At 40.6% G+C, this 1,039,574-nt stretch overlaps 7 protein-coding genes and 2 long non-coding RNA genes across 16 annotated transcripts; 3 read left to right on the top strand and 6 right to left on the bottom strand.

Annotated features, from left to right (window-relative positions):
- Window positions 1-15,021: 15,021 nt before the first annotated feature.
- Window positions 15,022-19,227, top strand: HRH3 (histamine receptor H3). The gene is made up of 3 exons (XM_087749779.1): window positions 15,022-15,232; window positions 15,524-15,690; window positions 16,610-19,227. Exons 1-3 carry the CDS (start codon window positions 15,022-15,024, stop codon window positions 17,492-17,494), a joined length of 1,263 nt encoding a protein of 420 aa, XP_087605905.1. The 3' UTR covers window positions 17,495-19,227.
- An 11,022-nt stretch (window positions 19,228-30,249) lies between these two features.
- Window positions 30,250-39,744, bottom strand: MTG2 (mitochondrial ribosome associated GTPase 2). The gene is made up of 6 exons (XM_087749777.1): window positions 39,467-39,744; window positions 37,733-37,880; window positions 36,980-37,095; window positions 36,198-36,416; window positions 34,584-34,722; window positions 30,250-34,174 (listed from the first exon to the last, which is right to left on the bottom strand). Exons 1-6 carry the CDS (start codon window positions 39,644-39,646, stop codon window positions 33,780-33,782), a joined length of 1,197 nt encoding a protein of 398 aa, XP_087605903.1. The 5' UTR covers window positions 39,647-39,744; the 3' UTR covers window positions 30,250-33,779.
- Window positions 39,745-40,595: 851 nt separating this feature from the next.
- On the bottom strand, window positions 40,596-58,922 carry SS18L1 (SS18L1 subunit of BAF chromatin remodeling complex). Its single transcript, XM_009461583.2, has 11 exons — window positions 58,503-58,922; window positions 54,762-54,838; window positions 53,370-53,454; window positions 52,417-52,561; window positions 48,586-48,783; window positions 47,434-47,598; window positions 46,425-46,526; window positions 45,938-46,030; window positions 44,596-44,715; window positions 42,931-43,058; window positions 40,596-42,728 (listed from the first exon to the last, which is right to left on the bottom strand). The coding sequence occupies exons 1-11, from the start codon at window positions 58,569-58,571 to the stop codon at window positions 42,702-42,704; spliced, it is 1,209 nt and encodes a 402-aa protein (XP_009459858.1). The 5' UTR covers window positions 58,572-58,922; the 3' UTR covers window positions 40,596-42,701.
- A 161-nt stretch (window positions 58,923-59,083) lies between these two features.
- On the top strand, window positions 59,084-65,619 carry PSMA7 (proteasome 20S subunit alpha 7). The gene is made up of 7 exons (XM_087749778.1): window positions 59,084-59,325; window positions 60,792-60,918; window positions 62,335-62,459; window positions 63,768-63,890; window positions 64,291-64,410; window positions 64,975-65,037; window positions 65,270-65,619. Exons 1-7 carry the CDS (start codon window positions 59,230-59,232, stop codon window positions 65,360-65,362), a joined length of 747 nt encoding a protein of 248 aa, XP_087605904.1. The 5' UTR covers window positions 59,084-59,229; the 3' UTR covers window positions 65,363-65,619.
- A 2,568-nt stretch (window positions 65,620-68,187) lies between these two features.
- Window positions 68,188-80,900, bottom strand: LSM14B (LSM family member 14B). Of its 6 annotated transcripts, none has more exons than XM_087750185.1 (11): window positions 80,555-80,895; window positions 75,848-76,011; window positions 75,359-75,494; window positions 74,773-74,889; window positions 74,542-74,598; window positions 72,795-72,965; window positions 72,589-72,666; window positions 71,394-71,555; window positions 71,061-71,214; window positions 69,904-70,083; window positions 68,188-69,544 (listed from the first exon to the last, which is right to left on the bottom strand). In XM_087750185.1, the coding sequence occupies exons 1-10, from the start codon at window positions 80,865-80,867 to the stop codon at window positions 69,912-69,914; spliced, it is 1,524 nt and encodes a 507-aa protein (XP_087606311.1). In that variant the 5' UTR covers window positions 80,868-80,895; the 3' UTR covers window positions 68,188-69,544; window positions 69,904-69,911. The 6 variants fall into 6 exon arrangements, with proteins under 6 accessions (XP_087606311.1, XP_087606310.1, XP_087606312.1 ...); XM_087750184.1 differs by having other exon boundaries at window positions 72,589-72,669; window positions 80,555-80,893; XM_087750186.1 differs by lacking the exon at window positions 74,542-74,598 and having other exon boundaries at window positions 72,589-72,669; window positions 80,555-80,892.
- Window positions 80,901-82,151: 1,251 nt separating this feature from the next.
- LOC148056551 (uncharacterized) lies at window positions 82,152-96,084 on the bottom strand. The gene is made up of 3 exons (XR_015702982.1): window positions 95,648-96,084; window positions 83,657-83,812; window positions 82,152-82,256 (listed from the first exon to the last, which is right to left on the bottom strand). It is a non-coding gene; the product is annotated as an uncharacterized LOC148056551 (long non-coding RNA).
- An 866-nt stretch (window positions 96,085-96,950) lies between these two features.
- TAF4 (TATA-box binding protein associated factor 4) lies at window positions 96,951-137,304 on the top strand. Its single transcript, XM_009461581.2, has 16 exons — window positions 96,951-97,289; window positions 99,249-100,337; window positions 118,681-118,847; window positions 119,371-119,490; window positions 121,248-121,367; window positions 122,149-122,271; window positions 123,301-123,390; window positions 124,541-124,792; window positions 126,989-127,133; window positions 127,504-127,618; window positions 128,253-128,422; window positions 129,018-129,148; window positions 129,788-129,913; window positions 131,627-131,683; window positions 131,765-131,884; window positions 135,775-137,304. Exons 1-16 carry the CDS (start codon window positions 96,974-96,976, stop codon window positions 135,940-135,942), a joined length of 3,309 nt encoding a protein of 1,102 aa, XP_009459856.2. The 5' UTR covers window positions 96,951-96,973; the 3' UTR covers window positions 135,943-137,304.
- Window positions 137,305-177,387: 40,083 nt separating this feature from the next.
- Window positions 177,388-639,249, bottom strand: CDH4 (cadherin 4). Of its 3 annotated transcripts, XM_087750191.1 has the most exons (17): window positions 602,379-602,415; window positions 601,449-601,510; window positions 600,970-601,017; window positions 357,608-357,831; window positions 341,329-341,505; window positions 279,121-279,276; window positions 270,887-271,031; window positions 257,869-258,041; window positions 221,590-221,727; window positions 201,320-201,505; window positions 195,737-195,990; window positions 192,078-192,220; window positions 187,550-187,783; window positions 186,209-186,442; window positions 181,921-182,060; window positions 179,857-180,021; window positions 177,441-178,241 (listed from the first exon to the last, which is right to left on the bottom strand). In XM_087750191.1, exons 4-17 carry the CDS (start codon window positions 357,746-357,748, stop codon window positions 178,035-178,037), a joined length of 2,493 nt encoding a protein of 830 aa, XP_087606317.1. In that variant the 5' UTR covers window positions 357,749-357,831; window positions 600,970-601,017; window positions 601,449-601,510; window positions 602,379-602,415; the 3' UTR covers window positions 177,441-178,034. The 3 variants fall into 3 exon arrangements, with proteins under 3 accessions (XP_087606318.1, XP_087606316.1, XP_087606317.1); XM_087750192.1 differs by lacking the exons at window positions 600,970-601,017; window positions 601,449-601,510; window positions 602,379-602,415 and adding exons at window positions 636,676-636,787; window positions 639,102-639,249 and having other exon boundaries at window positions 177,388-178,241; XM_087750190.1 differs by lacking the exons at window positions 600,970-601,017; window positions 601,449-601,510; window positions 602,379-602,415 and adding an exon at window positions 440,321-440,426 and having other exon boundaries at window positions 177,388-178,241.
- Window positions 639,250-739,880: 100,631 nt separating this feature from the next.
- On the bottom strand, window positions 739,881-862,447 carry LOC148056550 (uncharacterized). Its single transcript, XR_015703110.1, has 4 exons — window positions 862,333-862,447; window positions 788,320-788,406; window positions 746,786-746,898; window positions 739,881-740,117 (listed from the first exon to the last, which is right to left on the bottom strand). It is a non-coding gene; the product is annotated as an uncharacterized LOC148056550 (long non-coding RNA).
- Between the last annotated feature and the right edge of the window lie 177,127 nt (window positions 862,448-1,039,574).

The following is a 1,039,574-nucleotide window of genomic DNA, read 5'->3' as shown; positions in this document are numbered from 1 at the left end:
GGCTTCGGTTGTGCTTCAGGAAAAAAAATAAAAGATTGTGGCAAATGGAGATGCAATTCTTTTAAAATGTCGTCTTTTTTTGAGAAGTAGCAGCAACAAAAATTACACGAAGATCAAAGAGAAAGGAGGCTGTACTCAGGCACAACTCAAAAATAATGTGGGGCAGCTGCTGAGCAACTCTCCAATGCAAAATATTGCTGTTTTCTGGTACCTCCCCCATCTGTACCAGAGGGATGGTGTCTAGTATTAGTCAAAGAAAAAGTCTGTGTGATTGCCTGAGTACAATTAGATCTAAGGTCTTTGCAAACAGCTCCTATCAATCAACCTCAACCCATTGATCTTACATCTAAAGCACTTATGGCAAAATAAATTACGCTTTTTTGATCTAATCAACTATTAAGGATTCTTTTCTTCCTTTTTGAGGCTGGGTAAATAAAATTCTTCCATCAGAACTTGCTTAATAATTATTCTGGACCCACAGTGGACCAAATCCTGAGTGCGAAGCAAAGCGATGACTCAGAAACCAAAGGCTGATTTCTTTTCTCTGGTCTTCTTTTTTTGTTGGAATAGCTATTCTTCAACTGGGCATGCACACGATTTGCTGCACAATGCTAAATGCATTCCCATAATCAGGGTATTGTCTGTTATCTGCCTAGAGCTGCAAAGCACGTGTGCCACGGGGATCTGCCTGCTTCAAAGTGGTACCCGAGGATTTTTACCTTTCTCCTCCAGCGGTTGGTTCATCCCTGTCCTGCTTTTGTGTGGCTGCTTGCACTCAGTTCCAGATACAAAAATGCTTTTTGTCCTCCGAGAAGGGGCAGCGAGCACCCATCCGTGGGGATCCTCCAGCATCAGGATTGCACTGACGCTATCAGACGGCGTGTGGCCTCGGGAAGGGCCTGGAGCGGCAGATGCCATGACAACTCCATAGCAGGGCTGGGATCTAAGTCAGGTGGTCGCCGTCCTTCGCTCCTGCTTAGGTCTCTGGAGGGGAGATGTTTAGATCCCTGATAGCCATGGATATATGTCGCTTCATCTCATTTTGTCACAGAAGTGAATAAACGTGATGCTCCAAAGAGTGAGGAATTAGCAGGACTGGCCTGGGGCTGACGCCAGGCAAGGAAGCAGGTCTGAGTGTTCTGCTCTCTGCCAAGGCACCTCTGGAGGGCCAGGCTGTGGCCCACTGCCTGCAACCCCTTGTCGCACACAGAGCGATGCAGGGGAAAAGCCCGGAGCTCCCCAATCTCCACCCCAGCCCACAGAAATGAGAGGACCCCATTTTTCCATCACCCTTTCCAGCGAGGTGGGATGGAGACGAGACTCGACACCTCGCCGTGCAACCCGCTGGGAAGGGTCCCTGCGAGCATCCCCAGAGCGGGGTCAGCTACAGGATCAGGGACCAGCCGAGCCCCCGCACGGTGCTTCTTCCCAGGGGACGGACCCAAGGCCAAACAGGTGTTTGACCCAGGCGGGCATCGGCACGGCAGGGCTTGCCCTGCTATTTCCCAGTGTTTTTTTAAAAATACCCCTTGGAAAGCAGCGGAGCCAGCTCAGCTCTGCCTCTTGGGTGTTGGCAGGCTGCCACCCTTTAATTAAGTCTGCTGTTATGTCTAACGCTGGTGGCAGCGTTTCAGGGTGGCTGTGGGAATCGGCACCGGAGATCAGGGCTGCGGAGCTGTGTGATGACTTAGACGTTCGGGCTAATATGCCAGTGTAATAGCGTCGATATTACCACCCTTGCTGATCAGATCGGCTGGTGAGCACAGATCCGTCCAGGGCATGGAAAAACTCCTTTGCCTGCAGGGAAGAGGGTGGCTGGAAGCAGAGAGCATTGGTTTGAAACCCAGCTCCTCACTTCATGGCACAAACCATGGGGAAAAGTGCTGCCGGAGCCCTCTCTGAAGTCCCCTGGTACCAAGGTGTCTGCCTGCAGCATGAAGCCAGCTCAGCAGGCTCACAGCCACACTCACCTATGCCCCGTGCCCACGAGCAACCCACACCTTGGGGGCTGCCGCTGGTCTGTGCCCAGCTGAACTGGGCCTGAGCTGAGCTGCCAGCCCAGGTGAAAGGCTCAGGGACTGAGGAAGGGGCAGCTTTTGCATCTCTCACTGTGCTGGAAACCAGACCGCAGGCCAAGTCTGGGTAGGTTTGCCTCCGCTTCTGGTCGCTCTGCATGCAGCAGCTCAGATTCACGCTGTATCACATGCAAATCGATAAAATCAGAGTCTGTGACCAGCTGCATTTCACTGTTACAGACCCTCTTTCTTGCAAGATGCAACTTTTTTCGGTGCTTTCTTCAACCCCATTTCTCCTCTCACAGCCTCCCACGAGGAGAGGTCTGTTCCTCTCCGGTCCACCCAGCTGCTGCAGTTGTGCAACCCCGGGATTGCGTTTTCATGCCAGCGTGCAATGACGGTGCACAGGACACGGGGAGGAGGCACAGCAAAGACTGTGCCCACCTCAAACCCAGGTTTCTCGCAGCCACGCTGCAACTCCCTGTCCCCGCTGTCAGCTGCGTCCTGCAGAGAGTGTGAAAGCTGAAGTAGATGCTTTGGAAAATCACCTTCATGTCGCAAAGTGCTTTGAGATCTTGACTGGGATGTGGGACTCTGCCTCCACCAAGTGATCAGCAGAAGGAAGAGGAGAGAAAAGCCTGCTCCAGGCAGCACATGTGTAACTGCAGACTGGTGCCCAGTGCCCTGCAATTTGTATTCTGCCTCTTGATCTTCATCAGCTGTACCCCGCTGCCCCGGGGAGGCTAATCGCTCCCTTGTCCCCACAAGGCAGGCTGATTTGATCTGCTCTGCTTGCAGATAATGCCGTAGACAGAGCGGTGTTGCAATTAAATATTTTCCCCGCTATGCTAATGAGAAGCAGAAAGAGCTAACAGAATGCACAATGGCAGATAATTACAGGCCAGCAATTACTGACACAATCCTCTCTCCTCCTTGTCCTCGCGCTGCTACAGACTTGCCATGAGCCTGACGCAGCGACTGGAGCTGTGAAGACGATGAGCAGAGCAACAGAAGAGCTTTTTGAATCCCATTCCCCCGAAGCCCCGTCAGCCCTGATCATCTCTTCACGGCGTGCTTCTGCAGGGCTGCGCGGCCCGGGTGGGGAGGCGGAGGTTGACTTCAGCTGGTCTGAGCTGCTAGAATTAGTACCATTTTAAAAAAAAATCTTAATCATGATAATTGAATTAAAGGACTATTATGGAATATTTCCTGCTTGTTTTCAAGAGGGCCTGTAACTTGCTAAAACTTTTTGAAGTCTAGCCACTGTAAATAGCAACCCACGTGCCTTCCCAGTCGCTTTCATTTCTTGCTCAATACAGAGTATCTATTTAGGAACTGTTTTTCAAAATACTGTGTACTTTGCACAATTAATTTGGATGTGAAAGCCTGCCAGTGTGTGCCGATGCTCAAAAAAGGGCTGTGACAGGCTGGGGAGATCACACGTATAACATCGATGCGTGCGAACAAATGAGCACATTTTTATACACGCAAGCTTGGACGGGATTGCTTTGAAACTGGTGAAGTGCTTTAAAACAATGCCATAATATTCTTAAATGCGAAGTGTCACATGAAATGTTCTTCAGAATCACTTCCCTCTCCTTCCCAACCTGCCTGCAAACAAGTGGGATCTGCAAAGCCCGGCTGTGGGTGCTGGGAAGAGCATCAGCTGCGTGTGATGCATTATTAACAACTGGAATTATTAACTCCGTTTCAGAAAGCTGTTCTGTGCCTCTACACACAATTGTTTGCAAAATTATTTGGACAATTCATCTTGTACCTCAGAAAATGCAATTAATTTACCGCCATGCTCTGCATTCCCTCCCTTTTTTTATCGCACCATGTCATACTGTCAGACAACGCTGACAGACAGCAGAAAACAAAGAGAAGGGGAAATGGCATCTGAAGTGACAGGTAGAGCCTTTCCCGCAAACCACCCAACTCACAGAGTTAAAGCAGAGCAAGGCAAGGGGAAATTAAAAGAGAAATTGCCCTGGGGTCCTGGCTGGGAGGCGGCAGGGTGGTGGGACCTGGGTGGGAGGTGGCGAAGGTGAATATCCCAGCTCCACACCTTCTGCCAAAGTTTTTAGCCACCAGGGAAATACTAAAGGCAACTGGCACCAGTTTGGTCCCCTCCTCCGTTCCCAGTTGCCCTGACCATGCCCAGCACCAGCGGCAGCTCTGGGGAGCACCCCTCTGCCCAGGGGGAATCGTTGCTTTTTCTCTCCTTCAGCATCTGGTTGGGAAATAGGAAAACCACCTCCACAGAGTGGCCGGAGAGATACCCCCGGCCCCGCAGGAGCTGTATAACCGCAGAAAACCTCAGTGCCCTCACTCCAGGTGCAGGTCTGCATCTCATTCCTGGTTTTGCTGCTCTCCTCTGTTTTCCAAGCAAATTATTAGGAATCCTCCACCTGCCTAGCACCAACCCAGCCTTCATCAGCTAATATCACCCACGAAAATTGCACGACAGAGTTTTGTGCCTGGTTGGCGTTCATTTTCAAGCTTTCTCGTGTCTTGTAGGCCCTGTGAAAGAAAGGAAAGAAGAACAAAAGACACAGGTGGGAATTATTTCTTGCTTCCCCTTCCCTGCTAACAGGCGATGTCTCACAGCCCCCGCACAGTGGGGAGGCGTGGGAAGTGCCAGGGTAAGAGGAGTTTCTGCGGCTGCTGGTTTTGGGATAAGCAGGTAGGGTTTATCATGCAGGCTAGAAGGAGACCTGGCTCCTGGTATCCCCCAAATTCTCACTCCTAGAGCATGCACTCCTGTGCTACAGGAAAAATGGCTGATTGAGCGTCATTCCCTGGAGGTGGAGGATCGGATCAGTGACCCTGTGCGTTACCAGCCAACGACCAGGGGGATGACAGCAAATGCCCTCCAGAATGAAGTCCTGGCTCCTGCACAACTTGTTTTCCTACAGCTCTTGTGTGATTCAGTCCCTTAATTCACACTGGAGGCGTTTAACGTTGTTCCTTGTCCTCAGCTTCTCCCAGCACCCCGACTCCCACCTCCAGCACGGCTGCACCCTGGTTAGGCAGCGATCAGTGTGGGCAGGACATGATTACTTATTGCAGAGAGGAGGACTTTCGGTTTTCCTTTCTTTTTCCCATTATTTGGTCCAGGATGTTCCGAACTCTGCCAAATCACAGCGACTGTTAGATTCAGTGGCAGCTATGTAGCATTTGGAGTCCCCCGAGACAGCTGAGTGGTTTCACAAGAAGAGGAGTATCAGAAATGCAGTCAGAAAAATGAGAATCCTGTTACAGCAGTGGCAAACTCCCTCTCTTTACAGAGGAACAGCCCAGAAACCTCAGCAAACACCAGGCTGGGTGGTGAGATGAATTCTGTTGCTAAAACACTGTTTGCTGCAAGCCAGCCCAATAAAAAGACCTGCTGGGGGTTTCAGCTCCTCGCCGAACCTGGGAGAGCTCTGGTTCCTTTGCCCTGTACTATTTCTCTCTGCACAAATCTGACTCCAAATGATTGGCTTGTTTAGAGGCCAGAGCAGCTCCACGAATGTAGATTTAGGCTTGGAAGGGGAGGATGGTAGATAGCAGCACAGGCAAAAACATCCTGAGCATCGTCTGATGCTTCCTAAATGCTTTGTCTTCCTCCTGTCACCGTGTCCCTTTTGATCCCTCTTCCCCATGCTTTTGTAGTCGGATGCCTGACATACTGTCTATTAGTCTCTGCTGCCTTATAACGAACATCAAAAGGAAGCCTGAAAAGATGAGGAATCAGAGATCAGGACCTGGAGCAATAGCTAATAGAAGAGAATACATTAGGCACACGGAGGCTCAATATGAAATATATTTTCCATCTGCCTTTGTTAAACAGATCTAAGGGCAGGCTTGGCGTTGTCACGAGCAGCAAGAGATGGGGTTGAGACAGGGGCTTTTATGAGAAAAGCCAGGAGTCACGGAAGATCCTTGTACAGATGAAGGTCTTTCTAAATTAGACTGATCTGGAGACTGCAGGCGACCGGGGTCAGGCTCTGGAAGGCAGCGGGCAGGCGGGGGGAGCAGCATCCACACCTCTGCTAGCAAACTTGTAACTGGGGAGCTGAGCAGAATCCAGCCTCTTCAGACATGGAAAAGAAGGGTCACGGTCGGACAGGGAACCCAGCAGAGCTGACGAGGGCTGGAAGGACAGAGGGACGTGTTCTGCCCTCCCCAGGAAGGGTACCTTCCTTCGGAGAAAATGCGCTTGATAACTAACTATGAAGCTGTTGGACCTTTCACAGATTGCCCTTGAAAGTGCTTTTAGCAACACAGCTGCTTGAAATTCCTGCTAAGAGTGCCAACAGCAGCACCTCCAGTAACTATTGCCTGCCCTTCATGCCCAGGACCCCTCGGGAGCTGGGTCTGCGGGTCAGCCCAGGGTGCCTGTCTGACGAAGGTGCCGGTCACAGCCCATAACCATACAGCGACTTTTTGGACAGGCAGCTTTGGTCCAGCCAAGCCAACTCCGCTTGCGTTTCCGCTTGTTCCTCCCCAGCATCTCCTCCCTGCCCTCCTGGGCAGCAGAGCAGAGTTTTTAATTTTAATGCCCTGTTCTCCCCTCTTAGAGACAACCCGCACGCTTCAGATGAGGTCTCCAGCCGGCGCGGAGGTCACCGGTGAGAATCCGTGTCCCCGTCCCAGGGCTCCCTGAGCGCGGTGCCGGGCCGTTCTCAGGGCCTGCATGTGAGCAGGAGCCTTTTCTGTTTCTCGTGGCTGGCTCAGATGAAGGGTCCCCTACCCTGAAGAGGTGCAGCCCAGCCTGGAGCAGCAGGGATTGCCCTGTCGGCGTGGCAGAGGGACTTCTGAAGAGGGTGTCTTGGTGAATGAGAGTGCTGTCCATAGGACCTGGACAAACGCCGCTGCATCATTTCACAGGAGCCACCGGAGAGGGAGAGAATAACAACAAGCTTCAGTCCCTGTTGGCTAGACACTGTCCAGCAGCCCGGAGACACGAAGCTTCATTATCAAGGGCTTTGCAGAAGTCAAATGGTCAAATAAACAAGTTAAAGCTAGCTAGACTGCTGATTTTCCTAATCTCAGCAACAAAGATCTCGTTTGCCTTCTGCTCTTCAGAGCAAAACCTTTCCTTCTGTGCTGTGTTGCTTTTACGACCGCATATGCTTGGGGAATAAGTACCGGACAGCGAATCCAAGCTTTGACTTACAGAAAAGCCCCTCAAATATTGTGCCTGAAGGACCCTCCAGCTTGTAAGACACCGAACACCTGATGGAGGGTTTGGGGACAGCTTCTGCTCTCTACTCCGCCGGCGTGACTCTGAAGGAGCTCTCTTGGTTCAGTCAAGTTGTGCAGAGACAAGGGCAAAGTTGTCTTTCTATTTCTGCTTGGAGACGATCTGGCACAACGAGGGCTACGTTGTCCTCCCTGTTGCACACAATGAATTAATGTGGTGGCATCTTTGTAAGGGAGAAGAGAATTGGGCCCATGTTGACAGGCGGTAATGAATTAAATTTTGATACATATTAGAGACATGTTAGTTACTATATAAAGTAATATACTTAATTAGCCCAGGAAGTCTGTTCAATATTACATGAGGTTACCAATGAGTTCCCCGCCTCCAGGCCCCCGCAGGCCAGCGGGAAGCGAGGGAGCTGACATTTGTAGGTCTTCTCCCACGAGAACCTGGTGGTAGCTCTGAAGAAAGCCATGGATGCCAGAAGTGGGCTTAAACTCTACCCGTCTAATTGCAGCGCGTCGTGAAGTTTTATAAAGTTTGATGAAACGCTGCGCACACTGTGCTGCAGTTTGCACCACAGCCCAGAGAAACCTGGCTCATTTCTCTACAGCTGCTCCGTTTTTCCATCTGCCTGGGAACAGCGCAGGCTTCAATTAGAAATTTAGTCCTTCCCAAATGTCCTCACTTCACTCCTAACCTACACCACTTACTGCCATTAAGAGTATTGGGAACGAAGCCCAGCCCTGCTTCTTTAAACCGTCCCCTGATGGAGTACCAAATTTAACTGATACTTTTTCAACAGAGCTTTAACATTTACTCCTGCATGTGGCAAAATGCTTCCAGCGTCGTTGGTAGCAGCTGTATAGGGATCTCATGTCTTGTTATTCAGACCCTGCTGTCTCTGAAAACATCTCTTGGTCTTAACAGCAGCCGCCAACTCGGTCCAAGCTGACAGATGCAGGATGACTTTTGGTTTTATTCCCCTTGTGCTCTGAAATTTTCCTTTCAAAATGCAATATTGAATTGGCCTTGACAAGAGCCAGGTGTTAATTCTGATCAGACAGTTACTTCATTACTAACCATATTACTCATCCTGCTCTGCTGTGTTTTCCTCCCCCAGAGTAGCTAAACTCAGCATTTTCATGCTCACAAAAGTGCGGTTGGTGTGCACAAGACTGGAAATGTGATTTTCTTTGATGACGAGGTGATTTGTAATTTTAAGAAGTTAGTTCCCAAGAAGCCAAAACCAGTCACAGCAGTCTGGGACAAGTCCAACTACGAGCAGTCTTCCCGCGCTAAAGGATACATTTTTGAACACTTGGGGAGTTTGGATTTGCAGGTTACAGCTACAGCTGGGAACAGAGAGAGAGAAGGAAGAAGAGGGAAGAAGGAAGGAGAAGAAAAAAGTGGAAAAATGTAGGAGTTTTTCTGAGCACAAATGACACATACCATGCCCAGGCTGGGGGCAGTTCCCCTCCAGTGGTTGTGGTCCTTCTCAGAGACGCAGTGGCTTTGGTGCCGCCGGTGCCGTGCAGTACGGCTCTCAGCACGGGCTGCTTTGAGAGTAGAGGTGTTAGTGCTCTTCCTACCTTTTTGAAAGCTGGTTCACAGGGTATTTCTTACCATTTTTGAGGACTATTCTTGTCAGCATCATCGTCTTTATCCAACATTAAACTTGCTCAATTAAGTCCCTTGCAATATAGGAAAAGACCTTCTGCCACCAGCAGAAGTAATTTTGGCATCTGGCTGAGCCGCAGGATGAAGCGTACCCAACAACTGATGTCACGACGTCCCGTCCAGGTTTGGATTGCCATGCTAGTTTTCTGTCCTAATAGCTCCCCAAGTTTGATGGGCAAGGTGTTGTTGTTGCTTTTATTTTTAAAAGAGAAATATATATCAAAGAGTAGCATTTCACTGGAAAGGTGTCTCTAGAATGGGGAATGTTCCCCTGGCATTTTCTATGTCCTATCCGCTGACGCTACATGTAAAAAATTTATACCGGGGGTTGGCTTCCCTGTTTGTGCAGTAGCTCGATGGTCTGGCAAAGCAGGAGCTCAAGGGCTCCTCCGGAGATTTCATCCTCAGCTGCTCTGGAATCTCTTTTCTCTGCCACACTGCCCTCACCCTCACCCACGTGTGCTGGTAACTTGCGAGGGGATCTCAAAAAAGGGAATTTTCCAAACTGAATAAACATTTCCCATGATGAAAGGCAGAAGAAAAGGAAATAAAACAAAGGGATGGGTTTCATAGTGACAGATACTTGTGTGAATGCCAGGGCACTTTCAACCCTCATCAGTAAGGACATGAACACAAACAGGTTTTTTAATCATCTCTTTCTTTAAAGTTTGTTTCACAGACAAGCTGGCTCCATGGGACAGAAATAAGCAATGGAAAAACTACAATTCGTGCACAGCAATAACAGCATCTCTCCTGGAGGTTTGGAGCTTGCGCTGCCTCCAGCCCTGCGCATCCTCGCTGCCCCCTGGAAGAGCAAATTCCTCGGTGTGGAAGCTCTGCCTCCATGGAAATGCAAAGACAGACAGACATCAAAGAGTAGGTATCAAGAAAGGTCTTGTTTCCCCATTAAATGTTACTGATGCAAATGTGTCTTCCTATTTCCATAACTCTTGGTTTCGGGACACAGCTGTCCTCACTGTGTAATTGCAATGATGCGTATCTAAACCTGTACCAAAGTGCAAATTCCTCCGTGGGAGGGTGGGATGAGGCTGATCAGCATCCAGGGGACGTTACTTCTGTCCCTACGGATTATGAATAACCCCCTTGTCGTTAGCACCTAATTTACTGGTTTTATTTGATTTATTCCAGGAGAAACTGGAGCTTCCACCTCTCCCCTTCGCGAAGAAGCAAGCGAGAGCAACGCCCAGACGGGCACACGCGTGTGCCCCGGCGCAGCTGAGCTCACCCACGGGGGGGAGGCTTTGCCCACACATCTGTGCCCCACGACGGAGGCACTTCTACAGATGCCGAAGAGCCATATGATTCCTGAGCTGGAGCCAGGCACATCAGTGCAAGCACTGAGTTATAAATGTGCCTGGAGTAAAGGGGCAGCAATTTTTTGACCCTTTTCAGCCATCTGCTGCTTCATAGAGTTGGGGGTATTTGTACGTAGAATTTGGCTGTGACCATCTCGGTTGGTTTGGACTGGGATGTGTGTGAAAGCAGTTTCAGGTCACGCATTCTCCAAGACAGACCACAGGGAGACAGCGTGTATTAAGTATAAATTTGGTTTTGTTTTAATGACTCAGGCATGATTATCACCTTGTCATTTGTAGAAAATCACAGCCTCTGAAGGTGGGAGATGCTGTCAATTATGTAGCAATATTTAATCAACCAGCTAAAAAGGAATATCCTCCTAGCTCCGGGTTTACTGTAAGAAGAGCTACTTGTGGGCAAGATGGTGGCATCTTTAAGAAACTCTTTAATGTACTCTTCAGAGCTAAAACGACATTTTGTGGAGTAAAACTTAAGTGGGTCACATAAAAATAACAAAACAAGCCAACAAACTTATCTCATCACAGACATATTGACATGCCTCCCAGAGCAGGGAGCAATCCAACTCCTTGCATCTGGATTTCTTGGTTCATTAGAAAGATAACGAGCACCTAACCAAATCTAAGAACATGAACAAGCATCTAACAAAATCTCAGCATCTCTACAGCACTCCTAAGAAGCTGAAAACAGGTTTTGTGGCATGATTCTCCACATCTAGTGTTTTGGCCTATGTTGTCCTGAGATTTTCATGAATTGCAAATAAATGCATGAGGTAAGCAGTGACAGCGATCCAAGACAAAACAGGCGCATGTATAATAGGCTCTGATTTGACATGGGCTATAACATGTGCCTTGTAGCTCAAGGAATCCCTCGAGTGCTACAGTGAAAACATCTTGAACTGGGTATGTAATGAAACCATAGCGTTTTTATAATATAGGAATTATGGGGATTTAATACAACTACAGGATGCTAAATTTTAGAAACAAGGAGAATTAAACCTGGCCTGTTGAAGAATGTGCCTCACTGGGAAGAGCAGATCCCAGCACTGTGTCTTCGGTGGCCAGGATTATCAGTCCGCATGGGAACTGTATTTATTTGGACGAGAGTTTTTGGAGCAGGCAGAACTCCATACCTCCTCTGTCCAGTTTGTAAATCTATGTGCAATTCTGCATGTCACAAGAGAAAACAGAAATGAGGTGCTGAACAGAGGAAATATATCTGTGCAAAGTAAGCTCCAAATTGGTCCCTCTAGGACCTCCAAACTAAAATACTAAACAACAGAAACAGAAGCAAGTGGCACTAAGCCCCATGCATACAGAGCATGTACAAACACCCCGTGAGCCAGACCTGGCCTGTTTCCCCGCAGTAGCCGGTACCAAGCAGAGAGGCGATGGTCGCCAGCAAGGCTCAGCAAAGCCAGCAGCAGTTGACGGTCCTCAGGCACTGCTCTGCGATGTGGCAATACACAGGCTTTGCAGTGCCCAAAACCCAGGACAGGGCCAACTGCTAAATTACTTCCAAAGCTCGAGTTCCCTAAACACCAGGAGGCTGCAGAAGCTATTTGTCTCTTAGCCCGAAGGCTTCACATCATAGAGAAACTCCCCAGAACAGCCGTCTTACAAGAGAGTTATTCATTTCTTACTCAACCCCTGCTTGAATTCGAAACAACTTTCAAGTGCAGACTTCTCTTCCAGTACAAGCAGCCTTAAAAAAGCCACATATTACCCTTGCCTCTTTTTAAAGATATAGAAGGTCTGTAGAATTCATGTTCAAGCTAAATGCTTCTCAAAAAGAAAGCAGGGAAGGAAGCAGAGAGGGGAGGAGAGCTCCCAGCCCCTTGCTCGGGAGCCCCCCGGGAGAGGAATTGCTTTGCAGGCAGTGGCAGCAGGGCTGCCCCAGCTCTTCACCCTTCCTGGGGGCTTCGAGGGCTTGCCTGCTAGCACAGCTGAACCAGGTGTGTGCGGTCAGGAGACACAGAATTACCTTAGCACCGAGGCTGCGAGTTGCGGCTCTTCGCTTGCCTCGCTGCAGCCAACTGGGATGTCCCTGCCGCAGGGCAGAAGCCCTCAGGAGCGGGTTCGGGAGGGAGCTCTGGGCATCTGCCGTCCCCTGTCCCTGCTTCTCAGTCACAGCCTTAGAGGAAACAGAAATCAGGCTCAGGAGAGCTTACAGCTGAGCTACAGCTCTGACCCGCCAGCGAGGTCCCATTTTGGCCCCCGTATCTACACAAGAATTAAGCACTATTCAGGCTCTGAGGCTCCGGAGGCCTCGATCCCAGAAGAGGACCCCATGGGCTGACTGCAGGGTGTCGATACAGCCTATAGGAACATATATAAGCACTTACGAACGTAGGGGATATCTACATGTGGCATATCTATTGCGTAAGCCAGGTCAAAACGTTAGCTGTCATACCATCTCCTTGCATGTTTGTATGTAGTCTGCTTTACCTACCCCTTCTAGGCTGGGTGATTTCCTTTGTTTTATTACCAAGATAGCATGTTTCCTGCAATATATTAGAAATATATTTGTCCTTCTGCTGAAGCAAGAGAGAAACATCAGGACCAGGAAAACTACAGTCTGCTAAGCTCTGTCATCTCTTATTTACCTAACATTCCTGGCAAATTACTCTGGATAAGCAATAATTGAGATTTGTCTACGTTACATTTTGCAAATCACTTTATAAATTACCTTAGGTACAAAGTACGGTTTCTGCTTTCTATCTGGATGGTGAAAACTCTGAATAATGAATGACAGCTAGCAAACAGCAAACAGCTCCTAGTGATAAGGCTGCAACATGCACACAATAACATGGAATTTGTAAACATTTCAATGAATACTAATGATTGTGTGAAGAGCTTGAGATTACAAATAACACCAGATCACAGTCACAGAATGAAAGTGGTCTGTGTGTTCATTAAACATCACGGGGAAAAAAAAGCCCTTTCTCCATCACATCTGAGGCAATATGCACAAAATTCAGGTCCTCTCCGCTGCGGCCATGCCGCAGCTGCACAGCCGGGCTGCTCACCACCCTGCTGGGAACTCAGCTGGGTGCGTGGTTAAATCCGATCTTCCTCAAGGCAGCTCCGAAGCCACGCCTGAAGTTGCTCGAAGCCTGCCATGGGTGCACGCCACCCTCCAGCCGTTATCCTACCGACTGGGAGTTTCTCGCACACACGCAGCATCCTCGTCTCTCCCACCCGCAGCTGCCACGAGCCCACAGTGACATCCTCCGTCGGGACACGGCAGCGGCGGGGACCGAGTGCTCTGCTTCGTGGAGTGGCTTGGGGACACTTGGCTCCTCGAGGAAGGGGACGCGCGGTGTCAGGCAGCTGCAGGCCTGCCCGGCTGCCTGCCCGCCAGGCACAGCCTGCCTGCACTGCCCCAGCACAGCACCTGGGAAAAGAAAGCCCGGATCTAAACGCGGAGCCAGCATGTTGTCGCAGTGCTGGGCAAGTTAAGGGACAGGCTGAGGCTGGTCCTTGCTGGAGGCCACCCTTCGGTGGGTGCCACCACAGGCCACCCCTGCGGGAGCGCTTGGCAGCCTGCGCTGCGCTCAGAGGTGCTCTCACCTCCTGGCTCTGTGGGCTGCAGATGATTTACCGTGATTTAAAAGAGCCCTTTCAGCCTCCTCCCAGCAGGATCAGCACCTGCTATCGAGACAGTGGCCGCCGTGGTGGGTTTGAAGAGGAATTCTGTGAGGCTCTAACAGTTCCTGATGTGAAAATAGCTTTTGGAGTGACCAGAAGGCAGCAAAGCCCCTGGGCATTAGCTTCATGCATGTTTCTGGGTTTGCACAATTTTCTTGCTTTGCTTCTTTTGATCTCTGTTCTTCAAAGATGTACACAACTTATCAGACTTCCCCAGAAAGAAAGGCGCTTGGCCAGGGTCTCCAGCCAGTGTCCGTCTCTGGTTTCCAGTGTTGCTGCTCTGCACGTCCCCGTGCCGTTCTCCAGAGGCGGTGACTGTGGTGAGCTGATCCTGCCCTGGTGACGCGACACCCGTGAAGACGTTTCCACTCCCGCGGTCTGGAGCAGGCACTGGGCACAGGGGTTTTACAGTGGTAGGTAACGTCGTCCTGGAGTATCACCAACCGAAGAAATTATTCAAACAAAAGTTATTCGCTTTAGCTATGATAAGCTAAACAAGTGGAGGGAGGAGGGAGCATTAATCATCCCGCTGTGGGGGTGTGGGCAAGGACTCCGTGGTTTGCAGGCCAAGCGGCATGGCCACTTGGTAAAGAGTTGCCGGCTCCCAGGCAGCTTTACCTCCTCCTCCTGCTGCCAGCCAGCGACACGGGCCAGGGCATCACCCTCTTTCCTCTGCCTGCCCAGAGACCACTCCTGGCTGAGCTCTGATTAAAAGACAAGCTAAGCCTTGGCCTCCACTCCTCTCCACTGAGGCAGAGACGCCGAGGCAGGAACCACAAGCACTCCCCGTGGCCTTTATCCTGGGGGGATGCTCTGAGGAGACGCAGGGACGTTCCTGTGGGGAATGCAAGGACGCTCTGGGAGGAATCGAGGATGCTCCCGGGTTCGGGGGGAAGGAGGAATGTAGGGGTGCTCTGAGGGCAACTCGGGGATGCTCTGGGGTAATGCCGGGATGCCCCTGGGTTGAGAGGGGAAGGGTGCTCTGGAGGGATGCAGGGACGCTCTGGCGGATGCAGGGTGGCTCCGGGGGGACGCGGAGGGCTGGAGTGCGGGTCCCCCCCGGCCGCCGCGGCCCCCGGCGGGGAGGCGGGGCGGGGCGGGGCGGGGAGGGGCGGCAGCTCCGCGGCGGCGGCGCGGCGCGGCGCGGGCGATGGAGAGCGGCGGGGCGCTGAACGGCTCCGCCGCCGCCGGGCGCTTCGCCGCCGCGGGTACGGCGGCGCTGGGAGCGCTGATGGCCCTGCTGATCGCCGTCACCGTGGCCGGTAACGCGCTGGTGATGCTGGCCTTCGTGGCGGACTCCAGCCTGCGCACCCAGAACAACTTCTTCCTCCTCAACCTGGCCATCTCGGATTTCCTAGTAGGTAAAGTGCCGTCCCCCGCCGAGCTCCGCGCCCGCCGAGCCGCTCCCCGGCCCGGCCCGGCAGCAGCGGGCAGGGGCTCCGGGGCCGGCCCCTGCCCGGCTCGGGGGTCCCCCCCCCCCCGGCACCCCCGGCTCCGCTCCGGCGCTGCCCCCCGGCAGCCTCCCGCAGCCCCGGGGACCCCCCCACCGCCCCCCGGCCGGGCGGGCAGAGCCCGGCGGCTGCGGCTCCCGGGGGGCCGGCGGCGGGGGGGGGCTCCCGCACCTGGGTGCCAACGGACCCCTCCGGTTGCAGGTGCCTTCTGCATTCCCCTGTACGTGCCCTATGTGCTGACGGGGAGATGGATCTTCGGGAGAAGCCTCTGCAAACTCTGGCTGGTAGTTGATTACCTGCTCTGCACCTCTTCGGTCTTCAACATCGTCCTGATTAGCTATGACAGATTCCTCTCGGTGACAAGAGCGGTGAGTCCTGTCATGGCAGCTGAGAGGGGCATAACCCTCCTCCTGCTTTATTCTCCAGATTCTCCGCAATAATTAAAAGCTCTTTGAATCCTCCAGAAATTATGAATCTTTCAGCCTGGTGATGGAAAGCAATAATTATCCACAAATACATAGTTCAGCTGTGGTTTTAGATTAGTATTTCTGGCATAATTAAATCATTTAAGGTTCAGACCCCGTTGTGCAGGTGTTCCCTTCCCAGATGACGGGACAGTAGCGTACAAGTGAGTCAGCGAGGTAAGCAGACCTATTACTAACTTGCAGGGACTTCTTAACCCCGGGACAAACAAGCGAATTGCAGTGGGACTCCCAGCTTCTCCCTGGCTGCCACGGCAGGAGATTGCAGTGCCAGCTTCGGCAGGGCACTGCCCGGAGCTCTCTGGGTACACGGTGAGCTGGAAATGCTCAGCCTTTTGCAGGAGGTAATGAGCAACCTGCAGGCAGATGAGATCCGTTGCTGTTTGCTTGTTCCTCAACTCCAGATACACTGTGGATTAGCTATGAGGCTCAGAGAGGGGCAGAGTTGGGTGCCTGCCTAGCGCGGGAGTTTGATGCATGCCTCTGCCCGGAGTTGCAGAGAGCGGCTGGGGACAACGCAGCGAGTGGTGGGGTGCAGCAAACTGCCGGGCTGCGAGCAACTCAGGACATTTTCACCAAGCAGAAGCCACATCTGGTTTTGGAGCTGCAAGATGAGGGGTCTAAGTCTTCCCTGCAGGAGTGTGATTTATCCAGCAATTGCTCCTGTTGCCCATGGCATGTCAATTTGTTACCCTGCTGGGATATTGCCTAGCAACTTTACCAGGAACGCTAACAGTTCATTTGTGAAGAGCCTCAACCAGTTGGGGTGTGTGGCCATACTTAAGAAAAGGTTTCCCTGTTGCAGGTCGCCTACAGAGCCCAGCAAGGCAACACCAAGCAAGCGGTGCTGAAGATGGTGATGGTGTGGGTATTTGCATTCCTGCTTTACGGACCTGCCATTATCAGCTGGGAGTATATATCAGGCCAGAGTATCATACCCACCGGGGAGTGCTACGCTGAATTTTTCTACAACTGGTATTTTCTCATGACAGCCTCTACGCTGGAGTTTTTCACCCCTTTCATCAGTGTAATGTTTTTCAACCTGAGCATTTACCTGAACATACAGAAGCGTACCAAAATACGCCTGGATGTTTTCCACGAAGTGCACAACCAGTCCTTGACTGAAGAGATGGAAATGAGCCCAGAAGCAAAGCTTTCTTTGAAATGCTGTAAGTGGGAGCAGAAGGAGCCAGCTGAAACCCTCGACCTCTCTAACAGCAAAGCTCAAGCAGCAGCCTCCGCTGCCAGCCTGGGTGCCAAAGACCTGCTGTCAACAAGCTCCGAGAGCTCCGGGAAACCGAGGTGTTGCAACAAAAAGAGCTGCAGAAATTCAGCATCCACTCTGTCCTTAGAGAAGCGGATGAAGATAGTGTCCCAGAGCGTGACTCAACGCTTCAGGCTCTCTAGAGACAAGAAAGTGGCCAAATCGCTGGCAATCATCGTGGGCATTTTTGGGATTTGCTGGGCACCGTACACTCTGCTGATGATCATCCGCGCTGGCTGCCACGGCCACTGCATCTCTGACTACTGGTACGAGACTTCCTTTTGGCTCCTGTGGATCAACTCGGCCATCAACCCTGTCCTCTACCCTCTCTGCCACTACAGCTTCAGAAGAGCTTTCATTAAACTCCTCTGCCCCAAGAAGCTGAAGATTCAACCTCGCGATCCCCTTCAGAACTGCTGGAAGTGAAGTGTGCGGATGAGAAGAGCCTTGTTTTCATACACCTGTGTTACGGAAAAGTACTGTGGCTTCCTTCCTCGGAAGAACCTGGGAGCCCTGGTCTGGGGCATGTGAGGGAGGCAGCAGCGAGACCACTATTCGTTTATTCTAGCCCATCAACAACAAAACCATGCAGAATAGAAGGGGAAGGGGGTTTCGGCATTCACCACAGGCAGTGAAATCTGTCCCCTCCACTTGAGGTGCCACAAAAGAGCTCTGCTGCCACCTAGACAGCCAGAGCGGCACCAGCGTTCTGTTAAAATAAAAAGCTAACAAAAATAAATGTCTAACCTAAAACCACCGGACCAAACTACAGTTTACCTGATTGCAGACCTGATTTTCCCCATGAATGGGAGGGTTTTTCCCTTACGCTTCAGATATTACACGTGTGTGACGATACAGAAAGAAAAGAACGAACCTCGGAAGGAAAACACCTCATTGATCATTACTGCTACAGCCAGAATCCAGATTCCCGCTGCACGTGGTGCAAGAGGTGGCCCTTCCCCTCCCCAAGAAGGGACAGATCTCTGCCCTAAGGAGTCTACAGCCAGACTCGGAGGTGCTGAGCATCCTGAAGCACCCCCTTGGCATTCCCTGATCCTTGCTTCAAAGCTGATCCGGTTGCCTTTGCATCCAGCCACGGGCTGACCAATGCTCCTGCCCGGAGCTCAATCCCTGGCCCTGAAGGACGTGGGAGCCCGGGCAGACCCAAAGACGACCCAAAGACATTTTTAAAATCTTTTCTGCAGGATCTTAAAAATACTCTTTTGGCAATATGCTAGTGAATGACAAGCACTGGGAGCAGCAAAGCTTGTGTTCCATTTTTTAAGTTAGTTTCAGACCTCTCTAATTTTAGAACGTTCCAGAACTCTTGTGTGCTTCCTTTTAAAATACATAATTTGAATGGAGACCTGGGTCGAGCTGAGCCAGGCAACATAAGCATCAGTTTATTTATTTATTTATTAAGCAGTCACCTAATTCCACAGGTAGAGCACCAGATCAAGAGACTAGGGCTCTATCCTCAATCTTAACGTGAGATCTTGAGCGTTTTATCTCTGCTTCCCATCCTGTACTTCATCATACTTGCCCATTTAGTCTGTAACCTCTTTGGGAACAGAGGCAGTATGACCATAAAGCGAAACACTTCAACTCCCCATCTCTGTTGGCGCTGCTCAGTGATACAGTAATACAAACACGTAAGGAGTTGCCATGGCAAACGCTCATATTTAACAGTATCGTACAGGGAAGCTCAAGATCATTGTCCTGGTTTCAGCTGGGATAGAGTTGATTTTTTCTTCCTAGTAGCTGGTGTAGTGCTGTGTTTTGGATTTAGCATGAGAGTGATGTTGATGGCAACAACTAAAACATCAGTGTGTTAAGTAGTGCTGTCCTGGTGAGCAAGTGATACACGATACAATTCACCACCCGCTGACCGATGCCCAGCCCGTCCCTGAGCAGCGATTGCTGCCCCCGGCCAACTCCCCCCATTTTCTATACTGGGCATGACGTCATACGGTATGGAATAGCCCTTGGGCCAGTCTGGGTCAGCTGTCCTGGCCGTGTCCCCTCCCAGCTCCTTGTGCACCGGGCAGAGCAGGGGAAGCTGAAAAGTCCTTGACTGGTGTAAGCACCACTTAGCAACAACTAAAACATCAGTGCGTTATCAACACACTCTCATGCTAAATCCAAAACACAGCACTACACCAGCTACTAGGAAGAAAGAATCAACTCTATCCCAGCTGAAACCAGGACAATCATAAGTCTGAAAACTACATTTACAAATAGAAACCCAAATGCTGTGAGTAGTACCCAAAAGCTTATGATGTTGTGATTGCCAGTTACACTTAGCTGTTGTAAGCAAACTGCATTTTGGCTGCTGCTAGGAATAAAAGAAAATGCTATCCAACTTTATTCCAGTGACATTTGTTGAGCAGATCAGTATTGTCATCTGAAGTCAGGTTTTAAATGATGTCTCGTTTTGTGTATATGATATCTCAGTCTTGTGACATGTTCAGTCAGACCATTATATATGGGTTAAAATATATCCTTCGAAGTGTGTGTACTGAGAATTGACAGTATGTACTCTTGAGCCTGCTTGTACCTTTCCTCGTGTCTGCTACCTTCTGAAAACCCCAATAAAGTATTTTTATATGAAGTTTGCCAGATATTTTATGGTAAGCGGTGTTACTGGAAATGATAAAATCCAACTGAAAGTGAAACATCTATGGATTTGTCTGAGGAGACAACTAAAGCATATACATTTTGCAAAAAATTAGCTCCTGAAACAGCTGAGTTTCTCTCACCTCTGATTAACAGGTTCCTGACAGCACACCGAGGGTGTGGTGAGAGCACATCACTTCATCCTTTCCAACTCGGGTTCTTTTCCAGAGCATGTTACACGCAACTTAGATTGGAAAAGTGTACGTTAACGTTACTCTTCCCGTGACTTACAGAATCCACTGGCCGGCCTAAAAATGACAAAGTCATAATGTGAACAAAGTACCAGTTTCCAGCTTCATTTGTTCAGAAAGAGAGGTAGGACTACTCGATTGTTCAGTCTGATAAAAAGAAAAGCTACTGACTTCATCACTCCTTAAGGAAAGGGTGGAGAAATGGTTGTGTCTGTCTGTTGGTTTTTGGTTTTTGTTTTTTTTTTGTTTTGTTTTGTTTTTTTAACCTGGTATTAAATAGCGGTTACCTGCTTCATGTTCTCATCCTCCAGAAAAAGGATTTTGTTTTCCTCTTTTAAAGGTCATCCTGCATGATCTTCACTGGATCAGTGGAAGGTCTTTGAAATACATTAGAGGCCAAGTAACTGTTAAAATGATACTAAATTGGTTGCAAAAGAGAAATAGGCCCCATTTCATGTGATCTTCCATCCAAGAGCCAGCTTTCTCCAGGAAGGTTTTATCAGCTTCTGAAGTCATGCCCACAACACTTGCTCCTGTGCCATTCTGCCCGCACGTGGCACACGAGGCCATTTCTTGTACCTGCCGAACACGCGTCCCTCTGGTCCCCTGCCTTCTGCTCACCGGTCCTCAGCGTGCTTGCAAATGAATGTTGATTGCATGCCATCTCCTGCCACCAAAACGAGTACGATGCTACAGGTAGCTACTGAAAAGCCAAAACAGATACCAGTTATTTAACAAAACTGTGTAAGGTTACAGCATAACGCACCTTGCTGGGTTCCTTCCCTTCTCCCATTTGGGGGGGGGGGGGTGGGGTGTGTTTTTTCATAGAAATACCCCCAAACATAACTGAAAGCCCAGGAATCTCATTGTCACAGACACTTCTACCTTTTTAAGAGAGAAGAAATTTAACAGAAAAGATGAAAGTTCATCTAAACAAACTCTCGCAGCTTTCTGTGGTTAACAGCTGAATCTCTGACAAACTAGACCTGAGAATACCTTCCGTACTACCGTTCTGTTACGTCTGACTAAACAAATGAACAAAGAATTTACCGGTCTTTCCTATACGAGGCATTTCCCTGAGCAGGGACTGGTAATTGGGCGGTCTAGTAGAATAAACCAGAAAGATGACAGAGGGGGTTGGTTTTGTTTTTCTTATTTCCTCCACTTTCCAATACACGTCAAGAATGTTAAAACATTATTATGCAAGAAGACCAGAGATAAGCAACAGGGAGCAGAGCTGAGTTATTTTAGCAGGCTTTTTTTTCCCCATTTCTCTATATTTCCCCTTCTTAGAGCTTGAATTCATTGAATCAAATAAAAAAATAAAAACAACACATTAACACTCCTAGCTCCAGAACTGGTTTTCCTGCGCATGATGAGCTGAGCAAGCAGCCATTTAAAAAGGGAGTTGCAACTGTTTAAATTCTGAACATGACTTTTTTCCAGATAGTCTGAGCCTCTGATCTCAAATTCTTAGCTTATGATTTAGTAGTTACTTACTGAAGGCAAACAGCGGGTTTCCCCCTACAACCATTAGTAGTAACTCTATTCAAAAGTGATGAGACCAGCTTTAAATTTCAAGGTGCATTTGCAAGCACGTGGGCTAGGAATTCCCTTCTTTCACACATTCACCCAGTCAAAGAGCTAAAGCTGTAAACAAAATACCCCGTTTTAAGAGACTCATAAAATTCATAATACTGACAGGGAGCTGGTGGAGATTGGCTTTGCTTTCGGTGATCCATAATGCCATGATATACCCGCACTGAAGTGCAGATGCCATGCGTACCAGCACCATGCTTTCTCAGAGTCTCACTGGTGACACCAATATGTTCCTGTATAATTTAAAATCCTAACGGTCCTTTTCTCTGAGCTTTCAGAATGCACTTCTGGTCTTAAAGTCCTTTCCCCACAGAGTAAAGAAACGGACACGTTTCACTGTGAGCCTTTTGCACAGCATTTTTATGGTCTCTGGCCTCCATATGGGCAGAATCACCTAAACTTAGCTGAAAGTCATTTTATTCATTGGTGGCTTTTGCAGGGAAGATATTTATGTTCCTTCCTGAAAGAATAGCTCTTGCCTTGCCAAATAAAAAAAGAAAAATAACTACTGAGGTCACACCTGAGCTTGGTTTTCAGACTGAAAATGTTATAAGCTGGTCTGAAGTTTCAGAGTAGCTGATGACTAATTCAAATGTGCTTAAAAGAGTATTTGAGTTCTGGTTTTTCGTGTTCGGAATATAAACGTCTGTATGCATTTGGAAGAGGCAGGGACTAGGGAGCTTCTAGGCGTAATCAAATATGAACTGTGAAAACACATTACCATTAGGCAAGGCAGGGCTTCTTGTCAACTAACTTAGCTAAACACCTACATATATTTTTTGCTACCATACCTGCTAAAATAATGCCCCGTTCCTATTGTCTAGACGTAAACCGAGCAGGCAGGACCTGTTTTCAAAAACGATGTGAGACAACTTGCTGTAATTATGAATATGCATCAAATATTTGTGGGAGCACAGAGGCTTCCACGCAGAAAAGAAACCCAGTTATTTCCAGAGAGAAGTATCCAATTTATGCACAGTGTTCAGTAAGCAATGTTCATGCAGCTGTAAATCACACCCAGGAGATTTTTAAAGAAGCGGGCTACGCGACTTCCCCTAGGACCTGTGCAGAGGCAATGCCAGTTCCCTTCTCTTAATACAAACCTACACTCCATTAACTCGAGGACGTAAAGGCCACCGTAACGAGGTCTGCGGTCCTTCCACAGAGCAGCGTCTGCATATCAAAAAACTATCGAAGAACATTTTTCAGCACAGCTGCTTTCTTTTTGGCTCTGTAATGCTTCCTCCCTCGTCACCAATAACGAGAGCTCTCTTCACACAGATAGAGGAACTTTGCTCCCACCGCCTCTCCTCAGCGCCCGTCCTCAGTGACCAGCCCTTATTTGTTCTCTCCAACCTGCAGTTATACAAATTGCTCTGTTGTTCCAAAAGCATCACTGAAGCTTCATTAGCTCAAGTAGGAGGCTAGAGAAGGAGCACGCAAGAAGGAGCTTTTGGTGAAAAACACCTGTCTGGGGTAACTAATGAGATTTGCCGAGAGGGATGGACTTTGACATCAGAAGATGTGATTATATTTTGATTTGAAAGAATACTAATGGGTTTCCTCCCATGTTTGTAAATGAACATTCATTTTCGTAGCAGAACTAGGCTGGAAAGATCATAGGTTAGCATCCTTGCTGAAAAGAAGTTTAACAACGTGATTTCTATGAGGGAGGATTAATTTTCATAACCCCAGCTCCCATGCAGTGACACCAGCACAACTTTGCAGTACAGACCTGGTCTTGAAAGAGGCCTTCTCCACTCTACAGAACTCATTCTGCAAATAGATAGGACACAATAAGGAGTATTATCGTCTTTACTTCCAATGGGGGAATTGCAGACAAGAATAAACACACTTCACTAGCTGCCCTGGATGAGTGCCACAAAAGGGATTTCCAACACCGCAAAGCGAGCCTTTCATGCAAGATTTCACAGATATCCTTGTGGATAGTCGGGAACTCACAGCACTTCTGCGTTCCCTTAACCTTGACTTAAATCTCCATTCCTCCTTACCATCGCACAACATACTTTTCTGCCAATATAGTTGTACTCGCAGGATTAAGGAATTACAGGGTTTAGAAAAGCAACTAGGAATTTCCACAGGGTGAAAGGTATTGTTTCTAACCTGGTACCATCATTTTATTGAGATATAAGACTGTCACTGGGATTCACTTCAACAAACCCAACTGCTACCTGGGAGAGGAAGACTTGTACATACCTCAAAGGCAAGAAAACCCAGGTCTGTCCCTAAACCTCTTGCTGTGAGCTCAGGAATGCTGACGACTCATGAAATCAGCACCATTTTTATTTACACAGTCCAGGATGCATGAGTATTACTTATTACTAGGTATTTACAAGCCCCACATTTTTAGTCCATAATTTACAAGCTGCTTGCACAGTCTGGGTACAAAAGGGAACTAATATTTAATCCAATTACCAAACATTATAGGTAGAGCTATGCATGCACATTTGTGGGGGAAGAACAAGACTATTATTTTTCCCTTTGTAAAATTCTACAACCTGAAACGTTTCTCTAAATGACTCAGATGCACCAAGCAGGACTTTTTGTTGCGTTGTAAAGGCTTTTCTTATACATCAAATACCCGTCAGTAATTCCTGGGACCCCCTGCCATAACATACAATGATTATATATTAGAGATGGCAAGGAAAGGGTATGAAGGTAGGCAGTTGTGGTGCGTGTGTGTACAAACATCACAAGTATCCTTCCTGGGCGTGTAAAGGCACAACGCATGACAAAAGTAGTTTTTATAGGCAGACCGTGCCCACAACTTAGGCATCTGCACTTTTAAGCACAAAAGCGCATCTGTGATGCGACACTGACTTTTGAATTATTTTTTAACACAATATCCTGGGAGTTAGCAGCACAATGAACAGTGGAGGAAAACTGATTGCAAAGTAGTTAATAATCTCATTCAAGATATCTCTGAGCGTTCACAAACAACAAGCTCTCTGCTAGAAAGGCAATGACAGTTCTGGCAAATTTTTTAGCCGTTAAGTAACAGCTCACACACAGCTTTAGTCATTAGAAGCTGTTTATTGAACAACAAACAATAATGGGAGTTGCATATATAATTCCTTGAACATGAGGTTGCGCGTACACCCTGCAGTGTTCATGAATTGACGATGGATTGACAAAGCAGAGCAATTACCCTCCGTTATGAAAATAATTTACACTCTAAGCAGCACAAATTTAATAGACCATTACAGCTAGAGCACTGTTTAATATCTCTGATACAGCTTGTATTCAAAATACACAGGGATAACATAATATGTATAATGCTTGCATGAAGCCCATGTTAAGCACTCGGAGAACTATGAATTAAGCTGTTGTTCAAGAGCTTTCATGAAAGTAACAAGTAAGAAGATCCTTTTTTGTTGCCGTTAATACTTTTAATCAAAATGAAGGTCGCAAAGTACTTTACAGAACTCTACAGAGAGAAGAATGCTGACACATAGCTAATTCTAGAGTAAGGGAAAGACTGAAGTCAAGCACGCGTGGATGATAGCCATTGCAAGCATACAGCAACAAGGTAAATTAAAACCTCAGCAAGGGACCAAAATGCCCAACATATCCCTTCTGAAGTTCTCACTGGGAAGAACTCACGCAGACTGAAGTATGCAGAACAGGTCACCTATTTCAGAAAGATAAAGAGCTGAAATCCCTTAGAAATTCCCCCTCAGAAATCCCACATGTTCCTGACCTCTGCTTCAAAGTGACCATCTCAAGAACGGTTTCTGAGAGCATGGGGTTTATAGTAATTTCCTTTGAAAAAACTATAAATACAACCTTCCTTCATTCATCTCTGGAGAGGTTGCCCCAGCTAAAGTACTGAACAGAAGACTATTAAGGAAATCAACTATTTAAGGTCATTACGATCAACTTATCTTAATAACCATATTTTCACCTCAGCAATTAACTCACTGAGTACTATTTGCTATGCATCACTTCAGTAGAGTGCCTTTCAAGCACAATTTATAAATAGGGAAAATTCTAATCACTATTAATCACTCACAACTGTGGCATGACAAGTTATCAGATCAGCAGGTGACAGAACAGCAGAATTGCCTCCTCCACAGCAAAGCAAAACAAAACATGAACTTTAGTTAGCCGAAATGCCACTTGTACAACAATCTCTGAAGAGGTATTTGCGTGCTGACAGGATCTACCAAACTGCCTTAGAAAAACACATATATTAGCTATCAAGGACAAGAACAAGCATAAAATATTTTCTGAGAAAATCTGAACAAGTTCCTCCTTTATTCAATTACATTTGTGACCCTCTGCAATTATTTTCTCCATTAATATATAAGCACTTAGGCTTTACTAGCATGAAAGTGGGAATATGGCTATTTTTTAGCTTGAATATTCACTAAAAGCACATTTCCAACTATGCATTCATTCATCAAGTGACCTGGTTAGTTAAATGTATTATTGGTTTTGTTCCAGACTAAACACATTAGGAAATTAACTTCTGTAGAACTAACTTAATTTAGTCTTAATAGATGTTTCTAGAACTGTTCTGTGTTGATCAGTTTCATAAGCCACCTCAATACATCTAATAAGCATTAAAAAAAAAATCACTATCTTTAGAACATTTAATTAGTGATAATTTACATGAATTAGCAGCATCAGTTAATAAACTGTACATGTTTCACATGGCAATTTTTGTTATTCATCCACAAATCAAGTTTTATTTACTGTGGAAAAAAATCCTGAATACCTTCAAAAAAAAAAAAAAAAAAGGAGATATCTCAAGTCGTCTCACAGAAAGCTCCTAAACACTAAACCAGCCTGCAATACCATGAAGAGGGTAAAATGGATACTGGAGGATTTTGTGGAGGGCAGATAGGAAGCCGCATGCTGCCCTGGGCATCTCTTCAGTGAGCCGTGTATTTCTGTGCTTCTCTGCACACCTTTAGGTCAAGCCCTTTGAAGCTACAAATGCAAATATGACCTATATGGTTAGCTATAAGTTACTCTTGTACAAAGTACCTAGAATAAAAACAGTGTTACAGGACTAGCACCACACTGGATTTTTTCCAAATTCCAGGTCCTCTGCCTTGCCGCAGACTTCCTGTGTGACTGTGCAAGTCACTGGGCTCCAAATCCAGACAGGTATTTAAATTCAGATTTTCTAAAATTCAGCGGGACGTAGGCTTTTCGCAGCCTGGCTAGATTTGGACCTCAGCGTCCTGTGATTCAGTTTCTACCAGTGAAAGAAGGTTAATAAGTCACTCTCAAACATAAGGTATTGTAATATTAAAAAAAAAAAAGTGATGTAAAACACATGAAATATTCATCCTTCAAAGCCATTTCCCTAATGGCAATAAATTAGTTAATGAAGCTAGAAAATTTTGCTTGATAGAGAAACAGAGATGAGTTAGCTTCCCAAAATAAAATACATTTTTTACATCTATAGTTACAGGGGCCATAATGACCTTGCAGAGCCAGTATGGGACTTAACCCATAGCACAGGTGGGCAAGCTTCAAAACCACAAGTTCTGGCACTGAAGTTATCAAATGTTACCAGTTTTTGTTTTTCTAGACAGAGCTCACTGTCCCAATAATTGTTGATTCGAATTACTGTTTCAATCTTCCATTACATGTCTGGTGTGGGGGTGGGTAAAGGAAGAAAATAAACATTTTCTAAAATAAAGCAATAAAAAAAATGTTGATTTAATATGGTGACCTTTTACCAGGTTATTTTTTAAATGTGATAAATGTGTGTCCTGTCTGGACAAAGCAAACTAGCTGCCCAAACTCATCTTCCTGATTTGTAACAGAGGAAAACAACAGGAAATGAATAGCCACAAACCAGTATGATTTCACGAATAAGATAATCAAAATACGGATACTTCATCTGTACTATCACAGATGTCCTATTGACAACCAGTGTTTTAGCAATTACATTGCCTCATGCAAATATTTTTCTTCATAAGCATTTTCCACTTCTAGTGGAAGATTAATTTATCTAGATTTAGACAGTGAATAGCTAACTTCTATCTCTGGTTGATTAGTGTGTGTACAAAGGAAGCACGGGGTGAGGATTCGCATCTTTGGAAAACAGTGATGTTCCAATCTCAATGGTAATTAAGCCCTGAGGAAACAAGTATCAGGATTGAAATGAGTTATCTTTAAAACTATGACCAAGCTTTTCCATATGCTAAAATTGATCCCAAACCATAGACGTTTTCTAAAATACTGACTCTTACCTACAAATGAATTGACTATCCGTTTCTCCAGTTACAAAGACAAAAGGCACTCACTGAGGATTTGGAGAACAAAAGATAATTTGTTCTGCAGTTAGTTTTTAGTCCTGCTTTTCAGTCAGTGCTAATAAGTCTGGATCTAAGTGCATTTCTAAAGCACGCGTTTTGAAAGGTGATTTAGTCTGTGTAAAACATTTTCAGCGTATGTGAAGAAGCACAAGGCTCTTCATGTTTTGTGCCTTGTTTTACCCAATAACCATGACATAAAATAACAGTGTTTGAGTATACTGCAATGCTGCATTCAGGTTAAAAAAAAAAAACCACCAACCTGGGCCTGGGTCACCACTGCATTATGCCAGAGTGACTCCAATTAAAATTAATGGAACGTTACCAGAATAAAATGGATTGTAAGAAAGTAACCAGCCATACCCATTACCTCTTCCTGAAATTGAGCATGCAGACACGAGTTAGTTATTAAACCATAATTATATGGTTTAGTAGTACAGCTAGTCTTTTGTCTTCACTCATCATTCAGGAAACACACACATAATACACAAATACTTCCACCTTGGTGACATAACAGCATAGCAATAAACAAAGAACAGAGCTTAACCAAGGAATGCACACTTCAAGGAGTCAAAGCCATATTTCACATAAACAAGGGCAGAGAAAAAAAAAATCCCAAACCTGTGGATATGAAATCAGACGCTGTTTTGGCCTCCTTGGACAATTCTATTTCAATCAGGAAAAAGGAGATGAAAAATTACTCTGAGTGGGAAAATGAAGGACAAACACAATCTCAATATTAAAACAAGGTTGATAAAAATCTCCCTGCCTTTGTCCTACCAGCTATGTTTCGTGTCGCAGAAAAATGGGCACATACCACATAATAAATCTCAGAATCGCATAGAGAAAAATTGAGAGTGCAGCCTGAAGGTAGCTTTGTTCTATTATCAAGAGTTGCAAAATCATCCTTCATCATTATTGGCACGCATATATAACTTCCCCTCCAAATATTAATAACTTCAGTCTTTCCAGACCTCTGTCATGCAGGCACAATTAATCCCTATTTAACAAGATGGGGAAACTTAATGGGGAACAGCACTGGAAACTGCAGTGTGGAAGACAAAGAGAAGAAAACAAAGCTGTTCTTTAAAGGCCAGGCACACATCAATATTGGGATGAAGTTTAGCAATATCAGGATGAAGTTTTAATTTATATCAAACCCATTTTCACAATGGTGATGAACTTCATTATTAACGGAAGTGGTCCAAAACCAAAACACAATTTGCACGGGAACGACAGGGCTGTGGACCTATTGAAGAGATGCCGAGCTCCAAACTTGCCTGTTCTCCCTACGCACGCTGTAAATGTACCACCTCTCCCAAAAAAGCCTCATCTCTCATAACTTGTATGCAAGATAACAATCTCCAGATTATGGGCTATGGTATCCCCAAAAATAAGAGCTCCCAAAGTAAAGGTAATCTTGCTCCTAGTGAAAATCCATTTTTACACAACAATGATATTCGTAGAAAGATTAAGCCAAAGCATTTATTCATTGTATCTTGATTTCCATTGCAGAGTTAACAGTTCAAACAACACATTAGCCTTCCAGCAGCCTGTCTGCTCCCTATTTATGTTCCACCTGCAATTCAATTAGTAACTCATTAATCTGCACACCTGCAGCACACCTAACCTCTGGTCCCAGCCTCAACCTTACATTACAGGTGTCGGACAGTGAGCCCAGTTAGCAATATCCTGTGGAAGACAAGACAGAAAGAAGTTAGACTGGCGTTCTGCATCGAGTAGCTTGTACAAACACATGCAAACTACGGTACTGATAGAATGGGACCTTGCCAGCATCTCTGGTTTGTAGCCATCCCTGTAATTCTCTAATTTGAATCAATATTTAAAAACGACAGCTTACAAGTTTTTAAACATGTTCAAGTCAGAGTACCTATTCACTTACCACAAATTTACTTAAAAATAAAAATCACTATGAAGAGGCTTAATAAATACACATATAATAATGAAATTTTCCTTGCAACAGAAAAAGAAACCAAGTGAGATCTGACACTTCTGGCAGCCTTCACTTTTCCTTGCGTTCGAGCAACTGGTGACCTACTGCTGCTGTAATATCACAACCCTAAGCATACATATGACCAAAACGAATGCAGGCAGACATCACCTAGCATCTGGTGTTGTGTCCTGCGTCTCCTGCCCCGTGCTGAGGCCCCGAGCAGTGCCGTCTGCACGGCCTCCCCAGTGCTGGAAGCGGGGTGGTGGCAGGCCTTGCTCTCGTCCCAGCGCGGCGCTGCAGCAGAGCAGAACCACTCTGTACAAGTGCAGCGAGGGTCTCGGTTTTATTGCTGTCAGTGCAATTCATCGCAGACACATTCTGATCCACCTTAAAAAATATTATGTAATACAAAAAAAGTTCTTAACAAAACCATACAAGTAAAGCAGATTGCAAAATATACCATGCTTAAGCACATTCAATGTTTTATTTAATGTACTGCAATGAGTCCTCAATATCCATATGTTTAAAAAGTGTGGTCCTTTTTAATGCTTGTTTTTACATTAACACTTAATCTTCTTTTTCTGTTCAGTTGATACCACCTACAGTTTCCAAGAACCTACAAAGGGGGAGAGGATTGAAAACAAATATAAAAACACACGACTAGCACTAAAGCACTCTTGTAATCATGTACTAAAAAATGTATTAAAAAGATGAGTACCAGAACTGTAAAGTACTAAACAAAATTATGGCTCAAGCTTCTCTAGGAAATGTAAAATAGACTGGACTTCAGTTCACATTAAAATAAGGCTTATTATCAGAATGAGGAATAAAAATCCCCATCTCTTTCCCCTTGTCAACTTGAAAATCAAGGACAGCATCAAAGGTTTCAGCAGAGGAAAGCAAAAGCTAGTTAAGGAAAGTCATGCAGAAGAAAGTCACCAAAACCCCTCCAAAACCTAAAACAAAACAAGCCCACCCACCCCAATCCTAGCAAAACAAAAAAAAAAACAGTGGAAAGAAATCCTATAGCACATCATTCTTCTCTGAAACAATTCATCATTCTCTCTCTTAACCTGGTTATTTTTCCTTCTTTGTTCCTAGACATAAAAAGAGTTTCCTTTGTAAGTACCTTATTTTCAGCAGAACCAGAGGTTACTCCCCAGTTCTGTCCCTCATAATTAGAATGGGATGCAAGAGATCTTCATGCTAAAACTGAAAGAGCGCTACGGGGAAACGGCCCAAGCTATTAACTCAGTACTGTGCTGAGCAGCACGCAGGCACTCCTTTTGTTTGGCGTTAACACACGGACCTCTAGCACGAGGTTACCTCATTCGGTATAGATGTATATTGACGACAGTAAGTTCAAGCTCCTACAAACAGTTGTTCCAACACGAAAGCTGGAGCTATTTGGCACTTTTCATCGGCAGAGGAAGGAGTATGTTCTCCTGTAAAGCCACTTTGAACCCTACAAGCATGTGGTTAGGAACGTGGTACTGTCACCTCAGAACAGGTGGCTGAAATGTTAAGAACAAAGAAAGCAATTATATGATCAATAAGACATTCTGTTAAGCTATCTAGCAACCTGCTGTGCTTTTTGCACATCAGTACACAAAACGCTCTCCACTCCAAGAACCGAGGTTGCACGAGCACTAGAAAGCAAGGGTGAAAGCACCTGTGAGTACAGAGGCTTTTTAAACAGCCTCTGTCATTCTCGAAGACTGCCAAACACTAAAATACAGTCAGAGAGAGCGCAAAGTATGTGTAGGTGTCCAATGTTCTGCGAAGAAGCTGCACCAGCTTTTGTGTTCAGGCAATCTTCTCCTGGTTTTATTAAATGTGGCTGAAAAACATGTAGCAATAGAAGGAAATATGACAGTGAAGCCTAAAAATGCTGCACAAAACAAAACAGAAGGACGGAACTGAGAATTAACTTCTACCTAATTCAGTCTGGTAAATCCCAGGGATGAAACAAGTATGAAACAAAACATGAGAGTGACTCTGGGATTTAACACTTGTTTTCATTTTTTCGTGATTATACCAATATCACTGCTTCTCATGCATAGATTACTTTCCACACCTGACCACAGACAGAAATACTCAGAATGTGAATTTAGGCAAGGTAATTACCTGTTTTGCTCATATTTTTATTTAATAATTCAGGCATTTGAGTCGACCTTGCATTTTTTCAGAATAAAAACCTGCTGCTCTTAAAAATAAGAAAGGGCATGCACCATCTTTCTTATAGAGGCAAAGTTAGTTCTAATTCATAATCACAGAGCTGATCCCAACACTGGTACAGCAGGAGGGTGCGAGTTGAGCTTTAATTTAGAGATTGAACAAGACTGCCCCTTTCCAGTCATAGGCAGTCTGGGAAAAAAGGCCATCGTTCCTGGAAGCCGTGAGAAAGCCAGCCTTTTAAGGATGCACCATCCAGAAGCATTAGAGATGAAATCAAACAAAGCGTGCAAAGTGACAGAAACCGAGAGAATTATCACCTTCTCTGTAGCGTACAGAAGGAAGTAGTTAGAGGCTACAGCTGATTTTCTTTTTTAAACCCACCAAGTAATTCCTAGTACTGCTGATACAACAGAAAACAGACAATTTTAGCTTAAACATAATGAAATTCTTACTTGTAAGCTAACAAAGCTTAACCAAAGACAAGTGATAGGTGCATGTTGTATAGCGCACCAAACTGTCCATAAACCTTAACTATTGTATTTCCTGAAAAAACAAAGCCAAGTTTACAAACATTACATCTTCTGTTTTATGATGGTGCTAATGAGTTTACGTTGTACTTCACTGATGTGACAAAAGTATGCGCAAAGTCTGTAATTCCAGACTAACTTTGCCTTCCAAACCAGCAGTCTGCTTTAAAAATCAAGAAACTTAAGTAAAGGCTCAAGTACAATTGTTTCTCCTGACTACTTAAGTAGTAAAAGTCATTGTGTCTCCGCACTCCACAAGTCTGCTAGGGTTCCTTATGAAAAAGCTTAATAATATGTTTTGATAAATTTTGACTTTTCATTATTAAGATAATAATCTTCTACACAGAATATAACCAGAATATACAGAAGGTGCTCTTCTTTCAGCATGAGGAGAGGGCAAAGACCCACTGTTCCAAATGAAGATTTCTGAATTCCTAAAGAACAAAATTTAAGAACACTGTCCACAAAATGACATAGTTTTAAAAAAAAGAGAGAGAAAAGAACTGTATTTTTCTTTTATTTGGAATATCTAAGCCTAGGATTTCTCAGAACATTGCTTGAGATACCTCAGGGAACCTGGACAAGAACTCAGAAGTGAGTCTCAAATGACTGTTCCCTGGCTAGTTTATACAGCTACTTAGCTGCTGCCAGCATTTAAAGATAGTTATTCATACTAACGAGGAAATTATTTCAATCATTAATGGCAGCTGTTTCATGGTTCTTGTCCCAAAACCAGTGAGCAGCTGTGCCTCCTCTGAGAAAAAACAAAAACAACATCAACAAAAAAAAAAACAAAACAGGAGAAAAGTTTAAGAGAAGATGACTGAAAGTGGTTAAGGTATAAAACCTGATAAACATAGGACCACCTTATCTTTATTCTAGAACTTTTGATTAGTGAAAATTGAGAAGTCACTTCACTCCGATTCAGAATGCAAGCCAGCATCTCCTGCAGATCCTGAATTTCAGTCATTTCTACTAGATAGCATTCTCTTCGTTCCATAATTAACTATCTAATGCCAAACAGGATCCAGGTTTCCAATTCAACACCTGCCATGGTTACAATTTTCAAATTTTGTTGTAAAACACCTGAGACACCTCAAAGGTGAACAAACAAACAGACAAATCTTTCCAATGCAGCAGTCCAGAACAAATCCACATGCTGTGCCCCCTGCATTTAAAAAAAAAAAAAAAATACAACCTATAAAAAAACCAAAACCACACAGATGCAATCTAACCAAATTATGATTTTTTTTTTCCTCCTTCCAGTACAGTTCACAGTAGTTCTGGTTCCTACCACTTGACTGGGCTTTGCCCTCGTGATTGTTCTGTCTTCACGTAAGTGTCATACAGTTCTCTCAAATGCAACAACAGTTCCTCTAGGTTGTCTCCTGTCAACGCAGACAACGCAATGACCCGCTCATCTATCTGTTCTTTAAGGAGTGGCAGATTGATCCTGGACTGAGCAAGGTCAATCTTATTCCCGATGACAACGCAAGGCCTCTCAGACAATCCTTTTCTATATTGTTCCAGTTCATATTTTAAGTCTTGCAGCTGAATCCATGGCTGAGACGCAGAGAGATCCACCACATACAAGAGAAAGCGGCAGCGTTCAATATGCCTTAGGAAGGCCATCCCGAGGCCCCTGTTTTGATGAGCACCTTTTATTAGGCCAGGAATGTCAGCAACTACAATGAGAGAAATTTCACAGTGAATCCAACATATCCAACCAAAAAAAAAAAAAACAAAAAACCAAAACCAAAAACCAGTCTTTTACTGGCCAGTGCAAGTACTTTTAGAATTACATCTCAATGCATCAATACTAAAGCATACCTCATGTTAAGTTTGGCTGCTATTATCTTTTAAAACCCCTAAATTTAGATTATTCCAGTGAAGACAGAACACAGATTGCTACTTTGATATTAAGGGCAAATATAAGTGAATATGAGGTGGGCTTTCAGTATTGTTTTGTTTCAAGTTCTTTAGAACTAGTAAGAATTCTACAGCACTGCTAAACTTACTTCTGCAGCATTTCAAAGAATAACCCAGGTGACACAAATTGCTATCAAGGTACACACAACGTACTACGATTCTTACCTGCTACTTGTTCATAGTCTTGATAGTGGACAACGCCGACATGGGGATTTAGGGTTGTGAATGGGTAGGTGGCCACTGCTGGCTTTGCATTGGAGATCGCTCTCAAAAGTGATGATTTGCCAGCATTAGGAAAGCCCACCTGGAACACAAACACTCATTAAAGCCACAGCTCTAGGTTAATCCCAATAAAAAAAACCTGCAAGCTTCTGCAGATGTGCAAGGTTCTTCCAGCATGAATATAACAACAATAATTTTGCATGCTTAGTTCTGAAAAGCATCCTGGTTTCCCTTTTTTGTTTCTCCTAAACCATGTTTTATTTGCTCATAAACATTAAATAAATCAAACGTGGAAGGGTCCCCTTAACTTTTTTTGTGCCATCTGAAGTGTTTACTTTGGTCAGAACCAAAAGATCCATAAGATCTCTTTTACCCTGAAATAATGTTATGACACTTTGCCCTGCACTTCCCATTATATCTGTGTTTTCTAACTCTGATTTATTATTTTCCAAAAGAATTCAGAATTGGCTTTGTCCCTGATTCAGTAACATAGTTTGGCCTATAAGTAAGCAGAATGCCTACAAGTTTGGGATTTTCATAGTCTCGACATCAAAGAATTAAATTGAAACCTGGCCTTCTGGGGAGAAGGCAAGAATTTAAACAAACCTATCCCAGAAATGAAGTTACTCTGGGATATCCTATAGTTGACAAATGATAGCTACATACATGGTCAATAATCCCCAGATGAAAGATCAAATCCTCAACTCTCCTATTTGCTGATGTCAGACATTCCGAATTCTTGAGGAAGTGAAGTACAGAACATTCCGAATTTTTGAGGAAGTACAGAACCAATTCATCTCAGATTTCCAAATTAGTGCCAAAAATGTGAGAAGTGGACCAGAGTGTCCAGCTGGTCAGAGAATTAAGTGTATTGATCCACCAATGCCAACTCTTTTCTTAGTCTCTAAATAAATTCACAAAAATCTGCTAGAGCAGACAGTTATTCTGCAGTTGTTGAACTACAGCAAGAAGTCTTTGCAGCAAAGCATAATTCTAACTGCTTTACCAGCTGGTGTTAAAGCATTTCCATACTCAAAAATGAAAACAGCTTAAGCTGTAAATTGACTTAGCATTCATGTCTAAATAATATTTTTGTATCAGAGGATGCTAAACCTAGAACTAACAAAGTCAAATGTTTAATATCTGTAAAAAGAGAAACAGAAGATGATTTGAACTTTATCCATTTTCTTTTTTTAAAAAACCCAAGAAAACAGAAATTAACTTAGAAGAACTCTCTATACTGTTCATCTGCAGCACTGGCAGACAAAGCCTGCTGTACATCATCAGTGAGTCTGTTGCTCACTGATAAATCTTGCACATTGCTTTTCTATATATAGTGATCTTGGTGAAAGTAGGATGACGTCAAGTAGCAAGAGTGACAGCTCTGCAAATCACTTTGGACACCCTTCTACCAAGTAACAGCAAGAAAGCATCGAGTTCCATCTCTAAACAAGCAAGCCAAAAGGCTAACAAAAATGTTATCAAGCATTATTTCTTCAGTCAGTCAAGTGTCATCCTACAACGATAAGGAAGTTGAAGAACCACAGTGACACTCACCAACCCTGCATGAGCTGTTGTCTTGAGTTCCAGATGAAGGACCCTTTCCTGGCCTGGCTCTCCTGGAGTAAATAACGTTGGAGCTCGGTTTTCATTGGAAAGAAAAAAACGATTACCTTTCCCTCCAGCTCCTCCATAAGCTGCAACATACTCTTCACCATGTTGAGTGAGGTCAGCCACAATTTTCCCATCCTCCTTAACCAATGTACCTACAGGGACCTTAAAGTGAAGAGAGATGCAAGCATTACACTGAAGCTCAAACTCTGCAGCAGAGCTGTCTTCAGCAGATCCTTTACCAGCTGATTTCAGATTTGTTGAAAATCATTCCTCCATATTCTCAAGCTGGGGAATCCAGAAAGAGAAGTGTACTTCATGAGGCTCGCTTTCTGGACCCAAACAGCACTGTCAGACATTTACACTTCATTAAAATGTTAACAATACCATAACCCTCTTTCTCTCCTTTTATGCAAAGAAGCCTAAGCACAGTAGTGAGCTATGAAACATACTGTAGGTGTGCACCAAAAGAGGTATGTTGAAGAAAAACCAGAAAGTATGAAAAAAAAAAAGTCTGCTCCTGTTTAAGAAGTTCTGTGTTCTGATTGCTCTAGGCATATGACCCCTAGAAGTAAAGCAAATCAGAATTGTATTTGTTTTGGCCAGATGTACCTTCCAAAGAAGTCTAATTTTTACAATTCAAAGCAGCCTTATCTGCCTGTGTGCCAACCAGCCCAACTCATTTAATACAAAGCTAACACACTAGCACACAACCTTAATTTACTTACTTTAACATACACATATGCACCATTAGCTCCGTAACAGTTTTTGGTTCCTCCTTTCTCTCCATGAAAACCCTGATAGAAGGGGAGGACTGAAGAAAGTGATTTCATTTGCTTGTCAGCTGTAAAGCAAAATACACATATTTTAAACACGTTGTGTTAGCTGAATAGGCATAGAAGAGCAACCTTTTGACTGTTCTTTCCCGTTCAGAATATTGCATGAATGCATATCCTATTTACTGTCTCAACAATAACGTATCAGGGAAAACTAACATTCATGTAAGTTGTGATGAAGTTTAACTGCCTTTACTTAGGTTTATTAACCATGGACTTTATTATGTGGTCATTCAAAAAATCAATCATTACAAAATACTCCAGAAAATTAATTTGCTAGATTAGCAGATTTTGCAGCAGGGTGGTGGCAGAAGCAGCTTTATCCATCTTAACAGTAAAATTTGATCAGATCCCAGCCTTATCATAACATAGTCAGGTGCCAGCCACTAAAACATCTGCAAAATATCTTGATTTTCAAAATGCTTTCTAAGGCTGCCAGTGTCATTTATGTCCCTGTTACCACAGCTCAAGACAAAGCTTAAAAAGTAAAGATAACTTATACAGAAATAACCATTTTAACGTTTTTGACATTCACATCTACCAGCTCCCACCATACAAAGTGTGTTGTAGGGTTGTTTTTGCTGCGGAGGGTGGGGTGTTAAGCAACAGGACAACATAAAACAAAACAGATTTAGTGAGTCTTACCCTTCAAAATGACATGGCCCCCATCACCTCCATTTCCACCATCAGGCCCTCCAAATATTTTTCTGGGTTCACTATAAAAAGAATGACCCCCTCCTCCTCCTTGTCCTCCAACCACACGCACTTTCCGGTGATCCACGAAATAGCGTGTCTGTAACAAGGATGGGTTTTGTACCCTTTAAGTACAGTTTATCAGAGTCATCTTCCAACAAGTTGATTGTTCTGCAAAACTTAGTAATATGCAGACCTGCTATTTTTAGTCATGATGAGTTCAACAGTGGAAAAAAAAAAAAGAAATCAGAACTCTGCTGCCATTCACAGATCAACTAAACACAGCATACTAAGTATAATAATAAAGAAAAATAGATCTCATTTTTCAAGTATTTTTAAGAACCCCCTTAAAAGTAGAGGTCTGAGGCTATGCTGATATAACCTAATGCAGCAGCTCAGACACCAGAAGTACAAAATTCATGTTCAGGGAACTAATAACAGGAAAAGTATCCTTTTAATACACTTATATAATGCTGACAGGTAGCTCAAGACAGCTACCACACTATAAACCAAAGTCACTCAATTATTGTGTCCCTACTCATGACAACAAAAATTTAAAAAAGTAGATAAACTTTTTACTTCTTTACATTGAACTGAAATTTGCAAAAAGGACATAGTGCACGTGTGGGAGGGATATTTTCAAACAGAATAAGCAGAGGAGATCTTAATATATGCCACAACCAGTTGCTCAGGGGGTAAAAAAGATACAGTGTAAAGAGAATCACAGATCTTGTTCCTATTTCTGACATGAACTTAATATTTGGCTTCTGGCAAACTATGCTGCACCATGTTTCAGCTTTTCTGTCACCAAAATAGGTTAGATGATATTTACCTCTCTCGAGGAAGTGGGCTGAAATCACCAAGGGAAAATATTAGAGAAGTATATTCCTACAGGTAGGTGAAATTGTTTATGTATCAGGATGAACAGAGAAAGCATGACCTTGACTGTGGTAACGTTCAAATTCTGTCAATTACTGAGGAACTTCATAATGAGAAGGAGCAATAAGGGTCACTTTAATCAAATAGCCCAAACAGTATGCGAGGGAGAAAAAGTCTTATTAGCATTACCATACCAAGATAAGGAACTGAAAAAAAACCTAACTCTTGATAACTAAAGTTATACTACGACCAGTGATTTCTTAAAAAGCCTCTTTTAGAAAAGTATTTAGCACCACCACACGGCGAGACAGGAAACTGTTGCTTTAAATGGGAAGTGGTTTGTTGATCATTAGAAAATAGGATTTTCCATAGACGCATGATTAGAAGAACATGAAGAAAAACTGCTAGGACTCCGCAGTTTCTCTGACATAAAATGACTACTATGCAAGACTATAAAACCAGCGAGAAAAAAAAAAAAGTATTTTAGCTTTAAAGCTACATAAGACTTTTTGCTTTCTCGACCTACGCATGCTTTCAACCAAAGAGGTGCTGCCCAAAGGCACACCCACGGCTACTACAACCCTTCTGAACACCGATAATGTCAGATTTCAGACTTATTTCCTCACTATTCACAAAGATAATCAGATTTTGGAAAAATAATCCCTCACATCAAGAGCATATACTTGATCACTGTGAGGAGAGAACGGCAAGGAGCAGGGAAGCTGTTTTCTAAGGCGCGTCTGGGAGGTGACCGCTCAGCAAGGTAACTGCACCGCACGCTTACAGCTGATTTACTCTAGAACTTACCAGTTTCCTTTCCGAAATGACTCTTTTTTGCCTCAGCCGCCTGTTCTTTGAGCACCTCACGCAGGTTGTGGAGAAAGTCGGTTGCCGGCCCCCCACCGGCAGCGGCACCGGGCGGAGGAGGAGGAGTGCCGGCCTCCACGGGGGCCGGCCGCCCAGTAGGGCCCAGCACCGCGGCACCATGGCGCTGACAGCCGCCGGGAGAGCCCGGCCGCCCGGCAGGCCTCAGCACGGCGGCAGGATGGCGCCGGCAGCCGCCGGGACGGCCCAGCTGGGGCGCAGCCGCGTCCCGCCCCGCCCGACGGCCGCCCCCGGCCGCTCGCCGCCGTGCGCAGGCGCAGCTGCAGCTGCGCCGCTGTGGAGAAAGCGCGGGAAAACTGCGGCCTCCGGTAGTTTCCCTCCTGCCGCGCCTCAGCCCGCGGGTTTTCCTCACACAGCGGCCGCTCCGGGAAGGGCGTCGAGTCTGGGCGCCGGGCTATGCGCGAAGGCCCGTGGTACAGAGTTAGCCCGTGGCTGAGCGGTGCGGAAAAGCGGCGGGCAGCCTGGGAGGCCCAGTTTTGGGATCCCTTCCCCTCAGGGGCGAGCCGAGTGTCCTGCCCGCTTCGGACTTAACGGCGCCAGAAGTCGCTGTCCCCGCGGTGAGCCTGGAGCGGGCTGCGGCCGCTCCCATACGGCGTGTGCCGCCCCTGGGGCTTGCTGACCGACCGGCGGCTGTCCCGGCCCCTTCGGGAGCCCTGCGCCATCGTCCGGCGTGCCCGTGTCCCTGCCCGCCCTGCCCGTGAGGTGAGCTCGTCCTTAGGTACATCCACTCCGCGCACACAGGGCGCTTGATCTTTGCATAATTTGCATAATTTGCAAGCTGGGACAAGCTTTCATCATATATAATTATCTATGAAGTGTATCGGAGAAGTGGGGAGAAGGTGCACCTCAAAAGAATCCCTTTATCTGTTGTTTCCATTCAAAAGTCTGTGTCGTAAGAAAAGTACCACCAACTTCATTTTCAGATAATTTTTAACCTAAACAATTTTCAAGCATTCTGTATTACGAAACAGAAAATGATACAATTAATGGAAGAAGTCAAAATGCTGGCATCACTTTGTTTCCACATTAATACATAAAAATGGACAACACATTAAATAAACATTTTGTTATTAACAATTAGAAATATTAACACCAAAAATCATGTATAAATTAGGAAATAAATGTACAAACTGTTTCCAAAGTGCTCTTTCAAATACATTATATACACAACATTCAAGAAGTTCTTAATGTAAGACATTTCAGATTGATGTAATGTTGCTGTTTCATTTTAAGTGTTGTTCATATTCTCCCAAAAGTTATTTCAGCACTTTCAAAAACCACATAAAAGGCGTATTTCCAAGCTGGCAAAGAGCAATATTGCATTCTTCTGGCTACCTGTAATATTAATACATTGTAAAGAAAACAATCTTACTTCCTTTCTGTTCCTTGCTATTTGAGAGTACTTATTTGTATGAAAACACCAGCAGGAAAGGTGAGAGAAATGAGGACTGAATAAAAAAAGGTCTTCTGTTTTATCAGTAATTAAAATTATTAATGTAGCAAGGGCAGTGCTTGGACAACATTTAATAATAAACTCTTTAGCTGTCCAGTTAAATACTTTCCTCTACAGGAGAAAAAAAAAAAAGTAATGAATTGAGAGATCTTTTATTTTCCTTGTGGTTTTGGTTTTTCAAAATATAAAGTACTAGAACTTGAAATCCCCTAAATACACCAGCTCAGACAAAGAAAAGGAGAAAATCCTACAGAGGGTGTATTTACTCTATATTGTAAATTTGCAATTAATCTCGTATTAAAAAATGCTCATGTAGTATAGTCATCCTAGCCTTCTGCCTCAGGGAAGTTTGGACACAGTCTTTTGTTCAGCACTTATATAAGCACTTTGTAAGTGCTGTTTTTCAACACTTTATGAGAACATATAAAACTGAATAGAAGTGACTTACATTGCTCATACTGGCTTTTACATACCACTAGTTTTTATTTCTAAATTCTCCTTCTCTACCTGGTTATTCTCTCACTGGTTGACCCCATTAATAGTTCCCCTCTCTATATGCATAATATTGTTTCACAATTAAAGCTGAATTTAGTTGCTTATCTGCAATCAAGATGGATTTTTTTTCTTTTACTTCTGAACTATTTCTGTCGAGCTACAAGAGAAAAATAAAAGTGATGATGAGCTGTAAGAACAGTGAACCAAAAGATTTGACAATATTTATGGTTATAATGCTTGCTGGGAAATCTGAGCAAGGGCAATAGAAGAATCAGAAATAAAGAAGGATGCCAGCCACCTGCTTGCAAAATTTGGCATGAAAATGTATATGCAAGTTATAAAATTTGGAGTAACATATTTAAGACTGGAGTTTTGCCAGATGTTTTTCTCAGCTAAGCACAATATGAAGCAATATTGACGTCTAGTAGGCTGACACTGCAGATCTCAGAGCTCCCTTCTATTTTTCTTTCAGTGATAGAAATACCGTAGTTTATATGGATATATAAAAGGTGCCTCTAGTGATTAACATTTCCTTGAATATAGGTTTTGAACCTCTTTCTGTACCTTTTGCAACAGAAATATGGACTTATGCAGATTATTGAATTAAAAGACTTGGGTTGCTAGCCCTGGTAGGTATTGTAGAAGTTGCAGTTAATTTTATTTTTATCATATAGCATAGAACTGTCTTCACATAAGGAATGTATCCATCCCCTTATTCTTAATTAGTAAAGTTAAGAGCCATGGATTTCAGAGGCTGGCAGGTAATCTTCAATGCATTCAGTTAAAAAAAGATCAATAACCTACCACAGGATACCTCCCTGGTCTGAGATATGACTGCATGGCTTTGTATTGAGCCAGACTGCAGAATAACCTGGCTCTTTTCCAGAACGGGGCACAACTGTGATCAAATGATCCTAAAGCTATTTAGAAACATCAAGAATGGGGCAGGGGAGGGGGTAAATGAAAAACTTCTGCATTGTATCAACATACAGTACTATACACAGCACCAAATATCAAACCATTAAAGCATTGTCTTGTTACCAGTAGTGCACTGCTTCATATCCAGCATGAAATGAACACTGTTCACATACAGACGCTGCTTTGTGCTAAGGGGTAACCAACATATTACAATTAATCAAAACTGCCTGTACATCCAGTTCAAAAGATGGAGATACTATTGAAATGAATCTGACACAGGATCATATCCTTTTATTGCTGGTAATTTCCATATTGTCCCTGTAAAAAAGAGAAATAAAAATGTCGGAGAATAATACATCAGAGGTTTACAAACAGTGAGTTAGACAATTTCTTTTCGTCTATGAATTTTGAAAGACCCACTGAAGTATCACCAATATGCCTCCACCAAATTATGAGATGGATTTATATGCGGAGCTAACAGCTAAATCTGCTTTTCATAGCAGAGATTTAGACAATTTACCTGCTCATAGCCGTAAGGCCTCTGTTGCTGAGCAGATGGGCCTGTCTGAGACGCTCTGTAACTTCCATATTGCTGCCCCTGTCCCTGTTGGTAGCTGGAATACTGTGAAGAGGCTCCTTGTGCAGGACCTGAGAAGACAGTGACATCTATTACTAAGGCTCGATTTGCTAGGCGGAGTTCTTACGGTTAACATAATGTAGAACGTGATGGTAATAAAGTAAGCTCTGCAGGTGTGAACTGTGAGTAAATTTTGCCTAGACTTCCCCTCTAGCTTTACACTAGAAAGTGTTAATACTCATAATGATCTAGTTGCAGCAGTGTAAACTTCAGTTCAAGTTTTAAGCTTTGGTCAGAAAATGGGATATACTTCTAAGTGATGTGCCTCTCTGAAATCTGTATTGGCCCAGCTGAATTATGACCTATATACAACCTACCTGGCCTTTATTTTAGTAACAACTGCACGTTTAACTTCCTATTTAATCTGGCTGGGCCACCATAAGCACTGCTGACCAGGCAGAACCTAAGAAATCTCTTGCATATAGAGATAATTTTAAAAAACATGTAGATCAGACACAAAACTGCACAGGGATATTGATTTCCTTTTATTTGGGACTGTGTATTTTGTGTATAGACTGCTATGCGCACTTTTTAGCATTACTGGTGGATTTCTATGAAGGAGAACCTTTAAAAAGAGGAGGACAGATTTTAATGTCATAAACTGAATTTTGGGTACAGTTTCACAGATTATGTCTGGTTTGAGTAGTCCAAACTATCGACTGGCACTGCAGAGCCAGGTGTTAATGATTTAATTAACTTCTTAGGCATGTAGGTTCTATATCATGAGATCTTACATTTATAAAATGGATTTGCTGTTTACAGCAACATTATCAAGTTTGGTAAATATTGCCAGTTCAAGCTCAAGCACCATCACATTTGGCAGATGCACCAGAAATCCCTTGCCGTGAAGCTAGTATTTAGATTATTCCAATTTCTCCGGCCCCTCCTTTTGTACTAACTAACTTGAAATGATTTCTTTCTCCTGAAGGCTGAGGGTACGTACAGGATGCCTCCAGCTGGTCAGAAAACTCTAAGACAGCCATCAAACTTGGATTCTTTTGATGGCAGCGGGGAGATTTGCCACTGGTGACCTGAAGGGTTCGAAAGCCCTGCGCCAGTCTTAGCTGCATGTTCAAAGCACTTCCACTTTTTTCCTTTCACCTCAGTCCCTCACCAAGGAAGAAAACCCCCATGATGTTGCAAGAAATCTAAGTGAGGGAGTAGTGATTCTCTGGACTGTTGATGTTATTTTTTCATGTTAGTTGCGGAACTATTAGATGTGTAGGAGGCGTGAGAATCCAGGCAGTCACCTCCTGCTCCCACTTACCAGAAAGTCAACATGAGGCAAAAGTGTACTTTCTAACTTTCTAATTTTCTTTCAAAAGAGAGAGGGATTCAGGATGCTAACATACCGGTATGGAATGCAGTGCTATACTAATGTACGTTACTGCCCAGCATCCCTTTACATGCTATGCTCTTTGGCTAGTTTTGTTATGTGGATGTCCAAGATTAATCAAGGAAATAGTTTACAGTATATTTTAATTTAGGAATGGAGGCGTCAGGATGAAGTATTGCAAACGCTTGACCGGTCAGTGACAGTTTTCTTACCGTATCCTTGCTGTTGTCCTGGGTAACTTTGTTGATTTGGGTATTGCTGCTGGGAATATGTTTGCTGTTGTGCAGCTCCCTGTTGGTATCCTGCCTGCTGCTGGCTGTACTGAGAATTTCCTGAAGAGGGAAAAATTGAAATAGTTTGGTTATAGATGAGGCAGGTAATTCACTGTACATGTGGATCATAAGGAAAACAAAGGCGTAAGGAGCCTTGGTCTGGAATTCATAGACTCTTTTCAGATATAGATGACTGCATTTTGCCTATCAGGATGTTTATTTCTTCAGTGATTTTTAGTTCTTTTGAACGGGAGAGAGTTGTTTATTTGTACACATCGCTCAAGAAACAAACAAGCAACCTGTTCCCCAAAGGATTTTTTTTTTACCCCAGAAGTGTTTCAGAAGAAAAACACAGCATCACAAAGATAAGGGTGCCAGGGTAAATAGCCGGTTTCTCAAGAAGCCCTCCCACTGTATTTTCTTCCAGGTGATGATGTTTATTCATATATCTCAGGAAGACCACTTATCTAGTTGTTACTGGTATTTTTTGAAATACCTATGATGGAAAATCCATTTGCAGTATCCTGAAACAACAAAATGAACAGAGACTATACAGATGACATTGCTTTTCTTAAATGCCACCTCGCTGTATCGTAATTAATATTTTGCAGTTAATTTAGAGTTCTGATATCTTAATAGTATGACTGAATTTACTCATGTACTACTGTTGAGAGTTTTTTAGTGGTAGAATTGCAAACTCATAGTATTGGTGATTTTCAAAGATTAGTTTCGTTTAACCCATTGTTTTTCACAATTTGTAAGGTGAATTAAGTAAGATTAAAAAAAGTTGGTCCTGGAATTAACCAGTAGGCTTTCTTACTTCAGAGAAATTTCCACTTATGGCTGCCATTTTTTTCCAGCTCTGAAACCCATTTCTAACTGCAAGCACGTTAGTTTACCTTTGTCAGCATAGCCTTTTAACTTTAATACAGCCTTTTTTATTTGCATTATATAAAATGTTTGTTAAACAGTTTTGTAAGAGTGGAGGATACTGATATCCTGGAAGTCTTTTCTCTTACTGCAAAAAAAGTTCAATATCCATAGCTATAATTCCACCTGCCTCAGCTACAACCGAGGGTCATTTTTCTAATGAATATGAGGCTACGCACAAGTTGTTAGTGATCCCACAAGGCTCCGCAGCTTGACACTCCTTAAGTAACAGCTAAGTAGCAGTTAGTGATGCAGAAATTGCAAGTCATATTTTACATTTTCATAAGCATTTCATTAGTATTTTAGGGGATTAGAGCTTTGGTTTACAAAGATTGCCGATATTTTTTCCTACCTCCTTCATAATAGTGTTGTGTAGAGTCATCAAATGACCTGTCATAGCTCTGCTCAGTATAGGATGACTGCTGATAAGCATAATCACCATGTCCTACAAGGAATTGCAAAGATTTATCAGATACATTGTTAATATAACTATAGATATAGTGTTGAATGATATATTGTGAAGCTGCTTATGCACAAAAATGAGGCTAAGAGGAAATACAGACCACTTAGGAGATCAAATACATGGCAAGGAAAGTCACACCTATGGATCAATCTCTTGCCTTTACTAATCCAAACTTTGTGCTCTTTTGGAAGCAGTTTGGATAGCAGGGTGCACTGCTGCGTGTGTTTGTGTACCAGGCTCCCATGCCCTGAGATTAGAATTTTCTAGCATTTAAATTGGATATCAAATGTAATGGGTTTGCCATGTCCTTGCATGTGGCAGTCATGCTGGTCTACACTTGAGCAGTATTACAGTGACTACAGCTTAGAGGAATTACCGTCTGGGTAATATTGCTGATTCATAGGTTCTGATGAGCCTTGTCCATGACTGTACTGTTCACTGTAATATTCTTCCTGACCCATGTACTGCTGCGAGGAACCTGCAAGGCAAAGGCAAGAGAGAGCAAACTGAGCCCATGGACTCCTAAGGGATGGTTTTTTTCTTATCTAATTTATTTTTAAGAAAACAGAGTTTACATCTGGATAAATAAACAAGCTATGTATGTTGAGAGCGGTTTCAAAGATGTTTTGCTCACTAGCAAAAGGAAATAAATGTGTATTCTCAGAAAAAGCTGGTTGAAATTGAAATTACGCAACTGTCAGTAACGTCCTAAACCCACTCGCTTCTGTGGCAATACCAAAAGTAATGGCTACATTTCATCTACTAACCTGAGTTATTAGAAAGCACAGGAACGTATTCCATGCTCAAGAACACAGAATGAAATCTATTTTAATTAGGGTATTAATTTGTTTCTTAGCAAAATTCAGTTTATGTTAGAATCAGTCTAGCAGCTTTATTACCTCTTAGTACTTTTTCCAGAGAGGTCTTAGAGCATGGTAGTTATCCTCTGGTGTTTTCCTTTCCTTGGCCTAATTTTTCGTACTAATTGCTGGCAAACTATATCTTCTTTGCAGAAATGTGTTCCTTGTTAACTGTGCCACGTTACGGCTGATCCAATACCATTTGAAAGAACTGAAAAGACTCCCAGTGGCTTGAGTGAGCTGTATATCAAATTGTTCATCTTTTCTTTAGAGATATATGATCCCTTTTAGACAGAATTATTTTTCTAAACACCTGAAATAATTAAATAGATAAATCTTGAAAACAGATTAAAGTTCATCTGATTGTCGTGATACTTCCACCATTCGAGATTTCCTGTGTTCTCAGATGGGATCCCTGTTCATAAACGTGACTTGGAAATTTTGCTGACTTACCTACCCCACAGGACGGACTGAATATCATCAATCTAATAATAATTATATTAATAATCTAATAACAGATTTTACCTTGCTGCGAAGCTCTGTAAGGGCCCATTGGTCGCTGACCCATCATGCTGTTGCCTTGGTTGCTCTGACTCATCATGGCAATGGAGGACTGCCCCTGGTAATGCTGGCTCCCTCCTTGCGCTGAGTTGTAATGTGACGTTGCTGCTTGCTGGTGCATCATGGAGACTACAATGTACATGGAAAATCCTGTTTTCTAAAAGGATGTGACAGTTCTCTCCCTAGTCTCTTTGGAAACAAGTTAAAACCTTCAACTAACATGCATCCTGATAATTCTGTGAATTTTCCACAGGGGGAGATGTTTTCCTGCTACATGTATTTAACTCTTCTGCACTGTAATCCAGAAAGGATGTTATTACATGGTCATTTGCTTCAGTCAGACATTTAAAAATACATCTAGCCTTGATTATTGTTAGCTTATTTAAAAGAATGTAATCATTATTACAGTAGGATTAAAGACAGAAAGAAGAACTGGTATTTGTTCCTCTCTGCCTCCTGACTAATTCATTGCTGCACTTCTTTTCTAATCAACTCTTTCTTCTACTTCCATCTTATCATATACCTGATGATTATACAGTTTAAATAAACTGACATTCTGGGATTTATTTGATCCCTAAATTTCATGTTGTCGGAAAGAATTCTTAAGCATTGGACACCCCATTCAGTACTCAGTAGCAAACATTTTTACAAATTAAGAGATGAACTCTGAGTTGTCTTCTAGTCTCTATGCCCTGCAAGCAGTGTGAAGTATCAATAAAATAACAAAAATGGGGTAGTGATGTACAAACAGTAAATGTGTAATGCTCTTTGGCAGGCTCTTTCAGCTAGGACAGAGGTGCTTCTCAGCTCCCTCCCACGGTTGTGGGATCTGCTGCCAGGGGCTGTCAGATAGCGCTGCTGCACTTTTAGCGAACCCTCTTTTCCCAACTCATTGCTAACCACAACAAGTCGGTGTAAGTTAAAGCCAGCCTGAAACTGTTCTGACGTACACTGGTGTCTGACACCTTGCAATTCAGAGATGTCTTAAAGCTGTCTTTTCCTCTTGTATGTTTGTCGCTGTCTACAGAAAATATTTACAGAACAAATTCATGTGTGGTAAACCTCGGAGGTCACTGAAAAGTCAAGTTGGCCCAGAAGGAGGAAGAGGGAGTTTACCTGGATTAGACTGCATGTTGATGTTTGTTCGAGAGACATAATTGCCTATTGACCCCTGGCCTTGCATTGGCACATTCTGAGATGCAGGCACGGTATGGCTATAACCAGGCCCAGTTCCATGACTGCTGACAGTCATACTCAGAGAGGTCGTGGGCATAGTGTTCTGGCCTGACTGCTGCATAGACACGTGATTAGGACCTAGAAAAATTAAAGAGAGCAACAAGAAAATCTGTGCTATTATTGGCAACGTACAGTGAGCATTAAAGCCCTCGCGGCCTTTCTGAAATACCTTATGATAAGGCAAAACAAAACAAAACAAATCTTCATCATTAAAATTCCTTGTTATCTACAGACAAATTAAAACTGCCTACTGCACAGTTAAAGTGATCCTCCTCTTCCTGGCAGCCAAATCCAGGCTGTCCAGAATTGCAGACGGGAAGAACAAAACCAGCAGCAATGCCCTACAACCAGTTCCTCGCAGGCAGCAGAATTAACAGATGCCAGTAATTTCAGATCGTTCAGAAAATACATGGACTCTGAAAACATCCCAGCCTTCTGAAATCTGTCCTTTCCTTCCTCCTGTCCTGCTGTTGACTCCTCTTCCCCCTTCACACAGAGGGTGACAACGGGAAGGCACTGTGGTGGCTGAGAAACACTCTGCACATTGCTGCATCCACTGGGTTCCTCTATAACCAGCTAACCGTAGGAAGTCCCAAGGGACCCTCTCCTCCGGGGACAAGCCTGTCTCTCCCTTTCCTCCAGTTTGACTGAAAGTACCTCAGACTTTCGGAAGATAAATTTTCCAAGTCACCATCATAATCCCTGTTGTTACGGTACTCCCTGCCCAACATCACCGCATGTAATTATCAGACTGCTCCAATTATATCCTGGGTTTGAGGGTATCATCCTGCTTACCTGTCAGTATGCTTATTTTTTAAAATTCTGTTGCTGTTGGGTAACTAAAATTGGAGAGAATCTAGTCCTTGTTTTTTGTTGTTTGTTGCTGTAAATACTTTTATGAATGAGTTTTGGAAAGTTGTTTTCACTGTGTATTGTTACTATCTAAATTGTGATAGTGTGTATTGTTGTCAATCTAAATTAATTTAGGTAGAACAGAAGACATGCGCAATCCCTAGAAGAGACAGAATTATGTTGTAATGTTTACATAACGGTATTTTAATTCACAGTTATTAAGTGTATCTACAGCCTCTGAAAAATGTGTCTAATTCTCTTAGTACAAACCTCTTAATTACTCTTAATGGTTTTTATAGACATCAAAATGAGAAAATTTGCTGTAGATTATTATGTTTTCCTCTGATGGAGAGATGCAAGCAGCATTTTCAGTAAGAGAGAAAGAGAGGCATCTCTACTGAAATCAGTGGAGCCCGGTCAATGTACCGCTACAGAGATCTCACCCTGTGTTTTGCTACAATTTTGTATGTCTTGTAAAGCTGATACTTCTACTTGTGCAACACAAGACCACGTGGTGTTTGAATGGAGCTAGCAGTTGCTTTGAGTGAGAGATGGAGTAAAGCAAGTGTTGGTAAACCTTGCCATATTTGTGTGGGAAAACTTAGAGAATCTTGGCCTTCTTTAAAGCAAAAAAAAAAAAAAGTTTGGCCAATTTGTCATTGTAAGGGAAAATATGAAAGCATGACCGAAAGTGTTTAAATAAAAACACTAAAACAATAAGATAAATACAAATCATTGAACCTCTTTCATACTTTCATGAATCTAAGGCAGTTGGGTTTTTCTTTGAAAGGCCTCATTCCTGATTTCTGAACAGTTAAAATTCTCAGTTGGGCCTGATTCTGCCTGGAGACAGCTGAGTTTCACTGGTTGGTGTATTGAATCTCATGGGTGTGACTGCAGGGCTGTGGCATGAAGAATCACTGACCTGTGAACGGTGGATTACTGGAAATCTGTGGGTTGTTTTTTAACTTGTCCCCATCAACAGAATTATCATTACAATTGACCTAGCTGCCACTACGGGGAGTTATCATGTATGTAGGGAATTACCCCGTTACTGTCCTGTAGAGGTGGTTCCCGTAAAGTCCCGCCTGAGGACAAGAAAGGCCAAAATGTAGTAGCTTCTATGTCTTCTTCCCTGTTCTTTCCTCTTTTACAATGCTGTACCTGTTCATTACAGACTTTTCATCTCTATTGCCATTAGATTGAGAAATTTTCACAAGTACTAGAGCCCATATATTTGAATTGTTTGTGCATATTTATTCCTAATTTCAAAAAAAACGTGCTGTCCAACAATTGTTGATCAATGTGAAATAATTTCTCAGTCTCAGTCTACCTGCACATCAAGACTGCTGTGTCATATAGCATCATTGTGCTAACTTGATTCTAGCTGGCACAGAGACAGCAGCAGTAGAGACTGACAACCACGGGGAGCGTCCCCAAGCCCAGGGCTGTGAGGGCCCTACTCTCACAGCAGGCACGAGCAGCGCGGCACACACCATCGCTGCTGCTGTCACCTAGGCTACTCGGAAGAGGCAAGCTACTGCATTCTCAGTCACAGCTTGGCTTCGAAGCACAGCTACGTCCTCAGTCTGGTCTCCAGTGGACTGATACTTTCGTGATAAAATACCTGGTGACAGAGGCTCAGTGACTGGGCAGAGGGAACTACCCTGAGACGCCCACAACTCAGGCTAGGTTTTAGTGCTGGGTTGGGGCAACATGGGGTGAACTTGCAGCATGAGGTAGACTGCCCTGGCTGCTTCTGTTCTGCGGATGACTCAAGTCTTCAGGACTGCCAGTCTGGGCCTTTCAATCAGCACTAAATTACTATAAAGAACTGGAGGGTGGGGGGCAAATAAGAAAAAACAGCAACAGTAACACTGAAAATGTAGATTCTTAGTAACACTGACTTATTATAATACTTATACTAGGTAATAAATCTTTCAAAAAGAAGGCCCAGATAAATTTAATAAGTTCACTTTACAAGCTGTAACTCTTTAAAGTAGGTACCTCATCCGTTAGTTTAAAAGTACTATCAGCTTGACCACAAATGGATTTTTAAAAAGTCAGAAGTAATTTCATGGCTTGCATCTGCTCTTGAGTCCCTCTGCTAAGGCCTGTGATTTTACAACCAGATACTTCTATTTATAGAAACTGTTTTCTCTCTCTGTCACTCTGGGAAGGACCCACAGAAACAAGAACTGACTAAATAACTATGAACTACAAAATAAACAAACAGATTATTCATACTATAAAATGCACAGAGTAAAAAAAATTTTTTTTGTCTTTCAATTAGTTTCTTTTAGTTGCACCAACAAAAACAAATAGACAAGGTACATTATCTTATTCATACGAAACATCTGTGCAAACTGTGGCTATGTAGTATAATCTCTGCAGGCTTCTGTAGAGGGCAAAGACTGATGCAACACCAAATTATTTTTATGAAGGCATGTATCCTGGAAGGTCTTTGCAATCTAAAGGCTTGGTTGTGCGGTTAGTCATGCAAGCAATTCCATTTTACCCTGGCCAACCCCACCACCTTCAAGAGAAAAAAATACCACAATACATAATTTTTCTTACTAAAAACTCGGATGCATCTTTACTTGCTGATTTTCATTACGCATTTTTTAAGAAATGTTTTTGATTTCCCCTACAGAAATACTAAGCAGATTGGAGTCCTTGCAGAAGCCAACATCATTACTGACTGTAGCCATTTTGTGATGATTTCAGCATGTGCCTGAAATCCCCATATGCCTGAAAGGTGAGTTAGGAGAGGTCTTTTACAGCTCTGTAAGTATATTCCGCATTAATGATTTTGTTGCCAAGCAACAGCAAAGCAGCACAAAGGGGACCGAAGCTCACCGTTGCTAATCTGACTCTGCATGAGGGAGGAAGGAGGAAGGCCCGTCCCAATTGCATCGCTGAGATTGCTCTGTGAATGGAGAGATTGGTTGGATGCGCTCTGAGTCATTCCTCCTGGGCCCAAGTTTATGTTTTGCGTTGGTGGCTGCAAATAACAAGGAGGAGAAGCAAATTTTTGGTTAGGTTTTAATTAGAAAAATAATCACCCCCAAATTAGCCTGACTAAAAACTGCCTCAACTAAATGTGTGCTTTCTTCACTTTTTGGGCTTGCTTGCATAAACCTTTCTTCGTTTGACTACTACGTGTGAATGACATTCAGCACGATACAGAGAAGCCGGCAGGCAGCACAGTGAAGATCTTAAAATTGTGCTTATAATAGAGTCTGGCTTCTGTGCCCATTCTTCCGTGCTTACATGATTTTCATTTTGTGCTGCTCAGAACATAACTGCTGAGGGGATATGCATTAGCAAAGTGCGTTGACAAACTGACCTTTGTCAAGCATAAAGCTACGCTGTATTTTGTGTTATGTGTGATACCTCCAAAATCAGTCCATTTAGCAAGAATAGCACAATGTCAAACCAATGCCCAAATGCTGAATTAGATTTTTGACATAAAATAGTGGCATTTTTTCCTGAGTAAAGAATACAGTAAGAGTAGGTAAAGAATAATGAATCTGGAACAAATGGACCCTGTTCAGATCTGTAGCACTGCACCATTTATAGCATACAGCCCTTGAGCTACAGAGACAAGAGATTAACACAAGCGTCCCAGAGAATGCGTTTTAAACACAGTAAAAGTAGCTTTTGAATTGTTTAGTGGTCTACTTGACACCTGCAAAACTTTTAGCTGGAAAAATACTAAAAAATGGTTTATTGACAGTTATCAGTAACAGAATCAAAGAACATTTCCCTCTGGCATAGTAAATGTATCTGATGGTAGCACGGGTACTTACAGCAGGAAGCAAGGACTGCATATTCTGGTTAGAATCTGCTATTGTTGCCAAGTAAACCAGGTTTCTGTGCAAGATTTGTTGGTATCTACAGAATAAGGAGTAAAGCTTTTTTGGAAAGGGTTAACAATACAGAAAATTCCAAACCTTTCTCTTTTTTTTTTTTTTTTTTTGCTCTTTACAAATGATTAGTTAAATTACATTAGCCCACTTTTCATCTGTCATAATAAATAGCAATACTAATGACCTGTATCTGTGCTGTCATGCTTTACATCAAGGATCAGCATGTTCAACACCTCTTTTACAAATGGGTAAGCTTGGGGGAAAGGAGAGGTAAAATACACTCTCCTTTGAAAGCACTTTGAGTGAACTGTGAAGCTGGGACCTCAGTCTTTGAGTACTGACACCCAGTCAGCTGCTCTAACAATTAGCCACTTTTTCTTCCTCTGTTTAACAAGGGTCCTAGTAGTAATGAAATTCCAGAACTCCGAAAAAAAACCTGTTTGCCCGACCAGCAAGCTGAGAAGAACAAGATTTTTGTCAAGAGTGCTCTAACTGGAGTGTTTACTCAACTAAGCACCACCAGAACCATTTAGGCTTCTTCACAGTTCTCAATGAGCTGGAAAAGCTCATAATAAAGAACAGGAGGGCACCCAAAAGCTGTGCCACTGAGGGAAGTGAAGAGTCAAACTTTTGGGAAAAGGGAGGGTTCCAAGAAGGCAAGAGAAAATGCTTTTTTTAATATGAGTTTTCTTCTCATAAGGGGAAAATGCCTGGGAAGTGGGAAAAGTGGCAAAAATGAAGCCAGAATGGTGACGTGACTTCTTTAGCAAAGGTATCTTTTTTAGACAATTTTTTTGAAAGTACAGCTTTCTGGGTTTGGCCCCGTAACTTGACCTTTCACGGGGCAGACTGGCTATTCTTCCTGACTGAGATTTAACCCCTAAAGTTTATAAAAGTATTTTGCTTTCAAGATTAGGAATAGTAAGCAGTGATGCAAACTAGTATGTCTACATGCGTATTGTTTTGGCCATAGGTAACCACATGGCTGATCCTTAACATTTAATTACTTTCTGATGAAAATGCGTAAACAACTTTGTACCTGATTCTACTTGTATTTAATGAATCTGCACAGAGCAAATGGTCCAATAACCGTAATTGTTTATGATTATTTTAATAAGCGATCTGTTAAAAATATTGTAAATACTAAATAGTCAAATACTTCAGAAAAAAGCCTCTGTTCCAAGAACAATATGCATTTCTTAATACAAGCGAATCTAAAAAAATAGCCCAACTATTTTCTCAGTGATCAGTGAACAGAACTGTTCATAGTACTGTTCTTGAGAAAAAGTACACCAAAAATTTCTAACATGCTCCACAACTCGTAATACTCACTGAGTACATTCTGCAGTTTTCCCCTTGCTCTGATAATCCATAATACATTGTATTAGGTGGTGATTTTCATCTAGCATCTGCATAAAAGAAATACGATCAAAACACGTTACTGCGAGAATCATACTGAAGTCCTGCGGTTTTGTGATACTCCACATTCACCCTTCTTGGCAGTGGGTGGTGTTTTGTGCAGTTTTGTTGCCTTGGGATTTTACAAAGTACCTGCACGTGACTTTATTGAGCCACGAGATTGTACTTTTCAAATCATTCATTTATGAACAATTATCTGTACAGGAGTTAGTTGAAATACCCAATGAAGAAGAATTAATGGACTTACCTTTTTTGCTCCTTACATGGCAGGTAGATTTTTACGCTGAAGAAGGGAAACGCTTTCACTATGAAATACCTCTGCCTCATTCTAAAATATCACCCAACCCTTTCCAAAACTTCAGGTTTTACTAACATGCCTACTTTCAAATCAGAAACATACTCTCAAACAATTCAAACCTACTAGTTTTCCTGCACAGGACTAGTGTGTGCAGACTAGTGAACTTGATGACGTATAAAATTTGCATTACTGGATCTACTGAAACCACATTTAAGAGAGTTACATCCCAGTATGTCCTTTGGGGTAGTTCAGTTCTAATACAGGGAGGACTTAAAACGAAAACACAGAGTAATTATATATCAGTTAATTTATGTGTATCGGTGGCTGCTAGCTTAGCTTCCTTCAGTAAATTCTAGTGACCGACTTGTTCCAAGAAGATCAGAGCTGCTGGACAAAATGACCACTGACCTTTATTTAATGAACTTATAATACAATTAAAATATCCTTGGGTTTGTTTTAAAATTTCAAATACAATAGCTTGTCTCTTTCCCCCAGCTTCCTTGTGAATGTGGCAAGCTTTCTGCAGGTGAATGAATGGAAAAATAACAACAGTATTTACAAATTTAGATTTGCCTCTGGCAAAAACTCATTACAGAATACGGTTTGTAGGTACTGCTGATATTAAGTGCTTGCAAGATTGGGCCTTTTGAACCACTGTGTCATCAGGATAGAAGAACTCTTGAGGAAAGAATAACACGTTTTCATACGAGTTAAATGTGAATTAATCCGTGTAGGTATGTGTTCTGATCAGAACAAACGCCTGACCCATTCAGATGCAAACAAAGGGCGAGATTATAGGGAAATGAGCAGAAGAGTCTTTTTGATGCACTTGCAATCTAGCTAGTCACTCCCTTAGAGACCTCAGCTTGTCCTGCTTCTTGCTTGCCATTTGCAGGTTGGTCTCAACTTTGCTGGACACCCTTGTCCATCGCGGGCTCTGACTGCTGGAACTTGCAGCCATCCCCTGTGGCTCCCGTCCGCGAGGGTCTGAGGGGCAGAGGCGTTGCTGTGGCCTGCCACGGCAGGGCGGCGGGCTGCTCGCTCCCACGCTGACAGGGAACGTCAGAACCGTGTCAGTCGAGAATCCATCTTCCTCCTGCATGCATGCCTGTGCTCACATGGCAACCCGGGTGCAGCATATAATTTTAAGAGAAAATACTCCTGCCTGATGCACAGTGCAGCTCTTTGTTTCATGCTCTGTACTCATTGTCGTACAGAATTTTCACCTGTGTCAGTGGAAATTTGGTATACAGAATTAGCAAAGAATATAAACCCGTCCTTTTCAGTTTCCACAACAGATATCACTGACAATATTTTCATATTCAGTTAAGATGCGTATTCGACAGCAGGAGTCCAAGCAGTATTACAGGTATCTTCGTCAGAAAAGGGCTACGCTTCTATAATTGGCTGAAAAACATTTTGCTCACTGAAAAAGGAATCGGGAATAGCTCTTTTCCTGACTTACTAGGAAAAAGAAACGAGTTCTGATCTCCATTACACAGAAGAAACTGAAGTTTACTGCCCTGCAAAAGCTATTCGATGAACTATCTTAGAGCACCATCATCACTGCTGTCTTGTCAAAAGCTCTGCCTTCCTCCATGTGAAGCCTATTTTAGGAATAGTTGGTACTGGAATAATAACAGCTTTGAAAGACTATCAAAATTGAGTTAATAAATAAAAATAAGCTGCTTATATATTACGAATGCAAATAAGAATAATCTTGTTTTTCAATTAAATTGGTATGTGTTCTAAAAAGCTCACTTTAATGAGGATTTTCTGAGTTCCTAGCCCAGCACCTGCTCCTTCTCTCACTGCCCCATTCCTGTACTTGTCCACAGCGCCCGTCTGGTTACTGCGCCTGCAAGTCTCTTCCTCAGCATCGCCGCTCGTCAGAAAGAAAATCACTGCCAACAGCCCACTGCTGATGAACAGTCCTGAAGTAACGTGCCAGCGAATGCACCTGAGGCGGGAGATGTTTTTACACATTACCGGTAAAGAAATAACATTTTGAAGCTCCCATAAAGTTTATGAATGTGCAAAAAGGAAAGGGCTTGAGAATCAAACCGAAGATACTTTGGCTGCCCTTTGTCTGTGGATACAGTCATGGGTTTAAGTACAAACTACCTGAATTATGAAATTCTGTCCTAACCCCAGCCAATCTGGCGGTTGGAGAAAAACTTATCCACTGAGTCTGAAATACTTTAGTATTGAAAATTAATCTGTTCCCAATACTACCTGTGCTGCAAGAGCTACACAAAATGGGATTAGTTTCCAAATAGCCTCCCGAGATCCAAGTCGTCTCTTCAGGCTCTCTTAGGGCAGTTTGTTCTGCCTTAACCTCTGTTCTGTCAGAGTCTTCCACTGAGGTTTCCTTCCCTAGAAGTCATAAATTGGCACCAGATGATGGTTTGGCTGCAAAAGCCCCTGATGACCGGGTAATTGCTGCACTAGCAATGGCACTTCTTCATTAGCCGCTGTTTCCAAATGGCCCGCGTAGGACACACGCCCCTCACGTCCCCCGCGCTACGCAACTCCGCAGAAACAAAACACCTCCGCGGTGGGGAACACGCGAAAAATACGGCAGAAGTACAAACGACAAATAGCGGTCAAAGTAAAAACATGCACGTTCTTTATTGACATTTCCAGCCTCTTCCCCACTGACCCTCGCCTTCCGCAGGAGGAAGGGGGTGCTGGGCACGGGCGCGCGGCCCCTGCTGCCAGCCCCGCGCTATAGGAAACAATAACTTCCCGACGGGGAACCCTCCGCTTCGGCCTCCGCAGGAGACCCAGGCGGAGGTCCCCTTGCCAGGGGAAATCTCGCAAAACCTTTGTTTGTCATTAAACGTCAATGAACACATCACAAATAATAGTATATGAGAGATACCAGTGGTTGGTGCTCCCTCTGTCTTCTGAGAGATTAAAATTCTGCATCCAAATACAAAAGAAAACCCTTGCAAATTCAATATTTTAATTCATCTTTGAGGTTGTTTTTTTGGGGGGCCAGAAGCTGACATGCCATCGGAAATTAATCCGATATTTGCAGATGTTATTGCCATTTCCCCATGTATTATTGGCAGCTTTTCTCCCCTCTGCGAGCAGCGGCGATAACGTGCCATCCCAATTTTATTCCCCGAGTCCTTCCCTCGCTCTCTTTGCGGTGATCTGAACACCTTTGCTTTGTTCCACCTCCTCCTCCTCCTCCTTCCCCCACCTCTCTCTCCAGCTGTCCATCTCTGCAGCCCTCGCAAATCCACTAGTTTTCCTCATCGCCCTAGAAATAAGCCTCCTTCCTCAGCCAGAGGAGCAGGGACGGAATAAATGTCTAAAATTGTCTGTATAAAAGCATGCTTTTTTACCTTCTGGATAGTTTGCTGGGTGACCTCCCCTTTGCCTCTTGGGCGAGCAGAAGCAAAGGCAACCGACATGGTGGGGTTTTTTTTACGTGTCTATAATATATCGGTTCCAGGCTCTAATAATATTGTTATTATCTGGCCGCTATTGCCGTGCGCGGATTCTCCGCAGTGCGCGGGGAGGGGAGCCGCCGCAGATGGTACGATCTGCGCCCCGCAATGAGCCGCGGGCACCGCACCACCAGCCGGCACGCACCGCCCTCGCCCCGTCGCCCGCCCCGCCGCCTCGGGGCGGGGAAGGCGGCGGCGGCGGCGGGGATTTGGGGAAGGGGCGGGAGGCGGCCGCCGTCGCCCCCGCCGCCGCCTCCTCCTCCCCGCCGGCCGCACATGGTGCGTCCCTGCTGCCGGGCTTCCTGTCGCGGCGAGCGGCGGCTCCTGCCTCCGCCAGCGGCCGCCGGCTGCGCCAACTGCGTAGGGCGTACGCCAAGTGCGCCAGCGCGGGGAGGGGAGGGGAGGCGGCCGCTTACGCCGGGTGCGTAGCGCGGGCTCCCTAACGCCAAGAGCGTAGACGGGGCCCCGCCTCCCCGCCCCTCCGCGCCGGGCTGCGGGGCGCGCGGCGTACGCAGTTGGCGCAGGGATGGCGCGGCGCTCCGGAAGCGGCGGGCGGGGATGAGTGTGCGGTTTTGAGGGAGGCGGCTGGTTCCGGCCCCGCGGGGAGGCACGGGCGGCAGCCATGAGCTACGACCGCGCCATCACCGTCTTCTCCCCGGACGGGCACCTCTTCCAGGTGGAGTACGCCCAGGAGGCGGTGAAGAAGGGCTCCACCGCGGTGAGTGAGCGCAGGGCGGGGGGGGGCGGCCGGGCCGGGCCGGGCCGGCGGGGCTCGCTGTGAGGGAAGGCCCGGGATGCGGCCTGCCCCTCGCCGCGCTCCCCGGCCTGCCGGGCCCACGGCACGAGTGGCGCCGGCCTTGCGGGGAAGGGTGGTCGGGGGCGGGGAGCGTGATCTGCCTCCGGAGAGGTGCCCCGAGGCCGCAGCAGCGGCGTTCGGGCTAAACACGGGATTTATGGAGCTGCCTTAAAAATCGCCGTTTTCCTCAGAGCGCAAGGCGCGCTGCCTGTGAAGCTCGGGCTCCGTTTCAGGCCGTTACTGTGGCTTTGGCGGGGGGGTGCTGGAGGTTTTTGCATCGAGACGCGGAACGTGCGGCCCGGTGCTGGCGGGTCCCGGGCGGCCATGGCGCTCCTCGGCCCGCAGCCCCCGGGCCGCGCCGGCGGGGCCGCCCCCTGCCCCGCTGCGGGAGCGGAGCTGCCGGGCACCCGCAGCAGGGCAGCGAGCTCCTTCGTTGTTCTGCGAAATGCGGATTCCCGGTGGGGTGGGAAGCCTGTCAGGAAAGGCATGTAGAAGGAGCTGTCTGGCTCCGAGCTTCCCGTTGTCCCAAGCTTTTGCTCAATGAAGGGTTTTTTCATTTGGGGGCGGGGGGAAAAGTATTAATTCCCAAATAACAAAATACCTGGAAGAACATTTATTGCCTTTGGGATAGGAATAAATGAAAGAAGACTTAGTGCCAGATAGGCTCTTTTTTTGTCTTTTTTCCAGAAGTGAAAAATACTGTAAAAGTAGTACTAACATCTAATATAATCTACCTCTGTCTGGTCGAGCAGTTGGTTGAGTTTAATGTTTTCGGAAACATCTGTAACACAATAACAGCGGGGGCCACTCCATAAGAAAAAAATATTCCCATCACCCTATGAGAAGCAGTGGGAATGCGTGTGAAAGGCCAACTTTTTTTTTCCCCCCTCCCTGATGTTGGAGAAGGTATATTCAAAGTACGAATTAGGACATTAAGGAAACAACCTACTGACAGGCTGCTTGTAGATTTTGCTTGGTCTAATCTTACGTGTTTTGGGTTCTGACTTGAGCAATACCAGTGGACTAGTTGTAGTGGTAGTTTTGTTGTTGATCCCACTTCTGTGGCTGCAGAAACACAAATGCTGGTATCGGGGAAAACACAGGTGGTAAGAGAAGTGGGAATATCTCTCTTGGGAGCCGTACGGATTTAAATTGGTATAAGCTGATTATGAAACTGCACCCTGGAATCTAATGCAATTTTTGTTGCATCAGTCCTCCTCCAGTTTGTGGCAATAGGCAATCAAATACTGACTTCAAGTTGGAATCATGCTTACAACATGGGGTTGTTGTGTGTGCTTGTTTTTTTCTACTCATTTCAGTGAAGTCTGCAACTGCTGGGTTTTTGGGGCCTAGCTTAACTTTTTTCTTTTTCTCTTAATGCATTGAAGGTTGGAGTAAGAGGGAAAGATATTGTTGTTCTTGGTGTGGAAAAGAAGTCTGTGGCAAAACTTCAGGATGAAAGAACTGTGCGGAAGATCTGTGCTCTCGATGACAATGTCTGCATGGCTTTTGCAGGTATATGATCCCTTCGGGGTTTTTGGCAGTTACTGGAGCACCTGTGGGTATGTTTATGGATTCTGAGAACATAAAATACTTAGCGCGACTGGCTGAGGACTGTGGGAAAGGAGTGTATTTCTACGGTTGCTTATTCTTTTTTAAATAAGAGTAGCCTACTGTATGGATAAATATAGAGAGCGAGCCAGTGATCTAATGAGAGGAAATAAGTGTTGAAGTTAATAAGGTCCTCTAGGTTTAATGTGAGGATGAAGACTGAGAACTGATGTGTCATTGGCACAGGTACACATATACGCTGTTTAAATACATGTATTTACATTTTTCTGTGTATTTAGTTAATATGTTTTATATATTATATATAAAATACTTAATATGTATCACAGGAGCTATAAGAGACATTTGTCAGTTACGGGGACCTTTTCCCACATGCGTCAAGCCAAAAAAGCTAAATTTTGCAGTCTTGAATAAAACAAAGAAAAATCTCCTCTGTTCTAGTTCAAAAGACTCCTCCTGAATAAACAGCTCTGGATTTGAAGTGTAAATACTCTAGTTCCACATTCTTTCTGTTCCAAATGCCTTCATTTCCATTGTTCAAATCTTACACAGGAGGCGTGAAAGTTAAAGAAAACGACATAAATTGGGAGAAAACGTATTTCAGAAGGTTTCTTCTCTCTTCAAGTAGTTTAGAATCTTTGTGTCAGTGTTAGTAATGCTTTAAGGGGAGATCTGATTTAACCGGCAAAAATAATGGGGTTTAGATTTGGTGCGCAGGAGTGATAGGCTCAGCTACTTCTGCTGCCTTGCTGCCTTAGCTAAGGGTTGTGATATGTGCAGGTGGGTTCACAAGCTTAAAGAAAAGTTCTCGAATAAACCAAAGCTGTCAGTTGACATCATGTCGCTAAAAAGTAAAATAAGAAATAAGAAATAAGAAATAAGTTTCTCTAATTTTTTTTTCAAAGGGTCATACTCATTTTTGTCAACTAACATCATGCTGCTCTAGCCTCATCAACTAGACAAGATTTGCTGCGCAGATAAAGCTGGCTTATAGTTAGGGGTCTGCATACGAAATAAAACCAACACGTGTGAGAATTGAGATTGCTTTGCTAATTTGCTGTTGGATGGAACGCTGTCAGTCTGTCAGTAATATTCCGCTTACCTGGGTCAGAATTGCATGTGTTACCTTACTCACAAACACGAAAGTTGTGAACTGAATCCTCTCCTTATTTTGGTACATTAGCTTCTTTCTGTTGCCTTAAAAATGCTGTTCTTGCCCAGCAAACCTGAGAAAGTGGGATCTCTCATTTGCTTTTTTCAGTGCTGTTGACGCTGACCTTGTGAGCCTGTTGGGGCAAGACTAGTTGTTTTACTTGTGCATGCTGTACGAAGCATGAAGCTGAGAATACGCTGTCATTTCAGGGCTGACGGCTGATGCCAGAATAGTTATAAATAGAGCTCGTGTGGAGTGTCAAAGCCACAGACTCACAGTGGAGGATCCTGTCACCGTGGAGTACATCACGCGTTACATCGCTAGTCTGAAGCAGGTATGTGGGACCGCACAGAGATGCTTAAAATACGTCCTGGTGAACTGAGCCTGTGAAGTGTCTGTCCTGGCCTTGTTCTACTCAGCTGGTAAAAATCAGCGTAACAAAACACATTGCGGGTGTTCATTGGAAATAGGGATGTAGTAATAGAAAAGGAGGATTGATTATTGTTTGGGCTTTTTTTCCACAGGTGAAGAAATTAATTAGTATTTGTAAGGACTGCATAACTACATTTGTGATATCTTTAGGAACACTCTGCTAATCGATAGCTCTAATTCACTCTCCTAACAATGGTGCTGTGTTATTGTCAAAACGTCTTCATGGCTCCTGTTCGTTTTCCCTCGTACTAAGCCATTGCAGGGAGGGGTAAGAGGGCAGCAAATCCGTGCAGTACTTAATATATTTTACATCTGGTATTCATGAATTTAAAATGAATTACAGTGTCAAAATAGGCCCAACTGCATTCTGTGATAAAATTACTGATTTGCCAGTGTATTAAACTGATTTTCAGCAACTAGTGGGGATTAGAAAGTCTTAGTTACACACAGACATGTTTTAGTACAGCGCTGATGATAATTGTGTAATTCTTGTAACGATCCCTGGCCTGCCAGAGCAGAATACCACTTTCCAAAGTTCCGCTGCGTTCCTTTACAGTAATCTCACGTTTGTGTCTCATTCCGGCACATTCCTGATTTCTCTCAAACTGTAACAAACCACGAATCTCACGCAGTATTCCCGCTGCGTACCGCTGCTGGCGTCAGGCCTCCTCGATCGTGGGCACTTCTGGTGTGTGACGTGGCGACGGCTTTGCTAAGCCGGTGTCAGCAGGAGGGCTGCGACACGGGCTTTCCTCCAGCCGGCTCGTGGCCGCAGAGGGTGCCGTGCTTTCTAACGGAATGGTTGCAAATCGTTGGTGAAAACTGACTTCGTGTTCAGGTGCCATCATCCTCTTCTTGGCTTCCCAAGCATCCTTGTCAAAGCAGAGCGCTGCGCCTGGGCTCGCAGGCTGGGCGTGCTCTGCCTCTCAGCGCCGCCCAGCCGAGAGGGATCCTTCCCGGCAGCTGTAATCGTGCAGCAAACTTCAGTGGGTGTCGGGAACAGGGGTTGAACAATAACCGCCTCTTACTTGCCTTGCTTGTGGTCTCCTGTAAGACACGGAATCCTAACTTCAACCGGTAGATTGGTAAGAGAGCCCGCTAAAAATATTTCTGGTGCCTCTTCTGGTTGGAATTTCTACGCTGTCTGCTTTCCCCTCTAAAAGTGTTTTTCGAACGGCTTCTGAAATAAGTGTCTCTTCTTTCTGATCAGAGGTACACACAGAGCAACGGCCGCAGACCTTTTGGTATCTCTGCTCTCATCGTGGGATTTGACTTTGATGGAACCCCCCGGCTGTACCAGACCGATCCCTCTGGTACATACCACGCTTGGAAGGTGAGGTGATTCTGTCTCTTGTGGAGAAGTAACGAAATATTTGTGAGTTTATGTCTCCTTTAAAGAGAGACTGCTGTGGAAAGGAGATCTCATTGGCCAGGGGATGCTGGCTCACAGCTGCAAAAATCCTTAATGGTCACATTTACTGAGAATGGCAGTCTGCAGTTCAGCTTTCCTGGGGAGACGTTGTCCTGTTTTCCAAAAAACCACCTGTGCCTGACAGGTGACTTTTGTGTGACATTTGGGCAGTAACCTGTTCGGTCTCCTGAAAAATACACGGTGATCACAGAACAGTTTCAGATTACATAATTGCGCAACTCTTATTTCTTGCTTATTCTGTAAATGAAGTCTTTTCTGAACTTCCATTCTGAACTACCTTTTTTCCCCTCGATGTTTCCAGGCTAACGCCATTGGCAGAGGAGCCAAATCTGTGCGTGAATTTCTGGAGAAAAACTACACCGATGAAGCCATTGAAACGGATGATCTCACCATCAAACTTGTCATCAAGGCTCTTCTTGAGGTGAGTCTTGTTTCAAATCCCTTGTGTGACTTCTCACTGTACGTCCGGATTAACCTCGTAAACGTGAGTACGTTTGCTTTCCCGTGACGCGCACGAGGATTTTCTGTGAAAGGATCTGTGAAAACTCTTCGTCGTAGCCCATACGTGTGGGAGTAAACTCAAGGTTGAGAATATTCCAGGTACCGGTTTCTGTAGCTTACACAGAAGAACTCAGTAGCAGTTCTCTGAGGAGGAAAACAGACTTCAGTTCTGGGCGTAAAAACAAACGCACCAACGATGTGCTAAACCATATGCAGAATGTTGTGCTTTTTTATCGAAGTTTAAGATACAGAAAATAGCAAAAGCCAGATGGTGGAAACGAGGTGTTCTTCGCCAGCCACCGAGCGCGCTGACGCCAGAGGGAAGACCCTTATTATTTGAGAGTTAGACTGCTGCTGGAGTTGAGAGCTTAGAGCCAATGAGCGAAATACTCCCACCCCTCTCTTCTCCGAAGAAGGCCCGGAACGGGGTGTTAGAATTAATGAACGGACGCGCTCCTAATGCCTGCCTCTAACTCCCGTTAAGGTCGTGCAGTCTGGTGGGAAGAACATCGAGCTGGCGGTTATGAGGCGAGAACAGCCGCTGAAGGTGAGGGCTTTGTTTTGCTTTTCTCCGATACCCGTCCTTGTTGGTCTGCCTTAGCTTCCAGCCCTTAATCTCGCATTCTGCCCTGGCAAATACTTCTGCCGATTATCAGTGGCCAAGGAACGCTGTTGTGTCTGCTCTGTAAATACCAGTTAACTTTCCCTGTCAGAACTGGAATTGCTTAAACAAAAGCCACTAAGTTGTGTCTCGAGGGTCACCTGTGTTTGTGTTTTAGATCCTAAACCCTGAAGAAATTGAGAAGTATGTTGCTGAAATTGAAAAAGAAAAGGAAGAAAATGAAAAGAAGAAACAGAAGAAAACATCATGATGAATGAAATGCAACTGCTTAGCTGCTGCTTTTTAATTCAAGTGCTGGGTTGTTCTGTATATTCAACATGTAGGCATTCCACTTACTCATACTGTGCCCCTCTTGAGACCTACAATAAACCTACTGATTTTTTTTTTAAAGCTGTTATTTTAAAAGAGATCTGTCTTGGATTTTAATTACCTGGGCTTGTTTGGTTGGCTACAAAACAGCAGTTGTGACCCATTAAAGAACAAAGACTTTGCCTTTTTTTCCTTGGACACTTCAGATGGTTTAATGATTCTCTCCCACACTCAGTTGTTAGCTGGTTGTTTTTTGTTTTTTTTTTTAGTAGCTGTCTCAAGTGTTGTGTTATGACCTCAACAGAACATAACTAAGACAGAATTATGCTTTTTCTTCCCTAACAACCATCTTCAAGTGTAGGGGCCTGGCCGTAAGCCTGGCGCTGCCCGCGAAGGGCGGCGCGGAGGTGTCGGGGGTCGCGTTTTGGGAGGCCAGCAGGAGCAGGGAGCGTTGCGGGGGGCTCCTCGCAGCGGAGGGGTGGGACGCGGTGCATGATTCATCGGGTTCAGAATAAAGCGTTGCTGTTGTGATCGCCCACTAGGGGATTTATAGCCCAGTCGCTTCCTAACGCTAAAAATAACCACACCAAATGTTACATACAGCAGCTGAACCATAAAGCTCGGGTCCAGGGTCCAGTTTCTCCTTTTGCATTTACCCTCACGCTGCTTCCTCCGTGCCCCTTACCCACGGGAGCTGGGTTTAGCTCTACTTCTGGCAGAGCCTGTTTGGTCCCGGTCCCAGCGCCAGTGTGAGCCACTTCTCCCTTCCCTTCGGCCCCGGGAGATCGCTCGGGTGCCGCAGGGGGCACGGAGAGCTGCTGCTGCACGCCACAGCCACGTTGCTCTCGAGAGGCAGGATCTGCGTGTTAACGTGGATAACGTAATAAACTTAGAAATAGATGAACTTGAGGGTGGCAGGTGACAACGGCGTACTGCGATGGTGTAAAACTGGCCCAAAGGGGCTGGGAGGAGGGCGTTTGTTTCAGAGAGGTATTTGCCTTGTGGCACCTCCACGCTGCGGTGCTGGCCGTTGAAAAGCTCTTTCCAGCTGACTCATCTGCGGTCAGTGTCTCTGCCCTGCGCGGCGGCTGGCAGGACCGCTCGCGGGACGGCTCTCCCTTTGCCACATGGAGAGGGGGGAAAGGGGCAGGAGGCCCTGCTCCGGCTGCCGCTGGCCCAGAGGGGCTCGAACCACGGCGGGTACGGAACAGCGGGGCCTCCCGTCCCTCACGCAGCGGTGAACAGGACTGACACCGGCCCTGTCCTCCTCCCCGTCTCCATGTTAAAAATTGTACTTTTTATTGCTGGGGCCTTGCTTATCTTTCAGCACAACCCTGAAGTTAAGCACAACAACAAAAGGCTTTGTCCGTCCTGTCTGTATTCCTAAGGGCATCTCTGCTCCGGCTTTCAGGGAAGGGGAAGTTGGGCACCCGTGGCTGCGCTGCTTGACAGTGGCTTTTCCCACCTCAGCCTCGGGCCTCTCCCGCCCACAGCCCTGACCCGCAGGACCCAGCACCTGCTTGCAATAGCAATAGGTGCCACGCGATTGTCGCATTTCCCTGTTTCTATCCATGAAAGCAGCTCCTCAGCCTGCTGTTGACAGCTAGCGCGCGGTTTTACAGGCCTAAAGCTGGAAGGGCCCCAGGACCCTGCAGGAGGGAGCTTGGCTACAGCACCCCCACCCCAGGGCCCCTCAGCCCTCACGCTCCCCAGCTGCGCGCAGCACAGCGCGGCTGCGTCCGAGCACTGTGAAGCAGGGTGTGGGCAGAGCATCGCAGCGGAATCAAGGACAGGAAAGCTGCAGGACGCTCCTTCAGCCCACAGAAGCGAGCTGCTGGGATACAGGGGCCGTTCCTTTATCAGTCCTTGGCGCGGAATTTCGCAGCTACAAGAGCTGTGTTTGGTTCCTCACCTAAGTCGCCACCATCCTCCCCTCCTGTGGGGAATCCCCCCCCGGAAGCCGACAGGGCTGCAGCAGAGCCCCCGGCTGCCCCAGGTCGCAGGGGAACAAGCGCTCCTGCGGGAGCAGAGCTGGCGCTTCGCTAGCCCAGGGGCCGAGCCGCAGCCGTCAGCCCCCCACACCAGAGTGAGCCAGGCACCGTGCCCAGCGCCGAGAGGCTAAGGCACATCCCTGGTACAGCAACTTCAGGGGTGGCAGTAGGAACGCCTGGGTCGTGTGTTAGAGCGGAGGCTTTCTGTAGGAACAAGGGGAATTGCTGCCTTCAAATAACGGCATCCTTACGCAGAAGTTAATGACGATGCCTCGTTTTGCCACAGCCACCTCAGACGGTCAGCTGACTCCGGCAGCGCAATGCCACCCTCGCACTCAATGTCACGCTGGCTGTTTTGCCAGTGGAGAAATTGGAGGCTTGCAGCAGCTTCCAAGGAAGCTGTTTGAGCACGCACCGTTTGGCTGGTACGAGCCCATTTGTGGCTGCTGCCCCAGCAGTGCTGCCACCCAAAACAAGCTCCAGTTAAGCCCCGCCAGCCCAGGGACCGGGGCTGCGCCAGGCACTGGGAGGCGCCCACTGAGGGGGCCTGGGCAGCGGGAACGCTGATCGCACCCACTCCTCACCAGGAGGCTGGAACAGAGGAGCTCGGGAACAGAACAAGGGCTCAGTGCCTGCGTTGGGGTTTTTAAGCCCGTTTCAAATGCCGTGTAACGCTTTCCAGCGCGGTTTTCTCTGGCCTAGGTGTGAGCGCTGCTAGGAGAGGCACGGGAGAAGCTGTATGGGCCGACGTCACCGAGCTATGTACAGACCAAAGTAGGAGGGAAACATGAAACATTTACATGTTTATTATAATTACAATTTACATTACCCCAAAAGAGCAGCCCCACTGCTATGTTCTAATTCTTCGCAATGAAGTCCTACAAAAATAAATCCAAGCTTTTACAGTAACCTAGGTCAATGCATAACTAAAAAATTCTAGCTATGTAAGGGGTTCAGTCATCAAGGTGCTTTTTCAACAGATTTCCCTACCAACCGAAGAAGGGACACATGCCTATAGCAATTTACCCCACTTACTCATGCAAACAAATGTAACCCCCCTCCCAGCCCCTCTCCCCACATACAGATTTTTAAAAACAAAAGAAAAACAACTAAACTATTTACAGTAGGGAGGGTATAGAGAGAACAAATTTAACATGCCCATCTGTTAAGCTTCATTATATGGACTCCCAAACCTAGTTTAATGAAAACATTCCATAGTGTTCCACCACAGCCTACTAGTGTACAGAGAACTGTTTGCGTTTGGCACTGCCCACGAGCGAGGCACAAACCGAGGCAGGCGGCAGAGCTTCGGGTCTCCTTCCCAGCCAGCCAACTGCTGCCAAAACCTCTCCGTTCCGAGCGCACGAGCGGAGACGCTTGCGGCTCCTGTCCCACGAGGGCACAGCGCGCTGTCCCCCCGCGCTGCCCCGACCCCGTAAGGAGCTCCGAGCCCCCGAGGAGCGCCCAGCACCCTTCAGCTCGAGGGAGAGTCACGCTTCTGTGTAAACCTGCAGCACCTCCACGTTAGTACCAGCCGACAAACAGTTGTACATTTACGCTACTACATGATCAACAATCCAGTACTCCCAAGTGACAATATACATAACTCCTCAGCACCAGGAATCCGTTCTTCCAGATACCAAGTGCTACTCCACACCTGCTGCTGAGAACAGCGAGACCAGCAGCACCAAAGAATCCATTTGGCTACTCAGAACAAACAAATAATAGCTGGTTTATTTCAAGTGAGCTTTGGTTCCATGTTAAAACAACATGATTTATCTTCTTCAGGGTTCAGAAAAGGAGTCTGACTTTAAGCTTAGACTATAGCAGCCTTTGAGAGACCCAGAAAGAAGAACCATGTACGTTAGTCTGCACTTAAAAAAAAAAAAAACGGAACACAAACAAAAAAGACACCCTGAAGAAGGTACCCCTGAACACATTCCCTCTTCCAAAGGATATTCCAGCTGACAGTTGCTGGTCCAAAACAAGTCCAGAATATAAGCAGTAGTACATGAAGTTCTGTTGCTTGAGCTGAGACAGTAAACAATATGAACCATTTTCCCACAACAGTGCAGCAGTTGGTGGTTTTCTTTCTATATACAGTTTCATCCTCTCGGGAGAGATGTTAGAACCTGTTCAAGAAAAAGAGGTAGAATTAGATTTGGTATTACAGGGATCTTCTTCCAAGAAAAAGAAAATCAGCAAAGTTCACACCCATGTACCAACTGAAATGCGGAGCTAGAGCCTGAGCTCAGCCAAGCAGCTCTTGCTTTCTCAGCCAGGCGGCTAGCCCGAGACATCAGCGGAACAGTCAACACGTTAAAACCGCTCATATTTCCTTCTACCGCATCCAATGATACATCAGATACAATAAGGAACAGTTCTTGATACATCCATGAGATGCAAAAGAGGTTGCACAGACAGCTCAGGGAAGGAGTAAGAGACAAACCTGGCTCAGAGAGAGTATTTATTCTTGCTAAAAAAAACTTGCCTCTGAAGTTACACTCTGCCAGTACCAGCTCTGTGAGTGGTCTGGTTTCGCCTTGCTGCTCCGCTGCCCCTTCCGCCTCGAAATCCACCATGAAAGCTGCGGCCACGAAGGAACCGTCCAGACACTCCGAATGTCTCTGTATTGAGCTTCCTTTCTTCAGCCCACGTGGTACGCCTGGAACTGAACAAGACTGCATTCAGATTGAACGTTAAATAACCACCAACTCCCTTAGCTAGGAAGCTTCAAGCACCCTATTCTGTTGAACTGCACTGCAACAAGGACAAGCTGCAGCGTACACACGCTCACTAACTCAATTCCTTGCTAAGCGTGGACTTGGAAGTGGCAGCTGTTGGCTTCTGTAAGCTACTTTCATACTGAAAAACTAACGATGGGCCTAGAAAAGGGCTGGACAGGGTCTCACTAGCATTTCAAACTGTCTTGTTTTCTTGAAAAACAAACTCTTGATTCCATAGAAGCCTCTGCAGAAGCCTGGGAAACCCTGTCGCACCTGAGGTTCAGCAGACTGCTGCTGAGGTAGCTCCACAGCCCCAGCGTGTTCCTTGCTCAGCAGAGCCTGCCTAGCCCTGGACACCGTACAGCGGGCACTTGGAGGGAAGCAGAAACGTTTCCAAGGGAATTTCACATACTGACACTTCACCAGGCAGTTGGCAACATCAGTGTCAGCAGCAAAAGATGAAGCTTTCTTTTAATATTCCCAACATTTAATTTAATGCATTTCCTCAGACAGACCTGACCTCCTCTCCGCCCAAGCTCCAGGCTTAGCTTGCTCCCGTCTGTGACTTGCGCCATCCTCAGCACAGCATGACCCTGATGCCTCCTCCCACAAATGATAAGCAATTTGTTTAAAATCAATGGGTTCAAAGTCAGTACTGGGAAACAGAACTGGAAATTCCTGTACGATAGTTTAGGCACGTGTATCAGTATCAGCTGAAATCCTTGCTTTTTGTTTGATCCCACTGCCTGAAGCTTGGTTCATATCACTCGTGAGCCACCAAATGTACGGCAATACTCCCTTCTAAAGACTGTTCTGCTAACTTTCTTGCATTCTAAGATTTTTAAAGAATTAAACCATGTGACATAGATTATGTCTAGAATTCTATGCCTAAAATTGCATTAAAAAGGCAAGAAATACTCACCTAGATTTCAGTTCTGAAGAAATGTTGTCAAAGAAAGACTTGGATTTATCATAATAGCAGTTGGGTCCCAGAAGATCCTCCTCTGCTTTACCGTCATTGTTTTGAGTTGCCACTCCAGGGTCCCCTTTTTCTTCCCCCGTCTCTGCTTTGTCATCTGAAGATAATAAAACGTATTACACTTCCTTGATGCATACTGAAGAGCCATCTGTTCTCTTGCTCCCTCAAACAAGATTTGAGATGCTGCCACATGTAATCATGCAGTTTCTCAGAACAAGTTTGTCTATGCAGTGTTTACTACTAGCTCAGCAATTCATATTTAATGAAGTCACAAACCTTTAAAGTTTAGTTTCTTCTTGAATTCTTTATCAAGTTCCTCTCTGTTGAATTGTGCATTTGCACTTTCAAAGTCAAAGTCGCCTTCAAACTTTATTGTATTTTCCTTCACAGTAGCTGGTCTGTTTTGTCCCCTAGAACGGTTTCTGGTTCTCCTGTTTCCTGAAAGCAGGAGAGTTTAAACACTTGGTAATGCACAGGGAGGTTAAATGACTTGCTCAAGACCAGAGGAAACCGGGGTTACAACTCAGGAGTTTCTGGCTTCCAGTCCTGCGGTTAGGCCACACCTCTTTGAAAGAAATTTCTGAACTTGGCTGTAGAAGACATATTACAGCAATACTTTAACTTTCTGAACAGCATTCCTGGATGTCAGTCTTACCGTTAACACAGAGTATACCCAACTTTCCTTCCAGTGTGAGGAGAGGAAATCAGAGCAAGTACTACACCAAGAAAAGCTGAGAGAAGTGGGGAAAGCTTATCTTTTCTGGCTGCTATTCATCTGCAAGCATGGTAGACAAACAGTCTACAAACCTGTCATGATGGTGAAGAGGAACAGGTCACTGGTTTCAGAAAATCCACCCAAGACTCATCTACCCACAAAAGGAGCTTGTACTTTGTGTAGCTTCTGGTTTCCAACTGAGAAGCCATCAACTCCTTTTTGGAGAAGCTATAACCCCTTCTACAGTGCTGCCCTCAGGCAAATTAATTTGAAGACTGGAGAGTCTGAAGTTTTGTTTCATGCCTTTTCTCATTTCACTTGTGCAGAAATCTCTGTCTGAATTAATTTAACTTTCTTTTGACCTGTGCTTAAACTGCAGTCTTGAGATAAGACCTCTGCTCTAGGGAAGTGAGGGCTCCATAGTTTCTCTCAGTAACAAGAGCTCTGGAAATCCTTAAAACAGGCTGCCCTTCCCAGTAAAATACTTCCAGTTTCAGAGAAATCTAGTTGCTGCTGCCAACTCATAGCATCAGTTTGTATAACATACCTTCAGGTTTCTAGAAAAAGACACTAGAATTCCGTCCCTGGAATGTTCTGAACTTCTGTGACTCCAGAATCTATTTGAGCATCTCTGGATGCCCAAAGCCTTATCAAGCTTTATTCTGCTCTCAATCTTCTGTCCAATAATCCCTCACCGAAATTAACAATATTTGCCTTTATAGGCTAATGCGACTGTTTAGTGTCAGGTTAACCTACCAGATCTTCTCCTTTGAGGTCTTCTGTTTTCATCGTTCACCTGTCCTTGGGTTGGCACAGGTGCTGCCTGAACTGTATCTACTGAATAAGAAGGATAAACTTAATAAAAGAGCACAAGAACAAAACTGAAAACAGTTTAGTCTTGCTATGCACCTTTGAAGAATGCTTCAGAACAGCACTTTAAAGATGAAGTGGTGCGTACATACCATTTGTCTTACTGTTGCCCTGTGGAACCTGCCGTCCATTGCGCTGAACCCCTGGAGTTACTTTCACTGGGGGTGGCTTTTGTGAATTCATGTTGTCAACTGGGCCAGTCTGAACAGCCTGCTCTACCATGGGGCTTTTGCGGACTGGGTGAACAGAAGGAAAGCCAGCACCTGGAAAAAATCCCAATGACTAAGTGCCTCTCAGAAAACGTGCCAACACTATGCAAACCCTACCCACTTCTATGGAGAAACCATTTTGTCAAGAATTACTCAAAGCCTTGAGTGTTTAGCATTACACGCTATGTTTAAGTGGCATATACACTAGGTAAGGCATTACTGCCACTCAAGTCGTGGCTCTCAAATCCAGAGCCTTAAAATCAGGAAATCTACCCATTTATTTCTTAAGTCAACTTAGACACAACATTAGATAAGCTAGCCAGGTCAGTCTCTTCGACAGTTTATAGTAAAATGTAATTTCTAGGTGTATCCTTGATTATACAGGATTTTACTTTACACGATACTTCAAATCTGAAGCAAAAATCCACCATTTTGAAACTGCTCAAGAAAGCTTCCCCAACTTTGTCAAAAAAGATTTGCTGCAAAAGCTTAAACACCTCAACTATATCCCATTTTGTAAGCCGCTTTTAGCAGTCCTTCAACTTCACTGCTTATTGTTAGCTTTCAGACAAAGAAAACCTGAAACCAGACCAGGATCTCAAAGTTACCCTTTTAAATTCCTTCTTGGTCAAGGCCAAAGTGTTACCAAGACTTCTGTTGCTCTTCCATCCAGGCTTATTTATTCACACTACAAAACATGTAAATACTTTTCATGGTTTGGTATACCTTACACCAATTATATTAAAAAGTGACAGTCTTCAGAAGAAACACTGCATTCTAGATTTAATTAGAAGTTTTGGAGTACTATAGGTTTATGTAGTTATGCATAAGAACTGCTTGGAAGCGAACTTTAAGAATATACTGAATATACTTTAAGAGCAAGAAAAGTGAAAAGCTGAAGAGTACACGGAAACCAAGCCACTGACGCTTCTGGGTCACCCAAGTCCACATGAGAGACACCCAGTAGGGAACATCATGCAGCTTCCCAGCTAATGTACACCTGGAAAACTTGCAAGGAAGACAAACGTATCCTAAGGATTATTCAGTAGGAGAAAGCTGCTGTGCAAGTTCAACATGAGAAAGTTTCAAAGCTTAGCCAGAATATTGAGAAAGTATGTACAGATAGATGGCCAAAACCAGAGAGTAAGTAAAAACAGTTTCATGCCAACACAAGCATACATGCTTAAGTTAAAAACAGATGAAACTAATTACCATGTTTAAATGCAGGCTGCACCTGGTCTCTCTGCTCTGAGGATGGTCAGTCTAGTATCTCTACTCAACCTCCTTTAGAAGTTTCACACACAGAAGCAAGCACCCAGAACTATGTTATCTCAGCTTACCACAACTCAAATTGCTTACTGTTAGTCATGCTTTACTAATCGGGAGTCTTGACAAGGTACTATGCCCCATCATGCATGAAATCTATCCTGATATTTCCTCAATTACAGCAATACTCCTGAATTTTCTATTAGCCTATGTCTCTAACAGCAAGGCCACCCGCAATTTAAGCAGTGTGCTCGGCTTTCCAGGAAAGACTAATAATTCCTCGCCCAGTCTCTAAAGTGACATGTTCCTGGACAGGATGCAGCACATCAACATCCCTCAACCTCAGCCCTCTCCTGATACTTACACAAGAGGATCCGCTGTCCTGTACTTTTTCTTTCTCCTGTCTCTCTAATTGATACTTCTAGGACAGGAAGAATACTTCATGTAATGAAAGGCAAAAATAGCTGAAAACAAACTAGTTCTACTAGCATTACCCATATAAGTACTATCATTCTAGGAGGGGTTAACAAGAACAGAGTGTTTGCAAGTGCCATGCAGTTCTTCCAAATATTTGGAGTCCTCAAACTGCTGTTACCCTTGGAAGAGAGCTGATGGGGCTCTGAAGACATGTCAGGCTCTGAAACAGGTTGTGGAGACGGAGAAGAACTAGGGCTGGAAGCAGCTGCTGATGCTGGAGGGCTTACCAATTTCTCTAAAGAGATAGAGGGAAGAAGAGAAAGCAAAGATATACGGATAAGATACCAGGTAGTGAAACATCTGAAGGACTTGGAAAGAGATACAAGAATCTCTAGAACAGCATTAGAGCAGCTTATTTACAGTCCTCTCTGGGAATACAAGTGCTTTTTACATGTGATGTATGTGTAAGGTACATCAGGTTAGAAATTAACCGGCCTCAACTGTTAGGTATTCACATCACTTTCAGAAAGAAACTTTAGCTATTTAGTTTGTTTGTTTCTTTCTTGTGAGTCTGTGTGCATGTGTAAGTGAAACGCAGGCCTCCTTGCAATAAGATCATTGCACAAAGTCGTTAACTACTTATTCACTGCTTGCTGCAGCCTGATGCTTGGCAAGGAATTCAATATTAGTTACGGTTACTTGGTTTCACAGTAGCTGCATACAAGGACCATACCTTTATTCTAGCAAGTAAAGTTTTTACTTACCTAAACCTAACGAAGCTGCATACTGCTGGCTAAGTAAAGAGCTGGCAGCAAGCTGGCTGTAAGGTGGCATACCTCTAAACGGGCTGTAAGGCACATGTGGCTGAAAGGATGATGTAGAGGCAGAGCCCAGTGAAGACTGTAACAAGACAAAGCACATTTCCATTTACAGTGTCCAGAAGTCAACTTGCTTTGGCAGTGATTCTCTACTTCATGTACAGCATTACTAAAGCTTAAGTAAATACTGAGAAGGGTTAGTTTACCTTTTTACGATTTTCCTGCATTCTCCGCTAGATAAACTAGCTCTGGCTTTTGTTGACTGAAGTCTTTAATGCTGCTATTTTAAACGTTACAACAAAATTCAGGATGCTTCAATCTGAAGATTCCTGGAGACACTTACTGGCCTTCATTTTCGTAAGTTTATACCAAAATCAAGTCTTTCATCACCAATGTTTTATCATAGCTTTTGATCAATACTTCAGGCTAACTTACTTGAACAATGGCAGGATCTTGTGGCAGAGTATGTTGAGCTTTTGGAGGTTCACAGACAGTGATGTCTTTGATGTCGCTTCCTCGAAAAATAATGTATTCATAGATTTCTTCTCTTGGAGGAGCAGGTCTGTCTGTGGGCCGGTCTTCAGTACCAAAAGATCGCACTTTAGCATTAGAAAGATTACTATTAGTCCAGTATTACCACTGCAGCATTGTTTAAGTTCAGATTTATGCAATTAAAAAGTACTCTTGTAGTACTTGCCAAAAGTAACGACAACAAAAGGTTACCTCCAGAACCCTGAATCTCCTTATCGCACACATCTGTTCCTTCAAATGCCAACTTTTTCAGCAGCCTGTATAAACAGTTTTGTTTACATCAAGCTGTGAAGGTAAAGACCATAGCCCAGCTGGAGTGAAGACTCCTACTGCAAAACCGAGGACTTCCCCACAGTGCTATACTGCCATATTCCCCCTCCCTCTCCAGCCCCGTCCTATGTAAGCATTCAGCTTGAGACAACTGCAACAGACCACAGGAGAGGCCCGTGAAGCAGTAGGGGAAAAATCTTAGAAGGCTTTAGAGCTCAAAGTTGCACCTTTGGTTTCATATATTTATTATACAGATAGAGGTAGAGTTTTATCAATGACAAGAGCTTCCTATTAAAATTCTCTCTGTGCCACTGGTTTTATGATTAATATCCACTGACTACAAGGCAAGCTTTTAGTGATAAATCCAAAACCTCAGTGCCTACTGAAGCTTTACTGAGTCCCAGCTATCACAACACTTGAGCGGGTACTAACCAGTGATGTTGCACATTAGAGTGGGGAAAAAAGCTGCAGTTGACTGTGGGGCAGCTACCAGGTGGAAGCATAAATTAATTTGAGCCATTAAAAAGAGGAAGAGGTCAGACTCAGACTTACTGGACTGTTAGTGCAGGAAAATAGGTAGCATAGTTACATCAGACACCGACATACAAAAGCGTGAAATTTCAGCCACAAGTTGCAGAAGCTCATCGAGTTTCCTAGTCTAGTTGTTTTCTGTCTTTGTGAGGCTTTGCCAGTTCAGATAAGCACCAGCATGTACTGGTTTGATGTATGCTTTCTCCCAGTAGAAGAATTCTGTATTGGAGTTGCATCAATTGCTTCTAACAGGTTACCACAGAAGTACTCAACCTCTCTGCCAGGACATGCCACAATTCCTGCAGCACCTTTACAAAATTACATCCTTAACAGACCTTTCACAAGCCCCTGCCATCTCACAGTCTGTGGTCATGTGCCAGCCAGCTGCCATGCCCACTGCACAGCTGGAAAGATATAAGCACAGACAGCCCTGTCACATGGATGACAGGGGACACCACAGCTTCCCCAGAAAAAGGGCAGCAAAAAGGTGGATCCGCTCAATCCCAGTGTTCAGCATCCCCGGTATACTACACTGTTACTAACTAGGAGTGCTGACAGTTGTGGACAGGGCTACTCATCAAGAGTCCTGTTCTCGGAGATGAAAAGCTGTATCCAGGTGGTTCCTCCCACCAAGCAGCAGTCAGTGCTGCAAGCGGTCTTCATCTCTCTTCAACACGTATGTCAGCTCCCAAGGAGCAGTAAGCTCCGGGTACAGCAGGTCAATGCCAAACTTTGTCCCTGTCACACCGATGGTGTTTAGCACCTCAGCTTACACCTAACTGGAAGGGAATCTTAACTGCTGCAAGGACAAGCTGTCAGTCACTTCCTTTGAATGACAGTCTTCTGTTAGTTCCTAGGGTATATAACCTCGCCAAGTTATTTTAGACCTCCAGCTGCTGTTTGATCATATTACAGCTGTAACCTAGTCAACTAGCAGCAGATTATAAACTGAAAGCAATGCTTGTGGCCTTTTAGACATGAACCGTACCACTGATATCCCTGCTCAAGATTAGATTATTACAGCACACAGCTCATGGCGAGACATCTTGAAGCTACTCAGGGACTACTGCAGAATCCCATGGCTAGCTTGGAAAGCACCGCATCTTCTCTGAGCACTGGGATCAGCCTGTCAGCTTCCACGGGGAGAAACACATGACCTGCAAAGCCCAAAGCTGTCCAGGCAGCCTCTCCGTTGGCCGGTCCCAAGGTTTCTAACTAAAAAGGTGGGAAACTATGTCCTTGTTGTAGACAAAAACAGCAGCGAGGGCATTTGAAAGGGCTCTGGGAGTCAAGCATGCCTGCCCCTGCATTTGAAATGTTTAACGGTTTCTGGCACATCACAAAGCACAGCTTTAAGGCTCTGCAGAGGTCCGAAGGGCTGTCTCCATGAAGTTACATGACTATTGTTTACAGATGAACAGGAAATCAATCCTACACCACGCTGCAGCTAGTGCTTTACCATACAGTTTGTATTGACGTGTGGGGCTCTGTTGAGCTAGACCTCTGAAGGGTCAGGATGCCCAACAAGAGTGACTGGATGTCTGGAAAGCAGAGCTTGCGTGGATAGTTGTTGCTCAAAAACTCCAGTTTCTTCAGACTTCTACAGAAGGGGGAGTAAGTTTCTGGTGTTCACTGCCAACAGGACAGTAATAGGCTTAAACTGCCTTTGTTTGCAATTTAAGTTTAGCATCTACCAAGACAGAAAACTTTCTTGCAGTGCTTAATTAAGCATGTGGAATCTCCTTATCTAGTGTTTAACATATTGTGCATGTGTTGAGATATAACAGGAACCAAATACAAATCAATTGAAGTTAGCCCTGCTTTGAGAAAGAGGCTGAACCAGATTCCTTCCTAAGGTCTCTTTCAATCTGAATTTTTTTTTTATCACTTGGAGGATAAAAATTAAAGAGAATAGCACTTAAATTACATACTGAAGTTGTCTGAGCCTTAAACAGTGGCATCTAGGGCTTAATAATAATTTACTAGCTATGTGGACAACTTCAACTGCATGTCAGTAGTTCATGGTTCTTCTAACCCTTCAGAGATCAAGTTTTTCAAACTGCTGTCCCTCCTAAGCACAGGGTTGATATTGCTGTCACTGACTTCAACATTATTGCTATGTTCATAATTCTGACACTAATTTTGATATAAAGTCTCTAAATTTAAAAAAGCCCTCTGAGCTAAAATGAAAAGCAGGGTTTGTACTGCGAAGTTTATAGAGCAGCACTTTAAGTGGGGAAAAACGTATTCTCCGTCTATTGTAACAACTACTTCTTAGGCATTCCAGTTCATCAAAACTGAACACTAAGAGACCAATAAATACAAGAACTGCCAGAAATCTTATACAGAGCATGTACTTTCTCACACCATAAAGCACTTTAATCACATATGCCTTTGAAACACACCACTTAAGCTCTGAAGTGGCAAGTGCTATGTGGAAGGCAGAACTATGTGAGAAACCATTTCTACTTGCTGCTGGGTAAAGGTGAAGACCTCCCTGCACATACAGCAAAGGAATTGCATCCTTCCTGCAACCTCTCAACTACTTTGAGTGGAATACTAACATAGATAGCTCCATTTATACATTTAAACAAACAGCTATGTCCCTAGAGAAAACTCTATTTGTGAAAACTCACATTTTTAACTTCAGAATACGCACTAATACGTGTCAAATACTCATGTCCAACATCACATAAACATCATTATACTGAATAAAGAGTGGCACAGGCTGCCTTGAGGATAGCTGAGAACCAGGCAAGTCAGCGTCACGTGCCAGCAGATAGTCTTTCAAAACAAAAGATGTTTGGTTTGTGGACAATCCTGATGGGCTGCTGAAGGCAATGAAGAAGGTGTGCACTTCCCAGAACAGGGAAGGACAAAACTCAGGGAAAGAAAAAGCTGATGCGCATTAGCTAGAGGAGCCAAGCTGGACACTAAAAGCAGTACAAAATCTTGTTTGAGAGACTACACAAGACAGGACAGGTTTTTCTGAGAGTAAATATGGGAGCTCCCAGCACAGGTGACAACTGAATCCAAATGACACCACTTAAGCAGAAGATAAAGATCACTATTTCTACAGAGAAACGATGCAAAACCTCGATGAGCAGCCTGCGAGGTAGGAAGAGCCAGACCCACGGGCAGATACCCCACAGCACTCTGGACGTGAGCTCTCACCCTCTTCACCTGACCAGAGTCCAGTTATTGATCACGAAAGGAACAAAGACACATCAGCAGCAACGCTGTTTTCCCCAACACTGGCCTGGGGCCCTGCTCAAGCCAAGCACCCAGACGCTGCCAGGCGTAGAGACGGGAGAAGGGAACCAAACCATGAACGGCGATGCAGACCGTCACCTTCCTGGCTCTGACAATAGCAAGAGGAGCCAGCGTGGCTGGCAGCTCTTCTTCTCTTCAGGGGACTGGGAACTTCGCCTGAAAACCAAGGGCTCCCCAGCATCCCGGGCCCTGCCCGCCCCGCCGGGGCGGCACAGCAAGCCCCCGCCACGGCCCCGGCCCGTCCCCGCGTGGCGGAGCGGCCTCCCAAATGCTGACTCACGGAAAGCCAGCAGCGCCGAAGCCACGGGGCTCCAACCCCGCCGCCCCCCGCCGGCTCCCCGCACCCCCTCGGGGCGGGCGGGCTCCGGCCGCCGTGCGCCCAGGCCGGGCTCATTGTTCAGGGGACGGAGGCGGCGGGCGAGGCGGGCGGGCCCCCCGCGTCCCCTCAGCGAGCGCCGGGCCGCGGCGACGGCGCCAGAGCCAGCTTAGGCCCGACCCCCCCCCCCTCCCCGGGAGGGCCCCGCCGCGCCGCCTCACCCTTGGCCAGCGCCACGGTTGAGTTCTCGGTGTCGATGGTGTAGAGGATGCCCTCATAGCGGATCTGCGCCTTGGAGATCAGGCTGATCTTGCTGCCGATGTAGGGGGTCCCCGAACTCATGGCGGCGGCGGCGCTGGGCCGGGCCGAGGGGAGGGAGGAGGCCGCGCGGGTCGCCGCACCGCCGCGCGGAGCCGCCGCGCCCGCCCACGCACACTGCGGAGCCGGGAGCCCCGCCGCGCCCGCCTTATATAGGGCGGAGGGAGACGGGCGGGGGGGCGCGGGCCGGGGGCGTGCTGCGGCCCCTCCGCGCATGCGCCGCCGCCGCCCGCTATTGACCAGACGGGAGACGGGGTCAGACGCGGAGGGGAGGGGGGGGGGGGGGGAAAGCCCGGAGCCTGCCTCACGTGACCAGCCCAGGCGAGGGTGCCACGTGCGCTGCGGGCGGGGCGGGGCGGGGCGGAGCGAGGCGGGGCGGGGCGGGGCGAGGCGAGACGAGAGCTGGCGCCCTTCCCTTCCCGCGCTGCACCGCAGCGGCGGCTGAGGCGAGAGCGGGGGGCGGGCCCCGCCCGGCGGCGGGGAGCGGCAGGGCGCCGCCGCGCTGCTGGCAGAGGCGAGCCGCGGGTCGCTGCCCGCTCACCCGTGTCGCAGAGATTTTTGTCACGTAATGCGGGGGGGTCGCCTCCCCCGCACATCCCCCCCTGCCGAGCCGGTCTATGAGGGAAGCTTTTCCCGCCCTGAGAGCCGCCTCACCTCACCCCGCTCTCCGCCAGGCCCCCCCGGGGTTCTGCAGCAGAGAGGCTGCTCCAAGGCTTCCCGCCGGCGCCAGCTGCTTCAAGCCGCAGCAGCGCTCTGAGAACGGGGATGGCTGCCTCCTGCCCGAGCCCCTTTTCCTCCCTCTGGTGCCATGGCAGCTGAAGAGCCTGGTTGCGTGCCGAGAGCGGCCTGGGTGCGTGGCGGGGGCCTGCCCCGTGAGGCACACACCGTGCTTTTGTTCAGCAGGCGAGGCGGGATGCACCCGGTGCGCCGATGGCGGCAAGTCGCATCGTGGCAGAGGGACCACAATGCTAGGCCGCAGCTGGAGAATGAATCTTTCAGTGCGGCGTCTCCTGGGATTTCTCCGGCTCCCCAGCCATCTGCGGGTCAATGAGAGACAACCGGTAGCATCTGGCAGACATAGGCACAGGAGGTGAAGTCACTAACCAGCGTGAGGGTGGATGGGGATCAGGCAGGGCAGTTACATTTGGGGCAGCAGGTCAGAGTGCACAAATCTCACTAATTTGTGTGACGCAAATGAATAAGATTCAAAACCAGCAGCTGGAGACAATACAGTGGGAGCCATTGTCTCAGTGTAAAGAGGTTTGCCGGAGCTGCGTGCGCCCGTGCCTTGGTTACATGTCTTCCATCAGTGATACAACAGCGACAGTAGTATGCAGTCCACAGGTTTACCCTCGTGTCACGACGACCTGCTTCCTTGCGCACCATGGCTCAGAGAGCTGCTCTCCAAATGCCCCAAGCTGTCCACCCTGTGACCTTATGTATTTTATGGTGCTACTCTTCATGCTGTTTATACAGCCTGGAGAGCAGATCTCCCTGTCTGAACAGGGAAGGCTCTTTCCTTCTCACTCTTAGGGACACACATGTGCAGTCCTTCTCTTGTTAAATTTTCATCGTTCTAGCATGGAGAGAGTTGCTAAAAAAAACCTAAAGTAAATGATTTCATAGATATTAGTTGGGCAAACAGTATTTTTGAGTAAGAAAGTCAGCCCTTAAAGTCAATATTTTTAGATTTTTAGCTCAGCCTTAAGTATAACCTATACAGAGCAAGAAAAGATTCATTTTTTACTGCAGTAAACAGTGCCCTTCAGTGGGCAAATTACTGGTTAGACACTTCCCTGATGAAAAAACTCATCTAGCTCCCCTGTATGAGGAGTGTCTAGTTTAAGAATGTGGAAAAGTTCAAATGGAGAAGAAACAGAGCGAGAAATAATAAAATGCTCAGTTTGGGGCAGTCACAAATAATTATTTTGAATGGGGAAAATGATGTCAGTATAGGCAATGCAACCAAAGGTAGGGAAGCAGTACTCCCTCTTTTGGTTTGTGTTCCCCAACTCCATAATGTATTTAACTTGGTGTTCCTTATTTCCACTCTTAAAATATTATTTAGAAATAGTAAATTGGCCCCCGGGTTTTTCAGTTCAACTTGTTTTTTTCTTTATGCACACCAAAATGCCACTGATTCGTAAGCACCTCTAGTTCCAGTATTTTGTTCTGTACTCAGCAAAAGGTATTACGATTGTTTTATCCTTTCACTTTTTTTTTAAATACCAGGAAAGAGAAAGGATCCCGCAGGAAGACTAATTAAAGCAATGTGGAAAAAGAAGAATACACCAAAGTGGCATAAACTCTACACTGGTAAGAAGACATATGCAAACATACAGAATTTTAGTTATAATCATCATGGCCATAAATTGACCTGCCTCTGGAGGATACTCTTATTGTAATGAATTTCCTCAGTATCTTTTGTTTGACAACAGTCAGAGATGACAAGTGATCAGCAAGAAGAAATATGACACCTGACATTTTAAATGCCCTGTTAGTGTTATTTATTCTGCTAAAAAATACAGTTCTTCATCCATTAAGTGTTGAAAGGGGGAATGAAAGAGCATCTTTTGCTGCGTAAATTCATGACAAGTGTGCAATCCTCGGCATCCCTCATATGAAGAGGGAATATTTGGCTTCATATGAAGCAGCCGACTGCAGTTCATCATGGGGCTAGGAAGAAACCTAGCAGAGTTGCACCTCATGATAGCAGCAGCCACAGCTTTCACAGAACAGCATTTTCGACCACTGGTAACTGTGGTCTTTGGAGACTGGAGGTAGGGTACAGTCGAAGTATGTAACTATATAGCTAGTTCATTTACAGGAGAACCTATGTTGCCAGAACTAAGGAGACTCCCATGGCAGCTGGAATGCAACTGGTGGCATTTGGGATGGTCGCCACCGATACACCTAATGACATTTCATAGCAGTTAAAAGAGAAACCTGTGACTTACAGCAATAGTGAAAATTTGTGGGGTGTATGAAGCTGAGAGAGCACTTACGTGGTGGCTGATGGCCATGTCCATGGCCATGTGAGCTGAACTGACATCTGGCAGAGTTAATGACAGAGGGCAGTGGTTAGAAACACATCTGTAACAAGCTCCAGCTGCTGGAAGAAGGGAGCCAGGCGCTGGCTGCTGAAGCATCACCTCTTGCACCTGGGGACAGTGGGATATGTTTGCAGTTAGTGGCAAAGAAGAGGAGAGAAAAGAGACGAGCATGGAAAATGGAGGAGGTGAAAGTGGAACAGAGATTTTAATTTGGGTGTGGCAAACAAAACAAATGATACAAAAGAAGGGAGAAACATGTGAGCCCTAGAGGAAGAAAAGTTAGAAACATACCAGTAGTTTCAAAGAAAACTAGGGACTAAAAAAGATGAAGAAATTGAAAAGATGCAGGAAAGATGAGAAGGAAAAAAAATGATCTATCTCTGTAAGTGTTTTTATTCTAAATAACGAAAAGCAGAGAAAGTAGAATAAAGAAAAAAACATGTAAAATCAACTGAAGGAAACTAGAATAAAGGGAAGATGGAGGGAAGGAGAATAGAATAGGAAATGAAAAGAAAAAATAGAAACATGAATAAGTACAAAAAATTGAAAACATGGTAACTTTATTTAGATAATGTGTGCTTCATACAATTAGTTTCTCCATTTCCCACAGTCTAAGAAAAAGAGATACAATGATGTATGTAGGAAATAGTGCTTCATTACATTAGTTTGTCTTGCATCTCAGGAAAAGCGGTAACTCTTCTGAAAAAAAATCCATCAAAACAATAGGTGGTGTTTTCTTTTTTATTCCAGAAATAAATATAGAGATTGTAATACATGTAATACTGTTCTGTCCTTTCTCCCCTTTCTCTCTTTCTCTTTTTCTCAGTTTTGAGTCTGTGCCTCAGACATTTCAATTTTGACATCTTTCATTCCACCCCCATGTATCAAATTTAAAGTCACTTTAACTCCTGGATTTAAATGAAATATTTTATAAAATGTCATAGTTTTAGGCTTGTGTGGGATTGGCTCTCTTAATTAGTACCTCAACTGTGTACTTAGTGGAACTGGCATAAATCCGCATTATTCCATTGCATTTCTCAGCACTCCAAGTGCGTTGCACAGTCAAGACAAAATATATTTTAGCAATAGGGATGCGATGGCAGAGAGCTTAAGCTGCTTATCCAGACCTACAAGGTTTGTGAGTGTCAAAGCAAGACCACAATTTGGGCATTGCTCTTTATTTCAATGCTCTAACTGTATGAAATACAAATATAAGAGGAGGAAATATTCACATGAGTTTGGCTGAAAACAAACTTATTATTTTGTACAGATACACAGTCTTTATGAGGTATGGTGTCAGTATCTGAGATTAAGCTTTACTGATAGAGATTTAAAAAGTAGCATTTTGAATTACCTATTAGATTTATCGGGCTCTTAATCTATACTTTTTAACCAGCTTTATTATAAATACACTCATATTAAAATAGTATATCTTTATTTTCTTGTTCCATGTATGCATTCAATACTGCTTTTCATACTGTAGTCAGTTTACTCTTTTCCCTGGTAAATCAATCATTTTCTATAGGGAAAGAGAGTTCTTTGCTATAACGCAAAATGATAATTTTTTTTTGTATTTGTGACAGTCCAATGGTAAAATTACAAAAAAACGCTGGAGAATTTTTCTGTTTCTGTAGCACTTCCATGTGGAAGACTCAAATGACCACGTGGGGATTCAAATTACCAGTCTGACTTCTAAACTCTTCCGTTTTTTGAGATAGGTTCAATATATCCACTTCAATTTATGGGATAAGCCAACAATGCTGTTCTGACCTGGCCAGTCTTTGCTGTTTGTACCTCATGAATCTACAGGGCCTGCTTATAAAAGCTGTGTTTGATTACCTGAACCTGTAGAGGTTAGAAGACATTGGGACACTTATGATGCAACAGAGTAAATACTATTTTTATAAAACTGAAATAGCTTGGACATGCATAACATCTTTTATTAGAATGAACACAAACTGCTATTCCAGACTTTTTTCACATTCACCTCACTACATTACAGCATCTACTTTACAAGCTGTGAAAATGAGACTAAAAAACCATGCTCAGTACTAGACATAAGACCAAGAACACAACCCAAAATCCTGTCTGCTGTTGTGATTCGTTTCATCGTTGAAGCATGGGGGGATGGAGCAGTTAGAGAAGTGTAAATACCTTTTATACTGAGGCTTTCTGAATCACAAGTGGTGAGACGAAGTTATCCCGGCTAACTAGGTGGTGATTTATTCACGGATGTGGAAGCTGGAGATAATTTTAAGAGATCCTTTCATGACGACAGGTAAATGGGTAATGTATGTGATGCAAAAAAGGTTGATGAAGCTGAAGTTTGCAGTTTGGTCACAAAAATTGAAGAATGAAGTCTTACAAGCCAGACCTAGATTCTAAAAAAGGTGTTTAGGCATCTCTCTCCCATTCAAATGAGTAAGAGGATTCAGACCTAAGTTTAGAAATAATTAGGGCATAAAGGGAGATAGTTGTCTATCTAGGACAGTGGGGAGCACTGAACATAGCCTAAAATACAAAGTTCCATTAGGGAAAATCTCTGACTTTTTTTTTTTTTGCTGCATAGGCTGCTTTTCCTTGGGTAGCGTTGCGCTGAAGTGAACTGCAAGCCTCTGTGTATCCTTCTCACAGAGGCACTGATGTGAGGGGATGGGATGAAAGTGGGATTTCATAAAGTTTTTTCAGGCATGAAGTGAGTGAAAGGTGGAGTGAAGAGCATGCTGAAAGGCAAACAGGAGATAATAAATGGAGAAAGGAGGCAAAAAATTGTCTTTGAGGGATGAAATGCTGCAGAGGATTTGTCTGCAAATAAAGATTTTGTAGGATTTCAGGTTTATGCATTAACTGGGAGAATAAGAATCTGTGTATTTAGCTTCATACCCAACTTTCTAGGAGGTTGAAGAGCTGCAGTGATAACCAAGGATCTAAATCCACTTCAAGGCTGAGTAGAGTCCAAGTTAGAACTAGACTATCACAACTGACCTACTTGGTACACTTGACAGTAGTCTCAGTGGAGAGACTAAGGAGCAGATATATCGCTCTGTGGACAGTCTTTTCAGAACAAAAAATCATATGTTTTGGAGAGTACAAGTTGTATTCACTACATACTTCAGACCCCTGGATGTTGCAGACTAGCAAATTTCACCATTCCCTCTTCAGAAATCTATCTTTACTAATTAGGTTTGGCTAGAATTCCAGAAGGCTCAACAGCAGTGTTTCTTTAAGAGCTCCTCCTTCTCTCTCTGTACTTCTTTCTCTCTCTACAAATTATTGAACACGTTCAGGCTATCGGTATTGAGCACTGTTTCATTGGCACTGAGGCTTGAATGGGGTTGAACCAAGACCCTGCTGCCCAGTTCTTGCTAATGCAAATCAAATCATAGGACAACATACATAATTGGGCTGAGAACAGAGAGGAAAGAGCTCCTTTATTAGATGTTTTAGTTCAGAGACCTCACTTGCATTAATTCCCTGTAGTGGACTCTGTTCTTGAGCCAAAGAAATGAATCTCCCTCTCCTCACCTGTTTTACAAACGACTAGTAGATTCTGCTTCTTTCTGTTCAGCTAGGTACCGTATCATTTTACCTAGACTCGGCAGTATGCTGTTCTTTCCCTGCATAACATCTGCTGCAGTTTTCATAGCTTGAATTGTTCTTGGACTCGTTTTAAAAGGCATGTTTCAGAAATGTCTTTGAGGATGTGAATTATTAGTCATTGTTTTATCTGCTAGGGTGTTCTTCATTTATGTTTGTTATTTTACTTTTTAAAATAAGACTAAACAGGCTTTGGAGTTTCAAGTTTATAGGTTTTAATTCAGGTTTAGGTTGAAGATACCAAGAATGGTAAGGTAATTCATAGCAACAGGATTTTAGTGCAGTTTCAGAAAGTAATTTATTCTTGTATGACAATAAACTGGCATTTAATCACCTCCACATTTTAGAAGTTAAACTGTAAATCAATCTTCACATAAGATAGCAGTGTCTCTCTGGCTGGTCAGTTCTAAATTGCACTTCTCCTTACTGTTGTAGTATTTGCGTACCCATTTTCCACACATACCTGAAAATTCTGACATTTACTGTTCCAAAGCCTTTGCATTATTTGTACGTCGTACCTCATTTCTCTATTACTTGATGTATGGCAAGAATTTTATTAGTTAGTGCACTTTTAAACCACATTTTTGTTCTGTAAAAAGTGACCCTAATAATAACATTTGAGATTTGGCATTTCAATTTTCTCACTTAATTCATATTAACATGCTTAATTTTTTCCAGAAAGCCTCACAGCTTCATCTTGGGCTCTGCATTTTACTCAACAGCATCGTCAGCATTTACTCTGCCCATGGCATCACCTGTGACAAACTTCTAAAGGCTACCTGGAACACAGTTCTTAGTAAGACGTTTTGAAGGCAAAAGGTTTGTGCAAGTATAACTCAGAGCATAAACTGGTCTGAAGAATCCTAATTGTTGTTGATGAAGCAGAAAGAACCCCAAGTAGAGTTGAGGGTGAGGTTGTGAGTTAGAAAGAAACGTATCTTCTTTTATTCTAAACTGAAAGAAATCTGATATTTGTATCTGAATGAACTGGAAGCCCAAAGTGACATAGTACTGAATACCTTTTCAAATGACTATCTGAGCTGTAATAGGATAATAATGCACTCTGGTCTTTGCAGGGCAAGAGTTAATGATTCAGTCTCTGTGTGATGCGGGTGGCTTACTACTCCACCCAGATATAAAAGAGGATGGTGTGGCTCCTGTAGGAGAGATGATCCTTCTGAATTAAAAAGTTTGGATTTAGAAGACCTAAAAGCAATCGAACTGCAAGAGAAGGCTTAAGGGTTGTGTTTTCAGTGAATCTCTTTTAATGACAGGAAAGCTTTAGGAAGGGGGCAACTTGGCCCTGCACAGATTTTTTTTTTTTCTCTTTGAGTCAGTGGAAATGCGGGTAATAGTGCAGGGGGAAGAGCTGGCACGATCTCACCAACACGTGTACCAGTATGCAAATTCACACAGCTTTTAGAGTTGCAAGGATGTTATGTTTGATGGGTTCTTGCTGGGGATGAGGGTGTAGCAGGGATGGCTTCAGGCTGCCAAGTTGCAAAATTCTGCTTAGATGGCTTCATGTCAAGGAATAGTAATGAATGAGTAAACTTAGTGGCCCACTAACGGTACAGAGCAGCAAAACTAGCTCCCTCTTTTGCTCTGCTGAAAATAATTAAGAGAAACAAGTTTTATAGTTCCATAAAAACAATCTGGCTTTCTTACACAAGAACATACAAATTGTCTATTGCTTCCCTAACTAATCATCTTTCCTAAACAAGATGTTATATTTGTTGCCTGCCATTTTGTCTGGTCGTTAATAAATGGTTAGTTTACACAGATGGATGGGTTTAATGTCCTAGCTAGAAAATTAAGTAATAGTGACAGCAATGTTATACTTCTGTGGTAATGGGAGAGTATTGCGAGTAACCCCATACAGACAAAACTGACAATAAGGAACAACTTAACATAAAAAAACTTGGCCCTCCATCTGGGTGTGTCATTTCCTTTGGGTTGGAAGTTTTCCCCATCTTGTATTTTGAGAGATAAAATATTTGTCTGACTTGCTTCAAAACCTGTACTAGTTTCTTCTGTCAACTGTGGGAACACATCCCATATTTAATTGAGTTACTGGATTTGTTTGGAGTTTCAAAAATGAGCAAAAGCTCATTAAAGGAATAGGGGCAAGTCCTTGAACTCTGTCTCTGATAGTGAGAATATATTTTAGGTAGTGTAAGAAAGTAACCTATAGTCTGGAATCATATCCCTAACTATTTTTGACTGCTGGAGAATTCAGAAAAAAACCTTGTATAATAGCCTTTCGTGCTGTGTGTTCATTAAGTCTGAGGCAGCTCAATAAAGAAGCTACAGCATGATTTATTTTAATCAGTTATTACAGAGAAGTCATTAAAAAAAAAAACTTGGCAAAATCTTGCTTACATACTTCTTGCATTCCAAATCCACAAAACGTTTAGATACAATCTCATTTCATTATATCCAAAACAAACCTCCTTTACTAGATTTCCTTCATAATGATGATGTTTCCATACCTCTTCTGCCTACACTGGCTTTCCAGTTCAGTGTCTTTTGTGTCTGTTTTCTTTATAATGTCACTAAGATTAGTCAGGTTGCTCTGAGGAATCCTATTGTCCCATAAGGCTTGGTAAGAGCATTTGGCAGACTGTGAACTAGAGATGGAGTAGGGAAAATGATTTAGCCATTTTTGTCATCTGAAGATGACTTTCAGAAATGTTTGCACATGTGATTATTCTGCCAGTTCAAATCTACAGGAATCTGGATTTTGACCTACGTACTGTACACACGCTGAAAGTTTTACCAACTTTTTGGCCTGTTAGTTTCATTTGACATTTCTTATTGTTGAGCTAAAATGTGTATATGCAGGCACACACACAATCCCCTTTTTAAATAACTCCTCTATTTTAAAAGAGGGGTGCCATGGGACTATTGAATGATTTAGATAGGGACATAGGGACAAAGAATGTGCCCGGCTCTGTTCCTGTAAGTTACGGTCTCCAGACATTGTGATAAATGCCTCTCAAATTCCATAGGACAAATGTTTTCATCTACAGCAACTACTGTTTCACGACTGACGTGGCATTAACTATACCTGTTCTTGGCACTGACCAAGAACAAACAAGATGAAGATTTCTCTTCAGTTCTTTCATTTATTTTTATTTATGTATTTTTGAAGGTGAGTGAGTGGAGGGAAGCATATAAAGAAAGAGGATAACACCGATCGCCATAACTGGTCAATTGTTAAACAAGTGGCCAGTAAAAACTCTTTTTGATGGGGCAAAAAGGCAATGATCTAAGAATGATGTATTATGATATCAACTGGAAAAAATCAAGCAGTCTTCAGTTCTTTAAGGAGCTCCAGCTTTAAGAGTGCATGCTGCTCTGCTCTCGATGCACAGAATGGAGAGTGTAATAGCACCACATCATCCAGGTTCCCATCTCCTCTGGCTCTTGGCTTCATCTGATACACAGAAGATTATTAGAGAGACGAGGAAGCAGTGCACAGCAGCACATCCAGCGTAATCAGTGACAAGAGAACGGTTAGGACACTGACATAGACAAGGAAATTTTCCGTGGGCTTTACATCTCAAGTTAAGTCATCCTAACTATACTTCTTAAGAGTGACCCGAGTGACCATGACTGTATGTCATGTATGAAGCTGGACCGAGCTGTAAGCAGAACAGAAGCTGCCCGTAGCAGGCACCGATTTGTCCATTGTTTTTTAAATTGCTGGGAGGTGGAGAATTGGAATATAGAAGAGGAGTAAAGGAGGAAGAGGCCCAGTGATCTGCACTGCTCAAAAAGTAAACAGTGAGGAGTGGTGGAGAGAATGTTAGATATTGAATGATGCTGGAAAGCTCAGGGAAGAACTAGAACAGCTCTGAATCGAGAGGGCGCAAAAGAGTCCAGAATTGGAATATCCCTTGTATTAGTATACCATTTAGATTATCTGAAGGTATATTGTTGATAAAACATCCTTGGCAGAGTAACACTTTGCTCACAAAGAATCACAGAACAATAGAAGCAAAAACTGCCAAAGTCACCTCTCACTAAAAAGAAATATTTCAAACATAGTCTAACAAATCCTGACTGTAAAATGTGCAAATTGGATTTCCAGTAATGAGAGCCATCAGTAGGCACATTTTCTTGACATATTCTGTCAGAGTATCTCTTGGAAATAGTGATTCAATTTTCCAAAAGTTACTTTAATTTGCTTAGAGAGGCAAGCATTTTCATTTTGCCCAGTCAGTTCTAATAATTTGCTCAATTCAAAATATGTGAAATTATTGAAGCTAGTTGTAGTGACCAGAAGGACCACTAATCTTCTTGTAATATTTATTCCCTATGAATCATGTAGACTTGCACAAGAAATTTTTCAGAACAGATAAAACACAAATCTTTGTTGACATGCCTGCTCCTTGTCTCTTCCACAGACATAATTCTGGACATTTGCTAGTAATCTCCATTCAGAAGATTTGCTTACAGAAAAAATCTGCCAGCTGCTGGGGTGTGTAGTTGGGAACTTCCATCTTCTTATACAAGCGCTCCTTTTTCTTAGTAAAGTTCCCTGGCTCTTCCCTTGCAGATAAGTCTGGATATCGATACTTCCTATCGTGGCAGGCAGTAACAGGCATGACGAGGTAGATTAAGAGCAGTTGGGAAGGAAAAACAGTATTCCACAGCTCTGTTATACTGTAAAGCCTTGAAGGCCTTTAAACAATAATCCTTTATCCCCCAGTATATTCCCTGGGCATCTTCTTTTGGGCACAGGAGGCTGAGTTGCATGGACTTCGGAATGCCTCGGTACAGCCGTAACTCCCACGTGAATTGCATGTAGCATGTATTAGTGACACAGTCTTCTGGCTGTCTCATAAAAACTGGAGAAGATGATTGCCAAGGCAGTTGTGTGCTCAGCTAACTTTTCTTTTTGAAAATCAAGCTCATAAGTAGCCTCTCTCTAAAAGATACTATGTATTTCCCAGTTAATAACTAGGTATTGTTAAATACCTTGTTTTTAAAAAGAGACTATCCCTTAAAGCTGCCACATAATATATTTATTCAATCATATCGCACTATAATTAAATATATTTTATGAAGAGTTGTTTGTTTTTCTGCTCCATTTCTGGACTTCCAGTAATTGTTATGCAGATACAAACACTTCAATAAGTGGGTGGTTTTGCCATACCTCTTCCATAGCAGCATTGTGCTAGGTGTTCTGTCCAGAACACTGAATTGCAGTCAAAGGCTTGGTGCTTCTGTACCTAGCAGGAACAGTCTGGTACGCATCAGGACAGACACTGTCCTTAACTGGAAACAGGAGTGTAGGTAGGTATGATTATCGTAAATTAAAAAGGGATTGTACAGTTGCTTTCCAAGTCTACTGTTGATCTCTTCTTATTTTACAATGCAAGGATTAAGACATTTTCCTGGAGCATACCATACTTAATTTTGAATATTAATCCCTGACTATTAGGAGCATTAGACTTCTTCAGGGATTCACCTAAGGACAGCTGAAGTACATGGGATGATTTTAAGCCCAAGACTTTAACAATATTTTGAGATTCCAAGAAGACAGTAAAGTGCATAGACTGCAAAGAGGCACTAAAGTGGTTTTATTTATCTCCACGTGCATGTCTGTAGTAAGACTGCATTTGCCCCTAAATTCAAAGTAAAATACTTAAAACAGGAATATTTTTCCTACAGATTGTCAAACATTTGTATTCCAGATGCATATGAAGTCTTGCTGTTTTGCTGAACACTTAGCACAGACTGCCACCCATTTGCAGAAGAATCAGCACATAGACTTCCAGGTTTACCAGCCGGGAGCCTCTGCGTAGGACTGCATCACCTTCAGCCAGGGCACCGTTCCTTTGTCTCCTCCTGACACTCTGTACTTACCAAATTGTCCATTGAGCTCTTGTATTCCTCAAAAAAAAATGGAAATGAGGTACAAGGCAGAAAGGTAGGCTGAGATACTGGCTACAAGGACAGTGAAGCTTTCTGAATAAAACCGAAATTTGTGTGGGTTCTGTCATCTTGCATGACTGAACTTGTGGAATCAAGGTATTACTGGTCAAGACCCAACTTTCAGCATTCTAAATGATCAGTGGCTGGGCAAGGAGCAGAAAAAGGAGAGAAAAAAATCACCAGTCAAAACCATCACTATTAGTTTTTCATCTATTTATTGATGGGACTTTAGCATTCTGACTCAGTTAAGACTCATAGCAGCTGTGTACAGACAACCAAAAGCGACTCTCCTCACAAACCATCTGTAGGCTTCACTGATATGTCCCTTATCACCATAATCCACACCGCCGTCACCGCCATCAGATGTTCCTGTAATGAATTCTAGGCTAACTACGTTTTTAGAAAACAAACAGAAAGAGAACTGCATTACCACTTGGATCTTGAGACACAGACTCTCTGCCACGATGTACACAGGCTAGTTCTAGGGGGAAAAAAAGTAGTATTTAAAATAATAATATACGAAAAGGAGCAGGTTTAAGGACCTGACAGTCCTCCGTTTTTCCTGTATAGCTCCTACTAACTTCTACTCTTTAACACTAGAGAGAATCCATACGTGTCTGTAATGTTCAAGACCTTTTGATGTAATTGTTGATGGGTGAAATGCATAGCATTCACTGTATATCGAGTCTGACCATTTCTACACCAACACCGATAATTACCAGTAAACCATTACTACAATTCTTGTGCAAGTTGCTCTTCTCTACCATTTAAAACAGAAGGTGAGCAGTACAGTACAGAGGAGCTGCAATCCCAGTCCCAAGGAATCCAGTCGGGAAAGTTACTTCCAATGTCAAACAAGAGGCAGAAAGTATGAAAAGATAAATTATTCAGTAATAAATCCTACACGCTTATAATGCACAAGTTGTAATGAATCTCAGTTGCTCTTGTAATTTTGTAAAGTTGTTTACCTAATATGGTAGATATGCCATATGGTACACTGAAGAGTGTTAGAACAAGGACATGAAGATTTCTAGGTTTTTATTTCTAGTTGTGTATGCAACTGTAAACTACATTCAAGCTGTCCTAGAATGCGAGGAGTAGAAGAACACAGGCTGCTCTGACCCTTCGTCCTGACTACTACTGCCACTCGGTCGTTTCATCCGTCCCTTCTCAGGCGCTGCGGCCCAGCACCGGGCTGTGCTCCCGCTCAGATGCCACGAAAGAAAGGCTCGCAGCCGCTCTGCGCCTTTTTACCCTTAATAAATCATTCGAGCAGCTGATGTAGATTAACTCTTCCACTGTTTAGGGAATGTGACCAGACTTCTATTCTAGATAGTTCTTTGGTATGTTGCTTATAGAATTTCATCATAGCTAAAACTAGCAACGTGCACGACTGTGGCAGAGGCAAACTGGTTGGGACTATCCTGCTTGAAGCAGCATTCCTGCCCCGTACGAAACGGGCAACGTGACCTGCAGCGATGTCTGTAAAATCACAGCTACTTTGCAGCACTGCAATTTGGCAAAAATGGGTAAAATGCAAGTTAAAAGTCATAGAGAAGGAAAGGGCATTTTCTTTCTCTCCCTTGAGTTTCAAGCGATGACTGAGAAAAGCTGCAGAGTACAGAACACTTGAGAACAAGAGACGAATACGGAACTTCTCGGAGGACTTGGGCAGTCCCTGCCAGTGATGCCACCTGCTGAAGCGATCGGAGCCTTAGGAAAAGCTCAGCCTTGTAATTTTTACTCACAGCAGCCAAGTCCACGGCAGGCGAGAGGAAGACATGAGAAACCAGAACAGTAATATCCCTTACCGTAAACCATGAATTTCTAAGTCTTTTGATTTAAAGATATTTTTACTCATCCTATTATCCGAGGCCTATATGTTAAGAACAAATACTGATCAGTTTTTACGTTTCCCCGCAAGCGTTTGGCAAACAGCTTCCCCCTTGTAGACACGTTTGCACATTTGGGTGCGGGGTAAGGCACGGGACGGTACTTCAGCACCGTTCCCATCGCCCACGGGGCCAACGCATCAGCAGAGCAGTGTAATTCATGTTACAGGACTACGAGTTCAGTGATCACCGCAAATAGGTAATGCAGGAAGCATCGACACCCGTGCTTGGGCAACCCTAAGCAGAGAATACTTGGTCTCTGACCTATTTAAAGCAATCCCTTCTCACAGGTAGCTCACAGCTCTCCTTCTTCGCGGCCTTCAGCCAGCGACCAGGCCACTCCGTTCTGGGCATCGTCACCCGGGGCACGAGCAGGCGCGGAGTCGGTCCCACCGCAACGCAGCTCCAGCCTCTCATTCCACCCATTCCCAATACGTAAGAGCAAAGCTTATTTTATAATACTGAAATAAGAGCTGCTATTTTAAGCTTGATACCCCATAAAACTTACCACGTGCTATGATTTATCTTTCAGTTAATATTGTTCCAATAGTTCAGTTTTCTGGGGAAACGGTGCCTGGCAGAAGAGAGCATTTATTAAGCGGCAGGGTGTTATTTTTACTTTAACTGTATTTACTTCCTCGAGGACGGTTGCACAAGAAGGTCGAAGTGCGGCTGCCGCCCGTGGGGCCGGCGCTCGGCGGGACCTCTCCACCTGCAGCCGGCGCCCGGCTGAGCGCCGCCGCGCCCCTGCAGCCGCAGCCCCGAGCCCGGCCCCGGCGGGGACGCGCCTGCGGCCCCGGCTCCCCCGGCTCCCCGCCGCCTGGCGGAGGCGCGGCTCTCCCCGCCAAGGGTTAAGCGGCGGCGGGGGTGTAACGCGGCCGACGCAGGGGCGGGGGCCGTCCCCAGCGCGGCAGGCCCCCGCCTCGCCGCTGCCAGCGCACCGTTCAAAACTGTGATCTCCCTCTCTTTTTTTTTCCCCCCCCTCCCCTCTTCCTTTTCCCCTTCCCAGCGCCGAAATCGCAGCCGCCCGCCCTCCTCGGCCGCGCTTTCCCGGGGCTCGCCCCGGCCCCTCCGCCGCGGGCCCGGCGTGCTGAGTCAGGCCGCGCAGGGAAGCCTGCGGAGACCGCGCCTGGCGCACGGCGGCGGCGCCCGCCCCCGCGGCCCGGCCGGCGAGGCTGCTACCGGCCGCGGCCAGGGGGGGGCTGCGGCCCCCGGGCGGGCAGCGCTGCGGGGCGGCCCGCCTCTGCCCGCGGCGGAGGGAGGCGCGGGGGCCGACGCGCTCTTCCTCGCCCCGCTGCCCCCGCCCGGGGCTGGGCGTGGGGCCCGGCCGCCCGCCCGCCCGCCCCCCCCTGCGGATCGGTTACAGGCAGCTGGCACAGGTGCGGGGCGCCCTTCAGACTCGCGCCGGCGGGGGAAGACCCGGAGGCAGGGAGCAGCAGGGAAACATGCAGCCATTTTAGGCCGCGGCAGACAAAGAACCGCGGCCGCCCCCGCCGCTCCGCCCGCACGGCCTTCGCCCGCGCCTACAGCCGCGGCCCGGCCGCTCCGCGCCGCCCGCCCTCGCCCGCCCCCGCTGCCGCGGCGCCCCACCGCCGGGCCGCTGCCGCCCGACTCCCAACTAAGCCCTCGCAGCCATTTGCCCTGCCTTTTATAGGCGGGCGCCGGCCAATCAGCGGCGGGCGGAATCCCTCTCCGGCCGGTGATGTGAGGCTGGGCGGCCGCGCCTGCGCAGTGGGGGGGGCCGAGTGTGTGTGTGGGGTGGGGGGAGGGAGGGAGGAGTGAAAGGGGAGGGGGGGGAGGAGGGAGCAGCTCACAGGAACCCTCCAAAAAAAAGATGGCGGCGGGCTCGGATCTGCTGGATGAGGTTTTCCTGAACACGGAGGTGGATGAGAAGGTGGTGAGCGACCTGGTGGGCTCCCTGGAGTCCCAGCTGGCGGCCTCCGGCCACCACCACCAGCACCACAAGGCGCAGGAGCCCCTGAGGGCCGCTGGGGGGCTGCTGGGGAACCATGTTGTGAGCAGCAGCAGTAGCAGCAGCAGCCCTAGCCCTAGCCCTGGAGGAGTAGTAGTAGGAGGCAATGCTAATGCCCAAACAGAGAGCAGCAGCAGCAGCAAGATGGGACTGAGTGCCCCAGAGATCACAAAAGCAGGTAACATGGGCAGGGGTGGGGGGCTCTGAGGGAGAGGGGCCCTCCCCTCCCCCCACTCCCCAGCTCCGGCTGCCTCCTTCCCTCACTGCTTTCCCCCCTTTTCCCTCTCTCCTCCTTCTCGTTGTGGCAGGAGCGGGAGTGCAAAGGGTGGTATCGATCATATGGGGGAGAGCCTCCCCTCATCATGCCCCCTCGGTGCGTATCCGCGCCTCTGCTCCCTCCCCTTTATTTTCCCTCCTCGCTTCTGCTTACTAGAGGGTGTTTTATCATGTGTGGGGGCAGCCTCCCCGCAGAATAAGCCGGCAGTGCCCGTCGGTGACTCTGCCGGTCCCCTCTTCTTTTCCTGCCCTTGTTGCTGGAGTGTAAAAGGGCTCTCTTGATCTGGGGGGCCGAGGGAAGCAGAGCCCACCCCCTTGGTAATGGCTGTGCCTCCCATGCCGTCTGTGACTGCTCCCCTTCCCTTTCCAGGGGTGGAGGTTATGGGGGGGATTCCCTCTCGATAATGCCGCCTTAGCTGTCTGTGTAAATGCTCCTTCCCCTCCCCCTTCTCCCTTGCTGAAGTGCAAGGGGGTGTTATTAATCACGACACCTATTTCCTGTAGAGGAGGAAGCGAGGGGGGATTTCAAGGGGAGGAAGTCCCTCAAAATGCTTCCCCCCCATATCTGCCCGCCTGGATATTCCTCCCCCACCCCCTCCCTTGTTCCAGGGGCTTGGAGGGGGCATTCCACACCTCTCATTCCTCCGCTGCCCTCAAGGGGGTGTTGTCACAACACCAGGTCCCAGGAAGGGGGGGAATTCAGGCCACAACACCCCACCTTGTACGATGTCTTCTCTCACCCGCCCACCCCCCCCCGTAGCTACCTGGGAATATTCCCCCTCTTCGTGTCGTGAAGATTGTAGGGGGATAGTGTGAGGGCTGGGACTGAGAGCTCACTACATGAGAATGGAGGGAAGCTGTTTTTCAGGGGAATTAAAAAAAATGTCTCCCCAGAATCTCTCTGCAATTCCTCCCCTCCCCCCATTTTTTTTTTTCTTTCTTTCTTGTTGCTGAAGTGTAAGAAGATATTACAGACCTTCTGTCATGATTAATGAAGCTCTTCTAGGAGGATCTCCTTAACCCTTATACCATGTATCTCAGTATCTGTCTGTCACTATTCTTTTCCTATTTCTGTCTCCTTAGGGCCAGGACCTGGACTGTGTGTGATTGTACTTGTGGTAACACCAGGCCTCATCAAGGGGCATGAGGATTATGCGGGACAAGAAGCTACATCATCTTGTCCCTTCTCAAAACCAGCTTTGCTTTTTATTTATTTGTCTTTAACTATCTCTGGCTGTGGGAACTTCAGATCCAGAAGAACAAATTCTGTAATAAGGTGGAGGGGTCTTCTGGTAACCTGCTCCAGGTCTGGCAGTACTTCTTATCTTGCCAGGCCAATGTTTTTCTTTCCTTTCACTTTTTCATATTTTGCTGTTGTTGAGCCTCCTGATCTAACTGACTTGCTCTGTAGGAGATAAAAGGATTAGAGGGTAACATGTGCTGGGCGTAGGGAATTTGTCTTATTAACTTGTCTTCCATTGCCATTTTTCCCTCCTTGCAGTTGCAGTACTGTTGCTAAATGTAATGTCAGGCTCTAGAATGGGGAAGAGGTCTAAGATGATCTTCCTCCTCCCTTCCCTTGGTTCACATCAAATCTGTTTTTCCCATTTTGTCTTACTGTAGCGTTGAAAGCAGGGGTGTTACAATTGATATTGAATCTGTCAGTCTTGGGTGGGGAAACTGGAGGCTTTAAGGTAATGTCTTCAAAGCCATCTTCAGCTTGTACTCTGTCCCATTTTCTTGGCTCTGGGCAGGCAGCCTGGGAGATGCAGAAGACTTGGTCATGAGGGAGAACATTCTGTCTTCACTGGACTTCTCTTCTTGCTCATTCTCTCTGTTTAACCTTGTTGTTGTTTTGCAGGAGCAGGAGGAGTGCAAGGGGGCGTGATTAATCATAACACCAGGTCCCAGACTTCAGCTCTGGATGGAGCCACCACGACGAGCACCAGCACCACCACTGCAGCAGCAGGAGGATCTGAAGTCACTGCTGCTCCAGGGACCCTCAGTCAGGGCAAATCGGTGGTTATCAGTACCATGGCAACTGCCTTGTCCACCAGGAATGGCAAGATTGGGACCACAACAGTGCAAACTTTGAATGGGAGTAACGTGGTGATGAACTCTCACCATACAGGAACTGCTGCTTTCTCTGGGACTCCTGTGACTGCTAACCCCGCTTCTGCACCTGCTGTTGCCCCTCTCGTTAACAATGGACCTGGATCTGTGGGGAAAGGAAATACTGTTAATGCTGTTTTGCCGTCAGCTTCCAACACTGTCATCCAGACTTCTTTCCTTAATACTGCTGTGTCCTCTGCATCTTCCTCCTCGCCCACAGTTATCTCCTCGCAGCCACCGCCGAGCATTGGAACTGGGGCGCCTACAGTAACGCTTGTGAGGCCACCGATTCACACAGCAGGACCCACAGTAGCTGCAGCTGGTGCAGCCACTCAAAATGGGAGCAATACTGTGATCAATTCAACTATCAGTGTGGGGAGTTTTCCTGCTGTTGCTACAGCCACTGTGGGATCTGGAGTTTCCCTCCAGACATCGCTTGTGAACAGCCAGTCTGGTTCCACTGTGCCAGCAGCTCCCGCCACACAGGTCATCAAATCTGAGTCTCCTAAAACTATAGTCCAGGCAGTATCCCAACAGCAGACGCTGGCTACTGCTGGCCAGCCCAGTACTACAGGGGGTAACATGATTATTGGGCAAACTATGCAAGCTGGGCTCTCCAATGTTGCTCCCAATCCTGGTGGGATACCTCCTGCAGCTCCTGGCACCCCCACAGGAATGGCTAAAGGCACTGCCAATACGGTGGCACAAAGTCTGCCAAGGACTCCAACAGCAACTACGAGTGGAATCAGAGCAACTTTGACTCCTACAGTTTTAGCACCTCGTTTGCCTCAGCCACCTCAGAATCCAACTAACATTCAGAATTTTCAGTTACCACCAGGTAAGTAAGAGGATTGAGGGGTCTTATTTTGGAAGTGTATTTCTTGCAGGAAGGAAGGTATCCAAATAAGATTTCTTGCTGTTTATTTGTGAATTGTGGAAAAGGCATTACACTTAACAATGAGAATCATCTGGTTTTGAGTAGTAGAATAGTAGCATCCCACTACTTCGCATATGATTTTTGGTGACCAAAAAGTCTTTTCAGCAGTAATAATTTGAAAATAATTCTGCCCGGTATCTTTGTTACAATGTGAGTGTAGATGAAGCCGCAAACTGCCAAAGCTTGACAATGAAATATTATCAAATGAAATGTTGTGATTTCACTTTCACGTAAGGCATTTTGACTTTTAATGCGGTGTTGTCAGTAGTTCGCATAACCTTCGCGTGCTGTTCAGTTCCCTCTCTGTCCCTGCGTGCCCCCAGTACCACAGAGCACTCATGAATAGAGAAGCAGCAGATACAACACAAGAAAACTACCTTCTTTTGCTTTAAATACCTTCAAAGTCTGACTTAAAAACTCACAGATTTGAAGCTTGTGATGATCATCTTAGTCACTGGAGTTCTGATACAAAAGGCAGTCTTCCTATGTCCTTACCTCACCCTGTTGTGTCTAGGGTTGCAGCTTTTGTAGTAGCTAGTCTCATGCTTAGTGCTGAGCATCTCTGGACAAGGAATCTAGTCCTGAACTCAGTGGGTGAGTAAAAAGCAGGATGAGAAGCACTTCCTTTCCGAGAACTGTTTTGTCCCTCCTTAAATATCCTAGATTTGGAGATTTAAGGTTATATATTTGCTGTTATTTTGAACTAGGCTTGTACTTGTATCCAGTTTCATTTTTAACTGAAAATACTTCTGTGAACCTACAGAGTTTCCCGTCTTTTTAATAATATATGGTAATAGCTGTATTCTTACTATTTACTGTTTTCAGGGCAGTATACAAAGAACAACTAATTAAATTTTACTACTTGTACCGAATGAAATCAGTGATGGTTGTGTATTATCTGTTTCAATTAGTCTTAGTAAAAATACATCTATTGTAACTCCCAACCGACCTTAAAGTAATGCACCTGTCACATAAGGTAGATGAGAAACCATACTGTGTTACTACGCACCGTCTTTTTTTGTGTAATATACTATTTATGGTATGTGATGCCATGTAGTTTGATGAAGTCTGTCAAACATTCTGCGTATCTAAGTTCAAACTGGCATAAATATTCCTCGTTTTTTTTGTATAGAAGATTATTCCCTATATGAGTAATTTGAATAACACGGGTTGCTAATTTAAAAAATAGCAGTAAAACTCAGACCTCAAAATCCCAGTGCTTAATTTGAAGCTTGTAAATTGATAGGCTGGAAAAGCCTTATTTATTTATTTATTTATTGCCACAGTATATCAAAGGATTTTTCAGGTTTACGGTCTATTGCCACGTGTACCTACATTTTCACTAATACTGCATTATAAACCTGAATATGGGAAAAAATACTACTGTTGAGTCCAGTGGGACTTTTTTCCCAGGTAGCTGGTGTTTTCAAACTGCCTTAGCATACTGAAATGTGTTACTCTTAGAAGCAGTGTTGCCAGTCCTTAAGCATAATTGGACCATAAATTGCTCCTTTGGAGGTCTCCATAGATCAAAGTAAAACAATATAGGTTCTAAACACTTGAGGTTTTTTATTAAGCACTTTTCTTGTCTGTCCTACACTTTAAAAATATTTATAACTTCAAAAGAATAGCATGACTCTTAAAATAAGCAAGTATACATGACTGAATACATAGAAATTGGAAATTGGGTTCTTGCGTGATGAGACAGACTTAATATTGGAAAGGATTTTTTTTTAGTGGAACAGATTATTTTTTTTTTAAATTGCTTTGGTTTACATTTTTATACCTTGTGAAAGTAGCCAACTTTGAAAATGTTTTGCATAAAGCATTTCTTACAGAACACTTAAGAACTGATGGATGTTGAGCTCTTACAAACATCTCACAGGTGCAAGGGCTAAGCACCTCTGAAAGTCTAGCCACATGCAACTGCTTTAATCTTTAGTAGAGTGCATATACATTCATAGTGAAAGGAGAATAGATGACTATGCTTTTGAAATTGTATTTCGAACTACAGCGTCATAGGCCAGATTTTTAAAGGCAGTTTGGTAGCGTGAAGCTGCAACTGCAATGCTCGTATGCTGCGCGTCTACCGTATGCATCAAATTTGCACACTCAAGTTAATGTTTTTAGAAGTTAGTAGTGTGTGCTAGTAAGAGTTTGTAAGACTTGGTGCATGAGATAGCTTGAGATTGTACACTGCATGTCTCGCTTTTTACACCAAGGTTTACAAACACTTAGAAAGAAAATTCTTATGGAAGGTTTGACCAATAAGCAGCACGTGTTTTATAGTTATTTTCTTACCCTGAATTACTGTTTCTAGCGCTCCAAAATACAGTTACAGTTTCACATGTATGGAAAGCAGAATATAAGATGTCAGTAAGTATTATTAACCTGGGACTTGAAAATTAGAAACCTTGAATGGTTTCGAATGTTCTCTTAAAAAGACCATGTGGAAAATAAGCTCAATCAACACTCTTTAAAATATATTACTTTTAGAATAATGCTTTGTATTGCATCAAGGCGATTGTGCAGCAAACATCGACCGACCAAATTACAGATCTTTGAAGAGCTAATGGGCCGTAGTTGTTGCGACCTTACTGGATTCTGGTATATTGCTTCTCAAAGAAATGACTGTTCAGAGCATCTGTGCATTAATAATGGTTTTCCACTACTGACATCTTTGAGGAAGAGGACTATTGCGCTTAGTCTTTTCTTCAGGAGCCTGTGTTTGGAACTTTGTGGTCCAGGTGGACAGATCTGGGTAACGAAGGTCCAAAAATATGCTTATTTATAGCTTCTTAGCAAAGACATGCAAATATTGTTAGATAATTTTCTAGGGGGCAGGAACACAAGTTTCTCTTTATACAATGCTACTTTAAAGATGCAACGTTTTTTGAAACTGACTGAAAATAAATTTTACGAAGTTCTTTGTTTCAGAGTACTTCAAAGCAATAATATGAAATGTGTTGCGTACAATACTATGGTAAGAGGTAGGAAAATTGGCGAGTTTGTTAAAGCGTTCAGTCAGTGTTCTGCTGTTACAGATGCTCAGAAAAGTGTAACTGAGATTATGCCCTAAGATTAATCTTCTGCAATGTAAGAGTTCGTAAAGTGTTTAGAGGTCATTGCTGACACGTGGTAGAATCATCTTGTAAAATGACAAAACTTGTGTACTTTAAAATCACTTTTCAAAATACTGTCTTCTCCAGCAATGCTCTAATACAATCTAAAGACCAGCGCCTATGAGTTTATGCTTACTTTAGCAGTATTGTCAACTTGAGGGTTCAAAGATGTGGTTTCTGTTCTTGCAGATGCTTATGTTGTTACTCTCTTCTGCTTTATTTTTATGTACAAGCATCTCATAATAAGCTTTTAAGATGCCTGCTTAAAGAAGGGAGCAGATTGGAAAGAGTGCTGTAGGTATACAGAAAGAACAATATAGAGCTGGTAGGTCTGAACAGTTTTCTCTACTTGCTCAGGTGAAACTGAAATCTAGAAACCTTCACTTCCCCCTGTCCCCCTCTTTTCTTTTCTTTTACCTTCGGAGTGAAATGTTAGTACTTACGAAAATTTCCTAGCTTGATCCTAAAGACTAACTTTCTAACTTATTTTTTTTCCTGAATAAATAAGATTCTGTGACGCTCAGTCCTGTTTGAAGATAGCAGATAGGATAGGTTGTCTTTATAGTTTATGTAATTTTTTTACTTCTGCAATCGTGACCAGTATTCTCATTAGCAGTAACGCAGTTGTGCAGCTGTAGTAGAACTGCTATCACAGATTTGTTTTGCTTTGTATCTAATAATAAGACTTCTTTATTACTTTCACAAAACTCACTTGAATCTACCAGTAGCTGATGATAGGGGATGAGACTAGACTTCTTCATCGCTTTCTTTCCGGAGGCGTCTCATTTGCCACTTCTGTGGTGACTACAGGATGGGCCATTTCCCGACTGTGAAACTGATGGGGCTCCTTTAAAAACTGAATGTTCCAGAGTTCTGAACAGTACTGACAGTTGGTTTAAACTTACTGTTGGTGCTTTCTAGAAGCAAAGGGTACTTGGAAGAACATTGGTGATATACATCTGTAGACCCTGGAGGATGGACTACATCTATTCGCATGTTCAAGGTTTTCTTCGCAGCCTCTAAGGCTGGAAACTTCACTTGGTGTTAAATGGAAGCTTAACTTTTGTAGAAACCAATGATTTTTAGCTTGTGTTAGCTATCCAAGAAGGATTCTAACTTAGGCCTTGGTTATAGTGGCTTTAGGATGGGAAAACTACCTGAACACGTACTTAATTTAAAGCATGGGTTCAGGTGCTTTTGACTTGAGCAGTCATACTTTTTGGAGCTGGAGTCACTGAAAAATAACGTCTGCAGGAGTAGTTCAGTTTTCTCCCGTAAGGAGCTGCGTTGCTAGGCTGTCTGGCAAAAGAGAGCGGGTAGAAAAAGGAGAAGGGTGGCAGGCTGAGAAGAATCGGACAATCTTTTCATTGTAAAACAATTTGTCTTACTTTTTCATACCGAATGCGGTGTTCTTTGGGTTACGTTGTACTTGAAACATGTACCCCAGAAGTGCCTAAAGTAACTAGGAATATAAATAGATGAGGAAATCTACAGACTTCCATAAGACAAGAAATACAGAAAGGAACAGAAGAAATACTATGAAGTAGTAGAATGTAGTTGTTTCTATTTCTCATTGACTAGCAAGCGAGTTCAAACATATCCTGATTATCGTTTCCCTGTATGTAGCATGTGCTGCCAGTATTATGCCTGTTAACTGTGTTGGCATGGCTGTATTTTGTTAAAAAATAATGTCTGTAATGCACAATGATAATAGGAGCTTCTTATAGTACTTATAGTATGTTTTACTTTCAAAGCATTTTACAAAATTTAATCCTTGCAACATGCCTGTGTGGTTGGTAAATAAAGTAGTATGAACTCTGCTTTAGAGCTGGGGGAAAGAGCAAGTTAGAGAAGTTCTGACTTGCTCAAGGCCATGAGGGAATCGATATTTTGCCAAGATTAGAGCTTGGGAGTCCTATACTTGGCACATAAAGTGGTATCTCTCTTTCTGTAAGATAACTGTGGATCTCTTCTGCAGAACTCTTCTGGGTGAGGGGTAGATTTTATGTCCAGGTCATGCATTGGCAAGAGGAACATTCTGCTTTATTTGAAATGTGCTACATCAGATCTGCCACATGTCGCCAGACTGAAAGTTGCGTTTGTTCTTACTGCAACTTTTGTAAGTGAGGAATCCTGCGTGCTTAGCTTTGTACCCCAAAGAACTTCAGACTCGGAGAGCTGTGCGATAGGATTTTTTTGGTTTTGTTAAAATCAGTGTCGTGACGCAAACCAATGCTTTGTTTTGCACATCTGATAAGGGTGTCTCTTTAAGTGATGGGATCTAATGGGACTATAATTGTGATTCCATTAAGCTATGAAGGCTATTAACTTTGACGACATATTGTTCAGTTCTGCTATGGAAAATACTGTTGTTCCCAACAGCCTTTGGAAGAGCATGTATTGGTTTGTTTCATATACCTATCTACGCTTCAAATTCTGGTCTTTCTGTTTTGTTTTTTTTTTTTGGGGGGGGGGGGTATCACTAGGCTTATGATCAAGGTTGTTGGTCAATGACCAGAAGTGAATGATTTATTTCTTTTGAGCCATTTTGCACCCTGCTACTCCAGGAGTTACATGGTGTTTCTATGTTCAGTGAGCTAAACGAGTTTCCATCTCTGGAAATCTATGTGGGTTACTTCTAAAATGCGCTGTCTTGGTTTGAGGACCACAAATTTGGATGCTGCCCAGGACTTGAATCACTTACTAAAGGGGATGCTGCAGCAAAGTTAACAATCTGAGATGAAAATGCAACAGTTTTGAGCACTGATAAGACACAAATTAGTACGTATCTCAAACTTCCTTCAAATGAAATGTTTTGGTGTATGAAAACTCTTACTATTGTTTGTCTTCTCTGTTTTGGGAAATGATATGTAAACAGAATCCTAAAAAAAAAAATGTATGAAGTAGTTCAGGAATGCAGTTGAAAATACTGATATTAGCCTAAGTGGGTTTTAGCAAAGAGAAGAGATTGGCTTGTGGAAAGCTTGTTTTCTAGCTTTCTGTTCCCATAAAAAACTCTGTGATCAAATACTAAGAGTCTGCTTGGTAGGAACTAGACATTGAAGTCACTTAAGAACGCAACATGTTAAACACTTTTTTGTTACTGTATGCAGTTTTTGTCAGAAATACTTGAAATCAGCATTTTTACCTGAAAATAACTACTTGTCAGGATTGTTCTCTGCGTTGAAACTTTATAAATGTTTATAACTCCATTTATCTGCCTGAATCTGCTCCTTGAATTTGATGCCATTGCTTGATGTTAAAAAGAAGGCTTTTGCCAGTTGGAAGACAGTAAGCGTTAGCAAGTTTAACTTTTTTATGTTAAGTAAAGTATTTCTTGTGAAAGAAGATTTGAAGAGGTAGTGGCATGAAAAAAATAATTTTGAAAATTGTTTCTCACAACTGAAGACAATGATAGAAAGGAATTTTCAGTCTTACTTAATAGGCAGTTATTTCAGTTGTATTATGAACTGTAAAGCTGTATGTGAAGGAAGGCCAAACTGTCGAGAGAGTATGTGGCACTCACAGGTTACACAGGGCTTTTTCTGCGCATGGCCACAGGGGTGTTCCTGTGTACAAATAGTCGTGTGATCCGTGAACGTTGCCGACGTTTCCCTGGTGCGTTTCTGGGCCTGAACCCTCAGTACGTCCCTATCCCTCTGACAGGTTGCACACAGTTGTTTTACAGAGACAGTGGCTGTGGGGATCTTCAGGCTTTGGTTTTGTGTTTTTATGAGTTGTTAATGCATTAACTTGAATTTGTTTTTAAACTAATTAAGGTCTTGCCTAAATGCAAGAAGCTGTAGTGTATTTATACTGATGCAGGTTTCCTGAAAGTTGTAAAACCTTTCTTGTCTGGATACAGTTTTTACTGAATCAGCCCTCTTGCATACTGCTTCCTCGTAAGAGAAGGAAAATAGCTTATACAATAAGTATCTTGTACAATGATATGGTTGTGTCCACAATGGAGATAGTACCGCTAAATTATTGTGACGAAATGGTCCCATTTCCATCTCAAATGTTGAGAGAAATGTAAAAACTGTACGCGGACCAGGCTGTAATTAAACAGGTGTAAAGACTGTGTGATCACTCATATTTCAAATTAGATGAGGCTTTTTTTTCATTGAGACCATGGACATAGGAATAGAGTAAAATTTTTTTTTTTTTTTAACCTTTTAGGACAGTTTTATCTCAGTTTAATCTGGAGACTTTTACCCTGGTTCTATTCTGTGGTAATTTCCTTCCAGAAATGCTGGTTGTCTTCTGGATGTACGGAAGGAACTGAGAGACAAGTTTTTACCGCAAAGCCTCCTCTCTTGGAGTAATTTTCTTCAGGTGTCTTTAGCATAATATTTTATGTGAACTGAAATAATTGTCCTTGAGGCCTTATTTATGCCTTTATGTACGGGGTTTTTAAATATAGAGTATTTTTTGGTGAGAACAAAACCTTGATCATCATCACTATATAATGGTATAGATTATCAATAATCAAGAAAGAGGTGATAATCGTAAGGAATTAATACAGCTGTGTCCTGTTTCTGCAGTGGGATCTGTATAGGCAGAGTTCAGCACCTCAGTAGAGACGTCTTAAGGCATTGTGCAAACGTAGATAATCTTTGGCGCTGTAACTGTCAGGCTAGAAATAACATTTTAAAAAGATGAGTTTCTATACTTGTATTACCAGTGATCAGAAAGTTACACTTTGGACATAAAAGGCTGATTCTCAGCAAAGTGCATAAATAGGTTATAAATCCTTTTACCCAAGGACGGTCCTTTTACTGTGTATTTGTACAGGATTTAGTGCAAGGTTCGGCTCAGTTGCCAAGCTCTCTTTTGTGGGATTTGGAAAAGTAGAATGATAAAAATTGGGTAACTTCTTGTCAGTGTAGAACTCTGTTTATAAATTAGAACTGTAGATTATAGACACCATGCATCTTTTAATTTTGATGCTTTTTTACTTAAAATGCATTACTAAAATATTTTTTTCAGTAACACACTGTAACCCGTACCTAGACAACTAGTAACATAGAACTTGCATCAGTATGTGATATTATTCTACATGGCTAGCATGGCTGTTCTAAGGTTTGTATTGAACCAAGTATGTATCTCTAGTAAAAATGGTCTAACTTATCATTATGACTTGATTAATATACGCTTCTGAGTAGTTGCACTGTTAAAAGCCATCACAGTACTGTTGTACAGAATAAAGCACATGCTGGACAGATTGTACAGACACCCAGTATAGATTCGGTTGAAAAATGTGTGCTCTAGATATCAGAATATAAACAAAAACTATGGAATGAGGTGTGGTGCCATGCTCTAGTCATTCTTAAATGGTTTGAGGGGGCAGGAAGGCTGTACTAAGCTGTCTTCACACCTTCCTTCAGTTTATTAATCAAATATTTCTGTAAGGGAGGGTTAGATTCAGTGCCTCTCTCAGAATGTAGTAACATCAGGTGCATCCAGCGTAAGCGGTGGTGTGGCAGGTGGGACCAGTTGTACTCACATGAGTCAGAAGTACCAACTCCAAGGAGCAGCACTGAGGAATTGCAGCACCTGTGGCAAAAGAGTCAACGAAGGTGGCCAGAAGACTGTTTGCTGAGGGAGCAGTGGAGGAGGTCAGAAGAAGGGATCTGGAGTAGGAAGGCTGAGAGTGGCTAAACTGTGCAGAAGTTTATAGAAAAACATGAGGAGCTGTTAGTTTTTAACAAACATATGTGCTGTAATGTTTGCAGTAGTATCGAAGGTGGATTGGAAGAAGAGGCAAGTGTTCATGCCATGAACTTCAACCTCTTATTTCCTTTCATTCTTCCTTTTTTCCAATGTATCATTTGGTTTTCTTTCCTTTCCTCTCCTGCATGGGGGAGGGGGGGAGAAGGCACTAATTATTTATAAGTGTTAGTCATACCCAGTTATTAAGCTTAGTCATTACCCAGGACTGTGCATTTGATGGTTAGTAAAATAAAACGAGACTTGTTTTTGTTTAAAAGCTTTCTGAATTCAAGCTTACAGGTGTGAAAATACTTTTAATTCTGCGTTCAGACTAACTGAAAAAGCAGTGCTATTGAATAAATGTTACCATCAGCCAAGTGACATGTAATATCATGTCCGTGTTGATAGTTTGTATTTGAACTCGCAGGCATAGCGTTCGGCATATTCTCAAAGCAGAATAACTTTTGTATCGGCAGTGAGAGAGTCCTAAAATCGCAGGCTGTTTGTGCAGAGGAGGATTTGAAGGGAACGTTTCCACTGAGGCTGCCCTGGCTGCTGTCAGTCGGTGGAATTGTCTAATGCCGGGGCTCCACAGCTCTGGGTGAAAAGGCGGCATCAGCGAAGGGTTTTGTCACTGCTAAAGTTACAAAAGGTGTATACCTAGAGTAGGGCATTCACAGTGGGGCCAAATGAAAGAAGTGCGGTTTTTTTATGGGTTTTCATGTACTTAGTTGTTTTAGTGTGTTGCTTTTTAAAGGAAGATAACGTGGATTTAATGCATTACTCCTCATTAAGTATTTGTGTGCAGACTGGTAAATGCAAAGTAGCTTGCCCGTTCCCAGTTCATCAGGTGCTTGAACAGCACTACTGTTGATGTGCCTTGGTATAGACAAACTGATCGCCAGAAATTAAGACTAGTTGAGTTTTAAGATCTCCTCTTTAGCATAACAGATCAAAAGAATTAGTGACACACTATTTTGTGTCTTCCTTTCTCAAAAACAAATCCAATTTTGGTATAACTGCATGGTTGTTTGATGTTAAGTATATTGAAATTAATGGCAGAGCTAAATCTGAATCACTTTGAGATCAATAATTAAAGTAATTGGTTTAGCTCTTGATAGTGTTTTTCTTAGTTCTTTCTGCATCAGACTAAAGACAGATTTGTGTGATGATTGGGTTGCAGTTTGACAGGGTGCTCTGGTGTTTTGGCTTTGTATGCTTGACTAGAAAGGAATGTTAGCACACTTTCAAGGAATATAGCTTTCCAGAAAAGTCAAAATAGTTTCAAATCACATTATTGTTGAAGTGTTTGTCAATTGTTGCTATATAATATGACATATTTCCCTGAACACTTCTCACACACCTTTTCAACTGACCAGGTAAGATTTTTTCCATATGGGATCACTGTTAAATACAGTGGCTTTTTGGCACTCCAGCATGACATTATTCCTTTAATTATATTCTTAAAAGACTTGTGAATCAATACTTTACAAGTGATTCACTTCACTTTTTAGATGGTGCAGTTGAGTTCTGTAGTTTGAAACTGAATTCTTGCATAGTAAGAGTAAGCAAAAGCTTTTACTATGAAGTTGAGTCTCTTTTTGTCTTTTGACTCTTTAGTAAGAAAAAACAAAAGCAGTTTTTCATAATGTGAACTTGTGTACTTGGTATGTACAAAATACATTTTCTGTGCACTGCAGTCAGGATTCTTGGTGGTTTTTGAGAATGTATCTTTCATCTGTGTTCGCAATAATCGTAAATCAGCAGTTCAAGAATTAGTGTTTCACAGACCATAACCATTAGTTATGATCTGTGATATGTGTGTGCAGATTGGGCACGTGGGGAGAGTGATGATAGGCAAATGGAGTGCTGTAGTAAACTAATGCTGTACCAAAACTTCAGGCATTGTATCTTGGTAAAATTTGACTTTATTCCAGAGTGACATGAGTTGAGAAGCGAAAGGAATGCTGTGCTTTTGTAGCTGTGTAGGAAGTTCTTGTCCAAAACCCTGTGCCATGTCAGTCTTCACTATGGTGTGAAGTTTAGTGCCTGTCAGGAGAGACTCCAAGTGTTCTGTATTAGAGGTGTTCTGAAGCACCACCAATAGTCATGTTTTTTCATGCCAAGTCGTAGCTCACCTCAAGCACAGCAGGTGCTGAATGTTTGACAGACACCTTTAAGATGTGTTTGGCATAGTGTGCATTGTGTGCTCTCAATACAATTCTGTGCAAAACCTCAGCGTTCGTTGCTTTAGGGTGCCCATGACTGAAACAAGACATGAGGGAATCTGGTACAACATCTCGGGTTGCTCCAGCGTGCTGGACAGCTCTATCACCGCCTGGCAGTTTTATGGCCTGTAGACTTGCAACTCAGCAGGGAACGTATCTGCTACTAACTGATGTTTGTACAGGCTGACCTCATCCGTGCCAGTGCAGCGCAAGCACTTCTGGAGCAAGTCACAGATAGTGGTGGGTTCATTTTCAGCTCGCTGGTTTGCAGGAGCTGATACCTGTACTACATAGACTTCTCCGTGAGCACTATGGTTATCCTCGTGGAGCTAAGACACCTTTATAGAAGTCACAAACCAACCTCATTTGTTCATGGAACTCAAGAGCCTGGATGGCTGACAGTGTCAAAGACTTTGGCAAGAAAGTTCAAGTAAAAGTTTTGTCTGGATTTGTTGTGCAGGACAGATCACCTGAGGTTCTAAGCACCTAAACTGAGACAGTGCATCTAATGTGGTGGTGCACGCCTCTCATCAGGTACAAAATAATGTGTCTTCAATAACATCTAGTCCACAGCTGTGTTGTCATTTAAAGTTCTGTGCTATTCATCTCCATTTGTAATCACTGTTTCTCATGAGTTGGTGTGTAGATTGTCCTTCGTGAGCTGCTACATGTCTGCTGGTTTATTACAGATGCTCTTCTTTGATGTATGTAAATAATTATAAATCTGCTAAAAATTGTCTTGTGTTAGAGAAGATCCCCTTAATTACCCAGATTTTCATGGAGCTGCAGTGGACTAGTAGGCTTTAATAGGTTCTTCCCTCTTTTCCTGGCCTTTCATTCCTGTAGAGTGAGAACTTTTCCAGGCAGGTCTGTTATCATAAGAAGAGGAATGGTGGATCGTTGGACAGCGTTGATGTTGGTACCAGGTTATCATTTCCTTTTCTGCAATAAGTGACCCTATCATGTATACCACTTTTGCTGAAAGTTCTTCCTGTAGTTTGTATAGGCAGCTATCTTTTTCTCCAGCTGTCTCTCCAGTATTCTTCTAGCTTTTCTGTATTGGGAAAATCTTAGAAACTTTGTCCTTTTATAAAGGTTTTGTCATTCCAGGGTCTCTGTGTAGCTCGATCCAATCATCTACAGAGCATTGACTCATCCCCTTTGCTTTATATGGTTTTTGTGGTGTGTATGATATCAACTTGCATAACCTTGCAGACACTTGCTTTCCTCTTGGTTGCAACAGAATCTCTTCTGACAATACAGAAGGAATACTATTATAAAGCTTTCTTCTGCTAATATGGCACAGCCCACTTATGATTACTGGCAGATTTTTTTGCCACGTCAAATGTTTGCAGCATCTTGCCACAAATGAGTACGTGCTTGAGAGCTTAAGGCACAAACTGCTTTGACGTTAAGATAACCTCTTAGTGAACTAAGTTGGGATTTGAAGATTTCTCAGATGTCAGTGGACTTTATGATCAATAACCCTCTTTTCTAGAGGTGTTTGTGAGGACTGTCATTTCCTACACCAGAAGCATCAATCCTCTAGTTATTCTTTCGGGCTTGGGCAGTCTTTCTGAACAGCAGCATATGTGTGTAATGAAGGTGATTCTGTGCTGCCTAACACTTCTCCCTGACCCTAACTGTTTTTTCTCTGGAAATAAAGTTCAGTTAGTTTTTACTTTAAGAGGAAGATTTCCTTAGGAGACTGGAAAGGGGTATTCTCCATGCAATTTCAAGATCATGCATCCATTAATTCTTCCGTCATGTCTCAGCTACTAAAAAAAAGAACTTATTAAAAGTCTAGGTTCCTTAGTAATGGTTCTTCTGAATTGATCTGGATTAGACCATGAGCTACGTTATGGATAATGAACAAAATCTGTAAGCTTGAACCTATCTGTTCTTCTGTTCAGTATCTGCCTCGGAGAGATGTTGTCACTTGTGATCTGGTAGGATGCTTTCTAGGTTTTATATTTCACAGATAGGCAAGACTTTCATTCTTGCACGCTGGTATTCCCAGTGACAAGCATGGGCATACCTTTTTATGGTCCTCATGTTGGGTGCTTGCTAAGTGTAGATAAAGTCTTTCAATGTGTCACCTACTGTATGAATCGAGTGCCCGAGAAGTGGAGCATTTATTCTGGGAGAGGGTGACACCTAGATGTGTTGCTGTTTGAGTGGCTGCCTGCTAGGTATGGTTGTCAGAGGTGACAATCTGCTGGGCTGTGTATCTCCTCCGAACAGTAATCTGAAGATGCCTGCTATATCTGCAGAAAGGTTTAACTCTGTCATTGGGAAGTCCAGCTCCTGTAAATATTATTAATCTTGGTTTACCAGCGAAAACTGGTAACAAGACAGAAAACTGTTTTGGTTTGGGTTTTTTGGATATAGAGGTTCTCTAGCAAGAAAGCTCTATGTCTCAGGAGTTACACAGGTAATCAGAGTGGTCTGCAAAGGCTGCAAAATATTTTTTTATTCTTCCTTTATTATTCTGATAATTTTTTTTTCTTTAGTCTTTGCTAAGCCAAGCCATGTTTCAAAGAAAGAAGGAAGAGGAAGGCATTAGAAAAAAGCCTGGTTTGTGTTTTTGTGACATGTCATATGGCCAGAGCTCTTCACTTGTTCTTCCAGTGCATGATTTTACAAGTTTTATTAATTAAAAAAAAAAAAACAAACAAAACCAAAAACAAAACCCAAAAGAAACACAAAACAAAAACCAACAAACCCAAAACACAACACTTTGTAAATGGAAATGCCATTAGCAAATGGAAATATAAATAGTAAGAGGCAAAGATGACACAGTGTAGAATCAGGCAGCTACCTCATATAATAATGAACTTTTCCATCCAAACACTCTTGAAAACAGGAGGGATCTGGGAAGGTCTCCACAACAAGAGCACATGAGAGGACCGTTGTACTAGCCAGGAGCACAAGTCTTTTCAGCATAAGGAGCAATCCAACTCAATTTTGTTAATCCTTCATTTGGAGCTATGATGACTTGTTTAATTCAAACTAAAATATGAGCCTCTTTCAGGATTCTCTTAAGCCTCCAACTTCTAACAAAAATGGTAATTAATTTTAATTTTAATTAGTTTTTTAATGAGAGACTTGGAAAGATGCTTGTATGTTTGCATTTTTAATAGTGAATATGATTTTAGAGTACACGTGATCAGACTTTCTAGGAAAAAGAAGTCAGAGATATATTTAAAATGGCCAAGTTTTATTGTCACCTTTTTCTAATTGAACATTTTCAGTGATCTTTATTACCTGTTTGGTCTCAAATAGCAGTTCATCCATTTGTGGAACAAAAACCTAGATGGTAAACTTGAAACAGGAAGATTTTTCATCCTTACTTTAAATATGTTGCTGGATTTAATTAGAGAAGAGAGATACCTTGGTACAATTCTAGCTGTCTTCTAGTACCTGGTAGTCATTTCTGATCTGGTTCATACAGCATTTGCACCCTTATGCATTGGAGTTTGAGGTTATGATACTTACGTGTATTTTAAATATTTAAAATATAAGGTTTGGAACATAAGAGAAATAAATGTGGGGGTTTTTTTTGTTTTCTTTTGTTTTTTTTCTCCACGTGTGGCTGTCAGCCCCTCCTTTTTTCCGTTGCAATGAATGAATCAACTGAGAGATGGTTAATGTATGTATGGAGAGAGGGGGCTGTTATAGTCCTACATTGACTTTGTTTAGACGCGGGAAATAAATGGGACTTTCTTTTTAATTCTTAATCAAGTTAGCTCCAATGAGCTTTCTGAACTTCACTGAAAATCCACTTAATGCCAGCTTGGGTATAGTTTTGGGTTAGTGAGTTTCTTTTTTAGCTAATTGGGTTGGAAAAGAGTCTGTAGTTGGGCTGGGGAGAGGAGCTGAGAGAGCAGCTCCATCTCCCTTTTTAAAGAATTCTCAACAAGGCTGGAGAGGTGTTAAGTGTTCAGTCAAAAATTACTTGCCCGCACACTGTATTACTGGTGAATTTCTGCACAGAAATTTCAATACCAAAGTTTATCATGATCTGAATTTTTGCACCTTTTCTGAAATCACCCATCTACTAACAAGATGCAATTTCAAGCAGGTAAAATGTCTTACATCATCATACCATGATTAAAGTTTCTGCAAGACTAGTCTGATGTTTGTAATTGTCTTGATGTTTGTGTATAGCCCATTAAGTGTGCACAGCAATTTATTGATCAGTGGTAGACGCTAACTTAAAGACATGTTAGAAATTGTATACATTGAAAATAACTGTGTATCAAATAGAGTGCAGTATAAAAGAACTGTTTAAATAGGGACAGATATGAATGTAGCTTTGTATGAAGTACTTTTTTATTATGACTTCAATACTTGAGGGAAGGTTCAGACTTCCCATAGTTAGAAACCTAGCAGGATAGTGCTTAGAGTCAGGGTTTGAATTACAAATGATTGTTTTGTCTGTCTGCTGCCAAAAATTGAACTTTCTTGATATGTTTTCTAAAGCTCACATTAATCTGCTTTTCAACTGTCTGTTTCAGCAGTTGTGCTATGTTAATGTGTAGGCATGTTCTAATTTTGCATGTAGCTCAGGGAGAATATTTCATTGTTCAGACATTGCGCTTGCTCTTCAGGGGCAGTCAACCTTCATTTTGTGGTTATCTCCCTTCCTTCCTCTCTTTTCTCATTCATGTTTTGGGGAGCAAAACAAGGAGTGGACACTACTGGTGTCCTGAGGGGTGGTTGTGCTGTTGCAGGACACTAATGTGTAGTGCAGACCCATTTTTGAGCCTGATGTCTGTATTGAGCTGGAGACTGGAACAGGGAGCGTAGAGCTGTGTGCCAGTGCCTGATGCTATGAAGGTTCTCGTATGCAGGTGAGCTGCTTTGGGTTGGCACTTTCAAATAACTTTGGTCACTTTTGCACCAAGAGAGAAGTTTAAAAAAAACAAACACCCACCTCCCTCCCCAAACCCAACACTAGAGTTAGTATCTCTTATGTTGCTTCTGGAAGGAAATTTGGATGGTACATTAGCCCTAGAATATCCTAGGGAACCCCAAAAATGGTGAATTTTAGGAAAAAAGTTTCTTAGGGGATGTCAGTATAATTCTGTGACATTTAAGGGCTTCCGAAAGCACAGGCATATATAGTTGCATTGGGTCTTTTCAATTGCTAGAAACTAAATGGTAATCAACAAGCCTTAATATTTGATGTTGACTTGAAAATAGCTCTTCTAATCAACTCCCACTGTACTGATGTTTTCAGTTATAATAATATTGAAGATTTCCACTGATTCAGTGTTTAGCTTCTTCAGCTGATTATTATGAGGGATGACAAAAATGGGCAACGCGAGTTCATTTCCCAAGATTTCATCTTTGCATGTTGCCACGTTCTGTTGGTGCACGAATGAGCTTGATGTAGTACCAGGTCACTCTCTAGTCTTTAAAATATTGAATTTCTCCGTTTTTTTTGTCAGTAGCCCTCTCCGCGTAGCGTGAGGCTGATGGTGAGAAAATAATGATGGTTCTAATGAGCAGCTGACAGGATCAAGCTCTGTATTCACTACTGAAGTCTTTTAATTTCTTGTAAGCTGTGGTGGTGTATGGTTTTGCTGTTTTAATGAAAATGCCTTCTCTCTACACAAGTTACAGGAGAAAAGACCTTTCTTTTTGGGATGGCTTGGAAAATGTTTTTTTTGGACTTGACACCGAAACTAAGAGTATTTATTTCTACAGTCTGCAAGCTTATAAATAAGCTTTCCCCCTCCCCCTTTCCTACAGAAAAACAGTTTGAGAATATTTGTTTCTAGATATAACTCTTGTCCATAGCACATTGCGGTCCCACCTTAACACTTCTAAATAAGTCGCAATGGAAGGTCACCTTTTTGATGTAAACTAGTTTAACGTCTGTGTGACTCTGCTTCATTAAAAGAGAGTTAATGTTGAGAATTTAAGGAAAAATTAGGGACAAGTCAACTAATATAATCTGTTTTTCATTTGAAATAATTTTTGTAGAAATCAGTATATGGATTTTTGCAGTTTAACACTGATTTTCAAACAGTCCAAGAAAACTGTTTAAGGCGTGTCTGTAAACATTTCAGCACTTCATCCGAATAGAAAAGCAAATAAAAGCTTGAGGCTTTTAAAGTAGTCACGCTCTGAGATGGCATAGACCAGATCTCCAGATATTGTTGGGGAGCGTGCGTAGGCTGCTTATTCACTGAATAGCACTTAAGAAAAACTTTGATTTCCGTAGTGCCTCTTGATTTTCATGGTGAATTTTCCTCCTGTAGTTTGTTGCTCAGAAAGGCTAACTAATTTTGAGCGCCCAGTTTGTTTCTTTAGGTGGCTTTTTCAGAGCTGATGAGGTCCTGAGGCTCTCGTGGACTGACTGAGGCGTGCTGAATGAATGAGCTCTTGAAAAACAGTTCATGTTGTCCAGATCCTGTTTGTGCCTTCAAGAAAGAGAGACTATCGTCTGAAAATCTGCCTGTTAAAATCTGGTTCCCTATAGCTACCCAGTGGGGTTAAGTGTATTGATCTGAGTGACTGAGCAGGGAATGACTGCCTTATTTCCCTCTCCATTTTATTTTTCTTTTGGGGTGTAACATGGCACAATGCAGTCTGTTGCAGTTACACATGAGAGAGATTATGATTTTATAGCCACTTTCATTGCTAAATTTGTTATGGGAAATTAATTTAGAACTTAGACAATTGTGTTCCTGTTGATGGTGAAGCCGATGTTTGATTCTATCCACACCCCCCACACCCCCCCCCCCCCCCCCCCGAAAAACTAACAAGAATCTTGCCTAATGGCAAGATTTTGTTTTATTTGCAGTGTTTTGTAAAACAAATTTCTTAGTAAAGAGCAGGTAAGATTTTTAAATGATTGCTAATTTTAACCTCTAGTCACATGGAGTTTTTTGGTTGGGGCAAATACGACTCATTGTGTGTTCTGATGCACACCATACTGAGCGTTTTGATAGAGAAAGAGTATTTCTGTAATTAAGGTATTCTGTACAAGATGTGATAACGGAGCTGGGTATTTTGCTTTTATTCTAAACCACTTTTGTTAGCTGTGTAGTCCTTCAACAGTACATTAGTCCATGTGTATCCAACTTAGATTAAAAACCTGGGAAAAAAAATGTTCTTTCGTATTTGAAAAGGATGTAGGTTTTCTTGACCGCTTTATTTTTTTAACAGGCATGGTCCTTGTGCGTAGTGAGAATGGGCAGTTGCTGATGATCCCTCAACAAGCCTTGGCGCAGATGCAAGCACAGGCACATGCCCAGTCTCAGCCTCAAAATACTATGACTCCTCGTCCTGCTACACCTACCAGTGCTCCTCCAGTCCAGATATCGACAGTGCAGGTTAGTTCAGTAATTCGTAGTGTTAAAAACTGTAAGATGATTTTTTTTTCCTGTGAAGAAAACACCAGAAAATCAGGTATGATGTTAGTGATTTGAAGAAACCATTGATCAACCTGGTGCTATACAGGCTTCTCCCTATGGCATAGGCATTGCGTTTTGTTCCTAATTCTGTTACAGTTTGGCTGTTACTCATTAAAAATATTTTTACCTAGCTGAATGGCATTAAGTTTAAAACTGTTTGCTATAAAGAAGACCATTCAAGACCATATATGGTTAACGTGTAGAACTCTTTTCCCCAAGGAATCATTATTCTTTATAAGACTAAAAGGAAAAAAGTGGGTATGGGTATATGTATACTGAGATCATTAAGTTAAGACTAAAAATCCTTGTCACAGTTTTATAGTGGTCCAGATACGTTCTTTTGTATCTATAATAATGGCAACTATCTAGAGATAAAACACTAGGTAAGTCGATTATATTTAAATATAGGATCTAATGTGTTTGGTTTTTTCCTCTTCCCCAGGCTCCAGGAACGCCTATTATTGCACGACAGGTGACACCAACTACTATTATCAAGCAAGTGTCTCAGGCTCAAACAACAGTGCAACCCACAACAACGCTACAGCGTCCTCCTGTTGTGCAAGTGAGTTTGTAGAAAAGTAATGTATACATGAGATGCATCAGTTCCGATTAGCTGAAAACCTGCTTGAGACTGCCAGAAATACAGGAAATATAATTGCTAAGTGCATGGAAGAAATATATTTTGGATTATCCTTTCTAAAACATTTGCAAATCTCAAATTGCTTTATATTTTGGATGTATATGTATAATTTTTATAAGCATATTATTGTTTCATATTATACCTATATGCATATATATTTAAAGGTATCCTGTTACTAGTTTGTATAATGACAGAACTGACTAAAATAAAATGCATTTATGCTTTCTGCCTCAAGAAAATGACACCAATTCCCTTTGGATTTGGAGCTGTGATGTTATTCCTGTGATGGATCTGTAGTCCTCTGAATTCTGCAGCAAAATTTAGAGTTACAAAAAAAGACTGCACTGGTAGCCTTTTCTTCCACAAGCCTTCTCCCTCTTACATGAGTCTCTGCTTTGGTCTATGTACTTAGGGAGATTCTGATAACTCAAGGATAAATCATAGTGTCTTAGTTTGTGGGCTCTCTTCTAATAGCCGGGCCTGTATTAATAATAGGCTTTCTTGTGGATTTTTTTTTTTTTTCCCCGAGGGGTGGTGGGGTGAGTTTAAAACACAGTGCAAAAGTGTGAATTCTCCACATGACTTCCAGGCAACAGTGATACAGTATGATTGCTGTCTCCTAATCTGTTTCATTGTGCTCTCTTCATCCTTTGAGTAGACAGGATTAGAGAGTTTTAATTTAAAACATGCAGGTTTTGCTATGCATCCAGTTAACCTTTTTCCCCTCCGAGAGCCTTTGCCTATGTCAGTGATCTTTCCAGATCTAAGAGTTAATTTACCTAACTGAGTCTCCTTAATTTGCACTGCTGTTAAACTGGACAAAAAAAAAAAAAATCATTCCATCTGCATATTTTTTGCTGTAATGAACATACCATGGACTTAATTTATCCCGATTTCAAAAAAATGAGACAAATTAAATCCTTGTCTCCTTTTCTGTCTCCCAAAATACCAGTGAAAGTTAGCTTTGGCAGCACTGGAGGCTCTTTTCTTGTGCATATTTATATAAAGAGCAAGTTTACAAATGATTTGTTAAAATTCTGAGAGCTGGCTTTAGCTTGGTAAGAATGACTGTCTCTCTGATTGGGTTGTCATTAGTAATTAGACTGTGTTGGATGTCCATGAATGAACTGTGTATGTGAAAAGTTCTTGTTTACAATGTTGATTCTTTAAAGGTGGTATTCCTACTTGGGTGGTATACCAGCTTGTCTACAAACCTAGAAAAATGTTTCATCCCATTGTTCATCAAAAAAACCTAGATAAGACCTGAGCTTTTGTGGCTGTTGTGCCTTTTTAGAAATTCTTCCCTTTGAAAGTGGCATTTAAGGGAACAGGCAAAAAAAGTTATTGCATTCACAGAAATTTAGCACTCATGTTAATTGTGTTGCAAAACCACGGGGTATAAGAGTATGTTTATGGCATTGTTTTGCCATTTTATTCAGTAACCAAGAATCGTGCAATTCTTAATCAACTTTTAGGATTTCAGTTTCGAATGTGTAGTGTTTTGTGCCATCTGGTGGCTCGCTCTTTCCACTGCAACAGATGGCAGATTAGTAACTGCTTTTTATACTAGCTGTGAAAGATGTTCTACTGTCCTGCGGCTCAGTCTCTGTTTGATGGTTCAGGAAAACACGTTTTGGTATGTTCCAAGTAAAATAATCTTATGTTTCTATTCTCTGCAGCCTCAGATTGTTCTGGGTGGTACTGCACAAACAACTACGTTGGGGACAGCAACAGCTGTACAAACTGGAACTCCTCAGAGAACAGTGCAAGGAACAACGGCAACCTCCACTGCTGCCACAGTAAGATACTGAGTGCATTTAGAATTTTCTTGTTCATTCACATATACATGTGTGTGCGCATGTATGTACATATATATATATATATACACATACACATACACACAGATCAGAATGGAGAGTAGTAAAAATGCAGAAGTTCTGTGAACTATTGGTCTTGAAAAGGTAAACTTTTAATAGACCCATATAACATACAAAGTGTGAACACAGGTCACTTGAATTTTGACGGCTGTCAAAGTATTAATTTTGATTTCTGTAATAGTTTGTAAAGCGCTTCTTTTTTTAAAACATATTAGCTGTATCTTATAGAAAAGTGAATTGTTCAGCACTGCAGAGTAGAATCAATATGAGAAGGGATAAGACGTTGGCACCGACTCATCCAAGATGCGTGTTTTCAGGACTGCACAATAGGGAGAATCTGTGCATTATGCTATGCGCTGGGAAGGAGGAGCTTTTCTGTTTGTTGTCCTGCTAAAATGCCTATTTTCCCATACACAATATTCATTCTTAAAATACTTTGTGTTTCCTAACTTCATTAAGAATCATAATTTATTAAATTTTGATAACAAAAATGTACAATACATATGTAATATGAAGCAAAATAATAATTTCAGTCTGATTACGTCTTCAGCGTTGAGGGACATGAATCTATAAATAATATTCTGCAGCAATGAACTAAAGAAAGGCTTCATTTCTCAGAGTATATGGTCAGATCATGTTTTAAGAAGAGTTTATCTTCCCTTCTCTGACTGTTTCCCTTCTACCATTCCTCTTCCCATAACAGGAAACGATGGAAAATGTGAAGAAATGCAAAAACTTTCTGTCCACATTAATAAAACTGGCATCATCTGGAAAACAGTCTTCAGAGACTGCGGCTAACGTGAAAGAATTGGTACAGAACCTGCTGGTAAGAAAGTTCATTGAAAGTTGTAAGAAACAGTATCTGGGCAAATTTAGACTCCGAACTGAGGGTTTTTTTTGGAGAGGAGGGAAGTGATAAAATCAGAGATAAATCGAATTGAAACTTTTCTTCTTCTGAATTAAAATATGTGCATAAATTTTCCTTTAAGCTTGTAAATGAGACATTAGTGCTCATATTCATGCATGAGAATGTGAGTTAAATTGAAGGGTGAGTAATGTAAATGGTGGCTTTAAATTCTACATATTTTTAATTGATAAAACAGTGAATAAAAAGGTGAATTATATACTTGAGGGAAGACACTACAGTTAGTGCAGTAGCTGAGTGTAGGAAATAAGTTTTTACAAAAAAAAAGTAAGTAATGTTATCTGAAGCTAATGTAAAAGCTTGACATACTTAATATTTATAGAATGAGTACTAGTATTGCTTAGCCTAGTTGTTAGCAACCTTTAAGTTAAGGTAGAGCTGTGTATTCCAGATGTTATCACGTGATAACCAGAGGTTGTCACAAGACCAAAATTCAAAGTGTATCTTCCCATGAGGGATATACATTAAGTTTTGTGAGAGACACCTGCCTTTTGAACGTATGATGGGCGCAGCTTTAGTTACCTGAAATGGAGGAAGTGTAGTACCTTTGGAGAAGCGAACACCAGAGATGGGGCTGCCCGGCTGCTCTGGGCAATTGATAGGTAGCTGATTGCAGGTCACATGAAGTATTTGTGTAGGTTCCACCTGGCTCTTTGATCTATAGGTAGGACATTCCTGTAATGGTGAGAACAACTGAAGAAGTTTCTTAAAATTGACTGAAAAAAAACAGAAGATGGGACTGTAGGTCTTACTAGTTGAAATTTGTAGTAAAATTAGTTTCTACCATAAAGCTATTGATAACTAAAAATAGTGAGGGATGATAAAAACACTTCTTTTCAATAAATTGTTAAGTCTTAATTTTTTTTTGTGTTGAATATTTGTAAAAGTTAATTTCTACAAGTTTGTTCATTTGGATTTTCTGTTTTGAAGGATGGAAAAATTGAAGCAGAAGACTTTACCAGTAGGCTGTACAGAGAACTTAATTCTTCACCTCAACCTTACCTTGTGCCTTTCCTGAAGGTAACCTGTGTTCACTAGTCCTTATATATTTCTGTGCTTATGCATCAGCAGCAATGAATGCAAGCACATCTTTTACCACTCTAAATGGAATTACGAAAAGGTGTAAATGGAAGTTTTTAAATTGTGTCTGGGTAGACTTTTGCTCCCTTAAAAAATATTTCTGCCTCTTGGAACCAAGAGTTTGTTGGTATGATTCTTTGGCACAGTCAATAATGTAATTTCTACCTTAGTGTCACGTTGTAGCTCTTTTGAGAAATCTGAAAAGTTTTCTTTCTGTGACTTAAAAACAGTTTCTTACCATAGCACCAAACCGATGAATTGTTTTTGTTTGTTTTTTTTTTTTTTTTATCCTCTTTTTAGTCTTGGAAAGAAAACAAGGGATTGAATGTTACAGAAAACTGTACCTTCTGGACAAACTCGTACTCTTTTACCTGTGCTGTATACCTGTTTGTATGGATAAACAGGAAATTTGTCATCTCTCAATAATAAATCCCATTTGTCATAAATTTTATAGTAATTAGACACATCTCAAAATAATGTTTATTCTGAAATACTTATCATCTGATAATCAGAGAAAGTACAACATCACTGTATGGTAAGAGTATAATTCTGCTTGACTAGTGTATGATTAAGGGATATAGTTGTAGGTGTGTGTTGACATTTCTGGGTTCTTAAATGCTTTTTCAACCTTGAGCTGTTCATGAGGACAAAAATTGTTACCATAAGAAAACAACTAATGTAAGAATCCTGTAAAACACTATAGTCTCTGAGCTGTTCTGAAATCTTCACTGGTGTTCCGGTACATCTTTTAAGCCATCACATGTTATAGCTTGGTATATATGTAGGAACACAATCGAAGCAATCCAAGCCCATGCTGCTTTCTAAATACATACCAGGGGTTCCAGATAGGCTTGCATAACCTAGATGCCCATGATATCCAAGCTTCCACAACTAAAGGTACTGTCACTCTGTCTGGCTTTAAATGTGAAGTAGCATGATATTTCTGTGTGCGTCGCTATCATGTTTTCTCAGGTGCACACAGACTGATACAGTGGACTGAAATGAAATGCATTGCTTTTTACAATTAATGTTTTCTTGTGTGATCTAGGATTAAAATGCTCAAGCAAATTCTTTCGTTTCCTCTTTTCAGAGGAGTTTACCTGCCTTGAGACAGTTAACACCAGACTCTGCAGCTTTCATTCAACAAAGTCAACAGCAGCAGCCAACGACGCAAGCAACGATAGCAACGATTCCATCTGCGGCGGTGCTTCTAAGCTCCTCAGTTCAGCGCACAGCAGGGAAGGCGACTGCAACTGTAACGAGTACTCTCCAACAACCTGTAATCAGCCTAACTCAGCCTACACAAGTTGGTGTTAGTAAACAAGGGCAGTCTACACCACTGGTACGTAAGCTGAAGTGCATCGTCTGTTATTGCACAGGGTTTTTTGATAATACAGTGACTTTTCTTAATTGGTGGTTTAGCTCCATCAGAGATCATTGACTTCTTTAGAGAAACTAGCTACCAAGAAAAAAAAGGTATAATTTAAAATCTATTCTTGATTAAGCTACTATATTATTTCCTATTTTAGCATGAAATATTGGCAGATTGTCTCAATCACTGCATATCCATGAGAGAGCACTGTTCTGGAGGATCTTTCATTCCCCATTTCATAAGTCTAACAACAGATTACCCCAAAAGAGGAGAAAGAATAATTTTCTCAGGCCTGCACATAAACCAAATAAGAACAGTATAACGTGCAGCACCTTTTTTTCCTCTTCTCATACCAAAGCAGTGTCTGGGTGTAAGCTTTTTCTAGGATGTGCATTAATTCATATACATTATTAAATTACTAGGGTTTTTTTGCTACTTAGTACTTCAACATTCCCTGTAGAACATTTAGCATTCGCCTGAGCTGCTCTGTCCAGAAATTTTCATATAAAATACAAAGGAGAGATCTCTTGTCAATCCACAAATATTTTTCACTTACCTTGAGGGAAAAACTAGTGATGATATTGCTCTTAACTGCCTTTATAACCTTTATAGGTATTAGAGAAAGAGGTTAGGAACCTAGGGAAGGAATAAAAACTGAACATGGACTAGTTAGTGCTGGATTTACAAGAAAATAATTTGGCCTTTAACTTAAATATATAAAACAGTAGCAAAAGGAGCAGAAGAAAGACTTGCAGAATTATAGAAATGGAGCTTGCAAAATAGGCAGAGTTGGTAGATTTCTCTACAGTAGTTTGAAAGTAAGTTTCTGAAAACTAGTTGAGGTCAGAAGATGAGTTTGCATAAATGGCTCCGTCTGTAGCTTTGAGACGGAACCCTGCTTATATGAGTTCATGTTCAGAAGCAGTATGGCTACAGTTGCCTGAGACTCAGTCTAACCTAACAATCCAATAGTACAAAGCTACACAGCTGCAGCTTATGCTGATTCTGGATGAAAACAGCATATGTAGAACCAGCTGGATTATCTCTATCCTATCTCTATTATTTTTAGTTCTAGAGTTTGTTCAGGCAGATCCAGTTTGCCTCTATCTTTCATGTAGAAACCACATGTAGAAAACTTTAACTGGACCTTTGTGTTTATAGATGTTTGGTTTTTTTTTTTTTTTTAATAGAAATAGGTTACTGATTTCTTTTTTAGAATCATAGAATCGTTTAGGTTGGAAAAGAACTTTAAGATCAAGTCCAACTGTTAACCTAGCACTGCCAAGTCCACCACTGCAATGTCCAACACTAAGCACCACATCTACTCGTCTTTTAAATACCTCCAGGGATGGGGACTCAGCCACTTCCCTGGGCAGCCTGTTCCAGTGCCTGACTACCCTTTTCATGAAGAAATTTTTCCTAATATCCAGTCTAGCCCCGCTCCCCCCAGTGCAGCTTGAGGCCATTTCCTTTTGCTTGTTACTTGGGAGAAGAGCCCGACCCCCACATCACCACAACCTCCTTTCAGGTAGTTGTAGAGAGTGATAAGGTCTCCCCTCAGCCTCCTTTTCTCCAAGCTAAACAACCCCGGTTCCTTCAGCTGCTTCTTGTAAGGCTCGTGCTCCAGACCCTTCCCCAGCTTCGTTGCCCTTCTTTGGATGTGCTCCAGCACCTCAACATCCTTCTTGTAGCGAGGGGCCCAAAACTGAACACGGGATTCGAGGTGCGGCCTCACCAGTGCCCAGTATGGGGGGGACGATCGCTTCCCTAGTTCTGCTGGCCACACTATTCCTGGTACAAGCCAGGATGCCGTTGGCCTTCTTGGCCACCTGGGCACACTGCCAGCTCATATTCAGCCAGCTATCGCCAATACCCCCAGGTCCTTTTTGGCCAGACAGCTTTCCAGCTACTCTTCCCCAAGTCTAGTGTGGGGTTTTTTGTTTGGTTTTTGTAGCACAGTAAGTGGAATATTAGTTTTCCTGTAACGTATAATTTATCTAAAGAAACTTTTAAATACCTTAAAATGTGCTGATTCTAGATCAATGAACAGATGTGTTAAGATGACAACTTACAAGTTGATTGTTAGGGTTTGTTCTTCCCACCTGATTCTTAGCCTTAGTTATTTCTCAGATTGTTTTCAGTTCTTTTTTTTCTTATGATTTGCAGGTTATCCAACAGTCTCAAAAAGCAGGGGCATTGATAAGGCCTCCACAGGTAACGTTGACACAGACACCAATGGTAGCGTTGCGGCAACCGCATAGTCGTATTATGCTCACTACTCCTCAAATTCAACTGAATCAACTTCAGACAGGTAAGAGGTCAAGATACTTGGTATATGCTATATTTGATAGCATTAACTGAAGTCTGGTTTATAAATGTCAGGTCTTAAGTGCCCCGTAGCTGTATGATGGCTGTTGTACTGCTGGTAAAATCTTCAGTGCATAGTGCCATAGTGGCTGGGGATACACATATGTCAGGGCAGCATTTACAGTCAGAGAAATTGTTTGGGTACTGGATTTGTGTGGGAGGATCCTGTTTTAGGTGGGTGAAATGCTAACAGAAACTACTGAGGTAAATAAAGTCTTTGCACCGGACGTATTGCCATTACTACCCGTGACCGGCTTGTGAATCTGAACTCATACGAGTTTGATGGAGCACAAATCTTGTCTTTCTTCTTGCAGTACCTGTGGTAAAACCAGCAGTATTACCTGGAAACAAAGCTATTGCCACTGTTTCGACACAAGTAGCTGCTGCTCAGAAGAATAAACTGAAAGAACCTGGGGGAGGCTCTTTTAGGTGAGGAACCGTATGCTTATTTGTGCTTGTGCTGCCTGGGCAGCCTGCTGAACTCAGTGGGAACCTTCCTGTGTGCTCCAGTGGTGCTGAATCAGGCTGGGTAAACTTGCAAGAACTAGAGGTGTATTTTCTGTGGGCAGGTTTACTACTTTAATAAACACTTTAACAAACAGCTGTGGACATACTTGTGCCAGACTGGTTTTAGCATTTAGCTAGCATTAAGGATAAATGTCAAACCTCCCAAACAATTCCTGCCTGGACAAGCAAATAGAATTCATTCCTTCACTCCTCCCAACTCTGATCGGGTTATTCAGATGTACAGCCTATCTTACAGTGATGAGTGCAGTTTATTATTGTTTTCTGATAGCGATGTGTCTGGTGTTGAAACATTATGTAGGAAAGGATCTTGAGAAAACAGTTAGGAAGTACGAAACTGTGAAAATACTTTTAGTGCTCTTTGGAATCAAATTATGTTAGGTTTATTTTATTATATAATAAAAGCAAATAAAATGCAAAAACGAAATAAAATATTCAGGTTTACTGTGGAATTCATTATATGCAGCTGTGGTATTGTAGCAGTATGTGCAGATAAGTACTAAATGTTATGATTTTGATGAATTTTTGCTTTCTTAAGGGATGATGATGACATTAATGATGTTGCATCAATGGCTGGAGTCAACCTGTCAGAAGAAAGTGCTCGGATATTGGCAACAAACTCTGAGCTGGTGGGCACATTAACAAGGTCCTGTAAAGACGAAACCTTCCTTTTCCCGGCACCTTTACAAAGAAGGATATTAGAAATAGGTATGTTGATTTTTCTTGAACTTTAATAAACAGATTTCACTAGTCTTGGGTTTAATTGAAGGTATTTTCCATAGAAATTGATTTGAATAGTTTAAAGTTGCTGGAGTCGTTACCTTTTGTATGTTCTGATGCTTGTCGGGAGTCATTCAGCTTATGAAAGTAGAATAGTGCTAAGGGATAGCAAACCTATAGAGTTGCCTTCTAAAATGATGGCAATTTAACATCAAAATTACTGGACCTGGTTAAAATTCTGACGGTATAAACTGAGGAGGCGTAACAAAAATAATCACACTTGTTTTTTAAAAAGTCCTGAAACACTTATATTTACTTACTAGTTTAGAATTGATGGTAGAACAAAAAGCATTCTTCAATTATTTGTTATACTGTAGTATACAGCATTTATTAATAGATTGTAAATTTTGTTAAGCTAAGGTAAATTTTTATATGTATGCCATTTCGTGTTTAATGCTTGTCTGAGAAATACCTGAAAGCCTTATTTTGCAAACAGCATTTAAATTTCCGTGCCTGAGATTATCCACATGTTTAGTTGTATTGTAAAATATTTTTTTACAATTGACTTCTGTCCTGATCATAGGTAAAAAACATGGAATAACAGAAATCCATCCTGATGTAGTTAGCTACGTATCACATGCTACACAACAAAGAGTACAAAACCTCGTGGAAAAATTATCAGAGACTGCTCAACAAAAGAATATTTCTTACAAGGTAACTGGATTTAATTGCTCAAATAAAATGGCAAAATGGCACAAATTCAGCAGGCTATCATGTTGGCCGTGACACATGAGTTCAGGTGTTCTTCATTCTGTGAAGTGAGGTTGTTTGTTCTCTTTGGCTGATTCATCTTATATTAAGATATTAATACACATGGATGACTAGAAGTCTTCAGCTTGCATATACAAAATGTTTTTAAAACAAATGCAGAGAAACTGTGCCCTCCCTTTTATTATGTCAAATGTTTAGAGTCTGAGTGATTGTACAATCAGATAGGCAGATAAAAGCACTGCTTTGAATTCTCAAGAGACTGCTATCTGACAGATATGTGTTCTTAATAGATGCAAATGCCTAAACAGCATTTAAAAAAACCACACAGCTCTGTGAAATATGTTTGTGAGGTTAAAGCTGTGATGATATTAGTTTAGAAGTCAAAATCTGATGATTCATGGAATAGAACAAAATGCTTTTAAGAATTCTAGCTGGTTTGACTGGTGTAAATATACGCTTGCTATTTGTTTGAAAAGGACAAAGTGAACATTTGAGCTTTAAATGTATATGTTCTTCTACAGTACAAGCTAACAGCTTTGTTTTTAAGAAATGTACTGAGAAACATATTTGCCATGTTTTCAGGATGATGAAAGATACGAACAAGCAAGTGATGTTCGGGCACAGCTCAAGTTCTTTGAACAACTTGATCAAATAGAAAAGCAGCGTAAAGATGAACAAGAAAGGGAAATTTTAATGCGTGCAGCAAAGGCAAGTGCTTGGATTTCACATACGTTTGCAAAGTGTCATTTTTGACGTCAAAACTGCAGAGTTTCTTTTCATTCTAAAACACTTGCAATGAAGGGGAAGACTAATCTTCAAAGATGGAGCTTGATGAATATGTTCTTTCGCTAGAGCTCTGTTCTGCTTTTCGTGGTAAAGCATGTGAGACAGCTTCTTTGCCAGTCTCATTACATTTTCCCAAATTAAAGTAGGTCTTAAAACTTAGTTTTTGCACTTTGCATTGTGAAAAAGGTGAATTTTATAGCTTGGTGGTACTCTTAAATGGAATAGAGAGGTTACAGGTATTTTGGAGACTAGAAATAGAATTCAGAAAGATTTTTACAAGTTGGAGAAATACAATAAATAGGAAGCAGTTGATGTAAGCACAAATGTAAGCATTAGACTTTGTGGTTTTACTCAGTGACCCAAATATAGGATAGATGACTAACTAGGCAGGAGTGCTCTAGGAATAATTCACAAAACAACCTAAGGGTTCTGTTGGGTTTATGATGCGGTATGAGTTGATAATGTTAAAATCCAATTTTTTTAGTGCAATGTTCACATGTAAGTTGTGAACTAACACCTTCATTTCAGTTGGTTCCTGGTAAACCTCAGCTGGAATACTCTATCCAGTTTTTGGGCCCTACACCAAGTAGACTTCAGAAGGAAAGCAATGTAAAGGTCTAGAAAACGCAACCTATGAAGTAAGATTAGAGAGTAAGTGCATTTGCTTCAGAAGAGAGGAGACTGGGGTGAGACATAAGTCATATAATTCCCTGTGTTTGCTGTGCCTAAAGTGCAGCAGGGAAGACATAGGCTAATCATTAGGAAAAGCTTGACATTTTAAGGGTACTTGAGCATTGAATTAAAATAATTTATCTTGTTGGTCTAAAGAATGTATGGGGTTAACAACAGTCAGGATCTGTTTGAATAGAGTTAGTCTGGCCATATGTGAGAGTGTGGATGAAAGACTGTCTTGAAGTTCTTCCTGTTCTCTGGTTTTTGACTTCTTGTAAAAACCAAGAACCTAAGAGAATTGATATATGTAGCAAAAAAAATTAATTGGCAAATGTGTGCTAATAGTATTAGACAATAAAGTTTGCTGGAATTGTGTGTTCTGTTACTTCTAAAAGTATGATACGTACAAGTAATTGTAGGTACCTAAGTGAGATGGGCAATTGCTAATGTAAATGGTCTGTTGGTCAGTTAGCTGTGGATTGTTCAAACGTGAGTCTGACTTGTATGTGTAGGCGCAGCAGAAAGGTGTGTTCTTAGTAAGTGCGTAGTTACACAGCAAGGAGAGGAATTTTTCCAAAAAGTATAGGTCTGATTCCTTTTTTCATATGCAAAGTGTGTATATTTCAGTTCACAGATCTGTGTAATTTGTGTCTTGTAACGGTTTTGTTTAAGGCATAAATGCTTAGCTATTCCCATGCTATTTTTAACAAAGCTGAAAAAGGGGATGCTTTTTCAAAAATAGATACTTGAAACTAAGAAATTGAAAACTGCTTTTAATTTCTAAAAATGACTTTCCCCTGTTGCCCTCTCTGGGAGTGGTAGGTATTCTCCACTTCCTGCTGAACTTCAAGAAAAACTTCCATATGCTATGTAAAACTTACAATCTTTTAACTGCTTTTGCAAGTGAATTAATTTTTCTTTCTTTTTCTCCAACCATTCTGTGTTCATCTTTTATCAACATAGTCTCGATCTCGACAAGAAGATCCAGAACAGCTTAGGTTGAAACAGAAGGCCAAGGAGGTAAGTGTTCACCTTAACACAAATTTTTATTTTCGAAATTGAAAGAAAAATAATTAACTGTACTTCTTCTGGCAAATGCAGATGCAGCAACAAGAGCTAGCACAGATGAGACAGAGGGATGCCAACTTGACTGCATTAGCTGCGATCGGTCCCAGAAAGAAAAGGAAAGTAGATTCACCGGGATCTGGATCAGGGACAGAGGTACAGTGTAACTGTAATCGTTCATTTTGCTGCATCAGCGTCTGTAAAAACCTTTCGGTTCAGAGCTTTTTTCCTAGTTTGTGGAAGATTTCTGAGTGGCAGAAGTGTATTTTGTGTTCAGATTTGCTTGCTCCCAGGCCAGGATCAATTTTTAGCATCTGTGTAGCAGCATAGGAAATAAAATTTGAGTTGTTGTTCCTTGATTCGAGGAACTGGAGGAATGTGGGAAAAGCCAGCGCTGTTCTCTCAAGTCTCTGCTTTTTTGGACCTCCATAGTTTTGGGAAGAGATTGTTGGGGTAGTAGCCAATCTAACTAAATTAGAGTGCAGAGTGATGCTACTGAGGTGGGTGCAGTGGTAGAATTGAATCACTGCTAAATTTGACAGCAGGAGCTTCAGGTTATAGGAACTTGCCTAATTTCTTTCTTCAGCGGTTGATTGGCCTTAGTTTTAGTATCTCTACAGCGGATCACTTTGACCACTTCCATTTGATTATGATGTTCTTGCATCTCTTTTGTATATTCTGTTTAATCTGGCCTTTTAAAAATTTCTCTGCAGACTGAGTATCAGTATGCTCAGTATCTGCTTAGTTTAATGTTAATTTAAATTCGGGTAGGTTGGTAGACTATCTGCTATATTTCTAAACAAGTTAATAAATGTGAAATGGTATAAAATTGCTTTCTGCATGGAAGACATTCTATGTGGGATTTCTCTAGTGTTTAAAAAGAACAAAATCTTCTTGAAACTTGTCATTTACAGGGCCAAAAGCTCTCTTCATAATGTGAGGATTTTCCCTGCAGAGTTTTGTGTCTGATAGCAAGTGACAGGGTAGTAATAGTTTAATAATTCTGTTTATTACGCCCTGAGCATTCCAAATTTTTAGTGCTAAAGCATTTATACTGTAGAAAAGCCTCTTGTTTCAAAAGAATTCACCTTGTTTTATACTGACTTGCTAGAAGCAATAATTTACATGTGCTTGATATAAAATGTTAGAGAACAATCTGAATACTAGTAAATGTTATTTATAAAAAAATCAAGCCCCTTGAGCATCTTTTAAAGTAATTTTGAGTTTTGAAATTTACTAAAATGCCTGTTACTGATAATAAGACTTATTTTTATATAAGTTAACAAATTACTGTATTAAAGGTTTATAAATGTGGTTTAAAGTTATAAAAATTGCAAAATGGCACTTTACAAAGATAGATGTGTATATAAATGAAGTTGTCTCTGAGGAATATGCTGGAGTATCTCATGCAGCGTTAATGTTGGCATTGCTTACTTATGCATGCTCAACTGTGCAACGTTAATAGTCTGTTAATGTCGCTTAGGTTATGGAATGTATTTTACATCTACTGTGAACACTTTTGTTTATTTCATCTAAATCTGACTAATTTAGTTATCCTAGATTAATCACTTACTGGTTAACCAATTAACTACAGGTTCCCTGGAAATCTAATCTTTTTGTCTGTTTAATTAAGAACCAGCTGCTTTTGATCTGATAGACTCACAGCTGTGCTTTTGCTGCTGTGTCACTTGACATTTTTAAATTGAGCTCCGCTTGTCACCATTTGTATGCAGTTTGTAGTTAAAGCATATTACAAGAAGTGTTGAAAATAAGGTTTGTCATTACTTAGACACAGATTTGTAAATGTAAGCTTTTGATGTCTAGGAATGCTGCATCTTAATTATATGTAAAATCACTTCTAAGGAGTAATTGTACTGTTTTGTTTCAAAATTTAACAAAACGGATTGCTGTCAGTTTTATGTCCACGTGGTTTTACTGAAAGTGAACAAAAAGCTTCTGAACTTATTCCATGCCCACAGGAGGAGCACAGTTTTGTGTCTTTAAAGACTCCTGAAATTTTACTTTTGCATTTGAAGTATTATAGTCTACATAATAAAATCAGGCTTGAGCTCCTACTAAAGAATATTTAAAAGCCAAAAATTAAAACAGCTTCCAAACATTCTTTCTATTGTCTTGTTAGTAGTCATGTGTATGTATTTGACAAAATTTAGTTAGCATCCAATGCTCTCCTGCATCTTCTGATTTCCATTGAAGTTGATGGAAATTACGCACCCAAGTGCCACTGCCTTAAAATATCCCTTTGAAAATCCAGCCTTTCAACTGTTCTAACTACAGCATTTCAATGATTTGGTGCTTGCTGGTTCAACAGGTCACTCGCTTGAGAAACAAGGGTCTGACTACACTGTTAGCAGCGTGGTGAAGCAGGAACGCCTGCACTGAACACAGCGTACTTCTAGCCCAGAGATGCTGATTTCCAGCGCAAGTTTAGATTGGTTTCTTAATAACGTAACGGGTCATAAATGTGCTACTTTTACATGGAGAGCAGACTGTATTAGTGTGAGCCTCAGCAGCTCATTCACTTGGCTTTTGCAGGACTCTAAATTTTGGCTTTTCTCAAGTCTGGGGTATTCTTATTTAGAACAGTCTTTTAAAATTCTCCAAACTCTCAGGCACATAAATCTTTACTCGCTAGTGGAGTGTGTTTGGAAGTTCTGGTGTCACTAAGTATTGAAGTTGCATTAAGAAAGAAAAGAAAAACATTATTCCAGTAAATAAAATCGGAGGAAAAAAAGAATCCATAGATAAGCTACAGAAATATAGCCTGTTCCCAATCGCTCAGAACACCTTCCTTATTTACATAAATACACAAAGAGCAAGGTATAAGCAACAGCCAGAAAGATTCCCGACTTCAGAATTTGAGGGGAAAGCTGGCTTTTCGGTCTGTGCCTGCCATCTGCCGGCGGCGGGGCCCCACTGCGGCGCAGGGCGGCTGCTGCTGCCGCTCCCAGCGCCGCTCCTGCTCCTCCGCTGCCCCGGCTGGGCCGTGCCCCTCTGCCCGCCTCAGGCCGGGCTGCGCCCCTCTTGCTCCCGAGAAGGTGTTTCTGGTGCGTGTGCGCAGGGTGCCATCAAATCCCAGACTTCGCTGGAAGAGGCACCTTGTTACTGGGTGGTGTTCCTGCCGATTCTGATGGCTGATGACTTTAAAGCGCTCCAGAATTTCTTTGCTTGTGTAAGGGGAAGCATAACAATCATGGAAGAGCTGCGTTAATCGTATGTATCCTATCAGAGCTGTGTTTTCTGCAAGTGAAAACGCATTCGAGTTAGCCCCAGCAGACTTGCTTTATAACTCACTTACCAGGCAGCGTACATCTGAACAGCTGAAGATGTGAGCATCTCCAAAGATATCAAATGACTCTTTTTTCCTCCTTTTTTTTTTTTTTTTTTTTTTTGAAGTGACAAATATAATAATATACCACTTGTTTATCATGCCTGTTTGTGTGGAAAACTACTAGTGTGTTCCAGAGGGATAAGTGTTGCTGAATGATGAAGAATTCAGAGATCATTAAGGAAAGTCTCACTGTGTCTAGGATAGCTGCTACTTAATATAATCCTGAGCTTGGTTACAGCTGTTGTCACCAAAAGGAGAGCTCAGGGCACCCTACCGTGAAGGTCAGGGGGGGATCTAGGACGTTATTGAAGACCTCACGGTCCAGGGGGATAGGACTGCTCCCCAGTTCTTCAAGAACTCCAGGGCTACCCTTGGGATCTGTATGCTGACGTTGTGAAGAATACGGTGTCTTCTGTTTGTTTTGGTTGTTGGGATTGCCTGTCATCAGTGCCTTCCGAAAGATAAGAGCAGTGCTTTGGGGTTTTTGTGTAAATGTCACTGAAAACTCTTGATTGTTCAACTGTTGTTTACAAATCAGAATTAAAAAGAAATCTCTCATCTGGTATCGTACAGCATGCTGTTCGATACCTTCCTGCACATAGTCACGTAGTTCTTACCTAGCATGTTTTCTCTGAAAAGTTTTGGAATACCTGGGGGCACTGGCATGTTCTGATTTATCTGTTCTTCTCATTTCCAGGGATCTGGTTCAAGCGCAGCAGTCCCAGGCAGCTCTGGAGTTGGAACAACCAGACAGTTTACGCGACAAAGGATAACGCGGGTGAACCTCAGGGACCTCATATTTTGTTTAGAAAATGAGCGAGAGACAAGCCATTCACTATTGCTATATAAAGCATTCCTTAAGTAAAATGGAAAAGATCAAGGTATTTTTGACGGAGAGACGCCTGAGGACATTTTTTATATATTTGCAAATTACGCCTTTTTGTAACAAGCAAATGGGATATTGTTTAAAAAACAACCACCTCTTTACATGGAACAGTTTTATATTCCTGTTTATAAATAAACTCTTCGGTATAAGAGAAATACATTTCTGTAACAGTGAGGATACTTACAAGGCCTGTGGATACTATAAAAGGACAATTAAATTTTAACTCATCTCTTGATTGAGTGGCCTTCTTGCCAAACAAGCCATATATAAAGACTGATGGAATCGTTTAGCAAATAACTAGCTACCCTTTGTCAGCCCTGTAGCAGTTTCGACATTAATTGTGCATTTTAGTTCCGTTTTATTCAACTAAATCAATTATATAGGCATATGTCTACAGCAGATGACCTCATTTCATTTAGCTTTTTTTTAAACAGTCAGTTAGCAAAGCAAACTGATTTTTTTAAGAATATTTATCTTTCCCCAAAATGTTCAAAATCTAGAGGGATATACAGTTAATTTTAAACATAACCTCAATTTTAATCACATTATTGCTTATTAGAGGCCCTGAAATCCCATAAAGGAGGGTTACTTCTGAATGTTTTAGCAGCATCTGTAAAAATGCATTTTATTTGCTATAGTTTGTAAAGCTGTAAAGTTAAAAAAGGAAAAAAAAGGAAAAAAAGAGAAACCTTTTCAGCATAAATATATTTTACTTGCACTGTGTTTTTTAGCTAAAGTGAAAGCTTAGATTAAATAAAATCAAAGTTGAGAGGAATCATCAAAAGACTGTTTCTCAGTGTGAATCAAGTGTTGAAAAATGGTTGGTGTATTTTGTCAGTAATTGTACATAATTTTTGGCACATAACATAAAAATGGCTATGTAAACTATAATTATTTTGCTAAAAGACTGTATGCAAGCTGTGGGCCTACTTTAAAGATGTCCAGAGCAAAGTCCCTTCTTTGTACCTATTTTTTTATTACAAATATACTAATTGGTTCTTTATATTTTCAGAGGTTATTGTATTAAATTGTCTATTGATAGTACTTTTATGACTGTAAATACTTTGGCTTTCTTTGTGTGAACTCTCATGGTAGAATTTAACTCTCTTGCTTGTAAACTGAATGCTGATCAGTATTTTTATCAACACCTGACAACTGTTACACCCCTTTTATTTTGTCTTTTAGGAAATCCTGTCTTTCCATTTTTTTTCATGTAAATTTTGCACAGTTACTTGTTCATATGTAAATATTTTACTTTCAAAAATGAAGTTTTTAATTGCTATTGTTTTATATAGGATTGAAAGAAAATTAACTCCTTTATTAAAAACAAATTTATCTGTATTTGCTAATGTATTTTTCTCTCTAAATCTTTTCTCCTCTTGGATTTATTTTTCTTGGTACAGTAAAAGATGAGTCTACCTGAGGGGATGCTGTTTCCTAAAGATGCACTTTGGGTTTTTTATATTGTTTTGTTTTGTCGGTGTTTTGGAGGTATGTAACTTCATGCATCTTGAAGTTTCATTGTTGTCGTAGGGGTCTTGGACAAACATCAATGGATGGTGGGGTTTGTTTTGTTTGTTTTTTTTAAGCAGGGAAAGTTTCTGAAGAGATCTTAAAAGTATTTTGGTTTTGTCTAGTGAAGGTTTAATAAAGCACCCTCTCCTTGAGGGCAACCTACTCTTAAACACGATTAACTGCGATGGGTTTCAGAAGAAGGTGTGATATAAAACACAGAATTTGGAGCACAACTGTAAAAGAACATAATTAGGGATGCACTTTTGATTATTAGCGTGGAAATCTGAGCAGGTGTATTTCTGATGCTCTGTACTGAATGCTTAGCTTTTGTTTCGCTTTGTGTTGTTTGTTGTTTTTTTTTTTTTTTTTAAATTCCCTCTCTCATCGGCAACTTAAAAATAATAATTCACAATTGTGAGGGCCTAATCCTGCTATTAGATTAATAGAAAGATCACATTAATTGGATAACTATTTCTTGCATACAGACAAATCTATCGACAGGCTCCTGCACCAAGCACGCCACTATTGAACTGGCACTGGCCCGGTCCGCGTGAGGAGACCGGTTGTGTCTCTGAAAACACGGATTAGCTCCTAAAGTGCTGTACTCACCCGACACCATGCGAGACACTTGAAGATTTTAATTGTTTGTGAACTCCAAACTGTCTTTCAAATTGTGCAATGTCATTAAGTGGAAAGAAACAGCTTTGACTTTTGGCCAAAACATTGTTGTAGCCTGCCTTTAATTGTAACAAGCGTTGTAAATGGTAATCACCGCGGGCCGTCCAGCGGCCGAGCGCAGCATCTGCAAAGCTGTGGCAGGTAAGTTGGGAAGAAACTGACCTTCAGGTGTTGCTTCCAATGGCAAGTTGGGGGTAAGAGATGTTTGAAGAATTAAAGTTATTTCATGGTGTGCTGTACTTTGCACTCCCTCTTCAGTAGAGGTGGTAGCTTAGAAATACGCTGGAGAGGCCAAGGGGGTTGGGAGAAATCTTCTATAAGACCATAGCTCTTGGTTTTGTTTTAAATAACGCATTTTTTAAGTGCATGGTCAGCCCTTCGCTCCATATAATTTCTCTCAGCTTTTAAAAGTTCCCGTTCTTTTAGTCAGAAAAGCTGGTAGCGTCCATCTCCCTCCCGTAGTTCAAATTCACGTGATTTTTTTGAGTGGGATATTGGCCCTTTGGTGGTGGTGCTGGTGCGAACGCTGCCTCGTGTGGCCGTTGGCATACTTGTGAGGAGGTGTTCTCGGGGCACATCACTTGCTGACTTTGGGGGTTTCTTTTTTTATGATAAAAATGGTAACTATTTTTGAAGCTGCTCAGAAACTTTACATTTTAGAGCGACAACATAACTGAGGAGGGGTGGCATTTACAGGGCAATGCACGTGCACAACAGCGCTTTGCTTGAGCCTTAGCGAGGGTGAACGTGCCAGGGAATTTACTGTCCCTTTCCTTCACCCTCTTCGTCCAAAGAGCGATTCGGCTCCTTGGTAGCACCCTCAAAACCCGAGGTGCGTGCGTTGAAGCTTGCCGCAGCTGGGAGGCTCGCGCTGGGCGGGAGCCTGTGATGTTTTATTGTACCTCTTCTGTCGCCTTCAGCCCTGTGCCAGGGACAGGTTGCTTCTCTCTTGCCTGTAAGTTTACCAGCATTTGTGCGTGTGACCGAGAGGTGGGCTCTCTACCCTGTTTTACAGAAGTCTTGATGGCTCTGTATTTTTTTTAACACCTTTGATTAGATAGTGCATAGCTGCAATGTTCCTGAACTATTGATGTCGCTCTTTTCCTAGCACAAAAACGCAGCAGAACAAATACAATATAATAAGACACTCTGAATTCAGCCAGTTTTTCATATTTCACAGATGTATAATTAAATAGATATGTTTTCAGGGAACCTATTGAAATATATAGTGAGAGAGGCATGCACGAACGCTCTGATAAATGCCATCAAATTCACAGTAATTAAGATTTTACTGGAGATCTTAATCTGACCCAGGAAGTTTCCCTGTATTTCTGAGATGGTCTAAATTACACATAATGGTATGAGAAGTCTAATGCCATGATAATTTTAACCATTTTCTTATGTTTACAGTTTTGTCTGTCTGCAGAGAAGAGTCTTAACTGTTGGGGGTAAGGCAGGCAGGACGGCGGCGTGGCTGGGTGCACAGCCGTAGGGACAATTCCAGCAGGAGTGTTTCACTGGAGCACGTGCGGAGACCCACGTGTCCAGGTAAGTGTGCAAACCCTGGTGAGCTCAAGTTGGGAGGGGTCCCTTCTTTAAACACTTCCAGTGTTTGTGCAAGGATTTTTACACAGCAGTGCTTGAGGCAAGTGCAGGTCAAGCTACCGTATTAAGATACGGTGTGAAGCGTGGAAGAAAAGGTTTAGGTACTACAGGTTGATCCCAATCTTTAGGTTTTTGGAAATCTCATGCAAGCAGCAGCATGTATAAGACTGGCTTCTCAGTATTTCAGGGTATTTTTTAGCAAGTGACGTTTCCCCGTTTGTGAAAGGTGCCAGGCTGATAAATTTGGGAGATACTTTTTTGTTGAAGGGATAAATAGGTAGGGCAGCACATCAACGCCTGCTCTGCCTTGCTGACCTGCCTTTAATTTGTCCCACACATGCCGCCTCTGTAGGCGAGTGTCCCAGTCCTCCCAGTTAGAATATCCCGCAGGCTGCAAATTGGGACTGTACTTCAAATTGTATTTTAATAGCACAGGTTTGTCCTCCCCCCGTAAAAGTTGCTGTGGCCAAAACCTGCTCTCTCAACTCTCCCATCGCCATCCCGGGCACAGTTTGCACCAGAGACCAAGAGGGGCACGCCAGGACTCCTTTATTTTGTGTGGTGTTATTACCCGATGACACACCGAGCCGTGAGGAAGGGAATAAGTTCTTTAAAACTTGCTTTTAGGAATTCGGCCACCGTCCCTGTATTCCTGTGGCTCCTGAGAGAAACTTGCCGCTGCAGGCGTGGGAGCGCGAGCGGGAGCTCCGGGCGCGCTGCGGGGAGGCTCCGTGCTTCATAGCCGCTGCCTGATCTTACTTTTGTTCTGCAACTTCAGAAATAGCTTTCCTCGTGAAACATGGTGTATTTTCCTTTTGTTTTCCTGCTTGGCTTATTTACTGTTATTTTCTGTAAGGAGCTGGGTTGCACCCTGTTTGGTTTCCTCCTGGGAGTTTCCCTGTTTTGAAGTCAATAGACGACTTGTACAAACAACAGGAGCAGCATTTGGTCTGTGATACGTACCATGCTTCTGTAAAAGTTCTGAATAAATGCATAACAAATCTCACTTCTACTGCACTGTAAAAGTACTGTATGGTTTTACTTGAGCACTTAGGTACTTTTCAATCCACTAACAAAATTAAGTTGCCAACAAAAAAAAAGTTGCAAGTGCTTTCTAGTTTACTGTGATGCATTTGGTGCTCCAATTCCAAGCAAACACATTGGAGCGTTGCCCAATTATTGCAGATTGGGCTTTGAAGAACAATATATCTGATTTCCCAGGAGACCCACGCCGTGATGTTTAGATACAGCCTCTTTCAGAGAAAATGAAAATCCTAATGTCATCTCAGGTGTGTCACCGTGCAGCACCCAGGCTCTGTTACTCCACTTTGAGAGGGACAAGGGAAAAATCTGGGTAAGTCGTGGGTAAGGCCCTTCACCTAGAGGTGGAGTTGGTGGGATTGATCATTTGTATTTGAGAAATAAGAGTTAAGTGCCTAAAAAAAATTAGATGTTCTCACTCTTTTCATACTGATGCACAGCAGTGGTGTGTGATTTGATGATGTGGGTTTCTTCCTTCGTATAGTAGCTTTTCTTCATCCTTCTTAGCCTTCTTGAACGGTGGGACTATGTTTTGTGTATGTATGCTTGTTCTTGATGCAGATATTTCAGGGTTCCTGTTCAGAGCACAGCCCTAAAGTAGTTGTGTTGGTAGAGCTGAGGGTGCTGGTGGAGGAGAGCACCGTTCCCCTCCAGCCGCTCTCCTCCCCCAAATCCCAGCGGAGGTCTGTCCCTCCTGTCCCTGCAAGGCCAGGTGTGCTGCAGCTTGAACCCAGCAAAACTCCCCAAAGCTCCTCAGTTCCCTGATTGCAAAATGCCCGAGAGCTCCTGTGGGTAGGGGTGAGAGCAGGAGCTGATGGCTGGGGAGGAGGGAACGAGAGACCTTCCCCTCTCCCCATCCTTGTTACCCCCACCAGCGGACTGGAGAGCTGAGACGCGAGGCAGCGCACGGGGATGGGCGAGCTGGAAGCTTGGAGCAGCTTCACCTCATAGGAACGTGCCTGAGGCTGCCCGTAAATTTAAAAACTAAATTTTTAAAAATAGCTAAGCCAGGTACTGGGTACCTACACAACACAAAGCAGTTCTGCATGAGCATCCCCCGTCTCCTTGGCAACGGGAGCAGGCAGGGAGCGTGGGGAAGGGCTGGGTGTGATGGGTGAGCAGTGCCTGGCCCAGGTGGGCAGCGGAGGAGGCGAGGAGAGGGCTCATCCTGCCAGTGCCAGCATCACTTCCCTGCATCACTGCTCTCTTGGGGGTTTCATAGGGTTGGATGGATTCTTCTCAGAGTTTATGAAGTTGTTTTGCCAACGTGGAGGAAGGTCAGGAGGTGCTGTGTGACCCTGGGCTCCTGACGGCATGGGCTGCACTGAGCCACTGCCCACAGCTGGGCTGCAGCTGCCCCTGCTCCCAGCCCGCTTTTATTTATTTACACATATATACATACACTTAATATACGTGTGTGTATATTTAATACGTGTTTATATATAAATACATGCATACACACACATACATATATAATATGTAGAAAAATAAAAATGTCTCCTTTATATGTATAAGCGTCCTCTGCAGGGAAGCTCCCTTCCCGCAGCGGGGCCGCTCTGTGACCCAGCAGGTCTCCCGTGTCTCTGGTCCTGCCTAAAGCTGATTCTGCAGAATCGGGGAGTGTAAGTTGTCACCCAAAGCTGCTTAGAGGTGTAAGAGGGAATCGTTTTGTAATTGTGCAGCAAGGAGCCTCTTGGATGTTTCATCCTGCGCACGAAAGATGTGCAATGGGATGCTTGCTCTGAGGACGGGGATGCTAATAGCTACTTCAAGGAAAGCTACTGTTTTTTTTTTTCCCCTGTATCCAGCAAACATTTTTGTTGTAGGGTATTTTGTGGCTGGATTTGGAAAGGGGGCGGGGGGAAGAAATGTGAGAAGCTGAGGGAAGAAAAAAAAAAAAAAAATCAAAGTGCTGGCAAATTAGTTCAACACTCAGCATGAGTTTAATGGCAGAAAACCGGGGTCAGTGCAGAGTTGGGTGGGAGAGAGTAAAGAGGTCAGCGCTGGGGTTTCGGTGCCCTGTGGTCGAGGGAGAAGGAAATAATGATTTCTGGGGAAAAAAAATGTACCTCATGCCTTCACCCATCAGAGGGGATTAGGGCTGCATCCCATTCCTGCCCCAGCTGAATTCCTGCTGAGGGAGCACAGGGAAACCCTCGGCTGAGAAATGCTCCGTAATTGCTCTTATTTCATGAATAAGGCACCGTATCCGTTTCTCCTCCGCGCTGGGAAAGGCCGGGAGCCGCGCACGGGCAGCCAGCTCGTCTCGGCGAGCGGCAGATGGTGCTCTGAGCCCGGCTACGCCGCCACCGAGTCCTCCATCCCTCCTCCATCCCTCCTCGGTGGAATCACAGGCCGTGGTGGGGGAATGCTCTTCTGCTTAATGCAGAGTATAAATTATTCATTTGCTGAGTGCTTAAATAATAGAAAGTGGGAAGGGGAAAAAGGGGATGTAGCTTAGTTGATGTTGTAGGAAAAAACCCAAACCTCCAATTAAAAAATAAATAAAAAAAAAAAAAAGAAGAAACAAGGACAACTCTGTGTGCTTCAGCAGACTTTGATCAGGACAGGTGCCCCAGGCTATTTATTTATGTATTTAAGTCTTTTTGGAGGGCACAGTCACCGAGCGTAGCAGATGTCTGTGAGCTTACAAGTGCAAAGGCAGGTACAAGCCGGGGGGATTAGTCGAGGTGCAGAAGAAAGCGAGCTGCCGATTAAAAACATTTACAAAACAGGACACAGATGTTCAAAGGGAACTTCTGGTGATGGCAAGATGTAAGAAAATCAGTGTCAAAAAGCACCGTACACACAGAATCAACATTTTAACCACTGCCTCTTAATTTCCCCTCTTCTTTCAAGTGCTGTGATTTCTACAAGTTACAAATCTATAAGGCTCGATACGAGATGTGTTTGAAGAGGGTCGAAGTAAGCTGATGCCGGGAGCTGTGGCTGCTGGAGGTAGAAAATCCCAAATATTGCAGGAGTGTGCTTTGGGAGGGCTGTCAGGCGGAGAGGGCGCCCCGGTGGAGCAGGGTCTGTCCCGGTTCTTGTCCCCATTAGCTTCGCTGCTGCTTCTTGTGCCTTTGCTGGACAACACCTGCGTGTGGAGGAGCAGCTTGGTGTGGGTTTCCCTGCTGCCCGGGCTTCAGCGGGGCTCCCTGCAGCTCTCCGTTTATCTGTGCTGAGCTGAGCAGCAGTGGGATTTTTTTTTTTCTCCTCATCCACCATTGGGGGATGCTGTGGCAGGGAGAGGTGGGCGCGGGGCCAGCCTTGTGGGGACAGCAGAGGGGTGACCCTGCTTTGATCCCATCCATCCACGCCGCCGGCAGCAAGCGGAGGGTTGAGCCTGCCCCTTCTCCCCTCTCCCTGGGTGCCCAGGCCGCCGCAGGCCTCTGAGACGCTCCCAAAACCACGCTCTAATGTCACCCTGCGGCTCGAGGGCTGGCTTGGCCCCGGCTGCCAGCGCTGTCGTGTCCTGGCCCTGACCGCCGCATCGATTGCAAACCGCCCCACGGGCAGCACTGCGTCAGGGAATCGCTGCGTTTTCCAGGTCATTAAGTCCTTTGCTCTTTAGTTCTTTGCCTTGTGAACACCCCCAAGGTGTGTTATAATCACCCCAAAATGCAGCCGCTAATTATTTGGTGTCCCCGGGGGGGGGGGGGGAGGAAGAGCAGAGTCGCATTAAATCGCAATAATCAAGAGCTGCTGTAAAAAATGAACTTGAACCTACTTGACAGGAGGGAGCAGAGGTGCTACCGCGCTCTCTGTGAAGGGCTGTTTTTAGTGGTAATCTTATTTGTAATCTAATCAATATGTTTACTGAAGGAGAGAATATCATCAAGTATTACTTTAAGACACTTAGGGGATGTGACACCGTTCACAACTCGAGTGTAGACATGCAAGTTGACTGCATTTGCTCGTAGGAGGAACACGCTGTTGTTTTAGCAGGGCTGGCAGAGGGGTTTGTTTGGGGAGTGGGAGAGGACATGTCTCGCTGCAGTGGGGACGCCGCCTGCTCGGAACGTGGGGGATGGGCTATCCCGCCTGAGCCCCTCCTCGGCTCCCGGTCCCACCATCTCCAAGCGAGTGCCCTGTCCCTTTCCCGGGCTCGTGGGCGGGTGGCTGCTGCCAGTCCGCTGTGGCTGATGCTGACGCCTGCCCTGAGCTGGGCCCGCATCTCCTGTCCCGTGAAGTCGGAGACGGTCATCTCATGAAGGTGGTGCTGAAAGAATTTATTTTTCCATAGGAGTTCAATGTGTTGTTACAAAACCCTAACCAGTGCTTTCCACTGGGGAAAGACAAGTGATAGTGCTCTGCGTTCAGCCTATCTTCTGCTTTTGCTACTTGCTTTGCTTCGTGCCGGTGCTGAGAGAACCCCTTGACTTGGGTCAACACCAAGGATCACGAACCAGGAGCATCACACTGTCCTGGTCGGGGTTGTCCCATGGTGAGCAGAACCAGGTCAGGCTGTGTGGGGCAAGAGGCTGGGGAAAGCAAAGGCGGTGGGAGGAGGAGGAGGAGGAGGAGGAGGAAGGTGGGCAGGAGCCCCAGCACGGAGGGCAGCTGCTGTGGCAGGGTCATTGCGTCAAAAGATGAGATTTACAGGAATCACCTCTTTGAAGGAAGAGGCTGCTCAGGCATCAGAGAGGAGGAGATGCTTTTTGGAAGTGAAAATGGCCCAAAGGAAAAAAAACCTGTTGGCTCTGTGTGTCACTGGAGAGGGAAGTGTTGACAGCTCTCCCCCTGCTGCGGGCAGGCAGAGGAGAGCAGGGCTTGTGCCCATGGGCGAGGGTCCAGGGTAGCCTGTTGGCTTCAGGTCCCTCCCTGGAGGTCTCTGCGGGAGCTGAGATCTCCCCTCCAAAGATCCCCTGGGGGAACGCTCCCAAAGTGCCAGGGCTGTGCCATTTGCTGAGGGAGCAGCTCGCTGGCACTGTCCCACGTTGCTGCCAAACATCAGCCTGGCTCAGCAGGAGCACTGCGGGAGCGGAGATCTCGGTCGTCGGTGAGGGTTCAAGGACTCTGTCCCAGCCCAGCGCCTGGGACGGCCCCCGGCCACCTCTGTACCACACATTTCTCATCCATTGGATGCTGTTAGTAAGAAGCTGTTGCTAAAATAACTAGGGGTTTCTGAGAATTGGTTGTCTGCTGCTTCTAGGGCTCTTGGAGTGGGTTATGACGCGCTTGGGCCATCAGAGCTGCACAGGCACAACCTGCCAGGACCGGTGATGAAGGCTGATGAGGGATAAATGACAAAAGGCGAGCGGGGACACGTGGCTGTGGGGAAGAGCATGGGGACGAAGGTGAAGCTGTCAGGAGGTGTGTTTTCGGAGCTGTGTCCCCCAGGCAGTGCCAGCTGAGGCAGGAGTCAAAAGTATGAAAATCAGACTTTTTTTTTTTTTTTTGATGTCCAGGAAAGTTTGGAGGTTTTAGTAAAAACCTACAGGGCAACACGTAACATCCATAACAAACAATTAGGCTCTAATGCACCCAGTGGAGGAGTTTCCCACTCACCCCAGGAAGTTAGAAGGTGCCTTTTATCCTGAAACATGAGGGTTATGTGTATAAAAGTGTATAATGTTTCCCTTATAAAATTTTTATCCTGTCTAATGTATCCCAAAGCTCTTTAAAAACTGAAAATATGAACTCTGGAGGTTTGGCTGCAGTTGCAGGGGAAAGGGACGGCTGCTTAGTTCAATGCAGCCCCTGCAGACCCACAGCAAGGGGGGACATTGTGTCCTACCAGGGCAGAAACATCATTCGAGAGAGGTGGGATGGGAGCATCTCCATGGGTCTTGGCCTGACGTGCTGAGCTCCTGGCGCATCTTTCAGGGTCTGGAGCCCACGGCGTCGCGCAGGCAGGCACCCACCCCACTGCTGCAAAGCACCTTAAATCTGAGCTAAACTGACAAGGAAGCTGGTAGGAAAATAAAAACAACAAGAAAAATAAATGCTGCCTGTTTAATTATTTAAATTAAGACTTATTTGACGGCCGTGTTTGCAGAAAACACCCTCCCCCCCTTTATTTTTTAACGAGCTCCAGTGCATTGAAAGGGGGGGGAAAATCCAATAAACTCCCCCTTGCAGTTTCTTAACATGTTTAATTAAAAAGGTAGGAAAAAGTCCTCCATTCGCTGCTTCCAGAACCAGTGGTGTCAGCACTCCTTCCCCAGCATGTTATCTCCCACCTGCGGGAAAAGGCCTGGGGGATTTCCAATGGGACCGGGGGATCCCTGCTATGACCCAGGAGGGGTTTGGGGTGCAGAGCAGAGGGTTTGAAGAGCTTCTTGCCAGGGAAACCAAGGGCCACTGCCAGCCCCGCTCACACGGAGGCTTCCCTGCATCCCTGGTGCTGATGATGCAGAGGGATGGGCTCATCCCTTGCCTAGACCAAAGGAAAAAAATCACTGAGGGAAACATATATCATTTCTACCCTCCTTTTGTCATTTTAATCGAATTGTGTCATATTGCTTTACTTTGCTAAAAATTGTTAATTAGCAGCTCAGAGCAGTGGGCCAGAAGAAACGGGGAGCTCTCGTCTTGCTGATGTTAATGTGGTAACAGCAGGGCTGAAATGGGGAGTCAAATAAAATAAACTATCTCGAGGAATAATGAAATAGTTGGAGATTGGCGTGCATGAGGAGGGGAGGAGGTCAAGCGTGTGAGTTGGGGCCGTTTGCAAGCTAATTACGGCCGGTTACTAACGGGAGCAGGGAGGTGGGGTGGGTTTAGGTGGGCTTTGGAAACTGTCACTGTGCTCCCATTGCAGCCCCGACGGCAGGACTAGCAAAAAAAGCAGCCGATGGGACATAACAAAGTTATGATTTTTTTGTTTGTTTGTTCTCATCTTTGTCTTCTTACCTGAACTGGGCTGTGGTCTTGTTTGGGAAGGGCCCTCCCTCCCTGTACGTACCTCGCACGGCGGAGCCCAGTCTTGGGGGAGGCACTGTTCGTTGCTGTGCTTCAAGTTATTAGAAAATCAGAAATCAAAGGAAACCCTTATGCTTTAGTTTTAGCTCAAATACAGGAGGGCAGTGCAGGGGGAAAGGGAACCATGGGGCTGTGCAGTTCTGCTTTGTGTCCAGGAACCATGTCTGCAGCGCTGCAACCCCAGCTCCGCCTGCGCAGCCTCCCTGCGTGCCCGTCCCCTGCGGCAGCCACCCGCGGGTCCCGCTTCCCATTGCCCCGGGCAGGGGGAGCGCAGGGGACGGGCGATCGCTGTCTGTCCCTTGGGCTGCGTCTGGCCCTGTCACATCCCAGGTCACCAAAGCAGTGGGAGCTGCTGTGTCGGCAGTGGTTGGTTGTCGGTTGTTTCCCACCGCAGCCGGAAAGGTGTAACCACAGCTCATGTGTGCTTCCATCTCCCATCCCTGCACGCTGGCTGTCCTGGGGCTCAGATGTGGATCTGTCCGGCTGGGAAAGGTGGGGATGGGACCCCCACTGCGGCGCGGGCAGGACCCCGGGGGGCTGCCAGCAGCCTTGGTGGGGCTGCAGCAATTGCGGAGGGGGAAGGACTGGGCTGGCAATCACAGGCCAAAGCCCAGCAGCTCTCAGGCATCAGCACGCCCTCCCCGCGCAGCCCCTGTGGCTGCAGGGGCTTGGCTGTGGCTTTTCCACCTGCGCAGATGGAGAAAAACAATTCAGGAAAGTGGGAAGGACTGGATGAATCAGTCAAAATATCTGCCAAACAACATTTGCCAAGGTCCCGGGGAGGCTGTGTGGGTGGTGGGGGCAGAGGCACCTGGGCAGCGGGGCCACGTGCACCCCAGGGCGTCACCGGTGTGTCCTGTGCGTGTTGCTCGGGGTGAATACGCCGGCTGCTGTGCTGTGTGGTGCTGGCACAGTGCTGCTAAGGTGGCTTTCTGTAGGTTTTTTCATTCTGGTTTTGGTTTTTTTTTTTGGATTTGGCAATTTTTATTTGAATAACGTAAAGAGAAATTAAAAATAGACCTCACTCATTGTAGATGACAGGGTAGTTATAAAATCCAGTGTTTCAGGAGAGAAATGCCAACATAACAGCCCCCAGGCAATTGGAAAAGCCGACGGGTGGGTGGCTGCACCGGGGCTGGTGCCCGACACCAACTGGGGCTGCGAAGCCGCTTCCTCCTGCCCGGGAACGGGGACAGCGAAGCGATGTGGGCGATGGCGTTTCTGGCGCGGGGAGGTGTGAGCCTGGGTGCTTTCGGCTGCACGGGACGGGTGTGTGGGACGTGGCGCTGGCCGTGCCTTTCACCCGCTTAACGTCACCAGGGCCTGTGGGGCGAGCTGCCCTGAGCGGAGCGGGAGCAGAGGAGAAGCACGGGCGGTGGGTGGGTTTCCACCAAAGCACGTTGTATGGATGCTCCGGAGCTGACGCCTCAGTCGGGGCATTCCCTGCTAGCTGCCTGGGTCTCCAGAGAAGCTGGGTAAATATTTTGTCAGCTCATCCCCTTGAGCACCCCGCCGGTGTTGCTGCTCATCAGTAGCAAGCTTGGTGGGGCTGGGCCCTTAATTTAAGGGACACTGGAGGGGAAAACACAGGAGAGGCGTGATGTTTCAGGGATGCCTTTCTAGAGGACCTGCCAGAGACAGGTAGCTCGTTCCCCCGTGCTGGATCAGACATGCTCTTTCCTCCTCGCCTCCGCTTGCCTCCTGCCGAGCCTCCCCGTGCTGGTGCAACGGGGCCGTACGACCCCGAGGAAGCTGTGAGCAGCCGCGGGCGTCCCATGCAAGGCAGCAGCGTGGAGCTTGTCTTCCTGCTGCCTGCAAGCAGGGAGCAGTGTCCCCACGCTGGTTTCTCTGCAAAACCTCCAGCTGGTGTGCCGTGGCACATCCACAGTCAGAAACGCTGTCCTTGGACACCCTGGCCACTGTCCCTCTGTCCCTGCCCATCCTTACAGCATGGATGCTTTGCTGCTCCACACTCACCGACCGGGAGGAATCCGTCCAGGTCTGGCGTATCCTGACCCGAGCGCCGCTGCTGTCTCCTGTGCGGGGAGAGGGCTTTGCTTTAATTCTGTTATTATCAGATAGACTAAGTCACACCAGGATAAATACTGAAGATTTTACAGTCTGTGTGTGCCTTAAAAAGATGTATTTGGATGCTAATGTTGCTGGTTGTCACCATTCTATGAGAAATGTTGTAGAAATAGAAATAGAGACAATATAATAGATACTTCAGATTTGCAGCCTTAATAGCTTTACAGCACGTCCTAACTATTACATATCTATCACATCAGTATACTCCAGCACTCATGTGGTATTTTTATTTAGCTCCATCTGGTGTATGATAACATGCTCCTGATACCAAAACGAGCATGAATTGGAAAGAAATTGAATATATAGTTCTGCAGAGAATTTTCTTAAAAGACATCCTAAAACAAGCACGTGTAAAAAGAGTACTGCGGTTAGGACAAAGACAGCACTTCTGGGCGAAAAGGAGAGACGTGAGCGACTGAAAGGGCACACGCACAGAAATACCCGTCCAGGTTCCTTGCTGTAGCCTGCAAATTGGATGTCAATGTGGTATTTGCCTTCATCCCAGCGTTTTTGCCAGTCTCCTAGCACTTAGTGTGGTACCCCACCGCAGCCTGGGGTGCAGGCCGATTTCAGGTTTTCTCTAGCTTTGCAAGAGATACAGGAGTGGCAAGGACAGGCAAAGGGACACTGGAGACTGAAAAACGAGATGGGAATGGGCCAGCGAAACACCCTGTGGGTATGAGAATGGGGAAAGGCATAAATATTGAACAGCGAAAGAAATCCTGCTCGCTGCTGGCTCCTCTCCTTTGCCACAAGTTTCTGACTTCCTCAGCTGTGCGGAGGAGAAAATGGCTTTACTTAAATGGTAAAAACAACAAAATAAATTCCCTTCTTGCTTCCCCCTCCCCGCAATGCAGGCTCCCCTGGCACACGCGTTCTCCGCCAGCAGCGGCGTGCGGATGCTGCCAGCCGTCGCGGCACCGTTAAGTGCAAATGGAACAAAACCGGGGATGTGTTGCAGGGCGTGTGGTAACAGGGAGGAAGGGGCTTTGAGGGGGAAATCTGTTCCCTGGCTCTGTGGGGTGAAGGAGATGATGCATGTGCCTTGCTGCAAGCATCCCTTGCTGGGGAAGCCGCCTGTGGAGCCCCAGGGATGCACCAGCGCTGAAACCCTCTTTTCTCCCTCTCTTGCAGAGGTTCACCTTCATTCTCACAGCCATGCACCAGAAAACGCAATTGTAGCGAACAACTCCAGTAATGAACTCCTGGCTCTGCGGAGAATCCGTTTACAGCCAGACCTGCAATAAGCAAGTATTAAATACCTGGCTCCATCTGGCCCCAGGTGCCCTCGAAGCATGTTGGCATTGACCCGCCAGGCTTTGAGGCCGCTTGAATAAAAGCACTGAGAAAACAGCGGCTGTGTTTCTACTGGCGAGGAACCGTGCAAGGCTTTCAGAGATTGCTCGAAACACAAGGTGTGATACGTAGGCGACACAGGCAGGTGAGCAAAGACCTCCCTATTTTGGCATCTGTGAGTTCAAGTGGGATTTTGCGAGGAAATCTCGCTCTGCCTCAACATCAGGACATCGATGGCTGCACAGACCCAAGCTTTGAGGTCGGGAAGGACAATTGTATCACAAGCTTTTATATAAAACCGACCGTAGCTCCACGCAGCTGATCGTGCACTGGACACAGAAGCGTGCTTGACCAACCCGTACCACAGCAGATGAAGGAGGGGCTGCGCTATATTTACTGCTGGACTACTTTTAATTGTATATTTGCCTCCAAACAAAGAGTTGCCAGCTTGGTACTTAAAGATCAATGCATTATATTCATCACCTCCAGGCAGGCACTGTTTCCTATTAATGCTTTCCCCAATTTACAGTCTAATTAAGGTCATCCAGCCAGCAGAATGCTGCTGTGTTTGTTTTAAACTACTATACCTAATTATTTTTTTTTTTAAACCTTGCGTGGAGTAGCCTGTGTCACACCAGCACGTCCCTGCTGCGGGCTGGAGGCTCAGCATCGGCTCCCTCCTGCTCCAGGGCAGGAGCCAGCACACGCAGGGACATTGCACATGGTCTTTTGTGATGCTTTTCTTTGTTTTAAGATTTAGGAGCTCAGAAGCTGCTCAGCATCGACCCAGTCTTTTAGCAAGAGTGGTAGCAGGGTGCCTTGCCTTGGAGTGACCTCTGAGCGGTGAGAAAGTCCCGTCCGAGCCCGGTGGTCCAGAAACACCCAAACAGTGGTGCATCTCCTGCCGTTTTCTTTGATGTCGTCCCCATGCTCTCAGCACTGGTGTCATTGAGCTTGGCTCGGTGTCACATCTGATTTCATCGCAAATAACCTCAAAATCCTTTGAAGGGCACGACTCCCCCTAAACAGATTGTAGGACCTCCACCTACCTCTCTGCTACGTTTAAATCAAACTTCTCTGAATATATTACACCGCAGAGCCATATGTTCAGTGCCACTTCCCTCGGTGTGTCACGTATTTCATCAGCTATAGGCTTCCTGAGATATACGGACATTGCCAAGAAAGGGAGCGGTGGACGAGCGCTCCTCCCACTGCAGCGAGCAACGCATTTTCAGCTGGCAGAGGGAGAGGTGGGGTGGGAGCGGGCTCGATGTGCAACCGCTAAATGCTAGGTATGAGCAAGTCCCTTAAATTTTGCTCTGCGGGCCCCATTCTGTGCATGCTGTGAGGATGACCCTTTGGCTGGCGCTGCTGGTCCTCCCTCTCATAGGAAACCTCTTCAGCTTTCTGCATCTCTTGCCACTCAGAGCTTTACAGCCGCACCGCAGAGGTGGTTTTGCCACCCCACCGAGGCGAGCGGGTGCCTCTGCCCGGCCCCCTGCTCCTGCCATGTTTGCTGGTACCCCCAGGTTTGCTGGGTTTTTGAGTCCTGCTGTGCCCACCCCAGCTAACGATGCCCTTGGTATAGCCCTGTCCCACTTGGTGTTTTTCATGGTTTTCAGTTTGCATTTCCATGTAACACTCAACTGGATAAAGAAATTGGAGTGTGTCGGGCAAAAGGCATCAAGGGTATTAATAAGTTTTTGCTGGCATGGGGGGACAAACGTGTTCCCTTCCCATCTGAGGAGAACGGGATCTGCTAAAGACCCGCCAGGTTTCATCTTCATTAATATTAGCTATAGGGCCATCAGGTCCCCGTCCCCATGGTGGGGACCATATCCCTGCTCTTCTCCCAGTGTCCCCACCCCAGGATGGGTCCCTCCCCGGTTCTATTTTGCAGCCTCCTTTTCCCCCCACTTGGTTTTTGCACCCTTTGGCTGTGGCTACCCCTGAGAGGGGCCACCAGCCCCATGGGCAATGCAGCCACCATCTTTGGGGATGCTCGGTGTGCATGGAGGCGCCGGACCCCACCGCTCGGCCGTGGGGCTGCCTGGCTCCGTGCCCGGCAGCAGCTCCAGCGCAGGCAGGGCACTGCCAGGCCCTGCTGAACGGGCACCGTCGAGTGCAATTATGGCTCTGAAAAGTACTTTCCTGTGAATGCGTTCCAGTACCGGCTAATATATGCTCTGATATTGGCACCGCTTTCACTAATATTCCTGCCAACAAATTCTCTTCTCTGCTTGAATATTCATGGGAAGCGAATGTGAAGAGAGGCACAAGCCTAAATGAGGTGAGTTCATTTAAAAATTCAGGCTCAAAATTCAGCGGCTATTTCTTGCAGCACTCATCCAAGCGTTAGCTCCCGCACTCTATTAATTTGAGTCTCTGTTTCGGACTTCTGAGCAAATTTTCTGCATTTCTCCCTCACTGAATCTGCAAACTCTTCCCCCCTCAAGATCAGTAGCTTTGTATAAAAACAGCAACTCTCCGTGCTGAACTTTGCAGTCAAAGGATTTGTTTTCCCTGACTCTTTATTTAAATTATTCTGCCTTCACCTCCTCGTGCATGGTTCAGAGCGTGCGGTGGCTCTGCGCTGGGATTGAAATGATTCTTGCTTAGGCAAACTCTCATTTGAACTTGTCAAAGGAATTCAGTGTGTTTGTAATTAAATGTCTATCACACCTTCTTTAACCTCACTTACACGAAGTCAAAGCGCTAGAAAAGCCTGTAAGAGGCAGGAAAGGCTCATTTGCACCTTGAAATGCCCATGTTTTTGGAGATCAATGCTGTCTGTATGGAACAAAACTATAAGCAACTTTCAAGTGCTTTTTTTAATGTAGTGTCTCTTTTACATATTGGATTTATGTCTGATTATATAGTGACTAAGGTGCAAGATAATATGAAAGCAGACTCTAATGCATTAACTCCTTCACACATGCAGTGCCTCTAACACGGCTCAGCCAAGCTTTCTGATGCTCGCTCTCTCCTAAATATAATCACACCCAACCGGATGAGGGAAAAGAAACGCTACTGTTACAAAGCCAAGCGTAGGAAGTTTAGACTGTATCAGAATTAGGGTAATTAGTGTTTGCATTAGGCTGTTTCTCAGCCGTACCACCATTTCCAGGCTCGGGCCTAGCAGGGGAGGCAGGAGGGACTGCTGCTCTCCTCCTCTTCCTCCCAGGAGGTCCCATCAAGGCAGGACGACCTTGACCTTGTCCTTGCCCTCCGGCTCTGTGGCGGCTCAAACCACGCTGCATCCTTGAGCCCACGTTGAGCTGGGAACTGAGCAAGCCCAAGCTTTGCTCAGCTACCGCTCTGCCCACGGTGCTGTCGGGGTCAGCTGGAAGCAGGCACCTTGGTAATCGTCCGTGAGCCACTTGTGAAAAGCTATGAAATTTCCGATTAGCTTGGAAACAGTGTAGATAAGCGTGTAATTCTCAGTCCAAATTGAATCAAGCATCCAAGCACGCTCTTCCCTCACTGCTGTGTTACATCCACCACCACCATCTTCCCTCTGCATCGTTTAGCGTAGGACAGTTTTCCTTTTAATTGGTGACAGACATTATCCTTGTAGTTCAAAATCTGCTAGCACACGGAAGGAAGGGGCTGTCTTCTTTGTTTGATTTAAAAAAAGGCTTTGCTGTTGTGAGGATCTAAGGCATAAGCTTTTTTGGGGTTTCATAAGCCCTCCCATGCCAGGCTGGCTGTGGTAGACTGGCTTTAGCCCGATGCAGCAGAGAGAAGCAGGAAGCTTAATTTGAGATATGGCATCTCATTGACTCGAGGAGAGGAGTCCTGGGCCTGGCTCATCGGGAAGCTCTGCCAAAGAGTTTGCATTAGAAATGCGTTGACACTGCTGACCGTAGAAAACCGAGGGAATATTAATGGCCCACTTATTAAAAATCTCGAAGTCCATTTTGGATCCCATAGAGAGGCCGAGTAGATTAGAGATCAGGAGACAAACCGGTTCGGTTGCATATGCAACACTGAATTTGTGCAGCCAGCCTGCTCCAGGCGGGGGACATCCCATGGTGATGGGTGCCCACAAGGAGGGCCAGACCCCCAGGCCTGCTGTGCTGCTGACGGCTCCCAGCCAAAGCCCCAGGAGATGCTGTGTGCAACACAAATTTGAAAACCTGCTCTGAAAATAAATAAAAGATGCATCAGGCCTTGGCTTGCCCCGCTGGAGCAGCGTCTCACGTGCTTGGAGGTGGCATTTATAGAGGTAGGTACCCACTGAAACTGTCGTTTCTCTCTTTGCTCAGTACAACGTAACCCCATCCTTCCCACGTGGAGTGAGTGCCCTTTCCCAAGGCTTTCTGATGCTTGCCACCTTTTGATATTTAGCAAACAAAACCCAACACAGACCCTTTTTTACTTAATTCTATCCCAGTATGAAACTGTGAAAAATGTTCAAATCACAGGGCTGCCCACGGACCCCGTTCCACCCCAGCTCAGTTGCTTTCCCAGCGCTGGGCTCATCTGAAGAAGTACTGATCAATTATTTTTCTGTCTATGCAGCAATTGCTCCTAATTGCTGTCTCCATTGTGCGCCTTCTGGTTTCGAGCATGGCTAGTGGGAGGTTTGTGCTTGGCTTGAAAGGATGCAGGCTTTTAATGATCAGAGAAAGTGCCAGCAAGCTGGAAGTTCACAAAGCGATGCCCTTATTTCTGATTTACAGTGTGAACTTCTCCCATCTGCGGCTCCTGCAATTTAATAACGTGGGGGAACCCAGCGCTGGGTGGGGAGGCTGCAGGATGATGATGGTTCAGCTGCAAAGCTGTGGTGGGGGTGTTAAAGCAGCCTTTTGGGGGCAAGCGGGCATTGCACTGGGGCTGCTGTTCATGGTAAAGCGCGTTGGGATGGGGCTTAGAAATCTGCATGCAGAAAGCTATGGTTCATCTGGTGAGTTCACCCTCTTGCTGTAATCAGCCATCCCACCACCATAGCACCCGGAGCCACCAGCTCTTCCCCAGTGATGTGTTAGCAAACACCGGGGCAGGCAGGAGGGTTGGGCAGGCACCGAAATGCTGATGTCTACAGCAACCGTTCTCTCCAGCACAAACACTGCCTGTGTGGTGGGACAGCGCGGTGGCATCAGCATCTCCTGCACTTTCAGCAGAGGCTTGGCTTTGCTTCAGCATTTGTGTAACAGCAGGAGAAACCCGGATCCTGGGAGAATCTGCCTTATGCCCAAGGAAATTCAACTTGGGCCAGGTGATAGCAAGTGTCAGGTCACCCTGTCCCGAGCTGGCCTTTGCCAGCAAGAACAAGAGCCTTGGTGGGACAGCCCCAGCGAGACAGCCAGCAGCGATGGCCATGGGCCGTGGTTGGGACAGGACTCCAGATGGATGCCTCGGTGGGCTCCAAGGGCAACGCAGAGCTGATGAAGTGGGATGAACCAGTAAGCTTGGAGGCAAAGCCCTGTGAAGGAGGTATAGGGCTCCTCAGCTCATGGCTGAGCTTGCTGCTGCAGGGAGCTGGAGGAGAACTCACCTTCTTTACCAACCCGCTTCCTCCAGCCGTGGGTCTCATTCAGTGCGCTGGGTTTGGACACGCTGCTTTGGCTGGTGATGCCTGTGGTGGGAGAGCGAGAGGCTGGGAAGGGCTGGAGGAAGGGGCTGGTGGCCTTTCCCATGCGCTGAGGGAAACGCCCTGATTTTCCTGTGTAATTCCATGGAAATGGGGATGATTGTCTGTGATTAACTGGATAGGTTTTGATGGGAGGAGATGGGAGAGTGATGGAAAGAGAAGAGAGTGCGAGGAAGGGAGTGGGGAGGTGAGAAGCGCCATCGAGATGCTCCCGGCAGATTGGGAGGAGGTGATGGGTGCAGGAGGAGATGTTTCCCACCACTGCTGAAATAGGGAGGGGGAAGACGGGAGCTTGGTCTCCTTCTTGGGGAGAGCTTTCTCTTAAACCTAAGCTGTGATTTCCATTGGTACTGTCAGATCAGCCCCCGACGTGCTGGCAGAAAGGGCAGTTTGACATCAATTACTGCAGTCCCGTCTCCCCCTGCTTTCGCAGCAGGCCGTGGGGTGCGTTTCGGAGACAGATGTGTTTGACTCACAGACGTGATGTAGAGCAGAATATTAGGCAGTGTGTTGGGTTTGGTGGTGCTCCAGGTGTTTTAGTGGGAACTAAGACACTGAATGAGCTGGAAGCGATGGCCTCAGTGAGGGACAAGCTGCCCAAATCCCTGTTTGTGGGGCAGTGATCCATGCAGCCGTGGGGAGCTCTGGAAATAACGACTGACAACACTCAGGCCGTGGGGACAGAGCAGGCAGGTGCTGGCAGCCTGCCTGCTGCCAGCCCTTCTTGGAACCAGTCACCTTGTGCTTTCATTGCTTCCTCCCAAAATGAAGCATCAGGCATCCACAGGCTATGGCTGTTGATAGCAGTGCCGGGTGTGCAAATCCCCCGGGAGATGAAGGATAAATAAACCCAATGCAAAATAATTAATATCAGCTCTCCCTTCTGACCTTCCTCTCTTTGCAGGGGAGAGCTGGGGAGTGCTGTGCATGGGGGTCGCACCTGCCTCCGCCTCCAGCGCAAAGCCCAGGCTCAGCCCGCGGCTGCCACTGTCCCGCCTCGCGCTGGGCTTCCCCGGCTGTGGTGCATCCCAGAGGATGAAGCAAAACTTGTCTTGATCAGATCTTTTTTGTAAATGCAACCTCAACACCCCCACGCTTTAATAAGCACTTCCAGTTCTCTGCTGGAGGTTTTGTAGTGGAGGCTTCTAAAAAAAGGGGAATTTCTGGCATTATTTACAGTTAAAAAGATTGGGTTTGACACATTTATGGCTGAGACAGTAAATATGACTTACGGCAAATCAATTTACTGCATTTGACTACGACACCCACGCTACCAGGGATTTGATTGAGAATTGACGGGGTTATTTGCCGGAAGGCTGGGAGATGCCACCACCGTTGGTGTTGTGGCCGTCCGGCGTCCGAGCTGGAAAACCGCGACCCTCAGAGCGTGCCGAGGGCTCAGCCTGCCCCGGCCGGCCCCCGCCGCGCCTCTCCTGCTCTTCCCAGACCCTGGGTATTGCTAGCAGGGGCTGGGGTGGGATGAGGCTGAAGCGCTCCCTCGGTGCTGAGTTGGCATTTTCTCAGCTTTGCCAAACTTTTGGGTTTGTTTTCCATCCCGTTTGGATGCCTGAAAACAGAGATGTTGAGAACTGAACTTATGCTACAAAGCAAAGTAGTAGAGATAAGGGGGGGCAAGGAGGGAGCTAGAAAAGCAACCTTTTTTTTTTTTTTTAATTTTTTCGCTGATGGCAAGTGGTAAGCATGTTTTATTTATGTATTCGGAGATCCACCAACGTTATGTTTTTCTCCTGACTGACGCGTTGGCTGCAATGACAGCTTACACCGAACCGGCTGTGCACGAGGCTTATTTACCCTCCACAGACACCTTTCCGAGATTGACAGTGAAATATTCCGTACCTTGAACTGATCCTCAGTTAATGCAATGCAAATTTTGCCTCTTTATTAAAAAATGTTTTTTTAAAAACATGCAGATTATTTTTTCAATGAAAGGAGCTAGAAGCTTTTCCAAGATGGAAAAAAACAAGCCATCTTTAAAAACTTTAGTAAACTCTACCTTCCACCTGCCTTGCTTTTCCCTGACTACAGTGGGGTGTAGATGTTAGGCGAGAGCTGAAGGATGGAGATGCTTTTCTCACTCCTTTCGCTGTTGGAGGAGAACTGGATTTTGCAGGACTGCTCGCTTTGCCTGTGAGAGCCGGCCCGTGCATTCCCAGTGCCCGCTCCCCTTTCCAGTTACACCGGTGAAAAGTCATTTGTCTGCTTCTCTCCGAAACACTTTTTGGGGTCCTGGTGGTCAAAACCAGCCAGGAGCAAAGATCAAGGCACAAAACTAGAGAGAAACGCCCCGGGGTGCTCACGGGGCAGCTGCCGGGCTGGGGCTGCAGCTGTAGGAGATGCTCATTCTCAGGCACGTGTGTGCACGAGCACACACGTGTGCTCAGGAGAAGCTTTTTCCAGCAGGCAAGTTTATGCCGATGCCGGTTTGCTTGTGCCACGCATCTATCCCCGCCGCAGCACGGCTTCGGTCCTGCTTCAACCTCAGCTTGGGAACTACTTTGGCGAAATCATCGCTAAACGAGGTTTTTAGCAGCGTGCGGTGTGGAAGGCATCCAGGATTGTGGTTTTCCAAGGTAACAGCCGAAGGAAAGGAAAAAAAAGGTAAGACTGAGCTTTTGTTAAGTAATCAAAGAATTCAGGCTTGCTGGAAAGCCCCAGGGCTGTGCTTCTGCGGCTGATCGGGAATCTTTGTTTGCACGAGGCTGGTAAACAATTTGTGGTTCTTGGCAATAACCTGAATTATGTTGTACAAAAAAAGAAGTTGAAAATGCTGGGTTTATATAGTTATTTCAGGTCAGGGACAGGAATGAGGGAGGGGCTTTCTGATGGGGGATGGCGTTCACTGAGGTCGGTGTGAAGACGCCCTCGCTTCTCTAGCTCTGTCCACGGGATGCTTTTAGGTAAATAAATAAAGTTCGGCAAGAGCGGAGACCCAGGATTAATCAGCGCCGGCGCTCCTTCCTTCAGACTAGGTCTAGCCACTGCTTTTTAAACAGCGGGGCTTGATGCACAAAACATTAATATACTCGGTATGTATCCTGGCTGTATGCTTACAGCCTGGAGATTTGCATGCTAAATCTATGCTCCTGGAGCCTCTACACCCACATCTTTAATTAAGCAATGCCTCGTGTTTCTGCTCTATAGGATAAGTGAATATATGCAACTCTAATGCACAGGAGATAATTTTGTAATGATTTTGCTGTTTGTTTAACTGAGGAGGAAGTTAACTCGGTGGGTTAGCCTTACCGCAAGCTACACTTCATTGGAAAAATATATAAATAAAGCGAGCTGCAATTTCCCAGCTGGTGCGAGCTGCCAAGACGGCGCCTTCACTGGCGTGGGGGGAGAGGTGGGTTGGGGGGAGGCCGTAGCGCTGCTTTCTTCTCCTCTCGGTAGGGCCAGCCGCGGCCTGGCCGGGGTTAGCCCAGCTCCAGTGGTCTGCATGGCTTTGGTTCGGGGCACAGGCAGGGGTAAGGAGAAACGTGAAAACTGGAATAAAACTAAGTAGTGCATCTAAAATGTACACTGCATTGCCCAGTCCTCTGAGGGTGAAGTTTGCCGTGGAGGCTGGGGGAGCACGTCCACCCTGAGCTGGGGGCACCCGTTGGTGCTCCAGCCCCGCAGCCCTGTGTCCCAGCTTCCCGGCCATGCCGTCCCCGTGGGGTCCCCACTGGTGCCTGGCCTGCTTGCCATGGTACGGGATGGCAGGCAGGCGGATGCTCACTTAAATCCCCTTCAGTCCTGCAAATGGATTGACAAAGCTTCGTGGATACCTCTTAGGAGGAGATGTTTCTAGGAGAGTCTCATTTTTAAACACTGTTGACTCTGCCTACCCTTGGGTCAAGTGGCTTTTGATAGGGCAGTAAAGGGCACATACTCCACAGTCTTTGCAAAGCCACAGAAGGTTCTTTTTTTTTTATTAGACACAACCACCAAGACTCAAAAAAAAGCTTCTAGAAGAGGCACCCTTCCTTACTGTGCTGCGGAAAAGATCATCTGAATTAACATGAGCTTCTTGGCTATTAAATGGAAATTTTAAATGGGAAGAAAATTCTGCAGTGACTGCTAAATTATGTGTCAGCAGAAAGGGAGAAAAAGCAACGTGTGTCATTCCTATTATCATCTTGAAATCCATCTTCCCTCTACACGCCATGACGGTGGATAATCCCTGATACGATGCCTGAATCACTAATATTTGCAGAGGTAGGATTCCTATTTTGGAAGAATTTTGCTCTGCCTATCTTACTCCCACCTCGAAAATACGGTTTGAGATTATCTGAAACACTGAGCACGCTGTTCCTGGGGGGTGAGTTTTGCCGTTGGTGGCAGCAAACTGGCCTCTGAAGTCCAAGGTGCCAAGAGCTTATTGGAACGCCAGGCCGCTGCCGGCGTGCGAGGGGAAGGGCCCTTTCTGTGCTGAGGTTTGAGCTGTCGTGTCCTTACGTGCTGTGTGCTCGGCTGCGGAGTTAGACCTGCTGATAAGGACATGGGATGTTTTCATTACAGAAAAGTGGGGCCAAGCCCGGTCAGGATGAGAGTGAAAAGGCAAGTGTGTGTACTCTGGGCTGCAGAAGCGCATCTTCAAAAAGAAAAGAAAATCTGTGCTGCTGCTTTCTTGCCTGTGGACAAGCACAGAGATCAGACAGGACTGCCAGGGCATGATAAATTTTGCAGCACCTGCGTTTTCTTAACCCCTCGGTTGCACTAGATGCAGTTGGATGCGTTGCTGTGATGGATTACATGCGAAATGCATGAAGGTGACGCAGGGGCCCTTGCTGCTGAGATGGGGCTGCATCTCCGCAGCTGCTCCTCAGGGAGGGGGGCCCGGCTTACCCTGGGGCTGTTGTCGACACCTCGGTGGTGGGACAGCCCAGCTCCAGGGTAGGCTCACTGCTCCGTCGGGTTTATCATTAGCCAAGTGGCATGGGGTGGACAGCCTCCCTCTGGGTGGGAATTTAAAGCAAGGCATCATAATGAAGTGGTAATGCACTGTACGAGTCAGTTAGTTTGTTAGCTTTGGGACTCAGATATGGTCTGTCACAAGTCTGCTCTCCAGCAGATGTGCTGCTGGGTGGAGAACAACCACATGCCCTCGACCTCCAGCCCCCCATGCCCCATAGGATGGGCAACGAGCAGGGAAGTAGTAGCTGTGATCTTGGTAACGGCTTTGGCTTTCCAGGCCAGGCTTTGGTGCTTTCATGGTGAAATGGGGCTGCGTGTGCCAGGTATCACTCAGCGGGCAGGTTTTGGAGGCTGGTGTGCGTGCCGTGACTTTGCGTTGCCACCCCTGCACCAACACACGGGCTGTGGGAGAGGGACCGGCATGGTTTTGTTTGCTGTTGATGTGTCAAGACATGGGAATGGAGTGAGTGGTGGAGAACCAGCCCTCGTGCATGCACATCTTTGCATGTGGCACTGAAAAACTCTGGACCAACGCCCTCCTTCAGGAAAACGACCTCAGTGCTAATAAATCTCCCTCTCCAGCTCCCTATCCTGCTCCGCCTGACAGGTGACAGGAGCACGAAGATGGCCAGGAGGAGAAAAGTGCGGAGGGGACGGTGATACAGGGGGGAAAAAAACCCAAGCTAATGATGTAGACATTTGTGCAGAGGTTAAAAATGAAGCAATAAAACCTTTACACAAACTTCCAAATGCTTCTGCAGCCACACACCACAGCTCAAAGCGGGGAATAAATAAGAGAAAGCGCAGCCGGTTGTGGGCAGAGGGAAGCTGACAGAGCCTTCACTCCTCCCGAGCGCAGCTTCGGCAGCGGCAGCATGAGAAATATGTGTCTGTAGTGTCCCCATGGCCCCCAAAACATGCAGCTGCTGCTCCCCTTCCTCCTGGCTGGAAGAGTGGAGGTTTGGGGTTTCCTAATGCCTCCTGATGGGTTTGGGCCATTGGATGGGGAGCAGGAGGGACGATGCATGAGCTGAGTTTGCTGGGTCTCTGCGGCTCACAACAGACTCCCTGGCCAGCACGACAGCCCACATGGTGAGCATGGTGGTTTTATGTATGTTCCCTGGCAGCGTGGCAAGGGGGGAATTAAAGCCTGTGTGTGGGTTGAAGGATTTATCCTCCAACCTTTTGGAAAGCCTCTGAGAGAAGCTCTGTGGGGGGACCAGGGCAGTGGGTGGAGTGGGACATGTCCTGGTTGGATATGAAGAAAGGTGAGAAGGAAAGAGAGACTTCTGTGTTCTCATGACTTTTCTGCTGTGTTGATGGAGGGGAATGGGTCAGCTAGGGGCTGGGAGGCTGGGGAGGGAGCAGAGCACTCTGCAAAAGGGGTATTGGAGACTGCTGGGTGGCCCAGTCCACTCACCCAGTGTCCCCAGTGGTGCAAACACCCCCTGTACTGGTGATGCCCACGGGGGTCAGCAGCTCCCCAGCTATAAGGGGGTCTTCCCTGGGATTCAGAGTGGGGAGAGAAATATTCAGCCCACATCTCCACCATGACGCAGGGCTTGACACTGAAGACCTTAAAGTTGGGCCAACATGAGGGTCTCTCCCAGGGTGTGTGCGGTACAGCAGGAGATTTGCACAGGCCCAGCTCTTCCCCTTGCGCAGGAATCACCCACGAAGCGGAGCAGGACTCCTGGGCAGAGGGAAAAACGTGTGTATGGTGGGGGATAAAAGCCCCACGAGCTGAAATCCCGCAGCACGTGCTCCTGGAACAAGGTTCAGTCAAGGGAAGGGGGAATTCCTGCCTGTGCAGCAGCCATCTGATGGATAGGAACCGCCATTATCTTTCAAATGGCTTTAAGTGGCTCAGTGTAATGGGACTGTTTTTATCCTCTTACTCTTTGCCTAGGGGAAGTTTGAGCTTTATCCTGCCTCGTGAGCTTGAAAATTTATGTAGCTAACTTTTTGTTCTTCAGGCTGATTTCCTCCCTTTTGCGTACCTTCAGAAGATGGCTTCCTTCATCTTTTCCTTCCCCGGCACCATTTCACTGCGCTCTCCTGCCCTGAAGAGCTTCAGTCACTGTTGTGATGGAGGAGAGCAATGATGAAAAATGATGTTTTCTGAGCACATACCCGCTACTAAGGCTGATGCATGGAGGATCCTTCAGCCCTGCCTTCGCTTTGGCTATGTCTGGAATAGGGATGCTGTGGCAATAAGCTAAAGCCCAGTTAAAGCCCAGCATTTCACTGGTCCACAGCAGCTCTGCATCGTGGACTCCTGCACAAAGAGGTTATCCAAATGCAGGGAACAACTCCTGGGAGGACAGGGATGACTCCATTTGCTGTCTCCCAAGGCTTTCATGCTGTTTGCACCGACAAGAATTTTCTTAGCTGTGTCTCTGATTAGAAGTGCCAAAGACATTGCTAAGTCATCACTGAGTTTCCAAAGGCAGAGATCTGCTGCCAGGAAGGCAGTCGGACCTCCCCAGCTCCCTGTGTGTGCAGCCTCCCTCCTCCAGCCCTGCTGGACTTTTTTCCGATGAGCCGATGGCAGAACGAGGCTGCCTGGAGAAGGCAGAAGGTGGGGTAAAAAAAGCTTTTTATCCAAATGAGCTTCAGTGTAGAGCCAGGGGGTCTCTCTAGTCCCCGTTCAAAAGCCCCCCCTGGCAACGCAGGCAGGAGCGCTGGATCATCCTGCCTGCACGGTGCTGTGGCTCCTGACCGTGAGCCGAGTCCAGCCCCGCTCCGAACCTCCGCTTTATAAATGAGTGTGCAAAAGAAATGTGAGCGTAACGCAGCTTTCCAGGAAGTTATTCTGCAGCCTCTGCAGATGAACTCACCGTCTCCTTAGCTTAAGGCCTGGGTAAGGAACTAATTATTTGGACGTAAGCTTAAATCTGTTTCCACAAAGATGGATTTGTGACTCTTGCCAGCTTCCCCTAGAGGATTGCAACCTCATTTTGTTCCTCATGAACTTCTGCTGAGGTGTAAAATAACAACAATCTTGAGAGCTAAAATCGCTGAAGGATAGATGAAATTATAATGCAATCAGTTCGAAAGACCTTCTGTCTGCAAGCAGCAGCATTAGGCTGTCCCGGGAGCAGGCAGCCACGCGCTGCCTGTGCAGGATTACCCAGCTCACGCCCGCCGCTTTGTCTTCACCAAGAAACCGCATTTCTTGGGCAGAGAGATTACATTATCAGCTGCTGAGTGCTCCTCGGGTGCCTTGGCATCACCCTGCCTAGGCCAGAACTCACTCTGAGAAGAGCTATATAAACCCACGAAAAAAAGAGATACAGACGGCAATGAATATTTTGAGGTCTGCAGCACATTCCTGGGGAAGGATTGCTTCCGACTTGCCATCTCTGCGTGGACTTTAAATCACAACTTGAGAAGCAAGCCCTGTCTGGGGTCTGTTAATATGTGTTTGTATAGGCTTTAGCATAGCAAGGCACCAATCCCCACTGAGACTTTCAAGAATAAGCTCCTATAAATAACTAGGACGGAGCCCATGGGATGATTTTCAGGCATTTGAACTATCCTGGGCCATGGCCTCGCAGCCCTCTTGCAGCTGGGAGAGCAGGAGCCACCCGGCTGTGACTGATCCTGCTGGGCCCTGCCCTGCTCCCCGTCCCGCTGAGCCCTTCGCCCCAGGGGCCCAACACGCTGCTCCTCCAGACGCCCCGTGCCACCGCATTGCGCTCGCAGAGAAAATGGGGCTTATTTCTCCAGCAGTGACTTGGGGCTCTGAGCACCTGGTGGGATGCTGGATGGTAACCTCATAGGAAACAAGTCGTTTCGCAAGTGCCAATGCAAAGAGATGTTGGGTTCCTCATGGTTCCTTGTAGCTGGCTGCAAGTCCTCTTGGAGGTTTTATCTGTGTTTGGGGCAGGTTTAAGGTCTCTTTGCCATGGAGACTATTTTTTGCCTATATAAATTCTATTTTATCTGCTCCTTGAACAAAGCGTCTGAGCTGACAAAGCTCTCCTTTGGCCCCTTATTTTTCACAAAAGGTGCAGGGGCTTAATTATCTGTCTGGCTCTGTCCAATTTGGCTGCTTCTTGTCAATGAGTTCAACAGTCTGTGTGGGAAGAAGGGAAGCAAGGGAAGGGGATGCAGGCAGAACAAGGCTGCTTTTTCTTAAGAAACCCTGCTAAAAAGACATCTTCTTTCTGGAGGTGACCCAGTGTTGGCCTCTGCTCCATCCTCAGCCCACAAAGGAGCCTCAGCATTGTTCGGCTGTGCTTATTAGGATGCTTTGAGAAAAGTGAGCCTTGAGGACCCTGCCCTGTTACACTCCTGCAGAAGGTAGGCTGAGCCTGGCCTTGGCCCTTTGGCTATTCATCTGCATTGTTCCTAGGCAATGAAATGGAGAGTTTCTCTTAAAGAAACCCTCTTCTGCCTAGGCTGAAGTCTGTATGTTTGCCACAGCCTCCCCTGAGAAGGAGGGAGCTCAGACGATCGGGAATGAGCTTCCATCTGCAGGGGGTGGCATAGTCAGGGGCTCCCCCAAGGGCTGGACATCATTTCCAATTTATCTGAAGTCTCACTTTTTTGGTTCTTTGCTAACTTTGTTTAAAGGTGGTTTTTTTATGGGTTGTTTTGGGGGTTTTTTTGGCTTTTTACTTTTTTTTTTTTTGGTGAGGAGGTTGCTATGCTGAAATGGTGTTTTCTTTGCAAAATGGCAAGTTGGCCGGGTCCCCCCTGCCACTGCACGTGCAACTGCCTCGGTGGCAGCAGGGCCCTTCTGCGGCTGCAGAAGTGTAATAACAAACGGGAGCGACAAGCAGTGAACTGAAGCAGGACAAATGGAAAACCAAGGTGCTCAGTGAAATATTTAGTGAACCATTTTGAGCAAGGGAAAGATTGTTCCTCTTCTATTTCTTATAAGCTTTGGAAGTGGGGAGCTGCCTGCTCGCAGAGGGCTGAATACCTGCAGTAAAGCCTTGCTTTCTATTTGCACATTTCCTTGCAATAAGGCAGGGAAGATGATAAAATGCTTTTGATCAAAAGCACTTAAATAGCAGAAGTCTCCTGTACAAGCGTGTTTTTCTGCTCTGATGTACTTAGGAGCGTGTCTCAGCCAGGGCTCAGCGGCTGCGGTGATGCGTGGCGCACGGCAGTGGTAGCATCTCGTGCTGGCGGAGCTGGGACGACCCCTCCTCGGGAGTGGGAGGTAATGCAGATTTCGTGTCAGCCTTGTCCCGGGTCCCCCGAGCCAACGCTGCCGCTGCGCTGCGGCGATGTTCGCTTGTTCTGGGATGGATATTTACTCTCGGCTGCATGTCTTTTACAAGGGCACAAATGTAATGTCAAAAGAAACCACTTTGGTAATGTACTCAAAAGTTAAATATTTTATACAGTACTATAGTAGTGTGATGTATTGCCTTCTTGACATACTTTGCTTTTTGTCCAAGGTCTGGGGTTTGGGGCTGGTTGCGGGGCTGGATGCCTGCATCCTCACTGGGGTCTTGTGTGCCTTTTTGATAGGGCGCTGAATTTCTTTCTGTCTCTGCAAAATGGTAAAAGCAACTCAGTCGCCGTTCCTGGAACACTGTGGATTCTGAGTATATGACGGTTATTGGTTTAAGCTCTCAGGATCAATAGCGTTGTATTAAAGCAAGGTACTTGGTCCTTCTCAAGGTGCAATGTGAAAGGAGAGTCATGATGATAAATGTACAGCGGCCTGCACACTGGGTGCCAGGGACCTCAGCTGGGGAACAGCTACAAGGCACGGGCCAGAGAGTCTTCACATAAACGTATATCGCTGTATGTCTCATCTGCACTCACTGATAGCCCAGCTGTAGTAATTGGGTGATGAGTGACTGCCTTAGCAACTTCATCACAGGCATTTGCAAGACAGCGTGTGCTCTGGAAAGCTTGGGCTGCAAACCAAGGTGTCTGCAAGATAGAAAATGTAGCCGTCAGCTTTAAGCAATGGGCAAAGTGTTTGCCTTTGACCAAACCCAAAGCACGTGCGCAGCCCCAGCATCACCATCTCGCCGGCGCAAGGCATCATCAGCGCTGTCTGGCGCTGGTTTTTATCCCACCTCATCCGTCCGCCTGGGGAAAGCCGTGTGGGATATGGCAAGGCACCCCCGCCTTGCCTGTGCCATGAAGCCCTGTCACGGGATGTTAAACTCCTGATGCAAAGAGCTGGGTTATCGCGCGTGGAGCAGCGAGCGCTCAAAGAGCTTTTTTGCAGAGGGCTACAAATGCTCCTCACATTACCTGGTGGTTACATTCCAATCAATATGTTTTTCACAGACCAGGATTACTTATGTCACCTCTTGTACTCCAAGGTAACTCAAGGTACTTCATAAAGTAATGAGTTTAGCTATAGATAGCACAGGTTAATGGTGCGGCCATTATGTACTCAGTGATAAAGCTTCCATGCTGCCTTGGATATTATAAATCTGGTTTATTAAGAATGGAAATATTGACAGAGACCCGATTCTGCCTTATTCCTTCTGCAGCCTCCCAGGGATTTTTGACAATCCACTTCTGGCAGCTTCCAGCGCAGATAGAGAGAGACTTTAAGCTCTCAGAGGAAAACTGCTATTTTGGGGTAAGCATTAACCCAATGATTTGTATTTGCGAACATTTGCAAGTGTTTGGAGGCTAAAACGGAGCCAGGATAAGCATAAACTGGAGGGGCTGTGCTAATTCTCCAAACCACGGTACGTTTGAACTACTTCTTTGAAATGATGCTGGCCGGACACAGCCAGCCCAGCTCTTCATCCTTCCCATCTCACCTCCAGCCTGAGCATCGTGCGGGGCTGCCCAACTCCGTTTAGCAGCCGCTGAGCATTAGATGATGATTCTTCCATATTTTTATTACCAGATCGAAATGTATATTTTTAAAGGTACACATGACAAGCGAGCATCCAGCACCAGGGAAGGCCATGTCATCGGATCTTGCTCACCAAGGAAAAGGTACCAGGAGCATCCTACATGAGTGATTTAACAACTAAAAATGCCCCTAATGCCAGCTGCTGCTTTAAATTGGATTCCCTTGGGAGGTGCAGGCTCTGGTCGGTGAACAGGCCCTTCAGCAGGCAGCCACATCCCCGGAGCGGAGCAGGAGGAGGAGAGGTTGTTCAGGAGGAGGCAGGAGCGCTCACGGCCTCGGCCAGTGCCGGGGGCTGCGGGGAACTGGGGGCTGCGGGAGCAGCTTGGGCAGCTCCGCTGTTCCCCCGCCCGGACAGGGCTGGGGCTCTCCCCATGCTGACGGTTCCCGCCGTTATTTGACTTACGGCCTTCAGAGAAAAATAACTCCCGGGGGTAGATCTGACACATGCTCCCCAGTATCCATTGAGCGGTGCCAGAGCCTGCCCACCAGCAGCACCCCGCAGCCAGCGTCGGAGCCTGCACTGGCATTAAACTATATCTCATTAGGTCTTACTAATCCTTCTTTTGCCTTCCCTGCTATGAACCACATGCATAAAGCTCCCCCCAGTTCTACCCTGGGCTCCAGGGCAGGGGCCAGTGCGTGGTTTGGGGTTCACAGCCCCGCGCTCAGTGAGGCCCCGGCCCCGGGGCGCGACTCCCCAGCCGGGGAGGGACGGCTTCCCTTTTGCTGCAGGCGGGAATGGCCCTTCCTAAAGCCAACAGGTCGCTAATTAATGCAAAGCCCTGGTGTTACTTGAAGCAAGGTTTCCCCTTCCAACCCTCTCACCAAAGCCTTCAGGTGCTTCAGAAAAGGTTTGGGGTCATTTGGGTTAGGCTGGCTTAAAAACACCTTCCCGAGGAGGCGGATGAAAGGTGTCGACGGAGGCGTCCCTCTTCCCACTCCTCTTGCCTCCATCAAGAGGGGGCTGGATGGTGGGCAACAGCGGGGAGGGCAAACCTGCCAGCAAGCCACAGCCTTTCAGAAAAAACCCCAGGAGTAGCCAGGAGGTTGCATTAAATTTTTATTTTTCAGGCCTGGCCATTGCATGAGGCCCTTGTCACCGCTCTGGAGGTGTGCTGGATTGCAGCCTGGTCCTTGTGTGCCCATCGCGGGGCGACTGCCATTACTCACAGCTCCTCTGCCGCTGCCTCCCCGCTTGCAGAAAAGCGTTGAAGCAAAAAAATAAAAAATATTTTCTCATTAAAAAAAGAAGGTGGGGAGGGGGAGGGTGAGGCAATGAGCAGGGGAGATGGATTGTACTGTGGTGCTGAGATGAGTGCGGAGAAGCTATACATTAATCATCGCAAGAGGGGAGGGGGGGGAAACCTACAGCTCTATCAGGAGAAAGCGTTTGCTGTTGTCAACCGATTCTGCTGCAAAGGTCCCAGCGCGCCTACAGCTCGCTCGGGGCTCAGTCCCTGCTTGGGAGCTGGTCCATCCCCGCTGCCGGGTGGGGAACCCCAGCTCCCAGGCTCCAGGGTTCAGGCTGGGAATGCCCAGCCCCCTCCCCTTGACATCCAGTGCTCTCTGTGCTTTGCGCCGACGTACAAATCTTTAATGTCTCATTAACTCTGTCCCCCCGTGCAGGATCTGCCCTGTATGGGAAAGGAGGGCGCCGTAAATAATAACCTGAGCATCGCTGCCGCTGTCTGAGCAGAGGGAAGCGCCCGTGTGAGTACTGCCAAAGCCTGTCCCCTTGGGATACCCTCGCTTGTCCTTAGCGCCTTCCAGTTCACACCGGGATTAAGGGGATGCTGCTGCTCTGGCTAATGCGTGTGCATGGCGTGGTGCTGCTGTGGCTGGAAGAAGCACCAGGGCTATTTTCAAAGGCGCTACTCAGATGGGCACACAGTTCCCACAGGTGTCTGTATGCCCCAGTGTCACCTGTCTGTCCCCCACACATCTTGGTCCTTTGCATCACTTCCCACCCTGCTTGGAAGAGGGAGATGGATTGCTGGGCAACAGAGCTGATCACGGGGCCGCCTTTGCAATGAATTTGCGTAATAATAATTAATAATAATAATAATAATAATAATAATAATAATAATAGTAAGTAGTAGTAGTAATAATAATAATCATCATCATCATCCAGGAAAAGACGCCAAAGCTCTGTCTCAGGGCTCCTGTTAGCAGCGGCACGCGCCAAGGCTGGGCAGAAGGGATGCGCACACCGAGGGACCGTGAAGGTAAAGGTGCTCAGCTGAAGCGCGCTCCTGCTCGCTCACAGGACCTCAAGGTGCCATTAGTTACAGCCGAGCAAATTTGTCATTATATGTGGAAGGCATTTGGACTTTGTTGGGTTTTTATTAATTTTTTGAGACAAGGAGAGAGCTTGGCCAGTGGTTAATAAAAGCTTTTAATCTTCCCAATCCTTCCTCCACCCCCACCCGGGGGCTGTTTTGACAGCAGTGTAATATTGCATATAGAGTCTTGGTTGTTTAAAAAACTGCTCTCTATTTAAAAAGATTTTTGGGGAAAAAAGGCCTTGGCAATGCAGAGGTTTTAGTTTAGTTTGGAAAACAAAGAAAAGTTCAGTTATTTCATTTATTTAAAAAAAAAATAAATCCCTGCGCGCTTCAGTTTGATCTGAACCAAATTCTACTGCAAATTCTGGCATCATCTGCCTTTGACTTGGGAGGAAAAAAACCAAACCAACAACCCAAGAGCCTATAATAATAACTGTAATAACGTTATTATTTTTAATTTTGGTACAAAAGTCTATGGATTTAGGGGAGGATGGCTGTTTCCATCAGCTTAGTAAAACTATTCACATGGTCAAAGTTAAGCATGCAGCTAAATCATTTGAGGAACAAGACTTTCTGCAGGCAGATAAGAGCCTAATACCATGATGATGAGAGCCCAGACTTCCACAGATAGCAGAAACTAATATTTGTGATGCAACAGTCTTGCATTATTCAGTAGTTAAAGATAATTCTAAGAAACAGAACAGCTTGAGAATTAGCAAAACTAGCAATAAAATATTCTTAGTTGACTCCGGGGGGAAGTAAATTGCCGTGTACAGGATTTGCATTCATCTTAGTGTTTATTAAAAATGAGACAGCGCTGCTTTCCGCATGCTCGGCTGGAACGGCTCCACAGCTCGCTGGAACCACGTGTCCTTCCCGGCCCTTGCTCAGCCCCGGGTGAGCGTGGGACCTGCTGAGGCCCCTCGCTAACTCATGGCGTATGCGGGTCGATGCTGGGATGAGGACGATGGAGACCCAATTATCTGCTCAGGCCCTGCAAAAGTCCCCAGGATAACGTCAGCGTTTGCTGCCAGCGCTAATTGCTAATTGCGTGCCAGGCAGTTGCTGCTCAGCCCCGCAGCAGGGTGTTCATGCCCCCTTCCAGGGCTCTCGGCGAAACATGAAGGGAAGAGAAGGTTTAGAAAAGCAAGAAGCTGATGGCCCTGAAGGAGGTGCACGCAGAGAAGTGCTGCTGTGCTCAGGATGCCAACGTGAAGGCGTTCGCACATTCTTTTTGCGACGTGCACAGCAGTGTCTCCGATCATGGCTTTGCTCCTGCACGTGCAGAGAAGGCGGAGAAATACAACTGGGAGCAGCAAGCCCCGGCGTCCTCCGCTGGGCGCCAGCTGGTCCAGGGTGCTCCGTCATTCCCTAGACTTTTTTGAACCATTCCTGTTCCCTGGCAGTAAAAGCACTGGCTGCTCCTCTGTGTTTTGCAGCTCACGTGCACGAGCCGCAGGGCAGCGGGCAGGCGAAGGGGCTGGATGTCCTGATGCAGCAGCCGCGGTGGTTACCAACGTGCTAGCAAGTAAAGACCCCTGAATGTGCCTGAATTGCGCTAAAGCACAAAGATCCTGTGCCGCAGGAGCGCAGTCGCCACCCGAGTGATTTGCACCAACAGTTTAGTGCAGCACAAACACGTCCGCGTCGGGCTGCGGGAGGAACCTGCCTCCACGCTGCTTGAAACAACTACGGAGGCTGAGGGCGAGCCCTGCTGCCTGCTTTAATGAATGCAAATTCCCCACCACTCGACAAGTGCAGAAGCACCTGGGATCTCCCAAACCCCACTGATGTCTGTGGACGTGGACCCACACCTGCAACCAGGCCACTGTTTGCTGGCTCACTGCATGAGTAAGTCTGCTGTTAGCGGCGAGCGAGCTGGGGTGCGCGTGTGGGGAAGGAAAATGAAATAAAAATACAAAAATTAAAAAAAAAAGCAAGTGAGACTATTCAAAAGGGGGACTTTATTTTTATTACACTGGAGCCAGGCGTCAGTGCGCCAGTTCAGCTTTGATACACAATAAATCAGCAAAGCTGTTACTCAGTTTGGAAACCAAGATTGCAGTGGCACTAAAAACACATTGAAAACATTTACTTTCTTTCTTTTTTTTTTTCCTCTTTTGTTTTTGGTACAAAAATGGTACAAACAACAATACAAAATATTTGTGCTGTTGACGGTTACAAAAAAAGGTTTTTGAACTGGGTTAACGGACGCAAACTGCTTTTGCGCTTCAGCGTGAATACAGCAGAACAGCAGAAGTCTTCCTTGAGAACAACCACAGTCATGCGGGCTGCTACACAGCTTCTCCATCGTAAAAGGAAACATGCAAAATCATAATTAAAATAAAAAAAAAAGAAAGAGAAAGTGCTCCGATTATACATCTATATGTTGTTGGTTTTTTCCCCTATTTGATTTGTAGCTTCAAGCACTAACTACATTATGTACACATTGGGTGAGCAATTGTATATGGGGTTGGTGTGTACTGAAGAGAAATTTTATTTTCCCCATGAAACTGAGTTAACTTTGCGTGGGAGACACCTACGTTGTCTAGCTGCTGTTTTAAACATACGCATTCATCGTTATACAGCATTCCCCCCCCCAACATTTTTTTTTCACACTTACAATGAAGAGCTCCAAAAGACATCACAAATAAAAGTCCCGTATTTTACCTTTAATGTTTTTTGAGACTAAGCAAAGTTGCAATCTTGGCATATTGTGTTGTACAGACCCTGCACTGACCGCTCCCATTCTCCAATGCCCGAACGCCTACCCTATGCGAAGCAGCTGCGGACGATACAGCCCTCTCCGCAGTCCCACTTACTCCGGGAGGCTGGATGCAGACCCGACTATCCCCCAAAACCCCCTTGAAAGAGGCCCAAAGTGGCTCAGCCGCAGGGGAGCGAACTCCCCACCACCGCCTTACAACCACCAACAGCATCGCCTGGTCCAACAAAAAAGGAAAAAAAGAAAAATGGAAAAGAATACGCAAAACCAGAAGCAGAACTATGACTAGTGCATAGGACACCTAGAAGAGACTTGCCTATTTACTGTCATTTATTACCTGCTGAATCCCCTCGTTGCCTTGCAAAGCATTTCCGTGACTGATGCTTCTCCCTATTTACAGGCTACTTAATAAATAGACCGGACAGGGGCTGCGCTGTGGCCGCGGGGCCACGCTTTGCCAGAGGTGGCCATGGGTACAGCAGTGACGTGGGACCTGCATGGTCCCTGGCTTAGGGATGGGCAATCTTCATGCCTAGGAGGTAGGGAGGCCACAGGAGGCGTCCGGAGTGCCCCGACGCCCTGGGAGCTCATCGTCCCTATCCCTTGGACGGCGCGGAGAGCTGTTGTGGTGCCCCCTGGCAGTGCCGGCGGCATGGGGGTAATGGGGTACGGCACTGGTGTTTCGGGGATGGGCTCCCCTCCGCCTGTCTGAAAGCAAGTCCTTCCCCACCACCTCATGGTGTGCAGAGTGGGGGCACAAATGCGTGGGCTCCACTTCCTTAATTAGTTTAATACTTTACATTAGTCAGAGAACAAGAATTCTGGTCTCGATGCATTAACCACTTCTGTGGCCTGCAAGAAAAAAACGGTGACTGTACGTTCAGCCAAAGGTGCTGTTTCCTCACTCTGGCCCCTTGTAAGCCACCGTCAGTGGCAATGCCATGTCACATCCATGAGGATCAGAGTGGGGGAACAGAGCAATGGCACAGTCACCTTTTCAATGGGACCCCTTGAATTAATGTCAGTTTTCTTAGCTGGGTTACAAACCATAAGTAATATTAACAAGCAAAACGGTTTGCAAAAAGTGATCTATCTTCATTGCTCGATGTGCTCCTCGCTTACCTTCTGCCAGTCCCACTGCGAGGAAAGGGGCCTGACGCTGCTGCTACTTGTGGGGCCGTAAAGCGCAGTGGTGGAGGATGCAGGGAGGAGGAGGAGGAAGGGGAGGAGGAAGGGGAGGAGGAAGGAGGAGGTCCTCCAGAGGGAGACTGAGCAGAACTGGGTCAAAAGACAATAAAGTAGTTGGTTTGATTTAGAGGCTGGTGGGGTTGGAATGGCTGGATTGCAAATACTGCAGAAAAAACATCCGCAGATTTTAAAAAAAGTCGCCAATGGAAACAGGTTGGTTTATTGTTAATCACTCAGTTTTGTTTGACTTAGGTTGCATAAGTGTTCTTAAAAACCTGAAATGTTTAGACAAGCTGAAGTCTGACATTGTCTCCTTCACGGCCAAGTGGCTCCTTTCACTGCACAGCATGTCCCCCAGGTGACAGCGGGGCCATGCACGCTGCCGACCGGCCCCTATGGCCTCCAGCCCCGCAGCAGCTGTCCCAGCCCACTGCCATCCCCTTCCCTACCTGAACTCCATCACCCCAGCCACAGCCGCAGCGGCCGTCAAGCACCAAGCGCTCTGGAGCAGGGATTTGGCTACTGCTCTCGGCTAAGCAGTGCCAGGTAGATTGCACGGCACGGCTTACAGCACAGACCCAGCCAACCGGCACTGCGGGATCCGCACGAGCATCCCAGGAGCCACATGGAGCCGGCCAGCAGCAACCCAATGGATGGAGAACCATCGGCATCACCCCGGACCTCGAGCCGCGTCCTTCTCCTGAGTCAGCGATGAGGTTACGGTGACGGACACAACACACTGACGGGCAGTCATCAGCAAGAAACACTAAGTGCATTTTTATTATTCAATACTTCTGCTGTGACTGGGCAGCTTCTGCAGAGGTGCAAAGCCCAGATGGTGAAATACTCCAGCCCGTGGCTTTTCCGAAAGAATAGGGGAAGAATCAAGACTGCCCGTGGGTGAAGAGCAGGGCAACGCAGCCCACCCGCGCCAGGCGGCTGGAGGACAAGGGCTGCGAGGCTTGCTGAGGGCGGCCAGGAGGAGGTGGACAGGACGTGGCAGAAGCAAACTAAGACTTTCATAGTGGTCGCACAAGACGACTGAGTTCCCAACTACGGAACAGGAATTTGGAAAGGCATCAGGTGCCAGCAGTGTCCTCACCTTGCTGCTGCCATCGGAGCTGTCCCTCTCCTGAGGTCCGAGCCATCGCCTCCTGGTTTCCTCAAGAAACTTGGGTGAGCGTGCGTTCGCTCTCTGAGCCGTGAAAGGACAAACTGACCCATCCACTGACCAACCGACTGACCGACCAAGACAAAAAAGAAAGATTGCATCCTTGGTAGTTAATAACATACCGGTAACGTTGGAGTCCCCTCGGGCAGACTTTTACCACATTTCACTTCATACAAGACACATTTCAAATGCTCATTAATTTACAGAAATTGCATTTTATAGAAAATATGATACAGTGAAATATAAAATGCACTAGGAGCATTTCAAAAATCTATAGAGACGATCTTGCAGCCTAGTATACCCTCTGAAACGACGTCCACTCATCACCGCAAGCTCTCGTCCTCTCATTCTCCCGCTCTCTCGCGTGCACGCGCTCGCTCCCCCCGCCCCCCCTTAAACTCTTAGCATTCAACTTGAGAATTAATCGAGATATCAAAAAAAGCGAGATTATCCCCTGGATAATCACCTTCCAATACTGTGCACATTCTTGGATTTAAATGAAAATATATCTAAGCACTTTTACAAGTTTTAGCGAACCCACTGCAAAATCGTCTGCAGAATATAAAACACAGGTAATCCAAGATTTCATAGCACATTAATTAAGTGGCTCATAATCCATTAAATGTGGTTTATATTACACATCCATGCAGTCTAAATCATTTTACAAACATTAGACATAAACCCACTAGTCCAAATCAGTAAAGGAAAAATGTAATAAAAAAAGCTAATAACTAGTTGTTATTGGTTAAACTGACCCTACATATAAACTAGGTAGTATGCTACCATTTCTAATACTGATGTTGAATTACGCCTGGATGCTGCAAAACCTCTTGCTTACTTGGCAATGCTTGAGCATATTAACCACAAGATACTTAATAGGCCCTCGTTGCACTTCTTCTCCAAAAAAAACATTTACTACAGATAGCAGCGCTACCCATCAAAGAGAAAGGACACACATTAGCTGAGTTACACGATGTTGTTGAGCTTTGGCTACTAATGCTCCAAGGCATTAACATTGTACTAGACTAACTTCATACTTACGGATGGCAAAAGTGCTGATAAACTCTTCCTGCCCTTAGCGCTGCCCCGGCCTCGAGCGGCGCCGCTACGCAAAGCCCTGCCTTCCACGAGGAAAGCAGCACCAGCTTTCCTGCCAGCAGGCACCCGCGGAGCCGCGGGACACCACCACCTAACCCAGCTGGTATTTACATCACTCAAGAGGTCGTGGGAGCCAAAACACGCTGATAGCATAAAAACAAACAAATGGGCCTTTGGTCATTTCACGATTTACTTTGTAGGGTTTAGGCAAGGGCTGTTGGAGATTTCTGTTGCAATAACCAAAGGCTTTATCAATGCTATAGTTCTCTGCAGCTACATTGAGAGTGACCAGGTGATGGCAGAGCCCCTAGTCGTATTTTGCATCTGATAACACTGAATTATATACAACATGATGACGAGTTCACCACCTGCTGAGGCTTAAAGATGGCTGTTAAGATTTCGACTCAAGACATCTTCCCCGACCCCCCCCCCCCCATCCTCTTCCACCCCAAAATGAGTCGCCCCCTTAAAAAAAAAAAAAAAAAAGGCAAAAAAGAAACAATCTCCACAGTTCCTTTTTGTTAACTCCTTCCCAGCTAGAACTGGCTTAGGGTCACAGGGAGTGCTGCCCAGGATGGTTGTATGTTTGTTTTCATCACTCCTGAGATTGAAGGGAATCTGATACATGCACCAAAAGGCACTTTCAAATATATATATATATATATTTTAAAAACAGTGCTTCTGTTCTAAGAAATTCAAGTTAAGACAGAGTGCCTTTCACTCTCTTTAGTCATAAAGCAGATAAACGAGCAATATCCCAGCTGACATTAAAAAAACCAAACCAAAACAACAAAAAAAAACCTGCAGCAGAGACAAGTGTTCATGCGAGACAGCTCAATATTCTAAAAAAAACAATTGGAAAGGAAAAAAAAAGGAAAAAAAAGAAACCTCCTATATCACCACTAAAAATAACAATACAGTCAGCAGGGGATATTAATTAAAAAAGCTGCCACATCTGTACAGTTCTTGCTTCTGCATCAGCTCTTTTTGTTAATGTTGTCGTCTGTGGGTTTGTTTTTTTTTTAAATTGTTTATTTTTACTTCTTCTTCTTTTTCTTTTTTATTTTAAATAACGTGAGGTCAGTTTAATCTTCCTCGCCTCCCCCGTACATGTCCGCCAGTTTCTTGAACCTGGGCCCCCAGTCGTTAAGGTAGTCGTAGTCCTGGTCCCCGGAGCTGGAGGAGTTGAGGGAGCTGACGGAGCCGGCGGTGGAGCCGCTGCCCTCGTAGTCGAAGACCAGCAGGGAATCGTAGGGGGGGGCCGTGGGGTCGTTGTCCGCCGCACGCAGGCCCTTGGGGGGGGCAAACACACAGCGTTAATACCCGCCATGGGGTTTTACAGTGATGGTGCTAAAGAAGGGTGTTTGGGTAAGGGGCTGGGCTGGTGGGATGCTTGGGATCCCTGCAGCAAAACTGAATGAGGATGGTGAAAAGCTGAACAAGGATGGGGACAAAATGGGGGTCCTGGGGCTTCCCCGTGCCCGGCCGCCCTCCTGAGTGGAGCCCTCCCAGCTGCCCCCAGCAGAGAATTCATTAAGTGCCAGCGCCTCTGTAAGAGCCGGACGGAGAGGGAGGGGAGTTACTTCCAAGGATCCAGCTCTGGATCTGGAAAGCTCTCCGTTCTGGACAGTGTGTCTTTTCGGGGGCTGCCTGTTAAGATTTCCACCTTGGCCAATGAAAGAATGAACAGCATCCTTCCTCTCCTGCCAATAGCCATTATTTAATTTTGATGATTTTGATTCCTTTAGGGGAACAACAAATCACTCCTTGCAAAATTCTGCAATTAGGAGAGACTTGGAGTGTGAAATCCTGGGCAGAGGGTTGGGAAGCATTGCTGTTCCTGTGCGTTGTGGGCAGCAGTGTAGGCAGGCCATGGAAATGGCCTCGGGATATGGAGAAAAAGAATTGCTTTGCTGCAGCCCAGCGTCAGGAAAAGCCTAATGGAACAGACCTGCGACAAGGCAAAATGTTCTGCATCCACACCTTCAGAAACCCCAGTCTCAGCGTGGGGAAACGGAGCAGGTTTTACTGCAGTGAACAGCAGCCAAAGCGTGTGTAAGAGCGAGTCTTCCCCTGCGTGGATGTGTGTAAATGTGTGCGTGAAGGATGGGCAGGAACAAAGGAAGAAGGAATTTTAATGATGAAAATGAGAAAAGGCACAGCAGGAAATGGATAATAATAGAATTAAATCGCTATAACATTTACTTTTCTGACTTAGGAAATGGATGGTGTGTTTTGCCTCCGAGGAAATAATGCATTGATTGGTTTGTAACCACTCAAAACTAAAAATGAGATAAGAAATACTAAATGGACAGATATTTGTACAAGCAGAGAAAGGAGCAGTAATCTAACATAACATAAAGAAACCCTCTCTGATCTGAGATGAATCTCTCTGTTCTGCAAACTCTCTGAGGTTTTAGACCAAACAGAGCTTACTAGGGGAAGACACAGACTGGTGAAATAATTACAAGTCCAGGAGCCACAGAAGGCACCTTTGGCTTTAAGGAAACCACGCAGCTGCCTTGCTGCTGCCTCCCCACCAGGACATTCCCGTGTCCACATCTGGACGATGTTTTTACTGACAGCAACTGCAATATTCACAGCAATTCAAGAGAGAGCGGGATCAGGTTATACTGCCTGGATGCTGAAAAGCAGGGTGTTTGCGATATCCACCGGTCAGAAATCTTAGGATTTTGTTTGCACTTTGGCTTTTTACAGGCTTGGTGCCTTTATTAGGCCAAGTCCTGCGTCCTTTGCTCACGCCAATCCTTCCCCCGGCTTTGATCAGACTCCTCATGTGAGTAACAGCATCACTTGGTCCACGCGGCCAGGAAAACCTTGTGTAGCTGATGTAAGCTGGCTGCTCAAGCTTTTAAGATGTGATACAGGACACCCTACAGAACATACCTCATTAATAAAGTCACCAATATCCCCTGGATGTGGGATTACTGGTCTTACAGGATACTGCGGTTCAGCACCAATAGGTCTTTCATCCACCCTTCTGACTCCAGGTGTCTTGTTCAGCACGTGATCCATGGTCTCTGGCTGCTGGAGCTGGCTTAAATCATAATCCTGTGACAAATGGAAAGGCACTGAGTGAAACCAAGAGCTTTTAGTTCAGATCATCTACTCACCCAATGTACAAACAAGTTGAGGGGTCTAACCCTATTTCAGCTGAAGTTCAACGGCCAATATTATCCCCAGGTATGTAGCACCTCTAACTATCTAAATTACAGATGAACCTGACCTCTGAGTAGCTCATACAATTGACCTCCTAAGAGTGTATCTTAAAACAGAAGTTAAAACAAATATTTAAATACTTCCTGAATATTTTACACGGTGTCTAAATCTTTGGGATACAAAATTGGCTTTGGTTTGCATGTGAATAGGTATGTGCATAACTTTTTGATGAAATACATAATATAATGTAAAGACACAGCATTGGTAGACGTATTATTGCAATTACATTTGTCCAGAAATAAAAACATTAAAATGTGTATTGCATTTATGCATGTAGGTCTTTCAAAGTAATTATGTTCTTTCTGCTTGTGAAAAATCCCAACAGAATAGGTTTGAGAGGAATGAGAACCAGGTAATATTTCATTAAAAATGTATTCATGTAGGTAATGGTGTTTTGCTGCTCTTCCTTTGCTGTTATTTTTAACGAATCCTTTCTAAAATATTTAAGCCTACAGTGTAGTTGCCTGAAACCAGATACTTCAGCTAGTTTGAATGCTTATAACAGTACTTTGTTCTACCTGTAAAGCTATTCTTGTGCTCAGACGGGGATGATTGAATCTCCAGGAGCAATATTTATAAATAACTTGTCAGTGACAAGAAAAAAGAAATGCTAATTGCCAGGATTTTTCCATTGAATAAGAACTTCACAAGTTTTGGGCAAAGTCCCTGCCTCGGCTGCTCTGGCCAGGCTCACCCGCTCGCCGTCGGATGCCACCGGGGCCTCCGCGGCAGTACGCGCCGCCGCGGTTTTGCCTGGGACCCAGCCCCTGACCTCAGGACTCACTGGCACCAATCACGCACACAGCAGCCTCTGCTCAGACCCGTGAACCGTGCAGTCCGCTTCAGCAAGCAAGAATAAAGCCGTTATATGATGCAGAGTCACACAATTTGCATGAACATCATACTTGAGAGTGTCATGGGCTCTTTACTTGTTAGGTAGGAATAAAAAACCAGCGGCTTAAACATGAGACAAAACTTTGCTATTTTAGCTGAGGAAATACATCTGCAGCAGAGGGACAGCACGTGCCAGGAGTGCAGGCCAGGGAAGTTTTCCCGCAACATCAGCGTCGGTGTCTGTAAGAAGAAGCCACCACGGAAAAGCTGACGCATCCAGGCAGACTGTGGCTTAGGGCTCTGTCACCAAGCAGAGCTTTGCCACTGTACGCTTCGCGGTGAAAAAGAAAATCCCCAAATGTATTTAGACATTTCTCACAACCACATCCAGAAATTAAAAGAAATTAAAGGCACATTAGAGATGATTAAGTAAATGCGGGGAAAGCCCACAGAAGCTGTGGGCTCATGCAAGCCAAGGCAAGTGCCTGCGGCCACAGGTCTGGGGGAGGGTGGTAGCTGCTAGCTGGTTTTACTAAGCTCTCTGATGGGGAATGGGAAAACAGACAATTTTAATGACCAAAATAGCAGAAATATTGTTTGAACACGAGTGTCAGTAGATCAAGTTATAGTCCCTCCCCAGGAAGCTGGCCTAGGGGGTAGCAAAATCCATGTAGCACGGTCCTCTTTGCACAGGAGTGTCCCAGTGACACGGTGGACCTAAGCTGGCTCTCACCAATGTCCATGCCACACTGGGGAAGCCAATAAAGCTGCCTAGGCATATACAAGGGTGAACGCAGCCCTTTGCAAGTCCTTTAGTGAAACCAATGCGGTTTCTGCCTTTTTGAGAGTATAGATTGCACAGCTGCTCCTTGGCCACAACCTGCAGGCTCTTCTCACCTGGTCTTCCTCTCCACCTCCCTCTTCGTCGTACTTCAGAATATTGTCCCTGACGTCGTCCTCAGGGTCGATCAGGAGCTGCTTGGTATGGCGCTCCTTCTCTCGGCGTTTCATCCACACCACGAACAGCAGAACCATGGCTGTAACGGAGGAGAAGGGAAGTCAGCCGGGATCTCACAAGCTGCATGTGTCAGAGCGTGGTGGCACGACCTAATGCCTCACCTGCCCTCTTCAGCCATGGAGAACCTCACTGGCTGCTAGTAAGAGGAATAAAACTTTATCCTATTGCACGTTCTAATTTATAAGGGAGAGATCAGTGAGAGCTTTAAATACTGTGACAGGCCTTCACTACAAACATTTCTTTAAGATCTATCACGAATGCTGATTGAGCTGATGTTTATCAGAAGTCATACACATAATCAAAGGAAAAGCAAACAGAAAGTGTGAAAACTGACGCTTTCTGAAAATATTTGATCTAAATCCTGAATTTTCAGGATTAGATTTCCACTTTTATTTTATTTAGGGGCATAAAATAAAGGTGGAGGAAAGAGAGCTGCAGAGGTGCTGAGAAGCAGACAGGTACAGATGACCAGCACCTTTGCACGAGTGGCTGTTCCACCAGCATGACACAGCGATGCCCGTTCAGGTCGCGAGCCCTGGCCACGGCAGTCATTTTGCTGTTGTCTGCAGTATGCCAGGCAAGACTGGTTTGGGGAGGGTGGGTAATACTGGGTTGCGTAATCCGATTTGGGCTCACTTATACTCTTTTTAGGTGAGTGAGGGAGGCTTTCTAGACTTCCAAGATCACATTAGCCAGGACATTAGCATACACACTTGGCCATCGACTTGCAAAGCAGATCTAAGATCATTTAAAATCCTTTCAGAAAGCAGGGCTAGCTTTGCAGAACAAGGGAGAGCAAATCTGGTAGCACACAGCCAACCTCCTCAGGCATCAGCATTTACATGCCAGGCCCTGGCTAATCTCTCTCAGTATGGTAACAGAGGGAGATGAACAGTTCTTAAATCATGAGAACTTTTCCCCCGCTCAAACAACTTTACCCAAAGGCAACGCTGGCTCCCTGCTCCACAACCTCCTTCTTCAAAGGGCCACCCACGTCCCAGGGGCTGTGCGCTCCCTGTGACTGCATGGAAGTCACTCTGGGAACTTAAGTCTCCACTAACATAAGGCAACCAGATCTTGTCTTCTTCAAGAACCTCTTAATACATTAGTTTTCATTCTCATACTCAGTAGCTGCAAATAATGCCATCAAAAATGAAATTAAGCCTGGGCAGCTGATGCAGTTACACCTCCCCACGTCTGCTTTCCCTCCGTTCTCCACACAAGCCACGCACAAAGCTGTGACGGTGGCAATCTGCAGCAGAAGGGAGAGATGGATGGACAGGGGAGGTGGGAACGTGTGGCCCAGGTTCATTTCACTTAGGTTAACCCTTGAACCTTGTGCCAAAACAACGCAGCCAACACAACCGAACCCAGGCAGGACATAAGATCCCAAACTCTCTTTGTGTTTTTCAGCTGCATAAGGAGAACAAGCAACTGCTGTTCCCCACCATCTCATACTTTGCAGGATTTTCTTTGCCTCTTCATGGAGCCTTGGCGTCACTTCACCCAGGGCAAGGATGGAGGAGACCAGACCCTGGGGACACGGGTGAGCAGCCCCACTGCGTGGGGAGGTGGTTAGGAGGACCTGAGTTTTTCCTCCCAGCACCAAAGTGTTTATACCCAACAGGAACTCAGTGAAGTGAGCAGAAGAGGACCGGACAGCTAATTACTGCCATTGTGCGCCAACTGGCTGCCATCCCTGCCTGCCAGCTAACAGAATTGTTTTCAGATAGTTCAGCATTTCTTTAATGCTTATCCTAGATCTATTCAAGAGAGAAAAAAGACAAGGAAAGAAAATGTAACTCTTATCTGCAATATAAAACCTCAGCTATTTAGCAGACTATTGAAGTCCTTTTTCTCGTTGTTCCTTTTCAAGTCTCTCACAACAAGATACCTGCCTAGTCCACAAAGACAATATTATAATGGTTACCAGGGTTTATCTTTTTCTTTCCTTTTTTTTTTTTTAAATGCTACTTTTTCATGCACTTGTGGAAAAAACCTGTGCCATTAACGCCTTTACAGCTACCCTGAAAAAAAAAAAAAAAAGACCTTCAAAGTGTCAATAGCGGACGTAGTGCACTCTCCTTCCTTTTATTCACTCTGCAGAATGGGAAGTGCTATTACTGCTGTTAGACCCATTTTCACTCTGCATGTAGTTTTCCTTGAAATCTATTGTCTTCACCCTTCACAATTTTTTATTGCATTGCTCTTCTAAATGTGTTATTCGTGCAGCTAATACATCAGGTATCAGGAAGAAGAAAAAACCTTTGAGCGAAGGTAAAGCCAAAAACTTCCTTCACCTGAGCAACCTCAGATCTGTCCCCTTGCTGCCTCTTCCTTTTAAAGCCATCAAACTTTGACCTGCTGACTCTAAAATGGACAAATAGCACAAAAAATCCCAGATCTGCCTTTTTCCAAGCTATTGTTCAGAGGTCACGATATAAAACAGATAGAAAGGAGGCAAAACACTGGAAGGATGTAACTGGAAAACTGCTCATTGCAAATTACATTTTTCATCACTGATACAGTGCTTTGCAGCTCTTGAAGATAAAAAAAAAGTCAATTAGAATTACAATGAATGTAAAAATAAGCTTTTGTAATAAAAACCGTAATTTAAAATGGGATAATGTATCTGAAAATGAAAAGAGGAATCTCCTAAATCAAATGTCCTTCAGCTGAAGTTAATTTCAGTCAATAGGATTTTCAACTGTTTAAATCATATTTTAGCACTGGATTTATATGAGAGCAGCAAAAAGAAGTCTCATGTTTTATCACCTCTGTGGCTTCCAGTGCAAACTTTTAGCTCACCGGCAGCACCACACCTGCACGCCCCAGCGTACCAAACGTGGAGGGACTGACGAACACCACGTCTTCTTCTGCGTGTGCAGCTGTGGTGCGTTTGCAACAAATGCCCTTGCTGAAGCGAGCAGCCTCCAACATTTTGCTACCGGGACCCCACACCCAGTGAAGGACAGAAATTGTGCATTGTGGCTATGCATAGGGATGCTTCCACCAGCTCAGATGGGCTGGATGAGGAGCGGGGACTGCAGGGCCACAAACACCCAGTTTTCTTGTTCGCTTTCCAGACTGATATGGTAAATAAATTACACAGCAATATATTCCCATCGTTGGCCCAGGAGGGTGGATGTTTGCCCAGAGATGACCCATTCTCTTAATGGACCATATCATATCCACATTAGGTGACATTTGTAGCATACGTCGCTCTGTCTGCTCTCTGTTTAAACACATTGGGGGTAAATATTAAGTGTGATTTAGCACCATAACTCCCATTAGCTTTAATGGGAGTCCCATGGTTTCATCCTGTGTTTCTTGATGAATATTTACCTCATTGTTCATTTCAGTACTCGTTTTTATCTATTCCTACTGTGCCAACTCCTGCTTGAAGTTATAATGATATCATTTTTATTTTTAAGTGTGTGCACACATGGTTATTGGTAATGCTCATGAAAGCCCGGGACTAAGAGCGTCACTGGGCAAAAGGGATGGCTTTGCCTCAAGCAAAGGGATGGCCAGCCCTTCTCTCTGATGCACCCCCAGTGCTCCAGTGCTCCTGACAAACTGGGGACCCTTCCTCTAAAAACACTCACCATCCACCACGATTCTCCAATCTGTTGTCATTTTACAAGCAATGGGAATAACTACCATTCTTCTTTTCCTGTGAACAACCAGAAAACTACAGCTACGCACCAGCCCTGCCAGGGGCTAGCCAGACTCTCATAACCAGTGCATCTGGTACCGGGAACCAGTATATCCACAGCCAGCCAGGGACCTGAGAGCTATGGGGGAGTCTGCCACAGGATTTTGGACAAGTCCTTCAACTTTTTCCTGCAAAATGTGGAGAATCGTATCGCGCTCACCACCTACAAGACACAGTCAGGTGTAATGATGTTTGTAAAGCTACTGGAAGCCTTAGAAAGGAAAGTCCGATGTGTGCAGACTAGACTCCAGCTCGTTTTGCTGGCACTGCAGTGAAGGAGGTTTGAATGCAGATGTGTGAACCACCTCCCACAGCCCAAAGCTCACGGCTCTGTCCTTTGCACGGAGCTTGCACAGCTCTTGAAAAATACCATGTATAGAAATGGGAAAACGGGGAACAGGATGCGAAAAATGATGTCTCCCAGCAGTGTCACCCCCTGTGGTACTTACTTAGTAAAATAATGATGCAGATCAAGATGGCGATGATGGCACCCGTGCCCAGCCCTGCTGCAGCCACCGCCCCGATGGTGGTGCAGTCGCCGTTCTCATCGCATGGGCACACCTTCACTTTGATGACGCACGTGTTGTACAAGGGGGGGTTTCCTGAGTCCGTCACGATTATCGGCACATCATACACACCCGCTTCCAGGTACATGATTCGTAAACTAAGCTGGGCGTAATCGCCTGGAGAGACCAAGACAGACAGACAGATGACAGACACTCTACTAGAGCCTTGCAGCCACACCTGTACAGGCAGGGCTCCTCTGCCAGAGCAGTCTTCCGAGTCCTGAAGAAGAGGCTATCAACAACACACCTGGGCAGGACAGCTGCAGACTTCTGCCCTAACAGTTTGGTCAACAATCAGCCTGTGTTTTGCAAAATACTGTGTGTTTCCACTGCTGCACTAACCTACCTTGACGCCATTTGCAAATCCAGTTGCATGCATTTAAAATGGCACGAAATGCAAATACTGAAGCATGGATGATGCTCCCTGGGTCTCGGCTGCCCCAGGCCACTGTGCAGGCTCTCTGCTCACCCACCCTCCCACCTCAGGACTTTTGGGAAGCTCATCGCCCATCGGTGACATGCTCAGCCAGGTAATCCTTCTCGTGTTCCCTCCCATTACGATACAAGAGCTGCGGGACTGAGCCCCGAGCTGCGAGGGCACAAGCCATTGCCCCTGGCAGAGGGTACAAGCCCTGCCCCTCGCCAGACCTCAGCGAGAGGGACCAGCTTTGAAGCCAAAACCAGCCCATGGCTCCATGATATTTTCCATCCTCTGCTGAAACTACCAATAAGAGGAGCAATTAGGGTCATTTGTGGTTGCATGCTGCAATATAAAAATCCTTCACATACTGGTAATCGTCACACTTACCTAGCCCTCCTGGTTCCATGGTAAATTAAAAGGCTGCCTTTATGCAATTATGGTCAGAGAAATGAACATTGATCCTGATTGTGGCTTATGACAATTACACTGGAACATAAGGAAGACTGATAATAGCTTTTTTCCCCTTGGCCATTATGGATGATTTATACTCTGTTCACTACTGATAACTGTTCATAATTATGAACTGCATTAAAAAAAGCCAAGTGCCAAGGCTCTTAGAGTTATGCTGCAGGTCTGATACAAATCATTTCTGATTAACTATCTTGTCTATAATGTCAGCCATAATGTGCTTTAAAAAATAAAAATCAGATAAAAAAGTAGGAAAGTTTGGAAGTTTGAAACCGCACGTGGCCTCATTAGTGAATCAGAGTCCAAATGTCCTCAGGATTGCCTGCCCCATTTACCATTCAGCCGTGTTATGGTCCAGTTCTTCCTCACCGCAGATGGCACACTTGGCAGCTCGAAGACAAAGGGCCCAACGTTTGGATCAATGTCAGCATCTGCGGCTGTTATGTTGATGACATTCAGGTTTGGCTTTTCACAGATCTGTGCCTCCTTTGGCAGGAGCTCAGGAGCATTATCGTTGATGTCGATTAGGTAGATCTGCAGAGTGCCAGTGCCGCTTGCGGGGGGTATACCTGAACGGGAGAGGCAGAGCCAAACATGGACCGATGACCATCACTCGAGAAGCAGTGAGAATGACAACACCTTGGACCAGCCCCCTCTCTGCCTTCCAATTTCAATAAACCAGGATTTTCTCCCTCCCTCCTTGGACCTTATTAGGCACATACTGCACTTTCATGGTCCCTTGCTTTAAGAGGTATTATTAAAACTTCCTCAAGCCTCCTAATGTTGCTGTTTTTTGCTCCTGCAGAACATGGAGGTTGAATTCTGCAGATTTGTAGCCTACAGCAATGTCCTTAGTCAAAAATACAAGGAGGTGATGCCAAGCCGCTAGTGCAGATTTTGGTAATGGCTGTTTTGAAGAGGAAAAACCATTAGAAAGATAGCTAACGAGAGGAAGAAGAAGGTTTGGAGGGAAAAAAAAAAGTAAGTAGTGTAATCTGTTGGTTAGCATCTACTGCAGCACTTGACAGCCACTATTTAGATTTGCAGACTATTACACTGCTTCAAAGAAAGCCCAACTCTCCAGCCCATCCCACAGTCAGCGCTAGCCTTAGTGGTGAAAAGTCCTTGCTCAAAGTCTACGGTATGAGCTAACCATCACCAAACACGTTGGGTGATGCTACTAACCCATGGTAGCAGCAGCATGTCCCGATACACAGTTCTTCATCCTCTCTACATTTGTCCCAACCAGCAGGGATGCTGCAGCACAGCAGTCTTGGTCCTCCGGCCCCTTATTGATGAAGAGCCACATTTGTCTGACTAATGACCACTTACACAAAGTAATACCTGCCCTGGCAAGAGAGAACAGCCTTCCCAGAAATGGTGCAGTATTTTTAATTTCTCTCCCCACACATACATCTGGCAGCTCCGTGTTGGCCCGTCCACTGCCTCCTTTCTCAGGCAGCGTTGCTTCAGCAATTCTTTTTTTTTCCCCACTAGGCTTTCAAACGTTGCTTCTACTTCCACAGACTTTCCTTCCGACATTCCCTTCTCATTTCTGCTCCATTTTTCAAGGGAGCCTTGAAAACTCTGAAGGAGCCCTGAAAATCCTTCTTTCATGGTTCCTACATAAGCTCTTCAATCATTGATCTCATCCTTTCATCTAGTAAGCACGGGGTAGCTCTCCCTCTAAAACAATGCCTTTGATCACCCTTGAAAGTTTCTGGAGAGACAGACAGCCCATCAGGATACTGGGGATGAACATGAAAAGTGACTTTTGGGACCAAGCAAAGTGATTTCACTGTTTTCACATTACTCAGAAGATCTTCTGGGCTGAATGCAAGGCCCACACTCTGACCTCGGAGACAGACTGAACACAAACTAGCAGTCCTGAGAGGCACTACCTGGCATGTGGCTGAAATAACCTGCAATTGCCACACGTGCAAATGCAGTTTTGTAGGGCTGTTGGGTATTGTTGGGCTCCAGTTCCTGGTATTTTTTGTTCTTTGTGCTCCTGAGTGCAGTTCTGGGGCAGTCTCAGCAGAAATGAAAAGTAAACAATTTTTTAAACGTCCAAGTACTACAAACATGGAACATTTCAAATTATTTCAGCTGTCTCATGTGGAGAGAGCAAGGACGTGGATAGAGCAGGTATTGATGTACTAAAAGGATCCTCGGACTTTATGCTCAAGAGATGAGGACTACCATAGCACCACTGACTCCAGTGGAGAAGTTGGTCCGCTCCCTGAAATTAGGATTGAAATACTAATGAGAGTATTTCAAAAGAAAGAGGAACATACAACTGCTACACCTACATTTAACTGTTGCATTCCCCATCACTGCCTTTTTCACAGTGCCAGCGTCAGCACTCCTGGAGCAAGGTACAAGCCAGCCGGCTTTCATGTTCAGCTGCAAGCAGGAGTCACTCCCATCCTGCTCGTGCAAAAATTTCTACGGAACTTGGGACACTGTCCTGACAAATCATGGCAGAAATGAAGCAAACTGTGCCTGTGGCTAACCGGCATCTTCTCGTCATTGTGTGCCTGCAGAAAAGCAGGAACCTGCATGCAGGGTCACTAATGCAGCCTGGTTTCCTACAGGACTGGGCCCCAAAGGTGAGCTCCCATGGGGTAGCTCTGATATTGAGGAAGGGGCAGGACCCTGTTTCCTTCAGTTACAGAGTCTCTCTCCCCTACTCAGCTCCCTATTTTATGAAACCTGTTGGAACATGATGTATTTGAGTTCTCAGCTTCCCTGTGAGATTGGTTGAAATTGGGTGAAGGGTTCAAACGCTGCCAGGCTCCACACTTGTGTAGACACAGTGTGATCCAAGAGCCTTTCTCTCCTGGGAAACCAGGCTAAAAATACGCTGTTGATTAGGATTCCCCTTTTTCCCCCCTTACATTGCAGCCGAGACTTTTCTTAAAGTGAGTATCTCTGCACTGTACCCCAGGGAGAGAAAGAGAGCATGTCCAAGGAGTATTTGGCTAAACTTCTTCTTTATCATATACTGAAAGCAGCAAAAAGAACTTCAAGGAAATAAGATGCTGCTGCTTCTTCAAGAAAGAAAGAAAAATCCCCACCAAAATCCCCGACCCAAAGCCTTTCTTTGATGAGTACATGATGCCAGAGAACCTGGAACTTGGGAGAAATGTGGAAAGAGTCTATTAGCCGAGGTGAAACTTTAGCTGTTATCCTAAGCACTCTAGACAGAATTTTAAATAAGGTGTTGCTTTATGTGCATTTTAATGGCTGCGATATACCAGTGATAGATTAATTTTTCAGAATGAAGAGATTTATCTAGGTCCTCACTTTCTGAGCTGCTGAATGATGGATGTGGAGGTGCTGATGCACTGCAGCATCAGCACCGAAGCCAAGGAAAGGGGTTAACTCCAAATCACGTTGTAGTAAGTGCCCAGGATTTGCAAGGTCAGATGGTGAGGATTAGTTTGATGGGTTCAAGCTCTACCGCTGCTTTTGTGAATAGCCTCAGCCAACTCATTTGACCTGTTTTGCCCTGTGGCTCTTGCAGATGAACGCTGCTAGATCCCCTTGAGACTATTTTGGATTTCACTGCCCTGGCTGCCTTCACAGAGGGAAGCTTAGGATGGGTTATGGGACCACACCAGTCCTACCACTGATGGCACAAAGAATGGGCAAAATTTGCTTTTTGGTACTGCTACGCAGCATGGAAACTCTTCCATGAGTTTGCCTTGCCCCTGTGACCCAGGATGCAATGACTGAAGTGAAGCCTGAAACCCCAGAGCAAGCAAGTTTTCATTAGCCCTGCAAGCACCACTGTATCTGCTCATAATGGACATGGCACCCTTCAGCCTGAGGGATGACAAGAGCTACACAAACACTGCCCTGAAAGCACCTACAGAGTATGAGCAATATACTTAGGTGCTCACAGCCAAGCCTAGACTTAATTTTGATGCTGAAGCTTGGCTCTGGTTTGATGTGAGCGCTCAGCACCCTGCAGGGGGAAGGTGAGGGTGGGAGAGGGGGAGGAAGGCCCTCTCCTTGCCTGGGGAAGCTACCGTGCCCTCCACAGAGCCTTTTCCAACTGGAGGAACTGATGAATGAAATAACAGGGTGGCCACATCTAGGTACGGTTAGCAAAAAAGTCATCAGCTCCTCCTAATCAGAATTAGGAAGAGAAATCCAGGGCAGCGGCATGGACCGCTTGCCCTTGAGTGAGGCCAGCGCTGAGGTTCACAGCGCTAATTTTACCGATAGTGCTGTGTGATCTTTAATGACTAGAGAAGAGGAAGCCTTAACAGGACTTCTCTGCGAGATCTGTACTGGCCTCAGCGACTTTGATAATAAAGTACACCAGCATCCAGACGCTCTGATGATGGCTGGCCATTTCAGGAATGGCAGTGGACAGAGAGAGATTAGCTCCGATGACAGACAGACAGACACCTTTCATGAAAGCCACAGCAGTTCAATGGACTGCTTTATTTTTAATACCCTCCTGCCATCCCCTACAATTATTTCTGATTTCCTGATGGAAGGCTTCCTGAACGCTCTGATGAACGCCTTTGGGATGATTACCAGGACTGGTGTGTTCGGCAGCCCTTGGAGAGCACATCCCTTTGATATTTTTTTAAGTTCAGGCTACACCACTACACTGAACTCCCCAAATCGATTTTCCATTTGCCCTCCCTTTCCCTTAATAACACTCTCCGTATACTGTGCACATTTAATTTACTCCAGCAATTTCCCGTCCCACTTTCACATTTTTGACCATAAAAACCTGGGAAAAAGATAACTTATACTGACAACTCTGTCAGGGCATCATTTCTCTTAATGCATCACATTAGAGTCTTATTGAAGCATGAACAATGTGAAGCCTGGGCTCACCGTTGTCAGCCGCCAAGAATGTGGCCTCGTAGACATTATTCTTAATGTAGTCTGACTCTCGATCAAGGACAGCAGCAGTAGTGATCTGACCGTTTGTGGCATTAATGTTCAGCCAGTTTGCAGGATCTGACAGCTTAGAGTATCTATAGAGAAAGGAAATAAATACATAGCAGCCTTTTCACTGACATATCCTTAATATTGCTTGAAATAAGGTTTTTCTGGCCTCCTGACCCATGATTCAAAGGACCTTTGGATAACTGGTTTTGTTGACAAACAAAACGCTAATTGAGTATCTGTTTTTTGACCTCTACAATTATTCAATTTTTCTATTTCTTTCATTTTAAAGGTTTTTCTTTCCACTAAGTGCCACTTACATGCCAGCTTCCCGCTGCTGGGAGTGGACATAGCCTGAGGTCTCTGCAGCCGAGGAGAAATGGAGTCTGCAATGACCACTGCATTTGTACACCTGAATTAGAGCATGGATTCCTACTCTCTCCTTCTCTTAACGTTGCCCTTCCTAAAATAGCTCTTGCTCTAAAGCCATGGATATTCGCGTTTTCTGCCCATCACTAATAAACAAGTTTGGGAAATACCACATTCGAAGAATGGCCATTTTCAGGCCACTCTTTTGTATCAGCATCGTACCTTCAGCAGCAATGGCCTTGGGGACACTATAATGGGAACTCACAGCTGTATTAAGTCGTGGACCCAAGCGTGAAGCAGTTTCAGGTCTGCTCTCCTGAAACCTTTTTGTATGTTCCTGAAATAGCAGGTAAGACGATCCTATGCATGTGGGAGGACTGAAGAGAGCAGAGACAAGGGGGTCCCCTTGGCAGTCCCCAGCGTGCCCGGGGCTGGAAGGACCCAACGGCAGACTCGCCTCCCAGCTACTCAGTCAACTCACAGCCCAAGTCTGTTCATGTCCTACCCAGCCAGCTATGAACACGGTTTGTTTTAGGCAAACTTCTTCCATGTTCTCCAGATCAACGTGTTGTGTTTACCTTTCTCACATGCTTGTTTTCTTGGTTTTATTTTATTCATTGCTTTTGATTTCTACCTCTCAGTTTTGTACAGTTTGAGCTGAGATGGACCCTTATTCCCTAAACTGGAAGCTAATAAATGGTCAAACTATAAATTACCGAAATAAGCAAACAACAGCTAAGTTTATTTCATGGGTAACTCAGGCCTGCTGATGGTTTCATATAAATACTTTGTAGTTAGATACGCAGGCAGGAGAACTTCTGGCTTCTGGTGAATATCCCTTTCCAGAAATGGGCTGTTTGAAGCTGAAACTCAAAGTGAAACTTGAGCTGCGTCAATCCATGTGAGCAGGAAAGCAACACACAGCTGCACAAGCCCCTGCCAAAGGAAAGAATTACATTTCATGGAGCTAGACTCTTTGGGATGTTTTCATTTCTTTTTAATATCATCGCTGTGAGTTGCCTGCCCTTTCTCTGCTAAACGACCAGGGATCCAGTCTCAAAGCTAGCTTTGTGAATGTGTCTGTGGCTAATGAGGGTAACTTGAGGTGTGACATTGGCCATGCCAAGCCGTGCCTTACTGGAGATGCTCCAGCTTCCTTATCTTCTATTTGTAAAAAGTCTATTTCATCAAAGACTATTTAAAGAGACTGAAAACTGTATGCAAGGCTCTAGTAGCTGGATCAGCTCTCTGTGAAGTGCTTATCATGGATCTGTAGGCTTAGCTTTTTGGGTATCTTTTTTCCTAACTCATCAATACCAACCGTGAAGAAAAAACAAAATATCCTTGGCGTAGCTCACAAAGACAGGACCCCAACAACGCCCCACTGCTTCTTGCAAAGCCTTGGCATTGGGCTGCCCTGATGAAAAGGGGGTAAGAGAGATTGTACTTCGATTTGGAGACGAAGTGCTGGTGGATACACAAAATGGGTGTCCCGGAAGCCCCAGGGAAAAACAGCTCAAGTAATTGGCTGTTCATATTCACAGAAAGTCTTACAAGACCCTGCACATGCACTGTGCGATGAGAGGAATGGCTCAGCAGAGCCGGTCCTTCTCCCAGAAACGGCAGACGCTCGTTTGGATTACGGATCATCCACCTCCAGGTTAGAGGGAGTAGTCAATCAGAAATGAGCTATTCTCTCCTCTGAAAACCAGCCTTGGTACAGACGTCAGGGAAATAAAGACCCTTCAAAGGCCAATATTTCAAAAAGAAAATAAGAAAAACTGGCTTGTTAGTTAGGATGGTCTCTCCCCTCAAAAGTCTCAATACCTGTCTAAAGACAACAAGATGAGGCAGTGAATAAACTATCATTTTCTAGACCAGACAGCTCTGTGCCAGGTGAAATATTTCAAACTCTTCCTGACACAAAATGTAACAACTGATGTAAGTTTAAGTGGCCTCGGCTGTGATCATGTCGTATACTTAGGCTTTGCCAAAAACACTGCAGTCCTTACAGACTGGGAGTAAAAGAGAAATAAAATTCTGTGGATGCAGAAGTATCCAAGAGCAGGAAACGCATTTCCCGTCTGCACAGAGGGAGGCTGAAATACTTGTGAAAGGCATCACAAGGACTCATTTTCACACACACTTTTCTGCCACTGTATTTCCCCGAGGGAAGGTGTGTAAGTTGGGGTCCTGGACCGTGGATTCAATCCCCAGTCTGCCCAGGTGCGACAAAACACAGCAAGTGACATCCTCCCGGTTGCAGCATGGGCTAAATCCAATCTTAAACTGCTTAGGTCAAACGTCTGACTTTTAGAAGGCTAAAATTTTGCCAGCTGAATCCCATTCATAGGGAAAGCAGCTAACGGAGAGGTTGGGTTTAGCAGCTGGTCCGAACGGACAGGGAAGGTCAGAACAAATCTGGCTGACTACAGGGCAGGCAAGGGCTGCTGGGGTGCTTTGTATGGACTGGCATTAGTCAGATAAAGACCAAATGCCAATGGCATGTACATGGGTGTTTGACTGCTCAGGCAATTTTTAACTACATGACATCTTAAAAGCCTGTTCAGCAGCTGTTTGTAACCAAGTGAGCCTTGCTCCGAACGGGCTGACAGCTCCTCTCACACTGCTTTTTAAGCCAGGTTGAACCTAAGACCTCTGGAAGCAACACAAGACATGATTAGAGATCCCAGTCATTCCCTTTGGAAATCTAGCCCTAGCCTTTTCTGTGCCTCAGTTTCCCCCCCCATAAAACAGAAATAACAAAGCTGACTTTTTCTAAACCTCTGTGTTTATAAAGTGCATGAACAACATAGGCCAAAGCATCCTTGACAAGGCAAAGACAAAACACTTAGTACAACGCAGCCCTGACCTCTGTCTTTGTAACAACACAGGGGACCCTTTGTTGTTACCCTTGCTATTGCGAGCTAATTGCTTGCATTTGAAGCTGCAAACTTCCCCTCTGCAAGCCAGTAACGCGGGATCCAGCTCTGCCTGCCCTCCCGGACCCAGCTGCTCAAAACTGGGCTTACCTGGAGCGGGGAGGATTGCGAGTTTACGAGCTCACAGGATACTTTGCGAGCACTCGACTGAGGGTGTCAGTCCCTGCCAAGCGTTTTACTCATATCACGTCAGTTAGTTTGTGAAGTAGCTTTCAGCTGCTTTGCTCCCCAAACTTCTGCAGCTGAAATCCCCCTCCTGTACACGAGAGCTCACTTGGCTGCCTGGTCTCCCACCTTACTGCCTGCTGCATGAAGCGATCAGGATCCACCGCTGAAAATGTTGTCAGGACTGTCCCCGTAGGCACCCCTTCCTCCAGCCTGATTAACTTGTGGTTCGTTGGGAAATACGGTGCTTCGTTGACATCTGTGACTGAAATGGTGACTCCTGCTGTCGACTGGAAGGACATCTGGATGCCACTGGCCAGGGGAGCTTGGTTTGATACCATCACTGTCAGCATGAAAGCTCTGTTCATCTCGTAATCGACTGCCTAAAACAAACAAACAAGCAAGTATAGAGCCAAGCAGAGAATAAATTCTACCTTCTGGCTGAAAGTTGCAAGATTTAGAAGGCAGATGATATCAAAGTCATTGCCTCATCTTGTTTCCTCCTGAGCTCAGTTCTTTTGAAGGCGTAAATCCAGACCAGCTTCAATCCAGTGGAGGATTTGGCCTTCCAGTACTTGGAGGGTCAAATAGTTAAAAAAGTCCCACAAAGTAAAAACTGCAAACAGCAGGGAGGATTTGCCCTGTGTTTTGTTCCAACGCTAAGTGGTTTCCAAAGGAACAAATCCACCAAGGGCTGCTCTAAATGCAACAGGCGGAGCCTGTTAAGAGGGACTGGACAGGTACTTACCAGCGCTATTAGCATTTAAAGCTGCTGACTAAGTTACTAGGACAGCCTATGCGGACTCATGAGCCTGAAGTGCTCTTCATTTTTCCTCTTAAGTGAGTTTATAAGCAAAGGTGGGGCTGCAAGGAACAGCGCCTGGTCCAGTCAATCAGGTGGTCCTTCCAGTGGGACCTCTCGTCCTCTCGCAAGATGCCTCGTGATCTCCCAAGGGTGCCTGCCTGCTCCCACCGATGCATTACGCTGTTGGGTGGCTGCAGATCTCTCTTCACCACGCACATAAAGACGGTGTATCTTAGGAGCCAGAAGGCGTGAAAAGCCTTTGCTGGCACAACTGACTGAACCGCAGTATAATAATAATTTCTAAACCATCCCACTAATTATTATGAGGGAAGTCGCTAATCATCTGCCAGGGAGGTCTGAGTTATGCAGGATCACACCTCTGCTTGTTAAAAAATGCTTTGCTGTAATTTATGAATTTAGAAGCGTAACCATTCTCCCTAATACCTTCCCCAGCGCTGAGTCTGCAAAGCGTGCTCTCACGGTGTAAAATGCCACGGTTACACTGACTTCGGTAGAGCTGTACTGATTTACATCAGCAAGATCTGGCTTCCATGTTCTGTTTAAAAGCCAGTATTGTCAGGAGAGAAATCAAATCATAGGAGGCTACACGAGAGAAACAAATTTCAGGGGCAAAAGGTAAAACAGTGGAATCTCTATTCGATTGAAGTGCAAATGTTCCTATTGCTAAATGGTTTCCTGACAGGCAGGGCCAACATTTAATAAATAAAAGGAAGCATGAAGAGTCCCAGTACACCCACCAGCACTGACTCACGGACTTGTATCGCATTCAAAAAAGATGCATGGTAAAAATTCCCATTTAAACACTATTGAAGGCCTTGAAACAATGACTAATGCATTTCCTCAATTTCTTTTCACACCCCTCTAATTTATATTCCTCCAGTCTTTGTGTTTTTTCTTTGTGCTGGCCCGTTTGCTACCCTTGCCCACAGCCAGTCTGCACCTCCCTCCCCGCAAGGGCTCAGACAGAGCCGGGGGAAGCAATTTGAGCAGCTCCAGGGGGGACTGATGTGGGAAACCACTGGGCTCCCCGCCCGACGGCACAGGACACACTGACCACACACATATCTGCTAGGATGTGGCCTGATGCAAGGGAGTGGTTTCCCCCCCCCCCCCCCCCCCCCCAAAATGTAGAGCTGCTCACTCAGCTTCTTTCCCTCTCTTCTGGGAGCAACAAAAGCAGGGCTGCAGAAGAGCAGTGTGGGGAGCGGGGCTGGAGCAGGATCACCCAGTAACGCCCATCCCGCAGACTGTCCTGGAGGCACCAGTGCCACGTGCTGGCACATGGTGGCACAGTGTCCACAGCGCTGCAGTCTGCAAGAGAGAGCTGATCTGCCTCCTCTTCTGTGCTCATCTGAGTTCCATTTCACATGTTTTGTTGAAAAAAAAAAGGTAAAATCAAGAGCCTGTGTCTTCACAGCAGTGTGAGCTATCGTCCCCAGTGGGACCAGAGCCCCTTGCAGCCAAACTCAGTCCAGCCCTAAGCAGAAATTCTTTCACACCATAATAAGCAATTTCTACCAGGAGAGTTCATACTTCTGCTCCCTAAAACCGCCTCCCCCTGAGGATAACAGTGCACAGAGCACACTGTGTTCTTCACACTGCACTAACCCCCTCCATCTCCACACATCTCACTGAAAATGCTGCATATTGATCAGGCCAAGAGCAGGAGCAAAAGCCCCCAGAGCTGCTACATCTGGGACAAGGAGGTGCTGGACTGTTGCCTACTTTTTAATTTCACGTCCAAGAAGCACCATGACATGAAATGAACAAGTAGCACCTTTGCAGATAGCCGTTGTTGGATGTTTTGTGTCTGATCTGGCACAAATGGGTCTGAAACATCCCCCTGGAGATGCTGCACATCTTTTTCCTTCACTAGCCTCTCCAACCTGGACACAGCAGAGTGAAGCCGAGGGCTTGCCACGTGTCCTCCTTTTCTCAAGGTACTTTGAACTGAAGAGAACAAATTTGCCTTATGTTATTGTTGAGGCAAATAATAATGGAAGCTTCGGAAGCATCTCCGTTATAAATTCACAGCTCTGATCCATGCAGAGTTTATAGTAACATTTTACTTAGCCGGCTGCCACAGGGCAGCCACTGCTGCTCTTGGAGATTGTCTCCAGACTCTGTGGTGTCTCATCTGAGTGGGGAGTTTCTCTCTCCCCTTGATCAAGGCTTTCTTTGAAGATCAGGGTCTTGCACGGTTATGGAAATGGTTTGGAAAGGCATGAACAGAAAAAGGAAATGTTACACTTTTGGTGATCGGAATGGAGCTGCAGATGGGGTTTTGCCGAGAGTGGCTGCAAAATGGCCCCATGAGCATCATCTGAACTCCAAAGGGCTTTTTGGTCTGGAAGCATTTCTGGCCCTCCATTTCTGGTCACCAAAGTGCTGGTGGGAGGGGTGGGATTCTTCACAGAATGCCCTTCTCTGCGCCGCTGTGACTGCCATAGCCCAGATGCAAACCCCTTTGCTTGCAGCAGTGGGGAGTTATGTATAAGCGGCTTCAAAGAGCCACATGAAAATCCAGCCGTGTAGGGTCTGTAAATAAAAGGTTCGTTACTTGACTGAATTTTTTACCTATGTTTTCAATCTACACCAGGGATCAACCCAGCAAGAGACTGCTCCCACACCACGAAGAACAAGCTCTGACCGGCCACCCAGGTTGACGTGCACACATTCCCCAAACCTTTAAGCATATTCACTTATTAACAGAGAACAAAATATTTCAAAGAAGAAAGCAGAATCCTAGGAGTCTTCCCTTCTTCACCATGAAAATTTAATCACAAGCAATTTCACTCATTCTCCTTGCTGAAAATACACCAAAAAGCCTCCCGGCTTGATACGGGTAAGAAACTCTGGGCGCCCAGGAGGATGAGGTGAGGTTATATAGTGAAGACATTCAATGCAATTTCAAGCTTTGAGCTCAGCTTGAGAAGATAGGATTTTCATGTGGTTCTTTGCATTGTGATCACTGTGGGTTACATATCAGTGGAAAGTCAACACCAGCATCAATGGTGTCTTGACAAATCTGCCCTGCTTTTTGCCTGCAAGTTCTGAATAAGGGATGGTTCATTATGCAGAAGTCCTTGTGTAGCAGTGATGATCATGTAAATCCCCTGTTGTTCACTTTGATGTGCCTTTAAACTACAGTCGTGACGCTTTACTAAGAATAGGGGGTCCTCCCCTGCTCGCAGTGAAAATGTTGGCATTTCGATTTCAGACTGGCTGCCGATGTCATTGGAAGTTAAGTTGTTGCATTTTACTTCGTTGCATGTTTTTTGTTTAAGCAGAAAATATATACATATGGATACGTGTATACTTACATACATATATGCATCCATACACACATGCGTCTAGAACTACTGCTAAGGTTGAACAAGTTTTGTAACATTTGACCAGATAGGGCTGTCAACCACCATTACAGAGCAATAAATAAAAGGACTCTGCTGAAATACCATCTAGCAGGTAAGATGATGTCTCCCTTAAAGTTCAGCAAAGTGGCATCTGCAGACACACACACATAGCCTAAGGGGCAGAGAACAGGACAAGCTCACAAGCTCACACGTTCCTACCAGCGTAACCTCATTGGCATTTCACTGATGTCATTTTTCCTAATATCCAAACTGTAAGTATTAAGAATGACTGTAACTTATTAGCTACAAGGGACCGGGGCTCTTTTTTTCAACACAGAGCTATTCTTAAATCACGTTGCTCTTTAAACATTAGTGTTTCATCCTAAGTTGTTGATTAAAACTTTTTGTTAGAGAAGGACAGACTTATCAAAAGATGCAGGCTTTGTCCATCACAGCATGTATTATCCTTTTCAGGTGCAGTGCACAGTGCGTGTTGTGCAAGCTACAGATCACAGGACCCTATTCATGATGCCTACACTTTTTTGGTAGTCAGAGGGAGCATCCATAGGCGTCTTATCTGGGAAGAGACTCGGTGAACGCTGAATGGATCCGGTTATGTTCTGGCTGTGTGTGATGACTGCAGAAGCGTTCACTGTAACTGAATGGGAAGTGAACGCTGAAATGAAGATGAAGTCATGTTCTTTGGAGGCAAGGAGGGAAACAGAATTTGGTACTTGCTGCAGACACCTTGAGGGTTCCAGATCTCCTATCGCTTAAGGCAATGGATGAAGGAGAGAAGGCGTGGTGGGTATTTACGGTCTTACTTCTCAGAGTCTTTGGACAAGATCCTCTGCTGATCTAACCTGGGGAGTGGCCTTCCCTTAACTGGAGCTATTCTGAGCTGAGGATCTGGCCCACACTGTGTGTTTACTGCTTGATACCAGAAAAAGGAAAATTTCTCCAACTTTTTTCTGCCAAGCAACTCAATCAGAGGCAAATCTTCTCTCCTTTCCTTCTGTCCCCAGGAAATCCGCTCCCGAAATCTCTCCAGCACTCCCTGTTTTCACAGAGGATCACTTGACTGATTCCCTGCAGTGAAACACTACGCCTGATTCACAGCTAATGGGGAGTTTTCTGGCTCAAAAAGAAGAAAAATGCAGCCTCGGCCCCAAACCTGCCAGGCAGGGCAGGGCTGCACAGCCCAGGTGCCATTCCGTCTTACAGCGCCCAAGAAGGTACGGAGGAGCAGGACGCGAAGGTCAGGCTTGGATGCTGGGGAGAGCCTTCAGCAGGTAAGAGTTTATCAGAGCTTATGGTGGGCTGGCCTGAGTTGAGAAACCCAGAACCAGTGGCATACGCTTGAAGTAAAAGTATTCAGGACTCCTGCACAGAGAGAGATGGGAAACAACAGACTCGAGCACTCATATTCCCAGACAGAGAAGGCATGACATAACTGCAGGCTTCTGGCAAAACCTGTCGCCTTAGCAAGCTGAAAAGGTGACAAACATGGATTTGCTTTGGCTTTCCCCTTACCTTCACGACGGTTACCATGCCTTCGTTGGTGACGGGGTCTGTCCGGATGGTAAAGTGGCCAGAGGGGTCTCCGCTGATGATGCGGTAGATGGCATTCCAGTTGGGAGAGTGAGGCTGGTCCCGGTCCATGACCGTCAGATTTGCCACCACAACCTCCACTCTGTTCTCAGGAACTTCTCCTGAATACTGCAAATAAAAGACAGGAGCGGTCATGGTGGGAGCTTTCTGTCGGTCCTCACGGCTACCTCCCCTCTCGCCTACATCAGCATGCTGACTGGGAAATCAGCCCCATGAAGAGGACCACGGGGTTGTACGTTATGAGCAACACATCCCCTTCTCACTTCAGTTTTCCTATTTTTTTCTTTGAGTATTTTTCCAAACCTTTCAAAGTCTAGTCTCACCTCTGAGCCCAAAGGAAAACAAACCCGCTATCACCCAGCCACTGCCCAAGTTTCAGCAAATGCTTGAAGTAAATGAACAAAAAATGTTCCTGATATTCTCATTCAGTTACAGCAATCGGAGAGTTAACTGTCAACAGCAGGTAAAAATGGCAGACTAAAATGTGCTTTTTTTTAGGATGACTATGTCCCTTTAACCTGAGGTATTTTGCCTCACTCAGATTTCAGTGATGGCATTTTATTGCTTCTTCAGTGATTTTACTTCATTTTCTTTCTTTCTTGCCCTTGATTTGATTCTGTCTCATTATTTAAAGTGTTTCTTGTGATTTTGCCACAGCCTTTCCTGGTGCTTAATTCTCTCGTTTAGCACTGATTTTCATGGAGCATGTCCAGTTCAGGCATATCCTGACGCATTAGCTGCATTCTTTTCTGCTTTCCAGTCCTTGATTTATCATACGGCTGATCAGGGATCCTGGCCTGTGAATACTTCCAGTGTTTGGGGCTCAAAAGCTGCCAGTAAGACACATTCCTAAATTTTCAACTGTCCTCATCTCTCAGCATCGCCTATTAGCAGCACTTGCAAATCAACACTCTGATTGACATATGGCAAATTAAACACTGGGGAACCGATGGGAGCGGCTGGCTCGGAGTCTGCAACTGAAATCCTGGCCCCAAACTGCAGGAGCAGAGCACTTCTGAAAATCTGGCCTTTGGTGTGCACAAATGCCAGGTTATGTAAATGATAATAAATCATTCCTTTGTTAGCACAAGAGTCCCTTTCCACTCCTAACCCACACCCATCCATTGGAGTCTTTCAGTTATGTGCGCTTAGATCTAGTATATATTATTCCACCACTGACAGCAAAAATATTCAATCTGCCTTATGTTAACGTAAATATAAATTTGCCCTTTAGTGGTATCCTGAATGGCATTCTGCCCTCTTTTCTGTTATGCACCTGTCCTAAACAAGTTTTCATTAGTGAATGCAGATGGCATCTCTTTCCAGCCATGCTGAGTGGTGGGGAAGAACAGTGGGAAGCTGCGGGATAATTCTAGTTCCAGTATGTGCTACAGCTCTTCTTTTCTCTTTATTTCTCATTATTTTACTCATTTTTTACCCATTCTCTTGCCCAATTTGGAATCTCTGCGGCACACAGCTTAAGCAGGGGAAATATCATATGGAAATTTGTCAAAAGCCTCTTGAAAAATCCATTAGATTATGTCGTATGTGCAGTCCTATTATCAACCTTGTCTGAAACCTGCTCAAAAGAACTCAAGGAGATTAGTTAAGCAGGATCGTCTCTTACTAAATCCACACTAGTTATCGTCCATTACATTAAATTAATGTTGTATGGCATGCCAGCAACGACAAGTTGATGAGCCCCCAGTCTCTTTTAGGAGACGGCTGCACTGCTAACATCAAGATATCATATTGTAATTTCAAAGGAGTTAAGCACTTTGTGCAACCATCTCAAATCTTTGACCTAGGACCGCAGGTTTTCGTCCATTACTACCAGGCTTAAGCCTTGCAGGACCAAAGAGAATTAACTCAACAAGAGCAAGCCATCAGTTGTATTTAAGTTGTACTTAAGACATTTAAAAGGGCCACTCCTAGGCCTTCCTACTAGGGATGAACACCTCTAGCAGATCATAACCCAGGTGCTCCCAATGAGTTTGGGTTACTTGGAAAAATCCCACACAATCGCCAACTGATTTTACAGCAGCTTCTGTAAAAGCCATCACAGCATCCATTTTCGGCCCGTAGTGATAAAGTTGTTTACTACAAGACGTATTTTAAAAAATATGAGGTATATAAAAAATTAGAAATACACAAACACATCTCAATATAAAGCCTGGAGGAAGATTGTAACAGTCTATAAAGCTCCTCCATTAGGGTAAAAATCACAATGCTCTGCATATACTGAGCAATCCAGGAGTTCACCCCGTTGTTGATACCTATTAGGTACAGTCAGGGAATGATCAGTCCTATGCAGCATTGAGGGTGGATATTGTCTATTATGCTTATAAAGCCAAATATTTTTCTGATGAGAACAGAGTACAAACACAGGAATCAAAGGAGCCATCCAAGGCTATTCAGGTTAACAAGCAAATCTTGGAGAGACGCACCATGAAGAACAGCACAGTTTTCATCAGCTACAGATGAGCAGCTACTGGGAATCCAAACCGGAGCCTGTCTTTCCTCCACTTCCCCACTATAACTATTATAAGTAAATGCTGTAACGTGTATTGTCCACAATTGTCTTTACCTTTAATAAAATTAAGTAATGACATTAAATTACATCTGCTAAAGGAAGGATGGCAGCTCAAAGCGACCCACACTTCTTTAATGTCATTCCCTCCCTACCCTGGAGTAATTTAGGATAACGAACAATACCATCTTTCTCTGTTCTGCTTTGCAGCATTCCCTGTGCTGTAAGTTCTCTTTCATAAGATTACAATTGATTTTCAAATAGAGAGAAGCCTATCTATTCAAACAAGGTAAAACAATGGGCAACGGAAGAGCTGCTGAAGTAAACATAAGATTGATAAAGCAGTGCTTGACCTATACTTGTAGCATTTACTCATATTCCCCTGTAATTCATTTAGCTTCACTTTCAATTGTTGCATTTGAAGTCCTTAATTTCCAGAGTGCTTTTTTAAAGACCATTCACAAGGATTTCTATGGCTGATTGTTACACACTCCGCTTCCCTTCTGAGATAAGGATTTGTTCTGAACCTGGCATGTTCTTAAATCCTTAAATTCTGTAGGGTCTTTTTTCTTCCCCTCCCATAAAAGCCTGTGCTGGCAAAAGTCCTTCTTGCATTCCTCTAGAGCTGGCCCCTGTGAAGTCATGTCTTGTTGAAAAGGTAATAATTTATTCTGATTTTCAGGTTGCATCAGATTATACTAAAACTGGTTAATCCCAGAGTTTGCCTTTTGTCTCACTCGGAACCTGACAGCATATAAACACGCAGACAAATATCACTCCGGAGGAGAAAGGGATTGATGTGGGGGGACAAATGATGAATTCACACAATGACTTGACTTTGTACAATAGATCTGGAGTCTGGGCGGTGAAGCCACGCACAGCAGAGTAAAACCAATTAGCTCATTGCAGCCACTCCTAGGGAGGTGTGGAATTGAGATGGATGAATACAAAGATAATCATTCAGGCTTCCTTCTAAAGGGAATTCCTTTTTTCCAATGTTCTTACTTTTTTCCGGTGGGTTTTGCTAAAAAGCTGTGAAAGCAATGACTTGTTCACATGAATGTCTGCAGGAAAGATTTTTGTGTCGTCTCCAATATTTGCTAATGATGACGCAACATTTGTTACAGGCAGTAGTAGTTTATGAGGGCTGAATTGCCTAGAGAAATAGAGTATTTTATGACCTACAGCTAGGGATTAGCTTAGAAGAATAAGGCCATCTTAGTCCTCTTATTAGACCCTGAGCCGTCCCCCTGACAGCTATGACTGCATCTTCTCTCTAGGTCCCCTAGGTCAAGAGAAACCGAAATGAGAGTGAGCGAGCACACGTGTGACGTGGCGTGGGGTGTCCCATCTCTCACCGCTTCCTGCTGCCAGGCCACCCCGTCAGGCAGCAAGCTCTGGATACAACGCGAGGTGCAGCCGGGGGACCCAGCACACCGAGGGCTGCCTTTGCCCATGCAAACTGTGTGAGCAGGCACCCAGTCTGAACACCAGCTCCCCGCTCCTCCACGCTTAAGGGCATACTCCCAACCAAGTGCCGGCATGCGAGCCAACTGTTTACCTTTTACGCACAATATTTAACACACTTGAATATTTAGATGATACTTAGATGCTTGAATAGAAGGCAAATTAATAAACAACTGCGGTCTGGTTGCAGCAACCTGTGTAAAATGGAAAAAAAAGACAGAAATCTCCTAATAAATCATTAATTGTGATGTGCCTGCCCAGCTGCAGCGCAGAAACAAGCAAATGCCATCCTAATTGATTGCTTCTTATTCCATCTTTATAGGCCTGCATTTTTTATTGTGAGGGTTGAATAAGCCCAGAGGTGTAAAAAACCTCTAGATTGTACTCTGTGTATCTGCCAACTTGATATTCAGATCAATAATCCTCTTTTTTTTCCCCCTACTCCTACTACCGGTAATTTAGCTTTTCTTCCTAGCAGTCTAATTGCTGTTTTCTTAAGCCTTACTATCAATTCTCTGACCTTTAATTTCCAATATTGTTTGCTGTACGGATGACTGTACTAGGTCTGCAAGTTATCCTACCCCCTCTATGCCGCATGGGTCAGACTTGGGTATCAGCTTCTGTGACCGTCAAACAGCAACCTCCAGGTTCTCGCCCCACTGCTGCCGTTGTGCAGCAGAGACCACAAGCTCACTTGAATCTCCACAAGATCTCCATAAAGTCAACCATATTTTGCGTGCAAATCAGATTTTGAGATGCTCATTTCTTAATCACGTTTTATTAAAGAACTACTCACTCTGGTGTGGTCTCGAATGACAATCGCCCTCTGAGTACTGACATCCTCACGTTTTTCTGAGGCAGCCCATGGCACTTGTGCTCTGCATTACACTGGACAGCAACCCCTACATAAGCCTCTTTGCTGTTGGTTTTTCAGGCTCATGCCCACAAGATCCCCTGCGCTGCAGCGTCCCTGCTTCAACTTCGCGTTCACTTGGACCTACTCCACAGTCAATCCATGTATGCACATCATACTTTAGACTAGTTATAGGCCATGTGGCAAATGCTTCCCAGAACGTTATCTATAAAGCCCAACGCACTCTTGCCAGCTCACAGTTTTGCTCTGCTGGTACGAGGCCCAGCTGTCACGGTGCTCATTCAGAAATTAACTGCTCAGGCTGCAGGCACTGGCTCGTCGCGGTTGGGCAGGAGTCAGCCTTGCCCAGCCGAGCGGAGGGAAGTGCATGACAATTAGCTCACCAACTTTTAAAGGATGCTTTGGAAGTTCTGCCTTTATCTTCAGTGGTTTGCGCTATCTCTTCTCCCTGGTATCCAGTGACAGGATGCGTGGGAATGGTTCAAACCTGCGCCAGGGGAGGTTTAGACTGGACCTTAGGAAGCATTTCTTTACCGAGAGGGTGGCCAAACACTGGAAGAGGCTTCCTAGAGATGTGGTCGATGCCCCAAGCCTGTCAGTGTTTAAGATGCATTTGGACAATGCCCTTAACATGCTTTAACTTGATCAGCTCTGAATTGGTCAAGTAGTTGGACAAGATGATCGTTGTAGCTCCCTTCCAACTGAAATTATTCTATTCTATTCTATTCTATTCTATTCTATTCTATTCTATTCTATTCTACTCTACTCTACTCTACTCTACTCTACTCTACTCTACTCTATTCTATTATTCTATTCTATTCTATTCTAAAATGCCTCACCTGCCTGCAAAGGAGCTCTCACAGCTCTATGCACAGTGTGGTGGAGCCAGACCACCCACTTGTTTATTGGGAGATTCTACAAGGAACGATGAGCGATGTTCAGTGCGGTCTCAACGTGCTGGTTTCACTTCTGCCGGATGAGTTTGAAAAACAACAGCAAGCCCTAAACTTCTGCACTTCTAAAGCTGATCTTATGATGGGGTGGAGACAACATCCATCGTGTTCCTGCAGCTGACGGCAGCCACTGGCTTTATAATTTGTCTTTACTTGTGTTATTTTTTCAAAATCTCAAGTAATGGCTAGTTTTGGATTAAATTACAAGATTTACTCTTTGAATACGAAGACAAAGCAGAACAGAGGAGAAGAAAGCAATACCCTTTCTTTCAGAAGCAGCAAAAGAAAACCCTCTCATTTCAGACTCTCTGGTGTGAGGAAGGAATGTGCAGGTTTCACCTTGGTTCAAAGACTCTTAGAGTACTTGCCAGGAGTTCAGAGACAAGAGCACGTAATAGTAAAAGGATATTAAAAAAAAAAAAAAAGAAGTTTGCATGTCTGACAATGAGCACTAATTTTTTTTCATTATCAGATGTTACATTCTTGTGACAGTATGAAAAGATGCCACAGAAATGATGACACAAGACACTATTCTGCTGCAAGATAACCATTTCCAGATAAATATATCTTATGAAACGAGGTTCAAAGTTTGCATAGAAATTTAGATATTTTATAAAAATGCATTACAACACAAAGGAGCTTTTTACAACGTTCATATGAAAGGTTTAAAAAGAGATTAAAATTATGTCCTTGGAAAGGCATATAGCCTTGTCAAGGAAAAAAAATTCTACATTAACCCCGTGTAGGAAAGCTGTACTTTATCTGGATTTCAAAGGCTATAAAGAACCACTTTAATCAACCTACTTGACTTTGGGGACTTGCACGTCTCACTGAAACTCATGAAATCTGGCATAGTGTGGTTTCTAGAACACAAAAGCCTTTAATCTGTAACCCGGCACTCTTGTACATTCAAATCCTGATACTATCTCCTTGTTAGGAAGAAAAATTGTGAATTTATCCAAAATGGGATCTCATCTCATCTAAATGATGTACCCTTTGCAACAGTGACCTTTAACAATGGTTATACTCAACAATGAAAGATTTTATCTCGGGAGCCAGTGGAAACAGTGTATGTTAAAATTCTGATCTGATAGCACAGCCTTTTATTTTCCAGTTTGAGAGAAGAATCCTTTGAACATTTCATTTGCTCTCTTGTCTAACATACCTTTGTTTCTTGCCTACAGAACGAACAGCAGGAAAAGGTAGCTGATACCTTTCTGCAGACTATTTGATTGTCAGGTGTAATTAGAATGCTATCTTTTAAATAGAGGCATAGATTTTAAAACAGCTGGAACTGCCTACAAAGCCTCATTCTTAAAAAAAAAAGAATTTATATACATACATTTATATAATAAAACATTCTTGCACAGATACATCATTGTTTTACAATGGCTGACAGCCCTACGCTTCCCTTCACCTGCGGAAGGCTAAGTGACTTGCCCACGTCTCCCAAGGCAGTTGTAGAACTGGCGCGGGAGCCGTGTCCTGCCCTCCGCTGCCTGTGTTGGGGCAGGATCTTGAGAACATCATTAATTCATGTGTTATGTGATAAATCCGTTAGGTCAGCCTGGATTAGTCTATCGATCTCCCCAGTGCATTGCCATGTAGCCCTGTGATCCCCGCTGAGCTACCGAGATGGACAACCTCCCAGACGGGACGGCTGGCAGGGAACCATGCACTGGGGATGAGCTGGGTCACCAGCACGGCTCTTACCAGGCTCTGCACCGCGTTGGCTTCAGCTCAGGAACCTGAACAGGTTTGTACAGCTGGAGAAAAACAGGCCAGAAGAACAACTGGTTGTAAAGCTCAGCAGTCTTGAAGGCCAACAGCGGTTCCATACATTGACCTTCCTGAATTGCCAAAGCAGTGCTGGTGTCCCGCATCTCACCCAGCATGGCAGGAGGAGCTTTCCAACGTGCAGGCTGTGTCGCTCGCCCTTACTCTCTAAAATAACCGCCTTCCTTAAAAGAGGGTGAAATTAATTCATTTCTTGGAACATCAATCCTCAAAGTTCTTCCTCTTTCTTCAAAGTGCGAAGTAGCAAATAACTGCGCTGTTTTGAACAAAACTTTGAAAACATATTTTTCCTGATTTACATGTAAACCAGACTAACAAAAATTACGTGATGGAGTTCAGCTCCTAAGTGAGCAAAACCTACTCCACAGGTCTGACTCTATTTCTTGGTGAGATATGTATAGAAGAGGATATTTCAATTCAGGCACCTGTAATAAAGTTTCATAAAGAAGGGCCTTAAGCTGATAAGTCTGGTTTAGGATTTTCTTATTAACTGCCCATTTCTCATAATGAGTTTTTAATTTAATTTTTTCAGATTTTAGGGCATATAAAAGCTGCTCATGTGCCTTTGGGATCTGAAGACGGATATTTGGGAAAGGGAGAATTTTAAGAGTACTGAAACTGATTTTTTTATGTACACTATAATCCTAGTATTGAGATTTTTAACAAGTTTCTTGTGTAGCACAGCTCAGCCAGTCTGCATGCTGACTCCAGCTCAAACCTCCTCTGCACTGCAATTGAAATCTCTGTTGTTTCCAGATTAGTCTCAGAATTAGCACACAGGGGGATTTATTTTTTCTTTTATGACTAGGTTTGAACACCACAATCGGGTGCTGGAAAACCCACAAGGTCTGGTCATAAACAGGGTTCCTGACCGGACAGAGCATCCTTGTAGGAGAAGGGCACTGGAACATGTGTTTTATTGTAAACGTGCTGCTACTGTGGTTTAAAGATGTGATTTTCTGAGCTGGTGCCACAATGGCCAATTCTTTTATCTCCTTACTGCTGAGTAAAATGTAACGGCAATGCCCGTCGGTGGGTGAGAGCTTCCACTCACAGGGAGATTTGTGTGCCCCCGACCTGCTCCCCTGTGCTGTGGTTTCTACGGGAAGGGAATCAGGAGTGGGGGACGCGTCTCCGTGTTGCAGGGGTTGCTGAAGAGCCCCTCCAGTTTGCAGACAAACCCAGACGGTTCAGCTGCAGCACTGCCCCGAAGCAAGCAGAGGAAAGCTGCCCTTCCGAGCTCACCTTCCGATGCAGCCCCTAAAATCATAAAATCACAGAATGGTTTGGGTTGGAAGGGACCCTTAAAGGTCATCTAGTCCGACGCCCTGCAATGAGCAGGGACATCTTCAACTAGATCAAAATCTGGCATTGCAGAAAAATGCATGCCCGCCTGCCTACAGTAATTCAGAGCACGGAATGAAGACTGAATTAAATGCTGTGTAATTCATCAGACTTGCCGTGAGAAAGAGGCTTCTAGCGGAAATTTTGTTTACAACAGGGAAGTCAAAGTGCATGTGGCAGAGAAGAGAAATGCAGTGAGAAATGGGAGGGTATTGGGTCAAAGAGGGAGTCACTATATACTTGTAAATTTAGGAAGGAAAATGTTTTTCTTTTCTGTGTTTATTTTCTCTCTGTTATTTTCTGGCAATTAAAACACGTTATTGCACTAAGCTGAACAGCTTGAAAAACTCTACCATGCTCAAAAAACCTATGTGAAACCTTTTAACCGTCCTCTCTGATTTTAACTCTGGCTGTTCTCTGTGTTCTGACCCTTTCTTCCACAATTGGGAAGCGTGAAGACATCCTGGGCAGCTAGAAACATCTGATAAGAGAAAACTCACAGCACTACCAAATCCTTTGCTAAATCTCCTTTATTTTCCCCCAGTACGTCACTAAAGATTTTGTAAGTGAAATGTGCTTAATGAAATTCCAGATATATATCCTCTTAAAATGACATCCCTCGGAAGCAAGTTTTTAAGGCAACAGAATATTGAAGAATTAAAAATCCGCCGACCCAAGGAAGTTAGCCAACTTCAGAAGGGGATTTATTTCAGTGCCTTGCAATAATGAAGTTACAAAATGTATTTACATTTCTCAGCCTCGCATCAGCGCCTGAGATGCTGTGTACTTTTAAGATAATGAAATAATCCACTACAAATGGGTATTTGCCCGGGACATCTGGCAGACGTGGAGAGGTACCTGCCAGGGCTGCGTGGGCATCCTGCCTAACCAGGGACCCCCTGGATGGTGCTGGGTCTCTACATTCAGGCAACTGAATTGTGCCCTCCAAGGACAGGTCTGGGCTTAGGAGGAGAACTAGGATATTTAATATGCATCCAAAAGGAGAAAGAGGTGCATAATGTGGAAAAAATCATTCAAATTTGAGAGAAATGCTACAGACAGATAAATTTTAGAAAAGAAATGCTGGCGGGGGTAGATATGTGAGATAAGGGAACATTATTGTCTGATTTCTCCTTGAAATTTTAGCTTGGCTGACACACTAGAGATTATGGAAACGGTGTCTAATCCACACACACGTATCAGGTGGTGGAGACCAGGGGGATTTCCATCACAGCACATTACGCAGTAGGAAGGGTATTTCTCCATAGATGTTTCCTTTAATTATGGAGATTCTGTCTGCGACACCTGGCTGTGTCACACCTCGTTGCACACACGTAGCTCACACGTGTTCTAGCATCTCCTTCTCACTGGACAATTCCTCCATGCCACTATGGAAGGCATGGTATGGGGAGGTGGTCTACAGCTTCTCCCTCCAGATCCCATACGCGTTAAACAGGGAAGGAAAAGTAGTCCCTGCTAAATGAGACATCGCACCAGGAGATAACATTGCCAGATGTTGCAAATGAAACAGCTCATGACAAATGGGTTATGGCAAGCGATGGCTGATAGGCGCTGTCATGCCGCATAGGTTGGGGGTGGTCTTGCCAGTGTACAGATATCATCTGTGTTTTGATAATATTAACCTGACTGCATAAACCAGCAAAACAGCAGGCTAGAAAATCAAATGTCAAACCAAATTATTACATATGACCACGATGCTGATGATGGATATGCACTTGCTGCTCAACCCCATTAACGACGGCTACCCACAAGCACTGTAAAGAAAGGAGAGCATCGTGCTGTACCTTAGAGGTGGGCACCTGTGCATGAGGCACACAGGCAGAGAGGTTGTGCTGTAACTCCTGGATTTCAACCACTTACGTGGTGAGAAGCCCGGCATGAGCAGCACCGTGGGCTCTACCTCCCGTGCGGTGCTGTAGCTCTAATTGGCCGAGATTGCACTCTCTGGCATCGAGAGAGGAGGTTATATTATTCTTGATTTTACACCAAGCAGTACATGTGTCCAATTTGAGAGAGACCAATAGAGTATTTTTTTTATATTCCCCCTTTTTTTTTTTTGGTGACAGAAAATTGAAATCTGTAATGAAACTATTGTTCCCATTTTTTACATCACTGGTCTTTGGCAATTTTAAACTCCGAGGTCTGAAAAATTCATTACTACTAACTTCCATCAAGGGTGTTCCTGAAACCAAAATTACTTAATCAACTCAATTTAGCTTCTTGTGTAGACCTAATTCAGAAAAACTTTATCTTCTTGAATTGTTATTGCAATTAATTTCCCCCCCTTCTTTTTCTGCAGCAGACGACATTTCAGTAATTAGATATTTTATAAAAATGAGTTATTCATTCAGGGTAGCTTCACTTTTATATTTGATTAATCATATTACCACTGAGGTCTGGGTTTTGTCTCCAAGGAAAGTTTAATGACCTCATTTTAATCCTTCTTTTAACCACCAGGCAGGTATCAATGAAGAGAAATAAAATTATCTTCTTTTTTCTTTTTCTCTCTCTTTTTTTTTTTTTTTTTCAATCTCAAGATTACATTTGGTGTTTTTTCTGTGTGAGTGACCCATTTACAAGGAAGAATCTAGCTCATTCCACTTAGGTTCAGGACGGAATCAGGCTAAACAGAGCCTTGAACTGTGCCTTAATAATGAATGCTCAGTGTAATGGAGAGGAACCAGAACTGTTTCACCAAACGGCAGCTGGTTTAAAGCACTGTACATGATTAATTTGGTGATAATTTGAAAATGAATGTACTGAAAGGAAATAAACAAAACAAAAGCCACTGTAAATTTAGGTTTTGATTAATGGGGTCTATTAGTAAGAGAATTTTATCAAGGAGACCACATTTTTTTCTATCAAAGCATATATACCCACACAATGTACTGGAATAATTCACATAAACCACAATTTATTTGGGAGTAGAGACTTAAGAGATTATTGATGACTGCTTGCCTTATATCAGTATCTATCTACGCTTTCACTCTAGCTACATGCGTATCTATATTTGTGTATTTGTACATATACATCTTTGTATCTATCTATCCATCTTGCAGACTACACTAAATAGCCTCGAAGGTATTTCATCCTTTCTGTCATATGCTACACTGGTGTAAAGACTTAACAGAAATCACAGAAGGGGCTGATGCTCTTTTCATTAAGACATGGGGAATTATTGTCTTCTCATAAACTGAGACATATCTTTCATTTTAGATGAAAGAGGTGATAAAATAAAGAGCAAAAGTTGAGTATCCACAAGAGAGTATGCAGCGTGTCTTGTTTTCCATAGCATTGCATTGACAGGGCCTCCAGGCACTTAGAGATGCTGCGTCGGGGCAGAGCCGTACTGCTCACAGAAAATCCACACCCCGAGCTGGGGATCTCACCACTCCCTACCAGAGTCAAACCTGCGGAGGCATCACATCTCCTAAGCTCTGTTGGACAGGCTTTGTGTTTAGGACGGGATCCACATCCAAAGGTGAGTTTGATTTAAAAGGCAGGTCAAGATGTAAATAATTTCTATGAAGACATAAATACTTTCCTAAGCACAGCTAACCTGCGTGTCTGCTGCAGCAAAGCCCCTGGTGTTAGTGTGGCGAGTCCTGGCACGGCTGAGGCAGGAGGGGAAGAAAGAATACAGTTTCTGCTTGTTGTCTCTCCGTTTGTTACCGCTACCCCCTGACCTAACATCCTTAGTCTAGTTCATTGCTCACGACAAAGGTTTTCATCAGGACCTGCAACGTAATGAGAGGCAGAAAGCCCATTTCAATTTATAAACACTGAATTCTTATTTAGGAAAACGAAACTGATTTGTAGTTTTTAGACTTCACCAACTATATATTTAATTGAAACACACAGAGAATTAGGTAGATGCTCATGTACCCAAATGCTACCCAGCATATTTGATTCACTTGAATATAATAATTTATTTCAGTTAGACGATGACAGCTCTGTAAGAGCCCAAGCTTTACCGCACAGTTCGGCTGAGCTTCATTTTGATTGGAAAATTGCAGGCGAACACAGTCACCTGGGATTTTCCATGAAAGCACAATTGATTTTTAATGATAAATCCTGTCTGCAGGACTGTACAGAACTCCTGGGTTTGTTTTCACCTGTAAAACAACGCAGTCCGGTAAATTTTCTCACCATGGTATTAGGTCTTTCCCCTTGCCAGCTCTGACCTGCGCTGTTCACCTTGATTTCTGCCTCTTGTGACAACTGCCTCTAAATTATGCCACGGGCATAATTTTGATGATTTTAAAATACTGTAGCATCCAGGCTAATCTATATTCAAACATCATTGTAGACTTTCTGAATGGCACAGGTGTAATGATGGGGACCGTGAGATCTGAATGGCCAACTACATACGCAGCTTTAGTCTATACGTTGGGAAATTAGGTACGCTGTGCTCAAGATTTAAGCCCTTGATGTTTTCCAGATCTGGACACGTGCCCAGGAACTGGGAGATAGTTAGCTACCCACTTCCACTGTTCTTCCCTGGATCAGCTGTGGTAAGACCTCCTTTCAGGACAGCCCCTGGTAGGCATCCTGGTCCATTTTTCTGTCTGTGGGAAATCCCACTGAAATCCCGTTCCTGCTGGGTTCTCCCTTCACAGCGTAAGATTAATTTGTAAAACACGAGCAGGCATGTAAAAGGGATTTCTCCTAATGCTCACATGTACCGAATGCTTCCGGATACATCTGGCTATAAATGTGCGTAGGAAACCCCAAACCGCTGGCAGGCTGACTTTGTTTCCGATTTCGGTTTCCTACCACCATTCAAGACCGTTTCTCCAAACGAGCCCTATTTACATCGTCGCATCGCAGTCATTTGGAAGTCAGTATCTTTCAGCCTGAAGGAAAAGCTGAGGGTTTTCTTTGCTACTTTGCTATTTCTGAACTCATCATTAAAAACAGAGCTCAGCAGGATTCAACTCAGGCAGCTGGAGATCAGGTGAAGCATTCACCCCAAGCTTTGCCACTTGCAAAAAAGTCACATTTCTACAGCTCCCATTAGCTATTTCTGCAGCTCTGGAAGGTGTTACTCTTGCACTGGTTGACGCGCAGCTATATCTTGTCCTCAAACAGCGGTAATATGAGAACAAATGCACACAGAACAAGGAATAAAATTTTGGTTTATGCTTGTTTGCTTTTCCAAAATTTTAGCAAGTTCTCAGAGCAGGAGAACTAAGGGAGCGCAATGCCACAGCTGTGAAAAAGGCAAATTTGATCCAAGGAAATACTAGTGCTCTTGTTCAAGGCACTGAAAAACGTCATCTGGATTACTCGACACAAATCTGGTCAAAAGAAAGAAATCTGAGTAGAGCCTGGTGCACAGCAGGGTTAGCAAGATAACCACGGGAACGGCAAGCTGTAACGTAAAAAGGGGTTGGAGGAGCCTGGCTTGTTTAGCTCCACAAAAGGATGTGCGCTAGCGTATCAGGGTGGAGACGGGAGAGAAAATGGGAAGGGAACATCACAACGGGAGTAGGAAGAACTGTTTATGGTAAAGGACAATGCTAGCATGGCAGTGATGCACGGAGCGCCTGCTTCGCTTTCAAATTTCAAAGCACTTTTCCAAGTGGGCTCATTAGCATTTCCCATAGTACTCGGAGGAGCCAGAATACCTGCACAAAGGTCAGACATTTTTGGCAGTGCAGTGCCAAAAACAAAAAGTCCTTTTAACTTGGGTCTCTCTCCATGCCATTTTGCTCATGAAGCGCCGAGCTCTTCACTCTGCAGATCTCACTGCTGACTGATTCAGTCCAGTACGAGCCAGGTTACTAACTCAGCATTACCGCAGCAGCCAGAGACGAGTCTGGTCTGACACTATTAATTAAATAACCCAGTTAAAAACTGGCAAGAACTGCTTTTTCCAATGTACTTGCAACAAGTACTTGCTCCTCCACTGATTACCCAAATCCACTTTGTAACTAGATTAACCTTACCCAGCAACACATCCCCTTCTGCTAGAGCATGAGCATCGCTCTATGCCCAGCGTTATTCTGTACCAACTATTCTGCTTTGAGTTCGCCGCCAGCCTTTGGCCAGACTGCCCTTCCCAGGCCAGCAAGAGTCACCACTGCCCACCCATGCCTGATAGTCTGGTCCTAAACCTTTAGAGCTGTTCCTAATGGGAGTCGGCGCCGAGATGAGCCAGCAAGGCAGCACGGTGCAAGGGGGATGCGGTCCTAGAGCTGCCTCTTTAAAACACGCTCCACTGGATTCAGCCTCGGAAGAGGAGATTCTCAAAGCAGTGCCAAAGGGCAAATTTTAAAGTAGCTTTAAATAAGACCTCCTAAGGCTCAGGAGCTTAAAGAACTTGAATAGCCCAGTTTCCTTTTTTCCTTTCTTTCTTTTTTTTTTTTTTTTTTTTAAAGGAGAGGTTGATTGCCAGGCAGGTCTTCCCAAGAATCCACAAGCTCAACTAATCATGAGCACTTCAGCCCTGTGAAATAATATTTCCCTTACACGGGCTACTATAAAAACAAGTTCTGCACAGTAGGCAAATTTAAAATAACTTTTAATTAACATTTAAGACACAGAAGTCTGATCATGCAAATTCATCTGCGTCTCCTCTCTGCGCCTGATTGTTCCTGATTGAATACGATAAAAATAGACTTTGTATGAGTCAAGTGTAGGCATGGATTTCTTTAACTTCTCCTCCCCTCTGATTATGCATTTCCTTAGATAAAGTGGAAACCCTTGGATGGCTATTAATGGTATCATGGGTCAGACTGGAAAGGGCATCCTGCTTGATAGGAGTTAAAGATTTCACTGGAATTAAAGGCATTCCTTCCGTGAGCCAAAAAGATGCCTCCACCTTGCATAAAACCTCACCTGAGACTATCAGCATTGTTCTGTCTCAGCTGACTTTTCACCTCTGAAGTAGCGACACTAATTTTATTGCACCTCCCCTGTATCTGAGGTGAGCATCTGGCTCAGCTACGGACCTATAGTAATATGGGAAAAATGCAACTCTCCTGCACACAAGAGATAAATATTTGAAGGAAGGCAGAGGAATTTCCACATAATTAAGACATGTCAGAGGACATGACTCTGTTATGAGCAACAGGGACTCTGGATAACGGAGGTATCCAGTACCTTTATCTTGTAACAGTTATGGAGCCAGTTTCCCAGTAAAACTTACTACAAAGCCTTTGTAACACAATCCAGTTAAAATTTCACTGTTTTACACCAGCTGATGCAAAACCCACCAAAAATGTTACGAGAATGAACGAGCACAGCTAATCACGCCCTAAGGACCATGGAAAACTTGGGCACAGGGGGTTAAACTACTCTTTTCTAAGGCATCCAACCCAGAGCTTGCAGGCATGGGCTAGTCGGGCACGCTGCGGAAGCAGCGTTACTTCTGCTCACCCGGAATTTGTACTTCGGCTCTTCGGCAGAGGCAAGAATTGCCTCTTTCCATTTATTTTTGCAAGCAACAATGTCACATGAAGAACACAACACGAGAGGGCTGAAGTCCCATAGCTAGCCAGAAGAGCTTTCCCTGGGTCACGGTCCTGCACTAAATCATTAAAATTGCCCAAAAGAGCTGCCTATGATGTTTACGGCGTTTCACAGGACGCTCCGCTCTTCTGGCGCAGACCTGATTGCTTCCCACTCCTTCCCATGAGAGGCAGTCTCTCATGAGACATTTCCTCACTGTTAGCTGCTCTCTGATGCTTCTCAGCACAGCCAGATAGCAGTGCGGGCTGAGAAAACATTCACCGTCACAAAAACACAGAGATGGAAAAACTAGAGGAGGTCACCTCGTCCTCGCTGTGCCCCAGGGCCTCGCAGTTTGCTGCAGGTAGCCCTGGTCGTGATTGTCAGGACTGGTCATGACTCTTGCTGATGGAAACTGGACGTAGAGTTACCAGCAGACTTTAGTTTAGAATTGTTTTGTCTACAGACTGTGATTTTTCCTCTCCATATAATCTCAGAATCCTTTGCATGAGAAGGTGGGGCTGCTTCTTCCCCTGCTATTGTGCGAGATCTTCCCCCCGGCCTTTCAGGTGATGTACTAAAGCGTATGAAAACCAGACTGATCCACTTTCACATAAGCAAGCAATCATTCTGGAGTTTTATCAGAGTATCTTCCACTTGTACATTTAAGGATCTGTGTGATTTTATTGCTCTTTTTCTACTTCTCATCTAGCACTACATTTTGGCATAACAGCCCATCTGTTATCTTGGATGTCCATTAACCCCCGTACCTCGGCAGGTCACCCACTCCGGTGGATGCGTGACTTTGGCTCTCGTATGCCTGTGTCTGGACTTTCACACGGGCCTTGCACGCAGTCTCCTCACCCCTCCGCATGGTGTGCCCAACTACAGACGTGATCCGGCTTTCTTGACCATCGCAGTGGCTGTTTTCTTCTCTCCCATCCCGTTGTTAAATTTTACACAGTAACATTAATTCCTGCTGCTGAGTACATGAGCTGTGACACCAGCGTGGTGCAGTGTCCTCCTGAGCTACATTCTTATCCAGAAACGACTGAGTCTAAAACCACCCTGGCTGAATGACAGGTAATTTAGGAGCGCTATAGGGTGGGCCTGTGTACGTGTCTATGCTGAATACAGTTGCTTGAGTTCCATTCCTCTGGCAGCTTTCCAAGAGCAAACCACAATTTCAGTTATTCAGCCTATTTTTGGTTTTTTGTAAATACAGAAGTATTTAAAATAAAAATATACTGTATCTCTCCAAGCAGTCCCCAGTCTTAAAAGAGACCACGGGCTTTCTTACCCTCTGAGGAGCTCTAGATTTCCTGGAAAGAGATTTTTGCTATTTCTCAGAGGTGTTAAAATGCAGATCAGACTCTTTGAGGACAGCAAGGAGATTCAACTCAGGTTTAAAGAGACTGATCAGCCTGATGCTGTTCTCTCTGTCAGTCAGGGAAAAAAACATATTATACTTTCATACTTATGTGAAATTCATCCTGGCTATACCCGGGAGTGTATCAAAAAAGATATTTGTTTCCATAGAATCAGAAAATATTATTTTAAAACACCCTTGGTTTTCAAATCTTTATAAAAGTCCCATGTGCTACTGTGTAAAGCCCTTTGGCCCTTGCAAAACTCTTTCTTCAGTGATTGAAATTAGAGAAATAATGGTACACATCAACCCTGCTTAGAGGAAGAGTAGCATTTTCTAGTCCATTTAACACAATCCTATGGGTAATTCTCTTGATAGCTTTTATTCCTTCTAGGTCTAACACACACCGAGACATTAAATACTCAGAATTCACCTGAAAGCAAATTTCCATTATCTCACCTTCCATCAGATTCAGCTTTGGAAAGTGTTTTGGAAAGTCATTAAAATATACCACGTTTGGAGGGCTGCTGCTGCCCTCCAGAAGGCACTGATGGGACTGACCCTGACACGGCTCATCCCGCTACCCAAAACCTCGCCTCCCAACTTGTGTTTGGAGACAAGGACCAGGCAACTTGGGTCATGTGGAACAACCTGTGCTTAAATGACGTGGCCACTAGATGTCATTCCTTTTTCACTCAAATGTAGGTTAAAGAAGTATTTACCTGGCAGAATAAGGTCCCCCCCACAAACACTAGCAAGCTGGGGCACACCTACTGCTGTGGTGACAAGTCCCATGGCCTGAGAGACACAAAACTCTGTAAGACTGGCTGCTCTAAAATTTTTGAGAGAGAGAGCAATCCCATGCTGGCAGAAGAAAAGACCACACAGCCCAAGACTTATATCAGATTTTTATGGCTCTTCCCCACTGTATGTATCACACTTAAGGAGATATTGAGTGACAACTCTACAGTACAAAGCTCGGTGTATTCACTATGACAGACACGAAGCACATGTGCTGCTGTTAAAGCCACCCTACACTCGCTGGAGAAGCAACGCAGGCTGCAGACTGACGCCCAGATCTGAAAACGTGTTGGGTGCCCATTTTTCTCTGATTCAGGAGGAATTCAGTGCCTTCCTTTTTCTGAGGATCTAGGTCCAAGTCACTTTGTCCGAAAATGCTGGCACCGCTCGGGAGCTAAGCACATCGCATCCACGAGCCCTGGTCCTGATGACGATGGGAGGGAAGGACCCAGACTCCATAGCTGGCATGGGTCCACGGTGGCATAAACTGGGCTCTGCCTGACTTTCTTGAGTTCCATTCCATATTTGTAGTTTGTAAGGGTATAACTAAGGGGAAACTTTGGTACTACCTGACTAAATATTTGCATATCTTTTAAGATGGAATGAAAATTCAGAGTAATATAAATAACAAAAACATTCCTCAAAGGATGGTCAGTGACTTGAGCACAACGCAGCGTGACTTTCTGTATTTTTAAAGATTTGGTATCAGTTTAAGATACATCATTTACCGCTCCTTGTTGACCCTCATATGAATATAGATGGTGGATACACAATGATTTCTCATTTATTAGCATGTAGACCTCTGTATTGCTCTGTGGTTTCTAAAATGACTGCGCACATTCGGATGCTCTACGTCTATGGATTATGAAGGCTGGAAAGAATCAGACCGCATCATTTCCCCTTCCCACTCTTCATTTTTACCTTAACCAGCTCTAATAATTTGCCATTTGCAATCTCTTTATTCCCCCCCCCCCCCCCTTTCCCCAGTAATAGTGACTTGGAGCACATGAGAACAGAATAGAGAAATACTGCACTAAGAAAGATCTTTAACTGATTAAAACCAGATGTACTAAGGTATGTCTACACATTTACTGCCGGCGCACACAAATACATCTGTTAGAGCTATCAGTGAAATACAAATTTTACCGGATACCTGCTACCATTTACAGTATTTACTGCTTCCTTGAAATTGTATCTGAGCTACTAAACCCAAAATATCTCTTACTGCTCAGGATTTCACTCGTAAGTAATAATAACTCTGATATGTCTACAGCCAATTGCTGTGAAACAACTGTATCCTCTTTGGTGCAATCAGACATAGTCTGTTTGCCATGTTATTTCAGCTCCTTTAGTACCTCAGCAAAATTGGTCGCCAAATAGTTTTGCTAGTTCATGGACCATTCTTCTTTTCCTTTTTCCTTTTTTCCTCCTTTTTTCCCCCTGAAAGTCTTTGTTCCACGGTTATCTATCAAGTTCCTCCTATCTGTGAAACCAGCTAAGAGAGACGACGGATATAAACATCCATGAATTACAAACACGTCGGGTGTCCATGCATCACTGTGCTGATGTATTGATACTTACAGTGCTGGTAGTGAATTCGGGTGGGTTGTCATTCACATCTGTCACCGTAATGATCGCTGTTGCCGTGTTTGAGAGACCATAGTTAAGATTTCCTTCCATATCTGTGGCTTGAACAATGACTATATACTGCTGAACTTTCTGGAAAAAAAAAAAAGAAAAAAGAAAAGATGAGAAACAAAAATGCATCCTATAAAATGCCTTGGTTTATTTTCCGTATACAACTGCAATCTTAAGGCAGACTAAGAAGTTAATTGGATACAAAATGTTAGTAAAAAAGACAGATAAAATTTTCTATCATGTTTTTCAAGGGATTTTTGCATACAGTGGTGGATATCACCTGTTTTATGGGAAAATAAAAATCTTATGGCAAAAATCCTTGGTTGAAACAGACATTTTTGTTAATTTTTAAGCATTTTCGGCAACATTAGTTCCTGTCTTCTGAAAACCAGTAAAAGTTTTGCTAATGTGTTTTCATTGAAAACATCACCAAAACCACTATACCTCCAAAACTGAGAGCAACGCTGCCTGGCGGCCCTCCAGCTTGTTCTGCTCACACAGTTTGATGTCCACAGAGCATTTTGATACTTAAAATACCCTCCATGTTTCAATCCTTAATGCAATCTTGGTAAATAAGGAGAATTTCAGTCCAGTATGAAAAAAAATATTCACTGCAATAAACAAAAATCCAGCAGAACTGATTTAAATTCCTGAGCACCCCAAACAAGATGGCTCTCAAAGCAAAAGCCTTACAGAGCCAGCCATAAAAATCGCACATTATAGTTCTTCTAAAAGATGCTGTATGTCAGTGCAACTGGAAAATAAACCTGAATAAAATAGGAGAGGGCGTCTGATCTTGCATGCATGTACATCTCCCCGGGATGTCTCTTTACTTACGAATATCTGCCCGCACTGAGAAAAGCCTCCTCATCTTTAAAACGGGCCTCAACAATGAATTTTCATTTGGATCTGCAGAATTTACTATTGATGTCTACACATGCCATGCTCAAGGTACATGGAGCACTTTACAGGGAGATATGAAAGCAAAGCTCCTCTCTTGAAATACGGGCAAAGGGACGCACCAAGAACCAGGGAGGGACGCAGCCAACATCGGTGTCACTCAGGGCAAAGCTAAACATTATGCCCTCTTCCTTAAGGTTTAAGGCGTAATTACGGATTGTGAGCTGGGATGCAAGGACCAAGCGGCCCTGACGGCACATCGGAGAGGCTGAAGGGTGGGAAAACCAAACAGAAGCACAGTGTTATGCACGAAAAGCTTTGTGGAAAGCCAGATGGAGGGACTTCACTGGGAGGAGAGACCTGCTGCAGGCTGGATTGCTCCTGCTCTCGGAACACAGCTTAGACACTTGAGGGCTGCTCCATTCACGTGCCGATGTTACAAGCGTGTGTAAAATGTCAAATGTCCCTCGAAATTTCAAAAGGCAAGAATTAGGTCAATTAGGTCTCTCCACTCCTACATAAACATCTCTGAAGTGCTGTAACTGGCTTAATTCTTTAATTCTTTAATTCTTCTGAGTGGCTAGAACAACAGAGATCTGAATTTTAGCTTTATCTTGATTCCAAGACTTTTAATTGATAGATATTAACCTACTAAATTGACAAGACATCACACAGAGGAATCCATCAGCATCTTGCAACTGGAATACATTATGGAAATGCACTTTCATTATCTCTTGCTACCTTGTATAATAAAATGTGAGGGAGAAACTACTGTTAGCCCTTGTTTCTCCTCACGCAAAAAGCTGCCGTTCATTACTCCATTTGTAAAGCACTGGGTAATTGTAAGGCTGAAATGTCCTTATTAGTGAACGCAATTTCTATTTCATATTTGGCTTTTCCTTCCTTATTCTCTCTTATAGACAACTTGGGAGGCTGACAGACGTATTCCCTAATAGGCCAAATACTTGTGAGCCAAATCAGGTTTAAATTATAGGTGGTGGGGGGAGAAGATATTTAAAAAAATAACAGCAATCAGATTCCATATAAATTAGAAAAACAGGTTGGAGGCCCACATGAGAGACTCCATTTTGATAGTGCATTTAAATGGCAAAGCCACCTCTAATGTTCCTCACTGCAGTGAGACGGAGACGCGTAACTCACAGCGTTTCCGATTTCATGGCGTAGCTGTCACACGTTATTGTAAAAGCTTCAGTGCTTCGGCAGCGACTGCAGGAAAAAAAATGTTCCTTCCTTTCTGTCAGCCGAGAGGGCGATGAAAGAGCCTCCATCGGCGGGGGTGCTTCTTTCCTAACTTGGCATTTTTCTATTTTACGGTGTCTGCAGACTGACCTCTTTACAGCCGCCAAGCTCCCGGGTCACGCTCCCAGGTGTGCCCAGCAGAGCAAGCCGGGACCGTCGCGGCGGCGTGCCTCCAGCGAGGGCACCGCAAAGGCGGCTCCGTTTCTGTGTCAAAAGCGATTCTGAAACTCGTGACACCATTATGCAAACTTTAATCTGAACTCTGAGAACAAACGGCAGACCTTGGGTAAGGTCACACTCCGTCTGCACGGCACTTATTCGTACCAGGACCCAGTCTGCAAACCTCCCACTGCCTTTAGCTCCTTTCTGCCTTGCTGTATTCACTTCTTAACCAAAGCTTCCCCTGGAAAAATGAATCCTCTCATACAAGAGGGGGTAAGGGTCTAGAAAGTCTCATTTAAAAGTTCCGTTAACTTCACCATGTTACTGCTTATTAAATTATACATACTCTGATGACACACGCATGCGTGTGTGCGTACTCACAGACCTTGTCTTATTAATCTCAGGTTTACAATAAAGTTTTTCTATTTAACAAAGCGCCTTTCACTAAGCATCGTAGCACAGTGTTAATAAAAAAACCCACACAAATTCAGAACACTAAATTAAAGAAATTTAAAAGAAAGATTATATCAATCGGAAAATACAATGCCAAAAATGAAAACGCTCAGAATTTAGTAATGTACAAATGTACCAGCCACAAAGAGCTGGGGCATAAGGACGGGAAGAGGGGAAGGATGGCAAAGGAGCGCTGCACATGTGCAAGCGAGCGCAGGGAGTCCAAGCCTCGTGAGAAAACGCAAGGAATTACAGCAGATCTCCAATGGATGGAGTGATCAGGTAGGATCATTACGGGAACGCACACGTTTGGGACGGGCGCTGTATCTCACGATACCGGAGGCAGCTGCAGTAATCAGGGACACGCGAGAGGCGAGCTGCAACACCACCAAAGCTGCAGAAGTGCAATCTGACATGAAGAATGGCTTTGTTTTGTATGTAAAGTTGCATAAAACACAAAGACATGTAAATCATAGAAACATTTAGGCTGGAAAAGACCTTTAAGACCATCGAGTCCAACTGTAACCCTAACACTGTCAAGTCCACCACATGGAAGTACTCCGAGATTTGTCAAACCTTGAGGCACTTGGTTGCTATCCAGGTCCAGTTCCATCCGAAAGGCTCCAGTGTGGGCATATAAGGATGGTGCTTTCAAGTACCTAGTTTTAGTTTATAACTAATTCAATCTTCAGTGAGATTGGCCCCAGCAGATAACAAATTACTGATTTTTTTGTTTTTCTGTAGCTAACCTTTTTGGTTTTGTGCATTAAGCTGATTTTATTGAACTATTCAATCAATTTCAACATGTCCTTCCAATTTGTCACAACATCTCCAGGGGCATCTTAGTTTGTTGTCCTAATATTATTATTATTGTTACGACTACTAAAAAAAAAGGCAGCACCATGCCCCCAAGCATGAGAGACATTTTCTTGATGGCATTTTGATCATACAGAATAATTCTCTTATTCTCTTTCTTTACAAAAATGACATTTTAAATAGCACAGGGCAGAAACTACAGCATAGAGGTAACTCAAAATGGTCCTAACCCAGAGGAATAAAACAGTTACTGTGTGTTTGCTCTGACGGTGATGCTGTGGAACCAAAGCAATGAGCCTCTGCCCCGAGGGGGTCTAGACTGAAAACCCAACCCCAGTGAAGTCCCTGGAAGGTCCAGTGGCCAGTATTTTTAATAAACCTAACAAATATTCAGGCTAGAGGAAAGTAAATGTACTGCTTCTGCTTAAGCCAAGGAAAAAAAAAAAAGCCCTCATCTTGATAAGCGCAGAGCTTTTAGTCTGACCTAAAAACTAAGAAGGGCTTTTGAAGGAAAAAATTATGAAGGAAAGAATAATTAAAGGAACTGTGGCAGATCTAATCTGTCTGCTCTTCTGTCAATCATCTGACACAGTGCCACAAAGAAATACATCAGCTAAATTCCAGAAGATGGGAATTAGTTGAAGAAATTGGCTAAGCTAGTTAATAGGAAGCTGATCAAGGGTTTGGTTGGAAGATAGCAGTGCCTTGTACAGGAAGAAGTCACAGCTTGGAAGAAGGGTAACCTGACAATTAAATAACAGAAACGAGATGTGATTTAATAGTAGCAAATACAAGATAATGCAGCAAGGGAGCAGTAACAAAACTTTTCTGGAAGCTGGTTTATTGGACATGAGCAAGGAGGACTGGCACCATGTCCCACCAGCTCCCTGCTGCTGAGCAAGACACAAACGCCGTCGGCAAATGCATCGTGTGCGGTATTAGCATTGCAGATAGGGCAACGCTAATTCCTTGTGCCAAGCACCAAGGGCTCATCGGGATGCTGTGCACAATCCAGGTCCCTTGTATTCACTGCTGAGCAACCCAGATCCGACCAGGTGCCGGCAGTGAAGAGCCCATCACCGGAGAAGAGCCTAGGAGAGCTTGGCTTGTTTAGTCTAGCAAAATGAAGGTTGATAGCAGATATGATTGCTGTCTATAAATACATCAGAGGATAAACACTAGGAAGGCAAAGGAGCAATTTAAACTAAAGGACAATGTTGACACAAGAACAAATGGGTATCAACTGGCCATGAATAAATTCAGGCTGGAAATTAGTAGGTCCTTCACCACTAAAGGAGTGAGATGCTGGAGCAATCTAATACAGGGTCTGGGGAGCAAAAATGTTCAAAGGAATGTATTAAATTAGGGATAAAATCCTTTTGGTCTAGGTAGAAATTATGACAAATTGAGCTAAAGCAGAAGTCAGATCTCTCAGCGCTCTCTGCGCACAAACAACTTTTTAGGAAGAAAAAGAATGAGACCCCTTTCAGTCCAAATACCACAATACATTTGTGTGAAAATGGTTTAAGACTTAACACTGATCGATGTCGCTAAACCAGCCCGTTCCATCGGCACACACAAATGAATAGGTGCCCCAATCAAAATTACAGTTATTGCAAGTGGCTCTCCCCATCAAGATTCGGGCTGGCAAGAAAGACATTGTCTCAAATCCCTGACCGAGCTGCACACGGTCTTGCCGAGAGGTTATAAATTAAATCATATGCAGAGAGAGAGTCTAAAAGGACAAAGTATTTTAAAATGAAATCCTAGTAATGAAGCACTATCTGTGATCCCAATTTTCAAATGTGCATGCACAGTATTTTTAGGAATATAGCTATTCCTGGTTTACATATGCAATTATTATAAATCACACACAACCTGGGTAACTGTGCATGCCAAAGTCCAGAAATGCGGTAATTATGTGATTAAATTAATCCACATTATGGACAAAGGGTTTGCAAAATTAGGACCTACATTTTCAAAGCTCTGTACAAATATTGTCCAATTAATTACCACTTCCTGAGAAATGTATGACTAGCTAATTTTAGCATCATGTCTGGTAACGCAAATAAAGTTATCAGGATGCTGCTGTAGGATGTACTGAGCAGGAATCTATGGGTGAAGGAGCTAGAAAATCTAACTCCTATTTCCTTCCATGGCTATCCTCACATCTTTATGTGTTTTTCCATCTCCCCTTACTTTTCCAATACCAATGAGAAGCATATGGGATGTTCTTCTGGTTTTTTTTTTTCCTAAATAATTTCTTTACATGCTAGTGAAGCTTTGATGTTCACTTTTTTTGGTGTAAGATAGTTGATGGTGAACACACTAGTAATAAACATTGTACCAGAGCCAAGAAAGCTGATTTGAAACAAATAAACAAACTCCCCCTAAACATTCACTTGACTCTAGCAGAAATACTTTTTACTATAAGATCTAACGAGCCATCATTTAAACAAAGCTAACAGGCAGGCCTTTTAAAGCATTTATCCTTTAATACTCCCTACTTAGCTACAGTTAAATATGAACACGGATTTCCAGAGGAAAACCCTGTTTTGGGAGCTCAGTGAAGAAGGCAGCTTTCACAGCACAACCAGAGCACCCGATGCCTCTCGCAGCTCCCTGCCAGCGACGGTGGTGGTGGTGAGCGAGCTTCAGCTGCGTGCCAGAGTCGAGCAGTCTTTGATGTAACTTGACCTTTTCATTTCTTACATATAGCGCAGCATCATGTCATGTATGCAGCGCCCTCAGCAGACATCAAACCCTGGGCCCAGGAATCTTAATGCACAAGCTGCTGCTGCCCGAGCTAAAAAGATGCATTTTGCTCCATCTCAACCTTGGTATACGGGTCCAGCCACTATCAGAGGCGCTTCATGCTCCTGCTAGGACAGGGTTACAACAAGGGAGAGGACCTCATTTTTAAAACCAGCCGGGCTACTTACTCAGTGCTGCACAACCATGAACAGTGAAGCAAACAGGTTTATTTTCTCCATTTGGCTGGGGTTATATTGGCTATTGGCTTTTCTTCCAGCATGGCACAGCATTCCCCATCTGCAGCATCTGAGCATATTTGATTTTACGAGCTACTTGTGATTGCAGAGCTCTTGAGCAGGGGCAGTGCCTTGGTCTAACTCTTATCTAGCAAAGCACAGTTTACACTCCTGGAAACAGCAGTGTGTTAATTAAGCTGGCTTTCTTCCTTAACAAAGGTGTCGATGTGAAACATCCTGGCCTCTGATGTGGAGGTCAGACCCTGTGAATTCCTGTTACCACCTGACTGAACCTGCCTGTTATCCAGATATTGAGAAACGCCTCCGGCTCAGGAAAAGCCTCGGTCCCACCATCCACAGCTCTCCGAACCGCACTTCGTAGCACGCTCCCACTTCTCCTGTGCTATTAAAACCAAGGCTGCAGTGCTACCCAGCTACTCATGCCACCGCGTTTCAGCCTGGTGGCACTGCACGGAGAGCCGGAGGGTGGGAAAGCCAGCGCACACCGAGCAAATGCCCGTGGGAGATTTTCCTCTGCTATTCTCAAAGGGTGAAGCACCCGCCGTGTGAAGGGTCGTCCCCGGCTGACACGCCGCTCCGCTCCCACGCACACCGTACCTAACTGGAGCGCACAGAGGAGGCAGGGAGAGGATGACTTCTCGTGCTAACCCTTCCCACGGCGGAGGATTTCTGCCAGCAGCGCCGAACATGCATGACTCAGAAAGAAGGAAAATATTTATTCAGGAGTTGTTCTGATGAGCACTTCTCGTATTTGCTCTGACTCACCGGCTGAAGCACCGGCGGTTTTCACCCACACCACCAAGCTGAAAGAGCTGTTCCACAGATCTTCAGAAATCAGCCCAACACATACCAATTTTTTCTGAGACAGAGAAAGGTCCAGAGGCCACAAGCCAACCTCAGGATTTTCATTTGGCACTACACCTATATTGACAATCGGCCTTTAACAGCTTTCACCTGGCAGCCTCATTACCAACCAGCAATTAAACTGTTTTTTACCACGTTCCCTCTCAGCACCTGAGACGTGTAACCTGTGGGATCTCACACCTTATACTACTCATCTTTTTCTCTCTTCAGCTACTGCACTTTAAGATAGTCTTTTAATGTGTTACGATTTACACCTCTTAACCCGTTCAGAACCAGCAGACACGCAATCAGCTCTTCCAGCTTCTCCCAGGGTGGGCGCTGAATCTCCCACATAGGTGTAAATGGGACCTGCTCCAGCTTAGCAGCTATTTTCTCTTTTGTGTGGTGGCTTCTGAAAGCAAAACAGCTTCTGGTGGTGGGTGCAACACCCAGCAACAGCGAACTGAGCTTTCGTATGAAAACATGATGAAGTGCTTTAAAAGTTACCTGAAAGAAAGCAAATATGATCTTTTTATCACAGAGAGGTTATAAAATCAAAGAACGCCAGAAAGCCTTTCAGGAGTCTACTCTGTTTGGCCTTTTAGTAGTGTGAGACCAAATAGTTCAGTGGCTGTTGCCCCTGGCTGCCTTTTTTTGTGTTATTCAGACAGTGAAAGTGGCGAAAGTGGAAACCTTTCCGAAGGACAGGCTAGGTACAGAGAAGACCCTAGCAGTCATACCGAAAGCCTGCCAGCATCCTGGCTGTATCTCCCCGTAGCCTCCAGGACAGAAGATATGTGAACCAAACTGAATTGCTCATCCACCTAATTTCATTGTGAGAGCCAGGATTTTGCTGAACAGCCAGCTCCGGGAGTGGCGTTATTGACTGAGAATCTCATCTCAGAAAGCGATCTGCTAGTTGTCAGGGATACAAAGGGAAGCTTAGAAATATAAACTCCAAACGCTAAAAAGCCTCGAAACAAAACCAGACCTCCCCGCAGCAGACAAGTAACTGAAAATGGTAACACAGGCTGGGGATCCTGCTGGATCATTTCATGATTTTCTTAACGCCTGGTGCTAGCAATACTGTGCATAGGAATGGGTGTATTCGTCAGGAACAGAGATGCTTTTGAGTGCGATATGCTGCAACCGCATTCATCTGAGAAATATTTTTTTTTTTTTTTGAGTGAGTTTTATTCCTGAGGGATCAGACGCTGAGCCTGGGCTACCAAGGTTTTGAAAAAACACCCAAGCTGAAACCCCACTGTGGTGGAACACACGAGGAATACCAATGCAGCAACTTCTGCCCAAGGAAAGGGACCTGCTGGAAAACACATCCACCAAAATAGTCAACTGACCCAAACACACCTTGCAGAGGGTTTGCCGTGCTCTGACCCCAGCTGGCCACCTCTTACGGAAACAGCATGTTTTGAAGTATGCTGTATACAAGGTTAATAGCCAAGTAGGGGCCGTTTAACCTCATACTTGTTCTAGACTTCGAGTTGCAAAGGATGGGGATTAGAGGTCACAAAATTTTTTATCTGCTATTTGAGCACAGACATTTGTCAAAACTTGAATGTAGTTGCTTGAAAAACTTTTAAGCCCAAGGAATTTTTTTCATATCTGAAATAGTGTTTTAAAATTGTCCTCATTCTTTAAAGTTCACCCAAAACGTAAATAGTGCCTCTGGATTTAAGACTGTGACCGTATTTTCCGGTTTCGGGAAGTTTTATAACATGAACGTAACATTTGTTGGGATTTTTTGGGCTTTTTTGGCTGGGTCTTGGCAAATAAGACACCAAGCCCAGAGCAAACAGAAAATAAGGAGTGGGCTGTTTTCAGAAGATAAATATGAAAAGAACACCACCACCAAAAAGAGGCCAGCATTCTGTAGCATTTCTTTTCTAGTATTAAAATGTTTTACATACCAATGCTGCCACTGAGGGACTTAATAGATTTCCATGCCTCAAGAAGTCCCATAAAGGCACTTGGGTTGTGCACAGCCTATTGAAGCTATTCAGGTGCTACGGACTGACTTCAAAATTATTATCAGAATTACTATGAAAATTATTACCAGAAACTCCGTTGTAACAGTGCCTCTGTCCTTGGATAGTATCGACTTTCCTGTTTAGAAAGACTGTCACTTAATGAGCTTCTCATATGGTTCTCTCATTTAATGCCAAAATTAGAATCACAGAATCATTAGAAATGGGCTACATCTCATTCTTCAGTGATCCCAACTACAGATGAGACATAAGTCCACAAGAAAGTAGGAGAGAAATAAGGAAAATGAATTACATGCTTCTGATCGTGACCACTGATAGTCATGCAAGGGGGTGGCAGTGAGCTAGTATGAGCTACAAATAAATTTCATTAAAAAAAAAGAGATATGACGAATATCTTGGATAATATATTTTGATTCTGACTACAGTCGCTGAGTCGGTGCCAAAACAGAGTAGGGTTGTGATTAAGGCTGCAGGCTGCAGCTTGGAAGACCTGGATTTCTTTTGCATTTTCTCAAACACTCCCCAAGTGACCTTTAGTAGGTCATTTAATTTTTCTGTGCCTCAAAGAAATTGAAAATAACACTTCAAAATGAAATGAAAACACTTTCTTATCTCACAGTGATATTGTGAGAATAAAAATCCATTAGTTTGCTGAAGCACTCAGCCGCTCTGATGAGGAGGGCTGCGGAAGTACCCATCGCCAGCACCCTTCCCGCTGGTGGCAACCACACCGGGTACCGGCGCAGAAGCCGGCATCCTTCTGCATCTTGGCAGAAACAAGAAGCAACTCAGACCCAGCAGACGCTGCTTTCAATTCCCGTCAGTATTTTGCAGGCTTTATGCCCCAGAGATGCCAGGTCATCTTGCAAAGCACTTAAAAGGAGACCTGAGGAAGAAGCTTTCTAACTTTTGGCTGAGGCAATTTTTGTAAAACCATGAAATTACATTCGGCTTTTCTTGGGCAGGAAGAGACGAGCAACAGTTCAATGTCTAGGTGGTCACACAGCAACCGGCGCCGCTGAGAGGTGCCCTTTGGTAAATATGCCAGCATTAAATTGATGCTGCTTCCAGTTTGTGCCTGCCACTTTCTGACAAAAGAGTGAGTGTTGAGAGACGGAAAAAATCCAAAAACCCCAGGCAGACCAAGAGAAGGGAAAGTAAACAACAGTCTGAGAAACATTTTTGAAAATAAAAAATTAGCTTCTTCAGACTTGCGCAAACCAAATTCTTCCTATAGAGTGTAACTTCTTGGTGATTACCCAAAGGCCAGGCTTCGGGAAAAAAAAATATCCTAGTTATGTCCACTGCACTCTTATAATCCACAAAACCTTTGCTGTCAAATGCTGCCAGAGCAATTTAATAAACAGGGAGAATGCCTTAATGTATTCTGAAACCTGAAAACCACCCATCATTAGCCCCACATGCTGTTTTCCTACTTTCTCTGCTTTAAGCCATTTAGCTGCTACAGCTGTTTTTCTTGTAAGTCTGACTTCTGTTTTTATCAGCCTGATTTGTTTTCTGGTATATCTCGCTTGATTAAAAAGAGGAAGAAAAACCTTTCACAATTCAGGTAAAACTGCCTTCTTCTTTAAGCTCTGTCGGGCTGGAAGCTTGAAGAAGATCATCAAGAAGATCAGTGTAGGTGAATAAATATTCATAATATTGCTCGTATTTTATACTTGGTGTCATTTTTGCAGATAGGCTTGAAATTCCATGCTCATGACACCCCTGCTATAGTCAGACCTTATTATTCTTAGAAGCATGAGATTTTCTAAATCCTATCAATGCAGCAATTAAAAAAATAAAATCAATGTAATGTATTCAACATAATACATTCAAACTGCTTTCTCTAATCCTAGACGTATACACATGGTGTGTACAACACAAGGATCCTGGATTTTAAAATTAGCGGCAGTCAGGAGCACAACACAGGTCTTGGGAATCTGTACCGGGTTGATTTCATATGGTCTGGATAAAATAAACTAATTTGGTGTCATTCATTATTCATTGCTGAGAATTAAGAAAGTAGCTTGGCTAAGTCCTTGCTAGCTGCCTATCATATATGCCTTCACCATTATGAATTGAAGGGAACATCCAAACAGTGAAGGAACAGGTTGTAGTCAGAAAAGCAGCTGATTTAATTAAATTTGGCAGAATGAAAGGTTAGTGGAAAACAGTCAAATAACTGAGAAGAGACTAATGCGAGATGCTCCCTACTGTATTTCCCTTAAGAGCTGTTTTACCCAGTATGGGAAGGGTCATGTTGTGTCGATTTGCTAAGAGAGAATGTGATTGACAGTATTACTGGAAAAGAAACTCGGTTTGGTTGTGAAGTCGGAAATACCAATGGGGCCTTCTGTCAAAACCAGCTCTGCCTGCAAATGGCTTTGTTTCCCTGGCTTTTAAGAGGGCTACGCTCTTGCAGGTGCTGTAGACAAACACTCCAGACATGATCAACTGGGCAGGTCAAGTCAGTGTAGACCCAGCTGGAAGACCCCCCATTTAAAAGCCATCACGGGTACTACGCCTTGTACGCATCACTGATGTTCGGTCTACTGGATCAGCACTGGGGATCGAGCAACGTGGGACACACAGCAAAAAGTCCTGCCTGCCTCCTCCGTTGCAAACTCCTCCTCTGCAAACTTTGACCCCCAAAGCCGTGGAAGTATGCCAACCATTTTGTTAGAGCAGCAACTGTATGTTGCTGTGTATGGCATTCACCAAGCCCCTTCTCTGACTGGCAGGTGGCCGATACCTGAGCTAACCTGCCAGTCCTGCTGCTCAGGGCAAAGTCAATTTTTATGTGAAAACAGGTGCAAAGGAAAAGATCTTCGATGCTGTGGGAAAAGCAACCAAAAGCTTATCCTGTGAGTGAAGCATTTCGAGCTGGCTGGAAACTCTGACCCACAACATGAAAAAAAGACATTTGAACAATGAGATTTGATCTTTTTAATTTTGTATATATTAATAACTCCACAGATGTAACATGCAAGAAATAAGAATGTGCAGTTGATTCCACACTTGACTGTTGTACTATGTCTTGGTGTAGAACAAGGAGGGATATAATTCAGACTGAATCTCGATGATCTTAAGGGTCTTTTCCAACCTTAATGATTCTCTGATTCTATGATGGAAAAAACACGCAAGTCCAGAGCAGAATATGGTAATAAAGTTTGTGATAACTTACCAAATGCAACACAGCTACAATTGCTTAGATGGTACAAATCACTCACTGAACAAGATCTAGGATTAATGGAGGATAAAACGCTGTACTTTTTGGAATGAGGCATCTCAGCAGTTTTTTAGAAGCTAATGATCCTAATACTTAGATGTAGATGTATTAGATAAATATAAAAGAAAGATATTTTTATTAAACATTGTATTAATGGATTTGAGTGAAGTCATGAATGGATTACATGCACTCTTACAAAAGGAAGGCCACCAAACTAAAGAAATTTTGGCAGAGAGCAGTCTTAATAGCGCAGAGCTTTCTGAGGAGCTTGCTGACGTTCTCAGCACTCACTGCTCTCTGGGGTACAACATTTGGGAAATGAGAAACAGAGAGATCCCAGGAAAATATTGATTGCTATATTGAGCAATCATAGGCTTGCAACAGAACATGGCTGCAGGGTATTTGGGCAAACTTAGTTTTGGTGATGATGTCTGCATCTTTTGGGTTCTGCTGTGCCCAAAGACTCAGCAGAGAAACACTGCAATGAAGTCTGAAACCCAACCTCTCGACTCAGATGCTTTGCAGACACCTTCCGAAAGATGCGGTGCCAGCTCTACAGCAGCCCAGCTTCAGTGGGACTTCACTGCCCTCCAGGGTATGTGCTTTCTGCTCTGGGGAGTGAAGACCTGTACAACTCAATATTCTGCCTGCTCAGAAGGTTTCAGACAAGCGATAAAACAGGGGAAGTGAGGAACAGGAACGAATGGCTTCATGATAAACTGAAAAACTGCTGATAAACTAAATGACTGAGAAGCTGGGCTGGCAGAGTGCCACTGCGAGAATTCGCTGTGATGAGCAGAGACATTTTCCTTCCCATATTGGGCCTGTCAGCCTTAATCAGATCTCCGTTAGCAGAGTCACTGTATGTCCAGGTGAGACTACAAAAAGAGCAATCATTGTCATTCAGGAAACAAACTGCTCAATGTCAGTGGCAGGAGGAGAGGGTCTGGTCAGAATAGTTTTTTAGAAAGTACTCGGGAAGAAGTGTATTGATACACAATGTGTGAAACCTAAAGGCGGTGGTTATTAATTTGAAAGAGAAGGGAGTGGACCAAGAAGGATTTTTGATAATCCTACAATGTCCCAGCTGTACGGGGAGACCTTGGCTGGGTAACTTGGGTCCTTTCTTGTGACCGTATGTAAAATGAGGATGGAGCAGTAGCCACAAGCCATTTCAATAATTGAAGGCAGAATTTAATTTTCTCAGATCAGGGCCTTAATCAAGCAGCATTTAATTTCTATGCTTTTTGTCATCTAAGGGATGCAGGGGATCTTTGCAAGTGTCAAAGGCCTTTAAGTGACCAGGAGCAGGTTCCATCTTTGCAGGGGAAATTTTATAAAGGAATCAGCACCGTAGAGCCCCCCTTGACAACCTCCCAGGTTCTTGTAATACGGAATTAACTTCACATTGCCACAAGATATGAAAGAGGAACTTGCCAGCCATCTTTATGTGATGAAATGTCATTCTTGAGGTTATAAAATTGGAGGAATGTAGCTGTTTCTTGGCTATTAGCTGCAAGAGGGAGTTTCAGCATTTCAGATCTCTCCAATTCTGGCCACATTTCCTCTTAAAAAACATTTACGTATGGAAGAGCTGAATTTCATATGAGAAGCAAAATGACCCTGAATTCAGTAGCCTATATTGTAAAATACTCAGAAGTAACAGACTGAAATGAAAAATCGCAAAGCATAATTCTGCCAAGATAATTAATCCTTGTTAACCCATGACCTGATCATATATGATGCTGCTCTGACGAGCTTACTGAAATGCTATAAATAATGCCGGCATATTTTATTTTCTTTGTAGGTATAAATATTGACAAATTCATACTCATTAAACTTCTGTGAGCCGGGAATCATCCCCATTTCTCAAATGGGGAACAGGCAGAGGAATTAAGACTATTTTTTCAGAGGCATTCATCAGTTTGGGGAGTCCAGTTTGAGATGCTGAATACAGTTTTAAGCCTTCTTTATGCCTAGGAGTAAAGCTGGCAATGTTGCCTCCTTTCCCCCTACCCTCAGCTGAGACCTGTTTCTATGTGCAAGAAAGTCTTTTGCTGAGACGCACCAGGTTCCTGCGCAGAATTACTTACAGCAGAAAGAAACTTTTTGCCACTGTAACTAGATTGACTGTAAGTTTTGGGCAGCAATTCATCGTTTTACATTCAGTGACAGAACTAGCCCAGCAAAACGTAACTGCAGACTAAGCATATAGGTACATAAAAAAATTATTCTGAGACAATGTGGAGTGTGGATTTACAGTGCCTTAGCCCCTCCACAGCATCGGCCTCCACGCTCCCCTTCGCCTGCAGTAAGCCTGGGGTATCGTATCCCACCGCAGGCTCCCATGCACTAGCTGTAATTTGCTCAGGCTACGTTAGCTGCAAACAATAGTCCTTATCCTAGCACTGATACTTTCTGACAATTAGGAAGGAAAGTGTATATTGTGGCATGAAGAATCACTCAAAACTAAGTATTTTTGCTTTGGCTGTGATGTGGAATTCAAATGCAACCATCTCAGCTCTCTGTGGCCCCATGCTCTATAATCTCAGCTCCCTGTACGACACACGGGAAACATCCCCAAAACCTCACCAGTATTTTCTTCAGAATTTAGTTTAACGTCTTACCCCTGTGGCAGATTTAGAAGGTGCTGATGAGATTCTAAGTTTAATGCTCTCCTAAACACTGGTGAGACATGTACTTTTGGAAAAGAAAATAAGTATTTATCCTACTCCTACAGCAGTATATAAAGTTAAACTTATGTAGAGCTTCTCACCTCAGGTTCTGGAGGTGGTGTACAAATTACACTAAGTTATATGTGTGTTGCTTTAGTTCCTCCACTTCTCAGACAAAACTGTGCTGTGAAAGTAGAAGGACTAGAAGCTGATGTACTCCACTGCAAGCAAGAAGCAAGGCTGGAAGGCCAGGCTCCACGTGGAGCGGGTGGGACCGTCCTCTTCAGGCAGGATGTGAAGGCATTTAGGGCTCTGGTCCTTGGTCTCTCCTAAGAAGAAGCTGGAGGCTGTGATAAATATGTGTAAAGGTTTTTGCGAGATGGATTAACTCCCTGTGGGGAATAAGGTGAGATCATGCAATGTATTTAGTTTTATCATAAGTTGCACTCACATTTGTGTCCCAGAGGTGAAAAGGTTTTATCTCATCCCACTAACTGCAGTGTTTACCTCACTCTCGGTTAATGGGAGCTGTATGGATTTTTTATTTCTCTTTTGTTGTAGCAGATGTCAGAACAGTCCAGGTTTAGAAACGTATTAGCTGAGAGCAGAAACAAAGTGCTAACTCAGACCAGCTGTAACAGGTCCTTACTTTGAGTCTTCAAGGTCTCTAACTAAACCATTAGCCCATGGAGTCATTGATTTAGAGGACAGACCTTGCCCCACATAAAGTCAGCCCCGTCACTTTGAAGGGGTAGAAGTGGAAAATACAACTCACATCGCAGAGATCCCATTTTCACCGCTCCACTCGAAACAGAATAGACTGTCCTGGGCTGGCACCTTCCTCCAGTCTAAACGTGGGAAGGCGCGCCTCCGACGGAGGGGGAATTATCCAGGTATTACTGCACTGCCTGCGGAGAGATGACATGAGCCTGTGCCGGGGGCCTGGCACGCTGTGAGCAGGCTGGAGTGGGCACGAAGGGGTGAGACGGATGCAGGAGCATCTCCTCAGGCAGTTCTCTCATTTGCTGTATTGCATACACAAAACGGAGCCCGCTGTCCTCAGCTGCGCGGGGGCCTGGTTTAGCACAGTGGATGAACAGGGAATACCTGTTGTAAGAAATCTTCCCCTCTATCCGCGGTGGCTAAGCAGGCCCCCGGCTACGCTCCAGGGGCACACGGCGGGTGCGGATTCAGGGATTTATGGCTTTGCTTCTGGAGCAGCAGGTGGGGTCTGGGAGGGTCTGTACATTTGCCTGATGTTATTTTTCAGATTCTTTTTCAAGTGGAAGGAGATGTTTAACCCCACGCGCCCGGTGCTGCTCCCTGGGGCTGTGTACGCAGCACATGGCAGAACTGGGCCTCGGTATTTTTGTAAAAGAGAAAAGAGCAAACAAACAAAATCAACAGATGGAAATCCTCAGATGGAAGGGGACATACTGCTTATTTATTTAAAGAGCTGCTAAGGTCTAATGAAAATTTTCAAGAAGCATTCCATTTAGAACTAGCAGAGGTTTATTTAGCCCATATTTTCTGTTTGTTTTCAATCATTTTTCATAGCAAAGAACATTTGCTACCAGTGCTCGTTCCTAGAACCTTCAGTTGTGTACTCCCCGGCATCACCCTGGTTGCTACGGAGACAACGGAGATGCCACAAACAGCAGCAAAGCTCTCCTGGTGCGGAAGCATTGCACCAAGGAGAGAAATATCCCTCGGAAACACGAGATCTTCCAGCCCTTCTGCACGGGAGTGGAAACTGGGTGAGATCTATAGGACATAAAATTTGCTGGACCCCGTGTCTAAACAAAGTGTTTCTGCAGAGTTGCTCCCCTGTGGCCAGCTGCTTTTCTAGCAGTACAAAAGCCATGAACCATATTACTCTAGACTTGATGCCAAAGAACATTTTCTACCTGGATTTGAATAATGTGAATATATTAATTAAAGTTGATAATGGCTGATAATGATTTCCATCAGCAGTAGAATGATGCTATATTTATCATTATCTATGAGATTCTCGTACCCAACTGTAATTTATACAGAGAAGACTTGAAGTAACGTGACTTGCCATCTTAACAACTTTTCTGATAACATCTTTAAAGTCACAGAACATTGTTTTCTCAGACAATGGAGTCCATTTCTCACTATGTGGAGGAAAGCAAAGAGAGGAGATCGAGACCCCCTACGTTCTGCTTTGAGCAGCTTACCCTTGAAAAGGAGTTGATTTTGAGACCAGCCACAGCATTGGCAAAAATTTGAGAACCATTTAGCGTTTGTATTTATTATGGGCATTGCTTTGCAGAACTGTGACATGGTTTGCAGGTACAAGTTGGGCTTAAAGTAAAGGGAGATGGGGAGAGGGAGAACAGAAACTCGGCGCCTTGGTCCTTTCCAAAACCCAGCAGGAGATACCTCTGAGGCTGGGGGTCTGCACCCCAGCCTCCCTGGCCCGAGCAGCACTGCTGGGGCACTGCTCCCCTGCATGCCAGCGCTTTGGGGTCGGCGGCCCTCACAGCTTCCCTTGGACTTCAGGGAAAGAGCATCTCTCCTTAGGCTGCACTCAGGGGGCCTTCGAAATGGGGGCTTTGGCAGCAAGAAGTAAGAAACGTCTTGCAAAAGCCAGAGAGGATGCAGTGGGAAGACAGCTGGAAAATGTCTTCTGCGACCCAGCTGTCGGGCTGGAAGGGTGGGCAAGGACTGGACTTTCCCTCAAGAGGGTAAAAGTGGGACGATTAGATCCCATCAGGGATCTAATCCCATCCAGCCAAATCCTCACACAGTGCTGGATCATGAAGGCCTACAACCCAGTGGGGTAAAATTCATGGGATTGCCCCAGTACTGTCTCAGTCTGGATGTGGGCACTGAACATCAGCCCATAAGTATGCTTTCATGGCACTATAACTTAAAAATAGCTAAACTATCTTTGACTTTAAAAATTCTTTTTTATACCAGGTCACTGGATATAGACGTGCAACTGAAAATTCTGGAAAAAACACATGAAATAAGCTTTTCCTATAAAACAGGTCTTAGTGATATAAAAGCCATAAAATATGAATTCACAAAATATGCAAACCAGATTCACTTCTAGCTAGTATGGACAAAACTCAGAAACATCAATAACTGACAAACAGAGGTCAAAACAGCTTGCAAAATAAAATAGGAAAAAAACATCCCAGAACCTCAAAATCTCTGAAAGCCGATGACATAACCGCTCTTGGTTTCAGCAGACCTAGACTCAAAGGGAGAACAACAAGAGGAATCTTCTTAAATATTTGTTGTTAAGGTAAATCTAAAATGATTGTCTAGCACAATGTTAATTACATTGTACAGCAATCAAAACAGAGACACTGAGTCTAATGAATCCCTACTCTCACCTTTGGAACAGAACTGGAGTGTCTTGTTCACCTCCTTATTAGCCCATAAATATTCTAATTAGGAAGCAACTCCAGATGAATAGGATTAGCAATAAGGACATTTTAGACTAGGTACACAAGAGATACTCAAAACTCTCATGTCTTATCTAAGGCTCTCCTGACATTTATAATCATGTAGAAACGCTAAATTTACATAGCTCTGCCTAATTAGACATGGTTGCAATTATGTTTGTGGGCTTCCTTTTTTTCCTGCCCAAGTATAACTTGCACTGTCAAAACAGGAAGCAGGAACTGAACAGAAGCTCAGCAAGAAAGAAAAGTATTTTCTGCTATTTATTTTTTGCTGGTTTTAATTTGAAATTCATCTTTTAAAGCCATTTTTTTAGATCCCAGGCAAGAACTGGCTAGTACGGATCCAAGTCCAGATCACTGCTGCTTTAGATGTAAAAATGTGCTTTTTTTAGCTCAGCAGCATCTCCAGAGCAGGCACTAAAACAGGCGAAATTCTGCAAAAGGTGATACACGCTCTGCCTGTACTCAGTGGGTCGCTCCTGTTCTTGATGAAAGCAGGAAACAAAGAAACTCGTTTCCTTTGAGAACTGTAAGCTCCCTGAAATTCTCACCCTGCCTATGTATTTTGCTGACTGCCCTGTGGTTTTTGGATTCAGTCCCTCTCCCCAGCCTGAGAGAGCCCAAGCCTGATGTTTCCAAAGTAATTCTGTGTTTGCCTTCCTTGGCCTTCAGAAAGATGGTGAGAAGCAGGTAATCCATCAAGCTATATTTTCTGTGAAGCAAATGCTGGCATTATTGGGCAGGGATTTGATAAATGATGTGTACATTATAATAACTGAATTTCAATATATTGCCTTTGATGCCTATAATCACAGATAGAGTTCTTTCACCTTAGCTCAAACATAAATCAAAGTAAGTGATATGCACTCAATTCAACATGCTTACAAATTTCTGCTTCAGAACTAAACCATAATCATGAAAACTCATCTGTGTCGGCAGACGTCACCTGCATGGAGCTCAGTCCGCAGCCAAGGTAGGCGGAGATGGCCATACGTACGTATAAACTCTCGGGACTGGGGTATTAGGAAATTTCCAGGGCAAACAGCCACAAATCCATGTTATTGACTGTTTAAGATCTAATTCTCTCTACTCCTTTGTTTATGAGAGAACCAGCATCTTATTTGACTCCCCTGTCATGTTTCAAGATCCATGCAAATGATGCCGGCAGAGTTACAGAGCCCTTGGAAGCCAGGCTTCCTGGTGGCAAAGGTCAGTGGCCCGCAGCACAGCCGCACTACAGAATACCTTCTTAACAGAGACTCACAAGGAACGAGAGAACAACTGAAGAACGGTATTGAACATCTCCTGTTTACAGCTTCACTGCTAGGAACGTGGGAGAGATGGAGAAAAAACAGTTCTGCTTGGGCAGGTTTGTAAAAGCAAAAATTAAGCAAACAAGAAACCAAATAACTTCCTTTGGGCGAACTGAAGAAAAGCGGATCATGCAGCAAACGGACTCATGTGAGCATTCTCAGACCATTTAATGCACAGCTCAGACCAGTAACATCCACCAAGTCTAGGGTCAACCCAAAACCAGATGAAACCCAAAGCCTGCTGAAGCCCAGCTGCAGCCTTCCAATTAATTTTACGCTCAGTCTCCACTGAGATATAAAGAGCTGGCATGTTTCTGAATATCCACATGAAATAAGTGCAACAGTCTGCTTCTAAAAGGACGTAACCGGTATGTTTTCTTTGGCTAGGACATCAGCCTCATGCCTGCTTTCTTATCAAGCTTTCTGATCAGGAGTTGTATCAGTCGAGGTAGTTGGATCTGAAAGCTTACGATGACAGCCCAAGGAGTTGAAACAAAATCAATAACCATACAAACACCACTGCCATCCTCTGCTCTGCTATATTTAAGATCAATCAATATGCATAAATGACTAGCGCCAGGCACATCTGCACTAGTCTAGCACATAATCAACTTTGTCTTGTCTCAGCTTAATATAATTTTCCACCATATTAGCAGTCTTTATGATATCCTGTCTTTTCAAATAGACATAATTCAGAATCACTACATAGTTCAATTGGATTATTTGAGTTGCACACAGACCCACACTCGTGCACACACACAAATCCGCTCTTCATCGACAGCCTCTCTTCACTCCACCGCGAGTGGGATTACAGCCATGTTTAATGTGTTTGCAAGGAGGTGACATTCCATAGCCAGCTTTTACCGATACCTCTGGCAGAAAAATTTATGTGTGTGTATACGTATACTTAACAGACTGGGAAAAGAAATGAACAAACTTATCAAATGCCATACTGAAGCATCCATTAAAAATTGCACACACTTTTAATGACTTGGGTGAGGGTTGCTGTTGCATAAATTTGTTTAACGTTAATGTCCCTTGTTTGCTGTAAATTTCACACTGTGAAATTACCAGGGCAATTCTAATGGAGCTGAAGCCTCCAGCTGCACTCTATGATAAAGGAGGAAATAATTATGAATTCTTCTGGGAAGCCAAAGAAAGTCAAAGATCTCCTTCGAAACTGCTCCCAGATGAGCTGCTCATCAGCAAGCTCAGGAGGTGCAGAACCGCTCTCCGGAGCTGGGGGAAGCAGAATAAGCAGGACGCTCGTCCTGACGACGACTCTGTCATCAACTGACATTTAATTTGAAAGGATTGAAAGCTGGTGTCTGCAACAGCTTCTGCCAAGAAACGTATGAACAGTCAAGACAGAGCATGGAAGTGGTTTTATGTTCCAAGTTAAGATGATACTGTGTAATTTTACATCTAATCACCTAGTGTGAGACATAACCACCAAACACGCAGCTCCAAGAGCTCATGCCTAAAGCTCTGACAGATGCCTGTATCATGAGAAGATGCTGAACTATGTGGGCTGTCCCATCTAGAATGGCATTTTCTATATCCCTTTGAATTCAGAGCTTAAAGCCTTTGTCAGAGTTCACATGAAGAGTGAAAAAAGGGCAAAAAACTCTTCCCATGATGCACAGAAGATAGCTTCAACCTCTTCCTTCAGCTGCTATGCTTCCAGACCAGCTATGCTTCATCATTACTTCACTTCTCTCCAAACAATTGTGAGCTTTTCATGGGATCTCAGTTTTCTTCCTTCAATATTAAGACATCTGACACTACCAGCACCATTTATTTATTAACCAGATTCAATCATTTTCAAGGCTGCTTATGTCCAATCACCAGAGCGAGTAAGCACTAGGCTAGTTTTGGCAAGCAGATGCTCCTAAGCCTGATTAGGCTCTGCTACGAACCCCTTCATGCCAACCTCCTTAATCTTCCATCCCTGCAAAGGTCTCTTCCTCCTCTTTCTATTTTATCTCCACCCTTATCCCCGCTTGTATCTCCCCGTTCCTGGAGAGGCAGAAGGGTGCAGGAAAGGTGTTTCTCCCTTCTTCTCCCTTCCTCCACATCATTCTGGGATGGCCTGGCCGACGGTGCTCCCCCCGCAGCTGGAGAGCCCACCTCGGCCGCGAGCAGATCGGGGCAGAGCTGGAGACCCCTCCCCACCACCACGCTCCCTGCCCAGCAGCCAGCATCCTCCGGTCAACTCCGAATTAAGACCCGGTAATGAGTGACCCAATGAATGCTAAGACTACACCTCTGAAATGATAAAACAACTCATTCCTGGTAAGGAAAGCAGAGAAATACAAGAAACAAAATCACCTAATGGAACAGACAGGCAGTATTTATTCAGTCGCTCCCCATGCGTCACTCACAATAACGTGTTGCAGTGTACTTCAAGCCTTGTTTCCCAAGAACAAATATAATTCTTATTTATAATGCAACAAAGGATAAAGCAGGTTTCCTGATTCTGATAAGTGACTCTCTGATTATTTCTTCAGTAAAAACCATCATGTCTTTCAGATTATTCTTTCATGTTTTATTCTGGTTTGGAACAGAGAAGTCACAGACAAGCGTCTCTGCACCTTAAGTCACTTCATTTATTTTCTCATTTATAAAACCCGGGGACCTGCTAGAGAACACTTCAATGGTACTTAAGGACTTTTGAACACTGGATTGAACTTTGTGGACTGGACTTGCAGCGGCGTATAACCAATGCATGGCTACGGAGAGCGTCACCGTTTATCAGGTAATTGCATCCTGTGAGATGATAATGCAGTGGCGGAGGGCTTGCGGCGTTATCACCGCAGATCATGACACAGCCCTCTCCTTGAATAGCAATCATCCGGCTTTCCAAATAAGCAGCGAACCAATATGCTGCTGGGAAGCCTGTCAGCAAAATGCCTGTACAGTGCATCAGCATGCTCCAGACGCTGGCTTGCTGTACCAAAAGGGGGTGAAAAATGTTAAATGAAATGTAATCATCTGCTTGGACTTTCTACTTACATTCAAATTTCTCTTGCAAAAAATGTACCGTATTATTTACTGTGTCTTCTTTTAAGGTAGCTGTCACCAGACGATTTAGAAACACTAAACATACTAAGAATGGGATTTTCTGTGTCAAAGTGTCCCATTGAAATTCAGACACCTCCTTCTCACAGTCTGTGCAGTACTGCGAAGCAAACAGGGCCTGGACCTCATTGGAAAAAATCCCCAAACAAATTCTGTGTTTATATAATGATGTATTTATTTAGGGCCACTCCAAACAGATACAGCTGGTTAGACTTGAAATAACTGCATGTGAAAATGCAAACAATAATTTATGTAACTTTAAATGCAAGATGTTTTGATGCCTTTTCCCTGAATGCTCCTCTGCACATCTGGTTATTAAGTATGTGATTTAGCCAACCTTATTTTTCCTACGGACGTTGTAAGAAAAACTCTGCGCCTGTGCTCCTCTCTAGACCTGCCCTGGTACAGCATCGGGGGTCAGCACAGTCATGCAAAATCCCTTTCTCAAATCTGTCAGTCAGCCTTTGAAGATGCTAAATACTGCAGGCAATGGTCACTCTTGAGTTACATTAATAGGCTCTTATTGCGAGCAGTGGAATTAGCTTTCAGAAGAACATCCCTAAATACCCATTTTGATATGGTAGGATGACAGCAGTGGCAGAGACCATATAGAGAGATGAAGGGGCCTGAGGACGAAAACTGGTGGAGAACATTATGACAAAGTGGTTTTTCATCAGAAGATGCTAAGAGTGAAACTGCTCCCAAGGAAGGGCATTCGAAACCTCTCCCTCACTTGGAATTTACTTCTACATTGCAAAATAGTCCCTTTTAAATGGTTTTAATGGTTTGAGATAACTTTGACAAAAATTGATCTTTTAAAATGTCAAACATCATTTTAGAAGACCAATATCAATGTGACATTTTTGCAGCTATTACAATAAAAATGTTGATTCCAGATTTTTTTCTGATTGGTAATTATGACTTTAAAAATTCATTATTTTGTCCTAATCTGGGGGTGGGAAACTCTTGTGGGGCATTTCCTGCCTAATCAGGATCACCTACATAAATGATTGCTGCTGCTTCGATTTTTACTCACGGATATAAGCTGAGACATTCTCCAGCTCTCTAGTTTGTGGGTTCACAGAAACGTTGCCATGGCCAAAGGAGCTGCAGGTGGGCCACCTACCCAAAGATCCATCCAACGTCCTGCACGTTGCCCTGGTCTTCAAGCTGTGTTACTAGCGCTAGTGAAGCTTGCTCGTGGAAAGCCAGTTTAGATAGGTTTATATGCACCACAGTCGGGGCAGCGATTGCTTTGTGAACAGTTGGTATGTTGAAGTCCTGCAGTCATTCAGTGCCTCCCCAGCACAGGCTGATGGAAGCTGCCTCCGCTTCTCACCCTCCGGGAGATTTTCCGATAGTGAGGAGCACTGGTAACCCTTTCAGATTTTCTCTTTATGCTCAAATATGCATTCATTCAAATCACATCTAGCTGCTGATTTACAAGCAAATACTGTTCATTACCTTTTCTGTCAAACATCATGTCTTCTGATATCAAACATCAAGGGGGGAAAAATGCACATAATTTACAAATCTAATAATGCATTTCCCATCACACTCCTCTGCATTGCCATGGCCACAAAAAGATGGAATCAGCCAAGATGAAAGCATTTTCAGGCCTGAAGTTTAATGGCTAAAATAATTGCAGAAACATACACATCTCCAAAACAAACCACTTCCAGAATGAATAATGCGTGGAGTATCCTCTCAACTACTACTTCACTTCGTCTCAGTACCAGCTCCCCTGTGAGCAAAAGACATACAATATATTGTAGGATATTTCAAACGCTGCAGATCTCCATGGCTGGGCCAGCTCCACTCTGCTGCAGGCAAACCGCAGGGTTCGCACAGAGGTAAAGAGAGAAGGATGCTGGTCGTCTTACCTCTCTGAAATTCACCTTCAGAATGTGAAAACAACGCTTCCTAAGTAGGCATTTTATTTGGCATATGCTTGCTTGGGTGGTATCAAACCCTCCCTTTAGAAAAGCAGATATCTACCAGCAAAGCTTTACCAATTCTACAAGAGTCACCCGCTGCTGACTTACAAACCCGGCTTCCCATCCTCAGGCAACAGAAATCAGCCTGGCCAGTTTACCACTGTTTGGGCATCTACCCAAACCTTTAACCATTAAAACAAGAGTCTTCCTTATAAACTGAGATTAATTCCACGTTGATGTGAATGTGAAACTGCAATCTATTTATTTTTCAGAGAGCTGTATAAATTAAGACTGGAAAGGCCAACTTATTGAATGTCTGGATAGTATGAGTCACTGCATTTTTATCCAATTAGTTCCCCTTCTAAATTTTAGCCATCAGATTTGAGGTCACTCAGTATGTGACCTGTTTACTTTAATAGAAAACGACATTTATTTTTCTAGAAAGGCATTTGGAACAGAAAGCATTTTAAGTGCAAAAAATGAATAGCTTGAATTCAACATCATTGTACTGACACACTCCACTTAATGAGGATTTCTTACACTAAATCCCCACAATTTTTGAAAATTGGAATAACAGAACAGCATTGAAAGGAAAATATTTAGCCTAAAAATTAGGAAAAAAAAAAAAGGTGAGGTTACCATGACAAAAGAAGAAACTGCCTCACTGCTCTGCTACTACAAGCTCCTAGGTGCTTTAACGTGCCATTCTGGGAACAGTAACAGACAGCTCCTGCCTGCCTGCACATGAGACCTCGCTGGCCTTATCCAGGAGAGTCTCTCCCAACCTGTGGTGAATGGAGAATATCCCAAACCTCGGTACCTGATGGTGTGATTATTTATAGCCAGTCTAGTGGTGCTTAGAAGTGTCTAACAAGAACAGTTCTCCCCTTCAAAGAGCCACCTTCTGCCACCTTTTGGGATACTAATTAGTGCAGAACTTGAGGAATTAAACAGCATTCATGGTGCAGAATAGCAAACTCCCACATTTTTCTCCCTGTGCACACATTTCTGTCTTTTTGGATGTATTACATCCCCAGTAACTCCATACTCCCTGATCCTGACACGGTTCCAAAGCTCTGATGAGATGCGCTATAAGATGCTAGATATATCACCATTTTAATTATATTTTACAAAGCACATAATAGTCTCTCCATTGTTTACACTGATGACTCTCCATTTTAAGAATACTTTCAGAATACAAGACTCGATATCTGGTCTTCTGACAGTTACATGCCTTTGCATTTAAGCTGCCTTTTTCTTATGCTCTGTTAAGAAAAGTAGCTGCTGCAGACTGAAACATCCTGTAAACTCATTCATGCTCTGGCAAACGTGTCGATGATAACATCTTAGTAAGAAATGTAGCCAAAGATGCTTATAGGAATGGGTGGTGTTATTAAAAAGACACTACTAGGTCTAGGAAAAGAGAGTTAACAAAGTCTCCCTTTAAAATGCTAATAACAGACAATGGTCTGTGGATAAGTTAATTAGCAGAGCCAGCTTGTGTTTAATTATTTCACTTGACCTCGTGCAGATTTAGACAATAATCCCTTTAGAGAGAGGAAGGGGCTGTTGGAAAGTATGTGATGTACCAGAAGAAAAACTTTAAATCTGCCTGAGCTGAGCAGGTAGTCTTCTATCTAAAATTGGAATGATACACTATTCTCCACTGTAAGACAAGCTCAACTAGAAAAAGAAATGCAGGTCTGAACCAGAGAGATTATGCTAAGGACCTGGTGAGCTTTCCACTCCGATACTTAACTTTTTTCCCCCCTCCCTTTTCAGCTGGGATTTTACTATTGAATAATGTATAAGCCAACCCACTGTAGTCAGAGGTGGGATTTCATGAGCGACTTGAAACAAGTGCAACCAGACTGTACCAGAAGTCTCTGAACATACTAAAATGTGTGTGAAGAAAGGAAAGGGCCTATAGACTATTAGTATATGTGGAATTTTCTTCTAGGAGAGGCTCGGAAGATAGCCACATTTAAAAGAACTGATTAGGTTGGGTATCGGTCCTATTCTTGCTCAGACTCTATAATCGGATCCAATTAAACTCAAAGGTTTGTTTTATTTGAGTAGGTCAACCCCAAATCATGTAGCTTTTCAATTTGGTAACATCTCTTCAACAGCTTGCCCAAATATGAATGAGAAGTCATTACAGTTTAACATGTGAATCAGTACAATCCCCTCCAGAGGCTGTAGCATCTGAATGCTAGCAATACTTAAAGGAAGCCAGGTGTATAAAAGAGAGTCTAAGCCAAATGGAAAAAGGAATAAGAAATCAAAGTAGGGAGCTACTCTGGCAGGCAGTAAATAGCTCCATATGCACTGTCTGAGTGGGAGGAAACTCTTCGTCTCAGCCAAAGGGTAGGACTCATTCTTGGTGGAATCAGCTCCACGGGAGATGTAAACTGGCTGTAGGTTTACTTTTATATCCCAATTCTCTCTGTTCTGTGGTTAGAGCACCCTGTGCACATCTTCAGAAGAGGGACACAGTGCACAGGGGCTCAAAGTGAAAAACTTCACAGAACAACTAGACCGATAAAAGCAGCACCATTGCTCTATTTGATCCTCTTTATTAAAAATATAATTTGATGGGGAATGAAATGCCCTCAGATAGGAGCAAGGCCAAGACCAATGCAAACTGTGTGTGGCAGATCACCTTGTCAGATATTTATTGCAGAGAAGCGCTGTGGCGCCGAGGTGGGCTGCCCATCAGCTCCTCTGCTACGTTTCGCTGTAGCATGGGGACTGTCAGTCTCATCAGGAAAGATGAAGCCCCCTCGGCAACTGGTCCGCAAATGTGAACTCAGCTTCTCAAGAGGATCAGCATGGCCAGAAAATCATGGGTCCTTCCTCACCCCTCACAAACAGCTCTGACGCTCTCCTCCTTCAAAGGGCAAGAGGAGTGGCAAAGAAGACACAGCATGTCCCAGTTGTGAATACGGCATCTTGGCAGTGCCAACAGCAAAGCAAAGAATTACTGAAGACAAGTTCAAAATTAGCATTAAAAAAACTGGTAGGACTGCTTATCCTGGCGACAGGTTGACCATGATTTTCTGAATCCCAAAGAGTTTGTGTTGCATAGACTGAAATAACGGGAAGAGCATGATAAGGTTTCATGGAAACTATCAGACTGAGCAGCTTGCTTAACCAAACAGGCTCTGCTCTGCCATATTTTTCCAGAGCGTGCAAAGTGCTCCTTCCCCAAAAGCAGAGATGTCAAGGATTAAATGTCACACATCTATCGGTCAAGGACGAGCAATACAGGTGGCCATAAAGCGTGCTCTGCTTGTCCAGGCAGTATGATTAAATACGTGTTTGTTGTGCTGTCTTACTTCCTTCATTACTGTTCCTCTTTGCTTGTCAATGTTGTTAACTTCCTAAACCCCCCAGTGATGACAGGGCCATTAGTGTCTAAGCACAGGGAGGATAACGAGTGAATATGTGCCGATGAAACCTCAGCTACGCTGAGCTTACACAAACTCACATTCAAACGGTGCCAACAGATCATTGCAATTTGTATAACCAGTTGGTCTCCAGCCCATTACATTTGAGTCCCAATCATCTTGCTGGTAAATTTTTTTGGGAGGTAAATACCATGGCTGTTTTCCTATCTACTCATTGGACTCCCACAGTTTCCAAGCTATTTACCAGCCTCTTTTTTGGAAAGCTCTTTTTTTCTTTAAAAGTGTCTCCTATCATCTCCAAATACTCTTTTTGGTTTTTTTTTTTTTTTTTAGTGAAACACATACTCATGCTATTGTCTTCCAAGGTCCATGGCTCAGAGCCCATCCTCTATCAGTATAATATTTTACCTAGCTATCAGGTTTTTATCAAGGAAAAATAATAATAAAAAAAAACCCTTTCCATACACACAAGCTCTAAAAACTGATTGACAGCATTGTATTTAGTGAGTTGCAGCAATCATCCAGAAGACTGAAAGGTACAGATGATTCTGGAAACACCCACCAGAAAGACACACAGCCGCTGCTATTCAAGAAACGCAAATGCAGAGACATATTCTTTCCAGGTAGTGTAACAAGGCTTCAGAACCACTGACAAAATTCCTTTCTTAATTAAAACAAATGGCGTTATTTCTATGACATGGTTTTGCTCACATCTTTCCCATCCTGCAACAAGGACTACTGAGGAATCCATTAAGCAATGCTGGACCAACAGCGCTCAGAGCAGATTCAAGCCCTCCCCATCTACTAACTTCTGGTATCTCAAATTACTACAAGTGTCCCTCCATTGGGTGCACGACGCATTTCCAAAGGCACTAAATGGGGTTAATAAAATGAACCTTCTTCACTGGTGAGTGTAGTGCTCCTCATCATAATTTGCTGAAAAAGGTAATTCTTGTCTGTAATGAGAAAATGAAATGCATGCTGGAATGACGGAGCAAGCTCAAATCAGTCCTACGTACTATGTAGAAACATAAACCAGAATCAAGCATAAATCTACTGGCTAAATTCAGCTTATGGCTAATCAGCTCTGCCTTTGACAGCATATGCTGCTGTGGAAATGGGATAATTTTATAACTGAATAATTTAACCAGTTTTATCTTCAAGTAACGATTTCAGGCATATTAATATATAAAGCTTCAGTATTTACAGTTTTGTTACACAGACCTGAAAAATTACAAGGTATCAGGAATAACACAGTGTTCAGTGATGAATGACATTTATAGAGCGGCTTTCATCCCCCAGCACGACTTCGCGCTCCACAAATCCCCGGGATGGTGCGCAGCAGCCAGGCGGACAGCGAGGGCAGAGCCCGCTGTGTGACACTGCTGGGGCAAACTGCTTCTCAATAGCAAAGGGAAACTGTGCTGGAAACATTCAGGCCAAGGCTAGAAGGAACAAACAAAACACACAGCCTGCGCTGCTGTACAGAGGATGCTACAGTATTTTACCTGTTACCTCTGTTAAGACTCCAGTAGTTTATGGCTGGCTTGAAGACATGGTCCACAAAGACTTCCAGTCATTATCTGAATGCTGTGAGAAGTGGAAAAGCCACTTACCCTTGGAAGTCTGTTACAGTCCTTCATCACCTCAGTCGTTGGAAAACACTCTGGGAGCCTGCGAGTCTGGAAGCTAAATACAGGGGCTTGGGGTCCAAGTTCACAGAAACCGATGTGCCTCACTGGCAAAATAATTGCTAATCTCTCACTCTCGTTCTCCTCCTGTGAGTTCAGCTGTGGATGCATTTTTCTGCATGTTTTACTGCAGTGATACAGGAACTTCATCTTTGAAAGCAAGATCCTTGTGGTTCAGCAGAATCTAACAACCTTGTTTTAGTTCTTCTCCAGAAAAAATAATGGAGAGAACATGAAAACCAGAATCCCTCTCACTTTAAAGAACTCCTGTAATAGATACAAATAGCAAATACGGTGCATGCTAGATGGTGCCTGTCAGAAGGTGACATCCTCTTACCAATTTTGCATTAGTCCTCACTGCTCCTTGGGGATGGCTAATTTGAGTGAGGAAAATGGGAAACAAACTCTTAGGATGCAGTCAAGCCATTTAGGTGTCACTTTCCCTCATTCTTTGTATTTCGTCAGTACACATACAGGATTGATAATCTGCAGATTCACTCATATATCACTCGTATCGTGTCGAGATCCTTCAGCCTCACGCTGCAGCAGATGTTCCTCCAGCCCTGCTCAGAGGAGGAGGCGCAGCTTTGCAGAACATCGCATTGATATGCAGTGAGGGGAAATAATTAACACAGACGACCGTAATTCAGAACAGAATAAAATCCTTTTGTTATATTCCAGGGGCGGAAAAAGGATTGAAAGCTGCTGGACTCTCCTGTCAGAGGAAAATTTCCTGGTACAGAAAGCAAGGCTGTTACCTGTTGGCTACACTCAGTATCAGCTGGCTGGAAGAGCCAAGCCCAGATTAAAACCACTGTATTTAGGTAATCTTGAATTAGCAGATTGCTGTCTTCGGGACTATTTCACAAAGGATGAATTATAGCAGTCCCAATGGATAGACTAGTGCAATGCCTTGTTTACTGCCAGCTAACATTTGAAATGAAGTAACAAGCAGGTTTTGAAAAGCTACTGCAATGACCTGGAGATAGATGTACCCAAAATAGTTACCACAGATGGTAAAAACCAATCCCCGCTCAGTTTTTGGAGGAGCATAGTACTGCTTTTCTTTTAACATAACATTTCAAAAGTCTGCTCTATCAGAAACGTCTAGTTGCACCAAAACCAGAGTGCTGGAAAAGAAATCAACTGTCTCTGCCAATAAGAAGAACTTTTCCTCTTCCCCACAAAAATCCTGCCATTTCATTCATAAATAAAATAAGCCACTAACTCAGTTGTTGGCAGGCTCTCCCTTTTATCTTTCACTCACTTGAGAAAGACTAGCAACATCGCATTTTCGGAAAGCCAAGTGTAGTAATCATAGAATTGGATTTCATGTATTTTTAAAAGCATTTGCAGGAGCAGAGCTCCGATCACTTTTAAAAGAAATATAAACATATAGAAATTCAGAAGAAGCAACTTGGAGCTCCTGACTTTCTTCATTTCTTCAACACGAGATGAATGGGCCGGGAAGGGACTCCTTTCTAAAGGAGATCTCAAAAAGTTAGCAACATTACACTACAAACACCGCAGAGCCAAAATACTTCTTAACTCCAATAAGCCTGGATGACATTTGAGATGTCTCGACATTTATTGGCCTGCCAGCAGAGAGTGGGATCAACCAGCTCCTTTTCTCTCATTCCTTTTTTTTTCCCTTTGCTTGCTCAAAGTCCATGTTCATAAAATATTTAGCAGAAGCTCTTCAGAGGATGATATTGCCTACACTATAGCCCCAGTGCAGGTTTACTGTGCTACTGAGACAGATATTCTGCCACCAGAGAAATCAAAAGAGTTGATGGAGTTGAATTACTGTACCAGGAGCTCACCGTCAGACTGACAGTCTGGGCTCGATCACCGCTTGGGACCCCAGCGTGAGCGGCAGCGGACAAAATGAGCAAACACGCAGAACAGATCTGGTCCCTTTTGCATGGTTATAAGGAGAAATGTGACTTTTCAGAATGGAAAACAGAAATATGAAAGTTCTGCCTGTTTCCAAGCCCCAGCTGGGGACAGCTGACCCTTTTTTTACCTCTTGTTATTTTCTGCCCAGTGGAAAAAAAAAGAAAAAGCAATGAAATCTGGAATTCGGGTGCACTGCTAAATTAAGCTATCAGTTGGGTAGCAACTCCTAGTAGTACCACCCATTTCTGCAGCAGCCTGCCATAAATTAAATAAGCTAGCATGGTCCCCTCCTACCCCGTGAACTTTGTTACAACCTGTCCATCTCACGTGCTCATAGCCTTCCCTATTAATCCACACATTTTGTGCTCCCACCACTATCTGATCTTTCCCTCCTAGTTTCATTAAATCAGCTACAGATTTCCTATGTTTCCCCGACGTTTTCCTGTATTAGAGCAAGTATCTGCTTTTAACCTTTTCATCTGAGCCTGGCTGTCTGAATGTACCTTTGAACCTCTGGCGCACTCTAAATCCCTATCGTTTTCCCTATTAATTCAAGGGATAGATGTGCCTTTGTTCCACCTTTGGCATTTCTCACCCTTAGGCATCCAGGAGCTTAAATCAGGCTGTTGTTAAACTGTCCTCCTTTAATAATTTTTATGAAGTGCAGTCCAATTATCTTTATCTTCCTTGGGGATCCATTCAATTAAGCGCAGTCGTAATGAGTGAATGGACACACAGCATTGTGACCATATTTACATCCAGATTACTGGGAACCAGGTAAGATAACTTTAAAGCCATCAATATTTTAATACCTTCGCTTTTCATTTTGCTATCTTCAGCGTCAGACACATTTAGCACAATTTGAGAGGCCGAGTTTTTAATTTCCGCCTCGGTTTGTGGAAATGAGGGTTTAGAAACAGCAGCAAACTACATGAATTTGTCTTAAAATAGGTTTCTTGCAGGTTAACCAAAACACTTCTCATGACACAAGACAAGCCGGAACACCTCGTCCAGTTTCTCGGACATTTTGTGAATTGAAGGTAACGTAAGAAACCAGTAAAGAACCAATATTTAAGTGGAGATGCTGAGAGCATCGGGAAGTCTCATTTAATGAGCATGCAACAGAAATGCTGAGCTAGAAACCCCAGTTCTGAAGTGACTTTTCTCCCCTCTGAAAGACAAATGCTGGATCTGAACAGGGATCTGTCTCTCAGATAGGGAATAGCTTTGACAGTTATTTTCGCGCCTGCTTTGAGGCGCCTTTGCATTGCAGGAGCAAGGTAGAAGGGTCCAATGGAGACTGAAAATCTGGTTCTGTTTCAACACAGCTTAACATAATAGTGTCACAGGCACTGATAAATGTGTCAATAAGCATTTGGAGAAATAACTGGTATCCAGGGAATTTATCTTGGTTGTAGTAGTTTCAGCTGAATAGGTCAGATTTGTTAACATTTTAATTTACACAAATCTGCATTCCAAATACTGCTCTTCGGCTCCTTTTCCTAACAACAAGAAAATGTCAGCAGCAAAACCAAATTTACTCCTCTAATAGCTTTCTCAAGATTTCAGGAAAAACAAACAAAAACAAAAAAACAATCTGTGGTACAGTTATGGGAGTGCTTAAACACATTTTTCAATTTAGACCTAATACAATTTTATGTTAATAAACCAGAAACTTTTGCCAATTCCAGATGTAATCCTGAAACACAGCAGAGAGCGCTGGGAAGAAGCGTGTCCCGTACCTTCAGGGCAGCCCCAGGACTGTGCCCAGAGCTGGTTGTTCTGCCTTGATCCAAGCGTCCCTTGCCCAACCTGGTACTCAGCTTGGGACGCTCAACACCGTATTTCCAGATACAACGTGCCAGCTTGCCTGGATTTCCCAGACTCAGTGCAACAGGGGAACTCACGTGAAGCATATGATTCCCCTGCAAATTTTTAAAATACTTCAGACGCAATGAGATAAACCTGAAAAAAGACGACTGTTCTGCCTTACCCTTTCCCCCTAATTATCACCTGCCTCCTTTTTCAGCTGATTTGCTGAGATTAAAACCTCTCTCCCACCAAGCTATCCCAATCTACGTCTCTGAAATTAATACAAACCGATGACCTTTCTCTACCCGTAAAGCCCTCCATTAAAATGCTGGCCCCCACTGATGTCAAGGGGGCAATAATAGTTCTGTCATTTCCATAAAATTAGCATTTTCCTGCCAGAATTCAGTTCCCTCCTCGGCGTACTCTGCCACCGTCCCCCCGAGGGCTGCCAGCAATCTCTACAGCACTTGTTTCTCGTCTTCAACTGCAAGCACACTGCAGGCTTCAGCATTGCCTAGGATAATCTACCTGCTTAAGATTCAGCTAACTTTCCGGTTCTCTAAATAAAAAGAGCAAGGAAAGGTCAAATCTGCCCTAGGTTGCGTTTGCAATGCTGCCACATCAGGTGGGAAGGAGCAGGCTGTGGTGCTCCTCCTGCTCCCCCAGCTCTGCTTCTTGTCTTCACATCTGGAAAGCTCTCCGCTCACCCCACCTTCTCCTTGAAAAGCTGTTTCACGCAGCGTCTCCCCCCGGGTTGGCTCGCCCTGAAACTCTGCCTTGGGCAAGCCCCAAATCTGCGCTGTTCCCAGCCAGTGGCCCGGGTCCCCGTGCTGGTCCCGCCGGCTGCCCCGGGGCACTCCGCTTGCTGCTGAGCTGCTGCTGGTGCTTTTATCCATCCTGAGCGGCAGCTCTGCAGCCGCATTCGGGATTCCTCCCAAAGCCGCCGTGCAGCTCTGAAGCAAAAAAGCGGCTCAGGCATGTGAATGAAATGGACACAAACCCCGGCAGAGCAATGCCTGTCTGCCGGTGTTCAGCAGAGCGCTCTGCAGCGGGGCCAAAAAAGTGCCACCGGGGCTGATGTGGAAGGGAAAAAAATCTCTGAAGTGCTGGAGGGTCTCAATCCTCTGAGTTTGGTGTCGCACGCAGGAAACCCATGCACCAGCCCACACGCGGGGCCTCCCGCTTGCTCTGTCCCTGCCATCGGTCACAGGGGAGAAAAGGAGGGAAAGGAAGAACAAAACCAGTTTTTGGTGCCTTCTCTCAGAAATGCAGCACATTGGGCTCTCTCAAAATGGATTTCACTGGACTTGTTACCTCTGGGGGCTGCTTGAAGTTAAACATCTGAGCCTGGGACTATGTAAGTCCTTACTTTCATATTTGCTGCATAGCCATATTATCTGTGGCTGGCTGTTCAATGAACAAATGATCCTTCCCATCACTTACAAGTTGATCAAATCTCCTAATTGCATTGGACAGGTGACACTCCACGAACCACACAGTCCCATGGGAAAAACCACAGAACTTAAGTTCCCCCCCTCCCTTCGCTCCCGTCCCCTCCTTCCCAGGTCACTCCAACCCACCACTGATGCTACACTCATTTTTGTTTAATGTGTGAGGTACAAATGCCTTCTCCTTGAGCTATACTCACAACTAGAGAAGGCAGAGCTCTGAGAATCATACTATATAGCTTACACTAGCAGAGTATGCTTCTGCATTTGGAAAAGCTGTACATTGTAAAATACCAGAAAGAAGAGGTACTAAAGGCAGAACCTCACACAAAACCAAAATCACTGGAAGACATCTTCCTAGTTTGGAAATGACATAAGGATGCCATCATGAAACACGCAAAGCGTGCTGAGTATAGGCTGTGTAACTGCTTCCAAAGATAACATGCAAAGAACTAAGCGAGACAGGTCTAGAAAGGGCTATAGATGTATGGCGTTTATTTGTCCCCTGACAGAAGGGGGACAAATGCCACTTTATTCATCCCCCTGGTCCTTCTGGAGTATTTTCTACATCTTTGAGTTGTACAAATTTATGCAAGGAAAATATCAGCTTCATGAGTTTGAAGATTCTCCCAGGGTTTCATCGACTGATATGGATTAAGACAAAAATATCACATCAAAGGCATGATACCCCACAGTTGCTGCAGAAGCAAAGACCATGATCTCCATGCCTCAGCTCAAACTTTTAGAGGCTTTGTATTTGAGACAGGATTTGGACTTTGCAAATCAGCAACCCTCAACAACAGGAAACCTAGTATGATGGCTTTTAAACTCACCTCTCTGTCAAGTCCAGCAGCCACAGTGACAATGTCTCCTGTCTCGCTGTTAATAGTAAACATATTTTGCGATGGGCTCTGTGGGGTCTGCGTCACGATTCGGTATCTCACCATCCCATTTGCTGTAGTACCATCATCTGCATCATTTGCTGTCACTGTCATCACGTAGGTACCTTGGAACAAGAGAAGACAAAATATCAGGACTATCTCATTGCAGAGCAAATTGCAGTCCCATTGACTTGGGGTCATGCATTTTACTCAGAAATGCTACGGAATAGACATCCCATTTCAATCCAGCCAGCTAGGCAAGGCGAGGATTATGAAAATCGCAACACTGCTGAGACTAGATGATCTGTAAGGATACTGATTACACATAACTGGTATATAGCAAAAAGTCATGTGAGGATATCTGTGATTAACTTCTAATTCTTTCAGTGATTGTAAGTTTTAGGGCACCATTTTTTGTCCTGCAATTTCATATAGATTCTCACAGGAGATTTTTTCCCATCCAATCACTGCGTTCACATGCATTCAGAAGTCGAGTTTAACAGTGGAAAGCCCATCAGACTTCTCAGCAGCTTCAGAAGGACCCCATCGACATGTCCATGCCCAGTGCAGGAAGCAACTGCCTGCTGCCTCCAGTTCTTGGAGAAATGTCCACCTTTCTGGCCCCTTCAGGAGAAAAAAAAACATTTCTGCAGTGCAAATGGAACAGCTGCTGCCCAGCAGGACAGAAAATCAATGATTTGGTATGTGTGGCCAGCGATGTATTGAATCGGTTTGTTTCTTGCTAATGATCAGTGTCTTCATTTGCCTTGCAAAAAACAATCCCTACTTTCTAGATACTGTTGGGAGTGCACTGATGCACTGACAGGCTCATTATCACTAGAGTTTGGCAGCAGGGTGTTTTGCTAAAGTGGGAAATTATCATTATGAGGGTAAAAGATGTTACTTGATTGGATGGACTCCTGCAGCTGCATGGTCCTGTGACCCCCCAGAGCTCATAGGGCCCAGCTTTACACTTGTTATATTGGTAGGAGAGAATGTCTAAAAGGGCAGACACATACTGCTTACAAAAAGCAATCCGCAACAGTGGATGAATCTAATGATATGAGACCTGAAAGGAGGAGTGGGAGGCAAAGAGAGACAGTGAAGCCAGACATAATCTCGTTTAGCGACCATCAAAACCCAACAGCATCAATGGAAAGATGAAGGTACCGCTTGAACGCTGCTCATGCGGGAACTCTGAACAGGATGAACCAACTTAAGAGCCTGCTGTGCTGGAGGAGATGCAAAGCGGTCCCAACAAGAACCTGAGCTGATTCAAGATGGAGCCACGCGTTGTTTTACAAAAAGAGCTGGGTTCGTTCTGCCCACTTGGTTATATGTGAGCCACTGGCAAACTCGAGGACATGTGGCTACATCAGCACTGCATCGTGTCTCATCTAATAAGCCCAGATTCCCAGCTTGGTCACAAAGCTCCCAAGCTTCCAGTTCAGAGAAAGCTGAGAGTTAAAAAACATACCCCATGCTCTAAATGGACAGATTTACCAACGGCTGCAGCATGCCCGAATTTCATAACCTAGCCAAGTGTCTTTAAGCCACTCGGCACACAAGCAACCCCCCCCCCCCCAGCATCTTCCCCAATTTTGGGAAAACAACATTTCCCAGTATTAGCAAGAAGTGACACATAAGTTTGTGTTTTTGCACTGTGGAAAGTGCTTTGCTGATCTCCTTCCATCTGGCTCAATCAGGCTCTTTTTGTTCTCTGTGATGATACATATCCCTGTGAGCTTTCTTAGTTCAATAAGAATTATAGATTAAAAAATAAATGAATGTGTAAAGCAAATTCTAATGATGAATACATTCCTGTCTTTCTGCAATAATCCTGGTTCACATTTGTGAAATGAAAACAAACTATTCAACAACTTTAACATTTTTCCGATCAATAAACTTCAGGAGAGGGAAGGAACACTGAATTGAAACAAGGCTGCGCAAGCAATCAATTTTCTCCTTTCTCTTCAAGCATTCTTTTTTCGCTCTTTTGCAAAACCAGTTATCACGAGACAACTGATACAAATAAAGAAGCCAACCCTTAGATAAGTACAGGGGAAATGCACAGGAGAAATTTAAATAGGAAATGTGCTGAATGAGATGTTTGATTTGGAATTTACGTTATCTTAATGCATTCTATACTGAAAATATCTCTGAACAGGATGTCAAAACCTGGGGCTAATGAAAACAGAAGTGGAAGAAGAAAACAGAATCTATTTTAGGACATGTGCAGTCTTAGGACATATTCCAAAAAACAGGTGGTATTTCGTGATTCACTTCTAGTGCAAGAAACAACTCAGAAAGGGAAGTTATTGGGGCTACCAAGTTCAGACGAGAGCACGCCGCAGTTCTGGTCCCTCCTCATCTGGGATCTCTCAGACTGCACTGTGGTTTCCAGAATAAACCAGGACATGTGGGAGATGGTGGGTTCCCGACTTGGCAGGGGAACCCAACAGGCTGCTGCTGTGGTGGGCATGGGGTGAGCTGACAGCAGCTCTACTGTGGATGCAGTAGTACAGTAGGTCTCCTTTACTCTTTCCCTGACCTTTTTGCTTCTTTTCTGCAGTGTAGCATTGAACTGAGCACATCTGCTCTAGCAAAAAGGATTATTTCAACGGCATTTGACCTACATCCCCATAAAGGGAGATGGGACTGGACAAATGTCTCTAAAGTCACGAATTGAGCACCAGGGAGCTGTATTTCAAGAGGCAATCTGCTCTCTATCTCATATCTTTAATTTTGATTATGAAACCCAACCACAGAGAAAATAAAGAGAGGAACTTGGCATTAATTACTAACTTGTAACTTAATAAAGCATCCTTTGCAAAGGGCCCTGCGTGGCTGCAGCACTCTGCAGCGCATGATGGAATTGCAGCAGCCGCTTCCTTCCCCGGCTCTCCGCTGCTCCCTGGGGCTGCCTGTCTGACCACCGTCTGCTGTAAACCGGCTGCAAATTACTTCTTCTTCTCTGCAGTCTGGATGGTGACCGATATGTCCGTTCCCGTTCCTCTGCACACACATTTCCCACCTGGCAATGTTGACCCAAGAATAAGAGCGTGACGGCATCTCCTGTTACCCATGCTGAGGCTACCACTCCCGAGGACTGCTCCCAGGGGATCTGCTGGTGTGACCTACACTCACCACCTACATTCCACTCAGTTTTCTGTACATTTATAGCCTGTCTTTAAGCAAGATGTATCCTCTAGATACCTGTGTGCTGCAGTGAATGACATAAACATATATTTGTGCACAACAATATTCAATAGAGCGATGTGCATATATACTGCTACAGTGGCTAACATCTTCTGGGTGCTATATAAAGTCTTCCACTATACTAAGATGGTTGGTGGTGATTTACCTGCTATAAAAGTAAATAATGTCATGTTTCTATGTCCTGTGCATGGGGAAATAGCTTCATATACTTTATATTAAAATAAAGGAAATACATCCCCATATCCAGCCCCAATTACTACACAAATTAGGCAAATACAGTGGCAGACTGCACAGTTCTTAAACGCTTGAGGGTTGAGGCTGGTATTGTTAGGGTTTAAGTGAAAAAGTACAGACTGCCCAATCTGGCCTGCAGGACGTCTGTATGCATTTTGCGGAAATCAAAGTATTAACCACACCATCTTTAAATCCCTGTACCCTGCCCGAGTAGAGATTGGCAGCAGCTACTACAGACCAGGAACACTGGGAAACCTCCTCCAAGTCACATGCAAGACCCCCACGCCGTACTCTCCCAGCTTTGGGTCAGACCCTGTCAGTTGTGATGGCGCTACAAAATAGGTGTATAAACATGGCAAGAGGGACTTTATGCTTTCAGTGTGGGAGAGAAGCATTAGCTTTATTTTTCTGCTCTGAAGAGCTTGCTCTCGAGCCTGCTGACAACATTAAATGTATGTATGAAGTGTCGAAACTTGGGAATTTGCCCCAGTCTGCGCAGCATTTCACATAACGAATACCCACTCCAGACGGTGTTTGATATAACTGTATTAAACTACACACCTGGCCTACTAACTCAGGTAGATAACCCGTTGAAAGAAAAACATTTCTCATCAAATCAGGCACACGGTATGTTAAATAAAATACCTAACCTAGTACATCATGTCAATATCAAATCAAATTTATTGGATGTTAAACAGCTCTTCCGAGAAGCAGATTGAATTATCATGCACATGACAAGATTACTGTGCATTAGCTTTCATTAACTAATGTGCCAAGTTCATGTATCACCTGAGTTAAAATTAATGTAAAGCATGATGAAGATCTATCAATAAAAGGCAAGACCCCAAGAACCTGCAACTTCACAGGGCATTCTCTTTTATTTCCCAGAGACCGCAATCTCCTAGATGTTATTTTGTCAAATGAGATATTTTTGTTTCAATCTAACAGTGAACAAGACACATGAGAGAGATGCTTGAAAGCACCGCTTATGGAAAATATTCCCATTAGATTAATTAAGCTTTCTACAGGATAGGCAAAATAAAACCTTACAGAATCTGGGGGGATGGAAGCAAGAAGAGATAATTTTTACCTGTATATTCGGTTTTGCTTATCAATTTTAAAATTAATTGCATCTGCTTGTAAAAGACCGCAAAAAGATCTTGTTAGGTTCACTGTATCTCATTCGATCTGTACACGTTAAGTAAAAAACAGAAGCAAACCAAGAAAGATAGCTGCCCTCCGTATGCATAATCAGATAAGCACACAGTCGTAAACAAATGTCTCCCCCAAATCACTCTGGAATCTGAGAATTAGCTCAATTCTTCCTAGCTCAGACGGTCCCAAAGCATGCCAAGGACTGCTAATTCACATCACGTTGTCTGCAATCTCTGCTCTCCCATCTATGCAACTGCGTTTCTCCGTAAAGACTGAGCTTTCACGGTTTTAAGGCATACAAACAATACCTTGGCACAGTTGTGCTCCCGAAGTCTTTATTACAATTGCTTTATAATTACCATTTTTCTAAGCTGGTTTGATATCCATTAGTTAGATTTAATGCATGTTAAAAGAAAGGGCTAATGGACACTTATCAGGAATCCAAATAAAAAAAAAGATAAAACAACCTTTCACTTTGCCCTTTATACCACATATCGCTATAAAAATACACAATCCTCTCTGTCTACTCAGGTGATATAAAGAGAAAAAGCTAAAACTTCATCCTGTTTTTACTGATAATGCTGATCCTCTGTTTAGCTTTATCTTACAGTTTATGTTTTTTAATGGCTGGTAAATGGTTGCAGAATCATTAAAGGTTGGTTAACCTTCTCAGTCTAATTTTGACCTACAAGATACTTAATTTAATCATTCCCCCGTAGAAAAGGATTGAATCATTATGTGCAGACATGTGGTGATGGCTGTATTACATTAGATCTTCATTAACCCAAGTTAATAATGGCTTTGTACTAATGGAAACCTCCCCTTCCTCCTATTTTTTTTTTCCAAATTGGAAAGCTCACTTAGTGAATACTCTGCATCCGATGCTAGATAAAGAGAAGACAGTAACTGTTGATGGGAAGACTAAATACTGAAAAGCAATACAAAATTTACAATATTTCCTAAAAATAAAATTTTCACTTCAGACGAGTTTCCCGATATTAGTTTTCTTCCCCACAGAGGCCGGGAATCTCATGCCCCTATTCACAATAGGAACACTTCACCCTTTAAGTGACTTCGTTCATCGCAACAAGGTCTCAGGAACCGAAAGCATGCTAGAAAAGCAAAGACGTCAAAACCAAGTTATAATTTAACTGCATCCCACATGCTCTAGATAGAAAACCAAACAGAAACAGCACTTTCCTTCTGAATGATACTTCCTCAGTCCTAACTGATAGCTACTGTCGTTCTCTTTCACCGTTATTTTTGTAATCATTGGCAAATTTTGACCTTTCAAGCAGCTAACCTAATTCATAAAGGATGCCACTTCCTAATTAGCGGAGACATCAGATTCTCAGCCTCAAACAAGGCAAGAGTCAGCCTAATGAGAACAGAGCAAGTGGGTCTGGAGAGATGACTGAGCAAGCCGAAGAGGCTGCCGTCACCCGGAACTGAAATAATACCTTCTTATTGTTAAAAATGAAATAACTATCTCCAGAGAGAAAACGAATGGATGCTCTGAATGCAGCATACACATGGGCATGGCCAGGTTTGAAGATAACTCCTGTACAGCAGCCTGCAGCCTACCGAGACCCCGTGTACCGCAGAGAAATAACAGAGGTAAAACTTCAAGATAGGCAAAAGCACAGTGAGCCTCTGAGCTAACAGTTTTGACTGCATAAATCAATGAGCCTTAGCTTGGCTGAGTTCCTGCAGATGAATCCTCTCGATTCCCAGGGGCAAATTCAAAAAATTGAGAAAGCGTGACTCAGGACAGGATATCCTGAACACCACCACCGAACTGTGCTTAGAAGTACAGCTAGGTTTCATGCTTAACTGAAGGCATATGCAACTAGTGAAATCATGCAGACCCAGCTGCACAAAACCTGAGACTTAACACACCTTCCGCGAGGCTTGAATCCAATCCTTCAATTTTGGCAATATACTATAAAGTAATATAATAATTATATACAATATATTATAATACAATGTAATATAATATCATATCATAGAAAATAAATACTGTAATATATATAATGCTCTGTTATTTGTAACTGCTGGTTAAAAGGAGGCAGAGAATGGAATATTGCAGTGCTGTAACTCTATTCTAGAGTGGTCTCAGAACATGATTTCCACGTTTTTTTCTTTATATCAACTTGGCCATTTCTTCTGGACGGAAAAACCATCAGTCTGGGGATTTGCATTTTTTCTCACCTACAGTGCTATAATTCACTTCCTTGCTCTTGGGACTGGATGCTTCTGAAAAGGAAATTAAGAGCACAGATTTCATAACCACTCACCTCGAAACAAAATGGAAGGCACTACCACATGTGTCTGCAGAAAAACAATTTCTTATCTTAAAATTGTGCTTGGCTGAGCAAAAGAACTTAAAAAAGAATACTGTGTATCCTACATCTGTGTGTAATGTGTGCAAAAATAGAGTCAGGCTGGACAAAGCCATTTTAATAGCATATAAAGTGGAAGGACAAGAGTAGCACCTACCCAAGCTGCAGGAGATGGCACTGCATTGATCCATGTATTTAGGCTTGGGATGAACCCAGAAGTCATGCACCCAACCTGTGAAGAGCTCTGGGGCAACTGGGAGAATCTGTTGAGACTACCCTGGCTCTTAAAGCTTTTACCTTTACATGATCTCTCTGAAACATACAGCATTTGCATTATTTCTAGCTTCTCGTGCTACCAGCAGGACCGGGCACCGGGCCCACGCCTTGGCCTCCCCGTGCCACGTCACCGCCAGCAGCCGAGTCAGCCCAGGTCCATGAACCTCTTCAGGTGCTCTGTTGAATTAAGACCTTCCTAAATAGAGAGTACTAAAATCAATCTACCTCCAAGCTGGTAAAACAATATTGAACATTTTAATTATAAGCAGCACTATGGTGTTTTTGGAATGGTTTGTAATGGAAAAAAGGGTTTTCACTCGCTGTCCTATTAATTTTAAAAAAATGAAGCATCTTCTCTTTGGATCTCAGGTGTTGCTGCTTTCGTTTCCTCCCCTGCCACCTGGCAACACCCGCCCTGCTCCTTCACTGAAAGAACAACCTGCAGGACACCAGGCATCTCTTTATGAATCGTACTGTCAGGCTGGAGAAGAGGAACAAGCCAGAAATGCAAAATCCAAATTTTCCACATGTGTATATATATATACACACACAAATGCAACTATATGCCTTAAAAGATTAATTTCACAAGCCTTAAATTGCAGTTTAGTTTGAAAACTAATTCAGCGTCATAATTGGCTTTCTGTTCAAATCACTGAGGCTAAAGATTTAAATTCTTAATTTTCAGATGACTTTCAAGTTTCTGGCCCCATCTGTGCACTAGTCCATGGTGTTAATCTCTGAGGGAATCTCTGCTGGCATATAAATAAAATAAACAAACTGGGACACTAGTAGAATAATCGGCTTTTAAAATCCTTGGGTTTTTTATATACTGCTTATTTTTATGAGATTTCTTTAACTCAATTTGCCACATATAGATTTGGCTCCCAGCTATTTAATTTTTCATGTGGCACGCTATCAACAATTATTGTATCAGAGTTCCATGAAATCAGGAGGAGATGGGGAAATTTTAAATTACAACATTTCTCATGTAAGAAATACTAATATTCCTTTATTTAGGAGGACTGTCCATACTTAGCACTCTTTCACACCCAGGGAGGGTGGCAGGAGTAAACTACCCTACACAACACCACGAGAAAGACGGAGCCGGATGAAACCTTAGTTTAAAAGAAAGCACTTGGACTTTTGCTCTTGACTTGAAAGGGACCAAGATGTATCCAGAGAGTTAGTGGAGTGGAAAGGATGAATGGGAACGGAAAAGGCCAGTCTGACAGGAACAAATTGTTTTGGAGAGATGTGTTAATTTTTGACAATCTTTCTGTTAAAACAAAAGAGATACAACCCAGAGCAAAGCACTGGAGTCACTGCGGAGCATTTCACATTGACCTTTTCAGAACTGAACGCTTCAGTTAAGTAAGACATCCACATCCTACCGTAAGGTACATTTTGTGCTGGTTATATCAAAACTAAATAATCTTTCTCCATCGCATTGTTGTTTTGCAATTAAATCCCCTTTTTGCTTTTACATTTAAGCATTTTCATTCTATCTTATCGAGCAATTTTTTTTTTTTGAAACTGTAGAATTTCTTTTGAAACAACACTCTGCAAGGACACCCCTGGGATGCTGCAAGCCCCGCGGTACAAGGGCAGGGGCCGGGCTCATGGCAGGCAGTAATTGGTTTTGTACAGAGGGGAAAAACCCACCCCAAGCCCCAGCTCCTTTCTGCCGTAAGGCGGTGGAGCTTCGTGGCACGGCTCAGAGATGTGGGCTTTGAAAGGGCAGCAAAATCCTCGCAGGGCAGGCGGCGTTGGGCAGCGAAGCTGTGCAACCCGTCCCACTTTATCAGTGCTTGAAAGGCAACTTCTGCAGCTCCAGGAGAACTTTGCTGATTAAGGCTGCCAGAGGGACCAGGGGAATTTCAGCTCGAGCTTGCAGCTGCATTTTTAAAACTTGGCTGTGTTCTTCATATAGAGGCAAAGTTCAAAGAGGCAGAACATTATTCAATATGAGTAAAACATGGTCTTTTAAGATACACTTTCAAACAGTGGTGCTTTAAATCAAAACAACTCGTGGATGGGAAGAGTAAGGAAGAAAGACGGTCCTGTGGCAAAGAAAATCCTGCATCACTATTCCTGTTCTGCATTTTTCGAGGGGTCTGCATTTACACATTTAAATTGCCCAGCTGCATGACCTTAGGCTAGATAAGCTGGAAATGCATTAAAATTCCAGAGAGGATCAGAAAAGGAAAAAGAAATGCAATTCAGTTTAAGAGCCAGCGCACATTTGAGGATGTAAAGGGGCCAGGCGGTGACACACGTGTTCACACTACAGAGAACTTTACTCCACAAGAATGAGCTCCCGATTTCAAGAACACTATGCTACGGTGTAAGACACTATTTCAATTAAGTTATTATAATCTTAACCAGCAACAACAAGCTATTATAATTAATAATACTCGATGATTTCTTTTCTGTTCCTGTCAAGGGTTGCTTTAATGTGACTTGCACACCGCAGAGAGCATGCTCCTTGGAAACCCCGGCAGCCTGAGTGCTCTGCAGCCTGGGAAGCCCCTTCACTTAAACCCCATCAGACTGTCTCTAATGAGTCTCTTCACATTGCTGCCAATTCTTCCGGCTCTTGGACAATCCCCTTTGAAGGATATTTGTATTTGAGGCTAAAGCAAACTTGCTTCTTCCATGGGAAGCTAAGTGCCCAGCAGTATCACACCCTGCCGCAGGTTGGAGTACCCATCCTTCCTGCATTCCCATTTGCTTGGTTCACTCACTGCAGTCAGTAGGTCCCATCTTGGCCAACCTCCATCCCCTGCTGTGGTCAGGCACAACCTGCAGCTGTCCTACAGGGTCAGAGATGAGGCACAGTGCTCTCTTCCAGCTCACTGCATCCTAGCCGCTAAGAGGGGACCACGCTGCGCTCGGTGGTGCAGCATCCTCCGGAGGCCCGGCCCTGCCTGCAGCGCCTGCGCGCAGGATGGCTTCGCTCTCCCCGCACCCCGGGGCGTGCTGCGACAGTGCCGCAGAGCCCTTTCCTGTTCACTTGCAACGGGATCTGCTCTACTGATCCTGCTAAAGCCTTACAGGGGCTTTCCCTGCAGCTCAAGGTCACTGTGCCCTGCTCAGTCTGTGCTTAACAGTGTATTTTTGACCGTCTTGCTCTGCAAAATTTCCATGGGTAGAGCTTCAGCTCCATATGTCCCTTTTTTCTTTTTTTTACATCTGGGCAAAATTCCTACTGACTTCAAACAGTCATTGGCTGCTCACACTAGCTGCCCTCGGAGTCAGCATTTATTTGGGATACTCGAATACTCTAGCTACTTTTCTCATAAGAGTTGTGCAGAATTATCAAGAACATTGCAGATACTGTGGTAACCGAGTAAGACTGCAGTTTTAATCACAGCCATTATAAATGGGCATATGGAAGATGTGAGAAATAACAATTGTACAGGATATCCAGGGAAGCATTTTCAGCCCTCAGGCATAGTTCAATAGCAATGAACAGTGGAAAATGAATGCTGAACTCCTGTAACATATAATAAGATTTTTCAGTTTGCTTGAAGCAAATCTGTACTTTATACATGGATATACACACATACGCACATATATATTTATAGATGCATATACATATATAACTTACTGTTGAATCAATACTGAACACATTCTGGTGTTACCTCTAAGAATATGTAATGTCTTTCATTTGTCGACCATTGCCACAAATGATCATGAATTCTGCCCACATATTTTTTCTCTTGCAAAGGCTGGTGTGGTACCTCCTTTGTTATTATAATAGTCTGAAGCATCTTGAACTATAAAAAAGTTTCCAAATCCCTGCAAGATCAATGCTTAGCTAAATGCATTGTCTAGACGTGTCTCTACACAAAATAGGGATACATAACTTGGAGGCAAAGGAGGAGCACGCAGACACCCACAGTACCTCTATGACCTCTCTATCCCTTTCTCAAAGACACCTGATGATGTTTATTGCCCAGTACATGGAATGAGGGCCTCAGATACCCAACTTCCCAGGAGGTTCTACAAAAGCAAAGAACAGAAATTCAATAGTAATATAAACCTTTAAAAGAATACCGATTAAACAGGAAAGAGAAAAAAAAAAAAACGCAAAACATCAAAGACAAATGTAATTGCTTTTGAATAAAACCAGATTGCTTTCTACCTACCTGCCTTAAAGGCAAGCACTCCAGCCTGGGATACAGAATACCAAAAATCAGTGGTAGAAGCAGAGGCACAAGTGTTTCGTAGGCAAAGTTATCCTGTTCTGATTTAATAGCTCAAAGGCTTATCTGGATTTCAGACAAGAAGAGGATGCAATTTACTGCTTCTTTCACACAAATGAGCAGAGCTACTTAAAACATTTGGGAACACTTTGAATATTGATCTGTCCTAGAATAAGATGTAAGAAATTTGATTTGCTATGGAAATGTTGTATCAATCTTCAAACCTTGATATGCCCCAAAGTGGCCTTCAAATGAGGGCTGGAAAATCCTCCGGGAAGATGTCGTTAGAGCCATCAGCCCAGGGACTTCTCGCATCCCTTCTGCCGAGCAGGACCAGGATCAGCACTTTGAAGCTGATACGTCACCTCCCAAAGCATATCAGGAAGGGAGCCGTACCTATCCTTTCCTCAAAAATAACGTCATGTTCTGTCCCCACTACGTGACACCACAGCAGCCCATTCCTCACAATGCTGAAAGACAATCAATCACGACTGTGAATCACCTTGTTAAAACCAGTGGCCACCGGAGACCTTCCTATGACACCTCAGGCAGCGGAGAAGCCATGATAAATGTTTGCTGACAGAAAACAAAGTCACGCGGTATTTAACCCCTCAGCTGGCAAACAACCGAGGATAAAATTTGTCTTGGAAAAATCTCCCTCCGATTTCAGGAGACTTGCAAATGTACTGGTGACAGTTTTCACAGTATAATTTCTGTTTAAAGAATGAATACACTCATATTAGTTATGCTCAGCAATAAGCTAAAATCAAGCTGCTACCGTATTGGAAACTGCAGGGTTACACTGCCCTTAAATAACAAATCAATAATATAATTGAAAAGAAAACATTGAAGACCCTTATAATTGTATATTTTTCCAAGCATACAAACATGTTAACATAAAAATTATCACTTGTATTCCGTGTACTTTGTTTTTTTCCCCATTTCACCCTCTGTAAGAAAAGTCCATGGGGACAGAGGATGAGCCAGCGATTTCAGCAGGAATGTTCCCACTTCAGTAGGTTTGCATCAGGCCCCAAAGAGGAAAGTATTTTCTTCACACTTTGGGACACAGACCTATTTGGAGTCTGACTGGGTGCCAGATACTGAGTTTGCAAATGACTGGATTAAATATCAAGGAGGCAGACATTCAGCATTTCAGGCACAGGGTCAGCGAAAGGCCACTGCCGGGTTTGCTTTCAGTACTCTGTAGTTAGAATGACAGCCCTGTACATGGGTAACGAGCGTGTGAGAATGGCAATACAGAGAATTACTCTACAAAAACTGCTGCTTTTGCAAATTCCACATCTAGGAAGGGACCACAGGATCCAGGATCCCTCTAACCTAAGTCTCCACTTTCTCTGCATCCAGAGAGAGCGCTGCCAGCCAGATTGTTCTCACCTCCACCAGTCTTCAACAAAGAGCCAGCAACAGCAAAACCTCTCCTACTTTCCCTCTACTTCAAAAGGAGGCAAAGCCACCATGCCAGATTAATGTTTGAAAGCCTGTGATAACTTTAAGATGTTTTTTCAACTGTACCTGGTTTAGAGCCTTCATCAACAGATCCATTATAGACTTGGTTTATAAACTCCGGTCTGTTGTCATTCATATCAATCACATAGATGTAAAGGTCAATAGGATTCTCCACCTTGTTTCCATTCATATCCACCGCATGAGCCCGGAGCTGGGAATAAGCACAATGAAAGCATAATATCAGCAATTGGATTTGTCGCAGAATAAGAGACCATGTTTTGTAGGAATTGACTTCACCTCATAAATACTTTCTCAAAATTGAACTGAGCGGGTGTCTAATTCCAGCAGAAAGCAGCAACGTGGTTTCCATCTAGACTCTACACACAGACGTTTTTTCAAGGCATAACATAATATTGAAATAATATTTTAAAATAGCAATTGTCAGTGGAAACGCTTTAACTCTAGTATAGTGATGCTATCTCCTTCACTGCTAATAGACCACTATATTTTAATTTTTGAGACGTGTGAACCTCGTCTGACAATCTCAAAAGCAAATTTTGTTTGGAAGTAAGTTTGACTTCAGAGGTTTCTTATGGGAAACAGGGATTAATAAGCGAAGAGATTTCAGAATGGCGTTAGTATTGTTTCTTCTTTGTTTAATCACAGTTTCTAGGAACAGCAACAGCTACCGACCCTGTTGCTCTATGGACCAAAAGACATAAAAAAAGTCCCTTCCCTTCAAACGATGGGAGCCCCTGTGGCACTAAGAATGAAGTATTTTTCTCAGGCTTAACTAAAATATCCAGTGATGAAGCACTACAATAACCAGAGCCACAGTGTTAAGTCCCCAGTTAAAGTGGAACTGTGGCTTTATCTTATTAGCAATAACCATCAGCAATAATACTCGAAAACAAAAGCATCTGTTTGCTGAACAAAAGGGACAGATACAGCATGTCAAAATGAGTAATTAATAAAACAAAGCAATCAACAATAGTCTGGAACAATCAGTAATCAGGTGAAAAAAATGGATAGCTTTCTCATTAAAGGGAACAGATGGCTACTCTAAATGGTGTGCGCTGAACGGAGCTGCCGATGTCGGCTGCAGAAAAAAAAAAAGACAAGCGAGGGAAGGGCTGCACAGCCCCTGACGATGGCTGGGCGGCGGAGAGGCATCGCCTGGGTGCGAGCGCTGCGGATTTTGTTTGTCACCCCTTTTCATTTCAGCACCAGTGAGCACTGCCGAACCCCCACACCGCCACGAAAATCGGCGACGGCGCTCAGGACGGCTGCGTGACATCCCGCAAGGCTGGCAGGATGAAGAACGAAGGCTTCAGAGGATGCTATCTTGGTGCAAGGGGCTGGCTGGAAGAGCGGGGCTGAGGGACAGGGGACCTACCCACCACCCCGCGGTGAGCATTTTGTTTGCTACAAGCCCCGCGGGCGTGCCGACACACACCAGCTCGTGCCTTCAGAGGGCAGGAGGCCTCTCTGTCCCTCCCAGCAGCTCCCCAGGCCATCAGGACGCTGCCGGGAGTCAGAGCTCCTGTGCCAAGGAGGTCTCTAGCTCCTCTGATGCATGACAAATAAATGTGCTAATTGCATTAGCACTGGTTTCCGTCTTTCGCTCTCGCTGTGCTGTGATTGATGCAACCTTCTCCTTCACGTACGGCATTCAGAAGTCCAAAGCTTAACAAAAGAAACTGCACGCTATTAGGATGGGCTGGATCAACATTTAATCAAGTAAAGAGAACGAACTGCCACATGAAATGAGCTGGGAGAAGAACAGTTTTTTTAAAGGAAGTTAAGCAGCACTTTTTCTTTAAAGACTGAAGAAGTCTGACTTCGTTTTCATTCCAGGACGTACCATTTGTGTTTTATTACTTGTAATGCTCTTAATATCTGCATTTCTTGCCTGCATACAAACTGCTTTGACTCCCACCTGTTGAGCTATCCTTCGTCACGTCAGATGTAGCAATTCAATAACTTTAGCACTCAGAGGTCAGACTGCCTTTGAAAAAAAGTAATTTGGAGCTAAAATTAAAGTTATTATCTGGAAACTGCGGCAGCACTGGGCTCGCTCTTGCTGCATTTCCAGCAGCGGAAACAGTTCCATTCAGAGATAAAGCAGAGAGGAAAGCTGGTATCTTCCCCCTCAGATCTGACTCTCCCCCTGCAAATTTTTAATTACATTTGATAGCTTTTGTTTGAAATCTCCAGGAGTAAGGGATTTCTCAGCAATGCACGTCTATCTGCTTGTTGCACTCACTAAACGCATGTACCCACAAGCGCGTTACCGCCTGCACTCAAGGAAAAAAAGATTCAATAAGCAAGACTGCAGGAACCCCATCAAACCTGCGGTGACAGGCACAAGTGTCACCTCTGCCCCGAGCCCAGTGCCAGCCCCCGGGCTGGGTTACGGAAGGGAGAACAGTGTCTGGGGACCCGGGCGCTGGTGCGGGCACTGGTGCCCTGACGAACGGCTTTTGGGCAGCTAGGAGGACGGCACCTGCTCCCCGAGCCCCGCGCAGCAGACCCTGCGCCTTTATGTCCTGGATTGTGCTGGTGTCTGGGTGTCTGTAGCTGCTCTTCTGCCCTCCAACACAGTTGATACTGCTGCACTTTCTGCACACCCCTCTTCTCTCTTCTGCTACTTTTTTGCCCGACTTCAATGAACTTCTCTTCTTTTTTCCTCTTGTGCTTGCTTGCATGAATTTTCTCTATTCATATTCTTTTAACATTTCTGTAGCGCCTCCGTATCCTTCCACAACACGCTGCTCCTCTGTGGTCAGTGCCAACCGCAGCAGAGGGAGAAGAGAGGCTTGAGCCAGAGGGCTGAATCTAAACTTAGCTCGATGGGAGCTCTTCCTCGTTAGAGACCATTCCTCGTTAGAGACCATTCCCAGTGGAGGGAGCAAAGGGAGAAGGGATTCCAGTGGGGCAATCTGTCCACCGGGAAACTAGTTATAACTCCAAGGCAGATCAGATACTACATTTCCGTTCCTTAATTCATCTTCTCCCTTATCCTCCTGCCCTACTCTTTGTATTAATGAGGCAAACCCAAGCTGGAGAACACGCGTTGTTCTGGAGTCATTCTTCAGATGCTGAGACAGGGCTCATTTGTGCGAGGCACAGTCTGAGTCTAACGCGGCGCTCTGCAGCTCAGGCTGCCATCTGCTCCCACCTGTGACCAAGTGGGTGTTTTGGTAGTAGAGTGATGGATGGGATGAAAAGCAGATGCATGTGAGTGCTTGGCAGCACTGGGCAAGTGTCGTGGTTTATCCCCAGGCGGCAGCTCAGCCCCACCCAGCCGCTCGCTCACTCCCCACAGGGGGATGGGGGAGAGAATCAGAAGAGCGAAAGTGAGAAAACTCGTGGGCTGAGATAAAGACAGTTTAATAGGTAAAGCAAAAGCCACGCACGCAAGCCAAGCAAACCAAGGAATTCATTCACTGCTTCCCATCGGCAGGCAGGTGTTCAGCCATCGCCAAGAAAGCAGGGCTCCATCACGCGTAACGGTGACTTGGGAAGACAAACGCCATCGCTCCGAATGTCCCCCCTTCCCCCTTCTTCCCCAGCTTTATTCGCTGAGCATGACGCCATACGGTGTGGGACAGCCCTTTGGGCAGCTGGGGTCAGCTGTCCCGGCCGTGTCCCCTCCCAGCTCCCTGTGCACCCCCAGCCTGCTCGCTGGTGGGGTGGGGGGAGGAGCAGAAAGGGCCTTGACTCTGTGTAAGCACTGCTCAGCAACAACACAATCATCCCTGTGTTATCAACGCTGTTTCCAGCACAAATCCAAAACAGCCCCATATTAGCTACTATGAAGGAAATTAACTCTACCCCAGCCAAAACCAGCACAGCAAGGCACAAAATGTGATGGCTGTGCTCCGTCAGACACACCTCCATTTAGAGCTGGAAAAGCCACCACTGAAAAGGCCAGTGAGCACAACCTGGGCCACAGGACACATGCCAGATGCAGGTCATGCACAAGTATCCAAATGGAAGCTGGTGGCTAGCTGGAGACACAGTTAAGAAATGTTTATAAAGTTGGTTTGAAATATTTACATTGTCCCCAAGCGGGAGAATGTGACAGGAGTAGAAAAGGAATAAATAATATCAAATGAAATACCTTGCAGAGGATTCTGAAAAATTAATACAGGTAGCCAGCTAATCTCTAGCTGGTGTATTGCTCTGCTGTACACCAGCCAAGGAGCTGGCTCGATATTCTTCAACAAATATTGTTTAAAAGTATGACAATCATTGCTATCATATTCAGCAACAGCTACCACAGGTCTCTGAGGTTTTTCTACTGACAGTTTCCAGTGTAAATGTAGCTGTTGGCATACAAATGATTCAGTATCACGATTATTGATTACACTGGAGGCTGGTGGTATCTGAAGGTAGTTAGTCAAAGTCAACACAGTGAATTGTGTTAAATATGAATATTACTTATGCACTAATACTACTAATACAAATATACATTATCAATCAGTGACAGAGCCTTTAAGCAATAAGCATACAATGTCATGCCTAATTTGTGTGCTCTTAATTGTGATTAAAAGTTCAAATTAGAGTATTGTGACACAAATGGCTGGCATTACTCACTAGAACTCGGTTCAAAATACTGGAATTAGCTCTTATATCCCTTAATTTCTAGTAAACTTTTTTGTCCCCTTGCACTTCAAACAACTCCTTCTCAGACTATAACCCACCTGTTCTGCTCCAGCCAATTCTGAGACAGTATTTGATCAGTCTGATGCTGAATGCAGACATGTGTCTGGGACTGGATTAGGACTTGCTTCAAAGTTTCCCCATAATGCACATTACTTGAGTATCATAAGCAATGACTACTTACTGACACGTTCATGTTGATGTCTTTCAAAAACAGAGCTTGAAAAACGTCTTGGAAAACTAACCTGCTAATTTACTATTCCTGGTATTTGCCAGGCCTAAATGCAGCTTTGTACGAAACCGGTGTCTGGATCAGAAAAGACATTCAGAGCCACTAATTCTGTCAGCAGTACAAACGGGACTTTGGGAACGCAGTTAAATAAGGCCAAGAGAACTCATGTATATTAAATATTACTACCTGCTGAAACTCATTTGGCATGCAATAAACATTAAGGGCTGGCTAGAAGGGGAGATGCAACAGCACATGCCTGCTGCAGTGAGACGGCAGCAAGATGGGGGAACGAGCTCGCGCTTGTGCTGGGAGTGTGCCCCAAGGCTGTGTCCCCAGACACGGGCACTAAAGACGCTGGAGCAGCTCCCACAGCATCACTCAGTGCAACACGTCCAGTTCTGCACCGCAATGTGGTGCTGGTTAAGTGGCTGCAAAGCCCTTCTCATTTTTCTCTGCTCATTGGCAGCTGACTCTGCATCTGGGATGTCTGCAAGGTCCCTGGAGAGTTTGTACTCTGGTTTGTAGTGCAGCCGAGAAAACAGATGAAGCCAAAATACAGCTGAACTTGCGATCACTACCACTGCCGGTTGTGCTGGGGGGTTAACGCAGCAATGCTAGCACACACTGCACCTGGGCAGACCCCGAGTCCCAGAGGCATATACATCTCTGCATACATCGAACTCAGAATGAGCCTCCCTAAAAGTTCAAGAATCATCGTGAAAATGTATGGGGAAGTTTTGCTACAGAACTCTGGATCTAATTAGAAAAAAATCTGTTTCACCTTAGGGAAAAAGGTAGGTTTCATTAGACAAATGGCTTGCTAAATGTGGGGAGAGTTAAAACACTAGTATTTTAAAAATGGTAGTCCCGAAGCAATGCAGATAATTATGCATAAGAAAATATGTGTTGAAAATGTGGGAGTTAATGAAACAGAACTCTTCATATGTAGCCTCACAAACACTTGCAAATTATTTTTTTTTTTTATAATTAGTTTTTAGATTACCTGGGAATGAAAACAGCAAGGACAACACTCAATAGTGACAGAGATGCTGAAAAGACTTCATGTTGTTTAGGACTGCAGAAAAATCTGAAGCTGTATAAATGCACCCAGAGCAGCAAGCCCGTATTGGACAAGAAGCCCCTGTCCTACTGGGTAAAAGAGACCAGGGATGGTGCCTTGCAGCTCCACCGACATCCTTTACCCCAGCTGAAGAGTTAAGCTACTAATCCGAGCTAAAGAAAACTCTACAGCAGATGTCAAACCAATTAAAGATGGCCAAGCTCTACAGTTCAGATTCAAGCCTACACCTCAGTCACTGCTCTTCCAGTACTCGGTGTAAGCCTGGCTCCAAGTCTGCCTTTCCTTTCAATTACAGACTCAGCTATATGAAGTGGCATAAATTCATTGACTTCTCCAAAACTTGCAATGGCCAAGACTTTGGACTGTATCTTCTTTCTGGAAGCTGGCCTAATTTTTTCCAGTTTCTAGGATTGTCCAATCCTACTGTAAGTTTCTGCAATGCTTTGTAAAGGGTTATTAAAAGAATGGTTGATGGTTCAATAAATCATCATTGCTACTGAGGCTGAAGGATCTACAGATTTTTTACAGCCATGACTTAAAATGTTCTCCATCACCTTCTACTGTTCTGCTAACAAAGCTCTTCTGTCACTCACTATTCCTGTCTCTAAGGTCTCATACCATACTTATCAGTTATTCACTCTCTATAAACTACATCTTCCTGTAACCTTCGGAGTGTGAATATGCTTATTTATATACGGATGCCACTAGTTCAAGGTTTCCATAAGGAACAGAAAAGGCTGGAAAACCTGTGGTGTGTACAAGGCAGACTTATCCAGTCACCTTTGAATTCTCACCTGGTGAGAATTCAGTTTACTGAATTCACTGTAACTGGTAGGTTAAGTGATCAACACATGATTTGTTATTATGGAGGACAAAATCTTTTTCATCTTATGTTTTTGACTGAGAGTGTCTGACAGTAGATATCACAGTAGCTCCATCAGAAGTGTTAACTTGTGTACTGTATTATCGGCTACACTGTTATAATAGCCTCGCACTGCTGAAACTATCAACAACGCTGAGATGACACACACTGTATCTCAAATATTCCTTTTTCAAAACAACCTCTCTTCGTATTTTCCTAGGCACAACAAACAAAATAATTGTTCTTGTTCACAGAGGATAAAATAATTTCCTTCAGATCTTCTTTTACTCAGGGGAAATCTCTTTTTCCACCCAACTAAAGAGGTAATCTATTTTCTTTATCCTTCCACCCCAGTCCAGAAGCTGTGTCAACATGGTTAACTGGATACCTGATAAAGCTGACAGAATGTGCATCTCCGACGGCGCAGTTAGGAATATGGTGTCAGTGGAAGTGACCCGTACCGTTTCACTGACATTACAGCATCCTTGGGAACGGCTATTATGATGCCGATAGATGTGGCTAATGCTGATACAAAGCAATCCATGAAACAACCTTTCACAACTACTCCAGGAAAGAACTAAAGTGTAGATGCAGAAAGTGTTTGAAATTTTGCCAGGCTATCGTGCAAGGTGCAACAAATTTTTTTAGCAATTTGTGGGACTGTATCTGCTGTGCAATTACGCTGTGCAATATAGGGGCTAGGATTTATATCCAAACATAATGGCCAATTACACTCTAAGCATTCTGCAGGTAGACCATTTTATGAACTAGGATAGCGTGAGGCACCACTTTTGAGTGTAATTAACCTTAATTAATTTCCTCATATTTAATATTAGTCTATCTGCATATTTAAAAACCTATCTGACACACCCCCATCATACTGCCTGAACATCTCCTAGTGATTTAAAATGAAAAATGACTATACCAATTATTGCAAGTTCAGCTGCAGTAATGATTCTTAAATTAGTAATTTCCCAAGACATGCTAATGTAGTGATTGGCTTCTCATGGTTTTGGGGGGTTCGCTCCACACATAAATTTGCATGGATTTAATAAGCAGCGTGAAGTTGCACCACTTTAAACAAAGGACTCTGACTTGGTGTCCGAAAAGGACATGAGTTTAATGCTGCTGTGCATTGGTTTGGCTGATTTAGCAAGAGCAGGTTACACTAAAGGAAAGCAGAAACAAAGCCAGCATCTCCACACACACACACAATTGCCCTGGCAGAGCGAGACTGAGACTCCCGCTCTTAGTTAAGCCCGAGTGCCTCTGTGCAGCCAGCTCCTCGGGTCTCTGCTGACACAGGGAACCAGTCCAAACTGTGAACTGGGCTCTGATTTTGAACAAAGATCCCGGTCTTCTCAAAGCTGCATGTCCCTTCTTGAACCCAGCAATTCTGGTACGGTTTTGCTTTGAGTTTGTGAACCTAGATAAAACTCCAGATGTTTTATGCTTACATGGTAGGAAGCTCTTTCTTCTCTGTCCATCGGGCGAGTCACATACATCCTGCCGGACACAGGGTCAATGCTGAAGACTTCCATCGGCGGCTGGTCGGCTCCCACTCCAGTGATGCTGTATCTGATATGGATCTCTTTGTCCTTATCGGAACGAATCTGCATGAAATAACAAAGACAGCAATCGATAAGTTTTGGACAAAAGCCACACGGATGTTTAAACAACTTCAAAGATCTGAGCCTGAAAGCTGCATAAATGTAATACTGCTGTCAATTTTGACAGGGGAGCTGTACGCCAAAGGGTTGGGGAAAAGCCAGGAAAAGCGTATTCCACATATTTTCAGCTATTTTTCTCCTCTTTTATTCATGACAATTCTCTAGGAATCATTGAAATTCTGACTTTTTGCCTTAGATGTGGAAGAACCCACATGCACAAAAAAATGCTGTTTACATGTTATTGAAACCCTAAGCTCCTTCAAGTGCCCCAACTGTTCAGCCATACCTGGAGTCTCCCAGCCATTACTCACTTCCGAAAATGCTGTCTGCAAGCTCCCACATCATATTCTCAGTCCCTGTGACTGTGCACACACATACTCCCATGAAATTCGAAGAACAGGGCTGTTTACTCCCTCTCTGTCCAACCCTGCTGGCTTGACAAGGCAAGGCTGGGAATGCCTGGTGGGATGCTACCATTTCATTTGACTATTTGTTGAGGAAAAGCCTGTTTGGCACATTTCTTTTGAAACCTCTTCCCTCCCCATACCTTGAGAACACCACCACAAACTGAATACAGCATGTCGAATTATATGAACCTTGGATACAGAGCCGAGAAAATAAAAAAGGGAGGTTAATATGTTGTCCTAGCAACCCTGACTATCTCTTTAAACCCAAATTTAATTTTCTGATCAAATGCTGAAAGAAGTTCTTGCAACTGCATGACTATTCCTGAAAGAAAGTGCAAGGTACAAATAAATTACCACCCCCCGCACCACCACAAACTGTCTTGGTAGTGGAAAAATGACGTGCATAAATTTTTCCCTAACAGGTCTATGAATGCAACGAAGTAGTGGGAAGATAATAGAAATCTTGCAGCTGAGTGCACGTTAGCATCTCTGCTACGGCAGCTGCACGCTCGGAGGAGCCCGAGTGGGCTCAGTGGGATGCAGGAGGCCCCCGTGCCCTGCCAGACAGCCCCAATTTGGAGAGCGAATGTCATTTCCCAAGGGAAGAGGAGGCTTCGCTTGTCAGGCAAAGGAATTGGGACGGGGCTGTGGGCTGCTCTCGCGCTCCTCCCGCATGTGACCTACCGCTATTTCTTCCTCTCCTGACGCAGGAGGCTGACAAGATGCTGAACGTGTTGGTGCAGAGTAACATCAGATCCCCTGCCTCTGAGAATCTCCTTTGGTGCCTTTGTCCGGATCATTACCAAGTTTGTACACTGTTTTCTTTGTACTGCCTCCACCAAATAAGTCTGCTCCTGTTAACGGCTAATAATGTCAGTTATTACTAGACACTGCCAGGATTGATTCGTGCTGCACCTACACTTCTGGAGCTGAAGGTCAGGGAACAGAGACAGTTTCATCTGTCTTTTCTCTACAGGATTCACTGCTTGTTTAGGCTATTAGTACCAAGGAAAACTGATTGGACTTACACTGGTATAATCACTTAAAAGAGGTACTGGGGACATTGTGAAAGTGCCCTCATGCTGCACACAATTGTTTATACAGGTTTTTGTGTGCCCAGTGGGTATTTGTAATAGGGACCCAAGCAGACAGGTATGAACCCAATTGTCATTAGCAAATCTGTGGGTGAAAAGGAGTACATTAAAATCAAGCTTTGCTTGCACAACTGTGGTTTTAATGACAACAACCGATTCAACAGTTCAACAACTGAAGTCCACAGTCCCCAGTTTTAGAAAGTCAGCTTTCACCCTGCCAGGAGGAAAGGGCTGAAAATTGAATTTCTGCGAACGTCTGTGCAAATGCATACCTCAGGTCAGGGAGCTCAAGCTCTAACCTACTGCCTACATGTTTGCAGCCAGGCTCAAGGTAAGTGAAAATGCAGGAAGCCGCTGCTGGACCTCCAGCTTTCACTCAGTGTGGGGTTCCCATCGTAGAAATTAAAAAGAAAGGGAAAAAACTGGTAACCTGGGACACGTACAACACAGTTGTATGTCTGTCTCTATCACTGTGTGCCTGCACAGCTCCAAACGACCTGTAACGTGTCAGGATAAAAGCAGCCCTTCACCCTTAACAAAAAGTTTTTCCTTAACAAAGGTGGAAGGAAAAAAACCAAACCCACGGTATCTGCGCTTTTGCTGCCTTTCTGCTCACTGAAGCACGGGAGCTGGGAGGGTGTCCCCAGTCCCAGCCCCAGCCTGGCTCAACCGTGGCCGTGACTTGAGCATAAGCACCAAAGAGCAAACCAGTCTCCCTCCGAGGAACTAAAATGGAAGCAATTTTAACCCGAATCATGGGAGGGGAGAGTCTGTTAGGTCTGCGTGGACACTTTTCTGCTCTATTTCCTGTTGCATATAGTACCCAGATCCCGTTGTGATAGAAGCATTAGAAATGCATAGAGAGAGACAGAAACAGGGAAAAGGAGGCTGGATTTAAATATTCAGTGCTAAAGGCACTATATTTTATTTTCAGGAAACACAGATAAACAGAAGCTCTCTAAGAAAGCTATGTACAGTTTAATAAAGTGTACGCTATAGGATGTCCTTGCAGCACTTTTATTAGCATTAATAGGGTCTAAGCTGTCTGTATGTAAATCACTGCAGATCTAGGAGATGAAATATATCATAAGACCCACACGACTTACCCAATTACCCTAAGAAAAATCCATGAGATAATTACGCTGCATGGAGCAAAACAAAGATATGGGGAAATATGTTGCGAGTATTCAGCAATGACTCATTATTTGTTGTTAATTGCCGTCACGTGACAATGGTTTGCCTGTTACCTGTACTTAATTCCATTTCCAGTAAGAACACAAGGATGCGAAGTGTTCAGAAATATCGCCTAAGAAGTAGCACTTGTCACAGAAAGTTGCAAAGACCACAGACAATGAAGCATAGTATGTATTACTACCAGGGAGATATTAATCGCACAAAGGCACACGCTTTTTATATTGGAACATGTAATTTTAGCACTCTTAATGAGATTTAAAAAAAAAGACTTTTTTTACAGTAATCCTGTAACATTTTGACCAAAGGTTTCATTTGCATAATTCCCAGGGTGCAATTTAGTAAATCTTGTTGAGAAGCTAAGAACATTATCTGAATACAATGTCAGGTTTACTTCTTTTGTTGAAACCGTTCCTGGAGCAGTTTACCATAACAATAATAATAATAATAATAATGATAATGAAAAAACCTCTATTCCCAAGGAGCTCCCTAGATCAGGAGAAAAAATCACTGGTTGGGGGAATTTACTGGCTCAGGAGAGAGCTGCTTTTTCATTCATTTATGCCTGGGAAGTGAGAAGATGGTAACATATCCATATGATAATCTTCTGACTGGAGAACATACACATGAATTTTTTTTTATTTATCTTTCCTTTTATAATGCAGTCAAGAGTTATGTAGGGTTCTGGGTTACAGAACAGATGGCAGAAGGATAGTTTTCCTTAGCTGCATTTAGACTTTTTTTTACTCGGAGAACCTTTGGAGCATTGAGCTTCTCCAGCGCCAGGCATGGTAAAACCCTGCATATGATGACGTGAGCAAGATGAACAATGATGGCTGATGACTGTCATAAGCGGAATTTGCTTGTGAAGCAGCTTTTACTCTCTAAAAAAAACCCTTGGGGATGGACCTTAGATTGGATTGTTATACTGGTGAAGGAAAATGCCCCAGACAGAAAGGCAATTTACTGCAGAAGATGTGATCCCCTGATCCTATCCTCGAACACAGGTGAAATTTTCCACGCAGGAACCCTGGGATGCTAAGTACCCTCACCTACGCTGACAGATACAAATGGACCATCTGGGAACTCTGGGACCAGCCACCAAATCCACAGAGGGAACACGCAGCGGAGCCAGGCACTGAACTTGCATTGCCAGACCTCCGCTTGGCTGCGGCAAGCAAGGACACAGCAGCCTCGCAATGCAATGGCAAAGCGGGGGACTGCGGGGGGTCTGATCTTGAAGCATTGATGCACCATCCCAAACGGAGCACAAGGGCTGCAGTCAATGTTGGCAACTCAGAACCAGAACACCAAGAGCTTGACTCAGCTCTCATTTCTATCGAGTAATCCCCGGAACAGAAGAAATCGGTACAATTTCACAGATGGGTATTTTCCACTGCAGGTTCTGATATAATAACTAAACTGTGTGAAAATTAACATTGCAACTCTTGAGGTAATACAGGGCTAAGCCCTTCAGAGGTAGCTTTCTCCTTGGTAGCAATCTCATATTTAGACGGGCTTGAAAAGCAGCCTGTGGTTGTGACACAGGACCGCATCCCGCTTTTACAGATAAAATCTTAGGGTTCATGCGTCTCCATCAGGAGTAACTGGGTAGCTAAACTGCTCCCACAAGTTTTACTGATAAGCAAAATTTCAACTGCTGAGCTCCATTGAGGTACCAGATTTTATCACTCTGTTTTGCTCCTGTTGATGCACATCCTTCTTGTGCGCTTAGCACTTCCATTTCTCACTGCAGGGTTTTGAATTCACAAGCCCTCTCATCCTAGCAGATGACAAGAACCACAGATCCCCGTAACTCCTGCGCCAGGCGCAGAGGCAATGCAGACTATGCAAAGCTGTATGGTCAGCAGATTGGAGGACACCTGTGAGTCCATAAATTACACAGTTGCTGGAGCATGACATTGCTAGAAAAAAGGGACCCAAATGGAGGTTGTTTAGATATCAGTAAAGGAAACGCCTGGAAGCCTAGGAAACTGGGTGTGTAGGGAAAGGCGGAACAAACAGGGACAACTGAGCCTACAGAAGAGAAGACAGGACTGTAACAACAGTATTCCTGTACCTAACAAACTATATTTAGAGGATTTCACTGAGCCGTACATGGTCTGGCTTCTGCCCATCACCATGTGATGGTATATGTAAGTGCCTGGGAATGCATCCAGAGAAAGCAAAGCAGGCCATTTATACTCTGTTGCATTTTCTACCCACAGAGCAAACTAGAAAATAAATTTCCTTTGAAGTTCTCCAACTTACTCTATAATGTATGGAGTTAAGAATGCCCTCAAAAAAATACTTAGTTTCCTAAATGTCCCACAGAATACTATGCAAAATTTGCACTAACATGACCTGGGGAGACTTAGACTTGATTTTTTTGTTTTATAAAACCCATTATAATTATTAATGAACACATAAAATAATGTAAATGATAAGCAGTAAGTGTCTTTTATTATTAAGCTCTTAGCTATTTTGCCCATTAAGAAAACCAAATTAAAATAATTGAAGACTATAATCTGTCATGCATTCAAAATGCTCCATAGAAATTCAGACAGGCAAACATATTCAAAGTCTTTAAATGAGCACACTTAAGAGTCAGTCTAAGCATTCCAGGATTGGCTCATTAATTTTAGTGGAAATATTTTAATTCAGCTACTCTTACTGCTTATTGAAATCCTTGCTAAGGACTTACTTATTTATTTTTAACTGAATCTGCAATATGTTTAAGACTCATTTGTATAAAAGTTCTTAACTCTTATTTCACAGTTGTTTTAGAAGCCAGTAGACAGACACATCTCTAGCCCTGAATTTCCAAACAAATTACTGCGTGCTGCTTAAAGGATCACATATGGTTTCAATAAATAGATGCAAAAGTCAAACGGACAGAGAAAAATTAAGACAGATTTGGAGACCCAACCAGGTTAAGGTGATATTTATTAACTTCTGTCCCCTTTCATCACACTTGCCAATGATCCCAAGTTACTTCCCAGAAAGAAGGCAAAAAAGAAAACAGAATGTTCTCTAAAACACTTCAGCTGTCTTCAGAGAAAACCATCTATTCTGTGCCTTGCAAAGAGGATGCTTTGACATGGCAAGGGCAGCTATCATGTTTGAATAAAAGGAATATTTCCACTAACTACAACACTGGGCTTAATAGCAGCCTGCAAGTCTTTATCCACTACTGGACAAAACAACTATCAATTGAGCTAAGTTTCCCATGGTGGCAGTATTTGCAAACAAGGTTAAGCAGGGAAAGATCTCTATTGGCACAGAAAGAAAGGATGGAAATGCACACTTGTAATTGCAAATTTCTTTCTTCCCTCAAGTGGGACTGGTTTCATCTCATACATAACTTTCTAAAAACTTTGTATCTGGTCTTAGATAGCCAGATAAACAGAAGACAAGCAAGCCTTTCCAGACTGAAATCCATCCTCCTGCCTTGAATGCTTAAGTACACATCAAATCTCCTGGAAAAAGTGTTTTTCTCTTTCCACATATTATAGAGAGAGAATCAAGGACTACGCTTAGACTAGATGCCTAATTTTTACATGGTTGAGATTCACTGCGATGAGTGCCATTCTTCCTGCAATTACACACAGCATGTAGCTACTATCGTTACTACTATGCAAGAGCTTAAGTTTCTCCTTCTTCTTTAAAATACAAATCCAAAGCCAAACTGTAAAAATGTTCCCTGTGTCCCAATGGCTGGATGCCTCTCATGTCACGTTAAATCTTCCCCCGCTCCAGCTGAAATCTGTGCAAAGTAATTTATAATGTATTTATTTTGATGATAAAACAGAGTAAAACTAGTATGTCGGAGATATTAAAGCTGTCATTTAAGTTATTGATGTAACTGATGATGAAGCCTGCATTAAAGAAAGAAATGAAACTGTAAAATGTTTGAACCCAACAGAGAAGCACCTCTCGCGTACGCCTGGCTGGCGCTCTGTAGCCTGCGGAGGAACCCGCTCCCCGGGCAGCTCGCCTGCTCCTTACCAGGAGGAGTTTGCTTCCTCTGCACTGACCCTGCGAGCGCTTGGCTGAGGCGCTTCACCAAATGTTCAGTTGCTGAAAGCTTCCAGCGTTTCCCAGGTCCTTTGGCTTTCACGCAGCTCCCTCTGTCCAAGGGCTGTTCTCCAGCGCAGCAGCTCCCTTCAGGCCAATTACGTCCACGTGGATACGTTTCTCCGGAGCTTTCCCTATGCCCATCGGTAGCTTTGATGGTCTTCACTCCCTCTCTCCCTTCCAGGTTTTTTTGAATTGTTTACCAGGGTTTTTCTCCTCTACCTGGACGAAAATGTAACATCGAGCAGATGGAGAACAGGAGAATATAAATCAGGCTCAATAAGGAGACCGTAATGCAGTGGGAGAGAAGAATTTCTGCCTGCGATTCTGGCCAACAACCGTGTGTGACTCCATGCATAAGTATGGGATGAAAATGAACTTGTCAGACTCATGGCCCAATTCAAAACTACCATTATTCTGCTCAGGATAAAAGCAAAATAACAATCCCTTTGCCTAGGAAACTGAATTTCGTGCATGATCAGATGAGACGCTACAAACACAGAACACCTGGTGTGCAGCAGTGCGACCAGGCTCGGGATCTCCTGCATTTTAACTTTGCTTTCCTACCTGCTGAAACAGCAAAGAATTTATGTTTTAGCATAAGTTGCTTGGACACAAGAAGACTGAGGTCTGCAGGATTCGTGGGGCCAGTCTGCTCTCTGCCGAACTCTCCAGTTGGGCCAAAGTTTCTGAGTGGTGACTTGGGACCATCAGCAGCTAAGATGATGCCAACCCTGCCAGGTCTCTGCCTTTACCAGTGAAAACTCAGTAAATTGCAATTTCTTGCGTGGTCTTCATGATTAAATAATTAAGCAATTTTCATTACTCGCTATTATGAAGGTCAAGAAGCTAATGTGCCTGTATCAGGAACTGGCCAATGCTAATGGATCTTCCACATCGAATAGTAATTGATATGACAGAGTAATTTCTAAAGCAACATGTTCCTTTCTTCAGGCCTTTTGCAGCTGCTTCAGTTTTTAAGTACTCCACTGTGGAAATGCTTCAGACTGTAGCAAGGTGAGTGAGGGAGGGGAGCGGCTCTGATGGGAAGGGAAGATCATTACGCACCAGCAGAATACCACCGCATGACCAACGCCTTATCACTGCCAGAACATTGATAGCAGAAGCAACAAAACTTGTTCTTACTAGTCTTTCTCTTATCTCTCTTTACAAGAGAGCAGATTCTTCGGTGTAGCGGCTGATGGTATCCCGGTGGAGTTGCATGTGCTGCTATCGGGTGAATTTTGGCCCTGAAGAACTGAGGCTGGTTCACACTGTGCAAGATGCAAGTGGCTGATATTAAGGAACTGGGATTTGAACCAGATGCATGAGCCCTCCTCTGCTGTGGAGGATGCTCCATGACAAAAGGTCAAGGAAATACCTCTGAGAGTTCAAAACGCACTGTTCTTACTACTGTGATGGAGGAGTCCTGCCAGGAAAGAGAAGATCATCCTTCATAATTTATTTATGAAGGGCTATGCACCGCTATCCTTACATAGGGTACCATCCTGCAGTGCCGCCTTGCAGCTGACCCTACTGCCATCTGACACGGCTATGCTTAAGTGAAGACTAAGTCAAGAAAAAGAAATCACTGTAGCGGCACTTTGTCCTCATTTCTCTTTGAAGGGTGTCTGTTCTGAAGCCTTCCACCACGCCTGCCACAGAGCCAGCCTGGCAAAGAGAATCCGGCACCTCTCTGGGTAAAAGCGAGCGGGAAACCTGAGTGCTCAGTGCAGAAGACAACCAAGGGCAGTAGGTACTGACCTGCGCAGGAGTAACCTGATCACTGTCACTAATGATTGAAGCCCTCAGCTAGTATAAATCAGCGTAGACCCACTGGCTTCAAACAGAGGCGTGCTAATTTATTTCAGCTGAAAATGTGGTCCGTGGCATTTAAAAATTAAGCTGCGCAGCAGAAGAACAAGGGAAGAACAGTCTTTGTACAATGACGTGCAGCAATTCAACACAAGCAGCATTCCTCTCCGTAGGACAGTGAGCTCAGACGCAGGGAAAAAGTATTCAGTGGGGAACAAACACACTTGTGTCCTCATGAAGGGAGTTTTTCCCAGATTCGAGGGATATAATTAGTCTTAGTACAAACTTTGCTTTTGTAATGAGCTCTGGCTTTCCCAATCATGTATAACCATGCATTGAATTAATATTTTGCACGACACCTACAGATATTACTGATCACGGAGAAGTGGTGCTGTGCCATGATTGCAAATGCAAGTCTCAGCACAAAATTAAGCTGTTGGACCTGGCTGCAAATAGCTAACAATAGGAAACAACAATAAAACCCTCTAGTGTGTATATTTTGGAGAACAAAATCTGCTGAGGCTCATGTTTGAGACACTACTTTGGGATTTATGCAGAGCAGGATTTAAACCTCTGCAGTTCTCAAAGTCTCTCTAATAAGTTTAATTATAGGAAAAGCAAGCCCATTCGTTTGTTCCGTAGGGTGGATTACATGGCGCAGTACACATAGATGTTATTTCAATGGTCAGTAAAGGGAACCACCAACTGTGATTAGGCAGAAAATTAAGTTCTCCCTATGCACTATAGGAGCAATGCTAATGGGCATCAGTGCAGGTTTAGACTCGATGATCCTTATGGGTCCCTTCCATCTCAAGATATTCTATGATTCTATGATTTATTGTCAACTGAACAAAGCCAGTATGAGATGACTTTGGTCCTAGGACTCATCCTCATATGTTACGCAAAAGATTGGATCCTCTATAACTCTTCCCCGATGGCCAAATTCTGCCCATGGATGGATACATATGCTTCCTTCCACAACACGTAACAGCAGCTAAGCTGACATCTGACAGTTGCATTATTCCTTCAAGCAACTGCCGAGCAAGGCACTGCGAGAACTCTGCGGTCAGGAAAATCTGGCAAGGTAACAGCAAGCAGGCAGTCAGGCACGTGCACCCCAGCCCACACCGCACGATCCAGCACCATGCCAACATTCACTGCGCATGTGCACAGCTACATACGCTGTGCACCAGCTGCCCATGCAAAAATATTAAAGACCAGCTACAGGTGCACATTGCCACACGCCTGCCAGCTGCATTTGCCATCGCCTACAAGCATTGAGCCTCCCGCAATCCCCTCTCCCAGCCAGCGCTCCTCCGCCCTGGCCGCCCTGTCTCACCTTCCCGCAGCTCAGAGGCTTTGCTAAGGGTGCCCCTGGCAGCTGCTGCTCCTGCGCTCGGGCCCCTCTTTTCAAAGGTACCTTTCCCTCTGGCGTAGGTGCCCTCAGACTCAAACACCCATCATTTCTGCAAATCTGCTTCATGCATGAGGGATGGGAGATTGCCTCCTAGGAAATTCAAACCTAGCTGAACTTTGCTCATTTGGAACCAATTCACAGGGTTGAATTTTTGGCAAGTTTTTCTCTTTCATTAACTGTACTTCTGTGCGGGTTAGATCCGAGACCCTCGCTTACTTTGACTTGAATTCACATTAGACTTAATTCATATAACTTATTGATGTGCTTCCTGCCCACACGCATTTAACACAAGAGGCAGACAGGCCCGTTTTAGGACGTGGCACCATATATTAAAAAAAAAAAAAAAAAGTAATCACTTTTGACATGTTTTAGCACCTTTTACATCTCACTTCTATTTATGGAACATTCTGTTTTTGAATTTAACCCCCCAAAGCCAGTAACAGTCCTCAAAAGTCACAAGCACGGACGCAACCACAAGCCTCCCACCCCCCAAAAAACCCAGCAACAACGACCGCGTTCGCGTAGGTAGTTCTGCTTGCAGCAGGCACAAAGCACAGAGGCCTGAAGAAGCGGCTGAGCAGCCACACTCCGGCACAGATGTTCTGCAGGATCTGCTGACATACTCACGCGAGTACACCCCAATACCGCGCAGGCAGGCAGAGGGGCTGCGCTCACGCGCGCCGGCACGCACAGCTCCGGTGCACCTCGGGGCAAACGCACTGCAAGGTAGACTGGAGCTTGATTAAGGCTCCAAAGAGCAGGTACTTTCTAGGATCTCAAGAGGCTCACAATGAAAAGTCTTCCTATTACTAATAATTTACAGGGGGGACATGTTAATTTGCTGATTGCATTTGCCTTTCTCAGCACTTCCACAAATAGGTGCGAGATGCAAAGCACTCGCTCAGATTTTCTGTGCAAACCTGCAGCTTGGCGGACTTGGCTAACAAGGGTGGTGGGGTCCAGTCTGGTCTGGGACGCTAATGCTCCACTGCCTTTTTAATTGCAGATACTCTGACAGACATACTGAATTTCTTGTTTAATTTTTTTTGCAGTATTATTAATTGATAATTTAATTTCCAATCTGGTGAATTACATGCAATTCCTTCACCATCAGTTAAATGACAAGTTTAGAGCAGAATAGTTTAGGTAAGCAGATTGTCAGTGCTTATGGCTGTAAGACATAATTATGTACAGCCAACTGTGTAACGCGCTTGAAAAAATTATAAGCCTAGGCACAGAAATTAAAATTCTTTCAAGATGAAGTTGTACAAATACAGCTGCAAAAAGCTGCAAAATCCTATTAATTTATTCCAACTGTAGCGGGTAGTGCAACGGGGTTCCAGCCCCCGCCGCCCTGCCAAAGAAAGTTTAACTGCAACACACAATGAAGCAAAGGCTGGATGTTTAAGTCTAAACATGGCTCCAGAAAACTATTTCAGCTATTATTTATGTACTCATAAACTTCTGGGCATCAGTTGGTAACTCGGCAGGATGACTCCTCAGCGTGTCAGGGCAAACATTAAACGCTAAATTACCATATGTCAGCTTAGGGTAGTTAATAATTCTACCACATCTTGGACAACTTGAAGGCTTTTCTGAAACTGCTGTCAAATCAAATCTCTCCTTTGATCAATAAAGCAGCACAATGAAATACACTGTTTGTGGTGTCTAAAATAATAGATTAGCAAAATACTGTAAATGCAACTGGCAGGGTCTAACTCCATTTCTTAACCGGAGATCCCCAATATGCACATTGATACTTTCAACAAGGCGACCCACACGAGGCAACGGCACGTGTCTGGACCTCACCCATCTGTTTCGCTGTTACGTGCATTCCTGGTTTGCCACCATCCCCCCCTACAGCCCCAGAGCTGCGTGTTACCTGCAGATCTAACAGGCAGCGGTTACTTACGGGAGCACTGTTTGTTCCACACCGCTGGGTCTATCAATTGCAGCTGGAGAAGTAAAATAGAGAAAGACTGCAAGCATAGAGAACCCGTCCGACCTTCTGCTTGTTTTCCAGCCTGTGTAATAGAGATATCTCTGGCAATACTGAGAATAAGGTCCGGCAGCGATCTCTGGGAACAGCCAAACAAGGTAGGAAATGCAGAAATCTGTACGCTGGGCTTTATTTAAACAGGTACTACCAACCCCAAATCGCACTTCTGCTGCCACTTTTACTCTCAGTCAAGTACGGCTACGACTAACACACGCTACTACAGAAGTAAAACTGATTGGAAGGAAATGTTATTGCCTCTGTGCATTTGACAGCATCAATGACACATTTCAAGATATTCAACACTGGCAAATCGGGGCCAGATCGTCAGTGCAATTGTGTTCCTGCCAAAGCACCTGAAACGTAAGTCAAATTATTTCTAGGGCTTGCCACACATCTTTCTACAAATATGCAGAAAATGGGGCCCTGGCTTCCCGCAGTGCATCCACAGGTCATTTGTAGCCTCTATATGAGCCCTGGAAGGGATTTTTACTTAACACAAACTGAAAGCAACGGTGCTGCATTGCAGACGACTTTGCCACGCAGCACCCAGCCTGGCCCTCACTCCCGCGAGCAGCCCTCCAGGAACAAAGCTGGGAAACCCTGCTCTAGTTTCTTATTTTGAAGCACGAACGAAATCTGAGCTCTTACAACATTTCTCTGTTTTCTCATGCTCTTTGGTCTGTTCACTATATCCACTGTCGTGTTGGATTTTACAGTTCAACTGAGAATCAGAAATATGCCCTCCCGTTCTTACGGATCCACCCCATCCAATACTCGTGGCTTCTTAAAGCCTTGTTGGAGACCGGTGACAGCAGGAGTGGACCTGGAACACGCTGGTCCCCAACAACCTTTAAAACCATCGGCAGTGAGTAGAGGAAAACCATTTCTTACAGAACATTTCTGAGCATTTTGGGTTTTTGTAATTCAGGTCACTCCATCCGCCCCTCCATCGCTGATAGATTTAGTCGTAGTGGTTGTTCTCAGGCTGCAGGGCCCTGAGAAAGTGATGTGAAAGTCGCTGGTGGCAGGAAATTGCCTTCATAATACTTTCAATTTAAAAAAGTTGATAATGACGCAGGGAATAGGTCCTGTGGGAACTGGGAGGGTTGAAAATAATCCACCAGTGAAAGGATTGTGAACTGCTGACGTTCGGCATTTAATTGGGATGGCATTACAGGTCATCTTCCTCTATCAATCCCAAACATACTCAAAAGGTGATACTAAAAAGGAACAGATTATTATTATTTCATACAGTATCTTTTTTTTTTTTATCGGAGGAAATTAAAAGAAAACAGTCTGTCACATACCAAAATCCCATGGCTGCTTTATAAGCCATGCCTTGCTCTCCGAGCTAGTGTAAATCAGCATGGCTTCTTTTAGTTCAGTGCCTTTACACCGATTTCCACTGGCTGACAAGCTGACCCAGTATTTTTGTGGTGATTAGAGTGGGATATCGCTTCATGTTTATTTCTAGGAAAGCTCAAAGTTGGCTCTTGTGCCTTTGAGAAGCTGGATGTATGCGGGGGAATGATGTTTCCTCAAACTCTAAATCTTCAGGGCTTTTTTTTTTTCTTTTTTTCTTTTTAATAAGAAGCAGGAGGAAGATTTCCTGACCCTCTGAACTATCCCTGGTTTTGAATACGCTACATGGCATGCCTGTAAACAGAAGAAGAAAGCTCTTATGTGAAACTTCTTACACTGCAGAGGATGACAGACAGCAAATGGGATGCAAGCCAAGGAACATGACAATTAGCACAGAGAAAGTTTTCAGGGTTTATTCCATCAGTCAGCACTTAAGGAGGCTTTGAAGGGGAAAAAGCATCCTTTTATATATTAATCCACTACTTCTGCACTTTCCCCCTATTCCATGGATTTAGTGCTTAGCTGCTAAATATCTATATGCAGAGCTTTATTAAGAGGAGTTGGTTTACTTTTTGCAAGATTCCACATCCATTAGTTTATAGAGAGAAAAAAAGCAAAATCATTTCGCCTGCTGCAATATCCAGAGTTTAAATGACAATTTACTCTTCCCCAGCTCTTAGTACTTAAAGATGGGGATGAGAGAAGAGCTAGCATTTCTTGCAATATTATTTCTGGCCATCACCTTACTAAAGAGTCGGGCTGTGCTACAGACGATAAAGAACTCGGTGAAAGCAAAGGGAAAATCCCCTACATTTCACCCCCTTCCTGTTCTGTCTTGGCAGACTTCACGTCTGAAGAGGCACCTTACTGTTCCAAGGTAAAATATTTTCACTTTTCTTTAAACAGAAAAAGTTCTCTCAAGCAAGAAGTTGGGCAACAGCAGGGGACAATGCCATGCCAGTATTAATTAGCAAATTCCAAATGAATCATAGTTTGTGCTTAGCGGGGTATGCTTGAAAACCATGTGAACTTTTAGAATGCTGTGTTGAGCATAATAGTTGCAGCTTATTTTTATATATTTTTTAATAGGGCTAACAAAGACAGAGATGCTTTGGAAGGGCATCTTATTCATTCCCTCCATGGCCCTGTTCCCAGGCATTTGTGCTCTTGCCCATCTCTTTATTCAGAGGATGACACCCCCCTTAGCTCATCCCTTTTGGTTCAAGGCCACTACTGGGGGACAGGATTTTTCCTCTAATTAAGGGGTGGCATGTGTGGTTGTCCACACTGCGCCCTGAATCACCTAGCAGGGGGTGCGCTGTGACATGCCACACTTGTCATTTCCACGGCTCTTTGATCCCGAGTCCCCAGGACTCCAAGATTTGCCTTCCCCACAGAGGAGCGGTGCTCCTGCCGCCTGCTGCCAGGCTGCCTCTGTGCCAGGGCTCCCATCGCTCCGCAGGTTGGTGCTTTCAGGCACCCAACTCCCTGCCTCAGCACGGGAGGCAGAGCCAAGTAGCGGCTACATATGGCAGCAACTGCAGCGACAGACTCTGATCTTAATTTCAGGATTATTTAGGTTGTGATTGAGCCGGGGCACCTGCCTGTGCAAGGCTCATCAATTCTCTTTGATTTGGAAGACTCTGTGCATCTGTGTCAGACTGTGACTTCAATTTCAATGCAGAGCTTCACTGCTGTTTTTCCTCTCTTTCACTTCTATATTGAGTTTAAAAGACACAGGAGTTGAGAAAAGAAATTGGTGCACCGGTACAGGGTAAGCAGTAATGGGAGATTGTGAACATTCATTCGGGTAGCATGCAAAGAGACAAAGATGCCCTTGGCAATCTCTGAAACACCAGCATTTCAGCTCCACACTCCAGGGTGATGGGAAATAAACAACAGATCAGACTGAGAGCACCTTTGACCACCTGATCCGAGTTCCCTCAAAGGCTCGGGAAGTCAGTACAGAAAGGTTTCACTGCCTACACTCGAGTGGGTGGCAGAAAGACCACACGGATATCCAGGATGCGGCCAGACCAAGCCACAGCCAACCAGGACACAGCGCTGGCGATTCAGCTTTGGAGGGGAGGATGGATGAAACACCCCAGGTGTCCTTTCTGCCACAGGAGACCAATGCCACCTTCCAGGGGAAAAGCTCTTTCAACGTGAGCAGAGGCAGGGAAAGACACTGCAATTTTTAAAGGATTATGGTGTAAACACAAAGAACGTTCCAGAGCAATAACAAAACTCATACAATGAACCATGATTTTTTTCTAGGCATGTGTATTTCCTGAACCAGATCAGGAACCGTTACTAACCCGGTGCACCTGTTGGCTGGGAGGAGGAAGAAAAAGCGAAAACAAAGAAAATACAATCCCCCCCCATTCTGTACCAGGATAACCCTGCTGCTAGCAGCACGCAGGCTGGGGAAGGATTCAGCTGCTCAAATGCACATCGCGCAGCGTGGGTTTAACTTAACTCAAACCTGTCCGCCGTGATTTATCAAGAACAGCGATAACAGCGAGATTCACATGTCTCCTTACGCTCTCCCTTACCCTGGCAAACAGAATTGACCACGCACAGAAAAGCTGGGGGCTATTGCAACCTAAAGAACAACTGCAATGTTCACTGGGATCCAGAACATTCAGAGCTATTTTAATCAAATTACTATCGATTAGGGACAAACTAGAGTCTATTGAAGTTAATGGACAGATTTCCATCGACTTCAAAGGGCTCTGCAACAGCCTGTAACAGAGAAAACTGGCAAGTATCAAAATGAGAAAATGCATTTTAGTCTGACCCTGATTGCATGAGATGAAAGAACTGTTTCAGCCGAAATTTTTTGAAACTATTCTGCCCGAGACAAACATCAAACATCTCAAATGGTCAAAATCCAGCAAAGCTACCAGTGAGTAAGGAAAGAGTCTGATAACAGCACGCGTGGCCAGCTATGGGTACCAGAGACCTATGAACAGATGTATTAGCTCTACTGACAGCCACAGAAGACCTTTACTAGCTTAAGCAGGAAAACAACTTCACAATTTTGTGTGTGTATAGATATATACACTAATTTAGTTTTTCTTTCCACTCAAATTTATTTTCTCTAAGAAAGAAGGTATTTTCTTTTCTTTTTCCCTAGAAAAATGTTAGTGTTTAATTCCTCGCTACAAACATATCATTTGCGCTTTTGTCTTCACAGGACCTACTCATCTTCTCTGAGGGATGAACACGAAACCATGATGCAAGCAATATCTTTAAACTAGCCTCTCTCTTACTGCCTAGAATATTTTGTTGTCTTTAAAGCTATGTACTTATGTGACAGCCAGACATCCATTAAAACCCACAAATCTTAAGGCCTAAGAGGTATAAAAGGCATTTCTTCTTTTAAATTTTATAAGGGAAAAAACAGGCCTGAATACTGGGGGGTCATGACTTTACTGACCTTCACGATATTAGGTTCTTCCCAGAGTTGGAGTAATTAAGTATTGAGTCTGTGGAAGAAATAAGTTCTTTTTCCTATTAAAGAAGCTGAACTGAGAGAGCACTTTAAACAGCTTGTAGGGACCAGCAGCACCATATTGTTCTCAACTCTAGCATTACATTTCTCCAGCTTTCATTCATTCAAGAGGTTTAGCAGGTAAACAGATAAATCCCACTTGAAGTCACTTGTGCTGTGCTTGAATGGCAGCGGAGGCTGTAGTGGCTTTCTTGATCACACAATAGTGGAGAAAATTTGAGGCAGTAAAGGAAGAAAGATTTGGGGTTTAAATGCTCCATCCTGTCTAGTTCCTTCTTCCGTCAACATTCAATAGGATGTTTTGCTCAAAATGTATCAGAATAAGTACCAGAATCTGCCCATACATATCTTTTTCTTTGATGGACAGATGAAGATCCCAGCACCAGCATTACCAACAGGAAAAGAATACAAATGTTCAACCAACATCTAGCTACCAGAGCCCTGACTGCCACGTCTTTGGGCAGACAAGGTGTCAGAACATTGTCCACCAAAGGCTCCAGGCCCAAAGACTTCCAGACAAACCCTTCTTCCATAAAAACCCTTTGAGAAGAACGAATGCAAAGCACAGCAGTAGCTGCTGGGAGCTCCTGCTCCAGCTATGCTGCCATTTTAAACCGCAACGTTCAGCCAGGGAGATGCTGTTTATCGCTTCCCTTCGCTTTGCTCCCAGCTAAGCGTCACCTCAGCGGTCATCTCGGAGCGCGCGACTGGAGCACTGACCAAAGAGCGCGTACCTCCACGCTGCTTCAGATAACCATGACTGGGATCGAAAGATATGGTTCAAGCATCTCTTAATGTCCTGTTATCTGTGGATCACTGACAGGGTTGATTAGGACAGTTTGACATGACTCCAAAGGAGCTGTTATGGTCTATTGTATCAATAGGTACCTGGGGAGCCTTTAATCTGCAGATGCATGTGTAATAACAGCATACTAAAAACACAGTATTTTTTTTTTCTTAAAAGCTGCTACTGCTAAAGCAGTAAAAAGAAGCAAAAGTAATGTTCATTGTAAAAATAAAAGCCCTGTCATTTTTCACATGACAAGAGCACAAAAAAGTCTGAAACCCAAGATTTTTCCTCTTTCACTGGTAATATAAAAATGATCCAAAATGTTTACGCCAGGAGACAATTTGGAACAACTTGTTTTCCTGCTGAGCTATAATCTTGGTCAGCGGGAACGCTACTGATGTGACTCAAACTGTATTGCTGCTGTAGTGTGAAGGAAAGAAGGGGTGAACTGTCATAATTCTTAAATTAGCAGAAACGTTTTTTTTGTGTGTATGATGTGTGAAAGTATGAAAATAAGCATGGGGGAAAATTGTTTGTTTCCCTTGGAAACTGGTAGATGGATTTGATTAAGAAAAGTCTACTTCCATGTTAGGTTCTCATGAGGTTCCTGGATACTGCAGAGACAGGCGTGGTGCGAAGGCACACATACAAAGATACTGTTTTAGCAACAGAATTGAAATGATACATAGAATATACAATTATCACTTATGAAATCATAAGCTCTTGCTTTTTTTCAGAGCAGATTCTTTCAAAACACTTATTTGTGCAGTGAGGTCTATGAGATGCCGTATACCCAGAGCACAGAGGCATTCAAATCTGTTTGCCTGGAGAACGCTGTTAAAAAATGATTTGCTTAAAAAGAATTCTATTTACAAGAAAGGAGTTAGAAGATGCTTTGGAAACATTTGATTGCTCATTCTTTAAGCAGTGTCTTTTTGCTGATACAAGACAGTTTTCAAAAAAGGGTATAAGGTACACAAACATCCAGGATCTCCGAGGAGAAGTACGCCGACTGTTCAATCCTGTTCCCATTTAGTCCCGACACAGAAACACATGCACAAGAAGTTTTGCAAGAGAATAAACATCCATTACGCTAGCAATTAAATCCTTACTTGTACAAGGGTCTTAATGTTTCCACTGACAGTCGTGACAGAAGAGTACCACTATCTCCTGAGAATTTTAATGAAAAATTCTTCAATGCAGAACTGCACTCGTGTGATTTGGCACACTTCAGTCCCTAGGTCTTCAGGGGCAAAAAAAGCTGGGTTACAAACCCCATACAACAGACAAACACTTGACGGTATGTTTCAAAACATCATTTAAATAGACACTTCTGTTCAAGTTATTAATGCCTTTAATATGGATTCTCATCTCCTCTTCTCTTTTTATTACTTTGTGTGTCTTTCTGGTTATTTAAAGAGTTGGGAAAAGAGCTGGTCAGCACTTCAGAGATCCCACTGCTCATCAGTGACAGATGCCGACCATAAAGTTAAAGCCAACACAAAAAAAACCCAACCCAGAATCCTTTTTCCTTCTCTCAGGGGAGCGAAGGCGAACACATCCATACCTCCCTGTCCTGCTCCTCCCAGCTTCCTCCTGCAGAGCAACACCGAGCCAGCACCGAGCTCGCTGGCTTGTTTTAACTCAGAATATGGCAGTACCAGCTCTTTGCAACTCTTAAGCACTACCTTACCTGGACCAAATCTGCTGCCCAGTCACTGCGGGGGAGTGTTAGAGAAGCCCATGAGAACACCTTGCATCCTCAGAAGACAAATCTGCAGGTGCTTGAGCAGCGTGTGCCCCCTCCCCTTGTACTGCGCTGCCCTTTCCTCGGGGTAACAGCTGGCTTTGACAGCCTGCGTGTTTGATGGTGTGGATATCGCACACAAGGGAAAAGGGTCACGGTTTCCAGATCATCTGGTGGAGTAATGGGAGGAGACAGCTCCCCAGCAGCAAGAGCCAGAACATCTCTGCGCTCTGACATCGCGTCAGGGCACCGGGACAGTCAAAAGAAAACCAGAGATCTCCCGTGCCCTGAAACATCTGGTCATCTGCATCAGCCCAGTGGTGGTGTCAGATCGTGCCAAATGTATCTGGGCTTCTTCCTTGTTTGCTTCATCTTCCGCACCTTCAATCTGAACTAATTCCAAGCACGGATCAGCTGGCAAATTTTTAGCGATCATGAAAGCTGGGACCATTAAACACAGGCAGAATGGGACAGATACAGTTGAAAGGTAAAAAACTTCAGTCCTATCTTCTAATATACCTCCTAGTGTAGTCCCAGGCTCTCTTGGTAACAGTTTCTTATCCTGACATGCTGAATGTTTAGGTAACATTTTTCACGTTAACAACACAGCAAGGAAATAAAGAGCCAGACAGTTCATGTTCATGAGTAAACTGTGTATACGAGGAGAGCAAGAGATCTTATCCAGTCGGAGTCTGAAATCAGATCTCCAGGGATGCTTTAGATTATTGCCCTACAGGATGCCTAGAGTTTTTATCTAACTTAATGGTTTTCCTAATACCAAAATGCTACTAATGAATAATATGGCTAGATGAAAAAACTTTTATAAAGTCACTTGCAACTGGATTAAGTGTATCAAGATGTTTTCTTTGATATTGTCTTGTCAGTTCGTATCAAGTGACTCTTCCATGCTTTCATGTCAGGTAATTCCCAAGAAATTCATGGCTACAATCTAAAATAAATGTGTGACTTTCAAATCAGTGAAAGCTGAACGATAGGAATTTTAAATTGCTGGGATAAAACTGCTAGCTACTTCATAACACTCACGCTGCTTCCAGATTTAATACCTGCCTTTTCAAACACTATCAATTCACTTAATATGTCAGTGGGGAATAACATTACTTTATTTTATTTTCCTTTACAAGGATCATGAACCATTTTCTCTTGCAGAAATGTACCAATTACCCACATGCCAATTGTCCCAGACACACTCTGATCTTACAGCGTGGACATCCAGTTCAGACGCACACAAAGCTTTCTGATGGCACAAAAGAACCACTATGGGCTAAATTCAGGACTGATGAAAGCAGGCAAATTTCTGCTGACATCAGTGGAACCGCACTCCCCAATGCAGGTTCTGAGTTTTGCCCTCTGCCCCAAGAATCTGGCAAATGCCGATGGAAGTCAGAAAGAAACGTTTCATGTGGAAAATACCTAATTTAAGGAATTAGCAGAGCAAAGCCATAAAAAAAAGAGGCTAGAAATAAGAGACTACATCGTTCCACTTATGCTGGGATAGGCAAGTTGTGTCTTACTCTGCCAGCTGGGACACTGGAGGATGGGGAATTACTGCGGGGGCAAGGCAAGCGGTGTTTGTACTGCTCCCCGCCCTCGCGGGATGGCTTGGCACGAGGAGTGCAATGGGAAAAAGAGGGACAGTCTTCAGGGAAGGCCGCGTTCAAGGAAACATCGAGGGGTCAGGTACGTGTGGTGGCACAGCTTGGCCGCTCGGCGTGTAGCACTAGATGCAATGTCTACAGTGCAGAGCGAGTTAGCACCAGAACTGGAAGCTGTGTATCTAAGCCTGCCCTTGCTAATTGGTCCTGCTGAGAATTTGGGTATATTAGCCAGGGCAGAGTGCCACACTAATGAAGCTGTACTGCTTCTGGGACCGGGGCTGGTAGCTCTGCAGGGCAGTGCCCTGTGCTAGGCAGGCTCTCCAGGCTGCTCACAGCCACCGCGGCCACCTCCGCCTGCGGCTGCCCTGCGCGGTGCTGACATACCCCGCGACTGTGCCACGGGAGCTCTGCCTCCTGCAAGCGCTGATGGTAAAACAAGCTCTGACCAGCTAAAGGAGCTCCCTTAGTCTGAAGCTGTGTTCACTACTACGTCCCAGAGCTACGAGCTTGCTTTACCTTTTGCAGGCTCCTGTGGAGGAGACGGGGCACTGCGCTTTGATCCTGAGAGAGCTGGCAATGCTGGTAACTCTGCGGCAGGCCTCTGCCAAATTATTTCTGGTAATGCATTGTCCCACTGTTTCAGCATTGTTTACAGCGATGTATTCAGAGTATCTGCATATACATTATATATGCAGCTCTCACCAATGCTTGGTAGACCTTATTCTGCATTGACTAGGATGTGCTGGGAAATATGCCAAACAGTTAGCAGAGAGCATCACATTGTACTTGGAAGCATTTACCTTGAACTTAACAATGCCTTTCACCACGGAGTACTCACCTGTCCTGCTCTTTTGAGAGCTATTAACAAAGCTCCTGTTTAGGACTTTACCTGTTATACCATTGATGCTAGGACAAGTTACAGACACAAATACCATTCTCAACGGACTGATGAGCTAGCTGTGATATCCTAAGCACTGGGGGATATCAACCCAAAAAATAAACAGTGTTTTTTAGACTTCAAACGTTTGTGAGATCTAGGTGACACATTAAGAACTGAACTGTAGAAGCCAGCATTTCAAAATCAAAAACGGTTTGCTCCTGGGGACTGAGCATTGCATGACATTCCTCAAGGGTAAGAAATGATGCGATCCTCAGACTGAAGCCATTGCAGAACGATGGTCAAAGCTTTGAGCTCACATGGGGCTCTTTACCCCAGCACGGTGTCCTGCATCTGGCAGCCCATTTTTATGACATCCGCAAGAACAAATGCTACTCTTTTGTAAAATTTGCTTCAGTCAGCTAAGTTAAAAACAATTGGGCAGACTTCCTTAAGAAACAGGGCTAAAACCAAATCACACTAAAATTATTCCCCCTTATTTTCCAAATGTTCAGCTGCCTGACACTGACCAGCCTGACGGGGCTGACAGTCAGCTTGTGAGCACCTCTCCGAAACCCCGCGTTACCAACCGTGCTGGAACAGCTCTCGCTGAGTTGATCCGACCCCCGTTTGTAAGGCTGGTATAACATTAAGATGAATTCATGGAGCAAAACCGTAACAGTCCAATACTGAACCAGACTACACATTTGTGTGATACTGTGGCAGGGGAAAATTGGGAAGAAGAGATGAGAAAGAAATCAGCCACAGCCGCATGATAAAAGGAGAGAGATCTCACTGTATCTGCAGACTGTAGTGCGAAACTTCCACAAGCCAGTAGGACAGATATTAATGAGCATCAGGCAAATCTAATAGGAGGTATCAAAAGCAGGTACCAAACAGGATGCAAATAATGAAAGAGAGGAAAATGCACAGGAAGAGAATAATGATACTAAAAATGGTGTTTTATATCTCTTGGACCACAAGTAACAATTTAATTTGCACTGATCTTCAAGAAGCAGTCCCAAATTTGATTTTAACTAAGCAGGCTGCAGTGTTAGTGCTCATTCACAGAGCAGAATCCTGCTCGTCTCTTAGTGGCAGCTGAAGATGAGGGATCAGGGGGACAACCCCCTCTTGAATTTTTCAGCCGCTCCTGGCAGACCCAGGGCCAAGTGATAAACCCCACAGCACCGCAGGAGCCAAGGATGTGTTACGGCTGACTTGCTCTCCTACAACCCAGGTGTTTCATGGCATATTCCTCTCTTTAACAGGTTGCTCTAGTATTGATTCAAATCAGTGAGAGCTATATTGCTCCCCCAAAGGGTTTGAGTGTTACATAGGAAGAACATTTCAAAAGACCTGATCCTCCTTATTTTTCACACTTATTCCCAACGATGCAACAGAAGAGAGCTTGAGGCTTCCTCCATATTCCTCCCTTTTACTGCTATGCCTTAAAAACATTTCAAGAAGTTATCCTCGGATGGCAGTAGCATATTGGGCCGCTGAACTTCTCCATGTAAAATCAGCTGGTGACCTCTCTGCCTGGCTTCCTTGGATGAGTGCCCTCCACGCAGGCTGGCAGCCCCCGTGGCCAGCAGCCAACCTCCCAGGGCTTCTACTTGGCCAGGGCCCTTCTTTGTTTTATTGGTCTTCTTTTTGTTTTCATTTTAATGTGATGGTAAAAAATTTATCTGATAATCTAAACAAGGTAATAATTTTGCGCTATAAAAGTGCCTGTCTTCCGTTGTTACTGCCACCATCGTATATTGGAAAGTAATATTTGCAGCATTATACAAAATTGTTATTCTATTAAAATGATAAAATGGCAGTGGTTTTATTACATGAGTGATTTTCCAGGCACTGATATGCCCTTTACTGCAGGCAAGAATAATAAACACATTATTCACCAACACATTAGGGAACAATCCTGTGATTTTGGAAAACAGTTGTAACAGACAAGTAAGTTATTACAGTGACATGCTCAGGAAACGTAGCCCCCAAATCTTATCTACTGTAACTAAATACTGCTAATAGCCAGGGACTCTGCCTGCTTTGCACTCCAGCAGTTTGTTCCCAAGAAGTTGGCAAATCATAAGACAGACACTGAGAATTGTTCATGCACTTTTTGCAATCCCATCTAATCCCGGCCTTGGGATTTTAACCCTTTATTCCTACTGAAGTATTAAGGATTTACCATCTGCTGCTGCAGAATCCGCAAGGATGAAGAAGGGGAGAGGATTAAATTAATTAACAAATTCTAATCCTAAAACAGTGCTGGCGATGTTAGGGCTCTCTAAATTCTAATGAGGATTTAGAGTAACGCTGGCTATTTCCCCATTAAAAAGGAGGAAAATAATGTCACGTTATCACGTCCCCAGCCTCTGCCTGCCCCACACAGCACTTGTGGCGTGCTTTATCTGATGGGGTCTATTACAGGGATTGCTCAGGTGTCTGATGCACCTTCCCAGCCACGTCTGCAAGCAGGAGCACAAACCCATCTGCACAGGTCACAGCTATGTCAGGCTGTTGCTTGAAAACATTATCAAGGTTATCTATATTGTTGTACATCCTCTAAGTTTTTTACAATGTAATCCTACATCAGGTAACACAACCTGATATATCTGACTGGCAAACAGACCTCGGATTTTATTCCCTCCTCTTTACTAACTCAAATGGATTTGCACCCATTGCCACCCACAACTGGCCAACAGTCCGTGTCTGCAGGTAATGAATAGGAAGGTCAAACAACATAAAGACGCACGTTTGAGATGTCTCAGGTCACCAGTGACTCATTTAAGGCCAGAACACAGTGAACACAACATGGGAAGGCAAAGCAAAGCAGGGAGAGCTTCAGCAGGGATGAAAATCAGACCATCGCTTGCGCTTGAGATGACGTCTACCTACATGCAATGCAGTGATGGACAACATGCCTTCTCTGCGGCAAGCAACGCTACGATGTGGAATAGACCAACAGGTCACAGACCTGCACGCCATTAAAAGCACTTGACTTCTTGGGGGCAAGTGCAAATTTAAGCCATGTTGCGAAGGGAATTTCACCAGAGAACCTGAGCCCTTTGTGCTGGGAAGCAACTTTAAATTTTCTGACATTGCTGTGAATTTGGAAAGGAAACATATGGAAACCAGATGACATATTTCACAAACTGCCAAGCAGATTTTGCGTGGTTTTAGAGAACATGTACTCCAGGGAGTGTCCACAGCAACTTGATGGTCTTGATGGCTAACATTTGTTTTGCATCTTTATGCAGAAGAACCGAGACATGATCATTCATCTGTCTCGTCTTTCCATACAGGTGCATGCTTCCCAGACATGCTAGAAGGACAGATGTTACTAGCAAATGCCTTTTAAAGGAAGGAAAATAACGGGAGGGGAGTGGAGAGATGACTCAAGCGGATCAGAGGTTTGGACTGCTCTCTCTCCTGGAGAGCCCTATGGGTAATGCAGATGCGCTGGCTGCAGCAATCGCTCCTTGGAGCACGGGGTCTTTATGGAAACCGTACACTACACTGCAAATGAAATCAGTTTTCTTATTAGTCTCCATAGTGGAATAACAAACTACAGAATTCATAATATCTAGAGACCAGTGGCTACATTTTGATTTTCAAGCTTTTGCAACCTCTGTGCACAAACAAACCGTTCAAAACAAATGCAAATTTGGCAGTTTATGCAACAGTGGAAGTCACTTGGGGGGATTAAAGGCTGATGTACTATCAGCTGAGAAAATGAGTAACCCTGGAACACAGAACTAGAGCTCCAACATTTGTATATTGATCCCTATAAACTAGTGCTGCAAGTAGATTCTGAAGGACACCAATTCCTTCGTTTTTAAGCCTTTTTTTTTAATTTATTTTAGGTAGGAGGAAGCTGAAGAGATTTGACTGTTTACATGTCATGAATCCCATTTTCACAAGCAGACCCTGAGTTTTAGAAGCACAGCCTGCAGCATACAACTCCAGATTACATTATTAATATGGGCTGATACCAAATCTACTGAAGCCAATGGGAGCTGTTGAGGCCCTGTTAAAAATTAAGCCTGTAGTATTTTATTTACATTTTGATGCTTGCTTTAGAGGAATGATTCAGTGCACGATGTGATGCATTTGCAGATGTTCCTCCATCTCTGCACCCCAAAAGAAGTAATGGGCGATGAAGTTGTCTGAATCCTGAATATTTGTTCTGTTCTAAGGATGGCTCACCTGCTCATCAGGATGAGAACACGTAGCTGCCAGGGAGCCTAAAAACATCACTTCAGAAACTACAGAAAAACTTAAGCAAGAAAAACCTGAATCCCATTCAAATTAGCCTGCCTCCTTTGAGACATACTGCTAGCCTAGCAAGAATAAAAAACAACTTTCCCTTGTGCACGTTGTGCTTCGGAATACTGTTATCTTTAAGACATTTTGTTCACTTCTTGAGAAGGCCTTATCAGGGAGGCACAGTATGTTACAAAGACTAAGTAACCATGCACCCAAAATGTGGGTGGGTGGGTGGGTGCATATCCACTGGCAGAACTAAAATAGATATAAAAATACTTCCACATAGCCAAACAAAGCTGGAAGACGGGCTGGTAATTATATGTGCATTCCAAGTAGACTACACACAGTGGGGGGTTTAAAGCATTCATATAAATTATACCAATCAGCACAGAAAGGAGGAAAAAAACCACTGAGGACATCAAATATGACACTTCTGTATAACGGATACACACGAGTACTAAATCATGGCAAAACAGTGCCTTAGAAAAAAGGGACTAAAATGTCATCCTAAAATGAGTTCCATCTACGGCTTTGCTGCCTCTATAAATGCATATGATCATCTTAATGATGTATTTTGAGGGGACACGATAAATCACAGAGTTAAAAGACCCCATGGAATGTGAATACATGTGGAGATTTTCTTCTCGAGGAAAAAACGTATTGCAAATGAACTGGAATACCACATATTGCACAGATTTTTTTAATTGTGTGGTTCAACATGGAGGTTCAACAGCTTCTGGGGTGTGATAAGAAAATGGGTTTGTTAAACCCCATGCAGCCAGCGCATGGGATACGGTGGTTCTGGAGTGCCTGACCTACAGGCCAGGGAAGCCAGCACGACAATGTTTTGTTAGGAAATCTCCAGTCATGGTGCCTTGGGACAAGGGAATTAGGAAAAGAATTAGGATAATCTTTCCAGGCAGAAGATTTAAAGTCTGCTACAGTTATTCTCGATTGATCCCCAAAAGATTGCCAAGAAGTGTGTATCTTAAAACTGCTGCTAATTAGGAGGTTTTAAGACACTGTTATAAAATACCTTCTGCTTGGCTTGTAAGGGAAACCATTTAGGCTAGTAGTACAGAGAACAAAACAGTCATAAAATGTTATTTGTAGCTTCTATTATATTACCATTACACTATATTATCACCAGCATAGTTACATACCTAACATAAAACCATTTAATGAAATGTTTGAACTTTCAGAAGACCTACTGGTAACCTTCTGATTTTTAGCAATGGGGATGACATTTGTTGTTTGCCACAATACAAACAGTAATAATTACACATTGAGATGCTAATGGGGATGAAAACTAATATTTAGTGCTGCTGTCTGTTCATGACCATGCACACAAATATACAGAATGCAGGATTAGTAATTTAAGAGTTTTTTTGGTTTGGTTTTTTTTTTTGGTCCCCCCGGCCCCATATGGGATGCTTTTTAAGTCTACATTAGAAGCAGTGACAGACAAGCAAGCAGGCTGCTTAAATGAATGCACATGGGCAGACTCAATTCTGCAAACTGGAGACTCAATGTTCTTTTCATTCCTGTAAGAATGGAACAACCTTTAAAAAGTTTTCATGATCAATTTGCACTCTATGCGTTATGGCTGTTTTAAAACATGTATTTGGAATATGTTGCATCTAAATGCAAGCTGTGATGTTGTCTGAACATTGATTTTTTTTAGCCTGTAAAGATGGCTAATCTTGCCTGGCCAAACTGCATGACCTTTAACTATTCCTTAAAGAGGAGCTAGTGAAAGTCCATCCCAGACAATTACTTGAGATGTCAATATGAAAGGGGAAAAGATAATAAAAATGTTCCCTAATTTTTTCATGCTTTTGCTTCCCCTTTGTGTTATTTGCACTTTCCTCCTTGCTGCTTGCTTGTCTGGATTTCATTAGCAAGCCATAGGCTTCTGCTTTTCAACTCTGGCATCAAAACTTGAGTTTTGCAGGATGGTTATAGTCTTTGGTATTCATGCTACGTAAAATACCACTTACAACAACCAGATGTGAGAAAACATTCAGAAACAATATAGGTTGCCCCAAGAATTGATTTGTGTGGGGGTTCTGTAGATGATTTATTCTATTTTCTGTTTGTTTTCTTGCAATGGCTCACAGAAATAGCTTTCTTAAGACTTCTGTAAATGGAAAAAAAAAAAATCGCAGGTTTAGGTAAACAGAATTACGCCTGATCACAACGCAATTACAATGTCCCATTTCTAGCAAGAGAGGGTGCAGACAGCAGGTCTGACTTGACTTTCCATTTGAAAGCTCAGCTACTCTGATGTCTTTATGTCTCTTTTTTACATGTTTTCTCATGCTAATTTAGGATTAGCAGCTTTGAGAATCAAAACCGAGAACAAAGTTTCTTGAGCTTAAATTTAATTCTGGCTTGATTCTGATCCAATGCCTTTGTGCATTCACCAACTGTGCCATAAAACATCACTGAGTGGAGGATCACTGAGGGATCTTTTAGGTCTTCCAGTTTTTTTCTTGTTGAAAAATGAAAAAAGATTAAGAATGCTGTGGCCTCAGCACATTTCAAAATATTTGACTAAGAGTTTAATATTACAGGATTTATCCCTTCTCAGATCCACTAAAGCAACTGTGTTTTAATCCTGACTCACTGAAATCACCTGGTATATGGGAGGGACCGGGTCAACTCTTGGTCATGAAAAAGCAGTAAGATTGACAAGCATTATTAGAGCATGCCAGTGACTTACAGGTGTGCTGGCTTTGCTTTAGAGACCACTAGAGTACAAAAAGAAAAGAAAAAGCCCATCAAACACTAAAAAAAAAAAAAGGCACACAGACATATGAGATATTAGTCAACTCAAATGCAACAATTTACTGATCACCTGGACCATAGCCATCAATTCTGGGGCAAACCTCTCCTCCACCTTGATGCAGAACACTGGCGTGTCCCGACTCCCTCCTTCCCTCCCTCCCTCTCTCCTGCTTCGTGGCTATTTCCCGCTATCCCTCCCAGGGGTGATATTAGCATTAGAAATGTCACTGTGGGCGACAGCTTATTCCACTTTCACAGTGAAATACTCCTTATAAAGTGTCCATGTGCAAGTAATGAGGGCGCAGTAAATTCCCACTGTATCTTACCGCACACTTCCATTTGATCTGTGTTAAGCTTTTAGCCACAATATAGGAAATAAATACTCAGAACAGCCATCCCCTCCCCTTTGAGAAATGAGCAACCTGCTACATGACACGGACAGAGCTGCTCCCTCTGCAGCCTCCCTAGATGTTCAGCTGGACTAACACCTCTGTGCAGCCCCAAGAGCACCACTCGCTGCCTCTCAGCACACTGCAGCCTGGCGGTGCTAAGCGCGAGCCGGGGATGGGTTACGACAAATACAAGACAACTTGATCTCGAGGCAGCTGGAGACAGGAGGGAGATTCAAGCAGGAGCTGGGAGTCTATCTGGAGGAACCTATTTCAAGTTGGATCAAGGCTAACCCCATTTCCAGTGGTCATGCACTGTAGCTCAGGCTGTAGTAGAGAAGAAGGGAAAAAAGCAGAACCTGCTGGATCTGCTAGCGGGAGACCTTGCTATGTATTAGGGGAGGCCATAGGAGAGAAATGGTGAAATTCAGAGGGAACACTAGCTTTCTACAAAAAGGATTAATGCAAGAAAGCCATGGGTTTAAAATAGCCTAATTGACCCAAGCATAATGTAGTTCACAGTCACATGGTGAAAGGCAGTATTTGAATGCCTCCTCATCATTTAATACAACATTTCTGGTAATAGAATATTTAAATCCTACTTTATCAAAATCTCATCATTCAAGTGTAGGAGCCTTTTCCATTGCTGGAGCATACAGTGTTATAAATTCATGAAGGTCGTAATTATGAGCAGCTTCAACACTGCAAACGTGTTTGGCAAAGATATGCCCTTTCTAAACAAGATTTGAGCGACTACAGCACACATTCAGAGTTACAGGGGTTTTGCTTTCATGTGCCTTGCAAGCAGGAGACTCGTCCCTTTTCCCCAAGATTCCCGCTCGGACAGAAATGTCCCATAGCCAAGCGGCCACCCCAAAACCACCACTGCCAACCCCAATGAGCAGACACAGAGGAACACTCCTCCTTCTCATGAAACCAGAAAAGCAGCATGTTCAAATCCTTATTTAATTCAGCCATTTCACATCTGAATAATTAGTCAGGCAAGAGATCATTTCCCAGGACACAAGGACTGATTACCCCTAAGTGCGACTCGAGCTTCCCCAGACCAGTGCTGCAGGGGACTTGGCAGCCGCAGCACAGCCCGAGCAAGCTCTCCGCTCTCTCAGGAGAGAGCACTTTTTTTTTCCCTGCTTTTCTCTTTTTGGTAGGGAAACTGCTTCTCTGCCCAGATCTAAAATGAGGATGTCCCTCCAGAGCCACTGCTGAGCTCTCAATGTTTTCAGGCTGTGCTCAGATCTGAGCTGACCTCGGGGCTCCCGGGTCCCTTCCCGGCAGTGACTCTTTAGCTCAGCCCTTCTTCGTGGTGCTGGGATCATGCAATGCTCTGCTCAAAGCTGGACATCTGAGCACTACCTGAAATACTGCAAAACACAACGCTTGTTACAGATCCCACAGCGACCGGGTTTGCTCACACACTGGAACTGATGGAAATACCAAGTGCACGTAATGGGCCACGGTTTTCACTCTGTAACACCTGGGCAATCTAAAAAAGATTCAGTTTGGGCAGTTGAGCTGCTCTGCGTTTATGTTATAAGAAAGCAGATGAAACTCCTGCGACAGTTTTATACAGGGCTGGCTCTGAGCAGAAGGCTGCTGCGTGGGGAAGCCAGTTTGCGAGGCTGTGACAAAACCAACTCTGCTCCCTCTGGCCTCATTTTGCTATTTCTAAGCCCTGGAAAACCAGTCTGGCTGCTGCCACTGTTGCCACAAAAGAGAAAAAAAAATTGTGAAATGGTAGTGCCAAAGCCCAGGGCAACCATTTCCATGCACATCCATCTTTTCCTGCACGAGCACAGCTCAGCACCTCCCGGGCTCTCCATCCTCTTTCCAGCTCCGTCCTCTCTCTTATGACAGGAGCAACCAGCCCCTTCGATTTACCCACAGTGTTGGGAAGCCTTGAGCTGGCTCTAGTTTAATATCCTCCTTAAAGGAGGTATCAGATATTTGTTTGGGAACAAAAGGAAAAAAAAAAAAAATGCTTCCAAGTTGTATTCTTTAGCCAAAGTTAAAATTATGTTCAAATAGGATGAATTGTTCTTCCATGGGAAAACTGACCAAGAAGTTGAAGTCATCGACATAAAATTCAAAGGCAAATCCATGGCGGAGTCGAGATTCCATTCACAGAGATTAAGATTATACCTCTCGTACAGACCTGTGCTTTGTGCACTTGAACCTGTGCATGAATAAAACGTGGCCAGGCATTTTCCCATGTTTCGCAGTCACTCCCTGTGACCCAGGCCAGGCGAGCCAGCCAGCAGCTCTTTCGCTCAGCATCCCCTTGGGGAACATCACTTGGGAGCCTCTCAGAGCTGCTCTCTGACAAACGCCAGTGCAAACAATAAATCCTTCCATTTCATCCAGCGAGTAAAGCTCTCCCTCTCTGCAAGCCGTTTTCTGCTGTGCAATTTGCATACTACAGCACACCTTGGTACCCAGACCTCATCAAATCAAAGCGTGCTCAGTCCCAGCCACTGTACCGATGCGGATCCCAAACAACGACACTTCAGTTCATGCTCAGGCAACCAAGTTCATCCACCAGTTACACACTTGAAACAGCCCCTGTATTTGGGTTTACATGAGAAAATAAAAATGTAAGTCCACACGTTAGCTGAGAAGTTAATGTCTGCTATTTAGCATTATACAGCACGGTAAATTAGACGCATCTTCATAACCTATTTATTTTACCAAATGTTCCCTTATGTTCAATAAAACCATAATGATTATACAATCCTAATGGCAAATTCCAACAATTTCCAATTCTGTGACTGCTCTAAGACTACTGAAGTAAGTGGCAATTCTCAAATGAGCGAACCACAGTCAGACTGGATCCTAACTGGATATTTGTTTAATATGATTTGTCTCATGGTTATCAGAAAGAACTGTTTTTATTTGAAAAGGCTCATTGCTAAATAAACCAGATATGGTAGGATTTGATTGATTTTCCTACTAGCGCACCTACTAAGCTTGATATGGTGCAGTGTCAGAGGTGACCACCCTTTCCATTCAGATCCTAACTTTTGCACACAAGTGTCGGGTATGTAACTTTTCTATTTCTACTGTCAATGGTAAAACCTGTCATGAAACACAATGAGAAATCACATTTAAGATAATAAGATCTGCAGAGGTAAAAGGCAGCATACATAAAAGCTACTGCACTTGGTTTTTTCTTCATGGTCATGACTTCCAGGTTGCTTTCCAGCAGGATACATCCTTAAAAGCCTTTTGTTCACATTCTTTATTCTCTTCTTACTTGCAAACATTTAACAAGAATCAAAGCCAACCAGCCACACAAAGAACATAGCCAAAATGCTCAGATGCAAATAAAGGTTTGAGATACTTATTTTTCAATAATCAAAGCAAGCTTCTCAGGTCTGAAGTACAAAATTCAAGAAGAAAAAAACCCAAACCTTTGGTATCTAGCTATAAATGTTGGGCAAGGGGACACAGGCTGACAAGTAAATATTGAATTATACAGAGCCTTTGGTTAATATTTATGTTCACGCTCTAGATAGTTTAATATAATCGATGCAATCTGCACTTTGAAGACAAACTTATGAACATGGTTTTCACAACTGGTCTCTCTGCTGAAAGAGGAGGCTTTGTGAAATGAAAATATTCCACAGTTACAGCATTTTGCTTACAGAAAAGTGTCGACAATATCGAACTCTGGTCACTTCTCACCAGAGAGAGAAGAAAATTCAATCTAACAAAAAAATCCCCAAACAACATGACCTTTTTGATTAAAAAAAGGAATGCTTTCATCCAACTTGCCTTCCCCAAAGTGAAGATGTCTGAAGTGTTTTATTTTCTTCCCATTACAAAACAAACACAAATTCTGAAGCTTGAGACACTCCTGCTGTGGTGGAATCAAGGATGCAGAGATGCAGTAACGCACTACGAGGAACAGTCCCGGGGAAAGGCTGTTGCATCGCGAACTGGCGCGGTACGCAGGGAACTGGTTTAGCATTCAGAAGGGGCTGTGCACGCAGACCACGGCACGTCCCTCGGAGATTTCTGCACCATTTGAGCTGGGATTGGGTGCGCACTCCGGACAGGCATACTCCCAAAGATGGATGGAGAACTGTGTGGTGGGATGAAATGATTCAGGAGGGACTAGGAAAGGCAGAGAAGGTCTCCATTTAACCCCTTCTTTGTAAACTGCTACCTCCAGCCAGCACTAAGCACAACCACTGCAATTTTATCCTATTATTAAAGTGGCTTTTGGGAGGCTTTTGTATTTATAAACTTACCAGAAGAAAATTCCAAAGAAGGAAGTGCAAGTTGTTACACTAACAAGACAAAAACCAACATAACCCACTGAGCTTTAGAAGCTGAAATCAATCGAAGCCTTTCCATTGACTTCAGTGAGAGCTGTATCAGGATTTAAAGAGATTACAATTCTGAAGTTCATCTCTGTTGCAGTTCAGAATTTTTCTTTTGTTTCACATCACATTAAAGATTCAGCATCTCTTTTCCTAATGCTCTGAAATATAGTATGATCTATAAGAGAACAGAAAACAGAACTGAAGGGGGAAAAAAACTCTCCTACACCTCATTAAGATCTAAAGTTTGTCCTTAATGTGCCTATGAACTCAAAATGAGTGTCTAAATGGAAACATTTTTTTCTGCTACAGGGTAAAGTGATTATAAATGTCTCTTTGTGCAAAAGCTTAGTGGTATTTTATGCAGCTGGCACTGCAGAGTTTGAAACAAATCCAAGAAAACAGATTGTATCTTTAAGGTTAGAAATCAAACTTTCCATTGCTGGAGTGCACATTTCCTGGTAACAGGCTAAGCTCTGACACCAGAAGCTATGCAAGCGGGATCTCTGCTGCTACGCTAAGTGTATCGCTGTCTTTATTCCCTATGGCCTTTTTATCTATTCATTCCACTCCCAAACCATCATTAAATGGACATTATAAAGTCATTTTTTGTATTTTTGTTTTGTGTATTTCTTATCATTTTTTTTCCTAATACCCATTCAGAAGTCCGCTAGACATCTTTTCCTTAAGCTTTTTAGCCTACGTTTTCCTATAGACCTGCAAACACCATAGGTGCCTTTGTCAATCAGCAAAAGCAGTAGCTTCAGTTTACTGGTAGAGATATCCCATGCTGCTAAACCTTAGCTACAATAAACCTCATGCAAGAATAGAGAAAGCCCGCATCCACATACCATGAGTCCTCCCAGGCTTCGGAGGCATTTCAATGCCAAGCACCTATTTTGTATATGTTCTTTCTAGCTGATTGAATTGACTCTCAAAAGCTTAAGAAACCCTATATAACCATATAATGAAATCCCACCTTGCCTTCACTTCTAAATCCTGGTTTTGCCCAGGGCTTGTGAGAAGGGACTGGTCTGCAGGACTCCCGGGAGCTTATGGCTGTCGGGCATGGTGGGAGCAGGCCAGCGGCCTCCTGGGATGGAGCAGCCCCGGGAGCAAGGAGCTCACTCTCCACCCTTCAAGCGATCTGCGCTCAAACGTGTAGGTTAAAAGCAGCCTCTCAAGGTTCATTTGACTCCCACACAGTCCTGGAAGCCACGAAGCGGTCGGCTCTCTGTGTGATGAACTACCCAACGACTGGCAGCTGTGTTCTAATTTGAGCTCCCGACTAGTCCTAATGAATAACCTCATGTACGGCACGGGCCACAGAGAAAGGATTGGTCTCCTATTCCTAGCTAGAGGCAGATGAGGAAAAATCCTATTTTTGGCTACAATTGCTGTTTGATCTTCCACAAGCAGCCCTGCTTCTAATAAAACTCCACACTCAATTGCGCTCAGTAGGGACACCGCAGCGAAGAGCGGAGGGCATGGAAGATGCAGGCTTGGAGAATGGCAAATGAGTCTGTGAACCAGCTGGATTTATGACCCACAGTTTGATCCAAAGTGGTTTGTGGCCAGTAATTCCTGCCGGTACTGTACAGTACTGGCTTTCAGCTCGCTCCGTGCTACTCCTGCAGATGAGGAGAATCTATTCTTTCCAAGATCTGTGATTGCTGCTGAGAAACTTCGTTTGTGCCGTCATCTCACCTCTAGGACTTGATCAGGTGTATCCAGCACGGGTACAAAGCATATCCTCCACTTAGGCACATACAGCAGGGAGAGATTATACTCTTGCAGCATACTGCTATTAGCATTCCTTACATATTTGTAAACGTCTGGGTTCAGAGAGCGTGTCAGGTTAATACATAGCTCTGTGACTAATATCGCTGGCGTTGATGGGAGCGGCTCCATGATTATGGTCTGACTCAGCACAGTACCAGAGCCGCTGCACAGCCCCAGCGCGAACCTGCGGGATGCCCTCACGGGAGCATCCATGTGGGGTACTGATCTCAGCACATTATAGCCCCTAACTTAAAACCAGTTCCATAAACTCAAGTTTCCCTGGAAAGCACTGAGGGGAAAAACAAGCAGATTACATTGAAAGTTACCCACTTGGCCTACGACACGGGAAAGGCGAGTGCAAATATACTGTATCTCCCTGTTGGCATAATTCAGAACCACAATCTCTTGTCACAGATACCTGCTCAAACATGACCTTGACTCAGTCCCCGGCAGCCACGTGCCACTAATAACCGATATACAAACAGGCATATTTACTTTATGTTTACCTTTCTCTTTACCTCCGTTGCACAGGCTAATGCTGCAGAACCAGGCTCCTCGATTAGTTCTGCTGGCTGCAGTAACCCTGTGGCCCTCATTAAGGAAAAGCGTTTCGAGAAACTGTATCCGTTCCATTTTCTATCATCAGTCCTTTGTGAAAGTTGGATTGAAAGCACCTTGGTAGTAAATTTACCTCTCCCAGAGGTAAAATGCAAAGAGCAGAGAATGATGCTCACCAGCGGAGAGAGGAAGCGATGAAAGAACAGAGAGAGAGAACAGAGGATGAAATGTTGCCTTTAAGAAGGGATGCCGGGGATAAATACTGAAATTCTTCATTTTCAAAGAAGGTGCCTTTGTTTTGTTTTCTGCTTGAAGGAAATCAACAGCGCTAGTCCCAAAAGCCATGGCATGAATTAGCCTGTTATCATTTGGCAATCAGAGACAGTACCCTACTTACCGATAGTGGGAACTTCACTGATCCTACTAATACATTTCAAATATCTGGATCTTCCTGTCATATTTACTACTTGCATAAACTGATATTCTCCTTTTTTTTAAAAAAAAAGAAAAAGAAAAAGGGAAAGAGAGCATTCTGGGGGGTACGAAAGATTAAAGGCAGACTGTCAGTCTGACTCTGCCTGGTTTGTATTTTCACTCCAATGAGTGGAGTGTGTATAAATAATGCCTTTGATTGCTTCAAAGATGGGGCTGGTGTCACCATGGCATTTGAATCACAGCACTTTCTCTTTGTATTGCTTCTGTCAGTCAGGAACAATATAGAACTTTGTTAAAGCCGCCTTTAATTTCACATAGTAATTACCTATTTGATCAGACAAAAGGTGCTGTGAATAAAAGTCATTTACTTGTTTGATGTGACTGAGACTGAGTGTCACTACAACTGCGAGACTGTCACAGAAAACACTAGTGGCTGATGAGACAAGCAGTCCTGTGCAGGAAAAAAGGGTGAAAATGGAAGGGGGGGAGGGGGAAGTCAAGTTCTACCTGATTTAAATACAAGGCCAATGAGAAATCCCTCAGAATATAATTAATGTAATTATCAGAAGATGCAACTCCTATACAGCTTCATCGAGGTCAACTTTCCAGCCACCGGGTTAAATGCCCTCCTCTCTCCCTCCACTTCATCAGACAAGGCCAATTTACAAAGCAACTAATGATCTGCTTGAAACTTGCTGAACACCTGCTGCTGTGTCACACAGCAACAGAAATCACGCTACAAGGACATGAAGAAGTGTCATCTGCTTAAGCCAATCTACTGCTATTCAGACAGAAGTGTTGCCTTTGAAAGCAGAGACGCCGTCTCCTTGCCAGGAAGAGTCTTTCGGTACCTTCTGGGTCACAGCAGTAATTCCAGGACACAGTGGGGATGACTTCAGCTTGTGGAGTCCCGCTCGCCTCCCCCAGTGAATTATATTAAAAACATGGAAATCTGTAACGCTTAGCTGGACTTTCGACTCACCCAGACCTAAGCCCTGAGAACCTCCCTCCCAGTTTCAGTTTTGGCTCTAGCATAGACGGAGCCACAGATGGGAGAGGGACTCAGATCTTGCCTTCCGATCTGATGCTCTACCCAAACACAGTCATTTGCCTCCCAGTATCCAGGCTGGGCCCATCTCTCCTCTCTATGCACAGTGATCAGGATTTTAGGGAGGGAAGGACCATCTTCTGGATGGGAAACTGATGCACTAGAACCTGCAGAATTAATTCACTCTTCTGGTCACCTCGACTTCATGCCAACAAAACCTTTACTCCATGGCAGCAGAATCATCTCTCTCCCTTTTGTACACAGGAGCCTGCAGGAAGCACGGGGGCTTCAGCTCCCAAAAAGCTTTCCTTTCCCTCTGCTTTCCTCTCCCCGTCCTCCATGAAAGCAGCAAACGAGGGGACTGCAATTTCCAGCAGTTCATTACTGGTAAGCGTGAAGCAGAGCCGCTTGGGATGCAGGCTGTCTCATCCATGCTAGCTGTTGGCCTCTGCACTAGCTGGTTAGTGCTGCACATGTTTAAAACATTAACTGGAAATATTTTATTCTGTTGGATAACATATCAAACAACACAGCAATGAAACTTTCAAGGGCTTCGAAACTGTGCCTAGAGGTACTTGAGAGGTCTTGTGGACTCCTTCAGCAGCACACTGCCGAGTGCTGCAGCACAGCCCAAGAAAGCCCAGGATGGGTTTTTTCCCCTGTGTCTTTAAAGTGACTCAACACAAGTGACTCACGCAGCACAGAGGCTGAATGCCTTGGTTTCTCTTTCTACATACTCTGAACAAGGCAGAAGGTAGAGGACAAAACAAAAGTCCTCAGCTAGCTGACCATTTAATACTCTTTAGTGCATCCCAAATGTGGAAGGCTACTGGTGTGACATGGGTAGTGCTGTGGGAAGGCTGGAGCCCCTGTGGAAGAGTCCCCGTAGCCTCAGCCAGCAGGTAGCGGGAGGGTATGTCCTCAGCTCCACTCATGCAAAGAGGGGAATCTCTGCCCGCTCCTCTCCTGCCTCCAGCCAGCATTACTCAAAGCACTCATCTATGTTACGTGATCCGAGGTGTCCCCATTGCCTTGTCCCCATACCTTGCTCTTCGGGTGGTGGCTCTACTGAAGGAAGGGGCCCCTGCACTGAGGAGCGTCTCCTCAGACCGCATGTTCGCTCTCCCTGACCTTGGCTGGGAATTGCTTTTGAGGAGCTGCTGCTACACCATCTCGCAAGGAACCGCTCTAGAACTACAGCCACGCTCACAAAGGCAAAGCCAACACCACAGGAACAACAGTTCTCTAAAACAGCAAACAGACCCCTTATTTCTTTTAAAGCCTGCTCTCAAAATCTAATTTCACAGCATGATCAGTTACTGTGTTGGAATTACTTGCTTTCTTATTTGAATAGCATAAAAATGAACATATTAACAAATAATACTCATAAAATTCACTGGACAACACAATGGAAATAATTACACTGCATGAAGAACTAGGTTACAGAAGTTACATCACCATCTGAAGCAGATGTAATATGCATCAACCCAGAGAACCTGTATATAGAATTAAAGAAATCATTTAATTTTAAAGTAATATTTTATTCAATGCATCCCTCAGTGCATGTAACTGCTAAATGAAATGCACTGCATGCTCTACAAACACATCATCACCTTGTAAATGAAATACCCACGATATTAAAACTGATATAACATTTATTAAAACCATTATGCAAAGAACAAGGTTGGATACTTGAGCTGCTGAAGGCAAGCGCTACTTCTGGCCTCGGATGTGCACGCACTAAGCAGCTTGTGGCTCTGAAACAATAAATGGAGAAGTCTTTTCTAAAGGTGAGAGTTCATTCAGCTGGAAAAGAAATCCACCTCTTCTTCCCCGAGACGAGGAAGGATACGTGCTGGACCATCAGGCAGAGCTGTGCGGGACCAGAGGTGCCGCCGGCTCTGATGAGATGCGTTACTGCCCCGGTGCAGGGCACCAAGGTGTCTGCTTTGTTCCACATGAGGTCACTGTAAGAGCATGTTAAATCCTCCACAAAGCCGAGCTATTTGGTTTGATATTGTTTCTTCCCTCTAGACTAATAGTAAAGTTTAATAGTAACATGTTTCAGGATCAGTGTGTGACCTGTTTTCTCAGGAAGACAGAGGCTGGACTACAGAGAGGATTTGGTCTCTCTCCCTTACAGATCTGCTGTGATGGCCAAGGGATATTACAATCCCCAGACAGAAAGAAAGCAAAGGAAGTGTTTCTTTGATAGTCCCAAAGTTGATAAGGAAGGGCTGAGCAGAGGCTGTGTGCCGGAGGGAGCACCGTGCCGAACCCAAAAGGGTGATGCCACCTTCTCCTGAGCGGGCCCGCAGCGGAGGCTCCGGACCATCCTTCTGCTTCCTTGCAGAGCATTCTTGCTGGTTATTCTTCTGTATTTTCAAGACATTTGGCAAGTTTTTCAATGCAGCCACCTTTACCATCTTCTCCTTTTCAAAATCAAGCATTGTACTACTAATTAATCTGTAGGGGATAGGTCTGACTGCTTTAAAAGCACAGCTCTATTGTAAATGCTCGAAGCATATTTTTAAAGGAAAATATCAGAATTTTACTTTATACTGTTACTTCATTCTAGCCTATGACATTTTTAGCTTTGCACAAAGGATGCCTCTGCAGAACGCTAGCAGTTCAGCTGAGTTACACATTATAAAACCCTTCTATTTGTCACTGCCTTCAAGCCTCTTCAAAACGAATTCTGGTTAGGATATGTGAATGTAAAATGCTCTTGTTTCCTAATGAAGCCCTTTGAAATGCGCTGTAGGAGAAGCTTGATTTTACCCTTCCATAGACACAAAGAGGAGTTCTTGCCTTTAAATGTTCTATCCTTAAAGATGAATTCACACAAACCACAGAGCTCAGGCTGCCAAAAAGGGAAATACAAACTCTTTCCCATCCCTTTCAACAAATCTCAGTCTAGAACAGAAAGAAATGAAGCATACATTCAGCAAAAAGGGATTAAAGGAAAGACGAGGGGAAAATCCTTTTAAATACTAATATCCAGTGAAATTAATCTCCAATCACATCACAACGGAGACAGGTCCTTGACAAAAACAAAGAAAAAACTGCACCTAAAGATACTCCATGCTGCCAGCCCTACATCTTTCTCCAACCAATGTTACAGAAATCTATACATACCTATACGAACTTATTGCCACAACCCCAGCACAAGCTGTGACTTCAGTACGTAGGTACCATACGCTGTGCTCCACTTCTGAGGACGTCAGGACTCAGTTAGCAGAAACAGCTAAGCAGATGCAAACCCCATCACAGTCACTCTTAAAACCAAGGTAAACACAGCATCTCTACATTTATTATAAACTGGTTAGGGACCTAATGAGGCTAAACAGTTTGGAGAGATTTCACACTGGGATTTGCACCAGTTTATGTACACAGCTGGCAGTGGCTGAAGTGGAAAGGTGTATGTCCTGTGATGAAGCTTGCTTGCTGTGCAGCTCCTGCCTGAAAAATGTCCGTGCTTCTGTTTGAACTGCCCGTCTGGCATGCTATCGTACATTGGATCGTCTGCTCTATTCTGGCAGGGAGCTGCCAAAATTTTACACATGTTGGTGCCAACTTCATATCAACTTCGTACAACACCGCACAGGAAGGGTCCCCCAGCATCGGCACGCTCCCACGGCGCGTCGGCGAGGCTGGACGGCCCGACGCCTGACTCTGCTCATTCCCAACTACCCCGACTTGTAATCAAGTGACAGTTTTCTATTTCTAAGCAAAACTGAGCAACCCAATTAAAACATCTCATTTGAGAACACAAGTTTAAATTTAAACACTGCATGCATAAAAGTATGAAATTTTTTGACTTTCAAATATTTGAGCATTGGGAAATTATCCCGTAGAAAATGTGCCTGGCCTGACTTTTTCAATAGCACCACCATTAGCTGCTCACTTTCACGAGTCACACGCAATGTCCTGAAATGCTGGAGACTTTCTGGTCAGACATTTCTAATCTGATCAAGAGAACACCGTGACATTTCATATGGGAACACACTGATAAAAGCTCTCCCACTCTTCATTATGTAAACAGGTATAGCTGCTAATTAATGAATTAAAGTGGAGAAAGAAACTGTTGGCACGACTGGAAACTTGGCCCAAAATCTCCCCTGAGTGATGTTCAATCAAGTGAGCTAAGCCCTATTAGTGCTTGCTGGCAGGTGCAGCTTTAGCACCCGCCGAAGAAAGCGGATTTTTTGCAATATTCACGTTTTTTCTTCCTGTTTTCCAGTTACTAAGAATTTTTAAAGTAATTTTGCTCTACGACCACACCGCCGATATCATTACATATGTACAACAGCACTCCACATCAGGCACGAAAACAAGGAGTTAAGGGTCAAACAGCACCTCTCCGAAGAGGGCGCGTATCCGAGCGGTGCCACCTTCTCCTAACCTCCTGCCATCCCAACACGGCAACATGCTCAAAACATAGCGAAGCCGTGAATGCAGCAAGCTGTTCAAATACAGCTTGGCTGCAGATTAATCTTAAGGAAATTAAAACCTGTTTGGATTCAAGTAGAGTTTTCACTCTTTCTGTGCAGGAGGGAGTGGAACAAAGTTAGGAGACTGTATGGCAATCTTTGGACGGTGGTAGGGAATACATGCTTCTACGCAAGCAGCAAAGTTAAAAAGCAAAGTCTGAAAACTGAAACCATGCTGGTTGGAATAAGGAAAAATTACTGTCCATCATACTCCAGATTGCCTAGTTTTTATGCGATGATACTCCTGTTTAGTTCAGCGGCACTATTTTACACATGATGAGGATTTCCGAAGTGCAATTAAAGCTTTATTATCAACATCCAAACCAGCACAGTTCACCCAGTACTAGACCTAAAAAAAATAGTAAGTACTATACTCTCACCAAGAAGAAAGTGGTTACATTCTCCGTACATATAGTTCGGAAACCTGAGGTTGAATGAATTTGAGAATTACCAACTACTATCTCAGGAGCACAACCCAACTGCAGGCTAAAGAAAAGCTATTCAGAAAGTGGGCTTTATCTTTATCTGCAGAAAATGAATGAAAAACAAAACCTACATAAAAATTACAATCTTAATAATTTCAGCCAAAATACAGTCACATTTTGAACACTGGGGCCTTTGGTCGTTATGAAAAGTATAATGCTGCTGATAATATGGAATGTGAACACTCAAAATAAGCTTCAGTCTGGCTGAATTTTATTTTTAAAACTAGATTTCATAGAAACATCTATCAGCTCTGCTTTCAAGTTACCACCAGCAACATTTTAATAACTCCAGAGCAAATGCAAAAAAAGGTAAGGTGGGAGGATTACACCGGGGGATTTGGGAGACTCTGTTCAGTTCTCAGATATACCCTGGATTTCCTTTCTGACTTTTACCAAGCCATTTAGCCTCTCTCAGCATCAACAGCATTTGTGCCTGCAATTCAATTGCGAATTGAAGCCTGAGACCATGTACTACTAAATATCTGAGAACAAAAGCCAGGTAGCTAAAGCTATAGAGTCAGCCATGATTCAATGTGCAAGTGAGAGAGAACTGGAGCCACAGGACGAGAGGCTGGACCTCAACCTTGGTGGGTAATTTACTGCTTAATTTCTATCAGTTCCTCATTTTAGATTTTACCAGGTGTCAGCTGTAATTCAGCTGCAATTGGGTTTGTGTACTCAGTATTACGAAGATGCTATGCGCCGTTTACCACTCGAGCAGTAACAGCAACTTGGATTTATACAACATTTTAGCATATCCAGCGCTTCAAAGAGCTTAACAAAAGGAGATAACTCACCAGGATGGCAAGCCAACCTATCCATTACAAAATAAATAAATCAGTTTTAAGTTCAGACTTCAAAAGGGAAACAGTAGATGCCCTATGAAAATCTCTGTAGGCAGGGGGCTTCCACAGAGCAAGAGCTGAGCGGCTGCCGCAGCAGCATCCTTGGGCGACACATCACGGTCCTTGCCCAGCGTAGAGTAATGAACAGCAGGAATGGAAATGCTAATAATTAAGAAAAGGTTAAAATGTTCACACTGTGTGAGAACGATGCATAAAAGGATACAACTGCTAAAAATCACTGCAGCAATGCAGAATTTTTTCAGAAACTAAATTCCAACTGGGAATATATTAAGAACAAGAAGAAAGGAATCCTCAGAGTAGAAAACCAATGCAAAACAGCTAGTGAAAACCAGTCAGCTCTGTGGCATTATAAACTAAAGCTCTATTCTGAACGAAACACCATTTGAAAAACAAATTCAGAGAAACATCCAGACCTGACAAACCCTGAATTTACCGTCGGAAAATTATTTTCAAAAAATTAGACATTTTTTCCACATGAACAGTTTGTGTTCAAAGTAGCATTTGTCCCTTAAAACTCTCCTAATATAGCTCTAATTCAGAGTAAGAAACGGGGCCAAATTTTCAAGGCACACATTTAGCACAACTAGTTATTCCAGCATCGCAAATAAACACTCAAGTGATCAGCTCTGCATCAATCTAACCCGTCATTTGCACGTTCACTGGCTGTGTTTCCCTACTCATCATGCAGCCTTTGTGCAAAGTTCACACCCAAGTTTTCACAACTTTGCATGCAAAAACTGGAAAATTTGGTCTCAGCTGTCTTTATTCTTCTTAAACCCTGCGCCACCCACCCTGCCCCCCCCCCCAAAAAAAAAGGGCATTTATTATTTATTAACTGCATGTTGAGGAAACTGAAACATGCAAAGAAGAATTATTTCCAGGAGTCTGCAAGGGGATTAATAAATGGGAGGATTCTCTTGCATGGGTTAAGGGTGGCCCAGCTCCTGCGTGCAAGAGGGACGTGCTCGCCCAGGCCTCTCTCTGCTATAGCACCTACACTGAGCAGGCTCCGTGGAGCCACAGCTACAGAGGTCTGTTGATTTGGGCCTCAGCAGCAACCTTCTGTGCAAACAACTGCAGATAAAGTCGGTTCTAGCTGCCAACCCACACCTTGGAGGAATATCAGTCCTGCTGCCCACAGGACAGACCTTCCTTCCTTTGCGGCTGGCACGGAGACCAAATCTTGGGGAAGGTGTGAAAAATTCTCCTTTACACCTGAAGGGTCAGCAGACCTTTCTGTTGCTTCAGAGCATGCACTTCAAGAGCAACAGCAATAGCCCCGAGCTCATCTGTCTTTAGCTGGCACCTGACACACAACCTCAAGCGTCTCTGCTCTGGACAGGCTGCAAAATAATTTTTTTGTCCATTTTTAAGTACATTTAAAAACAGAAGATAAAATTACCCAATACTGATCTCCTCTAAGCTGCCGGGTCAAAGCCCCAGCTTTGATCTCTCTCAGCAGCTTCAGCTACAGGAAAGAGAATAAAGTCACAGATCCTCAGACAGCCCATGTGCCACCCCTCCACCTCCCAGCAATTCCTCCTGTCGGATCTGGACTGGTGGACCAGTCCCATCCCCTCTGGGCTCACCAGGACTGACAGTTATAGCTCACGATGGTCTTGCACAGCCATATGCCAGCATGGTCTTCTCCATTGACCATGGCTGTCTCCAGATATACGATTTACACAAATCCATCCTAGTTGATGCATATATTTAGAAGCGGGCTTTGCTCCATCTACAGAATTCAGTATAAACTGACTGTTAGCACACTAAGAGAGATTGCTACCTGCAAATTGTACCAGACTTCCCATCTTCACCTTACTTCATCCTCCAAAATTCGGCAGTCACGTTCTGCTACCTATGAATTGCTTTTAGCAACACAATGTAAGGAAGGAATTTCCTGTAAGTAGTAGAAAAGAAACATAAGGAATAGTGACGGCTATTCTTCAGACAAGGACATTGAGATTTTATTATTATCTTTTGCTGACTATTACTTTCATATACTTGCCTGGGATTACATGCTTATCCTAAAATTTTATTTTTACACACAGAGTTAATTTCCACTTGCATGACAATTATTATTTGCAAACCACTAGCCTTGAACATACGAACCAGCATATAAAGATTTTTCCTCAAAGATAACATTAGCATTGTACCAGAGAACACCTAAAAGGAGAGGAGGACCTGTAGAATATGGGTTGTCCCCACCTGTCAGCAACTGGTTTCCTAATCACCACAAATTCATTTTTCATTTACTTGCTACAATTATGCTATTGAAACCTGCAGGTCTGGGTTTTTTTTCCCTTCCCTTACTCCAAACAGAATTAATTTTTAATGTCTACTGCAGAAGGCCACTATGATACAAAAACCCCAAACATTTCACTACTCGTGCACTCTTATTCATAATATCACATCAAATTGCTGAAGTAGTACCATATGGCGCTTGAGCACCAAGCCAGAACAAGTTGTTCAGCTTGTCATAATCTCAAAAGCTGCATGAAACTTAAACAATTTCTCTATGAAGTGGAAGATCTTTGGGTTTAATATAACTCATCAGAAATGGATTCTGCATTTTCCTCCTATTATTTCCTATGTTTCCTCTGATTCACATTCCATTTTCCAGTGCGAGCTATCAGTATAAGTGGCTATAACTATGGGCCTGAAAGGCTCTAAAAACATCCTGTCCATACTTTCTTCTTGATCATTCATCATCAAATTGAATGGATAAACATCTTTCTGAATCAGATAGATATATAATTACAAATAAAGAAAGCTCAACCAGAAAGACTTGAATGAAAAAGATTAATGAAATCTCCCACACTTTAATTCAACCCTTGAAGCAATACCCTCAGCTGTAAGATGTCCACACTTCCACCCACGCTGTCCCATAAGAAAACTCAGCAGCCTTTCAAGAAAACTGGAGTGGTGACATTTAATTGGTACGTAAGTCCAAGGAAAGATAGATGATGGTGAGAATGCTCAAGGTTTCATCACAGATTACTCTGTATTTACATTCTCAGTTCTTGGAGTCACTGCAAGTCTACCTGATTTTCTCTCTCTCTTTTTTTAATATTTCTTACTCGCGTGCCTTAGAAGAAAGGTTTGGAGTGGTGTAGGATTGGAGACTGAAGGTGCAAGAACTAGAGACAGATGAGACTTCAGCAGACCTCACAGTTTTTAGGGAGTGTGACCGACTCCTGGTTCAGAATGTGAGCAGCAGCCTGGGTACCATCCGAGGTGGAGAAAGGAGTCGGGGAGATTTTCCTGGGAACACACAACAGCAAAAATTAACATGTGAAGGCAGAAGTAGGCAAGACCCGAAATGGAGGGACAGGAGACGAGTCTAATGGGAGCCCTGGGAATGTCAGGACATGAGGAAGGCAGGTGTGTAGGCTACAGTATTGCTCTGGAGGGGAGAGAAGGGCATTACAGAACTCCTCAAAGGGAAGGCTTATTTTAGCAGCGGCTTAATCAATTAAAGAATAAAAAGGACAGCACCACACCAAATCAAGCAGAATTTCCTAGTCCTTCTTAGCATATATGTTCAAGCCTGGTTCACATATGGGATTAGAATAGGCAAGAACTGGTGCTGGGAACCATAGGCTGGCACAGGCAGCACAGAGACAACTACTACACAGACTTTTGCTTAAAAATAAAATAGAACTGGGACACGTCTTCTGAAGCTAGCATGTATTGGGAGTTTCCAGAAAAACATATCTATAATGGTTACATATGTGATTGTTCTTTTTTTCTTAGCTATATGGAGAAAAAGTGACTTGTCACCAGTCCAAAGGGAAAAGCACTTGGCTGCATGGGGGAAGACACGACTTGTTACATCTGTGGCTTCACAGAAGGAAAGGAATAGCTCTTCAAAAAAAGCAAGAAGCAAAGAGCATATCTAGGATAAGTAAGTGAAAGGAGTTAGTCCTCCTTCCCTGATGAAAAGATGATGTCAAAATACCAAAACCCTCTATGGCTGCACATGTGGCAACAGCTAACAGCGAGCGGCAGCAGCTCGGTGTCCCCGCCACGGAGCTGTGAAAGCCAGTGCACAGCCTGCTGAAGTCAGATCAGCGAGAAGATGGGACCCGGTGTCCCTGGGGTGGAGAGCGCCGACAGCACTCGCTCCCTTGCATCGCTGCTCTTTGCATGCCCGCGCGGGCTGGTTTGGTCACATCTGCCAGCTTTGCTGAGCGATTTTGTTCTCTTGATCAGGCCCGAGCAGGTTCGAGGACGCGCGGCGGGGTTATCCCTGTCCACATGTGTTGTTACTACTCAGAGGTCTGTGCCCGAGCCCACGGCCTCCCTTGTTCTGTTACTGGGAGGACCTGGGAGGGCACTGGAATAGCTCCACAGCCCCAGACCAAGGTTCACTCCTGCTCTGCTGATGTTTCCACGCTCCTACGCTTTTTCTTTCAAGGGCTTTTACCTTTAAAGATCTGAAACAGCATGAAGAGTCAAGGAGGGCCATTCCCACTTTCTATTTTTCTTTATTCTAAGGGCCTACCTCCTGACACAGCACAGCAGAAACGGAAAACTGTCCTAAGCTATAAAGATCCACACTTAAAAGGCATCTGGGCATGAGGCAGGATTTGCTAAGGCACCCAGGCATCTAACTCCCATCGACCCATAAGGGAATCTAAATCAACAGGGATTAATTCTTCTCTGTGTCCAGTCCTCCCCTGCACAATGCCTGAGGTAGATATGTAGCTTCCATCACTGCGCTGCTCCCAACACAAAGAAATACCGAAACTTGTTTGTCTTCCCAAATCCCCTGCAAGGCACAGCAGCGCTCTCACCCCGACCTTCGAGGCAGGTGACTCGGGCAGTGCAGGTAAGCGCTGTGACTGAAGTCAGGCAGGCTGAGTCTACATGGCCTCTTGTCCTGGTTTCAGCTGGGATAGAGTTAATTTTCTTCTTAGTAGCTGGTATAGTGCTGTGTTTTGGATTTAGGATGAGAATAATGTTGATAACACACTGATGTTTTGGTTCTTGCTGAGCAGAGTTTACACCAGTCAAGGACTCTTCAGCTTCTCGTGCTCTGCCTGGTGCATAAGAAGCTGGGAGGGAGCACAGCCAGGACAGCTGACCCCAGCTGCCCAAAGGGCTGTCCCACACCGTATGGCGTCATGCTCGGCGTATAAAGCTGGGGAAGAAGAAGCAAGGGGGGGACGTTCGGAGCGATGGCGTTTGTCTTCCCAAGTCACGTTTACGTGTGATGGAGCCCTGCTTTCCTGGCGATGGCTGAACACCTGCCTGCCGATGGGAAGCAGTGAATGAATTCTTTGGTTTGCTTTGCTTGCGTGCGTGGCTTTTGCTTTACCTATTAAACTGTCTTTATCTCAGCCCACGAGTTTTCTCACTTTTACTCTTCTGATTCTCTCCCCCATCCCCCTGTGGGGAGTGAGCAAGCGGCTGGGTGGGGCTGAGCTGCCGCCTGGGGTTAAACCACCACACCTCTGCAGGCAGAAGCAAGCTCTGCCTCTGCTCAGGTTGGCTGGATGTTGAGCCCTGCCACGGGTCAGGGTTCTGGAGGGGCGATGGGAGAGGGAAAGAAAGCGAATTACAGGAGGGCTGCAGCAGGAGGGGTCTGGAGAGCAGGGCCATGCACAGCCCCACTGTGCAGCCTTCCCCTGCCCCAGGCCCCAGCAGCTCCCATTCGTGGCTCTTAATAAATATGGCACTTCCAAGAATTAAGAACTTTTTAAATCTGCACAGGGTAAAAAGAAGAGAGCAGAATAAAATATTTAATATGGGCTGCTTTGACCTCCCTTGGTGTACGTCTTCTATCAGCATGGCCTCAAGGGAATATTACAAGCAGTCCATAGAAATACGGAGCCAGCCTTGATGGCTTGCTTACAGAAGGCTTACTGGCAGCAAGAGCTCAGACAACACAACATTTTAGATTATTTTAAATGATGTGCTGAAAGTACCTTATCCCAGAGAAGAAAAAAGGAAATGAAAAAGCTGTTGTGTGTAATTAGCAGCTCCCTTTGATGAATCCTTTCCAATGCTACCACCTTTTTGCAAATACTTCACTTCTTGAGGAATGATTTGGATGGAGCCAACGGGGGCAGAACTTCAGAACAGGATGACAAGAGAGAAGATGGGAGTGACAACACCCATTAACCTGGGCCAGAAAACTCTCCCCAGTCTGCATTAACTCCTCAAATACCTGATGCAGAACTATAGCAAAGACGGACGCAAAGGGAAACTTAAGTGTTCCTTACTTTAAGATCATACCATTCAGCATTTATTCTCTTCTTTCAACAATATACACACTCAGTGCTCAGTACTTATGAATACCCTCTATCCAATTAATACCCCATTAAGCCGCACGCCCGCAGTGACTTTATCCTCAGACCACTGTATGGTAGCTTTTAACTCCATAATACCCTGGCATTATTACCATATTAGACTACAAGGGATTGATCCAAAGCTCACAGAGGTTAATGAGGGCTCATTAAACTTTGAATTAGGCCCTAACCGCTTGGCAAACATGAAGTGAAGTGAAACAGTATGTGTCAGATAAGATGACAGAGGGTGTAGTAAACTTTAAGGTGAAATACTGAATGCTGATCGTGACAAAGGCAGACAATAACGGGGAATGTCTGCGGAAAGCAGCCACGGGAGAGAATTATGATTATGTGACACCCGATATCAAGCAGGACAGATTTGTGCCTATATAAATAGATATAGCCTGGTCTGACTCTGATGCGATTTTGTCATCATATGGTTAGACATAGCATAATACTGACATTATGGCTTTCCTTTAGATTTGAGTTTTGAATTTCAGCTGGAGAGTATGATACTAGAGACTTGAAATCAGTATGACTCCTTCCTTAATTACTGATTAATCAAGAGCTAAGGTTGCTTACACAAAGAGTCATGGGGAGAAGGAGGAAGTCTCATTAAGAACAAGAGGTTAAAAAAAAAAAATAAGGGAGGGGGACATTTAACAACTGGATGGATACAGAAAGGGAAGAAAGAGAGCTGATTTCCTAATAGTATGTTATACCTGAACGTTAAATTTTGTATTCATGTCTAATTAAAAAAATATAAGAAAACGTTTTAATACTTGCAGATACCATGGGTTATGGTTCAAAAGGAATAACAGAAAGTTTTTTTTCTTTTAATGGCTTCAGAAATACATATATGTTGTGTCATTCTGTCCCTTAGGTGCTCAAAAGACACAGCAGCTGTTTCATAAATTTTGAATTGCCTTTTCCTTTAGCATACAAAAATCTGTGCCATAAACATAACACTGTCTGAAAAATATTTGGTAAACCCAGACAGTTGTTGGAAATGCTTCCTCCGATATGTAAATTCCTCTCTTAGCAGGAGTTTCCCTGCAAAAACAGATGCTAACGAATAGTGTTTTTACCATAAAGCTGAATGTGAATGCTTTGGTGCAGCATTTTCTTTTTTCCATGGAGACATTAGAGGGTGCATTTCCCATCACTGAAAGGAAACTGCCACCTTGCTTCTCAATTCTTTGCTTTCAAATAATAAATAACTGCTATAATCTTCGGTAAAAGATTTATGCTCTGATGATGTCTGATTCTTCTACTCTAATTTCTTTTTGTTAGATGCAGTTGAATGTCATTTACTGGTAAGTAAATTGTGTCATCATTTCACTGTAAAGCACACCATTGAAAATATAAGCTGGCCAAACATTTATTTTTGTTTTCCAACTCACAGAAATCCCTTCAGAGGGCTGTGGATTAACTAGCAACACTTTTTAGTGCAGATCCTTAATCTTAATTTCTTTCCTTCTCTCTACTAATGTGCTCCCTTCCAGTGATGTGACTTCAGAAATAACTCCGAATAGCTTACAGTGTGGTCAGAAACACTGCCTTTTAGCTTCCACCCTTTCCACAGTGACTTGGAAAATACATCAAACTGGCCATTTCCACTGGATTTTTCATAGTCCTGTAGTGACGGGGGCACCGCAGCTCTACGTCTTCCCCCAGAAGAGTTTCATTAGCAGAGGGGGCTGCTGGAGGGCCAGGGATTGCCAGTTCCTCTAAAGCGGCAAACCACAGGCCCTGCATCCGATCTTTTCACAACACAACGTGTGCCTTTCGTTCTTTGGACAGCAACAACAAGCCCGCACAGTCTTTCTCCTTCCTATGCTGCCCTACTTTTTACGACAATAAAATTAGCTTATTTGCTTAAATAAACGTTATAGTTCACAAAGCCTTGAAGCACAAATCAAACAAATAAGTCGACTGCAAGACAGCCTGAAAGGACTGTAAACCCAAGTACGGATGCAAATACCTCCTCCGGTCATGTAATGTTTTGATTAAAATGAGCAGAGATCACGAGTGAAAAAAGGAGCCAGGAAGGTGAACTGTCCCAGCGACGCCTGCCAGCACTACGGCATTTAAGGGTCTGTTAATATTTCCACTAGAAACTTTTGGGTTTAGGAGTTTATAACTTGAGTCATAGAGGCTTAGTCCTGGTCTCCAAAACCTGATCCCCAAAGCAGAATCACTCAGGTAAATCTTTGCAAGGGGAGGGCACGCCCAGGCAGTTCATTACAACAAGGCTGAATATTCTCCATGACTGTTTTTCCACCTATATTTCATATATGTGTACATATATATATATACACACACACACATCTACACATCCCAGAAACCACGCACAGATCTGAGGCAGGGAAGAGACCCCTTATATACATTATGTGAAAGTTTTCTAAAACATCCCCTGACTGGAATAACAGCCCATGCTGGCTCCTCGCCCCCCCAGCTGCTCTCTCCCTGCTTGCCTGCCGACATCCAGGAATAATCAGTGATGAAGCACAACCTCGCGCAGCGCAGAGCCTCACCAGGGCCGCGCGAGGCTGGGTGCACGCTCAGCACCCATCCATCAGTGGTGCCCATCAATACAAAATGACACCACAAACCACACCAAATCCTCATTTTCACTCTTTTGCTAGCGTACTCTCTTGCACAGAAGACACTTGAGCTTCGGTCAGAGCAGCTTCCTTTGCTTTCCCCTCCAGCCGCTTCTAGCTGAGCCCCGTGCCACGCTCTGAAAAGTCACTCACCTTGAAGTCCTTCGCCAGCACGTCTACCTCATCCTTAATGACGCATAAACAGCCCCTGCTCTTCCTAGAGGCTTCTTCCACAGAGTACCCACAGTCAGGGTCAGCTGCAATCAAACACACCTCATTTCTCCACCGAGAAGACAAAACCTCCTGCACCTGTGGCCAAACCCCCGTCCCTCTTAAAGGGTGAGCTCACCCTACCCAGCTGCTCCAGGGGCTTTTAGGGGGTGCAGGAGTTTCTGTTGGTGCATGGAGAGAAAAGAAATACAGCTCTCTTTACCTAGTGCCAAAAATACAAAACCAAGGTCTACTAGCTGGCTTTTCAGGGCAGGCTTCTGGCTTGGTGTCTGTTAGGAAAAAAGGAATATGCTTCTGTGACAGCTGCAAAAGCCTGGATGTACATGTGCGCCTGTAAGTGTGGTCTCTGTATGCTTGCAGCACAGACAGAGAAATGTAAATAAAATTAGGCATCTAAGAAAAACTATAAGCATGGCCGTAGAGGTTGGTACTGCATAATGCTGAATGCTTGGTCTTAATCCAGTAAGGCACTATTCCTGTCCTTAGTTTCCAGTCACTAAATAGACTCAGAAGAGCCACTGGAGCTACTTAAAGGCTCAAATTTAGGCACGTACTTAAAATCTCTGCTGAACAAGGGCCAAAATGTTCAGTACCATCTGCAGATACCCAAACTGCCTTGGACAAAATGTTTCCCTTAATATAATCCAAGGTTTTGTTTGTTTGTTTTCAAGTTGTCTAACTGTTCAGATAGGAGGAAAATGTCCTTTAAATTAAGGAAATTAGCAACAAATATGAATGTTATTAAAAATATGGTAATTATTAAAAATATGGTAAGAGCTATGGGAGAGAACAAATTGCAAAGAAATGGGGCCTTTAATGAAACTGTGGTGAACTGGTGCACATCCACTCTGTGCTGCCCCATCATCTAAGCATGGCTTACACCTCTCATCAGTCTGCATTAGAGACAGCTGAGAAAGGATTTAGATGGTGGCACCTTTATCACTGAAAATCTCAGCAGTTATAAATAAAACAATTAACTGCAGCAGTGAAAACTTAAAATTAGCCCAAAAGTAAATTCTCTAACATCTTAAAAGCTGACATCCAAAATTCCAGGGTGCTGAATTTAATTCTTCAGTGGTGCTGACTAGCAAGAACATATGCAATAGTAAGGAAAGAAAAAGCGTAGATGGCTTTCTTGCTTCCTATCTCATTCCAGCCTGATACAGTGAATTTCAGCAACAGCCTAGCTGTCAAGGGTATATCTGCACCATCATTCTGCAAATCCAAACTCACACCCACACAGCGCCACTATGTCTTCGGGACTCCATTTCAACTCATCAAGGAAAGCAAGTCCCACAGTAACCTATTACTAATGTGGGTGATGAGTGTTAAATAATGAACTACTGCAGCAAAGAGGCAGATCGCAAGTTCTTTGTTCATGTCTCAGCTTTCTTCCTTATTACTATTTTTCTTTGGAAAAGGCATGAGAAAACCCAAAGCTTTTTTCTTAGCAAATTAACTCACTGTTTTTGTGTACACTCTGTCTTTACAGATTTTCAATAGCTTTCATGAGCTGTGTACATTAGCTCTGACTCTGCCTTCCTGTCTTTGCCTCCACACATAATGACAGCCGTACAGAGCGGCTATTACAGTTATCTCACTTTCTGGAGAGGATGGGGATGTAATGATATGTTGCAATATGTGCAATGGGGTATTGCAGCTAAATACTCTTTGGAGTGATTGATGAACTATTTTGCAGTATGCCTGGTACGACAGTTCAAGGCGAGGGGTACTTATCCTTCTGTGCTTCCTACGTTTCCTGCTCCCGAGGTGAACTTGGAGCGGGAGCTAAAAGGTAAGGGCTGGATGGGGGTGGCGGTGCAGTAATCGACTGAGACCCAGCAGAGAAAGGAGCTGCTGCTTAGTCCCTGGATCGTGGCAGACAAGCACCTTCGAACCACTGTAAAAACAAGCCCGCACATTAGCAGACCCGATGCACAGATGCAGCAGCTGAACTCAGACACAAAATGAAATGACTCAATATAACCATCAACAAAAGATTTCTGAATACTCGATAAAACCCAAGTCCATTATCAGATTCTACAAATAACCCAAGGACAGGCCCAGATGCCAATAACCAGAGAGTGCTGCTCATGGCCATGGCAACAGCTCTGTGGTCTTGAACAAAGCCACTCATCTTTTCTGCCTCGGTTTCTTATTTGTGAAAGAAAGACAATCCTCACTTACGCAAACTGGTTGAAAAGATCAGATTCTGTATGGAAAAATACCTAAGCAAAGACTGCACGGATCTAACTTACAATTTCTATTTAGCAAGCAGCAGTTAGTGGTAGGGTGACAAATACCTACTAGTATATCCCACGCCACTGCCTCACGGGGATGCTGAATGACTGCAAAACAGTTTAAAACATCGCACAGGAGGTCAGACCAAAGGTCTGTTATCCCAGTACCATCTCGGTTTGACTCACTGCACCCCAGATTTTCTCTGCCCTTCACTCTTCATAACTTCTCCATTTTTCATGCTTGCAAAATTGGTAGCTACATGCTGGCTTTCCTTTTTAGGAATGTATTAGCACAAATCTGACCAGCATCTGTACCAACAGTAGGTAACCATCCACGTACATGGATATAAGTTTTAAGACACCAAGCGCCAAGCACAAACACTGATCACTGTAATGATGGCAGCCGGACCCTGACCTGACTTTAACCCATACTATAAACAATTAATCAAAAAACTCACATCCTGAGATTCTGCTTAAACCTGAAGAAAATCAGAAATATTATCAATATATTTTGAGACTTCTGAAATTTCATGCTGATAGTTCCCGATCAGAGTGGGAGCAGTCTCGTTGCTGCCAGTGGCTTCTGAGAATCTCAGTTTTTATGTTGTGTGGGAAATTAAAAATTGGTTCCATTTCTGTCATGCAACTGGGACTACATTTGATCGAAATTTATCACTTCCACATCACATGGCATTTTATGATTTAGTGGGGCTTTTTTCCACTCGTGTTACTATTCCCAAAGCATCCTGGAAAATGGCAAAATCTCAAGGGTAGCATTTTTAGCTGATCTGGGCAATGGGAGCCCTTGATATTTGTCTGCAAAGTGTCAATCACCTTAAAATCCCAACCTCGCTTAGGACGGTTCTCCTTGAGTAAGTAAGGAGGCCGGGCTGGCAAAATGAAATTTTTCAGTAACACACCGACAAACTCAGAACCACAAAGCACCGAATTCCCCCTCAGCCTGGATTTGAATGCATAAATAAATAAGGCTCTTGCATTTATTTCTGCTGGAAGATTGTATTATTCCATTCTGCAATTATGGAAAAATGCAGAGCACAGGCAAGATTTAGTGTCTTGAGTTTTTGCTGCAAGACTTATGTCAGTAGAAAGGCATTTGTGCTCTTGGGAATCAAAGTGAGATTCACCCATTTGTGGCAGGTGTTTTAAGCACTCAGCCTAACAATCTACCCACGCATGGCACTACAGCAATTCAACGACTAAATTAAATCTCTGAATATTAAATTAATGATGGAAATCTAAAATATTAATATATTCTAATTGAATATTCTCCGAGAAATTATCTAGGCATTCTCAGCAATTTGATTTTACTTTCATTTCTTAAGGAACTTTCAGCTGCATAAATACAGCTATTAAAGCAATTCAAAAAGGGAACATTTTCTGCTCAGACAAGAGAACTCTAAACACAAAGAATCTAAAAATTTCTTTCATATGATTGATTAAATCATAGAGCCCAAGACAGCTGAATCATTAAATGACTGCTTTCCTTCAGTCCCTCTGGCTTTAGCAAGGACAATATAAATTCCCCATGGGTCTGAATACAAGGAAATACAATATGTATAATTACAGTATAGGCTTGAATGCTGTTGTAAGAGAATTTCAAATGGAGCATTTATGCTGTAGCTGCACTTTTCAATCCGTAATGCTGTGTGTGTGCGTGCATGTAAAGCCCATAAAGCACTGGGCATCTGCTTTCTTCGACCTAGATTCCCAAATGGTATACGCTGGTGTAGCCCCACCAGCTTTGGCAGAGATGCGTGAATTTACATCAGGATCTGGCCTTCTATTTCTGTGAAATGCTGGAGATTAAGAATGACATCTTCACACGCCAGGGAGAAGGCAAACAAAGGAACGTAGTTTGAGGAATATATTTAGTGTATTATATGTTTAGGAACCTGCTTTACACTGCATGTTTATACGAAATTTCAAATGGACGTGTTAAGAAAGTAGCAATCGGTCCTATTTCCCTTTCTCCATTCATTCCAAGTGTGCTGAGTCCTGGTTTGGTAACACACACAGAGGACTGATCAATACCAGAGCCAAGACCGTGGCAACACAAATACTTAATGAATCATTTTCCTGCTAATCTTTCTCTCTTTGGCATCAGGTTGGTTTGTGGCATGAAATCACAGCCAAGAGCCAAGAGCTGTTGCAATCTACATCCTTTAACCAGCTTTCAAAGAAAGGCTGCGCCTCTACAGAACGACACGACACGCACGATGTCCCATTTCCCCTCCACCCTCTGGCCTTGCTTCTTCTTATTTCTGCCTGACTGTCACAATAAAGACCAAATCGCCTAATTTCTGAATTTCAGCTGGTGATGCTGACAGGAGTACCAAGGACAAGATGTACTGAGAGCCAGAACTAGCAATTTTTTTTTTTTTTTTGTCGTTGGTAAGGCAAAAGAAACACCTGTTCCCGTGAAGAACAAGGAAGATCTAGGCCTATTTGTAATCAAGGCTGTCCGTGTCTCTCTCAGGAAAAGTAAGGTCTGACGTCCTTTGGGAAGCATTTGCAAGGCCTTTTCTCAACAAACCTTCTCTCACCACAGACAGATGCCATCTGTCTTGCAGCTGGGAGTTAATGGATTCTGAGCTGCCAATTTCACAGCAGTAAGCAACGTGGTTAATAGAGGAGGCATGAGGGATTTCCTACAATAAAACTATTTAGAACAGTGCGAAGTTGTGTGCTGAAATAGCCATGAGGAGCAAAGGAAATGGCAATATTGAGGGCTGGTGGTCCAAGCCAGCGGGCATCCGGCAGCTCAGTGTACCTCATGTATATCTCCAACACCGGGAGTTTAGACTTTTGGAGAACTGTCTCACCACACCTATTTCCTGCGCCAGGATGGGCTACGGCACACAAATAGACTGTGGAGCTCTTGAGTGCTCTATCAGCTTTTTTCATATTAAGTATCCAATTTCACTGTATAGCTTAACATGTGCTAAACCCACCCATGAGTCCACCGCGGGGTTTTCTAGCGTGCTAAGAAGAGCTCTCTGCTCCATTAACATGCACTGTGCCGCACGAAACCCAACCAATCAACGGCACCTCTGCTAAGAAGCAACGGAAGAGTCTTCAGGTATATTACATTCCGCCAACTTTCCAAACCACTTCAGGACTTTCTGATTAAATTTACATAAAATGCATCCTTCCCTCTTATTCCCTGTTATACACATTAGATTATTTCTAGTATTCTTGTGTCTGAGATTACCAGCGCTCAGATATGAGAGAGCATGCTGTGCCTGTAGCACGCAATCAAGGCAGTTTGTAAGAGCACCAAGATCCTGTCTTGGTCATCCTCAGTGGATTTTCATGCCAGTGTAATGAGAATGAACAAGTTGTTTATCGTAAGAGAGCTAATGGGCAAACAGCACATTTTTCAGTTCCAAGTTTAATAAAGGCAAGCTGGAAAAATTATGGTCTATGCAGATCAGCTTAGAGACAGGCAGCTCCTAAGAGCTCTAGAAAGGTCCTGGAGATAAAGTTGGAAGTTTGGAGCATTCATAAAGGTGAATACGGTCACGGTGGTTGATAGAGGAGCCCGTTATCTAAGCATGCCATGACCAAATGCCGGTCCTGCACAAGACTACGGGTCTTTTAAATGAATGATTTTCATGCAGCCCAGTGAGATGGGCCAAGACTTCAGCCTTGAAAACTGACTCAAGATTCCCGTTAGAAGAAGCTAGAGACTTGCATGTGGATCCAAAACTGAGATACTTTTTGAAGTTCAAGAGAGGATGAAATACAAGATTAGCTAATGGATAATTAGATAATAGATAATTAAGAATTAGCTACACATGTAGCTAAAAGGGATGAGTCAGTGAGAAAATAGATGGTACTCAGCAAGGGCGCAACTATTTAATATATTATCTCAGTTGATCAGTGTGTCTGCATGAGTCATTTGGTTGGAGAAGGAGGGGGATTTCATATTGTTTTTGTATTTTTAATAGGCATTTTTATGGACCTCATAGTTATAATAATGAGAGTACCTGACAATTAGTAATGAAATTATCCTCACTACAGTAAAATATTTCACAGCATGTAAAATATTATTCCTAATACTAAGGTAGAAGTGAAGCACAAGGAAATTAAACCCAAGATTTTCATAAATGTTTGCAAAATAAATAAGCATATATCAATAAAATTTGATAACTGTTTTCTCAGCTCAAAGACAAAACCAAAATTTGCAAAACATTTTTTATACCAATAAAAATTATTTTTAGCTTATACATGTCAGATGTTTATTTAAACTCCTTGAAGAATAAGTAAATCTTTTCAGCAGCCAAAACTAATCAGAAATTCCTATTATTATTTTTTACATATTATTTTTCTGAAATAAATTTCCTAGTTAGTGTGGTTGATGCATAGGAACAGACATGGATGTTCCTTTGAAAGAAAAAACCCTGTAATTAACAGAGGGGTTTTTGGCAGGGATCATGTTGTGATGTCTTCCTTTTTTCTTTTTTTTTTCTAAAAACTTTTTCATTTAATGTATTTTATCAGAATGAAATGGTTTAATGAGCAGAGAATTATAGTTGATCCCAGCTGAACCAGATAGGGCTGCATTTCGAGGTATGTGGCTCCCATCAAGCTGCATTCACCTTTGCTATGATTTAAACTTCATTCAGGCACAGCCTTGCTAAAAATACTGACAAGTAACTAATCAACTTCCATAAAATGGAATTTTTACCTTCACAATAGGAAGCAGGAGTAGGAGGGAACCCAAAAGATTTGCCTATGCATTTGAAATTAGTCTGACCTATAAAAACGCAAACAGCAAGTGGTACTATGAAAATGTACTTCTGGTAAGGCTTTTTAGTTTTTTAATATTCAGATTTTTCATGCCATCCCTTCCTCTCCTTGGAGGTAACCAGAACCAAAGACAGCATAATGGAGGGACTGGTTTCCATTAGTTATACCTCTAAAACGTAAGCTCAAGCAGGGCTCTCTGGACCAAAAAAAGTTCAGTGTCCAGAAACTAGCGGTAGGTTTGAATGCTTTATATAAAGTAGCAGAGAAAACTGTGACAGACATGTACAAATGGGATCTGAGCTGTAACTTCACATGTGCACTTCTAGCTCCGGTTTGTGAGCAGATGGACACAAAAATATTCGGTGTCCAGTGAGCAAAAGCATGGGAAATCAGATCAAAACTGTTACCTAGATCTAGGAGACAGCAGAATGCTCCAGGGCAATCTGAAGATTATGTGGATGGAAATAATCAGATAGCGCTGGTCTTTGAAGACGTTAATTTGTCCTATTCTGGATAATTAAAGAGCAAAGTCTAACAGGGGAAGCTGTACTCCTGCTAGGAATCACCCAAGCTTCACGTTAAGGGGCCAGTGAACAGGCCAGATGCTGCAGATGAGCAGAAACTAAACCCAAGCCTGAAACATCAGGGGTCTCACGCTTAACCAGTTTGGACTCTTTGTATGATCTTCCCTGTCATTACGATACTTTCTGTATGTCAGGTGACAAGGAAAGCAGCCCTTCGTAAGCCATTTCTTTACTTCCCACCCCATCTTTTACTTCATTTTCAGTGTTTCCTCTAGCATCTGTATTTAAAAACTGCAATGGAAGATATCGCTGAAAATCTGGGAGCTCTGTGTTTTCATCAGCTAGGTTATCTTTCCAAGGTTACTGGTAGTTTAAGTGATGAATACCAATTCTTCTGTACCTATATAAAATTTATTATTTGTCACTTCCATTAACACTGGAGTTTTGCATTCTTGAGTCCTTCTGTTTCATCTCCAGACTGTAGGGGGAAAAAGTGCCACAGAGATTTCAGTCCTTATAAATCAATGAATTTGCCATGGTAAGCTGGTGCCAAGTTGTCCTCTCGCTGTCTAGTCAAAGCTCAAAAGAAATCAGCAGGGAGTGGGACAGGGCGTAAGTTCATTTTGCAAGTACTCCGCTTATTTTTCACAGGAATTCAAGAATTAATCTAAATTATTAATCTGATTTAGGAAGATATTTTTGACACATCAGGTTATTCTCCTCTTCAGACATTTCTGCAGCTTAGCAGGACAACACATTAATGGGCCACTCCATACCCAGCACTGTTGACCACACAAAGACTCCTTGGCTTCCCTCCCTGATTTTCCAGGACAGACATAAAAACATTTGCCACCTACTACTTTTTTATTCGTCGTACTTCCCTAATTGCACAAAGAAATTACACCAACGATTCAAGTTTACCCAATACTTGGTGAATTGGGAATATGCACATTCAGTCACTGCATGAGTCATTGCAAAGTTCACCTGAACTTCTAAAGGACTCCGCAAGCTCCTTTCATCCTCCCAGACATGGGCTGTGCAGAAGAGTATCAGCTAATCAGCATGGAACAAGTCATGACGACAACTCATTTGAATCCAGGCACTGTTTCAAGATGACTAGGTGAACTTTCTGAGAAGGGATGCCAATGACACACCACTGTTGCGCAAAATAAGTTCTGAAATTTTCTAATTGTCACCATTTTCCTCCAAGGGAAGACCTGAAAAAGTCTGCCAGGGAATTCTTTCTTTGCAGCTAATCTTTCTACTGCTCCAGAAACTGAAACCAGCACCCGCAAGAGGAATAGCAACATGTATTTCTGTTTTGCTAACACTTATCAACAGCAGTAATATATCAACCAAATGTGTCTGTCAAAGGCCCCTTTCCCCTTCTTTTTCTTTTCCTGTCATCCAATAATCATCACAGAAAACCACATGGGTAAACTTGATCTCAGAGATGATCCTTGTAAAGAAAGAAACTAGCAAGATACAGAGGATGAGGGACCCATCTGCAGCGGCGGCAGGCAGCCAACCTCCTCGAGCCCCGCCACGCATCTGTACTCCGGCTTTGCGAAGGAAGGGAAGGATGCAGCACCCCCCCGTTGCTGGGTGTCACCGAGCCCAGCTTTACACCTGCAGCCGTTTTCTGGATGAGAGCATGGGCAAAGCGCCATCTTGGCAGCAGTTCCAGCATCTCTTGAGGGACTGGCTGGAAGGAGGCGATTAGGCTGCCGTTCAGCTGGGGGAGGGAAAACTGGGGCAAGTCGCTTTGGAAAAGAAGCGTTTCAGCAGCGTGTAAAAGGCAACTTTTCTTGCGCAAGGGAGGAAGAGCAGAGAGCCTGTGCTTCGAGCCTGACTTCCCACACCATGAGCTTGGACCACACCTACTACTTCACTAGACCGCTGCAACATTACCATTATTATTATAATTATTTCCGTTTCTTTTTTTAACTTACCCGAACCAGCTGCTGTGGAAAGGGTCCTCTGGAGTTTTCTGGCACGTTGATCGGTGGGATGACCCAGTCTCGCTTTTGCCGCCGCAGGCCATTAGCGCTCTGATGCTGGCGCCACGGGAGCAGAGTGTCGCTTTGCTGCTGCGCCAGTTCTCCGGGCACAGTCTTCCTTCCTTTTGGCTGTTTTGGAAACAAGAAAGCAGAACCAGTTAGCTTCTTCCTCGCTTCTTAGGACTTCTCCCAACAGCAGCGCTCCCCTGTGTGCAAATGGTCACATGTAACTGTGAAAATTACTGTTATTAACATGATGTATTTCTGCACCACAAAGACACAATATGCTTTACTGGCAACTCTGCTGCCACTTCATTTTCACAAATATATGAAGCTGTCACTCTCAAATCAAGATGCCTCCCAGAATATATCGTCTTCATTATACCAGCTGCAGGGAGCTTTAGCGGCACATTGGGGTAAAGAAGTTTCTGCAAATTTCTAATAAATGCAACCTACCAGAACATGAAAAAAGGGAGAGAATTCCTTTACAGCCTATGTCACGGCCCCAGTTTTATAGTATGAAGTTGCCCTGCTCCTTAGCATTAACAGGGTTACAGTAACCTGCAGTCTGTGGTTCTGCAGACGTATCCCACCAAACCAAACGAACCACAACCAGGGGAAGAGTCAGCTCCACGGCTGCAAAGGTGAATTACTTCAACTTCTTAGTGCTTCTTGAGGAATGACCTTTTTATAAGAGCTGGGTTTTGAACACAAATCCCAAACACACATCTCCTCACACAGCCTGGGAAGTGTAACACATCTCAGTTAGAAAACAATTTTCATCATATGGGGTGCTTTTGAGTCCTTTGTGATTTTTTTTTTTAAACTACGGATTCTGCCCATGGCATCCTTTGGTGTTGGACACATTAAAATGCTGTGGCATAAAAACGGAAATGGTGAGACCATGGCTTGGACTTAAAAAGTCTCATTCATTATTAGAAAACTTCTGCCTTACAGAATGATGAATCAATGAAATGCAGATTTGGAGAAGCTCTTCAGAGGTTACCCAGTCCCAATACTTAAATACTTTGTGGCCTTCTAGGATTCCAGGCATTACTTCTGGAAAGTCTGTAGAAAAGATAACTAACAAAGACAAGCTTTTTTTTACCATATAGTGACCTGCACTCCCATCAGAAAATGTTTAAACTTTCATAAATCGGAAAGATTGTAAGCCACATTCTCTTCATTTGAGGCAAGATCCAGTGGGAACACTCTTCTCTGCATTTTACAATTTTCAGCTATTTTTCTCAAAAAAACCCCACCCAAAAACAACACCCCAAAACCCAAGAACACCACAGGAAAAACCAGCAAAGTATTTTTGAGGCTCCTGCAGCTTTAAGCCACAGTCACTTTTAGTCTTACTCGAAATGTACAAACTCGAACATCCTACAAACGTTTGCAAGCAGTTATCCGTAGGCACTGATTTCAGGGGGAATCATTGCTTCGGGGTTTATAGTTTGATGTAAATCCATCTCTTAGCACATTTCAGTTCTTGATCTGGAAGTGCAATGAAGCAGGCAGTCACCTAAAAACTATACAGTATATGAAATCTAAACAGTATATGCAACTGAGTGGTGGCTCCAAAGCTGTGTGGACCTTCTGGATGCCGAAAGCTGGACACTGCAGCGAGGAGGCCACTCGTACAGCTTGGTCATGGCTCTGACCTGTGTTACCTGTGGAGGGCAGACATCCACTGGCTGCAACGGTTGGAAGCATTTGTGCAAAAATGCAGCTATTTTTACTGCAAACCTTAAAAATGAGCCAGTTCCAGAGGCTGAATTTTCACAGAACAGACAAACATGGTCTTTTTCAGTCACACACGTAGCCACTTTTCTCAAACCCTCTCTCACGATAACTCGTGCCTCCAAGGTGACTGCTGTTTTGTGTTCGCCTGAATGCTGTTTTATACACCTTCAACAAGCATCATCACTAAGCTGCTGCAAGATCACTACACCACTGTTCAATATTTAGATGTTGTTCTAAAAATACTCACTTAAGCGTGTAACGAACAAAGAAACAGCATCACGATGCGGCAGTGGGAGACTTTCTTGGGATATTCAGGATATTGGTAGGTACTGCTGAGCTCATCCTTCCCATGGGATGCAATATGCTATATCCGATAGAGTCTTCAACTAAAAAGGGTTTTATCACCAGAAAGGTATCTTTTCTGAACACTGATGAAAACAATGTTATCTAAAGAAGATACCCAGAAATGAATGTCAACATGTAATAGGACTACCAGACATGAGCTACAGGGAAGTGGATATCCCCCCCTTTTTTTTTTTAATTGGCTTATGATTCCCGAATGGGGATCCTCTGAGAGCAGGTATTTGGATCAGTTTATATAATTGGCAAGTGAGCGTGGGGACAGATTATGAAAGGATGGTCAAATAATTTGTGCTCTGCTGAGTTTACACAGTGGAATGAGTCTGAACTAAAGACAGACTTGAGAATTAACACGAATCCCAAAGCTCCATGTATACTGAAATAATTAGTGTCAGCTCAGCAAGGCAGTACCAGCCTTTTTAGTCTTTATGAAATATTTGCTGGCAGGTGACTAGACAGTGACTAGCTTGCTTGTCACTCTTGATGATGTTTTCCTACATTAGAATAAATCATCAACACGACTCTGCATTGGGTATGTAGAATTTCAAAAGCGTCTTGCAACAACAATTTTTTTTTTTAAACAACAGCTCTTTTTTATCTTCATTTGTTGACGATGCATTCTCATGACCTTAATTTCTCTGGTGTTGTTTAAATACGTTGTACATGTTTTCTGCTGTTTAAAAGCTGCGAGACAAATGCAGTAACAAAGTCTGGTGAATACAAATGCCAGAACTATTCAGATCTCTGACTGAAACGTCCAAAACCATCTCTGGAATAACAGCAACGACTAACAGCGAGCCCCAGAAAACTCTCCTGTACTTTCAAATTTGCAAAGATCTAAAGTTCAACTCAAAAGCAGAGTGTGACACAAAATAAAATTAATTATAAAATACAGCTTCCAATTCTGTTTTTGCTGAATAACAGTTTTCACTGAGATAACAACTGCTCCTTCTCTCACGGCCTTACTGGCCATATGCAGTCTCAGGCAGAGAATTCCAAAAGATGAAATATTCCTCCACCTTTTGTAGTGTCATCAGAACACAATCTGTCCATAGTCTTTCTCACAATCAAATTGAGCACCTCTACTGCTACCGCTCCAGGGTGGCTTCCCTCCTGCTGCTTTTGTGAGGTGCCATCACCCTCTGGCGAAAGGATGACGGGCGTTTGCAGCAAACCAGAGAAGCCCGTCCATGAAACGCATGCCCAGTGGGAGATGAAATCCACTCTCCATTCTGAAAATTACATTTATAATTCGTTACAACAGGATCAAACACCAAGCATGGAACATGTGAGCATGGTCTTTGGCAAGAGACAGACAATTAAACAAGGCTATAAAATAGTCAGATAATTTAAGTAATTATGCCTGTCTATTACTTTAAGACATTGATAGGCTAGAGAAATACAGCTGAACCAAAACAGATGAAAACACTCAAGTTCAAGGAGAAAAAGTGATTACAAAGTGTGGGATGAAGAAAAACAACAGGAGAAAAGACCATGCTGGGATGTAAATTTCTTATGAATTTGGATTCAGTATGATCTAATGCCTTAGTATTCACATTAGGGCAGAATTTTTTAGAGCTTGCTAATGAAGCGATGTAAAGCGTGCTGTGCTAGCTGTATTATTTAAAGCCTACATCCTGCAAAACTGGGATCAACACTTTGCTTTGAGTTGTCCAGTGTCTCTTCCAATGGGCTTGTGGCCCATAACTACAACATATGTATGCACAATGCCAACGTGGGCAAATCATAATGCAGCTATCGCATCTTCTGCTAATAAAACGCTGCTTTCTCTGAAAAGTGCAACTACAATATTCGCTGTGAGCACTGTAGGACAGGGGAAGAGTCTCTCAGAGACCATCCTCCTGAGTTGGATCAGGTAGTCACACTGACGAGCTGAGGATTTGACTGCAGGACAGTGCGGCAGAATCTACCCTTCAACCCCCCTTCCCACTCTTTTGGTTTTTTTTGGGCTATCAGTTGAAGTCAATTAAAAACATACTGAAGTCAACTGGAAACCTTTCACTGAGATGACAGGTCAAGCTCTCAGAAAGCAATGTGCGGTTGCAGGAGGCACAGTCTCATCTGTAAGGATTGTGCAAAGATCTTTCTTCTCAAAGGATGCTCCACAGAAGGCGTAGGGCTTTCCTGAAGTCCATGGCAGTGACTTCAATGGCATCTTAGAAGAGGAGTTTCCAATCCCTTTTCAGTCTAGTATTGCATTTAATGATGGTGAACACAATCTGCTGCATTCGGAAGAGGATACGTAGCTAAACGCGTAGGGACTGTCAGACTTAAAAACCAAACAGATTTAGGAAACCTTACTCCAAACTGGTGAGGCTGTATGGTGCTCTGACTAACTCCATTTACACCGTGGCGTTGAGAGATCAGGGAGATTCCTTGTCTACATTTAGCTCTGGCAATAAAAGATAAGTCAGAATAGCCGTCCAGCTAGTGGCTGTGTATGAGCTCCTGCCACTGTCAGTCTGTGGCTTGCCAGCCTTTCATTTGTTGGGAGACTCGGGCTAAAATCAAACCCTACTCACAAAAGAGGTCAAAAAATAATCCGCTGAAAGAACAGGACGCGTGGGATACCTATAGCCCCCCCAAGCCCCGTCCCCGCTCATGAAAAGAAGGCTGCGAGCCACTGACTTTTCACTAGTCCACAAATAAAACCAGTGAGTGTGAAGAAATACCAGCTTTCACCTTCCGCTACACTTAGCAGTAGCCAGTCTCGCCAGCTGGCACGTCTCCCCTCCCAGCCAACCTGCCTTTGATATCCGTCAGCCTCTGGCTACAGAGACATCTGGAAGTTATTATCCAGCAGAGCGTATCACAAACCCATTTACATAATATAACATCATATTTTGTGTTCCTGCTTAGCTGAACATTTTGGATCACTCTAATGTTTGGGTAAATAAGCCACCATTCTCTGCATATAAATAACAGTGCGTCTTAGGGTACGTTTATTGGAGATTATTAATTTTATAGGGCTCAACCCGCAAATTGAAATGCTCTAGATTCAGCACTAAAATACATTATTCTTGCACTTGGAATAAGAAGTACCTGTGATCGGAGGAGAGGTAATAAGGCTTTTATTTCCCAAGTATCAAAATTATTTACGATTTAACCAGTGTTTTATTTATACGCCAGTCTTATTATTTTTACAGGATCTTTAACACTTCACACTAGACATTTTTCAGAAAAGAAATAATACTTGGCTTGCTTTGTTTCTAGTGTCACTCCTAGGGTTTAACCGAGGCTACGGGTTTTTAATATATTTTTATCAATACAAGGGGATACAAAGCCACCTTTAGTCCACTGCTCAAACATATTCCCCTTCATCTCCTACATCAATATATATTTTGAAAACTGGTGCTGTTTTCTACCAAGGAAAAAAATCTATTTAAAAATATTTAATCTGAAGCATTTTTGCTGGTTTCCATGGTAGCTGTGGAAAGGACAGGAGAAAATCATATTTACTAAACAGAAAATAAGACAATGAAAATATAGCTTAGTTCTTTAACAAAGGGAACATGAGAGCGCTGCAAAATAAACATTTGCATGAATTCTGTTCTAAGGAGACAACATTTTGCTGACATCAGGGACGGCAGTGGAGGACGAATGAGCCCTTTTTTCCCAAAATGCACCATTTCCCCAGTTTTTGATCTTTTAGCAGAGAGAGATATTTCATTTTGTGTTCTCATACAGTACAATGAAAGGGTTGCAGAACAAAAGGCAAATTTATTTATTTTAGGGTAATTGATTCTTTTCTATTTAGGTCATTGCTGAATTCACCAAAGTTGGAGACAGGAAAAAAATAGTTTTATGAAGATCAGACTTTTTTGTTTTAGACTTTATTACGGTTGATCTCTGTGAAGGTATTCTTTAGGAACCGCACAGGTAAGGAATCCATAACCTATTTCTCTCCTTATCCACCTTCCAGAAATCTGTTATGACTATCTATATTAGCTCTATTTACTAATAGTTGTAAGCGGTAGTAAATTTAATCAAAGATAGCTTCATGTCACGTCCCATTACCATCACGGCATAAATTGCTATTCATGAATGATTTGTGTCAAAGTGGTCTGAAAACTAGTGTTTTAGCAGCAAGATGTTCCAATGTGCATAGTTCTTCAGCAGGGGCATTAAATTAATGTGTTTGCAGAGAAGCCACTAATTGACAATGAGACGTGATTTTGGCAGTAGACTTCCACTTTAAAGATAATGAACAGTGTTCAGATACAGAGAAGAACCCCCTCTGCTCCTAAAACTATACTAATAATTTCTGATATAAACAGGAATAGAGGGAACCAATCCTGTCAGGGTATTTCAAGTGCCAAATCAAGCTGTTTGATCATCATGACTTACAAAAGCAAACAGTGGAATCTCAGCGTTTGTGACCTTTATCAAATCTGGCTACATAGAGTCAGGAATGTTATGTTTGGTTAGGAACTCATTAAACAAAATTACCTCTCCATTTATAGAAACCATACAATTACAGTATAAAACATTTTAATTAAATCAGCTAGTTAAGCAAAAATTCATTACTTTTTTTTTTTTTTTATCACCTAGCAGTGGCGCTGCATAGAGCGGTTCACATTAGAGTCAATTAGTAAGAAAAATTGTCAGATTTGGCAAGTGCGTGAGCTTCCAGAACACATCAGCTGACAGGGAAGAAAAAGTTTGACTAAAATCTAACAGAGTTACTGCCCCCAGAGGAGGAGAATGAGCCACGGAAAATGCACACACATGCACCGGCCATGCCCAATGCCCCTCTCTCTCAAGGAGTCTGTGTCAAAGCTGAGCAGCCACCCCTATGTGCACTGTTCCTTGATAGCTGAAAAATGAGGCATGCATGCAAATTTAAGGTTGTGAGGTATCTGGCTGGCTTTGCAGACTTTGGAAAATTTTATCCGATACAACTAATAAAACACGATCAGCGTGACTGAGGAATCAAACTGTTCCTTAGCACTGTAGGGCTGCAAAGCAAGAAAAAAGCTGAAGAAGAATAACAGGTAAAAGCAGGAAAATTTTAAATAGGGAGAACACAACACTGGTTTCTAAGTCAGGCAGGAGAAGATCTTTCTTCACAAAAGATTCAGCAGGGCCCTTAGTGGGCAACTTTAATTAAATGCAAAGATAAGTCTGGACTCTAGAGGAAAGAGACATCCACGAGCTCTCGGCAAAACCCACAAGGTTGCCATAGAAGACTCTTATTTAAAAAAACAAATACAGATTATTCTCTTAGAAAACCTAACAAGGTTAGTGGCCCAGATAAGGACCTTGTAGACACAGACTGCAGCTAACGTGCAAGCTTGCGTCTTGAGCCAGAACATGGCTTTTTAGGTGGCTGCTGCCCAGGTCACCCCCGCTGGGACAGATGATGTTGATTTTTCCCAGTACAATTTAACTGAAATTCAGAAATCACCCGAGCTCACCCACACCTGTTTGCCTAAACATTTGGTAAATTATCACTGTTTTAAGTTCAAATCTGGTAAGTCGCCAGAGCACTTCAATATGCTTTGCTTTTGTACTAGCAGAATAAGGACACCTGTGGGCAATGCACGCTCACGTTCATTACTGCACAGACATGAAATGTGAAAGGTGTCTCTAAGGCGAGGGAAGTTTCAGCTGGGGTGGAGAGGCAGAGCTGTGCTGAAACTTATTCTGTGGTTCCACACCGCACTGATGATTAGAGGTATCTCCTGGACTGTGTGCTGCTTTCAAGATTTGAAATGATGTTCTTCCTCTTCCATTCTCTGTAAGAACCACATACCAAAGCAGGTACATAAGAAATCCATCTGCCTTTGGTGGAATCTTTTATGGTTCCCACAGGTTTCAAGCATCTGTGATACTCTTCTTGTCATTGTCAGGCTCCGAATATTACAAGAGCCTTCAATGAACAGAGGAAGATGACATCATCCGCAAAGCACAGCTCTTGATGTACTTTTCTTTCTCATTTTAAGGCTTGAACATCTTATCCCAACATGAAAAGTTCTGATTAGGCTGTTTCCTTGTAAAGTTCCCCACATCAACTTGACCTTTTCACATCCCCTTTGTAAGATCTCATCTCACAGTGCTTCTTAGGTAGGATTGTTTAAGAAACATCTAAATTACTGTTGTACTCTACCTTCTAGTGTTTACAAAAAGACACTTCTATCTTCAAGTTAATGTCATTCTCGTAATTGGAAGAAGCCATACACAATGGCTTCAGAACTACAAGTACTTCTCAAGAGCATGGCTATTACAGAATACTACACACTTGTTTCCTGTTCAGATACCTACAGGACAGGAATAAGGGTGGTAGATCTCATCATATACTATAAAGTAAAAACTGCTACTGCAGCTTGATAGTAGCTCTCAATCTGTACATATCTTGTTGAGGAAAATGTATGAAATATCTGGGCTAGCAAGCTGAGGAGTTCTACCCAGATAAAACTTCTAACAAACAATTGGAAAAATTGTTCCAAACCACATTTCTTTTGTTTCTAGAACTCAGCCTACTATAATCGTTCCTCATCACTGAAAGAAGCAGGAGCAAATCTACCCCTTAACAAGCCTGTGAAAAATTTTAATCTCATTTTATTTTTCTAAAGCAATGAGGTTCAAAAGATACATGAATTAAAATAATCATAATGAATTAAATGTAACAATATTCCTTCTCTTCATAATGTTTGCAAGTAAAAAGATCACAAGAGATTTACGAGATCACAAGCACCACTGCTACTCTAGCACAAAGCAAAGTAAGTCATTCTGGTACTTCTCCCCAGTGCTAGCGTGCGAGTTTGCCCTTTCAAGTTATCCTTTGGTTATTTCAAGAGGCTCTTGAAAAAAGGCTATTCTTCTTTTATTCCCCAATTCTGGAGTGCACCTAAGCAAACGCTTAAATTTGAGCATGTGACCACATTCAATTTATCTCCATTTGCACGATGAAATTTGAGCGTGTGTTTAAATGCTTTGCTGGACGGAGACAGCGTTTGAAATCCCGCTCCTCACTGGTGGTAATGACAGCCTGCTCAGCCCACCCTGCCACGCTGGGCACCCGCGCCAGGCTGGTTCTCCTCGCTCCTCCGGCCGGCAGCGCCCAGGCGGCAGAACGGGACGCAGCTGGGCTACCACGAACCACGTCCAGCCAGCCAGGACCTGGGCTCCAGAAGTTGGGAGGAACCAAAGCCCTCCTTCACCCTGAGCTTGGAATTACCACGCTGTCTCAGCTTGCAGGGCTAAAGACAAGACAGGTGGACACTACAGGCCCTAAAAAAAGGTTTATTTTAATGCATGTGCCTGCATGAAGCAATTTTTTCTCTTCACTCAAGCTCATGTTTACACATAACTGTCAATGGACTACCACAGCAATGAAGGTTTTCTCAGCAGACTCAGTCCAAAATATTTTTTGGAAGTGGCAGTCAGACTTCAGCAGTTAACAACAAAGAATGTGAAACCAGAGGTCAAAGGCTTTGATCTGGCAAGGGCAAGGCACACATCACAGGCAGGCAGTACGCAGCAGTCCAAGGGTTTTGTTTTATCAGAAAAAAACTTATTTCTGCATAGGCAGTTCAATCCTTAGGACTTCTTTCTGTTTGAAGGAAGACAGATCTGCAGTGAATTTCACTTACGGATGGTCTTTCTAGTATGGCTTTGAGCCTGACCCTTGCTAAGATGCTGAGTATTTAAGAACTAAATTCAGCAAGTGCAGCACTCAGAAGCTTCCCATAGTGGGCTGATTTTCCAAGACAATGACCACCTGTATGTCATATCTTATCTTGGTTTCAGTGCAAGGCAATGCGATTCAACACACCTGAAAATCAGGCCAAGTAAGTTCAAGTGTTTTCACAAACAGCACTTTCATCTCGTGCAATGATTAAATGCTAGATGTTCAAATTCGCTTCAGCATGAGGTCAGACAAGGTCACCTGACGCATCTTCATTAGACTTCCACAATTAACATGAGCAGTCTCAGTGGTAACAATTATATGATATTCATTTATTAGTCATCCGCTTTCTGATCTTTTCCACTGATCTGATTTGTTAAAACCCCAAACAATGTCTCACAAGTTACCTAAAGAAAACAGAAATCAATGTATCTAGCTTGACTGACTATGATCAGTCAAGGCCTTGTTTCACTGACGAGGATACAGAAATAAAAATGATGCCAGCTGTCGTTTTACCGGACTTAGTAACTACCTTGGATCCCCCCCCAGAGGCAGTCCAACAGGACAGCCCCAGCAGTACAGTCCGGTACTTAAAACGTGTATAAATATGTCCAGAAAAAGGCAGGATGACAAATACAGACTCATTTCTTCAGCCCCTCTCCAGGGACAACACAGTTTGATGGGGCAAACTCCATCGCCCTGATGCCATATATAATATCTCATTCCAGTGCAGGGGAAGGAAGGAAAGGGAACAAATGCGGTGGCTCTTTTCCCCATTTCTTCCAAGTACACCCACTTGAGAGCATCAGGAAGACCAGGAGCGCTGGAAGCACAACTCCCACTTAAGCTGTAATTTTCTTCCATCAAGGGAAGGCTACATCTTCATCACTCCCAGGCCCCGCGCAGAGCATCCTGGCGAGCACAATAACCGAGGTCATAAACAAGATCAGTGCTGAATAAGCCTTTCCTTGCCCAGAGACCTTTGTATTTGTCATCAGCAATAAAAGGCTGTACTGGAATTTAAAATCTCAGACAGGTAAAATGCCAGAGATGATTATTTAAAGGCTTTAAATAAAAAAAAACCCTGGCTCTAAGAATCGGCTTTTCACATTCATATTGTATGGCTGTGGACTCATACCTGGGTTATGAAAGAAGCCCAAAATAAGATGAGACATAATAAAACACAAGCTGGGCTTAAGTGAGGCTTGATTTTTGACAGTAGTTCTCAATGTTTTAAACACTAGCTGCAGAACCATACATTTGCAAGATTTTAATTGCACAATTCCCAGTGATTTAACATTGCAAAAATTTACATACTTCCATGCTCAGAATTTGAGAAGTTAAGACAATGACAAACTTAGGTTGACATAAACAGGAGTCAAAGAAAACAGTATTTTTTTTTTTCTAAAATAAGTCGCTGGCAGCAGATGACTGGCATCCTACGTGTACTGAATATATCCTGTATCTCCAAGCTCTTTTGCTGTGAATTCCTTTCTATGGTCTATTTCTTTGGTCCTGATTTTAACTCACGAGGTGAGAACTATAGAAAAATACATAAACTAATAAAGACAAAAATTTGCCAGACATGCCTTAACATGCTTCGACACATACAAGCACTGAAAAATAAAGAAAAGATCAATATGAAAGAGTGGCCCAGAACTTCAGATGGGACAAGCCAACACAGGTAGTGGAGGATGCTGATTAGCAAGGAGTGAGAAGGAGGAGCTTGGACTGTATGGACACAGAGGGCAGTGCGGGAAGTGAAGGACAGATGGTACACATCCATCCATGCACTTAGGAACTGACTTCAGTTTCTGCAACTAGGAAACAGGACAGCAACGCCACTGTTCACAAACTTAATCTTCATTTTTAGACTTTTGGTTGAATCAATATTGAATTGTTAAAATAATAGCATGCACCCTTAGAAAAGAAGACACTGCACTGCTAATTCCAGATAAGTAGTCTGGCTTTACTTTGTTTTCTTCTGGAGCATTATCCCACTCAAGTTTATCTTTCATAAATGCTGACACAAGCTACAAGGACTTTATATTATTTCACAAAAAACTTTTTTTCTTTTATTTTCTTTCTTTCTCTTCTTCTTTCCAAATTATCCCCACAGGTCCAATTGATACTTTCAATTGCAACAACAGGCAGCCAGACAAGAACAGTACAAGAAACTTTATCTTAAGTATTTATTGTTATGCTAGAATATCATTCAGTTTCCTCTGGGGTAATTCAGCACTCCTCTGGGAAATATGTGACCTCATTTGCATTTTCTAATTGAATTGCTATCAGGTTTCCTGCAAGACTGAACAAAAAAAGTTCCTAGAGTTACTAACATCACTCGTATTAACCAGAAAAAAGTTCACGTTTAAGTGTTTGCTGGGGAGGAGGGGAAAATGTATGCTTCATGTATCATAAAGTAAGTTTTTAAAATATTTACCTTCTTTGCTATCATTTCAGACTACTAGCATTAAACTTTAATGTAGTGGTTAGAATTCTTTCATTACAGTGGTTATCAGTGAAAATTTGCAGATTTGTCCAGGTTATTCAGTCATCTAAAGCAATGAGCACATTTATAAGGCCTACACTATGAAGGAGGGGAAACTTGGGTCACTTACCATTAAAATGTCAGCTTGCACTGAGAGTAATGGCACAGCTGGGGGATCTGAGGCACGGGTACAGACACCAAAACCTCTGATTTTGCAACAAAAGCACACAAGGGGACAACTACCCCGACAGGAGCCATCCTGAACTGATCTGCCACCCTGAAAGCATGCTGGCCACCACCAAAGCTCTCCCAGCCCGTTACGCAGATTTCCAGACTTATATACTGTGATAATAAAGGATCACAAATCCAAAGGATCATGTATTGAGGGGTTTATCCTCTGTGCCCTCCTGGGAAGTAGACCGCTGCCTCCATTTTACAGGCAGACTACAGGAGACTGGGTTTGCTCCCCCGAGAACGCACCAGGAACTTGCAGCAGAGCGGGGACTCACTGCTGGTCCCCCACGACCTCAGCCAGTATCCCAACAACGCCACCTTCTCCTATAACATTTATTCTGTATTAACCTCCATAATAAACCACATGTCTAATAACGGCCACTCCAGGAGGGCTAATCATGTTTTCATGAAGATTTAATCCATGGATATTTGTGAACTAAATTCTGATTTATCCTTTCAGACGTGATTCAGAGGGGCAGCAAGCTCCCAGTCATGCGGTGGGGTTGCCCCAGCTGAGGGCCATCAGTGATGGAGAAGCCTACAGAAACACAGAGGATGGGCGAAGAAGGCAGAAGGACTTGTTTGTGCTGTAGGTGCCAGCAAACAGAGATCAGTAGGTGCAGTAAGGCAAATTTCATGCCAATTATTTTTAATGTCTGGGAGCTGTTCAGCATTTTCACAAAATCAGTCACAAATTTACAAAGTAAAATGGAAATGGATGTATGCGCTAGAACAGAGAGTTGGTCTCTCTCCCTTTCTCACGTCACCTCCTCCTTTCTCTCCCTTATTTGCTGTCTCCATATCCTGACTATAACACAACAGTCTGAGATGTCTTTAAAAAAATTATGTAGTTCTGCTTGAGTCATATTATACTATACAAAACCAAATGTGAAATCTGTTTCTAGTATAAGCCATGAAATGTAGTATATTAGGGTCATGGCCTGAAACACATTGAACTGGATATGTTAGGTTTTGGGGTATTTTTTAGCATAAACACTATTATTTTTTTAAAATAATCTCATAATCATATTTATTTCTTTAGTAAACAAAGGATTATTTTGCTTGCAAAAAGCACAAGCATTTAAATAAAACACAACTCAGATGCCTGCTATAGGGACCCACAATAAAACTGCTTATGACCTTGTCATTAGTCTTGTTTTCCATATTTTTCCAGCCTCAAACTACATACTAATAAGGCTTTTAGAAAGAAGGGATATGAATTTTAAAAAGCTTAGCTCTCTCTGTTTTGAACCCGAGTTCAGCTTACATTAACATTAGATGAATTTCCAACCAAATATTTTACTAAAACAGAAATGTGTGCTTATTCAGTTTTCTTTCTGCTACACTGAGAAGAAATTTAAAGCAGTATATAAGACACCTTACTTTGTTCCTTCAATATTTAATTACTTTTAGAAGGAAACAGTATTTCTTTGGTTAGAAAATGGTAAATACAGTTGACATAAAGTACAGGGCTTAATTATATCTTGCACAAACCAGAGTCTTACTGAAGAGCAGCAAAAGTGTATTTATACGACTCTAAGCCATGCAAAACCTCAGGGGTCAGCCCGTTGGGCAACTGCTAGATTTAACTCTCTCCAAGTCTTTTCCTCTTGTCTCACACATGGCAAAAATTCCCCCAAATGGCACAGACTCACACAGCGGCATTCTGACAACACGGCACAGAAAGTCTCTCCCTCTTTTCCCCCTCCTTCCCTGCCCTGCCCTCACTGTCCAAGTACTGCAGAAAAGAGGAAAGGAGAGGCCAGTCTTGTTATGTTGATGATTACTGTGGTGCATTAATCCAAGCTACAGCCATGGCCAAGTGACCTTACCCTGAACTAGCCATGACCGTTCCCCAGGACACACACCTTCATCCTTGCTCTGCAGGTCTTCGAGATCCAGCAATAAATCAGGCTCTTCAGCCAATTTCCTGCCAAATCCTACTTAAATGTAACCACTCAACCATCACAGAATTGGGTTTTTTGAGTAGGCGCCCGACAACATAACTGCGTTTACTCAGCGTAGTACAGGATCTTCAGCCCAGACTAACACTGAAAAGGAAGGAGGAGAAAATGAAAAGGTGGGGAATTGCTGCTGCCAAAGATGATTTGGAAGAGGTGGGACAGAGACAGCTACTCAAGGAGCAGACCAGAAGAAATGTGTTTTCATGAAGCAGTCCCCAATTACAGTGGCACTGTGCAGCCCATCGCTGTATTTAGCTGAAGCAATACTGCTCTCACATTGCGAGGCAGGGACAGATCCTTCCTGCTTTTCAGCTGCGTGTATGAAACTAAAAAAGAAAGAAAGCATCTGTAACCTTCTATCTGAAATACTGAATGGTGCTGGCTTTTCACTCTTCAGCTCTGGGGAAGGGAAGATGCTGGCATTGAGCGGAGGGGACATTTGCCACCACGGTGCCATGCTGTGCTTTGCTGCCCTGCTGGCCTGCGCTGTGCGTGAGCGTAAGTCCCTTATCAGGCAGCAGCAATGCTCCTGTCCTTGCTGTGTCTAAAGGGACCAAGTCCAAATCTCCCTCTGGAAGCCCCCCACGGAGCTGCAGGGCCATGCAGATGGCTTGTGGAGAGAAAGGAATCACTGCAAAAACCAGGGACGTCTTAGCAGCATGGCAGCAGAAGCCAGTGCGTGACTCCAGGTCTACGCTGTCACAAAAGAAATCTGAACTTAATCTTATATTTCTCAAGAAGATGGTTGAATTGGGATGTTGGTTGACAGCCGCCTGAATATGAGCCAGCAGTGGGCCCAGGGGGCCAAGAAGGCCAATGGCATCCTGGCTTGCATCAGGAACAGTGTGGCCAGCAGGACTAGGGAAGCGATTGTCCCCCTGTACTCAGCACTGGTGAGGCCGCCCCTCGAATCCTGTGCTCGGCGTTGGGCCCCTCACCCCACGAAGGCCATGGAGGGGCTGGAGCGTGGCCAGAGCAGGGCAGCGAGGCTGGGGCAGGGTCTGGAGCACAAGGCTGGGGAGGAGCGGCTGGGGGAGCTGGGGGGGCTCAGCCTGGAGAAGAGGAGGCTGAGGGGAGCCTCATCGCTCTCTGCAACTGCCTGAAAGGAGGCTGGAGCCGGGGGGGGGTCAGTCTCTTCTCCCAAGGAACAAGTGATAGGATGAAAGGGAATGGCCTCAAGTTGCGCCAGAGCAGGTTTAGGTTGGATATTAGGAAAAATTTCTTCACTGAAAGGGCAGTCAGGCCCTGGCACAGGCTGCCCAGGGAAGTAGCTGAGTCCCCATCCCTGGGGGTATTTAAAAGCCGTGTAGACGTGGTGCTCAGGAACATGGTTTAGCGGTGGACTTGGCAGTGCTGGGTTAACAGCTGGACTTGATCTTAAAGGTCTTTTCCAACCTAAACGATTCAATGATTCTATGACTTAGACTCTGGAGAGAGGGAGGCACACTTCATTTGCAGGTTTTATTTCAAGTCGAGACAGAGTATTAGCAGTGAGATGCAAACACAAGGTATATAACCTGCAGTATATAACAGAGCCAAGCGGTCACTTAAAAATACGAAACTATGAACTCAGAGAACATTTCCCTCACTGGTGACCTTAAATCATTTCTGTCAGAGACGATCAAGGATCACATGCAAGAAATTTGTTGCTGCTTGTGGTATCTTCTACCCAGACACTTCCTCTAGCAACACCAACAGTCTGACACCGCATATAACTGTTAAAGGTTTGGGGAACACAGGCAAAAGAAGAATGAAATAAGAAAAAGAGCTTTGAAAACTTCTTACCTTGTGTCCATTGTGTTGCGACTTCTCTGCAACCAGAAACCTGACAATCGCCTCCCATCTGCCCAGGGTCTGGGGATCCCATGCGGTCACCATCAGGATCAGCTGCTTCGAGGGCATTTGCACCTGGTGGGCAGCATACATGGTCCCATCCGCCCTCACCTTGAAGTCCAGGCTGTTGGTTTCATACCGAACTCCCTTGTTACCGGCACAGTTATTAAATTTTACTAGAATAGAGAGCAAGAGATGGAAGAAACGTGTGAGATTGGTGTGATAAGGAAAGCAATCAAATACAAGTTTCAGACATTTAATTTTCACTGATGTCTCCTATATCTCTAATAACCATCAAGGAAATGATTTAACTGTTTCTTCGACCTTTCAGGAGTGCTCTTGTGTTTTATCTCTGTTCCCCAGGGAAGAAGTTGTAAGCCATTTTTAAAGTATTTGATACAGTTTCATTAGATCTCAAACACAGCTGTTCCCCATTTCTACAAGTGGATTTCTCCCTTGTCGCCATTATCTTTTAAATTCAACTGGAGTCTATTACCCACACTGTGGGTATTTTTTTGCACGAAATGTTCTCCATTTCCCTAACCCTTCAATAACCTACTTACCAGATAGGCTATTTGCACACTTAACTGAAATTCAAAAGCCCATAACAATTCCATTATCAGAAATATAAAACCAAAAAACTTAAACAAAGAAGAAAAATTAAAACCGTTCTGCGGATCGCATCCACTGCTGGAACCGGACCCCCCCAACCAGAGCTGCAATCCCACCCTGGCCGACCCCTCTAGACGTTACAGCTACTGCAAAGAACTGTAAAACTTCGCTTCGCAAACCACAACTTGTCATTTAAAAGCCTACACTGTTAGATCAAAGCTCCCCAGTTGCTGATATTTTTATTTTCAGCTTTTTTTGGACAAATTCTTTTACAGTCTAGTTTGAAAACTATTTTTATTGGCATTATGAAACATGTCACATACATTAGGCTGGAAAAAACCCAAACTATTATATGACAAAATTGACAAATCTGATAGAAATTGAACCTGCAGCTAATCACACAGGAAACAAAACACTTTCTGCCATTCGAGTAATCCACGGGGCGGAACACACATGTGGTGAAGGAAAACATATTGTACCCGTAAAAACATCTCAAGTGAGTGAGAATGGATATACAGCTTTCTAGCTAGGATCGTTACAGGGGTTCTCATGCTGCGGCTTCTGAGCGCTGCTCAGCTATGCTCTTAGCCTGCCACGAGATAAGGAAGACCTGCCAGTCCAAGCCTCATGCAGCCTCAGCAGGCACTTAGTTTTTGCACGAGAAAAGCTAGGTCAGACGAATCTTACCTAGACTGGCTGTGGTGGGAGGAGAAGGGAGGCAGTGGCAATCCAGGCAAGAGGAGCTCCTGGACCAGTTTTACCCCAGCCATCCCCTTCCACCCATACCATAGCTGACTGCTTCGCAGTGCTGCTTTGAGCTGAATCAGGGACTAATCTGGATTTAAATAAAAATACCTGAGGGGTGGTGCAGGTGAAAAAAAAAAGCAGCCAGGAAACTGCTCAACCAGTCCGGCTGCCAAAGCCCCTGGTACCACCACAGTACAGAGAAACGAGGAGCAGACTGCAGTGGAGGAAGGGAAAATCCATCCCCTCCTTCACCAAACTGCACCTCTCGATAACCGGGTGCTGTGATCATGTTGTGACTGTACATCTTACAAAGGCTCTCCATGCTACGTATTTATTTAGACCACATTCGTACATTTTTTTGTATGTGGTGGGAACCATTACCTAATGCTGCAGTAGTTCCTGGGCAAAACCAGCAAATGTCACACACTGATTTATAAAAAAGATGATGGATAAAGTTATCTAGTATATACAAAACCCATGGGTAACTCTTTTAAGCAATTTCATTGTCATAGACTACGTCATTAAAATCTTGTTTAATCTGGAATCCAGGGAAAGCAAAAGTCCCTCAGTTTTGTTTCAGAAAGCGGAGTTTTGCCCATTTTTACTTTTCACTGTAGCTCAGACTGCGGCAAATAACCTCCACGCCTGCCTCATCTGAAGCGCTCTACTGGAGACATTTGACCAGTTATCTCTGCTTTCCGTCTCCAGAAGCACAACAAATGTGTTTCAATGCAACAGGAAGCAGCACCTCCTGCGTTACTCAAAGTTTAAATGAAACTTTGGTCCCCATTTTTTAAGGGACAGGGTATTACTTAATTGCTACTTTGACCACAGGTGGAAGCTCTTGGCACCCTTGCTTTCAGTCACTGAGTGTCAGAGCACAGGGCAGATATTCAGGAGGAGGGGATCTCTGTCTTACGATGGTGAGAATTCCATCCAGTTAAATAAATAAAGAGGAAAGCCTATAGGATTGAGTTTTCTGTAGTTTCCAGAAAAGCTAGGAATTATCTCAAACTTCAAAGCCCAGGTGTACAAGTTGGAAGCCAAACTTAAAAAAAAACCCATGACTGTGTTAAGGCTTCAAACTTCAGCATCGTCAGAGCTGGAGCTTGGGCTGTTCTCAAGGTGCCATGTGCCATGCAGCACGCAGGCCATCCCACCCAAACCCAACCCATGCTGAGGGCTACCAGTCCACGCTAGCAAGCCAATGCTCTGGTCTTGAGGTCAACTGGCCCACAATAGCTCGTCTCCTGAAGGCCAAAATTTCTTATCCCTCAAAACGAGGTTTCACTTCTAAATGGCCTGCTGGGGACAACTCATGGTCACCACTAACTCCAAAACCCTGCAGTGCTACCATCAATCTGACCGTATGGGCAACCCCAGGTCAGTTCTCAGACCCATTCCAGGCCCTGCTCGCTTTAACAGTAAAGACACAGTTTTTAGATTAGTCTGAAAAACAAAAATTCATGAAAGCATTGAATGAGGTTAAACGCACACACGGTTTGGTGGCACCTGCAAGAACCAACGCTGCACGCCCGGAGAAACCGGGATGGCTTCAGAGGCCTGCGAGGCAGCTGGTGCTGCCAGGGGAGATCCCCCGCACCCCTGGGGACCACCCTGCTGCCAGATCTCCTTCATCTCTCAGGGATTTCTGCAAATCTCCCCCGCATTCACAGCTATAATAAATACGTGTGAACACATCGAGTGCTTCGCTGCTAATATGTTATTTATTTTCAGCTCCATGCCATCAGCGTTGTTAGAAATGAGGTACATCAGTTGGTGTATTATTGCAGTCCTCTGCTGTATAATGGCAATGCAAAAAGTGAGTTCCATCTATACCTCCTGAAGTACCCACATATCATATACAAAAAGACATTTGAAGAAGAGAGAACGAAGTGATAATGACTGCACATTAAAAACAATTCAGAGCTTACTTTGATTTTATTGAGATTAAAAGAAAGCCCTACAGTATACTAGTAGTCTGAAAGAAAAAAAAAAAAACACAACCCTCCTATACGTGTATGTAGTGATTTCAGTATTCAAAGTACTTAAACATCTGCTTAAGACACAGCGCATGGCTCCAATATGCTGCTCCGGTGTCATATGTCACTGTGTCGACTTTTATGCTCCATTATCTAAAAATGGCTACCTCTTAGACAAAGTCCCTCTGTGACTCGCTAATTACTTCCATTAGTTTAAAACAAACTTGACTAGAGACAGAGAAAATCCTGAGAGAAATTAAGTCTAATTTTTTAAACAAGCAACGTCTCTGCTCCACATTGCTCTTCTCAGGTAGCACAGGTAGATGAATACTCAGCAATGAATTAACACAGCCAGCTCCTCTGCGAAGAGTCCCTAGGAGCTGCTAACACAAAAAGGCTTCCAGAACGTATGGATTCCATAACGTTTAGTCACTACGAGGGACGGCACCTTGCCCCGCTGCCCGAACAGCGGCGAACAGGCCACGGCTCACCCGAGTAGCTTTGCAGAAGATTTCAGCCACGCAGGGGAGACAAGCAGAAACTCATCAGAGCCGGAATGCCAGGGATCACCACGTCCAGCTGCTGCCAGGTAGAACTGTTGCTATCGGTCTAGGCACTGTTGGTACGCAGCGCAGAAAACACATCGGCAGCACAGTACAGACAAACTGCTAACCCTTTCACCGCATGGCTGCAAGGGCTCCCATTAGAAATCCTGTACTCATCCTCCTTGCTGCCCTGTGACAATGATTCCTTGGGACGTTACGTGACTACTGAGATGCACTGTTATATACATATACACACACACATATACATCATATATATATATATATTATATTTTTCCAAATATATGTGTATAGGTTTGGGAAAAAAATCAAACTATTGTTCTATAATAAATACCATAGCTCAAGAAAAGGAGATCTCGTCGGTATTTTCAAATTCTACCTCTTACCTCTACTCTTTGCTCTCATGGAAACAGGAATTAAAATTTCATCCAGTGGCAGAAAACTTTCCTTTTTTTTTCTCTTTTTCTCCTTTAGAAAGCTCTAAGTCTATGTAATTTGCAGTTGATGCAACTCCTGACTTTAAAATAATTTAATAAATAAACAAACAAACATTGGCTCTGTTTACTAGACTTCGATCTCTCTGTGGACACAAATCCATCTTTCTTTGACCAGTTTGAAGTCTAAAGAACACTGCATGAATTTAACATTCAAAAAGCTGCAGCATCAGTAATTAGGATTTCAAATAAACAGCAGAGCCACACATCTGTCATTTTTACAGGATGGTAAAAAAAGAAAACTTTTTTTAATATACTCTGGAAAAATGTTCAGTGATGCTTATCGAAAGCTTATGCTGGAAACAGCATCAAATGCCTGATGAAAAGAAAACCAAGAAGGCACCCTCATTAGCAGGCTTTTAGGTTTAACCCTTTACCCTCATCATTTTTAATTGCTTCTCTATGAAAGGAGGAACTACGACGATTTGATATGCTGAAATAGGTATTGAGTGCTGGGCAGAGAAGCTGCAGGAGTCTGCAGCAAACTGCTGGGCATCTGAGAAAAAAAAAGTATCTTTCTTCAAAAAAGACACAGGGTGAAAAAAAATTCAACAAGTTTTGCATTGTTCCCTTTTATTATTTATCTTGTTAAGCTAGCTGGACAGAGTCAATGATCAAGTGAGGATCTTGAAAGATGTATGAATACACTGAACTTCCTTACCCCCCAAACGTCTGAGAAATATATTGAATTTAATAGGACTATAAATGGTATAAACCAAAGAATTCACTTTAAGCCTTATCCTTCTGGATTCTCCTTTAACTTCCCCTAGTCCATTAAAAAGTGCCCCCTCTGGCAAGCTGCACAGGGCTGGAAGAGCAGGAGGGATAATACTTATTTATTAGGATATACCCCCTGGTGGGACACCATGCCACAGTTCAGGACATGGGTCCCTTCAGGACTCTTTTTCACCATGGTTTTGAGGATTATCGCTGCGAAGATGTTTCTTTCCTGATGAACTTCAAAGCAGCAAATACACAGCACTATTTACAGCAGGATCCTGTCTGCTTTTCAAGTTGTGTCTCTTGAACAGCTCCCTTTACACCCGGTGCGACTGCGATAAACCTAAGCCGCCAAATCCACCCCTCGCACCACTTCCGCGAACACCATTAAGATGAGGATGGCTTAACTGTAACCTTTGGAAATTTCAGATATTCAGGTAACCTGTAGAGTCCTGAGCATGTACAGAAATGTCCCTTTTGCATGATCTTTAGCAAATCACTTCTATTCCTGCCCTGGCGCTTCTGGCCCAACGCTCCCATATGTCTGCACTCATCTGTCTCAGGCTTCTGCGGGGCGGGTGGCAGTCCTGGCCAGCATTCCTCTGCCCGTCACCACACCAGAAATTAAAAAAAACCCCAGCTTCCTAGTGGACAGGAACCTGTTGTCTAAGAAGAGGCATGAAACCATTCCATTAACCAAAAAAATGTATGTATTCGTGGGCACCCTGTGAGCGCATTACATTCTCGCAAACCGATTTCTCCATTAAGTGCTAATGTGAACAGAGCGCGCTGTGCTTCACTGGAAAGCTTCATTTATTTGAGAGAGTAAGTACGTAGGATAAACTTTTACATGGCCACATTTTCGAGGCATCTTTTTTTACGTTCACGCAACCCCTCTGCAATTCTGTGAGAAAACTGTTTTACAGCAGTGGGAACAACTGCAGCCAAGTGAATTCCTCACGGCCGCGCTGGAAATCCCCAACAAAGCTGGGAACTGAATCCTGAAATTCAAGCTCCCCATTTCTCATTCGAACGGCCAGATCACACTGTCTCCATCACCCGCATATAGGTTAACCAAATACAAGATAAAAACTTAAAATGCGAAAATGGACTTTTACAGGCACTTCAAAAAGGAAACAGGGGCAGATTCTCAGTCCTACAAACCACTGGTGTATTTCCAAATTAGCACTGGGTTAAAAAAATTAAGAAATGTCACACAACTTATTATTGCAATTGTTTTGTAAAACAGAGTCCTATGAACAAATGTAAATATGTGGTGGAGTTCTGGGACTAAAATGTCTCATCTACAAAAAGCTAACGCTGAGAGGAAGGTAAGAGGATTTTTTTCTCTTGTACTAAAGGATGAACGTATCCAGGTACAACAGGCTTTTCGACCACTCTGGAAGAACCCGGAGACATTGCTATTTCAGTGTTCTGTGGAAACAAAAAACGACTTGAGCCATTCCATTTACACGCAATGATACATGTAAGTCCGGAGTCCTCCTTCTGTCCCATTCCTGCTTACAGTGACTCCCATACTATCATACAATACACAACCGGATTTGCTCCTCGCAGTTAGTAAAATGCTCAGAGCCCTTCTCCTTTTGCACAAGAAAAACAACGCATAAATAGGAAAAAAATGATGACTGTAAAACCTGATGGAGACAATGTATAATTTTCATCCTCCCATTACTAATTTTATAGGTTACATTTTCAACCATGTCCCCATAAAAAATATTACACTAATAAACTCTTAGTGTCTTTATTTAATATTTATAGCACTGTGGGAGAACCAAACTCTACTGGTAAAAGGTAAAAACAGCAATTCAAACAGCTACTTCAGAGTCTAATAAACATATCCCTAGTGATCAAGATTAAGAGTACACAGTTTAAGAAAAGGCTTTGATACAAAAAACTGTTGGAGATAAATGAATGTATGTTGGTTGGTATATGAATGTATATAAGAATGTGCATGCCCACACCTTCGGCTTCACAAAGCACTGATTATTCATTAAATGTTCTCGGAGTAAAAAACAAAAATAATGCAAGGGTTGGTAGAATTAATGAACTGTCCCACAGTCTATCATCTGCTGAAAATATTTAGCATGACTTAGCATGTTCTTAATGTTATTTTCTTGCAATTAATGGTACAGAAATCTGCTGCAATTTTACCCATTTTCCATATCTCAGGTCAATGTGAAACATTACATCCAATTTTCCAGTGCAATATTTATGATCTCTGAGCTATGACTGCTAATATTTGCCTTACTGGAATAATAATAAATTACCATAACAATTTACCATATGTAATTATGTTAAACAAAATCTTTCTTTATTTATCTTCCTGTAATCTTCAGTCACAGTGAATCCTCCTATACAGAATACGCAATAATACAACATTCACAACATGCCCAACCTATTATATGCTTGTTAGAAGCGACTCCATGTGCTAGTCAACTGGCTACACCTCTGAATCAGAAAATGAGTAGCAATCTACCTCCAGCAGCAAGTAAGATGGATTTGAAATGGCACATAAAAGTATTTTACATTTAAAAGTACATTTTGAATTTCCCCACTTTAAATTCCAAAGCTCAACCCCCTCCACGATCAAATTATCCACGTGGGTTTTGGGCACATACTAGTAAACTCCTAACTACCTCATGTTCATTTGCAGGCTGTTCTGCTTTCATGAAGCCAGGACTGCCTCCAAGAGCTTTTATGGGGAAAACTGCAAGCCTTGCTCATGCACAAGTCATTTATTAAAAAAAATAAAATATTTCTGTGGGCAGAACTACAGGGAAAATTCATCTTTTCATTTCCAGAGCCACCTAAACGCTTTCAACACCTTTTCCAGCTTTATATTCACTTTTAATAGCTCTTGCTTACACAGGGTTTCTGTTTCCATGGCCAGATAAAAAGAAAAGGAACAATACATTTCAACATACTGAATTCGGGATCCTTTAGAAACTCATTCTGTCACCTGTACAGTCAGCCAGGAGCAATGAGGAGTTGAGAGTACATTAAAAAAAAGATCTAAATCCCATTCAAACAAAACAAAACCAGCCCTACAGTAAACAAAACCCAATTCCCAGACACTGCCTGCCTCCTTCATATTCCCACCAGTGCTATTTTTCATTTACGGGAAGCCAATCCAACTAAAATACATGTTTTTAAAGAAAAAAAAAAAAAAAAGAAGTATATTTCACTTTTGGTATTGGAATTGGAGGGGAGTACAGACCCCTGGAGAGCAGGACTGTAGAACATGATAGAAAAGATGAATCACTCTGGCAGCAGCCAGCCAGCCATTAATTTTCAGCAAGCCAGGAGTTGGTCCAATTAAACCGGGCTCCCTTCTCTACATTAACATGCTTTACTCAGTTTTTTCCCAAAGCTAAAACATCAGCTCGAGACCCCAAAGGCTCTTCTATTTAGGATCAATCAATCTACCTTGCTGCACTGTAAAACATACACTGTCAGCTCTGAGGCTAGCTCAAAAAAGAGCAACAGTGGAAAAATTTGATAAATTGACATGTTCTGGCAGTTAGTAGAGGGATTCTTCCTACACTGTCACTTATTTTTATCTGATTAGAAACAAGTATTAGTAAAGGGAATATTCCCCTCTATTCTTTTCCCGGTATTTAGCATTGGGCTAAAGGAAGAGTCTTTTCATCCCCAATTTTCTAAATCCAAGCCAGAAGCTTCCTACCACAAAGGCAGAGAGATCCTACCCACATTTCAGAGGGGAGTCAGTTTGAACTGGATTTGCATGATGTGGAACTCACATTCAAGCCTCTTCTCCAGCCCAGGAACACGAACATGCATCTCTTAGTGCCCCGCGTTAAAGACGTTATTTGCTGCTTTTCACATTTTTATGCTCAGGGCTTTACTGCGGGTGTGCAACCTCACCACTGGGTTTCCAGCACCTGCTTTCACAACGATTGCTTTATTTGGGATTTCACTGCCCATTTGAGATCCCGTCACTTCCCTCCACCCTACTGAGACATTTCAGAAATGATTAACTAATAATGAGCCAGGGACTGATGCCAGAGGCTGGTAAGAAGGACACTTATATGGTCTGAAGTCCCCTGCAAAGCAGCACCCCGAGCTGGGATAACTGGGAGGATTACCCCTTTTCTTTGGCAAATGCCATAGTAACTACACTGTTGGCTTCCATTCTTGCTCTCAATAGACTTCTTTATCCTTAGTTAAAAAACCTTTCACAGTAGTTCCATTACGACAGCCCTCTGTTCTTAACAGTAACATGGATAAAAAGCCACTGGGATGTGCAGCTGATATTTCAGCTTCAGATTAAAAGGCTAATGAAGAGAAGCCTGGTTTGAGTAATCTTGCAAATACCAACTGCACCACACCTTTTGGCAAATGCTGAGTTTTTACAGGCAACCATTTTTGTTCTTCGCTTTTCTGTAAATTCCATGCATCCGTAGGATAGTACTGAGGTTCACTATGGCACTAATGAGATCATTTTGCAATTAAAGGCTAAGTAGAAACAAACCTCTCGCCACTCTACAGGAGAGTTTGGGTTCTCTGATTAAGCAGCAGTAAATAAACCCGTTTCACTCTTGGTCCTGGTGCACAGGCTTTCTATGATTAACTCTTCAAACAAGATGGACTGATTGACCCCATGGATTAATCAATGAGTTTCTCAGCTTCAGAGCAAAGTGCAAGTTGTGGGAGTTACCTGCAGTAGGATGTGTTTTAATTATTATTACTACAGCACACAGTAAATAAATCCCAGGGCACTTTATTTGGAGGTTTTACCCTCAGCGCTAATGATTTTAACAACACTCTCATGTTTGTCAAACTACCTACGTGGGAGAAGATTTTAAACACCACTACGCACTTCTTGAGGAAAAACTACAGATTTTATGGTAGCTTAATGTGATAATTATAAAGGCAGGAGCCTATATAATTGTAGGGCAATCTCTAGGTTACAACAGCTGCTCACCCATCTTACCTGTCGGCAGGAGCATCCCTGGGAGACGCTATAGGGTGGCTGGGGCTACATTTGAGAGAAACCCCAGATGTGCCACACCCAGCACCTTCTCCCCAGCACTCCCAGGCAGAGCGGAGAGCCCGGCCCTGCTGGTACCAGGCACTTCCCTGCCTTCCGAGCAGCGGTGGGAAGCAGGCAAGCACACACCGAGCTCCTGCACAACCGCAGCCATCCCTGCCAGCTCCCACCCGCCCCGCTGACGGCGACCTGGCGGCCCTGGGGGGGGTCTCTCCTCTCTGTCACAGATCTCTTTTCAACTTGCCAGAACTGTGTTTGAAAGACATGGGGAGCTGCAGGAAGATTTTATGAGAAAAAAATGTGAACACATGCCATTTGCAGCCTAGGAAAAGAGAAAAAGAAGTTGAAAAGAGATGCTCCAACCGGAGCCATGTCAGATAGCCTCAGGCTCCTCTCTCCTCACACTCTTCAAAACAAACTCTCAACACCTAGAAAGAGAGGCTGCACACGTCAGGGGAAAAAAAAAAAAAAATCAGACACACCAGTAAAGACACTGAACTCCTCATGGACTTGACTTGCATGTAAACACCAGCAACTTTGGGCTTGACTGTTCTCGTCTCCCTTAGCCTGGCTCAGCAGCAAACATGCACTGAGCCAGGGAGTCAAACCACAATGCAGTAAACGAACAGATGTTTCAGGCAAGAATATTAGAAATGGAAAATTTTGTTATCTGTAAGAATCAAGGCAGGGTAGCTATATTTAACCTGCAGCTGCTGTGCACCTCTGCTCATCTGCCTGCACAAAAAGCAGCTGCAGTCCTTACCTTCAGCTATAGACTACACAAGTCTTCAGGTTTCAAGAGAAATTAATATTATGTGGAATATAACACTGTTTGGTACCTGGTGGGCTCAACTGCTTTGACATTTGGACAAATTCAGAGAGCTTTATTTACAGATGGAGGCTCTGGGTTCTGTTTCTGGCACTCGGTCAGAGGGAGCAAAAGAAGAAAAAGTGGCCTCAATGCCAAAGCTGCACTTGAGCGGGTAATAAATATTGGGCAAATTGAGAGACGGCAGGGCTGGATTGCTGCAGAGAGCCATAGCGTCCTGCCCCAGGGCCGGGCTCCAGTGTACACTGAATTCATGGGAAATTCACCCACGGAGCAAGACATTAATTGGAAAAGCAAAACCACAATAAAACACAGCTCCATGCTCTCTGGTATTGGTCATCACTGAATAAAAATGAACCTCCTGGCCTCTGCAGCCACCCTTGAACAGGCCGTGTCCTGACAACTGCGTCCTCGCAGCCGTGGCGCTCGGCTGTCGCTGCTTCCGAGGAATGAGGTTTACTGGAATTGTCCCTTTCCTCTTTCACGTTTACCCCTCTGCCCTTCTTACTGCAGTGGTCTCCAACACAAAGGCAGCACTCCCCTCGCCTGAAGAAGGACCTCAGGATTCAACTAGCAACCTTACATTTAACAGAGTGCTTTTGGCAGGGCTCGGTACCGTCAATTAAAACAGAGAGAGACTAAAGCCAGTAAATTAGAGAACGTGACAAATGCAGCACAAAGCACTGACGATCCCAGAAGGTAACAAATTTAGTGTTAAAGTAAAGAAACAATAGGGAAGTCCAAGACATTTCAGAGTGTAGTGAATCAAATTAAATTGCCTGAAATTCCACATGGAATACATTTGACAAATTTCTTTCCCCCTCTTCAGCTTTCTGTTTGAGATGAACTGTCGTCTGGCAGCTTCAAACGTCTGGCACAGCTTCAGCTTCAGTTTGCTGGGGCTGAATCCAAACACGAACCTGAACTTTACCAGTTCTGCTCTTTTTGTAAACATACTTGCTGTGGCTGCCAAATGCTTTCCAAAAGCACACAAAACCCAGAATCCAAAAGGAAAACATTGTCTTGCTGCAATAAAATCTGCATTTTACCACCTTTCGGTAGCATCCCACGTGCAGAGCCGTCGGTCGGTCAGAGACCACCTTGCCCTCTATTTCCCCACGCAATCTGAAAGGGGACTGGAGAGCAGGGGGGTCCCGCGGGAGGGATGCATCTCCCACGCAGCCGGGCCGAGTCCATCCCGCGGTGCTGCAGCCCCGGCAGCGCCGGTGCCACTTCCTCCCCCAGGGCTGCGTGGGCAGCTAATAATACAACAATTAGCAGTAGGATTCTTCAGACGTGCTGGATAAGACAAGCAGTAAAATGTCATTATACACGTGTCACTGATAGCGAAGACCAGTTTAGATTACCCCAGTGAGTAGTCTCAGAAACAAATTCATTTTAAGGTAGGGAAATTCAGGCAGAGGAAGAGACAGATATAAAGAGGGTTATGATCAAATTGCTCCTGAGCGCAGATAGCAGCAGCCTTGATACATCGGATTTTTTTTCACTTTGCTTTTAAAACAGAACTGTTTTTGCAAGACGCTTACAACAACGGCACATTTCTTTGAAGCAGGATGCGATTCTTCACCAGCAGCACCCCACTACCTGCGCGGATTCTCTTTTACAGAAAGCAAATTCTTTCTTCCTCCATTTTGAAGCTTTTTGAAACTACCAAGGTCGATAAACTATCCAGCCGCAAAAGGCTAAAACGAGGCCACCTTTAGGCTGAAGAGCAGCAAATGACAGAGGTGTGTGAATTCTGGCACAAGACACGCAGGCAAGCAGGTGCTGTTAGAAACGCATGTTTTATTGTCCACAAAGCATCGGCCTCACCTACGAGCACCACATGGAGTTCCACCACTGCCCAAAATAGACAACATCTGGTTCATATAAACTCTGATTTATTGCATGTCTTCTCTCCCCTTGGATTTTAATTATGAGTAGATCTTGTAACTATTATATTTGTATTAGTTTTATCCATCTACATGTTTTTCTATGCTATTAACTACAAAATGAAAGGTCTTTCTAAAAATAGTACAAAAATATACTTAAAATATGCATATGGCCTTTATTAAGGAAACCCCTATACTGAATTTTTACATGAAGTAAAAGTACCACTGAAACCACTGACTGGCATGCAAGCCTTTACCTGATTTCCTGAATAGGATGAGACTGAAGAAATTGCTTTTTATTATAATAAAATCCCAAAGAAAATAGAGTACAAAACTGCCTACTGCTCCTGATGTTAACCAGCGTGATAATGAGTAAAAATCGCTCATTATTGCACCACTCGCACCACTCCTGGGAGGCATTTGAGGGGGTGTTGAGCCAGTTTCAATGGTCAGGTGTCAACATTTTAAAGAACCTCTCTAAGGTTGCACTTTCTCAGCAGAAGAGACAGATCCAGACTGTGCCTGAAGAATAAAACAGTCTTTCTCCCCTGGGAAAGAGTCATACAATCAGGAATGCAATAGTTGGAAGCCTTCATATTGAGAGTTTTTTTGTCTAAGTTTTTTTTTTTTTTCCAGTGAAACTCTTGATCTTTCTGGGAATAAGTTGATTTATAAGTGACTTTTTAATTTGTATGGCTGAATAACTACCACCATAAAAGAACATGCAGTGCAATAAATAAATACCACTTGCAAACTTCAGAACTCTCTGCCACCGCTTCATCCATCAAACCTAATTCTGTAAAAAACAAAGGATGTGACAAACCCAACCAACCTTTTCCCCCAGCTCACAAAAAGACTGAAATCTATTTCTGGAAATGTCGTAACATTTCCATTAAATGATCGAATCCTCTGGAAAGGTTTAGCGGTCCTACACAAACAGCTTCCACAAGGACCAGTAGCCCCTGGCCCTGCAAGCCCAGCACACTGACTGGGCAGCTCAGGTCCAAGCACTTAGGCAGAAATCCCATCCTACTCGTGGCACAGAATTTCTGGGAACATGATGGAAACCAGAAATTGCCACAGATGTCTGAATCGCTGAAATGGGAAAGCAGAACGTGCTGACAGCTGAGTTTCCCTCGCGCCAGTGTCAGCCCACAGCGTGACCCGTGTGCCGAACCCTCCTCTGCACACCAACAAACCCTCGAGGTGGAGTAATAGGAATGTAAGAAATATCTTGGCTCTGTATCTGTTTTTTAATTAAAAAGTTTTGCATGTAAACAGATACTTTCTCTTCTTCCAAATCCACACTGACATCCACTACTTATCATTCTGAAGTGATCGCTAGAGGAAACATGATTAAAAAATATCATATTCCATGGAAGTTTTCTCAGTACTGCCCATCATCATGCTGTCTGGTCCCCTTTCACATCAGCTCAATTGTGAGAGTTTTAAGCTGACATCAAAAAGTCAGGCCATTTGAAGACATAAAAGTCAGCTATGAGGTTGTCATTTGATTTCTTATTTATTTATTTATTGATTGGTTGAAAAAGAAACATCGGCTGGCTGATATATTTTAAAGGTTAAACGAGCGTGATGAATGACATCAAAGAAAGCCCTACCAAACCTTGATTCCTACTTCTTTTACAAATTACACAGACACCAACAGCCTAAAGATACAACGATCCCAATTTCCCGACAGGTACCACAGAGTGATGAAGACACTTGAGCTGGAGCCCACCCTCTGCTCACAGATGTGAAGGCAGCAGGTGGCACCGACCCCCGGAGGACGCTGCCTTGGCTCTTACGTCCTCTTACCAACACAGGTAGCAGCACTTCAACACTTCCAAGTCACACGTTTGCAGTTTTTTCAAAACCAGGCCTCAATAAGGACTGTCAGCTACCGCTGTCAGTAATGTCTAGCTCAATGTGAACACTGCGTTAGTAACGTGATGAAATTACACCTTCAGGTTTATTCTAACTACTAAAATAAATCTTTTCACAGAACACGTATGCATTCATTTATACTGCACTGCTATGACCACAAGTTTTACCTTTTACTACTTAATTATTCATCGTGGATCAGGTCTCAATTTAAGCTACTATGCAAAGATGAGGAAGACTGGGCACTTAAGTTTATCTCAGATTTTTTCCAATTAATTCAAGTTGTTCATTAATCACATTACATTTCTACTATGTGATAAGAAAGAAAAAAAAACCCAACCAACCAACCATCCAAACAACAAAAAAAGACTCCCTTTATAGAAAAAGCAGGATATTCTACAAAATTTACTTGCATGAATAAACTCCATTAAACCAATTAAAATATTCACATATAGGGATGGCTTGTATTATTGACTGAGCCCACAAGGGAAATTGTTCTTTTTTGCCTTTAATGTCTACAATACTATGAGTGAATTGACCTAATAACAGATTATATGATGGAGATTGGCACAGGTTTCATGAAGAATTTTGTCTGGAAATACAAAATTGCCCTAAATTTCCCTCCTGTTCCATACCTGCAGTGACAATAAATGGTACATGAACCAGCAGTTTCATGTCTATTACCAGGTGCTAGACCTGAATTAATCAAAAACAAAACTTCCACGCCCCTAAACGTCTACTACAAGTAACCTTGTTCTATCTTTTTTTTTAATAAAAAACTTGGGAAAAGTTGAAATAAGAAACAAGAAAAATATTATTCAGTCCATAATTCATACAGTTTTAATGACATTTCTGACCTTTAAAACAAAAAGTATGAACAACTCACACAGACCATTGGGCAAATAGAAAAAGTAACAAGAAAAGCCAGCAAAGAAAAGAGGAACTAACCACGAGGAATCCTCTGAGGCTCCAATATGCCAACATTTCTACTCCGTAAAAATAAAACACCATCAAAACTTCACCAGCCACTGCCCTCACTTTGTCTGAAGAGACCTCCTATTGCCCATGCAGTTGTTCCTTTGATGACTCTAATGTCCAACAGCTTCTGATAAGTAGTCTTGTACTAAGGACATATCACTGTTTGAAATGCGGTTGCCAAAACAGAATATTATTTTCTTTTTCTTGCATGTAAATACTAGCAAGAGCACACACTCCATCATCTGAATTAGTTACTGAAAATTGCCCAGAAGCAGATACGAACTTTAACGAACCCTCCTGATTCATGTTCGTTGATATATTAACAACTTTATTGTGTCTGTATGAAACATCAGGGTCCTGGGCTTTTAAAGATACCCCATATTTCACTACTGAAATATGTGGCCTTGATCATTTTTGTGCTCAAGCATAGGCATCGCTTGATGCTCAGTCGCTACACTTATATGCACAAGTCAGTTAATTATGCTGCTAATTATTTTACTTAGCCATTTGCCATTGCTATTGCTCTTGTCTGACTTGAGCGTACAGTTGGCATGGTGAACCCATCTCACAATCAAGTCATTACACAGAGGATGGGGCAGACATCAGTCTCCACTGAACCCCAACCAGCCACACCACCAGCCCTGAATGAGGATGATTCAGATCTGTACGATAAACCTTGACAGTTTTCTGAAAGTTTATAAAAAATCAAACAAAAATGAGCAAATTTTTTTGTTGAACCTGGCTGCCACGGGCAAGTCCTCCCTCTTTGCAGGACTCTCCTCTGTGAATGCACCTCCCAAAACACTATGGCCTGTGTCCTCATGTGGTGAAAATGAGGTCACGGAGCTGTGCTAGGAGCCCCCACCACTGCACGTGGATGGGAAGGCGGGGTGTGCAACAGGGCAAGCAATGCTGAAGTGCTCTCCTCTGTGTGCCCGCGGCCAGGGCACCTGCATGGCACCTACCTGCAGCACACTTGGCTTGATTAGCTGCTTATTTCCTTGAGCACCAAAGGGATTGAAGCTGTAAAATGAAAAGGTAGTGGGGAGGAATGCAACCGTCTGGGGAAGATCCCCCCAACCAGTAGTTTCAGAAAGAAAAATACAGGCTGTCTTGTTTAAAACCACTGCCATATGTTTACGCCGCCCTCCTCCTTGGGTATTTGCCCTACACAACGCCCCCACGGAGCGGTGATATTATATGTTAGCTCTCTACCCTGTTATTTCTGGCTGCTTAAGCAGCAAAGGACCAATATCCCGTTCAGCTCTGCTCAGTTGGTGCAAGAGAAATCAGTGAGATATTGCTCTGCAGCTCACTTCACACACCTCTCGTCCTTGTGTGGCACTGCTTGTTTTTGACAATGATTGACGACTCGTACCAAGCTCCTGCATTCGCTGTTACTAGGAACGGAATGGGTATTTCTTCATGAGCTAACCCTTATCTCGCAAACTCTATGAGCTTTAAGGGTAGAAAGCTTATCCTCTGGAACAGTCTTTCACTTCTAAAACAGCTCCTCCTTTCTCCTGTGATTTACTGTTCATTTATCTTTACTGGAAAGCTGATATTTCTGAGTTACAAACTAGAGACATCTCAGTCTCTAGTTTATGGAAAAGCCAGCCATGGAAACCCGAGAAATGAAAAGCCAACACTCCCACCAGCATATTAGCTGGTTTTAGACCCTAGTTAATGAGTTGTCAATCATAAATGTAGATGAAATTTCATGTAAAATTATGTAAGTCACAGCAGACTGAGCAGTGGTGTACATATGCATCAACCAGTTTCCAGTGACCATCAATAATTAATAGCCTCTGTTCACCCTATAATCTTGTTTGCCAAGTCCAGATTGACATCTACCAGGCAGCCTGGCTCTCACGGCAGTATTTCCCCAAAAAGTAATTCACACCCGAAACACAGAGCAGACATACGGCCATTCTTTAATGACGGTTTACTTCCTTTCCAAAAGTCACCTCTCTGTTTCTGGGTACAGGAAAAGCACTCAGGTCATTTTGATTTAAAAGGGAGCTTCAAACTGAGCAGTGCCAAATATCTCAGACACAGCACGAAATCAACTAAGGGATTAATGAATTTTATTCACCTACTACTCAACGTCCCGCAGAAGAGCCACAGAAGGTGTTTGTGCCTTCTCCAACCTCTTGCCCCAATGCTTGGTGGTGACAGTCTTTAAAATCTTGGCTCCATTTGGCACAATATGCCGTGGTCTGATTTTCAAGCTGATAGCTAAAGGAAAGACTGAAGGATGAAGGTCCTCAGCTGGGCCAAACTGTACTCATTTTGACAAGTTACATCACTTGACAAACAAATACCATCGCTTCGTCTTTCGAAACTCTACCTGGTCTATCAGGGAACAACAAAAAGCCAACTGAGACCTAGCAGGTTTAGGGCCGCTCTAACTAATGAGCATCCAAAAGACTGGTAGGTAACTACACTGCAAACTCCTGACCAGGGTTCTTCTCCATTAGTTATGAATTTAGGCAGTTCTCTGACACTGTTTTGAGTGGCAAATGAGGGCCAAAAGATGATCAAGTCTGCAAAGAATACACTAGGATAAGCAAAGGAGAAAGCAGGAACTCGTGTTCTATTGTTACATCCTGCCAGCTCCAAGGCTTAAAACTTAAACAGTATTTAGTGATTTATTCTGCTTAGCTCTAGATAGACAGAATACTTAAATATTCTCTTCCGTCTTAGCAGCAAGCCAGGGTGTGGGGACACGAGGTGAAATCATGACTGTTTATGCCACCTTTTAATTTAGCTGATTTGGGCTGAAAGGCTCGCATTAGAGATGAATTACTCCTTAAGAGGTTTCTTCAAAGCAAGGAATTTTAAAAAATTCTGAAAAGCTTAAGGCCTCCTAATACATGCGACTATTTTGCTGTGTTTCAGCCCTGGCTAAAAAAAATAGTTATTGAAACAACAACAAAACTCTGTTTCTTCTGGTAATGAACAGTAAAAGCTTGTCTGGGGGAAAAAATAGTGATTAGATTGTGACTGTGTGTTACTTCCAAATGTAAAGCCATTTTGCTTGAGACGATATTAAGATGCTAGGATGCAAAGTTTGATCATTAATTTTGGCTAACGCTACACATTAATGTTCTGCAGTCTTAGATTTTTTCTTCTCCCCTGGTTTTAGACAGCCTTAATCATGCTTACAGCTGATTCTAATTGCTGAATCGTATCACTCCACCTTCTCTAAAATGCTCGGGGCAAAAGAAGTAGTGAAGATTAATGACAGACGTGTAATTAGAAGAAAATGTAAAGATCTTGTGTTAATCATTCAGAAATAATTTGATAAATATGAAATTCTGAAGAGCTCTCAGAGTAAAAGATGATAAAATGAGTACTGTAGCACAAAGCTAAGCAAATTTATATGTACCACACTCCTTGCAACTGGAAAAAAGAGAGCTCACGCGAGCACGCGCAAGCGTGTGGGTATGCAAGGGAGGCTTTATTAACATAATGGAATTCAGCATGGAAGACCATCTGTTTTAATTGAGCAAGCTTATTCGTACAATGCTTTGCTCCACTAATCTTGTTTAGATTAATGTTAATGTTCTATTAAAAGGTAGTTTATCATCCCACAATACTCGGTTAAAGTGATCACACCCATAGTAATATTCTCGGCTCTTATGGAGGCAGAGCGCGCGCTCGTTACCAGGCTATTGATCATCCTACAGAGCAACTATTAAGGCTGGGAACCTTGGTTAAAAGTAACCAGAGGTCTATTTTCCAGCAACGGTAAAGGCACAGATAAATAACTTTTATTTAATTAATTTAAAATACCAAAGAACGCAGTCTGCAAAATTATTCTCAATTATGCCTTTAGATAACTACGGGAATGATGGTTTAGCTAATAATACCTTTCAGGTTGTAGCAGAGAGAATGAATATCAAACTGGGATGGGTTTCTCTGGATTGCTATTTTTTCTTTTCTTCCTGCGACACATCTTCTCACCGTAACACTTGATCTGTCTTTAGCCTTTGCTTTTAATGAGAAAGCAGGAAGCCGAGTGCCAGTTGGAAGCACGCCTATCATTAAAAACGCAGGCACAGGGCAAGCCAAAAAAGGGTAGCAAGCACATTTTGTATATGGATCTAAAATCCCCAAATTGTAGGAGGCATCAGTATATCCCGAAGGTTTATCTTTTTATTTGCAAATATGGCAGAATCTGAAAATGAACTCGCATCCTCCATGGCTGGAGAATATTGTACCTAAATGTTCTGGTTACTATTTTTAGAAAGTTATACTTTTATAACAAAATTATGTGCCAGACAAGACATTAATCATTCCATCATTTGTTTCGGGGGATGGTGTTGGATTAGCGAAATGGACTACAACCAACTATATTTACAACAAAAATAGGACTATAATCAGAAAAAGAAATTCTACATCTGCGTTGGGTCATATTCAGTGACAGAGTGGGTTTTCTTCCATCAGATACCTAACGCTGCTTGGAGAGCTTCATCTCTGCTTCCCTCATCTTCATAAATGCCATCTTGATCTGCTTCAAGCCCCCAGTGAGGATCACACCTCCTGGCTGTCCCTTGCACCGTGCCCTTTCGTTCGTTGCACGTCCCTAGGTCTCCTTTCTCCATCGTACCAGGCAACAGCTCAGTGTCCAACCCCTCAAACACTTCTCCCCCCTCTCCCATGCCACCAGAGCCTTGGCGTTTGCTCCTCTTATTCTCAACCAAGTAGCTTTGCCCTTTCTCCCTTGCTGCTCCGTCACTTTGGAAGAGCTCCTGGTGAGCCAGCAGCAACGGTACCTTCACGTTTCCCTCCTCAAAACACCTCCTTTGCCAGAGCAGATGAAAAAAGTCTTGACAGTGGCTAGGCAGCTGGCGTGCTGGGCGACTGCCTCTTGTGCAGAAATTGTTGTCCCTTTGTTTCTGAGGACTCAGCCCATCTGTCCATCTCAATTCATCAAACGTGTCCTGTCTTACACTGAAATGGCAAACCCACAAGGGCAAGGATCAAGTTTTTTGTGTTTATTTTGTACAGCTCCTAGTACAATGGAGTGTACAACTGCAGCTGCTAAATACCACTGCAGTACAAATAAAGCAACAAAAGAAGCAACAAAAGTAGCCCCTCCTCCTCCCCAAATTTCAAGCATGGCTTGAAAGAGTCCACTTAGAATTTTTATTTCCTAAGGGAACATTTTATAATTACATTTTGGACATATGAACAAGGAAGATGAAGGATACCAGGAGAAGATGAAATATACGTGAAGAAATTCTTCACGTGCCATTCTAAAAACAATAATCTCACAAAGCACTAATTCAAGTGAGACTTCTTCCCCGAATACCAAAACATGCCAGTCATTAATTAAAATTCAGAAAAGCTTCTTTGTGATACAAAAGCATCACCATTCCCCCTTTGCAAAATTGGGAACCTGAGAAGGAGAAAAGTTAAGTGGTTCGTCCAAGAAAACCCAGCTGACAGTTGCCAAACTGCAAAACACTCCAAGCAACATCAAACACTTGTTCTCACACTGGCTATGGGGATGTTGAAAGCTCCCCATTTTAGCCTGGGGTAAGTATTAAGTTTCTGAATAAAACTAAACCTGAGAGTAGCCCATGCACTGAGCATTCAAAAATCCCATCTGAGCTGACTCCAAAATACACTAATTATGTGGATTATGTAGGACACAAATACATCTTCTCATTAAAGAACCACACTCCGAGATGAAATCCTCTCTCAAATTGGTGTACTCTAGTGAAAATGAGACCGGCTGAGGACACATGTGTATGAGCCACAATTTTTCATGGGGATGTTGCAAGAGACTTAAATGAACCCCTTAATTTGCAGAGTGGAATTGTTAATGCCTCCCTCAGAAAGACAAGACGCATTTCTACCTCTAACGAGCGATACACATGTATAGCTAACAAGCCGTACAACCTCTGAGCGAATGTTGACAACTTCACAAGGGAGAGGCACAAGCCAGAGATTACACTGGAAAAGTTGATAGTGATCAGGGTTACAAATCACTGATTTCCTGAGTATTTGTCAAGTGCTCATGCAACGCTCCAGGCTGTGTCCAACACGCTGAAATTACAAGTGACAAAATAAAATTACAATACACGGACATCTCTGCCCCTATCTGTTTTCACAGTTTATTGTCCTTTCCGAACAGCTTCCCGTGCTGAGCGCTATCTCCCCAGCCTGGCTGTCCACACCGCGACCCATCCCTTTTGCAGAACAACTCTGGACCGCGGAGGCGAGGGGCTTGCCTCACTGGCTGCTCATTCCCTGGGGCATTTGCCACATTTTCAGGACAGTGACCCTGACACAGAATGGAGAGCAGCTGGGATCTGGATTGCACAAGGTCCTGCATGAAGTTGTAAGGTCGTCTGCCTCCGAGCACTTCGCTTCTTTGCGCTGAACCCAAGAGAAGAGAAGTGGAAGAGGCAGCTGGGGAGTGAGAAAATGCCGGGGCAGTGTGAAATTGCATGGGAAGTGCGAAAGGACAGGGACAACACTCTTAAAGAACCACAGCTAGCAGACAATTAACTTCCATACACCTTTCTATACCATCATCAGCTGTATTCAACATTACCGTGTTCCAATTGCTTTTTTCTTTAGGTTGAAGTTATGCTGTGCAGCATGTTTTCAGCAAGGTGTGCACGGACCTGCATGTCCTCATGCCGGGCTCATTATGGGAGAGGAGAAATCACGTAACCTATGATGCAAAACTACCTTTGCACCCTCCCTTAGATTTCCAGACTACTTCCTACATTTCCCCATATGGAGGGGAGAGAAAGCTGCTCCTCCGGAGCCGGCATCCTTTGGGGTCGCTCCTCTGCAGTGACAATACTGAATGAGGTGCCTGCAGGTGGACCAGGAAAATGCACGTACCTACATAAAACGCACAAACCTAAACACCTTGTTCGGCTAGTAATACAGTGCAGAATGTGACTGGCATTTTTTCCTCTCGAGGCAGATAAGAAATGCATTCAGGAACCTGTGACTAAGCTGCATGGGCTCTTAGCCAATGCGCTGTATCTACACATGACAAATTATGCATTCATCCATTGTTTGAAAGTTTTGAATTCACTGTTGGTGGTAAACTTTTTACTAGAACACACAGATGGTCCTGCCTGATCTTGTTAATGAAAAACTCTCACACAGCTACAAAAAGAGACGTGATCATCTGTTTTTCAACATTCTGAAAAAAATCTACAGAGGTGTAAGGTGCTATACAAATGAGAATAATTAGCTTGTGCCATCTGTGGACATTAAAAAAAGGAGAGTATCTGTATTCCTGTGTTTTATAATGATAAGCATTATGTCTCCGGCAAAGTACACACTTAATAACTTTTCAATTTATTGTGACCTTCTGCTCCAGTTTACTTAAGGAACTATATTACTAGCTGTGCCTCACACCTTTTTCACCTTATAATTAGCAAGTAATAAAAAATGCTATTAAAAAGTAATAAGTCTGAAGCTCTCTGACAATTCACTGATTAATTCTGAAAATTTTAAAGCACATTGGAACATACTTGGCTAAAACATCAATTTTATCCAGTTCTCAGCACCGCTAACAAGTGTTGGTGCGTGATCGAGGCTCACAGCTCACCGACACGTAACGGCGGCAGGAATTGCACCCTGCAATGTGACATGGCTTGACGACAGGATAACACTTCCCAGGTCTTTCCAATCCGAGTTTAGTGGCGAGCTGTATTCTGACCTTGCACGTAGAGTGCTGCGTGCCTGGGGTCTTCAGGCAGGAAAGGCACAAGACTGCAGCAGTCTGGGAATGGATGCCCTTTGCATCTGATGAGGAATAGTTAATATTGACGACTGCCTTAGAGGGACAATAGTAAAAACGATCAGCATCCAGGACCGGATTTCACCTGATTCCGTGTAACATCCGCTGGAGACATTTAAACACACCGAGGGTGCAGAACTCATATTCCTCAGCCTCCAAAAAATGGGGAGTGACTGGGAAGGCTGGTCTTGCAGGCTGTACCGGCTTGGTTCTTGCTAGCGCTTCTACAGCAGGAGAGGAGAGATTATTGCTGCGAAAGGAGTCGGGCCATTTGCACAAAAAACCAAAGAGCATTTTAAATAGCACTGTACAAGCTCACACTGGCTGCCCCCAAGCTGGAGGCCTGGATAAGAAAGAGAAAACCCAGTGAGGAGGGCTGGGAGCGGAGCCTGCATTACACAGACGTTTTCTGAATACCAGCACCAGGAACACCCGGAGAAGCTGCTCTCCCAGTCCACTCCCACCCTCTCTCACAGCAGGCACTGGTGTGAAATACATCCCTCCACGCGCCATTCAGCTCCTCTCTCTGAAGCGTGTACTGAAACACTATCATATTGATGGTTTTAATTCCATATTAAGTGAAAACAAATAATGTGCAGTGGGCAAACGCCAATTCCATGCAATGGTCAGAGCCGGAACGCTGTTGCCTTAAAGTCAAGCAGAGTATGCACTGCTGCCATTGCGGCTCCTAGTGCTCTTCCACTCACGAACTGCTCTTGTATTATTCACACGGAGAAAAAGGCAAACAGCTTTCAGCCTCCAAACCGCTATTGAAACCCAGTACTTTTCTCAACAGCATTTTCTACACAGAGCTCCAAAATGTACCTTAAGCCCTGAGCACTGGGTCAACGAATAGCTATGTTTTATTTATTATTTCATGGTTTATCATTATTTTGTTAGATGCTGGTAGCAGGCCCCTGGTGTACAATGCAAGATCCAGACCATAATCACCATGCCCCAAACAGCCCGTCACCTAGAGAAGATAAAATATGTAACACGCCTGATGCTCCTAGCACAAACACTCGTAGCTGCAAATATAAAGATACCTGGTCCTTACTCTGTTATCTGTTGCATGTTTTAATACCAGCAAAGGTCTATCCCTATTCATATTTGACTTGAAGCCAGGACAACTGTGTGAGGAAACAGGCAGAAGACACCAAAAACATTTTTTAATTGAGTAGTGCCCACTCCCAACACAATTTTATGGTCTCACTCATTTAAAAACCATCCTGTATTTTCTGGTCTTTTTGATTTGTGCTTTTTGATTTGAGCTACCGTTATACTGACTCACCTACTGTCTTTAGAAAACATTCATAGATTTACCTATTACAGACGGTTAAGACTAAAAGCGTGAAAAGGCCAGGCCCCACTTGTAACAGCAACTCTTCCTCATCCATTTTCTAACTTTCTTAGGGACAGAGGTGAGGTTAGTCAGTCTTTGCTGTCAGTCCAAGGATTTGGTATTGTTTCACCTTATAAAACTTGTTTCCTTCAGCTGACCCATTTTCATTTCTATTCCTGAAATTCTTCCTATTTGCCCTCCTCTGATTGCATTTATTTGTGAGAGGCAAATGTATGGCCCTGTTTGGTAAGGGTTTGAGAGTACCTGCCTTTATTATTACTGCTGTGCTCATTTAAGCTGCAGCATCTCCTAATTAATTTACTTTAGAATGTTTTTTTTCCAGACTCCCACTGGATAGAAAGTAGCATAACTTTACTCTGAAATGACTTTGAAAAGCCTGCATGCATCCCTGTCTCCTAAGTGCACTCTGAAGTCAAATCAATTCACAATGTCATGTGCATAAAATGGGAAATGATAAGAAAAGAATGAGTTCTGTTATACAAATTACCAGCAATTCAGTGTGGTGCTTTAATGTCATTCCCGTTCTTCAAGGATGTCACTGAATGCACCAGGCAAGTAAAATGCCCATATGAAATTAAGACACTAAAAGTAAATGTTTGCTCCTATATTGTAAAGAACGTCATAAATGTCAGAGGCTTTTATTTCATGCACACCACAGCTTGTAGAGACACCAGGAAACATTTGGTTCTAATGGGAAACTGATGTTCATTTCAGCACCGTGCTGCCCATTAGTACCCGCCGAGCAACGTTCCCCTGCAAGTCTGAGCAGCCAGACACACCGCCCCGCCAGGACAGTACAGAAACACAGCTTAGTTTCTGTGTTGTTTTAAGTGCCGAAGAGACGAGCAATTCATGTACTACTCAAAAACACCATGTGGAAAGCCTTGTGTCCTTTAACACAGGCAAGCGTAGGAAATTCTCATTTAAATTAACTGGTAGCTCAAAAGTCCTGCACCACCCCCTTTTTCTACCCTTCTGTGTTTGACAGCTCACCTCCGGAGTGGGCTTGCACAGATTAAAGGTGACAAGTTTGTACTGGCGGGGCAGGAGGCATGGCAGATTTCAGGAAACATGCTCTGGGTGCTCCTGCACTTCACTACTTTTTTGTGATCTCTTTTTTGCCCACATTACTGGGTGCAAGAGCAGCTCATGTTGTCACTCCACCAGTCAGAAAAAACCCTACTTGCTGTATTACCACATATAGCTCTAAGTCCCCCACCTTCTTTCCCTCACTTCCACATACTTCATTTCATTCCCATTTACTCAACAAAGGTGTAACTTTGAACGCATAAACAGACAGGAGGCATGGAGAGCTGAGGAGACACATGCTTGGAGAAAACCAAAAATCAGCATCTATGATAAGGTAAAGCGGGTGACTGCAAGCGGAGGAGAAAATGGTGCTGACTGCTGGTGATTCAGCCCATTACTCCTTTGCTGCTGCAACCTTACATTACATACATTTCCACTCATTCCTAACATTTTGGGGTGTATGAGTATTTTGGGGTGTACCAATTGCACGAAGATGAGCTTGGCTGAATACTATTGCGCTGCATTACAATTTAAGCTGGATACTCCTATCGTAACAAGGGATCTGTGTATATCATGTTTATCACGTTTTTTCAGTACCTCCTAGTATCAAGCAATGCTGTAAAAGCCCAGTGCAAACGCACAAGGCCAGAGAGACCGGCATCCCAGCAGGTTCTGCTGAAACACAGGTAACAAATAACTAAGGGCATGGTATCAGAGATGCTCCATTCCCATTACAACACGTTACAACAGATGGTCAGCCCCCAGTGACTCAAACCTTGCTGTAAACCTGGTAACTTCATTAGGTGATTCAAAGAAGGCTCCATCCTTAAAAATGTGGTTTCATCTATGAGAAGGGAACACGTGAACATCTGACCCCAGCCTCCTCTGGAGATGGAGGCTGAGCCCTTCTCACAACCCACGTATTATCCTGGGGAGGAAAGGAGGGGGGAAACGTTCAGGCAGGAGTTCAGCCTGCTCAGAGGCAGACCCCTCTTTCGAAGAGGAAAATACACACTGAAGTGGTATGTTTTTCAGTCTTGGAAATGCTAACAAGACTTTTGTGTTTGATTTTTGGCTTTAAATGAGTCAAATCAAAATTAAGGGATTTCCATGTGTGATACTGAACACACACACACACACACACACTTTTGCATAAGGGATTTGTGTTTTGTAAATTATACCCTTTAGCCATATCACTAGTCATTAACCTAATTTAAATTTCAATAAGGAGATTCTCCGTTTTTATCATTAAAATTAACTAGCTCCTCACTGCGAAGATACAATCAGGAGGGTGAGGTGAAAGGATATCACCAAGTAAGTCTGATTAAATCCACTTTTTATTCAGTAGCTCCTTGTACTCCCCTGCAGTGATACAAAAGCAACTCCCAAGCGACTTCCCCTCGCTGACGGATAACGTGTCAAAGTATCCCTTTTGCAGTGTCTCAAAGGCCACTCACTACCTGCTGTTCCTGCTAACTGCTGTCTGTCATGTACTGCTAAGATTTATAAAGACACTGCTGGGATCATCTCGCAAGTGCCTTTCTACAATGTGTTCAAATGCAGAAGGTCATTCCAGGAATTACCCGTGCAAGTAGCAAAGGTAATCCTCCGGAACAAACCTGTTCGCTCACTGTGCCAGCCTGTCGGATCTCTGTAGTCGTGAAGTTATGTGATCATCAGAAATTTGCAATCAGAGCATGCAATGACCCCCTCAACTGCTCACTGCTCCCCTGGGTGCTGGGGGATGCAGCTGAAGTCAGGCAAAGGAGAAGGGAAAAGCTTTATCTGCCAGGAGCCAAAGGGACAGGTTTTTGTAAAAAAATCAGTAAAGAGATGCTGCCAGATCCAGAAACAATCTGGAACAGGAAAATCCGCATGTGTGGGGAGGCAGAGTTTGGAGGGAAGAGGGGTCCTCAGGGCTTGGCGGTACCCGGCCGAAGCAAAGAGCCCTCCAGCTCCAAGCAGCGGCACGGGCCCATGGGGACAGGCTACAATTTAGGAAGACACGAGCAGACAGGTGCTGCCAGGGTGCTCAGCAGCAACTGTGCTCCTCTAGCCGAAAGCAGGGATATCGGGCAATGAAATCCCAGCCGTGCTGTTTAACAGGGTTTCGAATATTCATTTGGGAGAACGCTGCAAGTCCTGATGTGAAATGAGCAGGTGAAGTGCAAGCATCCAGATTTAATAAGCCTTTTTAAGTTACCGAGGAACTTTATCTAGGCAAATTCTAGCAAAAGAGGCACCGTGAGCATAACAAATCAAGACAGAGAAGTCCAGCTCCTCTACTGACTTGTGTTCTGCATTTCTAGAACAGCAGGGGAGAAGCTACAGGACTTTCAAGGCTGATTTGCCTCAGAGCATATTCTTCTGCAATTTTTTCCTTCCAGAAATAGCTTTAGAGCCAGGGATCAGCAACAACATCCAGCAAAGACAAACAAAGTGAGTGTTTAGAGCAAATACAAAGATAAAGACTTTTCTAAGGCTTCATCTAGAAAAAAACTCCTCTCTACAAAAGGACATCCCAGAACTAACCAAAGTGCCTCAGATTTTATGGGTCCTGACGATGTGGTAGAAAATCAACAGGACTGTACATTTCACAGAAAACAGGTAAGAAAGGACATTGAAAAGAAATGTTATTTTAATTGGATTTCTGTGTTCTCTTGTTATCTTCAGCACCTCAACAATGCCTGCAGTACTCAAAAATCTTCTGGGACTTAAGAAAGCGCCGTTTCTTTGATTCCATTCTCATTTGAAACTTGTATGAGAAATATTATTGGTATGTAAGAAAAACCATATGTACACGAGTATGCAAAGGACACACTATGCTAACTGTTGTAGGGTGAACCTGCTCCACATAACCGGCAACAGATGTAACCCAAGAATTCTAAATTCCAATCAAATGAATCTGAAGATTAATTGCAAAATCCATCAAAGCACTTTGGGGAAAAATGGTAAACTGTGCATAAACATTCAGGGACTTTTGCAAATTCCTGTAGCCTATAATTAGATTTACTGAATGCTATCAAATCCAAGACTCCAGTGCAAACATAGACAGTTTTTGTTGTTTTAAGATGCGTACACAGATACATGAAATGTGTCTAATTACCAACAGTTGTTTTGTCTCCCTGTTTAATTTCAACAGCACAAATCCACTCAGCGCAAGAGTTTCAGGTACATTGGCATAATTAACTGCAAAATCTAAATGTCTACAAAGTTAAAAAGTAAAATACAAAAATAAAAAATAGTCGTAAGCACTTGATGAAGCCATTTTGCCCCCAAACTCAGGGTAGGGATTGTGGTGTCTACGCCTCTGCTACAATGTATATCCAGAGTCATTAAATTCTCATCTTTATTTTTCTCATTGCAGAGAAATATAAACAAAAGCCCGTAATCCTGCAATTTCATCCAGGTGAAGAGAACAGTTTGCGTGAAGCCCTTACGGGTTGAGCTAGACCCTGTGCCTGCAACAGCTCACTGAAGCCTGCAGAACCAGAAGAGGCCGTTTCTAGTCACAGGATCTTTGGAAAGCGTCACCAATCTCCCCCAAATCTCCAACGCTCTTTTTTGAGGAGGAGTTTTAAAGAAGATTTTGGAAAGCAAATTCACTTTCCCATATGCACTCACATTACACATACAGGTTGCCTAAACGACGAGGAGACAACCGGGATGTTGCAGTGCAGATCAAACCCTGTGCTTGACTATGTCTCTGCTTTCCTCTCAGAGAGGAATTGAACTCGTCAGCGTTTTTCCCTGCAAAACAGATGCTAAATCTACATCCAGACCTAAAACGATGCAAGACTTGCTGTCTCTCATATGCAATCCACGCCTGCATCCATGTGTTGGAATAAATACATCAGTATTTTTAGTAAATTCACAATTACATATCATTTTAAGACTAAAGTCACAGGATGTTTAAATACACACACACCCAACACGCACTTTAGGAACAAAATTACAGATGACATTCTTCAGCCTTAACTGTTCTATGCAAAATATTTCCCAAACTAGAAGAAAGAATACAGTAATCTGTTTGCTAGCTGAAGTAATTTTAGAATTAGCCAGAACACTTTTTATTATTATTGGTACTTGCATGTTTAATTTTAGAAGTGTAAATCATATAATTAAAGCTTTGACATAAGAAGTGATGATGTTCAAATGCAGCTCTCCATGCTATGAGAAAATACAGAGGGATGATTTCAGATTTCTGTATTTAAAAAAGAATCCATGCATTTTAGAAACACACTACAGAATACTATATAAAACTTCTGCAAGTGCACTGGAATAAACCAATGGGCATCATCTCCATAGAGCTGGTTGAGCATTTTGGCTTTCAGTGAGGTTTTCATCAGGTTAACAAGTGAAAAATCAGGCAAACTAAACCCCTTACCTAAGCTCTTTGGTGATTGCTGCATACGTGAAACGCATATGCATTCACTAAGGCCCGGGGTTTTGGAGCACGTCGGCACCGGCAGCAGCAGACCTGTGCGTGTGCAATGCTCAGGGCACGTGAGAGCTGCGGTGCATGGACAGATCGCTTGTAAGGTGCCGACGTTAGGGCCAGCGCAGCCACCCGGGACGTGCTGCCGGGCTGCCCCCAACGCACATGCGTGACCTGAGTCTGTGCGAGAGCACGCCAGCAGCAAACCCAGCTGTGCTGGGTGGAAACCAGTCCAACAGCCTCTCTGGCTTCACCGTGGTCTCAACTAATCCAGATTACTCTGCCTATGCCATGCGGTAAGAATGCAGAAATAGACAGCGATCAGAAATCAGCTGGCACATTAGAATTTGTTACTCCATTAGATCGTGCATCTGGTGTCTGAGACTCCGAACTCAAGAGAGGTGCTTTCAGAAATTCTACACTTTACATGTTACTCATTGACATTGTCTGGGATTCACAAGACAACATCTGGATTACAATAAGTAAATGGTGTCAAGGACGAGATTTTTGCCCCCACTCTGTTTCTCTGATGCAGCAGTAAGTCATGAGGACAGTGTTTTTCTAAAACCTTAGTTCCAGCATCAACAGGACTTTCTTGGTGAAAGCACTGGAGAAGACAGGTCCCAAACATGCACCTGAGGTCTCCCATACAGAGGCCACACTCCATGGGCAGGGCACTGGCACTGGAACCGGAGAGGGCTGTCGGATTGGGTATGGACAGCTGGAGAAATTCATGGCAGCACAGAGCCGGACACCACAAAGAGGTCCTGGGGCCATATAATGTAGGCTGAGGGGCTCTCCAGCCCCCAGAGCAACTCAGGACTGTGAAAAACTACAAATTACTTTTAGCCATTATAGCTGTAATAAACTTCTTTCATATGAGATCTCTGTCTTCCAAAGGAGTATGACAAAATCTCTCTATTCCCAAACAGGTTTAACTGCCCAACAATTTCTACTGCTTTCCCTTGTTTGTCTTTTCCCCTTATTGAAAAGAATCAGCATTGCTGAGTTGAAGCAAACTGATAGCTACACAAGATAATTTTTTATAAAACACTTATAATTTCATATTGCATTAATAGGCTTAACATAATCTCTTAGACTTTGTTGGAAATTAGATCCTAAGGGAATTAGAAGCCTAACTCACCTTGACTTTCCATTGTATTTTGGGTGTAATTGGCTTAGCATCTTTTGAAAATTCTAGCATTAATTATTTGTTACATTAGTTCTTAAAGTTATAGCTGAGTAAGAAAAGTGAATAAAAAGCTGCTTATCCCACTTTCTAGGCAGGGTAACAAACTTGCAAGTGCATCAGCTGAACCTCTTTTAGAGAAGCACTTCAGCCTCTCTAGTTTCCAGGTTCCAGGAAGCCAAATGCTTGGAGCATCCCAAAATCCAATAAGGCAAAGAACAAAAGCAGTGCAGTTAACCTGTGCTCCGTGAGCTCAGTTTGAACAACTGGCAAATTGGGGTATCCACTAACCTCTGTAGCGTGGAGATGATTTTGTAAGTGATCTGTTTAGTAAGCAAAACTAATTCTGTAATCAGACTACAATAATAAGCGCCCCCCCAGCTCTGCTTCTGTAGAAGTATAACATTATTCACAGCCTGTCTGGACCCATGACAAAGGATGATTCTATACTTTGAAAAGTAACTTAATCCCATGGTCCATGTATTATTCCATTTTCCATTCTGAGAAATCTTCATGTTCAAATTGTGCTCTGCATGGAACTGGAGCTACCTGTCAGCAGAATTGGTATCCAAATCTCAGAATCTGTCCATGCAGAAAGGCCGTGACTCAGTACCTCAAGAGGAAAACAAGCAGGGCAATGCAATCAGCTGCCATCCATGCATGAATTAATGGTCTGTAATTTTTGAATTACATACATTAATGCCTACAGTACTACGAACACTATGGCCAACAGTAATCACTTCCTGGGCTTTTCTCAGAACTGCTTACTAACCTCCTTCATGGTCTTTTTGCTGTTTGTGTAGTTCCTTTGACACTGAAAAGATTCATTTTTTAAAAAGAATGAGAACAGTATGTGCCGCTAACTTCTTGCTGCTGTACACTGGCAAATGCACAAACTGCAAAAATCAATGAGCTGCATGATTCTCTTTGCTTATGGTGCTTTTACATCTCGCACAGCTTCCGTCACGGCTCAGCATCCAGCCTGCCTAAAGGTCATAATTTTAAGATACTTGGAGGAACAGAGAGGAAGAAAGGGCAGTCTGTAATCGTTGCATGTCTCTCAGAGATCTACAGTCCCCTCCAGTGTCAGTGGGAATGGAAAAGAAAGCTTTCCAGCCAGATCTCTCTTCCACTGTCACTAAAATACTTTCATTAAATCTGCGCTGGATTTATACTTACATCTAGATTTAAAGGGGAATATCCCATGACTAGGAGAATGAGGATAATCAGGTGCTATCCCATAGACGTCTGTAAAAGTTTAACAGGTTCCCATCTACCCTACCACCTACAAACTTTGCTATATCCATGTGATTTAGATTTGCCCACCACCACGCTCTTCCTGCCAAGCACAAAAGACTGGCATGTGTCAGTTATGTGACTTACACCTTCTTCCTCTGCATTCCTGATTTGTTAAACTAAACATTAGGACAGGGATCAGGTTGCAAAAATTGACACTGGGATAAAATATTTTCCTACTTCATCCACCCAGTGAGAGCCAGCCTGGATCAGCAGGGACTGAAAGCTGGTGCTGGGTTAGCCCCCTTGACAGTGGCTGCCAATGTGGAATTACAGCTGGCTCTGACAGGCGGGCTTCCAAGCTCGGCTGGAACTAACTGGCAACTTTGCAGGCAGTTTCATTTGCTCACAAAGTGCAAAGCAGAGAAATAATATGAATCAACTACACATAAATGAGGTGGTTTGTAGCCAAAAAGGAGAAATAAAAAGAAGAATACACTCAAAGGTGTCTGCTCCTTCGGGTTATTACAGCAAATAGCCAGGGCACATATCCATAAATGCAGCTGGAGTCTAATTTCAGTCTTGTCTTGAATAGTAGCACATTCACAGATTTCACTGGCATTATTCCCGATCTACATTCCAGTAAATTGTACCATCTCCATTCCCTGCGTCCCTCCAGAAGCAGAGTTCCCACAGGTTCAGGGCTCCAGAAATCCCTGCAGGGGCTACATTTCTTGGTCAGTCCTGTCTCTACACCTGGGAAAACGGATGCTTGCCTAAAGCACAGGCTATGATCCATACGTATCACGGCCCCAGGGCAGAGCTACTTTTACAGAGGGGAGGAGAGGAAAGAACATATTTGCCCCTAAAGCTGGCAATTTAAAGCAGTGTCTCTGTTGATAGATGGTCTATCTTTTTGTACAAGCAGTGCTACAAAACCAAGCTGAAACGCATTTGTGGAATGCTTTAGAATTATCCATGTTAGAAAGCACCTCTCTATATAAATTATTGCTATTATTATTAGTCTCTAAAGTAGATTTCATCCTGCAGAGATGCTACCTTAATAAATCTGAAGATTATTTTAAAATGTAAACAGTTTGTTGGAATATTCAGCATTCAAACTCTTCCTCTGGCTGCTGGAAAGGTATGAGTCCAGGAGAAAAGCAGAATAAACCTTAAAGCTGTAATGAAAGCAGGTTAACTTCATACCTCTTCCCGGTCTTATTGCTACCCGTGGCACAACTATTAACTTGGGGGGCTAGATTTGTTTCCATTACAATACGTATTACTGCATGAGGACATCAGACTTCGAATGCTCTCTACGTTTTCTGAATCACGGCAACGGGGTGCCCTGCGCTGAGCTTATCAGTATTCTCTTATTTGTTTGGCTGGCCCACGTGCTTCTCTGTTTGCAGCCTGAGTAACCTTTACGGAAGCATGGAACGGTCAGCTGGTTAACATATAAAATACTGAGAAGGTCAAAGTGTGTCCTAGATAACCACATTTCACATTAAAATTCAAACACATCACTGTTATCATGTATTGTAATGAGAACATGCAACAGCACGGAACAGTGTTTTTTTAACAAAGGTATAAATATAATAATTTTCCAGTATTCTGTGAAATGTGAATTCTTCTAGCCATACTTTCAGAATAAGACATTTTAAATAGCAATCCTACTTTCAGAAGCATCTGATTTCCACACTCACCAAAATGAGGCCTTTTACATTTGTATTTTCTATTGGGAATATTCCCACTGCATGATTGTCACCAGCTTGCAGGTGAAAAGGGAACGTTACATATTTTTCACTTGTTCTGGGTAACGTTTTAGGGAGTTAGAATAAATAGTTGAAAATATGTGTCAGAGAATTTTCCTTAAATTGCATGCCAGAAACAATATCTTTTTTACCACCGTCACACCCCAGTACCACTGGGTAAGGGGAGCTTTTACCTGAGTGAGAGCGCAAAGGTAGAGCAAAAAGTCAGTCCTGTCCTACTGAAGGCAAAATTAAGAGAACAGACTGCAGATGGGCAGGGGGAGATGGATAAGAGAGGAGGCTTGAAAAAGGGGACATATTTGATCAGTATGATTTTTTTTTTCCTTAATTCTTATAAAAGGATAATATAAAAGTGCTTTTTTTCGTTCTTAAATCACACATTTTCCTGTTCTCTATATTATCATCACATACTTATGTACTGGTTTCCACGTCTGCCTGGTTACTTTGCCTCTAAACTCACAATAGCTCAGATCTCCCGAGAGAATAAATTTCATTGATCCTAATATATAGTTATGAATATAGTTTTTAGTGATATTGGAATCAGAGAACATCTGTTTACTTTGAGTTAATCAAGATTAATATTTTATCTTCTGTCTGGCTAAAACACCCACCTATGAAGCATTTTGCTTCAGTTGTAAAGATGAAATCTTTAAGCAACATAATATTAAGCACATAACAAATTTTTGACAGGGTTGTATCAGGGTAATGTATGATTAAGACTGACTGTTTTGCTTCATAGTCAATCCCATCTCAACATCTTGAAATAACTCACGAGTCTATGACAGACGTACACACAGCTGTACAGGGGCATGCTTATACAGACAGATGAGCGTGGCATCATGGACACCTTCCGGTGATGTACAGAAAAGTTGAGTCATACTTGGAACTTTCCTCCAACTCTTTATTTTAATAGTAACTATGGCACAAGGCAACTGAGGGCAGACAGGGAATTCTTGTGGCTTCACTGACCCATTTTCTCTCAAGCGGTCATTGCTAGGCTTATGGAGAACTCTCTTAATTCCTCCAAGCAGGTACCCATCATTAATACGGGCAATCTGGATGTACGATTTCAAAGCCTTAAATTCCTGCTCTCAGAAAACACGTCTGTTTTGATCTTTCTATGCAGCCAACCAGTAAAAATGTTGCACATATTTTCTGCACCTATCCAAAGAAATTTATCTTTCACACCCTACTTCATGCCATATGTTGGAAGCTGAAAGAATGAAGGATTTAGCTGTCAGTCTCTGAAGGCAGTACAGGCCATCTTCCAACTGCACACAGCATCAGATCTGAAAGTATGACATTTCACTTTAGCTTCTGTCAGCACTATCTGCAGTGTATCACTGGTGCACTGTTGAAAATATTCTTGATAGGCAGCTCATATCTGCTGGATAAAGTGCTCATTAATCTTGCCTTTAAAGTACTGAGAAGTTGGGTGGTAAAATTCTTAAGCGAATGTGCTCATCTCCAGCACCGAACGGATGTTCCCACTGTATTTCCCAGCCAACAAAGTCACTCTTCAAACAGCCGCCCGTGAAGCTATTTCAGCTCTGTTTGTTTGCTTTAGGTTCGCTGCTTTTCATTACAGAAAACCCCTTCCTCCCAATCGGTTTTGTGTTGGCAGCGGGGCACAGCCATTGCAGCTACATGAGTGATGCTGCAAAACAGGAGCCCCAGCCGGGTACCAGCTGGGGAAGGGTTTCACCGTTCCCGCATCCCTCTGCAGCATACCCGTGGTGGCTGGTCACGGGCCTTAGGATACAACCTGGCTCGCAACGAACAGAATGAATCCCCTCATTCACACAGTGGAGGTAAATCTTGAAAGAACACTTTTGAACTGCATCAAGAAATAAATGCATGGGGTGATTTTTACAACTGCTCTTCCCCCCATGCTTGAATATTTTGCTATTTAGCAGGAATAGTTCAGTCTGCAAGAACTTGGTTCGCTGACAAGTATTTTTAAAATGTTTCCACAAAACAAGGACACTTCATGAAACATTTAATGAAAATATAGATTTTTGCTTGTTTTTAATCCCTTCCCTATTAATAAAAGATTGGTTTTTTTAAAGATTCACTATTTATTTTTCTCCCTCTGCAACCTAATACAGTAGAAACAGAAAGTAGGCCAGGCATTTGCCAACAAGAAAACAATAAAATGAAACAGAATATTTTTTCGCCCCCCCCCCCCCCCCCGCACCTAAAATTCCCTGGGCAGAAAACGTGTGATATGAAAATTCATTTTGACAAGGGACTATCAATCACTTCTGGTGATGATCCTCCAATTTGTTATTACTGTTAAATTATTTTATGCTTATATCAACGTTCATGTAAGAGAACCCGGCTTCATAGCAGAAAATACTTCACTAATAGATGAAATGCTGCATTTCATAATAAAGTCAAACCCATGTTTTGGATGGAGTCTTCCAGCAGAATTCTATTAGGAATAAAAAGCCAAAGAAGAAAACAAAATCTCAAAGAGACCAACCACTCTCTTTCAAGGCTGATTTATACTGTAAGTGATACCCATAATAAAATAACTGAATGCCATTTAGTTTAGCTTTATTAATCTTTGTAGCCTGCAAATATTCCTACACTAGGTAGATATGCTTGTTAAATCCTGACATGCCCACTTACCAAGCACCACACTAGACGATGACATTAACCTGCAATGATCAGCTACAGCAGAGCCTGCTGAAGCCTCAAAACCTCTTAATTTCAAACCAAGCTGGTAGGAAAGTGCCTGCACCAACTCCATGTCTACCTGAGGTCCTGTAGGAGAGATGCAGAAAGATATTCTTTGATTCATTCACACGAAAGTATGAATGAATCAAAGAACTTACCCAGAAATGCTCTTTAGACTCCATTCGTGCCTGTGAAACAGAAGCACGGGCTCAGCATCCCACTCTCACTAATGCCTATGCCTTATTTTCCCAAGGTAAAGCAAGTTTTGGTCTACAATCTGACTGTCCACATTTATTAACATGTGAAAATGTTTACATCATGATTTCATATGCATGTAAAATCCTAAAACACATACACTTTACTAGGGGACCTCTCTCAGTAATAACATTCAGCCACAAACTCTAACAGCTTAGCGTTAACTACCCTCTGCCAATATCTTAACATATATATTCTTCACAACCCATCTGCTTTGGAAAAATCTGGCAGAGGAGAAGTTCTGGCAGCGCCTATAAGCTATGCCCTACGGCACACGGAGGATATGTGGAATACACCGTGGACAGCAGGTTCTCCAACAAAAACGTCCTGTCCCCCCGTGCAAGCTGACTGACAGCTCAAGCCTTGTAGCTCTGCTGTGGCTGTACCAGCAGAAAAGCAATCTCCAAGTCTTTGCTGAAAAACACCCTGTCTTCATTCTTATCTTCCCTTTACAATTTCCAGGCCCCAAGACCATATGGCAAGGATAACCAGTGGGCTACTAATGGTGTCAAAAGTGCATTAGTAAAAGAGGAAGGACGCGTGCCAGAAACACGCCTCCCTTGAGAATCCCACTGTAGGAAATCTGGAAACGAGCCACAGAGACCCGAATCTATTGCTCACCACTAGCTTGAGAAAGAAGGCACACAAGGTCTGAAGACGACCACCTGCTCAGCGAAACTCCTCAGGATGGAGCTCTGCCATACTTATCAGCTGGCTGGGATCACAGGGAAGGAAGCATGGCATTTCAGGAATACCAACCAGACAGGACCACACCGCTTAGAAAGAACACTTTAGCGACAGAAAACATCTGCTAAGTCAATGTCTAATTATCACCCAAATGACAAGACTTGTATTTTCTGCCGTGCCCCAGGATGCAAGAGGCGCAGACCAACCCGTGCGTGGTACGTGGGAAGCAAAGAGAGAGACCTCACAATACATCTGCCTCCTGACTTATTAATTCCATAGACTGTCTGGAATTGGAGTTTTGAACAAATAAGGCTTGACTTAGCCCTACAGAAAGTAGTAAGAAACTTGTACAAAATGCCTTTTAAGTAAAACCTGTTGAACCTTTAGACCTCCGTATTAAGTCTTCACACACTCCATCTTACAAAGGTCAAACATCCAAACAAGAATTTGACTGATGTACAAATTTAATGACAGACGCTCGCATATACTCGGTGTGTGCGTGCCAGAACGATTGTTCTGTGCATCAAACTGTCATTTGCACAAAGAGACTCCCTGAAATGGTCACAGCCTATAGATGCACAGCTGTGCAGGGATTTCTACCGGCAGATTTGCACACGTACCTTATCAAAAAGCAGAGCTTAAATAAATGTGCTCAGCAGATAATGCTTTGCCCATGGCGTCTAGTTTTGGTTCTACCCAAATAGTAGGCTAAAATAGAGTGGGGGCTAACAAGACAGATCTTACCCCGAAAGGGCAACACAGCAGGAGATCACTGAGGAGTTCTTTAGAAAGGCACCTATTCGGTACCCGCATACCTGGTGGGTCTAACTCGCCTGAGACAATTTAATTGTACCACACAAAATAAACAGCTCTCTCTGCCATGTCAAAGCATGTAGCTTCACTTATCAGCACCTAAGCCATTTTCGGTGAAGCAGAACTGAAGTGTTTACGTGAAAGCTGCTTATGTGGCGAGCCACTTGAGAGCTCTCACTTTAAAGTACCATGAAATAGGCACGCTATTATGGGAATCAGGGACGTTTCTCAACAGAGGGCCAGCTGGCAATCACAGGGAGACCCAGCTTCATCTCAAATGTGATCTTGCACATCTCGCCCTGGCCCACCGCACATCTGGATAAAGCCAGAGCATGTTAAAGGTTTACCTCCAGAGGTAAACTCTCTTCTGTAAAGACCATTGGAGACTCCTGGCAGTGGCTTCGAAAGGGAGAGCCCCGCAGGCAGGGCTGCAGAGCGATCTCGGGACGCTGGGGAATGTTTCATGAAGCTGTACTTGATACTGTCTTTTGATTCTCTACTGTTTTACTTAGTAGGCACATTTGGAAGTGTTAGAGTTTCCTCTGTGAAATTTAACTCGCAGAGAAAGCTCTCTTCTGACACATTACAAATTTCAATCAAAAAGTTGTAACTTGCTGGAAGTGCCACGTACAGTTTCCTATTAACCTTCCAGTGGCTACCATCATGCTATGTTATATAGGAGATTCAGTTACATTTATTTCCTGCAGGAAGCATTCATACTACCACAATAGGTAAAGCTGGCTTGAAAAATTCTGAAAGAACCTGAAGTATAAATGTCCTGTGATAAAGTTGCCATGAAGCATTTTGACTTCACTGAAACAAAACCTTACAGAAGGCATATTTAAATATTTCCAGTTGAAATCTTTCAGACACACAATCACATGACAAATTTCCATTCCTTTTTTTGGGGGTGAAATGCCAAAATTTCTCTGACAATGGATATTTCCAATTTTACCGTGCTCCTGCCTGAGGCTCAGTTTGCCCTCAATTCAGTGGGAATACTGAAATCCAGTATATTCACATTAATAAATCTGTACATATGTTAGAAAATAATGTGTATTAGCAACGGCAATTTCCACGTCGGTACACACCTACTGACAAAGGAGAGTTTCCCAGTTCTTTCCAGTCACCCAGCTACACAGCCAGTGAGTAAATAAGGAACAATCTCTCCGTATCTTGGAGGAGGCAAAAACTCTCCGAAGTTATTCAGCATTTGCAGCCTCCCCATGCCAAAGTCAGCATGCACAAAGGCACCTGGACCTGGCACATCAGGCACCGAGCAAGGACCATCTTTCCAGCTCTGCCAGCGACCTGCCCCATGGCGCCAGGTGAAGCAGGTGAACCACTTCTCTCTGTCTCCCATCCTAAGGATATCGATGCTTTTCTTACCAAGTGTCAGGAGATCTGGGGCTGAGGGGTGATCCCATCTACACACCAGTCGTTCCTGTGACTGTGAGACAGTTTAAAACATCTCCACTAGCCCATCCCAGCAGCTGTAAGAGTTTAGCCAGAGGCAGTGTGGACCTTAAGCACAGAAGGCTTGGGTATTTATCCCTCTCTAAACTCTGCCGTGCTCCAGCTAGGCCAGCTCCTATCTTGTTTTTCAATATGACTAACCACAAATCTAGCAGTGAATACAGTACAGACCCACTATTTAGAATGCTTGGCCTTATTTGTCATTTCTGTTGTGTTTCATATGAATTTCTTTCCAGAATGTGGTGGATATATTAATGATGGGGAAAGCTGCTGTTCTAACAGCAATACAGCATCCCAATAATGCTTTTGTTTCCAAGTATTTTCATCTCAAGACTACAATTTCAGGCAATTAAGCATTTCACCATCCCTGGGAAACAAGTAATTATTGTCACTTCCATCAAACAGACTGAGGATCTGGCAAACACCAGTTGCTGACTAAAACAGAAACTGGAAATGGGATTTTAGGAGTTGCTGGGAGCCATCTCTTCCAGCATGCTGCACCCTACCCAGGCCAGAGGAAGACAAGGGGTAAGACAGGGGGAAAACTGGGCAATTTCTACTGACCCCAAGAACTGCGGATCAGCTCGGTTCCAAGCAGTTTCAAGCTGTCTTTTATTTATCAAGTATGGTATTTCGAAGCTGTGAATGCTTCTCAGCCATTTAAATGCCATATTTCCCATTGAAGATCCTCAGTAAATTCTTAGTGTCAGTGACATCTTGTGGCAATGAGCTCTTCGCTACAGCATATGGCAAACGCCGGCACGACAGGGCCAGGCACAAAGCCCAGGGACAGGCAGAAATCCTGACTGCTGGCCCCTCATGTACTTCTTTGGCCCAGTGCAATGCTAAACCCTGAGCAGTCAGAGTCTATAAACCCCTTCAGGCTACAACCCTTTATACAAAGGGCTGCCCAAGTGAAAATATATAGGGTTATACCAAACCCAGAAACTAGCCATGATTTTTCAAATTTCTTGTCCTTTGTACCGCTTGAATGCTTGGGCTTCTAAAGTCCATATGAATCATCCCCAAGAGCTTCCCAGCTCAGTATGCAAATTTGGCATAAAATACATTTAAATACATTGTTTGAGTTCATAAGGACTCAAATTATTTTGTTTTCTCTTTTTCTCATTCTTTCTTTTGTAGAATAAAAAGGGATTAGTGCATGTCCAGCTATCTAAACTGAGCCCGTTTAGGAAAAAATGTTGACAAAGGAGAATGCATATTTTTATAGCTCTGAAATCCATGCAGAAAATAAGTATTTCTAAGATAAATACCGCAACTTCATAACTTCAAGAAGTATTTGATGAAACAAAATCAATTTTCTTTAGCTGCATTTCATTGCCTTCTGTTCTAATACTTTCTTTTTTAGACTTTCTTCTGTCACTTCATGTTGTTGGTCTAGTAAGTATAAAAAAACCCACCGAAAAGTCTACGGCTCGATACACAGTCTGCTTAAGCAAGTGGGAATCTTCTTCACTCTCAGCAAATCTGAGGGCAAGCCCTTTGATAGCCTTAAACAGAAGGGCATTTTTGCATTCGGGTTGTTTCTCAAACACTCGCAATGTTCAGCTTATTTACACATCTTTGCACATATCAGCACTTGCTGTCAGTGGGAATGCTGTATCTCAGTACTGTTATTAAGCTAAGTTCCATACTGGTCGCTTGCATGGGATTTTAAAAGTTTGGGGAAAGAAGGATCCTGGAAGGAGAGAAACAAAGGAAGCATGGCAAACTAGAACTAGGTAATTAGGTACGTTCAGATTGCTAAAAGGTCACAATAAATGACACGTATCATCTGAAATATGTAGGCGTTTTCATCTTACTGAATGCAGAGCCTTGCGCTGTGAAATACAAAAGACAGACGACAACCAGCCTTTTACAGCCTGAGGAGAAAACATATAGGAAAGGCAGAAATTTTACCAGATAAACGGCAAGGCATTAGATAATTCCAAGTAACTCTCAGTCTCTTTTGTTTGGAAAATTTTCCAAATGGTCTGCTCAGTGTCTAACACAGATTTCAGGCACTGGAAATCCCACTACTATATGCTACAGTAAGACATTTAAAAATGTTCATTTCTCACTGCAGTCGTGTCTCAAAGCAAACAGGGAATGTTCTGGAAAAAACACTGGACAAAACCAAAATTTTTCTCAGTTGCTATTTGAACATTTGTTCAGACTCTTGCCTACTCTCCCGATAATTGTTTCCCATTTAGACAAGTAATTAAAAAGCAATTGTGCCATTTTACACGTGTTACCATCAATTTACTTTTCCACTGCATATCTGAAAAAATGCAAAATGAAAGCACTTGAGCCTGGATTTAGACAGTCTAAATTCCACTTGAGTACCTGCACCTAATGTTTCCAATTAACAAGGCGTCTCTGCAGACCCAGCAACCAGGAATCAGGAGCCGAAAAGCCTGAAGCCATCTGAACCTGGGCCCCCATGCAAGCACCTTGTTGCAAAAACACCCCCTTACCTGTGAGGGCTTGTATCAGCAGACGGGTTTCTGAGCTGGGGCATTGCTTCTCTACACAGTTTCAGTCAAGGTTAGTTCATTGACTGAATTTTAAGACAGGTTATTGATGATTTATATTATAAACAGGCGTAGCAACTTTTTTTAAAAAAAAAAAGTATTTATCCATAACCGATCGAGAACTTCCCTGTGACATTCATGTAATAGTCAGTCCTTCAACTGACTCAAAGAAGGCTACGCTAAACAGTTGTAAAAAATGGTTTTAGTAAGGACTTGTTGAAGAAAACCTTAAGAATGGAGCTTTTCCTATGAGGAACAGATGCCTGCACTAGATAAGGAAGGGTTTCTGAGTACTGAGGGAAGTGTCTGATCCGTACTTATCAGCAAAGATGAAGGAATGTAATCTATCCCCTGAAGGGTTCCTCATTCACAACAGGCTGAAGATGAAATGTTGGTAACAGAAATCTGGAAGTCCCATGCCTTCAGAAAGCCAAAACTCTGTGGATTTTTGTCACTAAGAACTGGGTTCGTTTCCATGCCATATTATGTCTGTTTTGCATGTGATCGTTCCTAAATAATATGGCACCAATTGTAAAAGCCACATACCTCCACGGCTGGGTGACAGCCCGCTGTATTTGAGTGACAGCCCTCCATATTTGTATGAACCAGGGTTACTAAAACAAGATGGGCCGCTGACATCTGTGGCCTTTGGAAACGCATTTTGTAACATCAGCATGGACAGAACATAAGCAAGAAGTCAGGATGTCTGCAAACAACATGAACCAGAGCAACTCCAGGAATGTGCTAGAGCAAGGAGCCTGTGCATACAGTGGCTGCTGGGAGAACACTACGAATGCATTAACTCTTCTTTTCTTACTCATTTTGCTCAAGACGGACACAGCAAGGATGGCATTTCATTTGCTCACAGACAACAGTCAAGATTTGACCTGTGCATTGACGTCAAAGACAAACACGAAGCACACATGTAATGGAGAGAAAAGCAGCGTCATCTCCTGAAGATTGTTGAATCTTGTGAAGCCACCTGCGAAGCCTTCCAGGAACAACTCGGACTCCACAGTCAATGCAAGTCTGTTGGATTGGCTCAGTCATCTTCAAGAAGGCAAATCACTGTAATTCCCTTTCAAGGCAAAACAATTTCAAACTCACTTTCTGGAAGTTAGGCACCTAAGCACAAGTGGCCTTATTTCCAAGAGCAGCAAGCACCGAGGCTCTCAAAAAGATGAATGGAAGCTGTGATTGCTCACCACTGCTGACAATCAGGTGGCTTGTAGTTAAGTATCTACATCTGCAAAAGAAAAAAGCTGGCTCAAAGGCTTCATTTTTACTGCAAGTGCAAGCTGGGGTATTTGAGTGCAGCCAACAGTCTGAACGCCTTCCTTGCAAAGTCTTGCAACCTCCAGCAAAAAATACTAAAAGCATCGCATGGGTAATGCTCCTATTCACAATTTGCAGTCGTACCTTCCTAAATATTTTAAAAGCTTGTCATCAGTTGTAGGCATAGGTACCCAAGAAACGTGTGCCTTCTGCACTGCAGGTTCCCACGGGATCCCAGCATCAGGGCAATTCTGTACCTACGCTGAAGGGAATACTGCTGACTGAAGCCCATTTGCTGTGAAGGATGGACAAGAAACAAAAAATTTCTTTAAATAAATTCTTTTAAGTTGGATCCATTAGGCTGGAGCTCACTTAGGCTGTATATTCTTGCTGTAATTGGGGTGGGGCTGTGACTTTTCAGATATGCTTAATAAATCTTCCTCCCATTTAGTCCATTTATTCTAAGAATCAGCTGCTCAGTAAAATACAGAGAAGGATCACTTCTAACCAGGAAAACAGAATCAGCATTCCTTGCTCCGAGATCCTGTCCTTCATGGATAGAAAAGAGTGCCCATAAATCTAGAATGGTGGATCTGAAAAGCTGAAATAGGATTTATTTGGATGCCTTCCACACACTGCAGCTACATTTCATAACCACTTACAGTGCTCACTAAATTTTGATATGGCTGTTCTTGAAAACACACACTTTTCATCGGGGGGGATAATTAACTGTATACCTTCTACCCACTCAAGAAGCATCAGACTGACTACACTACACACAAGAGCTGAAATCTGTTGCCACTTCACTGTAACTGTTCTTGAAAAGGTGTTTAAAGTTCTATGCGTGATGACAATTCAGAAATATTTAAAAACACAACCTAGACCCCTTCTTTCCATTCTCGCCAGTATCTCCATTACCATGTTATCTCCTTGTTCACTGGCAAATTTTCTGCTTCTACACAATTAAAATGAGGAAGCATTATTCTGTGAATAGGGAATGTCCTGACATCTAAATCAAGTAAAAGAAGAGGGAAATAAAATTTGTTTTAAAAATCTTTTCTTTTGGGAAAAAAAATTAAAAAAAATAATTTCATCACCTACAGCACAATACAACAGTTCAAAGCCTGACCTCAAGGAAAGCAAGAAAGAAGTGAATTTGGGAAGGGTGTCAGCTACTATACCTAGGAGAGAAAGAATTAAATTAATGACGAGAAATTAAGGCTGAATATTAAGATGGAGGAGGAATTTGTCATAGAGAGGCTTCTTAATGCAGCACAACACTCCAATGCATGCTTTTTTGCCTTATGGAAAGATTTACAATCTCTGAATGTGTGTACTAGATGCTTGACTTCCTATGGCTTTCAAAAAGAATTAGATGCCCTAACTGTCCTCTACGCCTTTGGAAGTTTTCTGTTCAGACCCTAACTAATCCTTATTCATTTCACTTGGTCCATTTCCAGGCTGAAAATTAAGCACTCAAGTGCTTTGCATGAGATTATGGGATGATGTTGCAGAAGCAAGGCTGAAGTCCCACCACGTGGAACATTTCAAAGGACCAGCGCCCCGGTAAATGCACAAGAGTTGCCAACTGATCTTGCTCGGCAGGGTAGGCTGGAAGGAGCAATTCAACACTTCTTTTCCATTTCTGTTTCTTTTAACCAGAAATCCGGTTATGTAACGACAAACCCGTAGTTTCAAAACAGAGCTGCAGCTTCTGTGCAAACTGAAGTTTTTCCTAAAAGGAATCTTATTATGCTCGAAGTACCATAGATACTCATGTACCTACGAACCACCATTTTAATTTTCCTTTTTGCCTCATCAAGTACTTACTGAGCAGAAGGTACTACCTGTGATAAATGCTACCTGTCAAGACTTTACTTTGATCATGCTTCAAGAAGGAAGGATTTCCAAATCATTTGCTTGGAAATTTTTAATTCTTAAGTGGGTTGTTTGTTTGCCTCAAAGGAAGCACTAACCTATTTTACATTGTCAAAAATCTATTTTTAAACGAAGTTTTCCTTTGTACTTGGAACATTCACTAAAAATACTTCTTAGGCTCATTTTGTAAAATTAAAATGAAGTAGATGTTTAAACTATCATCTGATTCAGCAGCTCTGTCATTGTGCTTACCCACTGCCTACGGAAGGATCAAATCTGGCCAATGGCTCTGTTCACCTGAATTAGGGTGTTGAGTTAATACTGTCATTTGTCATGGCACCGAAGTCCCGCTAACTGTGTCAAATCACAAACAGGACAGATTCCTAGTTTTGCTTAAAATTCTTTTAAAAGTCACAAGCAGAGCACAAGTATTACAGCCCTCTCACTAGCCCTTCCTATGGTTTATATTTAGTGTCAAAAATAAAAGTAGGAGGCTTGGTGTGGGAGGTGGTTTAAAAGGTCACCTCTATAGCTTATAGAAAGGATTTGCCTTGCTTCACTAAGCCCCAGACACTGTACTTCAATTTTACCAGTTAAATTCGACTTTGCCGGACTGGGCGGGAGGGGTGCAATTTATACAGTGTGATCAGCAGAATCCACAGTGCAATGCATCACAGCCGAGCAACTGCAGGAGCCTCCCTGGGCTTGGCTCGGCGCAAGATAACTTTGCAGGAGAAAAACCAAAGCAGTCTGTTTTTCTTGTAAAATGAGATTTGGAAATACATTGATATTCTGAGCTGTCATGCTATAAGTGACTGGTAGCCTTTTTATGGAATAACACAAAAAAACAGCGAGGATGCTGTTATAATCTAAATATCACCTGTTAACAGAGGGATCCTAGCACTAACATTACCTATTTTAATCAACAGTAAAAGCAGTAGCAGGAGAGTGATTCTCTTGGTAAGGGAGACTTCGCTTTCTGCATTTGGAGGATGCTCTTTTCCACTCCTTCATGTCATGCCTGAGGGAATTATTCACAGGAAACACAGGAGCTAGACCCCTTTGTTTTGCACTTGCTGTTCTTAGACTCAAGAATTTCATTAAAGTCCTTTCACGTTAAAAAAAGGAAAATCTTGGAGAAAGGGAAAAAATAAAGCTTTTTCCCCCATTTTATTTACAGATACTGCTAAGCCTCCTTAAGCTACTTTTGACTCACTGTCTCATACCCCTACAAAGCAGATGTGAAGAAGGCAGATATATAACAGTACAGCACGCACAGCAGGGCTGCCAACTGTCAATAAATTTATGAACAGTTTGTAGATCTACAGGAGTTTTGTGAAAATTCTTATTCTTTCAGGAAAAACTGGCAAGCTCTCCTGCATCTTGGCATAAAAACATATATGAAATTACAATTTGAGAACATACTGGTCTACTTCCACCTGGGAAAAAAACCCACAAAACATAACCCTGATGTTGCTGGATCAGATAATTTCTGCATGGAGCTCTCTTTCAAATTCCTCTGATGTTGGAATGGATAACGGAGTTGCTGATGTTTAAAAGTAATTGGCAAATGAATTCTGCAGGATACTGAATATTGTGCAACAGAACGTGAATGCAGTTTAGTTAACCACTAAAACAGAAATACTTTGTTTCAAAAATAACTTACTGACACTGGAGTTTTAAAAATAACCACCTAGAATTACTTTTATGACTAACCACATGGGATATTTCCCTTTCTGCCCCAAAACTGGGTAGGTTGATACTCAAATGCTAATCTGCACAAACAGCTATAAGCTTTATTTTCACTGATCAACTTGAATGTGTAAAATCCGTGCTTCCAAATGTAAAGGCTGTACCGAAACTATTTTGCATAACTGGCTTAATATGCATGAAATTATAGGGGCATCCTACAAATTAGTCAGTGCGTGCTTTGTACTTGCACCTGTTTCAGTATCTATAACCTGCCATTTGCCTGCACAGGTTCTGCAGGCAAAACCACACACCTGGATACCCAACTTATATAAACTGCAGCGTACAACCTGGTGCAGGTATAATTACAGCGATCAGCTCGCTATCCAAATACATTTAAAATATCAGGCCACAAACTCCCTTGCTCTACAGCTAAATCTTCAGTTCAGTTTTTGCCTCTCCAATTTTATGGATCGCCGAGGTTTGATTTAGGGAAGTGCAGCAAGAATACTACTGAAGAGAAACCTTGCCTACAAATTTTTATTGGAACAGAGTTGAATTTACTCCAGCTGGCTTTCTGCAAATGTAACAGGACAACCAAAGATTTTACATTCAAGATTAAGCAACATTTCGAAGGCAGGAAGCATGTCTGCCTGCAACAGCATCTCATGAGGTTCCACATCTCTTACTCTGGCTGAAAAAATTATGGAGAAGCTATAGACTGTCCATTCTTCTCTGTAGCTTTCCTGGTCCTATAGCTAGAAGTAAAAAATTTTTAGGGCTCATGCTATCTGTCAGGCTTCACAATCATTTTGAACACTTACTCCAACCACTAACCATGTGTTAGCCATGCTGTGTTTCTATCGGATACATTTACCAGCACTAAGTGTTCAAGGCCAGGTTGGATGGGGTTTTGAGCAGTGAAAGGTGGCCCTGCCCATGGCAGGGGGGTGGACTAGATGATCTTTAGAAGTCCGTTCTAACCCAAACCAGTCTATGATTCTATCAGGGACTTAATAAAATAAAATTAAGGAACTGAGACTGTCTTAATCTTCTTCCTTTTTTCTTTTTTAGTTTGGGTAATGATCAACATGGGCCTTTCATAACAGTCTATTTGTATTCTTTTTGAAAGTTATTTTAAATGCGTAAATTTGAATAGTACAAGTGAAATCAACTGTAATGTTTCTTAGCATCCCGACTGTCAGGAATGCTGTGTGTGCACACACAAACACACGACCTGAGCAGGGGAGGGAAGCAGAGAGAGCAAGAGCACACATACATACCCAGACAATCATTCTGGTGGGAAGAAAAAAAAAATTGCCTTATATCAAACACAGATTAAGTGAATTTCTGCCACTGCTGAATGACTTGGGAACTCTATTCACTTTAATGTACTATGAGCTGTCATTCCCATCTTTATACAAAGCCACTGAGTTTCTCAGGAGCAGCCTGAAAAAGTATTCAACATTTTCTGTACTTTCTATATGTATTTTTTTTCCATTAAAATGATACTGCTGCATGTTAGCAGCAATAACGCAGACCTCTTGTCTCCCCCGTTTTCTGTTTGTATATATTATTTATGGGCAGCCTGGCTCCAACCCTTGCATTTAGGCTACCTAACACTTGCTATTTTCAAATATTATTGTGACCCTTTTTGAGTTCTTAACACTGTCATTGTTTGCAGCTAGCCTCAGAAATTCAAAAAAGCCCTAAAGGCTTTTCCTCGGTCCACGAAATTCGTTTCAGATTTGACGGGTAATGATTCGAAAATCCCCATTTTGTTCTCTCCTTTTGTCAGCAACATTTTGGTAGGCTCCAGATGACATCTGGACACAGGGAAGTGCCACATGCAAGGCAGCAGCCTTCAATGCAGTGGCAGCAGCACACTTAACCAACCTGCAAGAGCTGAGTTTTGAGCTCCACTCCTGCCCTGGCCAGGGACACGGTTCGCGAACCTGCAATGTGGTGGAGCCATGCTGCGACACCCGTTTCAGCCCGTCCAAAATAAGTTCTTCAACATGGCCCCTGGTCACACGGCTACACAACACCCGGGGACTGCTGAACTCGGGCTTTAGATCCACCCCTCTGCACTGACTTTCCAACGCCACATCTGTGCCTTAGATATGACTTCACACAACATACATTAACAGAGATCCTGGGAGACTGGCGTTAACCTTTCGCCCATTTGTGCAACAGAAAGAAGAGGCAGAGCATTAACAGCAGCTTAGCTGTATGTGCTCACGAGTCCCCAGATCCATGTCCTACCACCAGGACACCAGACCCAGCTCTTGCTCTTGGTGGGTCGAAGATCGGGTCAAGAACAAGCCGCAGCTATGAGCGCACCAGCCATTTACAGGAGGCAGCCCAGGGGGAAGCAGCAGCATCAGCTGCCGTTTCGCAGCCGGTGTGTACCTATGACAAGAACACTTTCAGCTCCAGTAATTCTTTTATACTGCAGCAGGGACAAGATGACAAATCTGATTATATTAAAGTCCATTCTTTCACCCAGCTTTCCAAAATTTACAAGTTTACCGTATGCTTTAATGGAAGAATAACCTGCCTCTTTTTAGGTAACTATTGTTTCAGTTTTAAGGGATTCAATCCTTTCACGCATGCATTGCCATGTATACTGAGAAGTCAGCTCCTGTATATTCATGGGCAAATGCTCCTTTTGCCAAGACCCAGCGCTGTATGCCTGATATCTGGCAGATAGCAGTTCAGTAACGTTTGCAAAGGGGTCCTCTCCATTTAGGGGCATTTGTACCCAAATTTTAAAAGATACTCAAGTGACTGTTTACTAATTATGCCAAATTAACATTAGAAGCATATATATATATGTTAAAAAAATGCAGGGAGGGAGGAAGAAAGCTAGATAGAGAAACAATCTAATGTATTTTGCCACCTCACAATTTACCTGTATTCTACTGCATCAGATTTTTTTTTTTCCTTAAATTTCAGAGAAGACACATTGTTCAGTTTGTCAGTGAGAGAAAATTCATACTAGGTACTGCAAAGAGCTACTTACTGGCACCGTATACAATTTGTAGGTAATTCACATTAAATTATATCTCCCATTCCACTGTGTATTACAGAACAAAAGATATGCCTGCAAGAATGACAATGTTACATCTGCATAGAGAGCCTGTGATTATTATACAATAAGGTATACTCTTCCCACATACATCTTATGGAAATGTGGATGCCCCAAATCAAGGGCCACATTTTGATACCACTTATGTCAATGGGACGTTGCCACCAAATAGGACAAAAGACTGATTTCTCTCCCAATTACACTGAATATAAAAACAGAAAATACACTGGAAAGAAGGGCGGTGGAGGGGTTTTTTTTTGTTTCTTTCCTTTTTTTTTTTTTAGGAGGGTAAAATTACAGATCTAGTCTAATCTTTTTTTTTTTTCTCCTGGTACGTGGGTGTCAGGATGTCACAGGTGCTTCTTCACCTCGTGAAATATGATTTTGCTAATGTTTCCTCACACTATAACAAAAAGCCAAGTAGGCGGTATGTACTGGCTTCTAGAAGTGCAAAGTCCCATTATGTTTTGTAATAAATTCAAATGTGGTCTGCAGGAAATGAAAGAGTTTATTCTGGAGAAGGGATGAACTTTTACTCTTCAGCATCAGCGTGCACACACTTACATCTGTGCTCACACATGCACTAACACCGACCTATGGAGGAACCCCAAAATAAGCATCAACAGCAGCAGAAACCATGTGTCATACCAATTCAGGAGAAAATTCTGGGGCATGTAGGTGTGAGGCTATTTAAGGGATTTCCAAAAATGTCAAAATGTTAGCAGATTTTTGTTTTGTAAATATGCAGTTTTCAGCACATGTGGAGGCAGTGTTGAAGCACAGATAAACATTTTGAGCCCGGGTCAACACTGACTTTTTCTTCCCCTCCTTATATAAAGGAGAAAAAAGCAGAATGGCAGCTTATCAGAAGGATTTTATAGAAACCCGAAGCATGGAAGACAGAGTAAAAATCCAGAGCAATCTCTTGCATTTAGTAGAACAGCCCTTCCTAGTGTTATCAGCAAAACCCTAAGTCATTTCAGCAAATTTTCTCCTAGGAATACTCAGTCTACAAAAGCAAATGAGAGACATTCTCCCCCAGGTGGGTGGCACCAGATAGACGATAGGGACTTTGTTGCAAAGGAATTACTGGTTCTTCCTTTCTCCCTGGTGAGAAAGAGGAAGAAACAAGAATCCCACTGGGAACGCGAGGAGCAGTATTGCTGTCGGCCCCATTGCACACGCTTGCAGAAGCAGGTGTGCATGCCTCTAAGATCTCACCAACGGCCATCGCTGCCCCCCACTCTAGTGGGAGTTTCAGAAAAGCCCTGTACGCACCGTCAGAGGAGCAATCACGAGAGAAGTGGAATATTTTTTGAGATGACTCTCTTCCTCACGCTACTTTCATCAAATATATAAAAGATGAAGTAAAAAACCTAATTACAGTATGTGTATACATGCTAGCTCACACATAACTAATCCCCATATTAATGAGTGCAGTATTTTAACATTTGAATTCTAAGGAATCAAGTCTTTGGAGAGCTTTTTGAAAACACCAAGCAGTTGGGGTGCCTGATGTTCTTCCTCCTGAGATTTTGTCACTTAGAAGATATATATAAAAACGCTCCTTTCCAAAGCAAGGCCCCAAATGAAATTTTTGCCCTGAACATCATCCTTCATAATTTGCATGTAGTTAAACGCTTTCCATTTTCTGTCAATTTTAACATTATTTACAGTACAATGATGCCTAGCTTCAATTGAATATTTAAATAAATGCTTTCTAATATACGAATGCTTAGTGTTTGCAGTAGTAAGAGGCAACCTTGCTACAGTTAATTATGTCCTACTTTGGTCTGGAGTTTATTTCAATCATAAAATAACCAAAGGAATGGGAACACAATTTCAGCTAGAATTGGATGTTTACTCATACACAATTAATAAGGCCCATATCTAATTTGCATTCCAAACTCCTCAAATGAATCTGTTTAGGCAGGAAATAACATGCCTAATTGGTCTAAATGGACAAGTTGCATCCTGTCAAAAACCCTTCCCTTCGTCAGGTGAAGCCCCTCTAGCCTACTGCACCGCACGCGTGACTTTTGCCAGGACATGCGGGAAGGAGGTCTTTTGGATGGAAAAAAAGGTCAGTTCCTATAAGGCAAATGAGTAAGACGAATAAACTCCCTTATGCTTGAATATTAATCACTTATATGCGAATAATAAGCATGCCCCATGAGTCTAAATGATCCACTCATGTTTGTAAATGAGCTATCCATAGAGATTATTCCCAAATAAACTTCTGAAGACCCAATCTTGCTGCTGCTGAAGTCAACAGTAACATCTCTATAAACCTCAGTACGCTTTGAATTTGCCAGACCCATAAGAAAATATTACAGTCTTATCATTACAGGATAGCATTTCTCAAACTTCAGCCTCACTGTCAGTTTCTCCAAGCTACGGATACCCAAATCCATACTTCCAAACAACAATTTCATTAATTCCTTTCAAAATACACACACACGCACGCATACACGTGTTTTTCGAACCAATCGATTTGGGGAGCTGCTCTATCCAAGCTAATACCCACTGCATAGAACACTAATCCATATGGATACATTTTCAAAACAGCTACCAGTGCGTATGAGAATTTCCAAATTAATTACATGTAGTAAAATTCACAGAGGTGCCATCTTACTTAAAACACTGTTACTGCCAAATGCGTACCATTTAAAACTTAAGCGGTGCCATATATTACCAAGTTCACCACCGCTCTCCTTGCTGGAGTTGTGCAGATAGTTAAAAGCCACTCCAAGTTAGGTAAGAAGATTATTCTTTTAGGAAGCAGTCCTTTAAAGGCTTCAGTTTGCTTCCACAGCACTTAGCTATTTGTTTTGTTTCTTAGAAATGTTTTATTTTAATAAGTGCAGTTTTATATGGGTTCTACTGCTTTAATGTAAAACACATGAATATGAATGTGCAGTATTTACAGGAGATTTCCCCCCTGCATTCTGCTCTATTTTGTCATATTGTCTACAGTTAGATATGTGATTTTTATTTTCCCTTTAGCGGTGAGGTAATTTGCCCATGTTATTTGCTCTGTGGGCATCCTCATAACACATTCTGAATTTATTTCATGATGTCTCTTGAAAGCACTGTGAATCCAAGACATGCCGAATCAAACTAATGAAGTAACCCCTGCACTAAGAAACCCTCCCTGTCTCAACTCTGTTAGAAGCAGAAAGGACATAAGACTGATAGACAAATATTAAAGATATAATTCTTTTGGACTTGGTCCACATGTTCACGAGATAATGAGACCTTAACAAAGACATAGATACACATATGAAATATTAGATCTGACATTTCATTTGAGGTGAAAATTGCCAGTCCTCCTAATGACATCTTTTCTTACCAGGTACAAGAAAAAAAAGGACTGAACTGTAAAAACTTGCTTTTTTCACAGCACTGATTTTGATCTTACCATGCCAATTTTCACTGAAGAATTTTAAAATGAATACAATGAAAAGCTGGCAAGGAGAGAGGAAAAAAAAAAAGGCAAGCTGCTGGTTACTCACCAAGAGTTCCTTTAATTTTAAGAGATCAACACCATGAAACAACCTTGCGGATATCACCATTACTCCCTAATTTGTGGCTGGCTCGGGCCCTTGAGATTTAAACTGCTCTAGAGGAAGCAGAGAGGCTGAATGTAAAGTCTGAATGTGCCTCCTCCAAGTTAACACTATTTATCTTGAAATACTGAGGGGGTTAAAACCAGTTTACATCAACCTAGACATTTTCATTCCTCAAGTTGCATCTTCAGCTCGGTTTGTGACCTTACAATGCAATGTGTCAAAAAGAAGAGGCATCTGAATCTTTTATTCCAGCTGTAGTATTGCGTCCTGCATACATATATACATTTTGTTTATGCTCCGATGTCGCATCCCATTCCACATTGGTCACTCAAACACAGCTGCCAGAAGTTATTTTCATTAAAGCCTTTCAATGTGTTGGTAGGGGAAGGAGGTCAGGGCTGAGACGCCTTCTTTGTTGTTTGCTTGCATTTTGCTGGGTTTTTTTTAGAAGTGAAGAGAAAATATCAAGAATACAGAAGAAAGGAAAAACTTCCCAGACAATACCACAGAACGAGTAAACGCCATGGCAGATATTCACTCTGGGAAGATAAAAGAAACACTCAAGCAAAAAGTTCCACTTCACATATTCTTCGAGAGATGACAAGTGTTGTAAAGCGATAATTGTAACTTCACTAACTCTGTGGCTTTATCCCAGCAAAACCAAGGGTACCCTACTGTAGAAAAAGGTGGTGAGATATCCTCACAACTGGATCTTTTCCTAATCTACAGCCAGACTGCAGCACGTAGCCCTTAGGCTCTGCAGACCTCCAATGTCATTCAGAGCTCAAGAATGTCATTCTTGAGGCTTGATCTCCAAATCACTGTGCACAATGGCCCAATCCAGATGGGATGCTAACAATGTGCTTAATTTTAGTAATTTAGTTAATATAACTGCCATTATTGGCCATATCCTTTCTTCTCCTCCTCATCCTTTCAGGAAAATTTTGAAACATAGGCAGGCTCATCCCTATGTAAGACAACATTTGTGCCAGCCCTTAACTCCAGGACCAGGCTGTCAACAGGACCTGATCATATCATAAGGGTCTGACAAACATTTCCAAGCTTTCCTGAATGAAAATCCCTATGTCAAAAGTTATGCAGTGTCTCGCAGATCCCTGCATTTTCCAAAGCCATCTCATTGAGCAAAAAGAACAACGCAACATGAACTAAAACCCCTTGCTGAAACTGCAGTAGCATACCTCAAGAAAGCAATTTTCAAGGTTGCAACTCCATTACACCTATTTGGGGGGTTAAAGTCACTTCCCTGTAATGACCACAACCTTAATAGGATTGCTTAGAGCAATCGTTCCTCATCAAGTTGCCCCTCTGCCAACGTTAGCTTTTCCATTCAAAAACAAAGCTCATTGTAAACTAGTATAATCTTGGAGGATTCAGAGAAGGGAAAAAAAAAGAAAAAAGAGACGGTGAAGGGAAAAATGACACATGACAGCAGACTGCGCCAGTTAAAAATGTAATCTTTGCACATAGTAGCAGCCCAGCCGTAACATTATACACTAAAAGGTCTCGGACATGTTTGATGTTAAACGAACCCAGTGAATCATAAAGCAACCTTGCTCTCCTTGGCTACGCATGCTTCCTGAAAGATGAATAAACATAAGCCGGTCTGCTATCGTGTACGTGTGCTCAGAGTAATCTTAAGGTATTATTGTGAATCCTTCCAGACTGTCTAAGCCCCTACGAAGGGCATGTTATAAAAGGCATTCATCATCTGCTAAGAAGCTACATTGGGGACATTCCAGCTCCTAGGTAGTCACTAAAACCATTTAACAGGGAGAAATGGCAATCAGCAAGATAATCAACTTGTACCACCCAAGAGAGAAATCACCCAATCCCTTTTTTGAACATTCATGTCTTCTTAAGGAGATTAAAATCTGGAGTTGATTTTTAAGTAAAGCTACAGACAAAAGAAGGATAAAAATATTTTTTAATTCTTCCAGAATATTAAAACACAATCTGGAATGATCAATATCAGTAAGAACCCAAAGCAGTTTTATTGGTTATGAAATAGTGGACTGTTAAATGCTAAATTGGAGAGGCTAAAAAACCCAAAATCAATGCTTATTTATAGCATCATTCCCTTGATAGCTGCAAATAGCATCATTTTCATGGTTATAAAATGCACTGGCATGGGCTCTGATTCATTCAGCACAGGTCACTAGTTAGATCCAGGACAGCAGATAAGCACGTGCTTAGAAAAAGGGTGTATCTAAGTCCCAAAAGGTGGCCACTACAAACAGTAACGCTACTAATACACCTTAGTATTTGAATAGTATCCTCTACTTGAGAAGAGAATTTCTTCTACCCAGATCTAGCTATAAATATACAGTTCTCAACAACCGCTGGTGATTGCTAATTATTTTTGTTGCTGTTAACATGCTGGACATACTCATATGAATTTCATAGCCTATAATGGAAGAACTGTTTATCCTAAATTATAAATTTTTGTTGTGAACAGAAATATCGATCTACCAGAAAATAGCAATTTTATTTACTCGATATCCATAAGAACAGGCTTACAGAAGTAATTTTAATTATTAAGTCTATGTTCAGCAATTATATGTTATGTACAAATTTCATTTCTTTTCTTAATTTTAATAAAAAGTCCATTCCGTGCCTGCTGTGTTCCTCTTCTACAAAGGCATTTAAAAGATTAGTCTTAATTATGGGTTTCAATATACAATGTGAGGAGAAAAAAACCAACAAAAACACCAACAATGACGGATGGACTGCATGGCTTTCCGCTAATTTCTCAGCAGGCACAAACCCTGTGGCATTAAAAATACAGAAGGAAAATGACTTCTAAAGTTACTGAGGGAAAAATATTATCAGAAAGCAAACTCATGCAAGATCTGTGTCATGCAGTGCATATAGCACAGGCTGAATCTTCAAAATTTCCTATGTGTAATTAAGTCATATTTTAGATGATTTTTTGAGGTCAGATTTTAAAGGAGCATTTTGCTGGCCCAAAGATTCAGCCCAGTGCCTTGTAATGAGGGAATTATGTACCTGATCAAACTCATTTCACCAGGTGTTAGAGAGCCACCTGGTTTTGGCATTTTGCAAATCCCACCAGGCACCTGCCTGCATCCTTGGGGAACTGAATCCCTTTAGACAGCTAGATGATCGCTAAACGTGTCCACACGTCTGTGTGCCTACAGGTAGGGAGGAACACACCCGCATGCATACTGTAGGGACAAGCGTGCCTGCATGAAACACAGCATCTTTCTGGGTCTTACACATTTAAGCACATCAGCAGTCAACACCAATGGACCTTTTCACTTATTTGGATTCGTGTAACATTCCTCGATGCACTCTGAGGGAGGAATAATTAGAAACAAACATTAATGAAAGAGATATTATGATGATGGAGCTACATGAACATTATCTGGTTTGAAAGTTTTTGCTGCTGCTGCTACTATGTCCTTATCACAGATGAGCACCTGGAAGCTGATGAACGTGCAAACACACCAGTATCTTGGTGACAGCTCAGGAAAGCAGCTCTCAGTTTTCCATTTCCACCGCGCCCGTCCCCCCCAGCCCAGCTCATTTATGGGGCCCAGATGGACTTTGCTCACTGAGAGATGTTGCGCTATTCGCTCCTCATGCCAAGTCCCTCCGAGCTCAGCAGCCATGCTGCCTGCTTCAATTGAACGATTCATCAGCCCCTCTCTATTTGTCCAGGATCTCAATGTGCTCATTCTTTTCTTCTCCTCTCTGCCCTTTTTCTCCAGTTCAGTTCAGTCTGAATTTCATTACAGCCTTTCTTCCCAGTGTCTCAGTACATCCACATTCATCCACATTAACTCTGAATGGCAAAGTCTCACTATCTGTTGGGAATGCTGACAACAGATTGTTTCATAATTAATTGAAAGGCAAAACCTGGACATTCTCAATCAATGCTGATGGGAATTACGTTGTCCAGCTTCAGTAAATCAGCAGTGTATGGCACAGGGAAACCAATGCTCAAGTTTAATACTAGTTATTTCACTGTGAGCTAAACATAGAATTTAAAATTTGTGCTTATTTTAAGAAACCTTTTAAAAGCACTGCTTCAATGGTGAGTAGTGTAGACATTTGGGGGTAGATTATATCTAGTTAAATTAGCTAATATTTGCCTTCAAGACAAGATTACATAATATTATAGCTTCCACTTTCAAAGTCAATGTGGATGTGCAACAGGGATCAGACATCCATGGTATACAACTATCCTAGCAGAAACACGGAAAAAGGGCTCTGCTTTTTACAGCACCCATAAAAATTTAAAGATCAATTCAGTGCACGTTTAATCACTTGGGTGCCCAATAGCTATAACATATCTGTGACACAAAGGATCTGGTGCACACTATTTTGCACACGTGCTCCTGTTCCACCGAGTACAGAATAGATTCTGGTTTTGGTAAAGATGAAATAACTCAGTATGAAGTTATTCTATAGTAATGTTAATGTAGTTTATATTTGAGTGCATCATGTGAACTGTAAGATAGAAACAGCCATTTGAGATGAGGCCAATGGTCTAGAACCTCCTCCCCAGCTGCAGTCCATCCCAGTGCGGCAGAGCCCATCTAACAGCCTCCCAGCAGTCAGCTATGGAAGATATTATCAGCGCAAGGATGTTGCTCATTACTCCCTTAATTAGAGCTTGCTCCAAAGAATGAAGGTTTATAGTCTTTACTAATCCAACTCTAGCCATCTTTCTTACCTAAGTAATCAAGGCTCTCACAAATCTTATCAAGCTTTATGTCCCGTAAGATTTAATACACTGGATCAGATCGAAGGTCCTGCTATGAATTGCATCTTATCTTTGCCAATGGCCAGTACTAGATACTTTAAACACATAATACAAAGGTACATAAATATTAACACACATATATACATACAGTAATCCAACATGCACAACAAAGCAGCAATCACACACGTGTGCAGGTGAAAACAAGTGAAAGCAAAAGTCGAGCAAATGACCACCAGCGTTTTGCGGGCTGCGAACAGCCCCTGCGGAAGCGGGGCTCCACGCTGCTCTGGCAGCCCCAGCCTTGCATCAGCAAGGGGCACAACGTGCTCTTTCTGCCCTGTTTTTGAATGGCCATGCTCCAGGGCCACATTTGCCGAGTGGCAGTGAGCAAATGACTGCCAGGGTTTAAAACAGATGGAAGGAAAGGCCATGGCCTTTTTTTTTTTTTTTTTTTAGGAAGAAATCGGGAAGAAGGGATATGTTACACAAATAAATGCAGCACATATTTATTATTCTGAGAAGCTGACAGAGAAGCTACGTTTTCAAAAGGAATCAACTTTTGTAAGGAATAGAGTACTGAAATATTTAACCAATTGAAAGGCCAAAGCTCCCTATATCGCAGTTGTGCTACTTATGCTCTCACTTGACTGAACCACGGAAACAAATGAAGGTGTATTCTTTTAACGTGGGGTCAAACCAAACTAACAGAAATTTCAACTAATACTTTTAAAATCCTCCCTTTATTCTGTTCAAGATACTTTATTAAAATATGAGCTAATCTCATACTATATATTACAGTAGTGTACCTAGTGACAGCATAGTAAAGGATCTGTCAGGCTTTTCATTAAAAAACCCTATTCTAAACCACAAAAAAAAAATCCCTCTGGGCTGAACCTTGGCATACAAGAAACTTGAAAGAAATTCATTTTGTGGTTTTTGAATTCTAGGAGCGCAAAGAAAATTGATTTAAAATATTTAAGAGACTATGTCGTGCTTATATAACTCAAAAAATAAAATTCGTGTTTTTAAACAAAATCTTGCTGGTTTATTAGTCTCTACCATAAGCCAAACAGTCTTGCTTTTTAAAAAAGAAAGCACCCCCCTCAAAATTAGAGATCTTCCACCCTTCCCAAACATATTTTCTATATATGAGAACTTGTACAAATGCTACATAATATCCCACTAAACTCAGATGGGCATCTTCCAGGAAATATCCTGGATACATCAAGAATGTGCTCAAATGGGTAGACATAAGTGATTTTAAAAAAGACATGAAAGAAAATAATAGAAAAGGAAGAATAAGGATGACAGCAACTCTGGAAGCCATATGAAAACAGCCTGATTGCTGCCTTTGAAGGAAGAAGGGATATTTACAGTATGAGTGGCTGCCTCCTGGCTGCTCCTCCATTTTGGAGAAGGCTGACAGGGACTTTTGAAGTGTCTATATTGTGCAACATAAGGGTGTGCAGAGCGACGCATTGCTAGGGAGGAGTTACCACCTCTGCCTGGCACAGAGGTGATGTCTCTGAAGCAGGACAGCCACAGCAGCCAGATGCCCCACATGCAATTCACGGATACCAACCACCCCTACCGCAGAGACCCTGCTCCGACAGGTAGCCTCCAATAATACATACGAAACTCTTGGGCTCCTGAATCCCTTTGATGTTGCAATGCTTAGTTTGGGTTATAGAGAAACGAAATGTTCTCAGCCCACTGGTCTCCAAACATGGGCCCATTTTTGCAGCTGGTGGTGCAGATCAGTCTGGTGAACGCTCCCCGCCATGGCAAGGCACTGAACTCCCATGCCGCAGCAAGGCACTCAACTCACCTTCCTGGCACCTTCTGCTCACCGCCAATGCAGGCATAAGCCCCCCATAGCCCTTCTCCTTCTACACATTGGGATTTAATCCAACACTGGTTAACTGTCATGCCTGTAACTGCAGCAACTACTTTTCCGCTCTCCTCTGCTGATACACATGGGTTGCCCCGTGGCCCATAAAATCCCCTTTCTCCTCTAGGGACCAAATGTCCTCCCCATCCCTCCCTCTGCTTTGGCTCCTTTTAACTTGCTGCAGCTTGAAGTCAGCACGACCCCTGCCCCACGATCGAACTCGTCACAGAAACAGTGGTTGTTTCATCCCTGAAGTTTTGAAAACCTCACTCGATGGGCAGATTAAAGGAAGCAGACATCGACTCCTGGCAGTGGACCGAAGGCTGGATCCTGACTCAGCCCTTGCACTGACACGCTCCTGCTGAACTCAATGGGAGTTAATCCGTAAAATGACTGGCTAGAAATTGAATCAGGATGTCAAAAGTCAGTTCTTTATCTTCACATTCCAAAATCTTTATTAAGTTCTCACTCAACCAAAACTTGGCAAAATCAATGGGGCAAATCTCAAAGTGCTTACTTGGTTTTTATAGTGTTAGGACTAAAGCAAATTTCTATTGACTCGAGTAGGAGCTTATTTGAGACAGGACTCAAAAAACAGAGTGAAAACCCTGTGAGATGCTCAAAAGTAGTTTGAGATTTTTTTCCCCAGTACCTCTTCCTCTCTAGGATGAGAAAAATGGGATATTCACATCCACAGAAAATCTTTAGAGATACATTCTTGCCAAAAAGCTTTTGCAGAAACCTTAGTTCTTCCTTCAGCGCCCTGCTTCCACCAGTGCTGTTGTTCACCCATATAACACCTTCTTTTCACCCCTTCCTACAGCATGAACAAGTATTCTTCACATTCTCTAACAGATTTTGGGGTAAGAGCAGAAAGGCTGAGAAATTCCTTGTAAGGTAGTTCTGTAGCTGCAACTGGTGCTCTTGTTTCTTATTTTTGTGCCAGATTAGCAAGCCGTGCTCTCCCTCGTTTACCCTTTCTGCCTCTGAATTTTACCGTGCAGCATGATATCTTGAGGTTTCTATTTAGTTTCATTCCCTGCTTCCTCTGCCTTTCCTTCCCCTTTGCAGTCAGGTTAGCTTTTCTGCCTGTTGGCGACTGAGATTTTTGACTTTTTAACTTTCTTTTTTTTCAAGCTTATCAGTTAAAAGTGCTAAAGTTGCCAAACTAAATCCACTGGTACTAAAACTGCTTCTAAACTGCACGGCAGAGCCATAATGGAGTAGGGACACAAATGCACCTCTGGCTCCCACAAAGCTGTGATCTGGCTCCCACATCGTTATGTACAATCCCTAAGTCCTCCAGCACACCTCCAGCACAGCATTTCTGCCTCACAATTTGCGAGAAGGCATGTAACTGCCTCTATCAAATTATGTACCTTTGATACTACATTGGCAAAGGTTCTGGTAGAAGTTCAATTACAGATTCCCTTCTTGTTCAGTATGTTCGTTCAAAGGACAACAATGTCTCTCTTCATCTTACAGCTTTATTTTACTGCTCTGAACAAGGTTGCAAGGTTTGGAGGTGCTGAAATGGAATCCGTCCTAAATAATCACAAAATGCGCCCTTTGCGATTTAATAATCTTACACAATAGGAGTATTTGTGTACACCCACTGAAATAAAACGGGAGTACAATCATCCTCTGATACCATTACAGGGCTGATGGAAGTCATTCTTGAATTTAAAGGATATTTTATGCAGATAACTACTAAGTACATAAGGAATTTAGGCACATAACATCAACAGTTTTCTGAGACGAGAGTTCATTCTGAAATGAAGCAGCTCATTTATCTCTCTCAGTAGTGCTCTTTGCACTATCCACTTTAATTTTCCAACAGAAAGGTGAATAACAGCATTATTCAGATAATCCTCCCCAACCCCTCCCCCCGGTCTCAAAATCAATACAAACTTTGATTCGCCTTGAATTCTCTCCCTAACGTACAATGAACACATAATTCAAATACTCACAGGTACGCACACTTCATACAATATGCAGCATTAGTGCCTCACATCGCCTTTGATTTGGCATTCTTTTAGTAACGTAGGAGCTGCCTGGATGCTCCTTCCAACGCAGGCTAGGCAACAGGAGATCTTACACTACCAACCTTCGTTTACGAGCTGATATTAAGAAACACTGAAAAGACAATCATTATTCTTTGTCTGGTTTCTAATTTATTCTGTGGCTGAAAGGCTCATTCCAGCACAAAATCCTCCATCCAGTACGAATGCAAAGAACTACTTACAAGTTAAGCAAGAAGGAAATGTTTTATCTATGGATTGCTTAGCATTTATGTATTTGTGCTCTGACAGATAATTGCTTTCTTTGATTAAAAAAACAAAGGAGAAAATGAGCTGCACTATAGCACTATTCAGTTTATTAAAAAGCAGGGCTAGGTGAGGCAGTAAATTTCTCCGTGTCCCAAGTTCCAGGATCTTGTATCATGATACAGAGCTATTCTCCTGGCTCGCACTGTCAGCAAGACCAGATGGGTCTGATTAGTTCCAACCCAGAAATACAAATGGTTGACAGTCTGTACGAGACAACAGGGAACAGAGAACTCAGTGAAGTGAAATGCTAGAAACCTCCAACTGCACACAGATATTCGCTGCTCCTCAGCCTACAATAAAGGGAACGCCAGGAAACGAGTAAGTTTGGCCCTTATTCAACAAGCATGCTGAGCTAAAAGTAGAATGGCAATCCAGTTACTGCATGATTTCCTTTGTCTAACACATCAGTTACTTAAATATAGTTTAAATGCTAAATCCTGATGCTATACAGACTGTAGCGACGGGAAGAGTCCCCTTATCAATGATACGGGCCTAATTACATTCTCTGCTGTAGATGGAGCTGAAAGACCTTACGGTATAAGACAATTTTTTCATTTATTTATCTTAGTGATGAACAAAATGCATAGAAATGTGCACCTGGCATTTACAGAATCATATAGGTATTAGAAAAGTAAAAGATTAAGTCTGCTAAAACTGGTATTAAGAGTGTGGCATCCTTCAAATCGCTGCAATTCTGCAGTGCTACTAAAATCCTTCCCTATGATGGGTGGAATTGTGAAAAGTAAACGACAAACTCTTAATAATTGTGGAATGCTTGTTTTGTTTCATAAGCTTAAATTACTTTTAGAGTGTTGCACAGGAGGGAAGGCCCATCTGCCTCTGAATATAGCCACATGAATATTATGAGACAGCAATAACTGCAGTAGGCTGGGTACTTGCTTAGGATTCAGGATATCGGAGTAGGTCTCAATTCCCCACTCTTCCAATCAGTCATTTCCTCCCTGTGCCATCTATATTCCTGGAGATGTACTGAAGATCAGTACTCAGTATTGGAGATCACGTAAATACCTTAGAGAGAGAAATATAATCATCTTTTTTTAAAAAATAAAAAAGCTGCCTCAAGGACAGCCTGGGTAAGCTCTGTCTAGTTGATGTGGAAAACACTTTAAAGACTCCGGTAAGCTCATTAGTACCGATGACTAGATATATGCACTCAAATCCCTATGAATACAGGAGAGTAGCATCATGGATAAATATCTTCCTTTTCCTTTTTAATCAAGAGTTCCCATGGACCACAGATTACAGGATGTCTGCTTCCCTTCTGTGGTCACTCACTTCCCGACAGCGGTGCATAAATGGACCAATTGTTCTTTCATTTATTCTTTCCTTGTAGAAACGGAAATCCAGTTAGAGGAATGCAAGGGTAACACTGTCAAATTCCCCATCTTTTGCTAGGAATCTCAGTGTCATTTTCTACAACGAGGTTATCTTTCCTTTAATAAAAATGAGGAAACCTGGCACGGAGTAGCTCAAGCTGAGAAGCAGCTGCAGAGAGTTCAAGAGCCGCCACTCCAGCCACCAGATGCCTTTTCATAGGGACGCAAACACCACATTGCACTGTGTATCATACATTTGTAAAGGTAATTCCCACTCAATTGGCATGTTAATTCCAACAATACTCACGCTCTCCACCTGAAAAAAAGCTGACATTGACAGGTTTGTCAGCTACAGAAACATAAAGAACTGTTGGAGATGTGGCTGCAACCTCCTCACTCAATATGCCCAGACACCCGGACAGACACAAGAGATGAGCAAGCGGATAGCCCAGGGCCAGTGGAAGGCACACAAATACCACTGCAGCAGGTAGAATGATAACCACTTATTTTTAGTTTTAGTTTTCCCAGAAATTTTAATCTCCAGCAATTGCACATAGTTTTAATATAATTATTTTATTAATCTATGGCAAATCATGAAACCTGGTATTTTTATCATGACTAGTCCCTGAATTTGTCAACTCTACCCAGGAGACATGAGCGTTATACAAATCCTACCAAACTGAATGACAATATCTCTACCAACTTCAGGGGCACAGGATACAGCCGCTGCCTGTGAGTCTTGTGAAATTTTGTTAGCTTTCTGAGGGGCTCCCGCCTCAGGAAAGATGTAACATCACTTCATCGCTCATTAAAAGCAAAGATTATTTTAGTATTCCCCGCTGTCAAGAAAACTTGAAAGCGTCATCTCTGAAAGCTCTAAAACTAAGATACAAATATAAACAACGTTAGATGTGTCAGGTCCCTTCACATCACTCTTGGTTTTGGAGGTCTGATGCTTGTTTGGCATCGGCAATACTGCAATATGTTATCTCCCATGCAAAACTGCAGTAAAGTAATAACTGCAATATTTACCTACTTCACAAGGGTGTTGTGAGAATGACTGCAAATGTTTCCCCGGTGTTTTGAGTATGTAAAGTACTATCTTTTAAAAATATTATTCTTATTTGCATACGACAATGCAAACAAGCTGTATCCCGGATCTCAATCAAAAAAAAAAGGCAAATGAAAACCCAAACCTAACCACCACAACTGTAAATGAAGGAAGTCCCACTGGCAACAGGAATGCTAATCTAATCTCAGTGCTGCATCATGCTTCTAATGGTCAAGTAAGGTCTTCAAAAAGAACAGATATGACTACCTGCATATTCTGCATAATTATTCGAATGAATACTTAGCGTTTTCTGGAATTGCAAGGAATCTATCACTCCAGCAATGCCAAACACCACACCTGAATACTTGTGCTTACACACAAACATAGCAGAACTCTGCCATTTATCACTGAAAAGACAACAATGATTTGAAGATCAAGGGCTTGCATCTAGCACATCATTCATGGGAAAATATTGCAGAAAATCTTTTAGAATGCAGAAATGGTTCTTCTGGGTGACATTCCTCCTTCTTTAAATCATTAGGAATGATTTAAAATTGGCTGAACTTTATTGGCTGGCACCATTACTATTCCATCGGATGGTATCGGAAGCTGTTTAACCCTGCCACCCCGGAGGAAGATGAGTTAAGTTCTGTTCTCAGAACAAATGAAAGGCAATCAAACATCAGAGGTGAGATGACATTCGTATATAAACAAAAGGCCCTACTCCTGCTTTCGACGTGTACTTCCCAAGGAACCACCTGCAGGTACCTAAAGCCAAAAGGTTTTTCCAAATCCTGGTATGTGAATATATGTGTACTCCAAAGGAAGATTTCTTGAGAGAGTTGTTTTATATTTAAAGCAGGATTTTTTTTTTTTTTAATCAGATATGCAGATAAAGGCCAGAGATGAACCAGAACCATGGCTGCAAACTTTTACACCTGGGTTGCCCTACATTTATGGGTGTCTTTTATCCAGAGCCCTGGTTTGGGTCCTGTCTTGATTTATACAGAAGCACTGTATAAATTTGAGCCTAATAAAGCCGGGGGGATCTCTGCCGTAACGTCATTACTAACAGCACAAGAGATGGGGTTTTGACTAGAATACAAAGATGCAGAAATGCCTGGAAGAAAACAGTAATTATTACAAAAGGTCCTAAAATCATCTGCAAGAGTGCTTGTGGCGAATGGCTGTAGTTGCACAAAACAAAATGCGCTGCCAGAAGCTGCAGACCCCCCGAGTGCAGGAGCCCTGCTGACTTCAGAGGAGCAGGGCAAATGCAGGAGGGTGGAGCAGACGTAAGGGAACAGCACAGGGACAGCCTGGGCTCCGGGCTGGGGGCAGCGCACAACGGTGCTGAGCCACCCAGTCCAGCCTGCAGACCCTGGGAAGATAAATTACCTCCTGAAGCATTTCTGATTCATCTGTTTATGTTAGTAAGTTTGCATTTGTGTTTCATTACTCTTCCTTCCCGAAGCGAGGGAGAGAAATCACAGACCTGTGTCCTCACTCCTGCTGGCCTCTGCTCATGGGAAGACAATGCAGGAAAATAAAAGCAGTCACATTTCACCCCGAAGTTGCAAAATCCTCCAGGCTACCATACAGAGAACCAGCTTGGCACCTGCCTTTGTAATGGTCCCATAATGCTTAAACTCATTCATCCAACATAGCTGCTGCTAGGATTTCCCGAAACATGCTCAGCCCATGTTTCTGCCCCAGGCACATCTTCCAACACCCTTTCCCTTGGCTGATACAACGTCGGCTGTGGATGCTGCCTCCAGGCTGCACATGGATTTCTGCACACCAGACCCAACGGCACACTTTTCCTTGGTGCCAAGCAAGAGAAAAACAGAAGGGAGAAAGGAAACACTTGTTTCAAGAAGCTACTTATAAAATAACCATGGAACTGTGTGCTGGAGAGAAAAAACTGTGACCTGCACCTATCTCCTGAAGCTTTATCCTGCAGAAGGAGGACAAGAAGAGAAAAGAAGAGGCACAAGTAGGTGGCTCAGGAAGAAGCATCCCGGTGAGCAGCAAAACTGCTGGGCTACACCTACGTTATCGCTTGGATGCTCTCACCCTTTGCAGAGCAGTTTCATGCCCACTAACCCGTGCTCATCAGCACATGTCGTTCTGCAAGACTTAGATGGAAAACCCCACACCACAGTGAATATACAAAGAAAGCTGACTTGCCAGAGATGGACTTATCTCCAGTTACTGTTCGATTGGGAAGAAGCAGAGTAGATAAGCACAGTTTCTACTACTCAGGCTAAGGATTTTCTCTGCTAGGCAGTTTTTACACATTTTCTTAACTGGAGAACACTTTCTTTGCCCCCTTAGGGTAAACTTATTTACACAGGAAACAACAACAGCCAAAAAGTCACCTTTAGAGAGACTGAATGTAACAGTGTCTATCTGGACCAACCCAAATATTGTGTCCACAGGTGCAGAAATAAACCACGTATATAACAGGTTTATCTCTAACCCTGACGCTAACCATGAGCTACCTTTGGTTGTGATACAAATTCAAATCCACACCTACAGGTAAGCAGGAAAGACAGATTTTGTCGTTGACCTCAACACGGTCATCCACAATCTAATACTTCTACTATGCGAACCTAGCTGCACTTAGACTGCAAAAGACAAAGATGAAATAATTAAATTGAATTCAGGAATCCAGAATGAGGAACAGAGGAATAAATCTTAATAGGAACATGGGATTAATATCTTAGCATAAATAATAGTCTCTGGAATCGCGTTTTGATGATTCAACAGTTCTGCTATAAATAATTCACATCAATAAAAGAGAGATAACATCAAATTCAGTTGGAACATTGGTTAATTTGAGCATAAAGTGAAGGACTTCACTCAAACTAAAGGACAGCTATAAGTAACTGCTCTACTGTATGGGAATCAGCACTGAGTATTTTCTGCACATTCACATGCATTACAAATTGCTTTCCAAGGTTACAAAAGGCTCGATAAGGGGTGAAGAAGGATAAAAAAGCTGGCAGTGGATGGAGCTTAAGTGGCCACACTGTGCAACAGAAGATCAACACAGAACAAACATGTCTGGTGGGTGAGACCTTGAATACAACAGTGAGAAATACTTCATCGTTTCTAATTTAGAAAAACATCTACGTCCATCTGTAAAGGGTAATGACAAAAAGGGCAGTGACAAGAAGGGTAGCATAAACCTGCATTCGCATATCAGGACTTTCGGACTGCCCATTTCAGCCTGTCTTCATGGTCTCCGCCTCGACAGCACAAACAGGGAACAGGCCATCCGTGCTAATAAAAAGCCCTTGTTCTGAAGACCACAAAATAAATAAGCCAAAGACCAAGGAAGTCCACGGGCTGGGTGAGGCACAAAGGGATAAATGACTTGTCCAATCTCCTAGAGAAGATTAGGGTAGAGCTTGATATCACACCCAGGTTTCCTGAGTCCCAGGGGTGTAACACAGACTGCAAAATTAACCTTCTCCCTGTCCCTGGTTTTGAATGTGATCAACAACGGTATCAATATTAATAATGTATTTGTAAGGCTTATTATTTTTCAATGGTGCTTTTCACCCCAGGGAGGTTTCCAAAGCACTTTAACAATTATTTATATATGAAAGTCATTTTTCCCAAAGAAATGCAGCCATCCTTGTGATACAACGTGGCAGCCGTGCTGCAGTGCAAAGCAACAGTAAAACTAGCTGAGGCCAGAAACTAAGGGAAGAGACTGCACTGAGCAGGAACTGCAGGAAGCATTTAGGTAACAGACTGCAAGATTTAATTACACAAGTTGGAATCTGGCCAGCAGGCATGAACAAATGTTTTCAGTGTGTTGTGTTTAAATATTTTAATTTTCTTTTTTTATAAATGCTATTGCAAAAATCATGAAAACCAGAAAAGGATACATGTTAGGCAGTGCATTCCCAGAAAGTGAAAAAAGTTGGTATTTTCATCCTTCCAAATGCTGTAGAATATGTAAGTTCAACTACTATTGAGATTTCCTTGGAAAAAGGTGTATATGATTTACTGTTAAACACAGAGAATGCCATCATCGGAAAAACAGGCACCCCATCACTATCTGCATTGATTACTAATGATTTATTTTTCCTTTCTTTAAGCATAATAAAAACCTCCAGATTACCTTCACTTCAGTAGATCATGGCTTAAACCACATGTCCTTAGTTCATTCAGTAACCTAGCTTACAAATCCTTTTCTTCTGCAAGTTCTTCCAATGCCATTTTTGTTTAATGAACTGATATTCAGTATGTCAGAGTACCACCTATCTGTCCTGACCCCATCTGACGGTGTCCCTTCACACAACGTGCGCAAGCAGAGCGAAAGTCACCAAGTCACCTTTGCGATCTTAATTAGCACTGCAGGGCCCTCCAAGCAAACCAGCCCAATGTTCTGCTCTTCATCACATCCCTGAAATTACCTGCTCACCTATCAGGCTTATGAAGATCTGAAAGACTGAATGTAGGAAGCTACATGACGGACCACGCATCAAAGGCACTCTACCATGCAAACCAACACCAACAACACATCATCATGTATTACCTTGGAAATCCCTGCTCAAATCTAGCTCTTTGACCAAAAGTTGTTGTGTCCTGAGAGCACTAGAATAGGACTAGCTTGGAGAGAGAGGTTTAGCTTTCCGTGGATTGGTAGCAGGGCAATTAGAGATTATAGCGGAGATACTAGTAAGTTATAGCTGCATGGAGAGTGGAAATATGCTACGTTTGGTACGTTATGTCTTAATGACACATGACGCTAGGATCAAACAATGTGATAAGCATGCACAGAACCCTTATTACTGAGTATTGGGTCAATGCCATGTAATTATGCACAAATAACATATGTCATAGGTGATTAATAACACTCCAAACCCACTTATAAAAGACACGCATTCTTCAAGGTTGGGCCAAATTACATCCCATAAATAACTTACATCACTTGTTTGCTATCATTCTTTCATCTCACACTTAGCAAATCACCTTGACAGCTGTCTGTCACTTCAGTCTCAAAGACCTTCTTTAGGAAAAGCCTTTTTGTGGTGAACTTTATTAGACATCAATGGAATCATATCTGTTTACTGTTTTGAACATCTTGGGAACAGGCTTGCAAAAATGTGGATGTCTGGATATACTGTCAACCATGCACGTCCCAGGATAATTTGGTTTTGCTTGATATTGTACTATGTTACTGTACATTTTATTTTCTTGTGAAAATGCAAAGAGAAAAATTGCATGAACACAATACCTACTGAAAAACTAGCGTTTGAAGGCTGGGTATTTTTTGACTTTTGCTTTTCTTAAAAATCTTTTCCCACAATGTATTTTATTATGGTCCATTGTGTCTTGCTGTTCAGTGCTAAGGCTGTACAGAACTTTGATTAACATAAAGTTATTTTAGAAATCAGAAATAACACAACCTACTTGTGTGAGAAGCAACGTGAAGCACTTTGTTGCTGGTTCCTCAGCAACAGTACATGTCACATTTTCCATGGATGTGATGCCCAACTACTATATGCCCATAATATCCCAAAGTTAGAAGCCCTTTCAAACAAATCCACTGTTTAAAGTATAAATGGACAGGATTTCTTTCCAGGATCCCAATTTTCAGGATCTGTCACAGCTGAATGTCCTCATCTAACACTTCTCATCTCCCCTGCTAGACGCATGTGAAAGACTTCTATGCCAGAGGCATGCCCAGGCACTTCAATCAGCTTGGTTTCATGCTTGCATTTTCAACTAAGCTTTAAGTTGGGACAAGCCTGCATTTAGGTGGTGTCAGCAGCACACAGAAAGAGGGTTCAGTCAACAAGACTTGCTAGGTGCTCCCCCCCCCGATTTGAGAAAAAATGTGGACGTGAAAAGTAAAGGATGGAAGAGGAACAGAGGAACGGAAAGCAGAAAGACTAGAGGAGACAGCAGCTGGTGACACAGCCGTATTAGCATTCATCTTCTCCCCTCCTGAGCGCCTCTTGTGTCTGCTGCATATCCTATCCTTCATCTGTCTCAATTCTGCCCCAAAAGACCTAACAGAAGATGTGACGCATCTGATCCAACTTCCGCTTAAGTCAACGGCGTTATTCCCTGGATGTCCTGCTTTTCTTGGTACCACCTGGAAATTCCTGCCTGTTGAGCTGAGGCAAACCGTACCGCAGCCGTTGCTGCAGTACTTTGTCCATCTGTCAGTCAGGACAGGAATCCCGGCCAGGGAACCCCACCACAGGGCTCCCAGGCCTTGTCCCCATTTATGTTCTGATTTGTACACAGCCCTGCTACAAAAACACATTGCTGGGACCACCTCTCATCTCCCTTAAAGTGGTTGTTTATTTCTGCTAATTCAGACCTGAACTATGAAATATTAAGAAGATATTAGTTGGAATACAGAAAAGTCTCTGAAAATAGACCAGTCCTGTAGCCACAGCTTTCACCGTTCTTCATACGTTAATCAATAGTTCATATTTAATTAATTAGCACCAAGTTCACTTGGTGATGAAAGTAGCATTTCCATGAATAGGAAAATAAATTAATGTGAAAATCCAGCTACCAGGCTGTTCTGAAGACTCTCTCCCCTGACTTACATGTGATAATGGATGTCCCTTCTTTGTATTATTAGGCTTTTTGAGCTTTTTTTAATTTTATTTTTTTTTCAGAGGGAAAGAAGAGACAGCTTTTTTTTCCAGCTGGGCAAGAAATATCTTAAACTCTTATTGCAGAAAAGCCCCCTGCTTGTAATGCAACATCACAGGTTCATTTAGTTAGATGGTATCAGCAATCTATGTATCACCAAGCTACCGATCAGCACTGACTTAAGAGCACACTTACGATGTATGCATCCGAAGTTCAAGACAGCACTCGAGTCTAAAAGTACAGAACATTTATCTACTAGAAAGCCAACCCAAAGCATTTATTTACAACCAGAAATTTAATAAACTGCTTATATACTGTAGAGTAAACACCTCTTCTGCTGCCAAGCAAAGTATGTTTAATATTCAGGATCTATCTGCAACGTTACCATATCCTCTTCATTAGAGCATCAGTTTTGTTAATTAGCATTTACTCATGTGAGTAGTCCCCTTGACTTTAATTGATCCATTTTCATGAATAAGTAGAACATAATTTTATAGTTAAAGAATTCAGTTCCTAGTGAATGCAACCAGCCACCATTCTCAAAGTTTAATTCTTAGCATAATAAGGAAATAAAAATGAGTACAACACTTTTCATCAGATACAAGAGAAATGCGTGTAAGGCAACAGTAGGAACAAGAATGAGTCCCAAGACAAGACACCTGGCTATCAAATCCATTTTGTTTGCTCCCTTAGCACAGCAAAAACGTGATGCTAAGAAATACAAAATACCTGGCAAGAGATAAGGTAGTATCTATTATAATGGCAACTCCTTCACTACCTGTGTACTTCTGTTTTCTAAAGGGCCAAGAAGCATCTCTCCTTCAAATTTTCAGGAGTTAACGGACCATAAGATGATCTGCTGAGAACTGAGGTTTTAGAAGAAACAGAAACAGTACAAGCTCTGTCTGCTTCCCAGAGACTTGTTCTCAAGCTCTCACTTCTCGTATCTGCTTTGTGCTTATAACTGAACCTCCTTGTTTATACTCTTTTTTTAATTCTTCAAACTAAAGGCTTCAAGACGGGTCATGGGATTTTTTTATAATGATCCTTAGCAGTAGAAAAGTTTAATAAAAGACCATGGGAGCTGAAATTTGGAGGCTTTCTTAAGGACAGTAATTAAAGATGGTAGCCAGTGTTTTTCTTTCAAGGCTCCTTGTATCACATTTCAAGAATATCAGATTACGGATTTAAATAGAGATATGAGTATGGGTCACTGTAGACTCCTCCAGGCTGACAGAGTGAGTGGGGCCACTAGATTACCTCCAGCTGTAAAAACTCTTCACAGCCGTAGCTAGCAGTTGTTCACATTTCATCATGGACTTTATGTCTTTAATTTTATCCTTAATTCAGAGTCTGAGGACACAGAGTGTAAGATCACCAATAAATCTTTAACTTTATAAACTAAAAAGAAGTCACTTTAAATAATTCAGAAAGAATTAATATGTTTCAGGAAGCAAGCCAATTTACTAAGCTAATTGCTGTGTATATTTTTTTAGAGGCTATCTTTGAAAAGGTGGTTTTAATCAGCAGGTGCCTTTAGAGTTTTCTCATGTGACTGATTAGAGTCACACATCTAATGAACTGCAAAACCACAAATGAGAAATGCTGGTCTTTCAGATGCACTGCTGCCTCTAATAACTTTGCGATTTTGCCATTCCCTAATTTTCATATATAAGGTAATATTCTTTTAACAACGTTCAGCAAACGTCTAAATGGACAGAACTGAGTTCTTGTGAAATCAAAAAATAGAGGTCTCTTCAGCCAGCACCTGCACCTAATCTGGTTAACCCAATACAATATCATCCATTTTTTCCAGAAAGGCATTTGTTTCTGAAAAGACTGACATTAGCTTTGGTAACACAGCTGACCTAACAGCTGAAACAGTATAAAGATTATGGTCAGAATGTGAAACCTCTTCCAAATGCAACAGGATTCTGATGCTTTAAAACTCTTCTAAATCTCTATCAAGAGAGGAAAAGGAGAAAGGACAAAGCAATCTAACATCTCATTGAAGATTCACTACAGAGTTATTTCCTTTAGTTGGGTAAAGAGGTAAATAGCAGAGCAAACCAGGAAAACAGTTCCTTTCATGTGACACAGATGGATGACCTACCAATTCTGTTTTAGACCATATTATGCTTTGATATATTAACTGTAACATAATGTTTATCAGCTAGTGCTACAAATTGCTTTGAAGATGAAAAGCGCCCAAAACCAGGTTTGGTTGCTTTTGAAAACAATTAAAAAGATACATTTTGAGAACATTATTTTCTCAAATGAAATCTATTAAAAAAGCCTGTCAGGGTGGCATCACAGGGGCTTTGGGGGGTGGAGGTGTAGGGGATGAAGGGAATGAGGTAGAGTTTAGCAACCAACCATTGGCAAGAACTGCTCCTTCCTTACCCACGGCAGGTTGGCAACGGGCTGCTATCAAGTTCACGGCAATTAGCAGATACAGCCTGATGCGCACGCTCCACCACCTCTTTAGCTGGCAAAGTCTGATTAACCACCTCATGCAGAAAAATGCTATAGATGGGCACTTCTCCATTGCATGGGAGGCACAGCATCCCTTTGCCACGCAGGTATTTTGCAGGTTCTCAACTTGCAGCACTGGTAAGGTGGAAGATGGAGTACTTTGGTTTGCTCTGAGATCTCAGTAACTGCTTCATGTGCGAGACACAAACAGGATAGAATTATTTATTAGTAAATTTATCGTGATATGTTATGTAATAATACCCCATTCCTTGCCCTTCAAGACCCGAACGCTTCAATTAACACATTCTTTTTCTTTTACAATAGCACACTGGAAAGGCACAAAGTATTCACTAAGAGAGAGAGGAAAAAAAACAATAGAACACAGCAAATTATATATACAGCCAATGAAGGAAATCAATTAATTCAATGAGACATAAGATGTTAAATTACCATGCGAGTTGATGTAGCCAGTGGTTATTATCAATAGCCTGTTGAGTAATTGCCTTTGCTGCTGCTAGAGTAGGATGTCACAGAATGCACATTATATAATTTAGACACTTTACAGTCTGGATCATAAATGTATTGATTACATCAGCTACGGGTCAGGTAGACGGGTAATAAATCATTGTTGATCTAGCATATTTAATTCATTGCTTTTGATAAACTCCATGAATGGTTTCCAAATCTCACAAACTGAATTATTTTTACTTGGGTATGTGCTGCATGTACGTAATTTTTTTCTGACAGCAATATCCATTCTTGCTGGTTTCTTCTTTTTCTGCTTCACTATCAGTGGAGCCAGACTTGATGGTGTCATCGATGGGGAGGGGGGAAGAAGGGAGGAGTGCAGATGCTGCAATCAACTTTACGCTGATGATGATTTCCTTATCAGAAAGTCTGAGAAACTGCTTTGGTAGGTACTAAAGTAGATGACCAAAGACAGCATGAAATTTGGATTACAACTGAATGCACAAAAGGAAGTGGCAGCTGTGGTAGGGAAAGTAGCATTTCAGCTAGCTGAAGAACGGGAGAGGGAGAAGTTGAGCTTGCGAAAGCTCTTCTCCTACTGGGATAGTAAAGACAGATCTAGCAGCAATGTGAACACCTCTTGGAATATTCAGCCCTTACAGAGCAGAGCTTTGGGTTGCTGTTTTCTTCCCAAAGTCAGGAGGGGATGTAACTGTTTCAACTAAAGGAAGATGACATGTTCTCTATCTGTAATGCCCAAGCACGAAAGCCATTCAGAAAAAGAAAAGCCATCGATGACTGCAGAGGTACCTAGTGAGCCATGGTACTTGAAAAGTCAGTATCATTACTGAGCATCCAAAGCTCATCTGCAGCCCTCCAATGCTCGCTGCTCCCTGAATCCATACTATTCTCCTTCTCTGGATGCTCTCTGTGACACCTGACTCCCTCCTAGAGCAACACAGCTTCGCTTCAGCTATTTTTTTTTTTCTGTTGTGTTGAGCTGAGGCTTCTAAGAATTGATAAAACAGATAACTAACCGCCAGAGTCACACCTTCTGACATTCCTGCTACTAAATACACACATGTAGCTGCACGCTGTTCTCACAGCAGAAACCTCACGCCACCGTGTTGCCTTTAACCACCTACTAGGAGTAAGAGTCTGGCCAGAGCTATCTGGAGCTCAGTGTAGGCTGGGTTTTCCCATGAGTTCAAAGACAGTTTATATATGTCCATTATTTTAAAAATAGTTAATAAACCCCTGCCTTTTTTTTTTTTTTTTTTTTAAACAAAATCAGAAGGAGGATATTCTTTAGATTTTCTTCCTTTCCGGTGGAAGATTGATTCTGATGGAGAGGGTAAGAAAGGCAAGAAAAAGGAGCAAAACCTAATCTGCTCATATCTTTCCAGAGCATTTTCTGGGGAAGCAAGATCTATTGTCCATGTGTCATTGTCACAGCATGATTACTTTGCACATTTCAGCCCACTTTGGCCCACTGTGAATGCCATTTCATCTAGCCATGCATGCAGACACAGTCTCTCCCCCCACAGCCCCAAGTGGGCTGGCCCTTCCTTTTCCAGAGTTTCACCAATGATGGCTTGACTCAAGGAAGAAAATATTTTCTGCTACTTTGGCAAAGGTTTCAATTCCATTCACATTCTATTTTAGCTTCTCCAGGAACCATTTTATTAGTTGAAGAACTCATCGTTTGAAGTAGGGGATAATAGTTTAAAAGGAAGGGATGCAGATAGATGCCAAACTATGCATGGAGAATTTGAAATATCTATTAGACCTGGTAATAAAAAAATGAAATTCTGAAACATCCTATTTATATTGGAGTCAAGCTACCATAAAAAGGTGTGGGGGGGAGGGGGCGGTGTAAGAAGAGTGGCAATTAATGCAACTCCTGCTGTATTAGAGACTAACATTAACCAGTAACAAGAAGAAACAATGGGTTTTTAAACACCCACTGCTATCTCACAGAATGGTAGTTAATATAGGAAATATACAGCAGGGCGATTTGTTTCTGCTTTTCTCCTTCACTACTTTCCACCATTTCCTTTTCCATTATAAGAAACATTTGCACGGAAAACATCTGCTTTTTGCCCCTAGGGTAAGATAGTTATAGCAGAATTTTATGGCATGATTCTAAGAAGACCTGGCAATTGATATTAACTGAATAGGGTTTGTTTGGTTTTTTTTTTTTCCCCTGAATAATATTTTAATGAACAGAATACATTACTGAATAAAAACAACTGATCAGTCATTTGATAATTTGGCAAGCTGTAGCACAGGTAAAAGAAGCCATCAGAAAAAACCTTAACTGACTCAAGTAGTCATAAAAGCCTAACTAAAAAGCTACTCACAAAATACGTGGTCATGCTAGAAGCCTGCATGCTATACAGGTTCTTGCTCCTTGCAAAATGGCCCGGCGATGTTGCAAGCAGCTATGGTACCATCATTGGAGGTGCCAGAGGAAAGTCACAGAGAGAGGCTGACGGCACACAGTGAGGAAGATGCAGCTTCAACAGCTCAACGGGTAAAAAAGGCAAAAACGACCGCTTTCATTACAAAAAATACAGAGAAACTAAAGATGAAGTTGATTGTGCTTGTGCATGTCCACATGAGCAAGCAGAAGTAAATACAGAAGCAATTATGTGTGGTGGTGTGAAATCCAATATTATAGAGTCATAGAATTATACCTATACCAGGAACTGCTACAGGAGGTTCAGAAGGTTGTGGAATATAGAAATCATGGACAAGCTCACAGACACACTGCAATGTCCTATTCTGAATTAAATAGGTTAGATACTGTTCTGAGAACGGGCATTAAAAACAAACAAACCCCTGCTTTGGATTCCTATCCTGACAATATTAATACATTTATTAGCTTCAGCATCACTATTTTTTTCTCCAGTTCCTGCATCAGAATTCCCTTTCTCATGCAGGGGGTCTTCATGTTTAGTCCTTCACAATTTCCTCATTTCTTGAATGTTTTCCTTAATCACTGCTGAAGAAAAACAAAATAGTGAAACAAAAATGAAAAGAAATGCGTGTGAGAGTACAGAAGAGGAGAGTTGTTATTGGACTCTCTTTTTTTGGTTTTGCTGTCATTCATGAAAGATAAGATGCTTTTAAAAAGAATCCCTCTCACAATTACAAGGAGTGAAGAGTTAAAAGAGCTCACAGAGCGCAGGGTTGGGCTGTATCCACAGCTCTGCCACTGGGTTACTGAATGACCTTGCACACACCTTTCTGCCTCAGTTTCTCTGAGGGTAACATAACTGCAATGATATTGACTTCCTGAAATGCCTCATTGCCTCAGTATCTACTCATGAAAAATACTATTAGAAGAGCTGAGCATAATTATTATCAGTTTCCGAGCCGTCTGATGTAAGCCGGTGAGGTGAATCAGCTGACTCAGTAATGAAAAGTCAGTTTTCCTCCTCAAGGTGTTACATGAAATTGTTACCTGAAAGACTTAGGACTTGACCTTCAAAAGAATTCAGCTCCCCAGAGTTCCAATTTCTGGCACATTTTTAGACATTCAGAAACGACCGCATTTCCAGTCAAGCCTCTCACAACGGATCCCATCATTTGCAGAAAGTTTCTTCTAAAACTCTCGCAACTCTGCTTAGCTATTGGAAACGGGGACTCGGCTTCTCCCGAGAATCCCACCATCCCTCGTCATCACCGTGGGGCAGATTTCAGCATTTGAACCTCTGTATTTTCACATGGATAAAAGATAGCACATGCCAAATTTCTCCACTCTCACTCTAGAAAAAAGCCTGACCACATGACAAATGAGCATGGAGATTTCTTCTGTCCTCCTCCTATATCTGTTTTAATCTCACAGGCAACTCCGACTAGGGAAAGCGCTAATGACAAAAATTAACTCTCACAAAAAGACCCAACAAACACCTTAGGGCAAAATAGCTTTTTTTTTTTTTTTACCCACAGTGTCTGCAGAGTCTTATATCTGTAAAAAAGTGTTTTTATCCTGGAAGGGGAATGCAGTCTGAAGAAGGAAACCAGCGTTTAGTCACTGTCTCGCTGTAGAGAATGTGTGTGCGCCCATGAAGTGTGTAAATCTGATGCTGTCAGCAAAACTTGCTGTCTTCTGACAGACACCCTGTGCAGCCTTCAAAACTCCTACAGTCAATCCTCTCACCTGTCAGCCTGAAAGATAACCTGGACTGGTCTTCATTTCTTCCTTTTTCTCCAGGAAAATAATAGAAAAGGTACGGTTCTGTCATCTGGAAATACGAAGATTCTGGGATTCTCTGGCACAGTCTCTCTCTGAGGGCTTATTTTAAACATTTTTATCTTCCAGCTCACTTAATACTGTAACAAATAAAACTAAATGATGGTGTTAATTTTGTCTGCTGCTCCATGTGTTGCTGCAGTCTTCAGTCTTCTGCTGCGGTCCACCCTCCAGCGGCACACGCAGCGGAGCTGTAGCAGTAGGCCTTAGCTGACTTTACACGATGCCTCGGCTAATAACAATCTGTCAATTTATCTTCCTCCGCTGTTCACTACTGCTTTCCACAGGGGGGAACAAAAAATGTTCCCAAAGCTTTTCCCCCCCTCCCCCGCATACGTATGTCTATATAATTATCAAAGCATCACTTAATGTTCACTAAGACAGATCGCGTCACTGAACAATTCATTTTCTAACACCGCAGCCTGGTATGACTGGGCCTTTTGGCAGTAATTGAATCCAGTCTACCGCTGTCAAAACAGAGAATTTATGAATAATAAATTGATTGTAGCCAGCAAAGCTAAGTCTGAGAGATAGCAGGTTATGTCAAGGAATAAGAAGAAATTTAAAAACACAATAAAGATTAATTTAGAATCAAACCTGCAATGCTTCCACAGTGGACAATAAAAGCAAATAAAACTGTCATTCTTATATGACATAATCTATAGTGCCACAAAGTGCATGAGCTCACAGACAGAAATAAGTGAAGCAAAGCCATATGCACACCCAAAATGTTTGTGCAGATACAAGATGCAACATAAGAATCAACACAGTGGTGTGTTGTCATAACCCTAATGGTTTTTAGGTTGGGTTATCACGGTTTATAGGAAGAGATAATGTGTTTTATTAGACCAACTGAGATGCAGAATAAAAGCAGGCAAGCTTTCTGGCATGTGTTTGTAAGATCTCTGGACTTGCAACAATCACATTTCAAGGTTTCTGTACAACCAAAAGGCAAAAATACAGATACAAAGGAACTCCACCCAGCAAAGAAATACTAAGAATTAATGGCCACAGACTGAAGGCAGAAAATAAGCTGTAGGGTGCAACTTTCTTTACAGCGAAGGCACTTAGGAGATGGAACAAAGGGTCAAAAGGAGGGGCATGTTCCACATCTCACCGCTTTCAAATCATGACTAGCTGCCTGTCTGGAAAGAGCATTTTAACTGCATAGAAGTTACAGGAGCAACAGAGTCACCGGGTAAAATCCTACAGCTTGTGATCTACAGAAAGTCACTCGGTGCCCTACCAGTCCCTCAGGGCCTCGGACTGCGTTAACCTCTGCGTGTCCTGTGAGCCACCCAGGGCTTTGCAGGTCCAGACTCCATGCTGCAGTTCCTCTGCTAAAAGGAGCTAATTAAGGCAGCACAGTTGGTTCAAAGAGGACACTAGCAATTTCTAAGATATCTCCTGTTATTCGTGTTGCCTGGGAAATTGTTTTCTCTCAGGCTTTCTCTAGTTCCTGGCTCTGATCACAGACTTAACAATCCCACTAAGCCTCCATAAATGGCTGTTTCTGGATTCCTCGCAAATTCAGAACGGGTCTGCCTTGATGATCTTCAGTATTGCTTCACCGGCTGTGGCTGAGAGCTTACCAGGACACACAGTGCAAGCCCACACCTGCCCAGACCTTCAGCTTTTGACACTTGCTTTGCACACACTGGCCAAACTCCCTGCACATCACCCACAGGTCAAACCACAGGAATGTCATGCATGGACTAATAGCAGCAGATGGTCTTCCAGCTTAATGGTTCCCAGGGAACCGATGGACTCGATGAAGTAATCATTACCAACACATTATGTTGGTTTCGTGAGAAATTGTCCTCCAGGAATGTAAAGTTACCGCAGGATCAAGACCTCTCTTCAGAAGTTGGCCATTAACAGCTGGTCAATTATTCTACTTTTAAATAAAACGAGTAATCATAACCGAACTCAATTTATACAAGCCACATAGAAAATTTCATAACTGCGTCCAATTCATCCTTCATTTAAAACAAAAAGTTTAAATAATTTAAACAAGAAAAAAATGGTATGATCTGGAGCCACCCTCGTTCACACAGTGAATTGGACATAACCACTTCCAACTCAGTGGATTTATGAAGATGGGTGCTAGAATATGGAGAAACACTGTTGGCATGGGGTCTTCCCTGACCACAGTTTGACTTCAACATTATTTACTTTTTAGTTGAGGCACATCCTATGACCTAGCATCCAGATTTCCAGCACCCGTATTTCCAGCCTGGCACGGCAGTCACATCTACAAAGCTTTGCAGAAACCCACCACACCTACAAAGCTCTATTTTGAAGCTGTAAATTTGAAAAGAAACCCCATCTGCTAGTAAATGAAGCCATAGGTTTTATTGGCAAGATTTTCAATAAGGAAACGGTTCTCAGGACAAGACTGATTCCATTGACAAGATACGGTAATTGGGGCAAACAAGGGTAAACTTTCAGAACTGTACCGCATTGACTACCTGCCTGAAAACATCTGTGGATTCAGAGATACTCAGGACAATTCCAAGGGCAAAAGTCAGAATTTCAAGACAATGAAAACAGTAGAGGCTTTTGCAAACCTCTGTTAACTTTGCTAAGAACACAAACTCTAAAAAAAAGAGAGAAACCTATCTATACATTTGTATGGATGTCTGTATTCAGAAAAAAAGTCTCTGTGCCCTGACCTCTTATCATAGCTGATCTTATTATATTCTTTTTGGATGGTATCGAGTGGTTCTATCGTTATTAATAAGACATGTTGATATGACATTAATAAGACAAGCTAAGTTCTCCCCCACAGCCTGACAGAATACAGAGTAGCTGATAGGCTTATGTTCTAAAATTGATGTACTTCTCTTATTGTCCAAGTCTTCCCCCTGCCAGCTGCTCTCCCTCCTCATCTAAGAGGCCTGGAGAGAAGCAGGACAGTGTGGATGGGGGATGGAATCAAATGTCCCACAAATTTATATTTACCCACCTTGTCCGCTCTTCCCTTCCACCCACTGCCAAACATCAGGACAAGGCAGCGACAAGGGACTCCACATCCCACAGACGAGCTCTGTAACATTCTTCCCTGCAGCAGACTCTAACACACATATGTTTGATTTCACTGAAGAAGTTGCCAGGGAACCCAGCCACGATGGAGAAGTAAATGTATTCAGAAGGTGGAATGACGCTTTTTTAAGGAAGGACCAAAATAGTATTAATGCTGGGTACACTTCCACCATCTTTTAGAAGAGGATCTTAAAGTGCTTTGCACATAAACACCCTGCGACATCTCTCTTAGTTTGTTAAGTATTATTAATTTGCAAGGTCAAGCCTCACACTGTATCACAGAGATCAAAACTACAAATGGTCAAGAAACTCTTGCCCGTGCAGAGGATTGTGATTTTTTTTTTTCCCTAGTCCCCTCTTGGGGTGAACATCAGACATTTCATAGATTTTAATCAAAAAATGCACTGTGCTTCCAAATGTCTAATAGTCCATGCTCACTTGTGAGCGGTGGGACATACAGACTCATGGCCCTTCCCTGCTGGTCTCTCACGTGCCTAGGGGATATCCAGCTACTGGTGCCACCTGTGTAGGTATGTGCAGAAATGCCCTGTGGCTTTTCAACAACAAAAAAAAAAACCCACAAACCTTTGAGACTAATGAAAGCTTCCTCCAAAGTTATATAATCCTATGGAAAGTTTCAGTATTCATTATCTGGTACAGCGCAATAAAACCCTTCTCCATCACACAGCACTCTCCAACCTCCATGCCGGCTGGCTGTCATCCCATTGCACAGCTAAAATAGACGGACACAGGGTAGGGAGCTCAGCAAGTCGGCTGTGCAGCTGTGGGAAAGAGCTGCTTCCTCAGCTTGGTAGGGAGGTGGAGGAGGAGCAGGAGAGCAATGGGAAATGCTACCTTCTATTTTCAGGGGGAAAAAAAAAACCAAACAAAAACCAACCCAAAAGAGCATAGTCTTCCCTCCTCTTCAAGCTGTGTCTTGCCTCTACTCACATGCTCCAAATATTTACCATTACTGCAATTTGGCCTCAGTGTGCTGGCACCGTACCTCCCTGTAAACAAAGACCTTACAGTCTCTTGTGTCCTTCCAAAGTGGTTATAACAACATAGTTTATATTGGGTGAAATCTCGGTCCTATTTAAGTGAAGCTGCTTCTGCCTTAAATGAAGGCAACATTTCATTCCTGTTTAACTGATTCCTATCCTGTCCTTGCTTACACGTATCCCAAATGCACGTGTGCTTTTAAGGTTATAAATTTTATCAGCTCTACCACATTCCTTCTGCACAGAATGTGCCACGTACTTACTAAAAATGAACAAGTACCTGCACTAGCACTGCATGAATCAATGCCCCCTACCAAAAGGCAGGAAAGATCTAATTCCACTTAAAACTCTTACTGCACATATGGTAGTGGCTTATCACACATAAAGTCAAATCATCAGTACTTAATTTAGGAACTTTACCACTTTACAGCCATAATTCAGTTTTCAGAGATACTAAATTTTGTGACAGAATGCAGGCATGCCCATAAACAAGAACTAACATACAAGACTACCTTCTATTCAGCAGTTAGGCAGTTCACGCAGGTACATGTGTATTTATAGTCATCAACAATAAAAAGAGACATTTTCAAGGAAACATTTTAAGGAAGCTCTATTTTTCTTAGAACTAGTGAAAAGGTACAGATAAAAACCTATTTTTGGATACCGTAATGCTCATCACATCTCATCCCTTTTTCAGTTCTGCAGCTCTGGATGTTACTGGTCAAATTTTACCCTTTTTCACACTACAGTAAATCTAGGCTAAATCCACTGATTTAGCTGGAATTACTTGAGTTTTGAGCTTGTTTCCTAGAGCATGAAAAATGTCATTTGTAGGAAAATAAAGTTATTGTATTTTTTCTCTCCATTAACGTTGATGTGTTTCATATAACAAATACTGGATGTAGTCACTGTATGCACTACCAATGATGAGAGAAATGCAGTAAAGATTGGAACCTAATTGTTAAATGATCTTTCTGATTGTCAGAAAATTAATGGCACACTGTGGGCCATGTAGTGCATGCCTTGGAAATCTCAATGCAAGTTCCCAACTCATTTAAATAATTTCAGTTTATACATTTAATTTGCTTTTAATGCAGACATTTAATTTGTTTTTGTTTTGTTTTTTAAGAAAAGCACCACGTATTAGGAATCTTTATGCATGCACATGTACATACACAATTTCGAAGAAAGTGCTATTTTCAAGCAAATTATATGAAATGTAAAATTAACAAAATGCAAATAATATAAACAATCTAAATTAAATATTAAAACAATGCTATATCTGAATGACTGAATTTTATTTTCATAAGAAGCTAAACTATAAACCATTCTTACCAATGCAACACCCAGCTGTTTGGTGTTTAGCATCGGAATAACATTATTCTAGTGCAGCTGCTGTTATTGTTTGCTGTATTTCTGCCAACTCGTGGAAGCCAGAGATGTTCGTCTAGCAAAGAGGGACAGCTCTGATGAAAGCTCCAGTTTGACAGATGCTCCCATCAACAACTTTGTTACTCTGATTGACTACATGGTATTTTAGGCAAATTAACCTGTCCAAAAAAATTCTTTATTGCTATGCTTGTGGCACAGATGGAAATATGAACTTGACAATTCTGGGTACTAGCTTAGCAATTAACTGAGATGTTTCAATAGACTAATGAACTTTCATTCAAAGCATGCTCTCTGTCAGGAGAAGAGACAGGCTGTTGTTTGAGAAAGTGTTATAGAATGTCAAATAGATCTCGACAGCGATGGTACTATGAAATCTGAAATATTAGAAAGGCACAGAAAGAAAGTCATTTAACACCTTTATCATCTCAGGAGATCTGAGATGAATCTTTATTATCAAAATCTGAAATTCTACCGCATTTTACAGTCCTTTTGCTGTAACTCATGCCCTGTGTAACAACAGTTCTCCAGTCACTAAGGCTGTTCAGTCTTGAATGGTCACCCTTTATTAGAAAGGGGAAAAGAAAAAACAAGCTGTCATTCTTATACTTCATGAAGATATTAACATCCAACTCAAAAAATTATCTGTGCCTAAGAAACTATTACAGGAAAACCAAATTATCTGAAATAGTAAGGTAAAAAGAGAACTATGCTTAATTAGTGTATATATAGATAACTATTAAAAGGATTAATCTCGGGAGAAATGAATGTAAGATTCTAGGGTAGCCTGAAGAAAACATACAGAAATTACTTAAAAACATGCATTTGATAAACTGAATTGACCTTTCTGGGATCCAGCTTGAATTGTGTATCTAGCACTCTTAATGCAATAATACCGGACAAAGCACGTCCTTGTTGGCCTGTTCCAACCGCTGTAATAACCATATTCTATGGTCAAGTTGCAGTCATTTTGCCACCTTAAACTGCACAAAATGACCGTGATATCCAAATCACCAGCTGCAAGGATTTTCCAGCCATCAAAGAGCTTCTCGCTGGTGCACGAATTCAGTCTACTCCTGAGCAGCAGCCTTCACCCCACTCCAGATTTATGCACGTTAGCAGGAATGGGGACAAGCAGAGCACGACAGAAAGTAGCATTTTGCTGGATCAGAACTAAAAATCTGCCTGTTCCCCTGGGAATATTTTTCAATGCATTTTATTCAACATAGGCAATATAGTCTTTAATTTTTGACAGCCGTATTATATTTCTTTTGTTGGGGAGGAGCTAAACTTGTGACATTATAGTCGTGTACCTAACCTTGAGTGAAAACCTGCACGGTGACAAAATATAATCTACTTTTCCTACATACCTCCTAAACAGCTTGACTCTCATCATAAAATATTAAAGCCTTACATTGCAGTTGGTTCCTTCTAAGTATCAAGACTTGCAGTAGCCCTGAGCATGTCAAACATGCATTGGAAACGCTACATTTTTAAAGGCGGCAACGTTAACTGATATACTGTAACATTTAGTCTAAAAACCTTTGAACAGTTTTTAAAAGTCTTTAAACCGTTAACTACTTGATGACTTAATAGTTCTAAAATGACCATTAAAATTTAAAGTGGACTTTTAAAGAATTGGTCAATAAATAAAATAATACAAAAATACTGCACTGCTGCTATATTTAACCCTACAACGAGCAAATTGCTTCTCCTACTTAAACGAACTGCAGTATTCCCACTGGTTTCAAAGTAATTCCACATATTAGCTTGTAACTTGGACAACTGCCATACCACAGCGGTTCTTTGAGCTGACAAATTAATAAACCAGGTAAGACGGGCAAACAGCCGTGACCTGCGCCTCCACTTCACTTTCCAGGTATACCAAGGGCAAGGTTTGAACTCCTGCTGCCATGCACTCACTGCTCCAACTCAGAGAGGGCAAAGCCCAACCCCTTGTCAATACAAAGCAGGGGATAAAACATTTATCTTGATTCCTTTCTCAAACTGTTATATGCTGGCTACTTCTATTCCTTTTGAAATTATGCTCGTAGCCACAGGTAGCATAATTAATTACACAGACTACTATTGCACATGGCATACTTATTTCTTACATTTAACCACCAGAGCAAGCTGTTTAGCAATGAGAAATTGGAATACGTTTCCATTGTTCTACTTCTTGCTAAGGACAGAATCGCAGAAAACAGGCTATTTTTGTTGAGCAGAATCTTACAGGAATGTTTCCTATCCACCATCACACAGCACGTTCCTCCCAACATTCCCCGTTTCACACAATTTCCCAATATCAACTTAGGAGCATTTCTTAACGTCTCGAGTTATCATACAAAACCTGAGGCAGCCAGAAGGCAAACGTCCATTTACGCGTCTTTAGGCAGCTATACGTGATATTCACCAACACATTCCTCACCTAAAACGCTTGGCCTGATGTCGCTGGATCAAATGATGAACACCATAGTTCAGAGCTAACGGGGACAATTCAAAGCAAATACAGTTTGGGAAAGAGACTGTATGAGGAATTACTCCAGCCAGAATGGTCAAGGTAGGCTGAGTCCCTTGAAAGAAACAGCAGTCTTGTTAGCGGCAAGTTGGAGGTCAACCGATAGCCTTGTGAGGAGACAAAAAGTAATGGGGATCTCTTTGTTTAAAAGTGGTATTAGAGCAAAAAGCTCCGAGGAGCACTGAAACAGGACCTCTGGCATACCGACGCATCATGCTGAGATCAGTACAGTATTTCTGTCTCAACGTATTTGTCTTATATTCTCTATCACACAGGCCTGGGAGCACGATGTTACGCTGAAGCTCACCAGGACCGCTTTGTCTGCGAAGGCTTCGTTGTCAAACAGGGAGAAACGGGCAGACGACCTATTGACTACACAGATCGATTCCTTTTGTTATCCTGGCCCATGAAACTCTGCCAAATTTTAGCACCAGTAAAATAATCTGAAATTCCCTTTTAACTTGAGGATGAGGTTTCCAGCTCTTTAAAACGGCCTGCTCTGATGGCAGGTAATGGAAAGACACTGCTGAAAGAAACACTAGTGAAAGGCCACGAAAAGTCCTGTTTGCAGGAAAGTGGAGTTAAAAGGCTTGCCTTGGCAACTGTAATCAAACAGCCAGATTAAAGGCAGCGCTGGATTTCCTGAAGTCCACAGAAATTCTCAGGAAGGCCCCGCTCACACCCTGAGAAGACAGAGGCTGCTTTTTCTGTTTGAAAAGCTTTCCTATTTCTCCCTCCATTTTATTCGTATCACACTGAAGATGAAAGACTTGGAGACTGTCACATGCCTGGTATCTCCTGCAGCACCGGGTGCATCAGAGTGTAGAGAAAATGAGCTCCATAATATAGGAGGAAAATAAAGCTGGGAGGACTGGTGAGGTACTGCCAACATAAAAGAACAATGGTGGAGAATCGCAGCCCCATCTCAAGTTAAGTGATGGGACTAACCTTGCGTGAGGACAAATCTTGGATGCATTTTATGATGCTTTGATCTGATGGAAAGAGGAGGGGGAGAAGGCATTATTTGAATGAGGAACATATCTACAGATATATATATACAAACATACATACATCAAAATATTTACAGCTGTAAGCTTTCGTAAATCACTGCACTGCCTTGAGCCTGCAAAACATTTCTGGTGATTTCAACAACTAATTAACTGGTATTTTTTCCCTCGTTCTCCTCGTTCTTTATTCACTATAAAAACGACAGTTGTAACTCCTATAAAATGTTGATTCAATTCAAGACACTTAGTAAATTTACCACCAACACTTCCAGAGCAAGATTAAGGAACGCCCTACCAACCTGTTCCTAGTTTATAAATAAATTGTACTTCCTGACGCAGGAATTAAAGGTGGTGTTTGGGTAAGGTGGTGAATCGCAGCCAGACTTATGTTTTATGTAAATCTATGACAAACAGGCTAATAAACATTCTTTTTTTTTTATTATGTTTTTGAAGATACCTCACCAATTTCACCTTTGCATTTGCTAATTCACTACATTTACTAAGTTCCATTTTTCTGTATGAACAACATACTATGCAGAAGAATACCTTGAGCCTTCCTTTGCAGATAAATCTGATATACACACCCGTCTTTAACTACTGGCTGATCAAAAAGAAATCAGCTAATTCTTAAAACCGAACCCTAAACAACCTTTCTCTTTCATTTTTCACAGCAGAGTTTTTTACTTCCTTGAGACATTAAACTGACAACTACAGTCCCATTTCAGCTCAACCGGTAAATACTGCTTCAGTGCTTGCTGCCATCCACGCACGCTTAGTATGGGTGCCAATGTTCGCTCTTGTTTCAGAATTGGGAGTCGGAGGCTGCATCCTGCCCATCATATTTAATTATCACCATAAGGTCACCTACTCCTCCTGCCCATTACAATGATGGATCGTACCTCATACTACATTTGTAATTTTTTTGTGTAGGCACCGTTTTCTTATTATGGTTTGCATTGAGCTTAGCACCGTAGGACTACCCTATGTGGTAGCATAAAAGAGTAAGCATAAAATACTAGTAATAATTATCAGTAGAAAATAATTAGATGAACAGGACTGCAACCTCCCAGTGACAAATCACAATAAAACGCCAGTACATAAAGCTTTCAGGATTCTTAAATGCATCAGCACCAGCAGAAGCCATGCTGGTGGTAGAGACAAGGCAAGAAGCCACAGATGGAAATACTGTTATGTGCTCCAGGAGCATTTCCATCCGCTGTAGACATCTGTCTGTGCTCCTCTATAAAGGAGAAAGACAGGCTCACCTGGAAGTTGGTGAATCATCCACAGAAGGAGCATCTCTCTCTGCACCAACTACGCAGGACGCCTGGGGAGAACAGGCTTCTGACTTAGTCACCTCATTTAGAGACCGACACTAAGGAATTTAAGCACTCCTCTCTGATAAATGGGAAACAGGGCATGGCCTGCATGACAGGAGCTTCATTAAGAAAGGTGTGCTTTATGACACTAAACCTGTTATGTTTTGCTCTGAACTTACTTCTGTTAGATGATGTGATAACTCAGTATTATTAGAGAGGTTTCTTAGGGATTCAGAAGATGACACATCAGGAAGCAGTGCGTACCTTGCAGAGCACTTAATGCTAAAAATCAGACACATTCAGAAACAGAAGCTTTTCAGAGAGTGGATGATAAGCCACAGCAGCCACCCAGAGTCCTGCCCAGATTCGCTGGTGATGTCAATCAACACAGCTCCACTGATTACAATCACAGTTAAATATTAGACTTGAGCTGAGAATCCATCTCATGGTTTCTTTTGTTCAGAGGTCTCTATATACTTATTTCTCATTTTTCAGTCAGGCAACATGAAAACACTAATAGAAAAGAAGCATCCCCACGAAGGTGATAATGAGATGGTAAATCTAGCGATTCTCCTGGTGTTCCTGTAAGCAACAAAAAGAGAGCTGTTTGAAGTAGAGGTTTCCATCAGAAACACAGAGGGTAATCTTTTAAATACTGCATTTATTCAATAAAAATATTTTAGTGAAGTTGCATAGGCTACATTCTTGCAAGGGATCCTCTCAAATCCTTTGGGTAATGAGTCCGCAGTCAGTTATAGCTGGGAACTCCAGGATCACACTGCATCTGTTCTACAGACAGAAGGTGCAGGAGGTTTGACTCCAGCAGTTCACATCTCTGGGGCAGAGGGCATATGTGGCTGTGCCACTGCAAAACAGCTACCTCCATCTCCACTGTCCTGGCTGCATATTTAGCACTTTCTCTTTTCCCTATAATACCTAGAAAAGACCTATTTATTTGATGTGCAGCTCAGTGCCTTAATAACTTTCCCTTCGCCATTACAATGGAATTTGCATCCTCGCTAATGCTTGGAATGGGGAATTATCAAAAATACCATTAAAATTTTAACGATTCTGTCACTAAATGGCACATTTTTAATGGCACCTACTGTATTAAACCAAGTACACTGTGAGCAAAATGGATATTTATTGAAAAGTATGTTTAGTTTGCAAAGCTTGGGTGCTGTCCAGCATGACTGGCTGCACGCATTAAGCAAATCCCTGTCCGTAGATTACAACACCATTTCCCCTCATTAGTGTAATGTGAGTGACATTCTCAACTTTTGTGGGAAGACGTATTTCAAGAAACAAGAGAAGCTGGTGTCTAGAAGCTAACCGCCGGATCATTACTGTGACTGTGCTGTGCGATAACTCGATAGCAGCAATGAAAACTGACCTACGACAGCGTCCAGGGGAACGGTTCCTTCCCGCTAGTTACACCACGACCTGAAAAATGTACTAGGTAACTCGGTAGACAGAAACTGTTAACCACATATGCTCTCTCATGGACATACTTTTCTATCCCATTGAAAACAGAGAAGGTAGTAATGAACTTTTTTCCAGAGGCAGAAGAAATATCTCCCTTTACCAACTCACCTCCTGATGATGGGGAAGAGATGGATTTGTACTAGCCTGAGACTGCCTAAGTCTGTGGGCTCTGCTTTTGGTAGCAGCAGCTGGCTCACTTGCTTCCACTGCCTCAGAGGCATCATTCCCTTCATCAGCTGGAAAGGGGAAAAAGCTTTCTCTCCTTACTCCCTTCTTTGAAAAAACTCATACATACAGTGATATGTGGGAAGGATTGCTGGTACTCCACTGCTTCCCCAGAGCCCCTGAGCTGCTATAACTCAGCTGAGCACCATCTACTGAAACAATCGTTTGTTTATATTAAATCTTACTTCAAACATGATAATGGTATCATTTTATATTTATACAGTGCTATTCATCCCAGAGGATCCCAAAATGTTTCAGCTACTTATGGGCAGCAGCTGTTTAATAGTGGATAGTACAACTGCACAGCAGTGCAGGGCAGAAGCAGAGAAGAGCTCTGTATCCAACACAAACTACAGGGGGAATTTAGGCAGGTGAAACAGAATTACCCAAATTGCAATTTAGCCAAGACGCCTGGGGCTAACATCTCTCTGCTCACAGAATGTTGCCCTTAACAATTCAGAGGGCATTCATCTGTTGACAAATAGAGAGAAATGTCTTTGGATATTCATGCAGCTTGCTCAACTCAAAAGCAAATTGAAAATTATAATAAAACCTGTTCCACATTCTTCATTCATTAAAACTGTGTTTGTGCCATGTTATTTCTGGGCATATTAGCATCTGCTGGGAAGAGCTAATTAAATGACCATTAGCCTGGTCCCCTTCCCTTCCAAGACAGTGCAGAAGCTGAAAGTCTGTCCTTCCTTCATGGCAACACACATGTAAATGGCAACAAGACAGAATTTCATTTTGGCAAGAAAGATGAGAGAGAAAGTTTTTTGTTGGAAGCAACTGTGAAATAGAAGGACGAAAGTTCAGGAGAAAAAGTTGCTGAATAGCAAGGAAGGAAGAAGTACTGCCACAATCATTGAAGAATGACTACTGTCACCCACAAAAAAAGCAGGGACAACCTTGGCCCCTGATCTATAGAGACCAGCCTCGCATTCATGGAGATCTAGTCCATCAACAAGTCAAAAGATAACTTACAGCGTTGGAATGGCCCTTAGAGCAAGGGTGCTAGAAGAAACATTGCGTAGCCCCAGAGCTTTCCCAGACACTTCTGTAACCAGAATCACATCTGCAAACTGGAAGCGGTTGTGGAACTGATGGCCAAAGCCTGCGCTCCACTACAGGAGGAGAAAAAGTTGTGGGAACAGTTAAGTTGAGGAGAGAATGAGAAAGAATCAGATTTGACATGGGAAGCACCAAAACCCAAAGCATTTCTCAAGTTCTCATGTTTCCACGCTACAGATCAGCTCTGACACAACCTAGAGATGACACATTTACATTGCTTTTCCTTTCTTCTTAAAACAAATTACTCCGCACTCCTACCAGCAGATCGCAAAACATGAAAGCTGGAGTTAACAATCACAAAAGTAATAGTGCAAGCGGAGAAATGAAAAGATGGGGAAAACCCCGCACTCCAGAAAGTAAATAAAACAAGTTGTCGGCTAAAAACTGTATTTGGGAATTTTTATTTTATGGCAAGCTTTTCCAGTGGAGACCGTGCATCAGGACGCAGTTTTTATGGCTTGTATAAACATCATTGCCTCATGTCTTCTCCCTCTTGCTCTCTTACCCATTTTACTTTTCAACTTACCAGGAATATTTATTAATAAGGAGCAACAGAAATTGTCGTACAGGATCAGGGCACTACAGCCATCTCCCTTGTTATCATGTCTGTGACATTCTTTCAAAACATCTAATTTGGATCAAAGTTCAAAACAGTCAGTTGTTGGCAGTCATGGAATAATCTAGCAACTGTCCTCATGATCACTAAGTAAAATTCACAGATTTACCAGACCAGGAGATTATGTCTTTGCCTGGAGGTATGACTATTTGGTGCTTTAGCCTCATTTCTCAAGGAAACAACATTTAAGAATCTCTATGTGCCACCCTTACTCACACTCCCCTCCAGGCAACTTCAGAAGCTTTTAGCTTGTTTCAGTTGAATTTGCTAGAAAGACAGAGATCTCGAGAACTTTATCTTCCAACAAGTTCCAGAAAAACCAAGCAGCTGGGGAGAAACTGTATTAGTAACTCCACCGAGGAAAGCCGCAGCACGAGCTCAGCTCCTACCATATTCCCAGCATTCCCCCCTGGGACAGAGTTCCCACGAATGCTCCGCCACACACGGCGCAGCCATCGGAGCACGGGCTCTGGAGAAGGCAGCTCCAAGAGATGCCCCAGCAGGAAACCAGGCTTCAGCAACTCACCTGTTTCTAACTGTTTGCTAATCTTCCCTGTTGCAACTGCTCTGGCCAAATAGGCTTTGGAATCTTCCCAACGATATTGTCTGTCAGTGAGCTCCACAGACTAATTAGACAGTGCAGAAAAGCTTTTCCTTCGGGGTGCCTTCAGTTTCACTGACTATCCCCCCCTTCCTTGCAACCCAGAAGGAATTATATAGTCTACATCTCAGACAGTAATTACTATCACCTTCTCCTCTTAATTGATCTGGCTCCAGTGAGCAATACGAAATTAAAATAATTAGCAGATATGCCTAGTGTTCCTGAAGTCCCACCTACACTTTGTAGTCTATTTACTCTAGAATCTGCTGGATTCATCACTTTGATGGTAATGCTGCACCGTTCTGGCTCACCGAGCCATTTGACTAGCCAAGTTTGAAGAAGTTTCCCAACTAATCCACAACGCCCAGCTGTAGCTGTTGCAATCGGCAAATACTCGATCACCAACAACGGAGCCCTTGTGAAGCTGCTCTTTCTGAAGCTCATTTGGAAAGAAACTGAGGCTCACCGCTCTCTGTCCCCTGGAGAGACAGAGGATTACAAGGAGATCTTCATGCTGCCAACATTTATACATTTGCTCCACTTTCACTGGAGACAGAGAACCACATACATGCAAGTTGGGAAGAGAGGCTAAAGTCCTGGAATAAAAATAGCATATTTAAGGGATTAATTTCAGTTTTGTTCCTAGTGATTTCGGCATTGCATTAATTAATGTTCCATCTTGACTGCTGAGCATGGACAGATTTATTTTTTTTTAATAAGAAGAGAGAGCTTTGAGCACCATGTGGTTTTTCCCAAGCACTTGCTCCTCCAGTAGCTAAATGTGGAGATATCACTTAAAGCAAATTGTGCCCTCTCTCTGCCCTTAGCAAATAGTCAGTGATTTTTTTTTAATTTTTCCTTCTATGCACAAATAATCTGCACCTATTGCCCTCCTTTCAAGAAACAGAGAAAATCCAGACCCCAGCAAAGTTCAGTCTTCCCCCCCCTTGCACTCTGTAAATTCAGTCAACAATATTAATCCACATAGAACAATTCTGCAGAGTACAACAACAAGCTGGTTACACAGACAGGGATGCATTTGGAATTTAAATGAGTTCCTGTTATTCTCATTCTCTTGAAGCCTGCACAGTGCTGAAGAAGCCTGTCTAATGTCTTTTAAACAGTGAAAAAAATCAATTTAAAATATTTTTAACTATTCTCCTAGTACTATTGTCTGTACTCCTGAAGGAGAGAGTGTTTCTTGGTTTGCCCCCCCCCCCCCCCCCCCCAATTAAAGGCAGTCATCAAAGATACACATTACCCTGGTTGTCTTGACAATGCTTTATGATTAAAAGACTCAAATACCTTCAGCTTATCATGCATTTAAAAATATAATGAAAACAAAGAATAATTTAGCATTCTGCAAGTTTGTTGTTTCTTCATTCCTTCTACTTTAAAATTCTTTTATTAACATGATTTATTATTTCTATTGCAATGCTACTAATGAGGCCAACTCATATACCCATTGTGCTAGGAGCCGTACAAACAACAAAAATAATGATAGTGTACACTACTTATTTAACCTGCATTCATACAACATATTCTCCCACCCTCAAGTCAAAATACAGCCTAATGGTTGGGCTAGTGCTCATCAGGGAAATGGTGGGTACTTGTGCGTATTTCTTGAAGTTGAATCAGGTCATAGCCTGGTCTCCTGCACAACATGCACGGAATTAAAACACATTATTCCCTTGTTTCCTTTTCTCCAACACATCACGGGATTATTCAAAAAGAGAAAAGAAAATCTTGGCTACCTTTCAAAGTAGGCTCATTTGTCCATTCGTGTTCTCTTGAACAGCACCAGGTTGCATAAGTTAATGTGGACTGTACTCCTCTACTTCTAGCTTCAAAGCATCTCTTCCACCAAAGTGCTCATTAGGGAACTCTCCAGCCCATCACCAATAATCTCTATTCCTTGCCCTCTTCTGTTGCTGAATATAACCTAAAGTTCCAGCCTGCTGTCTTTAACATTCAGGAAAGCCTTTTTCTTGATCCATGTGAACTGGACACACAAACAAGTATGTCACTGGACAAGCAGAAGTGCTCAGTGCCTGCAGATTCCCTTTCACTGGGTCAATAACAGAAATGAAGGCTAAGATTGAAATAAATGTTTGAATACTGACTGTATTAAATACAACCAGCTCTCAGGCCGAAAATAAATTCCATCATTAGAGTCCCTTGCCTTAGACAAAAATCCAATTAACCTCTAGCCCTACAACACTGTACCCCAAAACAAAAACCCTAACGTAACTTAGAGTGGACATTTTCACAGTAAAAGCTGAGTACTATTTGCATGCTGAATTGACCATGACAAAGGAATGCCTTTGCTTTCCAAGGCCTAAATATTAAATAGTATTTTCTCAGAAATCTTTGCTTGGGAAAAAAATCCCTTGCTCTCATTTGAGCTAAAAATTTTCTTGGTCTTTTCTCCTGGGCTCTTAGAGCTCCTTTACGCATTTTATTGTAAAGAAAGAAGGAAGAATTATGGTAATTTAATGTTTATTCTTCTTTGTGAACCACTCTCGGCTCTTCTGTATAAATAACTAAATGCTTTTATTAGTCCTAACATACTGAGAAATACATTCTATTCGAGACTGTCTCAGTGTGAAATCTATGGAAAATCAACTTCTGTCTCTTGCCCTTATTTTTCCAACAAGAGTTTGATATTTGCCTCTAGTTTTTTCTTACCTGCTGTTCCGACAGCAGCACCCCTCTGGGTATCAAAAACAGGGAAGGACCGTGCTCTTACTGGGACAGCAATTTTCTATTTTATGATCAGACTATCCAGCCCTTACATTTATTTTAACAGCGTGTGTCTATTAGCAGACAGAATTTGTTCCGCAGGCTCCACCGGGCTGGGGCGGACACCAAGAGAACAACCAGCAGTGCCAGGAGCACTGATGCCACTGTTCCCAGGGCGTACTGCTCGAGGTGTTCCCGGGACAAACCATCATGAATTGCAAAGACCTTGTCACAGCCCTGGGATGCTCACATCACATGGCCATACCTGTGCCAGTGGGGTAGCCAGGATGATGAGTATTGCACTACCACTGCACATTCCTCTTGTTTCAATTGAAATGAAAGGTTCAGGAAAGATTGTAATTTCTGGGGAAAACTTCACATCTCCAAAGTATCTGTGATAGTAAGTCAAACTGCATTTTTTCCCCCAAGTCTGAAATTTTCCATGCACTTCAGGCCAAAACACTTTTAAAAGAGCAGAAGGACACATAGATTGCTTGTGAAGTCAGGGAAGAGAAAAATGGCAGTTCAGATTTTGAATGGATTGAACTGCCCAGTGGAAATATCTCTCACTTCTCACTAACGAGGTACAAAGCTGAGAAGCAACTGTGCTCCTCACTCAAGTGAAAGAGAACATGAAAATTAAGTACAGCATCTGCTTCGGCATCGGCTCTAGAGAACTCAGCAAAGAGGAGCAGAGATCAAGCCAACCTGAATTTCGGCATCGGCTCTGAATGTGCCTTTTTTTGCCTTGGGGCAACTACAGCTCCTCTACTGCCATTTTTTTGCCATCTGTAAAATGATGATGATAATATTAATTACCTACCTGAGACAGTTATGCTGAGGTATAGATTTTATCCCCACAGTATGGCACTTTTCTGTAGAACTATAAAAGCAGAAATGTTTGAGCTTTTATAACCTTTTTCACACTACAGCTGTATTTGTAAGCACCCAGAGCTCAAATTGGAAAGTATTTGTTCTTTATTCTCATATTGATTTCAATAGGACTTCTGAGCACAGAGTGTTTTCAGGAGCAGTTTACATGCATAGGTCTCAGAGTACCACATCATCAGTGAATAGAAATAAATACATGGTAAAAAATAACAGCTGCAAAACACAGGGGTATATGCTACGTCAGAAGCAAAAATCCACAGCCTCAAAAGAAGAAAACAGTTCAGAAAAACTTGTTTTTTTCCTATGAAGTATGGAGATTAGCAGACATTAAACACAAATACATAATATTATACATGTATCTCTAGAAACACGTAATTTTCTTTCTAAAACTGTTCAAAATGGTAAGGAAGACTACACAAGTGACTTGTTGATTGCACTGTGAATCTAAGAATTCTCTAATTATTGCTGCCATCTACTCATAATTTCAGAAGCTAAGTTGTTTAAAAAAATAAAGTCAAATCCTGACACTAATAATTGGATCTTTCAAGTTATTTTTCCCCTTTCAGCATAATAACTGCTTGCGTGTGTTAATATTCCTCTTCTATTTGTTTTTTAATAGTTTTACAAACAAATGCAAATATTGATGATGTGAACTCTAAGAACAGAAATCATTTTTCAGCAAAGGACATAAACATCAGGAAAAGAAACGAGAAATGCTGGGCTCAGGTGGCACATGCTGACACCTCGCTGCATGTTAAGAAACTTTCTGTGCATCTGAGGGGGGGAAGTTGTGCAAAGACCCTCCCACTGTTTGCTGAGGACAGCCAAGCACCACGCTGCTGCACGGCTGTGTCTAATCCTGGGCCAGTCGAATTTGGAGCTGCTCAGCTATAAGCTCTCTTGCCAGCTCACCTATTTATGAGAGGTCCCTCCTGGCTCAATGGTCTGGGCCAACAGAGCATGTAATGCCGACTGTGGCCCATAGTTCCTGCAAGGCCAACAGGCAGCATGGAGAAGTCTCCCTCACACAGGCTTCAGCCCCTTTGGCTTTGGAGCATGCAGGAATTTTTGGAAGTCAAGGCACTATGTAGCATTAGTGGGAACGGAGGGATAATGATGAATACTCACTGTTTGTCAGGCAAAGAGTTATTTAATATATGCCAGATGACAGCAGTAAGGAATATCCACCTTACTTCCTCAGTCAATGAAAGATGTTCCTTTTCTTCCTTGCAAATCAGTTCTCAATAGGAAACTTGCACAAAGAAAGGTGGCAGTGTTTTTCCTTCCCACGTTAGGGAGAATAAGCTCCGAATTCTCCTTTTGCGTGGTACGTTCCTTTAGAGACACATGACTGCAATAAAATTTTTTTTAAAGGAACATCATTCTGCATAGTACAGAGAGGTGAATTTGCATTGATGTTTACAAGAAGGTGCTACAGAAAAACTCCTACAACTGGGCTTCTGCCCAACAAAGTTAAATGCTCGATTCTTATAAAAGAAGGCAGTTCCTCAAGAACGTCGCTGAGGCTGGATCACAGGAAGGCTGAATGCCATGAACTCCTAGTCTTCATGCTAATCAAAATGCAACTTGTGCAGAAGGGGCTGGATGAATCTCAAGTGCACAGCTGCTTGTTTTACAGTTTTATTTTTTACATTCTGAAAGTTTATGTGATCTAATTAGCCATTTTATTTCACAAAAATACATTTTGGCACCGTTGGACTTGGAACGACTCAAATGCAAGGGGTTTGCCTACGAGGGAGGCAGACGAGCGCACGGAAAATAAGCATTATGCTTCCGTTTCAGAGACATTACGATGGGGAAGCAGAGCTAAGCTACACTTGCATGGAGATTGCTTCACTGATTTGAAGTTTTTACATACCATACATTTGTTTAAATCTAGCTAAGAAAAAACAATGACAATGCCTAGCAGGAGTATCTAAGTATTATTCAATCTTAACGAAAAGGCTAAGAAAGCAAGAGGCGCGAAAAACATCGTGTGCTCTCCTGTATGCTCCCAGGTTATCTGCACTGCTGACGCCCCAGCCCCACTGCAACCGAGCAGCAGCACAGGCAGGACCAGGGGACTTTATCACAGAGCCATCTTGCTCCCAAAAGCCCTCTAGTTTCTCATCACACACTGCCTGCCCTTTCCTGTAGTAGCTCCTCTGCCTCTGATTTCATCTGGTTACCCAAGAATGTGGATTATGTGACTACTCATTTCCAAGCACCAGCACTGTTAAAGGGGTTATCCAAGGTGTCGGTTTTGCCAGAGAAAACGCAGCAATTAGGTTCCTGTATCTGCAGTTGTTCAGCAGCACAGACACTCCAGGGAAGACATCCTGGCCATGAATATATCCAAGGCATCTGGGTAAACAAAACCATATCATCTCTGGAGCCAAATGTCAACCGGCCACTTTTAAAAAGCACTGAGATAAAATATCTACCTGTGCTTAGAGAGCTGACACAGGCCTACACATTACTTGACCCAAAACAGCACTTAAGCAGGACCTAAGATGCATGCTGCTTCTGCACAACTCTCTTCTGAGAAAAACTTTTTTCACGGCCAGTGGACAAAAATATGCCCTTCCTCCTCTGCCTCCTATTTGTATCATGAAGGAAAACCACCCGAATTAAAATGCCTGAATTGAGACATTAGCAGGAGATTCAGAAAACAAGATAGAGTCTCTTGTTAACATCTTACTCACTGTTTTCACACCACCATTTGTGATAAAAGCAAAGTATTAAAGCACAAATTAGTCATAGAACAGTCACGTACTTAAAACATACAGTCTACTTGAATTTAACTCCCAGGGTCCTCCCCTATAATCTGAAGTCCTAGATTCATCATGATGGGATAAAAGGTAATGGGGAAGGGGCGAATCTTCACGCTTGTCTTCATTCAAAACCAAAAACCCGGACAACCAACAGGCCAGGTATCCTCTGGCTGTGAAACCCCACCAGGGACACAGCACAACTAGCGCTTACTGCTATCACTTCATTGCATTAAAACTGTAATTTGAGTAACCTGAGGCAAATCGTTACACTACAGCACATCTTGAAAATGTTAGACCAATAAGCACTTTGTTTAAAGGATTTGTGAATGCAAACATGTCTAATCTACACACTCCGGAAGAAAACCTCAACCTCTTTCTGCTTGTCCTTGCTTTAATCCAACTCACAGGAAATGTCATCTAGCTCCAGCTGACAGTGATTGATAATAAGGATAAAATACCTTTTTACTTCAAATGCCCATCTATCACTATTTAGAATATGAATGTCCCTTGATGATGCATGAAGGTGCATTTGCTTCTCTTAAACTGTTGATTAAACTGTTCATTTCTTTTCATTAAAAGAATAAGTGTTACTGTGTATCTTATTGTTAGCAGCAACATGATTGTATCCTGAGGCAGATCAGGCCCGCTGTGTTTGACAGTGTACACATGTCTGATGACAGATAGCCCTTACAAAACAATCAGCTGACCATGGGGAAACAGCACCATTTTACAGTTAAAAAAATACAGCACAGATAATAAATGATGGAGCGCTCAGAAAAATAAAAACCTACGCACCTGAATATGCAGATGAGGAAAGGGATCAGACCTTTTCCTATCGTTTGACTAGCGTTTACCAGGTGCTTGCCCAAAGTCACGCCAATGTGCTGGCCCCTAAGTCTCGGCTTCCTTGGAAAACACATCAAACGCACGTTCATTAAGCGTCTTCTTCTATGACCAAACATTAAATACACTTCTCATTGCTAATTTACATACTAAGCGTTTATGCAGGAGTAACTCAAGAAAGCATAATGGCACATGAATGCTGGTGTATAGCAGCGTACATGCAATATACATGCTCTCTCTACATTTATAATGAGACACGGTGATGTGCTAAAATGGTTTTCACACTATTATTTGCTCTGCTCTAAAACTTCTCTAGACCAAGGAGGTTCCAATTTTCCTGTGCCATTAAATCCCACAGATTTCTCGTGCTTTACAAGGTTAGCCATCAATTCACATTTCCTTGCTCCCTTCTCTAGCTAATTTTTTTGACAAAACTTTCAGAAGGACAATGCAAACAAGCATTTTTGAAGAGATCAAGGATACTTCAAGTATCAAATAAACAAAAATATTTTGCATGAAGATCAGAAGGGTTACACAGGCCAGCGAAACTTTTGCTGAAATCATTATGTTCTTCAGACGGGCACTGTCAGTGGTGAGGGTTGCCTCATACTCCTCGCTTGACTGACTGCTGGAAAATAGCTGCAGAATGGGGCCAACTTCCCCATAGAGACAGAACATTAAACATGCAATCAATTGCATGGGATGATGTGCCAGAAGTTCGACGGTTAGTTCTGGCCTATACCAGTTCCAGCTACTAGTTGGTCTCTTGCCCCAAATTTGGTAAGGACAATTTTAAGCAGCGAGTCCCATACGCACTCTTCACGCAGCAGGAGGTATTTAAATCGAAGGACACAGCAATGCATACTCAATCCCATAAACACACTACCAGTGACACCGTGTGAAGATCTGCTCTGTTATAATTTAGGATAGATGCTTAATCAATTGTCTTGATTTACTAAGCTTTACCGCTTTCTAAATGAGTAGCAATACGTAACACAATTTTCAGCCCAGTTTTAGAAACCTTGATCATTTGCCCCATTAAATCAGAAGGAGAAACACAGGCTGCTAGCGGGAGCATGTTCTGTTTCTTATATGCAATTCTGTGACAGCAGAACACACCGTAAAAATGCATTTGCTGTTTCAGCTGACATATAACACAATATTCTCAAAGAAAATATTAGCCTTGCTGCTGCTACAGCTAGTGATATGTCCCCTCAAATTTAGTACATGCAATAGGCTAGAGGATAAAAACATCCCAAAGATACCAGAAGAATTTATAAGTCAGTGATCTGCTTATGAGGAATGGAGACTGCTGATGCAAGCTGCAGTCTTACTGATAAAAAAATGGATTTCCCATAGCATTGCCGATAGCACTGGGAACTAATTGGCCTGAGTTTACTCCTGCTGACTATCCTGTGTTCATTTTGGCTTGCTCTGGAGCACCCAATCAATCACAAGCCCAAGCTGCATCTGACCCGTAGGCAGCCACAATTAAAACTCAGTTCCTACTTACTTAAAGGTAGAAAGTGAATTTAACCTGATCTAAGCAAGGGAGAGAGGGCTTGAAACCACCTGCAGTCCCTAAGATGTCATATCACTTTAGACAACCCTTTTCCTTTCAGGCGGTGCTTTTCATTGCCCATGACCTTTAGGAAAGCTCACACACCGTTTTCGCAGATGGCTCCTCTCCCAGATGCAGGGTAGATAAGGCAGGATGCTACAGCAGCTCAGGAGCCTAAGGATCAGGCCCACGGTTCTTAAGGAACTCACTGACTTGCTTTAATGAATGCTCTATCTAAAACTAATTACGTGCTCGCGCTCACAGCACTCTTCTGGGCATTTGACAATTTATTTGCCCATGTGCTACAGAAAAGCAATTCACAAGGAAAAAAAAAACTGTTGGAATAAGCCATGGGTTGCAATACATTTAGAAGCAGGTCATGCACATCCTTGGAAATGCAGACACAAGCACACTTGCATTGTAAATCTGTTTCTACCCAGGTGCTTCTTGGAGAGACAAGTTTTATGGAGCTTTATAGAGATGGGGACAGGGAGGTGGCAGAGGAAGAAGAGGCAATCCCAGCAACATGGATAGCACTTCATCCAGGACACCACAGGGGATATAAACTTCCAGTTATTGCAGAACTTTCACATCTGTGCTTCCAAGTGCTTCTTCTGGAACGCAATGACTATGGCAGCATATCATGTCTTGCTACAGGGTGAGCCTCTCCCAGCCTTGCATCTCATTCTCTTCCTGCCGAGAAACCAGCATTTGTTTATCTCACTAAGTCACAATCTAAAACTCACTCTTCTCGTATGGTGCAATTTCACTTCACATACATGAGACAGCAACTGCACTGCTTTAGTATCACTCTTGGCTCTAGACAAAAGCTGTACTTAAAACTGCAGGTCACAGGGAAGTCAAAAGCAGTTACACAGAAAAGAATGCCATTAACAAATAAAAAAAAAAATCTCATAATGGCTTATATTTACTAGCTCTATATTTTCAGAGGCCTCATTTAAAAAAAAATATAGAAGAAATAATTTTCAATGGATGCTGAATTTCAAAACTTTGTCCACTATATACTCAGCCAGGTACCCCAAAAATCTCTTATCCTCTAATATATTTTTCAGACTGTGCAGTTTTATCATTCAGAGAGTAGCAATGTTTTTCTCAAAAGGAATGAGTTAAGGGACAAGCAAGTCATATTGGAAGCTGGTCACGTTTTTGGCCAACTTCAAATCTCTTTGTACATTCTTGTCTGAACACTGTTCCCCACATTTAGCAAGAAACTCGCGTCTGGTCAGGTTAAAGAAAACAACCAAGCAGTTGGGAATAAATGGAAAAGTTCCTCTCTGAAACAGCAGGAATTAGCTTTGGATGACTATGCTTAACACATTTCTTTGACATAAACAACTGATCATAGAAAATGTTCAAACAGAATTTAGGAAAACAGAAATTGGTACTTCACAGTCAAACGGAAAAGATACTAAACACTGGATATACTGGCCTCTTCTCTAGCTAATAATATGCCTTTTCTGAGCACTGAAGTCTCTTCTCCTTTGTAACCGTCTAGAAAAAGATTGTTTCCTGTAAACTGTAACAGGTTTTTTTAGCACCATGTGCGTTCCCACTTTTTAGATCCGTTTCAGAAACATACAGCGTTTCCTACTGACAAAGTTACATGAAGAAAGTAATTACCATTTAGATAAGACAGGACGACAACAATTCAATTGTTGCCTAAATCATAAGTTTTTCAATTCAATCAAGCATTCGTTCTCTGGTTTTGGTGACAGCTACTGTTGGGGAGAAAGCTGTGGTTAACCAGGCAACAACTACAAACCAAACACTTATTAAAAGCAGAATTCTTTGACAGTCAAGTTTCTGGGCTCCGTTACTTTCCCTGCAGAGTGAACACCTACACAGTGCAAACTCTGGAAAAAATGCAAAACACCAAATGCTGAAAAAGACAAATAATTTCAATTTTTCAATGCTGTATTTCAATCATGATCTGGAACGCAGGGAGTAAACATCATTTAGACTCTAGTCCCTTTGGAAAAAAAGAGAGAGCAAATACCTGAAAGACTGCTAAAACAAAAACGAAATGAACTTTGCCTGCTCTATACAGGCCAAGCGGCACACCTTGCCGGATGCCAGACTTTAACACGAGTTCTGCGTAACACAGCGTAGCTCTATGCACTGCTCCTCCCCCTCGTCTTTTCTCTTCTAGCTACTGAGTCCAACTGCATTATTAGGTTGTAGTCAGCCCTGTTCAGCAGCTCATTCACCAAAGATATTTAAAAGTAAGAAAATTCAGAAAAAACTATGTGAAAAAATCATCATCAGAACCTGCCTTTTACGAGATTCCTGCATAGCACTGGAGCAAACATGAGAGCTGAATTTCTAAGTATAAACCTGCCGTCTTTGGACCAGGCCCTGGCACTGCAGTCGCACGCAGCAACAGTATATTCACTACTACACCGTGCTGCCTGATGGCAGACGTCTTGTTCTTTTTTTCTTGCTGCTTCTCCCTGCTTGGTGCAGATAGGCCTGGTTTTATAATTGCCAGGCCCTTCAGGTCAGAGTCACCACTCTGCCATCAGGAGACGTGTGTGAGACCAGCGCAAACCTAACAGCTTATCAAAACCAATGCTCCATTTTTCCAGCCCTGCTGCCCTTTCCATTAATGGGATTCTGCTTTATTCCGCTGTTCTTTGTGCTTAAATCCCCTGGGCTCCTCAGGCAGTGACTGCTAAATTATAAAATGATTTTGAGAGGTTTGGTTAAATGTACCATCTTGTTACATGATATCTTTTTATAGGTATCATGTGGGAAACGCCAGCCCCGAGGGTGCCACTCTCCCGGTCCCTACCCTTGGCTCTTTCAGACCATAGGATTTTAAGCAGTACTTGCCCAGAAAAAAATGGCTTTTTTCTTCTTCTTCTTGTTTTAAGTTTATTAATACTGTCACATCAAATATCAATGCAAAGTGATGCAAAATGTCATACACTAAAAATAATGTGTTGGAAATGGGTCAGTAGTGAAATATTTGCACTGTCTACAAACGAGTTTATTATTTCCTCCAGTTTCAAGCTCTTTTAACCCAATTCTCAAGCATACCAACACAATGCAGAGTTAAATTCTCACAAACTTTAGGAGAAATACAGACAGAACTGAGTATTTAGGTCACTGTTAGTGAAGTTATTTTGAGGGGATTTCATCATTTTTGTGTAAAATAATTAAAATGCTTGCTTTTGACTCCACCACTCCAGTGCTTATCGTTCCACGCAAGCTGCTATGGTGCCCACAGCGTACTCACAGTGTGAAGAGAGGCAGGAAGACCACGAGCGAATACCACCATCGAATAATTGAGTTTGGAAGGGACCTCGGGAGGTCATCTGGCCCAACCCTCCACCCAAATCAGGGAAAAAAGGGCAAAGAAAAAAGGAGAAAGATGGCTTGTAAGTTTTAATAAACTCAGAAGACATATACAGAAAGGGAAATGGCAAAGATGGCTTGAGAGACAGAGAGGAGAACCGTTTCAAAGCTTTACCAGGTGAGCAATCAGCTGACAGAAAGGAGGCAAAGACAAGGAGGGATGTAGTTCTCACCACCTTTACATGGAGAACAGACACATAAAACAAACTGGCTGGGGGGGGGCAGGGGAATTATCAAACAAGCAGATACATTGTGGGAAGTTTACCTAGTTAATACAACCATGTACTTCTGTGATGTGCTAAGACACAGTAATGGGAAAGTACCTCTGCTATAAGAGATGTGTGCGCAGCTTACCGAAATAAACACAACCACAGTCAACAATGTCCAACTAGCTGTCATCTTTTCAGTAAATAATTAACATGAAGCTGGAGTATTACTCTGGGAAGTAGCTGGCTTGTGTCGTGCTGGGTATTGAACAATGACATCCTCAGTCCTTCACAGCAAGGACAAATGCCCATTCCAAGTTATTTACTCCTTTACACTGCACACGCACATCCTTCGAGGAATGGCTCCAATCCACCTGGCACCCAGAAACGTAGGAAACAGTGTCATAACATTTTAGAGTTTAAAGTGCAGGCACAATGTGCCAAATTGAGGTAACAGATGGGGATCTAAACATTGCTAAGTGCTACCTAGCAATGCAACATATGCAGTGCCTGGAAATCGTGACATCATCTAATGAATGAGAAAGTCTTGCACCAATATTCAAATTGCGTACTTAATCAAGACAAAAACTGGAGATCAGCAAAGAACAATACTTCCAAAGGTACGAAAGATAACGGTGCCAGGAAGAGAAAAGATAGCCACCCTGGTATCTCTGAGTGACAGAAGAAGTGTGGATTCTTTGCAGTCCTCATCTTTTCCCCTTTCTGCTTCAACAGTTTTTGGCAGGCAGATAGAGACAACCTGTGAGATAGTTTTGTGTTGAGAGTTTTGGAAGAGTAGGCTTGTATCCAAGAATTTAAGATAAAAAGCTAAGTGGACTTGCAGAATACATCCATCTCCTGGAAGTTAAACGTGTACTGTACAATTTGAGGGTCATCAGTTGCCTTTTTTTTTTAATTGTTAAGCATGTATCAGTTCTATGCAGTCTTTTATTTAAATTATTGGGGGGGATTATGATGAAGAAGAGAAAAATTGGTACAGAATACTGAACACCCAGCTTGAAAATTCTGGCCTTCAGTAAGAAGATGAAAACACTTTTTACTGATTCAACTTTCATTCTAAACTCATGTAATTTAATCAGGTATGTTCACAGCTAGAATTGCTCCATGCTGGAAATCCTTCCTGGCAATATAGAAGCTACCACTTTACCACTCCACAGATAATTTTCTCATTACATTATATACTACAGTTAGAAAAAGCTCAGTTATATTTACAAGCGTACAGTACAACCAGTGATTGTAAAAATATGCATAACGCATAGCTAGGTTGCCCAAGTAATTAATGTGATTATGCATGCAAAGCAGGTAAGTGCAATAATTGGGTTGCTATGCAAGCTGTGCAAGAGCATGCACAATTCTGCACACCTAATGTTTTGGGAGGTTTGCCCACTCGGGGAGATTCTGAAGTTCTGTTTTCACAGCCTAGAAAATAAAAATAAGATTATTTCCTGTGCCATAAACTGACCTAAGCACCAATGCTATTTCCCCAATATAATTAAATGTTAAAAGCCTTTAATTAAAGGATATAAATCAGAGTGAATCATTGCAGACCAAAGCAGGCTTACAATACAGGATGCATTTGTTGCTGAAAGTCTGCATGAGAACAAAGCCATAAAAATGCCATTCACACCTTTTAATTGGTACATTTGAGTATTCCTTTTATGGCTCTGCCAAACTAGCAATGGTACCACTTTCCTTCTGAAAACATTTTCAGACCCTCTAAACTTCAATCCAAGTGTTGACGATGACAAATGATGGCCTCTGCTTCCCTGAAGTCCCACCCAGAACAAAGCGATTCTTTGTTCTGAAACGCCTGAAGCATACCTGAGGTTTGAATTCAATTTTCTTCGATATTGTATTACCTTCCAACTCAAGCTCTTAGATAGGGATTTTTATTTGTTTATGTATTTATTTTGGGGATAGAAAATATTATGGGTTCCCTTGACACGGCTGTGTTATTACACACTGAGATTACACAGTGAAGGAGCCGTCGTGGATTCAAAGCAGGAAACAGAGCTGCACTTCCGCCTGCTGAAGGGCAGAACAATCCCGCTCTCGCCTCCTCCTTCCCCCTCTCTGCTCTGAACTGCTGTCACGCTCCCGTCAGCAAAGTGATGGGTATCCATATATTGTTGGCATAAGAACACATTTATGGATTGTGAACACCGAAAACCACAGCAGGGTAAATGCAATCAGATTTACAGATAGACTCAAGGCCTCTGTAAATCTGGACTACAATAGAAATTAGAGTGAGCTAGAGACTGGGGGGAAAAAGGTTTCTTGAATTTGAAAGCCAAGATTCAGATTCAGCTCAACGATATTTACAGAGCTTTTGTTACCACTTCCTACAAATGTTAAAGCATTCAGGTTTTGTGGCTAACACTGAGGAATAAGACAGCAACAGATTTTGAGCTTGTAAATAATTCCCAACTGTCTATTCAATTCTAACTTTCAGTTTATACTGTGCTGGGTAATTGTGTAACAGTCAAATACAGAAAAGGAAACTAAAGCATGGGATGATACAGAAATCCAGTACCACGAAATTTGGCAATAATTGCAACCCAAAAAGAAAGCAAAACCCCAGAATGATGGATCAAACCCTTTTACAAATAATTTCAAATATGGAACCACTCTAAGGATTTCGTGGTCAAATCTTTAATCAAGAATTCCTCAAAGGAAAATATTTGAATTATTTACTTGGCCCTGATCAATTGAATAGAGAATGAAGCAGATGAAAATAAGTAATCAGAAATACTTCTTTTAAAGTTGCATTCTAACAGTAGAATATTGCTAAATAATAGTAACTAATATCCTCATAACTCTTAAGTACGCATAAACAAGCATGCCAGCTCTCCCTCCGTGCCTGCAAGCACAATATGGGTTTACATCTGGTCTCAAGAAGCAACGGGCAGATCTCAAACAGTTTGGCTGTTCAGTTCAGATAAGCGCCCAGAAGCATGGGTTCTTATCCAAAGCTTACTCAACCTACCTGAACCTTTTGGGCCAGCAAAACGAAGCTGGCAGTCTAGTAAGAACAGGCGTTTGCCTAACGTTTCTGGCGCTCACTGCTTCCAGTTGGGCTAGAGATACTGCGGGAATAATCTTTCTCTTTTGACATTTCATATTGTCATAGTGGCAGGAAGCTGGAAGTGTGGAGATGCACAACATGCAGAATAAAGGATAAAAACATTTAAACAATCTGAAGCAGAGTTTGCAGGGAAAGCCTGGTAGCCAGGAGCTGCATTCTGCTCTTTGTCATCCATCCATGGCATTATAATCACATAACCAAGTATTTTTTTTTAGCCTTTTTAATCCGTAGGAGATTATCCCATGAACAAGTTGCTTCACAACATGAAACCTGAGGACCAAATGGTGCCTCTCTCTCTCCAGTGTTTGAGGGGCGCACCCCATTGTCCTCAAACAGCGCTGCCCGAGGCATTTGATACAAGCGCGGGGCAGACCCTAATCTAGCTGAGAGTTACAGCACCTCGCTAGCTGAGACCTTGCAGAAAACACTGCTGGAGCAGCATTGCAGGGGCTGCACCTACGCTTTCCTTTGCACACTGCAGCTGGTGCAGGGGTCCTGGTTCCCTGGTCATCCACATCAACTGTGTAGTGAAACGGGGTGTGGACGCTGGCTGTGGGGAACCACCAGGGTCTCTATGCAAAGCAGAGGATGGAAGGGGTCTGCTACACTCTGGGGTCTCCCTGTGCTATGCAGAGATGTGGTACGATGGGGCTGGGGAAAGCAGCATGCACCAGCTGATGAAGCCTCCCCTGGAACAGCAGAGGAGGAACACATCTCTGGAGTGAGTCAGGAATTTAACTGGTGAAAAACACAACTGCCTGTAACAGGAAGAGGTGACCTTTTCAGCACAAAGTATCTCTGAAAAATAACAGCTTCTTGTGTAAGACCATATTTGTGTCAGTATCTCCTATGATGATACTGATGCACCACCCACCATTTGCAAAGCACCTGTTTACTGACCGTAAGGTATATAAAAAGAACTGCTCCTCAGCTAGCCTGTGATTTCACATTAATGGTGTGATGCAGAGAAGGCTTTCAAATAGCATGTGAACAAGGAAAGCTATTCCACAACTATGGACTTTCCAGGTAGTGCATAAACGATAAAGTATCCTTTATGATCAGCTAGGTGATCCTAGGAGGACTGGGGGAATCATCCGAGAAGCTGAAGTAACACTTAAAACTAAATCAATAAATGAGAAAACCCCAAAACATTCAATGATTTGATTGTGCTGAGAGGATGACAGATTTTCCCCTGGAGATGGGAGACAAGATTTTCCGGCTGGGAGAGCTCTGATGCAAGCAGCACGCATGACCAAACCGGTCGGCTGGGCAGCACGGTCCAGCAGACCGCAGGAGCCACTGCGAGCCAAGAACTCGCAAGCTCTAATCCAAGATCTGTCACCATTCACTGCACAGCCTTGGGCAAGTTACTTAACCTCCTTGTGTCTCAGTTTCACCATCTGTAGGACTGGGCTAACACTAACTTGGCTAGCAGATAGGGGTATTAATTAAGGCTTAATTAAGGATAGCTGGAGTGATTAAGTTCCAGCTGCTCAGTTTGTGGCCGCAGAGACTCACTGCCCAGCGTCGAGTCCCAGCACTAGGGCACTCGAGCCAGGCACAGTGCCCTCGGAGGAGGGCAGGGAAGGAAGGCACTGCTACAACACAATATATGGGTCAGCACCTTCCAACTCCAGCAGCCAGTGTGCTGACTTGGCATCGCCTTCCTCCGAGCCCTTGGCTGAGGCACACCAGAGAAAGCCTGTCACTCCCAGCCCCTCGGAGCTGGGAACGGAGCCAGGTCGTGCCTCCAGGAGAAGCCCCAACGAGAAATGAGTGGCCTGCCCCTCCACACGTGGGAAACTGTAGCCAGGTACACCACGCTCTGACTGCATGCTACAAGCAGCGATGGAAACACAAAGGCCTGAGAGCTGTGCTCCATCTGCCCTTCTGAAGCACTACCAACCGGCATCCAAGTGCCCCTGGCCACAAGCCCAGGCAAGATCTGAGCACAGCCTCGGCTCAGGCTGTCTGAGACCTGCTAAGGGAGCTGCTTGGTCAATCCCACCCAGGAGCTGAATCATGGATTGGGGCCAGCAGACAGCACCAGAACTGAAAAACTGAGGGCTCTTGCATGAAAACCTTCACCAGCTCCAGTTTAGCTGTTGCTTAATCCCCCCCACATACCCCCTTTAGTCTTGAGCTCAGTGCATGAACTCCCTCACAGAAGTCTCCCCACTTCTGCTCCTCATCATTTTGATTCTGTCAAATGCACTTCCCTCTTCCCATACATCCCCTCACTTTCCAGGCAGCTTACAGTAAAATTTTAATGGTCATCAAAAATCCAGAAAAACACAGTCCATCTTCCAGCTTTTCTCCTGAGACAGTCCATTTGAAAGAGGTGCTCATGCCCTTTTCAGTGTTTATAGGACTATTCAAGCTAAAGAGGATCCATATATATAAAAATAGGTATTAAGTGCATCTTGGAACAACTGTCAAGGTACAAGTGATTGCACAAGTTGCAAGGAGACTTCGGCAGGGAAGAAAAACTATTTCATATGCTATCAGTAATCATTGCATCAACAAAGAATGAAAATAAGAAGACACAGTAAAATGGCATTGTTGTAAGTCAATCCCTATAAATCCATGAGCCAACTTCATTTCAAGGATCCATGCCTAGAATTAGATAATAGAAAAGAAATTCCTTTATCTATATATATAATTTATTTTTTAAACCTTCTTTCCAGTGCTCCAATTCCTTCCTGTGACCTTTTTAGCATGACAAATTCATTTGCATTTTCTAAAAATTGAACAGGGTCAGAAATGCACTCCTATCCAGGACTCATCTGTAAGAAATGGAGTGCTTTGATTTAGGAAAAACTACAGAGCACTTGTCCACTACTCGCAACACACTGGGCCTAGGAATACACATCGGTATTTGAGTCTTGCACATCACCAATATTAAAGTCTATTCCCACACAGCCTTTGCCCACCGGGAAGAAAAACTCCCGGACATGGCACACTGAACAAAAGAAGCTCTCGCATAAAAATCTTTGTCACCTTGCTTTTATTTTTTAAGCCCTTTGATATCCTATTAACCTGTCACACATGCTACCTGACTTCTGCAGACAATGCAGAGCAGTGTCAGACCAACCCACACAGGGCAGCAAAGAGCGGGTCAGGAGGACCAGCCTCATAGGTACAGAAAACCAGCATGTGTTGGTGCACGATCATTTTTGTGTTGGCTGGTATCAACAAGATGCTGCATTACAGGTGTCAATAGATTGTCATCAACCCTTCCCACACGAGGCCAAATACTGTGTTGCTGACTCTGAACGCCAGCAGGAGCCAGCCAGAGTTTTACCGGAGCAAACACCAAGACAGGATTGCAGTATTTGGCTCTGAGTTTTCACAAGTAACTTTATTTCTCTCTGTGTCCTGTGACCTAGGTAATGAAATAACATTTAAAACTCAATTAGGACATCTAAAATACAGATCTCTGTTTTAAAATGCAGACGTTTGTGGTACCGCAGATTTAATATGGTAATGACTGAACAGATGTTTACGAAATTGTGTACACTAGCTGATGCTGACTGACAAAGGATTCATATTTTAGGTGTTTGGCTTCCATGGATATACACATGCCACAGCCAAAAAGTCTGTTTCCTGCTCAAACATGAATCAGTACAAAGCCTCTGTGCTTTGCCTCCGCAGCAAATTAAAGAGCTAGACAAGTCAAAAGTAAATCTCTCCTCCATATACAATGATTTCCAATGACCCAACTTTGCACGTTTGCATCACAGTGAAACTACCACAATACCTTTCACTCTGAAGAAGTAACTGCAGACTTGCATAAAAACTCAGATCAGAGCCTAGTCCCAGTAAGGCAAGAAAACGCACAAACTGTTTTTAAAACGCCACATCCTGTAACCGCGCTTTCTTATGGAGTGATGCACACCACTGGATTACAGGAGACTATTCCCATTAGGAAGCATAATTCAATACAGCAAAAGGTGGCAAAATTGAGCCCGGATTGATCAGGAAGATTTAATTTCAAATTGACAATATTGCTGGGCAGCGAGGCAGGGAGTGCAGGCATAATTTGGTTTCCTGCAGCACCACACTAAATGATGGCTATCAGTATTCCAATCAGTGGCTGATAGTTTTATTTCCCCCATGAGTTTCTCCAGGTCATCCCTGACAGTTAGAAAAGTGCTTAGTCGTTTGGGTTGCATTAAGCAGATGGTTACTGATCAGAGATTAGTACCGGAGCCTGGGGTCAGCGGGCTGCCAAACACACTCATCCAAAGGCTGTCTATTACAGTCACCCCTGGGACAGCAGTTTGCTGACCGCTACAGACAGGCGACTCGCTAGGCAATGTTACTGTACACGTTCAGGCCTCTCTATAGTATAGCCAAGGCTTGCCTGATATATAATTTATATCCCTACGATTTCACTGCCTGGTGCTACAATATCACTTTTGGCTTTGGGTCACTCAGTATAGAGTTTTGAAGGAAATGGAGGGCACGCAGAGGTGGTGGAAGAGAATGATTAAAAACCAGACCATCCTAGCTCTGCAACAGCGGAGTCCCCACAACTGTGTTTAAGCCAACTCACATTTTTCAAGCCTCAGATCAGCATGACAACAGCCATCTCTTTTCATAGGTTTATTATTGTTCCAACAAAAAAAGAAAAGAGAGTGGCAAGATTAAAAATGTCAAAAAGCTGGCAGGCTTGCAGAACACAAGCTGGTATTTCAAGACACGGTATTGTGGCTATTGCTATGCACGGTGCTATCTATTTTCTTTCTCCTGATGTGGTTTGAAGTGAGTTTTTGCACTGACCTGACTATCGTGGAATTTACGTGCATGTAAACCAGAAACGAGCCCCATCTTTACAGGTCTGGACTCTCTGAACAATGCTTATTTTTACTAAAACGTGAGGACTGAGTCTTTCTAAGCAATGTGTCTGTATTGGTTTTGACTTGAGGTTTTCCCAGTCTCAGTAGGGTTTTGCTGCCATAGGAGGAGGACAATGATAATGTTATGCCGTAAGATCCTAGGCCAAAACCACTTTTTACCAGTAAAGGTGATGAAGGAACGCAGCTCAGCTTTGCTCTAGTACAGAAGTGATTTTAAACACCGTTTCTTATATTATTACAGTACAGCAAGAACTATTCTAAGGACAAGAGCCAAGTGTACAGTACATACCATACAAACAAACCACAGGAAGCCATGCCCTCCAAACCTGTGTCTATACAGAGCAGAGGAAAAGAGAAGGGGGGAAAAAAAAAAGTAAATGGAAGTAAGTTGCTGAAGGTAACCTGGAAAGTCACTAGCAGAGTGAGAACTACAGTCTCTTGACCCCTGTCTTAGTGTCTTCAAAACCATCTGCACCATAATAGCAAACAACTGTTTGCAGTCACCTTGTTTCAGGGAGCTGAAAAATAAAGGAAAATGTATCAAGCCATTTTACACTTCCGAAGAAGAGAATCTTATTTCCTCCGATTACAATATCCTACAAAGAATGGGCACATGTTGCTTAGATACGGTACTACATATACAAAAATAGGTGCCTAACTGTTTTCAATTAAGAATTACACAACAGTATTAGTTTGGGGACGCTTTTAAGTCTTGTTTACTCGATTCCACCTTAATCTGCTTTCTCATATGTGCTTTAATTTGTATATGCATTTAATTATGCACTTCTGTAACACGGTATTAAGTCAGATCTCAATCCTGCAAACATTTACATGCATGGTTAACTCAATGTACATACAGCCTCACTGAGAATTTATGTATGTCAAATTAGAATGATCAGGGCCTCATTGTTTCCCATTTACAGTGATGTTTGCCTCATTCATGCCTATTATTCTTTGATATTATTTCATTGATTTATTTTGACATTCATGCATTTATTTCCAAGCCAATACATCATTTAAATTTAAAAGACAAAACTCTTCAGGAATTTAACACAATGAAAAATGAAAGATCTGGACTTCTAAAAGAGGAAAATCAGGAAGCTATCCTCATGGCAGAGAAGTACATTAAAAAAAAAAAAAATCACATCCAACCTGCCTTGAGAACTATTTTATGGTCACAGCTTGAAATCTGTCTGGAATTACCATGATGACAACATAGCTCCTCTCTCCGCAGCATTGTTGCTGTGTGGCTAATAGATCTGTGAGGCTCAGGTTCTGAACCTGGTCCTCTTAATCACCTAAGCATGGATACCCTTCATCATGTCCACTAAGCTAAAATATTCAGGAATGTTCAAAAAACTAGAAAAAAAAGAAGGTTATACATCATAGACAAACTATATTTTAATATTACAACCTACAATATTACCACAGTAGTGGTTGGTTTGGATTCCGAGTCCACGATAAAACTCACTGCTTCTGAATCCTGAACTAGCAAAACAGAGCATCTGTTGATAAACAGCTTCCCCGACGTCTAGCAACCTCTGTGCAAAATTCTTGTCCCCTGCAAACAAACATCTCTAACTATAATTAGGACTCCAAACATTTTCAAGTATTTGGTACTGCGGCTTCAAGCAATTGTACAGCACAACCTACAGCAACTGGTCAGCAGGATTTCTTTGGAAAAAAACCAATGAACTTTAACAGACAACATGCTGCAGTAGCAGGGGAAGCACACATGTGGTTTGAAGTCTTTAGAACAAGCGCAATTCCCACGTACATTCTCAATTTAGGCTTTGTGCAAATTTCTTCTTCCTTGCAATCTTGGTGATATTGGAAACCTTCCACATTTACTTTGGGCTTTCACTCCTTTTTGCGTCAGTTATTAAATAACCCTCATCCTCCTCAACACATGGGCAATGCCTCCTGCACTCCAATTCTGTTTCCACCCACTGTTGGCCTTGGTGACCCAGACCAGCTGTCACGTTACGTGGCAATAGCTAATGTCATGTTTTATCCCAATAATTACCCAGAAACTTGCACTACCTCAGCAGCAACAACAAATAACCCAAAACCCAAGGCTGGACAGAGGACTGCTGTGCAGTAAGGCTGCCATATTTCCGTGCATTTCCCCAAAATAAATATGTACACAAGCACTGCACAGGAAGCAACAGCCCTACCGCGCACGTTCAAATGAACTGTTTAACACGCCAGCCCCTAAGGATGACTTTTCCTATAATAAACTGGTAAAGCATTGGAGAAGGCTGGATGGATTTCAGACGGTAGGTCTGCTCACACCTATTGCGCAGGAACCCCTACCAAGTGCCAGACATATGGAAAACTTGGAAGTGATTGAAAAAAAAAAAAAGAAATCAAAAACCACCTCGGACAAATACACTAAGGTAGTAAAAGAAGGTATGTGCACTGAAACTGAGAGAAATGAAAGCCCTTTTGTGGTGTGCTAATTGGAGTATCGCTGTGCTGCTTTCTCAAAGTTAGTAGAACATTAAAGAAGTTATTTCTCTTTGTTTCATCAAACAGACAGCCCTAAGCAGTGACTTTTGTTTGTAGGAGAAGCCCCAAATGGTGCCTTTCTATACACCCAGAAAACTTCTTGAAATAACCAGCACCGCTAACTGCAAACTGGGCGGAAAAAAGCTACTCTTACCAGATTCTGCAGCTTTTCGTAACATTACTGTGCTGCCTTTTCTTGCTGTGGCTTACTCAGCACCGACACGGCAAGCAGCACTGGGGGTTCAGTTCCTTCATCAGGCTCCTGAACAAGAACCCACAAAACAGCAAGATACAAAGTATGCCTTTTCCAGAACTTTTACCTCTAGTTGGCTGCAGAAATGAAAAATGAATCGTTACACATTTCTCTTTCACACTCTGAAGGTAAGTTTTTCAAGCAAAAATACAGCATTATTTGCGTGTCGGGGGAGGTTTTTTAGTGCAGTTAATAAAAACGTAGATTCTGAAGCACAAGCTACAGCAAACAGAAAAAAGTATATGTCCGTGCACTACCAGATACCAGCCAAAGCTGCCAATATACAATACTTGCCAGAATTAATACTTTGAGTGTATATCATTTATACCTTGAACTATGTGTTGGTAACCTTTTGAAGTAGAATTTGCTTTTGTTCCCTAATCTCCAAAAGAGATTTCAAAGCGATCAAATTCTACTGATGCAAACGCTTGAGCATACAGTGTATTTTGCTTGAGTATTTACAAATGTTTTTCTTATTCATGAACCACCTTGTAAGCAGGAACGTGTTTGCACAAGTATTCCTGGAAAATGAAAAATAAGTTATAAATATGATTGTTCATTAATCCCTTCTGATATGCAATATTCAAAGAGCTCTTCTTTCAAAGGTATTTTGAGAATGAATTCATGGACTTGGCAGTGCTAGGTTGGACTTGATGATCTTAAAGGTCTTTTCCAACCTAAACAATTCTATGATTCTATGATTTGTATAGTGCTGCAAAGGTGTAATACTGCTATCTAAGTGTTAGCTATTATTACACTACCAGGGTCTAAGTGTGCTTGTGGCCCCTCTCGGAAACATTCATGCTTGCACAGCTGAACGGAGAAAGCAAAAGCCACTAGAGAAAAGACAGCTGAAAATCTGTGTAGCATATTTTTTCACCCAAATATTGCTTTTAATGTATAATCAATCTTTATGGTCTGTTGCTGCAGGGAAGGTGTAATAGAATCAAGTTTTCATACAATTGCAAGTTGTATGAATCTTTCAAAAACAAGATTATAGCATTCTTCATTCCAAATCAATATCGATTATTCCTTAAGTTACATGTAAGTTACTTTCAGTCTCAGACATTTCATGTCATACGAATATACTTAATAATGGGAAATATCCCTTCTACCACACTAACAATGCCATCCTACTTGCTGGGCTCATTTAATGAGAAAGAGTATTCCCTTCCTTTTCTCATATATTATTTTAAATATATTTTAGCCCACCTGTGTATCCTATTTTACTCTTGTTACAGTTGATCTGTGCAGAACTTTCCAAGAATAAAGTACTTTGTGACACACAACTTGCTGGTCCTGACCAAAAGACCATTGCTTTTAATGCTGATTTTTCCCCACTTAAGGATTGAACCCAGTCTGAAGATACATTACTCAAACTCTCTCAGCAAGAAGCAGAATTCAAATTATTTATACCAAGGAAAGAGTCATGAATCATGCAGCAAACAAGTCAGAGGAGGCTGCCCAACACTGTTAATGCTGCATGGGCGTCTGGCCGGCTGATTTCTACTAACGGCCCTGGAAATTCAAACATGGGTTGAAAACATGAAGGTAAGTAAAATCTCTGTTCTGTTTCATCTTTCTGCTGTTTTTTCTCTACTTCCAAAATATACTTAAATTAAATAAATAAAACCCCACAACAGCGAAATTTATGTTCTCAATAGATTGGAGATAAGACAGGGCAAAGAGCATGAAAAGTAACAAGCCACTTGGATGAAAATTAGGAATTCAGCAGTTTCCTCCTTGCTTGGCTACTCAGCTAGAATGGTGCAGTTCGCCGCGTCTAATCTGGTATTCTGCCACTGTAGCTTTGTATGTGGCCAACACAAGCGTCTGTCTGATCATCAGTTATTAGAGCGTATTTCTGCAAAAGGAAATACAAAGTTCCCTTTGCAACAAAATGTTCTGTATTATCTTTCATGGTTTTAAACCACAAAATACTCCTTACATTTTATCTCAGCATTCAATGCTTTTTAAGTTTACATTTGAGTTGTGATGATTAACTTTAAGAAACAAAGTAAACTGCATGTGCTTTTTTTAGACCCTAAGGACAGTTATTGCTTGGAATATAACTGCAAAGATATTTTTACATTGTAGGAAACTGAGTATAATGTATATTACAGCTCCTTTTCCAACACTGGATTGCATCATAAATATACTTTAAGCTGCCAGTGTTAAAATGATAGTGGAAAATTAAAACAAGCATAACCCACATTATTTAAGATGAATTTTATAGCCAAGTAAGAACCAAAACGAAATAAAAACACAGCATTTGCGTCCAAGAAAATTTGGTAGAAATAATATAAAAAACTGTTAAGGATAAAACCTACTTAGCAAAAAAAAGTAGATGAAAACATTTGCCATCTGCTGAGAACATGGAACTGGTTTCCCTATTACAAGCTGTAATCTTAAAGCCAGGGATTAATATCCATAGTAGCGTCACCTCCCGCAAGTCCAAGCAGAAAGGTTCAGAGCTCTGTTCGCCTGCAGCAATCCTCAGCCCCCCGCGGAGCCCGGCACACTGGCTCTGCACCAGAACAAGCCACTCTCCAGGAATGTGGCCTGGCCACAGATGTCTTTTCATGCTCTCACACGGGCTGGGGAGCAGAGCCTGCTAATCAGGAGGTGGAGATTCAAATGTCAACAAGTCTCTCTGGCTCACCGAGGATCGAGAAAAGACAGAAATTGGCTGGAAATGGCTGGGTTTGGGAGTTTGTTCTGGTTTGCTTGTTTGTTTGTTTGGGTTTTTTTCCCCTCAAAAGATGAGAACATTAATTCGCCTCAAGTCCCAATTAGTTGTTGTGGCTGAAACTCCTATCAGACAATGTGGTGAACTATGAAGGCTGAGAAGTATTTCTTTTAAAACATTGATGCAAACTTGATCAACATTATATTCTTCTTTTCCTATATATACAGATATACTTAAAAGATTTATAAACACCCTTATACTAATTACTGCCTATAATTGGAGATCCTTCTCAGGTTTAACAGTCCATGAGTACATCACACAACATAGCACTGCTTCATGCCATTTTTGACCACAGCAGAGAACAGAACATTGTCATGCTAAGGTATACATAATTAAAATATATTGGTCTTGTCTTACACGCTGAAGTTGGTACCAAAGATCAGAAAGGTAACGAGGACATTGAGCCTCTAGACACTGAGTTTAAGAACATGGAGGACTAACTGTGCCTGATTTTAGATCAATAAACCTGATTGCTGCAGCAGCAAAATAGAAAAGCTATTGCTATGTTCAAGACTTTTGGCAGAAAGATGGATTTCTGTCTTGACATTAAACTAAATTTTTGTTATTTAATAACAAATTAACAAGGCAAGTATTTTTTGCATTTTTCATCTACGTATCCTTAATAGCCCAATATATATTTTACTTTTTTCTATTCACTACCTCCAAAACATCTTTGAAAAACTACCAGAATTTGCACTGTCAGGTATAAATGGAATCAGATACTGGGATTTTACAACACTGTGAAGTATTACAAAAGATCACCATCAATACAAAGTATTTGAAGAAAGTGCACGGGGTCTTTCATTCATCACTGAAAGCATTTATCAGGGAAGAATCAAACTTCTAATACCGCCTTAAGCATGTGTTAGAGACCACTGCCAAAGAAAAGTTTTTGGGCTTGCTGAATTTTTCAGCCGACTCAAGATAGCAGTTATTTTCTTTTGTAAAGTTCACAATGAATAAGATCCTCACCTTTTAAAATCAGAAATATTAATTCACTACACAGTCTTGCCATGACAGAAATACTTTTTTACAGTACATTCTTTCAAAAAAATTCTGTATGGATTTTGATTCCTATTTTACAACTGTGAAGTTATTTTCTTTCTTCAGAAAGAACATCAGTGCCTTTTCTTCAACATGGTTAACAATGATTAACATCATAAGTTTATCATATGTATGTCATAAAATCAATGGCTAATTTATAAAATGATCTTGTTTGTTGTTTCATGAGGTATATCTTTTCTTTCCTTAGTCAAATGCTATGTTGTTCTAACAGTTAAAATTAATGCCATATCACTCATAATTAGACTTCTCATATTTAGAGTTAGCTCACCAAAGCTGAGCCTGATTTGGTATTCCTCAAGACTCATTTGGACATAATGTTCTTAAATAAACATACCTCCAAGTCTGTACCTTGCTTGCAATTAAACCGATCCAGTCGGACCTCACCTTGCTTCAGAAAACCAGCTCCATTTGTAAACTGAACACAAATCTTAACCACTGCTGATCTGTGGAGCATCTCAACTTCATATGTATATTTATTCATTATTACAAATATTAGCTTGCTTGGTGAACATGACCCCAAAAATATTTTTATTTATATGGTACCGTGCTTTACAATCTTTAAAATATTGCCTAAGTTGATGTATACTTGAGTGAATGGTCCGTACATTTTCCACCTTAAAGGCTCTCACAATCTATGTCATTCTGAAGGAAGCCACTATATTTGTTAAGCCTTCTCTCACTCTTTTGTATTTAATTCAAAGACCCTAAGGCAGAAAATACATAGGAAAAAGGGGAGCGAAAACCAACTTTATGTTATAATACATAATATTTCATTAGTATTTCACTGGTTAGGGTAAATAGGGTGGAGAGGAGGAGCAACTCAACTTGAATGAAGGAAACATTTCAAGGAGGGGAAGACGGGTAAAGTAATGTTTCTCATACCAATTGCCGTTATTTGATATACAGAAAACATGCACATCTCCAATTAAATCACAAATATCATGATTATTTCTGATGCACAATAACTGTTTCTTGCTTCCATCCTTATCCACTACCTATAATATTCTGGGTATGATCTTTAGATGCTGTAAATCAGGGTGGGTGCATCAAAGCCACTACACACCAACTTCCAGCTTTCTTAGCATTTTCTGGCCATTTTGCTCTCCTCGCCGTACCACCCCTTGTAAATGCAAGTAGATCAGTTTTATGAATAGCAGAGTTCAATATAGGCACCATATACTACATACGATCAAGAAGGGGTCACCGCCCTTCCCCATCACACCAACAGTTCAGATAAACCCCAGGCCAGTGGTGAACCCAGGAAAGCACACAGTATCCTTGTGGTCTCGCTACCTTTAAAAAGTCCAACACCACAAGGAGGGACCCACTGGTTCAAGAGGGTATGAAGGACCACGGGCTTTGGATAACCTTTTCTTTCATAAAGGACAATGTTAGACTCCATTTAAGCAGATGCTCAGCTAACAGTCATCACGATCACAGAGAAAGTAAATGCAATAATGGCATGTAACGCCAGTTTCTTGTCAGGGGCGCAAATGACCCAAGCAGAGGCATTAAAATAAGTAGAAAGACGTTAATAATTAATTCAGGATTCACCGTAAAAATACTAATATGGTGCATCATATGGTATTATTGAGAACATAATACATGCTTCTACAGGAAATCAATTGTAATTCACCAATTAACGTGGTGCTGTAAAATGTGTTTTTACCACTACCAGTGGAATTTAAAAGCCTGATTTAAGTCTTCACCTCGGTGACACATTTTCTGAAAGCAGAAAGAGTTTAGATAGATTTGACAGCAATTTTATCTACATGAGATACAGGGCTGAGTTTCTTGGCTAAGTAGCCTACAGAGAGAGGGACCAGAGTTTTGTTGGGTATTTGAGAGACCATATGCAATTCTTCTATGAGGCTTATCTCTCATCTCCTAGCTAGACTGAAGGATCTAAGAAATCCCTCTCATTCAAATCAAATATCAACCCAACTCCTATTGTTCCCTTTCCTTATTGGAGATGCAATCCCCTTGACAAAGAGGGATGCATGGTGCTTCTTTAAGCACTTATCAATACTACAACCACAGCAGACAGCAGGCTTGTTCAAGGCTATCCATCTCTGAGCAGCACAGACTGACAGAGGCTAGAAAGCCTACATTTATGAAAAATGAAATATTACTGCAAGGCCATGGGTGGTTTTTAGTTACACTTTCAGTCCACAAAGTCAAACTTGGAGGCTTATCTGAGCAGGGAGTCTCACATCCCTGCCACACGAATGTGTAAGAAGAGCGAATATCCTGTAGCAGGGCAGAAGATTTGATCAGCTTGCAGGTGAGGAACAAAAACATCTCGGGAAACATTTCTACACTCACTCACAAGCCACACCCATTACAACCCTCATTTACAACATACTGTTGATGTTCACGAGGGTGTTTCAAGACCCTGATTCTCTGACGTCCCCTCTGGACAGCATCTTCAGGACTCCACAGGTCTGAGCAGTCCCCGACTCTCCCATGAGGGTGAGGCAGGCAGAAGTCCTGTTTCCATACAGCCGCACGTGAATGGTATTGCCTTAAAAGGCACAGACTCACAAGTTAATTATTCAATCATTCAGGGGAACATTAATACAAAACCACTTATGCCTGGAGGCCTACACAGATAAGAAGTCAAAGAAAAAAACCTCTGAGAAGGGAAGTGGTGATTTCCCCCCACGGTGTCTTCTCCCTACAGCAGAAGAGGTCAAGAATTCAAATGAATTCCCCAGGACCCGAACAGAGACTGACCTGGGTCATCGTACAGCAGAAGCACCCTAACTCACCCGTATCATCCTTTTAAAAAATGGTTGATAGGATACCTTAATAAATTTGTGGCTTTATTAAGCCCACGCCTTCCTTCTAAAATCCTATCCCTAATGCTCTTTTCAACTGCTTATATGTCTGGATCAAAGAAAAGATGGATTTTAGCATATTGTAAAAAATGCTGAGCTTCCTAAAAATTACTAATTGTGTCTAGCTAAAAAGCAGAATCATATTTTAGAGTGGGGAAACAGCTCTCTTTCCCGCCCCTAGAAACAGCAGGAATGAGGAAACATTCCCATCTCTAAACTTCAACCAGAGCAACACCTACATGGCGAACAACAAAGAGGTTGCTTTGGTTAATCGCTTCTTCATGTCCACGGATAGACTTGCTAAAATAAAATCACAGCATTTTACCTCAGACCGTAGGCCTGCTGAATTCTGCCCAGCTCCCCCTTTGCTCTCTGGCAGGCATTCAGGAAGGGGCAAGACTGACCCTCTACCTCCCGCCAGAACGCTCCTGCCCACCTCTGCTGACATTTCTGCCTTTTTTTTAGGCCAAAGGACCATTTTCGCACTCTTACCTCACAGGAACAAGGCGGTCGCCTGCCCGAAGCAGGAACCTTGCAGGCCGACGCTGACAGGGGATGCTGCGCCTCAGGAGGGACCCTGAGGGAAGGGAAAACGGACTTTTTTCCTCAGTAATGCTGAGGGGAAAAACAGCCCAAACCACATCCTTTGATAAAGAAGTGCGAGGAAGCTTTTACAACACGACCACCACAGGTTTTGTGGTCTAAGAACTGTGACAAAGGAGCCATGCTTCAGGCTTTCCATGTTGATCCCTTAACAGGCCTCAGTTTCCTTCCTATAAAACGAGTTTAAAAGCCCTTTCTTGCTGCACAGAGCTGTTACATGAATAAAGGATTCCCCTGCTCGGGGGCAGTCAGGGAGGACGTTCAGGTCTGTGGAGCAGCAAGCGGTGCCAGGTCCCAGCAGCCGGGGCAGCTCCGACCTCGCCATCTTCACCTCGGGGAAAATGATACGGAGATGACGAAGTCAGCTGCTTCCAAAATAGCCCGCAGGCACAATACACTGCCCTCGAGCCAGCCAAACTCAACGGTCATTTTTCTTACCAAATTTTCTCAACACCCTCTGCTCACAGAAAAGTTGCCTCACCACCTTTTTTTGGAGAATTTTCCTTTTTAGCTCCATCTTTCAGACAGGCACACTTATCATATTCAAGGCTAGCCCTGCGAGCAGGATGTAAATCACTTTACCAGCTCAGCTGCCACGTATTTAATAACTTATTCACAGTTGCAGGAGGGAAAAAAGGTTAGATTATATGGGGGGGAGACAGAGGGTTATATAGGACTTTCCATAAATACTTTGATTAAGTATCACGGAGGAGGGAAGCCCCTTCATCACATTGCAGGGGCTCAACTTGGAGTCTGAGTTAAAATTATGTTGGTGGTGTTTGATGCCCCTTGTGCAGAGGAAGGAATAGCTGCTCGTAAGCAAGAGCCAGAGAAGGGGAAGTCAGTTTGCTGAAAAGAGGAAAAAAAAAAAAAAAGAAAAAAAAAGGTTTTGTTTGTCAGACAGAGCTGTACTATTGTCTGCAAATGCCAAGGAGGGCAAAACTCTCCGAAGACATGTCAAGCCCCTGATCCAGCTGTCAATTGTTCTCGTAGGCAGAAAATGCAGGATGACATGTGAAATGAATTCGTACAGCGCTTGTGCGGTGGAAGCCCTTCTCGTCCTCCCCGCCAGCCGCTCCGCAGCCGGCGGCTGGGAGGGGAAGGGAGCGCTATGCAGATTTCGCTATTAGCATGATTGACCTAATATTGGATGACTCCGTACCCAAGTGCTTATGCGAAATAATAAGCCTGGCTACTGAGCAATTATTAAATACAAGGAATTGTTAAATCCTTGCATTGTACATATTCTAAAGGAAATTAATAATTTTGAACTCTGGAGACTACAGTTTTACAAGAAGAGAAGAAATAGCAAATACGCAATAGGGTATTTAAATGCTAATACAGTCAAACAGTTTAAAGCATAGCATACATTTTAATATTGGTTTACTGAATACTAATTATGCTCTGCTAAGTAGCAGTAAGTAGCATTTATTATGATTTGTTGAATGTATTGATCCAGACAGTGACAAGTACAATTTCCCTTTCTGCATATACCCTTAAAAATACATTTTATCAGATTACCAAGTCTTCTTAAAACATGTTTTCTTTTGAATATTTCGTTGCAACTATCAGTGGCAGCTTGATACGTTATAGCCCAGTATTATTTCAGCTCAATGGTGTGAGGCAAAGAGAGATCGTTATCTGTGATCTAAAATTTATTCTCCTTTACTACTCAAGGCTGACAACTTTGCATATTTTTTGCATCTGGTCACACACTAGACTATATGGGATGGAGAAGAGTCTTAAATAGCCATTCCCTGTGTTTTGTCAGCAGAACTAACACTATAAAAACAAATGGATCATCCCGCATCTGGAAGCGTTTATAGTGGTGAGCTCCACAACGGGCTGCACGCAGCGCTCGGTGATCTGCAGCACATGTAGGTATTCAGCCTAACGCGCGACCGACTCGGTGCACCTAAATTCCCTATATAATGACTATAGAGAAGCAAGCACTTCCATAGCCTAAACAGACACCTCGTGCCCATGCCCATTTCAAGAAGTACCAGCCTGTGAGAAACCCATTGATTTTAATTAAAAGAAACGCTGCTAAACAACATAAAATGAGCAAAATTCAACCACACCACGAAAGTTGGTTGGGATAGAAACTAGCACAGAATTTGTCCCCTGGCCTGTACTACACGGCCCTTCTAAATACATCAGGCAACAACTGCCACAAACACAAAGCAATTCATTCTTAATTTTTAATAGTAACCTTCAAATTGATTAACATACAATACCTGGTGCATTAAATGCAAACTAAATATGCACTTAGGAAATTCAATTTAAAGTTTTTCTGTTTTCTTTTATCTGTTACATTAAAGATATCAAAAAAGTAGTGCTTTATTTTTTTCACGTGCTTCAGAAATATAACGTGAATAGAACTGACTTAACAGGAACATAAATGCAAAAGTAGATTCAACTCTATTAACTTCTACAATTTTGCTGCAGAAATTGTTTCTCTTGGTATTTTAACTTCAACTTTGCTGATGGCAGAAAGAAGCAAGGTCAAAACCTCTGCTGATGTTCCTCAAACCGCACAGGATCACTTAGCGTAATTCAAGCAGTTGTGAAAAGTCAGTACTGCATGGCACGACAAATGGGTTTGTGTTTGCCTCTAATGTAACAGGATTAGGGTAAAAGAAAGTACCGTTTCTGTAGTTCAGCTGACATAAACATTACAAAAGGCCAATTTACACTTCCAAGATTACTTGTAATCACACAATGTTTAAGAAATTATTTCAGTCTAGCATTATTCTGCCATATAGCTGTAAGTAGGCCATTCATTAAAATATCTTAGCTGTTTTTCTTAGCAGTAACAAATCACAGATGTTTTGCAATTTATTTTTATCACTAAAATTAAAGGGAATAGTGCTGTGTTTACACTGTCATAAGGGTAATGTATCACGGCTGTGAAAGTAACGAAAGAACCTGACACTGATGAAATTAGCATCATCTTCGCCTGTTAAAACTTACTGCCAGGAACTTTACAATCAGAAAAAACATCCATTTTCATATCAGTCAACTTGATACTAAAAAAAACCCCAAACAGACTATAAATAGTTCTCTAATAATTTGCTGATTCTGATGAGCAGGTGAAAATTCACACACACCCCTTTCCCCCTCCCCTTGACAGGCTTTCAGTTTGAAACCACAACTTTTTAAACTGCGAAGGTATTCGGGTACATACAATTAACAAGTTACTTTGTGCAAGCAAAATGGTCAACTCCCCTTCCCACACTCCCACTTATACTTTCTTTTTGGAAGTTACTCATGGCAGGTGATGCACAGAGACAAAATGGCTTTCAAGAGATTAGCAAAAAGTTTTTAACTGAATATCCTGTTTGTTTGATTATGACTATATGCAACTGGAAGTCAGCGTGATAATGCCAAAGCCATTCAATTCCAGTACTACTGGAATACTGCCAAAGCAATTACGGTTGCTGTCGTGGTCATGAAGCTGAGAATATATAAAATAATTTTACACTCCATCATATCGTGGTAATGGGTACCTGCTCCCACAGATGAGGGAGAAACAACTATAACACATGGATTAAATTAACTGATAGAGTATTTACTAAGAGCAAATGGCCTTCAAACGAGAGGTGAAGTCCCTGCCACCAGTCCACTCCCAAAACTGGGAAGGAGTTTGGGTCCTGTTGACTCATCACTAACAGCACCTTATGGAAGAGACTCTCCTTCCACGGGCCTCCAGTGCAGGGCAGGCACCTGCCTGGCCCCGCTCCCCCCCGGGCGCAGGGGCAGCGGTGGGTGCAGCTGGACCACAGGCGTGAGACCAGCCCCGGTTTCTGAACAGGAGATGTGACGGAGAGCCTTGGCTGGAGTGCACTGTACATCACGTGTACCGTAAAATCTAGGGTACAGCCATATTTTGTTTGGTTGTTGTTGTTTAGCTTTTTAAACGGACACTAATAAATAAAACATTGAAAAAGAGGTCTCAGATGCATGACACAGACTCCTAAAAGCTGCAGTGAAAGGCAAGCTCTGAGACATGCTGCTGAGCAGATGCAACATTCGTAAGTCAGAAGGCTTGCTGTCTGGTCCAGAGCAGGATGGGGGGATGCTGGCTCATTTGCCTTTAACCTATTCAAATGGAAAGTCCCCAGAGGGAGCAGGCACTAAGCTACAACACTGAGGCGTAGCCTTACAAATGCTGATGTAGACATTTACACTCAGCTTACAAATCTCCCAGCCCACCTCCAGTTCTCTTAGATTCCTATTTGAACTTCATGTTTCCCCCCGCCCTCATTCCCAGCAAGGCTGTGTAAGGTTCACCAGCCCGGCAGACAGAGAACAGCTAGCAGGGGTATGAAGGTACACCTCTGACAACACCTCCAAACACAACACTCTTAGTCTGGGACCGAGCACAGAAGAGAAACGAGCAGGTGCTGTGCAACCTTTGGGAAGAGCTACATGAACACAACCAAAGACACACAATTATTGTACCGTTTAATACTGCTTTGGGCTACTTGACCAGCCAGTCCCTACTGCGATGAGAGGGCAGCACAGCACACCTGCAAACACATGAAGGGATGTATTTTCAAACTGAAGGGTATAGGGTTTTCTGCAGCTCCAGGACAGCAATACAGCTCTGCACCAGCTAGCAGTCTTTACACGCTGCTTAATATAATTATCAATATATGGGAAAAAAACAAGTAAATGAGGAGTTGCCATGGCAACTGCTACCTCCTAGGAATACGAAAGATATGGGACCACCCTCACTGAGGGAATGTTTTATTTATCGTTTCGTATTTTGAATGTTCAGCAAAGTTATGCTGCTGGACACTGCTGTGCACGTTGGCGACCTTCACTTGGTAGCACTTGCGTTTTGTTGGCTAGTTCTGCCTCAAGAGAGGACCCTAATTTCCAGTGCTGAGAAGCAAGACTAAAGGCAAACTCTCCAATCAGCATGGTAACATCTGCTTGTAATTCAAGTGCCTGCTGATGGTCAGCACTTCCCCTGCTAAATTACAACATGCTCCCAATTTATAAACCACCTAAATAACAAGTGAAAGTAGAAAGAAAAGAAATTAATTTCAATCTTCGCAACAATAAGCAGATAAGGACCCATGGGTTTTTCTATTTGTGTGTTTTTGAACACGCACTGCTTTTGCCCTAAATCACTTATTTCACCGATAGCTGAACTTTCATGCATTCAAAGCATTTTGAAGCATATGCCTAAAACCCATCGGTATTAATGGGACAAAAGCACATGTCAAAACATTTAGTTGTATAGGAATGGCGCTAAGTACATGATTAAAGTTAAGTATAAGCTTACGCTTTGAGGAACTGCAGCCTTACACTGTCAAATTTAGGCACATGGTCATGTAATGTTATTGCTGTACAGAGCTGAAAAATTTAGATTTGGGACAAGGGGGACAATATTAGTATTTCAAGATCATAGTCGGTTTCCAGGACACAGAAAGGCACACCACAAAGAAATAAATGCATGGCTTACATACCAGCTTCATTAATGTCATAAAATACTGGAGGTCATCTTCAGAGAACATGACATTTTACAGATACTGTATTTTTATGAATGGACACAAGAGAAAGGAAGTGAAGTTGAGGGTAAAATGCAAGATACTCCTACTAGCAGGAGTAGTAGAAGTAGTAATGATAAAATAAAACTTCAAAACCCAACCTAAATTCCATGTAGCTGCCTCTATAAACCTAGATCATGTTCATGAACTCATAAAATGATTTAATTTCTCACCTTTGTTAAGGCTAAGCTTTGTCACTCTGACATCAGCAGACAGTACATTTTCTTCTCCATTTTTGACGGTATTTTATCTCCTGTTCAGCTTATGCACTTCTCTTTTTATTCCTGCTGTACTGTTCTTTAGAGATGCACCGCTAATTCAGCCAGCAGAGACAACAGGACGTTCATTCCCGCTACCTATAATTTCCTTAAAGAACAATCTAAATAATATTTCTAAGCCACAGAGTAATATTACATTAGCGCAGTGCAAATACACTTGCATGTAATATGAAATATAAACTTCTCCTAAAAAAAAAAATAAATCAATATTACCAGCTAGAAGTAGAAACAGGATGATAATGATGAAACACAAAATAAAACAATAATTAAAAAACAAACAAACAAAAAATAAAACAGGAAAAACAAAAAGCCTCCCCTCTTGTGTGTATTTCTTTATCCGAAGCAGACTGGATTTAAACCAATCTAAGTCTATGCTTTAAAAAAAAGGGCAAAAATTCAAGCTTACTGTGTCTTTTGGAAGCAGAGAAACAGAATTCAAATCAACCTTCTAAAAAATTCTCATTTTAAAAGTGTCATGTATGGAGCAGATGCATCTGAACAGCTGACAGTGGCAGTGTAATATTCACTTGGTTGGGTTATGCCATATGAAAGAAAGAAATTCACCCTATTTTCCTTCCTTGAAAAACGGAGTTTTTTTTCCTGCCCCGCGAGATGCCTACTCAATAATGTAATAGAATGAGACAGAAATTACACGCGTGTGGAAGGGCGCTAACAACACAGCCAAGACAGCAACGTTTTTGCCACCATGTTCTTCTTAAAGAAAGAGGGAGAGACAAGAAGCAGAAGTATGAGGTAAGAGGGTGGGAGCGAGAAAGAGGTTTTCTGCGAGGAGGATGCATTACAGGACAGTCATACAACACGCTCTTCCCTCTAGGCAAGACAGTCAGCAAGTAGCAATAACAGCTTTTACTGCGACAGCAGCTGTGGCAGTAGGAGCTGCAGCCTTAAAAAAGACACATTCCCGTTTTCTCTTTTCCTAGTATTTCCTTTCCTAACTTTCTAGCTTGCTTTGCTGCCAAGGCTAAAATAACATCGCTCTGTGCATCACATCATTTGAGAGAGAACTGTTAACTCCTGCACTCTCCCGCCAGACGGGAGATGTGAGCCCGAATATGTCGCTAGTACAACTCTCAAAATGTTTGAGCAAATGGTAAATTTTGCCCCTTAAACACTGCTGAATTCCTATCTCAGTACTCAACCCAGAGTGGCACAGCTCCAAGAAGAGGTGCTCAACCCACCCGATGTGCCCATACAACACACCCGGCGGCTGGCAGACCCGGACACCAGAGCCTCTTCAGCGAGTATTTTATTATTTTATCTAAGCAGAACAGTGGCAGGAGAAGCTGTGAGCACCCTCTCCTCCTCCCACATCCCCAGTGCTGTGGGAACCATGATGATCTCCTAGGACATGGGATAGATGTGCTCCAGCCTTACAGGAGGAGAAGCGAGGGTGAGTTGGTAACCTTCACATTTTGAACTCTGTGCCCGTAGGTGAGGACAGAGAGACCGTTCAAGCACAACATCCTTCCGCTGCTCTGCTCCTTGAGTTTGGTGTTTCACTGCTTCTCCCACAAGTGTCCAAAATGAACTTTCCTGTATCAGGGCAGGTGGAAGGGTTTGGAAGGGTTTGTCTGACAAAATATTTTTTGCCCCCCACCTTTTTTTTTTTTGGGGGGGGGGGGGAGAGGCAGAGCTGGGGGTGAGAGCTGTTGGGTTTGGTGGTTTGGTTTTGGTTTTTTTTTTTTTTCATTTCAAATTAGGAGAAAAAGAGATGGGGCGGGGAGATCTTCAAAAGCGTGTCAATCCAAACAGAGATATATTTCTGCTTTGGTTGCCAACTTGGAAAAATCAATTCTTCATGCAGCCAAATTTGCAGGCAGAAGGGGATCATCAGCTGAATTTCCTGATGGACATCACAAATGCCGCAACAGCCCATAAACCCGTGAGCTAAGACTGCTGCAGCTTTTACTGAACCCCATTCTAGACTCCATCACGGATGATTTCTAGCCATGTCCAAGTCTGATATCTCTACAGATGGGCATTAGAAACTCTGTCCTGATGGACTCGCACCTGCGAAGCACTGCCATACAACACAAGCAGCCACAAAATCGCCCAGGAGGGGAACGAGGGCACATCCACTTCACCCTACCTTTATTTCAGCATGGGGCAGAGCTTCAAGTGACTGCAAGGCAAAACAACAACAGCAGCAGCAAGACTTTTCAGTGCTTCCACAGCCATGAGGTCTTTTTGATGTCAAGCACACACAGTGACTGACGATGGCAAAAGCAGGTGTGGGGAGAAGTTGTCAGGATTTCATCGTTTAAGCGAAAGACACTTCAAGGGAGAAGAAAATGTTCAAATTATAAAAAGGCCTATTTCACTCATGCACTTTAAAATTGCAATAATCCATTTGATGCCAAAAAGAAGAAAGAAAAAAAAAAGAATCAAAGAACAATAAGAAAGATGCTCTGGCTTATAATTTTATTATCTTGTCTACAAATTCTGTAGCCCTTTTCCTTCATGTTCTATCATGGATCTTCCACAGCTGTAACAGCCCTCAAGCTACGGACAGGTTTCAGTCCAGTAAGACTGTCTGTGGCTTTTTACAGCTGAAGATCCATGATGAAGGACTGAAATATCCTCAAGTTTGCACACTTGAACAACACTAGAGATAAGAACAAACTTTAAAATCCTGGATAATCCTCACTTTACTAATAAGCAATTTTATCTAAATCCTCCTTTAAAAAAATCGTGCTTCCCTGAGTGATGCTAGGGGAAGTAAGTTACCACGTCCAATTTCCAGCTCTATTCAGCGAGTATTAACCTCAGCCCCTGCCAAGTCATGGGGGCTCTTTGCTCCTCCTCATCTCAGCTGCCAGGAGTTTCATCCCCATCCTCTCTCCCAACAATCTGAGGTTTAGCTCTCTCCAGGCTCCCTCCCACATGCTGCCGGGTATCCCGCTCCCACTGGCCGCCCTAATGCTTGCTCCTGGCTCACAGTACCAGTCTGCAGTATTACAAAACACTTATTCCCTCAACACCCTCGGGAGGCAAAGAAGTGCAATTACGCTTTTATGGCTCTGAAGCTGCAGCAAAGGAAGGTGAAGAGACGGATTTGCAAAGGCACTTATATTTTGGGGCCCTCAGCAGCGACGAAACAACTTCCAGCTTTGGGTACCCAGAGCAGGACCCACAATACCCAGTGAAACCCCCAAGTCTCCCTTGTAACTCATTTGAAAAAAAAAGGCTTCCTTCTCACACAGGGTTTTGGGGCTAATGCACTTGCTCCAGGTGAGATCTGATCAGAATTCTTGGAGAAAAGCAAAGTTTCATCCAAAATGTGACAATTAATTAATCAGCATATTCCAAACCTTTTGCTGAATGCAGAACACTTCCCAAAGGACCCTCCAGCAAGTATCGCCCCACAGTAGGACACGCACACACAAAAGAAAGGCACTTTTTTTTCCTTATCTACATGCAAAGAAGTCTTCTGAGAGGTTTGCTCCACGATAAGATCCCCAGGAAACGGCAGTGACTTGCAGACATTCACACAAAACCTGTAACAGCCTGTCATCAAACTCTGAGTCAAAGCGACGCACTTCTTGTGATAGGAAGAACCAGGGCTGGTCTTGAGGGCTGAGCCTACGTCCAGAGTACTAATTCAAATAACATAATGCACAAGTTATTAATCAAGAAATGAGCACAAGAAGCGGCTAACTAAAGATCTACATCTTACTGCTCCAAATTTGTGCAGGTGGTCACAATGCCAGTGCAGTGCAGCCACACTTGTAGACCTAACTTATTACATCTTAATAGCACCATAGGGAGCTATCCGTGGGAAACTGGGGAAACAAAACGGGCACCGCACAGGTTGTCCTTTCCAGGAAAGCAGACAGGGGCCTTTTCTAAGCTGAGTCAGGAGAGCTATGAAATGATTATCTTGACTTTACTCATGCTGCAGAGGTATGTATTGACCTGCAGTAGCCTTAATTGTGTAGCTGCAGTTGTAACGCAGTTGTTCAAATGTTAGCTGGAGCACAATCACAGCTTGAAAACGTTTGCAATGTGGAAACTCTGCCTAGCTTCAGTTTTAATTTTGTGCCCTGTTTAGAAGATTAACTGTGAACCACAGTATTGTATTCCAGCTGGCTTTGCTCGGAAGAAGCCAATCCAACAGCAATGTAGGACTTCTGATCTAACCAGGATCTCCTAGCGGCACGCTGTACTTCCCCACGGCTTGCAGAGCCATGTCCCTCATTAGCACAACCATATCAAAGCAGCGCACACACAGGTCGAGTCATTGCATGTGCAGATGTGGCTGGCCGGTGTACCGCCTGGAGATCGGCACTGCAGCAAGAGTTACCTATGCAAACCTTTGCCTGGCTATCTTTGCTGCCAGGTTTGGGCAACAGGAACACAGTAACATAGGATGAAAGACAGTAATTTGTACTGAAAACAAATTGAGTACAGTTAAACAATCTCCTTGCTGCAATCTTCAATTAAAAAAATGAAAGGAAATGAGTGAATAATTCCTTTCCTCCTTAGGGAATAAGGGAAACCAGATCTTCAGAAATGGGGAGTATAAACAGCGAGGCAAGATCTATTCCCCAAAAAAGTCATCTATAGAGCAAATATATATTAAAAGTTTTTTCCATTAAAACATATTTGTTTCTCAGCTTATGAACCAAACAGAGCAAATTGCACATACATTTGAAATTCTGCATTAAAAATGTGTGCAAACATTTCCAATAATCAAGATGACTGTGAAATGTTTGTGCCAAGTATTTCAATAGCTCTTCTTCATTTGAAGATAGTTCATATCTATCACATGGTATTGGTTCCAGGCCCAGTGTTTCAGCCTGAAGTACTCAAACATCGTGAGTCAGCTCCCCTCAAAATCATTTCAGTGACTTAAAATGAGACACAATACATACATAACTCTCCGGTTCTTTTTAAACTGCCTTTTATCTCACATGTATCTATAGCACTCATTTTCAGGCTGCTTTTTTCTAACACTAATTTAAGAAATTTACTACGACTATTAATACATTGAATGTGAAAAAGCCAACTTTCTCACACTCGCGTCGTTCCGAACACTGGAGAGTCAAACCACCATTTATCACAAGGGAATCCTGAAGGTCAGCTTGCTGCTCCCGGACCGCGAAGCTGAGCTGAAGCCCCCCCGAACCCCACAAGTACACTCAACCCATTTGATTGCAGGGGGGTGAAACACAGCAGACGGTAGAGCAGCATCACTCCAGGATGACACCAGCAGTGGCACTGCATGGGATGCTCTTCACCTTAAGCTGTCAAGCTGTCAAATAAATAATGCCCCCGGTGGGGGCAACAGATCCCTGGCATGTGGCATGTCAGGGTGCAAACGGACCTGGGAAAGCTCCTGTTTCTGCTTAATCTGGGTTATGACTTTGCACTGATTTCTCTTTTTAAAATTCTAACTTGTTACTTTCGTTTATGGCGTTTTTCTCAGCAGCCATCACCACCCCATCTTGTGTCCAGCCTTGCCAGGCTGCGGCAACTCCAGATTGCCAGAGACAGCCACGCTGCCTAAACATATCAAACAGCAAAATTGTGAAACTTCAGCCTAAAAGAAGGTTTCACAAGCTGAAAAAAAACCCAACAACCCACACCCAAAAACCAACATAAAACCCCACCAACCCTCCAAACGAAATAAAAAAAAAAGTGCCAAGAGCTTATCATGCATATGAAGTAAGTGGATGCACAGTTCTGCATAGATTTTATTTATTTTTAAAGTCAAATGCTCCCTGTCTCCTTGATGGGCAGAACCTGTACCTCTATCCTTCCAAATATCAGCATAAGGAACATGAAAGCTACCCAGATTTTTTTCTTAATCTGAGCCTTAAGACAGCCTCATGTCAGTTTGGTTAGTTTAAAGCCAGAGAAGCTCAGGACCAAAATACTCGAGCAAAGCAACCATTCTGCAGCCTGTTGGACAGCAATGTTTAAAAAAAAAAAGGGGGGGGAAAAAATCACCCCCTGATACTCTCCAGTGTTCGTAGAGCAGCGCTGCATAGAATTGTCACAATAAGTTAATATGACAGTATAAAAGCCAGTACTCACCCTGGGATTATACAATAAATAGACTCCATTAAACTACTCTGTAAACTCTCCTGTGAGAAATTTCTCTTTGATCCAGAACTTAATAGGAATTATTTAATCATAATGAGATGGTAATAAAACAGCATCACCTGAATAAGCTATTTTATTACCTGTTTTATAATTAGCTTTTCTTCATTATAATTCTTTCAGATATTTCAAACTCATAATGCAAAGGGCACATATAGAGGTACCTGGAGCAGACATGTATTTATATTTGTGCTAAGAAATCCTTTATACAGCATCCAATGTATTTTGATATTTATAAAGTTTATGACTGCCCTCAAGGGGAACTCCCTAAAGCAATCTCATCACACACGTGACGGAAAAAGGATGGCGTCCTCTCCGTGTAGACCATGTAGCAGAGAGCAGGAAGGGTGAGCTACCTTTCTTCTTACCTAAATTTTGGCTTTCCTGGAAGGGGCAGTCTCTGTCTCTCTCTCTCCTCTAGGCCCTCATTCCTTCCCCTCCCGTCAGTGGGAACTAGGGACTCAGTTCAAATCTAACATGGCCTGGGGTTGGGGTTTTTTGCTAGGTTCCTTTTCAACACCACAGCTACTCAAGCACTTGTGTTGGCGCCGAAGAAGTGAGAGCAAAATCCAAGAAAAACAAGACCTGTCCTGTCTGGTGTTTAGAACTGAATCCACAGCTTAACCCATCTCCACTGACCATGCTCATGCAAAAGTTTTCGCAAAGACTAAAAAATCTGGTTGTAACTTCTGTAAGAAATAGTACATCCTTTGTCTTCTCCAACCTTGTCAAGTTCCTGCGCCAAACTGGTGTCATGTAAGACCTTAAAACTGCAAATACATGACACAAGCTTGGAAAACCAGGATGGCTTTTCACCAACGCACATCATTGAATATGACTGGACAACCGTTACTGAAGCTTTCCAAAAACTACCTGGCACGGGCGGGCACACACCAGGCAAAATATTCACAGGAATGATTTATCTTCACTTGCTGAAGTTACAGGCAACTCAAAAAGAGTCTTACAGTGGAAAGCATCGAGAATCCTTGACTGAAAATAGGGGCAGAGCATGTGCATACATTGAGCTATTTAAAAAGTAATGTGACGTACGTGGATTCTACATTTCTGGAAAGGGTTTTTGATCACACAGATGTACAACCAGAAGCCCCTACAGAGCATTCTACAATCTTTAATGTTCATACACCCTGTACAGCTGCACATCTCTTAAACAAGGCTGGAAAAAAGCAGTGTTTCGCTCTTAATTTTCCTCTACTCTAAAACTTCATTTAAAGTTGCCACTACTATGAATTTTCTGTCTCTGGCCACACATCCCTCCTAAGTACTTTCACACATATGCCACAAAAGTTAAGAGTATTAGAATAATTTTGTAACATTTTGGTGTTACTAATAATTTCCTTTAGTGCAATAGTAAGTCCATCAGACTCTTCTTGCTCTTAGGGCTCTCTTTGAGACCTCAAAAAAGTATTAACAGATAACCTGACAAGCCTCTAAATGCTGTTGAGCTCGTAACAAAAAAGTCATGCCAGAAACCAAAGCCCTGGCTGTAAACACGCAAAGCGTTAGGCAAGTTTCACTCTAGTAAGAATGTAATTGGATTAAAACACATCATTTGATAATTTTGCAGTTAGTCACTGAAATAAGCATGTAAGTAATTCCAATTTTGCAGATAACTAGTCATCTTAGTGCAGTTGTATGATTTGGTAGAAAATTATTTTTAGGAAATTTTGAAACACGGCACTATTTAAAAGCACGTCAAAGACGCAACTGAAAAAAACCGTGGTACAAAATTCTGTCAATATCTCAATTTGTGAATTACCCAGCTCTTGATATTCAACTCTACGAGAGTGATTATGGGCTAGGGCCAAGAAGGGGCAGGTGTGATAAATATCTCTCTTTTATGCCTACATAAAATTCTCTTATAACATGAATAAAAAAAGTAGATAAACAATCTGTGATGACAAATTAGCATTTAAAATTTCTAGGCTATCTAACCTCTTCTGCACGTACTCTGAACAAACACTAATAAAGTGTTCAGCACTACAATGTAGCTGTTTGGGTAGCTAAATAGTAATGAGCAGATGCTTAATATCAGCCTTTAAGCCTCAAAATGTACAAATACAATTAATTGCCAGCCCAATTTTGGAGGCTGGGCTGTTGGAAAAAGAAGTGTCTTTGAAATTCTGAGTGATAGGCAAAATTCTTCTTTTTGGGGAGAGCGGTGTGTTATTTTTAATATAATTAAAACCTTATTTTTATTGCAGGTATCATTTTCACTGGTGTTCCGCCCACCCCCATCCATGGGTATTGAATTCCTCTTATTTATATTCTTGTTGTTACATGGAGAAAGTCAAAGTCTGAGCAACCCCGATGTCTTTTCTAAATGGAGAATTGCAGTATTTGGCTCTTAACAACGTAAGCAATTTGAGGTTATCAGTCTGTTTGCATGTGTTTTCACTGTGCTCGGCACAATGAAACCCTGATCTTAATTACTGGCTATCATCATAAAAATACCACTATTACTACTACCAGCACTGAGTCAGAAGCATTGTTTTATACACGATTACTAGAAGGTGAACCTCTCCAGTCTCGCTTCCCTGATCAAGCTGAGTGAAGTAATGCTGAAAATAAAATAGCCTTTTAAAATAAAATCAGTTTTCATAGTCTAAAGTGCTGCTGGAAACAGGACAATATAAGCTATTCAATCCCGACACTGTTTCTGCGAGTACAATCTATGGTTTATAATTAACAGATATACAATACTTTTCCCTTGCTACTCCTTTTTTAAGCTCTCCTACGTTTATGACTGTGCTAATTCCCAGTGGAAGTGCCTACACTGCAATGCTGCTGAAACTCCCCTTGCAGCAGAGTCCTGCTAATACAAGGCATTGATCCAGCAGCAATTACTAGCGGGGTAGTAGAAAAGTTACACTAATTCCCTGTCTTTATTTTTTTCCCTGTGCTTCAGGGTATCCGTTTCTCAGGCTGAGGTGTGTGCGATACCTGCTGCTAACGTTACAATGCTCCCCATAAACGAGGGCAAGCCCCGCTGCCTGGGCATGGGCACCGGGCCGGGAGGGCACTGCCGTGGGCAGGAGTGATCCGGGGCTCTGCTCCCGGCTCTGCCTGATTTTTCTCCCTGTGACCCCACACTTAGGGAAGAGGCCATGTCTACGCATAATCCAAGGCAGGGGGGGCATTTCAGACAGGTCGATGGCCTTTGCTAACTAAGGGCATTGCTGATGCACTTGGACCCTTACCGGTTTTTTCCCCTTACGAAGCCCATTGAGGAGGTGATGCCACCTCAGCCCCCAGCAGGTGAAGGAGGGCTGAAGGAGGATTACCGCATCCACACCCCTTTAGGAGTCTGCACATTATAGAAACAGAATCAACCAAGACCCTGCTGAAGAGGACTCTCTCTCCCCTGCCACACCACTTGGCATTTGGCCTATGAAAAAAAAATTAACAGCATTTAAGGAGATCTGTTTTATATCACTGCCTGGTCACACCTCTCAAGAGAGAAGGGATGGGGGGAACCCAGAGCCAGGAAGGGCTGAATTACGCTGTCTCATACATCACTCTGCACTCTATCAATTTCTTCTATAAAACGAAGAGCAAAGTATACACCTTAATTTCGCTGACACTACCCCTGCTCAGTAAATAAGCATTCTGTATCAATATTTACTTCCCTCTGCACAAGGCAATAAAGCATTGTTGGAATTCAAATCTTCCTCACTCCCTTTCAGAAGTCTCGGCTACCCTGAAAAAATCAATCAGCTGTAGCAGTCACTCCTGAATGGTTTATAATAGCTTAGCTCAGGCACTGGGCAAACTTGAAGATTATCATCCAAAAGCTAGTTCCCTATGAATGCAGCCCAGTACTATAAATTCTTCTTAAATTTATCACCCGCTATTTTGAACAGGCATCAGTTCCTGTTCAGTGTATTTAGCAAGGCTCAAGGAAACACCCCGACACAACAACCGCAGTCAAAGGCACCTCTACACAAACCGCCCGGCGCTCGGGTGGCCACGCGGCCCACGGGGAACGGCCAGAGCATCCTTCCAGCCGGTGGCTCTTCAAGAGCTGACTCAAACCACGCTCGAAGCGATGTAAATGTTTTGAGAGACTCAACACACAGCAGGTTAGGAGTTACCTGTGTTGTTACCTAGAGAGAAAGGGAGCGCTGAAGCAGATGATAGGAGCAGCAGCCACCCAGACAGTCAATTAAAGCAGCTACTGCAGAGAGTGGCAAGGAAAAAGGTGGAGGACACAGAAAGCTCCTGGCTTTCAGGTATACCAGCGTTTGGGGGTTTTGTTGGTTTTTTTTTTCCCCTCAAGTACAATCTCCAAGTGAAATTTTGCCCCCGACAGAGAGAAGAGGGAGAGCAATTCAATTAATAAAAATAGATTACCTTTTATCAAGTTAAATAAAAGCTAATAAAAATGAAATACCAATGCACATGGCAGATTTATGCTAACCACTTCATTGGAAGATAGACACACCTAGGCATGATATTGAAAACCATCAAATTAAACTTTAGTGACTGCAACAGCAGGTGACAGAGCAGCACTTTCCCTTACAACATCTTTCAACTATAAAGTATTACATACTTTCATTCGGCCTGAATCAACTTTTCAACAAGCCCGTCTTGAGAAAACTAAATACTATTTCCTGCACCTCACCATGTCCTTGCACATAGCTGTGGGGAAGGGCAAGAGGGCTGACACCAAAACCAGCTCCCAAACATGGGAACCATTTTTCAGAAGTACTTCCGACCAGATTACAGAGCTACAGTTTCTAAATAATGGAAATACTTTGTTTTTGCAAACTACCATGCTGCTGCAGCTGAAGTTGTGCTGTAATAATATGTATACAATAAAAACACAAAGCCATGTAAGGAGCCTTTTGTTTAGACACTATGAACAGTTTGACATCTTTCATCATAGCCAGCACAATGCCAGAATTCTTTTATTAGAAAAAGCCACAAAGATCTAGAAAACAGTAAGATCCCATATTATGTAAATGCTAACTGGGGAGAAACAGCTTAATGTCTAACGACAACAGCAGGCGCTGTAAATTTGGCTGCTTGGGGTGAAGGGTGTTTTGCTTATTATTTCTGCAAAGTCATTATTACTTCAGCCTTATTTACACGCAGATGTAACACACACAGCTGAACGCATCGTATTCGTGCTTGTGCTATGCAGAAAACCCTCTTCCCCATTCCCTGGACATGAGATTTCCCACTCTGTACCACAACACGAGCACAGTCTTCAAGGGTAACATGGAGACAAACAACCAAAGGCTGCAGGTCTGGGATTCCAGAAAACGTACGGAGTGCAGAAAACCAACTCTGGAGCACGGGAGTTGCTGGATTTTTAGCAACCTCTACTTTTAGAGTCACCACCCAACACACTGTGATATCAGCTCCTACAGTGTGTGCCTGCACAGGTGCCCACCGACACCCCTGCGTGCTTACTACAAGAGTGGGGCCTTAGCATCAACGGAAGAACCATTTCCCCCCCGCCTCGCTTTTGCAAAATGTCTAAAATTCAATTAGTTATGCTTTCTCTCTTCTTCTGCGGCCTATGCAGTTGATTTCACACTGTGACAAATGCAGCTTGGCGTTGAATTTCAGCAGTAAAAGTTGACTGCCCAAATGCACGCAGAAAGCAAAAAGCAAAGTGATGCAATCATAGCCAAGGTGAATTCATTTAGGTTTTAAATGAACACTTGTAAAGCAGTTTCTTAACACTATTCACCTTGCTTTCCTCCCTCCAGAAAGAAGTACCATTTTAAACGATCAGAAAATCCTCAATTTCATGTTTATAGTTATGCATACAACATATTCTCTTTTATATCATCACATCATGGAGAACGTTAGAGATTTGAATTTAATAGGGAAACAAAGAAAAACACCCTTAAGTGTGCATTTATCTTTAAGCACAGTAGTAGGAATGCTTCATTCCAAGGCAAGATGTCCAAGATGATGGGCTAAGGATGAACAGTCCTTTGGCACATCCAGTACTTTAACATGCAAATATTCAAATGACTTCATGAACAGTACAGGGAAAAGTGTCACCGTTGCTACATTTGAACACGGAATTACATTAAAAAGTGCATTTTTTGTAACAAGAAAACTACACACATAAACCAGACAAGAAGCAAGCACAAAAAAGGGCTGTACACAAGTGTCACATAAAACCACGGCAACAGCTGCATTCTCCATACAAACCCTCATCTCACACCATGCTCCCCTGGTACAAACCCCATCTCCTCCGGACAGGAGAATTTTTTCCCCCTGTAATTCTTACATGTTCTCCAGACCCCCATAATCCACTCCCATGTTGGGATATAAAGCACACATGCTTCCATTCCAGCACACTTCACATTTCCCAAATGCAAGCATAACCTTCAAGCTGTGAAACAGCATATATCCAGGCATACCTGCTTATTAGGGAAAAAAGAAAGGAAAAAAGCCCACTACTTGCCTTCCTTTCCAGGGGGTGACGGGAGTCAAATGCAATTACAGTCCATTTTTTTGTAATTGCAAGTAATGATTTTGTTTTTTTTTTTTAATTGGTGACAGAAAAAAGAAACTCGGTGACCTGTAGCAGCCAGGCAGTCTTGGTTGGCTCTGAAGCAGCCGAATTGTCATAGATGTGTCCACGAAATTTCAGTGTCAATGACATCTCTACCTAAAGCATACAGCTCAATTGTATCTGTATGACAAATACCTAAAGCTCAAGAAAATACTACCAAGAATTGGCATTGGCAAACAAATGGGCTACGAAGGCAGAAATTACAGCACTCGCTATTCATTGATACATGGTACGGTTGTTTAGGTTTGGGGGTTTCTGGCTGACAGAAAAACTGCAACTTAACTGATCAGGACTTCAATTTCAAAAAACACCTTGCAGCTGAGAAAGAACCAGGACCATACAGGTATTATTTACTGCATATTGAGATAATGATGTTCTATTGTTACGATTCATGATGTAGTTACCACCGCTTCCAATGCGGTTTGTTATTGCAATATAGTCTGATGGCAAGACTTTGCCTTAAGATTTATCTGCAAAACCACGCTGACTTCAATAGAAGTCTTTTATCCATGAGAATTTTTAGTGAAATAACGTGTGTGGGTAGAGTGGAGGCAGTAAGAGAGGAGCAAACAGTGGGAAAGACTGGTAGCATAAAAAAGAAATCAGTGTCATCTCACTGCAGTGGTCTTTTACACCACCACTGCACGTCCAACCTCACTGCACGGCATTCGCGTATGACCACTACTGCAACGCACAGGGTAAACCAGAGACCAATGTTTTGCTTCTGACTGTATAGAATCATTAACTTTATATAAGCAAAGGGATTTATAAAGTAAGGGGTGAAACATATTCATGCCACCTCTTCACCCAGTGACATAATAGTTTAGTGCAATTAATAAGGAGCCATGCAAAATGGTACGGTCCCATCTTGATTGCGTGGAGAGCGAGATCTGCATTACAGGAGATGCGGCTCGGGCCCGGAACCGCACAGGCAACCTCCGCGACTCCAGGCACCTGCGGTGCCTCTACCTGTCCCTGCCAACACGTTGGTGTGGCCCATGCAGACAGGCCGATGCACTTTAGGTTTTTGCATGCAGAATTCAGCACCTGCTGCTTTTAAAAACCTCTGCCACGGTCTTCATACAGGCCAAAACATCAGTAACTTTGGGGTGAAAGATCTCCTGCACAATACAAATCCTCCCGAACCGCTCCTCTCAGGGACGTGCGCCGGTGGGCCAGCGAACGCTCGCTGCTCTCCTGCCACGCTCACGCATAAGAGATGCATCCAAAGCAATACCAGGAGGATAACGCATACGGTGCATTTTCAAGAATCACCACTGAACAGATTTTCGTCCTACAGTATTCTCCCCCTTCATGATAAATTTGCGCTTGTAATCAACACAGGCCTGTCAGGACACCAACCAGCCAAGCCTCAGAGCAGCTGCAGGGGTAAGCAGCTTTCCTGCCCGCCCTGATAAGCAGAAGCACGGAGAAGCGATGTAGCTTGGGGCCAAGCTGTGAGCAAAGCCATGAACGCAGGTCCCAGCACTGCCTTGACCTTTTGAAATTGTCCTGCCACTCATGTAGACAACTACAAACAAGCACTTTTAGACCATGCTTATAAGCTTCGCAATGTATTTCTGCATTCAGCCTTTTATCTGAGACGTAGTATTAAAAAGGCTCTTTTGAAAATTAGTTTTGTCTATTTAATTAATCTTCTGCCCATATAAAAATCTTAAAATGATTATGAACACATTCAATTTTACTCCCATTGATTTATCTCCATCTGATGGCCTATTTTATCTTTTATAAGGCTCACAATAGCAGAACTGGGTCATGCAAGTAATACAGCTGTAACGTACATTTTAGTGAACCCTGTTATTAAACCTCTCATTCCTCTCTGCTCTGTTCAGAATGAAGCCTATTACAGCAACTGGACTTGTACTGCTTGACTAAAGCTCAGTCAATTGAACTGACTCAACCTAATTTTTACAGTCTTAATCCTGACATTCAGTGCACCAAAACCAGTCCCACCAAGGGAGCCCTCAGACAGCTCTTCTGCACGAAGGTAGACACTACCACCGTGGCCACAGTAGTGTGATGGGAGACTTTAGAAGAGACGTGGAGGAAAAAAAGGTCACCTGCAGTCACACCGGGGAATGGTCAGAATTCACTTACTCTGAAATAACTTCAGAGCAGAACCTGCAGCGACACAGGAGCACTAAAGTCGGACTTTGTTTTCAGCTGAAAGTCCAAGGAACAGATTCAACTATGTAACAGCCTTCACCACCAGTGACAAGTGCCCTTGCCAAGCTCCGCTGCAAAACAGTTTGGGATCATCTGACTTTGGACTGGAAATGAAGCCCAGGAAAGTCAGTGCCTGTGAAGGGCATTATTTGGTTTGCTGCTAAGTTTCCAAGTCCCAGAAGTCAAGTGCTGCAGTCTGAAATCAAGATAAAACGAGCTGTATCTAGTTTGCTGCAGGCTGCTTATCAGCAGCGTGGAGACATCCCAGAGACTCGTTATATACAATATACATGAGAGATGTGGAAACAGTTCCTTCCAATTTATTGTAGTATCAATGTCCTTAGGTGATAGATTCTGTCTTTGTGAATACTATTAAGAAAGTCGGCACATGACTCCTCTGAAGACTTTTTTTCCAGGTGAGATCCATCTCAATTAACCCAGTGAGTACAGGGGAGATGAAGTATATGGGCTGTTATTCAGAAGTTGCTTGAATTTCATTCCAAATGGAAATTCATCACCATGGGTGAATTCACCCACTTTAAAGGGCTAATAAGTAAGCATTCACAGCACTTTGGCATCCTTGCACAATAAGACCTTTAAGTGAAGTTGAAGGTTTGCATCCAACTTGATGCTTTACTGGGAGGCTGCCATTCTCCAGCATCTTTCAGTGTGTATTTTTTGTACTTTTAAAATATTTATGAATGCATTCATCAGTTAATAAGAATTTAAAGGGCAATATTTGAAAGTTAACTCTAGAATTAATATACTCTCCCAGTTTACATGAATTAAATGTTCAGTTGCTGCTGCTGTACCAGCGCATTTGGTATTTAACTTTATGCAATGATGAAAATGGATAATCATGGCACTGAAAATGGGATTCCTTTCTTCTTCAGACTTTCTAGTTACAGCTCACTTTATGAGAAGGAAATACAGTATTTTTACAGTAACCACCAGTCTGTCTCCTCTTGCTTGACAGACCAGAAGCCCAAGGAAGTCTTGTTAAACACACATGTTCAGAAGTACAGTTTTCTCACCGCGTGGCCACCACCGACGGCAGCACGAGCGCCCACCTGGCTGGACAAGGCGGCACACAGAAGAGTGTGCGGTTCCGTATGTATGACCTTCCCTGCCTCTCCTCCTCTTTTCTGAAAACAGCACCACCAAAACTCATTTTCTCCATCCCTCTCTGTCCCCACAACTTCTTCCTCTCAGTCCTACGGCTGCACCTCCAGGCCATCGCCCAGCACCCCCATCGGCGTGCGGAGACCTGCACAGCCTCTTCTCTGAATCCTGGAGCAATGTCTTTCTGCCGCTGCTTGTCAGGCCTATCGTAACACAGACAGAAAGGGAAAAGTACTTATCCCTACTTGATTAAAATTAATGTTACCTCTGAACACCACACAGAGGTATTATTACTTAACCTCGTCTTCAAGGAAAGATAAAATCCCATCAGCTTTATTTTGTCAATCTTTGCAAAAGTCTGTAATTCTTATTAATACCTTCTGCCCATGATACTTCTGGAAACTGTTAAAACTAGAACAGGTCCCCAAGTAGCATGGAATAGCCACAGTCACAGAAGATATTCTGAGAACACAGAAATACTGTACGTCCTCATTTTATCTCTAATTTATGAAATAGCTTCAAGAGCCCCTCTCTAGAACGCAGGGAAGTGAACAGGGAAAAAAACTTCCATTCACTATGCAGAGATGTGTTTCAAGTCAAAACACCAGAGAGACTCAGTGACAGGGTTTTGTTGTTGTTGTTCTTATTTAAAATAGAATTTTTTATATATATACACTACTATATATGTGGATTAGTATACAATATGTATATATTAGTATATTTTGGGGGAAAGAGAGAGAAAGAGAGAGAGTAGGCAGGCAAAAAGAATTCCAACCCAGAACTTTAGCAGTCTGCTTCATCTGTATCAACCCATTTACAGGATAAAAATGTACAGCTTTTCTGTGGCAAAACAAAGAGAACCGTTCTCACCACAGCGATCACCAATTAACAGAATTACCTTTTTACAATGGCTTGCTGCCTCGTTCACCTTTCCCATTCTTAGTAGTGTTGCATTGTCAGACATACAAGAAAAATGAATGCTACAGGTGTTCCTTAAAAACTAGTAATAATGCATCACACAGACTGTAGAGGTTCATGAAATAATGATGCCACAAGGGTTCACAGCAGAGGATGAATCGCGTATGATCAATTCTAATCTACTACAGGTGTGACTGTCTCACTTACTAAATAAAAGCAAGACAGGATTGAGAAACCAAATACGTTTTCCATTAGGATGGGAAATAGAAACTGGCATTTTATGCTGGGCTGTGTTTTGCGGTAGAGACACGACTCTTCATCAGCTGGAACCTTCAAGAAACCCAAGCAATATTGTCATTCTGGCATCAAACATCACAGCCTTTTTCACAGACATAAGAAAGAAAAGACAACAATTATATTTAATTTTCATACAAACTAATGTGGACTGAATATCTGCTGTCATCGTTAACTCACGTCAGGTTATCAGAGTGCTTTTCTGTCCAATATAAATCATTAAAAGAAATACTCTTATGATCCAAAGCTTTACTTCATGTCTCATGCATGTGGTACCTTTCAGATGCGTTACCACTTCACTAGGATTCAATCTTTCTTTTGTAAAATCCTACTTCTCAGCTGTTTTTAACCAAAGCACTAGCTGGCTGGCCAGGATGTGTCTTTCCAACTGCCTGCCCCAGGTTGAAAACTCCAGCTGAAACATGTCAGCTGGATTCAAGATAAGGGCGAATAAAATGTTTGTACGCGCTAAAACAATCTGGCAATCTTTTATTTCAAAAGCCGTACTATCTGCATAATTTTGAGTAACGACTGGGAATTTAACACAGCAGCCTTTGAACATGAGCTATGCCCTTTTTCTAGTCCTGTGACAACTGGAATCTGAGTCCCCATGCAATAAGCAAAAAACTTATTTGTATTTACTGTTCAGTATTTCGTGCATAATAGGTCAGGGCTCCAGGGGAAAACACAGGTGACTGACATGAAAGATGAAATGGGTCAGGGCCAGGCAAGAAGTCAGGCAAAGAAAGGCAAAAGGGCTGTCAGAGGTGGGGAGGACAAGACTGCGATGAGGGACAGAGGCTGGAGACGGGAAAAGATATTCACAGGTATGGGGGGGGAGAGGCAGAAAGGATGAAGTGTGCGGGGGCTCGGCGGTCAAAGGCTCCTGAGTCCAACCAAAAAGCCTCCAGCACACACCTAACTGAGAAGCCCCTGCCAATGCAGTCCTTCCTCACCTTCATCAGTGCCCGCCTGTATGGAGGAACGCAATCTTTCCACTGCTGTCTGTGATTTCATTATCTTAAGTGCAGGGGCTAAATATTCACAGCTGCAAATGGACTCAGTGGGAGCTGCAATTTGGTTGTGTAAAGTGCTGTACATTGCTAAGTAGGCTGAAAAAAACAGGTCCGAGGCATCTCAGATTGGACACCTGAAATTAATGGGTAGTTTTGACCTTAATCTCTTTTTGGTCAATTTAATCCTACGATGTGGGGAAAAACTGGAAGTCCCTTACCTCACAAGGAGTTTTAATTCAAGAAAAGAAACTCCCAAGTGCTTATGAACCAGTCAAATACTAAAATGATGAGCACTACAGAGGAGCCCAAAAGGAAATTAATAATTCTGTCTTCAGAACACAGTTTGAATTATGAGCAGAAATAAGGCATAGGGGACACATTGATTAATGAAAGGAAAACAAAATATTGAATAGCCTCTCATTAACTGAGCATCCTACTTTCTGTGCACTGAATGAGGCCAGGGTCCTGTGCAAAAATAGCATGAGACCTTATAAAGGCTTTATTGTAATGCAGATGCACACAACATGCAAATAAAGGTTGCACAGACAATCTTAATTTGAGGATTTCTTAAGGTTTGTGTGCCCTGTTTAGCAGCCTTTCTAATATCCTTTATTGCAGGTATTTTTGTATGTAACAATTTATTGAGAAACGTATTCTGTGCATGCTGAAAGGGATGAATATTTCCACCAGATAAACCAATTGCCTACCCTCACGAATACCAGTGTAACTCAAAAGTGTATTTGACACATGATTTATACAGATGCAATGCTTTAAATATCCAAGTACACTCCTAGTGCTTTCTGATCAGCTCATTCAAATAACTCTACCTATATAAAAGCTCCTTTGAATTGACACAAGCATAAGGGCAATATTTTTACGTGATATGGAAAACAACAGCGTCTATTCAATTAGGGAGAGATGCATGTTTAAAGCACATTTTGCAAGATGTGACAGCATAGTGGTTTATGTGCCATTAAAGATACTCAGCATCAATGACTTTTGAACTTGGTAATTTTCCTCTTAGTAAGGTCATAGTATTATACTTTTAAAACAGAAATACATTTCAAAGGAATATCCCAGAGGCTATAGAATATATCACTAAGCTAATCACAGCAAAGTAATATTGTAGGCAATAGTAAAACCCCAGTGATAATTGCCCCAGGTATTTACAGTAACAGCAGCATTTTCCTGTACTGCAATCAGAGCAAGACAGCCAGGGCTATATCTGAAACAGAAATCAGACTATGCATTTCCCCTTATGATTTAAGGACTTTATACTGAAATATGCTGATCTCTCTTTATCTGACTTAATATAATAAATGAATATACATGCACCCATTAACTTCCAACTGCTTTCACTTTCTTAGTAGTATTTCCCATAGCATGTGCTTTAAAAGAGCAAACCCAGGCCAATAGCTATCTGGCAGGATAAAGACCGAGGCAAGGCAGTGCCTGCAAAGTCTTTGAGGAACAAAGTGCTGTGGTTACTCATGCAACAGTGGTCCGTCCACCTCACCCCGCACACCCAAACTGATACTCATCAACATGCACTGGGCCCACCTAGACATAATTTTTCTTTCTGTCAAGGTGAGGGGCCAGATGTATTTCATTGCACTTCTCGTCTCTCCTGAGGTTCAGCCAGGACTGAAGAGTGTTTGTTTGTGGCTGATTTATGCTGCACTTAAACCACCAACGTAGTTGCAAGACCTTCTGTATCAGACCAGCCTGCTGTCTGCCCTCACGGTCCACACACAACGCTTGAACAGGGCATCTCAGGAACTACAAAACCGGGTCTCTTGAATTCGATCTGAAGAGACTCATTTCTATTTCTAGAGGTCATAACACATTGTATGTGGATCAATCTAGAGAGAAACCCGTAGTGTTCACACAACAGGGGGTTACAGAATCGATGCAGTTGAATTGCACTGAGCCAAGCCCCGGTGGTGCCTCAAATCACGGGCACCGTTATCAGCAGGAGGGCCCGAAACAAAAACAAGCGGAGGCAAGGCACGCAAATTTGGAACATTCCCAAACATCCAAGAAAGGAGCAATCACAGCTTTGAGCAGTTTTGCAAGTACACTTGGAAAACCACAGAAATCCTGAAGTGCTCCTCAACCGACTACACAACCACAGAAATAGTGAGTAGCGCAGGATGCGTGCCCCAGGTAAACAGCAATGGAAGATTTCAGAGAGTATCTGTGCCTGGAGAGCACATGCTGCTCCTCTGCACTCACACGCACCTACAAAAAAGTTAGTAAACTTCCCAGCCCAATGTACCGCCCAGCTTGCTAAAACCACAGATGTCCATCTTTCTAGAGGTAAAGGATCTTCCCGGGCTCCCTTTTCCTGACAGTGCTGGTTACCAATAACATCTGCCCCCAAACTATCTGCTATGTCCTAAAAGCAGCAGCTGAAATCGAAGAAGGAGACTGGGTGGAATTTTTCTGTTATGGTCAAAAGCGTAAGCCACTTTCATTTGGCTTCTGCTAGGAATTGAAAATAAAGCAAATTACTTACAAAACAACTGTAAAGTGCTAATGTAATGCTGCATTATCTGAAGATGGTTATTATAATCAAGACAGCTCTGCTTTGCTCTACAATCTCCTAATGAGAGACACTGGCAAATGCTATTCCAGATTTTGTGGGGGGAAAAAAATCTTTAATTATTTTTTACTTCTTTATGTATAAACCAGATTACACAGAAACCTCACGCAAACACCAGCTTTACTGGCTCCCTCTTACAAGTCAAATGGGCACCTCTCGCAAAGGGGAGATGTTAAAAATATTTTAATACGATGCCATTACCGGTATTTTTCTTGTTGACATTGAAAACTGTCTTGACTTAAAGCTTCTTTGAGAGCGGTACACAAAACTGTTCTGTGTTTAAGCAGTCAGAGGCATTCGTCTCCTTAAACAAGACATTATAATCATGTCTTTTGTAGCCTACTAAAATAAGATTCCAGAAAAACTCCTCTCTAAATAAGGATAAACAACATGGTGGCTTGATCACAGCATACTGCCAGAACAATCACACTTATAATCTGAGCACTGACAGCATATTTAGCAATCTCAGTTACAATTACTTTGGTCTCATTTCACAATATCCTCAGGATGATGATTCTGAGGATGTTAGAGAGAAATCAGGAGCTGTTTCCAGAGATACGACCACAGCTCGGCAGCGCAGACTGAGGAACAAGAAAAGCGAACAGAAGTCATTTCAAAGGAACAATATTCTTGAACAAATTCTACATTTTTTTCAAATGCTTATTTGTGAACATATTTTCTCGATATCTACCTGGGAGAACGTTAAAGTTGGAGGGTTTTCTAGAGAACTGGCGAAATGAAGCCACGAGGCTACATTAAAAGCAGCAATACCAACCGATTTTCCTAATGTTTAGTTCTTATTTTTATGACACGTATATTTGCCACTAGTAAAAACTGCAGCATCCGAGGTTCCCACGTCTAATTTCTGCCCTTTTAAATAAAAGCTCTTTCCAGTCTGGCAGCATGATGGGAAGTATGGAGCACGATTTGTTACCTCAGATCAGCGCAATAGCTGTTACTTCAGTAACGGTAATTTCCGAGATCAATGAAAGCAGATACAGGTTTTAAAATAATTTAAAAAGTGAGAATAGCCTGGCATCGTATTTTTCTTAAGCAAAATATTAAAATATAAGCAATGAAGTCTGAGGAACGTAATCAAAAAGAAACACCTTCTTTTACATTAGAAATGCTCTGAACTGCTGTCTGTGTTGTTTCATCATTTTTTCCATTAAATCAGACACTTCTTCTAAATCAAGCCCTTGGGGAGTAAGAGACAAAAGTGATGAGAATGCAATGTGTGAATATAAAAGTGGAGCATGTGTTTTATAACTAACTCTGTTCAGAGATCAAGGGAAATGTCACTGTTTATAGCCATCAGTAAAGAATCAATGTAATTACATTTGTAGTATCAATTCAGGTCATTATTCTAATACATACACCGTAAAGCCACAATTACAATTTAAATCTGCATTGAGCAAGTGCATTTACCTCTTAACCTTAAGTAAAAAACAAACCAAAACCCTCTTCTTTCCCTTTTCCCCCCTACACATCCTCATTATTTCAATCTTGAAGCAAGATGTAGTTCAGCCACTCAAGTCAAAATAACACACCGCAACTGGATTTGCTCTGAAACCTCGGAGATCTGGGTTCAGGAGTGAAATCAGAGCACCAGGTCTTTAAGCCTTGGAGACCTGGATGTAGTAAAAAACCTTCATATCTCAGGGGAAAGAGAAGAATTCCCAAATTTGGAGCAATTCCCGCTTCAAAAAAACAGAAGAGCACTGCACCAGGATAATTTTTGCCCTTAGTAACCCAGCCACTGCCGGCTTATTACTTTTTGGGAGGGCTGAATTGCAGGGAGAGTGAGACGTGCTTTTCTGGTGCACTGTTCAAAAACCAATCTCTGCTGCTACGAACACCTAAATAAAGTGCTTTGCAAACCAGACTATATACAAGAAAAATAGTCTCTATGGCTCAAAAACCTGTGAGAGTTAAAATTATAGATAATTACACTATAATATTTTTGTGGCATCACCAACGATCCATTGAGATGAACAAGCCCCGGATTGTTTCAGCCCGTCTGCACACTCACACACAATTTAACAGTTAATGTGACTTTGTAGTCATCTTCCCAACTGTACAAGCTAGTGTCTCAACTTCAAAAAAAAAAAAAAAAAAAAAAAAAATTAAAAGCCCCAGACATTGCAGCAGGGGACTTCCCGCTGGGAGGTGATTCTCACTTCTACTCCGTTCAGTCTTTACCTATAGTCAGCCTCAAACTTGAATCTAAATTAAAAATTCATTTTGCACGTGAGTCCAGCTCCTCCTTCAAGAGCCCAACACCCATTAGACACGCACAAAAATTACAAGGAGACAAAAATGTTTTTGCAAACTTAGAAAGCACTGCAAATCCGTCACAGATTTTATCAAAATGGAAGGGCAGAGGAGCTTTACGTGTTCAAAAGGCATCCAACTTTTCGGCATTCAGAGAACTTTCCTGCAGTTTCAGAATGAAGACACTTACCTAGAGGGGAGGGAAGGGGAAAAAAAAAAAAAAGACACATTAGGCAGAGCTAAAACTTCTGGGAAAGTTTTGCTTTTTAAATGATCAACCTGCATTGGACGAACTTTCATTACAGATTATAATTACATATCATAAATAATTTATTATAATAAAGTTTCATTGATAAACAGATATCAAGTATTAATACACCATTAATGTGTATTTTTCAGAAGTTCAACAAAACTGGAAATTGCTGATGCTTATCATAACTTTCAGCAGTGATTTGTTAATACTCCCAATTTAGGTTTAATCAACCCCTTGTGCACCAGCTGGTAAAGCGAGCCCCAGATCCAGACTTTTATAAATCCATGTACACTAGGCAAGTTGATATCAAAGTAAAGCTTAATATTAAGGTTCGAACTCAGGGTGCAACCCAATTCAGTCATTTTAAAACACCAGCTCCACCTCTGGAAGCCTTGTCCCTGCAATGAAGATCAGCACACTCAGAAACAGCACCGGGAGCAAAGGCTGAGCATAATGAGGTAGAACATAAAACATAAAAGAAAATTCACTGGAAAGAATAATGGGGAACAATCTCATAGGCAGAAAATATATGAAACAGTTTTAATTATCTGCCAAATCTGTTTATTTTTGCTATCGCCTGGAAAGAGCTTCCCTGTAACGTCAGTTAGCGTGGACATTTCATGTGCCCAAAGCATCTTATGATTAGAGCTGGTAGAAATCTGGCAGAGGAGCTCAGCATTTGTGGCTTCCATCCATTAATCCTCCTATTCCAGACAGAATTTTAGCACAGAGTTAAGTCCCAATGACTCAACTGGACTTAAGCAGATATGTAAAGTTGAACATCAGCTTAAGGGCTACCTGGAAGGGATGCCTAATGGCTTACATCCCTCTCGTGCATTTCTCCTCCAAACAAGCTAATATTTCTAAGTTTAAAAAAAAAAAAAAAGAAAAAAAAAAGAAAAAAAAAAAGAAAAAAAAAGAAAAAAAAGAGAAAGTCTGCAATACTATTTTTATCCTTCTAAGCCTTCAGGACAAATGCTTTACAGGCCTTCTAGTCTTACAGAGTGCAATTTATAAAGATTAAAGATTAACATTTACAGAAAAATGCCTTTCCCTAATACTGTAGAGATGCCATAAAAAGTAATACTTTTCATTATAATACCACTTTATGGTACATGAGAGCTTTAGTACCCCACAGGTCTTTTCCTTCTCAGTATCTGGAGGGGAAAGAACACAGATTGCAAAAACTAGATGCTTCTTTCTTTCTTTCTTTTTCCAGCTCAACAAATATATATCATTACTTCAGTCCCTTCAAGGTGAGCTTTGTTGTGAAGAGAGATAAGGCCCAAAGCAGAGGCAAGGTTTGAACAAAATTAGTCATTGTATATGCATTTTTATCTGTTTTGACAATGTAGAATTTTAATGAAGGAATGCTACAAGGATTCTGCTCTGAAACAAGAAGTTTAATTCTCTCTGTAATTCAGAAAGCAAGTTTAAGTAATGACTTTATAATTTTTAATTATCACGGAAGAATCCTTTTTATGTTCTCTTTTTCTTTATTACTCCAATATATCCTATCAGAAATTTAATTTTCGTTTTCAACTTAGGCAATAATATTTTTCATTATTTGGCAAATAAAAAACATTAACAGTGAACAAATTAGAAGGGGGCACATGCATGAAATAGCATCATCTAGAGAATATTTGTTTCAGTTTTGCGTCAAGCAACTTTTGAAATTTTGCAGTGGTTGTAACAAGTGTATTTCAGCCTTTATTCTCTTAACATGACAGCTCTCCACTCGGTGTCAGTGACAACAGCCTGTACAGCCACCTCTAGACCCATCGACATATTCACTGGTTTTCATGCTGCATTACAAGGGATTCAGGACCACTGTATCCACGCTGTCCCTCAGTGAAAACAAAACAAAACAAAACAAAACAAAAAAAAAGAAAAAAGGGAATTCCGAGCATGCTGGGGACAGCTGACTGGGCTCAGGAAGAGTGTAGAAGTGGCAGGATGGGTTTACAGCCAGGTCAGTGGGATAAATATTTGCAAAAGCCTGTTCTCATTTTGGCTACAAGAGCTGTGGGATGCCCGATACAATCTACCCTGATGCTGAAGGCAGTTGGAGCTGGGCAGATTTGCTTTCAAAAACTGACTCAGATTTTCTCTGATCTACATCTACCCTCTTGATAAATCCTGCGAACTTTGACAATTAGCTTGTACCCACTGGGGTGAAACTCCAGTAGCCAATCTACAGCAGACATCTCTTCGTCTCTGCCCGTGTGAAAGTTAAGACAGAGTTTAGTACAATCAAAAAACAAAACAGAACAAAACAATCTCAGAACTAATTATCTGCAATATGTATTCTTAGTTTTATATAATTTTGGCACTTGCCATCAAAATACCACACATAAAAAATAGATTTGCCTCCTATACAGATGATCTATTACCACCACAGCTCACGTTATTTCCTCAGAAGAAAATGAAAAGCTCCATTTGAAACTCGCTTAGCAGCTGGTTATTCTGCATTTCATACAGAAGGCAACATCCGTAAAGGTGAAAATGAATAATGATACATTTGTGAAGAAGTCACAAAAATTCAAATGCAAGATTTATCCAGAGCTTTGACACTCCAATCCTCTTAGAGTTTATAAAATAATGCTCTGCGCACAGTGAAAAAAAAAAATCATTCCACCCACTGTATGAAACCAAAGGAAATTCACCTTATAAAAGAAAAACAAATTAAACAGAAACTAGGAGGCCTAGCAGGCCTGTAATTCATTAGGAGCAGCCCTTAGGTCCCTTGGGAGCAGCCTCACATACTCGGCAGAGCTAGGAAATGTGTGGTTAGAGGAAGCCGAGACTGAAATCAGCTGAAAGTTTACAAATCCGAAGAATGGTTCTCTTTTGTTTAATTCATTTGAACACTTCGGTTGGCTCTGGTAGTTGTGTCCTCCCTTGTTCTGCACACAGAAATTTGCCCTACTCCTACCTCCTCACCAGACCAAGCCCCCTCTTGCTGCATGGCTTGTTTTTACCCCAGCCCACCCTCGCCTCTGCACCAGCCACAACCTCCTCCTGCACAGCCCTGGCCACGCACACCCCAGCCCTGGCCACCACTACATGGCCCCATGGAGGGAAGGCTACAGCTATCTTCTATATTCTCATAACCACGCTAACACCAGCACCTGAGCACCCTTGTAGAGTGAGGTCATACCTCAATGCCATTTTGCTGGTGCCAAGGAAAGACACAGTCATTAGGAGTCCTGGCCAGGCTGCCAACAGTGAGCTATGGAGGACAGCAGAAGGGCTCCCTGCTCCACCAGCCCTGCACTATGTGTCCGACCAACCCTGACTTGGTGGCACCGCTTGACGCCAGGTCCAATTTTTCTGGACCCCTTTCCTGGTATTTCTGTGGTGCTTCGTGGTCCTACCAGGCTGCAGGGCATTAGCTCCAACATCTACGTCTCCCTAACACAGAAAGCCAAAACGCACTACTCTGCATTACAATGAAAGATAAAAGGCAGAGCGGACTTGGTCTTTTCTTCTCTCTGAACGGACTTCAAGTCATGCACTGAAGGATGGCCAACGCGGCCTTCACTGATTTAGCTCCCTGCAAAAATGTCAGATGTCAGAAGTGAGACAAGATACCAGAGTAACGGTGAAAGGGTAACAGTGCCAAAAGCAAGCGCAAGCTGTTGTGTTTTGTAGGAAAATTCTGTTCTTGATAAATATCTTGCCCCATCTTTGCAGTTTTATAAAAAGGACCCAGGTGCAATGTTCAAGCTTTTTCGTCTCCAACAGAGCTTGACCACAGACTCAGAAGCAAAAAACCCAAACACATCCTTGTCCAGCAGAGAAGCTGCTATGCATGAAGTTTTATTGAGACAAACCCCATCAGGAAGAGAAGTTGTGTGGAACACAGCGGACTTGGCCTGAAAACACCAGTGATAAACATCTGAGTGAGTTTACAGTCCAACAGCAATACAAATGGTGCTGAACACCTCTCTGAAATATGCCTGGTCTAACTCTAGCTCGTCAGACTGAAAACTTGCATAAGGATTTGTGTGCAGGATCCAAGATTACCCACGAGATGACAGGAGCGCTCACAGTTTGGGGTGGATTGCTAAAGCCGTAAGGTGAAGTTTAACAGGCAGCGACGGGAAAGCTTTTGGAGTCCGGACACACACAGCAGATCAGCTGCGTATGAAAGACACGTTCTCCTAGCAGAGGCTCATATTACTCCTTTATGTATGTACAACATGGAAAATACTAGTCGCACTTTGAATTTTTAATGCATCCCATATTCACAGAATTTCTTATTTTTGCTAAAAGGGAGCTTCTAGGCAACATTGCTGCCTGTACACCTTGAAAGACACAATCTCTTTGTTAACAACTGCAATGAATTGGATGATGCATGTTAAGAAATTCAGACTGCTTCTAGCTGCTGGGATAAAATAGGTCAGGAGAGCAGAAAACAAGGAGACTAATTCCCACCGATTGGAGTAACATCTAAAACCACTGTCTGTACCCCATATTTTTCAAGCTGTCCTTCCATTAAAGCACCCAGCTCAGACGAGAAGTACCGAGCAGCGTGTGACGCAGCCATAAAGGTGTTCTGACATCTGAAATAGCTGATAAAAGCACTGGGGGAAAGCAAAGCTTTCAGACACCTCATTCTCAGCCAAAAGGGAATCATCCTCTGAAATGAAATGAATTGATGGGGACAAATGTGGTTGGGTTCAAGAGGAATGACCCATATTAACTGCTCCCGTGACTGAAATGTTGTGGAGCACACTTCAAATGATGAGGACATACAGAGATCTGTGGATTATACTGAAAATATGTTCCTGCCAGGAAACAAAGCACAAACTAACCCATTCTCTGAACCTGCAGTGACTTGAGGGAAAACACATACATCTTAAACCAATCATGTTCTAACTCCTAAATTCGTGTTTTGTAATGGTAAAGGCTTAGAAACCATTAAGAAAAAAGTACTTGGGATTTGTGTCTGTCCTGAAAGATCTTCAGTCCCCAAAGGACAACCTGTACCAAGACAGGGCAAAGTCTGAAAAAGGGGCCCCATTCGAGCAACAGTGCACTTTCGTCTTCTGAGGAAGATAATAAATGAGCTCAGGAGCATTTCACTACTTTATAAGAACTGATATTTTACATGTAATGCCTGATTAATTTGTACCTGAATCAGATAAAGACTTCTGGTCAGAAATGGGTGAGGTTGACGAGTATTAGTAGTTAGGAAAAGAAACAGGGATAGGAGGGACGAGTGAAGAACTGCAGCATCATTGGGTATCAGTGCCGTGCACTGTGTACTCCTCCAGAGAGTAATAAACTACTTGACAGTTACAAGACCACAATTTTCTACCTAACCTACAAAAAAAAAAAAATTCTCTTCTACTTAAAGAAATATTAATTTTTCAATGTCCCATTTAAAAAAAAAGGGGGGGGGGGGAACTAACCTGTCAGTCACAAAACCCATAGCAGTCTTTACCACTACATCTTGGAAGAAATCCTCCCAACAAGCACGCGGATGTAACAGATCCCTTTGTAATACCACACTGACATTCTGCAATAGCTACTCCAACTGATCCCCCAGAGATACATGCTACAAAAACGAGCCAAATTATAATGGGACTCTGTATATCAGGGCAATATAACATACAATTACTGTAGCCTTGCCCTGAGGCATTTCACAGGGAGATAAAAAAAAATACCCTACATTTAAGTATTTAACAGTTTTTCTTAAGAGGATAAAAAGAGGCGGCTCATTTTCCTGGTCCTTCCAAAGCCAGCAGCATTGGGCTGTGTTAATTAGATAGAGGAAGACTGAAGGATGGATCCCCTTCATGAAGGACAGGTTTGTTGGGCAGTCGTTAGACGTCGCACAGGACGAGGCCAGCGAGCGGCACGGCGGTGACGCACAGCGAGGGAAGAGCGAGGACGAGCTGTGCCGTTCATTAGCTCCCTCACCGCACACTGGTTTCTCACTCGTACGAGCAGAAAGAAGCACAGTACAGTATTGCAGCAGCTCATTAGTAAATGAGAGAGGCAGATAAAGAGTGGAGAGAAAGCAGTCACTCCCTTAGGCCAGCCAGCGACCAGGCTCCGTTTTGGAGTAACTTCATACGGTCTGGCAGCTGCAGAAATTGGTTCCCTAAAGAGCGTTGTGAGGACCTTGAATTATCCCTGACACCATCCCATGATGTCTGCCCCTTAATCACAGCCAAGCTTTGCAACACATCCAGAAACGCCCCGCGCCTGAGGCGTGACAAAATGGATGGCACTCAGCTATTTATGTCAGGTGGCGGAGACTCGCCAGCCCATTTCCTAACATTAAGGGAAACCACAGCTGCCCAGGTGGCGGGAAAGACCAGGCAGAGCTTCCAGAATCAGGTCTGATTAGAAGAATTAAGTCTCTGCTACGACAGAAAATCTTGTAGGACATAAGTATTGACACAGATGAATCTCTTAATAAAGACCTAATTTAGTTGTTTCCCCTAAAAGAGCTGCGAATGCCTGTTCCCACCCAAATACAGCATGCTCAGTTACTAAGCTCAACTGGCTAATCCTCCTTTGGCACTTCAGTCTTGTTCAATAATATCCCCAACATCACCTTAACAGCTGAGCAACCAACCGTGAGAACAGCATTACTCTTAGGTACTGCTTAAGCAAAACACAGTGTTTATCTTTTTTTTTTTTTTTAATTGGAAAAAAGGAACTTATCTCTATGGATAAAGATCATCCTGTCTACACAACCATCATGAAGTCTCTGCTATATATCACTTTGCTTCATTACATGCACAGATGCATAAAAGCCTGGTTTTGAGAACATTAAACAGATACAATACTACAATACTTTGCTCATGTCTATCGGAGATTCACGCCAAGCGAGGCTCTGGAGCACATGGCCAAAGCCATGCAGGTTTGTGTTCAAAGCAGTAACTGCCTGGGTTGACTGGGATTACAACAACTTCACCTCGTTTTACTAGTGCCTCACTGGGACCTTTTGAACCTTGGTTCCTAGAGCGCACACACTTGTAATATGAGGCACGTACACAGGAATGTATTCAGGGTTCCTCCCAGTCCAACCAATATCATATAGAAACACAGCATCAAGAAGAGCAAGGCAAGCAATAAAATGCTCACAATGACGATCAAGCCATCATCAGCTGTCAAGTAAAAATGCTTAGGAAGGATACACCAATTCATTTGGAAACCGTACCCCTATTCAGAGAAGTCAGAATTATATTGGGTGACCACGGCACACAAACTCACCTGCAGGCATTTACGATTGTTATCAATGCTGCAATTCAAAAGGGGACCCAAGAAGTGCATACCTGTGCACATCGGCCAAACCAAAGAGCAGGAGGGGAAAAAAGAAAATTAAAAGCACAAAAATCATTAAACGGAAAATTTTAAACAACTTCTGAACCTCAGAATTAAACTGATTCCCCCATTTTTCAGGAAGGAGGGGGAAGACCAAATTTTAAAATTGTGTGCTGAGACACATATCCCCCGAGTCCACAGGTGCTCACTTCACTGCTAAAGAATAAAACTCTTGCAAAGTTACCACATTAAAAATGAATCTTGCCAGTTTATCCTCTATAATTGAGCTGCTCTTTGGGAGACAGTTGTAACTGCAAAGACCCAGTCTGTGAAAAAACATTTGCAAACATGGTAGTATTAGCATAGATATCTGCTACTATTTCTTGAAAACAGGACTTTCTACTGCAGAGATTGCCCCCACAGAGAAGCTAAAAAAAAAAAAAAATAAATTATCTTTTCTCCTTAAAGATGTGAAGATGAAGAATCCAAAGCTCTGTGATACCTCGTAATGCAGCACCACCCCGCTCAAGAGCTATTTTATGTAGAAACAGGCTTCGATGCAAGAGGAATTAAAAGAATAATATTAACCAGAAAAATTAGATACTATTTCATCTCATTGTCTCAAACGGTGCCGTTAGCGGCACTTAAAATAATGATAATTCAAGATTATTTTAATTATGTTTCATGCTATTTCAGGATGCACTGATGAAGGACAGGGATAAAGGAGAAGTTCTTCACGGTGGGCACGGTCACTACGGCCCGACAGCCACACCTGAGCTGCAGACCTGAACTTCCCGCACGCTGCTATTAATTCCCTGTTGACACCTCTAACTCAAGGGCTGTCAACTCCTAACATCCTGGCCAAATTCCAACTGGATAATTAGATTGTGCCTAAAGTGATTATTTACTTCTGGAGTTTTAATTGGATAAACACATACATTTTCTTTTCTGGATAGTCGTGAATGTTGCTGAGCGCTTTTCAGTACCTTCAGACAGTTTACTCTGCAGTTGACTCATGCTGCTCCGGGTCAAACCAATTCTATCATGTTCTTGTTCTACGTTGGCTAATTGTCCACAGATTTTTATCAACAGAAACAGTAAAACTAAAAAGAGCAAAGGATTTCATTCTCCTTCAAAATTAGATCATAAAGCAGTTACAAATCAAATTTTCCCCCTCAATGTTTATTAATAATTTTGAAACTGCTCTATCCTCAAACCTAGCAGCAAATTAATTCTTAGTGTACCACTTGCAAATTTCCTGCAAAATCCCATTATAACATAGCCTTCAGTTTAATAAAGTAGACTGTCATATATCAAATAATTTTTTTCAGATTTAACTATCATGCTCTAGAACAATGTTTATCTCCAACTACCAGCTAAAATGCTATTATTAATCATTTATATTTCCATATGGACACAAAGCCTGAAGACGGTGGCTTTAGACACACACAAGAGTGTTCACACCTTTTTACTGGGTGTGAAGATCAGAGGCGTAGACAGGAACCCAAGCTTCCACTTAACTACTGTGGTCTCTGAACGATGAGTCAGAGTCCTCTGGAAACTTTACGGACTATCTAAAGAACTTAGGTTCCCAACAGGCTCCTAAATTAGACGCCTGTTTTGAGATGGTGTCAGCATCTCATGTTTTCTATTGGATTAATTGGAGAATGTGTCTAAAGCTGCTAGATCTCTTAGGGGGGAGAAACCTCATTCTCTACTATTAAATTCTACAGGTTCATGGTTTTTTATGTAATCAGACAACTAAAACACTAGTTTCTGCATAAATATTTTCATAACTTTGACAATTACTTTAAAATAGGAAATAAAATGCTCAACTTGACTGCAGGCTTATGTTCCTATTCATAACACATTCTTTCATTAAATATCTTAGGAAATCAAAAATTGATCCTTTGTGCGTTCACAGTTTCATACTCACAATTAAACAGCAGATTTTGATGTACAGTAAGCACATCAGACAGGCAATTAATTGCCTTTATAGCACAGAGTACTCTGTTATATATGTCTGTACCAAGAAAACCAAAGATACCGTTTCTACTGAGCATTACTAAACCCATTAGATATACAACAGAGCAGAGCATTGCACTGTCCCTCTCTACCCCCAAATATCCTGCTGAGAATATATTTAGCCTGCGATGGATAAAAACCATAAATGTTGAATCATCATCACATTCTGGATGATCTTCTTTTAACCTAATCAGTCTGAACTAGGAACAGTGCTGCTGAAAAGCGTGTGTTAATGTAGCAGAGGCATCATCATGCACATCAGGTCCAGCAGATAAAAGGGCTCTGAGGCACATCATTCTACAGGAAATGAAGCGTCAGTGATGAACATCGGTTTCTCATTTTAAATATTAAAACAGGCCATGGGACTTTGCCCCTTCTAACTAGGACTGAAGAGACAATTTGAAGGTTAATTAAATGACTGACAGGTAAGGGGGACATCGCGCAATATCTGTGGAGCAAGGTCTGTCCATGGAAAGATGTGGCCTTAAGTCTGCGGGCAGCATGGAGAGCAGGACCGAGGGCCGCATCAGCATAAAGACATTCAGGAAGGTTGAGGCAAATCAACTAATGGTGTGCAGTCAACGTGCAGAAGTCGCAGTACATTAAACCCCAATATGAACGCTCCCACGAGAGAGCACAGTCACCCTCCTGGGTTTTACCTTAAAAGCTGTTTTTCTCCTGAATGTCAACATCCACACACCATTTAATGTGCTTTAACTTGTGCTTTACACCCACCACAGAAAAACTTTCGGGAACTTCTTAAAGCAAACAAGGCTGGTGGTTTTACAGCATACATCTCACAACTGTTGTTTTTGTTTACTACACATCTGATTATTTGGTTGTAAAGGTATTGCTTGGCATACAGCAGATGTGATGGAAAGTAATTTGGCCCCACCAACTCTGCCCTGAGAGCTCCCTCCTGCCCGGTTTTCAAAAGCATTATTTTAAGAAATTAAATAAAACATAGCAGGACTTTTGTGTTTTACCTGACTTGGATACAAGAGTGGTGGACAGCAGGATATCTGAAGTCACAAACTCTGACCAGGCTTCTTCATATCTGCACCTTTGTCCCCGTAAGATTCAAAAGGAACCTTACCACTGACTCCAAAGCTGCCAGCGTCACCCATGCAGCCCTTGACTCCGAACGTACCCCTTCAGCTGTATGAGAAAAGGCGCGCGCACCACAGGTCACCCGTTGCCATTACAGTTTGTAAAACTGTAAGTGAATTAAAAACGATGAGGCATTTTTGATATTCAGAACTTAAGTTTTACATAGAATTTGTGTGCACGCATATACAAAACTCTTTCTTTAATGTATCTCCATATATATTATTGGCTGATGTATAAACACCCACACGAACTTTTGTTATATTTATGCCTCACATGCTTTTATATCACTTATTAAAACAACTATCAAATTGTGTAAGATTCAATCTAGCATTTCCAAGAAGCTCCCACACACACTTTTCTCTAATTTTTCCCCCTTTTTTTTAAAGCAAGATGGTCGAGAAACTGAAATCCACATGGAAAAGACCCAAGATTTTTCATCCCAGTCATTCAGTAGGGAAAAAGAAACCCATACATTTATTGCAAGCTTGGACTCCTACTACACCATCCTGAAGTGCTCAATAATTCCATAAAAGCTTTGCAGGTGAGAAATATAAACTGCCATACAGCTACTAAGAATTTCCTCTATTGTAACCCAGGCCACAGAAGTACTTCTTTGAAACAGTAAACAAAAAATGCTCAAGGCATTAAAAAATAATATTTTGAAAAAGAAAAAAAAAAAGAATTAAATGTTGGAAACAATCATAATTATGTTTTAAAGAGAGGTTTTGATTGCTTAACCTAAGTCACCTAGGGCATAATAATTACCAAATTCATAACTCTTCCCCATCAGAGAGTAAATGGAAAAGTCTTAATAATCTAAAAAATATTGCAGTATCTTTCTCTGTTTGGAGTGAATCAATGATATTTATAGCCCCGGAGGTATTGAATTTCTTTTGTATCAAAGAACACCAATAATAATGTACAATTCCATTATGGAAGCGCATCTCAAGAAAGTGAGCACTGTCTAAGATTACAGAAAAGGAGAAAGTCAAAATTCAGTACCTGTGATCCCAAGAAAACATGCCAATCTTCTCCCGCCAGATGGAATGATCAAATAATCTCAGGTGTTTGTAGTTCACCATATAAAAATGGGATGAAAAATGGAGACTAGTAGCTATCAAGACATTTTTATGTAGTTTGACAGGAAAACTTTACAGCCTAACCCCACCAAAAAAATATTCTGAGCAAATTCGACTTGCTTAAAAAAAATAGATAAATATAAAAGAAATTAACAGAAGACAGCAGAGAGTTTGCATTGGTTCTGAAATCCAGAGTAATTCAGAGATAGAAGCATTCCCTAGAAGCAGAATGAGAAAGTATGATTGGCAAAGAAAGAGGAAAGTGCCTGGCCTAATAACTCCACAGACCTTCAGTGAAACAATTTTTTGCCTGCAAGAAGAGTAGCTCATTCTCTGGTTGCTCCCTCTTTTTTTTCCTCTCACCTATGAAAAATGTCCTCAGGCATCATCCAGCAGTCACAGAGGGGACCTGTGGGAGTCATTAAAGTAATCAGAACTGCTTGAACGTCAGCAGCAGAGGATGCCATGGAGAACAACACATCCCTACCCTACTGTTAATACGAGATGTTAATTTTGTGAAACCTTTTCTTTTGTGTTCTGCTTTCTACATTAACTATATAAAGCAGAGCCCAAGAGCAAAGACCTACAAAGATCTTGGCAAGTGGGATATCAAAACGGGCTTGGTTACCATGACACTGGCATCCAAGTTTTTGTAACTTTAAAGTACTTAGCACCTTCTTTTGTGGGACTGTTAAATTCTTAGTAAGGCAGTCAACTGACTCAAATAATGAGAATTTTTCCCTGACTGACTTAAACACATGAAAAGTAAGACCTAGCTCACTGCTTTTGAAGAATCAGCATCTAACTTGATTCCTGTTTTCAAGGATGAAAATGTTGCCTTAGCTGAAGGCTATCACAGGCACGATGCAAATTCCAGATGGTGCTAAAATCAAGCTCAGCACCTGAGCCTGACACCAGCCCGTACTGGGAGCACCCCTCCATCCTGCGGCATCACATGTCACCGAGTTTACCACGGCTGCTACTGAGCTTGGAGACAACCAAGACAGGACTTATCCCAAGAGCATTAATAAAGAGGAAATTTCATAATTAGATAATGACAAGTATTTGGGCACAGCCAAACAAGAGGTGCTGCTTATATTACCAATAATTTAACGACACACACACAAAAAAAATGTCCTGTGCACTCTAGATACCCAAGACGACAGTGTTCTTGCCCCAAATTTTCTGGGTCAAAGGGTAAAGAAAGCATATGGAAGGGAAACGAACACAACAAATCAGTACTTCATGAGCTGTAAGTAGTATTGCCAGCCTTCCAGAATAATAACTGATTATTGTGAAATTGTGAGAAGTCATTACACTGTAAAGGAAAAAGATCCTGGATATCAAGAAAGGGCTAACACTTAAATCTATACGCAATATGAATTCATTTTGTTTCTCTTTATACTTTGCTATTCTTAGACAGATAACGGCTTCATGAGACCTGATTTATTGTCCATATGTATCAAAATAGGAATGTGCTCTTACGTTTCAAGGCATTAAATGAGATTTACTCCACAGTAACTTCATTCTGACTTACCGAAGCAGGATTTTCCATGCCCGGCACTTCTGCCACAATAGAAAATCTTCTCCAAGAAATGCAGAGCTTAGTGAAAAAGTTACTCTTACTAGTGTCTTGATACTTAATATTGACAGCCCAGGCCATCAAATGTAACTAGTCTATGACTAGAACTGTCTGGAGGAAATAATGGATTAAAGAAGTGGAACCAGCAAAATACAGCTGAAAAGATGCAAGTGCCATCCTCAGTGCTCCTGAGGATTCTCAGGATCCTGAGCTCCACCATCATGGTCCCTGCCCACGGGCAGGAGGCGACGGGCACAAACTGAAATATGGGAAATGCCATTTAAACATAAGGAAAATAGGGGTTTTTTTCTTTTTTTTTTTTTTTTTTTTTTCTTTCTGTGAGAGTGGTCAACCACTGGAACAGGTCACCCAGAGAGGTTGTGTAGCCTCCATGCTTGGATATCTTCAAAACCCAACTAGACACAGTCCTGAGAAACCCCGTCTAGGTGACCCTGCTCGAGTCCAGGGATGGGACTACATGACCTCCACAGGTGACTTCCAGTCTCAACTACTCCACAGTTCTGTGACCTCCAACACATTTGCTGCTCACGTATATGAGTATTACTAGCACAATATTTAGTAACTATATCCTTAGCTATGTATAGATTTTTAATCCAATTTAAGAGAATGATAAAACATCCCAGATTTTAATAGGTCATCACAGTGACAGTGTGGTCAATACAGTCCCTGATTCATTACCCACATTGCATTCTTCTGTTCTCACAAAATAAATCATGGCAAAATAACAAGGAAGTGTTTTATACCTTTTTAACCGCTGTACTAAAAAAAGTTATTTCACAATATTTCTGTGAAAGAAAGAATATATTTCCCATATTACAAAAATCGGGGAAACTCAGAGACAGCTTATAAAGTGATTTTCTCAAGGCTATATATAGCTAGGATTAACTGACATCACATTCATGAAAAAACTGAAAGAGCAACAATAGGAAATCCTCTACACAGCGCACATTCATGAAGTACGTTACTGGCTTTGGCCACTCTTCCAACAAGTTACTGACAACTGAAGGGAAAATTCAGATTCCTATTTTTGAACGTATCTACAGACGGGACCCTTTGCATGTCAGATGCTGTTCAGTACCTATTCACTACTCATCTCACTGCTCCATAAAGTTCTGCAATATTAAATTACATGCAAATGGCTGTAAAATTATGCAGCTGGAAGTAGAAACCAGCTGTGTCCATCACTTCAAATATGCACAGTCATGAAGAGACGTTGCTCCATGCAAGCAGCATTTTTGTTCTGATTTCCACCTTTTCTAGAGTACTCGGGGATGGATCAGTACCTACTGCAAGATGCTCGCAACAACAGCTGAACATCTTGATACTGTACTGCTTACGATCAAAGCTTCCTTTTCTCCAAATCCCAACTCTGACAGCTGCATGTTTTGCCTATTACAACCGGATCCAACAATGTTTGACATTATCCAACTATTTTCTTACTAATATTATTTTGAAGTGTTTATACAAGGAACAGACTATCCAATACATGTTCAATAATGGCTCACGCAGCCTCTGACAATGGGGTTATCACATCCATTTGATAAGTTTCATGGGAATCTATAACATTGCCCTCAACTGTCACCAAAGAACGGCTTGCAAGGGAATGAGGTCTTCCTGAGAAGCATAGTATAAAGGCAGCCTTTATGATATACATTAATGGAGGTCAGAGGCATGGCTACTGTTCTCATTTATGAAGGGAAAACACTAGATCATAATGATGGCATGAGAATGGTGAAAATAATGAAGTCATTCCCCTGGTTCAGGCAAGATTAGCACATTTTGCCCAGTTTAATCCTTTTCACTATAAAAGTACTGCCTAGAGGTGCCTTTAAGTACAGATTTGCAGACAGTGTAGAACTAGATGCGTATATCACATCAGTTGCAGCAGGTGACTTCTTGCCTAAAAGTTACCAGGAATAGATACCCCATTCAGAGCAGAAAATCGATTCAATGCTCATGGCACTTCTTGATTGAGTAGACATGGCTCTTCAGATTAGAGCAAACAAACAATTCCAAAAGTCAACCGAAGCCTAAATAACAGTAAGTTTTAATTCCTGTCTTATATTAGGAAATTTTATATGGTACTTACGCGCACAGTAGCAGTTCAAGTTTCTCTTTGAGCTTGTAGATACAAGCACAGACCCATGCCTTTGAGGTCATGTTAACCACCGTTAAGTGCATACTTGTTACTTACATAATTCTTTTCTAAATTACTTTAAGATAAAAGCAGCAAAGAAATAGCCACATAGAATCAAACATGATTGCCTTCTATTAAATGACTGTCAGATCCACCAGATCCACACCAACCTTGGATCAAAGGCAGTCACACTTGGACACTTCTCCTTTAATAGCAGCATTCATGCCTGGGCAGCGCCGGAAATCTTTAGCTTTGTTCTGATACTATCTCAGTACTTGAATGAGTACTGCATATTGTACTCAGTTGTCTCTGGTTTCATACCTTCATTCAGTTTTGAATGAATATTTCTGTTGGCAGAAAAGTACAAGTATCTTGGTGAAGAACAGCTACTCCCTTACAATACATGGTAAGCCCAAACTTGTGCCATTCAAGTTTGGGAAGAAAGAATCCAGATGTGTAAAATATTTACAAAGCCTCTTGCAAAAATTCACTGCTCTCAATGAACGGCCCACAGGCCTATTCCCAATCTTACCCTAGCTCAGAAATCCCATTTGAAATCAGCCAGAACAGCCATTAGAAGAAGCAGGTCTTGAATTCAGGGCAAGTCAACCAGCTATTGCAGCAGCTTAAAGTTGCATTATACTCTAAGGTTTAAGCATTATGGTGAAAGTAAACAGGTCAAAACCATTGCCTTAACCTAAAGCAGTGCAGCTAGCAATGGGCAGCTGAAAACTCTTCTTGAAGAAAAAGGAGAATTATTGTCCTTATTTAGAAGGGTCCTCAAACCAGCAGAGGTACCTGCCAGTATTCTGATCTCAGTTGTATCAGATAAGTGGATAGTAGAGTAGCCCAGTGTATTCCAGACATATACATTATTAACTTTTATCTAAAGGTATTAAAATTTGGAAGCTAGTATGCTGGGTTTTCCCATTTAAACAAGATAGAAAAAAAGCCTGTCCCCTGAATATTCTTCTTGGGCGCTCGTTCCGCGCTCCGCAAGAGAACGCCCACACTGCTCCCTCGGCAAACGCCCCTGCCAATGTTCACTGTCTATGATCAAAGTTCCTCTTGGTTTTCAGTGGGGATTTGGAAGCACAACCTTTAGATGTAAAAGAGTGTTAAAGGAAAGAAAAAAAAACACTGAAACCAAACCCCTCATGTTTTGAAGACTTAAAGCAACTCCAAAGACTTGCCTAATACATGCACCAAATTCTACATCTCCAGGCTTTAGCTTATTAAATAGGGAAAACGTAAAAATGCATGACCTGGATGAAAGCATCATTCTTTGCTGCTGTGTTCCCAAGTTTTTGAAGTTGGGGACTTTGTTCTTAGCAAAACTACTTTGGTAAAAACTTCGTCCCCACTGAATGAAAATCTATGTCATGAAACTACCCGACCTAGTTTGGTTCCACTGTCCAGTTCTGCTCTAAAGAAACTCCTGATTAAACTCAAGAGTTATTGCTTACTTCTTTTGATAGTTGAGGCATTCAGATTAGCTATTAGCTCCTCAGCAAAGTTGGTATGAACATCTTGCAGCTCTTGTGCTAACTCAGACTAGTAGATGTATCAAGGACTGCAGCTTAGCATTACACAAACCAATTAACCTTTGACAGCGTTACGCACTACAGAGAATTAAATATAATAAAACACTTTGAAAGTATTGTTTAATTCATACTAAGAGTGGTTTCTCAGAGGTAATTACGAACTGATATGCACTGAATCACAGCATGTTATTATGTTGTTCTGTGTTGCTCTATAGGGTTCAAATTTGACTCCCTCAGCTCCAGAAAACTGTACCTAAACCCTGGCACTTGTTTCTCCTAGGTTAGACAACTCTTCAGCAGACAAAGCTGGCAAAGAAGCACACAAGGCACACAGAGCTTCAAAAACATAAAGCTACTCTATGTCTTGTAGAATTGTTCACTTCTACACTGAACATATGTATATATTTATATGTATTCAAAACATTATGCAGTTTGGGGTTAACAAGTACGTGTGTCTTTAGCCTTTCAGGAAGTGGAAAGATGGATAGAGAAGATGCGTGTTTAACATATACTATCCCCAATTTCTGAGTCTGTATACAAAGGCGAAGACGCCCAGGCAAGACAGCATTCAGGGGATTCTCTATGTAGGAAAGGTATACTTGGCAATACCAGATAAAATGTCTTAGTAGCACTGGTATGAGAACACTGTATTAATAAGAAATGTGCAACCTACTTAATATCCAAAAGATGAAAAATATCAACCTTTAAAGTTTTCTCTTTCTAAAAATCTGAAAACACATTTTTAGAAAATATTGAAATATATTAAGGCTGCTCAAACATGTTCAAACACCAGACTAACAACTCCCGAAGATCAGAAGGCACACATTTGGTATAACTGATCACATACCTCCTACAGAGGTTACATATGCATGCAGAAGGCAGACGGGAGCCTGATGAACCAGGGCGGTATTTGAGCCAAGAGTTCATTAAAACAATCTAAAGCATATATGCTCACAAATTTCGCCAGTAATGTCAGCACAGAATCTAGAGCAGATTTGCCAAAAAGAGATTACCTGATTTCCTCCCTTTAACAAGTAAATTGGCTAAATCACAGTGATATTTTAGTGTCTTACTGAAGGTCTATTAACCATGTCACTGTTCTTTAACAAAAAAAGGTTTTCATCACACTTCACCTCTGAGTGAAAAATCAAAAGCACTATATGTATGAATTCAATATTGAATTGCAGGAAGCTAGTTTGAATTTTAAGATTTGATCCAAACTATCTCCTGCATGCACAGAGCTACACATAGCACTAACTACTATCAACCATATAGACACAGAACATCACATGGAGAAACACCTAGTGCATAAATGGCACTTCTAGGCCTGTATGTTTTTTCAAATCAGCCTTTTTATTTTAATTGTCAAAGGAATTATCTTGTTGTAACAGTCCGTTCTGTTTGTTTCCTTGGTGCTTATCAGCTATGAAGTCAAATTCCAATAATCAAAGTCTATTCAGCTTCCCAGCCCTTCCTCAGCCCTCTCACCCCCCTTTTGGGGGGGGGGAACCTTCCAGCTGACCACCCCAGGAGTATCTAATCTAACGGGAAAAGGTGAATCCTGTATGACATGCATTTTTTGGTTGGGTTGATGGGAAGCCTGAGGGTGCCAGAAAGGCAGACCAAAATCCTTAACAAACCTATAAAGTGAAAAAAGAAACATCTGCCCATGGAAAGATAGGAAAAGCAGGGTGTAATACAGACTGACACATCATATCTAGTGTTTATGTATATTGCCAAAACCATTGCCCTCTCAAATTTCTAAGTAAATTTCAGATTTCGTCTCTTAATCACTTCAGCATTTTGCTCTTGTCCAAATGTCTTGTCAAAAGGCATTACCATGACTTAAGAACTTTAAGTTCAGAAGAACGCTAGCAAAACTTAAACAACATCTATGAAACATGGCACTTCTCATCTTAATTTTAAAATAGGTTCCACTTTCATGATATGAGGCACTGTGTTCTGTGCCCTCAAAATTTACACAACCTCCCAGGGCTGGAATACGAAAGCATGTTGAATAATTCCTCTCTTATCATTTACTACTGAAGTGTAAAGTAAATCTGCTGCTGTTCAATAAAATTCCTCCTTGAAATCACAAGTCTCTCAGTTACTCTTTCTGTCTCGGTGGCATTGAGTATTCCAGGTCACCGCACAGGTTAAGTGAACAACCTCACAAATGCAGAAATAACACAAACTGAGATTGTTCCAATTTCCCCACAGTAGTACTTTAAAAAAGAAAATAATCAGATCTAACCATCTCCTTCCAGATCCACACCCCCACCTTTTATTTACTTAAGATTTTGGTACTTATGGCCTCCTTAATATGACTGGCTCTCCCTCGAGCGTTCATTTTGTAGTCAACTGTTCTCATCCACAGCATCCCCACTCTCTCCGAGCATTCCTGTCGGAAAGTGCCTTCTCTCAGAGCCAGTCTGATCTCATCACTTCTTGGTTAAAGCTCTCTCTAACGATGGATTTGCTAAGTTCTAACACTCAATACGGTTTGGGGTTTGGGGTTTTTTTTTCCTCCACTTTTTTTTCCCCCTCTGTATTCTAAGTAGTTCATTAACCCTACATAACTGCCAATTAAGAGATTTTTCTCCTCGAGAAGGAACATTCTCTCTATGAAATCCATTTAATTACAGAAAAACGCATAGCTTAAATATAACAGCCTCCTCTCCTGTTAATTCAGCTGTGGTGAATTTTGCATGCTCTGTTTTATCCCCTGGTTATGACATAAAGGAATGCTGGAAAAGACTTCTTTTTCTCTCTCTCTCTTTTTTTTTTTTTTAAATTATTTAAAAGTTCCTGCAAGTTGGGTAAACCCTGACGGTTTCACTCCTTTGGGGATTATTCCCACAGAGATCAGAAAGCACAACTTTGGGAACTGCCACAGGTGTTTATTCTAAGAGCATCCATGGGTCCCATGACTATACTAGCTGAATGCTTACAAATACTTCACATTTTTCTCCTAGACACATTCTTGTAGAAAGGGAAGTTATCTTCCATTTACAGGATGATTGTGAGACTAGGCTATTTGTCCAGGCTGACACAGGAGATATGTGAATAGGTGCAGGACCTAAACCTAGCTCATCCCCTTACAGGAGGCAAACACTTTAGTACCCTGTCGCCAAACTCGCAGAGAGACGTAGTCCCATCGTCCCAAAGAGACCTTCCCTGTCGATCAGCAGATCTTCAAGGGACCAAGGAGGAGAGAGGCAGAAAAAAAGATTCACTTACCAAAAAGGGTGCAAAAATATTACTATGTTTTAGAAAACTTCACCTATTTAGCATAATTAGCCTGATGTAATGGCAGAACGGTGTGTTTTGGTTTTTTTTTAACAAAGCAAAGCTAGTTTGGTCCTAAGAGCATGTTCACAATACTAAAAAAGCCACTGACTTTGCAGGTTTGCTTTCCAAGTCTGATTCTCAGCTGGTATAAATTGATAATGTTGCTCTGATGTAGTCCTTTTTATGTCCACTTCGCTCTCTGTAGGGTGTTCTCGGCACAAGGCATGGCGATCATGGGGTTTTCCACAGGAAGAACGAGTATCCAATTAATAACATAAGATAATCAGAGTAATTAAACCTTGTATTTAGAGCTATGAACTCTGGAAAGAAACACACGCAGATCAACAGTTACCAAAATACAGCCTCTAATGAAAAAAAGATGATACAATTTGAATGCATTTATTCATAGACAGCAGTGTTCATTACTGCACCCTTTCACTGTATGAAGAAATACAAGGGACAGACAACAGAAACCATACAACAGTTTAAGAAACAGTATTAGATGCAATAACCTTCCTGCTAGGTAATACATGGAAAATACATGTCCCACTATTGTGCTGGCTGTTCATTTCCATAATTTCCCAGCTTTCGGTATCCATCTACCGTGAACAGTCTCTTGCGCAACGGCTCTTCCTCACTGCTGCTACATCTGCCAGCAGGTAAGGAAAATTCAAAGTGCTGCTCGGTCAGTGTGACCTCACTCACAGATGAAGCAAATGAGCTGAACACACCTGCCCAGTGTGTTCCCTGTCAGAGTGAGCCCTAAAGTAGCTCCTGAACTCAAGTTTCCTACAGAGCAATGCAACACACGAATCACCAGGTGGCTCTATTATGTAGCAGTCATTACCAACGAAATCCCAGCCTTACATAAACCCCAGCTTTCACATAGTGTAACACTGTCTGATTATTTGAATAAAAATGCCCTGTTTCCCATGGAGACAGCTGCCCTTGGCTTACACCTTGTTGGGGACAAAAGAAACGATCTGGGGATGCTGGTAACCTCTGGAAAGATGTGAGCAAGGCTCAGCTGAAGACAGAAAAGGGAATGGCGGCAATGACTAATTGTTTACTGCAGAATTCATCATGGTAACCAGCATATAAACTCTGCCTTCAGGAAATTTATTTAGGGCATTTTTCCTCTTCAGAGCCTGCAGAGGGATAACTGAGATGAGAAGTAACCCTGTACACAATTTGAAGGAGGGTATCCTGCATTTAAACAAAATGATTAGCCATACAATGTCTTCCCAGTCATTTCATTGGCAATTGAAGCAATTTGTTTCATATTTTGGTATTCAGATTTTAGCTCAATACATGCACATAAAGACAACAATTCTCACTGTATATTACAAGTTTAACTACCCTAAGCTTGGAGCTTCTACAAAATTATAGATGCATATAAAAAAGTTCCTAGCCTTACATCCCAATTAAAAAGGACCATATTTTCAAGTACATTATCTCTCTCCTGCAGGCCCAGTCACTAAAATCTCCAGCAAAAGCAATTGGATTTACAGCCCCAGACTACTTGGGGGACAATTAAGGAAGTACAAACGCAAGCATCAGATGACTTCAAAACTGGCACCAGTACTAACTTTTTATATCATTATTTTACCTAGTCAAGTTAATGTGATCACTGTCAGTGCATAAAGCTGAGCATCTACATAAGCCTTGACTCGGTCAGGACTTCATCAACAGCTGCGAGAGTAGCTACCATAATAAATGTCAAGAAATTTTGAAAGGACAAGATTATGCACAGCTAAGTACGTTTTTCAGGCTGTAGAAGACCAACTTTATACATAAGAAAAAAAAACACCCCTGGGTGTTCTCAGATGTACTACACACAAGTCACTTGGCACACATTAATAAGGTAATTATTTACACTTTTTTATGTGCACTTTTGTACAATTTACTACAATTTTCCAACAATCAGTAGGCACGCTGATATAACGCAGAAGCCGCTCTAACTATAAAGGAAACCTCCAAGGGCCAGAGATTAAATTCTATTGCCTTAGGTCAAAAGATCTACCTCAGTCCCTCGTGAGCGCTTGTGTACATCACAAAGCCATTGCACAATTCAGCAAAATTGGCAGCCAGCGGAGAGGTCTTCAACACTAGAATACCAGAGGGATTATAATTCAGAAGTGAGATGCTTTAGCTCAGCTACGTTAAGGAAGCTTCTTCCTCTTTTGCATCTGCCTGTAGCCAGATTGTATGAACCTGATGCATTACACAGGCACCCAAGAATTGCACCAACACATAATAAGAAAACAAAACACCAAAACAGGAATCTACCATTCCACCCTCGCTCACATCAAAGGGTCCTTATCAGAGGAAAACATGAAATGTATTTCACTGAAAGGCTGGGTATCTGAGTGAGCTTCTTGGACTAGCACCCAAGTCAGAATCTTGTCCCAGATGTATAAGATATAAATCGCTAATATTCTCTCATGTTAAAGTGACGTTTTAATTGCATAAATGACGTTGCATATGACGTTGCATATTTTAACTTACTCAGTTTTGGTTTTAGCTAAGTTGACTATATTTCTTGATTTCTTTGTGGTATTTAGTAATTTATTATAACTTGGCATGGTTAACTCTCAAAGTTTCATTTGCATATCTTCATTTCCTTGCTTAATATGGACTCAGAATTTGATGGGACGTTTGCAGACACATGGACATTTCCAAATACAGAAGACAGAACCTGAACACCCAACACAGATGTCAATGTACTAACACAGGAACTAGCATCACAGCAGGAAAACAAAATACAAAACAACTGTCAGAAGAAAATCACCATATTAAAATTTGCACCAGCACTGCCCAGACAAGATCCAACACTTGCAGCTTTATGGGTATTACACAATTCAGAACATGCATTATGACAGAAGTCTTCATTTTTGTATGCAAGTGTTTCCACCAGAAAAATGCATCTGTATGTAAGAAGCGGATGCCAATTTTGATACACACGCTTTGTAAGAACGTAAAATGAAAATGCGCTGTGCTTGCTCTGCCCTGTAACACCTGTTAACGCTTCCATTTCAGCAGTTATGAAAATCAAGCCCAGAGAAATAACCAATGATTTCCAAACCTTCACTTGAATATAAAATAGTGTTTCCTTACTTTTACAGTGTAGTTTCTTGGATTTTTCTTCTTGAACAATATGAAAAGAATAATGATCCTACCAATGAAGAGCCCTTGTAATAACTGACTTCTGCAGTTCAGAAAGCACCTCAAGTTCATGTTGGCATTTAAACATCATCAGAAGCTGTTCATATCCGTATATGTTATCCCTCTAAGAGCACTAGTCTTTAAATATTTTTATTTGCATACAAAGGTATGAAAAGAAACCAGAATCTACTTGAAGACGTCACTATCAGGATTAGCACAAATACCCACAGAGTCCACCACTCTACAGTATCCACTTGCTCATTTATCAATTACTACTCCATCGTTTCAGGCACTGCTCAAATTAAATAACCCCCTTGATTGTCTATGCTGAATAATGGCTAGAGCCTCCAGTAGGGATTTGATCATGGGTTTCTGTTAGCCGCCTATGCTGCACCTTCTCTTCAGACACTTAACTGAAAATGTTTAAACGTTGCCTATACCCTGAACATTTTTTCTGGCTCACTTTGACTTTATGCCCATAGACCACCCAATGTTAATTTTTAAAAAAAGAACCCCCTAAAATTTGTTCATACTTCGCTTGCTCTGTGGCATCCCATGAAAACCATCGCAGTCCACGTTATGTTGTCTCTTCATATTATTACCTTAAACATTGTTGGTTCTCGCCTGTATTTGTTTGCGTTAGCTCTAAAGGACATGCTCTCTCATGCACTGCTGCATTGAGACCGCTGATGAGCACCGCTGGGGCCAACAAAGTGGAACTGAACTGGGAGCTTGCAAAGCTAACAGAGGCTACAGCTTGACCAGGCAAGCTGACTAGTACGCGTTAGCAAGGTTGGGGGCTTTAGCTAGACAAAGAAATGGGGTCGACATCTCCATTTGTAATGATAAAAGCATGCCTCCTCTTGCACATAGCCCTACTAGAGTCTTTACTGGCTGCTTCTTATGGTCAAGGTAGTATTCCTTACCCTAGGAACCTCACCAACAGGGGAGCAAGGGGAAGCTTTTTACATTTTAAAAATACGATTCACTGCCCAGTCTTGGAAAACAAAGCTTAGGCCAAACAATTTAAAAGTAAAGAATATGGGACAGAGCAGTCTTTCCATAAAGAGCTGTTCATGTTCTGCAACTTTGTTAATGTAATGGAGGAAAACAAAGGAAGCATAAAATAGTCCTTGTCAAAGCAGAGCTTGTCCTGTATAACGAGGCTAGAAACTTGCATAATACAATATTAAAAGCTTTAATTATTTCCTTTTCTTCCAGTCTGATGGCATCTACCTGTAGCCATAGAACACGAGCTGTGTTAAATCCACCCTTTCCTCTTCTCGGCACACATCTGCTCCCGTGTTGAAGGTTCCTGAAGAGCACGCTGCTCAGCAGCGCACGCCAGCACTGCCGACATTAAGGCCATTCACTCTACAGTACTGTAAGCCACAAACACTACACTGCAATAAAGTAATCCATCAGCACGCACAACTCCCACCCCCAACTTGGGTTTTTTTTATTTGGGTTTAAGGGTTTTTTTTTAATTTTGTAATTTATTCTCAGGACATGCATATTCTCTTTGAATAACAACTTAAAAAATGAAAATTTCTGTTAGCAGCAGCAATCACAGCACATTCCATTAAAAAAGAGCCTTTAACAATATCTGTGATTACATCAATTTGGTTTGCCCTTTTCACAGTACTTCTGGAACTCTCAGAAAACATATTGCACATGTTTATTTCCAAACCAACATAGCAAATACAAATGAAAATAAAATTACATTATATATTTCAGGAGATTAGACATGAAAGAGGCATATGTAATTAACTGTACCTAGCTGGACAGTCAATGGCAAATAACTCCATCCTGTCTCTGTATGTAGAACTCTTGGTTTTCTGTTTTGTGTATTCTCTCATAAAAAATAAGCGAATATCCGTGAAAAACAAATAACATTGCTGCTGTGCCAGAACCCAGGATCGCCTACTGAAACCTTGCCTAGGGAAACAACTAAAAAAAGCATCTATTTAATCCACCAAGGAAGGGCAAAGTATTTTAAAACACAGTTGAGTGTAGCAACAGGTAGGTTTTTAAGTCTTCAAAGTAAACTCTTTAGCTGTAGCTTAAAAGCCAGTGAACGAGTTAAATGGACACTAAGCCAAAACAATTCTACCAGAAATTTTCTCAAAGCTATCCATTTTAAGAACCATTATTTTCACTTACACCAAAAAACACATTCATTTGCCCACAAGCCTCAGCCACGCTGGCACCGACAGAGGATGGCAAAGCCACTTCAGCAGCGGTGACAGCAGAAGCCCGGCCCACGCCTGCGTGCCCGAGGGCAGGCGGGGAAGGGGACTGGAGCCATTACACCGCAGAGGAGCGGAGAAGGCAAAAACGGATCGGAAAAGTAAAAGAGGCAAACCGGTAGGCAAGTGGACAGGACTATTAAAAGGAGAAAAGCAAAAAAAGTTATTTTATCAATACACTGCATTTCCCCCCATGCACCCACTATTTTCTATTTTTTTCCCCCAGAAATCCAGTTTATGAAGCCATTCAAACAGATGCTCAAAGTTACTGAGACTTGGACTCAGGCTTCATTTTTTTGGTGAGTATCTGTGACTTCAGAGGGGGAAGAAAGCAGCAGCATTTTTCTCTAATAAAACTTCGGTAACTTTGCTCTTTTCCTACCATTTTGACAATTATTCCTCAGTTACGAGCCCCATGCTGGAAGTGCAGAGTGCTTCAATTAATATAAAAGTGCTGGTAAATCACTAAGATACACCTTCAGAAAGGTCACCGAAAAGGCCCAATAGTGTCCATACATTTTCAACCAAAGCATTTAATATTTTTCAGGATTTCTTTACTGTTTCGTATTTAACATTGAGTTTGGTAACTAATGGCAGAGAATCAAGATCGGCAGGTAAAGAGAGTGGAGATATTTGACATTTCATGACTGCTTAAGATTACTACGTATAGTAGACCAGTAATATATTTATCTTGCTGACAGAAATGATTTACATAGGAGGAATGACTAACACATCACCGACTACTCTGAATATTGCTCCTCAACCTGACAGAGTGGGATCAGACAGACAGGGCTGTAGGCATCTCTGTAAGACAGCCAAAAAAATCCAGTCACCTCAACTGCCAAGAGACATTACGGCAGATCTTTGCTATAAATCAAATGAATTTGAGTCTTCAGATATTTTTATTTTAATAACTTTGCCAGCAGTGTCTTCTTTTGAAATTAATATATCTGCTTTAGCGGTTTTCAGTTTTCCTTGTAAAATAATGACAGCTAATAGGAAAGTACTGTCATGTATTCTGACTAAAGGTAATATATACGTGACAGCTGTGTGATCATCAGTAGGGAAGTATTTCCAAAAGACAAAAGGAATAATTAAAATGAGCCTGCAGTCCTAGCTTTGGATTTAAATGTTTAAATGTTTTAATTTGAAAGAACAATGGCTCCTTGAAGCTCCTTCACAACCAGTACTGACAGCCTGTCATTCCTTAACCAGCGTTAAAGAACAGTTGTGCAAGTCTGAGCACCAAACCGTAGATTATGTCTGATGATCCTTAAAACGGCACCGATGCTTCCAAGAGACCAGAGACAGAGCTTTGTAACCTTCTGAAGTATTTACTCCAGTAATGAACTATCTTCAGAACTAAAGCTAACGAGAAAAACGCAGTGAGCCTGGATTGTGTTTATTTAACTCTCCTTCTACATGCAATTACTCTGTGCTACCATACAGCAAAACCCTAAGCGTGCTGCGTGTTAGCGTCCTGCCCACGGACGCAGCATACGTGCACGTACAAACACACAGCCTCCTCTGCCGCTGCCGCCCTCTATTTTCCACCAGGAAGCTAGCCCCAAAATACATACAGACTCCGAGGCAATGGGGAAGGCACAGGGACGGACCTTTACTCACCATGAAGTCAGGTGCACATCAGTGGCAAAAAATTCACAGCTACACCCCAGACAACTGTTTTCATCAAAATACAAGGCTACATTTGAGAAGCTTTTGATGCTTCTTGAAAGTTTGATTTTTCCAAAAAAAGCTGATTTCTTTTTGTGTAAGATTCTGCCTGAAAACAATTTGATTCATCTAGGGTAACAAAATATTTTGATGAAAAGAACTTTCTTTTTTCCCAAACAGCTCCAGGACAAGGTGTAAAGGAAAAAGGGGCCCTTTTCTAATGAACTGCTTCAAACATGATGCAGCGTTCCTCTGCGGTCTCTTCTTCTCCCTCTAAAGAGAGGATCATCCTCCCACTGGAACTAGCAGCTTCAGAGCCACACAGGCAGGAATATGCTTCAGATGAAGGGATGGGCTGCTTTTGTCTTTTCCCTCTCTCTGTAGAGAGAGACATATAATTACTGTTCTAACTTTCATCATCTGCATTAAAGCCGAAACCGCAAGTACCCATCACAAAATAAAAATCCCTGCACGTCCAAAGTGTTTTCCACCTAACTACAAGACACACATAGGATCAGCACCCAGCTGCAGGCACATACTGACAGACCACACTCCCCCATGAGAAAGACTGAATAAATAACATGGAAGATAGATAGCTTGATTGCATTTCAGTGACATTAGTGTCACTGGAAGAGTTGTGACTCCAAATGTTTCTGGGTCCTTGTGCTGGTTTTGGCTGGGATAGAGTTAATTTTCTTCATAGTAGCTGGTATGGGGCTATGTTTTGGATTTGCGCTGGAAACAGTGTTGCTAATACACGGATGTTTGTGTTACTGCTGAGCAGTGCTTACACAGAGTCAAGGCCCTTTCTGCTCCTCCCCCCACCCCACCAGCGAGCAGGCTGGGGGTGCACAGGGAGCTGGGAGGGGACACGGCCGGGACAGCTGACCCCAGCTGCCCAAAGGGCTGTCCCACACCGTATGGCGTCATGCTCAGCGGATAAAGCTGGGGAAGAAGGGGGAAGGGGGGACGTTCGGAGCGATGGCGTTTGTCTTCCCAAGTCACCATTACGCGTGATGGAGCCCTGCTTTCTTGGCGATGGCTGAACACCTGCCTGCCGATGGGAAGCAGTGAATGAATTCCTTGGTTTGCTTTGCTTGCGTGCGTGGCTTTTGCTTTACCTATTAAACTGTCTTTATCTCAGCCCACGAGTTTTCTCACTTCTACTCTTCTGATTCTCTCCCCCATCCCACCAGGATGGGTGGTGCTGAGCTGCTGGCTGGGGTTAAACCATGACAATCCTGCTTCCTCTTCTCCTTTGTTCTCATCCTTTTATGATGATGCAAAAGAAAACAGAACAAAACAGGTTTTTAATATAGCAGATGTTTATTAGAAAAAGGTCAAGCATTCAAAGAAAAATTGAACGTCCTGACAGCAAGGCAATGCATCACCTGGCTGAAAAATAAAAAATAAAACATTCCAACGTTTCTGAACTGCTTTTAACCACACAGCTAAAAGGGATTTTATTTTTCATTTTAGATTATATGATTCCTAAAAGAAAACACTGCTGTAAATATTTCCTTTAAATAAACACTTTTTGATTTGACAGATTTACTGGTGACTAAAATAAATCCATCACAGCAAAGTAAGAAGGGAAAATACCAATCAAAGTATTTTCCTGTGATTTGGAATTCTGGCTTCATTTAGCTGTTTTAATTTTTCTATATCTGAACTATTTATTTCTTCTCCCCTTCAGGGCATACACATCATGTTTCAAAAACAGTTAGAATAGCAAATCTTGTTTGTTTGTTTGTTTGTTTCTTATTCAACTAAATGAGAACCAGAGTCCGACCTTGCATAGCCGTGGACATCGTACTGAAGTGGCAGAGACTGAGCTGTTAACCATGAGGAAGAGGAGGTCCACCTATGAGCAAGAAAAGAAATACCTGCACAAGACTCATTAATGGGTGCACGCCTTCAGAGCACAGTGAGCGACACCACAGGGTACCAGATACTGCACGAAGGAGTGCCCCTCAGGTCAGCACTTCTCCCTGACAAGGACTCCTGGTGGGGTCAGCACCCACCTTGGAGAGGATCCTTAAACCAGTACCAAGGCCAAACCTGCTGATCACCCGTGATGCTAACAGGCAGACTCCCAAGGAGCCCTAGGCTCCTCCAAATCTGTTTGCTATTTTTCTCTTGTATTTCCCAAGTAGGAAAAAGATAATTTCAAAAACCAGGAGCATCCCTCCCTTGTAGATTGCTGCATCCTCGAGGTTTCTTTCTAAATATCTGGTCTGTCATGCTGCAAGATCTTGGAAGGGACCTTAGACTAATACACTGCCATTGTATGAGCATCTGAGGACTCTGTTTGTCCTCATAAACAACAAAAATATCATCAGCTCATTACCCGCAAAGGGTAGCTCACTCCAATAAACATTCTCAAGATGTTACTGAAATACAGATACCCAGATCTGCAATAAATTTCTGTAATCAGAAGACAGCATCAATGCAAAGCCAAATTACTCTTACTCCGAGTGTGCCACTTTGCAACTTTTCAAGTGTTCAATAAAATATAAAAGTCTTCCAAAGAGTACTCTACACATACAACGTTTTCTTTTTACAGTAAAATGCATCTTATTGATTTATAATGTACTTTCAAGGAGAACAAAACATAGTCTATAAAACTAAAATTTAGGAGAAAGCATGACTGTCTGTTGCAAAGGAAACTCCATACCATTAGTGAGGAGGATACAGATTCTCATCATTTCTGATAAACAGATTCTGTTCTACCATTGTTTACTTCACATAAATAGCAAATCAAAGGCAAAAAATGCAACTATAAACATAAAAAATAATCAGTACTTCTAATGTAAGGCATAATTTAAACAAAGTTCGTTATTTCAGAAATGGAAACCTGCTAAAGTGCATTTGTTAGAAGTACCAGAGAATAGGATCAGAGCCTTAAACAGGCATACAAGGAAACCAAGTTGTTTGCTCTTCATTTAAAACTCAAATTCTTTAATAATTTACAAACTTTTCATAGGACTGTAATCAAGACTTGAGCATCTTCAGAACAGTATTGCTGCTGTTTTTTTCTCTTAACATTAACTTCTATTTCAATAAATTTTTGTTTACAAAGTGTTTTATCAAGATAAGGTGCAAGGAGTCACTCACAGCTCAATACAGGGAAAATCTTTTTGATTCTTGTTATTCCATCAAAGCAATGGTTATTTTTGTGCAAAGTAGCAAAAATCAACTCTACCTTGGGAAGATGAGATCTGTGTTGATGTTATTCAAGCCTACATGGTAAGTGCATTGGTTCTCGTGATAACAGAAAAAATCTGCTGCTGTGTTTAGGAAATCAGTACACCAGAACGGGCTTTTGTAGTAAAACATCCTAAGGCAATGCCAAAGAGAGTCTGTAGATAAAATAGAACTGTTGTTCATTTGCTAAGGAAAGTTTACTTAAGCTTACAACTGTGGTGTAAAGAACGAGCAAAATAATTACAAGTGAGAGACAGTCACGCTTTACAGCTCAAAGACATTAAACACATCATCCATAAAAGTCTCACCCCGTTACTGCTGTATGTACAAATCTCACAACCAAGACTTTTTGTAGGAAGTTTTTAGCCAGTACAGTTCAAGATGTGAAAGGCACAACTCCTGAATTTGCAGAGATCTTGGTATGTACAGACCTAATTAGGAGTGCTTTTAATACATAATATTAGTATACTCTATATTACTGGTCCATTTATTCTTGATTTATTTATGAAGTTATATAACCCAGAAGATGCATAAGAATTCTAGAAAGGCTGTTGCTCAAGTTACTCCTGCTATCCTTTACCAATTGTACAGCCTCTGCTGTGCACTGCAATGCACACTCACGTAGGACTTCTTTAGTTTTAAAAAGTTAAAAGTCAAAAGCACATCAATCCAGCAGGACTGCCTAATAGGTCAGATTAAGAACACAAAGAACATTATCTTGTATTCACTGGAGAAACAATTTTGCTAAATAAATATCATTGGGAAACGTTGCCAAAATCAGAAGCCTTTGAGTCTATGAGATAAAAGGAAAGCCGGTTCACCTGCTCCCTCTAACAGGAAGGAGAAATTAATCGAATGCCCCACTGGAAGCAGGATTCCCCTACTGAGGTTCACAAACTCTCTAGGATGCCTGGCAATTCTTCCCTTCTCAAGCCCCCAAGTAGGATTCTCAGCTCACAGCTGCAGGATTGGTCTTTACCGAGAGCTGCGTTTCTCTGAAGGAGGACAGCCTTGGTCAGGACCAGACAGATACAGAAGACAAGTGAAACTGAAATCCAGCGTGAGCCCAGAACACGCTACATGTAACATGAAAAGCACTATTTAGGGACAGATTTTTAGATTAGGTCAATCTCCAAGTAGGTATTGCCAACAGACCTCCCCTCTGAAACCACCTCTGACTCTGAGACACACCTTCGCAACTAACCCTTGCAATAAAATAAAAACAAAAAGGAGTGCGAATGAATGCTGCTCAGTGCTTTCAGATTTTTTTTCATTTAAAACATACATCTGTACAGTTAAATTCCCCATAAACAGCATAAATTTCATAGCTGATAACATCTATAATTAGACTTTGAAATTCACACTGCTGTTAGTTGTCCTACGTGGCACAAGTTTTGCCTGAAAACAGCATTCAAGCTGTTTCCTTTTTCTCAAACTATCAAATTTAAAAGTGTATTAGATAGAATGAAATTTTCTTGAAGAATAGAACTAAATTGAGTTTATTTGAAGGATCAAATTGTAAGGACAAGATTGAAATAAATGTTTGGTTGCAACAAATGACCTGCTATATAAGCCAAGCTCAGAAAGTATATAAACATAGAACTTGTGTAAAAAAAGCAAACATTGATTCAACTTAAGAAAGTGAAGACTGTAAGAAGGAACCCATATGATTAAAAGAAAAGTGGCTGCACAGGAGTTGAGAAAGCATCAGCTAAACCACAGGTTGTTCCCTTAGTCAAAATTCAGATCACGCAGCACTGCAAAGGAGGGATATCCCCACTGCAAACTTCAGTTGTAAAACACAGCAACGCCAATAGTGCTGGATTTATCATGGAGCAATTTAAATTCGACCTAAAGACATGCCAAGAGACTTGATGCATCTTTGTCTTAGATGTTCTCTGAGGGCTGCATAAATCAACGTAAGCTGCGTGACACCACCCCCCCCCCCCCAAGCCAGAAATCTGCACCCTCCATCCAAAAGAGGCTGCAGTGTTGGCGCTTTGGGTGCAAAAGAGACACAGCGCTGTTTATTTTTCAACAATGCTTCACCTTTGTGCCAGTCACAAGTTTTGCTACTTCTCTAGCACAGTTTGCTATCTACTCCTCTGATTCTAATGACTTCTTCTGCCTTTTGGCCAGCTCTTCCATGGATCCTGATATTCAATTAACATTCTGTTCGCCGAGTAAACTTCCCAGGATCTTTTACAGCCCATTGCATTGTGCTTTAAGGTGGAAGAGAAATTAATGTAGACCCTAACTCCTAGTTATAAATATTTATTTTACATTCCAAATGAATTTTCACTGCCAGTTCTTCCATGTGTAAGTAACTTGTCGATACAGGGATACTGCATTGCAAGCATTATACATTTTAGAGCACGTCAGTGGACAACCTGTGCTGGTCCAAGAGTTGATTCCAACAGCAGGTACTACACACAAAACAATACAAGCAGTAAATTATTTACAGTGCATTTTTCCAGATAGTGAAATGCTCAGCAGAAGTAGTACTCTATTTGAATAATTAAAATACCTTTTTCCTTCCTGCCCTGCAAGCCTTGATCCCAAGTCCTTAGCCTGGATCCCCGTTTCTCCTCCATACGGTATGTTCAATTTCCATTTATTTTTTGAGTGCTAATAGTGGCCCATAACTTCAAGTACTGCTATTCAGAGTCAGTGCATTTTCCCTGATTAATTACTATGGAGAGATGATACCTCTGGGAATCAAATACATCGTGTGCTTAACTCCAGAATAGACAGTTCTTGTCAATAACGTATCCAAGCAGCTTAAAACTTCAATAGCCTGGTTTCTTATATACTGTAAGTGGTGCTGAATATTCAGTTTTATTTCTCTGTTTCCCTGCCAGTAGGAAATAAAGAACACACTTTTAGCTAAATGAGAACTGAAGTGCATTGGAAGAGTGCTATAAATTATATGCAGGCCACCAAATAAAATTCAATTTTCAGGTAATGTGAAGGTGTAATGCGTCTGGAGAAGCTGTTTTGCATATCACACAAGACAGCAGGCAATAAGGAGCAGGGAATGACTAAAACCTGATCTGTCACATGCAACTCTTTGATTGTTCCCCCTACTTTACCTACTCTAATCGCACTGTTGCAGTGTTGATTCAGAACACGGCGGCCCATGAAAAATGTCACCGTTCTGTCGATGTTGCGGATCCGCTGGCAATTTCAGCAAGCACTGGATGCACATAAAGGGTGATAAGGCACTACATCCTGCCATGCTCAGCAGGTTTTCCATTTCCTCCTGCAATTACACATCAAACTGTTTTAGCTTCACAAGCTTCGGCACTATAAATGGCCTCAAGGCAGAAGTCTGCTTCGCACACTGATGAGTCTATCTTCAAAGCAGAGTGCAAACTCAGGTTTTGGGGAGAGATTTTTTTTTTTTTAAATACCCTTTTTCCCGAGCTTTTAAGAGTTTACTTAGAGATTATTCCTACCATTATCTCCATGTACTCCAATTAACAGGCAGTTTTATATCAACATTAACTGGAGCTGCCTCTAAGAGGAGATGAAAGCCATGCATACACTAAGAGCAAGCCACCATCTGCGTAAGAAGCCTGTTCATAGCATTACATCTTTACACAGCGGGCTTTTTCTTTTGTTTGTTTGGGTTTTTTTTCCCCCCTCTACAAGGCTACCTGGAATTCCAGACTGATAATAGGCAGAAGAGTCTGGTTTTTGGATGCTCAAAACCTTGCCTCACACTACAGCAATGCTGCCAAACCTGTAGCTTTCTCCCATTGCTCCGTTTAAAGCAATTCATGCATTCTAATATAGGTATTTCAAACAGTTTAATTTCACAGATGTAACACCCCTTCCCCACCTCCTGCGTGACTGTGCTTCATTTGTAAGTGAGGGGAGGCAGCTCCTTATCTACCCTGTGCAAAGCCAGTGCATCCTTACGGACAGGGTGCTGCCAAACTGGTTGCAGCTGCAAGGCAGCCACTTCTGTTCTCTCCTCACCAGTTTCATCTCTTTAGCCTACAGATCCGAGGAGATACGTAGATAGTACCAACAAGATTACTCTACCTGACACTGCCAGAAAGCTATCCTCTGATTTCATACTTGCTCCCAAAGTGTGCTAACACTTTGAGACTATAAATGTAGCTCTTCCCTTCCTGATAGGCTGAGATCTTTACAACTGGCAAAATGCTTCTAGCATCTGAATTTCCAACATTCAAGCTGAAGGCTGGGACTGATGCTAAGACGGAAAACAAGGTAATGTTAAATAAAGTTACTGCTCTCCACATTTGAGCATATCGGCACCGTGATTTGCTCAAACGTAGATATCTAACTTCACATAAAAACAATGAATCCCAAGGTGAGCCAAACACAACTGCAGTGGCATCTATGGACCCAAGCAGAGGACAAATCCCACTCAAAAATTACAGCTTTCACCTACTCGCACTTTTCATGCTGGCCATCAGAAGTGATGAGACATACGGCAGAAGCCATAATCCCCACCAACTCATGTCTGGCCATGACTAAAACCTCCACCCACCCCTGAGCTTCAGAGCCCTCAGGAGGACTCCACCAAACTCAACACCACAACAGCTGTTACAACATCTGCAGCTCCCGTGATGCATATGGTCACTCGCACGGGGTTCTCAATAGCAACAAAAAAATGCACAAAACTGCTATAGGTGCTGCCAGCTGCAAGACACACTTGCAGCTTCTCCCACAGCCCATCCCTGAGATACCATTAACGAGATGTTGGGACTAAGGAGAAACTGCCATTGCCACAGCACACACGGTTCTCCTGCTCTACCCATCCCCTCATAGACAGTCACACAGCAGGGATCCGAGCTGCCAGAATTATACCCTTTGCCAAACGATGGCAACAGCAGTATGAGAGACAAGTCTTAGGACTGGTCTGAAATAATAGATGGTTTGTGTCCCCTCCACCCCTGCGAGACAGCACGACAAAAGGACTGTCAGAGAAAACGCGAAGCAGCAGCATTTAGCCACTGAAAATGAACAGGAACAAACAGTTCCTCGCATGCCATAGCTGACAGCTTGTTCCTGTGCCTCTCCAATGACCCTATCCATGAAGAATATGGACCTTTTTTAATATGCCTCAGGGTGTGTTAGTATTCATTCCCAACCTTTGAAAAGCTCAGCTGTCATTGCTGCCTAAAACGGGCTTTGGGTTCTTTTTTTAAAAAATACAAAATATTCTGAATTAATGATGTTTAACATATACCTAATTTTCTGATTAAATCAATTATCAAAGCATATGCATGTATGCCAGCCCTCCCAACCAGGACTGCACTGTATCCATTTTAAAACACGTTTTAACTTCCTGAGCAGCAAAGACCTTTCAAGAGAGAGTCAACAGCTTCAGGCAGCCCATTCAAAGTAACAGAATGATTACTCAGATGATCCGCCTTACGACTCCAAGCTGTCCGCATTTATGCACAGAGAGCACCGTGCTCCTGCTGGGCTCCAAAACTGTCGGCATCGCCAACCTAACCGATCCCACCGCCAGGAAGCAGAGAGACGCCAGCAAGGAAAGCAGAAGAGGGTGTTCCGTAACTTAATAAAACTTAATAAACCTTTGAACATTAGCGTGTTGGGAAGTAAAACACAGGACCAGTGAAACAACTCAGTAATGTGCCTGAATGGGAGAGAAACTACTGGCATAGCAGGAAATTTAAGTAAACATAGGGAAGATTTATCTACCTCTTTGATTACGACCTATGTCTCGGCAAGAGCTGCATCTGCCCTGAATGTTTATCCTCATTGCTACCTGCATCTTTGACTCTACCTTTGCCATCCCCTGACAAGATATTTTCCAACCCTCGTACTTACTGCAAACTCAGACATGTTTGGCATTGCTTGCTACTCTAACTCAACTGCCTGCTGTTTGTAATAAAATGACTATTTCCTTCTTTCTTGGCATCTTCTCGTAGGTGGCATTGTTACAACACTTGCTGTAATTCTCAAGTGCTGTTCCAGATTGAAATCTCATCAGGGATAAGAAAAACCTCTTCAAAATTCCAAAATTGGGCAGCTATTAAAGTATGGCTGGGTGGGTTCTTTTGGTGATATTTTTTTTTTTCTGTTTTTTTTTTAAATCTGGAGATGTTTGTTGGTCCTTCCATTCAGAACTACAAAGAAGAGCATGAGAAAAATGGGTGAAATGATGCAAGAAGGCAGCTACAGAGAGAGGACACCAATCTGAAATAAAGGCCACGCTGCTACCAATAAAAGGAGAAAGTCCAACAAATTTCATATATAATAACAGCCATTTCTGCATAAAGTCCATTTGCAAAGAAGCAAATCAGGACTCACTGCATTAAAAACTAGTTTAGAAAAGCCTCATGAAATGTTGCTTACTATGGACTCCTCCAACCAGTGCCAAAACCAAACCAGACCCCATCAGAGCCACACCACCCTGAATTTGTCTTCTGAATGTGAGGTAGGTCCCACCTGGCCAAGATTTCAGTGACTGCGTACAACATGTCCTCTCACAGGTGAGGTTTGGTGATTAAGGAGAAAGATTAAGCCCTGAAAGTCTCCTTATGAACAGGAGTGTAAACAAGCTGTGGTCAGAATTTAAGTGGCCTCTACTAAATTTAGATTAATTCATCTGTGAATAACCCTTGCCCCACCGCGGTTAATAATGCAGTTGAGAGAAGCACTGCTGCTGTAAGATTTTTTTAGTTGTGGATGCTGGTCAAGTTGATATCAATCAGCACAAAGAACAAGAGCACGCTTCCATCTTCAGTTTCTCAGAAAAGCCGTATTTCAAAGAGTCTTTAATGGACTATTAAATACTACTGAGGAAAAAAACTTAACCATGATCACTCACTTAACCAAGAAACAATGAGCATTTTCAAGCCAATCACTTACCACATCCGCATCAGTAAGTGATTTCAGTGAGTATCTTTGTTCACTTTATTCTAATGTGAGCTTTCTACAATCCATCTGCAGTATATCTTCCCTGAACAGTTATGTCAAACATATGGAAACAAAGCTGGCAGGAGGGAGGGAGAAGCAGACGGCACGCCACACCAGCCCAACGGGACGCAGAGTAATGGAAACGGCACCTATGTGAAACTGCAGAGACTAACTACTAAAGGTTCTGCAAAGGAAAATTATGTTTCTCAGGTACATTAGAATTATTTGAAATTCAAGTATGTTTATGGAATAGTTCAGCTCCTTCAAAGCATAAATTGCAGGAGATGATGTTCAAGTCATTTCTATTACCCTGACACAGTTGACAAATGCATCGCTGAATGATTTTATCACTATACAAACTCATCATAATCATCAGCACACCACTACTGGTAAGGAAAAGCACTTTATAAAATGCCCTGTGTGAAATTTAAAATTTGATGTGCCTTCTATCTGACAGCTATCACGTATTAAACTCACCTTTTAACTATGGTTAAAGCCAGGTGAGTACCCAAGTAGCCTTGGATACCTGCACTGAGAATAGCTAAGCAGATGGAGTTCAGAGAAGGCAAATAACAACAATATTAACAGCATCCAAGTTCATACAGTATATTTCCTCCAAGTACAACACGTTATCTTCAGATGCAACATCAGCCATTTATATGAATCCCGACAGGCAGTGAAGATCCGCGTGCAGCGACAGCTGAGAACGAAAATTAACGCAGGTGGTTCTCCTGTTTGAACGTATGTTTTGCAGGAAAGACACCCAGCTCTTAATCCTGCCTAAGTGTGGTGCACAGTAACACTAAGAAATTATGAGTACACAGACATCTTTATATTTTGCCTACTTGGCAATCTATATTTTCTGTACACAGATTTATTTGTAAGTGATCCATATGCATACCATTCCCAGAGTTTGTATAAAGGCATGCTTCAATAGCAGACAAAAAATAAAGTCACTCAGGGTGTGGTGAAGGGCAAAAAAGGGAAGGCTGGCATAAGGTATAATTCGGACAAAGAGCTCAGATTGAATCTAAACTACAGGAAATAATGAAATTGGCTCCGAAAAACAGACCAACCACTGATACTCAAAAAGTGATGAGGTTTTTTTAATTTAGGATTTTTTTTTTTTAAATTATTGTTACTTGCTTGTTTCCAAAAAAAACTTTGGGTACTTTGCAATGCTTAGCAGAAATCATGCCAGTGAAATGGGCAAAGTTTGGATGTCTCCAGACTTGGCAATACTGGATAGCTCGAGCTGCTCAGTTCATGCTTCTCCCCTTCAGGACTCAATCACCTCTGTGTGAAACAACATCTTCGTATATAAAAACATCTAATCCACCTAAAGGCTATAAATGATGAAACAAGGCATCAAAATTCAGGTATTGCTGGATGAGCCAGGCAGTAGATGCAATTTGCATCATGCAAGCAAACAAAACTTCTGCAAACTGAAGCCTGGAGAAACGACGATACCTTCAACGTGCACATTTCTTGCTGTTTAATCAAAATTGTTTTCTTTTATATTTTTGTGTATGTTTGATGCAATTACTGGAAAAGTTTTTAGCTTGTTATGCAGGTTGTCAGAATAGATGATCTAACAGTGCCTTCTGGCCTTAAAATCTATGAATCTTTGATACATTTCTCAGGAGCTGGCAGAATATTACCATTACTTTTAAAATGCCTAGGCACACACTTCTCTGGCAATCTGCAAGTTATTACTCACATTTCATTTACTCAATGCTCTACCTTCCCCACAATTTGATTTAAACTTTCTGTGGGGGAGGCATGTCAGGGTATGCTCTCTAGTATTTCTCTCCAATTAAATTCTAATTGCAGTGTGTTATTAGCATTGAACTGAACATTTTAAACTGGAATATTTAAAAAGCTAAACAGTCTTGCTGAGATTAATCCACCTGAAGTGTGACCGGACCCTGCTTCTGTCCATCTCAGCCTGGCTATGCCAAGGGAATTTGCTGTGATTGACTGGATGCACCCCGGAGTCAGTCAACCCTCCGACCCTGTTCTCACAAGCAGGGCAAACAGAAAAGGCTGCAGCACACACTGCTTCACACAAATGCGCTTTCCTTCCACCCAGATACAGCACAGATGCAAAGACACGTTGGGATTCGCAGTAAGGGGGGGGGGGGGGGGGGGGAAGACAAGGATGTTTTGAAGATGGTCTGAAGCATGCATCTATTGAAGAAAAAGCTGATTCATAATGCAGGGTCCAGCCCCTTTCTCAGCTAGTAACACCACTGCACTTGCAAATTTCCAAATTAAAATACATTTCTAGTGCACTGAAAACATATGCAAAGCCACATTTTTAAGCTACTTCCTCTCCTATTTCCTCCATATGCCAGCTTGCTGCTGTACTTAAGAGTATTTCATGGACTTATTAATATTGCAGCTGCACAACAAGAATTACAATAACCAGTGCCCAAACTGAAGCTAGATGTAAGGGGGTCAGTTTGTCAAACTACCTACGAACAACATTTAAAACACCTGAATTAGAGATGTCCTGAATACTTTCCTGCCAGCAGCAAGTCTCTGCCTTATTAACTATTGACTTTGTTCCAGAGCGGTCCAGTAAAACTGCGTATTTAAATCTAATCTGCATCAACCAGAGCTATCCACAAGCAGAAGAATTTTCTGAATATATAGCATTGGAAGTAATGGAAATATTTCCTCTATAATCAGAATTATACTTTTCTCTTGAAGCTAAGCTGCTTTCAGTGATCAGCAGCTGTTTTGTGGTACTAACCATGATTTTTTTTCTTTTACACTATACAAACCCAAAACATACTGCTTCTACGTATCTTATTTTAACAGCAGTATGCTATAAAGATCAACCACTGAAAACATTTAAGTCCAAGTCTGAGATTCATTTCAAGCATACCCCCAATGGCCAACTGGAGGTTTGCGAGACGTTGCCAGCTTACCCTTAGGATTTATGTTTGTAAATGCATTGTTATCATCTTTCCCACATCCGTCCAGTATTCATAGCTCATTAAAAGATGCAGTCAATGGCAGAAACAGGTTGACACCACTGTAAAATACCTCCTGAAAGTCCTGCTGTGTCCCTACCGGAGTGAACCAGACTACAGAAGTTTCCTCCTGACTTAGAAGACCATAGTGCTGTGAAGAGGCAATTTCTCGTATGTTTTAACCAGGCTTTTTTCCACTTGGAGCTTCCCAATTGGTAAACTGCTTAACCCCTGTTACTATATTTTGCTTGAAATAGCTCCTGAACAGATTCTTCTCCTTCTATATTTTCAGTTTGGGGAGATACTTCCAAGCTGAATGACTGTCATCAACAGACATCAAAAAGTAGCTTGGAAAAATCTTTCCTGGAAGAAAATGAGAAAGAAAGTAAGGATGGAGAGAAGCAAAAGATGGAAAGGAGCTGGCTTTAAAATAGCATGAAGGAAAAAAAGTGATCTGCCATAGGTGTGGGCACAAACTGGGGACAAAGATGAGGTTCTCCCTTACCAGTATGAACGTTCACACAACGGTGCTGGTTTTAAACACAAAGGCCCAGACAAAGCATGGCAAATCCAACACTTCTCATTACAGTTCCTTCTGCATAAAAGAGTATCCTTCCTAAAAAAGATGATCCAGATTGTGGGAAAAGCTACACAGTTTTTCAATAGATCTTTCTCTTTTCATCATAAAAGCGAGCTCCAGCAGCTCTCCCATGGAATTCACTGTGAAATAAAATTTGCAACCTGGCAGCAGAGTCTGATGAGCAATATACAATCCTTCCTGAAAGGCCCAGGAGGATTCTATTGTTTTGAGGCTTAATTTTCAATTTGCATCTTTAAAAAGGTATGATTTAATCCAAATTCACTGGTCTGCTCATTTACATTTATCTGCAAGAGACCACATTTTAGTTCCTTTGAAAAGAAACTCAGTAAAAAATTTTATGTTCGGAATTATTCTAAAAGCACTACTCATATTTCTTGTTTTATTGCAATCTGCTTGGACAGAGACGTAACTAATTTGTTTTGAAGGGCCTGATTCTGCAGGCACTCGGTAGTCAGTAATCCCTTTGTGTTCTTTATGTAAAGCAGCAAAAAAGAGGAGGTCAAGTGGCATAAATCGGCACAGTTTCATTGCAGTCAATGGCTTTAGGCTGATTTACACCAACAGAGGATAAAATCCTATATGTCAGAATGAAAAATACGGAGATATTTTGCCCCATGCTAAACAAGCTTCTCCTTAACAATGACAAGCTGAAAACTAACTGCAACTGGAATCAATTAAAATTCATCACAAAGCACTTAGAACCTTGCTTCAAACCAAACAAAAAGTTGTGCCTCGCAGCTTACAATATCTTGGGAATGTTCAAGCCAGCTCCCTTCAGAAAAGTCTCTTGACTGCGTTTCTATAATGAACAACTTAAGAACTGTAAATGCAACATTAACTAGTGGTAAAACCTTCAGGATACACAATCATTTTGAAAGAGAGCAATTAAATGGCTAGTTATTTTGAACCCATGTCCCCATTTAAACTATTTTCCTTGTAGTCCATCTGCCAGAGAGCCTTTAAGGCAGACAAGAAGAAGATGCAATACCCATCACAGAAAGCTTCTATTACACTAACATTTCCAAAAGACCCGCAATGCTGACTATCATGAGTCTCATTAAGAAAATGCAAGTTGCTCCGCTATCCTTAAATATATTAGTTCCATGGGCATTGTGTACAGAAATGAGATAGAGCTCTTACAACAAATGCAACCAAGAACAGCATCACGCTCTCCACTCCTGCTGTTCTCCTCACGTATCTGGAGACAAAGTCAGGGTCCTGCTAATGGAAGCCCAGTCCCATCTTGGTCATTTGCTACTTTTTTTCCCCCACAGAAGCTATTGGATTTAAACAAAACACAGAAGGGAAGATGGGGGGAGCCTTCGCAGTTCTCTCAGCAGGAATGAAAAGTTTCTCTCTCATTCACAACTACCAGATGGCAAAACTAATTCCATGAGGAAGACTAATTTTAGGGTTGATATTTTTACTACACACATTCAATAAAGTAAATAAAGAATGTGAAGAAATTTATGTAACTCAAAGGAGATTTTCTCAGCATGCAAAAATTCAGGAATGAATTTAATTGCTGTACCTGAAGAAAGAGGAGATATTACTAAGGAAAATTCGTTATCCTACAACATGTTCATTTTATTCACCATATCATGAATATTGGGCAGTATCAGCTGTTTCTATCAAAGCTCGAAATACTCCAGCAGCGCTCTGGGATGAAATCCTTACCTACGGGAAGCAATTGGAATGTGATAACTTTGGCCTGGGCAGAATTACAACATACGGATTTGATGCGCTTACAAAGATTGATGAATGTGATTCCAGACTGATTTCTATTTGGAAACCTTCTCACCTTACCTTTCTCATTTCCTCTACAACACTCTTTCCAACACCTTCACTGGCAATCCCTCTCCAAAGGCAAATAAAATCAAAAGGTCAAAGCCTTAATTTGTACAAATCATAATGTGCACGACTAAAAATTTACTGCTAACCTTGACACTCCAATAATTGATTCCCCAACCTCACTTTTAAAGTATAAAAACAAACAAAGACAAAATCATGGAGAATTCACTTTGTGGTTATGAGAATCACTGTTACCAGCAACATCAAAAGCCCTGCAACATTTATTTTTTTATTTAAAACTCTGGAAATGAGAGGTTACTGGAAAAGTCTTCATTTAAAACAAATAAACAGAAACCTTTGTGAGGTGCAATACAAAAGCTGGAAAACAGAAATTCCTGTACATCTGAAGTCCTTGAAACCAAGGAACAAATAAAGAACTTTAAAACACAACTGGGAACTCCCTCTGCCAATCTCAAACATCTGGAGACTGACTCATGAGTTTTGGGGTTTTTTTTTGTTTGTTTGTTTGCTTTTTATTTTGAGGTTGGCACAACTCAGATATAGTATGTTATGATTTGGCCAAATTAATCCTTTGGAGTAAAAGATACTGAAGAGAATAAAACAGAGTCGATAAATACTATTTTTATATATTTCACTGACTTTTCCAGTCAATGTTATATTTGTGAGACATTCCACACTGCAACCTTCACGTAGATCTCTAATGTAATAGCATTAAGTAAGTGAGAATTGAACTAACAGAGCTGAAGTGTTCAGCAAAACCTATCACCGAGGCTGCTCCATCTGCTTTTACTTATTTAGGAAACAGCAGGTTTCACATATTTGAGATGAAACGAATGAGAAAACATTACAGCAACATAACTTCCTTCAACTGAAAATATCAACTTAACAGATTTTAAAACAGATTTCTAATACATGTAGGAAGGGTTCCCTGATTTTTTTTTTAATTGGCTCAGTAAAGTACAAAGATGTTTCATTTCTCACAGGTTTACTTCTGTAACACTTATTTGTTTAACAGTTTTGCAGTGGAAATGGTGCCACCAGCTCATGCTGCTTCTTCCTACATAATGTTGCTAGAACCCATCCTGTAAAAAAAAAAATAAAATAAAATGGGGGCCTCGATGGTGTTAAGTGTTTAGACAGGTGTTTAATCTTACCCATAAGCAATGCCAAGGAGCAATTCCTCAGTCCCATGTTCCTCCCTGCCCTCAGCAGCCCTCTCACATGTCTGATCTCTTCGTGCGTCCATCCACATGCTGCTTCCCACATCTCCAGCTGCATGTGAGCTTCGCCCGTATCAAATTTTGGATTCTCCAACCTGACACTCCATGCGCTGCAGACCCCGTCCTGCCCACAGCACCCTCGCCACCTCTCGCCCCTCTCCCACACGTTGTGGGGTCGGGGCGCGTTGCTCCCCCAAAGCCTGATGCACATCACCAGCCTCAAAGCAGGCAGATTGTCTGGGAAAACCATCCTTGATGCTGGGTGCTATAAGCTCACTTCTGCCCTCCAAATCCCTCACAAAAATCCCTTCTTTCCACCAGTTTTCCAAACATGACTGCTTCTATACGGGCTCCACTCAATTTATGCCAGGGTTGCTTCATCAGCCAAACCACTCAGTCAACATATTTGGGCTTCGAAGGCTTCTCTCCAATAGGATGATTTGATGATAAAAGCCAAGATATCATCAGTCCTGTGCTTCCCTATGGTAACCATTTCCTTAGCACCATATATACACACACGTGTCTCTCTCTCTCAATGCAGAGAGCTATGCACTCATTTGAGCTCAACTGGGTCTTTGGACTTCAACTCAGCATAAACCGAATACACAAGTTCCCCACTCAAAAAAAATCTCACGCATCCACGATATACTACGCACTATGGACTTTCTGAAACATTGCAATCTCTGACTACATCTGTAGTTTTCTCTCTTTAAATGTACTATATACACATAAGGCACTAGAGATATAATAAATTAACAGTGACACTACAAAACTGGAGGAAGGAACACAAAGCAGCAAATTCTCCTTCAAGCCATCCCACACCTGACAGCATTACCATTTCCCTGTGCAATCATCATCAAGAATCATCATGTAGCTTTTTTGCAACCATCATAATTACAATTAAGTTTCAAAGAGTTACCTCCAAGCCAGGTGCTATATACAGTTTTAATGTCACTGGTCATTTCTGAAATGTTAAGAAGCATAAAATTTTTCTGATGTTTAATGTGACAGCAACCCACCACTGTGACAGAGTGTGCTAACTGTGAAAATCAAATAAACTAGCTCAATCTTCAAACGATGGCATTGTTAAGGATGCTCAGCAACTGCAATGCTATTGCCTACATGGGAAGAAAAAAGAAAACCTCACTTCTGAAAGTAAAATGGAATTCTCTTATTCTTACTTCTACACAGAAAATTGAGTCAAATGAATGGAATCAGGCAAAAGAGTACAACAGCAAATATCTTCTCATTTTCAGGCTGCCAGTTTAAAACAGCTTGGTGTTTGTCACAATTCCATAAGCTTCATTGTCAATGATAAGTGAAAGTAGTATATATCCCTATAATTTTAATTTACCATGGTTGCCAGCCATTTCTATATTTCAAGAAAATAACTAAAACAATGCATGAAGATCTTCATATTTTCTAAAGGTTACCTACTGTAATTTTCAGATTTTGCTTAAAGAGAAAAACCAATAGCTGAGATCATGTAAGCACTATTTAAGTGAAGAGAAGCACTGTATGGGGGGGGAGGGGGATAATCCAAAAAGTTTATCCATGTACTCAAATACAAAAAATTCACTTCCTAGTACGATAATTTATTTAGGACATTAATAATAGAGCTGATTAAATCACATTTGTCCATGTTAACATATTTGCAGCAAAAAGATCTTACAGGAAAATAAATTAGAGCCTGAAAAAACAAAATTGTCGAAGTCTGAACCTGTAGTCTTGCATTCAATTTTAAACTAGTCTGTCCACTTCAAATACTGGGGCTCTGTCTATCTGAACCTAAAATTGCCAGAAGTGTAACCACGGCTCCTTAATGCTAGAGTTGACATGAGCTAGATTAATTAGAAAAGCAAGCAGAAATAATTTGCTTACTTAATGCATCAAAACCAATTGAAAAGTTGAATATTTAACCCATAAACAGATTGTTATTTCAGAACCCATCCTACATTATGAGGAGTTATTTGTGAAAATAAATTATCACCTGAAAAGTTATGTGGCAGAGTTTTCATTTTACATTATAAATCATCAAATAACAAGCCTAAAACAGCTATTTGTTTCATTAGGGTTCCAATCTTATATTTTGATCAGGCTGAAACAAACACATCGGTATTTTGTCATGAGCACGCCGTCAAATCGTAACTACCATTCAACACTTTAATTTTAGCACAGCAAAATTTATCACTGGATTTAACTGATCTTTTGACCATTTCTACAAAGCTATCTGGTTGTAATAGCTCGTAATAAAAAAGCCGGCAGTGAAACCAAACAACTCTCCTACCTTGATAAAAGCCTCAGTTCCCCCATGCTTCAAAGCATAAATTCTCTCTCAACCATTTCCAAGGAAAAATGCTGCTACTACGTAAAACGGCATTGCACACCAAAAGTGACTGTCAAGTAAGACTGACCTTGTTTCTGGCACAGCATACTCAAATGCTGACCAACACTTGAGTCCACACATAGTCAAAATCTGAAAAAAGAGCAATTCATTATGCAGAGTTTTACAAAATACAATGCTAATTCTTGGCAGCACATGCACAGGCTACAAGATGCGCACAGTCGTGGTCAACATCTAACGCTCCTGTCGATATCGATGAAGACTCCTCTAGCACCAACAGTGCCTCAGTATTACAGATGAGAGTATAAGAGAGGACAACAGCCTGGACACACTGGTGGGAAGTCGGATGAGCCTCTAAATAGGCCTGTGCTGAGGTTAAAGCTTCAGCAACAGCAGCAAGTATCTGTGAAATGTTTCATTTTCAACAAATTACCATCTACTTGCACGTCTGCCACATTCACTGTGGGCCATTCAAGACCTGCAAGGTGCACAGGAGTTCAAAAATCAAATGGTCAAACATCAGCTTTTATTAGCTGGCCATGGAAGAGCTACATCTCTCATCCCCCCTGCATATATAAAGGCAATACAACATCATCCAATTTTGTTTTGTCATTTTTTCTGCATAACTTAGTAAGTTAAACATGTATTTATCTCCCTTTTGAAATATCTCGCTAAGGGCTAAAGCTCATGTTTATCTGCACAGACAGGAGATACATCCCCCCAACAACTGAAAAACATGTCTGAGGTTCAAAAAAACGCATTAGTAACAAGAAAAGGGCAACTGGTTGATAAATGGAATATTCCGCTTAACTCCTTTAATTGCAAAATACATTTTGCTCAGAGAAGGAGGCATTAAGTGGATATAACAGCAAAAGATGAACCGTACGTTATTTTTTCTGTCCTACGTGGTGGCAAAGTTCATGATTCTAAAGAAAATTTCGAACACTGTTTTGGCAAACAGAAAGGGCTGTAAATCTGATTCCACGTGGCTTCTTCGATGGTATGAATCATTACGTTGAGTGAAGAGACCAAGTTCCTCCAGTAATCCTCATTACATGATAAACTAGGTTCTGGTCAAATTTAGTTCAAAATCTAAACCAGCATATGGGTGAAGGTCCAGCACAGTCTATCTTCTGCCTAATGACCTAAACAGATTTTTTTTTTTTTTTTTTTTTAAGAGAAGCACAGGAAAACAGAAACTCCCAGTAGCCATAATGCAATGCAACGATCCTCTCCAAACCCCCCCACCCTCTCCTCCTGTCCATTCTGTCCCATCTATCACAACCAACAACAGGATACAAGAAGCAGCTTTACTGCCCTACAAACAAAACTAAGAAACAAGAGCAACAACTAGAAATGGCCTTTCTACCTCAAAAATAGAGGAAGATTTTTAGGGGACTTTTGCAACAGCTGTGTAAGGGAGTGAGCCACAAAATCCATCTGAACCATGAAAAAGAGTCACATAGGCTTGACCAGTGTGTGCTAAGAAGGACAGACAGACTTGCATGCAAATCCCAACAGAGGCCCACGGTCGCTGCATGGCTGACTTGTGGACTCAAACAAATACCACAGAACTGTCCGAAAAACAGAGGAGAAGCTGACGCACCCAAGCACTAAAGGTCTCACCATATCAAGTGCCAGAACTTGATTTCACACACACTGAAATCAGGTTTGCAGCCTTCCCTCTGACATGCCTGAAGAATTCAGCACCCAGCTTCAACTGCACCACTACAAACACAACACAAGGAACCCGGCTTCCAAAAATGACACTTCCATTTACAAAAGTCCTGGTCTCCCTCCCATCAACTTTGGGCATACATGAGTAAACAGCTACACGGTGTATTTATCAGCAAAACTGGAATCAAACCTAGCATTTGTCATAGCGATGAGCTATTTCAGGAAGATTTGTACTTAAATGTATAAAAAACCCATTTACTTCCAGCAAGGATCTTCAGCAAAACCGAAATAAGGCACATACGAAGCATTAATACAAACATACAGAAGAAAACCTCTGGTAGAAATATGTCACAGTATTTCCAACATATTTTCAGTTTTCACATGATTTTATAGTTTTTACTTTACCACTGAAACATGGTTACAGAAGCTGATCAGCCTGTGAGAGTCGCTCATTAAGAAGAGGAATCCTTTTTAACTGAGGCAGTAATACTGAAGAGACGTACAATGTCTGACCCGCAGGCTTGGCTATACAACTCCATTAGACTCTCTAACTCCTACGTAAGCCATCTCGTTCAGGACATTCTGATGCAGTCAGGTAGTCCCAAGATACATAACGTTATTAGACAGATCAGTAATAGGTTAAATTTCACAATGAAGCCCAGAGTAAACCGAGTAACAAATCTGAGCGTACAAATCTAACAGCAGCATTTGGTACTGATGCAAAAGCAAAACTTTATTTGATTTGGTAACAAAAAGGGAAAATATGGGCAAAGGCAGGCCACTGTCAAACAGTCCAAAAGCAACTATTTTTGCAAGACAAGCGATAGTTTAATTTACTAGCCATGGTGAGTTTTGCAGTGGAACAAACTGCAATCTAATTACTTGCTGCAAAACAAGAGCTTGATTTGATTTTAGGAGAGGTTCTCTCTAATTCCCTGTTATTGTTTTGTCACTGTAAACTTAGATTTTGCTACAGGGCCAGTGCGTTTAATTTTCAAATCAATCCTTGATTTACACATACGCCCTGACTGGTATGCATGTGTAATGTGTAAACGGTATGTCCCCAGGCATGACTGTTATACAAACAAACATAATTGGAAAAATATCTACCTACCTCATTTCTACACACATGGATCTTGGGGTTTAAAAATAATAATTACAGAAAGCCCTCAACCACCTGCATAAGGAGGAAGTAGTACAGAAAACTCAAGGGCTCAGAAAATATAAAGCACCTGGCACAGAAAACACACCAGTAAATAAGCAAATCTTAGATGCAAGCTAGGTTTCTAGAATATCTACAAAGCCAGGTATCCACACGTATATGTTAGAAAGAAAAGTCACTTCGCATAAGCTACAAAAAGTATAACACCATTTCTGCTAAGAGCGATCTCTTGCAAGTGATGTTAAATCGTTTAGAAATGATTCGGTTTATGACTCCTCTGAAATTTATTTGAAAGTCATCAAAGAGGAGCACATCAATTTTGCCACAAGATGCTCGTACTAGATTGCTCTGTGAGTGTAAGAGATCCCATGCAACACTAGCTACGTTATTTAAAATCACACAGTTGCCCCACACATTTTCAGCTTGAGAATCTGAAACGCAATGCCACCTGAAGGCCTCAAAGATCTGTTCTTGGAGAAAACTGTAAAGGAAGGAGCAAAGTCTTTGGAAGGCACGTCAGGAGTGCTGGAAGGAAAGCCAGGCTTACCCCGTGCTTGTGCAGAGCTCTGCTGGCTGACGCGGAGCTCGGCCGGCGTTTGCATGCCTCAGGCGAGCGTGGCATGGGCAGCGCTGGACCTCACCTGCAAACGTCGCAGGCTCCGTGCCCGCCACAACCGATGGCATCTCACAACAAGGGAAGGGAGCTCTATGAACAGGAACTGCAGCAGAAAACTCACCTCACAATTGTTTTATTTAGATAGACCAATTGCATAGGACAACCTTGCGTTTTTAAATGGCAAGGAAAGGCCATATACACATCACCACCTGCAGGTTATCAAAGGGTTCAAAACATGATTTATCTGGCCATTTACAAAGTTTTAAAATTATGTTCCCCATGAATTTTGAATCACTGAAGATGGCAACCTCCAGGAGAGAGAGAACTTCTGCCTCTATCCAACGCCAAATGCATCAGCAGCGAACTCAACATCTGCCTCGCTTAATGAGATATGTTACAACCAGAGGAACACAACCAAACCACAACTTGGAGATGCAACCTCTCTCCGCGTCTGAAGTGCCTTATTATTTTCTCTCATCCCCAGTCAAGCTCTGGCAGTGATAAGGCATAAAAGCAAGAACAGCTTTAGACACAGAAAGGCCGAAGCGAGCAGGTATACAATAGCAAAGGAATCAAAAAGCCCATGAGCTTACAAGCAAACAAGCAAGATGCAGTGAAATACTGTTAAGAAAAATCACAATGGCACAACAAAATTTCATTTAAGTTGACTTGAAAGAATGAGAGCACAGCTCAGAAATGTGAACAGTTCAGGTTTTGTGCTGGGTAACCAGTGCAAACTTGACATTTCTTCTTGGAAGCATTCTTCTCGCCTATTCCCCCATGTACAGGTAATCTTTTGTCAGAACATAAAAAGTTATGTCTGTATCAATCGTGTATAAAAAAAAAAAATCTAGTTGAGGTCACAAATTATGATAAATATGAATGAAACAAATGCACCCCAGCTTATTAAATAAACTGATAAAAAGTGTTTTCCTATGGAGATTCAGTGGGAAACTGCTCTGTGGGAAATTACAAGCAAAATAAATGGCAGACATCACCTAATGATGTTAGGAAGCATTGTGGAGCTTTTTTTTATAACATTGTTTTTATTAACGCTTTCAGTAGAATGAAAACAGCAGCTAGTTTTGGACAAAGAAAGCTCAATTTTTGATAGCACTAACAGCATTAATTCTAAGCTTATTCTCTGCCCCTATGACTGGAAATGTGCTTCTGGCGAACAATTAGACCACAGTAAACAAAGAGACATAGTAAAATGGGAGTTGGGTAAATGGATGAGCCCGGTACACTTGACATTTCAGAAGGACGGGCTGTTGAAGTCACTCACCTCCTTTTGCCTTTCTGAGAGGAACATGAAATAGGGAGTTTCTGGTGAATGTGGAGACAGTCCGAGATTCTTTGAAAATGTCAAATTTAACAGCATGAAGAAATGTCTTTTGAATCAGAAGATGAGAACTCAGGGGAGTTAAATTAACAACATAGCACAACATTTTACCAAGTAATAGCACTATATTTTTTCTTTTATGGAGCACTGCTCAGGGCAATATTTAATCTCTTGAGTTTAATGAACTTTTAAAACTACTCAATAAATACTCAAGGCCATGACAAGTACAATCATAAGATAAATTTAGCCCTACTCCAGCAGACTATATCACTTTTTGTTATTAAAAAAATGTTAATTTTAATATACTAGGGGACTTCATTTCTATAAAATAAGGTGTCAGGGTTTCTAAATTCATATCACAATGGTTAGTTTTCATTAAAGATGTTAAGTACGTTGTCATTTTTAATAAAAATATATGGTGAGCCCTTCTTTCTAGGCTAATAATAGAACTTCGGATAAATAGTGCTATCTGTAAAATGTTCCAGCTCTCAGAAAGGCTTCCTTTAGTCACTACGGAGGTTAAGATTTTGAGAAATTACTTAACAAATTGAATTCATATAGCTAAAGAATTTGTGATGGACCTCAAAGTGAAGACCTAGCTAATTATTGCATATTAATGTATTATGCATATAAAATAATGTCGCTAGAATAAACGAACAGATGCTACACCTATGGGAACACAATTAAATGACACTCAAATACACAGAATTCACATTTCAAATGTGATGAAAAATCTAACAACTGAACTGGATCAGTGTTTCTGCAAGATCCTGGCACGTGTATACTGACTGCACTAAATTATTTCATGGCTTTGGATGGATTGAAGACTCCAGCAGATGGGCAAAATCATTGTCATAGAGGAGTCAAACAGGAACTTGCCACTGTCATCAGCAGGACCAAGAAGTGCGACAGCATCCCTCTTCTGTCACCGTTTATGCAAACGGAGGCACTCTCACAGTAGTATCACTCACAAATAACACCTGTAAGTTGTGTTATTCCTGTTAGCATGCATCCGGAAGAAATGCATTAAAAAAATGCAAAAACTGCAATGTCAAGCAGTCAAAAGGTAGAAGGCACTAAACCCGAGGTTATGAATGTAGGCTGTTAATTACCTCTAATTTCGAAGCATTTTTAGTTAGCGCTATAAAGAGTATCTGCCTGCGGTTGTTCAAGAGCAGCTCACAATTCTCTGTCTACGCCATCTCCTGGTATCAAGACGGTGTTATCAGAGAAAGTCAAAGCATCAGAAGGTTTTGGTCAGCGGCACGAGAATATCAACAAAACATAATTCGGTGTACACAGGTCATCGCACTGCCCCACCCCCTGTTTAACACAGTGCATCCAAGGACACCACCCATGTTGCCTTCATGCATAAACACATCACTCCCTAAATGCCTTCAGAATTGACTGGAGTTTTGTATATATGCTCTCCGAGTTATCAGACATGAACTACTAAGTAGTCTACCCATTTATTTTTCATTACCTCCCTGAAAAATAGAGAAAATCAACTGCTGCAATTCTTTTTGAAATATATTTCTGAAAATCTGTATATTGATTTAACCTCTTTCATGCCACATTTCTTTCAACTCTCAGAAGCATGCCTTAGTAAAACATCCCTATTAGCTTCAAATAGCAGCCAGGATGTACTGAGTTATGCAAGGATTCTTCTCATGAGAAATAACTAACTTCATAGACACAAAATACTGTTCTGCTCGCTTTAGCTTTGCACGTATAAGAAACCGTTATATTTCACTTTTCCCCAAAATCAAACTTACTAGGCACCCCCAAAAAAAAAAGAAAAAATGTTTAATGCCAGCATGCATTTTTCTTATATAAAATATCTGCACGATATCTAACTACATAAACACACTGCCTTGCATCCAAAAAGTTCTGTAGGGTGTCTCTCAAGCCGTACAGATAATTTGCACTGAAAGCATCCATGAAAAGCACTCAGGGTTACAGGGAACTCATTTCACTGCTTCCTAAATTTCTTCTCAGTCTGATAAAAAGGTTTAACCGTTTTTATGGGACACAGGAGGTTGTCATTCTGGTCCACTACAGGGAGTGACAGAAGTGCCATTCCTAATCAGTCACCACCGAAAACTGTTGTTATTCCCAGAAGTGCTCTGTCAACAAGCCAGTGGGGCCAACATGCCCGCACCTGGGCCTTCATCATCAGCTGCTGTTGTCAGATTTAATGTGTTCTCCAGGTACCAAAGCAAAGCACATATACTTTCCATTTTTCCTTTAATAAACATTCTCTGCACCTTCTCCCACTATAAACGATGTTGGTTCTTCTCTGTTTGTATGAGCTGCTCCGCCAGAAACACTTCCCTTGCAAACTGCCGAGATTGGCCAAGGTACAACTTGCATCTCTACAGCTCTTTTGGGATGTTTACCTTTCTGTTAGATAAAAACTAGTTGCAGCTGTGTGTTAAGATCTAAAACTGCATAGATTTAAAACGACAGTTTACTGACATTAACCTAGCTGAATATTCAAGCCAATCTACTGAATGACCTCTTAAATCAGGAGAGCCCATTTACTTCGTGTTTTCCCTGATCCCTACCTGCTTTGGCAAGAGGAGGTAGATCAAATTCAACATCACCAATGCAAGAGCTTCAGCAGGAGTGTTCCTGAGGGGCTTTAAAATAGGTTTATTGCCAACAACTTCTTAAATGATGCTGATTAAAGCTGCACATGAGGGTGAGGGGGTGTGAGGTGCCTTCACCTCCTATGCTTCCCAGTCTGCACTACAGGTGTCCCAACCACAGCTCTTCCAGCAACCCAACTGCAGGTGGGCTGCACAACTTCTACCCACTCCAGGAGGGACCACAGAGGGGACCTCACACCCACCAGCGCTCCCCCTTCACCACACCATTCTTCTGGTGTAGATGCATGAGGAAGCATTCAAATTGGAGACACCACAGCTGTGCAAGCTGGGCTTGTCCTCCTCAAGGAAGGAAAGGCACAAATTCCACCATTTAATGAAGTAGGTACAATCACAGAGATGGCTTAGTCTTGTCTTTGTTCTGCACCCACACTTTTCAATTAGATCACTGGTGTCAAAGAAATAAGGATCAGTACTTGGGACTAACAGCTGGACAAAATCAGATAATTAACATTACAGAAAAAACATAGGTTTTCCTCTGAATAAGAAGAGTAAAGAGCTCTCAAAGGCTGTGATCTCATACACTTATGCAGTTGGCCTGAAGTTCTCGGGGAGGAAAAAAATTACAAAGTCAATTTCCTTTTTTTTTTTTCCCACTTATCCATAATTTCTGGGTCTCAGAATTTACCACAAGACCCACTCTTCTAATTAACCTCTCTGTGTTCTTTATTTCCAACAGCCAGACAATTCCAATGTTTATATAGGGTCTTTCAACAACAGCAACACACTGTGTATTTCATAGCATTCTTTTTAATGAATTGTTCTCTTACAGGCATCTCTATAGAATGAGTCTGCCTTTAGCTCAGCTACTCCACACAGTCACTATATATATTATTACCAACAGACACAACCAGACAAGCCTCATGTTCAGAATTAGAGTCAGGTTCTGCCACCCTTGCCACTCAGAGCACTAGGCAATATGAACAAATGAAGTTAAAAAATGGTTCTTACATATAACTAGTTAATCCATACATTATCTTCTGATGTCTGGAATTGCCTTCACAGTTTTATGACGACATTTTAGGACTGGAAAAGAGAAATCGGGTAATTTCTCCAAAGCCATAGAACCAACAGTCTTTGACCCAGCCCATTCCCTCTTCTGCTGAGTAAATGGGATCAGAGACAGAGCTGTTGATGTGAAAGTTTAAACACTAAATACATTTACTGCATTAGACATACTATACTAGACATTTCGCATATAGCTGAAAAGACGCACTTTCAAACTTGCCAATTATCTTTGCTGAACATAATGCTACCCAAAATAATTGTGTACATTCAGTGCAGTTTGCCTAAGGATTTTCTTCTTTTTAATTACACGAGGAAGGCTGCTGACTGTAGCTGATGACACAGCTTTGTCAAAATGGAGCCAATGCCATCAAAAGTAGAGCACAAAAGGCAAGATGACCTTTCTGCTAGATATGTAGTAACGGACTGAAGTGAAACAAATCAGATGGAAAATGAGACTAAAAAAGGAACCCGCTATTATTACAACCATGCAGCTATGTAGAAAATCTACACAGGAAAACTGTACTTGCAAATTCCCTTCAAACACAGACCCAATCAAACAAACACCTTCAGAGTTTCACATCTCCTGATTTGAGCTAAACAAATCCCTTTGCTTGTGGACTGCAAGGTTGACTCCTCAGCAGATTCATCACCGGGAAAAAAATTATACTCAGTGGTTACATTCACATTGCTTCTATGCAATACGCTGAACTAAGATTTCATCAATCAGGCCCAACGCACATGCTGGCTTACACTTGAGCCACCTTAAAGAGTGCTTGTGAATGAAAAATCTGTGTCTTTACAACGTAAAATCCATTTCTTCCCATTTCAGATGGAGGTTTCTAGTCTCATAGGAGTAACGGGACACAGCCACTGACATTATAATTCAATAAAGGGAAAAGAAATCCTATCTGTCAGTCCATCTTTAGATCACAGGGCCTCCTTCTTGTTCCTCCTAGCTGACCTCTGCAACAAAGCTGTCAGCTTGGAAGAGCTTAATATCTCGAGAAGACAACCCCTTTAAATTTCTTCCCTGGCTCACTGACACACTGTCAACTAGGAAAAAAACCTGGCCCAAATTTGGGATCGCTGGGAATTCTTTCAGCTTGCTCAGCAGCATGCCAATGCCGTATGCATCTGCCCAGGGTAAACTCCCAAACAGCCTCATCCTGTAAACTGTCTGGAGTCCAAGAACTTCACTAGTGCCTCTCAGTACCAGACTGCTTATAAAATAGGAGAAATTTGCGGGCAGAGGTGGTTTCATTTTAATTGGTCTTTTAAATGCATACGTAACATCATGCTAGAAAACACTGATCTCAGCCCACCTACGCCCCTCTGTCCCCAAACTTTATTAACGTAATCGTAAGGACAGAAATTTCACTGTCCTTTCCCAACTGGAGGGACTCGTAGTCCTCCTTGACCAAAATGGGAGGCTCTGCCACAGACAGAACTGATTTCAGCCTGGCCGCACTGAGCGCCACCTACGCTCTTGCCCAACAGCACGCTAGGCAGTCCGACTTCAACCCAGGACCCTCTCACTCCCCCTTACTGTAACATAAGGTGAGGGATGGAGCATTTCTTGGCATGGACAGTTAAAAAAAAAAAAGTATAAAGCGTTTAGACAAGGGTGATGGTAACCATTGGAGATGATTGGTCTTCAGACAAAAGCAGCATTCACTGCTTGCACAGCTATCGAGTATGATGACATACATTCAATGCACGCATTTCAGTGGCATTTGTTTTGCTTTCTAACAACGTGAAACAACTTCTGAAGAAAAACCTTTATTATTCTTATATTGTTATAATACACAGGTATTATCTGAAGTTATTAAGGAATTCATCCAAGGTTAAAAGCTACCACTACTAATTCAAAATACTGTGGGAGAAATCAGGATTTTAGTTAATTAACATTTGGGCAGTCAATTTAGCTACCACCCAGGCCGGTGCTTTGCTTTTTGTTTCCTGATTTTGATGGACTTCAAGGAGTAAGTCTTTGTCATCAAAATAATTCAGTCTTAGGACCAAGATCAGTCTTTCATTATCTGAAGCCATTTAACCAAATTTTCCACAATCACTTTTCAGTAAAATACAGCTTTTAACTTCCTCCCCCCCCCTCAGCTGAGCAATTTCCAATCACCTCTTACATGGTTGCAATTTCAAACACTGAGTGGGTGATAAAGAATCAGGAGTGAAAAAACTCCAGGGAAGAGACTGACAAATCAATTGAAAAGACATTATTTATTAAACCACATTAAGTGAACATATATAATTTGCAAGTTCAGTCATAACACCCGACATCTGACCTTTGCTACGTTAACAGTGAGGTACGAAACCTGTATCAGCCACCCCAATATTGGCATTTGGCAATTAGTATGTTTTTAAAAATGCATCTAATGGGCAAATCCGATCAGATTGATTGAAGGAGTGGAAGAATTTTAATTTAAATTGCCTGCTGTTGGTGCAATGGACTATTATTGCCTGTCTTCACTGCCCACAGAAAACAGAATGAAGGATTTTGGAGGGGAAGTCAGCAGGGGCTGCAAGGTGCGTACATTTTTTTACTTTAAAATTCAATGTATTTCTGACAACGTGCAGGGAAATGCCACGTGTTTTGTGGATCCAAGGACACCTGAGTAATGTGATTACCACCAGCCTCTGACATTAGGCTTTGCATACAGAGATGGCTAGATTATTACATCTCTATCAAGGAATATGGCATTATAAACTTAAGCAAAGGAGTGGGATGAAGCAGAGACAACAATGATTAATGTATGAGCAGTGTCCACTCAACCATTGAGGCAATAATAAAGGTATTAATTTGGCTGCAAACATTAAAATATGTACAGTAAGATGGATTTTTGAACAGTGCAGTGTGGCATAACCTTAATACAGTACATTAAAATCATTCATTACAATGAATAAATAGCTTAATGAGATTTGAAACATCTAGCACTCTCTGTGTAAGCAGGTGATGAAGTGAAGCCTGCTATCGGCACCACCAAACATAAATTATGCAAAAGTAATACTTTTAATGTCATCCATTCACTGGCATTGTTGCTTTTGTTAAATATTCAAGTGTACGTCTTTCTAGGACAATATCAAATTAGTCTGTACGAGAGTTTACAACAAATTCACCTACCATAGCCTGATTTGCATAGAAGTAAACAAAATAAAAATACACACATATAGTGCAATTTCCTTCCATTGATTTATTTTTGGGTGAAAAAGAAATACATCTTACCAGGGGTTTAATGCCTCTTTTTGGGTTTTTTTTGGTTGGTTTTTTTGGTTGTTTTTTGGTTTTGGTTTGTTTTTTTTGTTGTTGTTGGGTTTTTTTGGGTGGTGGTATATTACTTCCAAAAGTTTGGTTGTCACATTAAACAGTATTCTATGTTGAACAGCAGGAGTAAGTAATATACCATGTTAAACTGCAGGGGTATAAGATGAACTGCTGCAGTACTTTTTTCCCCCCTATTAATTTAAACAACTTATTAACAAATCAAGCCATTTTATTTAAATTACGCGCCTAACCATGTAATTAGTTAAGTAAAACCACTTAAAGCACATTTTTCTTCCCGTTTTAAACTGTGATGTTGGAGCTGTTATATGTTAAAGCAGAAAGAAAAGCAATTACTCTAACAATGATTTTTTTAAAAGGCTGGTACACAAGTTCTGTGCAGCACGGACAAGGCCGTGGATTTTGTTTAATGATCACTGTGCTGTGTACAGACACAGCTCTGAATTTTGGATTAATTTCAATAAATATAAAAATCTTTATTCTAACTGTTCCAAAGCACTTGTTATTTACATTTGGAAGTGCAGGATTACTCATGCATGGCTGCCTGTCAATTAATCCAATATCACCCTGTGGATTTTCCCATTTGTAATTGGAAAATAGAGCTTTTCTGGTTCTCTGCAGAAACAGCAGCCATTTAACTACAGGTGGTACTTGCAGTGGCAATGCACACATTTATCCAATGTTTATATACAAAATAAAAATCCTATTTCCTCCAGAGATAGTAAAAGCATTTTTGGAGGTTATTTTCCTGTCTCTAGTATTAAACTCAACTTTTATAAATGACAGAACAGAAGTTAGAATAGCAGCAATGGGTGAAAGAAATTAACAATCGTAACGGCATCAGTGTAACTTCTTGAAATAGGGCAAAACACACTGGAGAATGTTAAAAGAGGATGTCAGGATTACTCTGCAGTTTTATCAAGGATGCAATATTTTACTTTGTCATTTCCATGCTCCTGTACTTATTCTCCTAAAAGCTTTCTTCATTCTTTCTTTCATTCATTCTTTCAGCTTGGAAAAAATAAAATGTTTGGGAGAGTGCTTAAGAGACTGATCACCAACCTGTGCCTGCTGCCAATAGCTTGTTACTCAAACAAGATATTTATTATAGAGTTTGGCATTGCTGGTAGGACACTGACCTCTCAGGGCCCTGGGCCATGTCTGTTAGCAGCACAGGCAGAAATCCAGCCTTTGGCTCTCCAGTTTCCACCCTGAACTGTCCCCCACAAGCAACATCTCCCTCCTCGGGATGCGAGTGCAGCCTCTCCGCAGGAGCTGAACAACGGCCAGCGGGTCTGGGGAGCGGAGTCACCCCGGGACGATAAACAGGGGCACTTGTGAACACAGCCAGGAAAGAAACTGCCCAGCTGCAATGTATTCTGAAATACAAGCTTACCTTCACACCAATGCACGCTGATGGCAATTCTTTCTGAAAATATGACTCAGCACTAGAAATTTCATTGCAAGAAGTAATTTGGGGGAGATAAAACCACAAAGTTCAACCCTGCTGCAGGATAAATAGGTGTTTACCTTCATTCAAAGGCAGAACTCTCAGTGGAAGAGTCGTCTCAACTATCACAGTAGCATTAACATCACCTAATTATTCATCAAATGCAGAAGTGAAGCCTGCTGACCCTTTCAAACATCTTTCTTTTTTCCTCAATACTCTGTCCATATCTCTGCAACACACAGCAAAACACAAAGGTGGCACAACAGCTGTCGCAACGGGGGCCATGGACTCATGTTTGCAGAACACATCTCAACTCGATTACACGCTTCAGCGGCTATCACTTTTCAAAATTCAATGGAAATTAATTCCTCAACAATGAGGGCAATTAAAAGGTCTGCACACTATAAAGTAAGGATACTTGCGGACACACCAACGTGTTTCTTCCAGGAACGCCAACAGAGCTGTAAACAAACAAAGCTGAAACCCAATGATATTAAAAGAAAGACATCAAACTTCCATGCTCTGATCATGGGACCGTTAATATAGTTAATGAAATAGTTACTAGTTCAATACAGTATTAACTCCAGCACTGCTTGTTGTACACTAAGTTACATGTACTAACTAAATTTTATCCTCTAATTGAAGGACTTAATGTGAAGTAAAAAAGAAAGCTTTAATTCTATTTGTGGTAAAACATCATTGTTAAAAGGTTCAATGCAACCAGTAGTTCTGGAGCTTATTTGTGGTCTTGTTTTCACCATGCAATAGTCATTGCTTCAATCCCCAACCACGCTTGAAACCTGCACAAAAAAAATAATGGTCATCAAAAAAAATATGCTGATGACTCAGTGGACCAACTGCACTACCTGTGATGAAGCAGCAGTTTTCCAAGACTGAAGACAGATAAATACGGGTTGTTAGAAATACTTCAGTATTCAGTAAATAATTCACGATGATCCACACTGGCTTCCTACTCTTAGGAGAGTAACCAGAAGAGCCACAGGCAGTTTTGCCCACTACACCCAAAATGCAAATCCAGGAAGGAAATCCCCGAGGAAAGCCCGTGGAAATGCTTTTTTACCCACAGAAACACTGCGAGGAGGAAAGCACCATGCCTCCCGTGGAAAGAGGGCTTCCCACTCCCTTTGCACTCAAACATGACTGTAACCTTGAAACACATCTGCAATTCCCCCTCCTAATAGAAACAGCATGAAAAGCCTTCCCTTTAGCTAACTTTGTCAAAATTAAACAGTTACCGTTTTGCACCTAAGCAGCCAAATTAACATAGGGAGCAAACGAAAGGAAAGAGCAATTTTGTTGGAAGCGGGTTGGCTTACCCAGTCCTCTGGCACAGCTCCTGGGGGACCGCCAGAACCGACTTCTTGCGAAATAATTCTTGTAAAACACTTCAGCCAATATAAACTCCTACAATGTGGCCTTTTTTTTTTGGTGACAGAAATACTTTGTGCCCTAATCACATACATAAATGAAAGTCTTACTTCAAATCAGCAGTGCCTGTGCTATTGTAACTATTCCAGCTAATGTACAGGTAAATCACGATACCTATATTTAAATACAGAGCACACGGCGATCTCCACAAAGGCAATCTATTTTCCCTTCCTTGAAAAACACCCCAAACTCCTAAGCATTCATGCTGTACATCTTTTACTTTTGATGTATCTTCTCAGTAGCTGCCTCAGACCCCTGAAGAAAGCTCCCACCATAATACGACAAAAATAAAAGTATGACAAAGTGCTTTTCCTTATCCCAACAGCTGGCTTTAGCTAATTTTCAGTTATTGAACAAGCTCGCGCAGGTGTGGAACGTTTGTGGGAAACTCGGTGGCATGCAGATAAATAAAAATACCAGCTTCCTGCAGCTAACAATCACGCAGAATAGCGTATGCGCCGGCTGCCACCACCACCGTCAAAACAGACACCGCAGGGTGTCATCAGAATTCAGGTGGAGTACACATGGTGGCTTTCCTTTTCATAATCATTTTATTAAGCAGTTTTCAAGACACCTAAGCTGCCACTTTAACAGCCCACAGACTGTATTGTCTTTGGCCACACGTTCTAGCATTAATCAAAAGAAATTGTATGTCAGATGTTACCATTTGGGGGGAAATGATCATATTTAGGGTTTTCTTCAAGAACAGAGTAAGCAAATCACATCACCTTTGCTGAGCTCGGGCAGGTTACTGCCGTGGGTTTGTCACGTTTGACCCGCGGTCTTGATGCCACCACAGCTCAACTCTTTTATCTTTTAGTGAAGCTAAACCACAAGTCAATAATGACATTACAGCAGAGGAAGAAAACTCCAGTGGTCACAAGTGAGAAATTCTCAGAGCCAAAGATTACTCTGTGAAGCTTCATAAGGGATGGGGCTTAAAATTCATGAACGTTTTTGTAAAGCGTTCTGCAAGTTACGTAAGAAATTAGACCTCTAACACTGACGTTTGACTTTCTTGTTGGAAAGTGTCACGAACTCTGAACATGTGAAGATTTAAATTGCAGTCTAGCTAGGAAAAACCATCAGTCATTCAATGCAAAACGGAGTCTAGCAATTTCAGTGTCTAATTTGGAAAACAGAAGACAATAGTCCACAGAACTGTTTGGGGTATAATTTCATTTTCAGATACAGAAATGAAAGGATCTCTCTGAAACTAGGCTAAACAGGCAAATGCAGATTTTACTTGCCAAAGATGGGTACAATTAAAGAGGCAATCTTTTCTCAGAAGCCAACTTTAAATTTACACTCTCTTCAATTTGGTGAAGTTTGAAATTGAAGCAGATTTTTCCACTCACTAGTACCAACATGTGCTTCAAAATGTCTAATCGGGAGAAGTTCTGCATCAGGGACAGATGCTAGCTGTACATGCCAACTGGCCTGTGTTTGCTAGCCATCCGGCCCCAAGATCTGCCGAGTCCTCTCCCCCCTGCATTATCATAAAGGTACTCCCTGAGATATAAGATCTTTTTTCACTAGGTCTTACTCTATAAACACACGCTTAACAAATAATTAGGCTTGCAAGTCCTTATGGTCAAACTTGTGGCTTTTTTCAGTTTGAATGAAACAACGATTTTCAAAACTCCTTCTGGGACTAACTCCAGGAGCTCAGGGAATGCCAGAAACCTTAGTAAACAGGACCTTCTCCTAATAATTTGTAAGAAAACTGGAAAATTTGAAGAATTAAGGCTGATGGGAATGACAGAGTCCTCTGAATAATGAACTGATTGTCAGCTGACAGCAATCATTATTCTATTCCAGAAAAACTCCTTTACAGTTTAAATACTGCCCACAAAAAGACATTCCACACCTGATTTTTCCGTTCATTTCATTCATCACCTTTATTTTTTTACTGAAACATAGTGACAACTAATGAAGTGCTAATATCACAATGAAGGTCTGGGCAAGACTAAAAGCCTACCTCAATATTCCCTTACAGAAAAAGATTCCTTTAGGTGATCAAATTGTATGAAAACTCGAGAGACAACGTCATATAAATTAAAAAGTGCATTGCCATTACAGGATCAGAGGGCAGCCCCAAGAGAAAATTCAGCTGCTGGTAAAAATCACAGCATTGCAGACCAAACACTGAACTTTGTTTCCATATTTTGCACTGCAGAACCTACATATGTGCCAAAATATTATTTTTAACATGTGTGAAAACAAAAACGTTTTCTCAAGTCAGGGCAACACTTTCATTTTTGTTGAAGAAGTAAAAGACAAATGGAACTTATTCATGCAATCAGAGAACAAGGCACACAGGAGGCCTGGGGATCATACCCCAGGAAACGTATGAAATTCTGGGCAATCCCCTTAGCAGCCTAGCAACACAAGTACATCTGGAAATACCACCAGTAACAAAGCCTGGCTTCCTCATGGTTAACCACGAGCTTAGACAAGAGTTTCCTGCAGTTGAAGCGGTTACAAGGTTTTGCCTGCTGCCTAGGTGCTGCGGTATCAAACACAGTATAAGGTATGTTACAGATTTTTCCCTTGAGTAGATTTTTCCTCTTATGCCCACCTATAATCCTTGAAGGAATTTTATTATCTTTGACACTTCTACTTGCCAGTAAAATCTGGAATGGGGTAGCGAAGCTGGCCAGCTGGTGGAAAAACTACTGGGAAGTCAGTAAGGGAGAGAGACAGGGGGGCAACTCCAGCTTTGTTTCTTTAAAGCAGGCTGTAAAGCTCTTGACGCAACGCTACCTACTCAGAACTGCCAAAACAGAAAGAAAATAGAAATTAAATTATTTATTTTAGAGGATATTTCTAGACTAGACAATGAACATGAGCTTTAAAATTATTTCTTTTTATGTTCACTATTTACATATCCCATGTGTATGAATTTAACAAGAGTTCCCTCCCCCAAGGCACACCTTTACCTAAGATGATTTAGCCTAAGCAACATGGCAGGAGGAGCGCTGAATCCATTTGACCTTTGATTTTTAATTAAATTTCCCTTATTTCTACCATTCTTTCTTCTCCATGGCATATAGAGGAACCCATTTTTCTCTGCTTGTTATTTTCTAAATCTGAATAGATGTCTCATATAAAAAAAAAAAATACAAGCTGGTTTGGTTCTTGGGGCAGGGGTGGGGCAGCAGCAAGTTGTTTACTCAGCATTTCTACCACCAAAACAAAACAAAACAATCAGAAAACCAACCTGAAGAATAGATGGGCCCACTTCATTTGCAAGCACAAACGCTTAAATTGCACACCCAGCCCAGCCATACATACCCGGACATTTTTCACAAACTCAATTAAATGCTCCAGTGCTTTTCAATATTTTTCTGCTTGTCAATGTAACGAGATATATGCATACAAAAACCTCTGCCTTTCAATCAGCCTTTTTATCTAGTCCCATTACTTTAGTGATAGTGCTGTGTTTTGCGACATAACAATGCAGCGCTACATAGATGGCCATGATGAGCCACGTCGTGCATTTCAATATTCCAAGGTATTAAGGTTCATTTTAGATTGGAATCTTACAGGTTTCCCCCCAGTCCCTAACAGGAGAAGCCTCCTTTGGGGGCTTTTCATCTTTTCAGACTTTTCCAAGAGGCTAATAATGTATGACAATTACAAAATCTCAAATCCAAAATTTAGTTTAGGCTAAGCAACATGCCCGTATTTTTCTTTCCGTAACAGAACTAGTTCACCAATTCTAAGTGAAATCTGACTTCAGGTCTCTGACATCTCCCCCTCTACTTTTTTTTGTTAAAAGAAACAATCCTGGAAGATCTCCTATGACAGGACTTTTTTTTGTTCTTTCCCCTTTTTGTTTTTCTTTCTTCCCCCCTTTTTTTTTTAAATTTCTGAATTAAGTAAAATTTCTGCTATGGGCCCCATTTCATGCTTCATTCAAATAAAGCTATTGGCACATTGCACAAAAGCTCCTTTTTCAGAAATGGGAAACCTAAAACAGAAAGGAACTAGGTCTATACTATGAGATTATTAAGGAAACATTTGTCTTTAAACCACCTTAATTCCCAGCTCGCTGCTGTACTGTAACACTAGGCTCGTTGCTTTCTGTCTGCCTACAGCGCAATAGGTTGTGTGAGTACCAAGGGGACTAAAGTAAATTCTTTGTTATGTCTACACAAAGTAGTAAATGAAGCATGCAGCTCAAACCTCTCCTGCAGTGGCCAGATCCTTAGTGCCTTTCCTTTTGGAGTGGGAGATTTAATGCTATTTTCTTTCCCATATGCTTCATCTTTCCGCTTTAGCATAAAAAGGAAAGAAAAAAAAAATCTAAAGGCTTCGTTTTGCACTAACTGCTCCCTTCAGATTCTGAGACATGTCTTGATGAAAGCTCGGTTGTGATGGAGCAAAATCAAAAGAGGAAGAAATTTCACCCCGTGAAATGATACTTAAAAGGGGGGGAAAAAAAGGCCTCGGAAAAAAAGTTCTTTATTGAGTAATTAGCCATAATCTTAGATAAGACAACAGATCAAACAAGTCCTCTTAGAAGAGTTGCTGTGGGGAAGAAAGAGAGGTTTTCTGCAAGGGTTTACAAATAATGCTAAAAAAAATTAAAAAGCAGAAACACTGGCAAACTTTTCCATCAAAATCAAAACAAATCATGCAGTTGCGTCTGCTCCATTTTGGCGTGCAAAACGGGTCTGGGAGAACTCAAGAGGAAGAGAGCCATGAAAAAGCTCTTCCCCTTCCTCCCCAAATGCAGAGCTGACGGAGGTTTCTGTTGTACAAGGACTTCCAGCGACTTGCTGTGGGGCCGCTTGTCCGAGCCAGACTCGGGGGCTGGGGACGCGCAGCCAGGGGCCCAGAGCAGGTCCCAACCTGCTACTGCTCAGCGCCAGGTTCACAGCAGATTTCTCTGCCCTCTCCCTCTGCTGACTCTCATCACCAGGTTAAAACAAGCAAGACTTCAAGTCATAAATAATTAGGAATTCTACATTTTCCCCATCATCACAGCACTGCAGGGACAATAATTGGGAAGCAACCTTTGAGTACCTGTGATCTCCACTGCCTTAAAACCTGACCCACCTTATGAGTCTGATTTCCACAGGTGTCATCTATGAATGAACATGGTGGTGTGCTCCCATCGACACCTGTGTCGATCAACTCTAAACAAACTCTGGAAAAGCAGCTGGATAAGCTGCTGTCTAAACCTGTTGGCCTGAATAAAGCCGTAAGAAAAACCACATCCTAAACTTGCCATCCTCATTTTAGCCTCATCCCTCCTTGGACACATCCATACTACATCTGAATAACTTCCCAATCCCAAAATAGTCACACTCAATTCATGAGCTAACACTTACCAACTTGCCAGATGCTTTACCTCAGATGACAAATTTTGTTTTATATATGTGATGAAGACTCAAATCAAAAACCAACTATAAATATTTTAATTAGAGACTTTTTTGTCACATTGTGAAAACCTAATTAAGGGGTTCATTACATGTGAGAGTAAGCACTGTCTAAATAAAGCTGGTGTCTTCTTGCCCTGCGCCTGTTATAAACTCAAGCTACAGAATCCACCCCTACTCCCAACCCACACGTGGCTCGCTGTCCTCCCGCAAAGGCTGGGCTAGAGGTGGCTAACAGGTCTGCAGCGGCTATCCTCTGACAATACGTGTACTCAGATGCTGGATTTCGGGCAACACAGTCTCCGTAGTCAGTGGCAAACCAAACGCAGGCTGCGCACACAGCAGACGGGCCAGCAAAACTGTGAGGAGTCAAGCAAAATCAGCTCAGTGCTGCCTTTCCCCCCAGCCAAACTATATGCGCTTTTGAGCCAGATTAATTGCAGGCTGTTCTAACTCTTTGCGGTCTTTTGTGCTGTCATTTTATTTGTGTTACTCCAAGACATCTAAAAAATTTCAAACTAAGAAATAAATATACACTCACTAAGCCTGCAGTTTGTTGTTTCTTAAAGTACCTTTTTAGAAAGGGATACTTTCCCCAAGTGATGAAAACAAAACATGAAAAAAATCTCCAACTGTAATTTTTTTGTTTGTTATTTTTTTAATAATAGATTTTTAAATCCTAACTTCAAAAAGACTACAAGCAAAACTATTATGTTTGAGTTTAATTGCATGCCTGACCTCCTTTATAAGTGTTTCGCCCCTTTCATGCAGGGTACTATTAAGTTTCCAGAGGTGATGCGGAGTTTCAGGCCAGGAGTCGCTGCCTGACCTTCTGTGCATCTCTTCAGATTCATTTGCCAGCCATTACGTTTCAGCAAGCCCTTCTCTCGTACAAAAGCATGGTGATACTGAGCAAGCAGTGACCCAGGCCACAGATCAGCCCATGGTCTCAAGAATCAAACCAGAAAACGTGAATTTTGGAACATTTTTCCTTCAGATAAATCTTTACACATATTTTATACTTTGTAGATTTATTACATGACTAGTTACAGCTGTTATTTAAGTGCTTCTACCTCTAGAATATTTTCATCAGCACTGCTTGTCCTTCAGAGCAAATTAATTATCCAAAAGTTTAAAAATAGGGAATACGAGGCAAGTTATTAAAGAAGAACTCTTCTATCTATATGATTAAATGGAATTAGGAATCCTAGGTCTGCCACCCTAATCTAAATCCTGAAGTACTCAAAAATGATGAGCTAGACCATGGACCGATGGGACCAAAGCAGCCTTTATGTCATTCATTAATGACACAGCACATCTTGGTAGATGCAAGATGGAATTGTGCCAGCGATTGAATGTATAAGGTCTAAAACCAGAAATACAGGTCCACACAGAATTTGGACTAAAACGGGCTTCACGCTCTAGGAATATATCTTCACATTTCTGCAAGGTTTGATCTTGCAGGTGGTTTTACTGAAAGAGGTGATGCTAGCCAGGACACAGGGATTCTCACTTTAAGCGTCTTGTGTTTTTTAATGGACTATGCCAAACTTGGAATTTAGATTTTCTAAGCTAAAAGGATTCACAGCAAGAAGGATTTGGCTAGTGGGAAAGGCAAGTACCTTTGGTGCCTCAAAATATCCTATACGTACCTTAACTGGCACAGAACATATTTCTGTTCCTAGTTCCATACCTAGGAGACATCAGTCAGTGTTTGTTTACAACAGTATTTTACAGTATTTACAATCAATACAAATTCATTTAAATGTAAAGCTGTAGCACATTGCTATTTGTCATCTCTTCTCAGATAGGTTACAAATACTTAAAAGGCAAAATGCTTTTTAAAGGAGCTGACACCATACAGATCCACCAAAGGCACAGAGAAATCAATATGTGAATGAAAGGCAACTGATCCAAGTTCAGCCCAGAACAGAGGCTGGGTAGGAAAAGAGAGCTACTATAGCAAATAAGTTTTCCCTGAAAATCATGGAAATAATTAATAAGATCAGAACCTTTTTTTACCCCATATTTTTGGGGCCCATGCCATTAAGCTCGATGCAGTTATATTTTAATTTCTCCCCCCCGAAGTACAACTGTTATAAATCAAAATATTTTACACAAAGATATTTCAGCTAGCACTTTGTTAATGGACTTCTACATATGGAAAAACACTGTATTATCTATTTGCCTTTAATTTTAATAACAACTTCATTTTGATTTGAGCATTTATTTTCTATCAATTTCCTTTTCTTGAAAGTGGCTGTTTTCTAGGAGAAGGTCAAGAAAAAGAGAAGAAATTATTCCACTCAAAAATATTAATGGGAATACGACTATTTCAATTGGCGATAGACACAGGCATTATTGTAACACATTTCTGCATTAGTTAAATACAGTTATTAGACTTTATACAGGAATAAGCGGGTGACATTCCTTGATGTGCTACAAAGGTAGTCAGAAAAAAATATCTAGCTGACCCTTTTGACCCTAATATCCATGAATCCATCAACTTTATTTCACATTCACTTGACTCGCTAGCTTCACCCATGTTTATGGGATAAGTAGCAAACTCCATGCAGCAAGGTCTTCATCGCTTCAAGGTTAGACAACCCTCAATCAATCAGCATACCTCCAACTGGTTACGGTTCAGCCAGAAGAGCTGATGCTAGCACTTGTCACACTCGGTATTGACAACAGAAATTAAATCCTTACTCTAAACTCCCTATTTGCTTTCCTATGAACTGAGCTTAAAGCTCTAATGTAAAAGATGCTTCATTGGTCCAGGAACAAAGACATTCTCTATCCTCTCTGCGTACCAACAGGGCCAGAGCTGAACAGCCCCCAGTCTGTCTGGATGAGGTACAGGGAGACATTTTTGGTCACAGCATCCAGAACCCATTCCAAGGGACTGGACCGAATCAAAGCTGAGTAGGGCTTACACCCTAATGAAATCACAAATGTTTTAAAGATAGTCCTAAAATTAATGATCTTGGAAATATGCAACTCAAAAGCCACACTTCCACGCTTTTCTACTCTAATTTATGCAACACTTAAATATCAAGGTGCCATACAAGATTAGGTAATTGCTATTCGTTAGGAATCAGCAGAGAGCTCGACTGCACCATCCAGTCGTGCATGTCCTACCCTAAACACTGCAGTATGTTTTGGACTCTTGTTGTTTTGTACACTTAGCATCCAAGCTGTGCATTTCTTCCAAGTGATGCACTAATAACATTATTGCTCTTTAATGGCATTTTTGATTATATAATTATGCCACAAGCCTCACAGACATGGAAGATATATGTGCACTGGCATTTAATTGCTTTATCATCATGACTATAATCACAAATGAGGACCTTCCAGAACTGAGAGCCAACTAAGGCTTTTACTCATTCAGTTCTACCTGTCACCATAATAAACACTCCTTGGAAATCTCCCATGTGCTCTGCTGTATTTTAAAGCATTACGTATCAAAGAGTCTCATTTATGTATTTTGAGTGGGTGGTTCCTTTGGTACAAAACTGTTTCCATTGCTCAGGATGAAGCACGCTGTGCAATGGGATGAATGAATGCAAACGTCGGTATTCCCCCGCAACTACTTATGGCACACACTTTCAGGCAAGCCGGCCGTCCCATACTCAGGTTGCCAGTGGAATTGCGTTACCTGTGCATGTGCTTGTGCACCTTCATACCTGCAGATGAGCCTGCTCGAATAACGCCCTGGGCACAGGCTGGCTGGAGCCAGCCCCGTCTCATCCAGCTGCCTGTGCCCAGCTTGGCTGGTGCCTCCCCATCTTCTCCTCATGCTTGAGCACTGTTCCCATCCCACTGTCAGCACGGGCATGAGGAGCAAGCCCATGCAAGCAGATGACATTACCATCTCAGTAACAATATTGCACGCAGAGCCCACGAAAGACCAGATACATTATCCAATTAAAAAAAAAAAAATCCACACAAAAAAGGAGGTATTTCCATAGTAAAAACAAAGCCCCTCAAAAAAACTCCTTCACAGTAATGCACTGAAAAGATAGGATTATTTTTACATTAAGTATGGCTTGCTTAAATAGTAAAAAAAAAAAAAAACCAACCTATTTAAATTCAAAATCTATAATTTTAAAGAGCTCAGTCCTTGGCTTTAGATGCCATTTTATGGACCTGTAATTGAATATCAACTTTTCCTACATAAAAAAAAATGGGAGAACTCTTTTCAAGGCTATTTGAAGGTAAGAATTATTTTGCATGAAAGCAACAATTAATTAGCACTCAGCAAGGTTCCCTCCACTCTATGCTGTGAAGTAAAAGCAGGTCACTTCTGCAGCCCCTCACACCTGTTACAGGTCACAGATCCTTACCTGAACACAGTATCTTATTTGCTGTTTCAGCGCCTCAAGGTTAAAGCCTATTTTCCTTCCAAAAATAATAGCAAGTAGATTTTGCCTTTTGAGTATGACCATACCACAGGATGGAATCAGAGATGCTTCTGTTTGAGACCAGAAAAATTCAATCACTGCTACAAAATTCATACATTTTTTAAAAACTAAACATTTGTTCTAATTTACACAGCTACGCTCCAGACCCCAAGGCTGATGCAACTCAGCGCAGCTTTCTTTAGGCTGGAGACAGACAAAGCCTGCTTGTTCCTCCTCATATCCTTTTCCTTAGAAGGACACCCTTAATGGAAGGGCCACCACATTCACCCTCCATGTTGCTCTTGCTTAAAGAAGATTAATTCTTCTCTGTCTTTACTGACCGAAACAGGGGGCAATCTCCATTTGATTAGTTAAGACAGCAGGCTGGCAAATTTAAACTATTTGTATATGAGTATTGATGCTGCTTCACATTTGGTGTAAATGTAATTATCATTAGGGCACTCAGAGCTATCAAATGAGAGTACTTTGAGGAATGTCAGTGCATAAGTAGAAATAAATGCATGCACACACACACAGGTGGACTCAGAATAAATTCTTGGGCTCCTTTCGCCCCCCTCTTCCCCATCAAATTTCTCCTCTATGGATCTCTGCTCTCATTTTCTCACACTTCTTACAGTAAAAGCTAGCTGGGAAAAGCATTAAAATCTGTAGAAGACAACCTTAAAATTTCACCCACTGCCCTCCCTGGAGCTGATATAGCTCTCACGAGGTTAATAGCGTGCTCTGCTGAAGCGTCGGGAAAGGCTCCAGTCCCATTCCCATCAACACCCAAGAACCTTCACCTTACATCTGGAAGGGAACTCAGTCTAGTTCATCTCCCCACTCCCCATGCCATAACTACTTTGCACAGGTCTCGCAAGGCTGCTGTGTCAAAAAGCTTGGAAGGGTCTTCATGAGAAACCTGGAGCATAAAGAAATGCCCAGGAAGAAAGCAGGAAATACAAAGGAGAATTTGAACTTTTTTGATGCTGCCCCTCAGGGAAGATTCAGTGACAGGGCTGCTCAACAGTCATACGCCTGGCTCAGTCAATAGCAAAATGAAGATCCATTGGCTAGGAAATCAGATCATGATATAAAAAAAAGTACAGGACGCTGGTCTACCAGACATTTCCTATGTGACTTTGTGCAAGTCTTAATTGAGACTCATCTCACTTAACCTGAGCTTAGAATGCACGGTCTAAATCAGTCTTCACTACCAACAGAGAAAGACACGTTCAAAAAAAAGCAGTTAGACCTTCCTAATCAGGAGAGGACAAACAACGTTGGGACATTTCTCCCTCTGCCTGCTGACTAAAGGGGGAGCTCATAAATCTAGCACTCGCTACGTGCCTAACTTCTCGCGGCTAATGTCAGAGAAGATAAATCCCTCAGCCAGGAAAACGGGGGCAAGGGCAGTGCCTGCTACCCAACAGTGCTGGGAGGCCAAGCCACCCGAGGTGGACGGTCTACGGAGTCTGCAGACGGATTACTGAAAGAGGTTAGTGGGCCAGGTCTCCACGGACCAGGAAGGTACTGCCAAGCTATCTTCTGAAGATGCGATGTCTTCCAAAGAAATTGGTCCGCAAAGACTGAAACTAGATCCCGCAAGCTGGATCCCCCCCTACTTGACTAACTGGGGTGGGGAAAGAAAACAAGCAAACAAAAACCAAACAAAACCAAAACAAGCACCAATAAAACAGAGTAACCAAACCAAAACAAGGACTCTAAGCTTCCTCGCTCCACTCCAATACTTTACTCAGGAAAATGACTGCAAGCTGCAAACAGAAGATGACTTCCAGCTACAAAGAAAAGCAAGAATTTAATAAAGCCACTAGAGCTTTTTTCCATCGCACTATTAGTTAAGATTTTTGAATACATAAATGAGAATTATTTGACTGACAGCCTCTTTATCAATAGTATAATCAGCTTTCTATTGTTGGAATAAGTCATTTATTTCAACAGTAGAAACATTTATTTTAGCTGTAGAAATATAACCCTATTTATTTCCAATCTGCAAAAGTAACCCTTGGTAGTATAAACGAATTTAAAGAGAAAGGCGATTTCTTATCTGCAGAAAGCAGCAACAACACTAGCAAAGGACAATGGTCTGCATTTTTATTAATGCAAACACTAACCTCCAATTTCCACACTTGAATTTCTAGCCTCAGTACAATATTAATGTCTACAACGGAACTAAATTTATGGTAATCTGATTTTTTCATACATTATTTAAGCATCAGGACATTTATCTATTAATCTATCCTTTTACCTCCTTAGTGTTAATATTCTCAGCCTGCTTACAACTTTCAAGGGCAAGGCTGCTTCATCACCAGCTGTCATCATTAAAAAAATTATTTCTTGTATTTATAAAGAAAATGGAAAGTAGTAAGCTATGTCACAAAAGCTAGACAGAGAACGTACTTTTGCATGTAGTCATGTGCCGATTCCTACTTGACTGAACATGATCATATTTTTAGGTACTATAATTAATAGCTAACAGCTTTAAAAGTCTCACTAAATATTCATTATTAGAGGGAAAATTGAAAAGGACTAATCCATTTTAAATGTCTCTGACAACTGCCATTAAAGCATCCTCGTGCAATTTGTCACAGATATTTATATTTAGTCAGCACAGAGATGGATCGTAGGAGTCCACATCATGCGTTGTTGTTCCTCTTTGTTAAGTATGAGTGGAAGAAGCGTCAAATATGTTATTAAAACACCTTACACCCTTAACCCCTCTCCAGATACACACACCTGCGTATCTGCATCAAGCGACAGGGGGTGTGCCTTCTATAAATGAAGTACACCGGTGCCAACCTTTAAGGCTGTAGCATATACCCTTTTTTTAAATGCTGCCCACAGGACCATCAGGATGAGTGGAGTGGCAACACGGAGCCATCACGTCATTTACTGCTGCTTGGCCAAGAGGGACCCTTCCCTCGGCTTGGGCAAAGCTGACTTCACCGGGAGCTTGAAGCTGCCCTTGTTTCCTGGCAAGACTGATTCTCCTAAAGGTCTATGATGCTGCTGCAAATGTCAATCCTGCCCCTAAACAATAAAGCCTGTGCTTGCAATTTCATAACAATTAATACTTTCTCCCCATTGCTTAATATAACTTTGAAAAGCCAAGGATTCAAAAGTTCATTTTACAATTGATTGAGATTCTGTTTGGCTCCAGTAATAAGCTTTGCCTGGCCTTGAAGTTGCCCACTTTCAAGTCCGACGGAAATCCACTGTACATAAGCAACATATATGATCTTTTTGGTATATATTTTTCAAGGATTACAATTTAGTTTTATTCCTTTTCTCATGAAATCACGTGAAAGTTATGCTGCAAACCTCAAGTGAAGCATATAGCTACTGTGAATTCAGGAGGCCCAGGGTGCCTGGTACAAGTAGTTTAAGTGGTATGGACTGTGCTTACAATCAGCGTGTTCTCAGAAAGCTAAAACTCAATTTTTCAGACTGAAATGCACGACTGGCAGTAATCCATAATCCTGACACAGTGTCATGGGTGCCAAAGGCCCTCCAGTGAGTGCTGCCTTTGCATTTTTAAAAATGTTTTATGAGCTCAAGACCCTAGAATTAAGTATCTTTACTTTGCAAGCAACCTGCCATCTACTAATGCTATAGGAAAACCAAGCCAAAAAAAAAAAAAAAAAAAAAGCCAAGCACAGAACAAAGGGTCTCTAACCCATAAGTCAAGTCTCTTTATCCCCAAATCCTCCACTTCAGGGGCTTGAGTGGTAAAAGCCAAGAGCTCTCAGCTTCAAGCCCATTACCATTTGCTCTTTTTTATCTTTACCAAGTTGCTTTTGTCGCAAACGAACATTAAAAAAAAAAGAGAGCAAGACAAACAGATGAGCCTACCACATGTACGGCTGATTTCTTACAAATGACCAGGTTTCCTATTAAGGATATTGTAGAATTAAGCAATAAGGAGATATTTACAGTCCTGGCAAAAGATGGACTATGTTATAGTGAATTAGGTCCCCAATCAATTTCCTAATTGCCAGACCGCAGTGTTTACTAACCTGATTCCAGAATGACTTCATTCCCTGCTCTAAATAAAAACATAAAGTGGTCTATTGGTTATTTAACTAAGAAAGCTGCTGATGCAGCTCCATTTAGCAGGAGGGCATGATTTTTTGTTTATTTTCAAAGAATATGGAAGCATGGAGCTCCTTACATACAGCTATCATCTCCACCGTCTTTCAGTCACTAAAGCAAAGAGGAAAGCAAAAGGGCAAGCCTGGAGCAGCCTAATCAGGATTCTTCCTCCCCGAACGCTGTCATAAAAATCAAACATTAGTTTTTAAGGACAGTTACTGCTGTGATCCTGAATGGAGAAATACAGAGCTGGTCACAGCCGGTATTTCATTAACATTTCACAAGGAACTGTGCTCTGGAATGGTTTCTCCAGGTAAATTCTGTAGATGCTTTTTCTTAAATAAGGTTATGGATTTAAAACAAAAAAAAAAAAAGAAAGAAAGAAAGAAAAAAAAAAACAGTAGCACTGTTTCAAGTATTCTCCCAGACGGAAAATTTTCAGAGGTACACAGACACCTCATGCATCTTTTTTCAAGCTTTGTAACCTTAATATTTCTTAAAAAGAGATTAAAATCTTCACCACACAAACTAAGCAAGTGAGTGAGGCGGAATTAGATCAGTACTTCTTCCAAAACCACTTCAAGTGCCTCTACTGAAGGGAAAGCAATGTCACAACTTTTATCAGGATGGCTGATTCAAGCAGGAATAGCACAGCATAGCAGGCTTACGTGAGCCATCCCAGCTCGGCAGCAGCATTCGCCGTGCCCAGGCTGCCCGCTTGCATTGCTGTGCCCAGAGTCGGTGCACGCCACCTCCAAGTCCACACAACACCTGTAAAACTGCTAGCGGTGAGTCTACCCAAAGCCCTCGGGCACCTCGGCACCAACTGAGAGGTCCTAGAGAACAGTGGTGGACTTTACATAAACTTACAGAGACAGGAACATCAGTATCTTGTTAGCAGTAAGGACGTCCTTACAGAGCACGACTAAAGGCCAATATTACATGACGGAAGACTAGTGTCCTAGAGCAACTTAGCCACCAGTGAATTTGTATTATTACCCCAGCTGAGGCATAATCTGATCCCCATTCTCTCACCCAGGTTTTACTCTCTCAGAGAGACAGATGATATCCAGCTTTCCACACTCATGCAAAACTTGAGGAGCTTTTCACAACAGCACATTCATCATCATTATCCTATTCATTTTTAGAAATGCTGCACATAAAACATGCATACAATCTACGCCTGCAATCCATATTCTTACTGTGTGCGCTAACAATGGATCTGAACCTTGCAGACAACCTAGAAGCAATGCAGAAATGGTGTGCATGGAAGAGCACACCCCGCCTGTTCTATCCAATTAGGAAGCTCTATAACTCAACTATGCCAAACCTGTGAAACAGTTATTTACCCACAGTCCGTATTATTGAGCAGGGGTGCTATGAGATGACCTCCCATCTGACTTTAATTATTCTACGGCCCCAAGTTTCATTAGGATTGCAGATTCTTGTAAATGGAGTGCAGATGCTCAGTGGTCCTCTAGGACACTTTTTTTTCCCCCACCTCTACTTGATTTTTCCAGACCTTCCAAGCAAGACACAGCATGGAAGAAACTGAAACATTGAGAAAGCTGGAACTCATGACAATTCCATTCTTTTAAGCGTTCTCTTATGACTCTAGGTATCAAACCCTCAAAGAACCCAAGGCTGATAAATCTGTAGCTTTTCAGATAACACCAAAAAGGAAGATTGAATCCTACTGAAAAATGACTGTATCAATTATCTATCAATATTTGAAAATGGAAACGTAACAACACAGAACTTCACTCATTCCAGCTTTGGCTCCTTTTCTTATGTCTTCCATCTGCTGGTATCCACGTGACATCTCACAGCTGGATTAGTGCTTCTTTAGTCCAGAGACTATACATCTTTCTGGGGGTTTATTCTGTGCTTGACAATAAGGCTCTAAGGCACTATTTCAACACAACATTATATGAACTATTGTTACTTAAGATAATATCAACATACTAAACCTCGAGGAAACTTATTAAAATTCTGCATGTGGTACTGTCATTAAACCACCACTCCCCCCCTTGAGGTTAGATGTCTGTCCTTCTCTACCCCAGGATTCTTCTAATGTCTCGTATTGACTCAGACCAGAACATCACACTGCATGTTAATTTGGAAAAGAAGTGAGAAACATTTAAAAACAAGAATAATGAATAATTTTAAAAAATCATTAATAAATTGTAAGATGAGCAAAAAGCATTGGTCCCAGAGTAGACTTTATGAGTAGTCTAGCAGCTGGCATGCGAAGTTTCTGCCCATTATGATTTTTAATGTCCTAGCTATGATAAAACTAGAGAAATTAAGAGGTAGGCAAGAACAATTAGGCCAAATAATCCATCCCCCACCAAAACAGGGCGGATATAAACTGCTTAAGAAAAAAAAAAAAAACATCCCAATACACAGTGACGATACGCTTTACCTTGACCTGTAAGGCGAAATTAATATTATATAAGAAACACTTACAGAAAGACATGTGATGGAGAATTTCAACTGTTGTCTCTATTCAGGGATACATAATCAGAGGAATGTTAAAGATTAAAAAAGCTCAAAGTTTTCTCAAGTAACGCATAATTCCACCAGCCAGAAAAAGATTGAGTCACGCACGGCAAAACTGCATTTTAATCTATTAAATTTATACTCTGAATATCATAACCTTCTTGATCATAAACTGAGATGTCTACCTGGAAACGCTGGTCTGCCCTGTCCTCCAACATAGCTCTAAGAGCTTTTCGTGAAGAACGTTCTTAGACACATACTTATCTTTAAGGACATGACAGTTCTACTGCAGATAACGTAAACGCTCAAAGACTTAACCATCCTCCTGGAACTGAGGCTTCCTAACAAACTCCCGCAAGTGATAAGAAGTTGTGGATGTTTACCTTAAACAACATCTTGAATATCTGATAGCCTTTTTTTTTTTTTGCTTTCATCAAACCAGGAGGTTTGACCCCAAACCAGTTCACACATTTAAATTAACATGCAAATTATACACTTAGATCACCTAGAATCTGCCTTTGAGGGACAGAAATTGTTTGACAAGCTTTATGATGACATTTCAAGAATGATGCAGCTGCTTGCAACAGGGCATTTAAGATGAGAGAAAGCAGCATTTAGCTCCATAGTCATTCTGCCTGTGTTGATGTCTGGCTAAAACCTCATCCTGAGGAAAAAAGCAGATTTTTAATATCCAACTCCTAATCATTATCACCTGCTAGAACAAAAAGTTTCAGGTGAAAATTATATTGTTAAGTCCAACAGCTGGCTTTGAAGACTTCAGTAGCACCTCTAGCTGCAGAGATAATGGGAACACCCTCCTGGAAGACCCTCAGAAAGTAGGATTATAACAATAGAAGCACCTTTTTTCCCCAAGGTGCCTCTCAGACGGTTCCCCCAGAGATCCAGACCAGGCAAAAGCCACTGGAATTCTGGGAGAAAGTGATACAAACCGCCACAAAAATCAGCATACTGTAAGAGCTGACAGACACAAACACACCATGCAGACATCTCTAGCAGGTGTCTGAATATATGACAATCCCTCTCCGAAACACTTCTGGAGTCAGCAGCATGCAATGTGACATCGGGGCTTTCAAGTCAACAGGGAGCAGGATGCCTGGCTGAAAATAGTAATTTTTGTTTCATTGTACTGTGTCACCAACACCAGGAGCTTGATATTTTGTGATTAGCACCAAGAAGAATGCTCCCTCAACATAAGCAACACTGTACCGCATCGCTAGGAACAAGCGGAGGATGCTGCTTAGGGCACTGAGGTCTGCATAGGCTTCATATAATTTTTAAAACGTATTATTTCAGATCACTGCTAGAAGTGGTCTGGATATTCTACCTTAATAGCGAGAAACTAAAATATGAAGAAGATGGTTGAGGTAAGATTTTAAGAATGATCTAACTTCCTTTTTTAAAGCATAGCTTAAGCTTCATAATTTAAGTTAATTTGCATGGACGAAACCCCATAGGAAAGCCACAAAAACTACAGCCGTTCAAACACTAACGCAGCAGTAATGATGAGGGCACAACTACCAGGTCGATGGACAGACAGCAACATTTCTCAAGAGGTTTCTACTCAAAAAGAGAAAAATACCATTGCTCTATCTTCACTGAAGTTGTCCTTTTTTTTTTTTAGGCTTATCTAATTAAATCAATGCAAATACCCACAAAGCTAGACTTATTTCAGTTAAAGACGCAGTTAAATTTCTTTTAAATTAACTTGAAAAAAAACAACTGTCAAATAGATTAGATATATGCATTCCTCCAGTTAAATTAAACTTCAGTTAAACTGACGGAATAATTCATCTTAAATGTCAAGAAAATAATAGGAAATGTCTCATATTTACATACAAAAACAAAGTTCTGCAGAGTCTTAAACTAAGAATTTCTGTCGAACATCTGGCTTCACACATGGTTAAATTTCATGGTTACTAACAATTTTAAATTCAAAATTTTCAAAGAATTTATTGTTTTGCATAATTAAAAAAAAGTATTACTGATAGGACCCTAGGGTAGACATGGTGATCCACAGACAATCAGACTTTTAGGAGATTATGGGTTCCAGCTGTTTGCCTTGCCTAGTAATCTCCCTAAGGTGCTGTTTCCTCATGATACCAGTAATCACTTTTCATGGGTTTACATAAAAGGTGCTGTATATCATCAAATCAAAAGAAGGTTATTGCTCTCCTCTTGTTATGCTGAATATGTGGCTTAATCCTAAAAACAGAAAGCCAAAATAAAATGTGCATTTTTACATTACAGTTGACCTATTCTTTTTTATTCACTATATATAAAACCAAGCGTTGAAGTTGCCCATTAACAAATTGGCTTCAACATTACCTATCAAATCATGTAAATATATTCACATTTTCAAAAGTCATCCTTGTCCAGTAATGCTGACTTGTCAAGTTATACTCAGGCTGAAAAATACAAAGCCATGACTTGTCAACATATTTCATCTTCTTAGTTTCACTCAGCAACAAATCTCAGCCATCATGTTTATTAAAATACAGATTGTTCTTGTATCCTGTTGAAAACTATGGGAGATCTGCCATGGCAAAAATTCCCACTGCCTTGTAAGATCTTTTGAAGTTAGAGTGAAAACTCAAGCATTTCCTCTATCTTGTCTGCATCTGACAGAAACAAACCTTGCATCACTCTTCTGAGGCACCAGAAATAGTCTACAGTTAAGTTCATATAGCCATGAAACTAGTGGGGAGGGGGGGAAGAGAGATTACAACTGGGCGGCTCACTCCTCTGTACTGCTGTCAGCAGCTTCTTTGGCCGCAGCATCTGAGCCACCGCCAGTTCACAAGAACTAAGTGACCTTCCTAGAATTTGGAGCTAGGGACTCCCAGAGTCTCCATGAGCCAAAATCAACCATTCTAAGCCATTTCCCACTTGTTCCAGCTGGAAAGCTGAATTTCAATGAGGTTGATTTACAGTAGAAAGGAAACTGAATATTAAGAAGCACCACCATCTACCTTTGGGGTAATGCCTGTGGAATGAAAATTGTTCTGGGCAGCAAGATCTAAATTAAAAATGCACGTGTCTAGTAGGCAGACAGTACTCTGCAAAAGCAAAATCCACAGCAAACCACATCTCTCTCAAACAGGAAAGCTGTAGGTACCACACGTGTGGATCACGCTTGGTTAAAGGGCTACTGTTGTTTCAAGCCAAGACAAAGACCCACCTGTACACTGAATTACCATTGTTCTCCAGAAAACTCTGGCAGTTGTGCAGCCAGTGTGCTGAGCTGATCGAAAGTCCTCTATCACCAGGTCATTTTTATATTAATTTCTCCTAATGAGTACATATAACAGACAACAAGAGGATGGCATCTGTCTTGGACAACTGCAGACCAAACGAGGGAGTAGGAGAGCCAATGTTTTTGGCTGCCACATCTGACACTGAAGAGCCAAGTCCACCGGCAGGAATGCCGATCTCAGACCTTAAACTGCTGCAACTGGTACCGCACACACGCCATGCCCTCTCTCCCCTCCGCTTTATAGTAGTATAAATAAGGGCATTTTAGTCTTATGGACCATACTTTCACACCGTATTTTCCCTAACGGCCTAGAGTAGAAGTCTTAGACATGCTCATACAGGTCTATAAACTTTATTCTGCCACACTTCCCCTGAAATACCAACCTGGGACTGGCCAGGACCATGCATGGTGCTTGGTTTCTGCAGCACTCTGATGTGCTATCCCAGCCCAGCACATAGCAGCTGCTGCAATTTTCCTAGTTTAACTATTCAGCCCCTTTAACTTGCAGTACTGCAGCAACTAGCGCACATTGCTGGGAGAAACTAGTCGCAAGGGCAGGTCTCTACGTAAATTTTTTCTTTTCAATGATTTTTCTGCAGCAACATTTATCCCCTCGTTTTAACCAATCTATACTGCATTTTCACACCACACAAAACATCTCCTAATTAACAGAGAGACCCTTTTTTTGTAGAATAGTTTACTGCTACTGCTCCATTAGCTTATGGGAAATAATTTATTGCTTCTACTCAGAATTTTAATATCATCATTCAGGACATGTTATGATTGCAGCTTTCCTTATTGCAAGGTTTCCTTTCTGATTTTTTTTTTTGTAGAAACTCAGAGATCTGGTATTTAAAAAGATCTTTAAACCAGAAAACCTGCAATCTAGTACAGAGACTATGTTAAGGAATGGGAAGGACAAAAAGAGAGTTTGGATATAAAACCCACAAAATTCTGTGGTCTAAATAGACTTTCACTGACAAGATTAACACTAAATATATGGCTAGACAATGTGAAGAACCTATGTTTCCAAAAAACGTAAGAGAGAGACATTTCATGAAGACACATGGTTATTTACAAGCAAGATCTATTAGTGTCTACAGTTTAATATTTCAAGCTACAGCTATTACTCTCCAACAAATCCATTTTAAAGCAATCCTTGTAAAAACACCCTAACAGCATGTATAGAGGTCTTTTCTACTATCTGAACAATCTTCTATTAAGCCTACGATTACAATAAGGATCATCATTAACGTCTCTAAACATCGATAATATTAATGAAGATACTGGAAGCACTGATCTTTTGGTATGCGTGAGCTAGGTGTTAAAGAGAAACTCTCTAGCTGCAGTTCTTCCGATGGGAGTTCATGTGGACATCTTTATTAAGATTAAGCCTACACGCCCCATGGTGAAGATGCCAGAAAAGCCAGTTACAGTGAACTACTAGCTGACACACCAGAGGCAGCGTACCTGACGCAGACAGGCAGAATGGAACGAGTACGAACCCTGGCTAAGGAAATGTGCTTGGTGTTCTCAACAAAAAAGAATAAGTAACATGGATTTTATAATTTTGTATCTTCTGCCCATCTATTTTAGCATAAATACCGATGCAGGTACAATCAATAAGGAGTTCTGTTGCTGACTTCAGCAGAGCCAAGGTTTCACTCATGGTATCTAAGCACTACAGACTAAAATACAGATTGTAATTGTTCTAGGGTTTTCCCCAATCACGAGTATTAACTAAGAATGGGCTATACTCCTTTTTGACAAAGACAGCACACAAAAGTTCATATAACAAAACTCGCTGTCTTAAGTTGACAGATGACAATAATTTTGCCATATAAATGTCTTCCGTGACAGCTGCACAGGCCACATCCATCAGCGGCTCCTGAGAGGGCAGTCAGAGCACACGAAGCCCTCCAGACCTGCCTAAGGATAAAAGCGGGAACTGCAGGGGACAGAGGCGGATGCCAAGAGCATTAGTCCTAAACCCTCAACAACCCTGACTCCTAAAATCGTATCATCCCTCCCTTCACTCCCCTGCTAAAACAAGGGCAAGAAGTTTTGTGACCATCAGGCAGTTAAAGTGCCTTTTTTTAAGATAGTTTGAGGGCACCAGGGGGAACAAAAAACCCAAATAAACAAATAAAACCACTCACCATATTTGGTGTCAGTCTTTACTGTCAGCGCAACTAAAACTTTTCAAAAATAACGAAAGCTCCACAAATGTTATTAGCAAAAATTTCACACTTTTTAATGGATATTTACAGTTCAACACAGTCTTTTAATTACTTTTGCTATTTGCATCTGGTGGTTTTGGGAAATGTTGAATTCAGATATTAGACTATCAAGGACCACTGGCTGTAGTCCAATAAGAAACTGACATCAGACTAGTTAAATTAGCCATCTGTCCTAAATAAACACACATCAGAACTACTTGTTAATATTCTTTCAACCCAATCTTAAGTGAAACAAGAACTTTATAAAAGGCGGCAATTGTGATAAGGTAGACTCCAAGGAAGTTTACGTCCATCTGTTTTATAATGTGTCTTAGTCTCAGTACTTCAACTCCGTAACCGCAAAAAAATGTCCTAGATACGGCATAAGAAGGCCACACAATAACAACCAGATTTCGGTCTTTAACTTGTCATAAAAGTGAATTAATGAATTACATTTGTACCAGTTACTGTTCTAGTTAAATTATTACCAGGAGAGTGGATTTATAATATGCTGGTTCCTGTTCTCATTACAATCCATTCTCACGAGAACTTACAATCAGAATTTTAATGCCTCGTTCATTCTGTGAAAGATAGCTGTAAAAATATATTAATTTGACCTTTTCAAAATTTTGTTATTTGATTTGGTGCCTATTCTTATTTGCTCCTATCTACAGCTCCTACATTTGCTCATATCTATAAATTACTAGGAAATGGAAGTGTGTCAGTAAGTCAGAAGACTTTTCTGTTCATTTTTTCCAGCCAGGGTGAGGAATACAATCTTACGACACTCCTTCAATACCATATGCAGGCCAAACAAAGTCACTGCCTTAAGCAATCATTACACTTCGAGTAACATTTCATCAATGGTGAAGGAACAGCGATATCCTAAAAGTATAGCAAAATACAATAAAAACCCATTCACAGTGGGCATAGCAAACGAACCCTTCCAATAGCCAGTCCCAGAGGATGACCTAAATCTGACACCTATCTTGAGGCAAAATGAATCTCTCTGGAGACTCCCCCCTCTCTGTACTGACTACAACAGGAGCCTTGAAGGCTTAGATTACAACATAAAGGTGTTTTTAATCCTCTTAATTGTCCTTGCTCATGAAAATACGCCAAGAAGCTGAGCTCCCAGGGACCTGGTATTAACCTGATACACTTCTACACTGAGACAGACCCAACAACCTGTGCCTGAGGAGCTGGTGGGAAGCAACTAGCACATGCACAAAAAAGACATTATAGTACTAAAACGAGTATTTTATCTCTTGCCAACAGCCCACAGGGACTACTCCCTCTCGTGAACTATGCACAGACTTGGAATCACTACATCAACCTTCTGCCCACCAAAATATTCCATGATGACTTCATCTGAATTAATCTTAATTTCATAGCATACAAGGAGGTTAACAGAAAGCAGATTTATCAAGTGGCAGAACTTGACCTTTATTTCATACCCAATACTGTACAGTCAATCTCACTATTCTATCTCTAAATCTGGCGTTATGCTACACAGCTTTGTGGTACCAGTGACAGGCTGAGGACCACCAGTCCAAAAAGACAACATTCAGATGCTATCTTTCAAGCAAACTGATGATCTGCATTTACAAGTTTTGGGTGCTTTATGTGACACCAGATCCTAGAATTTTTTTTTTATTTTTCATTGGGGTCATAACACCGAGCAAGATAATATGTCACCTTTCAATCACCAATTTTTTAAACACTCCTTAGGGTTCCACTTAGCCAATACACTATTAAAAGTACACCTAGCTAATGACGTGCGCTATCCAGGAAATTGCTATAAAATTCAACTGCTGCTCCATAGCATATGCTGCAAACAGGAGATGATACTTTTTTCAGCATCACATCAGACTGGACCACCAGTCCATTCAGGACTCTGAAGTAAACCTCGTACAAGATCAGTATCATCCCCTCCGGGAGAAAAAATGAAACACACAACATCAGGTAACTCTTTTATTCCTCATCTGGTGGAGTTTTCAGAGATTCTACTCATCCTGCACAATTCAACCCTTCTGTTCTCACAGCAGCCTCAGTTATGATTTTCCCTTTTTATCTACCTTGTGAGCAAAGGCTTCTGCTGTACAGCTATCTATGATTACAGATAAACACACATGAAAGGCAGTTGGGCAGAAATACATATATATACACACACGCGCGCACTTCTCTAGGTCCCTGGTTCAATTTCAGATGAAGCTAGGCACAAACCAGAACTTTGACAGACTAGCACTTTAAGCAGTCAGTGATGTAGGAACCTGAACTTCAGCGATTACACCGTTGATGGATTTTGGTTCCTAAGTTGCTTGGGTACTTCTGAAAATTACACCCATAACACTTACCTCATCATTACATGAATAAAAGTTGCTTGAGCCAAACCTGACTGCATTTCCCATCATATCCATCACACGGCTGACAACAACAACAACGTTCAACCCCAAACAAGGACAGCAGGTGAAACAGATGCCTCCCTGTCTCCAGCGGATTTGCTGCTCAGGGGGTTTTGGAGCCATAAGTCACGTCTTGTACACAACACTGCTCAGCAACCCAGCTCCTTTGGGTATGAGTTTTGAGTAACCATGTACACACACCAGGTAAGAGAACACGTGAACCTCCTTCTCTATGGCAAAGCCATCTCTAAAAAGTTTTTTGCTTATGTCCCAGTGACTTACTGGAACCTACATTTAACCTTCTCATTTCAGATTAAATTCATCTGTCCTACTTCTAAAGACACATCGTCATGGTTTGGTGTCTTTTATGCAGCTAGTGAAAAAAATCCTGAAAGTTGAAGTTGTACTGTGCAGAGATGACGTTCCTGTTATCGTGTTGCTGATCCAATGAAGGTAATAGCACACAGTATTGTTATAGTGAAGCTGTTGTGACCTTGAGATGTTAATTCCCAGAGACACAAGGGACTGCAGATGTCAGCATGGCAATGTTTTTGGCTTCCACAGGGGACGGAGTGTGTTCGCAGCTCTGCTCTTACAGCAACCCCTACAGTTTAGCGCACAGAGTGGAACTGATGCCTGTCTCCATAGAGACCTCCTGTCCTGCTTTCAGAAACGGAAAGAAAATGGGAACTATGACAACAGACGAACCTGTGGGATGAGAAGGCGTAAACAAGTCAGCAGGAAGCCCACAGTAGTACACTGGGGCCAAGCCTACTGTTTTCGTTGTTACCCGATATTAACATAAACAGATAACTAGAAGTACTGGGGAACTGAGCTGTTTGCATAACCAGCACCAGCAATACCAGATCCACACCATCACGGGGCTGAGCCACAAGACAGCGGCTCAATGCACATCTGGATGCTAGGAATTCAGACTGATGAGGAAATACCTCCATTTCCCTCCTGGCCTTGCAGTGTTATTGCTGTCATCTTGCCATCACACAGAGGCCGAGACAAACCTTTAAGACATTACTAGACTTATCACAACATCCTTACCCAAGATCATTTTAAGTAGAGAAGCGATGTAATTAGTTGATGAATAAAAAAAAACACAAAAAAAACCCAACTTAATTTGCTACACCTTCTTTCAGACAACTTAAAACAAACCAATCTGCACTTCTAGACAAATCTAAACAGAAAATACCTCCTGCCTTCTCTGTATGAGCTACTCCTATATACCTCACTGGATTGAGAAAACTTTTCCACTTAAGGGCAGAAAAATATTCAAGACTTTAATAGAAAACATCCCTATCTAAAAAGCATCCTTGGTATTAGTAAAGCATTTTTCAAAAGCAATTTGCTTTAAGGATGATAAAGTCAGCTTTTCATTGTTTTATTAGAAAGCACCCAGAAGGTCGTTACCTCCAGCACAGAGGGATCCATCTCCTGGATAGCAAGAGAGACAGCAACAGGCAGCTGTTCAGCAAGTCCTGGAAGAATTAGAGCTTGTAATCAACTTATGGTCAATTTTTTGCAGACATAGCCTGGATGCATGGGCTCTAAAACATGGTGCTATATCAGTCTCAACCTCATTTCCTAAGTGGCAGTACAATAAGATTTTTTTTTTTTTTTTAAAATAGGTGCAGTATTTGTTCAGTGACTCCTGACTTGCACACCTATGCCCTTTTCCTACAGAGGAAAAACAACAGCACCATCACCAAGGTATGTTCTCGGGGTAAGGCAGCCACCTAAAATAAAGCACACTGTATTAAAAAAAAAAAAAAAAAAGCTTTCCTGGAAGCACAGGGCCTCTCCGAGATGAACAGTTTTCCTGTCCTCTGCACTATCTCTACATAAATATCAGTGCTTGACAATTGCTCTTTAGATGTTTAGCTATTTCACTGACTTCACTCAACAAATTCATAAGCATTTCACCAGCTTTTCAGTCACACACACATCCCCCCCCCCATTTTAGAGGGTTACCATCCACTAACTCTTCCCAGCATAATGTTGCAAAAATCAAGTTGCATGGGTTTTGAAGCAGTGCATTGTCCAGAACTGTACGTGCAGAAACATTCTGTACTCATTCCATTGTCAGTAATTAAATTTGCTGTTCCCATCTGGGACACAATCTTCCCTGAGTTTGCAACAGAATCTCTTTGTCTGATTGCACTGATAGATTGAGATGATGTTCTCCTCATTATTATATACTTCAGATAACAACAGAGATAGAAAGGGACCACAGCCACTGAGGTCAAATTTTCATATCATAAACAATATATTGCCTAAATATAGATTTAACCAGCCACATCCTGGGATGCCCTTTTGTAGGTACACGCTACAGTGCAAGTAGCATTTTGCAGATTTAGGGATGGGAGGTTCATCAATTGGTAAAATAAATACTGTAATTAATCAACTTTTATATTTTACTAGTAAAACGAACAAGGCTGGATAACCCACTAGAAAGACTCAACATAGTTCCTAATTTTAAAGGGAGTCATTCAAATTTTTATTCCTTTTTTATTTTAAACCACAGATGTTCAGGTGAAGATGCACAAGAACTGCTCTCTGAATGCTTTCACTGAACAGACCTTCACACAGAGAAACATGGGACAGAGTTAAACACACAGATGGACATTTCCAGGCTTGTTTAACAGCAGCAGCACCAGTAAGCAGGTCATTTGACGGTTGCCCCCCAGAGCCACATATGAATTTATCCGCAAAATGCCACAATGAGATAAGGAAGCTTTATCATTTCTGCCACACTTGGAAGAATTGCACAAAGAACCTCCTGAGGTCATACATGTAATTTATAGACCTACGAAAAGGGGGTGTTCAAGGCAAGAGCAAGATCCCCACACAACAAGAGCCTGCGAGAAGGTAATAGTGCGTAGCCAGGGAGAGAGACCACAATAAAGGAGGAACCCATTATATCAGATCTAAGCCATATTCCGGAATGCAAATCAAAACGCAAATGGTAGATGATCCATGACACAGACTCATTTTTCATGGGTTCACAGATAAGGAGCTATTGTGGCAGACAAAGCACAGCAAGAAAATTTATATTTTTGAGAGAAGCGCTTTTGCTCTTGCAAGTATTAGCAAGAGAGGCAGGGCATTTAAGACCAAGCAGCTCCCCCTTCCTTGCCTTTTTTGTTTGTTATTTAAAGTTATGTTTATAGGCATCATCATCAGTCAGCTATCTGAAGGGCTTGAAAACCATACAATTAGCTGCAAGCACACTTTATTGTAAATAAACTCAACCAAAAGACTGTAAACAGTTTTAATCCTGTTCCAAAGTCCATCAGAATCAGACTCCTATGGATTGCAACAGGCATTTGATCAATCCCTTTTCACACTGGTGAATAAACCAGAAAAAAACAGTTAAGTTAGTCTCATGTTTAATTTCATTTGTTAACAAGTTTATTCACTATCAAATATTGGAATCCATCAATGACATGACTACCCTGCTAAATCATCATTACCAAAGGCAGTACGCACTACCTTTAGCACAATATTTTATCTTCCCAAAAGATGCAGCATTTTTCAATGAAAAAGGGAACTCTTGCAAAAAAATCTAACAGCTGAGAAGCTGATGAGTTCATCTTTCCTCTTTCTGCCCATCCCCCTACCATATACCAGCCAAAAATTTATTCAGTCTCACTTAAAATGAAAAATGTGTTTTGTCACCACTAACGATTTAAGAGAACTACCCAGAAGACAAAAGTACAACTGGACTGCTTTCCTCCAAAATCATCCCAACTTGGGGGGAGGGGATGTAAAAACTCACAAGAGCAACAGTGATTCACAAGTTTGAAATGACCTGCGTGAAGTTTTTGCTAAGGTTGAGCTCAGGCCACTCCAAGGGTAAGACACTATTAAAAAAAGGTAGAATCTCTTTCAATTTAAGGTTCTCATCTCACCACCTTTTCATATACTTATGCACAGAACAGGTGTATGCCTGAATAATTTGTGATATGCACTTTGATAGGAATTTTTGGGCAAGTCAGCAGCTAAGAAACTTCAAACTACTTCTCTAATTCACGTAGGCAAGGGAATTTTCACTCCACAGTACATCTAATGATACTGAAATGTATTACAGGCCAACGCGAGCACTGTGAACATCTTAAGGGAAATGAGTCTTGTGTGCCACGGAGGAGACCAGAATGATGCAATTGCTTTTGTTAATGAATGGTCCATCTCTTAATAGCCAAGACTTGTCTTATATGATTTATGCCTGTTGATCTGTGATTAACCGCCACCACCACAGCAAGATTTACTGCAGTTCATATTATAATTGGAAGTAAATTGACTGCTTAGAATAAAAAAAACCACTGAAAAATCTGTAATAATGAGTATGGTATAGACTGCATTTCCTCGGAGCTTTTGTGAACAACACGCATTTGTCTCATCAATCACAGAACTGCATTTTCATGTCAATCAATCACCACATTAATGGGCTGCTCCATTTTCCACTGTAAACATGTATTTACTTTGTAGAGTTGCTTATAGAAGGTGGGAATCAGCACTTACCTCTCAAAGGGTGCTTCTCCTTGAAGAATTGAGAAAGTCAATATTTATCTAATGAGGGGTAAAAAAAAAAAAATCTGAGGTAAATGTTCTCTTTACTAGGGAGAAGAACGAGAAGCAGCTGGTTTGATGGCTTGGCTCATGCTGCCAACATCCCTTGTGCACAAAAGACTTCAGCCAGGAGCACCACTACGTGAATCTAGTGTTCGCACAAGCTGTTGTACATCAGAAATGCCCTCAATTTAGCCAAGATAGGATAATTTTGTGTTCTCATTCTTTGCACCTAATTATCTTTATAGTCAACTTTGCTTCAGGCTGTAGGTTCGTGCTGTATGGCCTCTCAATAAATCTCCCCACTCTTCTATGTTCAAAATACTTACACACCAAAGAAGTATAAAACAGGCTTATGCGAGCAAATGGTGGAAAGCCTGCCTGCCTGAAAAAGCCAAGACGACTATTTATAATTACCAGTAAATACATACAGTGTGTAACTGACAACTCTTTATCTAGCAGAAATCAAAATGCAGTGCCAACAGCTGAACATCTAGAACAAATAAATACATTTTATGAAGTTCATACAGAACCACCTTAGGACACACGTTTTTATGTAAATGCACAGTTTGTTGTTTTACCGTTATTTTCATTCTTCTCTGCAGACAAGACCTCTTATGTAAAAGAGAAACAGCGGGTACTAAGAGGGGTGAAGACTCGGACAAGAAACACAGCAAATCCCCAAATAAAATCAGAAGAGCAGACAGGAAACCAACCGCTATAGCATGTGTGTGTGAAGGCAGCCCCAGGGCAGCTTCGGTTAACGTCTCAGCAAGTTACACAGGTTTTACATGACCATTTACTTCCCAGTTCAATAAAGCTTGAATAGGTACAGTACAGCAATAGCTCCTTCAACACACACTACCTATGCTTCACCCCTGAGACACAGACCACTCTCCCAGAGCAAAGCAATTTTTTGCATGCTTCATAATGGTGGAAGAAGCAGCAGTATGTTCACATTTACAGTGCCATCTGCTTGGTATTGGCGCTTTTGTGGTAAGCGCTGCTTCAAGCAAGAACACACCAACCATAGCATTGCCCACACAGCTGAAAGCACACTATCTTCACCAAAAGAACAGCATGGGCCTTTGCTAATTACTTCAAAAACGTTAGTTTGCACAGCTGAAATATTCCATATAGGTCACACACACCAGACCAAGACAAGTTAAAGCTGAGTTTTAGGTGCCACGTCCCTGGGAGGGAAGGCAAGCCACATGCTAGGCGCCCCAGCGCTTCCTCACAGAAAATGAACATCTAAAAATAAGATACAGAAGATGCAGCATGCTGAGCACTTTGCCATTAAGAAATTTCAAGGAACTGGGCAAAACCCAGAATTCTGACTGTCTTATGGGTGTCCTCACCTGCTCGGGAGTCACGGCCCCTGCCACGCGTGCAGACCAGTTCCCCAGCTTACCACAGCAAGCACCAGTTCCCAGCACCCACTGGCCTCCTTAAAAAACAGGTCACCACCCATGCAATCAATGCAGGAGCAGCTACTTTCTAATCCCACAGCTGCCCCAAATCTCTGAGATGGTGGTAGCTCCAGGTGCATATCAACATTCAACCTTAGAGCAGAGGTTCACTGCTCCCCCTTTCCCGCTCAAAGCTTGGTGGGGGTTACAGCAGCCCCTCCTCAGTTCCTCTGCAGATCCTCAGGCCCTGCTGACTAGAGAGGATGCTGGGAGGAATCAGGGTCTAGAAAACTAAGGAATTTTAGGCTTAACCAAAAATTTGCTTGAAGAGGGAGAGGTGTCTCCAATAATCTTAGAATTCATGCTATTAAATTCTACCCCTCTAGTTTATTGAGCCACCTAACCACTACATGCCATAAGGTCAGAATCACTTCAAATGCTTAGAGAAACTGTACCTTTTAACACTACGTTCTTCTGTTCTTCTAGAATAGAAATATGAAACATGGCTTAATTTGGGGGAATAGAAAGATCATTCACGTGGGAAGCATCAGTATCTTGTTATAATGGGCTTTTAATTAAGCAGACGTTGCACAGTGCTTGGTATGATAAAGTAAACGCTGTTAATGTTTCCCCTACTATTGCCCCTATCCTATGAAGCAAAATGCAGTCACAAAATGAAGTGAGAAAATAACAACTTTATTGAATTTTCAGATTTATGAACAATAACAGACCCCAAAGCTGTTATGTGCCAGTAGATGGCAATCTTCAGATATAGTAAAAATGTGTAATTAGCAAATGCAAAAATTGAAATTAGAACTGTGTGAGAAAAAAAAAATATTCCATTCAAGGACTGAAATTGCTCAGATGTTATTCAGAAACACTCAAGCTTCATTTTATAAAAGACAAAAAGAGGAGAGAGAATGTCTTTTATTGGTTTGGTTTTACTTTTTATCCTAAAAATTTAGATTTTTTTTTTTTTAACAAGTTAAAAAAAGAGCAGTACGGAGCCATACATTAACCTGAAAACTCAATCTTTTTTTCTGGACAAGTGAAATATTTGAGGTTTTCACTAAAATTCATGTTTCTGGTTCCCTTGAGCATCCCTCACATGGCCAGTTTTACTTGAGTAGATGTGGCCTTCGGCCTGCAGGTGGGTACTCCACTTGAGGGAAGAGGAGACGGAGGACTACACTTATGGAAATGGGAAGTTTGAATATTCATTGCTATTAGGAAATAAAACTGTGTACACAAATTTACTAGTTTAAAATTCAACTGCATCTCCATCTCATAACACGTGGTCAATACATCATCAGATATGCAACAGAGTACATTGGTCTATATTTGATTTCTGTTCTTCAGAAAAGCTGCACTTGAAATTCTGCTTACTGTTGATTCTTGATTTTTTAAGACCTCAGGACACCATTAAATGACAACACGCTTATAACAGCAGAAGAAACCCAATAACACTTTCAATATCCGTGCTGATCCTAGCTCAATGTGCAACCATGGGAGTGCTGGACACATATGCCACTCTACTGTGTCCATCGATAAACAAACACTTTACAACACATCAAAACACATCAATTTCTTAAATAAAAAAATATTTCTAAGATGAAAGTTAAAAAATTAAATATTGCTTATATTACCAAATTTAAACACAAACACTTGCATGAAATTTATTCCAAGACAACTCCTTCCACATTCACACAAAAGTACTTATTCTACTCACTCAAGCCTGATTTATTTTTATTTTTTCATATTTCCCCTTCTACTTGAAGAAGCCTCATTTTATTCAGACACGGAATTCCACTCTCGTTCAGGAACATTACTTCTTTTATATTTATACAGGTAAGATGAGAATCAAGCCTAATATAATGCTAATGTGGCTCTTGGGAACACCCTCATTGACCACCAGGTCTGACGGCCTCTTTGGTTAACTCTGGAAAGGTTACAACTTCTTCGAGAAGTTCAGTTGCTGTCACCACATCACCGTAAGGAGAACCATCAGGCACTACATTAGCTCTTAGCAACTCCTGCTCCACTGCAGGGAATATACCCAAATGAAAATGGGTTCCCACTATAGGATCATACTGTGAGGTGGAATTACATCCAAAATTGTATTTGTAAAAGAAGCTCCAAATTCACTGCCTGTGATGGTCTTAAAAAAAAATCATCTAGGCACAGCTCAGACACAGAAACCTTCCATCCTGCTACCAGAACTCTCCAAAGGAAACTCTCAGCCTCCAGAGAACAGAAGTGGGACAGTTTATCAGCTTTCAAGAGAATGACAGAAATGGAAGTTAAACAAAATCCGTAACAGCTGGAGCAATTTTCTTGGAATTAAAATTAAGAAGCCTGACAGTGTCATAAAAGATCTCAGAAAAAATAATGCAAAGGATGTTATTAAAGTAAGGTTTATGAAGTTTGAGAATAATTACAGATAATGTGTATTTATTACTCCTATAGGATCAATCTGTGGCACAGATTTTCATATCTGAAGCCAAACTTAAAGATACTTATCATATCTGTAGTTATCTTTGCTCTCAACTCTCCCTCATCCCCCTAGCGACACATTTACTGTTTCCATTTGTGATATACCAATATTCTTCATTTTATTTATTACAGTTTTCTCTTTGTAAGGAAAAAGAAGGAAGCCTATTTTAATCTTTGAAAACAACCCCTACATTTCTGAAAGGACCTAAATCCAAGGAGTAAAAGTCTATGTCCAGATTGCCATACCGGGCTACATACGTAATGGCTGATCCATTTTAAGATCAGAGATTAAAACCCTAGAGTTAAAGAAATACCTCCAAATACTCACTGTATTCAACAGTCAGAGGAAAGAGTAGATTTTCTGCTCTTTTGAGGACACCTATCCCAGCACATAGCAGGGCAAATTAAGATCTCTGAAGCTGAAATACTATCTACCTCACTGGGCTCAGCATCCACCTATGAGGAAGGCTGTAACTAGATTTCAATTTATTGAAGCCATAGGATCAGCTCCAGACAAAATAAAGATTCATCCCTGATGGCTGTAAGAGGGAGCAGGGCTCAGCAGCAGGCATGGTTTAAAATGTTCTGCATCCATACTGCACCGACCTTGCAGGGACAGTCAAGTCAGCAGTGCTTTTTGGGAGAGGGTTGCCATAGGGCTCTCAAGACCTCTCTGAACAGAGGTGAAAGACGCTTTTGTTTTTTCCCTCCCTCTCCCCCAACGTGATACTGTTCCCCCCAAACTCCCACTCAAAATGCACTCATCGCGCCATTAGCTCAGTCCTCCCTGTGCCAGCGTGGCTGGGTGATGGCATAGAGTGGCAGAGCTCAGGCTTGCTGCACTTTGCCACACGGGAGCTGTGCAATGGAAGCACACCACGACGGCTCCAGCGGTACAGCCAGCCACGACAGTTTCCTCTACATGACCAAAATCTCCCGTATGCATGGATAGCACCTTCAGGCATCGCTGCTGGGTACTCCATTTTCTCCCACCTCCCGTAGCTCCAGCCCTAGCAATTCTGTATGGAGAAATCATTTGTGAGATTCCCTCTGCGGTGTAAGCGCAAAGCCCTATATAGACATAATTGATTTTTCAAGAGTACTTAACTCTTGCAGTCTAGACACCTTTACTTCAGTTCTTAAATGAGAATGCAAAAGGCCTATTTTTAATTCTGAAACTACAGTTTACCTTATTTAATAATATAGAAGGCATCACTATTCAAAAGCCAAAATCCAAACATGCAGAGGGGAAGAAAACCACCATATACATATTTCTGTAAATAAGTTTCCTCTCATTATGATAAACACATAACTTCATGATACTTACTTGCTTAAAAAAATACTTACTTTCAGAGGGTATCTGCATCCTTTTTACCTAGCATATGAAAAAGTTTCAGGCACAAATAAGAAATAGGACAGAATGCACTAACTATCCTCTTGGCCAAAGTCAAAATTCACTTTTTCTTTCTTGCATTCTCCACTTGTCTTGAGCGACCCAGTCGTGCTTGTTTCCATTAAAAAGGGGAAGGGGGGGGGGGGGGGCGGGGAATGGCATTTTCTTTTTGAAAGTTATATATGGCAGTATTCCTACACACTGGTCTTGAAAACACAACTACCTTTAAAAGAGAAAAAAAAAAGAAGATGATCAAGTAGCCAGGCAGACAAAACCTCACTGTTTTCTTTTGCTAAGAATAGCATCTTAATTTCCTATGACAAAAGTTAACACAACCTTCCCCAAACATGTTAAGAAATTTCACTACTGAACAATTTCTTTTATCACTATATAATTTTAAAAGTTAACTTGATCAAAATACACCATTTAAAAACATCCAGGCTGTCTCTAAGTCTTGTACCAATTACCTTGCAGTACTACACCTTTTCAACATTTCCAAGAGAAACATCATCACCTTAAATACCCTCATTCGTTCTGAAAATATTCTTATCTCCACATCCTATAGTGGCACCTAAGATCATTAGAACTGAATAATTAAAGAGAAAGAAATCCATTCCAGTTTGAAACTTTGAAAACTTAAACCAGCTAAGAATTTGACCCAGAGCTTAACTAGCAGATCCCACAGTTCCGTCCCCGACCCCGTGAAACCCTGCCCGGCAGCACTCCTGCCAGCACCCCTGCTCTCTTTGGAATACAGCCAGCAGGACATCTATGCCATTCTATAGAAAAGAAAAAGCTGGTATTCTTGTACACCATCAAATAACCAAATCTTCAGCCTTTTCAATGACTGCCTCAAAATATAGGCCTGTTCTGCTAAACGCTGACACATATTTTATTTTACTTCTTTAAATCAGCAGGTATGCCAATGATGGTTAAATCTTTAACGGAAAATAGAAGAAAAACAATGAAGAAGGGAAAAGTGAAAAAAATTAAGTCCTTTTCTACTTCTGAAAAACTTTTAGAAAAATTATTCTTGAGGAATTAATGGAAAGAAACTATTTTTTATACACAGTATTAAGTGATTAAAAGCTTGTTCATCACTTTGCTTAGTTTAATTTTAGAAAGGCCTACTTGCAGATTCTTTGAAATGCATAATTAATTGATAGCAGCATGGTTACATCAGTACAGAAGTGAATGATAGATGTGAAGTGGTTTTTCCACAAAAAAAAAATGCAACCAGTACAGGGCACAATTACAATATCCAATTCACGCCGCCCTCCAATGAAGCTGTTTGATCTGCACATCTGATCGCACAATCATCCATAAATACCACTTGCATTAAAATTCTTACTGGTTTGCAACTCATTTTGACTCGTGCAAGATTTTTTTTTTTTGTCAATTGGATCTGACAGAAAAATTAAAGTAATCCTCTTTTACCTCTGCATTATCCTTTAAGTACTTAAGTTTTAATTATATCTCAAGTCTACCTGAAGACATTTTGGGCAACTTCCAATAATGTGCATAAGCAGTTGAATACAGTGTAAAAGTGCATGTAATTTCCAAGTCCCCAGTTGTTAATGAAATCCCAAACATTCAGATTTTAATTGAACTAGATAAAGATTAAGAAGCTTAGCAGCAGCTGGCATTGCGAATTAGTTCTCAGCAGATTTTTATGTTGTACTCTAAATCATTGCTTTTGTAATCTTCCTAAATTGTCCTTTATCTTGCTAATGCAGATATGATTCTCAGAAAGCATTAGGCTTCTACTGTTCCCATTGCCTGTAAAATCTTGAACTGTAAAATCTTAATAGTCTTTTTTAATAAGTATTATGATCTATATGTATAATGTGCATTCAATAAAATCTTACTGTAATTAGAAGAAAAGTTTTTAGGTTTTTTACGTGACCTGTTTTACAGATCAGATTTATTAAATAGCATAAACTGTTGGAGCTGCTTTAAGACCTATTTAGAGCCGTCTGGCATCAGATGAAAAAACAGTGCTAGACCCAGTGCTTGGGGCTTGGCTCTCTAGGAGGTTCATTAGGAAGTTTGCTTCTCCTTCTGGTTCAGAGCGCTCGGCATAAACATAGTTATGCCGCTTAAACGCCTGACTACATAATCAGCAGTGATCAAGTAATATCTGGCTTGCAAAGACTTTCCAAGACTCAGAGAAAGTCTTCAGATTAATGCCTGTGTTAATCAGCTGTTCCCACTCCCTCTGTCCTCTCCTTCCCTCCACCCCAAGTCTGACGCTGTGAAGAGCCCTGCACACGCAGGTTCTTTCTGCAGGACCCAGACTATAAACTCGGCAGCGAAGGTCTGTATTTGAAATAACCGTGACGAATGCTCTCTCAGGACTTGTTCATCATTATAACAGCTCTTAAGAGAGTTACAAGCGTAATTATTACTTGCATAGTAAAAGGGGTTATATTTATGCATCTCAGTTGAGGATGCACTTTTCTTATTCACGCTGATATAAATAAAATTGGAGTTCCTGTCTTTATGGGAAAAGTGTGGGAGGAAAAAAAAAAAAAAAGATAAAGACTACTACTACCATCATCAAGAAGCAAGAAACACTTCAGTCAATTTTTGTCCCTCATAAAAAATTCAAGTTATTTTCCCAGCTAAATGGTATTGGTCTTTCAAGTCTGTTGGTAAATGACCAACTAATGCAGTTACATATGCACCGAAGAAATTTATAAAGAGATAACACAGCCAACTGGCATTAAAGTTTTGAACAGAACAGAATTTTAACAGTTCCACTAAGGTCTTTTACTACTAAGAATCTTGGCTGCCCCAATTTTTTTCCTAATAAAGGAAATGCTTGGCAGAATAACAAACGTGAATATTAGAAGAGAGGAAATATCTTCACCTGCACTTCTTGAACTTTTTTTTTTTTTCTTAAAATGAAAAGCGTGGTGGCATCCAGACTTAACTAATGGCATTTGAGTGCATTCTGTTGCCCCAGCTTCTTCCCAACTGCATTCTTCCTCTTTACCTCATGTATTGAACAACGAGGTGGCATTGACGCCTGCTGCCAAACAGTCAGCATGCCCCAGCGCAGGGACGGCTGCATTTCAATGATGAGTAGTGATCACTAGTCTGTACCTCTCTTCAAAGAATCATGTTTGGTTCAGCAAGCTTTGAGATCTTTGAATGAAAGATGCTGTAAGTAGCGCTAAGCAATTTTCTCTCCCTCAATCTAAAATGAAGCTGCTAGCTTTTAATGTCTCTTTAGGCCCCTTATTACTTGCCATTTCCCCTTAGCAATCTTCTCATTCCAAATACTGACATTCTGGCAGCCCAGCTATTTTCAGAAACTATTACCTAAGTTTGAGATTGTGAATTTTTTGCTAGGTATTTTTTCCAAGCAAGCATTTTGCTACCTGAACTTCAGCAAACTTAAAAGTAGATTCAGAGACAGAAGTCTACTTATCTTTTTTTTGCCATAAAACAAGGAGTTAACTGCACAATGTTGACTTCTCATTTAAGCCATTTTCTGAACTACAGGTCTAGTTCTAAAAGTGACTTAGGTAGTTTAGCCTCAATGTTCTAAGCTTTTTATAAAAGCTTGACAAATTTTTTCCTAACATTAAATAACACATTCTTTGGATGTTCCAAGTTCAGGTAGGGCTTTTAGATGCCTGCTGCTGATTCCAAGGTGCCCTAAATTGAGCATTCATTGAAAAGCCTGTTAAGAATTTTGTGCTTCAAATTACTCCCATAAGAGCAATGGAACTTGGCTCCCAAATTGCTTCCAAGGCTGGAGGGTTTCTCTTGGTTCAAGACAGCCCATAAGTAAGAAGTTCGATCCAGTTTTTTTGAATGCAAAATAAATTACGCAAAAGCAATTGACACCAAAAGGAATTTTGTCATGGACTTTATCGGGAACACACTCAGTTCCAACCCTGACAGTCAATCATCCCTCCTGCAGCCTTATCCTCAAGTTTCTCAAGAATTTACTAACACACTATCTGAACAAGAGTAGCAAAATTGGAAATATTCAATTTAGAACAAAAATGAAACATTTAATTTTCCTAAACATACAAAAAGGCATGCAGGAGATCAATCATTCAACAAAGTATTTGTCTTACTGCATGAGAATATGCAGGGTGGGAACTGCAAACGAATTGTAATTATTTGGACTCCTGTTAAACAGACTAGTGAGCCTTATAATGAGTAACATAATCACTTTAAGACAAATACACTAAATAAAATAATGGATCTTCAGCACTGCTCTGCATAATAATGCTAACAATTTATGCTTTATTAAGTAGCTAGTTGCTTTATCAAAACCTGGAATTCTGAACCTCTGAAAGTTGCAATCTCCATTGACCGGAGGATTCATTCTTGATTCAAGAGACATGCAACGGCAGAAAGGAACTTCCATCAAGTTCTCACACAGCTTTAAGACCTGCTTGTGGGGATGCTGATTGTACAGGACAATTGATCAATAAAATTCATGTATTTCAATCCTTTCCTTCTAACACACCCCCACTAGCCCTAATTGATTTCTCCGCTGGCTAACGACCAACCCAGATGCTCACTGACTTGAAAATGACTGACCAGCACTAAAAGGCGTTGTGGCCATGCCCAATGGATAAAAATGATTGAAAACAGCTAGATAAGTTCTTTTTCTGGTATGTAACCACAGATGTTATTACTTCTATTACTCAAATCATAAGGCAAAGAATGCTTCATCAACTGACTACCTGAGTTACTGGAATTACCCCTTCAAGTGCCACTTGCAAGCATCAAACATTTTTCACAAAATTTCACATTTAGGTGTGTTAATAGGTTGTCTTACATGGAAAAAAAAAAAAAAAAAAAAAAAAAAAAAGAGTAAGGACCTCACACCAAGACATAGACAAGGAATGCCTGCAGCAGCTATAAAGGGAAGGCAGAAGTGGGGCAAATCTGCACCGGCCCAAGGAGTTCAGACAGGAGCTCGGGCAGCAGGAACAGGCTGAAGCAGAGAAGCTGCCATGTTAATCACCAACATGCAAACCAGTGAAGATACTCCAGGATCAAAACTCATCATGTACCAGGGTCACTTCAGAGAACAGAAAAAAGGTCCAGTGACGATCTCACATTAAAGGTCCATAACCCCATCAGAGGAATTTACTAATGAAAATTATTTTATCCAAAGAGCTCTCATACGCCTAAGTAGAAATGACAGGTTTCAGCGAGTCTCCATGGAGAAGCAGAAAATTACATTTTAAAATGCTGCACAAGTTTGAAGGATTTATAAGCAACAGAGGGGCCCTTAATGTGGTGTCTCATACGCACAGAGGCCAAACCATATGCTAGGGGAGACTTGCAGAACTGGGCTCTGGAAAAGGCTCAGTACCATCCAGAAAAGAACTTCCCAAGGAAGAGTAGGTTTTTCTAGCTTTTGATTTACATAAGAGTTTTTAGAAGTGTATGTGCTAGAATAGCCCAGGTTGGAAGGGACCTCAAAAGATCATCTGGTCTAACCTCAACATTTTTATTTATTGACTGCTCAGTAAATTGGTCTATGACTTGAGTTAAAAACACAAGCTCTGACTTGCATCCAGAGTTACAGTTTTTGTTGGCATAATGATTTCAGGAATGCAGAACTCAAACATAGAATTTATTTTCTTAAAGCTAGGAATTAAGAATTAGTTGACTATCGGCATGACTTTTATTAAAATAACTTTCTTCAAAAGGTCTTCAGAAAAGGCTCATCACCAGCAGGTATTATCGCCCAACTTATTCAACTGGAGACAAGCACTTCACCTGTCATCCAGACTACAAAAACCAGGTGCTCGCTGGATGCGCACAAAGGCTTGTGGTTTTTTAAATATTAAATGAAAAAAAAAAATTCTACTTCTGTTTTGCTCTCCATTCTATTATGTGAAAACAATTTACCTGCTTTCACACTCCAGCTACGATTACTTTGGTTTCACTTCATCTAAATGCAATGAATAATCTTGGTCACAGCTAGCGAGATAAAAGCTAAGAGAATTCATTTGTTGTTCCATGCAGCCACAAGACACTGGTGACACCTGTAATGTTGGGAATGCAACTGCATACTGACTGTACAATCTGCTTCACTCACAGACCCTAACACACCAGCCTCCCAAACCCACTCTATTCATTTTTCTAATAATCACACCCATTTTCTGGACAAATACATAACGTCGTAAGAACAGATCTATACTGACAACCAGGGCCAACTGTATAATGCTCGTCTAAGTGGCAATGAGATTCATTAATTAGGTTGCTGCTTTAGAGTGTTGTTCCCCTGCAGCTATGTTCTGCTCAAGGGTATTTTCAATAGTATTGAATAGATGAAGCAATTACTAAGCAAAATCCACTAACTGATGGCCAGTGTCAGATTCCTCAGGCCATACTTTCAAAGGGTGTATATATATTTACTTGAATGAGTGATTGAATTTAGAGAAAAAAAAAGCAAAGCAAAAATCCCCAGTGAGACAGCTTATGTGTTCTTCACTTTTAGGAGCGTGATCTTTAAAACAAAGCTTCCCATTCTGCAGACACAATACTGCAGACACAATTAAGATGTAGAAGGGCTAGCTACAGGATACCTAGCTGCCTGATTGCACACGGAGATCAGGCTGTTTGCAATCTAAAGGCACATACTTACTCTCACAACTAATGGCAGGCAAAGAGCTTTATCTACAATTATTTGCTCTCTTTACTGACAGCAGTATAAGCAACTTGTAAAAATAATAAAAGCTCGAGTCCAGCTAAGTGTTTCCTGTACATGCTACTTATTGGTTTATTCCAGTAATGTCATTTTTATAAGATGACATATCCCTGAACATTTAAGTTAAATAAACACAGCACAAATATTTTGGCTTTACTGTAAACATGTGGAAAGATTTTCTTCTTGTGAATTGTTGGGTTGGCTTTTTTCCCCTTTTTGCTGCCTCAGTTACTATGATGTTTAGACTGTGCCTCATGAAAGTTGGGAGCAAAAGTAGAAGAGTTTTCAGGCAGGAGCATTAGTTTGAAAGTTTAGGATATCTGTAATTCTAACTGATCTTCCACCTGGCATTAAATCTTCAAAGAATGTCAAAAAGTATCTTAAAAACTTGAGATGCCTGACTGTATACAGAGGAGGAACAGATGCACCTCTATAATTTGCCCATAAATAAGTAAAAATGAACCCATCAGCTGTTCAAAGATACTTGCATGCAAGCAGGCAAACACATCCTTTTTTCCTTTTCTTGTTTGTTTTTGGTTTTTTACAGTGTTTATAAACATCTTCTGAACCAGACCTTACAGGGTGCTGCTAAAAAGCTTTAAACACTGATGTGTTTGTTTTTAGAAACTTACTATGCAGAAGTGCCATCTCTAAATAAAAACTTTAGCCACTGCCCTTGGCCTCCAAATTCAGTGGGACCCATATATGGCAGTAAAACATGCAGCCACAAAATACACAATTTCTTCTCCCAGAAATAGAGAAAGCTCAGTCTGCAGGAGCTTCCTTTAAGGTCACAGCAAGTCAACTGCTGAAAAGAAGTTAACATAATAAATTAAACTATTCCTGAAACCCAGCAGACACTTAACTGAGTTCTCCTAGATTCGCCCCCCTCTCCCCCCCGCCTTTGGTCTCTGGTTTTAGGCATGCCTTTGAGCAGAAGTGCATGCCCTTCTCCAAGCATTCATCTAGCTGTGCAAAGAAGGGGAAGAGGAGAAAATCCATAAATTTGAAAGACACTTACCTAAAGTTTTTAATGGAGACCAGTTTCAAAAGACTTGATTTTTAAATCTTTTGACTAGTTTTGGCCAGTCCAATACCACTTAGAGTGACCAACTCTGAAACTTCCTCTTTATTCTTTACAGATTAATAAATACATTCCTAAACACTTATTTAGGACACTGGGCCCACTCCCTCTTCTTCCAACCAATTTGATCTATTTATCTAAAAAGTAAACATGACCACTGACAGGAGAAGTGGACTAAAGGACAGGAATTTAAAAAATCCTTCAAAGTAACCTGCGCAGAAACGACACGCAATTTGTGACTTGTGAATTCAAAATATGTCAGCTACAGAAACACAAGTGAGGAATTCATGTAGTAGGAAATCCTTCAGGCTGATGGGGTTCCCGAGTTTGATAAAAGTATGTCTGGGTAGGTGATCAGATGGGGTATCATGCTGATGCTTTGTTCTTTTTAGTAGGCTGTGCTGGTTTCTGTAATGAGCCAGAACATCGACATTTGAATTACACGTCTATGAAGTAATCCTTTCATTCCCTTATCTTGAAGGAGCAGAATGAAAAGAAACAAAGAAATCAGCTGGTTTCTGACTAAAGATTTTCAGTGCAAATTATTAAGCCGAGAATGGAGTAAGATGTACATCAGTGGCTGACAGCACATGAGCTCTTGCGCTGTACTATATTATTTCCCGGTTATCTTGTGTGACAAATTATGGCAGACTTCTTTCCGTTTTCCTTGGCATTTTCTAGTCCTCCTTCAAGGCTGCACAATGAGAAACTGAAAACTTTCAGTGCTACAGTACCAGCCATGTTGACTTCTGCAATGTCACGCAGTCAGCTCAGGTTGTCTGTCCCGGTCTATAGGCCATGCGTGTGACCGCTGCCTCCTGCCCAGGCCCAGATACATGTATGCTACCATTTCTCTTTTATTACTGTGATGGGTTGACCTTGACTGGATGCCAGGTGCCCACCAAGCCACTCTATCACTCCCCTCCTTAACAATATAGTGCAGGGGGGAGAAAATAAGATGGAAAAAAAGCCTTATGGGTCAAGACAAAGGCAGTTTAATAAAGCAAAAGCAAAGGCCTTGTGCGGAAGCAAAGGAAAACAAAACATTTATTCTCTACTTCCCATCACCAGGTGATGTCCAGCCACTTCCCGGGAAGTGGGGCTTCAGTATGCACAGCAGTTGCTCCAGAAGACAAACATCTTAATAATGAATGCCCCCCCTCCTGCTCCCTTCTCTTAGCTTTCATTGCTGAGCAGACGTCATACGGTATGGAATATCCCTTTGGTCAGTTTGGGTCAGCTCTCCTGGCTAGGTCCCCTCTCAAGATCTTGCCCACCCCCAGCCTACTGGTGAGGGGGGAATGTTGGAGAGATGGCCTTGATGCTGTGTAGCCAAAACACTGGCTGTTATCAACACCTTTCTAGCTACCAATACAAAGCACAGCATTATGAGGGCTGCTATGGGGAAAATTAACTCCATCTCAGCCAGACCCAATACAATTACTTTCTCCCATTCACAGATGATCAACCTTGAAGAGCCCTCTTTCTCAGTTATTCAAATCTAGGAATTGCCTTTCTTCTGCCTCACAGCCCTTTCTGAAAAAACACGTCCTTGAAGACAACAACAACAACAAAACCCACAACAAAACAAAAAAACCCAAAACCAAAAAACAACACATGAAAAATTTCTGGACAGATTTCCTTATCAACCTGCTCTAAAACAACATCTGAGCAGGAGAATGAACACCTACTCAAAGGCATCTCTTATTTGTTTTGCTAATCATACACTTCAAGATATAAGCTAGGAGACCCCACACATGGCCAGAATCCCACTATGCAGGATGCTTTATAAACTCAGGTCAGGAGAACTGTGATCTCCATCTCAAAGATTATTTGCAATCTAAGAAAAGTTAAAGAGGTAGATACAGAGGAAGACAAGGACACAGTGAACCAGTATTAGTCAACATGTAAGAACATAAACAATACACATTTCATTTGTGTGGGGTTTTTTTAATTTTATTTGAAGACATTCATTTCTGGCACATCCTAAAAAAATTAATACTAAGTCATCACATGTACACCTGAAATGCAGCAGGCTGTCTAATACGTGAAAGACATTCATCAACACTTTGCCACCACCTAGGTTATACAAAAGTCCTCATGCTACAATTGAGAATCTCTCTTGAATCTGTGTTTGAAGAAATCATTACGAGCAGTATTCTCCTCCTTCTATAAGCTTTGATCAAGGAGACTTAAGAAACATGTTCTACCACACTTTGATTTCACTTGAGGGTTTTTTGTTGTTTAAAGTAGTGAATAAAGATGACAGGCAAATAGTCTAATTAGCACAAATATCTGTTTCTTGAAACTTCCTCCAATTCTTAAACATCTATTGCTCAGTATTCTTATGATACTCTCCATTACCAACCCTGAGCTAGTGTGGACCTTTCTTCTGCCACAAAGGCAGTTTTCCATTTATACAAGGAATCAAGGTATTCATGCCTGCATCATCCCTGACCTCCCAAGTGCTCCCGGAGCCGAAGGGCAGCAGGACCCCTGGATGCTCTCACCAGCCCCACACATTCCACAGGGTCAATAGATCATATTTGGCTAAAGCACATCTGTTGGCAGTCACTAAATCCCCATTTGCAAAGCTCAAGGGTCAAAGCCTATTTCATTTCACTTGGTAGCTCCCTCCAATGGCAAGTCCCCCACCTGTTCAAAAATAACATCAGGGCTCTTACTCAAATTTGAGTATTTTGGTTCTCCATCAAACTCCTGTTATTCCCTTCTCCAGTAAGGAGACAACAATCACCAAGACAGACTGCAAACAACCCCTGTGGATCAGCAGGACTTTATGACAAAAAGTTTCTTACATGTGGTTAAGCATATGTCAAAATGAATCATGGCAAACTTTATTAACATATAAAAGACATCGCCGCTGGAATGCCGTCAGCCTGAAGCATAAGGTGACAGAGCCCTCGCAGCATCAAGTGCTTGTGATAATTGAAGTCTGAAAATATTTCACAGACAGCTGAAATACCAATTTATATTTAAGGAATATATTGTATTACCACAGATCACACAAAAAAGGTGACTAGAGCAACACTTACATATTTTGTTGCTGGACTTTTAGCTTAGCATTTGATGAAAGGCCATCTAGTTTTAACCTAGATAAGTTGGAAAGATTATTCATCTAATGTCTTCTCTGAAAGACTGCAGCTCCAGTGCTAATAAGGGAATTTAATTAGATGGACAAGCCTTGACAGCAATCCTTTTCCAATACACTTAGTATTGAAATAGGTCTGGGTGCTCCAAGATTTATAGAAGAAATCCACTATTCAAGTTAATGTGGAAAAATATCGGAAAGTTTTGACTATTCAAGGTGTAGGTTCCTATTTTTCCTACTTCATTTGTGACATACATCGCATTACAATTACACCGACTGCATAGATGAAACCCCTGTTCCAAATGCATGTGCTATAAAATTTGAGCAGAATTGATTTTGCCCTCGGCATTAGTAAATCTCACGGATTCCCTGGAAATCAGCCCAGGACAACAGACCATTCAGCAGCGCCTCCGAGCAGGACATCAACCGTTCCTCCTTTCTACGGCAGCACCCAAAGCCCCAGGACGGAGGAGAGCTGCTGTGCCCAAGGGCACGGTACAAACACAAAACGCAATCTCTTTCAGTGTATTTACAATAGAAAAAGACATGCACACACATGAAATACACGGAAAAAAAAAAAATGCACAAAGGCTAGTACTTTCTAAAATTGTAGAGGGAACAAGCCTGCCAGCAGGCTGATGAAACACTTGAGATAAAGTAGCATAATCAATAACAATGCTGCACCTTTAAAAAACAGCAAGTACAACACGATCAATTCATATCTCGGTGAAGTAGCGGAATAAAAATCTGCAACTACAATAAGCTAATTTAATGATACTTTATCAAGCGCTCACATTTTCAACTACTGGTGTTCATGGCAGAATGAAGCCTGTGTAAAAAATATGTCATGAGTCAATATGGCATTCTACTGAAGAGAAAAGACCCACATCATTAAAATCTTAAGTAAGCCTTCATTAAATAAAATACATGAAATTAGCTCCTTCAAAAGAATTTAATTAGTCAACATATGAAGGTTAAACTCACAATCTGCCATTGTGGTTTTTTAAGCCATTCATTTTCTTAAAGCTTTGTCATAAGAAGGATTTTTTTTATTGTTATTATTTTTATAGTACAGTTAGAAACCACAGTTCCTTTATGAAAAGGACAAAGTATCCCTTGTGAACAGCAAGACACATTTTCCTTGCTACTGTATATAGGGCGCTGCCTTGTTAAGGAAATCTCAATCATTTTATGCATCTTCATTAAGTCAGAGATACGGTTCAGCTTTTCACAGAGAGAAACCTCAACAGCTGCAAAGAAAAGGAGGGACAACAGATTCTTAAACAGAAAAGAGGAATTACCAGTTATCTAGCTTGAAATGAAACCTCTGGGAAGCCCCATCTGCAGTCGCAGTCATTACAAATCACAATAATTACGTGAGCTCTCAGCCCATATATAAAATTTCAATACCTATGAAGAGCTGCAATACTGCAATGTCCACAACACAAAAACATTGCCAGCTCATTTTGCGAAGCTTCAGGCTACTTGTAACACCAAGAGAAGATGAATCAATAAAATGTTATCAGTAAAACAGTTTGATTCCTGCACAGTTAAGCGCATGGCCACTTCTATATTTCAATCCCCTCAGGTCAATATAAATTTACACAGTTACCCAATTCTCAGCAGTGAAATGATACTGGTAAATGTTTCAGATATTCTAAAGCACTTATTTCTACGTGGGGGATTAAAAAAAATCACTTTTTTTTTCCTATATGGTGCAAAAACTTGAATCACGGTCTTAAATGCTAGCAGTTACCCCAGCTCCGGTAAATTAAGTTACTCTGAACAGTTCACTAGGCCAAATCCTACGTGTCCTACTCACCCAGCGCTTAAATAGGAGTTTGGGAAGAAAAGCAAGTCAGATCTGGATTTGGCCTTTCATTTAAGGTAAATCTGAGACATGAAATAAGATGTAATTTCTGCCTACTCAAGAAAATCAGCCCATTTAAGCAAACTGAACTATTCACTAATAAATTCTGCTAGGTTACTCACCACAAGAACTGAAGAAACTGTAAATGCTACCGACAAAGACTAACTGCATAGTTAATACAACATTTTTCCCCATATCCAGATAATTCTTCATGCATACTCTTAAATTTCCAGCTTTCCACCTGGGTATGCAACAAAATAATGCCTCAGGTTACTCATGTACCTCCAGAGAGCTGCATTTTTTGCATAAATGAGAGCAACAAGTATACCCCAAACCCGAGATAGTAATAATCATCACCTCTAACAAACTACAGTGCTCCAGAAACAGGGCACACTCACAAGGAAGCTCTTTTTAGACACGAGTCCACCTTCCTTGATTTAATTTGACAGTGTCCTAATGAAATAGTATAAACCTATTATTGGACCAGTCATGGGCACCGTGAAGGCAACCGACTTCAGCAAGACGGGATTGTAGACCCAAAAAGGCAGAAATACCTCAATTTTTTTCAATTTGCTAGCAACTGCATCTCATCCATTTTCTTCTTTAACTCCTTCACTATAGACAACAGACGAAGAAATACCAGTCCACACAAAGGCAAAAAGTGCGTCTTTTTATTGTAATACAAGACTGTTTATTCCTGTATTCATTTCTTAGAAAAAGTAAGGAACATTTTAATAACTAGAATGTCCATAAAGCACTATCTACTCTCCTGCTGTAGCTCTTTTAAAAGGTTTAGTTTCCTTAAATACTTAAAGGATGTTGGAAATATCTGAAGGGCAAAGCCCCTCAGTATATATCGTGCAATTCCCTTCCCACATTTCTCTTATTAAGAAATTACAATAATGTATTTCTAGAACTAAATTTTAATAGTTTAAAAATCAGCAGAAAAGGCCTAATCACTAAGAAATGAAGCACACATTTATGAAAAGACAAAGCTGCACTAACCCATTAATGTTTACATTTTGTTATGTCACCAAAACTGTTCTCATAACTTGCCTCTGAACAAGTTTCATAATGGCAAATTCTCAGACAGTAAAACTTAAGCGTTCTCTGCTTTCCTCCTAAATAATAAGCCAAACCATCACGGATGCACACAGGAGGAAGAAGCCTGTATATTTTACTAGAAGACTTGAGCTCACGAAAATCCAACTGCATCAATCCTTCTTTTATTATTCTTTCAAACTTCCCAAATCAAATAACATTCTTGAGCTTGGCTAGAGCCTTCTGAATAGAAATTCCATTGGGGAAAGAAGTTTTAGATTAACAGCACAATACATTCAGAAATCGATAGATAAACCCTTTGCTTGGCAGCACTACCCGATACCATGAGACTGAACTAGGGCTCAGAAAATAGAACAAACTGCTCAGAAACAACTTTCCTCATCTGCCCACTTTTGTTTTAGCATTGAAACCAGCAACATGAACTTCACCTTTGTATCACACTCAGGGAATTATTGTTTGAAAAATGTGTTGATTCAATAATACTTTTTAATTGTAAAAACACTTCTATCTTTGTATGAAACCAGGAGGCTTTGTTTGGTGGTGCTTTTTGATTTTTTTAAACTACAGAGATAAAGCTGAAAAGCAATAAGGCAACTCAAAGATAACCACATGTACGGGGTGCCTGTCCTTCTGATAGAATGCAAGTCCCTTAAAGTGAGAAAACAATGCGATTAGACGCTCAGGCGAGGCAGAAGAGAAAGAGTGAAACTTGTAAACTTATTGTGAAAATTCTTTAAGCCTGGTCTCAACTTCACTCAAACACCTGGCTTAGACAGGATTGGCTTAGATTGTTCTCTATGGCTTTTACTTTTTGATCTGTTTGACCTTTTCTCCCCTCATTAACAGTTTTGCTCTCTCCATTCACCACAATCCGTTTTGGATAGATCATGAGCGTTGGAGGGGAGACGGTAAATCAGAGCAACATCCGTACTCAGCCAAAGAAAACCAGACCAATTTCACTATGAGCTGCAATTGTGAAGCCCAACTGGACAGCACAGCAGAGCTGGCTATGCTTTTTAAATACACAAAGCCAGTAGCTGTCAGTGAACAGAAAACATGCTTTTGCCTCTACCCATGTGCCTATTATAGTAGTCACAGACATCCCACTTCTCAGCTCTGTAGGATGTGAACAAGACACAGCTCACCACAAAGTGCATCCCACGGCTTCACCCCCTTGGTTCAACTCCAAACCTGCTCAGAATAGACAAGAAATGTCCATATACTGAGACACAAAAGGAAATGGATTTCCCAAAATGTTGGTAAGTCACCCAAACAGCTCTAATGGTACAACCCCCCAAACACAGGCAGGATGCCTCACTGGTCCTACTGCTGTGTTACATTCATTAAAAACTCACATTCACTATTTATGGTCCTGTAATTCTGTAAGGCAAATGTAAAGAAACGTTGCCATGACAAACACACACAGTGGAGTTTTCATACTAACCTGATCCCCGTGATATCCCTTCCTTCAGTTAACAGAACCCCATTTTATTGTATCTCAACTAGACAAGCAAAATATTTTCAGTCCTGCTGGCATTAGCCTTCTAAAGAGAGAGATCGCCAAATCTAAAAATCCTTTGCAGCGAAGCAGAAGAGCTTTACGCACAGCCAGACCTCTCGGATGCCATGGGCTAGGATACCATGTTATAAGGCTGTAAAACTGTGGCCTGTGGCTCCAGTCCAGCCTGCAGGGTAATTTAATCTAGCTCACAAAGAAATCAGGAAAATGGCCTCTGCTGTGCTGAATCAGCAGTGCTGGAAGCCGTGCCACCCTCTATCAGCTAGTAAGAGAGCGCTTTGTCTGCAGTGCCAACTCCATGTAGAGCAACTATTGGGCAAAAGAAAAGACCAGCAGGAATATTATGTGCCAGATTTTCACTAGATGTAAGTCAGAATAGTTCCAATGACTTTGGGAGTTGCACTGATTTACATCATTTCAGGATTATAAGGATTTACGTCCAGTCGAAGTTTCACTTTTTTTTTTGTCTTTTAATTAAAAGAATAGTGTAGACTTGGCAGCAGTACGAGTCTTCAACAGCATAAGATTTGGGAGGGATCTTGAAAAAGTTTTGTAAAGCTCAGGGAAAGGCAAAAAGCCATTTTTAGTTTAAAAATATACAGTGGCTAAATTAAAATTCAGAAGACGTATATAAATTCTGATCTATACATGAGTAATATACAAGCATTACTTCCACTCTTTACACTGGAGCTCCCTAAATATAACAATGGCAAAAGAACAGCAATAAATGAAAACTTTGTTCATTCAATCTGGTTATACATCACAAAAAACTATCAGCACAGATGTTATTCCTATTCATGAGTCATGACTAAGGCCAAAACAAATGCCATGTATTACTTCATTTTATGTTTTTTCTCCTAACTGTAAGTGCCAAAAAAAATGACTGCCATTGGGATTAGGAAAAAACACATGACTGGAAAAAACAGGGGGTACCGCTCGTCAGGAAGCAAGCCAACAGGGGCAAAGTTTGGTTTGCTCCGATTTCCAAATAAACTCATAACTACTACATCATGTCTGGGTGACCTCAGAGCAGATTCCGTTGTTCATCTGCTCACCTCTCAAAGAAAGCTCTATAACAAAATAAAAAAAAGCTCTTTGCCCAAGACAGAGCGTGCCTAATGCTGTCCTCATTTGCTTCCCATAGGTGACCATGATGGGGAAAGAAAAGAAGGGAAGTGAGATCATTCTGGTGCTTGAGATCCTTACACAGGCAACAGATCTGTTTTAAGACCGAAGAGAGCGGAAACTGTAGGCATGGCCATGTGAAAAACTATACGCAGTTGCTCCTCACACTATTTCTGTGGCACAGCGATCCACTCCCAAGCCAGCCAAGCCTTCAGAAACACTTCGAATTAGGCTCATAAATAAATAGGACACTATTCACCAGTGCAATTTGGCTGATGTGTTACACAAGAACTAAAAATAAACTGTTCCAAAAGCCACCTAACGAAGAAAAGCTTAAGTCAAAATGCCTCTATATTCAAGAAATGTACTCTCATTCCATCACATCTTTTTCAGTACTCACCTCTGAACAGGTCAGTGTTAAATCTCCTGCTTCCAATGAGTCCGATTTAAAAGTGTTCTTCAAAGGCTTCTGCAATTTTGTATTAAATTTTATACCTCCTAAGCTATTTATTAGCTGGGGAAGTACTTAATTGACATTCACCAGATATTCACTTTTTTTGAGCATGTGCTACTGATTTTGGTATATAACCTTGAGCTTTTTTTCTTTCTTTCTTTCTTTCTTTCTTCCCCCCCCCCCCCCCCCCCTTTTTTTCAGGACAGCTGTCCTAAGAACAGTAGGTTTCTTGGTGTCTGGATTCCCTACAAATTTTTCTTGGAGGTGCAGACACGTAAATTGCAATCCGAGTCTGTTCACAAGGGACCCCAATGCAGATGAAAGGTTGAAAAAAATCACTTAGGCTGTTAAACTGTGGCAGAAATTTTGTCTTCCCTTTAGGTCTCCATAATACGCACCACTTCTGGAGTTGTCCAGACCCAACATGAACCACGGCCCAGCAGTTTTGTGGGGTACCCAAGTCTCCCGGCACTCAGCATGCAATCTCTCTTCCTCCCACCCACCCTCATTTTAATTTTCTGTTGTTTTCTCCAGGAGCAACCCCACTCCACAGATGTTAAACTCTCCCTCTTACAGTTGCTTTGCCAAAGGACACTACTGCTGCATTAACAGAACTTTGCTTCGTCATCACGTCTTCGCAGGCAATGAAACCTGCTATATTATTGTAAAGGTAAAACCAGCTGTGCCACTATTGCTCAGTTCTGCTGCTATTTAACAGGATATAGCCAGCATTATGCCTCAATTCACAGTAGAAAGGGAAAATAAAACTTTGTTTTATTGAAAATACTAGGAAAATTCATTCCAGTGGAATGCATCGTCTGCAGTGAGCTTTGCCAAAACACCGCAGTTAATTCACCACTCGCAGAAATTCCTGCAAAGACTGATGCAACAGGTATTCAGGGATCAGTATGGCACTAAACCTCTTATGTCTAACATAAAACCCAATGTTTCTAACTGCCCACTGCCCCACGCAACCCTTCTACTTGGGTTTCTTCCAGTCAGGTGGTATCAAAACCATCCTGCGTGATTCAAGTAGCTTGCTTGTCATCAGGTATAGCAACCAGCCTTTTAACTTTCAATTCCTCTTACGTCCCAAACTCCAGGCAAACAAACAAACAAAAAAAATCTCTTTTGCTAAACTTTGCACAGAGATAATCAATCTACTATTCAGTTATTTGAACAAGCATCTAGAGTTTAGTGATCTAGAGATCATTAAACTTCTCCTGATGAGGGTCTCTTCTTGTAGTTTGAGCACAGTATAAGGCAATCTTTGGGTGCAATCCAAACATTTTTGATAGCTGCCATCCTTGAAGAAGATTTCATCACACCAAATCTTACCATGACCTGTAGTTTCTCCTTTGTCCAAGCAACCGCGCACGTATCCTTCTTCATCCTCAACCTATCCCTTCTCTCCACAGGAAAGGAAAAGCCCAAACAACATAAAGAAATCCTTTTTTTAATGCTATTTACCCACATTTCTTTATCCTCTAACAGGGGTCAAAAGGACATTGAATGAATTGAAGAATGTTCAGAAGCCCATGAAAAGATAAATAAATGAAAGAATAATTCACCCAAATAATTCAGGCACAAAATAAAAATATTTAAAGCTTCTGGAGATGAGCAAAACAGTTGCCTTTCATGTGCAGTTGTGTAAACCTTCTGTTTTCAAGGGAGCTAAGCAACCAGCCAGCAATAATTAGGCTCCTGAAAGACAAGTAGCAAGGCATACAGGACCTGGAATGATGACTTTTTCTGATTCCCTGGGGAAGCACTTTCACTGGAGGAAGAATACTCTATAAATAATTTTCCATCTGGAAATCCACTAGCCCTACTCTCTTCTCCCCCCTGAAGTGAGATGCTCCAGAATCAGATCTTATCAGCAGAGGGAGTCTCTTCCTCTAACACAGAGATCAGCATGCATCTGGCTTGCTTCAGTTACCAAAAACACACAGGCATGACAGGCAAAATTAAACAGAGATACTAAACAGTAAAATATTTAAGTGTGGGCTGGGCCTTCTAATAAGCTTTATGAATAATACAGATATGATAAAAACAGGCAGTGCCATGCCTAACTGTTTTGTGCAGAGCAAACATCTTGGCCTCAACACATTACAAGATCAGACACACATCACAGGATGGGAAATGGGACACAGCAAAGGCCAAAATCCTCAACCATCAGTACACTGGAAACAGACTATACTGAAGAGACCATACTTCACACATTGGTACAACACTCCCGTTTACTACTTCAGCTTTAATTTAATCCTGTTCTTTCCACTTACATTGGGCTACAACAAAAATATCCTCCACTGAGCAGACCACGCTAGAGGCTTGGGGGAAAGCAGCCCGAAAAGCATGTCCTGTAGCCTGGAAACAGACCCCTGGTGCTGGCCAGCAGCTGAGTTGGGGCATTTAAAAACGCCTACAAATTCAGTGTCTCCAATACTGGACAGAGAATTGAAGCAGTCCTTCCCCTCCAGCAGCAACAGCATTTTATTCAACTTGCACGAGACCTATCCTAGGCTTTTGATCTGGAATGTTTCTAGATGGTGAAAATTCAAAGATCCTAACGTTTGTAACTTACAAAATCCAGGAAAAGTACTGACAAATGGAGATATTTGCATTTGTGTTCCTACAGATCCCAGATATACAACGTCAAGACATAAAAGGCTCAGATTACAAGCCACTACTTTAATTTTAGTTATTTCAATAACTTCACCCAGAGCGTAAGTTTTAATGGTTCATGGTCAGGGCAGAAGGGTCTATCACATGGGCTCTGCGACAGTCTGTTCTGAACTGGTTTTGTTCAATGTGTTTATTAACAGAACAGATACAGGAATGCAGCATATGCTTGTTACATCTGCAAATGATAGGAAAGCAGGATGCAACTGCAACTCTGTTGGAGGTCAAGATTAGAATTCAAAACAATCCCAACAACTCAGAGCAGGCCGATAAAAAAAAAAAAGATGTAATTCAACAGAAGGGGAGCAAAGTAACCCAATTCAGCAGGATTAATCAACTACATGTATAGAAAATGACTGGGTAGGTAGCAGTTCTTCAAAAAAACGGTGTGGGAGGTTATACTGGATCACAAGCTGAACATGAGTCAACAGTGTCATACTGTTAAGAAAAGAAAGCAATCACCACATTAGATAAATCAACTGGAGTATTGCCTGCAAAACAGGCAAAGTAATCCTCCTTGTCTGTTCAGCACTGCGAGACTTGGCTAGCATAGTCAGATCAACTTGGGGCATCAAGCTAGTAGTAAAGATAAGGGCTCAGAGAAGGGAGCCCAGGCATGACACATGAAAGGGAACAAATGGGTGGTTCAGCCTACAGGAGCTGAAAAAAGAAATACTTTCAAGCGTGGGGGGGGGGAAGCAACAACTGTTCTCTGTGTCTACGACAAATAACACAAATTGCAACAGGTTTAAATTGTATCGAGAGAGCTTCAGCTTAAACGCAAAGGAAACAAAGGGGAGAAGCAATATAATATATTGGCTGCGGTCCCTACGATTGGATTTTCAAGACCACACTGGGGACAAACCTATTACAAAGGAGCTGCCCGTGCCTTGAGGAAGGAGCGCGCATTAGACATCTTCTTGAGTTCCCCCAGCCTATTTTTCTATGAGTCCACGAAACACCAACGAACAGATTGCAACGAGCACGAGGAGGTCCTGGTAATATCACAAACAGCTCTCAGTGAAATCAGTGAGACGTCTCGAAAAAAACTGTACAGCCAGAAGCAACTACAGGGCAGATACCAAACACTCAGGGTTGATTTATAGAGAGTTATCCATTAATCACCACACTGACTATATCAGGAACAAACAGCTTATTAAATTTTATGCTTTAAACTAGTCCTGATTTGCACTTTTACAAATGCAGCCATTTCTTTATTTTCTACCATCTTCACAAGCTTGTTCCTTGATGTTTTTACTTCATATACCAAAAATCCCAATATGCTTTTCCTGCTACACAACAAAGTAACAACTGTTTGTTTCACTGACCTGCCTTTTATGATTCTCCAGACACGAACCGACACAGCGGGCTGACACATAGCTTTGTACAGAACAATTTTTGTAATCTTGACTATTTATCTTTGGATAATTGCTATATTCATAATTGTTTTAAAGACAATTTTGTTTAATAAGGATTGGAATTGCTACTAGACAAACTCAGTATAACAAAATTTTAGACTAAAAGTAATTTTTGTGACTAATCTATGAACTGCTGCAAAATTGTGATTTATAATAGGCATAGTAATAGCCTTAATGATTGCAGTGCTTCCGGGTATCGCTGAAACACACAGATTGGCTCATTTCAAAGCAGAAAGGGCAATTTTTTTTTTCCTCCTTCATGGGTGGCCCATACATATCTTCAGGGTCCTTGGAGGAGCTTCCAACATTCCCACTGTGCGTTCCACATAGTGGCTGCTATTACCATGCTAATGTTAATAGGCTGTAGCTTATGTGACCCCTCCGAGCAGCAGCTATTGCACAGCATAACTAGCAGCGCGCTGAATTACTGCCACTGGCTCTCTATTACAAAACGCTGGCAAGTGGTGAGGAACAGTGGCAGGAAAGCAGTGAGGGCAAAGCAAAAAATAATTAAAATTTTGTATTGGAAGGGACCAGAAAGCAGGAATCTTAACAGGCTGGCAGACAGAGATGCCGGAGCCTGGGGTCATGAGGCATGGGACAGCAAGAGCGGCTGAAAGTCGCTTTTTCCAATGACAGTGCAGCCCATATGCCAGAACATTTGCTACTTCTCTCTCCCTCTGTGCAACTGCAATTCAAAATTAATAAATAAAATAGGGACAATGAATATAAGCAAGAAAAATCATAAAGCCTGTGGCAAAAAGAAATCTTGTTCAGCCCAACTATTTTTTATATTGCAGAATACTCGCTTGGGAAAGATTCTGCTGAAAGAAGCGAAGCAGCCAGTACTAATGACAAGTATTTTGGGAAAACAGAAACTCCATATGTTCTCCTTTTATTCTAGTAAAAATAAAGAAACCAAGAGCTTTTCAAATTTAAGTGTAACATTTCCTTATGCCAGGAGATAAACTATGCCTAAGTTAAGTCTGGACATTAATGGAAGCAAACAGCAGAATGCTGGTCCCTGGTTGCGCTGGTTTTAACCGGGATAGAGTTAATTTTTTCCATATTAGCTAGTATGGGGCTATGTTTTGGATTTGCACTGGAAACAATGTTGCTAATACACGGATGTTTGTGTTACTGCTGAGCAGTGCTTACACAGAGTCAAGGCCCTTTCTGCTCCTCCCCCCACCCCACCAGCGAGCAGGCTGGGGGTGCACAGGGAGCTGGGAGGGGACACGGCCGGGACAGCTGACCCCAGCTGCCCAAAGGGCTGTCCCACACCATATGGCATCATGCTCAGCGGATAAAGCTGGGGAAGAAGGGGGAAGGGGGGACGTTCGGAGTGATGGCGTTTGTCTTTCCCAGTCACCGTTACGTGTGATGGAGCCCTGCTTTCCTGGCGATGGCCAAACACCTGCCTGCCGATGGGAAGCAGTGAATGAATTCCTTGGTTTGCTTGGCTTGAGCGTGTGGCTTTTGCTTTACCTATTAAACTGTCTTTATCTCAGCCCACGAGTTTTCTCACTTTTACTCTTCTGATTCTCTCCCCCATCCCCCTGTGGGGAGTGAGCGAGCGGCTGGCTGGGGCTGAGCTGCCGCCTGGGGTTAAACCATGCACTGGTGTTTCAATTCTTCTCTCTTTAGAGGTTATGCTTCCAAGAAGTTACAGAAACAGGAATTACCTGTAAGGATCATTTTTTTGCAGGCTGTTGTAATGTTTTTAATTGAAGCTATTTGATCTGTATTTGCAGAAAAGCTCAGTTCATCACTCTGCCTTTTCATACATTCACCTGTAAAGCGTTTCACAGGACCACAGCGCAGTGGAGGCTAGAAGGCACCTCTGCAGAGCGTCTCATCCAAGCCCCTGCTTAGCACAGGACTAGCCAGAGCAGACTCCAGGACTGTGTCCAGTTGGGTTTTGAGTATCTCCAAGGATGGAGACTCCACAACATCTCTGAGCAACCTCTTCCAGTGTCTGACAACCCTCACACTGAAAGTTTCTTCCCACATTTACATGGAATGTCCTGCATTTCAGTTCGTACCCATTTCCTTTTGCCCGTTCTCTGTGCGCCACTGAGAAGAGCCTGGCTCCATCATCTCTACACCCTCCCATGAGGTATTTATACACGATGATAAAGCCTCCCCCTGGGACATCTCTTCTCCAGGCTAAACAATCCCAGCTCTCTCAGCCTCTCCTTTCAGAAATACTAATAAATAAATATTTAAACAAAATATCAAAACCAATATATGACAGTAGACTGACCAGTAAGAAAACCCTCTGATGGCACAGCTGGCCAAGGACACTTCTGAGCTTTACCTGAAAAAGCAACATTGCAGGGTCATTTAAGCACCAAAAGGAAAGTTGAACGTGAAGCCAAATGCTCTTCAGAACCTTGGGCTAGTGCACAAAAGGTTTATGCACACAAACATGGATACAGATCAAGTCCATCAAACCAGCATAAATTCCTATTGCAGTGCTCAAAATCTGGGTCCTGGAGAAACTGGTTGCTAGTCACTGGCACAGGTTCATCTCAAAACACTTGTCAAACCATTCGAAACTGGAGTTCCCGGAGGCAAATATTGGTCTTTATTTTTCAAACACCACTTTCTGGTCTTAGTTCTTACTATTTCCATTTGCCTAAAAATAAAGTAGGTTTTATACAGGAATGGCACTAGTTCTGAATATACCAGTAACCTCAAATCAAATAGAAACTCCCTTCTTCCCCATGTTACTCAAATTCATTCTATTATACGAAAAAATACAAAGAAGCAGATTTCCAATGAAATCCTATCCTCTGTAGTTTTAATCTCTTCCTGCCCTTCAAACAAGACTTTTAAGTATTATCTATATTACTAAAATATTCTGTGAGCTATGGACATGGCCCATGCTACTGTCGAACTAAGTACTTCACCAGCTTTAGTTTGCAATGAAATAAGGTACCTCTAGAAAAACATTATACTCATTTCCAGGGTAGAAATTAAGGCAGAAGGAGCTGTGCACATAAATATCAATGGAATTAGGCAATGAGAACTGGCATTAGGTCAATGAGAATTAAGGAAGAAAATATTTCACTGCTAAAATAAATAAGTTTCATTTACCATATGCAAGAAAACAGAATTTCCAGAATGCTTTCAGCATCTGCTCTGTGAGATCAGAGCTCATGAGCTCTGTCAGCGAGAGTCAATTTTTTAACAAAGAAGCGACTCTAAAATTAACATTTTCTAACCTTGAGAGACCTAACATTATCAGTTTGGAGTTCAAAACAACAGGTATTTCACAATAAATAATAAATTGATACTGTTCCAAACAAGGCTTATTTCCTGAAAGGCTAAGCATAAATAAAGAAATGAATAAGTTATTCAACAGAAGTTGTTTCATTTTCTTCCTTAATATCTATTTGTTTGGAGTGCTTAATTTGAAGCAGCGCAATTCTTTAACAGACAAATTCCTGAAAAAAGAGAGAAGCTTCAAGTCTGTTGTTGGAGAAGCAGATTTATTCAGATAAAAATCAGTTAGCTCCCCAGAATGCAGAAAAAAGTAATTTTACTTGGGTTTGAGGAATTTGGTTCAAAGCTCTGATCTAGAAAGCAATATATACAGTTATTAAACAGTGTAAGGGGATTAACTCTACAGAGTGTTATTGACTACTCCGGTCTCATTAACTGCAATTTTATTTAGATAAAAATGTCATCTTAAACATCATTTTTGTGTCAGAAGTTAGATCTGAAGAATAACATTAAACATAAATATGCATCAGCAGTTCCCCAATCTGCAGCAGCTCTGTCTTGGGTCTCCCCTGGAACTCACAAGTGAAATTACGGTTTTGATTTGCAACATGCCCATCAAGAGAAACTGCTTTTAAAAGAAGTTGTCCTGTGGAATGCGAGAAGTGTTTTCTGAGAGGCAGCTTCACTGGAGCATGTACAAGCTTAACACAGAAATCTGATGTCTGTCTGCCTCTTTTTCCTCCAAGAAAGGAATGATGAAGGGTTAGGGAAAGAGTTCTGGGTTCCCAGTGGACTTTCGCCTACTTTCAGATTTTATTAGGGAACTGTGAAGCTAATTATGTGTACGATAACTTCAGTAACTGCTTTTCATGCAGAATCACAGACCAGAAAATAATGAAAGCATGAACGGAAAAGTCTGTCTTTTAAACTGGGAGCAGCTCGGAGAAGGCACTGGGTATTTCAGCAGGCTGCAGCAGAGCTTCTGTACTGCTACGAGGACCAAGCAACCCTCAAGGGGTGCTCAAAAACCCCACCAAACACCAGAACAAATCCCAACATGCCTCATGGTCTTTGCTTCTGAGAAACACCTGTACAACACACCAAAGGGCACTCGGAAGATGAAGCACGACGGGGTGCACAGGCGGCACCGCAGGCACCCTGCACGCCCTGCGGCCGCAGGCGGCATGCCTTTGGGATGGAGCACCCTCCCAAGCACGCTTCGGAGGCAGACCTTGACCTGCAGAAGCCTTTAAGAACCAAGCTCCTACAAAATTAGCAGCAGCCGGGTACCTATGCATTTTTTGGACTCTAGACCCAGGAGAAGTGGGAAGCCAGACATATAGACGGGCAGAATGTCCCCATTAGCCAGTTCACACATTGGGGCCACACAACACGGCAGATACACGCTCGCTTGCTAGGTTACTGTTTGTTACCCCAGGGGCACGCTCCTTCCCTCTGGGCGCTTACCAAAGCTATTACTATTTGTCTCATGCTTCTGCAGGGGCCAAATTTCACGTATGCAGTAGTATTTGGGGGCTGTAAGATTATTTTCCAGTAGAACTGTTAGTACATTTCACTAACACACTCCGCATTCAATTTCCTATATTACCTCAACCACAAGAATACAGTACATTTACCTCCAAAAGGAGGTACAGTATATATCCCTACAGTTACTACTACATGAATTACTAGTAACCAGACTCAAACACAGTTTGCAAAGGCTTGCTCAGGTTCTCCCTCCCCTTTTTATTTTTAATTTAATGTTTGCTTCTACACTATCCCATGAGGATTTGGAGTGTTAGGTTTTTTTGGTCTACCTGTTCTGTACTTTCTAAAAAGCATTCACAGCCTTCCTAAGTTTTACTATTGGAGGTGATGAAGGCTGAATAGGACGGAGGTTTTGAAACCTCAGTGGGGAGAACAAAAAGCTTTGACCATGAAGAACATCCTACCTCTAAAAAACTTATGAGAGATGGCCTCGATACTGAATTCTTATGAAAAAATAGGTATTTCAGTAAAGTTTTTATGTATTATATTTATTTGTTTTTAACCAAAACTAACACTAGTAAAAATCCTAGCGTAGAAGCAATTACATTTTTATACATTTGCATGAAGCTTGGCTACCTTTGGTTTCATACGCTTGCTTAAAGCAGAACATGCTGGCACAGTTTATTCATCTTCCCGTATGAAAATAAACCGCGTTTCCACGCGCTTCTACCCAAACGTAACTGCCTACACAAGTGAAGCTATCCTGCTACATCAGTATAGGCACTATTTAGGATGGGAAACAGAAACATGAATCACTGAAGATGAAGAGCCGCACAGAAAAACAAAAAAGGGGCTGTACATCTCAAGTGCTTACATTGTCTCCTGATTGTAGGGAAAGCTCTGAGTTATGTTGTTTAGCTGTATTTCTGAGAGGTGACCTGCTATAACCGTGATGGTGCTAGGCTGGAAAAATAATGCATTTAACACCGTGATGCCATTCCACCCACTACCAGTTTCCACAGTCTCACAGCATGCCAATAAAACTTGAATTTCTAATTTAGAAAAAAAATTTTTAATTACAACCTTCAAAAATCTTACAAAAATGGAAAAGAGCATAAACCCAACATCAAGAGTGTCAGCCCCCCTTAGATCTTATTGCATATCACTTTTACCATCCTACTCCTTGTTTCTCTCCTTCCCCAAGAGGCCACTAGTCATCATCATACACCTGAGTTAATACCCAGATCCCCTGAGTCAGTCCTGGACTGCATGTCATTGCTCCCCACCCCTCAGGACCAATGTTCTCACCTTTTTAAGTTAACATTAATAATTAACAAAGAGAAAAAGATACCCATGCCGTAACTGTCCTCAGCCATACTGCAGCTGTGAGATTTTTCCTTAGGTTAACGAAGAAAATAGTTAACGATCCTATTTTAAACATTATCATGCATCAGTCATCAAGACTAAGTTTATTATCCTGCAAACAAAAACAAAGACCAAAAGCTATAACAGATTACACCCCACTAACTTTTATTAAGAGATGCAGGGACAGCATTTCTAAGGAAGGCACTGGCTCCACAAATCAACTCGGCTAATACCCCACCATCAGGCTACAACGCTGGCAGTGATGTGTAATATGTGGTATTTGTGGCACTACTGGGGAAAACTATTTTAAGTCTAATTAACATGAAATTTTTAGAATGCAAATGCTTTTCATTTATACATAAAACAAAATGCCGTGACATTTCTCCCATCCATTTATCATAAACAAGTTAATTACTGTGTAACAAATAGCTCCTGCTAGAATCTGTATGTTTTGAGGATGTTAGAGAGCTGACTCAGGCAAATAAGATGAACCACAAAGTAGTAGTTAATAGCTTATGGCATACTTGTAATAAAACAATGACTCTGTAAAAGCTCTTGTTGTCAAATTAAGGCTAAGCTATTTCCATTGGAATAAGTCAATTACAAGCAGTCATTATGCGTTTAACTTGATTCAAACCTAGAATACTATAAGCACTTTCATTTTGATACATTCATAACACCGCATACATTTGAGAGCTGGATATTACAAAGCTTAAAAGGGAAACGCTGGGTTTATTGCCACACATCCCCAAACCATATAACACCTGAACTTCCCAATGCTGGCTGAAGTTCACCACTATGCTGAGGTCTACATACTACCTGATTTCTGATGAGCAAGCCTTTAGGCAGTATAAACTGTCCCAGGACTCCCCACACCTCCTTCCTAAAGACAAAGTGAGGATTATGCAGCATGAAGACTTCATGTTTGCCCACTGGAATCCCCCGAGAGCCATCCAAACTACATATACGCTTTTTCCCCCCAATTCCATGAAAGCACGAAAAGGTGAATTCCTACCTACGTTCTTCAGGCAAGCAGTCCCATTTGGCCTGAAGATGAATTACTGAATGCTGATGAATAAGATGGTGGTAGCTGGCAGCAAAGCTTTGCGTGGTAAGATGGTGTGAAACAGTACATATGTCAATCTATCAAACATGATAATGTAAGCAATCTGAACCCATTTTTGGTCTGAACTATTGTACAATACTTCACCCAGATGGAAGAAAGAGATAAACATTTTATGCTTCAGACATATCAAGTGTTAGGAAGTAAAATTAAACCTAAACTGGAAAACTACCAATTTTACATGCTACAGTATATATAAAGAACAACACAAGCATGAAGAAGAATTTTATGCAGCAGATTTTCTCCCCCATTATTGTACAAATTAATTAGATATATTTGCTCCCTATGATAAACAGCAGCGTGTATTTGACTGTAGATTAGAAAGTGTAAAGACGACAGTTTACTTATTAGCAAACACAGCATTTGCACTTTTTTTCTTTCTCCCTCAATTGACAAAATGCTTATAAATCGCGTAACTCGTGACAATGTTATCAGGACACGAATCTTACAAGTGGTGCATGCATACATAATACCTTGAGGGCCAGTTCAGCCCTAAATCAGTGGCAGGTTTGCCATGACTAATGTAAAACTACAACTGGCCCCTAAAGGATAAAATTAAATAGAAATATATTTTCATTCAAATCAACTTGACAGCCTATCTAAATACAATTCCATATTTAAAAATTATCAGTTGCAACCGAAATGAAATGACAGCCACTATGCTGTCTTCAAAGTCATTGCCAGCTAACTCCTCTAACCAGACCTTCTGCTCTGTCCCTATTGTCCACCTACATCAACACGCAGCACAATTTATCAAGCACTGAACTGCAAAAAATACTCCTCTGAGTAAGTACATTAATGACATGATTTTCTAGTATTTGGAGGACATTGTTTATTAAATAATTCCCAAAGCTAAAAAGCATGAAATCTACTCAGTTTACAGACCAACCTGTAAAGCCTTATAGTATGTAAGTTTGGGGAAAATTGCTGCTAAATATGTAAACAATTGGTAGTTGGTCTCTTCATGTGTTGCTGTATTCTTGGGCTTGTCTATGTCAAATCCCTATTTGGTTATCTTTCAAACTAAAAATAAACTCCCTAACGTTTACTAACTGATGCTAGGCCAGTCAAGAGAATTCCTGAACAGCAAAACTAAGACAACTGGGCTCAGAAACAAAACTGATTGCCAACTCATGTAGAGAAAATGTCCAGTCCTGGATTCTGCTGAAGCCAGAAAGAACACTGACAACTCTCTCTCTCTCTTTCGAGAAAAATCAAAGTAACAGAGCAGGTGTTTGCTCTGAAGGAAGACAGAAATCCCAGCTTTCTGGCAGATACATATGCATGTGAGTAAATGGACTCAGGAGAAAGCAGCAAAGGGTTTATAAACCCTTGAATAGAGCATCAAGTCTTGATGTGCTCCCCAACTTCGACCATATACTATGTTTTTAGAACTGCTGTAACATCCCCTAATGGTTAGTGATTTAACTCAAGGAGGGTGCTAGGGGCAGGTGTGGGCAGATTTTGATCTTCAAAAATTCTCTTGGAGTAAAACAATGATTTTCTACATCATGCAAATATAAAGTTTAATTATTTTTAACTTGAAAGAGAGACAGATCAATGCACAGGATAATCTATTGTTATTTGGATTACGAAGATGTCTTAGAGTTTACAATCACAAAAGTGGTTATAATCCTGCAATTACTATAAAGCTAATTGGTAGTTTCTTTTTGCCTGTGTTTTCATGTTGTCAGTGGGGCAGTAATGAAAATGAATGCCACATTTGTGAACAGAATGTCTGTAGGCTTGTTTACCACATTTTCAACAACAACGTCTGCTTTATCACGCATTTCAAAGCAGAGATAATTTAAGGATCTTAGAATTTCATACATAAAAATACTTTCTAAAATATCAAATGTAGAGTTCCTTCAGATGGGGTGGGAGTGGGAAACTTAAAAGTGAAGTGATGACCTCGCATACTATAGGCAGACAATCCACCTGAAGCAGACAGCACGCGGACTTTGAATGATTCATCTATATTCAAAACTGTGCTCAGGTAAACCACTTAGTGTTTCATCCTCCTACAAACATAATTCTGCAGACAATTTCACCATCAAAACCAGCATCTTTAAGCCTCTTTTCACCTCCTGAAAATACAGTTATTGCAGCACCTATTAAGCTTTTTATTCTACTTACCTTTGAGTAACTTCTGCCCTTCCATGATGTTTTGGGAGACAAATGCTGTGTAGTCGTCTTCTGAGAAGCCAGGCTTGCATGTGGGTCTAACTGTAAGATCCCCATTGTGTGCCTGCAAAACAACACAAGGAAAACACACACCATGACACTTGTCATTTGGGAAAATGTTTTGTACCCAATGACTAGGTATTTAGGCACAGGCAAACCCGAAGAGTAAAGCAGCGTGCAAGTAGAAACCGCTTGTGCTAAGTGCCTATCTGTTGGAATGGATCCATACTGTAGCTGCAAAAATAAAATGGGCCAGAAAATAGTTGCCTGACTACAATAGAGAGCATTGTTTGTAGGAAGGCTGGGATACTGGGCACTGTCAGAAGAGGGGAGGAAACAAAGATCAGCAATTCATCACGGCGAGCTGCGCTTGCACTGGAGCCACGCAAAGGCCTGATGTTGCAACATCCAAATCCTGAGTTTTGCTATTGAGAAACCGGGCAAGCCCCAGGACTGAAGAAGGAGAAATACCCCAGCTCGCCATAGCCTCAGGAGCTCCTGGCCAGCTAAAGTCCCCCTCTTTCCCCTTTGCCCTGCAGCAGCCTCCAAGGCTCTGCCTGCTGCTGCCTCAGTGACCCTCCAGGCTCTGCACTTGCCCCAGCAGTGGGAGGGGATGGAGGGGATGGAGGGGATGGAGGGGATGGAGGGGATGGAGGGGATGGAGGGGATGGAGGGGATGGAGGGGATGGAGGGGATGGAGGGGATGGAGGGGATGGAGGGGATGGAGGGGATGGCCAATCAAAAAAATCTAACAGTGCCACTGAATAGCACAGCCCCACACACAACCTGCCAGGATCCAGAGGGAAGCATCCAGCTTAACACTCAGCTGCTCTGCTGCAACTTTGGACTACGCAGCGGGGAACCAGCCCCTGCCACAGGGACAGGTTAGTCTGGTCATGGTAGTCCCAGCTCCTTGGGATGGAGTGCACACTCCCCAGCAAGGAAGGTCCCAGACCTCAGCTCCAACCAACTCACTGAAAGCACATAAGCCAGTGATTTATGCCTAACAAGTGCCAGGTGATTTATGCACAAACAAGTGCTGGTGGCAAGGGATTTCTAACGCTCCCGGACTTGGACTGTCAGCAGGGCTAGCCAGAGCATCGCTTAGCGATGCAGGCTGCGCCTCCGACGCCTCCAGTCCCAGCCGTGCAGGCTGAAGCCAGGGGACTCGGAGAGTCACTTCCCCGAGAAAGTGCAACTCCAGGCGGGCACCCACCTCCCCGGGGAGAGGAGCACAGCTCCCGCGGGCTTCCCGAAACACTCCTGCACACGGACGACACTGAATTACAGAGAGAGACTGAAGGGAAGAGGAGCAAAGGGTCCTTTCGGATGAGCTTAGTAAGCAGAAAGCAAGCCAACGTACTCTGCTAAAAATCACGCTCGGGAGACGGATGCCAGCTACTGCATGGGAAGCGCAAGGAAGCAGCGGCTCTGTGGACTCTGACCGGCGCTGGCAAGATGTTGCCATTAGGAAACATTTCAAAGGGTCTGACTGAGGATAACAGGCTTTGAATCTGAAATCACCCAATTATTATAACGGCGCTCGCTAGATGAGAGCGCATTGGGGCTGCTCCTGCACACCCACCAGCCTCCCGAGGGCTCGGACTCGGGACATCTTCACAGATTCAACTTAGCACAGGGGGATTCAGGCAGAAAAATAAGCGGCTCTTGTTTCTGCAGCCAGTCCAACACGAAATAACAGCAGCCGCCCGGCTCGCACTGTAACACTGCAGCCACGCGTTCAGGCATTTGTTGATGCTCTGCAGATATCCCTTAATTTGAGGGGGGGTAACCCTAAAAAACCCGAACTTTTCAGACCGTTAGCCCCCCACACGGTTCAGGCCCACCCGGTGCGTTGACGAGCTTGTAAAAATAAAAGTTAAAGGCACCGCCACGGCGCCGGCAAAGGAGGGACGTCTCGCACGGAGCGGGCAGCGCTGCGCGGCCGCGCTGGGGCGCAGAGGCTCCGCGGGGCGCGCAGGACCGGGCGGGCGCAGCGGCACCGCCGCCGGGACGCGCCGCTACCCCGAAGTTTATCTGGCGAGGCGCATTACGGACGGCAAGTTTTGCCGGCGTGGCTGAGGCACTCGATTCAAGGCGAATGATAGCGCTAGAAAATAATAACTAAAAACTGTAATGATAGGGGAAAAAAAGGGGAAAACGGTGAAAGCGGCAGGGAGCTGCGGGGGCGCCGCTCACGCACACTGACACTCACCCACCCCGGCCCCGCGGACCGGCTCCGCGCCCCGACCCCTAAGTTGCCGCGGCTGCCGAGCTCGCAAGCGGCGGGCGCGGAGCGGCAGCGGAACCTCCGCGGGGCGCGGAGCCCGGAGATGCCGCCTGTCAGCCCGCCCGCTCCCCCGGGGCGCCCCACTTACCGCCGCCGAGCCCCAGACGGGAAGGAGCAGCACCAGCAGCACCCGCAAACCGGTCCTCATCGCCCCGGCGGCGCCCGCCCGCCGGGCCGTGGCGGTGCGGCTGGCCGCCCGGTGCCGCGCTGCGCAGTGCCGGGGCCAGGGGGTCGCTGCCGCCGCCGCCGCTCGGCGCCCGCTCTGGGCTGCAGGTGAAGCGCTCGCCGCGCGCCGCCGCCAAACCCCGCCCCGCGGCGCGCGGGCACGCGCCGCCTTAAAGCGACAGGCACCGCCCCGGCGCGGGGACGAGGCGGGGGTTTGACGGCGGCAGCGCCGCTACCCCCGGCACGCTGCGGAGCTCCGCGGGCGGCGGTGCGGGGAGCCCCGGGGGCTCGCCCGTCCAGAGACCAAACTTCCGTCTCCAAAAATGAAAAAATAACATATTCAGGGAAAAAAAAACACCACATCCAGGGGAGAGATGTTTCCACTGAGGAAAAAGTAGCATATCCAGGGGAAAACTAATATATCCAGAGGGAAGATGTACCCAGTGGGGGCAAAAATAACATATCCAGGTGAAAAACAAGCGCACCCACTGAGGAAAAACTAGCATGCCCACAGGGAAGGCACATATCCAGGGGATAAGGAGAGCGTCCAGTGAGGAAAGCCTAGCCTAGGCTTGTGAGGAAAGGTAGCATGTGGCGGGAGTAGCATATCTACAGGAAAAATTAACGTATGGCGGGGAAAAAACTAATATATCCAGAGATTTAGCGTACCTGGAGAGAGAAAAAAATGACACCAGAGGAAATCACAGCCCCGCCACGACAGGGACACGCTCCTTCTCCTGCAAAGGCCTCCGCCCGCAAAGGCCTCCGCCCAACGTCGCCTTGTTTGGGAGGGAAAGGCCTCGCGGGGCGGCCGGTGCCAGCGGGGACCAGGGGGCTCGCAGAGCTGTGAAGTTTGTGTCGGGGTGGCCTTTGGGCAGGCAGGGGGTGGGGGTGCGGTCGGTGAGCGCCCCGGGCCAGGCTCTGCGCTTGCGTTCATCAGACCTTGGGCAGGGAGAGGGGAGGGCTCCTCTCTGAGAGGAGAATAATGTGGGTGAACGGCAGTTTCAGGATCAGGTAGAAAAATGGGTAATGCCTGAACCAGCTCCTCAGCCGTGTATGTGAGGCAATCCGAGCCTGGCCCTTCTTTTCTTAGAGGAAAATAGGCATGTCAGGCCTAGTCTGCGTTCACATCAGTAGCAGATAAAGCCAACTCCGCTAAACTAGATGGTTTCTGGTGTCAAAATAAAGGCAGATCAAAATAGGGTCAGAAAGCGAAACTCAAGGCAGTCTAGTTCTCACAGAAAACTGAAAATGGAAAGCAGCAGTTGCGCGTACTAAGTATGGCTCCTGCTACTTCCCTCCAGCATGACCCTGGCATCCAAATATAATCTTTTTCCTTTGTGAATGCAGCTCAACTCCACAAATAGGAGTTCTCAGGCATGTATATTTTGTGCATATAAATCCAACATCGATTTGCATAAATAGATGCATACTATCTGATGTACGTGCAAAATCAGACATTGCAGCTGAAAAATCTGGCCATTAAACTATTCTGTTAGATTCACACATTTCCAAAGGAATGAGCCACATAAATCCACCGACTGCATCTTTCGCTATTGAGTAGATTTAATAGCATTGTGTTAACACCTAGAGATGTTAGCGAAGAACTGAGACCTCATTGTATTAAGCTCTGTAGACACGAATAATGAAAAGATTGTTCCTATCCCACCAATTTACAGCCTGAGTGGATTATGGGGTTTATTTTGTTTTTAAACAAGTATTTCTGAGTTTGTTATATAACATCAAATAAATCCCATCATTGTATTAAATTTCGTGTATATCCTTCTTTATGAAGCACTTTCACAATGTAGAAATAATCAAGTGACACTATCACAGCAAAAATAAATCCTTATGTGTATATATAAAATCTAAATTTGCTCCTTTTATTTTTATCCTAAATTCCAAAGTTTGGAGTAGGTTGTTCCAGGTTGAAGGGCAGCTGCGGTTGTTGCTATTTAAATAAAGCTACAAGTACTCCGGAGACTTCTGGGGATGTTTTGGATTTGTGCAGCTACAGTAATATTGTGAATACCTATGGCCAGTTATTTTGACTCTTGCTGGACTACAGCTGTTGCTAGGCATGTGCTCGCTCTGTTTGATAACTTTGTTAATATGACAAGTTCTACAAGTATTGTCAAAATAAGTCTGACACCACAACAGATTGTGAAGAAAAGGCAGAGCAGTAGTGAAAAAAAAATAGAGTTCTTCAACATGTTTACAGTTGATTTCTAATCTGATGGCAAATTGATTTTTTTTTCCCAAACTAGTTTGCCATCCCTCTTTTCTAAGCTGTGGTAACTGGCTCGGTACTTGGGGAACAAGTCTGCAAATGGAGTGAGTATGCTTTCCAGTTACGTTTCTAATAACACTGGCCTATGTGAGACACCGGCTGCCTTCCCAAACGGAGCTGTTTGCAGAAGGATCAGAGGAGAATACAAATCCGGTGTTCAGACAGTGGAAATCACTGGTTTACATGTGTCGTTGTTTTCACCCTACCATTTTCCTTCAACTCTTGACACTCCGATTAATTTTGGAAGGAATTAAAGTTTTGCTAACTGATTAGCTACTATGTCAACTACCTCCTTGTTTAGAAGCACTTAACATGAAGTGCTTATAAAATATCTTCCTTCAGGTCTTTAAGAAAAATCAAAGTATGCCATTTACATTTTTGTATTGAATTTTTCACAAACTATTGCATTTAAGCATACAGGTCTGAGCTGGGCCTGAACATACATTGCTTGAGAGGGTTAGCTTCAGACTCTCGCTTCTCTTTGAGTCTGCTGGGAAACTGGTTATGAATTGGTATTCTTGTATAAAAAGAAAATAGGAAGCTCTACCGTCTAACATATGAACGCTACAAGATGTGGATTTGCTGGATGAAGACATTCAAGAGCGTACGCATGCACAGTAAATCAACTTGCTAAACACCTCAAGAGCAAAACTGCTGATCCTAAGAACCAACTTGCTATACTGCACAACACTCAAGAGAATAAAAGGCTCATAGATGAGACATCTACAGAACTGACTGTGCCAAGATAATGAGGAGCGTAGAGTACACAAGGGATTTTTCTCTCCTTGATGCACGCATGTAATTCCTATTGACAGCAGTGGGAGTTACACGTACATATCGAGGGGACAATAGAACCCTTAGTGGTGGAGATGAGTATCAGATGTGAGCTGTGTTACCACGGATAGAAAATAAGAGAGAGGGAGGTGTGATCGCTGAGGGACAGTACAACATACAATAAAATTGTCAAGCAGCCATCAAATATGTGAAAGCATGGGAATAACAAATTAAATGGACAGGAGGTGAGAAAGCAAAGTCTCAAGAGACTTTTGCCTTCCTAGCTTAGGGCTGATATCTGAATTCCTTATTTGGGGAATATTTCCGCTGGCTTAACCTGTTTAATTCTCTGATAAGTACATGTTTCACTGAACTCGAGTAAACAGTTATGGCCTAGATGCTAAGGATAAAAAGTGGTTTCATTAAAAAATCTGACAAACAAGGAGAAATAAAATTAATACAGTGTGCAGACCACACCTTACGTTTCTCCTGTACGGTCTGATGATTTTTGCTTCTTCTATGAGACAGCTAGCTAACCGGTGATTTAGAAAGTCATTATTACTAATTTTGGTTCGTGTCAAAAGTAGTAACAAGGGAAGGCACGTATAGAGAACCAGAGAAGTGATGATGATTCTGGATTGCTAGATAATGGCAAATTATGAGTTTATGTCAGCAGTTCAAAGCTGCAGTGAATGAGAAATGCCTTCAGATTTACTCCACATTTGGGATCTTTTTAGAGGATGTGTAGGGAAGATGGGACAAGATGGAACTGAACAGTAAAGTGAAAAGTAAATCAAAGCTGTGGAGAAATTAATGATCTGGAAAAGACATAAGCACCTACCACATCTACACAGAAGCCAACAGAGGAAACAAAGATGCTCCTGAGTAGGAAGACCACAACCACAGAGGGAAAATAACTAACAGTAAAGCCAGGCTTTGGTACATTTTTGTAATTTTTTAAAGCAACAGCAAATCACTGGAACTACACGAATGGTTGGGCACAGCTCAAAATTCTGGATTACTTATGATCTGGCTCCAGTACAAAATCTAAAGACAACATGATGAGTCACAGAGGAGAAAGTGACTTGAAGGAAGGATCCACAGGAAAAAGCAGCACCAAACGGGAAGGGAATATGCATTAATCTCAGCTGATTCTGCACCACCCTGCATGTGCTACCTGTGTCCTGGGATGGTGAGAAAGACACGACTATCCTCCTGGTTAAACAGATCTTGAAGTCACATTTTCAGTCCTGCTAGACATGCTGCAATGCCAAGGAATTTGGACTTCCTCTCTTTTACACTACCTGCTCATCAGTACATTGTGGTTCCTGTCGATTCTCTGAGTTGGTAATGGGAATGGCAATGAGGAAAATACAACTTCAGAGGCCCTATACAAAACCTTCCTGCTCAGTTAATTGCAGTGGCCAAGGGAGGCCAACTTTAGTGTAGTCTGACCTCCAATTATGAGACACGCTGTGGTCTCCTCACTGAACTATGCAAGCATTAATGGCAGCATGCCAGCAATGGCTATATTAAAATCAATTTAAAAATCCCAATTCTATATCTCTTTCACCTTAGGTGAGGTAGCACACCTTATACTAATGTAACTCTTATTAAAATATTGTAAAACAAAATTGACCTATGCAAAATTTCTACTACTTTTTTGATTCATTTATTGCATTCTTGCAAAAATGAAGAAAAAAGGCAAAAGCAGACTGAGCGGTTTAATAGGTTTGTATCATTACAGCAGACTGCAGTGTAAAGCAGTGGTATTAAAAAAAAAAAAAGCAGAATTATGTTTGTTCTCGGAAGATACAGTGTGTGCCTATTTATGCCAATGTGCCCCTTGTAACAGCTTCGGAAAAGTGACCTCTCTGGTCCATGGACAAACCTCTGTGCCTCAGACACAGAAAGTCACCAAGGAGAATAGACTGCAAGAGATCCCTAAGAGAGCGGGCAGGCAGCTCCCCAGGCTGCTCCGTGATGCAGTGCCTCATATTCACGGCAAGAACGAAACTCCACCAGATTTAGTAAAAAAAAAGATTAATAGCCATTGTGCCATTTTACAAGTGGGAGGAAGGCCACAGGTTGCCGGTTTCCCAAAAGCCTCCCCAGACTTACTGATTTTAAGACGCTCTTCATACAAGCATGTATTTAAGCATGATTGTGCCATCACCTCAGAAACAAAGAGTTACCTAAAGTAGTCATCATCTAAAACGGTTGCATTCACAGTAGGCTTTACACTATAACAGCAATCTGAGAAGAACCTTATCGAAGTAAGATAAACCAAGTGATTTCCTCCCCACCCTCTCCATGCACCCTCCTCAGCAGCTGAGGAGCAGAGGCCTTTTCTAACAACTCCTGTCCCCGGGATCTCCCATGCCACTGGGTATGCTCACACCTAGAGGTTCAACGCGGTATCAGGGGAAGGCGGCAGGATCTAACCTACGAAGCCTTACAGTTCTGTCATTTTTACTCATCACACAGCAGAAAACTCCAAATGAATATCAACATAATTAAACTTTACATCCCTAGTTTCTTATAGGGACTGCCAAAGCAGAATGAGGATTTTTCAGACTTGCAGCTTTTGCTGGTTTTATTGTTTATAGCAGCAATTCTCCTCGTCACTTCACCACCGGCTTTCTTTCTCCCCCCACTTTTGGTGGACGTGGCTCTATCTACGTTGAAGTGTTCACATTAATATAACTAATTCCAGTCCAGATTTCAAAATCAGTGACACTGGTACAAGCAGCAATATTAATAAATGCTCTTCTATCTACCAAAACCTGAGGTCCAGATCAGGCTTTCTTATATTAGTGACAACATATGCTTTTCTTCTTTATCAGAAAAAAAAACCTGTATGTTTTCTTCTGCACAGATCAGTAAAGTTTAAACAGAAGTTATATTCTGAGCTCTCTCTGCCTTTTGTGGCATCCAGCTTGTTTGTATGCCTCCCAAATATTTTTTCCTCCTGAATATATCCAACGGTTGCAGCACCACAGCAGATACTCTAAATTGTGTGTGCGTGCGTGCTAAATGCTGAGGCAGAACTCCTCAGAGAAAGCCCCAGTTACCTTTTTAATATGAAGCCATTTTCTGGAGCTGTCAGCATTTTTGGTCAAAAACTACCTGGAAGACAAGGCACTTTACAAGAGACAGCTTTGGCAGCCTATGGATTTGAATAGTAGAAGTGAAAAGATACGTAAAGAAAACTTGGAGAGAGGGGAGAGAGAGGGAGACATGTGGTCTTGTAAGAGATTACTTTATGACAAAATACCACACACTCAAAAGAAATTCAGCATATTTCCAATTAAAAAAGGTAGTGAGAAGTTTACAGTGTTTGTCTCCATACAACTTCAGCCAAGTTAAACATGTATATGAAATTTATTTGAATATCTGAATCACTGATTTAGCTATAAATGAGGATAATAATATGATGTGGAGGAGTTCCACTGATAATATTACATGCCTAAGTGAAGTAAAGCCTAGAGATAAAAGAAAGGGAACTATTTAGGAACACTATATGCATGGTCAGCTGAATAATAGGAACTGACTGTAGGCCAAGAACATTAAAAAACTAAGTCCTCCATAGACATATAAACAGAAAGGAAGAGAAAGAGTAGAGTCACATGGGTTAAAATTTTGGTAACTACCATTGGAAGTTATCCCCTGACTCTACTGTTCAACTGATAGATGCTATTTGTATATATTGGTGGGGTTCTTGCATGAGCCCAAAGAGTTCTGTATACAGAGTAACTGTTGCCTTTTGCCAGTGTCTAGAAATACCTGAAGTTCAAAGATTAATTTTTCAAGTTCATGCATTCATCTAACGAGATTATCTGCGGTTATCCTGTTAACGTTGGCCGGTAGATCCTGTGGTCTTCCATCACAACTGCACACGCGCTTCCAAGTCAGACTGCAACTGTGTCTAGGACACACGTATAGGCACTAAAAATATTGGTACCTTCAAGACTGGGTAACTGCCAGCTAAAAAGTAACTCTGACAGACAGTGGATGAGTGCGTGTTTTCGATCTCTTTGAGAGAGAAATACTATGGGAGATATTCCTGCACCATCTTCTCTTACAAGCTACAGGCAGACTTGTGGTTTAATAAAGCTTATTGTAAGTGACATTACTTCAGTGATTCTGATCGTGCTAATCCATCAATAGAAAATGGCAAAATCACATAACAGGTTTTGTTGTAGCCTAGGAAGAAGCAGATTCAGATGGGACATTTTTATTATAAGATTTCAACAACAAATACAAATTATATCTGGTGCAAGTTACAGGCTGAATAGGGTAACCTGTACTTTACCCATCCAGATATTTCAACAGAATGGTCATTTACACAGCTGATCCTGAAGTATTGTACGAGAGATAAATCTAATAACCTTTCTGTGAAAACCTCAGCAGGATGCGGACACCGTAATAATCCATATGCAAGCTACCACATTGTATTGTACGCTGTCAGACAACTCAATTATTTTCTTCCAAATCTAACATAAGCTTCTGTTTAGTAAACATGATGAGAGTCAAACTTTTACATATATATATATAAAGTGCTTAATTTGCATGCAAAATTGCCGTAAGTATGTATGCAAATAGGAAAACTCATGCACAGATGACTAATTAAGTGCATTTATGTGAGAAATTACCCAATGCACGCATGGAATCTCAGTAATTGTACACACAACTCAGATGTGCGATTGCATATGCATTTTGGACACATAACTGATTGAAAAAATTGTTTCTCAGTACTGTGTTGGAATAGCTGATGTGTAGCACGCGATCAGAAATACGACTATGATCGGTCTTTTGAAAGAAACCACAAAAGCTTGTGAGGAGCTTTACAGTAAGAATGGAATTTACCATCTCTACCATTACTGTTTTCCTATTCGCTTACAACCATAATGTGCTAATCTGTGCCTTGAAAAGAACATTTCTGTAAGTACTGTAAAGAAGCACTCAGCAAAATAAAGTTAGTGTAATGGCACAAGAGATGATGCCATTAAACTTAACCCTGAAGTTTGTAGCCCCCTGTTGCCTATCCGGTATGTGTTTTGGAAATAAATGGGAAATTTTACTTCATGTATCTTGATCAAGCACCCTGTCTTCTCAGCCGAGCAGGGTTTGTAGCATGACAGCACAATATCCCTTTGGAAGGCTCAGTGACATTTGGTGAGAAGAGGGGTATCTGTCTGCTTTAATTTTCCAGGCATTGACATTATTATAAGTTCCTTTATCCCTAAACACTGATTAATTCTCTTTATATCCCCAAAGTGAGAAAGTTCACACTAACATTGTTAAAATTCAATACAGTAGACAAATTCTTTCAATCTGATAGGATAAACATCCCTGACATCAATGTCCTGCAAGGAAAAATACCTGTCCGTATTGTTTTGGTATGCTCTGGCTACTGAAAGCGGGGATGCATCCCTCAGCCTGCTTTGTGACGTTTTGCTATTTTCTGTTCTGTTCCTAGCGTTTATAACCAAGTACAACAGCAGTTAGGGTAGCATGTTTTTATTTATGCACGCAAACAACTTGAGGTAAAACGTTTCAGTCAGCCGCTAACACAGGCAAAAGATCCCCGTCCGCCGCTGTGGGCAGCCAAAGGGGGACGAGGCACAAGGGGAGCAGGAGAAGGGGCCTGGAAAGGGATGTGCCAAAGTGCTGTTGTGCTGGAGAGACAGACTTGCAGCAGCGTTGTGAGGCTCTGAACGTGAAAAGTCAGGGAGGAGGGAAAAGGGACGTTTTGGTTTGGTTTGACTCAGAACAAAGTTCTTTCGATTACATTTCAGAAGGCAGTATTTGAAGTAGACTTTCTGCCACTAAGTGGTGCTATATACAGTACAGCATCTTTATGATACCACAGTTTACAAGGAGGAATAAACCAGAACGCTGTCAAGCTGATCAGACTGATGTAGACACTTAACAAGTGTCCATTACGCTGATTTAATCCTTTTGCGGCGCTGGATAAATCAGGAGGGAGAACAGGCCAATCCAAATGATTAAAGAAATCCAAAGACTGAGCCCTGGCATACAGCATCTGAAGTGGAGGATTACAGAAAACAATTCTAATTTTTTAAAAGCTTTGTCTGGCTTATTTTTGTTCCTTTTTAATTATTAGTATTGTTTTCTCCAAGTTTACGGGTGTTAGAACCTGAATACTTACAAATAAAACTGGAGAAAAAAAAGTGGTTTTAATTAATACTTGCAATTATTCCAGAACTAGTCATCTTGTTTTTAAAACAGATGCCCTATTTCGTATCCGCTGACAAAAAAAAGTAGAACATGTTCTTTCTGAAGCACATATCTACATGTAGATTTACTCCCTCCCATCCTCCAAAAAAGATGCAACTTAAAAATAGGATGTAAATTTGGAAGGAGAATGCAAACTTGCAACTTCTGCTATCCTCAGTCCCAGGAGAAGTGTAAATACAGCAGGCAGAGGAGCTATTTTGACATTTTGACACTCATGCGATTTCTTGCCCCAAGCAACCCTACATACGTGTTGCCTCTCAGTCGTGGCTGCAGCGATACATCCTGGGTAAGGATCAGTGGACAAAACTGCGCTATCCCAGGAATGGAGAGACTGAGTTCAGGAACCACAAAACTTTCCTCCTGTTTTATTGAAGGAGGAGGAACTTATTTAACCGCAGTCTATGAAGCAGCTTACTCCTTTTCTCTGCCGCTGGTCTGTCCTAGAAAACGATGGGGAGAAAGAATGGAGCAGTGAACACTCACGTTCGAGGATCCCACCTGGTCTATCGGTGCAGTTCTCAGCTCGTGATGGAGCAAATTCAGTACTTTGTGTTTCGACACCCACGTAGATGGCGTGTCTACAGCCAGCCCCAGATACAACCTGGGAGTCAGCATTTTTTATCGGATCTAAGGACCCTAAAACATTGCCTCACGCTGAAACCCAATGAATATCTGCCAATGTGAGTTGCTCTGCTGAGCAAAATGCTTTTAAAAAAAGAGGTGGAACTTCTGGGGAGAGAATTAGTGCCTTTTGTGGGCTGTATTTGTGTGCAGGGTGCCAGTTTATTCACAATATTCCCAGAGAAGCGATTTAAATCAAGAGTCAAAAGCCGAAAGGGTATCAAAGCTGTACAGGAACTGATTACTACTATAAATTTTGCTGAAACAAGCTGATGCTTTGCTGATTCTTTGGTCCTTTTCTGGTAAAAATATTCAGAAGATGCCAGTGTAAACTCACAACATTGACTTCTCTGTATTTTTCATTTTTGTTCCATGAGATTATTTTTAGCTGCTGTGCATTAGCTCTGCTTCTGAAAAATATTGATAGGTAGACGTTGCAGGTTCTTCTTGAAAATAACAAATGATTTATTGACAGAAATGCAATGATACAAATATATCCATAAAATTAATGTTCCCCCCCACTACTGTTTTTGAGTGAAGTTAGAGACAGATGCTAGAGACAGATGTGAATTTCTCAGGAGAGAAAGAAATATCACAGGTAAATCAGTTTTATACCAGAAAAACTGATAAAAATAAGAGCTGAAAAATAAGTAAACTTTTACCAGAATAAGGAACCCTTTTCATTTTGAGAGGAAATGGCAACACCCAAAGTAGCTGTATATGAGTTATTTATACTATAGCATAATTTCTGAGCCCCACACAATGGCTAGATGCAAACACATCATAAGAGGCAGTAGCTGTCCAAAATGTCCTCTGGAGAGAGCAGCAGAAATGCAAAATTAAAGTGTCACAAACAAGGTCAGCCGCAGATCCAGAAACAATATGGTTCTTCTGACATTTACCTCTTTTCCATGCACCACCAAAAATATTAGCAAATCAGGAATTTGCATAAAGCCACAATCTAACAGGTAAATGTTAGATGATCCTGGAAATTATTCTCCATTCATAATAAGCATTAAAGTAATAAGCTATCCCAAACAAGGAAAAACTTGAAAACTCAAAAAAATGTCCTGAATCAAGTACCTGAATTAGTTAAAATATCATTTCAAAAATTTTGAACTGTTCCATTTACATGGTTTAGATGTTCATTTACATATTTAAAAATAAATTTATAGTGGTCCAAAATTTCTCTGGGAAGTTTTTTATTTTATCAGTGCCTTCACCATCACAAACACTGAGCCGATCCTCAGCACCTCTGCATTCATCCTCAGGATTCCCAAGATTTAACTAGTGTGTTTCATCATTAATGTCTTTCTTACGATGCAGACTGTTACAGTATTTTCCAAGCATTAGAATTTATTTTCCAAGACCAGCACTGCGTTGTGGCATCAGTCCGGCTTGCTTGGCTCAGTGCTTTTCCTACTGTTCTTGTACTTCCTTCTTTGTCCTTTAGAGGCTTTTTGGTTAGAATAAATCCAACAGTAAGTAAACCTTCTGAGCTGATGAAGTCTTACTATTATATCTCTAAGCAGATACTACAAATTCAGTAGCAGTGACCTCAGTTCTTCTCTGAGTTTGAAATTGTTATTGACTTCCTGATACTAATTTTCTTTATATTCTGTTGCCTGTAAATTTGGCCTCGGATCTTGCTATGTACAATTAACGCTGGCTTCTGACATCACCATCTCTCTGAATATGTTAAGCTCAAGGAGCGACAACATTCAGTTTATGGCTTCTGGAGCTTTGTGTTGGCTATGCACAGCCTGGGTCAGGCACGGCTCCCACCAACCCAGAGGAGACGCGGAGGTGTTCCAAAACCAACAGTCCCACCTATCCAGCTGCCTTGCACTGGAAAATTAATCTAGAATTCTTTCCCACATGGCTGATCCACCGTGTTCCAGGCTGGACCTGCAAGGAGCTTCAAGTTGTTTTATGAATCTCTTCATTTAGGAGACACGAGTCGCACACTCGTGCGTTAGACTGTGAACACTTTCATGGACTGTTTTATTTTTGGCAAATACTTGAAAAGAGCAAATACAACTACTTATATTTAAAGAACAATCAAGGGAAAATTCTGGAAACATGGCTTTGCATTACTTAGAGACTAAGATATTACTTCTCAGCATTAGTCTCACTCACTAAAAACTTTTTTAAATATTAGACATAATTCCTACAGTGGTAGAAATGGATAAGGAACGTGAAAGCTGCAATTTAAATTTGCAAGAAGCCTTTTTTTGGAATATAACTGAAGCACTGGGTAGGTTTTCCTACTGTAGAATGTGTACATCTCTATATGTATTTTAATCTGCAAACTACAGACCAAATATTGATTAAAATTTGAAATAAAATATAAAATGTCGTTTACGCCATGTATCATAAACAACCCAATATCCTTTCATCGCTCAGTTTATGAAGAATGAAGACAATAGCATTCCCTCACAGAAACTATAAAGAAGTGAAAAAGTAGAATCAATAACGTAAGAGGAACTTCTAGATGCACATATTTAGTTGAATTCTAGCCATATAAAAGGGAAATGTTTCTGTTGGGCTCACTGCCTAGGGCTTTAAATTGCTGCATACTATCATGCAGTATGGACTATATTAATTATCTAATTTAGACATATATATGGTCATCAGACAAGTGGGGACCTGGAGAGAAATCCCTAATTAAGACTTTGGCGTTTGATAAGAGGCTGTTACTGCGCAGTGATAAAATATTATTTTTGTCTTATCTTACGAATGTGTCAGGGCAGATTATGTTAAATGCTACCTACATGCATAATCAGATGACATATCTCTGGCAAGGCCCACAGATAACAGTCTGCAAACGCACATTTATTATTTTACAGTTCAAAGTGTTAAAAGGAGAACAAAACTTGTCGATCCAGAACTACAGCAAATCCATGTCAGCCGTGCCTGGTGTGTCACACCGCTGTGTTTTCCCTGGGACTTGGGGAGTATTTGGTCAGCGATGACAGTTGCACCAGCTGGAAGCCTGCTCCTGGTCGCAGCACCTGGAACCATTCTGTTGGCTCCGTATTGCTGAACTCTCCAGGCATTCCCTTTCTGCTCCCTGACATGCTTCTTATGCAATAAACTGTTAGTAGGTGGATTAAAGCCATCAGAAATTCAATTATACAAAAGGAATCCCTATCTGATTGCTCAGGTTAACCTTCATTACCTTTACAAAGAGAGGAGGACAGGGCAAGGAACCGGCCATTCAGCTTTCAAAGCTCCACATTTCATTCCATTCAGATTACAATCCACATTTTTTGGCATTATGAGTTTGTTGTGAGTGCTGAATATGTAATGCAAAAATACCAGCTCTGAAGATTTTTTGTTCTTGACAAGCTTTCTGGGAAAAGTCAGAGCTGCTATTTTTTTTGCATGCAGCCTTCCCATCCTTCTTCTCAACTGCAGGATTGACTTGAACAATAGTGTTCACGTAAGGATCTCTTTCCTCTTTAGATGCTTTGACTTCTCAAGGAGGATGGCCAGCTCTGCCACCAAAGCAAAAGAAAGTAAATTCAGGGAACAAAACATACAGGACAGTTGTTTTTTATTTTATCCTCTTGGCATGATCCAACACTGTTGATATCAATGGCAAAACTCCTGCTATATCTCCAGTATTGAAGCTTAGCTGTTACTGGAAAAGGAAATGTTTACAATGTCTTATGTGTGTGTGTATATATATATGTTTATATAAATAAATACAGATATATATAATACATACATACATATATAGATATATACATATATACACACACACTAAATTTAACACTGTAAATATGATTTGGGATTATTCAAATCCTACACTGTAAAACTTTCATGACCTTCTACCTGGATAATATCTTTTTTCATTTTCTGTTATTTGCAAGTATGCATAATACAAACTGACAAGTGCTATAGCTGAGGAAAAGAGGTGAGAAACAAGGACCAAAGGTCCTTGCTAAGTAGCAGGATGAAAGATGGCTTAGTGTAATTTTCAGGAGGGATTCAGTTTCACAGATTTCCACACAAGAAATGTGGATATTAATGGAGGTTTGCAACCAGCAAACTCAGTAACAATCCTGTTCAATTAAAAGTACATAAAGTGTTAAGGTATTGTACCCCAGTTTATGTTTAAGGGGCTGTAGAGACTGATGTCTCAATCATAGGAAAAAAGCCCATTGAGTTACTCCTGTGCTCAAACCCCACATTTGTAGGTGTCATCCGTTACCAAACAGCACTTCATTAATGTGCAAAATGTTTCTACATATTTCCCGAAACACTGATTAGGTTCAAGCAAGAGGTATTGGAGGCTTGAGTTTAACCAGCCACTCTGTCCCAGAAGCCCTGAGAAATCTCAGATCTCTCCTCTCAGCTCAGTAGTTTGCTTCTCCATGTGCAAATAGGGGTTGCAGCGCTGCGAAGTGGCATCAGGATAAATCCATCAGATGCTGAAGGACTGGATGCTACCATAATGAGGATCAATGAGGACTGGAGCTACCGATGTGTACCAGGTACACAGCTCTGTACCTTGAGATCTTGGTAAAAATGGAAGATTAATTGGAAGCATAACAGAAAAATAACTGTTCAAAAGACACATATAACTGCTTGAGGTGTAAGTCGTTAGCTTTCACAGTGTGATGGCCCAAGCATGAAAAAGACCTGGCCACAACTGATATGTCTCTAATTTCCAGGTTTGAAGAAAAAAACCCCAACAAAAACTTAGGAAAACTTTATAACCCCTCTGCCACTGGTTTAACCTGATTGCTACATGTCTGCATAAATAGGCGATGGAATGAACATGACCCGACAAAGCCACGTGGGTTTGATTAATGGAGCGCCCCAAAGTAAAATAGTCATGATGAAAATCTCAAGAGAAATGCAAACTTTTAATAACATTTTCAAATTATTTAATCATACAATCAGGCCTGACCTTGTGCAATATGAAACTTCATTACAGCCTGGAATGTTAATATAGAGTTCCAAATGCATCATAAATTACTGGTTTCTTCAATGATGCATGGGCCTGTCCTGCTGTCGCCAACTGCAATTTTAATATTTTCTTAAGAAATGAAGAACTAGCAAATAATGGCATGATCCTGAAATTACTGTTCTAGGGATCACAGTTTATTAATCGGCTAAAAAGGATAAAGACATTACTCACTTCCCACAGATAAATGATGCAGCCAGCCCTTTTTTTTGTGGAAACAAACCCTAAATGCATATTTTTTAGTAGATCCATTAATAACCAATTCAACTGACCTACCTTTCTGCAACATGACAGGTCTGACAGTCAGTGAAGGAATTACTACGTGTAACTGGCAATTTTATCATCAGAAGCATTATTTTGTATACAACTACTACCTTGTAACAACTTAAAAATGATATTCACTGCTTCAAAAGGGTAAAATAAAAACACTGGCAATATTGACTGACAGAGATCCTTATTTGGAGCTTACTATTTAACAACAAAAGAAGAAAAATTAGTAGACTACTTAAATGGCCAGAGAAGTCAGGGAAACTGAGAAGCCACTGTACTTTTAGGTTAACCATACATTTTGTAAATGATCTGCAGTAGCCACGCGTTTTTTGGAATTGAGAACAGAGTATTGCTAGAAGTTTGGTGGTCTTCAGGAATAGTCCAGTCCAATCAACCAGTTCAGTAGTCCAGTTTAATGGTTCCATTTCACTATGATTGGATTGAAATAGAGTTTTCTTTGCGCAATTGCTTATCAAAGCATCATAAAAAACTGCACAGCAGTTCTGCTGTGGATGAGACACTGGCCTAGGAAATATTGCACGTCAGGTATTAGTGTGCCTGTCTTCACTGAGGTCCAAAGGTCCGTGTTGTGCATTGTATACCCAAGATGAACTGTTTGCTCTCAGCACTCAATAATAACAGGACAGTCCTGGAAATAAGCTAATAAAACATTCTGCAGGAATTAAAAAAAAAGTTTTGCATTTTGTCATATAATTTTCATATAATGAAAAGCATGAAAATGTGGAGATTCAAGCTGCTTGAATACTCAATTAATAAACATTTCAAGATAAGTTCAGTTATCATTATGACCAGCACAATGAGCCTTTCTCACTCTCCTTTTTTTTCCCTAGATCTCTCTGTTTGTAACCTCTTCTGCAGTCTTTTGAGTCTGTACCAGATTCATTCTAAGAGCATTTAATGTAAATAAAACACACACGAGACAGTTCAGCTTTTTTCTAGGATAGCCATCCAAAGCTTCGCTTGCCAAGTGGCAACAATACTGAGCAATATTGTGCAGAAGTCTATAATTTGCTCTATAATAATCTCAGTTTGCTTTAGTTTTTTATTTCTTCTGGCCATGAGACATGTCAGGAGTTTTCATGGGCAACCCATTGCCCAGAACTAATTGGTTGGAAATCACAGTAAGGGAAGAGTTTCATTGTTTTCAACCATAATATTAAACAACTATTTAGCAAAGGGAAAGAACAATGCAGGATAATTATTAATTGAAGAAAACATTCAGAACACATGAAACATGGTGAAACAAACTATTAAGTCCAATTATGCCACTTCTGTGAACATTGTTATGCTATCTTTAATGAACTCACATTTGAAAGCTTCATTTTATATTGGGCAGTGGTTCAAAACCCAGAGACACATCAGTCGCAAGCACTAACTCACAGAGAAGTGCTAGACTGTGGCTGACTGACAGCACTTCCCACTGCAATCTGGGGTTACCTTACCGAGCTTCTATTCAGCCCTGCTTCAAACCCAACTTCAGTTCACTAAGGAAATCTAGCAAGGTCACAATGCAAGATAGTCCGCCTGCAGGCACCAGCCATCCTTTAGTCTAATGTACAATCATACAGATGAGGTTTTAAGAACAAAAGTGCCAGATACCTTCCGTAGCACCAACCTGATCAGACAGAATTGCCACAAAATGCAAAATGTTGACTTTGCAACTACTAAATCGTGACATAGTCTGTTTGTGAAGACTACTACTTGAAAATGTGACTATGAACTTGCGTTTAACTTACTGCAAAAACATAACTGGAAGAACTAATGTAACCACAAATAGAGCTGGACAGTGCACTGCGCCAATTACAGAGCTGGGAATTAAAGCTACAGAGAGAAAAAAAATGTTTCGGTGAGAAAGTCATCTCTAGAGTTACAATTAAGATGGAATTTATTGCCTCTGCTTAACATCTGGTTTATATTTATTCCTTCTGATAAAAAATTATATCCTGGATCCAAAGCTTCAGCTTCCAAAGTTGCAGAATAAATGTTAATTAAATATTTGATATAAAGTCTTTAAAAAACCCACTAAAATTATTCGGTTAACTTAAAATAGGACCCAGCAAAATACAAAGGGCGGTATCAGGTTCCACAATGAAGTCTCTCAGTTGCCTTGAACTCTTTGCATTTAATGTGAAATATAAAGGACTAACTTTTATATTTGTTTCCCTCTGGTATAAACAGACTGTGTAATGAGCTGCTGTGTGATATGAACTGAATGTCACTCAGAAGGCAACACGTTCACAGCTCACTGGTGGCTTTACCCCTCTTAATCTTCACCTCATATCTGAGATGTTCTTTCCCTTTTTCATGGATGCTCATTATGTATCTGTTATTCATTCACTTTGCTGGGTTCGAATCAGTATGGACTTCTAGATATGACATAATCTACCAAAAACTACTAGAGAAGTGAATGTTATTTGCTGAAAAGCCTGGTGCTCCTGAACAGCTTGTCAAGTCTGCTAGCTCCTCAGAGGTCTGTTTCCCCATTAGTGCACATTTCCCCAGTTGAAGATTTAAGGATTTTCTTCCCACTGTCACAATAAAAAAGAGGAAAAGGAAGCAGGTGGTGTCATTTCTAAAGTCCAAGTGTTTTTAATGATCATTCTCTATTTCTTCAAGTGCAGAAATTTCAATTCCGATTAAAATGAAAAATCGACAAGCCATTTACAGACAGACCTCCGTTCTCCAAACATTCCGCTCTGAATACACAATATGTTTTCCTATGTAATGCATGCACCACATTTCAATATTAATTATATGGAGGTCTCTTTTGGGTCACATGCTAATTATATCTATTTAGAATTTATCATGCTACTTCCAATAATGTGCTGTCATTGTGTCCTGTTGTTTTTCCTTGCCTGAGGCAGAAGGAAGCTACAATAAACCTGAAAATATTGGCAAGAAAGGTTCATTTTAAAACATATGGGGAAAAGCTGCACTAAGGGTCCTGTCCAATGCTCATTGAAATCAACAGGAATCATTATATTAACCTCAAGGGAAAATGGTTTGAACTTGTTAAATGTCTGCAGTTCTATATGACGAGCTGTGTGCATCTCTCACAATATAATGGAATGGTTATGTTATAACCATCTGTAAATAACGAAGGAAGCGTTCAGCATTGTGCCAGAGAGGATATGCAAAGAGGAATTTGAGCTTTTCTGATTCCGAGATGGTTAGACTGGTACTAAATAGCCACAAGATAAAGAAGAATCAAACCCTCTGGTCCCAGCCACCTCCAATGTAACTGTTTCATATGTTAATGTATGGCATTTTGTGATCACTGAATCTGTGTATCAGACAATAACAGCGGGGGTTTTTTTACAACTAACTACTGTATGCTATTGGATTCAGATATGTCACATTTTTTAAATTTTGCTGCATTACAAGCACTAAGGATATCATCACACTTGCCAAACTTCTAGGCTATGTTTACAATTTCCTTTTATAATGACTGGTGTAAGTCGGTCTGCATTTACCAAGCCATGGTATCTTCTCTGTACAAGGAATACTTAAAGTTTTCTGCACATCACAACCAAAGTTGAACGGTCCTTCCTTCGTGCCACCAGCTTATGAACACAGAGCCAAATTTTGAGCAGAGACCCTCACTGCATATGTACAGTTATTAATGCTGAAGATTTGCATCTGTTTTCAAGAAATAGGTGCCTGTGGGACTAAACATAGATAATGCACAGAAAAAAATGCAGGCACTGAAGATAAGCATCTTGGACAAAATTACGCCCCTCAAGTTTCCTAGCCTTCTAAATTGTTAGTGTCAGTAGTAGGCAGCAATGACACAAATCAGACAGAGTCCGTGACTTAAGGCCAATATGCGGGAGACCACCTCATCCAAATATTCATGCATCTTTCTAACGCATCTACTGCTGCTGTCAGTCCTCTTACCTTCTGTGCCTTTCTGGCTCTCGGACACATCAGGACTATCCTAAACACACCGCTCCTCTCATTACTTTGGTGGTGCCTGACTCCTAGAAATAGAACTCACAAGATACAAACATGAAATGGCATTTACATGTCTATATCTCATTGTGATTTTTTTAATCTATAATGAGATGTTTTCAGAAGAAAAATGTTAACATTTAGCCCACTAACTGTGTTTTTTTTTGCCGATAGGTCTCAGCAGAGAGCAAACTGGTATTCAGGTACAGAAAATGAATTATCTGAAGCCAAATGTAATTTTATTTTGGTGGGCCAACAATCAATAGAGAAAATGCACAGTCATTTCAGTAATTGCCACAGCTTCATGACAAATATTTACTAGAAACTCATGGCGAGGTAATCTCGGCATCCCGTATTACAAAGGTGCTCAGGACAAGAAGCAGTATGTATCTTTGATGTATGTTAGCTCAAATGGTCAGAGACACGTGCAAATTAAGCAAGCATGTATTCAGTTGGTTTTTTTTTAAATATCTAAGGTCATAAGTCAGATTGTCTCATCTCGTGTAAAAACCTTATAGTAGAAAAAGAAGTTTAAGTCTGAGACTTTCATTTTACTTACCTACATAAAAGGTAGCAGGGCCCATTAAGTTGGTAAAACCACATATGAGAACCTGAAGACACTATTCCCAAGATCTAAAGGCACGAGACCTTCTCATATGGAGCTTATTGCCTCCATTCCTGCAAGACATCATCGTTGTAGGATCGCTGTTGCAATTAGCTCTGCCCCACGAAACTGCAGTAGCAGCAGTAAATCCTGCTTTGATACCTGCTGAGCAAAAGAGGGCTTCTCTCTGGGGTCTGTCTGCTTCTTTCATACCTTCTGGTCCCTTGCTTAGCCCAGAGGACTTTGTTCGGCACAAAACACGGGGAGAGCAGATGTATCGTTCCCCCCTGTAAATGAAGGAAGAGATGTTGTTATTACAAAAATGATCTAGAATCAGGCTGCCAAATACCTGAGTCCATAACTGATCTTCCAAAGATTAGATGGTCTGGGCTGTATTCTGTGGGAGCAGCTCAGGGTGATCAAAGGTGCTGTATATAGATTTCTCTTGTCTGACAAGGTGAGGAAGAATTCAGACTCAGAAATGATGCAGGAGAGATGAAATGCCAGCAAGATGCTTCACAATTCCAAAAACGAAAAGCTGCAACCCTAATAAGAAAAATGTGGCTATTTTAATATGAAATGATCATGAGTTTTAACTATGGTTCACCATAGTGTTTTGGACCCTTTTGGAAGACTCAGTACTGACCTTCTTGGGGAGATTCATGGCATTTTTAGGGCCTTTTGAAGCTCATGTAAGACCTGATATTAGTCTATTTTAAAAATGCCTTTTAGGAAACAAAGGGCAGTGCAATCACCAATTGTGAGAAGGATTACAGAGGGGAAAAAGTAAAAAGCACATTTTTCAAATGCATATGACTTAGTAATCCACTAATTTGCCACAAGAGGTAAAATCCTGTTTTGCTTAGATACTTCTGGACTTTTTACCAATGGCCATTTGTCTCAGAATTTTCAGTTATGTAGATCAGACACCCAGGAAACTGAGAATGCCTTCATTGTCTTTTTTGTTCTGAAACAAGAAATATTCTTTATAGTATCTGAGGGAACCGCTATTCTTTTCTATAAAGGAAAAAAAAAAAACAACATTTGAAGAGTGTTCAGTCAAAACAAACTTAGCCTTGAGTGCTGTTGGGAGAATAGAAATTTCTTCTGCCAGGAATCTTTCCTAAAGATAATGCCATCTTTAAGCACCTTTTTCAAGTGTAAGAGAGAGTAAGGCCTTTACTTGTAGTATAATTAGCAAAGCTTGCAAGAAGAAAGGGAATAAAACATCATACACATGCTTTTGCAGGTTAGGAAATGGAAAGTAGAAAATAATTCTGGTTGAGAAAAACCCAGCCCAGTCATAACTGTACATTAAAGAAACATTGTCGTGTACCTGTCTGTACAGGAACAACATGACTGCAGTTGGTCAGACCCAAAGACAGACATTCATTTGAAATGAGAGCGAGAATGCCTACAAAAGCACAAAGATAACTCCAAGCAGTGAGCGACTGACGGCAACCTTTGGAAATTGTTTTCAAACCTCCCACTGTGAACATATAAGTTCAGAGTCACAGACGATTCCTAACACCTAAAACAGGAGTATTGTTAGCTTGGTTCAGAGTGTCAATGTGTAAATGCAGCCAGTATGCTTGGTTTTTTTTTTCCTTATTCACAGTTGTCTCCATCTGGAGCAAAGTTATTTTAGTTGGCAGAGACTAGACCCAAAATATTCATGGTAAAACCTTCCTTTAGACCAATCTTACAGCATGGTATCTTCAATGAGCCAGATTCTCTTCTGCATCCAGGTTATGCTACACTCAGTAACAAGAGGGAACCTTTGGAATCTCTCCAATTTGTGTCCTTGCCTAGCCACAAGCTAATGCTGTATTTTAGTATGAGCACCGTGGTATCACCTGTGCCATCCTTTTTACACTTGCCTGATCTTCCTGCTCTTAATGCTGATGGATTGTCAACACTACAGGCCATGGGAAGGAAGGCTGGCAAGCTGGCTAGACTGGGTCCATACTTGTAAGGGTTTGCACCCCATTGAGAGAATCCTTAAGGACCTGAGGACAGTTTATGCCTCTTCTGTCATGTCTGACCACAGAAGAGACAGAATACTTGTCCCATTAACTAATGACCGAGTCCAGAATAAAATCTCAAGCTTCCTCTGCCCACAAGCAGTATAAGACTGGTCATGGTCGTTCAAGGCAGCCAGGTACTCACACTCCTAGCTTTCACATTTACTTATTCTGACTGTGTACACAAAATGGATAACAAAATGCACAAAGCGTCCAAGTAGACTTATGCCTGCAACTCTCCAGATTTGCATATGTGGCTGTAATATCTGTGTATACAACTGAAACACAGCTCTGTTCTGCAAAATGCTAGCTTTACACATTGTTTTCCTAACCCATTCTTAACAGAGGTCCTTCATTTTACACTGTGAGCACACACTAAATTTGTTCTCGTTAATTAAACAGAATAGCTAAAATGTATATTGCAAATATAATAATCTGACTGTTCTTTCCTGAAGTGGTTGTTCTGTGTACCAATGAATTTTAAATTTAAAAAAAAAACAACCACAAACCCAATCTAGTTGTGTTTGGCCACGTGTAGCCACGTTAACTTAAAAAAAGAACAAATAATGACTGATTAGTACTTATGTTTCCAAAGTTTTTGTGGTCTTCCATTTTTCTGCTCCCATGCTACTGAGTTTGAACTGCTTCCCTGCAAGCCTGCGTATAGCAAAGTATGAGTAAACATTTTCAGAATACATTTCTCACCCTGAGGATCCACACTTGATTTTGATATAAAATGTTATTAACTTTAGCTCCTAGTACAAAAGGTCTTGATCAATAATTGTTTCTACCTGTCTATCTTATTTCTGTGTATCTTCTAAGACACTTTTGGGCTGCTGCCAATATGTTTTGGTTTGTAAGCACATAACAGTGTATCATACACCTCGAATCTGTGTGGGTTTATCTTATATTTTCATTAGGTGGAAGATGGTTTTTTTTTTATCTACATAGATGAGATTAGTTTAAGGTCACCCTGAGAAAAGAACAGAAAAGAAAGAACAGAGAGAAGAGAAAAGAAGAGTAGAGTAGAGAAGAGAAGAGAGAACAGAGAGAAGGAAAAAAAGAGAAGAGAAGAGAAGAGAAGAGAAGAGAAGAGAAGAGAAGAGAAGAGAAGAGAAGAGAGAACAGAGAGAAGGAAAAAAAGAGAAGAAAAGAGAAGAAAAGAGAAGACAAGAGAAGAAAAGAAAAAAGAAAAGAAAAGAAAAGAAAAGAAAAGAAAAAAAAAGAAAAGAAAAGAAAAGAAAAGAAAAGAAAAGAAAAGAAAAGAAAAGAAAAGAAAAAGAATAAAACAAAATGATAGAAAATGGGACCCCATATATTCTAACATAAGTTGTCCTGTCATCACAACTAGCCACCTCTTCAAATCATTCTTACTGATTTTTAAAGTCTAGAAATACAAGAAACAAAACTAGACAACCATAAAGGGGATCCTCTGAACACCTGCCCATACACTCTCTCTTGACAGTTCTTCAAAAATACATTGTCACCATTCGGCCATAATATTCAAAAGGTCAGGTAGTATGGCCAGATGATCCTAAATATTTTATTCAGTGTTTAATTTTTGAAGAAGCAAAATCACTGCATGTTTTTTCCTTTATTCCCTTTATTGACCACAGCAGAAACACCATCAGGTGTGAAAACAACACAGAGACTCAGAAGCTGGTAGCTTCTGATCTTTTATCTTGGAGTGGGCTATTTGTGAGATTTTGTAAGGTGATTCATAAGTGTACCAAAATAATAAAAGGGGGAAAAAATTCGCTTAGTCTCTCATCAACTCAGTTAATACTAAACCTGAAGGCAAGAAGTATCACCTTAAGGATGACAATAAGTAAGGTGACCCTGTGAATTCCCCCATGACACCATGCTATCAATGGGGATATTAAACATACCATTGCTAGTACTGTCTTGAAAGCAGTCATGGGGCTCTGAACCAGATTGGATTAAGAGGGAAGTGGCTGCCAACATACTGAGAAGGCCAAGGGTGTAAGTGGGAGGCATGAAGACAGTCCCTGGAGATTGTAAAATGAGCAAAAGTTAGCTTCAGTAATGAATAAGCATTCCGGTGTCTTGGCAATCATCAGTGGCTTCGTATCTCATCCATTCATTCAACTCAAACTTACAAACAAAACTTTCTTGCTGCAATCCTTTACTCGTTAAAAATCCTGAACTCAATATATTTTCATCACCCATGGCGATTACCTCAGTGACAGCGCACCACAGGGTGCATATTTACTGATAGCTATGATAAGAAAAACAGAACTTTCTGCATCACTATTGTGAATATATTTTAAAACAACTCTCCCTTGGTGGTGGAGAAAGAGTTGTGAGCAAGCTGTCCACAGGCAAAGGCGGCAGAGGCCACTCTGTCACCTGCCTACCTTTAAACTTTTATCTTGAAAGGAGTGAGCAGGAGCTCCGAAACAGAATGAATCACACACACCAGATCAAACGTTTTTAAACTCATAAAATCTATTTCCTGGTACATGGTATTTTTGGCATAGCTACATTTTAGCTAATTTCTGGGTGAATTATATTCTCCTAGTGATCTGCATTCAGAACATTAGTAAAACATTAAAAATTCTTCAGGGTAAAATAAAAATCAAAGGAGTTTTTGAATGTTTGGAAAACAGTACAGAAAAAAAGGAAGTGGTGAAGAAGAAAAAGCAGCATGCCTGGAGGTAACGGGAGAGGTAACTCTTCTTCTCTCTGTTCTGGTTGATAAGGGAACACTCTCAATTTCAGCATTCATTCTGTTCATTTAACATTGGAGGCAACTTTCTGAGACAAAACATAACATGAGTCTTTGAACTCTTCATTGTTGAGAGTTAGTCTCTGCCTCACCAGAAAGGGCAAAGAGCTTCCTCATAAAAATGCTGCTACCAAGACACAAATATCATCAGCTGGCTAATTGGGTGGGAGAGGTTAAGGGAGCAGGGCTCACACAGAAATCCTGCCGCATAGCAAGAACTGGCGTTTCTTGTGTGTGGTGCCTTAACCACAGATTAGACCACGTTTGTTCAAAGAGATGAAATCCACTTCTGTAGCAAGAGTCATTCAAGTCCTGTACGAATCTTCAACCTGTAACCTCTAACTCAGGATTCAATGGATTTAATTGGAACACAGCTCTCAAAAATCATCTAGCATTGATATGTTTTAAGACCATATATTTAAGACCATTATGCTTAACACATTATATTTAAAAGAAGTTCTGCAAAGTACATGATTTATATTAGATTCTCTCTTTTTCATGATCTACATTGTTTCACAAGATCTGCGCTAAAGATGGAATTTTGGAGGCAGAGCGAGTGGGAGGCTGTGAATAGTTTATTCAAAAAAAAGTTAATTAGAACTGAAATTATTCAGCATTTTGAGTCAAATTTGGCAAATAACTTGGGCTGATTAAAAAAAAAAGTGGGAGTTAGGTGACCATTCACAAAACTAGCAAGGCAGAGAAGTCTACATACCTACCATGTCTCAGTAACGATGACATTCATCTCTATACAGGGACATGTGGGTTCAAGTCTTCCTTCTGCTTGGTTCAGAGCAGGATTTTGGGAAGTGCAGCCTCCCATGTTCCAGGTGAATGCCTAACCACTGATCTGTGAGTGCCATCAGCAGCAACAAAGATTCGTGTCTCTTATGAAAAGCAAGAAAAAAATTGGTGATATTTTGAGTTGAAATATTCAACTGGTCTGAAACAAATGAAAGATTCCAGGTTTTGGTTTGTTTGTTTCTTTTCAAATGAGACAATTTCACTCCCTCCTTTCCCTTAAACTTCTACCGTACAAGGCATTTACCTTCCTTTCCAGGGTGAGCCTCCTAATTTCAACAAATGCACTTCTCATTTATGGTCTTAGGGGGGATTCATCTCACCTAACTTCAGATCCCTATAATGGGCAAAATATCTTTGAATTTAATCCTCCTGAGTTCACTTTTGTGGAGTCATTCATCTAAGCTTTTCCATATATCTGCTGTCCAAAAGGATGAAGCACGTGTAGGTGTCCTGCTTTCCCCAGCAAAGACTATTGGGGTGATGAGCAGGGGGTGCACTTCCATGGTAGTTATCTGTATTTGGTGACGTGGATCCCATCAAGGATGGGATTTTCCCTACCTACGATTGCTATTAAAAGCAAACATAAAACCCTTTCATAATCCTGTAGCTTTGCTCTGATACCAAGACACTTTAGAAAACAGACAAATTGGTAACTAGTTATTCTAGCCCTCCTTTTGATTTCATAAATGCAAATTCAAAATACTTATCTGCTGTATAAAGACTTGGCATGTTTAAATAACTATTATCCTTTAAATATATTCCAGTGATGTAGGAATCATTATTCTAACAGATAGAATAGGCATTAAATCCACAGGGGAGTCATTAAAAGATGGCTATTTCTCTCTGTTTGACCGAAGCAGCAGTTGTAATGTATTTATTCAGGATTTAGCAAATGGAATTCAATTAGAACTGAAATGGTGTTAAATTGAGTAATTCCTATTGTATTTGTGTGACAGACAGGAGTGGCATGACCTGAAAAGTTAAAAGGAACAGTATTCAGCCAGGATCTCTGTGTTCTGTAGCACTTGTTGACAGAATGTCACTAAACAGGTATATGTCCTGCTTAACTTCTTAATCACCTGCTTAACACCTGTAGTAAAAAGTAAGGACCAAACAACATTTATTGACGTTATGTGATAAAGTCACACCTTAATAGGAATAATCTCCTTTATTCATAGTGGCTGAAATAGAGCTTAAAATTCATTGTATTACAGTCGTGTTTGAATCAAGTGTTCTGATATAATTCCATTCTATGCAACAAGAAAGAATTAAGTATTATACAATATCTTGTTTCTCTGGAACAGTTTTTATTCAAGGACAACATGATTTTTAGGTATGCAGCAAAATATTTTCATTTTAACGTAGTATGAAGGCCTGTGTATTTAACACCTTCTATGCAAGTGTGTGCATCTACGTACTTAAAATGTAGAAAGCTACAAAGACACGTGCAATGCATATGGATGAAGAAGGTCAAACATCGCATCTACTGTATATAAAGCAAGACATTACCTATGATGTGGGATAGGTGAGTGTCATAAAACAAGGCAGGTACGTGACTTCCCTATTTTTGTAAAACCTCTTCAACGGGAACAGATGGGGCTGGGGTGGCATTTCCTGTGATTATCCATGGGGAATGCAGCCTGATGCCACGAACACCAGGAGCTGCTACTCATCAATAAAGCTGCATCCATCAATGCATTTGCTTGGCTGTCCCTCATGTTGTGCATCTTTCACACACACACAAAAATCCGTCTGGAAATGACATCTGGCACATGTTGAACGTAGAGGAAAACAAAGAAAAATTACATGAGAACGGTCTCGTAAATTTATGAGCCTTGTTAAGGAAATAGCCATGCTAACAATCCACCCGGATACTTTAGCCACTGCCTCAGATCTTCCAGAGTAAAATACTGCATTAAAGCAGTAATCACAGCAAAGGACTTTACACAACATGGATATAAATAATTGTTTTTTAATAGTGGAAAGTGAAACAGTCCTCTTGTTTTGGTTCTCAAACACAGAATGTGACCTCAGATGAGGGAAATAATTATATTTTACTTTTCTATTATTTCTATGGTTCAGGTCTTTCTAGCCTTAAGCACCTATATGATTTCATTCACATTAGTATTCCCACTAGTTGCCAAATCTCTAATTCAACAAAATACTAAAGCTCATGCTTAAACTTAAGCATGTGCTTTACTGCTGGTGGCTGAAAGGGACTGGGATGTTAGTTGGACTTAAAGGACATAAAATGTCAGTAGAATCCTCCCCCATACCCCATCATGATCCTGACGAAAGGGTTTCATTGTAATTAGCATGCGAGTAACGAATTTCCACAGGAACAGAAGTTGCTCAATCAGGTCAACAGAATTCACAGTTGAATAAAGCTAGATTTTGTTTGTTCTTTTCAAAATGTAGATGTGATTGGTGATACTAAAAGGCATTTCTGAGAGCATTTTGGTGAGCAATTTTTAGGGGACCAAATCCAAAGCTCCCATTCCAGAAAATGGGTCCGTTGTTTGCCTAATTTAATATATTTGCAATGACTCCATACCAAAAATTGCTTTGATGAGTATACACCAAATATCCATTATTAAATATGGAAGTATAACATTTATAAGAAGTATTTTACAACTTTAACCTCAATTTGCTGAAAATACTTCCATATGATTTTAATATATAAAGAAGTATACTGTTTAGGAGGAAGAATTATGCCTTTAGCTGCTCTCTAAAATATTCAGATGTTCCAAAAAGGAGGCAAACATATGATAAAAATCCCGCTGGACACCACAGTCCCCTTTGGAGCACTGGAAAGCAGATGGTGTCTTTAAAAAACAAGACGAGATCAGTCTTACCACAAAACAGATGCTATCAATTTTCCAGGAAAGATCACTGGCAACTAATAAGTTCACATAATAAACTTCTGCTGACTCAAGAAACATGTTAAAGAGTTTAGAATAAAGAAAATTATCTAGGATATTTCAAGGGAGAAATAACCTGAGGTTCAATAAAATTATTTTTTTCGTAACTATTACCATCTTCACATCAATCCAGATGCATTTCCAAGTCAAAAGATGGAACAATAAAAGCTCTAGGAGGTGAAAACATCATCTAGAAATTTAGGAAAAGAAAACAGTACTGTTCTAAAATCCTTAAATTAAAGACAAATCTGGAAGTATAAAAGCCAAAAAATTGCAAAGCATTAAGAGATGCAATTTTGGGTAGATAAAACAGACATTAGTTGCTTCCAAGTCCCTAAGTTTAAGAGCACAGAGCAGTTTCCAGGATAGCTGCTGTACACTATGCACGACAATCATTTGCCTGGTTTGTAAAATGTCAGGTATCACTCCACATAGAAAGCAACAGAACTGCTGTTATATGGTATGTATAGATCCAGCATGATATCTCTTTTTTTTTTTCCAATATATACTGAAAAATTAAAATCACACTTTTTTTTTACCAAACTGTTTTTTAGGAATATATCGGTCTGTAGACTTCACTAAAGCAGGAAAAAGCTCATGAAGCCAAATTCTGTAATTGGATTTTATAAGGGAGAGTAAAGTACGAGAGACTATATAATGTAAATTTTAAAGACACTAAAGACATTTCCACTTATGCATTCAGAAGGAGAAAAACCGTAACTGTGAAAGTCATCTGATCACAGCAGGAATGAATTCTCATTTGCTCCCATATGCAGCACTGGGTAATTGGCCAGTTGCGTTATTGCAGGGGATGAATATTCCTCAAAAATGTGAGATATGGACATAATACAGAAAATCTCCTGAGTGCAACACGCCACTGACATACACTGGTGCAGTTCCATGAATTCTGATACAGTAATTACAACACATATAATTAAAAAAGAATCTGAATTCTTACTTCTAAACACCAAAATGTATTGACATGTCACAAGTGGGGTTGTCCTTCTCTTTGTATCTATCATTGAGATGTAGCCAACGTTTGAAAACAATGTACCAAGTGTTAAAATGAGATGCAACACCTTTAAGAAGCATTTAGGAGTAGGAAGTAGGGAGCACTACAGACTGCTGAATATTTAAAACAAGATTTAATGAGACAAATACACTTGTGCTGTTAGAGACAAAAAAGCAACCGCTGTAAAAGGTGGTGTGGATTTTTCATGCCCAAAAGCCCCATTTTAAGTCCTGATCTGAATCCTTACACCTGTAGCTAGTCAGTGTCTTTGAATCCGTGACACCTTTGCCCGCTTCAGGGAGCTTGAGAGCTAAAACCCATAAACCTCTTTCCTCTCTTTGAATAAAGGGGCTCTTCTTCTGCCTTAGGCCCAACTCTTCTGCTATAGTCGGGCTGCCGTGTGCTGCTATTAATGGAATGACCCTCAAATCCAGGTACCACGTTTTCGAGTTTTGTAGATATCTACAAATAGGTACCTATCATAAGCATACAAGGAAAAGAATGGCCTATGACAAAAATCTGATTCCCAGTTCTTTAAATGTGACCTTGAGGAACTTATATCTGTAATATAAGGGTAATAATAACAATACAATGTTGACAGAGGGTTTATAAAAGATAAATTCTTAATGTATGTGAAGTGCTCAGATACTCCAGGAACAGATACATAGGGATGAATATTTAAGAAAGGTATTTTTCAGCCTGGGCCATAGGCAATTCATACAAATGCAAACCAACAAAGGAAAAAAAGGTAGAGGAAAAAAGAATGGACTTTTCACGGAAGCTTCCTGACTGCCACATTCCAGTCCTGCAAAAGTAATTCAAACTGAAAATCATTTCCATTCTGAACGTTTCACAGGCCTTTCACAGGTCTCGTTTTAGCTTCTTTCATAACAATTCTGCATTTGGCTCATCTTCCCCTCCCTTCTTTCTTTTAAATCACAGTGAAACTTAGATAATAAAAGTCGAAAATAGAGAGATAAAGACTTTCTGCTACATTTTTCTTATTCAGGTTAGAAGATAATTCTGTTTACTTGGTTCAGGTAATATTCCAGTTGTATTGCAAGCTGCCGCAGAGGAATGAAAAATTGATTTTCTTCTTGTAAAGTATAGTGTACATGAACACCTATAATCTTTATACATTTACAGTGATTTTTAAAAAGGCCACATAGTACATAAGCATGTTAAAAGCGTAAAATATTCTACAGGCCATACTGTCTTTAGGGTTCTTTAAGCTGAGACTGTAATATCTGCAGATGCAAAACCAGAATGCAAGCTTACACGTACGGCTGGGTGCTGCTCTGCCTGCATCCGCTGCAGCTGCTGACAAGGACATGCTGGATCCAGGCTTTCCAGTTGCATTCTTGGGTACTCATTGCAAATTGTAGCGCAATTTCTCTAGGAGGTCTAGAACATAGAGAAACACCTAGATGTTCACCTAGAAAGTGTAACTGTTCGCATTCATTGTTGCTGTAGTCTGGGTTAGTGCTTTCCTCAAAAGCAGAGGACCAGGCAGGCAGACACGAGGCTAGCTGTTTCTCTTGACCCACTGCTGCACATTGAATCCGCTCAAACCCTCGGATGGGAGATGAATTTTTCCTTTCCCAGAGAGTAAGTGATTTTCAGATCTGTTAATTTAGTCTTTTTCACCTGTTAGATCTGAATTTTCCTATTTAAAGAGTTACTCTGTGTTCAACAGAATGTGGTTTCAGAGATTCAGAGCCAAGCATGTGAAGTGTCTGGGAAAGAAGTGCTAGATCTTTCCGTTTACCTCATTCCTTCCCAGTCAATGGGGTTTCAAATTCAGCTTATGACTTGAGTCATGAAAATGACTGACTCTTTGCAAATACAAAGCTTTGAGTTAACTTTTTTATTCGAATGTCACCAACATACTATTTATCAACTTAATTAAGGTATAGAGAAGAACAGACTCTTATTTTTCTTCCTAGCAAGCAGGTTAAAGAATGTTAAAAATTATATTATCACAATTGGAAAATATGCCATAGTAAAATATGGCAACGGGAGGATTGTTTTGTGTATTAGAAAACTGAATGCATTTAAATGATATTTACCATGTGGGCCTGCCACTTTACTGCATGATGTGTTACAGCCTGAACAACAACATTGTTCATCATTTGGCTTTGCATCCTTTCGTAGCATCGATACGACGACGACAGCCTTCATTTTGCTGGGCAGAGCAAAATGCCACAGCCTGGTGCAAAGGCAGCGGCGCAGGTACGCGGCAGCAGACCATCAAAAGGTTTAGGGCTTGTCTTCACGGGCAAATTAACCACTGTAACCGCACCAGTATAATTACGACACTGGAGTTAGAGCTGCATAACTCCCCATGTGGAGAATCTTATTCTGCAATCAGAGTGCCTTTTCTTTGTTCGGCTTATGTTGCTTTGAAAGGTATAATTATACCAATATAGTTACATTGATGAATTTCTCCACGTAGACAAGTCCTTACATAATGCCAGGCTCGTTTATTTCCCAATCAAATATTACAACTTTAAAAGCTATCATTGTTTCATTTACTTGTTTGGCATTTACCTTCTTTTTGATGTTTATATTGCTTGACATATTATTCAATCAATTGTTAGAACAATTATTCTCCTAAACTGTTATTAGAAATGCCATCTATTTTCTTTTGTTAATTTCTCTGCGTCACAGTTACTAACTATGCAATCAACTAATGTTGTAACTACTACACGTTTCACCGCTGAATGATATATACTTGCACCAAACATAAAAAGCAAACCCTGACTCTCCTTCCCAGAGACCAATCCTTCTTCACGCTGGTTAGTATTCTTTGCATCTCTCTGATATTCTATGCCCACAACTAAATGAATTTAAATCATTTGCTAAAGATATATATATATTATATTATCAGAGAGTCTGTTATTTTATTCATATAGTATGAAGCATGGCTCCAAATGCAGGATAAACCCCCTCAAACTATGTAGAAACAATTTTGAAGAATTTGCTTATAAACTATCCGTGAAGATGCACATTGCAACTGGTGACACAGATTGCCTGTGGCAGTAGCTTCCTTTAGTTCCCATTTGTTTCAGCAAATAAAGATGGTAATATAAAATTCAGAGCTTGAATCTGTGCTCTCCAAGCCTTTGTAAGCCATTTTATGTGTAGGTCACTACAGTATTTTGAATGTTGTAAAAGGCGGATTGTTGCAAAAGGTGTGAGGGGGATCGAGCAGTCTGCAAATTTTAAACACAAGGTGAATACCCCGCAAACTAAACCAAAAATGAAACAAAAAAAAATCCAAGTTTATGAAATAAATCAAAAGAAATTAAGGCAATCTTAGCTAGCTTGAACAGGCTTCAGGACCTTTTCCCCCACTTAACCGAAGTATCGGTAACATGGATGTATGCTAACCAGTAATTAGTCCACATATGCTAAGTTGATTTAACTAATCTGAAATATTCTTAGCAAAGCCACATAACTATCTTAAGCTAACATTAAATGTCTGATGTCCCACAAAAACAAGTAATGCTAAAAGGCGTCCTTAACTGCCTTCAGCAGATCGGTTCAAGTGAACGGCCAGTGAAATAAAACCAGCAACACTTCCCAGCAGAAAAGTGTAACATGTTTTATAATCACGGGTCAAATATCTGTATCCCCCTTTTACAGGTAGTGAAAGTAAGGTGCAAAGGGTGATTACTCTGATATCAGTATTCATAGAAAAGGCAACCTAGTAGGACCAAGGTCTCCTAAATCTTCTTGCTGCTTTTCTAATATTAAATATCAAAAAAAGACACGGGGAAAAAGAGTAGACAGGTGGGAAAGAGAGGAGGAGAAGATGGCAAAGACAGAAAGAACCCCAAATGAAGGAAGGAGTCAGTAAAAAAAGAAGGAAGGATATAAAATCATTGTGTTTCTTTAAAGAAACTGTTTAAGGTCTGATCTGTTTATTGGTCAAACACAAATTAAGTAACAAAAGTAAAAATTAAAGACTTTGGCTGGAGAGCTAGTCAACCCTATCCAACAACCCACCTCCTAATAAAAGCCTGTCCATCACTTCCTTTTCAAGTGTGACAGTTTCTGCACCTCCCACAAGCGTGTTTGTCCCTAACATTTTGTTCCTCTCTCCTCTGTACACTTAATTGGCCTTTACACTTAAGCCCGCTCCGGTTTTGCCAAATATAATAAATATAGCTTTGCTATTTACCAGTTCTCAGGACTTCAGGGAGTGCTGAGTTCCCCGGGAGCAAGGCAGTTTCATTTAGAAGCAACGGATGGCAAAGACTGCTCTTTTCTAGGCTGGGAGGTGAAGAGGCCAAGCCACACCGTGCTCAAATATTCCCCTTCGCACTGACTAAAATGTGCTGGGCAATCTCCTTAAAAGTAGCTGCTGCCTAAAGTTTGCCTGTCAAATCTTACAGCAAGATGAGGTAATGGAAAGGGGCACAGGAAAGGAAAAAGCCCCATATATCCCCCAAACCCTGAAGTGTTCCCCACGCGTAATTTCATGGGATTTTCCATGGACTGCCTAACCAGTCCTGCACTGTGGGCCTGACCTGCAATAACTTATATTAACAGAAGTGGCAATGCAATCTCTTTTTTTTTTAATCAGATGTCAAGAGGCAACTTCATCATGACAATGCAAAGAGACAGTGATGGACAGCCAGGTATTTATTGATTTTCACTGCAAAAACCTTGTTCTCCATGTCTCAAAAGGTGTCTCAGTTACCCTGGAGAGGTAATTCTAGCTTTTGGGAAGCCCAGCTCTGTATAACCTGACCTTCCCCATCCCTAATTGGACCTTTCAATATAAAGAAATGTTATATCCATTTCACAACTTCAGCAAGGTGAGAAGTAACATCTTACGATTTACTGTTTTCCTTAGCCGTGTAGCATAACGCAAGTGCCATCCATCTCTGGCATATGTACTGTAATAGTTGCCCCAGTGTGCATATGAATTCAAGACCTTCTCTATACCTTAAATATTAGGAGTTCTGGAGTGTTACTGTACTTTGTCAAAATAAAATCATCTCCCCATAGAAAAGGGACATCGTAAATTAATGTGAAAATAAAATTGCTTAGCAACTTTCACAAACCAGAATACAGTGACCAAAACACTCTTTCTTAGGAAGACAGCAAGGCAAAATAATAGCCCCTTTGCATTCAAAGCACTAATGTAATCAAACAATAACTGCTGCTATTAATGTGACTTGTCAGGTGTTCTTCCAAAGCTTATCAGAAAACCTGTGACAGGTTTTGTTGTGACTTTATTTAACGCCCTAGTCAGTCTGTCATGATTTGCTTCTTACTTGTTACTGTAGATGTTCTAACCTCTTGCAGTTTGATGTTTCACAAACTTTGCAAGCAGTATATTGGATTTGTCAAACAATTCTAAACTTGCCAAGTTTCTGACCATAACTTAAATCTACTTTTCTTCCCTCAAAAGCAAAAAACAAGGGAAGAGAAAAAACAAGAAGCCCAAACCCAATCCCATCTCTGAAATGCTACCAGTGAATTCTGGGCAGCTTATCTAAGTTAATGCAGTTTACCTACGCCCGCCTAGTCTGGGATGACTTCGCTGCACGCTCAGCGCTCCCCCCCAGCTCTCCATTTGCACATTCCTGGGCACAGGCTGGAAGCGGAGTGGCTCGCACTGCGCAGCGGGCACAGAGCCAGGGTACAGCGGTTAGCCTGCGCTGCCTTCACACTCCAATACGTGAAACAAGGGTGGTTTGTGCAAGAGCAAGCGGAGGGAGGATTCAGTGTTACACAAGTGTTGATCTCTTCCTCTCGTTTCTCCCCCTCTAATGCTACATTCAATTAGAAATGAGTTTTGCCTTTTCCTGACCAGACCACTGTTTGCCCACATGTGGCAAATGAAATGTTGCTTCAAAACCAGCAAGAGCCTGTATCACCAGTCCGAACAGCGAACAAAGCCACTGCTCTGCTCTGCAGCGATCGCTCCAATCTTCACCGACCATCAGCAGCCCACACTGGGTGGAACAGCCTTCCTGCGAGCTGCTTCATACTCAGGTGTTCAAATCGCCAATGAAGCCCCTTACATATTTTCAATCTAATATTTTTCATTTAAACATACAACTTGCTCATCAGTTACATAATTTGAATTAATCCTATTCCTGACTTGGATGAGAGGCTCGATGTGGTGGTAATGAAATCACTTTGGACTGATGGTGAATTTGAGCATGGCTTCCTTCCAGCCCTGTGTTTGAGGGAGAATATGGCAATTGCCTGAAGCAAAAAGATCTCTAGGACCGTAACCTAAAGGTCACAGTTATATAGGAAAACACCAACTGACCATATTGAACTCTGGATCCAGCAGGAGATCCTTTTCTTTACAGAGCAGCACACCATTGAAACTCACTGCTATTCTTGGTGCATATTTTTTCTGTTTACTCTGCTTTAACTTGCACGTGCCCTTTGAAAGCCACATTGAGCACTGGATTTCAGAGCAAACAGCTCTCACAACTAACTGCCCCACAGAATGATTTACGCAGCTTTCAATGCAGTATACAATGATGATATTTATAGCCAGCCAGGGCCAACAAAGGTACAAACACATGGCTGGGCTTAACAGCCCTGACTAATGGCAAATATCATTAAAGAAGGCCAGAGAGTGACATTAGTAGTCAGTTAATAACAACACAAACTATCTTTAGGAAAAAGGTGAGATTAGGAATCATTTCAAAGAGATTTGTCTTTATTGCTCTCTGCACAACTTTCCATGCATGATTTTGCAAACCGCAGTCAGCTGGACAGCCTAAGCTGAAGTCAGATGTACACAACTGCTTACTAATTTAAAGGTATATAAACTTGCTACCTTAGGGATTTGGGACAGCTTAGAGGCGGCGGTAGGTAACTCAGTGCAGGTGGACTTACCAGGTAAGCCGTGTTCCTGCTGTGACTGCGGGGTGTGCAGACCCTGCGGTGACCTGCTGCGCCTCTGCAGGCATGGGTAGAAAACAACCTTGAATTTCCAGGGTTCAGACAAAACTCCTAGCAACCATGACTGTCCTTTTTTTTTTTTTTTGAAAGAGTCAGCTTCCAGACACCTGCAGAAGGGCCATGTTTCTGTAAAGACTTGCTTATCCAGATACAGCCCAGTTGTCAAAAACTTAGCAGCTGTTCAACCCTCCTGAAAATTCCAGCCCTTCCTTGGTGCCTGAGCAGAAATGTAAAAGCCATCTTTGATAAACACATTTCCTCTATCTTCCCTTACAATGTACTTGAGCACATTTAAACAAAAAAATCTCCCATGCTAGCTCTTAGTCATCAGGTGTGTACAATACCTGGAAATCATCAGGTTTAGTTTGAAAGGCAAAAATATCCTAGAATACACTAAAGTCATGTTAGACTTGGCACTTTCTGAGTGTCACGAACTGGTCCATCTTTTGGGGAGAACAAGGTAGACTGAAAAGGTTCAACGGACGACATCCTGCATTTCAAATATAATGAAGAAAGAACAAAATAGAAAAGTCATTTGTCGTTTATTCTCATGTGGAGGGCACTTGGTCCAGGACTCAGCATTAGTAGGAATCCCACAGCATATAGATTACACAGCTCAGCTTTTCTTTCCAAATACTATTTCACAAATGTCTTTGGGTTAAACAGAGTAATTAGTGTATTGGGAGCCCCAGCACACAGGCGTTTACTGTGCTGTGGGACAAGTGCCTCTATTAGTGTATCATATCTGCTAAAATCCTATAGCATCTAGAGCTGGTGCCAACAGCTCTAGTCAGAGACCTTTCTCTTGAGGACCCTTTTCCATTCCTCTCTTCTTGTCCAATGAAGATATTACTTCTTGGGTACTAATTTTACATCACTGAGTTCTGAATTATCTTCTTTTTCTGTAAATGACACACAAAACTGGACTCTGCACCCCACAATCCTATGGGCTCTTTTCCAGACAATATTGCACGTTTTCTATGCAGCTTTTTTTCCAGGTGCTTCAGTACTGAAGTGTTGCAAGACTGTAAATTATAGTTTGCAAATTAACAATGGGGATTTGCACAGTGATTTATAAAACAAAGACCATCTCTTATCCTGTGGAGAGAAGAAAGTTGGAACTGAGAGGGAAGGCTGAAGGCCACAGGAGGATGTGGGAACTGGAGAAGCTAAATCATATGCTGGAGTTATCAGTTTTGTGTACTAAATCACGAGCAGGTTAAATACCACTGAAGTAAGGTGGTGTAAAATCTGCCCCATAAATGGAGCTCCAAGCAAAATATGTCTCGTTTTGTTCATGTTCTTCAAACCTATTTTATAAATAAAAGGGAATATGTCAACAATTTATGCCCCTGTATGGAGCCAGAAACTTTAAACAAAATCAAGACCCTGGCTAGTGCCACTCTTTTAAACAAAGACACGTGGAAGGAAAGGCAATGACTCTTGTTTATGAAGATTTATGTGACAAGAGAACCAAAGAGAGACGGCAGAAGGAAGCACCACATACAGCTTAGAAGAACTGGCAGGTTAAAAAAAATCTTAATGAGCAATTTGGTGCCAATTAATGACTGGAAACAGCCAGGAGTGATAAGCAAAAGATCTTTCCAGTGGTGATCATGAACGCTGAATGTTCTTTGGGGGGAGGGGGGCAAGGACTGCATCAACATAATCTGCATTCATCTATTTTTCTTGCTAAATGAAATAATCTGCAGCATCTGAATCTCAATTAATTATTTAGGTCAAGCAAAGGCCAGTGTCTGTATAGCACACCTCCACTTTTATATATGATCTCTGTGCCAGACCAAAATAGATATTTTTGGCATGAATTATGTATAAATATACACACATACATATGCATACATACATGTATACAGGACTATGATTTATTCATTATTCTTAGACATTCTGGATGAAACAAGTGGAAACCAGTACTGGAGGATATGCATTTACACTGACAGAGTCAAAACTGATGCACATTATTTATGAAGCCTGTTCTGTCAACGTATGTTGGTTTTGATGATCCTATACGAGCGAATGCCACCTTTATCATCTGTCAAGTAAGAAAGACACACACCAACCTACTACTTCTCTGAGGGAGAAAAAAGTGCTCCCAAAAAATGCACACCTTCTTATTATAAATATTTATCAAGGCACGGACAGATAAAAACATAAGCCTTGATACATATATGTTTTTAATTGGCACCATACAAAAAATATACCCAGCCTATGTGTGCACAGTCACATAGCCACTGAAAAGTATTTGCAGTTTTTAAATCAAGGTTTATATTTTCATTTCTGCTGGCGCTGAAGAAGGCAGAGAAATAACTGTCAGAAAACTGGAAAGCAGCAAAGGGAAAAGTAAAGATATTCTTCTTATTTGTCAGAAAATAAGAAGTTCAGATGCATCTTGTCATTGGAACAGTTTTGTTCCTAATGCTTCATTTTTCCTCCTTGTAGTTGAAGACTATTATAGAAACTAATAGAGGTGGGCAGCAATCTGATTTTCTGTTGTATGTGTCATTCTGAGATTTTAACAGGCTTTAGGTTTTTATAATGAAACAAAACAAAACCAGAAAAGAAGTTTATTGGGAAAGAGAATCTGATTTGTGGGTAGTTGAAATGTGTCATTCAGGTTCCAGAGATTTACATTTTATAACAAGATAATCCATTTTCAGTTTTTCCCAAAGAGAATGATCAGAGCTTGTGTTTCTGTGAAACATGTTATTTTGATTAATGAGAAAAAATGGAAAAACATTTCACTGAAATATTTTTGTTGTCTAGAATTTAAATTTTATGTTATGCAGGGACTCTGGCTCAGAACACTGATATATAGCACTACAAAAATGAAGGAAGCTTCATGACAGCATCAAGTTAATTCTGGATTTACTCCAAAACAGCTAAGAGCAATATTTACATCTATATTTTTAATAAGAAAAAATGTGCACAAGGTACAAAATATCCTCAGAATCACTAATAGGATGGAAAAACAAATAGAAAAGAGGACTGAAAAACATTGCAGAAAGGAAAGGACCTATACAGGGATGAATATTTCAGATTTTGCATGGAGTTTAATGAAGCAAGCATTAGAGATTTTAAGAGATGACAGCAAACATCCATTTTCTTTATTTGTACTACTACAGTTTCTAAAGAATCTAATTGGAGATCGAAGCCTTCTTAACGGAGAAAATATGTGAACAGTACAGCAGGAAAGGTAGTTATTTTTTCCCCTCAAATTTGCAGGTATTCTTAAAAAAATGAAGGCCTTGAATGTTATTCTTTTTTATCAATGACAATCTTTCCCATAGCCTTCCAGAGAAAGCATTCTCGGGGGGTGGGCATGTGAAAATCCGAATATTTTCTGTTTTCAGTCAAAATAATTCATTGTTAGGCAAAGTTTTGCCTCCAAGTTGCACTGGCTCAAATCAGAGCAATCCCACTAACCTAGGAAAGCACAAAATCTGTTCTCCCTCTCAAATCCATAACTATAGTTGAAATCAAATGCTGCGCTTCACTTTTCGACTCTCATAGTTAATCTTGAATCTCCATCTACTTAAAACCATTTCACATCAACTTTTACGTTTCTGCATGCAGCTTTCTAAGCAACAATTCAAAACTAAATTTTACTCTGAAACATCAGATTAGATCTGCTTACTCCAGTTTTACAATGACAGAATTTCAATAGGCTATATAGATGCACGATGAGAATACACAACATTAATCAGGACCATAACGCAGTTCTGTTTAACATCTTTGTTGGCAACATGGACGGTGGGATTGAGTGCACCCTCAGCAAGTTTGCCGATGACACCAAGCTGTGTGGTGCGGTCAACACGCTGGAGGGTAGGGATGCCGTCCAGAGGGATCTGGACAGGCTGGAGAGGTGGGCCCGTGCAAACCTCCTCAAGTTCAACAAGGCCAAGTGCAAGGTCCTGCACATGGGTCGGGGCCATCCCAAGCACAAATACAGGCTGGGTGGAGAATGGATAGAGAGCAGCTCTGAGGAGAAGGACTTAAAGGTGCTGGTTGATGAGAAGCTCAGCACGACCCGGCAAAGAAAAGCAGCCCAGAAAGCCAACCGTATCCTGGGCTGCATCAAAAGAAGCGTGACCAGCAGGTTGAGGGAGGTGATTCTCCCCCACTACTCTGCTCTTGTGCGGCCCCACCTGGAGCACTGCGTCCAGCTCTGGGGCCCCCAACATAAGAAGGACATGGACCTGTTGGAGCGAGCCCAGAGGAGGGCCATGAAGATGCTCAGAGGGATGGAGCACCTCTCCTGTGAGGACAGGCTGAGACAGTTGGGGTTGTTCAGCCTGGAGAAGAGAAGGCTCCGGGGAGACCTTATAGAAGCCTTCCAGTGCCTGAAGGGGGCCTACAGGAAAGCTGGAGAGGGACTTTTTATAAGGGCCTGTAGTGATAGGACAAGGGGTAATGGCTTTAAACTAAAGAGGGTAGATTTAGATTCGATATAAGGAAGAAGTTCTTTACTGTGAGGGTGGTGAGGCACTGGCACAGGTTGCCCAGAGAAGCTGTGGATGCCCCCTCCCTGGAAGTGTTCAAGGCCAGGCTGGATGGGGCTTTGAGCAACCTGGTCTAGTGGAAGGTGTCCCTGCCTATGGCAGGGGGGTGGAACCAGATGATCTTTAAGGTCCCTTCCAACCCAAACCATTCTATGATTCTATGATAACGTCTGAATGGATTAAGCAACTCCAAGTTCTTACCCCATTATTCTCACCAGCCAAAGATGGAGAATAATTTGTAGGTCATCCAGACTTCATGCAGCAAACTGTGAAAGCATTACAGCAATCATGATACAAAAGTTCACTAATGATGAGATGACATTTTTGAGCTGACATTTTTGAGCTAGGGTTGAAAATAAATGCTACGTGGGTGTTGGAAACAACACGGTGAGATATGACTTCCTTAATTACTCATTGTATTGAAAGCCATTTGCGAACAAATGCACATGCATAAATTCTCTCTCTTTGGTTGGTAATGTCCTGTTTTAAGTCCATTCAGTAATAGAAACAAGCAGTTTTTTCTAGTGATTCACATTGCAGATGTGTTGTAAGTGAAGCCAGATCTTATTACCGCAACTGTTTTTCTTTTTTTCTTGCAGACTTTGAGCTCAGCAGGTCATTTTGTGCTACAGCTAATACTTGTTCTGCATAAATTGCATTCAATTTAATAAATATGATTCAATAAATATAAAGAAAATTAAAATTCATTTTTAAATAAACTGAAAGTGAAGATTAGTGAGTATGGAAGCATTCAGGATTGCTTTATCTTTTAAAGCTAGCATTGTCCAGAAAAAAAACGTAGTGTAAAGATCTCATCTAATTTTATAGTCATAGACCTCATGACACACAGGTTCCTGCAGTGGAGAGCCTCACTGACTGGCGGATCAGATCACTTCTCCCATCCCCATGGATCTTGGACTCTGAAATTTGGTCCACTTCTGCTTTCATTAGTGAATAGGGGGGAAAAATACCCAACTCTTAAAATACCTCTTTCCATCAAAAGAAAATTTTATTAATGGGTTTCAGTTACGAAATTACTTAATGGTGGGACCAAATGTAGCCTTCATTTTAAAGGTACAAAAATCAGCTGAGACTATATCTGATAAAACTGGAGAAGCTGAGCAAGTATGTCAGCAGTCTGCGTGTCTGATGACAAGAAAACTTATCATCTAGTGCCAGCTGTGAATAAAACAAAGCAATTATCACCTCTATATTTGATAAACAGAGAAAGGAAAGCGAAAAATAACTGTGGATCTGTTCTTCCTGCCATTTTGTTAAAAACAACAATCCCCTGAAGTAGTTGCCATGTATTTAGGAAACACTTTCAACCTTCACTGTAATATTTGCAATAATATTTTTTAATTTAAGCATAAGCATAATGTTAAATTTCACAAACAGCAAATAGTACTTTCCAGTGGCATCCTTTCTATTTATAGTGTTTTCCAGAGAGTAAGTAGGCTCAGACAGAAAGCCAGCAATATTTAAAAAATTTCACCGTGTGAGAAAAAAATGTTAGGGAACAAGTGTAAAGCATGAGGAAGATGAATGTAAATGTCTTTATAAAATATAGCAAAGCTGTTAATTTTATTATGGCCAAGAGTACTTGCTAATGACTAGAGGGAAAAACTTTCTAAAAAATTAAGAGTTTGCTTGGAACAAGAGATTGATTTCTGTTTGCTAACTTAGACTAATGAAAACAACTGCCAGTCATGTTTGTTCATAAAAAAATGTCTCGTAGCGGCTAAAATAAAGCTAAAATGTTGAAAGGCAATTCAGTGCTAGATGCTACAGGTTATGAGAATATGCTGCATACATCAAGCAAAGCTGATAAAATGTGCCCGAACTAAATTCAGTTATGCTTAATAAAATGTCACCGAATTGCACCAAAGTCAATACTGCCACCTCACACCCACATTAGCACAGTGAAGATCGGAATCTGTTCTCATGTTCTAACATCTCAGTCAATAATATATACATTTTTATTTCACATTGCTGGTTTTAGATCACATATGCTGCAGTACAGACAGAGGTAGTGACATTATTAGCTATGGACTGTATACCATATATTACTGTAACTGCAATTATCATGTGACAGTACTGAAAATGCTGTTACGGAGAATAGCTGAGCAAATAAAAACAGCCAATAGGTGGAAAATGAGAATGGGACCACAGAGGATTTGCTGGAAATCTCTCATACAGCGGCAGACAATGAAGGCAACTCTTTACTGAAAGACAGGTTGCCTTGCTATTCGCATTAGCTTTGGGACATTTAGCAAGCATCTCATACACTTAGGAGTTATATTTGTATTTTATTTAAGGGTTTTTTTTTGTGTGTAAATGGATTACTTACTTATACCAGCCATTATCATTCTACTTGGTGATATCTTGTTTTATTGGGAAGGACTTTTTAATTCAGTGAGACTGCTTGGGCAGTGCTGTGTGGCACTAAATATATTTGACTTATTTCAAATAAGAATTTTGATCAAATGTCCCATTTCTCCCAACTACCCCATCCCTGTCAGTCTGTCAGGAGTAGTCCAAGCACTCAGTAATTAAAAAAACCAACCTACATTAAAACTAGGAACCTTCATGGACTCTCAAAAAATCAAATTGTACTTTTTTATAGATGTCTTGACAGAACCCTGAATTACGTATTCAAGTAAAATTCTTATGCAAGTTTACAGGTCAGATCACCATTGTTTTGCACAGGAAACTGGGAGTAACCTGGGGAGTCCACACTGCTTTCACCAGGCTGAGAGCAAAGCTTGGTCTATGTGGAAAATTCAGAATTTGTGCCCCTGTTTTGTATACACCTCAGTGCCTTGGAAAGCAATACTTTTCCCCTTAACTTTGTCCTTTCTATTTGGAGAATATTGATCTTTACCCGCTCTCTGTTTTTCATGGAGTGCAGCAAACACCATAACATTTTATTTATCTCCTTGCTTCTAAGTTACGTTTGTCTCCCAGAGTGGTCAATAAAGGGCTTGGTTGTCATTCTCTGAACCTTATCCGAACCCCTAATTGACCTCACCGGGTTACCCAGTCCCACATCATTGTGGGCTACCTTCATCCTTAATAGCCGTTGTTTCAACTCTGTCTTCTCTAATAATATACAGGACTGCAGTGCCTTTTCCAGGAGAATATAAATCTTGTTCCCAATCCCATTAGAATAAACAGAACAAAAAACCTATTCCAAAAAATGGGTTGTGAATCAAGTCTAAAATAGATACCTTCAAGTGAGGGAAGCATCAGCTCAAAAAGGAATTGGTAGAAGGATGTGTGGAGGGAAGAAAAGAATTTCCTTATTTTTGGATTGTGTGCGATGCAGAAAAAAGCACAAGGGACTACACACTGCATGGAAGAGTTGCTCCCCTTTCTGAAAGTGAAGGAGCTGATGGAGTAGGTGAGGTTCATGATGACCCACTACTGAGCCTGCAGGCAGGGGTGGTTCCACATGCACTGGCTGGAATGTGTAATGCAGGCTATGGCAATGGCAGTATAGGTTGCCACAAAATGACATCGATTCTGTAGATTACTTTAAACAATAAGTGAGGAATAAAGATAAAAAACCTGGAAAACTTTTAGAATACGGATTTCAAGTCACATGTAAGAAATGTATGTTCAATAACAGCAGCCTCTACATGTGCACTCTAGATCAGTTGGCAGCTGTCTTGATTAAAGGCCACTAACAATAAGTTCATATTTTCTAATATGCTGTTCTGGGTCTCGATACTACTTCACACTGGTTTTATACCAGATAAGCAAAAATATCAAGTTCTAGTCATTGAAGAATTAGGCCCTGTGGCTTCCAACTATAGACAGGATTGGGACAACCTCCTGATCTAAGCCCCAAAAATATACTCTAGCAGGTAACAAAGTCAGAATAAGAACACAATGTGACGCTAAATTTCATTCCATAGTAGCATATTTTCATACTGCATAACATTTTATCAATTCAACCAGCCTTTTCACTATTGAAAGGTTTTGTTTTTTCTTTCCGGTTTTTTCTTTCCTGATGCCAATGATATCTGCATTTCGCTTTTTTTATCCCGGCATGATAATTCTGCAGTAATCTTTCCTAAATCTCAGCATGTTCTCAGAAAGTAAATGATGGCATAATTTATCACTATTGAAAATGCATTTTGTGCCATGACAGTATAATTAGACATTCTTTTCAGGAGACATATTAAGTATATACCAATGTATTAAAGCTACCGTGCTGCAGATCCATTTAGTTGATTTATTCCTTGTCTCTGGCTACCTTGCCTTATCATGATACCCACACAATCATGCATTCTCATTGCAAGGAAAAATAATAGTAACAAAAAAAAAGCTCAGGCAAAGAAGCAACACATTGTACGAAACAGTATCTGTAGGTTAACTAATTCAAGTGGGAACAGGATGCAATTTGGCTGCACTTTTGTACCAATTCAGAAGACATTAATTATGCAGTGATCAAAATAATTTCACATGCATAATGCTGACCTCATTCACTAGAGGGCAACAAAACCCCAGTTTAAAAAGCCTCCACCTTCTACTTTCAATGACAGAGCACTTTAATAAGATGCTGCATGGATTTCATAATGAATACCCTATTAATTTCACATACATGCAAAGTTCCTTCTGAAAAGGCGGTTAGGCTGTTGAATACACATGGTCTTGGCTCCCAACAGGTGCCAGGAAGCCATTACCCGAGTTGCAGCCCACCCCGGCACCAGATCGGTGGGTGTGTTCTTCGTTGGAGTATTAGCGTTTGACTCGGGTTGCCCTTCTGAGCTCCGTTTCATAAAGCCCCCTTGAACGTTATACTGTTTTTGTAGATCAAAGCATGTGGGCTTATCTAGAGATCATAAAGCTACCAATGTTCAAGCTCCTTAAACTGGTAATGAAAAACCTCTTATCCATCTGACTAGGCTTTGCTTTTGATCAGCATCTTTTTGGGAGCTATTTTCTCTGCCCCTTAGCTGCTTCTTATGACATTACCTTGTCATTTTGACTAAAGAGGATGCATATTTTCATGCTTAACCAAAATGCAATAGACAACTTTTGCTTGTAATTTTTAAGGATGTTTGTTAGGAAGTCTGAAAGAGTTGATACTATCTCTGCCAACAGTCTAACAACTAATTAGTTTACTATGGGCCACCACGTTAGCTCTGCTAATTTAATTTTGAAAAGTTCACTCTGCATAATAAAATCTGATTGCTGGATCTTCTCCTCGAGTTGTAAATAAGAAATAGCTATTGCTGTTATGGTCTATTGAGAAAGGGCTTCATACACTGTGAGAAAATGATTACACAGACACAGACCCAACCAATTGAAAAATAATGATGTGAATTTGTCTTTTGTCCTTAGATGCAAATAATGGCTAATGCAAATAAACTGCCAGAGAAGTATTTTTATGTGCTTTTTATAGCATGAATAAGAATATATTTAACCCATTTTTGATGAATGGCTGAATAATTTTTTTCACTGGTTTTGTTATAGAAGATGATTACTAGGACCAGATGCAAACACCCATCTTTTAAAGCAATTGCTCCCAGAAACACATCCTTGGCCTCTCCTTTAAAGGGGTTCGTCCCAAGAGGTGACCAGATATATACGAATGCATTCTTGTGTTCCAGAGGCAGTGCAAAGATTAGGAAGGAGGAGGGGGGCTCAGAAGGAGAGAGATGTACAAATACATTTTTCTATTACACAGTTGACAGCCCCTTGGGAAAACAAGTCTAAGAAATGTGCAACCTTGAAATGTGTGCATGCTGCAAGGGATATTTTCAATGTGAACCCTGTGTTCTGATTTTCAAAGTCCTTAATCATTTGGCTAGGCTGTGGAAGAGGGGTATACTGAAGCTCCAAAAACAAACAGAAGAGCTTGATTTTGTTTCCTCCTCCTTGCAGAAAGGCAGAGTATACTGTCCCTGCTACACCATCTTGGCAGTGCACTACAGCCTACACGTTGCATGCCTAGTTAGCAACATTCTCCTCTCCAAACAGTACAGCATGACATGTCCCCCTTCCCACCAAAGTATTTAACAATTTCCTTTGAAATGCAACTCATTATACAAAAGCAGAACTAAATAAAAAATACTCCAGAGAGAGAACAGATTGCTAGATATAGATTAGATGTGCAGTCTAATCCTTCATAAGCATTAAATATTTAACATAATCACACCACAGGTGACAGGAAGATGTCTGCATTGTTTAATTAGACTTAATTAAACATAAGGAAAATCTAATGCTAATTCAGGTCTAGCTTTTAAACTGATTACAAAACTCTCTTTTTAAAGTACTTTTGTATCTGGAGAAATGCATTCTTTCTTTCATTAGCTGGGGAATCCTTGCCATGCAATGCTCAAAACCCATGAAGAGACGATCTGTTGTGTTCAAAAGCCCATGGATGATACTAACTTCACTCTACTGGGTTAAGGACAAAGCCAAAGGACTTGGCACTTCCAGCATGCTGTAATGCTGTGATCTTTTTGCCATATTTTGTATAAACCATTACGCTCGGGACATCATTTTTTTCTATTACCTCTTTTATGGTCTTACTGTTTACAAGAAAATAGATAGAGCATTTAATTATGAGATGGACTTAATGTTCTATAACAACTCCTGTATGCAATACATTGCCTCTGGAACTCTGCTCACAACTCACATTAATGCGACAAATGAAAAAAAACCAAAAAACAACCAACAGTGTAACAGAGAAGATGCTTTGCAAGAGGAGGGTAATATCTAATGCTATGAATCATTCCCTGATAATATTCCCACAGCTCCCAGTTAAAGTTATGGTTCAGAACTGTATTTAAGCACAGACAAATACAACATGTATTGCCAAAGAACCAGAGACAATTTATGGCATATTACTTTGTTTCCCAATCATCTTATTTAGTGGCATTAAGTGGAATAGCCTGATAAGGGTCCGACCTAAAAGGAGTATCCTCATTACTGGATTAGAACCTAAACTATAATTTCCTCTAAAAACTAAAAGTTAGAAAGGATTAAAGAAATCAAGCCATAACCTTCCTATAAATAAATAAATCAATTCTGTGAGCCCCAGCTCTGCCGGGCTGCCAGTCACTTCATGATCAAAGTCAGTTGCAAAGGTTACCAGACTCATCGCTGCATGCTGTTGTTGTGATATTATATATCTTGTTGTACCTTAGATGAAATCATGTTTTGATGCAATGTTATAACATAAGTACTACTGCTCTAAGCTTTTTTTAAAAGCTATTTTGTTACCTGATGCCATGCCTCCTTTCCTTCTCCTCTCTGGTTTCTGGATCACTGCAACTAATTTTTTTTTGGGGGGGTGCAACTTGTGGAAATGGTAAGTGCAGAATTTTGTTTTCCAGTTGCATATTCTCTGAACATGAAAGCAGGAGCTACTGTCATTCAGCCCCACTGTGCATCTACTTAGTACGTGCACATCTTGCATACATGAAGGAGTGTTCTGAACTATGCGTATGCACACACATAGTTTTTTTAATCTAGATCTATAGGACAGAACTTTAAGCCTCTAAAAATTTAGATCCATATTGAAATGCTGCTGTAAGTTTGGAAGAGAGAACATCTCTGTCATGAAACAGCAAAACACCCATAAAAACATTACAACAATAAATACGTATAATGCAGGTAAGTAACACACAAACCCTTGCTCTGGTCACACATAGCAAAGGACTATTTTTTTGCTGATCTCTGGCAGAAGGAGGTTAAGGCTTTTTGCTAGGCTAGGCTTTGTCATCTGGTGGCGGTGAATCACACTCTACTTATCTTTCTGAGTCCTTAGTACATACAGTTGTCTGACATGTTTCTGTCTGCTTTGTTAGATAACTCAGCTGATGAAAGCAATAACCATATTCATGGTGTGGTATCTTATTCACTATTGTCCCAGTCAAATTAGGATTTATCTACAGAGAATAATTGGATAGGCTCTGGAAATTGCCACACTTACAACAGAGAATAGATAGTAAGCTTACAGGAAATAAATTTTAAATGATGGGCAGAAATCAAGGGCAATTTCTATTTTAGGCAGTCTTTTCCAGGAACAGGAAAAAAATAATGGAAACAAAATTCTACAAACAGAAAGATAAAAATAAAGAACGTCAATCAGAGGAAAAAATCAGAGCGAGGTATGGTAATAGGAGGACACTAACAGAACAATTGAAAATGAGTGAGCAGCACAATCCTTCCAGACAGAATGTATAAGCTATTTTAATCCTAGACACAGAAGACTCAATTTTATGAGCTGAGAACTTTTTACTCACAGTAAACTCGGTGGAAATTGGGAGAATTAGCACCTAGCAGAAGGTATTCAGCACCTGAAGGGAGTGGATTAGACCATGGAGGTGATTAATTCCCAGTTACACAAACTCAGCTCAAGGTTGATGCAGTATATACATTTTAGGGCCCTGCTTTATAGAAGGTACATTGATAAACTAGAGACACTACTGAAGAGAGCAATAAAAATGATAAAGTGGACACATTGCTTGTCCTAGGTAGTCAGGTTGAATGAAATGGATATGTGCCGTATGGAAAAGCAGTGACAAAAAGGGGACAGGTTACCAGCATATAAATAATGGAAGATTAGTAACTGATACTCCAGCGACAAATTAGTGCATTTTAAGGAGTTGGGATACAAATTCCAGAAGACTGATTCAGTAATAGTAGTCTCTAAGGGTGCTAAGACCATCCCACAAAACTCCAAAAGGTAAGATAATTCATAAATGGATCACTGAAATTTTTCCCCATGTGTCCTCCTGCCTGGAAAGAAAGGAGAGGCAATGATCCTCACCAGGAGGAATCCTGATTAATCCTCTCCTCCCCCAAGCCCTACCGTACAGGCACATTTGTACGACGAGACAGTAGGGGAGCGACCTGCCCGTCCCACCCAGCCCCATGGAGATACATTCACCGGGCACCTCCGTTTCTACTGCCACATGCCTAAAATGTCAAGTGGTGTCCACAGGTGAATACAGGTGGTAATGTTCCCTTCAGGCAGGACAGAAATTACAGTCACAGTTTGGGCTCAGTTTTAAGCCAGAAAAGGGAAAATGTCAATGCAGTAATGGGAAAACAACTCTATGCGAATTTCCCTGTTATCGGTACAGCAAGGGAAGAGATCAAACTGTAAAAATGACTGCGCAAGAGGACTGCAGAGACATTACATGTACCATGAGCAGTCCTACCAATTCAGATGCATGTTCTCATTCATGGCTGAAATCCCAAATATCTTTGATAACGTCCTGTTAGATAAGCTTGTGTTACAAAACATATGCAATCAGCACATTAATAAAATGATTCAACCTTTTGTTTCAGAATATGCCACAATATTTGGGTTTTCTACCTTCTATAAATTGTTTCCAGCATGAAGACATCAGTGTAGAGCAAACTACAGATAAACATTAAGAGATCTTACACATCCTTTGGTAGGTTGGTCTCTGCCAGTGTGTAGGTTTCAGCTCTACCACAACCCCTGCCTGGAGGACACCTGGAATCCGCAGCTTTATACCACCGTTTCAATAGGGTAATACTAATGTTTGAACTATAATGGGTCTGATTTAATCTGATTTCATTAACATTTTATTAACAGCTGTGTCTAGGCAGTCATTTTAATCATTTAAATATATTTCATGGGGGGTGTGAGAGGGTTTGAGCAATTCAGGGAAATGACAATTCAAAGTCAATTCAATCCTGCAGTTTTTGTCAAACAAAACACATATACAATGAAAGTTAAAAGGAGTGGGCCATTACCAGGACATAGCATGTGCTGTATAAATGTCTTCTGACAGCGTACATTCTTGCTGAATGTAAAACCCATGAAGAATGACATATGCTGGGCCTGTGCTAAGTCCCACCAGCATATAACCAAATTAATATTTATAATACAACCCCATAGCCTTTCTGACTTCTGAGTTGTCAATAAAGACATTTTGAGGTAAAAAACTCAATGCACTAGTATTTATCACAAAACTTATTTACATGAAAAGAGATTTTATCTGTTGATGAACTTTGAACTGTTGAACTTTGTGTTGGCAGCAAAACCAGATATAGATTTCTGTTCTTCTAATTACTAAATCACAGACATCCAAACACTTGAAAAAGACCCTTTAGCTTTTGGCTGCAGTTCTGAGACAGCTGCCATGCTCTGATGCCTTCCAGTAGAAGGCAGCGATGTGCAAACACACCAGGCAGTCTAGCGCAGAGAAGCTGCTTCTTGCTGGCATAAGATGCCAACTTTAGCAGCTGCTTTTTTAACTACTACCATGTGATGCATGGTCCTGAGTAGAAGAGGAGAAAATGAGCAACGTTTCACTTCTTTGGGTGCAATCCAGCTACTTATTAGGTATATAATTGGCAAATGAATGATAGATTTATCAACTTCATCTTTGCAAATAAAATCCAATCCCAAATCCTCTAAGACACAACATAGTTCAATATTTCTTCATACTTCTTAAACTACTTCCAGTTATTCTGAAGCTATTAAGCTTTCAGCATTTCACAACACAATAATTTCTAGATCACGGAGAAAAAAATTTGTGCATACTATACAGCACTGTAACAGATTCTGATGTTTTTAACAACTAAAGGGCTTGAGAAACAACCCTCTGCCCCCCTCCGCCCAAAGACAGCAACACACAACCAGAATTATAAAACAAAATTAAATACAGTTTATCTCCTTCATGACATATCTATTATATATACCAAATTGGAAGAAGTTTACAATAATAACTTTCCCTCTGTAATATGATACTTATTTCAAGCACTTGAAAACAGAACATAGCTCACAACATTCTTGCTCCCAGCCTGAGTCCTCATTCCTCTTTAAATTTCAGCCTTAGTCATAATTTTTATCCTGGTTTATTCAAGAGCAAGCACTCCATCTCCCACATAAATTCTTCTGGATTTCCAAGAAACATAGATGCCAGCTGAATTTGACAGTAATAAGTAAACCGTGGGTTCAGTGAGAGGTTTCTCATACCACAGTGACTTAGTTTAAGACTTAAATTGTAGAGCAATAAGCTAAACTTACAAAACACAGGCATCTCTGAGGCATTCTATTTAAGCATTTGTTCAGGTAAACCTAACCAAATTGGTACTTTGATTTTTGTACTTGTGAGAACAGATTTTTCCAGTTGTCCTGTTGCTAATAAATCAGAACAGAAATTCCGAAGAGCCAAGTGCTCCTTTTAGACACGCCAATGCTCAAATCTACTCAGCGCATCTCCTGTATATGATTTACTGAGGTTTGCAAACAGAGTCAGAGGACGCTGAGTCAAGCGATTCTGACCCGCATCCACCCAGTGAGTCAATGGATGCTGTTATTGCTGCGTCGTTCTTATTAAGCTTAATACAGCTTTACTGCTCAATACACCTTTTAATAAGTACCACCCCATATTAGTGGAAAGTTGCCAACACTGCACATTGTCAAATCAACGCTGTTAAACACAAGGTCTTTGTTTACAGTGTGAAAATAAGCTGTTGTTGAACAAACGAGTAGGTAAACATTTACATAGCTGGAGAAAAGACTGCATATCTAAAGCTGTGGTGAGGATGGTGCATTCCTTTCTCCTTTACAAAAAACTAGCACAATATTATTCCAATGCGGTCACTTGAAGTAGAGTGACTTTTCATGGTTTTCATTAGTTTTCTTCATGGAACTAAACGAACTTGAGTAAAGTGCTAGAAGGAGCACTGCTTTCTAAAAATATTTAACTTGAAAGCAAAGATGCTTTCTGTATAGATAATGGGCTCATTGAACAGACATCCAGATGACACATTTACATGAAGACTGGACTGAATATAGCGCAGCAAAAAGAAGAGACAGCACATCGTTACCCTTAGAAGGAAGGTTTGGCTCCTTAACATCGCTGCACTCCTTCACATCAAATCCTCAACAACGGGTCTCTGTGATACCACCAAGAAAGGAAAGCCTCACCTCACATCCCCAACAGGTATCAAAACCCTCCAAAGCAACCAGATGCAAAGGGATTGTAAGGCTCCGCCATGAGCGTCCTGACTCAGACAGAGATAAGAGTGAACAAAGTGGTGGGAAGCTTTGTGCAGTCCCATTTTTCAGCACATCTTTGTGAGCAGCTTGGGTCTTTCTCAAAGCAGTGGTTTTGTCAGGGTCTTATTCAAAGCAGGTTTCTATTGCGACCTCGTTTAAGTCAATGGGACATAAAGGAGCAAAGTAAAGCAAATATGTAGGAGCTGTATTTTTAGCAGGCTGAACTCAGACCTCCTTTAGCCAACACAATTTTGGAATTCAAGTTCATCCCCATGAGAGGCTGTCCACGTGAGGATATTATTTCAAGGAAGGAAAAGAATCCTGTACTGCTTGTCATGTCCTGAGCTCACTGTGCTGACAAAATATATCCTGCCACAGACTACATCTGGAATCAGAAGTAATTAGAAAACAGGTGAAAACCCAGAAATACACAGACTTAATATAAAGCTTCATAGACCAATTGCAAAACATGCCATTCATCCCCTCGATGACACTAACATTGGATTAAATTTAGTGCCAGTCTTATTCCTGACCTGGAGTTTCTGCTACTATTGACTGACTTCGACAAACATCCCATCACATTTTTGAAAAGCAAAGGCTGATACTGCTGCACTGTGCTTTCTGCCATGAGTAGCACTTCAGCATTATCCATAGCCTAGTGCACTATTTCTCGTGAATGTGGCATTGAAAGCCCACATACATGAAGGTGTTTTGCTCTGTACAGATCAAATACAGAAAAAATGAACATCAAGCTATTTGCATTGACTAAAACAATCATCTCTGCTGTACCAGAGAAGAGACTTTCTCACTGCCATTGGAGAAAAGAATATGGCCACGTCAGACACCAGAGCCCCCTTTTTGGCAGAGAAGGCAAGCTACTGATACAAAGCAAAATGCAGGGACTAATCCAAGGTCATAGAATATGTTGCTCCTCTTGCCCACTGAAAATAATAATCCTCATTTACAATGAACTCTGTTGGCAAGAAGGAAACATTAAGATGCTCCTTCCACTTCAGGCCCCTGCCTGCTCAAGGACCATGTCCCAGCTGATGACGAGCTGGCCATTCTTCAAGACAACCATATTTCTCAGTTCTTCCAGCTTTTCTGTGTGCGATAGATAGCTAGGGTTTGCCCAGTAAACCATAAGGGGAAATCAGAGAAAGCATCCATCTTCAGAAAATGAATTTTCACAGACTCTTCATTTGCTTTCATCACTTTGATGTCTCCATTTTGTTCTATGCACTCTCTCAAAGGCCAGACTGCTTTCTGTCAACTGATCTCTCTGTCGAGGCTGTTTTCTATTCATATATCCTGAAACAGCCTATAGCCACAGTCCTGCACTCCCTGTATCTATAAATCGGCAGGACCAGACAGACGGGTGCGTGCAGTATCACAGTTGTGCACTCGGTGAGAAGTGCAGTTACCCAAACTCTGTGTATTTACAGTGGCAGGCACTACAGCAAACGGTTTTTCATACAGTTGATAGATACATATGCAAATCCAGACAGGGCAATTGAGAAAATTATCTGGAAAAGACAAACGCAAACTTGCTATGCACAGGTAAATTTCGGGAATCAAAAGGTTTGGGCTCTGACATCCAATTTATTTATAGACAATAACTTACTGATATTTGTGTGTATGGAATACCATTAATATAAATCAGCTCATAATATTTTGGTAGCGATATCAGTCTAATTTGAATTTTATATTGCACAGTAGTATTGAATGCTAGACTTGATTTTTTTAAAGTAATTAATGAGCTAAGCTACCTGAGAGAAAAACAAAATGATGATTATAATTAGAAGTGTTCCATGGCTGCTACTGACTGTTTAGATGTACTTACAGGTAGCATTTCTAATTAAAACCCTCTTGATGCTTAGACATCTCTCTGTTCATTTGTTATTAAAAAAAAAATGGGATTTTTTTGCATTAAGGAATCCCTTAATAGAAAAATAATGGAAAAAGTTACATGTAATTACATTCTCTGTGCTATTTGTGGTGAGCAGTTCCTATGAGAAAATGAGCTGCAGGTGTGTAAGTGTAAGAAGTACTGGCATTGATTTCACTTGTTCAGAGAATTCCAGCTGGAAAGAACTTTGAATTTAGGCTGGGATTTTCAAAGGAGCCTGAAGGGGTTAGGGGGGCTTCAGGGAAAACCGGGTGTCTAACTCCCTGAGGGCTATACGAAAATCACATTATTTGGGGGAGAGAAGAGGAAAAATAGATCACCCCAAGTTATTCTGCTCAGAACTGTGTAAATCACAGAAAGTTACAAGCACAGTCCAGGATTTCTTAAAATGAGCCTAGGTCATGTGAATATCTGACAAAGACAGGCCTGCAGTGCATAAGGTTGCTCAATATTTTCTCAGTGAAAATACATTTCAAGCCACTGCTTTCAAACAAAAATTTCAGTCACTCATGAAAATGAAATCTGTAATGCTGCAGCAGTGTTCAGTTAGATTAGTTACCAGCCAAAAGAATCCACTATTCGGACTTCCAGTACAAGCTTAAATATTCTACACACAGCAGGGGGAAACACAAAAGCCCCAAACCAGCTGTAACCAGATTTGCCAAATTTCAGGACTGGCAGTGAAAGTTTCAGTTATACCAAGGAGATTTCTTTCTGCTAATGCCTTAACAAGACGGCATGTCTTTTCTTCTCCCATACGGAGGCCTGCGTCACTTAGATATGGATGGTTGTCACTGATGCTCACATTACTGATGCAGTTATGTTTATGATTCAGAAGCTCATTAACTTGCAATCATAAAATGGACTAATGGAGTAGCCCTTCTGCAGATGCAAACTGTCATACCTTTACTGACTTCACTAAACTGGTGCTGGTTTATATCACATGAGAGTCTCATCACATAATTTGCGTTGTTGTCCTTTGTGAGCAATAGCAGTAATGTTAATAAGCTCTAGCAAGTAGTAAATTCTGCCTCCCACTTTACATCAACGCCAAAAGGTGAAGAGGAAGCTGAAATAAGGTATAATTAAGTCCAGAACTGTGTGTTTGAAAGAGCAACAGCAGCTTCAGATGATCTGAGGAGCTGGGAGATAATCCGTTTCCCCACCAAAATCCTTTCCTGGCCTAGAATTTGGCTCTAAATAGAAAGGACACAAAACCAGCCTTCTCTCTTTCTCCAGATTGTACTTTTATAAGACAGGGAATTTGTACACATTTGCTGTGTTCAGTCACTTCATGATCATTAGGTATGAAGGTTTTGTTAAAAAAAATATTTTGAGGAAACATCTTAAAAGGCTCCTGGAACAACAGACGTGACTTTGAAGATGAGTCACGGAGAGCAGGATGTGTGCTCCTGTCTCCCAAACCACCGGGAACTTTGTAGCCAGAAAAAACAGTATCACAGTGTGAAGTGAAGGAACCTGTTTGCTTTGATAGTGGATGCCTTGCTGTCCACAGTTTGCACATTGGAGAGTGTTGGGACAGTATCACATGTACCGGAGTGCCAGAAAAGTCAAAGTTAGAGAAAAGGGTAGGGAAAAAGGAAAAGACATGGGTGAAAAAAACCCCACAATATTGCTCGCTTTGGAGGGACAGGCTTGTGGAAAAGAACAATGAGTGAATAAAGCCACCCTGCTAAGTTTAAAGTGCTCTTTTGATATCAAGTATGGCACTTTCTCCTGTGGGAAGAATGAGGAAAGACACAGCTCTGATGATTTCTTACTGATTTAGAGGGGTGTGGTTTGCAGCTTAATTATCATTAGTTTTGTTTTTCTTCATAAATTACAGCATGTGAAAACTCTTCTCAGTCGCAATCATGAATTTGGGAGTTTGGCTGCTTTGATCCAGGTCAGCATAACCCAGAAGAAGAACTACCTAGACTAGAATTTCTATTAATTCATCTAAAATGTTATGCTTGCTGCTAGAATAGATGTAAGCATGCTGTAGACAGGTACTTAGATTTATGTTCTTATTGACCAAGTTTGACCTGGATTTGGCTACTGAAATTGCAATATTCATAATGCGAAGCCCTTGGCCTGATTTCTGAGAGTCTCTCTCTTTTCAGTCACACGCAATATGCTTCCTTATTAATCTGGATCACAATGACACTCGGTTTGCAAACAGAGCAGTAAGTTGCTGGCCTTCTAAGTGACTGTATGCTTGGACACACGTAACAGGGTACTCAAATCAAAGTTAAGCAAATCTGATGTGAAAAAACTTCAAGCTGTTTCATTTAAAATAAACTGGTGTGCAAAATGCAATATGGTCTCCCTGTCATTTACATACTGTGCAATACGTGCCCTTTAGAGACATTAATTAGACATGCATGACATTTATCTACTGATGTGCATATCATAACATCGTGATGCAGGTGAGATAACTTTTCGCTGAACAGAACTAACATCTCATTCACAGCTGGCGAGTCAATGAAACCGGTACCCGCGATGTACTGCTATTTGACACCCCTCAGCTTCCCGCTATGAATTAGCTATGCAGCATCTTACAGCAGCCTATACAGCCTTGTTAAAGTGTTGCACTATGTGTAACAACAGAACCGATCTTCGATCTGCACATGCTTCTTCAGCTACTCCTCTATCCCAGGTTGATGGCTTAAAAACAGGAGTGATGTTAGAAAAATGGAGAAACATCTTTAGGCTGTAATGGTGTAATTAAATCTTTTGCAAATCCCAAGATTATGTTATATACCCATCAGGAATTGACTACAGGTTCAGTATTAGAAGGGACACAATAAAGGGGAATGCCTGCTTCTGGGTCTAATTAGGATAGAGAGAGAAACTTTCCTGTTTCAGTCATGCCAATGAAAACTTCACAAACACCTACATGTGCCAGAGATAAACGTGGGGTAATCATCTGCTACAGCTTTTTATATTCTGTTCCTTCCCTGCTTACTGATGAAATAAAAAAAAAAAAAAAAAAGAGGGAAGGAGATCTGAGCCACAAAGTGAGAGTTCAGATCCAAAGCTTCCTCAAGCACAAGGATTCGGCCTGGCTTATTACACAGGCTAAAAGTCATGAAATTTGAATGGGCTTTCCAAAGTTAAAAGATGTTAGGTTTCAGGCCAATCTTGCGTAAAAAAGTTTCAAAGGCATGGAGGGAGGTGATGGAATAGTGGGCAGCGGGTGAAGGAGAAGCTATTGTATCATGTGCTATTCTGTTGCCAATCCCTCTCTATCTTACTCTACTTTTTCTCTTGAAGCACCTTAATATCCAAGGCTGCGTGTGAGCAACGGCAAAGGGCACAGTGGCAGCTGCAACTGCGAGTGCCAATGAACTACCAGAATTTCACTCCTCGCTTCACAGAGTGCACTGGACTACTCATGCACAGAAGTCTCTGTGAAACTGAATTCTATTCTGAAATTCACTACATAAAAAGGAGATTTGTTCCTCAATCCTCCACATCACAGTCTTACCTCCATTGTGCATGAAATCCGGGGAAGCATACTGCCTTATTCAGACCCAAATGACAGCAAATTATGCTTACGTTATCATTGGGATATTCATACCGATTCTAACAAAAAATAGTCCTAGTTCTAGGACTAGGGATAGGGAACAGTTCTAGGGAACATGCTCTTTTTTACAAGCAGCTAGGTTTAAATCCAGGTCTGTAACAAAAGCAACACCAAATGTAAAATACGTTCTACCTCCCATGAATGCTTCAGCATACAGGTAACGTATGCGCCTCGTCCTGAATTTCAGAAGTACTTCTGTGAACACCTTTGAGTTTAGAAAATCATGCCACAAAAGAAGACATAAATCTAGAGTTATTAAAAATATGCCATAGAAATACAATTCTCTATGGTATGTCATTCAGTTTAACAATGAAAAAATTAAATTCTGGAGAAATGATACCCGTAATCAAAACTTGTAAAGCAAGCTTGTTATTCTGATAACCTGGGTGCAAGGCCAAGGTAAAAGCCAGTTCCTTTATTTTCTGTTCTTCTGAGCCACCTGAAATTCAGAGTCCCGATTTTCGCAAGCAGACCCAAAGAAGTCAGCAAGAGGAACTTCCCTTTGAAATTACTTTTCATCTGAGGCAGCGCTGAATTATATCTTCCATGACACCACACAGCCGTGTTAATAACAGAATTCAGTGTAAGCTTCCTACACTGCTCATTTCCTGGAGAGCTGCTTTTAGCGAGTATCAAGGTCCAAGCAGCAACAAAAAAGGAGCATAAGCTTCTTTTGTATTGCAGCTAATGAAACCTAGAAACTACGCACCATGATCTTAAGTGGATTTCCAAGATATATTGAAAAGTTCTTGGAGAGTAAATGAGGCATGCACCAGTCAGCCATGATGAGAATACCCACCAGAACAGATATCACAGCCAGCCATTAAACACTTTACAGAGAGAAAACTTGAAAGACAAAGCATTCATATGACATTTTTGTAAGGAAAGTGGAGTGGGATTTAAAATAGTTAAATATTCAGTAACGAAGCAAAGCATTTGTTTGTCATTCACCGCATGACAGCTGCTGTCATGGGCATTAGTGACTCTCATTGTGGGAAAAGTTTGCAGTGGGAAAAGTTTTCCTTGGTTTGTTAATGTTTGCGTGATGTTGTCCACAAAATTAACTACAGGCAAAAAAAATTCACAGTGTGTGTCCACGTAACTATGAGATTTTCACACTCAGTCAAGCAGTTATAGGTCCCAGGGCTCTTCCTATGCAGAAACGAAAGTGTGAATAACTTCCCAAGAGAAGAACATCACAGCTAGTACTGTAGCCAGACAAGTCTTAATTGCCAGAAGTGATGCTCCTTCATTAGACTAAATGTAAGAAACAGGGAGTGAGAGGGGAGATGTTTCTGGGATATTCCTTCTTCAGGTTAGATTCACAGGCCTTAATATCTGTCTTTCTGTCTTTTTTTTTTTTTTTCCCCTGAATACTGGTTGAACTAATACAAGGTATTAGCACTCCGTACAAGAGCAGGAATGTATTTTCCAAATCTGCTCATATTCTGCCAAGTGTCATCCCCTAAAATCTCAGTTTACACATGACCAATAATAACTTGTTAGAGTTTTGCACCTAAAATCTCTGATAATTCATTCTGCACTGGCTCAATGCAGCAAGATGCTAAGGACTTTCACTCTTTCCTTGTCCTGGCTGCCAGGGACTACAGCAGTACAAAACATTAGATCTGAGAGAAAAAGTCCCTCTGGCAGAGCCTGAGCAGCACAGAGAGAAGAAGGAAACAGCCGCAGTGAAATTCTCAGGGACAGGGAGCAGAGAGAGATTAGGGACCCGGGGGAAAAGGATAGGTTCTGATGTTGATTCCACTGAATAATCGTTCAGTAGACCTCTGCAAGCTATTTGGAAACAGAACCTAAATATAAAATAATACGGCAGTCTGGAACCGAAGAATATGGTTTCAAATAGTATTTGTAACCACACTGGAATAGATATTTTTCATAATAGAGTGCAGCATGGATCCGCTGTCTATGGGTGCTCTGGGTGAGATAAGTAACGTTTCCAAAGGATCCAGTAAGACTTTCATGAATGCCATTTTATCGCTGTCATCATCTGTATTGGTTCCCAAAAGCCGTAGCCATAGATCAGAATCCCAAAGTGCAAAGCCTTGCACAAAAGGCCCATGACAAACCTGTGTCTATGCCTCACACAGCTTACAACCTCAGTTGCAGATAAACTCCTTCTCTCAGCTCTAATCTGTTTTGCAGACATTTTTACAGTACCATGACAAAGAGATACAAGGGACTTTCTGCAACAATACCAGGAGCTACACTAGCGTGGTCCACTGACACTGTAAAAGGTTCAGATTAAAACCTGATTGCACAATACAGCATACATAAGAATCACAGAAGCTGCAGAGGGGGTAGGTTATACCTAGCACATCCAGCAGCAGCAGAAGCCAGAACAAGCAGATTACCAGCGGCATCAGGATATATTGTAACATATCTTTCCTTTTTTGTCACTAAGCCATATGAAGCATTTGCTGTAGAATTATTCTTACATCTCTTCTCTTGATAAGCTACTTAGCAAGGTAGAGTTGAAGCTAATCTGAGTACTGTATGAGAAATGGGATGTGCTATTTCACTGTGCCACTGTTTGATATTTGGTTGCCTCTTTCCAGGCACTTTTTTTGTGAATTGCAGCTGCTATCTCAAAGCTAAATCCTTTGGCCCATGCACAGGTCATAAAAAAGCCCTGAATGTAGAAGCGTCTCCTGAAAGGAAGGATAACACATTTTCTCTTTCTCTGCATCCGAGAGCAAGGGAAGGAATTTAGTATCTTTAAACAAATTCCTTCTGAACTGCACAATGAAGCAATAAGATTCTGCTGTGCTTGAGTTTGATAAATGACTTATTAATACAATTGACTCCCCTACATAAAACCTATTTCTGAAGAAGAAAATTCGTGTAAATATATCAGGCACCGTTCCGGTGGCCGTATGACAGATATTCCACAGTGCAGCCAGCATCTTGCAATTATTTTCTACTGTAAATCTTTTGACAGTCTAAAATAACTCAATCAGAGGTTTTCAACCACTAAGTTTATAATTTCAAGGTTTTCCCTTCCTCTAATCAGCAGTTTTATAACCTACTGATCTTCCTTCAAAAAGAGCTGGTGATGATCAGTGTTTATTCCAAACCATTTAAGAAGGCAGCTGTTTATTAAAGTGCCAACAGCTATGATTGATTTCTGATGCTCACGAGTGCATCTGTTTTCTGGTTAATGACATCATTGCAAGCAAACAGATATTGCAAGCTGGGGCTCTAATGGAGAACTAAAGCAGCCATGCCTTCTCTATAAAAAATAAATCTATTTCACTCAGAAAAAATCTATTAATATGTCAAATGTTCAAGTTACATTCATGCCAATTGGCATTCTTATACGCAACTGGCATTTCCTCAAAAAGAATCTGTGGGTTAACAGTGTTTATATTAAAATCTCTAAAGAGGACATCTGTTAGTTGAAATTCCAAAAGTGGTGACTGATTTATGATCTAGTAAATCACATCTGTACAGGGAAAAAAAGGACTGAACTACAGTGAAACTAACATCTGTCATCAGGCAAATACAAACCACGATAGTGAATGACAAATGGAAGTATTTCAGGTTGGGAGGGTTCCCCTTAATTCTTCCCTTTTTGTGGTTTTTGAGATAAGGAATAAAAATGAGTACACTCCAAGCTCCACTGAAACTTGCAAAAGCAATAGCTTTTTAAATCTCATTTCTTAGGACTGAATTCCCATCTGGTGTAAACTAGCTCACTTTTACTGGCTTTACCTTCTCCTGCCTCCTAAAGGATGCACTGCAGACCGTAGCGTTGTCAAGAAAGCACTGATGTTATCTGCTTTTGAGAGTCACTTTTTAATGTAACTTTATTTTTGTTAAAGAAAATATAAAGAGCATATATAACCATTTCCTTTGCAATTCCTTGTATGCATCAAACAGGGATATGGAGCTAAAAGCACTGCTGCCTACCTGCCTGCTCATGGAAATCTCTAGGAAATGTTTTATATTTAATGACAAACAGGGTTTGATGTGCTCAGAGAACAAGGCCATGACTCAGGAACCCTGAATTGTGAAGCGCCTACCTTGACGAGAGCTTTAGCTGTGTCTTTGTGAGGATGCATCAAGAGCAGGAGCACTGAGCCCACCCCTGGGAGGAGTTCTGCCTCCTGCTGCTGCGTGCCTTGGTGTTGGCCCAGCTCAAGCTGCTGGCATTGCCTTCAGAAGTCCCTTACGTGTCTGTCTCTTCAGTGGATGCGTCTTTCGGTGTGCACGCGTTTTGCCTGACTCTGCAATACTGCATACTGGTGAGAGAGGATTGAATGAGAGGCACTAGACCTTGAAATCCAGCCATTTAAAATTCTGCACACTGGAAAAGTTTTTTAAAAAATATCAGAAATAGTGAAATCACAGTTTGAGGCCTGAAATAAAGCCTTCAAATTTCTTGGCTTTTGAGTCCTTTTCTCCTCTTCCCTGGCTCTTGACCTGAGTAACAGTAGCTTCTGAAATTTGGAAACATTATTCTATAGCAATGCCTGCTTTCTCCCTATTATTTCATTGTCTATGCTTTTCTTTCTACCAGCATTCTTCCACAGGAGCACCAGGGAACATCACTGTTCTCTTTACAGAAAGCAGGAGATGACCTATTCAAAGCCTAATGAGTCTCCTCATTCAGGTTTAAATCTTTAGCTTTGAGACTAAACTTAACCCTACCCAGCCAGTTTTCATCCTTTTTTATTTTCTAACTTTTCTCTCATATAATAACTCTGCATCTCATATCCTTTCCTAGCTTCACTCATAAATTCAATCCAACTACAAATAAAGTGTGTCATTCCGTATTTCCTCTTATCTCCTTGCATCTTAAAATAATTAGAGAAGCATATTAGAAACCGCAGAAGGCACTGGCGAGTCACTTGACTGCAATAAGCTATCCACGGCAAAGCATATCGATGTTAGCTCTTTTGGTTGAGATTGTAAATCTCCTCTTCTTAACCTAAAGAGCCTCACTATAGCACAGTTTGACCCAAAGCTGGAAGAAGCACCAGATAGTTATGGGCACCAGAGAGCCTGGAATCAGGTCTCACCATTGCTCTACGTAATGGTTTGAAATCTGCGGACTCCTCAACTTGTCTCATCAATGGCTCCACACAATCATTTGCAATCAATAGTGGGATAATAAAACTCCATTTGTTTCAGAGACAGATTTTGTGTAGTATTATTAATATTAAATTTAACCTACTAATGCATAAAACCCATCCTGCACTTTAGAATGAAATGCTTCCGCATGGTCCACAGACCTGACATTTGTAAGCCTGACTTTAGTGTACAGTTTGAAAACTTTGGTTTTCAAATAGGGAAATAAGCCTAGGGAATTGCCTGAGAAATCTCACCCTGTGTCTTCAGGGAATTTTGAGACATGGAATATCCTTTCCTGTGATTACAGTGGAAATATTTAAAATGGAAGGGCAATAATTACCTTGCAGTAGGTTTTGATAATTCATACTTACTATCAAATCAGTGTACTCATTTTGCAATGTTTGATACCATTTCATTATATTAATTAGACAACATATTCAATAATGAAAACAAGCTTCTTACAGCTTTGGAATAAGCAAAAAATTAGAGCTGCTTTCTCATGACTCTTCTTTTTTTAGTTATTTTTAATTTGTTCTTCATGAAACTTAGGGGAGAAATTCTAAACCTTGACCTTTTCTACAACAGCTTAGTGCATTATGGTGCCCTTACTCCATGGGTAAGTGCTTTTCTAAGCATCCCTGATGTTGAATTTGATATCCTAAACATTTTCATTAAACTCATTTTTTTGGGCATGCATTATCACTTCAGGTAGCCAAGCAGCAAGTGAACTTCCCGCTGTGATTATACACAGCAAGCCATCCAATGTATTCAGGATACATGCAGCAATTATGCAAACCGAGCCGCATCGAGGCAGACCCTTCTTAAAGGTGGTTTGGAGGAACATATTGAACAAGTTATGACTGGGGAATTATCTAGCAGCAGAAACAGCAATAGCACTAAAGCTGATTAGATCATTTGAGAAATTATATTGACAAGTTTTTTAAATCTTGTAATTTCACTGCCATCATTTCCCAACAAACCTAAGGTCTGGTTTATGGGTAACGTACACACAAACAGGTTGCCACGGAGTAAGATGTTACTGCAGGTAAGTGCAACTGCACTGGAAGCTTCCGCAGAGCAGATGACAGGCATCACATTTACACGTGGGTTTGCCCAATGGTAATCAACAGACTTAAAATACCAGAGGGACAGAAATGACTTAAGGGGACTGCAGGGGACTAAACTGTAGGAAATCACGTCCCATTAATTCTGCTGCTCAGAGAACAATTTCAGGTTTTCATTTATTTTTTGTCTTATTCTCAGATGACATATGGCTATGGTTCCTAAATATAGCATGCATTTAAACATTGACTCTATAAAGAGAAAACACTCCCATTATTTCAAAGCTTTAGGGAGCATAATTTTGCTGCCCAGTTTCCTCTGATTTTGAGGTGGGGAATTGCCAACTGTCCTTAAGCAGCTGACCAGGGTATCCAAACAGATGCATTCAGCACTAGCACATTATACGCTTTCAATGCTGTGACTTGAATAGGAGAATAAGAAGGAATATATTATTTCTGCAGCCATCAAATTAGTAATAGCTTGTTGGTTTTTGGTTGTTTTTTTTTTTTTTAATTCCTAGTAAGGAGAAAATACAAGTTCAAGATGAGAAGAAAAATGTACAACAAGGTAAATGTATTAATCTGCTCCCTAAAGCGCCGAGCACCATATGCACATGTTTGTGAGGGATTCTGCTTCAGTGAACAACACGAATGACACATAATTTCTCTGATCCTGGTTGATCCCTGGAGAAACACTTGCAGGTCGCTGTTTAAATGAGGAGAAAATTGGTTATAAATCAACTTAATTTTGAAATGTATTAATCCAAAGAGAACCCAATTTTGTGTGAAATGGTTGCATTTAGAAAGGAGTATAAGAAAATCCCAGTAAGAAAACCCCTTAACTTTAATCTTAGCTAGCATCCAAATTTTAAACTAAAAAGATAGTCTCTCTCATTTTTCAGGTTTCCAAATCTCAGCAGCAATACAGAAAATGAGGGTATAATTAATCATAAACAAATTATTTACATTTTTTTGTAAACATAAGTATGATGGACTATTTGATCCCCCCCCTTTCTTGTCTAACTTTGGGATAAAGTATAGGCTATCAAGAACAGCTGTTACTTGTCATGTCTGAGGCCTTGTATTTCTTCTGAAAGGAAATGGTTTTAAATCAGACCAAGGTGACATGGTTGCATTAATGCCACAATTTTTAACTAGCAAGAAAAAAGTTTTGAATTTAATGACATGCCACTTTTTCCTCTCTGTTCTGCCATGTACCTCCTGAATGAAAGACAAACATTTGTGTCCTGCACTGGTATGCAGGAATACTCACCCCCCACTCCTCTCCCCAAGGAACTCGATAACAGTTGTACCTCTAAACGGGTTTTGCTTACATCACAAAACTACTACAGAACTCATTGCAATCAAACTGTGTTCAAAAGAAAATGAGCTGCTTTGGTATGTCTACAGAGCTTCTCCTTTTGCTTCTTTTCCATGGCTTAAGTGGAGAAGAGGTAGAAAATTTTTCTGACTAAGATCCTACATTTGTGCATTCAGTTATTGATAGAATTTTTCACAAGAAGAATTCACTGAGGGGGCTAATCCTGCAAAGCGCTAGCGCTAGTGAAGTGGAGAGAGCTTGCCAGAGATGCTCAGCATCTCACAGACTATACTCCAACTGACAGCGCAAGAACAAAATGACTTCAAGGTCAGAGAAATGCAGAGAACTTAAATCTCTGCATGCTTCAGACATCAGCTGTGCAGAGTGCCTATATTTCACATTAGAAGTTGCCACATCATTTTTATAATAATTTTTGGAAAATACAGAAAAAATATTAGCAAAAATACAAAGCAAATAAGCTTCAAAGACAAGAAGCTCAAGGTTCCATTAAGTATATACTAAATCATAGACAATTTGGACTATATGGGTTTCTCATTAGCTGAAGGACAAATTCTCCTCTCTTATGCTGATAGAGCTGTTCCAAAGTTAATGAGTAAGGTCTGATCCAACTGGCTTCCTGAAGCCAGCATTTTTTTATATCAATATGTAGCATGCTGGTACTTAGCAATGTGCTTTTATCTCTAAACATAACGGCGTCTTAAAAATATTCATAAACCAACAAACCAGCCAACCCATATGAAAAATCCAAACCAGTATTGTAGCGATGCACGTCCGAACCCATCAGTAGTTTTGTCTTCCCAGAGGCAGAAGGTCCAGTGACTAAAGCACACAAATAGGGCTAAAAATCTCATCTCATCTCACCACTGATTTACCGTGTGACCCCTCCCCCCCCTTTCAAGCAAATTACATAGTTCCTGTTTTTTTTTTTTTACCACATGGTCAGGAAAGTACTACTCCCATGTTTCTCTAGCTCATACAAATTGTGAGAACCAATTACCAGTTGTGAAATGCTTTGAATACATGTTATCTGAGCACAGCTAAGGAAAAGAATGGTAATTATTCATAGCTTTCATTTTCCAGCACATTTAAAACAATTTTCTGTGCCTCAGCTAAAGTGATCACACCAAAACCTGATCTCCCTCAAAACCCTGCTCTCAACACACAAACATTATAGTGCAAATGTGTAAACCAGACCAGACAAGTCTAAGAGTCTTTAGTAAATATGTTGGCTGTTAGATACGATGAATTACAAAGTTATTTTCTTGAGCATTTGCATTTACTACACTTTCATCTAATTCAAGCCATTCAAATGCAGCTTGTCTAGTGTCCTTTGGATAATGATGTCTACCAAAGTATGCTAAACGCTTGAAAAGGCAAGAAGATCTTCCTTCCTGAAGGAGAGAGAAATGTATATACATATACATTTATACATACATATATAAAAGCACACACGGATATTTGTAAGTTTATAAAAACATGAGTGTTACAGAGAAATCAGGTATCTATAGTAACAAGATCCTGGTATTCTAATGTCACTGTACTTTCTCATAATAGGACCATTAATGAAATAGTTGTTTGATGTTCCATCGCATATAATGATAGCTTTTTGTGCCGTAAGTAGACAGCTATACAGATGTGTGCAGCTACATTGTTATTGCCAAAAACATCCTCAGCAGGGCCATTAGAAAAATCCATCATTCTATCCTCGCTTTCTTTGATTTATAGTTGAAATATTTCCAATGCACATTCAATATCAAAAATACCTGCAATTTTAAGAATGCTACGGTTTCCCATATGCTGCAATGTAAAAAAAAAAAAAAAAAATTAAAGTGATGGCAAGAGTTCATTTGAAATACGGGGTGAGAATTGTCAGATGAGGATAGCAACATCCTATCACAATCTAGGACCCACCATGGAAACTTGCTGATCCTGGAATTCTCTCTCATTCCTTGGAAAACTTGTACTTCACTGGCATAAAATTATTTACAAGATATTTTTTATCAGATAAGGAGATAGAGTGTAGTTTTGGGTAAGGATTATTCACTACAATATATTTTTTAAAATTTGTTAAATTGCTCTTGCTACTTCTTCCTGTGCCACCACTGCTTTATTCTTCAGTGGATAAAGCAAAATCCACTCACATTTGGACAAATATCCTTGGCTGATCAGACTGTCTCATCCTTGACTGGCAGGAATTTACATGTTGCAACACAAAGATCTTCCTCTCTTCCTTGTTGTTGTAAAGTAGAAAACAAAAAGTCTTAAAACTTCCAGTGTGAAGGTGGAATAAGGTTCTCTGCAGCTCATTTGTACCAACACACATTAACAAAGTGTTTAAGGATGGGCTCATTTTCACTTTTCTACACTCCAAGGCCTAATGCTGTAATTTTTCAAAGAGAAGGAGTTTCCTGCTGTTCTCAAGCCCTACTACTGAGGAACGGATCAGCTCATTAGGTATTTACAACAGCTATTCGGACACGTAAAGCATGGCAGCATCCTAGCCTCCTCTTCAGCTGGACTTAGAACTTCCGTGTCAGGCAGTGACTTGTTTGAAAATATTATTACAACTATTTTGGGTCTGTTTCAGAGAAATGAGAGTTTGGAAATGATGTTTACTGCAGATGGTGAATTATAAGGGGTCATGCACATGATAAGATAAACTGTCTTTAACAACTGATTTGTGTCCTATTTTCCAAACACATTTATAAGATGCTTCACTCTGGCTCTGAAATTTCACTTTGATTTTTAAAGGAATACTTCTCAGGAAGACTAAAGCTTCCAAAAAAGATAACAGCACCTTGAAAACAAAAGCCGACATACTCAGAAATCCGTGCAAAGATACAAACAAACATCTCTAGGACTGAACAAAATCAGTACCTACAATTCATACAAGTGTGTTCCAAGGAAAATGGCATTTAAGTGAAGTACAATGTGTATGCTGTCCCTTTCAGTCTTAAATTAGTACATCCTCAGAAATGCCACAATTCTGCCTATTATTCCTACGTATTGCTCTTCCTCACCCACACTACAACTGCAAGCAGACTTTTCAGTAATGCAGCTCTTAAATTTAGTACACTGAATAGACTGATCAGCTCTTCTAGCGATGAAGAGCACTAAACCTACTCCAGTTTACACATAATGATCTAAAACCAAAAGGGATCAGGACCACATCCAAGCAGATGCAGCAACCTACCCCATGCTACAGGAAGACAAACGAGAGTTTCATGTCGCCATAGCTGGCAGGAGGGGGCAATCAAAGGGGCTACCCAACCTCAGAGCCTTTCACTGAAAGCACTTAGAGATTAACATCTGCAACACTTTCTGGATATTTGGTGGGTGGCTGTCTTCTGTTACTGGCATGAAGTATGTTCCCTTCTATTTCACACTTACTTCATCAGGGTTGGACTAAGAGCTGTATCGCACAACCCAGAGACGCACACCATATCGACCAGTGCTGACCAAGGAGGCTACAGTTCCTCATGACTATCCTCACAACCCCTTCTTATTCTGTACATTTTGCACAGCAGTTACTCTATTGTATTTTTATTGGCTAGAAAATTAATTATGGAAGAGCATTAGAGATACTGAAATTAATGCTTATTAATTTCTTAGGAGGACATGCTTTTTAATCAATGTTCTACTGCACATATGCGTAACTATTTGTGCAGGAAAAAAAGGTAGCGACCATGTTGCCAAAGCAAAAAATATATGCAGAGCTTTTATAACAAAACAAAAGATGGATGTCTTACTATGTAAAATACATCCTTACTAAGGACATTTTCACCTTGAAACCCATCAGCCATCACTTTCAGACAAATTCTGTTATTGTTTGTGTGCACTCAAACAGCAAAGGATGTTTTACACAGCTACAGTTTTATAACTGTTTGCCCTTGGCCTAGGCCCATTGGAATAAGCAGAACTGGTAAACATCCTGCACAAACACTGCATTTCTTTTGTTATCTGAATTTAAGATGTAATGAGTCATTTTTTTTTCTGAGTAATTACAAAACATTCTAAGTTTTCAAACCTTTATGACATATAGCAAAATATGACTTACAGCATGGAAATAATCATAAAAGCTCTCTAAAAATTTATAGCTTCCTGCATGTTGTAAAAATGCCTCACACATTCATTATATCTCCCACTAGAAAATTATTTCCACAGTATGCTTTAATGAATCTGGAGATGGTTTCAACACCTAGATTGTTGAGAAGCAAAACTATTATTTTTCGTATTGATAGATTGAGGCAGCTTGTCAGCTTTCATCTATTTAGTAGCTGGAACATTTTCAGACACAAAGCTAAATACTACACTTCCCTTATAAAAAGGGAAAATAAAAGATATTGTTTGTACATTCAATGCTAAATTTTGATTTCTCAAATATGGCTACTTAAAAAAAATAAAAGGAGGAGGGGGAGCAGGATGAAAAGCCACAACCTATCCAGAGCACTGAATTACTGAATGTGGAATGCAGAATTAATTTTAAATAGAGAACCTACAGAACCACAATTGATTTTAGCCCAACTAAAGCCATAGCATAGGGTCTAGTCAATAACAACTCAAATTCACTTATCTAAAAACTTATTTAATCCAGGCAGAGATATTTTTCCCATCTGTATGTACAAGGAGAGGTACCTCTGTCCAAAGCAGAGTCTCTGGGTGTCCTTGCAGAGTGAAGAACAATGCAGCGCAGAAGTGGGTCAAGTGTAGGTTGTGCTGGTCTCAGTACGCTTGTGAGTGTTTGAGTAACTGAATAAGCAGCTGCCACTCTTACTGAACTGAGTGGAAGAAAAAGAAAGTCAGAGTGACTGAATTAACTTTTCAGTGTACAAGTCTGTCTAGCTCTGGTCAGAGGTGACCGGCCGTGCGAATGTTTCCTGAGCCCATGCTGCAGACTGCGTCTTTCCTGCTTGTGAGTTTGCACTCAAGTGAGGTTGCAGCAGGGTCCACGCTATTCCATACAGACCATTAGCATCATGGTTACAGTCAGTATCACACCTAAAGGACACAGGGCATTCTAATGCCTAGGGTAGTATTAAAGATAGATAAAAAGTGACAAAACAATATTGAAATATTTTGTTGATTTTTAGTTCCATTTGCAAATTTTTCAATCATTCTTACGCATTATAAAAAAATAAATTAAGATTCCTAAAGGGCAACTCCTATATTACATTTTTACTGCATAATGAAGAATTCCAGATGAATAACTTTTCACCAGCACTAAGTTCAGTTTATTTCCTTACACAAGTTCCTAAAAGTCTAAACACAGCAAATAGGTATTATAAGTATCTCTGTGGAGATTAATTGTTATTAAGGCTTTACTCAGTTGTGTCATGAAATGTAAAGATTTTCTTTGAGCTAGACCAGAAATAAATCACAAGCATTACATTTGATGTAATTTCAGTCCGGTTTTTGCAACATCTCTGAATTGCATGGGGGATATGAAAGTGAAATGTTGTCTGAGCAGTTTATTGCTGTGAAGCTCCTCTTTGCATCTTTCTTTGCTGCTTCCAAACATTTTTTTTTCCCCAGAGAGTTAAGTGATGTGATATCAAGAATACTGCAGTCCAGCTTTTCAAACAGGGCTGCTTCTGGGCCCCTGCACGTTCTTCTGGATGTCTGGTCTAAACTGGACAACACATCTTGCCCTTTTCTCTAACATGCTTGCATAATTCTGATCCCATGTCCACCATCAAGATTTTTTTGCAGATCAAAGCCAGATGTGCTCTAACATAGACATGCCTGCTCTGAATATCTGTAGCTCACAGAAAGCAACAAAGAGCTAAACTCCTGGCAAGGGAACTATAGTAGCCTGTGCTCCCAAGGCTATAATCTCAAATTATATTTCTCCCCATCAACATTATTAAAGCCTTTGTGTCCTCTGATCTATTTATCACTGTCTGTCTTCCTTTTCTCATATCGCACATCTTGGTCTAACCAAGTTCTTAACATTAAGCATCTCTCATGAGGCAGCAGTTACAGCCTTCCTGTCTTTTCCAGCTATACACACATAATTAATAATAATAATAATAATAAATAACTGTGTGCAGCTGGATGAATTATTCATAAGTGAATATACCAAACTGCTTGACATTATCTTCATCTTCATATATATCCAAGAAAGATGACTATGTATCTTTCAAAGTCATTTTTCTATTAGGTAGAAGAGTAAGGTTTTTGACGTGTGCGCAGTTAGGTGCAGTCAGGTGAGCACAATGCAAAGCAATACTTACCCAAACCCCACACAATTTTTGCCAGACCACACAGCTGACTATGCAAACAGAAGCCTTTGCACACACTGCCGAAGGAGTTATGCATGCATATTGCCCACAAATACAGATTAATTGGGAAAGCTGTGCAGATATGTCCACTTTCATTTCTTCTTCCATGTATGTTACTTTGCCTAACAATTTACCAATGTTTTTATGTATAACTACTCACTTCCGTCCTTTCTGCAGAACTGTAATTTTGGAAACTGCCTAAGTGAGTATATTTTTTTTTCCTGTTTCCATTATACTGGGATCATTTTAATGGAGTAGAAGAAAATGTCACATAATGCATTCTTCCTTATTCTGTCTTACACTTTAAAATACAATTATAGTCAAAACATGAATCTAAAAATGGACTCAGGGGACCAAAGTCTCAGACACCGTAAACTGGCACAGATTCATTCTCTTCAGCAGAACTTGAGTCTACAGCTGACAATTTGGCATAGAAGCTTTATATCAATGGATTCACTTAAAACTCCAATAGCTTCCAAGGGAAAAGTTTTCCTGCTTACCAGCCTGACAAACAAACTTGTAAATTTAGTATCAGTGTCCTTGATATTGTGTGAGCAGCTATAAATGATTCTGTAACCAAAACACAATTAACCGTTCCATTCCTGATATTTGAGACAGATTCAAAGCCGACTCCCCCTGCTAATTCTGCCTCCCATATTTGCAGGACCTTTTTTGTATAGTAAACCATACAAACACAACACTGAATTCAGGCACAATTTATACTGGTACACCAGAAAATTTATCACTAATGTTATGGACTTGACTCCAGAGCATAACTGCACTTCTTGAGTTTTTACCCCTAATTTCTCTGGACTTAAAGAAGCATTTATTTCTGTCCTGCAGACCTCCCACAATATTTATGGTTGTCCTCCAGGAAAGACAGCAAGAAAAAAATAGCTCTTCTAATTTGAGAACACAAATAGCAGTGCTAAAGCTGGTGGTAGAGAAAACAAAGAGACTACACGGTGGGATACAGTCTCCTAAAAAGTAAATTAAGTCCTTATTTAGATCTGCTGGACAAGTGGATAAAGCAGTCTGGCCACCAAAATGAGTAACCTGATGGAGAATAAGAGGCAGCTGAAGGTCACTGAAGGAGCTGCAGCTTTGATCACACCTCTGAGCAAATCTAGGGCATCACCCTAGTTCTAGCTTTTAAGCAAGGTGGATGCCAATACCTGATAACCTACATAGACAGCCACCTGCTTTTAATAAATGTTTCTGACTCTCACAAACAGTTAACTAGTAAGTTTCTGTCTTCTCAATAGTAGGGATATGGAGAACAATTTATGTTAAATAAAGCAAACTGAAAAAAGTGAAGTGTTTTTTTTACATCTTTCGCATTTCCACAAAATGGGATCTACCTAGAGCTCTAATACCTCTAGACTTCTAATATCAATACACAGTAAAAGCAGGCAGAATTATCTAGGTAAAATTATTTTCCAATTATTTAAAACATGCTAGTGATATCTTTAAGTGATGTAAACCAGTGTAGCTCCAATAATGGCAGTGGTTCTGAAGGAAGATGAGGACTGTTCACCGCTGTCTGCCAACAGACTACAGGCTATGTTACCATTTAGAAACTTAACTGGGTAACTTGGAGAGTGACTGTACTCTTTGCACATTTCTTTTTTCAAAGGCTCTCCTAACGTGACTTATCAAAACAAAGTGTTCTGTTTATTAATAATTACCCTTATTACTATAGAAACAAGCAAAACAAACAGAAATTACCTATATTTTTCCATTGCTGAAGTTCAAATGCACGACTGTGCTACTGAAGTAAATCCTTAGGAATATTTGAAAAATTATATAATTATCTCCAAAATGTGCTAATAGCCCTAAAGCAAATGGCTTTTTATTGCATTTGTTACCTGTGACCTCTTAGCTCAAAAATTCAGGAGAAGGTGACTGCAACCACTTTCGATCTAATGGAAGGGGTAAATGCTGTTTGATTTGTGGTTATTTCTGGCAATCTCAAATAATTATTTTTCTAGAATAGAGCAAGTGATACTAGATAGAAAGATGCACAGCCGAAATATTGTGCAGCCACAGGAAAACATGAGGTTATTGCTTTGCTACAAAGCAGAGACATTAGCAAGGAGGGACAGCTCAGTGTGAAAAAGGACTTTGCATATCCTTCAGAAAGAAAAAAGACTGTGCCAAAGCCATACCCAACTTATTAATAATTGGGAATCAATATAAGCAATGACTGATAATCCACAGTTAATTGATATTTCTAATGGAAAGGGTTCAGAGAGGCCCAAATCCCCTACTTCCCAACTTACCTTTAATAACAGGTACCACCGCAGAAATGTGACATTTTAAGCCTTGCCCAACACACAGAACATTCTCCATGTCCACTGATTGAAGACATCTACTGGTCTGCAGCCCTCACCTACAAAAGACATTGACTAAATGAGATTCCGGCCCAGCAATTGGACCTTCCTCCTCTGATACATTATTGTTACCACCAGTTTGGCATCACAAACATTACCCAGTAACCCTGTCTGGTTTTACTTGACCATCAACAAACCCAAGTGTGACATTTTGCATGGATTTCAGAAGAGAGGCGAACCAGCATCATTGCCAAAGAGAGGCTCGGCTCACTTCTTGCTGAAACATGTAGTTACGGGAAATAAAAATTCTACAAGTAAGAAACAGAGACTGTGCTGCAAAAGCAAAACTCACTAGTAAGGAGAATATGTGCACAAGCAATATGAATTTATATATGCATATCTATACACTGTCGTACATAAATATGCACCTATGCACGTGTGTATTAAAGAAGAGGTAAGAAATCTCTACGTTTGCCGATTCCTTTAGAATATACTTGCTAGCCCACTTACTCATGTTGTACTATCACCTCCCCCAAGTCTTGCAGTTCAAAAACTCCAAAGAAGCTTGGTTTATCTTTCGTTACAAAGACTATTTTTCCTGCCCCTGCAAATTTCTGCTTCTATAAACTCCGTCAAATGATATAGCTATTTTGTGTTTCAGTTTGCTTTAAAAAAAAGAAGATTGTGGTAACGCAGACCCCAGCAGACATCTTCCTTTGAAACGTGTTTCATCTGCCCTCAGATCTTTTCATTAAACAATTCATTGTCTGATGGGGGGAGGACAGGACAGGGAAGTAATTGATTTTAGAATTCATCATTAAATACCCTTGGGTTTTTTCCCTTCGCCCCCCCTTTGTTTTTCTAATAACAGTATGGCATTGTCTGCAGGCAGAATCAAAGAGAACTTCAGAGAAGTCCGATCATTGGAGGGTCGGTGCCTATGTGTATGTTTTAATGCTTCAGACTTTATTATAGAAGGTATTTTCTGGGAACTCTTCATGGAAACTGATTTTCCAGTGCACAAAAGTATCCACACATTCATGCACATACAAAAAGGGATTTTTCATTAAGTGCTCTTGAAGCGTATGGGCTGGGATGGCCTTTTCATCTCTACTGGTTGGCAGGTCAACTGCCTTACTGCAGCGCTACTGTGGACTCCTAAAAGCATTTTCAGCTTTATGAACAAACTGATATAAAACATGTTAAGTCTGACCCTGCAATTATGTTGCATTGAGCAGGATCGGCACAGTTATTGCCTCTTGCAGTCTTCCCTTTGTCGGTTCAAATGCAAAGAGCACTGATAAACATTAATGGCAACCAAGTAATAGTTAAGCCTCAACATTCATTTTTAACCTAACTATTTCAGTAAATAAGTCCAAGGACTGTCATTTAAAGATAATGAGATGGCTGTCAATGGCATGGATGTGTTATAATCACTCAAAACTACATGGAGGACAGAGGAAACAGCAGAATGTCTAAGCTAATTTTATAAAGATCCCAGTGACCTCAATTATGTTAAAAAAGTCTCATGGGAAGCACTCACTTTTCTGTTTTGCCTAATGCAGTATAAATAACGAAATAAAAAACGTAGGTGTGTCCCATCATAGAGATTACCTTGGGTTTGTAATTTCAGATAAACATTTGCAAGTATATGTAAATATGCATAGGAAATGAAGTTTTCCTCCACAGACAGAACATTGGCCTGGAGAAATACCGTCAGACACTCTGTGAGAAGCAGCCCTCCTGTGCCGCAGGAAAAAAAGCCTGATCTGGCACAGTCTGGATCACCTCTACTCCAACTAAAGCTAATGGAAGCAGAGAGAACCCAGCAGTATCACTCCGAGCCACTTCCCAGCAGCTGAGCGGCAATTTCCTAATGACACCTAGAAGGCCCCTTACAAACAGAAGTAATACTACAACTTTAGTGCCACCAAAGCTCGTATTTATTCTGCAGAGAATATGTAGCAATTAGTGGGAGCTTGTCAAACTATGCATGGCAAATTACATGCATCATGAATTTAGGGTTGTTTTACTCCTGTTTTCTAAATCATTAAGAACTAGTTCTGATCTCCCAAGAACGTATTTTTAAATTGAAACACTAGCATATAATTTCTGGTTTGTTTATAAGCCAATCACTTTAGATATCTTAGCTATAAATTTTATGATTAATATTACAATAGTACTCACATTATCTGTTCAAACATGGCAAAAGGTATTGAGTGTCATCTGAGCCCTCCCCCAAAGCACAGTATTTCTCTGATTGTCACTTATCACATATCACATCTGCAGTTTCTGTGTCTCCTTTCTAGATTTGTGGACAGACCTGTAGATTTGCATGGAACAGAAATTTCAGGACTTCAGTGTGGAGTAATCGCTCAAAGTTATCACAGTTTTACCTAATTTTTACAAGCGTTTTGTCCACACTCATTCTTTTATGCTCTCCTGACATTTTCTCCAGATACCACTTAATACAACGTTTTTAACCCGAAAGCATATGCTTTGGAAAATTGCTTCTCAAAGCATTATACCCTTCATCTCCCACATCCCATGGCTCAAAGGTACAACTTTTCTCACCTACAAAGATTTCAATCACATGCGTGTAACATTACCTGCCTTCATACCTATCAGGATCATTGTGTTTGCAAATTTAAAGTAATAATTTCACTTATATTTAGGGTGGCTATTACATAGTTTAAAGGCTTCATTAGCAAGATTCAAAAAAGCTATTAAACACCATTTTTCAGTTGTGGTGAACAGAAAATCTAACAGAGATCCAAAGTAGCAAAAACCTTAAAGCTGGTTGTAAAATTAGAAAAATCTCCTGTGGTTGCTGATATATAGTGATCATTCTTGTAATTTTGAAATCAGTTATTATTGTGGGTTTGTCTATTGGGCGATGTGATTTTTTTGGCACTGCACATACAGTTACTGATGAGAGTCCTGTTCTGCTTTCCTGAGCTTTTCGCTTAAGGTAATTACCGTGTGAAACCCTACCAGAAAAAAAGGGGTGAGAAAGATCCAGGACATGAGATTCTCATTCATGAAACTTCTAGAGATACGTGACAGAAGCTAGACTGACTAAAACCTGCTCTTAGAAGAGCCACTGGTCACTCAAATCCAAACCTACTCCTCAGCTGCTTCCAGAATCTTTTTTTTTTTTAAAATTTTATATTTAAAACTAGCTCACAGTTTGGAGGTGAAGGGGATCACTGTTGACACAAAACCTCAGCATCTCAGTTGTGTTACCTTACAACTCAGCTCTTGTACTGCGGGGAAGCCCATTCAAACCATGATGAAATGCTAACTGCAAAGGAAGGACCATTTGTATATTTAGTTTCTAAAATGAAAGCTGGGGCCTGCCTCTCCTGTAATTGCTGTCAGGTTGAAGCTATCCTCCTTTCAGAGCGCTTTCCAATGCAGCTGGGAGAAACTGTAACCAAGCAACAGCCCGTTCCTGGTCCTGAGTGTTCACCCATGATTGACGTGAGGACTTTCCAGCTGGAGCCTGCTGCCATTGCTGCTGATACAACGGGCACAGCGATGCCCCGCTGGTGGGGAGCGGGTGCTATCACCGCCTCAACGAGGGAGCGCTCTGAACATCAGTATCGACACTTAACAACTCCCGCTCTGCTGGCTGTGAGTTGGTAGCGTTACAGGCCAAGCCTCCGTTCTTCGTCAGACCGGCTGCATGCATGCTGATATGGGATACAAGGATCACAGAGGAGCACCAAGTAGTGGAGGAGTAGGGGACAAAGAAATCATAGTGTTGCCACTTAAGCCAGTGCAACTCCAGCACAAACAAGACCTCTGCATGGCAGGTACATCGGTACGTTGTCACTTATTGCTCATCTCAATGAGACAAAATATCTTGATCCATTTCCCCATAAAGAGCAGGGCCTATATCCCCACATATGGCTTATAACCAGTACTAAATACCTCTTAGCCCCAAAGGGTCACTTGTCTTCTTTCTGCTGTGTCCTTAAGCCTGAATGCTAATACAAGGGCTCTAAGTTTTAGTTTACATAGACCCTAATCAGTAAGGCTATTTCTCAGAGTTCAAGCTAAAAAGGTATAAAGGAATTTAAATCATGTCTGTGGTGTAACTTGAGAGCTCAGAGTTATAATATTCTCTATCTTATAATGCTATATCTGTTTTTATCCATCTGTGTCAATGAAAACACACAGGGAGCCAACAACTCTAGCTATAATTGGTGGGAGCTGTAGGTACAAATAAAAAACAGTTTTTCTTTTTAGTGTATACAACATATGGAGCAGTACTGTAGGTCAGTAGAATTATTTCTCAGCGTTCTGTGGGTAGGTTTCTGATAGCAGTTTTATTTTTCGGTGTTGCAAGCTTTAAAAGAGTTATGACATTGTTGTTTCTTTCTAGATTGCCTTGATTGAGATCAAAGTTCAGGGGCTGTATTATGTTACCCAAAGATTACTTTGCTCCTGCTTTTTTCAAAGAATTGCATGGATCTGTACTGAGAAGCTTAAGAAGCAGTAAGCCTTGACTTCATTCGTGCTAGTATTAATGAAAATCAGGCATAGAACAGTGAAACACAATTAAGCTCACGTAAAAGAGAAGAAACTCCAGCCCACACAATTTTTCATTGTTTTTCTGCTTTGTTATTTACACAGTGCCTAAAAAGAAGACGTTACTGAAAAGATGCAACTTGTTTCCAACTGTTTTCATTGTTATATCATCTTTCACTGTTCCTGCTTTTCAGGCCAAAGACTTTCAGGGTAATTCTGACTTCAATGCCCTTTATACTTATCATATAACTCCACAAGGGAGTTATTATATGCAGTGGATAATTAAGCATCTTTGTTGATGGTAGTCTTTGACTATGGCAAGATTCTTACAGTACTAGTCTTATTTTCTGAGCAATTTTGTCATTTGCTAATTAGAATCTGGCCTTAAGGTCTTTTAGAAACATTTTCCTGAACTCGTCTTATTATCCAAAACTTTTCTGTGCGTTTTCCTAGCCATCGTATAGCAGCTAATTGCTAACGTATATATTCACTTATCAACAGAAGCTTTTGCCTAAGTGAGCAGCCCTCTCCTACTGCCCTCTTTTCCTGCAAAGAAAAGCTGAAACCTCTTGCACTGAGAAGGACAAACAACTGATTCGTTGTCAAAAAGAACAGTATTCTATTGCTATTTTAGTGTTCGTAAACTTAATTCTGAGGACGCTGTATGTGAATGTCCTTAAACCGCCTAGGTAGGAGCCAACTGAAATTGAGGGTTATGCACAGTTGAGAAGATGTGTGCTTTGAAATACAAGATCACTCCAAGGTGGGATCATGAGTTGGAAGCTGTGGAGCAAAATTCAGGGAAACGGAGTGAGATTTAGAGCTTAATTGTGTGAAGACTCTATTCTGTTTTACTTTACACACATGGATTTTCCCTGTAAAGCTAAACCACTACTTGAATATTTTAAATTAAGCACACAATTAAATGCTTTTCTGGATTCTAGCCAGACTGCTCAGCAACTTGCTGTATTATCCCTCTGGAGAGTAGTTAGTTTGTCTTTTGAAAGCCAATTTGTCCACCCTTAATGAATCACTTCTTGCCTCTGTCCTGTGTTTTATTTCATTGGTTTTTACATACACTTTTATGAGATGAAACGACCATCCCGCCACCCTTCAAACACTTCTGACAACCCAAATATTCAGCCCAGGGTAGCACTGAATCCAAATTCGTGGCAGACTCAAGATCCATAACATTACCTCAGGAGTACAAAGTGTGAAGTGCGTCATCGCACTACCTTTGCCAAACTTGAACAAAAAATGAAAACACAGAAATTTGCAGCTCAGGAGGATGAGAAGGGAAGTGAGTCAGCCACCATCCCAACTTTATCACAATACAATGTTTTTGTTCTGCTCTACAAAAATACAAAACACAAGAGAATGTGAAGAAAAGTCATCACTAACAGGCTTATATACTTCATAAACACATACCTAAGAGAACTGCAGCTCTGCAAACAATCTGCCTATAACTGACAAAACATTTATTAAATCAAACAAGATGCTTTTGGCACTTCCAAAACAATTGAAATGAGAGGAAAAAGGATGAAGTGAGGCACTTGGGCCTAGCGAAGCTGTCTGAAGCAAAGGTATCAAAAATACGCAAGCCACAGGGCCCTCTAAATGCTATTTTTCTTCATTGTCTAGCAATTCATTTTGCTTTAACACAGACATAAAAATTTATGACAGCCCAACTATCTTACCCATTAATTATTTCTTATGGTAAAATACATGCTGTACAGTTCTTACTTCACCCCTTCCCATCCTCACTACAGTAAAACAAAAATGTTCGACAGTTACAAGAGATATCAATGTATTCCCAAAAGGAAAAAGAAAAGTTTAGACAAACTACAAAGCTTTTGCAACTGGTAACTGCCTATAAACTCAACCTATCAAGAGCTCAGTCAAGCCTCTCAAATGCCAGAGAACTGTACAGTAGTGTTCAAAAACCCTGTCCCACTGTAGCAGCAAAAATTTCTCTCTTCCTTTCCATGTCAGTAGCTACACCCTCTGCTGCAGAGACTGCGTCTGAGCCATTAGCAAGTGTGCTTCCCCTCTGGCCAGAGCAATGGCAGAGACCTGAGCAGCCCGAAAGGCTCTTGTGGAAATTATGGGAAGAATAAAGAGGAATCAAGATGTGAGGGAGGTATTTGAACAGCTAAAATAGTCCCTCTATCTGATTTAAAATGAGGCTTGTAATACAGCTGTTTAGTTTTACAACGTCAGTTCCCCTATCTGATCATTATCAGAATGATAAAGCTGATGAGAAGCATTCATCTGGGTTTTACTCAGAGATTAACAACATTGTAGCTCAGGCAAACTGGTAAATGAATGACGACACAGTTCCATATCTTTTAGCTTGACAAAAATTGCTGCTTGGCTTTCTATGAAGTAATTCCACCACATGATATATTTTTCAGGAGAGGCATGTTAAATCTATGGTAGCGATGCACATTCTGTCAAAACAAGGAAACATTTTGCTTGCATTACAGCATCGAAACAACTCGCTGGAACACCATCTGAAACAGAAGGCTCCAGCTCATCAAATCTACTGTATATTCATTATATGCATGAATACTCCTCGTAACAACAAAAATTAGCCTGTGGCTATGAAGAAAGTATAAGATGGCAAGGCAGATTTTATACTTTTACTCACTACTTGACTTGTAGCGGAAAGACAAAGCAGCTGTTGTAAGGACCATACGAGATCATACACCATGTGTATAGTCTAGAAGAATTGAACACATGGACGCAGATGGAGTACAATGTCTCTCCTCATTTAATAAATTTGTCTCTCCTGATTGGATAAATTTGGTCACCTACAAGAGTTTTATTTCTGACAGTCTTTGGAATTACCTGTGCTAGGAAAGCTGCTGTAGGAAGTGTTAGGAGTGTCCATAGCTGAAATGGATACTGTAATACTGAATGACATGTTATATTTTTGGCACAAAAATGGCACTAGTTATTTTAAGCTATCACATTCCACCATGCAATGGCAGAGGGAGCCAAGATGATAAAGTACCAGCTACAAATTCTAAGGCCTATTCTCTCCATCTATTTTTAGGTATTCAGGTTGCTATCAGCTCTTATACCATTACTAGGAGAAATAACATGACAGACCAACAATTCAGTGGAGGGACTTAGAGCAGCCTGTCAAGCTCCGACTGCCAGAAAGACCCAGTTTGTTGGTATTCAAATTACTGGCAAGCTAGATGACCTGAATGTAGCTCAAAAAGCAAAAAAAAAAGGAAATCACCTACCTTAATAACCAAAGGGAAGTCATTGCAAGAGAGATTTGTAGGAAAATAAATACTGATGAACTTATCTTCTCCCTGCTATCTTCAGTTACTAAAAGAAAAACAAAGTAATATTCAGGTTACTGAATTCTAACAAGATATCCATCTGTACAGACTTCCCTCAGATGAAGACTAAATAGCTAAAAAGTGACTCTGGAATTCTACTTCTGAAGTTTCTAAAATCAGACGATTTCATAATTGGATCTCCGATACCTGTGATCAGCTATGACACTTGCAGCAAATTCTGAAAACACATTTTTGAGGGAACAAGAAGAAAACTTTTTCAGAGGTTAGCAATAAAATAAAAGAAAAGAAAGGGCTCTCAACCTACCTCAAAAATTGTATCTGTTTAAAAGTTCTAGCCATACCTCAGCACAAGTACACATAACCTTTAATACCTTCATTGTTAAGATTTGCCAGTTAAGAAAGTGCTATTATCTGCCTTTTATAGATAGGGAGCCTGACTAACTTGTTCAGTGTCATAAAGGGATCACATAGTAGAGCTGAGAATTAAACTTTGTTCTCATAGCTCTCAAATAAACGCCATTGTTCGTGAGTTCTTTAAATAAATAGCATTTAACAGGGAAAAAGAGGAGGCAAGGGAAGAGGAGTATTTTATCATTAGAGATAAAGAATTGGAAGCGTTAGCAGGAACAAAACTCAATACAATTTAATGTAGGAAAGTACTATAAGGGACCATTAATAAATAAAAGTCTGACCACCAGAAAACTAAGCAGGAGGAATATTTTTAATTCTATATTTAAATGGAAAAGCAGACTACATTTTTAATATGAAATGGAAAATCAAACATTATTCATTCCTAAATAAAGTTAGAAGTGATATCAGAATGTATCATAAGGTCTTCATAGCATTTAAAGGAGAGTGCTTCTGATTCAAACTCATTATGCATTCTACAATGTTCGAAAAGATCAGCAAATTCTACCCTGCTTACATACATTTACTATGTTATCATTTATGTAACGATAAAAGCTAATCAGTTAGAAGCTGCTCTGTGAGAATGCAAGGTTGAAGAGAGTGTTTTTCAACTTGAAATAATCAATAATTTAGTTTTGATCAATTCTAATTTCTATGCAAATCAATTCTGTAATCCTGGTCCATCTATTAACTGAAGCCCACACTGAATAAACTTGATCACACAAGTAGTCTAAATTAAATTCAGGCCTGTAACTTGATATTAAAGTGAAAAATTACCCATGATGGTCAAAAGCTGATAGATGGACTCAGTCACTTCGATACCAGGAGTCTGGCCCACTGATAGCATTAGAAATACTGAGATCTTAAGTGTGCCCTAACATCCAAGAAGAAACTAAGCAGCACAGTGCTTCTTATATCTTGAACTTTTTTTTTTAAAAGATATTCTCCGCAATATGGTAATTTCCATGAGAATACTGTTACACAGTATTTATTTATTCATGCACACCACATCTTCATGCCTGTCGGGAGATGTCTGCATGAAGATTTACTTTACTGGATATAGTATAGTATCCCTACAAACGATACCTCTTTTACTGGTGTTGGAACACAAACAGCTTAACTTTTGATGCTTTAAAATTATCCCCATTAGCACGACTTTCTTAAGCAGTTAATTCCTGCTCTTGGATATATTTGTACCATGGTTGGTATATGGCTCAAGGAAAAAGGTACTATAGGAATCTGCAATCTGGCCTGTCTCCAATTTTCCCCTTCAGCAAATATTTTCTGTTTGCTTCCTCATTATTCGTCAGTTATATTCTATGCTGTAACATAATTCACATAGAATGGTTTATGTTCGTCATTGTCTTGGATGACTACAATTAAAATATTTTGCTGCCACTAAATGTTGCCGCTGTTGTGTGTTCAGTAAACAAGCATTGTAAATGAACAATGAGGAAGGAAGCACACACACACACGCAGAAGAGAAAATAACACAGAAGAAATCCTATACACTTTCCTTCTTAAATCACAATAAAGATCGTAAAACCCCCACAAAAACAAGGGAATAATCCTGAATAACTAGGAGCTTACACTGGCAAACTGGATGAAATCTTCCTTCTGGCGCTTCCTTCCTCTCCTTTAATTTAGTTGTAAACTAGCTTGAAATACATTCTGGATTCTCCAAATACGCATTAAAATGAGTATGACATAGGGAAAAAAATCTGCTTAGAAATAATCTGCATGTAAGGCTGCATTGTTCAAAGATTTTTTCCAAGCAGTACTCTGACTACATGTCCCCACGAGAGAGACTCCGTTCATCATATAAATGGCTGTAATTAATTGGGAAAAAAATAACTGAAGGCGATTACTGGGAAACACATGGGAGGCAAGATAGACTATTAAATTTATTTCCAAGAGGAGATGTGGAAAGTATTACATTTCCCTGTCCAAATAACCTTAGTTAATATACATTGATCAACTACTGCTTCAAATATATGCACGGCATATCAGTTTATCAACATCTCAAGGTTTTGTGCCAATTGTTCTGACATGTTCTCAATAAATATAATAATAGCAAAAGGACAAAAAATAAATGGGGAGATCCATCTTTCAGTGACTACTACCACCTCAGTAGATCAATACATGTCATAACGTTCTTATCATTTGGGAAACAGAAATCCTTTTATGGCAATAAAGCTTTAGTATTTTAGTTATTAATTTAGATCAGTCATGACAGACCCAGGAAATTTCAGATTGGTACAGGAAAAACACAAAATTCATCCAAAATAATTGTGAAAAAATTTGTGATCTCAAGTTGAAAACTTCCACCTGTTATGTGGGTTTGAGATTTATGTCCACATTTTCAACCCCCTGTTTAAAAAGGCAGATTCCAATCTCCCTGTATGATGGAATTCTGGAAAATAAGTAAAATAAAGCCACTAATGTCCTGCTTTATATTACTGCCATTGAGAGAATAACCAAATACTGCTTTCTGGAATTGGAACATAAGAATTGTCATACCAAATAATATAATACCGCCGAATATAGGCTAGACTATAGTTGCTGTAAGCAGCAGAAAACATTAGGTGCTACAACAGAAGGTGTTGAAGTTTTTGTAGGTTTTTCCATATTTGGGAATCCCAAATTCTCCTTTCTCAAAGACAAAGAAAACTATTTGCTTTAAGTGGGAGGGTTGATACTCCTCGTAGTTTTAAATTGATCTAGTGGAACTGGGTATTATTATTAAGCCTATAGCTATCTATGTTTTTGAAAGCTGTTGGTTGCAATTATGACTATATCTATATGGTACTTTTTATTTGGAAGTCTGCAAGCAGTTACAAATTATTTGGTTTTACAACTTGAGTGAGAAATAAGTTATTAAACCCTTTTTGCATATGTGCAAACCAAGAAACATAAGGGTTAAATAAGCTTCCCAAAATAAGTCAGTGACATATAAAATCCAGGTCATCTTGACTTTTAAGATTGTAGCTCACTCAGCATTTTTATAGAGCGATAAATGAAACGTTTTTCCTGTAAAGACAAATTTAGCTCATTTTCCTTATTAAACATTGATAGTTACTGTCTGGTTGTGCTAAATAGTGATGCAGGCATTCCTGTCATTATTTGTCAATTAACACAGAATATCAACCAGGTTTTAAAAACTAAATATGTGTAATTCATTTTGAGCCTATGAACTGCTGCTTAGACTGCGAAGGCTGGAAGGAAGCTTAGATATAAAAAGTATACATGGATTGTGTATGTTCATGAAAAAAAGGACTGGAATTTATATAGGGCATATTTCAGGAAAAGATTATGGTTGTATTTTATATTTGGCCGTGCTACCACGGCGGCAATACTAATCTTTGGCACAGGGGAAAACTGTCATGTCAGACAAACTCCAGCTGTCCACTCCGCCTGTCACTTCCTTCATCTTCAAGTTTGTAGCAGAGGGACGGAGGGGTCTGTGAGCACGTTGGCGAGGACTCGGCGGCGGGGACCCAAGGGAGGGGAGGAGGACAGGAGTTAGCTGATCAGGGAGGAGGGAATGGGGAGAAGGGGACAAGCAAATGAGAAATGAGAAAAGTGTTAAGAGAGGGTAGGAGAGAGAAAATTAAAAAAAAAAAAAAAAGAAGTCTGGACAGGGAATGGAAAGGGAACAAGAGGATAACAAAGTAAAAAGCCACTGGATGTCCCTTAGGGATGTGTGCTTTTTGGAGAGACGAGGAAGTTGATACACATTTATTTTTAAATGTCCTCAGCGCGGAGGTTCTTTTAAGGTAAATCTAGATGGCTCTCGGCGGGCTGCCATGTCACTCTGAAAAGATTGCCCCCCCCCAGAGTAATGACATCAAGGCATGCATGATGGACTCCACCTGATGTCATCGTCTGTGGCTTTCAGCCATTAGTCTCTCAAGAAGAGCAAAGCTAAAATCTGTGGAAGGCTATTCAGAGAGAAGAGCAGAGAGTTTCAGCAAGAGACATTTATCTCTTGAATGAGAGACATTATCTCCTTTGACCCATAAGTATGCATATCTCAAGGTGAATAAAACTAACGCACATAGGTGTTCTGGGTTCATTAACATACAGAATAGCACTAACAAATGGGAACTTGAGGTTCAGGTTCACTTGTAGAGCCTTGGTACCATGTTTATGAAAAATCTCGTTTCTGCATGTTTCTCCAGTTGGATATCATAATCACGAATTGCTGGCCAGAAAGAAAATGGTCTGAGCACAGAGATGAAAGTGCAGTTAAATAACAAATCCTCTGCACTACTTTATCGTGACCTTGTTCTTGCTTGCATACAATGGCCACTGGAAGGGAATGAAGAACAAGTAATGGATGTTGAAACATATAATGCAATGAACGTGGCAAGGGCTAGCATGTAAAAGACAACACTACCTAATCGCAAGGTATCTCACACCAGAAAGCACTGGGCCTCAGTGCTCATCTGAATTGATCACTTTGCTTGCCTCAGCAAAGTCTGGCACGCTTTCTGGTAGTGTAGCCGTGATGAATAGCAGAGATAAGACAATATAGCTTTCCAGTCTGTGGAAAATGATTTGTAGCATTTTCATAGGCTGTAGATGAGTGTCTTTGAGGAAGCTGGAAAAGATTTTTGAGATGGGTGTTCCTACACTCCCTTACAGGGGTAAACATCAGTTCTACCTCAAAGCCATTACTTCTTTATTACACGAAAAAAAAAAGTCCTTTGAAAATGCATGTTCGCTCATTATTCAGTCTAAAATATTTCTGAGAAGTATTTTCCCTATGTTCAGAACGAGGTGGATATAACATCCATCCACAATCGAGGGCATCTTCATCCAGAGATAACGGAACAAGTAGCCCAAAGGCTGTCTTTGCCCTGCACTTCTTATCAGTGGTCCTGCAGCTGGTCTTGAGAAAAAAAAAGAAATAAACAAATTCACTTGGATTTGAGTATTAAACCACTGAACATTCTTTACAGCTTTAGACTTAGTCTAATACTTTGCGTTTCTCTTAGTCTGATAAAATTTTGCTCTATAATTAAGCGTCCCACAACGTCATCCCAGTTTTCAGAGGTCTGGAATACACTGGCATATACCCTTTGGGGAAATTTTAAATTGCTTTCCAATCTTTTGTCTTAAGTAGTATGTCCTATACCTCTGAAAAGATTTTCTTTTCAGTATAAAAGATTATTTCTTAGAAAGTAATAGTATCTACAACGCCATTTAATTTTCTTTCAAGAAGGGTCCTCCCCTTCAGTTTAGCTTTTGTTTAGCTTCTTAGAATTGCACTTTAAGCTTTTCAGATTTGCAGATGTATAATTTTGAAAGGCTGGTTCGTTAATTTTTTTCCCCAATTATTTCATCAACTGATCATACAATGATATGTGATAAAACTCAAATTCCAAGGAACAAATAATATCAACCTATAAAAAACATGAAAATGACAATCAAGAGCCAAATAAATCTTAAACCTACTTTTCAGTTCAAAAGAAAGCAGTATGTTATAATATTTCCATATTTCTGTTCTCTTTGCCAACAGACACACAGATTAATCTTAAAGGAGATAATGACCAACGCCTGTGGGCTGTCCTACGAAGTGGCACAACAGACTGAATAATACTTGGAAAAAGAGTCACAGATGCAATGCAGAACTGAATCTACCTCATTCAAAATAGCTACTGCAGACTATAGCAACGTGTTACAATCACACATTTTTGCTAAAATAATGGCAAGCAACTCTCCCAATGTTTTTTTCATTCCTCTAAGAATTTGTGTCCGCACTTACTTTTCAATAGTTCCATAAAATCCCAAACTGACTCCTTTCACTGGTGTGTTAATTAAAATATCAGGATCACATACAGAATATTTTAGCTAATTTTAGGACATGTTCACAGTGCTTTTATGGAATTTCATTAAAGCTCACTGCAGATGCATTAAAACTTTGCAATTTTAGTTTTCTCTATTTGTTTTCTGTGAGTGATGTTTCAAGGGCATATCAGAAACATACTAAATCATGAAAGACTCTATTCAGCAAAATTAAGCTTTTCCAGTGCTGAGTAATTAAAGCTCTGCAGGCTTCCATGGCTCTGTACAGAGCTTAATCCTCACTGAAATTTAAAAGTAAAAAAAAAAAAAAAAAAAAAAAAAAATCTGTTTACTACCATTACAGAAAGTCTTCATTAGCTTTGTATTCTTGACCCTATTGCCAAGAAGTCATTAGAAATCTTCATACTGCTACACAACAGTGGAAGACAGTCTTGTAGTCAGAGTGCTGCTCCAGCATTCAGGAGATAATGCTCTGGCTTTCAAGGGCTGGCCACACACATTGTGGTTGACCTTGCCTCTCTATATCCTAGTTGTCAAAATGAGAATGATAATATATTGCTAAAACACACACAGGAGTTACAGAATACCAAAAGGCCTGTACCCCCTTGAAGAGAAAATAAAAAAACCACCATGGCTTTAATAAATTTACGGTATATCTAAAAATAGCTGCAACATTTACTAAGAGGAGTTAGCACCTCGAGGAACTGAGTTCTAGTCTGTCAAAATAAAGAAATGCCAAAGAATACAGAGTTAATTATTAACCTAGGAAACTGGATGTGTTAAGATGACTGCATTTATTATAAAGCATCTTTTATGTCTTTCTATAGATTTAGTATTGTCAATTCCACAAAATGAATGTGTAGGCTGAGCAAAAGTCATTGCATAAAGCTAATAGAGTTTAGTGTCTTGCAATATATGAAAAAACCCACAAATTTTCTTTCACAGTTTTTCATTTCTCCAAGTCTAAATTAAACTTCCAACATCATACACTGCATAGAGCCTGCAGCTTCCACTAATATACCTGTTTGCACAGAAAGAAGCAATTGTTTCTCAAGAAATTACTGTGAAACCAACGGAGAATGGTGATGAATTTGGCGAGGACGGCCAAAGTGGAAGTCAGCCATTTTTCCATGCTGCATCCTGCTTTGCATTCTTGTATCACATAAAATATTCCTAATCCACATATGTTGCCAAAAATCTACAACTACAACAAAAGAAATAAAAATCCCTTGCTTCTCACACGTACAGTAGGTCTTAGCAAAACCCAAATCAAGTGATGAACGAAACTTAATGCAAATCTGCCTTTGTCACTTGTAGTCATTTCCACCATAGCCGTCAAAACTATCCATTCTATGAATGCTCACAAACCAGGCTACAGCTGCTTCGCTGGTAGTGTCCAACGTTATCAGAAGCTACTATGTTCCAACAGAGGATGCTCATTAACAGCATACGTCATTGCCTCTAATTGCCTACAAAGGTCGTTCAGATAGCCATTTCGGACTCACCTATGATGACTGTCTGCAGACTGACATTAGTAAGCGCAGAAGCAGGATCACTGACAGCACTGAAGGTGAGAACCCAAGTCATAACAGCGTAGAATTAACAATGAACAAGTTGGTCGGTAAAGCAGTGACGTAATATGGCTATAAAAGACAACAGCACCCAACCACTTTGCCTGCACTCATATGAAGAAGGACAACAAGAATCACTGAAAACCAGCAACCTCTCCTCCCCTTGAGCATCCGCAGCCAGTACCGTTGGAACAGCATGCCAAATGTGATCATAATTGATGAACGAGGATCTGCAGATTAGAGTGAAACTCACCTAGCACGTGGATGGGAGTACAAGCATGTGACAGTAAAAATAAACATTCTTAAACTTGCCACATTTCTGCACGCCACTGAAATCTTGCTAATTCAATGGTGAACACTGGCTGTAGAAAAGGCTGGGTAAACAAAATGTTAAAAGACGTTTTGCTTGAATTCAGTGCAACAGAGAAGGGAAGAGAGTGCCCAGACTATAAAGGAATATATGGATTAGTCGCACACTTTGTTCATGCGATGCCTCTGTTCAGTTAAACTTGCCCTTCCTGACCTGCCTTCAGGATGTGTTATCATATTTTCTCAGAGTATTATTTTGGAAAAAACAAGACAAGCAATTCTTTTTTATTGATTTCTTCTGCCAGGTTTCTTGATGCAGAAGTACATTTTATGATCAAACTTCAGTCTTTACTTTTATGGTGGTAAACAATACATGGTATATTTTTTATTTTTTTTTATAAGAAGAGTATGTGCGCAAGTGATGGAGGAGGTAGAAGAAATGGGTTGTTTCAAATCATTCCAAGTTCATTCTCTATATATTTCCTGTTCTGCTACTTCAACCTACTTTACAATGACCATCACTGGAGGTTGACAGTCTCATATTGCCCAGAAGGTAAAAAAAGTGGAAATCAAATTCTTCAAAACTTTCCTTCCTAATTGCCAATTAAATATGAATTAAGTCTCACTTAATATGTATATCTGCAATGCAGCTAAATACTACCAGAGCATGAGTCACAGCTCTCTGATGACTGGCTAATGAAGTCACCACTATGTAAGCATGCACGCACAGGCATGCAAAAATTTACAGCTACTGAATTTAATTCACAGTGCATTTTTCCCTTCTTGAGAAATTGAAAATAAGCTTCCCATCCTGCCCTTTAAGACATCTGCAGACATTACTCTATCTCTAATACAAAACACGTGTTATATGTCTGTGCGAAGGCTTTGCAGGAGAAACCACGTGGTTTCTTGCACAACTTTGAAAGAAAAGGACTGGCTAAAAACTAAAAAGATGTAGCAGGTATGTACACTGCCACCTTTAACTGGAGACAGTTTTGATGTCTCCCACAAGAATATTCAAGAAAGTTATTCAAAGAAACAAAAAGAGAAATCTGCTCTTCTGTTAAGAGCTGATCATATGTACTGTAAAGGAGCTGAAAATAGTTAACATCTACTAGACATATTTATAAAATAAAGCAAAAAGAGAGTGGTTATACTGAAACTCAATCTTGTATTTTGTCAGAGAATAGGCAAGGATGGAAGAAAGGATCATATGCAGCACCTGACTGCTACAGAATGTGGAATCACAGCATTCATCTATAATTTACAAGTTACTGCAACTTTTCATATATGGTTAGATCATATAGTTTTCACCCCAGTAGCTAGCCTAACTCTGACAGAAGGCTTTCCATCCTTCACGAAATGATGATGATCTTTAGTTGTATTTCTGGAAATTCTTAAAAGAAATACAGAAATATAGAAATATGCAACCCTACCGATTTTTGTAAGCAGCATTGACTGACAGAATTACTTCTAGACCACTGAATTCTTGTACAACGGGGGTGGGGGGTGGGGGGAGCAAGAACCTGTTCAGATTGAAAAGGGGAGAAATTACAAAGCAAGAAGTAAAAGCAAATGTTTTTCTATACACAAACCTAATATGAATGCATTAAATCATCATTTTTATCTAAGTTGAAATTGCTTTTTAAAGACAATTCTGATGTTCAGGTTTTGGCTGGGGTAGAGTTAATTTTCTTTATAGCAGCTCATATGGGGCTATGTTTTGGATTTGCGCTGGAAACAGTCTTCCTAATACAGGGATGTTTTAGTTACTGCTGATTAGCAGTGCTTGACCAGAGTCAAGGCCCTTTCTGCTCCTCCCCCCACCCCACCAGCGAGCAGGCTGGGGGTGCACAGGGAGCTGGGAGGGGACACGGCCGGGACAGCTGACCCCAGCTGCCCAAAGGGCTGTCCCACACCGTATGGCGTCATGCTCAGCGGATAAAGCTGGGGAAGAAGGGGGAAGGGGGGACGTTCGGAGCGATGGCATTTGTCTTCCCAAGTCACCGTTACGCGTGATGGAGCCCTGCTTTCCTGGCGATGGCTGAACACCTGCCTGCCGATGGGAAGCAGTGAATGAATTCCTTGGTTCGCTTTGCTTGCGTGCGTGGCTTTTGCTTTACCTATTAAACTGTCTTTATCTCAGCCCACGAGTTTCCTCACTTTTACTTTTTGGATTCTCTCCCCCATCCCACCGGGGGGGAGTGAGTGAGCGGCTGGGTGGTGCTTCGTCGCTGGCTAGGATTAAACCATGGTGTCTGGATATCATTTTAGGGGAAACATGAATTAAATGGTCAGTTATTCAAATGCTGGATTCTTTACTTGACAGCAATTTTTGAGTGTCAAGAAACAACGTACTATCCTGCTCAATCACGCAGTGCTGGTTGAACCTTATCATTAGGAAGACACATAAACAGTGAGGTGTGTGTTTAATGCTTTTCATTGTAAATGGAAAAGCATAGATTTTCTCTAACAAATATCTTGGGAAAAGAAGCTTCCTGTTGTCAAATATTGAGTAACTTAATCAATATGCAACAGTAAAGAAAGTAGAAGCACTCTAAAATACCATTATCTCAGCAGGTATGAAAAGCAAGAGTTCAACCATATGGTTTTTGCATTGGGGGTGTTGTGGCAGGTTTATTTTTTCTTTTCAGGAAAAAAAGACTATCACAATAAAGCTCTTATGCATATAAAAATGAGGAAATAATGTCAAATACTTAGTTAAATGTCTATAATCTGACCTGGAAAGTCTTCTCTTTCCTACTTTAAAGAAAAAACAGCCCTGTATTCCTATATAGGAAAGAATATGCCTCAATATTTTCATGATTTAGGAATGTTTAGAAACTTTGTAAATATGCTACAAATACTGAGAAAAAAAAAATGTTGATTTGCTCATGATACTTTGCTCGCTTGAAATTTGCATTTAATGTCATTTAAACAATGCAGAAGGAAATAGAGATGTCAGTTTCTGTGGTTTTCTATTTTTAAATACACATAGAATAATATAAACATCATGTTTTCTATGGTTTCTCCACCACAAAGGCAGTATATTCCCATTTCTTAGACCAAAACACAAGTATTTCCATGACAGGTACTTTGTTGACTGTTCTGTTCAATTCTGCTTTTAGAATAGTTTTATCTTGAATGTATATATACACGCGCGTGCGCGCACACACACACACACACTAGATCAAGGATCTTCTTCTCAGTAACTGAGCCCTTGCCAAGAAGCAGCAATCCTGCAAATAGTAAGACAAAATCTATTCCTGCTGTCAAAACTTACGATTTCAGGACACACAGAGTAGATAAGGGAGGTACAGAGAAGACGGAGATCATTCACATCTTCCCAGTTATCAGAGATGTGTATTCACTTGAGCCTGGGAACTCTAAGGAACAACATTCCCAATCATCATGAGATTTTCAATAAAATTCAGAGAGTTCATAACAGTCTTTTCCTTGGATAGCTCTCTCTGAGAGAGGACTAAACTCTTGGCTCTTCTGCTATTCTGGTAGTACATCTGCAGATTATTACTTTATTAGGACTGAGCAAGCCTTGTAGCAACCCTTGATTCTGTTGTTAAATGGCATCATATAGCTTAATTTTGGTTTGGATTTTGGTGCTTCTCCAAGCATTTGCATAGTAAGAAGACTCTTCAAAGTACCTGCTTTGCACCCTTCCTGGCTGATCAACAAGGTCAAGCACAGATGTGTGCTTTGTGCTAGCATTCAGAGGTAAGTGCTATTCCTTCCCTCTGTGTCATGATGCAAGCAGGCAGATGGCATTCAGCACACACCAGATCGCAGAGCTTTTTCCATAGGACTCTATCTTTAGGCAGAATTAACAACAAAAGCCTGGAGAACCAGCAAATTATTCAACAGCGGCAGTGACTACAGAGACAAGACGAAGGGACGGTGATGTCTCTAAATGGCTTGCACAATGAGCCACTTCCCAAACAACTGCCATTGCACCTACTTGCAAAGTGCAACGTCTCTGCCAGCCACAGTGCAGTTCTAAAATCAGTATTTCTCTCTAAAACAACATTGTTATGCTCCACAGTCATAAAACATGGCAAGACACTGTATATGGTGCTACAGCAGAAGCTAATTTGTACCAGTGCTGCAGGTGCCATCCCGGTACATGGAGAAGTCCACTGCCTGACTGGCCTGTGCTTAGCCAGGGCACTGACAGACCCTTTTGTCAACAGATGCATACGGTGTATTTTCAAAATCAATTTTAAGTTAGCCTGGAGGCCACTTGACCTGCCCTCCAACCAAATTATTTGTTGGTGAAAATTAAGATCCAAATCACTGGAGACTGCCAAATGGAAGGTACAGCTCCCCAACACATCATTTTTTAAAGGCAGAAAACAAGCCAAATGCAAACTGAGGTTAATGCAATATATACAAGAAAGAGAAATAAGATTAGATGTGATGTATGTGCCAAAAGGCCTTCTGCAGGCAAGGGAAAAAAGAGAATAAGGTTAACATCTTTGATTTTTCCCCTCCCCCTCCACAAGAGCTGAGAGGAATCTTCATAGCAGCAAGGTCAATTCTAATCTTATTTCCTTATTTCTCACAGTTATTTCATTCCCTTCATTCCCATTTTTTAAACTTTGCAGCAAAAATATTTTTTTCCAGAAATCTCTGCAATTCAGGATCAGTTAGATATCATAGCAGCTCATTTTAAATAATTAACATGAGACATACAAATAAAGAAACCTCTTTAAACAATAGCCACCTGCAACAAATATTCTAAGAAAATGCACCCTTTTCTTCTTCTGAATCGTTGCTGCCTCTCATGAAAACATTAACATTTTGCACACAAAAAAATGATGTAATTAGCAAGAACTTTCTCTATTTCTGTTCTCATTATTGCTGATTACCAGAAATTATCAGGCAAATAATGGCTGCTTTCTCTTTTTATGATCAATTTATTCACTCTCCATCTGATTTCTTTGGTGATGAACTGAAATTTAGGCTCTTGTGTCTATGGCACTTTGTGAGAGAGAGAGAGAAAATGGGGTGAGGGAGAGGGAGAGAAATTAAACAGCAAGTAAGTGTAGTGTGTCAGAAAGCATTTAAATTATCTGTGCCAACTTACAATTTTACTTCAAGCCCTGCAATATTTTTTTACATTTTTGTTAAAATCACAGCTCCTAGAATCATCTGATTAGTCCAGACTTCATTTATTAATTGTAACAATAAATAAAATCAGCTTCTCACATAGCAAAAAGATTGAAAGCATGTTTTCAAAATAAGCTTGAAATGACCGAAAGGCTTAAAAGCTCCAGACAAGTAAAGCCATCCCCCAAAAATTTTTAGAGAAAGACCCCAAATCTCATCATTTCAAAGCCACTGTCATAATTTTGGGGTGATAATACTGATTTTCCAATAGGAGGGCAAGACTCTGTTACCATGGCAGCTGGCAAGAGATGGGGATTGCTTCCACTTAAATACCAAAGCACAGCCAAGTTTGAGCAGTTGCAGCAAAAGCTATCTGGGAACACTGCTGAAAAAAAAAAACACCCAAAAACCTGTGCTGAGTTCTACATTGCCAGAGCTCTACTGCTATTACTATCCAACTACCTAATTTAAATCTATTTGGCATATATCTTTGCAAGCTGCAGTCAATCTTGAGACTATTCCATAGACACCCCTTTATTTTTTATGAGGGTTAGGAAAGATTTCTCTTGCTTGAACCACTTAATACCCTGTTGTTTAGGGTACAGTTGAGCAGGCTCATCTTCTGCCTGGGAGGACACCCCCTCCAGCCGCCCTCCAGGGAGCTCTTCCCTGCAGGCACAACAGCAGTTCCCATACTTAAGACCAGGCAAAATGATTTGCTTTTCAAAATGGAGAAAAAGAATACTATTCTCAGCCTGAGACTTTGCATTTTAAGCTTTAGCCTGGAGCAAATTATTAAGGCAGAGTTACTGTCTAAATCCCTGGAAATAGGGGTTTATAGCGAAAATACTGACAGATCCATAACTATAGCCATGCAAATACAGCAGATAAAAATATGTATAAATGATAATGTAATTTAATGGCTTAAAGAATTTTTACTGGGGAGGAGGGTAATGTCTGCTTTATTTTGACAGTGTAAAATGTCAGAGCAGAATCCAAGGATGTAGCAGAGTCATACTCTATACTTCTTGGAGATTATTTGACAAGAACAATTTCAGTGTTCTATTTAATGCACTTACGACAAATTTAAGTGATGAATTGATGCCTGAGAGACAGTGTGGCTAGAATTAGGAGAACAAATTTTCTTGTTATGGGAGCAGCTACAGGCCAGTTCAGTGCTGATAGGCATACTAAAAGTTAGGTAAAGGAAATCTGAAAAGAGTATTCTGTCAGTGGCAGTGAAAGTGGAAAGCTATATATTTATTAAACCATAATGTCACCAGGTTATACTTTGAAGTACCTCAGAGGCACTGACTCCTCAAAGTCTGTGGATACAAGACAAGGATCAGAGTCTTTCTGGAAAAGTTGGTTTGCTAAGAAAAGCAAGCATTACTGTACAACTCCAGATGTCACTTTTAGTCAAATGGCATATTATTTCATTGAGCTCCTCTAATATGGAGTAAAATTGAACAAACTATTCTGTAAAAATGAACCTTCACTTAATAACAATGGAACGAAGTCAGGCATCATTCTAGAGGTCTCATTTTTATATCATTTTCCGTGCTCAGTAAATAGTTACAGCCGTGTTAAAATCTGCAATTACTGGAGGTCTAATCCTGCCAATGTTCTAGACACAGAATTTTGGGGGAGATATACATCCATAAAGAATATTGTACTGGGCATTTTTAAAGCATAATGGCAGAGAAAAGCCATATGCAAGGAACATTTTGTAGAACAACTTAAAAACGAATCATGCCAGCTTTCAAGGATTTTCTGGGCAGAAATCTTCTGACTCAGGCTTCATCAACATTACCAAAATCATGAAGACATCTCCCACTGGTTTTCACCACAGTGAACTGGTGACCTGCTTCTCGAGAATCGTGAGCTTGATCTGAGAAACTGCATTTGTTTTGTAGGATACGAAAAATCTTAGGGATCTCAGTCAGCCAGTAGCAAAAGACCTGCATCCGGGTTTATAGGGCTTGCAGAATGGTTACAATTTGTACAACCATGCATTTTTAATGAACTGTTTTAAATTATTTTCCACTGAAAATGAAACATTCTTACTCATAGCACTGAAGCAAGCCTGTACAACAAAATGCTTAGTTCAATGTGCTGCATCCTTGAAACTCACCATAAAACTGGCATCAGCAGAGATTTAAATTAGGATAGAGTCCAATGTGGAGTGAGACCAGAGACGCACGTTGCTCTCTTCCAGGTCTTTCAAAGAAGGAAGAAAGGAGTAACACTTGCTATCAGAACAGCATCTTGGGTATTAATCAGAGAAGAGTACACAAAACCTGCTACTCTTCTGTAGCAGATTTCATCATTAATGGCTTGGAATTCAGCTGAAAAATTAAAGCTGCTTCACAAAAAAAATAAATAAAATTCAAAGAACAACAGGAAAAGCTGGACTACTGAGTTTCTACCTAAGTTATTTATTGGGACTGAAGATGTGGGTCTGAAACATAGGTGTAACTCTTGCTTCTCACTTGAGATTTGATAAATGGGATCCACGAAATCTAGATATAAAACTCTATCCTGTTCATTCTGAAGACTGATTCTCACGCAACAGATAGGAAGCATCAGTACCTTATTACACACTGATTACGGCTATTGCCTGTTGCCCTTATACATCATGGTATCAAAATTTGTGCAATTACCGCCTCAGGCAGATCATGTAGCACACCCTCGGGAATGACAATTTAGGGAGCTGAGACACATGGCTGATAAGTACTAAGGGTAGAGCAATCTAAAATGCAGGGGTTGTAAAGTGCTGCCTGATCTATATGCTCAAAATAGTCCACATTTGCAGAAACTTATTGAAAGGAAAGGATGGCCACTTGGTCAAGGAACAGGGCTCAGGAGATTTGGATTCAGTGTCTAGACCTGTCAACATGTAGCCTTAGCAATGTAATATGTTGCACTTTTTTGTCCATTTGTAAAACAGAAATTATATTTCCTTTCCAGAGTTTGGAGAAATATGCAAATGCAAGTGCAAAAGACCATTTACTCTGCACAGGCATACCTAAGCTCAGGATCTGCAGGATCTAACATAAACAGTTAGGTGCTGACATCCTTAAGAGCACTGTATGTTTAAATTAGGGATGAAGCTCTGAGTGCAGATTCAGGCTGAGAATCAGACTAAAAGTTGTTCAAGGTGAATACAGCAGAACCTGCTCCTGTTACTGCTTCTTCCAAGCTTTATGCATTAAGGAAGTTAGAAGATAGGATGAAACAGATTGTATATGCTTGTAAATATTGTAAATGCAGATGATGTACATTTTTTTTCAACATTTTTCATATTTAAGGTCCATTGTAGTTGAAGAGTTATGCCAGATATAAGGACTTATTAAATGCAAATATAAAGACCAGCCTCTCTTAATCAAGAAGAAAAATGAACAATCAACAATTCAGGTAGCATCCCCATGAAATCATGTTGTTGAGTCCATGGAATCATTTGTGTATGCTTGTGGACTTTATGAAATCTTCAAAACCAGATCTATACTTCTCTGTGTGCGTTCATGGTCTGGCCTGTTTTCTTCCATAGAGAAATAAACCATGGACCTATTTGATTTCAGGTTGTTTTACCAACCAGAAACTTATAACAGAAAGTTATAATTGTATATACACAGTTTACAAGTTGGCTTACTCTGTTTATTTTCAACTATTGAACTTGTGAAACTATTACGTGATGACTCCTATCCCCAAGCCTAACCCAAAAGTTAATGCTCTGAGAGGCAATTTGGCTTCCAATCAAAGATAATATTATTGCTCCGTTACTAAAACAGGCTACTTCCTATGAAATTTGGATTAACTAGGAAGATATATCCATGGCAAATCTAGAGCACAATGAAGTTCCTCTGGACCAAATCTTTCTCCTTTTTATTTTCTATTAACTTTGTGGTCACTTACCCAGCTTTGATGAATTTAAGAGAAAAAATGGAAATTATTTATTTATTTCTCCCCACCCCCATGCCTCTCTCTTCTAATGGCTATTCCCACTAACATTTAAATTTACCCACTAACATTATAGTCAATATTTTTACTGTTTGAAAAGGATGGAGATGTCTATCGATTTAAAATAAAAGTCAAAACAGGAATTCTCCCAAACCTTATTAATACTTCGGGATCTGAAGACAATCATTAAAACAAGAAAAGTTTACCGTGACTATATTTTTTAATTCCCATACTATTCTATTTTATCAAAAGCCACGCACTAAGTGATCAAATTAATCTGAGGCATTTAGAGCAGGGACCATGTGGTAGCTCGCAAAGCATTGGTTTTTCACAATAATTTGGACATGGCAAGTAGCCAAAGGACTGCTCACAAACATACGGTTATTTATTTCCACTAATCAGGCACTAATACAGCCTGTTTGCTACATTACTTTATAAATATAACAAGCTTTAAAAAAAAAAAAAAAAAAAAAAGGGACCAGAAGTGCACAAAGCAATTAATGAAAACAGCCCAAAACAGTGTGTAGAATCACTAGCATCCTGAATCCCAAAGTTATTTGCTAAATTCTTTTTCACTATCACTCAGCAAATCCCCACAGACTGGCTCAAGCTTAATCTACTGTAGCACGTTTGACTCCTTTGTTTAATCACATCTGAAATGGCGTCTTCTAGAGTGACACATCAGCTGAAAAAGTTTAACTGTTGTTCTGAAAACAGCATCGATCTATGTTTTATTATAAAGGCTGTAAGAGACCTCTTTCTGTGAAAAGAAAAGGCGAGGGAGCGGAGTCCAAGTAAGTGGCAACAAGAACAGGGTAAATTTATTTTGGTAAGAAATAAATTCACTTGAAAATGCATTTCATTCTTCCAGCTCTTTCCATGAACTTAGATTCTTTACTCTTTGCCAAGTGCCACAAAAGAAATCCTTAGTGGCCCATGGAATGCTTGAAGCCAAACAAAATAACAATTTTTGAATGAAAATTATATCAGCAGAAAATATATAAAAAAAATATCCGAGTATGGCTCTTCCTGATTACCCAAATCACACAGCCTTTGTTTACAGTTCCCAAAGCAACTCTGCCACTGCTACTTCCCAGAATCAGCCAGAGCTTTGAGGTGGATCCGTCAAGATCTTTTCCTTATTGTTAGCAAACCAAAGCCTGTTTTTTTAGAATGCAAACTGGGATGATTACACTTCTTAAACAGAGAAAACTAACAGTAAACCAGAAGAGAGATAAAAAGAGTTTATAAGCAGTAATCTCCCTACCAGCTGTGTCCTTGTAGGGAAACTCTCACTTCAAGACCTGGAGTCAGAAAACTGTGCTTGGTCCCATCTAGTCTCTAGGAAGCTTCTCCTTCCATCATCATGAATACTGGTGCTGAAACTTCCCTGCATAGTCTTGGCTTGTGCCAAGCCTCTGCTTCCGTCAGGCTGGAGCCACCCATCCCTGCACATCTTCTGCGACTCCCAGAGTATCTCCGGCTTCCAAAATGCCTTACTTGATCAAGGCACAGCTTTCTCAAAGGAGGATAACACACGCGCTGAGGGCAAACAGAAGAGATGCTTTTTGTCACATATTCAAATAACTTTTGAAGGCAAAACACAAGAAATTCAACACATTTTATGGCACAGTTTTCCTAAGACAACTGTGTAATCAAAGATGGGAGGGCAGGAACCTGATCGTCTGCTGGGAAACATCATGCTTCTGGACCACCAGAGCACATTTTCATTTTTTTTAAACAGACAAATCTTAGGTGAGAAAAGCGGGTGTTGAATTGTGGTCTTAAATAAGAGTAATTCCCTCTGATGGGATCTCACTAGGGATCCTCAATAGCTCATCTGAAACCACTGCTGCAGAAATCATCATCACAAGATCTGTTGTATGCTAATGAAGAACACTGACTTCACTATTCAGTTATTCAAGATTAAACGATGTGGTTTACAATCAGAAAATGGAGCTAGAGGTTACAGATTCTGAGGCTGCCAGAACGAAGCAACAGCAACGGCCTAATGTTTCAATTTGGCATTCAGTGAGGATAAAAGCCACTGGGAATAGATTACGGAATATTTTCTCTGTATATACAGTAACTACATGACCTACAACGTCACAATCATTTACGTCTTCAGTCTTTTGCAATATACTAATAGTTGTTAAAAAATAATGGCCAAATACTTTATTTTTTAATAGGAACAGATATTTTTCTGTTAGAGAAACTAAAAAAATCATCATGATAAATTGGTAAGTGAAATATTCTTTTACCCTCTTCTAATGAAAAATAACCGAATGTCTTTTAAATAAAATTTTATGGAGTATTCAGTCCTTGCCTGAATGTATAGAGCCAGAGCTTCATCATAAATTGATCTATTTCCCGGGGTTTAAGCTCCACAAAAGAAGTTTACTGGATAAGAAAGCTGACACAACCTTATCCATAGTAGCACAAATAATGCTAGTTAATTATACTATAAGATATGCTGTCATTTTAGAATTTGCATATACAGAAGACTTATTAATAAAGATTACTAATTTTCATTTATCAGGCAATCCCTTAACAAATTCCATGTCTTTTGGAAATAAGGAAATGAAGGCAAAAGAAAGGAGAGACAGGATATCAAATTTCCAACCCTGAGCAAGGAACAATACAACTTCTGCAGTAGCAGCTAAATCTTCAGAAACATGCAGGTTATCACGCTGAGGGATTTTATTACCCGGCAGTGGAAATACATGGGTAACATCTGTGATTGTTGGGCAGTGGACATGTGCCAAACCTTCACAAAAGCATGAGACATCCTGGAGAGGGAGAGGGAGGAAAAAGAGAAACTTAGCCTGCCGAAGTGCCAATAATGTTTGTAAACTAAAGCCGGTGTAGCAGACAGCAGGACTGCAGAGGAAATTCAAGGCAACAGTCAGAACAGTCAGTGACCTTCCTAAATTATTAAAAATGTGTCATTTGTTTCCAGCCTGAAAACTTACTTGAAACTCACAATCAAGATTTGAATCCCACTTCTGGTTCTGGATAAATAAAAACTATTTCTCTATGACCCATTGAGCCTAATTTGAATCCTGCTATGGAACTTTCCTAATTAACCCATTGGGTATTTTCTTCCACTTTCTTTAAACCACTATTGACGTTTGCTTTAGTGCATCCACACATGGGAGCACCAATCAGACTCTTCTTTGCTTGTATAACATGCCAGAGTTAAGCAACAGCAAAACAACCAAATAAATCTGATTTCAGGAAAACATTTTTTTCCCCTGGGGAAGGATGTATCTCAAGTTGACGTACTGAAAATCCCAGCAATTCAACTTACTATGTTAAAGCTATAGAAACGGAGATGCTAAAGATCAAAAGAAATCAGGACATGCAAAAGTAAAGATGTGCATAGTTAAATAGTGTTGGGTATAAAGATCTATACACGTAATGTGAAAAGCAAGGTCAGTTGTAGAATATGCTTAATACTGCTCTTTTTGACACACCCTGGTATAGAATGAAGCATGGAAGCTAGCCTGTACTTATATTCCTTCTTCCTTAAATCCAGCTGGTTTTTAGCTACCTTGATGACCCTCGAAAGGCGCTGTCACTCAGGGGAATGGATGGTAGAAAGCAGGCTCAGATTTATGGAACTCAGAAGACAACTTGTGCTGATGATGGCTTGCCACCTACTCTCCAAGATCTCCCAAATATTAGGACCACATCTTACTGAAAAACGAAACAGTTGTGACAGATCATTATACATTAGTACCCCTGAGTCTAGTTAGGACTCTCAATAATCCAGTTTTTTCAGAAGGCCAAATAACTTCCTTGTATCAAAAAAATGTGACTCATCAACGTTGCTCATAGGAATACTGAGTTACAGAAGACTGTTTTCCACTTCAACCAAAGGCTGTTTGCCTTAAGATCCTGGAGTTCTTTCAGGCAGAACTTCTTCTGAGGACAAGGAGACTTTGCCTAAGAAAAGCCTTAGTAGCTGATTTTGATGACAAACTACCCTAAATTTGAGGTGCACTATTTCCAGTAAGACAGTACATAAGTTAGCATAACGCCTCCCTTTCATTTACAATGATGGAAGTACTAACTCCAAAATTCAATCCAAGGTTTCTCTGCCTTAAGAGGCGTGATTAGTTTAAATTTCTGGAAGTGGGCTTTTTTCCATTATTCATATTTAAATTAAGTTCCCTTGAGATAGAAGAAAAGCAAGGAATTTTTATCAAGAGACTAATAATATAACCAGTGAAAAATCTGAGCATTTTTATATTGAATTTATAAATCATGCTAGCGGTAACTAAACTGTTTAAATAATATATAGAGTTTAACTATAACATACTTATTGGCATAAGTAATTTTAGTGCTTTTTAATGTAACAAATCACTCAGAAAATATTCTCAGTTAATCATTAGCATACTCAAGCCTAGAGAGAGGTATATGTATTGTTCACTTTATAATTTGGAAGAAATGGCTGAGTCATAAAACCTCACATTGTGTGCCAATTGATTTATGATTTCCTAAAGACGTTTGGGTACTCTGACAAAGTATCAATTTATCTCTGCATTAAAAGATACTGTCTGCAGATAGAATATCACGTAATTAAACTCAGGAGCAGGAATTAATTAAAATATACATGTATGAGAGTGCATAGACATATATTTGTGTTTATGACAGAAACAGTAAAAAATACCTGCCAGGACAGATATGGGTGAAATTAGCCTCTTCCATATCATCACTATTTGCTACCATATTTATCACAAAGTCAGAACACCAAAGCTTCGTAGTAGTGACTACATGAAGATACTGGGGGCAGGGGGTATAATTTTGGGCTGTGACTGAGTCAGGCAGCAATGCTGAACAGATTTCATGGTCTCATTCTGCATGCAATGGTTCATTCTGAACATCGAGCCACCATCTGTCCCCACCCACCCCAAACTGCAAAATCTGTAGGTCCTTATGAAGCAGCAGCTCTGAAATATTTAGAGGGCTCGAAGCTTGTCTTTGCAGCTTCCCTTGTTCCCTCCTACAAAGAAGCCACAAGAAGGGTTACAGAGTGTACAGTTCAGAGATATTTTCTGAACAATTAGGTGGAATCCACTCAGAGCATTCAGTGTGAGAAGGGACCAGAGCTCAGAGAGTTCAAACCAGACATACTCTATTGTCAGCCTCAGTTACGTGACATGACATTTTAATTAGAAGGGGTCGAAGCTGAGAATTTGTGTTAAGACCCAGATCTGAACTTTCCCAGATTACTATCGCAGTAAAAAGTTGAATTGGGTGTTGTTTTTCAGTCCTGTCTCTCATTTTTGTATTGGAAATACTTATCTATTCACATTATTATCAATATTCACCCTATAATTTTAAGGAGTTTTCCTTAAAATTTCAGGTATCATCTGTATTCTTCTTGCTCTTTCAGTGACAAATTCCTGTTCAACTGATGTAGTTATTGTATTAGAAAAGCATAGATCTTTGTGGAAATCATTATTAGAAGTACAACTATTTTGATATAATTACATTTTAGTTTTTTTGATTTTGTAAATTTGCTTATTTGTTGAGTGACAAGTCATTTACTTATAGCATTTTAAGACAAAAGAAATAACTCAGACTACAGTGGCAATACTGGAGGCCTCAGGTTTCTCAAAACCAAGATGCCAGACTCACATGCAAGTTTTTAGCAGTTGCAAATACTCTAATTCAACACGTTGCGTAGTTTTTATGCTACTGTGTAAACTTAATTGACTTACTCTGTTAAGGGTATTCAATGATTCTATGACGAGATCGTCTGTAATTAAGATATTTGAGATGAAATGGTGGGTTTGAAAAAGCTGAAAACTGCCTGCTTGCTTCAGTTTATTTTTTAGGCCCAAACCACTTAGATTATCAATTAGCTTGAAAAAACTATTTCTTCTTCAGATGTTTAAATATTAAAAAGGAAAAAGTCCAGAAAAACTATAGATTAAAGCCAAAACAGATGTCTTCCATATAAATATGAAAAAGATTAGCACAGCCATTACAAAAACAATATAACATAATTAATGTGTAAAAATTGCTTGAGATTATTTAACCTTCATACAATAGTCTTCACACATTAACCACGCATTAGAATTCAGGAGAAAAGCAAACGTAGTTCCATCAAGGTCTTTTGCTTAGAGCAGTGTTTCCACTGCCTTGTACCCCTAAAGAAAAATATCTACAGAGAAGCAGGCCAGAATACTTGGAAAGCAGAATGATTTCTTCTCATATAGGAGATACACTAAGATAGAGTCCCCTGTAAGTTAAACAGGCTGCAAAATTAGTTCAAGAAACAATATTTCTCCAATATTTTACTATTTCTAGTGTATATCTTTTCAAATAAAATGATGGCTCCTTAAAACGTTCCTTTGTAAACTACTGAAAGAGAACCCTAGTGCTTTTCAGAAAACATCATATGTAAGAAGAAACTCACTCAAATACACAGATGTTTCATAGGAAATTTTATCTGATTGATTCCAGGCCGATAATAATCCAAAACTGGGCATTCTTTGCATTACACTCATGTATAACTTTTGTGCTCCCTAACATCTAGCACATCTGCCTGCACATAAAACGACCATTTTTCTATACTGAGCTAACCTTTCCACTATGATTCCCTTCGTCTGTTACTGAAAAATATAATTAATTTGCATTATAAGTTCTAGTGGACAGGAATGCTTGTCTTGATTTTATTTTAAAGCATCAGGGACACGTGTAATGACTTACCAATAAATAATATTATAACCTTAAGTTCCTATGGTCAATAGCACTATGGTAACTGGAGGCAAAAGAAGGGCATAGTTGAATTATTCTGATCCTTTCATTCTCACCCAACTGAGGCACCAATATTTTTATTGAAATGACATGTTGTGCTTATAAAGACAAATCTTTCAACTGTCACCTTTTCTTTTGGCTAGAAAAACATATTCATACCAACTGTGAATTTCCTCATCCTTCAAGCCCAGTCACTTTGTCCAAGTTGTTCAACAGCCATCTATTCATTTCAGTGTGATTGGAGGATACACTCGAAATATCTCAGGGGACTCTCATGACCTTGTTTTATTAGCCCTCCAAATGGATATAAATTTTACTCCATGGTTCAGCAGACATAGGTTCTATTCATGGTTCTGTGAAGTGAACCTAGAAAAAAACCCCAATACTCTGAGGGCCATAATATTCCAAAATAGAAGCGTTAAGGAAGGCTTTAAATCTCTGTGTGTGCTCCTGAAAAAGCACCTGGAAAACAGTCCTCATATCTTCCTACCATCAATCAGAACTGAAAGAGAATACAGGAGGCACGTTTTCTTGGGCCATCTACACTGCTGCGTAAAATGGACTCTGAGCAGCCTCCAGGCAAAACTGGCCACATGGAAGCATCCCTTGTCTGTTGAAGTGTGCTCCGAGTTGTGTGTGGGACAAGCCCTGTTGTATCCCAGGGCGTACAATCTTGCATGTGAACAGCCCTGGCGCTCTGCTCAGCTTTCAGCTGTCTCATCTAGCTCTGTTGGAACGATAGCTGCGTAAGGGGAAAACCACTAATTTTTACAGATACAGTTATTTTATATAGGGCTTTTAATATTTTTTTTGCTTGTCTTTGGAATGTAAGTAATTTGAAGCATATATTCTGGAGGGACGAAGCATCCATGACACAGCTCTCTGAAGTCAATAGTCCAGCTAAATCCACATCATGAAATGAAATTCTAAGCCAGATTTTCAAAAGATTTGGTTTCAGTTTAACTCAATACTCACTGAATTCAACAATAAAAATCCTAGTCTTAGAGGCAGCAGTTTTAGGTCAAGACCATTCAGTTTCTTTCTGCATACTTTTCAAAAATGTGTACAAATACCTCCCTCCAAGCACATTTATAGATTTTGTCTCCAGGGTTGCATCTTAATATCAGGGAAAATTTCTGTTTAAAGGTGAATGGAAAGCATAGGATAGACATTCTAGAGTCTTTCCTCTTCCCCTGTCTTGTCTGCAAATACACGCATCCCGGGGACAAAGGATTTATTACAAGCTAAAGAGGAACATTTTTGTGGGTGCCCTTTGACAAAAGGTACCAGCACTACACTGCACAGGGACAAAATAATACAATTTAGCCTATTGTATTCTTGCAAAGGAAAAGGTTAAAGTGGAGATTGAGTTTTTATGGCTCAGCTCAGAGGAAGGATTAGCTAGGAAAGGTTGTTGATACCCACTGAACAATACTTACAGTTGCCTTTTGTGCTGTATTAATTTTCATCAATAGAACAGCAGCCAGAAGAATTATAAAAGGACAGCTGGACCCCCAAATGGCTGACATCTCTATAAGATCCAGGTGATTGCCTACCAGGGATCACAGACATACATTAAACATGTTATAAGACATGAAAAAATCCTTCCTGAATCTGACCAGTTGGAGTGCCATTTTGCCCTATCTAGTACCTTCAAACAGTCCCAGATAGCTAGATGTATATCTTAGGAAAAATCTGTTCAAGAGCTCCTGCTGCCTGAAGGATGTGGTCTGAGAAGTCAACTCAAACTTCTATGGGGCTTCTGTAGGCATTTTAAAATGTTGAAAGGAAGATATGCTTCAAGGATAGCGCTCTACTGAGGTCCTTGGCTCTCACAAGAGAGAGAAATCACTAATTTTTCATTAGAAAAAAAAATTAAACCCCACAAGAATACCAGAAGGGAAATGTAGTAAGATGCTTAATAAGCTTAAGAAGCATACTTGTTTATGCATTTATCTTGTTTCAAGAAATTAGATTTTTTTAAATATCTGCTATTGGCCATACAGTATTTCGCCTCATCTGTTTCAGAAATTTAATTTAGTCCCATTCTTAAATGTTTAGCATGCATGATGGTTTGTTTCCTAATCTACCATGAAAGAAACTCAGAAAATGTTTATATTTATCTTTTTTGTAGGGAAGGGAAGAGAAGGGAGGTAATCACAGCATTGTCTCTAATGTAGTTTCATGCTTTCCTTATAGGCATTATTAGATTAATCTGATAGCTCTCAAACAAATTTTGCCACCAGTGATGATCCAAAGACATTTTCAATTATAACCTTCCAATATTATGCATCTCATCATTATGACTTAGTAGATGGAAGAACCATGCAGTAAAAGCCTTCGTTGAGGAAGTTTTCTCATATCAATGTTGAACACATTTTCACAAAGATTGATTCAGAGCAGAAATTTGTCTGTCAACTTGCATCCTAAGTCTTTTGCTATTGTCACTAGATAAAAATGTCTTTTTTTGCTGTTACGTTTTTTTCTTATCAAGAAAACAATATTTAATTCTGAAGTACATGGATAATATCAAGCAGATTATGCCACATTGGCCTATTTTTTCTAGCAAGACTAGGATCCAACCTTAATGCCTTTGCCTCAGCAAAATAACAACTCTCAAAGTGTTCTGTGGTTGTTTTTCTTGCTGCTGCAAGTTCTTTGCTGTGTTAAATTAACTGAATGGGTTTTGTGAACAAAATCAGTATAACAAGTTGTATTTTTCCTGCCAGCATGTTGGTCTTCTTACTTGTGGAGTCTAAGAAAGCTTGTGCTCAGGCTTTCTTTTTTAATCTTCTACCAGACACAGGCTGATACCGTGGTTGTTACTCAGTCTATTCCACCTTTCTCCTTGAAAGGCTTCAGCTGTGTTAGTAAGCAGCTCTGCCTGATGGATTCTCATTAAGCTGCAGCTTTCGTGAAGGTTTCGCTGCAACTGCCATTTATCTCACACCTGAAAGGATACGCTTCCTGTAAGACAGGTGGATTTTAAGCATCCTTTTTCTGTCTCTAGTGCTTTCACTCGCTTGCTAAAAACTTGTAGCAGATACTGTAAGTTATTAGGAGCAGTCATCAAACAGAGGGATATACTGGGGTCTGCAAGAGTCTTAAAAATCTAGGGTTGGTTACAGGAAGGTGCTGAGAGATCTAAACTCTCTTTGGTGTCAATAGAACATGAGGGCACTCGGTGCATCACAGAATCTGGTTCCTAATGCAGCTCAGACCAAAAACACATTAGTGTTCATCCTGGAACAGATGGAAACAAATCCCTTGCCTGTCTTGTATGGCTTCAGTCTGTATTTTAGGCAAAAAAACAGCAACTAATGATTTTCTTCAGAACTGTAAAACCACAGAGAAAAAGCAAGGCAAGCCAGCATTCCTTGTTTGGAGCCCAGTGACATCCTGTAAGAAATCAGAATAGATCTGCAAAGTCTTTTTTTTTTTTTTTTTTTTCCTTTATAAATCCCACCAGCAAGAAAAGGAACATAATGGAAGACAATTCAAGCAATAAATGGACATTTGAATTTTAGCCTGCAAATAAAAAGTACAGTGCTAACATCGTCTGCAGCTCTTTGACTTTTTTTGCAATATACTTCAAAAAGTATAGCTGGTCCTTGGACTTTAAATGATTGAGAAGCACAGGCTTAAACTGTTACTCATGGAAATATAATGGTCCCAGAGAATTCAAACAACATTTATGTATTTGTCAGCTGGAACTATAACCCTACTGCTCTCTCACAGTATGTTGAGGACACACTTGTTTGAAAGGTGTTGCTGCTATCTTCAGGTCTTCATGTTTTAAATTTAGGCAGTTTCCCAGAGGGTGGCAAAATCTTTCTCCCAACAAAACAACCATGAGATGCAGTCACTGCAGCATAAACCTAAGCAATCAACCATCCTTTCTTTCTCAAGTTATTTAACACAACATGCTTCTGTGAAGCTCTACACAAACTAAAGAAGCCTGTGTACACACAGGTGTAAGTACATGTGTTTGTGTGGCCATGCATAAGACTATTAACATTCTGTACTAGTGTCCATCTGATCTCAAACCCAGATGCTGAAGCTCTCCGCAGGTACGTTATAGCTGCAGAGATTCAGTTGTGGAACTGAGTGCAATTCAATAGCCATTATCTGTGGCAGGGTTAAGATGACAATGCAAAACCCCTGACAATCTGTCATCTTTCTGATGTGATAGCACAGGATTCCTGATGTTTACAAGGAGCCCTGGAATAACTACTATTATATTACAAATGCACTGATAGCGAACAGCCAGCAGAGTTGTTTATAACACAAATAACAAACCTGATATATTCAGGCCAAATAATTTGGGAAATGTAGAAGACAAATACACCAGATTGAGATCAATGATCCAGCTGAAGCTGGAAATCGTCTCAGGGATCAAGACCACAAACTTGCAGAGTGCCTTATTTTGTAAAATGCTAGTATTTCCCTTTGGCTTCAATAGAAATATTCACTGTATAAAATCACACAGATGCCTAAATCTGTGCTGGATATGTTCCCAAAAGCTGAACAAAGAAGCCAAGAAGATGGACTAATTGTATAGTCCAGAATAGACAATTCTAAAAGCCAGAAAAAGATTATTTTGTAAGAAAATGCTCTAAACTTCACCCAGAATTTGAGCAGGAACAGCATCTAACCATATTAATACTCTACAGAATTACAGGTTTTTACCTTGTTCACCTAAACCTGTTTGCTGCAGTATTCAGAATTGATCTAAAAATTTGCAGTGCCGTTCCCCTTTTTTTCTCCTTTTCCCTGTATATGACCAGTGATAGATGGGATATGGTAAAGAATAATTGCTTGCATTTAAAATGCACATTTTCAAATGCTAGGCTTTATTTTTGGGGTACAATTTATACCTCCATCTGCACATGAATTGCTGGTGCAAATATTAACATTTGAATGGAAAATGACCTGATTTATGACTATGTGCCAGGTTGCTAGCTATGCAAGTGCTAAATCCATATCCCCAATTCCAAGGGTAGGCAAATTCACTGAAGCTGTATCTCAGCCAGGATAGAAACATGTTCCTTAAATATCTGTAACCATTGATGGTGAGGTGCAATTCCAAAAGGCTAGAGATGGCTTACTCGAAAGTAGAAATAATAGAGGTTTGGTGCACAGGTATGTTATAAGTAATATTTTGGCACTGGTTTTACTACTTTATTTCCAGGAAGAAAGAAAATTAGATTAAGAAGGCAGGTTCAGAAATATAGGCATTCTCCATTCTAGAAAAAGCATAGAGACTGCCCTCTTATTGTAACGTAGCTCCATTGCAACTGGCTTGTCTTCGGTTTTAATCTGCCATTTACAACTCCACCTTCTACAGCTCCCACACTTTGGACTTATATCAAGTCCTTCATCTCAAAAGTTCAGGGAACTTCACCAGTCAATGATCAGACTCTTCCTGTGGAACAGTCAGACTGCATATAAACGAAAAACTAAGGCACAATATGGATAAGTAAATTCTCTGTAGGGCTTCTATGGGTAGGCTTCAATATTTCTATTTTCATTTTCCAGTCTGCTCCCTTATTTTGGATTAATAAACTTTAAGTATGCAAAATATTTGCTTCTACAATTAAAAAAAAATATCTTTTTACCAGGAAGTACAAATATTATCCAGAGACCAAGGAGATGAGGCAATGACATCTAAGTTCCATCATTTATAAAAGACAGAAAACTTTTGCTAACTCTCCTGAAGTCACTGAGCAAGGCTAAGAGTCTACTACTGAAATGCAATAAAAAGGACAAAATGTGACATTAAACCTGTAGAAAAATTAAACTAATTGCACAGCAGCAGGAAGACAGAAAAAGAAGAGTATGTCTTTCTCTGAAGAGAGACACGTAAGGAAGCACATTCACGTACCAGCAAATCAAGAAAGTGTCTGAGACTTATATGTGCACAGAAGTAAAAGACAGATCTGTGATGATTTAGGCTGCGTTTTGGGTTTTAGTCAAAGATGCTCTTGCAGTCAGTTCTGGATGCCCACACAGCATTACCATCTAGCTATCATGCTAACAAGAATACCCTGATAACTGGCAAAACTAGGTATCCCAACAAAACTCTCTAGGCTGCCACCTAACAGGACTCACTCATTTGGATAGTCCAAAGGAACTCACTCACAGCTTTGATTCAAGGGGGCATAGGAAAGAGTGTAACTTCCAGCAATTCTCAGGACAGAGTAGCAACCTTCCTCAAATCCGTGGGAACAGGGAAAGAAATCTCTCATGAGGATACCAGAGAGTTGTCATGAATATTCAAAATTACCAAGGAAAGAATACAACCCTTATCCAGACTTTTACTAACACAGACAGATAGTCAGTATAAACTCTTCTATAAACACCTTTCTAATTAAACTTCCAAAGAAAAAATAATAATTACTAAGCCCATTTATCCAAACTTTTAAAGATTATTTATATGTTTCAAATATTACATTAACAAATGTTGACAGTTTTCCAATTAAGAAATTAAAATCCTGCCAATGAAAACAAGCAAAGGGAAACAAAAGACAAGATTATGAGAAATAGTTTCCATAGCTCCTGAACACCTTTTAGACAAGAATAAAGGCTGTTATTGAACAGTTAATCTGTCCTGACTCAGAGCAACAAAAAAGGGATGCACATCTCTTTTCTACTGGTTTGATATTCCCAGTGTATTTTGGAGCTTCTTTTCCTTTTTAACGAACTATTTAACCTTGGCAGAACACACCAAGAACACAAACGCTGAGAGACAACATTATTTTACTGCACATAAGTTCAGTAAGGAATGATGATTGTTCCCAGTTTTCATCAGTTCAGTTTTTTAAGAGCCATCTGATGCATATTATTATTACTTCTTAGTAGGAATATATTCACCCCAGCCCAATGTAACCCTAAAATGGACAATCATCATCCTGCTCATACACAGACAGATCTAAAATGTAAGATTCCATGGATGAAGATACTTAATGCTGAAACACGCTCACTGAATCACCAAGGGAAGCAGAGGGGAAACTTCCCTCCTGTTGAAGCGAGAAGGCATTGCTTAACCAGTCAAATACATGAGATCACACTTTGATCTAACAAAACATCATGTGCCCCCCAAATAAATGAGAACATGTTTCTCTTATGTAGGGGAGTAGAAAGTTATCTCCTGAACACATTGGAGGGAGGGGGCACTAAGTCTGACTGGACCCTCAGTAGTGTTCCAAAATGAGAGAGTGAAAAAGCTCTGTTCAGAAAGGCTTTGCTCCGATGAATGCAACCCAATGCGTACAGGGATGCGGGAAGACAGAACCTTTAACGAGGTGTATGTCAGCAGCTGGATACAGGGAGACACACCTTTCAGATTTAATCCAGGTATTAGCAGATTAAGTATGGTTTTCTCATCATTTCCTCACCTGTGTTTTTAGTTGTATTGTCTTTTAAGAATGTTGCATGTACTTTTATTTGCATTTTATGCAGAGTTAAGAGAATTTTCAGAGACTTACTAATTGCTAGGTATTCTTCATCTGTGGGTACTAAAAACTTGTAAAGCAGAGTGCTGAGGCACCTAAACTTATGCTCCTGCTCCTCGATATGCTGGGGTTTGTTTGTTTGTTTTAGATACTCACAGGGTAAAAGGGTGTGCTCTTCGTTCAGGTGCAGGTACCACAGAGATCAGGAAAAGAAGAAAAGTCTTTCAGTGATCAGTAACAAACTGGAAGTTCTCATGCACCAAAATACTGGGAAATACAACTGAATCAGGTATTTAGGTAGCCACCCATTAAAGTAATCCTTTTATTCCATACATTTCTTATAGTGTTTCTTATTTAATGAGAAATTCATGGAGATACATGAAACTTATGGATATTAGAAAGTTTACTTCTTTTTAATACGCATTATGTGTATTAAAAATATGGAGATGCAGAAAGACTAAGAGATTTGCTAAAGACAGCAAAGAAATGCTACTGCAAGAAGTGAACCCAAACTACTGTATGCAGGTGCTGTACTTCATCCACAAACTTCATATTTTCTGTCTGTGATGTCAAACATTTTAAAGCATAAAAGGCCTCATAAGATCTTCTATGTGGTGTGAGTGAACCTTGTAGGAAAAAAAAAAAAGGTATTATTTATGTTCATAAGATTCTAAATGCATCTTCTTTCATGCCTGAAGAGGTCTGGCACTTGATTAGGCTGAATCAGATGATGCTGTCAGACAGACTTCATTCATACAAAGCTAACAGTCATGTACTATGACTGTGCCCCAGTTAAAAGTTTTATAATCTCAGGGGTGTTGCATTTCTGAGGCGAGTTGTGATGTTAACGAAAGGATCACAGTAGACACTGCAGTTCAAAGCATGTGTTCTCCGTGGACTGTTGGCTATTTTCACAACCAAAGACCAAGAAACATATTAGCTAAATGCAAAGATGTGTTATCATATTCCATTTATCAGAACTGATATTATTTCAAAGTTCTCAACTGAATAAATTTTGGAAAATACATACTACTTATATCTCAGATTTTTTTCAATACTTAATGTATAGATTGATTCATTACAGGAAAGTGTTCATTCTTGGTTTTGTCTTTTATCTGAACAAGTACATTAAGATACAGTAGACTGAAATCTTAATAAGGTAAATTCATATATTTCTTCATATTTATAAGAAAATATGCAGATCTACACTGACAACTGACAGCTATAAAGTTAAAAGAATAGTAAACCTCTGTTAAATGAACTACAGTACTAATGAAAATAATACTACCTACAAAATTCACCAGTCACACAGAATAGGCTTAGCTCTGACATGCCAAAGTAAGCTTTCTTCCACCAAACTGCTGATGCAGTTCTCCGTTGACCTTAGAGACCTCTGCCATAGACTAGAAGGTTATTTCATTGCTCTGAATTGACTACTGAAAACGTCTTCTTTTCTGTCAATTTGGTTCTTGGTTTCTCTGCTGAGGATATCAACTCAGTGGGCCAATATTCTGAATTATGTCACTATGATTTTCTGGTGCATGCATTTACTAGTTCCCCAACTTCTAGCAACTCATTTCATTGCAGGATGCCAAAAGCTGTGAAGGTGATCCAATAGGAAGGAAGCAGATCTTATTTAATCTGATCCATATCACACCATCCAAGCACGGAATAATTCTACAAATATAGTTAAATCTATATAAAGCACAAGATGAAAATATTCACATGTGGTACTTCACATGCTTAACCTGAATCTCATTAAACAGGAGTAGATACAGCCATGTAGTATCCCAGGGAACTATTGAGGTAGCACTCATACTAACAAATGATGTAGGTGAATGTATCAAATCAGCCCAAATACCACCACAGCTAGATCTCTGCTGCCATCCTGATAATCGACAACTTATTCTTGAAGATTTTGGCAGCCTCACCTGGTTACATCAATGAATCTCACTGAATAGCTGCTTGATTTGTTATTGATTTCCCAGAGGGGATATTTAAAGCAGCAATTTTTTTGATAGATCTTCAGAGTAGAAATGTAGGGCAAAGAAAAAGCTTTGCTTATAAAGAGGGACTCCAGTGGTCACACTCTAATAAGCTGAATTCAGGGGATTTTTCCAACTGAGGCAAGAAAATCTTTGCAGAAAATCTGCAGTTTTAGGGAAAATGCAAATAGTTTCAAACACATTATCTGCTTTACTAGAAACCTGAACTACTTCAAATTCCAACACCTGACTGTTAGCAGATCTGAAAATAGGTATCTTATCTCAAACCTAGCATATTTGTGACAGCTGTCATATTTGCTGACATACCAGAGATTGAACAGGGGAGCTGTTGAACCAAAAAAATGAAGGCTGATATAGCCTGAGCTAATAATCCCTAGGTTGGGCTGCAAGCAGATTCTTTCTAGGTAAGCCATAAAGCAAGTTACGTGTTCAGTTGTTAATACCAGATATGGCATTATGCCATCTTCTACAGGAGAGTAAAACTGTTAACATTCAAGCAACTTGAATGGAAAAATTCAACGTACTCACGCTTGTGGAGTATCGTAAGGTATTAGTAGCAGAGATGGTTGCTGCATAAACTGTGTTTTAAGATTGACCATAGTCTTTTAATCTGACTTCAGAAGAACATAAAGCATGGAGAGTAATCAAAACTTCACATATAAGAAAAACACATGGTTACAGCAGAAACTGCCAATGGATGAGAGGCAGAGAAAGAGATGAGAAAAGGGGTCCTTTACCACACAAAAGAAAGATCTGCCCTTTTAAAGGCTTCATCCACAGAGTCTTTTATGTATGTAAAACCATAATATTTATTATGGCTGCAAACAAATTGTATTTTAAATATTAATACATTAATATAAAATGCATTGTCTCTATAGTGACCTATAAGTACAGACTTATACTACAACGACCACTATAAAATTCACTGAAATCAAGGACTTTCCCTAAGAAAGCCCTTACACCTAGATTCTTATACCACAATTTAACTCTTTGTTATTAGATTGCTTATACATACCACTATTTTTTGTAGACCAACATTAACATTTTTGATAATTAGATCTAAAGTGAATGTCTAGCAGTATCAAAAGTGATGATTTCACTTATATGAGAGTCTGTATATAGACGAAGGTGGGGGTTTGGGGGTTTTGTTTTTGGTTTTGTTGTTTTGGGTTTTGTTTGTTTGTTTGTTTTTCTTTTTTTTTAAAGAAAAGTTACATCTATTCTATGAGCCTCTAAATTCATACCATCGTAAGAATTTTAGATGGCAGTTATTCTAAGCTTCCTATGCTTTTGTAATCATTAAACCAAACACATTTGATGTATAGTAATGCCTATTTTGGAATAGTCTGAAATTAAAAAGAGCAATCCTAGAACAACTGCATAAATCGGTAAACAAGTTATCTTTGCATGCTTTTCCTTTTCCTCCCTCCTCTCAATCCATTTGCTCATGGCAGCTCCAGCAGTCACTGCCAAGAAAACACGTAAGACACACGATACATTTGTCCTTGTAAACTTGTGTCAGCCCATTTCTAATGTGATAACCTATTTTGTTTGATTAAAATGCACGAAAATAGCTTTTAAAGCACATCCTACTATGGAGTTTAATCCTTCCCCAGCAGAAGGGGGAATAGTGAAGATTGTTGTTACTGTTTACATATGCCAACACGCAAAATAATCACAATGCTTACATTTGGCTGGTATTAAAATTACTTGCCTCCTATTACTTGGCAATGCTTTGTTATTTTTTCAGGTTTCAAAGTTTTACTATCTTTTCACAGAAAAAGATTAGGCAAAACTAAGCACTGTAGATCACATAGATTAATGTACTGAGCTCTAGAGGAAAGCTGCCGTAACTAAGAGGAAACACATTTGTTCATATATATACAACACAAATTAGATAATGGGGAAAAAATTGTAAAATAAATGTTTTCCTGAATTTATTTGTTCAATCATCTGATATGCCATGATTTCAGAGGCAACTTTTCCCAGTTATATCAGTATGAAAAAGAACAGAATAGAAAGCCAAAGCCGTGTGTCCTTTTCAAACACTGACCAAAAATATAACTTAATACAAATTGGTACAGAGCTTTCCTTATTTCTTGTTACTTTAATGGAAGCTCTATCATCCCACAATGCCCTACTTGTGACCTAGTTCTTTAAATACTTGAAAAAGCCTCAGTTTTTTACCCCAGAAATCCCACCATATACTATTCCAGGATTTTCTGTTGGTGTATCTTCTCATTTCTGGACAAACACATATGTACTAAGTTGATGCAACAGCTGTAAATAAAAAACTCTGTGATAAGTACACAGATTCTGTTACTGTAATTGTTCTCTGAACTGAGATTTTCAGCAATATTCATGATAAACTTTTAGAACCGAGGACAAAATTTAATTTGACAAGTAATTTCATTTTGCTACAGTATTTAAGAGTCAAGAAATACAGCCATCCACTTTTTCTGATATTCATGTTAAGACCTATTTTAAAGTACAAATAAAATTAGTGTGCACCTACTTTCTCAGTATTCTGTGAACAACTTAAGCTTCCCTTTATTTTAAATATCTGCTTTAAGATTTCTGCAAAATTGAATTGCAGTAATTCTTAGTTGCAAAATGTGAATTTTACTGCTTCCTTCTGACGACTTGCACTTAATATCAGTTGCTCTGCTTTAACAGTTATAAGCCATTAGCTTCAGTGTATTTACTCCTGGTTTGCAGATGTGTAAATAAGATGAAGTTGAGTTTCTCAAAAAGAAGTTTCAGACTAAGAAAACTAGTATAAAAAACAGCTTTGTTTTCTCCCTCAGTAATACTGGCTTTTAATGAATGCAATTCATTCAAAGCTGCTTCCTTCTTCACAGAAAGCCTGAGTTTTAGGAATTTACAGCTTTGAGAAAAACAAATTAGCTCAGAATTCTAGCTGAAAATCACATTTGTGATCACATTGTGGCATGTGATGTCAGGTTGCATCACTCTTGCTTTATCCTATGATACAACTCACTAGAAGTGACACAATCCAAAGTGACTGCACAATACAACGCCAGCTAAAAAAACTGAAACAAATAACTTTTACCAACATTATAGCTTAGGCAAATGCACTTTTAAGAATGAGAATGCACTACCTTCAAAAAGAAGAAAAAAAAAAAAAGACTAAAGGATATGGCTAAAATGTTTATAAAGCATACAATAACGATATATACACTAGAGACTGCTAGGGATTTTATTACTTCTCCATGTCATCTACACATTCTAGTGCAAAACTCACACATACCTGTCATCTGCCAACTGCCTTTGTACACATGAAGCCAATAAAAATCTAATTCAGTAGAAAAACAAGCGATCATTGCCAACACCCACATGCACCCCTACTTTCTTAAATTGATGAAAAGTTGTTTTTCCAAACAGGACTGAGATTAAATATCACCTCAAATCATTCCCCTGTTAGTGGAGTTCCTACAAACCTCATACACAAAGGCTATTTGGAATTTCCACAATGTCGTTTGCTCTGATTTCTCTTGCTATACTAGGCTTCTTGCTCACCGATTTTTGAAACAGGAAGCTTACTTTCCTGTTATCTCTTTGTGACAGCGACTGTACTTTTATAAAGGTAGCAGGCATAATGCAGAGACAAGAATAAGGTTCACAGGAGGGCTATTCGGTCAAAACAGCAAGTCATGCATACCTAGTTAAAAAGTTAATTGATGTATTATAACACTACCCAAATATTTCTGTTCTTTTATTTCTCCTCGTGCAAAGAGTTCCTTTGTGTCCTCCCTCCACCTAAACCCACAATTTCTCCAATTATAAAACTCAACTGAAGCAAAATTCAAAGTTTGTGTATTAGCTCAGACTGTGATTCCATTGCTGGTAGGTGTAATGGGCATCAGGTCAAATGTTGAGATGAATTGCGCTTGACATCTTTCAGGGACATTCTTGCACATCTGAATTGCAGAATGTGCTCTGTGCCAACTTAATTCAATCGATAATAGAGGCTTCATACTGACCACGACACATTTCACATGTACAATCATTTAAGCACAATGGGATTTTCTTCATAGAATATTTCTGGAAACATAATGACTTAGAGATTATATTAAGAGTATGATACAATACAAGGTTAAAATCTAAGTGTTATCTTTAGCTTTCTTGGGAAAAGAGCAATTTTTATGCATTTGAGCATGTCTTTCAGAATCATTCTTAAAACCATAAAGTTACCTCCACACTGCTGAGACACTAAATGTATTCAGTAAGAGGTAGAATCTGCCAGATATTTACAGATATGTACTCTATATCTGGAAATACAGGAAACAATTGTATTTTCTATAATCTGTCTGGACTCAGTAGAAAATGTTCTACATAGTATCTAGAAATACTACTTGCTATTAGCACCTCAGATGCCAGCCATAACCTACACATCTGTAATTAGCCAATCAATACTTACTTTTCATATGAAAATAAGAAACCATTTTCCGTATATCATCTAAAAAAGAAAACATTTAATTCTACAGAATCATATGCCTTTTAAATTGCTATCCCTAACTTCACTCCCACCTATAAATCAAAATCTAGAATATGTACCAATATTTTATGCATTGCACCGTGAAAATTTAAAATCAGATTAGAAAACATGGTTGCCATGGTACCTGAGAACTACACTTTCATGCAAAGCAATTTAACAGATGCAAAAGAATTGAACCTTACAGCAGGCATGGTATAATTTTTAGGTAAACTTAAGAAGAAGCTGTAAGGATATTTCCAGCTCAGTCTGATGGCTGGATGGCTTCTTGTTCTGTATTTCAGGAAGCTGCATCTCTATGTCTATAACTGCTTCAAACTCTCTCTAAGGGCTGAAATGTTCCTAGGGTGAAATCTTGATGTTATTTGAGTCAATGTGGGTTTTGCCACTGACTTCAAACAAGACAAGGTTTCCCCTTGGCTCTTTGAAGATGGATGGCAAAAAGAAACATTTAGGGAGAACAGCGGTCTCAAGCCAAGAAGGTCAGGCTAAACCACGGTATGGCACTGCATCTTTGCTCATAGAAAATGTTCATGCAGCCTGTTTTTACAAAAGCTACTTCTCTGGATTCCCTGAATTAAATTTAAGGGGAAAAGGTTCACAGATAAATGAGGTTAATTTCTATTTCACGGTATGGTTGTAGGTGTTGTACACCTTATTTTCTTTGCCCATGGGCATCACTAAGAAGAGAGAATAAAGAAAGAAACATCAGGAATACTCTGGCAAATAGGAGCCAGAAATAATAGGGACTAAAAAGAAAATATATAGTTTTCCATGCAATTTTGTGCCAAAAAATGACATTTTTTTGTATTGTTCTTACAGGAACATTGCATTGGAGAGCTCCTTCTTCTGGCATCATTGAAATCTGATTCACAGAGACATCTGAGTTGCCCAGGAAAAATCTACTCCTTTGACAACTAAGTACCACCTCGACAGACTATTAAATTACTCTTCAGTAGTCTGAGCCTAGGCTTTCAAATTGTTTAACACCTACTATTTTCTGTTCTGGCAGCTGAATTAGTGGTCAGGAGAGCAAGCTGGTCATTTTTCCAGATTTTTTTTTAACCTGGTCAAAAGACCATAAGTTCAATGCTTTTTAGAACTTAGTCATTTCAGCACGACTAAATATTAGAAAGGTTGTTTGAAAAAAACCTGTTCCCACCAGTTTGCGCTGTACATTTTATATATCTTGGCCTGTGAGCACATTAATAGCAAGAGCTGAATCTGAACATGAAAAGCAGCCTCCTATTTTGCCGTGCCACCAAGGGGTAGTGCTCTGCCTCCCACTGCACGTCTTCATTACGTGATTTCTGTGCTCATCCAGGAGGAGCAGATGTGGCCAATGTGCAGCTAGAAAAAAAGGAAAATGGCAACAGCTTCCTTTGATGCTTCAGTGAGATTATTTACTCTAAAAGACACACTCCTAAAACAGACTTCTGATCACGTCAAGTACCACAGAGGGTTTCATACACTAAAAGAATTTCAGCAAAAAGCAAGCCAACAAACAGGGAATCTGCCCCAGACAGGTGACTTGATTGCTGTTATTCTGCAGCCCAATGGGATTGCTGAGCAAGAGAAAAGATAAAGGAGCCCTTTGTAGATACTTACAATGACACAGCACACGTGTATGAACATCATGTAACACCTTTCACTTCTTTATCCTTTGCTGCTGGGGTTTAGTTTTGAAGGAATTATCTCACTTCATAACACAGAGGATTGCCCGGTGGTTTAAGTAAGGTTTTTAGGTAGCTATAACTCCCTTTAACAATAACACTATCACAGATTTAAAAAAAAAAAAAAAAAAAAAAAAGAAATTGACAAAAGTCCCACTCCCTCAATGAATCATTTAATTTTGCCAAGAAAAATTAGGTATTGTGTTGGGACAGCAGCATAATATGTTGCATCAAGTTGTGAATTGCTGAGATAATATGCTGACACCAAACTTGAAGGGCCACGTTCGTCACTGCTCAGATGTTTCCCCGCCTCTCCGTACAGCCAGATCCTGCAGAGCCACCTTCTGCTCACCACTTCCTTCTCCATCAGGGAGGCAGAAGGTGAGGAACAGGGACAACCACCCACAGCAACCAGCCGCTGCAGTACGCTGGGGGTCATGAGATCACACTTGCACAGAAAATCACCCTCATTTTAAATACTGCTTGCTATGACTAGAATACGCGTTCTTTAAGGAAACTGAACACACAAAGATGACAATGCCTTGCATGCGGTGTCTACTCCTGATTAAGAGGACACACAAAAACTTTGGATTTTTGTTTCCAGATTGCAAGGAAAGAAGAGTGGCCATCGCCACCTGGTGTCTATCCCTGCAAATTCAGGGAGGGGATGTGGGAGGGGAATCCAATGAGTGGCTGCTCTGGGAGAGCCCTTCCCTTTCTGGCTAGTGCTTTTCCAGCACTTTTTTCCTGCTATCTTCCAACCTGTTTGCTGTGTCTGCACTTAAAAGGCCTCAGAGATTCTGCCAGCCAGGAACTGAGGTCCTGGGCCAGTTCCTTCCTGGCAATGCGGTGTTGAGGGGCTGCTCCAGTTTCTATGCAGAACCAGCACTGACGGGACATGGAGCAGGAGATGGGGTTGTGACAGGTATCTGCTGCAGAGTCTCAGTTGCAGCAGGACACGAGGTTATCTAAGGTTTTTAAAGCACTATAAGAGTATTCCATCTCCCACTGGAGGAAAAAAAAGGGCTATTAAAGGCTGACTTATTTAGGAATTGAACTGGAGATGAAACAGTTTCTTGAATTTGCCAGAACACTCGAGATGCCATTGAGACTTTTTTTGAAGGGATCACCTATTTTGACATCTTATCTGTTATTTTTTACAGTTCTTCATAACTACTTTTTCTGGAAAATGAAGTAGTTTGGGACAATGGAACTGCAATAAAATCAAATAATTTTCTTTACTAACCTTCGGTGTGCTAATTTTGGCAGTACACAACTTCTACTTGTAGCAGACAGGGAGAGTAAATGTGATAAGTTATCAACAATGAAATGATGCCTGTCTGCAGTCCATGCATTCTCTTTATACTAAAGCATCTGAGTATTTCACTCAAGCCTCTACTGTTTGTATAGATGAAACAAGGCTCAGCCTTACATTTCTGGTTCTAATTAATAAGGTTATAATAGTGAGATACTTGATTTTTAGTGGGAGGCAACAAACATTTCAATTTCTGCGCCTCCTTTCTTTTCCTTGTTACCACTCAGCCTGCTCAGAAAACTTATATAACGTTCAAACTGTTTAATTCCATTTTGAAGAATGCATTCAACAGCACTTAAAAAGTGATACCATTAGCTATTCATTTTATCCCATACATTTCTTATTAACAATAATCTATCATAGTGCATAACGATTATTAAAATCTAAGCAATAGGAGCTTTAGAATAAATGAACTGGCACACTCTACTAACCTTGAAACATGCTTTATAGATTAAAAATGCTTTTTTGCCATGAACACTTCAGTCACTTCACTTTCCTTATATTCATCATATCTGAATTGTATTTCTTACTTTACCTTCATACACTTGATTCTATTCAAACAAGCCAAATCATTTTGAAAGTGTTGCATGTACACCTGATCACCAAGTTTTCCTACTTTGAGGTCATCAACAATGGGCTCATACTTGCACTGAGGTTCTCAAAGCTTCACCAGTAAATATATAAAATCTAGGCTCATGTAGACATTGAGAAATTTGTAATATATTTATCTAGGTGGTAAATTTTAAATTTTTATCTAAAGAAATTTACTACTCATTTACTTAACCCCAATTTTAATGCTGACCTCTAAGTTTAAAACTGAAAAATGTAGAGTATTTAAACTAAGGTATCATAGGTATAGAATATTGTGCTTTGTAACTACAGTATAGCGTGAATTGTGACAGCAGTCTAGGATGAAAAACTTGTATTCCAACAAAAACTGTTTTTCTATTAGTAAAAAGGAGAAAAAGGGGGAAAAAAACCCCAACAAACCAGGAAACAACTTGCAACAAGATATTACCACAAGCTTATAATTTACAGAGCACAGGAGAGAGATATTAAAATGAACATAAAATGGATAGGACATAACAACATACGACACAGTGATAAAAGAAAAGAAAGGGGGAAAGAAATATAACAGCACTGAAAATAAACACACGCCTATATTATTTGCATACACATACAACTGAAAGGTAAGCAACCAAAATTACATGACAAATCAACATAAAAAAGGGTACTTGAAACAAGATAACAAGCAAAATCAATGTAAAGCCACTTTAAGTCAAAACAGAAATGAAAAGGAATAAAATAAAAATCAATAATATTAAAAGGATTAAAAATAAGAGGCCATGTATATAACACATTTCCCTTTTTTTTTTTTAATTGACTTTAACATCTAGAGCAAACAGCACAGGTCACAGTGCTGCAGGTGGCTGCACAGCAATTTTTTCTTATAAGGAAGGCTTTCAAATTTGTTAATTTATCTCATTAGAAAAACAAACAGTTTTATCAGAGATAAGCACAAAAGCCTTTGACATTCTGAACCTGCGTAGAACGCGCTGGTGTTCGGTAGCCAGCACACAGATTTACAGTTCACAAGCAGGGTTGGTGTGTTTGTTAGGAGAGCATTGTTATAGTACAAGCAGACAGATAAAGGACCAAAATTCCTTCCTTCAGGAAGCTGAAACAGTCATGTTTGCAGGAGAAAGAGTCCTTGGGAATCTTATCCTAATACGCTACTCATATCCATAAATGAGCATATTCTTGCAAACGCAATTGGCTTTCCTTGCAGAGCAGGGGAATAGCTAAAAGCAATAGATCCAGGTAGCCATAGATCTGTCATTTTTTCTCATTGTTGCTCTTCCAGCTTCTCTGACTACTGCTTCCAAGCTCTGATGCGTACCGGTGTGTAACAGAAATGCAGAAATCATGAAGCGTACAAGACAACAACACTGTTCTGCCCCTTCTCTTCCACGTAGCAGCAGCATACTTGGGTCCAGTAGAAGTCAGGGCCTTTGGCCGTTACAAGAGGCTATAGGATGAGAATGGTTATTTTGACAAGAAAGGGGAAAAGAAATCATAGGAGGAAGGCTCAGGGCTCATATTTATAAGCTACAGTTCTTCACGTATTCTTATCTTAGAGGATAAAATTATTCCCTCATGTTCAGAGATCCACATTCTGGGAATGTGGAAAGGGAAATAAATTCCCCTTTTATTTTACACTAAGCCCCAGCTTATTTGCAAGTCCATGTAGGCAGCTGGTTCCTGGCACTATCTGGCCAAACAATGACTAATTGTTACTGACTTCCCAGATGGTCATTCTAATAACTGGAGAAGGGCAACCAACCTAGCAATCAGGTTTCATTTAGTTGAAGATTGCACAACAGCTGTCTTTTTCTTTCCTACACACTCAAGCAGAGCTTTCTGTTGTTCCAGTACTCTCTTGAGCATGCAGAAAATAGAGCTCCAATGAGCTGGAAAGTCCTGCTTTAGATGACGCTTTACCCGGTTCTCACCCCCTTCTCCTTTCACCTTACTCTGCATTTCTGTTCACTACAGTTGCACAGTAACTTTAGGTTGGGGAAGTGGCTTAAACACGTGTGCTATCTCCAGCCTGTTCAAAGCATTTGAGTTCAAAGGCAGGCATCTTATGAGAGTATCCAAAAATCACACAGAAAGCAGTAACAGAGTCTCTGCAAACTGACAATTCAGTTCAGTTAGTTCTCGCCCAGCTTGGGATGAGCTCCCCAAACTGACAGCAGCCAGCTAGCACGAGGCTTTGGTAAAATAGCTGAGTAGTATCTCAGGTGTGTAACGAGTAACAAAGTCAAGATTCAAATTTCATCAGGCTCACAGAAGTTGGGATACCAAGCATGGACATAAGAGCATTTTTAACTAAGCGTGAATTGGAGTGGATTCTTCTAAGCTGTATCCATCAGGGCCAGAAAAACTCAAAACCTAATCCAATTAGCTGGCCTCTATCACAATGCGTTTACAGGGACCAGAAGGGCATTGAATTTGTCTGTTCCTGCAGCTCCTGATATCATTCTGCAAGAAAGGCGTAGATAGCTCAAATGGATAGGCTCTTCCTGAAGAATATTACAGCAATGGAAAACAAGAGAGATCAAACCTTTGCCTGGTACAAACTGTTTTGGCTTAAAGGCCAAATAAGTCAGAGGAACCTTTGAGGCAGAGACAGTCTGGCACACGCTCTGGTATAAACACTGAAAACTGGGATGATGTTCCCCTAAACCACATTGGACACAGCAGAATTAAAACTCTTTCAACTGTGTGTTTGCACTTAAGCAGAAAATCATTTATATCCTAAATATATCTTCTGAAGGTGTTATGGACCCTGACTTCCAGACTGAATACACTTCAGCAAAGTGCTAATCTCACAAAGTTATCAGCTACTGAGTCTAATATTATCTCAGGTGAGAAATATGATCTCCACCATGGAGTTTTAATTTGTCACTTTTTTTCCCCTGGCTTTCCAGTGTAGCCTTTTAGACAGCATATTTTTGTCCCATATTAGCCCAGGAGCAGCAGGCTTAGGAGACCACATGCACAGCAGGAGACACGAGATACCCACCTAAGAGAACTGAGGGAAGAGGAGCTTGTTCACAGGTACAACTTAACGAAGGCTTCCCAGCGACCCCAGTCATCATTGCATTGCACTGCTTTAACTGAAGAGCCAGTTCCTAGCAGCGCTGGCAACAAAAGCCCGTGCTGGCTGGCTTCCTCCCATGGCTAGGATTTGGATTACCCTGCAAGTCCTGTAACAGCAGAGTTCCTCTACTAATCACATAATGCAGCTCTACCACTGGAAACTATCCCCAGTAACAAGTCTCATGTGACCTACCCTACATTAGCCATTTGCAGAACAATTACAATGGTAAATGCTACAAATAGCTAATCCCAGCACAGTTTCCTCTTTGTTTCTTTTCCTCCCTAAAAATGTCAGACCAGTGAAGTCAAGACTTGTAACACAACAAAATTCCATAGTACTTCTTCCCTTGTAGTTTTTAACTGCAGTCATGCTGGAAATGTGAAAATGGCATTACGAATTGTTTCTGAAATCCTTTCATTGTGAAATATTATTATCTAAAGACTAAGAGATTACTTTACAAATAATAGAAAAATTTGCTTGTATATCTGAACAGGCGTTGATTACTCTAAATTTTTGAAGTAAGTTGCAGCCATTCTTTTTGGCTAGTAAATCACTTACCAGTTAGACACAATTTCTGCAAATGTCCCATATCAGATGATTTGAATGATTAATTTTCAATGGCTTTTTATAAGCTGCATAGCTTTTATACATATTACTTTTTATGTATGGCATTCTCCATGAAATCACGTAAGTATATAACACTTGCTTACCAGAATTGTGATATCCTAAAGTATCTGAAATTTTGGGATTCAGAAATCATTCCACACCTTTCCGTCAATTATCCAGCATTATCAACAGCCTTAGTATGACTGAGTGACTCTCAGTTCAGCTAAAAAATATTCACTAATCAGTGCTTTTCTTCCCAATTCACATCTTTATACAAACATCGTTGGTGCTGAACTTTCTGAATTTGGGTCTGAAGAGTGTTTCAGTCATGTGGACCCCGGGTGGGGAGGAGAACACAACCCAAGGGTACATGGATTTTCATCATGACTGTAATTGAATGTGAAATCTTCAACTTAGAATATGAACCTGAACTGACTGGACTAAGAGTTTAAACTATTATTACGGGAATGCAAAGATTCAGCACCTCTATAGACTAGGCATAGAAAGGGCACTTAACACACTGCAGTAAATAGCTGCACTTAGGGAGACTGTTAATGCCCAATAAATATTTATTTCTTTAAAAACGTCCCCAAGTAGGAGCCTAACTCAAGCCAAACATATCTGGATCTGAATATGAACGTAACCTAATAAAGTGTTTTTATTTTTAAATTATACATTGCATTCAGGATTTTAGAATACATCAAAAATTCTCTTTGTTAGCTTGGATTAATATTTTAAAGCTGGAAGTATGACAAGGAGACAAAAGGAGTATTGTAGCAGATTAAACTAAAAACACCCTTGCCACATTAAAATAGCTTTTAGAAATAAAGGGACAGCTGTTCACAGGATGAAAAGAAGTTAGAATAAATGAAACAACTACATGATGTCTTGATAGCACGATGTATACACTCCAACGCCACAGATCTCTCTTTGTACAATATTTATATTTGTTTCTCGGTAAGATTAACTGTGTTCTTATTATTCATTTGCATTTATGACTCAGTTTCAGAACAGCTCTCAGACCCCCTCCACATCTGAGTTTTGCCTCTAAGCATGACAGGAGAAGAAAAATAAAACCTGTGCCCTGCAAAAGAACAGAGTGTTCTTGCAGAATATACACTAATGAGAGGTCAGGCCACTTTTTTTTTTTTTTTTTCCTTTTTTTCCCCCCTGTTCTTTCTTTTTGAGAAATAGTCTAAGCACTGGTATATTTTCTAATTTTACTTCCACAACAAAAGAAAAGTTAAGATTTTCTGCAAGCTCCTTTGGATAAGTAAAATAGTAAGTGTTCTACCCTGCAACTGTATCTGATTGCCCAAGGGAATCCTATAAATGCTGGCATTCAAGCTAAGGATAGCTCACGGCACACAGGCCACAACTCTATTAAAAGCTAGCACACAAACGAGTGTGACTGCAAGCCATGGAGGAAAATTAACATATTTTCTGAAATGTGGCTAGGTCAAACATGAACCACATTTTTTCCCACCTGGCTAGACAACTGGTTTGATTTTAGGGCTAACAGTTCATCCATGCAGCTTCCTCAAAATAGGTATCTTTGTTTGCTCTAAATCCTATGCATGTCACATGTGGGTGAGGCAAAAAAAAAGTCTTACTGTCACAGGAAGAAAACCTGAGAAGACGTTGGCTGCTTCCCCCAGCTCAATGTGAACAGCAAGCACAGGGAAGATGCCTTCTTAAAGGTGTCCGGTGACTCACCAGAACCTGCAAATGGCCCTTACATCCACCACGCAAAACATCCAACAAACAGCCACTGGAGGTTCACACGAGGCATATGCTTACTTCTCTAGTCGTTGCATCTCAGTCATCACGTATTTCTCCATCGCAGAGCCCTAACACCACACAGCAGACAGCGTTACCACTAAGCCTCCTCGGCATGTGGAATTACTATTCCTGTAGTGCAGTTCTCAGGGGATTTTCCCATAGGAAGAAGGGAATTGCCTATTCTCTGTCAGTCTTGGGGACTGCTCCTGTCCCAGCAGCTGCCTGACAGTGGGGAGGTGAAGATGATCTCCCCATCTCTTCCTTCCGTCTCCAGCAAAGAGAAATAGGCACATCTTGTAGAGGGCAGCAGGTCATCTTTAGCACAACACTAGGGTGAATACTCACCGGCTGTGAAGTATTACGGGTAACACCTTGGCACAGGGAGGTATCACAGGTGATATTTACCCTCAGAGCAACAAGACAGACTAGTCTGGAGAGCTCCACAAATAAAATCACAAACTAAAGAAGGTGAGACTGTGTAGCCAAGGGCTGCGCTCACCACTGGATCTCAACCACCATCCCTTGTGCACCCGCACTGTAGGCTGGTCGTATCCTCTCCCAGTGTTGGGCTGCCTGGAGGTGTCTGCACTGCCTCTGTGCATGCTCTGCACTACAACTGAGACAGAACATTTTGCAGAGAAGAAAAGTATGACAAGACATGAATAATTTTAACATTTGAAAATAGTTAAGGACCTCAATTGCATGTCTAGCTGTACAATAAGACAAGACATTTTTTAAAATACTTCAGGCTTTTATCTATTCCCAGTGATCCATATTTTATTCAGGCAGTACAGGTGTATTGGCCCATATCCTCTAATTCACAGTAAAAGGGATTCTATTCTGTCTCTGCTAGCTAACATTTCATCAGTTTACCTTTCAGAAACAGACCATTTTGCCTGCTTGCAAAATTACTACTTAGAATATTGATCCATGCAGTCAGTGTTTTGCTCTGAACTTATTCATTAGAAAAGGATTAAGGTGGGCAACAGAAAAAAAAAAAAACAAACCAAAACACCCTTTGGAGTATATAAGCAGTGTGTTAGAAATTAAGCACCACAAAAGTGAGTCATAGGGTAGAACAGATCGATGGTAAAATTCAAATGAATGCACTTGCAGCTAACAAGTGATCCAGAGATGCTGATTCTCACTGCAGGGCAAGTGCTATGTTATAAAGAAAACAAAAAACCCATGAATTTATCATACTGTTCTTCACTTGAAGCAAAGTGTGAATACTTGATAAGAAAAACATATAAAGTTGAAAAATAAGATTAATGTAAAACAATCTTGCTTTGCTTTTTGTCCTCCTGCTCACAGTGAAGCAGTGCTCTACAAATTATTAGCCCAATATAAAACAAGAAAAGTTTCAAGAGAAATCTCTAGAGAAGTCTTGGAGGCGGAATGGGAAAAAAAAACAACAAAAAAAACCCAAACAAAAAACCAAACCAACCTGATTTTCTGCCTTGTACCTTGCTGTCTCTGCATATATCCTGCCTCAGACAATAGCTAGCAGGAGCTACACTTCATTGTTGCCCCCAGGAGCAGGAAATGTGCCTATATGCTAATAAGAGACCATTACATTATCACTGCCTGAAGCTCCTTAAAACAAGGGACAGATCTGAATGCACATTTGCATACAGGCAGAGGCTGCTCCCAGAAGACCAATCTCAGGACAGGCCTGGCACAAAAGAAAACCTGCAGAAGAATCTTTTCATATGATGTTCCATATCCGAATAGGCAGAATCCTGAACTATGATCTTTCATTTAAAGCAAACAAGCCAACCAACCAACCCTCATTTATTATTAGCAGGCAGAAGAACAGGTGAGGATTAAACAGAATCACACACACAATGGCTGAGGTTGGAAGGCACCACTGGAGATCATCTAGTCCCACTCCCTGCACAAGCAAGGGCAGCTAGGGTAGGTTGTCCAGGACTGTGTCCAGTCAGGGTTTGAGTATCTCCAAGCATGGAGACTCCGCAGCCTCTCTGGGCAACCTGTTCCAGTGTTTGATCAGGAAATCTGAGCAGCTGAGAGTCAGCCACACCAGGTCTGTGCCAAACCCTTCTTGGTCTACAGCTCAGAAGGACCTTTCAAGGAATCCTCTGGCATACTGCTAAGCTCAGACTATCCCCAATTCAGCTAGTACAGATGAGAGCAGCCTTAAGGCTGTTTTAAGTTACACCATGGGATAAACTCTGTCCCAAGGCCTGGGAGTCATAAGGCAGTTTAGAGTTGCTGTTTTTTTTAATATATTTTTATACTGCCTCCACTACAGGTGAGGACGAACTCCATTATTGCATACCCTGTAGGACAATTCAGATGCATCTTTTTGGACATAGATATTAATGCTTGGAACTATTTTTGCTCAAGATCTCTCAGCAAGTATGTGCCAAAACAAGAACTATTAAATAAGTGGCTAAAGCCTCCTGTTTACCTGAGAAATTACTTCATGGGAGACACAGACTCTAAAAGGCTGCCATTTTTCTGGAAATGTATACAACAGTTACTGTATGATTTAAGGCAAAACTGTATACATTAGCATAGTATGATGTGTGAATAGTCTTTTCCCCACTATTTCAGTGTCACAGTCCTGCCACACAGTTTGGAGAGTAATTCGTTACTGATTGGTAGCCTAATGTATGTTAGACGCACATTATACCATGCCTGGCACATGAATCTCACTGATTCAGTGCCTGCATGAGTAAGGAACACGATAAACATGTCAGGGTTTTGGACATATTTTCTAAACAGGATTGACAGAGTTGTTCTTTGTTGTTTTCAGATTAAGCTCTTTTTCTTTGACTATGTTAGTAACAAACAGCAGAGACAAAATGAATCCCAGACTTTTCTGACTGTATCTGCTTTCTTCCATTGAATGATGATAATGCATTGCTTCCTTTAGGGTCTTATTCTGCCTTGATGGTTTCCAGTAATACGTTTCATGTCACTTCTAGAGTTGTCTGAAAATTGTTCAAAAGGATTTTCACAAAACTCAAAACAAGCTGAACTATTTCTAAGTGCAATTTGGTAAAAAAGTAACAAAAAAGAAATTTGACTTGGCTATCTTGTGGGCAATTACACAAAGCAGCTCTAATATGTAAATACATCTACATAAATTATTTGCAAATTCTGTACTATAGATATGAAGTAAAAATAAATACTGTTGTAAAATATTAGATGTAGGGTTACAGCTAGGAGGGACCATTTTGATTGTCCATGCTTTATGTCCACAAAGTCAAGAATTATTCCCACATCATATCCATACCTCTTGATTTAATTTGCACATGCTTCATTGCAACATGATGAAGAATCTGTAGCATCTCTAGATACTTTGGAAGCTGCTTCATCAAGTCATCGACTAATTCTGGGTCATCACTTCTAATCACAATTAGTAACCATATTATATCACCCCTTTCAGAACTGTATTTCATTGTGTAAAAAAAAAACTTTACTTCTAACCAGAATTTTTCTAGAGCAAGTTGCCATTTGTTAGATCTTTTCTATCACAACTGAAGAACATTTTTATAATCAAAAATTGTTTTGTCAGTGTTTTTTTCCAGAGGCAGATATTTTCTTATTTAATGGTCAGTATATGATGCAGATTATAGATCGTTCATACAACTATACATAATATAATAAACAGCTTAAGTATGAACATTAGTATGAAACAAAATGCTAGGTGCAAGCATCTCCAAAATTTACATGGTTCAAAAGTCTGGGGACACATTAGAAACGCTCTGCTGGCCATTATTCAACTCTATTCATTTCCTTTCAGGCAGAATACCTTGATTATAGTCATTGAGCAAGAGACACTTATAAGAGAAGGAGGATAAGAAACTAAATGAGCGGGCTTGATTAGTACATGCACTATAACATATAAGAAACAACAATTTAGATAAAGCTGAAGGGAAACCATAACAATGCTGTTACACAATATTTGTGTCCCCTGATTTTCTGCATGACTGGGATTGTCCTGGAATACTATACCCTGATTATCCCCAATTTTTAATGGTTAATTTACTTATGAAGGGGCACAAACAAACCCAGTGTACACCAACAGTTTTTAAATAAGACCACAGTTTGTCCATATAAACAATCTATGCCCATATATATTTTTAAAGCTGAAAATAATATAGCAAATACATTAAAGAAAATCTAACAGAAGTTCAGATTTCCTCTGGGCATCATGATGTAAACACACTTGTTCTGCATCACAAATAATACATTCGATCAATGTTCAGCCTTTGAAAAATCTTGAACAAAGTTTCTTTCAGAATGATCAGAGGCAATCACACTGTGGGTTGCTGCTTAAAAGCTTTTACAAGTGTGTTCACACTAGGTTTCATGTGGCTTGAATACCTCCTATGGTTACCTTAGAAATTTAGTGATGTTGCTGGGTACATCCCACAGATGTTTTGGTAACTCAAGCTGGTTATCCACAGAGAACAGGCAAGCATTGTGGACTGATGCTAGAATGCCACTTAGCAAGAAAATTTTTGTAGGAATTAAACAGCAGCACTAGGCTAAGCAGTTACGCAAGAAGAGCCAACGTCTAGTAAAAGAAACCTACAGATCTAGATTTCTAGATTCCAGAAATACAGATCCAAGTATTATGCTGACAGTACAGTAAAATCTGCAAATGATCACCCCCCTGATTGTAGCACTATCATATGAACTGCATACACGTTATAGAGTTCCCAGACAGGAAGGACAGAGTTTTCTTACAAATGTGTTTGATTTCTTCTGACACACACTGAATCTGATGCCCTGGTTCTTTTTATATTGCATAGAGGGTTATATATGAAAAAACAAATACCAATGTAGCGCTTCTACAGCTAGCCTTGAATCTAACCCTAGAGTATCTTCTGGTTCAGTTTAGTAACAAAATACTCCTTCAGAGACCAAACGTGCTGTCTTTTGAAGAATGCAGTCTAAGCCTGTATTTATTAGAAAATCTGGCTGCTCATCGTGCAGCCTGTAACTAAGATTTGCCAAACTAAGTTGACTTCAAATAAGCATGATGAGCACTCGCTCACTTTATGCTGATATAAAAGCAGAATTTAGCTCTGTGATATTGCTGCAGTTGGCACCTACTATAGTGCATAAAAATTATTGATCAATTTGCAGAACACTTGGAGAGACAGACTGAAAAACTGAGCATGAAATACCCACAGAAAACATGGCAATTCCACAGGTATTTTAAAAGTGCACAGAAAGATAAATAACCTTTGTGTAATATTAGCCAATGATTTAAATAATATTTAGATTTAAATAATAAAAATATAACTCTATGGCACAGAGCAATTTCTTTATAAAAGTGAAGGGTGTGCTCCTGGAAGACAGCTGTCCTCAAAATTGCTATTAATTCAGCTACAAAAGTCTTTTTGCTTTTAAGGATAATAGCTGTAGCAATGCTGGTCCCTTTTGTACTTAAACTATTAAAAAAGGAGGAAGAATATTCATAAACTTAAAATGTCAAAACCAAAATCTTGACCATAAATGGCAGCAACACTAAGGGCTCCCCAGAAGTTAGTTTGGCCTTGCTGTTTTGTTCACGGTAACCGGATGCAACGAGGACAATTACAGAGTCCATAACCCAAAGACAGAGTTGTATGGAAAGATGATAGATTTCATTCATTCTGTCTAAAACTGACTTTATATAGCATCAGTTATCCTAAACATTCACCGATCTCAGAAGTGGCAGTCACCTCCACAACAGGACAAATGCTCCACATTATAAAACAATTAATAACTTTTCTACATAAGGAAACTTTTGCTGAATGTCATTGATTTAAGCTGGAAGTTTGCCAGCACATTGGATTAATAACTGCTTCTCTAACACAAAAAGCTTCCATGAGAATTTTAATGACCGGAGGTAGCCAGGGCTTTGGTTTTATACTTTGCATCTTAAAGCTGGCACTGCCAGCCACTCTGTGTCTTCTGTAATGACGTTGTGACTCTCAGAGGCACTGGCAGGAGACTAAACTCTATGTCCTACTCATAGACATGTAACAAAGGTTATAGTTACAGTTCCCTTGGTAAACATGGAGCCACTAGGTCCCAAGGGTATTTTTACACCCCTTAGTGCCATACGTTGGCATTCATTTCAGATGTTACTTAGAAGGCTACACGTCTTGAAATATCAGAACAGTATTTAGATATCACAAAGCCAAACGATAACAAAGACTGGTTAAAATCAGGTTTTTTTTTTTTACAAGATCACAATTAGCACAGAAAACAGTTTTGGTGACCTTTCCATTATTTCATTGCCCAATATGCAGAAAAGGCTGCTCCAGCTACCCGTGAATCGCTCCTTCTAATATGACTATACTTACTGAAGTAATTCATAGGAATATAATAAATGCTGCAACTGTATGGCAGTGTATGCTTGTAATGTCTCTGTTATTCTGTAAATTATAACATAAAACTTGCATATATACCAGAATCTGTAGTAACAACCAAAAATACTCAGTGCTTGCTTGAATAAACCTCCTTTGGTATTTTATTCCACAAGTCCTAAAAACCCTAAATTCACAAAGTTATGTTTATTGGTTAAATTGTCAATGATCCAGCACTAAACCCAGCAATTCTTGTTTTCAGTCAATACAATACTTGTCTAAAATCTCTTCTTCTTTTACTTCTGTCTATAATGTCCTCATTGGTTTTTGTACACTGACTCTTCCAAATCAGAGGTACAGACTGCGGAAGGCTTTTAGTGTTATCATGATTTAATTGCTCTTATGTAATTTTCCATTGCTAGAAAATTAAAAATGTCACAAAAAATTGTAGAGACTTATTATTCTTCCAGTTACTCTAAACCAACAGTCAAATACACTAGGCATTTGCTTATAAGTTTCAGGGATATGTTTTGAAAATTAAGACATCAAAGATGACAGACTCCTTCCCTTCCCCTCTCCAAAAGTCTGGAAATTTATTCCCCCCCACTCCACCTGCTGCTCTGCTTTTGGCTCTGCCTGTCAGTCTTGAGACCCTCCTCTAAAACTTCAGGTTTCTTGACAGCTTCCTTCTACCAAGGGATATCAGGCGGGGCAAAGTGTTTCTGTCCCCCATTCCCTTTTGGCAGTTCAATGGAGAACACCGCATGAAGGAGAATGATGGCAAAGTGCGTGAAAGTACTTGATTCTCTCCTTTTATGTACAAGCTATGCTCAGAATAATGGAGAAGAGCAAGGAAAGACTCCTTTCCCATTTTAATAGAATAAAAAATGAGCAAGTAATAAAATAACAGTTCAGAGTGAAGGTTTACAGAAGAAACTGTAGCTCATGTGTCATCCCTTCGCGGTTGCTCTCAGTGTGCCTATGATGCACTCTGTGCTGTAAATGATAAATGACCTAAAACTGACCTCTCCTAGGAGCCGGCTACAATAGCACCTCCAAATGCCACTGTAGGAAAATGCTGTCTGCATAATTTTTCCTCCCAACTGCTGCATGCCATTTTTGGAGCAAGACAATTTTTCTTCTTTACAGGAGCCACCCTGAGTGCTAAGCAATTTTGCTATAAACCAGGTAACAGAAGAGAATGAACCTCACTGACAGCCCCATGCCTTTTTTTTTTTTTTTTTTTTTCCAAATTGTTTCAAGCCATAGCTCCCCAGGGGACACAAACACCTTCCTATATAACTTCAGAAAACACCAAAGTTATAAAGTTTCATTAGTAGAACCCAGAGGTTCCTAATTCAGTGGTCCCCAGATTTTTGGAGGCATGTCTCACTTGCTCCCCCTTCTTGCTACTGCCATCTAGATCACAGCTTCTTCATATTGCCCCACTTCAGCGTTTTGACTCCTGCTACTTTCTTCTCTGGTCTACTGTGCCATAGCCTGCTGCTGTCACAGCTCTCTCGGACCATTCCTCAGCATCCCTGCCACTGTCTCCTTAAACTGTCTCCTCTTTTGCTTCTTGTTTCTTCACCTCCAGAGAGCTTGTTATCTTGGACTGATTGCAAACGTGGGCTCGCCTCACAATGGTCAGACACCCCAAAATCAATCGGACTCTTGTTTGAACCTTTCTCACAAAGGTTTCATTACCCAGGAAGTTCTGCAACAACTTCACAATTCTAGGACAAATTAGGATCTTTGGACTGCTTTGTTTACCAGAGTTCCAGCAAGTCCTTGTACACAGAAAACAAGCTTGTCACATTTTGCAGGTAATGCTGAGGTATCAAAGGCTAAGATTTTTTATTTTTTTTTTTAAACAGAGTCAGATATGATTTAGGCTGGGTTTTCCGAAGCGTTTAGCCGTTTGCAATCCCCACAACACATCACATTGCAGATTTTTCTATGAATTAAATACTATCCTTACTTTAAGGTGAGAAGCAGGTGCTCAACCTGACTATATAGCTTTTGTTCAATGGAGAAGATTGTGAAACTTCATGATCCTGAATCCTAATTCCATTTGGATGTCAGGCAGAAATACCACAGAAGAAAGGCACAAGGCCTTGATACTATGAGCAGGTCACATTCCTGGTGTAGACTCTATCTGTGAATGTCTGAAGATCAGAGTAAAAGTTTATAGATACTAATTTTCTTAGAGAGGAGTTTATCAGAATAGTCAGTATTCAATATTTAACATCTTCCCCCCTCCAAATTTACACTTAGGTTGAAGGAGTGCTTTAAATAAAACATGTATCTGCATAATGTCAGAACCACCTGCTCAGTGGAAGGGAATAGAAAATAAAAAAATATTGAGATGTTGAGCCTTAAAAACATATCATTATTTCTCGTTGGCTTCTTTTATGTCTCAAGTTTTGTTCTCTAGGATACCCATAGGCTGTAACCTCTTTATATAATATACTACTACTTCTGCTTTCAGAATTTTTTCAATAGTTCTGGAAGAAAAGAAAGTTTTAATGTTTTTTTTTTCCCCCCCCTAAGGACAACCTTTTTTTTTTCCTGTCTTCAATTAAACATTCTCAAGAGCCAAACTCTCTCTTTAATGCATTTATTTCCCAATATTTACTTCCTTGTTCATATAATGTGGAAATTAAGATTAGTTAAATAATTCCTAATTTCTTCTTCATCCATCAACCCATAGGAATTAAAAAAATAATAATAAAAAAATTTCTCACCCTTTATAAAATAGCCTTTAGAAACAGATTCCTTCATGTCTTTGAATAAAAGCATTTGGCAGTACCCACCTAATGAAATCTTGCCATTAATGGTTACAGTCTAAACATTAGAAAAGCCTCAATTATCACGTACAATATGAAATAAATATCAACAGTCTGCATGTATGCTGAAAAATACCAGAGACAGAGTTGGCTTGAGGCTTCAGTTAAACCCACCATACATTACTCACAGCAGATCTGATTCTTTTCGCTGAATAGGAAAAATAAAAAATAAAGGAGACTGAGAAGGAGTAAGACTGTTCTCATTTGGGCACAAAGCTAGCAATTATATCAGCATTATCAAACCAGACAATGCTTCTCTAATGCTTATGTTTCCTTCCTTCTTTGTTTTTCCCCTCCTTTTTTTTGGCAGGGGGTGTGTGGGTGTGGGTGTGCTCCCTATCTTTCTCAACTTTCCCCTTTGCTTTCCTACTCATGCTTTCAACAGTGAGCACATCTTTCAGCTGCGTGGCAAAAGCACAGGTATATCAGAAAATCATTTCACATCATGGAGGACAAAGGTCAGAGAAAGAGAGACATTACTGATAATATTTCACAGGTCATAGCTACCACATCAAATTTTTAAATGCCTAGAGTGAATTATGTAAACACATTTAACTTTCAACTGAAAGTTGGGCAGTTATTAAACCCTAAAGTTTTGAAACTAAGGCAAAGTAACCTCCCTAGGGACAAATGCTTAATACTAAACACTAAGACCCGCGTAAGTATTAGCAAGATGAGGATCTAATGCTCTCAGTTGATTGTATAAGCAGAATACAGAACACAGTGACACCAGAATTTCTCTCACTGATTAGGGATAAACTTCTATAACCCACTGAACCTATGTTTTCGCTCTGTCATTTATGCATGCTAAGGTTATTTCTATTCTGCTTTAAAAGAAATGAAAACAAAGAACTTAAAATGCTTGAATACCTATAATTTTCTAGATAGAACCTATAACATTATAAAAGAACTAATGTGCAGACGGAATAGGTAAAAGAGAAAAAATAAAATAAATTGGTCTAGCAACATTTAAATGATGGCAAATGTAAGTTTAATATAAAACCATATTAGAACAATTGAGAATCATGAGAGGCTGATTTATTATTTATATAGCACACTAAAAGTTATCTGTAAAGGAAATTGTGTAATATGCAGTAAATTAGACAAAGCTGCACTATAAATTGGGATTAAATCTTAAACTGGTTTTAATATTTAATATGCTATCATGACTCACATTTTCAATAACGGTTGTTCAAAGTTCAGGAAGAAGCTTGAAAGCAGACAGTGGAGGATGACTCGCAAAACCTCACCTCCTGATGATACAAATTAAATCAGATCATATCTTAATTGCCCAAACCAGATAAAACTAGCATGTCCTCTGTTGAGGACCCGGTCCAAAACTCACCAAAGAGACTGGAAAAAGTCCCATTAAACTCAATGGAGTTGCGATCACAGTAACTGCAAGTTACATAATTATTAGGGTTAGAAAAATTATATTGCACAGGAATAAAATAATTACAAATTCATTTTGTTTATTTTTAATGATTGCCCCAGTGGAACACTGGCAAAATTCATCCTTTGATAGGAGCAAAAATGGCATGTTAAAAAAAAAATACCATCCCAGAGGACCATTTGTTCAAGTCAAACAGTGTAATTCCAAAGTCAGAGCTGAAGTTCAAGTGCCTATTTGGATTTCAAACAACACACTTAAGTAGGCAATATCTGGGCATGAAGTAACATGATTATATTTTTTTGTAAGCGTGCAGGGTGCAAGAAGATGGGGTGTTGTATATACTAGAATGCATTTCAGAACTTAAAACTAGTTTATTTATGGAGTTTTAGTTATGGCTATATGGAACATTGATTTGAAAGTTTTGATCTGCATAGCTTAGTCCTGCCTCAGACATTTATTTGCACTACTGCGGAAAAACAATTGTCTCACTTATGGTCTATGGCCTTAACACATCGTGCAAAGAAAATAAATCAAAGTCCTTGACCGAAAAGGTTTATAACTGAAGATGTCAAACAACAGAGAAACAAAACCAGGGACAGTTCAAGGAAACTATGACACAGCTTTGGTCAGCAATTTAGTCAGTGGTCTCAGCACACTGGCAGCCTAACTCCTGTCAGGAGAGCTTTAAAGAGGAAAATGTTTTTGTTTCATTGAGGGTTATAGAGAGTGTCAAGGGCAACATGGAAAAGGTACTAAAATAGTGGTCCACGGGGGCGGTTGTCAGGCTGGGGAGAGAAGTCAAGCTACTACTACTTCCTAGAAGATGACAGGAAAAGTGGGATATGGCTTTTCAGAGGGAAAACGATTAATATTTGATTCGGTGGAGTAGGAGGAGACAATCACATAATCTAGGGTATGATTTCAGCAGCAATAGTCTGAATGGAAATGAGTGGGTGACATTATTGGTCAATACCAGAGAAAAGGATGTTGCACTACTAATCAAGACATGAAACGATACTTTATCTGCACAATACTTAACTAGTGGATTACTAAGAAAAGTCATATTGTAGGTATGCTTTGTGGAAAGAACTTGCAAAATATAAACATGTTTATATCTGTGTGTAAGAATAAAGAAAAGTCAGGGTAAAAATACCACGTACTTCAACTCTTCTCTAACACGTTCAAATGTCAGATGTCTAAATGTACCTATGGATCAACATGCTGAATCACAATTCAACCAGTCTGGCTGTCAGTAGTATAGGTGAATGATTCCACGTTAAACCAGTTCTCTATTTCTTTTTGAACAGACAAACCCTCCAGAGTTTTTTTTGAGTGCCTGGGCCACAGTTTAACTCCTCTGCACTGCTCTGCTTGATGCAATACCATTCCCCTAAAAACCTAAGAGCTGTGAGTGGAGTAGGTTTAAAAAGAAATGTTGTAATTTGCAGCTTAGACTTCACTAATCTTTTGAAGGTTTAGGTATTCTGGACAGGAAATCATATTTAGTTGTCTGGAATGTTTTGAGCTGCTTAAAATACCTAATTGTCATTTTGATGAGTGTAAAATAGGCATACAGCAGATAAATTTGGTCCACAGTGAATTGGCATTACAAACGATAGTACTTTCTAGCACTACCACTGTAAGAAATGTCGATTTTAATTAACACTTTACTTTAAAAGACATTGTTCTGCACATGACACATTAGAAAAGGTCTCCTTATCTGCGTGAACTTTAGACTGCTGTGCTAAGCAGAGTGGCTGGAGTTTTCTTTTAAGCATGAAGGAGAGCCTCCGTTAACAACTCTCATGGGGACATTGCTGGTTTTTCTACTGTCACCTGGTTCTAGGACAGAGTTGCTATATTAAAAGATATTTCTGTCACACAAGGCGGCTGCCTCCTTGTGTCACCAGCTCTTGTAGTTTATTTCTTTGTTACCTCTAAAACTAAGGTTTGTTCATAGCTAGTTATGATTCTAGTCAAATGTGAAACAAATGAGAAATCATAGTGTATTAATGGAATATACTGTTACGTATCTGTCTTCTGTCAAGATTGATTAATTTAGCAGACTCACTGCATGCTATCAGTGCAATATCTGGGCCTAAATAAACAACGAGAAAGGTGATGTTATCAAGAAACACAAATATATAGAACAAAATACCCCCTGAATTCTTGTATTTTGGAAACCAGGAGGATTTTTTTTTCCCCTTTGACTTCAGTAAGAGGTTTAGACATTACACTAAATACATTTTTCTCATTTATGACAGCCACTCTCATTAAAACTCCACAATAGTATAGCATCTAGATTGTAGTTGTATCTTTGAATAACTCCCCTCCCAGATTTTATTTATGTCCATCCTTGTTTCAAATATCTGAAAGCCAGCAACAGTGTTTGGGAGTTGGCCTCCTGTAAATGCATGGCCTGACGAGACTGCTTTTTATTATCTAGCAAAACTGGTAAAAGATTCAAGGATATCTTTAATTCCCAAAGCTATCTAGTCACTTTATCTGCTATTGAAAGAAAAGTGACAAATTCTCAGTTCTTAAGGGAAAGGCAGATTAGGAAGTAAAGGTTTCCATGAAAAGCACACCATTCTTTTTCTGCCTTTTTAGAATCCATGTTTATCAGGTGGTATTTATCAATATATTTTCCCCAAACAAAATTGTAACTAAAGGTTTATTGATTTCTGGAAAGTACAGGCTACAGACTATTAAAAAAAACTGCTGTATTTCATTTACCTAAAGACATCTGATGTTTAGAAGGTAAAGACTTATAAATTACAGTTCCAGACATTTTCTGCACCTGCTGACTTTAGACTCAGTCCCAGGATAATAACTAACTGAAACCATACTTAACAGCATGAGCTTGACAGCAATGGGGACAAGACCCACTTGTCACTTACACAACTCCCTCCGTAATTAGCCATTTTAAATGATATTCCTGCATACTAGGATTCCTATGGAGCACATCACCAGCTAGACAGGGCAACTGGACCAGGCTTGTCAGAGCTCCATTGACTTCCACATTTGGCTAGACAAATCACACAGGGTGGAAACGGGGATGTAGCTTCACCTTCACCAGGCTACATTTGCTGCAGAAAAATAATCGTGTAGCCTCTCCTACGGGAGAAAAAGCTCTGTGAGCGCTTCTGTGTTTGTTTGTTCCCCAGGCCAACATCCATAAATCCCTCTCACTACAGATCAAAGATGACAGACAAATAGTCCATTAAAATATTTTCAGGTGTGTATCTTGATATATTATTACTGCTTTATTGACAAAATATAGCTCAGGTAAATGTAAGCCAGCCTCCTTATGAGAGAACACACACTCCGAAATATATTTCTGGTGCTGATTATAAATACTGAAGAGAATTTATTAAAAAAAAAAACAAAACAAAACACAAAAAAACCAAAACAAAACACAAAACGAACCTCTCAGCAAGAACATATCCAATCTTTATCATGATATGAAAAAACCATTATGATTTCCAGGCTGGTATTACTTTTATGGGTTGCATTCTTTCTTAATAGAAACTTGAATAAAAACTGGTCTGGCCAGACCTCGCTATTTTATTTCTTTTATTGTAACCATTAAATCAGCTTTCATTTCATTACTCTAATTGTGCCTGGGAGCAGCAACTGCCACCTTAAGGCACATAACCTAATTTAAAATGCTCACAGCTCATTCCACCTTAAAATATATTGCAGTACTTAGGATCAGCACAGCAGGTCAACTATACAACAGCACTGTTGTGATCAGAGGACTTTTTGGCAGTTAAATCAGGAGAAAGACTGAGGCAATGTAAAAAAAGTAACATTTCTCTTGCTTAAAAGATACACAGCAGTTGACATAACCATTTTTTATTTGTACCTTAAGTGTCTCCAGAGCATTCTTATTTAGGTAGAGATTTCTCACATAAGGTACATTTCTCGGCACAGCACACAAACATCTAATTCACTAGGATGATTTTTACCACGGGGATTATACATGTAAAAAGCCACCTTCCTGGGCTGTAAGGGAAAAATCCATAATGATGATATATGTGTCTGTGTGTGCTACTTGTGTGGGCCCCCTCACCCATTGTTTCTGACAATCTCTCAATCTTTATTTATTCTAAGCCTCCCTGTAAATTGCATATTACCTCCATTTTACTGATGGGGAATTGAGACACACAAAAGTTAAGCAACTACCTAACATTACAAAGGGGTGCAAACTCAGAGCTGGGATTTAAATTTAGGTCTCCCAATTCCCAGGTGAGTGCTCCATACAAAAGGTGCTGTTGTACCTACTCCTTCTTTCCTTTCTCATTATATAGTTAACAGTCTCACCAATATTTCTACATCCCCTACAAGCACTGTTTCTAAAAGACTTTCCTCTAGCTAAATGATTCCAGCTCCTGTAAACAAGACCATAAGCTAAATACTCTGCTTGAAGAGACTAGGGGCAGATCTTCATTAGCAAAAAGTGAAATTACAAACCTAAGTCTTGCTGTAACGTTGAATAAAGGGGCAAACCAACAATTACAGTCTTTAATGTCTACGAAAAGACCAGAAGCACATCCTACCTACCTCACATGTGTTAACTGAGATCCCTGCCTACAGTGCTTTGCAACCCGGTGCACAGTCCCTACCAGACCAAAGGTAAGGAAGCCAGAAATGCCAGGAAGGAGACAAATCCAGGAAGGAAATCAGGATTTGTGCAATATGCAAGGTCCAAGGGAATTCAGTACAAACAACCAATAAATATCTGCTACCTGATTGTATGCCTTGGAGGTAAGAGTGGGATAATTTCCTTTGTCTTGCAGTGAATCAGCTCGATAGGAAATAACTCACCACCATTCCTTGGAAGGCACTAGCTAAGTAGCTGCTCATTTCACTAGCTAAACAGATACTGATTGCATCTCAAAGCCAGAGGCAGTGATAAAGGACCAAGCAGTCCTTGGACTGGACCTATACAATGATTGGATCCATTCCACTTATATTGCTGTTTTGGATATGAGAGCAAGAGATGGATCAGTGGGTCTTCCCCCCCCCCCCCAAAAAAAATGCACATACTTTGGACATGTACTACGGTGTAACAGCTGTATAAGTACTTGCATAAACATATATACATACCTGTTTCTAAATACACATACACCCCCCACCCATTTATAAAACAGATTCTCAGGAAAAATACTTAAACTTCTATTCAAATATGTGTTCAAAAAAGGCAAAATATAAATTTCAAAATTCTTCAAACCTTCTTTTCACAGATATTTTTAAACAATTTTTCCCTTCAAACAAATCAGCATATTTTAAAAATTCTTCAGTTGAAGTGTCACTGATGAAATACTCCAGGCTCAGGAACTTCACTATGTGATAAGAATGACTTAGCTGTTAGCTTAGGCATTCCAAAATGACAGTTTTCACAAAACCCTGATGCTGTTTTCATAATGCGAATCAAATGATTGAGTGGCATATGGTTATCCTGTTGTTATGACATAGCATGTGTATCTTTCTTTTCTCTGCATCAATAAAATTAGAACTTGAAAAAGGCAGTCATTTAAATTGGAATATGAAAAAAGCACTAATTTAAACACATCATACATATAATGTGCAGGCTCATATGCATATACATAAGCTTGATACATATTACATCTGACGTAACTTTAACCTGCTTCAGAGGTAAAGAGGTAATAAATCGCTGGAGACCCAGGGTTACTCCATCAGCCAAAATGCTAAATACTTCCAGCATCAGGTCACGGACTTCACATTATATTGCACGTAGAGCACTACCTTTCAGAACGTGGCATATATTTATTTGAATTCCTGATTATTAATTGTTGGTTTTAGACTTTGAATTGTTATCCACAATAGTGCCAAACACGGTGAAAATACTTTGTCTAGAGTCTCAGTGTTTTCCCTCAAATATTATCGATCCCACCTTCACGTTCTTTGATGAATGTTTAATTGTTTTTTACAAAATGCAACAGCCCAGGCAATGGAGACACTAACCAGTTGCCTCCATAGGTACTCCGGGGGCAGAGGTTCAAAAAGCTGCTACAACTTTTCCACATCCACACGACTGCTGCAATCTCGCTATCCAGCAGTGGGACACTGGCATCTTCTCCCTCCTATCCATGTCTTATCTGTGCTCAGTACATGCAATTTTAACAGGGAATCTTCAGCAATAAAACCAGTGGATCATTAATTTTGAGTATTAATTTTTTCTGAGCAGCTCTGGAGCAGAACACAAACATCTAACCCACGAAGATTATTTTTTACCATAGAGATTATATATGGTAAAATGGGTCATGTAAAATCTTTGTGATGCCCTGGCAGGATCAGGGTGTGGGGGAGAACGCTTATTTTGAGTGTTGTTGGAATGTAAGTGAAAAATACAGTTACCTGAAAAGGCAGATGAACCTGTGAGCATCAAGGCTTTTAGCTTATATTCAGGCAGAACTGGCAATCATCTCAGTAACTGGCTGATGGTTCTTGTGATGCAGTAATTTTTTTGTGCATATTGGCGGCTTGCTTCTAAACTAAACTTTGTAACCCAAGTCTCTAGCATGTTTAGAATTGCAGATGTGTGTTCTGAGAATTTGCAGTGTTTGCCAGAAAGACACTATATGATATTAGCACAGTTGGTTCTGAATTTTAAACCCAAATCTGATGTGCTATGACTCACAGCCTCAGGAAAGAATTAGATGAATAGCTCATAAGGGGAGAGACACTGCCTGAATATCTTTATAGAAGAGATATGCTGAATAATAACCATTATCTCCATACCACAAGCTACCATTCTATTTAGGATATGGTGTGCTGCTATACAAGCAGAGAGTGCCACACAGATAGTCATATCTGAATTATCTTTAATATACCTAGAGTACCAGAAATCAGTGAAACCGCAACAGCACAGACCTCGCTGATGTCTTGGTCTTTCCATTCATGTCCAGGATGCCTCATGGACAATCTTGGACAGTCCATTCTGAAATCCACACTGCCACAGCAGCTCACAGTTGCTAGATAAAAGCTAGCCCAGGTATCCCTGCTCATGGCGATGATGTAATCATATGTCTCATTGCAGCATGGGCACAATCTCAAATTAGCTATGATACAATGAAGCAGCATTTGTAATAGAGAGGATATTTGCAACACTGTCTCAAGCTAGTAGGCCTTTAACTTAGGTAACTGGCATTTAATTTACATCTTTCTTGTAGCAAAAGTCACTCACATTATCTAAAAACAATAGGTACAATGTGAATCTGGCCCCAAGTAAATCTGGGAGGAATTTCTATAAATAAAAATATTTAATGCATATGGTTCTGAAACATCTGGATCACCTTACAGACTAAGGTCATTACTAAACCTAGAGTGAGCTTATTTTCAGGGTTTCCAGATTACATCATGTGGTAGGATTTGCATTCGGTATTCCTCTCACTTCTAGGGCTCAGAAGCACGATAGCTGGCTTCAAGAACTTCAAGTAAACTGTCTCCAAAGAATTATAACACAGAAGTGAACAACAGCTTGTGGCATCGTAAGCCTTGTGGTCCCATGCAAGTCAATCTGCTCCAAGCATCACCATTACAAATCTTTTTGAAAGACCCAATAAATGTTCGTATAAGCTGATTATAAATCACAAACCTTTTAATGACTTACAAGAGGACACTGATTTGCATGAGGGGGAGATGCACTTTTGTTTGGCTAACTTTACTACCTAACTAGCCTCACATCTGGAACATCAAGATTTATGGCACATTCTTGGCCATAATCTTGTGAAAATAACATAGAAAGAGTTCCATTCATTCTGCAGTTCTAGAAGATGCCCACACCAAACAGTTAAATAGTAGCTGGGTTGCTCCCCTCTGACTTATTGTGTATTTTGTGTTTCTTTTTTAGAGCGAGAGACTTCATGACGTTATTCTCAAATGTCCTGAAATTCAGCAGTAGGACCTAACAGAGAATATCAATATTCAAATAACACATTATTTGCTATATTTAACACAATAGTACCTAAAATTCCTACCAGAAATTGAAACCCCACTGTACCCCAGTGCTATAAAAATACACAGTGTAAGGCACCCTTGTTCTGGAGAGTTATATGTTAAATAGCCCTAAAGGACAGACAGAGCTTTGAAGGGAGAAGGTGGGTTAATTTGTGTTTTGCAGCCTTTTAGGGATGGTGTAGTGTTTCAGCATCTGCTTACATCTTTCTTCCTCACCTTTCTTTATCCCACTGTTTTATCGGATTCATAGTCAGCCTCTGACTCAATCTTTGTGCAAGGAGAAGGACAATACTGAAACATTCACTCACTTGCCTTCCAATTTCTGATCACAATTATTATGAGAAGACAAGCACATGCAATAGAAATAGGTATGTTTTAACAAATATCTGGAACTATTTCTTGCTCTGTACTTTTACACCCCTGTTAATGTTTCTAGACTATACCCAGGATGAATTTGTGTGCTAATGCTTGCAGATTTGGCTTGCGAAAAACGTCTCCAGAAATAGAATTTAGCCTTTAAACATCAGTCCCTCTCCTTCCCTGCTGTGCAGCATGTTTCATTTTTCACAAGGTGCGAAAAGAACCTACTGATGATAATGTCCTTTTGCTCCTCTAGAAAAGGAAACTCTTAAGCCCCTCCAGCAAAATATGTCCCTATGTAACAAGTAACTGAATAAATGCAAACTCCATGGGGCTTTGCTTAATGGGGCAAGCAAGTACTTCTGTTCACCAAAGCTGAAGAAATCCTGGATGCTAACTTAAAAATACTCATTTCTTCTGAAGTTTGGCTCTACACATATTCAAGGAAATAAACTCAGCTGAAAAAATACACAGTTTTCAAAAAAAAAATCCCCAAATTTCAGATTTTTTTTCTCCCTTATGTGACTATGCTCTCTTTTTAAAGTTTATATATATAAAGTGAACAATATCCAGATTTCTTTTTTATTTTCTTTTTTCTCCACTTTCTCTTTTGTGATGCTGAATTTTCAGCCATTCTTCCATTCTTGCAAAGGTATACAATGGAAAACAGAAAAATAAAGAAATGGGAACTGGAAGGAACAAAGCAGCAGGGAAGGAATCCCAGTACCTCAATAGCAGGAGGCAAATAAAACCTGAAGGCCTTAGTAACAAACTAAATATACTAAAGATACTTTGGTATATATACATAAATAAGGTGATTTTTCACTGGGATGAAAGACAGACATAGATGACTTTTCATCAGAAAGCAGGCTGGAGTGAAAAAACTTGACTGACCCCATGAGTACAGTAGTGCTAATAATGCATACCTTGCAGTCTTTGCCAGTCCCATATAAACTACACCAAAGCCTTCATGACTTAAATACTAAGAACTTTCAGAAAACCATTTTGTTTTCTCCCATGCTGCTCACCTAAACAGAATGATGAGTAAACATCTGCAAAGGCACTTCTTGTTTCCCTTTACAGCCGTCCTTAAAATTTCCAGTGCTGTAATGGACCTACAAAAACAATGACAGCTTGAATTGGACAGCTGAATATTGACACTGCTGTATTACATCTTAAGAAATATTGTCTCCTGGGTTATTCAAGCACCTTCATAAGCATCTGTGGTCCTTTCGTTCTCCTGAGAATGCCAGATTTCGGGAGAAAAGGCTGGATTTTTTTTACTACAGTTCTTAGGTACAAAGCACCTAAACCATGAAAACAACAGCAGCAACACCTCAAAACCTCTCATTTCTTACCGCACTGTCATATCTGAGAAGTTATAATGAGTTTGTCTCCTGCATATAGATAACAACCCTGAGAGCACGTACAACACCCATGGTCTAAAGCAGGCACCAAACAGCAACATCCAAACCCACTTCCTTTCAGCATAATCTGTTAAGGATCTCTTGAATATTATTTTGAGGCTCGTGCCAGAAGTCACAGGGTCCAGATAATTTGTAATGTGTGGCAATGTAATAGAGAGCTCTCCAGACAAGTATGGTTTCCGGAGCATGGGGAAAACATTAACCTAAACATTTCTAAGGGAAAAAATTAATTGTGATAAAGTGGTAACAAGATTTAGTTGGATAGAACTAATTATTCATGTTAGGGGATGTGAGCAAGGGCTTGCTTTTACAATAAATGCACTTACTGAAAGCAAGAAAGAGTAATAAGCCCAAATATCTGCTTGCTTAGAGGAAAGATTTTCAAAATTCTATGTATGGAAGTAATTAGACTACAGAGAAAATTAGAGTGGGAAAAATGGCACCAAGTCACCTGGAGTCACAGTATAAAAAAAAAAAAAAAAAAAATGTAGATTCTCCTTATCCATGACATACGCAGTGGACTAAACCTCCTGTTTTCTGATCAATCTTCCTTTATCACAAAGACATTTATTTTCTAGTCATTAATGACTGGATTCAATCAAACTATAAGCACACCTGTAAATTAAATTAAAATAGAAACTCTCTTGACATTCAGAAATAAACTTTAAAGATCATGAATTACTACCAGAGGCTGTTATACTTAAAACTATTCATACACAGGAACAGAATATATTCTGTTACTGGATAAATGTAAAATGTGTAGTCTCTATTACGCTGTTAGGGATTAATTTAAAGAAAGAGAAAAATGATAGCCTTTTCAAAGGTCTAAGGATTTTTTAGGTTTTTTTCCTTTTTCCTTTTTTTTTTTTTTTTTTTTGCTTCCAGCATCAAATATTACAATAGCAGCATGATGTATATATGCAAGGGTATCATAAATTCTAGGGTGACTTAATAAGACAATAGGACTTTGCATCTACACTTAAAACCTGCCAATTCTTTAGTGAGTTTATTTACTTAAACTGCCATTTCATTCAGTGTAGTGAAGCTTTGCTGACATCTCAACTTAATTCAGCTTACTTAAATGGAACTTTGTTACATTTAAATATACGCATTCTTAGTTTCAGGCTGACTCCGAGCTTATTCCACATTGCTAAAAATAAAGTAAGATATCTGCAATATATGCACTCTGTACAATATTTCCTTATGAATTTGATCTTGAAGTTGTGCTAAAACACCTTTTTAATCTTCTCTGGAGGAAATAAATATTAACATTTCATCTCTTATAATTCCTAGGATCCACAGAAAATACAAAATACATAGTACTGATTCCCAAAGGGAGACTCTGGGTTACCAAGGTTACTTACTCAGCTTCAATCAATACCTACCTTTCAGTCACCTGTTGTATCCTTCAGCTGTTAAGGACCTATGCCCATGGTGTGCTGATGTTTTTTTGTGGCATGATCTGTTTAGCCTATGCCTGCAGAAAAAATGCTCTTACTCTGCCTGCTACCAGGAGAGCCTTCCCTTTAACAGCAGCAGGGATAGCAGGGGACATACCAATGGATGTTGGTCTCTCATGGGAAACTTTACTCCTCAAACAGTATGAGGTTATTAGAACTTTACTAGGATTTCCCAACCGTCAGGAAGCAGAGCTACAATTCCCTTGTTAATAATAAGTGCCAACAGATACACAGTGGGCTTGGAAAGCAGCGTGATGTTAAACTGCTTGGAGTTTGTTACTACTAGGCTTTGGGTGTGTGGGGTTTTTTTGTTTTGTTTTGGTTGGGTGTGTTTGAGGTTTTTTTGCCTTTGTTGGTGCTTTTTTTTTTTAAAACAGACAACCAAAAAGGTCACTTCACACTTCTCTGTTTTTCTTTAGTTTTCATTTAGTAGGATTGTTCTTTATTCCTTCCATTCTTCTATTGATGTAGGGGGAGAGGAGGCACAGAGGGAAAATGACAAATAGGCTGCATTTGTCCCTTCCCTTCTGTCATTTGTTTCACGGGTAAGTGAGTAGAAATGAAGACAGCATGTTCCATGCCAAACACAGAGAGCACAGAATATGGCCTCCAGCTAAAGCACAAATAATTTCTATGCATGATGAATCCTTTCAATAACAAGAGCCCTGCTAATGTGGGATCAAATCACAGTCATTAGCTCCTGGCACTGTTCTTAAAAAGATGATATAGAAATCCAAACAGCATCCAGCCGTAGTCCAGTATCACACGCACTAGCCAGTATTTCAGTTGGTAATTTATTTTTCTCATCAATGTGCTGGTATAATTAGAAAAAAAAAAAAAGAGCCATCTGAAAGGATAAAGTCCTCTAAAAGCAATAGCCTGCTTACGAAAATGATGGATCATTCTGAAATAAGGGGCTGTGGTTAATTCTATTGATGGATGAATTGACTCTGGGACTATATCAAGACCTGTAGCCCTGTGTGATAAGTGATCTTCTATAGCAGGTAACAAACTTTTGAAACAAAACCCAATTTTCCTCTTTTTTTTTTTTAAAATCCTAATTCTGTAATATATAATATCAGTACGTAGCATGCACATTACTGAAACAGATTAGCTTTCCTAGTTAAGCAAGTAGATTCACAAATGTGAATCTCTTCTTGCCAACTGTTCTTGTAGTCATAATTAGCTATTTCCTTCCTTCTGAAGCAGCAAAACCATGCTTACATGGGCAAAGTCCCTCACGTTATTTGAACTGCATGACTTTTATAATAATTCTCATTAAATGACAGAATCAAGAACAGAAAAACCAAGTTTCTTATCGAAGGAGACCAAGAACTTTTTATCTGCTTTCTTGTCTTACTTTCTCTTTATACAATGTCTTTTACAATGCTGTTAAAGTTACAGGTAACTACAGGAGAGAGTATTATTTAGAAGCTCATCAGAAGTAGACTTGGTAACCTCAAAACAAGAGGAATGGACACCTTCTACAAGAGACCCTGCTGTGAACCAAGTTCCAAATGTACAAAGTTTTCTCATCACCAAAGCTTCTTTGAAGTCACTGCAGAACTGACACTACGTACCAGCTATTCTAGTGCTTCTTATTTTCAGTCAACAGTGCCTTTTGAAAGACACAGAAGGAGTCACACTTACTGCAGCAAAAATACTTTCAAACTGAGTTCAGGCTCTTTGACCGTGATCCAGAAGCTTTACATAGTCATTTAGAGACACTTCTCTTTGCCTCAAGCCATCTTTTTCCTTTTTTTAAAAAAATTTTTTTTGGTATTATTATTTTTACATAGTTAGTAGTTATTTTCCCATTTGAATTTATAATTCTATTATTCAGTATTTTATGTCTTGAAAAATTTTGTTGTTAATATCCTGCAATGTGTGAATTAATATATTCTCTTAAAATCCCCAAACAATTACTTTTCCTCAGTTTAAGCATATGTGGTATTTTATTTTTAAACAGTAGCTTCTTTCGGGACTTTTGTTTTTTTTATTTGTACTTTCTTTCAGTAATTATGCATCCATAAAGATATTTTACATTTCATTCTTAATGGATTTTTCCATGAAAAGAAAACTAGTAATTAGTAAAGAGTTCTACTTAGATGGCTGTTTCTGTATTCCCCTTGTTACTGTTCTTTGGGGAACATGTATGGTGAAATAGATACTACTATTTTATAAATGAGGTTCCACAGAAAATTAAACTTCAGAAAATTGAACTTCAGCCTGTGTTTCACATTCTCTTAGTCCAGGTAAGGGATGTCGCACATGTATATATTTTTTGCCAATAAATGCACTAGAATAAGTACTGCTTTCATAAATTGTCACTCTACTATTGGATTTGCTAGTTTGATACACCACTAACATCATGGGTCTGTTCAGAGTTTGTCAAATAGAAATGGACTCAATTTATTACCCAATTAGGCTGTGGAAAAATGCTAGTTAATAAATTCTCTTTACGGGCCAGCTGAAGAGTAAGCGCATGGCTGTGCTGCCCACCGGTGTACGTACGGAGCCCCCTGATACCATGTTTGTGACCTTTACTGACATCACAGAACATGTAGTTCTCATTCTACTTAAATCCAAGACAACATAATAATAAAGACTGGCCTTCTATACTGACAAAAAAACCTACTGACCAAATAATTCCAAAAATCCTTGATGCTTAGCTAACTCCAGAAGAGTGAATAACATGAAAAATCAAATACTTGAACCAAGAAGGAGACACTGCAACTGATCCACTGTGATTTAGTGGTTTATTTCAACACAGAACACACTGCTTTTTAGATCTAGAAAACAACCTAAAATGCTCAGATTTGACTAGCCCAGACTAAGACACAGATTATACCCTCCCAGGCCAATACTCAATAATGTAACAGAAGAGATAAAAGGGTGGTGTGATGGTTAGGCTGATAACTTCCCTGTTGTTCTCTGAATTACATATAAACACAGTCCTGAAGCAGTCTGTATTAAACTCAGCCAAAAAAAGAGGATCAAGTGGGATAACATTTTAAAGTTGAATAAATACATGCTTATTTTAAAACAAGTTTTTATGATGCTGCCATGTGATCTCTTCTGGAACAGGATACATGTTCTGTTCCAAACCTCTTTTGCTGACTTTCTATGCAACCTTGGTTAAAATCAGAAAATTTATTTGGAAGTAAATTCCCACTGATTTTTATATTTGAAAAGAGAATGTAATTGTTTTTAAATGCCTTTACTTTTCCTTCATTCAAAAAGGAAAAAAGAAAACATCACCTTCTTCTTGAAGGTTTAATGGTTACCAACAGCCAAGTATTCAACTGAAATAAAATAGAATATGATAGACATAAACATCTAGGACATAAGATTCTTCTTGAAATCTTCTAATGCAGAAGAGAGACACCATTCACATCTGAGTAATTCAGTTTGAGACATTTTTCAACTGTGACACTAATTTTGATCTGTGTAACAAAGGACTGAACCACTGTTTCCCTTAAACTCAGGCACCTCTCCCTAGTGTCCTTCCATGCTGTTTCCAGCCACTATTACCTGCAGACATTTCCAGGCCCTCTTCTGACACAGCAGCACCAGCAGCAATCATTACAGCTGGCAGGACTCAAGATTTTTTGTCTCTGTTAGGTATTTCTATCTCATTCCATGCTTGTTACAAGGTCTGAAGAGGGAACCAGTTTATGTTCCAGATGCATTAGTAGAATAATTTAAAGAAATCTGTTCTTTTTATTATACTTGTCTTGCTGCTAAAGTTATAAAACAACTGGACATTGTCAGTGACAACCACTGAATACATCTGTACTTTTTCTTCTGTAGTTCTACTACAAAAAGTGCATCAATACAAGAGGATTCTAACCAACAGAAGGGAAATACAGTGCCTCTAGACAGCGGATTGAAGGTTTGTGTCTAATGACATAGCATTTAGAGAAATGTAACTACTTCTTTATTTAGGAACATCAGATACTGTTCTGGAAAACACCTTAGCGATCACTATCTAGCTCTCTTCTGTTGCAAGCCACCATATTTTACATGTAATGTAAATGTAATATGAAGATCAAAATTAGAACAATATTTTTATCTTCTATTCAATCAGTTTGTCTCATCTAAAAGAAAAATCACAGCTCGAGCTGTGTAATCTCAGCAAAAGGTAAATCTCAGTTTATTATGTACCAAGACTTCCTAGTAAGCCATTTAGCTGAATTAAGCTCATCTTTCCTTTTTTGTGACAACTCATGTCATGACATTAAAGGTCATGTTCCTTCATTTCTGTCACTTTAAATTATGCCATCAATATCATGAAGTGATTCAACAGAGACTTTAATAAATGCTACAGAATTATTAAAATCATACTGGGTGGCTGCTTTTCATATATTCATGCAGTTCCTTTTATGATTTCAGCTACCACTTTACATTCTTAACAGGAAAAAACAGGTGCCTTGAATATAATAGAAAATAAGTTGAGGATGCAAGTCTGGGGAGGAGTAGTAACTTAAATTCCAGTCACGCCATGCCTATAATCATAGCAATAGCACCATGCATGCATTCATTAAGGAAACATTCAGTTACTCTCTTTGCAATCAGGTTTAAAATGATTTAGCTCAACACTCTATCCCCAAAAGCATACATCTGTACTAAAATAAGAAATAAATAATTTAAAGGTATAAATGTTTATTGAAAACATTTGCATCCAACTCAATCAAATGCTTAGTTGTATACTTTTCAGTATGACTATTTTACTTCCATGTTGTTCTTTAGTTTTTAAATGAGAACTTTAGGTTCCATTTTTCAAACAAAGCACCTTTCTCTTTCTCCCACCTTCTGGCAGACAGTCCCAATCTAGTTGCTAGAAGATGACTCAGAGTTCCCCACTGGAAACACAAATTGAAGGTATAATCCAACTGTAAACACACCATTTATGTTAGTAGTTGTGAAAAACCAACCTGGAGAATTAACTGCCACAGAGTAGCATAACATGTGTGCTTCCCTTTTCTGAGAAAGTAGCAAGTACTCTGGGAGAGGGAATCATAGAATCATAGAATCGTCAATGTTGGAAAAGACCCTTAAGATCATCGAGTCCAACTGTCAACCTACCACTGCCAAGTCCATCTATACCATGTCTTCAAGCACCGTATCTATCCGTTCTTTAAATACCTCCAGGGATGGAGACTCAACCACTTCCCTGGGCAGCCTGTTCCAATGCTTGACCACCCTCTTGGTGAAGAAGTTTTTCCTAATGTCTAACCTAAACCTCCCCTGGCACAGCTTGAGGCCGTTTCCTCTCGTTCTGTCACTCGTTACTAGGGAGAAGAGAAATAACGTAATATTTTTTTATATGGTTGCAGATTAAGATACAGGTCTTTTTCACGTGCATTACATGTCCCAGGGAGCAGAATCAAAGTCATTCAAAGAACAACTGACCAGCTGGATGCTCACTATGACCTGGGTAGAGGTGAACCATGCGTAGGATTGGTTAGATCTTTTATCAAAATCCTAAAATCAAAGGGTGGGAATAAACTTCATCTGACACTGGAAACGTCTGCATGCAATAGCCTTTTCAAAGCAAACCTGACTCATCCAGCAGAGACAGTACCTACTATCATGGTGACCAGAAAATCTCCGTCAGATTGTAACAGATTTCAGCAACATGTTTGGGGCAAAGTAGGTCGCTTTGATCAGGAGAGCTCTCAGAGCTAACACCATCCAATCCTTCTTCGTGTAAGAAATTGGCACAAGCACTCCTCATCTCTGCTTGTTTCTCTCTTGTATCACAACCCTGCCCATCTCAGGACTTTATACAGATTTGAACTGTTGTAACATCGTCCGTCATCAGTTCCTGTTCAGTTGTAATACGTGTTTCATCTAAGTCCAGAACAATACAACATGAATGGAAATACTCTATATTACTCTTACCTATGTATTAATAGGATCTCTAATGGCTGTCAGGTGAGGCGCAAAAACGTTTTTCTTGACTATTCTACTCAAGACTCAAGGCATAATAGTTTTCTGAATATTTCTGAGTGGCAGAAAATGAGTTACCACTCCAAGCTGCTTAGAAACCTTGTATTAAGGTACTGAGTAAGCCTTAACTACTCCAAGATCCCAAGGAACTACCACTCAAGGAACTAGGTAACTTGTTCTAAAGACAGCTAGGCTGCTCCCATATTCACCAGCATTATCTGGTGAGCAACAAGAAATGCAGCCAAGATCAGAGCACGTTTCCCAAGGAGGGAGCAGACATGGAGGCAGCAAAAGAATCAACAAACCCTGTCACCACTAAGTCCAGGGAATGCATTCCTAAGTACAGTTTCTACTTTGACCTTTTCCTAACCATTTAAGTGACAGATGGGGTGTGTGATTCATATTTCCTTAGCGGATTAAACATTTAGTCTATCAACTTGATCTTCTGTTTTTTTTCCTGCAGGCTTAGATTCCACCTAAGGTGAAACAGTTAAACACATTGAGGTTCCACACTGAAACAGATCATGCATACTAGGATGCCTTCAGCATTAATTGTTAATGGTTTAACAACTTCTAAAAAAAATTAACTTTCTCTTTCCTACAGCATGTTTTCTTTCAATCTATCATATGCAGCTCTAATAATGCCACTGCAGTATCCCTTAAGTGAAAGCCAGGTGACCAATTCAGTTATCAACTATCACTGTTATTAGTTTCTGGTTTTATTATGAATATATCTCGGGACTAGAACCCGTTTTGCTAGACAATGTGCAAATATATAGGAAAATTTAGTCTATACACTAAAGTGCATAATAAAATTATTGTGATTAATTCCTTTTTTACTTGAACCATTATCCGCTATCATGAACATATTGTGTTAAATGCTGCACATACATATTATTTTGATTCTAAACATTTATAGGAAAAATAAAAAAAGCAGATAGTAAATGGGAAAACAGCAATACAATTAATTCTGCCTCATGGATAAGGAGGCATGGAGAGATTAAATGACTTTGTCCAAGGACAGACAGACAGACAGACAGACACACACACACACACACACACACACACAGAGTAAGTGGCAAGGTTGGGAAATGAACTTAATTTCCTGAGTCCTACCTCAGTACCTTAACTACAAAACCATCCATCCTTTCAGCCTACCTGCTTTTATTTAGACTAATTTGTTGAATGCCCAATCACCGAAAAGCTATAATAAATGTGCTTAACAAAAGCTATTGAGTAAGGAAAAGGGGAAGAAGAGGAGCCTCCAAAATAAGTTACAGAGCTAACCATGTGTAAAATTAAATGTTTTAAATCTTCTAGTTGTTTAAATAATATTAAATATACATACAAGGTTGTAGGGAGTAGGAATATCAAGGGAGAAGAACCTTTCAGTAGCACTGGAGTTGGAAAGGAAAGAGGAAAAAAAAGAAGGGAATGTAGAGCACAGCAGTGAAAAGAGGGATGCAAGAAGAGGAAGGAGAAAGGGGAGGCTATGGCAGCGGGACAATGAATGAAAGGCTGCCTGAGTAATCTGCAAAAAAAATGACTTCACACAGACATAACACCTGCAGCCCACCTTTGCCAAGGAACCCTGCGTATACTTTTCAAGTAAGTGAGGTCTGATGGTCCTTCTTCCTGCCTCTCCCACCTGGAATTACATTTTTTGTCACTGCAGCTTCAGCAAGATTTCTATCATGTGCTGAAACACTTCTTTTAACCATCACTTTTTTGCACAGGAAGGACAGATCTTTACACCTTACATTTTCTCTCTTCCTAGAGTCATGTTAGGGGATGGACACATTCAGTACCGCTAACCAGTTACTGCAGGCTTTTTAGCTGAATATGTAGAAGGAAAGGAACAGCACAAGAAACCTTCTCACTGCCTCTTAGAAAATTTTGGCTATTTTAACCCTAATGCTAATCTTAACCCTTTTCCTTTGCAGCTAAGAAGTCCAGTACCTCTGGGGAAACAGGATTTGCCTCAGACACTTTTATACCCGAGCTAGTTGAAGACGACTGAGTCAGACCATGGAATCTACAACTATGTGCTTGCCTAAACTGTCTGTCAAACAAAATTTAGTCTGTCGATGAAGAATTTACTTTTGCCAGGATTTGATTATAGTCAGCACAACTCCTCCTATGAAAGGCATTAAGGATGCTTAGATACAGTCAACTTCACAAAATAAAAGCCTAGATTCAGCACAAAACTAGCAGGCAAAATCACCTCTGTAACTATTTGGGTTGAAGTCATGAAGCCACCTTTTATTTGAGACATTAGTGATAGCCCTTGCAAAGATTCTGCACACTAGTCACAAGAATATTTAAACTCATTTTTGTTTTCCGGATCACTCACACTCAAGGTTTCATTGTTAAATTTATTAGATGCTGAAAAAGTTCCTGAAATAATACAGAGGGAGAACATAGCACTGTACATAAATTTAATTTTCCGAATCTTTGATCGTCAGATTTCATATTGTTCAGATCTTATTTGTTAAAACTGTTACAGGGCACAAAATTGCTTGCTCTGAGCTCACACCTAGCAGCTTGGCATACAGATATTTGATTCAGTAGTCAAAAATCCCATAAAGGAAATTCACGGCTATTACGGAAAACTTTGCTGCATTTATTCTAAATTGTATTCTTGAATAGCTCTGAGCATCCAACTTCAAATCTAATTGTCTGAAGGACAAATTGGAATAGCTTTATAGGATTAATGTTTCATTATGAAATATGAATAATCTAAAATATTATTACAGAGAGGATGCTTTATTTTTTTCCTGATGAAAAAGGTAGATAGAATATTTTTAAACGTAACTTGAAATGTCATTATTTTGCATCCAGAATATTCCATCAACTTCCATTCTTTTTTAGTACATGCTATACTTTTTTTGTTCACTCTATGATCTTCTCAAAATCATACAGTCAAATCGTTGTAGCCTTATGTATTTAGTTTCTAAAGTGGATGAGAAGAAAGCAACACAGACATTTTCCTGCCAAGGAAACAATGACCATTAAACTACCTGTTGTCTGTCTAATTACAGGTAATGCCGCTTCAGAAAATTAGAAATAAACAAAGCACAAAACCCTTCTTTGTCTCTCACTCAAGCCTCACCTCCAGAATAAGCAAGACAGATCCTACAAATCCTTTTGCATATGTGTAACCTTTATTCATGCAAATCTTCTTAATAAAGTCAGTATTTCAATTATAAAGCCAGCAACTACTCACATGTAAAGTTTTACAGTACTGAACCCACTAAAAAAACTACAGTGATGCAGAACCATCAAGCCGTGTGTATTATAGGCTTATATCTCAAAATCTTTTGAATTCATTAGCTCAGCAATAAGGTTTCCGCTGCATGCTAATCATTCATTCAATGCACATTTCTTGAGAAACGGACCGAAGTCAAACATGTTCCTTTAATTTGTTTTTAAAGGAACACATGCATGAAGTACCTATAGTTTTGGACCTCAATAAATAATCAGGAGTAGCTCATTGGGCAGTCATATTCTGCAGGGACTCTTACACAATGAAGAGGAAAAAACTGTGAATAATTTATACTAAAATCTTTTTGAATTACAACCTTCTGTTCTATCACTGTGGGAGACAGTGTATGGGAATGAATCCTCACAGTAAATCTACTTTTAACAAAAGAAAAAGTTACTAAGCTCCAAAGACTGACCAGGCCAACTTAAATAGGCCTGATAACTAGATAGCTAAATCTCAGAGCCTCCAGGAAAGAACACAAAGAGAGAGCTCTTACAATAGCTGTTTTGAACTCTACAGACCGGCTATTCCTATCTGAGTTACCACAACGCTGTAATGGAGCTGGGCCCCATTGTGGCAGGTGCTGTGCAAATACAGACCAAAGAGACTCCCAGGCCAAGGATCTTGCATTCAAAGTACAAAACAGAAAAGATGGATACAAATGAACCCTAGAGTCCAAGGAAACAAAACCACAGCATTAGCGAGGGCAGGAGACTCAGCACTGCAGCAAGCCTTGCTGTTGTTAAATTTCACATAGCAAAGGAGAGTTTGAAGGAGAGCAGAGGAGGAGGAGGAGAGGAATGCAGCTTTCTGGATGTTTACAAGGAGCCTTTGTCAAGCAGAAGAGCAGCATACAAGAAAGCACAGAGACAGTCTGCTTCAATGCCTCAACGCTGAGCTCGTGGATGCTGGTATCACTGGCCACTGTTTGAAACCCTGTATTTGAAAATATCCAGCAGTTCTGAAGGCAAATGCGTAGACTCTGACACAGGCAAAAATACCACTGAACAAGGAAAGCATTTGCCAGGAGACAGAATGAGTAAAGGCTGAGCAAGACCCTCAGGTGGTGTAGCCTAACTTTTAGAAAAGATTCCTTTTTAAGGAATCCGGGGACATTTAATGCAAATTTGGCTCTGTTGAAAAAAACAACTGCAGTTTAGGCTCTTAAAATCCTACTGTTTAGCAGGAGATGCATTTTTGAATATTCATTATCTTCCTGAATTCGAATGAGTGCTGGAAAATGAAAAATCAGGAGATGTCAGAAGCAGGGAAAACAGCCAGACTTCCTCTGTGTGAAACATATGTGCTAGATTTGTTGAAAAAAAGAGGAGAAAGAAGTTCTTTAGATTACAGCACATAGGTAAGCTATTTACAAATACAAAACTCATGCTGAGATCTTTGCCTTTCCTGCAGTCTATTCTTTGAGATCAACTCAGGCATTAATTACCTAAATGACCCTGCCGCTAACAGCCCTGTGCAGAACACAGGATGCAGAGATCATCCTCCATTTGGGAAGGCAGGAATTTGGCCCTCAGAAAGCTTCTGACTGCAGTCAGCTATTGATATTGGTTACTGTGAATGTATACAGCAGTTATCTACACTGCATAAGTGTTAAATGAAGATGTCTGCTGTTTATGGGGATGAACAATACAGACAATAGCCATGAACACAGGAGAATTGTTATACCTGAAAAGGCAGCTTTCTGAAGGTGTTCTATAGCCTGAGAGACTGGAAAGGTCATACCTTCCCTTCAACGGAAGGCTCAGACTACCGGTGTGGGTTTTTTTTTAAACCTACCCTACAACCCAAATTCTTCAGGATCAGCTGCCAAGGATCAGCTCTGGAAAGGGTGTTTATTAAATCTCCTCTTCAAACATAAAAGTGTAAAAGACAAAAATAAAGCAAACTGTTGAAGGGAAGGAATGCAGTATGTGGCGCTGATGAGGATGCTGAGAAACGAGACGACTAAGAATGACTTTCCTCATACAGTAGATTTGGCTTGTATGCAAGATTTCAATGTCCAGGTGTGGCTTCTATAGACTGTTTTTCTCAAGGTACAGCACTTCTTGAGTCTGTTCATAATTACTGTGGGAAGACTCAGTAACAAAGCAAGATAAAGAGAGGCAAGCTTTGGAAATATTTGATGCAGACTAGTAATATAAAGACCAATCAGATCCAAGAGGCCTAATCCAAAGCAACATGGAGTAAGGGGAAATTTCTCTTTACTTGAGTATGATCTGAATGATCCAACTAATTTTTCAAAAGCATACACTTACGAGAAAAGGGAAAAATGCAACTTTGTTGTAAAGTCATAAATTGCTTCTTCATTTGGAAAAAAGAAAAACAAAACAAAAACACCAGTATCACCCAAAACAAATCAAACCCCCAAAACCCCAGCCCCCCCAGCCCAAACGAAAAAATACTGAAGGTTTAGATTTTTGTCTCTTTTTAAAGTACTTTGAGATCTGTTACTAGAAAGCTGCATCCAAACACTCTATATTATCATTAATATGGATACAGCAGGGGTCCTTCATTTGTTGTTACACTGCTTTTTCAAACAAACATCCAATTCCCAAATTTAAAATCTGTTGATATTTTTCATACATACTAACAAATTTCATTTAAGAGCACTGATGAATGAAACAAGAATCTCCTATGATATATTCTGCACAGACAGTGTTGCTTATGTACAGACAGACAGATGAACTGAGAATAATCTGAACTTCCTTATCAGAATAGTAGGTACATAGGACTAGAAGCATTCAGATATGACCTTCACATTCGAAAAGTGCATACCTCTTACGCTGTTTAAGGTATTCCATAATTATGTATTGCAGTTTTAAATGCAGGTATTTATGAGAAAGAGAAGACTGGCATTCTGCATTTCTTATGAAATTAATTATTTTATGCATTATAATTATTCTGATTGGAGGACTGAGTTCTGGAATAGCCTCTCTCCCTTCCTTGGGCATTCTGATTATCTATAGGAAAAAGGACATGGGTGTTTTAAAGGAGATATGTTTAGGTTCTGCTAAAATACCATGACAACCTTCAGAATTATTCGCTTTCAAAGCTCTTCCAGAATAATCTGTAAAGAAACATCAAATATTTCATACTATTATGGCAGAAAATGAAAAGTGTTCCATTTCATGCTTAATTTATTTTGCAATTATAAATCTGTTGGTAAACAGTACCATAATAGGCTTTGCTTTGTGCCTGTTTATGCTTTTGAACTATTTGAGTTTTAATATGTTTTCAATACAAACAACACGGTAATAACTGTTCTTGGAAATGACTGGCTAGATGGGTTCACCCCAAAGTAAATTTTAGCATTCATCACATACACCTGCTAGTAAGGAACATTTAAAAAAAATAGACAGAAAACAGTCTGGCAATTTTTAAACTGCAGAAGAGAAGTAATCATTTATAACTAGAACAGTTTAATATTAATTCTACCATAACAATAGTCTTTTCAGAAAAATCAGGAAGACAGTTTTCGATTAAAACCACTGTTTGTATAAAAATGTTAAACTAGCACATCGGTGACATCTCACAAAGCCACAGTTTCATAATTTCCTATACTCTTTCTGATGGACTCCTGAAAACAAGAGTTTTAGGTTTCTCCTGGCATATGAGTACTTTGGCTTTCTATTGCTCTTTTTGGAGCTTCACAATCACTTAAGATAGCGGGGGGGTGGCATTTAAACATTTGTATTCCCAGAATGAAAGAGCGTGAATTCTTTAACAGACAGCCTATACTGTATTTTAGAACAGCATCTTTATTTCTGCTTCATTGTGGCAGTACTTTGTTCTCCTTAAAGCAGGAGTAAGCACTGTTCGTACAACTATATGCAAGTCAATTATCAAAAGAGCCTTCCTACTTATATATGTATAATTAGAAATACATTTTGAAAAATAGTCTCTCTTGTATGAGTCTTTGCTCATGTCTGCGTTCACTCTTTATTGATCAAAGTATCATCACGTCCTCTAATATTTCTAGTATAGAGTAGCACTCTGTGTAATTTCACATTTGCTGAGTTGTTAACAACTTCACCCCCAGCCCCCAGAAGGGCTATGAATTTGCAGAACAGACAGATATTGGAACCTCTATACCGGCAGAAACAAGCATAAATATTTGCCAGAGATCAGGGAGTCCATAGTTCAGTGACAAGCATTAGGAAAAACAGGGGTTTGTATATAAGGTAAGTAGTTAAGTTTATATGGCCTTACATAAAAATTCACCCAGTTTGGTATTTCAGCTTGGGTGAATAAGAAAGTTCAAGTAGCCCATTCCTTTCCACCATTAAATAATTTATCAGCACAACTGCACAACAGACTCTAAGGCTCTTCCATCACTGTACCCTGAGTAAATAAGGAAAGCTTACTACGCTGTATTTAAGTAGAGCAGTTACCCTTTCTGAGAGAGTGACTATGTTATGAATACAAATTTAAAGACCAGTCTAGGTAGGTGTTTATGAAGTAGAGTGATCATTGTGGCAATTTCTCACTGAAGTCTGTCAAGACTGCGTAATCCCGAAGACATGCTTTTAGTAAGGGAGATAGCAAGCTAGTCGTCATTCAAATAAATCAAAACATCAGCTGCACAGAGCAATTCTAACCACAGATGGGAATTCCCTTATAGCCCTCCCTCTCCCAGCAAATCAGCTCCTGAAAAACAGCCAGAAAGTGACTGCATAATTTTATAGTGAAATATATATTTAAAGTAGTCTGTAATAACAAGAAAAGAGCACACAGGTACGTAGATAAAGAACCTGAAGTCAAAATTCGAGTGAGAAGCTAAGGTACTTTTTATATAAACATGTTGCCCACAAGTTTAAAAAAAAGTCTTACAAATATTGTCCTTGATTTTTAACAGAACAGTTTCTAGAAAATAATTTAACAAGTAATCTTTCCAGGCTTACTTCTTTCTAGAATCACTGTAGGGGTAAAAACCTTTATTATATATAAGTACCTTTCAATACACAAACATCTGGATTTATTTGTCAAGTTCTGGTACGTATTCTCTACCTTTCATCAAGTTTTAAAATTGGTTAAGAGAATGCTTTAGTTCTCATTTTGTTTCTTGGAAGCATTATTATACCTTTTGATGTCTTGACTATGACAAAGCTGAAAACTGTATTTTATGCAACTAAGTTCTGTTATCTAGACTAAGGGAAAACCAGTTATTTATAAGATCAAAAGTATGTATTTTCATGTCATCCTTGTGCAGCATGGTAAAAGACTGAAGTTTGAGAACTTAATAGTTATTCTAGGATATGATTAAGTTATTTTCATTTATACAGTTTACTAACATACTTATAATCTTAAGCAAAATATTGTTCCACTTATAACAATAGAAAAAAAAAAAATGAAGTTGCATAATTGCAAAAATTATTCACGAGCACATTGTTGTACCAAATAATCCTGCTGTTTTAGATGAGGCCAACATTACTCTGACTTTCCTCATGAAGTCCAAAAATTTTCATCATTAACTCCATAAATTTTCCTTACCAAGAAGTGATTACCCATTATTCATAATTCATTATTTACCTGAAACCAATAAACAAACAAAAAAATCAACCCACAAAAAACCCAAAACTGTAATTCAGGCAGAAGCTTTAAGTAATTGTTTACAGAAGCAATAGTAGAATGGAAAAAGGGAAAGGTTTTGAAAGCATAATGGGCAAGTCAGCCTTGACAGTCAGTGACAGTGGACCTCCTCTTCTCTTTTGTATTTAATCCCATCCTTCCATGAACTGCAAACAGAGTAGTTCTAAAAACAGTTGATAGCATAATTTGCCTACAGAAATAGCAAACACATTTAGCAGTTATGCCTATATGTATTTATCTGCATGTGTATAGACAAACAAAAGCAATTAAAGGAAATAGGTTATATTACTAGATAATTTATTTGCAACAAATCATTCCACTAACTCCTTAAAAAGTTATTAATGTGATTCTAAATTATGTATTAATAAAATACGCAAAGAAAATATGCTTTCTCTGCGTTTACGCAGTACTCAGTACACGGGGATCCTGATGCAGGACTAACAGCTTTTACTTTTGTCATTTTTTTTTCCTTCGCTCTCTTCATAAGAATAGATTTACTTCTAAAAATCTTAATGGAACTGTCACTACACTATGGAATTTGCATTAACAAAATATTTCTATACAGTTATAAGGAAAATTTCTTGGTATACTATCTTTACTGCAGTATTTTCAAGAAAGGAACCAAACCTTTGCTCAGTGGAAGTGCTGGGAATGATTCCAAGGGGAAAAAAAAAAAAAAAATCTCTACATAATGGCAAATTATACCAGTGGGACCACACAGTTATGATGGACAAATAATAATAAGGTGAAGACGACACCGGTACATGAGGTACTGCAAACCTGAAAGCATTCTTCACCTGGAAATACGGAAATGATGCATCAAGCAAGTTGCTTTTAATACCAGTATAATACACCTTCTTAAAATCAATTTTCAGAAACCAATGATCTCTGTGTGGATCTACTTCAACTACATAGTTAATATCTCAAAGTTTCCTGACTTCACAGGTGTCATCTGGGCATCTAATTGCCAACTTGGGGCTTACGCTAGAGCTATGGAGACTCTGTAATATCTGGAATCTCTACAGATGTCACAAGTGCAAGACAGAAATACATTGCTGCTTCCAGACCTAACACACACTGGTTTGTTGGCACTTGCTTAGAAGATTGTTTGAAATTATGGAACTAAAAATTGGCCCTGTCAACTTGTAAAAATGTTGCCATCAGTAAACTAAAAGCCTACCATGCCTTTAAAAATTCTGGGATTTCTAAAATATAAGCATGACTTTCCAAGACCTGCAATCTTGACCCCTCAGACAGGACACTGTTAAACTGAAACACTATATTCCATATGTACAAGAATCTTTATGCTTAAGTTTCTCATTGAACAAAATGTGAATTATAAATTTCACACATCTTTGGGCAACACAAACCCCACAAATTCTACCTCACTACAGGACTGTATGGTCAAAATGTATACAATATTTCAATTGGATTGATTGAGAAAGGCACTAGGTTTATTTTCCCTGTATCACCCAAGTAGAAGGTCATTTTAAATCCTTTAGGCTGTTCATTCTGAATGATTTTGTCATGAGAAATTAATTTACAGGCTTACGGACTTTGCAAAAATGATAGATCTCTGAAGACTTTTTGAGCAGTGAATAATGAACTTTGTCAGCCTCCACAACACTCTGAATGATTTAGTTCCCTGAGTAAGTGAAGGAAGTGGTGGTCTTATCTCTACACTGAGGTCAAATGACTTCTGATTGGAAGCAGGAAAAAAAAAAAAAAAAAAAAAAAAGATAAAACCTTCCACTTTCTAACGCATAAGAACACAGTGCAAGACCACTTTGCTGTTTCTTTGTACAGGAGCACAGTTCGATCTTAATGTCTTTTGCAGTAATTCCTGAGAATTATAAACAGGGGACCTTTGCTAAAACCTGTCAATGCAAAGTAAGAGGTTTATTTCCCCTCCACAATGAAGAAAAAATATGTTTGAGATCTAAAGGGTGCTAATTTTCTTCATATTTTGAAGCAATCCCAGAATCAAGTTTTCAGTTTTTGAAATACAACCTCTTGTCTTTAGCATTGAAGACTTTATATCTAAATACTGTAAAGACTATCATTTGGGGATACTTTTTTCATTTCATTCTAATACCTCCTGCATTAAATCCACTGCATTAATGCAAAGCAAATAAAAGATAATTTATGTGTCTCTGACAGAGGAACACTTTAGGGGATTTGATGGTCATAATAACAACTAAATCCATGGCATTGGCCTAAGCTCGGTAATAGGCAAAAACCTTAATAGCTTTGATTGTCCAAAAGTATTATCCTAAATCAAAATCAGCAGACAGCATGACTGATGCTAACATCTGTCTCTATATATATTTACACCTTTATCAAAATTTTGCTTTTTTCATTTCCCACTTTACAGCTCTAAAGGTCACCTGTTCAGTGTGTTACACTCTATCCATGTTGCCCCAGTACCATCATACATTATAAATTCCGTGATTCTTTAGAATACACGAATTTATAGCCTCACTTTTGTCCCAGAACCAGCTACATTTTGATGAATGAGATCTCAGACTAGATAGGTAAATAGAAAAAGGGTGAAGGATGTAAGCTTGCAATGTATAATTTATTATAAGTGTCACAAAATACCAGTGCTGAGAGAAAACAAATTATTGGCCTCTCATGCAGTGACCATGAGAAGGTGATAAATATTTCATTATATAGTACTCATCAGACATTTGAATAGCTCATCTGTCCTATTTATGCCAGCTAAAATGAATTCAACCTATCAGTGGCAAATGTATTTTTAATGTTTCTCTTTACCTTCTGTGGAAGAGGCAGCTAAAAAGTCCATCTTCCACAAGAATTACATTATTCATTTCATTACATACTGTAAACTGTTTATTCTTGAATAGGCTTTTCCTGTTAAAACCAGCCCTTTACATCTTAAGGAAATTTCATCTCCAACGCTCATTCTAGTTACTAGGAAGCAGAAGTTAACAGAGGTTTTTCCTATGCCGTGAAAACATGGCATTTCGACGGCAAAACACCTATCTCACACTAAACTTTAAAAACATTTGGAGACATCCATGCTCCTTTGGAAAAGAAAAGCCGAGCTAGATAACACCATTTAACCTTCTTAAATGCCCCCTTAAATGGAAAAATTACATCACGTTTTCGTGCAACAGGGCATCAGTTCTCATAATAAACATTTCAAGTTGTCACATCTGTATAACATCATAATTTTAAAAAACTGTGCCAATTAAACAGTCAAGAAATAAGATGTGAGGAATCTATGATGTAGGGGTACCTCAACATCTTAGGATTCAGATGGCATCACAATAAAAGGACCACCCTTCTTCTCCAATTGACAACAGAATTCCGTGAGGTCCCGAAAAACTCTGGAACAGTTCTTTATTAAGTGGCCATATAATCAGCAGTCAGTTGATTTGAATTTTATACCTTCTACTACTTCTTAGAAATTCTACCTTGAAAACACGTTCTGCATAGAAGCCATGACTTTAAGGAAGCTTCTAAGTGAAAACAGAATCACGTTTTTAAAATATTGCAGTGTTAGCCTTTCGACTTCTTGAAATTTCAGTTCAGGATGGATATAAAAAGAAAACAGAGAACTTGAACTAGTACCTGTTAACTGTGGCGCTTACAGTATGACTACAATATATAGAAAGAGTCCCCATATCCAATGATATGAATAAGCTTTATGCAGTAGCTGAAGACAGACAACGCACAGGCACACATGCACTCTTTTCCAGGCACATATTTCTATGGGAAGATTGTTGTTCACCACCATGTTCAATTTGAGGTATGTTTACAGAATTTTTAACATACTTTTCTTGCCAGCACTAATGTGAAAATGGCTATAGGATACTACTGGGAATCTGAAAATAAGGTTGAAAACCGATGTGCAAAACTTTTCACATAAAATTTGGCTCTAAGAGCATATGAGGAATGTCAGCCTCCAGATACGTAACTTACTCACTGATTTTAAAAAACAAATAAACAAATAAAAAAAAAATAAACAGGGAAGAGGTCATAACTCCAAGTGGCCTTTTGTAAGAAATACAAGCTTGAAAATCAGCAATTGCCTGAAGAAAAAAGGCTCACGACAGTTGAATTTGTACTTGTTAACTCTCAATACTGTATACATTTGTTTTCCAACTGAGAATATAAAACTTTCAAAGATATTCAGGAGCGCCAATAGGGACATGAATTTATAAGAAGTTGTTACAACTCACTCATAAGAATAAGCAAGTGGAAGCCATTATTACCAAGCCTCAGTTAACCTCTCTGGAATATGACAAATACTATAAACATTCAATTTATGTCGTCCTTGCTGTTCTTGGCTCCAAGTACTATCAGCTTAAGGCCATATGATAACCAAAAAAAATAAGACCAAGAAATTTGACACTTCCAGTACTAGGTCTCAATTTACTTTCCAGAATTTACCTCTTACTGCAGTCATTCAGGCAGTTAGCCATACTGTTCCTAATCCTAAATATAACCTTAGCTTTAACATGGGCTTCAGACGCCACTACAAATAAGAAATCAAGACTAAAGAATTCAAAAGACATTTATGTCAACTCAGTTTACCCTTCTGGAACTTCCTGAATACCACAATTCATTTTGGATCAGGAGCTAATTGCATCTAGTTAGAGCTGGTTTCTAACTCTAAACTTTTCTGAAATATAGGAACCGGCCAGAAGTAAAGAATGATTAATTTAATTCTACTTATGCCAGACCTATGCTTACATATTTGGATCTTGTTGAATACTGCACTTACTCTGACATACAGCCTCTACTTTTCCTAACCCTGTCTTTATTGTGGCCTTAACATTTAGCTTTAGCCCCGCTACAATTTAGAGAATTTAATAAGGAATTTGGAGCCACTTACCTCTCTAGAACTTTACTAATACTGCCTGCATTGAGCTTACACAGATGGTTCTTTTCCTGGCTTTATCCCTAGAGATGGAGTGGGCAGGGAAACATGAAGAATTTAGAGTCCTCAAAATACGACTACCAACAACTATTTCAAGGTTAGCTTTTGGGTTCAGAAATGGGGAATTCCTTTCATTTCTATACATCTCTGATATCATTTGACTTGCATTACTTATAACGATCCCTCTGCTGCCATGGTGCATATCAGGCTCGCAATAGTGAACAAGCTCACATTCTCTACATTGACAATAACAAAGAACACAGATGGCCACTGCTATTATTTCCACTCCCTCTGTGTGTCCTTGTGCACTTGATGGGATCTGGAAAATGTCTGTGTTACTCCACCCATGTAATATTGAGCACCACAAAAGCTGTTGGAGCAGCAATAACAAGATTGAGCACAAAGAGTTTCAAAAATTTCTGCCTACCAGTAACGAAAACATATGAGCTCTTACATCAGAGACAGAAGGTCCCATCAAGGATATTGAAATAAAAAAAAAAAAAAAAAAAAAAAAAGGAAAAACATGCTTTGATAACAAACACCTGCTTAGATGAAGCAAACTCAGAGTCAACAGTGACCTGGGGCTGTTGATAGGAGCTCAGTTCTCTAGTCCTTATTTGAATAAAACCACTATTGAGACCATGAGTAGGTTAGCATGAAAAAAACAAAAAAAGACAGCATTGTGCCAAGAATCATCAGCTGCTAAATGAGCTGATTCATCAAAATACAGCAGAGAATACTTCATCTTTTCATGCTCCCCATATCCCGATGAAACTTTCTATCTTTCTGAGACTTTTCAAAGACATTCTGTCTTAGCTATATCTGGAACTAGGTTTCTCTGGTGGAGGCAGAGTATTTTGGACACTAGTAAGCAAAGTATGTCTAGGTTGTAAGGTTAGTAAATAATTATTTACAAAAAGGTTAGTAAATAATTATTGTCAACCAAGCAACTTTGAGATATCAAAATATTCTTGTGGGTGACCAAATATTTAAGTATCAGAACAGCTTAATTTTGAAAACTTAAAAATTTTGATATTGAATTTTTGCCTTAGTGTTTTGTGTTTGAACATTCTGGTTCTGCTCCTCTGCATTTTCCAATGGACCCTAACATTAGCACTGTTTCCTCTTCTTGTATGCTATATTTTGTAGATGAAAGCACAGGTATTTCAGCTTCCAATGAAGCTTGTATTAACTTCAATGCCAGTAAAATCAATGATCAAAGCTCAATTTAAAAGTTGTCTTCAAACACTGCAGAATGAGTTTCCATGTGCCTTCTGTGTAAATAAAACAATTTTCAGGACAAGCCAAATTCCAAGGCTGCTTTAAAACAGAATTGAACCAGAGCTTTATAGTGACGTCTACCAGCACCTGTAATTATATATAGGCCTGTGTTGCTCTTGTATGATTTTGGTAGACATGTAGAATCTCTCACCTTTGTAGAGCTGTACTAGCTGGATCTTAGCAACATACTAGCCTTCTGAGAGCCTCTGTTCCAGCCTATCCTTGAGGCAATACCTCTGTTAACAGTTCAGTAGGTGCCTTTATATTTAAGGAATCTAATGAAGCTTTTACTATTAAGTTAAGCTACATCAAGATTGGACTAACAGTTTACCTTCAATCTGCCCAAATTTGTTGATTATTATTTCTGATTGACAACAGAAGAAAGCAAATGAGAGGCAACTAGTCTGAGGTTTTCTTTAATACGCAAAACAGAGACATTATATCCACTATTTGCAGCAGAATTTATGACAGACAAAAGTGGTTTTGAAAGTTATTTTCCTTAAAGAATTGATTTTGCTTCTGATGCCCCATTGTTTTGCATTTATTAGCAAGTGATTTATGAAGGAAAGAAGTTAAATATTAGAAGTTCTGTATTTTTATAGTTCATTTTTTCCTCAACGCTTCCATATATGCTTTTGCTCTATTAAGAATTCTGAGCTCCGTATTCAGTAATCATTCTTTATGACAACCTAAATATGTACTGCATTATTTGTGAATTAGAGAGCAATTTATTTAGGAATCTCAGAAAATTACTTTTTCTTCTAGATGCTATTTTACAGTCTATCCATTTTCTCTTTTATCTACAATTGCCTCTTCTATGTCACATGAGCCTTAAGAGATATTTCATACAGATGTGAATTGCAGGATTACAAAAAAAAAAAGTTTCAAAGAAAAGATCCAGCTTTGATTGTGGCCAGAAGGAAAATAAAAGCTCTATGAATACTTGGCAATAGCTAAGTAACAAAACAGGACCTTGTACAGGGCCACTGTTTGGAATTATATAAAAATGTGTATATAATGAGATGCCTGCAGTCATGCAAGTCTGGATCTGAGAATCAATTCTAAGTTCCTCCTTCAGTATGAAGCAGGATGGCCCCAACATCATCCTAAAACATCTTTCAGGAATTTCCACACTGAGAGATACTTTTCCTAGGAATTAGATGACTTCACCTGACCCTAAAGTATTCTTTCAGTTGGATTTTGTGAAAGGTCTTCTTCACATATCGAAGTTAAGTAAGCTTTAAAGGCTCAGCTCGAGACTCACATTTCCACTGGAGACACCTGGTGCATATGTTTAAATAAAATATGGCTACAAAAAGAAAATTCACATTATGCAACAAGAAACACTTGGCAAGCTACATCATACACACACAGCAGCTAAAGAGAAAAATATTTTTGCTACACATTTAATGTGTTAATGTGAAGCAAAGTAAGTAATTAACACTTAGAGCTGAGATAATGATTTAGCAGTTCTTTTTCATGCGTAACCCAGGTGCCAAAAAGGCCACTTGAGTTTCTATTGCCTTCTCCTACTTCACTCTAATGAACACTGCATAAAACGGAAAAGAAAACAAAGACTTTTGTAGGTCCTCATTAAGAAATAAGGTGAATTTCAGCATTTCCAGAGTCTGGACTAAAATCTTGGGCTGAAGGCTTTATTAACCTAGAAATAAGGTTAACTTCATCTTTTGCCTCCGTTCCAAATCCACAAATTTTACAAAACAGTTTATATAAAAAGTACAGAAATGCAACACATGCAGAAGACAATCCAATGGAAGGAGGAACGACTTCTATCCAGCTGGTCTTGTGTTAAAAACTAACCCATCTGAAAGTTAGGAGCACTATACTCATCCTGGCTGCTAGCCACATGAATACCCTGCCAGAAGCTCTTTTCCTCCCCCTTGCAGGTCCCATCCACTGGCTGAAAGCTGGTTTTGCACAAGTTCTCCACCCTTCCCCTCCATAGGGAGACTCCCCAGCTAGCCTCTATACCAGCTCCCAGCTTCTTCTGAGCTCCTCCCGGAGCCTAAAGAGCCAGGACAAGATCTTTTGTCTCTATTTTGACTCAAGTTCCAGTGTATGCCAGGTCAGAGATTAATAAGTCTTTGAATTTTCGTCAGTCACATAAAACTTCCTGTGACCATGGCACATCCACAGTCATTTGCCAGTGTACCTAATTTATTGATAATAACTTATTTACAATTCGACTATGAGAAAGAGCTGATTGTAGACCTGGAATAACAAGTTTAACTTAACTCAGCAGTAGTATAAGTGACAGGCTGAAGTAAATGATGGTCCAAAGCATGAAAGCAGGTGCATCAAATTAACATCCAGCAGGAAAACAGAATAAAGGCAACTAATACATGGGGATGCAGTGGGGAGGCAGACAGACAAAACCAAGATGCACCGAATTAGATTCCCCCTGGATTATGAGAATCTAGGACATGATAACCACATCATGAATATTATCCTCATCTCAAGCAACTCAATGAATAAAGTTTTCTCCCACAAATGTACCGGCTTAGTAGGGAGGGTGTGTTTGCTGCTATAAAGGTACTACAAAGGCCTTACACACCCTTAATGACTGGTGTGCATAGACTGTACTGGAACCTTAATACATCAGGAATACGTTCTTGGAAATTTGTAACAAAGTTACAACCACATTTACCAAAAAATCTGGCTTATGACTCCGTGTGTGTTCTTAGAGTCAAACCTTTTTACAGGCTCCTCAGTGACATTTAATTGGAAGTCTGGGTGGTACGTTCAGCCTCATGTCAGCAAAATGCCTTGGGTAAACAGCAGTAAGCAAACTTCGATGGGTTTATTTACCACACAGTTAATAACTTGGGTGAACTATTTGTCTTGGGTCTAATATTTATTTTGGTAGAAAACTTGGTACACATGCTTTATTCTTTTTGACTCTTATATGTACGTAAATTTTAGAAATATCCATTGACAAATAGCAAAGTTCAGAACCTTTTCCTGAAAATAAACACTGCTCTATTGCTTTTGTATCAAAATGTTGCTAAGCGCTGAATTCACTCAACAGAAAACAGAAGGTTCTCTTACTGTCTCATACTTGCATCCTTCACTTCTTTTAAACAGTAACACTCTCAAGAGAGCATGTACCACACTGAATTACTTTATTTTCAATAAAATCCAACAGTGGTACTATAGTAACTGTCTTCACCATGATTAATGTAGGAAACATTTGGAAAGCATGTTATTATTATTCTAAATTACATTTTGCTTGAATTAATTTTTATGCGTGGTTACTAAGATATAAAGAATTCTGAATTGCTAATTGTAATTTTCATACTTGTGAGATAAGATGAGATTTGAAGAACAAGTACATGTTGCTGAAAGATTTTTAGGTTGAGAATTTGCAAACTAAAAAAAAAAAAAAAGGGTGCGATATATTGTAAAAGTCAGTCTACAGGCTATCAAATCAAAAGATCATAGTGCTAACAACAACCTTAATTAAAGATTTCTGCTAAACTCCAAGACCATAATGTACTTCCAGCTTAACGCTGTAACAGAAAACAATTTTATTCTCCACTTACATGCTGTTTTCCCTCTTATCACTAATGTTAAGTGTTAAATCTTCTCTTTTCCTACAACTGTATTATCTGTTTCCTAGGCAAGGTAATGCACTTACTTGTAAAGTTGCGATGGATTAAGATGGACTGGGATTATCAATCAGATAATACACAGAGGGACCTGGGCAGCAGTTCTTGCTGTAGATTTTGCAGATTGCTTTAATGACACCTTTGGAAACCCTTATCTTCAGCCCATACCTTCCCCAGTATATGTATGTTTTGCATATACAAAGAAGTATACAGATGCGATTGAAAAAGAATATTGAAAAAACATTAAACTCCCTTCTCCTGTACTTTGCACAGCTGTAAACAATTGATCCTACAGAAGACAGACCTGGAAATGGAAGGAAACAAAACTACGGGCATATCAGGGACCAACTCTCCCCTTCTTTAGCGAGAGAGGAAGCATACAAGCAGGGTCTGAAGGCTCAGAAAAGCCCATTTGCCCCAGTCTTTCCTAGTAATAGCCAGAAGAAATAACTTTCCTGCTTGTAACCAGCTATAGCACAATTACACTTTCTGTGCAATGGCTAAAGCTTGAGAGAATTGAGAGATGCTCAATTCTAATAACACAATGGATGTTGTGTCCGAATTTAGCATTGTTGCATAAAATTTCCTTTCAATAGCAGTCAATTTATTTTCTGACTACTTGGCCCACAATGGTCATAAAATCCTAAATGTCAATATCAGAAACCTGAAGTGCATCAAACACCATTGATTTTAGATAGCTAGCATTAGCACAGTTTTGAAACGTATCTACAGAAAATAATCAATAATTCATTTTGTACTCTGAAATACTTAAGTGTGGAGTATTCATCGATAAATCCAGAAAAGAAAAAAAAGAAAAAAAGAGCTTTAACCCTAAAAATTAATCGGTTGCTACAGAGTCCCTCTTTGTAGTTACAACTCCACTTCCTCAAACTTGCACTCTAATTATGCCATGCTTCAATATCCCAACGGCAATTAACACATTTTTCAAAAGTTATTTGATAGTAATCAGTACTTTCAACAAGATTTCCAGACAAAGCCTACCCAATGCCTTATTTATTAATAATGGCACATACTTTGATTTATATTGTATGCATTCAGCAAAGAAACAGACGGTTTCTCGTGGAAAGAAAGCTCCCTCATTTAGCAGATAGAGATGTTTCACCTTCATCCTTGACAGAGTTACTGAGAGGTCATCAACAGTCAAAGAAAAGCTGTGGCTGTAGCCCCGTAGAGAAAGAACAGGTGTATCATGAAAAGAGTAAGTTGAGAACAGGGAGTATGTATGGATTGCATAGAAACATACAAAGTTGCTAATATCATGGTACAGTTATCACATGCATAATGGTAGCAACAGCTTTGTCACCCAGTCAATAGCTACTTCAATTTGCATCTCACTTCTCTGCCCCTTGACTTCAGTGAGCATCAATTCAAATTTGGCATTTGCCATTCTCTCAAAGAAATTGTCCCTCTTCTTTATTGTGGCTCTCCTATGATGTTGGAGAAACAATGAGATTCATGATTACCGTCTCAATTTGCTAATTACTTTGCTAGTTAAGATCTTTCTCGACTGTGCTTTCTATAGCCTAGAGTTTATTTTTCTTTCCTGCCAGTTCAGGTTTCCACCTACACTCAGAGACCATTCTTTCATAATCAGCAAGGAGACTTTAGCTTGAGAAGAAGAGGATTTAAAGACCACAAGGAAACTGAAATTCATGTTTCTCTTTATGAAAAGTGGATTGGTCATTTTGCCTGCTTTAGAAATCTCTCAAATATAGTGAAAAAAATTGTGTAGTTATAAGAGAAAACATAAAATTGTTTAAAAGGAAGAGTGTTGTAAAGGGAGAAAAAGAAGGAAAAAAAACCCAAAAAACAAATTTAAAAATACATTACTGGTATCCACTTGATGGTACCTAATTTTTGGAAACCCTTTTAAGCTTAATACGTACCACTGATTTCTTTTTAGGCTGAAATACTCTGTGCCCTTGAAACATTTCTCTTCAAATCTCCATTTACAGAATATGGCAGCACAAAAGAATTTGAGAAAAACCTGGAAGGTATCTTACCTTGTGAATCCACTAAAAATCTTTTTTACAAAAAACCAAAAACAAAAAAAAACCCTCAAAACCACAATCCACCAACTTTTTGGCTTAAGGTGTTATATACTGCTTGATACTGTCATACTGCTGGAGTACTTGAAGGGGTAGCTACTTGGAAAAATACCATTGATGCAGCTTGGATCCTCAAAATATTACAGAAGCATTTACCCTGAGAGCACATTCAGAATGAGAAAAACTAAAGATCTGCATTGTTCATTGCAGACTTACACAAACTGTTACTGGGCTGAATTCACACACCACCATGATGTATGAGATGTTACCATGAGGCCAGGGACAAGACTCAAGAATACAAAATATAAAGAAGTTAACTTTAAACCACTTTAGGTATTATGTGGAAGCCAACTGGTTGTCTAAAACTGAGAAAACTGAAACAAGTATAGAGACAAGCTGGAATGAGAGAATCCTCCCCTTACAAAAATGAAGGCTGAGATGGAATATTATTACATTTTATAAATTAAATGAAGGTGCAAGCACTGGAGAACAAGAAGACCTATTCAAGCTAGAGGCCAGTTTTGGTACTGACATTTTCCAATTTCAATTGAAAGAATGTTCATCCTTGGAGACATTCAAAACTTGATGGGCAAGGCCCTGAGCAGCCTGATCTCAGCTGGCCCTGTTCCAAGTGGGGGCTCAACCAGATGACCTCCAGAGGTTCCTTCCAGTCAACTATTCTAGGATTCTATTTTAAGGTTTATAAGTATTAACGCCAATGGTTTTTAGAATAGCCTTGTAACAGAAGCAATGAGGATAAGAACTTCACTGCATCAAAACAGTACGGTAAATTCAGGAAAGAGACTGTAGATGACAATGCCATCAATAGCAAAGAGCATGACTCAGTGCCCAAGAAGGCCTCTTCCAGTCTCGTATTCCTAAAAAAGATGTTAAAAAAAAAAAAATTGAGAACAGCAGATATTAATATCCAATAAACTTATTAACTTCACTGCCATCTGGCCTAAATTTCTTTCCATTCCACTGAATTACTTGCATTAGTAACTGGCATTTCAAAGAGAGACTTTCCACACAAATGCTCTATGTCACTATGATTTGTTTAGCTTTTACACTTTAAAAAGTCTGGGTTTTGTCTGGAAAAATGTGAATGCTAACTTAACAGCTAATACCTGTAAAGCAAGGAAAAATAGTAAATGGTAAGATATTAGTGTCTGGACAGATGCTATTGAGGAGTTCATCTTAAATCACTGCAAGGCCAATATATTTTATGCCTATAATTGCTGCTCAAAGTTCACGGTGGCATTTTGCTGATGTGCCTAAAATAGACTTCATGGGTGCTGTTAGAGTTGATTTGACAGTAGTTAAGGTATAAGGGGCAATGATCCAGCTGAATGCCTGTCCGAGTCATTTTGATAAGTGTACAGCCTGTGCAGAAACTTCTTAATTGCTCCAATATTCTTCAGTTGTTCCTGTTCATAGAGTCCATGAGAAAGGTCATCAGTCACGGAGTATGTGAAGTTTTTGTGTTTTGCTTGCTTAACAAAATATATTTTAAAGAAAGTAAAAGTAGCTAATAAGAACTTAAGGAGGTTATGATGTTCCCTTTCCTAATTGCAAATTTGGAACGTGAATAATTCAGTATCTGTATTACAGGGGAGGCACATGCTTAGTACTAAACCTTGCTTTTACCTTATTCTTGCTTTGCAACAGAAAACATTATCTGTCTTATTTAGATGTGATAATAGATCCACAGTAATTAAAAACTTATGATATACTGAAAGGGGTGGATTAGCTGGTTAAGTATGAGACAGGATGTCAGGAAATCCCATATTCTGGTCCTGGGCTTGCCACTAACTGAAGCGGATTTGGACAAGTCATTTAGTAGTAGTTTTACATTTTTAACTAGCCATGAAAGAACACAGCCTATGTACAGCAGTACGCGATATGTCTACAGAGGTCTGAAAACAAAGAGCAACTTCACAGCGTTAAGGATGCTCTCATTACTGCCATGTGACCAAGACACTACTGGCTTTTAATCTGGGGGCACAAAGAAAGATAAACCTAGGTGCTTGTCACTTTTTTCCTGACTACAATCCAAACGTAGCTGTGAAGAAGGTGACAAAAAAGCTAGTGGGTTGACTTTATTTCACTGGTTAGTCCCTTTGCTTTGGAATAATCTTGATGCATAAGAAGGTGTTTTCATCCCATGAGAGACACCAGGTCTGAATTTGACCCTTTGTATCTAATACTGTATACATTTCAGATTGTATCAAGGTTGCCATGGTAACAAAAAGATTTGTATTGAATGGCAGAAAATTCAAAAAATATGATGTATGAATTCTACATAATTTGTTGACACTAAATATTCATTGCCTGAGGCCCGTATCACTTAAAAATTACACATTTTTGCTAAGAAAGAAATGGAAACCTTAATAAAACACTTAAAATTTTACAGAATAGTCACATTTTTTCCACTTGCTGCTTTTGGAAATACTTATTTTTTTTATACCATCTCCAGTTAGGGACCTTTCCCTGATTCTGCCAGTGAGGATTTTAAACAGAAAGAAATCTGTCATTTATGTAAAAAAAATAGACTAAATTAACCTCTACATTCCCACTTCCCCTTCATATTTGCCCTTCCAGTCCAGTCTTCCGTTTTAAGAGCTTCTGAGATATTATCTCCAAAGACTCTCAGTTTTTAGCATTTTTCTATTCCCCAACATTAAGTAGCCCAAAAGCTAAACTTTCATTATATTTCCTTTTGTTGCAAGTATTTTCATATCTTCAGCTACAACGTTTCAAACTCAACGCCTTTCCTTATAAACCAAAAACTTACCAATAAAGTTCTTTCCCCCAGTCTTTATTTGATATAGTAACAGATGGATCCCAAACTGTAGAAAGACACCCACTGACTTCAAATCTGTAAAGTTTTAAAGTGCATCTGTAATGTGCCAATCCCCACTGCTTTCCACATTCCTATGGAAAATTATAAAGGAGAGGATTTAGGCCCCTAAAAAAATCTGAAAAATCTCCCTTCCAGCTGTAGCATTTCTTCTCTAAAATGAGAGAAGTAGTACCTGCAAATTACCAGTTTTCCAGCTGCCAACTGCAGGTATGAAAATAGAGATTATGTGAGTAGGTGCAACCCTGACCTGATGGTACTGCACCTCACTGACACAAAAATCTGCCCCGTTAAAGATCTTAATTCGCCCTCCTCATTTGCTTCTCTGTCAGCATCTGGCAACATGAGAAAACCCACAGCAGCACACACTGAAATTCCTCTAACTACTCAAAAGAGCAATTGCTTGGTTTTGGGGAAAGGAACTCTTATCTGATGTTTGAATATGAATAAATTAAAAGCTTCAGCATCACAGTGGATTAAAATTGTGGTTTATATGTGGAAAACTGGAAAGGTCCCCTAATTCCTGTATACATTTACCAGCAGTTCTTTTTATGTGCATTTCAGACACTGACTCATCTAACAACATTGACACTGGAAGAGGATTACCAACACTTTTAGAATGCATACTGGACTTCCACGACTACAGGGTCAGGTTTACTGTATAACAGACAAAATAGAACAGTGTCAAATAGTTTTATGACAAGACAAACGTGGAAGTCTCCCCCATTCCACAATCAGTCCTAATTAATTAGTAATATTTCATCTCTCCTTGCAGATGTAATGGGCAATGTGTTTTTCTATGAAGCTTAGCAAATACCTACATGATTTTCTCCAAAAGATACTATTTAATTTGTTTCATTTTCAGGACAGGAACTATTTTTTGAAAAAGTATCATGAAAGTCACTTTAGAACTGGCTTTACTGTTCTTTGGACTTGAAATATCCTCAGGAGCATTATGAAATAGTGCAAGAGAAAGAGACATTTTCATATCTATAAAGAAATTCTACCGAATAGGAGCTGTGGTGCATTTTTGTTCCTCTAAACAAACTAAGAAACAGAATTCTGTAACTGGAACAGATTCAATGCAGCTTTCATTATAGACAGACCAGATAAAAATTATGCATATCTGGAAAGTCCGGTGCAACAATTGTTTTTGCAATTAAGGAATTGAGGAATTTGCTATAGTCATTGACAACTAGGAATAACAGACATACAGCATGCGTTTGTGCTGCTCACAGCTGTTAATACATACCATTGGGTGACAGCAGCTCCATTACTTAGTATGATTCAGGATTATCATATTGCTGGCATGTGCAAGCATGGTTTTTCAGATTCTATTCTGTTACAGCTCTTTGAGTTTTGCAAAACCTTGGGTTCTCCTGCATGTTTGTATATTAATAACCTACTGTAGGCCTGTTTCTATTTGGATAATATTATATTAGTAAGATTAATGATTGTGCTGGTTTTGGCTGGGATAGATTTAATTTTCTTCATAGTAGCCAGTATGGGGCTATGTTTTGGATTTGCGCTGGAAACAGTCTTCCTAATACAGGGATGTTTTAGTTACTGCTGATTAGCAGTGCTTGACCAGAGTCAAGGCCCTTTCTGCTCCTCCCCCCACCCCACCAGCGAGCAGGCTGGGGGTGCACAGGGAGCTGGGAGGGGACACGGCCGGGACAGCTGACCCCAGCTGCCCAAAGGGCTGTCCCACACCGTATGCCGTCATGCTCAGCGGATAAAGCTGGGGAAGAAGGGGGAAGGGGGGGACGTTCGGAGCGATGGCGTTTGTCTTCCCAAGTCACCGTTACGTGTGATGGAGCCCTGCTTTCCTGGCGATGGCTGAACACCTGCCTGCAGATGGGAAGTAGTGAATGAATTCCTTGGTTCGCTTTGCTTGCGTGCATCGCTTTTGCTTTACCTATTAAACTGTCTTTATCTCAGCCCACGAGTTTTCTCACTTTTACTCCTCTGATTCTCTCCCCCATCCCCCTGTGGGGAGTGAGCGAGCGGCTGGGTGGGGCTGAGCTGCCACCTGGGGTTAAACCACAATATGATGTTGAGATGAATATACAGATCTTTGCCATGCAAGGCTAAGAATTAATTATTAAAGTAATGGAGGATCAAGATCACCTAGGCTACACTCTTGCCTGTTCATGAGTTAATTTTAAGGACTGCAAGTTGGAACTTTTGATGACCTGTGCCCCAGCTGACTGACATTCTCTTACATGAGTTACTTCCACTCTATTCTAGACATGAGTAGTCGTCATAGTACTTTTTCCAGCAGTATTAAAGAAAACGTTCACATATCCACCAAGATTAAGCTGATGGGACAGGGACCACAGATATGGGGAGTTTGGGTTTGGTTCAATGATAGGGCAAAATATTCTATTGTACCATAGTATCTCCCAGTTCTTAAGTGAGGATACCTGTCCCTCTCAGCTGTGTAGGAAAACAGAAATAAGCTATTCTGATATTTTATTAAAGTTGAGCATTCCTTTGACTAACAAACATTTCTGCTTCAGAGCATTTGTATCTTGGCCTATGCTATTCACAGGAGGCACTATTTATTTTTAACTTTACAAACAAATAATTACATTTTTTTTAAAAGCTCTTTAAAATATTATACTAGATACAAATGGGTTGAACTTTGCTTCTTGGCTGATCAAGAACGTCACCTAATTAAACAGTTTTGTGTTACTGCCATAGGCTTGGCAAGAAATGAAATAAACAAATACCAAGCAATTGTATTTCCATAAACTGCATGACACTGTTGACTTCCCTGCATTTAAAGAAAGATGTCATTACTCAAAGCAGAGGCAGAAAAGATTTTCTTTGAATGAATGAAACTTTGCATTCTACATCAGAAAAAGTAACGCCAAGCACAGTTGGTAGAAGGTGATCTGTGTATAGAGGTGAGTGAAGCCACATTCTGAGGGAGATATAAAAGTTCTGTCAATTAATATTTTTAACTTTTCTATGTAGATAGCAGTTTAACTCAGGGATCAGTGCCAAATAACTTCCATATATTGCAGGATAACATGAATAGATGAAGAGGGAGAACAGCATCAGAGAAAAACAGAAATGGCTCCCACTATCTATAGAAAAACCAAAACAGTCTAGAACAGAGAAAACCAATTCATTGATGTTCTCTACCCTGGATAATGCATGGAGAGAAGAAAAAAAAGAAAAAGAGAAAAAAAAGCCGCATCCACTTCTAGACATGCTGAAAAGCTTATTTGGAGAGGAAATACCCAGTGAATTCAGGGCCTAAATTCAGCTGTAGGTCTAAGGATTTCTAAACATAAGTTTGAACCTCCAGTTAACCACAACAGCTTTTTGAATGCTCTTTACCTATAGGGATTTGCCCATGATCTCATCCAATATTGAGACAGTATCTCATGCTGCTCTTTTTTATATCACATCTACATATGCAGCATATGGTGTTTCTAATCTAGTTTTCAAATTTTCAAAACATCGGGGCTTATTCCCCTAAGAATGATCCAATGTTTTATCTGTGTTTAAAATAACAATATTACTTGGGGGCGGGGGGGATGTTAAAGTATTATACATGGCATGAACAAGAAAAACTATAGCATTGGTTGTCTGGCTTTTACCAGTTCACCATTTATCAATGCACTCTTAGCTTGTCAAAACCATAAATACGCATTGTATTCCAGAAGCAGCTTCAAAAATTCTTATTCTAGTAAAGAAAACACTTCACAATCAATGCACATTGACCTGCATTCTTTCCTAAGACTGAACATTTTAACAAATGCTCCCCACCTGAAGGCAGCGCGTCATGTGTTCCAGTAGACAAAAAGGCAAAGCCAAGCCAACAGAACCCATGGGAACATTGCTCTCTGAAGTTATGGTTTGTAAACAAACACCAATAGATTCCTTTGGTCTGAGTGTTTTATCAAACAATGCCAACATCTGAATAGCTGTCCTATTGGAGATGCATGCATCTCAAGCATGCCTGGAGATGAAAACAAAATGTGGATTAACCCTTTCAACAGGGTCATTTCAGTGCTAAGAAAACTTCTGCCTTTGCAAGACAGCTTTACCTACTTAACACATATGAGGATTTGTAGCAACAGCTTAATATACTAAAGTAATCTCGACACCTCTGCAGCAGCCCTGGCAGAGAAGTGCCAATAGATCTAAAGTGTCAGATGTTACTATGCCTGCATCTCACCTGAAACCTTCCTTCCTCTTATAGAGAATCCCCTGCAGAGATGCATTCTGCAAGGATAATCTGCTGCTGCAAAGTCCAGCCAGCCTTGGCTTCCCTTCCCCAGCCCACCCTTCCTGTCCTCCCCTTTGCATTAGTACTCTGTATTCCAAAGGGAAGGGCTGGGATAACACACTTCAGCTATACAGAAAAGAAGGCAGCAAAGACCAGAATTATTAGCAATGTTAGTGTGTGGTATTTTCTCAACACCAAGCATTTTAAATTCATTATCTCTTACATTTTAAACAACATTATCATATATAATTATTATTATTGCTATAGTTAATTCTCTAGTTACCTCATGCTTCAGTCAAGTCAAAATTTTACTTCATAATTAGAGTCTTCTGCCTATTAACCTATTAACATTTTTGCAAGTAGTTAAATACAAAGAATCTATTCTTTCTTCATAATTAGGAAGAATTTTAGTTTCAAGTCCAACCTGAGCCAGCAGGGGGGCTCAACAGACCTTCAGAGGTTTGTTGGAAGTGAATTTCAATCCCACATTCAGAGAAGCAGAAGCAAATTCACATGGAACGACCTGCTGCTCCAGTGCAGCAGTAAAATCTCACGACAGATCTTTTGCAAAAACATCAGTAAGTGATCTCAGTATTTACCAACACTAACAAAAACATGTTCTTCACATGAAGGAGTCAGCAAATGAAGTTATTTTTCACTATTAACTATGACGGTCACAGAAAAATGCAGAGGTTCACAGGCAATGCCTTAGAGAGGTTTTAGACAGATTTAGAACTTCTGTTAGGCTGGCTGCAGAAAAGAGAAGGGATTCCCCAAAAAAACTTTCTGTCAGATGCCTCACTGAGAAGTGCATCACATCATAAAATCATTCCTCTTACTTGCATTAGATAAGTAAATGGAGAGAAAAAGCAGTATTACATGATCAATCATTACCAATAAACATTTGCAGCACCGACTTTGCAGCAAACCCCTTCCATAATCAACAGAATTAGAACAAAATAAACTGCAAACTTTGTTGAGTAAATTATACTACCAAATGAAATCATTTTCATCTTTTTGTGGACATTCTAGAAATGGAAAATAATTTATTCCCTAACGTCCTTGAATGATGAATATTTGGATTTATTTCAGAAGGAATCAAAAGAGTCAGAGAGTGTGTGAATGTAATGAATTTTGTTGCTGATAGTGGGTAGCAGTGCAAACGGATCCATCATCTTCTTCTTGCCCATTAATGCTAATGCATGTGCATTGAAAAGAGAATATAATCCATAATATATGCACAAAATCTGCATTATTGTTGGTACAAGAGTTATGCTTGTCCTTGGGCTCTAGTAATATTCACTCCTGGTGCTCTTTTGTTTAATAAAAGCTTCATTATTTTTCCTTTTAATTGAATATTTATACTTCAGAGCAGCATTAGTAAGATAATTTTCAACTGAATTTTTACTATAACTCAACCATCCTCCTGTTTATTTCTCTTTCGGGATGAGTGAATCTGCCACCAAAACTTGATAGGAGCCAAATATGATTGCCTTTGAAGGTTCAAAACTGTTGAAAAACTTCTCTTATGAAATAATTTTCTAATTTCTTCACTTCTTCAGCCTTGCATAAAAGATACAAATATCCTGCCAAAAGAAGTGATTTCCAAGAATACCCCTTTCCAGCTGAGCAAAATTCTTACTGACATCAGCTAGGCCAAGGTCCTACTCTTTAAAATTTTCCTTAAGATAGATTAAAAAGGAATAATTAAAAAACAAAAACCAAAAAAATCCCAAAACCAAACCCACAAACCGAAACAAACAAACAAAACTAACAAAAAAAAACTCAAAAAAAAAAAAAAGGTATTTCCAGATCATGTTTCAGGCCTGAGAGGATTAGACAGATACTACTCTTTGCATTCAGGTGTTTCCTTTACTATTTATGTCACCTGTTGAATGTACTGTATCAGTTTTCATTGGTGCAGCTGTCACAAGAGTTGCCAATTTAAGGTGCAGCAGGATTCTTTTCTCTGCAGAATTAGGCTGAATTTGCTAAAGCTGATCCTTCTATGAGAGATATTACATTGACATCTGCCTGTTGTAACTGCACAGGTGCAGTGACTGATGAAATAGGGAAGCAGTGTTTCTGGAAGCACTCAACCATTTATGAAAATGTGAATATCCATTATATCAATTTAAAAATTGCAGCAATAAAGCTATAGCCCCAGTTGTTGCCTCATAGATATAAAAATGGCAGACATACGCATTCAACAAGCACATTTCTAGCTTGTCCTATTGTTACTGCAGCTCCCAGAGATCCACCTTCAACTGCAAACTGCAGTATTCTGTCACATCATCCAGAGAGGACTTGTACGAGAGTCAAACTTGCTCTTACAGGAATGCTTAGCCAGGATAAACAAAACCAATGAGTTTTGCTTAAAAAGAAAAAAAAAAAAGAACATAAATTAAAACAAAATAAACAGGATTAACAGCTGGAATAAAAAGGGAGAGACCATTTTAAAGAGTTGGGAATAGAGAAAATATGAAGTGTTACTACACACGTCAAGCTTTCCTCTGTCACCAACATACTATTACTTAGTAATTAGAGTTGAATTTCTTAAATGATTCTACGACTCCAGTTCCTGGAGCATTAAAAACTACTGGTCCTGTAAACACTATCTTTTTTTTTCCCCCCGCATGTGCTCCCATCTGCTGACACATGCAACATTGAGATGTTCTACAGCATACCCCTGCCTTGCTCAGAGCAAACCCAATGCAGTAAATGTAGCATTAGCCATGGCCTTTGTTGCTCTTGTTTTATAGAGAGAAAACGAGCCACTATTTCTAGTACCTGAATGCAGAATCTGCACTAAATTGGAAATGCCACAAAAATGAGGAGTTAGTCTCAATAAATAAAGATTTTAAACAAACAAAAAACCTCACTATTGGCAACATACAGAAAGAAAGAAAAAAATCTGTGCTTGTTCTGCCTGTTTTGTCAGACCTACTAATTAGAAATGGGATCTCAATAGTCCACAGCAAACTTTTTATTCTATCATAGTCTCCAAGATAAGGTGGGAAGGCACTTTGGCTTATTCTAGTCTCATTTTCCATTCCTTGTTCTTTTGCGAAACAAAATTGTTGTTTTCTGCAACAACAAAAAAGTAAAATGTTTCTGACTGTACAGGGGGGGAAAAAAACCCTGATAGATCTGAACAATTCACTGGCAGAGTATGCCATCTGGGAAAAGTGTTTCTAAAAGCAACAGTGCTTGATACATTCAGGTAAATTACTATATGGTTTCCCCAAATAATTGTACATGTTTCCTTTTCTTCAGCTGAGGTACCCAAGGGGGAAATGTCTGCATTTGGTAACAAATAAGTATAGCAAGTGGTGTTTTCACTGATTTCCCTATACGGATTTCTATTACAAATGTTCTATAGCAGCCACTATTTAACAATTCAGTCGATGACAGGTAGTCATCTGAGCCAAATACCTCCCATCTGCTGAGTTCTTCCAACTTCCAGCTTGTAAGTCTTAGATGAGAACATTTCATGTGAATGCTTTTCTAACACACCTGCACAATTAAATTGCCTTGGTTTCTCTCCTTGGATGGATTTGGAAACAAACGCACACCCACCGCCAACCCCCCCTGCACACCGCAAACTGTTCTGGTGTAGGGGCAGGTAGAGACTAATTTTGCAACTGAAAGGAAACGGGGGGGTAGGGGGAAACCATGCCAAAAAGACCACCTTAATAATTAAATTATTTTTAAGCCACTTAAGTATTGCTTCCTACTCAATCATAATGCTAGGTTCAGAAAGGACTCCGAACATGATTGTGTCTTGTGATATGAATTCAATTTTCATTTCAGGTGCCATAATGGAAATGACCCTAATTCAGATTCTCTGAAGATGATGTTTGCCCCTTGTCATCAGCTCAGATTTAATTTAAGAGAACATAACATAAATAAATAAATAAAAAGGTATAAATCACATCCCTGTGTTTGCTGTACTAACATGATTAGCATGAAGGAATGCTAGAGAAATAAAGAGCAAAGAGAGCACTTGAAATGTTTTGACTGCAAAAGCTTGCAAAAATGGTTTCTTCCTGTCAAAATAAGATGTCAGTAATAGCCAAATTTCCTAAAAATAAGGCTTAAGGCCATAATGGCCAGTATATAAATGAATGGGGCAGTTGGATCCTTGCAGTTTAATGGGTAAGGACTCCAAGATTTTATTCCCCACTTTGCTATTGTATAAAAACAAACTTAACAGATGAGAATAGATTTTTTTTTTTCTTAAAAAATTTTAAAAAATTAATAAAACCATCCCAAGAAAATACAAGCAAAAGCCAGGTGACTTATATTAGTTAAGAATCACATGCAGCAGTTTTGTGCTTCATCATAAACATCCTGTTCCCTCTATTTTCTTCCATCATATTTTCCAGACAAAGGCACAGCATAGCTCTCCTTTTAGGCCAGGCCACAGCTCATGAGGTGCTGAAAAAATTTTACGAGTAGAAATTTTACTAGCAGAGAGCGGTGACACTTTGCAGCAGGCTGGTGCACCACCAAGCAGCTCAGTAGCACTAATAAATTGACCTCAAAGCTTGAAGGGCTAGTTACCTTATTTCAGTTACTCAGCATATGAAAATCTGAGGCATATTTTTGCATGATTATGAATTGCAAAGCTATACAAAAGCCTGTGAAATTCTTCTTGTGCTCTCATATGCATCTGGTTGAGAGGGCACATACATGTATAAGGGCATAGTCAAATATGCTTTTATCAATCAGGTTAAATAATTCAGTTGTTCAGGGTCTACTCCTTCCTTGAAGATATTTTTCAGCAACAAAAATGACATAAGGCGACCGATTGATCTGCCAGTCATTTGGGATGCTAAATAAAACTGGTTTGCTTCAAATATCCCCAACTTAGCACCTCTGTGTTTAGAAGTGTGTACCTGCATAAGCTGTAAGAACAATCGGTTTAGTGAGTGAAAACAATAAAATATATGTGAGCACAAACACCCGACGGGCAGTTAAATGTTTTAGTAGGTATTAATCCCACAAATGGCAGAACCAATGTTGTATTTGCACAGACTTCCTAGAATCTGATTGTCAACAGCTCCTGTATTGTTTCCTAAATTGCAACATTATTAAAAACAGGATGACATTCTTAAAATCTGCATTTAGATGAATAAACACAGGTTGAGTGGTTGCACTTGAGGCAATCATTTTGGGAGAACTTTCACTAGCAAGTTCAGTTCTTACTCTCAAGTTTAGCAAAAGTGCACTGAAAGGATGCCAACAAACACACAATTAGAGATGATCAGAGTAATCAAGTAAGAAAAGTTTCGATTCCTTACTTTGCTACCTTAAAGAAATACAAATGAAAAATCGTTCTGATATCCCACTTCCAAAATACATTAAAGAGAATAAAATCTCCTTCTACAAGCTTCTTGTTGGTAATAAGTATTCTGCGCTCAGATCTACAGCACAGTAACACAATTTATTCTATTTAAATGTGAAAAAAACATACAAAATGCAGCTATTACCTATGTTGCTGAAAGGTATTTTCTCCCAATTCAAAAACCCTTAAGGACGTTTAAGGGCAATTAGTTAACAAGCAAGTTCTGATTTTAAGATTTCAATGAATACAGGCGCATTTTAAAAGTAAAATAGGAGCATTAAGGCCCATCAGCATAGGTATGATTTCAGGGAAGGTGGAGGGCTTTTCTCTTCCACATTCCTGCTGGAGTCTCACCAAAAGGGGAGGGAAAGAGGCACTGGAATAGAGCAGTTTCTTTCCCCAGCAGCACAGGGTCTGCCCATGAACCTCCTCTTGCTGATGAATATAACAGCTATACTTAGAGGTTCAAGCCATATTTGAGGTCTCCTGTCAGTCAGCTGTGTTCCCATTATGTCAGGCATTAGCCAAATCTCCAGTGTGGCTTTGCAGTGGCTCTACAAGCCTGCCATTTATTCATGGTATACTAGCAGCTAAATTATTTCTAAAAGGTAGCCCCTCATGGAACAGAGTCCTTATTGATGGGAAAATAAAGCTGACTGGACAATACTGAAGTATCAGATTGTGTTCAATATACAAGGGACAGAATACACACTTCCATGATATACTGTGATTAGTAACATATCCTGCTAAATGGCAGTATTATATTTAACTCTGGTCAAATAGGGGTGGGGTAGAGTGACAGGGCATTTACAAGTATTTTAAGTTAATATATCCCTTTAGAAGGACCAGGGTTATTTTAACCTCTCTTTTCCCACTACCACTCCTCTTGGTTTGAGTTAGCCCTTGTGCCTGTTTGGTGGGTAGTAGAAGCACAGCGTCTGCTCTGAATACAAGTAACACCAGTTCTGTTCAGTGTGAAGTTCAGCACAGATCTGTACAGACATCATTTACTAGGAAAGTTGATAAAACACTTATGAGTTTGTCTTCCAAGTATGAATTGAGATCAAGTCTTTCAACACATGCTCACAAGTTTGGCTACTGATACTTTCCATAAAAAAGAAAAAAAAAAAAAAATAAAGAGAGAAGATGCCACCCAGACAGTTCTCATAGGCTGCTGTTCCAATGCACAAGGAAAACAAAATACAAATGAAAAAAACATATTTGTATCTGAATAGTGCAGAATAAAATAATAAATTGCATCAGACACTGTACAAGTTATGTCCCTTTCTATTAGGGGTAGTTGTAGGCAGACCCAATGTTACAGAATGCTTCATTCTGCAGTTTTCCTTTAGTTGTCACATAAATTAGCCAGAAAAAATATTTAACTTTCCTCAGGAACAAGCTGTCTTTGTCACTTTGTCTTGACTTTATCTGTGTGCATTAGACTCTGCCTGAAGAGTTCTTGAAGGCTCTTCAACATCAGAAACAGAAGCTTCTCACTTTAAATCATAGTAATAGCAGTGCCCAACTTAGCTGGCAAAACAGAAGGAAAACTCTCTCAACTGCAATGTTCCTGAAGTCAACACTATGAAATCCTGGATGCATGGAAAATAGGAGCATTCTTCCACTTCCCTGTTCCAGCTGAAGGCCAGGGAGAAGTGACTAAAGAACAGAAATTTTTCAGTGACTGTTTTTTTTTTTAAATAAGAAATATCCATTTGTCAAAACTAGAAGTATTTACTGAAATGCAATGATTACTATGAAATGTTTTGGGGAATATAATTTGTAACAACTTCAGAAGTTTTTCTTGCATACCAAGTTCTTGCATGTCTTTGTAATGTTATGAATAGAAAAAAAGTATTGACCCAGGGCTTTATATAGTAAGGCGAACATAAAAAAAACTGAGTTAGTAATATATTACTGTGATTCAAGACAATTCAAGTAATTGAAAATATCATCACAGAAGTGAATGACAAAGAGGATCTAGATCTCTCTGGTGAAAGGTGTTTCTCATTGAATCAGATATGAGTGTTACGTACCTTTAAAATTACTCTTTAGAAAGCGATCAGTTTAAAAAAATATATTTTTAGCATCCACAAAATATAGATAATTCTGACTTAGCGAGACATCTTCAAGTACATTGGCTTTACAAGACTAACTATCAAAAGAAGAGAGCTTTTTGGGAATGTATTTGCAGAGCAGGGTGTGTGGGTGGGTGGGGGAATGCTCATGTTGATGTTGCACCATCACAATATTATTTATCACGTGATGTGCTATCATCACAATGTGTTATTTCAGTTCTAGTATGACGCTTCTTCTTACAAAAACATCAAATACAAGATTTTTCTTGCAATTATAGTCTGCTTCGATAAAAGGATTTGCCTTAACAAGAAAGGAGTCTGTAAAAGGAATAATAGTCTCTAAAGATTAGTATATATACTTGCATATATCTGTATAGAAATATAAGTGGAAAAAAACCCTATCTGAATATTGCCTCCTTAAATTAATACTGTATTGACCAAAAATATTTCAAATTGTACGTACCTCTATGAGCTAAGAGATGACAAAATGCATTATTTACATGAGTACATTCCAAAAAGGACTTCGAGGGAAAAGACAAAAACCAAACACTTGCAGCTTTTTCGCTCTACTTAAGCATTCATTGAGTAGGAACTTGAAAGGCTACTCACTGTTAACACACATTTCAGATGTAGAAGACCTAAGTTAAAATCTCTGTTATGTATATGACGAAATAAACTTTGACGGCAGCCAACCACACCCCTGGTCAGTGCTCTACACGCTAGAGCCTTTCTTCTGCTCTCTCTCCCTCTCATCTTCCCCACCCCACAGCAGAAGAGAGCGTTTAAAGCCAGTACGAAAGCTTAGGTTTCTCTGCAAAAACACTTATGTCATTCCATCTGCTGTGACAGATGCACCATCATCCTGGCAGTTAGTGAAATATGGCAACTACAAACAAGGCCAGAAAGACACCAACATGAACTATGTAACCTTCCACTGGTCCACATGCCAGAACATAGTGGTGTGTCCTCCAAGTCTGAACAAACTGCACCACGAATTCAAACCTTACAGCCTCTTAGGCTACACGTTTCAAGTGTTGAAACAGAATACATTTAAGGGATGTACTGAAGATTATATGATGATAACAGCCTATCATACAAAGACAGGCACCAAATTTTACACTGTTACCCCCATGCAGTTTTAATGCCACCTGTTAACATGCCAACATTTTACTGTATACTGAACTGAGATAAGCAATAGCTTAGCTCTAGAGTTGATGGATATATTGCATCAGGGTATTTCCATTTCATTGATCTCGACTGCATTACACATGTAGCAGGTACAGACGTTTATAGGGAACTGTGCACGCATGGGAGTAGCAGGGATGGGAAGAACACTCCCAGCAGCTCACCCCGCAGCACCACCACCGGGAGCAGCTTGCTCTACACTACTGTTCTGTTTGGAGGCATTAGCAGCCAAAAAATTGCCCTCTCCATTTAACTGCTTACAGAAACATTGTTAGCTCCTTTTGTGGCTGGATTTTGGATATACAGAAACCTATCTTTAAACACAGAGGATCTACTGCGTTTGAATGAAGGACCTTTTGTGTGCGACACTGTACGCGTTAGATTCACCGTTCAAAAAATTGCACATGATAACTGGGGTATACAGGAGGCTTATTTCAGTTGCAGTTGTTTAACAAGAAGCATTTTTTTTCTGATTGTGCTCTACTTCGACAGTCCATACATAATTTAAAACCAATATATTTTCAATTATTTTGAGCTCCCTAAACAAGAGAATTTTTATGGATGTTAAATATAACCAGGTAATCATTAAAATGTTGCTTGTGTTGCAATTTTTTTGCAGTTCAAAAGCAAAGTTAAAATTTCTTAGTAGTAAATGAGATCTCTAGGGAGGAATGGTTAGAAAGAGGTTTAATCAGATCTTCTAGAAGGAAGAGGAGGAAAAAATCCAGCAAAATAGCCTTCAATTTTCCTACTCTTTTGGAATCAACGTCCCACCCAATAACCCATCCATACTAAAGTTATTCCAACAGCAGTATATTCCTGATTTCTTGTAAAAGCACTGTCCGGGTGAAGTTAACTGCATGACCAGAAGTGTTTGGGCTGCATTGTCCAAAATGCTCAGGTTTGTAGTTTGACATGACCTCATTATTACTGAATTAAATATGAGCCTTGTAGGGTGTTTTGAAATGCCTGCCAGAAGTTACTGAACTGACAGCCTAGTAAATAATATCTCAGTAACACCTTAGTAACAAGTCAAAAGAAAGCAGCCTTATCTTCCTTGACTAATAGTTCAGAGTTCAAACTACTCGTAGGATACAAATATTGTGCATGCAAAAATGTATAATCTATCAAAGATGGACAGACATGTTGAGTCTCACAGTTTTCTTGTAGTAGAACTGATTTCTCATTAAAATGCCATATTCACATGCAGCATTTCCTGGAAGTTGATTGCTTTTTACTACAAGGAAAGAAATTGTGCATCGAGCATTCAGATCACCTGCTGCTCCAGTTCTGAACCACCAAGTTTTCTCTTTGCTGTTCCCTTTTACATTTCTTGGAGTACTATTTTCAAAAGCACTGATGTAGTGAAAATTCCTTGGTTGTTTAAGTACTTTTGAAAATGCTTCCTTTTTCATTCAAATGGGGTTGATGCACTAGGAAAAGCTTGAGATAAGCTCTCAGTTTTCATAGCACACTTTGAGGCTGGTAGATCTCCAGCCTTGTAAAACAGTCTTACTCGCTCGTAGGAGCCCCTGGAGACTACAGGGTATTATTTAAATAGATGGAACACATCCAAGAATTTTTCTAGTTTTAGAGCCTATGCAAGTTTTCTTATCTCGGCTTTATGCATGGGTATATCAAAAGCCAGATATGTTAAATAGGATGTCTTCAAAAGTCTGACTCAGAGAATCCCTTACCTCTTGGCATTATTAGACACACAAAAAATGTGCAGCTATTTTCTTATCACAGTGTGAACGGTGAACTCCAGGCCTTTGTTGTCCAACAACTTGATATAGTCAACCAATACTTGAAAACAAAATACACTTTTAAAGAAATAAAAGAAGGAAGAAAAGTTATATGAATACATGCCCAAACACCTCCTTGCTGTCTCAGCACATTTCAGATGACAGCTTTTACCTGCTTTCTTCAGAAATCCTTAGGGAGGAATTAGGAAAACATATCTCGAGGCACATAGTTACATGGTGCATAAATTACATTTTATGCACTCAGGGTTAAGATAAATACAGGGGGAACAAGAAGTGGCTCCACTCTTTCAGAAGTTTTTCTAAAAATCCTCCAGTCTTTATGCCAGGACTGTGCTTCTGCAGGGAGGGACTTATGCTTCATTTTCCTCCGCTGAACTTCAGAAGAAAACAACCTAACAGCATCTTGATTTTAAAAAGTTATACCAACTGCAATTGTATGTGCCAGCCAACACTATCATAAAATCATGGGGTTTTGCATCTATCCTGTGCTTTCTTGATATTTAAAAGTAAGTATATAGGAGTATTTAGCCAAATTTAATGGTTTATTTTAATATAACCTGTAAAAGACAAGACCAGCAATATTAAATGAATGCAGATACATCAGGAATGCCCTTTTAGCATGGAACTCTCCATTTCTGTCACAAGAAAGAAGAGGAAGAAAACATGAGCTCCGTGAGACATGACGACTGTCAGGTTGCTCAGAAGATAGGAGATAAGTGTCTGCTGTCAAAATAAACTGTCTAGCGTTCCTACTAAGTTGTCTCTTGTACATTGAAGGAATTAGATCTGGGAGGCATTCAAAAGAAGAAAACTGAGCAACAATATTAATTTTGGTGTGTAAATAGCTTGAGTTAGATAAGCAGTGATAATCTCCAGAGTCAGCAAGATGGTTTTATTTATTTACTGAAGAAAGCAATGTATAGTTGTATAAAGCCTATTTGTAGTAAATTAATTTACTTTTGATGAAGCTCATATGGACTTGACTTATCACCAGCGCTCATCGCTATCGAGTTACACCCTTTTTAACCACACCACACGCCTTTCATTTCAGGGGAAGAAACCAGAAACAGCAGAACTTAAGCTACCGGTGCACTTTTGCCAGGGTGGTCTCTTACCGCTTCACAATAAGGAAACTGTGTGTACTCCTTTCTGTAGCGTTTGCCATTTTACAGGTGTATTTCCAGGTAAATTGTGTAAGAGGACTCAGTGTTCCATCTTCTCTTTGAAAAAATTATTTCTAACCAAAATTCTGCCAAATTTGAAGGAAGGAGTAAACATTTTATTTGGTGCAATCCAAAAACTGTGCAGTCAGATATTTTCACACCATTTTAATGTTTAAGCAGTATATTAGTACTAATTATCAAAGAATTTGACAGCCAAATTCTCTGCTGTCATAAGCAGTGGCATTGGCTTCCAGACTATATTACTTCTGCTGCTGTCCAAGCAGGGATGATGAAACACAGAACCAAAAAACAGATTCAAAAATATATCCAAAGTCTAGGTTATTTAATAGTTTTAGTTTTTCTTATCATATCCATGAAAGGTATTGATGAACTCTATCAATTACAGTCAGAAACTCACCTTCTTTTCCAATTTTTTCCAGACAGAAAATTTTCCAGATAAATAAATCTACATGTAAACACACTTTTCTATATCTATATAGTGTTTCAAACAGTAAGAATTCTCTCTCCTATGGAAAACTGATGCCACCACTTGACTGAAGATGTTCATCTGCTAGCAGGATGGTCAAACTTCTCCAAGCATGTTATATGCATCAGAACAAAACTGGGAGTTAAAATTCTTCCCATTTTTTAGATTCCCCTTCAGTGCTTTCCCCTATTGAACACAGGGGTCATAGCAGACATTTAGTCCATTACATTAGCTGTTGCCTTCCTCTCTTAATATTGCATTGGTAAATTTAGTGATCATGAAATATTCTGGTAAAGATTCCCAGCAGAGACACTTGGCATTGGGATTTGCTGCTGCGAGATCAGCTTTTCTACACACAATCAGTTTTAAGACTGGATCTTATGAAATTAGCTAGAGACATACTCTGCAGTTCCATGCTGGTTGATTTATTTATTCTTTAAAAAGCTTAACATACAGTTCTGCAAAGTAATAGTCAGCATGGCAACTTCTTACTCAACAGATTTCTTCTCTGTGTGCATTCAATCAGTTCTGCTGACTAATTTGCCAAAACCAAGTTTTGCTAGTCTAGTGTTCCAAGTCCCAAGAGCATGCCTGCAACAAGCCAAGCTAAGGCTAGACCCACTTCACACTGAAGACAAGGGAAATCTCAATTCAGTGAAAGGAGGAAGAAAAAGATTAGGAGGTCAGGATAGAAAAAGTATTTAGGGAGGAACTGTGAGGAGTATACAGAGAGACAATGGTGAATCAGGACCTGGTTAAAACCCAGAGTGAAGACATTAGAAAGAGAATAACAAATCTGGAAGGATGTATAATGGGGGGGGGAACAGAGAAGAGAAGCAAAGGAACACTTTATCACATTCTTCATATATAGTGATAAACCAAAGTGATATATATCTATCTAGCGAGCACAGAAGAAACAGGAGAACTGAAAAGAGAAAAAAAAAATGCGAAGAGTCCATACATTATTTTGCAAGGTATGGTGTTATTTGATAGAAAATTTAGTGCTAGGATGTTGCAATAAATAATCCAATAAATATTAACATTACTATATGGGATAGAACAAGTTGGGATCGGAACATATACTGAAGTTCACGGAAGACATGGAAATGCCTAAAGCAGGGCCAGTGCTGTGCACCATTTTGGGGAGGGATAGAGAGAGCCAGAAAGCTATCTTCAGTATTGTAAATGACATAAGTTTCTAAAATATGCATCAAAAGGAATATCAGATAGATGAAAAAGGCTCCTCTTCATCTGTAAACTCTAACCTTGCTGCTGAGACAGAGTGCTAGGGAAACAGCTACATGTGAGTAGCTGACTGCAGAGCTGGCTTCTCTTCTTTGCCTTGAGGGATGCTTCTCTATCTATGAGCACCATTTATTTTTCATCTAGCCTCAATGAGCAGAACGTGATATCCTAAACAGGCAGTATAATTTGTTCCACTAAGACACAGAAGATTTGCTCCATGAGTACAAAGGATTATACTCCTAAAATACCTGATTTAATTTTTACTTTACCAAAAATCAGGCACCTCAGTGGAAATAAGGTAGTGAATATAAGTCTCCTGAATGTCTTGGGAAAAGTTTTTTCAGGCTGAGAGCATGATCTGAAAGGACCTGTACAGTCACAACTGGTGAAACACTACAGTATTTTTTACTATTATCATGGAACTCCTGTATTTGATTTAATACCACTTCGGGCTCTGTTTAATCCTTATTTCTGAACATTAGAACAACTGTTATATATCTCTCATACTAATAGAAAATAAATGCTTCCTACGCTTGCACAAAATTATGACCTAGATGAACATTTTTCTAGGAGTTGCTATTAGAAGACATTGTGTCCTGTATGTTACGCACTGTGTTACACTGCAGTTTATGGTGTTATGTGCAATTGAAACTTAAAACCACAGAAAAAAAAAAAATCATCCAAAGCAAGGGAGAGTGTCATATGACTTGGTCTTCAAAGCCTATGTTCCAAAAGCAAGCTGGCCAATAGCAGATTTCGTAAACAAGCCATGAGCCAAATACCAGTTCTAACGTACTTGGCAAAAGCTCGTAATTGCAGAGTATATTAAAAGAACTCAAAATCATTAGGTGGATGTATAGATGTATGCATATGGACTGTACCTAAAACCCACCCAAATATAGTGGTGTTATCACTCACTAACAATTAAAACGTTAAGGAATTTTGTATTACTATTTTTAATCAAACACTAGTAACTCATCAGAAGACATGTAAATGGTTATATGTGTGTGCATATATATATAAAAAATGAACTCATACTTCATGAAACAAATCCCAAAATGTAAATCATGTATCTTTTTTAAACTTTTAATTTGTTTTGTAATTTTTGTAATCCATTTTCTCAGAATTGAAGCAAAAAAACCCAGATATGGATAAAGAACAATGAACCTAAAATAATTCATATTGAGTCTCTGTTTAAAGAAAACAATTCAAAACTCATTTTGAGAAATGTGGAGGTGTTGCCCAAGTTTTACCTTGTATGTCAAGCTGATTTGATATTTAACATTCAAAGTAAACCAAACAGTGCAAACAAGCTTCCTGTAGAACTGGAGATGAAAAGTAGATAGAAGCTTATTGATTCAATGAAACTACCATTTTAGTATAAAGTTCAGCTTTCAACTTCAACCAGAATGACTGCAATGGGAAAAAGGTTATTTATTTAAAACACACACATGAGCTTATTTTTTGGGGAGACAGGGGGATGAGGACATGGCAGGGGACACACGAGTGGTGAATTCTGGTTTAATCAAAAAGGAAAAAAGGTGGGACAAAAAAAATCCCAAACCACCAAACACAAGAAAATGCCTTTTCCATAAGAGCCTTTTCTTCCATTTACTTGACATATCTAGATGAAATGTGCTTGGATGAGTTCTGTATAACAAGCAAGCTCCAAACGTTTAGCAGCTCACCTTGAACTACGTCTTCCAAACTACATGAACAGCTTTGCTTCTTGAAGGCAAGGAAGCAAATGCTACGAATTTGCTAAAATTGTAAGTTTCCAAGGCGAGAATGGGAGGCAAGAGAAGCAGGTAAGTCCATACCACTCTGATTCTAGAAAGATTTTAAATTCCACTGCTACCAGCTTTACATCCAATAGCCAGAAAACAAACAAAAAACAATCCACAAGGCCTACCAAAGATATCAGTACCCAAAATTACAGCAGTGGATAAGTACGACCTATAAATTGCTCTGCTGAATACAAGAATGACAAGTAATTTAGCGTTATGAATCACTAAGTACTTTCCACATTGGAATTATTATTTTTAATGACATTTCCTGAGCTGGTTATGCAGATATCAGGCTACAGGAGCACCTGGACAAGGTAGAGACATAAGCAGACAATTTGATCATTATTGCAGCACTTTCAAAGTCTTTTTTCTGGGTACGGATTAAACAGACACAGAAGCACTCTCTCTTGCACAAGCAATTTCAGATAGAAACACTGCAGAATTCATACAGAAAACCCAGTCACCCACAGATTATTTCAGATTCAAGATGTGTATTCCAAACATTGATTCATTCTATTTTTCAATTTTAGAGCAATATATTATTTAAAAAGAGAAGTCAATGTATGCCTATCTATATATACACATATATGTATGCACATTATGTTTTAAAAATCTTGCTCAGAGCAACAAATTGAAACACTAAACCAAATGTAACACAACTTAAGCATTACTAAATTTCTTGTCTTTTCTGCATGAAAGTGACATAAGTGGGAGTCACTGGATACATGTGCACTTGAGTAACTTGGCAGATGCTTGCTCTAGGCTTAGTGTCTGACACAAAAATCTCACAGCCCTCCCTCTCAAGTTGTTTAAGTTGAGACAAATGTCCATGACAATAGAGTTCACCAAAACTCAAATAACAAGGACTGGAATAGTCCCTCCTGACTCATGTCATTGTTTCAGAGTTCACGGCCCACACTTTCCAGTAGATGGCTAGCAAATCTTGCATTTCAGGAGTTTGTTTTACTTCAAAACTAAAGGCAAGTTTTTTTCCAATTCATACTGTCCTCTTTATGGGTCTGGACACATCAGAACACAATAGCTTTCAACTCTCAATTGTGTATCAAAAATTACTGATAAGAACACACGTTGAATATTACACCTGTGAAAATGCACACTACTAAGACAGGAGTTTATGCATAAGCTGGAGAAGATACTAGCAGTTTTTCCTGTATGCAATTTTGGAAAAAAGAAATGTGAGGAAAATTACTGGTTCATTACCAAGTCTTTCAGCTTCCCACAACACTCCATAGTATATTTCTCAAGAACCTAGTATGCCCTGTCAGTGCTACCCCAAACTGACAGCTATATTTCTCATGTACAATTGCCAACTCGGTGAGATAGAGCATTGAAAAGTCAGTGAAAGCTATAGGTACTCATCAGTCCTCAAGGACAAATTTTAATATAAACTTGCATACAAAAACCATGATACATCCTCTTGAAGAACAAAGTCTGTACAGGAAATTATGGGTCTACGTATTTGAACGGCAGAATGACTGCTCTGAGAGCAACATATTTATAATAAAAATAAAAAGGTAACAGAAGGGACAAATTTCATTAGCAACTAGCACAATGGGAAAGTATTTTGAGAATCAAACTCTGTTTCAGATAAACATAACCTTTCATGGTACCAAATTCAGTGAGGAAGGGGGTGACCTACCCAGCAGGCATTGACAGAGCAATGGAAAGCCGACACAGGGTCAGTTGCAGTAACTTCTGTATCCAGTTTGCCTCCCACAAAAATAAATTTCTGGCATGACTTTTGTGTGTGCATGCACTACGCTTACTGCTTTTACTGCTTATATAGGTCCTTTTTCTTTTCATACAGGGCATGTATTCTAGACACAACAAGATTTCTTCCATTTAAAAAAAAAAAAAAAAAAAAAAAGAAAAACAGCTAGGAATTCCAGTCACATCACATAGAAACCTGAGGTATGGACAGTAAATAATATTATTTCAGAGCTTTCAAATCTGTAAATCAAGGTTACATATTCAGTTCCTGTTTTAAGAAGATTGGATAGCTTTCTTTGCTACTTCTCTTCGTTCTTCCGAGATTAAAAACAGGGAACTTGTTTCCTGAGCTGTATTGCAGGAAAAAATATCTTTTAAAGGTATTGCCATATAGAAAGAGCATGCCTGATCATGTGATGGGTTTTGGTCACTAAAAGTCTGAAGTGATCGCAAAACTCAGGAATGGTGGTAATTAGAATCTCTCACATAGGTCACTTCAGATCATGCCAGATGATCTTATCAAACCACCAAGCCCCAATGAAGCAGAGAGAAACAAGAATTACTCAAAATGAAGAACCAACTTCTTTGATGAAAAGCTCTTGGCTGACCTAAAAATCTGCCAAGACACCTACAAGGGAGGACTGCCTGTGTAACTCCAGATCATGTGCTTAACCTTTAATCATTTGCTCACAGTCTTAAATCAACCTTTTCAGTATTTTACCTGGGATCGATGCCAGACTATAGATCCCTGGACACTTACCATTTAAGGATATTAATACTTATCCTTTAAGGACTTGAAGGCTTCCCCAACCCCCCACTCCTATTCTCCTCCTCCTTGGGTTTTTTATTTGTTTTAAATAACAAGTGATACTGATTCCAAGAGCTTTCAGGTTACTCCTACAACTAATCTGAGCCTGCTGATTTAAACATGTTCAATTTTAATAGGCTTATGCCTCACTCTTTCCTTTCCTAGATATGGCATGTTTAGTCATACCGTAATGAGAAATACACTCTTCACCATTGGATATAAAGGACTGAGATAACAACCTTTGCTTGTTCTGCATTGCTATTCTTTTTCCTTTTATGGTTTGTTGCTTCATTTTAGAATGAAAGATGCTGAAATCAGGTACCAAGAAAAAACATCATTCTGTAATGTTTACCCCAAAATTACATCACAGACTAATTATAGCAAAGTTACAGACTAAATTATAGCCATTCTTGTAGAAAGTTTTGCTTTTTCCAGGGATCATCTGCTCCAGCAAAGGCTACAAACCAAGGACAACCAGAGAAAAAGGATGCCCTAGTAAAATACTTCAACAATAGGTAGATAAGATTTTTATATATGCTAGTTACAATCTATTTTCACATATTTTAAAACTACATCTCATTGGATATTTTTGCTTATGAAGTGAAAGGAATAAAAGCCCATCTGCTAAGTAATAACTGATTGTTCATGAAATACATGCATATTTTGTCTGATTAAAGTGGACTAATTTTTTGAGATAAAAAGAGAGAAAATTTTGAATGAGCCACAGAAGACATTTTGAACCACAAGAATTAAACCAGATGTAGCCAATAATGAGATTGGGCTGTAACCAGTTCTGTAACATTATTGCTGAACTTTCCTAAGAGACTACCGTGCTTACACTGCTTGCCATTAATAGCACTAGAACAAAATCTTATGTTAAAAATCAGGCAATTAAAAAGAGAAGTCACATGCAAGGAATAAATACAATCCTTTTCATTTTAGAGCTCAATTGCCAATCAAGAGACATTTTCCTAACAGATACACCTGAATTACCTCTTCAAATTTTCTGCATAGTTAGAACATATCTGACCACATTGTTAATCTTACACTACCACAGCATGCAGTTAGTGATGCCTGAAGACACAGACAAGTTATTATTTTATGTTTGCCTTTTAAGCAAGTACCTCTATATCCTGGTAAGGACAGAATCTTTTCCAGGAAAGTTCCTTCAAATCCTAGCAGCCCTTTCAAGGTTTTGGAAAAACTTGTGTCCTAATTTGGGGGGTGGGGGGACAGGTATAGAGTGTGGTAAGGAAAGATATTTCATGTTTTGAATGAAGGTTAATATCTTCCTTATCAGTTATTCTGAATTAGCATTCATTTTTTAATAAACTGGTTTTCTGATTAAGCTCTGCACTAGAAGAAACAAGTTCAAACAAGTCAATGTGCACCATCTTATTGTGTTTGGCTTCCTTTTTGTTCAGGCACCTAACTTCAATGATTAGCTGCAAATGAGCAGCCACATTCGATGAAGAGGAATCTGTAACTGAAAATTCTACTTACAGCATCTTAAGTAATTTGACCGCTTTCAGAACTGAGTACATGCACAAAGGTTGAGCCCAAGGACAAGTATTTCTTCAACCCATTTTACCTCTCTGCCTGGATGACTGCTGCAATTAGAAAGCTTGGCACTCTCATGCTTTTAGGTCTGCAGACATTATCTTTTCTCACGCAAGATGGTGCCTAACAGAAGCTCAAACTGCTCAGAACAACTTTTCCTTGCCCAAACAAGGTGTATACTTTATAGTTCATCAAGTATTACAAAGCCGCTCTTATCCATTCCAAACAGAATGAGACTATGTTGCAGTTTGGATGACTTACATGCAAGGGCTTAACCACTCCTAAATGTTAAGAATAAGTTTTGGCAAGTCAGTTAGCTGCTTCCCTCAGTTCTTCCTTCACTGAAGACTGATAAACGCTGCCATAGCTTGCAAATATATATTTTTTTTAAAAATTATAAATGCAGTTATAGAACGTGAAGTGCTTATGTACTGTACTTCAGAGAAAAAAGGGCATAAAAATCCCTCAGATAATTTGGATTTTATCATTTAAGTTTGTTCTGTTTGGGACCTATAAAAACCATATACAACAAAAATGGAAGAATCTTAACCTTTTGCAGTCAGCCAAACAGAGAATTACGTTGCTGTTCTCCACCTGACAGCAGTGCTACCGTGCTATGCGCTCTCAACAACAATAACCATTAAACAGTCATTGTTCATATTGTCTAAATGCCAGCAGAAACATTACCATGCTTTTGTTTGATCTGACAACGTATCACCTGCAGGTATCATCATACCTCTCAAAAGAAATCTCAAAGACAAGTTCAGGGTTATGAATCATTCTTATAACTAGATAAATACTGTCCTGAACATATCTAACAGATACAATGCACCATATTAAGACATGTGTGGGCTGAAGGACTGGTTGGCTTCAAAATAATATGTATTTTCAAATTACAAAATGTATTCATTGTTAAAAGTCCTGATATTTTAAAATATCACAATTTTCAATCCTTTAAAAAAAGTTTACATGAACGGGAAAGGGATTCTCCAAAGCAATCCATTAATCTCTCTTAGATCATAATGTTCAAACACACTTAAAACACAATGCAATCAAAATATAAACACCTTATTAGCCAGGTCACTAAAACTACAGTAAGCTCAGCAAGATATCTCTCCTAGGTTCCATTTAATTTATGAAGTTCATACACAGTAAGTAAATTATTGATTGGATGGAGGCAAGTTATTTATACTATTGTTGTTCAAGAGAATGTCTTAAATGCAGCCTGTCACCCATTATGTCAGAAACATTCACAGTTCTATATCCTATATAGATGCTGACAAAAGGACTGCTTCATCTTTGTCAGACTGCAGCAAATACAGGAGAGCATATGATAGTGGTGTCAGGTTGTAAAGAGATAAGCCATAACACGATCTTGGATATTAATAAATCCAATCTACCAGTCTTTCACATTACATAAATAATTCCATTCCATTTTTATCAAAGAGTAAACATTAAGGTGGAGAGATGAAACTGATGTTTGTCAAGAAAGGATCAATGAAGATGAAAGTGTTCCATTTATTGATTACTAGATGTTCCTTTGAATTAAAACACCACTAGATAATGTCTCGATGTTTAAAAAGTAATGATTTGCCATTTTTTGCTGTAGTGAGAGATAGATGCTGGACGAAATTTTCCTTTAGCCAAACAGCACATATTTAGAAGTTAATTGTGTTCCTAATTCATCTTTGTTAAGCTGTGTTCTAAGTTACTGCTGTCAAAAACATACTTCAATTCTATGTAAATACTTGAACTGGGAATCTATGTGCTTGACCCAAAACAATTTTAAAAGATTTGCTCAAAGTTCTTCGAAACCATATAAAAAATTAAGACACCCAGCTTCTAGTACCATAGGAGTTTTATATCATTTGAACATTCAGAAGATAGCAACATGTTAAGTGCCTCGTGTAGACTCAAATAGCTCCTTGTGGAGACCTATATAGTTAGAATGATGTAGATAATCTTTGAATTCATCCCTCAGAGTCCTCCCGTATTTGGTCCATTGATGTGAAAACACATTTCTGTTTAGGTGCTCAGCTCCCTCCCTCCTCTTAGGGGTCTGAAGTAATACTGTGTATGAGTAGATCTAAGAGTTCTTCATGCCATGGTGCCTCTTAGAAGTTTCTATCTGCTCTAGAAGAGCATGAGGGGTATTTTTGAACCAATATTTCACACAGTAATTTTAGTTCAAGTGGTAAAACTCTGTCACAAAGAGCATACGTGACACAGACTGAAAAAAGATCAGTCAGGAAATGCTGGAGTTACTGCCTAGGCCATTTGCAATTTGTACTGAAGCAAGATAAAAAAAAAAAAAAAGAGAAGACATCATTGTGGTTTAGTTATTCAAGTCTTGCAGTTTTGCTGCCACAATTCATTTCCTTAATTATACTGAAAACCGTTTGCCCTGAGTGTTAACAGATTTTTTTTTTTTTTTTCAAATGGTAATATATGTAAAAAGCCTTTGGGGCTTAATGAATTATGTAACATATGTTTTCCTTCACTAGGACTGGAGATCACTTGTGGAAATTTCATAAATATAGGAAATTACTATTATAAGAACTTGGGGAAGTCAGGTTAGTAAAGTGTCTGCTCTGCTGCTTTTGGGGGTTTGTTGGCTTGGTTTTGGGGTTTTTTTGTTGGTTTTTGTTTTGTTTGTTTGGTTTTTAAATTCCTAATCCTTGTTAAATGAATCTATCCCACGAAACAAAAATGGTACAGCAAATCCAGTACGGCTTTTAGATCACACTAGGGAGAAGAATACGCATCTGTAATAGCACATCAATATATCCACATTATTTTCAAGGATCGTGCTGCACTTCCTCACTTCCTGCAAATCTGAGAGCTGGGTGATATGTGAGATTCTGAGATGCACATATAGGGGGGGAATAAAACTGGGGAATAAGTGCCAGCAACCCCCATCTTGCAATTCAGTCCCCTTGTAAATATATCTCCAAGAACCTTTTAAGAGTACAGTTCCTTCACAAACTTTGAGTCTGGAAGCTTGCTTTATTTTAAAGGAAAGCTTATGGTTCTGCATTTGCATTAAATTATAAGAGCTAGGGATTTTGAGAAAACTATGGATACAATTACAGGAGATAGAAAACAAAAACTTCTGTCTTGATGTCACAAAATGGGTCCTTAAATGCCACTATTATCAGCAGAGATTATACACTTTTCTGGAGTTTTCTATCAAAACCAGAATTCCTGGAAATAGAGCTTTTTGACTAATCATCAGAAGAGAGTTAACTTCAACTGTCTCATGTTCTTTTTCTGCTCTACAGTATCCCAACTTTTATTCTCCCCAGGGGGTGGAACGTGTCACATAGAGGGATGCACAGTCACAGCAGAGGCATCTGCCGGTACGGACAGTCACTTCAACAGCCCAAAGTACAGCTCCCACATACACCTTTACATTATTGTAGTACCAGAATGTTTCATGTCTTATGTGAAGCTTTTCAGATTTTGATTTCCAGTGAAAAGGCAGATTTTTAAAGTAGTTCTATCCATCGATAATGGTAAGGATAATTCCAGGAACTTTTCACATTATCTCATTGATTAGAAACAGCAAAATACTACTCCTCTCAAGGAGACAGAAAATACATACAAATTCAAAACATACAAAGGCCTGAAGTGTCTGTTTTCAAATCTGACTGTGACAATACGAAGCAACTGCAGGCATTATGTTGAATGCTTCTCACTGATGCAATTATGGAATGAAAAGAACGGATGTCTATTGGCCACAGGTAGTCGAGTTCTGCTAGTGCTCCCTTCCTTCAGTGCTAGGAACGATAACCACGTGCGGATGAGGACATTAGCTTAGTACACTATATGATTTTCAAAAAAATAAAGGCTTTCATTCTCACTGAGATTTTAAAACTGCTAGATTAGTAAACTGCAAGACAAAGGCACAGGAACAGAAAATATTTAGTAAGGATTTCCTTTAACCTGAGATACTTCTGGTTTTAAAATTTAAAAATTTGTGATATTTGAAGACTCTAGAAAATAACCAAAATGAATGATGGAATGTAGTAAACAAATCACTATTAAAAAAGCAAGCTATTTCAGCTGTATCAAGTTCAGCAAGATTATGCTTTCTCCATGAAAAATTCATCATGGACATCGTCCTGGTTTCAGCTGGGATAGAGTTGATTTTTTCTTCCTAGTAGCTGGTGTAGTGCTGTGTTTTGGATTTAGTAGGAGAATAATGTTGATAACACACTGATGTTTTGGTTGTTGCTAAGTGGTGCTTACACCAGTCAAGGACTTCTCAGCTTCCCCTGCTCTGCCCAGTGCCCAAGAAGCTGGGAGGGGGCACAGCCAGCACAGCTGGCCCAGACTGGCCCAAGGGTTATTCCATACCATATGACGTCATGCCCAGTATAGAAACCGGGGCAGTTGGCCAGGGGGTAGCGATCGCTGCTCAGGGACAGGCTGGGCATCAGTTGGCAGGTGGTGAGCAATTGTATAGTGTATCACTTGCTTTGTACATTATTATTGTATTATTATATTATTATTACTATTACTACTATTCTATTTCACTTCAATTATTAAACTGTTCTTTTCTCAACCCATGAGTTTTCTGACTTTCACCCTTCCAATTCTCTCCCCCATCCCACTGGGGTGGGGGGAATGAGCAAGCAGCTGTGTGGGGCTTAGTTGCTGGCTGGGGTTAAACCACAACAGATGTGAAGAAAGTAGAGTCTGAAAATAATACCAATTAGGTCTCAAGTGTTGTAAATAAGGAATTAAAACATGCAAGACAGGGAAGAAAAAGGGAAACACTGCAGCAACTGAAACTGGGTGGTTTTCTTTTCCCCCAGTTGCTTCTTACCATTGTTCTGAAGACGTAAGTGGTCTCAGTATAAGACTGCCCCAGTAACTAGGACCCATTGGAGAGATGGTATGTTTCCCTTCTCAGAACTATTAAAACTATACATTTTCACTAACTCCACATTTATAGAAGAGTTAAATCATTAAAGACTTGTAACAGTCACTTTAAATACACAATGCCTTCTTTAAAAAGGCAAGGGACCATGTTTTTCTCTCTGGAAAACAGAATTGATTGGTGTTATGGTAAGTAGCAGTCACCTCATTTTTCCTTGTTGTTGTACTTAACTTCCAACCTATCCCCACTGCCCAGGAGCCACACATTTTAAAGCTTATGAATATATGGTTGTGGCTTTAGTGACTGTTCCAAACAAACAAACAAACAACCCACAACTTAATTTCCAAGTGTCACAAAGTTCATATTGTCACTTTGCTTCACTTAACATTCTTAGTCTTGCACTTACTCATTCTACTGCGCTAGTTACATCAACAACACTCAAAAATAGCTGTGCAAGTGAAGCTGCCTATGGGAGCAGAGAAAAGGAAAATGGCAGAACATCAGCAAAAACATATGAAATAAATAGTAGAGTGCATTCTTGTGTTCTCTCACAGTAACAGGACACAAATACTTTAATCCATTTTCACAAAGTCTGATTTTACAGGTCTGTAAAGTCACTGTCATTTCCAGAAATCCTCTTTTGTCCCCTCTCCCCCAGAAGAGCAATGGCCAATGAGCTGAATTATCATAAATTCAGGAATCAAATTTACACAGCTCTGGAGATGCAAGTAAAATGAGTATTGTATCTTCATTTCCTCTGTGGCACTTTATCAACCTCTTCCTCTGCTGATGGTAGAAGTCAATAAAATCCTATTAACACTAAGATCTTGTATTAAGTTTGGCAGTTTACAAATTGCAGGGGTTTTCATTTCAAATATAAGCAGCTTGAGATACTCTGGAGTTTCACTGTATAAAATTGTTAAAGTCTGAATAAAGTTGATAAAATAATTTGGGTGTATTTTTTCCTCTCCTTTTAAAGAAGGCAGCAGAAGCAAATCAAACAAAAAAAAAAAACCCCTATAATCCTTCCTGAGAGATTCACATTAGTCTAACCAGGAAGATCAGAAGAATCATAACAAATCTATATTTAGAGCATAACATTCACCTGATCTCTCTGTGGGCCAGATCCAACTGCTATTTGAAAATAACACAATCCTTTCTATGGACTTCATGGGTTTTGTATCAGGCTCTGTTGCTCTCTACAATCACACGTAACCACTCTTGCAAAATGAGTAACACATCCTAGGAGAAAAAGGCTTAAAGCAACTGAACCTTTAAATAGGTAAATAGAGATACCAGCAGCAGGGATGGAGTTGGCACCTGCAGAAACAGCAATCAAGGGTATGGCTGACCAGCTGGTAAATGAATTAGGAATTATGCCAGAACAAACTTGGGGACAAATCTAAAGCTATTCCTGCAATTGGGCAAATTGCCATAATTTCTGCACTTATCCACCTGGTGATTTAAATTCCTGTTAAATATTATTTGAAGAAAACAAACACCAGTCCCAGCTGGTGCTCTTCTTCCAATACTTTTTTCATCAAAGAATGTTCTCTCAGAGAGGAACATGGTAGCAGAGGGCATTTAAGCAAGACCTAGAAAGCTCTCCTAAACAAGAAATGTAAATCCAAATCAGGTGACCGGAAATGTGAAAGAAGGAAGAAGGGGGAAAAAAGGACCAAATTTGGCCCAATTTCAGGAAAGCATGAAAGAATGTGCAATATACAAGTCTCAGTGATTTCCTGCATAGCCTACAAGGGTAAAAGGGCTAAGTCAAAAAAAAAAAAAAAAAAGGAAGGAAGTAGAAAGGGAGAATGTAAACAGAAGTGGAGGGAAATGTAGAAGAAAGTGGAGAGAGAGAGAAATACAATAACAGCAAAAGAAAAAATGGGGTGCAAGACACTGATAAGAGTCAGCAGAGAACAAGGCTAAGCAGAGAAGAAATAAGTGAAGCAGTGGCTAAGAGGGTGGATTCCCTTTATGCTGTTGCTTTAGCCTCTTTTAAAAAAAAAAGTGCTTGGCCTCATTTGACATGGAGTGGGAGCTGTGGAAAAGTTGCTATTAGAATGGATGGCAAGCAGGGTTTAACACAGCTTTAGGTTAGATTCTGATATTCTTTTCAAAATCTTCCCCAAACCTACAGTACCATTTCTGAACAAGTCTGTAATATCCTTTATTCCTAGTAAAGGATATTGCAGATTTTTTTTTTTTTGAATAAGGACTTCCCAAATATTCACGCCCCCATACTTCGATGACATCATTGCTTTGAGATTCAGGGAGAATCCTCAGTCTTATCTTTCATTTCTAATTGTCCTTATTCTTGCTTTTCTGCTTAATGAAGGAGAGCTGTTCAAAACTTTTTTCTCTTTTTGCCTTATTTTTTTTTTTAAATACACTTCCCTTTTAAGTATACAATCTCAAAGCCTGTCAAAAATTTAGTACTTACTGGACACCTGAAGGATATGGGTTCTTCTGTTTAGTAATTAATTTACTGAATCAGGATAGCAGCACTCAAATAAATGATCCGATCAGAAAATAATTATGGGTTTCATATCAACACCCTTTTCAATACCAACAATTCAAAACATCACAGAGTTTGTGGCTATACATAGATTTCTCAGATCACCACTCTTACTGCATAAGACAGTCTTGGACTGCTCACAAGATGGAGTGGGAGGCTTTATTTTGAAGCAAACATTGCCTCTAGTAAGGATGTTTGCACACAGCAATAACTTGCCAGTGTTTAAGGCCAGAAGCATTCCTAACACCCACTTATAAACATTCAAATATATCTTTTTTGCCTAGAAACTGTACTTTATGACAGAAAAGAAAACTTTTCCTACTTCAAGTAATTATGTCCAGCTATGATACCAGCTAGATTGTATTTAGCCATCTATCCATCGCACTGACTATATGCATATTCACATACACTAATAGCACATCATGTATCCACAGGCACTCTAAAGTTGCTGCCCTGACATCTGATGCTGTCTACTCTCCTTTTGCTGTCCTTGAGCTCAGGGTACAAGGACAAAGTGGCAGAATTCTGCGAATTCAGCACTACAGTTAGTTTATTGGCACTATGACTTCGCTGTTTTAAGTGGTTAGAAGTACTGTCTTGCAGGTTTAAATTTCTCCCTAAGCAGCAGACTAAAAAGATGCCTTTCTGTGGCACTTAGAGAAAATAATCTGCTTGCGCAGGTAGAATTTCAGGGGTGAAAACTGAACTATATATGAAAGTATGTTATTTATTTATTTGTAATGGATGACCTATCTAAATTGCCAATTAAATCTTAGGCTTATTTAAAGAGTTAGTTAATTAAAGAGTAGCTAGCTAGTTAAAGAGTAGGCAAGCTGAAACCTTTACACTGCCAATCTACATCCTAATACCAATCAGGATACCAATACCAGTCAGGATTTGAAAATAAAAATCATAAACCCAGGAAAATAAAAGCATCTGAAATTCTTTCTTCACAAGACATTGGTTGAGATTTGTACTATTTCACCTGCTCAAACCTTTGCATTCAAAGCTACACATTCAACACACAAGATCTGGTGAGCCACATTCATTTACTTCAGGTGAAGTGTATTTTTGAGCAACGGGTACATACTGAGAATAGATTGTGTTAAGTGCCTGAATCTCTGAAGAAAGGAACAGATCTTAATATTGCTCCTCAACCAAAACTGAAGTAATCGTACGCTGTCAAGTCAGCAGTGAAATATAAATACAGTACATAGGACTAACCTTCTCTCTGCCTTCTTGTGTTATCATTATGAGTGATGCATTTTAGCTTTATATCAGGAGACAACATCTCAGCATCCTTTGGTATTTTACTGCTGTGTTGACTAACAAAATACAGCATATGTGACCCCTTTTATTTTCTAGTTCATCAGTTTTATGTTCTTATTTACTTGCCATACGTTTTAAATCTGATTGTACCCAACACAGGCAGCTCAGAATATGCTGTATTTAAAAGGTATTGCCTGACAGTGTCTTTGATTTCATAAAAGCCTATTTTCAAAAAATTAGCTGTGTACATGTGTATTTTTTTAATGCGTAACATAACAGTCAATCAAACAAAGGACAGGCAAAGATAGAATTACAGAGTCTTCCGTGTTTTCCAACCTGGGGAAACACCCCATTGTGCCCTTGCAAAAGTTTATTTTGTACACTATGCTGGAACAGGCATGGACTTTGTTTCCTTGCTGCAAAACTTGACAATGCCTCACATAGCAGGCCAGATGCTCAGCTAGCACAAAATGACAGAAGCCCATCGATCTTCACATCTGACTGTGCATCCATCTAATTGCACTCCTAAGTTCTACCAAGGAAAGTCTCCAGCATGTTCCACCAAACTCTGCTTTTGCTCATCCTGTGATTTCAAATTATGCTGGGAAGCCCTAACTGCACTACTGCTTTGCAGTAAATGACAAATAAGAATCTTTTCACAGCTGGCCACTATCATAACTTCAATGATTTTGCTTCACCCACCAGGGTAATTGATTTTGTATGATAATCAACAACTGTCATATTAACAGCTAGACTTTACTGTTTAGCAGTGTCCTTCTGTGAGTGGCTGACAACATGCTATTAAGTTACTAAAGAGGTAGAAGAGTCACGTTTTCAAACAGGAAAGAACAGAATCTTTTTTGTTCTCACTGAAATAGTTAACATGTTGCAGATACCCCAAAATAATGAAGTTGAGCCCAAACCACCATGTTCTGCCATTAATAATTTGGACCTGGGAATAACTACCACTCACAGATGGAAAGAAACCCCACACCAATCAGAAAAATCTGTTACCTGTAGATGACAAAATGCAACTTTAAAAGTATGACTTATTTTTTTCAATTAAAAAAATATTAAATAAAAGCTATAACCATACTTGAAAACTGTTTTTTTTTTTTAATGAAAACTTTATTCTTTCCTCCTGGTTAGGCTCTTTCATCTATACAACATATATTTTACTAGAATTTAAGAGAAAAGTGTGTATTCAAACAATCTCCATCCTGTCTAGATTAGCTGATTAACTGAAGGCCTTTGTTTCACATGAATTTAGTACACTGGAATCCTTGACTTTATCTCCTCTATATAAGAAAACATAAGAATGTCTTACAAATACAGGCCTTTAAAAGGCAAGTACTCTACAAGGTAACAGGAAAGTATTTAGGTACACATCTGCCTGCCTTCATTTCTTACCTTTTTTTTTTTTTTCCCCCACCAACACATCTCACTCCTAAACCAACACAACTAATTTGTTAAGTCTTTGACTTCCTTAGCCCCTGATGCTTTCACTGATTCAGCAGGAACACTGTCAAACACCTGGTGCTTTGCTGTTCCTGAGTAGTCCAATTATCACTTGGATTGCATCAAAATTAGGTTCTTTTTACAAATGGCTCAGCTGCCCTCTCTTGAGATTATTTTCCTGCTCAAACAGTGGTTCTCAAACAAGGGGTGGTGTATGATGTATCTAAAGCAAATTTCATCTGCCTCTTTCCCTTTTCAGCTTTCCTAGGCTTACAACTCTGCAGAGTAACTGAGCCTGGGAAAGAGAGGCAAATAGAAGCAAAGATGTGAGAAGCCGAAACACAAAGGAGACAGAAAGCCACTATTACAGAAAATAAGAGACAACAGAGCAGCTCCAAAATAGTTGAGAATCACTGCAGTACAGGTCAATCTTCTATAGATCAACAGCTAGGGGCACTTTAGTTCAATACACTTCTTCCCACTGCCCCTTTTCCCTTCCTATACTACCATCAACATAGGCAACATTCACTAGCACACAGCTCCACTCCTCCCCAGACACTTTCCAGCAGTAACCCTTAAAGCGTTCAGAGAAGGACATTACCCTTATTCTAATCATGCTGTCGCATATAACACCTTAAGGCAAATACAGAGCTTGTTCCATGCTGTCATATAAAAACTGGTTCTGGCTACTAGTCAGTATAGTATGAACAGACAATGGCAAACTTTTCTAAACATGGGATTATTTTAAAATACATTTTTTCCACTTAAAAAACAAAACAAAACAAAAAAAAAAAAACCCAAACCACCAACTTTATCCAGAATCAGTTTTTAGAGGCGGCTGATGATCTGACAATGTTCTTCAAGCAAACACTAAGTATAACTCAAACCACGTTTGTGAACGGAACGTGCAGGAGACAAACACTCACAAATAACTCTGCAGTCTTAGGTTACCTGTAGCACTTCTTTTACACAAGTCTCATCAGATAAGCAAGAACAGTTTACTGCTGGAATTGGATAAAATGGTAAGGCATCTAGTTTAATAAAGTGCTTATGTTCTTGATCAAAGTATGATTTTAAAGCTGTGGTCAGGTTAAATTCAATACTTTAAAAGAATAATGAAAGAGATTTGGCCATAGTACTGAGAAAAATTATTTCCTAATAAACCAAAGTACAGAGAATGTATTTGAGGTAATGCTAGGAATCAGTAAATTCATCTGGGAGTTCACAGTCAAAATCTCTATCTTAACTATAAATACAATTAGTAAAACTCTGCCCTCAGAAGCCTTATGTTTTTTTTAAATCTCAAACCATTACAAAAGAATTTGAGGCTGATATTATAGAACATTCAAATACTTATTTCAGGCTTTGTCCTTAACCACACATTTTGTTTGAATAACTTCAACTATAGAGCTCATTTTACATCCAATGATGTAATATAATAGTTACTTCTTTTTTTCAATTAAACCGTCCCATTCAGTTATTTTGCACTCCCCCCCAGTGACTAATTATTTTTGAGACAGCACGTGTTGTCATGTTACATAAATAAATCATGTTACATAAATAAACACTTTTCAGAGTATAGTAGACATAAGAAATTATGCCACTGACAAAAGTTAAATGCAAATAAATACTCAGAAGTTAATTACCTAGAATAAAAGCAAACTTTAGTTTCTACAAACTACACATTTGATTTCTCATACAGAAATATTTTCCTCTTAGTCATAGTAACAAAAAGGACCCAGAAAAAAAAAACTGCAAAATAAAAAAAATATATTCATAGGAAAACCAATACTTACGCAAAATAACTTTATAATGTTTGCAACATTGTGTTAAACTAAGAGCTTCATTCTCCTACCAAACTCTGTGGAAGTTTTGCTACTTCCACCCCCACCCCCTCCAACTGGGAACAGGAACAGAAAAAAACGACCAACCAACCCGGTACACGGCAACTCTTATATAGCCAGTTTGGACTATTAGTAAAACAAAGTTTTAACCAAAAAATTCAGGGGTCTCACTACGTCCGGTTAGGAGTCCATGTCTATTCAGGAGTGTCCTTCAAAAGAATTTAACATAATAATACAACGTAAAATGGGCAGCAAATATGCCACTTAATAAAGTCAGCGGCTACACCAAGTTTCTGCTTATCAACAGCTATTTTACAACACTGACCAGGATTAAAAAGGCAGCTCTTGTTATAAAAGAACATCCCTGCTTTCAATCTCTATTCCCAGATGTTTACACTATCTGTTCAAACACCTATTAGATGTAAACTCTTTGATATATGACCAGCTACTTCTGCAAAGCTTTTTGTGAACTGAAATCTAAACCCAGCAGGGAAAAGGACAAATCAGTTCTTTTATCAAGTGTTTTCAGTATCAATTTACTATGAACAGGCATGTTCTTTGCTTTGTTTTTCAGTGCTCCAGTATATTATGAGTTTAGAAAAAGGACAAGTGGACTAGAATTCAGGTCTCTACTAATACATTTTTAAATGTAGTATTCCTGAACATAAATATGAACAGTTCTATTTTTGAATAAAGATTCCAGTGAAAAGTTCTGGACATACATGTTGGATATGGATACTTATTTCTCCTAACAAACACCACTCCTGAAGTGAATGCCAGTCTGTTGGGACCTGTTCATACAGAGGTAACTTCTGGAATCAGATCCTCCTTATGCCATGTACTTAATTCTAAGAGCTGAGAAACAAGCTTCAGATTTAGTTCAGACATCTACCACTTACGCAAGGAATGACAGCACATTAAATCAGGAATTAGTAAATAAGAAACATCCAGCAAATCTTCATTTGTTCCTTGAATGAAGAGAGATAGCTTATCTTTCAAAACCTAAGAACTCACTAATTTTGGTATGACTACGCTTTATTGTGTCTACAATATCCCAGAGACAGCCTAGAACTACAATATACTGCTACATTAAAAAAAAAGGCACAACAAAACACAAAACCAAACCACCACCAAAACAAAAAAAACCCCAAACAACACATAAAACAAACTCTCATGCCAAAGCCCTGTTTCAAAATGAAAAAAGTAATCTGCCAATTCAAAGGCAAAACTAGACCAAAAGAATTCTTCAGTGTATTAAAAATTAAATTTAAAATTTAATTTCAAAATTAAAAATTCTTCAGGATTAAATTTGGATTTTTTTTTTTTAAATAAGGTGCAGTTCTGAAGGTGAACAGAGTGCTTTATATAAATTGCTCATCTTGCCAATAGTCCTAAACCACATGCACCAAACAGCATTTAAAACCTGTATTATTTCTTCAGGAAAGGGGTCCTCACACAGATCTCTCTACCTCTCAGCTCTAAATTTTAATTGAGTAGAGTTCTGCAAACTAACTAAATGATGCATGAATGTGTATAGATTCAAAGTTCAATTTCTTCAGTCAAAAATCCAGAAGGCATTGCCAAAGTAGGCCTAGGAAAAAAAAAAAAAAAAAAAAAAGGAAAAGCAGCATCTGCTAATATTAAACTCAGACTTTGCCACTCCAAACAGAATTACAAAACCTCATCTAATGACAGAATAATTAGGCATACATAAAGCAATCATTGGCACTGTGTCAGAAATAGAGTCTTTACAAAAAATAAAAAAGATACAAATATCAGCACTTTCAGTAGCATTCACTAAGTCTCTAGCTTTTTCTTCTCCTGACTAACTCCAATCAATGAGTCAACTGCAGCAGGTCAAAAGCAACTGTGATAAAATGCCACCTTATGAAGTAACTGCCTTCATAGATCTTACCAAATGAGTCATAAAACTATTCATCAATATCACACCTTGTGCGGTACAGCACAGTTATAAGGTAAGCTCGGGGAGTTCTCTGATCAGAAAAGCTTACTCTGTTATTCCATTTGCAGGCTATAAATCATGATTTCTTACATTCGGTACCACCATTAAGTAAGGAATGAAAACCTCCACTATCATTAGGCGACAGCTAACAAGGCATTAACATTTTCATTAACAGTGTTGACAAATTCAAATCCATTTTAAAAGCTCATTTGCATCATATCCTAAAAATGTGAAGTAGAAGGGAACAGCCTGACAACTTGATTATATGTTATAGCTTAAATTTTTGTTTTTCTACTTATGTATAGATGTGAAGTATACATCACATCTGGTTATGCTCTAGCACCCTCAGATTTTTAGCTTGCAACTGCTGTATTAAAATTATAAACTTATGGCCAGCAGCTATGTGATGTTCCAGCTTCAACTTGCTTAAACAAATACTTGCCACCAATCATAAAAGAGGGTACATATAAAGGAGTTGCCAAAAACTTTGGCTTTTTTTAACCTGAGGAACAGAGGAAAAAGGGGAGAAGATGGAAAAAGACAACAGTATAGTACTCAGATAACAATATCAGACATGCAACATCCAGAAACACAAAACTATAGATATTTCAAAATGTAGAAATCCCATTTCATTCCAGCTTGGGGTGGCCCTTAAAGAACAATTAAATTACCTCTGACAGCAATGACTGTTCTCCATTGCTGTTAGCAACCTGGACATTATGTAGAAATTATATATCCAAAAAGGTATAATGAGGAACGTTGCAAGTGCAGAGATAAATGCTCTTGTGCACACAAAGACCAGAAATATGCAAGGGTGATAGCCTTTAAATATATTTAGTTTGTGAGAGACCCCAGTTTGAGCCCTCGTTTCACCTACACTGGACCAGAGACAGGAACTAGTTCCTCCCACACTTTGCCTCCTGACTTTTTGGATGGGTAGAACCTTTTTCACGGAATTCGGAAGCTACCATCCAGGGTCAGTCCTAAAAGAGACTCAATAACCATCCAAAATGAAAGCCTACAATATATACTAGACACTGGTAAAGTTTTCTTTCTGAATTCCAATAAAATATCTGGTATTGCTTTCAAATTTCATTCAAAACCCTTCACCCAAATTAAGCACTGCTAAAGAGGAAAAAAAAGTCATTCTGTAATTAAATAACAGCCTCTAAAATGGACTAATTAAATCATGTTTCAATATTCCAAATTTGGTGCATAAATACAGTTAATCTTGTTTCCCTTTTGCAAAACCGCTTTTGACATGATAGAGAACAAGCAACTCAGAAACAGATTCATACGAGTGCATATTCAGGAAAGGAAGAGTATTACACAATTTCAAATTTATAGATACCTTAATGGCAGAGTATATAGCACTTATTGTGGTCATTAGGGAAAATTCATTTTTCAGTTATACAGTGTTTGGCTGTAGTGAGAGATACATGCATTTGCCAATATGATCTTTTAATTCTAAGTAACAGGAACATATTACAGTCACAAAGAAAATGACAAGATAAAAAAAATCATTCTAGAATTGTCACCTAGGAGACTGTGGTGAGGCAGCTTTACTGTAAGTTGTGGTGCTGCAGAGATGATGCTAAGAGACCTGCATGGCTATTGACTAAAAATTCTAGATTGCCCATGTTCAGCACAAACTCATGTTGTCCAAATTGGATGTGCTGTGCGCAGTCTCCATCACTTGCTTTCATTTGTCTCTCTAGAGGAACACACAAGCAGGGATCAGCAGTGCATTTACCTTCTCCCATTTCCATCTGTAGTCATCAGGTTCAAAGATGAAAGAAAACCTGCTACTAATTAAATGGGCTTTGAATTAGACACTGCTTGCCCAGAACAACTGCTTCATAATTAATTTCCTATAAATTAATCTTTACAGTCAAAGCTAAGATGCTTTGCCATTTTGGCAGCAGGAAGCTGAAGAGCATCCAGTGCACGATGTGGAAGTTCCCTTCACTGAGTAAAAAATTCTCAAACTGATTTGTCTCTTTCTGGCTCCACTGACAGTAACAAGCAAAGGCTTATCTGTGCTGCCTTGCAAAGCACACATAATGCTTTAAGATTGTACCCATAGCGACTGTGTCCCTTAAGCTGGACAAGTTCTCATGGAGGGTGCAAGGCAGTAGGGAAGAAAAAAAAAAAAGACAGAAGAGTATACTTAAAAATACCAGCAGCACAACACACTGTTTGAAAATATTTTAGAGGATTCATGCCAAAAGCCATGTTCTTGATAATCAGTATTCATTTGAAGTTTCTGATATTTTAATAGTCTTAAAAGTCACACGAGGAAATCTCTTTCAAGATCCAGACAGTTCTACCAAACTAGCCAATTCTGAAGTGTTTGTTATTTGATACCTGATTCCTAATTGCTTCAATTTACAAGTCTTTCAAAAAATTACTTTTAAAAAATATTTCAGAAATTTTAATTTTCTATTTGCCAGTGCTTGTGCACCATGCAATCTTATATATGTTGATATTTTAATAACTTATGTAAGTCAGCATGTGTCTTTCCTTACATTTCTGTAATTAAAATCAATGGGATCCTTGCTAAAACTAGTTTTCTTAAACCGCAAGAAATAAATAATTTTGGAAGGTAAGTAGTTTCTTAAGTTAGCTGCCCATGTAATCAGACACAAATTGCAAGAACTACACCTTCCCTTTTCTTAATGTATCCTTAGGTAATAATATGCCTTCCACCCACCCACCCCAAAACCCCTCTAAGTTTCAACAGAACACACAATGCAATAAAAATAATCCAAGTTGGTTTTAACTTTTTTCTTGGAACTTGGAAGGAAGGCTAATACAGAGTAAAGAAGAGTGGGAACAGACCAAACCCCATACTGGGCGAGTTTCTCAAAGGAAGACTTAGAGAATCAGCCAATAAAACTCAGACCAAGATATCTGAGACTGTAGAGATACTGCCAGCTGGAGCTGAACTTCTAAAATAGCAAATGTGTCTATGTGTTTAGGCATCCAGTTGCTTTAAAAAAGTTGGCCCACAGCTCTGAGTTTTTTTTTTTTTTTAATTTGGACTGTCACATTTTTGAAGACTTTGGAAGAACATCATCTATAGGGTCTACATGGCAGTATTTTTCCTAACCACAGTAAAATTTAAAAGAAAGAAAAGTTGTGCAGAAACAAGAAGACAAAACTTCACTTAAAGAATGCAGTATTTTTTCAGCTAGCTCTAATACTGATTTTGTTATTGTTAACTACTAATCCTATCTGGCTTATAATACAATTTGACGCATATAATAAGTGTTAATGCCAGATGAGAAACAATGTCTAACTAGTCAGTTATTTCATATATATATATATATATATATATATGTACACAAATGCATACACACACACCTTATTTCTGTATATAAAGGAAATGCTGCCTTAAGTTGCCTCAAAAAGTAAAAGATCAGGTTTACTAAAATAAAGCATCAAAAGAACAAAATAGACAGATTTTCCAGAAAAACTGACGTGCACTACCCATTTTTTTTTTAAAGAAGCCATTTTCTGTAAAAAGTCTTGTGATGACTGAATAGTAATGTAAAAGTAGGAGACACACAATTAATTCTGATCAGAATCTCTGAGCTCATGATCAATTTAATGCCAGATGCCCCAAAATGTTTTCTGTAACTTGCAATGCATCAGTCCTCACAACAACTCCCAGATAAAAAACAAAGTACAGGCACAAAAATAAATTATATACAGAACACATTCAGTTTGGGTGCAAAAAAGAGCATTTATGAATTACTTTATCTGTAGTAAATCCAAGGTCTACCTCAATTCACATCATTTAACATGCAAGAGAATGAACATATTCCCATATCTGACTTGCCATAAAACGGAAGAATCTAATAAAACCACAAGAATCAGAGGTTCAACCAGTTAGGGAAATACAGATCTTCTACACTGGCAGATTTACAGCCATCTGAGACAAACAGCATCAATTGTTAAATAAAGACTTTGCAATGTGGGATTTTTTTTATACTTAAACATTGTGGGAAAGCTGCTGCTAATACCTGTTCCACAGGCATTAAATTGCCTGAGGTTCAGTCAGCCTCTGCACATGCTCCATGGCCAGATTTACTTAGGCTCTAATCAATATGTTCCATGCATCTTGTCTATATTGGAGCTCTTCTTATTACATGCTCAATTGATTCACTGAACAACAGCAAGCTGTAAAAGGCTGTACTCTCATGGATAAAGCAGATGTTGTTCTGACCTCCACCCACTGGCTCAGATAGCTAGTTTTCTGTCTGCCTTCAGTAAAGAAAAATATCCCAGCTACACATTTTGCCCTTGAACAATAGAGATTACATTCATTATACGAAAGTTTGTGCTAACTTTCCCCTTATTTTATTTTAAAAACCCAAACACCCACACAAACACCCACCATGAAAATCACAGTAAACTACTTATTCCTAAGAGTTTTAGAGAAACATCCTCCATTTTGAAAAATTTGAAAATTCTGAAAACATGCACACCAAATTCTAGAATGCAACACTACAGCACAACAGAAATTACTGTAAGCTATAGATTAACACAGAAATGCTACCATATTATGAATGCCATGGAATGATATTGATCTAAGAAAGCTTCTGTTACTTGCATTAATCGTTCTCTTTAAAATTAAGGCAGCATGAAAAGTAGAAATAAAAACCATCAAAAAATAAATGAAAATTGAAAAAAAAAATCCCCTTCTTGGAAGAACAAGGGAATCTGATAAAATATATAGAAAAAAAATCAAGCAGGAGGTACAAAAAAGATCCTAAAGATAGCAGTGATAAAGGAAATGGAGGTATAAAGGGAGAATTGTGATCTGAAAGGATGGAATATTGCTTTTGAGAATATCTGATATAAGGAAGACCAAGTTGAGATACTGATATATCAAATATTTGTTATATTTAGAAGACTGTTTAATAGATTAACCTGAATGCTGGGAAAGCTGAGGGGCAGACACAGAACACTAAGCTCTCCCAATATACACATAAAGAGTGGAAGAGCTTTTAAGCACGCTACTGTGAAACAGTAACACCTATTTCTGCACTATGAGGGTCACTGCTAGTATCTTTGAATGACAGGCAAAACAGATCTGTGAGAAAAAAAGAGGCTTGTAAGACAACAACACACCAGAGAACAAAATATATGTAATTGCTTAGCCCTATTAGCATCACAGGAACTAGTAAAAACCCTGCAAAACTGGATAAAGTTTCATTACCTTAAAGAATTTGTGGTCTGTTTGCACCAAGACATAAGTTCTCTCCCAGTCAAAATGCTGCCAGCTAAACACTTAGTGCCCACAGCAACCTCCTCAATCCATCTGCTGATTCAACCAGAGCAAACAATCCCAGAGATAAAAAGCACTCACCATTTAACTTTAATAGGACACCTGTGAACTTAAGGACTTTACAAGAAGCTCAGCTGTTATAATTAGTAAAGTACTTAACACAATTCTTTACCAGATCAGGGTTTAATTCCTGACAATTTCTCTTACCATGTTTGAGGAATTTAGAGTATCAGGTGGTTATTGTGCTAAAGCCACACCGAAGTGTTTGGTTAGTGGCCTTTCTAGGCTGATGAATGTGACCCAGGTACTTTATTTCCATTTATTCAGGATTAAGGCTTAAGCTTGTTTCTGGTGAAGTCAATGGAGTTGTATTTGTAAATATGCATTTCAGGCCCTTGCTTCTCATTAAAAAATCATTTGCTAGACATAAAATTAGAAAAAAAATCATCTGGTTTCTTCGTCCCTAATACATATTAACAGTATATTCCTTCCTCATGTCTTTAGATCTGTCTTTTATTAGATCCCACTGTGTCTCACCCTTCCAGCTTCTGGAGTGTCGAGTGTCTAATATAAAGAATCAGAGCACTTTCTCTTGGTGTCTCTGCAAGGGACAAGGGCACCTGTGAAGGTTCTGACCCTTGTTATGAGTACCCTGGAGGGACAGTAGAAGAGTAGCAGCTATGAACTTCAAAGCTGAGTTCTTGCAGAATTTTTTACAGACTAACCCAGCCAGCTTCTAGAATATTTCTGATAGCAAACAAACCAAGGAAAATCTCATGGACACTCTGACTGGCAGAAAGCAAAATTCTGGGCTTTAAACTGTAAAATCCCTAAGGTACCATCCGCATACATACATATTTATAATGAGGCTGGAGATGGGAGGAAGATGTTTCTCCTCTCTCTTCTCTGTATGTTTTGAACAAGAGTATCAACTCCTAAATCTTTTGTGCAAACCTTGTTAGATCATAAAGTCCACATGCAGCTAGAGGTTAGTGAAGACCCACTGAATCAATTTGGAACTAATGTCCTATCAGGATTTTAGTATATATTGTGCTATTAGAATGTTATTTTAAAATAAATTTTAAAGCAAAGCTTTTAATTTTTTTGTGATTAAAGAAAGGTTTGGTTTTAAATTAAGGCAGTTTATGATAGCTATGCAGAAGCAGTTTAATTTGTAATCCTGCTAGGGCTAGTATTAAAATGTATGGTTATTAGAGTATTCCCCTTTGTTTGGCAGTCTGAATTTCATCTTTTTCCCCTCCCACTCATACAACAGTCTAGCAAAACAAAGGCAATGGAACAGGAAACATTATTTCAGGATCAAGGTGCCTCACCAGAAATTAAAAGAAAGTAAATGGTAAAATACAACTGCCTAAGTCTTCCTCTGACTAATCCCATACTTAGATTTTGTTTTCCTGGATAGCTACAGCAGTTTCATCTAGTCCTTACCATTATCAGCAAAAGAAAATGAAACAAACTGCTGCAATTACTTGTAACTCCTGCTATTTCTCAACGCTAGTAAGTAGTTCTGTGATTCATTCAAGTGAGCTGTAGCTTAGATCAGGATGTGAAAAATATTCTTGTGTTAAGCTTAAGAAAATTCTTGTGTTTATCGGTAACAAAATCCAGGTTCCATCTCTGGAACACACATGTTACTCCTTATTAAATTTGAAAGAGAGTGTTTATAATTTCATTATGTTCCCTCTGCAGGTGTAGGTGTAGATTATTTTATTCACTCCAGCAGAGGACTGGAGAAAGAAGTACATAAGAAAAATGTATAGCTGAGGATATTGCAGAAGTGATTAATTATACTGCCTGATGGGATGTCTGTCACTTCTCTTGCTTCGTTTAATGTTGCTACAAAGATATAAATGTATTTTTCCCCTCAACAAAACATTTGGAGCATTGATGTTTGCTAAAGACCAAATGAATTTTGGTTTAATAAAACCAAGACAGGAGAAAAATGAGTGAAAAAATCTTCATTCTTTAGATGTTCTTAATCTCTTGTACTTGCATTAAGCAGGAGAAAAAAAAAAAAAAACCAACAGAGAAAACTGGGTTCAAGGGGATGCTAAAACATCTCTTTCTATACTGTGTGTATAGAAAGTCATGTAAAAGTCATGTCTGATACTATTTTCAAATCATGTTCCTTAAGCTTTGCCAGAGCATGCTCTAGAAAGAGCATGAGAATTGTTAGTAGTTTGGAAATATGCCAGATGAAGCAATAAACCCAGGGAAGTAGCCAGGACATGGATCAGAAGAAAGGAGGGGTTAATTAGAAGATAAAATTCCTAAACACACTAGTCTCTGCTTTTGCTTTGCATTTTAACACACCCTCTGTGGTCTAGTTGAAAAGGTTATGATTTACACTTAATCCATGAGAAGAAAGATTTCCCCTTTATAAAATATTACAAATATATATGCCATGGACAACTTGCCATCAAGTTGCTACAATTATCTTGATCTCTTTAATCTCCTGTGCTTTCCCCTGAGTCTTTGTGTCCGTTAGTCATCTTGCACTGTTCACTGCCATTATCATCTCTTTGTGACAAACCCTGTTCCTTAAAAGCAGAGTTCAGTGAAATGAAGGCCTGACACCTGGCTGAAATCTCTCTGTGCTATTATGTTTTAAACAATTATGATAATAAGCAAGATGAGATATGTCTGAAAGAAACTTGATAACATTATAATAGTTCATACATTCTATTTCTACTCACCTACAATTTTAAATTAGATATATCATTATTTAGTATATTTGATCTATTCTCTGGATTTGAAATAGCATTAACTGATGATTCTCCTTTTTTTTTTTTTTTTTTTTTCTTTTCAAAAGACAAATACCTTTTTCCAGCTGGGGTCAGGAGCGGGAAACGTTCCTTTACAGAGCAAAGGGAGAAGGAACTCCCCGATAATTACTTATTGTTCTCTTGTCAAGTGCTATCATTGTCCTGCCTACAAAGTCAGAAGAGAAGCAGCACTGAACTGGCATTTTACAATAAATTAATAACTAAAATAATAATTGATACAGGGTGGGATGTATTCTTGAGCTTTGTTACATGATCTGGGGATCCAGGGACTCGACTCTAAACCTTTAATGGTTTTTGAAAAGAAATCAGTATATGCTTAATTATCAGGAAATTAGTCACAAAAAACAGAGTTCTTTTCTATTTAAACCTTCTAATTTAAAGGATGCACTAAGCAAAAGAGGGATCATACATAATTTAATGTAATTGAGGAAGGGAATTAAAATATAATTTTCACTATTCCATCTAATAACACTGCTCTTTCAAGCTCTGGGGATGTTGTTTAAGCCAAAGGTGGTGGTTTCCTTGACAATTCTAGGTAAGAATAGACACCATTAAAAGAAATGAATAGAATAAGAGGGCATGAATAAGCAGCATTTACTAAATTGAGGGTTAAGGAAATTATAAGTGATCCCTGAAGAAGACTTAACATTGAAGATATAATATTAGAATGAAGAATAAAATGAAGGTTAATCTTGATAATGAAGGACTTGAACCCAGAGAAAATGTCATTATCAACATGTTAACATGTGCAGAGTTGGGGTGAGAATTGGATGGCTTGAGACAGCCAATGATATCTGTAGCTTTTCATCTGCTGCTCATTAGGACTAGTGTAAAACTGCTAGTAGAGAGTGGCTGCTTGAGAGAGAACACCTTTGTGAAGGCGGCAGACTATTCCAAACAAAATGAAGATAGGAGAGTTTCACAGATCAATCAATGGCTCCCTTGTAGTGTCCTGAGGGATAGCTTTACTTTTGGGTGAAAGTTGTTATTTATTTTCCAGTTTTTAAAAGCCCTGACCACAACTCTGATCTAATATAAACATTAGCCCATTATCCTGCAATGCAGACCAAGCTTGAGAAGATGGATACGGACAATTTTAAGAACAGCAAAACACCACAGGCCCTAACAGATACCTGACTAAAAAGCCCTAGATAACAAAGTTTTACAAACAGCTCATTGCATCCACTCCGTGTAATCATGAGGCAACATGGAATACTGTTTACTTCAACTAATAAACAGCAACATTGGTCTTAACTGTTATCAACTGTTACCTTTGAGCTGGAGTTGGAGGATTTATTGAAGCAGCAGGTGTTGTCTGTTTGAAATTTGTAGTTGTTTTCCTGCAAATGTCCAAGTGAAATCCTGATTTTGTGTCCAGTGACTCACACCTAATTTCTTACTATTTTGTGTTTTGTTCTCCATTTACTGCTGAGTTCACAACTCTTACTTGGAGAAGCACCTGATAGGCTTATACGAAAGAAATATGAAAGAAAGAAAGAAAGGCAAGGCAAATTACTCTTAGAACAATTGCACCTTCTGTGTTTCAGTTTAGACTTTATATTTTGGAAGTTTCGATATTTATGAATAAAAGCTGAGGTTTTGTTAAAAAATGGCTGAGAACTTTTAAAGTTCATTTTGTGCAGGAAGACACAGAACAACCTCACTGCTCTCATGGGCTGTGGAGAGCTCTGGTGGTAGGTCAAAGACTCACAGTGAAAGGATGAAGGAAATGAGAGGACTCCACTTGAAAATAAAAAAAAACTGAGAAATACTGTTGTTAGAACAAAAAGACACAAAAATTATGTATGAAATTAAAGTTAAAATTTAACAAATGCCTGATCAAATAAACGCTAAGCCTGAATGATTAAGGTTCAGCAACAGAGGAAGACAACAAAAATATTAGATTTTCAAGACTGGCAAAATCAAATAGGTGTGCGCAGTAAGATCTTGGATAACACAAAATAAGCAACTGGTGAGGGAAATTGCCTATCGATTGCTTGTTTGCTGTTCTGTTCTGTGAACTAGAAATATAAATTATTTGTCTTTTAAATTCAACGTTGTTTCTTATCTTCCTTTTCTTTTCCTAAGATTTTTATTGCATTTTAAAGGAGATCTATGGTACTCTGACACAGTTCCAGCAAATTGAAACCAACCAGGAGGATACTCAAATACTTCTCAGAAGTTTGAAAATAATATTCTTTCTGGCTTTCCTCAGTAAAGTACGTGGTATAATTTTTCTCACTTCCAAGAAGAATTAAATAAATTCGGTATCAAAAGCATCATCATTTATGTCTTTAACTCAGTTTATCAAAGTTCTTTAAAAAAAAGTTTCATTGTTACAATTTGCAGATTATTGATAAAAGCCCCTGTAGCTGAGAGGAGCTTTGCTACAGAGAATGATATTATTCTTGTGTTGTACTCTGGTCTCCATTTGACCTAATATATTTCTATTCAACAACAGCAACTATAATAAAAAAGAACATGATAATCAATTGATTCTGAAAACATACCTACTGATAAGAAAGGTTTTCTGCATATATATATGTATATATTTATATATACATACACTGCACTGTCAAGCCCCATTTTCCATTAAAAATGCATAGGCAGTGCTCTCTGCATGCTGCTGGAAAACTATCAAATAGCTTGTAATGTTTGTGCTGTTTGGGATGAATTTTCTGTGTATCTACTGCAACATTCCTTTAACTACATTTGGGTTGAAAAAAAATGTTGTTCTGGGATTTACACCAGTTATTTTGGCCTGCCAGGTTTACAAACAGGTTGCAATATGTTACAGTTTCGAGACAGACCTAAGGTAACAACAAACATAAAATTTGTCTCTGTGCTACTACTGGTTTTGACTTTGGAGTGCAATGCAACATACACCTTTGACCACTTAAGCAAAACCACTGTGATTCTTTCTTTTTTGCAGAAATATCTGTACAGTGCCTTAAGCAGCTTTGCAACTTGGTGATGTTCTCTTAAAAAATGTAAAAGACTACCACATTAAGATACATATGAAAGCAGTGATACTTTTACAATTTTAATTTGGCAACAATAACACAACTCTATTAATAATCCTTTTGAAAGGAAAGTTCTGCCACCTTCTATTGAATAATACCTAAATTCACAAAGAGCCTGATTTCAAATCTAGGGGTAAGAAAACTCAGCAGTTTTCTAGGCTTTTTTTTTTTTTTTTTTTTTTTTTTTTTTTTTTAACTCTTCTGCTAGGATGAATGTATCCTTGCTATTGCTTCATGGCATTAGAGCAAGGACACACAGCGTGGACTCCTTACAAAAGTGGAGTTCATTGATATCTGCCTCATAGACCCTACACAACATTTTTGTTCACATTTATAAAAATATTCTTTAGAACACAGACACAGAAAAATAACTGAATTATTACAGGCAATATCAGAGAAGCATCACAATAAATTGGCATTGCTAATACAGTGAGGATGGGAGCTAGGACCCCGAAAAGCCTTTAGAAATTTGAGATTCTAGTCACAATTAAACACTTCTAAAGCTATTGACAACTCAGGAAAGAAGAAAAAAAAAAAAAAAAAAGGGAAAAAAATCAAGGCTGACTCAACTGATGAAGTTCTATTGCAAATTTTGATCGTTACTAGCCATTAAAATGGACAAAACTATTTCTATTTCAAGAACTGGCAACAGCAAAACCCTAGCATAAACACTAGTGTAGCCTTTTCAAATAATTTTTACCCAAAAAAAGCATTTTGTCAGGACCTTGACTGTGCTAATTAGGTCTTAATGGCCTTCACTTACACCCCTGGTCCATGGGCCTAGGGTCATCAGTCCCTGTCTCAGCAACACTATAAGCACACTGGTCTCAAGGTCAGCCAAAACTAGGCCCTCGCTGGCCATTGGCCCTGCTGAGCCGGGCTCAACCTGTGGGCTGATGTCCCAGCCTGGCCTCATCACCACAAACTTGCTTGGTGACCTGGGCTTTTGGTTGAACACAGCTAACATACTTGACCTGTCCTGGCAGCTCTATTATCTCCCTTAGCACCCTGTCCCTCGGGAGCAGCTGGCTCCCACTGTGCCCTGACACATTAATTAGCTTTCAGTTTAAAATATTTTGAAAAATTCTGTTCTCATACCATTACATTTTGCAAATAACATTTTCTATGTTTTCGTAACATCACTGAAACAAAGTGGGGTGACTTGCCTAGGCTTTAGACAAGTGAAAAAAGGATTTCATAATGGAAAGAGGTCAGTCTTATTGTACTTGTGGCCAAGAATGTATTTCCTTAACACAAAATAGCAAAGAATCAATTTGAATTTCAGAGTAATATCCTTACAAGACAGATCAATTTTCACATTCCTATATACTGTTTTTCGTGGACCAGTGACAGATGCTTCACAACAAGGACTATGAGATAACATCCCAATTATATGCTATATTTAACTGTCCTTAGAGAAAAATCTTCTAACCCGCAATATTATGGGTCAAAAATCTTGGAGTTTAATATCTCAAGCTTTCTAAACATGGTAGTCATTCTGGGTGGAGTCTTAAATAGTATGAACTGAAACATAGCTTGGTTTATTGTTTTTAATGATGTGGCAGCTTAGGGAACCTATGCAACTGAGAAACAGTTGAGAACCAGAAAGATGAAAAACTTTTAATAATGATCAAAAGTGTTGCTATGGATCAGATTGTGCCTTCACATTCCAGGTTGAACTCTTTACTGATCTCACCAGGGAGCTCTACTCAAAAAGGTTTGTGAAATATCCTAGCCAATAGCAAATTAAGATGTTTTATCACTTAATTCTATACTGACATCTTAAGATATGTCATATTACCCTTTAAAAAATTGTAAATCAGTATGAATTCTGCCCTTGTCTCTTTTTTTGTTGTTTTTTATATATTTTGTATTTTTCTGTTTCTTCAAATGTGAGGACCGTAAAGCTTCACTGTGATCCACTCTGACCATCTGGTGGTTTTAGCAATACAAAAGACAGGTGAAGGCAGGCTTTTATCTGAAGCAAAGGCGGAGTCTAAATTATTGATACCTGTCCTTTATCAGTGACAGAGAATTGAGACCATGAGAAATAGCAAATAATGTGACAGAATTCCAAAGCATAAATCATCAAAACAGTAGCATTCTGTGATTAAAATCCTTAAAAATTGCACTGTAATGTTTTTGAAATTAATAAATTGCATGGATGTAATTAAATATTTAAAGAACTGTGAAGAATCTGCTAAGACCACTGTCCCCATAGGTCCTTCAAGTGCACGGTTCACTCTACCGCAGTGGAAGGCAAATCTTGTAATTTCAAATCATATATATTCTATTTTGTCTACAGCATAATGCATAAAGATAACATACAAACTAGCCATTTTTTTAAAACTACACAACAGGATATGAGTGTGAGAATTGTATAATAAATAGGGGAGGTTTCTTCCACTGAACAGTGGCAAAGGAGAAAGGATTAAATATCCGTTTGGAAAAAAAACTGAACGTATTTTTTTCCTCCAGAACATCTGGTTAATGAACAGAATTTATGTGAAATCCAAGGATAACTTTAATTTTCTGAAATAAATAATTTTCCTTAGTCATTCTTAATAAAAAGATATTCAAAATAGGATACCTACAATATTTTTACAGACCAATATTTTTAAAATTCATTTGGATGTAGAATGTCTATGTTCTAACAACACTTCCCAAATCAGAAGGAAGAGGCAAACTTCAGGCACTCAATGAGTACCTTGGTCATAGCTGTATCTAAAGAAAATGTAACTAGTTCATCTCAGGACAAGTACAGACATATCTTTCCCAAATTCTCCTGTGTCATGCAACCAAAGGTAAACTAGTGGATTAGAGTATGCCTGAAGAGATACTGTGATTGACTACAGTGCATAACTGATGATGAGTTCTTTATCTAATAGCCAAGTGATTAAGATTCAGTTCCTCATCCTCTTCCTAGTTTGTTTCTTCATTTTCTTGAGACATTTAGTACACGTGTTTTAATGTTTTTATTTAATTTTCTAACATTTTTCTTCAAATAAATGATCAAGTGGGTTTTCCAAATACCAACTGACAATATGTTATCAAAGTAGGATTGGATGTAGGAAGAGGTTCATAATTTATTCAAATGTCTCTTTAGACTTGAGGAAAAAAAGCATTGCGATCTGAAACGCATCTGACTTCCATAAAACAAAACCTTGTCATGTTTTCCAACAATGCTAATCATCGCTTTTCTTGCTATAGTGCAATTTGAATGGTCTAACAGGCAAAACATTTTAAGAGATTGAAGATTTACATCAACCATAATTATTGAAAAAAGATCTCCTGAAAACCAAATTTACAAAGCAGTCTTGTATTGTGATAAGTAAAGTCTAGGTACTTATTTCCCTTGAATTTTCAAGGAAGTGCCTCTTTTCTCTTTATGGAGGAATAAAATTCCATAAAACAAACAGACACTTTTCAAGTTATATTCTTTTATCCCACAGCAAAAACATATGTCTTGTGTTGAAGGATAATCTTTTATTTAATCTGTCTCCCCCCACTCCCACACCTCTCATTTATAAATCTGCCTATCACTTCTTCCAGAAAATTGCTACAATTTATCTTTTACTCTTCCTTTGGTTTGTAGAGTTCTTTTTTGGTTTCCCCTCTTAATTACATCTTGCCACAAAAAACATAATTCCCTCTTTTTCTGTTCTTCCCAAATGTCTGTTATCTAGATATCAGAGTCAAAGGTAGGTCATGTGAGACCACTTTTATGCATTGCTTCCAGCCTCAATGACTCTGCATTAACCATTCAGATGTAATAAGCTCCTACAACTTATGTTCTTACTTCAGTACTGATAACTGCACACAGCTTTTCAGAATAGGGACAGATGTCTTGCTTCTGCTGCCTCATCTCTTTAGAATCCTTTCTCTCTGCCTCTCTGGTCATTTGCTTCCTTTGACTTGAAACCTGTTTTCTCATACAGTAAGAGCAATTAACATGTATTGAACATTCTGAAAAAGATGCTTCACTTTTAACTATTATTTGGCACGCAATTGCATGAGCAAAAAATTTTCATGTAGCTGCTCACTCTGTATTGTTTGCACAGTTAGCATGACATATGCACACAAATTGGGTAACTGTGTAAATTCAGTATCTTAAGTGTATTACTACCATAATATTTTTTGTCTTCTACAGCATATACTGCAAGTTTTACTGGTATTGACAAGCTGTAAAATGTAAAATATGCAAAAAAATACATCCAGAAATTTGCAACCCTGCCTGCCTACTGCTGTCAGTGTTTTTAATTTGCTTCCCCCCCAAATCAAGGTATTTGTTATCCTTCCTAAAGTAACAGATAGAGGAACTAGGTTACTATGTAAAAAAAATAAATATTTTTTTTTTTGACTTCAATTGATGAACAACTAGTTGTTAAGAAAATCTTGGAAGTATTAAGTCATATGCCTAAAGTTTCAGAAACCATAAGGAAAACAGAAACATTTTTTAAAAAGATTAAAGTTTGAAAATTCAATGTTTTACTTCTGAACACAAGGCTTACAATACTGCCCAATGTCAACTCTAAGCCACAGGAATAAAGTCAAAACCAAAAAATCCCTCCCTCCAAAATGATCACTGATAAGACATCTCAGCTTATAAGAATGAGTGGATTTTCAGGGTATGTAGAATGTTGCTGGACACCATTAATACAGAAAAAGCTACTCAGGTCTTCCTCTTAAAATTGAGTGTTTTGAGTCCCCCTCCTGAATGCAGCTGCCAGTGTATTGCAGGGGAAGAGGCAGTTCCTCAAGCAGCAATAGTTGGTGGGTTATTGTTTTCGTTTTGCTTGTTTAGTTTTTAATTTTAAAGATTCCTTCAATCCATCCAAAACTCAAATGACAACCCTTGTGGCTGAACCATCAATTTTTTTTTTTTTTTTTTTTTTTTTTTTACTCTGCTGCATTTTGCCTATATCATCATGACTAATTTGTTTTAAAATCATACCCTTTGGTATTTCAGATATTCTGTTAGAGCAAGTCGGTTTTAGTATTTTCCTGCACTATATTATTTGCCTTTCCTTTCAGAAATATGCAGAGCATAGCTGAGATAACAATCGCTGTATTTTCTCACCAATGTTGATAATACATGATAGACGATATTTGGGCTTGGGGAACACGAGCAAAGGGGGAGTGCTGCAAGACATTCCTTATGTTGAAGAAGTCTGTAGAGTTCAGCAGGGATAAGGAAATATTCCTCAAATTGTAAGTGAAAATAATTTGTCATTTAAGTGTGTGACAAAAGAGCAAGTCATTATGGGTTACTCTTGTTTAGATTACTCATAGGAAACAACTTCTCACACTGACCTGTTAGCTATCAATAACTACTATACTAGATGTTATTTAGCCAGTTAATTTTGAGCTCTGAGCAATGTCTCCACCAACACAAACATGACTATCCAGTTCTTCAACAATTATCGGAAGTTTTCAGCAGCTGACAATTATTGATTTGTCTCTCTTCCTCAAAAAAACCTAATCAATGCAGATGTGCAGTTAAGACTCTCAGGACACTGGAAATAGTAAGCAAATGCAATGACTCACTTTATCAGCCATTCCACCAGGAAAATCTTCACAGGTGTTGGATAAAAGTTTCCTGCTATATAATACTTGTTTATAGCAGTGCTCAATATATAGGAAATCCACCTTATGTAGTATAACAAACATCCCTCTTTGCTCCATTTAGGAAAAAGGCTAGGATCTCCTGTTGGCGTGAAGTTCATATCAGTTTTATTCATCATCATGAATGGTTTTAAGTTGATGATGTTTAATGAGATCTACATCATTCAGATCGCTTTCAAGCTGTGACTCAGCAAGACTTCACCAATTCAGCCTTTCTAAACATACCTTTACCTTCCTTTCTGTGACTACTTTGTGACACATAAATTGATGTTTCATTGAGCTAATTGGATCCTTGCAGCTCTTAATTTTTTTGCAGATATACTATTTTGAAAATAAACCATGAAGCTTCATTTTTGAACATGAAAGCAAATGTTCATTCTGTTCATTCTATTTATACGCTCAAGGTAAGCTCTTTACTTTCTGGTACCCCAATCTAGATGTTGTTGGTTGGTTAAGTCAATTTTTGTTAATCAGTATAAACAGGCAAACCCATGCAAATGATTTACTGCACCCAGAAAATGAACGCAGGTAAATGTAAATACTTTGCTGCCGAACCTTGCACTTTCATACACAACCATCACATACAATGGCACAATCCACACCACTTTGTGTTTCTTTTTTTTCCTCTCCCCAGTTTTGTAAGATATTTGTATCCAGTACCTTTTAGGATATGTCTTCAAGGTGTGTTCTGCAGACCAAGTACATGGCTCAAGCTGCCTGGATAGGAGTCAGCTCTGACCCAGAAACTATGGAATTCACATTAGCACAGTACTCACCTCAACCTATATTCGTATCTCAGAGTCTGTTAGGTTCAGCAACCAGTGACTTGCATGTGCCCAGCTTCTGATACGTAGTTGGCTCCCATCTAACTGATTTCAAACAACAGTCAGATCAAGTCAATGAAGGCAGAGCTCTGTTCTGTTTCCAAAGTAAAATCCTACCCATCATCTTCACTCCCTCTGCTTTCTAACATAGGCAGAACCACCGAACTCACTGTGGCACGTGATACAGATAATACACATACTTAACTGTACAGCATCTCCCTATATTTAGATATGGAAACAAACATAATAACCAGACTTTTAAAACAGGCAAATAATATGCCTGACTGGGCTCTAATATCTGCTAGTGCTCAGTCTGCTGGTTTCAGTATTTTACTGAACAGTTTTTAAATCAAGATTGTATTACCAACCATAACTCAGTGGTCTAGTGAAGAATTTGTAGGGTTTTCTCTTTTGACCTGTCTTGCAAGATATTAGGCTGGATGACTGTAATAATCATCTATGTGTCTCAATTTTAAGCTGTGGAATTATGCCTTTCTGAAAACTGCATTTTAATAGTAAACATTTTTCAAACTCCAAAATACTCACATTGAGCCCCCACTTTTCATAACTTTGTGATCAGTCTAGCATATACTTCCTGTTCTCCAGACAAACCTACTAGGGATCCTAACCATCAAAAGAAAAGCAAACAAATTTTCTGTAAAGTCAACTAATTGAACCACACATCTTTCTTTACAATTGGGACTTTAGAGTAACAGTATATCCATTTCCACAAACTAAAAACAGTTCAAGGTGTTCCAATGCTTGTAAACAGAGCTACCATTCAAGAAAGGGAACAGAAAATAATGTATTTCAGGGGCGTCTCAGTTCTCTGCATCTCCACAGGAGCAAAGAAGTTAGCAAAAACTTTTTCATGTCCTGAAAAGATTCTGCTGAATAGCTGTGTATAGAAATGTTAGGTCTCTAACCTTCTTCTGCAGAGAGCACTCAGCATGATGCACTGTAGCATGCAAACATTTAGAATACTGCTATTCTGAAATCCTTCATATGCTACACTGAAATACTTTGGATCTTATGCACAACAGTATAGCTTAGGAGCAAAAATATTTGCTGAATAAGCAAAAGTATGATATTCAATAATCAAGAGATCACATTGAATAAGTAACAACTTCACATAAAATTTAGAATTCACTTTAGTCACTGTAAAATCTGAGAAGCAACACTCACTTCTGCAAGTCAAGAATTTGGTTCATTTTGATATAACAATGCTTAATGGCATACTTCCCCCCCTCCCTCCTCAACTAAAAAAGTACCAATTTTAGGAAAGCAATAGGCTGTTTCTGAGCTAAAACTGGCTAAACTAATAGTTTTCCAAGCAGTGTTTTAGAACAATAATAGAAACAGCCATTTCACTATACTTCTGAATAGATCAAACCTGATTCATAGAAAACACATGACACAAATATAAAGTCCCTAATTTGACAGTATTCTGTTAAACTCCATTGCACAGTATGCTCCTTGGCATAATTTGCAGGAGCTTTTCATACTCCCATTCTGTGCTGTTAGCAATTCTTTACAAATGTTTCGGATGAGCCTTCAGCTCTCCAAAGCCTTTGTACATCGAACCTTTCTCCTACAGATTATTTAAAACATACAATGAAATTATCTAGTGAAAGACTTGGGGTTTCTTATCCTATTTTTATCAGACAGATGACTGCTCCCCTAAAGCTTGGTTCATATTGATCCCAAAAAGCTGTTCATATGTGAAGGCAGTAAACCAATAATAATTCTTAGGATATGTGGCTTGTGCATGCCCCAATGCTACAAACATGCAAAAATAAAGGTAAATTTTTAAGTTTCTGTTTTAAATTGCTATGCTAAGTCTCTATGCAGTTTTTCCTGGAGAAATGACTATATTTAGCTTTTTTCCAGTCTCTTTAAAACGTAATGCATTTTGGAATAGCAAAATTCATTGACAACTTTGTAGTTACATCCCCAATTATCAAGCCTTTACAATATATACACGCACACATATATATACACGATGATTATAAATGTGATTTCACTGTTATCACAATCAAATGAAGAATAGGTTCCTGCTGCAGGATGACATAATGTCTGCTTTCTTTTCAGACACTATAACCTTAAAGGTACTAACAAAAAGCCTGTCAAATTTTTCAACTGTCTTTTGGCCTTCAACACTCCTGTTATGGCATCAATTATCTTTGATAGCTATTTAGCTTTTGTATGTTCAAATAATGCAAAACACTAACAGAACTCTCTATCAGCAGGGAAATTGCTCTGGGTTTCTTTTGACTTCGAGCATTTCTGTACTTTAGAAGTCTCTCTTCATTTCAGTGCTGAAAGTCATTCACTATTGTTTCAGTGAAAAATTAATATCCTCCATGATGCCACAATCCTTTAAGGGTGCAAGGAGGAAGACACACAGACTAAAAGCCACTATATACTTGTCATCCTCAAAGATTGCAGTGCATGAGGGACTGGTATCTTTTCATTAGCACTGTAGCATCTTTTTAAACAGATATGTCCAGAGACATTTTTCATATAAAATATTCAACTTTTAGGATCTGAAGGCATTCCCATATTTTCTACAAGTCACACTTCAAACCAGTATCTTGAAATATATGTAGAGTACTTTTGCAATACTGTAAACGCTGTTCCTCCCCCAAAACTATCAGAATTTTTTGTTTTTAGTAACACAGAACAAAGAGGAAGAAGTCGCTATTGGGAAGCTACTGAAAGAGAATTAACAGAGAGGTGCAAAAGGCTACTCCCTATGTCTAATGAAACTACAGATATAAATGTATAAGGTAGACTAAATCACAACTTCCGGCTCCTTGGTAACAGTAAGACATCCAAACTTGGGCATCTTTCCACATGGTTAGGGAGTATTAGCAGAGCTGCATCCTTTCAAACCCGCTTCTGAATTTGGTTCTTGAATCCAAAGTTTTCTTAAGTCTGACAGAAGAAACACTGAAGAGGGGTGGTTTTTTTTTTTTTTTCTATTGTTTTATCAACTTTACTGCCCTTTCATAGAATTCAGTGGGATTTTTTACCATAGTTTTCAAACCCCATGAGGCAGCATAGTAACATTTCTAAGCTAAAATATTTCAAACCTCAGTATTCAACCTATTATACAAATTAAAAATTATGTATGTAAATCTTAGATTAAAAACTATTTTTTTGTTCTTTTAATTCTGACTATTTAATCAAACCTAATAAAATGCAGTTAACAGTGGAAGGTCATATTCTTTAAACCAGAATCACACTTATCTTTTTATTTTCCTTTATAAGCTACAGAAATGAGCTATTTTATTGAATTGGTTTTTAAAGAGTCTTTGTTGTACAAGTACCGCTGTGCTAGCTACAATCTCATCAACTTGAGAGCTGTTCTTCAGACACTTCAGATGTTCGTAGTGTAAACCATTTCTTTCCACATCTACCTGCCAGATGACTCAAAGCCTGAACATATTGCTAAAAGTCTGGCTAACCTGGGTATTACGAGTAACAGTTGTATTTATGCCTGAATGCTCATACGGGAAGAATGAAGTCTAGTATTCTCTATACACTTTGACATACTATCAGATGTACTTCCTTGTTGCCTCACTGCATAAAAAGGTGTCTAGCAGAAAATACTTGGTTACTGGAAGGGTCTGAAAGCTCTGACTTGTGGTCCAGTGCATCATGGCAAACTAGATCTTCAGATCTGATATACAGTTTTTCTACTGTACACTACATTACTTTGTCTATTTTAATATGATTAGTTCTCAAAAGATTATTTCACACACATTTGCAATTTAGACTGTTCTAACAATCTGACATGAGTATCAGAGGTTTGTTAAAATTAATTTTTTAAAAATCATAATGCAAATTATCATTAGCACTTTTCAGTTGCATTAAAACATACCATGGACACTGTTTGTTCAGTCTTCTCCCTTTCCAAATCTGCTAATGGATTTCTTTGACAAATCTTAAAATAGCGGGTTTTATTTTTGGCCATTGTTAACACTTACACTGAATTCATCAAATTCATTCATGTGAATGAAACATATTTTCAGAATAAGACAATGAAACCTCTATTTTGGAGTTCTGAAACTTTTTTAAATGACAGGAATATACCAGTAACAGTTTACTAGAGCTCCATAAGGAAAGACAGAGCTAGCACAAGCAAACTAAGGGATATCCTTTTTATGAGGCACTCTCCTAGACAAGAAGACAGATGTTACATGTTCCTCTGCTCCAGGCAATCACCTTTTCTGTCAATATAGCAGATATAACATGAGGAACAAAGATACAGACTCCTACTGACACTTGAATGATCGGTGGCGCTTGCGCTTTAACCAAAGGTGGGTACCAATCCAGACTGTTTGTTGAAAACTGCATAACCACAAAGCATCAAAATATTCAACTACAGCAATCAGAAGTCCTCTTAACATGCGTTATGTGCAGCAAGAGCAATATGATACAGCCATATTTTGCAGGATTAAATCTCCACTCTGGAATGATTCATGAATCAATAAAACCTAACAAAAACTTATTTTAGGGGGTAATACTACCAAAAATTATGTTCACAATGAAAAAAACAGAAATAAAACTAAATTACCTTAGTGCAATATTCCATTTAGCTATAATTCTACAGTCAGTATTGTTTAATTGTACAATTAATGAACATAAATAAATTTCAGTTTATTTCGACTATCAAATTTATATACTTATTTAAATTGCTGGTTTAAAAAAATGTAAACAAACACACAAACATGCAACTAAATTCACATATTAGTAAAATTACATTTGTTATCTACATTTTGGAAATTTCTTAATTGTTAAACAACTACTTCTGCATCTTAAGATGGTGCCAATGTTACTGGAAACTAATGGGATTTTTTTTTCCCCAGAAGATAAACAGGTATGAGTTTTACATGTACACACATCCCTCCACAAATTGAAATAATTCTACCCAGAAACCTTAAACTACCTACAATATTAATTCCTCCCCCCCCCCCCCCCCCCCCCAGTTTATTTTCCATCCACTGGGGGTTTTGTTTGTTTTGATTTGGGTTTCTGCTTTTATTTACTTCTGGAAAAAAGGAACCTTAGCTTCACCTGCATTGATGTGTACTGGTTATACTTGCTCCTCTTCATAACACAATATGCAATTCAAATTCAATTCTTTGCAATGCATGGGTTGCTCTACTGTATGAACAGTACTACCTAAATGGCTATAACTTAGGGCCACATTAGCTTCACAACTGTTCTGCTGTTAATCAGCTTCCTTCTCCTTTACCTAATGTTTCCCGGCATCCTATTGCTCTGAACAGAGGTCTGAAAATAGCTGGCTTCTATGCAGTGGAACATTGGGTGTCCAGCCCTCATTTCTGTATGTAAAGATCTAAAGACCAGATTTTTTTTTTCCTCCCTCTATATACTGTACTGATCCAGCTATACAGAACTCTGAAAATAGTATTAAGTTGCATGTAAAACAGCTATAAAGACTTCTTTATTTTCACAGTAAGATAAAGCAACTTAATGTAAATCTAAATTAATTTTTCAGTTTAAACACATAATAAAATACATATTGTGGACATTTATTCAGCACATGGCACTTCTGAGACTTCTTTGTGCCCTGATTTTTTTTTTTAGTTAGAGTGCAGCTAAACAGTATGCTTTATATTCTCAGCAATAACTTCAGTCCTTTGGTTTCTCTAGGGAGACAACCTGACCCATGAATCTGCATATATAATCTGGCTAATGTCCACACTTGCCAGAGCTAGCACATTCTGGACAGTCTGGCCACATCCACGCCACACAGGATTTGGCCAGGTTCTCTCTCTCTCCCAGATGCTGCTCCTGAGGCCCTGAGACAATTTTTTTTGTGTGGGTTTCAGTTCAGAATGCTTGCAGATTACCAGTTTGAGAGGTTTCTTATCAACTGTGCCATGCCTAGGTTCAATTGAGAGAGAATTAGTTGATCAGGAAGTCTAGAAATAAACTAGCAGTAGACTGGGGCCTGGGAGCAAAATGAAAGTCAAATTTACAGCCTAGGTACATTTATATAGTATGGTTTTGAGAAACCCAGGGAGCAGACAATCAAAGAAAACACTAGCAGTTTGGGATGCTGGTACTGAAGAAAGGTCTTCAAAGAGCAGTGCCACTCTCCATGTCCTTCCTGGATCCCCCAAATTAGACACTGATTATTTACAAAGCAGACAAAGGAGGACTTAAAAAAAAAAAAAAAAATATATATATATATATATATAAATCCTCTAAGATGACCTGAACAAGGGTCTCTGCTCCCAAAAGTACATCTGATTTTTCTAACTATATCAGATGTTCCAATAAAAGATATTTCCTCTTGTCCTGTCAATGACCTTCAGATCATAACATCTAACACAAAATACCACTGGAATGATTCACTTCATAGTACACCAGTACTCAATCTCCAATCTATTTAGCTGACAAGAGGGGGGTTAGGGGGTACTGTTCATTTTAGCCTTCACTTTAACCTTTTTTCCCTCAGTTAGGTGTTACGTGAAAACAGTGCTCTTTCAATGTTTATCATACTGTTTTGTATTGTGTTAGTCCCAGTGAAGTATTTCTATACAACATATTCTCAAGGGTTATGTGTGTTCCCAGACCATGCATTTGCCCACAGCAAGCACTTCAGGGAAGTGATGATGAAAAGGTAAAGGAAAAACAAGAAGACTTGAAGGTGTGAAAACAACACAGTCCTTGAGGAACAGGTAAGTCAGGCTGAGGTACACAGGAATTTTAAGCACAATAAGGCAAAAATACAGAATTAAAAGGATTGAGGTTTAAAGATATTTTTCAAGTACCTAAGGAACAAGATTCTGACAAAGGAGAGAATAATGCCTCTGAAGGACAGCAAGAGATATTTACTGCTGAAAGAAATACATGTTGCAAAATTAATTTCAAGAAAGGAAGATGTGCAATAGATACAGAGCAACTGCATTTAGTCAAGTTTAGAGTATGTGAACACCAAGAGTTCCAAGACCTTTAATCCTTTTCAATGCCCAATCTCTAATACCTCCAACACAAGATCCCTTGCTAGTAGTGAGATCCAGCAGCATCCCATAGGAAGTCAGATGACTCATTTTCAAACAGGTTAAAAACCCCTATGGTCATCAGCATACAAATACAAGCAGTATTAATAAAGCCCATGCTCAGAAAACAAGCAGAACCTGAAAAACCATTATATGTTTTAAAAAACTGTGGAAATTAATTTTTTTTTCCTTTTATCTTTCTTCTTCACCTGTTTTTAAGGGTTTGTTTATTTAGTTTTTCTAACCTCAGGGTATGCTTGGGTTCACGCTTCATGCTTTTCTCTGCAGCCATGACAGCCAGGTATTTACCTGGAAAGGAAGCTATGATTCACAGTCATTTAATGACTCCTGAAGGTAAACCTTTAGGAATATCACCAATTATTGCAAGACAAGAGCTAGGAGCCTATAGCAGTAAACACGTATTTCTATGCTTACTACCTCATACAACAGATCTCTTGCACCAAATTCCTTAGTTTTCTTTTCCTCTGTTTGAGAGATGCTGTTTGCTTTGTGGTACAGGAGTTGCTACACAGGTAGATCAGAACACATCATGTAAAATACTTTTAAAACTTTAAACATTCACTTCATCTGTGTTTCTGACTCCATTCATTTCCTAGAAAAACTCTAGTGAACAGGTGTGGGAGGAATATTTTTGGATGTGCTAGAAAATGTTCAAACTGTAAATATGGAGTTGCTTTTCTATGAAAATTTCACATTGTTACCCTATTTCTAATTGAAATAAAAATACAACATTCGACATAAATGACCAATCTAGTCAAATATTCCCAACTCACTTTCAAAAATGCATTATAAACCAATAATTGTTGATACTGAAATGTATGAAAAATACTGCAAGTCATTTTTGTGAACAGAAATGGAATGCATACAGTTGTTTGCTGTAATATTATTTCTAATACTTTAGCCAAATAGAGACCTGGAATTCTAGTTAACTATTTGCTAAAACAAAAAAGTAGTGGTTAGCTCCTTTTCCTGTTCATGTTGCAGATACATGCATGTACACAACGCGACTGCTTTCTATACTCTCCTCTACCTAAGCTTTCCTGTGACGGTAAACCAAATTGTCACTTGAGTTTTCTTCATATATATCATTATTTTATATATGTAAATAAGCATATACAAACACACCAGGTGTACTAAGAGCTGCAAATTTAAGGAAGCATGGGTTCCTACAGATCTGTGGCCTGCATTTCCTACTTTTCCACAATAGCCTTAGCTAGCTACCTACTACATGCCCTAGAGGTCACCCAGGATCTTATTTTTTCAAGCAAATCCAGGCTTCTGCTTAGATGCTGCTCTTCATGCTAACAACTCGTGAGCTTTTGTGAAAGGTCTTCAGTGAATGCTTCTTTAAAACAGTAAGGTTTCACTGTGTTTCAATATTTGAACTGGAAGAAAAATTTTAAATATGCTGAGGATCAGGAGGACGTTGGAACTCTTAGGTTTCGGTTCAGTCTTTTCCTCAGTTTCCCAAGTGTCCTTCACGTTTCCGTGCTACTGAAGATCTTTCTTGTAAAGCAAGATCTGTCTGACAATGTTTTAAATGGCAGGCAGCCTTCCTGATTTTAAGAGCTGAAACCCAAAAATTCTGTATACTCAAGAGCCTCGAGTTACATACTTCATGAGACAATAGTTACTGTTCAAGAGAAAGCAGTCCCTTTCCCTAAGTCCCGACACTGTTGTGGGAGTGGGATGAACATGCAGCTGGTTCCAAGGATGACTCAGTTAACTTTCTCAGGCCAGCCTCAGAAGGAACCTTGCTTACTCCTCAAGCTGAAATTTCTACTTTCACCAGCAAGCCCATTGCAACCTGTGAGATACAACTTTCACAAGAGTGGTACCCAAACTACTCAAAAACTGTATTCAAGCTGGCTACTCCTGACTGAGTAGAGACTAGTATTTTCAGAAAAGGCTTTAGTTTTTCTCTACTGCCTTTTTTCCTCAACTCTAGAAGGAAAAATATATACATCTACTTCTAGCAACACAAATGCAGAGTTAGTGGCATCCCGCGTGGCAGCAATGCACACGTTATACAACAGGCTTATTTAAAGAGAAAACTTCAGTTTTCACTGAAAATTGATCAATTGAACACTAAAAATTACACAAGCTCTACTACCTTATCCAGACTGAAAATATACTACTGTACTTTCCTAATAAGATGCTTAGAGTGTATTATTCATAAATTTCCACTAGAGTGAAGTATGATGGTTAAAAAAATGAAAATATTATTGCTGTAGAAAAATTTGAGACTTTGTTGAGGACATGGCCCCATTGAAATCACCGAGAATCCAATTTTTAAAGTTTTATATTAACTACTATGTCATTTTCTTACACAGAACCACCTAGATAGATCCAGTGAGGGACTGGAGCCCTCACTGTGTGCCACTGCTCAGTCTTGTAAAAATTAAAAACCTGGCTTTATTCATGTGAACAACCTCATTGATGTCTCACGTGCAGAAACCTAAAAGCGTGATTGATTTTTTTTTTTTCAAGCAAGATTAGAACTAATGCTAATTCACTCTTGCAGTATTATTCCGGTTCCTGTTAAAAGAAAAATACATTATCTTGCATTTTTCCAATTGTGAAGTACAGAAATAGTTCTTTATGACAACACTTTAAGAGCAGAAGAAAATCAGTTTCCTAAATTTTCTCCAAATTGCACAGCAAAGTTATATTCGATCATCTTGCAGGAGCACTTTTTCTTCAGAACAGAATAGCACGATATGCACACAGAAAAAAGTGTGTAACACACCAATAAGGAAAAATTATTCCAAGTACTAATGAGGCGAAGGAAAGAGAGAGTCCGTCAGCATGAATTGGGTAAACCTATCTTTCAACAGTTTCTATTGCTTTTATTTCAGAGTGAGACAGTGGAAAGGCATTAAAGATTACTGACGACCTGTGTGTTTGTCCTCCTTTTTTCTACTTCAAACACAGACTGACTGCTGTATTCATGTTTTCCTGAGACAAGCTACAGATCTAATGAACTGCTCTATTTTTATTTCCTTTTTGTGAGAACATTCTGACATGAACAGTTTTTTTAAAAAGATAGCTTTTTTAATTTCCACTGTGGGAAAATGTGACAATTACACTATGTAGACAACTACATCTGGATTCAGAGCAAAGTTACTTTGAATATTCTTTATATCCTGAATTTCTTACTTCATTATATACTAAAACTGCTGTGGGAAGATAGCTATAGTTGGATCCAAATTCCAATTTGAGACCCAATGGAAAGCATCTTTCCAAGAATGCATAATTAAGCAGCATTTGTTAGAGTCAATTTGAGTGCATAAATTATTGAACATGGGTTAATTTTGGTTGGATTAAAAACACTACCTCTTTGCTCTTATAAAAAAATGCCATAATTTCTGTTTCAGTGAAGTATTTAATCCTTACATATTTGGTTCCATCCTTTCAGTATGCAGTTGGTTTAGGAACACCCTCCAGTACTGAGAGAGTCAACATGTGCCCCATTTATTTGCTCTTCACATGCCTGGTAGTGAAGCACTACAATTCCAAATGTATTTTCCAAGTAGGGAAAGCAATATACATATCAGAGTAGCTCGGACACATGTACCAGTGTGTGCAAAGGCTTAAATGGCTGCAAGGCAAACTGCTGTTCATCAATGAACAGTTCAGAGCAGTAGTGGTAGTTACTACTTTATATGGCAGCTCTTGAGATGCAAGGCTTAATGACTGCTAGGAAACAGCTACTCACCAAAGCCTTTCACAGCAGTTGTAGCATTCTGCTCCTCTCAATTGCTGTTATATACCAGACTGCTGTGGAAAATGCTCCTTTCGCCTTCTTATGTAGAGTTGTTTCCAAATGACGAGCTTAAAAATGGTTTTACAACTGTGAAGTTTAAAAACTGGCTCAATAGACTGCAGTGAGTCACAAGCAATCACTATAAATGTCTCAACACAAATCTTTTCCCACTGAATCTTTCATCTCTGATGGCAGGATGAACCCTTGACTTGCTTAGCATCTGATGAGAAGACATGAAAATTCACAACTTGCAAGGAGAAACAGAAGATTATAAGTCACCTAAAAATCTATGTGAATCCACAGGACATGGATCCTGTGGTATTTTAACCCCATTCATTTTGTAAGCAGACGTTCACAGCCATACCTTAAAAAACAGACATGTCATGCTCTATTCTATCACTTTTATCTTTAATTAGTGCAGACTGTCTATCATATAGAGTCCTGTATACCTGAAAGAGGCTATTTTATCAAGGTACAGGGTTAAAAGTTTATAAGGTAACACTTGTTGAAATAAGCTATCCAAGGAAAATATTCATAAGATGTAGTCTGGAAAAAACAAACAGTGGAAGAATTTATCCAAGAAGTTCCCCTTTTAAAAGTATTCTAGGGACACTGTCAGTTCTTGGAACAAGATAAAGTGAGTTGTAGACACTACAAAAGCATTACTGTCAGCAGCATGAGATGTTCAAAGGAGAGATACATTTAAAGCCTTTCAATGTAGGGGGCACTGTGGGAATTCTGTGCAGGCTGGGATCAGAGACACCCTCTCTCCTCTTCTAGCTGTTGAATTTAAACCCCCAAATGTTCAGTTGCATCAGCAGACATGTTGAAAAAGGAACCCATTAAAACAAGCCCAGCACAATAAAACCAAGGATGCAATACATGAACACAGTGACAAGGTAGCAACAAGACTAAAATGTTGCTCAGAAAAGGAAAATAATAATTTTAAGTTCCCTGACAAAATAGAGTGAGAGCACAAGACAGCATGCATGTGTAGGAACCCTCAGAGTAGCTGGCAAGGTACCCCATCTTCCTCCTGCTTCTATTTATTCCTCCATCTTTACAGCAAAGTTTCATTCTACATCTTAAGTGTTTAACTGGCAGAGAAGTGAAAAGAAAGTGAAAGCTTTATGAAGCATGTGTATGACAGGAGAAGTAACAGGGACACAAATGCAATGAGAACTAAATTTTGAACAAGAGTCACTCAGTTTTTCTTTGCAGGAGTTTGAGCCCTCATGCTTAACCATATTACTGCAGGTAGCTTTATTGCCATAAGCTTAAACTTATTACAGCTCCGGGACCTCAGTCTGAATTCAATAAACTGATATGTAAAGTATTGGTCCCTCAAATCCCAGCAGTCTTGCCAGAATTACATATTCTTATTCATAAAAACTCTGTTATCCCATGGAATTCACTTCAAGTCATGAACTTCTAGAAACTCACTCAGCTGAACAAAGAGTACAGACCTTTCTTACAGTATGTGGTAGAGACTGGCACTAAACACTAAAGATATGTGACTCTTGGTAATCTCATGCCATAGTTGTTCATGCAAAAAATTGTTTTTCTCTTTCACTTCCCTCAGATCCAGACCTTTTGATTTTGGTTTGATGTGTGGATTCAAAAACATAACTGTGAAATCAACTTGGTTTCACCTGGCTTGAAGTCAAAACTAGTCAGTTTTATACACTTCCCATAACACTTAGAAGCCTGTTCAGGCCAGCCAATTTTTTCTTCGTGACCCTCATGCAAATTTCCAACTTGTTGCTGAATGGAAAGCAAACCTCGTTGATGTAGGAAGCCTACACACCCTCCAGTTACTCCAAGTCTAATTTACCTAATCAGCATTACAGTTTACAAGATCCAGTATTTGTACAGCATTTACGACCTAGTTAAAAACAGTATAGTATGTTCGTTAACAATATTTTTATTTCTATAAGGTACCAGGAGAATATTTTGGCATTTTTCTTTTGATCTACCAAACAAATGCACTTTTTTTTAATTCAAGAGAATGCAAAATAGGTGGAGAGACTGCATTTGTAGCTTTATAAGTAGCTGCTTACATAAATCCTCAGGTATGTATGATTAATTATTTGCTTTCTAATCCCTGTTCAAAAGAATGCATCTGCTTTTATGTTTAAATTGTGTTTTAGCATCCCTTTTAAAGCATTTGACAAATTAAAAATGCAGATACCTGTACATTCAAAAGAATTCTTGTAATGCTATTGATAATCATCTGCTACTTTGCAAAAGCCACGATGAGCTGTCACACATTACCTGTTTGCTATGATATTTGCCTTGGAGTTAATTATAGTTTCCACTAAGGTTTACAATCATGCATTTCATAGCAGAGAGACTGGCATTCCAAGCACTAACACAGATCTTGGATATTGGGCTAAAAACCTGGATATTAGGGAAAAACTAAATCTACAGGAAGATACTACTAGTTTAACCATTATGTTTAGAGAATCACCTAATCAGCCAGCCTATGAAAATTGCATTTGGAGTAAAAAACAAAACCCTTGACAACGCAAATCTACTTAAACGGACAAGCCTATTTAGATGAACAGTCAAGACCTTCCTAAAAATACTTATGTCCACTATCCTACAAACCTAATTCAAGAGGAAAAAAACTGTTAGCTTAGAAACACACATACATCCAGACTTCCAATTCATGCAAACCATTCTGTTGATTTCTCTTAGCCATTTCCTTCCTGAATTTGTTCAGGTTTACATGCATTTCTAATCGCTGTAATCGAAAACCAACGGCTGCTCCAGCCTTAGAACTGCTTCTGCAAAGGCCAGCAAGCTATCTTCTGATCTAGGCTGCCCTGAGCAGAAAGCTGTTTTGGAGTAAAGGCCCTAGTTATGATTTAGCACCTGTTCATGAAGAGACACGCACACGTAAAATGCTCTTGCAGCTACATAGCCTCTAAACCATATACAAATTCCCCCAGACTCACTGGAGGCTCAGAGAGTATCTGTAGATTTTTTCTAAAAGGGATCCTAGATAAAGTTATATCAAGGAATTTAAGTATTCTCTGATACCATTTATTTTAGGGGAGCAATCTTTGGCCTGAACCAAAAAAATCAGGTCTAGAATGAAATCCTTTTCAAAATTCTTCATATGTAAGCTTTGAGACTGACTATAGAAACTTATTTATTAAGTGCCCCAAAAGCCTGTTCCCTTGGAAGGGTAGTTCCCTTGTCTTGTACTTGGATGAGACAAAGCTGAACCTTACCTTTTCCTCGGCAGAATGCCCGAGCCAGAAGTGAACTGCCTATTGTAAAGCGTTGCGGTCATATCATGCAGATGGTAATTTTCTGCTGTTTGCAGTCAAACTGCATACTAGGCCAGAGAAAGACAAGCAAGGTGCTGTGATGCAGCTCCTAAAGGAGAGGTGTACACTTACCAGCCATTTTATCAGGTGAGTTATCTTTCAGAGGACATTTCTCCCTCTGCTTCTTCCACTCAAATTCACACTGGATATTGATGTGAATGTTGTAATCTAATAATCACAGAAGTGTAAAAGAGAAATTGATAAGGACCTAGAAACATTGTCTAACAATCTCATATACCAAGGCAGAATCAACTGTCTAAACTGAAACTGTACCTGAAACAGTTTGTATCAATACTTCTTAGCTTCTGCCTAAATTGGGAGCTTTTGCATTGGATTTGGGTCATGAAGTTTTCTTTAGTACTTAATTACTCCACATTTTACTGTGCTTCATTATCTGAAATAAATGTAATACTTGTTGAACTGTTAAGTCTCTTCATGGCACGTGCAATACAAAGACTTGTTACATCAAGCACACTGGCAGCAATAACTCAACAATTTTCCATTCAATTATAGAACACGATGATTTTCCTACTGAGTCACCTCAAATTCAATTTCTCATTGAGAATTCAACTAAATTACTCGCCCATGAATTAACAATGCTGAATGCTAACACAGACATTGAATTATATTATATTTCAGTGACTAGAAGATGTAATTGCAGCTGACAAGGTCTGCATTTTTTTTTTTCTTCTTTTCCAATTTTGACTTACTGATCCTGCCTTTTAAATACAATACTCTGACAAAAAAAAAAATCCCATAATTATTTTGTGGGATTTAGGATGCATCCCAGCAGGTCACACAAACAGTGCTTCTGTTTCATCTACTGAATATGGTTCAGGCATCTTCTCCAGAGTGATCTGATGGACTGCAGAAAAAACAGTGTTAACTGCTTCTGGTTTTAGAATCATAAAATGCTTTGGGTTGGAAGGGACCTTTAAAGGTCATCCAGTCCAACCCCCCCTGCAATGAGCAGGGACATCTTCAACTAGATCAGGTTGCTCAGAGCGCCGTCCAGCCTGACCTTGAATGTTTCCAGGGATGGGGCAACTACAACCTCTCTGGGCAACCCGTTCCAGTGTTTTACGCACTAGTAAGACCTATTATCCTGAAACTACATTTCAGTGCATGAAACATTCTTTGGTTAGCACAGTCACCTGGCTGGCAGCTAAAGTAGACATGCACCAAACGCAATCCATGTAAGGGCAGACAGAATTATCTTTGCTGCTTCCTAGAAGAATGAGCATGTTACCTACCATATCCCTTTTCTTTAATCCTGAGTGCTTCAGTTTGTGTAATAAAAAAACAAAATCCAAATAAAATTAAAAATCCAATCCAAATTATAGCATAACTTCCAAATGCCGCCTAGTTAAGCTGAGATAATTACCCACAATCCTGGATATTCATAGTATCTAACCAAACCCGATGAGCTATGAAAATTAAGCTATAATTCATTAGAACAGTGTTTCTGGCGAAATGGAAATAACACAAGATTGTTATCTGCTACAGTATTTTGAATGTATTTACAGTAACTCAACTAAACATGCACACAATTGAATGCAATTATTACCCAGAAATTTCAAACTAGCAAGATGTTTAGTTTTGGGTGTTGATTTTCTTTTTATTTAATAAAAACTGTCTGCTTAAAGCAAATTCTCTATTTACCTCATACTGGAAGAGAAACCAAAGACTTAATAGCTGCATGTGTACTTCAGAACAGTTGAACCTGTGACAGCTTATCTTGCAGGAGATTTTCTTCCAAAGAAACCAGGAGAACCGACATGGAGAGCACTGCTGTGTACATCAAAGAGGCTCCAATGAGACTGATGAGGAACTAAGACTATGGAGTACAGTTGATTAGGTCTGATAGGGATTTTTCAATTGCTCTCTTTTACACAGGAGTCATTGGTATACAGTGCTGATGATCACTTGAATAACACTAAAATAATACACAAGTATCGAGAGCTTGAATAACAACAAAATAATACACTGGTATTGAGAGCTTAAAACATACTTGTTCATTAGTATCAGCAGCTTTCTTTGGTAACGACGTCAAATTCAGGTGAAAACAGACTAATATATGGACTTACTACTTATTTGAAAATTCCAGCAAAACACTTTGCAACAGTGTTTGCCATGTCATCAAAATTCAAACATTTTTGCAGAGTAGCTCAGTTTCAAGCAGAACAAAACCCACCTGGCTTCCTGGCAGTTAGCCCAGTTACACAGTTCCAGTACAATTGCCTAGAAATTGTGGACTCTAGAGTATTTGCAAAGAATTTCAGGTTTTGGTTGTCCCAAGAATCAAACGAAATTTCAGAATACTGAAATCTGAGACAGGGATATATACTGTACACAAGGTTAGCCGAAGTGAATTATTCAAACAGGAATTTTCAGGCACAGTTACTAAGTAGGTACATTCACATGTGCAGTTCCTCAATTTCTAGCTACATTTCCCTATACTGTATGTGAAAAGTGCACTTCTGAATAGCAGAAGAAACTCGCCCACAATGTACTGAGGAAGTTATTCTTCTATACAGATTACAAATGCAGATAACTTCTGAAAGAAAACTAGAAACATTAAGAAAAAGTGTGTAATGTTTCTTTTATGTTAATATTGGTTTGGATTTTAGCATATTCAGCCTCTAAATAAGTTAGTGCCTGAAATGCTTTATCTGCTGCATTCTTAAATTAACATGTTGCTATAAATGGATAAACTACTGTTTTTAATGACATTTGGCAACAGATGCCAAGACATGTTACTGCTATTACAGTTACTTCTTTTTGTACAATTTCAGGCATTGGTTTCCTCATAGCATAAAGTCGCTTTCCCTGGCTTTACTCCTTAACATTAATGGAAAATTTATTTAATCAGAGAGGAAATTCCAATCTATTTTTATTGGGTTTTAAATTTTAATGGGGGGATCTGCAATTTTAATAGTTTAAGTTCCATTCCTAGCTCTGGTTACATCAACTTTGCTTCTAAGTGATACCTTCCAATACAGATAAATCATTGATACAATTCTCCAGGTGAAGTTAAACTAGAGCTGAAAGCTGGGTTGCAGCAAGAGACTCCAGAACCCATTCAAGCTACATTATAAAACAGATTCTTTAAGGGCCTGCTGTTGATTGCAGAAACCAACTTAAATACTGTCTGCATGGGAAGCTGCTACTAATGGGTTGAACTGGCAACCACCTCTGCTCCTACCCTGCTGCAATAGCATTGGCAGAGGTTCCCAGGGCAACTGATCTTGGAGATTTCCAGAAAACAGATAAAATAATAAACAAATACATGAGCAAAATACTGTTAATGCTACTGTCCAAACATGGATGTGTACCTACCAGAATGTCAGCTAAAATTGCATAGGTCTTAAGCCACAAGGTAGAAAAATAACTTTCCATCAAAATATATCTTCTTGGGGTCTTTCCGTATTTAAACATTACAAGCTTGTGAATTATTACAAATGCTGGCACTTGAGACTGACTAAGCTTGTGGGAACGATGTACTTCTCTAGATGATTACCAACCATTGATCTGGCTAATGTGAGGCCAAATCTGGCCTGACTGCCTGGCTCAAGGGAATATAATTAACTGCAGTCAGGTTGCATTTGCAAAGTAGGATGAGCCCCAGGAGGTGCACGCATATGAGAGAGAGCTAATGCTGCCACCCGGCGTACAAATATGGACTTGCAATGAAAATCATGACCGACTTTTTTGGTATCAAAAGCATGTACATAACAAACACCCCCTTATGGCAATCAATATAAAAAATAGAAACACACATAAATGGATTTTAAAGAATTCCCTACATCTTTGACCAGTTGGAAGATGATTCCTTACATTCTTCCACCGAAACGTCTTCAGCAGTAAGGGGTGACCTTAGGAAACCATATTTGAAAACAGCTAAGTACATTTAAGTATTATTGATTGCACAAGTAATAGCACCAAAAGTGATTACACAGTGTGGTACTTACAAAAATAATTACACTCCAGAAAATCAAAATTAATTTGTACACTTCTGCTACACTTTTAAAGTTGTTGACATTTCATTGTAGTACTCCTAATGAAATGAAAATTATTAATAATTGTTTCTACTTCAGTGTGACAAATGTCATTTAGGTTGGGATATGAATTTGTCAGTGCCTCATGAGATCACTAAGTTAACTTTGGGCTCATGTTAGTATTTGAAAGGGGGGTTATTCGTATTCATCAGATGCAAGTTTACACAGGCCAACCATGTTATGATCAATATGTATGCTGATTCCTAACTGTGAAGCATCTTGTCTGGTATAGTCCTCTTTTCTTAGAAATCACTCTGAAAAGGTGCAAAAACAATGGAAATTGAAGTTGCCTGGGCAAAAGATCAAAATTTTGCTTCTTCAAATCACTTTAACAGTGAAATAGTATAAAATAAACTAGTGCAATTAGCATAACACCAGGGCCACTGCCTGCAGTATCATTTCCTTTTTACTCCCCTACCAAGCAAATTTAGTCTTATTTTGATATATAGTGAATCACATTGTTCAAGAATGGAAAATTATCTAATACATAGCAAAAGTGCTGAGTATGAAAAAAAGAGCTCTACCATGTAAAGTAAATCATATTATGCCTCAGTGCTTGTCTCAGACAACATATCATTCCTATAAAGTTATATAATTAGTACAAATAAAATAATTATGCTTTTAAAATACAGCAATAAAAATACCAAAGGCTGTTAGAGTACTTTAAAAGCATTAAATAATTAAAATTCACACAAACGATCTCTGAAGACCTTTACTATTCTAATTTTATAGTCAGACAAACTGACAACCAGATCATTTGCCTAAGCAATTATAGCAAACCAATCAAAAAGCTGCAAACGGAGTTTTGGAAGACCCATCTCTAGGCTGCTCAGACAGCCCTCATCTACTGCCCTCACCTTTGACAGGGGTCTTTGCCCCAGGACACCCTATCAAGATTCAAGTTACTTTCCAATAGCTGATCTTAAAGTGCATAGAATGAAACATCTGGGTTTTGACAATTTAAAAAAAAAAAAAAATCAGATAACCTTCATTATCTGGAAAACTTGTTACATTTTACATCACTGCCGTTAATTCATGGATGGACAAATGTGGATAATTTCTATCCAAAGATCAATACAATTGTTTTGTCTAAGTACTGTTTGAGCAGTACTTTCAGTCATATAAAAACAATTATGTTAGGCTAAGATAACTGGCCTGGATATGTGGTGGTTTCCTCAGAAAGAAGTATTATCAAAAGCCAGTTTTGTAAAATCAAAGCCTCGTGCAATGATGGCTGTATTAATATTTTAAAAGTTTTCTCATTTATCTAGAACTTATTTCACTAGCTCTGACTGATGATAAAATCTTGGTTGTAAATGCCACACAGAATATAGGAGCCTGCTAGAGATCTGCTTTGCCTGTACTTGGGGAATGGGTACTCCTGCTTTTCTAGTTGTTACCGTAAATCCAAATGGCATATTAACATGTTTGAAAGAACAGCTTGCATAAAGCCACCTGTTCAGTAAATCTATCTTTGTTTACAAAAAAATGACAAAACAAAACCAAAAAAGTAACAGTAAAAGTAAACGTGTTTTTAACACGTTTCTCCTAGATCTGAGTAGAATTTTTATTCCTTTGTTAACATTGTAGGCACATCACCAACACAATATGCATGATATGTTTTGATCTGATTTCTATTATGCTTTGTTTGCAATTAGAGACAGCACAGAAAGGGCTAAGAACTTGTTTTCTCAGAGATACAGGTGGATGTCCAACATGGTGACAAAAACACTAAGTGGTCAACCTACAGGAGCAAGTAAGCAGCCAAATAGCCTGACACAGCCAGCTATCTTTTGATTATAAAAATGACCCACTCTCACCCACTCTGATAATAAGCTGTTTCACTTTCAGTAGATAAGCATAAACCTCCCCAAATAAAATGCTTGCTTCAGTTCTCCCTTTACATTCTCATCAGTAGCTTCCCACTTTGACTTTTTAGCTAATCAATAAGTTAAAAAGAAAAATTAAATAGACTAGAAAGTTACATTTTACTTTAATCTTATGCTTTGTTCTTTTATCCCATTCACCTATAAATCTCTGGTTTATCCCTGTTCTGTGTTATCACACTCATGATATTTAGATTGGTGATGTTTATTTCTCCTACAGTCCCAGTTCTCAGGCTCTTAAGATTATTTGAGAATCCCAACTTCAATTTAAAAAACCTTATATTGCTAGCTCTCAGGTTCTGGAGAATAGTATGAAAGTATAACTCAAGTGTACTCTAAAAAGCTCTATGTGAAAGGCAAAGAAAAGGTTTATTCTGAATAAAACAAAAACCAGAGAATATATTCTTAATATATTCTCAGAATTGCTTGTTGGAGATTTTTTTTTTAACTGCTAGGTTTTGTGAAGCAACTATGTTTAAGTGCTGCATTCTGATCAAAACCATGTATTTTATACAAGTGTCACAAACCTGGTGCAGTGTGTAACAGGCCATGTATTTCTGAAGAGCACTGTCAGGATGAGCAGAGGGTTGATATTAAACAGCCAATAAAATCATCTCGCTTGTATCACTTTCTCATAGCAGCAATGTATAAAGGGTAACAAGTTAGGGTAGGTTTTGCTCCAGTGATATCACCTGCTTGCTCACACAAGTTTTGCAACCTGGCAATGCTATTCACATACAGCGTCCCCCACCAAAGTCACCTTTGAATTGTCATTTTGCCCTTGAGGTGACTTAAAATGCCCCTCAGGAGGCCAGCAAACACCCCACGAGAAAGAACATTCCAGACAAAGCTCTCTCACACATTTCCCGTCACAGAAAAATAACTGCCAGGGTACTATCTACTCTACCCTAGTTGCAGCAAACCTATTTGCCAGTGCTACCTTTATCACAGCGTAGCCCTGCTGAAGAATGCTCCTACATACTTTTTTGTAACAAAATCTAAAATATCACCTGAATTTTTGCTTAATTAATGCACTCTAAGGAGAACACTGACTAAAATTACAGCTGGCCAGCAGCCTCTACCTCTCCCTCCCCTGAGGCAGGACCCTCTCAGGCTTACCTCAGCCAGCCACTCTCACTTTCTGGGCAGGAATTAGCCTGCTATCTCCCTCCAGGATTTAGAGCTGTGGAGACAGGGGAAACGGGACAGAAAAGGGCGGGAAGTCCAACACCAACGAGCTTTAGAGATGGGGTAGGGCTTGTTTGTGGTGATGATGCTCATGATGCTGGGGGGGGGGGGGGGGGGGGGCGCGCACGAGAAAGGGAGTCGGCTGGGCCCTATGAGGAAGTGCTGATGGTATTCCCTCAGGTGCAGCTCCAGCTCAGCTGAGCACCAGCTGGCTCTAATTTGAGGGAAAGCATGATTTTTTGTTTCAGAACAGTTGCTGTTTGCCCTATTACCTCACAGGCTGTGAGAAGGTAATAAAGCTAAGATAGTCTTTGTGGGTGTTCCTGGGGGCTGGCAGGGGTTTCTTCTGGTTCTAAGCTAGCTTAGCTTCAGCTATACCTGTGAGTGGCAGTGCCCTGGCTCCAGATGACTTTGTCTTTGAGCCTAGTGGTCTGTAAGTGTTGTATTCTTGGCTGACACATGGCTATAGCGTACCTGGGGAGGGTGTGCTGCCCCAGGGGGTGTTGGTGGCTGGGGACACATGCTGCTGTGGGGGAGAGGTAGGCAGCTAGAGCCCTCAAACGTTGTATCAGGTATTTGTCTGGATTTCGGTAAGCCTCTGCCCTGTGCAAGTTGGTTTGTGGCTCCCTGGCTATAGGCTCCAGAGTCTGGAGAAACAAAGGAGCTTGGGTTTTGACCCAAAAGCCCTGGTTTTACAGACTACCAGTGAAATAATATAGATGGCAGTTGCATGTCCAGTCCCATGTGTGGTTTGTAATGTGTTCAGGTAAAAAAAAAAAAAAAAAAAGTGATTTTATTTTAAGAATTGGGTTGTGTGGGAAATTTTACCTTTCAGGTAAAAAGGTCTGTATTTTATCTACTTAAAAGCTGTGGCCTGATAAGTAAGAGGGAGGGGCAAAAAATCTCAATTGCCACAAATGGGAGCCAGGTAGACAGGTGCTGTATGTCGTATTGCTGTTTCTCTGGTTCAGAATTGCTTTACTTTCTTGGGACGGCTGTTCCAGAGTTTGCAAAGAAGCTTTGAGCTCTACACAAATGCCTGTGCCGGGAGAACTTACAGGCTGATTCCCTAATTACAGAACAGGGTGGAAAGGTTACAGTTAGAAAGCTACAATATAGGCAGATCTGCAAACCTTAATTGTACTTTAGTTTTATTCCTGTTCAGGCCACAGTTGGAATATCATTTAGAGGTTAGTGTATAGCTTAGAGGTATGAATAAAAATCCTTAATTAACACAATAGCAAAGAACTTTGGTTTCTTATTTGGTCTGAAACAAAAAAAGCTGGTTAGCTGAGTAATGGTATATTCCCCTGAAGTGAAAAATTAGCACCTTACTAATATTTCTTTCAAAACCTTTTGATTTTAAATTAAGAATAGTAGTTTTGTGATTAAATCCCTGGGTAGAAATTCAGTAGATTTGAGTTCCGTTCTCAGATCTGAGCCAGATTCATTATGTGACCCTGGGTTATGTGTTAGTTACCAGGGCTAGCTTTTCAGCACCCATCTGCTTTTAATTACGAGTACAGCGCAGTTGAGAAATTGCTAATGGGACTAGCAGGACTTTTTGCATTAGCTGCAGTTGACTTTGGATCAGACCCTTTTATCTGTCTGTTTCCTAAATGTATATGTATGGAGGACCAGGCTCTCTACTTAACTGGAATATTGGAAGGGTGTATTAATTAGCATTGTGCACTGCTGAGATATTATATAGAAGGGACTTGTATAAGTAGCATGTAGAGAAATATATTTATTAAAATAAATTAGCATAATGCTAATACTATTGTCCTGTTTTCTTAATTCAATTTGTTAGGGTAACAATTTTGCAACTTTCTAAAGTATGAGACATCATCTCTCAGTTTTAAAATCTCTAATTTTCTATGCCTTTATGAGAAGACAATAAAACATATCCAAATATTTTTGCAGCCATTGGAATGAAGGATTTGAAGAGAGCTTAAGTATTTTAAGCAAAAATGAATTAAAAAAAAAATACAGGAAAGCAATTTTAGAGTGCATCTTCCTGTTGTTTAGGACAGGATCTGGCTTCTGCTATACAGAAAGACACTTTAGAGTTTCCATGGCTTACAGCTTTTCCTTTCCAAACCTAGGACATCTATATATAACGAACTCATTGCATGACTACTGCAAGAGGACAGAATGAAGACAGCAAATTCTACCCATTTTCAGGTGATGAAGGTTTCAAGAAATTCCAGAAGTTAAATTTTTACCACCTTCTGAAAGGTAAAATTCACTTTATTGTTATTGACAAGCTTTTGATACTGCTAACTGCATGTAATAGCTTTGGTTCCTGGGATGAAGTGACTGGATGAAAAATAATCTTAAGTTTAAACTACTGTTGTCATATTGTACCTGAAGAGGAAAAAAAAAAAAAAAATGATCCTATAGCTGTTGAAAGTGTGGGAATTTCATTTCTTTCTTCAAGCTGCACATTTGACTAGACAGAAAATGGTGAGATGCATCTGAGCTGAAATTTAGCTGGGTAGCAAAGGTGCTTATAATGATTGGTAATATGTGGGCATGGAGCAAGCATGCTTTGTAAGGTCTGAACAGCTCTCTGTTTTTTCTTACCAACACCTTGAGAAAAAGACTACAGCAATGAGCCTTCTAAATTAAATGGTTTTGTTTTGGGCTGAAGATTGGCCCTAGCGACACACCTGTAGTCACTTAAGAAGGCAGTTTGATTTGTATGCCACCATCAGGTCAGCACCTTCTAGGCTATCTGTTCTCTCCTGAACACTCTGATGAAAAAAAAAAAAAAGCAGTAAGGTAAAGCTCTAGACTATGAATTTGGCATTTGTTTCAGGCTGAGTTGGTTAATGAACAAAACTGAAATAATTTTATGGGATTTTAATTGTCTTGAGTATTTATTATCTTACTACTTAATTTGCTGGTGCTTCTGTTTACTGTGTATTGTTTTTACATGGTAAGTATTTCAGTGTAGTATGATTAGCTGGTACTGTTACATCCGTGCTAGAGAAAACAAGCCTGAATCTCATTGTGTGAAGCAATGAGCAACTTGTAGCGTGCATTCCAGTTCCTCCTATGTATAAAGTCCCATCAGTCTGATGTGTTGGATGAAGAGAGAGATAAAGTACATTAGGAACTAATGACTGGAGGAAAAAATGTATTAAGACAAGTTATTTTCACATTTAGATCAGGATCATTATAACCAGAATCTCAGGAGCCATTATTTTACACGTTAGTGTAATGCAGTACACTACATTAAGTTTTATGTACAGCAGTTGGAACCTTGGGATGACTACTGTAAACTTTCCATCACTGCTAGTTTTCACAATGACCTTTTATCTTCATTAGGCAATACTCTGAAATTGCTCTAAGTATACCAGTATGGATTCTTTGGTAGTGTAAACTGGAATATGTATTGATGTTAATGGAGCCATTCACATTTATTAGTATAAATTAGTTTTAGTATTCTCTCACATCATAAATCATAACGGACATGAGGAAAGTCATTTGGCAGCATTGATGTAAAAACAGTGAAAATGAGAAAACCATTGACTCCATTATTCAGTTTTTAGTAGCAGAAATGTGTGTGAAGCATGTATGTGTATATGTATTTCCCAAGCTTCACCTTTATGTGATATGAATCAATGAATGGACAAGAACAGGGGCAGAGGAAGAATGATTTTCATCATAAGAATAGGACAGCATTCACCACTGTCTGACCCTTCAGTCTAAAGTCTTTCTGTTCTTTCTGGTTCTTGCATTTGTTCTATGTGTAAAAATTAGGCATAATGACACTAATCACCTATGCATGCATTTATTTTGATTGTGTTTATAAATTGTACTGATAGCTCGGGTAACGTCTATATTGATAAAGAAATTAGTGAACTGTGTTACAAGGTCACTTCTGGCTGCTAGGTCATGACATCTGCTCAATAGAGTATGTTAACTGTTACTCATGGGTTATTTGAGAAATAAAATTACATTTAGATTTTTAGGCTCTAATTCTAAGTTGTTGGACAGGAAAGGATATCCCAAGTCTAAATCAAGAGCCCCTATTGTTACTGACAGTCACATTAAATAGTTTGAATTTTTGAGGTGTTACTGTAAAACAAATGCATACTACAAATAATAATTCATAGGTAAATGACAGCTAGTCAGGCAAGCCTGAACATCTGTTTTATAGTGAATGAACATAGAATACTTCTGGCATCTAGTACTCTATTTTTACCCAAAAAATCCATACAATATTTAAACCCTTTCCATGCTGCATTTTGATGACTCATTATTCCATATTGATATCATACAAAGCTGTGATTTCCTTATGTATAAAAAAGACTTGCTGGGTTTATTTGTCAAGGGAATTTGTAAGGAAAACTTCTAGAGAGTATAGAAATTGTGAGATAGCAGTAAGTATTTAATCATGGCGATGGCTTTTTCAAGTGATTTTTCTTTGTGACAAACCAAATATGTATTGTATTATTTGTGGATCAGTATATCTAACGTCAGCACGCATTTCTGTTTATTGACTCATTTTATCATGCTGAACTGTCACAAGCTTCTTATTAATCTGCCTCTGAAGAATCAAAATGCTTTAATAAATATCTTAGTTCCTTTAGATCTTAGGCTGAAATGAAACTGTTAGTTAAATGTACTGTGACTTTGAGTGAAGATACCTTTAGAGAGATTTAAAATGGGAGCATGTTATATAAATCTAAGACTGACAAAGGAGAATGCATCTTTCTCTTAATGGCCAATTAGGACTCAAATAAAAAAAGTCAAGTAAAAAGCCCTTTTCTACACAAAATGTGAGACTTCTTTGTTATGTGGTACGGTTGATTTATCAAAGGGATAATTAATTTTGCAGTTTCATAGTGAAAACTCATTGCTTGTGTGGGTTATTCATTTACATGAACAGATTGATGTGCTTTAAAGTCAGTACATGTAATGCATGCATGTATGACACAAGGGCTCAGGAAGGTGTCCACCTTTCATTACTATAAAGGGACACATGTAGTTAAGAAGTTGAATTTTTACTTTATTCAAGGATATGAAAATGCATACTACTTTCTTCAGCTGGCAGGGACAAAAAGGAGGGGGCCTGAAGGAAAAGCAGACACTAAAGGACTGTAAGACCTTATGTACTTCTGCAGAGGAAAGTGAGTGTACTTGAGTAATGGCAGAAAGCTAATTTTTTGCATAGTCAAAAGCGTGCCCTTCTGAGCAAAGAGCAGTAAATGCTTGGCTTCTATCAAGGGATCAAAATGTCATGCAAGATGCAGGAGTGGTTGATGCATGCCATTTCAAAGGGGAAAGACATTTCAACAGCATCAGATTTAAGAAAAATAAATGAATTAAGATTATCCGTGTGATGTTGTCATTGGTCTTTGTAATACAACTTCAGTTTCCTTGGTAGTTCTTACTATATGAACCTACAAACTACAAAAGCAAGTCTTTTATTGTATCTGTGCAGTAAGTTATCTAGTATTCCTGAGTATACATTTCACCATTTTAAAAAATTATACCTTAAATCGTTCATTTTGTTGGTTAAGTTTTTTAGCTTTTTCGGGTCTTGGCACCAAGAGTTTCGTTTTTGATTTTATACATATGTTTGGAAAGTAAACACCCGTCTTTATTTGGAAGTGCCAGAATCTTTCTATATATGCCTCTTATTTTAAAAGTTTATGTTTCTTGAGCTTAACAGATAAATATTTTTATTGTATGTAATGTTGGTTAATTCAGCATTCTCCTGGAAATGCCCCACAAGTTTTAGAAGCTTTTCTTTTTGTAATAAACTTTGATATTATACTCACATTGAAATGTTGGCAGTAGTTAGCAAGTCAGGTAATTTTAGATAAACATCCAAATGTGGAAACAGAATTTTATTAATGTGTACACTTGTGAACATATTGCGGATGATCATGTGTGTATAGCCATGCCTGTAAAACTTCTCAGTATCACTCTTTAAAAGAAAGCCCCCAGTGGCTGAAATTAATTTGTTTTCAAGTGCAAGTGTATGTGTTTGTGCAGCTACAGAAGAATGCATATTGTATCCACTAGGGGTTAGTTTACACAGAACACCCATCCATCAGTCTGCTTCCTTAGAAATGTTAACAGTTTGGCACTACTTTCTTTCCCTTAAATCTTAGCATCAATCCATGATATTGTTACAGTACATTATATGGCTTTTCCTCTGTGTCATCGTATATTGCCACTGGGAAATGAAGCATAAAAAGGCTGCCATTAGAGCACATCATTAAATAAGGCTGTATGAATTCCAACTGTTGAACAATTGATCAGTTCCATTTTGAAGCAGAGATGTTTTATCCCTATTTGAGTTCTTTTAGTACAAAAAAAAAAAAAAAAATCCATGTTTTAGTGGTGCCTTTAATTTCCTTTAATTTTTCTTTTAGAAATTGTGCTGTATAATATCAGCCCCTATCTTGTAAAGGAAAAGATCAAAGCATACCAGAACTTATGTGCATGTGCTAAATGTGAGAAAGTTGGAAATTAACTCCCAAGTGCTGTAAGTTTTCTGAACTATCTGAAAGTAATTCATGCTGAGGGGTTGTTTTAAGATGCCCTCTTTTAGTCGGATGCAGAGCACAGTCATAATTGTTCAGTTAACTGCAGCAAGAAAGACTGGATATACCTTTCACAGCATTTTTTGGTTGTGCTGAAGTTGTTCAGTTATTATATTCAGTTTGCTAGTTCACTCATTTTGAAGCTTTGGCATTTTGCAGTGGTATACTTAAGTTCTTCAACTAGTTGTCTGGTAGCCTATGCCACAGACTGAAATGTGCATGTTGTAAGAGTAGAGCAACAAGAGTATATAGTGTAGACAGGCATGCGTACAGGTATGCTTAAGCAATGACTTTTCTGGCTTTTCTTTCTCTCCATGTTTGAACATGACCCAAGCTATCTATATCCTCTGGCTTTCACTTAGGTGACCCAATGTCACTACTTAGTCAATAGCAACAAAGTCAGTTGTACTGAATTGTGGCTGCAACATGAAAAAATAAACAGCTGCTTTCTCTGGTTGTATTTTACCATAGCTACAGTAGCCAGCTAAGTCTGAGACAATCCAGCGTAGTCTGGAGTTGTTCGAAGGGTTGGATGGTGCAGGGGAGAGTTCACACCACTAGTGGTATGGCTAAAAAGATCTTTTCATGGTATGCCTGATTAAAGGAAATGAGCAGTAAAATTGAAGTGTTGCTGCAATAGACAAAACTCACTTCAGAACTGGACCCTAATTAAAACATTTTCCTTTAACAGAATAGTAGCTGAAAGGCATATCCATAGGGCTATATAATACATATAAAATGCTTATTGGGGAAAAAAAAAAAATCAAGCTATGATGCTAAGATTGGTACCTGATTTCTCTTAGGCTGGACCTGTCCTTGCATGTGTCTGGGATATAGACATCTGCCAACTCAATGCACAGAGAAGCCTGTGATTAATTAAATACAGATTTTGGTGTTTAAGTAGTTTCTCTTTGGAGATGTTTTATATAGACCATTTTAGTTCAAATCTGTGGGTTTTTCAGTACCTTAGAAATGTCTTCAATGCTGAAAATAAGAATTTAGTATTAGACACCCATATGAAGAAATTGAGTTCAGGGAAGAGGGTATAGCTTGCCTGTAGTGCCACATTATTAGTGGTGGCACAAAATTCATGCTTCTGTTTGAAAAACTGAGAACCAGTGCAATGTCAAATCAGCCTCTTCTATAGGTAAGCCTGTGATTAATGTCTTACATCACTGAATCATTAGTGGTTTGGCAGACATAGGTAATATGTAGCCATAAATGATTGTTTAACATAGCTCATAGACCTTAAATTTCCATCTCTGCTTTGGAGTAAGTGAACGTTCACCAAATTTAAATCATTCACCAAAGGATTAAGCTTCAAACATGTAATTTAAGCTAGACAAAAGGGATTTTCAGGTGTTTAAGTAGTCCAAATTAGATAGTAGCACTAAGGGTGACAAATAAGTCAGATTCCATACCACTAATGATCATTAGATCACTGTATACTGTTAGTTATTTTGTTGTGAAGTGTATCGTGACATTTTTGATCATGAAAACTGTGAATTGGATTCTTGCCAGAATTACTGTCCTTTCAGAGCCCTATATCCATCTTCTTTCATGCTGCATGGCAATTGTCTTGTTGCGTTGTTGAGACCCAGTGACTCAAGAAATAATAGGAAGTAGGGAGCTAACAGAATGTTCTCTTTATTCTCAAAAATTCCAGCAAGTACTTAAGAATGTCATCTACCTGTCTCCTGGTGCTCAGAATGAGCTTATCACAGTAATTGGTCAAAGAGTGCACACCAGTTCTTTTACTAAAGTGAATAAAGTTACAGAGCTGCTGCTGCTCTCGGATACCACTATATCTTTAAAATATCCTTATGTTTTCTTTCTTATAGGTATCATCAAATAGAAAAGCAATTCACAGTGGTAAAATAATGAGTATTGGAGTGCATTCTAATGGAATACTGTGTGTTATGGAGTTAAACTAGGTGATTTTTGAAGTAAATAGTTGCCAGAGGCCTAATCCAAGCTTCATTACCAGTTTCTGCCTAAGTCATCACCAAACAGTAAAAATTGCTATAGAATCCTATGACCCTTGCTTTGCCTCTTATGGCTGGGGGATGGGAGGTCCAAAGATTAGTGTTCATTCTCAAGGCCTGTAGGAGTAGAAACATGAGCAATTTCTCACTGTGGGAGAACGTAAAAGCTGAATATATGTGAAGTAGTTTCATAATAGTCCTCCTGAAGCCAGATGGATGAGTTCAAGTAAAACCACTGTGCTTTTTTGCTTTGTAAACTGGTCACCATTCAATTAGAGTCAAATTTGAACAGACAGTTTTCTTCTGAAAGCTGCAATATTTGTCTCTACTTGAATTGTATTCAGAAAAAAACTCAAGGTCTGCCTTTGGAAACTCTACCTGTTCTTGTCAAAGTAGGATTTGCAGTTCCTAGAATTAGCATTCACATAACTTGAAGGACAAAGTCTACATCATAATATTCCTCCCATTTTATTATGTTGATACTTCCGTTGATTTTTTTTTTTTTTTTGCATATTCTCTCAAATGTATCATGACATTTTACATCAGTTGGAATTCTTTCACAGTTGCTCACTAAATAGCAATCCTTCCATAGTCTCCTGCTGGGTTGTTCTGCAATCCAGTCTTATGAAGCCACATTCTGCATAAGAAGCTGTCTAAAGGAGGCTGCTGTCTCCTCTAAGGAGAGCAAATAGGCCTTTTTCATTAAAGACAGTCTCTCCATTTCCTTACTAAGCCAACTCCTTTTTTTTTAATCACTACATGCATGGCTCCATCTTGACTTGAAGTCAATAAGAAGCATCCCCTTGATTTTGGTGGTTGGGAATCAATTGCTGAAATTTTAAATTCATGTTTGAAGGTTTGGTTTCTTTGCAAAACTGTATTAATTTGGGTTAACTTGCCAGTAACACTTTCAAAAACCTTCTCCCTGTTTACCCACCATGTTCATTGTCTGAGTTTTGTTTCCTAGCTATTTGTAAATCTATAGCAACAGCATAGGATTCTTCTCATGGAATCACTGTTTTCTCTTCAATATCTGATGTTTGTACACTTGAAGAGAAAGTACTGATAGAAGTAGTGATACACATTGGACATTCAGTCCAATGGTAGGCTACAATTTCCATCAAGCTTAATTTGAAAACAATTATGGGCACAGTGAAGTTCATGTGAGCTGGTATTTTTTGTAGCACTGGAAGAACTTTGAAGCTTGAACATCAACAATACTTGAAAAATAGTTGAAAGTTAAATACAAGCAATACTTGAAAATAGTTAGTCTTGAAAAACAGTTAATAGTATTGCACTACTTGATGTAATGCAAGACCTAGAGAGTTGAGCTGGCTTGTGCAATGAGCCTGACTGAGCAAGCAAAATAATCTTTTAGACATGGGAAACAGGTACTACTTAAGGAGTCACAAAGGTTGGCACCATGGAGATGACAAAGCTGTAAGATGTGTTTTGTTACAGAAGGTGAAATACTGTTTGAAGTGGAAGCTGTATCTGTTGACCTAATCAGAAAAAGCAGCTACCTAGTCAACTTCAAGATGATTCTCTCTAATGAAAACTTCAAAGAGCCAGGAGGCCAGTTAATCTAGATCATTTAATAGTTTGGGTTAGAGCAAATTTACTTCAGATCATATTGAACTGAAGCTGTTGCAAAAAAAACTTGGAGGATGTGGGTCAATGTTTGATTGTATAAAATACATTAAATATTAAGGCCCAAATCTTGCCAGTTAGGTACATGGTGACTAAATTTAAATGTGTACATATATCTGAACAGTCAGATACAGGAATTTTCTTAGTAGTCCAAGCCTTTCCATGCAGAAGTTGCACCTAAGGTATCAATGCAATTGACATGATGTGTACACTTAATTCTGAGCACTTGCCAAGAGGAATGCTACAGCTGGTAAAAGATTTTTATTATAAGTTAAAATAAACTGAAACTAAGTAGTGTAATTGACCAACACACCCTGCACCAATGTTCTAATAATTCCCAAAAAAGAAACAAGAACTGTCCTGCATTTCCCTTGTTTTCTTTGTTGCTTACGTTCTCTCCCATGCTCTGTGTTCATGTTTCATGTTGTAGAAATTCCACACCTTTGTCTGCCTTCCAATCCAAAAACTGATAGGAATTTAGTATTCTTTCTACAAGCTATGTAATCCTGATGAGAGGTATTGAAATGTCTGCTTATCAATTTCTCCTTCCTGAAGATATTCTATATGAATGCCTCTGAAATGATACCTTGTTCTTCCAATAATGACACATGAATCAATGATCTTAAATCAGTGAAAAGACACTGGAATCAGGTGTTCAACTGTCTTTGATCTATTCTGAAGCATTATAGTGCTTATGACACTATTTATGCCTATAGATGTCAAGAGGACCTGCCCGTTTTGTCAGACAGTAGCAGAGATTATTGGTAATGTATCATGTGAGACTTTTGGCTTTATCTTCATTTTGACAAGAAGTTCTGTGAACACTCTGAAGCTGCAGTGTAATACTATCCAAAGAACATTATTCTTTCTGTGAAATGTTGCGGTTATTAATGCTTGTCCCATAAACAATAAAAGTTATTGAAGCACGAAATACATTTGTATGAAAGTGCTCGTTGCTATGATATTGAGGCAAAGGGAATATATTCTGGATTCGTGGTGATATAACACTATTATGACTATTGCCTTTGTTAGAAGAACAAATATTAGCAGAGGTTAAAGGGAAAAGAGTGTAATTCAACCACATCTACAATGTATGCGAGGTATTTAAATTCAATCTTTATTTTCTCTGAACATTTCGATCTTTTGGCATATGAAAAGTAACTACCGTATTTTTGACTGTATGGAAAGTTCCCCCTTAGGATTTAGAAGGAAGCTGCAGGAGAAAAAAAAGATGGTCCATTGTTAAATCTTCAAAGAAAAAGATTCAGGGATGAAAGCAAAATTGAGATACAAAAGGTGTTTTAAGGTATTTAATGCTTCAAAATGTGGTTCTGGCCCCTGCCTACTGGCCAGTTTCAAATTTACTGTCTAAGAACTGACATTTCAAAGGTGATTTGGAAATGCTTTTTTTCCCTGCATTAACTAATGTGACGGCATATGGCCCTTTAGTCTGAACACATGGCACTAAAAATATACATGTGTGGAGTGCTTTGTTTCACAGAGTCACATTTTTCCTTTCATTTGTTTCTGAAATCAAAGTTTTTGTGTTCTTGAAAAGACTGAGCCTGTGTAATGTCATGCTTTGAAATACTGTTCTCTTGACATTATAAGACCATGAAAGGTAGAACTTTGACTAACTGTATTATTCCTTCACCTTAAAGAGACATTGTCAAGTTTGCTAGGCTCTAAATATGACCCACCTAGTTTTGTTTCCTTTACCTCTTATTCTATTACAAAGCTTATTTGATTCTTTTCTACATACAGTGCTTCAAAGCTTGCTTTTCTTCATAAAATTAAACAAATAAAAATCCAGAAACTTATGTTTCAGGTGACTTCTGCATAATTTGGATCAATGTAGGCAGGCAATTGCAGTGTGCACACTTCATTTCAACTGACTAGTGCTTATCAAACAATGAGCAAAAGTGATTTAGAACAAGTTATGTCTTTTGATGTGTGGATATAGTGCTGATCAAAGTCAGTGATAGCCATTCATGCGAATCCCAGGACAGGCTTTGCCCCCATTAAAAATATATTCCATTACAAGAATTGTCAGACAACCCCCCTCCTTTTTAAGTGAAAATAATTTTAATTTGACCCCTTTAAATCACAAATGTAAACCAAAAAAACAAAATTGAGACATACACTTTTGTTTTAAAACTAAGTGCCTCCATCCAACAAAACTAAATCCCTAATGTTTTAATTACTTATAATGATCTCCTTCACAAATATTCTGTTTATTAAGGCCCAGAAAATGGTCTTACTGAAAACCATGCGCCACCTTTGTGCATAATAAAGTCAGTATGATACATACAAGCACTGTTGTTCAATAGGTTCTGCAACTGTGAGAAGAAAAAAAAAAAAAAACAAAGAAAAAAACAGCTTATTTTTAACCAATCCCATTGTCACCTTTATCTGAATATCTAACTGAAAGTGCAGTTTAGATCTTGGTGCTTACGTGAGTTCACTTAAAGCTGTATACAGCTGACAAATTGGGTTTTACTGATCAGAAAGTTGTAAAAGCTCACTTTTGTTCACGCTTGCTATACATTGAAAATGAATTTTGGAAACTTCATGTGATGATAAAACTGCTGGCCTCAGCAAAAACCATTTTCTGCCTAATAGTAGCAGGAAACATGCAAGGCTTCACTTTGAAGTCCCTGAAACCCAAGGATCTGAATGAGTCTAAAATTCCCAGAGTCCTGTATAACTACAGTTATATACCCCAGTGTCTGTGATAGGCTTAAGTTCCTGGCTGAATATGTATTACATCAATGGTTAGAGAACACTATGCATTTCAAAAAATGTGCAAATGGGCCTATACATGGAATATTCCTTTCCCATTGCCCTCTTGAATAGATAGCCAAGAGAGAATTTGAGTGTTATTTGCCTCGGTGTTTTTTGTGAGAGTGCATGAGTATTGTGCTTGATGGGGGACCTCCGTGGCTTGCCAGATCTTTGAAAAAATATCCTACCAGAGGGATGTGGATTAGGGAGTTGAAATAGATAGGCAGACAATTGAGAAATTAATCTCATTTCATAAATTACAGATTTACTCCCAGATTGGAGTGAGCCTTACCACAAAGTTTGGTGATGAATGACGAAAAAGTAGAAACAATCTTCTTTGGTTCTACTATCTAAAATAAAATTGAAGTGACATTTTTCAAATGAGAATGCATTGTCTGCTGCTTTGTCTGGTTCTTTCATTTCAGCTTTGTTAGATCTTTTGTTTCTTTGATGCTCAGAATATTGCACCATTTGGCTCTAAAACCTACATTAGAAGAGCATTAATTAAAGGCAGACACAGTGCAATGGAGACACTGTTAAAATTATGCTTGAAGGTACAATGTAATTAATTTTGTACAAGCGAAACATAAGAGAGAATGAAACCAGAGGAAATAGCACCATATCCTCACAAAATGATAATGAGAAATACAATTACAAATCAGACAAAATATGAAAGGACATATGGAATAATTAGACTTCAAGAAAGAAATCAAAACAAAGGGTAACCTGCTAAGTGCTCATAAAAATTAAGTGAAGAATGTATAACTAATATTCAAGGTTCTTGGGTTTTGTTTTGGGATGCTTTTCTGTGGAGTGTAAGACTTGTATTAAGTACCTGCCAGTAACATGAGGATGTAAATTTTACATCATAATTTCCTGAGAGGTGTGTAAAGAATTGAGTATATAGCTTCACTTAAGAAGTTCTCTGTTATAAGCTCTCTAAGAAGATAATGGGTTGGGATCTGGGTTATGGTTCCTAAGTTGAAAATGAGGGCAGATGACAGAATTACAGTTAATTATGTCTGTATAGTAGAAGAAAAAGGCTTTAGGAAACTGCTTTATTCGAATTGGTCATTTTAAGTAACAATTAAACTTTTCCAATTCTTTTTAGAACCCCTGTGGTTCACCTTCAGTTGTGAGTGTTCTTCAGTAAAGCAGTTTAAAAGGCACAAAAATGTGGCTTGAACATTTATCCTGTACTCCAGAGTTTAACTGAAGCCAGAAGTTTCCAAAGGTCTGTGATGGCAGTCTTTTAAGTTTAGCGTAAAGCAGCATAAAACAGAATGAAAGATTATTGTATGTTTAAAGATCTCTGTTGCATGTGATGAACTTCTTTTGATGGCTGGTGTTGCAACATTATTGGTTCATCTGCAGAGCTTTCATTCCAATTGTATGGAAACTGTTTTTACGTTGAGATGACTGACCATTAATGTTACCAGCCATGGGAGGACGATACCACTTGTGTATTAGTGGGACCAGTTTATAGGTGATTATAAAAGCCTTTGTTTTCTTCTGCTTTAGGTTTAAACAAATAATACAACAAAAATGTCAGAACATTGTTGCACACAAACACCCACACCCATTTGTGTGGTGGCACAGCTTAGCTCAGTTAAAAGTCACGCAACATATGGGCTTCTGTCATCTGGGAGAAAGCAGTGCTACTCGAAATTCTTCTAGCAAGTACTTCAGTGTTTCTATTGCTGATGAACAAACATAGTAGATGTTTATAATGATTGAGGGAGAAACCCTGAAACTTCTTTTAAAACATTGTATAGATTTATAGTACATTATCTTTCTGAAGACTCTCTAGATTATAACTTCTTGCCAATTTCAAAACTTTCCACAATGTGGTGCCTACATAACTAGATTCTAATAGTTGGGGGTTTTTCATTTTAAGTTGAGGTTCCTCTTTTTCATTGTCTGTCTGGATAAGTCAGTTTATTTCTGTCCTTCAATTTATCAGAACCAAAATTAAAAATGGCCATTAGGAGCCAGCAGGAAGGATTTGTAGGTGAGGATCATCAGCCAATGTATTGTGCAGTCCTCCAGCTGTGGGTTAGAAAGGTGCATACTGTTTTCTCCAAACTAGCAGTTGAATAACAGCATTCCCAGGTGATCTAGAAGGCTGCTTAGAAGAGTGAGATTGTTAATTGCCCACAACTTGAAACTATGCACAAAAAAGCAAAATTGATCCCTGTGCAATGTTATTGGCCTTTCTGCATTTCTAAAGCTTTCTTAATTAGCCACAAACTCCTGAGCTTGAAAGCAATGTAATTTATAGCATAATAATGCCTTCTCTGTTGTGTGCACTTCGTCATTTATTGGGTTTTTAAAGAGTTTTAAATAAATCCAAATCCATTATTACCCTTTTTTAGTATTATATAGCACAGTGCAATAAGCTCATTTAAAATATGTTATTTACAACATGGTCTGTGTTTTGCAGCAATGCAAAGGACAATATAAGTTTCAAAACAGTATGTTTTAAATTAAAACACAGTGAACTCTTTTCAGTGTATGTAATTATATTGACCAGTCCATATGTTTTTCTCTGAAATGTCGAACCAGACAATTTCAAAATTAAACTAAAGGAAAAATACATAGTGCACTTTTTGGCCTCCATGGCAAAACTCTTAACTGTTACAATGCAAAACTGTCTGATTAAGAGGAGGGCTTAATTAAGTATGGTATACAGCAAAAATCTGAAGATCTTTGATCTCGTAAGTTGTCTATTTTATGATTTGCACAAAATTGTAGGAAGATAGGAACTTCAGAAGGGCAGAGAACGTTCACCCGTTAATTTTTATAACAACTTTAGAGACAACTCATTTAACTGAAGTTTAATCTTTATTCCAGCATCAGGACTTTCTACATTGTCTGCTATAGTAATTATCAATGTGTTGCTGGGCAGTTATTTTTCTTAAAAGGTATCTTTCAAAGTTGATTATTACACCCATAAAAATTGTCCAACTAAGTAGCATAACTCTCCAAGATAATATACTATTTACAGCTTATTTCTACAAATATGCTTCTGTTGTTTGGATAAAACATATGTAGGAAATTGATTCTCTGATTCACTTCAGTTTACAGTCTTTTTATTAAGAGAAAATTTTGTCTCTACCAATTAATCTTTGCAAATTTTTTTCTCTGCTACATGAATGCTCACGGAATTTTGATAACAAGTAGCTCTAATACATTGCTTCATGAAAGAGCCTTTTAATCTGTTATGTTTTACACTATTTCCCTGAAGAAACCTACTGAATTTCAAAGCAGTTATTTTTTAATGCCATACAGATAATGTTTTGAAGGGTAAATATATTTTGCTACTATTAGCGATAGGGGAATATCTCTTCCTAATAAAAATGCTGCTCTTAGTGTTGCACTAAGGTTTTACAGACAGGTTGTGGAAAGTTATGTGAAAATCTGGTCTTGTGCAAGTATAACCAGAAGGGCTGGATTGCAGGGGAGCATGCCTTCACCCACCTCTCCATTCCAGCTGCATGCAAGAGAGAGATATTTTGCATAGCCTGTTGGATTACACAATAAAGGAAGTTAGCTTAAATAGCCCTGTAAAATTACACCTTTCTTCATTGCCTCTAGCCTCCTGAATGTGCTAGTGCTCCTATGTCTGCTGCTATTGTGGAATCTGAGATGCAGAGGATTGTCTCCATATTAAAAAGCTGAGGCAGAGAAACATGAAAGACCCCTCATGACTTCAGAGCCTCTTTTGCATAGCAGTGTTAAATTCTGGCCCTCTGAATATACAAGTAATGCCTTTACAACCAAATGATTCTTTTTGTCTTCATTGCGATTAAGCTTAGAAACAGTGTATAGCTGCATGCAAAAAACCCCAGGTATTTCTTTACATAACAAACCCATAATATTTTGAAAGCCTGATCTACTGTAGCACTTTGGAGTAGATGAGCAAGTGTTGTTGCACCTTGTAATTTTAGCTTCTGGCTCATGTAATTAATCTTTTCCTGTTTCGGCAATCTTACAGTTATGGTAACAGACTTTGCTAGAGAAGAATTTCCAAAGTAGACTACTTACAAAAAGTAACTGCAGGAAAAAATATTTTCATTATTTCTCATTAAAGTGGATGCTTGTGATTTTTCCTATCCAGTAAGGAAAATCCAGTGTGTCCAGTGATGAGGGCACGGCAACGAAAGCCACACCATTGCAGCTGATGGCATTGTGTTTATCCTAATTCGGTTTCTCAAGAGTCCATGCCCAGTTGCTAATGCAATTGTGTGATGTCTTGTAGAATTCTTACAATGACAGTTTTCATTCATCCTCTTGAATTACCACAAAATGAGTGCTAAATAAACAGCAGTATTATTGCTTCTGTTGAATAATACACTCACTGAAGCAGCTGCTAAAGGCAGTGTCAATGGGGAAGGTATATCAAGCACAGTACTCAAAATTTACTGTAGTCTGGTCTCAGTTGAATTTCTCACTTCATTCGGAGAAATATCCTTCACAGAAACCAGTTATGTGTCTTCAACCAACATTGCAGCTTGTTTCAAATTAGGTTGTGGTTGTGGCCACCTGTCATTACACTGCCTGCTACTATTAAACCATCAAAGCAGAATTTTAGTTGCTTTGATGTAGACTGGAATTGTATCTACTGCTGAATGATGATTAGATTTAAATGTTACAAATGTATCCAAAGGGAATAGAAGCACTAGTCTACTCTTGATCCACCACAATTTAATTTTAAGCGTTTCCTTATGTTTCTATTATTGCTGATGCATTCCTTAGTATTTATACATGCTAGTACAGCAGAAACAGCCTCTTGGAATATCATTAGAAAGCTGCCATTAACAAAGTCTGTCTTATTAATGTGGTGTTTCGTACATCACAACTTCCAGAAATAGAGAAGTAGAAAAGACAAAATGGGATTTTTTTTTTAAATTATTATTATTTTTATTCCTGGAAAGACTAGCTAAATCAGAAAGCTGTATAAAATGGGTAGCAGAAATGTCATTTCCCTCTTTTTAAATTAAAGTCTGTTTTTTAATAGATACAGAAAAAATACAGAAGTGAAATTCTTTTGTTCAGGTTTGGTGAAGTCTAGCTCCTACTTGAGACTGCATTGGCTACATTCATGCCATACTTGGTCGGTTAATATTCAAGTATGGTATTTAGGCTTGGCCCCAGGCATCCATTTTATCCTTTGACAGTCTATGAGTGCCCTCTTGCCCACAAGTCACCTTATATCAGACTCCTTTTGAGGATGCTAGGGCATCCAGAAGGGTTGCTCCCATTGACACTTCCTGGAAAGGGAAGACAGAGTAGCTAACAGCTCAGACTTTCCACAGAATAGATAAGCATGTCTGAAAAAATGGACCAAATGTCAGATGTACCTCAGGTTTCCTCTACAGGGTATCAACAGCACAGCCCCAGAGCCACCTTCCAGGACTCTTACACACAGGTAATGTAGATAAGTGGTATTCCATCTTTGAGACAGCCTTGGAGGACAACACTTCATAGTGTACAATGGCTAGATCTAATCTCACTCCATTGTCTTCATCAGAACACTGATTTCGTGCCTTTGGAGTTATTAAATTAACCAGGAAAGTCCTTACTGAACTTCCTGGGTAAGGTCCCCAGAAGAAGGTACAGACAACTTCTTTCAGGGAACACTGGAAGAGATGGTTTACTTGCCAAGTGTAAAATGTAAACCAAAAGCTTACGTGTAAAATAAGACAATAGAACAGGATACAGGAACAATGCAATCCTAATTAACACAATAAATATTGTTGTATCAGCATGTGATTGACCTGAACAAGACCAATATTTTTAGGCAGTAAGTCTTGACCAGTATTTAATATTCAGATTTTTGCAATAATTTCAGGTTCTTGTAGTTATTAAGGCAGATTGCTGAAGTTTTCCCCTAAATCAGTGTATGCAAATCCTTTCTGTTTTCAGATTTTCAGGTTTTGATAACAATTCAGTCAGGAATTTCAAGATCACTAAAATTAGAGTTGGCTGTGTTGTTTTGCCACTGGCCAGTTTAGTACTAATGACAGCGGACTTTCTGTACATATGTAAATCACTCTTGGATTCACTTCCGTTGTATAGATTTTGCGTACTATCCACTAATTCAGACTGTCAGGGGAATCCTTTCTAAAAAATGGAGCTTACGTAAAAATCCATTGAAATGATAGCAACTGTATCGTTTACCTGCAGAATTGTATGGTGATGTCATGACAGTATATTCATACAAGATGCCTTAACATGCCTGGAGTTGGTAGCAGCCAAAATAGCAATACTTGGACCATTGTTATGGGAAGCAGAAGTGCTGAGAAGAGCATTGTTATGTTTCAGCAGAAAACATCTTTTCCCTCATTGTGTGAAATTTTTCCATTTTTAGGGCAAAGAAAATGGTCTTTGAAAAATTTGTGGCTACATAGAGAAAGAACTTTTATGAGATGCATGTGAGAAATCTGGGTTCAAGGCATAGATTCAGATGGGGATTATGAACCTTTATCTCATATAAGCACCTGATAAGTTTCTCTGTCCCAGACTAAATACTCAGCTTCTTATAAAGTAAGAAAAATTTCAACAGGAGAGATTGAAAGAAATGCACTTTAAATCCTAGTGGTGAGACTCATACACAAGTGTAGACCACAAAACATTGCAGGAGAGAATTATTTCAAATCTGAATGGTTCTAACTAAACCCTCCGTACCAGTGCAGTAACGAAAAAACAATTTTTACAAATTAGCTTTCATAGTAATAAGATAGGTAAACTAACCAATTCACAGAAGCAGCCTTTTAGCTGTTCCAGAATTGGTTTGTTAAGAAAAAAAAAAATCTTATCTGAATGTGTATTTGGTATTTATTTGAGCATGTGTCTAGACCCTGACCATGGTCTAATGGTTCATGTCTTCCTAGAAAATACAATTCAAAGCTGGATGCTGTCAGCTCCTTCTTCTGGGAGCACTACCTGTATCCGGGTTAATGGAAAGACAACACCTGTTAGTAGCTAATGCTGGACTTGATGCTTTGAGCAGAAAATCAGTCCGAGAGCAGAGCCTGCAAACATCTGGCTTTTTGTTTGAGGAGAAATTAATGTTCTATAATTATGGAAGGGCAAAGATCCAAAGAGAAAAAGAGAGAAGAAAAATATTACTATAATGAAATGTCTGATGCTGCATGATGCATTTCCTTTTAGATAAGCAAGAACATTTTTAAGCTCAATTTCATGTTTCAATGTTTCTGATTTTCAGCGAATTGCAATAATACAAAAAGGTTAAGTATAGGCTTCAAATGAAGGCTGGTTTTATGATTAGGAGTATAGAAAAGACAAATATGTTTTTCTCTTGTTTGTTTCTGGCTGATTGCAACAAAATGTAGACACAGAGCTATTTCTATTTAGACGTTTTCATTTTATTTTCTACAGCAAGAGTCAAGTGTACTTCAAGTCACCCTTCCAAGTAGAATATCTACATGATGTTCAGCAAGTGGTAACATTTTAATTGTGGTAGGTCATGGAAATCTTTCAAAATGATACATGAATAGGGCTATGCAGTTCGTGCTGTGATTTGTCTAAGTGAATCTTCTCAACTGAAAATGGATGAATTTAAATTGTGAAAAATTAAGAATTGTCATTGACATCAATGTAGCTTCAAACTAAGTGTTCCTGATTCAATACAGTCCAAAACAGTGTGGACATGATATTTAGGGGTTAGATGAACTGGATTTCACTGAAACCTATTGTAGTCTTGTAGCTGACTTCAAAAGGATTTGGAATGGTTATCTTGTAGTGAAGCATGTAAACGTATATCTCAAACATGCTGAAGTAAAGATATGATTTTACACAATCTTTGTGTAAGCAGCCTGCAGTGGGGTGCGTCTTTCGTGAAGGTTTTCAGTGCCTAATTCATACGTGAGAGGAGCCTTTGAGAAACGCTATAATTATTTGTTTTGTAGAACTACATGGGAACTGAAATTGTAAAGTTGCATTGCTTTTGAGAAGAATAAACTGAAAAACTGTGTGGCAAAACCTCATCACAATTTTGTATTTAAAAGGACAGGTGTGAGTTTAAAGTAGTTAAAACTTATAAGATTAGAGATTTAAAAAACAAATTATCTCAGATTTTCTTAAGGTCTATGTAAGATTGCCATCAAATATTTTTCTTTACAATAAGAAGAGATAAGTAAATTCCAGCTGCAAAACTTACCCTGTTTACATTATCCTGAAGTTACAAGAAATCTCAAATGATAAACGGTAAGTTTTGCTGCAAAGGTTTAAAGATAAATGTTAACTGCTGTTACTGTCTTTTCTACATAGTGAGAAGCTTTAGTCTGTTACTTATGCAATGGATAATGATGGTCCATCCCATAGTTCCCCAGGGCAGATTTGCATCGTGTACCAGATGACTGATTTTGTGCAAAAATATCAAAAACCCAGGTCTGAAAACATCATCACTCTAGCATTGAAAGGAATAAAAACCAAGCTGTGTTTGTCCTTAAATTATGGTGAAACAATGCATTTCTCCACACAGAATAGGTTTAGTAGACCCACTACTGGCAATTGTTGCATGTGCGCATGAAGCTAATGAGCAGTGTATATAAAGGACCTACTAGTGACTACCTCTTTCCATAGATACCTATGGAAGGCAAGCAAGGGTATATGAAGTATTTCTCATGTATTCCAGTGTGGCAGTCAGGCTTCTGTTCGGAGAAAGCATCTAGTTCAGCTAGTGGTGGCAGGTGGTAAAGATATTTAACATATGCATATATATTTTATACCAACCACAATGGGGACCAATCTTGTTGCCTGAACTTAGGCGTTACATCAGTAAATAATAAGCAGTATCCACCCAATCTTTAATACGGCTCTGTTCTGCTAGATGCTCTATTTTAACCACATAGATGTTTCATCTGTGTTTTCAGAATAAGTAAATACATAAGAAAATGAACAGTTAGTCAGTAGCCCTAATCCAATGGGATTTTAGTATTTATGTAATTTGCAGGAGGAAAAATAAAAAATAGTTCATTATTTTAAACAGGAAAAATAATGTCTCCTTAACGAGAATTTAGATGAGCATTCATTTCCTTCATTGCATTTACTTTTCCTGTATAAGTCTGGTATCTATGGCTCAACCACTGCTGCAAATAAGGGTATCTGATACCTATGTTTTAAAGTAAGAAATTCATTGTTTGCTCCTCTTCATTTCCACTTCAGAAGAGAAAGTTTTTTGAGTTTCTTTTCACAAATTTGATACCATAATAATATCTCTTTGGATAGCTCCAGTCTATTATGTCCTTCGCTTTAACAGTCAAACTCAGCCTTGAACAGTTTATTTATTACCCATCAGCAAAGCTTACACAAGTGTTGAACTGAAGTGGGTATATTTTCTCTCACTACGGAAATCTTCTGCTGTACTCATCATTATTTGAAAAGTGTAGGCTCACCTTGGTGTGCTAAACCTTCGCCTGAATGACTCTTTTCTACAGCAAGCAGTGAATGTATGGTATACTTGAAATAATGGTATTTAACAACTAGAATATTAGCTGCTGTGAAGGCAGAGAATGGAAGGAGAGTGTCCTGGTTAAATGAGATGTTAGCATAAGAAAGATGGCTCAGAAAAATGGAAATGTTAGGAGTTTCACACTATTCTGTTCACATTCTGATGTAAAGCTTCCTTCTTACACATCAGAAGTAATTCTGGTTGTCAAAAGAAAATGTGTTGCCTAGTAGCTATGGGACAGTTGTTCATGAGAGATGCATGGGATCAGCTGTTGAGCTTTCTTACCCTTTTCTGGGATAATGTGGATTTCTTAATTTGATGTGATCTCTGCTATAAAATGTATTTCATTTTTCTCACTTTGGCTGGGAAAGACATATGAAAGAAAAGGACCAAGTAGCTGGACTTCAGTAGTGGGTCTGTCATATTGAGTTCATCATGCTTTAGGAGAGCTAAAACCACTAAGAATAGCCTGCTAAAACTAGGGAATTTCAAGTTATTAATCAATAATGGGAGGAAGAAAAGGCTTATTATCCAAAACCAATGGAAATCTGCATAGGCTAGGCACAAAACAAAAAAAAAAAAAAAGGATTTGTAATAGCTGGACAATAAAAAAACAATGGGTTGTCAATTTTAAAGCATAATAATGAACAGAAAAGTAACTAAAAAAATGACAGCTTAGTGTCTTGTATTCATTGCCTGTCAGTGACCTCCATATCAGATCTATAGCATTTACAAGTCAAATTTTTGTGACAGTTGTACAAACTGAAATATACATCTAAAAATTAAGGTATATTCTTCCTGCTTCATATTTGGATTGATGCACAAAGTGAAAAGTGCTTTGTGTCAGTTTTTGTTTGCTGTGGTAGGAAAGGCTTTTTTTTTTTTTTTTGGTAACCAGGTTATAAAAGACTAAAACCTAGTAGGTTTTTGTAATCGCTAAAACTGGAAGTCAGAATAGAGAGTCTAACAACAACTGGGTAGAAGGGACCAGAACGTGTATTTTAATTACCTCACAGGAGCAAAACACTAATCAAATGTCCAGTTGATGTAACTGGTTCTATTTACATCTGTGTCTGTTTAGATCTGTTTTGGGAGATAATCTATAAAATCTTAAAAAAAAAACCAAACAAACAGAAAAAGAGAGAGAGAGAGTGCCAGAAGACTCAAGGGTTAAGAGATTTGGACACTCAGGTCCTAAGGATTTTGATGCCTGCTTCTTCAGGAGATCTGAAGCCTGAAAGTCTCCAGCTACATTGTAATGATCTTCAAATCAGTAATGCTTTTCCCCCGTCTTGTTTTAGACATTTTTACCACCTTGCATATTATAAACTGTTCATTTTTGTTCACAGAAACCTTAGATTATAAATAGCAATACTCAGCACTTTTACTTTGGAGTAAAGTGTTGGGGGAGAAAGATTCATAGCAATTTTAATCATATTGTCAAAATCAGAATAAGCTAATGTATCAAGTTGAGAGTTTTTTCCAGTTTTATGACATAATTACTTGTGTATTAGGCCCACAACAAAAATAATAGCTCTGCAGTAAAAATGTTTTTAAAACTTTGTTACTACTGTTTGCCTTAAGATAAAATGAGTAATTACCAGCCCATTAAAAACTGACAGGTAACCAGTTACAAGGAAGACGTTGTCAAGTTATTTCAGCTAAATAAAATCAATCTTTCACTGTTATTCTTAATTAAGGTAATTCCAGCTTGACTCTTATGTAAAGCTCATTTGGAATTCAGAAAAAATAAGCCTCGCAAGAGAAACAATACTGTTATACTGTACAGCATTTTGCAACTGAATAGTTAATAGTTAATTGTTTATGGCCATTCATAATAAGATGTAAGGCATCAAATGACAAAAGTTTCTGAAAATCTTCCCATTTTCTTTAGGCCCTATATGCAAGCTAGATTTTTTAGAAGATCTGGTTGCATGTGTAGATTCACAACTGAGGGCTGCCAAATTCTAAAACTTTCAAAAATTTGGTGTTTGATTGTGGTGGGTTTCTTTGATTCTGAAAGAACTAGAGACTGGAAATGAGCTACCACTAGTGGGTAACACATCACCAGTGACTTCAGTCCAAATTTGCAGAAGTAGTCACTGATTCCGCTTCCAGCTTTCATACTGATGGACATCTACTTTTGTGATGAAAATAATGTGACTCCAGAATTCACTCTGAATGCCTAATGCACATGCCTTAATGTCTAATTTTCTGTACCTATCACAACTGTAAACTACTTAAAAATGGAGATAAATTAATTCATAGCTAAGTTGTTTTAACTATGAAGATACAGTCTGTGTCTCTTCCAGTGGAAGTTTATGCTTCAATTCGTGCCTTGAGTTTGTTCCATCTTTGAGATGTGTTTTATACTATCTAGAATAATAAACAAGTAAACCATATCTCATTTCTTTAATGCTGGAAAACTGATTATTATTATTATTATTATTATTATAAAATGGCTTAAAAACCTAATCTGGTCGTTTTTATGTAAACAAACTGTTGCCTGCACTTGTGTGGAAGGGCCAGACATTTAACTGGATGGAGGAATGAATTATTTAATGCAATGCTTGGATAACGGTTTCAACCCTACAGAGTGCAGTCAGAAGAAGAGAGGTCTGCTAGGGAATTGTGGCACAACAGTCAAATCACATTTGGAGCTTACTTAAGGTTGTCAATGAATATTGCAGCATCATGGATGCAAAAAAGCATTACCCACTCTGGTATGCAGAGACTTCACAACTTATTGGAATAAGTAGAAGAGCTACATGTGCAAACTCAAAGATGATTTTACTTTGTTTCTCATGGAAAGAAAGTAGTTACAATGGTGGACTCTAGGCTGTAGTAGCCTTGGTGAATAGGTAGATGTTGGTATAACCAGAAGCACTTTTCGTAGGACAGCAAAGTGATAATGTACATGTAAAAGGTTTATGCTTGAAGGGATTAACTCTGTTTTTTAATATAAACTCAGTGATCCTCTTTCACAATATATTAGATGTACAGATAAAAGCATTTAAATATTTTGGGTTTTGGCAACCAGTGTGACTCTGCTAAGACTTTTCAATCGGTATTGCTACTATGTTGTTACATTGTATGTTAACTAATGTAATTAGTACAATGCATAGTCCATGATCTTCACAGCAGCTAATTAACAATTTTGGGATTATATGGAAAAATATTTGTAACTTATTTTGTCTTTCCTTCTCCCCTACCCCCTGCAATGCTGATGTGTTTGCTTGTTGCACCATACTCTTTAGCGCTTGTCTTTTATTCTGTTGTTTTACACAGCACCACCTTCAGTGAATCCACCAGGTCTTCTGTGGTGTAGTATATATCATTGCTAGGAAGCTTTCTCTTCAAAATAATTATATTCATGGATAACTGTTTATTTTCAGAGACTGTTCCATATTGTGTCTCCTCACCCCCAATCTAATTTTATTTTGATGGACTAGAATATCAGCCATGCTGTTCTCATGCCTGAAGTTAATGTATTCATTAGTTATAATTGCTTCCAACATGTCCTCACCAATCTTAGTCTTCTGGTTACTTAATGATTCTGATTGGATGTTCAACACTTTTATCTGGGTTAATTTACTATTCATAGTACAATGATGGATTATTCATTTTGTTACCCAGATTACAACTGTAAATGGAGTTATACATCATCAATGAGAGCACCACAGAATCATTTAGCTAAAAAATGCCTTCTAGTTATCTTGAAGCAGCAAATATAGTCACATAAAAACTTTGTGGCTGGCAGTGCTTCCTGCCCAAAGATGGCTGAATTCATTAGCCTGCTATGAATTGCCATAAAATTCTGTAAATGCTACTTTTAAACACTGTTTTATGTGCCTAAGTGCACATGTGTGTGTACAAATTATGTTGAGGGAAACTTAACAAAATGTAAAACTAAGTGAATGGTAGTAGGGAATTTATAAAGGGCAGTGGATTGGAGCTTAGAACTCTCAAAATCTGTTTAATACTTTGGTGGATTTAAAGAGGTGAAAAAAACATTATAAAACCTTTAGATTGGAGCCACAGAAGGAAAGATACTTCAAGTCTAATATCTCTATTGTCCTTAGTGTAACAAGCCCCCAGGCTATAGTAGTGCTGGCAACTGATCTATTAAAGATATACATCAGACTTATTCTGAACTAATCTATATTGGGTTTCAGAGTAATATGTGAGCACCTTTATAAGAGATGTAACCAGTATTTTGCATGTATGTTTTGGCATTTCTTGCTATCAGAAATGTCAAAGCTCTGTACTTAACTGTAGAAGATGGTAAAATTGTGACATTTGTTTATCTTCATGAATGATTTTTTTTTTTTGAGATTGAAGATTTTATAGATTGAAGTAAGAAAGAAACTAGTTGGCTGCAAGGTCAGGCTCATATAAATGTGACCCAGGCAGTTTTGAATCCAACTTAGCTTCTGTGAATTATGCAGATTAGAGTCAAGTGAGCAGTGACAGAACAAACCAGTGAGACATGCCAAGCTAGTGGATAAATTCTTGTTAGTCCTGCACTGGGAGCGCCATTGAACTTCAATCTTCCAAGAAGTTTGAATTTCCAAAAGAGGGCAAAGCATATTGATTATAATGTTAAAAAAAAAAAAAGAAAAAAAAAATCCAACAACATCCCCCCTGCTCCCTCCCCCCCAAAAAAAACCAAACCAAACAAACAAACAAACAAAAAAAAACCCAAAAAACCCCAAAAAACCCACAGAAAATTTTAGTAAGTGAGAAGACACTAAATAAGAGCTCATCGCATGGGGTGTGATTCACATTTCAAAGTATTTTACAGGCCTTCTCCACTTCCAAAATTGTGTAGAGAGGGCTTAGTGAAGGCCTTACATCTTGAAAGTAACTTCCATTTAACCCAAGCCTTTCCATGTGATGTCTGCGGCCCACCTGTGTCACTACTTTCATTTTTCTGCTGTTGCTGTTTGAGATGAGATTCACAAGCTTCTATTCATTCGTGATTGAAAAAACACACAGCGGGTCTCATTGAGATGAAAATGATCAGCATCTGCTCAAGTGTCCGGTAGTCATCTATTGTTTGAAGTGCTATATCAAACAGGAGCCAAGAGCTGGGCAACTGTGGTCACTGACGATAATGCAAAGTCCTACAGAGGCAGTATCCAAGGCTTAATAAGAATTTGTGCTGTTCACAAGTGTGCAGAGAGATAAACCTCTTTGAAAGTCAGTGAGAACTCCAGTAGCCCTGTGTCAAAGTTACGTTGATGAGGGAGGGAATAATATTAAAATAGGTTAAGTGGCCAAACCAGAAGAATAATTGTGTATATACCCTACAAATGAGCTACTCTCCCTTTGGGGAGTAATTATTATCACAGAATGAATTTCACTAAATTTTAACTGAAGTAAATGTTCTATTCTGTATTTCTTCAGTTTTAATTGAAGAAAAATAACTAATTATCTTCAGGAAAGAATTATTATCAAGAATCAACAGACAGACTTTTTTCCCAGCTAATGACCCAAAGGAAATTCGGGGCAGTCAGTATGATATCCAGGCATTATTTCATGTAGTGTGCAAACTGAGTAAACATTTCATGGCCAACAGGTTTCTTGTCATGATTTATCAAATAATTATCAACAAAAGTTAGAACTTCTTGCTATAGGTTTAATTCATAAACGGATAATTTCAGTATAATTGTAACTCCCTAGGGCTTTTTTGGTAAGATAAATTTTCATTGAGTCCAAATAAAACGTTGTCTGATATGCCAAAAGATGTACTTCAAATACACAAGACACAGGAACTTTCAACAGGATTTGCAGCTATAATGTGAGACACATCTTGCATTCACTCATGGTCTCATGTTCTAAAAACGGGGGGAAATTAGACCTCATGTCTACAGATAACTTTAGATTTATGCTATTCTGTTACCTCATTTTGCATCTTAATTGTAAACATAAATGATATCCAAGGAAGGCAATAGCTCTACTATATATTTGCGTGGTTCTTAGCTTTTTGGGGATGTTGATGCTTGAAATGAAACATTTATTATGATATATGTATCAAATAAAAATACTGGAGAATCGTTGTAATTAGGAAAATGTCCCAAAGGAAAAGAATATTCGGTCATTCAAAACATCCTTGCCTTTCCCTCATGAAATACACTTCAGTCATTTCGGCTGAAGAAATATGGGGAAATTTGAGTAGCTAAAGATGTAGTTACAAAAACAGAAACTTAGGGAATTTTTCAAAATCAGGAAATCAGCACAAATAAGGAAAAGGTCTCTCTCTGTAAACTCTCTGCCAATCAATATTTCCTGGCATCACACTCTTGTACATGAAGTATTGATTATATGCATTTCCCCTAAAACCAAGGGCTAGAAAATGGAAAAAACTCAGATAGTATATTTCAATATGCAACTTCAAAAATTGTGGGACAAAGGAGCTCTAAGGGAAGCCATCTTTTAATTAATAATTCTGAATAAATAATTTATATTTTACTTCTTGGAGGCTCATTGCATCACCGTTCTATTCAGAAAACTACTGATTCTTTCAAATAATTCTTAAATGATAGCAGGAAAACACTATTCAGAAAATGAGTATTATCATTTAAAGAATCCTGAACCCTCTCTCAGCTATTGTGTACATAGGCATCGGATTTCTTGAATTCCCACATTCTGTAAATATCTGAACATTTGCACCCACCTTGTAGAACAGAAGCATTTCCTCCTACTGATTCAGAAGATCAAACCAGATGATCGCTATGGTTCCTTTTCTCCGAAGACCAGTGACAGTATGAAGGAAGAATTGGTAAAGACATCACTGAGGAACGGAGAATTTTTAAAAGCTTTTCCAAAGATGCATAAATTTAGCATTGAACAGATGTTCTAAAAATTAAAAAATACCCTCATTAATCCCCACTTCTTAATGTCCCCTTTCATCCTTGCAAGAGTTCATGCATTTAATTTATTCTCCAATGTCATCAATTTTCTTCAAAGATGTATTTCTTTAATTAAAATAGTTATTATAGCTGTCACTGATGCAACATCATCTTTAAGTTCCTCTTGGGTAGCATTTACAGCCGAGCATTCACTGGAAGTATGACTGTTGTCATTTTGGCGTTTGAAATCTTGTAGCATTCTGGGACCATTTCAGTGCCTTTGCAAGTGAGCCTAGGGGAAAAAAAAAATGCATAAAGGAATTCTTTCATTGCTACACTTCCAATTAAGTGCTGTAGTTTTACCTGCCAGTTGGTGAGTGGAAACAACAATTTGATAAACGTATGGAGACGTGGTAGAAGGCAGTGGGGGAAAGTAGCAGCAGAGCTAAGGAAGTCCCAGAATTTAGAAATGTTCTACTCTGACCTGTTATCAGGTCCTAGCTATTTAGCAACAAAATAAACTAATTTTTTTTTTTTTTTAATTGAGTTTCAAGCTTGTGGGATCTGAATCTCTTCTTGTGATGTAAATTAGGAATAAATTGGGAGTAACACTATGGTAGCCACAAATAAAGTAAGCTAATGGCTGCATCGTTGGGTCACACTGGCATTTTGTTCTCTCTGAATCCAGTGGTCAAATGCGTTTGTTACTGAGAACTGGATCAGGCCCTGAATCAGCATAATGCATAAAAATCTGAAAGACACAAGAATTGAACCAGACAGTAAGGGGAAGCAAGTGTAGTGTAGAATATCTTTTGCCACCTTTGGAGACTGTTTTGAAAGAGGGTGTGGAAAAATTCTCACAAAAATCTCTAGCAAGCTAGAATTTAATCAAAATCAAGCAGGAATATAAAAGTGAGGAAAAAGTCAGAAATAACATGTAAAAGAACACTAGTAAATTCTGAAACAAATCCTCGAAAACTAGAGGGGTTTGAGGCCAATAGTCACTAGTCTGAAAGACAGAACATGTCAAAATAAAGGGAGTGTCGTGCAAGAAGAATCAATACAGCATGAGGAGTTTCTTGAATTTTTCAAACCTAAATGGATTTATGGTAAATGATGGACAAACTTACCTTTAGTAGCTTTTTTTTTTTAGTTCCCCAAATACTATTTTAAACTGTCAGATTCTGAAATCCTGTGTTGAGTGGTATTCTTCTCAATTGCAAGAGATCTTGTAAAAAAAAAAAAAAAGGGGGGGGGGGGGATCAGAATTCTTGCTCTATGTAGGAAGCAATGGAAGAGCTGCCTTTGTAATTGTGTGCTTCACTTTTAGTGCTCACAAGGAAAGCATTCGCGTTGCTTGCAGATGCACCCTGCTTGGAAAATCACTGGCTTGATAGAACGTAATAGGCAGAGAGAAGAAGGAAAAGCACATGCAGAACTTTCAACAAATATCTTCATTGTCCTTTGCATTCAACCTGCTGTGTGTTTGGCAAAGCCCAGGGGATAGTCTCTGATCACTTAGAGGTTGTGCCGGAGGCATGACTGTGTATGGGGATGTTTTACCTGTTTGCTGTATTAAGTACTAGCAGCCAACCTGGCATAGGTTTTTGGTGTTTGTTTTTTTTTTTTTTCTTTAGCTTCTGACCTTAGGGGTAGTGAGTTTTGGTTCAGAAAGAAGTAGTAAGCACAGACTGATTAGTGACTTAGAGCCGATATAATTTTATAAGGATGTAAAGAATATCAAGTCTGGCGGATTTGAGAATCTTGATCCTTTGCAAAAACATCCCTGAGAAGTACCAAAATACATAAGTTTTCAGCTTTGTCAATATTTCTTTTCAGTCTGAGATCAATCCTTTTTTTTTTTTTTTTTTTTTGAGAGCCACAGGAGCGTTTAGGAGATGCTTTGAATTGACACCTTCCATGCAAGTTCTTGTTGCATTTGTTTGCATTAGTAAGAGTTTGAATGTCTTGCATCAAGCATAATTTTACTCAAATATGTGAATTACATACATGCTTATGAATTTTCAAGATGAGAGCCCAGATAAGTAGAGTTCTGCTAGCACAGTAGCTACTAATTCTACTTTTTAGTAATCTGTAATCTGAAAAAGAAACACTCATACTCTGGTTTGGCTAATAACATTTTAAAAAGAAATTCTAAAACTCAATTACTATGACTTGGCGACCTTAGAAAAAGGAACAGCACCTGATTAACTGATGAGGAAATAAACAGCAGCAATGTAATGTGACCTTTAAAGAGCAGCCTCTGAAAATCTTTTAAAACATCTGGAAACATTTCTACTTAAAGTATATGTCAAGGATGTACTGTCTGTAGTCTTTCTCCTCATTCTATATTACTACTTACCTGACACCATGGCATTTGGGTTTTGTACTATCAATTCCCTGTAACTCTAATGTTTCACAGGCTATGTAACAAAACACAGACTGGGATCACAATTGCAGTCTTGCTAACCAAACCCCCATATGGGAGATTGTGGTATTCTTGTTTCTTTGAATGGAAACTTTATTGATGTGATTATTTACCTCATGAAATACGCAATGTTCTATTCAGTTTTTAATCTGATCCGTGAAATACTTTTATAATGTAAGTGGTCCCATTAATGGATATGTCATAAAAGTGCTAGAATCAGACCCAGAATTTCTGATACCTTTTCAAATTGCCTCTTTCCCTAATTGGATTATCTTATTAATAACAAAAATAATATTAAGAAGCTATACAGTATTGTTCAGCCACAGTTCTTAAATACACACATTCAAAAGAAAGCTGGAAATCACTTTTTAATGCTTGTATTCCAAAGGGTTGGAATGTGGATCCATGAATGTAATCAAAGCAGAAGTATTAGAAAAAATTTTGGAATATTTTTTATTTACTATAGGGCAAATTGTTAGATATTAAGTCTGGCCTCTTTGATATGAGATAGGGCACAAGCAAGCACATTAAAATGGAACTTGCTTTTGTATAAATGTGGTTTATCAGAATTCAAAAATGTGATACATAACCAGTTCTACTTCAAGTAAGAATTTTCTTTGAACATTTTTGTTGACTTTCAGCTATGAAGTAAAATTAAACTATTTTTCCTAGGAACAGTAAATTAATTTTCCCATTTTAATTAGATAATCTACAAGTTTTTGTCTAGATTGAAAAAACAGAGGAAAATAGAAATTCCTCAGATGTTTGAACACACCATCAAAAACTTGCAATTTCCTTGTAATTTTTAATATAAAAATCTGTTTAATACTGTAGAACCTATTCTCCATAACATAGTTGTAGTTATGAACAAGCAGTAACATTTCTCTCTTTCATTTACATTCCTTACGCTTTCATTACCTTATACCTTTGCTCACTTAATTACTATACACGTCCATTACTCTGCTCCTGGTTTGTTTCTTTGAACTGATGCTGACCATCAGCAGTATGCTGGAAGTCAATACTTTCCCATCAGAACTCAAGATACACCAAAAACTTCAGGAATAATTTAAAGGCCTCCAAAGGTGCAGCCACCTGTGTTCCTTTTCCTTCTCTTTGTTTGCACAGAAACAGTTGACTCTCAAAAGAACATGACCCAGATCTGAAATGCAGACAGGTCCTTCCCCTGATTTGCATCTAAGTATAAAATATAAGTATATGAAATTTAATTCAATGCAAAGGTAAACCTGGAAAAGGTGGTTACTATCTCACAGTTCACCTTTCTCAAATATTTTTTTTTTTCTTTTCATGCTGGAAAGGGATCCAAAAGCTCCTTATCTCCCTGGATGTTGTCTTTTTTCTCCCCCAGAAAAAACCCATATGTGGCCAGTACAAAGAGAATTGTTTATGCTTTTCTGAGTGAATGCCAAGAAAAAAAAGAACAAGAAAACAAAGACAAAACCCTTCTTGAATTTGCTACTTTAATTTTCTGACAGTCTGTCACACAGACAGAAGCATAAAAATCCTAAAAATTCCATTTATATATTATATTTGGAAAACTAAGTGTGCACTAGTCTTTGAAGAGACTGTAATCTGGGTTGAAAGCATAAGAGGAGGCATATTAGAAACTTTTTTCTTCCTTTTGTTTTCTCTTAGAAATTGAATGGGACAAATCATCACAGTACTGTTCTCTCAAATGCAACTGAACATCTGCCACAGGATAAGGATTGTCAGGGTTTATGCCTCTGTACAACTTTCACACAATAATCTCTACTTTTCCCTGACAGTTACTATTCATAAGAGGATGTTACCTCAGGTTCCCCTCTTTCTCTTTCGTCCATCTCCTATCATCCAGCCTTCCTAAGTTCTTTCCTACTTCTGTCTTTTGTAGATCCTAGCTTTTTCAAGACCTTTTGTTTTCACCATTTTGATAACAACAAAAGTGGAATTCCCCAGATACATGTATTTTTTTTTTAAGTTTCTTCCAATGTTACCTGTATTTTTTTGGTATTTTCCTTTTGCTTTCACAAGGAAATTAAACTTATGCTGTCAGTGGTGACTGTCCAGTTACCCATCTCTACCTGTCAGGTTTCCCCATCAAAACTTCTGAGCTGTTTACTAGTTACAACCAAAGGAGGTGAACAGGTATTGTAAAATCAAACACAAGTTCATGCTTTTGTTTTGGCCAAGTAACACGCACATATTCGCCAGCCCATGAGCATGCCTGTAGCTCATTATATATAATGTTATATGTATAATTGTAAGTGTATGTATGTTGGTTTATGTAGTTTTTGTGGTTACAGACATGTACCATATCATAGTTATCGTACAACAAGTATTATAAATGGATATTCAAATCATAAGAGTATCCATAGCAAAAGTTATGCAAAGTAGATGTTTTAAGTGTAGTGAGTGCTATTCAGCCAAGCAACCATTGCTTAATCACATTCTCAGCAGACCAAGGTACAATGGCTAAAGAAATTTGTCAAAAAAGAGAACTTGGTGGTATCTGCCGCAACATTCCCCAAAAGATTACTACGGGAAATGCTGCTTCCTGGAATAAAATTGCAATAAGACAGATAATTTAGATATCTAGAACAAGCCTGCTACAGATACAAGGTACAAATATTACTCTGCTGCTTCTGTGTTTAATCAAAACACATTAATTTAAAATATGCATTTCAATCCCAGTCATTTCATATTGTATATATATGTATTGGTAAAATAAATATAGGTCTAGTATTGCTTAATAAAAAAATAACAAAATGATTCCTGACATAATCACCTTTAAGCTTACCCCTGACCTCATATATTTTAATTATGTATAAGAGCTAGCAGATCTCCTGTGCAACAAGGAGCCCTTCATTACCTGTAATTCCTATTTTATAACTTTTTTGTTTGATCTGTTCCAGGATTCATTCTGAAGAAATTCAACAGAATAAATTATCATTCTCCCCAACCATTTGACTGTAGCTTTGAATATATAATGTATCCACCCATGTATATTATTTATGAAAGATTGATTATTCTTTCATCTCAATATCCCTTTTATGCCAAGAGAATTTCAGATTTAACACTTTCCTTCCTAGACATAAAGATTAGCTGTCCAAATGTGTGACTGCATCCCACATGGGTATATCAAAGCTAGCTGAAAGCTAGGGTATGTCAATGTGAGTTGCAGTTACACTTTTGACTCATTATAGGCTACTGAAGATAACTCAAGGGATAGGAAGGAGAATAGGTGAATGGACTTCTTTGTTCTAATCTATGCCCTGATTGATGAAACACGGGCTCCTAAAGCTGGATCAACACAGAATTTTAAATTAAACCTTTGGCTCTGGTTTACTGCTTTGCTACACCAGTTTTAAACCAGTAAGTGGAGTAGTACAGAGCTGAACCTATCAAGGAAAATGGGGATAAACATGAACTGAAGGTATATAGTTGGAAGCCATTTGGGTTTCACTGGGTTTGCTATGTTTCCGTAAAAAGAATGAAAAGAAATAAAACAGAATGTTTGAGTTGGGAAAATTCTGTATTTGCTTTTACCTCCAGGTTTTGGTAAATCTGAGAGATCTGTGTTTTTCAAGGACAGATGGCTTCATTACCACTTACACCGCACTGCTGTCACTTGACAAATTTCATACCAGACAGAGTAAGATGGTGTCTCTATATCAAACAATGGTGAGAAGTTCTGTGTTGTGAATGCATTATCTTTCTTTAGACTGTCCTCAGGATGGTCCCACAGGAAAGGGTAAATTAAATATGCTTTCTATTGGTACAGCTTTTCAAACATGCATGCACAAGCACAGTTCTCAGCAGCTCAGCTCAGATATAATTTTGGTTCCTTTCTTAGAGTGCTGCATCAGTTACTGATTATGCATGCATATAAGGAATGAAAACTTAGGATGGTCGAGAAAATCCAGGAGTGCTCTTTAGCTATGAATTAAATTGCTCCATCCACCAGAAAAATCTTCATTGTGACTGCAAACTTTTCAAAGTCCTTTCTTTTGTCCACTCCGTAGCCTTTAGCCAGTTTCGATTCAGCTTCAGCTATTTTTTTATGTAGAAGCAGGTCTTATCTAAAAGCCAACGTAGTGACAGTGAGGTGGGTTACATGAAGAATATGGACTGTTATGTGGGTCATCTAGTGCCCCATCGTGTCAAGTACACTTACTTGTGAGGGTTGTGTTTTTCTTCCTGTTTGTTCACTTTTCTTCAGAAACTACATTTTACCTCTAAGCTGTCAAGCTTGACTGGAAAATGGATGGTCAAGGAATAGTTAATCTTGTAATTCAGGGGTTAATGTCAAAGGTATCATTTGGAACACCACTACTGCTTTTTAAAATATATCTATTCATTCTCTTAGGTATTCCTTCATAGGTGTTTTGTCAATTGATGAGCTTTGCATGACATCCAGCTGTTTTAATTTATGTTGACTTTTCTGGTCAGTTATTTTCACTCCCTTGTTATCTCTTTTTCTCCAGTAAAATTATAATTATTTGTTCATACTTTTTGTAGAAAGTCTGTTTCAAGTTACTGGTCAAAATAATTGGATTTTTTGTTCTAAACCCAATGTGAAAACAGAAAAAAAAATTTCAGATCGAATGAAAGATGGGTTTCCTAAATGAAGACTTTTAAAATATAAATAATATAAATGTCGTAAGGAAACATATTTTGCAAATGGTGGATTAAAACTATCATTTAAAGATATGGAATCAAAATGTTTTCATGTTATGCTTTTTTGGGAGGGAGGAGGTTCTTTTGGTCAAAACAACTCTTGATAGGAAGCTGAAAGGCTGCTGCAGGTTTTGGTTAAAAATGAATCAAAAAGTTTCACCTAAACTTGGTTTTGCATTTTATGATAAAAACATGTTGTCAGGTTGTCCAATAAGGTTATCTTTTGAAATGTGTTGCCTAAGTAATAAGTAGAGTAGAAATTATTCAGTCATCACCCTGTCAAGGTCTGCATGATTCCCACTGGCATTTTGGAAGATGACACGTGCAAGCCAAGGCCCTAATTCTGTAAAGATATCACATTCTCAAGTTTACACATAAAAACAACCACAGTAACTTCCATGGGGACTACACTGGAAATAAACTATGTTTGCTAGCTGCTTTCCTGCAAGGTGTTGTAGTAAAATTCACTCCCATAGAAGTTCTCTGTATACCTTAATTCCTGCTGATTCTAAGAGCTATATTCTTATCAAGAAAAGAGATAAGAAGACACAGTTTTGTAGTCTGCGTGCTCACTTGGAGTTCAAAGGAACAGATTTTCTTTCCAAACCTGCCAAGTAGTTGTCAGTTGACCTTAGTAAGTGACATCAGCTCACTGTGCCTCAATTTCCTCCTCTTTAAAACTATTCTTAACATGTCCTGCACAGCACCACAGAGAGCACCATCTGCAATGAGTGTAGGTCTTTCATTGTTTTTCAGCAGGAAATAGTTGAAGAATATCTATAATATTAAGAGCTATTGCCACAGGGAATACAACAGTATTACACTGTAAGGGTATGCATTTAACTTTCATGTTTAAATTGCACCAGAATATGTGTCTCCCTGGTGAATGTACTGTCCACTAATAAGATTGGTTTGGATCTAACTTTGTATAGCTCTTGTAGCAAAAACCTTTCAATGCTTTTTATTTTTGATATTTTGTGTCCCTTGGTTTCCTTATTCCATCAGTCTAGAAAGCTTTGTCCCATTTCTGTGTCCAGTTATCTAGTTTTCTTTACTTGTTTTGGTTATTTATTGGTGGGGAGGAAGGGGCAGAGAGGAAGGAATACTTCAGGTTTTTTTAAGGTATCTGCCTCATTGAAATTCTTACAGCTTTTTCCAAGAACAAGAAAATTCCTCTTTCTTTTTGCTCCATGCAATGCAGTTCTGCAGTCGTATGAAGAAAAGTTTTCTGTATGAGATTTACAGTGTAAACCAAAGGAAGGCAGTCCTTTCATTAGTAATACCTTTGCATGACTTAATCTGATTCACTGGAATTAAACTTAGCTGAAGTGGTTTGTGGCTACAGGCTCTTATTCCTCCATCACAGAGAGATTCTGAATTGCAGTATTTGACATTGCTGGCTGGGGATCTTCTCTTCAACAAACACAGTTGATGCTCAGACATAGGCTTTTGGCTGGCTGTACTGTTCCCATCTGTTTCCATGGCATTGTTCCTGCTCACAAGTTGATATGCCAGTTCTAATAGGGCAGAAGTGCCAAGTGTAGATTAATTTGGATAGGTGGACTCGTTTATGCTATAAAAGCCCTGTCTTATGCAAGAATTACCCCCTCTAGAACCTTAATATCATGCATGCACTGTGCGCTTTTCCATTTGTTCCTGCGAGTTTCTCTCTGTACAGTACCTTTTCCTCCTAAAGGCTGCTCTTTCAAACACTCTGAAGTCAAGGATGCCCCCAAGCATTGGTCTGCCTCCATTAGCACACCCTACTGAACTGGAGACGGTGTCTGATTTGGCTCCAGGGAATTATTTCATTTGTTTTAAGAGCTAAAAAAGAATGCTGTGGTTGGTTATGATATCATATCCTGTTAGTTCTTAGTATATCACACAACTTCCCTTACTACATGATCATTGCCCTATTTCTTAAATAAATATTGCACTACTGTGCGTTTAGTTATTCAAAGAGTAACTTTGTAAGTAACTCTGCAAGTAAGGTCTTTCTTTTCATGTTTATAATTAAATTGATGTCATTGTTCTAAGGTCCTGAAGCCATTGTAATTGATCCTGAAGCTCTTAAGGTTAAAAGTTCCGTTCTTTCAAAAGATATCAATTTTAATAATTTATCTGTTACTCTTCTAATATACATTTCTTTTTGAACTTGTCTTATCTTTCAGGGGAAAAGGCAGTTAACAATGAGAAAAAATGTATTTGCAGTCTTAGGCTCCTTTGTCTGTTTTTTCTAAAGTATTTTCTATTCTATCCATCCTTTTGGCAAAGCCTGAAGAATTTGTCATTTTGGATCCACTTTAACTGAAGTTTGTCAGCATGATATTAGATAGCCATGCTAAAGAAGTGTAGCTCAAATTTACATGTGGGTCTGCCCTGTATCTAGATATATTCTAGAACTGCTTGGAAGGTCTGCCATTGTGGTAGCACTGGTGCAGCCTTCAGTAGTGTTTAAACTATGATCATGAGACTGAGTCATTTTAAAAAAAGAAAGAAAAAAAGGCTGGCTAGAGAAATTGTTATAAACAAATCATGTCGTTTATTGCAGAAGGAAAATGAACTTGTTCCACAGAAAATGAACTATATACCAGTAGACCAAGAAGGGAGACTAAGCAGTTGCGCAGGATATATTAGTTTGCAGTAGCTCAGTATCTCTGCCTCCCACTTTGTTAACCCCTCTCTCTCTCTCTCTCTCTCTCTCTCTCTCTCTTAATTTTACTCTTCTACAGAGATATTTTAATTACTTTATCCTCTCCATTCAAAATTAATGACTGAATAATTATTAATTGTAAATTAGCATCTCTGAAGATGAAGAGACCAGCACTTATACTTCTCAGGACTGAAGTAAACCCAAGGCTTTATGGCTTCCCCACAACATTCCTGGAGATTTCCAGTTGTGCACCACAGTTTTCAGCAAGGACAAATGTAGACTATACCCTTTAAAAACCCAGTCTCTCTGTTAGACTTTTCTGCACATGGAGAAAATGAGCATTCTCCCAAGATAACCCTTGAAGCACAGGTGGTAACAGAGATGATGAGACAAGACGAGGAACAGACTCCAATGTTCCTTTCCAGCTTTGCTCTACAAGTAAAGCTAGAACAGCAAACTGTTAGTTATTTTTTTTGCACAATATTATCTGTGTGCAGCGTACAGTAGTCTGAACCAATATTTCATCAGTTGCAAAGACAGATGAAGACCAAAAGAAGCCTAGTTAACTTCAAAAATCTGAACCTCTAAAGCTAAGTGTCAATTAACAACATGTAAGAATAAGTAATGAATTGAGAAGAAATTTTGAGAAGCTGTGTTGCACACAGATTTCTTCTGAGGTATGCACTATGCACAAGCTAGCTGATAGGTATCTCCTCTGATGAGTTTTGTTGTCAGATGTGCAGGAATTTACTGATATGTCATATACGCACTCACTTGTAAAGAACTAATATGCTTGCTGGGAGGAATTGTGAATGATCAACAGAACACAGAATGTCAAGTACTGCATTTCTTTAAGAAAGCGCCTGATACACCTCATAGCAGAGTATCAAGTGCCTAAAAAGTCCGATTGCTTTTTCAGCAACAGAAGAAATTGCTCATGTCATTTGCTGTTAATTTTTGTGTAAACTGGGACATTACAGGTTTTTTTGATACTAAGTTCTTTTTCCTTTATATTATAATAATTTTTTTATAATTTAATAAATTATTGGAATTGTTAATTATGGTAAGGAAGGAATGGCTCACAGAATATCATCTGAGCACTGCATGCACAGTAGAGTGTAATAAATAAGTTTTTAAACGTGTCCTTCAGATAGTTCCTGTACAAAATGTGCGATTCACATAAGCTTACATTTGCATATTATCGTGTAAATAATACCAAATTAAGAAATTTCAATTAATAGCTCTTGTGTTATGCATCTCAAACACTTTCTGTTGAAGTTATTGTCATTTGCTCAGCTTAAATACCTGGTAAACAGAGATGGAAATGAAGAAACTGTTGACAAGCCAACTGATGCTGTTAAGGGAACAGCAGCTGCCCAAGCATTCACACACCATTCAGGGAGTCACACGCGCATCACCCAAGACTTTAACTGCTAGGACCAGAGTCCTTTCACAGCGGGCAGTTCCACTGAGCTGATGGGTGCCCCTTTTTGCCTCCTCGCTCACACACACACGCACGCTTACCCTTGGGTGCTTCCTCTCCCCTCGGGCTCAACTCTCGTTTTCCCCGAAGCAGAGTCTCCGACATGACGTACTCCAGGTGAATTTATTGAGTGGTACAGCGGTGAAGAGCAGCTCGAGCTGGGTGCCTCCGGGGAGGGACACCAAACAAAGAAATCCCTGGGCAATTATACCCTTACAGTCTAAGTTCCCCTCCCCTTATGTGATGGTTCGGTCCAATAGTGATATTTGGGTCTGGGGTCATCTTGTTCCTTATTGGATCCTTTCCCTGTCTCCAGGCAGGACATTCCTTTTCTTATCTTGACTAGTTGCAGCTTCTACCAATGGTTTCAGCTACGTTATCTTCCTGGTTTGCACTGGTTTCAGGGCCTACCTTCATGTAGCTAAGAGTTCAGCATATGGCCAGCCTATCTAGGTGAAAGTTCACAGCTTGCAGTCCAAGGCTTCAACAGATCTTTGGATCCTTATTTGAGCTAAAAAATGACTTCTACAGCAATGCAGCAGCAAGAAAATATTTTAAAGTGTCACATCCTGCATTTAAAACTGTACAAAATTCAGGGTAAATGCAGAAAAAAATCCAGTATATTGCCATTCGTGGAGAAATTATAAATTCCAAACAGGTTTGATTATTTTGCTCCAGCCATCAAAATGTAGTTTCTATACCAGCAGGAATACTGGAATAGCCTTTCATTTCCCTAAGTGATGAAATTGGCAAACTCAATACTTAAAATAGCCTGTGGATTTTTTTTTTTTCTATGGCAATTGGGAAAATTTTATTTTTACACATTCTATCAGAATTTCATGCTGGTGGATAGCAATTATGTGACAATGTGGTGGCCTTAACAGAAACATCAGTACATATGTTTGGGATGACTACGTTAATATAGTGAAAAATGCCAATGGAATGTTGTATCAGCCATCATAAATGACTTTATTAAGCAATAATAAATTAAAAACAGAATGAATAACCGAAAGTCTTCTGAGTCAAGGTGATGATTGTAATATATATTTTCACTGAAATACTTCTCCCTGGGTAGTAGAATGTCAAAAGTCTAGCTGCAGAACAGCAGAGCACTTACAGCATTGAATATTTGAAGTTGGAATTCTAAATATAGATGGATCGAAAATCTCTAGCAATTTCAAGCAAAGAGTACAGAATGGGCCGCACTTTAGCCCCTACATCTATCTTGTGTGATCTTTCCCAGTGTCCTTTATAGCATGGTTTTAATAGCATATTCCATCCTTCTAAAGCATTTGGAGACCTTTGAAGAAAATAAATTCATTATTATTTATTTGATTATAGTTTATTAATATTTATAGCCCTAAGTATCTACTTCATAATGGTATGAGTACTAAACTTCAGCTACTAAATGGCTATCAGCATATTTAGAATATCTATAGAATATCAGCAAACCTAGAATATCATTCCCTTCTTCTAATGACATTTGTGCTGTATATGTGAATCAAAAAGGCAAATATAACATATTTCATTTTCATCACAACATGATTTTGCTGTCTGACATTAATGCAAGGTCAAATAAACATCGCATGGGAAGGAAATAAATCCAAATTTGAAGTCTGAAAGGGCAGTCATATTTCTTGAATGTTCTGAATGTCAGCTTTTTGATAGAAAACTAATACAATAGCAAGGAGTGTGTACATATGCCAGCTTGAGTTGTCTTTTGTATTCATATCAAAGTTTAATTTCTTTGAATCCTTTGTGTTTCCTATTCAGCAGCATCTTATGGCATTTATAATGTTCCTCTTAAACTGCAGCAAATGAAAGGCTTTGAAAGGCCAGACATTCTTTACCATTTAAAATAAAGTAAAGCTAAGTTAGTAAATATTATTTAATAAAACAGAAAATGATGTTTTACATACATGTGTTGTTAAAGATGAAATTCCTTTAGAGTTTTGGTACCATATAGTGTCTCGTAGATTTTAAGTTCTTCTGACAAAATATTACACTGAGTGTCCTAATAATAAAGATGGTGATTTTTTTAAAAAACTGGGCTCCATTGTGCCCTGTAACTGTTAATGGTAAAGTCATTCAGAGGCAGCCTGATTAATACAGTTGTCTTGTGACCTACATGTACTGGAAAATGAAATCTAATGTCAAAAATAAGAACAGTAAATTAATATTTAATTAAATAGCTGAGAATAGGCAATATTCTCCCACTTACTGTGTAATGTTAGACTTTTGTTTGATTTTATTTAGTATGTATGGTAATAATAAGTAAACATGAACTTTAGCGTAAGATTTCCCCAAAAGATTTTGTTTTAGAATTTTCTCAAGGGTGCCCACAGTTATTTCTGATAAAAAGCTGAGATTGCCACTCTTACTTGCCAAAATGGGTCATAATATTCAGCAAATGTAGCTGGTGTTCTTTATAGGGTTACCTTATAATGGCCTGAATTTTCTATACCTAGTCATGAACTGTAATGAGATATTTTTTTTTAACTTGTTACCTTGTTTCTAAAGACCTTAGGGCGTATTTTTCTGTATCCTGAGTAACAATTTTCTTTTAAATAATCCTCCTAGAATGAACTAATGTGTTCACGATTATAAGCATCTGCTCTTAACAAATAAAATAAGGGAAAAGTTATCAAGAGGAAAAGTGATAAAAACTGTAAACAGTTTAGAAGACAGTGCCCTGTTCTCTTAACACTGGTATCTCCAGTTCTCTTACTGCTTACAGGTTCGGTGTTACATGGGGCACTGCTATTTCCATTTCCAAGGTCCAAAGTTCACCCTAATTTAGCATACATTGGTTAACTGAACATTCTGACCTCAAAGTATCTGAATTATTTTTTCCTAAATTTGCAGACAATCTGTAATTTAATAGGAAAGAGAGTTTAGTTCAGCAAGTCTGATCTTCAACTGGTATAATAACTAATGAGGCATTTGAAGAAAACAATACATCAAATACTTTTTCTGTAAGTTCTTTTAAAATGCAGGGCAATAATAAGAATTTCTACTATGCCTACTAAAGGAAAAAATGAAAGTACTTTCTGATCTAGACAATCTAGTAGGCAAAAATATTCCCAATCCCAGAAAAATGTTAGTCTAAATACTCAGGTGAGCCACATAAGCTCTGGGAGCACAAAGGAGCTACTGAAGTTGCCCCCAGCTACGGAGCAGCCTTCCCATATGCTGGCCAGGGGCATAAACTGCTCCTTTTCGAAGGAGCAGTGATATGAATCCCATTGCACAGTGCTGATGCTCAATCCTGCCCTGCACGTGCAGGTTGGACCTTATAATAAAAAGGAAGAGGAGGTTGGAGGATGTTAGCTTTAAGGTTTTGGCATAGAGCAATGATTTTTTTTAAGATGTTTCCTACCTCTGAAAGGTAGATAATCACATGTGGAACCATCTATTTCTAATTTCAATTGGTGTGTTTAAAAAAAAAAAAATCATATAGGAAGAAATTGCCTTTGAGATTTTTTTTGTAATTAGACTTTCAATACTTTTAATTGTTTTCATTGTTCTGAAAGCAGCAAAACAACTGCGAGTGGAAAGAAAATCTTCACAATCCCTAGTTATTTCTTTAAATAAAGACCTAGATAGAAGGGATTTAATCTCATCCTCTTTCATTATTGCCTGTGAAATGAGGTGAGAATATATAATCCTCATACTTCTACCAGTGGCTCAGTCAGGACACTGTGCAAGAACCAATTGTTATAGTAATTGAATTTCAGCAAAATTTATGAATACTCTTCAATAATGTCAAGTTTATTGAAATCTAAAAATAAAGAAACAGAATACTATTCTGAATTATGACTTAAGAAAGAATTGTAATATATACAACTTGGAGCACCATTATTAATAAAGAAAACATACTGTACTTCACAGGAAATTAGTTTTCTAACTATTTGTGCTATTGTGAAATGTTAATGCATGTAATAATTTGTAAGGAATGTTTTCCAAAAATTATCCTCAGTGCATTATCCAAAATATTAAATGAAGATCAGTGGAGATTTCCATAGCATCATGATGGCAGTGAACAACGGAAACTGAAGATAGAACATTAAAATCTTTCTATCATAATCACCTCCTGGTGAGGAGCTGGTCAGTTCATTGTGCTTGTATACAAGAAATTTGAACATCCTGAAGAAATATACTGTGGCTTACATAGAGATTATTATTACCGTTACCTATTGTGTGTGGATTTGCAGTGTTGGAAGAAGGAAGGAGATATGAAAGGCTATGATAACATGTAGGATCAGCTGATGGCATGGGTGATTTTGAAGAGAGGAATGACGGGAAAGTGGTACCTTGGGGTGAGCAAGGTAGACAGGGAATCTCTGCATTCTCCCTGCACCCATTTTACTCTCCCGTCCTCTTTTCTACATATTGTACCTTTCTCTTTCTACTTTCCCTTCCTTATATCCTATTTCTCTGTAACACCTTTCCAAATTAAAGTCTAGAATTTGGCATCTCTATCTCTCTGATGACTTTAAGAAATGCAACTTTCTTGCAATGCAATGTCAATCGCAATGGAACTTCAGGTGTTTGGGGTTTTGTTTAAGTATTAAATATTGGAAAGAGAAAATTAGAAAACATGCATTATACAATGGTAATCAATGTATTCCCAGTCATTGCTTGCAGCAGGACCCAGCTAGAAACTGGATCATTATTATTTCATCTGATTGATTACCTATACTGTTATACTGTAACAATTACCTATGAAATAATTGACCTTTTTCAGTAGAACAACCCGAGGTATTTGTCATGTCAATAAAATGCAGCATGATATCAAGTCTGATTTTGTTTCTAGTCTACGATCTTAAATTTAAGAACTAAATATACTAGTGTTAGAAGATAATTAAAAGAGCATGACAGAAATGGCCAGGACTGTCTCTAAACTATCATATAAAGACAGTTGGCAGCAGTAGGCTTTTTGAAAATGGGCATCACTGAACACATGATGATTTCATTTATTGAAAACTGTATACAGCTCAGTAAAGAATTACCCGTTGATTTGGGGATGTTTAGAAGAAATGTCAGCAGAAACCTATCTTTAGAACATTTACCATTACAGTCATCTACCCTCTGCTGTACCAGAGGAGTTAACAATCGGATTATGAGGACTCAGAGAGAGGATTTAATTTGTTACAGGTATGTTTTCAGTGGGCTGAACTGATACCTTCTACTCCAAGATTGAATTATGATTTGCACTTCACCATTCTGTTTAGGTCTGATAGAAAGTTCATCAGTCTTTCAGCAGTAGATCCAGACCATAAGAGACATAAAGCCAAACGATATTGGAAGATGGCTGTTACAGTTCTTAAGTCCACCTCAAGTTAAAGTCCTCATCCAAAAGCCTGATTCATTCATGAACTGCTTATATTCAAGTTGCTAACACAAAAATCTAAATGCTCTTCTGTGCCATTGTGCCTGGAGGACAGAGCACATTCTCATTAATATAGCAGTGTCACCTATGATTGGATTGATGGAAATGATTTACAGAGGATTAGGAAATCTTGTTCTATTTTACCAATAAACAGTGTTACATTATCACATTTCAATAGCTAATTCTATTGCTGTGCCTTTTCTCTTGAAAATTAACATGATTTTCAGAGGGAAAATAATTATGTGTCATTCATAATCCATTAACTAGATAAAAAAAAATAAAATTGGGTGCTTATTTTCAGACTGAGAAGGCTAGAGTATCTACACTTCCCTCATGTGGTATATTAGTGCAAAGGCTTCTAGTAAGCCTATTAATCAAATGCAATCTGGTAGCTCACATTCCTCTTATGAATAGAATTATTTAGGAGCATCAGAAATAGACTTTAAGAAAAGGAGCTTTATTTGAAGACTGTTGCCAGTATTAATGCTGGTAAATGCTGAAGGAGTTTAGATGTAGAGTTACTGTGATTTGTCAAGAAAAGCAAGTTGGAGCACATAAACATGGACACTGATTTTTTGTGCAATACAGGCAAATAAACACTAAAAAATACAAGCAAAATCACTAATGTTTGCCCCTTACACAGACTTTCATTAGCAAATCTCAGAGGTGTTTTTTACAGAAAATAACATCAGTCCCATTTTACAGATCAGAAAGCTGAAGCACTAGAAAGGCAAGGTATTTGCTTGTATTTAGCCAGAGACAATTGCAACACTGCTCTGAGATCTCAACACCAGTTTGTTCCCTAGCTAATCAACTTTGCTGTCACTGTAGTAATACAGGTTACTTCTAAAGACACTACACTGGGCATTTTTTGCAAGGGACAGTTTTGTTCCCTTCTTACTTTTTTCTTGTTTTTCTTCTTCGGCTCCCAAACACTTTAGGAGACAAAAGCTTTTCTACTTTTTTCTTTTTTTTTAACTCTAAACTGGGCAGGCATATTTAATGATTTTTCAAATGCATTTGTTGTTTTTAAGTAGCACTTGCCAAAGAACCGTTACAGCTATGATTAATTCCTTCTGTCACAGGAAAAAAAAAAATGAAAATAAGCCATGAAAAAGCTGCAAGGCTTTTAAGTATGAACAATTTGCTGATGGTCTAGGAAGGGATTACAGTGCTGAATACACATCTCTATAAATATTAAAACAGATTTTTTTTTAACAAAACTATACTTCAGGACATGCTTACAACAGCTAAAATAGCTATAGAATTGTGTTTTATTCCTATCTTCTGTCAACTTTCAAGAAATTGATGTTTCAGAAGAGCCGTCATGCCAAGATATTTAAATCAATCTAACCTACTTTAATTTTAATCTTCAGAAATCAGTCAGACTTCATTTGGTTTCTGATTTCATGTTGGAAGGTTTACATAATTCTAGATTGTTATTCAGTGCTTCATTTCAACTGAAGTTCTGAATTTGTTGGAGATTGGACTACTGCTCCGCACATGCCTCTGTTTCTCCACTGTTTATAGAGGAGTATAGTCTTCTAATTTGAGTGTATCACTGAATATTTTGGTTTTCCTCTGTGGAGGCCTGACCCACTGAAGTTGATGCAAGTATTATCATAGTTAGCAGCAGACTTTGATCCTTCTAGCTTATACCATATAATAGTATTTACAGTCATATCATAAATATGGCAGTATAGAAGCAATGATAGGAATTTTGCAGAATTTTCTTGCAAAGAGATAGAATCTGTGATAGCAGGCATGCAAGAGTTACAAAGTAGGAGAAAAACAGTCACTATTGGTGTTTAAATGATAATGTGTGTCACAAAGCAGAACAAATATCTGGGTATATATCGTGGGCAGGTGTTAGCTTCCACCACATAATACCAATTTACAGCATGTGTTTTGATTTGGAACAGACAGATGTGGGGATATTTTTCTCTAGTACCTGAAATGCTTTGCTTCCATAACTTAAGTTGCCGATACTTTACTTCTCTGTCCTTCAGAACCGTGACTTACGCCTTTAAAATAATGCAAGACTTAATGTGTGAATAGTTCCTGCTTTGGAGTTTGGCTAAGGCTGTGGATATGTGTGAGGTTTGAAACGGAAAGGTGGAATAGCTGCCTTTATAGCTGAATTGTGCTGTTCTTGTGATTTCTGAGCACTGAAATAGGTTGTTGTCTGTTGCAGCTAGCTTTGAGGTCTGTTAGGTACATAAACAAATTTTAACTACAGCTATGTGGCCCAAAGCTGGTTTTGTGATAGCTATTGTTTCTAGACAATGTGACAAACACTTTTAAAATCATTTACCCATTTTCTTCACCTGTCTCCCTTGGAAATCAGTTTTCTTTTCAAGTTAAGTTATTGGTAAAAATAGGGTATTTTATCCCACTGCCTACAACTTTACAGCACCATATGGATCATTAAGGCTTACAAATGCTTAAAGTAGGGCTCAGGAGGAGAGTGCAAGTCGACTGTCACACTCACTGAATAGACATTACTCCTGGAATATTAGCATACTGGGGATTAGTTTGTGAAGAACAGAACTATACAATGAAAGAACTATTAAATGGCCAGCAATCAACTGCAGGCCAACACAGACATGCTCACTTGGTAAGAGTGGGTTTATCTAAGAGACAAATTATAATAGTTCATTATGGAGAGAAAAAAACATTAACATGACAGTATCTGATGCAAAGTCCCATTTCACTGCAGATCACAAACTGGGTAAATCAACATAATTGCAAACTTCATCTTCTTGTGACTTATAGACTATGGCACTCTGGGATGCATCCTGCTGTAAGGAAGGCAAGTGGGATTTGCTGTGAAATTTGTGTTTCTAATGCAGCTGTTGGCAAGAGGTTGCTATGCAGATTCCCAGTATCCAGCATTCCTTCAATTTCTTGGCCATTTTCACCTTTGTTACCGGCTTCCCAACATCTCTGATGCTGCTGTTTTCTGGGCTTTCCCTAATACAGGCTATACGCTTGTTGTCTAATCAGCATGGGAAGTATTTTGTGTTATTTCTTTCATCTTAGTCCTTCAGGGTCCCTGAATTTTGCGAAGTGTTCTGTGTCCTAGCTAACACTATGCTAGAAAGCTCACATAAATCAAGTACCAGTGTGATCCAGGCAAAATACTTCCTTTATCTGTAACTATAGCCATCCTCTTTAACCAGTTAATCTCCAGGTATATGAATTAAGCTTTGTGAATTTTGTAATCCTTAGCGGCTGGAAGAACATGCACTCAGCATACCATAAAGTAAATAAAGGCTAAATACAGTTTTGGTATTCTGTAGGGTTTGAATATTGGATTTGTTAATTATGTTATTTTCATGACATTCAAAAGAACTGAAGCTTGGCTAGTTAAGGCAGAGCATGCAGAATAATCTGTTAATTTGGGCTACTTAATAGAAATAGTTCACTATCTGCAAGAAAGAGAAAATGTAATTACTAGTGCATTGCTATAACCAGCCATTGACATAAAATCATGGGAAGCAGGTCAACATTTTCATTTTTAAAAAGTATTAAAAAATGCAAAATCATAGCTGTTTGCCCTAAGAATTTCAGCTGGGTTTTAAACAGAATGTAAGTCTGATCTTAAGTGCACTGAATTTAATAGAGTGGTTCCATGAATTTTGATGGCACCTCAGCTGAGTTCTGCCTGAGTACAGTCAGTAATCAACAGGTTGGAACTATATTTTTCACAGTATGCTGAAAGCTGCATACATGAGGGCATAACAACTGCAAATGCACCTCTCCCCCACCCAGTGAATATTTTTGGGTAACTCCTTCAAGCCAATACAAAAAAACTTTGGCAGGATCTTTCTGAGGCTTTCAGCTAAAATTATAGGAGTGAAAGACTCTAATAAATTACCCGCATATTTAATTCATGCTCAAAATACAGCTTGTTCATTCTATCTCCACCCTCTGTATACAATCTCAGTACATAATATATACTGCCTTTTAAAAGTAGAAAATTGACTTGATAAACAGGTGTACCACAGATGAAGTCTGTTACGTGTCTTCAATTTTGTGTGTTAAATGTCTTAATCATGATTCATGACACTTGATAACCTATAGTTAGGTATTATCATAATCAGGTACGATTTTACCGTAGATCTGTGTACAAATTATGTTAAATAATTGTTTTGAAATCATGTCTAATCATGAGAAACAGCATCCTGGATAATACTTCAAACAGTTCAGGTTACAGTCCTTGAAGCTACCTAATTGATAACTAGTTTTTCCTGCACCTAAAGAAATTATTTCACCTGAAAACATGAAGGCCACACAGGCCTGGTGGACTTGCAGCTTATCCATGCAAAAAAATACTTAACTCATCTGTAAACAGGAGAGATTGTTTTATTTTATCTTTTCAGCTGTAGAATTTTTCTTAATGAAGAAGTCACGAAGATCAGAGAAAGCACAGTGGCTCCACAGTACAGATCAGACTGCTGGGCTGGGGCCCGCGTTAAAAAATGGCAGTAAATAAGCACAGCAAAAGGCAGCAGAAATGAATAAAAGGTCCTACCATGCAAATGCCCCTGCGGTTTTTTTTTAATGAGTCAGTATTTCTGAATGAATAATTTAGAAAATAAAATTAACCTCTTTTTTGTGCATTCAGAATAGTATCAAAAGGAACCCTATTTTGTTCACATTTATCTATTATTCATTAGTAAATGCTCCCCTGAGATTGATCACTGTTTATTCTTTGAAATGTTTGCTGTAATTTTTCCATTGAGTGATATTATGTTTGGATTGGTATGGATGAGTGCTCAAGAAGCCCTGCTGTGTGTATTCAAATATAACATTTCTCTTAAAGAACCATGTCCATCTCTTCTACATAGGCTTTTCAGGTGTCCAACCATCTTTTGATTTTCCTTCTCAAATGAGAGTATTACAAAGTTATATACCATTCCATAGTACAATATACCACTTTAATTCTGCAACTTTGAAACTTCACCCTATGGGTAGCTTTTGGAAATCCTCAGTCTCACCCAGTTCTAGCAGTTCGAACATTACACCTTTGACTGCATTTCCAAATGCACTATTTATAATGAAATTGCTACAAATATAAAGTTGATCTTTCAAGAGACGTAACTAAAAGATCATTAGTTTGCATAATAGATTAGAGGTCACTTGGACCTTGAATTTAACAACAAAATAAGTATAGGCATTTAACATGGTATAAGGAAGATTATATTGTCTTTATTAATAAAGTAATAAGCTACTTAGAACTGTATTAGAACAGCATGCCAGAGTTAATATACAGCATTAGCATGTTAGTCTTGACTTTTTTTTTTTTCAAAGAGGTTATAATGATTTTCTAGCATTGTGTTCTTACATATTGCTTAGCTATATTTTCAAAGTTAATTATGAGACACTTAATATTCGACAACATTGTATGTCTGGAAACTTCATGGGAATAATGTAAATGTTGCTTACGTTAACAAGTAAGATACCGCAACTGGACTGTATTAGGTAGCCATTTCATATGGTTTACAAATGGGTTTATAGGGCATATATAAATTAGATGTTGTAGGGAGAAAACCAGCATGTTTGTAGGCTAAGTTAGATGTCTGATAAAAGACCTCTGGTATCTGTAGTTCCATAGTTCCTGCTGCAGTCCTACAGATCCTATAGATCTTTAGTTCTTGTTTCTAAGCCAAAGGGGTTGTGAATACGGTAACAAACTGTTAAGGTTTGCTCTTAGAATACCTATGAGATGAACAGACTTTGTGGCTTTCTAATCCAAGCATATGACTTGCTTCTCTTCAAACAACTCAGGAAGGAAAGATGTATTAGTGAATAAAGGTAAACAAAATGTAAGAGTAGATGAAAATTCCATGTACAATTTGGGTACAAAAATGAACCACAAAAAATCATTACATAAACTCCAAAATATATAATACAAAACCCCCCAAAACAACCAGATATGAAAAAGTAGACAACAACATTCTCACTTGGGCAAAAGGGCAACACGTTAGGTAGGGTATGATAGTATGGATGACTGGGGCTCAGAGTCATGATGCATTATCTAAATTCCCACTAAAGATTTATCACTGGTCTTTACCAAGGTGGACGGGCCACCTTTACGTAATCCAAAAAAGGAACATGTATAATTTTATATATGTTCAATAAATAGCCTTATAGACTACAAAACCAATAAAATTAAACATTCAGATGTTTCTTGCTTTTCAGCTGAGAATATCTTTGTCAGCAAGGTCTGGTTACTTCTCTCTCTATTTTTAAGGGAATTTTCCATTAAATCCAATATAAGAATATCTGACTTCTTAGAAGAAAAGTATTGCCACAATCTCTATTTAGTTATTGGTTGTATGTTACCAAGTTCAGCTTTCTAGAATGAGAAACACAGTGGCAATTTCTTCCTAAAATTTTGTCATCAATGTATACTTTTTTTTTTAGGTTTGGAGAATAGTATTTAAGCTATCAGTAATTATCTTTATTCAATAGGGCAAGTCACATTAACTGAGACACTGGATTTGGTGAACCTGAATTGCTCTGTTTGTGACACAAAGTCTTTGTATTCCGCTATTAGCACATTAACACCTGATGTTGAGTTTCTAATGCAAAAAGCCATGGTTATGATAGCAGTTATTTTAAATACAGAAGAAAATGCTTTTAGCCAGTTTGGGAAGATGGGTAGCAGGGGAATGTGGAGAAAAGAAGTGGGAGTGGCAAGACAAAAACGTTATGAGATTAACACTTTTCCTTTGTTCTTTTGTTGGGTGTGAAAATGTGTACATATATTTTCATATCCTTTCTTAGCGATTATTCAAAGATAGCTTTTTTAACAATAATCCAATAAGTAATTTACCCTGAAAGGCAAGAACACAAAGAAAGCACTGGGCCAAGCCTTTTTCATTCTCAGACTATTAAAAAAAAACAAAAACAAAAACAAAAAACAAAAAAAAAACATAGAAAAGGCCCTTACAAGCTGTGAAATTCCATTGGAAAACCTCAAATTAAACAGAAAGATGGAATCTCTTGCTTTTTGTACATATAATTTCAAGTTTCAGTTCCATATATCCTATGAAATCTACAGGAGTATGTGAAATGTCTGGACCTGAATTCCCATTTATTTCACAGCATAAAGAAAATCTCAAAGAAGGTTCAAATAGAAACATTTTATAGAGCCAGGTGTTTTCATAATTATACACTTCAGGTATTTTCTGTCTTTTCTGAAGTGTTTGACACTGACTATCCCTCAGAAACAGATACAGGGGCTTGGCTGCATGTAGTCCAGTTTTCACATGGCAATTCCAGTGGTTTATTTCCACTGGCTTAAATGAGGAATTTAGTCATGCAAAGAATGCAAATTAAGAGGAAAGAACATAGAAGTTTGGTTGATGTCTGGTTATAGGGGCTTTTCCTTTCAGTGCTGATGAGCTGAGGAGTTTTATCACATGATATCAAGAAAACACTTAAAATCCATTTTAGGCATTTTATATTTTATTTTAAAAGTTGATATTACTAACATTGCATGTTGTTGTTGCCATTGCCACTACAATTAATTCACTGAACCAATTAAAGGGGTAACTTCAAAATTGAGGTGAAATCTGAGTGTGTATGCTCAAGACAATTTCTTAAATCCCAGTTGCTATGAAGAACAACAAATGGATCTCCTTGCCTTTTCAATATTGTTCTTCTCTTTCCTTCCCTGAAAAATATTTTAGAGGTACCAGCTTTCAGCCCCTAGTTTACAGTTGTAGTGGTTATTTGTAAGGTGGGAAATGTTCAGTCATTTAATTTCTGAGAACTCTAAAAGGATGCCTTGCTCAGGAGTATTGCACACAAATGCAGAGCAGTTCTGCCGGTGCATCCTGGCAGCCTAGCACCACAGGATAAAAGGAGGTCATTTCTAAGTAAAGATTATCACTTTTTTTCCCACCCAATACTTTTTTTTTTTTGAATCACACAAAGTATAGTTCTTCTTTCTTAACAGAAATTTTCCAAAAAGATTTATCTATAGTTCCAGCTGTCTCTCTTAATGTTCCTATCTTTGAGCGGAAGGAAAGTTTAGAAGAAGCTAGGCCAACAGATCTTTCATGAAAAATTAGAAGCATCCAACTCAGGAGGATATTTAAATATAAGTTGTAATTATAAAGTGAAAAATAAAGGAAGCTGTATTTTTGACATTAGCCTAGGAAAGCTGTGCTGTATTCAAAGCAGGATCAAAATTTTTTATGTGGTGGGATAGCTCACATGACCAGAATGCTGCAATGGATGTATACAGGCTCTTTAGGAAGGACTGGCCGGGCAAGAGAGGAGGCAGGTAGAAAAGGAGATGGAGCCAGACTCTTCTCAGTGGTACCCAGAGAACGAGACACAATGGAGAAAACCTGAAATATGTAAAATTGCATCCAAACGGTAAAAAAAAAAGTTGTTTTTTTTTTTCCCAGTGGTGGTGGTCAAACACTGGAGCAGGTTGCCCAGAGAGGTTGTAGAGTCTCCACGCTGGGATATACTTGAAACCCAACTGGTTACAGTCCTGAGCAACTTGCTCAATGCAATCTTTCTTTGCTCAAGGAGATTGGACTAGACAATCTCCAGACATTCCTTGCAGCCTCAGTGAGTCTGTAATTCTATGATATGCATCATTTCTTAAAGCAGCTAAAAATTATTGTGACCATTGCTGAGTTCCAGATACATTTGAGGTAATGTTCCATTTTTGGAATACATTTTGTGATCAGCTTTCTTATTTTCTACATCTGCATATTGTAGGGGCTTTTTATTCACTGTTATCTTTACTTCCACTCTAGAACAGGGTATATTTTCAAACAGGTTTATTTCATGACTACAAAACTGTGATTTGGGGACATCCCACACAGCATTTTTAAACAAGTCCCAATTATGATGCACATTCTAACCTACTACCCACTCTTACTCATGATTGTTTTTTATTTGTCTTCTTTGAAAAGGTTAGTTGTTTACACATAGAAGCTTTCTGATAAGAACATGGGCTTCTTTTACATTTTTTGCATCATTTTTTTATTGGACGGTGCTTTTTCACAAGCCAAGTAGATTTGTTTTATGGGACTTTTATAGAGCAATTACTATTGTGAGGGGCTTTCATTGTGCGATTAAGACAAATGTTCTGCCACATTCATTAATTACTGGAACACTGAAAACACCAAACAAAACAAAGCACTCCATCTTGAAAATAATTGAAGAATCACTTAAGCTAGAGCACCCTGCATTGGAAAATGTAAGCTACTAACAAGCAAGCTGAACATCTGTTATCTATATTACTTCCTTCTTCTATAACAGAACATGTCAAAATGAAGATATCAGAGGTGTTCCCTACCGACAAATACATCCTGCTTCTGAAAAAGGCTACTTCTCAGTAAAAATTCATGAGGTTTGTAATTATGACTTTATCGTTAAAAGATGTAGTTTCTGTGATGAGGTGGCTCAGAGAGAGGCAGCAGGTATATGGGCCTTTCTTCCACATACGTCAAATTTATCCCAAAGCTGGTGACCTAATACTCTTAGCGAGTCCAGCCTCCATCTTCCAATCTTAAATGAGACTACTTGGCACCTTCATTTTTCTCAACAAAAGCCAAAACATAGAGACGTGAGTTGCCTCTCCCCTCTCCAGCAGTTATTGTGATGCCATGAAAAGTTTATGAATGCCAAATTTCAAGTTCCTAAAGTTGACAGTCATTTGTGACTGTCATATATTCCAGTTTTCACAGAAGTAAAGTGGTGATTATCAAATCTACAGTAACCATCAAATCAGCTTGCATTAGAGGATTGCTGTGAAGATTTTCAATCTTTATGCCATCTTTTGTCCATGCAAGTTTATCACAGTGCCAGTGAACCACTTGATGTTTAATGTATTTACCATCACAAATCCCTAGTGAGGTAGGGAAGCAGCGGTAAACCCAGCACAGAGGAGGCAACTGAGGTATAAGAAACCTGCAGTGGAACAAAGATTGAATTCTGGTGTCTGAAGCTGTCACTCCAACCACTGGATCAACCATAATCTGCAGATTCTGAGGCTCTGACAAGGCTGTATAACTGCTATGTGGGATTTTAATAATAAAAATATTTTAGTTAATAGGAAGCTGGGGTTCTTTCTCAGGTTTCAGACAGGAGAAATAGTGAAAAGGTATTCCTCTGTGAGCAGTAATCTCTTACAAGCTTTTCTCTCTACCGTTTTGCTTTTCTCCTTGCTCCTCATTAGCTGCATTAAGCATCATAATCCCATTATGGAAATGAGTTGATGAGCTAAGATACATCCTCCCCAAACAGCATCTTCTCTAGAGAGTTAAAGAAGAGGGGAAGACATCATCTTAAACCTGTTTCCAGCCAATTGGAATAGGAATGTGAGCAATCAGTGACCAAAGCCACATTATAATAAAGGAATTAGAACTGAAACCATAGTGTTCAGAAAATCCATTTTCAGGCTTTAGGAATAATTCTTCCCCGATGACTCCCAGTTTTCAAGGCTTGTTTGTCTGATAACAATGAGAAAATTCACTCTTGTGCTGCATAATGGAGTGCCAAAGTATACAGCACATCCAAAAAATTCATTTCAGTACTGAAATCATCTGTCAAATGCCATAATATCTATCTTACACAGCTGAACAAATTTGCCAATCTTTTAGTAGAATATGATAATGGTGATGAATGCATTGACAACATGACATGCGCTCCAGCAGCAAGCAATATTTCAGAGAGGGATTTTCTTTCCAAAACAAAGTAAGAGATCACAATCAACCCTGTGGATAAATTGCTGCGTAGAAATTGAGGAAGATTCGTGATGATCCTCTGTCAAACATCTTTCACCACGTAATGGTTAATCCTGTGGCAAACATCCTGACTGAGAAGCCATGTATTTCTGTGTCTACTATGGACCAAGACTGCCCTAATTTTTTATTGTAGACAAGATTATATTGCAGTGCTTGAAATCAGGGATTTTCTATTCCTACTGGACTGAAATAAAAAAATGTGCAGATAGAAGACTTGCCTATTGGAAAGTGCTAATGTTTTGTTTTTCAAGCAAAATAAAACAGATCGCTTCAATCTTACCCAATTTCTTACTGAAAAAAATTCCCATTGTGGCTTGCCCTGTGTAGCCTACATTGTGTTCCTGTCGTGTACATATTTGGCTTTACCAGGCGCCAGCCCCTGGTCTGTATGAATGAGGAATGGGTAGAGCATTGGCCCTGTTGCAGAACATAATGCCCTTCAGTGACAAGCTAATTTGGAGACAGTGTAAGAAAACAGAAGGTTACTTGCTGCTGAAACAAGGAGATTAAAACGTTGATGTGGCCTGAGCTACTTCCTTCCCTAGACTATTCTAGGGTCCTGCTCAGAATTTGTGCTCCAAACTAAGTCATTGTTTAACCATTAAAGTAGATTTCTTCTCTCTGAAAATGCCTCCCCATCAAAGTAGGGCATAGGCTTTTATATACGGGACTAAACTGGGATGGGATTTTGAAGTATATTGATAGAATTGATTCTCCAGCTGCCTTACATTGGGGATCACTGGGTGGATGAATTTGATTCCAACCAAGATGGTGTGGATCTGTTTATTGTAAGGATCTAAACCTTTCAAGTTTAGTTACCATTTTATTACCATAAAACCTTTACTTAAAAGGGGAAATCAAATCAACAGTTTCATCACAGATGACACTACCTAGACATCTTAATAGAGTACGTTGTTTTATTAAGTTTTTCTGTCAATCCACAGTTTTGTATAGTGGGAACTACTCATTTGTGCATCATTGAAATAAGTGACTGTTAGATGAGAGACAACATGAGACCCACTTTCATTTGCATTTAGCAAGTCAAGCTGTTGTTTTTCACATAATTTATTAAATGAGTTTCAGAAAGATACACACATTTTGATATCCCAGGAAAATACTTGTGATTCATCTCCTGTGTCTGTTCTCACAGATTCCATGGGAAAAATCCTACGTGTTGCATTTATAAAAAACTATCACTAAAGACTGGGAGGAGAGCTGTGTAAAATATTTGCATAGCACCTTCTCTGTGGGCTAAGTGATGTGAAAGTAGTCCTGTTTCAGGTTTTATTACATGCTTGAAATTCATTGCAAAATATTAATCAAAAGGCTTGTTAAAGTAAAAGAAAATGCATTGTAAAAAATACTTTGATATTTTTTGGCTCAAATAAATTGAAGGTTGAAAGATTATTTCAGTTGCTGACCTGAACAGAACAGTAGACAGCACTGGGCAGTGGAGGCACTGAAAATAAATCTCCCCATGAAACACACTCTTGTCTGTCTTTTTCCCTTGCTATAAGCAAGGAGGTAGAACTTTCCTACAGTCTTCCCTCTGCAGCAGCTGAGCCCCATTTGCAGCTCTGTCCACACTTCACCTCCCCATAGATGGTAGTGCTCATTTATTCTGGCCAATTTAGAGCTAGAAATTATTATTTGCTTGCAGTGTGTAACAGCTAGAGACCAGTGCCTCAGCGTAGAAAGCACTGCTATGAATATGGAACACAGCACTCGATGACCGTGCAGCCTATTTACAAGCTCCTCGCAGACCCTGGATAACAAACCATGCAGTGAGCACACAAGGCAACAATGAGGTGGTTCTGGTTCTGATGTTAAGCAGCAGTCACAGGTAAACTATAGGTAAGGATTGCGAAGATGTCACAGTCAAGTTATGTGGACCCACAAAAAGTTAATTTGGCTCCTGTAAATGAAAGAGCCTTTCACTGCAGTTCTGCAGTGGCTGCCTCTCTCTCACTGCTGCACATCATCAGCCACTTTTACCCACAGTTTCACAGAATGAAGGAGACAGTTTAAAACAGACAAGCTGTAAATTGACATGTTCAGAGAGTATTTTTTACATCATATTTGTAATAGCGCAGATATTTATAGAATAAATAGCATAGGAAGGTTATTAATAGTAGTAGGAAAGAAACAGTTTCCCCAGAATAGGCACGATGTGTAGAAGTCTGTTAGCAAAACCAAGGATATGGATAAATGTGGTATGTGAGGTGAAAATCCTAACACTTTAGGTGCTAATGATTTCTGTTGCATCTATTCAGCAACAGAAGTGGTATGCAAAGGAGTGAAGGACAGAAAGGCTGATAAACAAAGCTGTTTTGGTAAATAGAAATTACCTCCAAATGCAAAATAGGAATTTGCCAGGGAAGGCTCAGCTTCTGGTGATTTGGAAATATGTGTTTCTGGTTTGTTACTAGTGTTTTAGAAAATCAACCAACCTATTTCATTACTTTTGTCTCTTTGAAACAAAGAGATTAGTAACGAAGCATTTTATTCTTGCTCTGTGGTGACACAAATCCTGGGTGAAGTAAAAAAAAAAAAAGAAATAATACACTTAATGGCAAACCTATTGAGCAATCTAATTGTACAAACTACTTCTAAACTTTTATCCTTTTTAGCTTAAACAGTTAATTCACGTCCATCAAAAGCTTTTCATGAGATGGATTTCTTCTCTGAACACCATTTCACGCTTCATTATACTACATTGATGGGGATTTTGGGGTACTCATTACTCACTTTTTTCTTTTTCTTTTTTTTTAAAGAAGTGGAAATATGTTAATAAATCCAGAAGGTGTGGGTTTTTTTCTTCCTATTTCTGGAAATATACTTCCAGGGAGCTTAACAGATCAAATACTTAGTGTACAACATCTGGTTTGTGCTGTGTCTTGTGAACATTGTTCTTGCCTGGCTCGTGATAGCTGCTGTGAAACACTGAATTTTGGGGGAGGCTCCAGGCTGAATTCTCACAGTCTCTCATGTCCCAGCTGGTGTTGAGGAGGACCAGCACCATTAGGAAGTCAGGAAACTGGTTTATGTGTATGCACACCTCTGCCGTGCCCTGGATGGAATTAGAATTGTTTGATTATGTACCTCTTTTTTTCAGAAAGCCACATGAGGTTGTATTTCTAGAGTAAAAGGGTTGAAATTTTTGCTTTGGTGATACCGTAAGGCTAGATTGTACAGCTGCTTCCTAAATGGTACCCAGTCCCAAGAGCAATCCCACAGAAACATACAGAAGTCCTGCCTAAACAATTGCTTTTAAAGAGCTTGTATAACTCGGACCACAGGAAGTTTTGATCATCGTTACTATGAGTGCAAGGCAGAGATGACCAAGTGGTAATTAACTTGTTATTGATTTCTTAATAGACTTGTCTCTTTGTTAAAAATAGGGTCATGTAAGGAAGATAGCTTATCCTTCCTGACAGACTGCTGGAGAGGTATAGTCAGCCTGCTCACCCTGAGGCACCTTTCCATGCAGCCTTGCTGGAAAATTATTTCCAATTTTTATCTATTTGTGTAGACCTCTCCAAGGACATCCTGACCTCCTAAAAGCCTTTTCACCTATGAACCACTCTCCAAAGTTTACATCTATACAAGTCAGCATAAATCTGCCAAAATTGTTTAAATCAGAAGTAGCCCAATCTCTACTTAGAATTACCCAGAGTTCTATATTTGTAAATCATGAAGATGAAATATGTGCACTGAGGCGGTAAGAAATGTATCCTCAGTGTAGATCACCTTTTTTGTAGTCAGTATCTTTGAGTCACTTGCTAATTCTTCTGGTTAACTGAAAGTGACTTTTGTGGTTTTTCTCCTTCTACAAAGAGTACTTACTGAGTTTTAAGTAGTGACTATAGTCTCCTGAAGATATTGTACCCAGGGTTTAAAAAATTCTCTGTGCATAAGGTGAGAAAGAATTTGTTTTCTCTGTGAACAGTTGTAGTGTTGGACACCAGAGTTTATGAGTGCCGTGGAGGTGGACACCAGAGATGTATCATAAGAGAGAAGATATTTTGTTCTTTTGCCTCTTCTCATTAGAACCCAGAGACAGGATAATATAACCCTGAAGGAAACTGCTTCCTTTCACAGTCACTGCGATTGTGGCTGCTGGAGCATGTAATTACATGGAGAGAAAAAGAGCATGCAATGAAAGGTTGTCAAAAGCCTCAGGACTCCTAATCTCTCTGTCTGTTGTTGGGAAGTTAAGCCCTCAGTGACAGAACATGTTTGGGTAATTGGAAATAGGACACCTACTGCTTTCATTAGCCTGACTGTACCTATGTTAAATAAATGTATATTGGTAGTATTTTCCTAATGCCCAGAAAGTTCTTATCTCCAGAGAAAGGGAAAACAGAGGTGATATTTTATAATCTGTAAAACATTCTTAAAACTATTGATTTAATAATGGTGCAACTGAGAATGAAATCAGTGTGTAATATTCAGAGGATATAGCTGGACAATGCTTCTTTGAAGTTCAAGAGAGGATAAGTGATGGCAGGGGAAAGGGGAGAAAAACAGCAGTGGGGTAATGTCAGTACGTCCTGACTTCTTTTTATCGGGTTCACCTTTGTTTATAAAGAGGAAGCTAGAGAGAAAACTTTGTCTATCATTGTACTGGGCAAACAAGAAAGTTTTGTAAAACCAAGAACAAAGCGAGAATTTGTATGTGAATTCCTTTGTCACTAAGTTCCCCGACCTTCAAACCAACAGAGAAATTAAGAAACAATTCTGATTTTTTTTATGTATTTCAGATATATAATAAGCAATATTCTAGATACCCAGGATACCAAAGGCAAAATTGGGACATTTCATTCTGCCCTGAGAATGGAGATGGAATATATGAAACCCAGTGAAAAAAAACTCTCTGGTCAGTGAGTTCAGCTGTCATTCACAAAGTCACAGTGCCCTTGCACTGTCATTGCCCAAAGCAATGCGCCCTTGTGGCAAAGAATGCTAATGGTATCCTAGGCTGCATTAGCCAAAATATTGCCAGCAGGTTGAGGGAGGTGATCTTTCTTCTCTGCTCAGCACTGGTGAGGCCACACCTGGAATACTATGTCCAGTTCTGGGCTCCTCAGTACAAGAGAAACACAGACATACTGGAGAGGAGGGCTGCAGAGATGATTAAGGAACTGGAGTATCTCTCATATGAGGAAAGGCTGAGAGAGCTGGAACCATTTAGCCTAAAGAAGAGACAGCTCGGCGCAGGGGATCTTATTAATATATATAAATACCTGAAAGCAGGGTGCAAAGAGGACAGAGCCCGGCTCTTTTCAGTGGTGCCCAGTGACAGGACCAGAGGCAATGGGCACAAACTGAAACACAGGAGGTTCCATTCGAACATCCCAAAACACTTTTTTACTATGAGGGTGACTGAGCACTGGAATAGGTTGCCCAGGGAGGTTGTGGAGTCTGCATCCTCGGAGATATTCAAAAGCCATATGGACACAGTCCTGGGAAAGTGGCTCTGGGTGGCCTTGCTTGAGCAGGGGCGTTGGACCAGGTCACCTCCAGAGGTCCCTTCCAACCTCAACCATTATGTGATTCCATGATTCCATGAAGCCTCTAGTTTGCTGTAGCAGGAGAAATAACCTCTGCCAGTAACCCATTTAGTGTTGCTTACTACTCCATCTGAGTAGTAATGACTGCGATTTTGGGGAGGATGGCTACAAAAACTCTACAATCTGCTCCCCTCCTTAAATATCATCCCATCATGCAAGAGACAAATCCAGGGCAGGAAGAAAACTCTTTGCTAACCAATACAGCAGTACCACAGGGTTCAGGATCTGGTTTTAAAGCAGCACAGATGAAAACTAGAGCTTCACCTCTGCTCCTTCTTCAGTGATGGGAAATGATGCAATTTGACACCACTGCTTATTTTTGATGCACTCAGAAAAGGGGAAAAAGAGGCATAGTTTAGATATGCCAAACTCTTTCTTAAAAATAAAACTGTAAGATGTGGTTCAGCCCATGTACTATGCAGGATTATAAATGGACACAAAGCATGTTTTACACACTCCTACAAAATACCTTTTAATAAATACTAGATCAATGTTCTCTCAAATACTCGATCACAGCCTTCACAAGTCTCTAAAAGGGGTCATAAAATGTTACTCAGCAGAGTCAGCAGCATCTCTGCCCCTCCAGGGCAGAGGAGTGTGAACAGGCTGTAATTACTGGCTTCCAGTGCTCTCAGTAGTCAGGGACCTATTAGCTGTCATTAATTGGTGGCAACAGTTCAGGCAGCTGTACAAAGACGTATGAGTCGAAAGGGCATTGCAAGTTCCAAAAGTTGAAGAATCGCAGCATCAGAGCAATGGACCTACTTGGGTAAATTGCAAACATACCCCAAATTCTCCCAAAGACACTACCACTTGTTACAAATCTGATTGCAGAGGAGGCATGTGTTACTGCCATTAAACAAGTGTTGTATGACATTGCCAGCTGCATTGCGTTTCCATGTTGCACTTGACCAGTGGCAAGGAGACCTCACAAGCTACTGAGTAAATCGTGGCTCAATAATGAACACCTCCAGCTGATGTATTCTGTGTATGTTACTTTCAGGAAGCACTGACACAACTATTGCAGAGCTGCTGGAATATACAGCTCCTTAAAGAAACAAGATAAACCACAGAATTGTTTGAGTCAAGCCAGCCTTTTTTAAAGGAAAGATGACAAGACAGGAAACCCCATGTTCTCTTGTTCACCGAGTTCTCAGTTCATTTGTCTCCAAGCTGTCCCCAAACTAGGGATTCTCTTTACCGAGAAGTGGAGTCCCGTGTTCAGTGTCACAGAGATGCACTCAAGCAGAACAGACTCGAGTATCTTGATGCTGAGCTTCCCCATGTTGTCACCCATTAAACTACTGTCTTCTGAGGACAATAGGACAGGCATTGAACTTTCAGTCACTGAAGAATGTAGGACCCTAGCTGATGTGTTAATTGTGAGATGGATAAGCCCCTGCACTGAAGTGTTACAAGGGCATTACCACAGCTAATTGCTAACCATTACACATCTTTTACACCTTTTCTTCCTCACTGGTTTTACCAGACTTTTTTCCTAAACAGACAGAATGCTCTGCTTTCCCATTTAACTGACTTAAACTGTTTGACAGTGTCAATTCTCAATGCAGAGTTAAGATTAATTATAAAGTTACAGGTAATTCATGACACAGGAGTATAAATGATAGAAGACTCACCTGCATTTTTGTCTTGTTTCTTTATTTTATAGCTTGTTAAATATGATATTTATTGTTATTTTACTATAGTTTTTAAAAGATTTTACAGTCATTGGCAAGATTCTCTAAAGACCCATACTGTACTCCATCCGTGATGAACAGAAGCTCCCATTAATGTCAGTGAGAGCTCTGGATCAATAGCAAAATATAGCCACAGGGGTCTCAGATATGCTGTAATAATCACAGTGTCTCCTTCATGGGGGTTGGAGGGCTGAAGAAGGAGAACTGCTATAAGTAGACAGTATTAATATAGTCAGATCCTGTATCAGACTGGTCAAATCTGACCTCAGGTCTCATAGTGACAGAAGAAATCTCTTCCAGAATGACTGTTAGCCAAGGTTTTAACACTGAACTTTACAGACGCCGTAGAGCTTGGATTTTCTAAACTGTGTAACTTCCTAAACTGTCTTTCAGATTATCCTTTGGATCTGTCCTTCATGCAGACCTGTGATTCAGAAAGTCTACCTCCTGCTCTCTTTTCTTGTTGCAGATATTTTTTGAAGTGTTCTGGTTTCCAAGAATTCTTTTTTTTGCCTTTTTTTTTCTTTTAAAAAAGAAAGGGTTTTCTCATTCTAAAACACTGTATCATGCTTTGGCTTTTATGTCTCTGACTGGGCATGAAGTCATGAGAGCTTTGCCATTTACTTCAGTTGGGAGAAGAACCGAGGTACTTGAATGATCTCTTTGGAGGAAGGACTATATTAATCTACATCTTGCGTAGCTCTTTATATATTTATGAGGCTGTTTAATGGATTATTAATAAAGTCTATCCAGATCTTACATGTTGTCATCATATTCTCCCTCTGTTTCACCAACGATGCCAGCTTTAAGAGATTTTTAGTAGAATTTCCCACAAGCATCTTCTTGTTTCCCTGTGTGCCTGGAATGTTATCCCTGTGAAAGTGTATGAAGTTTCTACAGTGCCCTCTAACTCTTCCTTGTAACTTGCATCTACTATGATTCTGTGTAAAGAGCTTGACAACGGTATCATTCCTGTTACTCTTACTAAAACCATCTATCTTCTACTTTGTGCAAAGACCATCTTTTCATTATATAAGTTTACAGTACCTGAGGTACTGTGTGGTTTCATTCTGAAAAGAGTGCTATTATATATTACTAAAATTGCGATCAGTGCTGATTTTAGTCATCAAATTAATAGTATGTCATAGTTTATTAAATTAATCATCAATGTGCTATTCAATATCTTTTAACAGTTTAAAAACAGTTATTAGTGTACTATGTTTATACACACCTATATTTTTAGGAGGCCCAAATGAGTTCTAACAGATGTATTTTTTCAGCTGTCAAAAAAACCTTCATTGTTAATAATTTTTGAGTCAACTCATGGAACATCCCATGCAGCTGTGCATCTAAGAGCAACAGAAATGCTTCATTTCTGTTACTCTGTCTAGCACCTGCAACAAGTATTTCCCTGGGACACAGGGAAAGAAGAAAATACAGTATAAGGAAATGGATGTTCCACTTTCAAGTGGCTCCACACAAAAATAATTATACAGTCGTGTCATCTTTGGGAAACAGGCAGGTCATGTCCTCACCCTCATTAGTGGGAAAGCTACAAGTGTTCAAATTGGCAAAATAAGCCAAGATAGGGAATGCCATCATGGTCTTTATACACCGTACAATTTGAGGACAGCAAGACCACTTACTCAGGCTTGTTCAGTCACTGAAGGCTTAGTCCTAATAAAAATGATAGTCCTTTACTGATTAACCCATAGGTCATTGCTCAGGTAAAATTGCTGTAAAATGCCTTTCTCAGCCACTTGCTACAAGTAAAGGCCATGATTTGTCTTAGCCTCATGTCCCATTGAGAACAGAGAAACATATCACAAACACCTGTGAATTTCTGAAACTCTCATCTGATTTTTATCTGACCTTTTCCTGAAACATTATCACGCAAATATATTTTTCCAGTCAGACCTTGGTTCTAAATGGATAAAAGGACCAGAGAGAAAATAGGATGTTTCATTTTGCTGCTTGTTTGGGATTTTATATATATATAAACCTCCAGTAAATAAATCTCTGAATGAAAAATTGATGCAGGTTTTCTTTTTTTACCTTTCTCCCCTTATCAGAAATGCACTGAGCCTTATCTTGCTGAATATATTCACTGATCTTGGCTATTCATTAAAAGTAATAGAACAGCTAAATAACTTTGGTACACAGCAGCTCCAACATCTTTTGTTTAGTTTCTTCAATAAATCATATTGTCAGAGGTTACTTTATTTTACTATTGTGTCACTGTAAAAGAATGAACTATATTTTGAAAATTTCCATCCCTGTTGCTTAAGCTCTGCTCTACTAAGTTTAATACCCTGACAATTCCAGCCATAACTTACTCCTTGGAACAGGTCATTAAGTACGCATTGCTGCTTCAGACTTCTTCTTTGATCCATTGCCTTTTATAAAATATAGAAACAGTCTAAATAGTCTCCATAGAAAGAATATTCTTTTAGGTTGGTATTTAACTATGAATCATAATACATTATTCACCCACCCATCCAGAAAAATTTCTTGCACCACACAGACATGTTGCTTTCATTCTCGGAAAGCCATATGGTGCTTCATCGTTTGCCACAGTGGACTGATTCAGAAATAATAAGGTTAATCATATTACCATAGCTAAGTGAGCAGATATGCTGCTAAAGCAGGTAGTATCTTCTGTGTTACCTGTAGATAATACAATTACTCTGTGGCAGTCCGCCAGGGATTGTCAGAGTCACTTATGGGAATCTGATGTGATTTGGTGTGTAAAACTATCAGGGTAGCTTGGTTGGGGATGCACGATAGTGCTATGAGCCTCTCCCATGGGCAGATCAAAGCAGTTAATAACACATCAGGGAATGGTCACTGTGATGATACAGCTAATCTCTAGGGAGGAAATTTCATCTTTTTCCTCCAGAGAATTGTACTCAATCTCTATGAAGTAAGAACATTTATGAATTAAATAATCATGTTGCAATTATGGGATCGCTTCTGTCACTCCCAAAAACCTTAGCCTTCAGAGCATCCCATTTGCGTTTATTAAATTAGTTTAAGTATTTGCAGGACCCTGCACAGAGAAAGCATCCATTTCTACAGTGTTAATAGGTCAAATTGCATTATCCATATTATGTGATAATATCTCTGCCTAGAACAGGTCTGTTTCAAATAACGGTCCTTAAATTGTCTTCAGGGTCAGAGAGTTTTTACGTTAAGAGAGTTTTTTAGAAAGACCAGTGTTGTCTATAAATGCATATGTGATAACTGCATAGGTCATTTTGTTCTCCTAATGTATAGATAAATTTTGCTGTCCATCATCTAAATAGTCCATGAATCTTCACACAACACTTCTAGTTTATCCATTTTTCATGTTTATTTTTTCATAGATATTAATCATTTAAATCTATTTATAAAGGTAATGTATTTACACGTCTAGACATCTGAATATTCAAGCTCCATTTCTCATTCCATGCAGCAAAAATTGATTAGCTGTACCTAGAGAAAATTTGTCAGAGAGTAACTGCCAATATTAACATCTGCCAGCCAATCTTCTTTATAATCAGCAGCAAAAAGAAGTGATTTTGCCTCTTGGGAGAGCTTTCGAAGTTTCCTGTCTCAATTTGCAGTTTGTATGTCTCAGGGATGTGAATATGAATAATATTACAATTCTCTATAGCTTCATCTATCAAACGTGTAAACTGATGACAGGATCCTAGTAACAAAACAGTGGGACAATGACATCCCCTAGGCTACTCTATTAAGAGAATAAACAGAGTCAGCTTAAAAGACTTGTGGTCTGAAATGAACTCTTGGGGTAGAATTGACCCAAGGTGTGCAGGGTGATAAAAAAGAAAAGATCAGTGCAAATACAGAAAGAGTTACCATGTCTTGGTGAAAACAATGTTAGATCTTAGTAGCAATATGCAGCTCAGGGTACGTGCACTTCAAACAAGCCACCAAACCAACAAACAGAATGTTAGAGCTGAGACATCCACTGAGACTTGGTGGATGCCAATTCCTATTAATTTTAATGGACATCTAGCATCCATATTCTTTGGGATCATTTGAAATTCAGCACAAAGCATTAATAAATGCTTATATTCCCCCCTATCGTCCTTATTCACATCAGCAGTGACTCTTAATGTGGAAACTAAAACCAGAATCTAGCCAAAGGAAAGGTAGTTAGGGTGTAGTAGAGGTACGGTGATGCCTTGTCAGGCCATGGGCACCTTGGGTAGTTCAGTAATAGCGTCGTTCCTTTCCCTGTACCCAGAATAGGAATTGAGTAAAAGGTGATCCCCTTTTGCTGGAACGCTACAGTAGTCCTGGGTATGCTAAAGAGTGACTAGGGAAGTTCAGAGGCATGTCATCATGAGCAAAGATTGGCGGTGTGGGAAGCCGCCAACTGTATGCCAGTCACAAACAGGCCTGAATATTTCCGGTAGTTCCCGCACACTCAGAGACCTAAGGTAGATATGTTCAAGCTAAAGCACACATGCCTCTGTTCATAGATGTAGGAACCTAAGGGAGGAGCTGGCTTGCAGTACATGTTAAAAAGCAAAATCAGAAATCTGCCTGTCCGTGCCTGCCTGCCCTGAAAAGCCACTGCCCCTGAAAACAAGGCTGTGCATCTTCTCTTCCGTACGCCCTGTATGGTATCTGCCTTCCCAGCTCTTGGCAAGACACCCATCTTTACTGAGCCCACAGCATGCAAGAACACATGTAACCACATCCAGAAAGGCTACAGTGCCTAGGATGTCTATTGTTACACCATCTTTCCCCTTCTATAAGCCTGAATATTATGAGTACTGGACTATTCATCGGAGAATTTGAACTGTAAACTAAAAGGTTATTTCAGAATTCGTATTGATGTCTCAAATGGCACTTCACAAAACTGTTGGAATATTCTGGTCTTTAATGATGACCTATTTAAAGACTGCATCTGCAGTGCTTAAAGCAACTAGCCTTAAAATCTTTTATAAAAGGAATATTAGAATTGTTTCATTTCTTGTATTAATTTTCTGCTGTACCATTCAATAGAAGAGCAAAAACCTTGAGGCAAACTAGTAGTTAATGGTCATATACAGTATTTGTTAAGAAAATGTGTTGGGAGATAAATTTATGTTCCTTAGATATTTTCAGTTGCCTGAAAAGAGTTGTTCATCATACTTGAATTCAGATTATAAGAACTAATCAATGAATCACAAGTGAGAGCGTATTCCTTGGCTGTAAACTATATTTGCTACCACCGTAATACACACCAATAAGAAAGGTAGAAAACAAGTAAAATGACTGAATCCACTATACAAGATAATTGCTTGTAGACGAGCCATCACAATCAGAAAGTAACTGAACAAAACATACCTTCACAAATAGTTGTAAATTAACATAGCCTTATTGACCTCAGTGCAGCCGGACTGATCTACAGCAACATCTGTCTCCTTGTACTTAGAGACTAAGCAACTATTTTATTCATAAGTGGGCTTTTTTTTTCTGAGAGATAAAAAGCTATCTTTCTACTTGCCCTCCCCTTATTTTTTTAAAAAGGCTGTTGGCGTATTATTTGAAAAGCCAACAACTGACTGAGCTCTGCTCAATATAATGTCATCGTTTATACTTCGACTTGGAAACATGTGCACCAAGATTGAAGTTATTTTACTCCCACAGGAGTAACACTCTATTTTAAGTGCCCATTAACTAATCCTAAACAGCAGTGGAAAAATCAGTGGAAATACATGTGACATCTACATGAATACCAAGTGAATTCATGAAGATTACTGCTGAATACAAAATTATTCCATTATAGAAGGGATACTTGAAAGAAAAAGTTGCTGAAATAAGGAGCTAGTCATAAAAAATATGTGTTCTTCAGTAACAGTTCTTTTATATTATATGGCTCTATTCATGGCAGTTAGTCTGCATTTCTATTATAAATCCCAGCTTTCAGAGGCTTAAAACTTGCCTATTAAAACTTAGTCCACGATTTGCTAGTAACACGTATGTGTCTGGGATTAAATTTTGTTTTAATAAAAAAATATAGCAGCAACTTATTAAGGTTGAGTAAAATATTAAGGGATTCAAGTGCTGTTTAGCATTGTTAATATCTTGCTTTTAAAATAAAATTATATAGATGTTTTTATATATACTTGTTACTGATTGGTCCCACTAAAACAGTTATGAGGGGAATTTCAGTAAATGTCTGACTCTGCTCACATGTCGATGACTGCTTGAATTTCTCTTGATGCCAACAGAAGAGTATGATGTATAGAGTCTATCAATATGAGAGGCAAAAACCTAGCTATTTATGTAGCTCCCAGTATCTAGGTGATCATTAAGAGACCTCAATTTCTAATGGGTTGGGACTACTTTGCTACCAATATTTAGATGCTTAATCTGTATGTAGGGAGTTTGACTTGGATTTTAGCAGTTCTGAGTTCTCCCAGCACCCATTGAGGTTAAACTGGGCCAACAAAGCCCAGTGGATATCAATACAGGTGCTTAATTTTATGTTCTAAGATTTGAATATATAGTCCAAGTTAATGGGAATAGTTGGTGCTTTGTCTTGCTTGATCTGATGCTATCTGAGTATTTATATAACTACCTCATAAACTGTATGGAAGGCAGAGCTTTTAACCCACAACATTAGCACTATCACCAATAAGCAGGGAGAGAGGAAAAAACAGATTTCCACACTAGCTCCCCCGGACAGAGGTCACAGGACAATTAAATTCTGAGTGCAGCATCCAGAATACAATATGCAACACAGAAAAATGCAGGTTTATAATTATAGTGAAGCCAGAGTTGCTGTAATCTAGACATGTTCAGAATGATGAAACACATTTAAAATCTGCATTGTTATTATCTGCTAACCCAATTTACCTACACCAGTTGATTTTCCAGTCAATTTCTCTGAGTTAAAATGACTAGGATGGAGTACATAAGACATTGGCTCACATTTATTCCAATACTTGTATACAAAGACAAACAGTTCTCGTCTCTAAAATTTAAAGATATCTCTCTCTCATTCTTTTATATTGTCCACCTCAGCATAGCCTGTCTATGCAAACATTCTCTTAAAACATCAGCTGATATATTGATGTCATTTCCCCATTCTAGACACCCCGAGATGATCGTTCTTCAGAGAGTAAGCAATGCTCAAGATCATAAAATTACAGGAAAGGGGCTTTTATGGAAGGTTAATTTATGCTGGCATGATTTGGGGAAAAGACAGTCTTTTCTGCAGTGTCTGCACACTATGTAGCAAAGGGAGGTCCCAATTCAAGACCAGGAAACAACGTGCTACCACAATATAATACAAATGATCTTGAAAGTCATATTAAGAACTAAACAGAAAACAGCTGAAGTGCTTGCCCTTCTGAATATTTCTGCAAAACAGAGCAAAACAATAGAAAATCTCCAGAAGGAAAAAAATAATGGATGAAGTGAATTGATCTCAGGAAAAGAGGTGATATTTTGATAAGAAATACCTTAGATGTGGTAGCCAAATCACACTTTGGTTTTGGATGGCTAAGTTCTTTGGTTAACACACCCTGCTCTGATTCTCAAAACCCTCCTGGAAGATGTTGATTATTTTCTGCTCATTTACTCTGATTTGTAAAGTAGACCCCAGACATAATAATAATAAAAAAGAAGCTGAAGTAGATGTAGAGATAACAGAGAACTCAAGTGAGATTGAAAGGAAACTGAAGGGAGACCCTCGTGACAGCCCCGTTTAAGAGGAGGCTTACAACTGCATTCTTTGTTTCTGGCAGTCTGTATGTCTACATTTCTTTCAGAATAACTACATACTGCTTTAACCAGAAAGTTATGAAGCTTTTGGAGCTATACCTAGCCTAGTGTCAAATTGGAGCTCCATTTACAAAACTGGTTTAACATGTTGACAAGAAGCAAAGGTGGAGTAAAAGTTATTTCTCTGACAAGGGTCTCATATTCTGAGTTAAACAAAAGGAAACAGTTGGAAGAAAAAGTACATGTCAAACAATGTGAGGGTAACACATCAAACCAGTTAGGTTCTTACCATTTTTTCACTTAAATAGGAACATTTAAATATGTATCTAATAAAATTAGCTTTATAGTGCCAATTTTATGAAAGTTTATCTACTTCATCCACTTTCTTAATTGACTTTACTCAAATCCTTTTATAAAACTTTCCACTTCCTTGAGCCTTATGAAAAACTTGACACAAGCTGAAGAGCTGGTGTGTTGTGACCCCACATTTTCCATGTTGACCAGTACTGCTGCATTGTTTTCTGTGAACCCTCCACGACCATTTTTTGTGTCCATCAGTTACCATTTCTATTCTACTTCAAGAATAAGGTTCTAGAGTCAGATCTTGGGGTATTTGTTCTGTTTGTACAGTAGCTTCCACAAGAAGATCATGGGAGGGGAACATGGTGTGTAGTTGTTACTATAATACGCTTAATGGCAATTTAAATATTTAAAGCTTTGTATGTAATTTTAAAGTTTTGTATACATATTGTGCTAGAAATCTGTGTGTATCACCCATTATTCCCCTGTATGCAGTCATTCCTTTGTGGTTTATCATTTGTCTTTTTTCTCAATGTGTTAAATCGTAGTTGATTTAAAATGATGAAAGAAACATGGACAATTGCAGTTACTTCTTTCAAAATTTTGCATGGAAAATTGCAATTACTTCTTTCAACATCATGGCTAGCTGCCATTTTCTTACACATCGTACATGAAATTACAAATAAGGAAATATATCTCAGCAATTTTCTCAACCATTTTTACAGTTCTCAGAGAAATTACATTGCACTGAAACCACTTTGTCAGGATCAAACATTGTTTGCAGCTTTTTTTTATAGTCCCATGAGTACTAACTGGACAATTAAGATTTTTTTGTTGTTGTTTATTGAGTGCAATGATTTACTGATTCTGTTCTCTTTATACCCTATGTGTATGTATTGCATGCAGTGCATTTCCTGTAATTAAATTACCAGATTGCTGTCAAAGCAATTGTTTTATTCAGTTGTGCAATAGAAGTCATTTTAGTGCCTTTACTCATTTGTTAACTGAGGGGGGAGTAGCTACATATTTTACTCGACTATAAACTGCAGGAATCAAACCACAGCTGAACAAAACTGTGCAAAATTGCTTTGATTTTTATGCAAGAATCAGACTAAAAGAAGTACAATTGCCAGATTTTTTTTTAATATAGTTCATCTGACAGCACTATCCTACAAGTGCTATGAGCTAAGGTATGTTACTTATTTAAGGACAAATGAAATCAAAACACACAGTCCTTTGCAGAATAGAGCTCTTTTGGAAGCAGTCAGGCAAATATGATTAGGTGGAATGGAGTTGTCCCCTCAGGAAGATGGCTTGCATTACTATTGTAATTCCCATACCTGCTGCTTCTCAATCTGACACAATGCTTAGGTAGTGCATCAGCATAGTCATAAATGTCTTACACTTCTGCTTACCTGTCCTTTAGATTCCTTTCTATGCTGGCAGGACTGTTTAGTCTGTGGATTGATCATTGAAATGAACAAAGATATCTGCTAATTAAATTAATAGAAAAATGAAAGCCATTACTGAGACCTCCAAATGTGGATTACTGTTTAACATGTAACATGAATAAATTTGTTAAGAACTTAAACCTCCATTTCAGCTGTGTTCTGCATGGTTTATATGACTGCATTTGATGTGGAACCACCAGTTACTGGATGGGATGCTTCAGTCACTAGTTATCGTGAGAATGGCTTTTGTTCACTAATCTGAGTCAGAGCCTCTTAGCTTTGGTGGTATATGTGTATCTCTGCATGGGGTTGGTGTATGGTTTACTATGGAAATAAGAAAGGTCCATGTTTGTCCTGATGATGGTGACGTGGGCTTCAGCACAGAACACCCTGGCTATGTACTTATTCACTTCACAAATACTTGAACTGCTATTCTCTTGCTGTCCTCGATTAAAGCTAGATGTACTGTATTTTGTCAGCAATCTACACTACGATCTTAGTGTAGCTATAACCTTTGCAGTTCTGGGACAAGGTTAAGCCCCAGGAAGCAGAGTATCGCATAACGCACAGAATGTTGAATCCAGCTTTTGAAAATCCAGATTCTCTTCAATAAGTTTCTGAGCATATTGTGGCTTTCCTTTGGCTATTTTATACCACTCGTATGTGTGGAAAGAAAGCAAAATGGTTTTCATGTTGCATTTTTTAAGGGGTAAAACATTTTTATAAGTGTCACTGGGAGAAAGTATTTAGCTAGCATTCCAAGCAGGCTTTAGGAGAACAATATGTAAGCTTTACATCCTTCTTCAACTTAGCATGTAAGCGTTCTCATCTTACCTATTAAGGAACTCTCTTTATTTTGATTTTTCTTCAACATTTATCTTTAAATCCTGCGGTGGTTTTTTTTGTGTTGGTTTGGTTTTTGTTTTGTTTTGTTTTGTTTTGTTTTCCAAAAAGACTATATTTCATTTGGTATTCTACCTGGTCTATTTTTCCTAGGGTGGATTTCATCTCTTACTCATCTTCCAATGCAGTAGTACCCATGAGCACGTAACCCTGGGGCTACACTTTTTGCAATGTCTCTTCATTGAATACAGTATCAAGGTTATTGCAGTGGCATGTAAAGATTTCCATGGCACAGACACAAGTTACCTGGAAGGCTGTATCTCCCTTTGTAACTCTAATCTCCATGGTTAGAAACAATAGAATTATCTACCCCTAGACATGATCAGTGAGTCTACATTATTTTAAGTAGTTTCCAATCTCGAATCTTCCTACTTAATACATAGGAATGAGCATGTAATGCAACTTAGTGATCAAAGTCAACATTTGCTAAATTGGCAATGTTATGTATAAAAAAAAAGAAAAATGGCATGCAAAGAGAGGATAAAAATGCCTTTTTGTAGAAAGCTGGGTCACTGAAACAGATCCGAAGACTTTGGTAATTTGGTTTATGTTATACTCCATATGACCATAACACATTAAGCAAGATGGCATCCAAGCCTAGTGAAATGGCAAATCACATTAACTTGTTAGGCCACTAGGTCAGAATTTCACCAGTAGATTTTTCAAAATGAGAGAACAGAATAAAAAAAAAAGTGAAAGCAAAAGACTGTATAGATAATTCGTTTGTATATGTAGTCCTAAATTTTTTTTAATATGAACTGCAATGCCATTATATATATTGAGTAGCGTACTCTCTGAATGCTTGATTGTTTTCTGTGTATCTGTAATGAACCTAAAAAGTAAAGGTTTTGTTAACACTGATGCTAAGAAATGCATAAAGAAAAGCATTGGCCATGAACAGCAATAGCAGATTTTAGTGATATGACAAAACTGAAGCATGCTACATACTTCTGAGTGCCATCTACTGGCATTTCTTTCATTAAGTACTATATGCATTCATATGTAAAGAAATCTTCTAATAGTCCAACAGTCTAACCCATAACCTGTATCATTAAACTTTTTAGCTTTCCCATCATTATTTTAATTGTGGCCTTATTTTCCCAGTCTGTGTCTTAAAGTATGCAGTTTTCAGCTATTTATGGTTGCTTTTTATCACCCAGACAATAGTGGTCACAGAAATAGATACTGTGAATCAAAAGTCCAAATGAATCATCATCAGAGTTCTATAATTTCCTTGTAATGTTTCAAAGTGTATGAAGATTGCATAGAACAAACTTGTAGTTTGATCTCTAGCTTCATCATTGTTCTGTACTAATAAGAAACTAAAATAGTCAAGAATTCAAAGTCCATGGTTGGAAAAAGCAGAGACAATTTTCATTTGCAGAAGCGTAATAATTTGCTCGGCTCGTGTGCTCAGCACTTCATATTTATGTTTGGTATGTCACTGGGAAATGTGTGCTCATACAGTTTTTTCTGGCCAGATTGGATCAACTCCAGTATCATTTTTCCTGCAGTGATGAAACCTGCCTTGAAAATTCTGTCCTCAAAATGCATTTGCTAGTGGAAGTGTGGAATGATGTGTATGCAGGGGGTGCATGTGTGCTCTAATAAAGAGATTAAAGCAAAGAACTGAAGACCCAGCCATGCATTAGTATCATGATTGCTTCTTCTGGAAGACAGTGAAGACATTTATGGTGCTTAATGAAGACAGTGAAGGTATATATGGTGCTTAGGGACATGGTTTAGAGGTGGACCTGGCAGTTAGGTTAATGGTTGGACTCGATGATCTCAGAGGTCCTTTCCAACCTTAATGATTCTATGATTCTATTTAAATGTCTAACTTGCCATGTGTCGGCCTGTATTCCTCATCTTATTTTCAAACCACTAGGCTTGGATACAGCTGCTGTGTCATAAGAGAGGACTGCCATGATGCTCTTTCACACCATATAAACCCTGAGAATGGGTTTGACAATGGGCAACGTTAACTAGCATTCATTTTAGTTTTTTCCATTAGTCTGTGTGAGACCCATGCATGTGAAACTTATTTGCTACCTTTTTTGTAGCTTTATTCTAGTCTAATGTCTTTATAAATATCTGTGTCTATGACAAAGACAGGTATCAATAAATGTCTTTCTCAATGAAAAATAACGAAAAAAATACAAAAAGTATGGATAAAAGAGCAGACTCTGGCAGACTTCCTCATATGATTAACATCTTACTCATAAAATGTTTCATTTTCATACCCCAACAGAGATTGTTTCCTGATATGTCTTGACATAATATTTGCCATTTCATGGCCACAGTCATATTGATGGTTCATAGTCATTCTGTGATCAGGTAATATAGACAGGTCTTTCTTCACCTCTGTCATTTTCAAACTAATTTGCTCCCTGGTTGTACCAGAAATTCTTGGTATTCATCCCTAAGTGAATGGTTGTGCATTTTGTAGTGTTACTTTTCATCCTGTTTCCATTACTCCAGTTCTAAATGTCATCCAAATTGTCCTGTCCACTCTTCCTTTGCATTGATGATGTCTCCCAACTACATTTCAGCACCAAATGTCACAAGCATTGTCCCAAGCTTTTGTGTCAGCTTAGTAATTAAAATGTTAAATAAAATGGGCCCTAACACTAATCCATAAAAAGATTTCCACCAGCAATCTTCCTTCCTAACTAGGCATTTAACCTGAGCAGATGAGTAACTCTGCTGGAGTCAGTAGAATAGATTTTTCTTATGGGTAGTTTTTATTCTGTTATAGTCAAGGTAAATGACCAGTGTTGTGAGAAGGGAGAGCTAAAATCAATGGTAGCTACTTATATGCTTAAAGTTAAGTGTGTGCTCAAATTTTTAGCTGCAAATATCAGAGGTAAAATTTCCCTCTTAAACTTTTTGCCTTGAGTGGAATCTTGTTGCCTGTGCATCCTGTTGCCAGAGCAACCTGTACTGCACTGGTACAGTGGCAAAGATCAGCTACTGCTTTCAGAACAGACATAACGACATAAATGTGTGCATTAGGTTTGATTTTTTTGAACACTCACACCAACATTATCTAATTCTATTTTCCTTATTTCATACAACTATGGAATTTTTTTTTCACATCTGAAATTAGTAGGGAACAGTGAACAGAATTCCTTAGTAAGGAACATTATAGCTTTTGCTAATTGTTTAATAATTAACATTATTTTATGTAGTACTGGTATCATTCTGATGTCCACGCTGATAGTAGATGCAAAATTGTAACACATATAGCTCATGGTGATGGAAGACCTGAAGGAAAATTTGCAGAAACTTTTTTTGATTCAGCCTTTGATCCTCAGCTATATTCAGATCACAGGTCCTACATGCCTAAAACTTCCTAGGTTTAACTACCCCTGAAAAGATAAAGGAAGCTCAAAGCATACAAGATAGGTAATTCCCATCTGAACAGAATTCAAGCAGTACATTTCTATCTTTTGCAGCTGAATCTCCTCACACATACATACTTCAGTGCCTAGTCAATTAGATGCTTGGCTAGAATTTTACTTTTCACAATTCCATCTGCTGCTGTAGAAAAAAGAATTAATAAAATGATACGTAACTGAATGTCTAACTCCATTGTTTTTTGTTCAGTACTTCTGTAATAAAAATAGCAAGTACTAAAAATTGTCAGTCTTAAACAATTACTGTACCACAGCGTACAAAAAACCCCACACATAAACAGATATTGAAGGATTATCTCCTCTTAAAATCCAGTGCAAATTGTAGTATAACATATACAAGATTTTAATGTTCAATACAATTAAGTCTTCTGCTGTGCTGTAAACTTTATTCAATATGTTGGTGAAAAATAATACAAAAACTAGTCAACTATTCCCAGCAGACTTTGCATGCTTTTTCTGGGTGCAGCTGCATAAATTAGAATGAGTTTTGTTTCATTGCAGACAGTAAAAAGAGGGATTAATGTGGAAATCATTTTCAGTGAAAGTTTCCATTACAAATATAGAAAACACAGTGCAACATTAACTGGATAATCTGAAGAAACTCTTGGCTTTTGACATTATTAGAAATACTATTGTCTTTCTTTTCAGGATCTCTGACATAATTTTTGTATACTATTTATAATATTTTTCAAACAGCCTTCTTTTCGACCCAGAGCAATCAATGAAGATAGTGATCATCTCTGTTTCCTAATGCTGGAGATACCAGTTGGCATTGTTATCCTTTTTGACGTAAATTGTGTAAATCTTTATTCATGGACAGGTTCATCAGAATAGCTCTTCAGCCTGGAAATGTATCTGTTTCTTCTTCTTAGGGTTAATCCTATTTCACACCATATGATGAGGCAAAAGATCTGTAAAACAGAAAAGGTCCCTTACATAAACTGCCCAGAATTGATTGTCTTTGAAGTTAGGGTCGTGTCTGATCTGGACCTGTCGTTACTGCAGTACTACATTTAGACCAAATGTTCTTAACTAGCCACATAATGGTTCAGCAAACACTTGAGCATTTTGCTTTTGGTTTAAACACATTTCTGAGCCCAAGCTGTAACGTTTGCATGCAATGTTATTAATTTTGATGCATGAGTGTGTGTTATCTCGATCTAATGTCAGATATTTAGAAACAAATACAAGTACTCATCAATAGTATTATCCCTTTCTCATGAATGAAAACCATTTATCTACCTTGCTCAATTTTCCATCTGCACATTTTCCCCTTAAATTATAAGAAACATTGTTTCACTGTTCTACTGGGAAATTTACAGTCACATGGTCTTTTACAGTCCACTTTGTTCAATATTTCATGTTTGTCAGCTTATCGGGTCTGAGATAGGTGTTCTTCCCTACAGGATGGTACCAGGCAGCAGTAACCAGAGGCTGCTGTTTATGCTGATAAGTAAAAAATATAGATATTCTCTCATGTCATCATTACAGAGTGATCAATTATGATGAAAACAGAAGATAAAAAGCCTGTTTTCCCACTGTACATTCTGCAATGTAGGAGAATTTAGATTTATTCAAATTGGTTAAAATTTTCACAGTTAAAGACAAAACAGCAAATTTACGTCATATCTACCTAACCTAAATAAATTAAACCTTTCCAGATTATTAGTTTCCAGTCTTCTACAGTTTATTGCTTCTTTTCTCTTCATTCATTCATTGAATAAAAAAACAGCAAATACCTCATTTCACTACAGCTTACTGACAGCTCTCAGGTGTATCACACTCCTTGCTCTTAGCAGGGCTTACAGCATTGGCACACAACTTTAACAGAATTATTCCTGGAAATTAACCCAATTCAGACTAAGGCCTGCAGTGTGAAGTCCTAAATGTGTTTGCTAAGAACTAAAATTAATACTAGCCTTGTTTCTGTATTCTCAACTTCTTACATCATGCCTTCCATGGATGTTTTGAAAATTACATTAAAGGTCAGTTGAAAAAACAGCTGCAAAATTACCTCTAAGTCTGAATGGTTCTATAGATTCCTGTAAGAACTTGTCTAATATTATTCACCATTTTAAGCACTGTTGCTGAGGTTAATTAGATTTCTGACCCCTAAAAATTTTAAGTGTCTCTGATGACTTACTTTCCAGCTGATAATTTTGTGTGAGAAACAGAAAATAGACTATGAATAAATAAACTCTTCATATTCATTCATATGAGGACAGAGAATATGTTTCTGACATTTAATTAAATATCCAAACGTCCACAAGATCTATAATAAACCACTTTGCAAGACGTCTAAATGTCAGAGAAAAACACATTTTACATGAAATGTTTTTCTACCACTGAAGCTGTGAAGAAGATACAGCATTTTTTTAAAAGACACAGAAACAACAAGCACATATTTTATCTTGAAAGTACTTTTTCAAAGGCTTCTGAACAGCTAGTTGTTTGCAGTATGACGAGTGGAATTATTTTAATTTATCACACAGGAGTTTGAAACATTAGTTTTACAGATATGCCGGGCTGTTCTAATACAATTCAAGTCCTGAGACTTACGCTATTCGATGCATAGCAAAACACTGGAAACATTAAATTGAGTCTCTTAAGTTCACCTGGCACATTTCACTGGGATCTGAAGATTTTTTCCTGTATTTAAATGCTGCGGGAAAAAAAACAACAACTGTTCTAACCTATTGCCCACATACACATTGCTTCTTCCTTCCTTTTTTGTCAAAATCTCAACATCCTCTGACCTGCTCAAACAATGTGCTATGTACTTTACCCTTCTAAATCCACCCCATGGCTGTAATCTGGTTAATGCAAATGCAGTGAAATGTAGCCGTTGCCTAGATGGGCCTTTCACATCATGGGAAACGAGGGAAAACTGCAACTCCTTTCCTGCATTCGTGGATCCATCCAGATGTGGGAGCCCATTGTTAGAAAGCTGGCTTGCCAAGATGACAAGTGTTGCCAGATTTGCTTTGAGTTGTCTCTCTGCTTTTTAAAGATAAATAAAATACAGGGACAGTTTGTACAAAAGGTGCTGAAATTATGGTTAGAATGAGATTCTTATGCAAGTGTTCTTTTATGGTGGCATAGCATTGCTGCTGAAACGCTGGGAGGTTTTCCTCTTCTTGCATCAGGAAGGTCATTGCATATTATGGTCATAGGTTAAATGAAAGATCTGCAAGAAGGCCCAAATGACAACTGTAGGAAAAAAAAAATGTACCATCATTTTCAGAATGAGCTGCAAGGGAAGAGGCCACGAAGAAAATCATACAGGCATTATATGGAAGAAGGCTCAGGCTGTCAGTTTGCTTCTCTGGAGTAGTTGCTTATGTGCAAGCATATGCTTTTGCACTGTATTTCCTGGTATGAGGTGTTAAACATAGAATGAAACTACTCAAAAATGATGTATGTTCCACTTGACTCCAATATACATAACCACTATTTCCCATCAGTTTAGAAGTGACATTCTGGCCACCTGTTTGGAGACACTGGCTGCTACAGTTGACCTATTGGTAAATCCCTCCAAAATACAGTACCGTCTCCTTTAAACTAGCAGATACTCCATTGTACGGAGTTAGTTCATCTCCAGTGGTGTCATCCCACCTGACCTGTCATAACATCCTGCATACCGACATAATGCAATACCTTTGTCACTTTGTGTCACCAGCCTGGACGGTTAGATGCTACTTCTTTCTAAGGGCAGCTATTGTAAATGTCATTGCATTTGCACACCACATCAAAGCAAATACAGTTGTTTTCACATGTCAGTCACCACTGTGTGCCTGCTGTTACCTGTACTGTAAATGGATAGTTAATTAAATTGCCTTCATAGAGCTTTGTAAAAAATCTATTAAACAAAGAATCACTGGTATAAACAAACAAACCTGGGTCACAGTTTCAGCTCTTTGACCTCTTTAGTGGATTTTCTGTTTTTATCAGGAGAGCTTCTTTACATTTTTTCCTAATTTGCCACCAATATTATACAACAGGTTTCGTTTTGGTTTGGGGTTTTTTTTTGTGGGTTGGTTTTTTTTTTGGAGAAAAAAAGAAGGATAAGATTTGGCACTGATTATTGTTAGTCTGTTCACAATACAGGAGGAAGGTTAATTAGCTTTTCTGACCTGAAGAGTCTAGGAAGGTATCCCTGGTGACTCACTAATTGCTGCTCAATGCATAATAGTGTCTGTGAAGCAAAGTGCATGAAGCTAGACACTGATAATAATGTTACTTTGATTTAAAATTCTATACCTGCAAGGACATAATGCTGTTTCAGTACAGCATGCACTCCACTGATAGATCTAAATATTCCCCAACCATTCATTTGTTTTATTGGCAATGCTGGTCACTAATCTTAATTTGAATTTATACCAAGAACAACTGTGTTTCTCAGATTGAAAGTAAAATGCTATTCAGGGTATCATTAAAGCATCTTCTGAAAGTATTTTCCCATGCATAATAAACATGTTTTCCATTAAGACTGGTATATGTGCTAGAGTTGACTTATTTGTTTAGCTATGCTGATATGTCACACAAATAATGTATCATTTTTTAATAAATAAAAATAAAGAATTAGTGCATGTTAGGAAAAATGTCTTTAAACCGTGAGAGGCAGAGGCATTGTGTTATCTTTAATAATGGTGTAAGACCAATATAGCATAAGGAATTTTAGGAAACATATGGAATAAGGCTCACAGAGTATTAGAGAATTGTTCAGTGTGTATGTCCTTCCTTTTGATATCTATCAGTTGACATATAATGATAAGGATTTTAATAGGCAGCATAGATATGTACTGTTAGTTCAGTTAATCGGTAGCTGTCAGGTCTGGTTTTTAAAAGTCCAGAAGAGAACAAAATACAAATTTGCTCTCTTAGAAGGTCCTGTAATGTAGTTTTCTTGAATAGCTTATTTAGTTTGTTTAGTAACTGTAAACATATTTTTCATGTAAGATTTCTCTCTGGTGCTAGTGGTGCAGCTTTCTCTAAACAGGTATTCTACAGCTGCTCATTGGATCAGTTATAAAACATTTCTTCGGCAATCTGTCCTCCCATAATAGATTCCTACATGAATATCCAAGTCTTATTTGCATTAAGTGAATGATTTCCAGTTTCCTGGTCAGTGTTGGAAGAGCAAATGTGTCATTCGCAGTTTTTACTACATACGATTTGCTAAATCAACAAGGTGCATGCATTCAGTGATAAACTATAGGCTTAATTGACAAATTTCTAATATATAATCCTGGAGTTCTTGATTAACAAAAAAATTAGTTTATGATATATTTTTCCTCTCAGCAGCTTATAGCACAGTTTAGGGTTTTTTTTGTAGTTACCCTGATCCATCTGCTGGTTTATTCTCCACCTTCCTTCCTTGCATCTATTCTGCCCTGAGCCAGGTGATAAAACTGAGCCAGACCTATACATTAGGAGGGTGCTGACCCAACAGGAAAACCTCACGTACCCTTGCCAACACCTCTCCATACGGGCAGTTGGCAGTAGTGACATAGCGTGGAGATGAAGCAGTAGAAAGGAGAGAATGTAAATGTTCAGACATTTCTTCTGTTAAGGCTGGCACATTGTTTATTACTGATCTACTTCTGAGCTATAAATGAAAATAAATAGCTTGAATGATACACCAGCCCTGCCCACTGCTTCTTTGTTAGGGTAGCTTGCCAGTATTTCAGGCAGTAAGAGGACTATGGATGGTTAGTTTCCCTAGAAGCTCCATCTCAGGCACAGAACAAAACACCAGTTCTGGGAAGGTTTCTGCTTTCTCTGGGCAGACTGTGGGCCTCCTGCTGCATGGACATACAAGGACATCCCATCCCTAATACTCCTGTTCTTCAAGGAGCATCATCTGGTGCTGCGTGAGGGAATGGGATACCTAAGTATTGTTGGGAGAAAAGGGGAAGAAACAGCTGCTCAGATCTCCTTTTCTTTGTGTTCCCCTGCTCATAGCAATGGTGCAGATGCCACAATCTAGCATCCTGCATACCTTGGTTCCAGGCACAGTCCCTGATGTTGTCTGTCTGTTGGCTATGGACAGCAACAGGAGCAACACAGGTTTTCTTCTGTGTTCTGGCAGACTTAACCTACAGCTCCTGGGAACACTAATGACTTTGCCTGAGCAATCTGCAGGATGATGTTTACTAAATCAGCATTATGGAAACCGTATCTTTGTCCTGCACTCTTCTTTTCCCTGTCATTTCTATTTCAGCTCAGATATCCAGTAGCATGACAGATAAGATATTGCCAAATCACAAAAGACCTAACCTATATCTTGAATTTCCTGACTTACCTTATTAAGCTACAATCTGTTGCACAGAATCACACAATAGATGTGTTACAATGTAACCTGACATAATAAGTTACTCCCATGACAAAAGCCAGAAGACATGCAAAAAGTCACTTTTTCTTATCAGTTAAGCAGCTCTCAAAGCAAACAGGAGATCAAGTCAGTTGAATCTAACATGTATTTAATTTAACAAAAATTAAAGCAGATGTCTACTAATGTACAGGATATTATTTTTAGGCCTTTTCTGAAAAGTATTCAGTCTGTAATATAACCCTTTATTCATTACATTATCTTATTGCTCATTGAATTCGAATTATTATCATCGCCTAAAATGAAATCTTCAGTTCTTGTTCAGGGCCAAGTTTTCTTACCCTTATTCACCTCTTAATTATTGTGCATGATTTGGTCACAGCATGAGTCTCCTGCCTCTCCTAGTAGGAGGTTTATGTGACTTGCATAAAGTCTCTGGTTTTGGTGTTTCAGAGTAGGAAACTAGTACCCTAGCTCACTGTTTATTTTGTTTATTACTGGGATACTGAAGATTTGCTGTTTCCAGGCCTCTGTGCTGTACAGTTATAAATTTCAGCCAAGTCCAGCAAGATTATTTATTGCCACATTGGATCTTTGCTCCATGCACAGATTTTGTATTTTCCTCCGGAAACACCTAAGGTATTGCTCCATGCAGTTGCAACATGGCTGAAATGAGCTAATAATCCCAGCCAAATTTCCCTTAAATCCTGATCTTTGCTTAAATTAATATGTATGTTCTGTTTTCTCTGCATTCTGTTCATTTGCTTTATGATTATTCTGGTTTCATTATCCTATTTTTAAGCCTTTATTAGCAACAAGGAGAACTAGAAATGTCATTTAACTGAAGCTTAGATTTCAATTGCATCCATGGTTTTGCTTTAAAAACAAAATCAAATTACTTTCAATAAAATTACATCATTTGGTACCATTATGAGAGAGTTTCTCTTTCAAACTTTCACTGTTACTAAAACTTTTTTGTCCTTACTGTCATACCTTCTTTTAGCGTTTTGTAGTTAAGTTGTAAAAGCATGCATAGTGAGGTGTTAGATGCTTTTAACGTTGTTTCAGAGGATGTAGTTGCTCAGTTCCCCGAACCTTGCAGGCAGGTATAATATTTGTCAGTACTTTGAGATTTATACTTTCAGAGTCATTGTTTAGATACTCAAGATTTACACATGAGACTATAAGATGCATGCCTAGCAGCAGGCAACATCCACTTTCCAAGCCTAAACATGGAAAGTTTAGTGTGGTTTATTCAGCATCTTGTGAGATTTAAGGATTAGGACACCAGTGAGAGAGCCAAAAAGGAAGACATCTTACAGATGGGGCACTCTGGGCAGGAACTTTAAGTAAACAGTCCCACTTCTCTGTATAATTTTGGATACATATGCTTTATCTATACACTGTATTTCACTAAAGTTTAAACAGTTCACTAACTGCAACAACTGAATCAAGACTCAAACCACCAGGAAGAAAGCTGATGCTTTTTGTGAGATTTATTCCTGTAGGCTTTTCAGGTGAGAAGCATTCTTCTATTGACCCTTCCTTTGTTGCTGCCAATTTGCCCAGTGCCACTATGGAAATGCACAGTAAAAGGGTACATCTTGAAGAACAAAACAATTTTGTCCTGAGACAGTCAGCATTCTCCATGTTCAAAGGACTTATTCACCAGTCCTACTATGCAAAAGTGCTGCCTTGCTTCCTTGAGATGAAAAAAAAAGATTGAAGGATGAGGAAGAAACATTCTGCACAGTGAACAGTTTTCCCGTACAGCTTAGGCTCCTGTCGGTTCTGCATCACCCATGGTGGTATGTGGTACAGCAGAGACAGCAAAAATAACAGGTCAGGTGGAGAAAGAATAGGGAAAGCATCTCTTTCTTAATTCTTTTCTATATTGTAGTTTTGAGACAAACATCATGTCTTTTCTCCCGCTTCTGTTCTAAATGTCCTTATGTGCGTACCTTTTTCTTGGAGCCAGTGTCTCTTGAGTGGAGAGATTACGAGTCTGATTCTACACGCCGGAAATAATTGAAGCCTTTGCTGTGAGCTTTAACAGAAGCGGAATCAAGCAGTAAACTCTACAGCTGTAAGCGCAAACAGATCAAAGCCTCTTCCTCTCTCACAGACAGCCTATGCCTTAGAGGTGAGACACGGACTTGCTTGTGTTCCAGGCTGGACTTAAAGAGCTGCCCTAGCCCCACAGGACCACTGGCCTTACTCAGGCAACACAGACTTCCATCAGCGCAGGTAACTTCTAGCTGACAAACATTGTCCCTAACCCAGACATCTGATGAGTTCAGGCAGTACTGGAGGACAAACAGCACGAGAAGGTGTGACAAGAGAGCAACTACCGTTATGAGCGTGACTTCGTTATCTACTCCAGAGTGTGAGGGTTACAGGGGGGAGGTTAAAATTCCTGGCAGGATACTCTAGGGAACCAGGGTCTTACCTAGGGGAAATTGCTAATTTTTATCTGTAGTTTATGTGAAATGTCTTTTGTTCTCAATACAGCATGCTTTGTTTTAAATCAGTAAAGCCAGAGCTTTCAGAATTATTATTTGTCAAGGGCACCTAGGGGAGGTAATTTAGTTCTCTCAGGTTTACTGGGTGGGGGCTCATGCCAGAGTTGTTTAATTTTTCCAGCTGGAGCCTCCAGGTAATTGAACCTGACAACACCTGGCAGAAGGGTTCCACCGAGTATCTCATTCATTGCGTACAGGCATTTTTATGTCACCCCTCATCACAATGCCTGAGTAATGAGGACACGCATCTTCTTTGGGATTTCTTTTTTGTCTCCTATCTTCCCAAAACACTACCATAATCCTGAGGTAACAACACAGCAGCGGCAAAAGATATGCACTAAAATGGGGTTCTTATCTGCAGTTTTATTATCCCATGCAATATTCTCTCAGAAAATTACTTTCTGAAATGTGCTAAGCTGCTCTTTGGCTCTCCAGGGCTCTGTTCACAATTTTCCGTAAGTGATTTTTGTTTAATTTGTAGCAATACAGGGATAGATATCTTTCACCCTGACTGCCATCAACTTAATTGTAGCTATAGGAAATGTAAAGGCTATCTGACTGTTTTTATTACTAAGAGTAAAATAATGGGGCATTGTTTGCTTTTCTGTTTCTGTATGGCACAGTGGCTAAACTGGTTCCTAAGTTCACTTGACTTTGACCCAAATAAATGCTTCATTTTAGTATTAATTAATTTTTAGCTAGAGGAAGACCGTGTTGCCTGTAGTCCTTGTTCCTAATTGCTAACTTGCTGCATGTAACTCAGTCATTAGTAACCATTAGCAGTAAGTCAGTTCCAGGTGCATGTATATGAAGGCTGCCTTTTACTGTTTTGCTGCTTCTTTAAGAAAAACTATAGACAGAAAGTGCTCTAGCAATTAACAGCAGCAGACTAGCTTGCCTTTCAGAGTTTATTCATTTTGTGCACATTTGCACACTCAAGCAAAGCAAGGAAACTAGAACAGGAACTAGGTTCTCCTGAAAGGACAGGAGGACACAGAGACTCGGCCTGCTCCATTGCAACTCATATTAGACTTTGCATCAGACAGAGGAACAGCCTACACCTCTGCTGCTGGATTTCTGTAGAAGACTGTAAAGACACGCACGGCTGGCGCACCTCTGATAGGTAAGAGCTTCACAGCAGTAAGACAAAGTAGAAGGGGAGCTCAGGCTGCCAGCAGCCTTTAGGAACAGGCAGGGGGTAAGGTGTGAGTGTTGGGACAGCAGTTGTGTCCAAGGAAGCAAAAGGGTGGGTAGGTTGAAATACAATACGTAGGTTGCAAGGAGACAAGGATCAGCAGAAGCTGCTAGTTTCCATGGGGCATGCTCTACGTTTGTGCTTCTAATATAGAGGGCTCCCATTTTGCTGGAGAGAAATGCAGGTTTCACCCTTGTCTACTGCATCCTCAGCATCTCTTTTCAGAAAGGAGAAAAATAAGTGTGTAGGCTCCCATATGCATTTTGAGGGAAAGCCCAACTGTTTTTAATGTATTGGTATTCATAGTGCTTTGATAGGGTTTACTTTAATGAAGCCTCACCTGGAGTAATATATCTGACTTGGCCACATTACTTCAAAATGAAGACAGGCCAGAGAGGAACAAGAATGACCAAAAATGTACAGGAAAGACTGACAGGTTTCGGATTATTTAGTCTAGAAAGTGAAGTTTTTGCCCTTTACATGCTGCAAAAAGAAGAGAAATAAGCTGGTTTCCACAGGCATGGTGGAAATGGCAAGAAATAATGAGCTTTAATTGTAGCAAGGAACAGACATTAGGAAAAACTTTTTTAATGGTAAGGATAGATAAGCAATGGTCTCAGTAGGAAGGTTACGAATTCTGTCACTGGATTTTTTTTTTAAAAAACATACTGTATAAATGTCTCTTGGAAATGCCGTATGTATTTCCTCTCACCTGTAAGAAAGGACGATGTCTGCTCATGTTCTGCAGTTACTTCATGTCCCATTTTCTTGTCATTTTTTTTCACTTTTATAGATGGGGAAAGTAGGTATAGAGAAGCTAGTTCCCTGGCTGTCAAGCTAGTCTCCCTCCTTAAGAAATCTCCTGTTTAAGGCCTGTTCTGAATAGAGGTACTTTCCAGATTTGGGCTTGGGTGAGGGATACCCTAAAAGAAAACCTACTCAAGCATAGTCTGCCTGATGAGATTCTCCATTTCTTCTTTTAGAGACTTATTTTAGTAATATGTGTAGGATCTGTCAGCTTCATGAAAATGCATACTGTGAATTTTAATGTTGCAGGATAGTTCTGCAGAGGGAAGGGAAGATGCCTCACCTTTGCCATGTCTTATGTCTGTAGTATTTTTAGGTAGCATCTAGCAACATGTTTTAACTTCATCTACTGTATAGGAAGTTGCTTTTTTTTTCCCCCTGTATTGCATCTTCAAGTGTAGATTCTCTGTCGCATATTATAGTGAAGTACAATCTTCCTGGATTTGGGGGGAATTTTCAAAATTCAGTGCAATATTTCAAACTAAAATGCTTTCATGCAAAGATGTTGGCATGTCGCTTAATTCGTCAATCCAAAAAAAGTACATAGTGATACTTTTTGGATGGATTTTTAAACAAACCTTGCTTGTGGCTTTGAAAACATTCCCCTACATCCAATGAAAAGCTAAAAATATCTATGAATAAGTTAACACCTGAAAATGTAGGTTTCTGTACATGGCTTACATAAACCATAAAAGGAAATTTTTCACCATGCTTGAATTTCATGCATAAATCTCCTTGGGAAAAAGTTCCATCCCAATGACAGCGAGCTTTAGGCTAAAGTAAACATTTTTCTCTGCAAATGGCATATAAAAACCCTAATTCAAAATCACTAGATCAATATCCACAGCTTTTTTCTTTTTTACCCACAGTTAATCCCTCAATTCTCAAGTAGACCACTGCCAGAAGGTTTTCCAGCAAACAAATTTTGAGTTTCTTTGTTTACTTTCATTGTAATTACTGACTCAATTGCTTTGAATAAACCAGTCTGATAGTGGTTGACATAACAAATGGTTTCTTCCCCCCCCAGATGTCTTAGTTAATCTGATTGATGATATCCAGGGTAAAAAAATGAGCAAAATTACAGCTTTTAAAAATTTTATTTAAAACAAGCAAAATCCAAAACCCAGGATTCAGTCCACTGTAAGTAAATAGGTGATTTTATTAATGCTTTTAGAATTCTTTTACCAAAATATAACATAAACCAAACCATGTTTAGATATTCTCTGCTCTTCCTCCATGGTAATTCATCGTAATATATTAATATATATATATCATCTTTTCATACTATTAAGACTCCATCTGTGACTAATCTTATTCATTTTTACACTCCCTGAAGGAGCCATTACATTGTACTCTGCAAAAAAGCCTTTTATAAATGTCTCCACAGGGCAGATTGACACAATATGCCCTAACGGCTACTTGGAAGGTTTCGTAGCGTGTCCTGGGGATGATCTATTTAATAGCTTATTTATGCTATGGAATGAACTCACCAAATATATTGTGCCAAGAATCTGTGAAGTGGCATTTCAAGGGTACATCAGAGCAAGCTAAGCCGTGATATCCTTTGATGCAGTAAAACCTCTATTTGGAAATTTCAGTGAAGTAGCTGTCCTGGCAATTGTCAGAAATGTGCTTGGAAAGAAAAGGTGAAAAGAGGAACTTGTGCATTCTTCATTTTTCTTGCTTGGACAATAATAAGCATGAGAGTTATAAAACAGCATATGCTTCTCTGAATCCCCTGAGATTCAGTGTTACAGCCCACCCGAGTATCTATCTTAGTTCTCTGCATAAGAACAGCTTAAGTGGAGAGTCTGCTGAAAGAGCCATTTGGTTGGAATACCTCCCTCCTATAGGCCTTCTGTGGCTTTCTACAACTGAACATGTTTTAGCATAGTTATGAGACTGCTTTAATTTGTACCAACCTACATGTCGGCAGAAAAGTTATGTGAAATTAATAAAAGCTATCAAGCACCAGGAAATCATAAAATTGTTTCCTATTTTCCTATTTCTTGCAAATTACTCTAGCCAACTTAATTCATTACATTTTTCTTTGAAGTTCTATCCTCAGCTCAGAAAAACAGTAACACTAGCACCTGTTTTCTATATTATTGCAGATCTGGTATTCTTGATGACTTCTTTGAAGGCATGAGCATTCTATTTACACAAGGTCTTAGCATGCTCCTCTCCCACCTGAATCATACAAAAAAATAGATATGCAGGGCTCAAACAGCAAAAGGAATTTTAAAAACCCTTACAAACTTCACTAGTATGATAACTGTACTTCATCTGAATGATTTCCTTCCATTAATTTCTCAACTTATTTTTATAGGTTTATTCCAAAATCCAAGACTCGCCTAAGCAAATTTGGCTAGGTGTCTAAGCCACTCCAAAATCGCATCTTAATTTGATTCTGTTGGTATAACATCTAACCTTGCTAAAGCAGATGGCAAAGCATGTCACTTCTGGCATGCTGAAAATATAATCATTTCTCTGTTAATGTAGTGGCAAAGAAAAGGCAATGTATCAAATAGTGAAGTTTTAGAAAAGATACCAGGTGAACTTGGAAACTACCATACCTCACATGATATTTTTGGGAACAAATCATCAAAATCTTCAAAGCATAATCACATTTTTCTGAATATTCATATCTCATGGCATTCTTGAAGTCATTTTCCGGAGTAAATGCTCTGCACACACATATCGCACTGACTGTAGAATGAATCTCTGAATAGTCATTGGAAGCTTTTGTCTATGTTTACTGCTCTTCAGTGAAGCTCCTATTTTTGTCTTGTTTGGTTTTAGTTTTTGAAAGTGTTCCTACAGAGTTTCGAGGGGTTAGTTTCAGCCTGAACTTGAGTTTTCATCTCTCTTTAGGTCTTTATTCCAAGCCCTAATAAGACTTGTAAATAGTTACAAATTATGCATATATTCGTCTCGTGTGTATATTTATGGAGTGGATCTAAACAAAAACTAAATCAAAAAAATTGTAAAATATGAAGAATGAGATTTTATTGCTGTCTACATCTGCCTGATGGGAGGGTATAAAGATGCAGCCAGACTCTTCTTTAAGTCTTCTTTAAGTTCTGTTGAATAATACCATCAGTCTAATACTTCTGGCTGAAAAGAATCCTTAACAGATAACTTCTAATCACTGAACATTATGGAAACTCTGCATCCATAACATAAGTTCACTACATAAAGTTATCCTTGTTAAAATATAAGCAGTTGCGTTAATTATTTCCAGCTCTGTATAATATGCTAAAACATAGCTTTGCACTGACCGTGGTTGCTTCCAGAAAGAAAAGGATGTGTAAATCTTGAGAAAGAGAAAAACAGCTTTAAAATATATTCCTTGATCTAGTCCTCCATCACTAAATTAAACTTCAGTGACTTGCTAGGAAAATGTGCTCTTTTTATGTGTTCCCATAAATTGTGCATTTTGATGTCGTATGTATCTTTTTTATTATAGGGGAAGCAAAAAAAAAAATTAAATAATCAACATAGGCAATATTTCAGCTCCTAAAAACTAAGTCTTCCAGATACTTAGGCTGCATCAGGTCTGAAAGTGGAATATTATTGTGACTCCAAGAGATAAAACTCAAATCTTGTTAAAATTATTCCTTTAACAATGGGTATGAGCACGTACTAAGACTACTGATTAGACAATGTTGCATCGTCCTGCAGAAACAAGGTAGTACAAGACAAGTAAATGCGTCTGCCTTGTGTAGCTCTTCTTCCTAATTACTTACCATGATTTTGAATAATCTACTGGCTTGCGATATATGGCTTTGTCATAGTCCTTTTGTTGCAGATTTCATAGCAAGGAGTACCATTTGCTACAAAATATGCCATTCCCTTGAAGTTACTCATTAACAGTCTCAGTGGGTCAAAATTAGATAATTAGCTGGTTTAGTATAACTCATTTTTATGACTAGTTTACACCCTTACTGTTTTGCTTTGCAGGAGTTGAGAAATTGAATACAGATCAAGTAGAAACCATTCCTCACAACTGTACCCAGCAAGTCCTTTTAGCTCAACTGGCAGGATGCTTGCTTTCAAATTTGGGTGACCAACTTCTTCCTTCATCGTTTTGCTGCAACACAAATATATTCAGCACCAGGTATGTCTGTCTTGAAACTACCTGCCAAAGTAACTTTTACTAAGATAATGGTTAAAAGACCATCTTAGCAGGTCAGCAATGTGGATGTCAGTATTTAGAGGCAGATATGTGAAGTAGGTTCCATTAATTCAGATACTTTGAAGTACAGAAGGCAGAAATTCACACAACATCCTGAAATTTTTCAGCTGTCTTCATATGCAGAAATGGCATGAGAACTAGGAGATGACAGTCTCAAAATGGTAGATGAAAGACCTGAACGGCATATTTGCTAAATGGAATGGCTTGGTAACTACACTGCTATTATAGTTTGAATGCAGGTTGAGATCTTGTTGCTTATTACAGCTTTGTTGGACAGTTTTTCTGATGGCTTCCTATAAACTCTTCCCATGGGAATTTAGCAGAGGAATATAACCAATAACAAATTCTGAACACTTCAGATCTGAATCTCAAGGATATACAATTTCCTAGAAGTCTAATCATTATGTAGATGGTGTGTTTCAGCAGTTCAGTTCTACAAGCCTCAAATGCACTGATCTCATATTGATGTCAGTGGTGCTACCATTTACTAAGCACTCCCAAAAATATGAATTTCATGTATAAAACTGTAGTCTTTAATCTTATCTTTTTCTAACCTCACAATGTTTTTGTCCATAGAACTGTATGAAGTGAAATGTATATCAAATATTGTTTAAGTAAAATGCATTTTTGGTACTTAATGCTACTTTGCATCTGTAGCCTTGTTGTTAAAATTGTTGATGATGACATACCTGGAAGTGGTGTTTTGGGAATCAAATATGTAAGTAAAAGGGATGAAGTACTGATACCTCAGCAGATACACGACTTTTTCTGTAAGTCTGCTATTCAAAGGTGGTCAACACCTACTGCTGCTATATTCGTTTCAAAAGACTGCAAGTGCTCAGCTCCCTATAAAGCTAGCCCTTACTGAAGGTTGCTTCATCTCAGCTGTTCCTGTGGAAAATCTGGAATATGGAGTAATGATGTATTTTGCAGAAAGTCTCCTGACCAAAGAAAGCATACATTTTTAACCAAAATTATTTGCCGGCAGGGGAAAAAGAAAAAAATAAAAAGTAGTTGCAGACTTTTCTGCCAAAACTTTGGGGGTTTTTTTCAACACATCATAAAAGTTTGTTCTAAGTAGGCTGTACTTTTCTTTTTCTCACAAAAGTTTCAGTTATTCAAGGTGAAAAATACCTTTCTCTTGACCAGCTCTATCCTCACAATACTAAATAAAATCACGCCTTTGACTTCTGTGAATAACAGTAAATTAATAGATTCTGGCTGCTGCAAACATTTCTGTGGATGCATGCTCTACTTCTGAAAACTGAGCTTTTAACAAGAGGATATAACTCTTTTTAATTATGGCAGACTACTGAAAAGAAAAAGATAAGAACAGAACTCCCTTGCACAGACTCTTTGCTGAGAATTAGGTGGCAGTCTTAAGTTTCATTGGGACTGACACTTTCTTCAGAGTATGAACTAGGCTGACTAATATTCATTCTCTCTCTCTCTCTCTCTCTCTCTCTCTGGCCCCAAAATATAAATGCAAGTTAGAGATGAGGCATAAAAGATCTTTTTGACAACTTGACTCTAAACAGTTTAGTAGAGCTGCCATAGTGCTAAAGAAATGGTGGGACCCAGAAACTTCTGTGGGAAAGAAAATAGGAAGCTAAAATTATTTTCTTTGGGGTAGTGAAAACTGGAGCATTTTTCTTTTAATATTTCATATATAAATTGTACAACTTGTGTTTTAGAATTCCCAAATCTCCCAGGTCTGTGTAGGTGTATGTATTTTCTGATCATCTGATAGAATCTTACCTTTCAGTCTAAGATATGTCTAATTAGACTTGGAGGCCACATCTGCTTCATGCCCAGGGCATGATAGCACTTGTGATTATTTAGGAACGCAGACTACTGTCTGCCACTTAGCCACTGCAGTCTGATTTCATTCAGTAAATGTTGCATTATCAGCCTTTACCCTAATTAGCAACGTCTTGTGATTTATTTCCTTTACTCCCACATACTATCAGAATTGCAGCAAAGAACAGTATAGAATTTTCTGCATGCAGCGATTTGTTCTAGAAGACTACTTTCCCATGACAGGTTGTATCAGCTGAATACTTGCCGAAGCTCATTACCTTTTGGTAGCAAAACTATTAAACTTTGCTTTTTCCTTGTTGTTCTGTGGTTCTACAAATTATAATTAAACTATTAATTATGGTAGCTACTTAAGTGTGACAAATTAAGTTGACTATATGGCAAAGTCACTCAGTACCCTTGAGAAGTGCAGCCTTGGTTTAAAGATATTGCACTGAAAATGGAATGTTTAACAACAAGCTCCATCCCCTGGTGAAACTGTGATTAAAAAATACTTGCTTCACACAGCACAATGCCTACGCATGGCCTCTTTCTCCTCTTTACTCTTCTTGCCTACCCTGTTCTGCCTCTTGATCAAGATTTTGTAAGACTTTCACACTAATGTCTTCTTACAGCTATTTTAAAGGCACAACCAAGAATCCTAATTTCAAAGGTTAGCGTACTGAGAAGGTGACAGCCAGATGAAAAATCAGCATTATTGCATGGAAGCAAGTTACAACAAAAAATTCATTTCCACACATGGACAACTCTGGATTTTCACATTTGTTTTCTTTACCAAGTTTCTGAAAATTTTGGCACGTCTTTTCTGTGTAAAGAGACCAAAATTGGTAAAAATGGCGAAATGTAATACTATTTGCTTTTAAAGAAAGGAAAACTTAAAAAAATAGATTTATCTTGATGTTCTTCTAATTAGTTCTGTTTTTCTTTGAACACTAAGGAGACAATGGCTGTGTTACTAAAAAAAAAAAAAAAAAGTTGTTTTTCCCACATAAGGGAACAGACATTTTTCAGTTATGTGCAATTTCACTGTACTTTTTTAATGTCTACTTTTCAGAGGCTAGTAGAAATCCATGTTGCAGGTTTCTTCATTTCTTCAAAGCATTAATAGCTTCAGTGTTATCAGACAAAGAATGCAGTTTGCAGTAAAGATGTTTGCTGCAAACGTTATGTTACTTATTGTGTCCCAAGCCTGATAAACACATGCCACAGAATTTTACAGTAAGGAAAATTGTTTAAAATGTTGTTTGCTAGGAGCCCACGCTCCACTTCTGCTGCCAGTTGGCATTTATCGCTTTTGTTTGATTGCATTCTTTGCCCTAGATTTGACCTTGACTCTCAGGTCACCGGACTAAGATTTAATTCCAAAAATTCAATTCTATGGTTTAGTTCTGTTTAATTTTGAGGTTCCAAGTAGGGCTTTGCATCTCTCTCCATCAATAAAATTGGTTTGGTTTTTTGTTGTTTGTTTGATTGTTTTTTAAAGTCATCGCTTAGATTTATCATATTTTTTTTAGGGCTTTTTGGCTTGAGTAAATGTTCTCATTTTATTTCTATTCTCTAAGTGTCTGCAATAGGAGTTTAACCTGAACGAGGAATGAAGAAATTGCTCTGGTTTAGAGAACAATTTTTAAAATGGTTCTGTTTTTTCTGCCCCATTTAAAGTTCAATAAGGCTGTTGAAGTAATTTGATTTTCAGCTGAAGACAAGCAGAAGGCTTGTACTTGGACAACAATATATCATTCAGTAATTGTTACTTTATTGAAAATGCTGATTATACGGAACTATCTTACATACTAAAGTCAGAAAGGAAAAAGTAATCTTTTTACTTCATAAGTACGTAACAGCTCATAAATAAAGAAATCTAATAGCTACAAAATATGTCACATTTCAAATCTTCTCTCTCTCTAGAAAGCATCTAGTCCAACCACCCTGCTTAAAGTACGGTCAACTAGACCAGGTTTCTCAGGACTGTGTCCATCTAGGGGTTGAATATCTCCAAGGATGGAGACTCCGCAGCCTCTCTAGGCAAGCTATTCCAGTGTTTGATAACCTCACAGTAAAAAAAAAAAAAAATTCTTATGTTTAAATGGAATTCTCTGCATTTCAGTTTGTGCTCTTGTCCTTGTTGAGGTGAGGCTGGCTGACCCGTAGTTCCCCAGATCCTCCTCCTTGCCCTTCTTGCTTTCTTCCAGTCCTCAGAAATCTCCCTTGATCTCCACAGTCCCCTGTGTTTTCTCTTTAGAATCAGTAGCCAACTTCTGTTTGAGATCATTTCTCCTGATAGATTAAAAGCCCTTCTGGTACTCTGGGTATTCATCCACTGTAATCATGCAGTGATTGACCTTCGTTTTAAAATGATGTTTTTGAATTTCAGGAAAATTAATGTCTTTTGGGGCAAAAAAGGGTGGAGAAATCAATCCCAGAAAGTTACTCTTCTGGTTTCATGCTGCCAAGTCTGCAAAAGCTCCCACCGACTTCAGTGAAATGAAATTTTTTTCTTTATGGTTCCATTCTCTCTCTGAACAAGTTTGTCTGTCATAGGGTTATGCTAATTTGGATTTCTGTCAGCAAAATCTGTTTTCTTCCCTCTTCCTTTTGGGTGACATTTTTCTGAATCTAGAATTCATGAAGTTTTAAGGCTGGTTGCCTTAAGCCAAGCGTTGTCATTATAAGTGTAATAATGATTCATCATCCCCCAGCAACCTCTAATATAAACATCTGTCTGTTAATGAATTGTTTGGCTGAGTCACAGACTTATCAGACAAGATGTGAATCCTTTTGTGGTTAGTTGAGTAATTAAGTTCTTTGCTCACTGCACAACCCTCCCTTAGCTTTTGCATATCAGAAGTCTAAGCAGTGCCTTCAAGGAAATGACCTCTCGAAGAATGAATAGCCTGGCATGATATGGCGGTGGGGTGAAGTATTTGTTGAACCATGCCTAATATTTACACAAAAAGAAAACAAATAATTACAGAAAACATTTACATAAAAAGAAAGCAGAAAGGATGTCATTAGGATGAATCAGTTGACCAGTACTTGCTTGGGGCAGAGCATATCTGGATGAAGGGAATAATCTGTTCTTTTTTTCCAGTGTTTAAGACACTGTGTGATATACATTACAGCCAGCCTTAAGCAATCCGAAGTTAGACACCATCCTTTTTTAAACAGAGTGTTTAGGACCCTTTCTTTGATCAACTGTAAGAGTAGGGGGTTTTCTTTTTGGTAACAATGAGGGTAGAATACTTTGTCTTGGTTTTAACAGAAGGGTACCCAAAAATGGTCTTAACGGGGTAAAAGACCATGATGCTGACAATGCAGACAATGACCAAACAGCCTTGGAAAACTATCAAAACACTTAAGTATGTGATCCTCCATTATTAAATGGCAAAGGGGAGGGGGGGGCTGGTTGGCTGTTTCAGTATCTGACAGTCGAATGACGATGTAGGAACTGACTGCCTAGAACCACATAATAATATATTCTCCTGACATATGTTGGGAGGGAAAGCTTTAAAGCCACACTGCAGGTGAAGCTCTGCTTGCCCACACTGGTATCGCAGTGACTGGTACTTTACTTGTGTTGCTATGATTCACAAAAGTGCAATGTTTGATTTGCATGTTGCTTTCTGCTTGTGCATTCAACCGAGTTGTTGCATGGCCAGGTTTGTTTTTCACCTGTGCACAATTCTTATGCTTCACCTTTTAGAAAATTTCTTTCTTTAGATATCAACACAGCGTGACATCCATAATTGTAATCTTATTCAAACTTCTATATTGATTTAGTTCTGTTGGATAAACTGATGTTAAGCTGAATTTACTTAAATTTGTGAAATAAGTTCTTTCAAACAGATATACGTTACTTACTTGCTCATCCATATAGTTCCATTGAAGAATGCAGTGGATCAAATTCTCTTCTCACAGAAGCAGTAGCAAATTAGAATAACTCCATTTAAAGCTTCGGAATAAATAAATTTAGCATAAATAAATCCCCAGGCCAGAAATACATCTCTGAAACCCAAGCTCATTCTTTCTTTTCCTTGTTTAAAATAAAATTAAGCAAATGGTTGAATGCCTTCCTAAATCAGGGCAGAAGATTGAAGCCTGATCCATTTAAGCTACTTGCTTAAGGTAAGGTAGAAGTGGAATACCTAGCTTCTTTTTCAAAGTGGTAAGTCTATTATGAAAAAGGAAGAAAATTTATTCTTTTACTTTTTTTTTCTGCTTAATTCACTGTAGACATTTCCATATAACATATTCTTAGCATACATATATGTACAGAAGTGAATGTTTATATCTGTGTTATCCTATGCAGTAAGAACAGGCTTTTATTCCTGACAGTGAATTATTCTTTAGGGAATCTGACATCTTCTAGGAAACTAACTGGCAAAAGTAATAAGTAGTAATAAAACAGAAGGAATCTTTGTAATCTCAAGATTAATGGATAAAATGTTTATGCTGAGGGTTCTCTTCATCAACAAACTGCTGTTTCCACCTATTTGCATTTTAATGGTTACCCTAGTTCTGAAGTTAAAATTACAGACTTTTCCCAGCTGCTCTTTAAATGCTACATTATAATTTTGAGGAAGCATCATACGTAATTATATTTAATAGACACAGAATTGATTGAAACACTTAACAAAAACAAAAAGCCCAGACCTAATTTTGTAAACATGTTATTGTACAGTAACCCCCAATGAGTTTGTTCTTAAATCTCCTAATTAATTTTTAATTAAAAAGCTCAAAGATGCTATTATACTTCTTGTTGTAAATGGCAGCCTTATGTAAGCATAAACGACTTAGCTGCTCAGACAAATATCTTCCATTAAAATCCATGTTAATGAGAACTCCTGAACACAGTATTTCAGAGATTTAAACAGTGGCAGCACTAAAATAGTCTAAATATCACATGGGGGGTTGTTCTTTTTTATTCTTCCTTTCTTTTTTGTCCAAGAGATAGATTTGTACAGAACATAATAGGTTTGCACCTGACAAGCTGTCCGAATTTCCACTTAGGCGCATCAATCCTCTCCCCATTGCTACTACCAGACTATGTATAGCACTAACTAGCAAATGATAGGGCTGATCCAACTAATCTCTACTTATGTGAGGGCAAACGGGCACCGTATCAGTAAACTGTTATGCAGATTTACTTCGTTAAATAAATGAACACTCCTCTTATTAATGAAATCCTAACCTACTGAACAAAAACACAGACTAGACAAATGCCCAACCTCGCATATAAGAGATGCAGCTTTCCATTATTTTAGTCCATCTTATTGTTAAAACCAACCAGAGGATCTAAGCCAGTAGCTGAAACACAGTGTGTTGCTGTGGGGATGGGCTGATGTCACAAATAGAGGATTATTAATAGCATAAAAACAGCAAGTGCTCCTTTCAGAGAAGCATCTTTAATAGCAGGGGAAAAACACTTGAGGCAAAATCTCATTTGCTATGTTTTTCTTACATTTTTAACCAAGAAGGGATGGGAGGTGGAAATGCAGTGATTTCTATGGTTTAATTATCTGTCTTCTATATGGTTATTAACACTGCACGCAGAAGAAGCAGAATTTAGAAGGCTGGAAGTTGTAAGCTCAGTTTTGCAAAGCTGCAGTTTTCATTTTAAAACATGCAAAGTTTTGTTGTTAGGACAAGGGATTAAAAATAGTGATGTTTCCTCTTAAAACAAATTCACAGTAACTTCCCCCTCATAACTTTTCTTATCAGGTTCTTGATATTTTAGAAATGGAAGCTGGCGCAAAAATCACTCAGGCTATTTAGAACTAGATTTTTTTAACCATGCCAGGAATAAATGACAATACATGCCTTCAAAACCAGGAATACCCATCTGCTTAATTTAATGGCAGATATCAGATGCATGCTCTCCTTTGGGCACATGAAAATATTTATTGTAATATATGTCCATATTTTTAAAAAATACTTTTTAAAAAAAAATTATTATCATTTCTCTTGCATTCTTTTGGAGTGTCTAATTGCAGCAGAGAGGGACTCAGACCTGCATTCTAAAATTGAAATATCCCATACAGTCAGTTTTCATGCAAGATCTAGCATTACAGTTTTTGTTGATGTCTGGAAATAGACTCTTGGATCATCTTGTGGGAAGTAGCACAAGGAGGCGAAAACAAGGCAACAATAGTATCTGCAAGGCAAAGGGTCCTAGAAGGTGCTGGTCAACCAAATTGTTGTTTATATGTATACAAAGTATATTTTTTACCTTTTTGCCCTATTTCTAAAGAGAGAGATTCTCTTTTTTTCAACAGATTATTTGTACTGATGCAATAATCAGTCCAACTGCTATGCAGTGTTACTCGTCTCGGAGAGATTTGAACTACCTGATAAAACTTTTTTGCCTGACTGCTTCATGGGTGATTTTTTTTTTGTCATTCTTGCTTCAGTAAAAGAAAGTTGTGAGACAATCGGTTTAATCATCTTCTGTGCACTATATATTGTCATTTTGTGCTTGACTGAAATATAGTTGTATTGATGACTTGGTTGTTTTGAAAAATCACGTTCAGAACATTTTTCTGCTGAAATTAATACTTCTCTGGTGTTGAAGGTAGCAGTTCCAAAAACAGTTAAATCTTTTTCAGTTCCTGGAATGCTCCAGCTACTCCAGTATAGCTCAGTCTTTAAAATGTGATACTATAAATCAAATGTGTTACAGTAAATATTTCTGGTTGTTAATGGCAGGCTTTTACAACCATGAATGGTTTTGTTGTTTGGGGTTTTTTGGGGTTTGTTTTTGGTTTTGTTTTTTGGTTTTTTTTTTTTTTTTTTTAAGATCTATAGTACTTACAGAGCATAAGTCTGAGATGTAAATGCTTTCAAATTACCTGTTCTTAAATTGCCCACAAGAGATGTTTGCCTTGAAGAGAGCTTGATTATGAGAGCGTATAGCTCATTGCACTCCAAACAAAATTTGTCCTCTCTATTTCAGAAGTTGCTGCAGCAAATGCAAGTAAAGCAGTACTAGCCAACTGTGTGCTGTAGCTTGCCTATATTTCAGATCTTTACAAAATGAAATTCGGTTACATACTGAAAATGAAATATTTTTATAACTTCTTCTATTATCCTGGGCTCCTACAGTTCTGGAGATTTGTAATTCTTTTCTTTAACAGAGCTCAGACAAAACTTTCTGTCTGCAGAGAGAGAAAGAGAGAGGTGGAACAGGAGTCTCTTGTATGCCATGCTTTGTAATTTCCAAAGGCGATGAAAACCTTGTTTCCCTCAACACTTCAGGACTTATTTAGAGTCAGTTTCTCATAGTTCTGCTCTTTCCAGTCCATAGATAACTCTGAAGAAAAACAAGAGAGATCTGGGTGGTGTATTTTGTTTTGACTGTTTCTTTAGCTTTTCTCCCGTTTCTCCCAATGGACGGACACTTTTGTCATCACTAATCTGTGCAGACCTTTGTGTTTACTACTTCAGGCTTTCAGAAAATCCTCAGCTTGCATGGCAAGCCAACTATAAAGGCTTGTGTACAGTTGTGTTTTAGATGGTGGCAACTATTTGCTGTTGTTTGCAGAAAAGATGTTTCAGTGTCTAAAGGAAGGCTATTTTCAATTCCGCTTAACTTGTAATAATGCCTTTTGCTAATCTGTGTAAGAAAGGTCACCTCCCTTCTTCCATCACAGAGGCCAGAAGATGTGGTGAAAATCATAGTAGAGTAGCAGCCAAAATACTTGAAGTACTGTATATTCACTTGAGTATCTCTTCTTTGCCAGTGCTTAGAATCTCCCGTAAGAACACCAGCTGTGCAACTTGTCCACCCAGCTGATAGTACTTCAAATCTGCTTAGCTTCAGAAATTACTTGCCTGTGTAATCTAATTTTACCCAATGTTCTGTTTAGAAATAAGTCCATTTACCACTCACAGATTGTTAGTTTCCTGATTTAATAGTGAAATGTTGAAGAAAAAGCAGTGTTTCTCCCTCATAACTCATGCTTTCATCCCACTTGTTCATACTCCAGTAATTGAAATTACAGTCTTATAATTGTGCAGACATTGATGATTTTGCAAATGGAGGATTATTAATAGCGTAAAAACAAGAAGGACCTCTTCTCAAAATGTTATTCCAGCAAAAAAGAACCAGAAAAATATGCTTGATTATTTCTTCATTTTTTTGTGCATTCTTCACATTTTAATTAGGCAGAAAAAGTAGATAAGATTTTCTTTCATCAGCATGAATATTAGTGAATCATAGCGGAAAAGAATCTTATGGAACATGTCACAAGTCATGAACTTAGATTTTTGTAAATTCTATTGACTTTAAGATTTAAAAAAAAAAACTTTTTGAGAAAAGAAATACAAACTGGAACCAAATCTTCATCTGCTGTTTCAATATAAATTGATTTTTTTTGTACATTTAAGTAAAAATTATGTACTCTGTTTAATTTTATAGAAAAGAGAAAATTTTGCAGGTATTTCTGTATATAGATGCTTTTATTGTTAGTTTGCCAAATCTGACATTCCTATATACTTTGCAACTGACAGGATCTTCGGGTAGGATCTTTTGGTCTTTTAGCAAATTATAGGTGTATAATCTGTGTATTTCCTAAGTATTTGAATATATACTTTCAAGTGAAGAGCTGGTGAGGAAAAACTTGCATCTTACTTTGCTGGGAGGTCTGGGGGACAGGTCATAGCTTTGGAGTTCCCGTTTTCGGGGGTGCTGCCGCACTGTCTTGCAGCTGGAGGTCCCAGCCAAGCATCTGCACTGGAGATGCTCCTGCGTACCTCCTTCCTCTCTGCACACCCAGCAGCGTGGTTAGTCCCAAAGCCTGAGCCACGAAGTGGTTCAGAGGAGATATTTTGTTCGAGTGCAATGCCTGAACTACTAGTTAGGGGAAGGTGAATGAGGAACAATGAAAGAGCCAGGGAACAATTGAAACCACCAGGGTGCAGTTTTAACACAAAAAAAGGAAGTATTTTTAATACATTGCATAACTGCACTGTGGATTAATGGAGGATACTTCCATGAGGATACAGTAATGACATGGATGCACTTTGTGGCTCAGCAAGTCCTGAAATTGCTGACACAAGTAAGGGAGAATACCATGGAAATGACCACTTTTCATACTTGTCACATTTCTTATACTCTTTTCCTGTGTATTTACTTTGTTGGATACCAGATACAGAGAGACATGGAATTTTGGCCTAACCAAGTAATTGCATTCTAAGGAATGCAATTTTACTTTTCCATTGTACTTGAGGTGTTTTATCTTTGTTTTATACATGTATATTTAGCAAAAGCTTTTAAAAATCAGCCATGCTATGAGCATCTCATTGCTAAGCAACAATGTATTCTTCCCTCCCACATGCCTTCTTGCTATTCTGTAAAAAATAAGTATAACAAATGTGTAAAGAGGAGGGTGCTTTCCTCTTGATAGAATAATCCATAGAGAGGCTTAGCACTGAGCAGTTCTGGTCACTTATTTCTGAGACATACTATTGCTGCCATCTGGTTACTAGCTAAAGCAGTAACGGGCTGTCTCTTACTGCTGCATTCCTGCAAACTTTTCTTGAGATCTCTGCTTGGGCATAAATTCTTCCACACAGAATATTTTTGTAGGTTATGTGTACCAGTGGCCATGTACAGTTTGGGATGCTTTGAGATGACCTACTACTGCATGATCTGCAGTACAGGAAGGTGCACCCTCCTTCACTTGCAGAAGGGGAGGCTTGTGGTAGCTTTCTCATTAGTGAACACACCTTATAAATACTTTGGCATGCAGTGTATTGCTTAGGGGCTCTCCTTCTGGAGTATTACTGTTAGCTCTGTTGTTTTCACGTCGATCAGAAGACTGTTAAGTTGTGGTGGGCAGGGGAGGGGGAAGAAATGTGCTTTGTCAGCTAACTGCACTTCTGGAAAATGTTTGTCAAACCATCTGTTGTTTCCGTATCATTCTGGAATTAAAGCAATTTTAAAGCTCTGCAGTTCAACAGCCTTAAGGTGGTTTTTGGTTTTCTATGGTGCTGCTCTATTGTTTCAGTGCTCGTGAATGCTTTCAGAAGCTACCAGTGTGTTCCATGAATTGTAATTTTACTTTGTAATATCAGTGTTGTGTGAACACTGCTGCAACTGCTGTGGCAAGGTCACTTTGTAGAACTAAATGCTGGCTAAGTGTTAAATATGATCATGCAGTTGTAGAACAGATTGAACTAGAAATGCTCCCTGGCTTACAGTTTGTGCCTGAACTCCTGTTATACATCGGTTTAGGAAAGCTCTAGTAGTTGTATTCAGGGGTCCCAAGGCAAACAACAAATAAAGCAAGCAAAATAGTTGCCATTTGGTGACCATCTCCTTCAGAGTACTTGGAATGCAAACTGGTCTTTATAACGTTTTGCCAAGAGTCTTCTATGCTAAGATACATGTAGCTACTTGAATTTTCAGTGATATCATCTTAAAGGCATCCGTAATTTTCTCTTTACCACAAAGGTATGTAAAGGCTGTTTATTTACATATATCCTAACTCTGTTAGAGGACTGACCGAATTCCTTTGTGAATTCTGCTTATCTGTGTGAGAAAGCAGTTGTGAAACAAGGTCACATGTGAACTTGAACAAAATATTGCACACTGAGGTTTGATGTAGATGTCCTTATTCCTTCTTCAAAGAGGAGAGCCTTTAGGCTGCTGATTAGTGTAGTGTGGGATGCTTACTCCAAACCTATGTTCCTTTTTTGATTAGTCATTATAACCTTAGCATGCAATGCAACAAACCATTAAAAGACATTGGTACTCCCAAAGATGGCAGCAGAACTATTCTGCAGTTGAAATTGCGCGCTTTGTAACTATGTACTTCGCTAGCTAGACATTCCAGTGGTAATACTAGTATTGGAATAGTGATCGTCCATAATGTAATATAGAAGTCAATAGCAAAACACAGTGATCTTTTCATGTACTGGCTTTAAGATTAGATCAATAAACTACCAAACACTTGCATACATGGAAAAAGATTGCAAAGACCATGCTGTACTCCTGTGTGCACTTTTTTCACGGGTGGGTAAAGAGCAGGCAGGCAGTTAAGCAGTACAGAGTCATAGCTCCACCTGATGTGCCAGGTAACAACTGAGCTAGCACAGAATGGAAGTAGGTTGCAGAACAAAAGATAGATCATTTCCTTCCCCCTGGAGCAAGGGAGAAGCAGCAGCCACAGTATTAACCTCCTATTGAGAATTTATTCTTCTGTTGTTCGTCCAGTGCAACAACGTAATGCACTTTAATCAGAGCAAATAGTTAATATTCCATTTAACCTACAGCAAAGTAAAAAAACGTCATGTGCCAATGAGGATACAGTCCATCTACCCATAATTCTTCTATTTGCACACTTCTCATTCATTTTTAATGATCATTTTATGTTTTCCCCTTATTTCTTCTTCCTATATTATTATATACACATGGGGGAAGAATGAACAAAGTTAAATTGTTTCTTGGGTTTTGCTGAGCTGCCTGGTGGGTAGATAAAAATAACAAGTGCCAGTGGCAAAGTCTCCTGAAAAGTGCTAGCACATTGTGAAAGTGCTAACACATTGTGCTATTGAATCAGCACTGAGAAATCAGATTTTCCTCACAACGCTTTCTTAAACTTAAGGTGACCTTTAGGAATGCATTTGCATCAATGTAGAGAACCTTATTACTTTGTCGTATCAAGGAGTAAGTGCTGTTGTCCTGAAAAGAGTTCAGCTATGGGTCCTGAAAATTCCCTTCTTTTTCTCCTGGCCTTGATAGGACATTATTGATCCTGGTACCAGAGTAAACAAGCCACAGACACATAGTAATGAGAGGTATTGTCTTTGGGAAGATATTATTATACAGTAATTTATAGTTCAGTATTGCAGAAAGTTTCTAGTTATGAAAGGCTTCATTTTATCGTTTCTGAAAACCATTTCTATATACTTGATAATTCTGCCTGCTTTCCTGAAATTCCACAGAGCCTGAGGTTATCTACAGCGCAGACAGTGATACAATTTTTAAACAGGGTTTGGGGCAGCAGAGCTATGAGAGATATGGCTGTTGTCTTGCATGTTGATTATGCAGAAAAAGTTTTACCTTATGGGGTCAAATTCTTAAGCTCTTACTTGTGGATCAAATTAACAGAGATTGAGAGCTGCTGTGCCACCTATTGATTTTTGAAGCAAGCAAGAATTGCTCAGAACTTCTTATAGTCAGGCCTGAATTGATCAAAGTTCTTATGGGTTGAAACTTATGAATTGTTAAATGGCTTAAATTATTTTACACAATAACCCTAATCCAAAGCTTACTGAACTCGATGAAAATATTATCTTATGCTTTGAATGAAGGTTTATATTACAAGTGAGATTCAGAACAGGGCATGACTAGTAGAATTGGACACATATATTTGGAAATTTGGATGCTAAAAATAAGACTCTCAAGTGAAACACAATATCAAAGAATGAAATATTCACAGTGAGATAGAGGAGGCTCTGGATGGCCAGTGACTTTGAAAACAGTAAGACTTAAGTAGCTGCTTAAATGTGGAATTTAAAGAAGCCAGAAGAAAGCCAAAAAAGTGCATTTTTTAATGCATTGTAATGGGCTTGTATGTGTTCTCTGTAGACTGAGGGCAGAAGGAATATGATTTTCAAAGGCAAAGACATGTTTTCAGCACAGCAGGTAGTGGTTCAATCCCTGTTCTTACTCAAGATCTTCATTGCAATGTACATGTGCTTACAGTATACGGTAAGAGGCACAATAGCATCAAAGATTAGCATAGAAACAGCTTCAGTGAGCTGGAATAAAATTGTCTCTAACTTTTATGAAACTCCCCATGCCATATTCCTTTACTCAGATTTTTTTATTAGTATATTTTGGTCTAATATGCGTAGCAAAACTGGCCCTGAGAATTCACTGTGGGGACTGTATATATAGCAGTTACTGATCCTATCTCAGTCTGATGTATTAGTTTAAATAACCAAATAATAGTTACAGAAGTTTAAAGTAAATGGCATCAACATTTCATCTTATTTGTGACAAAGAGCCACTGCATTTTGTATTCATATTTAGAATGCAATAATACCATTACTGACTTATAAAAAATACTGATGTCAACAAATCAGTATTTTTCTTTGTCAAGGCTTTACTTTTACACTGATCAGGGCCTCTTATTTTCTTGTTTAGTCGAGAGTCTCTCCTTTTTCTTTCTTGTAGTTTAATTCAAACATTTAAAAATGAATATATTGCAAATATATTAGTAAGTATTATTTTGCAGTATCTTCAGTTTACTCAGGAAATGGCAGAGATATTTAACAATTACCTAGCATTTATCTTTACAAAGCAAAAGGATGATTATAAATAACAGTGAAAAGGCTTATTGAAGGCAAAGGAGGTATGAGTACTGAATTATCTGATGATCAGAGTAGTTGATGAATAATTCATTATTCCTGCCTTTTCCAGGAGCCAAACTTATGAGCAGTGGCCACTGTAATTGCGGACACCAGGTGTCATGTTATTAAGCTATTAATTTGCTTATGCAGTGTCATGCCACATTATATCACGTCAGCTCTCTGTGTGGCCCAGCATAATAGGGATTTTTAAGTGTTGTAACGTGGCACAGCGCAACAGGGACACAAATCAAAACCAGCAGCACTTCAATAGATCAGCTGTTCTGTAAAGTGTATACAGGCTATCACTGTGGACATCCATCTGTAATGAAACTGTTAAAATGGAAGTGGAATGGAGAGAGAGCTGTCTGCTGGGCATCTCCATTAAACTCGGGTACTTTGGCACATCCCTAATTAAAGACACTGAGTCTTGAGTTCCAATTGACAAACCACTAGATCTAGACAACATACTCTCAAGAGTGCTTGAAGGAAGAATACAGAGATGTGAGGTGCTAGTCTGGATAATTTCATGGGCATTTTCTAATTAGCTTGTACTTGAGAGGTTAACTTGCAAGTCTGATGGGAAACTAGCCAATGAACAGTGGAGTCTCCAGCACCACAAGTGTTGCTTGTATGACTTTACATGGATTTTATGCTCCTGAAGAAGTGCAGCCTGCCGTTTGAAGAAGGATGTCCTTGCCTGCTCCCCTGGATTGATCAGGAACTGCCCTCCCAACACAGCAGCCAAGCAGCCATGTTGTGCAACTAGATGCTGTGAAAGAATAGGCGTAAATCAAAACAAAGCCCTAGTTCATTATTTAGTAGGGAAGGCAGAGAAAAACTCAGGATGTTATTTTGTTGTAGTCTCTCACAATCTAAATGAAGCCATTGTCAATTAGCACAAATTCTAGAGTCTGTAGCAAGGACTCTGCAGTAAGCATACATAAGCAAAACATGAGCTGGCTTTTGCTTATACAAATGTATATAACCAATAAGAATTGAAATCGCATTGTCACAGACGTAGTTGCCTCTAATCTAGTACAGGCATTCCAGTAACAGACCAGATATCATGCGTAAATCCTAGAACATGGTATGCTGAAGATGGGAATTTCACCCACAATTCATACTTCTGGTATGGATTTTTTTGTTTTGTTTTGTACACTAAATAAATAATGCATCTTATGTAGAAATCTTTCAGATTAGAGTGAGAAAATAATAGGCTTGGAAAATTGCAAAACTTGTGAGAAAAGTTTATTCACGTTATTTTATTGTCATGGGGGAAAGAAGACTTTATTAAAGATTTAAATTTAATAAAGTAATAACTCAAGGAAGAAATAAAAATCTTGATAAGGTTGATCCAAAAGAGCCTAACAATAAGAGGACTTAATCTGAAGGCTTACGAAATCAGAAGTCAAATACAAACTATATAGAGCAGGTTCATGTAGCAAGTAATGAGCATGCACCCCTGCGTAACAATGAGAGAGAATATATTCAAGAAGCATCAGGATGTAGATGAAAGAATTAAATGAGATTCTTGACATGAGGGATTAAGGGTTGTGGCATGAAAATAAGAAAAGGATCTGAATCAGTGAATATGTGATGTATCTTGAGCTGATGGCTTTCTCATTCTTAAGATTTTATTTGGTTTTCAGTACTTTCTTTCTTGGAGGTAAAACACCACTGTGGTTTGTGACCAGGCTTAGCCTACTGCTTCTTTTGCTGTCTGTCAGTCCATTTTCCTGATTGTCTGGGGCTGAGTTCACTATTCTGCACCACAAGATTTCTTATTCTTTCAAAGTTACGATTTAGGGAAGTTATCTCTATGTCTGAGCATGCCGGACCTTATTTTCAGAGGTTTTCATTGCATCCAGATCCTGTAGGAGTTAGGCTTCAGTTTCATCTGAAAACGAAGGTACCAACAGTGAGAGAGATCTAGTTTGAAAGTGTTCACACTGAAAATGGCTATTGTGCTACATATTGATTGAGCCCCCCAGATCCCACAGTCTTTCCGTTTTCCCCCCTTGCATTTTTCATTGCACTCTACATTTACCATGGGAGAGCTGAAGTGGCTCTGTGGCAAGGATAAGCCTGCATCTTTTTCTCTGTGTGCATCTGGAAAAGTTTACAGAAAATACTTGACCTTGAAGTATAAAGATGTAAAGGGAGTGGATGAACATGATTTCCTTTGATTTAGATTACAGTAAAATTTTCAAAGCTTCTTGACTCTTCTCATTCTTTCTCCTGGCTCTCCCAGCTGGGAAACACTGGTCTGCATGAGCCACCTGAGACATGCACACTGCTAAATCAAATCACTTTGCAGGCATAAGAAAGCAGATTTAGAGCAGTTTAAATCAAGCACGGTTTTTCATGTGTTGAGCGAGGGCGAGAGTTAATTAAAGCTAGTCTTTCAATGGAAATTCTTTTAGTGCATTTCTGGTATCTGTGGAGATAGTGATTGATGAGGACGTAAATAGGCTGATTTTACTGCAAGTATTAACATTCCAGTCCTTGCTGCATCACCACTGATCCCGCTCAGCAGAGGCCGCTCTCAAGTGATGTCACTGCGTATTTCTCTGCACAATCAAATCAATAGGTAAAGTGTATGATCATTGCAATTACTACACTGGTTAGCCCACACCGCTACTTGAGGTAGTAAAAAATAAATGTTTCTTTCACCTAGTGGCAAATCCTCATTGCCAGCCTGTCAGTACCAAGGAAGCAATATTTATAGTTGTCTTTAGGGAGCTCTATCCTATCGTGCAGTTAATTATGATAAACTGTTTTATTTGTAAAAGAGCTTAAAACGGCTTTGTACTGTGGCAATGTGTGGCTATAAAAGAACTGCTCAATTAGGGTGGTCAAACCAGCACATTTCTGCTGCAAGATGACAGGAAGAGCATCAAGATGTGTCTACTCTGAAAAATAAAGTTGTGATTATAACATACTTTGATAATACACTTGTGTAATCACAACTGAAGATGAAGGCAGAGTTTTCAGTGTATCAGCACTGCTGACTGCACAGAGCAGGCTCAGGTTTTCTCAACAGTGTGGGCAGAATTGGGCTATGGCTCCCCAGGGAAGGTAAGGCCCTAACGTGCCTACCATGTGGCAGGTTGAGACGTGGGCTCTCACCTGACAGGCGTAATGCTGAGAGTGAGGCAGAGACCCATGGAAAGATGGATTGTTTGTTTGTGTGGAAATGGAAAGATTGCTGGTGACGTTCACTGATGATGCTCAGCCCCCTCCCAGTGATAGTGGTTGCCCCCACAGCACATATGCCCCCACATATGGACCATGCCCAAAGCTGTTTGGGTTTGCCTTGCTTTCCGGGGCTCTAATACAGGTAAAATAGGTAGCAGTGTCATGGGAATTTTGTTGCCTCCTGACATCCGGCTCCTGCCCTAAGCCTAGGAACGGCCCTGCAAGTGCATTAGCTAGACTGGGTGTGCACAGTCCAAGCTGTAACTCTCCATTTCACCATAGATCCACTCTCATTGCTTAGCCTCCACACAAACTCTGCACAAGCAAACCGCTGAACTCATGTAGAGTCCGTGGACCTTAATGCAGAACCAGTTTACAAATGGATTTGTGGCAGGATCCAGGCATTAAGGACTGCTACAGCACCTTCTGAAATCGGTGTGAGTCCTTATGTTGACTTCAGCAGATCCTGAAATGTTCTGACATTCAGCACGAGCAAACAAATGGATAATTTATGGATGTTATAATGGAGGGTCTAGATGAGGGAGCTTGCTGGGGCCTTTTATTGGAGGAGATTCATTAGCATTTACACAGTAGTAGTTGAAAAGCCCCAGTACTGCCTCTGCTGGCCCACATCAGTGTCTTTCATCATGACACTGCAGAAAGGAGGACTTGACAGGCTATCTAAATTAAGGCTGCGTGAGCAAAAATATTCTTTATCTTGGGGAAAGAAAGAAATTATATTAATATATAATGCCCTACATTTAACATTCTCTCAGTACCCTCCCACTTCTGAATTACTGTACTTGGAGATGTGATCATATATTAAACACTGTGAATTCAAGATCTTTTTATTTCTGGCAGTTTGTCTAGAGCGATTCTATAGAAAGCGTTCAGATTTTATATTCATCTCAAAAATGAAATTTATTGGAATGATATATTGGTTTGTATGTCTGGGAATACCTGAAAACATTGTAGTTTTACTCTTCTCTTTTTGTGTTTCTTATACCTGTCAGAGGAGCACATGCACAGACATATGCACTTTCCTTTGCAGTCAATAATGAACTAATCAGAGCATGATTAAAGCAACCATTGCTTTTCATTGCATAAAATCATAACATCTCAAACATGAGTCACAGGTTGTCTAGTATAAGATACACAGGTAGCTTGGCCTGTGCTTATTGGTAGTTTTCCTGAAGCTTTAATTAGGGCTTCTTGCTGGCTCAGGGTTTCAGAAATGAGAAAGCAGAGTTGTGGACAAAGGAAATAGTTTTCCTGGACAGCTGCTAAATCAGGGGCAGAGCCACAAACAGGGCTGTGAACTCAAGGAGTGCAGCCTACAGCCCAATTTCTTGGCCCTTCAGTTATAAGCAATCACAAAATTAAGAAACTTTATAATGCTGCAAAGGAGCACTTTTAAACATAAATATTTTAATTGTATTTTCCAAATACTCTGTACTTTAAAATACTGGTACAACTTGGTATGGACCCAAAAACATTTTGTAAAATATAGGAATTATAGATAAAGAGTTTCCTTTTTATGAAGAAAGATGAGGTAGATAGACAATGAAAAGTTAGGGCTCTTTCATAAAACTGTCAAAGTTTATGAGGCTGTCTGTCTGAGCTAGATAGGATTTAAGAGTATGTTACCGAGCTCTCTGTACAGGGTAGTATTTAAAAAAATCAACAGCAAGAACACATTTAGAGGACATGTCGCTTCAGGCTAAGGTGTCGGTCTAGCTCATGATACAAAAGAAGTTAGCGCAAACTCAGGTTGGACTAATCTAGGACAATTTTTCACAAGGCAACCACTTGCATGGCTGTAATGATATAGAAAAAAAAAAAAAACATGCTGAGATAGTCCAATTAAAAATTGTCTTTTTTAGAGGAAAAAAAAAGTATCAATCCAAGTAAAAGGAGGAAAGGTAAAGAGAAATTAATTTTATTTTTTAGCTGCTTAGTGCTTGAATGTGCTTTGAAGGGCTCTGTGTGCACAGGCAAAGAAAAGAAATTAATCTTACATAGCACTGGATATTTACAGTATTGGCAATTCCATGTAGGGTCCAGCTTTTGTTTCCTGTGGAGACTGAAGCATAGTTTGCTGTAACAAAATAAACAGTTAAGTTGTTCTGGAGATGTATTTTCTTTCAGTTCAAATAAAAATTGCATCAGCGAGAGCATAAAGGTGTAGTTTGGGATGAGTGGGAAAAGCTCCAATTCAGCAATCCACCACTGTGAACAGTCTGCTATTAAAATGACTTCATGTGTAAGCATGTTTCAGTTCTTTGCTCAGTAAAGATAGATGGAAGAATTTACTTAAATAACTAGCTGAATACCTGGGGTCTAGTCACTCGGAATCACCCTTTCATGCAGAAAAAGTGTTTTTTAAACACTCGGCTAACAGTGGCTGGAGTAAAATCTTAGTTTGTTCAGTACTCATTCCATGTTAAATATTAACCTTTGGAAAATGGGTTTAACTTTACAAAAGGTTAAAATAGTTCCCTTTTATTAAACTCTGTACTAATGCATTTTTCCAGCAGATATATGCAGGACTAGAACTTTTGAGATCAGTTTTTGAACAAAAATGCATATGGCACTGAATTGTAAGAAATTCTGCTTTCATACTCAAAGAGCTGGGCAAACTATATATCTTAACTAAATGCAGGCATTGCTCTGTCTTTTTATATATCACTTGAATTTGGGACAATGAAAATGCAGTTGTAAATCTTTCTTTTTAAGAAAAATATAAATTAATTGCACCAATTAATAGCCAATATGAACGTGTTACCTTGTTAAAAGCAGTGTTTGTCATTCCTATGTCTTCTTTCTGGGCATGCTTAAATAACTTTATACCATTTCTGTGAGTTGGATTTTATTACGGCTGATTTATGTAGGCTTGCACACAACTTGACATGCACAGGAAAATGACAGGCAAGGGAAAAGCTAGATATTTTTTTTATATATATACTAAGCACTAAATGATATTTCCTTCTTCAAATCAAGAATTCTCTCCTTCTCTACCCTTTAGCTTCAAAATGCCCTCTCACACCAAATATATATTCCCTAATTACATGCAGAATCTGTTTAGTTGTTCATTAGCTATTCTGAATCAGCATATTGGACCTTTTCACTGGGAAAAAAAAGTTTCTGTTTCTGAACATCTCAAAACTTCTCCCTGAAGCTGAGAGATACCTCTGTGAGGATTTAATACAATTTTTAGATTTATTTCCAGGTTATTACTATTAGGAATGCAATTGCACTTCCATGTTAGTATGTAGTTCCTTAGAAATACCTGTGTAAGATAAATGACACGATCATTTAATTAACATTATTGTCATATTACTGCAATTAAGAGCAATACGTTGAGCAAAGGGTAATACACAATAAAGTTGCCAGCTGGAAGTTTCTGATTTGTGAAACTATAAACATGCATAGCTTTGCGAGTATCTTGTTTAAAACATACAACTATGATTTCTTCTTTAATTGTATTCACATTTTACATGCTTACAAGATCCTGCGTTGCCCAGGATATTTATCACTTTCTGGTAAATCTGATTCCTTTTTTTTTTTTTTAGGATTTCTGCTGCTATCCTGTATTTGAACAGCCATGCAGTTCATGGAATCTTTAGGTTCATTTTATGAGCTACGGAAAGTTCTGTTATAGCCACATATGTGGTATATGCTTCCTTCTCAACTTGCCATGATAAGGCTTCACAAAAATTAGCATTATTGTAATCCTTTCAGACTATAGAGAATAAGAAATAATGCAAAGAGCTCAGCTGTTTATATCATATGGGATTCTCCATGTCCTGTTTTTAATTCATTTTCTCATATTTGTTGAAGACGCTTTTAAACCAGCATGAGTTATAGTCTGCTCAGCTTTGACTGGGGAAGTAGCTGGAGCAAAGGGCAAGCCTTTGGAGATTTATATTGTGCTGAAGCCTCCTTTGTAAATCCCTGATTCCCTTTACTCTTAGCAGTAGTGAAATCCAGTTGGAGATTATGATATTTAAATGCAAATGTCCTTTTCCTTTCCGTTTTCTTCCAGAGGGATGGGTCACATGCTGGGAACCTTTATAAAAGAGAAAGAAGGATGGCTTTGGAATTAGTGATGCAAAGATGTTTTATGGTAGCATGCTGCCGTCAGCTGATGCCTCATTGTTTTCTCACGGCTAACTGTGTGCATATTTCTTTCATGACTTGTTTGCTTCAAGCTTGTTGCATGTAATTTGTCAGAGTCTTATGAAAAGACAGTTCAGACGTTTAAATGGTCAGAAACTAAAGTTGGCACAGACCAAAGTTAAAATCCACTTGCATCCAGTTGCACACTTGGTCATGTAGTACCAGGACATGACTGATTTACAGGTAGAGCTGTGACCGTCAGTGGTTACATTCAGAATGCAAATAAAAGCCCATTTGTGAAATTTTGGAACATCAGCGCTCTAATTACATACATGAACATGAAATTAATTTGACAAACTAAATTGTACATGGGATGCACCTTGACTGAAGTCCTAAGACAGGCTTCTATTACAATAATGGGTACTGAAAGCATGCTGTATGTTTTACAGAACTAGAAGCTACACATATATTTATTGCCTTTATGAATAGGTGTATTTTTCTTATAAACATTTGCATTGCTAACTATGAAATCTATGGAGAGCCAGGGCATTTATATATGTGTATAATTTCTTCTTCTCGCAGTCAAAAGAGCCTTCCTTTTCTTTAAAATCAGGTAATCTTCACATCTTTCTCTCTTAAAATAGTGCATCACTATTCATGTTCAGTGTAATTCTGGAACTGTTTAGTTAGACTGAATGGATATGTGTGCGTGTGAGAGTGTGTTGTGTATGCATAAACATATATATATACATGCGTATAAAAAATTCGATTTCAGGCATTAGGGGAATAAACACCAACTTGGGCCACATGTCAGTCTCTTTTTTTGGTATGCAGTGACTACTTCCACCTTCACAATCCTCAGCTTAAAGTGTAAGTAAGAGTTGCTCTATCTGTTGTAGTGAACAATAAGCACAAAAGGATTCAGAAAGTAATAACAAAGATAAATAACTTTGCAATAAAATTTCAGCTCCAGTAATTTCCCATTTATATTTTCTCACTGAATCATGTAGTCCGAAGCAATGCACTTTTTTACATCTGGGCTGCATCATACAAAGTAATTTTATATCTAATACTTTGCAGTGTGTCCAAAATATAACATCACATGCACAATGCATGACAGGGTGGTTGATGAATTATACAGAGCCTTCAAATAATATCACTGTGAATGTGATTTCATAGGCTTTCTAAGGCAATCAATCTTACCGTATTACGAGGAATGAATTGTCAGTCAGGGTTTTTTTTATTCTACCAGGAAGGATTCAGAAGCTGTTACTTAATGGTACTTATTGTTGAAGGCTGCCTGCTGAATATGTTTTTCCTATGTGAAATTACTGATGTGTTCTGTGTGTCTTAAAGTTTAGATCTCGGTTAGCATAGCATTTTGCCAGAGTGCATTACCTGAGGCTGTAGGAAAAGTTAACAAGTGAAAGGAAGTGGAAACTTCAGAGGGAAGGAGGCGGAACTAGTAGGAGCAACAAAAGAATAGGGTTTGTATATGAAAAGCTTGTCTTTGTCTTAGGTAAGTGTAAGTTCTCTTATGTTTCCTCTGTCTCACACATACTCCCACACACTCATTTAAAATATGATTTGAAATGACAGCTTCACCATGTCTCCTCAGAGCAAACAGATGAAGCTGGACTTCCCTCTTTTTTACATGCGAGTGACTGGGATGTTTCTCTATATTGTTCTTAAAATAGCTGCAGCGAAGAGAAATACCACACTGGCAGAGGAGATGTGATTTAGTCTCAGTCAGGTTTTTCACTGATGTTGCTTGCAGTGTGGTCCAAGTCAGCTGAATAACTGGTGTGAGATACCTGTGTATTCCTGACACAGTCATGAAGCCTTTTGGGGTTACAACTGCCTCATTTTCCTTAATAGAAGTTTTATGTAGGTATTTTGAGCAGTTATAGCTGGGCTCGAGACTACTGATTCATTTCCTATAGACAGCTGAACAGATGGCTTTCTTCATTTAATTATTAATGTTATCTAGAGATCCAATCATGTTGCATCAATGAGCCAAACGTAATAAGACAAACATGTCAGTCTTCAAATTTGGCTCTTACTTCTGGGCATTGATCATTTAAGTCACTTCTCATTCTCTATCAGTTATTCACCTGGAAACAAGTGAAGGCTTTATTGACCTCTGAAAACCTGACAGTTTCACAGGGAACTGGTAGTATCCATTCACCACCAGTGGATTTCAAAATAAGAAATAAAGGTGACAGAGGATGAACCAGGTAGTTCTCCACCTCATGCCATCCCCTGGAAGTTGAGGTTGAGGTTCTAATCTTTTAGATTCGTTTCCTGAATTGAAAATTGATTTTTCAATTGAAAGGAAAAAAAAAAATAGGATAGCACAAACTGTCAGAAAATTTATTAATAAAGATGATTTTTTTTCCCAGTGGGGCAAATATAAACTTCAGCTGGTTACAGCAAGCTTACAGATTACTGAGACAGAAGAATCCTGTAAGTGTGAAATTCTGCTTAGTATTTACCTAGATGCTGTCATCTTATTCTTTCTCTAGAGACAAATGCAAATGTGTGCCACAGATTTTAAATATGCCATTAATTACTGAACACTGCCTCCCTTGCACATAGTGAATTCCATAAGTTGTCTTCAGTGTAAGGGATACAGAGAAATCGTGCCAACATTTTTCAGTTTGCAACTTACTGTCACTTCTGGAATCAGCTTGTGACAGCAGATGTTAATTCTCTGCTCAGTAGAAAGCCTCAGCACTGGTAAGCAGCAAAGTTAGCAAGAACAGTTGTCGTAGTTCAATGCAATCTTAAAGTTTCCAGAGACTTTTATATTCTTGCTCTATTATACAGAGGGAAATTTAACCTTATAAATGGAAAACCTGTTGCATCAGGTTGAACAAAAGGCACAAAGCTAACCCTAACACTGGTGCATGTGTGAAATGCATATGGAATCGAACAAACAGAAATTAATTAAAAACAAAACAAAAAAACCCAACAGCAAATGGAAAAAGTCATTTACTGATTTAATTTATTACATAAAAGCAAGACATGCTTCAGATGAGTATTATACTACAATATTTATATGTACCGTCTTTTAGAAATGCTTTCGCAGCTGGTTTTTATTCTGTTTTAAAGAGTTCCTCCTCACCTGCTTCTAAATGTTTGTCTCAAGCTCACAGCATAATACTGTGCGATCACTGAGTATCTCCTATTTATTGCCAGAGGAATGAGCATTTTAACAGGAAGACATTACTTTCATCTTGCATTATTCTTTGTTGTCACATTCCAAAACTGGAATATACCCCAGTGGTTTCAATTCTTGCACCATATATGTTGCTTCATTGAACTGGCCGCTGCTGACAATATGACGTGTAATTTCAGATAGATTCTGCTTTTTTTCAGCCTCCCAAAAAATGATCCGTTTCACACTAACGTGACGTGTTAGCCTATCCATTCAGAGCAGCAGTGCAGTTCGTAAAAGAATTCTCTCATTGTCCCTATGTGCCATGTGGTGGTTCAGTTACAGAATGGTTTTGGTAAGTCCAAACTAGACTCTTTTCTGAGGAAAAGAAATCAGAAGTTCTGCTACTGAAGTGGACTGCATGCGGTACAAGAGTCAGTGGGGATGCTGAGTCCAAACCAGCACTTGCTCCTTTAGGCAGCTTCAGTCTATGTGCATGATGGGAGGGATCCAAGGGATCAGACTAAATTCAGGCCAAAGTAAAACCCCAAACTACATACAGTTTCAACAAATGAACCTTAACACTGGCGGCTTCGTTCTGCTGATGCTTTCCTTTTGCACCCAATTATTTGGTGTATAGACAGAGCCCTTGCGAGCAAATAGTTTTGAGTGGTGGTAGGGCATGGGGAATTACTGCACGAAACTCAAATAAACAGCTTGGTCTGCACAGTTTTGCACCAGAAAAAATATGTCTTCCTGCCTTGTATGCAATGCACTTTTAAAGACAGGATGATCTCTGATCCCAGAGGGGCAAATGGGAGGCAAGTGACTCTTTTCTTTTTTGAGCTAAGATGCAAATGTTAGTTACTACAGTGCCTTTTTATGTATATGTTGTAGTATAAAAAGCTATGTAATGATAGAAAATTGGACTGTAAAATTGGACTTTATTTTTTCTTTCTTGATATATTTTCTTTGATCTATGCAGTTTACTGAAGAGTGTATATTTTCTTCGGAAAAATGACACAAAGTAGTTCAGCAGGCTTATGTTTAAGATCCCTTGTTAAGTAGCCAATATTTGTGACTGATGTTCTGCCTCTGAAATGTGTGTTATTTTCTAATACTTAAGAATAATACATTTTGCTTTCAAAGTGCATTTTGTGCAAGAGGCTTCTGTTTGTGAAGCAAAGCAAAAAAAAGGCCAGATTATTGCGTATCTAGAATTCATTTCAGTGACTAGAAATCTGGATCTATATTTTCCCCAAAAGCAGAAATATTTGTTCGTTTCACCACAGTTATGCTATACACACAAATACCCAGTAAAACACTATCTGTCATTTGATTTATTTTTCTGCCTCTTCTTGTTAAATAGTCTTGCAGATGTGCACACATTGAATTAATATTTGGCTGCTAGAACACAATGAGAAAATATTTAAATTATGATCTATTTTGAATTAGGTATACTCAAAACTTTTAATCTTATATTATGAATTTGTATTGGTTTTATAGACTATATTTTTAAATGTTTAATCTTCTGTGAGGATACATATATTTCCAGGAATTTTTTTGAGTGGTTCTGATATTTGAATTCCCTCGATCTTTCTTTAAACATTTTGTATTGATCTAACATATATTTAAGTAATTTACAGTAATCACAGGAACAAATGCACAGTTGTGATGTACGTGTTGCATGAACATCCAATATATTCCAATAGCCTATTTCATACTCTTATTATCGGAATAATATTTTCTTTACATAAATGAACGCACACAACATTTATGATATAATGTATTTTAAGACATTTTAATATGTATTATTGTATGTATTTTGGACTTAGACTAAAAATAAGATAGCTTTTAGAATTGCTAGTTTGAATATTTGCTCATATCTCCAGTATTGGAATGGACTTTCGGGCTCAATCAAACTAGTTAATTTAAATTTGTTAATTAGAGACAATATTTAGAATTATTTATTTATAATATGGTGTCATTAATCCAAGATTATTGCCTTGCTGTGCTAAGGCCAAGATATAATGAGAAACACATCAGGCTCACAGCATCATACAATCTAAATAGTCAAAAGAAATAGAGGGCAGCTGCGTTCACTCATGGGCGAAAGCCGATAATAGCTGAGCCCAAAGCAAATTTAAGCTCTCCTGAATCTAAGGCTAGAGCTTGCTTTTATATTTCATGCTGCCTCTCAATATTTTTTTTTTTTTTTTAATTTCTGCATTGTCACTCTTAACTAAAAATGAAAGCATAGAAGTCACAATATTGCTATCCTTTCTGCCCGGCTGTAATCAAAAGTACTGGAAATGTCACAAGGAAACACAGTTTCACAGGGCATTGCCAGCCTAGGATTGTGAACAAGAGTAGCTGAGACAGCACTGATGATTTCTGAAATGCAGCTCAACATTTTGTTACTCATGTGAACAGGGCAATAGCTCCAAACCTGCAGAGACTTCCCCATTGTACCTGCAAAATAAGGAATGGTAGCAAGGCAGAAAATGAAACAATTACAATATTGAGTCTAAAAACCACCTTTAATATTATACTTTAAAGTTGATATGCTATCCTTAATTGGGGTTTGGGATCTGTTTTAATATCACAAGATAACTGAAGATTCCTAGGGTATAGAGGAAGGTTATTTCAGAAGAAGGTGAGATGTGATTTTACAGCAGTTATCTTAAACTGATTGGACACTTCGGAGTGGATACACTCAATCCAGTATAGGAATATCTTTTTCCGTTTGGCATATTGCATTAAAGAAACCAATCAACCAATAGTCATTTTTTCACTGGAAAAAGGGAGAGAAGACAATTCTCACACACATACAGCCATACATATATAGTGGTTGATCTTTCCAAAACAGAGGATATCCAAGGATCAGAGATCATTTATCACTTTAATAAATATTTTAGGGAAATTACCATTCCTGGGAAGTTATTACAAATAAAACACTAAGTATCACTTTGCCTAATTAAGTGAGGTTTTTTTATCTCTAGAGCATTCTCTAAAATAGAGTTCAGGATACACAGACTAACACCCAGATTTATCAGATTTGTTCTTAAACCTTAGACCTCAGTATTATTAAGATTCACTGATGATACTGTGTGACCAGGCAGTTGAGAATATACTGAATACTTCGGGTTGTTTTAAAATAGTTGTACCTAAGTACTGACTGTATCAGCTATTGTACTCTTTCGTAAAAATTGTTCTTTCGTTCTTTTCAGCCATAAAAGACCACAGATTACTGAGCAAGCTGACACTCTTTCAGATGCAATCCATTTTGCTGTAGCTGTTTGCTTGTCAGATTTATTTGTAGCAGTATCTCATACCAGACAACTCGTACAACTGCAGTTTCTTACAGGGCCGTTTCAAGAGAGCATGATGAATCTTCATGGCAATTTATATAGAGCCAGATGCTGGGTATTTGCACAGTATTAGAGACAAAGTAGTTCTTCATGGGAACACCTTTTAAGAATACAACTTGTGTATTGTTTCACTGAAGGATTTGGGGGTTTTTCTGTCTCTTGGCTATTTGTAATGTGCTTTCTTACCATAAAGTTAGGGAATCCTGAACAACTTCTCAATTAGATTGGAATTATTTCAGGTTTCTAGATTTGAAACATAATTTATTGGCAAAGGAGATATCATATGCTAAAACTGGTACAAACATCAATTTTAGCAAAGCATACTTGGTATCACTGGATTTCTGAAGTGTTGAGCACTGTTGAAAATCTGGGCCAAAGTATTTGCTGCTGAAACACTTGCAGACTGCATTTGAAAAATAGCCCACTTTAAACTATTTCAGGTGTAATCTCCAACATTTCATCCTTGACCTTAGCTAATCAAGAATACTTTATACACCTTTGTCCATGTGGAGAATTTTATCTATTTTATTATTTATTTTATTTTTTTTAGATATGAAGAGAGTTGAGTACGTGAAGTACATTGGATTTTGATTCCCATTCTACAGTTAGTTACCTCAGAAATTACAGGTTTTGCCTTTCCTAGTCTACGTTATACCTGCATTCACTGAGAGTTCGGCATGACCGCAGGGAAGTTATGTCACTGCAGTGTATGTCTGTACGCTATTTAGATTGCTGAACAAATTCATGACAGTGGTTAACATGAAAACTGAAGCAAACACTTGTGTTCTCTCGATTCCTAGCTCCAAAATTACATGGAACTATGAAGTGTAGGATTTGTCTATACTATGCAAAGCATTTCTGTCTCACAGTTCTCCAAATTAGCTCAAATACCAGAAGCGTAGTACTTGATGGCAACTTCGATAAGACAAATTAGCCTGCTAGTGACACCATGCTGACTTAACTGTACTACTTTTGTAGCTACACTATAATATTCTGCAAGGCATAGGTATGTTCATAGTCCTATTGAAATCAGGTAAGGCTTGCACAAGATAGTGTATTGAACTGCATACAGCATGTTATAACAAACCATCATTAGTTCAGCAATGAATCTACTTTCAGTTCAAATATACAGCACCAGTCCTGACCTCTGCCTCCATGTTCCCAGATCACTGGGACTGAATGACACGAGCCATGCACAAATCTGTAAGGGCCAGTCAATTCTGATGAGTGCTGCCCAGCTAATTTATCCACAGTTCTTTGCCAGATTGTGACAATGCAGATGCTTTTGTCCTAATTTTTTTTCCTAACAAATACCATTTTAACCTGAATCCTGAATATAAAATGTGCTGAGAATTATTCCCATCTATTATATGCAATACCTTCTAAATAAGTAGTCTCAAGACAGACACTTGTAACGTGATTTTAACTCTGCCCAGCAATTCTACTAAGAGGTATGGTGCAAGAAGGAAACCAGATTAATTAAAACTATTTCCAAGTAAAACAGGAGTGGGAAATAGATAAGGCATAATTATGAATAATAAGATTGCTGTTTCCTACCCTACAAGGAGTAGCAATACAGATCATTAGCATGAACTGGCAGGACCTGTGCTTTCTGTTTTATATACTTTGCAATTTTTTCGTGGATGCAGATGAAGCAAGGAGATACTGAGTAACCTGTTGTGGCATCATGATTTTCTTAGTGGACCTGTACCAATTCTAAACTCAACTTGAAAACCTCCCCTATTATTTTTTGCACTGCTTCTACAAAACACTCCTAGTATTCTCCATGGACTTGAGTATGCACTGTGTTAAACTCCATGGAAACCGTATTGATAACAGCTGAAGTGCTGGGCCTCGTCATTAATAACTACCAAACTGGAATGGTTTATACTATGTCCAAACAAGGCAGTCAGGGTTTTGGCCATGAGAGCTTCTCAGAGAGTTATTTCCCAAAACTTTACATTCACGGACTACCTTATCACATTTCAATGAAGGTTCTGTTTTTACCACTTTCAAGAATCTCTGAAACATTAAGGAGAGGAAAAAAATTACACGATCATTACAGTCTATTGGATTTTATTCTGATGTCATTCTTTGTAAGACTGTGAAAAATGTTCCTCAAGTAGCAGCCTGTGAGTGGTATAAAAAAAAAACACAGTTTGAGCGCTTCAGTGGATTGCTGAAGTGCCCAAAGATGTGTGCATCCGATGCTGAGAACCCAGGAGCGATTCTGACCTTTCTACCTGGAACTGGGTATTTCTTCAGTAATGGATTTTCTCCCTACTGTTCTGTTTGGTTTTTTTATGATAAAGGGAATTTGGTCACACTGGCAAACATTAGTTGCCATAGAAATGCATAACTGTTTACAGGTGCAATGTTGAATTGTGCTTCCTTCTCGGGACTAACAAGTTAGTTGTATTTATCTGTTATGGACTAAATAGCCTACAGCATTAAGGGGAATAGGGGACATGTAGGTTAGAGGGGACAGAATACCTTGAAGCTGTTCATCTGCCTTTGTCTTTAAAGATAATGTCTTTTCAGCTGCAGTGTCTTACACAATTCATTATGAAACTTCAGGTATAACCTCTCCTAAAATGCAAGCGTTGCTCTCATTGATCTGTATATATGAAGGAAAGAGCACAAAGCTTTCTAATGTATGTGTTTGCATGTGTTCCCTGTTCCACCCATAAGCAGAGTATGTAGGCACCATTTTTCATGGCACATAGAATTGCTGTTTGTACAGGACCATGTTCTTCTATGTACTTCTGAGAGGACACACTGTTCTGAAAGGTCTTGCAAACACATTATTCCAAACTTTGTTATAATGGGAGCATATCTTCTCCTTGGTATTCAGAACATATTTAATAGTATGTTAGGGTTACATTTTAGAGCCCAACAGTCTATTTCAGAGATTTCAGGAGTCCACATTTGATGCTGCAGTGCAGTTGCTTTCCAACATGAACACAAAATAAGGGGCACAGAAGAATCACCTGTTACTTCTGTCTGCCAAAAAACACAGATTGCTTTCCTACACCTGCCTACTCCATGATACATTTCAGCTTTAACAACAGTAGCCTGCTGTCATATAAAAATGTGTACTTTTTTATACAATCATTTTTCTAAGTTCTTTGGGCAAAAAACTATTGCTTGGTTGGCAAAGCCATCGTTTTTAAAACACTATATGTGTTTAATGTGTTAGGTATATGCTAAAAATTATACAAACCAACCATGTATAATTCTAGCATAGTGATTTTATAAGAAAATTTTTAATAACTTTAATTTGATAAAACTTTGAATTAACCTCTTTACTCCACAGGAGCTATTTCTTTTAAATAGTATGAAACAGATGATCTAGTCCTGCAGAGCAGTTAATCGGGTATTTAATTTCTGTACACTGAGTTGCAACAAAGAGCTGCTATCAGCCTGTAAATGCCCCATTAAATCATATTTAGGGAAAAAGTAAGCGTATGTGAGCAAGAAAAAGTGCGTTCTCCAAGGATTTCAATACTCTTAACTGAGTTAATTTATATGCTTGACTTGGCTGTACAAGGTCACCTCATCAGTGAATTCCTTTTTAAATATAAGCCTACAATGGTACATTTTATTTAAAGAAAGTTGTTGAAATAACTGTACCTGTGCAGACAGCTTGGCTGAGTTGAGACAGCTGAACTGATCAATTCATGCCCACAATACATCTCTTCTACTCGGCAAATGAACTCAGTTTTATCAAGGTAACTAACAGACAAGCCACAAGGTCAGATGTTGCTTTCCAGACAAGCAGGCAAAAGCAAGATTTCACATGATCAGCTCTGGTTGTTTGCTATGTCACTTTTATTCATGCAAGCCAAGAGGCAGAGATCTGGTTTTGATCCTTCCTCTTTCTGAGAAATCAACTTGGGTTTGGGGACTTCCCCCACAGTTTCTGTTATCCACTAGTTTCTAACTCTGGCATGTTTCCTTAGCCTCATTTATCAGTCAGCCTGTTCCTGCCTATGAAGGACTTCCAAATACGAGCTGGTTGTAAGAGCAAGGCACTCTACGGGAATACCTCAATATCACCCCAGTTAGGGCAAGGACTTTGCTTTGTAACCAGCTACGTAGATGCCCCCTTCCAAAGGGAGAGTTTCCCACTTTGGAAAACTGGGCAGCTCACAGAACAAGAATCTAAACTGTGAAGTTTGGGATTTCTGGGTTTTAAGAGCTGAAGTTTCAAATTTCGATTCTGCATTGGTTCACATCTTATTCTGTCAGCCACTAAATGACACCACCAAGGTGGGAAGCTTAAGCTCCTGGTGTTCCTCAGTGTCTCAGATTTAATGTGCTCAGTCGGTATTGCTCCTAGAATGTAACACTTACATGCCCACTCCCACACATGCATAAAAATAAAATGTAATGTCTAAAGCAGTAGAACAAATGTAACTAGAGTCTTGATATTTAAATTCATCTTTCTAAGTTAGTTTTTTCATATAAAAATTAAACTTAAGATAATTATTTGAAGAAATTCATTTTTCAAAGAGCAAAATGCCATAATTTTTTACACAGTCAAATATAATCTTTCCATTTTCTTAGTTTAGGTACACCAACAAAGTTATCTGAGTTTGACAGGAAAAAAGGTGAGGGGATTTTGATCTTTAGGAGCAACTTAACATTAAAAATACTGTAACATGACAGTTGATGCATAGTTTAATTTCCTTTTTTCGCCCCAGTTAGGACTTTTCCATTACCAAACTACTAGTAATCACAGAAATGCAACAGTGCCATCTCTAGGACAGACTCAACATCCCCTTCATTGTATGTTAAGGAGGTTCAGTAAAAGATGATAGAGGACGCATGTGAATTCACCCTTAGACTTTTACAGAAAAGTAAGATGATTGCAAAAAAAAGGCTCATGTGGTTTTTTTTCCCCCCCCACTTGTTCTGAAGTCTGATGAAAGTGTTCAAAGTTTCATCTGAGCTTAGCTTCCCAGACCTCTTAGTCTTTGTGAGCCCTTTACATTCCCTTGGTGTTTTCAATCAGTAAGAACAGACCTGCAGTTTTCAGAGCAAATCCTTCCAAGTGTTTCAGAATGCAGTCATGGATGACAGTGAAAGGGAAGCCCAGGCTTATTTTTCACATTCAGATACAGCTAAACCACCACAAATATTGTTGGACTGATATTATATATCCTTCCCATCCCAGCTCTGTTCTTTAATGGTTTCATTAGATTTTCCACCCCAGTGTTTTTGTTTGTTCCATTAGAAAAGCCTAACGTCTGGATTACAACACCAAAGTATTCGATCAGTTCTGTTTGAAATATTTCAGTTAATTTTCTTCTAGTATATTTTTAATTTTCCTTGCTATTTGATAGACTGTGTCATCAAAAATAAATCTAATTTTTAAAAATAAAATTCAGAGTTATGTTAGGATAATTTTTATTAAGTATATGTCTGCAAAGAACTATAATTTGAAAATTGATATATGAAACAAAATTTATTACAGAAAAAAGAACCCATAACTCTACATTGCTTTATCATTCAGTGGGTGGAAATAGTTGCACTAATTCTGTTAGGTTTAATTTTTTTGTTTTCTACAGTGTGTACATTATTTCAGAACTTCTGACACAGATTTATAAAAATTCTGATGCTAATTATCTATGTATGTCCTCAAGTATACTCTTGAAATGCCCCGCCATATGCTTCATTTAGAAATGGTGTAGATTTCTGATTCTAGGCAGCCACTCTCTTTAAATTCAATTGCCATGGTACTAAAGAGCACATTTGCTGTGGAAGCTACAAGAATGTAGGACGATTACAGTATCACCTGCATTGCAGATTAAAAAGGCTCACTTGCTTGAAAATACAAATGCTGCATATGGGCCAAAAAGAGAAGAATTTGTATCTAGGAGACTTTTCCCATAGAGAACGTAGATGATACAATTAACCTCTTGTTTAATGTACTTGGGAAGAAAGAAACTTTGAGTGAATTATATTTGAGAAAGATAATTTCTTACTTGCCTCTGTGTCTGAAGAAGTTGCTCCTGGCAGCTTTGCAGACAGAATATTGCACCAAATGAACTCTTCTGGAATTCCTCTTTTTTTACCTGCTCTAATCTGCAGCCAAGAATAATACGTATTCCTTACAGTATATCATATCGTTGTTTTTATTTCAAGCAAGGGCATGAGAGAAAGATTAATGAAAGGAGTGTTGTCTCAGTGACCATATAGAGAGAGTAAATAGTAAGACAATAGAGTAAGAGTCAAAAAGTGAGACCAAACAACTCTTTCATAGGTTCTCTTAAGATTCAAAATGTCTTAAGAAACTGTAAACTGTAAGTGTTGTATGAGACACCTTGCTATAGTCTTAATATATACCAAAAGATGCTTCTGGATCACTACCATTTTCCTTTCACATCTTGCCAAAGCAACATTTGCTGCTTCTCCTGTTTACAGAAAACTCTGCTAATTTGTTTTTGGAGTAAATATTTCAAAAAATTAAATACATTTCCTATATAATACATGGTGTTTTAAGCTTTTCTACAAAACTTGGAAAATTTGAAAGCCAAAAGCCTTCCTATTTAAAAGTGAATACTACCATAGTCTATCTGTCTTCCTTCTAAACACTTTCTATTTTTCAAAAGATCTTGATCATCTCAGCTCATCAGTCCATCATACTCATTCCCCAGTTGAACAGGTCACTCTACAAGGACTATGGAATATTCTTGTAGCCTTTCTTTCCTGGGAAATAAGACAAGAAGGATTTGTTTCTGCTTCGTCTTACTCTCTCCTGCCCTAAGAAAACTAAAGCATACTGTTCTCTCCTCAAAAGCTTCCATTTCTCCTCCTTCCTTTTATCAGCATTCTCTTCAGTGAAAAGACTTTTTATTTTCTCCTATCAGGTGGACCAAAGAAGACTGCTTTAGTCTTCATTTACTATCTTTCATGTTTAGCCTTGGGGTCACAGTCCCTTCTCTTTTCTTTTGGGTTTTTTTTTGCCCTACAACACAAAGGGAATACAATTTGTTCCTGGTCAATACCAATAACAGGTTATTGGATCAGAGAGTTAATTCGTCTCTGTGAAACCACTCATGTTCTATCAAGTTCTGCCCCTATCTCACCACCAAGAGATGACCCTCATTGACTCATCTCTTGTTTAAAAACACCATAAATGAAAGAAAAGGCAGAAAAATACAGTATTTAATCTTTTCTCTTTTGCCTGATCTTAAGGAGGTGGGGAAAGAGCTTATGCTGCCATCTTCCCTTTCTGAATAACACCAGCAGAATCCAATCAGGGTTCTCATCTTTTCTTCCCTTCTGCCTGCCCACCCCACCCCCCCACCCTCCTTTAATTTAGTATAATTTTGTTATACAGAGTACTGGTTTCTGGTCTGCGGACTTATGACCACAACTATGTGTGACAGCTTGAGACTACCCAGACACATTCTGTCTTATGCCTTTAGCCAAACCTTAATATAAATCCTGTAGTTTATCATGGATATAGAGAACTTGGAAGACTTAAGGGCATTAGAAAAGGACAATGCTGATTTCCTCTGTCTGAAGGATTGCATTAATATTTTCTGCCAGTAACAGATTAAAGTGTTGGGAACACAGAAGTGCAGTAATGAGCTCAATAAAACAGAATTATTCTATGCTGCCTTAATATATTAGAATCACTGCTAACTACCATTTTAATGTTACTCAGGCTATGTGCTGACAAGACTTCTCCAGAAAATGGATGAGTTAATTGTCCCTTCTAATTGTTTTATTTCTGAACTGGAATTCCTTCCAGATTTCACCATTCTTTTATGACTTTCTGTATGTTTCCAGCCATGTGATGCTGACCAATGTGTGCCTTTGGTAGTCTCATGGTTGATCTCTGTCTATAATCTAATATCTTTCTAAGCTGACAGTTCTGTTTCTACTGTGACACTTTGTCCATTTATTTAAAATGTTTCTGCACAACATCTGTCCCCTTATTTTTCCTTCATCTTTTACTCCAAACTGCCTAAGTGCTCATTTGTCACTTGGTTATGTACTGTATTTTCGTATGCATCACAATGATTAGCGATGCATACAGGGGCACGAGCAGTCAAGTTGTATCTGAAGAAGACATTTGTATGTGTTACTGACAGTAAAATGTTATTTGGACAGCTCTCCAAATACTTACATGCGTGCTTAATTGCCATGCGAATTTTGTTTTTTCTGTCAGTTGACATCAGTGGAGCTGTTCAAGGTAATGAAGTCACATGAGATTACAGGTTAGGAGCTAATGAAATAACAGGATCTGTGGCTATGCAGAGGGATTCAGGCAGCGAGCTCTGCACAGTCCGCCCCTTCTCCTTGCCTGGAGCCCCCTGAAGTATCAAGTTCACCCATATGACAATCTGCGTGAAACCATAGACTCAGACCACAGCAGAATGAATTCCCTACCTTCACTGCACATACCTATCTTTAAAAGTATTTGGTGGACAGGATGGTGTATGTTTTTCCTGGAACAGTTGCAATGGCTGGACCAATGAACAATGACTTTTAAATACTTTTGACATTCATATAATCTTGAACCCTTAGGAAAAGCAGATGGTGATGGTGACATGTCTGTATAGCATCTGTGGGATGATCTTTTTAAAATGCCTATTTTCATGATCGTCCTCTTCTTTGAGGGCTTTCAGGAATTAGTTTGAAGGACAGTGTACCAATGTAAGCATCTAAATAGTGTCGTGTCATAGTTAACTAAAAGTTAACTGTAAATGTTAAGTAGAAAACAGAGGGAATTTGGTGAACTGTGTTCAAATCTCAATAAAATGAGGCACCTACGTGATATTTTCAGTATAATGTTTGCAAAGTCTATATAGTGCTTATTACTCTGTTATGTCCCCTCATTCTCCTCTATACATGAATTTCTAGCTTTTTTAGTGCTTAAAATGTTTCTTCAGTATCAGGATGTTTTGCTGACATAATGCTGATACTTTTAGGTGAAATTCTCATATTCTATTAGTAATTTGAATGTATAAAAGAAATACATCTAAATCATTGCAAAGAAAGCTATAGCAGTGCATCCTGCTGACATAGGTGAATGCAAAACTTAATTTCTTATTTCTCTCTTGTCTTGCATGCAGCACATCCTGTGTTCATTTCCACTATAATATTTCATGGTGTCATGTTCTCCTAAGGTCCCACAGACCCTTCAAACAGGAGAGGGAAAAGTTCTGTGCTTGCATTTGTTTTACCTGTAGAATATGCCTTCAAAACCTCTGCACTTTAATTTTACAATTTAAATACATATAGAAGACGTCATCCATGAAGGGTGAGTATTATGTTTCTTTCAAAAGTGTGAAGGACCCATAACTCACAAGACCCTCAGATATGAATGAATTATGAGGGCCTTTCTCATGAGTGAAAGAAACATAATCACTCTTCAAGGGTTAGATATTCTATTTACTACACAGGTATTCATTTTAGTCTATTTAAAACAACAAGAAAAAGGAATTTCTGTTTAAATTCCAGTGTGTGTCTTTAAGGGGAAAGGGTGACAAATACATTAGATTCATCAAAACATCTCTTTCTCCCTTTTATTTTTGCTTTCCTGAACACCATGATGGAAGCAGTGGATTAACCAGGTTTGTCTACTGAACTAACATAAGGCTGTTGAGATGGACCACTGACTGACATGAAAAAAAAGGAGCTGTGTTTTAGAAATAGTTAACTGTATCTTGTACCAGTCACAAAAGTATGATCGTGATGTTGGGCTACTTTCTGAGTTGGATTAGAAATTAGCTATGTTGGTCTAGATAAATTTAGAATGACTGATGCACTAAGAATTGTTTTGGGTTTATCTTGATTTTATTGTAATTTTGTTTGTTACAATAATAGAGGTGTGTTCAGCTATCTGTAGACCCCAAAACATGCATATACCTGACTACACTGAAGATTTCAAACTATAATTTTTAATCTCATTCTACAGATGAGGAAAGTAAAGAACATTTGATTGATAGGTGGACTGGTGTGAGAGTCAGAAATAGATCCCAGGTCTCATGTGTCTTTATCTGGTACATCACCCACCAGACCACACTTTCAGAGGACCTTAAAACTGAACTTGATCCTTGCAGGTGCTAAGCATTTTATGTAATGTAGAAAATGTCCCAGCTTTGTTGATGTTAGTGGAAGTTGCCTTTGCTCAGTAGTGGATGGAACCGATCTTTAACTGAACATAACAGAAAGAAATGTTAAAAAAAAAAAAAGATGTGAATGTGCAAACAAGCGATTTATAAAGGCCATGAATTTCAAAATCAGAGTCTCAGGAAGGATCTTAAGGTTTACAAGAGTTCTGCCGTTCTGCAGAACATCATAAATCCCAAGGTGTTCTGCAGTTTTGAGAATCAGGCCCTTAAATGCATTCCTACAAGCTAACAGTAGTTTCCCAGTACTAAACAATTCAATCTACACTGCATGGTGACATCACCTCCCAAGAGTGATCCCAAATCTGTGAAAAAAACTCATCCTATTCCATTTTATCCAGCACTTTGTACATTAGTACAAAATTAATACAGAGTGAGTGTAAAACTCTTGTACACCCGAATAGCATTGATTTGCATATGATTTGTATTAATGAAAAAAACCACAACGGAACAATGAAGAAAATGGTCCTCAGCTGTTAAAGCATGCTGTAATCATTCATCTTAAGTCATATGCAGTGTCCATACTATGCAGTGCTCAGTTGTGTGTATGCTTTGCTTATAAGCCAACATGTTGTTGAATGATGGGTCATAAAATTCCCAGAAAAGGTAACAAGCATATCTAAATCTTCTCTCTATTCTTAGTCTAGCTAAGACTGTGTAATAGACATGACTTACAACATTTTGTACAATCTGTGCGGATTAGGAAGAGGAATCTGCATAATTATATAGGCTTGCTGTTATTTAAATATTTACCAACATTAAACACCAAAGGGGCTGTGCAAATGATCCAGGGGATTCATATTGTTCTAAGCTAATATCCGTTGTACAATATTATGCAAATTGCGTAAACTTTATTTTGTTGCTTCTGCTCTGAGCAGTGTATCCCAAGGCAGCTATTCACTAAGTTGAAACAGATAAAGTTTTAATAATAAATAGTGATGATGAATAAGTCAGAAAGTTTGTGCAATGCTAATGTACTTGTTGGCCCCAGGGTGGTTTATTAGATAAACAAGTAACATTTTATAAGTTGCCTGTGCATAAGTGGCTTTTGTTTTCCAGGAAATGTTTATATGATAAATTATTTCGAAACATTAGGTGTTAATGAACAAATTGTATTCACTTTCAATTTGCCATAACTTTCCTGAGACTTAAGATTTAAACAGCAAAATTCTACATTTGTTTTGCTTTATCAAAATGACAGTAACATGAGAAATTAAACTTTGCTATGGGATGAGGGACAAACTCATTCTGCTCTTTAATGCAGAATTCTTAAGCCAAGAAATAGAGCTGCAGCTCTTTTCATTAGTATACAGGGCATTTTCAGGACTTAGGATCATAAGATCTTAAAGAGAGTAAAAATTAGATAAAATAAATACTCCAAGAAATACAGGTGCCCCAGTATGCCCATCTCATACTTTTGGCCTCTTGACAGTATTGACCCATGCTACATCAGCTGAAAGGCATTTGTATGATTGGGAAAGAAGCCCCGCTAAATTAAAAAGGAATGAAGCATAAACAAGCTTATTTAACCAGCATGTTGTGATGAAAAACCAGCCAAATGTATTAATGACTCTTTCTACTCTGTGCAGTATGTTCCTGACCCATATATGGCTCTCTTTTTCTAAAGTACATTTTGAGCATCTGCATTCTAGTTATGGTGAAAATCCCCCTGATGATGCATCAGATCTTAATAAACACAAATCACCATCATTTGGATCTTTGCTGGATTTTTTTTAATGTAAATAACAAAACAATTTTATATCCTTGCACAGAAAGAACAGATGGTGCGCTGGTGAGAAGGGTCTCTCATTACATTTTCTTGGATTTTGCAGCAGTGGTCTATAGTCTGTCTACTTACTGCTGGACTGCTGTGAATCAGTGATGGAAACATTGATGACATGGGACATGGCTGCAAGATTTTTGGAGAAAGATTGTGTTTCTCTCTGTATTTGCTGTCTTAGTTGACCACATCGGTCACAAATTCCCTTCATTTCTTCCATTCTTATGGCCGGATAGATTCTGAATCACTGCAAAATTATCAGGAATATAAAGTCTACAAAATGAGCGAGAAAAACAAATGAATAGGCATTAGGTTTAATAGTTAGAATTTTGCACTACAGGAGACAAGATTCCCATTTCTGCCCCTGCCAGTTTCCTACCACTAGTTAAGATAAGTCATTTGAGTGCTAGTGGATTCACTTGAACCCATCATTCAGTTACGGGGTATTTTTTAAGAAATACGTAGCAGAAATCATATTTTAACTTTAAAGAAAGTTCTTTTAGCCTCATGGATGAGAAGTAACATAGAAAAATCCTTCTCTTGGCTGTATATCAGCACCCCTGTGCTCAAATTTATTTCAGAATGAGGTTTAAAGATATGCAAAGAATAAGGGAGAAACATGGATTAAGTTTTTAAAACTCGGGAACTATTTGAACTTCATAGAGTTTGGGCATTGTTTTCAGAACAGTGAAAAGGACAGGGAAAATTTTAACTAGCTATCTTCTATCTATTCCCCAAAATTAATTTGATCATTGAGATATTTGGCTCGTGCACATATGGGATCAAACACGCAGCCTGCTCCCCAGCTATGGGAAGCCTCTTTCTCTCACATCGCTATTCTGCACTGATGTGAAGTTCCTGGTGTTCAGGTTCTTGCTACATAGAGTGATGTTTGGCTTAAATTTTAGACACAAGATTTCTATGAAAGTAGGAGCTGAAATTGTTTTTGAAATCTTTTATTTTTTAAACTTAAACAGTTGAGGAACTTCCTGTGAGGTCGTCTAGAATATCACTTCAGTGCTTGTCAAGTGTCTTTTTTCTGTTTGAATTTTCCACATTAATGGTCGTTGCTATGATACATCAAGCCCACTGGTAGCAGCATACAACATGATTCATTTCATGGGCAGGAGATCCCATGACAAAGACTTATCAGAGCGGGAAATTAGAAAGATGCTGCTCCTGAAAGCCATTAGCATAAGAATGCACCTAAATATAATTTAAAATAATTTACCCTTAGAAGAAAATACAAACATTTTAGATAAAAGAAAAGTCTGGCAAAAATACTACCAACTTGTACTTTTGTGTTGTGGAAACCATCTTTCACCACACTTGTGCAGTAGATGAGCATTAAAAATTTCTTTTGAAAATGTCACATACCCAAATTGTTTTAGTTCAGACCTTCTGGAACTTAAATATCTTCTCTGATGAAAATGGAAACTAATTATGCACTTCCCCCTACATTCTTTCAACATTACTCTTTGTTGGTAAAAGACATATCGCTTTCATTCATCCATCTTCCACATCCTCCTAACTACATTAAAATAGTCAATTACAGTCCTTTATTTCTAGAGTGAAAGGTCCATTAGTTTGCAAATTTCTGCAGAACAGCTGAGCATGCTAACTTTTGTTTTGACATTTGAGAAAAAGATGTTCTTCAGGAGATAATGAACCAGATCCTCAACAGATCTATGTCAAAATAATTGTTTGGCATGAGTGGAAAAGAGATGGAGGCAATTACATTTCTTGGGTTATAAAGTGAGGAAAACAGTATTTTTAATAAAATTAAAATGGGATTACAAAGGTTAAACAGAAACTGAATAAGGAGGCTGCACCAGAACTAGCAAAAGATTACTGAAGAGATGGCCATTCATAACATCTGAATGGATATAGACTAACCTAAATCTTCACCTCAGAATCGTAACATTTTCCAAAAATACTTGCCGATTTTAAAGTCTGGTCTTAATAGTTGATTTCTGGTTTGTGACCTTGATCCTATTCTTGTTAAATCACTGGTAATACTGTGTGTATTGAATTCATCCAGCATTGCAGTTCTAGGAAACACATTAGTTGGTTATATCTAGCAAGGAGTTGACTTATTCCTGAATTAAACCATAATTTTCATGGTTTATGAAGGTTATAATTTTACCAAGAAATAACATAATTACGTAAAATAAATGCATGTGCGTGCTTATATAGGCTTACATGTCCAAGACCAGAGTGCTTATAGACACAAGATAAAGATAACAAAGAACTGCAAAGAGTTCTTTTTCACAGCAGTCCTGTAACAGCTGATTAATTCCACTTTCTTCCTGCAAACGACAAAGCTTTTTTTTTTTTTTTTTAATATATAATATTCTGGTGTTTCTGTAACCTCAATGGTAGGAGGCTATTTAGACAAATTATCTGAGTGCCAGTTTTCACGAGGCTGCTGAACACTACCAAGAAAAAAGGCAGTTTACAATCTTCTTCAGAGGATTTACTCAGCACTCCAGTGAAAACAGATAAGATTTGGGATTAGAATTCACATTATTTTCACTAGTGAGATGCACTCTTGAAATAGCTGATAAAATGTCAGTTATGCTGTATTAAGTGTAGTATATAAATTGAATCAATCCCACACATAATTGCTCCCTTCTTTCAAACCAAACGAAACATGTACAACCCTCAACACCCTGATGCGTGCCTTAAGGCTCTGTTTTAACAGCTTGCATGTAATTTGCATTTAACAAGCATCAGCTATGACAATTTTTACATTTGGAAATACCACAAGACAAGTACACTGAAAAAAAGATTCAACATAAATTAGTACATCTTACCAATGATACAGCAATAAAACATGCATTATGTCACTAACCTACGTACGGTACAAAAACGTAAAGCCATTTTTTCAGCTACTCTCAAGATAAAGTCTTAACTTACTGGCCAAATTCTTGTTTCCTAGAGTTTATATATATAATGCAAAGAAGCAGAATCAGACTGGGTAACTGATTGACTACCAGATTTCAATGCACAAAACTGGCATAGACCTACTTTACTATCTTTATAATTTTAATTATCACAGCTGCTTTCATAGAGTCCTTGCTGCAGAGAAAGATATTCTGCAGTCTTTGACTGGAATCTCTCTTAAAATATACTGGCCTCTCCAAACATGCCTGTAGAGTCATGAAAGGAGAAATTCAAAAGGCAGTGTTTTGAAAGAGAACCTACTGAACTTGCGTACAGAAAGAATGAAGAAGAGGAAGAAATAAAAATTATTTGGTGACTGTCAAAGTAACATAGTTTGAATTCTCACTTTGCTGCAGATTCTTTTTGTTATCCTGGCAAATTGGAGGGGAAGAGATGAGGGTGCATCCTTAGAGACACTTAATCCATGCATCACCCAATTCTTGCTGTCCTGCCCAGAACAGTCCACAGGCAAAGAGGTCATGTTCAGAACGGTGCTTTTTATTTCTTGCCTGGTAACCCATCCCTCTGCCCTTGCTCTTGAACTGTGACCCTCATCAGAGCTAGAAACTTGATTTTTGCATTTGCAAAAAAAAGAAAAAATACAAAACTCATCAACCACAAAATTCAGAGAAAGCATGCAACTCCATAATAGTCAGTTACTTAGTGGCTAAAGAACTACTGAAGTTTTCACTGACTTTTTTTCTCTGAATTAATGTAATCATCAAATATAGGTAAAAGTGTCCTTGCAAAGAGTTCTTGTGCGTTATCAATGGGATATATTCTGCAGCTAAACTTAATTGCGTTCACTAGTTTGTACAATGCTGGTATTTGTCAGTGGCATCTCATGGTCTGTGTTATTCATCCAAACTGAGTAGTAACTTTGGGGTTCTGCATATAAAGTTAATTGAGACAGCTCCAGTGGTTTCAGCATATACTGGATAAAACATTGGTCATATACCTTTGAAGAGTGTTTCATTATGGTTTCTTATCTTCAAATGATTCTGTTTCTTAAAAAGACTTTTTTTTCCTTGGGAAGTAACGTGAATTATTCCTCTTCCAGTATTCATTCTTCTGCTAGCATGGTTTGCATGAAAACAACAGTCTCAGTACTTGTAAAGTGCTCTTGGCCTGACAGTTATATTCACTACCAATAGATCATCCATGAGTAGGTTAAGATGAAAATTAGTTCATTACAAAATTATAATGTCATAGTGAAAACAACATCCTTTTCTGCACAATAAACTTACAGCATATGTCTAATGTGGAAAATGCAGCCCACAGACAATCATTTGCAGAAATCTGTATTGCATATTAAACAACCAGAACTGCCTCCTTCTGGGCTATGTGTAAATAAATGATCACAGTATTAGTCTTCAAACAATCTGACTTTAGAGAAGAGAAAATAAAGGCAGTGTAATGCTGACACACAAACCTTACAAAAGGCTCTTGGCTCAAGTCAGATGCAGCCTTTTTACTATTAAACCAAAATAACTCAAAAAAATCGTTAGTGAAGCGCTGTTCCCTGGTGGCTACAGCAAGGCTCTTAGGGCTCTGTGAATAATTGATTTTTTTTTTTTTTTTGGTTCAGCTGCCAAACTGAGGGAAAAATAAATTCTGCTTGGAATGACCCCAAATAAAACTTTTTTTGTTAACATGGAATATTGAAAAAAAAAAGTTTTATTTCCACCCATGAATGTTTGTTCAACTCTACTTGGGTCCAGATTTTCAATGCTTAAGTCTCTACTCTGACTCCAGAGCTGACCATGCGGCAAGATACTGACAAGTGGACAAGCAGGGGGTTAAGCACCGTGTCAATAGGGTGTTGAAATGGTAAGACATCTGAGTCTAGGCAGGAGAGTGGGAGGTGACCTATGAGACTACATATAGATTTAGAGTGAGCTGCACAGAGGAGCAGCACTGCAGCTTACTATTTTGCTATTATTTTCTGTATTGTGTTATTATTTTTATCTTTTGAAAAGTGCAAGTTACCTTAAAATGAGGCTGCTTTATATTTGGAGATCATAGCAGTTTGTTATCTATATTAACTTACTAATGCTGCTGTATTGATCCTGGACCTGCGCTGATCCTGTGCTCTAACATGCCAGCCACTACGCTATTGTAGTTGCCAAAAGTGATGTTCTTTGTGTACTCAGAGCTATACACACTTCAGTATAACCTCGAGATGTCAATGCAACGTTGGTGTGGAAAAGAGGACTGCAATCAAGTTATCGATTGATTTGCTATACAATTTTGAAGCCAATTCTGAACAGTTTACTCAGTTCATTATCTTAGGTATGAACTATGATAAGAGTACCAAGTAGGTTCAGATGTCATTGATTTCCCAAAACTCCTCTGTAATCATACCAGGTAACCCATTACAATGGCAAATTGTTTTCTAAGGGTGTCTAAATAGCAGAAAGGATGGCATTAGTAGGATAACTCCATTTACTGCAATTGCTTCATGATAGAAAATTTGCTGCCAGACATTTTCTTTTAACCAGATGACCAGAAATTTGTCGTCTTTGGTGTAGATCATGAAAATGGCAATAACCATAATCACCTCTATCACAGGATTACATGTCCACAAGGCCATATTCTCATTTTGATGATATTGGAAAAAAGCAGAATTCAAGACAGAAAGTCCACCAGAGGGAGGTTATAGTAGCATTGGGTTTGGGGCCAGCATGGGGATGCTTTGATTGATCACATACACATTGCAGCTTCTACCCGCAAGGCTCTTACGTCCCCAGTAGAGAGAAAACCTCTTTATCCTTCGAAGTGTTACCCTTCTGAAAAAGTGACTCTGTAGGGAAAACTCTACTTCTTGTTTGAGGAGTTCTGAATCTAGCTGAAAGGTGAAACATATATGTCCTTCCTTTTTAATACCAGGTTTAAGAGAATACTCAATGGAAAAAGGCAAATTTCTGAGCCAGCAAATAGAGAAAACCAGATTATCAAGCTGGTCTGGTTTGATCTGAATCATAAAAATGACAGTTGAGCATGACTTGCTGTTTAATTGCCTTGCAGTGTTTACTTAATAATATTTGCATATTTTTTGAATTATGAATTAATATCAAGCCTATTACGTAGTTTTACTGTATGGTCCTTCCTTTCTACCTCCCTTTCTTTCTCCCTCCCTCCTTCCTTACCTCCCACTGCTGACTCTCTTACAATCCCGATAGCTTCCAAGACACTCCTCCTCCCTCTAGATCAAAAGAGGATTCCCAATATTGTTCCCAAACCTCATAGGGCACATCCTGTTGTGCGCATAGATGATTTGTAGCAGAATTTTGTACACATCGTCTGCATGTTCCTGTGCACTTGATAATATGCACATTTACTGCTTGCTGGGAAACACTACCACACCGTTTTTCACCTTTTAACAGCATCTCAAAAACATGTTAAGCCAGAATGCTCTCACCACTACCAAAAGGCTCTTGTCATGCTGTGACATTCATTCTCACACCTTTCTGCACAGTGCATCCTGTGGGGCTTGTCACTGCTTCACCTGCGGTGATTTGCAGGCACTGCCCCTTTTGTGTTGCTGTGGTGGGAAGAAGGCATGAAGGCGAGAAGTTTCATGTCCAGTACTGCATATTTGTGGTTTTGATACAGAGAAGCTGACAAAATCCTACTGCTACTTATTTTGGCAGAGAGGGAAGACTTCTCAAGCTGTAAGAGCAAAACAGACCGAGAGGTTGGCAATTGTCTCATTACAGATATGTCAATATCAACACTATAAAATTCCTTTTAGGGTCATCTGCAATCTAGTGTTTTACATAGTAGGTAAGACTTTCCCAAGGGCTCATCTGGCGTGTTAAAAGGGAATCTTCACTTGTCCAAGCAGTAAGTCACACTGATCACTTACATGAATATTGCATGATGTTGCTTTTGATTAACCCTGAGTAATACTTAAAGATTATCTCCTAAACAAAACACTGCTATTTCCCAACATGATGTTCTTCCTCACTTCCCCATTCACTTTCACCTTTCTCTTTTGTGTAGAGAAACAAGTAAATAAGGAAAAACATTGCACTTAAGTGAGACTGCGACAAATCATTGTACTTTGTTGGCTTATTCCAGATCCCTTACACAAAGGAAAGGACTTCTTAGAAGTTATATATAAAGCCATCACATTTTCTTCTTTTACAAGGCGTCGCTTGAGCAAAACTAGAGCTAAATGTGACATAGGAAAGCAATAAACTGGAGAAAAAGATGTATCTGAGAATGGAAATAGAAGCTGAAAGTTTAGACCAGACTCTAAACTTTGTAAACCACCATCCTTTTTTTCCAGCTAGCTTGAAGTAAATGTTACAGTATTCACATGGCTACCAAAGAAAAGCAAATGTCAAGAGAGGGCAGAGGGAAGGGAGAGACAAAGGCAAAAAGAGCCTTTCAGAGACTGCCGCCACAGGATCCTCTCCCCGGATACATTCATACCACCAAAGAGGATTCATTCCCATAGTTTGAGAGCCCCTGTTTGGGAATTACTATTTTTTAATGTACTTCCATTTCCACAGTAACCTGCAGAGAGATTCTTCTAAGAGTTTGGGGGGTGGAGAGGGTGGTAGAATTGATTTATAATATATATTATTTTAAAACAACAATGTTTTAGGAAAAAATGAGTCTGCAGTGCCTTCAGGATTTTTTGAACATTCTCCTTCTCTCCAAAGTTCGTGCCTTTCCTCCACAGACATCCTCTTCAAACTCCAGTTCTCAGCTCTATATAAGAGTATGTCAGTGACGTTGCATTTGAGGCCTGTACTCCCACCTGTCACCTCTTGCAAGTCATAATGTGTTGGCCCAGGACAAGTCTGCCTTGCTTGGAACTCAGTACCATTAAACTGGAATGCTTTAGATCTCATCTGTATGTATAATAAGAATTCAAAATAAGAGATAACACATAGGTAGCTAGCAAGCATAGTCATCTACTTTTCTTATTGAACAGCAGTTGTACTGTTTCCTTGAACTTTGCCATCTGTCTGTCTCTACTTGTTTCTCCTGTCCCCTATTTAGCTTGCAGACTCCTTGGACACAGGTGGGTTTTTACACTTGTACAACAGCTAGTGTGATAATGTTGTAATTCATGAAAGGGTGCCTACCCCAGCACAGCACAGATTGGTAAACAATATTTTCATCATTTTTTTTACCCCAGGTGTGAATCTCTTTCAGTTTCCTTGAAACCCAGATTTTACTTTTCACTTCCCAGACTGCAACATCCACAGCAGGAACTGAGCATCAGCTAGTCCTAATTTCTAAATTTACTTTTCATTCAGTTGGTATAAAGTTTTGTATGGTGGCCTTTCCATGTCATAAATATTAAATGTTAATGTGTAAGCTCCATCTGGAAGACTCTTCATTCTCGAATTCTCAGCTCTGTTTCCTCACATAACAACCAATAACAGAGATAATTAAATTAGAAGATTTTTATTTAGGAACACTGCGAATGTAACCTAGAGTAGGCAACATATGCAAAAAATGAAGGAGTAATGTTTTATTGACCAATTTTTCTTTATTGCTGCTTATCTATGAAGAAATGAGAAGATAAAATCATTAGAGTCGTAAAACAACTACCATACCAAGTATACTGCTGCAACAAAATTTACTTTACTTTTTTGTGTGCTTAAAGTATAATAAGGAAAATATGTATATAAAACATTTCCTACTAACTTCTCCAGTGTTACTTACTGTAATATGGAGCTTTCAATTTCTTGTGGTCCTGTTTGACACTAATTATTCCCATTAGAATGCTCCATTATGCTCAGTTTTCTTTGCATGTATATGTGCTTGCATGTGTGAGAGAGACGTAAAGTCTGTTGTTGTTCACCGTAAATTTTATTCAAATTCAACAGCACCAATTTATAATCACTTACATTTACAGAATGCCTTTCATTCTGGATGATCCAAATGTGCTTTTCAGACTTTTATATAAAGAAATGTAGAATGCAGCCGACCTCATGTGGATTGTTGTACTATTTGATAGAATCCAGCAATATTACACATGTGGTTTCAAACTGAAGGTGAGTATCCAGAGGCAATGTCATTCGATGTTTGTAGGATGGATATAGCGCCTCATCATTTCCAAGATAATGCCTTTCTAATAGAAGTATTAATAAGTCTTTAGTGGTGATGGCACTGAAGGTGTGACTTCATAGCAAGGACTGAACTCCCACAACTCACTGCCAAGAAAAGCAGAAACCTCACTAATCACAGATTTTTGTTCGTAATCCCATACTTCACCAGTGCTACCTTTATATTGGCTGTGATGCCTATTTACCCCTTTGGTGAGCCAACCAAGTTCACTGAGTTAATCCAGAAAATTAATCCAAAAGGAAAAAAATGAAGTATAATTTTCTGTTGGTTAAGTGAACTGAGTTAACTCACCTAAGGTCACTTAAGGACTGCAGCCAGGACAAGAGGAGCCTGATTGTGTGGCTGGGAGCCAGGGGAGGGAAGCAGCACACTCTACATGTCAGGAGCAGAGAACTGCTGGATTGGTCTGGTTTTATTGTCAGTTTGCCTGGAAGAGTACCTGCAGCAAAGTCTCCTTTTTAGCACCTGCTTCAGAAATTGGACAGTCACATTGTTATCTGAAAATCATCAGAACTGGTTCCTACAGCTCACTTATCTTTTTCTCATGAGCCCCAGTAGACAGATTGATTTTGCTCTTCTTTGGCGGCAAGATCTTCTGTAAATGCACAGTGAATGCTGAGACACAGCTGCAATGGAACCACACAGTATGTGTTTTTGGAATTAAAGTCCGCTACTCATAACCACAATGATCTGGATATCCCACTCCAAGAAATGCCAGTGCAGAATTCCAGTACCGGAGTGGCTAGG

This window comes from Nipponia nippon, unplaced genomic scaffold (genome assembly GCF_047370975.1).
Source record: "Nipponia nippon isolate SJK-2023a ecotype South Korea unplaced genomic scaffold, ASM4737097v1 scaffold_13, whole genome shotgun sequence".
Classification (NCBI taxonomy): domain Eukaryota; kingdom Metazoa; phylum Chordata; class Aves; order Pelecaniformes; family Threskiornithidae; genus Nipponia; species Nipponia nippon.
The sequence above is the reverse complement of the archived record's forward strand: the minus strand, read 5'-3'. Positions and strand labels throughout refer to the sequence as shown.

Bases quoted from the DNA above. Each gene is read 5' to 3' on its own strand.
- HRH3 (XM_087749779.1), top strand. From the start codon at position 15,022: ATGGAGAGCGGCGGGGCGCTGAACGGCTCCGCCGCCGCCGGGCGCTTC. The intron at 15,233-15,523 runs GTAAAGTGCCGT...CTCCGGTTGCAG, and splicing joins CATCTCGGATTTCCTAGTAG to GTGCCTTCTGCATTCCCCTG. The intron at 15,691-16,609 runs GTGAGTCCTGTC...TCCCTGTTGCAG, and splicing joins TCCTCTCGGTGACAAGAGCG to GTCGCCTACAGAGCCCAGCA.
- MTG2 (XM_087749777.1), bottom strand. From the start codon at position 39,646: ATGGTGCCGCGGTGCTGGGCCCTACTGGGCGGCCGGCCCCCGTGGAGG. The intron at 37,096-37,732 runs GTAAGACTCACT...TTTGCTTTACAG, and splicing joins GGGCCATGTCATTTTGAAGG to CTGACAAGCAAATGAAATCA. The intron at 34,175-34,583 runs GTAAGAATCGTA...CTCTCATTGTAG, and splicing joins AGACTATGAACAAGTAGCAG to TTGCTGACATTCCTGGCCTA.
- SS18L1 (XM_009461583.2), bottom strand. From the start codon at position 58,571: ATGTCGGTTGCCTTTGCTTCTGCTCGCCCAAGAGGCAAAGGGGAGGTC. The intron at 46,527-47,433 runs GTAAAATCTGTT...TTTGCCTTGCAG, and splicing joins TTACAGAGCTTCGCAGCAAG to GTTCCTCGCAGCAGTACATG. The intron at 42,729-42,930 runs GTAAATTGTCTA...TCTTTTTTACAG, and splicing joins GGCCTTACGGCTATGAGCAG to GGACAATATGGAAATTACCA.
- PSMA7 (XM_087749778.1), top strand. From the start codon at position 59,230: ATGAGCTACGACCGCGCCATCACCGTCTTCTCCCCGGACGGGCACCTC. The intron at 60,919-62,334 runs GTATATGATCCC...CTGTCATTTCAG, and splicing joins TGTCTGCATGGCTTTTGCAG to GGCTGACGGCTGATGCCAGA. The intron at 62,460-63,767 runs GTATGTGGGACC...CTTTCTGATCAG, and splicing joins ACATCGCTAGTCTGAAGCAG to AGGTACACACAGAGCAACGG.
- LSM14B (XM_087750184.1), bottom strand. From the start codon at position 80,867: ATGCGCGGAGGGGCCGCAGCACGCCCCCGGCCCGCGCCCCCCCGCCCG. The intron at 76,012-80,554 runs GTGAGGCGGCGC...CTAATGCTAAAG, and splicing joins AACCGTGGCGCTGGCCAAGG to TGCGATCTTTTGGTACTGAA. The intron at 70,084-71,060 runs GTGAGTATTTCT...AGTCTTGTTCAG, and splicing joins TCTTCAGAACTGAAATCTAG to TTCCAGGCGTACCACGTGGG.
- TAF4 (XM_009461581.2), top strand. From the start codon at position 96,974: ATGGCGGCGGGCTCGGATCTGCTGGATGAGGTTTTCCTGAACACGGAG. The intron at 100,338-118,680 runs GTAAGTAAGAGG...TTTTTTTAACAG, and splicing joins GAATTTTCAGTTACCACCAG to GCATGGTCCTTGTGCGTAGT. The intron at 127,134-127,503 runs GTAAGAGGTCAA...TTCTTCTTGCAG, and splicing joins ACTGAATCAACTTCAGACAG to TACCTGTGGTAAAACCAGCA.
- CDH4 (XM_087750192.1), bottom strand. From the start codon at position 639,161: ATGAGGACCGGTTTGCGGGTGCTGCTGGTGCTGCTCCTTCCCGTCTGG. The intron at 279,277-341,328 runs GTAAGTTAAAAA...TATTTCATGCAG, and splicing joins TTCCACAGCAGCTGGTTCGG to ATTCGTTCCGATAAGGACAA. The intron at 178,242-179,856 runs GTATGTTCTGTA...GCCCCCCCCAAG, and splicing joins TTGGTGACTTTATTAATGAG to GGCCTGCGTGCGGCGGACAA.